General features: G+C 39.4%; 3 protein-coding genes and 2 long non-coding RNA genes across 22 annotated transcripts; 3 read left to right on the top strand and 2 right to left on the bottom strand.

The window, feature by feature from the left end:
• The first annotated feature begins 408,551 nt into the window (after positions 1-408,551).
• On the top strand, positions 408,552-957,661 carry CELF2 (CUGBP Elav-like family member 2). 13 transcript variants are annotated; one of them, XM_077179251.1, is made up of 15 exons: positions 408,552-408,854; positions 505,097-505,132; positions 649,355-649,390; positions 824,834-825,030; positions 855,747-855,829; positions 878,563-878,611; positions 887,244-887,378; positions 897,783-897,862; positions 902,773-902,931; positions 905,065-905,128; positions 914,955-915,089; positions 933,612-933,743; positions 940,596-940,793; positions 944,183-944,326; positions 949,159-957,661. In XM_077179251.1, exons 4-15 carry the CDS (start codon positions 824,853-824,855, stop codon positions 949,284-949,286), a joined length of 1,485 nt encoding a protein of 494 aa, XP_077035366.1. In that variant the 5' UTR covers positions 408,552-408,854; positions 505,097-505,132; positions 649,355-649,390; positions 824,834-824,852; the 3' UTR covers positions 949,287-957,661. The 13 variants fall into 13 exon arrangements, with proteins under 13 accessions (XP_077035366.1, XP_077035367.1, XP_077035359.1 ...); XM_077179252.1 differs by lacking the exon at positions 505,097-505,132; XM_077179244.1 differs by lacking the exons at positions 408,552-408,854; positions 505,097-505,132 and adding an exon at positions 581,017-581,227.
• An 18,978-nt stretch (positions 957,662-976,639) lies between these two features.
• Positions 976,640-986,620, bottom strand: LOC143694173 (uncharacterized). 3 transcript variants are annotated; one of them, XR_013182511.1, is made up of 4 exons: positions 986,539-986,620; positions 984,697-984,890; positions 984,503-984,603; positions 976,640-978,930 (listed from the first exon to the last, which is right to left on the bottom strand). It is a non-coding gene; the product is annotated as an uncharacterized LOC143694173 (long non-coding RNA). The 3 variants fall into 3 exon arrangements; XR_013182512.1 differs by lacking the exon at positions 984,697-984,890; XR_013182513.1 differs by lacking the exons at positions 976,640-978,930; positions 984,697-984,890 and adding an exon at positions 978,955-979,152.
• On the top strand, positions 981,806-989,447 carry LOC143694174 (uncharacterized). 2 transcript variants are annotated; one of them, XR_013182515.1, is made up of 5 exons: positions 981,806-982,111; positions 983,783-983,936; positions 986,544-986,865; positions 988,490-988,709; positions 989,295-989,447. It is a non-coding gene; the product is annotated as an uncharacterized LOC143694174 (long non-coding RNA). The 2 variants fall into 2 exon arrangements; XR_013182514.1 differs by lacking the exon at positions 981,806-982,111 and having other exon boundaries at positions 983,646-983,936.
• A 23,506-nt stretch (positions 989,448-1,012,953) lies between these two features.
• Positions 1,012,954-1,127,529, bottom strand: USP6NL (USP6 N-terminal like). 3 transcript variants are annotated; one of them, XM_054631435.2, is made up of 15 exons: positions 1,127,405-1,127,529; positions 1,122,207-1,122,296; positions 1,074,365-1,074,438; positions 1,071,876-1,071,958; positions 1,054,486-1,054,525; positions 1,049,630-1,049,710; positions 1,040,772-1,040,879; positions 1,038,758-1,038,867; positions 1,036,512-1,036,560; positions 1,034,758-1,034,878; positions 1,031,584-1,031,678; positions 1,029,865-1,029,930; positions 1,029,678-1,029,777; positions 1,027,394-1,027,546; positions 1,012,954-1,016,548 (listed from the first exon to the last, which is right to left on the bottom strand). In XM_054631435.2, the coding sequence occupies exons 2-15, from the start codon at positions 1,122,208-1,122,210 to the stop codon at positions 1,015,080-1,015,082; spliced, it is 2,553 nt and encodes an 850-aa protein (XP_054487410.2). In that variant the 5' UTR covers positions 1,122,211-1,122,296; positions 1,127,405-1,127,529; the 3' UTR covers positions 1,012,954-1,015,079. The 3 variants fall into 3 exon arrangements, with proteins under 3 accessions (XP_054487410.2, XP_054487408.2, XP_054487409.2); XM_054631433.2 differs by lacking the exons at positions 1,122,207-1,122,296; positions 1,127,405-1,127,529 and adding an exon at positions 1,104,122-1,104,757; XM_054631434.2 differs by lacking the exons at positions 1,122,207-1,122,296; positions 1,127,405-1,127,529 and adding an exon at positions 1,081,048-1,081,233.
• A 19,580-nt stretch (positions 1,127,530-1,147,109) lies between these two features.
• ECHDC3 (enoyl-CoA hydratase domain containing 3) lies at positions 1,147,110-1,152,701 on the top strand. Its single transcript, XM_054631962.2, has 5 exons — positions 1,147,110-1,147,256; positions 1,147,342-1,147,463; positions 1,149,601-1,149,698; positions 1,150,540-1,150,740; positions 1,152,205-1,152,701. Exons 1-5 carry the CDS (start codon positions 1,147,135-1,147,137, stop codon positions 1,152,532-1,152,534), a joined length of 873 nt encoding a protein of 290 aa, XP_054487937.2. The 5' UTR covers positions 1,147,110-1,147,134; the 3' UTR covers positions 1,152,535-1,152,701.
• The last annotated feature ends 732 nt before the right edge of the window (positions 1,152,702-1,153,433 follow it).

Genomic DNA, 1,153,433 nt, shown 5'->3' with positions numbered 1-1,153,433 from the left:
ATTCTGATTCCATGGTATTATTCAGAATTTATCTTGCTGATTAAGGCAGAAAGTCATTCCATATGAGACACTGTCATCTACAAGACATGACAACAGCACCATATAGTCTTCCAAGACACAATCTTTTGTGTTAACTATCCCCAAAAACTCCTTCCTGAAGGAATTCCTTCCTACCTGAAAGCTCACATAACCAGAACAAGACTCCAAATTTCAGGAAATTAATTAATTATTAACTTAAGCAATGCAATGGAGTTTTTGCCCCCTGAGCAGTGGAAGGGACAGTCCAGGTAGTTCTGTCAAACCAATACACAGTTAATGATTATGACAAAGCTTCATGTTGTGACATTTCAAAAATAACCCAGCAAATTTGGCAAGTGGTAGAAATTAAATAGAAGCTGTGTATTTAGGACATCTTCCTTGTAATACTTAATGTTCTTTCATGGTTCCTTTGGTTTGGCCAACGTTACAAGGTCTTTCAACCTACAACAAAGCAGAAAGCTAAGAGAAAAAAACCCCAAACCCTAAAACCAGTTATTTGGTTTGGGTTATTTGGTTGGTTACTGAACAGAAAATATCTAAGCAGTTATTTGACAGTAGATTTTGGACTGACTTGTGCCACCTGGAAGTTTTTATATTGTGAATCAAAAAACTGTGCACTTCAAATGGGATTTATACCTTTAAAAAGTCCTAAAGGCTGAAATTTACTAAGGCACGTGTTTAGTGACCAGCAGGTAAACTTGTGGGAAATTTTAGAATGTTGTATGATTTTACCCTTCTTAAAGCAAAAGTCAGCAGTCTATTAAAACTGTAATACATTTTTATGGTTTAAATATAATTTAATTTTTGTCAACACAACAAATAATGAAGAAACAGATGTGAATTTCTGCTTTTAAAAGCTATAAAGGATTAGTTTAGGGATATCAATTTGGTGTCATCTTTTCTCCTGATTAAAAAAAACCAAAAAGCCCAAATCCAAACAAAATCAAAACTGAAATATATATATTTGTAACCCTGTTCTGTTCAAGTGAAACAATATCAATTGGAAGTGGAATTATTTTGATCACAGAAAATAACCTGAATTACTTTTCCTTTTTTAAAATGAACTGAGTATTTACAACATTTTTGTTTGGGACAGGTTTTCTTGTGTAGCATTCAGTCAGGTCTGTTGATCGTTAGACTGTTCCCTCGGGTACAAATAAATTTCACATAATGAAGGTTTTTCCTTATTGCTGAAAGCTTTAGTTCCTGTTTTATTTCCCCCCACACAGTAACCATACTACTATCTATAGTAAATTACTGTGACCCATTTGCATCCTTTTCTTGACCTAGGGGTGATTTTACTGGCCTCTTGGGTGTGTGAGGCTGATTTACTCCACCATTTCTTCTGCATAGAGGTCAACAGTTTAATAAGCATTGGGACAAGGCTGAAGCTTGAAGTAACATTAGATAGTTGAAAATTAAATAACACCAACTAGATCTCAACAGCCCTCTGGTGAGATAAAGTTCTTTTCTGTGTAAAAAAGGCAGCCTTAGTCTCATCTTCAGCCTCATGAAAATCAGGGCCATATCCTCACTTGACTGCAAATTTTTCACATCCTGTTGAGGTTCAGTGATTTATATAATTTTATGTACTGTAGTTGTTGATACATAATTTTATTTGCATTCCCATAAAGCAGAAAAAGAGGCCATACAAGGATGAGAATCTGTCTGTCTAAAAACACTCACCATGGTCATCATGCAGGTGGTCTGGTTTGTAATCTTCATTGTGGCCAACATATTTGAAAGGAAATTTTGCTTTATGTTGCCACTTTAAACTTTTTTCTTTTTTTTTTCTTTTTTTTTTTAACAGCACAGACTTCAAAATGCTTCTTTGAAACAACTGAAGAGTGAACTTTAATTCATGTTTTTTAAACAAAGGTTATGTGAGACTTACAGAAGACTCACAAAGGAAAAATATCAGCAAGAATTGCACATTACGTTTAGAGTGCTACTGACTTTCAAATTTCTCTACAGGTATTATTTCTCATGAATAGGAACAAAGGGCAAAAACAGTTAAAAAAGCATATTCAAATGTGTGCATAAAAAGGCATGGTAAATGAATACTGTTTAGTTTGCTGACATAATTACTGGAATGTAATTTTTATGAGTCGTAGAAATCTTGGCATTTTCACTGAACCAGATAATTAGACTCTGAATAGAACAGGGTCAGAATAATTAATACATCAAAACTAGATGAACTTTTTCTAATTATTTTTATTTAATCTCTATTATAATTATTGTTATACTCTGCTGAGCATGATTGCCTCATGTTCATAGATTTGAATGCTGTCTTATAGTTGCATCCTGGGACTTTGTGGAATATTAACAAACCGTGGCCTGGAGAAATTAGAATGGTGTCGTTTCATGATGGAATTCTAAATTGGAATTTTTCTATTTTTCTATGTAGTTGCACAAATTTTACTTCACTATCATTTAAAAACTGAATTTAAAAACAAAGTCTTTTAATTTATTTATTTTTACATTAAAGGGGAACTTCTCCTGAAGTTAAAAGCAAGCTCTTTAAATGTACCTCCCTCCCCCTCTCTTCTGACTCGTGCAATTTTTCAGATCTCATCATTTTTCCTTTTAATTAGATTATTTTTTCTGATTGCATAGTTTCTCTGCAAGCTTTTGAAACATCAAAGTTAAGGCCAGGCTCCACCGACTGAATTCAAACAATCACTCAGAAGCATGGAGAATAAGAAGCGCTTCTGTAGTAAATGTTGATGTAATTGAAGGCATGTGAGAGATTTTAGTCTGCATCCTATTTTTTTTCTTTCTTTGAGAAGTGCAAGCATTAAATATAACCACTACAAATGCCATCAGGGGGAGATTCAACAAGCCCTCTGACGTCAGGTCTGCTGGACAGGGCCTGAGAGTTGCTTTGATGACTTAAATATATTTTTCTATTCTCTATTATACAGTATTTATTATGTCTAAGGAACAGAACACATGTAGCTGAAACAAAAGGCTCATTATAAAATCTTTCCCTTTGCTTTAGGTGGTAAAAATTTATTAACTTGGTGCAAAATGCTGCATGTTCAATTTTGGCTAACTCTGGTATCCCACCAGGGTTTTTTCTTCAATACTAAATTTCAATACATACATGTATGTGCCCAGAAACTTGTCTAAGTCTTTGCACACTTACACTGGTATAATCATAGGTAGAAACAAGAAATATATTTACTTTTAGACTTTGAAATTCTCACTACTCTTGACTGTGAAGGGGCTTCTTTGAAAAGATCAGCATTAAAACAAAACTATTGGCCTTTGCTTTCTAGTACCTTTTGTTTACTATTATCTTTTATCATCATGGACGCGTTAAGCAGAAGAATTGGTCTATAAAACATATTTGGTTTTATTCCACTTCAAAAAGTAATTCCACAAACAGTGTTTAACCCAATTCTCTTATATTAGATCACTGGACCTGCACACCAACTCTAATGAAACCTCTACTTCTTCTATCCCACACATGATCTCCATGGGAGCAGAGATAATGTATTTATTCAGCTTTCTCTAGCTCAAGTTTCTATGGTTTTTTATTTCCTGTTTTTTTGCTTTGATTTAATTTTTTTTAAAGTAAATCAACCTACTTTTCATCCCTCACCCACTCCTTGTCTCTAAACATGAATCCCAGCCCTTATCAGATTACTTTACAATGAACAGAGATACCTAAAAAGATAAGTGACCATCTTCCCTTTAAGGGATGCCCAAGATGACACTATTTCCTGCACCAAGAAGAGCTGACTAATCTCTGTAGGATTTCATAACAGATAGTCAGTACTCTGGGAAAGGAACCTGGCCTCATTTCCAGAGCAACCCTCCTTTGTTTAATGTCCTCACTGGTAGATCTCCAGCATGCACAACTCAGCTCCCAGGAGAAGGAATGTGGACAGCTGGAACTGGGAAAAGGGATAATGAGGAGACAACAAACCCAGCCTGAGTTTCATGTTAATTACATGGCATTCCAGACTCTGTATCATGAAATTAGAAATTAGGCTTGGAAGTGACTTTCAAGACCATCCTAACACCCCTGCCATGAACAGGGACACCATTCACTAGACCAGGTTGCTGAGGACCCCATCCAACCTGGCCTTGGACACTTCCAGGGATGGGGCTTCCTTCTCTAGCAGAAAGAACTGGGATAACATACTGTAATTTGTCACCAGAACCTTGCAGGTTAATTAGGGCAGATGCTGTTATCCAAGTGTTCATGGTATGTTCTGTCACGGGAATCCCACTGGAATAGACTGGGCAGTCTTGAGGAGCCATTTGCTAAAATCTTCCTCCTAAATCACCTTAGGGAAGTCATTTTAATCGAGTTCTAATGTTTTCTTACAAATAAAAGAAAGTATTTCCCCATCTTTTAATCTGTTGGCTTAGGAACACAATAGTGAAGGCACAGAGTTCAGAACCAAACCTGCTAGAACACAACCTGCTAGAAATGATGGCAGAGTCATGTGAGTGCTGATGGAGCCTTGTGAGGACAGCACTGAAAGGACAGCATTCAAAATTATCATAGATGAGCACCTAACCTACATTATTTTGTTCATCTCTATACTTCCAGACCTTCAATAGACCCAATCCTGAAAGAGGTCATCTACATGGCTAATCTGCTGAAGTTAAATTATTTATCACAAGTGTATCTTCCTCTGATGCTGCAGGCTGAGAAAAATCAGCCTACAAAGTCTATGAGCCCATGGCATGTTCCTTCCTCCAACTGGAAAGAATTCGCTCCCTCTTTCATATTGTTGCGAACAACCTTTTTCCTCAAATAAAGCTGCATTTCATCATTTTTGGGTGAACTAAAAAAAAAAGGGTACATTTAAACTTGCACAATTCTGCCCAGCAATGCATTTCCTTAGAGCCTGCTCTCGTGATTAAGTTGTGCCCTGGGTCAGCTAATTTATGGTTGATATCAGTGAAAGGTCAAGCATCCTGGGTGTGGGAGGAGGGAAAAGTGAGTGTGTGGAGGAGTTTGCAACCAGAAGGTTGCATTCAGCTGCTGATGTAACTTAAGGAAAACATTTCAAAATCTAGATTAAGAGGAAACACATTAAAAAAAAAAAAAAAAGAAAAAAAAGAAAAGCCAAACGTACAAAACTTCCCAAAGTTAAGAAATAATGGAGGACACTGTCAAGTACCACTTTTGTCTATTTCTCCTACACCTTTTCCATTCCTTCTTCCCATCATCAAGTTTTTCCTCCAGTCTTTTCACATCTCTTTTCTATTCTTCTTGACTTCTGATGTTCACACAGTTTCTACACTCTTCTATTTTTCTGCTTTTATGGAGCAGACTCAGTTCCTGATTTTATGGAGCAGAAGAATTAACACTAAATTGTCTATCTTTTAAAAGTCCCTAAAACCTCTAAGATACTAAAGGTATTCACCTGCTCTCCCTACAACAAAAGTGTAAAATTTTACAGAGTGGGTTTAACAGTATGATGCTTGGATACCCACTTTAGGATGAAGTGAAGTGCATCCCTAAAGGTCTCTATCTCCCCATTAACAGCCGGGGGGTTTTAGATAAGTCATTCACATGCAGAAGTTCATGAGGCATTCTCCTAAATTTAGGTGACATGACTTCCCCAGTGAGCTATGGCAGGTCTAACATTTTCCCCAGTTACAAATTGTGCAAACTTTCTGTCTGAGAGTGAGAGGTGAAAGCAGTGAGCAATTTTCTCTCAGTGACCATTTCCACTTCTGAGATGAGCTCATTTCCACAGTAGTGTTTTATCTGCAGTTTCCGGAGTGGTATCCCAGAATTTTCTTTGAGCCATCAATTTGAGCAGTGCAGGAAGGTGATTCCTGCTGATTTAGGAAGATGGTGAATTACACCATCATTCTTTAGCCTATATCCCCTTCTCATGTTAAAGGCTACCTCATAGCTCCACTTCCTCAGCTCTGAGTGTTTCACATTTCCACACAGGATGCAAAAAATTAACAAACCAGTGTCTGTGCCTTCAGCCCAGATTTAGGTTCAGCCCCAAACATGAAGGATTCAAGGAAGGATCTCAGTTCTTCACAGTGGTACATAGGTCAAAATTGAAACATGTTTCCATCATGAAAAATATTTCCAATGTTCAGTTTTAAAATAAAGCCAGACATTGATAGATTGGAGCAATTTGTTAGAAGGCCTTCATGATGGTCATGAGCTGGTGCTCTTGCCCTGTGAGGGCTCATTGAGGGAGGTGGGAATTACACTTTTAGATTTGAAAAATTTCTCAACAGATTTGCTGAACTTCACAGCTGATATTCTCCCTAATTAACAACAGAAAAGCTAAAACCCCATCACAGCAAAATAAGATGTATAATGTTCATATATGATCAATTTTGTTTAAATTTTGAAGTGACAACACTGAACTTCCCTGATTAGAAATACAAATATCTGTTTGTGACTAGACACAAGTGAGACATCAATAGCAAATAAAAACCTCAGCCATAAACATGGTGTGCTAAGGTCTGTAAGAGTAGCTGTTGGTTGAGCTCCCACCACTGCTACATGAAACTGTTACGAGCATCCCTGCCAGTTCCCTGGTGTCTGCAGATTGCTGCTTGCCAGCTGCATGAAGCTAAAAACTCAACAAATTTCAGGTACATCACAGCAGTTGCACCATGTACCCTCTTGGTGCCAAACTAAGCACATAAGTTTGCAAGCATACTGGCTGTATCACTGCACAGTCCAGAACAAAAATGAATAAGCCATGGAAAATCTTCCTCCAGAACTGATATTTAGTTGGTGAGTCCACTCACTTGAACAGCAAGAAAAGATGAAGGAAAGGAAGATGTTGGTAGTTCTTTCCTGTGTAGGCTATAGACCAAGCTGTTGAACACAGCCTTTATCTCTTGTGCTCCTCATGTGGGATGTGCAGCAGACACTGGCAAATTCTTATTGTGGGCATGGAAGGCTGCTGCTGCTGACCTAGACCAGCACAGGCAGATCCTTCAAAGGTCTGATCTAGTGGAAGGTGATCCTCCCCATGGCAATGGGTGTTGGAGTAACCTCTAAGGTCCTTTCCAACCCAAACCATTCCATGATTCTATGATTCCCTGATACAGAGTGGCTGGTGAGACACGTCAGGAGGTGACAGTGACATGCAAGCTCTCCTCTCTTCCCTCTCACACTGCTAAAGCAGCCCAAAGGTGTGTTCCACCTCCCATACAAGATGTAAGTTGCCAAGGCTCAGAAACCTAAAATCCATTCTGTGAGGGTCTCTGCCTACACTGCAAAGAGTAAGACCATGGGAGAAAGCTGGGCAGTACTTATCTCTTCTTTAAAAGATATGAAGTCTAATCTTGCTCTGGCAGACAGCAATGGAAAAGTTCTCAATAGCTTTTCTGGAAGAAAACCAGGTCCTCAGCACTGCAATTTTTTGTACAGAAGATCACAGTGACTGGAGTTGAGTTAAAAGTGCCAGTGACAAATGTAACCATTGCCATCCAGTGGTACCATGGGCTACTGCATATGGATGGAAAAACCTTCCTTGCACCATATCACAGAAAACACATCCCGCACTGGAACCAGACTTCTACAGCATCACCTCAAAGGTCTAAGAGAGCTGAAATATTGCTCAGGACTTGAATAGGGCATCTACATAAGGCTGGGTTGAAGATTTTGACTTTTTTCTTGTCTGTGGAAAAACTAAGATATGGCAATCAGACTTGTTCCTTCTGCTGTCTTCTGCTGCAGAAAAAAAAATGTGCCTTTTATGCCTTTACTGCAATTGAATGCAAGAAATCCCGCTTCTATCTTAAGGCTATTAGAAAAATAAGAACATGTAGTGAGTGCATATAATTGATCTGAACTTTTCTTTAAAGTTAACAGAAAGCTCAATAATTCCAATAATGAGTTCAAACAATCCCAATTTAATCATTTTCATACAAAGCTTTCTCCCTTTCCTGCCTCTCCTTCCACAGACAAAAGTGAAGTGATTAATATATTTTAGTGCTTTTATGAAGAATCCAAGCCCTTGCCCATTATTAAACAAATCTCCACTTAGGAAAAGGAACACAAATAGACACAGGGAAAAAAATCATTTCCCATTGTAGGTACAGAAAAAGCTGAATATGAAATAAGGGGGGGAGTAGCCTACAATGTGACAATTGAAAGTTATGACTAAATCAGGAGGATGCTGGATAAAGTAGCTGGCTGTGGTGTGTTTGCATAGTGTAAGGGATCAAATTGTGAGCTGGAGGTTGTTTCCTGAAGAAAACATTTACTCATTAGTTTGATTTCCCTCTTGCTTAAGAGTCGTGTGGGCATAAACCCCCTGTAAATCTGATAGATCAGCACATTTCATACCATTTTCCAACCATTACACCTCCTAAACAAAGTTTTATAACTGCAAAGTTATAAAACAAGTGACACAAGCAATGAATAAGGTTAATGCATCTCAATCAGGGATGAATTTGACCCTCTGGGCTGTGTCATATTTATAGGATTTACAGTCGGCATCAGATTCGCTGCTGCACTCTGCTTGCTTTGTGGCAAGGAGGCAGAGCAGCTGTGAAACATCCAGATCAGTTAAGATGGAATTGTTTTGCTCATGAATTTGACCCTGGATGCCATATGGACTGGGAAGCTCATTTGATTTTAGCAGCTCTGCTGTCATAATGTCTTTCCAAACGATGCAGCTTCAGATGTTTAGGAGCTGCATTTACCTCCTAATCATGTAGTTGGAATGTCTGAGGTTTTTATACCATGGAAAGTGATCAAAAATATAAATTATAGACAGGGTTCAGATTCCATTTCTGGTAGAGCCACCTAGTTTTGCAGTTGCCTGAGAAAAAGCAAATTAATAACAACCATAAACACCTGCAGAAGAAAGCTGAATCTCATTGAAATCTGAACAATCTTCTTAAGGTTTGTCCATTTTCTCCAAAGACTATTAGGGAATTCAATGTGACATCTGCTAATTCAGGTACTAAATGCCTTAAGACAGGTGTGATTCTGGATCTGAGCTTCTGGTGATATGAGACATTTCTGCATCAACCCTGAGGAGTGAGAGCACCTCCAGCTTGATAATACACCTTTCCACACAAACACTCTATATTATGGATATAATAATCAGGATGAGCATGTTGTTGGAGAAATATTTCAAGGCCTTTATGATGGTTTTATAAACATTTACCTGTGTGAGAAATGGTGGTAGTTTAAATATTTAGAAAACATTTTATTTCTCAGCTATTCCTGTTTTGAGAGTCTTGGTTTTGATACACATCCAGGCCACAGTCTGGAGCATTCAGACCCAGGTAGGTTTGCTTTGGTTTGCTCTTGAGAAAAAAAAAAATAGGCATTTAATGTTCCCTCAAAAAGATATTAAACACTCTGAAGAAATGGGAAAAATTATTCTGGTGAATATGAGAAAAATTCACATTCATATTTTCAACTTGTATTTGAGTCCAATACTACCTCACCCCTGTTTGCTATGATCAATAAGGTTTGTCCTCTGGAAACATTTTGCAGAAACCATAAGAGAAGCTTGTTTGTACAGCACACAGAGCTCCTTTGGAAAAAAAAGACACTCTGGGGTGTTCAACAGACTATCCCAAATATTTCTCTCTTTTCTGTTCAGACCAGGTGCATCTCAATTTGATTTCTCTAATAAAAACTTGCATATGCCCATCTGTCTGTATGAAAACAGAATGTTCTATGGCAATTATTTGCCTCCCTGTAGGCAAAGGGTGAGATTGAGAATGAATTACAGGCAACACATTAATTACACATACATTGCACAATTGGAAGTGAAAGAAATTTAAGAAACTACACTGAATGTGAGAAATAGCCTAAATGTGTTCTATAGATCAACTGATAGAAAGGAAGATTGGGCTGATAAAATACAGACTTTAAAAATACCAGGTCAATACTAGCTACAACATGGTGAACCAAGTATTTTGAATAACCTCTGGGATAGTTTCTGCTTATGACTAATACCATTACCAAAATTCCCTTGAGGAATTTTGACAGGACTCTGTGCAATTAGGAAGATATAAATATGATCTATATTTTGTCATGTCTGCTAACACTGCCATAGTTCAACCAGACAATCAATTTTAAATTGGATTGATGTAATGAAATCAATATAAAATTTGTATCATGGATGGGAGGAACAAAAATGCCTCAAGACATTTTAAATGTCAAGACATTTTAAAATATTTTAGCATGTTATGCATATCCTACATTGGTATGGCACCCAGAGTTGGTTTTTGCCTCTTTTTTTCCCCCAGAGAAGATCATGAGGTCTTGGTTTGTCCCCAGATCTTAAAATGCTTAATCAGAGAGCTTTGTGTTAATGTCAGGTATAGGACATCTTCATCTGAGTCATTTGGGTCCTAGATCAGTCACATACCTATGATTAGTTTCCTGTAATTCACAACAGTAAAGGCTGAGGATAGAGGAATTTAGCAATTTTCACTTTGAATGTCCATGAATTTTTATGCATAGATTGCATTTGGGTATAAATTTTGAAATAATCCCTTTTTGCCTTTCAAAGGAAAATTGAGGCTTAAAACTCCATGCACCATAATTGCAATGGAAATGAACACACAAGAAAACAAAGCAGTAGACCTCAGCATAACTCTATTCCAGTCTTGCTAATCTAATCAGATTTTTAACTTTTGTGAATCCGGATTTTCAGGAATATGCAAGGAGGTGGAAATTTGAATTTCCATTAAAATAAATAAAAAAAATCCACAAGTCTCCCATCCTTGTGGTTTTGTTACAAGTTTAAAAATATGTCACAGATAATATAATCCTTCATGATGAGTTCAGATACGGTGAAGTTTGCAAAAAAATGTCAGTTCATTGTGAGCTACATTTAAATCAGCTGAAAATGTAGCTGTAGAAAAGAAAAAAAGCATATAAAATGAAACAAAATTGAGCACAGAAGCATATGCCCACCTCCTGATTTGTCAGCCCATCTGAGGGATTTTAGGATTTAATTAATATTTATACATATTGCTTTCTGCAATGCCTGACATTCTCATTATAAAATGTGGCCAAGGACAATAGAGAGTGAATAGACATGGGAAGGAACATGCATATTTTTGGCCTGGCTACCTTTCTATTTGGAAATATTGGTGGGATGTATGAAATGTCCCACATAAATGTTCTTGTATAATTTCAAGATTGTTTGACCTGAAGTATTTATACATATGGAGCTATGTATGAATGTACATGTTGGATGGGAAGGGTTGTGTGGATTTTATGGTAGTAGACCAAGCATCAGAGACTTCACTTTCTACTTTGGATAGGCCACAGATAACAACATTCCTGGAGAAGCAATGCAACTCTTCTGTGCTCACATGGAATTATAAGGGAAGGGGTGGAATCACCAGCCCTGGAAGTGTTCAAAACTCTTGTGGATCTGCTGCTCCAGGGCATGGCTCAGTGGGGACCTGGCAGTTTTGTGTTAATGCTTGGACTTGACAATCTAAGAGGTATTTTAAAGCTTTAATGATTCTATGATTCTATATATCCTTCTGGCTTTATCATAAGCCTTCATAGAGGAATCTTTTTGTTGGTGTGTCCCTTATGGAACCACAGTGACAGTTTTCTAAAACATGTAAGGAATATTTGTTTCTTTAGGTGCAAGGAAACAAAGGAATGAAAAATCTATTTTTCATTAATTTTTTCCTCTTGAATTCCTCATTGGGAAGGGAACATAGAGCTTCCAGTAATTGATATTTTGTATTACACAAAATGTACACTGTGGCTAAAGCTTTTCCTGACACAAGAGGCTACTTAAAATGCCATCAAGTCTGAACATACACATCAATTTCTGTCTGTGCAATGTTTCTTTTGAAGCCTTTGATCTCACCTTAGTTTTAAAGCATACTGTCCACAACCTAATTCAAAAAGGTGGTCAAGCACTTACTTAAAGGTGTTGTTACCAATACAGTTTTCCAGACTGAAGACAGAGACATATTAAACAAGGTAATGAACTGATGCTTAATGAGTGTATCTGCCTCTGAAAATCTCAGGCTGATAGAAACAAAGATTTTAGAGCAGAAAGGACCATAAGATGATTCAACTTCACTTCCTTTAAAACACAAACTATCATATTTCATCTAGTTGCTTGTGTAACAAATCCAAATGTTCAGTTAACAAGTACTTAATAAGGGGACAAATGACTGCTACTACCCTTTAAAGAGTTGTGTGATATTCTCAGATATCTGATTTTTAACATCTTTTCATGTTGTGGAGAATTAATTGAATCTCCTGCCAAAAGTCAATCTCGTTTGTCACAGATTCTCCCACACTTGTCCATTAGCAGTCTTGTTGACTCATTTTCAAGTTATCTGCCTCTTTTATGTATTGTTTTTCTTTATTTATTTTTTCAATTCCCTCTACTACTTCTGGCCTTCTTTGGGAAGTTTTTTAATGAGTCTCCATTTCTGTGTACTGACATTTTACTAATCCTTCCTCCCTTCACCGCCTCCAGTTCACCCCCATCTATCTTTCATAGTCCCAATCTGCCACTTTATTTTCCTAGTGAAATCTGGGAACAAAAGGGAAAGAAGGAAATCAGCACTAATGTGTGGGCTGCAGATGGGACAGAAATCCTTATCTTACTTTGAGAGCAAAGTTATTGTAGTGATGCTGGCTTGCCTTGGGAGAAGCTTAACCATCTCAATACTTGCCCATTTTTGAGTCTGTAGTCCAAATCTAAAGGCTTACTGTGGACTATAAGAATGAGCAGTTCTCAGAGAATTTGGATCATTAGAAAAAACTCCACTAATGGAGCCACTGTGATATGGAAAAGAGTGGTGTAAAACCATGGATAACATAACACAGGAAAGGAAGAATGCTGGGAGAAGAGTTTAAAAGCATATTGGAAACTGAGGTGTACTCTGCTCCTGGACTTGAGTTTAAAAGAAACTGTGCCTTTTAATCCTCTAAGAGCCCTTGGAAACTTTGTCACCTTATCCTATTGAAATTCTAGTTTGAAAGGAAATTAGGCAGCTTTTCAAATTAAATTTTGGCTAGGATACAATTACTCATAAAACACAACCACTGAAAAAAGCTATATTTCTTGTTTATTTATCCAAAGAGTACGGTCCTGTCAAAACCACAAGCTGATATCCACAGTCCAGTTCTTTCAAGTTACAACATTTACTTTTTCACCAATCCAAGCAAAAACCGTCTGTAAGAAGGGAGGGGTGAGCTGAGGGTTTCTAGCTGATCTTTAGCCTCCATAAGGCTGATCCCCACCTCTTTAATGGAGGCCTGATCTCTGAACCTGCTCTCTGGGGCAGCTGAATTCATACCAGGACACAACCAGCAACTTAAGCCAGGTCCTCACAAAAAACCCTCACAACATCTTGTCCACAGGGATGTTTTCCATTGCTGTTTAGGTGTTTATCTGCTGGAAGGATCTAGCTATGTTAAACACTACCATGTAGAGATTTCCTAATATTGAGATCAACTCAGGACCCCAAAGCAGTGGAACCACATTGCCATGAAATATCACCAGAGGAACAGGTTAACTAGCCCAGGAACTAGCCACAGCCATGTAATCCTACTACTTGTAGGACCAAATCTGTGTTGTCAGACCTGCTCCTTCACAAGTAATTTGGGTACCTTTAAAAGCCCTTCTTAGTTACCTGAAAGGCTTGATGGCAGCAGACAGCACACTTAGTGCTGGCCACCAGTATTCCTGAGGTCAGTGGAGGAAACCAGAAACCCTAGAGGAAACTGAACCCATCATGAAGTTGGTATTAAACAGAAGTGGGAATTATCCTGTTCTGGAAATACCTATCTCTTTCTGCTGACTACAGGGTGTGCAAGATAGCTACCTGAGACCAAACAATGGTTAGACAAAGTTAAGGGAGGTGAGTCTCTCTTCCAGGGTAGATATTAAGGCATCAAAATACTGGTTTTTCTTTCCTAACTCATTGCACTTGCTGAGCCAGTATAAGCCACTCCAGCAAAAAGTAAATTTTGCCAGTATAAGCAGTGTCCTCATAAAGAAAGTGTTGTTGGTACAGCTCTCCCTATAAAGCTGTTGAGTGTAGATTAGATTTTATTTGTTTTATTTTTCTTTTCAGCCTTCATGGATTTTACTTTTATTATAAACAAACTGGAGATGTTGCTACAGTCTTTGAGTTTGCAATGGGTGGTTTTTAGTGGTATCAAGGCATGTAATCACCTTGACAACAGAAGCCAAACACACATGTTCAACAAACCAATATGCAGCAAATATTTCCTACATTAATCTTCCCAAATTCAGCAACTAGGTCATTTTTCCTAACTCCAGCTTCTCAGTTCAGTTTGTTCTTGAGCTTTTGAGCTTATGATCTCTGAGTGTCCCCTACCTCTGAAGGGGAGGGAAGGTATTCAATCATGCCCCTTCAGTGCTTAATCACAACTTTAATATGGTTTCCTTCCTGGTTGGTCGTGGCATATATTGAATTAGGAAGCAATCCTGTCCCAGATCCACAAACATACTGCCAACCTTATTTCCTCCACTTAATGTAATCCAGTCTAGGCTTGGATAATTGTAGGCTTTTGTTACTCCCACCATGCCCTTTTCACATGCTTCTTATATGTACAGTCTATAAGTCACTTCTTAACCCAGTTGTTCCCTCAAAACAGGTGGTCTATATTATGTTCCTTTGGGGTCTGACTCTGCTTTCATTTACCTCATCATAAATCAGGAGTTGCCGTACCAAACTGAATGGTATTAGGTCAGTGTAAAACTGATGTAAAAGAAAGAAAAGAATTTAACTTTATTTCCTGCTACCGTTCTTCTGCGGGAGAGAACCGCTATTATGTGGTATAACCTTTAATTTCATTTTTATGCTCCTTTTGGGACCCTTCATTTTATAAATTGTCTCCTCCCCATCAGTGAACCAATTTTGTATGACTGAAAGGTCTGTTCAGCAGTAAAAGCTGAGTCTGACAGGAACATGCCTGTGGTGTTCAGGAGTCTACTCCTACCTGCTGCACAGAGAAGTTGATGCACAGTCATCTTTCTATTATTTAATGTCTACAGTCCTTCCTCTTTCCATTTTTAAGAAATACAGAATATGATTGCCAGAGACAGAAAACTGCAGCAATTGAGTACATCACTGAGCCTGACATTGATTTTAATGGGCCTGAGATTTAGCCATCAACACTTATTACAGAGCTACGAATCACCCCATTGAACCAGGTCCAGTCTTGTATCCAGTCTCTTCACACTTTAATTTCCTGTACTAGCCATAATCTGGAAGAGGGGATATTTGGTGGTATTTAAAAGAAAGGCAGAGTGAAAAAAAAAATAAAATAAATAAAAAAAAATTACCCAGACTCTCTGAATTTCCTTCAGTTCCATTTTTCCTGTTATCAGGTTGATCCATCCTTTCATTCAGCAATGGAAGTCCCACATCGATCTGCACTGCAGTGTGGTAAAACAAACAGGACTGAATAACATCTGGAACATTTTTTTTCTCCATTGACTGTTGCTCAGAACAGAATCAGAATACATTTTTCTGAAGTTTAGAGTGTGTGAATAGCAAGGAAATTGTAAATGACAGATCCTAAACAGCATGATGATATTTTTTTTCCTTTTCTAAATTTTAATAAGGTAATTCAATCAGTTTCAGGTTGGAATGGAGTAAAGGGCGGCAGAAGTCAGTTCATTGGAAAAAACTCTTGGATTAGTGTGAAAACTGCTATTTTTCCTCTTAACTCTTTTTCTTTTCTTTCTTTTCTTTTCTTTTCCGGTTTGTGAACAACTAAGAAAGAGCATTGTCATGAATGCTTCTTTCTTTCGCCCAAATTACAAAGAATGCTCCTCTGAATGCATCATTTCAGATTTGATTCAAGATTCTATAACATCACTGTGTTTCTCTGCCCAAAACTGATAGAGACAATCTTTCATTTTGAAGAGCTGTTACTACTTAATATCTGGCAAATCACAGCTTCAAAATTGAAGCACCCTTACAAAGAGAGCATTTTATCATCAGAACTAGAAAACCATAAAGAAGCTGAAAAAAACGTTCATACTATGATGTATCAAGCCTAACTTTAGTTTCATCAAACACAGAATCGTGTTTTCTGTCCTCCAAAGAAAATTTTTTATTCATATCACTGGTAAACACCTCTTAGTTCATGCCTTGGTCCTGCTAGGATTTGTCATCTAAACCCTGTCTGTTCTCCAGGGAATGCAGCATTTTATATGTTCTTTTACCATCTTTAGAACAAATCTGCAGGACATGGCACTGACCATGACATTGCTTAAAAATATGGTGGCATCATTCTTTTTCTCTCAAAAAATACCTCAGGAATTATGCTCATTTCAAGAAATGTTTGACTTTGTGTAATAGACTGTTCATATAATTTCTCTCTCAAAAATTATTTAACTTCCAGATGACAGGTTCCATCAATTCAGGCTCCTTTTGAAGTGGTTTAGCCACATAAGAAATAGTTGAGGAGCTTCAGAGTCATCAGGACACTTTTTTTAGGAGGTGGATAAAATTCTGAGTCTTGCTTCTGCAGCTAGAGATCCTTTAATTTTTTGGTAACTAACTAATGGGGCAAAAATACATTTCCTCTTCTCTTTGAAGAACTTATTTAACTTTTCCCCAAATATTTAACCAAGACAAAATGGACCATAGGTGTCCCCTTTGACACAGGAGAAGGAACTGGACCAGTACCTCCCATATTTTGTATGTGCATTTTCTTTATTGCTCTCTGCTATGGAAAGATGAGGGAATTTTTGAGCATAAACTATAACTGCATCTTGAACGAAAAAGGACGAACCCCCAGTCTGTCTCTGAGAGAAATAGTTTAAGCAGTAAAGACCAGCACTGGTTTTATGGCTATGACTCCCACCTGGAAGGTGGAGGACACGTTTGCTTTAGACATGATGTGGATATATACACATTTCTACCTTAATTAGGAGTAATATCTTGGAATACTCTGAACTTTGACAATATATACTCATGCACATGTACAAACACATACTTTGGTTTTGAGACATGAAACTGTACACTTAGATGACCATTATAATATTTGACTATTTAGTCTCAGAAGTGCTATCCAGAGCAAAACCCAGTTCCTGAACGGGTGCAATGATTTAAGATTAAGTCAGTGTCTGCATCTCTCACCTCCCTATTCTCACTTGCAACATGAAGGAGAATATTTTGTTTACCCACCACCATTACTCATAGTTAGGGAGAAACACCCTTGTGAGACCAGGAGGGCTGATTCCCATCTCACTTGCCCCAGTTCAGCATCATTTCAGACTGGGAGGACTGCACCCAGTCAAACTGGTACACAGGAGGTAAAAGCTGTCTGTGGCTGAGCTGGAGGAACCCCAGAGGACCCCCGTGACAAACATCTGCTGTGAGCATAAATAGCAGCAGACTTGTATGGCTCACCCAACTCTTTCAAGCCCTCCCAGTGCTGTGGGTTTTGTGGGTGAGATGTTCAGCTTTGGGCTCATGAACACATTTGTTTCATCAGGGAATGAGTCTGAAAACAAGGACATGAAAAGGAGTGGGCAACATGGCTGGGCGTGAGCCACCCCAGGAGTCCAGGCAGGTTGTGCCGCCCGGCACATTGCTCGGCTTGGCTTGGCTTAACTTGGGAGAGAGGTGTGATGTGAGTCAGCCCCAGGACTAGTCCAAACAGTTCCAAAAGCCTTCAAGAAACATTTCTGAGGTGGGACTGGCTTGCAGTGGGAGTGGGGGAGTTGGAAGGGAAGCGTGTACATGGTACACACGGGTGGCAGTCATGCAAAACCTTAACTTCTCACCGGGCAGTGACCTTAGTATGTTTTCATGTTTATCTAAAAAGATAAAAGGTATGTGCTTGCTCAGGAATGAAAACATGGGTAACATTCAAACAGAGGAAAGCAGAAACAGCAGTTTAAGAGGCAGGGAAATGTAAACCAGCACTGAGAAAGGTTTGACTTTGCCTCTTTTTTTTTCACTGTAGAGGTCATGGCTGCATTGCATTGAAGCAAATAGGAATGACCAAGCAGAAGATTTTGATAATGTAGAGCAGAGCTCTTCTAGGAATACTTCTTACTGTCAGAATTGTAAGATCCTAAAGCTAACAATATAAATATGACCAGAATGAACAGTTTCAGATTTTTCTAATTGTAAAGGAGGCATTGAGTTCAGGATTTCTCATAAGGAAGAGGCTAAAAAAAGAGCCAGAGCTTGTGAATGTGCCTCGTCTTTTGCATAATGCCTTGGAAAGACCAGGTGTTTCTTGAGAATTTTTCAGCTGTTTCAGCATCTTTACCAAACACCAGGTAAAACCATGTCAGTAAATACTGTCAAGCCAACATAAAATAAATGAAATTAAGGTTTAAAACTGTTGGGAGGGAGTGTTTTGTTTAAAAACATGAAGGAAGCTTCTGAGTGGATACAGATTCAGGTCGCTCGAGTGAAAAACAACAATTTACATGGCGTGGATTGAGCCTGTGATGTTTCTGAGGTATTGCCTTTATACATATCTGATTTGATAGAACTGCTAGCAAAGCAGACTCCCTGTGTACAGACACAGACAGCAGGCTGCTCAGACAAAGGTTCTGATCCTTATCTTGCACCAGTTTCACACTGGTGCAATCCCATCACTACCAGCCATTTTGCTCTGGATCTGCTCTTGCTCCTCTTGCTACTCTTGTGTCAGCCCTGGGCCCAAAGTTTCCCTGTGAAAACCAGGAGAGAGAAAAATAACAAAGAGCGGGGAAAAGGATCAATTTTTCATTTGACACCAAGTAAATCATGACTTCCTTGTGGGATGTGGTACCTTTTCCCACTCTTGGCTCCATTTCCCATAATGCCCTTGACCCCGGAGGTCACCTGTCATTGGAAGATGAAGCTCTGAATAAACAGAGAAGACCCTGTGGTGTCTCTTATCTCTGGGTTTTGCCTCAAATCTCCGGGCGGAGTTTTAAATTATTCATCCACTGGTGCTCTCTGCGAGTTACACGTCTCCGTCACCTGCCCCCCCTTTGCCTGCCCATTTGTGAGTGAAGGCGGTATCCTTGGGAACCTTATCAGAGATCACAGATTCAGGCTCCAGAAATGAAATAAAAGAGGAAATTGGCTGTATTAGCATAAGAGGAGTCAGCCTGGAGTTGAATACACACATCACCCAGAAGCACCACTGGCTTCTCTTATCAGTAACGTCTGATCATCACTTCTTTATACACACAGGCACACAGGCACACATGCACCACACACATGCACACACACACACACACACACACACACACACTCCCCTCTTTAATTCCACCCAGCCCATTCCTTTGTTCCAGCTCACATGGGGGAGCACACGGAATAAGGTCAGATGGCATGAGTTTCCTGAAGCAGTTTCCAACACTCCCAAGTTCTCCTAGGTAAAAACAGCAGACAACAGCATAAACAAAAATTTATTTATTTATTTATTTTATTAGCAGAAATTATGATAATCCCGTAGCCTCAGCTGGAGGGGGAAAAAAGTCAGGATAAAGATTTCAGATAGAGGGGTTCTGTTAGTTCAAGTATGATTCCTAGACCAATCTTGCTGTTTATGTCTCTCCAGTGTCTCCATGATAATGCATAGCCATGGTTTATGAGTTTTCATTAAAATATAAAAATCTGAAATCTATATAACATAATTGGACATGTTTTGAAAATTACCACAGTGAATAATTTTGAAATTTAGAGGTGAAGATTTGTGTATTTGAAACAAATAATTTTCCTGTGCTTCCTTTTTTCATGGAGACGTTATCTCTGATACTACTTCTGCAGGAAACACTACACATTGCTCCTTCTCAATCAGAAAACTGCCCTGTAAAGGAGAAAAAAACTAATTGTTTTATATTTTTCATGGCATGGTGAATTGGAATTTTAAAATTATGCCTTCCTTATGTGTATTGTGACATAATTGTATACATGGCTTTGTACTTTGCTGTGTGTAGTTTTACTCATGTACTTTTCAGAGTTGCTGCTGCCCCTGTTGCTATTGAATCTGGTAGGTGGGCAAAAAATCATATCAGAGGGAATTGACACTACAGACAGAGGAAAACATGCCCTGTGAGATCAACTTTCCTCACATTTTAGGATTATTTTTCTCCATCTTGTGAAAAATAGCAGAAATTAATTTCCCTTCTTTTGACATCTGTTATTTTGTTAATATCCAAATTTGGTAATTTCCATGCAGGGTTTTACTAATGGCAATATCACCATATCTCTACAGAATGAGACTCCTTTGTTCTCTAATGAATATTACCAACATCATGCAGTAAACATGCATTGGCTTTGGACATTATAAGTGGTGGGCTAAATTCTGTGGCCCTTAATTAAGCAGAACTTTAATTGAAATGAAAACTAAATAAAAAAACAAACAAACAAACAAAAAACCCCAAAGATGTTCCTTCATTTTTAATGATGGAAGCAAGATGAAATCCGGAGGTCTTTGAATTTTGGGTCAAAAAATGCAAAAGAAAGCAGCTCCAATTCTCCTCTCAACATTTTTTTTTAATATTGGAGTTACTACTACTGTATAATGGTAATGATAATGATGATGGTAGTAATAATAATAATAATAATAATAATAATAATAATTTCTATTGGTTTAATTCATGTTAACATGGATAAAATATAAGATGATAGTTCAATAATTCTATCCATTTATTCAAACAGAGATATGAATTTCAAGGAGGATTTGCTTCATTGCCCCTTTGATCTCTGCAGAGTCCTCCCCATGTCCTTGCCATCCAGAGTAACATCTATGCTTAAAGGGCCTTGATGGTGTTTGGAGGAAGGGATTGTGTCATACAGAACCAACCTTAATTGGATTTGAGTGGGAGGCATGATATATTAGTTTGTAACCATATGCAGGACTGATGCCAAATTTTTCCACAAAATGACTCTGGATCTACTGAAGTTGTTGTGAAAACAGCCCTTGACCTCAGAAAAGCTAAGCATACACCCTTAATACCCACCTCTCTGCTCCTGCAGTATTCATCACTGTAGGAGGCCATGGTATCTATCACAAGAGGGTAGCTGGGAGGAAGATGAGGGTGATAAGAATAGCAGGGTTCACTTTTAGTCGTAACATTCTTCTTCAGTTCCTTATTTATATGTAAGTTGCGCTAATCTGACCAAGAGAGAAACATCTGCTTTGCAATGTCAACAGCAGAAAATGAGGAGTGTCATTACAACTTTTGTTTGTGTCACAGCTGGAGGTTGAAAAGGAAAACCTATGCATTAATTAAGAGTTTTTTACAGATGATAAAAATTAAAACAGCAAGGAGAGCTGACAGCATTGTGACCTCTGTTAAACAAGATTAAACGTGTTCATTGACTAATTCAGCCCATCCAGCTGAATGGAGCTGCTGTAAAATGGAGCCTCACGCAGAGTCGATGGAGCTAAATCTCAGTTGGGTCAGTCACACCCTGGAGGTACTTGATTATGTGTGTTCTTAAACAGAGAACTTGGGACACAAATGCTCTTCACTACTGTTTCAGTACATGGGGTAGAATGAGAATGGATGAGAGATCTTAAAATATGAAGGTAACATTGTAAAGGTGTGAAGTGACTAGATAGTAGATCCTGGTCTTTTCTCAGTCATCAAGATCTTCGTTTCATCATCAGATTCAGTGAGAACAAGATTTAATCTTTCTACATGTTCCTGAAATCAATTGGAGCTTCCCAGATAAGAAATACTTTTCATCATGCAAACTTTCTAGTATTTCTCCCTGGTATAGTTATGACATTGATCAACATTCTTCTAAGACGTGGAAAATCCCATGGAAAAGACTCTGCAGACTGGAGAAAATCACCATTTCTGTTTAACTTGGGGTTGCAGCATCATGTGGGGGAGCTTCCAACCCCTGCCATGGACCTGGGTTCTGGTCAAGGTATAATATGCTAAAGAATTCAGATTCTAAATAAATTTGGCTTATTAACTACAATTTTAATGAAAATATATTTACAGAACTGCGTATAGTGCTTGTGAATTTAATGGAAAAGAACTCCCTGTCATGTGAAATAAGTGAGGGGTTAATGTTTCTTTCTTAAAAGACATCGTGCCTTTTAACCCATTAGGATGCCAATTTTTTCTTTGTTCCAAGTATTCTGATTCTCCAATCACAAGTTTTTTACACACAAACACTTCATTCTGTAAAAAATTGGGATCTTTAAGAACAGAAGCACCATGTCCTCTGGAGCTCCATGGTATTGCAGGTTCCAATCCAGCTACCTCAAACAAACTACACTGTACTCATCATGCCTGAGGCAACTCTTTCTTCTCCAAGCCTCTGACCTCCCTGTAAATCCAGGTAGTTTCCATGCACTGGTTCTATATAACTCATGTGGTCAAGCTTTCTGTATTTTCCCAACCAGCAGAACAAGCAATATATTTATTTATTTATTGAACAAAAGTTGATATGTTTACACAATCCCACATGAGTTTGGGACTCAGGGATGTGTGCCTAAAGGTAAGCAGTAAGTCAGCCTTGAAAAGGGCTCTACAAAGTGTTCTTGAGTCAGTCTGCAGCTCTTGTGTGAGTCACTGCAGTGTATTCCCACTTACTGGGTAAGAGGCAATTGCTTGTCTGAGCAAAATGGATGGCAGCCTGGAGGGGCAGGAAGCTGCACTATTCCCTTTTTCTGCAATAAGTGCACTGTGGCAAGTTGGCTGCCTGGTATTTACCTCACAGAGAAATAAGACCCCTTATTTCAAGAACTGAGACACAGCTTCTCTAATCCCAGGTTTTGGAAGCTGAGCTTTGCGTAACAAAACAAATCTGCATGTGTCTGCAGCTCATTAATTCATTACATCATCCTGATAACAAACTTCGGTCTAGAGGAGTTCTTAATTTTGAACACAATGTTGTCTTTTTGAATTCTCCCCCACCTCTCATATATACATTTGTGATGAGATAATTATTGGAATTTAACTTTTACCTTTTGCATCGATAGATCTCAAAGCCCAGGGCAGTCAGGGTTTGCATTTCTCTGATGATGATCTGTCTTTTTGTACGTGTAAAAATGCCAAAGTATTCTTTTGTGTCTTCCCCTGCTAAAAGTCAATTAGCAAATGCATGCCATTTGTCATTTATGTAGGGTAGTGTTATATCCTATTTTATATCCTATATGCCTATTTTATGTGCAAGTGAGCAGAGCCACAGAAGACATTTTGGAACTTGGTCAAAGCTAAGCTTTTTATTCAGGGCTAAACCTCAGAATTCCAATCTGGATACCATTCCCATCATCAGCTGGCTTGTGCATTTTGATAGTGTCGGGGGATAGTATCTAAGAGCTCTCTTTTTCCATGGGGACCAAGATCTGAATCTATGCTATCTGTGAATCACAGGGCAGATACATGGATGCAGAACAAAGAATGTCTGTGGAGCTCTCCAGAGATGATCATCTTTATATTTCTACTTCCTAATAAAGGCTTAAATTATTTCCTTTTGCACTGAAGAAACAGATGCCCCATTTCTTATCTGGAGGAGGAGACCAAAAGATCACCAATACATTATTACTGGAAAGGCTCATACACTCCTATGTAACCATTACATTGCTGGGAAAAAAAGGTGTATAATTAAAGCTACATGAGGTGCATCTGAGCTGTGTTTACATGTACCAGAACCTGCCCCAGCTGTTTTCCTTTTCCTGATTCTGCAGTTACAATCAGAGTATTTATGCTCCCTTTCCAGCAATTAAAAGCTTGTATTCATATGAGATATTCAACTTGCATATTTTATAGGGAACTTTTATCACCCAAATTGCATTTCAAGAAAATTTCTGGACAGTACTATAAAAGATGTTTTGGAGACAAGACTCCATTTATGCATACAAATTTGGAAAACCAGTATTTACCTGGGAGGCAAAGCATTCAATGTTCAATGTAGAAAACATATTCAAAAGACACAAGAAAAAAAGCAGCTTTTCTCCTGGAGACCTCTGTGCTGCTTTTTGGATAGTGGTGAATTTCAGGTGCTAATAACTTGGAAAGAATTCAGACCATTGTAGGAAACACACTGCTCCTGTCCAAACTAGTCATGGAAATTAGTTCTGTATGTGGCCCTGTTCTTCCACTAAGAAATGCAATAAGGTAAAGGATATTACAAGTTTTTCTGTATTCCCATTTTATTTAGGTTAGGATTTCCCTGTCATGTGCTGAACTGGGGTCTCACAGACCTGGTTACAGGGAGAATGCAGGCAGGTGAATTGGTCTGAGCACAGGAATGCGCCCCAAGGTATCTCACATGTCCAGAACTTTGTGGGGAAAAGACAACAAAGTTCACTACACTTGTGCCAGCAATCTGACAACTGGGTAATATAGTGTAACAAAAAAATAAAAACCACTAATTTTTGACATTCTGACTGGTGACATTTCCCAAACCTGTCAACAATGAGCCATAATTTATGTACAGACTTATGGGAGCAAATGAAACCTTCTCTGCCTTCCTATCATCTCAATGCCTCTCATTGTCAGAATGCCTCTGCAGATATTAAAAACAAGTTTGGATTGGGATTTCCCCCAACTGCTGAGGTGGCTTTTTTAGGGAATTTCAGGTGGATTTTGGCTGCTTCTCTTTGTTTTTGTTGGTTGTTTTTGTTGTTTTTTTGTTGTTTTTTTTTAGCAGCAATGGTGATCACCTGAAATCATGGAGCTAATGAGGTCTCCATTTGCATGGAATAGGCACTGGGTAAGGAATCGTAGTTTTTATAAAACTGTAACTATCCATTGCATTTTTAGATCTAGGCTATTCTCACACTGGTAGGAAACATCATTTTTCTAAGGAGTTTTCCTAAATATTCTGATCTGTCTCTGAAGAACCTCAGTTTTCTACACCCTCTGTTTGGAGATCCATAAGGAAAGGCCGACAAGTAAATCTGGCCAGTGAGTTTGCATACCTCCAGTAGACTGGTCAACCTTGGAGTCTCCCTCTCTGGAAACATTCCAACCCCACCTGGACACATTCCTGTATCACCTGCCCCCTGCCTTGGCTGGGGGATTTGGACTGGGTGATCTCCAAAGATCCCTTCCAACCCCAACTATTCTGTGATTCTGTAATTTGGTACTTCAAGCTGAGATGTTGTGAATGTGCCCTTTTGGTACCAGAGCAGGTACCAGGTTGACAGAGCCTTCTTTTCCACGTGTTTCAGCACACAGGTTGGCATTCCACAATATGGAGAATTTCTTGTTTTCCCGTGCTCTAATCAGCAAGTAGTAGATGTCTGAATTTTGATCAATTTATGGGAAAAAAGATTTAATTTACTTTGGTACAATAAACTAAAAAACCCAATTAATTTTAACTCCTAGTTAAAAAAAACCACTAAAAACCAGAAAAGAGTAAAAAATGAATAAGCACAAATTTTATCTTCTAAAGTACAAAAGTATCTGCTAAAACTATTAAAGGTGCAATACTATGGCTCAGACCTTACAACCACACTCAGTGGAGTGTGCTGTTGATTATGCTTCTCTACTCTTTGGCACTGCAAAACATAACGATTAATTAACAATATTAGCTTACTGCTAAATGTCTGAGATTCTGTATTAACTGACAAAAAAAATACTTCAGTACAACTTCTGATTTACATCATTTGTGATGCTGCCCTAAAAAATATTGTATTGATTTACATCAGGCATTCTCCTGTGTGTGATTCAGGCACTACAGGTAAATACAGTCTACATTGATTTTAAGGCCATTTTAAGGTTGGAAAACAGAAACAAAATATACAGTTAAGTGTTTAACTTAGCAGTTCTCACAGCTATTCAAGCTCTCTCATATTCACACAGAAAAATATGGGCGTACAGATAACCAGGCCACCCTGAAAAAACTTATTTAAAACTGGACTTTGGAACTCCTACAAAGCAAAAAAAAAAAGAAAAATAGAAGGGAAGACTTGTTTCTTTTCACCCACAATGCTGATGTCTATTCCTGCTAGCTTCTTTCACACCAATGCATAATGTCTTTGGATACTTATCACAATAGCCCCCTTGGTAAATGAATATTTTTATTGCAGTAGCCTTTGGAACTTAAACAAAGAAAGATGGGTAGATTCCCACCCACAACATTAAAGTTTTCCTATTCACTGACACCAAACCATGTTCTAATGTTTAAACAAACCCAAACGCTTGGGAAAATTTAGATTTGACCTCTGTGGGCATGTTAAACAGTTTACATTACAGCAAACTCTAGTTTTCCCTCATGTGCATAGCACTTTGGAACTTTGTCAAAACGGAACAGTTTCAAAGCTGTATGATCTTCACCCGGGGGCCTAATTGAAGCGGCATGAAAAATATTTCTTTCTTTACTTCTTTACTTTTTCTTTTTCTTTTTTCTTTTTCCCTTTATAAAGCTGGATCTGAAGCTGGGTACTCTCCAAAAAAGCTTATGAAGCTGACAAACATTTACCTCCTGGTCCTACAACCCTAAAACTTCCATCGCAGAAATTCAGAGCAAAGGTCAGACGGAGGAAAAACATATTAGAAGCAGCATGACAAGCCAAGTTTTATTCTACTTGAAAAGCCAGCTTTTTCAAGTCCTTTTTCTTTCATATTGGTTGTTTGAAAAGGGATCTGAAGAAAAGTCGAAATCCCCATGTAAATGCATATATTTTCAAACAGGAGGATACCTATGTAGATGCATATTAAGCTGCATCCAGCTTTGGTAGGCAAGCCATGTTTGAAGAGCATTCCCAATGCAGTCGATGCTCATGTCCCTTCTGAGTCCCCATTGAAGTTCATTTGCATCAAACTGAAATGAATATTTAAGAAAAAAAATTAGCTGTTTAATTTGCGGTTGCCAGTGGCATAAGAAATATGCATACATGCTGCTTTCTTGCCAAGCAAAACACTTCTGCAGTAAATGTTCTATCTGTGGAGTTCTGAAATTTATATTCCAAGATTTATGCCAGAAGACTGGTTTGGGTACTATAGAATGTTTTAGGGGGTGTCTGGGAGTGTCAGTCTAATCTAGAAAATTTATGAAATAATCATATAGATATGCATATAAATATATATATATATATATATTTTTTAATATATATATATATTAAAAAAATATATATATATATTTTTTTTATATATATATATATATATATATATATATACATGTGTGTGGGTAACTTAGATTCTGCTCATGGCAGGGGTGTTGGATTTAGATGATATTTAAGGTCCCTCCCAATCCAAACCATTCTCTGAACTTGGTAAAGCCCTGTTAGTGTACATTGATTTGAGCATCAAAAACGCAAGACAATCTAGTAAAGGATTAATATAAGAGAATCACAGATTTCTCCATGTACTCATGCAGATATGAAACAATATATATAATTTTAGCAGTCCTAATTATTCTAACATCATTCAATTTTTTTTCAGGGTCCTATTTATTGCTTTGAAAACTCTGCAGTGAGGGGAAAGACTGGGGAGAACAGGCCCTCTGGTACCCTACAATTTTCTACACCCAGGTAACACAATCTTTGTTCATCTGACTAACTCCATGGATGGGGATATTTCAGTTCAGCTCAGAAAATTAAAGGCAGCAAAGATTATTGGATATGCTTGCAGAATTAATATGAAACTTTAATCATCCAAAAAATATGAGCTTCAATGTGTTCCTACAAATCAAATGCAAATAATATACAGCTCCTTGGTCAAATCCTCAAGTGGGGAAAATCAACTAATCTGATCTATATCAACGGAGGATGGGATCTCTGGTTTAATCTGTGGCAGGATTTTCTCAAAGAACATTTTCCAAGTTTAATATTCAAGATCCTGAGAAGTTTTGAAATGCTCCATAATGTGAAGACTTCCTGAAATTTTGAGAGCACATCTCAAACTGTGACTTGAGACTTGAGGGACATGAATTTAAACTCTTTACAGTACTCTCTGAATATTTATAAGGAAAGAGAGATTTCCCAACTACAGCTCCACAACATATTAAGTACTTGCAGCTACTGCTACTGTCAGAAATGAGGGTCAGGGATTTTGTTTCATGTTAGGGGATCTTGTGTCATGTGTAAATGCCTCAGATAGAAGGCACATATGATACCTTTATCCATTAACTGAGCAGTCTGACCAGACTTTTCAGTATGTCAGATTCTTGAGACTGATTATTTAGCATTTGCCAATCCAGATGCACTGTATTGGTTTCAAACAGAAGAAGTCCATGTCAATAATATTCATCTTTTCTCAACCCCAAGAGAGGTTAAAGAAATGTACAAAGTCATTAGAACCCTGTCGGTTGCTGTGTATTTTTGGATAGAATAAAATGAGGATTATTTGTTAAAGATACTGCATGTTCACCCTTGAGGAAAAACATCTGATACAATTTTAGAATGATTAAATAAATAAGAACATGTGTACACATAAGTGTATTCTGCAAAAAGTATTTTCAAAAGCTTTTCAATTTAATTGAAATGAACTGTTTTACTAAAATTGTTCTTTTTAACCACTTGCTTTCTAAAAATGGAAGAGTTTATTATAAAACATACAAATATATATTATATATATATATATATATATATATACATATAAGACTTCATTTCATTATTTTTGTCACTTTCCTCTTCATACATATTAGTGGATCCACATGGCAAATAAGAAGAATTCATTGGTTTGTTTCTCCTCTTTTTAAACAGCAGCTTATCCAAAAGCATTTCAAAACCATGTAGCAAAAAGTCCCTTTTCCAGGAGATCCTAAATCCTAGAAATGCTTTGATATGTGATAAGAAGGTTGTTCCTATATGGGCAGAGCCTGATGCACAAAGGTGCATGCAAGAGCAGAGATTCCAAAGTAATTCTGATTTCTGGTAAGGATACTGAGGAAGCACAGCTACATTTGCAATTGGATTTCCCCTTGGGACACTGGTACCAGAGAAAACAGACTTTTCATTGCAGTACATGTAGAATTAGCCATGTAACTAGATAAGTAGTACACTGTTACAATATTAAAATTTATGTGCTCATGCACCTGGAGGCTAATGAAATATCAGGCACTAGATGTTTTTTAGAGAATTTAGAAGAATATTATAGGAAACATTTTCAATATTTTAAATTTTTCCCTGTTTTTATTTATATATTTGTCTTTATTTCCATCCTCCTGAATGCTTTTTCTGCCACATATTAGAGGAGGAATTTTTCATTCAGTAGCAATGATAATAATGAAAAACAATTGAACATCTGATAAATATCAGAAGTGTTATTTGCATTGGAATAGTTAAAGCAATCTTCTGTGTGGTCAGAGATTCTTCTTTCTCATAGTAACTCAGAGTTTGAGTGCATGGACAGAAAGAATCATATTCCTTAGTCCAACCCTTCTGTTTTTCTAGTCCATTTATCTCACACAGCCTACCTACATTTTCCCATGATTCAGGATCCCAGTCCTGACTATCAGATAGCCACTGTCCTTCTCACACCTACAGTGTTCTTTGAGTGCTGCCCTTATTTACTCTTTGGGATTTCAGTGCTGCAGGCTGCAGAGCAAATTATATGGGAGCAATCAGTTCTCATTAGAACTTCAGCCCACAGAGCCAAGGAATTTACTGATGTGATCAGCATTAGCTGTGATTATCTCTGGTTTTTAGAGATGTTGGCCCAAGCTATGTGATTTTTTTTTCATTTATTTTTTGATGCTCTGGGATTTGTCACTGTATGAAAGCAGTTTCTGAAGGAGGGTGACTCTACTGTGCATGGCCTTTACTTGATAGAGTAGCATGCAGAACAAAATTCTCTCTCTGGAGAGTAATCCACTGAGGAGAAAGAAAATCAACTAATTCTTTGAAGTGAATCCTAACAGTAATATCACTCAGCTAAATATAAATATCCTTATTAGAATCATTAGATGATATATAAATAAGGGGACTAAGCTAGTCTTTGGATAAACTTTTTTATTTTGATTTGTTTTTATGAAAGGAATATATTTTATCTTCACTTCTATCAAAGTGCTATTCCTGGAAAATCAAAATTTGGTAAAATCCATTTAGTTTTCTAAATTTCTGCACTGGCTTCCTTTCTGAAATATAAATTGTCAAATAGTGCTGACTTGAGCTCCTCTTTATAGTGCCTTCATATATTACTGTAGACCCAAATGTTTGGAGAGAAGGGTTATCAGAAGGTATTTCCCATCTCTTCTTTTCTCCAGCTTTTGCCCAGAAGATTTCCAAAGGAGTTTCCATCACAGCAATTACCTGAGCTTCTCAAGAGCTCTCAGGGTTAAGTATAATTTTAACAATTTTATTTTACATAAGCCTGGAAAGTCTCACATTTGTTTTGCATGTATCATTTCAGTTATCATTGAGTAGTGGCATATGAAGTTGTGATACATGAGGGATTATGAAAATTCAAATAAGAAGGAAGTTCCCTGTTCTACAGACCTTCCAATCTCTGTGGAAGACAAATGAAAACAGAAAAATCCTTGAGAACAGGAGGTAATGTGACTGTCCTGCCCAGTGTCTGTACACTGGGGAGTGCTTTCGCTATATCAGACTCAGAATCATTTTTTACTGCTCAGATTCTCAATATTGAAGAGAACTTCATTTCACTTTCTCCTAGGACTTGTTTCTGAAGCTCCCAGTCCATTGTTTATATGTGGGCTTGAGGTAATTTTCCCAGAAAGCCCTGATCACCCAGCAGAAATCGTGTTGCCCCAAATGAGATAGAGATCACCCTGTCAGTGCATGATCTCTGCTCTCTCCTTGTTTTAATCATGCAAAAGTGAGTGAAAACACCTAAGAAAATGGTCAAATGATTCACATTTCATGGAACATATTAAAATTTCTCAAAAATTGCTTTTTTAGTATTCAGGTTGAAAAAGGGTCAAAGTGAACTGCTCGTACTGGAAGGACAGGAAAATAACTAAGCTGAGAAGAAAGGAGCTGGATCCTGTTCTTGCCATGCCTGCAGTGTCCTGATGGCTGGTGCTGCTCAGCTTCATTTTCAGTGTCTTCATAAATTTCTGGTTATTTAGCTAAAAAATCCAACAAACTGAGCACCACACCACCGGTGCTAAATCATCTAATTTTCATGAAATTTGCACCAGAGAGATTGTAGAGATGTGTGATGTGATCTCCTTCTTCTGTGTAACCTCACACCATATGCTACTGCTGAAGTTTTTATTGCATTGTAGCACTGGATCAATTTTTATGAATCTTCTGAGATGAGAATATCAAATTCTGCTGCTAAAAAACACCAAAATTTTGTGCAGAGACATCAGGATCTTCTCAGCTCCCTAACAAGGCAGCAGAACAATATAATTAAAGATTTACACAGATTTTTTACAAGCTTTGAAAGTTATGCTTCACATTTTTTGATGAGGTTTAACTTCATCTGACACTTTTTATCTTCAACTTCTTTTCTCACATTCTGGGCTGCAGCAGCTGTTCTGTGAAACTCAAGAGAAAAAGATGGAAGGAAAAAGTCGATAAATGCGCTGGAAATAGTTAATTTAAGAGAGATAAAGGAATGGATGGCAATCATAACCCTTGACTTATTTAAAATCTATCATCTACAGGGGAGAATGCTGAAATACAGTATAGATATTGTATGTTTATTACCAAGGTCCTGATAGGATTAAAAAAAAAACAAAAACAAAAAACAAAAGCAAGATGGGGTCAAGATGTTAAAGATTTTCATAGCTAAATGCTAACATGACCATTCAAATAGCTTTCTTCATCTTCTGGTTTTTCCATAGATTTTTTGTATAGCCGAGAAAGAGTCTCTCAAAGACCTTCCAGTAGCAAAATACACACATGTCTGTGAAACAGCAAAAACATTGTTTTTATCATCGCTGGGAACATACACATGGCAAGTGTAAAAGGTACAAAGAGAGTATTTTTGCAGAAAAAAAAAAACAAAAACAAAAACAGAAGAACATAAAGACATAAAGAAAATGCTTTTTCTTGCAAAATATTTTTCACTGACAAAATGCCAAATATATGTATTGCAGTCATAAGAAATAAAACAGGATTGACATGTTCAGGATGCTTGGATAAAAAAATGTAACTAACAGCTGGGTTATTTTCAATTTGAGATGATCCAGTGTAAAACTGAACTTTCTTTCCATGAAAAATATTGAAAATTCAGAAAAAATACATTGATCATCTAAAAATCTTAAAATGGCTTTCCAAATAGGAGCATAAATATTTTTGTTTTCAGAAGGAAATCCCTTTTGATGCCCTTCTAACGTCTTCAAAGAATAATTAATTCGTTTTTATTGCAAATTTAATTACAGGCTCCAGTATTGCTTTGACACAAATTTTAGGATTTTCTGTCATAAAAGTGAAGAGCCTTCATTTCAATAACCGGTCTGAGGACATCTTGCATGCTCACTTCCACTTCCCCTACCTAAAGATAAGAAATAAGATTGACATAGAAGTGGCCAGAGAGGAGAAAATTTGAGGTGGGGGGGTGTTGATGCTGCCATATTTCCTCATGCAAGGTCCTTGTGGTTGATTTATCAGCAAACACTGTTAGCCCTGCAGAGGAGCAGCCTGGCAGGTGAAAGGTTTGTCATGCTCAGGGTACCAACAGCAGCTTTGGGCAGCAAAGTGAGGGTTTGCTATAAGGGTATAAGGGTTTGCTATAAATGAGCAGATCTTTGGATGATCCTATACCTAAAATATAGCAGAGAGATAGCCTAAGAGAGAGAGACTTATTCCAGTTTCCACAGTATTGGAGTCAGTGAGAATAAAATTCTAGTGAGCTTTGGGAGTTTGACTTCTGTGTCAGAATAGTCCAATAGGAAGAATACAAGTGACAACAATAGAAAGTTCATAAGCTAATTGAATATGTATTTCATAGAAAAAACCCCCCACATCTAACATTCTTTCCAGGAAACATACACAAGAATAATGATCTAGATATTAACTTATGAAACGTTGCCTACAATAAGTTACTGTTGCGTGTCGTTTTACTGCAGGCAAAATGAATGGGAGGCTTTGACTTAATATAATGAAAATTTTCTGTATTTTCCTCAGTTGAGAAGCTTCATTGAGACTTTATATTAGTGTTTCATTATATGTGAGATGGGAGAGAAATCTACCTGCTTTTCACTGCCAAGTCTTTTATCAGACGAGAACATGTATTTCTGCAGTCGTGTGAAACAGAATTGCAGATGTTCAGAGCCTGTATCCAGAAGTCACTCTTTTCTTGAGGACCCAGCACAGATTTCTATCATATCTATCAGCAGCTATTTTAGTGCTAGCAGGGACACATTAGGACATGTCAGGGTGATAATGTGTTGCGTCAGCCCTGGCAGTTGTGTAAATGTGTGTGAAAAAAAACCCAATAAAACCAAACCAAACAAAAAAAGATTCTGTTTAAATTTCCATCACTGCAGAGTCATGCTCTGAGGATTTTGAAGAGAATAAGAACCAAGTGTTGAATAAAAATATGGTAAATTAAACCTCATTTATACTTGGCAAATTCTGCATGGTTTTATTCATATTAAGAAATATTACTGGCTCCTCACATTGAGCAATGTACCATTTTCTTCTCAGTAAAGAAAAATCTAAATATCTTTAAACCCTGCAAATTACAGGGTTTGTAGTAAACTTCTCTCAAATATAAACAACTAACTACATCTATACAGCTTGTATTTATTACCTATTTGTATAGTTCAGAATAAATAATTGATAGGACAATTTATTAATGAATAAATAATAATGGGATAGAAGAAATTGTTCATGCCAAAGTCATTCCCACACAGTTTGTCAAGGTGTTAATTTTTGTAGTGTGATTTGAAGATTATCATAAAAATTGCTATTATGTAAAACATTTTTTTTCCCAACAAGCAGACACTCAGTTAAGGCTTCCTTGCTGTCTTCAAAACATCTGATTTGACTTGCTAAGCTGTAAAAGATGAGGAATCAGAAACTGCTTCACAACAAGATCAGCCTCCACAGAAGTGCTGGACACCTTGATATCAGTAACTTTTATCAGCTCACCTAGGTAAGCCAATATCCTTTGTACACCCAAAAGCTGGGTATTTCAAAGCAATTTTAAAACAGGTTTTTCAAATGAGGGCTTCCAAAGCACCCAGGAAAATCCAGCACCCAAATGACACCAAATACCAGTGCAAACTCTGAAAACGTTTCTCTGCCTGGGGTTTATGTGGCAAGGCTTTAGTAGCAGAGGAGGCTGCAGGAGCGGCACCTGTGAGATGACACCAGCAGCTGCCTGAATGTTGGACAAAGTCAGTTCCAGCCATCTCCAGGACAGAGCCAGAGCTGTCCACAGCTGAGCCTTTCACAGCCATGGTAACACCTCTGTAGTAACATATTTAAGGGGGAGATAAGAATGACAAAATGTGAGAGTCACCCATGTCAGTGATGAAAGAGGGGCAGAGCAGAGATTCTCCTGTAGCCCATGGTGAGGCAGCTCTGCCCTGCAGCACCTGGGGGTCCATGGGGGAGCAGAGATCCACCTGCAGCCCATGGAGAAGCCCACACTAGAGCAGGTGGATGTGCCCTAAAGGAAGCTGTGGGTCAAATTTAGCAGATTCCTGGCAGGAACTGCAACGTGTGGAGAGGAGCCCACACTGGAGCAGGTTTTCTGGCAGGGTTTTTGTTGAAGAAGTGCAGCCCATGGGGCTGGAGCCACACTGGAGAAGTCCATGAAGGACAGATTCATGGAAAGGAGCCCCCTCTGGAGCAGGTGAACAGTGTGAGGAGGACTGTGCAGCAGAGGAGAAGAATCATGAGCTGAACACAACCCCCATTCCCATTTCCCTGTGTTGCCCAGGGGTAGAAGAGTTGGGAGTGAAGCTGAGCCTGGGAAGAACAGCAGGAGGAAGGAAAGGTATTTTTAGCTTTGTTCTCATTTCTCATTAACCTACTGTTTCAGTGGCAATAAACTATAATGTCAAATCTGTTTTGTCTGTGACAACAATTCCTGACTGATCTCACTCTCCTTACCTTAAGCCAGAAGCTTTTCATTGTTTTATCTCTCCCTGTCCTATTGAGAAAGGGCAGTGATAGGGCAGCTTGGTGACCACCTGATTGTTAGCCAAGGTCAAACCCACCACATTACCCTAGAATTCAATGAAATCCCCTCCTCAACCTTTCCTCCCTCCCACAAATCTCCAACCACATCACTGGCTGAGCCAAGCTCGACCCTGCTGGCCCTGCAGATGCTGAGAGACAGAGGGAGATCCTCTGCAGGTGTGCTCCAGCCTGCTGGGCACCAGGAGCACAGGATGGCTCTGCTCCCATTCCAGCTGATTCATGGAATTTATTGCCCAGGCAGTGAGGTGAAAACAAGCCCTGGTGCTTTCATTGGCACCCCTTGGATTTTCACAGGATGCAGTGTTGGGTGCTCACCTCAGGCCCACAGAAGACACCCACGGCCCCAGCCCCTCTGAAGGCAGAGGGAGTCTCATGACTGTTGTCATCTTTAATAATTCAGGTTGCAGGTTATGTCAGGATACCACCATTCATTCCACCAGTGTATTTTATTCAGTTATTCCATTAGCTGTGCTTTAAAAAGGTGAGTGGACACACACTGACCTGTCAAAAATACAAATTTTCTGGTCATTTATCTTTGGGACACTACAGTATTTAATTACACATTCACCTACTGCATCTCAAAAAAAAAAACCAAAAAAAGCCCAAACCAAAAAAAAACACCCAAAAAACCCAACAAACAAACAGAAAACCAAAAACCAAAAAAAACCCCAACCAAACAAAAGTGCCCAGCAGTACCAGAAGGAAGGGATAGCACATACAAATATCACTATTCATCTACTAGACCCAAAACTGCAGTGCTTGGTTTGTCTGGTACTTCTGCCACCAACACAATAAATGAGCTGCATTAACATACTATCACTAAAAATATAAGGCATCTCATATAATGGGAATAGAAATCATAATCCTAAAACCTGTCTGAGTCTTAAATATTTAAATCATTAAATCTATCTCCATCTTTCTCTCTTTCAGCAGGTAGTAAGATGCATACCCACACTGTGAATGTGTTAAGCAAAGAAAAGAAACACAAAATTAAAAGTTAAATATATTTTCAAAGCCCAAAAGGAGCAATTTATTGCTGTAGGAGAGAGAACAAATTGCTGATTTTTTTTTCCTTTTTTTTTTTTTTTTTTTTTTTTTACAAATGGCTGGGAGTGTTATAATGTATTTGATTTTTTTTTTTTCTAGAGGTAATCTTAGATGTGGAGTGAATGAAGTGAAGTCTGTTATCAATCCATAACATCTGCTGCAGTGTCAAGTGATGAAATGGGTGACTCCAGAGCCCAAGACAGCTGGGATGGCTTTCTTAATGCAGTAGGGTATTGTGCAAACAAACAGGCACTGATACCGTCTATGGTTGTCACAATTATTCAAGCTGGTGATACATCTTCCTGTATTAGCTGCTTGAGAAGCCCTATTTCTTCTAAAAGTAAACTACTGTATAACAATCACCCATTCTGGTCTCTACCTCAGCTGAGTGCAAACATAATAAAACATTGGAAATAAAAATAAATTAAAATTTGCCACCAGAGCAGTAAAGCATAGAAATAGGTATATACGAGCTTGGAAAAAACTCAGCCTACTCACAGTTTATAGAGCTAAGAAATAATGTATACCTTTATAGCTGGATCTATCCTGGCAAGATTATTCTGCTTGTCTGGAGTGCCTCCCAGTTCCTGGCAAATCCAGGACATTGTTCAGAGAAGTAAAAACCAAGAGCCAAAAAAACCAAACCCAAAAAATTATGGATCGTGACAAACATACCTTTGCCATTGCAGGATCATTACTGAGATCACTCAGGGGATTTCAGATTCAGGCCAATATTCAAATGTTGCAAATATAAGGAAAGATAATGAATCTAGATTCAAGATCCTAATATTTATAAATAATCATTAGCTCTAAGACAGTAAAGCATTTTCTGCTTACAGAATATGTATATGTAAAAAATGCATAAAACTTCAAGAGATATTTGTTATGAAATAGTAAAACTTAGTAACTAGTTTTCATGAAAATCTGAAAATTACAGTTTGGATTTGAATTGCATAATTAAAGTGCAGAATGTAATTAAACAGTCACTTTCATTCTCCAAAACTAAGAAATGTGTGAAAGAAATTTATATTTTTTTTTTTCCATAATGCAACTTTTCAAACTTCACCCAAATAAAAGCAACACTTGCTTTTGGAAATTAAATTTAACTTGTGATATTTTAAAGAACAGAGCTGAAAAGGATTTTCTCATTTGCATTTAATAATATCATCAACCTAAATATAATAAATTGAATATGTATATAATACACACATTATATGAATAATATTAATATATATAATTTATAATATTTATGCATATGCTATTCTTCGGCTGAAATATGACAGGTTTTCTTTATTTTAGCTCAGGTATCAAATTAATTATATTTTTTTTAAATAAATCAGATATTTACTGAGTACCAAGCACCTCTTCAAGAATAAAATTTTAGATTTTCAGACCAAACTTTATCTGCTTTTCTTCCTTCTTTCTCAGAACAACAACAAATCCAGCACAACTGACCACTGTGATCATGGCATTGAACTCTCTCTTGTACAAGTGGGAGAGAGGGCACACAGACCTGTGGAACTGGTTCCAATCTCTCACTGATGAGCCTGTGGTGCAGAATGGAAGTTGCCACACCAAGGGCTGAAGGGGATGGGAACAGTGTGCTTGCCTGGATGCTCTGCCTGATGCATTTTCCACTGCCTCTCTCTTGCTCTGGATCAGACCTACACAGCCCCTTCTGGATGAGACCCCCCTCATCTCTGCAGGCATCTCAAAAACATTTGTGTTCAAGCACAGGGGGTTGAGGTTTTTTTCCTGTTAACTGAAGCTGGTGAATAGTTTTGAGGCTGAGGATTCTCCCTCCTGTTTCCCAAGATGATAATAAATTACCAAAATGCCAATTTTATGTTCTCATGCATTCCTGACTTAATAAAGGTACCTTATTTGCCTAGAAGTGTAGTGTTGGCTATTGTTTACCAGGAGGCTGGAAGAACCCAAAGGAAGATTAACAGATTGTGCCAGTTTAATTTGGTGTGATCTGATTCTGTTAGATCTTCTCATCTGATTTCGTTTTGCGAAGTACTGAGTGGAGAGGGCAATTTTCCAGCACATGACCTTTCAACAAACCTTAAGCTGCTCCTGGAACACCAAGGATTACACATCCACAGAGTGTGGTGGTTATCAGGAAAATTCATCAAAGGGCTAGACAAAGAATCAGGCTGGGTGGCCCCAAAATTGCTGGTCATCTGTCAGGAGCCAGAACATTCAGTTTTGTCAGTGAGACTTGCAGGAACCATACAAAACAAAATGTTAAGGACAATATTCAGGTCTGATAGCATATATGCCTCAAAATATTTTAGTATCCCTGACTGAATTTCACACTAAGTGCTTTGTAGGGAGTGGGAAAATTTCTGTTTTCCTTAAGCAGCAACATTAAAAATTCTTCACTGAAAGAGTGAGTGGGCACTGGAATCTCCTGCCCAGGGAGGAGGTGGTGGAGTCACCGTCTCTGGACGTGTTTAAAAAACAGACTGGACGTGGCACTCTGTGCCATGGTTTAGTTGATGAGATGCTGTTAGGTCATAGGTTGGACTTGATGATCTCAAAGGTCTTTTCCAGCCTAGTTCATTCTGTGATTAACCTATTGCTAAGGCAATGCACTGGCAAAAAGCAGTAAGGAAGATGCACAGAACGTGCTGGGTCATGGACAGGAAGGCTTGGCTCCATGGTAGAATGATCACAGAGAAGCACAGCTCCTTCAGCTCATCAGTGAGAGAGGGGAAGTTCTCTTCCCATGCAGAAATGAGCAAGGAGACATCTCCAAGGATGTGCAGAATTGCTCTCCCAGCTGCCAGTAAAATGGAGCAGTATCAGCCTTGTTTGCATCAGGAGAACTTGAGGAGCTTCTCATGTAGCAAAGACTTCTTCACACTGAAGGAATAACCTTTGTGCAGAGACATGCAGATTAAAAAGTTTAAATCCCTGGTTATTTTTCTTGTGTTCCTAAAGAAGTGAGATATTTGATCAGACACCTGTCTCTCTTTCCATTTGGCCTCACCTTATTCTTCCAAAAACTTCTAGCCTCAAAAGACCAGATTCAATAGGTGTTGAGAGGCTCAAGGTTTTAGAGAATCTGGCAGCGTGTAAGAGAGACTCCATATGAGGTTCCACGTAAGGAGACTTAATTAGAGAAAAAAAAGATGGCAAATTCAATAGCTGCAGTCTGCAAAATTATTGAAAACTGTACTGTTCCTCAAACCATTTATCTCTTAAAGAGACTGGTTGCTGAAACTGGGAATGTTGCTGGTAACTTCCATTATCCACTTCATCCATTCCAACCACCTAAAAAAAGACAAACCCCCTTAAAAACAGAGCAATACCCTGCCTCAGTGTGAGTGAGTTTTCTACTTCATTTTCTAAGCATGGCTCTCTTTATATAAAAATAAAAGCTGAGGTAAGATGAGGTAATTTCAGCTCTATTCTATTTTTATCCTTATTGTTATATTAAATCTCAGATGGAGATGAAAACCCTTGATTTTGCAGTACCTGTCCACTTCTTCTTTTGACTTGCCACCCAGACCCTCATGAGCCTGTGCTCACAGCACAGCAGCTCCCACCTTGAGAAGGTGTGCCAGGGATTTGTTCAGTTGGGGATAAATGGCTAGATAAATGAAGTATCAGATTGCTTTTTCTACCTTTCTTCTCTTGTTTAACAGCCTTTAAAAAAATAAAGAAATCAAGTGTCCCTAAAGGCTCTTAGCAAATTATGAGGAAACTGTAAAATCCTTGCAGAATTTGGTTGGAAAATTCCAATGAGAATTACAATGGGTGTTCAATAATTTTGGCACAAGTCCCTCTATCAATACTGGAAGTAGTCCTGAAATTTTTTAATTTCCCCATGGATACTCTCAAGTAAAAAGAGTTTGCTGGTGAAATTTTCTTGACTATTACATAGAGAAATGTCAATCTGTATTTTCCAAGGCTGTGCTTAGGTTAGTTCATACTGACCATGAGAAAAATAAAAGCATAATTATTAGTAAGCTTTTATTGTGTTTTCATCACTCACTGCTGTGGAGACTGAATCAGATTGAGCAGATGATCAGCTCAGGTAATTAGTGGAATGGCTGAATAAGTTTGAAGATTCTCCTGTTGTGAAACCAGTATGCAGAGGGCTGGACTATCTTCTGTTCTGTCTTCTCTTTGTACAAATGTAAGGGAAACATGGCCTAGGATAAAACCAGGACAGTGAGAAAGAGATGAAAATATTACAGAAGGGCGTTAAACTGACTCCTGTGGAAGCCTCCTTGCCCAGTTGCCCACTGACCCCTCTTCCATCAACTCAGAAGTCTGTAATCTGTTTTCAAGTTTTCTTTTCCCTTTTTCCCTCTTTAGAAGACTAAGGATTTTTTTTTTGTGTGTGTGTCCCCAAAAAATTGAAATAAATTTCTAGTTTTTTTCAATAAAAGAAAAGAAAATTGAAAAGTATATAAAAGTCTTGCAAGTAACATTTTCATGTGGCTCTGTAAAACCAAACAGTCAATATTAAACAAACTGAAGAAATCTGATGTCTTTTTGCTAGACAATTTAGGCTTTATAAGAGGGTTAATATCTCTCAAAGTCCTTTATTTGGGGTCTCTAGTGGAGTTGAAAAATCACTCTGATATGGTACCTTGGGCAGCTTATGTACTTCAGCTTTCATGCCTGTTATATGGGGATATTTGCAGGACTGGCTAATTTTAATTTATTTTTCTATATAACAATATTAATTTCAAACCACTGAATCGTTTACATGAATTCTTTTTAAAATTTGTATTGTTTTGTCCAAATTTCCACCACCAAAAATGCCCCTAAAAGCACCAAAAAGTGCATCTCAGAACTTGCAATGCTTTTGTTCTGAAATTTACTAGAATTTAACCCAGCATAATGATTTTGATTTTTTTTTTTTTATGTTTGGCTTTTTGAAAAAACATTAGTCATTCTCACAACTTCAAAAAGTCAGAGATAAAAAAAGCCTCTCAGAGATCCAAAGGGATCAAAAATGTAAATAGGGGACCTGTTCCTGTTCTTCTGATGGTTATGGTATTTTTGCTAAGCTTCTGAGATTTCACCTGAAACCCCAACCCCCATATTTGTGAAGGAGTCACAGACTTGGTCCCTACCTCTCTGCCTTTCAGAGCTCATCCCAGGATGCATTCTCAGACCCTGAATCAGATCAGGCTTCTCACAGACCAAGGCAGCCACGGTTCTTGTTTTCACTCAAGACTCTTGTATAAAACAACAACCTTGCAGTTTGTGTTTGAAATTATTCTTCTTTCCAGGCATCTTCTTGGCTCCGTGTTTACAGTTCCAGTGAGTGCAAAAAGGTTCCTCAGGTGTAATTGGCAAGTAGAATTTGTCTCAGAGTGGATAAACTGCAAACACGAATAATTCTGCCATTTTGCCTTAGGGCGTGTTTGTGTGCTGTAACAGAGTCACTCCCAAAGCTGTTTCACAGAATCACTGAATGGTTTGGGTTGGAAGGGACCTTAAAGATCACCCCTTTGCAACCCCCTGCCATGGGCAGGGACACCTTCCACTATGCCAGGTTGCCCCAAGCTCCATTGAGCCTGATCTCAAACACTTCCAGGGATGGGGCATCCACAACTTCCCTGGGTAACCTATTCCAGTGCCTCAACACCTTCACACTTTTTCCTGATATCTGAGCTATTTCATATTAATGGTCAATATTTTGGATTCATGTTCCTCTACGCTGCCTCCTACATAGTTAAATACATGGTTACAATTTCAGACTTTGCAATAAATGCTCATATTTAGCCAAGATATCAATTGAAGAAAGAGCAGCCGATGCATTGTTAGGTGCTAAAATGAGGGTTTCTCTCTTGCCAAAGATTCTTTAACTTGCCCAGAGTTTCTGAATTCAAGCTCTTCCTCAACAGAAGGTAAACTGGTGGGAGATCAATCTTTCTGCTTGGAATACAAGAAACTATTTGTAAACCCAGATCAGCTGGAAAAAAAAAAAAACCAAAGAAAAACAACAAAAAAAAAAACCAAAATAAACCAAAACAACAACAACAACAAAAAAACCAAACCAAAAAAAACCCCCCAAAAAACAAAAAAAACCCCAACCAACCAAAAAATCCCCTCTGAATTTGCACAGTATATGCTGTCATATTTTCTAAATTAATTCTTTCCTTTAAAAATATCTAACTTCTCTGATATCAATATTAAAAACTAAATTTCCTGACATTTTGTTTCAAAGCACTCTTTTGCCTAAGAATTCACATATGCAGAGAGTGGGAAAATATGGATTTAAATCACCTAGAAGCAAAGTAGGCTTAATTAACTTTGTTGTTGATTCTGGAGCCTCACTCTAGACCATCCTGCAAACACTTTAATAAATAAGACCTGATTTAGGAGGCATCCACAATGCATTTCTAGCCAACAAAATTACAACAAAGACAGATTTGGCTGGTGGCAATGATCTAATATCTTCAGGAACTCATCTTGCACAGCATAGAATAACTCATTGCAGTTATAAGCTTCAGCTGCATTAGTATCCAGTGCTCCTGGAAAAATATCTCCTTCTGCTTTATCAGCCTAGCAAGCTCCCAATGAAGATGGATTCTTGTTGGGAGCAACAGCCTGGACTGAAAAAGAATGTGGTGAGAAAGCCTAACATTTGTCTTCCAATCAGAATCCCAATAAGCACACAACCAGGGGAGGCAGGAAGGGGAGAAACAAACACAAATATTATTTTAAGAGATCTTCTAATGTGCAATATTTATATACAAATACCAACTAGTGTTGCACACAGCACTCTCAGGTTTGTGAAATATATCGAAGTACGGCAAATTGGAATGAGTCCTGAGTTTCCATTTACTTTATCTAACCAGACTTATCAATTCTTTTTACTCCAAGCTGATAAAGTAGAACTGCAGCAGACAAATGAGCTAGCAGGGCTGACATAATGTGTTGTCACAAAGAAATGGTGAATTAAAAAACCCAAACCTTGACTTTGATCACCTCTAAAGCTCCTGCTTTACTCAGCCCAAATTAGTTGTTTACTCATTCTTTAGGGGAATGTTCGATATCACTGGGAGGTGAGCAAAGAGAAAAGGAGTGTGTGAGGGGAATTTAGTTCCATTTTATCTCCAGCTTTGAAGGGGCAAAATGGAAGGGGTCAGGGGGGACTTGATGCTGGTCCCCTGTTTCATTAATAACAAAAAGTCACTGGCCTCAACAAGAATAGGATCAACTGCTTAAGTTTGCAGATTCTATTTCTTGAATTTCATGATGCCTTGCCTGATGCCTAGCTTAAGTAATTGCAAACATCAAGGTCTGTTTTGAATTATAAAACAGAAGTATGAGAGATGTGCCAGATGAGAACTAGAAGATCACAGCTCTGGGTTTTGCTGCCAATGGTAAGGGAGGGAGCAATTATATAAATTATCATTGTATCTGATCCTCTCAGAAATTTTGGGATGTTTATTCCTACAATTTTTTTTTTCTTCTCAAAATTGCATTTTACTTACAGAGAGCTGAGCACCAAAGAGTCACAATGGAAACAGGGACAAAAGTTACAGCTTTGGGATAACTGCCCTGAATGAATGGCTGGAACATCTTTTTTCTTTCCTTAAGTACTTTATGCCACATATCCCAGTAAAGAAAACAGCTATAGTTCCACTGAGATTAGGACTTTTGAGACAGGAGATATCATTCATTTGTCAGGTCCCCCATGGGTCAGATATAAAATAGATTCCTAAAAGGAACTAGCAGGTGAATGAGAAATGTAAGGCAAAGAATTATGAACCACATTCTGACTTTTTTTTCAAGAGTAACACAGTTAAAATCAGCTGTGGTTTTGTTCAAGAAAATGTTATTGAATTTTACAGCATTCATTTAAATCAAAGTCATCTTCAGTCTCTGCTGTGGAGTGCCAGGATATCTGAGTACCCTGTTGCAAACTAAGTCTGTCGTGGATAGTGAAATTCTGCTCTGCACTTACAGGTACTGGGTCTCTTGTATTTACAACCATATTTCAAAACTCCTTTCTTCATCTCTCAGCTTTGATGAACCTTCCAGAGAAGCTGCTGTAAGGAAGCAAACACCGCAGGCTGTAAATCAGAGGGTGCTGTGGACTATAAGCACACTGGTAAACAATGCATTGAAAGGCATTTTAAAGGAGAGACAGAGTCCCATGTTTATATGTAGCTCATCAGTGTTTATCTAGGTGCTTCTCTAGGCTGTTATTCATTCCCTGGAATTGCTTAGAGGAAAATTAGGGCTCTTGGCTCACTGAATAAAATCAGAAAATAACAAAAAAAGAGATGTTTAATACCAGCCTTCGTCTTTCAGCGCAACACTGTAGAAATACATCATGCCTTCTCTCAGTTTTTTTTTTTTTTTTAATGAAACAACTAGAAAATCCACATTTGTATTTATTTTGGGAATTATTTCACCTGGAGTTAGCATTAGGAAATGAGGTAAATAGAAATTGCTTTAGATTTACCAGGGAAAAATGATTGCACTAATACACAGCACTGTAGATATGTAACACAGTAGAATGGCCTGAATTACCTCCCTGAGGTACCATCCCTTTTGACATTTGGAGGATTCAGTTTCAGAAAAAAGATTCGTAAAGTCCTATATTTCCTCAAAACAAAAGCAGAGGAGTTTTATTTTTGTTTTTCAGCTGACATTCAGAGTTTTCATCTGAGTCTGGGACCCTCATCAGAAGCAGTGGCTTGAAGAAATGCACTAAATACCATCAAATAAATGATAAAATCTCAAATTGGTGAACCTGCTACCTGCATGGCAAATTACCAATTGCCAGCTGTTCAATGATAGTCAAAGGCTGCCAAATAATCCCTGTATTGAAATGAAAGGTTCAAACTATCTGAAAGAACAAACAGACCCTCCAAACAAGCCTTGAGCACAGATAACTTGCAAACAAAACAGAGCTCGTGTCCTCCAGTGGATTAATTGCTACAAGTACCTGCCATGTTCTCATCACAATTTGGATTTTGTAGCCTTAAGGAAAACAAAGCTTTCACTGCCTGCAGCAATGTCTGAGGTTGTGTCTGCTGGTGTAAGGAGGGAAGGATTATTCCAAGAGATATTGGCTGGCACACATGTGATGGATCACAGATCCCTCTTAAAGTTAGCTGGGTGGTGAATGTACAATGTGCTTCTCAGTCTGACAAATCCAGATATGATATTAAATAATGAGATCCAATAAGAAATCAATGAACCTTTGTCTTCAAAAATTGCGTTTTCGATTTTATCATTACAAAAGAATGGCTGTGATTAGACACAGAAAGGCAGGACTATTGATTGTGCAGTCACTTACTCCAGGCTAAAAGGCAGATGGTTTCAGTATTGTTTGATCTGCAATATTTTGGTGTTAAAAAATCTCAGTGCAACTATCCAGATAATGAAAGTAACTGTGCTGCCCCTTGGATACCTGACAGAGTGCCATGAACTCTACTGAAGTCAGTGTTTCCAGGGATGAAAACTCACTGAAGAATGGGAAACTGAATTAAGGAAAAATCTGTTCTTCCATGTCAAAAAATGAAGTCAATATGCCTGCTTGGATTGCAAATCTGGATGCTGATGTGTTTATTACATTGAGCACCAGACACTCTGCTTGTTTTCACTGGTTTTGGTCAAAACATGCATTTATAAATATTTTAAACCTGATGACAAAGACTGAATTTGTCATTCTAAATTTTGCACAACTGTATTCTAAAGTGCACTCTGACATCCTGTGGGTGCAAAGAAAATTACCATTATTTATCTATTGCATTTAAAGAAGTGCTTGCTGTCATAGTTAGTAGTGTTTAAACAAACATATACACATATACACATAATATTTTTGTTCTTGTATGGGAATCTCAGAAACTTTCCATGCAGCACTCTCATTTTTCACCATTTGTAGTATCCTTTTTCTCTTGTATCTTTTGTCCAATCAGAGAAAGTAAAAGGATAAAATTTAGGGTTTAGTGTGTTAATCTTTCCAGTTTTCTCTAGAAAAGACGAGTCAATGGCTCCATTTCCCCCCCAGTTAAAGCAAATTCTTTAATTATGGAATGCTTTGAGTTGCATGTTCGACAACGTCTCATTTTTAATTAACTGAATTCTCCCTAAGATACCGTGGATAATCATTGCCAGCAAACTTACCACACTGCAAACGGTAGGAAACACTGACATCTTGTGGGGAAAGAAAATAGGGGGGGACAGACTGCTTTAGTGAGGAATTCAGTAGATCTACAGAATTCAGAAAGCAGATCATTCCACACATATATTAAATTGCCAATAAGTACCTCATCTCATAGAATCACAGAATCACAGAATGTTTTGAGTAGAAAACAACCTTAAACATCATCCTGTTCCAGCCCTGTGCCAGGAACACCACAGGCTAAAGGTGGAGTGGGAATATACAGATAAAAATATGTCTATTAAACTGAACACATAGACATGTATTCATATACATGCACCCACAGCAGAAATCCAGGGGTTCTAACATTTTTTTCTCTGTAGTTGCTTTCAACGTTTTTTACTGAAACTTGTGGCTGCATTTCTGCTAACTTTATGAAACACAGCATATAGTCAGCCTCTGTGATTCTCAACAGGACTGATTCTAAAACTTCGGCTTTTTTATTTTCTTTTCTTTATTTTTCTGCCTAACAAGAAGATCTAACATACACATTCCCCCTGAACGTATGTGAAAAAAACACATCAAGCAAAAAGAGCAGAACTATGCAACTTAAGGAACCACTGTACTGAATTCAGAGGCTACAAAAATGCATAGGTTATTAAAAAGCATCACTGAAAATGTAGTTCTCAGCCTATGTAATACTTATCTCTACACCTTGTATTTCAGTCCTAAGTTATGCAGCCTAGTACATGCAGCAATTCACTGATGGTGTGGAGCAACAGTGGCATCTGCTGGCCATAATCATCCCCTGACTGCTAAAATTTCTCAATTGTTAAATTTCCTCCAGATCTAGTACCTCCTTCTGATGCCTCAGCTTTTAGCTTTTATATTTTTCACATTCTGTGCTGCTTCAGTGTGTGGGTCTGGGCTTCATATTATGGGATGGTGAGCTCTGTGCACAGAGCAGGGAGACAAAACAATTCCTGCTCCAGCTGGGCACCAAGGACAAATGACCCAAATCTCAGCCCAAGAGCACAAACCCCGTGGGCTGGAGAGAGAAAAACAAGCAGGGTGGGACTGCAGGGGCTAAAGCTGGAATGGGACAATGAACTGCAAGATGCAAATGGAGCAGAACTGATCCCAGGGAGAGACCCTGGGAGCGCTGGTGCATTTTGGGGCCATTTTGGTTCATCTTGGGTGCAGCCCTGGCTGGGCTCTTGTGCTGCCCAAGGTGCATCCATGGAGGAGATCCTTGGAATAAATCCCTGCTTTATTCTTTAATTACCCTGTTCTTTAACTGACCTCTATCCTAGGTCAGCCTTTACAGCCATCACTACCTCCTTTTAAGTGCACAATGACGAAAAAACCATGGAGCCTCGAGAAACCTTTATAAGGCATGTTCTGGTGATGCATAGGATAAGTCCTTCTAAGCTAACCACATGCTGTCAAATGTAGGGGCAAAAATGCAAAATGTTAAGTTAAAAGCCTGAGATTTATCCCTTTTTTTTCTTCTTTGCTCTGCGTTTGATGATCAAAATTTAATTTTTTTGCAACTTCCAGGTAGAGTTTCACCAAAGGACACAAAAATGGTGGCAAAATGGACTTAATTTTTGGATTCAAAAAGTCCACCAAGTACCTGCTCTCCAGATAAGGACAGTTGTTCATAACCCAGTGAATTTCAGATAATTCCTAAGAAATAAACTCCTATTATGGGAATTTTTATTTTCTTGAGGGTTCCTCAAGTTTCCGGTAAAACCCAACACAAATGCAATGAACCAGGTCCCCAGAGTATTTTGCAATTGTTGGAAAAGCAAGGGATATTTAAACCAGGAGCCTGGGAAGGTTTTTTATGGGTCTCCTACTCTCCAAACTCTTGACATGCAACCTGGACTTAATAAAAAATTGATGTCCCAATGTTAGCTAAGGAATGGAGAAAATTTGAAAATGTTTATTGGTGTTTAATGGAGACACACTTCAAAATTATATAATAGCAAAAGAGTTTGGATGCAAGGCATATTTTTATTTTTGGTTTGCTAACTGTTGAAGAAAAATAAATGCCTGGGCATAAGGACAGTAAGAATGTGTCAGAGCAGAGATCCTGGCAGCCAACCATCCTGTGTCCAGCAGTGGCCAAAGGTAGAGAGCAGCCACTCCTCATACAGAGGGGTTGGCTGGGCTGTTTATAACACCCACACACAACCACACCTTGTGTCATGAGTGTAGCCAGGATGGTGGATCATAGAGTGATATTTTCCCAGAAAATTCTCCCAGGTGTCAGCACTCTGAGCCATAGGGCATGATTTCATTGCATGAATATAAACAAACAAATGAAAGCCAAAAGCAACACAAAAAAAATCTAAAAGATATAATCCCTTCTTCCTTTAAATTTGTATTTAAACTCATGGAAAAAATAAAACCCCCTCAACCAACAACCTCCCAACAGGATTTGATTGGTGTTTGTTCATTCAGGGCAGAATTGGGTAAATAATAAAGAAAACATTTCTGGCAAAATTGCATTCAGATTTCACACAGGTGCTTTGTGGTTTTCATTCCTCTGTGCACTGTTGCTCATGCAAAGAAATAATTGGAGAAATTATGGGAAACAGCTGCATTCACATGCAAACAAGGGTATTTGTTGATGAACCCAGGTATCCATCATCCATCTCCCCAGCCCACCAAAGCATTTCTGCATGGGTTTAGTTCAACTCAAAGGGAATATTTCTATTTTAAAGCAAGGCTTTGTACCAGGAATATTCTTCAACCATTCCACTCACTTTATTGGGCCAGCCAGCCAAGGAAAAGCAGAAGACAGATGGGCAACAGATAGTGATCCATTACAGGGAAGAGCTTGTGAGTCAACCAAGGTGTTGATGGCCTCTGCAAATTCAAAGAAAATGGGAAAAGTGGCATCACAAAGCAGAAATCCCCTGAACTCAGAAAATCCCCTACTGCTTTCCTGCACAGACAACACAATGAACCTCAGTGTGGTTATATATATTAGATGCCCAAAACTTGGTTGTATAAATCTTTGTTAGTCACCAATGTGGTTTGTACTGTTATAGATCAGTACCTTTCACAGAGGAAGGAGTATGGGTTGTTTAGAACAATAAATCAAACAGAAATTTTTAATATGATAATATGTAGCAGTCATCAAAAACCATGTCTTACATAAAATACACAATCTTCACTGCCTGTTTAGGAAACCCAAGAAGGACATATAATCAAGTGCTCCCCTTTTTTTCTACTTTAATCTAATTACACATTATTTGGTTTTTCCCCTTGTGAACAAATTTACAGGAAAAGGAAGGTGCTGTTATCATTCCCCTTTGTAAGTGATTAAATCAACATGTTTTTTCCCATATGGGATCTATATGCCTTTGTGGATGAAATTTTGGAAAAAAATTGAATTGTAATTTTTTCTTCCCATTATCACAGTGCACATTTTGTGTCCAGGATCTTTACCTTATTTTCATCTTTCTGCCTGCACAGAAGGAATTCAGAAAGGTTCTGTAGCACTTAAATACTTACTCTTAATGGCGTTGGTAGGTACAACCACCAAATAAAGGTGTGACTTTGACCCAGTTGCCTGAGCACAAGTTCTACCACTATTTGAAATAATCTAGGGGTGCCAGTATAGGTTTGCATGCAGGATAAAAACCTATGAGAGATCAGTTTTCATGTAGATGCCCACTAGAAAATCCCAGGACGCCCCAGTATGTGATAAATACCACATTTTTGGAGTGGGATCCCAACAGATGCTTGTATGCATGTGGAAGAAAAGGAGAGGGATGGAGAGGGTTTAATTCCCATTAAATTACCAGGAAAAAGTTAAATACATCCTTCACAGGAGGCAATTTGAGGCTTTCTGTAGAATTCATAGATATTGGGGAAACACCTGTTATCTGAGCCAGTAAAGAAATATGTTCCTGGGATCCCTTCCACTCTGCTCCAAGGAGGGAAATAAATATCTCAACAGTATAATCAATTTTAGGAGATTATTTAGGGTGTCCAGGATTTTTGGGAGGTATTGCCCATGGCAACTGCTCAAATTTGACCTTTAGAGTCGAGCCCAACAGGCACAGAGGCTGTTGACAAATGCAAATTAACTTTGGGGTCAGCTACAGTGGAATTCGAGTCAAAATTACAGGCTTGTGCCTAAGTGCCACCTGAGAAGGCACAGTCAGTGAGAGCATCCACAGAAACGTGACCAAAGTGATGATAACTGACCTTTGAGACACCAGAGCTCACCAATTCACCAGCACCAGGTAAAACACCCCAGAATATTTCACCTGGCCGTTGTGTGGGCAACTGGATCAAGTTCTTTAGACAGCTGCTTTTAGAATCTGTGTGTGGATGTTTACTGGGGGTCCAGTATCCACTCTGGATGATGGAGATTTGATCCATACCATCAGAGGAGCCTAGGGAATGACTCATTGACCCCGCTGTGGGTACTCCTATGTGTAGAGACCAAGACCCTGAGCTGTTGAAACAACAACATATCAGACAACCTATGGAATTCAGAACTGCAACTTGGCAGATGCCAGAGGCTCTCCCGAATTCAGGAACCCTCCTGGAGCAGGAGCTGGAGGCAGCACTCTCAGACACCCTCCACGTGTGCTACTGAGCAGCTGCATTCAGACAAAATCCTTGATTCAGGGTAAGCACAACTTAGTAACAACTAAAAAACATCAGTCTGTTACCAACATTATCCCCATACTAAATCCAAAAAACAGCTACTAGGAATAAAATGACCTCTATCCCAACCAAAACTATTTGGACAGCATTTCAATTAGGTGCTTAAATTTAGACAGTGATAATGTTCCTAAAAGACACAATAACCATTACTGTGAGGAACGGGGTTCTTTGATTATCATCTGTAGGGATTTTAATGTTACCTTGAGGGAGAAGACTTGTAAGAAGTCACACAGCAGTTAGCATTTCTGCTTCTAAAAATTTTAAGTAGAATTTTTTTTTAAATAACTCTTTCTTAAATGTATTGGTCACCTCATCTTTAAAAGAAATATATTCCATATAAAGAAGACAGCAGTTTGTTTTGATGTTGAATAAAAGATGTTGATGTACTACTGTTGTATTACTCTTTACTTGACCTTTTCTCTGCCAGTTGATTATGCACAGTTTTAAACTCCTCCAGCAATGCTTTTGGCATAGCTTAATGTTTTTAGAGCAATAAACTTCAGTCAATAACCAAAATGCTTCATCCTGAAGTGCTCTTTAGGCAATGAATTAAAAATAACCTTGTAAACATGAAAGAGTCCCTAAATGCAGAAGGAGTTGTGTCTCTGTGTGTGGTTTGGGTTTGTTTGGCAGCATCTGTTTTTGGTGGGGTTTGCTTGATTGATTTTACTATTGCTATTTCTTATTGAAAAATAAGTTTTGAGACATCTGAAACTCTATCACTTTGTATCAAATTTTTCACATAACTTCAGCCACAAAAATCATTGACTATGTGGCAAAGATCTGTTGGGGTGCTGAAACAACTTTTAGTGTTTAGATTTAACTTCTTTTTCTAGAGAAAAACTACCCAGCCCTTTCTCCTATCATCCTGCAGTTGCAAATACCTTACCCTTTATATACCCTATTCAATAGTTTATGGTATTCTGGAATTAAGAAACACGGGGTTCTAGATTTTTCTCCTGAATTAGGGAGGTAGAAGCTGTTCTTCTCTCAGGATAGATCCAATTGCCTTTGTGTCATCTAGGGCTGGAGTAATTTAAACTTTAGTTTCCATTCCTTATCTTACACAAAGCAATCTTCTGTCTCTAAATAACACCTGTGATTTCCATCTATTCCTGGGGTGCAGGTGGTTGCAGTATTCCCATGACAATGCTGACTTTGACAGACATAAATATTGAATTTAATGGTTGTATTTTAATTTGGGAAGTCAGTTTATGAGATGAGTGGTGCCTTGAGACTTTGATATGACCAGTTCCTTTAGACATGACAGATTTCAATATGGGTAACATCCCAGAAGGAGTGGAAATAATCTGAGATATTGCCAGCATCAACAGCAGCACTCTAGTTCTTTACAGAGAATTGTTTGACATGATCTAAAAGCCCCCTGTGAGAGAGATTTCATAGCAGTTGTCAACAACTGATTGTGGTTAACTTCTCATCAGAAACTTTTTCCTGCTATGTCAGTTAGACCTCGCTTGTTTCTTCTTCTATTCCTTGGGGTCACAGAGCACAAATTACTTTTTATGCCTTTGAAACATTTTTAGTCATATTTTGAAGCAACAGTTATTTCAGAAAAATAATGTGATCTTGCCTTCCTCAACAGTTAGGGCAAAATTTTTAGAATTTCTCTTGGCTTGGGTTTTCCAAAATACTCATCCACTCTGGGAGCATCATCTGTTCAGGAAGATGAATAATTAACCAAGTGTGAATGAGAGCAGACAGATTTTTTTCTCTGATAATTAAGTAAAATTCTGTATACTGGAGTATAGAATTAATTTTGGTTTCATTAAAAGAAGTGGTATAAATAATTTAGTGACTATTATTTTATAGTTTGATACTAAAACTATAATAAATTTTATATTATTTTTCACATATTGTGTAGACAATATTATGTATAATAATACATTGTGAATAAGAATGAAAAAAATTGAATTTAAAAAAAATTCTGGTGGTAAAAGAATAGTAGCACTACTTTAAAGAAAATTCATGAGGAGAAGATCTACTTCAGTTTAGAGAGTAGAGACACTATGTCTTCAAAATAGCCAATATATTGATTTTGCTTACATTTTTCCAGGGCAATGAGACTTTCCTTCCAGTAGATGGTGATAGAGAACTTCCTTAAAAATAATAAAAAAAGGCAATTGACAGCTGTGGGCTTCCCTTCCCTTGTTTTTATGGAATCTGACCCCAAATCAGCACTGAAATAAACAGAATATTTTTTTTGTGGTCTCATGATGGGGCAGTTTACCATTAGTGAACTATTTTATCTTTTCTCTATTTCCATCTTTACTCTTTTCTGATTTTGTTCCCTTGAAATACATGTTTTTGCTACATGATCTGGAAGGAAATATGAAGATGTAATTATTATTATGTTGAAAAGTTTCTGTCCTACAACCTCAACTTTGGTTTTGGGAAACATTTCACCCTCCTCTCCTATTTTCCCTCTGGGCTGTCTGGGTGCTAAAGGCCAGCAATTTCTCCATCTCATTTCCATTTGAATAGTGTGTTCCAGCAATGGTATTTTTTGCTCTTAATCCCAGTCTTCGTGTAGCATATTTTATCAAGAGAAATAAACATTTGGAAGTTTCAAATATGTGAGAATGAGGGAAATTGATTTTGTTATGCAAAATTCCACAGCCAAATAAACAGTAACGATTTGTAGGGAAAAATGTCAATTATGAAACTGTATTTACACATAGGATGGAACTAGGTTTTGATATTTCATTCATGTCCTTAGGATTTACAGGGGAAAAAAAATCAAGATAATTGTATAAGCTTCAGAGGAACTATTAAAATTTTCTTGAAATTTTAATAAATGCATCCAAGATCATCTCTTAGATTCTTGACTGGATATCTTGGACACTGTCTGCCAGATATGATGTGGTGACAGGTGACATCCAGGTCCCAGTGACATTCTCTGATGTACACAGCATTGATGAGGATGGTGGGAAACAGAGACTGAACCTGAAAATTTCCTGTCACTCATGTTTTAAAGCCAAACCAGAGCAAGACAGAGCTGACTGCACTGAGGGGGCATGGATACCAAACTATCCATGTTGTATCAATAACTGATACCAAACCATCAATGCTGTATCAATAACTGATACCAAACCATCAGTGCTGTATCTGGTGTTGTTCCACTTGGAAATTATTATGTCTGTCTTCTGTTTGTTATTGAACAAATGGGAAAGTATAAGGTTCTCATAAACTTTCCAAAGTCTGTTCTTGAACTATACAAAACCACTGATGTGAAAGAAGGATGTAAATTATTGTTGTTCACTGTAATGGAATGAACTGAAGAATCTGATGTGGTTTTATCTTGCCTTTCTGAAGAAAAAATACCCCAACAAACCACAAAACAAAACAAAACAAAACAAAACAAAAACCCAAGTGAAAGCTATTTCATGTCCATGAAGATTTCCCTTGGAAACCTAGATTGTTTTACTTCCCCTGAAGGAACTTCAGTAATCTTACCCCAATTCACTGTGATTTGGAAAAGATTATGAGAATGCTTCAAAACAACGATAAGATCAAAATAAGATCAAAATAAAATGTCTTAGTTTACCAGCCAGGCAGAAATGTTTTACTTGAGGTCAATCTAACACTAATCTCACTCTGCCTAAGCTAACCTTTTAGGATTATGGGAACTATTTTCCATTGCCCCCAGCCTTCACTTCTGTTTTATTCTGTTTATTTGACTTACAAAATTATATCTCCTAGTTGCTGCTCTACTTCCATCCCTGAGAACAACAGCTCAGCATGATGGAAGAAAAAAAATTTAATGGGAAAATATTGACACCACTCATTCTCCTGGTATGTCTTTTCTTTTCTTTTCTTTTCTTTTCTTTTCTTTTCTTTTCTTTTCTTTTCTTTTCTTTTCTTTTCTTTTCTTTTCTTTTCTTTTCTTTTCTTTTCTTTTCTTTTCTTTTCTCTTTTTAATCTTATTTACATCCTGTACTTTGGACACAAGTTTCTAATTCAGGGATTGTATTAGAGTGAGAACATACACCCACCATGACTCCAGAGCAGGCAGAGAGCTGCCAGGAAATGCTCCAGCATAATTTTGAAGTGAGCACTAAAAGCCAGGCTAAACCAATCAAAAACCTTTCCTAAGCAAAACCTGCACATAAAAAAAAAAAATCTATTTTGCACACCTGAGAAGATTTCCACCCTGAATTAGTAACTTCATAATTGTTCTGATAAAAACCCAGCCCAAATTCCGGCTCTTGTCCAGGGAAAAGCATCTTGCAAGCTTCCCAAGTGATAGGAGAACACTACTGGGGGTGAAAAATATTATGATCTTCCTGCTCTGAACATCTTCATTCTCTTCCAAATTACCATAGGAACATTAATTTGATTGTGTACTTCCTACAGCACTGCTAATTAGTTATCTCATATTAATTACAGTAATTACATACACACCTATCTATAGGACTATTAGGCAGTTCATAGGAAAAAAGCACCAACTAAGAAGTGCTTGATTCAGAGCAGCTAATCAGCCAACAGCTGTTCTCAGTCCCAGAGTTGCTAGTTAACACCCAAAATACTGTACAAAAGGGATACTTTCAAAATTCCAGCTAATAAAACCCCTTTTCAAGTCATTGCTAAACAAATGTGTTCAGCCTGTGTATTTCTCTTCATCTGCTATCAGAGCCAGGGATCAGAATTAAATACTAATATGACTAAGCAGCAGTACAAGAATCATCAAAAGGCTGTTGTGAGGACACATTACCAGGGAACAAACAGAATGTGTTTCTGCAGAGGAAATGTAGTCTGGGCAAATATAGGTCAGTAAATCTACTTTTAAACCAATAAAAGGTTCAAAACACCAATAAAAGGTGTTTATCTACAGTCGAGGTGTTGTTTTGCCTGGAGATTAATGTCTGTCTTTACTGTAATTTTGTACACTGGGGTGGGTGATGGAAAAAGACTCATCCTGTCACATGAACTATCATAGCAAGTGCTCAGAAAGGGATTTTCATCAATGAACTAGATAACAGAGCCTACTGCTAATGTGTGGTTCACAGGGATGTCCACAAACTGACATCCAGAGTGTGATACTCCTCTCCATCTGCCAGGAATGCATTCCTTTGTTTTGCATTATAATCTACCAAAAAAAAGAGAAATCCCTACCAAAAAAAAAAAACCCAACAAAAAAAAAAAAAAAAAAAAAAAAAAAAAAAAAAAAAACAACCTCAAAATCAAAACCAGACACAAAACACCAAGACCTTGTTCAATTTTATGTCTCTATTCTAAGTGGCCAAAAATCACAGATCTGGTTCCTATCCCTTCATGTACATGAGGATGGCCTGGTACAAGAATGTGTTCTACTCCTCTAAAATTTATGGTCTGATTCATTGGTTTTAGGAGAAGAAACCATGAAGTCATCTGCTCTTTCTTCCTCTGAATTACAGGCCAGCAAGTTCTACCTGCAGGTCTTACACTGATCCCATCAGAACAAGTCTCTCACTAAAGCTTTATTCCCTACTCACATCCACTCCCACAAAATGTGAAGCTTCAGTTTCCATTGTTTGGTTCTGGTCCTGTTCCCTCCACCCTGCTGCATCCTCCTATCACACCTTTCTTTCCTGTGCAGGACATGGGTCAGAGATGTTTCATTCTCAATATCTCTACAGCACCAACTCTCTACTGGATAACTCAACCCTTTCAATTTTTGTGGCTGTTTTCTTTCTTACAAAGTAAAAAATTTTTGTATAAACAAATTGAATCCCCCACTTTGCTTTCCATGCAAATCGGAGTTATATCATGGTGGAAATATTATTTATACTTAAAATTAAATTCATCACACAGTTTCCTGTTCAGAAGCTGCATTGCCAACCCCATTTCAATCAGTTGCTGCATTGTCCCTATTCCCCTATTCCAGACCTTTATTTTTGTGTATTCTCTTGACAGATTTGACAAGAAATATGCATGTTAAAAGAAACATATCCTGTTTGAAGTTAAAAGAAAAAAGAGTATGAAATTGTTTAAAAAAATGTGAAATTTTTGGTTGTACTCAGGTCCAAGATCCAAATAAATATCCTGCTTGTGTTTCACTGACTAACAAGGAAAGTTTGGCCATCATATTTTTAGCTGCATGGGAAGTGCAGCTATAGTTATTGGGGTCTATAGTTATTTGGCTCTGAATATGCAGTAGGTCCAGTTTCAGTCCCATTATATGTGTATTCCTCATTTACAGGCTGAAATACATAGACAGGGTGAAGTCTGAGCTAAGAAAATCCATAAGGCTGTTTATGCCCCATAAACTTCTCTCATTCCATTTAAAATTCAATCCTCATTAAGAAAACTTTAAGTAAAGGGTGTTTAGTGGCACTATTATGGAGCCAGAATTCTTGTCTTTAGCAAAATTAATTGCCAACAAAGCTGGTGAAGAGTCTGGAACACAGGCCTGATGTGGAGAAGCTGAGGGAGCCTGGACAAAAAGGAAGCCCAGGGGGGAATTTATGGCTCTTTAAAACTCCCTGACAGGAGGATGCAGCTGGGGAGAATTGATCTCTTCTCCCAAATGAGTGACAGGACAAGAAGAAACAGCCTCAGGTTGCAACAAGGGAGGTTTAGATTGGATATTTGGAAAAATCTCTTCACTGCAGGAGATGTCAAACCCTGGCACAGACTTCCCAGGGCTGTGGTGGAGTCACCATCCCTGGAGGGATTTTAAAGACGTGTAGATGTGGCACTTGGGGACACAGTGTAGTGGTAGGCTTGGTATTGCTGGGTTAACACTGGACTTGATGAATTTAGAGGTCTGTCCCCACCTAAACAATTCTGTGATTCTATTATTCTAATAACAGCCTTAACCAGGAATATTTTCAGAAATGTTAGCAGGGCTATTTGAGCCTGTTAATTGCTCATCCCAGAGAGGTGTGATGAGGCTGTGGATGCCATGCCTGCAGCATCGTTCATTTCATGTGAACTAATTGACAGGGGGGTGCAATTATGAGGCTTTATTGAAGAAAAAGAGAATTTCAATTTTTTCTCTGTAGGTATAGATTAAAAGCAAGCTTGTATCATAGGGAGATTAGAAAACAAACTTTAAAGAAAAATGGTTTCCCAGTGGCTTTTTATAAGTTTATTAATTGTAGTGTACCTCTATTATATTTAGATGCCCAAATTAGGCTTCACTGATCCTGCTTCAGCTGTCTCCAGCAGAGGGAGGGTAATATCTACAAGGATTACCATTGTTAGTGGTCAGGCTGAATCTGCAGACAGGAAAAAATCTTCCTGGGTAAATATAAAACTGTCCAATAACTTAAAATACCATATTTGTTCTCATTAGAGAATTATCCAGTGTTGTCTAAGGATATTTACAAAACCAAGTTGGTATGAAGAAGCATTCCCTTTTACTATATCCATTGATATATTTGGGAAAAACAAATGGCATTTGAACATAAAAGAGCTGAAGAATAACCAGTGCTCAGAAGTTATTCTGTCTTCTATGAGCATGTTAGCTGGATAAACTATAAGAAAAGTTTATGACCTATATCCCTACAGATTAAAAGCCTCTCCCTATAAGATTTGCACCATAAAGGTTTTGCAATGAGACTAGCTATGAATTTAATCCAGAGATATAAAAACTTGGTTGGTACAGTGGTATCAGCCCAGGTAATTTCAGCATATTTCATTACATAAATGTCTTTTCATTACATAAATATTCATTACATAAGTTGGTCTTAAACAGCAAAGTTTAGGTTAAAGTTTCATCTGTCAACACAAAAAAGCCACTGCAAGAGTTAATATCCCACCTAACATACTCTGAGTGCTTTGCTGGGATTTAGCTGGTGTTAAATATCTGTTTGTTAGTTAATTCTCACCCACCAACAAACCTGAGGACTTTCAGTAGAATTTTGATTGATCAAGAGCATCAGAATCTGAGAAATCTAGAGTTCTTTGATGATGATTGATGATGAAGGTAGATTTAGTAGATGCTGAAGTAGTCATTAGCAAAAGCAGAAGTTGTAAAACCTTTTCAAGAAGTAATGTTCTGATCCTCAGCCCTTTTCTTTGAAGAGAGTAGTGACTGCTTTCCTACCACAGGACAAAACTTTTCACTTTCCTATAAAAGATACAAATGGAACAGGAAATGAATGCATGGTAATACATTTATATTCTCTTCTCCCAACTGTCACTAACTTTCTTTATATTTCCAGGCAATTCTCTTAACCACAAATGTGGGTTTTTTTTTTCTGAGAACTGAATGACCAGCACACTTTGCACCAGGGTATGAGCCAGCTTGACCCAAGTGAATGCAATCCCTTTACCCTGTGATTGCCCATCCTGAGCAACCTCTCATTCTGGCACCCTCCTCCAACAACCTCCCTCCTCAGTCGACGAGAAACTTTTGAATGAGTAAACTGACATTATGACATTTGCCAAATTTCAATTTTGTTCAGTCAATTAGCAGTAGCTTCAATCTTGTATTCCAATTGATTAGGTTGAAATTACCACGGTGAATTTCCATCCTGGAGGGTATAAAAGCCCTCAGACACTGGGTGAACGTGAATCTTGTGTGCCTCTCCAGGCTGAGCTGCTGTAGCTGACACACTAATGAAAAGGTTATGTCAGGCAAACTGAATATGGAAAAAAAACCCTGAAGATAGAAAAGTTAAATAGGTTGTTTTAAACCTCCTAATAGAAATGGGATGGAGTACTTTTTTTTTCGCCCTCTAATAGTAGCAAATTCTTTTCTGTAAGTGCTTCTTGCAGATATTTAATGTAACAAATACAACAGGGAGTGCTTTTGAAATAGCAGATGAATTGAAACAGTGGGAATAAAAAGGAATAAGAATGGGATGGGGGATAAGATACTTCAGACTTAATATATTGCAGAAAGAGAGATAATTCTACGGGCTAAAAAAATCAATCCACATACTATCTCTTTGCTTCACAGAATGCAGAACTCCAATCAGAAAGCCAACAAGAATGTATCCTCTGATGTTTTACGTATGCTATTTTACTTTTTCAGGAAAAAAAAAAAACCTCACATGCAATCCCTTTAAAAAAAGCAGGACTGAGGATTATGCAAGGGGAAGGTTTTCCGCTGTGAAATCCTGGATTCAAGAGAATTAAACCAGTACCTAAGGACTAAAGTCACTGGACAGAAAACACTCTCAAACCTTTGTTCTGGTTTAAGCAGCATTAGAGTTTTCCATTCATCAGGAAAACTTTCTAGTGAGATTCTGTGTCCTCCCAAAACAACCAGAAGGAGACAGGGATGGCAAGAAAGTTTCATTATGGACAACAAAGACAGGAAGGGGCTTATTTGGCTTTGAAAGTTAACAAGATTTAAAAATACAGATTGTGTCTCTTCTGCTTTCAAAAGAAGCCTATATTCTTAAATAGGAGCATGGATGAGTATAAGAATAGAAGAGTCTTGATCTTGCACCACCGATGGGCTGTCAATAAACCAGTTTAAAATGGATTTATGTGATGAGCTCAGGCACCCAAACTTCATGTGCCTGGAGCCATCATCGAGTGTCACTGTGAAGAAGAGCAAGAGTTGTCTACCATCCTTAGGAGATGACAAAAACAGGTGGAGGGGAGGATAAGGTCTTGACAGGACCTTGTTTAACCACTTGCCAGCACAATGCTGATCCCCACAGCCAAGCTCTCTGCCAAATGATTGTTTGCTTGTATCTTTTAAAGGTTTTCCTTACAAATAGCTGGAAAAGTATTTTGTGGTTTTAAGTCAAGATGCAGCACTTTCCTGGAGGTTTGCAACCCTAAAAAGAACAAGAAATAGCGATGAAAAAGTTATGGATAGATTTGGACAAAGATTTTTTTCTCTCAATTTTATTCAACATTTGCTTTATTCACCCAAAGGGTTCTGTCTCAATGACCTGTGTGGGAAAGATATGATGCATCTATTTCTGCTTTGGAATTATTTGGTTCATTTTCACAAAAGTGTGAAGAAAAAAAAGTGAAATTTAATATAATTAAACATTCACATAGCTGCCATGAAAAATGCCACATCTGAAATTGTCTTGGAGAAAAGCATTCTCAGGCCAACATACAGTTTGACAGTACACATGCATAGTTTCAACTGACACTGGAGTAATTTGATGGAAGTTCTCTAATTTCCACTCATAAAAATGGAAATGCTTCTTCCTCTCATCAAGGAATAATTTTCTTTTTAGAACTTATTTTTCCTGTTCAAATACTTTCATGTGCCCTCTCTCACCCATTTTTAGAAATCTTTCACCAGTCACTCTAGGCCCTTTCAGTGCATGAGTGGGCTGGTGTTTAAAGTTCCCCTGTTAATATTCACATTTTTTCCGGTGGTGTTCCTGCCATGTTGCTAAATTCTGCTTTGAATACCATTAATTCCAGTTTATATTTGGAGGTGTTTTTCAGTTGTGTCTGCCCTTTATGAAAATGCTGCTGTATTTCATTCTGTGGTGCCTGCAGACCATGGCAGTGGAGTTTGAAGTCTATTCAACTTCTGGAGGAAAGCAGCAGAGCTTAATTTGTTTACTCAGGACCTGGTTCTTTAGGTGATATCCTGACACCAATGAAGTCAAATTAGATTTTTCCATTCGTTTCAACTGAGTTTTCTCTGCAATGATTATTAATAAGAAAATATTTCTTCCCAATTTTTCTTCTTCCCTTTCAAGCTGGAATTATTATTATTAGAAGAATTTCCCTTTTCACATTTTCACAATCACAATCAGCTTGTGCAAAAGCATCCACAAAATTAAGTTGTGAAGTATAACCCATAGTTTTTGTTTCATATTATTAGATGAGCACCTTGATTTGCATTCTGCCTCCCAAGTTGCCTCTGCTTCTTCAGCACAATCCCCATTGCAGCTTTGTTTCCATAACCTGGTATCAGTGAGAAATTTACAATGACAGTAGACTGTTCTGGACTGACCCTTTCCAGAATCTATGAAGAAACATATCTGAGATCCAAGGCTATGGCATTGTTACAGGAATTCAAACCTGTTCTGGGTTCTGCAGAGCAAAGACTTTCTTCAGCTTCTGTTGGGCCCCGTGGACAATCTGAGGTGCTCACCTAAAAACTGGGATGTGATATTTTTTCCATAAAAGATAGGTACAAATAATTAACTGCATGGAGAAGGCAGAATGGTGCTTTTGGTTGCTGAATTTGCATTGCTATTTTTGCCAAAGTGCTCTGTAGGTCATGCAGATAAAGCCTCAGCAGGGATTAGGCTCACAGTGAGATGTGCATTTCCACTCTCAACAACACAATACAACCTTCAGTTGGAAGCCAAAAATTTCTCATTCTCTGTACTTGAGGAATACCTTTTGCTGTGTTATAGTTGTATTTGTAGGTAGATTTTCCAAGTACACTCAGTAGTCTGACTCTGTTGCTAATTACATCCATGGGAAGGAGTTTAGACCAGAACCATGAATTTCTAAAGAGTAACACATGGTTCATTTTTGGTAAATGGGATTTATCCCCGTGCCCTTGACCTTGACTATGTTTTTCAACATCCCATTGGCCATGTGACAAAAGGCCACTATTTTCCCACAGTAAGACCATGGGAAAATTTTGATTTTTCAATATTTGTACAGAATCCTGAAAATCATTTTCCCATTAATACTACTGTCAAGTTGTTCTCCTATAAATCTTTATTTTTAGTAATATAAAATAGTCAGTGTGCTAAAGACATGGATGTTTTTCTCTTCATAAGATATATTTCACATATTGATTTTTCTCCAATGGACTTTTAATATTTTTGGGAAAGCTTTTCTTTGTTTTGGTAGCTGTTTTTTTTTGTCCCTTGACAGGTTTTTGTTTTATACTCAGATACTCTTTGTAGCAAATGTAAAAATAAAGACAATATTTGACACATGAGCTGAGCTCTTTCAACTTTTTAGTCCTCATGACTGTGGCTAAAAGAAGTAGGTCAATCTCAGTTTGTAACTGTATTTTTACCACCCTGGTTTTCATTGCCTCATCAGGGTCAAGTTTTAAAATAGGTTGAGCAATGGCATGACTGCCCATGATTGGACAAGTGAAAAACATCATTTGCAAAGTTTCATGCTTGTTGGGATTCATAAAAATAAACCAAAGCTTCCCTCTTCACATATCAAAGGATGCATTTTTCTTCAACCTTTCTAAAGATGGAATGCCAAAATGATAATGTCTAGGAGCCTGCTAATAACATATAATACAAACGTGTTAATTTTATTATTTGTTGACAAAGATTACTTTTGCTGAGACAAGAACTGAACACTTTCCTGTTGTTGTTTCCATCTAATCTTCCCTTCATCCTTCCAGGAGCTCTGTTGAAGCAGTCTCCCATAGCCCAAAATTGTTCCTTACCACCAACATCCAGATGCTGGGTGACATTAAGAGCTTACTCTTAGACAAGTTTATTATTTATCATGAAGTCTGATGTACCAATAAAGAGAGACATTACACTTTTTAATGGAGTATCCTTCACCTTGCAGAGTGCCTCAGCCTTTCTCATGCTGAGGAATTTCCATTTCTCTTGGCACCCCACTCTCCCACTCTGCCACCTTCCCCTGTGCACCCTGGAGCTGCTGTGGCAGTTTCACACCTGCAGATCTCATGCTGTTTTTCTTGTATGCTGTTCTCACATGTTCCTCTCATAACCTCATGCTTGCAAATCCTGAGATATATTGATTTAGTCAAATTTTTCCTGTAAGGAATTGTCACAGATGTGGGAATAGCTCTCTCCCACTTTTCCTGCCTTTTTTTTTTTAATGTATAACCATATAGTAGAGGAGAGGAAAACTTAATACATGACTTCAATACATAAAAGCCATTTCAATAGTCCATAATTATTATCCAATAATATGGATATAAGCAAAAAGTTCAGTAGTTAATCTGTGCACAACATGTAATGAAAACTTGTTCAAGGCAGTGTTAGTAGGATCACAGGCAGAAACCATCAAGTGGAAGATTGTTTTTCTCCCTGGCTGGCCACTGGGGAGAATTTTCACTATCCCATTCTCCTTTCTCTTGCTCTATTTATCATCTAAAAGTGACTTCACCATTTGAGTAATTGTATGATTTCAGCAAGATGCCCCATGAATACGATTTTGTCCGTGGAGGCCTCCCTTCTCCTTCTTTGTGCATCACTCTCAGCATCCTGGTAGGTTCAAGACAAGACCAAATCCCAGCAAGAATGTGTGAAACAAGGATCCAGATAGACAGGCAGTCCTGCCCCAAGCCTGGCCTGGAGATTGCATTTAAAACACAATGAAGAGTGAGCCAGGGGAAATCCTTCTGTGATTTTGATGCATTTGGTCCTTGTTTGAGACTGGGACAAAGCCACAATCAAATTCAATGTTAACAGCAATTTATAGCACTTTTGCATCTCTCAAGTCTTAAGCTTTTATTTGTGCTTCTGATTCATGCTCTTGAGGATGACAATTTGCAGAGCTTCTGAGTATGCATCCTATAGAAAAAAACAGCCCACAAAAAACCCTTTCTTTTCTTTTTCCTCATTTTAAAAATCTGTGGTTAAGATGTATATTGCAGAATGCTCAATAATTTTCAACCATTTTTTTCCTGTTATGTAAGATGTATTCCCAACCTCTCTGAATCTATGGAAATAGCAGTGTGTGCTGAGCTATTTATATCTGAACATATCATTTTTCTTATCAAGTTGTCATTGCATTTTCGGAGCTGCTTGACTGGTTATTGCAGACAGAGTAAAAATATTCAGCTGCCAGGTATGCCTTAAAAAAAAAAAAAAAAGGACACACAAAGACAATAATAGCAAGTTGTTCTAAGATTCCACACTTTCTGGTTCTACTCCTGCTGATTACTGACAGTGCTGTGTTTTTGAAGATATATTTAATTATATTTTTAATCCAGCAGCTGTAGCCTGATGCATTAGAACACTTTTGCTAATGAGTTTTTTTACTTTTCAAACATATCCTGTCAACATGATCTTGGTGGACAATCTTGTAGAGTGGCAAGATCTTGGTGCACATCAAATTGGCCACCCATTCTTGAGCTACACTGGATGACGCCTGGACTTTGATACAGATATTAACAATTTGTGTCAATCGTCAATACTAGCCTGTGGCTAATTGGAAGGAGAATACAAACTTGCAAGTACAAAAAGATCTGTTCAGGAGATATTCCTTGCTGACTGTCTTTAGCTTTGGGTTGATCACTGGAGATAGCACAGTGGAAGTTCTCTCAGACAACCACATTTGCACTTGCTATCACCATATGCTAAGTAGCTTGTGGAAATGCTACCCCTGCACTGAATAAATTGCCTGCCTAATTATTGTACTAACTGCTTACAGTCTAAATTTGCATTCTCTCTTTCAGTCATTATCAGCCCATGGTTGCCTGCTTGATTTGCTTCCTCACAGATTAGAAATCTCTTCCTGGGTCTGACACAAAAATCCGTGCTGTGGTATAATAGTAAGTGTCTGAAAATACATAAAAGAGGAGATTTCAGAAATCAGATATGCAAAAAAATAAACTGTGCTGTTTATGTGCTATTAATTAATCTCTCTGTCTTTGCTGCAAAATCTTTTGTCTTGCAAAACTAAGCAGATTTATTAGGTGTATTGGGGGCTTGGCAGATCTGTGAGATAATGCTTGATGACTGTAGCTCTGGTGATGACTGGAAACAGCTGAATCGGACTTCAAAGGAGCCAAAAATTATTGACTGGCATGAAAATATGAAGAAATCACTTCAGATTTGTTCTCACAGATCAGCATCTATCGTGACATTTTGCAAGACTTGGCTAATTCCTATTCCATTAAAATCAATAGGACTGTTGCCTTTGTGGCCACCAAGATCAAGACTAGCCTATGAATTGTGTTAGTGCTGTCTAGATTATAAACCTTTCCTGAAAGATTCACTACTACACAATATATTAGGGTTTAAAATTTAAAACAAATAGTGTCTTTTATGTCCTTGTTACCTTACCAGTATGCCTTACAACTTGACTGTTATATTGTTGTTTTAGAGTCTACCTTCCAACAAGATATCTTGGTCAGGAGACAGAGTATTTCCCTTGTCACTATTTTTCAGGAATTAAACATCCTCAATCTTGGGAAAAATAGTTTGATCTGGTTGAATCTTTGAACTTAGGGGTTTTAATGTTTGCATGGGAGGGCACTTAGACAGGCACATCTCTGAGGGAGGGACAGTCCACTGGCCAGGTGGAAAGGGTTGAACTTCACCTGGGATACAGAGAAGGCTGAGGCATTCAAAAAAGCTTTTGTGTCAGTCTTTACTGACAAGTGCCCCAGTGACACTGCCCACATCACAAAAGGCAAAGGCGGGGACTGGGAGAAGGAAGAACTGTCTCCTGTAGAAGATCAGATTTGAGAAAATCAAAGAACAGAAGCTGTACAAGTCCATGGGACCCGATGAGATGCAACTGCATGTCCTGAGGGAACTGGTGGATAAAGTGGTTAAACCACAGTCCATCCTGTTGGAAGGTTGTGGCAGTCCTGTGAAGATCCCACTGGCTGGAAATGGGGAAGCACAATTTTAGAAAGGGATAAAAGGGAAGACCTGGTGACCTACAGACTGCTCAGTCTCATCTCAGGGTCTGGCAAGATCATGGAGCAGATCACCCTGGAAACTGTTCTAAGGCACACAGAAAAGGAGGAGGTGATTGGTGACAGCCAGCAGGGTTTCACTAAGGGAAAATTGTGCCTGGCAAATTTGGTGGCCTTCTGTGAAGGGGTTAGAGTTTTGTGTGGATGAGATAAGAGCAGCTGATGTCCCCTATCTGGACTTGTACAAAGAACTAGACTCTGTCCCACATGGCACCCTTGTCTCTAAGCTGGAGAGAGATGGGTTTGACAGATGGACCACTTGGTGGATAAGGAATTGGCTTGATGATTGCACTCAAAGAGTTGTGATCAACACCTTGATGTCCAGTGACAAGACGTGCTCCTCAGGGCCCAGTGTTGGCACTGGCATTGTTTAACAATGTCATCAACATGGACAGTGGATTGAAGGCAGCCTCAGCAGGTTTGCTGATGACACTGAGCTGTGAGATGTGTCTGACACACTGAGGAGAAGGGATGCCATCCAGAGGGACCTGGACAGGCTTGAGAGAGGGGCCTGGTGAGCCTCATGAAGTTCAACAAGGCCAAGTGCATCATCCTGCACCTGGGTCAGGGCAACCCCAAGCACAACCACAGGCAAATGGATTGAGAGCAGCCCTGAGGAGAAGGACTCGGGGTGCCTGTGGATAAAAAGCTCAATATGCCAACTGCATCCTGGGCTGCATCAAAGGAGATGTGAGCAGCAGGTCGGGGGAGGTGATTCTCCACCTGTGATCTGCTCCTGTGAGACCCCACCCAGACTTCTGCATCCAGCTCTGGGACACCAATACAGGCAATGGGTCCAGAGAAGCACTGAGCTGATCACAGCAGTGGAGACAGGCTGAGAGAGCTCAGCTGTTCAGCCTGGAGAAGAGAAGGCTCCAGAGAGACCTTGCAGAGCCTTTTGAGTACCCAAAGAGGGCTTGCATGAAGGCTGGACAAGGACTTTTCACAAGGACATGCAATTTCACTTGCAAACGATTCTTTGTGACTCCCTCACAATTTCCTTGGCTTTCAGTCCTGATGTCACCTCCTTTTTTTCTTTTGATTTTCTTCCGAAAATACTGAGTGGCATTAGATGAGTCCTTGTAAATCTTTTTTATCTGTTCATCCTCCTCAGGCTGATAATTTTCCATTGACTCTCTTTCTGAGAACAGGCCATCATTGAGTTCTCAACTCACCTAATGTGCTTTCTTGACAACTTTTAACCAGAAGATAGTGCAATACTAAATCCCACACTCTTCTCAAGTCTTAGGATGTTTGTAGTTATCAAGCCTGTCATTTCAAAAAATATGGGGATTTTTTTGTTTGGTTGCATTGATTTTCCTGTGAAAAAAAGTAGTATTGACTGACATTAAACACCTTTCCAGCCTGATAATTTATGAATTTATACCAGAATCAGATTTTCCTTGGATTTTGTCTGTGACAGGTAGGCTAATTGTGTCCATAGTATCCTAAACACTCTTGCCTTCTCTGAATCATAATACAGTGCTAGGATTTCTCCAGCCTGCTGCTGTTTTGCCTCTATCCCTGTCTATTTATCCTGTCTATTCAAAATTCAGAGCATGAACTAGAAATGTCCTCCATCAACTCACACAGGATCCATCCAAGCAAGTATCCTGGCCTGCTGATTTAAAATTATTTATCTCTGAGAGATGTTTTAACACCCTCCACAGCTACTAATGGACTGGAAAATACTTTATCATGTTCATATGATTCAAATACATCCTCCTGCTTCTTTCAAGATACAAAACAGAAATATTGAATAAACATATATCTCATTAAAAGTTCTGCCACCCCCCTGAGCACCAGAATTTTATTATAGCTATTATTCAGAACCTACCTTCTTCCAGCTAGTCAGATTTTGCTCTTTTACTGCCTTAATTTTCTACACCCTATAACTTCCCCTCCTGGTTGATAGCTGTTGCTTCCCTTTTCTGTTTGCTAAATATTGCCTTTTAATTTCTAAGTCCTCCAGTCTTTTGTTGAGCCTGGAAGGGTTATAACTAATGTTGTCCTCTCTTTTCGATGTGCATTTATGAGATTTTAGGTACTTCAGTTATTTATAAAGAGCTCCCAAGTTTCATCTGGGTTTTTTTTCTAACATATTTTTTTATATTTCCTGTCTTTATGGTTTTTTTCCTCTTATCAGGAAAATCAGGTGGATATATCTGTTTTGACTGATGAAATATGCAAGGATGGTGAAGAGGTGACACTGGACTGTGTCTTCCATGTCGAGTGTGTACACTGCCCTGTATTTTAGGTCTCAGTGCTGGAGTGTTCACACCACTCAATGAAAAAATTTGTAAATGGAACTACAGATTAAATGCTGTGGTTTGAGGCAAGAGACTGCAATTCTGGGCAGGTCCTTCCCCCTTCCAGCTAAAATTCACCTGTTGAGGTCCCCACAGCTCTGGTCACGAAACATGGTGTGGTTGTGAAGCTCTTGTACTAGTATTAGATTCAGAAAATAATTTGGAAGATGGGTTTTTTGGTTGTTTACACCAGTTCACAGAATGTATAGCCTTATTTCATGAGGCAACCAACAACTTTCAGTACACTGAGTAATTCCTTTATTTTCCATAGAAATAGTTCAAAATTTCTTACCCCTGAAACCTTTGAGCATGGATTTAACTTTTTTTTTTTTGACTAAAAAATCTATTATGTCTTCAAATCATATATATGCTTTACTTCTGGCTACCTAAGACTTACTACATTTATTTTCAACAAAGGATTTGTCTTGCACTGAGCATGGAAACAGTGCATTACCCACTTACCTGCTCCTCGTAAGCTTTAGATGAGGTGTGTGTGCTGTGACGTCTATGAGGAATTGGCCAGCCTATGATGGTTTGGCTCTCAATCAGCCATGGACCATTGATTTCATTTTTTTGCTTGTAAATAGGAACGTCATTGCCTTCAGTAGGGCATCAGCTTGCTCAGTAGCTACCAGTGTAATCTTCCTACACTTGCTGCTGTCATCCTTCTTTCTTACATTCCTGCTATTGTTATTTATGGTCAGCTACTATCTTATTAGCTTGATAGAATAGGGGGTTTATCTTCCTGTGTGTTTGTAAAGCACCTGCAGTGACAAGGACCATGGTCCTGACATGCTGCATAAATAACAGCAGGGTCCTTTGCTGTTGGGATCAGAGATATTGCTGAAGGCCTTCAAAAAAAGGCTGATGGGCAACATCATTATTTTCTGCAGCTTCATGAGGAAGGAAGTGGAGAGGGAGGTGCTGATTTCTTTTCCCCATTATCCAGTTATAGGATGCATGGGAATGGTTCAAAGCTGCCCCTGGGGAGATTTGGACTGGATAAGAAGAATTTCTTTACTGAAGGGATGGTAAAACACTAACAGACTTTCTAGAAAGGCATTTGGACAATAGCAACATACTTTAACTTGGTCAGCCCTGAATGAGTCAGGCAGTCAGATTAGATGATTTTTTAGATCCCCTCCAACTGAAATATTAAATCTATTCTATTCTAAATATATACCAAAGCTATATTTTGGAATCCATTCAATGGATGGATTACTCTCTGTTTTCTTGAAATGGTGAATCCTAAATCTGCTACTGATTCCAGCAAGATTTGGATTAACTCTTGTAGGAATACACTGTATTAACAAATCACAGTGTTGGTCCATTGCAGGCCCTTTGCCTCCAGAAACTTGCTTAATGTGAGGTTTTTTCCATTAGAATGGCCAAAGTAAGAAAAATACCTAACAGCCATCAGAGACCTTTTCAGATGTCTTTGCAGAGGTGACAGAAACACCATTTCCGCTTTTAATCTCTCCATGGTGTGACCTTGAGAACAAAGTATAGTAGTGGTCTTTGCACAGGGTCTGACCCTACATCTCCCAACAATGCCAGGAGCCCTCTTCCTACCTGTTCTCCAGCTGTCCAACACCTGATATCTGCCTGTCTGTTTCTTTGCCATCAGGCACCTTGTCAGGAGAAAAAATAACAACTCACAGCAGCACCTGTCTTACAAAGCCCTAAATCTCAGCAACTGAGATGTCTCAGAGTCTGTGATCTCGGAAAAGCTGAGCAGGCATTGTTAAAAACTAACCAAATTTGTTATAAACTACTAGTTTGATATTCAGCTGCTTTGAGGAGTGTGTTATTGACATTGGAAGGTCTCTGCACTTTGCAAATCTCACAAAGTATTTCTGAGTCCCACTATATGCTTACAAATCTCAAAACAGTTTCACCAATTAAGTCAATGAATCCCGAATGAAAAACTCAAACACTTTCACTTGCAAATCCTGACTTTCTTTCTACACTTCAAGGATAAGAAGGGATTTACAAAACCTGTACTGTCAAGTACCGAAGCAATTTTGATTCTCAATATGCCCTGTGGCTATGTTTGAGAGAATGAGCAAGCAAAAAGTTGCTGACATGATGTCAAAAATCTAAAGGGTAAAATTCTTCCAGTTGAAAGGAAAAGAAACAGAGATGGAAGCCAAATTGGGAATTTTCCTCACAACAATGTCCTCTCCTTGATTAGGTCCAGATCAAGAAATAATGTATAGATCTCCTCAAAGCTGCTAAAACTGATGCTGATTTTCCCCACAAACTAAATTAGAGTAGCATAGATTATAATAATTGGAATAATATATTGGAAGAGAATATAATAGTAATATATTGGAATAGAATAGTTGCAGTTGGAAGGGATCTGTGACACTCATGTAGTACAACTGCTGATCAGCTTGGGATTGGCCAAAAGTTTAAACTCGCTGCTGTTAAGGGCAGTGTCTAAATGCCTCTCAAACTTAGCAGAAGAGATGTTAAACACCATAGCTTTGGGTGTTTTTGTTCTAAATCTCTGAAATGTAGCCTCAAAGAATGTCTAAATATGAATCTTGAATTGCAGAACATTTATTTTCCCCAGGTTATCATTCATTTGAATGACATTAGTATGCAGCATTCAGTTTACTTTTAGACTCAATGATTATGCTATGTATTTTGGTAAATGTGTATTTAATTTTGTTCAAATATTTTTATTGCTTAACTTCTAGAAAAATTTCTAAGCTTTCAATTAGTAGACAGTTCATAAAAATGGAAGAAAATTCAGTATTTGTTTTCTTGGATCTGCCTGAGAATTATGGAAAGATTTTATGTCAGCCTAATTTTATGAGTTTAAAGTGCAGCTATGCATATGTTTTGAGGCATATTCAGTATAGTACTACTCATTTTATGTTGTGTGATGATGCCACAGATTCCATAGGTCACATCCAGATGATTTCATCAATGTGGTCAATAAGAAACTGAGACGACTGTATTTTTACATTTAAGTAGATAAATCCATCATAATTTGAACTTAACTGGAGAAATGTACAAATTCTTAAAACAGAAGACCTTCAGTATTATTTATTCTGACCACATCTAATCAACCAGCACTGCTTGAAAGATGGATTTCAATGGCAGATTTTAATGGCATGAATGAAGCTCACATCCGAATATTATCAAGAGTTGAAGAAATTTATTTGGTCACAGATACAGCCTCAAATTATTCGTCACGTGCTTTACACATAATTTTGAAAACTCCAGTCCTTAAACCATTGGGTTCAGACATTTTGTAGACACTTTACATGGAATCTATATTTTATTCTCCAGCACTGAAATGTTAACATTTTCCTTTTGTTATTCTCAAAGCACTGGACCCTTTTCAATATACACAAAGTTTGTGTGGTGCAGAGATGGTTTTACCAAAATCCTCAATCCCTGAGAAACATGAGCTCTCTTTCCCATCCTCATGGTGGAGATGTTAAGTACTGATGATTTTATTTCTAATATTGTAAAGTGAATCCTTCTGCCTTGTTGTGGTGACACACAGGATGAACCATGCCAGAAAACCAAGCCAGTGAGGTACGGCATTGCTGGTTAACTTTAAGGACTTTGTAGCTGTTCAGAGAATATTTGAATAACATGAAATTCTGTAGGTTATTAGGCAGCAGTTTCAGTGTTTCACACTGGTAATGCAGAGGGATAGGTCTTAATATTAACTGCTCAAGCAGGGCCATCCCAGAGCACAGGGCACCGGATTGTGTTCAGACAGTTCTGGAATATCTCCAGTGAGGGAGACTCCACAGCCTCTCTGCACAATCTGTTCCAATGCTTGGTTACTGCTCAGGAGAAATTCTCCCTCATGTTCAGTGGAAGTTCCTGCCCAGCATCAGTTTCTGCCCTTTGTGTCTCATCCTATTCCTTGTCACCACTGGGCAGAGCCTGGTCCATCCTCTGACACCTCCCTTTAGATACTGATGGACATGGATGTGGTCCCCTCTCAGCTGTCTCTCAGGGCTGAGCACACCCAGCTGCCTCTGTCCTTCCTCCTGAGATGCTCCTGTTCCTTCCTCATCTTTCTCACCCTCTGCTGGACCTGCTCTAGGAGTTCCATGTCTCTCCTGTCCTGAGGAGCCAAGAACTGGACACAGCACTCCAGATACAGCCTCACTAAGGGCTGGATTAGAGGGGCAGGATCAGAGCATAAACTTTCAAAAGAAATCAATTTTATTTCCTTATACTCCATCACCCACCAATTTGTTAAATCTTAAAATACTCCTTTAGGGAAGAGAGTAATTTACTCTTGTAAAAGCATTTATTTCCTGGTACTACACAATAATCTTCAGACATTCTTAGCAAGATTAAATAAATTTTATTTTTAATAATGAATGACTAAGTACTAACATGGCAAAAATCAAGATAACTGATGTATTATTCAAGTACATGCTTTACAGCCATTTGAAGCCCATCAGCTTATTGATCTTATCTAGTTCAATAGCTTTGGATCAAACTACAGTATTTACAGGAGCTTTTATTTGCCAGGCACTTAGAAACAAGTTCAGATAAGACTTTGCAAGGGCCACGAATGTTCAGCCTACTGATAAATTTAAATGCACAGACAATGCATAAATAAAAATTTATAAGTCAGTGTTTATCGTGTTACATAAAGCAACTTTGTAGAATTTTCTGTTAATAGATTTTTCATCACAGCTATACCATTTAAAAAAATGCTTTTACTTACTGCCTAATATCCAAACCGGCGGGGAATTAAACAGCAGTAGCAAAACAAAATGTTATTTGATTAGAGCAAATTATTTTCTAAGAATGTTTTCATGTTGCTGCAGTGTTCCTACTGGTGTAATATTATGCCAAAAATATAAGACTGAACAAAGAATTTTACTGAGAAGCATTAGATGGCAGTCTTGGATGTGTTCTACAATGAGCATCTAATGTGGCAAAATTCAGAGAAATGGAATGCTGGATTAAGAGCTGCTTCTGCACTTCTATTTGGCATCCTTGTTTAAGTGGGTTTAGATCCCAAAACTTCTCTCATCTGTCACAATAATAAAGCTCTGGTCTGAATAGCACAAAAGAAAACATTAAAAAAGAAATCTTCAGATGCACTGAAAAAAATATTCTTTAGAATAATAAGGCTACTTTGCTATTATTATTATTATTATCATTGTTATTATTATTATTGGTATTGTTATTTGAGTAAATGTCTGTAGGTACTTTTCATGGACTTTTCTCTCTTTTTCTTTACTTTTGCAACAAGCAAGATATTCTTTTCAGGCCTTCAGAAACTTTTATGTTACAGCCCCTTAGAAAACCCTATAAATATTGGTTGTGTTGCATCAGCCCACAGAAACTGTTTCACTTGAAATTATTTTCTTCAAAGTTGTTCACAGCCCCAATCCTATCACAGAACAAAAAGGACATTCAGAATATAGATGCAGGCAGCAAAGGCAGCCTCACACTGCATTTCTGTGTGTGTAGATAGATTCCTCCAATTACAGCTGCTGCCAATGTCTTTAGCATCTGGTCATCACATATGGTTTCTGGCCCTGGATCTTTGCTCTTGGCTGATGCCATTGCAATAGGGATTTTGAAAGGTGGTGGACTGTCAAGCTTGGATTCTGGAATTTGGTTGTACATACAGTGTGTTCAGGGCTTGCCGTAGTGATGTTCATCTGCTCTGCCCATTCTTTGATGCAATTAAGCTCGGTGTGTGGATCATTTATTCCTTTTCCATATTTTTCATTTACAAGAATTTCCTGCAGAGCAGTGTTTCTAGAAAATGTTATCAGCTGGAACAGAGTTTTGTGATGTGACTACAGAGGTGATATTTGTGGGTCTAGAGGAAAAAGGTGTCAGATTGTCACTATGTTAGTGACTCAATGTTTTGTGCAGTTTTGGGATCATGGAATGGTTTGGGTTGGAAAAGACCTTAAAGATTGTCTAGTCCCAACACCCTGCCATGGGCAGGGAACAAATACAAATCAGAAGTCATGTTTTAAATTGAATCTTATCATGCACAGGTCTAACTGTGGAGTGGCGTTCAGCTGAATGACCTGGACACTTCATGGATGAAACTCAAGGGGAGGATGAGCTCCACCTCACACCTGATGTGCTCAAACTTTTGTCCTTTGGCCCAGGCTCAATACTCATAGAACAGAGTTGACTGCACAAGCAAAAGAAGATGAGAAAAAATATTGCAAATTTATCACAATGAAATTCGTTCACTTTAAAAAAAGTAATAGCTAAATTTATATTTGGCCCCCCAAAAGTTTGTTTTATTATTGTTGTATTAGCATTTAAAGCTATAATAACATCTCCTAACACCCATGTAGAGCTCAGTAATTCTCACAGTGCTTTACAAAACAAACTTCTGTCATTATTCCTCTTCTACCAAAAACAGGCACAGGAGAGATTAAGTGACTTCAGATAAGTGTCCTTGGAGGCTTCTATTGGAGAACACAATAAACCCAAGACCAGTGGAATTACAGCCCACTGCACTGTCTGCTACGCCACAATCTCCTTTGGCACGCCCTATTTGCTTTGTCCACTCAATAGAAAATACAATATTATTGGCATTTATTAATTTTTCATGGAAGCTGAGGAAATATTATCTGTATGGGGCAATCTGTGATGTTACAAAGCACTGTTTGCATAAAAAAACCCAAATCCATCTGCATCCTGGAAGTGTAGAATCATGGGGAAATTTGGGTTGGAAGGGTCCTTCAGCTGGTACAAGTCCCCTGTAACAAGCAGGGACATCTTCAACTAGTTCAGTCTGCTCAGAGTTTTTTCCAACCTGACCTTGAATGTTTCTATTGAAGATTGGGGCAAAAAGGTTGTTGGGTACCTCGAGCTTCTTCTTGTCTGCTGTCACCAGTTTGCCAGGCTTGTTCTTCAGGGAGGAACACTTTCTTTGGCCTCCCTCTTCTGGCTGACACACCATTAGAAGCCCCTCTTTTTAGTCTCTGCATCCCTTGCCAACTTCAGCTCCAGTACTGCATGTTTTTCAAACAGGGTTTTTTTTTTAACCTGTCAAAGAATTTCATTGTATTGCAGCTATTGCAGCAACTCTATGGTTTTTTGAATTTCCTTTGGTTTGTTTCTTTTTCCTTTTTTTTTTTTTTTTTTGAGTTGTTCTCCTCTTTACTATATTATCAAATAGTTTCATGTATTTGTCTTGTTCCAGTGCTCTGCTATGGCTGATACAAACTGCACTTAAAATATTTTGCCATGGATACAAACAGCTCTGAAATAAAACCTTCTCAGAGTATTTGCTCACTATGAAAATAAAGGTAAGCCTCTTTCTAGGACATTCAACTTTTCAAATGACTGAACATCCTGGATTACAAGAAAAACAACATCTAATTTTAGTGGAGCAATCTTTTCATGTGATTTTAGGCATATAAATATATAATAAGGGAAATTAAGAAGGGGAAAATCTTGGTCAGTGATGCAGCAACTAGGTCAATGTGAGCATAGAGGAGAACTGGACAATAGAAAAAGGGATAAGAAAACATAAAAGCCTAGCAAGGTGTCAACAGGGTATGCAGTAACAGTATTTTTGTGCTGACTGAACTATAGTTCAAAGTAGATCAGTTAAAACAGAAATTCAATCTTCTTTCACATGTGGCTTTACTGTCCAATGCAGATGTGAGATTTTCTGAGATTTTTCACTTAATTTTAAGGTGTTTTATTTTGCTTTTAGATTTCTGATTTAAGCTTGCTGTAGGAATAATGGGCAAAAAAAAAATAAATAGCATTCTTGTCTAAATTTTACACATGTAAAACTTCCGCAGGGAGCAAGGACAGGAAATTATTTTCCCTTTCCTAGACCCAAAGCATTGTCCAAGTCATTTTTCTCATAACTTTAACTGGCTTCATGGATAGAGTAGCACATAAGAAAATTTCATAATCCCTCCATTATGGTCTGTGTCTATGTAGCAGGAGAAGCTGGCTCAAATTCCTGATTTGTTTTTGGATACAGAGGAATCATAAAGTGGCGTTGCCAGTTTTAACATTTGATGTGCACACTTGCCTAAACATGCCAATTGTGAATAGACAAAAAAAAAAGGATTTCTGGGCATGACAGGTCTTATTGCAGAGCAGAATTTTACATCAGATGAGCTGAATCAGATTGTGAAAGTTCCTTTTCATCCACCTCTATTAACAGCAAGGCTTGGTTGTCTCAAATCCAAAATTTACATGACAGCTGATATGCCATGAGATTAATTCCACACATGAGTGACCTAACCCTGGAGCTACAGTGGGATAACATGGCTATTTTTGGAACAAAATAAATCCATTATGTACCCAAAGCTTTTTTACTAATCAAAATTGGCATGTTCTCATAAAGGAAATTTTAGTCTTAATGACCTTTCCAATGTATTTTTTTTCTTTTTTTTTGATAAAAAAATTGTTGTACAACTCTTTCAACAAGTATGAAAACACAGGATTTACTCATCCTCAGTAGAATTCCCAGCTCCAATGCATAATGTACACTCTAATTCTGTGTGTTCTGTATAACTGTGAGGAGGATAGCATAGTGCTACATTAAGATATTAATAAAGAATATTCATATACATAGATAAAATACTGTTAGGGTGGAACATTCATTTTACTCGCCTTATTATAAATTTCATTTTCAGCAAATAAATATATTTAGAGAAATAAAAGATTTTTTTTTCCTTTAAAAAGTAACCACCAATAAAAAAGAGAAATTATTTTCTTTTCAGCTATTAATTAAATATTTTGCTTTCCAGTTTCTGTCAACACAAAAGGTGATATCTTTCAACAGCTGAAAATTTATAGAAAAAGAACGATTAAAAAGAGGGGGAAAAAAGTATCTCTTAAATAGTAACTATTTTTTACATTTTTTAAACTCTATTTATAACAAGTTTGATTAAGTCTAAATATAGTAACTCTCGTGTGAACTCTTACAAGCTTTGGTAATTCTTCCAAGCCCTGAAATTCTGTGGAAATGTCCATACTTTATACTTTTCAAACCACAAATAAACTGAATTAGAACTCAACTTAAAAATTACTGCATATTATATAAGAGGAAGATTAAAACACCAACCTAACTAATTTTAGTGATCCTCAGTTGACAAATTAGACAAAAAAATGTTGTAAACTGAGCTTAACCTCAAAAGGAACCAAATCAGATTCAAAGAATGGCCCGTGAGCCCCAGGTAATGGAGCATCTGAAATTCAAGTTATATCCAAATAGAGTCTTTTTTGTTTGTTGTTTGTTTGTTTGTCCTGTCCTCCTTGAATTTAGGGGTTACAGCAAAGGTCTGTACATTCCTGTTTTGACCCAGATTTTGAACCAGGTAAATCTCATACTTACATATCTCAGAAACAAAAAAAAAAAACAAAGCTTAGGAGAGAAGAAAAGCCCGTGTAAACACAACATAGACTTAGATAATCCCCACAGATACACTAAAGCCTTCCAGATTCATGAAAAATAAAATTTTCTAACAATTTTTCATTTGCATTGTATAAACTGCAATCTTTGCTTTGTTGGCAGAAACACTTTGTATTCATGAACTATGTTTAGTTTAGCACTGCTTAGAATTTCCTTTTTCCCTCTAAATGCCAATAGAATAAAAAGACAAAATAGCACTGCTAGGCTAACATAACACAACACACAAATTTTATTTTAATTACTCATCCCTCTGTTAGGCATTGTGTTTGCCCACCCTGCTACTTTCTGACTGTTTTACTTTTTACAGTCTCATGGAGCAGCCAGAACAGCCACTGATATTTTAAAGTGGTTCATAGTGGAAAAGGAAAGATTATATATAAAACAACAGCAGTGTACTTGTTGGGGGAGAGGCAAACACTTACATGTTCAATTCTTGTTCATAATGAGTTTTAAGGTGTAAAATGACAGCTCATCAGTATAACAGGTCTGTGAAAATATAGAATAATTTTCCAGTTTGATGTAAGGCAATGGACATTTAAACTGATGTTCTGATAGATTCAGAACAGGTGCTTAAAATGTATTATGACTTTGTTTGAAATGCCACCATTAATTTTTCCTTTGAAAGCACAACATAAATGTTTGCAGGGAAAAAAATCCTCTCTGTGTTTGGTAGGCTCAGTGTTTTCATACTGATATTCTCTAACTTGAGGAGCCCAAATTGGATATCAAATTTCACAAGTCTCATAACTGAAGAATCTGGAATATTTGAAAATGCCAAAAAAATTCCAGCTCTTGCTGACTCACCTGAGAGTGCCTGTGTGAGCAAACACCTCACACAGGAAAGTGGGAGCCACCCGAGCATCTCCATCTGCTACCAAACCCTGGATATGCTTCAAAACCTGGCTGGTACAGAAAAAGAATGGTGAAGATGTGGTGAAAAAGACTCAAACTCAGATCACAACTGAATGTCAAGCTCAAGCTTTTATGCAGGGGACCTATTTATTATTAATTCAGTAGGATTTTTACACACCCTGATGGCACCCTGCTTTATATCAGATGTGTGTTTCAAATGTTTTGTGATTCTAAGTAGCGCATTGGTAAGTTGGCTCTACTCTTGGCTGGTTTGAAACATGTTTTCCACTGAAGAGCACAGATTTGTTGTTAACAATGGTGAGCAGAAAAGTGTGAAGAACAGGTTATTTCTGCTAATAGAAACATCTCCTTCAACACAAAACACTTGGCTTTGTTTTTTTTTTTTTTTGGTTGAAATAGACTTTTCCCAAGTCTATTCAAACATCAAGACATTCATGTTGACCTTTATTTGTTTGGCAAATAATTTCATGTGCTGGCTAATTCCTATCCTGCTTGGAAATTGTCTTCAATCCTCTACTTTCAGTGCATTTTAATTCACCTCCCAATAAACCGTTTACTTTTCTGAAACTCAGGGCACTGAAAGCAATAAACAAGATGATTGAGTAATGCCCACAGGTGGAACTGCAAAATAGTTAGGCTGCATTTGAGTCAAATATATACCTATGGCATAACAAAACCAGCTCTCATTGCATATAAATCTTTGACAAAGACTTAATGAACATAATAACTTGGAAAATTGTTTACAAATCTTTTGAGTCCATCGTGAGTAATGCTATGTCAAAGGTGATTGTAAGCAGTGAGGCAGAAAAGTAACAAATAATAGAGGTGGTAAAATGATGTTTCCTGGAATGTTTTTCATACACAGATTTCAATATCCACTGCAGAAGACCACAGGTACTGAACTGGTTTTAGACACAACTTCCAAGAGCAGTAGGTTGACTAAAGTCACATGGGAAACTAAGAGTAGAAATGTGAATAAGGTTTTCCTCTCCTCCACTCAAGCCATGAAGTCTCCATTCTGGCTTTCAAGGCAAAACTAACACTCATGTAATTATAGTCCTCCTAGAATTTGAAGTTAATGGAGCTTGGAGATTGATCTCCCAGATTTCAGACTGAGGCTGTAATGCCAGACTGTCAGCTTGACTAACAACCCCTTTTCAGACCTATGGGGAAGGTAACATCATAGATGGGGAGAACAAAAAGACCATGATGTTTTTGCAGACTTGGGTGCTGCAGTCCAGTGGTTGATTGGCAGTGAAATATTTTAGAATTTGTCAAGAGGTAGTGTTTTTTTTTAAGTTTCAGCAGGCATACCCTGATCCTATTGCCCATGTAATTAAAAAGGTGTTATAATACCTTAACAGCTGTCTCATAAGTTCATTATTCATTTAACATTACACCTACCCCAGTACTTTATCCCCTACACAAAGCAAGTTCCTGTTGGAAAAATGCTGAAGTGTAGATTGAGTGACACACAGGAGCTTTTGCTATTGAGCGAACTCTTGACATTCAGTAATGAAACCAGTCTTCAATGTTTGCACAAAAAGAACATTCAATTTTCCAGGAAATGTCAGTATGATTATTTTCTTTTCATCTCTTTTAATTTATTTTTATTTTTATTTTTATTTTGCCCAAGGTTTTATCATCACTTAACTCCAATATGTACATCAGGAGTTGTATTTTGAGATAACAATGAACAATTCTGAAAAAAAATATATTGCATTTTTGACATTTTTTTCTTATCTTTTGAATGATTTTGCTTGCAGATAAAAATGGTGAGGAGGGAAGTTAGGAAAATGCATGCAAACAATAAATATGCCTCTCTAGCAGTCATAAACTGACATTTTGCATATGAAAAATGCCTACCTATGTGTGCTTTCAGGTGAAGGAACCCATCCTTGCAGCTCACAGGGGAGATCACAAATATGGGGGATCTGCATTAAGGCTGTGCTCACACACAAACATCAAAACAAACCTTGCTGCTCAAGATGTACCTAGAGCTATAAAAATGGAATTAGTCCTTAGTGGCAGTGGTGATTTTAGGAATGATTTCCAGGAACTCTTTAGCCATTTTTGGGAATCTTATCATAAGGGTTAGAGCCTGCTCAGAGTAGGAACCTTTTGGTGTTGCTGCTGAACTGAGAAAGGGGAGAGAAGAGAGTGTTGTAAAACCTGTGTTTTAGTTTGGGTTTGTTGTTGTTTCCCATTGAAGAAAAATCTGAACCATGTAACTGTTCTGCAAAAAAAAAAAAAAAAATCACTAAGATACTTGCAAAAATGAAAGTTAAATGGAGTCTTGATTAATCATGGTCTGCTGGCAAAGGCAGTCACCCTGCTGAAAGAAATAATGAGTCCAAATTTCCATCAGGGAGATGAAGGAAACCTCTCAAGCCGCCTGTCTGAGTGCCCACTATGTTGTATTTTGTGCACTTGTGGGAGGATTTTTATCCTTTTTGGTTTCACCTATGGCTGGTGTCCTACTATGTGCAAATTAGATGTTCATTAGCATTGAAACAAAAAAACTCAGGTGTCCCACTTCTAGAGCACATGTCCTGATTACCCTGATAAGGACCAATTCTCTTTGTCTCCAAAGAGTTTTGAACATTAAATGCAAAGTAGAACAGCACTAGTGGGAAGAACAGAGGAAGAATGACATCTGAGCATCCTTGTGTCAAGCTCATTCTTCTGAGAAGCCAGACACCCGCGTTCTAGCCTATTTTTCCAGGGGAATATGAGGATTTTAATAAAATGGAGCAATGTCAGCAGGAGACCCTGAACACATCCCTCCTTAGAATAGTCTTTTACATAACTCCTGTAGGATGTGCTCATTGAAGTGCCTTTGGATGGGGGGATGTCTGCACTGGGAGATATCACTGGAACAGTTAATTCTGCATTTAGATAGTTCCACGTCATATGTGAAGCTCTTTGAAAAGAGCTTCAGTATCTTTTTGTGGGGAGAGGAAAGATGCTAAGTGAAAAGCAAACACTCTGGATGTAATGATCATAATATGAGCTGCATTTATTGCAGATATTGCTTAGATTGCCTTTGCTGGTACACAGAGAGATGAAGAATGGAATCCTGGTCTTAGATTTAATTTTAGAAAAATAAGCACTTCTTTAGCTTGGGCCCAGAACAGTTTAACTTGCTCATAAATTGCTTGGGTGATGGGGTAGATGCCTCCTCAGCAAGGTCCCTGGTGACACAAAGCTGGGAGCAGTGGCCAAGAGCCCAGAGTGCTGTGCAGCCCTTCAGAAAGACCTCAGCAGGTTGGGGAGATGGGCAAAGAGGGACTGAATGGACTGCAACAAAAGCAAGTGCAGTCAATCAAAAGCAAATGGACTCAGTGCTGTGCCATGTGCTCTGGGATGACCCTGCTTGAGCAGGGATTAGATGATCCACTGAGGTCCCTTACAACCTGACCCATCCCACAATTCCTTGGCTCACATGACCCCACAGTTCTCCAAATCACAGCGACACGGACTGAGGCCTTTCATTGCCTGTCTCCCTTGATTACTCAGAGTTGGTATTTGTAGACAAGATGTTGAAGATGAATTTGTGTAGGAAATGTACACTCATGAAGCCCACAGCCTCCACTTCATCTGCTGGGTTTCATCCAAATGTCTTCCTCATCCTTCCTTCTGTGAGGATCCCCCCAAAGCTGACTGGAAAATCATGTCTCTCACACACACACTTTGGAGGTCTGTCCAGTCCCAAGACATTTCTGGTACTTTGAGCAGGTTCCTGGTTTTGATCAAGGTCATCTTGCCTGATATCTACTTCATATCTCAACATGTCTGAAGTTCAGTGTAACAAGAGCTGGAACAGAGTAGGAACTTAAACTGAAACAGATAAGGACAGGCTATTTCTTGCAGTGAATTGTGTCAAAACAAGGGATAATGGAAGGTGACTAAAGTAACCAAAAGAAAACATAACAAAGGAGAGTTATAATTGCTGGATAAACAACTTCCCTGCTTTAAGAGTTGAATAAGGGAATAAATATGCTTCCAATGGGAAAAATATCCTTCCTAACCTTGTGTTAATGACACCCAAGAGCAAATAGATAAGTGTGTTCAGTGTTTAATTTAATTTAATTTAGAGCTTGGCCACTGCTATAATCCTTATGAGAAATATCCCATTAGCTGGAAAACATTCTAGGCTCAAAATTATGTGCATACACTTGTTTATAAGAAATGGATTCAAATGAATGGTAAACCAGGACCTGGTAGACAGCAACAGCAATTTCATGTTTATTTCTCTGTTTTTCAGAAATAATACAGCACCTTTATAGCATGACCTTTGACTCTGTCTCCCACAGCACACTCCTAGACAAGCTGGCAGCCTGTGGCTTGGACAGGAGCACTCTGTGCTGGGTTAGGAACTGGCTGGATGGCTGGGCCCAGAGAGTGGTGGTGAATGGTGCTGCATCCAGCTGGGGCCAGTCACCAGTGGTGTCCCTCAGGTCTCTGTGCTGGGGCCAGTCCTGTTTATTATTTTTATTGATGACATGGATGAGGGTTTAGAGTCTTTCATTAGCAAATTTGCAGATGACACTAAGCTGGGAGCGTGTGTCGATCTGTCAGAGGGACGGAGGGCTTTGCAGAGGGACTTGGAATGGTTGGATGGATGGGCAGAATCCAATGGGATGAAGTTCAGTAAGTCCAAGTGCCGAGTCCTGCACTTTGGCCACAATAACCCCCTGCAGTGTTATAGGCTGGGGACGGTGTGGGTGGGCAGTGCTCAGGAGGAAAGGGACCTGGGCGTGCTGGTGACAGTCGGCTGAAAATGAGCCAGCAGAGTGCCCAGGTGGCCAAGGAGGCCAATGGCATCCTGGCCTGGATCAGGAACAGCGTGGCCAGCAGGAGCAGGGAGGTCATTCTGCCCCTGTACTTGGGACTGGTGAGGCCACACCTTGAGTGCTGTGTCCAGTTCTGGGCCCCTCAGTTTGGGAGGGACGTTGAGAGGCTTGAGCGCGTCCAAAGGAGAGCAACGAGGCTGCTGAGGGGCTTGGAACACAAGCTGTATGAAGAACAACTGAGAGAGCTGGGGTTGTTCAGCCTGGAGAAAAGGAGACTCAGAGGTGACCTTGTCACTCTCTTCAGCGTCCTGAGGGGTGGCTGTGGTGAGCTGGGGGTCGGTCTCTTTCTCCGGGCAACAACAGACAGAACAAGAGGACACAGTCTCAAGCTGCACCAAGGGAGATACAGGCTGGAATTAAGGAGGAAGTTTTTCACAGAAAGAGTGGTCAAATACTGGAATCATCTACCCAGGGAGGTGGTGGAGTCACCATCCCTCGAGGTGTTTAAAAAAAGACTGGATGTGGCACTTGGTGCCATGATCTAGCTGAGGTGTTAGAACATGGGTTGGACTCGATGATCTTAAAGGTCTCTTCCAACCTAGAAATTCTGTGATTCTGTGATTCTGTGACCGTGAATCATTGGAATCAGGGAGAATGTGACTAATAACTTCAGCACACAGAGAAACTCTCCATTAAGGGTTGATTAAAACTCATTCAAATTGCAAAACTCTTGTTAGCACCAAGTTTCATGCTGTCAGCAAATTGGTTGGGAAAATGCCCCTTGTTTAGTTGTGATATTTCAGTGTATTTCACAGAGAGACAATCAGAGAAGTGCTCGTGCATTCATCACATGCTGAGATTCTCAGCAATCCAGAGGGTTGGGTGGTGCTTGTTTTTGATGTGAAGCACACTTCACAAACAGGAGCAAGCAGCACACGTCCAGACCACACAGGTACAAATGCTGTGATTTCACATTGCCACCTCAGATTGTCTTGTTGCATCTTGCTAGTCAGGATAAAGGAACTATAAGGTGCAGAGAAATGCTGTTTTCTTTTGCTCAGGGAAGGTAGAGTCAAGGCAAGACTGCATATCATATTTTCATAAGTTAAATTAATTATTCCCACAATTCTCAGTGGCTGACACTTCTATTGACCCTCAGTTAAGAGGGAAAAATACTGATTCCAATCCTGTGAGGCATTAAAAATTCAGAATTATCTACTGCAATCTTGAAATGCCTTTCTACCAGTTCATCTTTACTATTTTTTCTGACAAAGTTTTTAATCTTGTAGAGGTTTCTTTTTTGCATCTTAATTGATCTCCACTAACTGCTTTACATAAACATCAATGTATTTCCAACTCTGTCAGTCTTTCTTCACAGGACAGGTGTTCCCCTTCACCTGTTGTTGTTCACATACAGAATGAACATGTGTATGGTCTATGATTCACCCTCAGACATCCCACCCCAAATGTGGTTTTAGTTTTGTTCATGTTTATCATTGCAGTATCTCATTGTGGAAGATTACAAAGTCATTGCAGCACCTAAGAATTTCCTTTCCTCAATCCTAAATACTTGATTAAATTCTGAATATTGAGGTAGAATTAGCTGCAAATTTGGGCCAGGATGCTCCAAGAGATCAAATTGAGATTTAATTGAAAGCTACTGGCACAGCACAAATTATATGCATTCACCTCTTGATGTAACCCTTCTAGTGTATAATTATTTAAAGCAAATTTGAGAGTTCATGGTGTTTAACCATTGCCATGCTAGCCAAAGCTACCTAGAGATGTAAGGGAAGAAATGGCACACTGGGAATTTAATATCAAACATGTTGATATTGTCTTTCTTCTGGCCTCACAGATTATAAGGAAATGCAGCTGTGAAAGAGTAAACAGTCAAAAAAATAAAGATCCTTCTCTGCTGCAGGTGGATACAGAGATCTTCATAGGATTTTGGACACCTACCTTTGAGTAGGGAGAGTGGGAAGGGAAAATGGGAAATGGGCAGAAAGAGCAATTCTGTTCTTTGTTTTCCTGAATTCCAAGAAATACTTAAGGCTCTGATGTTCCCTGTGCTAATATGCACAGAAGACTTCACAATCCAGTATTCTCAGTATTGGAATCAACAAGTCAAGATGCACCTCCTGCTAAATTTATTCTTCCCTTCTTTACTCCTGCAGGTAAAGAGATGCCTTGCAAAGCTATTACAGCAAATGTGATTAAAAAAAAATTATTATGTTTTTACCAAAGTACCCACCATTCTTTATAGCCCTTGTGACTAAGACCCTTGTCCTTTTTTTTTTTAGTTTGAAAAATCCACTAGGTTTTTATCATGACATATTGAAAAATTTTAATTTTTTCATAGAATTGTTCTCTAAATTTTACCACACGCAAATCCTAAAATGAGAGAAGTCATGGATAATTGATATTTTATAAAATAAATAAATAAATAAATAAATAAATAAAATTTTTGTTCTTTTTGTAAATTTTTTCCTGCACAGGTTTTCTAGCAAATAATATTTTTTAAGAATTGGTCCCAATATTTGTAGCATTTTGGACTAAAATGGTCCTCAACTCAAAGCTTGTGTGTTTTATTAAACTAAGTCACTCTGCTTCTCACATGCAGAATATCCTTTGAGCAGTGATTGTCTGTGCAGTGAATTATGAGCTGGTGATTTCAGTTCTTTTACATCTGCTGGACTAATTTTGTTTGGTAAACGTAGTTTGTATGTCATCCCTTAAGTGCAAGATGGAAACTATATCACTGCATGCTAGAAAGAATAAAGCGGGTCCAGCCTCTGCTGTCAAACTGGAGTTCACAATTCTAAATTATGTGGTGAAGAAAGAATGGAAGGAGGAGAACAAAACTCCCTGAGAGAGCAAAAGTTGGGTTGCACCTGTGAGAAGCACCTGTGAGAAGAAGGTCTCAGCATCCATGTCACTCCACTGGATTTGCATGCCAAGGTTTTGTCAGTGGCAGGGCAGGCAGGGCTAGAGGGTGGCTTCTGAGGAGCCTCCCCTGTGTCCTACAGATCCAAGGCCAGCCAGCTCCAAGACAGACTCACAGCCCCCATTTCCCACATCCCTGCTCTGCTGTGGGAGAGGAAGAGCTGAAGAATTCAGGAATAAAGTTAAACCCATTAGGAAGGGTAGGGGGAAGGTGTTTTAAGATCAGTTTTTATTTTTCATCATCCTACTCTGATTTGATTGATAATATATTAAATTATTTTCCCCAAGTCTGTTTTGCCTGTGACAGTAATTGCTGAGTGATCACTCCTGTCCTTACCTCAACCTTTTGAAGAAGCCTTTTGGTTTAATTTTCTCTTCCCTTTCCAGCTGAGGAGGGAGGAGGCAGAGTAGTTTTGTTGGGCATTCACCCAGGGTCAATCCACCATGTTCACACCACAGCATGGCCAGGAGAGAAGCTGAAAGGAAACTAAAGATGTGCACTTTCACTCTAACCTCAGAAACCTTGGAAAACCCAGTAACACAGAAAAACACATCATTATAACTCACATTAAAAAAAAAAAAAGCCTGAAAAGATACTAATGACAAAATCTGGGTAAATTCCATAAATTTAGGAAGCATGACTTATGTGTTGAGCAAACAAACCCTCAGTCCTTGCTAAGATAGCTGGTTGTGGACAGAAGTGTCAGAGAACTGCTGTGATTTCAGCAAACCTCTTCTGTCCCTCAGATCAGCAGTTTGGTTTTAAATCAGGAAAAACCACCCATAAAACAGAGGGAGAAGTGGGACAGACCTGCAATACTCATGTTAGGAGTGGGCAAACACCAGTGATTGTGTTTACCCTCAATTACATCACTCCTAAGATAAGCAGGATGTTTATGAGCACCTACCCAGGCCATTAGTGCTGTGCACGAAGCCAGTGACAGCCCATAATGGAGATGTGAGGAGAATGCAAGAAATTCTCTCTAATGAAAAAGGGATTGGATTCTGTTAAGCCTCTGCCAGCACCAGTCTTGAAATATAATAAGAGAAATAATGAATTATAATTAAAAAATAATTTTCTTCTAATGGAACAAAATTAAAAGCTAAGCTGGCACCGCTGTGTAGGAAAATAAAGTGTAGGAGTGTCAGCACCAGGATGGCTCAGTGCTGTGGGGAGGATCAGGGTCAGGCATTGAGTTCACTCAGGCTGCTCACATCCACAGCCAGCAAGAGTGCAGAGGTGAGAGGATGGACCAGCCCCAGCAAGGAGAGGCTGCAAAGTGCACAGAGCAGGGCTGGGTGCCCACAAGCTGAGCCTGCTGCCTCAGCTTTGCTGCCAACCCTTCCCTGTGCTGCTAAGCAAACCTTTCCTCTCCTCCTTCCTATCCTAAAGCTGCTGAGAGTTACAGACTGCTGCATTCAATCATCAGAGTTTGTGTAGTCACACAAAAGTCAGAGAAATGTCACTTCAGCAAGGATGTGGAGCACATAATATCCTTTAAGAATGAGCAGAACAATCATGGTGGGTCCCTTATGTCCTTACTCCATGAAGAGCTGAGCTGCTCCAGTTTTTGTCCTATTTATTTAATTTGTCACTTAAAGTATGGAGATGGAGAACACAGGCATTCTTCTTCTGTCCTTACAGCACTGTAGTGTAACACAGCCTTAATTCTAACTAAATCCTTTATATATGAAAGCAGATGTAGGACTTACCATTCTAAGTATAGAAAAAAACATCTATGCAGATGTCATGAACCACATTAAAAAGCATTATCTATATTTTTTTGTTGTTTTAAATGCTTCACATCTCCTATTAATTATCCTCAGGGAAAACTGAATGATCATTTTTAACATGAACCTGATTAAACACATTTAATGGTACCTGGCTTTGGAATGTTGGTTCCTTAGGGAGAAAACCATGAATTTAATAGCATTTGAATCAGATTTAAGATGGGAATTAGCAAGCATTCTATTCTTCTTGCTCACTGACACAGCCTTGAATACTCAAAGCAGAAAAGCTTTGAGTAGAGACTACAATTCCCACAGAGTTCATTGATGCAGGGTAAGGCCCTCACAGTATTTCTGAGATTGAGTTAAAAAAAAAACACATACCCAAAGCACATCCACAAATCCTTGCCTGAATCTCCTACTTTCCAAAATAAGTGAATAATACACCTGGAAAAAAAAATCTTTTAGAGGAAATGATGATCCAAAAGAGATTCACATTGAAATTAATGGTTACATCTCATGTTTTCTTTTGTCAGAGAAACCTATTACCAGAAGACCTGTAATGCAATACATTTCTCTCTTGGAACTCTGACCATGGCAGCAGAAGAGTAATATAAGTAAAACCACAAATTTTGGTGAGAACTGTGGTAAATCCTACTGAATGATTATACAAGGAGAATAAAAGGCTTGCAAATTTCAGCTATTTCAATTTAATGTAAGCAGATTGATGAAAAAATGAAACTGTGCTTTACATCTGTGGACATAATGCAGTCCTGATCCCAGAAGCCTCTGATTTCTCATTTAAATTAAACCAGTCCAGTCCTGGATGTCATTGCACTGTTTGTTTCCAGCATAATGGGAAATGGTCCCCACGGCTCTGGAGTGATGCAGATCAAACTGGTGAATCTGTGAGTGACTCCATCATCCAGATTTCTTTTGGCAGCTCTCAGAAGGTCTCACTGGAAGTTGCCCTGCTGATTACAGCCACATCCACACAGCCACATTGGGTGGATATTCCAAATGACTCACCAGTCACTGGGGCTGCAGGCAGAGTGGAGGTTTATGTTATTTCAACATATAATCTATAATTTTCATTACAGAAGTTATGGAATTATCAGTGATAAAGGACAGTATTTTAAGTTTGGGAAGTTTTTAGCTGAGATATAAACAAGGCCTGGCCTTACTTAATTTCTTCATTAATGAAAGGGAGAGAAGCAATGAGTTAAACATAATCACCACCTCTGTGAAACTGAGAGCTGCTGTCAGCTCCAGCAAGGACAGAGGCACACTGGAAAGGGACCAAAAGAACATGAAGATATGATGAGAAAAGATATGAATTTCAGGCTTGAGAGAGGAAGAGAAGAAATAACCCAAAATTACCTGCAATAGAGGAACAGCTAAAAATAGGATTAAAATTTATAAAAGGAGTTTGCAATACTATGTGTGAGAAAAATAACAATAATAATACTAGAAGTAAAAGTCAGCTGAGGCATATTTTGCCTAGTTGAGCTAGAAATGTTCAAATATCCATATCTTGAATAGCTTGTGCTGTATAAATGTTACTGTCTGGATAGAGCTGTAGTCTCCTCTCCTTCCCTTCCTTTTTTCCCTTCCCTCACTCCCTGTCTCTCCCCCTTACATAATTTCTTCTTTTTCTTTCCTTCCTCCCTTTCTTCCACATAGCCTGCTGATCCTTGGACAGCTTTTTTCCTCCTCCAAACATTAATATATTCAAATTTTCAGCATGAAAAACATGCAATCTGCCTGTTCTCTCTCAAGCTGGGGGACCTAACAAAGGTCCTGAGACAGAAGAAGTGGAAGCACTTGGAGAATGCAGTGAAATGTCTGCAAACACTGTCAGAGAAGGAAGCTCTCCACAACAGAAGAGTGCTAATTCCAGGCCTAAATGGAGGGGCAGGTTTGGAATTAGCACAGCAGAGAAGATTCCAGTGTGAGTGGAGGCTGTGGGATCCTGTGATGAGAGCAGATGGCAACAACAGGAAACCAGGCCTGGTGAGTCAGCTCTGGGTGCCCCAGACAGACAAAAATTCCCTCCATGGCAAACTGTGAGAAAGGAAGAAATTCCTTACAGAGGTGCTAGAACAAGATGTGGGAATGGCACCTACACCCTGAGGATATCTGGAACCTGGACTCTATAATAAAGTGGTACCCCCAAAGAATACTTTGGGACCCTCACCACTGGGAAGGCCAGAAGAAGAGGACCAATGGGATGCTGTTGGAATCCATGTGGTGGTGATATCTTTGTTTAATCTCTCTCCTCTCCTCTCCTCTCCTCCTATTTCTATCTCTCTCCCTCACATTTGCTGTTAAATAAAATCTGTACAATTAACTTTAGCCTATGGTCTTGTTTGCACCTTAATTCTGGCAGAGGCATCTCTTATTAATTAGATCCTTACAGAGAGGGTCTCCCTCTTCCTGGCTCAATTGATTCCTGCCTCTCCTGCTGCTGAAGTGGGCAGTGCCATCCCCTCCCCTCAAGTACTGCAAGCTGGACTTAACAACAGAAATTAGTCTTCAAAGCAACAAATAAACTTGATTGAATCTTTCCCAGGGCACATGATCAGGATTGAACTTCAAGCTAGTGAGAAGTTCACTCTGGGAAGCTCTGGCTCCCTTCTAAATCGTGTTCTTCACTACACAAGTGTTTCTGATAATTTATGGCATCTCTGCTGGGTTTAAATGCCCAAGTTTGGGCATCTGAATCCCACCAAAGGTATCATAAATTATTTCAAGCAGCAAATACATCTGCAAATACCATGTGAGGGTAGAGAGTGAAAGAATTTTAGACACCTTTGTTTTTATATAAATTAAATAACATCTCCATAGGTGTTTTTTTTTTTCCCTTTTGAACTTCAGCAACTGAATGCCCTGATGCTTTCTTTTAATATTTTGGAGCATTACTTTGACTCTTCTTTTAGCCTGCCCTTCCATTAGATTCAGCAAGCTCAGGCCTGTTTGCCTTTAATTTGACCTTGGATATCCTTCATGGGTTAGATGACAGATGATTATCTTTCAGTAATGCCCACCTAGCTGAAGGATATATTTGGCTGAAGATATAACCACGAGTACAAAAAGAGAATCCAAATTTTTGTGAAAAAGACATTCCCAACTATATGGCTTTAAAATATCAGCAACTACCATTTGCAGGTAAATTCAGGGGACAGTAAACACAGAAAGACATTTCTAACATTTAAACATAAGCAGCATTTCTTAGTGATTTCTCACTGATTATATCTCATCATATAAAGCTAGAATTTGCTAGAACAGAATAGAATTAAATTATATACACATCTTCTGGCAGTTCTGTGAGAGAGAAAACCAAAAGCTGTCACTATCAAATTATAGATGAAGTTGTAGAAATTAGGGAAATATATACATATGCAAATAAAACCACACATACACATATTTACCTTTTAATGTATTTTTCTTAAAGAATTTCTCAAAACCAAATTTATTACTCTGCATTAACTCTAAAACTGTTGCAGAAGGTCAAAATATTTTAAAACTTTATGTTCAATTACAATGACTTACCCAAAAATCCTGAAGGAAAAATTGAGTTGTGTGTGGTTTTATGAGTCAACTGAATTTACTATGCTGCACTAAAAGTTTATGAAATAAAGATTCCTCTCTTCATAGAAAATATCCTTAGGACATTAAAATTCACTTTAAAGTATCAAATATTCGATTTTTTATTAAAACTGATGCAATATCCTGGCTTGACTGGTTTAAAGTAGCAATTGCCAAATTCTTTGGAGCAGCTGCTGTTGATCACTGAAAACTTTTTGCAGGACTATCAGCAAAACTCAAATGTGAATTGAGAAAATGTGTGTGACTATGCGTTAAGTTTCTCTAATTATTTTGTAAGGGCAAACCCACAGCATAATTATTACAGGGTGGCTTTCAGAAATAGCTTTATTACTTTTTAATTTATTTGTATTGGGAGGAGTCACTGCTATTGGGATTTGTGGTAGGTGGCCTCCACATTCTGAGTCCAAGAGGTCACCAAGTCCTGTTAAAGAAGAGTTTAAACAAAAAACCAAAAAAAGGTACAGTGGCAAAGAGCAACCAAAGCTGTCAGAATTCTGTGTTACTGGTGGTGTGCAGTCTGTTCAAGTCCTGTTAAAATGAACTAAAGCAAAATTTGGAGAAAAGATCAGGTGGGGTCCTACCAGGTGGATCTGCATTAGCCTTTAGTCCACTGGAGCAAGAGCATCTTTATAAAGCTGTGACAGGCACTGTTTCACAGCCAAGCAGAATTTTCCTCAAGTGTTGGTTTATGGCATGTAAGAATTTTTAATGAATACCACTACATTTATGAGGCTTAGTCTAAAGCTTCATATGCATGAACAGTTGAAATTAATAGGGAATTTGAAATTGTGCTGTTTGTAAGTAAAACGTCACTGTTTAAAAATAAACAATACCTTTAGTTTTGACTTGCCTAATTTAAATAAACCCATAGCTAAGTTTTTATTTATATCTCACTTTCAGCTGCTAAAGTAGGTATTTATCACTTGGTTCTTAAATTGGTTTACCAATTTACTTGGCATTTCATATAATACAGAGAGGGAGTTGTTTATGTCTTTTTGTTTGTTTTTCTATTTTCATTTACCTTTTTTTTAAATTTGGTATGAAATGTTTAAATCTATCTTGAATAATATAAAGTAGATTCTGAGACTTGATTACCTCAGGTATAAACTCCATCACAATTCAAACACAGAAATACTGCAAAACCAACAGATTGAATCTATGGACTCAATCTTATTATAATGGACTCATCCTTATTTTCTATGCCAGGGTACTTCTATAATGAAGAAAATCAAAATCCTTACTCTAAGATTTATTAATCCAACACAAGTCTGTGTTTGAGGGAAGCAGAATTATTTTTTGGACACATTTTTTGTTGTTGATTTTGCTGTCTTGATACAGGGTTTGGAGCCCTTAAAGTTCTTGCTGATCAAAGTTTAGATCTTTTTTGTGTAAAACTTCCTAAGAGCCCATAAATTGATGAGAATTAGGATCCACCTGCTGCAGCTGAGACATCTTAACAGAATGTTCTATACCTGAGTTTGACCCTACATGAAGAAAGGACATAATGGACAGAAAAAGGGAAAAATAAAGAGTAAACTGGTATTCTAAATGAGATGAGACAGATTGCATTAATCATCCCCTGAAAATGCCTATTTTTCATTACTGACTGTAAAGAGAGGCCAGGGTGACCTGCTCAGATGTAGTTATTTATTTTTTAGATTTCCAGATATTAGGTGAAATGAACTGCATATTAAATGACTAACGTGGATTTTTAAACATTTTTTGGATTGACAAAACTCTAAAAATGAGAGTTTTGAACATAAATGCAGCCCTAACAAATTCCCTGAAAACTTGTTACTGCAGAGTCTGAATAAAATCAACACCTCTGATATTAATAAGTTCTTCACTTGGATTCACACTCTTGATAAGGATCAGGCCAGCCTATGCAAAACCTGTCAGTACCTAGAATAGCAGAGTTGTGGGAATTTATAGAGCTGATTACTCATTACATACAAACAGTAAAATAAAAGTTGTTATTTTGTTGACTTTTTTATCATGTTTGATACTCTTTTTTTCTTTTTTTTTGGCAGACTATAAAAAACTATGAAAACATGGAGGTTGAAACAAATGTTAAATGTGCTTCTTTAAGAATAACTCTCTTCCTGGAAAAGAAGGGGGGATTATAGTTATACTGAATTAGTGGATCAGGCTGTGTTAGCTCTAGGGTCATAATTTAACTTTCAATATTTACTTGAAATTCTTCCCTTATATTAGTCTCTGGTACACACTGAATAAGACACCAGTGCAGTTGTGACATTTTACAATATTCAATGTAATGAATTGGTTCTTTTCAGCCAATTTAATGGAGGCAATAACTCAAATTTTAAAAGCAGTTTTATAAAGCCTCCTCCCGAGTTAGAGCCACAGGTGCAGATAATAAAGTAATTGTTAAATCAGATCATGTGAGATACTTTGAAAATATTCTTGGGCCACACACCACTACCTTTACTTGTGCAAGAAAACCACAATTCTCTTACCTTTTCCATTCCACTTTGCAGTGCCAATAAACACATCTCCCCTGGCAAATACCTCCATCCTTCTCTCCATATTAATCTTTGCACTTGGGGAACACATTCCCCAGAAATGAAATTATCAAGTAAACTCCGTGGTGCCAAAATTTATCATGAAATATCACTTTTCCTGAGAAGCATAAGGGGAGAATGGGGAGTGAACACAGGAGTGATGGGTTGTCTTCATGCAGGCATTTCACTCTCGGCAAGCAAATGTCGATTTTCCCCTTTGACGCCCTGAAATTGTGTGAGGCATTTCACAAAGCAAACTTGCCTTTTTTTTTTTTTTTTTTTTTTGTCACTAGCTGGAATTCAAGCTAAATTCAATATGACACAGTCAAAGTCTAAAGACAGACAAGAGTAAAGGTAGAGAAAAAAGGTGAGGAAAATGACAGGAATAATTCACTGACACGATCAAGGAGCTAAGAGGGGCAAGATGTAGTCTGCCTGAGCAGCTGAACTTGTGTACTGATTGTAGATAGCAGGTATAACATTTAAGTAGATGTTAAATAAGATTGATATGACGCTGGCCCCTGTGGAGAACTTTCACTCTGAATTACTGGCTTTGTCATAGAAGCATACCCAAAAAACTTTGATTAGAGATCAGCAGGCCAACCTTTGGTGCTGTTCAGAGTGACAGCAGCTCTGATATTTTCATCAAAACTCTTACATGACATACAGTCTCACATGCAACTCCTGGATCAATACAAATCCACGCTGGTCTCCAGTGGTGATTGAAAGATTCTCTGTGTGAGCTGCTGCTGTGAAAACCTCTTCAGTGGTGCTGGGGTGGAGAAAGAGGCTCAGAGAAGGGTAAATGAGCTGTTCATTGTCAGGCGGATTTGATTCATTATTAGTCATTCCAAAAGCTCACACTCTGAAGATAGGTGAATGCCTAATGTGACAGATTGGCTCACTTTCTCATTTTGGGTAGAGAAACCATTCCTGGCTTTCATCATGGCTTTGGCACAAACTCTCTTCCTGGGAAAATGTCCTTTAAAGAAATGAGCAGCCTGGTCTAGTGGGAGGTGTCCCAGACAAAGGCAGGAGGTTTGGAAACTGAAGATCCTTTTGATCCCTTCAAACCCAAAGCTTTTGATGATTCCAATACTCTCTGAAGCATATCTGCACTTTGCAAAGAAATCCCCAACATCAGAGAATCATCCATCCAACTTGAGGTACCCTCCTGCGTGGCATTCACATTCTCTGAAAAAATTCCTTCATCCAGGGTTTTTCTCCGGGGAAGCTGAAAGGCAGTGAGAGAGTCCTCAGAGAAAAGGGAAACAATTCTTATCTCATTTGCTTCTCCCGTGTTGTGCTCATGTGGAATGAGTTGAGAGATTGTTTACCCAAAAGTGATTACCTGATTGGACTCCAGTGTGAGTTGTTTTGACTCATTGGCCAATTATGGCCAAGCTGTGTCAGGGCTCTGGAAAGAGTCACGAGTTTTCATTATCTCTTTAGCATTCAGTAAGTATCTTTTCCATATTCTTTAGTATAGTTTAGTTTTGTATTCTTTAATTTAACATAGTATTATGAAGTAATAAATTAGCTTTCTGAGAACATGGAGTCAGATGCATCATTCCTGCCTTCGTTGGGGCACCTTCTTTACAATAATCCTGAGGAATTTTTATCTTAAAGCCCATTCAATGATATTTTCACATGTATGATGGAGATCTGCCTACCTACAAGGCAATTTAGGAAGCTGTTAGAGGGGTCTCTGTTTCCAGGAGTTTACTGCTCCTTTTGGAGTGCAAAACTTGCATCATTTACAGTCCTAGCAGGAATGGAAACGTGCAGCTCAGTCTCCAGGTGGTAAGTTTCTCCATGTGAATGTCATATACACGTGCATTCAGTGCCACATGGAAAGCTTTGAGGTAGTCAAAAACACTTCATAAGGGTGACAGAAATAACAGTGGACCTCTGGGGGATCCATGCCCTACAGTGAGTGGTTCAGGCAACTGAAGTGAGATCTCCACCTGGAGATCAGCTTGAGAGCAAGAGAGCCATATTTTGGTGCCTCTGTATGGGTATCTAAAGGTCTTCCTTTAGTCAGGAGAGATCTAAACAAGTTAGAGAACACATCCTGGAGAACAGTTCAGCTCACTCTTGGATGTGTAGTGATGGATTCAGTTGACTTTTAGTACCACTGATAATAATAATAATAATAATAATAATAATAATAATAATAATAATAATAGAAGAAGAAGAGGCTATCTTCTAGCTATTAAAAGACTCTGATATTTCTTTCCTATCTTCTGGCCAGTGATTCAGTTGTCCAAATATAGACATGTGGCACTTTTTCAGATGCCTCAGTGATCTTGCCTCATCTCCACTTCTCTCACATTGGCTTGCCTTTGCAGATACTAGGAATGACATAAGGCAACTCCAGTTTTTCTAGACAGATATGTTTTGGTAACTGAATCAAGTTTCTCCTTTCCAGGTAAAGCAAACCTTGCACATGCACAGTAGCTTTCTAGATCTTTCATTGTCCTTCTCTTGATCATCATCTTTTATATTCAATGCCCAATGTAAACAGGGCTCCAGCTGAGCATATGAGAGCAGTTAGCCCCTGAGACTGACATACAACCATCCCATTAAAACAGCCCAGAAGGGAACATGCTCTTTTCTGCTCCAGGGTTACTCCATTCCCCCCTCATCCTTGTAAAATTTCAACTTCTATGTTGTTTCCTCATGCTACTGTCTACCAATTTACTTCCATGTTACATGAGTTTTATTTCCTACCCAGAAATGTAACAATTTATACTGGGTTTTATTAGTATTGAGACTCCCCATGAACCACAATTCAAACTGTTTCTCCAAATTTTTAATGCAACCTTCCACTCTGGTCTCTCCAGGACTCACAACCTCTGCATTTTTCCCCTTTCATCACTTGAGCCCATCGTTCAGATCAACACTGAAAAGGATACAAAGCTCTGGTTTAGCACACACTTATTTATTGGTGTCCTGCCAGTATTGCAGAGAGTCTCTCACCAGAGTCCTGTGAGACATGTTGATCAACTGCTGAAAATTCAAGCCTGACGAACACAGAGGAAAAGGAGCAGAGAGACATGAAACAAATTGCCTAAAAGTAAACAACAGAGCCTCTTGATGGAGACTAGTAGCTAAAATGAAACTTTAGCTGGAAATCAAGGTTCAGCCTTAGCACTGCATCAGCTGTCACTTCTTCATTCCTTTATGATTCACTGCTGTGCTGTTGCTGAGGGGAAATTACCCAAAACAAGATTTTATAAAGAGTAAAGTAGTGCTTAAAGGAAGCTCCAGAACAACTGGGCATCCTTACAAGCAAGATCTATTCAACCACTCATTTCTGCTCTGCACAGGCAGACAAAATTGGAACAAATATTAAGCAAAGATTACTAATTTGTATCTATCATAGTTATGATTGCAAAGCTTAACATACCCAGCAAACCAAATGCGGTGGGTTGTTTTATTCCAGTGTATTTTTCCTCCCTTCTGTTTGGTGCTGAACCAGAAAGTTTGTTCTTTCTGGACAGAGATGCATCATTTTGTTGGCAGTAAACGCTGCCAGTGTTATTACACAGTCCTAATTTTTGGAAATTGAGAAAATCTGTAAGATTAGTAAATCCATTTTAGTTTATCCATGGAAAAGATATGCTCTCCCAAGAGTGACATGTTTTACACTAAAACAAGGCTACCTGTGGATTGCAGCAAACTCTGGTGATGTCTGCCTGTGCTGCTGATTTCTCTCCTGAAGAAGTTTTGTCATGGGCTATGAGTGTTCAAGTTCTGTTGGACAGACTGCAAACAGCCCAGCAGGAAAAGGAACCCAGATCACAGGCATCTCCTTCTACCTCTTTCTGGGGTAAATCAGGCTGCAGAAGCCCTGATTTTTTCTGAAGGCTCATCCCATTAGACTTCTTGCCTATTTTGTACCACAGGTGATGGCTCTGGGCATGCAAAGTCCTGCAGCACTCATTCCTCATGCCTGTTGATTCTCCATGTGGCCAGATTTACCACCCACACGCAAACTGACTTTCCCCTGAATTTCTGCTCCAGGCAGGATGAATTTGGCACACGTTCACATTCAGTCTAGAGCTTTGAGATAGTACCAGTGCAACTTCTGGCTTTGCACTGAAGATGCAGGAAACTCATCAGTCTGAGCAGCACAGGCTGGGATAGTTCTTCCCAAGGGCTAAAATCTCTGCCTTTCAGCAGATAAAACCTGGTGTGTAAACTATCCTGATTGTACCTCAGAGCCAGCAGCAGTCTCACAGCCCACACAGGGTCTTTTGGTTAGGAAATTCTATGAAAGATGAAACGTGTTAATTTAAATGTCTCAGGCTTTAAGGATGAACCTTGGGGTCTCACATCTGGGTGAAATTAGGAGGAGCAGCAGGAGGACAATGCAATCCAATGGCTTCTGTGTAAAACCTGGGCCATGACCAGGAGTTGTTTGCAATGTACATTCACTTCCACTGTGAAATGGCCCTCAGGTATTCAGTTGTCAAAATACAAATGTATAGTAATTACCAGATGGGGAGTGAAAGTAGATGTTCTGCAAAATTCTCCATTCTGCACAATAAACATGAGTTAATTCAGAAATGCCTGTGTTTTTAATCTGAAGAGGATCACAGAGAAAACTAACTAACTGCAGTCACAGAATCACAGAATGGTTTGGATTGGAAGGAACCTTAAAGATCATCCAGTTCCATCCCCCTGCCATGGGCAGGGACACCTTCCACTACCCCAGGTTTCTCCAAGCCTAACCTTGAACATAATTTTGTCCTATTTGATTACTTTTTTTCTTTTTCTTTTTTTTTTTTTTCCCAGAATAGCAGAATTTGGCTTAAATAGGAATAGATATCCAAAACTGGAAAAGGAAATCTGACTTATGTTTTCATGTGCCCTCTACTTGGACCCGGTGTGAAAAGCTACTGCTGATGGTCTTAATGGACAGGTGAGTTCTCTTTTATTAGAACTAATCTCCAATGGAAGGTGATACAGAACAAAACAGAATCACAGAACAAAACTGTGATAAAAGATGATGTGATGGAAAGGTCTTGATTTATTAAAAAGAGATCAAGGCCAGAAATCAGCCCAATAGCAGTGATCAACAATTGTTAGTGAGCAGTCAGCAAAAAAGCAGCAAATTATTATTATTTTCCATTATGACATCTAGATAAGGCAGGTTACAATGAATTTTAGGTCTCATTCCCTTCATTTGCTGATCATCCTGCATTCAAACACTGAAGCAAGTTAAACTCCTTCATCATATCCATGCACCTTGCTGACTCTCTGAAGATAACCTGTCAGTTTTCTCTGTTCACCACTTAAATTATCAGAACTTCCTTAAATCTTATGCCTTTTTTTTGCTATCAGAAGTCAGCAGGGATTTTTTTCCCTTATCACTCTAGCACCAAGAAATGCTGGGAAATATCATCTGCTCTGTCTGCAGGGAAAAGAAATGATAGCTGTCAGTCTGCCCTATATTCTAGAAAGCTCTTTTGCACTCCAGAAACAAAGAATCTTCTGGCACTTTGACAAGCTCTTTTCTTTTAGCTGAAAGGAAAAATAATAAAAAAGATCAATATGAAGTGTGAAATGCATGGATTTTAGTGAATTGGGATTTTTTTTGTGTCAGTGCAGGCAGAGAGTGCCTACAGACACACAAGGATTTAACTGCAGCTTTGGGCAAGGATGTGCTGTTCAGAGGAGTGAGTAGTCCTTGGAAATTAGGGGTGGCAGAGGAGGATGAAGTGAAAGCTCAGATTTTGTAGCCTTTGCACACTGGAGAAGCCTTTAAGCAAGAGATGTCCACTGGCACAAGATGTTAAACACATTTCTTGTATTTGTCTGTGCAGGAGGTGTAGGGAACCTTCTCATGGTCCACTTCCTCCTGCATCCCTTTTCAAGCCCATCAAGACCTCATGAACCTGAGACCAAGTCTCTGAGGTCCTGAGGATGGCAGTTAATAAAGATGGAGGTGATTATTATTGCTCATTATTTGAATGTAAAAATTGTTTCTTTTTTTTCAATTAATAGAAACTTCAGTGGAAAATTAGGTTTAAGACAACTGAAATCACCTGCCTGTGCAGTTAAAATCTGGGTATGGTTGCAGATGAGAAAGGAAAGAATGCATGCAATGGGATAAAAATACACTTTTCTTGAATAAAACTTATGCAGAAAGGGCAATAAGAACTCAAACACACCTGTAGAAGTTTTGTCTCAAATACAGTACTGTGCATTGATCCAAAAGGCATTTTTTCCTTATTCTGGAAATAAACTTCTTCCTCACTTTCTTTTTACTTCTGTGTCTGCCTTCTCCAACCCTTAACCTGAGTACCCTTTTCTATTTTCAAACATATTATTATAGTGACAGCTATTTACTGAAAGATTAGGCCTCCATAGGTGCTATTTAAACACAGTCCACACCCACTAAGAGCTTTTTCTGAGTAATGTAGAGAGAAAAGCTATAAACAAGCAGCATCCTACATAGAAGTGATGTTCTGCATCCTTGTACTTTCTCCATGTCCCTGGTTACCCAGTTCTTTACTTTTATGCTGGGCATAGATTTCTTTAGAAGAACTTTACCAGAAAAATCCTGTTATTTATTGCTTCTTTGACAATTATAAACTCAGGAATAGTCCTTTCACTGGAGCAGGAACTCAACATTGTCACAGCTGTTAACACTTTCCTTTGTTTCTAAACATTCTGCTGGAGTCTGCAGGCTTACAAATATTCAACTTTTGTGCATTTATTGTGTGCAAACCTTGTGCAGAAACATTCTCCTTAAAGAGCAAACAATGCAAGACACAGTAGTAGCAGAGGTTAAAGGAAATATTCAGCTGGCTGACTAATGGAAGGAAAATCAATTATATGGACAGCTAAAAATCCAAAGCCCTCTATGATTTTTTTATTTTAATTTTTTTTTTTGTCCTTGGGGAAATTTTATCTCATGTAACATTGTTCTTAGAGAACATCAGCTCAACTGAAAATAGCATTGACTTGTGTATTGAGTGTATTGTAAACTCTTCTGAGTTAGCACCATATTTGTCTTTATGTTCAAGGAACCTAATTGTTATTAAGGCCCCTGGCTTGTGCTTTTAGATAAATAGAAGTGCACCCTTGTAAGACAGAAGGAAATTTGAACAGTAAGTTCTGAATATGACAGGAAATAATAGTAAATCACTGTAAATTGTGATGTTTTCATATGAAAGTGTGGATGCAAAATTAGAATAAGCTCAGTGGAGGTGAGAAACTGCAATAGTTTTCTGCTCTCAGAGTTCTGAATTCCTGGCCAGCAATTAAGTTGCTGAACTTTGTTCCTGGAAACACAAACACAGTACAAAAATCATAATGTACACCATGGAGGCAAACAAATGTCCCTTCAGGGTCCAACTTCCTTTGTGGTCATTCTCAGCAGACTTGTGCCCTTTATGTTTAGTCAATTAATTTCTTAAGTTCCTGAAGTTTCTTAGAGTCACTGTAAATTTTCTGACTTAATTTTTTCTTAGAAGACAAAATGCTGAGTTTCCAAAATCCCCTCAATCTTCTAAAAAATCTGCCTTCAAAAATATTATGCTTAGACAAAAAAACTGAAACAGTACTTTTCAGTCTCATCAAAATGGAATTGTTTTTCCTTTAACATCTGGATTTTGCTTAACTAAATCACTAATTATATTTATCTTTTTTAATATAAAAGGGAAATAATATTCTTATGATTTATCAGATGGGATATCATGTACAAAACTGAACATTAAACCTTGAAAAGGAAATCTACTGGAGCTATTAGATTAAAAAAAGAAATCTAGAAATCAGAATCTATTAGGGGAGATTGAAGAAAAGAATATGTTTACTAGAGGTGTCTTTGGATGTGTGAAAGATTGTTTAAAAGGGAAAGAGAATACAATACCTTTTTTTAATTTTTACTGGATAGTCTATTATAGACACCGAAAAAAGGACAAAGTTTAGAATAGGATGAAGGTTAAATGTCATCCAGGTCAAATGTGAAAGAATAACCTTAACATTAGAAAGGCTACTAGTGAAATAAGTTATTATTTCCATAGATGTGGAATTTCAGGTTGCTTTAAAGATTTGGTCAGAAAAACAGAATGTGAAAAACGGCAGAAGACAATAAACTTCCATTTGAACTAAGGATTTAATAAGACTTATACATGATTTTCTTTGATATTATTTTATTATTACAATGCATATTTGACAATGACCATTCATCACAAGCCTTTGCAGTTCTTTTGATTTTCAACGGAATCAAAGTGTGATTTTTGAACCATTTCTAACGGTGCTGTCAGGGACCTAAAGACAGAAAGAAGGGTCAAAGTGTTACATGCATCTAAATAAAGGAGGGTTTCCTGAGGAGACTTTCTTGCCAGCAAGAGAATTAAAAGTCACCGCATGGAAGGCTTTAGGAACTCTTGTTATTCATTAATAGTAAAAAGAAAATTTATGCTGTGCAAAGACGGTTAAAAGGTCGTGCAATAACACTACTGGGAAAAGTAATTTTATGTATTTATAAATATATCACATTCCATGGCAAAAGAAATCTCACTGCAATCCTAACGATCAGTAAAAGCCTTGACTGAATTCCAAAATTTATTACTTCTCTTAGATCAGTACATCATCCATGAAACTTCACATTGACTTTCCAAGGGAATAAAAAAAGAAAGTGGAAGATGTTCAGAAGCAGTTATATCAATTGTTCTCTGGAGGCCAAACATTCATTTACTCTGCGAATAAAGTTAGTGCTAATTGCTCCACAAAACGGGCCTTTCAAATTTGGATTGGGTCAAAAGCATTGGTGCTATCCCCAGTTCACTCTGTTGCAGGCTGGTGTGGTTCCTGCCTGGGTGCAAAAATCAAGGGCGCTGCTTCATCTCCCTCTGGATCTCACTGGGGTCTGGAACTGGGATCCTCCATACAAGACAGACATTGAGAGGCTGGAGCATGACCAGAGAAGGGCAACAGAGATGGAGAAGGGTCTGGAATGCCAGGAGCAGCTGAAGGAGCAGGGAAAGGGGCTCAGCCTGGAGGAAAGGAGGCTTGGAGGGACCTTCTTGCTCTGCACAAGTCCCTGAGAGGACCCTGTGAGGGTCAGCCTCCCACCAGGTAAAAAATGTTGGGACAAAAGAAGAAACAGCCTCAAGTTGCACCAGGAGAGATTTAGATTGGATATGAGGGAAAATTTCTTCACTGAAGTGGTTGTCAAACATTGTAACAGGCTGACCAGCAAAGTGATGGTGATGCCTTGTGAAAGCTGACCTAGAACAGAGACTAGATGGAGTTAAAGAATAAAGTAGGGATTTATTCTTTATTAAAGAATAAAGTAGGAGGCCTCAACTGATAGACCTTGGACAGTACAAGAGCCCAGCCTGGGCTACACCCAAGATGAACCCAAAATGGTCGACCAGTCACAGGGTCCCTCACTTTTATAAGTTTTGGTCAATTTGCATACTGGAGTTAATTGTCTAATTACAGCTTTAGGTCATGAAGTTCCATCCTCGTTTTTCTCTCTTCAGTCCATGTTGCTTATGCTCTTGGCCCTGAGATTTGGATCATTTGTCCTTGGCCCCCAGCTAGAGAAGGAATTGTTTTGTCTCCCTACTCTGTGAAGAGAGCTCACCATCCCCTAATATGAAGCTCAGACCCACACACTAAAGCAGCACAGAATGTGAAAAATAGAAAAGTTAAAACCTGAGGCATCAATGGAACTGCTATCCCTTGGAAGTGTTCAAAAATGAGCAGATGTGACACCTGGGGACAAGGCTTAGTGGTGGGTTTGCTTAGTGGTTGAACTCAATGGTCAATCCAGACTTAATGATTCTGTGAATCAGAAAAAGACTGGGAAACAGGTATTATGTGTTGAATAAACACAGAATTCATATTATTGATGCCTCCTTATATTGTGTCACCCTATCTTTAGACAGAAAGTTACAAGGAGAGTTGTAAAAATGTCACTATTATTCCTGTTTTCAACTAAAGCTAAAGCTCATGGATGGCCAAAACAGGGAGTATGTGCAAACACCACACAGATTAGGATGTGCACATTGACCTTAAACTATCTCTTGTCTCAGAGTTGATTTTTCTCTTTGGGGAGTTTTCTATTTCCAAATTATCTAAGGATTCAAGCAGTGAATTTAGACCCTTTGCCAATTATTCTTCGTATTGTGGTAAAACAAAGTGACCCCCACTAAGTACAAGACCTCTGTGTGACAGGGGGTTCCAGGCACAGAACAGAAGATTCTCACTTCTCTTACACATGAAGTAATGGTGCAATTAAACAGCAGATGCTTTACAAATACATGGGATAATTTTTTTTTTTCTTGGAGCTGTGTTGTACAGGGCCAGGAGTTGGACATTGATGATCCCCGTGTGTCCCTTCAAACTCAGGATGTTATATGACTCATGAATTATGACTAAATTACTTTCAGATTTTATTGTGAATATATTTTAAAGCTTTTTGCTCCTCTTTATGACCAAGAATGTGTTTCACTTATCTACTATAAAGCTAACAAAAGAAAAATTGCCTCTTTCCCAATATGTTCATCATATGGAAAACAACTACTTCCTTGGCTTCCTTTTAGCAGCAGTCATTAATTAATTCTCATAACACTCCTGTAAGTGCCAGCATCTGTTAAACATTAGCACACATATACAGATGAATCCTTTGGGGTTTTCTTTTGCATATTTCTTTTTCCTCAAAGACACTTGAGTGTTATCAATTTTTTTTAGTTCTTGGACACTAGATGTTCTGTCCAGATTTTTACCTTGCCTAATGCTGGAACTCTGAAGCAGTATGTTTTTGTTTTCCCTCTTTGAAATATGGGTTACTGTAATAACAGAAACATTGAAAAATATATATTAATGTGTAAACTTTTCTACATTGTGACAACAGCCCCTCTTCTCCTTGTCTGAGCTCGCCTCACTTTACATTTAGTTTATCTTCAGTTTCTGTGCATAATGTAGCCTTAAGGCTATTATTATTATTATTATTATTATTATTATTATTATTATTATTATTATTATTATTATTCCACAGGCACACAAATAATAATAATAATATTATTATTATTCCACACACAGTCTCCTGTTCTTCATCTTTCACAGCAACAGTTAGGCCATCCCTGTCCCAGCATCCCAACTACATAAACATCTTTGAGATTCTTATGAAAGTTTGCACCCGTTTTTCTGAGTTAAATACCTGGATTTCTTTTAAAGTCAATAGGAAAAAAAATCCTATTTATAGACCATTACTTATCTCATTCTTCTGCTCTGAACAGGGCAATCAGGCCCTAAAGCACCCATTTCTCCCCATCACGGTGTAGTGGTTACAGCTACCAACTGAGCTGGGAATGTCATTCACGCCCCTCTGTCTTCACAATAGCCCCAAAAGCCTGCTGGTTAATTTAGTTACCTGAGGAAAAAATCCAAAATTAGATGAGGAAAAACACAACTTAAAAAAAAAATAAATTAAAGCTTTTCTTCCAGACTCTTTTTCTTTCTGATCTTTCCTTGAACTTTCATCAAGACTCTTATTGCTCTCCTGTACACGGGTTTTCTTTCTAATTATGACAGTGAGCTGAAGTCATATTCTCCCAACAGGAAAATTTATTTTGCTTCCTGAGCTGGTCAAAAAAATTAGAAAAAAGAAACACCAAACAACCAGATATTTTTGCCATTCTGTTCTCCTTTTCTGTTTTCTGTATCTCTTACCACTGTGCTCTGCTCTTATCAACCAATCATAAGAATCTATAACTCTATTACTTTGTTACTAATTTTTCAGAGCAAAGAAATTGTAGAAATCAGATTTATTTATGCAATTAAAAAAAAAAAAGTTTTTGGTCCTCCCAAGAAGGGACATTCAGGAGACTTTAGTCCTTACCGTTATTCTGTTCATAGTAACTCTCTGAAATCCAATCTTTTCTTCTCCTCCTTTGACCATGATGAAGTAAAACATAGGGGAAAATAGGCAGAAAGAATCAGGATCCACACTGTTCCAAAAATTAAACTGAAAATCCTAAACATTGTGTAAGGTTATCTCTTGGACTTCATTTATGCAGTTTGGTGGCACAAGAGGGTTAAAGCCCAAAAAAAACCTTGAGTTCAAGCTGTGAAACTCATATGGCTGGGTTTTCTTCATAGCACACCTTTAAACCTCCAAGACCTTCCTGTCAAGGAAAAAAAGAAAATCTTGGAGATAAGCACAAAATAGATCTCTTAAAAGACACCTTAAATTTTCTGTAGTTTTATACTAAGATTCCAAATGAAGGTAACCCAATGTGATTCTATTTTTTTCATGGGAACAATATAGTCCTCACCAGTGCTTTAACCATGCACAGTGAGGGATATTTACAGCTTTTCTGACCAGCAGAAGGTTGCATTTATTTTAAAGACAAAGAGAAGTTTTTAATTACTACTGAAACAGTATGAGAAGTTGTAAAGCAGATGTGTTCCCAAAAGCTGCAAACAGGCTTTTAGACTATCTGTTGCTGTATTCCAACAGTAACACTTTTACTTCTGTAACAAAACTCCTAGCATTTCTAAATTCGCATTTTTATCTTTCACACCACCTGAGAAGCCCATCTGCTGTTTATCTCAAATATATCCAACTTTCCAGCATATTTCTTTGGGATGTTCTCAAATTCCATTTGGGTTGGACTCTGTTTTTCATTTTGTTTTATTTCTGGCTTGTTTATTTAGAGATGAAACTGTGCACAGCGCAAGGCACACGTGGGTTTTGCTGCAATGTCTCAGGCAGTGTGTTTCAAACAAAAAGGATGCTCCTTTGTTTGAGCTGCTGGTCACAATTTTTATTAGCAACCATGAAGGGGAGGGTTCACAGGGATTAAAGCCACTTTTGAAATGTGAATTCTTGACTTGTGATACAGCCAGTGCACAGCCAAGGAGCATGACACCTGGAGCAGTCACTATGAGTTTCCTGCAGGAAATACTGACTTGCCAAGCAGAATACTTTGCAATATATTTTCCTAGGAGATGGTGACTGTTTGACAAGCAGGGCTTTTGGGGAATTGTTGGGGTTTTCTTTGTTTGTTTGGGATTTTTTTGTTTTTGTTTTATTTTCTTTGCTTTTGTTTTGTTTTTCTTAAAATTGTCAGACAAATGAGTTGATAAAAAGTTTTTTTAGGAAGCCTTTCCAAACTCCATGTGGAAATCCAGTCAGAGTGGACGCTGATTATGGCACACTTCAGAGTTAAATGCTGATGAGTGCTTTTCTCCTGAGGTACTTTGATGTGGACCCTTCTCAATCTATTGCTCTAGTGTTAGCTCAATTTAATTCTTTAAAGGGTGACATTTATCTAACCCAGCTGTATTTTCTAAAATCCAGCTGCCTAACCATAGTAATCAAGGCTTCAGCCACAGTCAATGAAAAGAAATAACTGGGTAGGGCAGAGTCTGTGTTTTAGTATGACACAGATCTTCCTCTGCCTCTCCTGTGGCTTTACAGGAAATTTGGACCACTTCCTTGATAAAACATTCTAGATGGCTGGATTTAAAAAAAAAAAAATATATATGAGAACTGAAACTAAAGATTAGTCACTGGTGATGTACTCCTAACTTCAATATTTGGGCCAATATTCCTTAATTCCTTAATTTATGACCAGGATAATGGGCAAGAGTGAATTCTCAGTGGTTGACAGATGAGATGATTATATCACTTCTTTAATAGGCTGTAAAAATGGGTCAGCATAGGAAAGTCATGAAGTTTGGCAAAGGGGAATAAAAAGTCCAGAACACGGGGAGGAACAAGCCCATTCACCAGTGCATGCTGAATTTCTTGTACTTTTTTCTTTCATTTCAGTGGACAGACACTTCAGCCAACATCTAAACTGTGCACTTCTGAAAATATTTCTTTAAATAATATGCAAAATCAATGAGAGCACCAAGATTTCAGGCTTGGAGCAGGAAGGATTATCTAGTGGTTAGAGCATAAGCCTGGAAATGAGGAGACACAGGTTTAGCTTCTTTCTCTGTCACAGGTGTTTTATGTTATCCTAGATAAGTCATTTTGCCTTTCTGTGCTTCTTACTCCCAGTTGTCAAATAACTCTTCCTTCTTTGCCTCTGTGGGATATCATAAAACATGTGAAGTGTCCAGATTTTATAGTATTATTTGCCATAAATGTATCTTAGCCTGTCAATTTTATGCTGGTGAGGGTACATTTTGTTAGAGAATCCAGCAGAGTTATTTTGTCATTATACTGTATAACAGAGCAGAGCCAGCTTACAGTTTTGCAGAAATATAGATTGGGGTTTTGTGGTTTATTTTTAATGTTTGTTTTAACAAAGGCATGGGCAGGGATAAGTAACTTGTAGCAAAATAAGGAGAGGATGAGGGGAGACAGTTGAGCTGGACATACCTCAATGTATTCTGGATGGCCCAGGGTACCAGTGGGTAGATTATTGAAGCAGAACTTAATTCTTGTACTTGTATAATTTATATGAAATAAATTTCACAGAGCACATGTTATATGATTGCCGCTATCTGCTCTTAATTTAAAAATGTTGTGTCACTCAGAGCATCAGTTATAATACTCATTTCTCATTTTTGATGCATCTAATTTTTGGGCCTGCAGTGTTCTTCAGCACAATAATTAACATTATGCAAAACTATCCAGAAACATGTTCTTTTGGGGATGGATTTTATGGGCAATTAGATATCTTTGGTATATAAAAACCTAACTAGAATCAGAAGTCTAAACACTTTTATGACTCCATCTCTTTTTAGTCCAGTATTTTGGAGCTCACTTAAGAAGAACTGAGGAAAAAAAACCCCAACTCTGTCAATGTAATAACTTGCACCAGTCAGAACAAACAAACAAAAAAATCCAATTTCAAATAATCTCCAGTGGAGTTTTCTAGTCTAATTTGCTCATGATAATGGATGAGTGGTTCTTCCCTAATTGGTAGTTTCAGGTGGGATTATGGGCTTTTATTTGTTCTCTGATCACCTCGGACATTGCTAGAGTAATGTTTCAATTGATAGCCTGACACTTCCCTCCCACTTTTTTCCTCATACTACAATTTCAGAGTCAGTTAAGCCATCTGATGATGCTGTTTAATTCTCTTATAAATAACAGGTTTGCAAAATGGGAGAACTGCTGCTAAGAAATTACAGTCCAACAGAACAATTTGGGCATTATTTTGGATGGCACACACATATCTATTATTTCAAAATGATTATTGTGGTGTTTTCATATAATCTTTGATTAAATTGAGTAGTTATCTTCAGAAGAACTACCATAACTGTAACCCAGTCCTGTAAAAACTCATTTGCTAGTGGCAGTGTGTAACCCTAAGTAGTTCAGTTTCACCTCTATTTTTTTCTCAGTTTAATAAAAAAGCAAAGTTACACAAAAAAATTGAATTGGTTTTCATGCAGAAAAACATTTGTGTGACAAAATCACATACTTGCAAAGATCAGTTAACTCTGTAACTCAGTGCTAAGAGATCTGTGCAAATATCTTGAAACATCTAAGTTAAATGGAGCAAATACCCTCTATCCAAAAGGTGACAGGTCCTTTTCTTCTCCCACCTCAAAGCCACATTAGATGACTCTTGCAGAGTTTCTTTAAAACATGAATTACCTTGGAGATATTTTTCTATGCTAGAAAAATTACTGAGCTAATGATAAATCTGCAATGCATGCATAATGAATAGCATCAGTTTTCCATTCAAAAGTCTTTACAAACTCTGTGGGGTGAGTGGTTATCACACCAGCAAACCAATGTGCATTTTCTTTGAAAACTCATCAGCTACTCTTCTCCTTTTGGTCTGTCTGTCCCTGTCTTTAGCACTTTGGGATATGCAGGGGGGCTAAAACTGAACATCTCCTGCCCTGGTTTTGCATGTCTGTCCTTTATCTTGTAGGACTCCCCACCTGGGAGAGGAAGTGACCTGTATTTGTGCAACAAACAGTACCAAATGCAGTTATGACCCCCCAGGGTATCTAAGGCCAGTGACTCTGACATTGGACCCACTGGGGAGCAGTGGCTTTCTGGAGAAGCACCAGGAGACCCCACAGGTTTCCCTGAGATACCTCAAATAAAACCAGCTGTCCTATGAGAGTAACAGAATCACTTCCAGGGAATTATTCCTCTGAACTCCTTCATATGCCTACGCCGAGTTGAAATTAATCTTATCTTAGATCTTTATCAACTTCTAAAGAAGGATTGAGTAATTAACTTCTTTCTGACATTGAAACTATAACCGTGTGCTTCAGTCTGCAGATGAGATATCTACAGGTAGATGCATATAAATTAAGTTCTCACAAGTGATTAATGAGCCTGAACTCTCTGTTTGAGAATTTGATTCTCTTTAGTCAATGAAAATCTGAAGCCATGTTCAGCTCCCTCAAAAGTAGCTGGTTCTGATTGAGATAATCAATGATTTCCCACAAGTCCCACCACTGCCATGTAGGACAGGTCAGTAAAACTTCAGAGTTTCAGTAAAATTCAGAGACAGAGAAGAATTTTGATTTGTGCTGACCCTCAAGATCTGGGATATCTGAGAGGTGGGATGGGTCACAGAATGATTTGGATAGAAGGGATCTCTGGAAGCCATTGAGTCCAGCCCCCTGCTCAAAACATCAGCCTGCAGAAGCCTAAAAGTCCCCCACCAAAAGATAAGTAGAAAGGGTCAGTGAAGAAAACTGCAATAAAATCATCCTCCATACCTCTTTTGGGGTACTTTAAATGGACATGTCCTGATAGATGAGCTGTAGCTAATCTTCTTGATTTAAGCCAAGTTCTTCACTTTAAAACAAAGCCCTGAAGCCTGGATGGACTCCCTTTGCCACCCTACTGATTTCAGTATGAAGCAGACATTTTTAGAAGAGCAGAAATTTTAATTTAGGGTGGAGCTTTTTTAGTGGGTGGTAGGATACATTTACAATAGAATAAACAAAAGAGAAATAACAGAAGATTTGCACCACACACCTCAATGTACACTAAAAGGTGAACAAGTTTAGGAGCAGCAGGCAATTCTTTGCCTGAATGAAACTGCATTTAAGAGGGGCTGGGAAAATAAGGAAAATTATTTGCTAATGTTTAGTCTTATGTAGTCATCATATGCAGGTACAAAATCTTTTAATTGTGTAGCAAAATATAATGGCAAAACAAACTTCAGAGTTTTTACTAAAAACGAATAAAATTTTAGGCACAGACTGATGCAAATTCAGCTTTTTATACAGATTACCAGCAGAACTTCCCAAGCTTTATTGTAATCTTTAGCAATGACATCTCTGAGTGAGAATTTTTACTCATAACCTATACTGAAATTATTTTTTAATGGGACAATGCTAATATTTTTATGACATTTGTTCCAAGGGAAAAAATTCTGGTGTTGTTTTTTCTATTGTGAGCTGATCATTTCGTGGGTGTACTTATTCTTGTGTAACTTAAGTATTTAGTTGAAGGATATTATAGATTTATGCATATAGATAACATATTTTGCTCAAAAGCAGAACTTTTTTATTTTCAGCACAAAAAGTTAAGTGCTTCATTTTATAAAGAAAAGGGGATAAAAGGAATTATTCTGAGGAAGACACCACAAACATTTTCTGACCATGTCTATTAATAGAAACTGTTTTTCCTATTCGAAATATACATGGGATTTCTCAGATGCAAAATGCAAAGGGTTTTTTTATTCATAAGAAATTTCAGGAAACAAATGGCTTCTTTGCATTTCACCAATGAGAAGCAGATCAAAACTGTGTACTTGGAAATGTAGCACTATCTGCAGGGACTAGGTGCAAAACTATTTGAAACTGCTCATTTCTTTTTCTGGCTTAGCAGAGCCTCTGATCATCCTGTAACTATAGCAACATAACCATAAGCTGCTCAATTTTAGACACTTTTTGTGCATTGTCTTTTCTTCCCAGAATATAAAAAGATAATGGAAGAGAGGCACTCTGCTTTGTTTGCCTTGTTAAGCTATATTTAAATCATAAGTGATAAACAGAATGAATTAAAAATTCTCCCATTTCTAAATTCTTTCACTGTTAATTTTGTTTACCTGGGGACTTAGAGAAGGTGATGCCTTTTCCTGGGTGTAGGCACATCATTCCATTTGGGAAGTCCTGAGGGTTCCCACCTGCTATCCAGCTGCCACAGCACAGAGGTGGATATTTGGGAGATTTTACTTGGTTTAGGTGGAAATAGACACCCATGTCCAAATAACTGAATTGCACCAAAATCTGGCCAAGGATATTCTTCAGAAGATCCTTGATTCCTGCCATCAAGATGACTGGATATTTCCATAGTGTCAGACGTCCAGGTAATGTTAAGATTCTGGAAGGTACTGGACAGGACTGTATCAGGTCCTGTCCTAAAACCCAATAGATTGCTTTTCCACCAAAATGTCTTCTCTTGGAGTCTTCTTGAAATATTTCAACCTAAAAAAACTCTACTTTCTCCAATTAAAGAATTGCTATTGCAGTTTAATCACAATTCCTCCTAGCATGGGCGACACCAGAAGGCTGTGCTCTCTGTAGTCCAGCAAAACAAAGACACAGGAACAGAGTGTTGTCTTTCTAGATCTGTCAGATCCTGAGACATCTCAGATTTGTTGAAAGTAAAGTTTGACAAAATATGACAGAGGTGGAAACTAGTGCAGGAAGTTAAGCCTTCAACCCAAAGCCTGCCGAGATCCTGCAAGAAATTGTCTGAGAATGAAGCAGGAACAGGCAGAAGTTGATTTAGGTCATATTATAGGAATTTAGGGATTTTTCTGCAGGTGGAGCTTTAATTCAGCTGGATTGATTCATGTTTCCTGTAGGTCTTGGGTTCTGTTTGCTGGGCCCATACAGATGTCACAGACAGCATAAAGAAACCTAAAGTTCTGCAGGAGTAAAACACCTGTCATGTGCTGGAATTGGTGGGTTCTCTTCCAACTCAAGGGATTCTGTGATTCTGTGATTCTGTGATTCTGTGGTAATGAAGATCTAATCAGAACAACTTGAAGTTCTGCAGGGGTAAATCATCTGTCATGTGCTGAGATTGGTGGGTTCTCTTCCAACTCAGGATATTCTGTGATTCTGTGGTAATGAAGACCTAATAAGAGCAGCCAGGAGTCAGCCTCTAGACACTGAAATAAATGACTCTCAATCTGACTGATTTTGGTGTATAGAACTGAAAATTAAAACTAAAACTACTTGAGGCATTTTGAGATATTGATGTATTGTCACTGAGGTGACAAAGGCAAAAAGTTAATGAAGAGTTGCAGGAAAAGTAAAATAACCTCAGACATTTCAAATGCTGTAAACAATTTGGAAACTGAGCCAAACAGTGACCATTTGTGTGTGAAACCAGAGAGTTTTTATTCATTCTTTTAATCCTGCCAAAGAGATGCAAATTACAGGAAAAAAGGATAAAACCTGAAAGAAATGCCTGCTATTAATACTACAGCTTAAAAAGCAGAATAAAACATTTACCAAGTATCACACAGTGCAACAAATTTCTAGTACTGGCAAGAGAAATTGAACATTTTAGGATGGTCAAAGCAAATGCCCTGGTGTTGTGTGTGTCAAGCCCATGGACAGGCCCAGTAAAAGAAATGTGTCCTTCCAAATACAGAACCCTGTGAACCCTGATTAATATCTGACCACTGGAGATCCAAAGGGTCCATCAGCACATGTACAGTGGGTCCGTTCACAATTCATTTCTTGACTTTCTCTGTAGCCATTGGAAAGAAATAGAAAATCTCAGAGAGCAATTCACCACTGCTGGTCTAGATTTTTTCAGAATAACTTGAATCATGTGTTATTAAGTTTTATTTATGTGTGTATTCATAGAGGATAGAGAGGTCAAAGCAGAGCAAATGCCTACCCTGAGCAACACGGACCTCTCCTGAGGAAATAAATAAACAATTTTGCAGCATCTTTCCATATTGACACCAAAGTGTAAATGAGCAATACAAGTCTGAAATTAAATGAATTTTATATAACTACATAAGGAATTTTTTTTCCCACAAAATGTCCAAACTCAAACCAATATATCTTTTGCTTTCTACAATCATTCTGATAAAAAGTATATCTCAGAGCAGAGCTGTTCAAACTTTTGCTTGGTGAGATAGTGCTTTTATCTGAAGTGATGTCCACACTATTATTATTGTGGAAAACTGCAAAAACTACTTATTTCTTTTTTTCTTAAACTTTCCAGTTTTTGAATCAACTACTCCAGATAAATTGGATGGAAAAATGAAAACCTTTTCCCCCTTCTTTTAACTTTTACTTCCAGGTATTTTCTTTTCACACACACACACAAAACTTTTAAAAACAACTCCAAGTCCTTAATTTTTAATAATAAAACATTACCTTGATCTTATTTCTTGGCTGTGAGCATAAAAATAGGATTGCTCATATGAATGAAATACAGCAAGAATATAAATTCTTGCAAGACAAGGATATAACCATGCCAGCATCCTTTTCAGTCAAAGTTTTTCTAACTCTCTTTTTATGTCCTTCCTGTACTACTGAAGCTAATTACTAATATCTATAAGAATGGAGAGGGAGGAAAAACCACTTAAGTTCCAGATCTTCTGGAAATAATTACATTATTTAAAGGACCTGCAAAGACTGAATGTTTATAAACAAACATTAAATAATAGCATTTCAGTCCCCCAAGTGGAAAATCCACCAGCATCCTATGATCTCACACATACAATCATAAAATTGAATGCTTGCTCATAGGTAATTAACAGAAGATCTAAAGTCACTACTTCTAGTAAAGATTACACATAATCAGATAAATAGCTGTGAGCATTGGCAGTCAATGCCAATTTTGTTTTCACTGGTCGTGGTGACTTTACAATGGTTATCAAAAAGAATAAACAGAGCTTTGGTTTCTCTCCTCATCTCAGATCTCCAAAATCATCTTAACCAGTTTCTTGTCCCCAACAGTGTTACTTACCTGCCTATCTGCCTTCTCCCAGTTCCCACCTCTGCAGCCTCTGAGAATTCAGTTCTGCCTTCCTCCAAGACAGACAGATGAAAATACTAACAAGAAATGCTTCCTTAGGGCAAGAAGTTATTACCAAAGATCTGCCTGATTTGGTTTTCTTGCTGTATTTTCTCTGTCGTAAGAATGAGAAGTTGCAGAAATCCACTCCCAGACAGCTCAATGTTCTTATTCCAGAGCACACTCTTTCTCTACTTTTCCCAAGGGACCTCAGTCCTCATATTAGCCCATACTGTGATGGATAAAACCCTCACACCGTTATGAGATGTTAAATCACCCTCAGACTTTGGATATTTAAATCACTGCCACTCCAGGGTCTTTCCTGGGCAGGTAGAGAAGAAGGAAAGGCAGAAGAATTGGACACTGTGTCTAATATTGAAGTAATGCTGTTGAGCAATTGGGATTGGAAAATTCAGGGCATGGGAAGGAAATAGCTCAAAAAGAGTGAACAGTTCACAAGGTAAGTTCAAGCCTGGTCTGTTTGAATCCCCTATGAAGCCAGGGATTTCATGGGATGGAAAGAAGGTAGGATGACAGGAACCTTGCATGAGCTTAATTCAGTATCTTCCTTGCTTAAGGTCTGTGGTCCTGAGGCTAATAAGAATAAGAAATTTTTATGTGAAAGTTCTTACATGAAAGAGAAAAGACTTGAATAAAACTTCAATGAAGTCCTAACATACTATAGCAAATACTTCTGAGAAAAAATGGGATTTTTGTCTCAGAACAACAGTATATTAATATTATATTCATAGAATCATAGCCTGGTTTGCATGGAAAGGGACTTCAAAAATCATCTCATTCCAATCCTCTACCATGGGCAGGCACACCTTCCCCTAGACCAGATTGCTCAGAGCTCCATCCAGCCTGGCACTGAACATTTCAGGAATGGGGCAGCCACAGATTCTCTGGGAAACCTGTGCCAGTGTCTAACCACCCAGATAGGAAAGAATTTCTTCCTAATATCTAATCTAAATTTACCTTCTTTCTGTTTAAAGCTGATCTTCTGGTCTTGCTAGAGTAGTTACCAACAGCAAGTAGGAAAAGAAAAAATAAATTGCCCATTCAGTGATATTGATTTTGCTAATAATCTTGTTTCAGCATGTTAGTGTTTTTTCTATAAGCTACTTTGGAACACATTTGAAAAGTCTGGCTAATGACATGTGAAATCATATATACAGTAAAAACCATTAGACACTATGAAATGTGTCCTCGTAGTGTTATTGGGAGGCCTTGCTTCATTACAAATACAGTATAATCATCATGGCTGATGGACTTTAAACAAGAACTCACTGCAGTTTGTTTTGGTTCACTAAAGACAGCTATGTCAGAGGTTTTGTATTTAGCTACAAATGCTTGGATTCAAGGAGAGAGTCAAAGGGTAGCCAGCATTCATGGAATATTATTTCCTTTAACAACCACGACAGTGATTTAACAAATTCAGCAATGGTTTTGAAAACAGAACACAATGTGAAAAACTGAATATAAATACTTTAGGATTCAATCCAGAGACCTTTTAGTTCAATTTGCCTTTCAAACAGCTGCTGTACCTTATTTATGCAGTATAAACAACCTATGAAATTACAATTTAGATTAGTCTATATTCATTCCTCTCTATACATGAAGTAGGAGTACAGAAAAGTGCTAGCTCTTGATTTTGGGTGTAAAATTCAAGTCAGGTTTTGGACTTAAACACCATCTATATTTCAGATGGGAATTCTGACTGTCTATTCTTCCTTTAATACTGATTTTTCTTGGTTGCTTCTGTTATTTTGTGATTTTTCCCCCAATGAATGGCAGCAATTAAACCAGCACTAAGGGAAACTAAAGTGATTGTGCATTTCATACATTAAGAATTGATTTAGAACTCCACTGTGAAGGAAAAGATAACTGCTGGAGGACTTATACTGGATGTTATCCCCTAAACACATTATCAGATTTACTTCATTTTTTGTGTAGCATTATTGCCACTTGGGCTTTGTTCTTATACATGGGCCATTACTGACTCTTAGTGTACCACCTGTTCAGTTGCACTGAGTAATGGTGTAGAGAAAAGAACTACCATCAAAGTTTAGATAATCTTCCTTAAATTAATATCATTATGGATTTAGAGTCCATTTCTTAAAATGAAACCAGATATTGACATTATAGTCCTTGTCAGAAACCAGCTTCAATCATGTGAATGGAATATTTTCATATTCAATATTTTTTTTAATTAGGAGAAAAGATATCAAACATATAACTGCATCTTGAGCCCTTCCAGTCAAGGCCTTTCTGAAAGCAGCTCTGAAGCGTGTTACTTCTATATATAAATTAAACTTAGAGTACAAGGACTTTTTTTTTGTGAAAACACTAGGAATCTATGTGCAAAAAAAAATCCTTTCTAACTGTGATGAATTTATATATTATGCCCCATTCCTGCAAGAGTTCAAGGCCAGGCTGGATGGGGCATTGAGCGACCTGGTCTAGTGGAATTTTTCCCTGCCTGTGGCAGGGGGGTTGAGATGAGATGATCTTTAATATCCCTTCTAACTCAAATATCCCTTTTCCATGATTATATGATTCAATGGTTCTATTTCTAGAAGCAATGAACTACTGAAAACTGCATGCTATGCCTTGTCCTGAATTAAGTGGATTAAGGTGGATGTGAATGCTCCAGATCCTATCTGCTTACATCTTTCTCAGTAATGTGTCACAAGAAGGAAATAAGGTAAGAAAGAAATTATTAGGGTCTGCCAAGTGTTTTCTGTGAGATTTCTTGTGTAGGAACTTGTGTTTCCATTAAACACATCCCTACAGAGTCTGCTTTCCTCAAAATTTAAATTTTCATCAGATAACAAAAGCTTCAGGATTTTCATCGAAAAGTCAATTTTCCACAGGAAAGAATTCTGTTGTTTGACTGTATCTAGAAATTACCAATTTCAGAATTTTCCTAAGCTGTACTGCAATGTATATAAATATTTCTGTTAAATCTGAGCAGTCTTTACCAAGAACAGAACAGATGAGTACATGCAAGCCATGGAGTGAACAAGTCCAACACATCTTAGCATCTCCTAAACTGCATCTGAAGATTCCCCTTTCTCCTGTTGCAGTATCCATCCTGTTTTTCCCTCTTCCTAGTGCTTGGAATACTTCCTCCTCCTCTGATGTCAGTATTCAATCAGAATTGGTTTGCAAATGAAAAAGCTGAACCGGGGAGTCGAATCTGAATAATAATCGAACCTTTAAAGTTAATTGTAATTAAAAAGATGTTTAGCCTTGATTTAATTCTAAAAATTCAGTGCACATTGACCTTTTAATAGGTCATCTTGTGGGGAAGGGATACATCTCTTCTGTTGCACCACACAAAAAGGGATTTCAGGGAATGGACCATCTTGCCTACAAGTTTCTTTTTAATCTTAATTGGTTTACTACTATGAACTTATCTTCTTGGCTGAAGGCAGAACTGGAAACTGGTATAGCAGGCACTTTTTTCATTTCTTCTGTGTTTTAACTGTAATAAAAGAACCTTCCCAATTTCCTCATAATCTGCTACATGTCAATTCCCTCAGGTTGCTAGCTTCATTCTATTTCTATTTTTAAACTGAGGTAGTTGACTCTTGTTCTTCTCAGCTACCCTTTGCTTAACCTCTAATTTGAGTCTGCCAGTCTTTCCTGTTTGTCACTAGGAAACGCTCTAGTAAGTAAGAAACAAGTTCTTTGTGCAGAGGAGCGCAAGCTTGTTTTTCCTTTATTGTTATTTTCTTTATTTTCCATCCTGTGCATCTTGCTGAGTATTTCACTGTACCACTGTGTCCTGCAATAAATCCATCAAACCCCAGAAAATGCAAAAATTGAAGCTGCAGGTGTAAAGATAGGTCAGGCTAGCAGCACACAGGATTTCACCAGAGTGAAATCCAGGGCTTGTGGAGAGCAGAGCAAGGCTGGGCTTGTCTAAAGCAGAACAAGGTTCCTTTACTGGGTTCCTTTCATTTGGGTCTTTATAGAAATGAGGAACATAAGCAACCTTTTTTCTCAAATTATGCATCATTCAATACTGAAAACTGAAAAAAAAAAAAATTAAAAACCAAAAAGTACTCAGACTCTCCCAAAAGTTGCCATATCTTACATCATTACTTTAAAACCATGACCTAAGCCATTCTTTTTACTTTACTTTTAAGACTTTGGGAATCATTTGAAGCAGATATTTTAAGCAGTTTTCCTGTGTTATGTATCTGAATATGGAATCTGATGTTCCTCATCTTTTGCAGTCAGGGCTGTGAGTAAAGCTTCCTGTATTTCAAGGTTTGCAGTAACTCAAGAGAGAAAACCCCCACTAATTAGAGTCAGCTAGATGAGGATTGGAGTGAGGAAGAGGACAGACATAAAATGATGAATTCCATGCAAGAGAGATTGGAATAACCTGTAGGGAAATAGTCTCTATAAAATGTGTATGCCATGAAACTCACATGTGAGGAAATAAAATTCCTACTCTTACCTTGTGTGGCACAGCAATTTTTGCTTTCCCATGGAAAAAATGGTATCTGCAATTTTTTTGGTTTGGGTGTTTTTTTATGTTACAGTTATTAAAATTAAATTTTTTATGCAGCTACTGATGTCCTAACTTATTTAAAACTCTTCTCTACCTCTTTGACTATAGATCTTACCTTAAGCCCATTGCAGGCAACAAAATTACAGCCCTGCTGTCCTCCAAAGGTTTGTTTCCCCTTTTATTGAATTCCCATGGAGTTTTTAGCACTGGCTTAACTAAAAGTAGGTTCAAATTTTAAATTCATATTTTTGATTTCAACTACAAATGCACATTTAATAAAAAGTACTTTCTGCTGGTAATAAATATTCTCATGCTGGAAGACACAACAGTGCAGAAATTATATTCAAGGCAAATGAAATTCAGGTTATTTTTCTGAGAACAAACTTCAAGGCTATGCTCAAAAAAAAAAAAAAAGGAAAAAAAAAGAATCAGAGAAACAATAAAACCCTACAAATCAGGTGATGGTGATTCTGATTTATCTGTATTTTAGAAGTATAGCCCAAGAGATTAAAAACATAATAACACCACGATAACAGAAATGGTGTAAACATTTCAAATAAGAAGGATTGTGTCATCTAGATAATATGACCTCTGAAGAAAGAGTGAAAGAAACTGTAGTTATTTAAGCTTAACAAAGTAAGGTGAGAGATTGAGATATTTTATCCCAAGTATAGGGAAAATAATTCTGCAAGGAGGATTGGAAAACAACAGTCTGCCATGTTCATGATGGGTACAAAACACAAACAAAAAGTTAGACTTTGTCAGGAAAAACAAATCTGGTTCATAGAATAGGAGAAATTTCCTGCCAGGGTGAGAAAGTACTAGAATAGGTTATTTACCCTTTTTTGAAAATTTCTTAGAGGAAAACTGGAGTTAATGTGACACAGTACAGCTGATCCCATTAAAGGGCAGAAGGCTGGATTAACTCAATGTTTTCTGGCCTCTCAGAGCCTGTTCTCCTCTGATAAGAAAACATTTTCCTTTTACAAATATCATCTAGAGAAACTGCCTTTGTTGAAGGTGAAATGTTTTGTAGGAATGTGGTACTTTGGGCAGAGATCTGTTGGGAATTTGACTTACGTGATTTTTGAACTGGCTTTTTCAGCTAGTTTTTTGAAATCATAATTTCAAGATGCAAAATCAATATTTAAAACAGAAGAAAATGGTTTGAAATTATTTTTGGGTTTGTTTTTTTTGTTTTTTTTGCTTTTTTTGGTGGGCTTTTATGGGATTTTTTTGTTTGGTTTTTTGCTGTTTTAATTTTTGCTTAGTTTTGTTTGTTTGTTAGTTTTTGTTTTGGTTGGTTGGTTGGTTGGTTTGGTTCTTTGGTTTTATTTTGCTAAATCTAGAGATCACTCAAAAGCAATGATTAATTCAGTTTTGGAAAGAAGTCAAATTCTGTAACGCCAGTATTTCCTGGATATTTTTGTTTTAAATTCTATCACTGTATCACAAACATATATGTTTTCAGTACTTCCCTTTGTCAAAGGAATAAATTTGGGACTGTAATTTTTAATTTAAGCTAGAATTAGACGACATGTGAATTTTGTAGCTTTTAGGGAATATTATCTATATACAATCAACGGGTTCTGCTGAACTTTATGGAAGTGTCTTGTTACGTCAAGGAGCTAGAAAAGTTTCACTCTTTCCTGAAGTAACCATTTATTTAAGTGATATTGCATAACAAAACCAGACTTCATCTTTTTCTGTGAGAGACTGCACCAAAAATATCTGTACTTTGACGGGCAGTGATGTTGGGGTTTTTGGTGTAGTGCCTCACTCTCTGTGTTACTTGATGAGAAAATAAGTTCTGGGTCAGGGTTTCCTCACAGAGGAAACATTTTAATTTTTTTCTTCTGAGGCTTCTGGTGATATCATTTTAAAAAATTAACACCATCTTTATTTGAACACATAAAGGAAAAACCTTTCAGAAAAAAAATTGCATAACACTAAGAAAAGAAGGTATTTTGTTGTTGATGATAACATCCATACTCACTGATTTAACTCAGTGTCTTGTTTCTGCTCTTGTTCAGAGCATTCATATAACACGCAGTGCCATAAAACTGTCTTATATGAAATAAAAAGTCTGTGTATGTGACATTTTTTCCCCCAAGAACACAATGAAGGGAACAATTGACTGTGAGTCAAATTTCCTATTCTTAGGTGAATTCAGCAACATGTCTAAAAGTTTCTGTTGAAACTGAGATTGGAAATTAAAAACAAATATTCAGAGTTGTACTCTTGTGAAGATAATTCAAGATGAAACTTTCAGTAATATATAATACATATATTTCACCTTTCCAACACAAAGCCTCATTACTCAGTATCTCATCCAGAAAAGGAAGGGGAAATAAAAAATAGACCTGAAAGGAAAAAGAAAGGGTGAGTACACAAAAGAAGGCAGAGTCCACACAGCACTCTAACATCTGCCTTTCCTCCAAAATATCATTTTTACTCACAGAATTCATAGCAGGGGAAGAGGAGAATGCAGTCAGCCACCCTATGTGCCGTGGGTCCCTTCAAATCTATTAATAACATTGCACGTGGAAGACAATTGTTTTGGTTTCCACAGATTCCACTGGACCTTTGCCTGTGTTTCCCCTCTGTTCAGCCCTGTTCTTCTATTGACAGGACATCATAGCAGAATAAGACTAAGATTTGGTGGAAAGAGATGTTTTGATGTTTTGGTAGGAGGTTTTTACAACAGTTTTCACTTATTTGCATCTCAAGGAGAGACAGGGTCTCTATAACAAAACCCTCTGAATGTTAATAATGCAACAAAAAATTCCAGGAAAACAAATTTTGCAAAATTGTTGTTATGAATAAAGGTAAAAAAGGAGAGAACACAAATTAGCTTCAAACTTTAATCAGGTTGCTTAGTGTCTTGCCCAGATGTGTCCAGCTGCAGTTTAGAAATTGTTCAAAGAGAGCCCTCCCACAGCCCCTCAGGGGTGTATTCCAGCTTGTCCTTCTTGCAAAATCATCTGCCTTTACATGGTGAGAATTTTCATTCTGACAGCCTAAAACTGCCCCCTTTGGTGTTTTTTGTGGTGCACATCCATGAAAAGCCTGATTCCATCCCCTGTGAATTCTCCATTTATGTCCACTCACTCCATGCTGTTACTTTTAAAATATTGTTCTTCAAAATTTGTTTTTTAATTTTTATTTCAAGCTGTACATAATGTATGCATGTGGAGACAGAGAGAATTCAAATTATTGTGAATTTTCTCATGTGAACTTTTGCATTCTCTCCTGTAAAATAAAGGCTGTCAGAGTACCTTCCAAAGCAGATCCCTAGGTCTAGTCCCATGTTTCATATTTATCCATCATAATGAGATCCAAGGTAATTATGTAATAACATTAAAGGCAATATTTAAGTGCAAGAGCATGAACTCTAAATGGCAATTTTTAACTCAGTGATATAAGACTATGTTATCTATTACACAGACTTGTAGGATTCACTTTAAGGAAATGGCTCTACACCAGCCTAAATCCAAGTAAACCGAATTTGAGCTGCCCACCCTCCTTGCTACGTGGGCCCTTGTCACCAGCTGGTGAGCTTGTTAAAGGATCAGACCTAGTAAATATCATATCCTGCAAAAGGTGGATGTTTCACTGGGAGCTGCTGAGGAGAAACTGATAACTGAGGCCATTAATGGCTTTTTTCCTAACTGTGGGCTGAGTTTCCAACAATCTGTATGTTCCCAAATAAGTAGCAGTGTTTGGCTCCATCTCACAAATTATTCTATTTTACATAACTTGCAGTGTTGTAAAGTAATTTCAGCTGCTGCTAATAATGGGAGGAAACTCTAATGCTCAAACCCCAGGTTAGTAGAAAAGGATTAAACACATTTTCCAGGGTCATTACATTAATTCACCTCTTTTTTATGGGGTGGAAAGGAGGTATTAGGTCCCTCATAATTACTGTTCCATGAAAGATCTTCATAAAATACAGAGGGAAAGGGTTAATCACTGCCATTACATGGAATTTACAGGCTTAGCATGATGAATGTTTCACTCATGTTGAAGGTGTTTTCGTTGTTATCCATGGAATAAGGCTGACTTAATTCTCCAGTGATGAGGCTTTACTTCCATGATTAATGAACAAATTGCTGTTTTCACAAGGGCTCATATCAGCCATTTGTTCCTCCCTAATTGTATAGGAGACCCTTAAGGCTTTCATTGGGGACCTCATTATTTTCTATATGGCTAGAGAATGAAATAAAGAGAGCCTTAAAGGACATTTATGTATACATAAAGCAGAATAACTTATCCATCTAAGGGGAATGAGGATGAAACAGAGATGAAATCAGGAGCCCTACAATCACCACCTGTCTTTACTCAAAATTATAAAGGACCTAAATGCCATCTTTAAGCTTACTTTCTTTATCAGGATTTAAAATTTTATCATTATCAATAAATCAGTCAGGAATAAATCAGAGTAGAGAGCAATTTGTTTTGATGTAGGTGGGGAGAGAAAGCGTAGCAGTGAACCTGATTTACAAATTATGTAACTCAACAGAGCTAATTACAGCAATATTGATTTATTCCAGCTGAGCATCTGAACTCCAAAAACTTCATAAAGCCCTTGACTTTGTTCCATCCAGTGCTTAACCAAGTGAATGACAATATTTCATTATTGTTTGCTAATGTGCTGAACTTCACATGCCAATATTCCCTTCCCTGACTACAGGCAGAGAGAACTGTGAATGTTCTGTATGTGAATGAACTGTATGTGAATACACCAGTGAGGCAAAGATTTTTATTGTAGGAGTTTGTGTAAGTCAATGAAGCCACACTGATCCACAACAGACACACAATGACCTGTCTCACAACTTTCCATCTCAGCTTCCAGTGGATAAAGAAGCTTACTTGATAAAGCAAAGCAGAAATCTAACTCTCTGTGCATCTCATATTTTTGTGGGCTGGTTAATTTTAATTATATTTGCTTATGTAATACAGCAGTTAAAAAAGCAATTGGATAACTGGATGAAGAAGAGATTAGCCATGCCTTCAAGGGGACTGCTACTCTGAATGGCCAACAACAATCTGCAGGTACTGCAGGACACTACTCAGTGTTTTGTATGATCCATAGGAAAATTCATGGAAAGCCAGAAAATAGGGATGGTCTTTAATCTCAGCCTTCTATCTCCTGTCCATACACAGGTAGTCCATAAAGAGAGAGCATTCCTGTGCCAAGGGGCACCCCATGGCAAAGGTGGAAGTGAGAAACTCTTTTGTCTAAAGGCATAAATCTCTCTCTGAGAGAGCTTTCAATCTAAATCTTTGTTTGCTATAATTTCCTCTCCAAAATCAGTTTAAACAAAACAAAACAAAACAAACAAAAGCCAAACAAAGAGAATTATCAACTTCCATTGACATGTCTTATCATATAATCACCTGCATACATCTCATTGCTGAGATAAAAGATAATGCAAGATTTTGGATAAATATTATTACATGGTCAACAGAGCCATCTTTTCTGTTAAAGGAAGAAGCTGTTTCCTAAATTTTGTGATTCATGGCAGGTCAAGTGTGCCAGGCACAGCGTTCTCGTATGGGCTTATCAGGCTCAAAATTATTCACAAACACTTTATATCTTTTTTCAAGAAGTAGCCCTGCTAGTCAAGTACAATGCTCTCAGAAGGTGATAAGATGTATGTGGATTTTAAAAAGAAGACATTCTGGAGTGTTCCAGCATCTCTGAAAGAAATGAAAAAGTATTTTTTACATTGTTTTGTTTGTTTTCCTTGTAAAGGGAGAATGTTTCAATCACCTGCAAATACATGTGAAAATACATTTCACTGGAGGTGAGATTAACATGAAACCAGATAAGATTGGTGGCATCTGCTCAGCCTGCACATATAGTACAATAAAAAGAAATCAAAATATATCTCTGTTATAATTTATATTTTCATTTGTTCAGAAGGATTTCATGGACATGCAATCCCACAGAACTTGTGGCAAAGTTTTATTAAAGTTAGGTATAAGATAGTTTCCTTGCACCATGAAAATCAGAGTCTACTGCTTTTAGCACCTGCATTGGACTAAGTTAATGATTTAGGCTGCTTTTTTAATCAAAACAGAGAGGCAAAGTGCAATTTGGTGACTGAGGAGATAATAACAGATTTGTGTCAGCACTAAAAATATCATAAAATAACATTTGATTTTAGGCAGAATTAGGACTTTACCTCAATTTCCAGGGCCTAAACACACTTCTCAGCAGTAAAACTTTTGGTCATTCTAGAGCTGGGAAGGAAGGCACTCTTTTTATGCAATTGGGATCAGTTCTTGTCAAACCTGACATGTTTTCCCTAAATATTTTTATTTTTACTGAATCATGGGGCTCTGACAGAAACTTGTGTTGCTGGAACATGAGGAAACAGTGTGAGAGAGGAAAGGCTGCAAGGACACTTACTGAAGGACAAAGGCTCAAAATTTAGCAGTGATTATTAAAAAATGAGACTGGAGGATAAATTAAAATTGCATGAAGAATCCTTACAAAATATTAGGGCTGTTATAGGAATAACATTGCATACGCTCACCATGAGTACTCCATTTGAGCTTGATCACTTTATTCTAAGAACTAAGGGAAAGAAATAAAAATAAAATCCTTAAAAGGACAACATAAAATAAAAGGAGCATAGGTGGTGGGGAAGAGTGTGTATGTGAAAGAGAATAAACAGAACACACTTGATTAAGTTGGGTAGAAAGGCAACAAGAAAGAAGTCAGTAATATAAAAAATATAATAGTAGAGAGATTAACCTGAAGCTTCTCTATGTGTTTTCTTTCTTGTTCCATTCCAGAAATCTGAAATGGCAGGTGGTGTAGGCAGAGAAAGATCAGAGCTGTATTTGGGAATACAAATTTGTACCGTGATATTTTTTGAGACATACACATTTGAATGTTAAAAGAAAAATCATGAAGATCTGTAAAAGTCATTCATTTTGACACATGAGCCACATTTTTCCTTAAGAAATTTCATTCAAAGAAATTAAAAATCTTTCCCTTAATCCATTTTGAAAACTAAGACATGTTCTTAATATACAAAGATTGGCTTTTTTTTTTTAGACAACTGTGGGGTTTTTTATCTCGATAGCTTAATTCAAAATCCTCTCTCGTTTCAGGTGGCATTCCTCAGATTTTACATGCATTTGTAGAGACATCTCTGTGACCTCTGTATGTTAGACAGCACTAAAACAGTTTCCTTGAAGAAATCAAAAGCAGTTGGTATTGTACACCCCTGAAACTGCTGCAATTTTATATAGCAGGTACCACGGGCAGCTCTAGGGATAAACAACAGAGTTGCTGAGGTAGCAGCAAATCTTCCTGAACTCTTCTCTTTCCTTGCAAGAGTGTAGGAAAATCAGGTTAGATGCTCTGACTGATGGTACCGGAGGAGGACATTCAGCAACACAGGATAATAATTGATTTTGTGGTGAGTGGGTTGAACCTGTACCAGGAAATGTTGCTGTTTCCACCCTTCCCATGCTCTGGTGACAGGAGGACCAGAAAAATATATATCCCAGTTTTTTTATTTTTAGATACTTGCTTTAGTTTCACTCATCATTTTTTCTGCTTGTGTTTTAGCTCTGTCCTGAGCCTTGAGCTGGTCCAATTCAGTATTTCCCACCCTGCTGGGAAGTGTCAAACCAGGCTGTCACATGTGTCTTCCACATGTCTGACTGCTATTGGCACAGAGTGGATGTCATTTTATTAGGAGAAAGATGCTGCCATCCCATCAGGTGAGCATTTTTGAAATTGCCCTCTCCTTTGTGTCACAGCCAATTTTTTTTTTTGCTTGTTGTGGGGTTTTTTGATTTTTTTTTTTTTTTTGGTTGGTTGGTTGGTTGTTTTATTCCTTTTCATGCAGAATAACTTGATGTAGGAGCATGTGTTCTTTGCTAACCTGGTACAACAAGAAAATAAATAGGACTTTCATCTACTTCATGGACTTTGGATTGAACCCTCTGTATGTAAAAACTCCGTCAGCCAAATTAACTTGGTCTCAGGAATGTCAAAAAAGTGAGAAGTCAGTTGGTCAGTGGGTGGAGGACTGGTGCTACATCTCAGTAAGAGAATCTGTTGAGGGTGTAGGATGAGAAAGAGGATTCTAGTGTCAAGAGAAGGACTTTTTTTAGAGCACACAGACATGCAAACTCTTGAATGGTGACAGCAATCTTTTATTCTTTTTTAACGGCTCATACGTTCTTAAGGTTAATGATGAAAACCCAGAGGTCAGCAACATCAGCTATTTTCCTGCCAGTCATGCTCCCACCTCCAAAAATGAATGTACTGTATGTCAGGTTTTGCTGCTATTAGTTTTGAACTCAGATAATTGTACCAGATTTGGTACAGAGCCACCCTGAAAGAGAAAATGTCAAATGCAACCTTTTCCTTGCTGTAAATGGAGTCTGTCTGCCTTCAAAAGGTGATATCATAACAGGCTTCAATTACGAGTTCTCTTTGTAGTTATGACAGTGAAAATTATTGGGAAAAAAAAAAGTTTCTGTTCATTTTTTTTTTTTTCAAATAAACCTTCAGAATTTATGAGCTGTTTTGGGACACATAGCTCATTCCACCTCCACCACAGATGAAATTAAAAGTGACAAAGTATAAATGATTTGCACTGTGTATGATTAACTCTCCAGGAAGGAGCCTGGGGCTGCAGGAAGTGGTTGAGGAGCCATTTAGTAAGATCTGAAAAAAATTACATGAGTATGAACAAGAATAGGAGTTTTGCAGTTTTGCTTTCTTAGTTAGGCAGAGATTACAAAGCCTGATGGGTTTTTATTTGCTTTAAAACATAAACTCAGCACCATTTTGATTTGAGAATTGATAGAAGATTGAGAAAAATGGAAAATTACACTGGCAGTTTGTGACCAACATGGGAGAGAGAACCAGGAGACACTAGGCATGTTTAGGAACATCAAATCTTATCACTCAGATTGCAATGAACTCACTGTTTCTCTGTCCTGACACAAAGCAAGGCACAGATGCCAGCACACAGCATCAAGGATGTGGGACATGTCTGAGTTATTCACTTGCATGCTGCAAAATAACCTGTGACATTCCTTGCACCAAGCTTTGGTGAACAGAAAGTAAAACAAAGATGACTACGATGCACAAAACAAGCTGTGGCAGAAACTGGGAAAATGATGATTATGTATGGTCTTTGAGAGGGCAGCACTTATCTGTACTATGAGTTTGTACTAGGACTAATGTGAAACAAAGGGTTTGTTCCAGATTACAGCCTGTGCTGCCTGATTATCTGCTCTGTGAACCTGCAGCCACAGGTAATGTGTCTAACAGCTCAGTGAGCTGCGAGCTCTCTGTCAGTCCCTTCTCCCTCTCACTCAGTGTCTGTTTTCCTCTCAAACAGCTCATCATTTTTTGGCTGCTGAGGTACCTCACCACTATCCTATAAAAAGCATAGTAGGTGAAAGACTGAACATGTTCTTTGAATTTTTACTTGTTTTTTTGACAGAGGTTGTGCTGAGGGTGGCAAATGTCAGCCACCGGAAATGGCACTAAGCGCTGAAAGAAATCCAGTTTTCTTACTTTGATTTTTCTTTCTCAGCCACAGATTCTTCAGTCTTTAAAGGATTGAAAAAGGCTTTCTAGAAAATTCATTTTCTTGAGATTAAATGAACCATACTTATATCATATCTCGCTGTTCCTTTTCTGGCCTGTTTTTAAAACCTTTTGCAGGGGCAGGTGAACACTTGGTAAGTAATTGAGAAAACATAATTTGTGCTTCTCTAGCCTTATCACAAAAACCTTTTTTTAACATTAAATTTTCTTTATTTTAGTGTCTGTTTTAGCAATTAAACATCCATTGCACATGTCCTGACTTCTTTGGCTAAGAAAAAAATGTTTTCCACTTTAACTTTGTAGCATCTCCCCATATTTTTACTTTTATCAAGTACCCAGCTCCTGCTCTTCTCTTAGACCCTTTTAAATCAGTCTTTACTTATTTTCTGTGGGACTTCAGTCTTCTGATAATTCCATAGCTTTTCTTTGAAATTTATCTAATTGAATCCAATGATTTAATGGTTGTTGGGATCTGGAGCAGGTGTATGTTGGTTGCTCCTGTTCTAGGATATTTTTTATCTTTTGGGTGATGCTTATTCCTAGATGTTATTTGTAAAAAAAATACTTTTTTTTTATTCTTGTCTGAAATTTCATCCCTATGTTACATGCTGAAATAATAACAGCTGAAATAATAGTGCTGCATGAGTGTGTGTGATTATTATCATCCATCAGTCAGGCAGTAAAAGGCTTTATTTCCTTTGGAGGTTTGAGGTTTATTCCTTCAGGTCACCCCAGCAGCTACTCATGAACCCTGTCTTCAGTTAGCAATAAGTCATAGTAGCCAGCCAGCTTGCACAGAATGGAAAAAATGAGATTTCTCAGGAAGGCTCTACAGAAATGATGGGCTGTGCCAAAGTGACTCCTCTCAAAGCAGTCACCAGATGCAGGAATCAAAGAGGAAATGTCCAAATATAAATTAAGATTGAAATATTAAAAATCTATTTGTGAGAAAAATAGCTGTCTATAGAAATCCATATGATTGCCACTCTAAATTCTAAATCATTAACTTAGCACTAAATTATTTTTTAAAAAAGTTTACTTTTGGCAAAAAGATGCATAAGAATTTCCCAGGCCCATTGATTCTGGTTTAACATCCTTGCTCTTCACATCTAGTGGCTTTGAAAATGATGCTACAACTTCTAGAGACAGGTACTAATAACAGAGTCTTAATTACTGCAGCTAGGGTGGAATGAAGCAGAAAATTCCCTGCCATTCTTTTTTTTTTTTTTCTCTGTTAACTAAATAATTTAACTGTAAAACGATATGTGTCATCAAGGAAGTGTTATTTAGATTTATGTGTCATATTTCAAATCAGCTACTTTTCAATGTATCTCAACCTAAGTTGAATGACATAAAATTATATCACTCATATGCCTAAGAGAGCATCAGTGCAACTCAGTGCAATCAAAAATTATCAAAACAAGTTGCCCTTTTACCCACACAAGCACAGATATCTTCCATATGGTTGCCTGTTTTAATATCTTTACAGTTTTCATGAATTTATTAGTACTACCTCTCTGAGGAAAAAAAAAAGAAAAAAAAGAAAAAAAAAGGAGGATGTTTTCTTTTATTCCTGTTTTAAGTTGCACAGGGGTACAGATATAGACACTCTATGCAACCTGTTAAGGAGAATGGATGAAATTTATGGTAGGACAGGCTATTGATTTTATGTTTAAGGTTGCTACTGTTGGAAATACAGTGTAACACTGAAAAATGGTCTTAGCTCTTCCTTGAATTCCAGCAGTCTCCATGGCCTCAGCTGTAATCCTGGGCATCTTTTTTCCAAATACCTGTGATTAGACTGAGCTGAGGGCTGACTCTGAATTCCAATGCAGCAAATTATATCAGTATTCTTTTAGTAAGGACTGCACTTCTTTCTGCGAGGAAGAACCCAAGTTATCTTCTCTCTGACATGAGAGCAAGAAGAGATGTCTAAAGGTCCCAGGCCCATTTGGGCTGAGGTGTGAAGAGTTTCCTGTAGTTAAGTCCTCATTAGGAAAAGCTCCAGAGGTGCCCAGAACAGAAAGGTGGCTCTTTTAGTCTTGAAGTCATGGGGGAAAAGGCACATTCTGTACAATAACACAGAGTTCACAGAGATTGTTGATCACCCCATTCTCTCCCACATCCAAATCCACAATATTTGAGGCCAAAGGAATTTAGCCATTCAAGAGAGGCCAAGATTTGGAGAATTTGATTTTGAATGCAGCAAGCAAAATGCCTATACAGCCTAATACATAGAATTGATTGATATATCAGAAATGTCTTCCTATTATTGACTGAGTTACAAACAAGACTCTTCATACACCTTCTTGGTCAAACTAAAAATCTATATTACCTCTTTCCTATTTATCTAGCCCTTGAATAATACTAGCTCAATCATCATGCTGTCAAATTATGAAGAATACTTTTATTCTTATTCAGAAGCGGGGAAAAAGCATATCCAGCACTAAAGTAAGATGGATTTTGTTGATATAGTCCTTACTTGGAGGTCACTTCTTTTCTCAAGTCAACATTTGGCTTCATGAGGAAGTAGGGATAATATTAGCCAATATTACTCAAAGTGTATTTGATGAAACACTATTTATAGGCATGACTGTATTTGATGTTAATGATTTCGGTGTAACAATCGTTCTATACTCCACTTTTGTGTCTTAATCCTCTGATTCACAGGAACTTGAAGCTCAAACTGTATGTTCTTCAGAAGAAAGGATGCCAAAGGCAAGGTTAAAGCAAGGGAATTAAAACATAGGTTCGTGTTTAAAAGCTATCAGCTCTGCTAAATTCCAATTCCCCTTCTACAACCTCCCCATATTATTTTCCTCACTTTTCTCCTAGGCAGTTATTGCCGTATTGTTTTGATGTGCTCTTGTTTGCAATGCATCCTGCTTCAAGAAAACGAGGCACCTTGCCTTTAAATATTGCTTTAAAGAACCTGTGAAGATTCTGCAGCTGCTTTTCCTAGTTGAACAGTCCTTGATGGGGCTGGGAGGGCAGGGAAGCCTCATTACAGAAGCTGGAAAGCAAATCCCCAGGACTTGGCTTGCCAGGCAGAGCCTTTTGCTGGAGTTCACACAGCTGTGGAGTCCCCAGAAGCAGGGAAGTTTGTCTGAGGCAAGACGAAGAAAAGATAATAAAAGCCTTGTGAGAGTTATTTGGCACTTCAGCATAGAAGTGCTTGTACTTCCATCTGGGTTGTATGCAAAATTAGAGAAGCCAGAGCTATATCCTTCTCCTTGGGCTGTTGACAGGAGTTTGGCTCGCACTTTAATGGAATTTTTATGTTTGCCAGAAGGTTAGAACCACAAAACCTGTGCTGGAAATGGCAACCTATATTGTACATAGGAGTTCATCCTGGCAGATGGAGGACAGAAAGTCAAACCAGTTCTTTCATGTCCTTTGAGCCTTGCAGTTATACCTCACGGTGTTTCTACTTCTGAGCACCTCCTACCCCTTTCCCAATATTGTTTGCATTCACTCTTTCTGCTGTTAACCACGGGGGTTTTTTTCAATACAATTCATGCCTGGCCAAAGTGCTGCCCAAGTTTCTTGAGCAACCAGCTGCTTCTTTTACTTCAACCTTTCATTTGACAGGATTAGAAAAAAAAAAAAAAAAAACAAAAAACATATCCAATCAATCCACTGTGGTTTCTTCAGTATTTTTTCAGTATCAATGGGAGCTGCTTCTCAAGTTAAAGTCATGCCCTATGCTGCTTGACAGAATGAATGAGGGTGACATAAGACAACATCATTCCATTCTGACATAATTATCCACGAGTGGCATAATTGGATGGAGGCCCACTGACCTCAGTTGTGTGTGTGTGCGTATGCACAGACTTGCCTGTGTATATAGAATTATAGAATTCTAGACTGGTTTGGGTGGGAAAGAACCTTAATTCTGACCCCTGCCATGAGCAGGAGCACCTTCTATTAGACCAGGTTGCTCCAAGCCCTGTTCAACTTGGCCTTGAACATTTCCAGGGGTGGGGCTACCGTGGCCTCTTTGGGCAACCTGTGCCACCCTCACCACTCTCACAGTAATTACTTTCTTCCCAAGATCCAACCTAAATCCACTTTCCTTCAGCTTAAAACCTCTTCCTCTTGTCCTGTCACTACATACCCTAGTCCAAATTCCCTCTCCATCTCTCTTGTGGCCCCTTCAGGTACTGGAAGTCTTCTATAAGGTCTTTCTGAAACCTTCTCTTCTCCAATATGCGTCTTCACTGTCTTTAGTGATATATAAATTCTAGCAAGAAAAGGACTACTCAGGAATTTTCAGTGGTAGCACCCATTTCTCTCCTCTGTTTAATTTTTCTAAATCTTTACTCTTTAAGAGTAACTGTTCTGACTACATCCTTTACAGAGGTTTCCCAAATAACTGGGTAAACTAAGGCATGAGTGGAGAAACTGGGGAAAAGAGGGACTAAGTTATTGCACAAAACTTCTGAATATTGTGTTTTCTACTAATGTGGGAAAAAAAATCTGAATGCTATGTAACTCAGAATAACTTCTACTGTGCTCCTTAATATCATATTAAAGAAAGGGAAAAAAAAAAGTATAAGGTTGAAGACCATTAATGCAGTGAACATAAAGGAACTGTAATAAAACCTTGATTTAGACATGAGATTTTAGGATGGATCATTTTGATTGTGTTTTCTCTTCTGCTCATTTCATGGCAAAGTTTTTCACCCAATAGTTTCTGTCCTGAGCCACTGCATATGCCTTCTTTCCACTGTTTCCTGCAAACTTCACTCTAGAGATGGCAACAATTGTGGAAAACCAGTAATTCTGCACATAAAGCTTCATGTTGCTCTGAAATAAAGTATTCTCAGTGAAACAATGGGACTTTCAGAGTCTTTATCCGGTTGTAACTCACTCCCAGAAAAATTTTTCATTTTTTACCAGTTATAAAGCTTTGGCTTACTCACTGCCACTGTCTCAAACTCCAAGAAGGTCAGGGAAAATTACTTTAAGTTAAACTGAGTTTATTTCTATCTTTAACTATCTCTAGAATCAGAATTTTAGCCAACATAACCTATTCATTATTTTTGAAATTTCTTAAAGTTTGTATAAACACTTTGTATGTTTATAAGCTCACAAATAATATTATTTCCACTTAAAAAAAAAAATACTACAAATGCACAAAAAAAGTGTTCCCCATGCAGCAATTTATTGTTTACTTTAGAAATCAGACAAGTGTTTATCTTAGTTCAAGCTTTGTTTAATGCCTTTCTAAACACAAAGTTAACAAGAAACATATCTCTGGGGGGTTTTAAGGCTTGGGTTGAAAGTGTTTCAAAATGGGTTGAAAGCAATTGTTGATTTTCTTCGGAAATCCACATTCTGTGGAAGTTAAAACTGGTTGACCTTGATGGAACAAGGTAGTTCAAAACACTCTGAACCATCTCCATTCATTAGTAAATGCCTGGCTCTCCTTTGCCTTTCATATCTAATTCTGCTACTCATTATATTTGCAACAAAATTTTTCTGAGGACCTGAAGAATTAAAAACATGAGATGTGAATTTGTAATTATTTGGAGAGATAGGAGACTACAATCTTTTGCAGAGGTAAAAGAGGTAAATAAAAAGGTTGCAAAAAATTAATGTATAATTCTCTATAGCCATTAGTTTGCATAGTTAAATACATCTTTGCAAAGGTGGATGTAAAGTGAAATTTTCTGATGAAGTAATAGCACAGTTCAGTGTCAAAGATGAGATGGTTTAGGTAGTAATCCCATCTTCACCTCCACTCTAGATTGTTTGTGTTTCTCCTCTGCCTCACAAAGTGCTGGGACTCTGTTTGACAAATAACAGTTAAAAAAATCTTTCTCAGAGATAAATCCACACAGATCAATTGACTCCAGTTCACACCCCCCTCAATATCTGGCTTAGTGCTGAGACCTGGCATTTAGAACTCAGGACAAATTTTTGGAGGAAAAGAGATGTTATGGCTGCCTCCGGGGAGGGAAGGGAGATGGTGTTGGGGCTGGAAACTGTCCAAACCAGCAAACTCCTAAAGCTGTCAGAGTCCTAATCTCTCACTGGAAGCAGACCTTCATTTCAGAAAAAGAAGGAGAAAATGCTATGATTATTCTAACAGACCTCTGGACACTATCATGAGCTCTTTACCAAAGAAAAAGTGCTCTAGAAATTTCTTTTGCCTCTCTCTTCAGAGCTGGCTCTTCATTATAATAGCAAATTAAAATGAAGAGCTAATTCTCAAATTCTCAAATGCCAGTGACACTATCTGTGATGCCACCTGCGTACAAGGGGAATTACCTGACAGACCTCCAACTGCTTTGATGGGAGCAGATTTTAAACAGACCTTAAAACATGTGAACATAAAAGGTTTACTACCAGGGAGCTCCAAGGCAAATACAGCACTTCCTAAAGCAGCTTTTATTGTACTCTGAAAAACTTCATTCTGTGAGTGAGGATGTACCAATCCACCACGGTAGGAGGGTTGGAGCTGGATGACCTTTAAGGTCCTTTATAAGCCAAGCCATTCTATGATTCTATTATTCTACTCATAGTATAATTTCCAAGGGCCTGGCCACTCTTCTTGCTTAGAAGTCAACCTTGTGTCTAACAGCATCACTGGCTTTTTGCCACCTTTACTCTAAGAGTGCTGCTGAGGGGTGTTTGTCATTTTTCAAAACTAAGGAGAGAACCTGGGGGACATTTGAGCATCTAAGCAATATGACCTTAGGAGACCATGCAACTTGATGAAAAATGCAGAAGTCTATTCGCATTAAAAGAGTCAACAATAGTCCTGCAGGTTCTAGCTTAGAGGCTTTTTTTGCTTTCTTCACACACTGAAGAAATTGTAGATGGATTTCCCACTGCCATGGAAAGATTCAGTCTCACAGTACCTCTGAAGACAGGTTGATAGGAACAAGCAAAATTGTTCATTTTGTGAGTCCATGCAAGAGATTTTTGACTTTGTCAGAAATTCCAGTGCCTTCCATTTCCAGTTTTTTTTTGTAATATTTCACCATTGATATTAACCTTAAGTAAAGCCCCTGGAGATCAGAATTTGGATAAGCATCTCAGCTAATGCTCAACACAATAGCAAGACCTATATGGATCTCACAATTGCTCTTCTATCCTTTTCCTACTCTTGTTTACAATGTTCATCTGAGAATGATTGGAATATTTTAAGATAATAGTATTTATTTTGGAGCTCCTGGTGGCACAATATTTGAAACTGGAAGCAACAGCTAAAAGCTGGCAAATAAGTGTTGCAGTGAGAGACAAACCAACCATCGTGAGCCAAGCCCCTTTAATGATTCATGCAGCATTGGCACACCCTGGAGAAGGATTAATAACACCCAGCCAGTTGAGGCGAGTTGGACCCATCCATTTCTAGAGCCAATTCAATCAAAGCCTCTGATTGAATAGTCATTCACAGAATAGTCACGTCTGGCCTTAAAATTCATACCTTTTCCTGACAATCTGAGTCCTTTAGCTTGTAGAGTATTGATTTATACAGGAGCACAGGAGGTTTCCTGTTCCAGCCTTCCAGTCTGTGCCTGATCAGGGTCGCTGCATCCTCGGGTCCGGCTGCTCGGTGCGTTTTATGAGCTTTGGATAATGCACAGGTCACTAACTGGAACACTGCACATTCATCTGATTTTCTAGCTGAATGCTAATAGGGCTTCAATATTTGTTCATTCAGCATTGTATTTCCAGTTCCTGCAGTTAATAAAACTTCTCTCCCAGGAATGGTGCTGGCTAAGGGAATCAGAGCAATGTTTATTCCCATATTTATTCCCAAAGCTTTTCCATTCAGTCCTGTCCCTTGCTGACTCAGAGGTCTGTTTTGTATGAAGAAGACAAAGAAAAGGTTATATGATTATCTACAGAAAGCCAAGAAAACATACTTGGTGGCATGCCTTTTTCATTGTTACTTGGAAACCATTAAAATATTAAAATGTCTACAAAAGCAATAAAATGATCACAGGAGTATGTGGTGATATTTAATTTTCCCACAAGTTAAATATCACTGATAATTAACTGTTAGAAGTTTATTTTGAAATGACATTTCAATGGAATATCAGACCTTTACAACATAATTAAAGGTTTTCTCATTGTAATGGTGCCCTATTCCTGGTATGAAAGCTGTTTGAAATTATCTGTCTGCTTCATAAATGATTTTTTTTAACCTTTTTTTTTTCCATTTAATTTGGCCATTTCTTGTTTTGTTTCTCTTTTAACTCCTGATCACAGCCATTTCATTAGGAAATTTGGATCTCTAAGACAGGAAAATGGCTCACTTCTTTAATTTTAATTGTTTGATCTGGTATTTTTCTCTGATTAGGTGGATTTTTGCTGCCATTCTGGAAGAGTTTGCTCTTAGTACAGTCACTCCAGGACATGTTTTTTATTTTCACATTAGGACTGGGGAGATTTAGGGAAATAGAGTCAAAAAGGCCCTCTGTTCTTAACCTGAAGCATGCTTTTGTCACTTCTCAGATGTCACCCAAAAGGGTCACCTATTCTGTAGAGAAAAGAGAAAATATTCTCCTGTCTGTTGCTGTTGAAAATAGGTGTGACATAGCCAAGTGCAAATATCAAGAGACTTTATTCTAACAAGGAAGTGTTTGTGGTGCAACTTCCCCATTGCAGAAGATTCTTCTCTACTCCCACTCAGCAAAATTGGTTAATATCTTACAAAACAAGGATGTTTAACCCCTATCAGAACATTTCTTGCTCTTCCATGATGTTCTATCCAGTGTAATTCTGTCTTCTTCACAGCTTGACATGGTCAAGAAGCCCTAGTAGGGCCTCTCACCAATCCCAGACCCTAAGATCAGTCAGTCAGTGGATTAGCAGTGGCAGGAGCTCAGCCCCAAACAGCTGCTCACTCACTGCCCCCCAGCTGGACAGGGGAGAGACACAGCAGGCTTGGAGTGAGAAAACTTGTGGGTCAAGAGAAAAACAGCTTTAAAAGAAAAGCAGAAGCTGCACACATAAACAAAAAATGGAATTTAATAACTTATTTCCATGGTCAGGCAGGAAAGCCAGGTCTCATCATGGATGACAGTGACCTGGGGACAAACACCATCACTCTGAATGTCTCTCACTCCCCTCTTCTTCCCCCAGCTGTAATTGCTGAGCATGGTGCCACAAGCTATGGAATATCCTTGGGGTCAGCTGTCCTGGCTCTGTCCCCACCCAACTCCTTGTGCAGCCCCAGCCTCCTCACTGGTGGAGCTTGGACTGTGTGTAAACACTGCCCAGCAATAAACAAAACATCCCTCTGTTGCCAATGCAGTTTTCAGCACAAATTCAAACCACAGCCCCTGAACCAGCTGCTGTGAAGAAAATGAACACTACCCCAACCAAAACCGATACAGTAATTTTCTCCTCTAACCCTACTTTTAAGTTTTAGTTGAAAATTGAGGCCAGCATTTTCAATAGCGGCCCCTAAAATTTTGTGTGTTACACAAACAGGATAGTATAAGTGCTATAATCATTTTATGGACCATCTTGAGACATCTTTGTGCATTATTATCCAGTGATGTGCTCAGAAAAGGATTTCACTTGCAGTGCTGCAAGGACAGGCTGGCTCCATCAACACTACTAAATGAGATTATACCAGAAAATGTTCCTCAAGCTACTAGACTGTTAAAGCAATCCCTGGCAATATTTCTGAGAGAGGAAGCAAATATCCTCCAAGAGTTTCCCAAACACAGGCTGAGATGTAGTAGAGAGCAGGGACGATTTCCAATAAACAACTGGAAAGCAACTGTGCCATCCTTGAAGGAAAAGGGTTTAAGAGTGTGAATGTGAGTCATAGCATAGAGAGTGGTCTTGGTGCCAGACAGCATTAAAATTTAATAGAATAGATAAAACCCCTATGTATCCAATGTTTTGACATCCCAAGAGCAAACAGGCAGTAAGGAAGAGCAATGCAAGTTTCCTTCTGGCTCCTCATCACTCTGCTGGGGTATGGCTGGAAGGACACTGGCAGTGGAGCTGTAAAAGAGTTCATCATGCACAGATTGTCTCTGAGGCATCAGAGGTGATCCAAAACACTGCCAATATGGCTTTATATAAAGGAGAGAGCAGTCAGCACAGTAATTGCTGGTGGGCACTAAATTCATTTCCTACAGGTCAGAAAACATCCTTCCAAGGATGATTCCAACCAGCAACTATTGCAATAGCAGGCACTGGGATAGGCAGAGGCTACCCCATGCTTTTGTGGCAAGGGTGCACCTCTGAAAAATCTTCATTTTACAGATATTACTCACTGGAGTCCCCTAAGCTCCATGACTCTCAGATATATTTCTTATCCTTTCTGTTTTATTGGTGAAAAACTGAAATACAGAAAAAAATAAAGGAAGAACAGATTATCTCAAGAGGCCTCCCATAATATTTATTTTCATCATTACTTTTGTTTCTTTTTAGTCTCCTTTTAAGAGAACTTGGCTCAGAGTTTAAGGTCTGACAAGCTGAAAAGTAATGTAAAGGGCATTAACATCCTATAAATCTGTCCTGTGTCAGGTAATGGATGTCAGACAACCTCTTCCAGACTTAAATGGAAGGAAAAAGAAAAAAAAGAAAAAAGGTACTTTTTTTTTTTTTCCCAGGAAATTCATAGTATTGCCAGGAGGATCAACCTTTTTATTTCATTATCAAAAAAAATCCTTGGGTCAAAAGCAAGTTATGAAGGAGTTATCTTCTAAGAATATAGAAAGATTGGTGCTGAGAGAAGTGTGCTAACTCTGCTGTCTGTATTTATATTGTATTCCAAACAGGGACCAGCTGGAAACATCCCATAATAACAATCACAGGATGCACAACAATGTCAGAATCATCTACTGGAGCAGACACAGATGTTTTTGGAGAAGTTGAAGAGATTTATGCTATCAAATGTGAGAACAGCAGTGCTTTATTTCTTAGATGCATTAATAAAGTTGCTTCATGGGAGCTTTCTCATGCTGACAGAAGTAGCACAGGACTGTCCAAAACACAGAAATAATCAGCCAAGTAGAGAATGAACTCAGATTTCTCAAGTATGATTAATTTTGAAGGGTCTTATTTCAACAAAGTAACTAGGGCTTTTAAAAACTTAGATGCCCAAAAATATCAGGATGCCAGGAATCTTGAAGACCTCTTACAAAGCAAGCAACATCTTTTTCTCCATTTTGCAGGAAGACAATAAAAAGAAACTGAGAAACGGAAATAGAGATAATTTGCAATTAGCAAGTGGCAGAAATAAACTCTCTATTTCCTGGATCCCATTGGACCTACAGTCCAATAAACCACTGAACCCCCACAGTGCTGTTGAAAAGATATTGGCAGATATGTTATGTCATAACTCACTCTCTGTCTATGAAAAAGCTAATAAGGAAAATTTCATTCTAGAGGGGGAAAAAAAACCAAAACCCAAAAACTTAACCCCAGTCTAGCTGATCAGAAGTATCTCTCAGATCTTAACACCTTTAAATAAATGTTAAGACATTTAAATTACGTGTTATGACTCTTATGTCTTTCATCTCCACCTGCCCTTTCCTGAGGCAGTCAACCAACAGTGTGTGAGACATTCAGATGAGGACAATCAGCACAAAAAGATTAGATATTTTAGCCTTGATTAAAAATGCTGAGACATTTCATGAAACAGCTGCACACCACACTCACCAGAAAGTCAGGTTTGACTCAATGGTAATATTAGCCTAAAAGGTTTCAGTTTCTTCTCATTCTGTTTGTTCTTTTTCTCTGTAAGTGTCATATAACCCATCTCTGGAAATGTTCAAGGCCAAGCTGGATTGGGCTTGGAGCAGCCTGGTCTAGTGGAAGGAGCCCCTTCCCATGGCAGGGGGGTTGGAAATGAATGATGTTTAAGTTCTCTTCCAACCCCAAACCATTCTGTGATTCTGTGATTCCAAGAATCTGTGACAAAGATTGCAAGGAGCTGTGGATTGACAAAGACACAAATTCTCACTTAGGAAATTCCTAAATACATAAAAGAAGGTGACAGGGGGGCAGAAGTCTCTCAAGGAAAATTTTTAAGTGTTGCTGTGTTTTGCTCATCTTTCCAGGACTTCACAAAGGCATAATTTTGTAGAGATAAAAAAAAAATAAACAGAACTGCAAACCTTGGAAGTTCCTCCTAGGCTACCTCAAAATAAGAACACAATTGTCTTTAAAATGATTAAGAGTAGACAGAAGGATGGACTCAGTAGCTGTGCACTTGGGAAAATTTATGTGCACAGATATCCTATTACAGCTGATAAAGAAGCATTCATAACTCACTGCTAGATATCAACTGGAATTGTCCCTTCATAAAAGAAAACCAAAATTATCAGATGGTTATGATGAAAATAGTTGAAACCTTTTTACATAAAGATTGCCTGAATAGTTTCAGAAATTTAATCTGGAAAGCATTCTTTTTCTTTCCTTTTCTTTTCCATTTCCTTTTTTAATCTTAAATGCTGAATTCAAACTCTATTTGATTCCAATCTACCACAAGTTCATAAACAACACATACCTCACTAAGAGGATATGAGTAAAGACCAGCAAGTAATTAAATATCGTTGCTGAACTGGTTCCTGGGAACTGAGGGATTCATTATTTTTGTCTAATGAATTTTCCTAACCTTTGTTCCCGTAGCTGTGCTCCCTCTTCATTCCCCAGAGACGCTGGCAAATGGATGGAATCGACAGCAGGCGTTTGTTCTTTGACCCAGGGGTACGGCCAGGAACAAGGGCTACCAAAAGGGGTCGATAGATACACAGGTGCCAGGCTGTTAAGGTTTGTGTGTGAATAACTATTGCTGAAAATCAATCTGAGAGTTGCCTGGTGTCAAAAGCAGCCGAGCCCATTTGCAGGTAATGTGGTGATTTTCTTTCAGGCAGGTCAGACACCACACATAAGAATTTATGATGAAAGAAAGGAAAAAAAAAAAGGAAATAAACCTATGATTATGCAAACCAAGAGAGGAATTTTGTAACAACTGAGACACAATCAGGTGTAGGCAGAGACCAGCACAAACTCTTTAAAAAGTAGAAGAGATTTTTAACTCAGTGAGAAGTAAAATAAAAATATGTTGGGAATAACTACAGGATGCAGGGAACTCATTTGGGTTTTAAATTGCAATGATAACCATGCAATGGCATTACAGGGAACTTGAAAAGTCTAATTACCATGACATCAGTCACCTAAGTGCAGTTACTGGCTGTAAACCTGCTTCTAATCCCTCTTTTCAATGCTTTAACCCCCTACCCACACAAACAGAAAGGGACTAAAAGACATGGGCAGTCAATCAGTGGTGATAACACCCCCATACAATCAAGCAGCAGAGTCCAGGGGAGGATTAAGCATGGGAGAATAACAGGGTTATCAACCAGAGAAACAGCAAAACAGCCAAAGAAATTGTAAGGGCATAATAATAGCAAATAGCCTGGGAACAATTCTAAGCAATGAATTCCAGCAAACAAAACCTCACACTGTATTCAATCAATGTGTTTTAAGAAAATATAATGTGTCCAGTGGGTAGATCCCTGGTGTCAGAGTGAAATGAGTTGGTGGCATAATGAGCGTTGTTACTTCTCTTTTCTGTAAATTTGATGCAATCTGTTCCTGTTTATCTTCCTAAAAGAGGCTGGATTTCAACAAAGATCAAGAATGCTTAACTATGTTTTTGTACATCCAGTCAATGTATTTCTCCAAGACAGAGCTAAGAAGAAAGCTGAAATTAAAGACATGTTTTGTCATCTACTTTGGTAAATGCCTATCTTGCTAGACCTGGTGGTAGCTTTGAGAAAGTTTTTTCTGGTTTTCAGCATAAAAGAAATTCTAGAAAATACTCTCTACCTGTGAAAAAAAAACCATTTCTCAAAGAGAAAATATCTTTATGAATGCAAAGATCTTCAGACAGGCTACAATTCCTAGAGCTAATTGGTAAGATTAATTGGTTAGTTAAGTGGCCGTTCATTAATGATCTATTGTGTACAACCCAACTTTGTCCAGAGATGCTCAAAGAAACACTTTAGATAGAAAATATAACAGAGACCTATGGTAAACTGGAAAGAGACTCATTCTGGAGTAGCCACCAAACACAACCAAGGCACTGATAGATATTAATAAAGTGCAAGATCTGTCTCTGACTGGCTCAAATTATGGAGGTAACCGTTCCTCCAGATCTGAAGCCTGGTGAGTGCCCTGACCTGATCAGTGTGGGACAGATCTCTCTCATGTTTTCATTGCAGCACAGAGTAGACACACTATTGCATTCCATAGAATTTTAACAGGGCAGAAAAAAATTACTTTCCATGCTGTTCTGTTTGTCACCTCAGACAAGTAGTTCTCACTCTTTAATGTAACTATCTTCATAATTATCTGCAGGTTTGGGAAATGCTAATTATCACTGGTTTATAGTTCACAACACCTGACAAATGAAGGGGCAGGTCTAACAAGGCATGTGATCTGCATTGACTAACTTTAAGGGGTATAGATTGAAAAACAGAATCCAAGACCAAAATTACACACCTGAATGCCTTGTTTAGTGCTGGGTAAGAGCCACATACTTTTGACCAAAAATATCAAATAAGGAGCTATGTAGAACAAGTTAGTATCACATCTGCATGTTGCATCTGAACTTCAGCTCTTTGTGAAGCAGAGCATCTCAGTCAGATCACCAGAGGAGACTCTCTACAAAGCTGGAATTCAGTCTGGAATAGGTGCCTCTTATAACACAACTGGAGAAGAAAGACACAGTTCTGTCTATCTTTTATGTGTTAATGCATGTCCTGGGTAATTCACTGTCTCCAGAAGGAGCAGGAGCTCATAATCCCCAAGCACTCCTGCATGTGATGGAACACCACAAGAAGGAATGAGCTGAGATCTTCTTCCTCCTATGATGAGACTCTTTTTCCTCCTAAGTCTGCAGTCATCAAGGAAAGGAAAGCAAGATGTGGAAGGGAATGGAGGAGAAGCAAAACTTTGAGCTGTGGTCATGTAGAAGTGGGGAGTCCTGGTTTGAACTGCCTGCTTCTGTGCTCTTTCCATTTTCATTCAATGGCTCTACAGATTGATTATCAAAGGTATGACAAAAATTTTCCTTCCAGGTAATTATCTTAATCAGACCTGCTGGGTTTTATGTCTTCTTTGGCTCTTCACTTTTTGCATTCTTTTCTAGGCAGAGGCACTTAGTGCTTTCACACATACATAGACACACACACAGACACAAGTGGAAGCCAGATCTCTGGGGTTTTTTCCTGTCTGCATTTAAAAAATGAAGCAGCTACAATCACTATTGGTTCTTACAATCACTAATGGTCAGTCCCCAGCCCTATCAGCCTATATTTGCTATTTTCCTGTCTGTTGTGATGCTGTCAAGGAGCTGATGAATTATATGGTCCAGTCTTCAAATGCAAATTCAGATACCGTGACAGCAGCTCCATACCCCAGAAACCTTGAAAACAAGCAGGTCTAAGGCATCTGGTTAGTTTTGAACTCCACAAAGTTTGGGTGATAAGTACATCCACCTAAATCATATTGTACATGGCAACATCACTGTTTTTAAACATTTATGAATGTTGCTGTGAGAAATATTGAAAGAAAGAGGGAATCAAATCACATCTTTCAGCTTCCTTAGCACAAAAAAGGAGCTCTAGGTCTCTCTTGCCTTTCAGACACATACTAATACAACTGTCTAAAATAAACCTCTCCTTAAGAGGGCTTGACAGGAACCACTGGAAATTCAGAGCAGTGAGACGTTGCTAGAATTGTATAATGGTGAAAAGGCAATGGACATTTTAAATTGTCAACAATTATTTGTGCAAAGTGAGAAAACTCTGCTGAGAAGCACATAAAGAGCTATGCTTAAATGGCTCCTAGAAAATTTCTCATAATTCAAATTTGAACTAAATATTTGCAGTCCATAAAAAGCAACTTCTGTCTGCCTCTTGATTTAAAACCAAATCCATAATTTTTTGATTACACTAATTGCAATGCAGTTGAATTCCTCCCTTATTCCTCAGCCACTGGGGACCACAAACACATTGCCTTCGATTCTGTCTGAACAACATGCTTGACTTCAAATTATGGACATAGAGAGATTGCATTCTAAGTCATTTCATACTCTTCATAAGCAGAATAATGAGTTTTCATTGTAAGAGATTCAAAGCTTTGCCTTCCATTTGAGGCAAAGCCATGTATGATGGTGTACTGTTGACATCAGGAAGAAAAATAAAACTGGGTGGCTAAAAACTGAAGATTGATCTTATTTGTATATGTATATGTATTTCTATATTATATATGTATCTTTGTAGATACATATCCTAGGGCCACTGTAAAATGTAACTGTCACATTCAGAGGTTTAGGAAGAACCCTATGAGAAACTCAGGACTGTTCTTGTTAAAACTAGCTTCTTATTGTCATTAGAATGTGAGCAATCTGACTGAGATTCCTTTAACTCTCCCTGCCCAAAAGCTCTTTTTCTGTTAATTCATCTATCTGCTGTCTCATCATAGCTGGAAGCTTTGATTCACAGTTCTTATTAATTGTCACATATTGCACTACAGACACAATACAGGATAGAACAGAACTGTGAAAGCAGAAAGTGCCTGGCAGAGAACTGAACTTAAGGAGGAGCAATGGGAACTATGGTAGGAAGAAAAGTACTCCTTCCTTGGAAAAAAAATCCATATTTCAGAAGTGTGATGTTGTTCAAATACTGACTGGTCTGAATATTGCTTGCAGTAGTCAGTTTTCCCTCCAATACACAATTCTTTCTCTTCATATTAGCTTCTGTTGGTATTTGGGTTTTTTTTCCTGGGTGCAGATCATAGATAGTTGCCCAGGGTCACAAACCATGCATATACTGAGGTTGAGCTTTAATTAATATGTATTTAATTATGATATACTTCTTGCACAGATGTTTGGGTGGGTTCCATGAGTTAGCCATGCATGTCCAGAGTGAAGCTGTATTTTTCAGTCAGTGTAAAACCACAATAGGAAGTCCTTAGCTCCATTTTCTGTCCTCCTGAGATTCCTTTCTCATAGTCAGCACCAAAAGTCAGAAAAAAACTCAGTTTTCTGTATCCTCCATGGTAGTTCTTTATAGACTTGAAAAACAGTACAAAAGGAGACTTTCATTCCCCCAACAAAACCTCCTCACCTTTTTCCCAAAGTCCTTCTCTCAAATTGCCCAACATGGATCTCAAAGGACTTTTACTTACTCCTTGATGTTGACAACCCTCTTCCAAGCTCCACTTTCCCAGTCAGTGAGGAGAATTATCTAGCTAAGTGTAGAGAACTGGAATTAGACATCCAACCCTGAGTGAGGCACTCTGGGTTCCCTCCAGGACCAGAGGAAATCAAGACCTGTCTTTAGAACATGGTCCATTTGGTCTACTCTGAGATGCAACTAACACATCCTGGAAATAAGAGTCTCTAGCCAGAAACAGGCTTAGAAAACTGAGATTGTTCTGCTTGGAGAAGAGAAGGCTCTGGGGTAAACTTATTGAAGCCTTTCAGTATTTGAAGGGAGCCTACAAGAAATCTGGAGAGGGAATTTTTACAAGAGTGTGTGGTGACAGGACAAGGGAGAATGTCTTCAAACTGAGTGAGAGTAGGTTTAGATTGGAAATTAGGAAGAAATTCTTTACTGTGAGGGTAGTGAGGTCCTGGCACAGGTTGCCCAGAGAAGCTGCGGCTGCCCCATCCCTGGAGGTTTTCAAGGACAGTGTGGACAAGTTTCTCAGCAACCTGGTCTAGTGGAAGGTTCCCTTCTGGTGAAAAAACATCCAGTGACATTTTCCTCGTTGCATTGATAATTGTATTAAAACTGAGAGCTCCCAGTTTACAGCAGGCAACTTCCCATACATCCATCAGCCATCCTTACAAAGAATATGATTATTCCTTTATGCACCCTGTGTTCAAACAGCTGGACATTGATTCTGAAACAAATTAGAATTTACTTGGTTTACGAGTAAATTTTAAATCACAATAGATAATAAACTGTTCCACTAATGGAAAAGTGATAGTTTTCCCTATTGATAAATTGACCCACTAAGCAGAATCATCAGTGTAAAATGTGGTGGTGGTGTTTCCTCAAGGAGAGGTGGCCTTGCCTGTTAGGTTATTTTCTCTGGGTTTCCAGCATGGCCATGATAATCTTGTTTTCTTCAAAGTTTTCTTCTTCAGATACTCATCCTATTTTGATCTGGACTTGTTGTTCATTGGAATTATGGACTTAACAACTTGGAAATCTTCTGTAAATGCTTTGCAAGGGTTATGAAGTGACTCAGATGCAAAGCAGGAGCAACCCCTCATTCAGCTCTAGCTCATAGTCCTTCTTGGAGGCTCTTTGCTTGTCTTTAAGTACTTACATGACCATCATCACTCAATCTTTCTTAACAAGAGCATTTTTCATTACTATTATTTTAGAAGTGTTTTGTAATAACTCAGAAGTACTGGGGGGGGAAAAAAAAATCTGAAATTACTCTTTTTATTTTTTTTTCCCCTTCACCCAAAATACATGTTTCCTTCCACTGTGTACAATCTGTTTCTGTGGCAGTGGCTTGAGTTTCCTTGGAAACGGCTGCAGGTCAGACCTTGATTGGTTGTGTTGTCAGCTTGATTGCAGTGTTTCAGGCAGTGGGACCTCTGAGTGCAGCTCTGAAGCAAGTAAATAGGGGGCTATCCAAGGGCTTTGCATTAGTGGTCTGAAAGGAACCACACAGATGGCATTTGGGGGAGTGTGTGACACAGGGGCACTGGTTTGAAGAGAACAGGAGACAGCAAGGGATGAAAAAAGAGCCAAATGAGAGGTGTTGCCAGGATGGCTGGGACGGAGGAGTTTGGCTGCAGTGAAAACTGCTGTAGCCTCATCTCTCTCAGAAGGCACAGCTGACAGCAAGGTGCTGGGGTGGTCTGGACCACGAGTCCCTCACTTACTGGGACTGGAATGCTTTGTTTCCTGTTTGATTCTTCCAGTTGCACTGAAAATTTTCTAAGGCGCACGGATATCTTGTTATAGCATTAGGAGGGAAAAAGAAAGAAGGGTATTTTCCTCAGTCGTGTCTAGGAGTCACTAACTTAAAATACATAATTATAGATAGGAATAGCAGGTTTTTATCCTGCAAAATTTAGGGAGAAGAAGAGCAAATTGCCTGAAGTTGCTTAGTTTATGAATCCAAGTACAGTAAAACCACACAGGAAGGGCCTACACACTGAGAAGAGAAGTGGAAAGGTGGGAACAGCACTTCAGAAGGGATCCCTGAGCTTTGGCTCATCCCTTTTCCACCTGCACATGTAAAACATGTACTGAAAATCTTCCTGGGCTCGTGTGTGAACACAGTCACATACAGAGTTTGGTGGTCAAATCCCATGTGAAATTTCTAAAACATCCTTTCAGAGCTACAGAGTATCCAGCATGAGCTAATCTTTCAAGGCTTTGCTTTACCTTTCCTTGCTTTCCCTTCTGTTCCCTCAGCTCCACATAAAATAAGGTTTCATTTTAAACTTCAACAGCACAACAGTGGAGTGCACTTCTGAACCACTCTGCCAGACAAACTTCCACATGGTGATTATGTTCTGTTCTGACTCTTTGCTCCTTAATGTACTTGATAAATTCTTTGGCAAGCAGACATGCCCAGTGCCCAATAACTTCCTGTAAACCTACAGACTTAAAAAAAATAAAAAGGAGAGAAGAAAGAAAGGTGTTGCTTGTTTTCCAGTTTCATTTATTTTTCTCCCTGATTTGCAAGCAGATCACTTTCTGTTAATTAAGTAAAAAAGTACTTAGTGGAATCGATCTGAATTCAGTTCTAAGAGGACTTGCTAATTCTGCTGTTAGTTTTAGGAAGCTGGTGGCAAAAAGCATCTATCAAGACAAATTTGTGCAGGCACCACCCATGGCTAGAGCCACAGTTAAATGTCTGCAGTTTAACAACTTGCCTGTGTGTCATCTGAGCACCAGGGACTGTAAACATCCTTCAGCCTATGAAAAAATGCAAGTTAATGTCACCTGATATAACCTGCTATGAAATAGATGAAAAAAAATCCCAGTTTTCGTTATTTTTACGGGCCTGTACACAGATTATCTCAGTTGTCCTGACACACAGTAATCAGTTAAATTATATTTAACAAGCACAGCCCATAGTGCAGACACATTTCAGCCCACTCTGGCACTTCAGGAGTTAAACAGGAAAGGGATGAAGGGGAGGTAAGACAGGGAGAGGAAGGCACCTGTCTACTGTCACACAGAAAACAAGCAACAAGTTAAAGGAGGATAAAACCCTCTTGATTTCTTCTCTAGTGCTGTCTCCTGTTAACAGTGCTGCTCTTCTTTTAATAGTGTATCACTCTTTTTCAAGCAGATGTACGGCTCTCATTAGAGATAATCCTCCATGCTCCCTCATCTTCCCTTTCCCAGCTTTAGACAGATAACACTAGTTACTGTCCTTTTATTGCATTGTTCCATTTTGTGTACTCAGAGAACTATCTGCATTACAATAATCTATGCATGTCAAATGGGATTAGGAAGCAAATTGAATGAATTAGCCAGAGTTATGCAGTAAATTATGAGGGAAATTTTTAACAGGAAAATGCATCACTATAATTATGCAGGTAATACCAAGTAATGTTTTTTATTGAAACTTTTTTAATCTTCACTGTAGAAAAAAATAAATTATGCAGAAATTATTCTTTCTCCTTAATAATATCTTCCTCTGGAAGAGAAATACATATTACATGCAACGTATTTGCAAGCATCCTTTATATGGTACATAGAGGGAGCTGTTGGCATAGGTTTATTAGACCAATCACTGTGAAAATTTTCCATTATTACCAAACCCTTTATAAGATTTCATTATTACTTTAACTGAAAAAATCATACTGTCATCATCAATATATGAACAAAAAGAATCTCATGAGTTTTAGGCACAGAAAGGAGATATGAAGTGTGATAGAGCATTCTACTTTTTGCTGGACATTGGATTCATTAGTATATGAACTCCAATAAACAAAAAGTTTTTTCCTATCTATAAATAGAAAACTAGGGAGTATTAGCTTTACAATTTCTAAGTTATATGAAAACATATAAATGAGACAACTGCACATATTCCAATGTGTATGTATGAGATTCTCTTCTATTATTTCTAGTACTGCAGAACAGTCTGAAAGCTGAAATCTTTGTCCTCAGTGGAGTGCAGGGAGACTGCTATCCCTGCCTCTTACTCTCCTAACCTTCAGGGATCTTTTTCAGGCTGTTGCTAAAACAAGGGGCAGGAAAATATTTAAAGGGGAAGCTCTTTCTCTGTGAATAGTTTAGATGCTGTCAATTACCCATGTAAATGCAGCAGGACTCTTTTATTCTATTTTTTTTTTTTCTCCACTCATGAGGATCTAAAATTCTCACTAGTTTGCCCTCAGGATAAGTATAAACATTTAAAATTTACAAAAACAGATTTACAAATGTATACTATATGAATGGGACAGTGACAAGAGCTGTCTTTAAACTATTTCATGAAAAATTGGTTAGGGAAAGAGTATTTTTTAATTATGAAATATAAAAAGGAATCCATTCTTTTTTTCAAAACTTACAAAATGCTTTGTTAACTTTTTTGTCCATGACATTTCATTGCTGAAATTCTAAATGTTTCCAATTTCCTCATGGCACTTGCAGTGCTGAAATCCTGAAATCATGACTATTCCCTCTGCAGTCCTAGTTCAGAAAACCCCAAACAGGAAGTTCTTGATATGACAGAAGAGACATTACTTCCCACAAGATGTGTGGCAAAACTGGTGAGACTCACAGCTTCAAAATGCAAGGCAACCTTGGCATTTTTACCCAGATCAGGGCTCAGTGTTTTAAGGTTTGTATCAGAGCTGGACATCTCAAAGAAATAGCATTTCCACATTTTGTTAGATAGTCTTAGAGCTTAGAAGCATCTTAAACACTTAATATGATTGACATGTCATACACTGAAAAGGCTGAACAATAAGAACAGGGTCACTTGATTTCCCAGTGAGCACACAGATGTCACACGGACATCCATGGTCACTTACCCATTTTCCATTTGACTTGTAAATGGATTCCATTTATCACTGAACAAAAACAAGTTATTTACAATGACTATTCTGTGCCCAATCTCCATTTCAGTGAGAGCTTTGACTGCCTTTGATATAAACAAGAAGGAGCCCTTCGCTTCAGCTCGCATGTAAATGCAATTTTGCTTGCTGTTCTACCTTAATGGCTGGAATAACAAGGACTACTGAATGATTTGTGTCTACCTCAAATTTTATATCTATCTGATACTTTAAATTAAAAATCGCATTTCTTACTTGTGGCCTCAATTCAGCACGATACTTAAGCAGAATTTAACTTCAATGCATGCAAATTCCCAGGGATTTAAATAAAGCTATCTGTATACTTAAAGATAGCTTCACACTTTTTGAACAGCAATCGCAGCTGTTGCCAAGATTTCTGCTTTAACAAGCACACAATGTCTGAAGAACCCATTTATTTATTCAGCATCTTGTTTTTGAGACCAAGTGCTTTTAAATCATCCAAATGGGTGCTGCGTTTGTTTTGTATTTTCATTGCTAATACAATATTTGAAACCATGGTTCCCCTAGAGCAATTTATGAAGGAGGAGAAGGGGCTATTTGGTTTAGTATGGAAGTATCAAAAAATAAAAAATGGAAATTTTTATAATTGAGCTATTTCATGTTTGGAAGAAAACTGAAAGCTAATCTTAACTAAAGTGCTTTCGTTTCAGTTCATGACACTAACAGCTGCTGTAATTGTAGTTTTGAGGCAAAGAAGTTCTGTATTTTGAAAAATATACACTAAATTGTTTCTAAGTATCTCAGAAGATCTTACCTTCTGCCAGAAGATTTATACACTCACAGTGCATTTATTTTTCACTGCACTGTCCTCTCCATAGCAACGAATCACAAACATGTGCATGTACTTATTGTGGGAAAAGTCAAGATACACAGGCAGGCCATACAGGTTGTCCATAAAATGAATCATAGAATCAAAAAATGGTTTGGGTTGGGAGGAACCTTAAAGATCACCCAGCTCTGACACATCTGTCATGGGCAGACACACCTTCCACTGGATCAGGATGCTCCAAGCCCCATCCAACTTGACATTGGACACATCCAGGGATGGGGCAACCACAACTTCACTGACCAAGAGTTAAACCTGAGACTGAGGATCTGGAGTGTTTCAAAGCATTTATGATCAATCTGCTCCCTGCTGGGCTGGGACAGGAGCAGATGATCATTAATGACAGACATGACAGAAGAATGAGACCGGATGGAATTGTGTGACCTGTGGCTGGGAGATACACAATGATACGCGGTAACTGGAAGACCAATGGATAAGGATTCAGGATACTTGGAGACTGCTTTTACCAGGTTTTCCAGAGTCTTTGCTAAGTAAAGGGAAATAAGATGCTGGTGGTGCTTCATTTAATCTTTGGGCACAAGCAGGAAACTTTCAACACATGGCTACCCCTCATCCTGACCATTTTCTCTCCAATTTACTCAGAGTACTTTGTATCCTCTTCATTTCACAGAATTCCCCTTTTCCATAATTACTGTTTTATTTAATCAGAAATATAGACTGAAAAATATATAGATCTAGGGATTATCTTTGTACTCCAAAATTCTGGGCACTGGTTGAAAGTTGTGACTTTATGTTCTTTAACTTCTGTTGAGAAAAACTTTGGTATGGGAGAGCTCAGTTTCTCAGTTCTGCTTGTTCTTAGTGAACAGGAAAATTCTGGTACAAAATATGTATTTCACCAAAAAAGTATAAAAAGTCCAAACTAGTTTATTAATTTTTAGATGACTTCTAAATTTAATTTGATAATACATACATTTGCTGAACAGAAATATTAAACAGGAAATAATTTACTACTCATGGAATCTTTTTTTTCTTGGTTTTTCCAACCCAGTACAGCCTCAACATTAACTCCACTTGATGCAGACTAGGGTAAAACTCCACCACCAATGAAATCACCTGACTATTGAGACAGTTTTGGTCATTCTTACTAATTTTGTCTTGTTGGAATTCTTCCACTTAAAAGAGTGATACAATCACCTTTCTTGTAGTTAGCTAAAACAGTTATCCCGAAAGAAGAAAGATCAGAAAATTGATGGTTTGGATGATTTTTTTTTCCTTTTTTCTAAAACCTCTCTCAAAGATCTATAATTGGTAAGCAGATAAGAGTGGAAATACAGATTACTATTGAAAAAATTAATTCTTTTCACATGCTATTTAAAGATGAAGTTCAAGGAGACTGCTTTGCAGAGGGGAAAGCAGAATTAGGACTTTCTTAAGGCACACTGGAAATTCTTAGAATTTATTGACTTGGATGCTGTAGTGTGGAGTCTATAAATATATGTCCCATTCTGCACAATTAACAGCACCAGCTCTTCAAGAAATATAAATCACTGTCTTTGTGGTTCCCATGTTGGTGTAGTCTCCTTCCTTTATTCTCCCATTTATAATCAGGTATGACTTAATAGAAAAATATGCATTTTTTGGATCCTCTTTTGATTCATATGCTTCAGAGAGAGCACAGATGGTCCAATAAAGGGTACTTTTGTACTGTACCCAGAGTGTAAAAACTCAATTGCTTAGATAGAATTAAATGAAGACTCACAATAATCTGATACCATCCCAAAACCAGGACAAATAAATGAGAGTAAAACAAACCAGTCATCTGCAATAAGTTTTGCCCCAGTAGTTTTTGCATTTCAGTAAAGTTTGAATCCTGACTTTAAATGCATAGAACATCATTCAAATGGAATTCAGTACACTGAAAAGGAGTCTGCAGGAGGATCCCTGCATTGAATCCAATACTTGTGCTCTTTTAGTACCTTTGTTGGTAATGATAAAAGCTATAACACATCTGTCATTTAATTCTTGTCACTCTTTCCCTATACCACACTAAAAGTACCTTTAAAAATTCAAATATACAGTCAGTTTCTCAAACTTATCTGAGGACTGTCTGAACTTTGACCATGATATCACCATGATATCTTTTGACCTAGAGAAGTTATATTTTTGTCATTTTACATCTAGAGGAGTAAGAAAGAGATAAGATGATATTTACAGAACTCAGATCTCACCAGCATCAATGGTAAGAATGAGTTCAAAGACTTGTAAATATTAGGCTATTGATATTGCTTTTTCACTGTGTTACTCAAACCATTAATAAAGAACTTAATGTGACTCGGGATTCAAATTTTAAACAATCAGGAGATTTATTAGAAAATTTAGTTGGTTTTGCAGCTGTAAAGAGCAAAAAGAGGTTTTTTTAGGCAAAATAGAGGCATGTAAAACACAGACATTCTCACAATGTTTGTGTAGATTCCCTCAAAAGGTTGCATCAAGAGACTGGGTTTGTGCTTGTCTTGAACATTATTGTAGGATGGTGACAATCACCAAAGTCCATTGGCCGGAACAGGCCTGAATCTTGAACTAAACACTGAATATTGAACAACTAAATTTAGATGAGGTGAAAGCAGCCCCTAATAGCAACAGGAGCTTCCAAATGAAGCTTCACCAGGTGTCTTCACTTGCTGTCAGATTCATAAGAAACTTCAAGATACAGAAGAAGCACAGACTGATAGAGTGGGTGTGGTTGGAAGGGTTCTTAAAGCCCACCCAGTTCCAACCCTCTGTTGTGGGCAGGGACATTTTCCACCATCCCAGGCTGCTCAGAGCCACACCCCACCTGGCCTTGAACACCTCCAGGGATGGGGCATTCAGATTTTCTCTGGCCAACCTGTTCCAGGACCTCAGAACCCACACAGTCAGGAATTTCTTCTGAATATCTGATCTAAACCTTCTCTTCCTTTTAGTTTAAAACCATTCTCCCTTATCTTGTCACTAATGACCTTGTAAAAGTCCCTCTGTAACTCTCTTTTAGCACCAAAGTCTGCTCCAGCTCTAAGGTTTCCCCAGAGCCTTCTCTTCTCCAGGCTGAATGACCCCAACTTTCCTGAACTCTTCACTGAGTTTATAAATCTGAAGTCTTTAAAAATCACAACAGTTTGGCTGCTCCCTGTACAATCTCTCATCTTTTAGATTATGTCAGCATCAGAGGGAGGTTATAATAAAATTCAAAATAAAATCCAAGACTCTCAGGTGGGCCACGACAACATTTATGTTAGAGCTTGGGGTCTTGAGCTTGGATGTTTGAACTTCTGAGTAAAGGATTATTTAACATGACTTGTTCAATTTTGTCCCTCTCAACAATGCTGTGATAATTTGTTCAGAAGTGCAAATCCCAAGGGGCAGCAATACTGCAAGATATAACCCTACAATCTCCTTCTGACCTTCTGGCACCTGATTCTGTTTTCTTCATCTTCTCCCTCAATAATCCCAAACATTGAGATTTTCCTGGAAGGAGATCTGAGTGGTACTAGAAGCATTTCCTAGAAACACACTTCACACACAGTGCAACACAGTGCTTATAAAGATGTTACTAACTTCTCATAGCTTTAGTGTTAGCACAATAATCTCAAGATATATCTCATATAGCAATTTTACCCTGAATATCATCCTTAGTGTGTCACAAAATCCTCATCTCTTTTCTAATTTCCAAGTTAAATTGTAAAGAATAAACTTTTCTGTTGCCACTGTGACTTCTATATCTGCGAAGGTATAGCAGCTCTTGAAAAGTTAAAAATTTCTACATGTTAGCTCATATAGCAATATGTTTACAGGGAAATACATGCATAAATATATTAATTATTTTTTCTTTGAATGATCTTCAATGTTTGTAGGGTAAGTTGGCATTCCAGTCTTTGACTTGTTGTGTTAATTTCCCATCATGTGAAGAGAGCAGAACTTGCAATTCTGCTCGTTTTTATTTTTTTTAAGCACAAGTCCCAGGTGTTTCATTTTTTAAAAGATGTTACAGCAATAAAAATGTTATTAAAGTGTCTTTGTTCATGCTGTTATAGTTAAGGTTGTGTCAGCATTTCCATTACAAGCTCATCTTTTTCAGAGAAAATGCTCTGGTCCATTGGGTAAATAACACATGTTTTTCTATGACACACACACAGGAAAGCTAGAAATATTAAAGGATAAAATTGTTTAGGATCCTATCTTAATTTCATACAGTGTATGTTGTGTTGTAATTTTTCCCCATGAATGAATAAATCAAGTATTACCTGTCAGTGATCACAAATTTCCTTGTACCACAAACTATGTTATCATCATTTTTTTATGTAGACTTTTTTTTTTTTAATTAAAATCTGGAGAAAATGTATTTCTCATTACTATCATGCATGCATATCAATAGGATAATGCTTTGAAAGTTCAGCTAACCCTTAGAACGGTCATGGAAATGAAGATGTGGTAGGCCCCTAAAAGACAGACCAAAACCAAATATTTGGGAGGTCACTTTTTGGTTTTGAGTCCTCACCAGAGCTGGAAGAAGATCTTAGGTGTTTCAGACTTTAGGTAGCATCATGTAACAACTCCATATCATGGACAACTTCTGATATTTCTGTCTGAAGTGTCATGACAAGGCTGCAGAAAGGAATAAGAAACCAGGAGAGTCTTCCTCACAGGAAAATAGGACACATCTCAGTCTATTAATTTATCACCTAAATCTGCTTTCTCAAGAGGCAGCTCACAGACCTTTTGCATTCAGTTTATAAGTTTTCAGTCATTCCTTACAATTTCTAGACACCATCCCCACTGCTAATAACATCACATCTGTTAAACTGAATCTTGAGCTCTTTCCCTGCTCTAGGGCTGTGATCCTGTACTGTGATGAGCTTTTTGGTTATTGCCATGGTCCTCTCATATTTTCACACTCCTCCTGCCTCATCTGACCCTGTAGAAGGTCACGTTCCATAAGAGCAGCTTGGAAAATAAGTGGTTTGAATTTCATGCCTGAACTCTTCACTCAGTATTTGTTCCAAAAACAAACACTGTCTTTAATACAAGGGATGGGTGATCTCTGAGCTTGATCTCACTTAGCAGAGGAGGCCAAAAGCTTCACAGCCTCAGGCTTATTTTTGTTGTTGTTCTTGTTTATTAATCTCTGAATCCTTAAGACCAAGTATCTCATTGCATCCATACTTATTGTAGAAATACTGAGAAGTTACTTCTGGAAACTGGGATTCAGGGGTGCCAGAAGCTGTACAAACATACAGGAGGAGATTTTTCTTATCTACCTTAGATAAGAAAAGAGTTAAGAAAGATTTTCAATGGAGAAATAAACAGAGAAGACAAGTGGAGAGGAATATTTCCACCATCTTTTGCACACAAGGAGCAGTCATATTAGATAATACATCTTAAGCCAAATGGAAAGAGCCATACAAATGCCCATGTTCTTCCCTTGGCCAGATCTCACCTTAACACAAAAGTTCATATATTTAAAGATTAAGAATTCACAAAGAAGAGATTGATTTGGCTTATTTAAACTTTTATGTCTATCATCAGATTGTGATTTCCTAATTTTAGCATTATTTGCCCTTGTCCAAGACATGTTTTCCAGGGTCATCATTCATCTGGTGTACTGATTAAAAAGCCTTTCCTTTGTCTGTTCATTTCAATATTTAATACCAAGGTCTGTGATGAGGTGCAGCTACTTTTTCTTACCTCCTCATAACTTTTGTTATGAATGGATAACTCCTCAGATTGAGGATATAGATTGCTGTTTTCTTGCTCCAAATTAAGTCCTGTCCTAAGCATAAGGTCTCATCACTAATAATGGGCCAAAGGGGTCATTCTTTTTCCAGAGATTCACAGATGGTGTGAGCAAGGTCCTCCTATCTCTGGATAACTTAATTTGCAGGTGCTAAAAAACAAAAAATTCAAAGCAAACTATTAATGACTTAAATATAAGTTGTTTTGAATATTTTTATTTAAATCCAGTTTTCTGGAACGAAGCATTTTTGGCATTGACAGTTCTCATAAGGAAAAAGCTAATGATTTTCTTCTGAGAATAATATGTGGATAATTAAGATAATGTTTTTAGCAATCTGAAGTGTGTAACTGCCTTCATACAATGTAAATCATTCTTGGTTTGCTGGTTTTTTGTTTTGTTGTTTGAAGGTTTTTTTGCACCCTTCATATATTTAATTTAACTGTGCAACAAAAGAGTAGAAAGAAATAGGATGGTTTGCATAATTACACAGCTACTTCAACATTATATTCTTGAGTCTTTTTAAATCTTTCACTTGGAAAATTTCTCCATAACTGAGCCTTTTAGGATCTTTCCTTTTCTTCCCTCCTAGCTGCATTAATTGTGTGTGTCTAAGAAGGAAGCATTTGCTTTTGCTTTATAAAGGTGTCTGAACACAGTGAGGCACAGAAAAATATGCATAGCTGCATATGTTCTCTGTATAACATGCAGGTGGATTTATATGTGTGAATACATAAGCACATTTGCACATACAAGAAGTATTTAATCAACTGTTAGACCTTGAAAGCATAATCATATTAAAAAGTCACTTATTTTGAAGTTACACTGGAGAGTGGTTATTAATAACTTTGATAAATTGAGGAAAGCTTTGATAGCATAAAGGAAGTGGAGGGATTTTTTCTGATGAGCTTCTGAACACTGGTGGAGAATAAACCTTTTTTTGGGGGGATGGGGGGTTATGTGTCACTCCTGATATGACTTAGCAAGAATTGCAAGGACCAATGCTCAGTTTAACACATATTTTATTGGTGAAAGAGAGGAAAAATGACAGAAACAACTCCAATTGAAAATTCTGCTTTACTCTCAAACGTTTTCCTCTAGATCCTGGTGCCCTGCATGTACCTTAATCCAGTGCAGTTGCTTGGTGCTGTTTGTGAGAAGCTGATACAGGACAAATCTGACTTGGCAGCTGTGCAAGGGCCAACCTGCATCACTCAGCTGCCAGCATTCAGCTTCAGAGAGGAAGGGTGTTTCTGCTCTCAGCTTGCACTCATTGCTTTAGGGAAGGGAGCTTCTGGTCTCAGCTTTTGCTCAGAGATGTGGAACAAGAGAGGAAACCTTGAGAAACTGCTACACAAAGCTGTAGTTGTCCCTGCATGGGACAAAATGTTTGAGCACCAACCATTCTACTTCTGTATCAGACACCCTGATGTAGTGTATAAAAAATTAGTGGCAATATTTCCACCCACTTTTTCTAAAAGAACAATATTTTGGAGGTTTTATTTTGTGTAAATTGTCGGCATATTATTTTTTCCCTTGTAAACTGTCTAAAACCTGAAGATCTTCAAGGTTTTAAAGTCTTCAGTTGTTCTCTGTTTCTTTTCCCAGAACTAACCAACATTCTCCATGGAGGAGTTGATGAGAAATTGTTTCTCTCTTGTAAATTCTCTTTAGGGAACTGCTCTGACAGTGACAAAACCCCTGCTGTGAAGTGCTTCCCAGAGCAGCCAGATTTATACCCTCAATAATGCTCTGGTGAGATCCCACCTGGGGTCCTCGGGGTCCCCAGCACAGGAAGGACAGAGACCTGTTAAAGCAAATCCAGAGGAGGCCACCAAAATGATCAGAGGGCTGGAGCAGCCCTGCTGTGAGGAAGGGCTGAGAGAATTGGAATTGTGCATCCCAGAAAGGACAAGGTTTAGGACAGTTAGGGGTGACCTAATTGTGGCCTTCTAGAGCCAGAAGGGAGCTGACAGGAAAGATGGACAGAGACTTTTTGCAAGGGTGTGTGTCGGAACCCAGGACACCCCTCTGGCTGTCCTGGATGGCTCCAGCCCCTGCCAGGGGGCTCAGAGACCTTGGCACAGAGCTCAAGACCCCTCTGTGCCTTTAGTTTTGACCCATGGAAAAAATGAACAACTTTATATGAGGATTTTCGAGCCACAAAAGTTTAAGCAGAATGACAGTTAGTTTGTCACAGGGTGAAAAGTGGAATTTTGGGGTTTTTAGAATGGGGGCTCAGGGTCCCAAGATGGAGGAATTTGGGCATGCCTTGTCCTTCTTTCTCCTTCTTCCTAGCCTCCATCTTGATGGAGGTGATGGTGGCACTTTTGGATTGGTTTAGAGTAGAGACATCCCGTCTATAGGTGAAAGATATTGGAAAATAATTATAAATAAAGTACATAGTTTTTAGTATAAAAAGACAACACAACTGAAGGCGGGCAGTGTGCCACTGACTGACCTGCTGAACAGACCTCAGCAGGTGAGGGAAAGAATGTTATAGATAGCAAAGAACAAACAACCTTGAAAACCAGAACAGAAGAATCCTGACTCCTTCTTCTGTTGCCAGGCTGGGAAAAGAAACTCTGACACATCTTGGGGTCATCCTGACCACAGAGACCCCCGAGAGATATGTGATGGCAAGACAAGGGAAAATGGCTTCAAACTAAAGAGAGTAGGTTTAGATGGGATATTAGGGATACATTCTTCACTGTGAGGGTGGTGAGGCCCTGGCACAGCGTGCCCAGAGAAGCTGTGGCTGCTCCTGGATCCCTGGAAGTGTCTAAGGCCAAATTGGACAGGGCTTGGAGCATCCTGGGATAGTGTAAGGTGTCCCTGCCCATGGTAGGAGGTTGGATCTGGATGGACTTTAAGGTCCCTTGCAACCCAAACCATTCTGATTCTGTGATCCTTAGTGCAAACACAGCAGCATTCTCATGGATTTCATGGTACACTGGGTGCATATGAAAGAAATTGCAAGCACTCAAGGAATCTTTTGCCTTTAAAGTGAGTAGCTTAAAATTAAATAGTTTTAAATAAAACTTTTGCATTTCTGAGCAAAGAGAAATATTGGTAATCCATGCTGGTAGCTACCAACATGCAGCCTTTTCTCGGAAGGGAGCGTGTTTTGAATCTGTCAGATACTGGCTTACATAACTCCAGAGAATTTTAGATCTTGTAGATAAACTGGATTTAGAAGCAGCTGAGACATAGAGGAGTAATTTTAGTGTAATTTTGCCGGTTTTTGTAACATTCTGTTACAATGAATGACAAAGCTGAACTCAGAGTGATTTATTGAGAATTTAGATCGTGTTCAGTATTCCCACTTACAAAAGTCAATTTATCCATACGTCTCTCTGGGTACATTTCAGAGAAGAAAATGAGTTGTTTTCCATATTTCATAAACTGGTGATGTTTGAAAGCATCCAAATAGGTGATTTCTCCCACATTTACACCTAATGTCATCAACTTTGTCCCTGCTCATGGCACGGGGGACGAAAAAGATGATCTTTTAGGTCCCTTTCAACCCAAACCTTTATATGATTCAATGAACCAGGGCTCAGAGTAGAAACTTTGGCCTCTTTATCTGTACAGGCTCCAGACAGACAATTGTGCTGGCTGTATAAACAGCCAAGACTATTTAGATTTAAAATTATTAACCCTCCTGCTTGCAATTCCTCTACTAACAAAGCATATACACAGTGTTCAACTGGAAAACTGCAGAGCATGACAGTCAATGTGTTGCTATAATACTTGTTGTTATGAATTAATTAGCTGATTTACATTTATATAGCACACTTCATGCAGAAGCAACACATGGCATTATACACTTAAACTACATTACAATTAAGCAGAAATTCTGCTAGAAAAGTCAAGACAAGGCATCCAAAATAAACCACCCAAAAGCTCAAAAAAATTAAGTTTCTCATAGCTCTTATGGGAAGGAGTTTAATTTAAAAAAAAAATCAAATCTTTAAGAAAGGGCAAGTACTAGTCTCAATTACAAGGACAGTGACTGATCAGCTGTTCAGGGAGGTAAGTGGAGATGGAAAGAAGATTTGAAGAGTACACAAGTACTGTAAAAGTAATTATGCATTTGACAGGAAGCCCATGCAGCATCCTCCACCTCCACGTGATAAGCCAATGTATGCAAGGGGCCATTCTAGTGCTGAATTTTGAGCAAACCAGGGATTTAGAGGATGCATGGTCAAGGAAGGCTGCGAACATAAAGTGGCAGTAATCCAGCTGTGATGCTAAATAATGTGAGTCAGGAGCTGTGCATCCCACTGAGACACAAATGTTCTTAACCCACTAAATTCCTGAGATTACTAAAATGAAATCTGAACATCACTGCTCAGTTCAGATGATTAGGAAATTAAAATTCCACTCCCAGCCAAACAATGAGTGAAGAATCATTATTGAAAGAGTTATTGGATGTAAACAAAAGAGTGAGAAAAAAAAAATTCATTTTCTCTGACTTAGAGAGTTAGGAAAGAAAAAATTAAAGGATTCAAAGTTTGACTTCTGACAAAAGGCATTAACAAACAAAAGGTACATTATTAGAGGATAAAATTATTTTTAGTGACTTCACCATGAAAATATTAGGATGATGTGTGTTCTTTAATTCTCTTAAAAATAGTGAAGTCTCTGAGACACCTGTTTCTGTCTCTGGAACCAAAGGACTGTTCCAGGCAGGAGATCTCAGATGTTAGCACTGGTTGAACCATTTCTCCAGAAATGTGCTTCTCTGGGTTCTTCCAATGTCTTATATATTCTTAAGAATAATTTTTTGACTGATTGAATTTCCCTTTTCAAACAAACCCAGTTCCCTCATTTACCATTTACTCTTATAATTTCATTAAGTTCTTGTTCCAGTGAGTGCTAATTTTACGCACAAGAAATAAAGGGTATTAAAGGATATGGCCCTAAACAATGTTACTTTTTCAAGGTACAAAGTGAATTTCTAATTAACCGTATTTGGACTGAGAACTGAGAATGTGTTTTTCAGAAAACAAGTGTTCCTCAAGAGTTGTTTTTCTTTCCAGCCAAGCACATCTAGATTTACAAAAGATTGTGAAAATGTACAGAAAAAAAAATTAAAAACAAACAAAAACAAGCACAGTTCTGAAAAAGGTATTTAAGCAGCCAACTTGATTAGAAACATGTCAGGTTTTTAGTGGCTTGGAAACTACATCACACAAGAGTTCTTATTTTATGTTTTGTTTTGGTTTTGTTTTTTCTTTTATTCTTTAATAACAAAACCTCTTTCATCAGTGGGCAAGAGAGTGCAAGCCAAAGCTCGGCCTCCAAAGCTGAAGATAATTTATGATGCTGCAGTTTGAATATTAAATGAAGCTTTCCACTTGGACCTCATGGACCATATGCATTCCACCCATCACATCGCACACCTCATGTCCTTCAGATTCCACGAGTTGCCTGCAGGGTTTTGCAAATGTGGATTTCATCCTCTGGCATTATAAATTTTTGAGTTGTCATCACCTGAAACACCTTGTCTTTCCTCAGTTCATGCTGAGCTGTGATCCTGAGAGAAAGAAAAGGGTAATAGGTCATTCCCAGTGTGTCCAAACCCATTCTCTGTCTCTGTGCCACAATCCAGCAAAGCTGCACAAATGCTGCAGTGGGGATTTCTTTCCTGGGGCACTGGTATAAGAAATACACTGTGGGAATGTGGGAGAGCTTAAGGTATTTGGCCAAAATGAAATTATAGCCGTATCAGTGGTCAGCAATAAATTTGAGCAGCCTGGTGTAAATGCTGACAGCTATAAATTACACATGAATGGATAAGTCATACCAGGAGACTGGATGAAACAAAAATCGAAATAAATAAATATATCAGTGAGAAAAGGGGAAAAAAAAAGAAAAAAGTGTTGGGGGGAGAAGGAGAAAGTAGCAATCTACACACCCAGGAAAAACATGTCAGTGTTCCTCCAGCCACACTGGCAGTTTAGACACAGAAAAATTACTGAAGGCAGATCATCATTATCAGAGCAAGAAAAAGATGTCTCTAATAACTGTGTTATCTGCCCTCAAATCTCCAGAGACAAAAATAGACTCATTTGCTCCAAGGTTTCAAGGGTTACAGAGTGAGGCAGGAACTACAGAAAAAGAGATTGATACCAGGGATTAAAGATCACAGCTGCACAGAGAGGAGGTGGAAACAAATTGGCACTGTTTCTAAAGCCCTGATGAAAGAAAATGGTGCCTTGCTAGGGAAGGTGACAACTGAAAGATAAAAGTAGGAAGGAAATGTTTTAATATTAGAGCTGAGCAAAATGTTGGTAATGAAACAGAGCTGCAGTTTTGCTTAGTTTTGCACTCCCTCACAGAGTGAGAGTTTGGATCGCTTTCTCAAGGTGAGCAATCCCAAGCCAATTTATTATATCTACTGGTGGAAATGATACAGAGGAAACTGTGATTGCCCTCGCTGAGATACAAAGCCAGCCATATGGTTATCCAGCCTGGTGCACCAGAGTGTTTCACTCCCTTATTGAGTTACCTCAGGCCTGACCAGGCAGAGCTTGGTTCTCTCCCGGGCAGGGATGGAGCTGCCAAGCTGCGCAAAGCTCGGGCTGAGCCACAAGGTAGCCAAGCAAAGAGCGGCTGTAATGGCCATGAAATCCCCCAGCAGAGCAGGTATTAAATGGCAAACCATTAAGGATTAGCCCAGGAGCTGCTGCAGGAAGTGCTAAAGACAGAGATTTCTGCAGGGTTCTTTCTCTCGTGGGCAGGATGGGATGGATGGACCCAAAGCCCACAATTAAGTGCATTAAGCTTGCTCACAAAATGGAAACCTTCTCATCTTAGCACTTGACTCTGAGAATTGCTAAGCAGGCAACTCCCTCTTGGACTGGTGGGAGCTGAGAACAGGGGGAAAAATAATTAAGGATCTTCCTTAAATCTGTCTGCTTAGTTGAGATTTTTAATATAGAAACCTAATTTTAGCTTCTCTAGTTCCATATTAGAAAAAGAGATGAACAAAACCTGAAAGAAACATTTCAGAAACTGTGGTATTTACTGGGTGCCCAGGATGAAGGAGGAATTGAGAATCTGACTCCATGTTCTTAGAAGGCTAATTTATTATTTTATGACATTATATTATATTAAAGAATGCTATACTAAAACTATCCTAAAGAATAGAGAAAGGATACTTGCAGAAGGCTTAACAAGATACTCATGAAAAACCCATGACTCTCCAGAGCCCCAACACAGCTGGACCATGTTTGGTCACTAACTAAAAACAATTCTCATGTTGGATGAACAATCTCCAAACCACATTCCAAAGCAGCAAAACACAGGAGAAGCAAATGAGATAATATTTTTTTCCTTTTTCTCTGAGGCTTCTCAGCTTCCTGGGAGAAAAATCCTGGGCAAGGGGATTTTTCCAGAAAATTTGACAGTGACAAGAAGATTTCTCCCATTTGTTTTCATAAATTTTATTACCAAAATATTAAAATTTCCTGAAGTATTACCCACTGTTGATTTTGACTGCCTGCTGGTAATGATGCAGTGATGCTGATTCATTAAAACAATTAGAAATTTCAATGTATATATATATATATATATAAAATCTAGTTTGCATTAGAGGTGCACAGTCAAGACATCTTGATAACAAAGCTTTGTCTCTGCAAAACTGTTGTTTTTTTTCCTTGGAGCCCCACCATGGCTGTCCATGTGGCAGGAATACGTTGCTGTGCTGGAGAGGAATTTGGAAGAATTTAACATATTTCTGAGTATTTCATCCTGAAAAGACATTCTTCTGTAAGCATCCAAACAGCTTCAGTGAACTCTTTTTTTTTTATATATATGGATAAAGACTTTATGTGTATGAATATATAGCCTGTAGTAAAGAAGAAGTGTCCATACAGTAATTTTGAATTAAAATCATGGTGGTACAGTACATTAGCTGTGACATTTTCTTCAGTGAATAATAATGACAGGATTGGCAGTGGATTAGGCCCAAGAAAGAAAAGAAATGTCCCCAGGTTGTAAGGAACAATTTATCCCTATATCAGGCTGGGAATCCCAGAGCAGAAGAAGACAATTTGTTATTTTAAGTGAGGTGTTGAAAAGCTCTGGAGCAGAGAAGTGTGTTCTGTCTGCTGACAATAACAGTTAAAATGGCCAAAAATTCTTATGAGTTCTTGTGAAAGTCCTTATGAGCTTTAGTTCTTTTTAAGGGGCTGAAAAACATAGAATAAATCTTTTATGGTGATTAATCAACATCCATTGAACTGCACAGAAATTGCTTAAAATAAAACCAAGTTTGTCATTCCTTGCAACCAGACACTATTGGCCCAAAGAGGTTAACTGAGGAAAAAAATATTGCTTCTCACTACTTCTCTAGATTAATGTAAAATTAAAAAATAATAAAAAAGTATTAGAAACTTTTTAAAAATGTATATGTGTATACTGTTTTGACTGTTTGGCCTTCTGCTGTCACTTTCTTGTCATACTGCCTGCAAATCCAGAAGATGCAAATATTGCCCTCCCAACCATAAAGAATGCAAAATAATTAGAAGGGAATTTGAAACTCTTGTTTTATCATTTATTTCTAGCTGATGGGCTCGAGGAAGTTTAGTTGAGCCAAGTGAAGTTTCAGCCACTTTTGCTGTTAAGATGAGGAGGGGCAACTCTCATTTCCAGTGCTGTTTTATCTGCATTCTCTGCCTGCAGAAACACAAACTCTGATTAAAACGTTTCATGTGCCTTTCCCTTAAAGCTGCAAAAATGAGCTGGTGATGGGTTTCTGCTGAACAGTTTTGAAGCATTTCTGCACCTGAGTTCCCAGCATCCAGGATCATCCAGACTCACAACTTCAGCCCAAGCTGCTCGATGAAAAATTGTAAATGACGAGTGTCACTCACAGATCATTAGTTCACCAGAAGCTGGATCTAGTGTGAATGTTTTCAGGAAAAACACTGTAAAAAGAAGAGTTCTGAATAATTATTCATGTTATATAGCTTCCTAGAGATTACTCACCATTAAGCAGATTTAGGTCTTGTTAACCACAGGGAAGGAATTGCTGAAATTCTTTACGTGTACATAGGGACACACTTGGTCCTTGTAAAGTGCCCCATGTGTTTGTTAGTGCTACTTCCAGCATACAGTAATTAAGATTTATACTGCTTGAGGATATTTGATGTTAACACTGGAAATTATGGTTTTCTGTAATCAGGATGTAAATGGGGGTAAAAACAAAGGTACACTTGGGACTCCTTGTATTTGTGAGTGTGGAACTGCCGTTTATATTTGGTTTAGCAAGGCAGTTTAAAGGTGTTGATCTGAGAGCAGCCAGGGCCATATCCAAATGCTGGATCCACAAAGATACAGGGAGTTCTGTATTTCCAAATAAGATTTATTAACAACAGACAGATCCCAGTTATCCAGAGTGAATATAATCCTTGTTTCTACATCCTAGAACTTACTGTGTAATAACAAGGTCTCTACTGGGGGAATACACAAGCTGCTAAAAAGGTTAAAAATATTTTAGGAAAATTCTGCTTTGTCAATTTTTTTTTTCCGTGACATTATTGTTTTGGAGTAACAGTCTCTCTGCCATGAAAAATATGCAGTAATCATAGGGAAAAAAAATTAGAAAAAATAATAAAATCAGCTCCCCATTTTTCTGAGACACTGCAGTCATGAACCCCAAGGAAAGACAGAGAGAGAGAAGGGAGATCAAGACATACTTTGATTGACATGGTCAGGATGCATCCTGCATCACCCTTTCTCTTTCCAGACATCCTAGTCAGAGGAGCAAGAATCTATGCATTGCTAATGATTGCAACACAACAATAACAGACATTTTCCTGGTAAATAAATATCCTTTTTCTCAGCAAAGTGAGAAAACATTTTTAGTAATAAATTGCAGAAAAATACAGAACTGGAAAATGGAGAACAGAAATCAGATGTGACCTAAGAGATTTATGACTGAGGGAGCAGCCTGGAGTGACACAGTTCCACTAAATTCACATTGGAAAGGAGAAAATGGAATTCTTTCAGAAGAGAAATACATTTACAATGATGGGCTTGCTTCCCAGTTTAAGACAAATGCTATATGCATCTAGTTGCCAGAATTTGAGTTGTGCTTAATTTGAAAGATAGTTATGGATAGATATATTGATATAGCTTCTGCTTTTTTTTCCATCCTTTTTTTACTGTTTCACTCTTTTCTAATTTTTTTAACAGAACTGAAAACTGAACATCAATATAAGGAAGCACTTTGTGGTGGTATTTGGTTTTTGTTCACTGTTTCAAGACAGTGTGCTTTCATACCTGTAATTTTAAACTAGCTAGAAAGAAAACTCAGTTTAACAAAGTTTTTTTGAGTGCTCAAATGACATTAATATTTCAAAAATGAAACTCCAAAAATTATAACTTTCACTGCCACAAATATGCACCTGACATCCTGACATTTATTTTTTAAGCATAGATGAGCTTGGAAGTGGTTTAGTTGAAAAAATTTCCCTTTATAGACTAGTTCCCAATGCAAGAATAAACAATTCAATTGAATTTATCCATCTGTTAGGTTGCCTCACCCCAACAAACTTTGAGCACACTGGTTGCTTTCCACCAAAATTTGTCAGGAACGCTGTTATTTAAAAGAGAATTAAATTTGTGTGACTCTCAGCAATCAAATAGAAGACCTAGGTTCAAATTAGTAAGTAAAAAAGCAGAAAGGGCTCAGCTGGTAAATATTCTCTTTGCACACAGCAATGGGCACATGAAGAGCTCCCAGCCAGCCTTAGACTTCCTCTCACATTGACTCATGGAAAAATTCAAGGGATACAGGGCAGAGCTGGAGATGTCAGTGTTGGAGTCAAAGAAGGAATAAAGAAAAAGGCACGGGGAAAAACCTTTTTCATCAGAAAAAAAAGGTTTCGTTAGCTCCACTGCCCAGAGAGTTCCTTGGTTTTGATAGTAAGAAGCAATTTCCTGCATTTCAGAGTGTCACTTGGCTGGAGGTGTAAATCAGTGCAGCTTATGGAATTCCAAGGTGTGTTAATTATATCATCCCTGGTCCTCTCTGGCATTAAAATCCCTCCTAGGAAGAATTCACCCTGTGAGGAGATTCTTTGATTTAGAGCCTAGGGTATAATAATGACCATAATGTAACAATACAACTTGAAAAAATAGTGTAAGGTATTATTTACTAGTAAGCAAATGCTTTAAAAAAATGACAATCATGCAAGAACTCCTGAAGAACAAGTCAAAGGTAGGAGATAAAGAGTATTTCTCTAAACCCATAATTATTCCTTCTAAATATTAATTCTAGAACAACATAAAATATGCACAGAATAACTGTGATTCTTGTAATCTTGAAATTTTTTTATGCATTACTCAGTATTTTGGATGGAAAGCAAAAGAACCATTCCCAGTAAAAATCACAAAAAAAGGGATATCCTGTCTTAAGAAAATGCCATAAACTCCAAGGAAAAGACCTTTCACTTCCTCCCACTAGGATTGCTGAACAGTGAATTGGTGAATGAGCATCATCTGGAACCCAGATGTGCAGTGACTCGAGTATGTCATGTTCTGGGCTCTTATAATCATTGAGTTGCTTAGCACAAACAGGTTTTTGCAATGCCAGTGTCTTCTCCACAAAGTTTTATGAATCTAACTTTTCATTCCCCCTTTCTTTTGTCTGTTCTTCAAAACCAAAACGTTTCACCTGAAGCTGAATAGAGAGTTTCATGTGCCACTGACTTTCCTTTTAACAATTCACTTAGGAAAAACAACAAAACAAATTTCAGTCTCTGTAAAACCTTTTATTTTTTTATTTTTTTTTCTCCCCTGGTTTGACTAAGTGAGGAATAATCTATTATTTATATTCCTATCCACTGCCTACAGAGCTCTCTCTGGGGAGAAGATGAGATAAAGAGCAAACCACCTGCGACAGATGTTGCTCACATTCTCTTGCGCACCATGGGAAGGTGCTCAGATTCTGCCATGGTGAAAGTGGCACGTGGAAAATAGAGAGAAGGGAAACCCTGATGGTGTTCTGAGGAGGGGAAATAGTTTATGTAAAACATTCTGCTTCTTGCAAATTATCTTATAAGCTGTTGCATCAAGCTAGGCAAACCACTGTGGCACAACTTTGCATTTCACACCTTCATTCTTGACTGTGCCTCCTGCATGAGCTAGCTACAGGACTCTGCTGCTCCCAACGCTGTGTCTGACTTCAAATCACAGAGAGGAGAAGCAATGAGAGCCTTAAATCAAGGAATTATTGGAAAACAGTAAGGAAAAATGCAGTTTTCTTAAAGCAGCAAACAATGCAATTTATTAAAGCAGAGGAAATGTAATGTAAATTATTGTGAAAGTACCTTGTACATACATCTGTGTTCATATTGCCTTTGAGAGGCTGTGATTTTCTAGTTGGGAAATCTACAGGTAACCAAGATTATTCTGTGCTCTCTTCTAAACAGAATGTCTGCTCTTCTTTCAGTACTCACTTTCTGCATATTTTCTTTCAGAAGCTATTTTGAGCAAAAAAAAGTATTTAGAAATCTACTACACAACTGGAACACTGATGTCTGAGGGAACCAGGCTCAGAAATGTGGAGGATTTGAGTATTAGAACCCCTTTGATCAACTGAGTTCTTGATGGTATTGTCATAAATAATGTTCAATAAACCAAGATTCTGTGTTATGATGGTCTATATGGAAAATTTGCTGTAGTCCTGGCTTGACTGGAGCAGCTCAACAGATGCACATCAAATGTTTCAGAAGTGTGAGAGATGGAACGGTTTGGAAAGGCTCTAGGAATGTTTTGCAGGAAGGAAATGAAAAAATGAAAACCACTTCTGATGAGCTTTTTTTTTTTTTTGCTTTTTTTTTTGTCAGCTGTGGGATGAAAAAACATATTATAAATTTGGGATTCAAACGTGTCTCACTAACTATGTCAGGATCAGAAGCTGCTTCCTGCTTAATTCCTCCCCCAGAGAGAGATTTGATTACCCATTTGTACTCATTTGTCCTCTCAAAAATGTTCTGCAGAAATGGAAACAAAGTTCCTGGAATCCCTGGAAAGTCCTTGCTGACAAAACTTGAGCTACTTATCCTTTTACATAGTATACAAACGATATTTGGGTTTTTAAGTTTTATGTTTATGTGAACACCTGTATCTCAGTTGCTGCACTGCCATTCTCCTCCCTTCCTCCAGCTTCTGAAAGATCAGCAGATAAAAAAAAGTTTCCAAGTTATGCAATGCAGGTTTTTTTCTAGAAGCTCTTCTTTTCTCTGTGTGTACCCATTCTTCAATGGAGCCAAAATCAAGTGGAGATTATATGTGTTAATATGAGACAAATCATGTATTAACAAAAAAAATATTTACTAGTCAACATTTGAGGAAATGTTCAGCATCTTGCAGAGCTTCAGTCTGGATAATTTTTTAAATCTTGAAGAAAAATACAACTGAATGCAAGGGCATTTTGTTATGCTGGAAAATCAAGCTTTCCCTACTTAAAAAAAAAAAATAATGTTTTGGATTGTTAGAGCCCCCTACTTTTTTCATAACTGCCTCCCTCTTATTTTTATGAACTACAAAGTGAAAGGCACAGCAAGTAGTACAAAGAATTCAGCCGATCAGAATCTTTAGTTTTATGCTAAAATCCATTTATTCTTGGGCAAAATGTAAGGAAAAAGAAAGTGTGTATGAGTATGTAGAACCCTAGTAATTTAGTCTTCAGTAGGTCATGTTGCTGCACAGGCTTTAGAGCTAGTTCACACTGTTATTGAATAAAAGCAAAAAGTGTAGTTACCATAGCAACGCCCACAACACATGATGCTGATTTTTCCCTCTGAGATTTTCAAGTCCCTCACATTTTTAAGGAAACATGCATCAAAATATCTCATCTGCACTTGAAGGCCTTGGTGGTTTTTATTGAAATGCACCAGATTTGATGTATTCAGCAGCAGCTCTTTCCCTGAGTGATTTTGAAGAAGGCCAAGTTGAAAGAGCACTAATAGTTTGAACATAGGCCCTACAGAGGTTTTTTGTCACTTGCTGCTGGAAAGACAAACTTTAATGTCTTCCTAGGTTTGCAAACAGAAGGGAAACAGTAAGCTGTAAAAAGGAGGTCAGATTTCCAAATCAAGTAAACATTGTGCTGTGATCCTTCCCTTTGGAATGGTGGGTCTGAAACAAGTGTGACAAATTCTGTGTCCTGGGCTATCTTGGATGAAGAATCTCTGTGTCCATCCTATCACTTCCCTACTTTCCAATAAACCACCTCAGAATGGAAGAGTGGAGAGTATGTGACATGGGTTAACTTCTTAGTTTAGAAGGAGGTAGGAGTTTGCAGTATTAAACTTGCAGCAGTTAATGATTTACACATGTGTTTCAATGGTTTATGTGGCACAAACTTTAATTATAAACCAGCTATTGTAAGAACTTCTCTCTGTTGTTTTTAAGAAACCTTCCAGCTGATCCTTACTTTTGGAAGAAATTTTAGGGAGGTAATCTAAAATTGCTTTGTCTTGGCATACAGGAATTCCTGCTGGCAAAGAAAGGTATTATGAAGCATATTTCTACTGGTGGCACAGGCTTCTGGAAGAAATTCTAATGGAATTTTTTAGGACAGTTCAGCCTTCAGAGATCCTTTATTGCTTCCTCACAGAGCAGGTTTAGTATTCACTGAAATTTTATTTAATTTCCATTGCCTACATAAGCACTTCTTGTTCAGTTCCTACTTGATGAATCTTTCCTTTTTACTTTTCATGTTAAACCAGTGGTGCTGTATCCTTTTATGGACCTCTGAGAAAACATCACTGTTGATATACAAATATCTATGTAGGGAATATCAGCCTAGAAAATGTGTTAGTTTTTCTCAGTTAACTTTTCTGAGGGTCTCAAAAGCATCACACAGTCTGCAGGTTGAAAGCAAATGCCCTGAACTATTAAAAAGCATTGCTATAGTCTGTGAAATAATTATTACATTTTGCCTCTGCAGCTGATACAGATGAAATCATGTGTAGGCATCCTATAGTTGATATATCAGTGGAAGATACTATTATTTAATTTTAATAATAATCCAGTGTAGAGGACAGTCATATAGAGTCAGGGAAGTAAATGTCTGCCAAAGTAGTTGGGTCAGGTAAAAAATCACTGACAGTGAGTAATGGTTTCATATACCACAAAATGTCAAAAGAATAATTTACAGATAATATTAGGAAGGGTAAATGAGGAGACAATGGTTCAAAGTGAAAATAAGCTCAGGGTGCAGTGATCCAAAAATTGTGTTTGAAGGCGATGTAATGCAAATACAAAGCTGGCAGGGCTGCACCCCTTTGAAATCGAGGGGAGTCTGCAGCCTAATTGTAAAATATGGCTCCATTTACTGAACAAAGAATGTTATCAGCAGGACAAGAGGAAGGCTGAGAGGAAAGCACTGGTTTATTCTGTGGATAGTCACCTGTCTAAAAATGGGCAGAACAAACAGTATGGATTTGCACAGTCCCGTTTAAGTGCTTAGGGATTATCTTCTACAAGGGCCATATAATTTTTCATATCTGTACATACAATGCTGAAAATAATGATTTGGTTGTTCAGCCTATAATGCCAATGCATAAATTTCCTTCCCCTTCTGAATGGAGGTGTCTTCTTAATTACATTCATCTGTACATCTCTGATCTGTGTAACAGGTTTATTTTTGAGTCACTCATTTAACAGGTGCTTGAAAGCAGCACAAAGATACTGTGAAAATGGTGATGGGATTTAGTACCAAAAGCATTCATCAGACCCAATCAGGGTTCAACAGGCAGAGGGAGATAAATTTTGGATCGAAGGACTGTTGGTGGAAAACAGAAGCACTTTTGTTTTTTCTCATTGGTATACAGGATTAGAGCACTGGGGTCAGGTACCTGCTAGGTTTGGCAAGCATGTAATCTCATCTGTAAATGCAATAACCTCAGTTTTGTAAGTAATTGAGGGACTGTCCTCCCCTTCTCATATTGGAAAAATGCCACAGAACTTCATGACTCTGATATTTAGAATTTTACTTTCAGTTTCTATTCTCTATTCCTGACCAACATTTGAATGTGCCACTCTTATTCTGTAACCTTTCTGCTCTGCAGTGTTTTGAAGTGTGACTTTTGGTTCAGTCTTTAATTTTCCTCATTATGCTTGAGACTTTTAATCTCTGTGTAAAGAGTACAGATGTTTTTGTTCATCAACCTACTTTCCTTGTCATGTGAGTGCTAAAGCCTAGTTTCAATAGTTTAGCACATATTTATTTTTCTAATTAAAAAAAAAAACCCAAAAAATAAAAACCTTCAGGAAGAGACTAACATTAGACTTTTCTAGCATGAGTACAATCTGTTATGATCAGCTCAGGAGTTACAGTTGTTTACAAGGTGAGATCAACACAAAGCCTCACATTTTGGAGTAGACTGAGAGAGCTTTCTTTTAATTAGCCATACAGGGCACACCTGTTGGACAAAATCTCACTATTTACTGTTCTTTCATGATCCATTTACAATAAAATGTTAGGCCCCTCTTGTTCTGGTTTCCTTGATTTTGCAGCCACTAAACCAGCCAGCACAGTTGCTATCCCTTTAACACACTGCTTCTGTCCCAGTATACATACTATGTTTTTATTAAATCCATAATTCATATTTCCAAGTTTCTTTCCTCACATCAGGAGTTGTAAGCAAGAATAGTAATGACACACATCAGGAGTTATAAGCAAGGATGGTAATGATATAAGGATGTTGCAGCAAACAAAATGTTATGCAGGAGCAGTGCTGCTCCCCATGAGCCTCCATCTAACTCCCCTGCCTGTGTGCTGAAGAATCACAGACTGAAAATGCTTCCAGCTAGACAAATGTTTTGGGGATTTGGATCTTTAGAATGAAAGGATCAGTTTGTGTGTTTTCAAGTTCTCACTGGCCATTGTAAACTGCACAAAGACGCCAAGGAAACTGTTAGGTAGGAAAAGATTTGTTGCAGGCTGTTTTCTTCAGCTGCTGTCGCAGCAGGTTAAAAAGATGAAATGCTCTTAATTTTATAGAAATGGTGCAAAAAAGGTTTGAATATTTAACCTCAAAATCTTTGTTGTAGAAGTGGATGATCACACATGCTTATTTACTCTTTTTCTGCTACTGAAAAATGGCTTCCACAAGAAAAAAAAGAGAGAAAAACATGGAGATATGTGCATTACTATGTAGGTCAACAATTAATTGGTTTCAAAGGGCTTTATTCTTTAAAAGAAATGATCCTTTTATACTTACAGAAGACATTTGTTCCATTTGCAGTATAAATTGGGACACATGCAGTTCCCTTTGTAGTTCTCCAAGCCATGATGATTAAGCAAGCCCATTAACTCGACGAGCAGTACAGTAAGAATTTTGCAAACTACTTCAGAAGAAAAGCAGAAAAATCTCTATAAACACAGGTGAGCAATAAAATACCAATAAGGCAAAAGTATTGTTTGCAGTATACGCTTCATCAGTGGCTATTCTTTTTACATCTCAGCATGAAATCTCCACATCTCTGAAGTCAGTTTCATAAGAAATAATCAGGAGAACTGTATAAAACCTAAAGGCCACTAAGAATTAGATCTTGCATATAAAAAAAATACCTATTAGATGTTCACATATTTAGATATTCACATTCAATAGATGAACCAATTGTATTTTAAAATACTTTGGCTTTCTGTCAAAACTCAAAATTGTCCAAGCAGTGAGGGATGTTAGTAATGCTAAAGCCTGTATAAAATAAAATCTGACCAGAGATGTCAAGGGAAAAAAATAAAAAGCTTCTTTAGGTATGGTGGTGATAAAAGGAAGACTAGAGAAAATGTGGATCCTCTTCAGAAGGAAATAGGAGATCTGCTTCCCTGGGCCATGGAGAAAGTTGGGGTACTCACAACCTGTTAGCCTTATTTTCTGGTGGCAGCTAGCAAAGCCTCTTAAAGATGAGGGAAATGCATGAAAAAGCAGAAAGATATTGGGCTGCACAAGCCTTTTCTATCTAATCATAAGGCAGGTCACAAATTACATTATTTTTCTGCTCTCACCACCACTATTTTGCTGGACCGGTGTCCAATATTATCTCCTAGTTCCTTCAGGAGAAATCTGGAAATGGTGGAGAACTGACTTCCAAGTTAATTTATTGACATCTGCAGTCCTGTAACTGGTACAGAAAACCAGACAGGCTCTGCTCAGGCTGGATTTTTGCTACTCCAACACAAGGCACCAATGTTGCAGTATTACAACAGCACCATAGTTGAGATAAAGAATCTGGTTATATTTATTCTCTCTTCATGTTAAAGAAATACTTGCCCAAGTTGTTAGAAGCAATCATATATGTCAAAGCCACTTGGTACTGATATTTATGAGAAAAGATAAATAAATCAAGTCTTGGCCAGTGTAACATATCAGAGAGTAAAGTGTAATTTGGTCTTGTGGAACATCATGAAAACTCAACCCTGTGGAAAAATACTTTCCAGATTTAAATTATCAAAGACTTTTAAAACAGAATGATCTGGCCACAAAGTATTTACAAAGTGAGGAAATATCTCAGGCATTCATAACATTTCTGTTCCTTTTCTTTCACAATCTTCACTTAACCTAGACTTGCAGTCCAGAGGAGATAACTGAACTCAATACAACAGTAACCAAGCTGACCCAGAAATACACAAAGTTCCTCAGCTACCATTCAAGTATTACTCTTTTTTTTATACTTAGATTATAAATTTTTGGGGGGGAAAAGTATTAACACTGCTGTGTTTTACACTATTAAATCATAGGTATAGTCAAAGATAACTAACTTAAATAATAATTTATGTATTAATAATTTCGGTATTATAATTTCTAGTTATTGTTTCTACTAGAATATTTTCTACTCTCTCTGCAACTTTGTACTTAGCTCCCCTGATAGCTAGGTTCTGATGATGTATTTTTAAAGTAAACCCTCATTTTCAACACCAAGAATTTTTACCAGAGTGATTTAAAACACTTTAGTTGCCTCATTTTCCAGCATCGCTCAAAAACCTTACCTGCATTTGCAAACATTATTGTGTGAAATATTGCTACAGTGAAGTCAGCAAAATGACTCTGGGCTGCAGGGTGCTGAAATTCCCACATCCTCTTCCCTGACTGCTACAGAGCCAGGATTTTTTCCCCTGTTGTGTTTATGCTGAATGGAATGGAGCCTGTAAACGATTTGCCACTGTGTAAATGTTTCAGTAACAAAACTCCAAGAATTTCCTATAACAGGGAGAGTAACTAAGGTTTAAGAGAGGAGTGGTAGGTTATTTGTAAATGCAATAAGTGAATCTTATTCTAACGTGAGCACAATATTTCCTTTTTTTTGTTGTTGCTGTTTAATTTATGATGGTTTGTTATTATGCTGTATCAATTTATCCAGTTTGCACTTATCTAAGTGTGCCTTTGCAGAGACACAAAGTTCTGAAGAAATACTGTGTGTACAGGCTGGATAAATGCCCAGAGACAGCTATACTAACAAACCCAAGTGAAAAATATAAGAATATGAACTGGTGATATGGGCGCACTCAAGTCTTTCCTTGAGAAGGACTTCAGTCCATTCGTGACCAAAACACTGACAATTTTTCTTCAAGTCAAACTTTTCTCCAAATTTAAGCAATAGGAAGAACAAACTTTATCTTTTATTATGATATCACCCAAATTTAGGACCAAAAAGAGATTGGAAAAGTATAATCCTTCAACTAATTGTCATCATTTTAATAATTGTCTGCAATTAAGTACATAAAATTCAAGAAAAAATAAATTCAGGCAGCACACTTGTGGTAGGTAGCTTGCAGGATTCACTATCATAGAATGGATTAAGGTGAAAGGGACCACAATGGGTCATCTGGTCCAACCTCTGAGCTCATGTAGGGCTGTCCTAAAGCACAAGACACAGGATTGTGTCCAGACAGTTCTGGAATATCTCCAGAGAGGGAGACCTCACAGCCTCTCTGGACAGTCTCTTCCAGTACTTTCACACACAAAGTTTTTCCTTGTGTTCAAGTAGAACTTCCTGGGCATCAGTTTCTACCTGCTGCTTCCTCTCCTGATCCTTGGCAGCACTGAGCAGAGCCTGGTCCATCCTCTGGCACCTCCCTGCAGACACTGACAGATGCTGATGAGTTCCCTCTCAGTCCTCCCTTGCTGAGCAGACTCAGCTCCCTCAGGCCTTCCTCCCTTCATCATCACTGAGCCCTCTGCAGGAGCTCCATGTCTCTCTTGTCCTGAGGTGCCCAGGAGTGCACAGAGCACTCCAGGTGTGGCCTCATCAGGGCTGAGCAGAGGGGCAGGGTCACCCCCCTGTACTTGCTGGCAAAGCTTTTTCCAATGCTCTCCAGAATCCCATTGGCCTTCTTGGCCACAGGGACACACTGCTCACTGGTCACGTGAATTTAAACTGAAATTTCTGCAGGAAAGACAGGTCAGGGGCTCATACCATGGATGTGAATACATGGCAAATTTAAGCACCCACGAGCTGAGCCACAAAGAACAACATTTATGCAGTCAGCAAAAACAATACCTTTCTAGGAAATGCTTAGCCATGGCATCTTAATGCATTTTTTAACAGCAATCTCTCCCTGGAGGAAGGTCTCACTGTACCACTAGTGTTCCCTAGTGCTGAGTATTAAAGTGAAGGTACTTGCTAAGTAACATCCTACTGCAAACCTTTGTAATTCTGAATCTTTTACACCCAGAAGCCAGTGCTGTGACAAAAGACAAGTCACAGAAGCTCAAATGGCTCTTTCACTACGTGCAGAGTGTACATACATATGCAAGAATGAGCCACCATCTAAGAGCCTTTTAGCCCCCAGACATAAAAATCTGCAGTGTGGTTTTCTAGAATATAACTGCAGGCAGTATGGAAATTGTACCATGAGAATATTGAGGGGTGCATATGTAAAATAAAGAGTGATTGCTGTGGTAAAAGCCCTCAGGTTGGAATTCAGCACAAGAGCTCTGTAGGTTTCAGAAAGAAAATACCTTAAATGGTGCTAAAAGATACAAACTAAATGTTGCCTTTGCATAGGAAAGAGACATCATTTGTTAAATATCATGTTTTAATTTAAGTGATGATCAAAAGTCTGTTATTGCTTTATGTCCCAAATAAGTTCATTTTTCTCAAACCAGTCTGGTTTATGAAGAAAACAGAAGTGTTTAAATCAAGTAAGTTTGCTTTCAAAGAAAACACCTCTGCAATGAAAAATTCTTTGCTCCTTTTCACTTTTTACATTGAGAACTTTTTCTGCATTTTGATTCAGAGCAGAGATAGTTCCAGAGGTGTAATACTGATTGAGGTCTTGGACAGGGTGTGGAGAGGAATTGCTTCAGCCAGCTACCTCCTTTGCAACCATCTTCCTGTGCCTCTCTCCTTTGCACTTTGGCTACATGATCTGCTTGAGAACAAAGCTTTGAGAACATGGTGGCTTTCCTCCTATAGCTAGAATTTATCTAACAAAACTGGAACCTTTGAAGCTTTTTGCTGGTTTTGTAACACTGATTATAAAGATTTTTTTACTAATCTGTACTCTGATTCATCTGCAGTGATTTTTATGGCACTCCACACAAGTGACAATGTTAGCATCCTTGTAGCATTGATAAAGCCAAAAAGCTGATGCTGTTTAAGCATCCCAACACCTTCAAAATACTACCAAATGAATACCCCTTGTTACAACCAAGGTGTCAGAAAAGGACTGGGATATTGCTCACTTATGTGATATTTTAAAGTAATATTTTTTTAAACTAAACTACAGGACAGCAATACCTTGAAATAATCTGTTTCTGTAAACTCTTTTCTCTTTTGTCCTGATAGTGTGGGTTTTAACTCTATATATTATTTGTTAGATGCACAGAATCACAGAATCATTAGGTTGGAAGATCATAGAGTCCAACCATGCCCTAACACCTTAACTAAACTGTGGCACAGAGTGCCACCTCCAATCTTTTTTAAACACATCCAGGGATGGTGACTCCACCAACTCCCCAGGCAGACAGTTCTGGTACATTATCACTCTTTCTGTAAAAAAACATTTTCCTAATGTCCAACCTATATTTCCCTTGGCACAGCTTAAGACTGTGTCTTCTTGTTTTCTCAGTTGATGCCTAGAAAAAGAGACCAACCCCCCTCTTGTAGACCCTAAGAGAGATCATCAGCCCATCATCAGCTCCCTGTGGTATTTCAGATTTCAGGAAGAGGAGTAATGTGGGACAGTCCTTTTCTCCTCAATCTTGTAAACCATGAATTATTAGTACCTAAATGACCTCTAAGTGCAATCATTTGGCTTTACCAGAAAAAACTTAAACGCAGCATATAATTTGTGTGTTTTAAACACGATGCTGAAAGTGAGGTGAAGCCCTCAGATGTTCACCTCAGGGTCAGTTCAGAGTGTCTCCTGCTTTGTAGTTCTCAATGATCTGCTCAGGAAGATGATGTTATCCAGCCAGAATTGTAACTAAATCTGTTATACATGTCCTACAGGGAAAACTCCCAGAACAGGATCAATCTATTCAGGGATTTTAAGTGTGTTTTTTATAATTTACAAGCTGTGTTTAACACAAACTATCATGGCACTTATCTTTTTTTTTTTTTTTTTTTTAATATCTTGAAGGTTCAAAGAGTTTTGCAGGCACTGATAATTAACTCTGGGATTTTCAAAGAGGTTTGAAAGTGAGCCCCTCATCCACAGCTGAATTGGCTGGGTAACTCCTGAAGACTGCTTTAAAAGATCCTCTCCTTGACTATTTTAAGCAAAGCTCCATTCCTCAGAATAGAAAATAGTTCCTGACCCTACCTTATTTTCTTTACAAGCCTTACTATGAAAGATCTCAGCTGATCACTGTCTTTCTGTTATAAATAAGATTTTCAAAGGATGAATTTGATCACAGTCATTAAGGACAAGTAAGCACAAGTAATGCTTTGTTTAGAGATTCTTCTTAAAATCTGATACTGCAGGGTCCACTGACACATGTTGAAGTGTCAAGATGAAAATGAGAATTTTTTTCAAGAGTAAAGATGATTAACACAATAATTTAATATCAGTTGCTTGAGATTCTCCATGGTTAGCAATAATAGACATAATCTTCCACAATCACAGAATCACAGAATTTCTAGGTTGGAAGAGACCTTTAAGATCATCGAGTCCAACCCATGTTCTAACACCTCAGCTAGATCATGGCACCCAGTGCCACATCCAGTCTTTTTTAAACACATCGAGGGATGGTGGAGTCACCCATCTACCTCCCTGGGTGGATGATTCCAGTATTTGACCACTCTTTCTGTGAAAAACTTCCTCCTTAATTCCAGCCTGTATCTCCCTTGGCACAGCTTGAGACTGTGTCCTCTTGTTTTGTCTGTTGTTGCCTGGAGAAAGAGACCGACCCCAGCTCACCACAGTCACCCTTCAGGAAGCTGAAGAGAGTGATGAGGTCACCTCTGAGTCTCCTTTTCTCCAGGCTGAACAACCCCAGCTCCCTCAGTTGTTCTTCATACGGCTTGTGTTCCAAGCCCCTCAGCAGCCTCGTTGCTCTCCTTTGGACACGCTCAAGCCTCTCAACGTCCCTCCCAAACTGAGGGGCCCAGAACTGGACACAGCACTCAAGGTGTGGCCTCACCAGTCCCAAGTACAGGGGAAGAATGACCTCCCTGCTCCTGCTGGCCACACCATTCCTGATACTAGCCAGGATGCCATTGGCCTTCTTGGCCACCTGGGCACACTGCTGGCTCATGTTCAGCCGACTGTCACCAGCACACCCAGGTCCCTTTCCTCCTGGGCACTGTCCAGCCACACCGTCCCCAGCCTATAACGCTGCAGGGGATTATTGTGGCCAAAGTGCAGGACTCGGCACTTGGACTTACTGAACTTCATCCTATTAGATTCTGCCCATCCATCCAACCGTTCCAAGTCCCTCTGCAAAGCCCTCCGTCCCTCTAACAGATCGACACACGCTCCCAGCTTAGTGTCATCTGCAAATTTGCTAATGAAAGACTCTAAACCCTCATCCATGTCATCAATAAAAATATTAAACAGGACTGGCCCCAGCACAGAGCCCTGAGGGACACCACTGGTGACTGGCCCCAGCTGGATGCAGCACCATTCACCACCACTCTCTGGGCCTGGCCATCCAGCCAGTTCCTAACCCAGCACAGAGTGCTCCTGTCCAAGCCACGGGCTGCCAGCTTGTCTAGGAGTGTGCTGTGGGAGACAGAGTCAAAGGCCTTGCTGAAATTCAAATGAACAACATCTACAGCCTTCTCTGCATCCACTAGGAGGGTTACCTGGTCATAAAAGGTGACCAGGTTGGTCAAACTTGACCTACCCTTCCTAAACCCATGCTGACTGGGTCTGATACCCTGGCCATCCTGTAAATTCTGTGTGATGGCACTTAATATAAACTGTTCCATTATCTTGCCAGGTACTGAAGTCAGGCTGACTGGTCTATAATTACCAGGATCCTCCTTTGCACCCTTTTTGTGAATGGGTATCACATTGGCCAGCTTCCAGTCATCCGGAACCTCGCCAGTAAGCCAGGAAATGCTACATATTAATAAAGAACAGATTTTTAAAACTGCATGTATCTGTGCTATAAGCAGTCAGAATTCAACACATCAGTCCTTTTTATTTTTTTTACTGCCTAATTTCTTTGTTTGTGTTGAACATAATTCCTTTATCTTTTTACTGCCTCTATCTCCTTAATTTTGTAATTTTTTTCTCCTCTGGCAAATATACAGTCAGCAACATCTTTGAAGAAGTTTGAGGTGATGTATCCTGTTTTTGTAACTGACTGATTTTGAGCCCAGAGCAAAGAAATAAATCAAAATTGCATTTGGGTGCTCTGAAGGAATGGAAAAATTGTTGGGGAAGAAAAACAAAGAAATATTGTGCAAGTATTCAATTTTTGTCTTCTTGGTTGTCACAAGAGCCATGAGTTTGTTGTAAGTTTTAGGAGCAGAAGTACCCAATGCATTTAACTTATCTTGAATTGAAAAATATCACTGATAATCTTGAGAACTGTAAAGTGATATTTTAAGCAAAAACTTTAAGCAAGAAATGTGAGTACAAGGGAATGCCATAAGCCTAAAGGATAACTCCTTTTTTGGGAGGTTTCTACATCCCATATTCTGCTACAAATTACACCCATGACTGAGCATTTCATGGTGAGCCATAGAAACAAATAATTTTGTGTAGACAGTAAGTAGAAACATTGTCCTGAGCATAATGGTCTTTGTTGGAACAGCACAGGGCTATTTCTAATCTGTTAAAGATCTTCTGCTTCTTGCTTACAGCATTTGTTGTTTCATAGATAGACAAAAATAATACAGAATATCCTTTTTATGGATACTTATTTTATGGACATTATGGCACAGGAAGCTTTATACATCATGTGAGGAAATGTAACTCAACCTTGGAGTTCCATGGGCACGCTCACTGCCCTACTCACAGGATGGGCCACACCACACACTCAGCATCTGATGGGCTCTTGTGTTCCAGCTCTGGTCACCTGGGGGGAATTAAGCAGCCCTGTGGGTGCTGTTCTGTTTGAAACAAAATTCTGAAGGAGACAGGAAGGATTTTGCAGAATTTCCTAAGGTTTTCGCCAGCTTCAGGTGAGCCAATCTGAAAGTGAACTCCACAGCAAGTGTCTTACACTGCATTTCCTCATTTTTCACCTTTACTGACCCAGGGGTCTAAGACAAATTCTTTGGTTTGCTTCTATCCTCTGTCCAAACCTCCAGGACTCGTTCACCTGTGACTGAAGAGGGCAGCAATTCCTGTGGATGAAATGATCATTACCCAGTTTCTGAACCATTTGTCCCAGACTGCTTGGTCACACACACACCTTCAGTGTCCATGGCTCGACTGCTGTATGTCCATGGCTCTTTCTGCACAAAAGAAAACATCACGTATTTTATTTCACTGCTCCTTTCTTTTCTCTGGTTATTTATTTCATTGTTTCTCTCTGGTAATTCATCTGCAGTTTTCCTTTGTTAACTGTTCCAAGCATGGCACCTTCAAACCTTGATACATTGCAGCCAGCTTAATTTGTGGTTATGGTGTAGAATAACTAACTAAATGAAAGCAAAAAATAACAGACTAACATGAGAACATGGTGATAGTGACCTGCTATGCTTATTTTTTTCAGCCCTAATTTTCCCTAGGAGGTTCTGGGTAGCACAATCCATACACAATCCTGTATTAAACTCTCTTGATAGACCTCACTGCAGAAATTACTTGAAATATGGAAGGTCCAAGTCTGCTCTCACAGAACACCTATGTTCCAAAAATCAAAAACTGGCTCACACAGAATATATGGCTTCTGCTGGAAAATAATAAACCCTCCTTACATTACCAACCTATTATACACACATTTTACAATCTGAAGGAGCAATCTGTGCTAAAGAGAAACATAAATAAGTTCTTATTTTGGCAGTTTTATTACAAATTGTGTTGCACAATAGCAGATGAGCAATTTTATTCATTGACAAATGGCTTAGGTTGGACTGGTGCAATGGTTCATTAACCTTATGATAAGTTTGGGCTATCTCAGAAGTGTTCTTGCTGTGAATTTAGATTTGATGACGGCTCACACATCAAGGAAACAAATTGCCTTGTCTTTTATAGGAAAGAAGGGGGGAGTAAAGAAGTTAATTGATGTCTTTTAAATCCTATAACCAATAAAGCAGGGGTTTTTTCTAGATACTGCTTTCTAATTCTTATGAGATGCATTAGACCGACAGAATGCCAAAATCACAGATTATTTTAATTCTGCTGTTACCAATTAGAGGGAGTCAAAGAACCCTGATTACAATTATCAGATTTTAATGAGCAATTGTCTGTCAAGATTTTTTCACAACTCTGAGGGTTCATACATGATTTGTATGCAAGGTACTGGTACCCTTGCACAGTGAGTTTTTCTTTAAATAATCAGTACCCAATTTTTAACTAGCAGTTTCCACTGGACATTTTTGAATAATTGTTTTTTGATCTCTTGGAAGAGATACTACTTCCCCTGCTTAATCTAATAAATTATGGACTAAGAAAAGATTAAAATCACAAGTCAGGAAAAGCAAAAATTATTTAAAAAAAAATCTCCTGATGTAAGTCTATATTGATTCAATGTGTCAAATCACATTGGTCTGATCTACATCAGCCAGATTCTCATTTCTACTGGATACCTTTTCATCAGTCTTTTTCATTTTTAAAGGTAAATTTACAGAGGTGCTGGGTTTAAAACCTTACGGTTAATGTTACCACAGAGGTCTTGGCTATTATATTTAGTTTTACCTATGGTAAAAAAAAAATAAATAAAGTGGGAAATGAGGCAATGCTAGCTTTAGTGTTTCTAGATTAACCTATAAATGAATGCACACTTCAACCTCCAGACAATTAAAGATTTAGCTCCTCCAGAAGGGTGACTTTGTGCTTACTACTTCATCAGATACTGGTTTTTTTGAAGTAACTCTCCTTGAAATTCTGTAAATGTTGGATGTTAATCAAGAAATTCATTATGGCTGTCTACTAAACAGGTTGTAGTTTAAGACTTATACTTTATTGGATGAAAAAGCTGCAAGATATACAGAGGAGGAGGTTTGAAGCCTTTGTGACAGTGAGTGCCACATATGAGGAAGAATGAGTACAGAAGGGATAGTATTTTTCCTTCTTCTTCTGGATAAGTGATGCAAATACCCTGAATTTCTGTTCAGTGCCATCCTACTTCTGTCTGTTATCTCTATAAGAGATTCAGGCTTCTGGGATCACCAAGTAAATAAGGGAGCTGATCATTCTTCAGCACCAGTGCTCTAAATCTTTCTTTCAAGCACATAACTCACTTAGGCTCTGAAGAGAAAGAGAACACTGCTCAGTATTTACGTAAAACTCTGTATTTTTCTATCTGCCTCTCTTCCCCCCACTCCACCTTGTTTGTTTTTTGGTTTTTGTTTAATTTTTGGCCCATTTCAGCTAAATTTAAAGATGGGACAGTGGTCACCAGGTAATGAAGGTCTGACATCGGGAAATCAGAGATTGACAAAGGAGCACCAACTGACAGCAATATAACTTCTAATCAGACACTGGAGAATTCACATAGGAAGGTCTAAAACAAATCATGGAAGCTCTAGCCTCACAAGCAACTTAAAAAAAGTTTATATGATGGTAGAATATCCACCCACAAGCTGTAGATGTAATGCAGTTTTCAGAAATTCAGCCAGAAAATGTTGTGTGTTCTGCTGGTTTGGGCTTTTGTTTCCTAATATTGAGGCATGATTTCTTTTATTCCCTAAAAAATGAAACATTAAGATTCATTCTATTAAGGTTTCAGCAAATGCTGTATTTTTTGCTTGTATTATAAAGAATAAGGATTGGTTAAAAAATCAAACAGTTCCCCTTTTTACTTACTTTGAAGGAACTCTTTATTGCCTTCCTAGATGTTTTTTTAAGTATTAATATTTATGGCTTAATATTTAGCAAAGCTGAAAAGCTTACCTATTTTTTTACCAATAACTGCTATTTCAGTCGTGTTTTAAAATATTCTTTAGAAACATATGATGGCTCACTCCTGCCACCTTCTTTGGTGATAAACTAGATAAAGCTTCCTATGAATCCTGCTTTTATGGCCTATTCTTGTCTTCTTTTCTAAGTTATGTAGTGCAAAAAGAAGATTTTACTCTGTCACTGTCATTTTTACTGAGGAGGGTGCTGTGCCATTAAATATCTCTATTAAAATAGATATGGGTACTTCAGAAATAAGGTGCTACTTGATTTGAGTTAATGGAAGCACTGGTTCCAAAATGTCACCTTGCTGCAAGGGCTGAAGTTGAACACAAAGAAACTGCATAATAATAAATAGGCACAGATGTCCAATTCTGTCACCACTCAGAAATGCTCCAGAACATATCAGGGAGCTTCGCTGCAAATGCCAACAGTGCTGGTAGGCCATGAAAGATTGGTTCTGCTGAGTCCTTACACATGGTACATTCCATTTTTGCCCCCTTTCTCTTTGCTTTCCTTGATAAGTCTGGTTTGGACAGTTCACAAGTCCACACTTGGACTCACCAGGTTCACCATTCCTTAGAGAATTCATTTAGGTTGTGCTTAAATTTTACTTGCAGGATTGCAATTAAAAGTTGAAAATTACCCAGGCTGGTAAAAGAGTAGTTTCAGCCTACCTGTTATTGAATATAAATACATATATATGTAAATACATATGTACATATATACATATATGTTATTGAATATAAATACATATATACATAAATACATATGTACACATATACATATACATAAGTTTTGTAGCAATAATGTGAAAAAGAGAATTTTCTCGTATCTTTGTCAATCCATTGCAAGTAGACACCCACATCTTGTCCTCAGTTTTGTGCTAGAACTGAGACACAGCTGTTTGGTTCTGCTTCTGCAGCTGAGTGTGGGTTCTTTAGGCTTGGAGTGTGAACACACAGGATTTGCATTGAGCATATATTGGTGGTGGGGTCTTGGTCCTGTGTGGGAAGTCTTCTTACAAATCCATTTCCCACAATCCTGTTATTCTTGATTAACAAAACTAATGTCCAAAGAAAAAAGGGAGTTTGCTTCAGTCTTTGGTCAGCATTTATCATCAGTCCTTAGAAAGAAGCAACAAGGTCTTTTAACAGTAGAAATTTTTGGCTGATAGCACCTTTAGAATTTCACTGTTCTTTATTTTGGATTCATATCTGTGACATTTCTGTGTAACCTTATTTCTGTGTAACCTCCTCAGATGGGACTCATGCCCTATTTTAGCTGTGTAAGGATGATGTGACTGTGCCAACTACTTTGAATATATATTTTCAGGTTACATGGACTATTCTCTAAAGGTGTCCACCTTTTCCAGTAGTCACATGAAACCTAAAACCTATGTCTTTCTTTTAGATGATGAAAATAGGTTAATTAATCCTCCTTTTCCTGTAGTTGCCTAATTATGCATTAGCAGATATAAAGTCATAAATTAATATCTACTTTTCATAGTTTTACCACTTTGCAAGTTTTGGCATTTGGAAGGGTAAAAAATAAAGAAAAATATAAGTTTTTTGTTCATTACTGCATAAAGTACTGTTATGTTAAGCTGGATATCTCTAAAGTCATGTTCTTCAAAGCAAAAGGCTTATATTGATTTTTTTTTTAAGTGAGAAAATTCCATTTCTAAATTTCTGAAGTCTTGCTGAATTCTATGACACCTTGTTTTCTTATCACTAGGTGCTGTTAATAGTTGCCACATCCCCCCCATGACTGATGGACTGCACACATTCAATTGCTCCAAACTCTGACAGTGCAGAATCATGACAGGGCAGCGTTCCTTGAGTGCTCTGCATCAGATTAATTCAAAATGTGCTTCTGCTTTTATCATTATTATTTTGGAAGTCAATGAAGGTACACATCTGGCTTAGGTCCCAAATTCCTCAAGAGTGGCACAGATCTCACAGTTTGACAATGTGTATCATGATGCCATTGTGAAGGAGGGCAATGTTATTATCCCCACTTCACAGGTGTAAACTGGGGACTCTGAGTGTTTATCCAAAACAACTGCCTTAGCAAAACTACCTGATTTCATAGTTCCTGAAGGAACACGATACCAAAAGGTCCAAAAGCTTTGGAAAATAGTCCCAAAAGTTGTCCAGGTGATGTCCTTCCTTAGACAAAGGTAACTATTATGATCTCCCCCTCTGAGAGAATGCTTTCCTGTTTCTCAAACAATTTAGTCATCTGAATGTCTCTAATCCAGGGAGCACAGGAGGCACTTTGATGAACTGGACCTAAATTACTTGATTGTTCCAACAAGCTGTGCTTGAAAATATGTTTTCATATTAGTGTCACTGGCCACAAAATTGCCTCTGTTTCCTTTCAAACTGAGAATTAGAAGAATTATTTTCTTCCTGTTGCTTAAAAGGGTTCTATTCAGGGGGTTTTGTCATACTAATGAAACAGATTTTTAGGAATGAAAGGTCAACTGTTTGAATTGTCAGTCAACTGAATTTGTCACTCTTTAAATCTGTCAAAAGCTAGTGTTCTACTTTGATAAAATATTATAAAAATCCAAGGTAAAAATATTATAAAAAAATATTATAAAAATATTATAAAAAAATTAAATTCTTCATCTAAAGAAGGATTTGAAACTTTCTGATTAGTTCTTTGGTTTTTCAAAGCCTCAGTTTGATTAGGATAATGAGGAAACAGTCATGAATGGTGTTCTGTCCAATGCCTTTCTGCAAAGATTCATGTGACACTGATAGTATTTATTTTTCTGACACAAGGGTCATTACATTAATAAATTTTAAAAAGTCACATTATGCCAAATAAACTGTGCGATGCAGCTACACGGTTGCAACAGGACAGGACATGTTCTAATAGACACAAAAGGAAAATACTTGACACGGGAAATGGGCATGAGGGCCAGACCTGAAGAAGTGAATCACATAGCAAAACTCTGGTGGAATGGATTTGTTCACTTTGGTAGTGGCAGCTCAGATTTGATTACAGAAACAGCAACTTTTTGCTGACTGAAGCCACAGGGAACAGGCTCTGGGACCTGGCTGCACCCCCTGTGACCTCCCAACACCAACCCACGCCCCATGCCAATGCTAAGTGGGATTGAAGGAGTCAAGCACATCCTTTCAGAGGCACAGAAAGGGCAAAACCCCAGTCACCAACTCCAGCAATGTCTTCCTGAGGACATGAGAGCAAAAACAGATCTTCAACAGTGACAAAGACTTCAGACTTTGGTCTCTTCTTTATCTGTAAGGGACACACAAAATAATTTACTTTCTGTTCTTCTTTGATGAGCATATTAATAACTTCCAGATTATCCAAAGTGGGGTGGGTGTCACATAACCAAAAGGGAGAGATTTCACCTGGTTTTTGAGTCAGATATATGTAGGCCTTCACATATACCTCCAACAGATTACATCTTAAGCCTTTCCAGCAAGCTTACTTTGATAATATTTAAGACAGGTAGATGATAAATAGGTTCATGAATACAGAGAAATCTGTGAAAGCTCTGAAGCCTCTGTCAGTGGAGATAGATTGAGTAATAACTCTGTTCTAGGAAGTGCAAGGGGGGAAAGTGAATGGTGATTTATTAACTCAAATGAACATATACTGTTTAGCAAGTATAGCAAGTGGAAGTGAATAATACATGAAAACTGCTGGGTCTTAAATTTAGTGCATAGAAAACTGCAGATTAAATCCATAGTAGTGGAATAGTAAGTGGAGAAGCTGAAGAGTGACAGCTTGTAATGGTTGGTAAGGGTAGAAATGAACCTGATGTCAAGATGTCACAGAGCCTTAAGCACAAGGAAAACTAGATTGACACTTGAAAACTGGGTAAAACTTTTCTATGTAGTTCAGGGGCCTGTTATTTGTTACACTCATAGCATGTGGTGCTTAACTTATGGCTTTGTTCCACACTGAAAATGAGTCATAAGTGCTGCTTCAAGCTGTTTTGATTCTGATGATAACTCTGAAAATATAAAGCAACCAGGAGCTCCTTACTGCAAGATGTTTCCTGTCCAAATAACATGTCAGCCTATCTAACCTCCAGGTTTTCAGGCCTGATTGACTTTTGTGGATTTTTCTCTGGCCCCAACACCAAAGTCTCATTTTTGAGGCCAGCTTCAAAAATCTCAACACTTCCAGAACTCAAGCTTTGCAGGGAACATTGAGAACAACAAAATAAACAAGAAGTGATCTATGAAAGTCTCTGGAAGCCTTTGAGCTTTTGAGATCCAACATCACTGATGAGTTTAATTTACAGGTTTTGGATTTTTTTTTTTTCTCTACTGTATCCATCCTTACAAACTCCTCCACAACCAAGAAACAGCCTGAGTGAAAATGTTTGTCTCGAGTCTCAGATAAGCATGTGTATCTCACTGAGAATCTCTGCAGGGTTTCCTCTGCTATTCAAGTCTGGATTCCCCATTAAATACAGTTTTAATTTCAGCCATTAGACACAATTCATTCACAGATTCATCATGTCTGGATGAGTGGGAGCAGGCTCCCCAGGGAAGCTGTCACAACACCAAGCCCGACAGAGTTCAAGAACCTTTTGGACAATGTTCTCAGGCCCATGGAGTGATTTGTGGGAGGTCCAGGAGCTGGACTCAATGATCCCTGGCTCCCTTCCAGCTCAACACATTCTGTGATTCTAGGATTCTACTGGATCATTTGGTCTGATATCTTTATACCACATAAATCACATTTCACCAGTTTACTTCCATACTGAGGATAATAAATTGCATTGGTGTAAGTTAGAGCATCTGCAAAGAAAGTTGCAATAATTGAACACAGAGCTCTAAGATGTAATAATAGATTTGACTGTAAATTGTTGCCGCTGTGTTTTGAGTTTCTTATTCCAATGCTACCCAGCCTTTTCTTTCCTGATCACATTGTCATGAAATCACTTGCCATTCCTGTAGCTCATGAGGTAAAAAGAGTTTCCTTTTCCAGAGCTTTTCCAGGATTCTACAATGGCTCTAGCGGTTTAATTTTTCAGTGTCAGCATGCAGAACACAGCACTGTATTCTCAAATGTGATGATAATTCCCCACTGAACACACTTCACAAGATTTATTAGATTCCCACGTTATCTTTTGTTATGCATATTGTTTACAACCTCACATCTACAATCACAAATGCATGAATTCATACCATTTTGGCAAAGTGCTCCTCAGAGTTACTTCTTAGTCTGAATTAACCATAATTCTGTCAAATCTGACATTGCTGTACTTTCAGTTAGGGATTGATACTTTAGATACTTAAGCAATTAAAATTTTTCAAACCACCTGGAATATCTATATCAGTCTAGTAATTATTTAAAACTTACAGGTTACATTGGACAAAACTTGTGCATGACTCTGTGCATTTAAAAATGTTCATATTCAAGTGGATGTTATTTCATGTCTTCCTTAGACATTACTATCTCATTTCTGTACAGTGCTATTAACAGTTTTCCTAATTCCATCTAGTAATTGGTCCAAACCACTTATGTATTTTAATCCTGCTTAGTATGTGCATTTCTTATTTGTTGCAGAGGGAAAAAAAAAGAAAACAAAAAAATTTGCTATATTTTCCATGCTCAATATCCTAAAATAATAGAATGAGAATATTTATTTAATTTACAGATGCTATGTATTCATAAAATGTCATGTATTATTTCCAGAGGGATTAATCTGACCTACCTAAAATTGTCTAAAATTTAGCTATTGCAAAAAAAGGAAGTCATTCAAGGATTCCTTATTAGTTAATGAAGAGTAATAGACAGCTCTGATGAGTGTCATGAATTAAAGCTATGGGAAGAGCTTTATATTTCTTAAATCATTTACCAAAAATAACCTGGGACTTTTCAGATTTAAACTCAAAAAATATACTATGCTACCAAACCCTCTCCTAAAGTCAAACTCCATTGTAGTTTATATTTGCATAGAAATGTATTCTTCCCCCAGCACTGTACAGGAATTTAAAACATGATCCTGAAGGTTCACTGAGGACTAGTTTCCCTCAGTGGAGCCCAGGGCTTGAAAGTGAGAACACATGAGGTTTCTGTTTTGGAATTGACTTTTTCACCAAAAGAGAATTTTTTTCCCAGTTTTTCTGGTGGCAATAAATGGATTGGAGATATAAATTGCTTGCAAGCAGTTCTCGAGATTTATCTGGTCTAAGAAAAAATTCATTATATGCTGGAACCACAAGCTTCAATGATTTTTATGTAAGTTTAAACGAGTTCAAGTAAAACTTCAAAATGTAGTGATCTGGATTTTTGCTACCTTGAGTCAAACCACCCTTCTGACCACTTACACACATTCTCCTTTTTCATAGAAAAACATTTTAAAAGTCCTTTACAAACCTCTGTCTAGAGAGGCACTGGATTGGTTGAAAGGTTTCTAATCCTATAATTTTGTGCACGCAGAGTGCCTCATGCAGAGGAGCTGTTACTGCTTTATAAGTGCTTCCATTTTAACACTCTTGCTTCTCCAGCTTAAGGTTACCCTGCACTTGAAAAACACCATCTTAATTGTACTTCAACAGCAACTTCATAGCTTTTTTGTTCCTCTTTCAAGTGTTTGAAATGAGAGCATAACTGCTCCCTGAGGTTATTGCTATTAGCCTGGTGCAGAGCTGCTTGTCTTCGTTGCAGGTGTAGAGTTTTGAAGGAGACGCAGCTTTCAGCAGCCTTGTTTTCCACTCTGAATCCTCTGAGGGCAAGGGATGATGTGAGAAGTCAGTGCTGCCACAGGACCTGGGCCACTCTCACCCCACTGATCCCATGGATTACTCTTGGAACCCTGGTTACTGAGAATTTCAGACTTTCTGCACTGACAGGCAGTGACCCCCAAGAGAACACTGCATTTGACCTGAGGCCGTGGGGAAGGCTTCCAAAATGGAATGATAGAACTGGGATTGTGGGTGTGGAGTTTGAATAGAAGTGTGTGATATCACGTGGTGGAAAACTTAGAGTTTAAGGGTTTAGAATATAGTAATATATATGGAAGATGGTAAGGCAAGATGGAGGTTTTAGGGTGAAGGCTGGTCCTTCTTCTTCACCTTCTTCTCCACCTTCTTCTCCATGGGTTTGGGTATATTAGAATATACAAATATATTTATGGAAGATGGTAAGGCAAGGTGAAGGTTTTAAGGTAGAGGCTGGTCCTTCCTTCTTCTTCACCTTCTTCTTCACCTTCTTCTTCACCTTCTTCTCCGTGGGTTTGGGTGGTTTTGTGTAATCGGATAAAAAGTCCATATTGTGGGGCATGGGTGGTTGGTTATTGGGTTAAAAGTAAAAATAATTTAGGTATCATTTCTTAATTGGACAGTTTACCCTTAAGAGGTCTTGTAGAGAAAGAGAGATAAATCTCAATTTTTCCTTTTTTTAGAGTACAGTGCTCTATTAGCATTAACATATTATTATTATTAGTATTATTATTAGTAGTAGTAGTAGTAGTAGTAGTATATATTATTATCATTATTATTATCACACTTTGTGAGACTATGACATAGATAAGAACTAATAAACATCTGAGTCTGAACAAGGAATATCATCTTGCGATTCAATCCCCACCTTGGCAGAAAAGAAGCAAAACAATAGACAAACAACAAACACAAAGATGCCCAGTTTGAGGAGTTCCAAGAAATTTGGGGGGATAGAGCTGTATGTGTTCAAAGGTGCACTGAAATGTGGGCTTTCTGTCCATGATTAACTGCCCCTCTCCCCACAATCTGAGGATGGTTATTCCCAGAGATTAGGGTTTACACTGCCTCTAGACACTGTCATGGGACAGGAAAAAGCCAAACTCAATACCCAAGGTCAAGATGCCAAACTTGGAATATAAAAGAGCAGAGCTTTCATATCTTCTGCTGTCCAATTAACCTAACAGTTTAGGAGTAAATGCAAGTACAAATACCTACAAATTGTGCCCAAGGGATAAAGACTGCTGCTGTTTTTAAACAAGGCCAAACCTTATAATTCATAATCAAATGTTCATTTAAAGGGATTATGAGCTCCTGAAACTTAGTCTATTATGTCTGCACTAAGTTCATGGCCCCTGAAAGAAAATATCCTCCTCACCTAGCTCAGATTCCTCTCTGGGGATCACCTTTGTCAATATATTTATCATTAAATATGTTTGTATTTTTTTACTTTAGCACTCCAAGGCCCCCAAAGAGGTGATTGTACTTGACCTTCTGTGAGCCCAGAAGAGCTTGTGATCTAAATAGGCAAATTATATATTAATTTCTAGAGAATACCTTGGCCTTTCTCAGATTGCCAACTTTCCATACACCTTTGTGGCAATAACTGGGTTAATTACCTCTTAATTGTGTTGTTCCTGTTACTTTTGCCATAAAATGGCCAGACACAGACATGAAGCATGTAATCTTGTTCCCAGACTATTGTCCCTTCTTTGCTAGAGTGATTGCTCTGTAAGTACTTTGGAGGCAGTTTTGGAAAGGCAGTTTAGTCAGCACCGTCTGGATACTTCAAAAGAAATCAAAATCATTTAATAGCAAAAGAAATTGTTTGGGCCTTTAAATGTCAATAGAACTTTCCAAGTGTGTCATAGAGTTTACAAAACAAATCTATCCCAATTTAGCTGTAGGAAGTATGAAGAGCTGCTTGACAGACAGCATTGTTTCTCATGTTTTGTTCTTTCAGAATAGGTAAGGAAAGAATTAGAAATGTCTCACCAAGGCTGCACTGGAACTGCCTCTATTCAACAGATGTGTTCTTGATAAGACTGCATGTGACAGTGGAGGTAGTTGATCACCTGTGTTATTCAGGATCTCCAGGTTAACGAGGATGACTGGAAACTACAGAATAACCAGGGATAAATGATGAATGAAAATTAAATTCAGTCTTGATAAACACAAAGAAATTCACTAGAGAGACAAAGCAGTGAACTTTACACATACAATGATAAACTGACTTGCACTCACAGAGTTTGGATTCTGAGTTCATAATCAATACTTAGCTGAAAACATCTGATCAGTGTTTAGGAGAGGTTAAAAAGAAAAGGTGTTTTGGAAAATTATTAGAAAAAAGTAGACGAAAATGTAGACAATTTTGTTATTCTTTACTAAACTATCATATGCCAATACCTTGATGAGCACAATTCTTCTTTTCAGATAAGACATACCAGAAGTAAAATGGGACCAGAAAAAATTGACAAAGGTTGAATCAAATATGTGATGCTGTTTCTGCATGAGGAACAGCTAAATAGACTAAGAACCTTTAATGTTGAAAAATATTTAAAAAGGACTGAATGTTGAAAAAAATAGAGAAAGACTGAAAGTGGTATGACACAAATCTCCCCTGTATGTCAGGGGATGGACTGTCAAAAGTGAATAAGGATTGACTGCTAGGTGTCTCCTCCAGTGAAGCAGTGATCATATTGACACTGTGAAGCAGTCACACAAAACAGAAACAGATCCTTCTTTACACAGTGTGTGAAAGGTTTTTGAGCAAATCTGTGAACTCCACATTTCTGGGCACTGGAGATGGTAAACGAATATGCACAGGTTCAAATACTGACCACAGAATAAAAATCCATGGAATCTGACTACAAAAATACCCTTTTTTTCCCCAGAAGTCCCTGATCTGAAATTTCCACAATGGGTCACTGCATCTAGATTCTGTGCATATGCCTCCCTAAACATGTGCTCTGTGATGTTGTCAGAGACAGGATTCAAGGATATATGGTCCCTCTGCCTCTGTGTGGCTGTTCTTACGTTCTCACCATTATGTTTTAGTCCTGGCTAAATTGCTCCTCCAGCATAGTCAGACTTTGTAACTGATGCTTCTGTGAGGTAAAAAAGAAAATAAAAATATAATATGGTCATGATGCGTCTCCTTCCATGCTCTATATCCCCTCTGTCACAAGACTCATATCCTTCAGGAGATGGCTGATTATTTGAGCTTGGTTATATGTTAAATCAGATGATTCCAATATCAACAATCTACTCCCTCCTGATGGTGAGATAGAAATAGCTCTGCCCTCTGTTTCATCATGCATAAGGAGGAAACTCATGTCCATCCTGGAATTTTGGTGGAAACTGTGGTTAGCCCAGGTGTTAGCCTGCCCAGAACAGTTTTGTTGAAGGCATTTCTAGTTCACTTCCAGCTTATGCCAAACAAGAAAGCTGATGGGCTGGCTGTACAGACCAGACCAAAGAACAACCCAGGAGTGCAACCTGTGTCTGTCTGTGATATCCCACCCTTAAGGGGAAGGTAGTATCAAAGATTCAGAAATGCTCAAGTTAAAAAAGAACAGCAAAAGTCAGAGTGTTCACAAAAACTCACCAAGTTTTATTAGCAAATGACACACTTGGCATGGAAACTGGTTATAAGCACACAAGAGTGGGTTTTGGATAAGGTGAAAGGGCGAAGAGAAAGAGGTTCAATTCTTCTGGGATTCTACACTGCCTGAATGAGACCTGGAGTATTTTTGCCAATTGTCACCTTTCCTGATTCCAGCACCAGGGCTGAAAGTGAGCTCAGCTGTTCTGACACACCAACCTGATGCCTGACCCAAGACCTCCTGAGCTAAAAGTCTGAGTAACTCCATGGTACACTGATGAATCACACTCACCTCAGACAAGCACAGAGGAAACCTCAGGCACTCACCCACCAAAGAGGTTACATGAAACTCTCCACTGTCTGACACTTCTGCTAAAAAGATGCCAACTACATTTCAAAAAAAAGAGAATTTTTAACTCCCCTGTCTCAAAATGTGTTTCCAAGTGACCTGAGTGCAACTCAGGTGTGAACCCTCTCACACAGCATCAATTAATGTTGGCTTATTTAAAATTGCACATTTAAGGAAACAAATGTGGCACAGCACAGGTTAAATGGCCTATTAAAATAGAAATTTTAACAGACTGAATAAATACTTTATACTGCTTTCCTTGGAAAGCATCAGGTGGCTTTGGTGAGGATAGCTGCAGTCTCTGGAAAGTGACACCCTTGGACACATTTCTCTCATTTTACAATGTTGTGCAATCCTGAGAGTCTCACTGAGAGAGTTCATTTTTCTGTAGACTGACAAAGAACTTGAGAATTGTATGAAAGTACAAATACTTTCATTAAACTGCACTTCACAATAAATTCTTAACCACTACAAACAGCAGCAAAATTTCTTTTTCCCTATTTTCCTCTTGCTAGCATAAATCTAGTCCTATATAGCAACATTTGTGTTATGAATTTGAAGAAAAAAGCATTCCCCACTTTTTTTACACTTGGAGAGCAGATGACAACTTCCTACATTCTCTCATGTCACATAAGCAGCATGTATCAGTGTCAGGCAGAAGGTGTTCCTTTACTGGAAAATCTCCAGTAATCACAAGAGAAAGCCAGGGAGTTAATCAGAAAGGCAGCAATGACAGAATGTTTCTTTATTTCTCACAGCACTTAGGTCATTGCCTTGCTCCATGCCTACCCATTAAAAAGATGTAGTCATTTTGACCTCCTGAGGCTTGAAAGCTTGTTTCCAGAGCCATGCTATGTTATCCTGCAGTCCTCTGAATCTGCCAAATAATGCTTCATTACCAAAATATCACTGATGGGATATTCTATAGAGAAATATTAGATTTATTAAAGGGTTGCTTGCCCTTGTGGAATACTGTGTTGTCAGCCTCAACTCTTTCTTGCAGTGTTTTCAAGAACAGAACTTGCCAAAAATGTTTAAGGTATTAGAGCTCGCTGATAAATTATCTCAAACTGTCAGGAAGAGTAATAAAGACCTTGGGATAAAACTGCCTGTAATCAGCAGCCTTGTTTGCACCCTCAGGAAGCAGCCAAGGATTTAGAGGGTCTGGACACAGGGCAGACCCTTTCCTTGGAGACTCTTTTGTTCCTCATCCCCGTTCTCCTGCTGAGCACGGAACATCAGTCAGGGAGTTTAGGGCCCCATCAAACTCAAACACTTCCTTCTGGGCTTTAAAAATGCCAACTGTTGCCTTCCCTCAGGAGACAGCGTTTTGCACAGCTGATGGAGATTCTGAAATGTTACACTGGAGCTGATATGAGAGTATTAGTCAGAAGCTCAGCAGTCGAGCTGGAGTTAATTTTACATTAGGAGTGAAGAGCAGACAGGAATATGATGCAGGTTTTAAGGAATTGGAATAAAAATACTTTGCATCCAAATACCAAATGACTTTAAGCAAACCACTGTGATGATGTGGTAGATTTTAGGACTGCTTTTCTATCCTAACATTTCCCTTTTTTTCAATGTAATTGTTTTTCATTAAGAACAAACCTGTATTTTCTAGCTGTAAATATGGGTTTGTATGGAGACAAAGTACAGAAAAATACTGTCCTTGAAGATTTGGCTGACAAGTAGGTGTCTTTTTTTCTAATAGCAGAATAATTACAATATCAAACCTTGTTGCTTGGCAAAACATTTTCATTTAGGTAACATTTGTCAAAAATTTCTGAAGGTAAAGACCTCCTAAATCTTATCATTAAATCAATATGAAATTTATCTCAAAAGTTATTTTTTAAGATTGCCATTTTTTCTCTCAGGAAAACAAAAAATCCCAAACCAATCATCCATCCTACCAACCAAAAGTCCAGTTTTACCCTCATGTCCATTCCAGCTCTAGATATTCTATAGACCACAACAAGTGAGCAAGGAAGAGTAATTGCTACAGTGCTGTAAAGTTCTTAATGTTACCAGGCCAGAGTTATTATCGATTTTGGGCTGTTTTTTGAGGTCCTCAGTTAATGTAGTCTGGGTTTTGACGTGATGTCTTTGATGGGTGAGTAATTGGCAAAAGTAAGCCACAAAAATCGAGAAGCAGCAAATGAAGACTTGTGGGTCTTTAGAGGGGCATCGCTTGTGTGCCCAGGAGAGGGATGCACTGAATTTAAGTTGCTTAATTTAATTTGAGTGAGAGGAAAAAAATGTTATGTTGGATGTTTAAAGGTATTCTAGTGTTTAGGGTATTTTGGGGTGTCAGCTTTGATGGGGAATTTGGGGTTTTTTTTGTTTTGTTGGGGGATGGACAGGGGAATGGTTTATAAATGACCAAATATAGGTTGACTGAAATTACTGATGTTCAAAGCCATCCTTAGTTGTGTTGACTACAGATTCCACCCATGGAGATACTCCAAACTCTTAATGCCAATCCTAAAGGAATTTGCTAAGAACCCCAGAACATTAGCTTAGTCTTGGCAGCTGTGCCATAAACACAAGGAAGACCCATGTCCATCTGGAGATACACAAGAATAATTTGGGCATTTCAAACCTCACTTGGTGTCCATGTGTGAGTAGACAGGTCAGGCCATAGACCTTCAGTGACTTTAAAAGCTCTTAGACTTACAACAGCTGTGCAGACAGCTGTGTATAGCAGGTGCACCCTCCAAAATGCAGATGTCTGGGGGTTCTCCTTGGTTTCTCAAACACAGATACCTGGTGCCACTTCAGCTTTCATGGAATCTGACATCCTTCTGAACAGGTGGAGTTCTCCCATAGGTCCTGCATTGTACCTTCCAGGCCTAAACAGATGTTTTGGATACCCCAGGGCATTTCAATAATCTTGAATGACTGGTTTTAGGTAGCTAAATCAAATCTTAAGTCTGTATGTTTCCCCATCATTTCAAGTACTTAGCTGGACTTTCATTATCCTTAACACAGTAATTTGACTTTCATTATCCTCAACACAATAAACACAAAGCATAATTCATCTGACCAAAAGAAGGAATTTCCATTAGAATATGATTAATAAATACTATTGTTTCTTCCATGAATTTTGCCAAACACATTTATGCCTAGTGAAAGTAGAAATGCAAGGCCTTGAATGACTTCAGCCTTGGTTATCTACAATTGGGCGGCATTTCAACATCAAGTCCATACAAGATCGTGTGACATAAAGACCAACAGAAAAGTGAGCCTTTTATTCCTGTCACTTGTACAGTTTCTGGTTACATCTGAATGGAGAAAATATGTAGCCCTGTTCTTCTGAAGTTCTTCTAAGCCTTCCGATGTTTACATTTTTGTAATGGAGTTCCTCACGCACTTTTCATGTGAATTGTGATTGTTTTGCATTCCTTACTGGAGGAGGAGGGAATTGATAAACTATTAGTTTGACCAGTGTAGTTAGAGAAGTGGCAATTTCATCCTCCAACACATGGTCACTTTTGGAATTTTATAAATATCAAAGTCCAGAAATAAATGTGCCTTTTTTGCCTTGGACATCTCAGCGTGTGAGTCATTCATTTCGTGTCATATTGCAACAAAAATAAGATTTACATTCATGAGTGGAAATGAAATCTAGTGAAGTGTGCTTTAATGGGTTTATGTTGGTGCCTGTTGTGGTGATTAGGCCATTGATGTTCAAATATAAGCACTATTTCCATTTATTTAACTCTATCAGCCTGGTAGAGCTACTCAAATTCAGCAAAACAGAACAAATCTGTTATTGCTTATGCATCACTGAAGTCTTTGGACCCTCTGTTCCAGCTTTGCTTTTTTTCTGTTTATTTAACCAGTGCAAAAATCAAAATCATGTGTAATGACAGCTGAATAGCTGAGTCTGAGCTCTCTTTACACTTGTGCAAGTAACCTCAAACACTTCATTTCAGTAATCTGGCATTTTTTCCTCTTACTTGGGAAATGAAATGTTCATTGACAGCTTGAAAATTTGAAAAAAAACATAGTAAGAACAATATTGTAGCTAGCTTTTGCAGTTCAGTACTGTGTATTGTTGTGAATACAATTTTTTTTTTTTTTTGTAATGCAGAGAAAGCCAAATTGAATGATTAATCTTTGACCTGTATCTGTTGGAAGCATTTGAACAATCCCTTTTAAAGGGTTTAGCCTTCTCTGTAGCATGCACATAACTTTCATTAGCATTAAATAGAGTTACATGTGCACACCAGGGCATAAGCTGCTAAATAGATATTAATTGGCTAAGAAATTATCCCCTTTTTCTTCTCCTTACAGTTGGTGTTTTGGAACTCACTTTTGGCTTGCTACCTTCATAATTCTTTGAGGTTGCATTTATTCCTTTAACTATTTAAGTGACAAATTTTCTTTAACGGATCTGTCAGTTCCTGCAGCCACTGTAAAGGCAGTAGAAGAATAAAAGTTTCAATATTTAACATCAGGAGTCTACTCTGTCCCTTTCTAGTCCAATCCCTGTAAATTATCAGTATATGAAATAGCATTTTGTCTGGCAAGTTCAAAGGAATTATGAGTAATTGTGAGTCTGCAGTCAATATTATTTTGTAGCTGTAGAAAATAGTTTGGAAGCAAGCATGTATTAGTTCTTTATGTCTATTCAAAACACACAGTCCTTTCTTTGTAGCAGTTAACCAATGCAAAATGCCAAGCTGTGAAAATAAAGCAACATAGCGGTGCAATGAGTAGAATTTTATATTAAGCATACAACTGTAATGGACCACTTACACAAAGAAATTGCTTTATTGTCATCTGAGATTGCCAGTGGGAATGGGTTCAGGATTTCCACATATCTTTAAAAAAATCTATTTAATCTATTCAGGATGAACTTTGTAATCATTTCAAATCATGCTTTAAAGAAGTACAATGCAAACTGCAAGTGTTTGCTAATACTCATGTTAACAATGTGTCTGTGCTTACACAGAAAGTTTGGGATGCTTCAAAGTTTGGGATGATTTCAAAGTTAGGGGATCTTGCTGCATCTTTTTTTCACCTACCAAATTGTGATCATAGATCATGTGAATCCTTTCCCTAGAATGTTGTGTTCCTTTTCCTTTGGGCAAGCACAGATGCTACCACAGAATCCCTGCTTCTTTCTGCAGCTAGACCATGAACTAGGTATTGGAGGTAAGATTAATTTTTTTCTTTATTTGGACATCCATGATGCAGAAATCCAAATCTTAGATCTATGAGATGCTTCCTATATTTTTGTAACTTTTGCATATTTTGGGGATTTTCAAAATAAGAAGTATTATTGGGGACTGGGTTGCCAGCTGAAAAATTAGGCAACAGGCTCTTTCTTTTGTATTCAATCTAAAATGTTTCATAGAAAGGTTTGTCTTTGGAATGAATGTTTTCTAATTTTCCAGGTATCCAATGGAGAGAATCTTTGCATCCATCTTTTTTATGGTGGGTTTTGCTTCAACCACGCCAAGTTTAACTCTAGAACCAGGGACAACATATGTCACATTGATGCGTTCCTATCTTTTCCTTGTATTTATTTTTCACTTCCCTTTGCTTATGTTCAATGAGTGCTGCCTGGTACTAACATGCCATGAAAGTGCTATACAGGCTTAAATGTAAAGAGGGCAGAGCTGATTTTTTTTCCTCTTAGGGGCTACCCTTTGGCCTGAAGGCAGTTCTTTTAAAAATAGCTCCACTCTACCTGATGCTATAATTACCACAGATGCAATTCCCAATTCAGCCGTCCAGATCAGAAGTGAAGCCTCTCTGTTGAAAAGCAGCAGAGATGTTGCATCTCCATTTTCTTCTGTTCAGAAAGGTTCTTTCCACAAAGCTGTGGAAAGCTGTGGCTTTGTGGGTTTTTGTTTTTCTTGGTTTCTGTATTTTTGGTTGTGCTTACTGTACAAGAGAAAATGCTGAGGGCAAGATGCTGGTAAGCCTGGAACATATGCATAAAAAACTGATGCTCTGCTTCCCTAGGTCTGCTCAGACAGCATTGGCAGGCTGGTGGCACTTTCATTTGTGCTTCTCAAACAGGAAAAGAAAGGGAAACAGCAAAACCAACCTGGTAGCTGAAACATATTGGGAATGTTTCTGCTACAGACTCCCAGTAGCTCAGAAAAGTTATTTAAAATCCTCACTTCAGTTTAAGCCTTTAATAAAATGGATATATGCTTATTTTAAGCCAGAAAGTCTCACTGCAATCACCAATGAGAGGGTTGCTATGGGCAAGTGACATGAGCTGCTCCCAAAAGTTGGCACAAATTTACTGAGGACTTGAGAGAATGGGTGGTTTCATGCATCTCCAAAGAGTGGGATGGCCAGGCTCACTTCTGTAAATTAAAACTTTGGGTTTTTGCTCCATTCTGGGACATATTGCATGTCTCATTTTTAATAGAGATTGAGGGTAACTCATAAATCTCCTATGAATGCTACTTGAAGTTTCTGGTACCACTGACCTAGTAATCAAAAACTGCATCATGATTTAAAATATAGCACAGGTTTCCCATCTATTTAGGAGTTTATATCAAAAACAATGTCCACGTGTTTAAACACAAGACATCTCAGGAGAAGACCTGCTTCAATGATTTTCCAACTTGGTACAGAGCTGGAAAAGGGGAGTTGTTGATTAACTTCTCAGGTCCTAAGGAAAAGATGCCAGGTGATGGAACAGTCAATTGGAAATTATCTGGACTCTCAGATTCTGAGATTTGTTTTTTTCCTAGAGGTTCCTCCACAAATTACAGGAACTGAGAGTTTAAGATTTAAGTCAAAGACAAAGAGTAAAAAATCAAGTTAATTTGAGCGAGTGAAGGGTTTATGTCTATAGTTGTATACAGTACAATGATACTGTACAGGTTGTTTCTTTATAGGATATTCTCAAGTTTAACTTTTGTGAATCATTATGAGATCCTTAGATAAAAGGTAAAATGTAGTATTCCATAAGGCTTCAGGCATAAAAGTACCATAAATAATTTAACAGTAAAAATATGGTTACTCTAGAGGCTGTCTGATACTTCTGTGGTACAAATCCCTGCAGAGATAGGTACCATAATATTGGCTGAATAATTTATTTGATGAATTTCTCAATATTTTATGCTACATTTGACAATGTCTTTCATTATTTACCTAACTTTTGCACCACTGTTAAACTATTATCTCATGGATGCAAAAGCTGCTTACCTCACAAAGAGTTTATTTTCACTGAGGAAAAAATAAGAAGTTGTTTGCAATGCCATCTAATAGCAGCACATCCAGAGAACAGCTGTCACTTAGCCAGGAAAAGTGTTCAGAAAATGTGAAACACTTATTCCAACTTTATATTAAGGGATACAAACTATTATAGCTATGTAAATTTTTTTGGGGGTGAAGACTTTTGTCCAAGACCTAGTCCAGGATATAATTTAGAGATTCCAAAATGGGAGTATGAGGTATCTCCATCATTCTGGTGATGGAAACTGTGCTCTTACAAGGCAGCCCTCAGTTTATCCTAATCAGGTCATGGCTTCAATGACTTCAGTGCACACAGTGAGGTGATTACATGGCCTCATTAATATTCAGATATTGCTGATATTGAAAATTCACTCTGGTCCCTCACAGAGAAATTTGGTGTGGGATGTTAGCATACAGCTTCATTGTGTGAGGATTTCTGGAACCTCTCTCTGACCATGTAAGGTTTGTAACCCTGGTCCTACCCTCAGATGGAAGGCAGCACAAACAAGGGCAATGTGAAGTGTTACATATAAATGTTTATGAATTTCTTTTCTCTTGGAATTCTAGGGTGAAGGCTGCTAGATCAAGGTTCACTATTTATTTGTGAAAGAAAAAGACCCTAACAGGCAGAATTGGCCAATTCTAACATCTGCTGTATAGATCTGAGTTTATATAACAGCTCCCAATCTTTCCTGCTACAATCTCATTTGTAAACAAACAAGACATTTACTAGACAAAAAACAGGCACAAGCAGATTAAATGACTTCTCCAAAGTTATAAAAAAAGATTACCCAAAAAGGTTTCTTTCTGGGACAGGCACGGATCTCAGATCTCCCAATGCACCTTTTAATATTACAAATGCATCCTTTTTTGCAGGATGTTTGGCTTCAGAAGCCCTTAGTAATGAACATGGTGAGGCTGAAGATTTCATCATGGAAAATTGTCAAATAATCAGTAAGCACTGACATTCAAATGTGCTGCCATTAATATATCCTCTTAAGTGGAGTTACATTGTTTTATTTATTAACAAAATAAAGAAAGATTGTGACTAATTTGTTTTTGCTTCTTTTCACAGATGATCATATAGTAAAGCTGAAGGAGACCCTATTTTTTAACAGATCAAAGCATTTGTTTTACTGTTTAATTCTTTGGTACTGGCTCTCTCAAGGCCTCTGCTGCTATGAATGAATGCAAATTATGTCAGGAAATGCAATGGGCTCAGTAAACACGGAATATTAATTCAAGATGTTTTTGGAAATGCATAAACAGCATCAGTCCCAAAATCCAGAGCAGAAGCAAATAACAATGTTAAATTGATATGTCAGAATTTTATGGGCAGTGCTGTTTTGGCTATAAAAATCTGTTTTTTTCTTGCATTGTTGAGTGATCATGTTGTTCTATCATAATACATGAATTCTAAATCATTGGGCAATATCCTTTCTTCACACACATTTTACCCAGGCCTTGCTCAGATTCTTAAGTGTTACTTTCCCTGTGTTGTCCAGCTCTAGATATACCAATAAAATATATATTTTTGAGAGGTACTAGAGTTTTGTGATCAGAGGCTCAGAACAGGATGCAGGAAACCTACAGCAACTCTCCAGGTTTTTTAGCTTTGCTTGTGTGTGACTTTTGCATTACCTATGAAGCTTTCTCTATCTGCATCCATGGATTTTCTCACTTTTATACTTCAGATTCTCTCCCCATCTCACCAGGGTGAGGCTCTGTGTGGGTCTGAGCTGCCAGGTGTAATTAAACCACAACAATCAGGCACTCTGGTCAGGTCATAGCCTCCATGTTGCTCACCCATGAATGTTTTCTTCTGCTTTGATCCTTTCTCCCTAATGGACAGTTTAGAACAACACAAAAAGATCCAACCATCAGCTGTTTCCTCCTGGAAAAAAATGATTCCAGATCAGGTCAGACCGACAAACAATTTCATGTATGGAAGTCAGAACAATTATCATTCAGGTAGAGACACAACCAATCTACAGCTCAACAAGAGGAAAGAATGTGTCATTGACAGAAGTTTCTACATCATCACTAAACCACCTTGATTTTCAAAATATTTGTTCTAATATCAATATAACACTGTAGTGAGTCTGACACTACTTTGATGTCTTGTGTGACCCTAAAGGAGTAGTGAACACTTCAGCTGGAATTCTGAATGCCAAGATGGGCATTTCTGAGCAAAATGTCCAATATTGCCTTTTAAAGGCCTACTGCCCAACCAACTTTCAAATTTGTTCTGCATTTCTTGAGGAGACAGAAGCAGGTTGTCTGAATATTGAAATGAATAAGAAGAGTGCATTGGCATTCAGTTTTCTTTACTTTTCCCATGTATCATTACATATTTTAATATTCACCTTGGGAACTTTTCTTATGCAAGACATAATATCATAAAACACGGATATGAAATATTGAGATCCTGGTACACTGGCAAATCCACAAGCTGTTAATAAAATGCTCTTTGTTAGAGGGTGGGAAAGGATATCACACTGTGTGAGCAACAATTTCAGTAAATGTAAAAGATTTAGTGATACCAGAGGTTCATCAGGTGGTAGCAGCAGATACTGAGTGCTCATTCTCCAGAGTGTGCAGCTACTTTCCTTGATATTCCAGAGATGAAAAAGGCAATTTAAATATTTTATACTCTCTGCCCTCCACTGATGCCTAGAATTGCTCTAGCAGCCCACGGATGAACTCCTGCTATCTCACAGCTCACTGGAGACACCCACACAAATGCCTTGTGAAGCCACCACCAATTGCCCAATTGGCCAATGTGACAATCAGAGCTCCTCAAGCCCCAGGTTCCACTTTGCAGGATGGAGAAGAAGCGTGATGCACTCTGACAGCAAAGGAACATCTTTTTCTTTCTCTATTAGCCTTCCTGCTGCACAGGCTGGAAAACACATGATGCTTCCAGGGTCTATTGGCAACAAAAGCAGCTTGATACAGAGCTGTGCTCACCTTTTCTAGAAATATAAGCTTCAAGCCAGTACTAATGGTTGTCTCGGTTTTACACCTGGGTGTTTTCTGACAGAGGGTGTTCTGAGGACAATGGTTTCTCCACTTGTTTTATAAATATGATTAATTTCATGTGTGTCATACTGTCAGCAACTAGTTTTGTGTCTGCAGATACTAAATATTAAACAGCACTGCCACCCAAAACTTTTAACTAGCACACACAGTTTTATGTTTTAAATATACTAAATATACTCATAAAACATACGTTGTTTTATGATCATGTAAACATAACTTTTTAATAGACTATTTGTGCAGTAATTTTTCTTTCATTCCTCCCAGGCAGAGCAATAATGAATGGTAAAACCAGTTTGCAGTAACAAAATAATTTGGTGAATTTCAGAAATTAATACCTGCTAGAAGTGGTTCTGGGATTTAAATACTAATACCCATTAACTGGAAAGTTCTTGCTTTAATTGAATATTTTTTGTCATGAAATGTTTCATTCTGATCATTGTATCCTTAAAATGCAGATATCACGGACATTCTTGTGAAAAGCTCAAAATGTAAGTTAAGCTATTCCTCACATAAAACATTTTACTGTTGCTTTTATTTTTTAATCTTTTTATTTTGGTTTTGAGAAAAGAGGAATTTTTGGTTTAGATTGGGATATTTTTTCCCTGAGAAATTTGCAAGAGAAAACAAATGGACTGTGCATTTTAATTCTTTTTCAAGCTAGTAATGTACTACAAAAATATATATACAAACAAAGACAGAGAGAGATGTATTCAGCTCCTGTGGCCACCTTGGGAGTCATTAGCTGATCTGATAATAAAACTGAAAATTTCTTGGCTTCTACACACATGTTTTGAGCACAAAGCTTCATTATTTTCTTAGAATCCAGCAGTGAAATGTCTTCTGTTTTAATACAGGAGCTGATCTTAAGTTATCCAAGTGATGTGTATTTTCCCAGATGAACCTTTGACAGTATTTTAAACAGAACTCATTAATTTCTATGGATGTTTAGCATTCCCAAAGCAAATTTTTTCCCTTTAAAGACATATGTGAATTTATGTAAGACTTCCACTCACAGCAGCAGCCACTGGACAGACTCCAGAGTAGTTTAAATACAAAACTAAAAGCCTAAATAAGTTTTTAGATAAGTTGAAAAGGCTAAAAATTTACTAGTATCTACATTTTGACCAGTGGAAATCACAGAAGACTATTTTATATAAGATTTTTTCTGGCATTAAAATTGAAACTTAAATTCCTTTAAGGCATACAAATAATAATTTGGAAATACTTAAGAGTACTCATGGATAGTTTAAAAATCTATATCTGTGACATCAGATATCTCTATTTCAGACACAATGATTAAGACCAAAATCTTGTTTTCTATCAAATAAAGCACTCTCAGGCTCTAGGGAGATTTGGTATTTTACACAACCCATACAAAAAGAACATTGGAAAATAAAATGTTTGATTATTCTTAGTAGATTTAAAGAACTGTTTTCCATAATCACATTGTATGTGAAATCTCTCTGTGTTTTTAACTGATGAAGCATTCTGGAACAAAAATGGTTTTATTCCTAAAGGGTGTCTTGCCTAGCAAAGCAAAGATAGTAACTAAACTCTCAAAGCTGGTGAACTGCTGACTCAGGTTGCAGGAGGATGGGTGAACTCTATTCTCTTTTAGCTCAAAGGAATGTACAGATAAAGATATAACCTCTAAGTTGTTCTTCTCTGTTATTTGAAGATTCACATGATGAAAAATAAACAGGGTGACAAAAGCAGTGACAGAAGAACTCTGCCACTCATGGGTAAAAGATATTCTAAATTCAAGTGTTTGTACACTCTTACAGCTGAAGACATTGCATAGAATCAGTTAAGGGGCTTTTTTTCTCTGCTAGTAGGTCATACTACCAAATAGCAATAGGCAGGATAATAGTAACCAGTTAGTTTCCAGTCCAGTATGTAAAATACACCAATTTCATGTGGGAATAGAAATTGAAGCATTTTGTAGTATTTTATGTCCATAATACCAGTTATAAATTGCATTTAGTCTTGACTTTCAATGTTCTTCTTTGTTTTTAGCTGTCTGTTCTTAATGAATAAGAAAAGCACCATTAAAAAAATAAAAGTAATCTGGTTTAAGTTGTGTCTGATAAGCTTTAGGGTTCTTGCATAGTGGTTAGTGGTAGTAGCCAAGCTCAAGGAGCCTTTTTTCTTTCCCCATCACATATCCTTAAAAGAAATTCCCCTTACAATGGCAAATGAAAAATGGCAAATATGATGTTCAGTTACTTGTGGATTTCTTTTGTTCTTTCTTTAGGATTTGGATTTTATTCTTTTTTTAATCACTCCTGTTTCTTTAGTGCTTTGTCTAGATAAAATTGAATCCATATACCCAGGAAGACCCTAGATTCTATTGTCAGGCTTCCTGATAACACACTATCAGTTTATTCCCTGTTTTAATCCTTTTAAAGCACTTCACATTAAATGTTGCCCATTTGTTGTTATACTTTTGAAGTCATGGCTTGCACTGCATTGTTTTCTGAAGTAAACTTTTTCTCAACTGAATTCCTGGGGAATATGATTTACCACAGGGGCTCATCTCATTGCTAATGCTAAATAACCCCCTAGGTGTTCATACTCCATTGTATTCCTATTTCATTTGTGCTGGGGAAAAAAAATCTGTGTAGAAGATTTTAAAATGAAGTGGAGAAGAATTTTGTAGTGTGTTTAGGAAATTTATTATTGGCCAAAAGTAGTGAAAAGAAAGAGTTAGTCCCTTGCCTTTGATATATTATTCCTTTAAGCACTAGATGATTGGTAAAGGTGCCTAATCTTAGATGGTCAAATTTGGATGAGATAAATCCCAGATTTAGCACAGATATTTCAAAGATTTAGGTATATTGGGCTTTCTGGGTTTTCCCAGTACTGAACTGGGTTTGTACAAACCACTTTCTTCCATGCCAAGTTAATTATGAAAAACCTTTAAATAACAGACTGCCTGCCAAATACTTGTTCTCCTGGACACCTCAGAAAGGAATAAACACCTGGAAACAGCACTATGACAGCCTGTGAGGAAATGCATCCTGCAGAGCCTCTGGCATTATAGATCCTTATCCTGCTATGAGTAAGAGATGTTGCTGCCTAGCCTGTGTGCTGATCTGTACAAAATGTTTCCTCAGCCTGGTTCTCAGTGGATGGAATTGTAAAACTACTGGCACCTTCGGAGCTGAATCCTGGGAGATGCAGAACTCCACCATCTCCCACTGCTTGCCATAGAAAACTGATGGTATTTAGCAACTTGTCAGTCCTTGATCCCATCTGAGTTCTGAGAGCTGCACAAGGGAGCATCAGGGAGCCAGGTGGGATCCATGTGGGCGCCTGCAAACATCGCATCCCCTCGGCAGTGGGAAACTTGAACGCTGGCCACTGGCTTGTCTCCTGCCACAGACACTTTAGCATATCATGCATGAAGAAGAGAGCAAACTGCCCTCAGTTTTGGCCCACATTGTTAAAATTCTTGGATGGAGATCCATGAACCAGATAACTCACGCTGCATTCATGTGATTTTGTTGGCCTCTGCCAAGCGGTGGTTCAGTGGTTTCTGAAGCATTTGTGGGTCACAAAGCAAGAAGATTGACAGGCATTGCAGTGCTGTACCTTGCCTTTTGAGGGAGAAAAAATGTGTTACTGATGAGAATTGGAAAAATTAGCTATGAAAATCATGAAACTCACACTTGATTACTATTGGCTCAAACAATATTTCTTTTCATCATGTGTAATCATGTGTTAGAATTCCTGCCTCATTATTTAAGAGAGACTACACAAAAACACACGTTTATCCAGCATGAAAATTCAACTCTGTTTAGAGCTCTGCTGGTGTCTAAGTGAATTTATACTGATGTCTCCAATGGCTTATCAGATCAGAATTGGTATTTTATCCTTGTCTTCATGTTTCTGACCATGTTACCGATTTTTCCAAATTGCAAGTGATTACTTCACTTCTACATCCACCACAAAGGCTATTTTTATTTTTCTGGAAAATTTGGGTTTTTTCTGTCTCTGTCTTTGGTTTTGGTTTTGTTTTTTTTAAACCTGATGCATTGTTTCCAAGAGCTCTGGTTAGAACATCATCTAACAAACCCAGCTTATTATTATGCATTATCTACTGCTGCTTGATGCAATGCAATATTTACACTTTGGCATTAAGGCAGGAGCTGGCCCTCGTTATGGAGCACAGCCACTGCTGATAGATCGACACAACAGCTTTGCAGAAACGTGAAGAATTGAAAATGGTTCATCTGGGGATTGCAAGTGCTATGAATTCTTTATATCTACCAGTTGGCCTGCAGTGACCCAAAGGATATTAGATTTCTTAGGAGCAAACGTGCTCTGCTGAAATGTACTTAAAAAGCTGGATCTCTGCATCTTGCAGTGGCTGCACCCCCACATCATCCCTGGCTTTTGCCAGACAGAGTTTCCTCTCCCTCTGTGCAGCCCTTGCTCCCTGCCTCATACCTCCTGCTGCTTCCCTTACTCTCCGTGTTGGCATTCTGCAGGCAGCAGGCGGGAGCACAGAGGGGTAAGCGAGTGCGCCATTAGGAGCTTGAGGAGGTTGCTCCCAAGCCTGGATTTTATTGCCGTGTCACTTGGATTGTTTTTACAGCTGGCAGGCCAGAGTGACCTTTGGCTGCCTCTTCTCATTTCTGTCGGCTCCTTCCCCATGAGTCCACGTCAAATCTGCTTCTCCTGCGGTCTTTTAAAGGGTTGCTCTGCCATGGCTGCTGCCTCCGGAGCAGGAGGCTCTGACCTCAGCCTGGGAAGTGGAAGGGGGAAGGTGGATGCTGAATGGCCCAGAACTCACCATGTCCTGCTCAGCATCAGGGCTGAGCCAGGTGTGACCTGCTGCTGCTGGCATGGTGGGCACCAGTGATTCACCGAGGGGCAGCAAAGCACAGCAGGAACCAAACAGGGAGGTGTGGGAGGACATGAAGTGACACCTGCCTTGCACAAAGCACAAGGCAAAATCACCTTGTCATGCTAATGAGACATTTCTCTAATAACTGCTCTTTGAGGATCCCAAGGCCCTTTTCCTGTAAAAACTGAGCACTGTGGTATCATTTTGCTGGAAGTAGCAGTATCATCCCAATTTCTTTTCTCTTTTGAGACAGATCAGTTGACTGATGTCACTCATGGTCAGCGAGTGCTTGCCATTTATGATCATCTAAACACTGGACAATGCTGCTACTCCAGAAGTTATTCCCACTTTCTGTTTGCACTTTTGTATGTTTTGTGTCCCCAAAACACCCCAACATCAGCAGGAGACCCTTCACAGAGGCAGAAAGCAGGACAGAATTTGGCAGGTTTTTCCTACGTAGACTCTAGCAAATATTTCGTTTCTGCCAACTCATGATGAATTTAGAGATCTGCACAGGTGGAAAGCAAATTTTATGTGCATTGCACTGGCCTCTGATACCATGACCCAAACTCAGGCTCTGCCACCATGGTTCCTGTCCTTCCCCCCATTTCAATGACATTTCAGAGTGGGAGAAGAAGAGAGCAGGATTTGGGGGGATGAAAACTGTCAGTTAATTGAGACAATTTTTAATTAAACTATGCATTTCACTAACTGCTCTGCACAAAGAGCTTTATTGTAGTGTTGCTGTGGCAACCTCAACTTTGAGCGTCCTGACATGTGATTAAAATCTAAGATTTAGATGTTTCATTAACAAAGAGAGATTCTCATTGTTTTTTGGGTTTGTTTTTTTTTTTACTTTTTATGGGCATCCACCAGCACCACTGATCCTGAAGACTGAGGATCAGAGTGCCACCTCAGATTTTAGTCACCGAGGGAAGGGACAGAGAGGAACAGCTGTGCAGATGACTGAGAGCCTATGGGGGAGAGATATCCTTTTCCTGACTTAAAAGTGCCTGCCCCCTTCTCCCCCCTGCCCTGCATCTTCCCACTCCCTAAGGATGCTGTACCAATCAGACTTAGTAGCTTAAAAGGCCATAAAGGGAAAAATGTCAGGTGTGAGCTGCTCTGCTCAGCATGACAGGAGTTCAGATAAGAACACAAAAAATACCACATGGGGTTAGACATAAGGTTCATTTAGCCTGCTAACCTTTGCCTGGCAACAGCAAGTAGCAAATGCTTAGGATATGTATAGACTTGACCTTTCTCTCACAGACCCTCCCAGCTCCTGATAACCACTACTTAGATGTGTCCTTGCAAATCTCCCACAAATGGTGGCTTTTCCTAGTAAAGACCTTCTGAGCTAGGAGAGGCATGTCTTTTCCTTTCTTTTTTTTTTTTTTTTTCCTCCCCAATAAGTGGCCACGCTTTGTCCTTTGAAGAAAAAATGATTGCTGCTTGTATTATGATGGAATGGGATCAAAGATTCAGGGCAGCCCTGTAGGCAAACAATGAAATAGAGGCATCCTAATGTTAAGGCAAGATGCTTTCTCCTTTCTCTTCTTCTTTCTGTGCCTTTTAAGAAAGAAAAATTTGATGTAGCCCCCAATATATGTTCCTGTATAGAGATGGGGATCTGTCCTGACATGTCCTCCTCTTTTCTCCATTAATTGTCATAACAGTTTCACCCTGGAAAGCTGGGGTCACATCATCATCTCTGATTTTACCCACTAAGGGAAATGAATAGGAAAAAAAAGTCTCTTTTATAGGAAAATTTCTGCCAGCAATCCTGAAATAATAATCCTTGATTCTTCATATCTCTTTTAATTTCTCTCGGGCACAGCTCTAATTTAAGGTATTTAGGAATATGATACAGTGGAAAGGTGTTATGTATTAAATAGTGGACTTACCCAGAACAAGGAGATTTACATTAATACACCATTTATCTCATCCCTTACAAAGCTGGATTTCTTCTATTACTCCATCCAACAATGGGTGTTCATTCAGTTCTCAGCTTTTGCCTTTTATTTTCAGGAAAAAAGATGAAAACTCAGAGGGCATCTGAGCATTTGTGCAACATAGAAGTAACAGATAAATTTCCTGACCTGCTGGACAATTAGTTTATGCCTTGATTTGTGATATTTGATTACCATTCCTTACAGATTTAGTTTGTGGTGCTAATAGCCATAAAATCATTGAGTTTCTGATTAAATGCAGTCACAGAATTTGTCTCAATGATTTCCAATTGCAGGGAATTATCCAGATATGCTTCTTGGTGTGTTCCAAACTTGCTCTCTTTTGCCTTCCCAGGACCATTCATTCATCAGTACTGTGACAAGAAGACAGAAAATTTGCTGTAACATGAGAATTTTGAACAGCTCACAGCAAAATTGCTTGTTTACTTATCTTCTCCCTACTATAATCTATATGTTTATTTTAAAATGGTCTCACATTTAGAGATTGATGAGTACTTTAAGTAAAGATGTTTTAACAGGTTTTCTCAATTCTGAATTGGACAAAATCTTATGAAATATTAATGACTGTACACACGTACAGAAGATAAACTTTGGTAAATGTAACTATTTCATACAATGTCTCCTGTGAGTCTGGAGGATACAAAAGTTAAAAAAATACATTAGGAGAAATAGTAGGGTTTTCATTAAAAAAGAGCTGTATTAAAAAGGGATGTGGCATTTATTATTTTAACTCTATCGTTAGACGATATTCTCTAAATAAACACCTCTTTTCACCTTCTATTTAACTAATCATAGTCTAAATTTACAGATTTTAAAAAGTGAGATCTTCCTTATACTTTGTTTTCAGTAGATCAACCTTGTTTTCAAAACTAGAGTTTAAAATTTCCCATTCAGTTCTCTTCTCTGTTCTGAGTACTTTACCTCAAGATTTTTATTCTAATTAACAGCAGTGTCAAAGTTCTGTAGACAATGACTCAAGAGAAAAGTAAATAATTATGAGATAAGGACTAAATAAAGAAAAAAATGCAAAACAGTGTTTCAATATGTTCACAATTTTCTTTGGCAGAGTTAATGGAAAATATTCTCTTGGTTGAGAAATGAAAATTGCTCAGAAATTTTAAATCTTTTAGTGTTGGAGGAATGGAAAGGGTCAAAACATCTACTTTGGATACCTTAATGCCCAAGTCAAAAGCTGGCCCCAGCTTGTCATATTGTTAATTACTGCTTAGAAAATAATAATGCAAGGTTCCCACAGGGTAAATGAACTGGTCTTGCCAAGAAGAAACAGCATTGAGTCACAGAATGCTTTGGGTTGGAAGGAACTCAAAAATTTATCTCATTTCAACTTCTCTGCCATGGGCAGGGACACCTTCCACTGTCCCAGGCTGCTCCAAACCCCATCCAGCCTGGTCTTAAACATTGCCAGGGATGGGGCAGCGACAGCTTCTCAGGGCAACCTATTCCAATGCCTCACAATCCTCATATTAAAGAATTTTTTCATGATTTCTAATCTACATCTGCACTCTTTAAGTTTAAAGCCATTCACTATTGTGCTATTCATCCACGCCCTTGTAAAAAGTCCCTCTCCAGCTTTCCTGTAGGCCCTCTTTAGGCAGTGGTATAAAGATTTCCTTCTTTCATTTCTTCATTTAAAATGAAATGGTACCTCTAAATCAAAAAAAGGCTGCAGTGCAGTCAAATTCCTTGATCATGGGTAAAAGAAAGGAAAAAAAATCTCAGAAGAAAACTGGTCACATAGTTAAGCAGTTGATGCATGTCCTCATATTTTTACATGTGATCTGCATATGGGCTGATTCCTGCCATGGGATTCTGTCATGGTACATCATTGTTTAAATACAATCTTACAAGTAAAATATGAGATTTTCCACATCATCCCCTAAGCAAGGACTAAAAGAACACCAAATGTTGCAAGTTTGACAAAATCCCTCTCCAATATCTGTTTTAAACAATACATGCCTTAAGCTTTGTAGCTATTAAAGGAGAACAAATGGTTCTTGCTCTTTAGAGATCTGAGGTGCAAAAAAGAAGACTTATTATTTAGGGAGCAAATGTATAATGGAAGACAACCAGCATATTTTTTTGCATTATACTACTGAAATATGGGTTTTCATTTTTTTGCTTTTTCAAAATTTACATCCCCCTCTACAAATATTTTCAATGACTTCATATATTTTCAAACACGTGATTTTTTTTCCCCTTTTTTGTCATGTTAGATTCACTGTAGTATAACTGCATTTTATCTGCCAGAGGTGGGAATTAAATAATTTCTGGGAGATGTAAGGGAAGCTGGAACTTTCCCCAGTTGCCTGCTTTCTTTTCTTTTTTTGCATGTCACAGAGTTTTGACATTTTCCCTGGTGACGGTTGCTATGCTATGCCTCAGCACATTGGCTTGGGATCCTTGCAATGCCTAAGGTGCTAAGGCATGTTTTGTACAGGAAATCATCTTTTCTATTTCTTCTTTCTTCTTTTTTTTTTTTTTTTTAAGGCTTCTTGGAACAGGATATCAGTTAGAATTTTTCCCCCAGAGATGATGTCAAACTTCTCATCAACACACTGCAGAGTCAGAGGCACAGAAAATTACCAATGACCGAGGACATTTTGTGCAGAGACATCTTGCTTGTTATCTTCAAGAGGGACATAACATCCACCAGGTCCAAATAAGGGCCTGATTTCTGATAGCCAATATCTCCCTTCTGAACAGGGTTGCAAATGCAGGAAAAATCTTTAATCTTTGCATTTCCCAATAACCAGGTGTGCCACTCCCACAGGCACGAGGATGTGTGTGAATGGTGTCCTCCTAATAAGTGGCAAACCCAGTTTAGCACCTGACATCTGAGATTCCAAAATTGTCCTACACAAAGTATAAATCAGAGAGAATTTATTTCCTCCTTGTTCTGTTCCGTTTAACTACAGATTCCACTTGTATGTGCAAATAGCAAGACAAAAAGATCTCTTTTCACAGGTGGCCCCTTATCACTTGTCATTTGTCTTCTCTCCCAGCTCAACCTGCTTTGTGAGCACCTGAATTGCCTTATGAAAAAATAATAACAATAAGGAAAAAAAAATGAAGCAGCACTGTTTGTCCTGTTTTTTTTGTGAACTCTGGCAGGCTCAGGCCTCGAGGAGGAGTTGTGGGCAGGTAAAATTGACAGCAGGCTATAGCTGAGAGTGTGGCTGCTGCCAGGCTTGACACACGTTGTCACCCTTGTTGCAGCCCAATAAAGGATGCACAGGCTGGTGGAGGAGAGATCCTGCACCAAGAAGGGAACATTGAGAGCCTCGTGTCTGGTTGAAGCCCAGCAACAACTTATATCCCTGAGTCAAGCTGTGTGAAAAATTGATCTTTTTTTTAGTGTTAGCTGTCAAATTGGTAAAAAAAAAAAAATGATGGTAGCAAAGAACAACAAAAACAATAAAATTTGAGCTAAGTGTAAAACTTGGGGTGGGGGCATAGGGGGTGGAGGAGAGAGGGAATTGTTTTTTTGCTGAAATAAAATGTGTCATTTTGCTCAACCCAAAATGAAAAGTTCTCTTATGGACACTTGTAAAAGGAAAAAAAAAAAAAAAAATCACCAGAGCAACAACATCAACAATTGTTTCCTCAGTACCTTTAGAATTTAGCACATTTAACCCTGGCTGCCAGACATCCCTGTGTCTGAGCAGGTCTGAACCCATTTGTACCTTTGGTGATGCTGGGAGCTCACATGGCCCTGGGTGATGCTCACAATGTCCCTGAATCATATTGTTCCCACAAAAGTCTACACAACCCTCTTTTTCTAAAGTAGCTAAACAAAATGAAGCAAACAGAAGTAAAAGCAGGAGTTATCATAAACTGTTTATCTAGGGCTAGTTTTCAACTAGAAAGGACAGGAAAGAAAATAGATTCATTTTTCTCTTTAAGCATTCAGTTTTTCATTTGCTACCTTTTTTTTTCCCCCCCTTTATTTTTTGTTTTGTCTGAACAGGATTTATCCATATGTTTGGAGAGATGAATTTGATTTGAAGTTAAATTTTCCAAACTGCCTACAAGAATATTAATTTTTGCAGCCAGCCTGCTTGCAGAGCCCAGGCTCTTCCAGAACCCATGTCTCAGCCTGTTTGGTTATTCCTATTTGAATGTCACACTATTTAACTTACATATAAAAGCACAGAAATGATCCCAGGAAAGTCTCATTCTGAAGAGTGGGTAGAGCACCAGTGAGGGAATTTTCCATGGGTTCACATTCAGGCTTGGTCACAGTTTGCCAGGTGCTGCTGGTGCTGGTTTTCCATACCTGCAATGAATCTTCCCCACTAGGATGTAACCTTTAAATCTGGGCCAGATCACTTTTTGTCATTATGAAATAAAAATAATTACACTGCTCTGTATTGCATAGAAATATGTTGAAGTATAAATTATAAGGAGTGCAATTTTGAGTAATCATGGAATATTTCTTTAAATTCCATACTTGATAGTTGTCTACAGCTTTTCTCTCTCTTTTTTTTTAATAAGGATCATCATATCAGTTTCTATTTATAGTGTGTATCTCTAATCTGAAATAAGTTGTTTATATCAAAATTAATGCAGATTTTTTTTTTCTAGCTACCATACCATGAAGTTCATGTTGTATCTAAGATAAAAAGATTATAAGTTTACCATCTGTTATAGAAATCTGGATTTTTTATTGACTTCCATTGTTGCTTCAGTAACAAACATCATTACATTTGTCAGGAATCCTTTAGTATGATTTTCATTTTTTAAACGCTAAAGACAGAAAAAAAATCAACAACCCACCAACTGAAATCTATGAAAAACCTGCAAACCATCACATCTGTTTCCATGAACACATCCAAAACACATCATGAAAAATTTTGTTATCCAGCCATGTCCTTGGACACCAATATTTTTACTTTGAGGAGAACACGCATGATGCCTACCTAAATAATTAAAAGGGGAATTTTATCCAACAAGGCACTTTTCCAGGGAATAGATTCTTGTGAAAGAAACATTCAGATACATCAGAAGAATTACTTCCACACATCACAGGCACAATGTGTTACAGACCATCCTGCCTGGAAACTGGGGGGGAGATTGATGAACAATATGATTAAGTGACTTGTTTAATTATACATTAAACTTATATGGGGAGATCATATCTGCTCAGAGCTCTTCCAACCATTCACAGTCTGGAAGTCTCTAAACTCATCAGAAAAAAATCTCCCTGTAGGCCACAAACATGACAAAGGGATTTAGATCATAGCTGAGGAAGAAGTTTAAACTGTACTAAAACATATCCACTACAACCACAGTAAATATTTCCACAGTGGACTCATAAAGCCTTTGATCTTTCATTTGTCTTTTTGCAGAACATATTGCACTTCATGAATTTCACCAGTTGTCTTACTTGTGAAATGAAAACACAGGAATGGACAATGCAGACAATAAATAATGGACAAAACCACATCTGGCTGGGGAGATTCTATCTCCTACAAAACAGCTAATCCCTACTGATTCAGGTGTGAGAAGAAAAAATACTTAAAAACCCTTCTTAAGATCAGTCAGAGAATTAAAACTCAAGTCCTGATTGATTACTAAAAACCTGGCCTATATCTGCCATGACTTTGTGATACATTATAATATTTCTCCCTTTGGCCATCAATATCTGGGCATTCATTGACAAAATTCCTTCCATTCCTCAGTAGCAATCACCTTTTCTGGACTTGTGACCTGATATTTATTTAACTAAGCTACTATTTTGGTTCTAGTTTGAATTCAGCTTTAAAATCCACTTCTTTGTGTTCAAAAATATGCTTATCTTTTTGTCTACATTATTCAAATTAAAGGTTGCTATCTTTATTTATAACTCAATGATTAAAAATTCTGCATATATACTACTTTTTAAAAAATATTAATATTTTTTCTGATTTCTTATTTGTCCTTTTGATGGATGAACTTTTTTTCAGTAAAACAGTTCAATCAAAAAAAGTTAAAAAACCACCCAGTGAAACTCCTAAGTCTGCCTAGAAGTCTTTTCCAGATTCAGCTGAAAGTCCATGTTTTTCTATAGTTTTTTCATTTATAAAGACAATTTCAGAAAGAAACTTTAACCAAAATCTATTTTTTGGAAAAGGCATGTATTTTTCCTAAAGCAATGAATTTTTTCCTATTTTTTTTCCTACTTATGGGAAATTTCATGATCTGCAGGTTGCCTTGAAGTAATTACCAAATGATGTCCAGAAAGGTCAGAGGCTGATATGTAATTAAAGATGATGATTAAGAGTAGGGATGTTTTACATCATCATGATTCCTATCAGCTTTTTTAGCCAACAGCATTGCAGTGCAGATATTTCAATACTTGTCAGGATGACTCCTGCTCTCTCCCTGAAAATTTTCAGATGTGTTAGACTCTTAGCTGAGATCAATCCAGCTGTCAATATATCATTATTAGAGTAAGGAAGCTGGACAGAAAATTAACTAGAGACACCATAAGAAGAACCAGCAATGCTTAGATTAGGTATCTCCTTGTTGATAAGCTTTCAATTTCTAAATCCAAATTTCCTAACAGAGTGTGATTGCATGAGATTCCATCCCCAGGATTCCCACATACGGTGCAGAGACTAAATATCAAAGGTCTCTGAACTGTGAGTGATATTTACCCACAGTGTACATGTCATTAACAAGTAGATAAGAAAAGATTGATCTTGGCTTTGACTTTAAGAAAAGATCTGGCAGTTTGTGTGTGTACAAATTTTGTTACCAGCAGAAGTATTTTCCTTGTAAAATGCTGGAGCTTCACATTTAGAGCCACATGCATCATATTAATTCTGATCATAGTAAATTGTTTCAGATTGACCAAATTGTTGCTGTTGCTCTTTTGCTTATGATCATACTTTGTTTTGAATCATATGAAATGTTTTTGAAAGAAATAGATTTTTGAAGCTATTTTTCAATAGCAAATGTGCCAATCAAGGCTAAAGCCTTAAAAGATATCTCTAAGTGGACGCATTGTGGAACAGTTTGATCACTCATAAACCATCTGCAGCTACTTGTAACTCCAATTCTTGCCCATTTCTGCCTGATTCAGAGCAGCAATATGAAATTGAGTCGCTTGCTTGAAAAATATGGGTGTTGCTGCATTTGGGTAAAATGACAGCATAGTTAATATTAAAATCCCAGTCCCTTCTGGAAACTGTATGTTACTTAAAAGTAGTGGTAAGTCCTCAGTCCTTCTCGAGAGGTCACCCACCTGCAGTTTGATGGCAAATTTTGGGTTCAGTCTATGATTCATGTCCACTAAATATTTTCACAGGAGAATAATTTCTTCACTGAGAAGGTGGCCAATCATTGGAATAGGCTGCCCAGGGAAGTGGTGCAATCACCATCCTTGGATATGTTTAAAAAATGTGTCAGTTTGGCACTTGGAGACCTGATTAAACAGTGGATTCTATAATGTGGATTAATGATGGGACTTGATGAACTTATAAGTCTTTTTAGTCCTTAATGTTTCCATGATTCTATGATTTCCACATCAGCAGTGGAAAGAAAATAATCTCAAAAACCCTGTAAAAATACTATTGCAAAGCCCTTGTTGACGTGGTCTCCACTCCAGTTTATCACACAGATCCCAGTGAAAAGGCCTTGCCCAAGCACCTTCTCCTGCACAAAGATGACACCACCTCCCACTTTAATAATTTCCAGAAACTCTGGAGAAAACCACTTGAATACTTTTAAAAACATTCCCCGAAGAGAAAACCTTCACTCCATTTGATGCAAATTTGAGCGTTTACAAAGTTTTCAATAAATACAAAAGTCACCAGAATTATTTTGCTAAATTTGCTAGGAATACTAGCAAAGTCAGCCCTTCCATCTGCTGCCTCCTCATTCCCCAAACACCTGCACTCAACCTGTTCCTCTCTGGCTCAAAATCTGCATGACCCACGCAGGACCTGGGAGGGCAGGGCTGCGCCCTTCATCACCCCCTCATCCACTCCACAGTTAGCACTTACCTGTTGTGTTGAAAGATTGTTCTGTCCTCCTGGAAATCACAGCTCTTTTATAATGCACAATTACTGCAGGCAGGTGTAAAGTTTCAGGGTTTTTTAATTCTTGGTAAAGTTGCATTTCTTAGTTCTTTGCACTCCCCAAATTCCCTGTGCATTCAGTCAGACATTTATGAAGGCAAGAGGAGGGTAGTCGAGCTTCTCAAATAATGTTATTTTGCAGGTGTGCTTATGAGAGTAGAAATAATTATAAAAATTATATATACAGAGAATAAAGTATTGCAGATGCAGTTTAGAATACCTTAGAAGAAACACTGGTGAGCAACAAAAACACACCACAATTATTGATTTTATTTTATTGGGTAAGGAAAAATGATAAATTTTCCTCTTCTAGCAGGTGGCAATAGCTTGTTGAATAGTGAAATGGATTGAATTTCAAGATATGGCTGCACATTATTATCCTTTATCACTGTCATATTCAAGCCTGGAAGATTTCATTCACTAAATGAAAACCACATTGGAAGATGCCATTTTATTTGGGAATAGGTTTATACATTCAAAATTATCCTTGGCACTCCAGTGCTAATACCCCTCCAGTGATAATTTTAAAAATTATCGGTGGAAGATGGAGGGGTTAAAACTTCCAAGGATGTCAATCATTTCAGCAACCCTCTCCCCTGCCTGTGTCATCCACAGCAGGAGCAGAGGCTGCAGATTTTGTGGTTTATGACATACCTCTGGAATCGTACACTCCTTAGTAAATTAATTATGCATCTCGATATTTGTCTTGTACGATTATTTTTTCCTTCAGCTAAAAATAATTTAATCACACATTAAACCCATGAAAATTCCATCTCTTTTGCAGACTAGATTCTCCAGATTTATAACCTACTTACTTCACTTCAGTTTGTTTTGAGATTTTGAGATTGGCCTTATTTATTATACAGTCTATAAAGGAGAATTATTCTAAATCACTCCTGTGGAACCATGAAAATGAAACCTTGGATAGGTGAGAGGATTTTTATGTCTTTTAATTAGAGCTTATGTTGAAACTTCAAATGCTATGGCAAAATGTTCATTGAACAGCCTTTGCTCAAGCTGACTGCAAAGGACAGAACACAGCTATACAGAGATGAGATGTCACAGATTTTGAGCAGTTTTGAATAACAATATCAATATTCAAAATCTTTAGCTCTGACTTAGTCAGGAGCTTTATACAGGAATTCTGTTGCTTTATCCCTATTTTCCAGCCTGGCAAGCAGAAGGGAGGTGAATGTTGGGATTGTTGAACTTGCTCCCTTTCTACAGCTGCTCGGTGGCAATGCAGCCATGAATTTGTCCAGGATTTACTTTTAAGCTTTCAACCTAAATTCAGTGATTAAAACTGGACAAAATTAATCCTCATGCTTCAAGATTCCAGCTAGTCTATCATGACTCAGAAAGTTTGGTCCTCACACACAATCAGTTTGCAGTGTTTATAGTTCTTTTTCTTCTTTTCTGAAGTATCAAATAATCCATCCTCTGTGTTTGCAGCCACCTGGACACAGCTGTTACCTGTGTTCCCTCCTGTTCTCCATCTGCAGCACAGGATTCATTCTTCTGAAGACTGGAAAGCTTCCACTTAAATGTAGTCTTGGAGCTTAAAATGCTTCATGCATGTGAAATATAATGGGTTGTGATATGCAAGCAGGCAGGCTAGATGATCTAAAGGTACCTTCTGGCCATAAACTCTATCAAATTATTAAACGTATGAAATTGCAGAACACAAAATGCAGGATAATGTTAAGTCAATGGGAGTGGTGGAAATGAAGTATCAAGTGTATAAAACCCCACACACTTGGTTTCATTAAACTCCAAGCACCAGGATTTCTCCCAGGCAATCCCATTTCATAGGACAGCCAAAGAAAGAGGAAGAAGTTTTAGGGCCACTTGACCAGTGTCTCCTTATATTTGCTAAGTGCTCACACTAAAACTAACTTTCAAGGAATTTAATGTCTGTGAGCTGATCCAGCAAACAAAGTAAATCCTGTCTTATAAAACACCTGCAAGTCACTAGGTAAGGAATATTCTCAACACTGCTTCAATAAGCTTATGTATGCAAATTTAACTCCAAGTACAGACAGGTACTCTGACTCTGTCTCAGCTGCTGAGGACTATAGATTTTTTTTGGCAGAATGGGGGAAGAAATTGCTTTTTAAATTTGGAAAGTTTCAATATTTAGACCAAGGATCTAATACAGTTCAAACAAAATCCTTTTAAGTCTATTTCTCAGTTACTTCATCTAATAGTTATCTTAGTTCCATATATATACACACATAACATTTATTTATATATTTATAGACTTATTATTAATTTAAGACAGCTTTTCATATTTTCTCACATCTCCCAGGGAGGTGTGGTATCATGTACAGTGGAAAACTAAAGTTAAACAGATCATGAATATCATCAGTTTGAAGACTTATAGTGTTTGCCCTGATCAGATGTGTTTTAGACTATTCTCAGTCTTTATTCTCTTTCTTCTCTGATAAATTTTCATATGCGTTAGTGATGCAGAGAACACATTGAAACTCTTCAATACACAAAGTAACTTGCTACTTACATTTTTGTGTCTATATATTTATAAAATCCAGAACACAACATGTAGAGATATTATTTTATTAATCCCTGACTTTCAGTAACCAAATATCTCCTGGAACAGATGCAGTCTGTGGCAGGTGCCACACCTGTGGCCCTTGATCTGGATGATATGTAGAATATCACAGCTATTTTCTAGTTTGGCTTTACAAGATGTTCTTTCCCCACACAAACAGGTGATGAGATGTTCTATACAGGGTTTCAATCCCTGGATACAAAATAAATGCACATCTGGACCTCAGGATTGACACAAATGAATAAAATATAATGAAGGTCTGCACTGAGACCAAGAATACATGTACAAAGCCAGGGAAAACCCTTTCTCCAAAAAGCCCTAGCAAGAAGCAATTACTGGAACATACAATCTCTTCCCAGGGCCATACATACATGGCAAAACAAAATTTAATCTTTGGATTTCCAGATATTTCTCTTGCTTTTGCTTCTTTTCATGAAAGGCTTCTTCTACTGCAGCATCTGGCTTGGTCATCACAAATAGGAACTCCAGGGATGAGGTTATCCTTGCATGGGTCTCCATGCCTGAAAATTTGCACATTCAGTGTTGTGATGTTGATAAGATCAAAGGCAGTTCCTCCCTGCAAACCCATACCTAATGAAAGCAAATATATACCTGAAATCTAAAACAGGTGAAGTTTCTAGGACTCTAGTTCAAAAGGGATTTTGTCTGAAAGGTTATTAGAAATATGCTGAAAATAATCTTTAAAGATTAGCTCCATGTCATGTTTCAGAAAGAGTTGTCTCTCTTCCCTGACTGAACATATAAGCATAATTAAAGATGATTTACATTTAGTAAGTGTTGTGGTTTAAGATGGCAGGCTGCTAAACACCACACAGCCTTTTGCTCACTTCCCACACTGCAGTGGGATGGGGGAAAGAATGGGGGAAAATAAAGTAAAATTTGTGGGTTGGCATAAAGACAGTTTAACAAAATATAAAAGGAAGTGAATAATTATTAACAAAAACAACAGCAACAATAATAATAACAGAACTGGAATATACCAAATTAGTTATGCACGATTTAATTGCTCACCACTCAGATTTCCTTCAGTTTATAGAGGTATGTTTATGTATGTTTATATATATGAGCATGACATCATAGGGTGTGGGGTATCCCTTTGGCCAGTCTGGGTCATCAGTCCTGGATGTGTCCCCTGCTTCTTGTGCATCCACAGACCAAGACTGTAAGGCATGTGCCTAGTAAAAATTTTCTTTATGATTGCTCTTCATGTCCACAAAATTCCGGGTTCTTCATCATTAATTCTTCTCAAGTTCTTCATCTTTTTTTTTTTTTCACAATATCTTTTCTGCCTTCTCCATGTAACAATAAGTAACTTTTAGGGAAAATACTTCAGAAATGCATTACTTCAGAAATGCTCTTTGATTTTTGTTTACTCCCCTTCCTTACTGCCCATTTGAAATGCTGAGGAAGGAAGGGCCTGGATGGGGAAGGGCTGGACTCTGCAACAGCCTGAAGTCAGACCATGAGGGCAATTCAGAATAAAAGAATGTGCCCTGCTCAAGACACAAAATCAGACTTAAAATTCTATTTTAATTGTCTTTTGCTACACAATCTTGAGAAAAATAGCTAAGATTCCATCTCCCATTCCCTGTCTCTAAAGGAAATAATAATATTTATAATATTAGTAAAATCTTTGCTTTGGACATAAATGCATGACAAGATGGAGGCATCTGAGTAGCATGATAATGCAGGTTGCAAAAGTAACTTGGATCAGTAAAGTACTCAAATGTAGTTTAGTGGAAATCTTATCCCCTGGGTTTGCCTTTTAGGATTAGAAATGGTTAATCTCTCCACTACTTTTATTATTATTGACTTTAATAACCTTAGGTTTCTCTTTTTGTTCCAGCAAGTTGCACTGCATGTGAACATTTTAACTACAGGTGTGGCATTTTAGTTTGAAGTCGTATGTGTGACAGTGGCTCTTTAAACCAACAGATCTGAACCATTTCTATCAGAGCTTTATTTAAGTTTATTTGTTTTGCTGATAAGAGCTCTGAAACTCTACTTGCAAAGACCAGCCTGTGGGTATCAAGGATATCATTAATAAAAAAATCACCTTGAAACAGGTGCCCCTTTCCACAGCGAGCTGCATTTCCACCTAGTGATCATCCTATAGACAGATGCTAATAAAGGATTTATCCTGGTAGGTGCTCTGTATCCAATTGTCTTAGGAGGAGTTAGAATTCTTAGTTAAGAATTCTTAACAGGAATTCTGGTGAAGTTTCATGCTTTCTCCTTACATCCACAACATTTTTCTTCCTCTTTGTGTAATATAGTCATTCTCCTTCAATGAGAGTTTGTATCTTCCCATTAACTCATTAACTGCACTTGTAAACTGTCAGTGAAGCAAGCAGATCTTACAGGAATCTGGACACAATGTTGGCTTTTATTGGTAAAACACAATTACAAAGGTAATTGGCTCCTATATATCTGTGTGACACTTTCTTGGCGCAATCCCATTCCTGGATTGCCTTCCCCTCTTCCACTCCTCCTCAATATGTTTTGCTATTGGAGCCAATAGCCTGGTGACCATTCAGAGGTTATACTTGGCAGGTTTAGAACACAGATGCTGGATTGCAACATTCAAGGGCTTGCAAGAGTTTTTGTACCAAGCTCTCTGAGTGTGTCCATCTCTTGGACCATGCAGCAACTACAAAATTGCCTTTAAATAGGGTGAGTTAACCTGTTGATGAGTTAAGCCCATTCTGTAGACCTCCAGTTTCTCCCTCTTCATTTCACCTGGAGAGAATTAGATTCTCTCACCTTCAGGATCATGTTTTCGAAGTATTCTTACCAAGATGAGTTGATGATGATTTTATGTAACTTTTTTAAGATGATAGAGTGCCTTGAAGACCACCCACCTAAGCCCCTCTGCAGTCGTTGAGACAGATTATCATTTCTGCATCCTACTACAAATAATCCAAAGTGTAAAAGAACAAAAAACATGCCAGGTGGCTGAAGTGGGAAGTGGGGCTAACAGAATGATGTAAAGCTGTCAATTTTTCCACCAGTCAGAGGCAGTAATCACAGCCCACAAAATGCAAACAAATATAGTCATAGTCTCCTCTATAATACTTTCTGAGATTTCCCTTGAACGAGATCCACTATAAATCAGTTATTCCAGGGAAAGAACAAACTAGGTGCTGCTTCATGTCCTTTGGGAAAAAAACAAAAAAAACAACAACAACAAAAAAAAAAAAAAAAAACAATAAAAACCCCAAAAAAACCAAAACAAAACCCAAAAAAACCCAAAAAAAACCCAAAAAAACCAAAAAAACCCAAACAAAAAAAAAAAAACCAAAAAAACCCCAAACAACAACAACAAAAAAAAAAACCACAACCCAACCACAATACAACAACAAAAACACCCCAAAACCAAACCATGGTTCCTCCTTGAAACAGTGTCAGAGTTCCTGGTCTACATTGTCCTTCAGGCTGTGGGCTGGGGTGTAAAGGGGTTTTACCATGAAGGATGTGACAGCTCAGTATTGACATCAAATTCAGTGAGATGAGGTTTTACAAGGAATATCTCAAAGAAAAATTAAAGTGAATTCATCAGCCTCTCAAAGAGCTGAGGCCATGCAAGATGAGATCTGATTTAGATGTTGTGCATTGCTCAAGCTCATCCAAAAAGAACAAAATGAAAAAAATACACAGTTGGAGAATATAGAAACTTCTTTACCATTCTTTTTAATTCCTTCTTTGCTATTCATTGTTCTTTCCCTCTTTTTGACAAATTAATATCTATAAGTTTCCTCAGTAGGGGAAAAACTATTAAAAAAAGGATTTGGGGAGGCTAGAGGTTTGCTTATTACTGACATAACCAATTGTCACTTCCATTTGGACTCTGCAGAGCTACAGAGATGAAATTTTCAGCTCTGAATCCAGTGAAGTCAGAGACATTTAGGGATGTCCACCAGTTCTGAAACTTTTGCCTTCAGCTCTAAATTAATTTATGCAGGAGCAGGAGTAATGTTTAATTCTTTGCCAGAATACAAAACAAGCCAAACTCTATATTCTTTTTTTTTTGTAGGTTGGATAAAAAAACTAATGCCAGAATTCTTCCATTTCTGGTCAGGGAACTTTGAGGCAGATGTGGAGCACTCTGTATTTTTGGAAGGTCCATATCCAATTAACACTTGTTCAATAATCAATAACCACATCTGAAAGCTCAATCAGGATGATTATTTGGAGCAGTGTTGCAATCTGTGCATGAAGCAATCTCTTTGTTTTCTGCTCTGCTGACCAGAAATTTCTCAGCTTGTTAAGGGTTGAAGAAATGTGGTGTCAAAGAGCAAGTCCAAAATACAGATAAAGCTGTAACTAGAATGAATAAAAGAATTCAGGCAATGCTGTCAAACTCAACAAATGTTAGTCTGAATAAGGACTTTTTAGGGATGAATTTTACTGTGAAGAAAGATCTCACAAGTAATAATGCAGTTTCTTATTTAGCATAGGAGTCAGATCAAAAATGTTTTTGTATTTGCACAGATGTATGTATGCCTTTTCCCACTGCAGAAGCTTTATTTCTTCTGGAAACAAAAATAGCTATGTGATTTAACTCTCTTACTTTGCTTTGCAATTGGATGTTTATGAATAGAGTAACTGTGGCAGCAAATATGTCATGAGCAATCAATAGGTTGTCATATATTTCTATAAAATATTCATCAGATAACTTGAAACTGAACAAATTCATAAAGCATGTTGTACCCACTTTGCTTACACCAAGCACTGCTGGAAGTATCAATTCCATTGGCATCCTAAGGAATTCTCACATCTGAGCAAAGATTCACAGTCTGGCCTGGGAGGATTTTGGTTTTTTTTAAGAGTAAGCAATTGCATAAATAAATAGAGTAGAAATTTCCTTTTGATAATAATGCATCCTTAACTGATAGAAAAAATTACCTGGGAAAGCAGTGTATTTTCCAGCCCTGAAAGATGTTAAATCACATTTTTATATATTGTAAAAATGTTTGATGCAAAAATGACTGAGCAAAAAGCTTTTTTTGATTTCCTCTGCTTATGAAAGAAGTTAGACTGTGATTTTCATTCTTGTCCTAGAATTTATGAATCTATGATACTTACAGTATATTTGTAGATGATTTCTAAAAAAGAAGTGGAAATAGATCAATAATATTCATTGTTAGTTGAATGCAATTTTTTGGGCTCACAGTTTATTCTCTACATGCACCTACAGATCCATCATGCACAAAGTTATGGAATATTTAAATGCAAGTCTAATTTAAGTGAGCATAACCTTTTGATCTAAAAAGTAAACAATCTAACAATAGGAAAAATTGCAATCTGTCAAGACATATTTGAGTTATTTTGCAGTAATTGGCTTGGCAGCAGCTTCAGTCACAGATTTCTGTTTCACAGATTGTCCCCAAATGAATAAAAGGTTTGCTTTGAAATATAATTAATACTGCATTCAGCTGCAAGACTTTCTCAGGTTGTCAAAGGAAGAAGAAAAGAGAGAAGAGAGAAAAGAGAATAGGAGGAGAGAAGAGAAGAGAAGAGAAGAGAAGAGAAGAGAAGAGAAGAGAAGAGAAGAGAAGAGAAGAGAAGAGAAGAGAAGAGAAGAGAAGAGAAGAGAAGAGAGAAACTAAACTAAATAAACATTTGCTAAAGGGCAAGGGAGGAGGGAAAATGGAATGCAACAAATGGCAAAAGCCTTTCAGGCTTTTTTTTGCTTTTTTTTTGCCTTTTTTTTTTTTTTAATATCAAATCAACCATCAACACATAGTTCAATAATGTTCCATGAGCTATACAGACTCTGTCAGTTAAGGTAACATATGATGATGAAATATTTGGGCTCACAGTGTGTGTACATTACAAGGCAGAAGAGACAAGAAAACCCAATTTTTCAGTGCTGGAGTCGTTAAATATCTGCTTCACATACAAATATATTCATTTCATTTGCACTTTAAATCTGTGTACAAATGTTTAGGGTTCAAAAAGATTGCTTGTGGAAATTGCCTACTCAGAGTGCAATGTGCAGCAGAAATAGAAAAGTGGGTGCAATTCTTCTCCTCTTCATAATTAAAGGATTAATTGACTCTGATTCCTCAGCCACTCTGTGCTCCATTTTTTTTCTCCATAATTTCTTCAGCAAGCAATTTGGGATGTGCACATGAGGCAGGGGATACAAATCCTTGCTGGAAGTGAAATGAAAGCAGGAATTTGGTGTGTGGGGTAGGGCTGTGTGACCCAGCCTGGGTCACTGGGACAGGATGTGATGGCCCCAGGTCACAGGACAGAGGCAGGGGTGGACAGAGACCCCTTTAGGGGTGCAAAGGGCTGTTCTTGCCCTCAAAATCCTGACACAACCCATTTTTGCCCTGAAGACCACCTCTGTGATTACTGAGAAAAGGCAGATCCTGACATTTTAGGTGCCAAAATCCCATGGCCAACTAAGCACCAACCTACATGGAAATGTTTACAAAATTTCCTTGATACTTACCTGCATGTTTTATACATCAACAGATTAAAATGAATCTCTAATAGTTTTGCAGTACACTCCTCCTATTTAAAAATTAACAGCATTTCCCAGTAGACAGGAGTGAGTGAGAACGGTTCAAATCAACAAAATCAACAAAAACCATGTAAAGTCCAGTGAAAATAGAAATGGAGCAATGCCTCCTACACTATTCTTGTGTTGCAGCAAAAAATGTTGTTTCCTGCTGAGGTTTCCTAGCTGGTCTTAGAAGGCAGCTGTGGTTGATATTGCTGCTTCCTTTTCATTAGAGACATCCATATCTGAATTAGTCATGCTGCATTCCCATCACTGTCAGTGGAGAAAATTCAGGGTTCAGCTTATTTATACCATAATTTTTAATGAACAAAAATAGATGGCCACTTTGTGCTTTCAGGAATTTAAGTTTGAATAAGTGTGATTTCAACTTTATTTATGAACAAAAGCAATTACAGCAGTTGATGACAGAATAGGTTTTCTCAGGTGAACACTAGATATTCCTAAATGTTCTAGTTATCTAAAATGAATTCACTTTTCCTCAGAACCCAGAAGTCAAAATCCTCTTTGCTTTGCCTGGACTTCAGCTGGGTAAATGAAGCACATGAACATCTACAAGAAGTGGCTCATTGCTTCAGTCTGTGTGTAACCTGTTATCACTGCACTTACAGTTCACCAGGAGCTTCACACTGTCAGAGATGATTTACAGTGAATTAATTCCACATATTAACCTGATTCCTTTTCTGTGCAGGTAATTACCAGTGAATTAGCTGAATTAGTTGTGTGTGCTGCTTGTCCAAGAGAGTCTGGGGAGGGAAAGGGTGTAGCTGTAGCTCCGAGGTAGCTACACAGGGTGTAAAGGATTAGCAAGAATCTGCTGCTGAGACAGGCTGATGTACAAAATGAAGCTGTTTGCAAAGGATACTGTGAAAGAGTAGAGAGAAGGGGGAGACTGAAGATGTGGCTTAGTGTATATCCTAAATCTGGCTGGAAGATGGGCTTTGAACAAGCTGTTATTTTCCACATGGGAGTAGCATTGCTACAGTAAAATGCCAGATTTCATCCATCATAATGTCATGGCTCATATTAAAATGTCTTGAGGGACCTGAGGGAGGGATGGGCAAAAGACATCAAATCAATTTTCAGGCAATTGCTACGGTTTTCAGAACCTAAGCCCTGTGTGATGGCGTTATGGTTGCACAAAGGGAGGCTGTAAATAAGGTCCATATATCAAGAGAGGAAGTAATTTAGAAAAAGGCAGTGGATTTGACTTTTGCATGAGGCTGAACATACAGTGAAGTGCAATCACGTTATCATTCTATATATTCTTTACAGAGATAAGCACCAAATCCATACTTATGAGAAATTAGCACATCAGTGTAGTCCCAAAAGTGTCAGCTCCAGAGAAATTAACACATCAGTGTAGTCCTAAAAGTGTCAGCTCCAGAGCAGAGTAGCTCTTTTTTAATAATAAAAACCCAAACAAAACCCAAAAAACCCCACAAACAAACCCAAACAAACAAAACCAAAAAAAACCCCAAAACCACACCTCTAGGGGTGTTTTTTGCATTTGTTTAAATTAGCATTTAGCTAGGAGATATGCAAGTCAAACACCATTATACAGCTTGTTTCTTCTGGAAGCTTGAGCATTAAGCTTTTGCAGGGAAAAAAAATAGGACTTTTTTACAAGGTGATTTCAAACAGAGAGAATGGGAAATTAGCCCCAGGATAGTCCTGCACTAGAAAAAAGTAGAATTTGAGAGTTTTATGGTCTACATAAACAAGGATAAATAGTTTTGTGATGAGTTTTTCAAGACAACAAATGGTCTGTGTACCACAGTGTGCAGGGGGCAATGTTTGTACAAAATCCCCAAGCAGGTGGCTGAGAAGGAAATTGATCTACCTAATGGCTTAATATTTCTGGATGCTGCATCCACTTAGGAACTCCTCTGTTTCCAGGTCTTTCTGTTGGCAAAGGACCAGCACATATGAAAATCTATTCAAGGCATCTGAGTGCCTTCATATTCCATCTGGAAACAGAATCCAGGGAGTTGCTTGTGAAAAGTCTATGAAAAAAAATCTTGTTTCTCAGGTACGTGCCTGTGGGTATTTACCTCCTCTGTGAGCCATGTAGGAGGAAGTCAAAAGAAAAACTTCCATGAAAGCAGGTCTAGAAAGGTGGTTTTATCTGAAATGGTCATTACCATAGACATGGCTGACCTGCAACAATCACTAAAGGAAGAATTTTCCATGTAAATGGGTAGTTTTAATCTTAGGCAAGGAGACATCAAGATTTCCTACCCAGCATCTGTTTATGTCTTGTATAAAATTAGCAGCTGGCCTCAAATCTAGCCAAAGTGGACATATGGCAGAATGAAAAAAAAACTACAATACTTAACACTAATCGACATACTTGTTGGCACTGGAGCTGGGTGAATAATTCAGTTTCTTTTCTGTTTGGTAGCCAAACCACACAAGAAAGGTGGGGGAATTTACTACAGCAAAATGTCTCAGCAAAACTAAAAAAAAGTGCACAATTTTTTCTGCTCAAGTGTTTCATCAATACAAATGCATAAATTTACTTATTTTCTTTCTAAGGTTAGTTGATGTCATTACTTGATCTTTTTCTGTCAGTGTAGATGATTTGCTTAAGTACAAGATAATCTTCCAAAAATGAAGTCTGTTCGTTCTGATGAAAATAAAACCATGCATTTTTAAATAGTAAAATAAAATAATATGACATTCTCAAAGAGCCCATGTTCTTTTTCATTGTCTTCATGGCCGAAAATAATTAATAATTTTGCCTCCATTTCCAGAGAATTTTTTTTCTTTATCAAAGCTTTATTTTTCAGTAAATCACTAAATTCACTGTTTGTTAGGAAAAAAAACCAAAAAACAAACAAACAACCAAACAAAAAACAGACAGACTGGACAGTACTCATTTTTAATGCCATCATGGACAAATGTACATGGCAACTGAAATACATTTAGGTTTGATCTCTTTGTGTGGGTCAGCTAGTCTAGTATCCATTGGATACATTGAGAATTTCCTCCTTTGGCTTTATTTGTCACACTAACAGCTTCAATGTGTAAATTAGCTCAATGATTTGTTCTTTCTTTCAGCACAGACCTCATAATTATATTTATTAAGGTTCGAGTATAAAGTATCTTTTCTTTGTGCACTGTCCATTGTGAAGCTGAACTTGTGGTCAATAAGAGCTTCTTTATAACGAACAAAGGAGTTGCATGGCATTTAAAAAAAATTTTTAAAAAAGTAATCTAGATTACTTTTGATAAATAAAGATTTCTGGGTTTGGGAGATGAGATCTGTTTCTTTTGGTGAACAGTAAAAAAGAGTGGAAAAACTCCTTCAATCATTTCAGCAATATCTATGTTTATTTCCTCAGAAACATTTATCTAATGAAAATCTATCCTACCCTACAAACAGCAGGAGAGGCGAATTGTACTTTGTGAACTCTGATTTGTACATTTTCCCCTCCTAGAGTCCTTCTCTGATTTTGCACCTCTGGTGAAAGTGATGCTATTGATTGCTCAGGCCTGATTTACCACGGTGCATTAATGAATGCTGCAGTATAAACCTGTTAACATGGCATTCAGCTCAATTCCTTTCTTGAACTTGTGTGCTGGCCTCCAGTTCCCATTCCTAAAGGTCACAGGTTTCCCTCAGGTTCTGCATCACATTTGCCAGCTCTGTACAGCTGCCTTGCACAGCCCCTGGCACCCGAAATGGCACCAGATGTCTGCTCACAGGTGGGAGGATTCACCTCTGAGGACTGGATGCAGCTCCAGCCTCAGATGAGGTGTAGAGCTCACAACTGAACAGGTTCATTTTTGTCTCTCAGGGCTTTAGTTGGTCACAGTGACCCTGAGATATGTTAGAAAGTCTCTTTTTCCCAGCCCGGTGGTCAAAGAAGGAGTCAGAACTCTTCAGCTCTCGTTTCTTGTTTATTGTTTCTTATCTATAAAATTCTTTCCCTGGCCTGCTGAGGTCTGTTCAGCAGGTTAGACAGTGGCACACTGATGCCCTCGGGGTGGTGTTATCTTTTTAGACTAAAAGCTACATGTACAATATTTACAACAACTTCCCAGTTCCTATCACCTATGTCAGACAGTGAGCTGCTACTCTAAACCAATCTAAAAGTGTCAACATCACAGCAGAAGATGGAGGCCAAGAAGAAGAAGGAGAAAGGCTGGACATGCCCAGATTCCTCCATCTTGCCCTCTGAACCCCCATTCTAAAAACCCCAAAAAATCTATTTTTCCACCTCATGGCAAACTAATTATTATTCTACTTATAGTTTCATGGCTTGCAGATCCTCATATAAGGTTGGTAACTTTTTCCATGAGTCATAATCAAAACCACAGGCACCTTGGGCTCTGTGCAGGGTCTCTGAGCCCCCTGGCAGGGGTCCTGGCAATCCAGGACAGCCAGAGGGATGTCCTGAACTCTGACATTTGTCTACAGAGCCTGTAAAGCCCTTCAGATTGTCAACTGAGGGACCAGCTGGATAACTCTCATTTCTACTGACCTGTTTTGTTGACCACATAGGCATTTAGCATTATTTGAGATGCTCAAGTGTCTTCAAGACATTCTTGTGGTGCTTACAAAAATGACACATGACACGCAGGGACCTCTGCCTCCTGAAGGAGCAGCTCCAAGTGGGTCTCTGAACTGGCTGTACATGTCAGAATAAGGACAAACCCATTCAAACCCTTCTGACTGTACTGGAAAACAACTTAGAATTGCTAAATTTGGTACCTACCAACACTTAACACCCCCTTGAGCTCTGTAGGGCTGGCAGATGTGACCCAGGGCTCAGGCCCCTCTTTAGCAGGAATTAGATGTCAAGATGACCTGAGTTACCTGCAGTGCCATTAGGTGTGTGGTAGGCAGCTGAATCAGCCCTGTGTCTGTGCTGCATGGTGAAACAGCAGTAAATCCTCCCTGCTCCCACAGAAGCCCCTGCAAAATCAAAATGAATCGCCAAAATCGGAAGCTGAATCCCTTCCAAAACTGGATGTTCACCTAAACTGGGCACACACAGAACCAACAAAGCAGTTAAGGGTGCCAGCCAGAGAATAAAAATAGCCTTTTAGTCAAGTGTTAATATGCACATGCTTAAAATGCAGTGTGTGCTCAAGTGATTTGCTGATTCAGACCTTGAAGTGCTTGGCCAGTCTCTCCCTCTGCAAAGCCCAGATTAGAAAAGCATGTGATTTTCTTTTTTCCTTTTTTTTTTTTTTTTTCATTTTCTCAAGCTAGGAAATAATTTCTCACCTTTTAAGTGCCACTTGTATGTGGGTACTGTAAAAATTGTTACATCTTGTGGAAGTGCCAATTAGAGACAATAATTATTTGACTTGTCTGCTTTAGCATTAAAATGCCTAAAATTCTCTGTCCTTGACAGCTGGAATTTTTACTTCTGTGCTTTTCTGACTAAGAAAGACACTGTTTTTTTATGGAATTTGATATAATGATCAAGACAGTCACCCAAATTGTAAAACTACACTCTCCTAAGCCAATATTCCTAGCATCTTAATTTCATTTATTAATTTTATGAATTCTTTCTGGTGTAGTTAATATAATAATTTTGGTGATTATATTATATAATATATTACTTAAAAAATTAATATGAACTGTAACATAAATTTTATGTAGAATATACTTCTTGATGAAGCTTTCTAAAATTATATTGGATTTTTCCATCCAAAGTAGTATTTTCAAGGAAAATGAAACCAGTCTGTATGAATGAAAATCTAATTTACTTGAAATTTATGTGTATAAATGAAATGGAGTGAAATGCAGAATTACATTCTTTTGTGTAACTCTGACCAAGTTTTTCTGGGATGAGAAAGTGGAAAAACTAGCTAAACCATTTTGTCATATTCCTGCATTTTAGCACATCCCCTGCAATCTTAAAAATCATGCAGGTGTTCTTTTCTAGAATGCTTTTATGAGTTTTAATAATTCTCATGTGTAAAAGAAAAGATCTGTTTTAGCTGCATGCTAGGTACTTTCACTGGAAACTGCTTCCAACCAAATTTTACGGGGGGGGGGGGGGTTAAGGGTTTTTATTTTAAGGATTACAGAATATTTTAGGGGCTTTATTTTTTCAGAACTATTCAACACCACTTCTGTCTAAAAATGTGTATGCATAGGTGGGAGCTGATTAATGGTGCTAAAAACACTTTGTGTAGGATCTAATGCTAATTATCCTTTATACCCTAACCTGTGTCAGTTTTAACAATCTAAAATTAGCATTTTTCTCTTAGGACTAGAGGAATGTGAGAATTGTGAAATTGGCTCAGTAAGCTGAATTAACAGTGCGAAAATTGAGATGTTCTGTCTTTCCATATTAGCATCTGCTTCTTGTACTAAATGTGATGTTCTCATCTAAGTGATGGAGACAAAAAAAAAAAAAAGACAAAAAGAAAGAGGAAGAAGAGATGGGGTGGGGAAAAAGAAATTAAAATCTTGCTACATTGTAAAAAAGTGTAATTGGTGACAATTGTTATTGGCAGTTCCAGGTAATCATGTCTGGAATAATGGATTTTTGACATGCAAGTCTTGAAAATTGGTTGCATTATTGTTGATGCAAATAGTTCAGTTTCTTTCCTATTACTGCTGCAATATAATGGAACACAATCTTACAGGCAGTGGGTGATACAGACAGAACATTGCTCAGATAAAATCCTGATTACAAATGGTTCCATTTGGTTTATTTTATATTCTAATAGAAACATAAGTCTTTCTGGGCTCATTACATTATTAAAATAAAACCCCACAATTCTGAAGAAAAAAAGGAAGCTTTTATTATTGTTTCCTCTTCTAAAATTGTGCGAGGATTATTCAGATTTTAGGTCTTAGTGAGCTGATAAACTGCACTAATCAATGGCAGCGAGAAGGAATTAGCATTTTCAAAATATAAAGATCATTCCCAGTCCCGTGAACTGCCCATTGTTACTCCTGATTATCATAACCAATACTGTCTAAAGTGTTTCTGGGCTGCCAGGATGGCATCTGTGCAAGAAGCAGCTCCTGGGCAGCAGCAGCTCCCTCCAGATGAGTGCAAGTCAAACTGCAACACCCCACAGGATCTGCTCACCAGTCCTGGGAGCACAGGGCTGGAGTGAAAAATGCCAAAATCCAGTCAGTGCTGGAAGTGGGAGCTCTGTTCACAGAGTTCAGGCACACAGAAATAGGAAAAAGAAGGAAGGAAGGAAGGAAGGAAGGAAGGAAGGAAGGAAGGAAGGAAGGAAGGAAGGAAGGAAGGAAGGAAGGAAGGAAGGAAGGAAGGAAGGAAGGAAGGAAGGAAGGAAGTGGCGGACGGAAGTGGCGGAAGGAAGTGGCGGAAGGAAGTGGCGGAAGTGGCGGAAGTGGCGGAAGTGGCGGAAGTGGCGGAAGTGGCGGAAGGAAGGAAGGAAGGAAGGAAGGAAGGAAGGAAGGAAGGAAGAAAGAAAGAAAGAAAGAAAGAAAGAAAGAAAGAAAGAAAGAAAGAAAGAAAAGAAAGAAAGAAAGAAAGAAAGAGAGAAAGAGAGAAAGAGAGAAAGAAAGACAAAAACATAAGCAACTACTGGAAAGACATTGGGACAGAGAGAGAGGTGTCACCAGGTGGCTGATGTCACATTAATCCAGTCCAAATGGAGCCAGGGGTGGTGGTGGCTCTCTGGAAAAGCTCTTCCACAGGGTTCCAAGCCCTCTGTGCTCTGGCTAGGCAGGAGGATATGGGAGCACCAGGTTTCAGCTCCAGAGGTGCTTCCAGCTCCCAGGTTTCCATAATGCTGATGGCCTGAGCTCTTGGAGTGAGCTCAGAGGTTGGAGGGAGGTGGTTCAAGGCTCAGTTCTCCTTCCCTGTTTGGCAGGAAGAAAAGAGGGGAAAGAGTTTCCCACTTCTATCTTCCTTAAGGGTTTTTCTCAGACTTGTAAGAAAGATAGAAATAATGAGCTTGGCCCCTAGTCATCACTTCATTAAAATAAAAACCCTTCCTGACAGCCCAAATGTTATCTTTAAAATCTTATTACTTGTCAGAATACACTTTTGTCCTATTCCTAGCCAAGAACATTTAAACAATTTATTTTCTCTTTTTTTTTATCCCTGCAGCATTGCCTTATACAGCCCTTCAGAAACATTGTATCACTTTTCAAGAATTCAGTTCAAATTAAATCTCCAGCTCTTAAAGGGACTCCTGGCAAAAAGAGATTACAAGTACAAAACCACAGAGGGCAGCATGGATACCCCAATTATGGTATTTACATTCATGTTTCTTTGTAAACTAGCACAATCCAAGGGATCAATCAAATAGTTTTGAAAGACCCAGCTGAGTGAAACTGTAAATGAGCTCCCATCCCACTGGCATTTTGGGGTTAAGCATCCACTCCCCTTAGGCATCTGTGATAGTGTCCACAGGGGTCTCAGGTTGAGGGAAGAGATGAGGATCTGACTCCATGTTTCAGAAGGTTTGATTTATTATTTTATGATTTATATTACATTAAATCTATACTAAAAGAATAGAAGAAAGGATTTCCTCAGAAGGCTGGCTAAGAATAGAATAGAAGGAATGATAACAAAGGTTTGTGGCTCAGGCTCTCTGTCCGAGCCAGCTGGGCTGTGATTGGCCATTAATTACAAACATCTAACATGGGCCAATCACAGATCCACCTGTTGCATTCCACAGCAGCAGATAATCAACGTTTACATTTTGTTCCTGAGGCCTCTCAGCTTCTCAGGAGGAAAAATCCTAAGGAAAGGATTTTTCATATGAGATGTCTGCGACAGGCAGACACTCCCCAGTGCAAGAATCACTCCAGGTTGAGTTTTGCTTTCCAGAGCTGCTTTGGGCCTGGCTGAGCTGGAGCTCATCTCCCCCAGCTGCCCTCACAGTGCTCTGGTGCCCAGCAAGGTGCTGATAATGTCCCAGTGTTTGGGAACTGCTGGGCAGAGCTCCAACATTCCCCCTTCACCTGAGCCTGGGGGTGGACAAGGTCCTGTGAGGGGCCACAAAGTGACCCAAGGGACATTCCATGTGACAACTTCTCTGACATAAAATCTAGGAAAAGGAATTGCAAATTATTATTTGCAATGTTTGCCTTCTGGAGCATCTCCACATGATAAAGCCCTGCTTCACAGGATGTGGCCAGACATCACTTGCTGATGCTTTTTCTCCCCCCTGCTTTTCCTCTGCATGCACAACCTTTCATTTTTGCTTTAGTAAATTTTTCTGAATTTTAACAAACATATCTCAACCTACAAGCTGTCTCCCATCTTATGTTCTCTGCCCTGTCCAGCTCAGAAGGGGGAGTGGAGTGATAGAGAGGCTTGGTGGGCACCTGGCATCCAGACTTTTCAATTTCTGCAGACTTCAAGCAGAGCCCAAAGTGGGAACCCCACCCTGTACTGGCTACACCAGTATGTCAGAAAATACTCAGCATTCAGGGGAACCTCTACCTTATTGGGTAATTTACTAAGTTGCATAATGACCCAGGCAGGGCACCTGTAGCTCTAACACATTAACAGATATTTCTGTCCCTGCTGCTAAGTTAAGGGTCTCTTTTATGGTTCATCTTGATGATCTTTTAGGTCTTTTTCCAACCTAAATGATCCTACATTCTGTGCTTTATTCTGCTGCCCAGCTCATACCAGGCTTGTGCCAGCTGAGCAAACAGGCTTATGCACCATTATTTGCTAGTTTCTTGTCTAATTCTATAAGCTGGGTGTTCCCTAAACATTATATTTACATTTTCTTTCAGCATTGCTTGAACACCTGCAATAAGAATGTTGCTATAACCTGACAATCACATTCTGGTAGACATAAAATCAATCCTTAAACACCTTTGAATTTTCCCTGATTTTTTCCACTTCATCCTAAACAACAGTAAAAGTGACAAATTGCAGCTCAGTTTCTCACCAGAAGCGATTTTTACCCAAACACACAGAAACTCTCAACAGAATCATGCACTATTCCCACTCCATGACCAAAGACAAATCTTTTCCTGTGCCAACAGGCAAGGCACCCCTTTGAAACCTCTTTTTTAACCCTGGATATCACAATCCATACTGGCTAGTCATTGCCCCTGTCCATCAGCTGGGACACTGGCATGGGTAGGGCAACATCAGCTTTGCTGGTTCACCTGCTTTCTCCTTATAAACTTCCCATAGTTCCTCCCCAGGCAATCTCTTGTTCCTGAAACCATCTGTGACTAGAATCTCTTAGGGCTGGGATATTTAATCAATTATATCCAGAGCTGTGAGTAGAAGATGGTTCTGGCACTGTCATACTGTATGTACTCCAGTGCTGAACCTTTTTGGAAAACTTTATTATTATTAAATATATCTGTTTTGTGTTCTACAGTCTCTTGAGGGTAAAAAGGTAAATTAATTTAATAATAGATTGAGTTTCTACCAACATCTGTTTGCAATCTGGCCAGGCTGTTATAAATATCCTTTCCCTGTATATCAAAATGAAGTCTTGTATTACTTACACTGAGTTCTAGAAATTATTCCAGTGCTCTTTTGCTTGGGAAGGATTTTTATTTTATTTTATAATTCTATTTTCTAAAATTGAATAATAATACTTTTGGACTTCATAAAGCACTGATTTACCATTCCCCAGATGGTAACATATGCAATGGTATTATTTTGTAGCAAAAGTCTCAAGAAAATAGGAAAGAAAGATGCCAAGCCAAAATTATACTTTTTTCTTTCCCTTCTTTTGGGAAACAAGTGGAAACCAACCAGTCCCATTTATCCAATTGCTCAATTGCTTTTTGGTTTTTTTTAAGTTTCATTTTTTGAATCATGATAATGTTAAGGGAGAGTCACTATAGGTAAAAAAGGGTGAAGAGACTAAAAGTAGTTCAAAGAGAAAGGTCCAAGAGACAACCAGCTCAGTACCTTCAGGAGTTGGGCACCCCCACTCAGCAAATCACATCAACTTGTGACTTTCTGAAATGCTGATGAAGAACTTGTGCTTAAAATCTTTGTTAGATCAGGGGCACAGACCTCAGCCCTCAGCCTTTCATGCTGAAAGAGGACTGCTATTTTAAAGAAACTGTTATGATGTAAGATAATAAATAATAATAATAATAATAATAATAATAATAATTATTATTATTATTATTATTATTATTATTATTATTATTATTATTATTATTATTATTATTATTATTATTATTATTATTATTATTTAATAGTTTCTGTTTGGTTTCCCTATTTTGCAATTACATAAGGAGGGTCTAACTCTGAATGCTCTGGCACAGGTAAGCATCCTGCTGTTTCCCCCATGGCCAAGCATTCCCAGGGCTTGACTGCACATTTCAGGTGCCTCTCACCTCACAGACAGGGAGAAAGTGAGGTCATGAGCATCTCAAGTTGCAAGATCCTGGCTGTGAGGAAAGAATGTTAATTGTCCAGTTGCTGAGAGGTGTTTGTTTGACAAGTGTTATCCTGAGTTTCTTTGACAAATGATGGTGGATGAAGAGTCAGAAATACAGGGATCTCCATAAAGCCACCTACAACCTGCAGCCCATCTGCTTAGCAACAGTGGGCACAGTTAAAGTTGTACTTTACATATAGCTGAACAAAAACTCCTAGTCCTACCATACTAGTTCCAAAACCTCCACATTTTTTAGGGCTGATCTCACATCCTTGGTGGATGGAGCTCCCTCTGTGCCCCTGTCCATGGCAATGCACTGTGATACTGATGAGCAGCACAGCAGCAGAACACTTGGCTAAATTTATAGAAGTTTAGGATTTTTTATTCTTTAAGAGATGGACTCTTTCTTTCCTGTAAAATAATTAGACAATAGTGTATTATTTAGGGGTGGACATTGTCAAAGTTTAATATTTCCTTGAATTATTTTTTCTTCCCTAATTTTTTTCCAGCCTTTGTAGGTCACAGTTCCCTAAGGTATAACCTGACCATTAGAAGCCATTTGGAAGAATGTGACCTGAGAGTGCAAACACTCTGAAATAGATGGAGATTAATTATACAGGATTATGAACAGGCAGATGAGAAGCTAATGGAAAGTCAACAGAACTGGGTTTGACCTCTGTTCTGAAAAGAAAAACCAACCAAAAAAAAAAAAATCACACCAAACCCCCCCCAAAAAAACCCCAAACAAAACACCCCACCCTGTTGCATGATCTTGGAAAAATCTATTTAAGCTTTTTTTTCTTTCTTTGTTGGCTTTGTTTGCTTTGTTGGCTTTGTCAGCTTTGTCCTTTTGAATACAATGCTCTCTGGGACAAGGACTGTTTTTGCCTTTGTCTGTACGGTGTCTAAAACAAGACACTTCAGCCTTGGTGGAAATCTTCAAGTGGAATTGCAAGGATAGTAATTATGGAGTCTTTGTATCCAGTGTCACAAGTGCTTAATGAGTTAATAGAGAAGTGTCAGTATTAATATTGAAGGAAGGACAACAGATACAGCCAAGAGGGGGAAAAAATCACCTTCAGCATTTGAAAAATCCATAATAGAGGAAGTGTTTCTAGTGGAGTCTGTTTTATTTAGACAATAAGACATTTGTTCAAATTACAATAGACATTCAAACACTTCTTATTAGGAACTTTAAAAACCTGAAGGAAGCTTTCTTTCCTTTTTTCCATTGAAGTCTACAAGAATGAGAGAAAGGCTCTTGCTTCTTCTTGCCCTGAAGAGACTTTTCTACCAGCAAGTGAAACATTTGCTAAATATAATGGTTTATTTTTTATATCAAAGAGTTTTGACCATAGCCATTCTTTATAAACATTTTACAGCTTCTTCTGTGTCCTTTCCTTTTTCTAAAGAGTGTCAGCTGCTCAATGTGGAAGGTGACAATGAGGCTCAGAGCAGCACAGTGTACCAAAGGCATTGTACTGAATATCTGTGTGTCTGAGAAGGATGAAAATGAGAGAACCTAAGTTTGCACTGCTGGAAAGGAAAGCACACAATTGTGCAATTCTGTGGATATAGAAATGTTCTCTGGGTTCACAGGCTAAGCCTGCTGATGGGGAATGAATGTGTTTACATATCTTAATTTCTTTGAGGCAGAATGTTTACCATTTTAGCTCCTCACTGTGAATAGAGAACAGGGTTTGCATGGTCACTGAAAGCAACAAAGGATTTCAATGAGTTTGTAGGATGATTTCCTCAAGCTTTAAGAATAGGGCAGCCATATGAAAAGAGTACATCTGATGAGCTGCTTTTTGTGACAGAGCTGGAGCTAGGAAGATGTGGGCTAAGAGAAGGATCCTGCAAATGCTGGTACTTGTAAGTAGTTCTTATTCCCTTAACACATAAGCATGAGGTGTTTGAAAAATCCAATTCACTTCAGTTGGACCTCTCAAGTGTTTAAATTGGATGCACACTTGGCATTCTGCTGGGCTGGCAGGCCTAACCTGGTGTTTTCAGTGGAAATGAGGAATGCATTTGATTATCCTGAAGAGAAGCAATTCCCAGGACAAAGGGATTAGCCTGCAGGAAATTCCTACTCTTATGGGGAAAAATTACATTGCTACATTTATCCTTAAAAGTTTCAAAACATACAGTATTTTCAGCAGCACATTATGTGAGTTTATTCTTATTTTAAAATACTGGGAAGGAGTTGGGCTGTTTCCTCTTCCCTGAGTGATCCCACTGATGGGGAGAAAATCCCAGGAGATCAGTGGTAATAGGACAGGGCTGAAGTTGCAGACTTGAGCCTCCTCCAGTAATATATGGAAATAGGAAGCTTATTTGCCTTTCCTCACTGCCCCATATCTGTATGGCTTTGGCTTCAAAGCATCTCTGTCACATTTGTGCAAGAAGAAAGGTACACTCAGTTCTTTATTCATGGTTTCAGGATAATATTTTAGTGTTATTTTCCAGAGAAAAAGAGCACACATTGCTGAAATGTCAATCCTGCTTGATACAGTTAAGGCTTCTACATCAATGCAAGTAATTCAAGCCACTATAATATAACAAAATGCTGGATTATACATGTTTGGTCCTGTCCCCTTATTCTGCTTCTTAGAACTGGAGGAGGACAAGGTCTGGTGGTGGTTTGCTTTGTTTTTTTGGAAGATATTTTAGTAATCTGTCTGCATCGCATTTGGAAATGCAATTAGCTTCATATATTTGGACTGTTCTGTGCAGACATCAGGTGCTAAGGAAGAAGTGCTAAGAAAATTCACAAAAGCTTTTGGCTCCCTTGCAGAGCAGCTGGCTGAACAGATAGAGGGTTGGGGTTTCTTTTTGGAAGTGGGCAGGCCTTTGAAGTCAGTTAAATAACTCTCCTGGTTTAGATTCAATTTTCAGTCAATTGCTGGTCAGATTAGCTGTAGGACTGCAAGTGTCTTACTGGTGATGAGCTAAAGCAATTAGATGCCTGAAGCTTGTCATCTCCTTGTTAACAGGCTCCTGGGTATGCCTGCAGCCCCCTTATTTGCTGAAGACTGTAATTCAAATGACATCTGTGAGTTATTTATAGGAAACCATTGCTGGAGCTGTAACCCATATAAAATCAGCCACTATTTTAGTTCCCTGGCTGAGACACAGTCTCTAAGTCTCTTGTGCTTTGGGATGCTCTTGACATCAAATGTAGGGTCAAGACTGACCTGTGTGTTTTGTGTTTTGTATTCAGAAATCTTTCTACTACTGAGGGTTTAAAACTCTGTTGGAATCTCAGTCCTGGGAATGCTGGGTGCAATAAATTGAGAAGGGTGCAGATATAAAAGGGGTGAGGGGCAGGCTAGCAGAGAGCCACCAGCCAGCCATGCAGGGCCAGAGTTTCTCAGAGGATATTCACACACAGCTCATAAGGAAGGCATTCGGGCACTGGGAAGGAAATTCAGTCACATCTCTGCTCAGTCAGCTGCAGAGATGGAAATGCTGGGTAACAGCAACATTAACTGTGAGAAAGGAGCTGTGTCTGCCCTGTCACTCATAAGCAGACACATTTTCTCTGCTTGTTGAATTCATCCACTGGTGTCATTACTCTGTGGCTGGTGCTGCTCCTCCTGTCTCCACAGCGGCACCAGATCAAACCTTCCCTTCCTCCTGCAACATGCAGGAATAAATCACACCAGCTCAGCTATTCTAGTGCACAGTGACACCTCCTGGGTTAACCCCACAGAAAAAAACACGGCTAATTTTGTTACTTTTAATCATCAGATTCCCTTTTCATAACTTCCCCTTCATTCCCATTCCAACTCCTTCCCCCTTAAAAAATTACCTGGAAAGAAATAATCTTCTAGTCAGACACAGATGTTTAAGTTTGAGCTGAACAAATTTAATTAGTGCATAGAACTAAAAACTAGAATTGTGTCAGCCCCTTGGTCTTAATATGTATTAAAAGTGTTATTTAGGAACAGGTGTAATTTACTTCACAGCATAAAATTGATCAGATCACTGCATATGAAAATGATTCACGAATGATGAGATTATGGTAATTAATTAATCATACCTAAATGTATGTTTAAAGTGACGCTTGACAGAGAAGAGCCAAGAAGTTCAAAATTAATCATTAATCCACACAAAATTGCATAGATATTTTTGCATATCTTCTGCATCATTTTTCCAGATCTTTCACAGTTCTTTACAAATACTAATAAAACAAATATGATTTGACTAGGGAAAATAACCTTAAAAGCTTATTGGGATCATTTTTTATTACCACAGAGTTATCTCTGGGATAAATGTGTGTGTGTTATGCACAGGGAGATGCCAGATTGACACATCCATTCAGGAGTGCCAAGCTGTGTTCACCCTGACTGCTGTATTGCCTCCAGTGAGAGGTTCTGTCACTGGATCTTAATTAAGCCTACTGTAGATAAAGCTCCAAGCAGACTGAACACAGCACATCCTTCATTGCTACAGTCACTCCTCGGTGACATCAGGAGCCAGAAGGGGAACCTGTTGTTGTTACTCATAGGGAGAATCTACTTGTGATTTCATATTGCAAAGCATTGAGGCTGTTGTGATCACCTCTGAAAGCCTCAATCAACCATTGTTATCTGTTTAGCATTTCTCATTGTTGAGAAAGAGAGAGTTATATATGTGTTTTATGTGTTCATATACTGATGTGTCCATGCATTTCCTAGGAGTCCCACCTCCTACTCTAACAGAGGTCTACCCAATGCATTGGATGGAATCTAGAAATTAACTTCACCCCAGCCAGGTAGTTCCAACTCTCTGCCATGGACAGAGACACTTTCCACTATTTTGTGTTGCTCAGAGCCCCATCCAGCCTGGCCTTGAACACTTCCAGGGATGCAACATCCACAGCTTCTCTTGGCATCCATTTCCAGTGCTTTATCATTCTCATATTTTTTTTTCCCCCACAAGCACATGGTAATATCAGGAATAATGTCTTATCTTTCATAAATCCTTTGTTTCTTGAATCTGAATTTTGCTTCGGTTGCTATAATTCTTTTCTGTGCTTGAAGGATGAAAAGCATGAAAACACAAAAAATTCATTGCTGAGCATGAACATCAAAATAAACTAACGTAATTAAGATATGTCCAGGAAAAAGAAAAGAAAAACCTCAAACAAAGAACAAAAACAAAAACAAACAAAAAAACTCCAAAAAACCCTCCAAAACAAAAACAAAAACAAACAAAAAAACTCCAAAAACCCCTCCAAAACAAAAACAAAACCAAAAAGCAACAAACCCCAAAACAAAGAAACAAACAAACAAAAACCAAAATGGAACAAAACAAAAAAGCCACAAAAACAAATACAAAACAAAAAACAACCAACCAAACAAAAAAACCGAACAACAACATTAAAAACACCACAAAAAACCCAAGCAAAAATACCCAAAAATTCACAGAACCACAAAACCAAAAAACCTACAGAAAAAAACAACAAACACCCACAAAAGCCCCCAAAAAAACTCAAACCAAAAAAACCCCAAAAGCAATAACAGGTAAAACATGACATGAAAACAAACAAACAAAAAACCCCAAAGAATGCCAAACCTCACACTCAGCAATTTTAAAACCAAAATATCTAATTGGGAGCTTCTTAACATTTGGACTGTCAGTCTAGGGAATTATTTGAGTTTTCGATAAACCACTTTACTCTCTTTCCATCTACTCACGTAGCATCTATGGAGAAAAATTGGTGAAGGAGCTGTGGGGGTGAGGCAGACACAGAATTTTTAGCTCTGGCACAAAAATTCCACTCCATTAATTTCTTTGTCATCGTGTGCATGGCAGCCAGCAAATGGCATTGGTACATGGCTGGTATGGTAATAATATTAATATTTATGTTCTGGATGACAGGACAGTGGTTTGGAAATTTAGGAGCATTGGAATTGGCTTCCAAGCTTTCCTGCCAGATAACTGTGAAGCCTTCAAAGGTTGTTCCAGCTATTTTCCCAGGTCCAAAACAATTTCTCTTTTTAGGTTTTTGGGTTTTTTCGGAAGTCTTTTCTGCTTAATCTGTAAATTGTCCATAGTGGAGAATGTCTTATATGCACAGAAAGGGGTCTTGATCTCAAAGGAACTCCAGGATTCGCCATGATTCAAAAATTCAAATAAAATTGATCTAATTTATTTTGTCCCTGCTTAACCTGGTTTTGTGTATGGGCAAAGCATCTCATTTGGTGAGCACATTTTGAAAACGAGAGCTGTCCTCTGAATTGTTTTCAGCTGCTGATTTCCATCCATTTTATGGTCACCTAATGATAAAAAGTGAGCTTCATTTACAAAACAGAATTGTTTTGAAATCAGACTAATGCATCTGGTGTCAGTTTCCAAAATATTTATCAAGTGCTGCAGTGGCACACAGCCTGGTGTGGTCAGTGTAGTGTGGTTCAATATTTTGTCCATAGGAGTGTAAAAATTCAAGAGATCCATAAAAAGATTTGCCATAGTAATACTGGCAACACACCCAACTACATGCTTTCAAAAGGCATTTCTAGAGTTTGGTGCATAGAATCTTGGTAAACAAAGTTAAATGTTTGATTTTACCATAATGGTTTTGTTTGAGCTATTTGGCTCTGCATATCAGTAAGATCTCATAAATCACTTGACTATAATTCAAAAATTTCCAAGCAAAGACCAGTGGTGTATAAAACACTTCAGTTTCATGCAGAAAATAACTCCAGGCTTTCTGTAGCAACTTCCTTCCCTCATCTCATGCTAAACCTTTGTGCAGTGAGCACCACAAAACCAGTTCTCTCTGATTTGCCTCTTCTGTTTTTAGCATCAGATCTCACTTGTGCAGCCAGCACTGCTCACAACAGCCCAGACCGAGCTGAAATTTAGGCTTTCTGTTCCAGATGCAGAAACAAATCCAAGATGTGATGAGTTTGGCACTGGTGCTGGAGAAAAGCAGCAGTTTCTGCACTGTGAGCAGAGGTGTGAGTGGAAGGTGTGTTTGGAGTCCAAATGCTGCAGACTATGATCAGAAGATAAGGATCCCAGGATGAGAAGTCCATAAAAAATGGACTAAATCTGGTCAAAGGTGATAAAAGAAGATTTAAAATCTCACACATATGCTTTTCATGTGTGCTCATGAACTTGCATATGCAGCAGAGCACAGATCACCTCTGGAGTAATCTTTGTCATTTGGGTTGAGTTGTTTAGTGAAACCAAACAAAAAATGTCATGCAAAAGCAAGGAGATTGAAAGTCTCATTCATGCACTGTAGGTCCTAGGCAATCCATAAATTCTCTACTCATTATTTCTGAAAAATTTGCAGCTTCCCTCTTACCAGCTTTGCTGATTGTCTTCCAAAATGAGAAACATCCCTGACTGTTTAGCATAGGAAGGAAAAGAGTGTTAAAGTCTAAGTGATGAAATAGCAGACAAAGTTGATGCCAGGGGCAGGCTGCTGAAAGTCTCCCCTATAATTATAAAATTATACAAAAGATAACTTCTTAATTTGGCACTGATTATTTTTTGACTTCATAAAACTAGAGGGATAATTCATTCATTGCCCTTTTCTGCTATTTTTAATTAGGTATTCTCAAGAAATCCCTTCTTCAGCATCAAAGTTGTTGTGAAGCAGGAGTAAGACAAGCTTTTTTTTTTTCTCCTCTTAATTATTTTAGGTAATGATGGCAGGATACTGAAAATTTTTCCTCGTTGGGGAAAAACTTTCTGCAATTTCAGAGGACCGCAACCTACATAAAACTGGTGCATAAAGGTAAAGCACAGTTAAAGCAAATGTAACTCCCATCACAGACCCACAGATGCAAGAACAAAATGTGACACAGTGTCCTGGTGCCTTTAGCACAGTGATGTCTTACAGGATGTCTGGCAGGCACCAATCTTTACACTCTTGTGACCAGTGACAGGACAAAGGAATGGCCTGAAGCTGAGTCAGGGGAGATTTAGGTTGAATATCAAGAAAATATTTTGGTTGGACACTGGAACAGCTCCCCAGGGAAGTGGTCACAGCACCAAGCATGAGAGAGCTCAAGGAGCATTTGGGCAATACCTTCAGGTACAGGGTGTGACCCTTGGGGTGTCCTGTGCAGGGCCAGGAGCTGGAGATGATAATCCTGTTGGGCCCCTTCCAAATCAGCATTTTCTATGCTTCTATGATTCTGTAACCTCCCTGTCTATTCATTTTACAGTAAGCACTGGATAAATTGCATCAACAGCCCCCGAAGCTGTTGAAACAGAGAAACAGAGGGGTCTCAGTTCCAGGATGCCACCCCAAGAGATTCTGACTCACCCCAGCCTTCTGCTTTCAAAAGTCTTGCACGTCTTTCTGCACCCTCTATAAATGTAGGTGTCACCGCCTCCTCCTCCTCCTCTTCTGCCTCCTCCTCTTTCTCCTGATATTTTGCAGAAAAATGCCTATCATCAGCTCTGAAAAAAAAGTCAGTGCTCTCTTTCTGAGTGTGCTCATCACAGTGCCCCCCCCCAAAGAGATGCACGGTGGAGGAAAGCTCTGCTGATGTGTCCTGGGCAGACCTGGCAGTCAAACACTGAGCCCTGCCAAAGTGGTGGCAGCTTTGGAGACAGCTCAGAGACTGCCAGGCATGCTGGGAATTATTTAGTGGAGACAGAGGTGCGAGCAGATTTTCAAAATCTAAATATTTATAGACTTCCTTATTCCATGCAGGTGACCTGAGAACAAAGTGATCCAGTGAATGACTGAAAACTAATGACCTGGAGTCACACCAGGGTATTCTGAGCATCCAATTTAGTGCTTAATCACAGGTACTCTCACAGATCAAGTGGGACTTCAGGCTTGCACTTGCATTGCCAAATTGCAAGTCTCCACTCTTTTAACTTGACACATGTCTAATAAAAAAAATGCACGTGAGGAATCAGAGTGATGCTCATCTTGAGTGTGTGTTCTTACATTTGATGCTAATTTTCAGTTTCTTTCTAATTTGTTTCACTGGATGTTGGGAATAAAAATGTTTCTGAGGCACTGGTTATAGTCATCCCTCTATTGTCAGAGTCAGGGAGAGTACAGCTGAAAGCAGAGAAGAACATTTGGAATTCCCAAGTAAAAATAAATCAGTTAAAAGTCTAAAAAATAGTGAGCAAATATCTGTCTTGAACAAATAAATGAAAAATTACTTCATGAAATTATAAAAAAACAAATTATCTTTATCTGCTTATTTTTTAACATCCTTTGGGTTTAAAATAAATATTTTAAATGTTGTTGAAATTGTCACTGAAAGAGGGACAATGAAAGGAACTGCAGTTCTGATATCAGCTTCCTTTTTGTTAATACAATAAATTAGTTCAGTGGAAAAACGCCTTCTTATGTGTCCCCACTATTCCCATTTGAGATATTAAAACTAGAGAAAATATTGTCAAAAACCAGTGTCAGAAATGTGTCCAAAGCAAATCATTGTAGTTTTTCTCATTTTCAGCTGTTTGTCATTAAAAGGATGAATTCCAAAAGGCTTTCAAATTTTTAATGTAGGTTTTATGTATAAAGACTTAATAGGAGAGAGTAAAAGAATCCCAAAGTAACTCTACATCTCAAAGAAAGTATACACAAATTAAAGCTCTAATTTTCCACTGATGGGTTTGTTCTACAGAATTGCATGGGCTTCATTACAAGGTAGTCAAGAGTCATAATTAGAATCTACTGAATAAGGGTAATGCAGGGAAAAATTACTGTCCTTTTTCTTATGATCTCAAAGAAGCTCAGAGTCAAATATTAGTTATTCTGCTGCAAATTAGAAGCACTCTAAGCACATGAGTGGAAATGAAAATAAAATTGGTCCTACATGTTAGTCCACTGCTAATAACCCCACGTTACAAAGCCCAAGGTCTTTTCCTAATAACTCTGGATGTAAAACCTGCTGTTCTCTGCATGAGGGGGACTAATGAGAGCTTCTGCCCTGCAATTTGAGCTCCTGCATTGCCCCACTTCTCCATTTCAGACTATGGTGTGGAGCCATTGCACTGTAAGTTCTTTCCTGCAGTGCCACCAAGGTGCCCATGGACCCCAAATCCTCCACTACCCCTCCAGCCAAGGACGGTTCATGCTGCTGTCCCTGGGTGCTACATCCCTCATTATCAACTCAACCATTCATTCATTGAGAATCACAGAAAATATTTGAAATTTAGAAAAGTCGAGTGTGGAAAAAATTTCTGTCCAGATACTAAGTTCTATGGTTTTACTGAAAAAAAAAAAAATTTGTAATTATTGAATATGAAATTTTCTCTCAGCAGAAACCACTATAGGCATTATTTTGGTAATAGTATTATTTTCTAGTAATTTTTACAAGACTTTCAAATGTGTTCATTTTTTTTGTTTAACAGTGTATTAACCTCGAATGAGGAATCTCTGGAAAACAACTCCTTGATTTGTATAACAAACAACGTTACCTTTACAAATGCACAAAATATAAATTAACCTTGTTTTTAAAAGCTAGAATAGTAACACTTCTATGAGGTTTGGTATCCTCTATCTAATTCCAGCACATATCTCTTAATTTAGTAATTTCAGGGTATCCACTTGCTGCATAAGTGTTTATTGAAGACACACGTTTTCTTATTTTACATTTTTCTGCCTCTGAGAGCAAAAATTTGCCCAGAGTCTCATTGCATTTTAAGACATTATTTTCTTAAATTGCATTTCATGTTTCTTTAGAACAGTTTCTCCTGTCATCTAAATGAATAAAGCACCAAAAAGACTGATAGGTTTGAGTGAATCTTTTCACTTATTTTGATTCTGAGAAACCAAGAGCAATTTTCAAATCCTTCTTTGTTCCATTTACAAAGATATATAGCTTAAGAAGACATTAAGAGTTTTTGGTTGGGTTTTTTTTAATCAATCTTTGGCCACGAGGGTGGAATTCATTGCACTAAATTTTAGGTATTTAAAAATTAGGCACTGACTTCTGAACTACTCAGCGTAGGCTGGATGTTCATTCATTGTGAATGAAAGAAAAAGATGCTTCAAAGGGTGATTCATCTGACCTGAGTTACCTGTTTTAGGCTGAAATGTTTCTTGAATGGCTGTTTCTCTCCACTGACTGCTAAGAGAATTCATTCTTTTTAAAGAATCACAGCTATGTTTCATGTCCTAGGCATGTATTTTAAAAATTACCTCCCTGGCCCAGCTTCTCCATCTTTCAGTGTGGGAATTTTAAAATTCTACCTGACTTCACAATGGTGGAAGTAGTAAATCTCCTGCTAAATTCAGCAGAGAAATATCTGGACAAGATTATTTTTTAAACCAAGCAATTTATGCATTTGTCTGCTCACAACTCATGTGTATTTCTTTTTCTTTCTATTTAATTTGGAGCAATTTGTGAAAACTAATTGAGTTAGTTAAAGCATTAAAACATTGTAAAACCCACTGTTTGTTTCTTGACTCAATTGTTCATTCCAGCTTCTACAGATGAAAACAAGCCTGAGCAAGAGCTTAGGTGTTATCAGAACTCAGTGAACACTTATCTGGCTGGATCCTCCATTTCTCAGCAGTCATTTTTGTAACCTAACCCATGTATAAAATGCTTTTGAACAGAAGGAGTGCATTAAAGTGAAAGAAGGTCACTATTTAAATGGAGTGTAAAGTGGGAATACTTCACAGTAAGGGTAAGAAAACAATGGAACAGGTTGCTGAGTTGTGCATTATTCCTCAGTGGTCATGGCCAGACTGTGTGGGTCTTTGGGCAACCTGATTTAGTGAAATATGGAAAGGTGTCCCTGTCCGTGGCAGGGGGGTTGGAGTAGATGATCTTTTTATTGTCTCTTCTAAATCAAACCATTCTGTGATTCTAGAACTCTATGAATTCTTGTGACTTTTGTCAGATGAGGATGTTCCACTGTAAATATTTTGAAAAATCCACAGTTTTAAAGGTGGTGGTACTGCACTTGCCTCACTTATCCAGCCCTGCCAGCACCAAAACTCAAGATGCATTTTCAGGTGAGGTCCCACAATGTCAGATTTGAACACCACAGAGGCAGCTAAAGTTATGCTACTGTAAATAGGTGGCTATTTTCCTTTTTAAAAATTGGATTTAAGTGCCATAGAAATTACAACGGTCTTTAAAGAGATGTAGTGAACTGTGTCCACCCAAATCGCTGAAACTTGTAGGCGTCAACATAAATAAATTCCACCTTGCTCCAGGGATTTTCACAGAACTTAAAAGATATTAAGAAAGTGGTGAAACTCATACTGCACTCAAATTATTTATTGAAATTGGCACATAAAGAGGTCTTCAGTGTGGATAGTGAGGAAAGAGAGAGACCATGTGGTCCTCCATGCCATTTTTTCAGGCTCTGTTTGCATTGTCTTCACCTCAGCATGGGAAAGCATTTGAGCCATCAACCATGTCTTTACCTCTTGTCACCACATTGATCACCTAATTTTCTCCAAATATTCACTTGAGCCTCCTTCAGTTCATTTCCCCAAATTGCATTTGTGTAATGCCTGAGTAATAAAAGTCAGCAGAATGATGGAATTTCACCCTTTTGCATTATCATTGAAAAAGACATTACTATTCCCTTATCAAAAATATCCATCAGCCTAATTACATCCCTTTTCTTCACAAGGTTTTAAAATAGGATACCTAAGTATGATAGGCAATGCAGACTTATTATTTAATGACCATAGGGGAGATACATTTTGATTCATTTTCTTATGTGTTAAAAATTTATGACAAACATAAAACCCAGTTATAGCAGCTACCAGGATCATTTGTAATGGTCATAATTTTATTTAAATCACATATAGATAAAACATTATGTACATTTTAAAGCATTATGCCATTTTGAACCACTTGGGGAGACAGTCCTGTAGGATGGAAATAAAGCAAGCAGTAAGAATAATCTTAGCTGAAAAATACATGAATTCTGAAACTTTGCACCTAAAATTTTAATATCTTTTTAGCCTTTTTTAATGCAATTTTTTCCCAATTTTAATCATCTCTCTAGTATTATCTACTTTACTCCAGTTTAGTTTAAAACTTTTGATACTGATTTTGTCATTGGCTTTGTAATAAGATCTTTCTCTATCTGATTCTTTCCCCACTAGTTTTATTTGTCTCACAATTTATAACTTAAGAAGAAAACAAAGCCAATAAGAAATGGGGAAAAAAAAAGAAAATATTTTTTGACAGCATAGATCATTGGAGAGCAGGACATCTACTTCAGTCCAAACCAGGGGAAAGTTTTTACATTAAACTGGAATTGCTATTCCTATCCTATCTGTGGGCATCCTAACAAATTTTAAACCATGCCCAGATGGTTTCTGTTCCACTGGAAATTATGTGAATAAATTCTCCTCTATTGCAAAAGTTAGTCCAGGAAAATAAAATTCTGAAAAATACAGAATTTTTTTTTAAGTGTAAAAGACATTTATTGTGGAATTTTCCTATAAATAAGGATGGCGGATTTGCTTCCTTCCTTACAAAATCCAGTTTAATAGCTCAGTCCTGGTTAAATCATTGATAATGTCTGCTTTTTTTCCTGGAGAATTGCAGTTCCAAATATTTTTACTTTTTTCACTTAGTGTTTATTTAAAAGGAAAGTACAGCAGAAAATGCAGAGGGATTTGTAAATTTTCTCTTCAAAATACTTGCATTTCCACTTTAAATAGCCAGTTGCCACTGTATTTGAGAAGGGAAATAAATACATACAAAGAAAAACACATACAAGCTGTCGTATAAGCAGCTTTCAGGATTTATAGGGGAGTTATTTCCCTACAAAAATTGATTTCTCTTTTTCAGCAAGTTAGGCCATGGCCCTTTATAGTTAAAAAGATCTTCCTCTCTCAAAGACTCTTGCAAAAACTGAGGTTTAGTTTCTGGGCCTTGACTGATACAAAATGGTGGAACAAGCTGTATTTTCATGTAGCCATGAACAAGCTGTGGATCAATCCAATTTTTAAAAATATTTTTGAATATACTCTCTGAAATTTTTGACAATATTTTCAAATAGATGCCAGTTACCAATACAAGGATATGAAAGAAGCTCTTAGAGGGAAAGAAATGGCAATTGCATTAAGAATCCAAATGGAAAGTAGTTTGAATGGGTTACAAACTGATAATTTCTATATTTCTATGAATGTACATGTGTGTTGGCAAGTTAGAATTTGGGCTAATTCTGACTTGGACAAAGTCAGTCTTATAGCCTTCATTGGGCAATTTTGTAGTGCCATGGAAATACAGAATGAGCCTATTGAAAAAAATCTCTTGTTTTGTAAATCATGGATTTTCTATCATATTTTACATCAGGCAACTGCAAAATCACTTGAAATTTATGAGAGAAATTATAGAATTTAAAATTAATTCTAAAAAGTCTCTCTCTTCTTTTTTGTGAGAGATAAAAGTAGTAAGGTACAGATGATCTATGATTCAACATTATAAAAGTAAATTATGACCAAAGTCTTCTCCCAACTTCCTTTATTTTTTAGAGTAATACAAAAGCATAACCTTCACTCACTCTGTTTTCCTGCTCGATAATATTTGCAGGTGAAGGACTTTTCTTCTTTGGGGATTACCCCAAAATGAATGTTTGGGATATTTTTCCTTCTTTATAGTTTTATTATTCTGTCATAAGTTTCCTTAGGGAACCCTGAAACTCTAATAGTTAGATGTTTTATCTAAGACAGATGACAGGGTTACTTCTCTGTGACTCATGAAAGATTTTTGTGCAACGGCTGAAATTTATGTTGAGGAATTTTTTTTATATTTCAGCATAAATTATATGGAATTACCTGAAATAACTTTGACAAGTATGAGTTTGCATAACTAACAATAACAAGGAAAAATTACCAGGAAGTTACTTACATTTGCAATACTTTTCTGCAATATATATGAGTCAAGTACCTATATTGCTTGTTTCGCTCCCATCAATATTAATTACAGCAATAAAAATGACTCCGTTATTGCTGTCCTGAAAAGATGTTAATGATGTGGTCATCACTGAAATAGCTAAATTGGCTAATGTGATGGCACAATAAATTCAGACTATAATTGGGCTGATTCTCCTTTCTCTGACATCTGTGTAAATTAGCAGCTCCCAAAGCATAAAACTCACACAAATGAGCAAAGATCCAGATCTTTGCTTTATATCTGTGGAGACCAGTTTGTAACAGTTAGGTAATTTTAGTTAGTCACTCTGCACTTTTGTGCTGTATTAGCTGGCATTTATATTCCATGGACATAGCCACCTGCATCTCAGCCTCTTCAATACCTAAATTACTAATGTACTAATATTCTTGCATCAGTTACATTTTCCAGCAATTCACCAGAAAGTATTTCATGATGTATAAATATAATCGTAGGAAAAATACCTTTATATATTGCATGTACTGAATAGCTGAATAGTAAAAAAATTACTGAATAGTAAAAAAATTATTTTAACTAAATTCACATTTATAAACATAATTCTTTAAACCTTAGGAAGGAAGCCACAAAACTTCTACTTGCCCCTCCTGTTTCTTTTATGTTAACTACATGACTGTTTTTCTACAAGGTCCCAGGTTTGTTTAGAGAACACACTGGAAAGTCAGTTACTGATGAACAATACTTTGGGTTTTTTATTTCATTCCATTTTCTCAAGCTTAATTCACTGTACAATATTCAGACTTTTTGCTCTAAGGACAGTGCTTGATTTCCTCCCAGCATTTCCACGTGCTTCTTCTTTGTATCATCCATGGGTTTCACAATGACTATTGAGTTTTTGTGCATAGCATTTCTATTAGACAAAGAGATTACAGTACTTAGAGAAGGAGAAGGTGAGGCAATGGTTCACCTGGTTTTACCTTACTTATTTTAGTTGCATAACTTTGGTACCTAGGACAACAGTTTATTAATTTCAGATTGGATCTATTGTTAGTTAAAAGAAGAAGGATCTTTGAAGAACAGCACAGATTTTAAATGAGTGCCTCTTTGTTTCAGCTACTAAAGGAGCAGAACAGAACTATGATTCTAACTCTTACAATGCCAAAAATTCACAGTAGATTGGGGTATATTGAAACTCCCATTTACCAGTGAGTTATGCAAAGCTTAATTTCTCCTGGGAATAAGAAAAAAGGCCACTCATAAAGTGCATCTGGTTCCTTAACTTTATTGTTTTCTTGAAGGAATGATTCTGATAATCAATTTTGCTTATAAGGTCCTTGATTTTCCCAAAGCAGAGGACCTGCAGATCCTATGCCAAGCATCCAGAAAGCATGAAACACACATTTAACAGCCAACAGGAGGAATTTTGGTTTAAACAATGTGCCTAGGAATAAAGAAGGCATTCTGCAGAAGTAGCTCTGGGCTTGGGTCCCCCGCAGATACATTTCAACTGCCTCTGTCAGTTGAAGTCTACTCTCTAACATGTTATACATATTCCAATTTCTGTTAAAAAAATAAAAAATCTAACAGCTCATTAAACTGAACAACCTTCACTTATCCCCAGAGCCTGGCCCATTTCTGGACCCTGGCACATAAGAAATTGAAATGGAGAATTCAGCCACTAACACGCAGTTAGCTGAAATACTTTGGCACTTTGCAGTTTTTCACTACTTGACGCCCCTTGTCAAAACATTAAGGGGGATGTAGAGCAGCAGCATGTCATTATGTAACATTTTTACACATCATATTTATAAAGAGTCAAACACATTTTATTCTTGATCTAGAACTCTGCAAATTAGATGCCACTGACAGTTTGACTGCAGACTTGGAGTCTGAGCACTGTCATGCTGTTCCCGGTTGGCATTTATAGTTGGCTACTCCATCGAAGCTTGGGCCATTCTGCTCAGGTTTTCAAGGCAAGACAGAAGCATTGAAACTTTTCACCACTTTCTCTTGCTTGTTAATTAATGCCTGCACAGTGCTTTGAGTATGTGCTGTCAGAATTCTGTCTTTTATTTCCCTGGTGAAAAAGCCTGGAAAACACAATCGTGGATGCCCTGCAAGCCATCCTAGATGGGAAAAAGAAAAGCCAGAGATTAAATCACCTGAGACTACAACCTTTTAAAAAGTGCATTTATATCATAATATTATCATACCAGTACAGGTTATTGCTCTTGTGATTTTAGGTTAAAGAGATTTTTGTCATTTAGCCTGCTCAGGTTCAGCAAAAGTGCAACAGCACAGGCCTCAGCAGCCAGTGCAAAGCCAGCCCCAAAGCATAGGAAGGTAATGATCAAGTTATTGAACTTTTGAGCTAAAGGTATATACCTGACAGATCTTACTTTCCCTCCTAGAAGTTGCAATTGTGCCTGGATCATGTCCCAGAACATCCTCCTGGTAGCTGGAGTTTGCAATATACTTCTCTCAGCTCTGACCATGCTCCTAAATGTTCCCTGTCCTGAGCATCTTCCTGAGCTCTGAATGAGTCAGCCACACATTGCAGACACTTTGGGGGTTCAGCAGGTCCCTTATACTGTTGTTAAAGGTATCCACTGTACTCATTCTCCAAAGCCTTAACCTTAGTAAATTATTAGTTTTCCATACAGACTAAATGGCACATATGTACAGGAAAGGATCAAGCCCTCTGTAATGATCTTAAATAGGAATTTATCTGCCTGTAACCCAAACTCATCATATCTCCTTCCCAGAACTGCATGCCTCTAAATTCACTATGCATTTTCTATTGAGATTTTTCTGGATGCCAAAAATCAGGCACAGTATTATAGAGAAAAAGGTGTTTTCCAATGAAAATACCACTGCAATGCAGATTAGGAGAGGCAACAAAGCCAGGATCATAACAGAGAAAGTCTCTATGAGAAATCACATTAATTCCTGACTTTCCTGTTTGTCATCTATTCAAAAGGATAACTGTATCTATTGCATTCCCTAATTTATGTGGTCATCTGAGGGTGGCAAAAGCTCTTGCAAGTGGTTAGTTCATCAATTATCTAAAGCTCTTTGTGTCAAGGCTCAGTGAAACCAAAGGCAAAATAATTATCCTTTTCTGCTAATTTCAAAGTAACAAATACTGTTTCATGCTTCTTCCTACCAGCCACTGTACTCATGCAACTTCTGAGATGATCTGTCATTTATTGAAGGCCTAAATACACACTTATTTGATAAATTTGGAGTCAAATATACAGAAATATGGTTAGAATTTGTTATTTAGAGAAACTCTTCCAATCCATGGGAACACATTTACAATAAAAGAGAGATTTTAAAGATAGAGGGGGTTGATTTGTTTTTCAGTATGAATTACTTCAAGTCCCCAGACCCCAGAATTATGTTGAAAGCTCAAGTGTATCTAATATTCATAAAGAATTCAATGCTTTTTTAGAAGTGTAAAATCATGGCTTTACATAGGAGCAAACTTTACCTTTATCAGTTCAGCAGTCTTAATCTTGATCTCCTTATTTGAAGAATTGTGGGAAAGGGTGCACAAAAGGGTGGGAAAAACACGAGCATAATTAGACAGGGAAAATGTTTGCCTCTTGATTTTATTATCCTTGCTCTTTGGAAACAAAAATTACTTTACATTTACTCACAATGGAGCAAGATCTTGCTCAGCTGTGAAATTCTCCCCGCAGAAATCTTGCACAGTAAATAATGCAGCACAAGGTAGTGACAATGACACGTTGGAGCTTCGTTTGAATGCACGCTGTGCTTTGTGTGTGGTGCAGAATTCAATGGACAGCAATTTGAAGGGGGGAAGAGACTTGTTTGTGTTCACATTACATAATCCACTTGCCTTTGTTGTTCTCATTCTAGGCATTTTGTCCAAAGATGTTCTGCTTCTCATAAAGTGCATTCAGCCTTATCTGGAGCTCAGAAGCCTAAGGCTTTGTTGCAATAGTTATTTATAACTTAACTATTAAAAAAAAAAAAAAAAAAAGATAGCTGAACAGGAAAACACTTCTTCAGTCATAAATAAATAGCTCATTTGTACCTGGGGAGGAGAAGAATAGCTTTCAAAGAGCTTTCACTTTAAAATCATGACTTCCAGGTAGGAGCAATTGGAAGAAGGCTCTCTAAAACAAGATTCATGCCATTTGTTGTTGAAAGCACATTGTTAAGATTTCCAAAATTGCTCTGGGATTTGAATACCTTTGTGAGTTTTAGGTGTCCCACTTGGAATTAATCTGAAAGGAGTCCTTATAATACTAAACATTTCCAGCTCCCTGAAAACCAGACATCTCTGTCAACCATCTAGAAATGGAAGAACACAAAATTCTTGCTTAAGAGAAAATGAGTGGCAGCTGCAGATGGAGAAGCATATTCATGTGGGATAATTTAAGCCTTTGAAATACAATGGAGGTAAAGAAAAGAAATCTTGATATGTATCATTTGAACTATGCAAGAACAATTTTTGACCTATTATCACTATTGATTTTGTGCTCAGAAGCTGATTTCAGATAAGGACCTAACTATTAAAACACGAAAATCAGAAAATTTGCCATGTTTATGATGGCACTGCTATGACTGTGTTTGATATCAGATGTATTGGTATGAAACTAAAACACTGCTACAGCTTTTTCCAGATATATGAATAAGCTTCAACCACAAAACTGCATAGCATCATTGGGTTTGGATTGGAAGGGACATTTAAGAACATCTTGTTCCAAACCCCTGCCATGGGCAGGGACACCTTCCACCAGATCAGGTTACTCCAAGGCTCATCCAACCTGACCTTGAACATTTCCAAGGATGGGGCAACCAGACATCTTGTGGGTGCAACCATTTCAAATATGATGTTCAATGATATAGCAACCTCATAGTTGAAATGAAGAATTTTTTGTGTTTACAAGACCTCACATATTAGTTCCAGACAGAGAGGAAAATTATTCAAAAAGGTTTCACTTTCAAAAACCAGGAGAAAACTCTAAATTCTATTCCCCCCAGCATGTGCAAGTTTTGCAAGACATATTTCCATTAATTTCAGCAGAATTTTTTTTTGGTGTCTAGGGGGAGAAAAAGGAAGAGAAGGGTCATCATTCGCACAGTGGAACTGAATTAGAACCACATATAAACAAGGAGTTTTTACTAAATTTTATTTGAGGCTGGTTTTGTGCTAAATGACCTGCTTTGCTGATCTCTCAGATCATCATCCATGTTACATTTGAACACTTCCAAACCTCCTGAATAAACAGAGATATTTTCCCTTGCTTTTCTGTTATTAATCTTGAAGAATACTTCCAATTTCCCCAGCACTCAGGTTGCCAGGAGCAGAGAAACTGCCTGAATTCTCCAAAGTTCATGCTGAAATGCAGCATTTCTCCACTCTTGAATTCTTTTCAGTAGGTGTTGAAATCTTTTCTAGTAAATTGCATTTTACTTGTTTGAAACTTCAAAAGAAGGTGTTAATATAATTGATACATGATAAGTTTGACAGTTGATGTCATTATATGAGTTTCACTCAGCAGCCTTCTGAAGCAAAAAATAATTTTAAAACCTGTTTTCCTAAAGGAAAGGAAGCTTATGGCCTTAATGATGAAATAACTTCTTAATGACCTTCTCTAAATCCATAAAGTCCTAGTTCATGTCCCAATAGTCAGCATTTTAAAGTGGATTACATGTAACTATTCTGAGTCTCATATTTCTGCTTTTTTTTTTTAATGGATCTTTTGTAGCAATAGAATTGTATTTTGTGGTTATATACTCTCCCTCATATTTGTATAAAATTACAAATAGGGAAACATCTTACAATTACTTACTTGACACTTTAAATTTCGTTGCGTCTCAGTGGATATCAATAGGACGGGGACCTGTCCCAAATTACCTCTTTTATGAAGTTTTTTTACAAAGCCAAATAACAGAGAAAGGCCTGGGGGTAGCCAAGAAAAGATCTTGAAGCAATTTTTGGAGGGTCTCGGAAAAGGAGGCACTCCGAGTATCAATTAGATGATTCATTTCCTGCTGAAATTTTGGTCTCCAACATGTGATTTAGTTGATCTGAAAATGGTAGGATTCAAAATGCTAAAAAATGTAGGCATATTTTTTGTTTGTTTGTTTTTGGTGGGGTCTGTGTGAGACCTATGAGGAGAAGCCAAGAAAATAATAATTGATCAACAAACCCAAATGATTCTAGATATGTAAATACAAAAAGAATATCTATCATTTAGAGTCATATAAGCCAATGTAGAGCTAGAGGACAAAAATGACCACTAAATCCTTGGAAATATTTTTGGAATGTGTAATGTGAAACAGAGTCAGAGAGTTCCTTTTACCATCTCTCCATGTTCCTTGCTGAAACATGAACAGTGCTGCCTAATTTGCCTCTCTCTTCCTTCCAGCCTTCATTTTTATAGACCATCCTTCTGAAAACAGCAGATAGTTCTACAAATTCTAAATATAGAGGAAGCCTTTTATGCAGTCACTCTGTTGGACAGGTAACACTGACTTTGTACCAAGATCCATCCAAAGATCAAACACGACAGAGTTATGGAGAAATCAGGAATGGATGCAGTATCAGACCTTCTCCATAAACATTGCATTGTGTAAACATTCTACAGCTTCCAAAATAAAATTCAGGTTTTTTTCAGGCATAACCTCAGCCTTCACACAAACCTGTTCTTCATCTAAACTCATCTCAGTGTCACTTGGCTGTTACTCTCACCTTTGGAAGTCTTATTCCTTGCTGGTATGAAGGAATCAGAATTTAAAACCAAACGCTTGTATAAACAGACCTCCAGTTAAATGCTGCATGCACATTTTAATCTTACAGTTTGGTCCCACAGCCATCCCTGGCACCCATGAGTGTGGTAGCTGTATCTCAAAGTCCTTCTTTCAACAGCTGTGAGTCATGAAGAGAGGAGGATGCTCCCCTTGTGCACAAATGAAACTCAGGAGGGATGGAGACTGCCAGACCCAGTACATCCCATGGAATTTGGCAGCATTTCTGCACTATTTACCACTTCTTCCATTTTACAACTCTGCTTATCTTTCCGTGTGCTTGAAGACAAATGATCCAAGAAGAGTAAAACCTATATTCTGTAAAGAGCACTTCTCCATCCAGTCTGCTCTTCAGGCCATGAACCTTAGGTTAGGTACTCCAACCTCTCTTGAAGTCTCACTTGAGCCAGACAATTCTGCTCCTGTAGGAGTACTCGGACCATGTTAGACCTCCCTGAGTAATTCAAATTAGAAATTTGTGAACTTCCAGTTTAAGAGAAATAACACATTCTCAGTGTTGCAGTAGACAGCAAGAGGAGAGAGAAGAAAGACAGATTTGGATGCCAGTGTCTTAATTTATGTTAGGCACCAGGTTGAAGGTAAGCTTGGGACAAGCAAGAAGGCCTAGGTGGAAGAAGCAGGAAACAAGAATCTAGGAAGGCAGGGAGAGCTGAGTGATCAGAGCTAGGAATGATTTACAGAGGAATGTTGTTGTTGTTGTGTGCAGCATGCTGAAATAATGGTTTTTTGGGCTGCAACAGCATTTGATGGCTTAATAACATGAGTTAATTATCATTTTTATGGCTTTAATAGTGGGTTCTTCGAGCCTTAATGCTTTGATGACAAAACTACCAGTCATTTACTAAGTTTTCTCTAAAAATGTTGATCTCAAATCCATGAAAACTTTGCTTCCTCCTCTCATTTATAATGGTGCTGGCATTCACATGGCAGATCTTTCCAAATTCCATGAGGAACAATGTACCAATGAGAGTGTTTGTGGCCTTGTGGATTTGAGGGAGGTCAATAAGTAAGATCTTCCCCACAGCCAGCATGCCAGTGCTGGACTCCCCTCACAGGATGTTTCTGGCAGTTCACAGACACCATTCCCAGGCTCTAGGCCTGGTCCCCAAAATCCATGACATCCCCCATGACACTGAACGTGTTGCCCTGAGACATTGTGGATGCCCCACTCCTGGAAATGTTCAAGTCCAGCTTGGAGAGAGCTCTGAGCAGCCTGGTCTAGTGGAAGGTTTCACAGCCAATGGGAGGGGGTTGGAACAAGGTGATCTTTAAGGTTCCTTCCAACCCAAATCATCCTGTGATTCTACAGCTTGCTACATGCTTGTCAATGCATCAGTCACCTTTCACAGAGTTAACTTTTCAGTAACCATTCTCATGGCACTTTCAGCAACCGCTTTCCTGAGAGAACATTTTATTATGTTGATCCCCATGAAGCAGTTTCACATATGGCACCATCAGTGGCTCAGTCCTCTTGAAGGAATATTCTCTTAATTCCCTAAGCTGTGTGATCCATCCTGATTGCACAGCTTCAAAACCCTTCCTTGTTTATTGGGGTTTAAAGGTACCTTTTCCAGACTTCCTATTTTTCAGCCAGACCTGAAGAGAAAGGAAAACCAGAGCACCACTGGGAGAACTTGCTCTGTCATTGTGAAAATTTGACAGATCCTCAAATTACAGTGGGGATAGTTGAAGCACTGTGGAGGAAGGCCCATGTTACAACACTAGTAAATTAAATGTACTTTTGTAGCTTTTGTATCTTACACAACCCAGCAGGAATGACATGAGGAGAGATGACAGGCAAGCACATGCCTCAGCTAAGGAGAGAGGAAAGAAGGTGAGGAAGCAGGAGGTGGTGATAGAGCATGAATAGCTTCACAAGGCATCCCCAGACAATCCAGTTGACAGAAGGAGTGGGAGTTTGCAGGCAAACTTTCTGCAGTCTCATTAGACTGGGAACAGGCTGATGAGAGCTCTAAATAACAGGTGCTTTATTGAACAAGGGAGAGAGAACATGAAAATGAAATGAAAAAAAAAAAATTTTAGGGCTAAAATTTCACCAGAGTTATCAGAGGCTGAGGCTCTGACAGCCTCAAAAGTTGTCCTATGAACACCAGCCACCCTGCAGAGTTCTGCTCATTCTGGAAAAGAACTAGCTTTCCCACAACTGTAGAGTTTTTGTGACTCTTCTGAGGAAGTTCTGATATTTCTTCTTCACCTTCCAAAAACATCCACAAAACTCATTCACCAAAATAACCACTCCCAGGAACAACAACTTTCCATCAAATTCAACTTAAATATTTGGTTTTTGAAAAGTAGGACCTGCCTATGAGGATTTTAGCTCTATGTAATGAACCAATAAAATCCTTACCCAGTGTACAAAGGGATTGTTTACAGACACAGAATAGCACAGGGATCCAGCAATTATACCAATTGTTCATCTATCACCAGTTTCTTTACTTTTCTCATGGCATCTTAATAAATGAGTAGCAGTCTTATTTTCTTTTTTTTTTCCACTTTTTTTATTTTTTTAACTTTTTTCCTTTCAATACAGCAGTAGTAAAGGAATGTTAAAGTTCTCTTGTCTTCATTGGTCAGAATGAGATGGATACATCACCATCTTAAATTTGCCAGTGGCATTTTTTTTTATATTTCAAGCTAAATCCGAAAGAATTTGAAAATTTCTCTACTTGTTTTTTAACACTGCATGGAGATTGCCTTGACAAGAAGTGGGAATTCACTTTTGCAGGAAACACTTTGTTCAGTAACTGGCAGACTTGCAATTAGTTATATCTGGCCTTGCTAATTGGCCATAGTACCTGGTTCTCCTGAAATTCTTGAAGGCAAAAGAAAGGACTGGAGGTTGCTTCTCATCTGTGAGGCAGGATATGATTGCAGAGTTGACAAGCATTATTTAGTCTTGTCCATATCAGTGTTCAGCTACCACATCTACCAGGACTCTGAAGAAACCAAGACTTGCTACTTCATTCTGCAGCAAGTTACCACTTTGTGCCTGATTTTTTGTTTTATTTTGTGGAGGGAAGAAGAAATTAGAGTTAATTTTTCACTCATTGGGTCTTTCCGACACATACATATACTCCTATTGACCCATTTCAAAGTTCACCACAGGGAAGTACTTTAAAATCCTGAAATTATTTAACCTTTTTTTTTTCCATTGTTACCCTTATACACCCTTGCCTGAGGGTAGCACAATTTCACTTTCCTTTTGCAGTCTGGTTTTGTCCATGTACCCCAAGATACCCAGGAATGTGGTGATTCATCTCCTCTGGCTTTAGATCCTACTGCTCAGTTGCTTTGGCTACCTGTGGCTCTCTTCATAATCGCTTTAGAGACCAGAGGGCTTCAAGGTACAATTCATTTGACCTATTTTAGACACTGGCATTAGCATGAAATAAATTGCACTCCAGAAGTTCTCATTTCTCTCCCAAGAAAGCCTCAGGTGACCAGCACTCCCCCAGCAGCTGCCTGTGGTGTGGCTGTCTGCAGCTGTGTTAATTCAGTCCCACCCATGAATTTCACTCAGGGCCTCCATCCACTGAAATCCATGATGAAATTCCTTTAGGCTTTGGGTACAGTTCTGCCCCATTTCATCTTGGAGAAGAAATGGATGTGCTTGCAGATGTTTTAAACACATGGTGGGCTTTTACTTTCCCAAGATTTAGGATAGCACTTTAAAGGCTCATTAAATATCTGTATTGAGTTGCTCCTGTTCACTGATCTGTTTGAAATGAAAATCAAGTCAGTGCAATAGGGTTGGAGATGTAACATTCTTCTGCAGGTTTGAAATTGTAGAGGTAATTGTTTTATTAAAATATTTGCTCTTTTGCTCCCTACAAGGTTTTTGATGGCCTGGAAGTCAGTGTAGGGCATCATGCTAGCCGTTAGCGCTTTGATTTCCACAATGCCTTTTTTTATTTAATAGGCCTGAAATATTGATTAACATTTACAGATTCAATTCCAAGCACTTGCCAGGGGTTACAGAGAGCCAGAGAGAGCTGGTTGTGCCAGTCAGATTCTGAGGTGTAATGAAATCCCCTACTGTGCCTGTCAACTTATCCAGTGTACAGGTCATTTCCCACAAGGTCTGCCGTGTTGAAAGAAGCAGTTTTCACATGAAACATTTCATAGGGAAAGGGAAAATATGTCTCCAGTATTGTATGCTTTATCCCTTTGTCTAATATTGAATGGCCTCATTGCTTCACACAATTTTTGCCCCCAAAGCTTTCTAAGTCAATAGAAGAAGAATCTTTCAGGTGGGCAAAAGTCAAGACTCGCAGTATAAATGCTTTATTACTGTTGTCAAGGAATTTCACAGTAACTAAGGCTAGAGATAGACAAGCCCCAAAAGGACTGGAATCTCAATCCATTTTAGTTAAGTATTGAATGATTCTTTTATTCTTCCAAATATTACAAAGCTCCCTTTGAAAGATACTTACATCTTTCTTCCAATAATGTCCTCTTTCTTAATTTGTTCCAAGACCACATCTTTCCTTCATATTCAAACTCTGTTACCTATTTCAATCCAAGCCCAAATAGAATATATTCTATTCCATCCAAGTCTACATCTGATTTTCTTTTGTTTAGGATCAGGGTGCTTTTGTCTTCTTATCTCCTATAGAGAAAAGAAAGCATATGCAGAGAAATGTTTCATTTTCCCAGTTTTGCTCCTGCTACTAAATGTCAAATATCTGATTTTAAAAAGGTTCTTTTAAAGAAAGATGTCCTGTTCTTTGAGTGACTAGGATCTAATTTTAGATTGACTATAACAATAGTCTTTAGGCCAAAAAAATCAATGCAAAGTTGTTTGCCCTGATCTTTTATGTGATATTGCCTCAAGTTTAAAGTTTCTGAATGGGGAGTACAGTTGTTTGTCCTTAGTTCTCTAACGAGGAGAGGGACACAGGTACCTGAGCTGGTCAATGCTTCCAGTGTTGTGACCTGACCTGACCTCAAGATGATGGCTTTGATTTACAATTTTAGAGTGGACTTTGGCTGGTTTCTCCATCAGCTTGAATTCTAATGGAACATTTGACACTGATGAATGGCTGGATAGAACCACCAACGGATCCAAAAAGATTTTCTTCACTTTTTGCTGAGAATATTGAAAGGAGAGGGAAAACATCCACCTGAGAATGATGCATTGGATGTTTTAGATGCATTGGATGTCAGTGGTACTGGCTCAGGAGAAATCAAGTCCGCTGCTTTAATTGAACATTTCTAACAATCTCAATGTAATGGAAATTGAAAAAGGCAAAAGAGCTTCCCATTAAAATAGGGCGATGAGCAAAATCTCACTATTTGACATTCTACAGCAAGTGCACATTTTCTCCTTCAAGTATGTTTTACTTTATTTATATGTTATTAACAAGAAGCTTTGCACTAAGATAAGTGGAAAACATGTAGTCCTGATAAACAGTTTGCTACCAAAGATTGGTTTTCCATCTCCAGGAATGAGCTTCACAGACACTTCATCTACAAGTTTCTCTTGGTCTGCAATATACACCCAGTTCTGTTGCTAAAAAATTAATTATATAGTCTATATAAACCTGTTTTAGTCATTATACTTCAATTTCTGCATTCTGCACTGAGAACAAGATGTCTCTAACAAGAGCTTTGCTGGAAATGGGAATGAAAGTTACTTTTTTCTGGTAGCCATCATGCTTGAGGTTAACATATGGAATTCTAATGATCCACAAGTGATTCCTACAGTGCGATCTCATTCAAGATTAAATAATATATATTTAAGTATCCATATGTGAGCTGAGTAATTAATCTCCTGATAGGTACAACTGACAATCATTGTATCCAGAAAACTGTTCATGAAGAGCAGAATTCAACTGGTTAGGCTTTCTGAAACTTAAATATCTGGGGCATTATGCCTAAGGCATTTCTACTGGACTGGAAAATATAAAATAGGATTTATGGGAGGTGACATCACTGTGAAGCAGAAGCTAGAGGCAAGCAAGATACTTCTGGGAATCTAAAATTATACAAGACTGAATTTAGGCAACTGGATGCTGTCCTAGATAACTGATTCAGGGTGAGCTGATAATCTGAACACCACAAATATCACTGTTTCCAGTTGTGGAGACATCCTAGAGGATTTGTAACCTGTACATAGCTTGGACAAACATGACACGATCCTTGTAGGAGACATAAACCCTCTGCAGGGGAAAGCCAAGAGGGGTCATTAAAAGAACCTCAGATGGCAATTGACACATTCATTGAGGCAAATTAGCTAAGTCATTAGATCCATTGAATTCTCAATACATGTTCTTTGACTATGACAGGAACTTAGATGTGTAGACATCTGTAGGAAAACTATTTAGGACTTCCATATTTCATCATGTTGGTATATGAGATTGCTCAGAATACTCCATCTGGTGTACCTTAGGATCAGATTGGCAACAAGAAGTGTTTTTTTTCACACAGAATCAATTAGGTTGGAAGAGACCTCTGAGATAATGGAGTCCAACCTATGATTGATCAGCACCTTGTTACCAAGAGAGAATGCCACATCCAGGGACTCTGTTTCCTCAAGTAACTCCAGGGCTGGTGACTCCACCACCTCCCTGGGCAGCCCATTCCTGTGCTTTATCATCCTTTCTGTGAGGAAATTCTTCCTAATGCACAGCTAAAACCTTTCCTGGCACAGCTTATGATCCAAAAGTTATGGATCCACAAGCCTACACTGGCCTTCAAACCAAGTTCCCCACAACTCAGGTGATCTCCTACTTTCCTCTGAGGTGGCTAAGACTCTCCTTTTCATTTCTATTTCCTAATTCTCTGCTCTTTTTAAACCCCAAAATTAGTTACTTTAGAACACTGCACAGTGGAGGGTGCAGTCTCACCTCATCTTGATGGAAGACATTGACCCAGAGAATCAGGGACTCTGAAATCCTCCTCAGATTAATAAGATTTTTTTGGAATGACCACTTATTTTGACCAGGAGGGCTGATATTTAAATGCTGATATTGATTTTCTGTGTAAAAAACAGTTAAACATGAATTAGTATGACATGTGTGACATAGGTTTGACTTCCTCTTGTACTCTCCAGTCAGTAGTGGGATGGAGGTCTCTGTTTGTTTTTCTGTAGCCCATTGAAAATGCCATCCATGCAAGTGGAGGAAAGCAACAAGCACTTGAGAAGAGGTGATTTCAGCACACTCAGCTGCTTGGATGGACCTTCCCCTAGCTGGATGGACAGGATGATTCAAATCAGGAAAGAAGAAAAGTGAATTTTAGCATCTAATACACTGTGCTTGCAAGTGAAAGACAAGACTCAAATACTCTCACATTTGTAACTCACAACTTTATTTTAAAAGGAAAGAGCTGTGCTTCTAGATGAGGCAAACCTTTATTTGACTTTTAACACGGGGAAAAAAAAAGTATCTCAGTTCAGATCAACTCAAACATTGTGGGTTTTTCTGAAAAGAGGTAAACAGAAAAAGTAATAACTAGCAGACCCCTAATGAAAAGAATGTAAACTCAGATAAAATTGAATTTCAGCAGAATATCTGTGCCTAATTCCCTTCTCATTTTAACAGTCTGGGTCACAGCTACAGTCTCCTGGGACTACCATGCATTGGTTTCTAGTGGTGTCTTTCCAGAGTGTCTCTGACACCATTTCATATCCAACTCCATCCTTCAGAGCAGCTTTTCAGCTACTTTTCAGCTTTTCTAGCTCCAGCTAAAAACCTTTCTTTTTAAAACTATTTTCACAATTTCTGCTTTCTTATGTTTCCCTTTGTTAGGAAAGAAAGGTTTGTTGACTCTAATTCAGCTTGACTAGGTCCCAGAGCTTGGAACTTTTTTTAAAATTCTTGTGTTCTTTAAGAAAATGTAACGTTTGCTCCTTATGTTGCATGTCTTGTTTCTTAACCATTTTGTCACTGTATGAATGTATCCCCTCCTGTTAAATAATTTTCTTTTTAGAGCTACTTTGTAGTATTAAATACAAATCTGTAACACTTCCAACATGTTGACATAATAGCGACCCAAGATATCCCTGACTGCAGGAATGCTGGGGGCATGAATGCTAACATTTTGCTGGAGGCTAAATTGCAAAAAATGGTTTTAGCAGCTGTGATTGACCCTATCTGGTGCAAATCAACTATGATGTATTAAAATTAGGGTCTTTTAATTAGAATACACAGGACTGGGAACTGCACTGAACACGATCAGGTGAAATCTCTGCTGCAACCCAGAAATAAAGTCATCATTTACATTTGCTGATCTCTAATTGTGACACCTTTTATGAAGGTATCTTTTCCTTTTCTCTTTGATTTCTCTTTTCCTCATGCTGGTCACACTTTCAGCTCCCTTTGTCTCTCTGCCCCTTTAGCAAAATGGTGCACTGACTTCTTGCTGAAGAGACGAAATCTTCTCTTTTTCTGTGTTTTTGCCATAATTTTTTTTAGCAGCCCCCTCATTCTCTGCATTTTCTGGATCTAATCACCACCTTTCTTTGATTAACTGTAAGTAAAGCTTACAGGTGTTTTGGGGGATTGGTTTTAACAGAGATTTTTTTTAAGTTTTAGTGTAATGTAGCAAGAGATTTAGAAACACAGATCACACCAGCTTCTCTGGTGGTGTTCTGTTCCTACATACAGTAAAGGTGCATTTAAAAGTCTCCTTCTTTGTGCCTCAAATAGCTCTTACACCATCAAAACTTAAATGGAAGTGAAGTTTAAAAACCAATGCTGAACACCCACAGGTTCCTTTGGTTGTAGTGGTTATTGCAGGTGCTTAATCACTTCGAAAATTTGCACACTTTTACTCAATTTGGAAAGGCCAGCACATTTGCAAAAGTGCACTCTCCACCCTGCAGAGTTTTGTGTTTCAATAAATGTGTTACCAAGGGAAAAACAAGACGCAGACCTCGAGATTGTTGCTAAATGTCTGCCTTTTATTAGAGGAGCCCTTCCTCTAATGCTTCATGATAAATTCAATCATTGACCAATTCCTAAAGAAAAAGCAGGGATCTCTGTCTTCAGGAGCAGGCACAGCTTGAGATTTCTTTTTAGATGACTAATGGTCACTTTACAGTGTTTGAGTAGGATACAGTCAAGATCCTTGACAAGCCCAGCACTCTTTGAGCAGGGTAGAGGTGCCCATCTTTAGCATAAAAAGCCCCCTTATGGCTTTTCCATTGGCTTCCATCAGATTCCAATAAACAGTGAATGCTGGCAGGGACTTTAAGAAGCAGAACAAGCTGCTGTGGGTTCGAATTCACAGGAGCATCAAGGCATTGACATCCAATTAAGTGCTGATTCTTTAGAAACTCAAGAATCATTTAGTTATCTAGTTTCCCACACAGACAGGAAGCTAACATAAAATTCAAACATTTCCATGAGTTATTTTCACAGATCAACCTTTCTTCTTTTTTTTTTTTTCTTTTTTCTTTCCTTTTTTTTTTAATTTCTCTGGCAGTCTGCATCTTAAAATGTATAGATTTTTGGACATACATCTTTTCAAAGCAAAGCAAAAAATCTGAAAGCAATTTGCAGGGTGAAAAAGAAGCAAAGAAAATTCCCAGAGGGTACTTTCCTAGTGGTAAATCTGGACTTATTTTATAGCTGAGGTAAGAAAATCCTTCCTTGAAAAGGTATTTTCTAATTGAACATGAGATAAACAGATCTTTGGGCTGGTTCTTTATTTTTTTCCTCTTATCTTAACAGAAGGTTATTCACATTATCAAAATTCTATTAAAGGGTTTTTATTGAAGAGAAATGTTGGACTTATTGATATTAAAAACATAACCTCCTTGAGCACCTGTTCACATCTAAAGGAAGGTCAGAAGCTCAGGATCACTGAAAGATTGCTTAAAGATTAAAAATAACTTAAACATAACTTGTGCGGGACATTTTAGCTCATTTTTAACATGTTGAGACTTCAATAACTCATATTTTCCAAGAGAAAATTGTATTCCAAAGGGCCAAGAAACTTAGCTTTCTTGAAATAAAATTGAGGACCAGAAGCTTATGTAAAAAACAAACAAACAAAAAAAGCACAAACAAAAAAAAAACCCAAAGAAAACAGAAAAATGTTCTGGCACTGAGGATGAAATCTTGAGGCATGACAATATTGTGATCTGGACCTTTGTGATTACAGCTGCAGAGGAATGGTCTCATCTCCTTTATCTCAGAACAAGGACTGAAGATCTCTGAGAGAAGATAGTAAGATAGTGTCACAAAAAAAAAAACTGGAAGAAGCTTACCAATAGAATTATTTCACCTCCATTGAAATTTCTGCAGACCTTGCAAGGTGACATTTATGCTGTTCCTTTAAAACTATATCTTAAAAAAGAATAATACTGCCGTGAAGGAGATTCTGAAGAAAATGTGTAATTTTAACAAAAAGAAGCGATTTCTTCAGAACTAAATAAAAAGTTGAAAAGTCCTCAAATTACTTCTTCAATACTAGGCAATATATGAATGAAAATTTAAATTTTTGCACCTTCATATCTGTAACATATTCGTTTTATTTAGATATTCCAGCGATCTGAAGCCCGCAATTGTGAAGGGAAGCCAAAATTTCTCTACCAAGAGATATTTTTTAGTCAAGAATTTACATTCTTTGAGGACAGTTTATTTTTACTTGTTGCTGAAAAAATGTTACTTTTCCTGAGAATTTGGGAAAAAATTATAAAACTTCTGAGAAAAGTGAACTTTTTTTTTCCCCAGATATTTCCTAAGTCTAAACTAGAGAATTGAGGAAACACAAAAAAGAACAAAGGATTGGAAGTGGGGGAGGAATTAGAAAATGGTGCTTAAAATTTCATAATTTCTATACTGAACCCATTTAATTCTATCTTTGTCCTCCCCTTTTCAGACATTTTTTCCTTCTACTCATAGCTGGAAAGTAGCATGGCCAAAATTATAGATCATTTATATTATATTAATATTCACCATTCCTTATTTTGACAAAACACTGATAAGAGTTGTTTGCTGAAGAAATACATTAATATTAATAAGTGAATAATGAGTTCACTTAAGACTTTCATTATCTGTACATTCATAAGTTTGAAAGATGAATATGATAGCTGAGCAAAAAATATTGCTAATTATGGTCTCAGCTCAATCTCCAGAACAGCACAGCTTTTCCTAGAGATGCACTAAAAGCAGAAATCAAAATATCAGCCTTGGACTTAAGAGTGGAGCTGAAGCCCCACCTCGGACTCATTTCTTCATCCTAGCTTTACTTCTCATCATGCCATAACTTTCTCAATATTTGTTGAAAGAGCTCTTGGGAGCTCTCATGTTTGTTACAAAAGACTGGACATATTTATTCCAGTAAGGGAAAAAGCTGCCCTCACTGTAAACAAGAAGCAGCTGGACTGTGTTGATGAGCTCCAGCGAGAGCAGAGTTTATGCACATTTTTTTGTAGGTAGGCATTTGTGTATTGTCTGCTTCTCCAGCAGAGTTTTGTTTTGTCTTGGAGTTGATACTCCACACCAAGATACATGTAAATAGACTTCCCATGAGCTCTTGCAAAAAAAAGTGATAGCAGATCATATCAAAACAGTCACAAAATTACTAAGCTGCCCTAAAATTGGTCTGAGAACTGGTTGAGGAGCAAAGAACAGCTGGAGTGGGCAAGAGGTAGCCACCAAGGGCTGAGAGAACTCCCTTACTGGAGCCTGGGATTGTTTCCAGGAGACACAGGAGAGCAAAAGCTCACCCTCGGAATATTTTCTTATCATCTCGTTCATGCTCTGAAAATTGAATCACGCAATATTTTTTACAGGAAGAAAGAAACAAAACCGAAACAAAACCTTCCACAAAATGGTTTTAGTGTACATTTGAGGACAAAATTAATAAGATCAACTCAGCCCTCAGTGCCAAGACAGGAAGGAAATTTTCTTCAAGGTTTTGATTGAGTCTATTAGGGCCTCCTCATTATAAAACTTCCAGTGTTCTTCACAGTGGGAAACATGATTCCAAAGTAACTTGTCTGTCAGATTTGTTCTGGTTTAGCAACAGGAAGATTGATTCTTAAAATTAATGTAGGAAGTGGAACAGTGGGAATGGCTGAAAGATGCTTTGCCTATTACAAGTTTATGCTTGTGAAATGTAAATCTTGATGCATTTTTGCTTTATTTGGACATATGTAATTGCTGGATCAGCTGGAAACTTGAGTTAGCCCAGCTCAGGTCTGACTTGCTCTCTTAAAATCTCAATCCATCATCTATAAAAAGGAGATTTGTATAACTACTGCCCTAACTTTTATGCCTTAGTTAAATGCCAAGAGATCTGTGTCCATCTAATATTCTAACTAGTATTCTAAACTGATGAAGATATATATATATATATAGATATATATATATATATATATATATCCAAATAAGTAATTTTAATTTCATTGCTGTGGTAGGCAGATTTTTCCTAGTGGTCACATGGCTATTCCAGAGGTCAAGTTCAGTCACCAAATAGGATTCTGACCATAAGGAAGTTCATGGTGTTATTTCCAGCCTGGGTGAAATATTCTAATTTAGCACTGTGAATACTTTCCAGTGTGATCACCTGTTAGGTAGAACACACAGATTGAGGGTATTTTGTTTTAAAGGATATTTTTTACCTTTTCTTTTCTGAGCTGAGGATAATCTGAAGGTATTTCAAGATGAAGGCATTTATATTCCAAGGAACAAAACAAAGAGATGCTGTAAGCTATGTGAGCTACATTTACCCTGAGGCATTTACCATAAAGTTCAGGGTGGTTTTTTTTATTGCATCATTCTGACAGCTGTGAATTGGAAAGTGAACATATTGGTATTGTCACTGGGAACTACCATTTACATTTTTGGATACATGAGGGAGAGGGAAAGATACCAGCATCTGTGAGCACACACAGAGGACATAGATCCAGAGTGCTCCCTTGGATCCATTTCCTTTGGAATTCAAGAGGGACAAAACAGCTAAAACAATTGCTGATTCTTTCTCTAAAAGGGTAAAAAAGGAAGGAATGAAGTTGGGAGAAGAAAAGGAGGAATTCAGGGTGAGAGAGAGAGAGAGAGAGAGAGGAAGGAAGGGAAGGAAGTAGGCAAGCTGGCAGGTGAGTATTCAGAAAAGAGAGAAAAATAGGGAGAATTGTATAAAAAGTTAATAAAATGAAAGAGTGAAAGCAAAATGGAGCAAAAAACAAAGGAAGGAAGAAAGGAAGGAAGGAAGGAAGGAAGGAAGGAAGGAAGGAAGGAAGGAAGGAAGGAAGGAAGGAAGGAAGGAAGGAAGGAAGGAAGGAAGGAAGGAAGGAAGGAAGGAAGGAAGGAAGGAAGGAAGGAAGGAAGGAAGGAAGGAAGGAAGGAAGGAAGGAAGGAAGGAAGGAAGGAAGAAAGAAAGAAAGAAAGAAAGAAAGAAAGAAAGAAAGAAAGAAAGAAAGAAAGAAAGAAAGAAAGAAAGAAAGAAAGAAAGAAAGAAAGAAAGAAAGAAAGAGAGCTAAGGAGACAAAGGCTGACTTCTTCCTACATATTTGTCTGGAGACGTACATATGGTATATTTGATGTGCTGAGAAAATTTAAAATGACCTTCTACAAATGTCCTAGTGCACAAAACAAGAAAAAAATCATCATTTTAAATGTCTGGAAAAGTTCATTATGGTTTCTCTAGTCTCTGTGGAACATCTTTAAGCAAAAGCATGGTAAATAATATATCAATTTTCTATCGCCACCTATGAGTGAAAATGTAGAACTACAAATTATTCTTCTGTGAATAACAGAGGAAAGAGATGTGACAGTTGTTGTTCAAATATTTCCAGACATATATATTATATGTCTGAGGCTAAACTAACGACAGTAATTTGTTTCTGGAGGAAATAAGCCATTTTTCAGCATATTTAGTGTTTGTTAATTTATTTAATTTTATTCATAGCATACATTTTGTGACTTATTCCAGTAGTTCTACCATCCTTTCCTAACTGAAGCCAAAATTTGGGTGTTCTGTGGACCAAGATAAAGAAAATTCTGGTCTGGATGGTGCATGCACATAAAAGCAAGGGTAATTTCAAGCTCCTGTATCAACATAGTATTTCTAGATTATAATCTAGAAATACTATGAGCTCTGAGATACAGGCAGTGATTTAATGGCAACTGGTGCAAGAGGACAGAAGGAAATAGGAGAGAAGCACAGATAAGAATTTGCTTAGACCAGCAACAGCGTCAAAGTGGAAGAGGCCAGAAAATCTGAGTGAATCTAAGCCAGTGAGACATAGAGTGGTTGAACAATGGAGCTGAAAGGAGAGTCAGGACATGCAGAATCACAGGATTAAGTGTATATATGTGTGTGTGTATATAAAAATATATATATATTATATTATATTATATTATATTATATTATATTATATTATATTATATTATATTATATTATATTTATTATATTATATTAGAAAAGGGTATGGATGCTCAAAGTGTGTGATTCCTAAGGTCACAGAATGGGAAGGAATGAATCCTGTCCAATGGCAGCAGCAGGACTTGAGGAGGAGTAAAGCAAAGTGAAGACAACACAGAATGTGCTGAGATGCTCCTTTAGGATGCAGGAACTCTGCATATCATATTTAGCTGAAGCACAATCTTCCTATGTGATTGGAAAAAGAAGGGAAAAAAAATAATAACTCTGGGCCCAATTCAAGGCAAGAGTCCTGGTGGGATTCATTAAGTGAATGAAACATTGCAGCACAGAGACCTTTGAGTCTCCCCAGGCTCCTGAGCAGTCATTGAGGAAAAGCCTCGTGTAGGCTGAGAATCATCTGCATGCATTTGGCTGGATGAATTGCATTTAAAAGGGGCCTATTTTGCTCCATTGTCTTTGAAGGGAGTCAGGGGTGCCCAGCTCACATGGAGACTTCTGGAGCAGTCATTCAGCTGCCTCCTTTTCTGAATGGAGAGAAATGGGAATTTCCAGTGAGTGATTCATTCCAGCTGTCCCAAGCACTAGTCTGAATTGTCTTCTGGAATTGCTTTTTATTTCTTTATTTGAAGAAAAACTCATCCTGCTATTCCTCAGTGACTAACAGGCTTTGATAATTCACACTTCCACGCCTAAAGTTAGGTGAGATGAATCCCACTCATGAAATTTGGAATCCACATCAATTCCTTCCTGCCAGACAGTGAGCTGACAAAGGTCTAGAGACCAGCCAGGCTGAGGATTTACATCACAACTGTCCTGGCTTTTTTTTTCCTCCCTGCCTCAGGTAGATGGATAACATATTGATGCTGCCAATAGACTGTCTCTTGGAGAGACCTTTCAATGCCCCACAGAGAGGTCCCTAAAATTCATCATTTTGGCAGCTCAGGAGACAGCACTGTGCCTCCAGCCCACAGCATCCCTGGGTTCTTGGGGCAGGACTGTCTCATCCCACCACAAGGATTAACACATGGAAGTTGCTTGCAGGAATGTAAGAAGGTATGAAGGCAGAGGTCATAAATAAAACGACCCAGTGTAAAATGTTGAGGAGTTCCATTGAAGGACAAAGTGAAGTTGAAGCAGTAGCATTACAAAATTACTACAATAAAGTGCAATTTAGGCATATAGTGAATTTTGAAGCAGGTCTTTCTATGTTTTAGTTGGATCTGCCACAAAATACCTGTGTGTTCCTCAGCAGGGCAAAGAAAACTCTTGGAAAAGTCAGGCACTCTTTGCTTATAGAGCATAAACCAGAATAGAACCTTCATTCAATGCAATTTTTATTTATCTTCTTTAACACTGAAGATTCAGAGAAAGCTTCCAAAAGGCAAAAAGCTTTGGCTTTGAATGGAAACACAGTATGTTTAGATTGGATATAGTGTGAAATTAGCAAGAAATCTTTACTGTGAGGGTGGTGAGATAACACAGGCTGCCCAGAGAAGCCCTGGCTGCCCCATCCCTGGAAGGGCTCAAGGCCAGATTGGATGGGGCTTGGAAAACCTGGGACAGTGGGTGGCATCCCTGACTTGTCTTGGAACTAGATAATTTTTAAAGTGCCTTCCAACTCAAACCCTTCTGTGATTCTTCAACTTTCTCATCTAATGCTGCACACAGGATCAATGGAGACTTCTGATCATTTTGCTCTGCACTATTCGAATGGAGGCACAGAATGTGACTTTTTATGTAATCCCATACCAAAGGAATCACAGAGTGGCTCCATTTAGAAGGGACCTTGGGAGGACAAGTGGTCCAATCCTCCTGCTCAAGCAGGGCCACTTGGAGCCAGTGGCCCAGGACAATGTCCAGATGACTTTTGAATATCTCCAGAGTAAGAGATTACAAAAACCCTCTGGGCAACCTCTGCCAGTGCTTGGTCACCTTCTCAGTTAAAAATTATTTCCTTAACATCCAGAGGGAACATCCTCAAACGTGTGGTTTGGTTTTGCACCTGTTGCAAAACCTGTGGTTTGTCCTGTGACTGGGCACCAAATGGCAAATATCGTGCTGAAACAAATATCTTGAGAGGGTTATTTTCTTTACAAAGGGAAAATGTCAGTTATCTGGATAATTTTCTCTCTTTTACATTAAGAATGTCTTGTGAAATTAATATTTATCTCAAAACTAATGAATATTCCCAGAATATTAAGGAAAATAACATTTTTCAAAGCCCGTGTGGAGTGTATGAAATATTTATAATTTCATATTGATTTTGGTAGCTTTGCTGGTAAATATTTTAATTAAAGAATTTCACAAAAGGTATGAGATAGAGAAGAGCAGAGCTTTTTCAGCTTTTCAAAAATCCTTTTTTTGGTGATCCCTAATACTCCTGATCAGCTGTGAGAGACATGTATCAGGTTATAAAAATTGAAACATGTAAGCAATAAAAAAAAGCCTGGTGCATTCTCCAGCTGCTCATTTTTAAATGCAGTAGCAGCATATTTGCAACCTCATTTAAACAAAACATTTAAACATCAGAGTTTTAATTTTTATCTTCTGCTGCTCTGTCCCAGTGTTCAGGAATTTGGGATCTAAGTTTGAAATTATTTTCAGAGGTCTAGGACTCATGCTGTGAGAAGAAAACTTTTAAATTAAACCTTTTGGACAATCAAGAATTTATCATTCCAGTAGCTATTTTTACTACTAAAAAGAGAAAAAAATCTGTTACTTAAACCATTTTTTGGCATTAGATATACTGTTAAAAATGTTCAATTAAAACTTGTGCAAGTCTCAGAGTATTTCTACTTCACTGAAGATATAATGGAATATATTTAATTTGAGTGAAAGGATGTTAAAGATATAATAAAAGACTTTGACAGGTTTCTCAGAGAGCAAATGAAATTTAAATATGCAGATCCTACAGGCAGAAAGAAATGTTCTCTGAGATCTGATTAATACACTTCAGTTCAGCAAATATGGCTTTACCACTAATCCAGGTAAAATAAAAGCAACATATTAAATTATTAATCTACAGTCTAAGATGGTTGTCTTCAGATTTTTGAGGATAAAACAGAATATGGAAAAATTCACATAAAACAGATAAAATGTCAATGAAACCTAAAGTAAAGAACTGAAAATTCACATGACCCTGGAACAAAAGGACAATTATTAGTCATTTGAATAGTTTAAATTGCTCTGACTACTCATACCATGTTTTTCTTTTACTCCCTGTACACAGGGTTAGATATGGAGTATTTACTGTGAATTGTATTTATATCTTAAACTCTAATTTAATAAAACACCCCAAATTAAGGGATTGACTTTCAAGCTGACAGCACAACTTAAAATTCTATTGTTTCTTTGTTTTGCTTGGTACCAAAAAAACCCAAAATGTATATAGGGGAAAATAGGCTTGGAAAACAGATGCAAGTCACTCCAAAAATTGTTTTAACCAATTAAATGCTGCGTACTCAGTGGGTCCTACTTGGTGGGACTGACTCCCAAGGGTTTTCTTGCAGTCTTTGGAACAGACTAGAATTAAAATAAAATTATGCTCAAGCTAAAAATCCAAGGTTTGAAGGATAAATCATAAAAAACATTAAACTTCCATTTTAAAATGACACAGGGTCTGGTTTTCAGAGGTGGTTATATAGCTACAGCAGCATAATACTCTTAGCTAAAAATCTTTAAAAACCCCACAGCTCATATCTGCTAGGAAATTGCTTGTGTCCCTAATTTTCTTCTAGAGACAAATGATACATAAATATCTAATTGTTTTCATTAATGGGACTTGATCTCTTAGAAACTTTCAGTTCCTTTGAAATATTACTTCAAACTCTCAGCTGACATGAATTTAATGATATGATGCCACTGTTGTTCATGAGGCTCAAAATTTGCTTTTCTTTTTATTCCAACACGCCTAGCTCCAGGAGTCCTGTTATGCAAGAATCAATTTTTATTTAGTAAAAGATTAGCTTCTGCTTCTTGCCATCCACAAAAAAAAATAAAAGTATGAAAATGCAAAACAAAGCAAGATGGAAAACAAATAGAATTAGTTCTGTAATTTTGAAAATCTGATTATTTTTACCCCAGACCTTTCAAGAAGGGGAGAGACTCATCACTTATCAAAAGTTGAGGTTATTGATACTGAGCTCCCCAACGTTCAAAGAGGAACCCACAGGTTGTTCTTACATTGAACACCAAGGGGATCAGCATTATTGTGTCAATAAGGAATACAGAGTGAATCAAACAGAATGTCTGCATGCTATAAATACCTAGAAATCAGGAGAAATGTCATTCCAAAAAAGGGAGGCCCAGTTTTGCAGACGTGAAATGAACAGTATTGCATGAATAGCCTGAAGGGAGATATGGGTTACAAAACCATCTTTCCCTGCTGCTTTCTCCTGGCTTTTCAGCTGGCTGGTGTTTTCTCTCTCCTTTTCTCTCTCAGCTCTGACTCAGTCAGGCACCTCACTTATTAAGTAAACAGCCTTCAGAGCAGCTTTTCTGAGGAATACAGTTCCATTAAGCAAAAATACAGAGCAAGAAGCTCTTGAGAGGCGATGATCAGAGATCTAAGAATACAAATGAACAAATGCACATTCTGATTTAAATATGTTATTGTTATTAGCACCATTATTCATCTTCCAGTAGCTTCAGAACAAACATCTTGCTGCACTAAACTTTCACAGGCATAAACATCTATTCTGCCCTAAATAACTTCCAGTGTAATTGAATGTTAGTAACATAAAACACTTATCAGGAAATGAGGCTGACTCATAGAATCAACTCACTGTGTGACAGGTGGGTTCCAACCTATTTTTTCAGTTGAAAAAAAAATGTTCTTTTTGTTGATCTTGGGGTGCCTCAGAGGCTGGTTGTTTTTTAACACATCCTCCTGCAGCCAAATTGCCAAAATGCTTGTAATTCTCCATTCAGCTTAATGATCCTGTCTCTTAAAGGTCTTCAAAGTGTTTTTGCACAAGAGAAGGGAAGGTCTACAAACCCCTGTGAGTTCTGCTGCAGAGGCCCATGTTGCTGCACAAAATGTGAGATGGGAGCAGCAGTGGGGCCACAATGGCTTTAAAATGCCATAGGACAGGGTCAAATTAGATATTAGCAAGAATTTTTTTTTCTGGTGAGGGTGATGAAGCACCGCTACCATTTGTCCAAAGCAGCTGTGGCTGCCCCATCCCTGGAAGTGTTCCAGGACAGGTTGGATGGGGTTTGGAGAACCCTGGGATAGTGGAAGGTGTCCCTGCCCATGGCAGGGGTGGAACTGGATAATCTCTGAGGTCTCTTTCAATCCAAATCATTCTTTGATTCCATGTCAGCAGCCAAAAGAAGCTTTCTCAGGTCCCACTCAGCCCTTGACTCACAGCCCAGTGCAGGAATCCATTGTCTTTGACAATCAAAGTTAACACATTCTTCTTATTGTCCAAGGCCAACGAAGCACTCTGGAAACTGAAAGCATTTCAAAACATGCCTGGAGCATCACTTTAGAAACAAGCAGAGCACAATATCCCTGAGAGGCAGAACAATGCTATTATACTAATTTCACAGATGGATAAACTTGAACGCAGTAAGGTAAGGCCTAGATCCTGTTTGGTGCTGTGCTTTGATATTTTAGGGGATTAAACAGCACAGAGAGACTTTTCTTCCCTAGCAGGAAAGCTGAAAGGCAATCCATACAAGGAAATACAATAGGAGTGCAGCTGCAAATGCCTTTACACACACAACCTGCACATGGAAGAGGGTGGCTCACCAGCTGGAGGGCTCCTCTTCTCTGCTGAGCTTCACAGGTAACAAGGATACCAATGAATATTTTCCTGACAAGCTGCTTACTTTTTTTTTTTTTTTTTAAACAGCAGTGAAATGAGTCCCATCTGCCTCAAAACCCTTCCATGTTCTCCAAGCTGGCGTGAGTTCAAGGCAGATGTTGCCTCTGCTCCACTCCTTTCACCCTCACCTCACCAGCAGGGCAGGGCTTGCCCAGAATAACCTTCCCCAAGCTCATGGGGTTAAACTGGCAGGGTTTGCCCAGAATAACCTTCCCCAAGCTCATGGGGTTAAACTGGCAGGGTTTGCCCAGAATAACCTTCCCCAAGCTCATGGGGTTAAACTGGCAGGGTTTGCCCAGAATAACCTTCCCCAAGCCCGTGGGGTTAAACTGGCAGGGTTTGCCCAGAATAACCTTCCCCAAGCTCATGGGGTTAAACTGGCAGGGTTTGCCCAGAATAACCTTCCCCAAGCCCGTGGGGTTAAACTGGCAGGGTTTGCCCAGAATAACCTTCCCCAAGCTCATGGGGTTAAACTGGCAGGGTTTGCCCAGAATAACCTTCCCCAAGCCCATGGAGAGCACCCAGGTGTCCTCATGGCCATGCTCAGGCCTGTGCTCAGCCCATCCCCTGAATGTTAATGCTGCTCTTCCAGCATGTCCCATGGCAGGGGCTGCACTTGGGCAGGGTGACAGAGCTTCCTGCATCTGCTGGGGAAGAGCATTGCTGAGTTTAATCTCACTTTTTCACTTTGCACTACATGAAATTTTTAATTGTCTAGTTGAGAGAGGGTGGCAGCTGACAATTGCTTTGTTCAGACTCACAGAGCTGATAATGCTCTGCTCATGAAACTGGGGCTGTTAATGATTCGTAAGCTGATACTTCCTCACACTTGATTGTGCACAGTAGACTTCATAATTTGAGCTTGTCATTTTCATTTTTCAGGGGGGAAAAACTACAACAGAACCTCTTCTTTTCATGGTAGACTTCTCTATAAGTGTGTAATTACATCCTGATGTTCTCTGTGATTTGTACCTTGTTCAGCCCATTGAAAGTCAATTTTAATACACTTTCATAAAACGTTCATTTTGTTAGGAAAAAAAAAGCTTTTTTTTTTCCATGTGCCACTGTGGGGGTACTGTTATCTTATATATTAAGAATATTATTTAAATACATAAAAGATGCTCCAAAGAGCATTTCCATCAGAGGGAAATCATTCCTATCCCAACATTTAGCTCAAGAAGGGACTTGCCATTTCTGCAAGTGGCTCACTGAGGGAGCATCTTCATATCCATCCTAGGTCCTCACCACAGAGATGGTGAAAGTCTCCTACAAGGATCCTTCCACATCTTGCAAAGTTTTGACAATCAGACCTTCAATGTCAATGTTAGGGCTGTTTGCAAATTCATATAGAAATAAACTCTTCCAAATCTTACATCAGCTGACTGCTGTGGCCTTGGCTACATCAATTAAGTGGCTGAAGGATAAGTCATTCTGAGTATTTTAGCAGGCTTTGAATATTTATTTTAGGACACATTGTTGTTCATAAGGTTGGTTTTGGTTGGTTTTTTTTTTTTTTGGTAATGCAAGCCTAAATATTAAAAGCAGACTGTTAATTTTAGATGTCTATCATTTTGAGAAGGCTGTGAAGTCCTCTGCTCTGAAAAGCAGGATATGTCCCAGCATCTTTTTTTAGAGAATGCAAATTTATAATAATTTTAAACAATCTCCTCTGTAATTGCATTGTAGACAATTGTAACCAGAACCACCTTAGAGACATATTTTCTAAACAGTGTGTTAGAAGAATACCTAGCCCCAAATGACCAGATTAACACTTTTATTCCATGACTACAGAATGGAGACAAGTGAAAGCTCAGAGTTTGCCTTGGGTTTGCAGTTTGTAGTATCAGGGAACCAGACACAAAAGGTGATTTCAGGTGACAAAGTAGAAAATGCCAAAAGATCTGCAGTTAAATAAATAAATAAACAAATAAACAAACAAATAAAATTATTTTGAGATTTTTCATATATAGTCATATTTATATGTGAATAAAATCATAGTTTTTGCAATCATCCAAGATGTCCCAATACAATAAATACAGAAAATTTCCTGTCTGTAAGGAGCCAGATAAGCCTAGAGAAAAGGCTGTTTACAATCACTTAATTGCATACTTACCTGACTTCCCATTCCTTTCTGGAGTTTAGGCACATGGCAAAATAGAAAGGGAGAGATCTTTTCTCAGTGGCCTTAAACATATGCACCCCATCTTGTTTCCTGACAAAATTGGGAGTTTCAATTCTCCTAGACTTAGAAAATCTCCTACTTACATTTTCCATTTCCTAAAGCACTTTTCTTACTACAAGGCCATAAGTTTGGGATACAGGTGCCTAAAAAAACAAGAATCATGAAGTCAGCACATAGTGTGGAGCCTGATTTTTAAAATGGTTGTTAAGAAATGCTTTCTAGGAGAGAGGGAACTGAATTGTATCCCTTGATAATTAAATAATTTCTGTGTTATAACCTTCTCATGTGGAAGACTTTCACACTTTCATGTAAGACTGAAGATAAAAAGTTCTTCTACCTAAGTGCTTTAGGTTCCTTATGTAAGAACAATCATAAAGCTGATGTGTTTGCATTTCCTTCCTCTTTTAGGAAACAAACTGGGAACTCTTAGGTCTCACTCAAAATTCCTTGCCAGAAGTCCTCCATACCTTGAGAGAACGTACCCTCTGTCTTACACAGTGATTCAGAGTCACGTATTTGCTGAGCACCGGTGATATTCTCCATCTTCATGCCCTGAAAAATAAACATGGAAAGAAAAACAACAACAAAAAAATCATTACGGTGAGATCATGAACAATGTCTGTGGTACATAATCTGATGGTCGTGCGACCATCATTATCATTAGCAAATCTCTATTAAATGCATAACTCATGCTCCCTTCTCTGTCAATTCTATGTTTTTAGAAATCAGTCATGCAAATACCATTCAGATGATTTGATTTAGCAAATCTGATCTGTTCTGTTCTAGAGGTAAACTAAAGAGTGATTTAAAAATCATAAGGACTGTAATCCCCATTTCTAACTGAATGCATTTCTTTACACAGATGCAGTCAAATACTTTGGGACATTTAATTCTTGCTAAACTTACCCCATTTATTAAAATCACAGCTATATTCCAGAGCAATTTTCCAAAGTTCTACAGCTAAACTGTTGTTTGCTGTGGCTGTTACATGACAAGGAAACACACTGAATATTAGCTCAGTTTAAGAAACTCAGATTTATCTCACCAAGCTTTATCCAACTGAAAGTTAGACATCTGCCCTGGTTATCTGGGGTCTCTCAACAACCAAGGGAGAGAGACACATTAGGAGGGCATGATTCATCCCTCCTGTCTTAAACACCTATCTCATGCTGGAAGCTGATGCAATTTTTCCTATCTGTTATAAATGGATGTCTTATTTCCAATCTGAATCTGTCTAGCTTCAGCTCCCAGCTACCGGATCCTGACATGCTAGATTAGTGAGTTATTTACTGTAAAAAATATCTTCTCTCCGTGCATGAAGAGTGCAAATAATCTACTCTTCAAAGAACTGAATAGATGGAGATTCCTGGTTTCCCACTATATGACATTGTGGTTGCTCTTCAAATAAGTCTTGAGAGATAATCTTTCTTATCACCTCAGCTGACACAGCTGGAAAAAAATAGACAGGTTTCTGGGCATATAAGCTCTTCTTTAGGTCTCACCGAGTTCAAAGCTTCTCTATGAAAAGCAAATTTATTTTCATTTTTGAAAAACCATTTAACTTGACAAATTAAAGCTTTGCAAGTGAAGAAGCACTTCTTACACATAATTGGCACTCTAAGGTTTTAATTTTACAAAAAGCACCACCACAATAGTGAGCCAATTTGTCTTCTATTACCAGGAGTCTCTTTCCAGTGTGTACTCAGCAAATTCCGTACATAAATGTGATGATTTAAGATCACACTCCTGAAGTTGGAGGGAATCAATGGGATTGTTTCCACTAAATGACTTTCATTTAGGCCTTTTGGTTCAATTCTCTGTACTCACACAGGATGAAAACTTCTATGGGCATTGAGCAGCAGTCATTAGGAAGCTGTGGTGTGCTTGTAGGAATAAAGTTCGCATAAATGGTGAGAGAAAGCACACTGTTAATTTGCATTTTACTTTAAAACTCAAAGTGTATTCTAGCAACCCATGACCCTATTATCAAAGGCTAGAAGAAGATAATGAGATTCTAAATAAGGCTCTGAATAAATGAAGGTTTTCTCTCAATTATGAATGGATACATGCTTACTATTATAGAGGTGTTCTCATGTCACTTTTCTGAGGTCTTTGTCAAAACTTTCCCTTTGTCAGATGAAGGTCGAGGGGACATTTTTATTTTCACAATTACAAGCTCACTGTGAAAAAAAGGTCCCTAATAAAAAATCCAATCCCCAAGCAAAGATATTCCAGCAACCAGAGGAGACAACTTTAGAACATTTGACATTTTCACCCTCTTGGAAATATGGAACCATTAGTCCATCCCTGGTTTCCTAATAGATCTTAAATAAATGGATGAAGTTAATAAAAGGACACAAGAAATTATTGGAGAAAAGAAAAAAATTAGGCTGAAGCTGTAAAAAAAAAAAAAAATTGACCTTTTTTGTATTAATTGCAGCTACAAAATTTTTATAATTTTCTGAAAAAATTTTCTCACTAGTTTTCCTTTTCATCTTTTATTCCCTAGATTTCACAGCTTAATTTTAAAGCAAAAATACCTATTTCAGTAAACCACAGGGAAACAACATTTCAGTGGTAGCAAACTTTCTGGTATGATATTTAGGAGCTATTCCAAAGGCCTTCCCCAAGGCCATTCATATCTGATATATCCATTAGATCTGAGATATAATGATAAACAAATGCAATGTGTTATTGTTAATTTAATTACAGCAATTAATACTCTGAGATACATTGTTGATAGGAAATGTTGCAAGTGATTCAGGTGATCAGTTATGCTGGACAATACACAATATCTGATGCTTCACAAAATGTCAATTAAGTCTTCAATAATCCTTCCATCCAAATATCCAGGTAACAAAAATAAATTGGATATAAAGTAGGAATATAATTCTGTCCCTATAGTACATAAAAACATAAAAGCATGAAACCTCTTTCCTCCTTTGTGGTGGCATAAATGATATTAGTGGCGCTGCTTCATTATTTCTTGAATCTACATTGGGTTTTCCCTGGGGCACAGCAACTGAGACATGCTTGATTCTCTTTACGTGTCCTGTAACTTGTCAACAAGCTGATACAATTAGGATTTTCCTTCCTGATGGTCCATGTGTGTGCCCTGAGTGATTGGTTTTATTTAAAGATGGACCAGATTTAACATTCTTCCTGGAGACGAGTGCCACAACCTGCAGGTCAGCCCAAATCAGAATCCAGCCACAATTAATTTGGTATATTTAGGGATCTTTTTTTGAGCCAGTTCTCAAGTGAAATTCTTGTGTTGTTTTGCAAACAGTTGAAAATGGAAATTGGCTGGTGGATTAAAATAGAAATTCATAAGCTTCTTATGGAGTATCCCTGCTATGAATAAGGGTTGTGCTGAAAAGTCAAACTATTCCTATTATACACAGTAGACATCTTTCCACCTGAATGCTCTTATCTTTTTTTGATCATATAAGACAAACAAGAAAGATTGTCTGGATTTAGAAACAAGACTAACCCCTTCAAATCCACCAATTTGAAGAGTGAAAGAACAAGTCGTTCATTTTCTATCTATTTTTTATTTAAAACTGTAACATTTATATCTCTAGTGAAATATGCAGGTTTGTTTCATTGGCTGTTACAAAGCCCTTTTGTGCTGTTATCTCATTCTTTATATTCATGTATCTTTCTTTTAGAAAGCTAACAAATGACAGATTTTTAAACTGTCTCAAATCCTTTAGAACTCCTATACTTTCAAGAACTTCAGTCACTCTAAGCTGTAAAAATTGGGAACTGTGACAGATATTTTAAGTGTACTCTTGCAACCTGAATTCCTGATTTTCAATAAAAGTCCTTATTCTCAGATGAAAATTACTTTGGCTGAATATAGCTTATAGCAGTCAGAAATCTCTCTCAGTAGTTTCAAAAAATTTAGGTGAGACTACTTAATAAGATTTTTAATTTTGAAACATGGAAACAAAATCAAAACCAAACCTAGACTTCATTAATCATTGAAATTCCAACTCAGATTTTTATATAGTAGTTTTTAAACATGTGGTTTGGTTCTACAGCCGAAGATCAACAACTTGTGGAGCCCTTTCCTGTGATGTTTGTATCCTGTCTGCCATACCTTCAGTAGGAATTTTCCTTCTGATAACATTAAGCTGCAAGGGAACAAATAACACAGTGTTTTAGTTTGCAACAGTCTGTGATCACCATTACTCACTCAAAGACAACACCCCAGGTTATGTGATATCTGAGGAAAATGTTTAGAAATCCCCAGAGTGTCATATTTTTATAATGGATATTCATGCAATTATTCATGTTCTGTCAGATGTGTTCTCACTCATGGTATTTTTGCCACTTGTGGTAATTTCTGTCTGCGGTACCTGAACATGACTGAGCCAAAATCCCGACTTTCCCAGGAATGCCCCAAACTGAGAGGCAGCTGCCAATCCACCAAAATATGTTTGGCCAGCAGAGAGGATGAACACAGAGAGCTGAAGTGATTCCCCTGTGGGCACAGGAGTGTGGGACTGCTGGAAAGGGAACCCTGATCCCCCTTTTGGAGGACAGGGCCAATGTGTGCTCCATTCACATCAGCTGCATTGTTTAAAGGGACTAGGAGAGAGGAAAAAACACCTCTTAAAAGTTGGTTGGCTTAACTATACAGATTTGAGGACACCAATAAGGGGATGCCCTCAAGATGATGAATATAGATAGAGGGAAAGCAGATATCAAGGAAAAAGAGCAGTGCCCAGTGTGAGACATTGGCCACATCAAATGCAGCAAGAATCAGAGAATCATTGGGGCTATAAAAGGCCTCTAAGATAATGAAGTCAAAACATTAACCCAGCAGTGCCAGCAGTAAAGTTCAGGCAAAACTGACTCAGAAATACTTAACACATCCCAATAAATCTGATATCCCCAAACTCAATAAAATGGTGAACCAATCTCAATTCACCATTAAAAAAAAAAAATCTGAAAAGCAAATGCTCATTATTTTCCAGTGGGACGCCGATACAATATTCTACAATATTAATTTCTAACAAATTAGATTTATTTTTTAAATCTACATATGTAAGAATTTTTATTTTTTTTTACTTTTCTGAACTGAATTATTTACTGACTGCAGAACTTCTGTTTTTTCATTTGGAAAATATCTTCTTTAAATATTTAGAAAAAAATATCTATAAACAGCATGCAGTTTTAATTACAATTTATACGCTTGCATTCTAATTGCATTTTAAACTAATTTAGCTTGTTCTTAAAGTTAATTAAACTCATTGGGGGGAAAATGTTCCTTAATTCAGTTGTGAAAATGGAGCAGATGTGGAGATGTATTTGTGATTGTGTCTATCAGTCTGAACTTATATGAATCATTTTAATCTTAAACTCTTTAATAGACTTTAAAACAAAGTGTTTTCCATATGTTTAAGGTGCCCTGTGCATTTTCTGCTTTCAACATTAAAATTATACATGTGCAGCACATTATTTTTTAATTAGTTTGTCCCTTCTGAAATTCATTGAAGCTGGATATGACAGCATGCTCCATTGACTGTATTGTTAGAACTTTGGGTCTTGGGGACTATTCACTGTAAATTTCCAAACATTTAAGTAATTCAAATTCAAAATCAGAGCTTGATTTGAACAATAGTGACTTTTTCAATGAGTTTCTGGCAGGTCAGGGAGTATTTTGGCAGTGAGAAGAGGGAATGAACATTCTCAAGTGAGGAAAATATTAGAAATATATATCAATTGAATTAGAGGTCACTGTGGCACTGCAATTTAATCCTTGACATAGCTTTGAATCGACCAAATGGATGTTTACAGCAGTTCTGGTTTGTTGGAGATCTTGTAATGGGCTGGATGCAATTCCTACAAAGTCCAGTCTGTTAGTCCATGATGAACTTGATCTTAAACTAATTTTAATTTACAGTTGGTTCTGGTGCCTTTTCTCCAGGCATAATTACAGTAGTCCACCCTGAAAATTAAATTGTGTGTTTATAAAATGATATAGGAAAAAAAAATCCCAAATGTCAATTCATGAAGGAAAGTGTCTTCCAGCCAAATAGCCCTACCAGGTTCCAACTTTGATTCTTATCTTGCTGTGGTAGTAGGATGTGCATAGTGTTAACTACCAAAAAAAAGGAAACTCATAGCCCATTTTCCTTGAAGTGACCGGTTCTTATTCCTTATTTGAAAGAATTTTATCTGCTAATCAAACTAAACTATATCCTCCCTCTACAGAGTGTCCATGAAAATGGTCCAGTCAAGATTTCTGGTTGCAGTGGTAGTACCTGATACATATTAAACAACCAGGTCGTTGCAGACAATTGATCTTGTGATAGACACAGAATAGTAAAACCACAAAATAAATCCAAGCCTTCAAAAGGATCATTAAAATGATGAGAAGTGACTACCCAACAGTGCTTGTTAGCCCAGATCTTGAATGGTGTTTAACCAACATAAGCAAACAAAGGAGGATTTATTGTGAAGGTTGAGGGAGAACAATAGCCAGCATTTCAGTCGCCTCAGAACAGAGCGCAAGACACCTAGAAATTCAGAAGGAAAGGAAAAAAAAAAAAATTTAGATAAAGAAAACCAACCCTTTCATCCTCCCTGTATCCAGCATCCGTGGGTCAGTGGTTCCGAGGTCACTGACAGAGCCTTACAAGTTTTAAAAAGAAAGCCTGGGTTAGCCCATGGTTGTGTTATTGCAGCAGAAACAAGCTCGCTGCTGGTTTGTTAACTTGTTTTGATTCTGCTCTACTCTTGTTTCACTGCCGTTCACCAGGCTGACATCCAGAGACACTCTTCTTGGGCAGTCATGTGTGGCGGGCCCGCTACGCTCGCTGTCAGCTTGAGAGAACCGCTAAATGACTGTGCGCTGATCCAGAAGCAACCGCTCCTCACACTGCGCAACTTGTTGGGGCTTTTATGCATACTATATAGTGTGTGACAGCTACTTTTGTGCATGTGTAGCTGCTCATTATATACACATTTAAATTCCTTTGCAGTAGTGCCTGCATGTATTTCACTTACAGATAAACTTTATGTTTTTCTCCTTTTGTCACGAGTCTTTATTTCTCATGCTCTCTGGATTTGAAAGGATTTTTTTTTTGCAAGCTTTTTCTTTACTGACCATCCGTGTTTGTGAGAGCTATTTCATTAACTGGTGCAGCATATAAACCTTGTGGAATTAATCCATCCTTTCACACCCAAAAGCAAATTGAAGTCACCTCAACACTTCCATAAAACTGAGCTTGTACTTTTTAGATTACTGAGCACAGAGATGTGTGCATGCCCTGTTGGAGGAGCCATACATTTCCACAGGAAATGTTTTTTTTTTTTACCACATTGTTGGCTCATTAGTCTTTCTTCCCCAATGCTGCATCAAATCCACAGGGAGAACCTCTGTGGGATGCAGCTCTCTCTGAAGCAGCTAAACACAAGTGGGAGATTGATATGGGGTCTGTGGGATCCACTTAATGTAAGAGGAAGCAGGGACCACTTTTATTCCCTTGCCTGAATAAAAAAGTGTCACCTGTCATGGATCAGCCCAGTCACACTACACACATGAATAACAAATCACAGTTCCAAATCCTGGCCTGCTATAAACCTTTCTCTAGGAGTTTAACTGCATTGTGAAGATTCCCCAAATGGATCAGCACACTTGGTTTCCTGGTGGCTTCTAGAATGCAAACTTAAGGCTGTGTGTGGGACTGTAAAGGTAAATAACCCAGTGTCAGAACATGAATTTCAACTGGGTTGTGTCTATGTAGCAACTGTGGTCTCCAAGAATTACTGATAAAACCTTCTCATATATCTTAATCAAAAACATGGGTGTTACTGACTTGTCAGACATATCCTTCTAGGACTTAGCATCACATTTAATTATCTGGAATCCTTCTACACTCAATTAATCTATTAATCTAACCTCATCTGGGGCTGTCCTGTGGAGGGCCAGGAACTGAACTTCCCTGACCCTTGTGGATCTCTTCCAACTCACGATATTCTATGACTCTAATTTAAGCAACTTCTTAGGTATGGGAAAATATTTTTTTGTACCTCTAAAGGGTATGTCTTCTTATGTCAATTTACATTTCATAGTAAACTTAACTCAGAATTGTAGATTAAATACTCCCTGTTCACCCTTTAACTAAGTTCTCAAACCTTCTCTACCCTTTCCAAGATTTGTAGCTCCACTGGCCCATCTAAGATCAGCACAATAATTTCCTCCGGTCTCTAAATAGTGCTAATGATCTGGAATAGAGTAGTCCAAGGTGCCTTCATTTTGTCATCATTGCAGACTTCTTTTGAATCTTCTGAGATTCCATGCTGCTGGCATCCACATTTACCCTTGGAAGAAAAGACTTTCTTAACCTTGCTAATATGCAAGTCCCAGAGCACAAGCTGTCATGACTATGCAAGCAGTGAAATAACCACAGGGTCTCTGCAGAGTTTTCTATTATTCCCTATTTGCACATAGGTTAACTGTGATATGAAAGAAGAGAGGAAAAAATTATGCTGTAGCGATTCCTAAAAAAGAGCTGGTAAGAGTCAGTACGTAATGTCACTCTTTATTAAAAAGAAAGTAATATAATTTTCTTCTGTCATCTTTTAGCAGCTTCAGTGACGTTTTCATTTTCCCTACTTTCCAACTTTTTGCTGGTCACACAGGTTATGAGCCAAGTCAGCAGCTCATGATGTGCAATGGTTAGACCATGGCAAAGGGCAAGCTTAAGGGAGGGTTTAATCTCATCTGACTTCAGACACTTATATCAACCTGAGCTATACATTTATTCTCATTTCTAATGAGTAAGGAGAAACTGCTGGTTTTCAGAAGTTTATTTTAATCTTAAAACATGTTTTGTAATAATCCATATAAACATGTTCCAAAAATTAAGATTTGTTTGTGAATATTAAATGGAGCCTGGGCTTCTAGTTCAGTTGTAGGTATGAGGCATCTAAATTAGGGAAGATTGATTCACCTTAAGTAACTTAGAAGCAAAACAGGAGCAGCACAAATCAAGTCTTGTAAATCATTCAGAGAATAAACAGAAGGCTTTGCTACATATCATCTCTGTGTGAATGGAGATAACCTAATGTCATTTGAACAGAAAATACCTGAACTAGCAATTTCAACAAGCTCATATTGCATAATGTATCCCGAGTCACATCGGAAATGTCAATATGTTTTCTCTCTCCATTAACTTTAGAAGGCAATTAGAGGACTAGTGTACACTAGACAGATCACTTTTTGAAAGCTAGAAGTAAAAGAGATTAATTCTACCCTATCTGTTTGCTCTGTGGATTTATTTTTTCCCCAAATCAGGCTTGTGCTGTCAGGCAGTGTGTAGTCTGGCTAGATCTATATCTCTGACTGACACTTTTAAGAGCACGTGGACAACACAGTGTTGAAAAACCCAGGTTCCACTGCATGTGCAAGTGACTGGATCGTTAGAACAGCCCTAATTCTGCACATTGTCTTTGTCCTGACAGCTCAGCACAGAGCTGGGATCAAAGCCACTTCAGCATCATCTGAGAGAGCCATCTGGAGACACCAGAACAGGGACTTGTGCTCAGCAATATCATCTCTCAGCTTTGCCTTTCCTTACACTGAGCTGTGGATACTGCACTTCCACTTTTGCAACCAAAATTTTTGATTGATTCCATGGCAGGATAAAAACATTTTTTCATTTGAGGGATTTCAATCAGCAAAAGGTAAATATCTAACTACAAAATACATCTTCTGCATTTAATCTGTTCTGGATAATCTATCTACATTGCCACCACTTGATTTGTGATAGCCCAGCACCTTGAACAGGGTGTTGTACCTCAAATCCTGGGGTCAGATTTGGGTCCTTCATGACAAGGGAGACATTGAGGGGCTGGAGCCTCTCCAGAGAGGGGCAGCAAAGCTGGAAAGTTCCTGAAATTGCTATTTATTTTGTCTCTTTTTGTATGGATAACAGGTAATCTTGCTTAGTAACAATTTTCCAGCAGATCAGTTATGGAAGGGTCATATCTCCATATTCCATATCAAGTGGTTTTTCTTAGTTTTAGAGAGGAGAACCCCAAACCTGTATTTTAGCCACAGTGGATGTCAATATTTGTCAGGAAATGTTCCAAAGCCCATATAGAGGATTTGCATATGGAACACCTCTGGGATATTTTGTGTTATGATGGAGATTAGCTGCAGTATATCAATTACAATCCCAAATTAACCCACTTATCAGGAAAAAATATCTTAATCCAGTAAGGAAAAGAGAATTAAAAGGTTGGTTAACAACAAAGAATGAAATAAACTCCCTTCCACCTCACACAAACTTAGTTTTATTTTGCAAGAGACTGTTCATTTTAAGAAGTTGGTTCCAATGTTCCCATGCTGAATCAGACCACTTGTGATTTCTACTGAATCCAGACAAAAGCAATTTTTTACAGTTTATCATCACAATATTGATTCTGTCATATTTTCTCTTATACAAGATTGATGTGGATGTTGAAAACTGCTAAAGGGAATTCAAGATTATGTTATATTCCAGGGAGTGGTTTATTATATGTAGTGAAAATAATGTTTTGTGTTGTAGTGAAATTAAAAACTTACTTTGTCTTTTAGAGTGGGAAGAGATCCATATATATGTGTATTTAGATAGAAACAGCTCCTTTGACTAATTTAAAGAATGATGAGTAAAATAACATGGCACAGACAATTAGGGGAAAGAATACCAAAATGAAGTTAGATTAAAAAAATTTGAAAAAAATAGCATCAAAATGATGAGCAGATGAAGACATCATAGATATATGAACTATATTATAGATCATATACCCTCTACTACTAAATGCAGATGAGTATCAAAAATTCTATAGAAATATTAACTCTGCTCAACATGGTTTTCCAATTTTTAGGTATGTAAAATTACTTAAAAGGCTTAAATATTGTTTTCAAGCATTATTGACTTCTTTCAACTTTGTCTGCAATAGTTCTGGCTATAAATGTCATCACTTTGATAAATTCTTAGAGGGCCTGTGCACACACAGTTCCAATACTGCCTTTTGAATTAGCACATTGCATAGGAATTGAATTAATACATTTATCATTAAGATGCAACTATTTTAATATTTCTGCTCTATAAAAATAAGACTATCCTGTATCATCTTTAACTTCCTACAATTCATCAGAGTTGTGCTAAAATTATTCTGAAAAGAAAGTTTCCAAAAGAAAACAAACAAAAATAAGCCAAAGTTAATATTGTAAAAAGCATAGGTGATAAACTCTTCACAAGTCTAGATTTTTTGTAAGGTGATAGTGCACATCTTCAGGTGTATGAAAATGTTTATTTCAATGGAAATAAAAGTCAAATAAAATTCTTTATCTGGTACAATTGGAAAAGAATTTTTTTTGCCAATGTTTAGAAAATTTCTCACTATCTCCACAGCTATAAATATCTTCCATCAGTGAAATTGGCTTCCCAGCCTATGGGTTTTGTCCTTCCCCAGACCTTTTTTGCTTGATTTTGACCTTGATTTGTTGGTAATGGTGCAAGTGATCCCTTTTTTACTTACAGGCATTCTTATCCTAAAAGTACATGCTGCAAAGACTTTGCCCCATATACCTCCCGTGTGCTTTTTAGTGTTTAGCTAATTCCCCAAGAGTGCAATCATATTTATGGTTGGAGAAAGATAACCAGGGATGAATGAGCTGCCCACAGAAACAACCTTAACTGATTACACTCCAAAATTGGGCATTTCAGTTCTAGTTAGAGAAGCAGGCAGGCATTACTGTGCTAAATACAGAAAGGAAGCAATGTTCTCAGGAAGTTGGGGCATGAAGCTCAAGATAAGAATCTTCCATTCCCAATTCTTCTGCTGGCCAGTCTTGTCTCCTTCTGATTTGGAAAAACAGAACCATAGAATGTCCTGCATTGGGAGGGACCTACAAGGATCATTGATCCAGTTCTTGGGCCTCTGCAGCACACCCCAAGAGTCACACCCTGTGCCTGCGAGCATTGTCCAAACACTGCTTGAACTCTCTCAGGCTCGGTTCTGTGACCACTGCCCTGGGAAGCCTTTTCCAGTGCCCAAAGCCCTCTGGTGAAAAACCTTTACCAAAAGCTAAACTAACTCTCTTCTGACAGGGCTTCCTGCCATTACAGTTCTATACCATTCATACAAATGAGGATCTCTATCTTAAAACTCGTTTAAATTTATTTAATTAAATAAAAAACCTAAAGCTGTATATGAGAATGATACATTATTTGCATATATATTATTTTAAACTTCAAATGTGGTGGAATCTTGAATAGGAAATTCTTGGTTTTAAACAGAAATGCATGGCATATTAAAGGCCTAAAATCTTCTTTCAGAAAGTTTATTAGGATTATATCAATGCAATGAATGACGAACACAAAACATTGTGCAAAAGGTCCTAGTCATCATCTGGCTCCAAGATCAAATCTCTTTCACTAAAAAGTAATGAATGAGAACAGTTTCTTGTCCACACACCCCCTCAGAAAACTGAGTGCATGCAGTGCCTTTAAACTGTACAATGCTGGTGGAGTGACAGATCTTGAAAGCCCATCTGCCCCAGTATTTCAGCTCCTGACACTTTTGTTTTGTGGGAGTCTATTCACAAATTTTTATTTGCTGACGCTTTTCATCATAAATGTTTAAAAGGAAAAGTGCATAATCATTTTCCCTTAAAAAAAGCCCGATCGAAATCTAACTGAAGTCAATGGGAGCTTTTCTTCCTTTGACATCAATAGGCTTTGGATCAGATCAGTACAATGCAATTTAGTACAGCAGTTAAACATGTGCTAAAGTTCCGTGGACTGCAGAGAGGCTTTAGACCTACTCTCAACAAATGCCCTCAATATCCAGCTGTCGTGGGAAGAGAGCATTTGTTTGGTGGTTTTGGGAAGTAAGGATGAAGGCAAGAAGCAGAGGATAATTGAAGTTGATACAGTATCATAAAAACTTTTAATTAAAAACTAGAGAGTGTCTTACAGCGTTCATAGAAACTGAGAAGGTCACAGCTGTAAGTGGGCCAGTAGGAAAGTTTCTAAACTGCAGAAACATCTTATTTTTACATGAGAACTCTATCTCTTAAAAAAATACACACTGGAGTGTTCTGGAACCAGTATTTGGATCTTTGCCCATATAACATGCCCAGGGATCTTAGAGGGCAGAATACAAACTGTCAGCCTGAGTAAATCTTTGGAAGAGAGCCTGACAGGGTAAATGTGTAATAGAACACTGGGAGCTGGATGCTGTTACGTACAATACAACTTAGGCAGATTTTTAAATAAAATTCCCTTAAGTGCATTAAAAGCCGTCTAACTAGATGGTAAAGGTATAATCCTTAAAATCTCTTTTGCTGTGATCTTACCTGTCCCAGTTTGTTTTTTTCAGCCAGCATTTACCTGGTCATGTATCACTTTGTAGAAAAATCAGGAAGTACGGATGCATAATTATTACATAGTAGGTGTCAGGGCCAAAACTGTAGGTTCCCAAGACTCACACAGATGCACCACCAGAGTGGGAACTGGGTACACTCAGTCCTTGGACAATTGGATATCCATTCTGACTATCCAACACATCAAAAATAGGTGCTCCAGTGGAAAACACTGGTGCTTAAATTGTGTTTCTATTGCATCACTTCTGCTTTGCACCTTGCCTGGAACCTGTGCATGCTGCAGATCCACATTTACATCTTTATATGATATTCCAGTGGTCACTTTGCTTATTCACTACAGGAGTTTAAGTTCTTTGGGCTTTGAATCTTGCTTTTTTCACTACTTGGGTTTATAATGTTGAGTGATCTCATTTATACAAAAGGTTATGTGCAAAGGGAAACTTCTGCTGTTTAGACACTGCACCAGACAGTTATGCAGAAAAGTAAAATGTTAAAAGAGACACCAAAGGAGGGTTGTTTTGAAGTATCTAATAAACTGGTGTTTATTAAAGTTAAAACTCAAGAAATTTAATTCTGTTTCTTTCCTTTAGTATTTTAATTAAAGAAATTTCAATCTGTCCCTGGAAATCCCAAGCAGGGAAAAAAAATCAACATTTCCTACAGACAACTTTAAAGTAAAAGCCGCTAACCTTTTATGAAGTCTTAAAAAAGGGAAAGATTAAAAAATATGTGATCAATAACAAAAAGGGTCATCTGTGAGTCTTGCATCGCTTCTGCCTTTATCAAAAAGGCACATTAATGAGTACACAAGCATGAACAAAAATATTATGGGCTGTATTTTTCTTCCACTTAGGCCATGGAAGATTAAAGCAAAGCATCTGACTCCAAGCTAGTCTTTTCTAAACCTGAAAATGGAATTTAACTTAAAAAGTGCTTCTTTCACCACTATAGCCCCTCCTTTTTATTGGTATTTTTCTTACCTTTTTTTTCCCTCAAAACCATTGTACCTTACATTGAATGCAAGGAGACAATCCAGACACATTAAGAAAAGACTTCTCTCTGGAAGGATTGAGTCACTGCAAGTTGGAAACCTAATTCTAAAAGGAGGGGGGAAAAAAGCTTTTTGACAGTTTATTAGTTCCATGAAAAGGTATCAAGGGTCACCAACCCTTCCTGTTCTGCTAAAATATTGATAAGAGAGAGTTCTAGAGAGATGTGCTCATATGATAAGTTTTTGGATTATCCCTGAAGGTGCCTATGGCAAAGGACCTTTTTGCCCTGTCGTGGTTTAACCCCAGCCAGCCCACCCCCACAAAGCTGCTCACTCCAGTCCCTCAACACGGAGGTGGGGGAGAGAATTCCAAGGGTGAAAGTGAGAAAACCCATGGTTTGAGGGTTTGAGAGTTTAATAGGCAAAGAAAAAGCTGTGCACAAACAAAGCAAAACGAGGAATTCATTTTGCCCATTTCCCACGGGCAGTGGGTGTTCAGCCATCCCTGGGAAAACAGGGCTCCCCCCAATGGAGCAGTGACTTGAGAAGGCAAATGCCATCTGTAAAAATGCCCCCCTGCCCCTCTTCTTCCCCGGCCCTTTCCTTCTTCTCTCCCAATAATTATGAACTGCACACAACCAACCCCATATGGTCTGGGGTGTCCCTGGGATCAGTTGGGGCCAGCTGTTCCAGATGTGTCCCCTCCCAGCTCCTCATGGACCCCCAACCCCCTCGCTGGAATGGGTGAGGAGCAGGAAAGGCCATGACTCTGCCTAAGCTCTGCCAGTAATAATGTAAACACCACTACATTGTCAACCCCATGGCAGCCCAAATCCAAACCACAGCCCCAGACTGGCTGCTGTGAAGAAAATTAACTCTACATCAGCCAAAACCAGCACAGTCCCTACTTATCCCTGGATCTAATGAAACACTGGGAATGTCACTTTCCCTTCCAGTGTCCTCAGTCTCTAATGGCCCAAACACAGATTGGAACCTTTGGGATTTTCCATCAGCTTTATCACAGGGTTTGGAGAGGTTGTTCTTCCTTCCAGGATTTTTCAAACAGAATATGTATTATCTGTGCAGCCTGAAATGAAAAGACTGTTTCTTTCAGACCTTGATGAAGGCACTTGATGGGAAGAAAAATGCAAGGATAAACCATTGATACATAGGGCTATGCAGCACCCTGACACAGTCTTCTTCTTCTTCAAAAGTAATAAATATTCATTAACCATTAGTGAAATGCCTTCACAATCCAGTTGGCTTCTTTTTTTTTTCTTGCAAAGCTACAGTAAAAGGACTCAGAATGTAATTTAGCTTATTAATATTCTTTATTTGTATTACAGCAGTAATCAAAGCCCAGTAATCACCCCATTCTCACTGTGCTCTGACAAATGACCTTTTTTTGGCTGCCATTGCAAAATATATCTGTAGCTGAGAGCAGCAGATGACCTAGCACAGCTTCAGAAGAAGTACATGTGGGAGCTGCTGCAAACTCATCCTTTCTCTGGAAGTGGAGCTCAGCACTGATGATGAGAATGGAGGACACCAATTTCATGTTATAGAAACTATTTTAAGTCCCCTGTCACTTCCTTTTCTTTTTTTTTTTTTCCTTTTTTTTTTTTTTCTTTTTGCTCTGCACTGTGATAAGAACAACATTTTTTCAGGAGATTATCCCTAAATACAAGTCTGTCTATCCCAAAAGCAGAGGAGGTCAGATTCATGGATATTCACTTTGCCTGAAGAGTTTTTCACCTCAAGTTACTGCAAATTATGCCAAGCAGTGACTTAACCTCTGTTCCCCAGAGCTTAGACCACTGCCTGAAACTCTCAGTTACTGTGTTTTTCCTTCCTTCACTTCTGCTTGCTCTTTTCTCATTTCTTCTCTCCCACATCCTACTGAACAACAAAAAATTCTGTGGAGATTAATTAAGTGATTTCTGTGCTTTCTCTAATTGTTGTTATTGCTGAGAAACTGAGCAGAGGTCTGAGGAAGTACATGGGCTGGTGGCTGAGGCAGGAAAATAGGTTTCAAGGGACGCAATTGAGTTTCTGGCTAACTGGAAATCTCCTAAGTGTCACTGCTCATTAATTGTTCTCTGTCCTTTTCGCTCTCTGTAAAATGAAAACAGGGGAATGTCCTTCCTCCCAAAAGTTTCTTTATTGATTTATGATGAGATTATTATGATGAGATTTATTATCTTTTCAGTCGTGGACATTGTTTATTATCCCTCCTGGAATTAGGTAGGCAAGTTGAAGTCCCCAGTAAAGGAAACAAAGTAGCTGGGGAAGATCATAATCTTAATCACGTGAATGTGTTTATTTAACCTGAGGAGGCTTTGGGAATCTACTATAGCAGAATTTGTATTAGATTATCCATGATTCTCAGCATTGAATAATTCTAATCTTGCTGATGTGCAACGTAAAATTGGATTAAGGCTAATGCCAAATATGTAGAAAGGTTCCATGCAAGTGGAACAGAGAAAGACTGAAAAACAGAAAAAACAAACAAAAAGGGTGTTCAGCTCCCCCAGTATGGAGGTTTGATGCCATTTAAGATGCCCTAAGGTAATTCAGTTTAGTCTCCAGCTGTCACCTCCTAAATACACTGTGCAGTTCAACTCACCTAAAACTAGACACACAAAGGCCAGTCAAATGAATATCTAATTCTCTAGGCTGTCATATTGGCTTGACCTGCTCCAAAAGTGGTGCAAACTGACCCAGCAACATTTAGAGAGCAACATGTAGACACTTGCATTACCCTGGAGATGCATTTCACCCCAAATGTTGGAATAGATGTATTTCAAGTATGAAAGGATTAAAAATGGCTCCTGTCATAGAGAGGAGCTCACCAGCAAATCTGGTTCTGCTCCAGCATGTCCTGTCCCTCCCAGTGACCAAACTCTGAGTTTATAATGGCATCTGAAGCCAGGTGAGTTTCCAATAGCTCTAGGCTTGCTCACATCATGCTGCTCTGTTAATTGCTTAAGCAGCTGTACTTTTATATCTTCCATCCTTTCTAAAAAGGTAATCTAATTGAGCTGGGATTTTTACACAAAGAAACTAAGAAAACAATAAACTTCATTTTCAGAGAGGAGTAGACAGGTGCAGGAACAACAGACAACAGCAAATACATAAACAAAATTCTTTTCCACCATATTGGAATGCTAAGGAGTAACAAAAAACCCTGATCCTCGCACAGGGAGCAAGGCTGTGATTAATCATTAAATTATTCATTGTAAGTCTTGTTATGTAGAGATTATGTGAAGATTAGGTAAAAGTAGAAAAAATAAAGAGCAAAATATAATCAATATAAAATATTGGATGGAAGAAAGTGATGAAATGTTGGTTTGGTAAGTATTGTGTATTGTTCATGGCAGGAGTCCTCAAATTGCAGTCTAAATTTAAGATGGACTTAGACTGTGGAATGAACTCAGAGAGAAGTTCTGACACTCAGGATCCTGCACCATCTCACAGCTGACATTGGTCAACAGCACACTCAAGATTTGCCACAAAGCCCATTGCTATGAACACTAATTGAACACTGTTTACAGCTAAAATGAAATATATTTTCAAATCACTTTTTTTTTTCTATAGCACCCAGAGCTCTCTAAACAAAAGAATATATCTGATGGAAATAAGGCGAAAAACTAATTATACAGCCTAAAGGAATCTCTCTGTTTCTGGATGTTTGCTGTAGTTGTCTGCTGGGCTTGATGCACTGCTGAATTTTTCAACTATTTAAGCTGCATAGCACCACTGATTTCAGAAGTTTTACTGCAGTGTGTTTCTAGTGTAAAATGGCAAATCAATTTGCCTATTCAATATGCCTTAGTTATACATTCTTCTTTACCCTTCAAACTAGGTATATCTTCAATTATTTCTGTCTGTTTATAGTCTCTTAGACAGCCAGTAATAAGGTAAATATATTTCTTGCCAAAAATCAGAAAAAAAAAAAATCCAAAGATGGACCAGGAAGATTCTACAACTTAACCCCTAAAACTGACCTTTTCAGGGCTGACTCTTTTCCAGGTCATCTGTATATCATGTCAGAATCTTAAAAGTTTTCTATATACTTAATATCATGCTTATTATCTCTTGCTGGTTTTGGAAGTAGGGATAATTTTTAGGTGGGAGGCATGGTTTTGTTGCTCTGGGGATTTTTTTTTTTGCATGTTATTATCTTGACTCATTGGAAGTTGGAAGAGACAGAGAGGGACGTGAGTTCAACAGTCAGAATCTGTTCAGATTGCACTTGGACAGTAAAGTACCTGTTCCAGCAAATTGACTAGATTAAGGGCTCAATTTCCATTTTAACCAAGAACATGGAGTATTTATTTGTGGAAATACCCTTTGGCTTATCAGAAAGAAGGTTAACAGGTGGCTTGATCTGAGAGTACCCAAAGAGCAGCTAGAAGAGAGCTCTTTAATCAAGTGGCCAGACACGAGCCAAGATCCAACAGCTAGAAATTGAAGATAAAATGAAATAGGAAATAAATGCCCATTTTTATTCTGGAGGGTAATTAGCTGTTATTTGCTGTGGGTTATTAGATTACAGGAAGAAGTGTTTGGTACAGGAATACAAGACTGCTGAATTTGGAAATGGCCTTTGGAGAGCATCTTGTCCAACACCCCTGCTCAAAAGAGTTTTTGCAGCAGTTTGTTCAGGGCTAAATCTAGATGGGACTTGAATAACCCCAAGGACAGGGAACTTGAAACATGGAAAATCCGTTACGCATTTGACCACCCATACAAGAAACCTGATATTCTTAAATTTTCATGGAATTTTCTCTCTTTGAATTTGTGCTCTTTGTCTCTTGTCCTGAGCACCACTGAGAAAGGTCCAGCTCTCTCTTCCCTACTCCCAGATCAGGTATTTGTACATGTTGGTAAGATGCCTCTAAACCTTCTCTTTCCAGCTGAAGCCCTCTCATTCTCCCTTCATTTGCATCACTTCAAATTTTGCCATCAAGAATGAAGGTCTCTCCACTAATCTCTCCTTAGCACTAGGATGTGCTCTAGTTCAACCAAAAATATCAAGCTTAAATGCATGGGTTATAAAGGGATTTTTGTCATGTAGGAAGTCAGATAACCAGAGTAACACATTTTACCATTAAAATCTTCAGACTAGCACCTTTGCCTTTCAAAAAGAACAACCTTCATTGAAGGTACAGGTGAGTTTTCTTTCTGCCTCTGAGAACTGTAATTTTCAGTCATCAGAATAGAATTATAAAACCTGAATAATTTTCTGAATAAAAAAAAAATCCCACACAATATTTTTTGACCAATTATTTAAAGACCTGTTGGGCTGTGGTGTACCCCCAATGTTCTCCTGGTCTACAGGCACTTGAGGATGTTGTTTTAGGCACTTGTTTCCCTCCCAGAGACAATGGCATTTTCGATTCAGTGGATCAGCAAGAAGGCACTGACATGTCAGGAACCCCAAGACAATTATTGCCTTTCCACCCTTTAGCAATGTGGCTGCAGCAGGGCTGAACAGCTTGAGATGCTTTACCAAATTATTTTCAAAATGTGGATATTTTTTTGACATGACTTATTTCTTTGCTTGAATAGATCTATCATTTTTCCCAGCACAGGGTTAATGCTGTTACATTTCTGATCCTCTGGAGGGAATTTTTCTTAGGTTTCTGTAAGCCTTTCATTGGAAATCAATTTCTAGATTTAGTTCATCAGTATTTTTTTTGCTTAATCTGTTACCTACCCTTCAAAAACTGTATTCCTCTGAAAATGGCCCGGGATTAATACAGGAACTGGATCACAGAGCTGCTTGCATAAATCTGGTTCAGATAGACAGGAATTGGGAATTCAGTGGGAAAAACTCTTGGGATGGAGTTTAACTGGAGCTCTCTGGGTGTGGGAAGGTGGACACCATTCCAAGGAAGGCCATGCATGGATGAAGTCTGGCTCTTCCTCACCCAGCTAATTCACCAACTTAGGCCTTCCCAGCTTTTTCCTGAGGGGTGGTGAAACCAGCTGTGGGGTCTGGGTGCTCCTGGGCTGTCCTAAATGGGGACACAGCCCAGATGCAGGAGTTGAAGGAGCAGTAGGATGTGCTGGTTCCTGCGGTCCTTATGGTGTTTGGGCATTCTCTGTCTCTGGACATTCCCTGGCTCTCTCCAGGCTCACACTGGTGGGCAGCTGGCATCATTTCTCCCTGTGCCTCTGAGTTATCCCAGTGCAAAGGGGTCTTGAGGGCCTTTGTCTTGGCACTGCTGGAAATTAACACATTGGGAAATGAATTACGCCTCCCGCCAGCTAAATAAAAACACTGGCTGATCTGAGAAAGTAATTTATTGATCTTTCTTCTGTTAAAGTGATTTCAGGGTGCAAAATACTAACTCAGCTAAATCAATATCCCTTTCACTACCAAGCTGACTTTAAGATTGTGGGGATATTCTGAAGACTGGAGTTTAATTTCAAGACGTGTTCCTCAGACATCACCTTAGTTAAAGCTGCAGGACACAAACAGGGAGCAAACAGGGAGGGGGGTTCTAAAGGTGGTGTGTGGACCTTCCACAACCAGTTCATTGGGATCTCAATGACATGTGAAGGCAGAGCAAGGTATATTGCTGAAAATTGAAATTGCTTCTAAGTACAAAGCAGTTTTAAATCCCTTATTAAAAAATATACTTTCAAATTCTGGTTTAATAACTTTTCCTTATCTGAGTCCTCAACTGCTGTATATCAGCACAGCTTTACTGAATTTAGTGGTGTCTCTTTGGAAATCTGTCCCTGTTTCTGAAAGCAAGTTCTAAACATATCTGTGTATAAAATGTCAGATAGATAAAAATTCATGCAAAGCTTGCATTTTAAAATATTATTTTATAGGAATAATTTAAAAATTCTTTAAAAATAATTTTGAAAGCATTATTTTAGCTATAGTAAGGGACTGTTGGTTATCAGCTGTGATTCATATCTCACAGTGATGAGCAAGACTGTAAAATGTGAAGTAATACTGCAGTATTCAGCTGGAAAGCAGTCCAACTACAAGTGAGGTGATTCAAGAAATAAGTTGTTGCAGTGTTTTTTTTTTCCCAGCAAATTATCCTACTATGCCTGAAAGAATTAAGAAGGGCAATTTAATCACCCCTTCCATGTTATTCTTTCCTGCTTCATGATTTAAAAATTCTCTGCTTTTTCTGTTTTGGTATTTTTTTTTCCCTCTTCTTCCCTGCAAGGAAAATTTAATGAGGCATATTTGCTTGTTTCCATGGTATTTCAAAGAAAGATTACTAGCTGAAAGCAAAGAAATATATAGAATAAAGTAGGGAATGAATGTCTTGTCTTCGTAACACATATAAACCTTACTTTCAGAATTAATTATATAGAAATACTTTTTCTGTACTTGTAATAAGTGAAGACATGCCAGTCATTTCTTTTTACTCTGCTGTAGGATCTGATGTCGTACAGAAAAAATAATTTGCTAGCCAGTTTGCTCTATTCTTTGGTCAGTTAGACACACACATGTGGGGCTTTAAAGAGCTTTTAAAAACAGCATTTGGTATTTAAAATATTTCATAATTAAGTTAAAAACAGTATTCAGTTTGCACTATTCACACAGAAGAGAGCTATATTATGGAGATTCCATTTATTTATTGATGAAATTCAAATTTATGTCTGTGAATAACACCTAGCCAAGAAGGACAAGAGCATCCTTGGGCATCTCCCAAGAAGACACAAAACCATAATTGCTCATGTACCCTCTAAATTCCCTGTGTCTGTTATTACAATGTTTGCACAAATGCAGACAGGAAAATGCAGTTATCATCAAATCCAGCTTTATTAAAATCTCTTGCTCATGGTCAGAAAAAATTATCCTTCATTATTTTTATGCTGTTAATTGTTTAATTTTCAAAGGGCTTGAAAGTTCAAAGGATGGATAGGATCTCACCCTGCTGCCCTTGAAATCAGTGCAAAAATATCTATTAATTTCAGAAGTCTAAATTCAAAGACACATAAAATACTGAAGTTACTACAGATGACACCAACAGAACTTGAAGCAAGAATTACATTTACAGCAACATCCAATGAAAAATACAGACAGGTGATGCAACAATAAAACAGAGGTTCTCCAAGAACCTATGACCTGCATAACCATGAGCAAACCACTAAAGATTGGATCTCCCACTTCAAATGACACACCTGAGGTAGGAGCTTCACCTTTCTCTCTGCTCAAAAAGAAAAAGAAATTAACAACTTTAGAGGACAATCGAATGCTCCTGAGACAAGAACCTGCCCCATGACCAGGAGTTTGATTGAGGTGCCTAAAGCTAGATGGGATGAAGCAGGAAGAGAAAATACACAAAATAAATAGTAGTAGCAGTTGGGACAAAACTGCTGAGGGCTTTGCAAATCCTCTTGAAATCTAATGTGCTTTATTTCTTACCTTCAAATCGAGCTGGAGTTACTACAGCATCTCCGGGGATTTGTTAACACAACGTGCTTTGTTAGCACAAAGCAAGGAAAACCCATCCATTCAAAGAAGGTGGTTTGTTGGTTTTGGGGTTTTTTATTTCATTGCAGTGCTAGGAATAGCGTTTTCCAAAGCTCTGGTCTGGTTTTTTGAGGTTTTGTTAAACGTCTTCAAAATCTCTTTGAGCTACACCAAGTCACCCTTTCTTTGTTTGGGTTTCAGTGGGGGATCTGCCTTCGTTGTGTAGATCCCTGCTTCAACCATTAATCATCCAATTACAATATAAAATGTTAATTCCACTCAGTCACTGCTGATCAACTAGATCTAATCCTTAACAATTTTAATAGAATCACTCTGAGTCAGACAAAAACACTTGCCTGCAAATTCAATTGGAGTGTATGCTTATGCTAATAAAAAGCCATAGGTCATAATGTTGCCAGACAGAGTATCTGATTTTACTGTTATTTTTACTAATTTTATTATTATTTTAATATTATCAAATGAAAAAATAAGGGCCATCTGCCCAGCATTTTGATGAAACGTACACATATTTCTTCATACCTATGTTCAAAAAATAGTAATTTCATCTGCCATTTACCCATTTCCACAACCTTACTAAAAAAAATACTTTTTTCCCCAATTCAAATACTACCTAACAGACAAGCAGGAATTGTTATATTTGTTTTATAGGTGGGAGATTTTTGCCCAGAAAACTTAAGTTACAGAGGTTTTCCAGTACAGAAAACTGGTCTCTTTTAAATTCATCTATACTGCTTCACAGCTCGGGTTTATATCAACTTCCACAATTTAACTAATTATTCTGGAATTCAGAACTTGGGCATAAACAACGTTTGTGAAGTTAAAGACAAAGAAGATAATACGTCATTCTTGCCTTCTCCACATTTTCTGAGTAACATTTCCTTATTTTTTAAGGGGAAAAAAATCTCTGTTCGACTAAAGTGTTAAAATATTACCCTCTATACACTTCCAGCAAGCAACTTCTCGGCATGGGTTAGGCTCTACTTGGAAAACTATTGTCATCCAGGAGACAACCTGTAGTTTTAAATGACTAGGCTGTCAGTTCTTTAGCTCTCTGCACTTGCTTTTTCTGCTTTAGTGAATAGTAACAATTACACGACAAACAGCATGTTATTTCCAACTGTGGGTTTTTGACAGAAATCTTTGTGATACAAATATTGCGAGCTTCCATTCATTTGCACGATTAAATTCTATGCAGATTTCTAAAGCCTTAAGAAGATTTTAATAAAGCTCACAGTCTTCAGAATTTGGAAGAAAACAGGGGAATCTTTTCAAAAGTATGTTTATTAAAATGAAATGCTTTAAACAGTGCAGAATTTGGAAGAAAACGGGAATCTTTTCAAAAGTATATTTATTAAAATGGAAATCTTTAAACAGTGTAGATATTGGGGGGTTTTTTTTAATAGTTTTGCTAGATTTGTGTTGAGATTTGCAAACAGTTTATTTCATACCCTGGAAAGAGTATTGTCAGCAATAAGGATTAAATATTAAACAACTCTGCCCCAGAAAACATTTATAAATCACATTTTTTCTGGATTTAACAATGAGCATGCGACATGATATCTAGTAAATAAACATGGAAATATTATAATTGAGTAAAGCTTGAATGTCATTTATGAAGGCTGCTAGGAGCCACAGACCCTACTCTGGTTTGGCAGGAAGCACTTTTAAAAATTCACCAGAAGCATTTAATGTTTGAAGGACAGGCAGGGACTCAAATCATTCATCAGTGTCAGGTTTGAAAGACGTGCACTCGGATTCCTTTCCTCCCCGTTCTGCCTTCTCTCCCAGCTGGAACATGAGATGCACTTCAGGTGTCCCTGTGTCCCTGGAGCCCCCACCACCCCAGGGCGCCACCCCCGGGATCTCGGTCCCTCCCCAGCCTTTGGTGACATCCTAATTACCCTCTGCAGGTGCTGCTGCTGTCAGCAGCTGAGGGACGAGGCTGCACTGGGGGCTTTGCTGAGGTTTTGTGCATTGACAAAGGAGAAATTGTGCCCTGAGCGTGGGGTTGTATCCCCAGCCCATGGAGAGGTCCAAGCCCCGGATTAGATTTGTAACCCCGCTGAGTTTTTCTTGTATCTGCCCAAATTTCTCTCACTGTGCAGTCACCCTACATGAAAATTTACCCTTTATTTTTTTTTTTTCTGATAATATAATTTCTTTCATTTCCAGAGTCATTTTGAATAGTTCTAGTCTTCACACTCGTGACAAAGTCTGCAGCTGTGGTTTTTATGAAGTCTTTTATTTTGTGTTCTTTATGCTGTACAATTAATGAATGCAACAACAAGCAAAATGCATTTTTCATCATTAATTATTTTTTTTAATAATTTTTTTTTTGCATTTATAGATACATTTTAACCAATGAAGAGAACTCCATGTACCTGTTGAGGCTATTTGATTTCCACTAAAAAAATTTAACTGAATCCTAGTCTTCTCTATATATACTCTTACATCAACAGATACCTGATATATTTTAAAGTACCTACATATTAATTAATGGTCTTATTTGAAATAAAACATTTGCTATCCTGACCACCTTTAGTGATGGTTTCTTAGCAACCAAACCACCTCAAATATTGACCCTTATAAGATGTCCTTTATCATTCAAGAAGTTAATTTTTTGCATATTTTCTAAAACAAAATAAATTCATTTAACTATATATTAGTCAGTTTCTCTAAAATGTCTTTATTAAATTTCTCAATATCTTTTTAAGAGTAAAATGATAGATTCAGAAAAGTATTCCAAAATTCAACCTCAACTCAATTATAAAAATAAAAAGAAGCTGTTGCAGTATGAAAAATCAGTCAGCTATTTCAGTTATTATTTTTTATTCCAGTTTCCATCAAAAAGATAATTCTATGATGTCATCTCAATAAAAATCCAATGTTTTAGTAAAAAAAGAAACCACTCTTCAAATTGAAATTAATTAATGTTCCCACCACAAAAGTTAGTTTATTCTGGGTTGGAACTAAAAAATTTCATCAGCATCCCAACTGTAATTGTTCTTAAAATTGAAACAGCAATATTTTGGCTGCTTGGAATTTTTAGATTATGGATATCATTTTACCCCATTTATTTTTGTTTAGTCGGTTATTTTCTTACTGAAAATCCTTGGTAAATGCCAAAGAATTTTTTTAGAGAACTCTTTTTTTAGAATTTTTGTTTTCCCCACAGAGGAAATAACAGAAAAAGAGGAGGAAAGACAGAGAAAGAAGAAGGGAAAAAATAAAGAAAAAAGGAATGTGAAAAATGCTCCACTCCTAAATTATATTTAGAAAATTGAAATTATTTCTGGATTGTTTGGGGGGGGGGTTGTTTTTTTTTTCTTTTGGTTTTTAATAATTTGTAGATATAACAAGACTGTTATTTCTAATGTTTTCACTATAATTAAAACTTTGACTACCTTTAAACATTGGCTAAAACACTCAGGCCCCTGGCTGGGACACAGGTATTCAGGTAATGATGTTTTATGTGTGTGGGGCCAGGATCCTGCACAGACACAAGTAAAAGAGATTTTTGAGAGACCCCTGCATTGCAACTTCCAATATATTTGGATTTTTTACCTCATCAGTGCTGTGGGGCCAATTTATTAACACACATTAACAAAACTCTGAAGCAATCTGTGAGTCAAATCACAAGGTTTCATCCAAAATATCATTCAAACCACCATAGTATATAGGGCAAAGGGGTAATTTCAGTGGAAACTAGAAAATTGACTAGTCCCTGCAGTAAACAAATTTTGTCCATTTAATTTCCCTGTCAATGGAAAAACATCGACCAGCTCTAGTTTGATGTTAGCAGAATGGCTTACTCAAACATTAAAATTCCTTCCTCTATCCATCATTGCAAATATTTTCTGTTATTTGTGTGGGTTCAGATTCTTAGGCCATTATTATTCACAATTTTTTCATTAAAATTGCTACTTGAAGGTTGGTCTGCTTACAGTGGTTGCCCCCTCCACTCCCCTTTTAAGAGTGTTTACTTTCTAGTACTAATGACTGTGCCCCTACTTAGGCAACGATAGCAACACAGTAAAAATCATCTTCCAAAGAGCTCCCACTTCAAACCAGCAGAGAAAAGGGATACTTAGCTCTGATTAAAGAAAATCTCTCTGCTTTCATAGAGTCAAGTGAGCTCTGCATAAAACCTTTTGATAACTTCACAGGGAGAGCAGGACACGATGTACATCTCCCACCTGGGAGGCTGAAGTGCAAAACTTGTGGTTTGTTTGTGAGTCAGAGCCAAGCAGGATCCAAGGAAACTGTGGGGCAGGGGAGGAATGATTCCCCATTGACCCAAACCCCAGAGTGGTCCTGTCCAGAAAACTGCCTCACTGAGAACAGGAAAACCTGAAATCTGCTTGTGCCCGCAGAGCTCCTGAAGGCTCTGAGTGCCAAGGGTTGGGGCAGGTACCAGTAAGGAGGGTCTAGGATGATTATTTTGGAAAAGACCTTTAAAATTATTAACTCAAATCACAAACTCAGCTTGCCAAGGCTCACCTTGCCAAACTGCCAAGGCTACCACTGATCCACATTCTTAAGTGTCACACCTACATTTATTTTATAAGTTTCATTGCCCGGCCCCAATCTCCCCGTTTCTCTGTTTAGTAATTCTTCCCTCTTTTGTTTGTAAAAACCTTCTCTGGGTTTTTACTGCAGATCTCTTGATATTGGGTGCAGTCCTATTCTCAACTCCACAACCTCTGCTCTCAGATGTAGAGGCTCCACCTAGAGAGTTATAGTTAATGAGAGAATTCAGGTGCCTTATTTTATCTCTGTATTTCTGGGTGGTTTTGTGAACCCTTTTGGCACTGTGCCTATCTGTGATTCTTTTGCATTTATATCTCTAGCAAAATGACACAGAAAGCATTAGATATTTCAAATTTTAATGGAAATACTCTTATGGTGCATAATCAGGCTGCTGGGTAAAATTAAATAAATGGACCTTATTTGGAGACAGAGCAGAGATCAAGAGATCAAGCAACCAGATTAGGCTAGAAAAACATCCATCAATTATCAGTTACTAAAATTAGCTTTGTCAAATGTCAATATGAAGCTTTTCTCCTTTGAGATCCAGTGCTAGTGCAACAGACTTCTAACATCAATCATCTTTTAACACTTTTTTGTTGTTATTGTTGGATACATTTACAGTTGATTGTCTTGTACATTAGCAAGAGTTTAATTCCAGCAAATTGTTCTGTAAAACAGGTGCTGTTTATTGTTTTGCTTTCCTTTCCCAGCCTGCTGTTGGTTTTGCATTCAATGAGAAATATTCATTTAAAAAGCTAAAAACCTTCATCAAATAATTGTGGCTAAGACACCAGAACTTTGCAGAGTACATCCAAGTGCATCCATTCATTGGCTCACACTCTTGACTCTTACTGTAGAGATCTATATTTATGCATGTTCCCTGTTTTCTTACTTAGAAATCTATAAATTATATCCATATCTGTCAGTCTAACAAATGTTTTAGCCAATACACCAAAGGGAAATTTGACTGGTAGGAATTTAAATGGTGAGCAGATATTGAAATGCACAGCAAGGATTACATTAACCATTTCTTTTTAATATTGACAACTGTTTTAAGCAACATACAGAGTTACATCTGAAAGGAAGGAATTGATATCTTCCTTTGTAATCAGAGACTATTCACAAAGAAATACAAAATTAGAAAACTGAGGACACCAATGGTTACCTCTGCAATTGACTGCATCATTTTGAGATCTGTCACATTAACATATTCCCAAAATCAAGTATCAGCAGGCACACCAATATGCAGAAAGATCAATATTTTATCTCCTACAATGACTATAATTGCAAATCTGTGCATCTGAATTCAGAATCGCTGCAGTTAAATGCCAAAGATACTAAACTAGTACCCAACAAACCTCATAATCTCGTGGATTCCACTAGGAAAGGTTATTTCAGAAGAACCACACAAAGAAAATTCAAAATGCTAGTTATTTTTTGAAGGGTATGAATCTAAATCTTTCCCACTTTTGGACAGATGCCTGATTGGAGTCACACTTGGATGGAACAGGCAATGGTAAACACTACTGTGGTGTGGGAAAAAGAGGTAGGCTCTTGCAATATATTGACTCAAATATGCCAAATTTTAAAGACATCTCAGTAAAATCAGTAATGAAGATGAACCCCCAGTGGTGGATTGCCACCATATCACCACATGCATTCTACAGGTAGAAAAATGAAGGAATAACTGTAGTGCACAGAGTTTTATTTTTAGCAAGAGAATCTGAAGTAAAGCTAGAGCATCTATGCCTATAGGTAGAATAATCAGACTCTCCTGTTGCTGCCTATACCTGAAGTTGAGGTTACCAGTTAAAAGCCTGATTTGGAAAATCCTAAATTAAATGTGATTTTTAAGAGCTGGGAAAACATCCACATAAAAAAATAGTGTTCAATATCACAAATTTATGTCCCCTCTTTCTGAAAAGCAGGGCAATAAGACACTCCATGGCATTATGTTAAATCTAAGTATGTTTTGCAAACACTTCCCTCTGACAGAAAACTGATTCTATCAAAGCCACCCACTGTCTCACCAACATTATTATTCAATTTAGCTGCTTCAATGAGCTGGGCATTTTGCAGAGCAAATAAATAATTAGTGGCCCAAGGATCTTGCCTAATAATTTTATGGGTGATGTACCGAGTGACAGCAAGTTACAGTAGTAGAGAAAGAGAGGGTTGAGCTTCAGCCTTAAAATTTTTCTGTGATTATCAGTCTGAGTTTATAAACTGAGTGATGTGCAGGACGTGTCCCCTTTTTGCTTTTTATGAGACAAGGCAGAATTCTGAACAGTGGTGTTTCTATGCCTTTGGTTCTGAGATTTTCATAGCTATCTCATTAAAAATCTGATAGTTTTCATGCACAATATGAAGAAATGTTGTATGGATGCCAAGTTTTCAAAATATATTCAAAAAAAAAACTACCAGAAGGAAACCATAGAAACATTGCTGGGTGTAAAGCAGTCAAATAAAAGTCCATAAATAACTACTGAGAAGAGAAAAAAAACTCTGAATTTTTTAGATTATTTAAAAATTAAGGAGCAATTTAAAGTAATAGCAGAACACCATATTTTTAGCTTCTTTCCTTTACATTTCATCTGGTAAATGCAATTAATTTCTCTTGAAGATAACACACAAGGGTATTCACAAAGTGTTGAAACATGGAAAGCTCAGGGGGGACCTACAAGGAGAAATCAATGCTCACTAAGTAGGGATAGGAAGTTACATTGAATAGCAACTCTGCACAATACTTAATGCAGACAGTGGCCTTTGCTACATCTCCCTTCATGTTCCCAAGGGAATTAAATTAGAATCATGGCTGTCTTAATTCCCCCTTTTGGTGAAGGAGTAGAAAGAAACATGTCCAGAAGGAGAGGCAGATGTGAAATGGACTGTACTGTGCTATTGAAATGGTTTTGTCTCTCTGCTGCTTTTATAGGGAGACAATAAACTGAACTGACTCCAAAGAAACACCCTTAAGATAGGAATAAATTCTTTTTTTCACCATGAAGACTCAATTCTGCCAAGAGGGTGGGTTGCATCTCACCTGCTATAGAAGCTGGCTTTGATACAAGCCTTCTGATACCAAGGACAATAATTTTTCATCCCACTTTTTCCTGTTACTTAATTCCAGTGCTGTTGGTGGCAGAGATCACAGTGCATATTCTCCACATGTAATTTCTGAATTTTGTCTTTCCTGGTGCCCTCTGCCATGGGTGAGCATGTAGGTTCCTGTCATGGTGGTTGAACTGTGTCTGTTTTCTAGGATCAATTCTCATATTTCCCTTACATCCAAGTTCCCTCAGCCTTAGAATGGGATTTATCTCAGGTAGTCTAATCATCTAAAAGTTAGACACTCAGTCAAAGCCAATCATGGAAGTGGCTTCTGTCCTGAAAGAGAGAGGCAGGCAGAACAAATCAAGCAAAAACAAATCATACAATACTTTAGGCAGACTGTGCCTCATTTACTCCAGCCCCGTTGCCCAATGGAGAGAGTTCATTTTGACACTAGATGAAGTTGACTGGAATGTTTTCCAGGTGAGTTATGAAAATTTCCAGGAATGAAGATCCCATAAACCCATCCAACCTGTTGTAGTTCACAGCAATTCTTCCCACAATTCTTTTTCCCCGTGTACCCAAAAATGCCACTCTTATTTTTATTTTTTTTCACATCATGTGCCACTGTCCTTTAGCGTGGACAGTTCCTTCTGTTCCAAGGGACTCTGTGAAACATCAGCACTCACATCTTGCTTTAGCAGAGTGAAGGTGATTTTCCAGTGAGCTGTGAAGGTTTTCTTTTTCTCTCCTTCACTTGGGCTAACATGACTATTGTGGTTTGTCAGGAGTGTCTAGCTCGTGGTTAGATGTGGAAGTACAGTAATAGATGCTTTCACGCAAAGATGGAGGGTTGTGACACCGGTGTCAAACCAACTATTTCAGCATTCCCCAGCGATGCATCAAAATGTCAAAATAGTGACAGAAGTTGAAAAGCATCTCTAACAGGGGAGAACCTGAACACACCTTCCAAAGAAAGAAAAAGGCAAGGCAGTTCAGTCATATTCTGAAACTGAGTGTCCTCTTAATGATACAGCACGGGTTCTGGTAATCTCTACTTTCGAAGGGCAATCAGCTGGGCGTTCAGTCAGAAGTAAACTGCACATTTCTTTGTGGACAAATCATCATTGGGTGCAAAATATCTGAGATAACTGGCATTTATAAAATTCATGCAAAATTGAAGAGAGCTATGGAAGTAGCAAATATCCTGGCAAAACAAAACAGAATTAAGTATCTGGCCAAGTGAAGTAGAATTATGAATCAAGAACCAAGAACATTTGCTAAAATTTTATCTTCTTCTGGGGATCAAAAGCATTGTAATTTTGCTGTACTTTGTTTATACTCTGGTAGCACAGTTATGACCCAACATGCCAGATGAAAAGCACATCATAATAATTAATCCTTGCACTACAGAATTTACAACACAATTAGCTGTGATGAGTGAAGAATTGAAGACTTGCTTTGGGGATATGTAATCTTACTTGGGACTAAAACAAGATTTGCCCCCAGTTACACTTACAGCCATTACAACACAAAGAATCAAATAATCAGCTCAAGTTTGCAGAACAGATGCAGCAATTCCAGGAACTGATCAAATATTTCTCAGTCCTATAATGCATTTCAAACCGACTGACATTTCTTCTTTTATTAACTATATGAATAGTTCAGGGCAAGAAGCTGGATTTCTTTTCTGCTAAACATTTAGATGAAAAAAGCAGCCCTGAGACTCTTATTCCCCAAGGACATGTTTCCTGCCTGGACTGCAGAGGTACCACAATGCATAGCTGAATAAACCAGGATGGCAAGCAGTGAATTCAGGTTTTTTAAGTCCTAACCCATGGCTGAAGCTGTTTTAAGCACATTTTGGGAATTCAAAATCCCACAGTCTATATTTAAGCCTATATTAGCTTTCTGTTTAATGAGTGTCTGAATAACTCCTCTTAGCTTTACTTAGTTTGCTTCACATGTCAGTATAGAAATCAGAGAATTATTTAAGTAGAAATTAACCCAGTGTTCTTTATTGCTAGAATCAAAGTTATTTTTCTGTTTTCTTTAGCACAACATTTCCTGGAAGAAACAACAATTTAGGAAAACCTGCAAAGGTAATAACTCTGTAATTAAGCCACTTTAAGTTTTTTTTTTTTTTTTTACATAAAAATGCTGGGTTTTGATAATTTCTTAATGTTATTTTCCAATTTATTAAGGTGACAGTTGTGTAAGTTGATAGTAATCAGTTCCATCAAACTTATATCATTGTTTACTTACTGTAGTCAACCACTGAGTTATATAACAACATTACAACTCATGGCTGGCCTAAATCAGTTCTAGCAAACAGTTAAAACCTCCTTTTTAAATAGAATTATCACATTTTCAATCTCTTTTTCAACTAAGAAAAAGGCTCATCACAGCCATGTTGTTAACAGGATCATTTCTAAACCAGCTCATCACCATAATCCACTCACTCCAAGGAACCTTGTCAGGCCTACAGATTTTCTGGTGGCCTTTCTGAAAAACTGAAATACTTCAGGAAGGTGAACAAGTGCCTGTCTCAAAACAGTCTTGCCACAGGCAATGTAAATTCTCATAACATTCATTAGGGGAGGGATGCTTAAGCAGGTACCAAGGCTTACCCAACAGCACTCAGATATCATAAAGGCACCTTTGTGTACCTGTTCCTTATAATCAGTTTTGCTAAACGTGGAACAGAGTTTTCAATGCTGGAGTACTCAAAATTCAATCTCTTTTCTTGTTTGGTTAGTTTTTTTGAGCATTTTGTTTGTTTGTTTGGTTGGTTGGTTGGTTTTTTTTGTTGGTTTGTCATGGTTTTGGTTTTTTTTGTTTTGTTTTGTTTTGTTTTTTTGGAGAAGTGGTTTTGCCCAGTTCTCTGTTGAGAGATTCCTCTATTCAAGTGTTGCTGGAAACTGTTATTTGCATTAGGTGGTATTTTACTTACTCAGCCACACAGGAGAGGAATCAAACACCCTCTTCTTTAAAGAGCAAGGCTCTTTGGACACATCATGGGGTGATTCACTCTGCAACCATCTCTCATCACTGAAAATATCAAAGGTTTATTTTAAAAGGAGGCCAAAGTGCTTTTTTCTATTTCACAGCCAAAAACTACTGTGAGAATAATTTTCTTCTATAAAGGTACAAAGTTCATATTGCTAAAATTAGCAATTGTTTCACCTGAGCCTCTTCTCTGTGGTCCTATTCAAAGCAGTATTGTTTCAGTGTTTCAGTGTCTGCTGCTTAAAATGCAATGTTCCCCATTTAATGTGTCAAAAATCTTTAGCTAATTATTCTCATAGCAAGGATAATTGTACCAATTATGATTCTTTAAAAAGAATAGTGGAAACAAAGAAGTGGAGATAAGATTTAACAATGACAAGACAAACTGGGGAGGCAGGCAAATCTTAAATGTTGAAAACCTCCAGTGCCCTCTTTTTTACAGGAAATAATGAAATTACAGCTTTTTGAAAGAGAGAAGTGATCACCGTGAAACATGGGGAATTGTGGATTATTTTGACAGGGTTCCTGGTGGTTTGGGATGAAGTTCATGGGTGTCCTTCTAGCCTCAAAATCTAAGGCTGTAGGATATGACATAGAGTAAGACCTAATATTTTTGCTGTCAGTTACCTGGGATTGACAGGCAGTGGAATTTTAGGTGCATAGTCCTAAAGGCAGCAGTCCAAGACCTTATTTTCAGATCTATGGATGCTCTATGGATGAGCTATGAAGAGGAGCAGGTGGCCACAGGATTGAATATGTCAAATATCTACTTCTAGTGACTGCCTCAGGAGGGCAAGAATTGCTAAAGGACAATTCAAACCATCTAGATTAAATCTCTTTATTGGTGTATAGAATACACAGGATTTTTCAGGCTGGGATGCAGGCTGGATACACCCATTTTAAGGAAGAGCAGATCTGAATCTTGGTAAGGAAGAAAACAGTAGCCAAAATGACACCTGTGTCCCCAACAAAGGTAAATAACCAAAAATTGGAAGATATATATATATATATATATATATATATATATATATATATGTATGTATACATGTCCACCTGGAGGGTGAAGAGCTCTTATTTCCCACATCAAAAAGATCATAATAGGATATGGGACACCATCAGGAAGGAGGACTTTGTGATCCTGCTGAAAATGACTCTTTATAATGGTAGAAAATCGAGGAACAAGGAGACAGTGAGGAATTTTGCTCCTTCTGCCTCGCTGCCAGAATGAACTGAGAATCTAGTGCCTTTTCAACTCAGTCAGCAGCCTGTTCCTGCAGCTATTACCTCAGGAGCAGATAGGAAGCCCGAGTGGAATGACTTTTATCACTTACTTGTGGGTATTGTTAATCACTTTGAATGTCTTTGAGACACATTTAGATTTCTCTAAATGCAGTGACAACTTTGGACAGAAAATCACAAAGCCCCTGGTTCTGATCCAGATCACACAGACAGTCTGAACATACCTACTGTCACTTAAAATTGAAGAACAGCATCACACAATTGTCCTCTTGTGCCTGTCAAATTCAAAGACACAGATTGAGTTCAAACAACTGTTGCCCTGTTCCACAAGCTCTGATAATGAAGACACCATGAAAGTTTTTGGCACAAAGGAAAACAAGTCAATACACACATCAGGACACTACAACAGATAAAATTTAGCTCTATTATAACCAGGTATTCAAGCATTCTCAGAGAAATTGGATCTGTCTGCTGCTATTTCTGCCGTGCTTGCTTTAAGCTGTGCTCTTCTCCAACTCCCTGGCTGTTTATCAAACAGAAGACATCATCTGGATGCTAAGGGGATATTTCACCATCAGGCTGAGGGGTGGTTCTCTCTGTGAGGTCTCACAGGAAAAGGTCCTGAGAGATGGGAAGAGCATAAAATCTTTACAACTCTTCTTCACCCCCATTTCAAAATCCTTTTCTGAAAGGTATCCTCTATATCTACCAGGCAAATTTTATATTGAGAAATATTTCTACTGAGGCTAGAGAAAGAAGTGCATGGCATGAAAAGAAAACCTGTGAACATAAAAGTTTAGAAAGACATTGAGGAGGCTATGAGAAAGTTTGATTTTTGCTTAGCAAGATTTAACTGAAACTGTTTTGTGGGGCACCTTACCTTTACAGAGATTGTGTTTTTCCCACAGCACAGGGGAAACACCTGCTTAGAAATTGCTCCAGGCTGCCAATTAATGCAGGGATATTCCAGATTCTCACACTGTTACTGGTGTTATTTTATTCCCAAAAGTTTAGGAAACTCAAGACGCACTCAGTAAGGCTTATATTCCTCAACCAAAAATGCAGCTGCCTGTTCTGTGACTTGGACACACAGGTCTTGGAGCAAAAGGCTGTTATGCAGAGAGGTGTGTAGCAGGGAGGTAGGCGTGCCTTACACTCAAAAAATCAATGCTGTAGCAATGAGTTCTGGATATTCAAAGGTACTGAAAATCACCTTAGGTTCCATGACCCTTGCCTGAAACTATTCCATCCTGCTTTGCAAACCTTTGATTTTTTTTTTTTTTTTTTGTCCCTATGAATTCCATTTGTTTAATGGATTTCCTTTCCATTACAGAGGTGCAAAAATGTTACCATTGAGATGGGTTAACACTGTCTGTGAAACACCAGTTTGCCTTGAATTCTTTTTGAGATGGTTCTGTAAATCAAAAGAGACCTCAGTGACACAACGCAAGTTTTGAGAAGCTATGGGTGTTTCAACTAATTTCATCCCATATAAACTACCTAAAAAGTTTTTGTTTTGTCTGTGCCAGTTGTCTGTCATCTTTCTTTGGGAAATGGAAAGGAATAACTGCTTCCAAAGGGCAAATGAACCTTCTCATTGTGAACACTTATTTTAGATTAAGACACATGCTCTGGAATACTTCTCTGTCACTCCACGGGTTACAAAAGGACCTTAGACCAAATATTTCCCATTGGATAACTAAATTTAAGATCATGTTGCAGCTAAACATAACAAGAACACTGTGAGACTAAGCCTAAAATCCCTCTCTGTAGTACAGCTGGTAAACAGACCACCTGACAGGGAGGTTACAGACACTTCCTCTCAACATTTTTTTAAAGCAATGTTCTTTGTATACTCTGTAAAACAGCTCAAACCACCACAAGCCAGACATGGACAGTCCAGACAGATGGGTGGTTTTGAATGGTCCAGTTGCTGTTAAATTTATACAGGAATTTTAGTAAAAGCTCTTTGCAGGACTCAGGAGTTATCACTTCATTCAACTTTGGTGATAAAAGACATCATGTTCAGCTGTTAACTTCACTGAATGACCTTAGGCTTCCTTTTTCAAATTGTTATTTGGTGGCCTGGTCTAGCACATGACAGAGAATTAGGAAACTGGTTGGTGAAGCATCTGCTTATGCCGTGGTCAGGACATGATCCTGCAGGAGAACAGCCCAAATGGCCTCGTGGGGGCATTCAGACATTCTCCTCAGGGACTCAAGGGTTTAAACTAACAGTTTAAGCAAAGCTTTTATTTGTGCTGTAGCAGAACCTTTTGGATGAGTGTACTCTTCACAAAGTAAAAAAAAATGGCTGGATATGCAAGTCCAAGGAGTGGCAGACTCAATGAACTTAGAGGACTTCTCCCACCTAAGCAATTCTACGGTTTTATAACTCTATGATCTTATATTATACAAGAGAGGAAATGGTTTGATTTCTCCTTCTGTTCCCTAAATGAGAAGCAGCAGCCCATTCCCAGTGCTCCCTTAAAAACAGCAAAGCACAAGGAACTGCTGCAGTGTCAGATGGGAATTTCAGGTCATTATTAATCTGGTTGACATGCAAAGTGCTGAGGTAGAAAATGAAAGCCCACTTGCACATTCCAGCCCCCCGAGACATTTGGTCTCCCAGGAACCATTATTTCGCCTGTACAAACTATTGTTTCATGGAGAATATTGTGTTTCAGCAGAAAAAGTCAAATGTGTCCTCTCATAACTCCATGTGGCTGTTAGCTTACTGCTGAGCTAATACTTTGCCACATAAATAAAACTGCACAAAAAAGAGAGAGCAGGCATGCAAGGAAACATGGGGAAAAAATATAATTCATTGGCGCTCAGGGCTGAAAAGCTAGTGAGCTTTCCTTTCCTTTTTTCTTCCCTTTACCCTTACAAGTTGATGTGTATCCAAACAGCTTGAAAAGTACTTTGAAATCCAACTTTAGTCAGCTACGATGAAGACATAAGAGGAGCTGATTTTTCCTTTGTGATGCTTTGTTTTCTTCTCTTTTATTCACTGTTCGCTTCAGCAGTGGCTGCAGGAGAGGATCCAAGTGTTTTTTCTTGGAACTTTTTTCCTTTTTTTGGTGCAGTGGAAGATATATTTCTTGAGTTAAACTGAGTCACTACATACTGCTTCTGTGGCAAGCTCAGCTAGCGAGCTGAGAGGGCTTGAACCAAAATGCAAAATGTCTCAAACCCAGGGAATCTGTAGCATCTTACCCAAGGACTTTTTACTACAGTAAAAAACTGCCACTTTGTGTGGAAAGATGTGAAATTCTATTAGCTATTTTATTTTTGCTCAGTCTATTTCACAAACATTCTGAGGCACCACTGGGGACCAGTCATTGGGCTCCAGGGCAGTGGTGCCACTCAGAGGGATCTCGTGAGGTTGTAGGACAGGACCAACAGGAACTTAATGACTTTTAATTGGGGGGAAAATGCAAAATTCTGCATGTTATGTGAATTATCACTGGACAGCTGGGGAGCAGCACTGCTGAAAAGGACTTGGAGGTGCTGGTGGACAAATAGTTTAATAAGAGACATCAACACACCCTGCCAGCAAAGTGTTCTGGATTGCTGGTGCAGCAGCAGAGCCAGGAGCTGGAGAAAAGTGATATTCCTCCATAATCAGCAGCCACTAGCCCACAGCTACAACTGTGCATCTTGTCCTGGGACACCAAAATAGAAAGGCATTGGTAAAAATTGGCATGAATTCAGTGGTAGGTCACCACTGAGTGGGGCAGAGCAGGATCAAGGGGGTGATTGACCTTCAGAAGATGCTGGGGGAGCTGGGCTTGTTTGGCCAGGAGAACAAACAACTTCAGGAGGAGGTAACAGCATCCTGCCCATACCTATAATGAGGACACCAAGAAGACAGAATTATTAAAATCCAGCTCAGCAAAGCACTTAAATTTCCATTTAAATTTGTGGTTTAAATTTACTTATTCATTGTAGGTTTTTTAAAATAAATATAGATATTTTTGTCCTTTTTTTTATTCTAATCTCTCTAATTCACTCATACATCTGTATATTTTTCATAAATTGTAAAAACCTACTTAAACCTGGACAAATACCTAGCATCTTCCCTGTGCTGAGGTATTTTGTAATATTAAAATATGATTATCGTTCATCCAATTTGTGGATTAGGTGTTATTTCATTTTATTTTTACAGCTATATGCAGTATTACCAACCATTAGCACGTAAGTATGAAATGATGAAATTTTTATGGCTACTGCATAAAATGAAATGGTACCAAAATTATTAGGTTTAACTCTGAACACTTAATAGAAATAAAAGGATTCAGTGCTGAGCTTTTCCTCAAATGAGTGCAGTGAGCCCTTCACTGTTCCATGTGTTATGCACATCCTGGCCACAGGAGATCCTTGTTCAGATGAGAACATGCACCACTGCAGTAACTCATATTTGGGTTCATGTGAGTAGCTCAATGTGAGTATATTTTAGCAAATATTTCAGTTTCCATCCTGCTCCTTCAGCCTGGTTGTTGCTGGAGGAAACATTGCTATGCATCTGCTTTGGAGCAAACCCCACATTCTGACATGGCCCTGGGGCCAGAAAAACATTCACCAACAGGAAAGAGGCTCAAAAATGAAAAAGATCTGAAATATCTTCAGCCTGCATAAAGGAGAAGACCCACCAAAGCAGTGTCTAGATCTATTATCTCATTCTCTGCTGAGAAAAATTCTTCAGAGTTCAGCTGAGAATTCATGGGTTTTAAAGAGTCAGTAACCAGAAGTGATTGCTCCCTCTTTATTGATTTTGGGAACTGTGTTTGTTCTCATTTGGGGTACCCAAACAGCAGCACAGTAAAGCTGCAGCTGTGGCTGACATAAAAACCACGTAGAGCATCCCTATGATCTGGTATATGATTCTCTCCTCTTAGTACAAGAACACTGTAAGATAAAACAGTCTTTTGAAACTGGACAAGGAACAAAGTTAGATCATTTTCTTTACAAAAATGTATTGTTTACAGACAAGCATAAAAAAAAAGTTTGAAAAATAATGAAAATTGATATAAATGTCTAGCCAGATTCTCAGTAGTATCAGGAGTCACATGGCAAATGAATCCTACAAAGCCATATAAATTTACAATATCTGAAAACCTTGCACTCTTTCCTTAGAATAATCAAAAATCAAAAAAAAAAATTAAAGAAAAGAGAATGATGAACCCTAACACTGGAAGACTTAAAAAATTACACCCAGTATTAACACACATGCAAGTGAATGGTTCTCAGAATATTGGTTAAATGCAACACTGAACAGTGTCTGCTAATAATTATTATTTTCACCATTATTGTCTTGATGTTCTAGAAGAAATTTAGAGTAGGACTAGCAAGCATTTTTAGATTATATTAATATAATTAGGTTAATTTTCCATGTAACATCATGCATTTTCATGTGGCAATCTTCATCCCTTAAGCTTTTTCCATCAAAGAAAGAAAGAATACTTTGTCCCTGAGGTATCCAATCAAAATTTGTGAACCATTTCAAATTTATGAATCGAGCACACACAGTGAAACCATTTACTGCATGTTGTCTGAGGGGTGACTCCACTGTGCTTCATGGTGGGATTTTATTCTATTGCTTTTTTATTGCTTTTAAATTTTTTTCCTAATAATTCTTAATCACTTTTGCAATTAACTTTTTGACTATCATTAACCACTATTTTTTTCCATGGAACTATTCATTGCAATTTCAAGATCACATTCCTCAATGGCAAAAACTAGCTTCAGCACTGAATGTGGAAAAGTTAAGATTAGTTTTTCATGTTTTCCTTTAACATTTACTTCCACACAGTTTTAGTTCCCTTCTGATCATCCTGCCTTGTACATCATATTGCTGAAATGCACTGAGCTGTGGAGCAAGAGGTCAAGGCAAGGCTTTAGTTGAGTTATCTGTGTCTGGGCATTCAGATCTTAGATGTCCCAGAGATCTCTGTGAAGCACTCTCCCATGGGATTTTCCTTCACACAAACTAGGATTATCAGAACCTCAGTACCTCTGGAACTGAACCTTTAATTCTTTATATCTGTGTTCTCCATGCAGGAAACTTAATATTATTCCATGCCAGAGATAACAATTTTTCTCCTGAAGAACAATGACTGTAAAGAAAAATTCATTCATGCTTTTAGACACCTCAGGCAGGTTTTCACTCACCTAATTTTGACTGTCTACAAAAGTAATTGTCTGTACCTGAACTAGGTGGAGGTTTTTTTGACTCTCAGAGACCTGGGAGAGAAATGGGCACTTAACTCCTCCTGAGGTAGCCATCCATAATAAAACAGATGAAACATGTATTTTAAGTACCTGTTCTCTCTATGATTATAAAAGAAGTTCAGGTGCATACTGGACCATAGAGTTCAGATCTAGACATGCAGACAGTTGGATGGCTACACACACTGAGATGAGCTTGACATTCTGAGTTTACAGTGATGACTGATGTTTCTACATAGACACCCGTTGGAAAGTTTGTGCAATATATATCTCTGAGCTATAATCTAATCAATATTTTAATATCCTCCATTTTCACTGTTAGAAAGAATATTTCCCCAAGCTATGTAAGCATGATTTTGTTTTAAATTAAGAATTTGGAGTCTGTTGTGAGCTGTAGAATCTGTGAGAGTAAAGTACTGTGATCGTATATAACTTTGTGACCCAAAGGGCACATGGTTATTTATTGACTAAATTCTGAATAAACCAGAAAAAGTACGAGATTGTTTTAAGATTGCATTTTCACCAAACTATATTATTACTTCTGGATTCAATATAATTAATTAAAAGTAGCTCAAAGCAGCAAGAGTAAACAGAGTAAACACAAAGGAAGTGATAAAGAGCATCTCAAAATGGTAATGCAATCTAGGCCAGTGAAAACTCCTTGTTGTGTACTTGAGGTAAGCAGTAGGAAGATAGTTTCAGATTTACTGACAGTATTTAAAATTTCAGAAGGAGACAGAGAATGTTGTGTGTACACAAAGAAAGGGTGACTAAAGCCTATCTGGCCTTCATGTTCCATGCTAGCATACATTAGCCACCATTTTTGTTACAGCTAATCTAATAACAGTGAAAACTTTTATCTTTATTCCACACACATTGTAGAACTCAAAGTTTTATGCTAAGTGTGTGAAAATCTTTTGAGTTCCAAGAAGGGCTCAAGGAGTGTTCTAAACAGCTGCATCCTCCAATGGTCCTCCATTGCTTCTCTCCTGATTCCTACTCATGAATGTTGACGGCTGAAAGCAGCAACTTTTCTCCAGAAAATGTTGATTTAGTAGCTTGCTGTGAAAATATCTCTCTCCCACACTCTACAGTTCATTCTAGAAAGCTGGGATTCCAGGCTTTCTATCCTGCAGATTTCTAGACTCACAGTTGCCCGTGAATTGAAGGAAAGACAAAAGCTTGAGTACTGCAGAAGTCACAGTTGCACTGCCAAACTCAAGGTCCACTCTTCCTGCCACACCTTTCAGGGTCTTGTCAGCCCTTGGGAGATTAACCTAGCAATTTTTCTGATTCCTTGCCACCTTTATTCAGACTCTCATTCCAGCTATAGCATTGAAAACAAAGGAAGAGCCTGAAGTCACCACCAGTTTGGATACCTCAATGTCTCTCTCACTCTTTGAGCTCTCACTGCTCTTAGAAAGGTGGGGTTTGCAATGGGAGGAAACAAGCAGGTTAAATTATTGTTAGATAAAAGGAGTCATCCATCATAGCAAGACCATTATCTCTTGGGACTGTGCCCCTGCAACAAGTTCCTTGAGGATTTCTTCGGGAAAAAAGGGAAGGAAGCAGATATTGAGGGATGAGAAGAGGAAGCAGATATGATCACACAGTGCCTGTCTCGATGCTATATCCTCTCATCCCTGTTAGTGTATTTCATAGGGAAGAGTGCATAAACTTGTGGAAGTGAAATAATACTATGTCATCTGTTATATAAATCTATCAGCAGCAGAGAGAACAAAAAAGTTTCTCTTTTGCATCCTATTTTATTCCTTCACATTGCCTTCAGCAATTTTTTTTAAATTCAGCGTTACTACTCTTCGGTTAATGACTTCTGAAAAAATAAATATAAACTTTTATAGCTTGAGTGATAATTTTTAATAGTTTAATAGTTGTCTACAATCTAAGCTTGCAACAAGTTCTTTTCATATTTTTTCTTTTTGGAAAAATTTTAATTTATATTCACTCCTGAAACAGTGCTCTTGCAATATCTTGATTAAACTGCCTTCAAAGTGTTGGCTTCACAAAGATTAAAGGAAAGACTCCCAGCTTACATAAGCTGTCACATCATGTGGGCTGCTAACATTTTAGATTAGTTGAATCTCTAATATTAACATTTTCTCTAGACATTCCTGATTTTCCTAGTGAGTTCCACTGTTTTGATTTTTACATATACTAATAGAGAAGCCCTAAAGGGGCTAAACTGAGATGCCTTAAGCAGTTTCTTTTTCCAATGGAAAACAGACAGTCCTCTGTCTTCTGAAAACTAGACATCTCTAAGATGTCTGTTTATTTAGAGATACATAAAATTTAGAATGCACTATTCTATTTTTTAATAAGGTTTTTAAAAAATCCCCCTTCTTCTATATGTACCAGTAAGGATTTGTAAAGATTTCAGTTTTAATATCACATCTCAAATAAACTTAATTTCACTTTTTTTTTTCCTGTGTGTATCTATGATGAGAGCCTGAGTAACGCATGAGGAACTTTCTTTCTGCATTCTTCTTTATTTTTAAAGCACAGGGAGAATAATGAGGGGGAGCAGAAGAGAGGAAGAATATATAAGCAAATGTTCACTTTATATATATATATATATATATATATATATATATATATATATATTTAGCAAATATCTCCTCCAGTCATATTCACCCAAGATAATGAGGTGATCCCACTGCCCCTTTCCTTCGAAGCTGAAAGGAAGGTTACATTTTTGCACACTTAAAATACATGTCTGATTTCTGTAACATAAAAAAAAAAAATTAAAAAGGTGTTGCTCAAGGGAAGCCATCAGCACTTGAGAGAACCACAATCCCCACCATCTGCTACCACAGAGACAGAGCAACTATTCACAGCTTTTGTTGCAGTCCTCAGGCTGCAATTGTACTGCAACTGGGGGTGGTCACAGTAGACCTGAGCAATTTTATATCTTTACTGCTTATTCCCCGCCTGCTGCCACCTCTCTTCCTTCCTCCTCTGCCCATTTTTTTACTGTAACAGGCAAAATCAGGGCAGGGAAGGAATTGTATATTTCTGATCTTTAGGCAACCTGCTGCCACCAACAGAAACATGAAGTGCACATTGTATTCTGAGTCTGTAGGTGATGTCCTCTAGGCTGAGATTCATTTCATTTAATTATAGTTATCTGTAAAGTTCCCAGTCTAAGGCAGCTATCTAGGCTCCTCCTTTAGATGATTAAAAAAAAAAGGAAGTTCCAAAGGTGATTCATCCTCAACTTCAATTGGTATTAATCCCCAAACAAGCCCTGTGTAAATTCAATTCTCCTTTCTGATATAAAAAGAGCTCAGGCTCCAATTTGGAGCAGACACTAAGGATGGGCTTTGCCTGAGAAAACACACAGCTCCAATGCAGGTGTCCTTACCTGAGGTGACTCTGTGGATTTCCTTTATACAAGCCAATAGAAAGGACAGGAACTTTTGATTCCTTTCTTCTTATTGTAGATCATGAAGTCATAGAATGTGTTGGGTTGGAAGGGACCTTGAAGCTCCTCCAGTTCAAATCTCCTGCCATGTGCAGGGACACCTTCCTCTAGACCAGGTTACTCAGAGTCCCCTCCAACCTGGCCTTGAACACTTCCAGGGATGGGGAGTCCACAGCCTCTCTCAGACACAGAAAGACTGAAATATGGAAAGTATTTCTCTTCACTGATGACAGTGATTAGCTTGTATCTAGACTCTTTTTAAACAGAATTATACAGTTAGAAGAGATAAATTGTGTAACTTCCAGAAAACTAAAAGTTAATGAGGGTAATCTGGGTTTTACCAACTGTCTCACACAACTAGAAATCATGTGAGAAGTGCCACCACCTTCAAAAGAAAGTCCTCTTTGCCAGACAGCCATTCACCCACTCTAGCACTTCCAGGTTTTGGGATCTGAAGGTTTTCATGTGCTCTCCAGAGCAGCATGCAGAGAGCCAAAGACAGAAATCACTCCTTTCTCTAGCACACCAATGTAAAGATACAACAAATCCTTTGAGGCTTCAGACAGTTATTGACTGGGGACAGAGGAAAATTTAAACCTGGAGTAAAAATGTGTTTATGTTACTCGTACTGCCTTGGAATGTTCATATTGCACAACATCAAATGTCCACGGCACTTAATTCTCATAGGCTATTTCTCTTATGGCAAAAATATTATATGAGCAACACATTTGCAAGGACACTTGTTCACCACAGTGTGCATTGAAATAAGTGCTAGTTCATTATAACCTTTAAAGCATCTCAGCTTCATTGGCGTTTAAGTATTGGATTATCTCAATGGGGTCGTTAAGAGAGTTGAATGTATGGGAGGATAGTTCCTCAGCCTTATTTCATTGCAAATTTTATAGCTAATTACTGGGACAAAACACTAAATAAGAAGACAAACAGTACAAGTTAAAATTGAAGGCTCTCTGGCAGATATAGCTTTATAAAAAGCAAAAGTTAAATGCTAAGAACTCATTCATAATAAAAAGCAATTTCCCAAGTATTATGTTCTATCTCCGTTATGGTGAAACACCATAAATTAGCAATGAGCATTCCAATTCAAATGACTTGTGTTCTTCAGTATTCTTAAAAATCAGCCGAATCAGAAGTCCGCCAGTGGTTCAATGGAAGTAATAGAAGACAATTTAATTGACAGAAATGTGGTTTAGATAGTACTTCTTATCTTCAGGCAACACATTTTATTACCCAAAACTTCATTACAGTGCACAAAAAAGGAGAAAGAGAAACATATGTTTACTTGTAGTGAACCATACGTTTAAAATGATAACAGAATTGATTTCCTCCTGCAATTTTATCTTTACTGTATACATTATGACCTGTATGCTGAAATGTGAAAACCTAGAAAATTCTGGTACACTTCTGCATTTTCAGGGGAAAAAAACCCCAATAATGTTCTCAGAAGAATGATATTTTTGCATTGTTGTAATGTGCATTGTTTTCCTAAGATCAAATCTAAAAGGAAAAGAGCCACTATATTGTCCTCAGTAGTGCTTCTGTCAGATCTTGTGGCTGTATCTTCCAAACAAAGAGTTTGGTATTTCAGGGGGAATCCTCAACACAAGAATAAAGAAGGAGCAATGTTGGTTTTTAAGTGTAAGTACCATGTGTGAAGTCAATTTTAAAAGTAACAGGTGACATTGTTGATTTTGATCCTGTATTATCAGTGGGGAACAAAATACAGGTTCTGAATCTACTGCCAAAGATTATCTGCACATTTTTTTCAGCTGTTTCTGAGGGACAGAAATGATGCCCAGTTGCTGGTGCTCCTTGAACTGTGGGTTATGAAACAGCTTCAAGGACCTGACATCACTGGAAGGAAGTGTAGTTTTATAGTGACACAGGATTAAATGCCATGCTAATTATTAGAAATAAGAAAAATAGACAGATCCACAGTCTAAGAGCAGTCCTTTCCCATTATGATTTACAAACTGGTGGTGTTTGGAAGTTTCCATGAGCCATCAGAAGAGGTTGAGTCTAAAATGAATACTCCAGTTTTTAAAACTATGAAATAATTAAAATCTGTTTGGGCACCATGAACTGAAGTTTGAATGAAGAAGCTGAAATTACTTTTTCAGGGCTATATTCAATATTCTTAATTCCATCAACCATGGAAGTACAGAATGGCTTGGGTTGGAAGGGTTCTCAAAGATCAGCTGGTTCCAACCTCCTGCCATGGGCAGGGGAAACTTCCACTAGAACAGGTTGCTCCAAGTCCCATTCAGCCTGGACTTGAGCTATTCCAGGGTTGGGGCATCCACAACTTCTCTGGGCAACCTGTGCCAGTGCCTCACCACCCTCACAGTAAAGACTTTATTCTTAATATCTTAAATTAGTCTCCTTTCTTTGAGTTTAAAGCCATTTCCCTTGTTCTATCACTACATGATCCTGCAAAAAGTCCCTCTCCAGTATTCTTGTAGGCCCATTTTAGGTGCTAGAAGGCTGCTATAAGCAGCAAAAATAAACAAATAAAACCCATAAAAGGCATGTCCTTCTTACCAGACCCTTTAAGGATCTGGATCTCAATTCTTACACTCATAGTGCAGGAGAACCTGACTGACAGTCACATAGGCATTAATTGACTTTGACTCAGAACTGTAATTGTATTACAGTTATTAATACAATACATTACAAGTTTTAATACACAATAATTGAATTGCAAACCATTTAATGGTGGGGCAGGGGTACGCAGAAAACAAAGCGACCTTGATTGCTTGATTGGTCGGTCAGAAGCAAATAGTGCAGGCAGCAAAGACACAGATGTGTGACAAAGAAAATAAAGCTCCTACACTATCCAATAGCTGGAAGCTGGGAGCACAGCAGACTGTCATCTATGCAGAAACCCTGGGTGTAGTTAAATCTTTGTACAATCCATGGATTACATGCCTCTGTGAAATACAGAACATATATAGAGAGGCATTTCTTCTATTGGACAGTTGCAAACTCCACTGGAACACGCTGATCAGTTCTAGAAACCACAGAGAAAAAAAGACCAAAACAAAACAAAAAAAAAAACCAAAACCAAGCAGGCAAAAAAAGAGCAACAAAAACCCTTTAAAATTTGTAGAAGGTTTTAAAAAACCTTAAAGGTATAAAGAAAAGTATGAAAAAAATAACAAGAAACCAAATTCCTATATTGACCCTTGCATGGCTTTTGGGCTGGCTGACTCCAGAAGCAGTCTGCAGGCTCCTGTGCTCCTGAGACAAAATTATATGTGTTATTAAACACTGGCATTAATAATAACATGTATTATTAAATATGCTGGAAATTCGGGCTGAATTCAGGTTGCTGCTGTCCAACACAACACTGGGAGAGGGAGCAACATTTCCCCTTTGAGTTTGCCTACAGATTCAGATCTGTGTGGCTCAAATGCAATTTTATTACTAAATACTAGGAACACTTTATCCTTTTGATGCAGAGCTCTGTCTCCAGGACCTCCCAAAACAAAACATGTCTAAAGGAAATGGGCTCAGTGGTTGCCTCCATTGGTGCAGTTAATGCTGGCTGGGCACTGCAGACAGTATAGTCAGGGGAAATAAACCCCACTGACAGTGACCAGTGCCATTTCCTTTTCCTTCAGGAGGCAACTACTCTGTTCTTTCCCATAATTTTAATCTTTATCATTTTTTTTGTCATTTTTTTAAATTAAGAGGAATTTAAGTGAAATAAAAGATGTCAATATGACCAAGATCCAAACTGTGTTTCATAGTGTTTTGTTTTGGTTTTTTTTTTTCTTTTCCCTAATATTTTTATAGAAATGTCTGGAAACATTCCTCCCATGGTCAATGCATGTAAGTAGTGTGTTTTTATGCTCAATGCCCTGATTTTATGCTATTTGAAAAAATCTACTATTTGCAGAGTATTATTACTGAGATGAAAGATTAACATGGGTTGATGGATAAACAAATAAGTAACAATAAAACGCTGCCCTTGCAAAACACTGTACAAACATCAATTAATTCAATTTGCAACAGTCTTGTGCAGCTGATAAATTCCCTTCCTGCAGATGGAAGTGCTAAGGCATAAAAGTGGCAAAGAATTTCCACTGTGCCAGGACATTGATTCAGACAGAGGTTTGAGGCTTGACTCTTTCCTTAACAGTGCTTTCCCACAAGCACCAGAAAGTTCTGTAACCTCTGAAACACGTTTCTCTTACAACAGAAACTAAGCCGTGTGATTTCTTTTCCCTCTCCTGTAAAGGAAACTCTCCCTGTGGAAGAGGTTCTTGGTTTCAGGCTCTTTAGCAGCTGAGCTGCTGCAGATCCCAGCCTGTTCCTTCTGGGTCCCCAAGAAGTCTTTTCTCCCTTCCCTACAAAAGTCTTGATGTGATGGTATGGCACCTTCTTTTGCCCAGTAGGCAACACTGATACAGCCTCTCAGTCTGTGCCTTCTCCCTGTATTAATAAGCCTTTCTCACCACCTTCTGAGCTCTTATTTTCCTTGAAGAGCCCAACTCCCCCATGAGTTTGGAGCCAGAACAAAGCCAAGGGGCAGCTTTCCCCTTTCTGCTTCGCCTCAGCCATTTGTGAGCGTAACATCAGATGCCCAACAGGATGCAAGCAGATGTGTAACCCAGACACAGTCCATCATGCACAGCCACAAAGTGACTCTTAGTTCTGCTAGTCCAGTCCATCTTGGGAGGCTGAGATAAGGGAGGTTGTTCCTCAAAGAGCCCATAAGATTTTCTTTGGTGAAAACTGAATGTTTTAATGCTGCTCATAAAAAGAACCTTTCATGCAGTTTTACACTGGATGTGGTTTTTCTGTGTACAGTTTTTAACTGATGGAATCATCCATGGCGATTTTTTAATTTACTGATTTAGAGAAAATAATCCCTTTCCTTACAGAAATAAATGCTTGGTCTTCCCAAAGCACAGTTGCATTTTAATTGTGGGGTTTAAAGCTGACACATGGCTGCTTTGCCTTCTTGCTCTTCTGAATTTTTCCTATAAGAACATGGCTGAATTTCCTTTTTAGTGGAATTACAACCTCCTGAGGACAAAACTAGAGGCAACATGAGTTCAGCATATAATAACAGTTGCCCACTGAAGGGACAAGGAAGACTGTATCTTCCAAAACACAACTCTCAAACTGAGCATCATTCTGAAAACATCCTGAGTTGATCTACAAGTGTTAAAATGGTTTAAAGAAGACAAGGATCATTTACAATTGTTGCACCAGCATAATATTTAAACAATTATTTACTTTCATAGAACAAATATTTTGAAAGCTCTTTTATTTAAGTCAAAGAATGAACCTTCCTTGCTTTTACCATTTCTGCCACAGTGCTGTCAAAATGAGTCTGTCAAGTACCTGATTTTCCTACAGATTACTGTCCATGCTCCCTGTGTAAAGCTTAAGCCTGGTGCTGTGCCATCCTGTGCAGGAAGCACTCTGCTTGCAGACTCAGGGAGATGGGAAGCTCAGGAGAGAGCAGGATTCAAGCCCAGCCTTCCTAAAACAATTTCCTTCTTGTTCTGCACCTGCTATTTGACCAATTCAAACTGACATTCAGCTACTAGCAAAGCAAAAAGTGAACACTTGAGCAAGGAGGGATTTGAAATTGAAGTTGAGACTCTGGGTAAAGATTTGGTGTGTCTATAGTCTTTTCATATATATATATATTCATATATCTAGTACATGTATATATTCTCAAAACGTTTGATTTTAAGAGGAAACCACTTATACGATGATTATTTTTAAGAGGGTTGAGAGGTTTTCTGTAATTATGCTATGCTGATGGAATCATAGCATCCTCTTACACATCTGTTCATTACATAGCTGTGTCTCTGTAGCTAATCATTTAGAAATTCATCACATGAAATATATAAACAAGGTAGTTCCATAACATTCGGAGCCAATCAGAGAGGCTGGCAATGCATATTTGATTGTTTCCCAAAGTCAATATTTCTGTTAAAAGGCATTTTATTTCAATCTCTTTCTCCCTATCTTGATACTAGAACTCCCCATTTACAAATGCACAAAAATTTGAAGGTCTTTTGCAGCCTAAACTACTTTACTTTTCTAAACTGTTGATGTGTGGCTGGATGAGGAGGGAGGTGGGTTGAAAAGTGGCTGAAAGGTAGGTCCAGGGAAGGGGAATGGAAGGGGAATCCATGGCACAAAGTCAAGTTGGGGACCAGTGTACCCTGGGTCAACACAGGGTCCCGCTTAACACTTTCATTACTGATGTGGATGTAGAGCATCTCCTCAGCAAGTGTGCAGGTGATCAAGAACCAGGAGGAGCTGCTGATCTGCCAGAGGAATGTGCTGCCATACAGAGGGACCTTGAATGCTGGAGAAATAGGAACCTCGTGGAGTTCAACAAGTCTAAAATGCTGCACCTGGGAAGGAACAACCCCAGGCTCCAGTACCTGCTGGGGCTGCTCTGCTGGAGAGCAGATTGACAGAAAAGGACATGTGGATCCTGGTGGAAACCAAGGTGAACAGGAGCCAGAAAGGTGACCTTGCAGCAAAGATTAATGGTATCCTGGGCTGCATTTGATAAATTATTTCCAGCAGGTTCAGAGCAGTGATCCTTCCCTTTTCCTCAGCACTGGTGAGGTCACACCTGGAGATTCTTGTGTTCCATAGATGTTAAGATTCACTAAAGTGCTCAGAAAAATCTCTCTTAAGCTTTGCAAGTGATCATGAGTTCATATGTTTACTTTAAGCATTAAATGGAGGTATCCATATGTCATGAATTTAGCCATTAAATAGCCCTCTTGTTTTCAAAGTCAGGAGATACTCTTCATTAGAGAATTATCCAGATTTCATAGGGCCCAAATCAGACCCTGGAAGAGCCTTTCTCTACATGAATCTTACAGGAAGTCTAAACCTACTAAACTTGAATTAGATCCCTCAATTGTAGTCCTTAAATTAAACTGAATAAGTCAGAAAGACTACTTTTCTTTTTTTTTTTACTAGTGTCCTCCAGAACACGTAGATCAAGTTTTTAGCTTTGTTTGCTTTTCTCACAAAGCCTATGCACCATCCCTCATTACAAGCCGGGCTGTGCAACTTCTGTCCTAATGAAAATTGTTATTCAAAGTAATATATTATGCACAAATTAGGATTGGGCCCTATGAAAAAAGGCATATATTTGCATTTGGATGAATGTATTTGTGCACAGCTTAATCTCCATGTGATTGTATTTGAGATCTCAGGGACAGTACCTAATGCTTTCCCTTCAGAATTGTCATAAATAAATGAACTAGAGCTAAAATATTGAACTGATTTGTGCAATTGTTAAATTACTGCAAGTGATGAAAAATACATAGCCCTAGAATTCTGACAAATATCTTCAGCTCACAGCTGGCAAGGTCAGAAAGCCTGAACTGAGCTGCAAAATTATGGGTATTTACCTCTCATTGAGTTAATATGGCCTAAATTCTTAAAGGAAAACAGCTTGACTTTGGAGTCAGAATTTCAGCACAGTTCAGGGCAGGAAGACAAGCTCTTAAAGTTGATGTGAAGTGATTTTTGGCAACATTGTTTCTATTAACAAAACTAGCTCTGAGCAGGTGGTAATTACTGCACTTCCGAGTGAAGTGCAGAAATGGAGGATGATTTATAGTAGAATGGCTTGGATTGGAACAGACCTTAAAGATCATCTAAATCCATTCCCCTGCCATGGGCAGGGACACCTTCCACTAGACCAGGTTGCTCAGAGCCCCATCCAACCTGGCTTTGAACACTTCCAGTGATGGGGCAGCCACAGCTTCCCTGGGCAATTCATGGCCTCACACATTTGCACAGAGCAAACTGGATGTTCAAGAGCAAATTCCAGCTGAAGAGTGGGAACTAAGGGGCAATAACTTCTCAGGCTATTCCTGTTTTACCTGCAAGAGCTTTTCTACATTGTCATGAACCAGGATGCTAAGTTTGGTCATAAGTGCAGGCTGAAGGATGCTGATCACATTGAATTTTTTGCCCTGACACAGCCACGGATTTAAGTGTAAAGAACACATGGGAGGATGTCTTATTTAAAACAGGGTGTTATTTAGAAACAAGGCAGCACAGCCTGAATTATCTGAGTTGCTACTGCATCTAAAACCTTGTGATCTTAAACAGATCATGTCCCCTGCATCTATTAATTACACTGCAAATTCTCCTGATTGTGTGACTGTCTAACAGATTCAGTGTTGTGGCTCTGAATTCTCTTAATTACAATTCTGCCAGATGGGCAAAAAAAAATGGGAGCAAACTCCAAATTTCTGTAAAAAGTTAAAAGAAATGTCATCCTGTTTTTCATGTAGCAAAATGTTGAACCAGATCCTAGGCTGTACAAACTGACCAGCTCTCTTGCTGGTGTTGGACTGATTCATGCCCGCTGAAGATATGGCCCAGTGTTAAAAGAACAGATGATTCATGCAGTTTTAATATTAAACATTAATATGATGTTCTCTAACATAGTTTAATAGGTACCTATTGAGTGCCAAGTTTCCATCGGTACCTAATAAGTATGCTGACTAATAATAATTAACAGATCTACTTGGAAAGCAGTAATTTTCATATATTCCCCCTGCATGATTTTTAACTGTTAATGAAAGTTAGGTTAACAATTGCTGTAAGATGTAAGAAGATTCTGGCTTTTTTTTATCCTCAGCGCAGCAAAGAAATGTTCTTAAGAGACTCCAGTATCCATCACAGGGGTAGCAAGGACCCCCAGGGAATATCCCAGGGCTGACTGCAGCAAGGATTTTCTCAGGTAAAGCAGCCCATGGTCCTTGCTAAACAAGTGGGGAATTGTGTTGGTATTTTAGTCTGCAGCAATTTTTGCAGGGATTTTTTTGTCCTCATTTTGTGTTCTGCGATCACGGAAATCAAAGGTAACACACCACTGCAGAGTACACAGGGGTCTGGAAGCACAAAGAGGATTTTTTTTCTGCAGTGTTGAGATCCCCAAGCTGGTAATCTTTGAGTCTGAGCAGTCTGGCAAAGGAATATTGTAAAAAATGGGAAACAAAAGCTCCAGGCTGCTATTTGCACTGCACTGAACATGGGGGTAAAGCCCTCTGAGCCACCACAGGAGCCTCCCATAAACAGGTTTGGGAGCTGGGCACCAGCCCTGCTCATCCTGCAGCATCCAGGGGCACATCCTCCTCCCAGGGCTCCCACTCCTCACCTGCAGTATTCCTGGCAAAGTGAGCACTAAAGGAAGTTTTGTGTCTTTTATGTGAGGACAGGCATTAAAAACACAGCCCAGGGTCTGAATAATACTGACTCACACTGAGGGAACCCAGCCACGCTCTGCTGATACTGAATGTTTCACTTGGCCCAAACAAATGAACTAATTCACTACTTCTGTGGAGACAGGGTAAAAAAAAAAAATCCTAAAACATTGGTGAATTTTTATTTTTATTCTTTCTTTCATGCCTGCTAGTGGGAAGTCCTGACAGGCCAGGCTTTCCCAGAAACTATGCAAATGAATGGCTGAACACCTCACAGTTATTGGTGCCTTCATCCTTCGTGGGCTGCAAATACAGCAGAACCGTGCATATTTAGTGTCTGTGAGGTGCCTTGGATAATGATCTTCCTCTGATGCAGTGTTATTGCTGTTTCTGGCAGGCCCTAGAAGAGCAGGCTAATTGCACAGTGTCAGGTGGTAGGTGTGTTACTGGGTAGAGCTGAGAGGCACATCAGCAGAGCCTTTACAATAGAACAGGCACTGACTAGCCAGCCTCCTAATAAGGCCAGAAAAGTTTCACCACTCACTGCTTTAAGTTCAGGAGGCCTGGATGTAAACTAGGAATAAAATGAAGGCTTTTCTTTCTTATTATGACAGGGAAGGATTAAGAAATTGCACTGTTTGAAGTGGACTCCCTTCACTTTACTGATTTTACCCACTTTAACACCCATTCCTTGGAAAAATGTCATTTGTCATTTAGTTTTTCCCAGGCTGGTGATATCAAGGAGTCTTTCAACCCCAATACGAATCACCAGGAGTTTAATCAAATCATATTAGGGCTTGATCCTGAAAGATGAAAAAAATTCTCTTGCATAGCACATGGAAGGACGTGGCCCCTGGTTTTAAAAGTCTTATAGCAAAAGAGTGTCAATGCAGATTGCAGTGCTAAGAAAGTGGTAAGAAAAGTTCTCATATTCTATCTTATTCACTTGAATTAAATTGAGTCATTCCTCTCTCCAGAAACCAAGAGACTGATACTCCAAAAATCCCAAAAAGGCATTTCTCTATTAACCTTTAATATATGAGGGAGGTGCTTAGATACTAGATGGCAGTATAAAACCTTAATAAAATTCTTTTTAATAATGACATTTTAAATAATCATGCAGTACATTATCAATACACTCACTGGGTTAGCAGAGGAATTAATTTAATTTCACCACCATCCTCTGTATTCCAGGTATTGAAGGTTTCTTTTAGAAGAGATACAAACTTTTTTGTATAATATTCAGACATTAATGAAACCTTCAGAGAGACTCTACTTTCTCCCTAAATTTAGTCATTTCCATAATTGCAGTGAAGAAAAATAGAGTGCTCTTTTATATCAATATTCAACAAGTATCTTCATTACAATCAGGAAAATTTTGTTACTGGTAAAGATAAACTCCTTAAATATAATTTCTCTCTGCATTGCTGCCATGAATGAGAGCAGTAGAGAGAAGAAATTGCCCCAGCAAATCTGATGCTGAAATACAGATTGTTGATAATTAGTAGTCTTATATGCTGTTTCTCATTTGGGCCAATCCATTTTTATTTCACCAATTTGGGAAACGCATCACAAATCCAAGACTGATTGCAGAAACCTGAAGCTAAGAAATATATTGAATGCAACAGATGGTGGTTAAGTTAGATAATAGAACAGAGTGCTAAAGAGATTTATAGTCTGCTTTTTATTGCTCATTCTGGGGGATGTTAGCATTCTCCATTTTTGCTCATAAGGCTTTTCCATGGCAATATCCATAGTTCATAGACTAATTCTTGGAGCATTGTTACATTTATCTAATCCAACCTCCCACATAACACAGGTCAGGGCATTTCATTAAGTGTTTCTTGCACCCAGAAACATACTTTTATAGCAGCTATCATAGCAATGGTAAACTGCCAACACCTTTCTGTCAATTTATGCTCTGTTACAGTGAACTCTGGCTGCCCCAGCCCAAAGTGCTACCCACTGCCATTTACTCTCAGCAGCTCGTGGCTGCACTTTCACTCTCCCAGCCTGCTGGTTCTGAGGATTTATCAAGCAGAGCCACGTAAAAGGGCAGGAAAAGAACGTGCATGATGCCAAGTTCAGATGAATACAGAGTAAGCAGTAGTAAGACAGGGTATATTAAGTAGGAAATACAAGTCAAGGAAGCAGCACTTGAAGGGCTCTTGAGCATTTCTCCAGGAAGGGTCCTTTAACCTCTGTGCATGGTGCATTTCAATCGCATGTCAAAGCCTCTTGGTCTATAGCTCCACTGAATTTAAAACAATACCCACTTGGAAATTAGATGAAAACAATCTGTACTGTTATTGTGGAATGGGGGTTTTGTGTGATTTTTCTTATTTTTTCCCCAACGGAACAAAACTTTTCAAGTCATCTATATTCCACAAGTAACAGCACTTGCCTTCATGACTCTCAACTTTTCTTTTTCTTTTTCCGTGATGTTTTGCTTTCTGAACTGGCCTGAACAAACTCATATCTACAAGGAATATTTGCTGACATGGTAAGGCCACGCATTCTTTCGCAAACACAGCCACTGCTGCTCCATGACCCACCGGCAGATAAAAAAGGTTTCATATAAATTCTTCTTAACCTCGTTAGCACACCAGGCCTGTGGCACATCTGGTGGGATAGATCAAGTCAGCACAGCAGCCCCTTCAATTCAGACTTGTAAATGTTTGGTGGGCCTGCAAAGCCCTCTGCAAACACCTGCCCAAGCCTGCATGCCATTTAGCACCCCAGGCCCACACACTCCTCACCTGGCCATCATGCTCCTGTTTCTGTTGCAGACACTGCACCAAAAGGAGCACAGGGATGTGGGAGGCACTGAGTGTAAGAAGTGTCCCAAATGAGCTCCAAAATAGCTTTCTGCAGCTTTGGCTGTGATCCCTGCTTACTGTGTTTGCATGAACATTTTGTTGTTTTTCTACTTTTCCACAGTTTCCAAATCCATCAGTTGTCTTTCATCTCTACATCCAGGAAACAAGACTCATAGAGGGGAGGGCAGTTTTTCCATTACACTGCCTACAGCTCATCATATACTGGATCCCTTATCACCACGTCCAGATGTTATTGGGAAAAACAGAATAAATGACAGAATTTATTTCATTTCCAAGAATTTCTGTGCTGGATGACTCCATATTCTCTCTCACTTCCAAGACTGTGGCCACTGTAATATCTCAGCATCTCAAAAGCATCCATGTAGTACCTGCCTGAGGAAGAAATATATTTTATTTTCCTACAAATGAGAAAGGGTCTCAAAAAGTAGTGAATTTCCAGGTTCTTGTATCTGAAAATATCACCAAATGCAAACAAGCCACTTTTATTATTCTTAAATACAATAAAACCATTAGTGGAACTGTTGTACTGAAAGAAAGTCGATGATTTCAAAACAAGCTGGGTTTTCAAAATAGGTTTTTAACCAATAATTACCATTCACTATTTCATTAGACATTATAGGTTAGGTGTAAAACCCCTTGAGTCAAACTGAAATAGTCAATTTCTGTCAGTAAATTTATAATCTAACTCTTGATGGTCTGGATTTCACTTTGAAATGTGTTATGGATCAAACCCAATATCAGTATCATCCTTATTTCCCCTGCATCTGTACCTAAACCCAGGAGCACCCAAATTATTTGCACCAGGGTAATGCCGATATTTTTCCACTGGTGTGTTTACCTTCAGTAAGTTTTTTGTCTTATTTATGCTCACTTTAAGAAGCAGGAATTAAATAATTTGCGTCTAAATGCTAAATGCACGACCAGGGCACATTTTAATTGCTTTTAGTCATTTTTAGAAAAATTAAGGAACCAGGCATTTTCCTTTAGTTCCTTATCTAATCAGATTTCAGATTCCCAACATAAATTGCATTCTATTTGTATGCAACTGTGGGTTTCCTTTCTGAGCCTGAATGCTTTCTGTGTGAGTTTAAGCAGAACCCCCTTCATGCTGTATCTGTTTTTTGGCATTCAGTGAAGAACAGAAAAGGACCAAACTCTTCATTTTTAAAAGGCTTGTTATTGACAGGAAGGTTTGGGTTACAATGGGAGAACTAAGTGTTGTCCAAGCTCCAGATAAAAGTTTTGTAATTGCAGAGAAGGCAACAAAAAGTGATTCAAACACGAGTGCTGTAGTGAGAGCTCTGACTGCATGGCTTTCTGTAAGTACAGGCTTAATCTAGCACTAAAGGCACAACAAAATTCCAAAACTAGGGAATGGAAGCAAGGCAAATTCATATGAGACAGGGTAGGATTTTAACAATAATAACTGTAAACCATCAGAATTACTTCATATGAAAAGTGCTGTTTTTCCCTCCCTTTGAAGACTTTGAAATCAGACATCACAATCTTTCTTGAAAGACATCTAACTCTAAAGCCAGAAGTCATCTGTCAGGCTTAACACAGGAATTACTGTGCATCATTTTGTGCTATAGGATCACAAAACCATTTAAGTTGGAAAAGACTGCTAAGATCATTGAGTGCAACCATTAACCAGAACTATTAAATCCACCCCTAAAACATGTCCCCAAGTGCCATACCTACAGGTCTCTTAAATACCTCAGGGGATGGTGACTCCACTACCTCCCTGAGTAGCCTATTCCAGTGCTTGACAACCCTTTCTAGGAAGAAATTTTTCCTAATATCCAACCTAAACCTACCCTCATGCAATTTGAGTCCATTTCCTCTTGCCCTGTCCTTTGTTACGAGGGAAAAAGGCTTGATCCCCACCTGGCCACAGCCTCCTGTCAGGGAGCTGCAGAAGGCAATAAGGTCATCCCTGAGCCTCTTTTTCTCTCCAGGGCGAGCACCCCCAGTTCACTCAGCTGTTCCTCACAGGACTTGTGCTCCAGACCCTCCATGGGACCTTTATGCAGGTGGTCAGAGGAGACAATGGGTTTTTCAAGCCATAAAATGGAATTTCACTATGGTGGTGCCAAAAGCCTGATGAAACATATTAAACCCTTATGTTTAAGTCAATGGAAGTGACATGGGACTGAAATCTAATTTCAGCCAAAAAAAAAATGATTTAACATACCTAAGCCATGGACCCTGTGTTTGGCTCCTCTCCCAACTGACTCTGCCACTGAGGAAACCTTGAGCCTTGAACCTGACACTCTCACCCACCACTGACTGTGATGATGCCTCTCCTGTACATTCAGCATGGCTGCTGCAATGATTGTCTGTAAATTGTGTTTTCCTGTGCAATTGGATACTACAAAGAGAGCCTCATGCAGCATTCAGTCACAAGCTGCTAATAGCTGCTGATTCTCCCTTCCACAGAAACATACATTAAAGAGGAGAAGATATTATCAGACTCGTGCTGAGATTTAGAAGTCCTCTGTGTGGGTGTGAGAAGAGAGAAATTGAAGGAAGAATAAGAGGGGAGATAAAGAACAGACACAATCTCTTCAAAATTATGGCCATTGAAAGGAAAAATTTCCCTGGATCTGTCTTGGGACTGCAAACTCTCCATCTGAACTTTGTCTCCTTTTTGCCACTGAAAAAAAGATTCTCCTAACTGGAGATACCTTCTGATATTATTTGTTTGAGTCTAGACCTGGTTCCTAGCTTACTGGAAATCTATATTTCCTGCAGATTGCTTGCTTGATGCTTTTTATAAAGCACAGCTTTTTTCAAAAGGCTCGGCTCCCCCTGATGTCCATGGGACATTTAGCATTTGACAATAATGTGAGTAAAATTGGACCAATGCTGAGAAAAATCTCTCTCCCATATGCCATAATGAAACCCCCTGTGTGTTTATGTGCTTTTTAAAGCATGTTAAGTGATTATGATGGGGCAGACACTTTTAATATATAAATCTCTAGAAAATGACAGAACATTTCTGAAGCCTCCTGAGTGGGTAGGAATCCTGAATCAACTGTTATTTCATATTTAATCCCATTCCCTTTCTCCCTGAAACTAGGCAATCCTGATTAGACTCTGCTTTTCAATAAAATAACAAATTCAAATAACAAATGCAAGTACAGTAGTGCGCTCCATATAAAATTTACATTAGAGCTTTTCTGAGAAAAGCTTTAATGCTGTGCTTGAAGTAATTTTATTTTTACAGAGTGCTGCTCGTTAAAAGTTGTAAATCCCTTTCTGTGTTGCCGAGGATGTGTCTAGCTCCCAGCTAAATGGAAATATATAATCCTTCTCACTCATTTGATTTTCTTAAATCGTGGTTCTGTCTCTGGGCTCAGCCCTGGAAGGTGCTGGATAGTCCCCAGCCAGGAAGACAGAACCAAAATCAGACCTTCCTCCTAGCCTGGGTGGTATTTCACTGTGCTGAACAAAAGCCATTCCTTCTCTCCTCCTGCCCGTTTTCTACATCCTTGATAAGGGAACAGAGAAATGGGTCAGGCCTGTTTTCCATTCTCCCACCTCCCTCCACCCCTGGAGCAGCAGAGCTGAAGAAGCCGTGGGAGAGGCTGAGGGTGGTGTGCATGGTGCATTTTCTGTGGGTGAGAAGAAGACCAAGAGGCAGATTGAGACTTGGAGGATCACAGACTCTTCCACAGCTTCTTCTCTCCCAGCCACCAGGCCAGTGGGTGGGGAGGACCTGAAATGAGCCTGGAATCCAGTATTTCAGAGACATTCTATCAGATATCGCTGTGGGACTTTGATGCCTAGCTACTTCAAAACCCAAAAACCATTCCTGAAAATTGGTAGCATCTGGAACCTGCCATTATTTGTCCCTTCAAATTTTTACTGCGGAAATAGAGAAATAATTAAACCAGAGCAAAGTCACAAGGGGAATGTGACTCATGCTTTATTTGCCAAGCTGTTGGAAATGCTGAAGGCCTCCTGCTGTCACACAGAGCCTCGTAGGGGTTTTGCCAGTCCTGAACATTCCCAGGCTGGTGCTGAGGATTTGGAAGGGGGGAAACACTTTGCCATTATCCACAGCTGGAGCCGTGACCTGTAAAGGAATCATCTCCATGCTTCCAAAAGGATCAACTTCTTTCCAAGTTGTGTTTCATCAGACATATAGACAGGACAAGGTGGTTTTTATCCTATGAATTTTAGGTTAATGTGACAGAAACCAGAAGTCTGATTACTCTCATGTGAATTCCAGAAAAACAAAACTCCTTTAGAACATGCCATACTCACTCAATGGAACCAAGCAACTTTGCTTCCCTCCTCAGGTGTTTTCTTAAAGTTAAATTAATTCAAGGTTATCACTTCCCTTCAGCATCCCCCACTTTGCTGGAATTAGTCTTAATTTACTTTAATGAAACGTACCATATTAATCTTAATTAAAAGCCTTGGAGACAGACCTGTATAGACTCATGACACAGACACCTTGGACTTTTGTTGGAGCCTCATTTCTATGTCATTTGGGACCCAGGAATTTGTCTTTCAGCAAATGATAGCTCTGATATTTTTCAGCCCTATTGATCAGTTAAGTCATCAATGACTTCAGAGAATTTTCCTGATAGATTCTGACTTACACTTAGCTTGCTGCTTAAATCAGCATTTGTTGTCAGAGGGAGGAAAATCACCCTGAGTCAATTGGCTCAAATAACCAACTTATTTGGACACACATAAAAATAAGTACTTTCAACAAGTAAAAATGAACTATTAACTAAAAGTTCAACAAAACTCGCCACTGAGTGGCATCAAGGATGAATCTGTCCACAGAATTTTATACAGAAAGGCTGAGAGGATTGGAATTGCTCAGCCTGGAGAAGAGGAGGCTCTGGGGTAACCTTATTGTAGCTTTTCAGTACCTGAAGGGGGTTTGCAAGAAAGCTGGAGAGGGACTGTTCACAAGGGCATGTGGTGATAGGACAAGGGGAAATGGATCTAAACTGAAATAGGGCAAATTTAGATTGGATAATAGGAAGAAATTCTTCACAGTGTGGGTGGTGACACTGGACCAGGTTGCCTGAAAAGGTGTGAAACCCAAGTGGAAAGCTGGTTTGAATTCATTTTGATGTTGTGAAACATCACAGTTTTCCGTGATATTTGGAGAACACAAAACCAAATTTGAGGCTTTTTGCTTTCCCTTATATACATGTATATTTCTGTACATATACATATTCATGTATATATTTGTATCCATTCCACAAGATGTGGAAAGAAGTTTGCATGTGACTGACACGAATGTTATTTGCACTGCTGAGTGATCCTCTATTTTTTTTTTTTAATGAAAACCACACTGCTGCCCATCCCACCACTTTTCAACTCACCCAGTTAAAAAAATACAATAGGCTGCTCTCCCCTGCTCCATTAAACTAAAGTGTGTTTAAATGGGCCTTTCAACACCTCTCCCTCTACAGTTAACGCTCACACAGGCTTGAATATCAAACTCCAGATGTTTGGGATCTTGGCAGTCATGCCCTGATCCTGCACCTTTGCCATCAGCTGAAGCAAATGGCTGTTACAGAGAGCATTGTTGACCTAAACATTTTCTGACAGCAGCTTCAACCTGCCCCTATGACTGACACTTCCCAGAAAGCTGATGTGTCTGATGGGCTGTATCAGTTTCAGCTCTTTAGGTTTCAGATTCAGTAGCTGGTAAAATGAGTTCAGTTCTCACCGTGCATAATTCGGTAACTGCTGCATCAGCTTTAGCTTGCTCTGCATTTAATTTATTAGGAGAAGAGCTGCGTTTCAGATGCACAGATTGATTGTTATTTCACCAGGTGATGTGTTTCAATCAGCAGGTGATATATGTCATTTACCACATTACACACTTGCAGATGCTGAAATATGGTTCAAAGGGACGAGTAGTTGATTTTGCAATACATTCTAATGCATTTTGACACGCTTTTCATTTAGTAATATATTCAGTCATTCCTTCTATTGTGTATGGTTGTCAGGTGGGTTTTTCTGTATTGGGTTGTTTGGGTTTTTTTTTTTTACTTAAATATGTGATTTATGGGTGGTTCTCTTTATTGAGACTGTTCTTAAAACTTTTATCCCAACTTCACTCTTTTTTGCACATCTATATACCAGAAACATTTACACATGTAAATTATTAGCACATGTCAACCTCCACATACAAAGTAAAATTAGTCAATTTGTAGAGATATGGACTAAATTGCAAGATGCTTATAACTTTGGGATTCAGATTTTGTGGGATCTCTTGGTGGGACATTGGTCAACTAACATTGATTCATAACCATCTTCACATGCTCACTACTTTTCTTCTTGTCATTCATAAATTTCTAATTTTCTTTATGTAGATATTAGTAGAAAAAAATGTTCTAAGTTTATTTTTTATTTATAGAGCTCCGTATAAGCTGGCAATGAGCTCACACTCCTGAGATGCTCTTTTAGGAAATATCTTGATTTCTGTGCGTGCTGCAGCAAGATTTTCTGAATTTCGAAGCTAACAACATTTCTACCACTCCCAAACACATGCTGTTGGACAAAAGCATATTTTTTCCCTTGTAAAAAAGGGGTCATGATCCTCAAAATGTATTGGTAGGCTGTTGGCAGTAGGCAATGGACAAGCATTTTATCTGAGGAAAGATGAAACCTCAGACAAAGCAGCAGCGTCACATCACATGTTGCAGCTGGAGGTTCAAATGAGAGCCAGGCAACTTCAGTTCTGTCCTTTGTCATTTTGGAGTGGATGCTCCAAGACTGAGACATTTCACTTGAAACACAAAGCTTTTCAGACTAACTATGCTTCAGCACTTTAACTTTACAAAACACTTCACAGAAAATATTTAGCCCTTAAAAGAACTTGCTTAAAGACTAAGAATGTTGGTGTTCCACACAGTCAGCAAAGACTGTGTGACATTCACAAGAGAAGAAGAGATTCAGTGCAGAAATAAGGACAAAGTTTGTTCTCACCTTTGTGTCCTTCAATTCCAAACTCCAAACCTTTAAATAAGTACTGCAATTTGGAATATTCTCTAATTCTTTTGCTGGGAATGGTTTTGCTGGAAATGATTTTTCTAGCACATTCAGGGCACTTAAACTCTGCTTCTCCTCAGAACTCCTCTCTGGAGGAGGTTTTCTCACCCCAGACAGTATAAAGAGAGCCACAGTATACAAATCTCCTAATTTAGGTATCTACACTGTAAATACCCTCTCAGGGACTGTTGCTGCAGGATGTAGAGTTAAAACCTGTTCTGATGCCTCAAAGAATTACTAAAATGTTGTCACAGGCAGGCAGCTATGCATCATTTTTCTGTCACTGAGCACCTTTACAGCATTACAAATATTCTAAGTGCTCAAACAATGTACAAAGTAAATCCATTTTAAACCAAGCCAGTTAAAATATAAACGGTAAAATGTTTGTCTTGGTTTTGCCTTCTCATATTTTCCCTAACACAGAAAATAATAATTTGCAAGGCAGTAAAATGCTGGAACAATGAGGGCAATTTTATGAATTATTTTAACAGTTTGAAGGATGTTCTGCTTGGAGGATGAAGAGTATATATGTGTGTATATATGTGTGTGTGTTTGTGTATATATAAATATATGGGGATGGTGCTTTGGTTTTTTTCTCACATCACTTTTCTGACTCACAAAATGCTTCAGTTCATTGAATTTATTAAGGGAAAAATTGTGTGTTGCTGTTTCTGATCCAGTGATTAGCTGAACTTATCTCTTGAGGGCTGGGGGAGAGAAGAAATTCTTAGGCTTTGTTTTTGCAATGCCATCTCTGGATGTGGATCCAGAATATTGATATCAAGGGACCAACCTAAAGCTTATTGAAATCAATAGGAAGACTGACTGCAGTGATAATGGTACTAGCCACAATTTTGGAATTTTCTTAAGCAACAGCTTTATACTGCAATGGGATTTGAGTAAATGCTGAAATGTTTTGCTGCACTGAGATTTCATCCTGGAACTGGTGTTTATGTACCTGCATTTATCAAAGGTGGTGTGCCTGTGTGCTTGCAGGTGTGTGTACATGTGCCCAAATGAGCAATCCACATAGAGCTACTGTGCCTTTATTACCCAGAGCAAATAGCCAAAAATCCACCTGTCACATAAAATAATGGGGAGCTGCAAAATCTCACTGGTTTTGCCAGCTGCACCCTCCCCTCCTTTTCAGGGAGATGGTTTTGTCGTTGCCTTTGCCAGGCTGTCACCGGCTGTTTCTCCAGTGTAGGGAGATCCTGACACCAGCCATCAATATGTCACATCTAAGTGATGCTGTGTTTAACACTCACAGACAATTTTCAAGCCCTACAGTTGTGTGTTCTGCATGAGAACCTGCCGTGGCTTAACCCCAGCCAGCAGCCAAGCCCCATGCAGCCAACTGAAAGCCCTGCTCAGCAATAACAAAAACATCTCTGTAGTATCAATCCTGTGCTCAGCACAAATGCAAAATGTAGCCCCATACCAGCCACTGTGAAGGAAATTAGCTCTACCCCAGCCAAAACTGACACAGAACCTTTAGATGAGAATGGGTCTGTAGCAGATTTACATAATGAGATAACCTGAATTACAAGAATCAAATTATTTTGATGGTAACTTGCTGTTTTTAAAACTTGATTTGATTTCCTTTGGACCCCAAAGTTTCGTGGAGGAAGTGAACAGATCTTATCCCTTGCTAATCTAAATGGAATATCTCCCCTTCCATAAGAATTGTTTTGTGTTCAAAGGCTTTTGCCATACCCTAATAGAATGTAAGCCATAAAGAAAGACCTTTAAATACAAGGGAGAAATCATATCAGCAGGTTTTGGCAAAGAAAGTGTTCTCATAAATGTTGAATAGCAAAAGGCTGCCAAGGGGTCCAAGAGGTCAGCGCGTGTCATTCTCAAGCAAAACTAAAACAAAAATGTTGGGAAGTTGGGTCCAAAGATAGCTTTATGTCTTTTTCACGTGAGTTTAGGTTGGTTTGGAACCACAAAGTCCTCGATATTGGTAATAGAAATAAAAACATTATGTAACTATGGAGAGCATTTTGAGGTAGCATTACTTGGAGTTTATTTTGTGCTGCTCTTCTCTGCTGTGTTTGTAGAGGTTGTTTTTGTTGCTGCTCTTTGCTAAATTACTGCAGTACAAAAATTTCCTATCTTACTTCACTTCTTCCCCATCTTTCAAAAAATACTACGTCAGTAACAAGCTGAAGGTAACTTGTTGTATCTATTTCTCTATCAATTTGCACTAAAAAGCTTTTGTTTTATGGTTCAAAAAAAACTCCAAATCCTTACTTGCTGGAACATAATTTTTTCCAGTGGCTGTGGCACCACATTAATACTGAATTATTTTTCTGAAATATTAGCTGTGCAAGAAACTACATTCAAATAAAATAGCATTTTCCTGGGAATTATATGAAACTGTTAGAGGATATAAGTTTATTTTAAAGATGGATAGGAATGATAGACAGACCCAAATACTTATCTACGCATGTCCAGATGGTTCACTTTAGTGATCTGAGCTTGGAGACGGATGGGAAAAAATTGTGATTTTTAATCTTGGGTCTGATACCACTTCCCTCCATGGCCTAAGGCAAACCACTTAACTTCTCCATGCCTCAGTTCACCATTTGCCTCTAACTTGGAGTCTTTAGCAGCAGCTGCTTTCACTTTCTCTGGTAATTAGGCAAGCAGGCTCTTGCTTGAGGCCTGGAATTAAAATCTACCCCTCCTGCTTAAAGAATAGTGGAGTCTTTTGATATCTGTCACGCTCATTTTTCCTGGTTTCCACTACTTTTTAAAGGTTTCTTTTGACATCTCTTGCATGTGATAATGCAGGCAATATATTTAGATTCCTATGGATCTAACACCTGAGCTTGCATCCACTGCCCCTCCAGCCCAGGGTGGTTTGGGGAAACCACAGGTGAGGAGGATTTCAGGTTCATCCTCAGGACAGCCAGGACATCTGCAGTGCCAGCCCCTGGACACTGGAGTGGTATCTATATAGCTCAATATAACAGCTCCAGAAACAGTTTTTGCTGCCAAGACCTTTTATATGCTTCACACTCTTACCACACTTATTTTTCAGCCCACCACATGGAATGATTGTTACCATAACTGCCCACAGGGCTGGGTTCCTTCCATAAAAAGTCCCTTCTACTGCTGGGGAAGTTCAATGGGAGAGGGTTAATTAGCTCAGGACCAAAACCACAAGATGGAGAATTTTGTAGGTTACATGAGGACTGAACCTCCCATTTTTAACCCTGTTTTATTTGCTTGGATATATATGGAAAAGTTCCAGGGAAGTGCCTTGAGTGCCAGGTGAGGAATAAGTTCAAGAAATAAATCCTTTTAAATGGTACAGCACATTCCCTACAGATAACTGAGATACTTGCAGTTCTGACAAAAGCAATATCTAAGAGGCCAGTCTTTAGCAGTGAATCTCTAAATATATAGATAAAAAATACCATCATCCTCTCTTCAGAAATGCAAAACCATGACCAACTTACCCAAAGCAGCCCAGCACAGCTACAAGTGGGACAGGGCTCAGACTTGAGCCTCTCAGACCTGTTGGGTGTTCTATGCTGCAGGGAACAGAGCTTCCCAAAAACAAACCATGGTTAGATTTCAGTTAGATACTTATGTTGTTTCTGAAGCATTTTTACAATATTGACTCCAATTAAAATAGTTTGAGGGTGAACTAGCTAGTCCCAGGATGATTAGTGACAGGTTATGCTTACTCAGGAAGCTTTTTCCCAGACCTAAGTTCCTCAGGTGTCCACACTGCTCCTCTAACTGGGGGACTGGGTTTATTTCCTTTTGAGATATAAGAGCAGTGACTCCTGTCTCAGCTGGGCCTTGTTCCACTATATTTGAGTAGTATTTGTTTGCATGCCCACATCAACTTCCATTGGTCATTTCCAACTGAACATGGTATTTCTGGCTGAATTTTTGCTGTTGGTCCCCAGATGCATGTCCTTGCCCTCTGCACTACTGAATTTCATTAAATTGCTGTTACTTGGGTTCTCATGCTCACCCAGTTGCTCCTTGCAGAGGCTCTGAACCTCTCTGTGTCATCAGTGAGCTTTAATGATGTATACTCACTTTCTGTGCCAGGATTGCTAGTAAAAGTATTAATTAGTATTGCTCTTAAGGCTCCTCTCTGAGCCTTCCTTCAGGCTGAATATTTCCAGTCTCAGGAGTACTTGTTGCTAAATGGTCTCTGGGCAACCCCACAGTTCTTCTTCACTAGCAGCTCCCTGGTTTATCCTTCAGCTTTAACTTTTATATGGTTCATGCCCCTTTGCTGAGGGAACCAGAGTAGCTTGGGGTTTTTTAATAAATGAAAACAATCGGGTTATTCCAGCAAGAACTACATTTGGCACCCCAAATTTAAATTTAGTCCATATAATTTTTTTCTGCATTTTTTTTTCTTTGAGATTTGTTTCAATTTTTAATACTGCTCAGACAGAACTTACAAGTTTGTCGTGAGTTGAACCATTTTTATTGCTACTTTCTGAAAGGAATCCCTACATCTTCAACTACCTATGCCTTAGGGATTTTGTACTACTGGCTCTGCAACTTATTGTTTTCTAATTCAGGCACATCAGGCCACTGTGACTTCTCTTAAACCCTCTGAATTTTTGCTTCTTGCTAATTTCCATTTCCATATCTTGGTGTGTATTGGTCAACATTTGCTACTGTGCTCTCATTGCTGTCCCTATCAGCCACCTGAGCACTAGTAAATAAAGCAAGGCCATGGCACAAGCTCCAAGGCTGATGAATAACCATCCCTGCCACTGTACAGGTACAAGTGACCAGCTTCTGAGTCATGCCAAGTGGTACTGACACAATGCCCATGCCCAGCTCAGGGACAGATCCAAATACAAAATCTGGATGTGACCTTCCTGCTTGGGGGGTGTGGAGAGTTTAATCCTATCAATGATTAGGAGAAGAAGTCTGATAAGAAGAAGCTGAGGAAGCTGATGGATTTTAGCCTGGAGAGAAAAGGAGGAAAGAAGCTCCAGAGGGACCTTATTGCTCCCTACAACTCCCTGAAGGTTGTAGTGAGATAGGGGTCAGCCTCTTCTCACAGGTAACAATGGCAGGACAAGAGGAAATGCCCTCAGGTTGTGCCAGGGTAGGTTTAGATTGGATATTAGGAAAAATTTGCTCACCACAAGGGCTGTTAAGCAGTGAAACAGGCTGCCCAGGGAGGTGGTGGAGCCAGCATCCCCAGAGGGATTTAAAAGATGTGTAGATGTGGCACCTGGGGACATAGTTTAGTGCTGGACTTGGCAGTGTTGGGTTAATGCTTAGACTTGATTATCCTAAAAGTCCTTTCCAACCCTAATGATTCTATGGTTCCATGTGATCCACCCACATGCAAGATTTTAGGTCATTTTATTCATTAACATGTCTGCATCCATTGAAATCAAGGCACAGTATCACAATATCCATTTAGATGAGTTCATTATCTTTCCTCCCTCCACCACTAATTCCTACTTTGCAGTGGAAAAAAGTGAAGGCAGAGGTGCTCAGTAGCTCAGTAAATTAGTTGCAGTCCTCAAAGCAGGGTGAAATAAAACAGGACTAGAAATGCAGAGTGTATTTTTATATTCCTTTATAGATTTCATTGTTCGTGAAGCCTCTGGTTTGTAAGCACCTCCCTGCTTGAATCTTTTTTTGTTCTATGTTGTGATTTTATCTGTTTTCTTTTCTCCTCTGGACAATAGGTTATTTAACTTCTCCCTGCACTTTCCCCTCCCCATTCTGTTGTCTCTGCTGGTTTTTTATAGCTTTGTTTGGCTGATTTGGGTTTGCATGATTTAGCACTCTAATAACCTCTTCCTGCAATGGTGACAGGGAAGGTGCCATGGAGGGTGGAAAACTCCTTCTCCTTTATTGTTGTCTCCTGTGTGATCTGACAGGCTGGGAGAGGAACAGAAAAGTGGGAGGGAAGGAAATGGGAGGCATTGGAGCTGCCAGGATCCCCCCTCCCCTCTTCTAACATTTCTGCCAGGTTTTCTAGAAATGACAGATTCTTCCACCCCTCTTTTTGAGCCTTTTAGGGGGAGAGGGTGGAGCTGAGTGGCAGGAGCATGAGAGGGTGGCCAGAGAGGGAAAATAGCTGCAGTTTTGATGTGACAATTTAGGTCTGCAAGGTTTCACCTCAGGGGAAGATCCAGAGAGTAGTTGTGGTTTGGCCACTTAAGAGTGGGGTAAGAGCAGGGTTTGGATGTCTGTTCTGGTTTCTGTTGTATTTAATCTCTGTGAGGGGGAAAAGACACCAAAGGAAGGACTTGAAGGAATGAAAATAAGACTAATGAATGCTTGGTCTTCTGCAGCTTGGAAAAATCTGAGCTATTACAACATCTAAGAAGCCAAGTCCTGTCACTGTTTTCTCTCTATTTTATGTGAAGCACAGAGCAGCCAAGGGCCAGTGGCCTGTTCAACTACTTTATAGCAGCTTTGTTTCACCTTCACACTGAAAAAAAAAACGAGCAGAGCACTGATTTTGTCCATTTTAGTGCCTATCTTTGCTCATTTACTGTTTCAGAATTCCTCTCCCCTCATCCATCTGCTCATAAGTGCCTTGCTTTGAATGTTGCCATTTCTACCCCACTGTTAAAAAATTTCCACCACCCTGGCCTTAAGATGTTTTTGTCATAGCCTTTCACATTTCTTTCCTTTGAAAATGCCAAAATGAACTCTGGCTCAGGAGAGCCACCAGCTTGCCAAACTGGTGACCAAGCCCTGTTTTCCAAGGCACTTAGATTATAAATTTTTCCTATTTGGGAGATCTGTTTTCAAATTATATTAAACCCCATTATTCCTAGCAAGTAACTTATATCACCGTCAGGGTAAAAAAAAAAATGGCCTGCATGTGATAAAGGTTTCTTAGGATCGTGACATTAGCAGATATTTATACCACCATAAGTTTTTTGCTTGTTTATTTATTAGTTTTTCTTGTGTTACCACCTCACATCTGTTCTCTATTTCTTCTTCTTCTTCTTCCATTGTTCTTCACGGAATCATAGAATGGTTTGGATTGGAAGGGACCTTTAAGGTCATCTCCTTCCAGCCCCTTTGCCATGGGCAGGGACACCTTCCACTAGACCAGGTTGCTCCAAGCCCCATCCAACATGGCCTTGGACATTTCCAGGGATGGGGCAGCCACAGCTTCCCTGGGCAAGTTATAATTCAGGGTTCCAGTTTATTATAACACAGACCAAGCAGTTGCCACTAAGGCTGTCAGGAATGGCTCTGGCCAGGCTCCTGAGAATCAACTCTGCCTCCCTCTCCATCATTGCTCCTTGATATTTAGTGGCTCTTCACAATAGTTCTTTTTTCTCTCTGCAGGTTCCCCCTCACATAACCTGGACTTGGCTCATGTCCTGGCACTTTCCTTCAGGGCAGGAGAGGGAGGGCTGATGGCTCAAGTATTTTGTGAGAGTGAGGAGAAATTGCCCTGCCAAAACCTGGCAACACCATTCTGCATGCCAGATGCATCCCAAAGGCATCACAGCTGGCAACAGTACAGGTTCAGTGTACTCTTTTACCAGTGGGTTGGAGTGCATTTAAAAGATCTGCTCAAACTTCTGCTGCAGGAAGAACTATGCTTCTTTCCTTTTTTTTTTTTCCTTTTTAACAAAAAACTTTTCACCGCAGTTTTTAAAGGCTAAGTTTGTAAGGACAAATTTTGGGTCTCTTTGAGATATCAAAACTTTAATTAGAAACACTCTAAATATAACTTTTTTCTTTTTTGCCAGACAATTTAATAAGTATATTTGGATGGCTTATTTCACTTTGGGATGCATAATTCTCTCATGCTTTCAAGTTCTATGAAGCTGCAGACCATCCCTTCTGTAATACCTTGTTGGTTAAATATGTCTCTAATTCTGCCTGTGACTTAATTTCATGTTAAACTCCTCAATAGTGCAAACTCATCTTAGTGGGAATAGTAATTGATTATTTAAATGCTATTTTCCATCCTGCATGAGCCCAGGTGTCCCTTCCCTTGACTTGGATCATGAGTTCCATGATCCTGCCAGTCTGCAAGGTGATCCAGAAGCTGTTGGCCCATGCTGGGTGTCCTCTCCAGCCCATGGGGGAGCCAAAGCAGGACATCCTTTCTCTGAGTGAAGCACTGGCTTTCCTCCCCCTGCCCTGCTGCCCCTGGACTCCTTCCTGTTTGTGGGGCTGAGCCATCAATCACTAACCTCAGCAATCCAGAGCTCAACAAATAATTTTTTTCTCCTACATCTCTCTGCAATCATGAATCACGTCAGGTTATCACAATTTGCAGTCTGGGAGCCAGTACCTCTAAGCACTACATCATCAGCTACAGAAAGTTCTCATTTAAATGAAAAAGATGCAGTGGAGATATTTTGTAATTCCCATCCCATCTTACACTGATAGCCTTGAAGGTTTCCTGCAATGCCTCATACTTTGCTGCAGTCCCTGCAAATTTATTCTCTATTATTTCTGAGACTGGATAATTGTTTCTTATATTTGCATTATTACATTTTCTAGGTTTCTTCAGTCTGTACACTCTCTGAATCAAACCTGGGCTAAACATGTTTTTAAACCAAATATTGCCATTTTATTCCTGTAACTATAGCAGACTTGATCAGTTCCAGTTAAAGATAAACTTCAGATCACGTAAATCTTTACTCAGAATTAGTTTCATGCTATGCAACCTCAATTATATTTGTCTTTCCTCTATGTATTTACACTTCCCATTCACATTTTTTTCCTAAGTGATCTATGTTTTGTCTATAATTTATAAGCATTTCATTATTTTTTAATGAAAAAATAATTTCTTCGCTTCAGCATTCTTCATCCAAGCCCCATGCAGAACTCCTCCATGTCACTGCCAGCTCTGTCCCCTGGAAGAAGGTCTGGGAGTACAAGAACCTGTCTGTTTTTGTGGCTGTCTGTGCTGGCCTGTTGAAAGGTGCTGCCTGTCCCTGCAAGCCCTGTCACTGCCTGCTCTGCTGGGCACTGAGTCGTGAGATGTTCTGCTTGTCCCTGCTACTCAGGGCTGAAAACTCCTGCAAAACAGCATTCATTTCTAAATGCTGCCTGTTGTCTGGGTCTGTACATGTCCCCATTCCTCAAGCAGCTGCTTTTCTTTGACATTTTCTCACTGTTTATTCTACGGCGTCTCTTCCAAACCCCTCACTTTGCTGTGACCTCCTGCTTCCCAGCGTCCTCTCCTGCTGGTGAATCTGTCAGGAGAATTTGCAATTTGTTTTCCCATTTAACATTTTCATCCTGCCTTGATAATTTCTGCAGCTTGGCACATCCTGCCAGCATCTTCCCCAAGTCTGGATCTACATCTTCCAGGAGTCCTTCCTTGCAGCTCTGGAACTGTGCTGCTGGACACGACCTGATAATTCAAATGTGGCCTGATGAAGTAAAACTACACATCTGATTCATTAGATTAGGATAAGAAAACAAGAACTTCGAAGGGATTCTTCTGTATTCAGTTTCAAATCTCATCTCAAGGCTTTCTTTTTCTTGGGAAGGCAATATTCCCCAAATTTATGAAGTTTGGCCATTTGTTCTGGCTTAATTAGGTACTACTAAAGCCAGTGCTGATAGGGAGGTGCAAGATAAGCTCCAGGTGAATGCTCTGGATTTATTTCAGAATCAGCTATATATCTCTGACCTCAAAGTTTTAGCAACTGACACTGTTGAAAAATGATTGTTGGGAGCTATTGCAAAGCTCATTTGAAAGAAATCAAATATTATGATATTTTAGAAAAGCAGGCACTTCTATATTCCTACTTTCCAAAAGTGGAACGCAGAAAATATCATTATTTGACCATGTTATGACTGGAAGAACTCTATCTTTTCAGGGGAACCTCTTTGAATCACTGAAGTTGGAAAACAAACAAAAAAAAACCATCCCAAAATCCAAACTAAGATAATTAAATTAAATGAAATGAAGGGTTGAAATTAATTATTTTTTATTGAAAAAATAAAAAAAAAATTATTTAAATTAATTATTGATGAGATAAAAAAATGAGATATAGAATACAGGACATAATACTAAAATAAAAATGATAAAAACATAAAAATATTGAAAGTACAATATATAAAATTATATAAAATGTAAAATATAATATATAAAAATATAAACAAAAATAAAAGCATCTATTCTGAAGTTGTAAATTAGAAACCATCACTTAAAAAAAAAAAAAAAGGAAAAAAGAGGGGGGAAAAGCAGCCCTCCCTATAGACTGCAGCTCACAAGGCTTCTTGATTCAAACTGTTGTGCCATTAAAAATAATTTGAATGACTCACGGTAAAAATGTGAGGCATAGTGATTCTTTAGGGCCACAACTGAGACTTGTGCTCTGCTTAAATGTCAAGGCAGTAAGAATGGGAAATACTGATTAGTTAAATAAATATGATAAATCATTTCTACATCTGAGTATTTATTTAGAGAAAGATTCCCAGCATATCAGATGTCATTTTTTGCAGGTAATGCTGGAGGAAGCAATCAAACAAAAACCACAAAACTGCCTCATTTAACCTTGGTACACTCTGAACTGTGCTGAGAATCAGCTGGGACTCCTAAAAATCGTGACATCATTTGAGGCTGGTCGACTTTCTTGTATCAAAATTGGTGATTCTTGGGTCCAATTTAGACCTGGACTCTCCTAAAAGTTCTAAAAAAGCCACAAGAGACAGCTTTTCATGCTCTTTACCTTCTTTCACTTTGTAATTTCAAGGAAGATGCCGATGTGAAATTAAAATACAAAGAAATAGTGCAGTTAAAGAATTTTTGGGACGGTTTACATTTGTTTAGTAATTTTCATGCTTTTTCTTTTTACAGTGTTATCCAAGCAGATGAGTAACTCTGAAATACCATATACATCATTTTGATTATATTGAAATGTATTAAAAGGTATTTAGAACATCATTTTACATAGAGAGCAAAATGCTAGAAAATGCTAGCAAAATCAAACATTTCATTATTGATTAAATAACCAATTCTTGTGATTAAAGTTAAAGGCAGCTTTTAAAACAATTGCACTTTGCTAAAAAATTTAATATGAGCTAAATTGTTTAATTAACATTGAGACAACTTTCTGGAAAATAAAAAAAAAATCAAATCAACCATATTAAAATTAAATCTGTGTGTGATTACTTCAAACAAGTTCCTATTAGTCACTACCTGGGTGATCATGGTCCTTCATGCATTCATGTTCAGTTCCCAATTATTCACAGTTTGTTAATTGGTGTGATATGGAATGAATATTGATGGTACAGCCTGAAGATGATTTCCATACCAAAGGAACAGGCATATTTACTGTCCATGTACACAGCAAAAAACAAAGCTCCCAACAGATGTGTCTTGGAAATCTGGCAAAGGCCTTTCTGTGTGTGCTGCATGTTGGCTCATTACACAGCCTTGCAACAAGAGTAATGGAAAATATTATGCAATATTGTGGGAATAAATAAATAAAACAAAACAAAATAAAGTAACACAAAACCAGAAAAAATAAAAAAGTAAAATGTGTATGTTTTGTTGTTCAATTTGCATAAACTTCTTGAGAAACTCTGGACCCAGTAGGGTCCAGATAGACAAAAGGGTGGTGTGACTGGGTGCCTCTCATAGAGAAGGGTCAGCATGTGATGTTGGCTATCCCAGATTTACACCTGCACTGAAACAGAAGGGTGTTCAGTGACGAAAAAGAAGCCTTAGGAACTCAGATCTGTGTTAGAGTTTTCCCCAAGCTGAGTGTTAATCTCCCATTGTCAGCTAGTCTGTGCATCTGTGTTAAATCCAGCAGGGTCGTGGGCCAAAGTTATTCAAAGGGCATGTGAAAGAGCCTTTAGGAAGCAGTGAAAAAAACAGTCTCTTTAACTTGTTTCAAAGAATTTGTGTGTGTTTGTTTGTTTGTTTGTTTGCCACGTCTATTTTGTCAAGTAGAATATACTTGACCAGGAGGATATGTTAGTAAGTAAAAAAGCAACTCGAGGTGGAGGCTGTGTGAGTCTAATCCATGAAAAAAATCATGTCTGAGGAACTGGGAGTGAATCTCAAGATAAAGCTGAGATTAACTCTGAGCTAACACTTTAGTGTTAGCTAAAACTCTTAACTAACTCTTAATGGGGGATGCAACAGGAAAGTGTGAAAGAAGTAAATACAAGAGGTGAACAGAATTGAAAATTTTGATCAGAAGTAATACATCTAAAGGAGAACAAGGTGACACAAAGCCTCATATCCAATCTGCAAAAAAGGAGTTCCACCAAAACAGAGACAAATTGGAGTTTTCAAGGAAAAAAGTACATGCCCTACTCTGGAGATAAGACAGAAAATTACAGGCTCACAGGAACTATGACCCATCTGCTCTTCACCCTGGCCACAGTGTGCAGCATTTAAAATAGAGCAATCTAGACCAGAATGTGAAGTTCTTAATTGATTTTGTTTTCTTTTGAAATGGCTCAAAATATCATTGAAATGCAAAGAAACACAGCTGCTCTGTAAGTGTTCAGAAAGCCAGGGTATGAAAAGAAAAAGCATTAACATTTAACTTGCACTTGAGGTGGTCTTCACCTTTGATCAGATAGCATAAGATGAAAACAATTTTATTGAAATAGTGACATTTCAAATACTCAGGCAATATAATTTTTTCACATAAATGGAGAATAGTTTTAGCCCAAATTCTTCCCCTTTTGCATCTCCCTCCACCCCCTGTGTTGTCAAGTCTCAGAGCAGGCTGCTACCCCCCTTATCTCTTTATCACTTTTCCCTTGTGGCACTCACCAACTGAAGGAAAAGAGAGCACAAAATACCCACTTGTGTAAGACTGAGGGCTTAGTTGCAGAGTCCACAGAGCCTCCTTTACAGCACTGAGGTTCTTTTCAGCTTTATGGCAGGGGTGGGTTTTGTTTCTGCCTTGCACATCTCTGAAAACACAAGTAGCCTTGCTGAGTGTACAGGCACACACACTTAGGTTGGCACACCTCAAAGCTATCAAACATGTCACATTATATTTCTTTCACCTGTTTATGGACTCTGGACACCTGTGATTTATTGGCAGCACATGCTGGTTGCTGTGGAGGAAGTTTCCAACACAGGAATTAGCTTAGTAATCCTCCAGCTTCTTTGGATTCTATTTTGAATATTCAGTATCTGTTTGAAGCAACAGTTGATGTTTAAAATAATATTAAAAAAAAAAAACCCTAAGCACTTCTTTCGGAATTTTACAAAAACCTTCACATAGGAGAGAAAAGAAAACCTAATGAAACCCAAAAGCATGTAACAATTTACTTTTTCTCCTACACAATATCTTCATTTATGGCAAGTGGAATCAGCAGTCTGCACACTGAGCAAGAGACACTGTCAGGTAGTGAGACTTACTAAGCAGAAAGGGCTTTAGTAGCAGTTGCTAGTGGTGCAGGAACTGTTTTTGGTAGCAGATTCTACCAGGTACTCAGGATATCTGGACTTCTCTGATCATCTGTTGCACAGGCTTCACTCTTTCCACTGACTCAGAGCTCAGGCATTTGCAGTTTAGTGTATTTCTGTTGGATTTAGGTGAAGGTAATGAGTTTCAGAAGGACAGTGATCAGTAGAAAAGTCACTTCACCCGAGGACCATGCAGGAATAGAGTTTTCATGTACATATTTTTGGAAAACTTTTTGGAAGACTTGTCAATAAAATATGAATTGATATTGTGAGCATATTTTTTTTCTATGAATGAATATAAAGTTTACCAGAATACTGACTGTTTTTTAAATTTAATGGGCTCCCAAATTATTTTTTCAGATTCTTTCTTCCCAGTAAATTATATAATCTAATTTGACAAACTAGATTGAAAAAGCAGACAACTGTTGTACAATGATTCTGCTACCCAAAGGCAGAGGGGCCAGAGCTTTTGGCAGCTGTCAGGGTATCCATTCCCAATTCTCCATATGGGCTTTCACTCCAACATCACCAGCAGAGTGTAACCCAGCCATTGCCTCTGATGTACTGGGCATGGATCTGCTGAGTTTTTTTCATGGAAACATAGATTTATAGAATCATAGCATGGTTTGTGTTGGAACAGACCTTAAAGATCATCCTGTCCTCTAGTCACAGGCAGGGACACCTTCCACTATCCCAGGTTACTCCAAGCCTTGTCCAACATGGCCTTGGACATTTTCAGGGACGGGGCATTCACAGCTTCTCTGGGCAATCTGTGCCAGGGCCTCACTTCCCTCACAGAGAATAATTTCCTCCCAATATCTGATCTAAACCCACTCATCTTGACAATGCTACAAGTAAAAAGTCCTTGTAAAAAGTCCCTCTACAGCTCTCTTGTAGGCTCCCTTCAGGTAGTAAAAGGACTACTGAAAGGTTTCATTTCATCTCTGAAACTTAAACATTTAATGAAATAAACACTGAGACCTTTGTCCCAAGTCGTGGTTCAGTGTCCTAATTATGCAGCAAATGTCCTCTTTTTCATTGTTTAAGAAAATATTTAAGTGTTTCATGCAACATAAATGGCTCCACTGAGGACAGCTGAGGTAGCAATGCCAAAGGAACACAGCTCTGGTGCTTCAGGCTACGTTCTAAGTGGCAGGCAATGTGTGAAATGTTTATTCTGTACATTGTTTTCCTTCCTTATCAGTATTTATTCCAGCCATGGAGAGATCTATCAGACAAAAAGACTGGCCATCCCTTTTTAGGACTGACCTGTGAACCCAAGTCAAACTCTACCATCCCTGCCAAACCCACATGGCAAATTTAGCATGAATTTGGAAGAAAGGTTTGTGAAAATCAGTTGCATTTTCCACCCATCAGCTCTTCTGCTGCTGTGACAGTGCAAGGATCCCAAGTCACAGCACTGTTGTGCAGAATGCAAGTGGGTGTTTTGGGACACAGTTTGATTTTTGGCTCAGGTCCATACATTGGTGATCATTAGCAAAAGAGGTTAGAAGGTATGTAATCACTTAAAGAAATGTCAGAGGGCTAAGAATCTTGGCTTGTAAATGTAATTACAGAACTTGTCAATAGCCATTGATTTCCTTAGACAGATCACTTGAAAGCATTCAGAAAGCTGGGAGTAAAATGGAGGAATGCTACAGAGCTCCAACAGGAGCAAATTGCAGTTTTCCATCTTTTCCTCCAAGGTATAAATTTACACATTGTGGCATCTTACAGGCCAGGAGCATATTTTGTATATTTATAAGAAAATGTTCAGCATTCCTCTGATTCTCCTGTACATGCTGGTTTTAGTGCATTTCATTAAATTTTAAAAAGACTGAGTAAATGTTCTCACATGAAATGATTACTAATCTCCAAAATTTATCTTCTCATAGTCCATCTGCCCTCTCTTGAGTGACTATATTCTCATTAGTACCTAAAGTTTCTTTATAGTATCAGCTCTTAAATGATCCTTTTGTGAACCAAACTATCCTACTCTTTACTCTGAACCTAAGCAGGTGCAGAGGAGAGACACAACAGTGATCAGCGGTCTGGAACACCTCTGCTATAAGGAAAAAATGGGATAACTGGGATTTTCCAGCCTGGAGAAGAGAAACTTCCAGTGAGACCTTAGAGCAGCCTTTCAGGGCTTCAAGGGGACAAAGAAAGAAAAAACTGGGACAAAACTTTTAGCAGAGTCTGTAGTGGCAGAGCATGGTTTTAAACCAAAAGAGGGTCAATTCAGACTAGGCATAAGGAAGAAGTTTTTCACTATAATGATGGTGAAAAGTCACCCAGAGAGGTGGTGGACTCCCCTCCTCTGGACACATCCAAGGTCAGGTTGGGTGGGACTCTGGGCAACCTGATCCAGCAGATGTCCCTGCTCATTACAGAGGGGTTGAACTGGGTGACCTTTAAAGGTTCCTTTCAACCCCAATTATTCTGTGATTATAAAAATTTCAGCCTTGAAAACTCACTCTGCTTCCTTGCTCCTTCTTTCCCAGAGCCTTGTGCCTGACCTTGTTTATGGAAGAGAAATATTTAAAGACAGAGTCTGGAAGTTTTTTACACATTTTGTAGGAATTAGCAGCAGAAGGTTTTAAATGGCACTGAAAATATCAAACACAGCTGAACTGTATTTGAGGACAAGAGAGAGAAATGTAAACTTATTTTGGAAGTCGCCTGTCAGGTAATAAAAAAGTGAATATCTGAGATTCCAATTCAAACATTAGTCTGGAAAAAAATACTATAATTAGTGCTAGTAGATAACAACCTCTTCTGTGCAAGAAGTGGTAGAGATTCAGCCAAATATTTAATAGCAGTAAACAAAACATAAGTATCATAAACAATTGCTTCTATGCATATCACATTATTTTTTCATCTTCTTATTTATGATTTTTTTTAACAATTGCCACTTTAAATATTTCCCATGGTCTTATTTATAGGAAAAATTATAAACTCTAGTCCATCTACTTGGTGCTTTTGAAATATATGAATACAATTGAATCTCAGCTTGAAATAACAGGGAAAATTGCCTTCCTGTTGAAGCTTTTTTTCCTGGAGGGCAGGATGAAAGTCTAGACATGTGTATTAGGTTTTTTTTGGGATAGTTTTGGTAGCAGAGGGATTAAATGGGTGGATTTTGAGAAGCTGCTAAAGTCTACCTTGTGTCTGCTAGAGCCAATATCAGTTGAACTCAACACTGGCCAAGGCTGAGCCCATCAGTGATGGTGGCAGTGACTCTGTGATAAGACAGGGGAAAAACCTGTTCAGCACATCAGCAGAGAGAAGTGACAATATGTGTGAGGAACAATTCTGCAGACACCCAGGGCAGTGAAGAAGGAGGGGCAGGAGGTACTCCTCTGCTTCTCTTTCCAGCAGAAATATTGTAGGACTGAAATAATTCCTGCCAGGTGAAGATTCAAGGAGAGTTAATAATCCACTTACACAGCTCAGCCATTGTAGCCTGACCCATTCCCATCCTGAGTGCTAATGGCCAATGAACCAATGAACCTCCAATCCAGAACTCAAAAACTGCCCAATTCTGAGAATGAATGGAATTCCTCTCTCAGATAATTCAGTGATGTGTTCTGAGATGAGTTTAGAGACCTCCAAGGCTATGGTTTCCTTTGTTTTTATATGCATCATGTTCCTTTGCTTTGATGGGGTTTCTGCTAGCAGCTCGGTGTTGATGAAGGAAAGCAAACACTGAAATCTCATTCCCTGCCATGAAACAGCATCCAGGATTTTTATTTCTCAGATTGACAGAAAAAAAAAATGAAGCTGCCTGGACTTCCTTACTAATCTGGGCCAAAATGAAGATTACCACCATATGTTGGCTGGTGAGCTGAAAGTTTTTAAAACAATCTAGAGATCTTGACAGCACAAGTGCTGCAGATGTGGATATAAGCCAAGTAACCATATGTGGTCCAAAGAAGTGTATGGACATAATTTTCTTTCAATAACATCTGCAAGATAAAGAATTAATTGGAGTTTCTGGCTGGGAAATAGCCTAGGAAATAGAATAGAATCATAGAATATCCTCAGTTGGAAGGGACCCACAAGGATCATCAAAGTCTGGGCCTGCAAAAGGTCAACCCCAAAAATCACACCATGTACCTGAGAGTGTTGGCATCACAATTCCTGAGCTCTGTCAGGCTTGGTGCTGTGACCACTGCTCTGGGGAGGCTGTTCCAGTGCCCAAACACCATCTGGGTGAAAAACCCTTTTTCTAATACCCAGTCTAAACCTCCCCTGACAGAGCTTCATGCTGTTCCCTCAAGTCCTGTTGCTGGCACAGAAAGGAAAAAACACTCCCAGGGTATCAGATGGCCTGAGAGTCTGGGCCTTTGAGGACAAGCTCTTTGGAACAGAAATCTTGTCTTCTTTATGGAGTCCCTGTATCCTCCTTGGTAGAAGACAGGTGTACAGAGAGCAATAGAAAACAGCAATCTGCTGAACACACCACCCACATTTGAAAACAAGACAGACAGCTAGGGAAAAAAAATGGATAAAAATAAAAGTTAAGTCACTTTAAAAAATCCCTTAAAAACTCTCCAGGGTACTGCAAATCCCTGTAGGCATGGAGACTACATGGCTGTGGATTTTTCTGTAGAATTCTGCAGACTTTGCAAACACTTTAGGATGCTGCAGGGAGCAGATGCTTTCTAGCTGTCATCACTGGAGTATTGCTACCCAATTATGGTTTTGTTTCACAGCACCTTTAGTATTTTCCATTCACTTTATAATTTTCCCTTAACTTTTATTAAGCTAATCATAGGCTTGCAGTTGCCAGCCTGATGGACTTGGAGAAGCAGTTGTTAAGCAAAGCTAGCTTGTCCCTCAAGAGATTCTCTCAGTCATACAACAATTCTAATAATAACAACTGTATGGGGAGGGGAGGAAAACAATCATTCAGGCAGCAGAATACAGTGTTCATTATGTTAATTTACTCCAAAGTATTTACACAGTGTTACTTGGCACTAAGAAATGAAATTCAGTCAGTCCCATTCATGCAAGGAGTGTGGCAACATTGTGTGAATGTTCAGTTTCATTTAGGGCAGGTGGGGAAAGAGAGTCACATTTCAATCCTTTGTAACATAAAAAATGCATTTGAAACCTTGCATGCCTTAAAATATGTGGCTTTTTTTTTTCCATGAAGCAGACCCATTTGGCCATTTGCTTACTATGCACAGAGCTGGCAAATATTGTGGCTGTATGCATTCAAGAGAGGCTCAGGACTAGAAAATGGTACAAGGAGGAAGACAAGTCAAGTTAAAACTGAGGTGATTTGATAAGGAGGAGTGGAAGCACTTTAGTGGTAGTGCCCTCTGACTGTTAATTAATTGGTGTATCTCTTATCTGATCCTCATTGTGGGAGAATCTTTTCTGCCCGGTAACCACCAGCCTCGGAATTCCCTGGGTGATTTCTGGATAATTCAGATTTTCTTCTGAACCAACTATCGAGGGCATAGGAAGGGAGAGTCCACTGTTGTTTTAAACTCATTTGAAATACCCAGGTTTCTCCCCTGTGCAGTTGCTGACATGTCATGTAAAGGCTCAACAATATAAGGGTATAAACATCCTTTGGATAAAGGGTCTCCTCAAAACTGGGGGTTTGCACAAGGACGTTGGTACCAGATGTTGCAGTTGGAATGTAGGAGTGACATGAGGGCCACCCAGAGTGAGTAAATCCCACTGAAAGTTGGTTCCACCCAGCTGGTAACTGGCAATAGCTTTACTCCAGCCCTGGCCTCACTTCCTTCTTCTGCTGCCCCCAGCAGTGGGACCTTCCAGAATTTCAGGCTTCAAAGTGTAGTTCTGCTTCCAGAAGGAGCCAGAGCATGGTGGGGGTGATGAGCAGGGGGCTCACACCCTGGCAGAGTGCTGGATGCCATTACACACTGCTACACCAGTATTTTTGGTATCAGTTACCTTGGAAGAGCATCTTTGGCTGCTGCTCCACCTGCCCTAGAGGGCTTCAGTTTCTCAGAGAGATGCATGATACTGGAGGAACAAGGGCTAAATATTTCATCCAAAATCCAGGCAGGCTTTAAAAAAAAATATATGGCAAAAAAAGGCCTTTCTCCATCTCTCTTCTCCCCTCTTTCTACCTATTTCCAAGTACAAACTGAGCAGAATCCTAATTCCATTGAAATCAGCAGGAACCAATTGTACTCCAATTGACTGAACTAGGAATAGGTTCTTGGTGCATAATACACTTTTTTCCTATTGTCCTTAGAATCTGGAGATGAGGAATAAAAATATTGAAATGTGGTATAATGCAGGGGAAAAGAGGAATCTTTCCACTTAACCAAACAAAACAAATATTTGACTATCTAAAAAAGCCCTACCAAATAAGACTTTCTGAGCCTGTATCTGATTATTGTCTCCCTGGCTAGAAGAGATGGGAGAAGGGAAATGCATTTAACTACATGGGGCTGCTGAATTTCTTAGAAATGAGGCAACAGTCTCAGCCCCAAAGTGGCTGCCAAGCTTTTAAAAAGTTCACCACCACCCCTGGACAGGAGAATGGCATTGCAGAAACCCAAGGCACAGAAACTACCTATTGTGTGATTTCTTTGCCAAAATATTGATGAAATCTTCAAAATGCTGAAGGAAATGACTTAAGCATGAGCAACTCTGTTCATATATTCTTTAAAATTAGATTATTTTCTCATGTATTTGATAGTGTGATAACGTGTGTGCTTGTGTGTGGGCATTTGTATAATTAACATTCAAAGACTTAAGCAATGAATCCTCACATAATTTCAGTGACATTTCCCACTGAAATTCTTCCATTTAAAAAAACCTTTCCTACCCAAAGCAGAGAATGTTGGGATGTCTCATCTCTTTAATGCCATGTCATTCTTTAACTTATTATTTTTATGGTGGGTTTTCTGGTGTGTTGTTTGTTGGGGTTTTTTGGTTGGTTGGTTATTTATTTTTTTTTTTAGTAGAACATTACCACTGAAGTTATTTTCAGAACATCATATGGATTTTTCATTGAAACATCTGTGTTAACTTTTATCATCCTAGCTCTGCTTTGTAATTTTGGAAACAGATATAAAGAATGAGCAACCCAGAGCACAGTAATATAGTGGGAAGCATCCTTCATAAGTCAATTGAGGAATTTAATAATCTCTTTAGAAATAAGCTCTGCAGCTATGAGAAAAATGTGTGGGTTAAAGGCCTTCCAATTAAGAAAGGTTTCTCTGTGGATTTATAGGCTGGTGGTTAGCTCTTCCTGTTCGTGTTTCCATGGCAACTGTCAGGTAGATTTTCTGCTACTTGCTAGGAAGTTGGAAATGTTGAGTCTGGTTGAGCCTTTCAATTCACTGAAGCTTAAATGAAATTCTTTGCAAGGAACTGGCATTTAGCCTGGGTCATTTATTCATATCTAGAAGAGAAATCAATTACAGTAATCAGATGTGCAAATTTTTTTTTTTTATTGGAATTATTTTGAGTAGGCACTTTTTTATTATTATTGTGCCACAATCTATTTTTAATGCTAGGGTAGGAAAGGTTTGAAAAGCTGCAGCTGGCCTCTTTGCTGCTGATGGCTTATGGCTTTAATTACAGCCCAAGACACACACAGGCACGTCTCTCTCTCTCTGGTCTACTTTTACAAGCTATAATCACCCCTGGTGATATTCATGATACCAGCTCAAATCCTGTAGACTCATTAGAGTTGAGACACCTGTATTGTGAGAAGCACAGCTCACTGTCTTTCCCCTTTCAATTTTCTTGTCTTGTTGATTTGTTTGAATTAGGCTTGAGGAAAGTAAATAATTTGCGTGGCTTTTATTCAAACTTTCTTGCTACGTTGGGGTTTAATTCCGTATCAGAATCCCTGTGTGTTTGCACACTTCTCTGTGCTCCTTCTGTTTTCCACCCTGCACTGACTGTCACTTGTCAGCTCTGTGTTTCATTCCTGTAATTCTCCAAAGTCAGACACATCAGGGCTGTGGGGTGTTCCTACAGTTTCAGCCTTTCTGTGGTGCACAGTCCTTGACACCTAACGAGCTCTGTCCTGCAGGCTTTATGTGAATAATTCCACGTAGACTTCATTGACTTTTCTTGCAAGAATAAAGCCAGCAGGGCTTGGCCCAAAGATCACAGATTATCCAAACACAGGCAGGATGGTCTTCTGGGCAGAGAGGTCGTTAAGGGCTTGGAAAACCTGAGGGCTTGCTGCTGCCTCTCTCTTCCCCTGGCTTCCAGGGGGAAGGGAGATTCATTTAGTGGCAGATCCTAAACTCCATGAAGTCCTCTCACACCAGAGTTAATGGAGCTGTGACAATTTATGCCAGCTAAGAATCTGCTCCATTAGCCAAGCTCACTCCAGCTGTATAATAGGAATAATGGCAGTGCCCTACCTCAGAGAGGTGTCGTGAGGATAAATAGTTAGATGGGAAAGTGTTATGATACTATGATAATGAAGTCCAGAAAAATACCTGCAATAGACAGAAATCAGCATAACTGATCTGACATTTACTTTTATTTTTCCAGTCCTTCTGCCACAGAGAGACAGTAACAGCTTGGCAAAGAAAAAGTGATGCCTAGCCTCTGTTTCTCCTGCTGCTTTGCTTTCCTTGATTTGCTGTCCTGCCTTTGCTGTTTCTTTCTTAAGATTTCACCTAACTTTCCTTAAGAGCTTTTAAGAACCAATTAACAAATATTTCATTTCATTTTCTTTGTCCATCTATCCCAGCCTATTTAATCTTACTTTTTTTTCTGCTATTTTTCTTATTTTTATTTCCATGGGTTGAGCCCAAAATCTGTGCACACAGAAGTCCAAGGAGATTTAGTTAGCTTTAAATGAAACATTTCACATTTATAAAGCAACCAAAACCAAGTTTTGATGTTGCAAATTTTAGCAACTGCTTCCAGGCCATCTAACAGAAAGAGAACTGATCCAAAGAGCCAGAATATCCTATCCAAGATATTAAAGATCTGTTCAAACTGTAGATTTTGGATATATAGCTCAATTGGATGCCAGAGGTTGTGAGAAAGTCATGAATTTTCCAGTTTTCATGACTGACCTTTTGTCTTAGACAGACTTGGCACCCCAGGCGACTCTCACAGGACTTTGCTATATTTTGCAGCGTAAAGTGCCTTGAAGAATAATTCTTCCTAAGTTTTTAGTGTGGATATCTTCTTTCCTTTTGAGTCTCCAAAGAGCCATCCTGAACTTTTCTATGTGTTTCCAGAGAAGATTCCATCCCTCTGAGTAGCAGTGTGAGTTTCTGGGTTGGTATCATCACACATACACACACACACCCCAGGAGCTGAATGGACTCACAGATGTTCGGGTGGAAGGAGCAGCCTCTCTAAAATCCACTGCATGAGGAAACAACTCCATTGCTCAATGGGTGTCTGGTTCTTGTGGCCAGGAAGATGTTTTGAGAAACCACTCTGACCTTCTGACCTGGTTAGGGGTGTGCATTTCACCAGCACATGGAGATGAGCCTGGCTCATTGATCAGATTTTAAATTATCCTGTTCTTCAAGAGACCAAAATCTTTTCTACTATAGACAGAGAAAACCAGCATCCTCTGCGACCGTGTTCACAGGGGTCTCAGGTTGAGGGAAGAGATGAGGATCTGACTCCATGTTTCAGAAGGCTTGATTTATTTTGTGATATGTATTACATTAAAACTATACTAAAAGAATAGAAGAAAGGATTTCCTCAGAAGGCTAGCTAAGAATAGAATAAGAAGGAATGATAACAAAGGTTTGTGGCTCGGACTCTCTGTCCGAGCCAGCTGGGCTGTGATTGGCCATTAATTAAAAATAATCAGCATGGGCCAATCAGAGATCCACCTGTTGCACTCCACAGCAGCAGATAATCAATGTTTACATTTTGTTCCTAAGGCCACTCAGCTTCTCAGGAGGAAAAATCCTAAGGAAAGGATTTTTCATAAAAGTTGTCTGCGACAATACTCCCAATGCCACCAGCACTGTACTACAACTCTTCTCTGAGCTCTGTTCTTGTTCTCTGATTTATGATGTCAGTTTGAACCAGAAAGGGAAGGGATATTTGTGCCTGTTCAGAGACTGCCTTCATGGCAATACAGCTCTACCAATCTCAGGCCTCCCAAGGCCCACACAGTGCTCCTTTCCTCCACAAAGCACACCTGGAATGGGCAGGATTGATCTTTCATCAACACTGTATAAAATTGTGATGTCAGCATTATTTTGGAAAGATTTTTGAATATCCTCTAGTGATGTTAAAGAAGTAGAAGACCAGGACTCTTTACTATGGTTGGGAAATTTCAATACGAGGTGGATTATAATTCCAAAGTGTTTCCTCATCTGGGGAAGAAGAGGGTCAAGCACTGATCTTTTCATTCTAGTGACCAGTGACAGGAACCAATGCAATGGCATGAAACTGTTTCAGGGGAGGTCTAGGTTGGATATTAGAAAAACATTCTTTTCCCAGAGGGTGTTTAGCCACTGGACAGGCTCCCCAGGGCAGTGGCCACAGCACAAGCCTGACAGAACCTAAGGAGTGTTTGGACAATGCTCTCAGGGACACAGTGTGACTCTTGGGATTGTCCTGTGCAGGGCCAGGAATTGGACTAAATGGTCCTTGGAGGTCCCTTCCAAACCAGAATATTCTATGATTCTATGATTCTGTGAAGGCTTGGATTATAACTTGGTTTTCCTCTGTATGTCTCTGCTGTGGCTACTCAAAAACTGAGTTCAGGCACACGCAAAGAAGAGGCCAAGTGCCTGCTTAACCTCAGCTTAGCACAGCACATGGACAAGAAAAGGCTGTGGAGTAATTCTTCTCCACCTCTCACTGCAGATCCAGTAGTGATGAACTGGCAAGCCAAGGGTGCCATTGGCGTTCAGTCTTGGTAAATAACCTGATCCAGTGCAAATAAGCAAGGAAATGGGAGGAACTGATACTGCAAAGGATAAAGTGTTTAGTTAGAGTGTTCATGCACCAGCCTTTGCAGACAGCTGTGCATAATGTAATTTTTTAATCATCTCTGTGAGTACACACTAAATACCCCACTCCAAAGCAGTCCTGTGTGTAAGCTCTCAGTGTCAAAATGGCAAAGAGCTGGAAAGCACTGGTGCTTGTTACACAAAACCCAAAGCAGTGCATTCCTTCACAGATGTATATGAGCACATCTGTTTTAAATGTAAAGGCTGCTGTTTCAGGTGACCTTAAATACTCTCAAGCATTATGAGTATGTTAGCAAGTGTGTTTTGGAAAGGTTAAAAAATATGTAGTCTCTTTTTTCAGGAACTATTAGTTGGATACAAGCTGAGTTTTCCAGCCACTTGGTGTTATTGTAGGAAATACAAGGACCACTTCAAATTCAGTAATGGCTTGTTCTTCCTGGCACTAAAGAATTGTGGCATCTAATTAATGACTATACTTCTCCATCACAATCCCAATACAGATTCATATTTCCATTTGTGCAGGCACTCACAGGATTATCTATGTACAATTGTTTGGTGGCTGTTGATGCAAGGCAAGAAAGAGTTTTACCAAGCCACTCTTTCTTTCTAAGTAAAACAGCAGAATGAGGAATTGAAAACAAGTTTTTCTTTAGGTGCAGTGCCTGAACTACTTCTTTGAAAGATGAGGAGTGCTGGCAAAAGACAGGACCTATTTTCACATTTCCCATAATGTTTTGCCAAACTGCTGGGGAGGGTCTTAAAATGGGGATGGGAGGGATGGACATAAACTTTAATTTTGGCTGAAATTAATAAGGTAAACCCTGTCAAAACAGAACACCTGGAGTGCCTGTACACAGTGTAAAGCAACCAGAGGAACAGGCAGGAGGAACCAGGCTGCAGATGTGGCTGCAGGCACTGCTGGGGTAGCTGGGACATTGTAGGACTGGAGCTTTCCCTGCTTCCCTTACATCCAGTCTGAGTCAGAACCATTTAGGTTGGAAAAACCTCTAAGATTGTCAAGTCCAAACATTAGCCAAACACTGCTAGATCCAGCACTAAACCATGTCCCTAAGCACCACTCTGACACATTTTTTGAACACTTGAGTTCATGATCTGTGACCTGAGTGGAGTTGCTCAGTATTTGCACTCCTGTAGAAGTCTTTCATCCATGCCTGGTTTCTTGATTCAGCTCCCAGTCTTTCCTTTTTCAATTATTCCTTCTTAATTGATCACCATTGTTTCTTTCCAGAACAATAATTTTACTACAACTACCTTTCAATTCTCCTACTTGCAGTGGTATGGTAACTTCACAGAGACCAATGCAATGATCCAAATTTTCATTTGCTGTCACTGATGTGTGGTTCAAGCACCTTACAGCATGAAGACTTCTAAAGATGGTTGCGGGGAGAGATGAAGTTTGGGATACATTTAATGTTCCCTATATTGTTATACTCGCCTTTCCAACCCAGAGTTTCTGACTCTCATCTAAATTCTCTGAGTAATTACACTGAAGGGCTAATTATTTTTTCTTATTTGTGGATATAGGACTAGTCTGCTCTCTTTCCAGCTCTCCTACTTTACATCAACAGAAACAGGCCAATGTCATGTCAGCCCCAATCTGAGGGAGAACAAAAAAGTACAGATAATCCAAATCACCCAACACCTTATCTTCTACCCCTTTAAATATTAGCAAGAGCATATCATCAAGATCTTTACATTGTGTAATTTAAATCTGAGACACAAATTCATCTGAAAATATTTCAGGAGCTACTGATTGTTCTTATTATTAAAAGAGAAGGAAAAAACTAGTCTTAATTGTTGCTGTGGTGACTAACACATCTGCCAGGGTATGTTGCAGTGGAAAAAGAGTGTGAATACTGTGAACAATTCCTGTTGTCTTTCCATGGAAAGACTTAGAGCAGGGCTCCTTAGTGGCAACTTTACAAACTCAACTAGAAGGCACTGTGAAATTGAAAGACAAGCAGTGTTAAATGAACAGAAAGGAGCACTCTGGTTTAAATAAACAAGGAGAAAGAGCAGGATTGGCCAGCAGGACTCATTGTCTTGGTAAAAAACAAAGAAATTTTTTTGGTAGCATTTAAACTCTGTTGGGCATATAGATGGTAACATACTCATTTGGTAAGAATTCAAATACCTGTATTTTGTAAGACTCAACAAAATTATCCTTTAGGGGTACAAACTCATTAATATGGAAGGAGGAAGGGCAGCAAAGGAAGGAGGTCAGGTTCTGTAGAGTTCCCATCATCTGGACATGGCCTTACAGGGTGGTGAGGAATGCTTTTTTTGGAGGTATGCTCACTCCACATTCTATAGCATAAAAAAATAAACAGCGTGTTTCCCAGTCTTCATCTCTCAGTGTCAAAAAGCTGACCTGCACCTTCTTTCTCACCCTTCCCACTACCCATAATTTTGTGTTTCATTCTGAAGGAATTTGATGCACTTCTCCTCTATTTATAACTCAAAAAATCCAGCCACCAGTCGAGTGGGTCCATTTAAAGACAAACAAACTTCTAACAAAACCCTACTGATTTGTAAATGACCAACTCTGCTGACACTGCAGGCTGCAGGGGACTTAAACTACCCTGGGAAGCTGGCCATTTCCTGAAGTACAGAGCAAGAGCCCCTGTGGTTTCCTTGGCCAGGAAACAGCTGGTGGGGTATTTTTCTTTCATTTTTTTCTTTTTCTCTTTTATTTCTTTCCTTACAAAAAAAATCAATTTCTGTATTGTTTTATAAAAGGATGAAAATTTAAGATTTTGTTGCTGTTTTAATGTAATATATAAAACAGCATGGCTTCTATTCTATCCTTGGTCTGACACAATTATTGATTTCAAATTGTTTTGGGGCAGATTGTTAGCGTCCTTTTAAAATGTACTTCTGAATGTAATGGTTTATTCCCTCATGTTCAGGGCTTTTGACCTTTGCACTGGGATTTGTTATCTTGATCTTGTTCTTGTTGATGCCTCTCTCTCCCTGAATTAAAGCAAGTTTCTAACCCATTGGCACTTTTATTCCATACAAAAGAGGCAGTAAGACATACTATTTGGTGGTGCTCAGCCTCCTTTCAAACTCAGTGGGCTTCTGGATGACAAATAAAATTGTTTCTCTAATATTTCAAAGCTAAACCACACCTTTGTCAAACACAGCAGCTGCATTTTGTTTAGAGTCTTCTTTTATGGAAATGACTTAATATTGATGAAATGTAGACTCTGCATCCCTTTGAGAAACCAAGGAGAAGAGATAAGTGCATGTCTATGCAGCATTTCTAAGCATCAAGAGTACTCTGAGGGCAGATATGTGCATTATCTTGACACTTCCTCACTCCCTGAGTGGGTTCCCTTCCTTTTTTAGACCCACACAAATTAATCACAGTTGTTTGAACTGAAGATACAATTGATTCACCCAGCAAAAACTTCTTGCACCCGCTTCCTCCACTTGAATCTCCTTCATTGTAGGGATGACTCAGGTTGCTGTATTGTCAAAAGTGTCCTTCCTGCATTCTTTGACTGAAGGAAAAGAAAACAGAATGAATGATTATGCAGTAAGTTTGGTCAAGCAAAGATCAGGGATTTTTAGGGTGGAGAATTACACCCGCCAGTGAGTTCAGTTAGATCATAAACCTTCTGCTTTCTGTATGGACATGGTTAATTAACCTTGTCCTGGGAGCAATTTCTGGCCCTCGCCCCAGTGTCCCACAGCCACATGGACCAGAAGCCTCCCCACCTCTACAACCTTCTTTGTCTGGCTGTCATTCTGGGAAAAGTGGCAGATCTGTGCCCTTAAGATTTACTATTCATTCATTTGTGAAAGGCTTGAGATGTTTGGGGTTTTTTTAGTTCTGAACACCTGAAATAAGGAAGCAAAAATGTGACAGAGCACCAGAGAGTGTTATGGGTGTGAGCTGTAAGCTTTGAACATGCACAGAGCCATGAGGGAGGTATAAACTTGCTGGGATACTATGGAAGGACTGTGCAGGGAGAGGACAAAAAAAGGTGTGATTTCATCCATATCTCCTACATGGCATGACCTTTGGAAAGATTTACCACCTGAATTGTGTCCTGTGTCACCTAACAAGGAGGCCTCTGGCTTCTTTCAAAGTGGAGGACATGAATGAATCCGATCAGGCAAGAGGGGTGACCAGAGAAGTGGTGAAATCTCCATCTTTGGGGATATTTTGGGGGAATCTGGGTGTTGTCTCAGGCAACATTCTTGTGACCCTTCTTGAACCACAGGGGGGAACTAGACATCCTCCAGAAGTCCTTTCCACCTGATCCTATGAATGGATGCAGAATGGCTGGGAGAGAGAAATGTGGGCATAAAATCACTCTGCCATATAGAAATAAGAAGGGCACCAATACTTTGCATATTTTTTGTTTTGACATCCTGTTCAATAGTTTTGCAGGAGAAAATATATTACAAAACAGAGGTGAAGATGAGACCTAGTCTGAAAATAGTATTTTTAGTGGATTTTTGACGTGCTACTTGATAATGAAGACACATCTCAGACAATAAGTATAATTTTTGCACCTCCTTTGACTTTGTAGAAGAACTGCTGAAATCCATCTCTGAACCTACATTTACAGTTGACTCTATTAAGCAGAATTCCTTAAAAAGAGGAAGGGAACTGGTAAAAATACTTCATTGGAATTTTTCGTTTTCCATTTTTTAAAATATTCTGAAGTGCATGTGTTTTGCTAAAAATGGGTAATGTAAATTGGAATTTTTTACTTAAAAAATTGTTATTTAATTCAAGTCAAAGTAATTTTAGCACATTTTCCTTCTTATAAAAATAAAAATCCAGCAAGAACAAATCAAATTTTAAAAATACATTGGGTAAGAGTGTTCTTTACACTTAATTTTTTGGCCAATTTACCTATTCTCCTACTGCCCATTGTTTCCTTCTGTTGACTCCAAAGTGTGTCAGCTGGTTTGTTCTATATTCCTTTTAAAACTATACATTTGTTTTTAAAAAGCAAAAATAAGAGGACAGACCGAAAGGGGGGAATTGTCTTTAAATTACTTAGTTTCATATTTAACATCCCACTGTGTGCATGACAGAACCACAGAAACCAGCAATGTCAAAGATATTAGATCATCCAGTCTTTCTTTTTTAAAATGCAGAATTCTACCGGCTTTGATATCAAATCAAAAGAAACCAAAATGGAAGTCTATGTAAAAAATTAAGGCAAATGTTCCTGGCCTTAGAACACAAGTTACTTTACTACTTTATATTTCACGTCTCTAAGGGAGGATTTTCTTAAAATACAAATGGGACTTGGGTGCCTGAGTCGATGGAAATCGGACACCTGACTCCCATTTGTGCCTTTGAAAATCTTCCTTTTATAAATCATTGTGGAATTCCTACACTATGATAGAATGTAGAAAGGGAGAGAGGGCTTAGAAGTGATGCTTGAAGTCCTCCAAGGACTATAAGGATACTCTTTCTACTTTCTTGCCTTTGAAACTGATATTCTTGGTTAAGTCACTGAATTTGAATATAGCTGTTCTTTTGCAGAGAATTATGGCTTGCAAATTGTGATAACCAGCTTTCCTGCTGCTGGTCATTCAAAATTATGCTATATGATCTTTTTTAAAAAAAAAAATGCACTCTTGTTTGCACCCATCTTTTACTAATAGTCCAAAGTAATGAATCTCTGAAACAGGAAGATTAAAGTGTTCTGTAGCTCATTGGGCCACTGTTTGCTGCAATTATTACAACACTTTTCAGTTATTGCTGTTGTTTTCTTTTTTTCTTTTTTTTTTTTCTGTTTTGAGTCTTTCTGACCACCTATTACAGTATCCTAACAAGAATGTACAGGAAATCAATGACCTGAAAAGTTCATCGCGCTGTTATATGACTTAATTTGGAAATATTGTGCAATACAGTAATACTCATGGTTTAATCCTACCTCAGTTTTTCACTTGTTGTAAGAGTTTTCTTAGTCCTTTATAGAACTAAGACAGCACAACTCTTCCTTGAAAGTACAACCATTTCTGTAAGATATACAGTAATAATCAGAGATATTCTGATTTCCCAGCACTACTATTTTCATCCCATGGAAACCCAAGAGAAATGCCATTCCCTCTCAGTTGTGAGAATGTTTTGAAGGTTTTTTTATGTTCTCCCCCAGGATAAAGTTTTCAAGGTCTTAAAAACAGGCTGAAATTCACTCAGAAGAATAGGCCCTCGTTTAGGGAAATGAGATATATTATAATAGAATAGGAGATTCAGTTTGAGGAAGATGAAACATTTCATAATTCATTAATAACTGAAGAGTGCATAACACAACACCCAATATATATTACTTTTTTAATCAACAGATAACTCCCACATTACATTCATTCAATGAAATATTAATTGCATTGCATTTCAGTTAACAACATATTCTTAATGTATCTTAATATCAGAAAAAACCTGAAGACTGAAAAAAATAGTAATGTGATATATTCAGAAAGGACACAAGGAATCATCCGGTAAACTTCAGGGTTGCCAGAGTGACATGAAGTTATGGAAAATGTGTCAAAAATAAATAGGAATTAAGTGGATGTGAATCCAAACAATGAAATATCAGCCAGCATTAATTGATGCAAATAAACAACTTTTACAAATTTGGATGTCATCTTTGATGAGACTGTGAGTTTGGTATAGCTAATTAAGAGATGAAACATATTACTTTTGTTATGTAAGTTAGGTTTTACAATGCTTAAAATGACCTGACAAGGAGATTTACAACACCTGCTTCATACAATTCTTCAGATGGGTTTGGGCAGTGTGCAAATCCTTGGGCCAAAAGAGTTGTGGAAGTTGTTGTCAAGGGCTGCAGGCAGACAGGTCCTCCAACTCAACCCAACATATTTCTGTTGCTTGAAAAGACAGTATTGATCCTCCCTCCCTTAGCTTCTCCTCCCCCTTCCCAACTCCTTCCATTTCAAGCCATTTCTTTCTATCTGCAGAGCTTATCTGACCCTTTGGTGAGCTAATTTAGCTTGCAAAAACCTAACTTGAATTTATTCACTCTTTTGCTGGGTTCATTTTCTTCTGCTTTAACAGGTGAAATGACTCATCAAGAACCCAGACAAATGTCAGAGCTGGTGTGTGAAAAACAGCTGGAGCATGTGGCTGGGAGGTGGAAAAATGAGAAAAGTGAGAATTCCTTCTTTTGGAAAAGTGAGAGCTGCTGAGTCAGCCCTGGCCATGCAGTTAGAACAGAAAGTTCATTTGATGCCTAAACTAAAACATCTCCAACAAAGCACCTGAGCTGAAGTAGATTTCAAAGAACATACTGAGTTGGAAGAGTTCTGGAATTTGGAACATCAATAGAAATGTCTCCAAAGAAAGATCTCAGTTTGAGCAGTTTGGTTCTCTATTGTGATTAAGAAAAGAGGTATTTAAATTCTACATCCTATTTTAAAAAAGAAAAAAATTTCCCAGAGCTAAAAAAAAGGAAGGTGTTTGTTTGTGATGCCACAATCCTGAATAAGAGTCTGAGCAGCTCTTTTGCACTCTGGTGCCCAAACTCTGACAAAGTCCATAATATATGAGTATATGAATCCCCATGGGCTTATTCTTTTGAAAAGTACCAAGTAATACTGTGATAAAAGAATAGCTTCACAGGAAATCCTTTAAACATTGAAGATTAAATGGACATCAGAAAAAATGCTTACAGAAATCATTTCACTTTGTGAAAGCATTTCTAGTAGGATTCTGCAGGAATCTATATTAGGGCTGAGAAAATTCAGTGTTTCGATAGTGATGGAGAAGTAAACATGATACAGCTGCCAAAAAAATAGGTAATTATTGGCAGAAAGATAGATAATGATAGTGACAAGGATTTCCTGCAGAGCAATCTGGCAAGCAGGGTCCATTCAAAGAAAAGCAAACATTTTCATCTGTACATTTAGATGAACATGGTAATGTGAGGAACATTACAGAACTGGGGATTGCATCCAGGAAAACCACTAACCCTAAAATTTTATAGTACTGCAGTGTAACAGGAGTTCAATATAAAGTCACAGTGAGTTATTAGGCCAGAAGGACAATTGTAAATCTTTGAGAAGAATTAAAATATTGATATTAAATATTTATGTGGCATTTGTAGCAAATAATCTTGCTTGCTCTTGTTGGGCTTATAATTTTTTTTTAAGAAGGTGAATTTACAAAAATTATTTAAATGCTAGAAAGCAATGGCTTTCATTTCCTTAATTAAAGGGGTTACAGGACTTTTTTTGTTTAAGTCCACACATGTATGCATCCTGTATGAATTTGCTTGCCCTGAGAAAAAGGTTGTGGCTGCAGGACACAGCTCCTCAAACCCAGGGAAATCTGCTTTCACCAGTACAATATTACTTGATTTCCCATTGAAGGTAATTTCTTCTAGAGGTGAGATGTTTTTTCCCTAGGACAGCTTCCCAGATTCGTTTGAGAATGGCTTTCCTCTGTCAATTAACTCCATCCTCTTCCCTTGGAGCAACTCCACATGCACAGCCCAGGCTTGAAGGGAGGTTGAGAGGTGATGTGAAAAGCACATCCAGGAGCAGGAAACCAGAGGTTTTAAATGTCTATTTCATCTGGCAGAGAGAGCTGTAACAGAGCAATGCTGAACCAAGCCAAATTCCAACTGCAAAGTGGGTACCTCCTGTAAACAGAGAAAGGGATTAAACAGTGGAACAAATTACCAGTGGAAGTGTTGGTTCCTCTCTCCCTGGTGTCTTCATGTCAAACATAGATGTCTTTGTGGTAGTCAAACAAATTGCAGTTGGGTTCAATTTAGGCACAATAAAATGTTTCCTGATGTACAGAGGGTCAGTGTGCATGAGCTGAAGGTTTCATCTGCCTCCATCTGCATGGCTGTCAGCAAAAGAACAACATTAAGGAATTATTATATGAGTAATTTTAACATTATTTATCACATCAATTATTCTGGAGCTGATTTAGTACTAGCATATAAAATTCAGGGTTTTTTACTTGAAGGTTCATTTAACTTGTTTTCTCCTGTGAGGCTAATGAAGATATGAGAATCTCAGCATTTTACAGGACTAAATGACTTCTACTTCTCTGTATGACTTATCTCTTAGTTCTTGACATTCCTCCTCAGCTTTTTAAAGATATTTAAAGATTTTAATTTTTTTTCTAGTTCCTCTATTCTAGGAGTAAACCCCACCTGCTTAAGCCTTAGCTCTTCTCTCCCACCCTACTCTGTGCTGGGGAGGCCTCACCTTGAGTCCTGTGTGCAGGTCTGGGTCACTGCAATAAAAGAAAGCGATTAAACTATTAGAGAGCATCCAAAGGAGGGCACCAAGGATGGTGAAGAACCTTGAAAACAAGCCAAAGGAGGAGAGGCTGAGGGCACTTGGTGTGTTCAGCCTGGAAAAGAGGAGACTGAGGGGAGACCCAGTCGCAAATTCCTTGTGTGGGGAAGAGGAGGGACAGACACTGATCTCTGTCTTGTGATGACCAGCAACAGGGAATGGCCTGGAGCTGTGCCAGGGGAGGTTTAGGTTGGATATCAGGAAAAGGTTCTTCACCCAGAGGGTGGCTGGGCACTGGAAGAGGCTCCCCAGGGCACAGCACTGAGTTTGGACAATGCTCTCAGGCACAGGGTGTGACTATTTGGGTGTCCTGTGCACGACTCGGGGATCGTTGTGGGTCCCTTCCAACCCAGCTTATTTTGTGATTCTGTGATTCTGTGAGTTGCATAAGTAAATCACAACTTCAATCATCTTTCTAATTGCAACAAAATATTAGCACCTGTTCTCACAAAATCAGTAACAAAACTAATATTTGCACCCTCTGAGATTATAATACAATTTAAGAAGAGAATGATTTAAAGAAAATACAGGTGTGAATAGTCACCTAATTCATATGAGAGTTTCCCAAAATATTTTTGCAAATGGAGTGAATGAATAGTATAGTACTGAATTAGAGAACAGCAAATATATATCTGTTTAAACATTTATGCTCAATACTTTGAGGATTCAAAAATATTTTGAAAAACACCTGGCTTATTGAATACTCCAATAACACGACCCCTCTAGAAGCAGCACAGTGATTAACTGTGTTTATTGTTTATTTATGACCATGTTCTTGACTAAGCTTTATCTTTTTTTTTTCTATTTTTTAACTCAAGCAGCCTTAATGGACAGAATGTAAAGCAAGATCTTAACATGATGGCAAGATGGAATAGTTTTAATTGTAATATTCCATGTGTAATGGAAAGGATTTACAGTGTAGTTAGTTTGATCTACATGTCTCTCAACTTGATTCTCACAGATTTTTTTCTCTAAAAATTATCCAAATCCTGACAAATTTTTTTAGGATTTGAGGGTCTTGACATTATCTGAAAAACTTTAATGTAAATCATTTAAGACTGGAGTAATGCATGTGAGAATATTTGTGTGCTTAAGAAAGTAATTAAATATGATTTTCAGAAGAGATTGCTTGAAATTTCATCAATTAAATGCCCCTTTTTCAGATATCTAGTAAAGCAACAGTCTTTGTGAAACAAACCCCAAACTTTTTTGCTGCTTCAATTTAACTGTAGATTTGATACTCAAAACCCCATGGAGGCATTACCTATACAGACTTTTCCAAGGACTCACAGAGAGGTTTTGTGTTGGGTTTTTTGGTGCTTGCCTGAGCCATTTTTTAAAAAATGCATAATTTGATCCTGAAACTTTTTAATTATAATGCCTAATTGAAACACTCACATTTCAATTAAAACAAAGCAGGCTAAAACCATAGGGTGTTAGAAGCTTATAAGGAAGGTATAATTTATTGCCATTTTGATGATCTCTAAGTCTTCAACTTATATCAATTATAAATAACTCATTTGAAAATGAATACAAGAGAAATTAACTAAATTGACGCCAGTTTCTTTTTGTGATCTGAAAATATATGCATAAATGGCAAGAAAATGTTAATTGACCTTAACCTTTTCTGTGATAAGTCTCTTCAGTAAGGTAGTAATACTTGGCACTTACATAGTTTAGTACCTCTTATCCAAAGATCTCAAAGATCCTTATAAAAATTAATTAAATCTCACAGCACTTCTTTGACGTAGGCATGGGAAGTATTAAGTAGGTGATTAAACTGGAAACTGGAGGCTAAAACCAACATTTTCAAAACAGGATTTTAGGCATAGGGCCCTAAATCTGGTTATTGTGATACCTTATTCTCTGTAAAACCACACTTGCCATTGATCCTAGGGCTCTAATGACTCATAAGCACAGAGCTTTTGACTCAAAAGGTCTTTGATGCAAGAACTTGATTATTTTGGCCTTTATAATGCCAAGCAAATCACAGGTTGGGTAGTGCAGAGACTCTTGCTTGGAGGAAGCAAAGAAATTCTCTCACCTCTAACACCTTCTAATTCTGCTCAGAGAACACAGAGAATTTATCTTTGAAACATGTCACCATCCAAGACACCAGGATTAACTGGAGAGGCTCCTGGAGGTGCCTCTCTCCACCAACAGTGGGGGTAACCAAGGAACTTACTAAGAGTGATGCTAATTTTGAGAGCCAATATCATGCAAGTAGAATTTCACCCTAATTAGGGTGAATCCCACACTAATGAACCTGATTACCACTGCAATGTGACAATTCCAGCATTAAGAAAGCACAAGGAATAGGTACAAGGAATGCCAACAGACATCCTTTAAATACAGCTCTTTGAATCACATATTTCTGTGTCACTTTGAAAGTAAAGACATAAAGGTAGAATAAGTTTTATAATTATTACCTCACATCCTTGTTAACATATGCTGCAATCTGGATAGCCATAAAAAAACTTCATTCCTGAACAAGGCTTGCAACCATAAAGCTTGGAAATGTAAGTTGTTGTCAAGCAAGGTGTAACCACATATTTGTGTGGATGAATGCGATGGTGCATGCACATATTGCACCTTAATTCCAGGAATTCCTGCCTGAGGAAGCAGTTCAGTGTCAATTCAAATAGAGGTATATGTGAAGGATGGGAGCTCTCTCTTGCATGTAATTCATCCATGGTGGATTTGAGGAGGAAGACTCAATCTCGCCAACAACCAAGCATTCCCCCTTGGAATTAATTAGGATTATGAGCAGAGGTGACAATTTGTGTTAGCACAGAGCTCAGAAGTCCATCAGAAATGTCCTAGGAGAGACTGGGCAGTCTCTGGGACTCCCACTATTTAGGGGAGACAGGTTGTAATTTATTTTCAGCATCTCAGTCCCTAGCTCCCAGGTGTCTTCTCAGCTGATGTAAGAAAATTTTTGAATTCTGACTTTTAAGTGCCCTGTGTTGGGTATTTCCCAAACTGAGGATCTCAGGAGGGGGAAAAAAATTGATAACTTTTTAAAGATTCATGGATTTTCACTAAGTCACTATCTATAGATTTGTGGTGTTATAGTCTTTGGAAGATCTCAAGCTTATATACTTTTATGTCCTATATCTCTACCACCCATCTCACTTGTTGGTTTGGTTTTGTTCTTCTCTACTTTAATCTTGAACACAACTCACACAGGCAAAAGCAAAAGCAGGGAATTCATATTTGAAAACCACCTACCAAAAATATAATCACTTGACATTCAGTCTCACAAGCACTTTGCAGGACTGGGCCACCTTTATCTAATTCACAGTGCGCCGTCAAGAAATGGAAATTGATAAGAACATGACCCAACTTCCCTTGCAAACAATAGAGATATCTTTTTGTTTTGTTTTGTAGGGCTCTAGAACCACTACATGATCTTGTTGTATCCAATAAAAAAAAAAAATTACACTATCTAATTTTGTAGATTTAATTTGTTTCTCGTTGAAGATCAATGAAGTGAAAACCTCTTAGAAGAATCAAACATATTTCTGAGTATTTTAATAAAATAACAAAAGACAAGTTCCAAAAATACTTTTCATGTTGCTGTCACTGTGAAATCCTTGAAGGGGAGTATTCAGGGCAGAATAAGACCAGCTGGAGCGACTGGATGTATTCTGGGGATTGCTTACACTTTTATATCTCATGGGGCCACTAATGTACATTGTGTATTCGGCACCACAAAAGTTTGCTGTCAATCCTTGAGAGTTTTCTTAGAGAATAATGTATTTCTGTTCTGTTCAGCACATAGGGAGCACATGCTTTTTCTAGGTGTCTCCATGAGCACAAGCATGATGAATTCCACATTATTCAATTACACAGTTTGCATTTTCTAAAATGACATTTTGAGTATTTCCTTACAAGCTTGGGGCACATCCCTGAATTAGCTTAAAAAAATACAGAGCCAAATTAGGTACAGTTTTCTTTCCTTGGATTAATTTGCATTTTGTGGTTAATTTGCCTTTTGTAGATCTAGTAACAATAGGTTTTGGTTGGATCAGCAAATTTTGGAATTAACTCATTGTATTATATGTTGGTCCTCCTCTAATAGTACTTTTAAAGTTAGCCAGCTCCTCAAATATATTAAAGTAACCTTATATACCATGAAAGAACACCTTAAGTGCACCCAAAATATCATTTTCCATTGAATTTTGCATTCTCTTTGAAAAAAAGATCTTATGCAAGGCCATCAGCTGTATGGGTGCCAATTAATAACTGGGAAGACAGCTGCTGGTTCAGTTATTTTTAAAGGCTTATTTATCAGTATGACCACTGAGAAAGTCAAAACCCTTGGCCTAGTTTATGTTTTCAGCTGGATTTTGCGTTGTCCATCCTGTTACCTTATAAATAATTCTTATATCATTATAGGTGCTGAAACAGCATCAGACCCGTGTCGGCGTATTTAAAATTCAGAAAGTGCTGCGATTGAATTTGAACTTCGCCCTCCTGCAAATGAGTGCTGTGATTCCAGGAGAAACCCTCTCCTTGTGCCTGTTGGCAAAGCACACAAAGTCTCCTTGTTCAGCACCTGTCTGGCGCAGCAGCCCCTGCTCAGCAGCGGCTCCTTTTCAGGTTGACTCCAAAGACCCGTCCCACTCAGCTGCTCTAAGTGTGTGGGCTCGATCAGCACCTCAGCAGAGCACCCTGCAAACCACATCTGTTACCTGATCCTGCCTGCTGACACGTCCATACATCTTCCAGGGAGCCTTTCCAGCCTCTCCTCACAGCTGCTCCCAGTTCCTTCCTGGTCCCGTTCAAGTTTTGCACAGCTGTGTGAGTCCTGCTGTGGCTTGGATCCCAGTCTCCTTTCAGTGCCTCCCTGTGTGCATTGTGCTTGCTGGAGATTTGCTCAGCCTGATCCAGCTGCCTCTGGGTTTTGGTGGGAAGGGGTTAAATCTGGTGTATTTTTAGCACAATTCAGACAGTGAACTCCTTTTTCCTCCTGCCCAGCAAAGCAGTTTGCTGCTCAGAGGGGACCAGCACTCAGCTGACAAATAACCCCACTGACACCAGCCCAACTCGGCAGATTTGTGTTGGCTAAGGAGCCAGCTTTCCAGGGAATGCTGAGGCCTATCTGCTCACACAGGCTTTTGCTTCTCAGATTGTCAGAAAGACACTGGACTTAACCTTCGCTGTTGGCTTGACCTTTTAAAGCCTACTCCCAAGCACTGCTCCTCCCCAGCAGAAATGAGGGATCTGATCAAGCTTCTGCAGCCTGAGAACCTCCCTTGGTGCCTGGCCCTCACCCCAGCCTGGGGATAACTGAGGAAGCTGAAAAGCTCATCTATGTTCAAAGGCATCCAGGGTGGGGGACTTGGCTTGGAACACAGCTTTTAAAGGTTGAATATTTGCTTTTTCTTCTTCTTCTTGTCATTAATAGCTTGTCACACACAGTTATATTTGCAGGACTGGATGTGTCTGTCTTTAGTAGTCATAATTTGCAAAGACAGATTAGGGGCAGTGGTTTTAAAATAAAAGATATTTAGATTGGACATTAAGAGAAAACCTTTTACTCAAAGGATCGTGAGGCCCTGGCACAGGTTGCCCAGAGAATTTGTGGATGTCCCATCCCTGGAAGTGTTCCAGGCCAGGCTGGATGGGGCTCTGAACAACCTGGTCTACTGTAAGGTGTCCTTGCCCATGGAAGGGGGTTGGAACTAGAGGATTTTTAAGATCCCTTCCAACCCAAGCCCTTCTACAATTCTATGGACACCTGGAGCTCCAGGTAAGACTACAAAATGACCATTCAGCTTTGGTTGCTTGTTACTAATTTTCCAGCTCTGGAGAGATCTGTAATAATAAATATTTGCTCTTAGTAAATCAAGGTAGACACACAAAAGGAAGATACACCTCACAGTAACCAACAACATTAAACATTTTTAAATAGCTTGTCTTGTTCTATTTTTTAAGTCTACTGTATATATCATAATTGATGACTTTATAACTTGCAACTTGGTTAATGTATCCCTTCTGATTGTTCAAGTGCTCAGACATTGAGTGATGCTGGAAGCCAAATGAGCAGGATCTGTATCCTGTGCACTGTCCTTGCAGTAATAGAAAGAGAACAGAAAAGTTCATCATTGAAAACAGCCCCTTATGGATTTAGGTGACCCTGTAAAATGATGCCATTCATAAATCTATTAAACTCCATTTTCAAACCTGTTTCTATAAACAGTAAAAATCAGGTCTTGCTCTGTGCCTTTGGAGCATGCAAGGAAATACCTCATTGTTTAGGCAGCAAGATGGATGAAGAAATTCAAAATTCAGAGCAACTACAGAGATAAATTAGCAAAAGTATATGGCACTGAACACAATTATATAGTGCAAGGAGGTTTGGTGTAATTTCTGTTTCTAAACAGTGTGGTGTGACTCTTCCCTTTATTGCCAGCTCAAATATCAGCAGAGTATGAACAGGTTTCTAAATTTCAGCAAAGACTTACAACTAAAGCCCCTGCTTGTGCCTTCTGAAGCATGTCTAAAACTGTAGTCAGGTAAAATTTCCTACTGATCCATGAAATGCTAAAGTTTAAACAGTACCATTTAGCTGCAACCACCTGTTTCAATTAATTCTCTTACAAGTTTCATCCCCTTAAAGCTTTAATCTTTCTCTTTAAGTCACCTCTGTCAAGGACCACAGATGTTTTGTTTTTGCTGAAGCCCTTCTATGCTTTCAGTAACAAGAGGTGAATTAAATAAATTTACAAAACATAGCATTCATGGGCATCCTTCATTTGCAATGTATGTAGGAGTAGTTGTCAAATAAGAGAAATAATCCTAAAGGACATGGCAAGACAACAGCCAGCCTTGTGCTGTACTTGCAGATATCTCATTCTGTTACACACTCAGGGAAAAAAAAATCCTCTCATAAGTGGGGGAACAGAGCTGCTGGTTATAATCCTTGCCCTCCTGCTGGCCTGGCAGGCAGTATTGTACCTTCCAAAACATCTTGTGAATTTAGGCTGAGATCTCTCTTTGCTTAATGTGGGGCATCACCTTTGGCAAGAGCCCTTCAGTGTAACACTGAGGTGTACAACAATCTGTCACCAGAAAATCAGACACAGTTTTTCACATCCTTGATGAAGCTGGAGGCACTGTGTTGAGTGCTGTGTGACCAGCAACACACAGCATGGAAATGAGATGACACATATCTGCAATGCAATGCAAATGCAATGAAGATTTGTCTCAAACACTTTCCAAATCCTCAGCTAGCACTCATTTCCCACCCATGGCTCTTAGACAATGTGAAGGCATCCTGCTCCTGCCAGTAAACCACCACCCTCCCTGCACTGTAGGGTGTGTCACACATAACCTCTGATTCTTTAAGGAGACCTGCAGCTCCTTGAATTTCCAAACAGAGACAAGGGCAGGTTCATGTCTTTAGACGTGGACTAACAGGACCATTTATCTCACTTTGCATTGTTTTTCAGGAGAACCATAGTGGTGCCCTGAAGAACTGGATCTGCCTCCTCACATTATCCACAGGATGCCTTTGGATTTATCCTTTGAGTTGTTGTGTACCCAAACTTGATACACACCACAGACAACCCAAATGCCATTTATCCAGGAGAGCTTTTCCATGGAATCATCATTTACAAGGCTGCAAAAATCATCCCTGCCACTGTCACCTTCTGTCATAACACCCACAACCATTTCTCACCTCTCCCAGAGTTTCAGCCCATTTCACTTGCCTATCCTGCCTTACACTAACATAACTTCAAAATGCCCGTTCCTTTTGCTCCAGCAGGAAAATCTGGAAAGAAGTCTCTTGTGTCTTACAAAAGCTGCATGAATAAAATCCTAATTCAACAAAAATCACCGAAAAGCAACACCTGTGTGAGAAAATCTTTGTCTGATTTTGCCTGCTTGGTTTCAGTTTCAAGTAGAACAGTGATTTTCTTTAGCCCAGTCAAAGACAATGTAGTTCCATTGGTTGTAAAATATTTTATAATACTGTGTTTAAACCGTTGTAAATAGAAAAATTTTGCTGCATGACACTATAAGAGAGAAGAATCTTCACAACAGCTTTTAAGATTGTTTAAACTGGAATAGACATTTCCCATCCACATTGAAAAGGCTTAGAGGGGAGATCTTAGTTAAGACTTCAATGTTTGTTTGTATGTTTGTTTGGATTTTCTTTATGCTGAGAGTTTTTGTGGGACACATGAAACAAATATCTTGTGACTGAATGCCTTATTTAATTCCAATAATAAAGATTTTTTTTAATGCCTTCATGAGAGTAACAAAATGTTAGCTTTGGTCAATTCTGAGAATGTATATGATAAGTATTGCAAATTAATTTGTCAGTAGCTCCACCTTGAAATTTCCCTTTTTGGTGTGGGAGAAAAAAAACCCACACAAAACTTTCAAAACTTCTAAATCTGTTTCCACCATGTCAGCCACTATGTAAACACATGGGTTTTATGTAAGGTTTTGGAGAGAAAGAACTTTTAGGATGGTTCTTGCTCTATTGGCAGAATTTGAGGCATAAGAGTTGCAAAATAATGAGAATTATTTCAAAATATGGACAGGACAATATTTAAAACATGTAAAATAATATTTGAAAAAATGGCAGGGATAAATCAAGTGTGTTAAACCCTGAGGCACTGATGCTTTCTTATCAAATTTTTAGACTTAAAACCTTTGTGTGCAGAAAACTTTTACTGACACTGATCAGTAACACCAAGGTTTTCATTATTCTACTTGCCATCCTATAAGGTGCTGCAATTATAATATATATATATGCCTATAGTTTTAATTTAGCATGAGGTTATATTTTTAGAATTCTTGGTGAAACTCAAGTTCAAATATGAGGGAGCTTTAATGTTTATTTTGCTACAAAATGTAAGGCCAATGCCTCATAACATTTTGCTCCACGTGGGCAATCACAGGATGAGTTTCTGAGTCCAAAAATCTCTTGGCTTTAGCATGATACAGGACTAAAGCTGAGCATTAGCTTTAGGTGGGCATTATTAACCTTTCCCTCCCTGCTGAAATTTGAGGGCTCTGGGAGAAGGTTTCAGCCTTGTTTCAATCAGTAAAGGTCTAGGAAAGCACTTTTCAGATACTAAAAGGTACTTTGCTTAAAATATGCTCAGACCCCGCTGAAGTGATATTGTTTGTTTAGAAAATATTAATGGTGGACCCAAAAATGTACATCAATAATTAGCTCTTTGTATTGTAAATAGGCTGAAGATGTTGCTTTAATGACTCCTAATATGACTGAAGAATTTAACAAGAAGATCAAGAAAATAAACCTTTTTTCCTTTTTCTTTATCCCCTGCTCTATTTCAAGGAAACAGATCCTGCAGTTCAAGAAGGAACTATCACAGTTCTACAGGACCCACCACTAAAAACACAAGACAAATTAGAATCATTGAATTTTTAGGTTGGATACAACTTTGAAGGTCATTAAGTCCAAGCATTGACCCAGCACGGCCAAGTCCACCACTAAGCCATGGAAATCACTCCAGAGGTTCATACAGTCAATAGAGAGAAACACACTCTGAGGATTCAGTTCATCTGATCATAGCACCTCTCTCTTTCCACCAAAATTATACACACCTGTGGAGTTCAAGGAATGCTTAGAGGTAGATTTTAGTTACTCTAAGCACCAGTCTTTATTCATTGCTTTTACACTTATTTTTCCACACATTTCTCCCTGGCTTCAGCCAACCATAACAGCAGCTAGCCTTGAAGAAACAGATATGTGGAACTTAATACAGGAAGAAACCAACAGGTATCCAAGCAAATAATTCTGCCTTTGGATGCAGGTGTTTCTCTCTCCATTGCAATCTGGAGGTGGGTGGCTCTCCTGGCTGGATGCATCCAAATTAACATCATTCCAGCTGGGTCTCCATAGCAGCCAGGACTTCCTGTGAGGTGACAGTCCTGCCCCACATGGGGTGTGAAAGCTGGGGGAGCTGTGTCTCCTGAGCTCCACATTAAATCTCACTTGGAGATGTCATCCTTGTGAGAGTTTTGGGTGTATTTTTTCTGTTGTTGAACACTTTTGAAAGACATCACTTTTAAATGGCAATTCAAATCCTTACAGGTAGGAGAGGGAATAAAATCTGAGGTGCTTATCCATCTGGAGGAAAGAAAAACAGGACAGCATTTATCAGGTCTGATTTTCAGGCAGATCTCTGTGGAGGCACAGACACATCACTGCAGGCCTGATTAAAATATCTAATTTCTAAAGAGATCATTCTACTGTTCAGCGTTTTCATTCTATTCCTTAGTATTTTCTATTTTCAGATCAGTCTGATTGTTACATGGCTTATGTATCTAACTCCAGATTTTGGGGTTTGCTTTGCAAGCGGGTTAAATCAAAATATAGATTCTGCTGCACTTTGAAATGCAGGCACCAGCATTTTATTCTTCCTACATCTCACGCCCTAAAGAGTTCCCATGCTGCTCATCCTCAAAAGAGGATAGAGGTATTTCATTGTATTCCATGGAATGTCTCTTCTCTATTTTGAACTCAGACAGCATTAATTCATATCCTGGCCTCCAACAAGCTGCAACCTGACTAGAAAGAGTAAGATTAGCTTTCAGAAAACTTTCCAGGCTAAGGATAATATAGATATTTCATGTGTCACTCTCTTATCCTTATCACAGAGATCTATATAAATGACTTTCTGGCATTCCTCTACTTATCTGTTACACAGCATTACAGATCTGTAAGATTACACTTTCTGTGGGCTCTGAGATTCTCTCTTGAATCCAGATATTCAGCATTGTTTTCACCACGCTTGGACTTTGTTCCACTTTTAGTAGCAGCATGAAGTCAGTCACATTTAAATCAGATGAAAACCTGAATTTTTCATATTAATTAAAGTTCAATAGATTCCTTGTAAAGAATAGATGAAAGGAGCAGCAGTGACACAGGAGTCATGTAGGCCGGATTTTCTGCAGATTAGCTAAAGCTGGTATGAACTTCCTCCCCAGCTTTCTCAAATATTTCCTGATTTTTTGAAGAGATTGACAAATAAGGTTTTGCATAATAGCACAGAAGCAATTTCCTCATCATTTCCACAATGTAAAGAAGAGAGAGAATTAAAAAAAAAGACTGACACGAAAAAAATCAAAAAAATCCAGGGCTGCTTCTCCAAAGTGCAGTTTCCTGAAATGCTGTTAAATGCATAGAACCCTGATCACCCTCCAGTGTGATTCTCCCAGTTACACTGGGTTACAATGGTGATAAATTCAACTTTGACATGTTTAGGAATAGATACCTGGGAAAAGAACTAGTAGAGTCTCTTAAAACTGGATTTTTGGGAACGGATCGAATTGGTTATTTACAAAAGAAAACCCACATTACTGTAAGAGCTCCATTTTTGAGTTAATGGAGTATATTATCATAGAATCACAGAATAACTGGGGTTTGGAAGTGACCATTAAAGGGACACCTTCCACTGTCCCAGGTTGCTCAGAGCCCTGTCCAACCTGGCCTTGGACACTTCCAGAGATGGGGAAGCTTCTCTGCGTGACCTGTGCCTGTGTTAAGCCTTATTATCAACAATTTCTTCCTTATGTCTAGCCTGAATCTAACTTCTTTTCATTTAATGTCATTGTCCCTTCTCTTTTCACTACAGGCCTTGCTAAAAGATTTGTCACCATCTTTCTTACAAACCCCCTTGAAGTTCTGAAAGGATACAACAAAGTCTTCTGGATGAACAATCCCAGCTTTTTCAGCTTTTCCTCACAGGAGAGATGCTCCAGCCAGATGATTGTTGTGTCCCTCCTCTGCTCCTGCACCAGCCAAGCTGCTCTCACCACAAATGTTGCAGATTCTTGTATTGTTTTTTGGTGGTGAAGAACTTGTTGCAAAAACACATTTGTTCTCAGTATCCTTGAGTCTTCAGAAGAGACTTAGTTATACATCCAGAAATAAGTCAAAGTGAGAGTTTAAAGTGAGAAATTCAAAAGTGGAAATTGTGAATGTGTTTTAATTTAATTTAGAAAATAGGTAATATAATAAATAGGTTAAATGGTATATTAATGACAGATTGCTCAGCACCTTATTATAAGTTCTGTTTTAAACAAACCACTCACTGTTATAATTTAAGGAAATTTTACTTGTGGACTTCACCACCTTTTTCTAATTAATATTTGCAAAACTACTGATAGTATAGGTAACAATTCTATATTTTGCTGAGAGAGATCCACCAATGTTATGGTTAGCTAACATTGCTAACCATAGCATTTGGGTTTTTCTCTTGGTACAAAGTCTCTAAGCTATTAGTGTAAGGCTTGATTTGACTTCATTTTGGATGGCAGTCTCTAAAGGGGCCAACCCAAGACAAGCATACCCTACAAGCCTTTGACTTGGAGTTCAGTTGTAGCCAGGGAAACAAGACTATGAAATTCATAGTATGAATAGGGAAATTCCTTCTGATTTTCCCTTTGAAAGAGGAGAGGTGGGATTTAGGATGTGAGCCTGTTCTGAGCAGGAGAAAGCACGTGCTTCATTGTGTGTCCCATACAGTATTTCTGACACACATAAGAAAATATTTCCATTTTCTAGGAGAAGGAGCACCCTCACTCACAGAGGCTGTGAACACTGAACTTGCTCCTCAGCCAGCACTCAGGGGACAGCAGCTCCACACTTACACCCTTGGGTCACCCAGAAGCCTCCCAAGGCTCCTCCTGCTGCAGACACTTTCCTCAGTTATCCAGGATGGCCCTGAAACACAGAGACTCCACGTTTGGGATACCAGAGCACTGGCCTTCTCCAGGTGGCTCAGTGAGCAGGTGCCTCACAGGTCCATCAAGCCAAACCATGGATCAATGGTGTCCCTGCATGAGACAGGAGAAAAAGCCTCTCCTTCTGCAGCATCTACAGCCATGTAGAGATTACTCTATTTCTTTAGTCCATACAGCCACCAGATACACATCCCAAAATTAAAAAGTGACATTAAAAAGCAATCCTGACTACTAATTAGCCAAGCAGCCTGTAACAGAGGGAAGTTTCTGAGTAGATTATCTGCTTTCTCCATCTCTGCAAGAGCCACCTGCACTCTGACTTTTTGCACATAGCAAGGCTGAAGTTGATGCTACCGTGATTCTGAGCTTGTATTCCTGCCCAGGGATCAGTGAGATAACATCCATTATACAGTGGGTTTAGCATTTATTATCTCTCTTCCACTAAAGCTGCTCTTGAAGGGGTCAGCAGCATGGTCCAACTGGTCTGGTGTCATGAGGAGCATGAGGAGGAGTTCTCAGCAGGAGGCTGATGCCATGCTCTATCAGCCCTCCCTGTACCAACCAGAGCACCAAAACAACCTTTCAGATCAAAGCTCTGTTTTGAGAGGGAAACTTCTTGTTTCACACTGACTTAAGCATCTGAAAACATAAAGCCAGATTAGGCTGTGGTAAAGACTGAGGCTAAGCTTTCATCTTCTCTGTGGACAGAAACCTGAACATTCCAGCCCAAGCCAACACAGATGACCTTGTACCATTTCCAAAGTAGTTTTCTATGTGGGACACAAGGACTGAAAGCATCCCTGAGCCATTCCATCTTGCTGCGGTGTCCTGAAAGTGCAACATGAGGATGTGCTGAGAAGAAAGAGATTTCTGGAAAAATGGAAGGTCATCTTCAGCAGCAACAAGCTTCCAGAACATGCTGACCTCATCTAGAGCTGTAGGTAATCCACCTTGCCTGGGATTTGCCCCTGGTGTAAGGGAGATGTGTGCATACCCTTGGTGTGTGGGCATCTATAAACTCCCTAAAATGGAAGAGTTAGGCCTCCCAGTAATTTTGGGGAATGCACAGATCCACGGGAGCACAGGACCACTGAAAAGACATATGGAAATGTTGGGGATTCCTTTGAGGATTTCACATTATAGTGTACCATAGCTCAGTTACTCCCTTCATGCCTCACTCCTTCTCCTGTCAGGGCAATTGAGACTTTGCATGGGCAGCCAAAGGGCAATAGAGCATGGACCACTGGCAGTTTCCTACTCTGCCTCCTGGAAGAAGGCCCAGCTCCTCAAGAAGCATTCAGCAACCCCCTTCTAACTGAAGTTCTTTCAAAGATGGAAGCCCAGGTACTCCCAGCCCTCATTCTCCAACAGAAAAAGGCAAATGAGCCTTCAACTATTGTTATCCACTAAAACAATATTTACAGATACTGTAAATAAGTACGAGTATATGACATTTCAGAGGAATTTCATAAGAACTGTGCTGAGTTTGGCTGGGGTAGAATTAGTTTCTTCATAGTAGCTGGAATGGGGATATGATTTGGATTTGTGATGGAAATAGTGTTGATAATTCAAGGGTGTCTTGTTATTGCTGGGTAGAGCTTACACGGAGTCAAGGCCTTCACTGTTTCACTACTCACTCTTCTTTTTCCTGTAACTTACATTGAAATCTGTCTACAGGGTTCTAAAGGATTGGTAGTGAAAAACAAAGTTGAAAGTTGCTGGGAGGTGTCTAGCAGATACTGCAGGAGTCAGGTCAGGCCCTAATGTCTTCATTTTGGTCCAGGGGAAGAGAGCTAACAGAATACTAATGAAAGTTGCAGATGGTACTAGAATCAGTAAAGGTTATCAATCCCAGTGAAATAATGCAAGAGGACCTGAATAGGTTAGGAATCTGGGCTTAAAGCAAAATTGTGTTTAGCCTAGAAAATTGCAAGCTAATCCCACCAGAGAAAAAATAATTAATGTTGAGTAGCAAAGGGAGGAAGGTAAAAAGAGCCTGAAATGCAGAGTTTTGAAAGAGATCTGAGGTGAGAGAAAACTTTTAAGTTAGAGATAAATTTGCAGTGTGAAGCAGAAAGAAAAAAAATATTGTTGAGTTAAAGACTTAGGCAAAATTCACAAGTGTCATAAAACAAGATGAAACGCTGGAGTTCTGTGCGTGGCAATACCTGGCAGAGCATCTCTAAATGAAAGCAGCTCAGAACCAGAGGGCAAAGTACAAGGAGAAAAGACTTTTTTCTTTCCCCTGCCCTTCAGGGATAATTGTTTTCTAAGGGCACAGTAAAGGAGTTGTTGAATAAGTCTTGTAAAAGAGGGCTTGAATAAATGATGTGAAAGTGGTCATGTCCCTCCAGAAACAAATATTTTCCTCTTTTACTAGTACTTCCATTGTAGTTGGCCAAAGAGAATAAGATGAATTTAGAGAGATCAGAATCAAGATCTAGTTGCCAGTGCAGCAGCCACATGTAGAGAAAACATTATCTTTAGCATTTGAAGGAAGAAGCAGGCAATTTTAGACCTGTGCAGTAATAAACTTCGGTAAAATTGGAAAGAAAACTACATAGTACAGCAAATCTTCCTCACTTGTCTCTTGTGCTATTTCCTACTGACTGGAGCTTTCCTGTTAGATAAAACATGATTTCTAGGAAAGTTTTGTTTCAAACTCATCCAGTCTCCTGAAGGGGTTCCCTCCAATATTCCCATTCACATAGGAACTTTTTGGGTCAAGTCACATTAGTCTAATTAATATTAGTGATCACTGCATATGACTGAAGATCAGACCTCATTGATGACTGATATTTACAGCTCCACCTCTACAGTAGTAGTGCATTCCAAGGAAATGTGCTTTGTGTTCAGAGATCCATCCTTTTTCCTGTCCTTGACTTTCTTTGCCTCTATAGAAAAGTTAATATCATTAAGACTTTCCTTACATGTTGATGATATGGATATAATACTATACATTTTTAAAAACTGTTGACAATGTGCAACATCTTCTGTATCCAAAAGAGATTTTATACAATTAAATATTATATACATACTGGCATTGCATTTTAACTTTTTTTTTTTGTAGTTAAACAAGTGATATTTGTTTCCAAATTATCTTAATTCTGAATTAATAATTTTTATTAAATATTTCACAGTCCAGAAGAATTTTCCAGTAAATAAAAAATTTCAGATTGATCAAAATTTTCACCTAATTTACATACTGGTTTTTTTCCCCTCTGACAAATCCAGGTTCTAGCATTTCAGTGAGAGATTCCTATTTTATGTACAACACTTAGGCATGATTACTGACTTCATTTGTAAGGCCAAATCTCAAAAAAAGTAAAATCTATCCTCAGTGCTGTAATAACTAATTGAATAGTCTAAACTCAACAATTGAATTGAAACAAATACAGTGAAAACAGAAATCACTTGCTGCTTTTAAAACCAAAGCAGGTTTGGTTAAAACCAAAATCCATGTGTTTCATTCCTTATGTTAAATGCAACATCGAACTCTCTAATCTTGCACAGGCAACGTAAAAAATGAACTACAGAGCAGTAGTTCAGTTGCATTTGGAAATGTCTGTACTGAAGGTCTTTGTCCTTTCTGCTTCGCGGCAAATGGCCATCAAATGTTGCATAAAAGGGGCAGACATTTCTGATGCTACAGGCATGAGGCAAATTGATCACTGATCCTCTGGAAAATCAGGAAAATCCCATTCTGCCTCTGCCTCATCAGACAGCGAAGGGATCTGGCATGGGAGTTAGGCTGGAACCTTGTGAGGTTTAAAAATACAGCCTTGTTCAGACAGGCACTTGGGGTTTGGCACATATTTTGCCTCTCCCTGTGTCTGCCCAGCCCTGAGCAGGAGACCACGGGAGCATCTCTGGAAGACAATTCCTGCAGGGAGCCACTGTTGAGAGCTCTGGCCCCGGGAAGGAGCCGGTGGCACGGCAGCACAGCAGAGACACTGCAGCCTGTGAAGTGACAGCTAGGGTGCACTGATACACAAGTGCCTGGCAACTGCTCTAATTTATTGCATAGGCTGTGATGGCTCTCTGTGAAGCCTAAAATAATCTATGAGCGTTTCACATTTTAATGGTATTCATGTTGAGGGCCTCTGTGTGACTGCAGCTATATGATAACATATGCCCCAATCGGATCTGCCCTTTGTGTACAAGATGACACAATTTGTGCACAGCTAGCCATGAGGGAGATGGAGATTATCCATTTCCAGTGCAGGCAATGCTGGGTCTTCCAGCCTCTCATATACACCAAAGAGACAAATATTTTCCTTTTTAGGAGCATTTACACCCTCAGAGCTCAACAGATGGAATGTTCTTGCCCTTCAAGGCAAAGCGCTGCTGTCAGAAGAGGCACAGAGGACCAAGTAAGTAGCGGGCACAGAAACTAGTTAAGAGTTTAATGGGATTTGGCTGATTATTATGTTTTCTTTTATTATCATTAACTCGTATTTTCAATAACACCAAGGACCTCAAACTAGGGAGAACATTAAGAATCTGTAAAGTTCCTAGCAGAGAAGAATGCTATCCAAGAACATAATGTTTACAGAAACTGAGCACTTCAAAAAGTTAGGAGAAACTAGAGTTAAGATCACTGTAGTGATTCATTCCATCCTCTGTGGTATCCAGTGCTACATAATCACGTGTGCCTCACTGCACAACTTCTCTTTATCCATCCAGCCTACTTCTGACAGTGCAGCTCCATTTCTGAACCAATCCCTCTGCTGAGACTGACTGCTCATGCCTTACTTCCAGGCAAGAAGTCCCACATAACCAACCCATTCTCCTCTGCAGAGCCATCTCAGTTTTAGTTCTCTTTTTCCAGGCATTTTTTCCACCTATCTCCTTCTGCCCACCTGAATACACTTCCAGTTTTGCTCTCCTAATATATTGCCTCCATTCCATCCTTGCTTCTCTTGGTTTTAGATTCAGAGCTTTTCTAAGAACAGTTTAAGTGCTCATGGCCATATCCATGGTGGTGAATGAAGTGGTTATCAGTCTTGAGACCAAGGGGCATTGCAAAGATTCATATCAGAGAATCATAGAGAATCCATAGTTTGGATTGGGAGTGACCTTAAAAATCATCCAATTCCAACCCTGCTGCTACAGGCAGGGACATCTTCCACTAGACCACGTTGCTCAAAGCCTCATCCAGCTTGGCCTTGAACACTTCCATTGTGGAAGTGTGGAATTAGTGTGGAATTCCAGTGTGGAATTAGGGGACATCCAGTAATTCCAGTCATGCTGTAACATCACCTAAATCATGTGGGATATAGCTTGTTCATCCTGTTACTACTTTCTTCTGAAGAGCCCTCATTTTTAAAATTTTATGTGTCGCTGTCGAGGTGGTCACGACATAAAGCAGAGACTACAAGCAGTCTCAGTTGGCAACACTTTATTATTGAATATGGCTGATTTTTATACACTTTCTAGTTGTTTATCTTTCTTCTATCTTTACTATTGGCTACAATAGATCAACATAATACTATTGGTGAGAAGTTATGGTGACTTAATTAACTTTCTAAAAATGTTTCATCCAGCTGCAAAGTTCTTCTATCTTTCTTCTCTCAGTCTCTTTAGTTACAGCTTTAGAGAGAGCTCCTTATCAGTTTCTTCTTACTTCTCAGCTTCTTCTCACTCCTTTAGCTAACAAGCCCGCTGTTAGCCCCTTCCACATTTATGGATGTATTTTTTTGTTGTTTCTGGCATATTTGCCACCCCCTGGGCAAATTTCAACTCCCTGCTTAAATCTTGTCAGAAACACAGTCTTTACAGACTTCCTGAAAGAAAATGCAACTGTCATCTCAGGATGCATTTGCTGGCTTGGTTGTTCACTAGAACTGGGCTGACTTGACTGAAGATTTCCAGCAATCAAAGGCAAAAGAAAAGCAGAGAAAAATTTAATCCCAGAATGTAGTGTAATAAAAAGTCATAAGCAGTTGAAAACAGAGCTATATAAAAGAAAACATCATGAAACTTTGACAAGCACTCTTCCTAGCCCTGCAAATAATACCTCTTTGACTGGTCTGATATTCCTTGATCCTCTTGTAAAGATTGCAAAAGATAAAGAAGATTTTACAGGCAGGCTCAACAAATACCAAAATCTTGTCTTTGCCTGCATATTTGCATATTTCTCACCTCTTAAGTTCTAAACTCAAAATCTAAAAGGTGTTCATTCAGGAGCTGACAACCTTCACTTCCCAATTTTTCTTGGATTGCTCCCAGGGCCTTTCAATAAGGTGCATACACACGAGTCAGATGTGAGGGTCAGCTGCACACGCGGCGCCTTTCTGCGGAGCAGCCGCTCCGACGGCACATGTCAGGATCTGCTGAGCACATTTAGGGCAGCTGCCAAAGCCTTTGGAGTGCTTTGGCAGCAGAAAAAACAGCTGGTCCCATCAAAGTGATCACATTCTTGGACGTTAATTTAGTGTCTGAGAGGATGGAGTGATGCTTGCCAGGGAATAAGCTTCACAATCCTAAAGGATGAAGAGGGATCCTAGAGACCCCAAGATTACAGCCTAGTAAAGGTGTGGGTAAAGCAGGTGCAGCTGCTTTGTTAACAGGTTGCTTGAACCTTGGAGAAAAGTGTATTTAGGCAACATGTAGTGCCTGAACTGACAAGTTCTTTCAGTTGGAGGAGTTATAGATGGATGGGCATCAGAAGGCCAATCTGAACTCTGGACTCGGAACTTTGGGAGCCATTCTATGCAGTCTCAGTATATAACAATAAGTCAGAGCTGGTGCAAGAATGAATTATTAATCAGCATCTATTGTGAAAATTCACCTGAATGAGTCTCCCCAGAAGCTGTTGTTCTGGGGAGAGCTTGCTGGAGGTATATGGAGATACATATCAGAAAAAAATTTAAAATATGCGTTTATGGTGACCTCCGGTAAAATATTTAGGGCCCATTGCTGTCTGATTTATTGTGGCATTTCCTAAACACAAGATAAGCAGCTCCTGTAGAGTTTTGGTGTTGCCCACCTCAGTATGGCCCCGGCACATGCCTTTTCCATCATTTTTTTTTACCCAGTCTATAGCAATGAGAAATACCCAAATAACTCCTGAGCCCTTTAAAGAGTCCTTTTCTGCTCAGAGGCTGTAAAGAAGAAAATACAGGAGTCAGTTATGAACACCTGAACTTAATGTTGGTAATGAGAGTGTGGTTATCTCTTCTCCTTTTCCTATTTACACCACCGTGGAAAACATCCCCTTTCACCTTGGAGCCAAGGCTGTTATTGCAACATTACAAAATTGCTGAGCAATTTTCTTTCTCTGCTTAGCTATTATTTCCATTGAATCATCAGTTACCACCCATTGATTGAAACCAAACATCAAAGCAAACCCCAAAACACATTCTGAATGAGTTGGCACCCTTATTTTCCACATTATTTCTTCTGTGAAAACAGCAGGAATTTATACACAGCATCTGTCTGTCTTTCTTGTCTTAGAGCTTTACTTTCACACCACAACTATTCTAAAGAAATGAACATTTGGAAGGCTAACACACAAGGATGGATTAATTTATCAAAGCATTAAACTCCATAGAGATTTCTTTTTTAAGTCAGCTGCCATTGATTGCAAGACAACAGGATGTACCGAGGGGACAGAAACACAGGTATGAAAAATGGATTCAACCCAAGGCAAGGCAACAGGGAAGGACTAAGATGTGTAACTGTCATTTATTAAATCACATAAACTGCAGAATCTTTTCTTCCTGGAGAAGAAATTTTGGTAAGCAAAACTAAGTGCTATAAAATCATGATCTCTTAATGGAAATTGTAGCAATGTGGTTTTTTCAGCTGGGAAAAAAATAAAATTGAGTGATTGTTATCCACAAGGCAATCAGAAGTTTAAAACCATACTTTCCACTTTACCAAACCATTTTTATGGGCTGGATTTGTCTGGGGAAGGGAGAAGTTTCCTGTTCTTTCCCCAGCATCAGTGATTAACATCTATAGGTCACCACATCAGATGTAGAAATCCTCCAACAACACACTACTTCTGAAATAATGCACTGCATCCAAGGACCCCACAGAACTGTACACAAAGCACTCCATTAACAGCAGGTGCTGTGCAGAAAAGCTCTCTTTAAAAGGGCTTTTAATTACAGTATATCTTTGTTTAGAAGGCACCTTCAACTATCTTTTCCTTGCAAGCTGCAGAAGAAAGCCATTAAATGTATGAGAAAACCACCCTCAATTTAAAACTGCAGGAGAAATCAATTATTGTGAAGGTGGGCTTAGCCTGGAACACAAAGAAATACGGTATGTGAAGTCAGTGGAGGCTGGGCATTACTTCGGCATAATTAATACAAGTTGGAAATCTTAAGATGTGCAACTACCCCAAGTTGAAAGTCCTAGCTGGCTGTATGGCCCATGTTTATTCCCAAGTCTCCCTCTAAAAACTAATTTTACTCAAAATTACATTTATCTCTCTCAGCTGTACAGTTCACACCTTCTCAAAATTCCCTTTACAGAGGTGAAGGGTTTCAGTAGAGCTGAGTGAGCAGGAAGAAATAGGGGTTTATTTATTCAAATGAGGCCACTTGCATAGATCTGGCTACAAAGAAAAACTTTAGAGGAGGAAAGGGATCTTTTTGGTCTCATTTGGTATTTTTAATTTACAAGTCTTGTTTTTAATACTGGAACTAATCTCATACTAAAACTTCTTCCTCAACCTTTTTCCTATCACAGTATAGCACAGTCCTTTTAGTCATAGTGCAAAAAGGGGTTCAAAGGTTTGGTGGATTTTTTTGTTTTGGATGTTGGGTTTTTTTTAAATAATTGAAATTTACAAAATGGTTTCTGTGTTTTTAGGAGCTAATCTTTGATGATCAATGGCATCAAAAACATGTGGGGAAAAAAATAATAAAACAAACAACAACAAAACAAAAACAAACCATCAAATAACTCCACTGAAGTTAAAGGCAAAAATGTTCCTTACTAAAACAACACCAGAAAATGCTTAATTTGATGGCGTTTTATAGAGGATACAAAGGTTAATTAGATACTTTCCATTGCATTATATAGCAGGAAACCTCTGTTAATTACTGCTTCTCTAACATGACTGATTTGTTAAAAACCGACTATGGAACCACAAATAAAAAAAAAAATTCTCTCCCATTCCAGCACAAACTATTCCAGGTTCTAAGAGCTGTGCCCTCTGGGTGCCTATTTTTCTGCATAATACCTAATTTATTTCTGCAGTCCAAAGCCTATGACCCCTTATCAAAATTAGATATTAACAGAGACACTGAATTGTAAATTTTAACATACAGCATTACTAAAACCCTAAAATGAATGAAACTTCCACCAACTTCTAAACACCTGAGCATTTGTTCCTGTATTTTCTCATGTCCTACATTACAGGAGAAAAGGTTGATATTAATGGTTTATTTTTATTTCAACTTCATACCATAAGTGAGGTGTTTCTATAAATGTTTGAATTTATGAGCTTTCGTGAGTTTTCTCAACCAATTAGTCAAATTTCTGCCTTGAAGGCATCTCCTTGCTAAATCCAGCTTTTTTGGTTCTTTGTTATTTAGTGCACTACTGTATTCCTTTAAAGGCGAAGTTCAATTATTTCTCTTTTGAAGGTCTGAGGGCCTTGCCTAAAATGCCAAGTGTATTAAAAACAGTTCCCCCTTGCCTTTTGCAGGGAGATATAGAAGGATAATAAGTTAGTTGGATTTAATGGAATTTTGGAATTGATCATGTCTACGTGTACACGTGCATGATGACACTAAAATGAGGATTAAATGCTGTCAAATCATCAAGAACACTTGGTTTTTTAACCTTTTGCCATTTTTATTTCTTAACAAGGAACAAAAGAAGGAAAGATTTCCGGTTGAAACAAAGGACAGGGTGGCAGGAGACACTAAACTTCGATGAAAACTTATACTAACATTGTTTACAAGCACAGAAATAGGTCTTTAAAGCCACACAGATGGAAAGGAGATCAAATTATTGTGGAAAAAAGCTGCATTTCTGCTCTTACTACTTGGTGAATCTACTGTTACCCCTCTTCTAAATTACATTCACTATCCTTATTTATTTTTATTTAAATTTTGAAGATAACTCTCTGTGCTGTCTTTTTCCTCTGTGCTGGTACTGAATTCACAGTGGATGGCAAAAGTTTTTTGCAGACAACCTAAATCTGCTATGAGATCCTGGTGGACCTTGCAAATAGATGGTTCTTGGCCAGGGCAATTTATTCCTCATGTCTGGAATGGCCGGAGATTTCTACCAACAGGAGAAATGGCTTCAGGTCATCTCTTGTTAAAAGGCTCTGGAGGCTTTAAAAGAGAAGAAAAATAATTTTAAATTTGACTGTGGTGGTACCTGTTTTTCATTGCTGGATGTTAATGAGCAGCAACCTTAGAAGACTGTAGGGCAGGCCCTGTTATGCAACACCAGGTAATAGGAATCACCTTATGGGATCCACTTTGACTGGTAAAGGCTGTTTCTACAGGGATTTTAAAAATCTGCTTAGGCATGTCTCTGGTAGGCATGTTCAGCAGGCATGTACCTCTTCCAGTGCAAACTTTGAGTAAAAACTGAGATTAATTCAATTAAGTTTAAACATTTCAGCTTTTTATTTTATGGTTACACACATAAGTAGAGCAATAACTGAATACAAATGTTGCATATTTACTGTGGCGTGATCCAAGCAATTACTACTAAAGTATTAAGGAAAATCATTATTTCACTCTTTTAATTTTATTCTGTAATTAGGTGGGAACCATATTTTGGTGAATACATTTATATTTAGAAGTTATATATTATGCTTATCTTTGTTTTGAGAGGATGATTTTAGCCCTGTTATTATAAGCCTGTTAATAACAATTAAAACAGCTATTAAAAGTTATTTTAGCTTTTGTACACTTATAGCTTCTGTACTTGTTTTTCTTGTTAGCTTTCATCAAATAGTTCACACTCATATGATGTATGCAGTCTGCTAATAGTCAGGAGCACAGACTGCCAAAAATGGTTTCAAATATCTGGTTAAAGTCAGCTTTTTATGTACTGAGATTATTAGTTCATCCTTTTCACACAAATGTTGTGCTGGTTGCTCATTATGCCTCTGACTTCTCTTACTTTTTGTTCTCAAAAACGATTTGAAAAAGTTTAGAAGGGAAACTTAAAAGCAGAGCAAAAACAATGCTGGCAACTTTTATGAGTGCCAGAGTTTTTACTGCTTTCTGTTGAAATGTTTTCCTGACTTTCTGTTCAGATAAGAATTTTTGTAAACGCAAGGTGTTACGGGGAGGGCTGACTGCATCCCTGCAAAGTGCAGCACAGTAAATGTCTGTGTATGTTCTCCATATACCATACTATTAAAATCAATCTGTTCAGGTTAGTTTCCATTCTGAGGAGTGCTGAGAAACACAACCACCAGTTTCTGTCACGTGCCGCGCCGCATCAATTAAAAATAAATTACATTTCATGCAAAGAACCTAACTTAAAAATCTCAGCAAACAACAACAGAACCTTTTCACTAATGATTTTCAGTCATCAGAAGTGGAGAGAGACTCAGACAGCAGACAGCATGGTCCCAGCATGCTTTTTGCCTTTTTTTTTGTTTGCACAGTAGCTGTCAGTTGCAGCCCTGCAGGTAGTAGAACCCAGTGGGAAGAGGGGCGGGACAGAGCGATGCTGCCTGAACTGACAGCAAATTTAAATTACTGAGCTTTCTTTTGCTTTTTTTCTTTCTTTGAGTGCCCTTTCCTTTTTTTTTCCTCTTTTCTTTTTTTTTTTTTTTTGGTATTTTTCTACTCTGCGACAAACTGAAAAGATTCGAGCACACACTAATTTAACAGCCCTGCTTCGTCGTCTTCTTTTTTTCCCCTTCTGCTTCCAGGATAATTAAAAGAGAAACCTGTAAAGGCAACGTTCCTTCAAGCAAGTTGGTGCTGTAACGTGCTGGTAAGATGAATTTAATTTATTTTTTTTCCTTTCCTCATCTTTTCTTTTCCTTTTTTGGAGCTGAAAAGCTTTTGTATATCTAACGCAGTCATAAGTGTGGTTCCCCTGCTGTGGAGGGTTAGGAGGTAATGAAAAGGTGCAACGGCTGGATATGTGACCTTCTCCTATTACTTAAAATGGGGAATAACAGCTTTCATGCCTGTCCTCATGATGCTTTTCTCTCTATGAATTGACTATTTGCTCAACAGAAGAGATGCTGTGATTGTCGCACTATGACAATGAGGACTTGATTGTTTTTTGGTTACTGTTCCATGCTCCTATCAGAACAGATACTTGAGTTGGGGGGGTTGTGTTTGTGATTTTTTTTTTCCCTCTGAACATTGCCTGAAGCACTGATACGACAGGGGGGTGGAGATGGGGGTGGAGGAGATGGTCTTGGGTATCATCCTGCCTGTTCAGCTGTTTACTAGGTAGGGAAGTGCAACACTGAAACTTTTTTTAAAAATAAATAAATATTTTTTTTCCGCTTTCATCAAGTGGGGTCAGTGTATCCAGGATTTATTGTTGTCCAGTGCTGGGTAAAGTTCTTGCTGTCCCTTGCATTTTCCCTCTGGAGAAGGGGGGAAGGGGTGTTCCACTCCATACCTTGTCACACCATTGTAGTAGCTAATTGCAAGAAGCTGACAAACTTTGCGATGAAATACCAGGCGTCGCTTTTGTGAGGAATGAGTTTGATGCTGTGGATCAGCTCCTGTGAATACCAGCCTGCCAGATACAATCAGATCTACATTATGCATGTTACATTCCTGGCTTGCAAGTACACTGATTTCCAAGGTCTCCTTTCTAGTCGTCTTCTGGTACTAGCAGAAGATAAAAATAAAATTTTCATTTTATTTTTTTAGCAAATGAGATGTGTTTTGCTTTGTGTTAAAGCTTACAAAACTTAAAAAGTGGTGTGTTTTTCTCAGGATTTCTGAATGTAGTTCTGCCAGGTATTGAATGCTACATCTACTGAAATCAACAGGAAGGCTGAGCTTGTCCTGTATTTAAGAGAAAATTGCTGAGTGCTGGCAGGACTGGATCTTATGATTGCTGAACTATCTCTGTTTTCTCAACTGCAATTAATCCTTGGTGCACTTTAGGCTGGATCCTGTAGCTTTACTGTAGTATTCAGAATAAGCACTATTCTTACACTTAGTTGCTGTTTTCTGGTTGTGCTGATGAAAACTTTTTGAACATAGGATGGGGATTTTAGGAGAAATTGAATAGAGTTAGGAAACCAGTGTGATTTAGTCCTTTATCTCCTTGAAAGCTCTTTTCCTTAATTTTATTTAAAGAGGTAGCCTGAAACTAATACTCGGCACATTGATACATTACACTTTCCAGACTCAAAGGTCTTTTTTGCCAAATGCATAATGTGATATCATGAGAGAAATTGTGCAAGGAGGGTGGAGAAAAGGAGCAGTGGGATTGAACACAGAGTCCTTTCCATGTCAGTGGAGAGGGGGAAAGGATGTGCCAGTGCCATATGGAAAATCACAGCCTCTCACAGAAACTTTGTTAGGGCAGAGGGTTAAGGGTGCTGCACTTGCAGAAGTTCATCACTCCCTATCTCAGTCTCAGTTTCAAGCACTGCAGTACTTTTCTGAAGGTTTACTTTGCTTGTGCAGAAAATACTGTTGGCTTGTGAAATGAGGGCGTTGGAGCTCCCACATCTTGCTTTTGCCCTGAAGACTTGCCTTCCCCCACACCACCACCAAGGTCTGCAAGGCCCAGCAAATTAGGCTTTGTCCCTTGTAATCCTAAACTCCCATCCATTTATAACCAGAGAAGAAAAGGGTTGAATTCAGTGTTCTTGTTATGGAAATAAGTTTTTATTCACTCAGTATCAACTGACAGTTAGAAGCGTATCTGATGTAATATGAATAAACTGTAGGCTGTTGTCAGTAAATTATGCATTTATAGTCTCACATTCTCCTAGAAACAGTGCCTTTACAATGCTCAAGTGGCCTAATGGGGTGAAACAACTACCAATACTCTCATCTGAGCCTCCTAATCAGCCAAAGTCATGAGAAGTCCATGGTGGTTGGTTCCCACTGACCATGGTGGGCATCTCAGCCATGGGTGAGGCTGCAGGGAGGAGAGCCTGAGGTTAGCCAGGGGTCTTTGGTCACACAAGTGGTGTCAAAATTACTGTTATGAGGCAATATGAAAACACAGTACAGCTGAGGTTAGATGCTGAGTTTTGTGGCAAGAATGGATCACTAAATTCCTAAAAAATTCTTACTAAATTCTTAAGCTGATGTCTGTACATTTAACTAAAAAAACAACCACCCGAACCCAATCTACCAGTCTACATCCTCTTTGAATGTAGTCTTTAAATATATTTATTTTTTAATTAATCTGTGCACTTTAAATTGCTGTTGGCTTCTAGCAATACTGTCCTCTATTCAGTGCCTGGAAATTTCTAGTTGAATGCAACTGCTTTCATTGTAACAAAAAAAGAAAAGCAAGCCAGAAAACTTGCTGTAATTTCCTGTCAGTAACAGAGAAATAAGAAAACACTAGGCTAATAAAAATGATAATCTGAGTTTACAACTGTTAACAAGATTCCTGAATAGAAATGGTGCTATTATGCACAAAGAATTTCTATCATCACTAGAGGAATGTAGTATAAAATTATGAGGTTTATTATTAGGGTCCTGTCAACCAATCAGAAATCAACCCATAATCTTACTTGTGAAATACCATAAGTTTTAGCATCTTGCCTTCCCTCCTACTAATAAAATATTAAAGAAATTTTATAATTAGAAACTTTGATAACATAACTGTGAATTTCATTTGCAGCAAAAAGCAAGCATAATTCTGTATTTCTTCTACATCTCTAACGTTCCATATAAAGTCACTGCAAGTCTGAGTTGCACACAGCAGGTAAAATTAAGGTAAATCACAGACTTGCCATGGGCAATAATGATGGGATTTCATCAGTTACTTTCTCCTGGGAGAAGCCAAATTCACAGATTTTTCTCAAGACTCTGAAGAATGTCATAGCACCTCCTTCCCTGAACGAGACTGCATTTCTGCATTGCATTTCTGGTCAGCTCAACGCAAGTTTGATAGAATCTTGTCAAAATTCTTAGATTTTAACCACTGCAGATTATTCCATTTCATTCTAGGGGTAAAAGACTCTTAGATTTCTCTTCTCTCTGCAAATGATTTATGTCATTGTAAGGGGCTTGCTCTGTTTCCATTTGATTTAACGTATTAGCCATGGTCTTCTTTCAGCAAGAATCACTCTTGCAAGAACCCTGTACACAGGCCCAGAGTGACCCCAAGTCTCTGATCCTCCCCCACGAACTGATTGATAACATACTGGGCTACCACTTGCCTAAACACACTTCTCCCACAAGTCTGGCAGCCAGTCACATGCTCTTCATCTCCCTGTGATGTGCACATGGCTCACTGCAGAGTCCTTGGGGATCCCAACCCTGTGTAGAGAACCCTAAAAATAATCTAAAACCTCCTCATGACTCTCATCACCCCCAAGGCAATAGAGCTCACAGTATTTATCAGATCACTAGATAGGAATTAAGAATATAAATAAGTATTTTAGCTATTAAGGTAAACAGTAAAATAATAGCAAGAAGGAAACAGAGTGAAAAGAGAACTAGAAGCCCAGAGAGCTCATTTCTAGACCATAATTATCATCACCCAAAGCCTTCTTGGGTTGCTTTGCATGTCCCATGGCCTGAAACTCAGTTCCTGCCCTGATGTGCTCTGAGTTCTTGAAGCCACATCTTTCCTGCTCACATTGTTAAAGACACATATTGTCATCTTCCTTGGGGATGGCAACAAAGTGGGAGCTACCCAAAAGCTCTGCACGTATTTTTTTGGGTTTTAATTTTCCTTCTCAGCCTGGAACCTCCAACTGCCTCTGTGTTACCCATAGAGGTGATTGCTCTCTGTCCATGACATTTTGGCACCAGAGATAGGATTCATCTCATACAAATTTAGGTGCCAATAAGGTAGACACCTATATGTGGGTGAGCCACCTCTGGCTCTCCTTATAGTCAGAGAAAACAACCAGGTGCTTTTCTGACATCTATTTTCTTACAATCCCATGGAAAGACATCATATTCAAAACTCAAACCATTTAATTTTCTCACCTCCTCAAATTTTCACAACTGTTGCCTTACTTTAGACATCTCCTGTAACTACTTAATGAAAACAGAGGACTCAAAACTCCATAAATTACATACATGGAAAAACTATTGACTTATCAAGCCTCATATACCTGGCAGTGGGCTTCAAACAAGGCTGATCCTAGTGCAGTTAGGTCTGTATTGCATAGGCACATCCATACATCACTGACAAAATGTCACTCATATATATCATTAGTCCTCCAGGGCTGCTGGAGGGAAGCTGTCACAAGTGCATCCCAGGCAATGTGTTTAACGTCTAATTAATCGTGTTCCTTGTGGTTAATTTTATTAGGCTGAGCTGATCTAGTGAAAGGAGGTGCTGTGATTGGTTTATTTGTTCTACTTAGTAGGCCAGTGGCATTTAAAAGTCATGCTGCAATGCTATAAAAAATCCCAAATTCAGGAAACTCCATGACTGTAATGAAGTCTACCTATTTTAGGCACCAGTATTATAATGAGTTGATGTTCCTGATGTAAATTTTCTTATCCAGAGGACACTTTGTGCATTTGAAAGCTTTCAGAATGATATTTTGTCTTCCTACATTTTTGCAGCTAAAGCTCTGTTAAGAGTGCAAAAAATGTGTTCTGCAGAGCAAAACCCCCCATTTCCCAAAGGTACCTCACACCTTCAGCCCACCTGGCCATCTCTGGAGGGGCTTTTTGTGTCCTCTTGGTCCTGTGACATGAAGGGCTGTGGGTGATGCTGATGGGTCACAGCCCACTTGAGTCGAGGGTTAAAGGGTCTGAGGGAGGCGGCATCAGAGCAGCCTTGCTTGAAAAGCCTAGAGGAAATTACACCCAAGGATCACCATGACCAGCATCAGTCAGGTTTATATTCAAGGAAAATCTTGTTAATTTAAAAGACAAATGTGTCAGCACATAAGTGTATATTAATATGTATATCAGAGCATGGTGTTAGTAATGCCAGGGTACTGGGTTCAATCCCTGTATGGGCCATAAACTTATGAGTTGAACTTGATGATACTTGTGGGTCCCTTCCAACTCAGAATATTGTGTGATTCTGTGATACAAACTCATAGTATGGGTATTGGATACATAAAACCCCACTAGACAGGTGAGACATTCAGCAACAGGGACACATTCTACCATCAGACAAACGTGGTCTCCCTTTAGGATTCATTCCTCTCTTCACTTAGGTAACCTTCAGTATCTTAAAGATTAAGTGTAGGCTTGGTTTAAATCAGAGAAACTGGATTTTGCCACTCATTTGAGCATAAAGTGTTTGATTATCCACTCAGTTGTTGATCCACTTCTCAATATGGTGGTATTCAGTCAAGGTAGGTTGGGCTTGATTATCATAGAGGTGTTTTCCAACCTTAATGATCCTATCATCATCACACATGGTTGAGATAGCTCTATTCTGAACCTGAGCTCTGAAATGCTTTGCAGAAAAACTCTTTATTCAGACAATGGGGTGGTCAGATTTTGAAGCCAGCAGAAAATGTGTTATGGTGCACTTGAACTGCTCACATAACGACAGAGCTCTGAACACAGGATTGGAACTCTGACACATTTGCTGTTCCCAATGATTAATGTATAAACTCTGTACCAGCTACTAACACAGTGAGCAGTCCAGAGGGCCCGTGGACTGCATTTTGGATAACCAGAGACAGAATTATCAATTAATAGTGGCTCTTAATCAATCTGCTGCAGTTGATGTTTTCCATAGGCTCTCCATTAATGAGCAGCTCTACCAACACCTTTCTTTCCCTGCACTCTAAGTCCCTGAATTATGAAGGACATGTGCATACTAAATGAAGCTTTTCCACTCAAGAGCAAAGGCTGCCTATCCAGTGTCACAAAGTAAGAGACCACATTCACAGGACATTAAAGGCTGGGTACTCTTGCTGAACAGGTTTACACATTTAAGCCTTGATCCTGCAAGGACTTATACACATGCTTAACCTTACACACTGCGAATGAAATCCTGGGCCTCTCAAAATCAATGACAAAAGTCCACTGACTTCAAAGGGCCACTCTGTGAATAGCCTTTTTGGTTTCAGTGCAGCCACACAGCGTGCAGAAGCGTGTGAGCTGATCTCCCCAACCCTGCGTGCTTGTGTGAAGTCTTAAGAGGCTGAGCGAGCTGCTAAGTGTATCTTTCAGAGCGCTTCTGTCTCACAACAAACTATAGGCATTCAAAGATGTTTTCTTGTTTGATCTGTGCTCTTTACGAGTTTTGCCCAAACCCTGTGGTAAAACCTGCTGAAGGAGTCTGTGAGCAATCCATAATGCAATTCCCTCCCTGGCTAGTATTGCATTCTGAGCAGTTTGTTTTCTTTACTTTCCAAGAGATCCAATCCCTGGAGTGAGGTGATTATGCTGGAATCACATCTTTCTTTTTTAAAGAAAAAAAATCTATAGCTCGCATGATTTTATAGGAAATCTGGGAAATATCTGCTGAAATGACTTACAGGTCAAAAAAAAAAAAAAAGTGTATGAATTTGTACAGGATTCAACTGCTGGTTTTCATCTGCTTTCTGCTGGTAATTGAGATACCTTCTTGCAAAATCTAACATCCGCCTCAGGATCTGTTGGAGATCAGAAACTCAGTCCTGGGTCTGGGTGTATAAAACTCTCCTCTGGCAGTGGTATCCCTCAGACACACTCTGGAGTCCTGAGGAGTTGGGTGAAATGTTCAGGAGGATGGAAAGTGGTATCAGTCCCATTTTTCAGCGCAGATCCCTCTCCAAAGCAGGTTAAGTCAATGATCCAATGATGCTGCACAGACCCTCTGTTCTGGGAGTGGTAAATTATGCTCCCAAGCCTCACAGTGGCTGAGGTAGTGGAGCCAGGGGGTCCTGGGCTGTCCTGAGTAGCACCAAGGTGTCTCAGCTCCAGTAACAGAGTTCATGCTGGAAAATGCAGATCCTGTGAGTGAAACAGCTGCACCGGTGTGCAGATGCACCAATGCACCCTGCACGTGCTCAGGACTAGGGAGGTTTTGGCTATCATCTCCCTAAGCCTGCAGAAACATTTGTGAGGACAATATGTGTGCTGTAACGAGGAGCAAGGGTTTGGAAAAGATATTTATAAAGTTTTGCATCCCAGTTATGCTTTAGGATAAGCCTGTGTTAGCATTTGTGTAAGCCAAATTACCTCTTCTCACCTAAATTGGTGGCAGTCATATGAGAAGGAGAGTAGGCTGGGTGAGCTCAGTGAAGCTACTTTTTTCTCTTTCAGCATTTTCCTCTGACACGTTTCATTGCTCTAGCAGGAAAAAAAAAATCCCCAGACTTCACTCTTTTTTTTTTTTTTTGGCTTTTACTGTAAAGGTATTTTAATTTTATCTTCATCGTGCTCCTGTACTAATGGGCTTTACACATTCCCAGCAAAGTCCTGTGTGAAATTCTTAACCACAGAGATTACAGAAATTTACTGCTTCACTGGCATGGTCAAGTTGCCACAAAATTGCATTTGTTAATGTAGCTGTGAAAACACATGGCACCTGCCATCTCTGAGCATAAGGATTTTAAATATGGCTTGGAAGAATTTAAGGATGCCTATAAAATGGGGCTTGGCCGTGTCAGTTTAGCTTTAGGAAGGAGACTGTGCTATAAAATACTCACCCATAATTGGACACAAGTGACAGCTTTACTTAACTAGTGTTCACAAATGAAGGAGCAATGAAAATGTTCTGCCTTTCTCACCCCAGAAGAATGACCACAGCAGATGTTAATACCAGTGAGAATGGCTTTATTGTAGCTACAGGTGAGACAAATGGAGGATTTATGAGTCTGGGGATTGAGGGAAGGGGAGGAAGGGTGAAAGTCCAATGTTGTTCCCCAGAAATGCAATGTCCATTCCCAAACACATTGCATAGCACACAGAGTGCACTAAAGCAGAGGCTATTCTGTGCCCATGAATTCATGAGCATGCCTGATTTTTTTGTTTGTTTTTAAGTATACCCAGACTCACAAACTGAACATGATTCTGCTGTTTATTTCCTTATGTTCTACCCTGTGCCCATTTAAGCTGATGGCAAATCTCTAACTTAATTGATAATACGATGTAATCAATGGCTCAAAGTCTGGGAACTCAGTGACCCGTGGAAGTGTAAACAAGAGACAACGTTGTTTCTCTGATGAAAGTCCTGAGACCAGGCTTGGCCCAGCATCTGCTGGATCCTTTCTGTTCATTTTAATGAGCTTACAAATGGTCCCTAACATAATGTGCATTCAATAGAAATCAGCATTGGTTTTTCAGGCACTGATCCAGTAAAGCCCTTAATTATGTGCTTAAGATTATGGTATGGGAATAGTCCCACAGAAGCCACTGCAACCACAGAAATGTTTTAAGCTCAGCAAGTAAGAAAATGTTTTGTTGTTGGAGTATCATCACATTTTTTTCCAGTCAGTGGCCTCTGCCAAGAAAACTAACAAATACAGTTTCTAGAAACCCAACAACATGAGATGCCATAGATGCAGTGATATTGAGAATTTTACCCTTTTTTTTTTTTTAGCTGCTTTATATTCCTTTATGCCCAGACATAGCAAAGCACTTAACTGCAGTTGTGACATGAATAGGAGTACTTGCATCTTGAAACTCAAAGCTCCCTCCCCTTTTAGATTCAGGGTATGCTCACACGTGGTGCTGCTGTCTGTTGTCAGTCCCAATTCTAGGTAGGATGATGTTTTTAAATTTATAAAAGGTAAAGTTGCAGTATGAGTAGGAAAATATTCTCCCCTGTATTTAAAGTAAGTTCTGGTGATTTACCCCAAACTCTTTAACCAGGTGCTTTTTTAGAAGAGCTGCTTGAATGCAGTTTGAGCTTTTGTGCCATGTGGAGCACATATTGTTTAACTGCTGCACTTCAGCTCATCCCACCTCACTAGAGGGGACTGCATTTCTGCATCCCCTTGTTTTCATGAAACCTCTTGATATTCACCAGGATTTTTCAGGTAATGGTGCTTACAGCAAACACAGCCTGTGGTGTTTCCAAAAGTTTCCTGCTGTCAGAAGCATGAGGGCCAAATTGAAAATATTGGTTTGGGAGAATGTAATCTTTTCAGCACAGGCTCTGGTCAGCTTGGCTGTGTGCAGTGCCAGTGCCCAATAGTAATGATGTCCAGGCACAGGGCCAAATGCTAAAACTGCCCCCAGAGTGAATATACTCACACTCTGTGAGAGAAGCACTAAAGTATTCTTGTTTTCTGGCCAGCAACACCACTTCCCAGGAGGAAAACTTTTGCCAGGAGTATGAATAAGCTGCAGTGAGGCTATGCCTTATGGCAACTGCTGCATCAGGGACTGCTAAGTAACTCATAAATAAGCAGTCCCTGCTGCCCCCCAATTCCAGAATCCAGCTTCAGAAGGTACTTATGTAGGTCCAAGCATAAAGGCTTGCACAGTGGCCTCAGTGGGCTCTGAGAAGTGCCAAAGCAGAGGTGGCTACTTTCCATCTCCTGCTCCTTCAACTGGCCATAATTTTTCTGGCAAGCACAAATATGCAGAGCCTAGAAGGATTTGGCTTCTATTCTTCAGCTCATATTCATCATGTGGGTTGCTCCAGTGAAGTTATGAAGCCAGGAGCTCCTGTTATGGTAGGATAAAGACTCCACCACAGCTGAAATCTTTATTAGCAAATTAATTATGAATAAACACTGGAAAAATAGGCACACTTTAATCAACCCAGCAGCTATCTTGTTTTGGGCACACAAGTGTATTTATACCCACAACAGAACTATGTTAAAATGTAGAGGTTTTTTACATTAATGGTAATTTTCAGTTTTCTTGAGGACCACTTCAGTTCCACTCACATAAACATGCCAAAACTTCTGCTGATATAAATCAGGGTGATCCCTTGACGTCTGGTGAGCATCTGCCCCAGAATGGCAAATAATAGCCTCTAGAGCCCCACTAATCATTGAGAATGATAGAAGTTACTGATTCAACATGTACAACTTTTTAACACCACACAGACAAAATCATTTCAGGCAGGAATTCCTAGACTAGGGATAACCATATCCTAGACTAGGGATAACCATATTCCATAAGGAGGTAGTAGAGGTTAACTGCATTCTTCTTGTTTTGGTTTAAAAGGTTTAAAACCTGCTTACAAGGATGCAGCAGTTCAAAGTTTTGTGCAGACAGGTAGTAACAGATATAATAAAGAATATGAGCATTTAGGCATCTCTAATGTTCTATACTGTGCCCCTGTATGAGACATTCCCCAGGTCCAGCTGCTGACATGCAATGATCCAGCTGCTGCTTCTATGCAGCAGAATTGAGAACTCTGACTCCAAATAAGCCAATAAAGTGATGCTCTGGAAGGCAATACTTGTACTCCTTCAGCTACATTTTTCTTGCCTTTCACAACATTTCCTAATTTAATGCACAGATACCTTATTTTGGAAAAAGATAGAAATATCATCAGCTGGTGTGTTTATCTAAGAAAAATCTGTATATTTTAGACAAGGATAATCAACCTCTTCTGATTGTCTTGTATACAAAGACAATCCGAGCACCATTAAACAGAAAAACATTGTCATAGTTTAAATTTCTTTATGTTCTTCTCTCCCATCAGTATAAGAATATACTTTTGTCATATAGCTACTTATCTTTGGTTGAATACAAGAGTGAGCACACAGAAGCAGTTCTTTGTTCTGGTATTTCCAGTCAGCTTCATACCTCAAATTATTAAAAACCTCTGGGAAGTCTTTCTCATGAAGTGTGATTCACAAATTGTATGAGTTAGTCTTCAAAGATTTTATTAAAATAAAAATGGAAGTCTATGACCCTTACTAGTGGTTTGTCTTATATAAATGTATTTCTCTGCTTGACTTTCACAAAATACATTAGCACAGAATAAATGACATTGGAGCTGGACAGGAAATATTTCAAAAGGAACTAATTTTCACATGCTGCAAAACTAGTTTGGGGACCATCTTGAAAGATCCTCCATGCCTCCACTTTTCTTTATGCAGCTTTATTCATTGTCTTAAAATTAATTTGCCAGAGCAAGAAAACTTGTTCTTAGGAAGGTGATAAAATTTATTTTGAAAGTCCTGGTGATACTAGTGGTCCATGTTGCTGCTGGTGAATATGTTGTGGACAAATCTCCGGGGTTCTGTCAGTCCTAGGAAGAAAACAGCCAAGGACCATCCTGTAGTGCCACAGGTTATTGAGTTGATGCAGCTCAAGTCCATCCCCACACTCTCCCCCAGCCCCAGGCAGAACTGCCAGCACCCACCCTGTCTGTGGTACCTGCTGTCCCCCAGCCCAAAACCTGGAATGTTTTAGAGAGTGACATTTGGCTCAACCCAAAGCTCTGCAGGGGAGCAGGCTACTGACTAAAGGTCTGTGCATGGTCAGGAAATGGTCCTTAGGCCACGTTCCTGGTCTGGATCTTCATATCAGTGTAGACACAACTAGCAGAAACACAGATCAAAGGGAAAGTCCTCCCCAGAACACTCACAGACCCTGATTTGAACTTCAGCCAGGTGCAGTTTCAGATTTACCCACCCTGTTGGAGGGAACCTGAAAAGAAGAGGTGGGAATAATTGGTGTTATCAATTATTATTATTATTATTATTACAGACACATCTGGCAGGTGTCTGTACAGATTAAGTAGGATGCTTTCAGGTGTAAAGGCGTATCCTAACCTGTGTAATAAAAACTCAGTGTGTTGCTATATCTACAGAGCATCCCTCAGCCAGGAAGTTTGGGAAGATGGGAAAGTACTGAAAGCTTGGCTTGCTCTTACAGCCTGCTCTAGGCATCCACTAAGTTTTACTGATGGACAGAGGACTTGGACAAACACCTGATCCAGCCTGGTGCAGAATCCTCCTGCTACTTGAAAGAGTGTAGGCTGAGGCAAGTGTTGTGCCTTCCTTAGAGGAAAGAAGGCTGGCTGCTGGTACAGAGCTATTGAGAAATGATAAGGGCTGCTGGAGTGGAGCTGGCTTTCAGAGCAAGCGCGTCCATCCAAATAAACACTCCAGGTACTCATCAATATGCCCTTGTCCAGGAGCAAATTGGATTCTGAACAAGCATCCAAAGATATAAAAGTGTAAATATACTGATGCTGTCCTTTTGGAAAAGCTGCATATATTTACCAGAGCAAGAGGGGGTGAAGGACTGGGCATTGTGTTATTCTACTCACTTTAAATGTTAGTTTTGATAATTTTTTCTGAATGAGTCTTTATATTTCACTGCTCCCTGTATTTCCCAAAATTATTATTAACAAATGAACAGATCTTTCTTAGTTCTCTCTGAAACAATAATGGCAAAGGCTTTGTTGCATGTGCAAGAACTCCAAATTAGGTGAAATTTGCTTCTGGCAATGGAGTAGTGGCACCATGCAGGCACATCTACTAATAATGATACTTCTTTTTCTGTGTGTTGTGCAGCTATGGCAGGATATGTTCCAAACCTCATTTTATTAAATGAACAATACAGACCACCAGTAATTGTTATGTCAGGGGAAAATAAAAGCATAAAATATGCATATGATAGGATAATGTGAACATGCACACAGAGGAGCACACCAATGTGCTTTCCTTCTGCAGGGTTTTGGCAGACTTTCCAAACTGCCCAGTTTAGAATTAGCAGGGTCAGAGGAGATGTCCCAAAATTTAGAATAATTTGAATTTATCAATACCAGACCCCTCTGGGGAGAGGTAAATTCTCTTTTCACAGAATAGATAGGTCTTCTCAGAATATTTCCCCAGACAGATTCTCTTCTGCACAACTCCTTGCCAACTGGAACCTTTTGATCTCAACATCCTCAGTGCCAAATTCTTTAATGGTGTAAATGAGTGAAACTCCACCTAAGGCAGTGGAGCAGATCCCATTTGCACCTGCAAAGAACTTGGCTTTGATTCTGTAGCCAAGGAGAGATTAAAACCATTGGTTCTAGTAGATTTGTTAGCCTGTAAAAATGCTCCTCATCTCCGGTTGCAGATAGCTCTGTAATCCAGTCCAAATGTGAGAAGGAAAAGCAGCAGAAAATGCTTTTGAGGGCCTGAATCCTAGAAAGGGAGAGTGATACACTGGAGGCTTTAACAGGATTTTGTGATCTCTGTCTTATGACCAAGGATGCATTTCCATCATTTTGATTCTGGTCTCCTCACTTGCCCCCTGTGCAGCTTTTTTCCAGATCTCCTAATGTGAGCCACTTATTCCAGATTGCTATTTGAAGAAGGCAGCCATTGATACATCAGAGATTAAATGAGTCACTCATGATGGATTGTGGTTCATGGATTTATATACCACAGAAAATTATGCATTTTACACTACCTTGTAAAATAACCATTTATCTAAGTAAACATATTGACTTCTTTTGGTTTCATATGAAAACTATCCTGGGCTGTGAATCTTAATTTAGCAAGCTCTTGACAGGCAGGAGAAAAGACAGCTAACAATGATGGAGAAGAATCAGTTACTTAAATGTCAATAGAGGGAGGTTAAAAAATGAGCTCAAAGTAACAGATCAATTTGTTCTCCAGTGTCCAGCCAGAGGTATAGACTTGGCAACTTCTACCACAAGAAAATGAAAAGGGAAAAAAAAAAGGGAAAGGGAAAGGGAAAGGGAAAGGGAAAGGGAAAGGGAAAGGGAAAGGAAAAAAGAGATAGAAGAGAAAGAGAAGAGAAGAGAAGAGAAGAGAAGAGAAGAGAAGAGAAGAGAAGAGAAGAGAAGAGAAGAGAAGAGAAGAGAAGAGAAAGAAAAAGAAAAGAAAAGAAAAGAAAAGAAAAGAAAAGAAAAGAAAAGAAAAGAAAAGAAAAGAAAAGAAAAGAAAAGAAAAGAAAAGAAAAGAAAGAAAAGAAAACCTTTAGAGTTTTTGGCAGTTGGTGCAGTTGTATCAGTTTTATGCTGCTATGATGTCAATTCCAACATGAAAACAGCACATACTGGACAAAGAAATGAGGCCAAATGGTTAGAAGAAAGGGAAATGGTTGAGAATCATTTTCCAGAAATTCTACCTCTTATCCTTCCACATGTATTATAGGAACCAAAGCAAGGTATCTCTTTTCCAAGCACCACAGTTTGCACATCTGTAATAAGGAAATTATTCTTCTGATCCAGATTCTCCCCAGGGCCTTTCCATGTGGGTCACAGTAACATTTGAACATCTGACACTGGTAAAATTGGATCAGCAAAAATGTGCACTGATTCTTCTTCTGAGTTGAAAGCATCAGAAGGCATAAGAACTGTGAAAGAATGCAGTTTAAGAATGGAGGTAAAATGGCCTCATCCCAGGTCCTTTGGGAAGCTCTGTATTTGTCTGTCTAGTGGAACAGGAATACAGGTCAGCACTTGCTCAGCTTCCAAAATAACAACAAGTTAAATTTTCTAGTGTCTGCCCATTTCTGCTTGTTAGCTCAGATTGCATTTAATTGGTGCACCTGTCTGATTTTTGGCCTCTCCAGATCCTTTTCCTGATAAGTATTTACACCCCACTCACTCACAAAAGGGTCCAAGGTGCTGAGTGCATCATTGACTTCAGCCAGCTTTGGATCAGACCTGTAATCACTGCAAGCTTCTGACTTGCTGGCTCCAAGTATTTCAGATTAATCATCTCAGAGACAAAGCAGGATATCACAGCCAAGTATTACCTTATATATTTCTGCTTTCCCAAAGGTTTACTCTCCAAAAAATCCATTGTCCTATATGTAATATAAAATAATTCACCATGGAGCAAAACACTGTATCATGATACAGATCTGGGCAGTGATTGAAATAATAACAGACTGTTTAATTGCTAAATTACAGTAGTGATATTATGAAATAACATATTATATCCGCATTTATAATAAATTAATCCATCATGATTAAAGGTCTCTCAATGAATACCAAATGAATTAATACATGATTGGCCTTTATAAGTATAAGCCTTTAAAATTATGCAGTTTTCTGCAAGCGGCTAGCAGCCCACAGAATAAAGTGGCAATGAGAAAATCTGTCACAGGAAAACTTTTCTACATTTCACATAGAACACCTTTTCTTTCAGAACATTTTTGCATGGTACTCGTTACCAATTATGGCAGATAGCTTTTTAACAGGAGAAAATATGCCCATAATCACACAATGTTTGGGGGAGAGGGGAAAATTACCACAATATGACTAATTTTATGAAAGACATCTGTCATTTTCTACTGTTGTAATGCAAGCTGTTTAGTAAGTAAATTTAATTAACCAGATTTCTCATTTTAAAAAAAGGGGGGAAAAGGCTTTTACAGCATGCCAGGAGCATATCCCCTGAATATAGTTTGTTTAATGCACCCAATTAGACTGAATCATCAAATTCTCTGAACCTTAAATATCTCAAATTAATTTTTTCCACATTGTTTTTCTATGTACCATTTTGCAGCCATTTGTACTGTGTAGTGGATGTTGTTTATTGTTGATACTCCTTTTTTAGAATTCCTGCTTAAAGCCAGGGCTTCTTGATGCTTGGTCTTGCACATAAAGAAAGAAATCTCTACCTAAACAGGTCCCATTGAAAAAGAGTGACATACAAAGAGTGAGAAGTGAGAAAGGCAGGGAGAGCAGGTGTATCTGTCCCAGGTCATAAATAATTCAGTGAAACATCTGAGTCTTGGTCTGGTGTCATCTCAAATACTAGACCACACTCTAAAAGGATATAATTGTAAGTCAATGGCAAGCTCCTGCTTAGGGGTGTGAAATTTCCTCTGTTATTCAAATAATTACAGACCTGAAAGGCTGGTCCTTTTTTTTTTAAGAGAGTTCATTTTTGCAATGTATTGATTGCACATCCTTTAGACAACTTATACCATAAAGAAAGAAATTCTATAAAGGTGGTTTGTTTGGATTTTTTTGTAATATGTGAAAAGGTTGTGTTATAACACTGTTCCCCAGGAAAAGCTGCCAACATTTATGCAGAGTTTTCCAATGGCCAGAAAAAAAATCAAGCAAATGTGAAAATTCATTTTATTGATGTCAGTGGGAATCTGGGGTAGTTTCACTGACAGCATTTTAAGCTACCTAGGGTCAAAACCTGACTAGAAATCTCAAATCGACCTCAGTAAAAACAAATATTCAAATAATACTAAATAAGCTGATTGCAACTTAATATAATGTGTTTTCCATTTGCTTAGACTATTCTTTAAAATACTTAGGTTTGTAGAAGATCACCTTCTAAACTAAACTCTTGGTGATTTTCTGGTGTTAGTGCACCTTCTGAATTCTGTTCTTAAATACAGCACCATCCAAAATTTTAATATCTTCTCCTTTTGTGCACAAGGGAAGACTTCATCCCTATTCAGAAAAGAAAATAAATCAATGAAAAAACTACCTATTGCCTGAGAGTGTGTTGAACTGTACAGAATTTCACTGAAGAATGAAAGCATCTTTTTATCTTTTTTTTTTATTTTATTTGATTTCATTTAGAAACATTTGCATAGGTTATGTATGGTGAGCACAGCATTAATTCTGGCAAGTTCTTGTTACCCTAACAGATTTAGGAAGTTAATTGTACATAATATATGTCTGGTATTTAGAGAGCATCATTCACTTAGTAGCAGGAATAGAGTTACTAAATGTGGGGAATAAGTCAGCCCAGCAGATAATAGATTGCTTACTGGGCTGGAATAATCATGCAGAGAACTGGATAGGGAAAACTGAAGGACTTTGGTTATCCTCATGTACATGCACACATTGTAAATCTGCCAGAATATCTTCAAGCTTAAACACTGCATTCAGTCCTTTAGACCAGGGTTTTCCTCCAACTTGAAGGATGAGTTGATAACTCCAGTAAATGCCCCCTCTCTCCTGCACAGGCCTGCACAGGTGGAGAAGGGTCATAAGTTGGTAAAAAAGTACCAGGCTGAGAGGTGAAATGTGAATTTAAATTTTTCTTTTCTTCTTTTCTTTTCTTTTCTTTTCTTTTCTTTTCTTTTCTTTTCTTTTCTTTTCTTTTCTTTTCCTTTCTGTGGGGTTTTCTGGGCTGGTTTTTTTTGGGGGGGTTAGTTAGTTAGTTAGTTAGTTAGTTAGTTAGTTTGTTTGTTTGTTTGTTTGTTTGTTTGTCACAGACTTACTCTGTCCCATTTATCAAGGCCAAATTCAAGGAACATGAAGTGCCCATGTCTGCTCAGGGTAGAAAGTTGGTTTTAGTGATGCCCCATGTAGAGCCTGGTTATAACAACCAGGTGAAAATATAAATCCAAAGACCTGTTTATAACCCAGGTCGCTTGAATATGGCTTTTAGATTCTCTTTGCTTTAATTGCCTTTCTAAATGTCTCAGACTGATTAGAGAAACACAGCTTAGTATTAGAGGACATATGGACATCTATATTCATATCTGTGCCATACAGAAAGAAGAAATATATAGTTCAGCATGTGAAGAAGCATGCAGACATGAAACAAACCCACCCTTGAGGGGTCAGCAGCAGGAAAGGTGTTAGAAGCTCGAGGGAATTTTATCTGAGCACAGACAACACGATCAAGCTCTGAGACAGAGCAGCTTTTAACTGAGCACAGGCAATCCTACAATTAATGGAGACATATCTGCTCAGTATTACAGTACAGCCAACCTGCATCCTTGGCTTATTAATTTCTCCCAGTAGTACAAGTAGGTTGACGTCTTCTAAATTAAAAACAGTTCCGCCTTAGGAAGAATTGCCAAAGAATTTGTACATTAGAAGTCTCAGGAGATGAAACTCTTGCATGCCGCCTTCGCTGGGGAAGAGTACAAGCTTATCCTTCAGGAAGTGTCATCTGCCAGTTATGACAGCTACACATTTGTATTCATTTATGAATTCACCATTTACAACTGTGGCTATTTAACACAACAATTCCCTGGAAAATCTTTGGACTCTGTGTTTGCATAATAAGAAAAAACTTTCAAGAACAGCTCATCTCCTTCCGCCTTTTCTACTATTCCTGTTTTGTACCCAATGAATTTTACACAAGAATAATTTAGGACAGCATTTGGCAGGGTTGTTCTGCTCTCTGTGCACGTAGGAGGCTTGTGAATCTCTTGCAATCTTGCTACAGGGGACAACATTTCTAACAGGGTGTATTCAGGAGAGTTGATTTTGTTATTCTGTGGAGTGAAAGTGTAGTCTGTCACCTGGGCAGATACAACTGTTAACTGGAACAGGGCTCCAGGTACTAAAGCTCTGTTTCTGATTCAACTAGAGATGTTCTGAGTGACCCTAAATAAATCACTTCATCTAGCTGGTTCTTTATCTTTGTATAACATCAAAATGCAGCTATGATTTCTTCTTCCAGGTACGCTGTGGGAATGCAGTGATGAGGTGTTTAGAGAGATGTGTCTGCTCTCCTCTGTATTTGGGCTATAATTGCAGTGCTGAAGTTCAAGCACAGGAGAGTCCACCTGGGCTGTCAGGTCTTCCTCTTATGGGAACTTTCCCTTTGACAGCTGAGGTGGTGGTGACCATCTGTGACATTACCTGGTGGACTCCTTTAGAGCAAGAGATCAAGAATGAAAGAACAGTGAATCTATCCCTCTCAAGACAAAAAGGAGAAAATGAAGTACAAAACTTACCAGTGAGAGAGAAGCAAAAATTAAACTTATTAATTTTGTACCATTTCGATTGATGTCCACACTGTATTTAAATATCTGTACTCTCAGGAGTTGATCCTGATACTTTCATGAGTGTAATTTTTTTTCTTTTCTTGGTCTCTTTGTTCATTAGTAGTGGTGAGGCATTGCCAAAGGAGAAGAGGATATCAGTTGGGAGGGGTGTAGGTATTATTTAGGTAGGTTATTGACTTCTGGGAAGTACAGGGGAGCAAATGAAAGAGATCTGTTGGTGGACTTGTGTCTCAGAGAAGGTGAAGCAACATGCTGCTTAGTGTGTACAAAATAATGAGAGATTTATGAGGAGGGGAGCAGCTTATAAGAATAGACCACATTAATCTTCTGCTTCAAAGTCTTCTCATTAATCTCCAAATAACAAACTGAAATGGTCAAAAAAGTATACTATTCCTTTAGCTGGTTTTGCCATGATTTTACAAAGTCCTTAAAGAGATTCCCAGAAAAGAGATTCTCCTCTTCTGTTTCTCTCATCTTCCCATAGTGTCCTACAGTGGATGCAGAAAATTCTTATCCAAGATGTAGGTTTGCAAAAACATGTCTCATCACCATGATTTCTTTTCAATTCAAGCTCTAAGTCCATTCCTCATGACTCCCACCTTCCTTTCCTCTTTCCCTTCTCCATTGCTAATGAGATAGAAGAGTATCTTGTGACTGCTATCTGCTGATTTGCCTGAGCCTGAGCTCTGTGAGTAGATAAATTTGCAATCAGAACATTCAAATACAGCCAGATACCTAAATAAGCATGAACAGCAAAAATGAAAACAAAACTACAAACAAGCAGCAACAAAAACCTGACAAGATAAGATTTTCCTTTTAAAACCATATGAAGCAAAATTCATCAAAAAGCTGAATTTCATCTGAATCCACTGGGAACTCTCTGCTACATGTAAGGGTTGCAGAAGCGATGCATGGCTGCTGAAACCATCCAGATGACTTGGCAGTATCTCAGTGAAATAGGCTGGGCTAATCATTCGCCATTGAATTCTATTGTGTGCCTGAATTTCTTGGCTTTGGTGCGGCGCAAGTGCTCTTTATGATTTTTAGTCATCTTTAAAAATATCTTCCAGAGAGTGGAGGCTCTGACCAGATAGGGATCACAGACTCCATGGAGTCATTTTTCTTCACAGAGTAGTAGAAGTAGCACTGTCACAACAGCAAAATTGTATTCTATCCAGGGAGTAAATATATTGATTGCTTACTTAGCAGAACTGGCGAACAACGCACGTTACTCCAATTCACCGCAGCTTGCACAGACTTCCAGTTTGCTTTTGGATGTAGAACTTGATGTATTAAGCCATGGACTTTGTGGCTGTGACTGCTTTTCTGCTTCTTCTCTCCTCCCTGGGTCCTACCACTAGAGATCAGTTGGGACCCATCTGCTAACAGCCTCCATTGACTCAGAGGGATCAAGGCTTCTGTCATACAAAGTACTTCTGCTGCCCCAGCAATTTTAACCCATTAATGCCTGGTAGTATTTTATTCAGATGACTGCCTGGGGAGGGAATATAGGCTTAGCTGAGATCATCTGTAGGAGGTCAGTATTGGACATTTTCCAGTTTGTTTTGTAATTATCAATCTTGTTAGTCCTTTGCCTGAGACCAGAGGTTTGTACCCATAGTAGAATCACAGAATCATAGAATATCCTGAGTTGAAAGGGACTCATGAGGATCATCAGTCCAACTCCTGGCCCTGCACAGGACAAGCCCAAGAATCACACCACGTGCCTGGGAAACTCTGTGCTGTGATCATTAGAAACTTTTTGGTTTCCCAAGATTAAATTAATATGGCAGGACTTTAAGTCTTCAGATCAACTAGAGATCAGTTTAGCAGTGATCACATCCTGTCTAGACACATGGTTACTCAGCTGGTGAGGAGAAAAGATTGAAATTCTCAACCTAAAAGTAGCATCAATGGAGGCTTCTCTATCTGGTGCTTGAGCAAGGAGCTTCCAGATTTGAATTCAAGAGAAAACCTTAATATAAACAGTCTTTACACCAAGGTATTGCCCAGCTCCTTTGGTGAACCCTTCTGCTAATATTGCTTTTGGGGGAAATGTAGAACTTTGGATGCTCTGGATACTAGCTACACAGCTCCCCACTCTTTTTAAATGCAGTTGAGTGGATCAGCAAGTGAATGTCTGAGCAAGCAACAACAAACACTTGATTTTTCATTTGTTCTGCCTTTGGGAGTTTTTTTCACTCTAACCATTGTTTCCCTCATAAACATAGATGCCTATGATGTAGGATTGTTAATATGTGTCTCCCTTGGGTTTAGCATATGTGGATAGAATCCTAGAACAGTTTGGTTTGGAAGGGATTTCAAATGTCATCTTGTTCCAACCCACCTGCCATGGGCAGGGACAACTGCCACTACACGAGACAGCTCAAAGATAGAGAAATCCCACTTGACTACAGGGTGTGATTCAGGATTTCTGGTAATCCATTGAGTAGGAGATTTTGGGCAGCACACATACAGCATCCATCCAGCTCTATCCATCCGCCTGTGGCTGACCAGTTCACATCCATGCTACACCAAAGCATGTGCAGACTTCAGCCTGTTCACTTTAAAGTAATTTCAAATGCTTTATTTGCCTAAAGTGTAGGTTGCTCCTGGATGCACCCAGCTTGTGCATCCATGGCTCCTCCTGAAGTCACAGTAACACAGTGTGCTTGTGCCTGCACAGGCTGTACCCATTCAGACCAAATGCTGTGTGAATTTACCATCAGCCCACGACATTGCTGGAAGTTTCTCAGCAGTGTGAGTTTGCATTTCCAAGGAAGACTTTTTTTATTGATTTCAACAGAAATGATAACTGTAAATATCTCTTTTGGGTAAAAAGCAGATCATCCCAACATAAAAATGTGGCTGGTTGCTATGGTAGTCTACTAGATTGTGGGAAATATGTGGGATTCACTGCTGGAAATGAGTTCATGTTTCCTCAGGCAAGAAAACCTTGGACTGGTCATAGCTTCATCCTGGGGTCAATGATTTTAATCCCCCACATTTTCTGAAATGGGCAAGCTCTTTGCTATCCAGCTACTTGACTGATTGCAAATATTTGTGTCAACTCAAATATGAAAACTTTACTGCTGAGCCAAATCCTGCAAGAAGAAGTTTGTATTTTTGTCTTGTAGGCAGAGATAACTTTTATCTTGGTCTTCTCAGAATACAAGGTTCATATTATTACAGTGCTTGTCCTCCAGGCCACCAATAACTCCTGAGTCCATGAGAGACTTCAGCCCAGTTTGACAGCCACTCTCTATTTTACACCAGCAATTGGTTTTGCACACACAAAAGGCAGGACTAACCACAGTGTCTCTTCCCTGCCAAGATTTCACGGCGAGGACCAGCCCATCCATTAGCTGGAACAAGCCCAGGGCACACCATGGATGGAAAATCTGCAGGAAGTTTGGCTTCATAAATCCTGCAGGCCGTTGTGAGGCGGGAGGGAGATGTGGAGGGGTGAGGAAGGATTAAATATTCTGCTTTCGGAGAACCCCTCGAAATGGCATGTAGAGCAAATCCTCTGCTCTGCAGAGCTTCCTGGGAAATGACTGTCCCGGCGTTTATCGCGGCTTATCTGTGGCGCCGTGTCCTTTCAGCGCGCGCACTCCGCTGCCCAATCAGCCCACCAAGCTGTGCCTTATCTCAGCCCTAATCCCTCTCCTCCTCACTCTGGAAGAGCAGATAAATGGGAGGCAGGTGTGTTGCATCCAGCATGTTAACTGAGAGAGTGCTCCCCAAATCTGCTTCTTCAGCTCTGCCTTTTATCTTGTCTTTAACACCAAGCAGCCGCTGCTGATAACAAGCAGATTAAAAACACTATCAGATTAACATTTTTATGTAATAAATGGTCAAGAACCTCACATTAAAAGAGTATCTTTCCTGGCATTAAGCATCCTTCACTCACCCAGGAAGCCTTTATCAGCTTGAACCTGCTCTGCTCGTTGCATAATAAATCTCCGAACCCTGATTTCATCGTGAGGAAATTCTTCATGAGGACAGCAGGGAACTAAATGGATGACTGTGTTTGAAAGGGAAATCAAGCAAAAAGATTAAAGTACTGGTCTTCTTTAGTTTAAAAGTAACTTTGTGCTAAATCTTTTATCTGGGGGATTGCTTAGTTTGGATGTCCCACAGTGTGGCACAGATTTTTGCTTTCTCCAGGGCAGTTCAAATTTATCTCAGGTCATATTTACATCAGATAAAATAATTTTCTTAATGAAAAGTTTCTTAATTTTTCTTCAAAAACACATCTCTGATACACTCTTCCTTTACAAAATGTTAATATTACTATCAGCACTTTTTCTGCATGTGTTTATCTCACACATTTATGTTTGATAATTTCTGGTGTCTTTTGTTTAGGAACAAGTATTTCTCAGGCCAAACACTGGACTTCAAAAAAGTGGAAAATCTGAAAAAAACTACTTTGATAAACATGGCTACGGTAAATGTTCCACAGAAAATCCTGTGGAAAATGAGCAAAGGTCATTCCAAACCCTGTCAAATGGAAACACACTTGCAATTTCACTTGGCCAGCAGCAGCCTTACCAAGAAAATGTATTAAGAACATGAATCTATTTTTTTCAGGGTAAACCCTGAAAGATGGTCACAGCACTTGCCACTAACTCACATTATTCTGGTTGTAAGAGAAGCAAGACTGGGAAGGAAAGAGGCATAAGAGAAAAGTACTCCTTTTATCTTAGCACACTCCCAAATAATGAGGGCAAAGAAGGACTGACATTTGCACCACAAGTGATGCACCTCTGATAGACAAATAAACTTCTGAAGATCTGGGATCCCTAGATAAGCATTAAAGCCACTCAATGAATGAAAATAATATATTTTTAAAGATTTTTCAGTCTATAATAGCCTGAAAAAATACAAAATTTTCTTACAGGGAAACACTGCAGGTTTTCTCACGTAGTACATCCATGTAAAAATATGAGATTTTCAGCAATAACTGTCCCAAAAAGAGTTCTATATTCATTCAGTGCTCCATTGCTTTTCAAGATCTTTTTTGAAGATAATCTGCATCTTACTTTAGTCAACTGGCTGGCAAGTTGCTTGAGTAATGCTGCCTTCAATCCTAAGATTTTTATTTATTTTAATATAGTACCTGAAGGAATCTGAATCACACTTTCTCTTTAGAATACTGGACAGCTTCTACCCTTTATTGTACAGCTGTACAACACTCAGATTCAATCATTAGCAATTTTCCCATACAGTCTTCCTAAAGTCTTACAGTCTTCTTAAAACTGTTTGTAAACTCTAGCTGATTGCCATTAAATATATATATATATAATTTTTATTTTTTTTTAAACTCAGATGTTCAGAGACACTTTTTGGAGAAGAATGTTCATTACTGAACTATTGAACAGAATCACAGAATGGTTTGGGTTTGGGTCTGCTAGAAGGTGTCCCTGCCCATGGCAGGGGAGTTGGAACTCAATGATCTCTAGGGTCCTTTCCAACCCAAATTATTCTATGATTCTATGACAAATATAGAAATTAGAATACTGTCCATCTGCATGTCCATATAAAATGTATAGGGAACCAAGCAAAAAGTTGGTTTGGTGTTTTTAACAAAGTATACACTGCTTTCAGTTATTGGTGAGTAAATCCTACAACAATGCTCTAAGGGTTGGTTTTGCAGCCCACATTCACACTGATTAAAACTTCTCAGAGAAACTGCAGTGAAACATATTTCCAGCTGAATAACATCATTTTGGGGAAGCAAGAAATTCCCGGGTAATAATTGGTAACACCTGCTAGAAGCTCATTTTTCAGTAAAGCAATACTGTCAGACCCACTTGAAGGTATTTTAACCCCTATCATTTCAGAATGAGATTGAAAGGAGCCAGGCTTTTGTGTGCAGAGCACCTTTCATCCACCCAGATGCTGCAGGATCATGCAAACGTCAGTGGTTGCACGAACAATGCAACGATTCAGAGCAGCCAACAGCAAAGTTCAGCAACAGCCAAGGCCAAACAAAGAGGCCGTGCACAGAAAATCCAAACAAAAGGGCGTGAGGCACTAATGATTCCACAGAGGAGGCACTTTTATGTTTAGTGTGAAAGGATATTGGGGAAGGAATAGAAAGGTTAGGCATGGAGGTTCCAGCAAGTAGGAGCACAAGGAGCTACATGGCCAGGCAGAAAGTGATGATTGGGCAGGAAGGCCAAACAATGGAAGTGCTCTCAGCAGCAGATGCCAATTTCCAATAAATTCAAGCATCACATAGGGTTTTAGCCACATGACTCCTATTGACTTTAATAGGAGTCATGCAGCTAAAAAACCCTCGTTGCTTGGAAAGTTGCTTATTAAAAAGTGAATACAAAAAATTAATTTGAGACAGGCGGGTTATTCTGAAAGATCTGGCTTGGAAATACAGTGAGTTATGCCAGCAGAGAATTTGGCCTGATAGTTGCAGCATTACCCTGGACACCTTTTTTCACATGGTATTGTACATGTGGCTTTTCCAGTATTAGTTACTGGATAAAGAGGAATGTGCGCTCAATTGACACTTTGGTTGACTGCCAAATAGAACTTAATAGAGTTAATAGACACTAATCCTGATTTAGAATTTTTCAAGGTTTACTCCATAAATTACTCTGGCCACAGTGTGTTTAAATACTGCTTTTAAAGAGGAAAAGTGTAATACAGACAGCTGAGCACACCCAGGCTTACAGTATTCCCTGAAAATAACATTTCTGAATTCTGTTAAAGACATTGTTATGTAAAGTGATGTTCTGTATTTTTGAGCTTTTGTAACAGCAGATGTCATTCACCAACAAGGTCTGTCCCAAAGTAAAGATAGCCTAAAAACAAACTTGCAGGGTTTTCTATCTCTGTTTCCATTCCCACTTTCCTTACCTAGCCAGATAGAAGAAAATGAAAGATTTGAGCACAGAATAATTCAAATGTTTTCAAATGGGATATTAGATGAAAATAAGCATAAACAACAATTAGAGGGACAGCAACTCATTAGAGATCCAATAAAGAATCTATACATTTTTATCAGGCTATTCTCAAAGTTCCTGATTTGAAAGATCCTCAAGAGAAAAATTAGCTCAGTTCATTCTTTAGCATTTTATATCATATATGCATCTATAATTTCCAAAGTTTGTGGCTGATAAGCTGAGAAGAAGAGAATACCCAGGCTCAGACATCTTTTAATTTCATGGGCTGGACTCTCTCTTGATGAACAAAAATTCCCAAAATTTCTACCTAGGCCCTTTTGACAACAAGCAACTCTGCACAGATACACCAGTCTAACGCAATGTCAAATCTGTTTAAAATGCAGATTTCTTACCTGAACTATGATAAGGATCCTAATAATTTTATTGGGGAGGATCTTATCCATCAGGTGTAAAAAACAGCTGGAATAATGAGTATCCTCCCACTTATATGCCCATGTCATGGCAGCCACAGAATTTTTTTACAATATGGGACTTGTGCAAAATGTTGCCCCACAAAAACACAAATCAGGTTCAACATAAGAATACTGAACTCTAACATCTCTGGCTCACCCACGCCTTCTTCAATGTGCATGCAACCTAAAATATAGCAAGTTTCTCTATTAAAAAAAAAGTGTTAAAATTTTCCTCTCTTTGAATGTTTTCAAACATTCTTACCTCCTCAGCAGTAACAGTAATGGTAGAGGCAAATTTAACACCTTAGAAGCTTCAGCACTTAAATCAGCTTACAGTTAGGAGATAGAAAAGGAGTGTTTCAGAAAGGGGTAGCTCATAATTTCTCTAATAAGTATCAGTTTCTTTAATATTTTAAGGAAGATCTAGGATTATACTGGATAAGGAAATAGCCTGAGAGTGAAAACAGGAGGACAATTCTTATGATTCCCTTGCTTGATCATAACAATTAATTCAGCTGAATGGTAAAAGAATTAAAGGACATGTATACACCAGAGAGTGTGTAATGCAGACCCATATTTATAGATGAAACTGATATTAAAAATCTGAGGCAGGCACCTTCAAAAGGAATCCATGTGAAGAGCACAGAAATGAGCCCTGCTGATATTATCATGTCCAAGAAATGGATGATGCATCCTTTTACTGTACTGACATTTATACTGGCATAAACAGCATGGGATGTAGAAAGTCTGTGAGATAACACTGAATCCTGAAAAAATGCCTTCACTCACCCATGGCACCTATCCCTATCTCTCTGTTTCCATGTTTTTTTGGTTAGTACATTGGCTCCTGTAAATATAACCAGTTTTCCCCCTCTCCCCAGGATTTTGGATGACTAACTTCCCCCTCTGAGTAGGAGCACTAGCTTCTGAACATGCAAATGCTAAGCATGACAACTCCCTCCTTTCAAATACCAGCACAAGGGTTGCCAATATGCAAAAGCAGTTTCTCATCTGGATTTCTGGCCAGCTTGAGGACAGAAGGAATGACCTGTGGTAGCCCTGCCCAGACATCAGCCTTTCCCACCACCCACTCTCATGAGCATAAGGCATTGGAGTTCTCCACAGAAGGTGGTTTTTAAGCTGTTTTCTCTGGTTCTTAACCTTGCAAGTCAGGGAGGAAGCCCCACCAAATTAATATTGCTCACTCCTTTGTTGCAACACAGCAAAGGTGGCCAGGAGAGGAGCGGAGACAACAGAAGGCAGGAGGCAAGAGGGAGGAAGTGCAGTCAGAGATTTTCTGAAACTTTGCCATACTGGATTCTCTCAGGATGGCTGCAGTAGTTCAGTCTCATGTAATGCAGCTCATTAGTTCCCAAACAAATGTAAAAACCTGCTGCATTTCATCATTAAATACAGGCTCCAGAAAGTGTCTCAGTTAGGGGAGTGAACATGGTGTGTGCTTATTTTTCAATTCACAGCTGTGATGAGAAGCCTGAATTGTTTTGATTCCTTATTTAAGATGGTCTTCCCATGGGATTTCAAGGTCCTCAGCATTAAGACAACTGTGTGATTTAAAAAGAAAAAAAAAAAAGTAGGGAAGAAGCAAATATCCTAATAAGCAATCCCGTGGCAGGTAGATGCACAAGAATATTTTCTGCCCTCTGATATCTTTCTTTGTGTCAGTAAAAATGTAATACTTAAAAAGCAGAAATAAAAAGGAAGAAAGAAATCAAACCACACAAAGGGAACAATAGCACCCCAGGGACAACAGGCAAAACATGTCTGAAGTCCTGAAATATGTTAATTGCAAATCAAAGAAGAAAGCACAAACCAATGAAGCAGTGATCCTCTGCAGGTTTCAGCTGACACCTGCATTTAGCTTCTGTATTTTTTTCCACCTTAATGAACATATGGAGACTGCTCTATAAAGGGAGCAACATGTCATACACTCTGTAAGGAGTTTTGCACAGTTGCTGAAATGAAACAGAATAAGTGGTGCTATAAACACCTTTCATTAATCACCCAAACACTGCTATGACACTTAAGTTAGCAGTTTGATTATTAAAAGCCCATGTTCGTGGATTTCTTGTTCATGCAAATGTTATCCTATTCCAATAAAGCATTAGGCAAACAATGTGTCAAAAGAAAATTAATCAGTCACCAGTGCCTGCCTTGTTTTTCCATTTCCCTTTTCCTTTTTTTTCTTTTCTTTTTTCCCCTCATTAATTGAAGGAGAAATATCCTTAAAAACTGAAGGTAAGCTCTGTATATATTTGCCTAAAATGAAGCAATGGACTAGAAATAAGGCAGTCCAGGCCTTCTTGCACAACCATATGGAAAATCTGAGGGAGCCTGAGATAGCCCAGAGCTGTGGGCCTTGAGGCACACTTTGGTATTTCCAGAACTCCAGAAAAGCTGAAAGGTACCACTCAGTGTTGTAATTGACAAAAGAATAGGGAAAATTCAGATCTTTCCAGCTGAGAATGAGACAAGTCCATGAATGCTGTCTTGTCTGGGTCAGATGGAATCTCTTACCCTCCTCAATCCTTTACTACCTTCCTTCTTCTCATCTTCTATCCCACAGTCCTTATGCTGCTTGGGGAGTATTTCTAGGTTGTATCCCATGTCCTGGGAAGTGCATAACCTTGTAAAACCTGGAGTTACTCCACATTCCCTGTTGCTGAAGCAGCCCACGTGCCCAAACTGCGCTGAAGCAGGGGATGCCAAGAGTCCAATGAGCTGAGGTTTCCCAGAGCCACAGATGATGTGAGCTTCTCTCACATACTCTGGCAGGAGGCCAGGCTCGTTTCTGATGGAAACCTGCATTAGTATCATTTCAAGGAAAAGAAAGAAAAGGAGATTTTTTTTTTCAGAATGCCATATTTAAGAAGAATTGGCATTTTTCCACCGGAGCCTGCTTTTCCTAGAAATTCGTAGCTGTAAAGAACTACTTGAAAAGCTGGATGAAACAAAATGTCAGGACACAATTAGCAGTATATCTGTCTAATAGAAATCTCCATTTAATGAGGTAGCAAAAAAAAAAAGACCCAGAAACTATTAAAACCAGAAAAACCATTAAATTATGTATTAAATTATTAATTCGTTTATTCAAAATGAAACATATAATAAACAGGTTACAGAATATACATAAAATATACTTTTAAAACTTCTTATCACATTTGTGTCTATTTGGGTTCCTCAGGAAAACCTGGATAAGCCCAGAGTTCTTAAAATTACTGCAGTCATCTCTAAATTGTTCTTGGTTTTCCTGTGCCTGTTATTTTTTTTTTTTATTTTTATGTATTTTAAACAACAAAGATATCCAGTTTGCAGTGTTATCTAGGCAGCTGAGAGAGGTGATGGCAATAGTTCAAAACTAGATTGCTGCCTCTTGAGGTTTCCCTAAAGAAAATGGAATCTTCAGTGTGGCAGTAATGGGAAAGGGAAATATCTGATTTCAGCAGATCTGTGTAGTTACCAAGGAGTTGTACTTTTTCTTTCTTTAACAATTGTCAAAAGGGAAAAGATTGCTCTGGATTAGCACCTTGAAGCATTTTTAATGGACACATCACTGTGAGAGCTGATTGTGTGCAGCAGGATGGGATTTGTCTTAGAAGCCAAGGTGGGTCATGTCCATGAGTTTGACTGCTGCATGTAAGAAGATGGGGAATATTCTAGAAAATCTAGAATATCTGACCATCTTATTAAACAACAGAGGATCTACACATTTACTCTTGGATAAGGTCTCAATGCTCTTTGCTCATACAAAATATGAATGCACAGTTTCACAGGCAATCTATGTGCTCCCCTTGTTTCTAAAGCTCAGAACTTGTTTGGCTTTTGCTGGGCTTTGTTGATTTTTTTGTTTTTTTTTGTTTCTTGGGTTTGTTTGTTTGTTTGGTTGGTTGTTGTTGTTGTTGTTGTTGGGGTTTTTTGGTTGGCTTTTTTTTAATTACACATGTGTTTGGGTATGTATCACATCCAAGGAGCCCACCATTGTAGAATGCAGTTTCACAATACATCCCCTGGGGTATCACACTGGCGACTTCCTCACCTCCCTGCACAGCTCAGGGCCAAACCAGTCCTTCTGGGGCAGCCTGGAGAGGACATCCTGGAGATGACTGCCTGGAAAGCCTCATTTAAGTATCACTGCCCCAATAAATTGAGTCTGAGACAAAGATTTTGATGGCAAGGAACAGCAAGGTCTTCCTCAGTGTCAGTGAAAGCCAGGGAAGACAAAGGATTTTTTCTTGCCCCCAGTCTTTTGCCTTTCAGATCACACTGTAATTGTATTTCTGTGTTTAGCTCTGCTGGTTTAAGCATCTGGGGGCAGCTAAGTTAGCACACATGAGGGACCTTTTGCTACTTTTGTTTTGTGAACCCTACAGCAGTCAAGCAACTTTGACTTTCAGAAATGTTTCTCACTTTAATTCCAGGTCAAAAAATGTATAGACTGAAGTGCTCAGGGTGTCACCTTTTCAGACCTTTTAGTAATGAATGGGTCTTGTGGACTTTTTTGAGGCTGTTCACCTAAATGTACATAAGATCACACACAGAGTCTTAGGAAAAGCCAGACACAGCACATTCAAATCTGTGACTGGTGGTACAAGACTATCTTTCCTTACCTTAGGGACTGAGAGGTCTTTTGGCCATAATCTATGTAATTCAGTCTGAAAGTTCAGGATTCTAAGAGAATACTACCATGAGAATTTTACCAATATTCCATATTCCCAATAGCAACACCAAAACAAAAACATTTGAGAAAATATATTCCTGTAAATTCAGTGCTTAAAAATGCTTCTATCCACCTATATAATTTGTCTTTAATTTATAGGGAAAAAATAGAAATTCAGACAGAGTCAGGAATGATTTATGCCACCTAGCCTGCTTGCAACAACATAGGAAAAAATGGTATGACATTCAGCAGATGCTGCTTGGGTGTCTATTTTTCTGTGTTAATATGGTTAGCATGTATTTACAAATTACTTACTTTGGAGATGTGATGCTTAGGGTTTAGTGGTGACTTGGAAGCGTTGGGTTAATGGCTGGACTTGATGATCCTAAAGGTCTTTTTCAACCTAAATGATTCTGTGATTTTCTGATTCCATAACCCCCACACAATTCCTGGTAACACTCTCATTAACACCATCCAAACAAGGAGAATAATATAAGCTTCTCCTGCCCATCCTCTGTCTTTAGGAAAACCCTGAGATATACTGGCACCCATTTAAAATCAACCCTAAAGCCATCCATTCCTAATGATTCAAAATTGACAGATTTATTCATATACTCCACCAGACAGACTTAGCCCCCGAGGGCCTTGGAACATTTTCTTCATAGATCTTCAGGGAATTTATGCAAATGCTGAGTTCTCTACTTAAGAGAGTTTCAGGAGTGCAATAACAAGGATGGCATAGCTCAGGAACTGTGATGCACAGGGAGGTTTCATTACACCTGCCAATATTAAAACTGGATCTTGCCAGTATAATGAGCACCCATTTTTATGGCAGCAAATTTGCACTGGAGACATTTTGGGGTCAGGTTATGTCAGTGTTCTCTTCAGAATCACTTCTGAAGGCAGGAGAGCTTGGTTTGCTGTTGACACCAGAGCTGGACACATCATGCTTTGAAAACACTGTATCCACTATAGCATTTTACCCTGACTTTTTTTCAAAATAGTTCATGTTGATGTCTTGTGTGTTTCTTACTCCAAATTTGTCTGATTAAAATCAGAATTTTGGGAACAATTAAAGGGACCCAAGATCAATCTACTGATGGCAGCAAATTTGTACTCCAGTTTACTCCAGTTTCCTTCTTTACTTATGAACTGAATGCTCCTCTAAAAGCAATGTTTTGAGAAGATTTCCCTAAAAAAACTTGGTTGAAAAATGAAACTGAAGGAGGTGTATTTCTGTTGCTATAGGTACAGGTTGCCAATTAACAGAGGTCTTTTCAGAGAAGGATCTAAACATTTTACTACAAACTTCAGGTTACCATGACATCATAAAACTCACTCTTCCCAAATATTCACAAACAAGATTTTTCATAAATATTAATCAGAAAATTTCTTCCTGATCCCCTCTATGTAAGTGGCATACAGAACTAAAGAGAAGGAGGCAATTTTTAAAAATACAATTTAAAAGAAGAAGGAGATGCACTACAAGTAAGCCGTTGAAGATTTGAGAAAGGCTGAGGAAAAGATGACCCAGACCATGTATTTTATATGGATTTGTTTTAATGAAGTGCTCCAGAAATGGCTGCTGACTAAAGCTGACATTCACTGCTGTCTGAGTAGAGATGTGTTATGTTAGAGAAGTGGTAAAAAATGATTATCCCCAAAAATTTTTGATTCATAAAATTCTGGAATAGTTTGCCCATTAACAGTCTTTGTTCATTTCTAATATTCCAGATAAAAGTTCAAACAAATGTACCTTGTCTTTTCCTTATTAAGAAGGAAGAGCAAAGTTATTGGGGTAAGTGATCCATCCTCAAATCTTCCTGCACTGGAGGCTCAGTTAATCACTTCCATGAAAATCCCAAACTTCTAGCAGATGAGGAAATTGCAATATACAAAATCAGATCCCAGCTTCAAAAGGAAATCTGACACTCTTTTTCCTCAGTTTCAATTGCCCTGAAACCAAAAATGTATGAAAAACTGATTCAAAATATACAAAATTATTTTATTAAATTGGCTTTTTATGCAAAAGCACTTGTTTGGTTTTGTTTCCAGATACCTCTTATTGAAAAGTTTGAAATGAAAAGGAAAAATACAAATCAAAAAGAGGGACCTTTCCCCAGATACATTCCTGTGTGAAAAACATTCCTGCCTAAAACCTTGTGTATTATTAAATAGAAGGTATCTGTGATTTTAAGCTCTAATTCCTCCTAAAATTGGAGTTGATGTTTACCTTCTAATTCAACAAGTTTTACTGCTTGAAGACTAAAATGCTTTTCTTCACCACCATTCTGATTCTATGAAGACTTATACTTTTGCTGCCTCTTAACTACAAGAATTATCCTACTGAATCAATGAAATTGGTCGTATGTTTAAAATAATGTCAATATATGTGAATTTGGTGTCTTAAGGAAAAAAGGATTATAGCAATATTTTCAGGTATTTATTATCATGTCTTTGTGACAAGAAGTTGAAATGGAGATGAAATATTCTTAGTTTTTTGGGTTTTTTTAACAGTGCTATTGTCTTTTTCTTTAATAGTTATTTTCCTTAGGACTTAGCTCAGCTTTTTTTTCCTGTTGCACTCACTCAGGGCAGCTATCATATCATAGCCAGGAAAGATAATTGAATGAAGAATTGATTTTTATTGCCTGTAATAAAAAGCGGTTCTTATTACTTTTACAAATTACTCATAATTACAATTGTCTAGAGAATGCCTTATCATCCTGAGTGGAGTCGAAATAAGCTGGATGCACAATAGTACTTCCATGTCTGTGATTTAAAACTTGTGTTCTCATTAATGGCAATGTAAATTAGTACTATGGCAAATTAAGTTCGTATCATTTTACTGGACAGATTCTAATACTGCTGGGGAAGCATCTTAAGCAGACATGCAATTTATTTCTGAGTGGCACCATTCCTGCTGGAGCACGTGCACAGGGTCTGAGACGTTTCTTTAATTATGAAGTTGTGCAAGTTACACCTCATGAAACATTTTGATTACGCCTTTTAGAGCCCAAGTGTTGGGAACTCTGGAGTGCTATAAGCAGGTATCTGATTTGTCCCATTGCAGACATGCAAAGCTAGTTCCAGCATTCAGATTGCTCTGATTAGCTACAGCAGATATTTATTGAATGGCCTTTGCTGAAGTCTCGTCTTTAAATTTCTCAGAAAAGCAGCAGCAAGTTTGCACCTGGCACATCTGAGTTGTTTTTCTCTTGTTTATCAGGCAGTAAAGCAAATAGAGAACATATCTGGCTTTTTTCCTGTCCCTTTTTTTTAATCTTTAAGTAGAACAGGTATTTCTGGGTCAATTTAATATGCTTGTTCTGTTACAGGACAGAGAGTGAAAAGCTGGAATTAAGCAGAACCTCTCTCACTTCACTAAAGAAAAATGAATTGTTAAAAATCCCCTGGACAGCCAGTCCTCATTAACTTCTATTGCAGAGGTTTTTGACTTGCTTAAATGTGTTATTCAGATAAATCAAGGCACTGATCTCTCTTGAATATAAAAAAAGTGTCTTCCAGGAGGAATGAGAACCAGTTTGGGAATGAGAGGTGGATATTTCCTCTTATAATATGTATGGCTGGGAAATATCTGGCCTTCCCTTGATGTTTTTGAATAGTGTGACCATAAATGTGGATTAATTATCTGAGGAGTGGTTTCATGATAATTTAGATTTGCTAGTTTTTTTTCATATTATACTTTATATTTTATGTGTTTTAACTTGCTCACATAAAACTTGCCACCTTTAAGGTAAATCTTTATTCTTGACAGCATCATGCAAACATGGATTTATGATTATTTTTTATGAATTAACGAGTCCTATTAATTCACTAGAACTTGCCTAAGGTTATAATCAACAATTTAAAGAGAAGTTTATACATAAAACTCAGATACCAGATATCCAGACATATCCTAACCACACTGTTCAACACAAACATGTAGTATATCTAGGCATGTGTTGGGCATCTGCAGTTATTCAACACTAAAATTAAATTATCAAAGTCCTTATTAATGTATATGGTACTTCCAATGGTCTGTGCCTCAGCACTGTTATCAATAAGAACATTTTTTGGTTTTGGCAGTAAAAACCCCAGTTCAAAGCATCAGAAATGAAGGGGAAAAAAGACCAACTCAGAATATTCTGTGAATTTGGGAATATGCGATTTGTAAATCTTTTCTCATGATATCCCACTGGAAATTTCAGGGACGAAATGCATATGTAAACTTACTCAATAAACTCGTGGAATGTCACTCTACACTCAACAAGAGAAATTTTTACTGCTAATATTAAATGGAAAAGGGGAACCTTGGAGAGAAGTCCAGTAAGTCCTGGGAACCTCAGAGGAAACAAACTGCTCCCTTGCTGGATTCAGCAGAGCATTCTGGACTCTGCAGCTCCTTCCAAGGTTTCCCTCAGTAGCCCCCTGCTCTGCATCCCTGATGCATGGAACATCAGACGAGACAACTCTTTCTTATTCCCCATGGACACAACCCTCAGTTATTCCCCATGCTCACATGCCACCAGGCTCTCAAGTGACACAAATCATGTCAAAGCCATCACAGACACTTGGGTTTCAGTTTGCGCTGCAGTCCAGATTCCCAAGTTGCTTATTTTCCATCATGAGCCCACAGTGTCCCAGGTAGGCAAATTGGGAGGAAAATTTCTTCATGGTGGGGTGGTTATACTCAGGTTCTGTCTTCACCTGCCCTGTAGATGGAGCAGCATCATAGAAACTTCTCTTGCTCTGTCAGTCCCAAGAATATTTTCTTTCAGCAGACCCCTTGTGAAGAAACTCTGCCCTCACTGTTGCAGCAGCAGCAGGTCATGGGGAAGGACTGAAGTTGGCCCTTGCATGGAACCATGGACTGGGTTTCTGCCTGAGAAGACCAATGGAAAAACTCTATGGAAAACTAAACATGACTTTGAGAAGCCAGACTGAGGCTGAGGCTTCTACCAACAGAACATTGCTTAATTCAAAAAGAGAAGGTGAAGAAATATTTACCTTTAGAGAAAGGACTCAGCCAACTAGGGCTGTGAGATACACTTTTGCTTTTTAAGATGATTTTCACAAGATGCTTGATGGCTGATGACCACAAAATGCTTCAGTGTTCACAGACTACTGCCAGCAAGGCAGAGCTGAGTTTCCTACAGAAGTCCTGGGGCCACCTCATCAAGGGCTTCTCAATACACCTCTGGCTCATCCCACTTCCAAACAATGACCTGGTGGCTTCACCCAAGACATAATCCTCCCAGAGCTCTCCAGGCACAGCCAGGCCTCTTCCAAAGCCCAGGAGATGGCTTTGGTGAGTACATTCTGGTCAAGTTAACAAGAATGAGGGGCACATGGATTTTGTCAACGGACCAGATGTATGTGGCACTCTGGGCATGACAAGTGCAGCAACAGCATGTTCCCTTTTGTCCTAAAACTTCCCATGACCATTTCAGGAACTGATGCCCCCACCCAGCTTGCTTGGGACCATTAACTACGTAAAACCTCAGTAGTCCCTGTTTGCATACTGATGTATTATCTTCTGCAGTATTATCTTCTGCCCTCCTAATCATGCAAATGAATTGCATGGTTGGTTTTTGTTTTGTTTTGTTTTGTTTTTTCTTTTTCCACAGATATATAGAAAGGAGAGGCATTGATACAGGACACTTTCATCATGCAAATTCCAAAAAATTGGACTTGCTCAAGTGGACCAAAAGCAGATAATTTAGCAGAGAAACTTCAAGACAACTAGAGGACTGAAATAAGAGACTGCATCCAAAAGTCTCTTATTGAGAGAGACTCAATAAGAGTCATCCAAAAGTCAATGGAAATCAACCTAAAAAAGACAGCTGACAACAGCCTGGATTTATCAGAAGTTCTTGGCCTACAGATGTAGGACCAAAAAAAGCCAGAAAATAAATTTATAAGTGCTGGACAGTCCCAGAGATGCTACCAGCAGCCATAGTGGCAGGGGACAAAGTTCCATGAGCCTGCAGGAATTTTGTCCACTGAAATATTTTCCAATGTTTTGGAACAGTATGTAAGAGGTGCCTCCAAACACCACAAAAGATGGGAATAGTCATCTCCTCTTCCAATGATTGTGATGTGTGGGGAAAACACATACTTCCCTGCAACAAGCCATGTGACTGCTGCTTTTTTTCCTCAGTGATGTAATACCTCCACAATTTTAATCATTCCTTGTTCCTAATATCCTCATATTAGGCCATTCACTAACATTTACTGTTTACTAAAAGAAAATAAATGTGTTTCAGTGTTAAAAGTGTGTCCAGTTCCTTAACTCTTCATGTTTTTCTGGGCCCTTCTGAATTTTCATACCATTTGAACCTCTTTGCTAACTAGAAAACAGATTAGAAGCTGACCTACTCCAGTGACTAAGAGAAATTACTGTTGTTAACTGTTATATATTCTAGAAATTTACACATATCTCTCTAGATATTTTTCCATCTTACATAATTTTTTTTTTAATTTTATGTTATGGGGATAGCACTTAATCACTGCAAAACTTGAGTAATGAAAGCAGAAAGGGGTTTTAGACTTTCAGGGGTTTGTCCTCTTTAAATGGTCCTCAGTCTTCCACAAATGAGCTTCCATCTTTTTTTTTTTCTCTTTGCTTCTGCTCCACTCCTTCATCTTTTTTTCCCCCAAACATTACTGACATCCCCTTGGGCTTCCCCTGGCTCCCATAACTGCCAAAGGACAATTCCCTCCACTGTGTCAGCTCTGATTGTGCTGGTTAATTCATCCATGCTCTGCATCATCCATAGTTAATCTGGAATATGGCAAATTTAGCTCTTTCAGACTTGAATGCTACACTTTTTCAGATTTTATGTAATGTAGGGTAGGTAGCACTATACCACTCCACAACTTTTAACTTGCACCAGTGATTGCACACACTGGAACTCCACAGAATACAAGAGAATGAGAAATTCCCACACTGCTTCCTAATTTCTTTATTGAAAAATGGATATTGTAGTATATAGACTGATATCCTATTGCCTGCTGCCATGAAAAGTCAGTCTTGCAAAACGAGTCATCTGCTTTCCTTATTTACAAAATTTCTTCTCCTCCATCCCCCTCTTCCAGCTGCCAGGCTAAGAGCAATACTGTATTTCTTTTTCAATGTAAATTATTTATTCTTGGACAATAGTCAAGCAGGATGTTGCAAGCAGATACCACTTTTTTAAAACAGGCTGAACCTTCCAACAGCAGAAATCAAAATTAAACCATAAGAATCACTGTCAAACTGTTCGTATTGTGCATTCTTCCCTTTGTCTTCACTTACCCTTTAGAGGAAAACTTCTTCATAAAAAGGCTTATCTAATACACATCCAATTATTTCTTAAATAGTGTTCTGGAGTGTATTTCACAATCGGTTGTGGTTAGTGTTTTAATTAAACTTTTGCAGGGTATCTGCATGAAAATATAGCCAGTGAGACAGACATCCTTGTTCTATGGGAGGTGATTGACAGCAGGGAACAGATTGACTTGGCATGTTAGTAAGACTCATTAATCTTCCTCAAGTACATACAGGGAAAACATGGAGTTCTCTCAACAAGCTGTTACCAAAACAGAGTTTCTGGTGGAACAGTAGGGAAAGGAACGGCACGAGGGGAAGTTGTAAGCAAAGAGTGAGGTGCCCTTGCATGATGAAGCATTGTAGTCTGGGGGGTTTGTCACTGTGACTGCTTTAATATTGAGAGTGGAGTAATTAATGGATGCTTGTTAGAAGTCAATTAATTATCACTTAGGTTTGGAGTTTTGTGCTCTGAGTAAAAAGGTGGATCTTAGATGCTGAAATCTTGTTGTGAGTCTTGAACTAGGGATTATTTTATTAATTTTATGCTGGACAAATATGCTTCTTCTTAAACAAAAATATTTACAATGTGCCTTCATATCTATATAATGTGCCAAAAGTTGGGAAACGTGAGTTTCTTAGATGAAGTACAATGGAATGGCTGCTTCCCTTCTATTGTATGAGGACGTCCTGTTGGAGAATCAAGTTAATTAAAGTGGAAAATCTACAGTTTCACTTAGTACTTCTGATCAGCTTCTCAGTAGGGAAACTTTTAACATCACTCATATATGATGTGTATGAGAGAAGTTTTCATTTTTCTTATACTGAATACTTAGCAGGAAGGATAGATTTTTTTAATATTAATAGCTAATATTTTAACCACAGACTACATGTAGTAATTCTCTAAAATCTACCTTTATAATTTTTATTCATGAAACCATGAGTATATGATCTGACAAAACCTCTTTTTAGCACAGAATTCAGAAAGTGATTCCAGCTGAGGTGTGCTGAGGTGAGACATACATTGAGGCATTTTAAGAGAGATATGTACGTGTACACCATTATATTTATGACATGGCCCTGAAATCTATTTCTAATGTAGATTAAACCAATGCAAAGAACCTAATTTTGCAAAGGGCTATGAATGTGCTTTTCATTCCCTCAGCACATGACAGAATTCCCTCAAGACAGAAAAAGTGCTCAAACCCAGACAGTAGTGGCCACAGGGAGGAAATAAGGCCTAAGTTCTTTCCAAAAGTCTCCTTCCCACATAATAAATTAAATTTACCTCACAAGCCAAAAAGCTAAGATTATCTGAAGAGGTGATGACAAGTAGTTTGTGAACATGACATTTGTTTTTTAAAGTTTTTTTTTCTCATTGCATCCCCCTGAAAGTACCAAAGGGACTGAACTTACAGAATTCATCACTATCTCAAACATATGACTTAGTTCTCTGATATTTTTTCATTTGTAAATTGAAGAACATTTTTTTATTGATGCTGTAGATAATACAGGCAAATTAGAGGCTATCAAAACCCCCTGAAACATTCAAAGCAGCATCAGGATCTGCTTTACCTACAATATATTGCAAAAAAGAAGATTCCTCTGCTTCCTTACAGGAGACATTTTCATGTACATTCATTGTGTTTGCAGAGCTTTCTTTTCCAATGTGGTGTCAATGGAATGGTTAAACATTATAAATCTTAGCAGGCCTACAGCCACACAGAGGGAAATAACACAGACTGCAACACACTAAAGCATGGGGGATGTACTTTGGAGCAAAATTGGACATCTTTAATAGAGATTTCCCGGTAGCAGAACTACTGTAATATGAATTTTGACTCATATTTGGTTTAGTGGGCATGCTTGAGGTGTCATGCTCAGTTCTGAAATGTAAAGCTGACAGCAAGATACAATGCAGAGCAGCACTGCCCATTTCCAAGGGAGGTGTCTTCCCTGCTCCTCCTTTATTAGAGTTGTCTGTAGTTCTTTACATTTCCAAATTTAGGTTCATCAATACATGTCCCTTCAAGAGGAACAGCATGGGCATGAATTTTAGAAAGAAGGAGAAAAACAAGGGTAATTCCAGTAATGTTCATCAGTGTCTCTTTTTGGGATGTTCTGTGAGTTATTATATCCTACACTTTCATAGACCAACAAAGTTCTTCCACCCTCTGGAATCAGCAGGGCTTGTGTACTCATTACTTTTGAAAATTTGGTCCATGGTTTCAGCTTAGCAGGCAAACAGCAAAACTGAGATATCTGCAAAGTGTTCTTCAGGATTTCTCAGCAGTGAGTAATGGGTGACAGCAAAGAAGTTCATAAAGAAGTTTGCTTAGAATTTTTTAGACAATGTTTGACAAAATGCACAGTCTAACTGATCCTAAACCTTCACAGAGATGTATACATAAATTTTTCATTAAGTTTTAGGAGGAGTTAAAAATAAGCAATCAGAAAGGACCAAAACTGTTCAGGTTACTGACAATGGAAAAGTACAGCTTATGCTGCTCACAAATGCCTATATGGACACTTTGAGTGTATGGCACCTTACAGAGAACTGATCCTTGTGTTGCTGTCATCACATCAGTGTTAAAGGGATGGAAAGGTTGTTGAGCCTGGGAAAGAGACTTAACCTGAAGGCAACCTGCAAGAAAAGGGAAGACTATTTACAATGGCATGGAGTGACAGGACAAGGGGGAATGGATTCAAACTGAAAGAGAATAGGTTTAGGTTGGATAATATGAAAAAATCCTTCTTTCTGAGAGTGGTGAGACCCTGGCACAGGTTGCCCAGAGAAGCTGTGGCTACTCCATCCCTGGAGATGTTCAAGGTCTGGTTGGATGGGGCTTGGAGCAACCTGGTCTAGTGGAAGTTGTCCATGACAGAGGGAACTAGACAACCCTTAACATCCTTTCCAATCCAGGCCATTCCATGATTAAAGTGAAAAGTCAAGCTTTGGTCTCCATTTGTACTGATCCAGAAGGGGGTTATTCTTCATCTCCTAACAATGCCTAATCCTCTATGCTACATTACATCAAAATCAGAGAAGCTGTTAAGAACCTGGCCTGTGCCATCAGGGCAGCTTTACCACAGTTAGACAGTAAAACCCTGTTGTCCTCTCTGTCCTATGCTCATGTCCAGCCATAAGTCCAGTGTTCAGCTGGCTGGGGTTTGCCCTGCACCTCTCACTTCTTTATATGCTGCATGGTGCATCATCCCCTTCCTGCCTTCCCCTTTCACCCACACACTCCCTTAAATCAGATTTCTCCCTTTGGCAGATCAATGTTAGGGTCTAGACCTCTACACCAAAAAGCAGAGAGCTTTAAATGCCTTGTTGGACATTGCTCTGACATCTCCAAACCACAGACTACACCAGACAAGGTTCCTTTGAAGTAAAATATCCAGAGTTAGGCATTGATGTATGTCCACAGATCTGAGATTTAGACTCCTGGAGACTTCCCCTGAGACCCCACCATATGCACCCAAATAATAAAGGATGGCGATGGTGTTGAGACAAACAGGTTCAGTCAAGTTTGATAAAGCCTAAACTGGAGATGGAAAAAAAATCTGTAAATTTCTGTCTTCATCATCCAGTGACATTTGAGGAGCCCAAAATGGTCTGTGCTTCTGAAATCAGAAGCTCTATTTGAAAATGTTTAAGGAAGAATTTATCTTGTACCTAAGTTCAGCTTTTGCCACTTTGCTGTTTCTTGAGAAATTTCTGTCCAAGATTTCAGACCATTCCTTGTCCTTACTCTTCCCTCACCTCCTTGATCTTCTGTACACCCTGTGAATCACAGATGGGAGCACTCAAAACAAGCCAAATGTCTGTGTCAGCCCCTTCACCCACATATGCACTGAATGAAGGTGAATAAAAGAACAAACAATAGCTCTAATGGGGTGCCACAATAAAAGCCTTATAAACCTAAAGGTGATGGCCATCACAGAAAGAAACTTTTAAATGATGACTAAAAGCATTTCAGAACCTGAGATAAATGTGGATATGCCAGCAAAAGAGCATTATTTAGGCATCACTCCAAGAAAGGTAAATGTAAAGCTTTAGGCACAAGAATTGTAGCTCAAACCCTTCAGGACAGGGTTTGAACTCATACAATCAGTGAAAGAAGCATTAAAACCAATTAAAAATAATATTCTTTTATAGGGCACCTGGTGCTGTTAATCGAGCCAAAATAGCTTCAGCAGCACCAAAAGTGCTTGTGCAAAAGCAGTTATCTGAGAAACTGCAGCTGAGTTCTTATACCACTTTCACAGACAGGCAGCAGAGGCTGTTATGCTCATGCAGAAAGTGCACAGTAATGGTTTAGTTATTACCAAATAATTCCTGTATTGCTAATTACATGGAGCATTTTGAATAAATTATTCATATGCAGTTTAACCTTTTTAAAACAAATGTTTTTAATCTGTTTTTACTCTGCTGTAGGCAGTCCTTGTTTTGTTCAAGTGCATGCTCCCAGAGTAAATAGTACTGATGCTGGTAACTATCGTGGGGCTATTTTGGGGGAGAGATACTTCAAATATCCATTTCTTCCCTATGTGTGGGTGCCTGGCTATGCTAAATTGTAGCACAGACTATGCAGTAAGTAGATTCAGCAATAAAACCGACTGAAAATTAATCGAATGTTGTCTTTGTCACAATGATGGATCATGTACAGTCAAAAATCTGACACCTTACAAGATAGGAGGGACTATTTCTCCTCCTTGCTTGCTCTATTTTTCAAAATTCATATGGCAATCCACCTAGAAAATCTCAGAATTGTTGGTTGGTAGACTTGGCAAGTCTGTTTTCACTTGACATTTGAATTGCAGTTGAGGTATTATGAAAATCTGCCTAACTGTCTAGGTGCTGAGCACCTTTGCAATGCAGTGTAAATTATTTTAGTACCAATGATTTATATGTGTTTTCCCTAGTCTTCTGAGTTTTGCTAAGATTAGACTTTCAGTTATTATTTATTTTCACATCTCTGCAAATATAAAAGGTGAATTATTCATTTCTGTGTCACAGCCTCATATGGTTGGGAGGGATCTCAGAGGCTATGCCATCTATCCCCTGCCCTAAGAGGCATCAACAGCAGATGTATTAGTCCTGACAGATGCTTGTTTAAGGTCTTCTCATAGATTTGCAGAGATGGAGTCATCACAGTGTCCCAGACAGTCTGCTCAGTGTTTCCCTACCCACAGCTCAAAAGAGGGTTTGTTTAGGTTTTTTATCCCCTAGTGTCTTTGCTTTGATTGAAACTCATTTCTAATCCCTTCCAGCACTGGCCTGAGGAATCGAATCCTCACCTTCACACTGGAGCAGTAATTTTGGTATCTGAAGACCACTACTGCTCCCACAACAGGTTATTAATTTCTTTCATTCATTTGTCATCAGCCATATTTCCTCCTTCTTCCAAAGGTTCTCTAGCTTGACTCAGCCCCATGCGCAAAATGTGATATTTCATCTTCAGTGGAATTTCATTCCAGTCTCTGTGAAGTGGCTGTCTACAGCAAAGTCACCATAGGCTCCTTTTATACCCCCAGAGAGCTCATCACCTCCTGAAAATCAGCAGCAGTCCAGGCACAAATGGTTTCAGAGCCCCATCCAACCTGACCTTGAACAATTCCAGGGATGGGGCATCCACAGCTCCTCTGGAAAACCTGTGCCTCATCACCAACTGTAGCACTGGCCCATTTTGAGAGACAGTAAATCAGTTTATTTTCCATGCAAAAGCTACACAATCAGTCATTCTCTGTACTAAACATACAGGTAAAGATGTCAATTATTCCTGAGGTGTTGCATATTCCACATTTTTATGTCAATCTAAATTAAGTCTAAATAAATGTACTTCTGGTCCATCTGCCTTTGAATGCATATAAATGTAACTCTTATCTTCCCTGGGCTCTGAATACATTTATTCTTCAGAACTCCAGGCCTCACTCCAGTGTCTGTGCTTCACAGTTTGGTGCCATAAAACACTTCTACAAAAAAAGTGGTGGTTTGCAGAAAATCCATGGGGATCAGGACACCTAAGGACCCAGCCAAGACCATTCACTGATTTCAGTCTTAGACAAATCTCTTTCTTTGTTTCCCTTTTCATCACTACCCTTTCAGATCTCTGGGACAAAGAATATCTCTTTCTTTGTGTTTCAGTCTCTGCTGGGATTTCTGAGTGCTATTGGAAACCAATTAATAATAATAATATATTAAGCTTATAATAAACCTGACATTTACAGAAAGTAAAGCTACTAATTTTTATTTCTGAGTACGTTAGATACAAGGCCAAATATATCCTATACAAGGAATACTTTTGTATCAGAGGGAGAATTTCTGGCCCATTGAAGAAAAAGTGAGTTTTTGCAGGCACAGTTTTAACTGCAATCCATTATTAAACCCAAAAAGAGCAAGGTGTGACAGCAGGGTGCAATGTACCAGGTTTTTTATCAGATAACTGTAGAATTAGACACGGAGGGGACTCTTAGGTTTCAGAGGATTTTCTTATGGATTGTTCCTCTGGCTGGTTTTCCAATACAGTACCCATTTCTGACAAGTTTAGAGTTCACATTGTATCATTTCTTGTGTCTACCTTTGCTGGATCTAGCAGCTCAGAAGCATTTTCTGATATTCTGTTTACAGTTTGCTTTATTCATAGAAATGTCCCTTTAGAGCTTCATTTTAAAGGCTTATCTATTTCATAGAGACTAATGCACTTTTCATTTTCTAGTATTTGGTATTAAACGCAGATAGCAATCTTTGACGTTTTTTTGTGGAAAAGGTTATTATTTTTCTTTTTATCACATGGATGTCTGTAAGTAAAATGTAAAATTATCTCTGCTCTTCTCTTGTAGAATTGCAGACACATAGCGCTTGACTGCAAAGCTCTGTAATTTTCATGTTGTTTTTTTTTTTTTAATACCCTACATTTAAAGTTTCACATCTGCAGATCTGAAGAGGAGGATGTAAAATAAAAAGCACACAATGTTCTCAAGAAAACAAAAGAGGAGTGGGTGGATTTAGATAAAATGATTGCCTTGTACCTCTGACACGGATTATTTTGTTTGGTGGTGCATAAGGCTCTGAAGGATTCAGGAGAGACACCTGCACTCCAAATTTGCCCAGTACCATGGGATACAGGTTAGTCTCTGGCTGAAGGAAGAATTCAGATAAATTCAGGCAGAAATGAACGTTCAGTGTTAAGCAGAGGATGTTAAACCATGTGTCAGGCAGCTCTAAAGCAGACCCTCTAAAATGAAAAGATAGCATTGCCTCCATGTCCTGCTTGCTTATTTGCACTGAAGCATCAGTGACAAAATATAGATTGTTTCTCTGATTCTATCCAAAGCAAGGCTTTGATTATCCTCAGCTGCCAGGCAGACTAAGCCCCAGGTATTATCACAAGACAGACTTTAACTCAAGACATAGTTTACATAGAATTTGTGGTCAAAACATTTATAGCTGTCCTGGGCATATGCAGAATCATAAATAGAACTCAAGGTATTTTTCAAGGAAGAGGGATTTTTTTTTTCTTATTTCTTGTATTTCTTTTTTCAACACAAACTTTGAAAGGCACCTTTTTCTACACAAATTACAAGGATTTCTCAGGGAAGAGGAGGGTATTTGTGTGTAGAAATTAGGAATTATGAGATTTCACTATAGTAAGCCTAAAGGGAATAAATTTTTTTCTAACAGGTCAGTGAAAACAAGGTTAGTTGAACTTCACATTGAATAATCAAAAGCCAATATACTATACATCCATGTAAAACTTGTCTGATTCAATATTTGCTTTAATTAGGCTTGCTGCAGCAGCTAGTGATCCCTTTAGAGAGCCAGCATTTCAGGTTAGGATTCCACTGAAAGACTTGCCATACCAATTAAAAAAAAAAAATCCCTCCCCCACCTTACTCACATTTTCTTGTTAAAAAAAAAAAAAAAGAAGATAAATTTTAAGCATTAGAATCATACTTTCATCATTAAATACTAATGAAAAATATTTCAAAGCATGGTATTCCATACTCTTCCAGAAGGCTAATCTAAGGGACAGAGAGGTTATACAATTTAATCTGGGTAATGTGACATATTAAAGGGAGGGTCAGGACTGGAACATAAGAGGTTTGCTTTTTTTTTATCCTGGGAATATACATAATTATCATCTTATACTTAATAATAGCATGAGAACAACCTGCTGCTCCTATTATTTTTTTAATATGATTCCAAATGGGTGGTGTTAAGGACAATTTGGACAAAAGTCAATGCTTCCAATTTGTGGGAAAATCCTTGTTCTTTTGGAAAAAAATAAAAAAATAGACTGAATCTGTCTGAAAATGTTTTATGCCAGAATTTTCTGCGGAGCAGAATCTCTCAAGAGGCATTGAAATTGGCAGCCTGGCTACATGCATTTCTACAAGGATATGGGATTTAGAGGACTGCAGCAGAGATTTCATAAAGTCCCTGGTTTTAGGGCAAATCACCCAGGAAGGCTCGCCCAGGAGCGAGGGCCTCCTATCTCCACAGTGTCTGGCTTTAAGTGCTGTCCTGCCTCACAGCCAAACCAGCACCAGGGGAGTCTCACAGGGGGCTGCATCTTGACTGTCACATCTAATTTCTTTTTTTTTTTTTTTAACTTTGTCCAAAATATTTCCAATCACTGCTCGCGTGAAGCGTAGTAAAAATCCTCTTCCTCCTCTTGGTTTTAAGAGGACAACTGAATAAGCGTCAAAAACATTTATTAAACAACCTTAAAATGGTTCTTGTTCCCTCAGAGCCTAGTAAAATAGCCTTCAGGTGTTGGAGGTTTAAATGAGACAATAAACTTCACCACACTGGGGGTTTTTTAGGCTCTCTTTGCATCATTGATACTCCAAGACTTTTAACATTCCTAGTTTCAGCTCCAAGCAGCAAAGGGTAAAACCAATGCTGGTTTCTAATGCTTCCAAAGCATTCCCCAGAAATTAAATGTACTGCTAGGTAATTCCTGTTTCTTTTTGGGTAAAGATTCTGCTTTGGAATTAAAATCCTTACTCCTCTAGATATGCAGACGTTTACAGGTCTGACATTGAAAAATATATTTTGGGTACAGTGTTGTTTGCATTCCACTTCCTAAGCCCTCCCTGTCAGAAATGTTGAAGGAATGGACTCTCTACTGGTGGTCTCTGCCAAAGAAAATGCCACATTGTTTGCTAATTATTTGCCACTATTGATGCACATGAGAATCCAGGCAAGGCAATAGAACTAGAAAAAAAATTCTGAAAGATGTGAAAAAGAGAAAGTAAAAGAAAACCTGAATAAAAGCCAAAGGTGTAGAAAACACTGAATTGAAAATACTAAAGAAAAAAGTGAAATAAGTCAATGGAAACAAAGAGAGAGAAGTTCTCAAAACAAGAAAAGAAATAATGATGCTGCTTCTTTCAGTGTATTTAAGGAACGGTAAACCTAAAGTGGAAAAGTTCAGGAAAAAAAAATTGAACACAGAAAAAGACTCCATAAAGTGATGAAGAAAAATAAAACCAAGAAATGCTATAATAATTCCAAGTATCTTATTTACAGGGAAGTGCTTGTAAATATGCCTTCCATATGCTTATAAATATTAATGTTACATATTAAACATACAATAAAAAGGCAAGCAAAGGAAAGAATCCAGCTTTAATGTGATTGTGATTTTCTAAGCTGTGACACTCTTTAGCATTGACATAATACACCAGGAATTTAACTGAGCATGAAACTTAAGTATATGCTGAAATTTAAGCATTTCAAGGATCCCATTCACTGCTGCAGCTGATTAAAGCAAGTAGATGCTTAAATGTGTTGCTGGATTAGGATTTCTGGGGACAGGTTAACTTGCAATGCCTACAAAAGAAGATAATATTTTAAATAACATTGATTTCTCTTATTCAAAGACTTTTTATGACAGCAGAGGTTTCTATGCAAATATTTGGGATCTCTTTTCAGTTGAATCTCAGCACCACACACTGAAAATTAATGAGGATGGGAGTTTGAATTGAAGGGATGAGGTTTGGAAAATGTAGAGCAAAATTACAGATGCACAGGATTATTATTTCAGTACATCCACTAATTCATCATAAAAAACAAGGTGATAGCAAATACCAGATTTCCTAGTCTGTGTTCTTGTTTGGTAGCAGATATCTTCCTAAATCCTGCTTATATTATGACTTCTTTGACACAGCACTCAGATAGGAGTAGATCAGCAGCATCAGTGCCAAATTGCATAATTAATCTAAGGTGACCTGAGTAATTCAGCTAAATGAGGCATGATCTGAATATGACAAGGTAGAAGGCATGCAGAGAAGGGGAGCAGAGCTCGAAAGGAGAGGGTCTCAGCTCAAAACAAGGCACAAAGCTTCAGGTTCACTATTTCCCTGCACTTTTTATATTTATTTGCATCTCTGTACAAAGTGGATGCTACATGCCACAAAGGAACAAGTAAATGAAAATGCATCTCTGTGGTGCTGTTCAATGGGAAAGTAGGACAGGGCTGTAATTTAACACATGGGACAAGGCTCTGCTGAAAAGCACCAAAAAAACCCTGCACTTTAGCAGTATTATCTCTGCTCTCTCAGACCTCTTCACTGTAACTTCAAGCCTGACTCTCACAATTTGTATAAAGATGACAGTCAATTGGATTTCCCTTTCAACAGCCCTAATAGCTCATTATCTTTTTTTTTCTGTCTGATTCATTTGTCTCTTTCCATGGTACATTTTCTCCAGCTGAAAAACCTGTATAAAATTTTCTTATCCCATCATGGGCACCTCCAGCCCATGTCTCACCAGAATAATCCAATACTTCAGCTCTACCAATGCTGCTTTTGCACCATATCTCAGATTTCTGAAGTGAGCTAAGTTTTAAAAAAATAATTATTTTTTTTTTAAATTACACAAAATGTGACACACAGGAATGAACAAGGAGCTTGGAGCACAGCATTTCATGTAAACTGGAGGAAAAAAAAGAAAAATATCTTACAGATCTTGTGAAACCTCAGCTAAGGAGGGTGAAGTATCAACCAAATGGCAAAAGAAAAAGCAGTGTTGAGTGACAATTAACTTTACCCAGTTGTAGGCAGAGTTTAGTGAGCTGTCTAAAATCTGTAAAAAAAGCAATGAAAGAGTCTGAATGGTCTAATAAATCACAGTGCCCTAATAAAATATCATCATTTATCCTTCTACTGATGTAATGTTCAGAAGAATGAATAATTCCTCAATTTTTTCTGTAACAGGAGCAGGCATGTGCTCAGGCAGCAACATTATATACCTTTGATGGTGCTGGGACATCTTTCAGGCAATTGTCTGCCTTTATACCACTGCTATTAGGATCACAGTTCAGTTCAGAGCAATTTAAATGCATCCTTCTCTCTTTCTTACATCTCCCCAATAAATCTTATCTGCTGGCTTTGTAGAGGAGGGGGTGGCAGAGCAGATTGTTGTAAAAGGTGTTTGCTTTAGGAGCCAAGGCAAAATATACAGGATACATTTCCATCCAGCTGCTGGAAACGTGCCTTTTTTCATATGCAATTCAATCAGTCCTCTTTACAATTTCTTTCTGTTTTATTATTTTATGAAGAGAGCTCTTGCAGTCCATTATAGGCTGCTACCAGAATCAATTAAACATGGCACAGTAAAAGTGCAGAACAAAGGACAGAAGCTTTGCAGGATACAGTATGTTCAGTTAATTAGTCCATTACGAATTAGTGGCAATTAAGATTGAAATCTTTTTCATTGATTTGTGCTAGTTTATCTGCGATTGAGCCAGCAGATGAATGGCATGAAATGACAAAAAGAAGGAGGAGTGAAACAACAAGTTCAGAATCCATACTGGATATTTCTCAAGCCCAAGAATTGAAGCAGAGGCAGGGAATGGCTGGGGCAGAGAATATGATTAACTCTTAATTACAAATATTTGGTGTGTAGGACAGGAGCAGCCCTGGTCAGATACTGTGTGGTTCTGGTGGAACGTTGCTCTGGGGATTGTGAGGGACATAAGCACCTCCTGCAAACACACAGAGGGAGCATCTGGATTTTAAAGTGCTCTTTGTGGTGTTTAAATGCCTCCAAGACAGCTGTGATGGAGACAGCTCATCTGAAATTTGAATCTAGGAATTTTTGCTTTCAAACTGAAAATCAGATGCCTCAGTTACTGAGGTAGAAAGGAGGAGACAACAAAACCCAAGTTAGAAAAGTTTGTTAGAGTGTGGAAGTGCATTGTTTCCTACCAGAAATACACTGCTCCTAAGCCTAATTTTCTCTGACCATCTCACAGAACTCCCAGTTACACAGTTCCTGAAGAGAATTTTTCCACCATATATTTCCTTTTGGTGGACTACATTTTATTCAACTGTCCCAGTCCACCTCCTGAGCTGGTCAGAAAGCACGGTCACAGTGTTGCACATGACAAAAATATGTGTACAAAGGCAGTCCTCAAGACAATTTTTGTACATATAATAAAATGCCATTATGGCATAGTGGGCTTTTTGTGTACTGGGAAATGCTTTCAATGCAAAGGGTGTTGCTGCATTTCCAAATCCTGGAATATCCCCAGATTTGATGTCTCTGAGAAGATACAGATGCCATTGGAAGGGGGGAAATATATATATATATATATTTAAGGTATTTTATAGTCACTTATAATATACCATTTTTATGAATGCCTGAGGAACCAGACTACTCAATAAATTGATACTTGGACCTCAAGAGCTATGAGTCAGTCACAAGTTGTTACTGTCTATTGGCCATTTTGGAAAGCAAGTTAAATAGTCCACATCCCTGTGGGCAGAACAACATCCCGGGAACCGAGGTATACACTCTGCTGTTATTCCTGCTACCACTCTCAATGCTCAGTGATGGAAATGACCTTAATTTTCTTCCGCTGAGGCCATGTCTTTCTATGCAGACTGAGCTGCTATGACAAGCCAGCACGGATAACTTGGTGAGACACACGTGGCTTGAAGAGCACAGCAAGGATTTGACACACCAAAAGCCAGCAGAGTGCTTGCTTCTACCATCAGCAATGTCAGACAAAACAACAGAATCCCATTTTCTGGATGTACAGTGCATTTATGTACATCTGGACGTTCATGAAAGAGATTCTGTGAATTACGACTCATAGAATTATGAATTATGGACCCATAGAATCATAGAATGATTTGAGTTGGACAAAACCTTAAAGACCATTGAATTCCAACCCCCTGAGATGGGCAGGGACATTTTCCACTATCCCAGGCTGCTCAAAGCCCAAACCAGCCTGGCCTTGAACACTTCCAGGGATGGGGCATCCACAGAGTCTCTGGGCAATCTGTTCCAGGGCCTCACCACCCTGGAAAAAGTAAAGAATAAGTAAAGTTTTTCTTCCTGATATCCAACCTAAACCCCCTCTCTTTCTGTTTAAACCCATTCCCCCTGGTCCTATGCCCTCCCAAAAAGTCTGCCCCTGTCTTTCTTGTACGAGTAGGTTAATAAACCTTTTCAACAGGTTTTTTTGCTAACTTGATGTTTCTTCCTCTCTGTTTTCTGACACGATGACTCCACCTCTCTGAAAGTAGCAGGTATGGGCATAACACAGGCACAAGGATAGGAAAGCAGAGACAGATCTGTTAGAGCCTGAATGCACAGACCCTCCTGGAGCTGCTGAGTTATGTAACTGCCTCTCCATCACACGTTTTTGGAGCACAGATGTAGTAAAAGCTTCGCTCCCCCGTTAACATTTTAAGCGCAAAGAGCAGAGCTGCCTCCCTGAAAAAACAACACACAAGCACAGCAAGATGCACTGAGCTGATTTATTACTGCTCCATTAGGCCTTTGCAGAGATGCTTCTTTTTATATTAGTTTTTCATAACTCATAATAATTCTTGTGTACAGTTAAGCCTACTACACATGCACCTCTGTGTTTTTAGGTAGATATGCACATGCACCTCTGTGTTTTTAGGTAGATAGTCACACCCCTGTATATTCATATATAGGTCAGCACAGAGATTTCTACAAGATCTAAGTGGTATGGCACCCTAGATGGCAATAAATTCTTGTACATTCAATAAGGAACACTTGCTTTTATATACTTACTTTATATACTTATATATATTTTTAGAACATAACTGCAATTGCAGAATATATTTTAGCATTAGTAAAGTGACATTTTGTAGTTACACTATAAAACTCAGATGAACAGGTAGGCTTTTGGACATTTTCAGCACAGACTTTTCCATGCACTGCATTTTGCTGCCTGCTCCCAGGCTTACAATTCCCACTAGGTACATTCAAGGCTCCTACCTCACCTGCCATAGCCAAATGGATGTGACTGAGCTCTTCCCCCTTCCAAAAAACCCCCAATATTTAAAAGATGCAGATAAGCATCTTGCTTCGTTTGGAATTGCAGGGCTTCACAACCCTGGGAAGGCAAGCAGAATTCAGCTCAGATCAAGACTTCTAAATGTTAAAATCTACAAGTAAGAGTGTATCTGGGTGCCTCAGCTTCCAGCTCCTTGGAGATGTGGGATCCAACCTCAGTGCCCACAAATAGGGCACTTTTGTGGTGCTCTTTGGGAAGGACTCAGGCATCCAGCACATCCTCCAGACACTCTTCCAGGAAGCTCCAGGGATCACATATGTGTTATATATGCCAGTCTCCTGGTGCAACTCAGATCCTCAAGAATGCATCAGGTGGCACTAGAAACCTACTTTTAAGGAACTTAGTCTTTGTCTACTTCCAGGTGAGCTGAATTTCTCCCCAGAATTTCTTTCAACTGTGTTGTCTAAGGGATCACAAAATTGTAAAAAAAAATCATAAAATCAACTCTACAAGTTTAAAAAATTATCTATATATATATATGGCATTTTTTTTTTTTTTTTCTAATAAGGAATTCCCTTATGTCAAAGTGAGTTAAATACACTCTTCTTGGACCTACCAACCTGGGCAACTCAAGCAGCTGAGAAATTGAGAAATTTTCCCATTAGTTTACTTGGAATTTAGGCAGCAGATAGCCCACAAATAACTGTGCATGGTATTTCTGGTCTGGTCAAAAAGGAGAAATACAAGTTGTTCAGAAATCACCTCAGCAAAATAACTTTCAACAAAGAATGGCATTTAGACAGTCACCGAAGTGCAGCATCCAGAATATAAATTTTACCCACAACTCAACTTAGTTTTCTACAACTTGGTTTGAATCTTGCCCTGCTTGCCCATATAATCCCCATGTTTATGGTTTTACAACTAAATACCAGAATATTTGCATCACCTCCACAGATTTTCTATTTTTTGATTGCATAAGTTAAATCAAACACATAGAAGTGTGTGAAAGTGCAATACTTACCATTTTATGTCATCTTCATGAAAAATTACTAGGAGCCAATTATTTCCCCAAGTTTTGCTGTTGGAAATTTGTGACAAAACAGTTACAGAAAAATAATGACTTCCTTTAGTCCGTCCCAGTGCAATGACTACAGATCTCTGGCTCCTCAATGAGAGCCCTGTGCCTGTCTTGTTTCATTTCTCCAGAGGTAGCTGATCATTCTGCAGCAGGAAAAGCAGCTGAACATTTTTAAGTGTTCTCACTATAAACCTCTGAAATCTTATTCTGAAGCATCTGAGGGTCATTTTAATTGCAGTCACTCATTCCCTAGCACAACAGCCCTAGGAGTGCATGTGGTTTATTGGATCATTTCTTCAAACTCTGACTGGAGCTCCCCAAAAGTGCTTGTTGTCTGAAAAGTGACAGTAAAATGACGTTGTAGGTTCCTATATATCTTTTCCCAATGGATTCCAGATCCAATTTTCTCCGTTCATGAGTGAAAAGAGTCTTATTTCCTCTTCTCCCTCTCGCCAACACAGACTGCAATCTGAAAACCAAGCAGGGTTCTTCTTACTTCTTGCCTCATTACCAGCAATAAAGATCCTGCAAGCAGAGTTTTACCTTTCTAATGCTGAAAATACATTCTAATTTGGTCTTCAATTTTGACTTTATTCCTCTAATCGTATCAAGACTTTTTCCTGTCAACAGGATAAACATAGTAAGGGCCAATATCTGAAAAGGAAGAGGTCACTTTTATGAAGCCATGTGTCAAAGTGTAACAGCATTTTACAGAGACTTGTTAATGTGTCAAGAGAAAATTGATATGTGGAAGATATTAAAGTTTGGGTTTGAATTTCTTGGCTTGAAATATCAATTTGAAATAGCATCAGAACTGGACTCTAATGCCAGCAGGGAGTCACACTGCTTTGTGAGAATACAAGGAAAAAAAAATCTAGAAGAAAAAAAAATTATGAACACAAGAGAGTGCAATGTTTGGCTTTAGACCCTTGACAGCCTCATTTTTATTGAACCACTCATAATTTTTTCCCCTATTTTTCAATGAACTAGTGTGGAGAGAAAATGCTTCCTTTAGGGCAGTGTGAGGTAGTCAACCAGGATCACTCTAATGGGATTGCAAGTGACATTTCACTGGCCCTCATTCCAGGTAGATGTTTCTGCATCAGCAGGTTCTTTTCAATGCCTCTCTCATATCTCAAAAAGCCAAGAAGCTGTTTCCAGCAATTACCTTGACCATATCTGACCAGGCCAAACTGTAATCAGTTCATATTACTCTGTCATTTTGAAACCAGAGGTGGGAGAAAGTTGGATTTGAGAGCAGTAGCAGAGAGAATGTAAAAATTAATATATCATATTATTATTAGCAATAAAACATCAGCCAAATACAGTGATCATAAAATAGTCACAAACTGAAATCAAGGGGTGTGAAACACATCCTCTAATCTTCTTGCTTCACATCACACCGTTGTATTTTCTGGTAGATTGCACTTTGTGTTCCTGCAGTTCCAGGACTTTTTTTTTTTTTTTTAAATGTGTATACTGCTGTTAACCTCACCAGCACTACAAAATCTCATAGTTCATTGCAAAATGTAGTGTAATGCACTTCACCATTCAGATTAGATATGGGTGATTATAACAATAATCGTGTGCACGTGCTATACATCTGTACAATCAAGCCGTTCTTTTTTAAATATTAAATGGCCTCTTGGGGCAAAAAGTAGGTTAATCAAAATAATACTGTCAAGTAGAGAGTACAGACCTTTTTACAAAAGAAAATTAAGTAGAACTGGTAATTATAAGTAGTGTACAACCTTTCAATGTAGTCAATATAAAGTCAATTTGCTTAAAATAATGAGGTATTCTGGCATGAACAATCTGTTCATACTTTGTTCCCAAGAGCCTCCAGAGGGAATCAGAGCCCTAGCTGACATTTGATACTTTCTGTCAATTTATCAGCTCGGTGTCAGCCTGAGTTTGTAAGATGGTGGTAGAAGCATGCTTGGGGACCGATGCGAAAACTGGGAAAACAGAGTGGGTTCCTAATGCCTGAGCTTATCCTTATTAAAAATAAATAAACCCCTCACATTTCCATCCACATTCCCTTCAAAATCAACTTGGGATGTTTAGATATGGTGTTAAACTAACAAGAATAACTAGGGTAGTAATAATAATAAATGTAAGCAGTATTTGGGAGAGCTGAGGAGATCTTAAGCTTTGGGATTGTCTAATGGAGATCTGTTTGCAAATTAATGAGTATGGGAGAAAAGAAATTACCTCCCATTTTCCATTTCTCTCTGAGGTTGTTTCTGTGCTGCCATGAGCTGTCAAGGGCTGGTCTTGGTAAGACAAGATACTAGATGATGTCATTTTGGTGGCAGTTCAGAACATCTGTGAAATTATACAGATTTAAGCCCAAACCATGAAGACTTTTGTTCCTTTTTCCTGCCTTGCCTTCAGACACACTTGTCTTAGGAAGATTTTCTTGGATAATAGGAACAAACAGCCAGATAACTGGTGAAGACTTAGGGTCATCTAAATATGTGGTTATGACAAGTTCTCCTTGTGGTTTTTACACACTGTTCATGGCCAACCTGGAGAGAGATTTGGACACCTCACAAATCAATGGTGCTCATTCAAAAAGCAGTGTCAGCAGGACATAGAGTGATAGGACAAGGGGGAACGAGTTTACACTAAAATTCAGGAGAAATTTAGGTTAGATATCATGAAGAAATTATTTACTCAGAAATGGGTGAGACACTGGAAGTCCAGAGAACAAGCTGTCCAGAGAAGCTGTGGCTGCCCCATCCCTGGAAGTGTTCAAGGCCAGGTTGGATGGGGCTCTGAGCAGCCTGAGAGAGTGGAAGTGCTCCTGCCCATGTCAGGAGGGTTGGAATTGGATGAACTTTAAGGTCCCTTCTAACCCAAACCATTCTGTGGTCCTGTGATTCTGTGACTATTAGGAGAGAGGTCTGGAAAAGAGATATTTGTGTGCCACAGAGGTCACAGCTAATTAACAGTTTGTGACTAATGAGAATTCATGATGATTCATGCTGATATTTACTGGTTCATTAAGATGCTGTGCTGCCTGTTCAACTGGTTTGTGGAATCACTTGTGTCTGAATGGAGATGATCTTCAGAACACCAAAATCAGCCTTTCAGCTAAAACAGCCATCCAGAGGAGCAGCTCAGTGAGCCAGGCAACCAAAGCAGGGCAGTGGCTGGTCCATAACCTCAAATCCTGCTCAGTTATGGCCAGGTGGGAAGGGCCAATTATCCTGTCCTGAGTGGATTCATGGTGAAGACAAGGCATTGCCACCATCACCTCTCAAAATAACCCCTGAGGATGTGCCTGTGAGATCTAAAATGTAGCATCACATTTCTGCAGTAATGGAGATGTTCCTAGAAAAGGGGGGTTTTGGTACTGGTGATCCTTTTGACTGTGACACAGTGTAGGAAAAAGCAGATACATTTCCCTGAGGGCAAAAATGGACCAAAGGAAGAGAGGAGCAGAAAACTCTGAAAGCTGAGAGGACTGCAAGGTCATCTGCTCATTCCCAAGTCTGTCTGAGTCAACTGAGGAATTGAAGTGTCCTTCGAGGAAAAGCTTGTGTACATTTGCAAACAGTTCAGGGAAAAGCTACTGAAAGAGCAAAAAGTGGAGGTTTTGAGTTCCTTGTGCAGCACATCCCAAGCATTGCCAGCTTGTACAGAGCCTGGTGCAGGACCTGGGACTTGGGGAATTTTCTCACTTCATTACAGGAAATCCTTGCCCTCAATAGTGCTCTGCCAAAATCGAAGCAAAAAGCTGCCCAATTTCCTTTGACCTCCAATGAGCTCCATGGTTTGTTTATCCTGGCAAAGGAAGAAGTAGAAGTATTTGTTTTCCCAGGCCTCCCCAGAGGCAAAGAGAGACATGCCAGGCATTCCTGGGAATGTACAGAGCCATCCAGAGCCTCCATGCTTTTGACCTTCTCTGCATAGATGCAGAAATCCTCCCTGAGACATCCTCTCATGAGATCACAGCCTTCCCCAGAGACATTTCTATGTTTCTCCTGGTCACAAATGTGGATGCAGTGTGTCCATTGAAATGGAAATGCTCTGCAGTGTCACAACACCCAAAAAACTTCCCTCGGGGAAGCTTTAGAAACACCTGATGCCTAGTACTGTCTAGCCTATCTGGAAGATAAATATTTGGTCCTCAGAAAGGTTTTTCATGTTTCCCAGAGTCGAATGTCATCCCTGGCAAGGCCAGTAGCACTGCTTTGAATTTGGCTGAAAAATAGATATATTACAAGATCTTTCCAAGAACACTCAGCAGCACATCAAACCAGTCTGGTGAGTCACAACAGGCAGGACAGCAGCAGCCTCCTTTAAAGGATGGAACCAAACAGTTAAAGAAGAGTTAAAGGGTAGAAAGCTTTATCAGTCTCTAATGTAAAACAGAGACAAGAACTTCCATACCTTGAGGTTTTCCTTAAAGAAACATTTGATTCCTTTTCCAAACTGAACACTTAGGCAGACTGTGCAAATTTCCAAAGTAAAAGAAAAATACTCACTTTAATGTGTTACATTTCAGCCTGTCAGCATCCTCACATATTTTTTTCTGGAGTGACCAAGCAGAGAAGGCATCAATCAGCAAGTTCTTACATTTCTACAAATGAGAAAATTTGGAGGAAAAAAACCCCCATGTTTCATTCTTATGCTCCTTTTAAATCTTTTCACTTAAAGAACTAGCTAACCTTAAAGTGTGAAGTGAGTTGCAATGGCAAACACAAAGTCCTGGTGCTGAAAATAATGCTCACTGTTTCCACTGTCCTGCAGCCACCCAGGAACCTGCCATGTCACATTAACCACCAACAGCAGACACCTGAGCATCTCCTTTGGAAACATGCCATCAAACAAGGGCTAATTACACAAAATGTCTTAAATAGTTCCAGGGAGAGGCTAAAGTTTGACAGGAATTGAGGTGATGGCAAGAAATATTTCCTACATTCCCTATCCTGGGCTGGTTAAGAAAGAAAAGGTCAAAACTTCTCCACTATCCACACATGTCAAACACAGACCCTGAGTCCTTAAAAATGCATTGCAAGGGATGGAATCATTTTCTATGAATGGCCATGGAGTTATTTTTAAGATTAAACCAATCTTTTGCTATGAAAGTTCAAATAGAAGGCTTTTTTGATTTTGTGAAACTGAAATTACAGGGAAGATTTTCATACAGATAGCTGCACAAAGCTGGGAGTAGTTTCAAACTCCAGCAATTCGTTCCAGGGCGTATTTATGTTCTTAACTGGGTCTACATGCAAGACTACAATGCACTTGTAGAATCTGGACTGTCTTCATCTATCTGCCTAAAATGAACTTGTTTTTTTGGCAGACCACCCACTGGTGATTGGACCCCACTGAAGTATCTCAGACTAAATACAGTAAATATTAATTGAAAAGTGCAAGCTGCTCCTGAAAGTGTTTTCAGGGTTATCTGTAAGAGAAAAGAAATGTAAAACATTGGGCTTTTTTTTTACTATATGTGTGTTGCACAAGCTGGAATTCATCCAACCACACAAGGGTTTCTGGATGTACAGAGACAAATTGGTTTCAGCATTTCACCAAGTAACTCCAAACTCCCTTAGTAGAGAGAGACAGTCAATACATCCAAGTGTCTCATCCTATTTTAGACAGCTACATTTCATTAGACAAGTCCTGCCCCTAATCTCCACTGACTCTCATGGAGCCCAGGTTCTCAAAGCTCCAAACACAAGCTCAGACAAACACTCACCTTTTGTCAGATCAATCCCACTTCAAGTTTCTGATGCTACAAATTAACATATTTCTAATCTTTAAAATTAAAAAAAAACATTGCTTCCCCCCCCCCCCCCCCCCCCCCCAGAAATTAAAATTTATGCTGTTTCCCCACTGTTAGGGTTTTCCAGTCCTAAGGAAAAGGAGTTCAACCTGCCCACCTTCACAGGGAATTCTTCATGCTGCCAATAGCAGCTGGTTGTGGATACACCAGTCCTCACGTGTTCTAAGGTCTCATCTATTCAGTGTCTGGGTTTCATCCACACACTAAAATTGCCCCTATCCCTCAGTATCACATAGGCTGATTTCAGCCTTCTTTTCTCCCTTTTCCTAGCCCAGATATGTAAATTCATATGTGATTCCCTGCATTAAATTATGACACTAATTTACCAAATTTCAATGGCTTAACAGGTGCCTTGTTAATCCTGGGTTAAGTGATTTCACATGTTCACTTAGAGAGTCAGTGGCAGAAATCCCACATCTCTCCATTCTCCATCCTCTGCTTCTGACAGCCAGTGAACTCTGCCTCTTCATGGCATGATGAACACAGGCAGTGAGCACTAAGAATCATTAACTGCATCCACAATCCACTCCACAAATGTCTTTCACTTGGCTACATCTCATTGCTCAATTATAACCTATATTTTGCAGCTCATCATCAGAGGCTTTTTATCACATGTGGCATTTGCTCATTAAGGCTGAGATGTTATTCCCAGGATTCAGGCAAGGGTTAACAGCAGTAAGAGTTGCATCCTCATTCTGTAAAAAATGTTCTTCAGAGGCATGACTAAACTGATCATCTCCTGTTAGAAATTTGCTTCTTGAAGAAATTAAAGGCTTTGTCAAATAAAAATGAAAACTTCCTAAGTTTTGCAGTTAAACTACATGCATTAAATCAATTAGCTGTAAAGTGAGCTAAAGCAAACTGCCTTAAACTCTTTCTTTTATTCATTTTTTTTTTAAATAGACCAGAAGACTAACCTTTTCACTTCTGTGCTGCCTGAATATTTAGTGCATTCACAATGCTGAAATATCTGGAGACACATTTCTAAAAATGAGCCTAAGTAGAAAATAAAAAACTCTGTATTTCTTGTATGCTCTCCTTAAATATCTTTTATATATATTTGACTTCTCTAGTCATCATAGCTTCAAAATCACAGTCAGTTACCATATTTCTTGTGGAACTCAACACCATGCTGCAAACTTTGACTTCTGTTGGACTTCTGTAAAAATCAATATCAAGGCCCTGAATACACTGCAATAGGGAATGTTTATTAATGTACAGTTGAGGGGAGTAGTGAAAATGACCCATCTTAATGCTGTTGACAGCACATTTGTCTTGGTGTCTTATTGGTTTTAATTTGTCATCTGATAAATGTCCATTTATGTAATGGAAAGTTAAGTGCTCATTAGTTTACATTTAACTTTGTGTCTAGAGTCAGGTCAGGCTGCTGAAACTGATGTTATGTGAAAGCTATTAATAGTCACAAAAGGTTATTTCAATAAGAACAAAAGAAAGGAAATATTATATTTGTAAGTGTTCAGATAAATTCATTGTTTGGTTCCTTGATTGACTCTAATGTCAACAAAATAGTTTTTCTTGGGTTTTTTCAGATGATGTGGAATTTCATACCTCTTAATGTCCAAGGAATTCTGTATAAAATGTTTGCAAATCAATTTTTAGAAATATGAAAACAAATCTATAACCTTTATTACTGGTGAGTGAAAAGGGTTCTAGAGATCACACGTAAAATCATTAATTTATTGGTGTTATATGGTCTGTAGTGCAAAGCCACATATCTTTTTCCTCTCTCTGTTTTTATTTGTGTTTTCTCAGTCCTAAAGTGGAGTTATCAATGCTACTTATAATAGAGATGTAACAATAGAAAACATTACTTCCAGGGCTTTCATCTGGGACCTGCCATAAAACTCAAGGAAGGCATAAAAATTGCATAATCCAAAATCATTCTGCAGAACTGGTCAGGAATTTCACTCTGAAATGCATGTAATAGCAAGCATTTTATCATCTTTCTCAAAATATCATGATGAAAAACACTCAGCTGGTGTTTTAAGGGGTGAGAATGTGCATGAAGTCAAGGTGACTGGAGTCTAGGCTACAGATTAGAAACAGAGTTCAAACCCAAGGGCTCCTGAACCAGACTAAACTCCTAAACCATGCATGTCTGCTCTGCACTCACCTATTAAAGCCACTGAAACAGTAAAGATCCAGTACAACCTCTTTGACACTATCTACCCGGAAATTTTGCCTCCTTCCAGCCTGCAACAAGTTATTGCTTTGCTGTACATGTGAACTCTGACTCGTGCACCTGGAGTTAAAAGATCTGTTCTGAAATCCCTTAAACACAGGAAGACAGGGGAGAGCTTAGTGCATGATGCACAACACTGCTGACACCCTAAAACAATACATGTTATTCTTTAAAAGCAATCTTAGGACAAGCTACCCTCTGACTTCAAATCCATTCTGTGGCTGTGTTAATCATGTTGAAAATGCCAAGATGCTTTTGTGCAGCTTCAAAAGGTGAAAAATGAACAAAGAGGACAACAAAATGCAGGGAGAATTACTTTCTATGTGGTTGTTTGGCTTTTTTTTAATCTAAGCAAAGGCTTTCATTTAAATGACCACTTCAGTTAGTAACATATAGCTCAGTCCTAACCTCAGATTTCCCATCAACTGAATCTGCTTGACCTTCTTAAACTACCTGGGCTTTCCTTGGTGAAAGCCATAGTGTAAGAGCTGTCTGGTGGTGTTTCATACCCCATTTGTGCCCTGTGCCACTAAGCTGTGCCTAATGAGTACCTGTATTAGCTTTCAAAGCTGGCCCTTTGGCTTAATCTCTCTGCTCAGAGGGTTTTTCAGTCCAGTTGCAAGCAAAGACTTTGTGTGGATGTCACGCTTCCTGTCTCTAGATGCCAAGTTTTCTGAGGTGCCACAAGTATCTTTCCTCAGGTGACTCCTCTGTTTTCCAAGAAAAGCTGTTCCCATGAAGGAGGAACTGAATGGTGGAGAGCTAAGCCTGGACAGTCAGAGTAAGAGTGAGAGAGGATTTTTCCTCCAAAGAGTCCAATTCCTTCCAGGGACCAGTGAAGCACAAGAGCACCTGAGTTCAGATACGAGATGGCTTTGAAACAGTTTTGTGCTGTCAACATCACTTCTCCCACACAAATCTGGCACTCAATTGTGCTGGGGTAGTCTGAGGTGCAGCTGATGCCTGAGGTTTTAGCTTTTATACTTTTCACATTCTGTGCTGCTTTAGTGTGCAGTTCTGAGCTTCATATGAGGGGATGGTGAGCTCTCTTCACAGAGCAGGGAGACAAAACAATTCCTGCTCCAGCTGGGCACCAAGGACAAATGACCCAAATCTCAGCCCAAGAGCACAAACACCATGGGCTGGAGAGAGAAAAACAAGCAGGGTGGGACTGCAGGGGCTAAAGCTGGAATGGGACAATGAACTGCAAGGTGCAAATGGAGCAGAACTGATCCCAGGGAGAGACCCCGGGAGCGCTGGTGCATTTTGGGGCCATTTTGGTTCATCTTGGGTGCAGCCCTGGCTGGGCTCTTGTGCTGCCCAAGATGGATCCATTGAGGCCTTTTAATAAATCCCTGCTTTATTCTTTAACTCTGTCCAGTCTCTGTTCTAGGTCAGCCTTCACAAGGCATTACAGCCATGATGTTTTTGGAAGGTGATAGAGTCCATCTTCATGGAAATGAGCCATGCAGTGCTATCTGTGTTCAGGCTGTCTTGAGCTACCAGTAGAGAGGTCACCCAAGTGACTTCCAAAGTCACACTGGGGACAGAAGGAATTATCAGCAATCAATAACCATTCACAACATTCCTGCCTTGTGCTGGAATTACTGTGATCTGGATTCCCAACTTGAAAAATGGCATGATGGTTTTTCTTTCACAAGGTATCTCTCATATTTTTCTTTAAGATGTACATTCCAAGCACCTGAATGGCCTTACTACATTCACAAGCTTTTGGTTGTTTTTTTTTTTTCAATTGTGCTTGTTGGATCTCAAAATAATTCAATACATTTTTAATCACTACTCCTATAACTGGAAGGGTGCAATACAAATCAGGTTTAATTTTTGTTACACCTTTCACAATCAATGTCTAGCCAGTCCTAGCAGCATATTCAAATCTGTTCTAAAACACAGGAAATATTCTGCTTTGGAGACAGAATTGGAGAAAATAAAAGTTCACAGCCTTTCAGAAGTCCAAAGAGTTGAGATTTGAAGGTAAAACTTCTGGCTGTTTTCTAGAGCAATCCTCATCTCACAGACACCCTGAGCTGAATCTCTAAGCACACAATATTCCTCAGACAAACACTCCATGCCCCCAGCCCCACACCTTATCAAGTTTCAATCCTTCAATAATGCTCACAATTTCATGGGAAGTCAGGACTTCTTCAGAGAAAGTGGAGGGATAAGCTGAGGTTATTTGGTTTGCTGAAATCAAAATGTGAAGCCAAACCTTTCCATGAACTAAATCCCTTTGCACTTCTTCTTTATAGACAAAGTATTTAGGATCAATTCTTTGCTAGAAATTCCCTTTGATAGGTATATGAGAGCATAAATTCAGCACATAGAAGATGACATTTTTATTAATTTTAAGCTTGTATGGTTCACAATACAATACTGATATATTTTTTTCTTGCTGCCCTCTCATCACTCTAAGAGATTATACATTTTCGTCTGGGTAATCATGACTGACCCATAATTATATAGAAAATAAGTAAACAAAATAAATTCTACTACTTAGAAGTTTTAGGGGGAGGTGTTTGTGGGTGGGGGTTTTTTTTGTTTTGTTTTTGTTTGTTTGTTTTGGTGTTTTTGTTTTGTTGTCGTTGCTTTGGGGGTTTTTGTTTTGTTGGGGTTTTTTAAGTTTCAGAGATCTGATGTTTAACAAACAGCACCCATTTTGTCAATTATATGTTGGGCAAACACATTTGCCTCTGCCACTCAAATTCTTCTGATAGACATCAAAAAGCAGCCAAACTTGTACTACATAATCTGTAACATCAAATAATGATTCTTTATAGCAGTTTCTGTGTTATATAATACGTGAGCTTGGAAATTAACTGTAGATAAGTTCTCATTATAATTTTCCATGAACTTACCAATAGGTTGGTATCTCTTAAAACAAGTATTTGTAAGGAGCAGTTTCTAACAAAAGAAGTGTCTCTAATAGGGAAATTTTTCTTAGAAAATAACTTTTCTCAGGCAAAAAATCTCTGTGTTAGGGCTAACAACAATATCCAGATTACATATCAATTTCACGGAATTTAATTAAGATAACCAATCAAATCAAGCATTTGAGAGAAATTATTTTCAGTAGTTATGAAGTAGAAAGTGATAGTAAACTGTGAGGACTGTTAAAGTAACAACACATCAACCACTACAACATGGAAAATAGTCTTATGTAAAATGGAGAGCTTGGAGCACAAAGGCAAGATTAGACAAAGAAAGCAATTATGTTCTTATCTACTGACAACTGCAAAAGGAGAAGTCAAGTGTAATATCATGCATTAAGAGGCAAAGTACCAAACATGAGTCCATAGCCATAATTTTTATTTCAGATGTGTAATTACACAAAGCTGTAATACAACACAAAAAAGAAACCTTTTGTTTTTCCAGCTCTGTGATTAGTTCTTGTTAAATCACCAATTTTCTTTGGGTTCAATTCTGAATGGAATAAAAATTTGCTCAAATGATCTGTTGCTTAGTTTTGAACTGTGAAGTTTTGGTGGATTGATTCAGATTTCCCCTTGTCCATGCAAGAAGCAAAAAAAAACAGAGAAAGAAATTCAAGTAAGGAAGATTCAGCCCTTTCAAGTGGGATATAAGTTGCCTTATTTGGAAAAATTTTCCAGTGCTCTTTTGAGTCCTTTGGCTAAACAGATACATTCCTGTTATTTTTAATTAAGTGAAAGCTTCTTAGAGATTTTAATGTTCCTTATTCTCTTTGCATTGTTGAATAAGAAAGCTTCAAAATAAAAATTGTCTGACACCTGTTGACTTTGTAGTGGAGTAATACAATGTCAAATCTATCCTTTATTTACTACCTGGAAAAAAAATATTATTTTGGTAATTGCAATTGGCTTATATATATATATTTTATTAAAAACATTAAGTTGTGGCTGGAAGTGTTCAAGGACAGGTTGGAGCAACCTGATCTAGAGGAAGGTGTCCTTGCCCATGGCAGGGGCTTGGAAACAGATAACCTTTAAGGTCCCTTCCAACTGTAACCATTCAGTCAGCCTATGAAATTTTTTACCTTTATTCTAGTAAAATAAAAGTAAAAATCTTCAAAAATTGGTTCAAATATCTGGGTATAGAAATCAGCATAGAAAGAAAAATACAAAGTTTTGCAGGGAGCTGGCATAGGCTGGTGACTGCAAATGCTTAACATCACAGAGAAATAACAGGACAAATGTAGCAGTTCACCAAAAAAAAATGGAATTCAGGCTCCCACCTGTGGGTACAAGTAGCACAAGTAATGATGGTGTTATAACAGCACAGGATGATATTCTGAGTCACTGCTGAACAACCCAAGAACACACAATGTCCCTGCACAAAAGCAACCCACAACACCAAGGCCTCCAGTTCTACAAAACAGAAAATGTGTTGTTTTTAGTTGTTTTACTGTGTTACACAAGAGTCCAGTGACAAGGACAGGACCCCATAGTATTGGTCTCAGTACAAACACAGAACAAAGAGGTTGCCTGGGTCAGGAGTTTGCAGTCTAAATATAGCTCTTGATTTGTGGAGGGCAGGGTAAAAATTCTCTGCCCAGTCTGGCCAGCACCAGCTTAGCATGTGCATCACATTCTTTTTTCCATTCTGCTTTCCAAGACCAATCAGGAGGGATCAGCTAAGAAGTGTAGTTCAGGCAGAATAGACTTACTATTTTCATTTCCTTCTACATAAATAATGCAATGTTATTATGGAAAGGAATAGAAATAGATTATCCTCTTTTTAGTTCCAGTCTCTGGATGAAGGTTGAAAAATATATTATTGTAGTTAGCAATGTTACACTTGCAGAGAGAATTTGAATATCAATAAGCAGAGAGATATTTAAATGGATATTTACATATAATATCACTGTATGTTTACATTTAATATCATATTGGATTTAATTTTATTATGTTCAAGAAAGCAATTGGGTGAAGAATAAACACTGTGGGATGTTATCTCATTGATATGCAGAATCAATATGATAATCAAGTTGCTGATATAAACTCATAAGTAAAAGCTTCTGACATTTCATCTAGGATCCCTAATTTCATATTTACAGTGTGGTGTGAGACTCTATACTGCAGTCTTAGTGCTTAATTAGGAAAACAGTCTTGTATCCATTTTTATTTTTTTTCTAGATACTTTTACCCGACTTTCAAATGATAAAAGACTACTACTGAATTCTATCAGAGTCATTAAGACTTTTTTCTTTCAAAAGCAAAAAAGTTTAATTAACAAATACAAGGGGAATTTCTAAAACAAAACATCATCCTAAAAATTTCCAGGGCAGTCTCCCTCCCCAAAATCCTTGTGAGAAGTGTATTTGTATTTACAGGTTAGTACCCTGTATTTCCAACATGCCAAACGAGTGTAAGATGTTGAAGTAAACTGAACTGAGCATATCTTTTATTTTTAGCAAAAAAAAAAGCTAGGCATGAGGACTGTATTTTGGGGGAGTAATTTCTTGCCCCTATTTTTACTACCCCTTGAGTCATTTATTTAAGGAGTGAAATTATTCTTTTCCTTGCATTTGTCCAAGTTAGTGTCCACTGCCATTAATGGGTGGCATGTTAACGTGTCCACTATCAGGTTGGCTGCAATGTGTACTTCAGAAAAAGAAAAACAACAAAAAAAGAAAAAAAAAAAAAAAGATAAAAAAGTTCCTGAATGATGTTCACATCCAGCAGCCACAGACTGGGCTTGCTGCATGACCTAAGGGTGTAAATACCATCCCTGACATCCACAGCCAGCTGCAGCAGGGCCTGGTGCAGGGAACATGGCAGAGCTGGGACTTCTTGTGGCTTTCAGGTAGAGCCCTGGAATGCTGCAAGACTGGAAAATGGTTTACTGAGGATGTTTTATATCCTTAAAGATCTGGGTGCTGGAGTGGATGAGAGCCAAATGTTCTCATCTACTTAGACCCACTTTAGCTGCTGCTAACCAGTGCTTCACTCCCTGCCAGACCAGAATCTCAGAGAGGGCAGATGTGCCACCCTAGCAATGGACTGAGCAAAGACAGCAGTGACAAACAGCTTTTCACACATGTCTTCAGTGATGTGAGAACACCTCATGAAATATATTTCTCTGTCTGAATTAAATAAGCTTATCCTTTAGCAAACTGTTCTATAAAAAGTTATGAGAGCCAAACGTCTCTAAAACTGAGATATCATTAAAGCTTCTACAACATTCCAGGAATTGCCACCAGTAATTTTATGAGTTAGGATTGATTTGGTCTCTATTCAAGAATAAAAAACGAGCAGTGTGCCAAGAATGTTGACAAGGAGCGATATGAATCCAGTCTTATCTCAGTGTTATTGCTCTTGCCAGTCACTATCTTACTATTAAGATAAAGCAAGTTAGCCCAGCCTGTGAGATACTGATTGAAGGCTGGATAATGATTTCTGGATTTCTCACCGCTGCTGCAATATTGGAAGGAGTCTGGAGGAAGATGGATTGGCAAATTGCAAATTTACGTTTGAGGATGTGCACATAAAAAGCAATTTAATGAATTTATATACCTGTTCATATATGTACTTCTCCCTGTCTTTCATTGGCATAAACAAATGACACCTACTTTTCATTAATAGTTGTACATAAACATGCCATCTCTGCTTGTTAGAATGGCATTTAGGTGTGCAGAGATATTTAAATATAAAAAAAGACATTATTTCTATTCTGAACTGTTCAGTTAGACTGATGTATAGTTCAATATTCAGGAAAAATTGGTGTGGCTTTCATATTGTATATCTATAAGCACTGTATGCATATAGGTGAAATTTAGCTGTGCACAATCCAACCCCATAAAATGTTTCATGCTTTTAAGTGGCTTTTGGATCAGCCCCAGTATATATTTCTTGTCTAGATGCAGCAGAATTTAATACTGGTTTGGGTTCTTTTTTCCTTGTTGGCTGCTTGATAAGTTATGGTTACAGCAAGCAGGAGTTGTGCTCAGGGAAAAAAAGTTATGAGATTCCAGAAATTTATGTGTTCCAAACAAAAATTAAACTAAGACTGTAAAGACTTTTAAAGACATAAAGGCTGTCCTCATAGGACAGTAATAGGGTATTCCAGTAGGGTGTTAAAAGGAATTTTTCTCTGTACATAATTCAAATCAGAAATCTGAACTTTAATTTTCATAAAAAAATGAAAATTAGATTCATCCCTTAGCCACCCAGTTATTAACAGTTTTGGAGTGACATTTGCTTTTACTGGTTTTGTGAGAACATACTTCCTGTCAAATCTGTTGTGTGTTTCAGGAATTCTTGTTTCCTTGGGAAACTTTTTGGTCGATTCCTAACCAACTCTGCAGCTTTCATTTTCGAAGCTGGGTGTCTCCCAAGTTACTGTGGCTCCATCCTCCAAGCTCTGTGATGAAGCCAAGATGTGCTCAGTGCCCTTGTGTGTCTTTATCAAACATCCAACACAACAGAGCAGTTGGAGGAGGACTGTGAGGCTTTCAGGTGTGCACATAAACTTTAAAACTTACAGAGATGTTACTGTAGGGCTCCCTTTGAATGCAATGGACAGCAACAAGCACCTCAACAAAATAATTCATTTAAACTCTTATATGGAGATGGGATTAACCTTCAGGAGATACCTTTTGAAGACAGTCTTCCCAAACACTGTCCTAAAATATCAGCAAGATTCTTCACACATCACACACATTTCTTCTCTTTATTTCATGTTTCCTAACCATTTATATTTGGGGGTATTTTTCCATACAATTACGATGCATTCATTTGGAGAAAAAGCTACATATAATCATCTTGAATGTTAAGTTTATATTGAGTTAAAGAGCTAACAGCAAATGTACACTATTTATATATTCATTCGATATTTGCATCCCACCATTCTCTCTAGAACTGACTAAATCCCCCAAACCAGAGATGGTTTTCCTCCCACTAAAATAATTCAGGTAGAAACTGCTGCTCTTGTTTCATGATACAGACAAGTTGTTATGACTTCTTTCTTTGTTTTACTATTTTCATAAGCTCAAAACACTGAATTCCATAAAAATTTAGTTTGTTTGATTTTTTTCTTTTTTTTTCATTATTATTGGTTTTGTTGGCTCTTTGTTTGCTTTTTTTTTTTTAATATTATCTTGTAACTATGAAACCAACACTGTTCTACTTCTTAGTCTTGTTAGGCAGTGGACTGGATTCCACTTCAGGCCCTGTCTGCAACAGGCTTTAATGTCAGGGCCCACTTTTTAAACAGAGATAAAAAGCAAATACTGTATGAAAGTATTCCAGACACAGCTAAGGGATTGCTGAAAACCTTGATCACAATAACAGCTTTTTGATTTATTTTAGTAACTCACTGTATTAAAGGGTTGTCCAGCCTAAGTATTTTCCAGGTTTTAATTATTTTTTCATGGATTTTGGCAAAACAGTAATTTTATCTGCACTGATGCCAATTGTAAAGTTTGGTGTGAAATTCAAAAAAGGAAATTAAGACACTGTCTACCTACTGTAGTTTATAGTTCTAAGTATTTCATGAAATCTAACGTAGGCTCTGTTTATGTTACAGATATCATTACGTATATCATACTTATATAAGTTGCCATCCTCTTCGGGCCTCAAAAACCTTTGTAGACTATAAGCAAGAGTATTATCTCAATTGTTTACACTTGGAAATTTAAGCATAGAGGCTAATCTGAAGTTCTGTTTAGCATAAAAACTTTTCATCCAAGGTTTTATATTAGCTGCTTCTCTCTAGTGTGTCTGTATTTCTAAAGAATAATACATATATTATACACACAATGCTTGCAAGAATGAAAATTTTCCTTTGGTCTATACAGAGAAGCTGAGAAATAAGTGACATTTCTAAAGCTGGCCAGATGATGTGTGGCAGAATACACATCCAGCATCCATAAATCTCCTTCTCATCTGGAGTGGAATCCTGGATTTTTCCTTACCCTTCTGTTTTAAGCAAGACCTTCCTATTTAATTGTTAAATGCTGTCAGATGTCTGAAGGTCACTCTTGTGAGGAGCTCACTGTCTAAGCAGACAGTGTGAACTGGAATGCCTAAATCCCAATTCCACCTAAAATGGAACTAAGCCTTCAAAAACCCAAATCCCACTCAATGATCCAGTCTTCCTTATTTCCAGGGATCTACCAGAAAAGAAGGCCACATTCATCAGGTATCTCCTTACTCAGTACCTGTCCTTAATTGCCCTAATATGCTCAGAAATGCTTGCTCTGCAGTGTTGGAGGACATCCCTTGCTGTAACTTCTATTTTTGCACTGTGCTGATGTGCAGAGACCCCAAGGATGGGAATGGATAACCTGGGTGCCTCACAGCTTTGCATGATGTCAGGGCTGAAGCATTTTGGGTGAGAATGCCTTTCCATTGCTCCATTTACATTACCACAAGAACAAAAGAGAAGAACAAAATTTCCCAAGGCAAGGTGGAAATCCCTTGGCCAACCACTCTCCACTGGCTTTCCTCATAAACTCTGATTTCTGGCCCATGACTTGCAGTAACGGGCATAAATTGCTTCATCTTCAAGATATTCTCATTCAGAACACTCCAAACTCTAAGAATTTTGCATTTAAAGTTGAACTTGGCTCTATATTTTAAGAGGCATCAATCTCTCCCCATCAATCATACTTATTGGGCACAAACTAAGGTGGATTTACTTTCCCCTCTTCTCCAGCTTCTTTTTTCCCAGGGTTCCCCTTCCCAAATGTTCCATAAGGCAATGTTAATATTTGACATTGAAATCCTCCAGTAAGTATCCCTCACATCTCATGTCCTGTCATCTGTTATTTTTTGGGGCTATCTGCTGACACCTCTTGATTTAATGATTTGGAAGAGCTGCTTTTAAGGATGAGCTTTGGGTAGGAATTTTGAAGGGGACAATGCGTTTAAACATCCTCAGCCTGAGAGATTTCAAACCTGCACCACAGAACTCCCTAATTATTCAGGTTTGGACCATTCTAAGGGGCAAAATATCAGACTGGGTGAGAAAGCAAGGTCTTTAAGGCAGAGCAAGGAAATACTAATAGGAAAGGACAACAGAGATGTAAACAGCACTGAGTTTGAAGCTCGGAGAGACTCTGAAAGGATGAAGCTCACTGGTATCCAATCCATATCTCATTGATGTTCTCTTATTTTTTTTGCTGTCAAAGTCAGAAGGATCATGATATGCTGATATTTCAGAGTGCTGCTGATTCCCTGCTCAGGCTGCAGCCTTCCCTTTACAAATGTGCTGTAACTTCACTTGTAAGCTACTGATTATGAAACTATGCTGTGCTATAACTAACATGTTAATGCAAAATGTTATCTGTCTGTACTGATTTTTATTAATCCAGCATACATATGGACCTAAGCCAAATTAGGAAAAAGTGTCTCTAGCTTCATTGATTTACAGTATGAATTACAGACTGTCACAAGTCAAATTACTTCAGGGTGTGCAACAGTGCTTGGACTCACTGTTTCATCATTCAGGATTAGTCATTAAGATACTGAGATAATTCTCAAATTTAAATCCCACATGTGTGCTGAGATACTTCTATAGGGTGATGTGTGGTGTAAATGAGGTAAAACCAGAGCAAAGGCTGTAAATCTCCAGGAATTTTGTATGCAGTTAGCAGCATGTAGATCCCTGAATGTGATTAACAGTCTCATGCAATGAGGCAGCTCCTCTAGCTGTCAAGATTTTCACAAAGCAAAACCCAATTACACATAAACAGATCTTGAATTTTCCCTCTGGGCTTGTGTTTCTCTCAGCTCTAGATTTTCATTCTTACCTCTTTTTTTCCCCCCAGAATGTATATTTAATACATCTAAAGGTTGCCATTTTATTGAGGAATTCAGACAGCACAATCCCCTGGGTGGCTTTATTTGATCATATGTTGTACATGTTAAATTGAATATATTGACAGCCCATTATGGCATGCTTTGTTTTGTAAATTAATATCCAGTTAATTTTTAATGTATGTCAAATATGGATGGTAATCAGTTCTGGTGCTTGTCTTTTAATGTCATGACCACTTCTTTCATGGAAGGACAGAAACCTTGTGTAAATGGCTTAGGGCTACTCCCAAGCATCATTTTATCTCAAAGAGCACAAGTGAGGGTCACAAAGTTCATGTTCCTTAAATCAGGTATCCAACAATTGCTTCTCTAAAAATCATGCAGGGTCCCTGCATAGTCTACAGAAAGAAAGGACACTTCTTAAGAGCCAGTAATTTTTTGCAAAACTGTCAAATTTTTTATGTCAAAGGGGATATCTTGTGAAGAAGCCCATTTCTCCCTAGTGACTCCAGAAAGAGCCCATATTGTCTATCTCAGATCTCTACAATTCACCTCTCAGACAGAGCAGGCAGGATTCTGTTGCTCAGAAAGATACTCAGGGTCCCTTGAGATGTCCTTTGGTGTCCTTGGGATGGCAGGGATGGTGCAGAGCCTACAGCAGATCTTTTAATTCAGATTAGGGACAGGCTGGGTGGGGTTTGGAGCAGCCTGGCCTAGTGACAGGTGTCCCTGCCTATGGCTGGAACCATCATCCATCATCAGTGTTAGAAGGGAGAATAAGGCAATTTAGGGATTCCTCTTTTGGTTGTCTGTGGCTGTGACACTTCTGCTGAAAGCTGACTGACCTGACTGCTCTTAAAAAAATAAATAAATTAATTAATTAACAATATTGTATCCCATAAAACAGTATTTTCTCTGGAAAAAAAAAAAACTCAGAAAAAAAAAAAAAAAAAACACAAAAAAACCCAACCAAACCCACAGCATTAAAGAAACCAGTTAAATACTGGTAGCAAAGGAATTTTCTGTTTACCTGCTCAAATGACCAGATTTGCAAGTAACTTAAATCACACTATCTATTTGTACAAGTACTTATGCTGAGTTTGAAGGGGCGTTTAATCTAGCAGGCACAGGCAGGGAAAGGTCTAGTAATTGCACACTGAAATCAAAAAGTTCAAACTAGGCATAAAGGGAAACTCATTTATTCTTTAACTGTATAATGAGATATGTTACTGGGGCAAATTACTAAGTGTTATTGTAGTCCTTAAATCAAGATCAGATGTGCTTATAAAACATACATCTTAGTTTAACAACACGGAGCTGGGCTTCAGACAGAAATCCCTGGATGAAGTATGACCTGTGCTGTGCAGGAGCTCAGACTAGGCAGAGCTTGAGCTAGTTAATCATAATGGTCTCCTATGGTTTTAAAATCCATAATCCTACTGATTTCAAGCAATATGTAAGATATGCTCATGTAAAACGGAATTTCCTAAGAGTCTTCAGTGGGACAAAAAGAATAACAAAGACTCAACTAAGCACGGAAGAATTACACATCAGATGAGATGTCCTTTAAAATGTAAGTGGCTAAGCATCTTCTTAGCAGTTGATTTTCTGTCCAAGAGAGAGAATTGAACTTTTCATAGGAGCATGCTCGTGCCAGTTGTCTAATGGACAGCTGGAAAATCAGATTTAAAAGAGTTTTTAAAACAATGAGCTTTGCTAGTCCTAAAGTTCTAAAGTCCATCAGCAACGAACTTCAGCACTAGCTCAGGATGGGGGAACTGTGGCTTGTGATATATATGGAGAAAAATCACATGAAAAGAACAGCAAGCCTGGATAGTAATCTGTATGTCTATTTTAATGTGACCTGTACCTTGGAGAAGAGGGAATTATGCAGGAAATACAGAGACACTGCCATTACCAATGTGAAAAGCTCTTACCACTGTATCAGCTGGGATAAGTTGTGCTCAGAAAGACCAAAATCATCAAATGTTGCTGCTATCAGGCACCCTACAGTCTGGTCCATTTCTATATGTGTAGTATTTTCTGTCAGCATCAGTAGACTGCATTTTGGAGTGTGGATGCACTGTGAAATCACTATGCATTATATTCATGGTTTTGGATACAGTACTTTTGGATTTTGTGACTTTTGTGCTGCAGAATACTCAAGAATGACACTTTTCTGTAATGGAAATGGGAAAGCAAAAAGAGGTCTTTTTCACTGCATGCCTTTGGTCTTAAAAACATGTATGGGTAGGGAGGGGGAGGCTGGATTTGTCACTGTAGCCACATCTTTCATCCTGGTGAGAGATGGGATGCAAAGACAGCTCTTCATTTCCTGTTAATATCAGTGGGTTTTCCAACCATGCAGGAACGTGGCACTTTGCTTTTCATGGTAGCCAGGACTGCACTAGGAAGACAGCAATTATGTTATCTTCATTTTTAATATTTGATTTCTTGCAAATCACACAAAAATGAAAAATTAAATCCAACTTTGGGGGTTTTTTTCTGCAATTTCTGCCAGAAATGTTTATTTTTTTGTGTCTCATCTGGTTTGATCCACAGATTTCTTACTGAGTTCAGGACAATTGGTAACAAGCTTACACAAGAAGTAGGCAGCATACAGGACTTTTGGGGACAGCAAATGCTGAACCTTCCTTTGCACACAACTTCCTTTCGATAAGAAAAAATTTCAGTTCAGTTTAAGCAGGTGAGAAGTTGTATTGGTTTTGTTCACTGCAAACCCCACACAAGAATCACAACTTTGCCACTTTGCTAATTTTGCTGATTTCCAACATCTCCTTCTGGTCATGCAGGTGTGAGCTGTAGTCCAAACTGAGATAAATCAGACATATTTGCTCCAAAATTCCCTAGGCACAGATGGAAATTTTGGTTCTAACTAACACATTTGTAACTTTAGATCCTGGAAGGCGTCAAGCCAGGATCCATACATGTCTTTGGAATTATAAATTCCATGGAAGCTCATGGGAACTAGCTGTCAAAACGCCTCGTGTTTGGGCTGCATGAAAATATAGTTTTCAGGTTATTGAGCTCTCATTGACTGTGAAAGATTTTATTTTTCTCTTTGAAGCTGGGCAAATGCTTGCATTCTTTGCTCTAGATGAGTATTTCGTCTGTCCATGGCTTTTAATTGCTTTTGAATAGCTCCCTTCCACTTATCACTATCCTTAATTCAAATATGGGTTGAAAAATGTTTATAAAGAACTCAATCTATCACCAGAAAGACAGTTTCTAAAGGTAAGTCCACATGGCTTGCTGTGATACAGACCTAATAACTGGCTTTTCAACCTGCAATAAATATTCTTTTCCCTGTCCTCTTCTGATTGCTCCATAATTAACACTAGAGAGACACCAGATTTAACTATCTGACAGATATTTATTTAAAATACCTTCTGCTGAATATATTAACATTTCTGTATCTACTTTTTTTAAGCAGCTTTGAGTTCTGCAATAAAATCAGATCCAGAGTTTGGTTGTGTTAATAGCCTTGCATGGTGGTATAGATCAATTTGGAAAAAGCAATGAATCAGTCATCTGCAATATAATTGTATGTGTTTACACTGTAGAAATGTTTTTAGCATAAAAACACAATAGAAACATATGAGTCACATCAATATCACTTAAGCTGGATAAATTGTGAGAGGAAGTTTGCTGGAAAGGAGGATTTAATGCCCTCCACATACGTGTATATTTATGCATTAACTGAGTCCCTCTCCTGAGACCCTGCAAAAAGGCAGGACTGAAAATAGCTGCTACCTATGGAACTCACTGGTTAGTGAATGCAGTTGTGCCACTTGAAATGAAGTCAGTTTTATTGCTGGCTCTTTTGCTAGAATAGTCTTTGTGTCCATTCTTTGTGCAGGTATAATAGACTCAAAGAATCACAGAACATCCTGAGCTGCAAGAGATCCACATGGATTGTATACATGGAGATGCATCTGGAATAGAAGAATCTATTATAGATATCTTCTAATATTATTATCACAATATCTGGGTAGTTTCATATCAAACCTGGTTAAGATCTGCTCTTTATTGTCCAACTTCTCCTAGGGAAGAATCCAGTGTGACATGCAAGGTATTGCTTTGAGAAGGTTTTTTTGGTTTGGATTTTGTTTTCAGCATATATGCTGGGATGTGACAAGATGAACACTGTTTTCAAAAATAGCCAAGTTGCAGATGGAGGAAATGATTTGTTTGTGGTATTCTCTATCTAAGAAGTGTCACAGATAGATGGGTTTTACTCAAATATTAGAGTTTTCACCCAGTTCTCTGATTTAGCTGGGTAACAAGTGTATACTCAGGCAGCAAGACAGCTTGCTGCTGACTATGTGAATCATGCTCAAAAGTACACAGGGATCCCAACAAAGCCACTTGTAATTTACACTCACTAAATTGGATACAGATCCACCTTTTTTCCAACAGTAGCCTAGAATAACAAAGGTTTTGGGAAAAATGCCTGGTTTTGGTTGAAGGTTTCTTCTTGCTGGCTATCTGCCACCACAAACACAGAGGGGATATAATAACAGTCATTTGGAGTTCTGTAAACCTTGTCATCTGAGGACCTCAGAACGCTTTCCAAGTGTTAATTAAATGCTCACAACATCCCTGTAGCCATGCATAGCAGATTCCAGGTTGCTGGGCTCTCCCTGACTCTGCTGCTCCGGGTGCACCACAGGCACGAGGTCCATCCCAGCCACTGCTCTGCCAACCCAGACTGGCACTGTGCTTCCCACCCAACTCCTCCAAAACAAAATGAGAGGGATTTTTCAGAGGAGCTGAACCCCAAGACTGTAATTGCAGTGGAGTTTTAAAGCATGTTAACTTGTTTTCTGAGAGTAATGTTTTATTAGCAGCTTCAGACACAGCAGCTTCAAAAAAAAACACTCAGGTCAGTACAGAGAGAAATCACTCCTTAGAAGTGAAAAAGCACACAATACCTCCCCATGTTGCTGACTCCAAGCAATAAAAAATCATGAGTTCACTCCAAAAAGTTATTTTAATAGTCTTTTTGTCTGCAGGCTTTTTCCTCCCTTCCCAGTTCTTGAGATATTACAGTTTGAAAGTTTCTTGAGGTGAGAAAAGATTTTTCCCACAACCATAAAGAAATGAAAACAGATATTCTTTTCAAGTCACTGGAGTCATTAAGCTAGGAGAAAAAAAAATCAAATATTGCAATACCTGATATAAAACCATGAGAGTTAACAGAGTTGCTTGTTTACCTCTTTAACACAACATTATTTTCTCTTGTCAGTTCTGAAAAGACATTCAGGCTCAAAACCTGTGCAGAAAGAGCTCTTTCTCTCTTACTGCACTCTAATAAGCATCTTGCAATGTGTCTTTGAATTTACCTGTGATGATCTCAAACAAAATTCCATCTGAATTCTGGTTTCATTTCTTCCCCCTTCCTGTGCACATTTCTTTAATTTACTGAGTGTGTGGAAATAAGCCCTGCACTATGCCCCATGGAGACACAGGAGTGTCCACAGCAGGGAAGGTGGAACCAGAGGAACTTTAAGGTCCCTTCCAGCCCCATCCATGCTGAGATTCTGTGGCTGCAGCACACACAGAGCTGTGCCTTGTCAGGGCAGTTTGTGTTCTCAGCTCTCACCATCCTGTGTTCATGTGAAAAATGTGCATTTTATGATTGGCTTTTCACAAATATTAAAATTAATATTATATGTGTTATGTTAGAGAGTTAGGCTGTATTAATTTTCTTAAGTAGTGTGTTAAATATAGTTTTAGGTTATAACATAATGTTAAAATAGAAACTATGCTACGTAAGATACTTTTTTTAAGAGAGGACTCGCACCAAGATAGCAGCCACAGGACACCCAAATCTTTCAGAGAAAAAGAATTTATTGCCCTCTTATCAAGTTCTGAAGACACTGTTAGGATTCAGAAGAAGTTGACACTGACCAGACAGAATCCTGTGTTTGAATGGAATTTATGCATCATGTATGAGGTGTATGAATATGCAACAGGCTATTGCTTTTAAGGGTTAATCCTCTGTTAATGTGTGTCCTTTTTCAGGCTTATTTTGCCCAGAAAAGGTACCCATAATTCTTTCTTCTGATTGTCTTGTATTGTCCAAAATCCTAATTTTTATTACTCTAATTGTATTACTATTTTTATAATCATTTTATTACTATTAAACTTTTAAAATTTTAAAAACAACTGATTGGCATTTTTCACAGTTCAGATCCCAGTAAGTCACCTGTGGAGACAAGTATCACATGCAGATAACACTAAATATTCTCCAGGCAACCTCCTAGTTTCTTTGCCTTGAAATATCAATGTACAATGTTTTATAACACCAATAGTGCACTCTAAAAGACCAATAACTCCTGTCTACCTTGTGACCACAGAGGAAACTGCACAATGTTCTCCCAGTATAGAGTAGAGAGTACAAGAAGTAGCTTTAAAATCAATCATTTGGATGCCATAACAGCCCCAAAGCAGTAGCCTAGAGATCATAGCCTGCCAAGAAACTTCTTCAGGCTGCATTGCACATGCAAATCATAATGATATTTCTTCTGTGTTCAGCAGAAATCGATGCAAACTGAAGGGGGTCTGAAATTGTTCTCTATTCCACTTTATAACTCAAGACAAACCAAACAACAAACTACATTTCCAGAAATTGCTTTCTCTGACATTGTTGTGATGAATAAGCTTCAGCAGTGTCACATACAGCACCTTTCCAGGTTTATAATTAGTCATAAACCACTAAAATATGTATTGTCTAGAAGCAAATATTATTTTCTTTGTATTGTCTCTTAGTGATTGGCATGAAAGATATGAAAGTCTCACTGGGTAACAAAATATAACACCTAAACATCTTGATTTTCTTTTAAAGGCAAATATAATTTTCAATTCATGGTGTTGTATTTTTGACTATGGCAAGGTCCTCCAAACTTAGATAAAAGTTGCAGAAAATTTTAGTTGTGATTTTTTTCCCAGGGAAGTTTTTCTTGGAAAACTCCCATTCCATTCATCTGTTACACCAAATCTAACACAGTATCTGAGAGCCTTCAACATGCAGTAATACAACTAACTTTTTCTGTTTTCTGAACACTTTGCAGTGTGCACGTACAGGAAAAATTATTTATATGATATACTTGTTATTGGGGCAAGTTCAAGGAAAAATACACTGCACATGGGATGGTTCTTGCTCCTGTGGGATTATGATTCAGATATTAAACATTAATGAATGTCCATCTAATTGAGGCATCCCCCAGCTGTAGCTTTTCAGACTTACTGATGATGGAGCACCATTAGTAATCACAGTCTTTCCTGTAGCACCTTCTGTTGGTCATTTTAAATAATGATCCTCAAAAAAGCTAAACAGCTCCTAATTTATTCTCCTGAGTCCCAGATGTGCTTTCCATCATCCTCTTTCCTTACCCAGCTTATGACAGGCCAAGTGGCAAATCCTGCTTTTCCCTGTAACTCTGCAGTGCTCTGACCTCATCCTTCCTATTTGTTTCTCCTTCTGGACAGTTTTAAGGAGCTCCAAGGCCCAGCTGCTGAAGACAGCCCCTACAATATCTCCCACCTTGTTTCTCTAGGAACTATTTAGTGGAAACACACTCATCGAGGTACTTACAAATGTTAGCATGAATTCACCAAGCAGAAATTGTATAAAAAAAAATCTAGATGCCACCCACCAGGGATGGGAAGGTTTGGGGACAAAGGGGAAACAGTTGAAAGCAGATCTTTTGACTTTTTGTACTGTTTTTGACATTGCTTTATGTGATGTTCTCACAAGGAAAATTAGGAGAGGGAAGGGGCAAAATCATTTGAGTTGCTAATCAACAGCGACTTGTTATCAAATTAGAGTGAGATAACAAGCAGAGTTTTAAAACAGGGAGTTCTGCTCTTCTTTAGATTGTATTGGGAGTCTCCATTAAAACCTCAGAAAAGGAGTAAAGGCTGTCCACTGAAACCACAGATGGCACAGCTCCCAGAGGGACAGAAACCACTCTGAAGGACAATATAATACCTACAAAAATCTCAGTTGCAGTTCTTTGGATAGTTTTAGTTCTTCTGGAAAGATCCCAAAGAGTAATGATGGCCATGTATAAATTTTTCCAGGCTTATTTAACCTAAACCCAAGAATTCTAAGGGGGTATGGGAAGTTTTAAAGGTATAAAGGCTATTAGACACAGAAGATGATGCAGTGGACAGAAAAAGGCACCAATACAATATTATGGCTCAGATCCAAAAGGTAGTCAGGAATCTCACACCACTGACAGAGTGGTGACCCTCTGCAAGTCTAGGTCAGTACAAGGAACTTATTTAAGTCTCTTCTTTTCATTGTAACATCTGAACTGCATCACTGTCCTTTGTTCCATTTCATGTCCCAAGAGTAAAAACAGACAATTCCTCTTCTAACCTATCGCTAGAATGTGCAGGCTGGAAACACCATGCATGAAACAACAGATCTAGTAAATACAGTCTATAAACCAATATATAGGTCTCTTGACAACTTTACACCGCTTTTCAACTTTGATCATAATTTAAAAGGTGGCACTTATGTGTATCGTGACTGCTCTCCTTTCAAAGTCTTGTTTCTCATGAAAAAGATGTCTTTGAAGCTAACAGCCATCAGGGTATTGCATTAATGCTATATTGACTCAGCCTTCATCCTTCCAAGGTGTATAAATTGAGTTGCATGCAGGCAGATATATGATGAGACCTTTCAAAGGAGATATCTGTGTGCTCATTATCATCACTATTACTCCATGTGTCCCAGGAAGACATCGTTGTGGGACATAGTAAAGCACAGAAATGAGGGACTTGGGAGATCAGACTGATGTTCCTGTCATGACCTTGGACACGTAATTTTCCCTTCCTGTGCCTCAGTTTCTGCTTTTATAAATTAAGATAATGATACTTTGCAGACTGCATTAATATCTGCAGATGAAAATCATTGCCTAAGAGACAGCTATTGCTATTATCTTTATAGATATTTTATTTGGGCAAAATATTTTCCACCCCTAACTGCCAAGAGCTTGCGGCTTCAAATAGGAAGCAGAAAGCTTTATACTCTTTTCTAGAGAAACAGAGACACACAAATCAAGCACAATTCCTTTGGTCACAATGGAAATTTGTAGCTAAATTGAGGATCCAATTTGCAAGTCAGTGTTTTAAGCATAGGCTTTTTCAGGTGTTCTCCCTGGACATTAAAGATTTAGTGGGAGTTTTCATGAGAGTGGATTTGTGCCAATATCCATGACTAGAATTTTTCCCTTCCTCTCAACTTGTGCAGAAAACTGTTTGCTGATAGTTTGCTGGCCTGCCTGGCACCCCAGAGGTGACCATAGAGGAGTAAAGCTGCACAGGTTGTAAATTACACAGACCCTTTCATGCTTTGAAACAGCAATCAAAATCTTACACAGCTTTTCCAACCATTTATTTGAACGGAAAGTGCACAAGAAAGAAATTCAGCACCTGCTGCAAGGTGCCAGGGGTTTAGAAAAGCCCCAGGGACAAAGCATGGCCATTCAGATGAGAGGGAGCATCAAATTTTGAAACTGGGTCAATAGACTGGAGTATAAACCATCCCTGTTTTGCACAGAAGCTTCTTTTCATTGTCACTCTGACCAAGGGGCAAATCTGGCACAGTGTAAATTGTTACATTTAGCTGCTGTTTATAACCACATTACACACCTTTCCTCTTGGCTGCTCTTTCACCTCACCACCTTCTTCTTCCTACATCCTTTGTTTCTGAACTTCTTTTCTTCCACATTTCATTCCCCAGTGCTGTTCTCCCTTTGAAATGTAGTGGCCCAAGCCCCATTCTGCTCACCAGAATAATAATCAATGTCTGAATAATATCATTGATACTGAAGTATCAGTATAGCTCCTCCCACAGATTAAGCTAAAACTGGGGGGCTCAGATTTCTGGCTCACTGCTTTAGGCTGTTGATATTTGTGAATTCCAACAGACTGAATATCACCATATGCTTTATTTGCATGCAAGTTGACATAATCTTTGAAGGCTTAGGTCTTGGAGGTCAGATAAATATAGTAAGTAAGTGGATCTCAGCCAGGAACTCCAGGTGGGTGCCAGTACAGGCTGGGGGATGACCTGGGGGTCCTGGTGGCAGCAAGCTGTTCAGGAGCCCTTGTGGCCAAGAAGGCCAATGGTATCTTGAGGTGCATTAGGAAGAGCTTTGCCAGCAGGCTGAGGGAGGTGACCCTGCCCCTCTGCTCAGCCCTGGTGAGGCACACCTGGAGTACTCTGTCCAGTTCTGGGCTTCTCAGGACAAGAGAGACATGGAGCTCCTGGAACAGGTCCAGTGGAGAGTGACAAAGGTGATGAAGGGACGGGAGCATCTCTCTGATAAGGAAAGGCTGAGGGAGCTTGGACTGCTCAAGTTCAAGAAGAGGCAGCTGAGAGGGGACCTCATCCATATCTCTCAGTATCTGCAGTGTCAGAGGAGGGATCCAGGCTCTGCTTGGTGGTGCTGAGCAATTGGACAAGATGCAAAGGGCAAAAATCAATGCCCAGGAAGAAACTGATGCCCAGGAAGCTCCACCTGAACATGAGGAAGAACTTCAGTCCTGAGCAGTGACCGAGCACTGGAACAGATTGTGCAGAGAGGCTGTGGAGTCTCCCCTCCTGGAGATATTCCAGAACTGTCCGGACACATCCCTGTGCTCTGGGATGATCTTGCATAGGCAAGGAGGCTGAGCCAGATAAGCCACTGTGGCCCCTTCCAACCTGACCCATTCTGGGGTTCTGTGATTCTCTAAAGAGATCTATAGAGCTGAGAGGAAGAAGTCCAGGTGAAATACCCTTCTTTTTGGGGCAGGTGGGACTAGTTTTCAGGCAAGCTGACTGAAACATGTATTCTCATTTTTTTACTAAAAGCTGTGTGGACATCCAGAATAAATATAAGAAACGTCCCTTAGGTTTTATTTAAATAAATAAAACATAATAATAATAAAACAAAACTCACTTGTTTTGGCACAGTTACACAATGAGCGGGAAGAACTAAAGAGTATTTACAGGCTTTTAATAACACAATGTTGTAATTTAGGTTTCCTTTACAAAATAGTGCCCAGTATCTACTATCTCATGATAAATAGAAGCTGTATCGCATGACACTTGTGAACAATGGGTGAAATGGATATTAGAAAAATCTCATTTATCTTCTGCTTTATTCTGTGATAGAGGTCCTTGTCACCATGGCTATTATGTGACTAGCCCCAGAAAGGCCACGTCATTAGTTTTCTTTATCAAGATAGCAAGGTCTCCTTTAAAGGGACAGCACTTAGACTTTAGATTCAAATAGAAAATAGATTTCATTATGTGAATGCTCCTATCTCTGTTTTTGCTGCTTAAATACATGGGTTATTTTCCATGGCTGTCAACCAGACGAAATTAACGCCCCTGTGATGAGGAAGGTGTTCCTGGAACAGAAATTTTAAAAAATGGAATTGTATGAGCAGTTTGCTTGTATTTGTCTCATACGTTTCTTTAGAGCATGTAGCATTTCTTAGTTTAAAAAAAAAACACACAAAGGGGAAAAAATAAATGAAAGCAACTTTCTGTATATTCTGTAAATCTATTTTCCCTTTTGTCTTTTCCACTCACAAATATATCTTCCTCTTGTCTGACAACCACTTTGAAAACTTTCCTCTATTGCCACCAAAGCAACCATGTGAGTGTCAACAAATCTGTAATGATTTAGACTATGTCAAAGGGAATGCAACATTTTTGTCTCTTTTCAAAAATCTTAATGACAGGTAGATAAAGTTGGACAACACCATCTCTATTGGTTTTCTCTGAGTTTTGATGGGCATTTTTCATTGAACAAAAGAGCTTGCTCCCCTTCTGCAGCAGGCAAGGCAGGGGAAGGGTAGCTGCAAAATCTGATAGTGCCACACAGTTGTATTAACCATGTCTAGTTCTCTGCCTAATTAAGAATATTTTGGATTTAATGATATAGAAGATCAATGATTACAAAATAATGTTGTTTTTCCTTTGTCCTGAATGATGATATAATAGCAATTAGCTCTCACGATACTCTCCTGGCTTTAAATAGGTGATTAAAAGCACCCTCTCATTTGCTAACTCAGAAGAGAAGAGCCTTAGAGGTAAAAGGACACTGGATCTGTCAATACTATTAGCTTAAATAAATAAATCCCAAAAACTTCTTTAACTGCATTTTAAATTAGGATAACATTTTAAAATGAAAAAAAAAAAGCATTAATACAACATTAAGGTAAGGAATTTTATTGCACAAGATCAGGAAATGAAAAAGATAATAAGGCTCCCTCAATAATAATCTGTATCAGGTGTGTGTATTCAATGAGTAACCTGAGAGATAAATGTATCTGAATACATTGAAAATATCCTCAAAATAATACGCCAACTACATTTGCTAGGAATTGATTAGGTATGGGGAGGTTGAAAATCCCATCTATCTTGTATTTACCATTTTGAAAGTTAAAGAATTGAAATGACACTGTTGTTTTTCCTTGAAGTTGTTGCATGTCCTACTACAAACCCTCTGGGAGTAGTTCATCTATGTGTAATGCCCACTAAAGCACAGGAGCACTCATGTTCCAGAGGTTTGCTACAGAACTACCAATAAGAAAGTGAGGGTGGTACTTCAAGGAATTTTCAAGTTTAACGTCAGATTTAACAGAGGCAGAAGAGACCAGAAAAGGAAGATTAAATAGATCACCACAGTGCATGGATAGCCATGGACACTGAGCCCCTCCTGCCTGGAATCCCTTGGATAAATGACCTGCAGACTCTTTGATCAAACCACCAGTGCAGAACTCCTTGTTAGGCTGTTTATGTCTAAAGTGAGCTTGTGCTCCTTCAATGCCAGTTTTGCTACTCCCCTACCATGGGTGATTTTCCTTTTGGAATTTGCTCAGTGCCTAGGAAATAAAAAAATCTGAGATAGGAATGGAAAATGAAGGTTCTCTAGCACTTCCTTCCTCAGTCTGTTCCTACCTTTCTAGTCAAGCAGAGGTTTTCTCAAGATGATTCTTTAATTGTAGGGCCCTTAAAAGTCACATTCCTATTCCTTTGGAGAACAGTCCACTCTTGAATATATTTTGTGCCAGCAAATGCTCTGTCACATCAGTAACACTTTTCACATTTGTTACTATATTGTGTTGGTCAGCATGTCATTAGTAATGGATGCACATGAGCTGAAGAAATCAAGGAATCACCTGAATTTACAATCATTTGTAGTTCCTAATGGAAATTTCCTTTCAAGGCTCTGAATATTCATTTTGGCTCAGGCCAAAGCCTCAACACCAGCAAAAGACAAGAGCCTGTAGGAGCTCTTGTCTAAACAGAAAAAGCAAAGTGGGGAATAAAAGCTGTGGAGGCAGAATACAGATGTGGAAAGATGAGGGGAATAGCCTAACAAGTAAAGATGATGGCAAAGCTGGGAATAGAATCAACTCCACAAACTCTCAGGTCAGGGTAAAATCTAGCAGGTTTCCCAGTTTCCTACTGGGAACCTATTCAATTTGTTGATCTATCACAAGAAGGTCAAGAATGGGAAAAAAAATCTGTGTTTAGAACCACTTGTTTGAAATAATAATGCTATTGGATGGGGGGAGGATATTTTTTAAAATATATTGCATATATTGATCACCACCACCACACAGACCAGATCATATAAATACCATAAGAACTCATTACACAGCAAATCTTTATTTACCTTTCAGAATATTAGATTGATCTCCTCTGAACTTTGGACTTTTAACAATCAAAAATATTATTGCTTCCCATTCAAGGCAACTGCAGACATACCAGGGATACTGCTGATGGAAAGACCATGACCTTATTTATTATACCAGCTGTGTACTCCTGAGAACCCTATAATTGAAACATTACACGTTAACTCACCTTTTTCTCATGATGTATTGTAACTTCTCAAGGCTAGAGTTTTCAATCATGAGTTTTCAGAGTTATATGAGTGAAACAGATTTTTAATCTATTCTGCTATGAGACAAGCTGGTTCTTCTCAAGAAACTCTCACTCTTTCCCAGCTATTTTTTATTTCATTGAAATGAATGCTCTAAAAAATTCCTTTTTCTCCTATAGTCCTGTTTATTCTTCAGTGAAATTTTGCTACAAGGTTTTCTATTATTTCTGTTGATCCAAGTAGGGTTCAATAGTGTAGAGGAGCCATTAAGGACTCCAGCAGTGCACACACTGTTTCCCCCTCCTTCAAAGAACCTTAAACTGATACATAAAGTAATCTTAATGATAACCAGACAATGTTTTTGAGCTTCTGATCACCCTGGTTTGTGTTTGGTTTTTTTTTCATATTTCATCACTTTATGCTTGTTAATTGCTAGTTAAAAACTTGCTGAAAATCATGTCACCTCCTTTAGGAATAGCTGGGGGTGTTACAAGAAGTTATAGAGGAAGCTACTCACAGGTGACAAGGTTACTGTTAAGTGTCTCAAACACTTTGAAATCTACTAAGGTAGATCAAGGTAAGGAATTATTATTGACAAACATTTTGACTGAAAATATTTAATTCCCTTGATTATCTGAAAAAATCTCTTATTTTTGAGAAGGAGCATGCCATTCCTCCCCTAAATTTCCTGGCATCATTTCCAGCTTCTTTCCTCTTAATAAAAAGAAGTTCCAGAACACTGCCTCCATATTTTACATATTTAAATAATGAATGTCTACTGAAAGAATGCACAAAAATTATTCTTGGCTTTGGTTACTAGAGAAGTTAACATAAGCTACTTAGATTACTATTATAAAAATGTTGTTCAAATGTTTTTACTAATGTAAGTCCACATTGAGAGCTTGATCATGAATGGCTTTTGTTCTTCAAGTTCTTCTTGACCTGCATAATCCTTTGGTTTAAATTCTTGAGGGGAAATAAAAGCGCATTAAAGAAATCATGCTCTGTATACAAATAATTTTTCATTATTTGCATAATGAAGGAGTATTCCTTCCTATTATGCACTGATTTCTTCTTACACTGAAATTTCTTCACATCCAAAAAATATAGAAACTTGAGTCACCAAGGTCTGAAGTTTGACAATGTGTTAAAGTATTTTTACTGCAGTAATTTAAAGTAGGCTGCACCAGTTGCCACTTTTTCTGTCAACCAGAAGATTTTTCCAAAAGGAAAAAAATACACCCTGCCTCTTTTGCTGGCCTGTGAACAATTTCCCAACTGCTTTCTATTAAAAAATATATAATAATAATAAAAAGGATTTAAGAAAATAAAAACTGAAGGGAAGTCTGAGACAGTAACAGAGAAATCCACATTCTGCTGAAGAGATGACAAGTTATTTCAAATTTTGAAGAATACTCTACTAATAAAGTAGCAAAACTGGACTGAGGAAAGGCAGGAGACCATTAGCATGGCCATAGTGCCATGGAAATCCTTCCTGCCACAGAGTGCCCCTCTTTGCCTTCCAGAGTTTATCCTGCTTAACACTGTTGGTGACTGTTCTGCTGTTAGTGATGAAGTTAATGGTTGTGGTATCATCAGTTAATCAGGAGAGATTCCCATTTTCAGATATCCATATTCATTCTCGTAGGCGATTATTCTCGGGAGCTTTATCACGGTTTGTAGTCATCAGCTGATGGTAATTACGGAAGAAAAATATTTCAGTTGAAAGAGAGATGGAGATTGAGTGGATTGAGCAAGGTCACTGAAGCGATTTGGGGATTACTTTCCCAGTCCAATTCCCATCTCCCATCTCCCAAAACATATTCATCTGCAGGATGTATTCTTCCCTTGAAGACAGAAGACATAAATATTACTGCACAACTTTTCCTTTTCTGTGGGAGTGTGGTAGTGTACTGCCACCCTCTGCTGGAATACACGTGGACCAAGCAATTTCTCCACCTCCCCATATCTATTCACAAAGAACAGTAGGGATTGTGTTGTATTTTCTTGCTCAATATAGAAAAAAACCTAAAGAACGTGAAAGGCCAATTTATTATTAAGCTTAAAAAAAAATCAGAATTTGTTTGTAATAAGTTTTATTCCAAGAGTATTGTATACTAAGTACATTAAATTCAATTTCTACAACTTCTACAGAGGAATTTGGTCAGGGAGCTTTGATGTTACTGGTTGCAGAGTAGTGATCCTCTAGGGATTCAACTTTATAGTCATGGTGAATGCACTCAGACAAACCTCCAGTTATGACTTCCTGCAACACATTTAAACTCTTCTAGAGAAGCCTTACAATCAGAAAGACACAAGATAACCTACTGTCCTTTCTTTGTATGAACCAAGGTCTATCAGGTTACAAGCCAGAATTTCCTACTTTGTTACAATGGAATCAGTCTTTTGAGTCACAAAGGCAAACAAAGCGTGCGTTGAGATGGGCAAGAGTAAATTATTTAAACAAGATCAAGAGATCAACAGCTTTGTTTATATGTGTGCTCTAAAGAGGTACAGCAAGGCCATTTTCAAGTGCAAAAGTTGGAACTGGGCACCTCCATTTCTGCTTGCCCACTTTGGTGGTTTACATGCAGATGAGCAATGCTCAGTCCTGTCAGAGTACCTAGCTTCTCCAAATATTCAACACCAACAGGCTGAAAACAACAATATCACTCTGAAATTTTAGTTTTCCATAATCACTAATGCACAGGATGAGTTCAGCTTCTTAAAAAAAAAACCAAAACAACACAAAAACCTGTGCTATTCAGATTAAATTCTGACCATATGGGAGTTACAAGAAAGTCTCAGCACAGGAATATTCCATCATGTTAATTGATTACTGCAATATGCTGCACATGAGGGGAAGGAAGGCAAAAGAATGTTATGAAGATGTTCCAGCAGGTCCCATCTTTGAGTAATGCAGATTACTGAGAATTTATTGCCAAAGAATTTACTGCTTTTATTCACATTTGGCTCTGATTTAAGGATCTGATCCAGATTCTTGAAACAAATGGTAGACAAAACCTTGACTGTACTTGAGCTAGGATCTTTACAAAATGAAGTTAACTGCTAAAAACAACAGTTAGCTTATTGAGGACAATCAGATTTTTGCACCTGGCACTCCACAGCTCTTGGACAACACTGACTAAAACAGTTTTGTGCTAGGATACTCCCATGACCACAGTCTGTGAATGACCACCTAAGGTTTTTTTTTACTTTTTATTTTATAACTTGGAAATAAACAAAAAAAAAGGAAAACATTCATTTGGGATAATCACCTATCCATAAATTGTTTCCCAAATTCGTGTTTAATTTATTTCAAATCCAAGTTGCATTCATTATTATTTCCATCTAAAAATGCCTTCCTTCAGTGTTTGAACCTTAGCCACAGCCAGGAAAAAAAAATCAAGGCAACTATTGTGTAAGCTAGGGAAAAACCATGACAGTTTGGGAGGGAAAGAGTAGCATAAGGAGAGAGTTGGGTTAACATTAAAGCTTTGCATTTCAACACCTTCACAATAATTTGGAATTTAAAATCTATTCAAATTACTAACGTGAGAGCTTCCAATGAAATCATGGAGACTGGACTTATGAGGCATCCGTGCCGTAAACTGAAGCTTAACTGCATTACTGTGGTCAAAGTGCTGAATTAAAGGGAGTCAGAAGGGGGACAAGGGAGGAGAGACAAGAGGTATCGCCTCTAAAGCCTCTATAAATCTAACCTCCCTCCTTCCTACTGGCATCATTAGATTCCTACTTTGCCACTGAATAGTCTCAGGTACGGCTTTAGCATTTGACAAATGATGGCAATTTGAGGGTTTTATACTTGTGGATACATTGTAGGACTTTCAGTGGGACTTAAAAGCATTTTTCTTGTAAATCAAATATTACCTTGGAAAATAACAATACTGGCAAATGAAACCAGTGAGGTGCCACTCAAAGCTACAGTCCTGCTTTAGTCATGTTGCTCTTTGAGAATCTAAAGCTTTTAATCATGCCAGGTTGCCACGTTTTGGGTTAAAATTCATGGGTATTTACAGATATTATTTTGGCCACTGGAGAGTTCACTTACTAATACAATAGAGATTCTATTGAAGTCATGGAAATTTTTGCAGTATTATTTTTTTAATGCACTACAATGACTGTGAAGTTCAAACATACCTGAGTTCATATGTGACAAAGTTAATGAAAAATGAACTTAATTTGCAATGATTTTGTGTCTTTTGTTCTTCTATATTTGGTCTGTGTGGTGTTTATTAGGAACTTATTCAGTATAAAACCAGAATATTTTGATTGCTTAATATCTTCATAGCAATAACTTGTGTTGATTTTTCTATTAGCGTTCTAACCTTGAATTAATAATTAAATAAATGACTTCATACATCCATGCTATTTTCAGTATCCAGTCAAGGCCAATGTGGTCTTATCAGAGGATACAGACCAACAATTACCTGCTTAGAGATTCATTCAATAAGGTAATTCTTCATTTTTCAGATGAATTATCAAGTAAATATCCATGAGATACCAGTCCAAACTATAAAACCAAGGCTGTTAGAACCTAGTCTTGGGATTTTTTTCCTCCTGGCTTTCAGGAGAAGCCTAAGGGCTGGCAGCAAACATCAAGGGTAAGTTCTGTTTCCACCCTCTCCTCTGCATGTATGCAGTTACCTGGCATTGAGAAGATTTACTAAGCAAGAGGGGCAAATAATATCTATAGCAGACCATTGTAACCAACAAAATCAGAAAATGGCACCAACTACTTGCTGTTGGAAATAACCACTGCAAAGATGTGCTTTACTTTCGTGAGCAAGTGTGATTTTGCAGAGTGCACCGCATGAAAGCCTAAGCCTTTTGAATATTCCTTCAGCAGAAATATTCCTCCTGTTGACAAATCTTTTAAATACCTTAGGCAAGCATTACTTCATGCAAATCAGATTTTCAGAGGTGCTGTGTGAGAACACATGCATCAGACCCAAATCCACTGGGATGCCAGGGATAAACCCATGTTACCAAACCATGGGAAGATCAGAACTGGTTTTAAGAAGCAGTCTTCCTGGAATGCAGATTCATTTCTCCATAACACCATTTCCCAGACAGATCTATTTCTGAGTATCAAGTTTTTAGTTCATCTTAGTTTGTATTTCTAAACCCATGACTGTCAGCCACATATTTGAAAAGCCATCTATTTCTCAGGCATTTAAACTAACCTGTTCATGGATATGCATGGCTTGTAAACCTCCTTCCATATACCAATCTTAATGAGATTTTGCTCTTCAGCCTTCCAGTTACGGGCAAAACAATCTGGGTTTTTGACTCTGCTGTGTCTGCTTCGAATGTGAAATAGGCTGGCAAGTTTCTGTCTCTCATTTTTGTATCTGGATGAAAATTTACGTTATGCACAGAGAAGCACAGTTTAAAATCAATAATAAAAGTACTTTCATCTAACTTTTCTAGATTTCATTTATTTTCAGGTGTTTGTAAGGATAAAAAAATTTACCAGAGTTTATTTATCAGAGTCTAGAAAATGGAGAAATTTATCAGAGTCTAGAAAATGGATCTCAAAAAAAAAAATCCCTATCTAATTGTTAACAGCAATTGTGTCCAAAGTAAATCCCATTTAATATGGACTAGAGGATGTATAGGTAATTTCCAATTTAGGCAGAATGCCAAACAGCACAATAGATTTTATATTTCTCTCCAGGTGTGTAAATTGTTAATTAAACAAATTCAATTAGTTAAGTGAAGTATAAAGGACTGTATCCCAATAATGCTCAGCATTTAACCTTTACCTCTAGCTATGGATTATTAGCAGTATGAAATGTCTTTTGTGCAGCCTGAGAACTCATCCCTGGGCTCCCTGGGTGCTGGCTGTGACTGCCTGTGCCCAGGGGACTGCACGTGGCTGCCACACTTCTGGCCAGCTCACCCATGTAATCTGACCTTCTGCATGCTGCACTCTTGTAAAGGGAGGCAAATACTCTTAAATCACCATCGGGATAGCTTAACACATTTTAATTTGCATTTACAAGAGGTGACAACTGTGCTTAGAGTCAAATTCTGTGGAAGTTTATCAAAGAACCTTCATTTACAGGCAGCAACACATGAGCATTGATCCAGATGTTTTCAAGAAGTTCCTTCCACCCTATTTTTTTTCCCTGCAATTATAAGAATTATATAATTGAGTGACTAAGAATCAAAGCTTCTCAATCAGTGAACTCTGATAGCCAAAAGTAACCAGACTATCTCAGCTGGAGTTATCATCACTATGCTGACGTTACAGTAGATCTTCGAGTCATAGACTAAAGTTTGGGAAATATCTCTGAGATCATCATACCCAACCTTTGAGCAAACATCACTGTGTCAACTAAACCATAGCACTTAGTGCCATATTGAGTCATTTCTTGGACAGTCCCAGGGAGATAGTGAATCCACCACTTCCCTGGGCAATGCTTTCCGGTGAAGAAATTCTTCCTGATGTCCAAGCAGCTGGAGTCCTCTTGTATCACTGGTGCTGCATGGGGTTCTTGTGAAGGAACTCTTGAAGGGAAAGGGATTTTGGGCACCAATAAATAACTATGGTGCCAACTCAAAGGGGTTATCTTCAAATACCTGTAGCCCAGACTAGCTAACCTGTTATGTCCCTGAACTGCATGAAGCTTCTAGTGCTGCTGAAGAGTTCTTAAAGCTCTCCTGGAGCAGGAATAAATTGTTGAAGAAGGAGATATGGGAATGGGGATATTACAGAGCTCATTGGTGAGGTAGTGGTTATAGCCCCAAGCTTTATAGGTTTAAATCTCCATATTTGTTATTGGACTGTATCTGTTATTTTATAATAACATGATGATTTTTCTTCACAGACTGGTGGTCTCAGAGAGTTCAGAGCAAAAGTCTGACTCTGTTTGTCTGAACTAATTCCTGATTCAAACTCAGGAATTTTCTGATCAGACAGACTGAGAATCCCAAAACAGACAAATGAGAAGTCAGATGACTCAGAGGACTTAGTCCTGGACCACTTCCTTATCTCATAATCTTTGAAAATTACAAGTGCACATGCCCTACAAAGTTAAGCCAAATTAAAATGGTTTTATTATTGATTTAAAAGATTCTAAAACCTCAGAATCAGATGCAGAACACTCACAGAGTGTGTCACAAATTGAATTCATTCTTTTCAAAGAAATGTTTCCATTCAGGAAAAGAAAATCAATTTTTTGAATGTAGTAGGCAGACAGATCAATTTGTTGTAGAGCTGTTGTTCAAGGAATCCTCAAAGTCTCATATTATCTGGGTTTAAAAAAAATTGATCTAATTTAAATTTTTTAAATATGTAAATTATGCTCTCATCTGATTTCTGATGTGAGTCGGTCAAAGAGTGGGACTGCACCACAGGAATCAGTTCACAGATGGTTTGTGGGGGTTTTTATTTATCTTGGTTTAACCTTCATTATGGTGGTATTGAAGAGAGCCCTTTTGAGAGCCTGGTTCTGTGTGGGCAGGCAAGGAAGGGGATGGACCCTGCAGGAGTTGAAAGGGCACAGCAGACAGACAGGAGGGAAATGGGAAAGACAAGAAATGGATACACATGAAGTGAGCAGCCACTGGGGGTGGAAAAGGACTTTTGGTTCATGGCTCACTTAATTAATCAAGGCAACAACACATAGGCACCACACCAGAAGATTTAATTTTGGGAGATTTTCAAGCCACAACAATGCACACCCAAACATGAAAATACAAAAAAAACACCAGTCTAGAAAACATATGCCTATAATTCTGGGGTTTATATTACTTTTTCATTAATAAAATCCTTGGTAGTTTCACCCTTGTTTTTGGCATGCTCAGCTTGGATCACTTTAACACAAACTGCAAAATTCCAAACATTTGTGACGCTTGTCATAGTTTGCCTGCATTTTGGGACTTCCTATCACCAATGTTTAGCTGAGGATTTTCATGGACTGCATATTCAAGTAGGATTATGCTTTCCCTGTCCTAAATCAGAAACCTAAAGCTGGTGACTGGGGAAGCCTGAGAGTCTCTACATCACTGTCAAACGTCTTCCCCATATGATCTGAATCTGGAGAGCAGGTACAAGGTTTCTCTGCATTTAGATTAATGAATGGAAATTCTCTGCTTTAAATATTTCATATTGACTGAACAACAGTGATTTTTCTGTGTTGCTCATATCCAGATGCTATTCAATCCCTATGTTCTCCTAAGTAGCCATTGGCTCGGGTATACCAAAACTTCTTTTCTCAAGTGGGATAATGCCATCCCTGGAAACATTCAAGGCCAGGTTGCTCTGGGCTCTGAGCAACCTGATCCAGTTGAAAGTGTCCTGCTCATTGCAAAGGAGTTGGAGAAGAAAAATAGTAAAAGTCCTTTCCACTTCAAACCATTCTGTGATTCTATAATATCATTTTCTTCAATGAAGCTCCACATCAGTCACCAAAGGAATAGTAACAGCACCTACCTCCCAGTACATCAATAATTTTCTTTCCTTGCAGCTGTGATGGCCAAGGCCTGTGAAGGACCTGGGTTATGGCTATCATCCTTTGTAGCTACGTTTTTCTTTGAAAGAAATAAAATTCCATCCAGTCATTTCACGACACCTTTTGAGTTTCATGGTGTTGGTAGCATGATAAGGTTTTGCTTTCTAAACATAGAGTAGACATCTCAAGTGAGTATTAATAACCTGCCTAATGTTTTTATCTCATTCACATATAAGCCCAACTTTGAGCATGCAAATAAATTTTTGAAGTTGGTGGGAACTTGCCTGTGACATCCTAAATTTGCTTTAGCCCAATGTGCATTATTGGGGCACTTAATGATTTTTGTCCTGAGCATTTTAATGCCCATTCTAGCATCTGTCATGCATGAAATTCCTCTTACTGACACACTTATGTGGATAATCTGGCATTTAACTCCTATCTTCACTGAGTCAGGTGCATTTTGCTTTCATCTTTATTCTAAGCCAATATGGTATTTGCTGATTACCTTTATCAATCTCCCTGTGCTAAATTTGAGTATATTCACTGAACAAACTGTACTATAAACAACCTGTTTGGTATGTAGATAAGAACTGGATCCTTGTAATCCAAAATTGTTATTACTTCAGGCCCCAAAAGTGTAATTTAAGATCAAAGCTTGAATTGGTGTCATAAATGCAATTCAAATAAAAGGAAAACCTGAATGATTTTCAGATAAATAAAATCAGGCTAAATAAATGAAAATCTATAACAATTTAGTTCACATAATTTAGTAAATTTAATTTAATTTTGTGGTTTTTTTGTTAGATCTACAAACACAAAGAACTCAAGGTGTTAATCAGCTGAAGAGGTGAGAGCTGAGAGTACAAGTTTTTCCTAGTACTTCACAGTTTTACATCACTCAATTTTTCTACTGTATGCAACAGTAAAATATAATTAATATAATATAATATAATATAATATAATATAATATAATATAATATGTATTCTAACTTCTAAATCTTATTTGCTACAATTTCACACATTCTTTTTTGTATGTTTTATTTTCCTTTACACAATTTTCCTAGCTCGTGTCCATTACTTCTCATATCTTTAATACTCATTGTTTTACTTTTTTTAGGTAAAAACAATTTAAAACATACACACATAAAAAGAGCAGGATTAGCAACAAAATATTGTTAGGTAGTAAGGAAAAAAAAAAGAAAAAACAGTTCTACAGTTTGATATGAATAGAAATGTTGATAAGCAATAAAATATACATGATGGACCAGCTCTATAAACAGCCCAAATATATTGGTCAGTGTTTTGAATATAATTTCTGCATTTTCTTGTTTTCACTTAAATATATACTGATGCAGGCAACAAAATCCTGCATGCAACTTTAGTTTAGTCTACCTATGATCATGCAAACTTATCAACAGAATTTAATAAATAACTGAAATGGAATTGTATACTCCCAAACGTGGTTAAATTTTACTTTTTCTTTCTGTAATAAAAGTTTAATAACATTTACAAGAGCTAAAGAGCTACAAGAAAAGTGACAGCTAATATAAATATTTTCTTGATCATCATTTGATAAATACATTTTTTATTCTTTCCCTAGATATTCAGCTCTTTTCAACAGAATAACAAGGAGCAGGTAAGTTACAATGATGAATTATTCTTTCCAGTTGCATGTTCTATTTATAGCCTTTTCAATCATTAGAGCTTTTAATTTGTCTTGGGTTTGCTAGTTTTCACACTCCCATGTATTTTTTTATGAAATAATTTATTACAATCTATATTTCTTTCTTTTCAAAATTATAATCCAATTACTTTCTCAGTAAACAAGAATTCCTCCTTTTTATGTGAAATGAACTACCAGCCAAAGCAGTTTCTGATTAGACAAGCTAATTTTGAAAGAACAGATAGAATGAAGCAATGAACTGGATAGAAATAATAATGGAGCATACCTTGTTAGATAACAAATGGAACAGGCTTTGGAGACAATTAATGCATGAGATACTTAATGCTGAGGTATGTTAACCAAATTTTGTCTTATTTATTTGCTGCTATAAATCATAGCTAGTTTCCTTAAATAATGTGCTCTAACCACCCAGGTTACATCATATTTCTGTAAATAACTGCTGTGTTCTTTACTGGAAACCTCAGCACCCTTTTTAGGAGGGCATGGATATATTTATATATACATAGATATAAATATAGACAGATCAATTGATTGATCCAGTAAGGGAAACTGGTCTAACAATGTTTGGGATTAATTTTGCTGGGAAATACTTGGTAATTTTGTCCAGTGGATAAATATTATTTCTTCTAGTTTGGGTTTTTTAATGAGTTACAGACTGAGAGTGATTACTTGCTGGAGCTGATTCTGTTTCAAGTTTTTTGCTAAAGTAGCACTTATTATTGGGTTTGTTGTGAAAAGAGGCATGGCAGGCCTTGTTCCTCAATTTCCTGCACTTGAATAAATCCTACCTCCTTGAGTCTGAGTATCAGCTCTTTACAGTCCAGTTGGAATAGGATGAGATCACTTATAAATATGAAAAAACATCTTCCCTTACTAGCATTGCATCCAACTCAAGTTTGAGAGCCATCAAAAAGACTTCATTTTAAATGTGTGCTATTAAAGATATTTGCAGAAAGGTAGAAAAAACCACCAGCACCATGAACAGTTAATCTTTAGCCCTGAAGAAGGGAAGGGAATCATGAGTCTTTAGCTCTTCCTGCAATCCCTGTAGGTACCCACATTATGAAGATTACATGGTTTTCCTGAGCTCTTATAACCTCTATGAAACCAGTCCTTCTACTCCTGTTTGTGTTGCAAACTTCAATTTTACTTAATGCTTTAATAACAAAAACTTCTGGTGGTGGTGTTTCTGGATAAATAAAAGCAATCCTCCTAAATGTGTGAATGGGTTTTATTACAAAAGTATTAACCCATTCCACCTGTGTTTACTGCTTCCTGCTTTTATTTTTCAGCACTAATCACATGGATGGTAATATCTCTTGGTGAATGGTAACCTATCTGTAAGCACAGCATACAGTGATTTTTTTTTGCTTCCAGATATTTCCCCTTATTAATTTTCTTTCGAGATTATGGTGCCAAATCCCTCTTGTCTCTCCTGTCTGTATATGAAATCATCTCAAGCTGCCTTCTCTCCCTTACACAAATTGAACCTTAGTACTGATCCAGTAAAATAATTTCACAGTTTCAACATCCTACTTTACTTATGAATATTTGCCTAATTCTGTATCATTTCTCATCTCCTCTATTCACAGTTTTCTAATAAGGACTTTTGATTTCCTCTTGAGAGTTCCTACCTTGCAAGAAAGTCCTTTCCAAGATCATTACCTTTCAGGCCTTGTGATTTCTCTTGGAGTACCCACTCCTGTCCTGTGACTATCCAATTTACCAGTGGAGATTATTTTTATATAGATTAGAGCCTTTCTGCCTTTTAAAAGTCCTTAAAATGTCAGAGAACCACTCTGCCAGAGAACACACAAATGTAGTTACAATTGAATGACAAGTGTTAATAAACATGACCAAATCTAACTTGGCCTGCCTGCTCCCTCTCATTCTATAGGTATCCAGTTAAGAACAAAAGCTGAAGATTTAAGAGTCATCTAGGTTAGTGGAAAGGTGGTCACAGACAAGACAGTCATCACATGTTTTATTTGTACATCATATTTTCATTTCTCATGGGGTCTGTTGCCAGAAAAAGACTTTTGCCTTCCCATGTCTCAATCAGAACATCCAGGTGCTTCATACTCCAGTCAAATGTGACATAATTTAGTAATTGCTGTAATGTGGGCTTCTATTTGGATATTATTTTCTTCCTGGCCAGATGTAGGCCAGGGTTTGGTGCTGCTGCAGAGCAAAAGATTTAGCACACAGGCAGGTTGAGCTTTAAGATTCAGCTGTCTTTGGATGTGCAATGAAGGGATAGAGTTCAAATTGAATCTCTCCCATGGAAACACCAAGGCTGATGTGTTCCTAGTTTATCCTGAATAAGTTGGAGACACAAGGGTTGAAAGACACCTGAATGCAGGAACCAGGGAGATGGGAGAGCAAGAGCCATTCTGAGGAGAAGAAGTGATGGAGGCAGATTGTAACAGGAACCAGCAGTGATTTCAAACAATTATTGTATCAAAGCTGCTCCCCCCTGAGAGGGGCCTGGGGACCAGGGGGCTCTCTGAGGAGTGATGGTGAATGATCTAGCCAGGAGAAAATGAAGACTTCAAGGCTTGCCTGTATTTCATGAGAAAGTTGAGTAAAATCAGCTCATTTCTGGGAAATTGTTCTGCTTTGATGAACCAGCATTTTCTGTAGGAAGACAAATATTCTGTTGATTATTTTGACCGTCCTAGTTTTCATATCTTGTGCTATTTCTCTCTACTCCTTGACTTGCAGGAATTGTCATCTTTAGTTACATTTGCACATTGCCCCAACACTGGCTGGAGGCCATAGATTACAGCATGATTAGCCATAGAAATTGAGAGATTTAGGATGGTTTTTGTTTCCTATCTAATTAATGCTGCCCCCTGACTAATGCTGCCAGAAATTGATACTGTCACATGACTGATCAAGCCTCAAAAATTGAACCATAATGCAACATTTCAAATGTTTCAATATATTTTTTGGTATTGCTGGCATAGAAATATACCACAGCAAAACATTAAATTGCTAAGTGTGGATAGTTTATACCCAAGCAAAGTACAATCACAAGTGATGACACTGTTCTCCTCTCTCTTTTGTGGCAAAGCTGATTTAAATTTAAGTTTAGTTCACACTTTTTAATTTATTTCTCCTTTTAATTTCCTCTTTTCATATAGGGGAAATTATGATCTTATGAAGCTGGCATTAAATGATCAAACAATTTTGAACAACCTAATGAAAATCTTAAGCAAAAGTCGTTGTGAATTAGGTATTTGCTAAACTGACAACACAAGCCTTTGTAAACCTGATATTGTTCTTATGTAAACTCATGAATGGAGACTTTCTCAAATAAATTACTTAATAACATCAGAGTCATTGGCTGAGTAAATATATCCCAGGGGCGCATACTAAGATTCCTGAATTTAAATGTTGAATAGAACTTCATATTTGTCACCTTTACTAACGAGTTTTTCCTTATGAAATCATTATTAGCATGAAAAAGTTAAATTTTGTATCTAATTTCTTGAATTAATGCTGTTTGAAGACCCTAAGGGTTTGAAAGTTCTTTCACTGGAATTCATCATTTACATAATTTTCATAGCCCCAACACTTTGCTCTCTGCTATGAATGCACATTGTGGGGTTTTTATGCATTAAAGCAGCAACTTCTATTTTTCTCCACACAAAACAATTAAGAGAAGAATAACAGGTAATAAACATTTTTAATCTTTAATATTACATTAACAGTGAAGTGCCATATTTCATGCTTTCACAGCCACATTGCATGCTGAATGATGCATTTCTGGCCCCTCACTATGAAGATATTTGATTAGAAAAGAAAAACAATTGAGTTATTTGAGATCAGTGGAGCTTTCCATCATTTCCTGCTTGAGAAACTTGCGAGTGCACAGCAGCATGGCCAGATTTTTAAGCAGACTAGACCATATTTTCTCAACTCTACATCATCATAGTTCAGCCATGATCTATGAATGTTTACTTGATTTTTTTTTTGTTGCTAATATAGCTTATTATATGGGATATTTATTCTCTTTTAAGCTGAAACCAGCGCTGCACAGTTTCTGACCAAAATCTCCCTTGATGTTAACCTCTCCTCTGCCTACTGTTATTAATAATAAATTTTATTACTGCTGGTCTTTTGTACTTGGGGTCATGGACATAGGGTAGAAGTAAGAGATATGGGTAGGATGGACCCAAAGTGGAAAACCAAATTAGCAGCAAAGAGAGATTTAATATCTGCATCCTTTGGGCTCAGCGTTGCTGCAAAGGAAACATGACAGTCCAGACAGTGTTTTGCACAGAAAAACTGAACTTATAACTGTGTCATGGCTAAACTTGTTTGAAAACAGCCTACAAATAACCATTATGTGGTGGACAAATCTGTTCCCCAATTTAACAATGTGCATAAGAATTTTTATTGCTATTGCTGCCATTATTATTATTATTATTATTATTATTATTATTATTATTATTATTATTATTATTGTCTGTTCACAGTGAAAGCACTAATGTAAATGATGTATTCTGGTTTATGCCAAATTTTTGGTAAGGATTCAATGTAAGATGAAGATTCCACTCTTAGGTATGCATTTCTCACCCCACTATGGGTATCTAAAAGGCCATTGTACCCACATAAGATGAACAGACTTTACCAAATGCTTCTCCCTTGGCTGGGATGGGAACACATTTAATGGAATTACTTCTATACTTTCAATATTTAAAGTCTAAATCTGAAGTCAAAATTTGATTCATTTGCCCATATATCCACATCTAGTACTATTTAGGAAGCCTAGTGTCATGTAGTCATATAATAAAAGAATTTATGCCACCTTCTTACAGCAGCCCCTGGAATTAGTGTCTACTATCCCAGCTCAAAATGAAGAAGCAGCTCCATGTAGTTTAAACTGAACATAATTTACCTTGCACTTCTAAATTCAATACAATGTGGTGAATACTGACTCTTTTTAAAGCCAGTTTATTGTGTGTCAGATATCCTCCAATCTTCTTCAAATTTTATGTAAAAACACGCTCTTGTTTTTCTATAGAAGTAACATCACACTTCTGTGTGTTTTCTCCAGTCACAAAACATATAGAAATATCTTCCGGGTGCATTATCTAGATTATTCCTGTTGTTTTCCAACAGCAATTTCTAGCGTTACATTATGTGTTAATCTTGCTGCTCTTCCTACCTAGGGACAATACCAAAGGGTCTCAGGGATGTAAAATAAAGAGCAGTCTTGAATATATAGTTAACTATTAAATCCAGATGTTACAATTTTTGCTGATCAGTGTTTGATGTAGGAAGGTCTTAAATCAAATACTGGAAGAGAATGAGCCAATGAAACCCTGTAAGCCTGTCTTTTGAACATCAGCAGCTTCCCTTCAAACCTTGTCCAACATCTTCTCTCTGGACAAATCACTCTGCTTGACAGAGTGGAGGAAGTCCAGTCTGTGTGATCAACTGTGCACAGTTTTAAATTTCCTACAAATCATGTTAGTGCTTTGAAAACATGTGGTACTGCAGGAATGAGCCATATCAAAGTTATTCATTCTGAACTCCAAATGAACAACCTCAGAACAGCTTGTTGGAAGCCCCTGGCACTTAGTTACAGTCAAATTTGATGATGGCTTGTAATGTGCATGTCAAAAGGAGGTCAGCCATTTGAGGCTGCTCACTACCAACCTTCCTTTTCCATGAGCCAAATCGCTGCCCAGATGCTCTTCAAGCCTCATTACCATAATGCCAATGTTATCCAGGTTCAAATGTGGGGTTTGCTGTTGCTCCAAACACACACTAAAGCCACTGAAAAACTCCATCAAGGACTGCTATGCTGCTCATGGGTGCCAAAATTCAGCTGGCTTTGAATTTTGAGGGATTTTGAGTCGCTTGCTCTGCCCTAGCTCACTGTGTTGTAAATTCTGGTTTGTGAGGTATCAGACATTAAATTAATCTAGATGTTTGGGCTTGTTTGGCAATTTCCAATAGCTAAACCCCCAAACCAGAACTTCTCAAAATTTCCCACTAATTTCTGTGGACTATGGATGCAGCTATTGGAAAACCAGCACCTGACATCCATTGCCCTACTAGGATTCACCAAGGTTGTCACCCTGTGAGGATGTGCTCTTCAGGCATAATTGTTTGTCTCTGATTTGCAGTATCTCCTGGTAGTCCAGGCACCCTCCTTCTTTATCCATTCCAACAATAATGGGCACAAATTGAAAGAAAAGCACTCATGAAACTCAAATTAAAACATGCAATTCAAATATTTATCCCGTAGCAAGGTTTGACTGATTATAAATCAAAAGTATTTGGACTGATTTTAGGATTTCATGAAAATATATTGCTGCTTTGTAAACCAAAGCCATGAAAAATATGACTAATGGTACCAAGACAACAGTAGCTAAGTAATCATATCTGTTTTTCTATTCTAGCTTGAATAACTCAGAGATGTGTTCCATTTCACTACAATTAGTGCACTGATTTTAGGTTTGTTGACCTAAGTTTCATCCATCTATCTATCCATCAGAAGATCTTGAAGGTGTACCAAACTTGAGTTTCATTGAATCATCCCACTATTTTCAGCTTTTTTAAATGTATTTATTAGATAGATTGAAAAAATATCTCATTTATTAAAATTTCTCTCAGGGTTGCGTTTTTCCTTTTTGCACACCCATACCTTGTAATGTTACTTCTACAAAACACACACTTCTCAGGAAATTTTACTCATTGGTATAGAATTGTGTCATAAGTTGGAGGAGAATATTCATGAACAGAAAACACTATTATTTTTTCTATGTTGTTTTCCTGTCATTTTGACCTTCTTTTCCTTAGTTTTTCACTTTCTTCTCTTTAGTTTTTGATTATCCTTTCCTTAGTTTGGGTGCACAGTAAACTTCCTTATGTCATTTATTGTCACCATCGTCATTTCTCTTGTGTGAAACACATTTTGTCTTCCCTCTATTCAGAAAAGAGAAGATGGATGGTCAGGGAAGATTTCTTTTATTCTTATTCTGTATTATTTTTGTAGGGTGTAAGTTCATATTTTTCCAGTGGTTTTCATTGATTTGAATTGCTGTAACAGGTACTTAGTGCAAAGTCTGAGCTTGTACAGTAATTAAAGTGAGAGAATCTCAAGCTATTTAACTTAATAAGGGGAAGTTAACCGACTTGATCAGAGTCTAATACTTGCAGAGGGAAGAATTTCTGATATTCATTGACTCTTTAATTTAGCAGAAAAGTATATAACAAGATCCAGGCAATGGAGATGAAGCTTGACAAATTCAGAGGTAGAAATAAGATACTCAGAGTGTAATTAACCGTCACATCTTCCCTACAGATGTGTTAGACTCTTTGCTGCCTGCAGTTTTGAAGTCTTAAAAGTATTCTGACAAAATCTCAGTATTCAAATTCAATTTACTGCCTGGTTGTGATGATGATAGGCTGAGATTCCTGATGTATATTGTGCATAAGTGCAGGAAAGTAGCTTCGCAAGCCTTATTGGGTTTCACTCATGTTTATAGCAGAATGCCCCATTGAAGTTCTGGTTTCTGGTGAAAATTATACAGGAGGAATAATAAATACTAGTTGTGAGTATTATTTTTTTAAAATAATCATTTAAAATATATAATAACCCCTAATATAAACCCATTATGCACTATGGAGACACAGGTGCCTTCTTCTTAACAGCCTGAGTTTGACAAAGCATGGTCCATACTCCAAGAGATTAAAATAAGACTATGAATGGGGATTTGATTTCCTGGTGGAAAAGCCCTATTGAAATCAGTCTTTACCCAAGAAAAAACACATGTTCACCCTACACGCTTTAGGAGTGGGATTCAGGTCTCCTGATTAGAAATCTAATTTGAGCCAATTGTCAAGTTATGCCAAAATATCCTTCACAGAGTCAACAGAGAAGGGCTTCCAGAGGCAGGTCCTGCATATAAAAGTTTAGGTTTTTTACCAAAGTTCTGGGTCAAAACCACTTTCTGAAACAGCCTGTTTCTCTTCTTTATCTGTGTAATGGTTCTGAGAGATTAAACCTCTAACTTCGGTAGCTACTTAGGATTTCAGGAAAACGCATAAGTAGACCTCTGACAACCTTCAAAAATTGCAACTTCCCATTTGCATTTTGCTCCCTAAATAATTGTGAGTGCTGTCTAGATGCAACACTTGACAGACCTTCTCTTTTTGTCTTTGAACTCACAGTCCTCTTAGGTAAGCTTTTTCTTTTAAAAAATTTTGGAGGGATTTGTCAGGCTAATTGTAGGCTTCTTGGGACAATTATCCTCAATTCACTTTACATTCCAAAAAAAAAAAAAAAATTGTTTTCAGGGCATGATTCACATCCTGTAATGTACTGCTAGATAAGAACTGCATTCTAATAATGTCTTTTTCCCTGTAACCACTAAGTCAGGTTATGGAAATTAGTTAGGGTTTAGATATTGACACGGGAGACATCTGAAGTTAGATCACATGTTCTTCCAAAGGTTGTCATGCCAAACTTCATCTGGTCAAATTAAAAAGGGTTGAACAGATCCACATGTAAATCAATATATCTTGGAATAACAGTAAATGAGTTTTTTACAGCATTGCATGCATCATTCATTGACTATTTTAATACAGGAGAGAAATCCTGTGTTACACAATGGTAAAAAAATAATGGAAATACATTTTAAACACACTGCAGAGAATTTTTCTTCTGAATAAATCTTTAATATGAAATTGGCATATCATATCATATGTGAGGTTCCATCAGTGTTTCTGGGACTCAGAACAGGGTTATGATGCTTTGGAGTGTACACATGACATTTGGGAACTTATAAGTGATTGAATGTTAGGAAACTACATCACATCCCTCTTTTTGAAAATCTGCTCCTAGAGCTCATATCCTCGAAAAGTCGTGGGTCATGGGTATAAGGACAAAGAGATGAGGAGAAAGGGAAAAGACATTACCCATAAGGTCATAAGGCTTCTTTTCATTTTGGGAGAATAGGTTTTTAAAGTCAGGAGAAGATTTGGAAGAGAATATCAAAGCTTTGAAGGTAGAGATTGATTTTTCCATAGGGATTTGGAGTGGAGGAAAATGGAAGTATTGAAGAGTGCCAGGTTTAAAGGCACAGGCATTGGGACTATCCTGATATGACCAAGAGAAAGAGAAGGATGGTAGAAGAGGAAAAGGAAACATAAGTCCTGGGACAAGGTTGGTCCTTTACATTAAGAGACATTAAAATGAAAATTAGCTTATCCCTTGGTAATCTCAGACACCAGAGATAAGGGAAGAAGTCTGGAGAAAGGAAGATTTCCCCTTGGTCATGAAGGGTTGGGTTAGAGGACAGCTAGACAGATTTAACACCCACAAATCCATGGCCCTGGTGGGATGCACCCACAGGTGTGGAAGGAGCTGGCAGAGGTTGTTGCTGAGCCACTTGCAAACATCAGTGAAAGTCATGGCAAACACGAGAGGTGCCTGATGCCTGGAGAAAGGCCAATGCTACTCCCATCTTCAAAAAGTGCAAGGAGGACCCAGGAAACAACCATCCAGTCAGCCTCACCTCCATCCCTGGAAAGGTGATAGAACATCTCGTTCTGGAGGTCATCACCAAGCATGCAGAAGAAAAGAAGGTCATCAGGAGTAGTCAGCATGGGTTCACCAAGGGGAAATCATGCTTGACACATCAGACAGTCTTCTCTGATGGCATGGCAGGGTGGGCCAATGGAGGGCAGTGCATGTTGTCTGCCTCAACTTTAGCAAGATTTTGGACACTGTCTGCCATAAAATCCTCGTAGGTAAGCTCAGGAATTGAGGGTGGGATGATGAATGGACAGTGAGGCTGAATGGCAGAGCTCAGAGGGTTGTGATCAGCAGAGCAGAATCCAGCTGGAGGCCTGCAGTCAGTGGCATTCCCCAGGGATCAATACTTATTTAGCTTCTATTTTCCAGTCCTATTTTACTTGTTTACCTATGGCCTGGATGAAGGGATAGAACACACCCTCAGCAAGTTTGCTGGTGACATGAAATGGGGGGGAATGGCTTGATACACCTGAAGGCTGTGCTGCCATTCAGCAGGACCTTGATTGGAGGTTGGAGAATTGGGTGTAGAGAAACCTAATGATGTTCTGCAAGGGCAAGTGTAGTGTCATGCACCTGGAGAGGAATAACCCAAGTACCAGGATAGGTTGGGGGCTGATGTGGCAGAGAGCAGCTCTGCAGAAAAGACCTGGGAGTCTCGGTGGGTGACAAGCTGACCATGATCTGGCAGGTGAGGGTGGTATCATATCTGTGATGACTATTGGGGATCCACACCTCATCAGCACCTGTAGAGAGCTCTTTCCCACTGAGAACCTGTTAATCAAGCAGATATGATTGCATCAAAAGTATGACTGGCTCATCTTAATGCAACTTTAATGCCTTTCACTCCTTCTGCCTTGGAAGCAGTGAATTTAGTTCAACTCTGTGCTTCTGAATGGTTTATCAGGAGTAAGTGGCTTTGAATTTTAGTCTTGATACAGTTTCAGAGCAAAAGCTTCCTAAGGGTTGGCTCTCGTAAGTAAACACAGCAGGAAATCCAGCTGTGAGTTGCTCTGTAGGCTTGGCTGTTTGTTGAGAATATCTTTTGAAGTTCTCAGATTCATACCCTATCACACTAAAAAGCAACACCAGGTAGCATCTCCTGGCAATGTTCATGTACTTGCTAATAAGGACTCCTCAAACCTATCAAGTTGCTACACAGAATTCTCAAGTGGTGGAACTGTCATAAAGTAACTATTTACATTTTATTTCCAATGTGCCTTAAAATTTCACACTGCTCAGGTAAGATTTCATTTTTAACCCATACAACAGCACTTTTACCCAAAGCAGAAACAGAAAAAAAAACATTTCCTATTGTGAATCTTGTCACAACAATTCGCTGTTGGCCCATTTCTAGGTTTTATTTTCTTAGAATGCATCAGAGCTACCAGTCTGGGACATTTGAAAATGTAATTGAGCTTGATAGCAAGCGATACAGTTAATTCTGTTGGTAAATGTTGTGCAGTGCTAATTGCTAGTTCTAAATTTAACAATTAGTTTAGAAAATCTGAAGTGCAATTTATAATGGGATATAAGCTGCAGGCTTCAGCTTGTACCAGCTTTTTTATTATTATTACTTATACGCGTTTAGGAGGATGCAGCAGAAAAAATTTAACCAAGAATCAAGATGCATGCCTAATTTAACTTCAACCAAATTTGACTATATATCTAGTAAATTTTCTATGGCTGCAAAACATGTTCTAACAAATTATGCTTGTATCAAGTATTCTGCTTTCTACAGTTTGTAATTATACATTAACTGATATTGTCATCCTAAACTTCATTAAATTCTTTAAAATTGTCATTGATGTTGTCTATCATTGGAGTAGATTTGTACAGGTCTATGTTCTCCCTTCTTTTAAAGAGAAATGTTGCCATATTTCAGCATATGGGATTTTGAAACCTGGAACGACTCATGCAGATTCTGCTTTGGACATTCTGCAATGCAAATGTCTTTGGGATAATAAAACATTAGAAGGAAGGAATTAAACCTGAGATGATAAAATTAAATCATATTTTCCTCACATTAAAGATTTTGTGTTGCAGAATCACTGGATAGTTGAAGTTGAAAGAGATCTGGACACCTCTTAGTTGACTTGGAATTGTTCAAGTCCAGGTTAGATGGGGCTCTGAGCAACCTGGTCTAGTGGAAGTTGTCTCTGCCCATGGCAGAGAGGTTGGAACAAAAATAACCTTCAAGGCCCCTCCCATCCAAAAACATGCTATGATTCTATTCTATTAAATCCCCTGCTCAAAACAGAGTCAGTTATTGTAGATGATCCAAGATTATGCCCAGAAATGTTTTTGACTCCACAACCTTTCTGGGCAACCTCTTCCATTTTCATGACACTCACAGTAAAAGAGTTTAAATGGAATCTCCTATACTTCAATATGGGTCTGTGGCTTCTTGTTCAGTCACCTGATCCTTCTTTTCTCCTGGCTGGATAACCCCAGCTCTCTCAGCCTCTCTCTGTTCAGGAGATGTTCCAATTCCTTAAGCATCTCAATGGCCTTTTGCTGGACTTCCTCCGGTGTCAATGTCAATGTCTGTCTTGCTCTGGGAAGCACAGAGCTGTGCACAGAGCTCCAGAGGTGTCCCCACTGCTGAGCAGAGGGGCAGGATCTCCTCTGTGGACCTGCTGGACACGTTCTGCCCACTGCAGCTGGGGAAACCAACAGCCTGGTTTGCCACCAGAGTGCACCATTGGCTCATGGTCAGCTTGGTGGTCCACAGCACCCACAAGTCCTTCTTTTCCAAGCTGTTTTCCAACTGTTTGGACCCCAGCATGTGTTGGTGTGTGGAATTGTTCCTCTCTGTGTGCATGGCTCTGTGTTTCCCTTCAGCTCTTCATGAGGCCCAGGTTGTCCTATCTCTCCAGCCTGCTGAGGTTTTTCTGAATGGCACCACAACCAACTGGTGCATCCATCATTCCCCCCAGTTCTATAACACCTGTAAATTCGTCCAGTGTGCACTTTGTCTCATTAACCAGGCCATTAATTAAGCTGCTACACGTCACTGGTCTCAACATAAACCCTTGGGGTTCTTCACTTATCTTTTCTACTAATTCTACATTTATCCTGATTTCTGTCTCTTTCAAGCATCCAAATCTGCCCTTAGTCACCCCTTGCTGTTCAGATCTTTAGGTAGAGTAGTGTAGAGATACTTTGGTTTTGCCATTGGCAATACACATAACTGGGTTTACCAATTGACATAACCCTAGAAAGATTCACTTTTGAGAAAGGCAAGATCCTTGTTTAGGATAAACCACCCTGTTTCATTAAGTGTGTCCTGCCAGACTTGCATTGGCTGAATATTTGGCTCCAAAAGCTCCTTTTGAAGTGAGTGAAGTCCTTATTGCCATCCCTGTGCAATGTGAAAAATTGCACTCCTGATGTAACTTTTTAGGTAGAACAGAGACAAGAATTTTCCTTACCAAAAAGGTATTATAGTTTTTTAAAGTATACAGTTTAAACTACTGTGCTCCAGCATGAGGAAAAATAATGATGAAAGAATGATCACACTGTAAATAATTTTCAGCCCACAGAAAGAGCATTTTTGCTCTCCCACACAAGTCCAAGGATAATAAAAAAACTCAAGACTGGTAAGGATAGCTTGATTTTCTCCTGCACTTCCCCAGCCAAAATAGTGTAATTTTCCTGTCATGTAAAAATACCAGAATGACAACAAAGCAATACTGTAGTTCTGCACCCTGCTTGGTATCGACCTTAGGTGTGAATTGCCAGTTCATTACTCTGAGGAGACAGTTACCTGTCTTCTCTTCCACTTAACCTTTCTTTACATAGAACAATTCAGGTACCTTGTGCCTCTACCAGTCCTCCATCACCGACCTCCTGCCATGCAGGGCACAACAAAAACTCGAGTGACTTTAATGACTCTTGCCCCAGGTGCTCAGGGGTTGGGCTGTGCTGGAGTGAGATGTGCATCACACAACCACGATGGACACAGCAAAAGGGGGAAAGAGGGAGGATATTTCACCTTGCCTTCAGCTCTAGGATGTGTTTAGTGGATTGAACACTTTTTAAACTAACACACAGTGCCCTGTCCAAGCCTGTGCACTTTTTTTTCCCTTTCAGTGGCAGGTTCACAATCTGACATTCATCTTTCTGAGTGAGAAGGAAATAGGTTAAATGGAGTAAAAATGTTACTCTGCTAAAGATGGCTTGCATCCACTACACCACCTGTTTTGTGGCAGTCTTGTGCAGGATTGCTGTGGCATTCACCAATCTGGAAATAACACACATCTTTTGTGGTTTTTCTGTGACACCTTGCAAGACCTCTTTGCCAAAAGCCAGGAGAATTAAATGAGCTTAAAAGCAATAAACTATATACTTTACCCTATCATCATTGAAATGAACAAGATTATACTTCCAGCCACTTTCAGAGATTAAGGTTAGTTCCAAGCATTATGTGTGACTTTTAGTGTTCTCTTCATACTGTAGCAAAGGAACAATAAATTGTTACTTCAGTCCATAAAATCATTGTAAATATTATACATCTCTGTTGATACAAATCAACTTTGTTAGGATTTTCTATAACAAAGATGAGCCTTTAAATTATGAGCAGTATTTCACTCTTTTATTGGTTGAACTAGAGATTTTTATCTTGCATTTGTGAAGAGACAGTTAAGACATAACTTCCAGGGTTCTCATCAAATGGATTTAGAAGATTCCATATCAAAAAAGCAAGAGAGGCAAAGGGTCACTAGAATTCATCTGATAATTGTAAAAATTACAAAGATAGCTTGGGTATTGGTAAATTTCACCACTGAGCATAGCAAACATCATCATTTTATCTACTTTAAGTGCCCAGCAAGGATTTTAATAGTCAGCATTTAGATGAAAGAACACAAAATATTTTGATGATATTAGATACAAACCAGGTAGGAGGCAAGGAGTTAAGGTGAATACAGGCAGCTTCTGAGCAGCTTTTCTGCAAAAAGGAAATACAAAAAATATTTTTCACATTTTACCCTTCAAAACTAATGCAATATTAAAGAGATAACTTCAATAAAACCAGAAAGAACTCACAACTAATAATGCAGAGTTTGTCCAAGGCCTGGTATGAGTCCTGTCACTGCTAGTTGCAAAGCTCTTATGCCTCCATGTATTCTTATTGCTTTTTAAAGCAATCTGGACTTGAAAGCAATCCAAAGCTACATTGTTATGTTGTAAATTGATGTACATCAGCGTTAAACCAGTCATTAGTGTGAAGGGAACCAGAAGAAGACAGGGAGGACATAAATTATTCAGCACACAGGGCATCAGCATTCAGCATAATATTTTTCCATATGCTTCCCTTTTTAATATAAAAAATAAATGTGCACACACATACACACACACCCACAGTTACAGACATTTTCTATCAACCCTTCAATTCTGAGCCTCTCTGAGATAATATCACTCAGATTTAATCCAAATGCTTGTCCAATTGTTTTCATAATGACATTATTGTATCTTTTGTATTTGATGAGTAGAGGGACAAATATGCTAAGTCTGGTGTTGGCTAAGAGGTTCCCATGGTAAGGTTTTCAAACCTCTCAGGTTTTGACCCGTTGTTTTTGTTAAGAACATGATTTGTTTAGAATTTAATGCTATTCACAATTTTAGCCATCATATATTGTACTAAGATCAATAGACCCCATTTGTGTTCATACCTTTCATGGTTCTAATTAATTATCCTACATGTTGAAAAAATACTCAGCAACTTTACAGAGGAATTACTTCTGCAACTAGTCATAAGAGAAAGATGTCTTTAAAGGGATGTCTTATAACCCAAGAGTGTACCAGAGGAGGGAAAAAAAAGGCTCTTCTCTATTAAAGAAATAGAAATCATCATTTTTTAAAATCCAATTTTCTTTTACAATTTCCCTGTATTTAATGTACAAGCTGCACTGAGTGAAAACTTAATTTGAACCAGGCAATGTCATTTTCCAATTTATAATCAATAATAAAAAAATGTTATCATGTATTTCTGGTGCCACAATGGAACATTTATGAAGCTGTATCTGTCCACTCCCATTTGCATGAAATATTTGTGGTCCTGCCATGAGTCACAAACCTCAGGACTTAAATTTGAAACACATGCTTCCTAATAGCCTCTCTTTAATAATGTATCTGTGTTCCTAATCAATGTGAGTGAAATGTTTTCATAATTTAATAATAAAGTGGGTACATTCAGAATCTTGAACAGGTGAGGATAAATCATGTTTGCCTGTGAATAACAGCTTTTATCATTTACTCAGTGGGATCATAATGTATTCTTTCAATCTGCACCAAAGGTAGTAGCAGGAAGCTATTTTATAGATTTCTTGGTAATCTGAGCTGATGTTATACCTGTTACAGGACACTTCCAATAAAATAGAAACACAGCAGGATGAAAAAAGATACAAATGGTGTATTTATACCAGTCAATAAAAGCATGACTCTGTAGTAATAGGAAATTTGTTCATGAATTGTGAAGTACCAGTGGCTCAGTTGGTAAGGTATTAAAGTAATTTGTGTCCTGCCTTTGTAACTTTTTCTTAAAATTGTACCTTTAATTTGCTGTCTCATTTTCATTGACAATGAGAAAAAGTAAGCCAGGTATATTCACAGACCTTAGAATCAAAGCAGTTTAGTGGATTGAGTTTTTATTTTGTAGATGATTCCCTGTAACACGAAGGAAGTCTAGCACACATGGACACATGAACTCATTTCCAATGGCTCAAATTCATTTTAAAACTTGTCTTTTAATGGTGCAAGATGTATTTTGTTTGAGATGCCAGGTCTGCTTAGCAACAACTCAGCACAGAATTGCTTCCAAAAATGTTAGCACTGTGAACTGTTCTCTGCAGCTAATGCATGTCAGCAAATGCTTTTCTCCTCTTTGCTGAAACTCTGCAGATTTTGGGGGTACTGCCATCAGGCACAGAGTTTGCTATTTGGGCTCAGTTTGCAGGACAGAGTCAGTAATTTGGAAATTGCAGATATGGAAGTTAATAGGGTGTGCCAGGCTCTGACCCTGGTCACACTGCTGAAATTCAGTCATTCCAGAATGAGTAAAAATTATTCTGCTTTATGGTTGCTCTCAGTAAGTTGTGATTCTCATCAAAATGAGTCTTGAATTACTTTTAAACCAGGAAACAAAAACTAAATACATTGAAGAGAAATAGGAGTAGCCATACTGCATCAGAAGTGTAATTTCTATGTCTGGCTGGAGGAGATTTTTATAGCTTAGATATTCTCTAAATTTTGGTAAATAGAGTTGGTTTGGCACATTTAGGTGTCAAATTTAGTTTGACACCATTTAGGTGTCAAATTTGGTCAAATGGTTTAGGCACATTCTTTTAATTGTGTATTTTCTGAAGTATTTTGATGTCTAAAGGGATTTTTCTCTATTGCTTTTGTTTTGCCACATGTACATTTGTTAATTTTTTCCTGGATAGGAAATTCTGATTTTTATAAACATGTGCTTTTAAAGCCTACAACTCTATCCACATTCAGTCTGTAAGGAAATGTTCTTTCTACCTTCTATGGGAAAAAAGGAATCACGAGTGGTATAAATTTTGCATCTCATTTCCTCTTTAGTATATAAATCTTGTGCAAAGGAAATAGGGCCTCCATTATCTCTTAGAGATGAAACAGCTTCTAATATGGATAGTCTGCATTCCCTCTGTCATGTTCCTGGGGGATAGGTTAATAAATAATGAACTAAATGTCATATTTTGAAGTCTCTTAGTTCATGGTGATGCAGCTTTCTTACATGTTTATTAAATTTCAATCTTCATTAGACAAGGTTACTGGAGAAATTAGGTCCCTCTTGTATTGACTTAGTAATGCAGAGCTATAAAATAAATAAAAAGCAGATATATTTTTGCACTTTTTAATCATCTGTGGGTCTTCCCTTCATTCTGACTGTGCCAGATACACTTCCTAAGAGTGAATCATATTAAACATTTGTCAAATTTTGACACTGTCCGTTGTAAAGGTTAAAAAGGGAAAAGGTTTGAAATTACATGCTGGATTTTGAATTGATGATTTTGAGCAACTGACAAACAAATCTGACAAAACTCCTTATAAAAGCTCCTACTTAGCACAAAATGCCCAAGATCTTGAGACCTGTTTGGATCCCAGGCACAGAATACAGAAGCAAAGAAAGACTCCTTAATAAAAATTATGATCTTAAAATTAAAAGTTGCAGCTGGAAAAGGTGAGAAACAAATCCCCAGCTGAGAGGCCCCCATTTTGTTATAATTACAAACACACAACTCTAATAGCAGCAACATGTACAATCACACATGAGGAACCTGTTAAGCCAGTTAAGTACAATACATGTAGGAAATAGTGATAGTCAATTCTATAATTAAGAAATGGATTTTGGAAAACCATAAATTTGAAACGGCGTCATAGTTGAGAAACTATTTCATAGAAAATAGCAAAAAAATTCTGAAAAAAAAAGAAAAATAAAATTACTACACAAATATAGTATTTTCAGTGGCAAGATATCTGTCTAGTTAAGCGGAATTTAAAATTTACTGAACTGCTTCCTCTGGTAATAGATGGAAAATCATTATTCTGTTGGGAAAAGGTGGAATTAATACAGAAATTGTAAGGGAGGTCAGCCAAAAAGAGACAAAGTGGGTAAAATAGTGAAAGAACTATGAACTTTTTCATGGTTCTCATCTCACTATGAGATGAAAAAAGTTACAGAGGGATCCTGGTGTTATTGGGATGGTCGGATAAAAGTGTGGAAAAGGCTGTGAGGAGAATTATTTCTGCTATTCTTGCCACTTTGCATGGAGTTTAGGCCTCTCTAGGAAAAGAGAATGCAGCTCTGATCACTGCTGTGTGAGGAAGGTGCTCTCAGCCATGGGCAGGCACCAGCAGCTGTCAGGATGAGCACAGGAGAGAGCATTTCTTTGCAGATGGAAAATCATTATTCTGTTGAAAAAAGGTGGAATTAATATAGAAACTGTAAGGAAGGTCAGCTAAAAAGAGACTAAGTGAGCAAAATAGTGAAAGAACTATGGGATTGGAAAAAAGTTATAGAGGGATCCCAGTGTTCTTGGGGTGGTTGGATACGTGTGTGGAAAAGGTTGTGAGGAGAATTATTTCTGCTGTTATTGCAATTTTCCATGCGGTTTAGGCCTCTCTAGGAAAAGAGAATGCAGCTCTGATCACTGCTGTGTGAGGAAGGTGCTCTCAGCCATGGGCAGGCCCCAGCAGCTGTCAGGATGAGCACAGGAGAGAGCATTTCCTTGCAGAAGGACACAAAGAGAGTTTGGCTTGTTTAGCCTTGCAAAACACAGAAAGAGACAGGATGCGATTGCTCTCTATAAACTTATCAAGTGGGTAAACACCAGGGAGAAAAACTGCTTAAACTAAAGAACAATGTTGGTCCAAGAACAAATAGTTATAAATTGCCCATGAATAAATTTAGGCTGGAAATTAGATAAGTTTTCTAATCCTCTGGTGGGTGAGATTCTGAAACAGTCTTCCAGAAAGAATAATAAAGGAAATGGGGAATCTAGTAGGTTTTAAGAAGGGGTATTAAATAGTTTTTGAAAGGGATTATATGGTGTGGGTGCCTGTGATGAGCAGATTGGATTCAGTGGCCCAGTGGACTGTTTCCTATTTTATAAGCAGATATTCCAGTTAGACTGATTCCAATGCATTATATCCAACTCTTTACTCATGGGTGTCCTGTTCGAGTGGGTAGTGATACAAACAGGTGAGTCCTCCCTGACAGCCCTAAACCAGAACCAACAATTTGCTTTTCTGGTGTATTTTATGTGAACCTGAAGGTAAAAAGACACCAGAAAATGGAAACAAATGGAACATTTAAAACAGGTTGTTAGCTGGACAAAACAAATCACAAAGAGAACAAAAAGACACTTTATGCCCCCAAGAAAATGTGTGTTTTACAAACACAAATACTCAGCAGGGAAATATGAAGAAATAATGAGGCTCTTCGGTCAACATGCTGAGTAGCTGTGTTAGCATGTGGCAAGCTTTTTGTAAATATGTCAAAGGTGAATTTTGAGGAGGAAAATGGGATGATGGTATTTTCGTGAATTTGCTTTAAAGTTTGTATGGCAGTGAAAGTGGGAGAGCAGAAGAAGGTGGATGCAGGGTAGCAGAGAAAATGAAGGCGTGAAGAGAGGTGATAGGCAAGGCTGCAGGAGGTATGAAATTGAAGGGAATTGCACTGAATGTATGGGAATGCAGCAAGCAAGAAAAACAAAGTAGTACCAAAATGGTAACAAAGAGAAAGCGAAGTTTGAGATGCCATTTCAATTGGACACAAGCAAGCTAAAATTTCATGTCTCAGGGGAAAAAAACTGGTGTGCAAAAGCAGCCTAGAAAACCTCAGACAAACTTGAGTCTGAAAATCTGACTCTATCATTAAGATATTGCACATATTGGGAATTCAGTAATTCTAATGGGATCCTTAAATTGTCCATAAATGGACATTCCAGACAGTGTCAGATGCTCAATTACCTTCGACCCACAGTGAGCCACCAGCTCTTCAAACACTCCTATGGGTGTTGTTAAAAATGCTCTCTATACAACCCAGGTCTAAAAGTTGTCTTTAGCAGAAGATAGGACATTTCATGGGTGTTTTCTTCCTTCTGCACTTCTCATGGAAACCAATTCATGTCAGACCTAGCATTTAAGTTTTCACTGCCTACAGTTATAACTTCAGAGAATTATTTCCTTTGATAGATATGTTCTGTTTCTTGAGCATGGCCTTTATGTACTCAATCTACCCCTTTTTTCTCCCAAGTGATATTTAGCAATTATTGTTACTTAATTCCTGAATGAAAAATTACAGGGCCCTGCTCTGTAATTATCAATGACCTTTTGGTGTAGAAAAATGCAGCCGATGGGATGTGATGGGACTGCCACAGGCAGGCTGAGTATTTGGACAGATATCAGCAAGAACGCTGCCCCTCCCCTTGAGCTGCCCTTTGTTGGAGCCCAGTGCAGATGTAGGGTAGAGCTTTGAACAAACTTTTCTGATTGCTGCTTGTCATGAGGCATAATGAGGAGGTGACAGTCAGCAAGTAGCAGCTATCTATGAAAAAGCCTAGAAAAAAGAAAAAAGCCGAGCCAAGCCCAAAGCACTTAGATCCCTGATGGAAGCTTCCTTCTCTGCTGTTTCTACATGTGATTCCACATGGAGTCATCTCTGCTGATTTGTGTTTGGTGCAATAAATAGACACAGCAAAGAAGAAATATCTTCTGTGATAGTCACTGAGTGTTGCTATATGGGAACCACCCTTCCTGGGGCAAGGCGTGCCCTCTGTTCATAGAGGGAGCAGCACAGTAATTTTCTGAGCTTTGAAACAGAAATAGAGTTGGCCCATTTGCTTCCACAAACATTATTCCTCAATTTATCCATTCAAATTTGTAAATAGGGCATTTTCCACATATGCCCATTGCTGTTCCTGTATTCTTCTGCTAAAAAGGTCCTAACACTTCAGGTATTCCTTTCATTACTCTTGCTTCTTTTTCTAATCTGATAGGAACTAAGCTTAAAAAGTAGTCCACTCTTCTAGTTTTGACAGGATTTTGGTCAGTCTGTAGTTATACTAACCCACATATGTCTGGAAGAGCCCATCATTCCCATAGAAAGTGAAAGCCATTTCTTTAATGGGGTAAAATTGCCATGTATTCCTTGGTCACTCAGATTTTAACAGCTTTTCTTTCTGAATCATTTGCCCTACTAAGTGCTACATTCATAGAAAAACCTGTCACCACTATTGTGGATATTGTGCTGCAGAACCACAGTGCCAGAGCACCACCTTTAACTATGTGCATGTTGTTTACGTGTAGGTAGATCCAGGGGTATATGCAGGAAAGATTTTCATACCTATTTGACACTGTGACAAGCAAAAACACCTTAAAATTGGACAGGATCAAGAAACTGTGAAGCATCTTCACAGAACCCATGCATCAGAAAGGGTTATATATTTAAGGAATTTTTTCCATCCACTGACTCAGAGTAAATTTTGGGAGCTGCTTAAACCACACCATTTAGGATGGGAAGGGAAGGCAACTTCTGTCTCAGTGGTAGGGATCTAATTATCCTTTTGGAAATCAGCCAGGATCCCATATCTAATATAGATATAGCATTCCATATCAAATGATGCAGATTTTTAACAACATGTCGCCAACTTTCCGCTGCACTTCCTGATTAAAGACATTTTCAGCAGCCTCTTGTCTTGTGATAACATAGACATTACCTCAGGCTTGACACAGAGGATCAGACTGCCTAGTGAATTCATCCACTCTGGTGCTTTGTCTCACAGAGAGGGATGCTGAGCACACACTCTCCAAGCTTCATATCCCACATATCCCACTAATCCTGGAAGATCTGAAGAGATAACTCCTGAGGCTGAGTGGCCGCGTGTGGTGGGATGATACTGAGTGTAAATGAGAGAAGAAATCTGAGTGTCAGGATCTTTGCTGAGAATCACCACCACATCCAACTGGCATGATATATTAATTTATAATTAAATGTTGACTTTTTTCCCCTGAAGGATATTTTGGCTTCTAGACCAGCACAGTTCATTAGTTGCTGTGTTTGATTCATTTATTGTCATGCCTTTGATCACTTTCCATACAAATGAGCATGTCAGAGTGGATACCAAAAAACCTCTGTGCTTCTTTGTAATTGCAGGCAGAGCATTCCTAAGCAAGGAACAGCATATTCTCAGCCTGAGTCTCTGCTTCTCATGACAACTCCCTTATTTCATTGAAATTGATGAAACTTGCTCAAAATCTATGTTTTGTATCACGATGGTTTCTTTTCCTGGCATCTACTATATCAGCAAGATAACCAGTCTTATTTTCATCAGATTGTCTAGATATTAATAAAATGAGTAATTCTTGCTACTTGAGATGAAAAAATGGGATTTTTTAAAAAAATCTAGGTGAGATAACATCAATGCTATTTGTGCACTAAGTCTATATGAACTCTAAATAATTATATTTCTTTGCTTAAATATAGTGCTTAATAGAATTCCTGTTCTGCATCTGCCCTTAAAGGATAATGGTGTTTCTATCTGTTAGAAAGCAAAGATATAGAAAACATGAAGTTTGTAAGAAGTCTGATTAGAATTTAAGTACCTGATTTCTAGGATAATTTCCTTTACCTTAGTTACCAATTTGTTGAATTTTGTTAGTAAAGACAACAGGTGTCTAATTCTTTACAAGGTATTTTCTAACTTTTTATAGACATTAAAAAAAAAATTGTTCAGTAAAAAAAAAAAAAACAGAGCTCAAAACACTTTTTAGGAACCTTGTCAACACTGATGATCTGCAGATGATATCAGCTTGTTAAAATGCACCATCAACTTTATAAAACATTTCTTACATTTCTCTCAGCTTTTGCTACGAATAGCACCTAAGACTCCTGTAACTGAAGGATTAATGTATTTTTTAAACCTGCCTCTTTAATCTTTCAGTATTTCTCTGAGCATTTGTCAGAACTTTGTGCTTACACACCTTCATTAACTCACCTGTACAGTCACTCAGCTTGGATTCGTTTACTGTAACTTCAACCATCTAGAAGTTACTGCAGGGAGTAAATGAGCTTTCTGCAGGGACAGCTGATCCCTCACTAGGACACACGTCTGATACACATGGAATTATTTTCTTCTGAAGTTATCTCTGTCTGCTGACTACAGACGAAGCCAAGGCAATAACCTCTAAAGAAACACCAAATATTTTAGCAGCTAAAATGATGAGACAAATTTCTTCGCCTTCTGTTTTGTTTATGCAGTTGAGTTGCAGGAGAGGAAAGGACAAGTTTCATTTTTTTAACAGGGTTATCATGATTATGCATCAAACAGCAGAGACAAAATTGAAAACTATTTTGGCTCAAATTTTTAAATCAACAGTAATGGAAATTATGTCCCCTCCTACATTCATGCATGTCCCTGGAAACTGCCTATGACTGTATTTCTGTATCTTAGCTACAGCTGCCCTGCTGCAGAGCTAAGAGGCAATTGAGGTATTTGTCCCCTGATAACTTTGGGTGTAACTTGATATAATAACTAAGTTGGGTTTGTCACCAAAAGGGATCGTTCCCCTTTCCCTATGCATTCATAGAGTCACAGAATCAAAGATTCATTTAGGGTGGAAAGAAACCTCCAAGACGACCGAGTCCAGCCTTTGGCTGAGCACCACCATATCTACTAAACCATAACACTAAATTCCATATGGAGTTGCTTCTGGAATACTTCCAGGGATGGTGACTCCACCATTTCTCAAGGCAGCCCTTTCCAGTGTCTGGAAACCCTTTCAGTGAATATTCTTTTACTGATGTCCAACCTGAACTTCCCCTGGTGCAGCTTGAGAACATTTTCTCTTGTCCCAGAATTGGTAAATTTCCTAACTCTTCATTGACTAAAGCTCATATTGAGTGGGGATTCAATGCTAACTCTGTTTTCAAAATCAGTTTTTTTTAAAATTCATCCACTGACCTTACTCACCCAGTCAGTGATGGGAATACACTGGTTGGGTTGGCAATGGGAGGAAGAGATGGACTGTCCCCATTTGCAGCCCTCAGCATTTCTGGATAAATGGCAAAAATCACATCCTAAACAACACTGCATGGTTTGGAACTCATATGCAAGATGTAAAAAGAAATGTAAGCACAAATATGATATTCAGATAATTACTCTTTGCTTTACATCTTAAGAGAAATTAAATATTTTGTATTTATTTATTCTTATCCTCTATTATTCAAAGTGGGCACTGATGAGGTTTCAACCCCCTTAAAATAAATTCTATACTCTGGGCTCATAACTGGATGATGCAAATATCATAACAGGCTGCTGTTCCTCTTTGGGTTTTATAACTCCATTGAGTTTGGGATGAAAAGCCCAATCTTTCTTTATCCATGCTGGAGGGACAGAAGGTGGGAACATAATCAAATTATGGTCAGGAAATTTATCAAAAGCACATCACTCCTGAAAATTGTAGTCAAACATACAAAACATTGCCTTTCAAAATATGTTTCTGCAGTGCTTTGAAGTTACCTTTTGCTACTTAGACAGGATTTTATATCATTAATGATCTATCTTGTTCATACATTACTTTTTATGGCCTCTGTTCATTTCACATTGATTTTTCCCTGACTTATTAAGGTCTCAGTCTCAGACCTTAGGCACTCTGCAAATGTAAATTGCGGTGCAGAAAATAAAAATGCCAAAATCAGGCTGTGCCTGCCAAGTCATAACTCAATAATATCTACCATCTATGAAAATAAAATCCATAAATACTTCTTAATATCTACATTAGCTTCATAGAGCATAATCTGTAAATGCTGTAAACCACTCCCTCCTCTGATGCATGAAATTGCTTAATCCAGATGCTAGAAGTACTTTTTTTTTTTAATGAGCATTAGTATTAAAGTGCTGATCAAAGTGAATCTTCAAAGCTTCCCCGTGTCTGAGCATTTGCAGGATCCTGGGAGATCTGCATATAGGCTTGTCACTGTATTTCAGACTGTTTGGGTGCTAAACTTCATGTTGAATATATAAACAAGACTGGATTGCAGCAAATGTGCTGTGCAAACACTGCAGTGTGGAGAAGTTCCTTCTCTCCCTGGCTGCACAATACCAGGGAAATTCTGGGGAGATCTTCATAAAATCAGCAGGAATTATTACAGGAAGAACTGAAGATGGAAGAATGTAAAAATGTATCTGACAAGTTTTGATGAAAGAGTGTCTACAACTTATGAATAAATTGGTCTAAAAAATCCCTTTTAAGTCTGTGTCCATTTTCAGCAGGCCTGTAGCCAATTTTCATTATGGGCTGTACAGCACACACAGATAAAATTCACACCATGGTGTCTTTCTATCTTATGGATATGCAGGTAAATATATCATTTATGATGTGTTTCTTCCTATTCATTTGGAAGATGGAGGAATATTTTGCAACACATTCCACAGGGATATGTAGAAAACATTGATATCCTGGTAGGCATGAGCCTCACAGTGGTTTGAGAGTTTAATTTGCACAGCAAATAAGAAGTATAATGTACATGAATTATAATGCAAAACGGCTGTTTAATTCAAGAGACATCCAAGGATTTAGATGGCTGCAGATATATACAATATGTATGAGGAATATAAGTATATCCATATTTTGAGCAGGAGGACCTGGTATCTACAGGGATTTCAGTATTACAAAAAAGTAACACTAGGTTTCTCAGCATCTCCTGCAAGTACAAATCCATCTTGATGTTCAAGGCATCATTTCAGTTTACTTTAAAATTCAGGAATTCAATTCATATAATAAATGGGTACTTTCGTCCATAGAAAACAAATTCACTGAGTGCTTCAATGGACAGCAAACAGGAGGAAAACAGGATGAAAAAGCATTGGGTAGCATCTAAGAAAAGGTGATGAAAGCAGGACAATATGTTCTCACATCTTCTTCAGCTCTTCCACGTGGATTCAGCCTAGGAGACAGCTGGGTGGGCAAGGGAAAACATGCCCAGCTCAGGAGATGGGTAGGTAAGAGCTTCAAATGGAAATATGGTAGATTTTGGGTTTAGATTTTGGGTTTAGCTATTAGAAATAAATTCTTCCCTGTAAGGGTGGCTAGGCCCTGGCACAGGGTGCCCAGAGAAGCTGTGGCTGCCCCATCCCTAGAATTGTCCCAGGCCAGGTTGGACAGGGCTTGGAGCAACCTGGGATAGTGGAAGGTGCTCCTGTCCACGGCAGAGGTTGGAACAGGATGATCTTTAAGGTCAGTTTTAACCCAAACTGTTTCATAATTCTGTGATTCTATGAGATGTTCTCTGCACAGAAACATCCTCTCTCAAATTTGACAACAATTTCCATGGAATTGAAGGTTCCATATTACTAACTTCCAGGGGGATGTCTTTGCAGCCCTATTAAGGGAAACCCATTTGCATTGGATGAATTTGGGGAACCCCTACACAATTCATATGCAGCTTCCCCCTTTTGCAGTGCTGGGGTGGGGACCTTCTGCTCACTCACCCCTGAGGAAGAGTGCAGCTGCAAAGACAGAAATACCAGGATGATTTCCCCTGCAGGTGTAGGTGTGGCTTCTGCTCACACTCTCCTGCAGGCATCATGCTCTGCTCTGCTCTTCAGCAAAATCCTGATGGGGTGTGGTGAGCCCAGGGGCTGACACAGCCAACTTCCTTTTCATCTCAGCATTGATTTCTGCAGTTCCTTTCATTGTGGTTCATCTGCTGACAAAGTTTCCCTCCCATAAGAGGCAGCAGATTTCTTCATTGCTATTTCTTCCCTAGCTGGGAAAATCAAGCTGTAGGGTCATGCTTCAAAAACTCCAGGGTGAAAGAGCCTTTCACTGCATGAGGAAGAGGTAATAGGTGCTATTTCTCTCATAGCTGGTGAGAATTGAGACATCTCTAAGGACTGTTTTCCTAGAAACTATTTAAGTGCAGATAATGCACCAATTAATGCAAAACAAACAAATCAATTATGCTACTGTTAAAGTGGGAGATGGGACAATTCATAGAATCACAGAATCACAAAATGGTTTTTGTTGAAAGAAACCTTAAACTTTATCTATTTCCAATCCCTCTGCCATTGGCAGGGACACTTTCCACTGTCCCATGTTGCTCCAAGCCCCATCCAACTGGGCCTTGGACACTTCTAGTGGAATATCTGGACATTAATCTATTAAGGGCACCCTGCTGTATCTGAATTTTAAGCCTTTCATAGTTTCTCAGAGAGAAAACGGGAAAATTTGATAAGTAACCCACATCACCTGAAAACTGACATATTTCACTTGAAAATGATGTAAAATAAAACTTCCATTCAGAAGGACTGAGGCAGGCCTAGGCCAGTCTCAAATGTAGACAATTATTAAAATATTAATTATGTGTTTGCTTGCAGCTGATATAATTTATCTGTGTTAACTGACAGCAAAATAACTGGGAAGTTGAAACTACTCTATATACGGCCATTAAATACTCAGTAACTGCTTAAAGACAAAAATATATGTATGTGTAGATATAGATAGATATAAATATAGATATAGATGATATAGATAGATGATGCAGATATAGATATATAGATATAGATAGATTGATATAGATAGATATAGGTAAATATATCTCAGAGCTGCTATTTCTAGGCTTTGACCAATCCTTTTGTGTCAAAGTTTTGAAACTAAACCCATACCTCATAAAGATTTTTTTCTTCTCCTCTTAAGCACACATATTAGATAATCTGCTTCTCATTCAGGGCTTTTTGATGGCTGAAAAAGAAACTGTCCCATCTTAGGAAGACAAAGGATTACATGGATTTGGATGTGTAGATAAATTATTGGAAGTTTTCTGGTACCATGAGAGTCCTGTTGCAGCAAGAGACAAGTTAGAGCAGCTGAGAAACTGCTGCAAATGGCACAAAAGGATGAAGAAACCAAAGGATTTGACAAGTGAAAAACCATTTTTAGATCCCTTTTTGTAGTTATGCATTGCTGAAAAGCAAACAGATGCTTTGCATCAAATGATCCTTATGGATTTTTAAATAAAAGCTCATTTGTATGATCTTGCAACTTAATATGTGCCCCTAACTGCAGGCAGGACCAGGGACTGCCTTTAGTTATGATACTGAAACATCAGCTGTGTGTTGAAATTCCATTTGTTACTTTAAGGGACCTATGGAAAAATTCCACATGAGGATGGTGGACTCAGTCCTGCAGCAGAAAGACTCAGACATCCTCATTTCATATTGTGATTCTTCCCACCAGCCAGGGGTGGGTAAGGGGTGAAAGTAATAGCAGCAAATACTCACACATCTACACATTTCTTCAATTACTTCGTTTTTGCTGAGCAGTCTCTTATCTAAATGGGATCTGTTCTCAAATGAACACGGAAAAGACTTGGTAAATCAAATTTCAAGTTGATCTGACTTCAAATTTTCAGTTAAAAGCATTCAGATTGGATTATTTGAGCTAACCACAGCACAAAAATTTGGCTAAAATCTCAAGGAAAAGTTTTATTTGTTTAGTAATATTTTTGATAAAAACTGCTTTGTCTGAAATATTTCAAGGATATTTGTCGCAGACATCTTTTTATGAAAAATCCTTTCTTAGGATTTTTCCTTCTGAGAAGCTGAGAGGCCTCAGAAACAAACTGTAAACAATGATTATCTGCTGCTGTGGAATGCAACAGGTGCATCTGGGATTGGTCTTGTGTAGATGTTTGGATTTAGTGACCAGTCACAGCAGAGCTGGTTCTCTCTCTCTGTCCAAGCCAGCTGCTTTTGTTATCATTCCTTTCTATTCTTAGCTTAGCTAGCCTTCTGAGATTAAGCTTTTCCTTCTATTTTACTATAGGTATAATGTAATATATATATCATAAAATAATACATCAAGCCTTCTGAAATATAGAGTCAAATCCTCGTCTCTTCCCTCATCCAAAGATCCCTGTGACCACTGTCACAGATGTTGAGTCTCTTCAAAAAATCCTGACCAATACACATTTTGCTGACAGTGTCACCTCCATGCCACAAGACCTTTGGATGTAAGTTATGTGTACAGATATCAGCCTTTAGTAATTTCATTATATAACATACGAGAAATTGGCAAAGTTCCTGGACGAATCTTTGAACTAGAACTACAGTTTTATCACACAAAACTTTTGGACAGTGCAAGGTGGTGGAGATTTATGCCCAGTGTCCTGCCAAGGCTTTTAAAGGTCTTCTACACACTTGAGCACACAGAGAAAGCCTCACAACTGAGATAGACCCATGATTCAAATACACCTCTGGCCAAACAGATGAAATCCACGCACTTCAACTATTTTGCCTATCAGTTAAACATGTTGCTTAAATAAGTTATGCTCCTTGAAACAAGGTGGGAAGCAAAATCCTTGTTTGTGGTGTGGCTATTCCAAAGGCGAAAACAATTTGCTTTTCAGAAGCATTTTTCAAAACCCCAAGGATAAGTCTTCTCTGGTAAAGAGTTATCTGTAGACAAAGAGGGGGTGGACTCCATCAGAGACAGAAAAATTCACACCTACTCTTGAGGTGGAGGAGGATTTCTTAAGATGGGGCTCCCAAGAGCCCCCTCTAGCACTCCATCATTATGAGCACTTTGAAGATCTGTGATGGAGAGCTGGAGCCATATTCTTCAAAGGGTAATGACTAGATATTTTGTTGTTATTAGACAACTTCAGCAAATAAAGGGTAAGCCAGTTAAATATTTTTCCTGTATTTCATGGAGGATTTTAAACAAGAGGTTCCAGTGACTGACAGTGGGGATTGTGAGCTTGAAATCTACCACTTGAAAAAGAGGAAGTGCTATTATGTCCTGAGGATTAGAGAAGCAGTGACCATAATAGTCTGGAAAAACCTGAGTATTCAGTAACACACCCCATCAGAAAAAAAAACCCCAAACTGTGGATTTTATTCGAATGTGAACTTTTATGTATAAAGCTGCCCTTATGCTTGATAAAACATAAATCTGTGAGAAGATTTAGTGTATTTACAATGGTAAAATTACTCCAGAAAGTTGTTAAAGCAAAAGGGGAGCAGAAATACACCAATTGACCAAAACAAAGATTGCACTCTCCATATGCCTTGTCTCATTTATGTCTCCAGATCCTTATGGCTGTAAAAAGTTCCTGATAATTCACAAAGTGCCCACACACATTTAGAGCTGGGTGCTGAGCTGTTGTCTCAAAGTGTTTTCTTCAAGTCCGAACTACCAGATCACACCTCTGTATGGAAAACAACTCAGAATCAAGATCCATTTGCTTTCCTCTTTAGATTGCAGTTTAGATTTAGACACTTTTGAAATGAGACAAACTGCTAAAACTCCTGTTGAGTGCATTCAACTTATTTCACACAGAACCCATTGACAGGTTTCAGGTGGAAATGTATCCTGTTCATTATCAAGCCAAGGTTTTAATCTGTTGGCTCAGGGTGAAAGGCTTTGTTACAGCCAGTGTTAATCTGTCTCCCACTGCAGTGTTTGGTCTGCTGTACAAACCTGGGATTTTCCAGGAGGTTTTTGTGCACCCCAGATGGATTACGGTGCTTGACACAATGCCTTCAAAAAATGACATGCTCTTAAAATAACGCGCTTTCGCAGTTTTTTTGATCTTCAAGCTGAAACCAGAGGAGAGGATTTTTCATTTGCCTTAAACAAGCAATATGAGCCAGCATGTGAGATTACATGGGAGACTTGCAGAACTCTGGTTAAAGAGAGTCCTGCAGAAGAATGCCCCCAAATCCCAAAGCATTGTTAAAAGGTACAGTATAGGATTCAAAATTAAAAAAAATTCAACCAATTTGCCCACTCTGATTCCTTAAGTTTGGTTTTCTGCATCACTGTAGATTTCTCTCCATTAAACAAATATAAGTGGGATATAGGGGTACCAAAAGTGTCCAAAGGAAGGCCATGAAGGTGGTGAAGGGCCTTGAGGAGAAGTCAGAGGAGGAGAGGCTGAGGCTCCTTGGTTTGTTCAGCCTGGAGGAGAGGGGACTGTGGATAGACCTTAGTGCAGGTACAACTTCTTCCTGAGGGGAAGAGGAAGGGCAGGCACTGATCTCTGCTCTGTGCTGACCAGGGAAATGGCCCAAGGGAATGGCCTGAAGTTGTGTCAGGGGAGGTTTAGGCTGGATATCAGGAAAAAGTTCTTCACCCAGAGGGTGGCTGGGCACTGGAAGAGGCTCCCCAGGGCAGTGGTCACAGCACTGAGCCTGACAGAGTTCAAGAAACATTTGGACAACACTCACAGGCACAGGGTGTGACTCTTGGGGTGTCCTGTGCAGGGACAGGAGCTGAGCTGATGATCCTTGTGGGTCGTTTCCAACTCAGGTTATTCCATGCATGTATGAAATCAGTGTCATCACTCTGTAATATCCATCATCATATATGATAACAAATAAATATTTGTCTTGTGTTTAACTTTGACTCTTCAGATACATCTGGTTAATTAAATCATCAGGTTTTTAACCAGGTATAAATTTTTTATTCTATCACTTTATTTCTTCTATGTTAATGGGAGAATATAAATGCTAACATAAGGAAGCCAATGTGACTTGTGTGATAGGGTGTGAGAAAAATGCCAAGAGCAGTGATAAAAAAGAACAATGCATCCCAAAAGTTACAAGCATTTCAGATGTAAACATGCTGCTAATCCTGTAGCATGCTGTGCCTCAGGGCAAGACTTAACCCTGCTTATTGGGGACTAATATTTAAAACACATAGGAATGCAGAGAGATGGAAACTGTTTTCTCTTTCAAATAAGTCACTTCATTCTTTTTTCCTGGATTAAGTAAACTGAGGGGAAGATGTTCTGCTCTCAAAGGCTTCACTTTTATGCAGGAAAAAGAGAGATACTTTACTCAGACCTGCTAGCATGTGACAACTAATTTGAGATTAATTTATGAAGGGCAAGGCTGTTCATCCATCTCCATGCAAGTTAGCAACCTGACATACTCAGTGTGAAAATTGCTGGCTGCCTTATCTCCTCTGAGATTTTGGCATTGTGTTAAGTACCATAAAGCAAAAACACCTTTTCTCCCCTAATATTAAAATAATGAAACTTCTTTTTGTCATGGAGAAAGGCTATATTACCTTCATTCTGACAAAAATCTTCTGACAAAATCCTTCTTTTCAGAGAAATTGTGAAAGGAAATATGTGACTTATTCTAGAATTTGTAGATTGCTCTTGATAGAAACAGGTATTGCATATATTTCAGTTGGTACTCCTTTCTCTAGAGGGGAAAAAAAAAACCCACATTTCTTTAGAAACCTTCTAAAGAAGGTTTAAAGGGAGGGAGAGAGAGAGAAGCAAAAAGACAGAAAAAACAGAAAGACAATGAATGAAAAAGGAAAACAAAAAGAAACATCAAGTTGCAATGATCTCATGTATTGGAAAATTCAGTAGCAAGAATAAAGTTTCAAAAACCACATCTAGGGAAATATTCCCCCCAATGCATGTGTTATTAATCCATTCAAATGTGATGTGAAAAGATTTGAAAATCTTAGAAGAGAACTTATAATGTTAGTCCAGATGGTGAATGAAGCATAGTCATGCCTTTTTCACTTAATAACAACCCACTTAGAGTGAAAAATACAGTCACACAGCAAAAGCTTTCATAAATAAGTAAAGAGATTTTCACCTCTAAAGTATATTCTGAAATTGATCCTTACAAAATCCCTTGAAGGGAATTTGTGTATAGAAAACGAACAGAGACATTTTTTGTTGTGACTTTTTTTTTGTACCTGAGACAGAGAGAGTGGGACAGTCAAGAGAGGAAAAGGGCTCTCATCATCTGTTCTTGACACTTGACCCCTGGGTAAAAGTGATCTGCTGAAGTCAAGTGTGCTCACAACATGGAGATAACATCTCTGTTGACAAATCTCCTGACTCAGACCTCTTCTTGGGCCACCACACTGTAATAATTGTTTTCTCTGGCTATTTTCAATGTGGATTCCCTTTTCAAAATTGAAACAAGATGTGACTTCCTGTGTATTATTATTCCCTTTCTATTCCTCAGAAGAGATCTGTGCCTTTTTTAGCTAATTGAATTATAGGCTTCAGTGGGTTCTGCAGTGATTTGTAAAGTATTTGTAAAATACTTTGCAAAAACTAAGCTGAGATTCCAGTGTGAAGTTTCAGACTAACCCTGAAATCACTAAACTCTGTTTTAACACATCAAAATGTAGTCAGGTTTTAAACACTTTGGGGAAAGACCCTACACCAGTACAGATGGCAAAGCATTCAACTAGCTCTAGAGTCTATAAAAATAATTCCTTTTTATTACGAAGCAGTTTCACAACTAATATGAAAATAGGTCTGTTTCTTGATGATTATATTAAGGATAATTGGGAGAAAGTAATAGGGCATCTTCCTTTTATTGTCTATGAATTGATGTTCCTCAATTATATCCTTTTTATGGGCATGTCCTGCTTGATTTTGGGGTGGTTTTTTTTGGTTTTTGTTTTTGTTTTCATCCAAGGGAGCAATTTTGCCTTCCAAGTGTCTTTTCCAGAGGAAATGAACACATATTGTGCTTTTAGACCAAGTACTGTAGCACAATTAATCTCTGCACTGTCCTTTCCTAGCAACCCAAAGTAGGAAATATATGCAGCCAAAGTGTAAAGCTAAACAGCTAGCAGGTTTCTATATTTACAAGAATCAAAGCAGTTAAATGACTCAGCTGCCTCCTAATGTGGGTTATATTTGAATTTGGGGAGAGTGGGGGGAAGAATGGAACATTATTGCTTTAACAAGGTTTACTGCTAAACTGAACATATGTTGCTCATAATGTCACTTTCTAAATCAATGAAATTATCATTATAGAACATGTCGACAAATTAGACATGTAAAGTGCAAGCTGTATGTGGGTGAGATGTAATTTGGCTCTATAAAAAGAAATTAAACAATAAAATATCAATGACAGATGTAGTTAGCTAAAGGTTTTGAGGTTTAAATACCAATTTGTGAAAAAAAAATTATGCAGACCCTATCAGGGTACGAGATAAAAATACCAGCCTTCATGCAACAAGATGATTAAGTATTTGGACCAGATGTTCAGAGACCTTAGATGTGCCCTTTATTTAACTGGCAAGCATACTGGCAAGTCCTTAAATTTGTAAAATCCAAGTAATGAAGGTTAGCTCAGATGGAAGTAATAAAACAATCAAATATCAAGAGTCATTCATGTCTGTGCTCTGTACATCATGCAACAGTTCTGAACATGTATTAAATGAATAGGCTTTTCCCATTATTTTTGTAAAGAAACTCACTGGATTATTTCTTTCCCATTTAGACTTCTCAAAGCAAATGCAGGAATTGAATGCATTCAATATGTTTTAGATCCTTTTCCCACAGGTTTGCAGATTTTATAACTCGAGTCTCAGCTAAAACTCTGTGTCATAATTCCTGGGTTATAGCTTTGTCTCACAGCTGCTCTGTGGTTGTGGGCAAGGTGTTTAAGACTAAACAATAAAATGTGTGCATGATCAAAGAAGAATGTCTTGCAGGTTAAAAGATGACTTCTGCTTTAGACCCTTCCAACAACTTTGTGGGGTGATCAATCTCTCTGTGCCTCATCTCCTCCTATTCATAAGCACCAGGGTGACATAATCCAATCTTTTAGCTCATTTTCCCTCTTGGGCAGAGTCTCATTCCCAGCCACATTAGAGCTGCTGTGTTGTGGCAGAGCAAGGTTGTTATCTGCAATTTCATACCCTGGGGTCCTGGCCAGGCCATGCTGTGCCACAAACTCTCCTTCCTACAGAACCCAGGGCAGCAGCTCTGGGGAGGAGTTTCCATTAAAATTTAGATCTTACCAGAGTATGAAATGGGTGCCTGCCTTTCATGCAGCCACTCTGCTTGGACAGTGACAAGCAGAGATGGCCCTGATCTTGTTTAAGCCTTCAAGACATTGCCATAATATAATCAACAGCAATTCTGAAGGCATAAATAAAAGATAACATTCATGAGGTTTTCAGAGGGATGACATAGTGTGCATAAAACATTTGAATACCACAGACAGAGCAGATGAAAAGGGATTGAGCTCTAAAGAAGAAATCATTCCTTGATGGGCTGATGTAGCTTGGCAGTAGAATATGGGTTTCATCTGATCAGTGTAGGCATCTACAGTGTATAGAAAGCATCTCAGCTGTTCATCCCCACTCTTTGCCACTCTTATAGAATACAAAGAAAAATATGCTCCTCAGCCACAGTTTAACTCCTCCTTAAAAATGAATCTTTAAGATGGATTCATTTTAGCTGCAGCCTAAAAATACCTGTTCTTCACCATTAGGTCTGGAGAGAGGCCATGGTGATGGCTCAGATGTGGACATCTGCTAGATAAATATGAAAAGGCCAATGAAATGTGTGCCAACCACAGTGGCCATCAATTGGTAGCTTTTCAGCCTGCCTTGACACTGTAACCCAACCTTAAGAAATATTACAGTCAGTTAAAAGGTTAACTCAAATGAATTCATGAAAAATACTAACATGAACATTTCCCACTTCTTATGAGAAACTTGATTTTATGTTTCCCACAACTTAGGAGAATGGATCCACCCATATGAGGAGGAGAATATGCTCTGGTGTCCTCTGTTTCTCCTGCACAACATTCTCTGAAATATGGGTTTCAGCACTTCTGTTACCATGGTGCAAAACAATTTTGTAAACCTGCAACAGGCATCAGAATTTGATTAATTAATCTCTACAAAATGCTTTGAGTGTCATTGGGTGGAAGATACCCTTAGTTGGTTGGGTCTTCCCTCATGAGGAGCAGCACCTCCCTGTGTATCAAAGCTTTGTATCAAAGATAAGTGTGGCCAGCAGGACCAGGGCAGTGCTTGGGTTCCTGTCCTCAGTGTTGAGGAGCCACACCTCGAATCCCATGTGCAGTTCTGACCCCTCCCTATGAGACATCAGGGGGCTGGAGAGTGTCCAGAGAAGGGCAATGGAGCTGGGGAAGGGGCTGGAGCACAAGGCTGAAGAGGGGCAGCTGAGGGGGCTCAGCCTGGAGAAAAGGAGGCTCAGGGGGACCTTGTTGCCCTCTGGAACTCCCTGAATGGGGGTGCAGCCAGGTGGGGACTGAGCTCTGCACTCAAGCAGCAAGCCAGAGTACAAGAATAAATGCCCTCAAGCTGTGCCAGGGAAGGTTTAAATCGAATATTAGGACAAATTTCTTCACCACAAGGGTTGCCAAGCTCTGGCAGTGGCTGCCCAGTGAAGTGGTGGCATCATCATCCCTGAAGACCTTTATAAAGCATGCAGATGTGGCACTTGGCCATGGTTTAGTGGTGGGCTAGGCAGAGCTGCATCAAGGGTTGGACTTGGTGATCTTAGAGGATCTTTTCTAACCTTAACAATCCAAAGATTCCAAAGATGAGTAAACCTGTGTGGAAATCATTGTTTGCCTGGAGGCAGAAAAACCAGTGTTAAAAAAATGAATTTTTTAAAATTCATTTTCATCCCTTTTTTCCTCCATTGCCCTTTAAAGGGCAGATCTCAGCCCTATTCATGTACCAACTTCTCTAGGTGTAAACACTTATTCACCAAACAGGAAGCAGCTTTGAGTATTCAGAAACATTTAAACAAAGTGAAATACCTTCTTTTAAGTGATTGCCTGAGAACAGAAGAGAGATGGGACTTGCAGGAAAAAGAAATGTCTTTTCTGAAACAAACTAATGGAAGTGAAAAGAAATAGACAAGCTTTAAGGGGCTTTTGTTCTGGAAAGATTGTTTTTTCTGACACTATCAGTTATTCTAATAATAGATATTACCTCTCCCTATAAACCTTGCCTCTCACCTCTTAACGTTACTTACACTGAAACTTCTTTTTATTTCTGTTTCCAAAGGTATATGGATTTAGAAAGAGTCCATATCCATCTTCTGCAGTTTCCAAGTGCTTAAAACACTCTGCCTGCAGAATTTCTACTGTATATGGAGTGCTGTCTAAGAGCTGCACTTACATAACAGCACTTGACTGAATGTCTTGTTTTTCTACACGCAAGTCCAACAGGCTGGAAATCAGGACTGCTGAGAAACACCTACTTTCTGAAAATCATTACTCTTCTTTCCCCTCCCTAATTAGTTATTTCAACCACCAGAGAGTTGCAGTAGAGGTGACAATTTTTTTAACCTGAATCACACTCTGATTTAACCTGGGCTTGCCTAGGGATCCCTGCTCTTCTAGCAGGGCTATTTGTGAGTTTGACATAACTTCGTGCCTGGAACCGTGCTGGAGTTATAGTTAATTGCTTTTGCTCTTCTCTGGACATAATTAGAGACATTCACTTTTTCTTTTAGATGTCTCAAAAGAAAAAAAGTGTTGGGTATTCACCTTGAACTTTCCAATTTTTCTGTTTATCTGCACAAATAGAAAATCTTTGGACAGTTCTTTGGATGATGGTAAAATTACCTTGTTTACTGAATTGACCAAAAATAGCATCCCTCCTGTGTTACTCAGATCAGACTACTTTTTGTACCTGTTAATTGAGGTTGGCTTTGCTGTGCCCTTTCTCAAACTGTCAGTATACTGCTTTAACAAAACTGAGACAAAAAAACTTCTGCAAGGGCCGTGGTTCCCATTCTGACAGTTCTCCTACAAAGAGATTCTGCTTAGCAGGGAAATACCCTCAAAATTGACAGAGTCTGATAGTCCTAATTTAGAGAAAATGTAAATTGAGAAGTTATCTCCTGGAGGGACAACACAACAGGTATAAGCAATGCAGGAGGTTCCTGGATTATTAGTGATGATAAAATCCTCCAAGCAAGAAGCTGAGCTCTGATGGACCTCATAAGCACCAACAATGAGTCTGAAAGTCAAAGGCAGCCTTGGCTGGAGTTCAGGAACCTGGGAGCAGAAAGGAAGGCAAAAAGCAAGCTCACAATGATGGATTTTCTGAGAACAGGCTTCAGAGATCTGCTCAAAAAAGTCTCAGGAGATGAGGCCTTGGAGGGAAGGAGAGCCCAAGAAATCTGTTTCATATTGAAGGAACTCCTCATCCAAGTTAAAGAGGGTTCCATGTCATCAAATGCAAAAGCAGACAAAAATGTCAGGAGCCCTGCACGGAGCTGTTCCTGGCCAAACTCAAAGATAAAAAAGAACCAAGTGTGGAACCAAGCATCTCCTCACCCCCAGAAGTCCCTCCCAACTTCAACCATTCTTTGTTTCTATATCTGCTATAGTGTCATCTAATTAGAGGCAAAGTATATTTTCCAACACATATAAAATACCAGACACCACATTTGGCTCAGTGAAACACTAAACATGGGAGTCTGGGTGCTGTTCTGGTGTTGTCTCCATTTTTAACTCCGTGTACTGGTCACTGGATAATGGAGACCAGTTTGTCCTTTAGTTGGAGACAGAATGTTTTTGACATCTGACCAAAGAAGTCCAGCAACTAGCAGCAATTTTTAATTGCATTTTCATGGCATGTTTTCCACCATCAGAGAATCAGTTTTGTAGACGTTCAAAGGCATAAGTGACAGAACAAAAACTTTGTCTTATTTCACTGAGGGTGTATGAGGGTGTTTGAGAAGGACTACAGCATCCAAGAGTTCATTAATGTAATTTTCTGCAGCTATAAGACATTTAGAATAATTCCTGGTGGAGTTTAATTAGAGCAGTTTTTTCAGACTCTCTTTTGATGGAAAGCTCCTTCCTGTGAAATGGAATGTCCCTATTAGGTAAAATTTGCAGGTTTGGGCTGAAGGGAAAACAATCAGACAATAGATTTTAAAGCTTTGCAATCATAACCTGGAAAATATAGAAACCTTTCAAAAATATTTATTAATACTTCATAAATAATAATTGCTATTATACTTTTTTTCCCTCAAGGCAGGATAAATTGTTTTCAGACGAGCTCTCTCTGTGCTGTGAATTTTGCACAACAGGTTATATCAGCCCTTTCTCCCATAAGCAACACAAGCAAATGTAAATTTTTGGCATGGCTCCAGACAGCTGGCCTCCGTGGGACATCTTCCTTGGTCATGCCTGTGACTCCAAACACTGCAGACAAAAGGCAGCGGTGAATAAGTCACCCTTTTCACACTGGGCTCCAATTTCATCTGCCGCCTTTTGTGAGAGGGCGTTTGGATTTCACAGGCAGTCCTTGGGCAGCTGTTGGGTTTGTAGCCATGCCTGAGTTGGAATTCTCATGAGTAGGAAGTGCTTGAACTCCGTGGTGGTTCCCATATCCCACAGCCATGGCAAGCGTGAGAAAGCTCACACTGATTGATTAGAGCCTCTGAGTCACCTAACTTCTGTCAGGGAAGTGAATCTGGAAAGCCAAAATAAGCTCCTTCCACACCAGAGGTTTCTCTGTGGTGTTTTAACAACATGACAGTGCCCGAAGAAAACCAAGAAATTGTAACCTTGCTCTCATCTGATATTAATAAAATTAATTTGCCTTAGAGTAATGATGACATGTTTCTCAAAGGAACATATTTTATTTCTTCTTTTGAATAGTGTATCTTCTGCATATTCTGCTGATTGTAATTATAAATGCTACACTTTTTTGAAATCTGAAATTAAAAGGTTTTCAAGCATAAAATATGAAAAATCTGATAATAGCTTCTTGGTCCATTTTTTCTCTCCTTCAGCCTTAGTCCCATGAAACCAGAATGGCAGGAGCTATTAACTCCCTGTTATTTACTGGTTATCTAAAGGCTTCATCCTTCATGTGATATCTTAACATATATTAAGTGTTTTCTATGGAAACGATTAAGGTATTACAGGCTGAAGATTCTGATACTGCTTGAGCAGTTTCAAAGCATATGATCTCCAAGGAAACAGAGATCCCATTGCCAGTCCCCTTCCTAGAGGAGCTGCCAATGGCACAGGATGCTGGGAGCTGTGTTGTTGGCTCCAGTAGGACTGTTCCTGACGTGGAATATGCTTAATTGGGTTGTTTTAAAAGCAAATTAAACTGTACACAAATTTACCTCAATGGCATCCTACCCACGCTTTGGAGATTCTCTTGTTCTCTTTTAGAGAAGGTTACGTGTTTGGGAAAAAAAAAAAAAAACAACTTTGCAGCTAAAGTTCAGCTTTCAGTGAAAAAGAAAAACCCAAACCCTGTGGACTCTAAATGTGATTTTCCCAGAGATTGCAGTTACTCAGATTTGTTCACCTCCAAAATTTGTGTCCTTTTTCATCCCAAAGGAATATCAGAGCCTCTCTGGAGGTGTAAGACACGGAACACATTTCAGCACATTTTACTACAACAAGGAAGAAAGCATGAAAGAAATTATCATATTTACAACTCTCTGTATTACCCCATGACAGCCTTTATAGTCAAATATGTAACTAGTTTATATTTTTGTCAGAGTACATGGAAGCTTTGCTGCTGCTGTACCAGGGCCCTTCAATGGTGAGGTGTGGGACAGTACAAAGACTTGCAGGGACATCCCCAAGGGCTAAAGTGGCCTTATAGTTATAGGACAGCCTAATAAATTTATTGGAGGGAAGAGGGGGGCATGATTTTCCAGTGCTGAAATGGGACCTGTATAATCTTGTTTCCAGGTGTTTTTTTCTCTCACACACTACTTTATATTGGCTTTACAGAATCCTGACGCATTAGATGTATTGCAAATGATGCCTTAAATATCACTGATGGCTCCCTGAAGTATATTCTCTGTTAAAATGTTCTTTCTGATTTAAATGACCAAAGCTACAGAGCTCCCACCAGCTCCCTGAGGAAGCTCTTGAGACTCTAACAGTTCTCACCTTCCAGTCAGCAAGACTCTCATTTAATTTTGCTTGCCTGTGACTTGCACACACTTCTTGTACCCTAAGAGTGCCATTTGCACTCTCTGTGATGTGTTGCAGCTTAGGGTACAAATTACTGAACTGCCTGTTGGTTATGTCTAGCCTATTGTTCAGAAAGGAAGTGGATAGGAAAACACATAGCAGACAAAATGTTAGATAATTTACAGCTAAACCTAAGAGGTTATTCCCTGGATCTTCTACCTTACTCTATTTTCACTTTGTCCTGTTTTAATTGTCTTAACATGGATTACTAGAGAGAAGTATTAATCCTATCAATTGCACTCTCTAAATCCCAGTATCTCTGTTCAGGTCAAACTCGAAGTCATTTTTAGAGATCGCCTTTAAAGGTCTTTGAATGAACTGTCAAAGGGTGGAAGCTTTAATTTCTGAAAGTTGATTTGGAAGTGGAAAAAAATATAAAAGCTGTTGTTGCTGGGTTTAAGTTAATGCAGCTGGCAGTGAGATTTTAGAGACAGGCTTGGAGATTTAGCAACTCTATTTTCCATGAGTTTATAAAGGTATTTAATGAAGGCAGCTTCAAATTAAAAAATTTCTGTTGGTTCTGGAACAAAAAATCTAAGCTATTTATCTGTATTGTAATATGTTAAGTGAAGCTGGTTTGATGCAGTAGACTTTGAATAGAATGGCATTAAAATGGAGGGGAAAGTCAATGAAAAAAGGGACTGTGGATTTCAAGAAACCTAAAACTTGTTTAACATTGGACAGGGAAAAATATGCTTACAGAAAGAGTTTAATTGTCATTGCAAGAGCAACATATCCTCCTTCTGTGTAGTTTAGTTACTTAGGATAATGTTCAAGTTTTTCTCAAGCCACATTATGATAAGAAACAGAGGATGGCCTCTCTGGATTGAAGAAGACAATCCCTATCCAACAATCTACCATCAGCACAAGGTGGAATGCATCCAATATTAAATATACCTATTTTTCTCCTAGGTCTGATCTGTCTTACCCACACAAGTTGTAAATTTAAATGAAAGGGCTTTATTTTAGTGTTTGTGCCTGGCACAAGGGATTTTTCATCATGGGCAGCACTTTTGGATGTGAACATAATGCAGTAATGACTCACCTGCAAATGCAAAATGTTCTGCTCAAGGCATCATAGGTGATTATGACTTGTACTACAGTGATCCAGGATGAGTCTTTGGCTCTCACTCAGATTTTATCTTTTATCTCTTTTATCTGGCTCAGATAAAGATAAAAAATCCCACTGGTAGAGGAGGAAACAGGGGAGTATTTCAGGAAGAAATTAATGGTATCTGCACCTCCTGTACAGTGTCAGCAATGTGATAAAGCTAAAAGCATTTTTCCTTTGCTATTATCTCAGCCCTAAGAGCTGATCCTGCAGGAAGTTAATAATGTCTCTAATGTCACCATCATCATAGAATTATCCTAGAATGGTTTGGGTAGGAAGGGACCTTCAAATCACCCAGTTCCAACTCCCCTGTGATGGGCAGGGACACCTTCCACTAAACCAGGATTCTCAGAGCCCCATCCAGCCTGACCCTGAACACTCCCAGGGATGGTGCATCCACCACTTCTATGAGCAACCTCTTCCAGTGCTTCACCACCCTCATGATGAATAATTCCTTCCTAATCTAATCTAATCTAATCTAATCTAAACATTCCTTCTTTCAGTTTGAAGCCATTCTGCCTTGTTCTATTACTACATGCCCTGTAAAAATATCTCTCCAACACCTTCAGTCTCATTGATTTTAGTGGTGCTCAGTGCCTTAAAAGATGAAGCTAAGAATTTGGATAAAATGTAAACAGAGCAAATATAGTCATTGAAAGTGACAATCACTCATGATAATTTCAAATTGAACTGATTTTTTCCTGCTAGGTTCAGCTTTCATTCCTCCAGTGGACATTTCCACTTGAAGTCTTTGCACCTTTAATTACTTCAGATCTGAAACAGCTGCTGTTTCTTCAGCAGAACATGAAATCAGAGTAACTTTGATGCAGTAAAACCCATCTGAGTAGTGTGGATCAGAAATGCAAATAGGCAATGGGAGCATTAGTCAGAAGGTTTGCCTGTGCATGACAGTCTCTTTGTAGCCCCTGTGACAGAGTAGAAGAGGATGGCACTGTCACCTGCCTGTCTCTTCATCCATCATTAGCTGGGTTAGAATTGGGGAAGGTGTCATGTGTGCTGCCTGATATAGCAGCATGCTGTTCAGCATTGGTTGCTATGGGTCCCAGAGCCACTAAATCCCTTTCTATTCCTATTTAGACTCAGGGTCTATGAAAGGTGCCATATCCCTTTGTTAAAAACTGCAGGCTGGCACTGAAACCTCAAGAAATGACAGATATCCTTTCTCTGCATACCTGTAGCAATCTCAAGTATATTTTCTGCAGTAGCTAAAAAAAAAAAACTGAGGAGAAACTAAATGTTTGTCCTTCATTTTATGGAACAGAGAGGGATTAAGAATACAGTTTGTCTGTGTGATACAGCTCCCAAGATTTCCTAGTGAGCTTTCAGTACATTTCTCATACCTTCCCACTACCCCATAAAAGCTCTTAAAACTCAAAAGGAATCTGACATTTCCAACTCTGGTTAGCCTAAAGGAATGGTTCCTATTTAAGTAAGGAAATGTGCAACCAAGATAAACTATTCCAGGAGTCTCTGCTTCCAATATAATAACCTAATATGTATGTGATTAGTGTTTATAGGAAAATCAAGCTGTTGGGTTTTGAAACAGACACAACAGTGTTTGTTTTCTCCTGTGTGTTTTCACATAGAATCTAAATGTGTTCTGTGTTGTTATTTGATGCAAATTTTTTGTTTGGAACTTTCTGTATTTTCTCTGTTTCTGAAATTGGGGAGTAAAACGCTTATGTAGATTTTTGAGATAGCAAAGAGCAATAAGGTTTATTTATTTAGTTACTGCTGGGTCATTTGTACTGTTTCTGGTGCATTCTCTTGATTAAGATCAGAATTTTCTAGTATTGTTGAAATCAATATGTACTTACACAGAACAGTGTGTGTGTATTAAAAAAATCAAAGCAACTATTGTTCTGCTGACCTCTGTAAAGGCAATATCAACATGAGGAATAGCAAAGGTTTCTCAGCAAAGAGCTGCATGCTGTTGCAAGCACCTTGTCACCTTATTTTTACACTATAATTTGTCCTGTGTAACAATAATTTTTTAATATTTTTCACAATCACCACACTCAAATTATTAAAGATCATATGGAGAGTGAGATGGGACCAAAGGGACAGGTTTAAATCTGCAGATACAGGAAACCCCCTGGTATTCTTTCCATATTGAAAAGAGTATTGGCCATATTGTTACTGTTCTTATTGTTTTCATTACTATTTCAATATGCTCTTCAGGGCATTGCAACTAAGAATTTCATTATAGCTATAACACCAGATTTGAAGTATTACAGGTAAGAGGTACACCACATCAAAAAATTCTGACTCTTACAGGCATAGTTTTAAATTTATAGTTCCATTACCTCCAACTGGGTTTGCAGATTGAACACTGGTTTATGAAGTATTAATTCCTGGTTTATTTTTTAAAATACTGGCTCTTAGTTTAAAAAGAAAAATCAATATATACAAAAACATTTTCCAACTGGGCTACAAGCAATTAGAATCCACCAAGAGAAAAGTCATCTGTCAATTGCAAGCATTGTACTTAAAACAAATCCTCCGAGCTGTATGACTAAGCAAATGTTTAAGCAAACAAATATTTTCAAATATTCAAAGATATAGTTGATGTACTAACACTTTTTGCTGAGCTTAATTCAAAAATCAATGCCATGTAGTAAACAGAACAGCCCCTAAAACAGAGATTAAAACAAGGGATGATAGAACTGCATATAAATGACAAAATAACCACAGGTATATGAATCTTTATTGCTGAGGAAGACCACATTTCACAGTAAACATGAGAGGTGGAGGTGAGATGATAGAAAAAATAACTGTTTCAATAAAAATAATAGGATGTTATCAGTCTGTGGCAAGGTCTCAGTGTCTGACAAAGCTCAGATCATATACCAGACCAATAATGTCTCATTCTTATGGACATCTATTATATTATATACAGACATAATATTATTCTTTTTGTTGCATCTTATTGAACCTAAGACTTAAAGAGAAAATATAAGATTCACTTTTTCATTGTTTTTTGAATTTATAGCGCACACTCAAATCATATTTTCCTGCTTTTCTTCAAGGTTTTACAGACTTAAAAATTCATAGTTTTAATAAAAGACAATTTTTTTCTGTTTTTACATGACTCACCTTAAATCACAGGACTAGGCAATAGCGTCATAAATCTATAGGCATCAGAAAGATTGGAAGGTAACACTTATGTCTTTGACTTTCAAGGTACACACTCTTATTTGAGGATCCTAAACATTAAGTTATAACCCTTTTCCTTCATTTCCTTTAAGATTTTCCCTATCAAATGGTAAAGCCCAGGGATCCTGGTCCCTGAAGTGGAGTTAAGTGCCCAGTTTGTACTGAATGGTCAGCAGCAAACCTGCCTCACATAATTTGTATGCACTGCTGCAGCACCAGCAGAGAGAGGTTACAGTGCCCACTGCTCGGTTTAATTGGAGTTAAGTACATCTATTATGTCAGGGTGCCCCATCCACAAGCTGTTTATTGTGATTAATGCATGCATCCAGATGAGTGAAATGTCCGTGTGAGACAGAAACTTTTAGGAGAAATAAAGGAGCAGTTTTGTAGACTAATTTTCCTGTGCTTTTAATGCTTTCCCCTGCCCCTGGCTGGGGTATCCAGTTTGAGACTGTTTGATGGGTTTGCTGCTCAGGATAAGAAGTGCTGATCAATTGTAAGATTTCACAAGTTGAGACCATAAGAACTGAGACACTCTAAGTTACCAGTCTTGCTTAAAAATAATTTACTTCCAATTCATAGCAAAAATAGCAATGATTAAACTTCGCTAGGACGTAGACACTTGAAATGGGCAGTTTGAAGGAATAAGGCTTGAAATAAGAGGAAAAACAGCAGCTGGAATGTAACTTCTGAAATATGCTTCAAAACAAAAGCATACACTGTAAGTATATATGTAAGGGTATCATGATGGGGGAAAAACACAGGTTAAGTCATCAGTTAGAGGAAGGAGGAGAAATCCACTGTTTATAGGTATCAGACTAGCAGGTAGTTTCAAGGCTATTTTCCTTGACTCTAACAAAAAACCCCACAAATTTTTTTAAAAAGTGATTCTTTTTAGGTAGGCTCACAGGAAAGGAAATGATTCATGGAGAACACCAGGGGCAGATGAACTTAACTGTAAAGAAAGTGTGAGAACAAGGACAAAACCTTTCCAGACAAACTCCATCAAGGTCAGGTAAATTCGAGTCCCTTCCAGCATCAGCTGACTCCTCCTGTGGCTGCAAAGGGAACATAAATGATGTGTTTATGCTGAATGCCTGAAACCAAGGCATCAACCCTGGGCCATCTGTGTGTGTCACCAGCCATGTGTGCTGCAGGAAATGGCTGTGCTGTGGCCTCAGACTGAAGGTTATTGAGAGAAAGTACTTTTGTGATCTTATTTATTTCACTGAAAAAGTCAAGGAAATGTAGTGCCCTCAGCAGAGCAAACCTGTGCAGGATCTCACAGAGCCACACCAGTCATATCTTCTGGTGCATGACAGGGACAGAGAAATTACCTGGGGGAGGTTTTTAGGAGGTTAGGACCAAGAAAGACAAGCACTTACCAGAGAACAGGAGAAACAATCAGAGTTGAAATAACAGTCCATAAGTTTTTTAAGTTTTTAGATGCTTATCCTAATGAAAATTGAACCTCTGAAACTTCTGAGGTTAACTTATCCCCACTTATAACATCATTAGGAGATAATGTCAATGAAATGGAACACTGTCACAGGACAGCAGTTTCCCACTGCTAAATAAATGCTGAGCCAAAGCCAAGATACTTATTTTCAAAGTGGGAGATATTTATTCTGTAAACATGTTCTGTTCCAGTGACTTTACGTCTGTTATACCAAACTGCTAATGAGGGAGATGCTGTCTGATGCATGTGGTTAAACTAATAAGAGGTTCTTGGTGTCCTCTTATTGAAAATACATATTTTTATTGGATTGGAGGACAGATTAGCTCAGCATTTCAGCTAATTTGGAAAACAGTTGGTTGATACTGATGCTGTTTCTGGTATGCACACTACTTCAGGGGTTCCTCACCATAAAGAGCTGGACAGCCCTGTTGTCATTCAGTAGCTCCAGAGCTGGAAATTTATTGTCTTGCCAGGCTTAATGAATTGACATATATGATGTGGCACTAGCACTGTAGATGTCATAGGAATCAAAATTACAGAATCCCAACAATTTCAATATGAATGGTGCCAAAAGAATGTGAGGAGTTTCTGGAGATGTGGAGTAGCAGGAAGATGTCTGGGCCAAGAAGATGCTCTTTGCATGGACCCAGGAATTGCCAGGTGTCAGCCCAAGAAAATGCAGGAATTTGGACAAGGGTGCAGCTGCTAAATCATCCACAGGCAGCACATGTTCCAGAAGAAGGAGATGGATATAGGGGCAGGAAATGTAGACAATTTTAATAGCTACTTATATTAAAAGAAACCTCTATCAGAGATATAGATTGATTTCTCTCCTGCTTTGACAATCACAATACTTGAATGCTGACTGCCTAGAAGTAACAGAAAAATTGTTTGCCTGAAAGACTTTTATTTTTAATTATTGTTTATATTAAAAGTAAGTCAAAGCTTAAATTAGAAGTTCTAAAATTCAATAAATTCTTCTTTTCTGGCCATACATATTGAAGGAAAGTTTCAAAGTATTATTTGGGAAAATATTTCTTGAGATTAAAAAAAAAAAATCCGTCAAAGACATTTCTTTTCTCAAGGGCACTGAGTTCCTAAGTCACATTGATGCCAGTAGGACATTTATTATTTCAGGGGTTTAAGGCTCCCTTGCATTTCTGTGGATCTGTAGCCTCACTTCTATTATTTACTAAATCACTCTTTCTTCATTTGTGAGTTGGATATTGCATAGGCCTGTATTGGAAGTTGATACAAGCATTAAAAATTTAGCACTGACTCTTAAGGAAAAACTTATATGTTGTAATTAATTACTTCTTATTATTTACACCTATTGTCATTTTTATTTTTACCACGTGGGCTTTTCCATGACAAGAAATTTAGGTGAAATTACCTAATAAACCCCTTAATTCATTGCCTAGGAGTTTGTAGTAAGGTATTCCCAGTGCCTCCACTTGCTGAGGAGTGTCTCTTGATATCTCACAAATAAACCAGCCCTGTGTTTGCCATAAGGGCACACCCTCATGCTTTACTGTGTCCTGTTTTGTTGCTTGTCTCATGAAGTCTCTGAGTGCTTTATTCTGTTCTGGAAGTTATTTTTATAAAAGGAATGCATTTCCCAGAATTAATCCTAGGCAATCCTGCATGGCTTTGAGTTTGTTTTTTGAGAAACCATGTTTTTCAGCACATGTCCATAGCTCCATGGCAATCCTTCCTTGGAGCACATGCATCAGCTGATGGTAAGCTCTACAGCTTCCTGCATCTCCAAGTTGCTTCAGCATGCTTTTTTTGTGTAGGTTTATGTCAATTCATTTTAATATATCTCAGAACAAATGTCATCATGATCCAATAATCACAGTTTATTGGGTGGACAGAAAGCAGGCAGTGAAGTCTCTACTGGGATTTTCAGCATCAATTCATGAGGTGCATTGCAAAACTAAAATCCATATGATTTCCATCAGCTTAGCTATAAATGTAGGCATAATGATTCTATCCACTTATTTTCAAATCAATTTAACATAACTATCTCCCAGAATTAGAAGACATGGATCACTGCTCAGTTTAGGCACTAATACAGTGGTTTCTACTCACCAATGTCCAATACCACTGATTAGTTTAGTGTCCCACTCCTGTATTCACTCCACATCATTAACAGCTCCTGGAAAGAGTAGATTTGTGCTGTTTGGGCTCTCCTACACAATCCACACAGTTTAGAGAGAAGGAAATGCAAAATGTTTTAATATTAACTCTTACAACTGATAAGGTCTAAGTGCACCAGAATGCTAAAAATTATTTAGTCCTTTGGGTATACAAATGTCAATAACTCAAAATTTGCAAATTTGGACGGACATATTCCTGGCAAACTTGGACTGAATGAAAATGTCTATTTTATAAGCAAAATTCAACTCTTGTTTTAAGTTCTCTTCCAGTTCTCAGCTGTCTCATCAGCTTTGCTGGAGTGCAAATGGTTTACATCAGTGTAGTAATGCTGATGGCTGAAATGGGGGCACATTCCAAGTCAGGCAATGTATTAGCAGGGTTTTTATGTAAATATGCATCACAACATTTCAGCATGTACATTATGCCAGAGAAAAATTCAGTTCACAACATGTAAAGAAAGAATTGAGACGTTTAGTTGGGTGCATTTTAACGAGGAAGTTTAATTTGTATTTTCTATGTTTATTTATAGGGTAGGCTTTATAATGAACAGGATGCTCATCTGATCAAATGCAATGATGCAATTAAATTGCTTCTTGTTGAAACAGGTTTTATGGTGCTTATTAAAAGTAAATATAAATAAATGTTTGAAGATCTCTGTGATCAGAAATGCCTTTTGATATCAGATGGAAATATATCAGTGCCTGAAATGCCTTAACTCTTTATTTAAATGTGGCAGATGAGTGTTTATAACATCGTCGCGCCAGATTACTGAAAACACAACTGACACAACCCATTCAGTTTTTTCAAAAGCTTTTGTCAGAGACCTCATGGGAGGCTATTAAAAAAACAGCACAAAGTAATCATGGGCTAAATGAGAAATATCCAGGTCAAAGACAGAATCCAACATGAGAGTAAACTGTTCGAAATTTGGAGAACTCAAGAAGAGTAAAAATAGATTTTTTTTGCTGCCAATCTGAGTTGGAAATCTATGGACAGAAACACCCAAACAAGCCACAGTGTCTACTGCCACTTCTGCTTCTGCTTTCATTAAAGAGATTGATATAATGAAATATGCAAGGCAATTAAAAGCATGAACAAATGAGAAAAACAGATACTAAGTAAGATAAGTGCTTATATTAGTTATGTATTTTCATGGCCAATGAGCCTCAGGAAATACACCCCAAGGTGAGCACTATCAGAGAAAAAGAGCTGTTGGGACAATCTCAGAGCTGTCACTGGTTATCTGAGAGAGCTGATGGGAGGGGGTGTCCAGAATACTGGAAAAGTGCAATTATTGAGACTATTTTTTAAAAAGGAGGAAAGAGGATGGATTTGTCAGCTTAACTTCAATTCCTAGAAAAATTCAGGAGCAAATAATCAAGCAAACAATTTGTAAGCCCCTAGGAGATAACAAAAAGATGATTGACAGCCAACATGGATTTGTCAGTGTGGTGCGTTGACCTTGGCTGGATGCAGGTGCCCACCAAACTTCCCTGTCACCCCCCTCCTCTGCAGGATGCAAGGGGGGAAGGGGATAAGATGGAAAAAGACCCCTCACAGGTCAAGATAAAGGTAGTTTAATAAAGAAAAATCAAAGGCTGTGTGTGGAAGCAAAGGAAACCAAAAGATTTATTCTCCAAATCCCATCAGCCCAGCCATTTCCTGGGAAGCCCATTTGGGAGACAAACATCATAATAACGAATTCCCACCTCCTCCATTTGTCTGAGATTTTACTGCTGAGCAGACACCATATGGAATGTCCCTTTGGACAGTTTGGGTCAGGCTGTGGCCCCTCACAGGACCTTGTCCACCCCCAGGCTCAGGTGAAGGGGGAATGTTGGAGCTCTGCCCAGCAGTTCCCAAACACTGGGACATTATCAGCACCTTGCTGGGCACCAGAGCACTGTGAAGGCAGCTGAGGGGAGATGAACTCCAGCCCCAACACAGTCAGAAAGATCTCCTGACACACCAACTCCCTCCTTTGAGAGGGTACCAGGTCTGTAGATAGGGCAGAAGCAGTAGATGCTGTATGTCTCCACTTCAGTGAGGTGTCTGACAATGTTTCACCTGACACCATTGCAATAAGAAAGAAAATATTGGCTGGATTATACTACTAAAAAATGGACAAGGAAATGGTTGGAAATTTGTACTCAAGCCCTATGGAAGAAAATAAAGGGTGTCTATTAGGAGAGAATATGCCAAGTCACTGAAAAGAGGCTCCACCACTTGGGAGGGTGAGAATTCCAAATGAGTTCAACAATTTGCACATTCAGTTTGAAACACCTAAGATGACTTCAGGGAACAACTGGCTAATCAGCAGCTCTGCAGAAAAAGAGCAGTGATGGGGAATAATACAAGAGAGGATCTCTGAAATTAATACTATCAGCAAAGTGACACTTTTGCAGAAAAGCCAAATACTATTAGGGGATGTACAAGCAAAAATAATCTCTGTAAGATACATGACATAATCTTTCTGCTCTATTTGGCATGAATGAGGTCGTAGCTGAAGCGTGGTGTTTCCTCTGCAGTTTGCATTTCAAGAAATATTTGCATCAGGTAAAGGAAGAGCAGAGTGATTAGGGGTGTAGAAACTTGACCTATTAGAAATCAAAGAGTTAAGATTGCTCCCTCAAGAGAAAAGACCAAGTAGAGACAAGATTAGTAGTCTTCAAATACATAAAAAGTGGCTGAAAAGGGGAGAAGATTGAATTGTTGCAGGTACCCAATTTCTATGTGACAAGAAATAATGTGCTCTAAATTGTAGAAGGAGAGACATTGGAAGAACTCTTTAGTGGTAAAAATGATTAAGGACTTAAACAGGTTGCCTGAGAAGATTCTGAAGCTCTTCCACCAAAAACCTTAAGAGCAGTTTAGATAAACATATGTTAAGAGGAGTTCAGAGAGAGCTAATCCTGCCTGGGGAGAAAGGATGACCCCTAGATGTTCCTTCCATACATTTTTTTCCCTATTTCTCCAATACATTAACACAATAGAGCACAAAGGTTCACCATTCAGTCATAACTGAATGCATTTGCTAATGATGTGTACAATGGATAAGCAGGACCTTGGCAGATGACAGAAATGTTTTCTCCAGTTAAAGATTATTCAGAGGAATTTCTGCTAGCACTTTGTGAGAAAAATGATAGCAAGGATATCTTGAAATACTTATTCACAGTGCTGGCTAGGCTTGCTAGCAAACTAGGAGACCTTGACAAATGAGAGAGATGAGCAATCCCCAACCACATGAGGTTTAATAAGGGTGTGATTCTTGGGGTGCTCTGCACAGGGTCAGCAGTTGGGCTTGATTATCCTGATGAGTTTCTTCCAACTCAACATATTCTAAGATTTTATGATTGCAAGTTTTAGGTCACTGTGCAGAGGACACAGGAAGGGCTTCTTCAGCCTTGCCCAGTGGTGAAACTGAGCATGAAAGAAAGGAGCCCACATTAACATTTTAAAATGCTTTTAGGTAAAGTCAAAGGATTTTATTGGGTTTTAACTTGTGTTATTATATGAATTTGGGTCATGCTTCAGCAGAAGTACGGAAGCCTAAATTTGTATTGTTTCCTTATTACAGAGGAACTGAATGACCAGACTGGTTGGAGATGAGTGGGGAATATTAAAAAGCTTTCAAAAATAATGATATTTCATTATTATATCTGAGTGTATTTCATCTTACAGTTGAAGATCACATAAGCACAGAACACCATTTTTGCCAGTCAAAGCAATAGGGGAAATTAAACCCCAGAATATCTCTAATTGGAATTTTTTTTAGGTTACCTGCCATTTAGAGAAGTTTGGCTTGGAGACAGGACTGTGTACATCAGAAGGGCAATACAGCAGCACTCACAAATAGGCAGTAGGTTTTTAAGTCCATAAGACTGCTTCAGATCTCTGTAGAATAGAGGTTTGTATTCTGTTAAAGGGTTTTCATCTCCTCAGTACCATTATTAGCCAGCAGAGTCTACACTGGGCCATTCCTCCCTTGCAGACACGTGATCTGTTCCACTTTGCTCTTTTTTAATTAGCAACTCTCTTTTGGAGAAAGAGGCTTTACCTAACAGCAGCACATTCCCCTGCTCAGGGAAATGCATAGATTCACAGAATTACAGAATGGTTTGGGTTGTAAGGAACCTTAAACATCATCCAGTTCCAAGCCCCCTGCCATGGGCAGGCACAACTTCCACTGAATCAGTTTGCTCCAAGCCCTGTCCAGCCTGGCCTTGAACACTCCAAGGGATGGGACAGACACCCACCTTGCCCTCTCACTCTGTGCCCATGTACAAAAATGCTGCCGTGAGGTCTCCATGGAGACTTTCCTTCTCCAGGGTGAACAGCCCCAACTATCTCATCCTGTCTTCATAGGAGAGGTGCTCCATCCTTATGATCATCTCTGTGCCCTTCTCTGGTCTCATTCTAAGAGGTCCACACCCTTCCTATGTTGTAAGTCTGACAGCTGCATGCAGCACTGCAGGTGGGGTCTCATGAGAGCAGAGCAGAGGGGGAGAATTCCCTTCCTTTCCCTGCTGGTCACACTTCTTTTGATGCAGCCCAGGAGATGAGTTTACAAATGAGCCTATGCAGCATCAGAAGTGAGCTTACTACGTCTTTTGAAACAGCCAAGGTGTTACCTGCAGGACAAGCCAAAAAGACATTTTCATGAATCAAGACTCCAGTGATGGCCCATAACAGCTGTCTTCCAAGTTATCAGAGAAGAAAGCAATTCTCCTACAGTCACAAAATATAACACAGCACGGCTGGGTTTTGCTGAATTTGTAAGATGAAGAAGCCTCTTCCCACCTGCCAAGAGTGTCAAGGAGAGAAACCTCACTGTTTGTGTTTCCTATCTAAATGCATTTGTCTCGTATCTCAATAAAATGATTGTTGTATTTCTCCCACCAGCAGTCACCCTCACAAAGTGGATAATTGTGCCTCAGAGTCTCTAAACTGTGTTGATGTTCTTTGGGATATAAACTACTGCACAGAAAATTCAAAGATCATCTTCTTTCAAGGTTCAAGTTTTATCATAAAAGAAAGACAATTGCTTGCAGAACTTTTAGATGAGGAGAAGTTATTAACAGAGTTTAAAGGTGTTACTTGTTGGAATATAGCAGTGCAGACTTGACAATTTGAAATTACTGTAAGTGTCACTAAATAAAGTAATGGGGTCAAATCTCATGTGTCTCTAAACTGGTACAGGTCCATGGAGTTTAACAACACTGTGCTAATTACATCAGCAGAGAATTTGCCCTCTAGTTTCTAAGGGCCTGTCACAGACAAAAATGCTTTGCAAAGGCATTTGTTCTCAATTTTATATCCTTGGATGCGCTGGTTTGTGTTTATGTAGTTGCAGAAACTGATGCAGGGATGGATCTGTGCAGTTCCCTGGCTCTGGCATGGCTATCAGCAATCTATACATTTTCATTTTGAACTCTGGCACCTTGGAATAAGCTGGAGAAGAACTAATAACTCTGCCTGGTGTCTCCAGGTCTAGAGAGATCTGAAATGCTTTTATTGATAGACAATGAACTCTGTTAGTGACTGAGGAGTGTGGGGAGAGTTGAGGGGGGTTCTGCTGCTGAAAAAAAACCCCATAACTATTGAACTACTTTTACTGAGAAAGGGAAAAAAGCAAGCAAACAAAACAACTCAACGTACTGTGTATTAGGCTTGAATTCACCTTTATCTACTTTTTTCATCCTGTTTTCTCTCTGCTTTATTCCCCGCTCAAGCCTATAAGGATTTGACAGCACTGCTGCCCTTTAGCAATACTAGCTCTGCACGGGAGGGCAGCAAAATATTAGCTGGTTTAATGACATTCCCTGACTCCCTAGCAGAGCAGCATTCATCATCATCACTTAAGAAAACACCTCGTCTCAAGTAGACAAGCTCAAGCAGGTTATTGCATCCACATCCATTACAAGGTTGCAACACCTACACCGAGGTTACCAAGAGTCAACATATGTTTTACTACTATTTCAGAGAAAATTAATGTATTGAACCACAGAGCTAGCTAATTATCCATATCATTGACCCCGACACCTTAATGGAAAGTATTGTTCACCCACTCCACAGCAGCTCACACGGAATTAGCACCAGATTGAGCATGTTATAATTAAGGTCTGAAAGCACATAAATGGTTAGGAAGAAGAAAAGCGGCCACTTTTGGTCTGCCTTAGCCCCTCTCTCCTGTTCCTCTTTCAAGTGCAGCTCTAGGTAGGCTTTTAGTTCACATATGTGTGTCCCAACCTCATGTCAAATGGTGATGTCCAAGGCAGTTTTCCCTTGGCATCCCAGGACCATGGATAGGCTCCTGTGTTAATTCAGGCTAGAAGGGGCCTCATCCACCCAAGGTCCTGCTCACTGCAGCTTCAGCTCCTCAGGGTTTTCCCAGTTTTGGGCAGCAGAAGCAGCACAGAGCTGTGAATACAAAGCCTCCCAGCTGCCTTGGTCCTGCTGACCACTGAGTGCCACAGGCACCTCTTCCCTCTGTAGGGCTAGCTCTGCCATGCAGAGTCTGTGTTTGCTTCCTTTTAACTCCCCTCCTTACTAAAACCCCAGCACTTTGTCACCACGCTCATAACACTGATATATTAAGTCCCAGAGTGCAGCTCTAAATATATAATTATTTGTGGTTTCCCAAACACCATCTATTTTCTAATTTCTTTCCCATCATTAATTTTCTTCCTCTTTGCTGACTTATCAGTTGTCTTAAATATTATCCTTTTAAGTCTCCATGGTGTCCAATGAAAAGGAATTAGGCTTCTGAGTGTGCTTTCAGACTTAATCTTGCAATTATCTACTTCATATTGTTCATCACTCCAGCCAGGCACTCTCTTTAGGAGAATTATTTGGCCTGAATAAGTATCTTCAAAGTCTGAAGACTCAGATCCAATAAAGTTTATGGAGGCTTTCATCTTTATTGATATTGTGAAAGCCTGCAGTGTGATGATTTTTTTTTTTTAACTTTGTGGCCTAACATCTTCCTTGGTCTCGTAGCAATACTCTTGTGCAAGAGTTAGGAGAACTGTAGAAACTACCATTTTCAGAATTTTGATTCTTCTTTTCCTTACTGGACTCAGAAATTGGATTATAGGATATAAAGGTATGGAAAATATTAAGACCACCACACAGAACTGAAAACTAGAAATACAAGTTTTATAAAATGTGTTCCAGGTTGCTCTAGATTTCTCACAAAAGATTTTTTTGCCTTGACCTGAAGTTTTTAGAGTATTAACTGTGGGAGCATCTTAGTGTTTATGCAGAGTAACTTCAGGCAACTGTCAAACTTTCAGAAGTGCTGACAATTTTGAAATCCTTAAAAATCGAGTTCCTCTGAAATGAGGAAAACAACACTGTCTCATGACAAAACTTTCATGAAGCAGACAGAAACATAATAATGGCTTCAGAAGCTGAGATCCCTGAGGAAACACTCCATCATTTCAAAGCATCAATGCACAGATTTGCTGAGGATACAGCTGACTGCTGAAAGCAAGAGCATCATTCTAGTCTTGAACCTTTAATCAACTATCAGTACGAAGATTTAGGCACCAAAACCAAGCACTGTCCATGGAAAAGTAAACTTGACCTTGACTGAGTAGAAGGTTGAACTAAACAACATCCTCTAGTCCCTTTCCACTTGTTGTACTAGAAATCATGAAGAAGATAAACATTTTTAGGACATATTCTTATATTTAATTTCCAGGTTTATTCCTGTCAGCTTAAAACTATGAATTTTCTGAAGAAATTAACTAAAAAAACCCTCAGTGACAGCAGAGAAGCTGTAAAATTAAATTAAACGCCACTCTTCAAAATCCAGAGCAGAAAATACAAAGTTTGTAAGGCAAATACAGTAAATCTATGTACATATTTTAATGGATTAGAAGTATAATGCATGTGGATGACTGTCCTATGCTATGTTTTATTTGCTACACTAAATGCATCATATCTTACAAACCACAGAGAATTGTGCTCCTGTATTAATTACATTTTTAAGTGATTTTCTAATCTTTGAACCATTTTACTGTCTGACTGTTGCAGAGAGTGTATTAGAATTTCACACAGCACTGATATTTGAAAGCATTGAAATAGTAAGCAAAAGCTCTCCATTTTTTGTGTTCTTTCAGCCATTTATTTCTATTAGTATCAAAGTGGCTGTTTTACATTATGCAAACATTCATTGCAAAAGCAAGTTGGATTGTAGGTTAACTCTTAGGGAAGAAATATATGCTGTGATAACATTACCCAGTGTGGATGTGTTACACTTAAGGCATTTACTTCAGTATAAATCATTCTTTATACGAAATAAAAGTGCTTTATTGCTTTATAGCAAGATCCTAAACCACAGTAGATGGATGTCGTAGGATGTAATCTGGGTGCCAGTCAATTGGTGCTCTTTGTAAAGTAAAGGATGAAATCGTAGACAATGATATCCAGAAGAACATAAAAATCTGATGTATACCCACAAAATCAATGACTATTTAGAATGGAGCTTGAAAACTTGGTATAAAACACTATCTTTGCCTCATCGAGCTGGGCCTACATCTTGTCCCATTGAGTGGATTTATGGAGGCAGTACTGCAGTATCTTTAAATGAATGAGAATTCCCCTGCTCCTTCAGGTCTAAGACACACAGTGGAACATTATGACCTGTTGAGATTTCTCTGAGCAGCAGCAAAGGTAATAACAGCTCCACTGCCAGGGATATGGTAAATCAACCCCGTCTTTCCTTTTAAGAACATCTTTGCTTGTGAATTGTGTAGCCATTGTATAAATATATGTTTAGCAAAACAATGAATTAATTTGTTTTCAGAACTTGCCAGGAATTTTCCATACACGTTCTTGCAGTTGGAAGAGAAAAAAAAATAGTGAAGTGAAAATGATTTTTTTTTTCCTGGAAATGTCATTTTTCTGAGAAAGGCACTTTTTTTTTCTGCCTTAAAAAAAGCCATATACATTTGGACTGAAAGGCATATTTACTGTTCTTCTTTTTTTTTCCTCCCAAGAATTTCCTCTGTACATTTCTAACTAATCCTTAAGTAGCAGTTTTCATCAGCAGCTTTCAAATCAGCACAAAGGAGAAAAATGTCATTGTTCCTCCTGAACCCAGGGCACAGCAAGGGGGGAGGAAGGAGATGCTAAGTGGCTTGCATTAATCTCCCAGCATGCCAGGGCAGCAAAGCCCACCTCCCAAACCCTGGGACTGTTTCCTACTCACTTTTGCACAACCAGCCAGCACTCCTTGCTTGCCTGCTCTTTTGGCAAGAATCCCACTGAAATCCTCAGCCCAAATTACCTCTAAATATGGCAGAATGTGGATTTAACTTTTATATTTGAGCAGTTCATCTGCTGAAGGAGGAACTGGAGTCTCAGTTAGAAAAAGTTCTTCCCTTCCTTCTCAGTTCATCAGTTTCTGAGTACTGGGAGCCAAACAATGTGAATTTTTGTGCCTTGAATGTTTATTGTTTTACTTTGTAGCTCAGCAAAGAAGAAGAGAGCAGGTGTGGAAGGCAGGGAAGAACAGTGGGACTCCTTCAAGACAGGAAAAAATACTCTCAGGCATGGGGAGAAAAAGAAAGAATAAGCTGCTCTGTGCTACCAGTGCCTACAGTGGAGGAGATGAACTACATTACCAACAGCAGTTCTGCCTTTTGCTCCATGCACCTCATTTTTTGCATAATAAGAGAAAATTATACTTTGTCATGCTGTATTAAAGATAATTATCTCCTTCAGTCCTTGTGGTTTTCTGTGGCTTTCTATGGTTTTGTAGTCAACCCAGTTACACTCCTTGATATTTGCACAGCAACTGGTTGTTACTGCTTCAGAAGAGAAATTCTTTGCTTCTTCCTGAAGAAGTCTTCATCAACCCAGATGTTAATCTTGACTATTAGTAATCCTGTCAGTTAGCAGCAGCATGGTCTGCAAGGACAAAAGGAAGCAAATATCCATAGAAGTTGCACTGATTTCCACAAAGCCGTGAGTGTGGAAAGAAGTTTAGGTCTAGTGGGGCTGGAATTCTCTATGGTAGCTGCTCTTCTAACAGAGGACCCCTTTATAGGAAAACCAGGCACCGAAGGAGACATCCAGGGAATCAAATTTCGGAAGTCCTGTAGGTCTGTAAAGATTCCCAAAGCCTGGAAATCTGATGGTGTCCTTGAGAGTACCACAGAGTCCAAGTTCACTGATACAGTTGAATGAATGGCTGGCAGAAAAATGTGAATCACAACTGTGAAAATGGTCAAAGAGAAGAAAACCAAACCAAGGAAAGAGATGACTTGAATGAGAACAAGAGATAACTCCACATCAGTGAATACAGTGTGCCTTCCAGGGAAAACCTCCCCTAGGCTGCCAGTACCGGGCACCTGAGACATTCCAGTGCTTTAAAGAACTTGCAGATTGTGCAATGTTGGGGATTTCTTATCCCTGGAGATGTTCAAGGCCATCTTGGATGGGGCCTTGAGCAACCTGGCCTGGTGAAAGGTTGAACGCAGGTGGTATTTAAGATCCCTCTCAACCCAGATAATTCTATGATTTTATGAAATGTAAAACCTTGTGAGAAATAGCTACTCACTTTCCACAGTTTAGGAAGGTTTATGAACTTTATCAAAAATACAACAGAAGACTGAATAAAGAAAACAGGTTACAGCACTGGGAGCAAAAGATTTTCCCCATCATGAGCTCAGCCCCCTCACAATGAAGGTTTTCCCTTTTTAACCCTTTAAAGTTCTGTCCTTCAACTCCTTCTTCACTGTCCAGTGGTGGAGATCTCTTCCTCAAACTCTGATTGGAGGTCAGGTGCCACCACAGTGACAAGCCAGCCCTCCCAGGTGTCCCTTGATAACCACGTGAGGAGCTAAAACATAACTATAAACCTATAAAACTTTTCTCAACCTGTGAACATGATGTTTGTCTCTTAGTTGTGAGAGGCAATCATCACATTATCATCTATCAAAACCTCATGGTCCAGAATTTTTAGCACACAAAGGTTTGGCTTTGCCCACAGGCCAGCACTGGAGCCCTCCTTTTCTCAGGCCTTTTTCCTCAGACTTGCAGGGGTGCAGTCACACATGAGGGCAGAATGCTTGGGTCCCTCTTGTGCATTTTTACCTGATGGTAACACCTGAAAATGCTTGGAATAACTGCACTGTGTCAAAGCACTACAAAAGACAGTAGGATTCTCAAGTCACCTATCATTTTAATAGACAAAAGAATGAGAGAATGTAAATATTATCATTCCTGCTGAGCAAACAGAGGAGTTGGTATCACTCAGAGAGGTCAGGCAGATTAAGGAAGAAAACCCAGATCTCGTGACTCCCAAGCCAGTGTCTAAACCACACAACCACACTCAACAGAGCTGCTCTCTCTGGGTTTTGATCAGCATATATTGCTTCCAGCAGTTACTCTGCCTGGTTTCCACATCCCTATTAAATTATTCTATAGATGATGTAAAAGGTCAGGGGAAAAAAAAAAAAACCACATGCAAAAGTGTTGAGAAAAATGCCACCCCCTTTCTGAAGGCTTATTGTAAAATAAATAAATAAAGTAGTATTAAAGGAGGAAAAATTACCAAGGGAGTAATAAAAAGTTAGCTTTAGGCCAGAGAAATGCTGCTTTTCATTTCTATATAGTACATGAGAATATTTTGTGGACTAACAGTGCATGAATAATGTTTTATTAACGTGTATATCTTTACAGCTTTATTTTATCAGGTCCTTCAAGGCCTAGCATAAAAAAGGTTTAACAAGTTTGACACATGCTGATTTAGCATTTACACCACAAACTGAATCTGCTTTGTGAGGGAAAATAGGCCAGCTTTCAAAATACAAACACTGTGAAGTATTCAAAGTGAAACAAAACAAAAGTGAGAAGTGGGAAGAAGGAAAAAAAAGAAGAAAAATGCAAACCATGATCATTCCAAACCTGCTGTGCAAAGGTTTCAGACTAACTTTGAATATAGATCCCATTAAATGTTGGAGCACTGATGATTCCAGCATCCAAGTTTCCTAATGGAGTATGCAAAACTGGTTTGTAGGATTCAACTAAAAGTAGTCAGTGAGGGTTTGTTTTCTTTTATTCTTTCAAATGAGCCCAAGATCTGGCCCTTCCTGAGCCATCTTAACCCTTTCAGCTACCAAACACTAAAAGAAAACCTTTTTGAGAATATAAAAGAGTTTAAAAATTTCAAATTAATCTCACATTTTCAGCTACAGAAGGAAGCATTTTAGAAATCTCCTTGTTCAGCCTCTGTTTCCAACCCAGAAGAAAGTGCTGCAAGTCCCATTACTTAAGAGGAGATATGCTTTTTCTGTGCTAGGGTAAACTGTGACCCAGATTTCAGTGATATTGAAGTTAGTCGACCCTCAGCTAAACTCTTATCTAACCTGTCTTGACTTGCAAAATGTTTTTAAGCACAATTTTTTTTTTTTTTTTCACAAAGCCTGGATAGCTGGCATATTTTACAACTTTGCATTTCCATTATTAAAATTGCCAGATGGAGACCAGTTAAAATGATATTTATTTCTGTTCCTTTGATATTTTTTGCACTTCTGCTTTTCAAGTCACCAGATGGGGGTTAGCTAAATCCTCTGAGCTACTTGTTTATAAATGGACTGTAGAGACAAGAGTATAAATCTATATGCTAAACTTGCTGGAACTGCTACAGCACTACAACAGGCCAAGGATGGATAACACATCCTTTTTGTTAACAGGACACCATCTTTATAGACCTAATCAATAAACTAATTAGGATTTGAGGTGTACCCGTGCCCAGCTTCACAGTGAGGCTTATATGCTAAATCTACATTTCCTATATTTCTGCCAAATTAGAGACAACAGAAATTTGCCTCTGTCATGGCACATACCTGAACTTTTATTTATTGGCATATTGAACAGCAGAGACCCACTCTACATCAGAACTTAACATGCCTGTCAGAAGGAAAGATAATTTAAATGAAGTCACTAATATTTTCTCTGAGAAATACATTTCTATGACATTCATTTAATCTAAAGATTATTTCTAATGTTTTTTATGACCCCTTCATTCTCTTTGTTTTAAAGCTCCAAAACTTTCTAGTACCTGAAAACCCTTTTAGTACTGATCATTACAGAGGTAACTAATTTTTTTTTTTTATATAGCAATTTTCCCACCATTAATTTTTAACTTAAAAGATTCCAAATCTACTTGGAAGGGTATAGGTGGACACAGCCACTTTCTGCAGCAATCCATAAGAGGGAAACTGTGATGGTTGTCACATTCCATTGCAATTTCCAAAATTATACAGATATAATCCATAAAGCCTGAATGTCAAAAGTTAAAATTAACAGACCTGGTGTCATCAAGTACACATCATGGTTTTGATGAAACCAACAGTCCTTTCCTTACATGTAAAGTTTGAAATAACTGAATACAGGAATTGTTTATCAGAAATTCTACAATTTATTAAGCTGCATGGAAAGGTCCTTTGTCATTTTAGAAAGAGTAATTTATCGTTTTAGCCAAGAGTTTTTATCTTAGCTGCTGCCTAGTTTATTCAACTAGAATAAATCTTTCCTTAATAGTCTTCACAGGCAATAAATATTGGGGTGTGGGAGAGAATATATTTCATGTGGGAACAGGTATGGTCAAATATTTGGTAACATTTACAGAAATTTTAAGCCATTTTTCCTCTTTTTAGCCTGTAGTTAGTATGAGATAGGTTCCTATCCTCAATAAATAGCATGGCTCTATACAACAATTGCCAGTTTCTTTCCATTGTATGTTTTACTGCAGGGTAATTCAGAACCAAAGTCATTGTAGGAAAAAGAATAGTTAGATTGGGTAATGGGGCTAATGGAAAGTGATAATTGAGGAAGCTATGAAAGTTGGAAATTTTGTAGTCTAATAATAAAAGAACAAATGTTAATTTTGACTGCTTCACAGTAATCTGCACAGAGGAAGATTTGCGTGGCAATAGAAATCTGATCAATGAGGAAGTTGTCTTGGGATTTTCATACAAATTGTCAAGCTCTGCACATCTACTTTTTCTGGTGACGTTAGCCTGTTTGTTTAGTTGTCTCTCCTATGAATTTCTATTTCAAATTTAACTTCTAGACCCTTTGTGCATATAGTATAGTGCTGTGACAACAGTAGGACACTACGAATCCTTACAGCACTTTGCAACCTATGCTGTGTGCTCTGTGGCAAATTTCCCTTGATTTCAATGGCAATGGCCCTGAAACTCTATCACAGGTTTAATTTAATGTCACCCTTCTCATAATATTTTGTTCTTCTTTGGTTTGACCTCCTTTTCCATTTGGAGAGCGATAATAAGGGTTAATTGCTGCAAGTGCTCGTTGATGTAAATCAGCTGACGGCTGCTGATGAGTGAGCTGGGGAAGGTCTGCAGAGCAAAGTTGTTTTGCTTTGTTTCCAGCTCAGCATCGCGGGCGGCCCCATCCTCTCTGCAGGCTCTGCTCCCACTGAGCTGTCCAGATGGTCTGGCTCCGACTGCCTTTCCTTTCATGTAAGGTGGGGAAGTGCTGGGGAAAGTTTGTGTCTGCCTGAAATGACTCATCCCCCAGATCCCCCCGGCCTCAGCTGCTGCACAATCCTCAAAAGATCCCAACATGTGCCTTACACCGTTGTTTTCCTTTTTTTCCTTCCTATTTTTTAATAATCTCACCGCCACATCTTGCTCCTTGAGCCCCAGAAGGATGCAGGGGAGCAGATGTTGCCCCCCCTGTTATCTCAGTAGTGTGGCAAGCTGGAGACTGACAGGCAGGACATGTCAGGATGGCTCTGGCAGGCTACAGGCACAGCACAGCAGACATTTCAGGGATTGAGGAATGTTGGGAAAAGGCCTGATTTACAGGTTTGTGAAAGATGTTACCTGGCTGAGATGTATTGGAGCTCAGTCTCCCCCCATTCCCCACTGACAGACTGATCCTTAGCTGGTAAACCATGCACACAGTGCTCATATTTCAGTCAAATCATAGCTGGAACAGCCAGGAGGATTTTAAACTAGCTTGTTTAGAAGGATAGGTGAAGGTCCAGGCAATCTAAACTCAACATTTTACCTGCTCATCAACAAAATATATTATTTCTTACATGAGGTAATTCCTTTTTGTACCATGAATTAAAATCAAGGGAACTGGGAATTTATATCTTAAAAATCTGATACAGGTATCTTGTTGAAAGATTGCTGATTAGAATAAACAGATTTGGTATCTGTACTCATAAACAATTGAAAATGGCTGGAGTGGGGAAAAAAATAAAAGGAGTAGAGAGGATTTTTGGATCATAGGATGACTGGGGTGGGAAAGTGTTGTCATATATATTGCAAGAGCTCTTTTGCCATTACATTGCAAGGGTTCCCATATTGCCAGAGTTTCATACCTCCTTGATGTTTCTTGTAGGCAGCTCCTCCAGGCACTGACTCTTCCTTATCCTCACAGCAGCCAACTGACTCCAGTTCCTCTCAACCAACCAATCCACTCTTTTATATCACGCTTCTTTTTGGCTACAGCTGTGGCCTGTTAATATCAGGCCTGCTCCTAATCTTTAGTAATTGGTTCAGCTGCAACTCTTTAGGGGATAAGATTACATTCCATACCACCTTCATTTACCCATACTGTATCCCCCTACAGGAAAGGACCTCAGAAGGTCTCTGGTCAAAGCTGGGACAGCCATGAGGTCACACCAGGTTGCTCAAAAAGACAAATCTGAAAAATGGGTCTCTGCAAGACATAAAATATACTTGCCATAAAAGGGTACTTAAAATGGAGATAATTTGTGGAATTATTGAATGAGTGGGGTAGGAAGTGCCCAGAAGCTGGTGGTGTGAAGATGCGTGCAGGTCAGTAAGGTCAGTAAGGTCCATGGATGGCAGGAGAAGCACTAAGCCCGTGGCCTGCATCTGCACTGGCAGGACTGAGAGTGCTCACCCCTCAGGGATGTGAGCTGGTGGCACAAAGATGTCTCCCCTGTGCTGATTTTAGCCAAAACCAGCACACTCCACTCAACCATTCCAAGCAGGAGACACAAATCAAACCCCAGGATGTGTTACTCCAGCCAGTAACACATGGAGGAGAATCTAGGTGTGATGGGAGATGGCCCTGTCCCTGGAGGTACTCAAGGGAGGTGGGATTGGAGACTGAGCACTCCGCTGAAAGGTGTCCCTGTCCAGGGTGGCAGGATGATCTTTAAGGTCCCTTCCAACCCAGCTCCTTCTAGGATTCAATTATTCCATTTTCTGAGTCAAGGCTACTGTATCCATGCACTTGGTAGCAAATAATAGATGATGATTTGTTTGGGGTCTTTAAGTTTCAAACATAAATGATCTTGTGCTCGATGCAAACAAAGTCTCTCCTGGACTTCATTACGTTGGATAAAGATGGATTTGTCCCTGGACTGTGTTGCCTAAGGATGAATGATCATGACAAGATTGCATTCAGTACTGCAAACTGCTGCATACCTGCTAGTCATTCACATACTGGTGATTTCAAAGAGATAATTTTCCAAAGGAGAAGAATTCTGAATTAAACTGATTGGAAAATAGACAGTTCTTCATTCATGGTTTATTAGATTATCATAATTCCACAGTCAGGAAAGAGGGATACTCATGGCTGGAAGCTTATGCTGTCCCAGTAGTATGGACAGAAATTTTAGATAAATAGAGATAGAGCAAGAGAAAATGAAGGGGGGAAAGGAGGAATAGGCAAAAATGAAAATTTATGAAATATATCAGGTTGTAGTAGAGAAGCCAGAGGCAGAGCAGGGGGTGGCTGTCAGGACTAGAACCAAGTGGGAAAAGCTGAAGGTGTGCCAGGAGCAAACAGCAGTGCTCTAGCTCAGGGGACTGTGAGCATTATTGCCACATACTGGTATTGTTGCTGGTAAGGCAGGAATAGTCTTTGGCCCTGGGATAGCCTATTTACTTCAAAGTGGTTCTTCTATCACTATTTAATTTGGGAATTTCTGCCTTTAGGATCCCTTTTCTTGTATTATTGAAAATGACATGATTTCTAAAAGTCCAATGTATTTTTCATTCACTAGGTTATTTTCTTAATTATATTTGCTGGAGATGGATTCAATTGCAGTTTTGTTCACCTTCAATTTATGTTCCTATTTCTGAAGCCTTTGGCAGTCTTTCAGAGTGTCCATACACACTGAATTTAGTCCCTCAGCTTTAGATGACAGCTCTCAAAAATTCACATGCAGTGCTTGCAGAGGAGAGATGAGCAGACCTACAGAATAAACCCTGATCCAAAACACTTCATTGATCTTGGTAAAGCCCTCATTTCTGCCAAACTCAGTGTCTGATGAAGTTGCAGCTACTACTCCTCCAGTCTTGTGCCAGGTTTTACAGCAGAAAGTAAAGATTCTGTGCTACGTTAATGTTCAAGTGCTGCTTTTCCATTCCAGGTGTCCAAAAACTGTCCTGACACCAAGGTCAGGATGGCTTCTCATGACAATTTTGCTCAGACAAGAGTTTGGAATATCAGTTTGAGCAGTTCATAAAAATTATTTTTACCTCTGATGGTGAGGGAGAGGGGCCAGATGGGAGATGGGGAGTGGGCTTTTGTTTCAGCAAGACCTGAAAAATATTCAGCATGTACAGGTGAGGATCAAAAATGGCACTGCTTCTCCACACTGGGCTGAACACTCTGTTAAAACAGTTTCTTTTGAAGTAGTTTCATGCTTCCTTCTGTACATGAACTCTTGGCATAGGTCATCCCTATCCAGAGGGAAAGTTTTCAATAGCACATCAGGAGAGATGAAGGTGGGCAATGGGTTTCTCTAGATCCTGGGTGACAGATATTTTAGATTTGTGTTTGAAACATAGCAGAATTATTTGCTCATATCACACAAGGATAATGAAATTTGTTTCAAATTCATAGAAATTTAGATATCTAGAAACATTTATTGGGAATGGATTGTCTTAAATATGTAGATTGGGTTAATCTGCCCTGAGGAGGAATTTTTATTTGCCCTTCCATGGCCATGGTTAAGGTTATGCCAGTTCAAAAAAAGGCAGCTGGGCTGCCCCACACATGCACAGGCTGCTCAATCTGTTAGCAAAAGGGGAAATATAAGAAAAGATACAAAATTCTGGCCAAAAAATATTTGACTAATAAGAATTATTAGTCAGGAGTTCCTTTAAAAATACCATTCCTTTATGGCATTTCAATGGGAAAATGGCACTCAAGGCTTTGCATTTTTCATCCCTTGGCAGCCTAGGGAAGCTTGTATCTGTTCTTGACCAACAGAGCACAGGTTAACTGGGTTGAACACCAGCCAATTAATATCCCAAACAGGCCCCAGCTAGATGATTGTGTTTTGGGAGAAGTGTTAGGCCCAGTGCTGTGCCAGGCTGTAATATCTATAAATGACAACATGAAGCCTGAATTCACAATTGACATCATGAAATGAGCATGAATTTTAGATTCAGCATCCATAATCTGAAAAGGCTGCTTAATTCTTAAGGAGATGGTAACTAAAAGTAAAAGAAAAAAAAAAAGTCTTGGGGGTATTCAAAGCAGCCTGGTTAGTGACTAGACATCTCCTTCTGCAAGAGGAAAAAGCTTTCTCAAAATACTGGGTAAGGAATAATCAACAACAGCTGGAATTTCTCATTTGCAGACAAGCTACAAGCTACAAAGTAAAAGAGAAATATAAATTATCTGAAGAATCTCCCATGAAAAGCAGCACTATCTTCCCCTCCTGGTTTCCTCAGGCAGAGACTGAACTCCTTCCCAGCTGTTGAGCAACAGAGACAATTTGTAATTCAGTCCTCTCCTTTTCTGTCAGAGGGGGGAGCAGTGAAGTGTAAGATGGGAAGCTGAAAGAGGTAGAATTAGATTGGATATTAGGTAGAAATTTTTTACTATAAAGGGTGATGAGGCCCTGGCACAAGGTGAGCAGAGAAGCTGTGGCTGCCCCATCCCTGGAAGTGCCCAAGGCCAGGTTGGATGGGGCTCTGAGTAACCTGTTCTGGTGGAAGGTTCCCTGCCCATGGCAGGGATAAGATGATCTTTAGGGTCTTTTCCAACCCAAGGTATTCTATGATTTTATGATCCACTGACTTCTGCTTGCCTGATACAACAGGAACCTCTGAAATGCAGGAAGCTTCCCAAGGACACCCCATGAATTATTAGCAACAAATCCAATCCAGACTTGGGGGACTCAGCCTGTATTAGGTCCTACAGCTTCCAGAGAAGTCTGGATTTGCTTAGTTTGAACACCCAAATGAGGAAAGGGTATTTTCCTTGTTTTTCTACAAGCCAAACTTTATGATGTGCAATTTTCAAGACTTCCAGTGTCTAGAGGGTAGTGCAATGTTCTAGAAAGCTGCTTCTATTAATCTCACTCTTTTTGCAGTCTTTATTGGTTGTATTTTGTCAGATGAAGCAATGAATGTTTATGCCCCAGGTTTAGAAAGCAATAAAAATGTTTTATTTTCAACATGGGGACCTGTGCTTCTCTTTATTGGAATCACAGCCTAGGCCCTGTCTGGGAGAAAAATCACCAACGTGCTTGGGCTTGTGTAAATGAGGTCAGCAAGAGAGAGAAGTGTGGCAGGAGACTTTGAGTATTTTTGAATGGAAAGAAAGCATTTCCTGTAAACAAATTATGTGTGTGACTGTGGCCCATTGTATATAAATAATTTAACCTGGGCTACAATAGCTATTTGTGCTTTGAAAGGTACAAGACTTTTATGAACAGATGTAGGAAGTAATGGAATCATCAACATGGGAATGAATGAATGAATGAATGAATGAATGAATGAATGAATGAATGAATGAATGAATATATGTGTGTTTAGGTGATGCTTCTTTTTAAAATGAGTGGTCCTCAGAAAAAAGAAAAAAATGTGGTACTGCTTTTTCAGAAATTAAAGAAGTTCCTTTAGGTAACAAACCTAAGGAAAAAAATCTTTCTCTGCCTTTCCCTGAATTAGGACCTTTAGAGTGAACTTTTTCCATGGACAAGCTGTCCTTTAGAACTGAATTTAATGCCACCTTCTATTGATGAAGTAATACTGTTATGAACTCTCTCCAGTACTGTTTTCACAGGGATAACATGTTGGGTTTTTCCTCAGGAGAGCAACAGCTCATTTCAGTGCACTCAGTGGTGCTTTGTTTGGATACACACACACACACACACACACCTGTACATGGATTTTTGGATGCTTGTGCCTATGCAAGCAGATAAGCACTTCTAAACAAAGGCTCCAGGGGAGTTACATGCCCAGAATCAGGACACTTAATTGGTTTTTGTGTTTATAAAAATCTCCTGCCAGCTGTTACAGCAAAAAGTTGCCTTCCTGTTTTGTCAGCTCTTCCCAGCCTTTGTAATGGGAAGGAAAAATGAAACAGTTTTATTCCTAGTGAGTACAGCAAATCCTGAATCCTGACCAGCACCAGGGTAAACTCAGGCTAAAAGGGTGCTCCTCCATGCCTTTATATGAAATATGTATGGGACTGCTCTGGCATCTGAAGCATTTTCTCCTTCCCTACTCACATGTCATCATCTTTAGGTCAATAGCAAAGCACACAAGGGACCTTGTACCTCTCTCTCTCTTTAACAGATCTAAGCTCAGTGCATAAAATAGGTGTTTGTGGTTGACACTTCAAAATCATGTGCCTGAATGTGCATTAATAAATATGAATATCAGAAATGGACCATTTATTTCACCACTTTCTTAATTGAATCTTTATTCCCTTTTGCTGCTTTTTTCCCCCTTATTTCCCTCTAGGACCTTGGAGCTTTAAATCATTTTCTTTCTAAAGGGTATGGTATAGAGCACTTATTTAAAGCTTCAGGGGTTCCTTACTTTGCTACAGCAACTCTTTAATTTTTGAAGTGGTAGAAGCCATCTGTCTCAACAGATCATGTTCTTTTACACTGAATGACGAACCAGTATTTCAGTTGATTTATACTTAAAACAGTCTTGGAAAGGAGGGAATTTCATAAAGCTGCCAATTTCTGTGTCTTCTATTAAGTTCCTAGTGTTCTGCTCTGTAGATTGCTAGGGTGGTGTCTGTCCCTCCCAGATGGAAAAGTAGGGCACAGATAAAAAACCAGTTTTCTCAATGTCAAGAAGACAGAGAGAGGAATTAACTGAACATCTCCACCTAGTCCCTTACCAATAATTATCCTATTCCTTGAATTTCTGTGATGGATAGAAAACCAGAGGTAAATATTTGAGGAGTCTATTCAAAGACGGATATGGATGCGATGCCACTAATTTTCTTTTAAAACCAGTTCTTTTAAACTTTTATTCTTAAACCATTTGGAAATGGTTTCCTAAACATTTTACAGCATGCATTCAGCATAAATTAATTACCCTTAGGTTTATTCTCCAATGCTGCATGAGATGGCACTGGGGCTGTACAACTGCAGCTGTGGTCCATGTGAAAACATGGCCCTCACAACAAAGCACTTATTAAGGTCATCACCAAAGTTTTTATTTTCTGGGCTGTGTTATGAAGGCAGCCTGAACAATAACCTTTTCATAAGGCTTCATAAGGACCTCTTGGTGTTCCCTGTATGACCTGACACCAAAAGAATGGAAATGAAAAGACAGACAGTGCCAGCTTAGGCTTCTCAGCCTGCTGTGGCGCTGGAACAGTTAACGGCTGCTTTTCTCCTCTCCACCAAATCTGACCCCTGACTCTGCCAAATGGAATGAAAGAAGCAGATTGGGGTGTGCAAGGAGCTCTTTTTGAACATGCCTGGCAAATACAAGGAGCTTTTCTTCTCTTTCATTCTTTCTGTTGGGTGAGGAAGGGCAAGCCCTGCCTCCGACTACAGAAGTGCTCTCGCTCCGCCAGTGCTGCAGAGCGGAGAAACCTTCCCGCTGGCCAGGAAAGAGAAATTCAGCACAAGGACGTAAATGTTTGGCTCATATGGTGTTTAAAGTGAACTACAAACACCTTAAAAACAATTAGGCTGATGGGAGCTTGGGCATCACTGTCTCTTCAGAGAGGCTGGAAAGCATTTCTCCCATAATGAAGTATGTCGTAATAGTGATTTTCTGCTAGGTGAATAGACACAAAACACATCTTTGTTCGTGAGGCTTTTTATTGCAGCAGTTGTCATGAGCAAAACCTGAAAGTACTTGAAAATCCATTAAAAACACAATCAGGAATAAAAAAAAATACCATCTCTTGAAAGTTTGTCTCTGCAGACTGTAAATGTGAGAAGTCGATAAGTATGAGACACATTTATGCAATTTAAGATTAATGATTAACTGTTAAAGTGCAGGCTTTGTACAATCAGCAAGGAAACAAAACCCTTCAATCTCTGCAGCTGCTGGATGAAGCCAACTTCTAAGTTACAGTGTGTGATAAGATGTGCTGAATCCCAGCCCAGTTGGCCATTGACCTGCAGTGAAACAGCGATTGCTGTCTCCGGGGTGTTTTGGTTGCAGTTCCCAATTCCCAAAGAGTAATTGTCAGCTGGATTTATGCCTGCTTGTGACTGCTTTTCCTCTGGTTCTGTACAAGCACCAGTGCATGACTTTGGGAATTTCTTAGACTTGGGACTTAAAATTTCTTGTCTCCCAAATTGTGTATTTCACCAAGAAAGAATGGACTAGCTTTAAATATTCATAATAATACTTGGACTTACTTACACACCAGTTCTAGGAGTAAGATCTTTAATTATTTTTTTTTTCCATCAGAATTATTAAATTCAGCCAGATTTTTTTCACACATCCAGGCCGTGAACAAGTGCTCAAGTTCCCAAGTTAAAGCATCATCTTGCCAACTTTAAAACATTTGGCTGGCCAGCAGGAAAGAAAAAGCTGCTTGTAAAGCACTGGAATGCATTTTCAATTAGTCACTCCATTGCTTAAAAGGCGAGGCATTAGGGACTAGGAGGAGAGGCAGGGGGGTGGCAAGGCTGATGGGGAGGGACAGCATGAGACAGTCTGGAGAAGAGCCTTTATCAGCCCCCAACAGCAGCCCTGAAGTTGGAGGCCACTCTTTAATAGCTGAGCTTTTGTTTAACAACAGGCTCCCCAGGGAGAGTGAGGTTTTCCTGGTAAAAGACCAAGATTTCTTTCAAATAACTTAAAATTGCTTTGTATGAAACAGCAACAGAAAATATGTATTGGGAAGATGCTAGAAGGTTATTTATTTCTCTATTATTGCCTGATAACCAGGCTGCTGGGCACCCTGACTAAAAGGCTGTGCTCTGGCAGACCTACCTTGGCTCCTAAAATATTTTGAGTGAGATAACACCCTTGAAAGGAGATTAAATAACAAACCCAAACTGCTTACTATACTTGGTTTATTATCCTGCCCAACACTATGAAGTTCTCAGTCCAATAGGACTCTGGTAAAGAAAGAGCTGGGGGGGAAAAAAAAATCTCATGACATAAAATCATCTTTCTATTGCTCAGTAGCCATAACTGCTTTTGCTTTTTTTAAATGCTTTGTCCTGTACTTGACCTTCAAATGTTTGTAGCTAGCTGATCTGGAACTTTTTTGACTCCACAGCTGTCTAAACTAAGGATGATGACATTGCTTAGAGATCCTTTTGTGTATGTGTGCATACAGGAATGCTGTTTTCAAAAGTATATATATATATTTATTTTAGCATGACTCAAAATCTTGGAGAGCTTCTACTTCTTTATCATATTAACTGAGAACCAGTAAGTTCTCAGTGGGGGAACGTGTCATGGCACGAAAGACACAAATTCCACAATAGGCTGGATTTCAGCAGGTAGAGAAAATTTTTTGGGGTTGTTGCCTTCTGGCTAGCAGTAATAAATTTGCTTTAGTAATATTTCACAGATGTGCTGGTGGTTTCCTGGCAAACAAGCTGAAGATCATAGGAAATTTCTTTACTCAAAACATAAAAATAAAAGTTTTGAATACAAAACCCTCAGCCCTAACAGAAGAAACAATTGGCTAAAAGCTGAGCAGGAGTCCACAAGCTAAGCACAAGAGTTAAAATAATTTTACAGTGAGTTTCTGTTTCTGTTTTATTTGTTTTCTCCTACTATAGCTACATGCTGTATGAAACACGTGAGGCTGTTTTGGAAAATCCATTGCCTGTTGCAAGTTCCTCTGTGCTAAACTTGATCTCGTAGTTTTATTTTTAGAAGGCTCCTAGTTGCTGTCCTCAGTGTTGTAGGAAAAGCTGGCAAAATGCCAGCAAGGTCCTGCAAAATGGAGACATGGCTTTCCTTCCAGACACAAGAATTTGAGATTAAAAAAATAGAAATATCCACAAGAAGTGCAAAAGGGAAAGGAATAAGTATATTTACTCCTGCAGTAGAGTTTTCATGTGGATATGTTGGCAGAAATAATGGAGCATTTTCTGTGGGAAGACAGTGAAAAATGTATCTATGGAAAGTATAAGATGTACTTGTTAGAGATAAAATCCTTGAAATAGACATAGTTTGTGGAATTTTGGGATGAACAGAATAAGACACTGAGCATATTGGTGCAGTGGGGTACAAAGACAGAACATCTGCCCCTTTCTGACCCTGACCTGCAACAGGATGTGACAAGGACACAAACTTGGCTTGTCAATGTTTCAGGAGAGGTCAGGGTATTTTGATTTTTGTTTTCTTTGAAGCCTTTCTTAATTCGAGCCTGGCCATCAATATGTTTGCACGATATGAAATATTAAGTGAGAAGTTTGCAGGGGAGAATAGGTGAGTGTAGCTCTAAAACCATCAAATGTGGCAATAGGGTAGAGAGGAAAGAGAAAAGGCAAAGTGCTGCTACCATTGATGTCCTCCCCAGCCTCAAGCGAGGGATTAACACCTATAACAGTGGTTTCAGTGGTTTACAAACTATTGGGAGGAATAAAAGAGACATTGGCCAATCTGTTTTTATTTGCTTTCCATGCTAAAAAAAAAGTTTTAAAAAAAAAGAAATTTTCCTCCATTCCACAAAGAAACAACTGAATTTAATTTTCCATTACAAGCATCTTGCCCACCTCCTGTAGTTAAACAAACATAGTGCCCAGAGTTTCCAGAGCAGGACAGAAGCCTTATCTCTGCAGAACTGCTCAGAGATAGGTGTGTATCAGGTGAGAAACACCCTCTGCCCCGCAGGTTTTAGGAGAGGTGGAACATTTGTAACCCCCAGCTGTCCTCCATCTGCACCTGCAACCCCACCATCAGCTGTCCCTGATGTGCTTTTCCTCACTGCACCCCTCTGAGACAAAGCAAAACTGTTGGAAGCATTGCCTAGGGGAGGATGTAAGATTCCAAAGGCTGAACTTGAGGCCTGACTCGCTGGGCTGATCAGCAGATAGGGCCCCACGGGCTGAGCTTCACCTGCCGGGGCAGGGAGGAGGCAGGAGGTGACTCAGGGCTTCTCCTGAACGAGGGGTCAACCATGCTCTGGCCTTGGAGCAAAGAAGGCATTTCGTATGAAGGTCGTTTAGAGCTGGTTGTTTCTGTTTGACCACTATCAGCTGGCAAAATGGTCTCGTTCCCTTTTTTTGGGCGGTGGGAACCCTCAGTGTCACCTTCTGGCCGGGGCAAGGCTGAGCTGCCTTGGTGCAGCTGGACAGGGGGGCTCAGGCTGCTCAAACCCAGCCCCCAGCAGACCAGGGAGCCTGAAATGGTTTGGGCGCAGTTTTTATCCTGAAATGGTTTAGGCGCAGTTTTTATCCTGAAATGGTTTGGGCGCAGTTTTTATCCTGAAATGGTTTAGGCGCAGCTCAAGTTTTCATCTCACCAAAGAAGGAGCTAGTGGAAGATTTAGAAGTTTATTATGTCTTATAATATTCCTTATTATGTTTCCATGAGTGTGTTTCACACTACCAGATCTCCCAAATCTCTTTGTGACCACCATATTACTGCTTCTTTTAACATACAAGGGCTGATCTTACCTTCTTTTTTTTTTTACTTATTTTTTCCTTTTTTTTTTCTTTTTTTTTTGAGAGAGAGAGAGCTGGCAGCCTCGGGAAACTAGGAGCATATGCCTGTGATATAAATATCAAAGTGGAAGTATCTACCAGTTGGGGTAGTTTGGTTCTGACTGAACACTTCATAAGGTACTGTTTTGCTTTTTTCCCCCAAAGAATTTTAATTCGGGAATTTCCAGAAATCCTAATGAATTGGTGGAGCTCAAGGAGAGGTTACAATCATTAGCAGTAGGAACGGAAAACATTTAGGAGGGAAAAAAATGCAAAAGAAATATTTAAATAGAGGAAAATCGATGTCAAAAAGTATTACAGAAACACAAAAGAAGCCAATAAACTCAATTTTCCTAAGTAAATACACACTATCAGCAGTTACAGAACTTTTCATATCACCATAGTAATCTGGAGGATGCTTTACAATTTATTTTTTAAGTAGCAAAAAAAAAAATGGATTTAATGGAACTATATGGGCACCTTCTCCCCTTTCAAACATCCAAAGGGTTACATCTGGCTTTGCATGATTAGACTTTTTATTATTCCCCCATAATAGCAGCCTTGCTTTAGATCAGTGCATTTCAAGCACAGCTTCTGTGTTTAAGTCTATCAATCCTAATAGATTTAAAGAACAGAGGGGGGGGGAGAAAGATTATTCTGTATTCTAAAGGTTGTGAACTGCTTTTAATGCATGTGTCTGTCTCTCCATATGGGGGTGAGGGACAAGGGGAGGAGGGAAGGGTGGGAGAGGAGTTGCATTAGAAAGTCCCTCCTTTAAAAGTGTCAAACTCCAACCTGCACAGAACAGGGAAAGGGAGACCACCACCGACCCTCAGAAAATAATATAAAAACAAACCTCAAAGGTAGAAGAAAATACCCAAAAGGAGAAGACTGCAGCTTGCAGTAATCTGTAAATGATTGCTGGCAAAGACTGGAGGCTTCGAGCTTGAGCTGTGTTTGCTCCAAAAGAAAGCCAAGAAGGACGGTGTTAATAAAGAGAGATTTAACTGAGGGCTGTGCTTGGAATAAAGTGGACTACAAAAAGGTCAAATTTGATCAGTTGGAGCAGATTACAAGGGCTTTAAAAGGTAGTGGTGAAGAAATGAAACTGGGACTGTGAAGCAATATAGCACAAGATTGATTTTGGGGGTGGAGAGAAGCTGGGACAAGTGCTTATCAGCTTGAGAAGGAGGAAGAGCTGTGCTGGGTTTGTTGTCATTCCCACACTGAGTAGAGTACTTGCTGCTTTTGTGGTTAGCCTTCCCTGCCGTGGTTTTTCTTCTTTTTTATTTTTTTTTTTTTGTTTTGTTTTTAATATACATATTTTATTATTGTTATTCCTACAATGGTGTCTATAATCTCTGACTTGGATCCTCTGAAAAGCTGGAAAGTTTTAAGGTAGGCCTATGTTTTCTTCTGTTTGGTACAGGCATTTTGGGGTTAGCCCTAAATTAACTGGAGCTTGAGTTATAATCGAAATGCGAGCCCTGGGCTTAAGTAAGAAAGGAGTTTCTGGTAGTTAGAGCCCTTTTAAGATACAGCAAAACCTTTGAGCAGATGTTTAGAGAGACCCGAGAGAGAATTTTTAAATATACTTCTCAGTGCTACAGTGCAGTGAGGAATTCTTTTTTGTTTTTTTCCCTTATTTCTTTTTAAGGAGAGATTGCTCTGTAAATTCAAGCTAATAGTAAAGGCTCACACCAGTTGCAACTGCAGCATTAACTCTCTGCTTTCCTTGCTGTGCTCTGCATGGAAATGAATGGGAAACTCTAGAGAAGCAAAAATAAACAGCATGAAAGTTGATCAAGAAGTGGAAAATTAGTTTTGGGGGAAGGAAGGGGGACTGAAGTGCTTATTTCATGTTGTTGAAACTTCCACACTTTGTTGTCTCTCTTAAGGCATGTGTTTGGCATTTAAAAGTTGCTACTTTTTTACCTTCAGCACTTGGGGTTTTTTTTTTTTAATTTGCATATTGAAAAATTGCCATTTGAACTGCTAAAAACGGTAAGGGAGAGGAGAAAAATCCCTATTAATGTTTGCTGCAGATATTGAAGATCCACAGTGTTAAATGTCTGTGTTTAATGCTGCTGTAAGTGCCTGGTTTTGCCTTATTGAGAATGCAGACGTATAAAAGTTTGCAGATGGTTTGCAGAAACTTCTCTAAGACATTGGAAACATCTGGGAGTGTCGATGGCAAAATTATAAAATCATTTAAACGTAAAGTTGCATAGATACCCCTCAGCTTTTTTTGCAAAACTTGAAGCTGCCTGTACTGAATATTTTTTGAGTAAATTACAGGGATTGGGGCTATGAATTGTGATATTATTATGCTATATATGTAATAATATTTTAAAGTATACTTTAGATTCTTGATACAATTTTTTTTAAAGAACTTACTGTGTTCTGAACTGAAAGAGGAAAAACAACACTTCAGAGTCAAAGTATAAAGTCTACTTACATGACTAAGGTTTTTTCCCTCACTGAACTTTCTATTTTAGGAGTTTAAAATTCCCTGACCATTTTCTGAGCCTCTGTGCAGGACTGGGCACTGAGACCCTCTGTCCTTGCCTGTGGTGTGAGACTTGGCACGAGGGGCTTGCTGCAGGTTTATTTTATTTTATTTTTCAAGGGGTTTGGGACTGTTAGCACAGGATGATGAGTTTGGATTTGACTCCAAAAGTTCCGTGAGGACTCAAAGGCAGGGATGAGGAGCGCAGGGCTGGGAGTGGCGGCGGGGCTGGGGACCAGCAGTGGGGCAGGGACCGGAGCCGGGCTGGCTCCTGGGACTCACCACCAGCCCCTGAATGCCACTGAGGGGCTTCTGCAGAGCCCCTCCTGTGCTGCCTGACAGGAGACCTATCCTAGGAATTATTTCAAGTTTTATCGAGCTCTATGAGATTATTTCTGATTGCTCTGCGAGACAAGTCAGGTGATGTCAGGTTTGTGCAGAGTTGGAGGATGGCACAGAGGACATGAAAGTCAAGAAGATTTAAGGAGGACACAATGTGGCCCTCTTAAAGAATCCTGTTTTCTTTTTAAAAACCCGTTTTCCATACCTGTAAAAGGAATATCTCCCAGGTACTTTTCCCCTACAGCATGCCTGAAGTTTCCCAACTTTGTGTGTGAATGTGTAGACTGCAGCTGTATGGGCACAGAGCAGGTCAAGGGTGTGATTAAGTCTGGACATTTCTGTGTGTGATGAGAGCAGCAGCTCTGCACAGATGTGACATTGTGCAGCACCACTGCAGGATGCAGGAGGTTAAGAGGTGGCAATAGGTAATATGAGTAGTAATGTGAGCAGAATGATCACTGGAAGGAAAAAGAAAAAGAACCAGAAGTCATCACATAGCTCATATGGCTTGTGACTTATTGAACTGCAATACCACTTCTACTTTTCTTATATATTTCACTTCCTCTTCTGTGGGCCAATTTCCAACCTGTTTGAGGCCTCTGAAGTTCCTGGTTTTAGTGTGCCCCCAAAGAAGCCTGTTGCTAATATTTATAAGAAGTAGAGGAATGTTTGTGTGTTTATTTTAGGTGCACAAACCAATTCTCTCAGGCTCAAATGAGTTGATGTAGCAAATGCCACCACCAGCTCTAAACCGCTGTCCTACACTGGTAAATTCTCAATTTTGTTTACTTTTTGCACCCCCATAATTTATTCTGTGACTCCACCATAGTTTGGGGCCTGATTATCTGGGAAAAGACTGGAGGATGCAGATCCTGTGGAGGCAGCAGGTGGGAATATTTACATTGGGACTTCAAAATGCCCAGGGGCTCAGAGCAGCCTTGGTGCTGGTTAGCCCCATGTCAGCTGAGCACAGCTCCTGCTCCCCAAACCTTCTGGAAGCATTTCCCCTGGCCTCTAAATAAAGGTAATAATGAAGGGAAAGGTACAATATAGCAACAAACGAGGCTGTGGCTGGTGGTGAAGCCCAAAAGGAGGGAGAGGTTGTGTTGGAGCATGAGAGGGGATTTTGCTGGACTTCACCCAGCTAAGCTGGGACAGCTAGCAGAGGTGTAAAATAAATGGCAATATGATGTGTGTGTATATATAATATTACATCAGGCCTCCCTCTTTGGTTGTGTCTGTCTGGAGTGGGACAGTGAGAGCTGCAATAATTTCTGCTAAGTCTCAGCTTCCTCTAGGTGCAAGAGCCCTGAACACAGTTTAATGTGCATTTTCTTTCACTAGATTTATTCAGAGTGGTCCGAGCACCAAAGTTACTGAAAAGAGAATGCATAGATTCTTTTTTTTCCCTCCTGTTGTCTCCTCCTCACAGCATAAGATCTGTGCTGTGACATGAGCACACCACTGCCTGATCTCCCTGTTCATAGTGGGGCTGCAATAAACACCATGTCCTGTTCTATTCCTTGCTGCCAGGAGAGATTGGCAAAACTTCAAGCCTTCAAAAAAAAAAAAGAAAAAATCCTTTAGAGCCTTCCCATCAAATACAGTGTGCTGGCCCAGCCCTCTGCAGACACAGAAATCTCATTTACCATCTTCAAAATGAGATGGGAGCTGGGATGGAGACCCACTAGTGAATAAGAGAGACCAAAATCAGCTGTCTTGATTCCAGAAAAGTCTCTTATCCCTGTTTAGAACTTCTGGCATGTGGTTTTGTTCCTCATATATGACTGGACAATGGTTTCTGAAGCAACCTGTGCTCTGGGCCCCTACAGCAGCAAAAGCAAAGCTGTAACCTGGCAAGGAGGCACAAAAAGGAGGGGAAAAATAATTCCTCAAGGCCACATCTCTTCTGTTGCTTTTCTGCCTTAATTTGGCTCCAGCAAGGCTAAATTCAGCGCTATAAATCACATGAGTTACCTATGCAGGGAAGACCTTGTACCCCTTTGCATTCCTGTCTGAAGAAATATGTGACCTTTCCACGGCACATTGCTAGGGAAAAAAAATTAAAAGTCGGTTTTAACTTGGCTTTGCAACCTCAAGGTGAAATCCAAGGAAAAAGAGTAGGAGTTTTTACTCAGAGGAGTGGTCAGCCCCCAGCCTGGGAAGCAGGGAAATCTTGGTGTCTGCTCTGCATGCAGATGATTGGAACTCCACGAGTCCTATTGAACCGGCCGGTCCAACTTGGCAGGTGGAGCTGGGAACATCTTGTTTCACACATCATGTGTCAGGCGGATGTACCAATTCAAATGTTCTCTCCAAAATGTCTTTTTTTTTATTTTCCACCACACACACCATCCAAACATCCTGTTAATGGTTTGGCTTTTCAGGAAAAAAAAAAAGACGTGTTTTTCATGCTTGGCAAATCAGCCCAGGAGGAGCACTTTCAGCCGTGTTGGTGTGTGCATTATGACCTGTTTTGGGCAAATAGTCCTGTCCCTACATCCACCCCGTTACTGCCTGGGAGTTGAGGTGGGTTAAATAGCTTCAAAATGTTCAAACTGGGGAGGGGGGAGGAAAGCAGACACAACAGCTAAAATTTGGCTGTGGCCACAGAACGATAAATTGAGCAAAGTTTAAGATGAGGCATTCTGTATTGTATTCAGTATCTGAACAAACCAGTTCATGCATGGACTCCCAACACACAAATGCTTGGAATAAGGACTAAAAAAAGAAAATATTTCACTTGTGCTTTACTCTGAGGACCTGGACAATGTTCTCTTCATCCAGTATTCAAGAAACAAAAGAAAACAAGCCCTGAAAGTTTGGCCCAGGGACACAATGCTGGACTCCATCGCCACCATGAAATACAGAAAATGGAATTTCAGATGTCAGTGGAGAATACAAATTCCCTCATAACTGCCACAATATGCTTGGTTAAAAAAATAAATAAGTGTGGAAAGAGGGTGTGTGTATCTTGTAATAACTAAAAACACATTTTAGAAATGGCTTTCCAGTTTACCAATCCAAAAAATGCAGATGGTGTCAGAGATGGCACTGAAAGGGGTATTAGTGAGGGTTACACATGTCCCAAGTTGTGACACAGATGAGAATCACCAGGGGGATGGTGGCTGTTGCCAAGCTCTGATAAGCTAAACATGAGCAGCAAAACGTGGTGTGGATTCTTCTGCTTTCAGTTTGAATGTCTAACTCTACAGTCACTCAAGTGAATAATACTGGGATGAAAAATTAGGGCCAGCTGTATTGAAGTATGAATCTTAAAAATTTTTAATTTTATTTCTTATTTGTGCTTCTTTTGCACTTTGTAGAGGACAATATGGGCAGCTTTCCTCAGTTTGGTTTTTTTTTTTTTTAGTTTTTTGGGGTTTCTTTTCCTCTTAAAAAGGCAGGATCTATGGGATGATGCAAGCAGTAAAGACAACAGAAAACAGCAGATTAGGATGTAACACATTCCTGCATTCATTGCTGATGGGTGAGCAAGTCATCCAGTCCTCCTCTAAGCCTGTGCAGATTTATTCTTGCATCTTCATTTTCCCCTGATTAAAATTCACCATCACTCCTTTCAATAAGAGGGTATTCTCCACCGTTTTGCTAAAAACAATCCACTTTTCATATCAAGCTTGTGTACAAGCTCATTACATCTTGTTCATTTGGACATGAGTTGTTAAATCTTCCAGGTGCTTTATGGGGGATTTAAACATCCAATTCAAATGAATGATCTCTCACAAAGAGGTTTGCTTACTGCTGCTGCCATGTTCCTTTGCCTAATTATTTGAATTGCCCTAACCCCTAAAACATGATATGAACTGACTGCACCAGCAGCACAGCTGTCTGTGACAGTGAGGTGCAGGAACACTCTGCCAGTGATCTGCAGTTCAGGGACTTGCACCAGCAGCTATGGCTTTTCCTTGATGGTTCCTTCCTCCACGAATTGATCTGACTGGTTTTGCAGCTTTAACTTTGAGTCCAGAACATCTGTCAGCAAAGAAATTCTGTGGTTTGGCACGCTGATGGCAGTTGTTAACAAAGCAGTGCACTGGAAAGGCTCTTCTGCATGTAAATTTGTCTTGTATCCATGTTTTGGGACATGTGGAAAGTGTTTGGAGTGGATTCCCTGCTAAGGCCTTGAGCCACGGATTTCAGGTTCCCTCCTCTTGAGGGGAGGTGGAGGTTGTGCTGTTTCTTCATCTATTATACCCCAGAATTTCATTCCTGACTGGTGATTTCTCACCCAGTTCCACAGGTAAGATGTGCAGCATCCATGTTGCAGGAAGCAGGAAAAAGCAGGATCGTCCTTTCCATCACACATTACTTAATGATGCTTTCCTCTACCATTTTCTCAAATTTCTTAAATCAGTGGCAGTCCTAATGTACTCCTGCAGGTCTTTCCTAACCCATCCACTCAAATTTTAGGCTTTGTCTGGTTCTGCACTCAGTGGAACTGAAATAAGGAGGAAGTTGCCTGTACAGAGGAAAGGTACCTGGGCAGTGGCAGCCTGGCATTGTCCTTGAGAGGTGAGGTTATAATTTCATGCTTTTCCCAGGCTTTCTGTGTTACTTTGGAAGTGTTAGCTAAGCTCTGTGTGCCCCAGTTCCCAGAGGTGAAATGGATAATATCTCTGTTAATATCTCTCTTATTTACTTTGGCTATAAGATTTTCATGGCTATACAGATGTACAGCTCTGTCCTATAAAGCCCTCAGCACTGGGGGCTCAGCCTTGGGCTGGGCTTTTCATCACCTGCCCTCATAACAATGATTTAACTGAAACTAGAATTTAATTCTTTTGAGGGTAAATAATTCCTTGCTTGTTTACTAAAACCCCTTCTTTGTTATTTTTCTGCCTTTGCAAGATAGCACCAAGGACCAGGCACACAAATTCCTTGCACTCACCAGCTTTTTTTCCAAGCAGTTGTTAGGCTTTGGGTTTTTTTGAAGAGAGCTTCATTAAAGATGTCTTGCAACTCTGCTAGTCCCAAGATGCTGTACCAGGGAGGGAGAAAAGGAAGGTGAAACCAGAGAGATTTGTAGTCTTTGTTGCTAAGATTTTCCATTGCTTGACCTGTGCAAGAGACGAATTTCTTATCTCTTAGGAAAATAACTATTCCCTTTGGATGTTGTCTGATGGGTTTCATTGTCTCCCAACAAACCTTTCAGACTTCAGGAGCTCTAATACTCCTGAAAAATACTCTGTGGTACTAAAAAAACCCCTTACAATAACCTAAGTTTTACCATCCAACCTTTTTTATATGAGCAGCTGAATGTGCTTCTACTGATTATACTCTAATTTTCCTTAATTAAAAAAAACCCCAAACCTAATCTCATATTAATTGCATTTTTATATCACTTTCTCAGATTTTTTATTTCTTTGATTGCATGTGTTTCCTCATGTTTCATCACAAGTGATAGAAATTCCTCTTTTTTTTTCCTCATCTGGGAAAGTCCAAGCATTCCTTGAATATAGAGGGATGTTGTCATCATTCACTACAGGACACTTGTTTTTGAGTTGATCCCAAGCTGGTATTAGTGGACCACTTTGTTACTGAACACCTGTTGACCTGCAGACACTGACTTTCCTGTTGCAGTTCATTTGCTTTTTACAACTGAGTTTTAAAAGCGAAGATTTTTCTAAAGGTAGGAATATTGGGAGGCTCAGTGATTACCACGGTTGTTCTCTCTCTTTCATGGAATGGATGGATTTCAGATTATTGGAAAAACTTGTCATGTCAGTTGTGCTGGATTTTGTTTTTCTTCAGTTACCAAGTTAAACTGCCTGTAGCCAGTTATCTTCTAGAAACATGTTGTATAGATAATTTTTATCTGTTAAAGAATTAATGTACTTGTTCAGGTAATTTTGCAGTACTCTTCAGTAGTAGACTGATATTCGCTTTAACGTACCTGAATGGCTGAGTACATTCATGTATTAAATTAGTAGATGAATGGAACCAGAGCTTTCTTGGGGTTGAAAATCTTGGTATGACTTTTGAGTGATTTGATTAAGGATAGTCCACCCAAGGATTTGTAAGATACTATGAAAAGCTTTAAAGGGGGGAGAGGTTCGGGGTTTTTTTCCTTTAGTTTTAAGATTCCAAGTTTTATATTCCAGGTCCCAAAGAAAACAGTAATCTTATAGAAAGGACTAAAATGAGCCTTTGAAGCAGTGGACATTTCAGTTCTGAAAAATATGTAGTCTTAATAACTGTTCTCCACAAAGAATAGGCTATAAATCCACAATTTAATTAATCTCCATGTGTCATCCGAGCATGACTCTACCTCTTACACTAATCCTGAACTAGGAGGCACTGGCAGATCTCAAGCTGAGGCTACCTAATTCTACAAATAGTAACTAAAATCACCTTCAAGCATTTTTGCGATGAATTTAATATCTCAATCTCTTAGGATGCAATTAATCTTTGTTCTAAGAAAGCAGGCAAGGGGTTACTGCATAATAATCAGAGGTGGTTTCTAGTTACTGTGAGGTTTGCATAGATTTCCATGCAACTTACTTGAAGAAGTACTGGGTCCATGATCCCTGTTGGGTATTTGAACCTTAATTTCTATGTGCCCTTTTATTAGAGGTGCTGGGAATGTTGGCTCACTTGGTACGTCCTAACTGGGCATCCTCTCTGCCCTGGTGTGGTCTTGGGGAAGAGCTTTGGTGTTTCTGGCACTGCAGAGACTCAGGGGGGTCTCTGTAGCCCTTGGACTTCCCCCTTGTTGGAAAAACTGACCTTGCCAAGAGTTGTGAAATGTTGTTGACTGGGGTCAGGTTTCGGCTGGAGACGCCAAAATAAAGGATTTATGCAGCCTGGGAGGAATTACGAGCTTGGAAGGGGGAGATAGGTATTAAAGGTCTCAAATGGGGTGATGGGGAGAAAAGTGTTTAAATACTGATGTAAACTTTTATTGACTCCAAGAGGAATTAATTGGCAGGGCCTTTTATGTGACTTTTGGAGTTAGATTTCCTGCTGACTCAAACAGACAAAGCTCCATTGAGCAAGATCTAGACTTAGAGTAACTGGGAGTTGAAGCCCATGTGTTTTGCAGAAGACTTAACATCCTTCTCTTATACATAAAGTTCCTGGATCTAATAGAAGAAAAAAATATCTCGGTCAAAGTACTTACTGTATTAATTAATTCCAGCCTGAGTTTTTGATGACCAGTTTTACTCTATCTGAAGTCTGGACTCTAAAAACCTCTTGAGAATAAAGTTACATTAAGTTTTAATTTTCTAGCTATTTTTTCTTGTGTTTAAAAGAAACAGATGACCCAACTCTTTGCTCTTTAGTTAGCCTTCAAGTAGACTAATAAATTTACCATAATCTATGAACAAACTTAAACCAATGACATTGTAGGCTGCAGACAAGCTGAATAAACTAACTACATAAGTTGCACATGAACTTTAAATTTTTGGGAAGCAGTGATAGGAGAAACCAAATTTGCTTTATTGCAAAGTATTTTTTTGCTCCATATTTGAGCTGAAACTTTCCTGATTTTTATAAATATGGTGGGGGCAGAGGGCTGGGTTTGGGGTTATTTTGGGGGGAGAATTTTGGTTGGTTTTTTTTTTGGGGAGGGGGGTTCTCCTTCCAGCATAAGCTGTTTGTATTTTTAAACCAGAACAACATGATTCTGTACATCTAGCTCTGGGATTGCTCCTAACTGAGTTTAGATCTCCCTGCTGTTCACTGAGAGTCACAGCTACATCTGTGGGAAGCAAGTTGCTCTGTTTAGCATGAGATTAATTAAAATCTGTGGTTAGTAAGAGCTTACATCGTGCACACAGTTATTCTAAGTGTATCTGCAGAGTCTTGGTACATGATGCCCTAAAACTGGCTAGATCACTATTTTATGTGGACTTTGTGGTCTCCCCATCTTTGCTCTCAATTTTTTTCATAAGAAGAATTTAAAAGCAGTTTCAGCACTTCACACCCACAAGAAAAAGCAAGTTGTTCACTCAGATGTCCCCTAACTTAAAAGCACCTTCTGTAGCCATAGTTTCTACAGTAAACAACAATCCGAATTTTTCTATCTCAGCCTGGGATGCAGTTATTGTAGTTTACATCCTTTTTTCTGCATCTTATCTGCAGATAATGTACAACCAGGCACAGCAGAGTGTCCAGCAACAGAAATAGGCAATTATTCTTGCCATGACAAAATAGCCCAAAAAAAAAATCTGATCCTGCTGCAAAGAAAATTTTGTTCAGATATTTGTGGTTGAATAAAGGTAAAAAGAGGAATGAGCATGGAAGAAGCTGCAGGTTCAATTCCAGGAGACATGACTCTGTCCTATTCACATGCACATGAGAAATTATCTTGGCCAGAATTATTTTTGTTGCAATTACAGATGTTTGCTGGGCATGCATCACTGCACAAAATTCCTAGGAGAAGACCACAATTAATTTCCAGAGGGGGGAAAAACCCCAACAAAACAAATAAACAAACAAAAAGCAAAAAATCCCCAAAACATCATAGCCACTCTTCAAGAAAAATTAAGCACGTTAAAACAAAAATGCCCTTTAAAGTACAGTAACCCAGCTTGAATGTATTGTGTACCTGTATTAATCTGACTGTACTAATTTTTGGCTTGTTTTCCCATTAAAAACTCTGCAAGTTATTACAAGGTTGATTATACATCCTGTATGGGCAATTCATGTCATGGATTAAATTTAAGCAGTTATTATGAAAATACAACAACAACAGGGGGAAAATAAGCTGTGTTGATGCAGGTGAGCCATGTATACAGTGAGCCTGGGATTTGGACATGAAACAACATTAGGCTCCAGGTTGCAACACCATAAAATGTGACAATCTGGAGGAAAGAACAAGTTCTGCATTTATTTTTTTCCTCCCCCCCCCTCCATTTTTTCTTATAATACACACCAGCTGTCAGATCACACAGGAAGTTTGCACAAATCTTGGTGGTGAAAGTGGGATGGGGAAGAAGAACAAGCTCCTCAGCAAAGAGTTGGGCATGGTTTATTTCTTCAGCAGCTGGAAGCTTCGTGTGGCACTGGAATAAAATCAGCTTTGCAGGGAGGAAGCTGCATAATCAGTATGTATGACAGGCCCTTAAGATGTGATGATCTGGAACAGAGCAGTTACCTATATATGGTATCTTTGTATCGCCTCAGTAGGAGCTGCCAATTTTGAATTCCTTCAGGAAGATGGTAAAAAATGTGCTTGAGCCGAGGGGTTCCAGCAGGAGTTAGCTGAAAGTTTCAGACCCAGAAGGGCTCCCTTCTGAGGAGAGTTTAATTACAGAAGCAAAGAGTTGCACAGAATAGCCAGCGCTTCTCAGAAATGGTGACTTGAGGCTTCTGCTGTTTGAATTTTTTCATAGCACAAAGGAGAAACAAAAATCTTTTGATAGATTTAAAACCAATAACCCACATGGCAATTAGCTCACAGGATACTGTGCCAGTACATACTCTGAAGGCCAAATCCTGAGAATTGGGAAAAAAATACATTTTTATGGATTAGGAGAACATCTACAATCGGATAGGATTAAAATAGATGGGGAAAGATATAGTCCTCATGTTTTGACCAATTACTGTCTGAGGTCAAGGAGAATCTTTCCTTATTTGGCAACATATCACTATCCATGGAGGTTTTTTGTACCTTTTAGGGATGGAAGGTCACATAAAACAAACTCCTGTCTGATCCAATGAGACAATTGCTGTTATACAATAGCGTTAAAATCCTACTCATTGAATTTCCCTTCCTACTACTGAATTCTAACAACATTTACTTTATTGATGCAATGTGTGAAAAAAAAAGAAAGAGCAAACCTTTCACGACTTATGTGCTGAAGAATATACTTATTTTTTTTAACAGCATTGTATACTGGTTCTTAACCACTTTTTGGACCAATGAGTTTCACTGGGTAACTGCATTGAATTAAAATAATTATCCATCACCATTTCAGCTTTGTGTACTCTCAGAGGTGTAAATTGTACACTTTAGCAGGTCACCATGTATTCTGACATTGTTATGGGAAAGATTTGCATAAGGAAAATGTAGATTTCCCTCCCTCCCCCTTCCCATGATAAAAATCTCTGTAGCTGTACTGCCACATGTCATGGGGACATTGTGTAAATTACAGAGTTACAAATTTGTCAGCCTAACCAAATGTCTGAAGGAATAATGTCATATTAGTTATATTTCAGCTTTATGCCTGGTCTGTTTTAACCTTGATTTGTGTGGCAGCTAGCCATACCAACAGCTTGTGCATGGTTGATTATAAACAACTTTATTTTAATGTAACAAGATTCTCATTTAATTCCTGGGAGCTTGATGCGATGGTGATCAAAGCTAAATGCAGACCTCTCTCTGAGGATTAGATCAGGCTGACCAGAAAATACAGGGTCCTGAAGATTTCAAGATCACAATCTTTTGTAGATTGTAATTCAAATTTTCTGAAGTTGGATAGTGCACTTAAAATATGGTGAATTATGTTCACAGAGAGCCTTGATATAATTTGGATATAGTTTTGGTTTTAATTTACTTCCATTTTTGTGTGGAAGGACATGTATGTTTAACCAAGGTTTATTCATTGCAAGTTATTTTTTTCTCCACATTATTTTTACACATTAAGAGTGAAAAATTTATTCTGCAAGAGCTGGAGTCCTTGAAATCTGCTTTCTTTTTCTGGGGGTAGTGTGTGTATCTTGGTTGGATTGTGTCATGCTGAATCAGATGCAGATTCATACTTGGTGGGGCCAGGGGGGTCCTGCTTTGGGATTTTTTGCTGTTTCTGGTGGTTTCAGTGTTAGGATTGTTTAGTGGAGCTTTTTTTCTTTTTCTTTTCATTATTATTATTATTTTCTTTATCTTTTTGATTATTTCATTTGCTTTGTCATGGGTTTTATTTTGGGATTTTTCTGGGGGAGGAGGGTCTCCTTTAGGGCTTTTTTTGGAGGAGAGTTGGGGGGGGGATAGGGTGTTGATGTTATAGAGGATTAAAGGTGTCCTTGTTGAAGCATCGTGCCTGAGAGGTTTCTGTCTTTACCTGACTGCCTATTTTCAGGAAGCTTAAGACAATTTAGTACTTTTGAGATTACCACCTCCTTGCCAAGCATCTCAGAAGCTGAGCAAGAAGTTCAAAAAAGGTGGGAGGGATTAGGCTGGCATTCGTATGTGACTATATTTACACATCTGATTCCTGAACAGGGTGGAAAGGGACTACAATGTTCATTTTATTTTGAAATCAGGAATAGTCAACCTAAGTCCATAAATGTCAAATTTGAGGGGTCAAATCAAAACCTGAGTTGAACCTTTGAGTGGCTCTTAAACTTGTGGTGAACTGAATCAAATTGCAGGAATTGTTCTTAATTCAATTGTCCCTTTAAACTCCTGCTGATTTGCAGCTTTGCCTTCCTTCTTTGCAAATAGATGGTTTTCAGCACTCCTCTTTCCCTCCCGTGGAAAAAGTACAACTTTTAACTTCAAATAGAAGTTTGAAAAACTTTTTTACATAACATGTAAAAACATTTTACATAAACATGGTTGGTAAAGTTTAGAAAAAATCGGGGTTTACTATTTTTTTTCTTCCCCTCAAGTCTTCATTCATTATTATGATTCTCGTTTGTTTGAGAGAGCAACAAAACAAATTGTGAACTTTAATTTTCTGTGCAGTGTTGTCAGTGGTAGGAGGTGGGAAACAGCAGTAATAGCCTAAGGTCCTACATTATGTGTTTGATATTTGTGTCACAAGGCAATATGGTGCTGCCCATTATCCTGGTGTTGGGAAATCTTTAGGAGTACAGATAATGAATCTAGTGCTGTCAGTTTTCATCGTTAAAAATTTCCTTGGCTCCAAGGAAAATCATTATATGAAGGGGATTTCTGGTCTGTAAACACTCAGGGAAAAGGCACAGATGATCGTGTACACACAGACACTTAAGGTCAATAAGCTTTTTTCAGTCAAAAAGGTAAAACTGCATAAATTTGCTAATATGCTCTTTTAAAATGTATACAAAACCATATTGTGGAACTTTCTTTACCTTAAGATTATTGCACAATCTTAGAACTTGCATTGAGGCCTTCATTTGTGGTTGTCACTCCTTGTTTTTGAAAGAGGAACCACACAAAGATTTCCAACTTCCCAGTGATATAGGAACTATTCTAAAATCTGCATCAGCTTCTGACCAAATTTTCACTTCTGCTTCAGCCGTGATGTTTTTCCCTCACTCTGGGCTATGTCTATTATAAATGTTTCCTGGCTCCAAATGGGAAGCATCAGTCCCATTTCTGGGCCAATTCTGACCCTTTCAAATGTGTGCTATAGAAACCAAATAAAACTCCTGCCCAACACCCACAGAAGAAATTATCTTGCAAAGGTTTCTGACAGTGTGCTCCATGGAAAGATTTTATATATTTTAAAATAGTTTAACTCCAGTTCTTTTGTATTCTCCTGCTCACGGCTTGCTGTTTTAAAGACCTGTTATTCTTAAGACTCCATACCAGTGTTAATCAATTCTAGCTGCATGTCCCCAGATTATGTATGAAGACAATATATTTATGCTTTTATTTGTCGAAGAAAGCTCTATGCCAAACCAAGGTCTTAATAACCAGGCAGTGCTTGGGTGGGGATTTTTTTTTGTTTAGCTGTGTTTGTCCTGGAGATTGTTAGGCTGAAGTATTTGTTTAAAAGAAACAAAATGAAAATGAGGGTCTATAGCCAAGTTTTCAAAGGATCCTCTTGCTCACTGGCAGTCGCTGAGACAGGAAAAGTGATGGCTAGTGATTTAAAAATCCTTCATGCTCTCATTTTTTGGCATTTGAGCTCCTAAGAATGTCTGGCCTTTTTCCTGCATCCTGAGATTAGCTGAAGCACTGGTTTTGTGGGGATTTTTTACGATCTGCACAGTCCAAAATTACAACATTGGTTGCGAAGTTTTTAAGACTTTTTCTTTTTCTAAGGCATCTCCCTCAAGATGTTGGCCACCTTTAACCGTTCTTGACTTCAAAGTGTGTTGATGATTGAGTTTCACACAAGCATATCATACCAGAAACAGCCCTCAGCCTGGGGAGGTACACTTTCATTGGGTTGTGAACCTCTCCTGACATTTCTTCTCCATGAGGCTCAATTGTTCCTAATCCTGTGTTTAACTTTCCTGCGAACTTTGGTTTGGCAGAGGAATGTATTTGCTTGTTTGGGGCAGGCTGTGTTTTACTGCTGTGCTTGAGTTTCGTAGTGTTCTCCAAAATCACAGTGACTTACTTGGGAATCTTGCCAGTGTTTTAGACTTCAAACAGTGATAGTAAGATTTGTGTGCTCATTTGAGGCTTACATAAAGCTAAAGCTAATATTTGTGGGCATGATTAAATGTGTTTGGTATTTTGGAGGGGAGGGATGTATCTAGCTTATGAGTTATGCTTGCTGCCTTGTGGGGATTCTTATGAAATGTAGCAGCAGCTCAACAGGTTATCTAGCAGAGGGAGAGTTAATGCAAAGTGCTGATACTCATAAATCAGGAGATTAACGCCTGCCTTACACCTCTTAATAAAACAGCAGACAACAACAATCTTATCAACATACATGTAATCTGTAAACAAGGGTTGTAGTCAAATACTAACAGATTTTTATCATTATCCTGCTTCAAACCATGTGATTTTGCAGTGAAGTACTTGCAGGAGATGAGTTAATACATGTTTGACAACAGTTGCAGCCAAAAAAAAAATAATCACTAATGCTAACATGAGCAAGATAATTGGGATTTGTGGGGGAGTGAATGTCCAGATTTGAACTTTTGAACTGCCAAGCATTAAAGCCTGTTGCTTCCTCTCAGCAACTGCTACAGGCTGCTTGTAATTTTTTGTGAACACCCAGACTTAAGGAAAAAGCGGAATGTGCTAAATCTTCCAATTAATAGAGATAGCACTGATGCATCAATTAGCAAGCTGATCACTTCTTGTCCTTCTGCACAGAAACTGTTTTCACAGAGTCACAGAATGGTTTGGGTTGGGAGGGGCCTTAAAACTTACCCAGTTCCATCCCCCTTGCTGTGAGCAGGGACACCTTCCACGCTACCAGGTTATTCAAAGATCCACTGAAAAACCAGACATTTGTGGCCTTCAAAAGGGAGTCTGAAAATATGTGTTCCTGGAAAGAAATTGTCCTGGAGAAAAGGAGGAGGAAAAGAAGGCTTAGAAAGAAGAAGGTGAAGAGAAAAGATCTGGGAGTTTAAACAAGTTATGGAGGACTTCCTGAGGAAGATAAGCAGAGATAAATGTTGGGAAGTGCCTGGAGACCTCAGCTGGTGATGCCCAAGATGTGCAACTGTGAGCAGTGGCACAGGATGGACCAGCCTAACCTCTGACCCATGCCAGGGGTGTGGAGAACATGTGAATGTAGCCTGAATGTAGTATGTGAGGTGTAAAGGAAGGTAAAACTGAATTTCCTTCCTTTCTAAATAACTCCTCTCTGGAAAGAGTCTGCTGAAACATGAGCAGATATCCAAGCCCATTTATATTTATAATATTTAGTATAAGGTCACTCCTTAGGTGGGGGGTCAGCAGCACTTGCCAAAGCACAAATGAATGCTGGTTCCCAGATTTAAACGTGTCATGGATAGACAGGCATGCACAAGATGTACAGGCTCAGAAATGGTGTGGGATGACAGTAGCTCCATAAATGCTGTGGGACTGTAAGCAGCAATGTAATCATATGTATTTTCCAGAGGAGATGGCTGTCTTTTCTATGCCAGTCCACTTCCAAAAAGCACAAATAAGATGGAAATACTTGGAATTAAATGGTGCTCTGTGAAGAGTAGGTAGGATTCATTACACATGTTCCTAATTAGGTCTTAGAACAGAAATTATTTTATGTGATATTTAATAACATGTTTTGAACTCTCAAACCTGACTCTAATCATCTTCCAGCTTTCTTGGGTACTCTTGGGTTCAAACTAAACCCCCCTTTTTTCCCCTCAAATAATCCATCAAGAGTTGTTAGCTGTAGAGAGTCCTCAGAGAAGCAAGCCTGTGACATAATTGGTTTCCTCTCAAAAATGTGTATGAATGAAGATAGTTGCAGCTGTTAGTGAGCACAGAGATAAACTTTCCATGCTTTAAGTCTTTTGATAAGCATTTGTGTATGTGTTTTGCAGCTAACCCATTTTAATAGGAAAAAACTCCAATAAATTGGATATCTCTACTTCCTAAAAAGTAAACTCATAAAAAGTAAAGAAAATTATAAACTTTCTTAAATTGCTTGATGTGAAAGACATGGAAAAGTAGGTAAAACACTGGTCTGTAGCCTGAAGCTGGAATAAAGGATGACGAGTGCAGGGAAGTTTCTACATAAAGGTAATAAATAATCTTCCATCTGATCTTCTCAAGGCTTTGAAACTCCTCCTGGCATAGGTCCTTGTCCTCCAGCAGGTTCTCCCTATAGCCTTCATCACTGATCATTTGGGAAGTTAGACTGGAAGTCTCTCTTCTCCTTCCCCCGTCTTCTCACTGTCCTTAGTCCATCTTCTTCTCCAAATATTAATTGAAATTAATTTTAAATCACAAATCTGAGCAGAATGTACATGACAGACCCATAAGTATTGTCCTTTAGGGTAGCTGGGGCATCTAGGAGCTGCATTAGCCCAGCAAGCAGGGGAAAACAGCCTTGCAAAGACACTTTAGGCACTGAGCAGAACCATTTGGTCTCCAGTCATACATGTAGAGCTCTCAAGCTAAAATACAAAAGTCACAAATTGTTACAGCTTCAGGTCATCAAATCTCAGTGGTGCCTGAGACACTGAACTTTCAAAGCAAAACTGCCATTAAAAGCAGACCAGCATCAGCTCTGAGCCCACTAAACTAGGGTAGGCTTTAAAGCACATAAATATGTCTGTCTAACAAAAAAAAACTTTTAAATTAGGTCAAGTGAAACTACTCTGTAACCACAATCGTGGCTCCAGTGCGATATTAGTTCAGGTTGTTTTTTCTTTATGAGTCTCTGTATTAGAGATTTGTATTCATGTAATTATTTGCCAAATGCCTGACTGCAATTTCTTTCTGTCAAATGAAGACATAAACACAAGAAGGGCTTAATTTACATGGGTTTTTTGTGTTTGTGTGATTTACAGTGATTTTTAGAGAGGTGTCTGAGCAGACAGTGGCCCCATTACGTTCAGTGTGATTTTGAAAATCCATAAACTCTGGCAAATATTTAAGCAGCTGGTGAAGGCTCAGTTTTTCACTTCTTTAAAAAGAAAAGAAAAAAGGTAAATATATACTGTTATTAATTTTCACTTAGGTTGGATATCAACATTTAAGTGAGCTAGATTCAGCTCATGAAGGAGCGAAGGACTGACTGTATTTTTAGTATTTTTAGTGCCTGTGCTGCAGGTAAAAGGAGTTTGACAGGAATAACGTCCAGGAAAATGCATCATTAAACTGGGAGGGGGCACCACCATTCGCACCAAGGTGGTGTGAGAAAGTAGGTGTGGCACACAAGGATCTCTTCCAGCAGTGTAAGAAATCGGTGCAGGTGTGAAGTGTTTGAATTTTCTCAGATGAATGTGGTCAGTGAACCACATCTCCTTTCCACTGATTGCTGGCTTTAAAACGTATTAAATATTTGCTGCCTCAACCGTTGGGTTCAGAAAATGCTTCACTCGGTGAGTCACAGCAAATGCATGGCATAGTTAGCATCTGTTGGGGTTAATTGACAGAGAACTCTTCAAAAACAGAAATAGACTCTTAACTCCTCTGCCTACTGTTTCTTCTTTTCACAGAGATGACACAAAGGGAAGAAAATCTTTATGCAGAATCTCATTGAATTGATGAGCTTATGCAGAGCAGTAGCAGGCAGTGTGTGGCTTTATGTGCCTAAAGTGTTTTGTAAAACCCAACAATTTAGGCGTGCATGTTTAGTATACCCACGGTACATTCCAGAGAATGCTTGTAACAAAACCCCTGCCCCTGCACTCCCGAACACCTTTGTCCCCTGGGTTCCACCCTGCTGCCCAGTCGAAGCCTTTTTTCATCACATCTTGATTAATACGAGGTGCTAAAAGCAAATTGGTGATAACTGCTGGTCATGACAGCTCTTATGCAAGCTCTTGCCAATGGCAGCGCTGGCTCTTTCCTGTTCTTACCTGCAGCAGCCTTCGTATTTTAATCATGGGCCCCAAGCAGAAATTGTCAATTAGATTGAGCCTTGTGGTTGTCTTTGAATAAATGTTCTTTAGCAGCTAGATTTAGTGCCTTGCTACTCTATTCCCCTGGTTTCTATGTGCAATATACCTTCCATATACACTAAAATGAAGTATCTTCCTGGGGAAAAAAAATCTATCCAATCACACAGCAGATAAAGTGGCTACTCTGCTGAACTCCAGAAAGAAATGAGAGGGCTTGATGAATGCCTTGAGGCCAAAACAATGATTCTCTTGCTGCTTTCTCTTGGAAAAAAAAAAATCTAAGATGGAAAATCTGAGTTATTTCAATTTAAACAGTATGGAAGATTGTGGTAAAAGAGACAGTGTCACTTCTTTTATCACATCTACATTTGATCAATGCCTCTTGAACAGTTTTGTCCCAAGTGAGATAATGGAAAAAGGGATCTTCTGTGTATCTGGCTACAAATTATTGATAAATGGGATCTGATCTGCGAGGATGCAGGGCGAGTTGTTCCACTGACTCATGAGAGCTGTGGGGGATGCTGGATGTAAACGCAGCTCAGTTTTGCTTCAAAGAATGATGGCATAGTCAGAAATTTAAAAATCACAGACACTTTGCACATAATTATATCTGTTGGACTTGAGTGGGCTGTGAAAAGGAAAGATGATAGAGTCTGGAATTTGCTTCTGTCTGAGAAAAGTGTAGTCCAAGGCAGGGAGGGACTGCACGTCATCTTACATCAAACCAGCGTCTGATCCATTTTTTTCAAAGTTGTAGTTCTCTTTTATAGTGGAATTGACTATATACATATGAAGCTCATACTCTGGAGGAAGTGAATGAGGGAAAACATCTCTCACTGGGAGGAAAGCATTTGCCTTGGAAGGTGTGTGATGGGTATTGAGAAAAGCAGGGCTCCACAGTGCTCCATGGTGCTGGATATGAGTGTGTATCCATATCACCCCCAGGAGACATTGGGAGGATTGCCATTTTCTACCCAATAAATGGAGCCCAGAACTGAGACTGGGGACTGGACATTGAGGCTGAATCACAGAATCATTCAGGCTGGAAAAGGCCTCCAAGCTTGCACAAAAATACTTTTAACAGGGTACAGGTGGGCATCCTCCATGCCCACCAAACCACATTGCAAAGTGCCAGGTCCAGTCATGATGTGGAACACTTCCAGGAATGGTGAATCCACCATTTCCCTGGAACTCCTGTCCCAGGGCTTCAGCACACTTTCAGTGATGAAATTTTTCCTAAAATCCACCCTGAACCTCCCCTGGTGCAGCTTGAGGCCATGTCCTCTGCTCCTGTCACTGGTTGCCTGGGGGCAGAGCCTGACCCCCACCTGGCTACCCCCTCCTGTCAGGGAGTTGTGGAGAGTGAAAAGGTCCCCCCTGAGCCTCCTTTTCTCCCGGATAAACAACTCTTATACCCTCAGCTGCTCCTTATCAGAAATGTGCTCCACACCCTTCCTCAGCTCCATTGCACTTCTCTGGACATGCTCCAGTGCCTGTTTTGTGGTGAGGGTCCACTTTCCACCAGAAATTTTCATAAGAGTAATTTGTTCTTTGTAATTTCACCTCTTTGGGTTTTTTTTTGGTTGGTTGGTTTTTTTGGGTTTTGGTAGTGGTGATGGTGGTGGTGGTTTTTGGTTTGTTTTTTTTTTTTGGTTGGTTGGCTGGTTTTTTTGTTGGTTTTTTTTTTTTTTTAATTGTTCCTCATTCCACCAAACTAACTTTTAAAAAAATAAAAAATTAAAAAAAAAAAAAGAAAACTAAAAATAAATCTGACAAAATCAACAGAAACAGAGGGAGAAGTGAAAAAGTTTCTTTAGCACATATTTCAGCAGTTGTCCTGATGGGCCCTGAGTGAACGCACAAGTGAGTTGATGACTGAAGACATGATGCTTAGGGTTGGAAGTAGGCAAAGGGATTTGTGGTGCTTGGCAGTGGATGTGCATTATCCAACACGCGCTCTTCTGTGCAAGAGTACGGCTGGAGGAGGCAAAAGAGAAAGGGAACAGTTGTTACCATGTTATGAATGGCTGTAATTAGGTACCTTGCCCAAGGTGACATGGAAATCCTCCGTCAAAAATGAAAATGGTAATCCAGGTCTTGTGGAGAAAAGCCCGCTGCAATACACACAAAGTTATCCTTCCTCTTCTAGCTGCTGCTTTCCAGCTAAGCCCTTTCCTCCAGGGCTGTGGGCATTGGTCTTACCTCTAGGAACATAATGATTCAAAGAAAAGGTGCTCGGGCAAAAAGGATTAGTAACTCTAAGCTCCCAACCACGGGCAGTGTGTAGAACAAATGCCTCTTACCGACAGGTCAAAGGTCCATCTTGGGTTGTGAGGGGGCTTTTGGGGCTGGTTTTACCATTAATTTTGTAATTATTATTTGAATTTTGTCAGAACGGGAAAGGCTCCCACGCAACGCGAACTCCGGTAATTTTGCAGGGAATAAAATGGAGGCAGATTTGCCTGTGCTTCCCCTGCAATTACCGAGCGATTCTCGCGTCTTGTTTGAATTCCCTTTGTCGTTATGAAACACAACAGGCTGACGGCTTGATATTAAAAGCAATTGTGTTTCCATTCATGCAGATGCCAGCCTGTTTAGGTGAATTTACTAAGTCCCTAGACGTACATTTTTATATTATTGCTGTCTCTGGGCCGTGCTGAGCAGTTTAATTCTCTGAAAATAACCTCTGTTTTCCTTTCATCTCTTCATTAGCTCTTTCATCATGAGCACATGAATTTAAAAATATATATATATCTCTTAAAGTTGTGTGTAATAAAGATGCTTGTATCATTCCAATTTGTTGAGCTGGGCTTTTAACGTTGCATGGCTTTCACAACCATAAAACGGCACAATTATTTCTGTGTTGTATTGCTTTGTACCCTGAGGTTCCATTTAAAACAAAGCAGAGAGATGTGTTTATAGGCAGTATTGAAAGCAATGTATATGGATCTTGATGTCAGGCATATTTTATTGAAGTAAGATTAAATGACAAGTTCTGCACTATTGAAGTGAAATCAGAATGAGATTTTGTGCTGAGCTACAGATTGTTAAATCAAAATTAAAGTAATACCAAGCTGTGTTGTTATCTTTGTGGCTTTTTGGTAGCATCTTTTAAAAATGAACTTTTTAGCCAATTATAAGTATTTTAATGTAAATATTCTGAGCTTTCTGGACACATTGTTGCATTAAATGTTACATGTGTCACAATGTTATAACATTGTACATGCATGTGCTATCAGATATCAGAAGACTGAATTTTCCTGCTATACATTGCGAATGTGTGTTTGGATAAATCCTTGCAAGTAAAACTAATTTTCTTTCTGTATAAAATCACACAGGTAAAAAGCCCTCTTTATTTGATTTCTTCACCTATTTTGTTGTACTGAAAATAGGCTCAGAAGGTTTAGGGCTTTTTCTAGAGGCAGAAGTTTAAATTATATCTCTTTTAAAGTTAAATGCCTGGGGTTGTCTCTAATTGATACCTGCACCACAGCAAGGACAACAGTATGAGAAAATTAGGAAAAGTGTGAATTTTCTTTCTGTCTGCAGTTTTTATTTTGCTGGGAGAGGATCCCATAGTTTACCTTTCAGATTTTCATTTTTGATTCATAGAAGGGATACATTTCTGATCAACAGAGGGGTGTCCCAAATTACAGGCTTAATTAGACTATTTGTGCTTCAGGATGTGAAGAAATTGCCTCTTGAAGGATGATCAAATCATATATCTTGCTTTTAAGATGAGCTGCACTGCAGGAACACCTTTTAGTTTGCACAGGCACTAAAATTTCTGTAGTGGTACAGTGTTAGTATCTGGAAAATACAGTAAGTTGAGGTTTTGGGAGCTGTGGAGTAGATGGCTCAAACTTCTTAGTGTGCTGTTGCAGGAATTTGAGTATGAAAGGGAACATCAGCTTCCTATTTTAACTGCATGTTCAGCCTGGACTCTGAATGTCAAGTTGGATTTTTTTTTAATCATCACTGGCGTTATTATGTCTCTCACCTCTTTTTCCCATGAGACAGTAATCTTAGCAATATATGATCTAATAAATATAGATGATTTAAAATCCCAGCTGCCTTTATTCCATCTAGTCGTGGTTTAGCCTCTCCCTGGTATGTCACGTTGTGACTGTCTTCACCTTTTTTTTTTTTTTTTCCTGGCTGTTTGCCTTTCAGGTTTTTTCTTCTTTTCCAATAAAATTGCAAAAGATGGAGTTTCTCCTGCAATGTGTTTTATGCAGCATTCAACACAATCAGACCTGGTTCTCATTTTAGGCCTCTAGACATTGGCATCTCAAATATATTCTTGCTTACTACTGATATTATTTTTTTAATATGTGGATTTTTACAGCTCAGTCCCAGACTCCACCCACAAGGGTGAATAACATAGAGCTACTGTGCAGAATACACTTCTTTGGTCAAGTGGGCATTCTAGTCCAAAATTTCTGCTTTAATAATTGAGTAATTATTCTATTTAATGATATATTATGTAACTATAAAGAGAGCATCATATATAACAAAATTGTACATTATAACAAAATCTGTGGCATAGAAGTAGATTTTTGCCTGTGCACTGAAAGGCTGTGGCTTTGGGTTTTGTTTTGCTTTTTCCCCTAACGTTAGCAAAATCTATCTACAGATTAAATCCTATCTGTAGCACTACTATTAGGTGAGGGCTAGCAACGTTTGAAAGCTCAGTTTATGAAAACATGTTTATCCAGGGGGAGAAAGGAAGAAAAGTTGCTTTAATTTAGTTTAATGTTTCCAGTCCTTTGGGTGGCACAGTAAGAAAGTCTTTTGCCAGGCTCAGAGGGAGAAGAGAGTAAATGACATATTGTTGGTTCAAATATTTGTCTGTTACAACTTGAGTATGCTAGGCCCACAGATTTTTAGATCATATTTGGAATTGTTTCCTTTTGTTTCCATTTTTTATAGAGAAATTTGATACTTGAAGAAATGGAGGAATTTACCACACAGTGAAAAAACAAGTTGAATGTATTTGTTAATACCAATCCCACAGCTGTCTTGTCCATTTTTAAAGGGGCACATACTTCTAGGGCTTGAAGAATTAATTAAAAAAAATAAAAATACTTGTATGATGCATTTTGGGGAAAAACTTTGCAGTCAGTCATGTTTCTTCAAGTTTGCCCAAATGGGCAGAACTGGTGAATCCATAGTGACAATCTGTGTCTAAGTGGCACTGCTGCTGTGTTGTTCACTGTTAACAAAGAATAAGAACTGTGGGAAGCTGCTGTCCTACAAATATTAAATATTAGTAAATATGCAGGACACTCTTAGAGATCCAATTACCAGCTGTAGCAGAGTTGTCTGTCACCCACTGCAGGTAATACATGGAGAAGGATGTCTTGAGGGAATTGTTACCCATTTTTGGGTGCTTTTCTTTAGACATTAGTATGAAAGCAAATAGGCTTCATAAGGTCTGGCTGCTTTTGGCTCCTCACTTCTTTTTTGGTGCCAGATGACCTCTACCCTTGACAGCCAGTGCCAGCCTGAGTCAGGTGTATGAATGCAGCCCATGTCAGCAGTTGCAGTGCATAAATGCATTTTCCATTTTTCCTTGGGACACAGCGAAAGACTCCTCAAGCCCTGCTGCAGTGCAGCATGTCAGCTTGGCAGCCTTGTTTATACCAACCTTTGGCCCCTTCCCTTTTCTCACCTGTTCAAATCCTCTGGCTCTGCACGTGTGCCAACGAGCGTGACCAGGTGTAAAGAGGCGTGTGGCACCAAAGTGACCTGGCTGTCACACAGGATGGGCTTCCCACCGTCGCAATGGCCCCACACCCATGGAGAACCTGTTCTCTGGCAGGGAGGGAACATTCCTGACTTTGGGTAAACGTTTGTGTTCTGACCCTGCTGCTGCAGAGCCACTGCTCAGGGATTTCTTTGCTTTCCCTCTTCCCCATGTGGGCACTGCCCCTCATCCTGCTCATGTTTTGGAGCGGTTTGGGAGTGACTCCAACGGAGGGGACTCAATTCCCACTGTCAGCGTCAAAATCTGCAGGCAACAAGACATTGCTGCTTTATTGGTCACTGCCAGGAATTCATCCTGGTAGAGGAGATTCTGCAAGTAATTTAATGAGACTGCTGCATTTCAGGATGCTGGGAAACTCCACTGAAGGGGAGTCTTGGTTATAGATGATCTTCACAAAATGCTGGGTGACTTACGGTACTTGTTGCAGTTATGTTGTGCTGGCCTTCTCAGCGGGTAAAAATGCAGTACCAGTGCTAAATTCTGGTGGAAGAAATTATCTGATATATGAAAACACTATTTGGTCAGTAGGAACTATGAAACATTTGGTTTAAAACCACTAACGGTAAAACTAATTTTGAAAAATTGTTACAGTATTGTTATTTTGGGGTTGGAGGAGACCCAACAGAAGAAAAGACTGGATGCAGCACTCAGTGCCATGGTTGAGGTTGGACTCAATGATCTTTAAGGTCTGTTCCAACCTAGTCATTCTGTGAATTCTGTGAACAGTAGAAGGTATTTTAATAAAACCATCTTCCTTTTCACAAGCTAAACCAGCTGGAGAGGTTTAGCCATCAGAGCTTTCACAAGCTGATGGATCTGACAATTTCCCAGAGGCCAGGTGGTAAGAACTCAGGCTGAATGTAATGGCCTTGTGAAAAACATGATGTCTCACAGAATCATATCTTGTTTGGGTTGGAAGTGACCCTAAAAATCATCTATTTCCAATCCCCCTGCTGGGAGGAATGCCACCTACTAGGCCAGGTTGCTCAGGACCCCGTCCAACCTGTCCTTGAATATTTCCAGGGATGAGGCCTTTCTCAGTCCTGTCACATAGGTTGATACTTCACAAAAAATTGTTTCCCTGCCTCGGAAGAGAGACCAGGGATGGGTACTCCAAAAGTCAGGGCTTTTAGCTGCATTTCTTTGCTGCCTGTCTCAGTGGTGGACTCCATCAGTAATTTCAGCTGTAAAGCTGTCAGTCTTCCACTAGTTCAAATTCAGCTTTAAAATAGAGCCAGGGCTTCTCCATGGCTATGCAGGCTATTTTTGATGGCTTTGAGAATAGCTGAGAAATAGGCAGGTGTCTGTGCTGGTTTTCAGTGGTTGGGACAAAGCTTTGTGAGTTACATGGAAGTAGAAAACAAAGAGGGGTCACAACCAGATCGCATTTTAGTGGACTTGCCTGCCCCCTTTCAGAAGTTACCCTCCCTCCACCAAACACAATTCTTTCTGACTTCCATGAAGTCATAAGTGATTAAGAGTAGGGATCCAGAAATCCCAGAGTGTGAGAGCTCAAAGCGTTCAGATCAAACGGGGCATGGTGACAAAAATGTAGGCAAAGGACATGGAGCAAAATTCCAGCTGTAATTGCAGTTCTGCTGTATCAAGCAGTTATTCAGACAATGAACAATTGAAAAGCTATTCACATCACTTCACATTTGCTTAGCCTTGTGGCTAACATGTCATTTTGGTTATTGTTAGATGGCAACCAAAAGCAGTGAATAGTCTGTGCTGCTTGGGAAAGAATTTGAAAAACAGAGTAAATCAATAACTCTTTCTTGGATGCCTCTTATTGCCCTGAGTTAGACATGGAAGTACTAGGTGAACTCAGCTTGTTCTCTGCAAGGGCCTTGGTCTGTTCTGTATCAGATGGGAAAAGCCAAAGAAAAATAATTAGAAAGGACATATCTAATTTTTGCACAGTGAAAGCCAACTTGTCTGCTGCTTCTTCTTCTGTAGAAGCTATTAGCCTGGGGCTTCCAAAATCTGAGAGGTTTTCTCATTCTTTAGATTGCTGGCAGCAATGGCTCTTAAGTTTAATAAATAAATAAACAAAAAACCTGACAACGACTAAAACATTCCGTCTAAAGTCCATCAATGGAGGAATTGTATAGCTTTGTGAAACAATACAGAGGAAACAAAGTACACAGGTAAGACTTTCTTTAGCCACTGGGACTGCAAGGCTATCAGTATAAAAATAAAATTAATATTAATCACTGCCAATAGTGTTGTTTGGCTTTAGCATTTTGTTTGGCTTTTACTCGATGCAGAACAAGCACAGATAAATAAAAGCAACCTGTTCATCACAGAGAGCTCTCCCAAATGCCCTAGTCAAGAAGAAATCAAGCCTGTTTGTCCAAATTTTTGTCATGCAGCATACTTTCCAGCTCTTTTGTTTTTGTTTTTTCTTCTTAGTGAAAATCTGGCAATGCCATACAACTGCTTATTGTAAAAGTGCCCAGGAGTCCTGGATGTGTTAATGTGTGGCCAGACACAGTGTCTAAAGTGAGGATGTCTCAAACCTTCCTTTTAGAGTTTCCAGCTTTCATTACTCTTCCAGAACAAATATCAGAAGCAATAACCAAATAGCTTTGGATTATTTGATTGCCTTTAAAGAGTATTCAGCTCCTTTCATTGCAAGGACCAGAGTTTAATTGCTCATCTGACTGATAAAGAGACAAAGCTACATGGTTAATCAATAGATCAAACTAGGTCAAGGCATAGCACTTGGAATCCTTATGAATCAGGGTTCCCATTCCAAGGTGGCAAAAGGCATCTTGTGTGACCCTGAAGAAATTATTTAGTGTCTTGGGGGCCTCTGTTCTGTATTAGAAAATCAGGATGATAGTAATGAAGAATTATGAAGACATAACTCAATAGCACTTGGATGGGGTTATAAAAGTGCTTTCCTGATGTGCTCTCAACTTCATGGGCAGGGTAGATTTAGTCACAATCCAATTTATCCTCCAAAATGTGAATGAGTCCAGATCTCCTTGTGCTTTAAGAACAGAACAGAACAGGTATGGGGTGTGCTGTGCTTTGGGCTGTTTCCATGGTTGGTTATTCCAGTTCCAAATGCAAGGTAGGAGCAAAAGGCTTCTGGACATGGGGGATGCTGTCCTTGGATTGGATGGAACAGTGTCTCACACCAGCTCCATTACTTTGTGCAAACAACTAACACGATTATGGTTTTATATTAAAAACAGTAATTCACAGTCCCAAAAAGAAAAATCACTCCCTGAAGACAGCTTAATACAAAGAGGCTGATTTGGTCGTTGCGTATTCTGCCAAACCCTTTTTTAAAATTAGATCTTTACTTTGTAATTTTCTTCTTTTTTTGCTCAAGGGTACTTCAGAAAAATTGTGGAGAGATATATAAATGGGGTGCCTCCATCTATAAATTCTCCTGTAAACTGCCTAGGCTCAGAAAACCCAGACACACTTGTCTGCCACTGTGCTGGGCTCTGTAAAAAAGCACCTAAATTCAGAGCATATTACAATTTAATTAAAATAAACTGCAATGAGTATAAGGAAATCATTGAAAAGCAAAAGGCAAAAGTCCTTAGAGATTATTCATATTTGTCACTTAGAAGCAATTTCAGCACAAGTAGGGCGTTTCATGTCTTTAAAATAAGATAATATATGTAGGTGATGAAGCTGCTAACATCTTCCTATTAAGAAGTGATAGGTTCTGTATCAGAAGATGTTTTTTCAGAAGGGATTTTTTGTAGCTGGAATGTGTTTCCTGGGAATGTGAGCTGGGTATAGGAAGGAGTCCAGTTAGCCTGCTACAGGTGGTCTTTTCCCTTCCTGGAGGAGTAATTTGAACCAAGTACTCAGTTTTGAAGAAGCAAGATAGTTCAACACCTATACATGAAGCACATGAATGAGTGATGAACATGACTTCTGACAGAGTGGAGGACTCCACATGGTGCTTTAATGTGTAGGTTTGGGCTTAAGTCATTAAGCAGCACAAGAGTCTTAATATTAAATAATATCTCATTTCCTGAGCTGAAGTGCTCACAGTTCAGTTGTAAAAATCCACTAATTCATAATATTGTGTTGTTTGTGTTTTTCAGGATAAGGGTGTTTTTAATACAAAATCTTGCTCATGGCAGGAGGAGAGGATTTTAAAAAGGAGAGTATGTTCATGCAGTATTCATTAATGGTGAATCCTTTTTCATACTCTTTACCTACAGCTTGTTTTTGCTTTAGAGAGAGATTCAAAGCTATTTATGTCTAAAAGAGAAAATTAAATTCCCTGTTGGATTGGGATTGGGGGAGAGTGGGTTGTTGGGGGTTTTTCTGTTGTTTTGTTTGATTTTGGTTTTCTGGGTTTTTTTTGGTTTGTTTTTTATTTTTTACTTTTAAGATCTGCTTTTATCAATGCTAATACTTTGGAAAAGCAAAGCCAGAGCTATTTAAGTGTCTTGCAGAGACAGACATCAGCAGGCTTGCAGCCTGTGTTTATCAGGGCTGTCCTGTGTGGCTGCATTTATAACATCCAGCATCCACCAACAGGCCAAAGGGCAAATAGTTTAAACTGTGTTGCAATTTGAGAGGCTGTTTCTTTTTTGTCCTCTTTCTAAATGGAGTTGTAGCAGTCAGGCCCAAACAATCTAAAGACAAGTGCTGTTTTGTTCTTTTCCTATGAATTTCTCTGTCTTGGACCCACTGTAAAGGTTTGTTTTTAGTCCTGTGATGAGTCTTAGAAACTCCAAGCAGCAAGTCTGCCCCAGGAAAGAACATTGCTGCTGTTATCTATGCAAAAGAGAAGCTGAAGTGGAATCTAAGTCATCCAGGCAATCTCAGGCCCTGAAACCTAATTTTAGTCTTTCAGAGAGTGGAGAGGGATGCACAGATCTACTTACTCCAGCATTAGACAAGCCAAAAAAGGCACATGTCATTTGAGACTTGAGCCTGTGGAAACAATTTGGAATGAAAATGTAGGAGCAAACTGCTTGCTTAATCATCATCTTTCCACATCTTCACTGAAGAAGAAAAGTAAAGTCAGATAAATCCAATTTGCCTGAGATTTTTCATGCATGCAGCTCCTGCTGTGAAGTAGAAAAATATTTCCTCTGTGTTTGGAGAAGCCATGATAGCCTGCCAATGGCTAGTTTAACACCTGTAAGCCCACCCGGCTCTTAACCTAGTCCTGTGAATCCAGGCAGATAAAGCAATCTTATTGCAAAGAGAGTAAGCTCAATTCTCATGGCTGTGCATAGTCTTTTATCTTCCATGCTCAATCCATTACTGTGTTTTCAGCACTTATTTCCAATATCATGCCCAAATAGTTTAAACTGAGAATTGAGATGTGTCTCACTATAGAGGACCCTGCCTGAGAAGTAGGAATGTGTTATTAATTAAACATATTTTTAATCAGTGTAGTGTGTTTCTTAAATACTTGTGCTTATATACCAATAAAAAGGTATACTGATTTTAATTATTGATTTCACTAACTGTTGCATGATTTTTCTGATTTTTCCAAATAAAACCCTTCAAGCTCTTTAGATACTAAAAGTTATAGGAAAGGTGAATGGGCAGAAGTGCGAGTTTTGCATTGAAACATTCACCACATCTTTAACTTTGCCTGTCTTTGTGATTAGGGTGCATAGCACATTAAGTAAAATTTCCTCCATTTTCCTTTTCCAGAACTGCAAAATTTGTATTTATAACTCTCTGGCTTGCTCTGAAGAGAGCAAGGAGTGTTAAACCAGGGAGTGTTGCCTCAAACTGGAACAGCTGCACTTGGGCAAAGTGGCAATCCATTGGTCATGGTGGGAGCTTTTTTACTGATGGGAGGGGAAGGTTTATATGATCTAAGGGGATGGTGCATATTTTCTATAGGAAAGGGAAATGTGTCCTATTTATAGCCCTTCAAATCCTGAAAAAAAAACCCCAAGCACCTTGTATGTCACCAATATATCTGACAAAACAAAGCACATGAGAATTTAGGCATGCAAACATGTGCTGCAAAAAAAGGTGATGCTTCCTCTGTGGTCAGCCAGAGTAAGGAATCAACCCACCATGGAAACTCCTGAAAAATTTCCTCAAACAGTAAACTAATAGTTTCTTGCCAGCAAAAATTTTCTCTGAAAAGCAAATAAACTTTCCAAGAAATGTAAAATGGAAAAACACCAGCCTTCTGCATCGCTTCAGCTAGCAGTGGGAAAATGTTATTATCTGGAAGTGAAAAAATTGAACTTTGGGAACTTTGTTTAACAATCATTTCTCTTCCTGATTGAAATAAATGAGCCCAAGGATTTAGCCCTATGTTCACTCTTCAGAGAAAGGGCTTTTACATTGATTTCTCTCAATAAGCATAATTTTTTATTTTGATGTGCAATTAGGGCAAATTCAGCTTTTTTTCTCCCAGCTCCCACTTTCACACAATGCCCCTTAATTAAACGCACTGTGCAGAGATGGCAGGTGACTTGACATGCAGGGTTGGGATTCTGCTGTGATCAGAAGGAGAGCCACAGTTCATGCCTGCCAGTGACACTTTTAGGAATATAAAGCTGCAAAATTGAAGGTGAGGAAGCCAAAGCTGATAATGGCTCACTATAGAATGAGCTGGTGGGAGCCAAGCATGGCTGAGCTCTGAGCTGGGGTGCAGAGAGGTGTGGCCACATCCAGCAAGGGCTACATCTGATTAATGGAATCCAAATGTGAAACCCTGATTTGTTTCTTCATCAGCAACCCTCAGTAAGTAAAAGGAGCCCCTGCTTGTGAGCCAGAGCTGTGCTGGGTGTGTTTAACGTGATCCCACTCCCTGCCCTGAATCCTGGGCATGAAGCCAGCGGGGACCTTCAGTTCCTCCTGTGGCTCTCGGCACTCAGTTTCCATCACCCTGATAATTCCTGCATCCTGTACCAGCGTGTTAATTCCCCAAGAACTCTGTAAATCCCTGTGTGGCCTGTTCCAGCTGGCTGCTGTGGAGCACGTGGATTTGCACGCAGACATGTGGACACCCACTTACCTAAGCAATGCTATAGCACAGCTTGACTTGAAATTTCTTGTGCAAAAACTGTCCCAAAGTATCTTCTGATGGTAAATACCTGTCTGGAGCAAAGCAGGTGTGGTAGAGTGTGGAAGGCCCAGGGAAATAACTGTGGGGGTTTTTTACTGTTCTCTAAGGAAAATGGCAACTTCAAAAAGCAAAAGCATCCAAGGAGATTCGTCCAGGTGGCTAAAAGTCTATTTAAAGTGACATTGCTGCCAAATTCTTTTAGACTCTTAAATTCCTGACCTGGTCAGGATTTCAGTTTCTTGCTACTCATATTCCAATTCTTCTTGACACTTAAAACTGAGAATGTACTCAGAAGCTTGAGAAGGGGAAACAGAGGTAACCTGAGCCCCTGAAAATGGGCTTTAATGATGAAACAGGGCAACCTTCAAATTCTTAGATCAGATGGTATTCCAGCAATATCCTGTTTTCAGTTGCTACGTGTTCTGCTGACTGTATGACAAGGATAGCTATGACACAGGGACTTGGAGAAAAGCACTGTGAGAAACACTTCTGAGTTTGCAGGGTAATTTTTTTACTCTTTTCTAATGTATCCTGGCTGCCACAGTTCATATTTTCTTACTTCAAAACTGTACAGTAGCTGTCTACAAACTGCTGTAAAGTGCAGTTACCTGTTATTGCCCTGTAAATAATTGAATAACCTCTTCCAGGCAACATGGTCAAGATGCAGATTTAATTTACTTACAGGCCAGTAGTAAAGATGGTTGAATCCACTCGGTTCACTGTCTGTGTCTGGAGGTGTTGTGTACAGGTACATAAATAGTTTACTGAACCTGTCAAATTCTCTGGCAGGAATGAGCATGCCCTCTGGTCTGCTATGTGTGCTTATATGAAACACTTCCCCTTCAGTTCTCAAGCAGGAAGGGGTAATATATTTTCCAATATTTTTCTGGAAATAGGTAAAAGACGTAATGAATCACATAGTAGCAGGAATGGACACAGAGTCTGACTTTCTGGGGTTATTTGGTGATTTACTGCTTGGGGTTTTTTCAGGGGGGGTATGATTTCAGTAATGGTATGGGGTTTTTTTTAAATTTCTGTGCTCCTCAGAAATTAAATAAACTAATTATAAAAGGTATGTGTAATTGTCTCTGCCTAAATTTGGACAGTAGTAGACAATAGGGCTGAAATACTCCTTAATGGGGCCTTCAGGTTGTGAAATGAAGCACAGGAAAATCAAAAGGCAAACTAGACACTACAAAAATCCCCCCATCACCAGGGTGTGGGTTTGTCCCATCTGTATTGAGGAGACCACCTTAAAAATGTTTTCTGTAAAATTAGTGCCATGAACAGGAATGTGCCTCAAAAAATAAACTAACTTGTATTTTGCTTAGAGCTGAAATCCAAAGTCAGTGACATCCCTTGAATGGTTACCTGAACCTTTCAAAATCTTTCATGTCTCAAAGTTTTCATATTGCTTAAAGAAAAAGAAAATGCTTTTGACTCTGATCTCTACTTGTTACAAAAAACTTTAACTGATATAATTTTCACTTCAGGTTAGTGTGGTTTTAATTCTTTGGTCTTTATTTTGTTTAAAAAAAAAAGAAAGACAAAGAGAAAAATAATTGAAGGGTGAGATGTATTGGAGGGTAGAGAAAAGAGAAACCTTCCATATATGAAAACAGACTGAAATGAGCTATTGTCATCTGCAGATGTCCCATCATCTAAACTGCTTTTCCAGACTAATTAATAAAACCTGGATGCCACTATTTCTCCTTTAACACTATCCCTTTGGAAAAAACATGTTAGCAGCATAATTTTTCCAATTGCTGACATTAAAAAAAAGCTAAGATAATAGAAAGAAGAACACTCCATTGAGCTATCATTCTCCAGGATCTGAATGCTTTAGAGCTTGGTCACACATAATCAGTAGAACTCCTCTTTATTTTGGTGAGATGGTGGGGGTGTGACACACTCACACATGCTGGCCATGTCCTGGAAGTGTTCTAGAAAAGATAATGATTTCCCTGTCTCAGTTCCCTCACAGTTTGGATTAGACACAGCATTTTTGTTGCTGTGGTAAACTCTTTCTGTATGGTATGGCTGTGTGCTGTTCCACTGCTGTCCTCTGCAGGGATGGGTGCTTTAAGCTGGGCTGGTTGCAGGAGTTCTTTCAGGGATTTTTTAATGAAAAGCACAGAGGTGGTGAGCCACTGTGAAAAATGATGATAATTTCTTAGAAATTTTGTCTCTTTGAAGGTCAGTGAACATGTCCACAGTCTTTCAGCAGATTGTCTGCCCTGTTTGTGCTTGCCCTCCACCCAAGGACAGTGTGGTGCCTTGCTGCCAAGTGACAGCATGGCCACTGTCCCCAGTGTGTCCCCAGATCTGCAGCCATTACTTGTGTTTGCCATAACCCTGATCAGTAAAGAATAACTGTTCCAGGCAAGACAGAGTGAAGCCAGGGCTGGTGTCACAGCAGTGATGTGCCCAGTAGCAGTCTCAGTGCCCAGTGACTTCACCACTGCACAGCCTGGGACTTTCCAACGTTGCTATCAAGTTCCAAGGCCGCAATTCCAGGTTTGAAGTGTGTTGGCTTTGAAAATGACCTTCTTATCATAGAATCATGGAACAGTTTGGATTGGAAAGGACCTTAAAGGCCAGCTAATTCCAGCAACCTCTGCCATGGGGTCCTGCTTCCACTAGTCTTGCTTCCCCTAGACCAGGTTGCTGAAATCTCACCTGCCCTGGTCTCAGACACTTCCAGGGATGGGACATCCACTCTTCTATGGGAACCTGTGCCAGGGCCTCACCACCCTCACAGTGCAAACAGAGATAAGTATAGGCATCACATCTGTTTATAATAATGTGCAGATAATATTTATAGAAGTGCCCAGCACTACTTAATAGTTTGTCACTTGCACTGCAAGTTTATGTAAAATCTATGGCTGCTGTAGGGCAAAGGTATAAAACTTTCATGAGTAATATAAAATATACAAAATGTTGTTGTTAATATTTAATACAATTTGCAGCAGTCAATGAGCACAATCAATGTTTATTAATTAAGTTGTTCTGTTGCAATAGCAATTTCTTTTTTTTTTTTTTTGGTGTATGTGTATCTTCAGGGAGAATTTTGCAAGCTTTCTTGACCCTTTCCCAAAAAAAAAAAAAATTGGCATGTTTAACAATAGTGTTGACAATGTCTTACATTACTCATTTGCTTTTTCTTCAGCAAGTAAACACAACTCTTTTGGTGACACCTTCTATTTAAACCACACCACGTGATAAGAGAACTGGGTTTTGGCCAGGCTGTTTAACAAGATGTGTTGCAATTTGGGCTGTTTGTAGCAGCCATATTGACGCACTGCAGATAACCCAGCATTTGAGGGGTTGTTTTCTTTGCTTTAACCCTACAATGTTTATGGGGCTTGCAGACAGCACCATGCAGGGTAAAAGTGGAATTTATTCCCCTGGGACCTGTTAGATCAGACCTCACTGCACCTGCTCAATCAGGCCATGCACTGAATGACCCAAAATGTGGCATTTTGGCCCCAGCCACAGATGTTCCCATATTGGTGATGTTCCCCTTGGAGCTTACACCACCTTAGAGTGTTTTCTTTGAAATCACAGGAGAGAGGGAATACCCCAAGCCAATGTTCTTGCAGGGATTAATTGGTCAGCAGCAGGATTTTAAGTAACCCTGCCCCAGCTGGAATTGTTCTGGCTCATCAAGATTGTGTGCAATCATTTGCCATTGTAGTGCTAAAGGGGCTGGTTGTGATGGAGAGCCTACAAGGACAGAGCCTGTCTCAGCAGCAGGTACAGCATTCAGCTGAACCCAGGAGGTTATTTCTGTCACCTGAAGTACATGGTTAATAATCACTGTTGTTTTTACCTGTCTTCTCCATTTTCCTCCATGTTATTTCTCTCTTAAATAAAACTAAGCAGTTTTAAGATGACTTCTTCACACTATAAAATAGCTTAATATATCGTTCAAAAAATGCTTTTGTGGTAGTGCTTAATGCCACATCCAAAATTGTGTGTTGTCTGCAAAGTCTTCCTGTGCATTTTCATCTGTGTGCTGCACTGAGAAATGTCCAAGCACATTTTCTTTCTATTTTTTTTCCCTAAACAATATTGAACTCTTTAGCTGCATTAGAATTGGAGCACTTCATGGTTTGGGTCTTGGTATTGGGTTTTTTTCCTCCTCTTCAGAAATAAAAACGTTTTGCAAAATAGAGCAGAGACATGCAAGAACAGGTTCTGCAGCACCCACAAAGTGGTTAAGTCATTAATTTATTTGTCTAATGCCTAAAATAAACATAAAAGCCATGACACCTTATTCACTATGTCCTCTGGGCTAAAATTGTCTTGAGGTTACCAGTGATCTTAGTTGTAGTAAGTTTTATATGTGTGTATCTCTGTTTAACTGTGCCACATTATTTTGAACTATACTGCTAGGGGTTTATTGAAATATGTTAACCTTATTGCTAATATTTCACAGACGGTTCTTCATTTCAGCAATATAGAATTCAATTTAGCAGAAATGTGATATTCCTCCTGAAATTTTAAATTCCCAGCAGATGTATAATTCAATTAAGTCCAGAAGATTAAAAAAATTGAAGTCATTCTCTATACATACACTCTTTCTGCTCAGTTCCAAAATAATGAAAAACTACAGCTGTTCAGTTTTGGTTCATCCATCGCTTTGTACAATTTTTATGGGTTTTATGTGTAATCACATTTGCAGAGAGAATTTTTATACAGCCTGCTCCATTTTGCACAGTTATTATCTTTCCACATTAAAAACAGATTGTAAAAACTGATACACAAGCCTTGGGCCCACTCCTTAAGGCAAGTAAAGCATGGTCATTAATCATGGAGGGTGCAGGAGAAAAGAGAGCTTGTAAAACTTAATTGTTCTGTTTCCTTGTGCTGCAAGATGGCCTTTGTCTCTTTCCTTCCATCCACATGCTTTTTCCTTTTCTTTCCTTTCCTTTTTCTCCCCTCTCTGTGGAACTAAAGGGGTCATTTATTTGTGTGTAACTGACTTCAGCAGAAATTGGACACAGGCATTACCTAAAACCGTAATTCTCCTGCAGAGGTGAAGAGGTCCCTGCGTGTGAGTGCCTGCATGCTGAGAGTCTTACCAAACCTTCCACAAGTTCTTGGCTCGCGTTCCTGGGCTGGCACTGGGGGTCAGGTTTCCATGTCAAATGTCACAAACGGTGTCTGTGATCTGTGCAGAATAATTTAATTTCCTGGGCCTCAGTTTGTCAGTTTTGGTTTTTTTTTTTTGAATGCAGCTGCAACAGAGACCTGTTTCAGGGGCTGCTACTTGCACCTAAGCAATAGCTCAGCTTGATGAACTGGGATGCCCAAAATCTTATTGCTTTGTAGAGGGATGTCAGGGAGGTAAATCTATAATATATTCATAAAGCTTTTGCTTCAGAGTTTGCCCATTTCTTTTTCTAATCACATCAATCTATTATGACCTCTCTCTGAATTCCTAGTCCAGGAAGGAATTAAAATCTGTTTCATCTCGGTATTTCAAAGATAAAATACATAAAATATTTTTAGTCAAAGCTCTAAGAGTAGGGTGTCAGAAGGACATTTTATAGAAAATTCACCCTGTGATTCCCTCAAACAAGAGAGCATCTGCAACATCCCCTGAACAGTCACTCAAAGGTAAATAGCTTAAGCATTAGTGATCACCACTGCATCTAATCAACTACCTGACTGCCTATACAAATCCTACACTGCTCAGTATTGACCCCAGCAAGGAAAACATTGATTCACTGACCTGTCACTAGATTGTTTTCCAGAAAGTATAAGGGACTCATCCATGCTTGTTGAAGGTGCTTCTTATCTGTAAGGTGTCTTGCCTTTAGTAGATAACAGCAGGATACTTTTTTCTCTTCTCCTTCCCTGCAAAACTGGAATGTACAGCTGTTGAAATTGGAGAAGCAGATGATTTCACTTTGATTTTGTTTTAGCTAAAAGATCTGGCTTTGGGGTGAATAAATCAGCTGAGGAAAAAAAAAAAAACTGGCAAAAATTCAGTGTTGGCAGGAGAGCAGTATTGGACAGAACAGTGAACAATGATGCTAGGTGAAATATGATGTATGTGCTTGCCATTGCATGAGCAATAACACAGCTGTCCTGTCCATGGTTACTGCTTCAGCAGCCATGAAAAGATTTTCAGATCAGAATCTATATTAATCTGTATTAAAAATTGATATCCAGACCACCTTAATAATTGTGAAAGAATAAAATCTTATTTACTGTTTGGCTGTGATTATTTTTTGTCTTCTGTGTGTGTGGCACCATGTAAAGATCTCTTTCATCATTTGGGTACTGTGCTTTCTTCTTACTACTTCCCTAAATCTATATTTTATTCTATGAAATTTGCGGAGAGGTTTTTTTGCAGCTTTGTAGAAATTCAGCTCCCATGTATCATGGTTTTCCAATGTAAAAAAAATGCCTCTGCCATCATGTAACTTTTCACCTCATTCTGAATCTTGTCCTATATATAACATGAAAATCTTGGAGCTGCAGTTGATTAATTACTTCTTCCCTTCCCCTTGCAGTCTGCCTGCATCGTAGGTGCCTCCCTGTGTCTGCTAAGCTGCCAAGCCTAAGCACTTCTGATGCTGCCAGTCCTGTTTTATAGGACAGCAGTCTGTCCTTGGACTGTAGGGTTTGACTTCATGCATGTGAAGTAAAGGTCCAGGGCACACAGAGCACAAGGAAAGTCAGTGTTTACTGGGATCTAACCTTTATGCTTGCCTATGACCTTGGTAACATGCAAGCTGGACATTTGCCACTAAATCTGTCTAGTTATGTGGGTTCTGCATTCCTGTCACCTGGACACAGAGAACATGTTTTTCTCCTCTTTTTAGCAGCCTTTCCTATATTTGAAAGATACAGAAGCATAAGAAGCATACCTGTAGCTTTTGAAGATGCTGAAGTTTCCCTTGCCCATCTCCTCTCCAGATCATCACAGCACCTCCAGCTCTTTCATTTTTTGCTACCTGTACGTGACAGCATTTGAAACTTGGACCATTTCTCTGATGTCTTCTGGGCTCTCTCTAATTGTCTCATAACTTTGTGGTAACTTGGTGCCTGAAACTTCACCAGTTCTGGGTAGACAGTGTTGTGCTGAAAGTTACTTTTGTGGAAGGAAAAATCCCATTTCCCACTGGGCTTTGTAAATATCGGGGTGTGACGGTGTTCACAGGGGTCTGAGGATGAGGGAAGAGATGAGGATCTGACTCCATGTTTCAGAAGGCTTGATTTATTATTCGATGATATGTATTATATTAAAACTATACTAAAAGAATAGAAGAAAGGATTTCATCAGAAAGCTAGCTAAGAATAGAACAGGAAAGAATGATAACAAAGGTTTGTGGTTCGGACTCTCTGTCCGAACCAGCTGGGCTGTGACTGGCCATTAATTAGAAACAACCACATAAGACCAATCCCAGATGCACCTGTTGCATTCCACAGCAGCAGATAACCATTGGTTACATTTTGTTCCTGAGGCCTCTCAGCCTCTCAGGAGAAAAAATCCTAAGGAAAAGATTTTTCATAAAAGATGTCTGTGACATGGGGGATCTGTGTTTATGTTCCTGTGATTCAGGTGCTCTTCCCACCTTGCCCTTGACACCTCTGTATGTGTCTTTCAAGACAAAACAGCATCTTCCCACCATGCCCACACTGAAGTGCTGTATTAGCACTCACCTGCAGAGACAACTCTTCTAGCCTGGCTACTCTGAGCTGCAACAAAAACAAATAAATATTATCCACATGGATGATAATTTATCTTCCATGTTTTCTCATTGAATTTGCTGTATTGCAAAACTTGGAGTCATGTGCCTGTAGCCTATGTTTGGGAAATTGCCCCTGCTGATGCAGGAAAGGCTCAAGGAAAGCATCCAGAATGGAATATGTTGAGAGAACCCATCCATCTGGCTGACTGATGAAACAATAAAAGAAGAGTGGTTTGGTTTTTTGCTGTTACCCAATCTGTGCTCAGACATTTTCTGCACATCCAGACACACTGACTTCCTCTTAAGAAATTTCCATGTGAGGATTTTTTTCAGTTCTCTCAATGCACTGAAAATGTGCTGTCCAGTAGATGGGATGGCAGGACTGAGATACTGTATCTGCAGGCAATAAGATCCTTGACTGAGCAAATAACACTCATCAGTAAATACTTCTTTGTGCAAAACCTGTATTTTTTTCAATAATTTAGTTTCTTTCTCTTAGATTATGATGTGAAGTAGCCACTTGAATTTGCCATTTAGCTTGATTGGACCATAGGACACATGACTGGAGCCAGGAAGAAAACAGAGCTGGGTTTCTTACCTTACCACCTATTCAATCTTGCTCTTTTTATTGCTGTGAGCATGTTTCAGTGTCAGTTTCAGGGCTAATGTTCCACAGCAACTTCTGTATAATTTACAATTCTTCACGGTCCTCATGTAACTTACTTTGTAAAAACTAGTGAAAACTTTGGAAAAGTTTGAGAACTTACCTAATATCAGGTGCAGGCAAAGGTCCCAGTAGCTGCAAGTCCCACGTTGCCTGAGCTGCAAGTGAGCAAGAGTCTGGGTTGAGTTTTGAGATATTTTTTTGACACCTACCTGTGGTTGAACATGGCTCTGTGGCTCTGAGAGCAATGGGCTTCTTCAGACAGCTTCAAGAACATAATGTCAGTTTGGTACACTGAGATCACCCCAATTTGTAAGAAAAAAAAAATCTCCTTTGTTTTAAATACTGAATCCTTTATCTGTAGCAACTGGGGAGAGTAAGACAGGCCAAAGTGCTGCTACAGACCTGCTCCTTCCTAGTTTGTTTTACTGCTGGGTGCACATCAGGCTTTCAATTACTTTCTTGTTTACATCAAGAGACGAAAACAATGCTGATTGTACCCACAGGTGGTCAGCCTTTAGGTAATCAAAGGAAAGTAATTAATTCCTTCCATGCACAGCAATGCACTTCCTCCTAATGGAAAATAAACACTGTCACTTCCCATAATGCAGCTGAAGAAGGACCCATGGATGCAGGACATTTTCAGCTGCCTTGTTGCTTTTAGTTTCCCTTCAAGAGGGGAGAGGAAAGGAGTTGGAGTGAGGCAGGGAGGAGCCCTGAATGGATATTTTAACTCCCAACTGTGGCCTTTTGTGGGAAACATTTAAAAACAGGAAAATCCCTGAGGTAGAAAACACTGGAGCAATCCAAACCCAGTAAACTCTGAGGAATGACTGTCTTAAGGGACACTCATGGTTTACTGCAATCCCAGACTCTTAAACGAGGAGTAAATAGATGCTGGAAGCTGTTGAACTCCTGGAAGTAGCTCCCATTCTGCAGTGAGCCAAAGTCCAGGTCCCTCATGACTGAGATCCAGGGTCACAGCCATGGTTGCACCCTGAGATATTGTCACTCTGAAAAACAGCTGCTGTCTGTCCTCCAGTGTCCAAGAAAAATACCTCCTTTCTTCCAAGTGATGGCAAAGCCAAAAATGTGCTGAGCAAAGCAGGCATTATCTGGATGAGGACTGGAATCCATCCATTCCAGTGCAGGTAATGAAGCTGGAGATTCTCATCAAAACATTATGGCATGGCTCCTCAAAAGAAACTAGGAAGATGTTCATGAAAATGCTTGGAGGTATATAAAGATGTTAAGTTGCTAATTTGGTTTGAGGGTTGTTTTTTTTTTTTTCCTCTCAGTTAAAGGGAATCTTAGAAATTTATTTGTAAAGCAAACAAAAAAAAAAAAAAAAGGCATCCTGCTAAGTGCTACCATGGGACTTGCAATAAAAGTGAAGGAGCTGATAATCCTGTATCCTGTCTTTCCAAAACATACAGTTAAAAATTTTATGACTTTGACCTGGGTAAGCATGAAATTTTATTCAACCCCAGCCTGAAACTCTTGTGGTATCTCGTTTGCAGTGTGGGTGAGCTGACAGTTCAAATTTAGGTATACTTCATGTCTTGTTTTTATCATCTTTAAATTAAAATGCTTTGCATTATGGTGTTTACAAACTGTTTCCTTATAAACTGAAAGGTATAAAAAACCCTCTCTAGTCTATTCTCATTTAGTCTATTTATATGTGAAAGCAGCCAGAGTGAGACTCATAAGAGATTCCAGTCTAAGTATGTCCTAACCCAAAGCAAATTTGGAGAAAACTCAGCAATGTAGAGGGTGGAGTTTTGTTTAGTTTGGGGTGGATTTTTTTTTTCTTATTATATTATAAAATTTCCATAATATCTTAATTATATTATAAGGCAGGACCAGTGATAGAAGGAAGGCAGTTCAAGGGACATGAATTTAATGTTATTCTCAGTTCAGCAGACAATTACGTAAGGCATTTTTTTCTTTTTACTTTATTTAGGAATCACCAGTTTTAAAATAAAATATTTCAAGAACTAATATAAAAAAAGAAAAAAGGCAACAAACACAGTTCCCTGTATTTATCAGATCCACCTTTCCTCTGCTGTGGCAAGTTCAGCCTTAAATTTCTTCTTATGCAAACGAATAAACTTGAATAAAATGAGCTTGAGAATTCACAGAATATTGGAAACTTGTGTAGCTGTCACACCTATCTTTTTTTACATACATCAGAATGAAGTTTACCTCCTTTTCTTGATCTCTCAACATTTTAATCTCTGTTGGTGGACAACTCAAGCTCTTCTCAACTACCACCTAAAATGTTTTGTGATAAGCACCAGGCACGCAACCAAGCCTGCTCATCCTGTGGCTATTCAAAACAACCTCAAGAAAATAAGATTTTTTTCCCATGCAGCTGTTAGAGATGCCTCCAGACATCACCTTTTCTGCCTTTAGTTTTGTAAAAAGAGTGTAATCATTCTTGTGCTTCAAGTGCCCACAGAAGTGACCAAAACCTTGAGGTCGTTTTTTTCCTTGGGGGTAAGGACTGCTGTGTTTTGTGCACATCAGCTTGGCTGCTGCTATCTAACATGTACCTTGTAAATGTGAAGTGTCATGCCTCCTTCAAGTGGCTCGAGTGCTGGGAACTGCCTTGAAAGCTGTCAAACCAGCCAAAGTGTGGCTCCTCAGACATGATCTGTCACTGGAAAATCCTTTCAGCCACAAGTTGCCTCAAATAGCAAACTCACTACTGGGGCTATCTGACCAATTTCTATTCATAGAGTGAGGGAAAAAGGAATGTACAACTCTGGGAAAATTACTTGCTGGTAATTTTTTGTTGTTATCCTGTTCTTTTTCCAGACAGCTTTCCTTCTTTCTCGCCTGTCCAGGATGTTGCTTGACAGATGTTTCCTCTTATCTCACTCTTTCTTTATTGCTCTGCCAGTAGTATCTGATTGATAGAAAGTGGGCAGGCTGGTACTTACAATGCCATCCCTGGCTGATAACTCTTTTGCCAACTTTTTTAAGAGAGCTGGAGTCGTTGCTCTGTTTTGACTGAAATCAGCTAACAGAACAGGAATAAGAAAGGGTGAACTGCCCTGTGGTAATTATTATTCTTATTTTGCATGGAATTTTAATAAAGCCTGAATAAATTTGAGCAAGTCCTTGAGTTTTAAGGATCTTTGTGATCCATTTTACTTTAATCATTCAGCTGGGCCTGGACTTGGATTGAGCTCAATGATGTGAAATGATTTAGGGCAAAAGTTTAAGATCTTCCATCATCTTTGTATAAATAAGCCAGACTGACTTAATTGCAGGTTGTGTTGGGAGTCTTACCCTTTAGCCTGGCTCTTCAGTCCATTCATGAGAGAGCCTGTCCTGGTGCTGAATATCTCTTGGTCCTGATCTTGGTTCAGGAAAACTTCCTGCAAACCAAGGACACAGTTTGTGAAGCAGGACCATTAGTGGGGATGTGGAGGGGATCTAGGCACAGGAGAAGAAAGTTAATTGCTTTCATTGGCATTTAGTAGACATTTTTTGTCTTGATGGTTCTTTAAACTCTCTGGAACCTAAAACAACTAATGTGAGGAATTTTGGTGAGTAGGAAATAGAGACCAGTCCAAATCATTACAGTGCCCAACACATTAGGAGTGATCTCTGTGAGAATTTTTGTCACTATATTTCTCTTTTATCACTTTATTTACCATATGCCATTGCCAATGCATCCCATTCATCTGTGATTAATAGGATAATTTCATTCTTGACTTAACTGGGACTCTGCATAGTCAGAAAAACGTGGTGGTTGTATTACTTTATGTGATAAGAGTTGTGTCATGTAAGCAATTGGGGAAACATTCTGCCTGTGTGTGTTTATTACAGTGCAGTACTTTGTAAAGTCCATTTGAATTGAACAAGGCTTTTGAACTATTGATTTAGCTGGCACTTGGTGCATTGAGAATAATAAACATTTGTAGTATATAGTCAGCAGTCTATAAGAGGTAGGAGTCTGTCTGCTGGCATATTTAATGCAATAACCCATGTCAGCTGCACTGATGGGAAGCAATAATGAATATGGCAAAGCATAAATTTAAAAAAAAAAAAACAAAGAAACAAAAAAAGGGAAGAAAAAATAAAAAAAGAGAGTTTAACTTCAAACTGTCTAATCAAGATCATTTAGGGCATTTTGTCTGGCTTCAGGTGCACAGGAAATCCCATAATATGTTTTGCAACGATGTATACTTCACCAAAATAATTTACACTGTTCAAATTGACTTAGAAATCGATCCAATAGGAGAACAGAATATGTATTTGTATCAGCACAACATATGTTTCGAGGGGCTAACCTTCTCTTTCTGAGATATTTACTTGGAAATAATGAATTACAAAAAACATTGTATGGAAATTTTCCAGCCAGGTGAAGTATTTGTAGATTATTTATTAAGTTTGCCGCAGGATGATATAGCTGCACATCTTAAATCTCTGTCTCTACTAATGTACCTGAATGGACCTTTCTCCTCTCTCAGTGAATGGGGGAGAGCATAGTACCAAGATGAAGCAGAAATAAGAGACAGCAATGCAAGGCTCCTGTGGGGGTAGGTCAAAATTCCTGCAGGTTAATCAGGATCTTCTTTTATCTCTGGGAATGCTGATGACTAATGAATGCAGATCAAATCCTCAGCTACCATAATCACTTAGCAGTATTTTTAAATTTTTTTTTTCCTTCTCTCTTTTACCCAAAATGCCTGCCTGAAATGACATCCATTAAGAGTGTAGGCGCTCTCTTTGTGGAGGACAATGGGCCACATCACGTTGTCACTTTTGGAGGCAGAACTCCCACAGACTTTCAGCAAGTGCTGCTGGGAGGCAGATGGTGTCTCTTGGCCCAGCCGAGGCGTGCGAGGCTGAACCAAGGCACGAGCCTCCTGTTCAGCAAATCCTCCTGAAACTGGAGTGAATTCTGGCAGCTTTGTGTGATCAGGCCTGGATTTCAAATACTGGGGGGTTTTTTTTCCCCTTTTTTTTCCTTTTATTCTATAGCATCAGCAAAGATTTTTAGCCATCCTGCTGATCCACTGTGATCAAAAAATGGTGCTGGAGCCTTGCTGCTGGTGGGAGGTTTCACACAGAAGCTCTGTGCACAGGCTGGATGCTCTGCTCACATCCAAGCAAGGGGAGGGAAGAAAGAGGCCTGATCACCTGGTGTACAATTTTATACACTTAAATGTAACAGTTTATGACAGAATTCAAAGCAACCAACTTTATATTCATAGAGAAGCTCAGAATTAAAATTGGTGGGCTTCTTTTCCTTTCAGATTTTTTTTCTCTTCACAAAGGCCCAGAGGCAGCAGCAAGATTAACAAATCACGAGCTCTTAAGTGCAAAAGCTTTTTTATTTTTTTCCCCCTTCACTTGCAGTTGCTGAGCACCAAAGTTAACCACATGCTTAAGAGCTTTGTTGGATCAGAGGTGAAATCTTGTAGCACAAGCAAAGAGAAATCAAGCACATGCATGGAGTTTTGGTAGCCACTATTGTTCAGGGCTCCCCAGGTAAAATTGCTGGGCCTTATTTGGTGTGCAGAGCTCACCCTTAATCTGTGGTAACTGCTTTAAATTTTTCTTATTTGATGATATATTCAGCATAGTCTGCCCAAAGCATTGATTGCATGCTGATTTGTTGTCAGCTTGATCCAAAGCTTGTCAGCCATCAGTCAGGGAAGAGTTTTGGGTTTTCCTGTGGTATTTGAGATCTGGCCTTGCTTCGTTTTGGCCCTTCTTCTCATATTTGGGGTGATTTTATTGCCCTCCTTCAGTACAAGATACTCTGCATCCTTTGATGTTGCAGTGAAGGGTTTGCACATAAATGACTGACCACAGGAAAAATCTGGTGTGTGGTTATTCCCAACATTTTGTGGGAGCCAGGTTTTAGTTTACTGCTCCTCTTATATTTTCTTTTTTTTTCCTTTACCTACCTTTTCTTATTTTTTCCCCCTTCCATTCAATGCACATGCAGGGATTATATAGTTGAATTGTCTGTCAGCCCCTATTTTTCCATCTCTTGTCTCTGTGGTTTTTTACACTTGTTAATACAGTTTAACCAAATTTGACAGGCACAGATGTCTCAGATATATTTAATTTCTGCCATTTCCTGAAGATAACAGGCACTGCAGAGGAGAAAAAGTGGCCTCTACAAGGTAAAGTCAGGATATCAACCTTTATTAGGTATTCAAAAATTTGCATAGGAGGGCAACTTTGACACATAAATCAAAGGGTAACAAGGCCCCTTTGGTTCTGCCACTCACCAAACCCCTTGTCTTTCTCCCACTTTTGTGTTTAGCTGGATCATAGGAGCAGATATGCCACAATTCTTTGTCTGAGCACCCTGTAGGGTCCAAGCACGGAGGGATGAACAATTCCCTATTCTGGCTGGGGTCTGGTACAAGCCAGGATGTGAATACTATTCAATACTGATTTTTCATGTAGGTAACAAAAAAAAAATAAAATTTGAGAAGTCCAAGGGTGGTTGAGAGAGACTTCAGGGCCTTGGAATAAATGAGTAAGAAACTAGGAGCTCAAGTAGTGCTCTCCCATGTCCTTCCACTCACAGGGAATGATGAGGGAAGACACAGGAAGAGCCAGCATATCAATACCTGGCTCTGAGCCTCGTGTTTCTGGCAGAATTTGGAGGTTTTGATCATGGATCTGTTTATGTTACACAAGGCTGATGGAAACAGTGTGGTTACACCTGTCTCCCAGCAGGGAAAGGAACTTTGCACAGGAGTCAGCAAGGCTCACTAAATAAAGCTTAAACCAGATTTGAAGAGGGAAGGAGATAAAACCAAGCTCACTAGAGATAAGCTGGGGGTAGCACACCAATGCTTGAGGGGCAGTGTGTTAGTGAGGCTCTGTTCTGCCCTCTAAGGGGATGGAAATCCAGGTGGTAGCAAAAACACAATTGATTTATTAACCATGGAAGAAACCACGTAGAAACCATGGAAGTGCCTGAGAATGGTCACAGAGCAATTGGGGTTTCTGTCCACAAATGTGGTGGGATCAGATTTCCTTTGGGACCAGCACAAAGCAACAGCATCCACGCTGATGCCTACAGCACACAGGAGGAGCTGGAAGCCAGGGAGCAGCAGGAATGACATAATTGCCATCACAGAAATGTGCTGGGATGACACAACTGGAGTGCTGCAATGCATGGCAATAAAGGATCCAAAAAGGACAGGCAAGGAGAGGTGGTGGGGTAGGTTAGGAAGTGTTTTGATTGTCTGGATCTTGGTGATGACAGGGTTGAGTGTTTATGGGTAAGAATCAGGAGAAAGGTCCATTAGGCAGATACCCTTGTGGGTTTCTGTTCTAGGCCACCTAACCAGGATGAAGAGACAAAGCATTTAATAAGGAGCTGGGAAAAGTCTCACAATTGCTAGCCCATGTTCTCATGAGGGACTGCAGCTTACCCAGGTGTACAGCAGAAATCAAGTACAGCATAGAGGAAGCAGTCTAGGAGGCCCCTGAATGTGTGGAAGAACTTCCTGACACAGCTGGTGAGGAAAGGTGTCCCTCTCAAACACCTCTCTGTTGTTTGAGAACAGAGAATGACTGGTGGGTGTTGTGATGGTCTAAGGCTGTCTTGGGCACAGTGATCACAAAATGATTGTTTTGGATTCTTGGAGCAAGGAAACTGTTCTGGAGGGCAGGCTTTGGCCTGTTTGGGATACTGGCTGAGAGACTCCCTTGGAAGGCAGCCCTGAAGAGCAAAGTTGACCAGGAAGGCTGGACATTCTTCAAGGAGGAAATCCTAAATGCACAGGAACAGGATGTCCCTATATATCAAAAGACAAGCTGGGGGAAGACCAGCCTGGCTGAACAGAGAGCTTTACCTGGAACTCAGAGATAAAAAAGGAGAGTTTGTGACCTTTGGAAGAAGAGACAAGCAATGCAGGAGGAGGAAAAGGTTGTTGAGAGGTTACACAGGGAGAAAAATCAAAACGGCCAAAACCCAGTTAGAAATTAATCTGGCTACTGCCATAATAGACAATAAAAATGTTTCTATAAATACATCAGCAACAACAAAAGGGCTGAGGAGAACATCCATCAGCAACCTCCATTGGATGCAGGGGAAAATATAGTGATGAAGGATGAGGAACAGACAGAGGTATTCAATGCCTTCTTTGCCTCAAACTTTAATAGTAACATTTGTCCCCTGTACTCAGCACTGGTGAGGCCACACCTCAAATCCTGGGTTCAGTTTTGGGCCCCTCTCTGCAAGAAAGACTTTGAGGGGCTGGAGCATGTCCAGAGCAGGGAATGGAGTGGGGAAGGGTCTGGAACACAAATTCTCTGGGGAGCAGCTGAGGGAGCTCAGCCTGGAGAGGAAGAGGCTCAAGGGGTGACTTAATCACTCTCTAGCAGTGCCTGACAGGAGGGGCAGCCAGGTGAGGGTTGGTCTGTTCTCCCAAGTTACAAGTGATAGAACAAGGGAAAATGGCCTTAACTTGCACCAGGGGAGGTTTAGCTTCAACCTTAGGAAAAATTTCTTCACTGCAACGGTTGTGAAGCACTGGAACAGGCTGCCCAGGGCAGTGGTGGAGTCACCATCCCTGGAGGGATTTAAAAGACATGTGGCACTTGGGGACATGGATTAGTGGTGGGCTTGGCAGTGCTGTGCTAATGGCTGGACTTAATAATCTTAATGTTCTTTTCCAACATCAGCAATTCTACAATATAAAATGAGTGTGAGCTGGAGCAGTGCTACCTTGAACACAAAATGCAGTTGGAAAACTACATTCAGAGTCACTTATTATTTCTGGATGGACTAGGGAGATGGGGAGGGCAAGGAAATGCCCCCACTTAAATGGTCTGTGTGCCTAAAGTGGTTGAGCACAGGAGCAGGTCAGGCAGGCTGGTGCTGCCTGTGTGTGTCTCTGTGTGTTTGCAGTGCCAATTAATTACATCTCTTTGTAGTGTGGTAGCGATTTCATCCAGGGGAAATGAAAGAACGTGCAGTTAAATAACCCTCTGTGTGTATATGTAATTTCTGGAGCTTCCTGTGAATGCTAATATTGTGATTGGACAAGTTATTTCTCAGCTCTTGCAAGCGCCTGGCAGAGTAGAAGTTTTGTGAAGTTCTCAGGGATTTTTTTTTTCCTAGTGAAAACACAGGAGGCTGGTGAAGGCATGATCTGGTTTTGTTTATTTCTTCAGTTCCTAATCACTGGATAAAAATCTTTGTTTGTTTTCAGGAAAATAACAGGGAAAAGAAGGATATGCAACTTGTTAAAAAAATAAGAAGTGTAAAGGTATTAATTCTTCATGTATGTAAACTCAACTCGAAAAACAGACCTAAGCCAAGGAAATATTTTAGTCTGAAGTCTATGGCTTTGCTTTTTTTGTTGTTGTGCTCCACTTGTGGCTGCCATTGTGTGGGATGGTGCCTGTTTGGAGGTGTTAATCTATACATAATGAAATTTCAGAGAACACACGCACTATATCTGTAGTGCTCCAACTGTTCTTTGAGATCCCTGTGAATGCATCTCACATAATAACCAAAGAAAACAGTGGAAAGCCTGTGATTAGAAACCTAACAAGTAGAGCTTATTTAGTGATAGCTAAAAAAGCTACAATTCACATGTGCTGGCTTGCTTTATACAGCTCAACAAGACAGATCTGGGCTTTTGTTGGTGTAAAAAACACTTTAAAACAGAGTACAGGAATTTATGATTTCCATGTCTCACTTTGAAAATTGATCTTTTTCCAATGCTTTTCTTTTTTCTGGTGAAAGTTCTTTTTTGAAGGATCAAGCTCTGTTATACTTGCTAGTTTAATGTTTTTTCCTCCACCCTAAGTCAGTGATGGGGGAACCTTTCCAATAAACAGCACTGAAAGATTAAAACCATTAACAGCATAGCTAATACCCATGCTGAGTCCTTATAAAAGAGTCAAACATAAAATTACTGCCTGTTCCTTATGTACCAACTTCATACTTGGTCTTATCTTCTGGGGTATTTTGTGTTTGTCACTTGCTGAATAGAAATGAGGGTGCAGTCTATGTCAAAAGATCTTCTATCTGAGCTGAGCAGTCTGTGGCACACAGACATGAAGTAAGAAGTAATTGAAACACCAATTTGTTACAGCTGAATATTGTGATATATTGTGCATAATATATATTATATATGCATTGTATGATATTGTGCATATGTATTAAAATATACTTTGTGCACTACCTTGTTATGGATATTCCAGGTTCACTGCAGACATGGTTTGGGGGAAAACTGGGCTTTATGAAGCAGCCCCGATGTACTGAAAAACTTTTGTGAAATAGATGAAATACTTGTGTTTGAATTTTATTGATTGATGGTAGGGGAGGTGAAATAGGAAACTGTATTTCTGGAGGCAAGTGTATGAAGACAGATCAGAATTGCCAGAATAAAGCAAGCTGGGGGAGAGGAACATGATGTAAAAGGCGAGTGAAAAAGAAAGAGGAGGTGATTGTGAACTGAGTACTGGGAGTAAACCAGACTAACAAAGCTCTAAAAATAGAAGAAAATTTAAAAGGCATATTTTTGGAGTAAAACAAGGAAGGGCCAGTGAGACTTCTGTCAGGAAAAGATGTGGAAGTATGGAAGTAAACCTCAGCAGTGGAAGGGAAAAAGCAAGAACAGTCCACTTGCTGGGCTCTGGGGGATTTTGTGGGTTTGACTTTTTTTTTCTTTTTTATTAAAAAATATGAGCAAAATCTCATGAATGTTGATAATATCAAAGTATGAGGGGAGAATTTCAATAGCTGACAGATGATAATGTAACTGTCACTGTTGTGCACGTGGGGAGATGTCTCTGAAGTTTATAAAAATGATTCTAATTTCTAGTCCTCCCTATTTAAAATACAAGGTTTAGAAGCCTTGTGGCCTTCATGTTGCTGTGGGGCGTGGATTTGGTGTTAATTCAAGGCATGTTATGTGTAAAAGTCACCACCAAGAACTTCCTGGGGTTCCCTCAGAGGTGTCTCCTGCAGTCCTGGAAAGACCTGGCCCTGTTTCGCTTATGAGATCTGACGAGATCATAGCCTGGGGTGGGAATGGCTTCTGCAAAGAGCTCCCCAGAATGGGGGAAGAGGACAGATTGGGGTCGGGCTGACAAGATTTAAGTTGACACACATTTTGTGAAATGAAAAGGTCATGTTTCAATGGAAGAGGAGTGGGGGTTTTGTTTGTGGGATTTGTCTTCCGGCTCAGATTTCACTGATGGCAATCTGGCCCACAAACATAAGTGAAAGCAGCCAGCCCTTGGATACCAGGGCTTTGTTAGGGATTTCAGGTGGCTGCAACTCATTCATCTGACATGTCCCCTTGCTCAAATAGGCCAGTGCATTCCACACCTCCCACACCCTTTTTCTATGAGGAGCTTTGCCCATGGCTTCATAAACTAATAATATCTAAGAAAGCTTTGCACCTCTCAGCAGGATGGCAGAACTGCTCTGATTCCCCTCCTTCTTGAAAAATTGAGCCGAGGAAAAATGTCCCTGTCCATTTGTGTCTACTATAAAATTTTAAACCTAAACAAGTAAAGACTTTAAATAGGGTGATACTTCAATAAGGAAATTTTTGCTCCTATTGAAACATTCCTTGTTTGGTTCTGGGGTTTTTTTTTTCCTATTGAAACACTTACAGCATCACCTCAAAGCCGTAGCTGTGCTCTGTGCTGTCTGTAAATGCAACAAAAAGAGTTGCTTCTGGTACAAAGAGGCTATAATTTATATATAATACAAAGCAACTGTAGGGAGTTCTCACTAATACAGACTCCCCATCTGGAAATAAGCTCTTGTTCAGCTGTCTGCTGTGGACAGGAGGGTTGGGCTGGAGGTTTCTGTTCTCTGCATTTGAGATTGCTTTTAAAGGCCTTCTGCTGGTTGTTATTTTTCCTGCTTCTCACTACTTTTCTCTTTGGCATTGATTTGTTTAAAGCTCTGGGAGTTGCACCCAATTTTCACCTGCCATGGAGGTGCAATGACTTAAATTGGATCTCATACATAAGGAGCCCCTAATATCAGTTGGAAGTGCAGTACCCCTAAGGTGTTTCTGTTAAGACCCTTAACTCACTGGTCCTATTTTTCCCTCATTCAGCTGGTGTGGCCACTGCAAGGACCTGTACCAGAAAGATAAATCTTTAATTTTCCTAAACACACACGTGTTGTGATGCTGTTTTTGGAACAGATGGAAGCTATTCCCTCAAATAGCATTAGTGACTAAGGTGACAATAAATTCTTCCACTTACACTGCAGTGCTCCTTCCTACAGGGGCAAATAAGCACTTCCATTTTTGCCTTCTTTGATCAGAACAATCAGCATGTCCACAGCATCTAAAGATGAGCATTTCCCTACTCAAGTGAATATCATAGCAGCAAATCTCCACTCCATGGGCAAATGAGTTGTGCCAGGAATTTTAATGATGGAGTAGGTTAGCCAGGTTATAATTGTCTTTAATTTGCACTTGCAGAAGCTGTAACATTTACCTGAACACGATTGGCACTGGGAGAAGGGGAAAATGATGTCGCACTTTTGAAAAAGAATCAAAGAAACAACTTCAGATCTCATATTTGAAACAGAATATCCTGCTGATTGACCACGCACATTGGTAGCAGTAGGATTTTTTTGATCCATAGAGCTGAATGATCGCTGCAAGTAGTGAACACAAAAAATTAGTTCCATGGTGGAAAGCATACACTTTTGCTTTTATTTTATCTTTGATTTTTCCTTTTTCAAGATCATTTCAGAAGGTTGAGCCCTTCTTCCTGCTGAATGCCACACTGAATCCCTGCTCTTTGCTCCATTGTCCTCGGAGACCTGGAAAATTTTTTAACTAAGGTTATCTGAGGTTTTGTCTAGTTTAGCTATTTTTAATAACAAAAAGAAGAGGCTGTCCTTCCCTTCCCGCCCACTATTGCACCACTTTACAGTACATAATTTTATATAAATTACAGAAATATAATTTCCTTCTTGAGTAAGAAATGGGTGATGAACACCATAACTAGTGCAGGTCTGCACACCAGTCCTGGCATATCTTGTGAACTTGCAAACCAAGATTGTGCTTTCTCTTCTGTTGTGTCTTGCAAACTTCCCCTCTTTCTTTGCAGAAGTTCTTGCAGAAAATACCTACAGGCTTCAATTTCATCCTCACTGCTGCATTTTTTTGTTATTTTTCAGCTTCTGCAGTGAATGGCTTTTGCTGTCAGGGTTTCTGTTCTGTAGGAGGGAACTGTGGGTGGTTACAGCTGTAATGTGTGCTCCATAATCTCCAAGCATTTGTCAGAAAATTTCCCATTTGCTCTGTTTCAATTTTTAACCAGTTGAGCGGCGCATGCTGGTGCCCTGGGGTAGCCTTGCTGCTCTGGCATCACAGGCTGAGCTGCATCCCACCAGCATTTGGAGCACTTGCCAATTGCAGCAGGACCCCACGAGACCCAGAGCCTTCAAAGAGAGGATGAGATGAGGGATGGGGGCTGTATTTTAGCCCAGCATTCACTGTGGGTGGGAATTGAGGAGAGAGGATCCTGAAGATTTGATTTTGTGTTTGGTTTAATTTTTTTCTCCCTAATCTTCTGGCCAGCCAGTCCAGAACCCAGATTTGTGCCAAAGCTCCTGAGGGCGTATTAGAGGAGAGTGGGAGTTGTCTTTTTGGTAGCCAGCAGCAGAAGGGCCTAAGTATTGATTGGGAAATGTGTGAGAAAAGCAGAAGGCATGAACAGCAGGTGGTTTGGATGGGAAGAGGCATTTCAGATTAGGGGAGAGGAGGAAATAGACCACTGCTTGCCTTGGTTTGCATCCATCTCGAGCATTTGAGAGCATGTGGATGTTATGTCCTCATGTTAACACTCTCCACAAACCCTTTTTTAAAATTTTCTTGTTGTGGTGTGATATCTGCTACACGTTTCTTTAAAACTGTTGTTATAGAGACATTTCTCCTCTCCCCGTGCCAGCTATTAAGAGCCATCATGTGCAATGGCATTTGAGTTTATTCTTCTCCTGGCATTAGCAGAGAACTTTCTTCTCTTTGTAAATGTTGAAATGTTTTGCAGCTTAGATATAAATATAGCAAAATCATATTGCTTTAGTTCCAGCATCTGGTAGGATCACTTTAATATATAATTGAGTAAAAATTAGAATTTAAACAGCAATTTTGTCCCTATTTTGTTACATTAAAACCAAAAGAATCCAAATTTTTTTTTTAGTCATGATATGGATAAACAAATATTTTCTTTCTTTCAAACTAAAAATAGCTATAAATTCAGTCTCTTTTTCTCAAATTGCTTGCAATTTATATTAGCAGTGGCTTCAAGATTTGAAGGGTGGATCTGCCTATTGAACAGTCCGTGGATTAATGGAGAGAGGATCATGGGTTTTGTCAGGGAGACAGGCATGAAACCCTGGTTGCCTCTTGTTTACTATGATGGGAGTTCACTTTTTATAATCTGGTCAAGAAATGAATGCCAGATGAAATGTGTGTGTCTCACCTGTGCACAGAGAGGTCCCTGCAATGCTGGGTGTGCATTAGGGATAGAGGTGGCAGTTCTCTACACTGCTAAAATCCAGTATTCAACCCTTCTCTTGAGAAAGTACGTGGCAGATTTGTGGTGGGTTTTAAAACTGAAACAGAGAATCTATGTATTTATTCTAGCTTCTTTTACTTCCCCTACTTTTTCTTTCTCATTTCTTTCCACTCCCTTGATTTTGCACCCAAAGACCTTTGAAAATCTCTCTCAGGTTTTGTCTTTCCAAGTCTGGTCTCATTTTCAGCACAGAAGTTTTGTTCAAGCCCAGTAATAGGCACTAATATGTGTTCAGGAGAGGAGGCTGCATGGAAGAAGTTTGGGAGTTCTTTTGTGAACTAATTATAAATTTAGTATCTTGGTCTAACCTTCTGAACAAAGACTGTCAGGCATCTACATTCCCTTTTGCACAGTAATTCAAGCCTTTAAATTCTCTGCTTATATTAAATCAGTTGATGAAACTTCTGTGATTCTCTGCAAGGAAGCATTTGTTTATACATACAGAGGGAACCTGCAGTGCTGGGGAAGGGAAATGACTTTCTTTCAGTCTCAGAGCTCCTCATTCAGTAAATTCCTCTTTGCAAGGGTGAAATATTTTCACCAGTCCTGGCTTGCAATTTGATTTTTTATGTGAAAGTTGTATGCCAATTTTTGGGAAAATAACTGAGCCTCATCTAATTTAATTTTTTTTTTTCTTCTGGTGACTTAAGACTGGAGTCATACATGGGAGATCTGTGGCTGTGTCTGGAAATTATTGTCATTAGTTTCTGCTTCTACTGCAGCTACTTTGGTGGAGGATCTTGGTAAACAATGTCTGTACAGAGGTCTGTGCTGTAGCTGGAAACCTTTTACATCTGTTAAAAATGTGTAAAAGGTGGTCCCTTGCTGCAAGTTTAATCTAAAGTTAATCAAAGCAGATAATGTGGGCAAAGGATGGGTAAACCACTGCAGGCTTCCCAATTCCAGTGATTTAGATTACATTGTTCTTAATCTACACAAAGGCCTCTCCCCCTTTGGAAGAGATGGCCAGTAGGAAAAGGAAGCTTAACATCACTTGGTGGTTGTAGTTTGCTATCTTTGCATCACAACACTTATTTTGCAGTGTTCGGAAAAGACGTCTTACAGAGTGAGAGAATTTTACATGCCATATCTTCATTTAAAAGCTGTGGCACGCATTAAATTTAATTACTCTCCTTCTATGGCTTAAATTGAGGGCAGCTTCAAAAATGAGGGTGGCTTCTATTAAACTTAATTGCTTTTCCCTGCAGTCTGCATGGTAGTAATCACAGGAAGATTCTAAACAAAGATACAGTAGAGAAATTCTTTTATGAGAATAGGGCTGGAAAGTAGCCTATAAAATATAGAGAGGTGCCAAATACCTTTTATATCCAGCTTTAATTTATTATTATTATAGTTAGCTAGCACAATAATAATAATAATAATGTTTCAGCATTATTAAGAAGGTATTGCTGGGGAAGGGGAGTTAGTTGCATTTGGTCTTTCAATGTTTAAGCAATGAATTCCTCAATTTCTTCAAATTCTTTTGCAGATTTATGGGGTGAAAAAAGGTTAATAATAGAATTTTTTTACAATGTGTTCTATTGACTATAGATGGCAGATCTGACAGTTAGAATGAAAATTGTTCCAGAAAAAACTAATTATTTGAGATGTTATAGGGATGCATAATTATATTCACCTTTAAAAAAAAAGGGGGGGAAAGTTTTATTACAACTGTGCTTTTTAAAGAACAAGTGGAGAAATAAAAGTAGTAATTGTTCTTAATTATAGCTAACTGTAATTGCACACGACTGCAATATGCAGCACATCAGCAGCAGATTAAGAGATCCTGGCATATGTGTAGTGTGCAGAGCAACTTTGAGCAGAGGTGCAGTTTTATGAATATAGTTAAGTATAATTTAGGTCTCCTACTTCGAATTCCATCCGTGTTGATTTTATTTTATTTTTTACAGCTATTATGGCAAGATAATTGTCAGCTGGAAAGTGCTGCAGCAATGATTTGTCTGTTACAAAGGAGTCAAAAACCTTCAAAAGGAAAACTTGTTTTCTTTTACACCAGTGATGTGGTGGGACCAGGGGAGACTTTCCCAAATGCCCTTGTGTATCTCCTGATGCAGATAGATGGTTAGAGGGAATTTTTTTCTTAAGCATCTCAGTATAAGCAATACCAAGCTCCCAAGGATTCTGCAGCATGGTTGGAAATCTTTGTTAACAACCTATCCATAAGTTTTTTAGGTTTAAAAATCCTTGAAAATGTAACCTATGACTCTTTAGAAAATGTGAAAACGCTGCTTTGAACAAAATCCAGAAATGAGAATGCCTAAAGGTAGACTCTGATTTCTTCTCTTAGCCCTGATTTACAGCCTCACCTCCTTCTTTCAGCTGAGTGCACGCAGCTCCTGTCTTTGAGCGCAGCCTCGCCTGTAAAACATTAAGCTGTCATTATACACAAACTAAAGAGGGAGTACAGATGCTTAAAGGAAGCTGCTGAGCTTCAAAACTACTGGCTGCATTTCCTGCTCCAAAACAGATCATTGCTGAAGGAGGAGCAGGGGTCAGTGTGCACCACGTTATCGATGAACGTGTGCACGGTCTTGTGATGATCGTTTCCTCATCTCCTTAGTACGTCACATGCTTTCAGCCTTTGTCTTGATGTGCCAGGATGCTCTCCCATGTTCCCAACCTGTGTTAAGCTGTTCCTTTTACCCAAAAATAAATAAAGCCCATCTGTCACTGAATGCCTTCTTTCCAAAACAGAGTTTTGCAAAATATTTCAGTCTTGGGCCAGTAGCAGAGTTAATTTAGCCTAAAACTTGGTGGATCAGAAGGGAGCTTTTGAACTGCTGAGATAGGGTTGATTTTTTGGCCCTCCTTGCTGGCACAAACCACAGTCCCAGTTGTAAGAAGCTGTGCTTCTAAGTTTGTTTGTCTTTGTAATTTGGGAAAAGTGTGGATACCTACCCCAAATAAGCTCTCTGAAAGAACTGTATGGTTTTAATAAAAGAGGCTTCACCAAGATGGACAATAATGAGCAAGAATATTCAAGAGTGAAAAGAAGTTGGGTGGAATCACTTCACAGCAAAAAGAAAAGGTAAAATTGATGGCTGGGTACACAAGCAAACATGCTGAGGTGTAAGTGTAATAGAAATTAAACTCATTCCTGCAGGTAGCAATAAGAAATCAAAACTTGTTGTTTTACTGCGTGGAGAATCTCGTGATAACTGGCATGTTCTAAATAAATCATTCACTTCAAATGGCAGCACTGTAGCAAAAATGTATCTATTACGGGGCTGCTAATAAGCAAATGCAAGCAGTATTTCTTGACAGCAGGCTGTGATTGTTTTTTAATAAATCTGTGTTAAGTAGGAAAGGAATAAAAGCTGACACCCAAATAGAAATCCACTTTGGCTCCTGTTTCCTCACTCCACAGATAGACGGATTCATTGACCCAGATCAGAAATTCTTGAAGGATAATTCTGGTTAGGAGAAGCCAACATGGAATCAAATGTGTATACACTTGTGTATGTGTTCCCAGAAAAGCTAATGATACCATTGCAAATGCTGAACATGTTCCCCACTCCTCTTTGTTAATACAGTGTTGCTTATGCTCTGCAATAAACTATTATTTCTGTGCTATTTCTGTAATTACAGTTAATAATCATCTCTCACAGTCCAATAGTATCAAACGTAGGAGTCTTTTCAACAAACCATGATAAATAGCTCCTTGCCGAACTGTTGTACTTGAGGAATCTTTATGGCTCTCTTTGTGAGATTTGTCATTTTCTTAATGCAGCTTCAAAAAGCTTCTGAGCTTTGTTATGGACCGTCACTGTATTTTTCCCTTCCCCCTCTGCCTTCCAGTGTAGCTGGGTAAATGAAGCTTAATGTGCCATTTCCAAGCACTGTGACACTCCTCCAGGGCTGGTTACATTTACCATTGCTAAAGTCTAAATAAGTGAGTTTTAATGAGCAGGAATGGTTGCTAATAGCCGATTCAGGTACTTAGTAGTCCATGTTATTTAACTGTGGTAGAATTACAGAACATAAATGGTCTGATGATTAATAGATGAACCTGCTACATATTGCAGTCTAATAGTTTTTGCCATTAAAGAACTATCTTAACATCTTTGGGGTTGGATATGGCTGGGGAGAAAAGGGCTTGCTTGTAGATTTATATCATGGGTAACTCACACTTTAAAACACTTTATATCATAATTTCACAGCCTCATCGCTATATTGTTCAGTAATATTATTTATGAACTTGTTAGAGAACAATGGCACTTGTGTACTTCCATTTCCTGAGGTGGACAGCTCAGCAGATTTATTCTCTCTGGTTAGGGTTGTCAAAAATAAACTCTACCCATCCTTTTAAGGTCAGAAATAAGAGAGGGAGTTAGATCTTAATCTCTTTTCTTTCCCTCTCCCATTAATTTTGGGCAGTGGTAGATGCACCAATAAGAACAAAAGTTAACTCTGTTGTTTTTAACGTTTCTGATTTGTGGGAGGACAGGTGGCAAGAGGGAAAAAAAAGTGGCAAAAAATAACAGATGAACAACAAATGAGCAAGAATGAAGAAATAATAGCATCCAACATCTGTTGCAGTTTGTGCTGAGATACTCCAGAAGATACCACAGTATTTATGGAAATAGTAAGAGGACTGTTTTGAACTGCAGCTAATGGGACACAGACTCCTAGCTGGCAGGCCTCTTCAGAGTCCTTTCTGCAATTTTCCTATTCCATCCCATGTTTCAACCTGCTGTCGTTGTATTTCATGTTACAAGGAGGAGATGTCAGGACAGAAAGGAGCTAAGAAGCAAATTTACCCTTGCTTAACTACAAAAAGGAACTAACCATTTCAGCAGGTGCATGAAAAGAGGTTTGTGGGATTTTCAGTGGGGTTGTTGTTTTTGGGGAGGTTTTTATTGGTCGTGGGGTTTGTTTAAAATTTGCTTGGTTTTGTTTGTGGTTTTTTCCCCTGGTAGTTGCCAATGCCATTCCTATATTTCTGCATACTGAACTGGGAAAACAAGACCATCCCCTTCCTAACTTACACTGGTTCTCCCAAGGTACCTATACTTAGCATCTCACTTTGTTCTAGAAGTCACAAAACTTCAGAGATGCCCAAATGCCCATCTCAGCCCAGCCTGCATTGGCTAAGAAAATCAGTAACTATTTGAATGCATAATAGCTGAAGTATCCAAGTTGTTTAGCTCCAGTGAAGTATTTTGAGACCAGGATGAGATGTCATTTCCAAGCTTGGCATTTCTTGGCAGAGAATCAAGTTACTTCTCTGAAATAAGTTTAAATAAAGCTTCCAAACTTCTTGAGTGGCTTGAAGTTTGTGTATATTAGGGAAAACATCTGACATCAGGGAACACCAGAATTTTGAACTGTTGACATTATGATATTTGTGAGGGAAATACAGGCAGGAAGAGTGAGGTGCAGACATTTAACAGAAAACAGTTGTTGGGGTGGCTTTTTCTTTTTGGCATTCATCACTGAAAACATCAACATTTGACCCAACCAATGGCTCATCATAAAGACATTTGTGTGAATTGTACACATAACTGGGCCTCTCACCCTACACAAGTATGACAAAGTCTTAAATATCTGAAGAAACTTACTGAAGCCCTGTACACATGTCAGAAACTAAGGAATTAATCTAGGCTATTACCATCTATAGAACTTGAGTAATTTCTATGTCTTTTTTACATATATCTCATACAACCATGTGAATGTATGACTTCTTGGGGTTGCTCAGCGTGGAGAAGAGAAGGCTCCCTGCTGCCCTATAGCATCTCCCAGTACCAGAAAGGATCTACAAGAAAGAGAAGGAGGGACTCTTCATTGGGGAGTGCTGTGACAGAAGAGTTAACAGATTTAAACTGAAGAGGGTAGATTTATATCAGATATTAGGTAGAAATTCTTCCCTCTGAGCGTGGTGAGGACCTGGCACAGGCTGCCCAGAGAAGCTGTGGCTGCCCCATTCCTGGAAGTGTCCAAGGCCAGGTTAAATGGAGCTTTGAGCAGCCTGGTCTAGTAGAAGGTTCCCTACCTATGGGATGATCTTCCAGCCCAAACTATTTTATGGCTCCATAATTCTTCTGTACAATTAGCACATGGCCCAGAATTCTCCTGCAGTTCTATATTTGTACAACTAAGTTTGACCCGAAGTTCCTGCTGAGACTTTGGGTGTGATTCCCCTCCTTTCCTTGGCACAGTGAGAAGAGATGGTGGTAAAGTAACACTGCACCAGTGGCAGGGCAGCACGAGCTACAGGTCAGGCAAATACCAAACGTGTAAGATTTTCTACCCTGGGAGATTACAGCAGGTTCAGTGAGCATATGGGGAGGAACATCTGCTCTGTTTTGGATGATCTTTCTTCGCATTTTGAAGAGAGACAGAGGGTATGTTCCTCCTGCTGAGCTCCCTGAGGCAGTTCCCTGTGCATCACTTCTTTCTCTTCCTGTACTAACAGGGTGAGGGTGTTGGAGTTGGTATCATGGTGGATTCTCCCCATGTTCTTCCTGCTGCTTGCTGTGTCCTGGAGAGACAAATCCTGTACCCACAGTGCTTTCTTTCTTCATATCCAAGCTTTCCAAGCTTTCTTAACTTTCAAAATGCTCCACTTGCCTGAGAAAACACATAGCAACAGCCACATCCACAAAGGCAGGGTCTGACCTTGGGGCAAAGCACCAGAATGGGATCTCCATTTCCTCTCCATGCCCTGGCATTTCTCCCTAATGACCCCAGCTGAATTGCACCCCATCCATGCCCCTATTACCAGTCTCTCAAATGGACACTGCTGTGTTTCTCCCACTTAATTAATTTCTATTTTGCTCATTAATAGCAGAGCAAAATATGTATGAGAGATATTTCATGTGATGTCCTTGGTGAGTAGTTAGACAAGGGGCCAAAATCTTAGCTGGGAGGGGTAGTTAAACTGAAAGGAGTGAGAATTTGGCCTGAATTATGCTTTGACTTGTAAGTTATAATATTGCTGTCTTCAAAGATGTTGGGTGAAGGGTAAATCAAAACTCAAGTTTTTATGAAATATATAAAGTAGTCACAATGATGAGGGCAGCTTTTATTTGGGGTATCATTTGTACACAGTATGTACACTGGACTTGAACAGTTTTCATGGCAGGTGGTTATCACTGACTACATAGAGATTTCTTTCCTCATACCTAAGGAGGAATAAAAAAAAGTCAGAAGTAGCAAATTTAGAATACTGAAAAATGCGGCTTTTAAAAATAATCATGGGAGAAAACAACAAGCATGTTTGTTCATGTCCTTTATCTCAGTCAGCTAATCTTGCAGAACGTCACATTGCATAGAAATAGATTTTTACATATGAACTTGTTACATCACTTCCTAAAAAAAGAGTATTTAGCTTGTACTTAAATAGCACATTCAGAGACTGTTTATGCAGAATTTCTGCTGCAAATGTGTGATCCTTGTTAGGTAGCTAAGCTCAGTGTGAAGATATAACATGGCATTGTATTTATTTGCTCTGTGAAAAATAAAATGCTTACAGAAGTATCAGTTTGAAATCTTGATAGTTTTTAATAGTTTAAGGGTCTTAAAAGATTAAATTGCTTTTGACCATTTTGATGTTTAGTTGACATAGAGAACAATTCTACCAAAAGAGATATGTAAAGGGCATGTGATAAAGAAAAAAAAGAGTCTTCACTGAAATCTATTAAATTAATCATAGCAAAACTGAATCCAGAATTTAAACCCTATATTTTATCCAAATGTAGCCAGTTAATGTTGCTGCACACTAACAAATCTGAGAAACTATCCAATTTAAGACCAGTGAAATATCTTGTGTCTCACAATGGTATTTCAGTACACACTATTAATTCTTCCAAGTCAAGGCAGATGCAGTCCCCAATGTGATTTTAGGAAGAGCAGAGACAACAATGTGTCTTTGGAAGTACCGTTTTTCACCTGGAATGTAAAATCAATGTCCTGACCATTTGCGGTCATTAAAAATCCCACTGCACCATTCTGCAAGAGTAGAGGCATTGACTCCCAAGTCTTGGTGCAACTCCAAGAAAGTAATTATATTCCTCCTGATACAACCTTCTTTTAAAGCTAATTTAAAGTTCCTCTTCAGCTGTTCTCCCCTGCTTTGAGTGGAAAATCCTTCTTATCCCTTTGTAAACTTTTCTTTAGTTCTGCTTTATACTGACAATTAGTGGCTGTCTTTTTTCACGTTGCTGATGCATGTCTAGGAGCAGAGAATGCGTCTGCAATTGTGGACCCTACAATTAAAAAAGCTTTATTGGTGGTCTGGTTGAGGGGTGTTGTTCAACAACAAACTTTGGAGCCTTCTCCACCCCAATTTTCTCGTGTTGCTCAATCAGTGGTGCAGTGTCAGTGAATAGGCAGAGCCAGGAAAAAGTGGTCAAAAGCATCAGGTGAGTTGTTTGTTCTGGCAAGTCCAATTTTCCCCTGGGGCAAAGCAAAGAACAACTTATGGTTATGAAATATTTGGAAATATTTCAAGGTAGAACTTCCTAGTTATCAACAGTATTGCAATGTGTTATCTACATCAGCACTCCTGGCATTATCCAGTTATGCCCAATGGATATTCCTGGAAAAAAAACCTATAAATTTTCAAGTGATCATCCAAAATACATCATTTTTCTTCAACGTGTCCTTTTTTCTGTTTACAAATATATCCCATCGAGTAAGATCAATGCTTGTGTCAATGGTAGGACACTGTTTAGTAAAGGGTTGAATGTTTCATCCAAATCAGAAATACCAGTTTAACCTATTGGAGTTTTTTGTGCTTTAAGGAAAATTAGTACAAGTAATGGGAGTTACTGCTCCTGTACATCCCAGGGAATCAAAGGGGTCATGTTCACCTGTCCTGGAGAGGACAGGACTTTTTAACCCTCCTTCTTGAAATGCTGACTGCTGGTTCTGATGCCTAAAACCAAGACCTCAGGGTTAGGGCACCTCTCTTTCCAAACTATTCTGCATCCTGGGGCTTTTCTGCTTGCATTTGAGCTGCATTTGTGTTAGCACACCCTGCAGATCCCTTCTCCAGCTTCGCCCTTATCCTCATGTGCCTTGTGTGCCGTAGGCGGGCTTTATCCTCTCCCCAAAGTGTGAGATGGGAAAAGGAAGAACGGTAACACGATTGCAGGAAAGTGTTGCTGCCTTTTTTTGCATCTTTCCCAGCACCCTGACAGATTGCCTAGCTAGAATCCATATGCTTTCCTTTGCAGAACAAAAATTGTTCTCGGTGGAGACCCAAAGCTTCCGAATCACTAAGGGTCATGATCCTGCAGAACTAAAAGAAGATTTCAAAGTGTAGTTTTGACTTGTATGGTTTGAACTCAGTAGTTTCTCAGGTTACTGGAGTGCATTTAGCCCAGATGACCTCAGCTACCCTTTAAAACCTGCCCTGTCTCCTGTGCCTCAGTTTACATCACTGCACAAACACAGCAAAAATCATCAAATGGTTTGGGTTGGGAGGGAGATCATCTCATTCCAAGCCTCCTGCCATGGGTAAGGACACCTTCCATTAGACCAGGTTGCTCCAAGCCCCATCCAGTCTGGCCCTGTCATCACTTCCAGGGATGGGGCAGCCACATCTTCTCTGGGCAAACTGCAAAATGTTGCAGTTTCGAACTTCAGAGCTGTTTTGTGCCAAATCCTGCATGTAGGTGGGTAACAACAGCTGCCAGTCAGCCTCAGAGAGCAGAGCACCATATGATTTCTCAGTGAACAAAACATTTAATATAAACACAACACTTTCCAGATATTATGAAGAGTTTTTCTGAACAACTCTTTTTAAACAGAACTATTAGGCAGTAAAGTCTGTTTCCTGATCTTTATGCAGATCTTCCCACTTCCACTTCACTGTAAGGTTTTGACTAAAATATTTATACTTTTCTGCTTTGGTATACATCCTACTCCAATCCTACAGGCAGGATTTCTCAGCCTGTAGAGAGAAATGACAAAATGCGTGTGTGGTGCTTGGTTCACCCACACTGGCTCTCTGGGCTTTGAGAAGAGCTGCATGGTCCTCTCGAGAGTGCAGAGCTCCTGCAGTAGGACAAAGCTCCTCACAGGTCTCAGAAGCAATTTGTAACTTTGCTTTTTAGCAAGACCCCATGGGAGGGTGCAATATTTTGGGGTGCAGACCTCCCACCCAGCACCCTCCTCGTTTCAGCAGCACCTGCCTCTTCCACGTGCACAGATCATGTTGTCCCAAATCTGTCCTTTGCAGCTGAATACAAAATGTTTAGAAATTGTAAATGACCTTCCCGGAAATGCTGCCCTGCTCTTCCTCATCACAGCTTTTCCAGGGTTTTCAGCCAGGTCCTCTCCTTGCCTTAGCACTGTTGAGCATCAGCTCAAACCATTTGCATTGGAGCTGATTTCAGTGGAATTCAGGGCAGCTCTGACAAAGCGTTCAAGTTTCCATCCTCACTCTTTTTCAAGGTCATCCTTTCATATCTCTGTCAGGATGTAAAAATACATGATCTTATATTCATTCTCCCTTTGAGTATTATCTTCTTGTTTTCATCCAAGAATTTTTTGCTTCCTGTAGATACAGTAAATTGTGAGTTATATTTATTGTGTGTGTCATTGGGGAGTACTAGGGGTCTGAAAATTGGTTGTGTAAGTCTAGTTTCAGTTTCTTGAATGACTACAGAATGAGTATCTATTATCTTTAAACAAACTTTAAGGGTTTTCTTGATGAGTAATTTGCTCCAAAAGATTTTCTTTTTTAAACTCCCATGAAATATATTTATAGAGTGGTGTTTCAATTCCTGATATTTATAGGAGCACTTACCATGGACATTAACCATCTTCAGCAGTCCATGTATCATTTATTTTCAATGGCATGGTGGGGATAATTGTGTTTGTTTTCTGGGAAATAATATTTTTAGTTTCATAGTCTAATGTGGGGTTAATTTGTTTTTATGGTAGAAGTGTTTACTGAGTTGATGAGAAGCAGTAAAATCTTTAGATAGTTAGGAACTAATCAGACTTTTACTTGTGACTTTGAGTTTTCTTTGAGTTTGATCTGTATTTCAAAAACCATTACCTTACATATTTTTGCTCAAAAATGGAATTTGATCTGACCAAATGTGAAATTTGCAACAAAATTAATTACATTAAAAATGCATGTTAAAGACCTGCAATGTCTTTGTTTAACATTCTGATCACATTCAGATTTTTTTACCACTGCATCGACTATTTAATAATTGTTTCCACAATGCTAACATCCCTTGTAGAGAGAGTTATTTAACAAGAATGAAAATCTTTAGAAATTTAGATGCACCAATCACTCACTGCTCTGCTCAGAAACTGAGAGTGTGGTTGCAGTTTAACATCCTCTTTTAAACCTACACGATTCTGCTTCTTGATGCTTCCTGCAGCACCCACCCATGATGTGCCTGGTTGTCTCTTTAAGCTGGATGAGCAACTGCTATTTTATAAAATGTGCTGCCATACCCTAAAGCAATAAGGTTTGTGCCATTCTGTTATTGGAACAGTAATGGGTAGCTAAAGGCAACGGAGACCCTTTAGAAGAAGAAACAAAGAGATGCCCAGATCCTGGTTCTTTCCTTCAAAAAAAAAAAAAAAAAAATAAAAAGGCATTTCAATCAAAAGAGATGATGTCTGGGATTAACAGTGGAAGGAGGGAATGTCCTGACTGTTGGAACCATTTAGTGATTTGGTTCTTTGATAGGTTACAAAAAATATCACACTAATTCTTTGAAGTGTATAAGTCATGAGTAGGGCTTGGAAAATAAGATGGTGTGATACCAACGTGCAGGAGTTTAATGGAAATAAAATATCTAAAATTTACAGCTGTATCAAATAACCCCATAGAAATGGAGTCTGTATTGCTGTACTCTATTTTTTTTTTCTTATCTCTTTGCATTCACTTGCTCTTTCTCCTGGCTCTCACCTTTGATGTCATTTATATCATGGACTTTGTTCATCACAGACACCTGCTAAATATCTACCTGTCTGCCTTAGCTGGGGTGGGAACTGTTTTTTTCTGAGGGAGCTTAAATATCTGCTGGACTGCTGCTGAATGGTGCATGCAAGAAAAGGGTGTGAGCCACTTTTTTATTTCTTGCTTAATCTTCTTTGCAACCACTGAACACAGTTCTGATCTGTGCCTTTTGAAGCAAAGCACTGGGAGGTTTAAGGCAACCTTCTGTGCCCAGTAAACTGCACAGCTTGGAGATAGAGACTGTGAAAGTGCAAAGCCATGCACATTTAGAGGGACCATTTCATTTCCTCTGACATTGTAATGGAGACTGCAACTGTCATTTTAACCATTAAGAGAAAAGCCTGGTGTCACTGTGGGATGTCCAATAAATATAAAAAATTGTAATTAAAAAAAAAAATTAGACCCTTATAGCTGCTCACATTTCATGTAGTGCTAAAGAGCACTAGAAAGATCTAGAAAGATCTCCTGAAGAAGAGCTCTGAATTATTGTGGTTTTAATATATTAACTCTGTAGTTGCCCCATCAAGAAAAGTGACTTCAGAACATGGGGAAACTCTAGAAGAGCCTTCAAAAATTTATTTCTTTACTGTTTTTCCTTTGGATTCATAACTAAATTAGCCTTTGGGGTTCAATCTGTATATATAAGGTTTATACTCTTGCAACAAAAATATATTGGGCTGTTTCACTACAAAGAGATCACTAGATCTATAGTTTTGCAAATTGCTTAGGCAAGGAAGATTTTGGGACCTATCTTAATTACTACCATCTCCCCTTACAAAAAAAGATTCCCCTCCAACTGTAAAAGTGGATGGAATTATTTTCTCTGCTGTAAATGATAAAATATTATGTTGAGAATTGTTCCATACCCTAAGTTCCATCTACAGATGTGGAATTTTGCAGTTTCTATCTCAGCTGAAGCAAACAGGGTATGAACTAACCAGTTACATTTCATGCAGAAAATTTGTATATTGGATATAAATTTTATAACTGGACAAGAAGACTGTGGAATAAGATGGGCATCTGGTCAAGTCTAAGACAATGAAGCCTCTTAAGGCTTCTTGCTGGTTTTGAAGGTCTTACATATGGGTGAGAAATGAGAAATGGAGCTATCCAGCTGTTTTCCTGATTCTTGGATAAGGTCTAGGCCAATTTTCTGGGAAGGGAAACAAGGACAAATCTGGCATGTATTTTAAGGTCTGTGTACATAGGTAATGGTAATGTATTTAATTGTACTTTAATGTGACGTACCACTACATTAGCCCACTCTCACTCTCTCGCTCTCAGCTTCCCTCAAACAAATTGCACACCCACAAAAGGGTTTCAGACAAGTAAATTGGACGAAAAGTCACATATTTGGAAAATAGCTGTTGTTTAGGACCAGCACAAGAAGATTTAATATTAGCATGGTATTTTCTCAGTGCATAACCAGCTTGTAGAACTGTCTAAAGCCTTGCTTTTGCTGCAGCACTGAAATAAAAGGGAACATTTTCCACTGGAAAATTGGCCCAGTGCGACGTTTTGTCTATGTAAGATCATGCAGTGCTGGCATTTGAAATGGTGATAATTTTATGCCTAAAAAAATGAGTAATTGTACCATGGAGAACTCGATTCTGATAGATCCTTAGCTCACACTCCATCGTCTGCTTTTTCACATTCTTTTGTGTGTGATCAGGGGGGCACCGCATCCGCCAGCGACGCGCTTGCGTACGGAGCTGTGGATGTGTGTCTGCACTCCTATAAAACACAAGCACTACAAAGGCATCTTAAAAATTTTATAGCTTTTTAAAACACAAACTAAGTTTTCCTCCCCTTGTGTCTTTCAGAGAGACTGCCACAGAGTTATCTGGAACATTACCAAGGTAAGCAAGTTGCTCTAAACCGCATCTGTGTGTCAATGTCTGGAAGGTGCTGAAAGAGGCACGACCTTTGGAGGCAGAACATGATCCTTTTCCTAGGGAAAACTGCTGGGATACTGAGAACTGAGGGTGCAGAGAGGAGAACGCTCCCTGCATGCCACAGACAGACAAATGACACTGAAATACTGGCACAGCCAAGCCCACACAGCTTAAAGCGACGGGTTGAAGTTGCTTTGAGGCTCAGCACAGTTGTGCACCTGATGAGAAAAATCCCAGCTGTGGCTTCCTTCCAGCTGTGCAATTATACCCATGGCAGGTGGTCTGGCTTTTGCTTTACATCTCACCTGAGGGATGAGAGGAGGGAAACTTGGAGGTAGGAGGAAAAAAAAAAAAAGCTGTTATCTTAAGGCATTTTCATTTGGAAAGCAGGAAAGCAGCTTAGACCAAATTCTTCTATGCTGAGAAACCTTTTCATAAAATAATAGAAGTAGACAAGACTCCCAGGCTGTGATAGAGGTTTTTGAAAAGAGACTTGTCTACATATTGTTAGAGAATGCAATAAAATGCTGTAATCATGCAGATAGAGAAAAGGGTGGAGAGAAGGGAAACAAAAAAATCTGATATGGTAATCTGTCAGCGATGCCTGGTGAGTTAAAAAAAGATGCTCTCAGTCCTCTTGTACCTTCTGCCACTGGTTTTGCTCTTGAAGTGCAAGGGGTTTTAGTGGGGTTATGCTTTTGGGGGTTTTTGCTATCCTCTGATTAAAGCAGTGTTGTAGTTCAAACAACACACAATGTAAAAGGAATATTTCAAGAGGAAGGACAGTTTTCTTTAAGCATGATAATATGTGCAAGATGCTTCTGATTCTAAGGCAGAGAAAAAATATCCACCTTTCTTTAGAGGGTGTGTGGTGTATATTTGTTGACTTTTTTATATTGATAAGCTGTAAAAAAGTATATTTTCACTACATATGGTGAGTTTTCCCTGTGCAGTGTACCCCTTTGTTCTGTGCATACAAATTTATGCCATTTATATGATTTGTTCATTTAATGCATGCATTTCTTTTTATGGCTTACTGTCACTTGGCCTCCGTGGTTGTGCAAGCAAATATTCTTGTGAAATTTTGGCATGTGTTTGAAGAGCTGACCAGTGATCAGGCCTACCAGACACCAAAGATTTTGTTCATCTTTCTTGCAAAATAATTGCATTTCTTCATACACACACACATACCAAAAAAAGAAAAAAAAAATCCTGTTTCACGGCACATGGTGAGGTATTATAGGACTAATATACTGGAAACATGGAGTCCTTACACTGCAGAAATGAATTCCACTTCAAATTAAAGTTAAAATGAGACACATAAGTGCTTGAATAAACATCCCGTTTCGTACTTGCCATTAATGATTGTCTAAATGTGCTTTTTGAATTATTACCACAAGGCTTTAATTTCAACTGCAGTAAGATGTCACAAGTAAAATCAGATTATACCAGCAATGTGCACAAGGCATTGTAATTGTGTTATAAATATTAAACCAAATGATCTTGTCATGGTTTAAAACAAATGTTTCCAGCTAGGCACAGGTTGGCCTGTCCTCCAGTCTTCTCCAGGATTCACCTGTTCCTGAATTTCTCTAAGCAAACAGCTCCTTGGGGTTTTTAATCTTATGTTGTGATGTAGTAATCTAATATTTTTTGTTCTTCTTTCAAACGTCAAGTGACTCATTTTGCTATTATTAATTCATAAGAGTGAAATAGTCTAATTTCCCCACATCTTCTTCCACCTTCACCCTGAAACCACTTTACAACGTATAAAATTTCAGGTGTTGCACCTTGAAATGACAAAATTAATAACCACTTTCCCATCATTGCTGGGATTCCCATTGCTGTATTTTGGCCAGTGGGGCACAGCAAGTCCCCTGTAACACCAGAAACCCAACTCTCCATTGTCCAGGCAAACACAGTGCCTTTTCCCACAGCACTGATTACTCTTGGATATATTTGTGGCCAGGATTGATCAAATCATTTTCATGCACTTGCAAACCTGATGAAAGGGTTTTCACTGCAAGTGGAGTAAGTGTGAACAGATGTTTCTGTACTTGGAATATTTTGTCTGGCTGTCAAGAAAGTTTAGGCACTGCTGGCCTTAATTATTTATTACTGTTGTTGTTGTCATTTAAAAAAAAGGCTCAAAAGCCCCTTCTGATTTTTTCATAGTTCAATTAAAGAGGTGGAATTAGGGATTCACTCCCATAAAGACCTGTAATTAGTCAGAAGTACAGAGGAGTATATTTTGAATATTTTCTCATCTCAGTAGTAACCAAGAGAGGTTACATATGCGCATTTTTTTTTGAAAAAACCCAATATAACAAAGTGTCTTGGTAAATGTGGCTTTTTAATATATTCATTTTCCATTAAATACTGCTGATGGTTCTCTAATGATTACATTTAAAGGAAGAAGAAATCACCCTTCCTCTTGCCACTGAAGTATGTGTATCACTGATAGGCAAAAATAGAAAAATGTGAGTTGGTGGACATCATTTAGTAGGAAAGATAATAGATTAACTTTGCCTGTAGAAAGATATAAAAATATTCAGTACAATTATATTGTGTCAGTTCCAATTTACCAGTTATTTCTGATGATTTCAGGAAGCTCAGGCTAGAGAATGAATTGAAAATTCAGACTTTAAATGTGATAAAGAAGCTTTACAATTTTTATATTAAATGACATTATTATAGCTATGAATGTATATTGTTTTTCCGAAGAAAGGCTTTCTGTGTGCAACAGCACATCAAAGAAGAGATCTTCACAAGGAAAACTTTACAATAATATTAAGTTGTTCATTGCATGACCTATTTAAAGTACTCAGATACTTCTTGTTGTAGACTACATAATTAAATTTTAAATGGAACATGATAAAGAAATTATACTGGTGATCTCTAGAGATTTGAATACCCTATTTGGATCTTTACAAGAGTGTAGCGAAGGCATACTTTTAAAATTTAATAAAGGTCTGGCCTATTTTTTTTTCCCTTTTAGATGCTCTATAGCTGCTATGGCAGCTGTGTTTCAAATGTGTTTGCTCTCAACATTACATAGTCAGTACCTGCAATAACTGAGCAAACTAAAAGTATTACAAAAAATACAGTTTACCTTGAGAAATTCACCATTTATAAAATAAAAAAAAGGCAATTAATGAACGGAGATAAACTTCTGAAATCTTGGGGAAGCTAAGCTTGTAACCAGCCTTTCCTGGGCCAGCCCCTGAGCTGAGCAGTGGAGGGGAGCAGGGAATGAATGGAGTCCTGGAGCACAGTGTGAAGCCCTATGGGCATGAGGGAGATGATGTTTGGAGCTTAAAGAAGAAAACACTCAGCTTCAGTTTCAAAGGAATGATTTCAGTCTCTAGCCACTTCTGTTTGTTTCTGTGAAAGTTACTTTATATTTAAAGAAGAACAAATATTTTAAATATAGGCTAACTGCATGGATTATTTATTTGCTTAATACTAGGTTAGTATTAACAGAAAGAAAATCTGGGCTACTTTTCCACTTGTATGTACTGGTTCAATTTTTCATTTCACTCAAGGGGGTACTAAAGTTTAAACGGCCACTTCTTCCTCTAAGCTGTTAAAATAAGGGGGAAAAGTCAAGCTAATAATTTGCATTTATATTTTTAATGGAAAACTTTGTAGAAATATCACTGAATCACCTGCTTAAATCTTGAGCAAAACTCAGGGAATCTTATATTTTGAGGTGAAGGCCATCTTAAAATTGTCATTTAGAAATTTCTTAAGAAGTGTGGGAGGAAATCTGCAGTGGATACATTGGTGTTAAAACAATCATGTTCAAAATGGAAATGTAAATCTTTGGCTTGTTCTTGAATTTTAGTCATCAACAAACTTAATATATTTTAAACCTGTGGTCTGGAGTAGGGCAGAAACTTTGGTCCTCTTGAGTTGGGGTTTTATTCCCCACCATTCCATAAAATTCTTTGATAATGTCTCAGTTCCATTTACTGCAGAGACTTCTGTTCTCAGGTATCTACAGCATTTTGAAAATAGAATTTAAGTACTGAAGTCACTTTGGTGCTTTTGAAAAATGTTAACCTGCAACTTCACCATTATTGAAACCTAATGCAACTAAGCTTTTATCTAAAGCAAAAAGAAGAATTGACAACCCACCATATGACAAGCAAAATGAAATCTCTTGATCACTATCTGTCAGCAGTCTTTCTAATACCATTGTGTTAGGGAATGATATGTCTTCCAAGAAGCTCAGTACACAAGGTTTTGAATCATTTCTGTCTTGACAGCCTAACACAAGTAACTACTTGTAAGTGCTTGGATGAATTATAAAATCTATGTGGCTCTGTAGAGTGAGTTAATAAAACATCTATGAGCATTTTAATTACTATGAAATGAAAAGGATTTTTTCCTGACAGTAATAGGGGCATGGTCTAAAGACCAACCTGACATCTCAGCTGCTGTCTTCACTGGCTTTGCACAGACGGTGGGAGCTGGGGTTGCCTTCTGTGTTTGCACTTTTGGTTCCCTCCCAGCTGAGATATTCTGGCAAGCAACTTCTCTCCCTCTGAGAACACCAGGTCATACCTTTCACCCCTCATGTTTTCATGTCCTCTCATGTCACCACTGCTGCTTTGCCAGTTATGTCAGGCTTGAATGCCCACCCGCCTACGCCAGGCATGTCTCTGCCAAACTGTGACAGAATTTTCCATACCCTCACATAACATTTACTGAAGCATTTTTCTCCCCTAAATAAAGCAGGTATTTGGCATAGTCCATTTGTGATCCTCTCTTCTAATGGAGAACTTTTGCTTTCCAGCTTTGAACAAATCCTTTCTCAAAACTCACTCTTGTTTTAGAGGCATATAAATAATTGGTCAAGAAAACATTGCTCATCCCAGATGGCAGGCAGTGCTAGCTGATAATATTAAAATATCTTGAATGTCAAACTATATGCAGCAATCCAGAGCTGGTTTTTGGAAATTATATCAGCTTCTATCTTTTCCTAAACCTCATCATTAAAAAGAAAAGAAGAAGATTCCAGCCCTCGATATTTAAATGTTCTCAAGTCAACTGTCTTAAAGAGCAGATTTTCCATAATTTGGATGCCTGCTATTTTCTACAGAAACTACTCATTTCAAAATGAGACTTGAATTTAACTAATCACTCCTTTATTAAAAAAAAAAGTAAAAGAATCTGATGTTTGACCTCTCCCTTTGCCTCAGATGCTCATTTTGAAGAGTTACATCTTTCATCTAACCTTTGAGCTGCTTTTCTGTACTGGAAGCAAGACTGCCTGTACCCCATTGTATCTGCTGTAGAGGAATGTCCTGATGGTGCTTGGTTTTGAGGCACTGGAATATAAATTACTTTGAGATGGTAACAAGTTTGATGCTATTATAAGCAAATCTGGAGGTTTTGAGGAAATAATACATGAGGTCTCCTCACTACTCTGATTTTTATTTTTCCTAAGTAAAGCTTCAGTATCCTAAAAATGCAACATGGAGCTATTCCTTGTAGTAGCTGTCAGCACATCTCTTTTTGTTGTTGTTTTACAGCCATTTTGAAATATGTTTTTTACAGCTAATGATAATCTTAAAACACACTTATGTGCAATCTGATCCCTTTCTAAGAGATATTTTTAAAATCTTAAGAGGAGCCTAAGGAGCATAGAGGTGATTATCCATATGTGCTTACTGATGACTCTCATTCAAAAATTAGGAAGATACCAGTGGCAGGATACATATTGCCTAAATTTAGCTATCACAAAAGTCCTCTGTCAAAAGAACCAGGGGAGGAATGGAGAAAAATGGGTGCCTCATCTCAGGGCAAGGTGAATAACCTTGGGAATTGTTTTTCTTTCTTCATTGCCTGAAAATGGAGCCTGGGGGAATAGGCACAGACTAAATGTTTCACCTGATGATAGTTTTAATTTAAGGTGAGCAGCCAGACTTTTATAAGTGTTAAAGTGCAAGTGACGTAAGCTGATGCCTGCTGGAGTTTTGAGGACATTGGCAAGCTTAACCTCAAAAAAACTTTCAATATTTCTTACTTAAGTCCTAAATATAGATCCTGGGAAGGAGGGGGGAAAGTCAGACAGAAATCATTGTTGGACTTGATACAGCTCTGACCCAGAATGCAGGAACTCTTCTCACAGTGCAGAGCCCTCAGAAATCACAGCAGCCCTGAAAGGGTTCACAATTACACATAGCCTTTGAATCTTAAAACTGAGTGTAAGTGATTTTACTCAGAGTCCTGGTTTGGAACCCACAACCATTCTTCCCCAGCAACTGTAGGCATCTCTCAAAAACGTTAATGAATTTGACAGGAGATTTTTATCTTAAAAGTCTGGTAAAGCTTTTGTTTTTATTCCCTATTGTGAAGATCTAAAACTAGAGACATATTCCCTTCTCTTTTTTTTTTTTCTTCTGCTATTCACCTTAACCAGACTTCCAAGCACCTTTTTAACTTGTTTTACAAAGCATTGCTAAACGTGCCCAATGAGGATAACGTGCAGTAGAAGTGAAAGGCCTTAGATCTCTTAATTTCCATTCCTGAAGGTGAATTCCAAGATCACAATTATTTTTATTTATACAGTGCCTAAAGAGTTCCTAAATACTTTATGGAACAAATAGAAGACCTCTTGTAAAAAGCACGCATTCCTATAATCTAATTTTAGTCTCAAATCAGGCAGTATGAATGCTAAGCAGCAGGGCTTGAAGAAACACAGAAGGTATATGAGGGCCACACTAACAGGATTGAGCAGTTATTTAGGTTCATTATCTGTCCCACTTAACAGAACTGCTGGTTTAAGTTAAATTTACATCGGCCTGTGGAGAACATTTGACTGAAGCAAGAATAGTATTTCTTGGGTTTGATCAAAAAATAAGCCTTTCAAAAGGAGTTTGAATTAAGAGAGAGAAAGACAACATTGCAGGTGGATTTGAGATGCCAGTCCAGTGTAAGAAGTACCAAATGAAACCAACTTAAAATACTAAACATGATTTCCCTTCCTCACTTCATTTCCCAGCTCAATCAAAATACTTGTGTTCCAAGTTAGTGCTTTGTACGTATCCTTTGCTTAAGTGTATCTTTAGCCCTCAAAACCATCAAAATGATGTTATTTAGAAATTCAGTGCAAAAGATGAAACTTGTGGGAATAACTCCAGACATAAATATGCATTTCTGGGGAAAGGAGAAGCGTTCACACATCAGGTTCTGCAGAAGCAAACCAGCAACGGAAGTGGAGATTTGTTAACATGACAGAGAAGCTCTATCTTAGTACCTTTGCTGTAGCATGAACAAGGCATGTGTCATACATTATATAATATAGAGTATTATATCATGTGTTTTATAAATAGTTAGGAGTGAACTCATATGCAGAATTCTCAGCACCATCCTTGCCATTGGTCCCAGAAGAGCAGCAGCAAGAGACATGGATGGAGCAACGTCAGGAAACCCACACTGCTCTCCCTAAGACAGCAGAGACTCTGGTTTAAAGCTCTCTTCAACATTCTCTGCCTTCTGAGCATTGCTTTTATTTATGAAATCACCGCTATTGTAGCATTTACAAAAATTGCGACTATTTGAATGTTTCCAAAAGATTTGCTATATACTAAAAGCAAATCTTAGACAATTCTCGGAAAATTATTGAAAGAGCTTAAAAAAAATAATCCTAACATATTCCCTGGTGTTCAAGGTTAACACTTTATACTTCATCTACATTATATTAAAAACATTTTTACTGGAGTCCATAAATGTTACACATTTTTAAAAGGCAACGAGCGCAGCGGGAATAGAAATGTTGCATAAAGCCAGACACGAGACCTGCAAGCAGTAAGTGCTGCCTGTTGTTTTTTTATTTGTTGAGGGTGCTGACTTGAGATTGCTTCTGTGAGGTCAGAAGCAGATGAGATACCCATTTTTCTGGTTATATCTTGTCATTGGAAGCAGGCAGCCCCTAAAGTTTTCCTGTGGTCAGCAGGAGACCCTGAGCCCCAAACTCCCATGCTGGGAGCAGCGTCTCACCGCGGTAATTCTCTTACTGGCGGGGAGGCTTTGCCAGTTTGGAGCCTCAGAGGACCTACCCCACTTTCCTGTGTACATCCTCCCAGAGCATTTTGCAAGTTGTGCCCTACACAGCATTTCTACAGCAGCAAAGAGCCAGAGTGGTGCTTCTCATCTCCAGGCTGTAATGGAAAATATTTTTCATCCGGACCCTTTGGAACTTTTAGAGCTCCCGCACAGTTTTTTGCAGGGAATGTTTAAGGCTCTGCAAAGCTGTGATGTAAACTGGGTGCAAATCATGGCTTTTTGCTGTAACCTAACCTTAATGAATGCCCATGGAGAAAGAAAGAGGGAAAACAAGACTAAGCTTTACCTGACACAAAAAAAAACCCCAACCCTAAAAGCAGAGATCTTTCAGCCCCTTCTGTATATTTTGCTTCTGAACTTTTAGATACAAATGCCACAATGGCTCACATGCTTAATTTTGGAGAACAGTCCTGCTGATATCAAAGTGATTGCACAAGTCAGTGCAATTTCAGCATGAGTATTGCTGCTTACTCATTGCTGTGAGATGAATATCCTCTGATTTGATCCCAGCATTGCCACTAAGACTGTAGACAGCTCTACTTGATCAAGAAAGAAGAATAAACACATAACAACTCAGTTTTGGTAGCATCCTCTTGAAACATGAGCTGAGAATCATAAACTGGAAACTTAAAAGAAGGCCCTAAATGGCTCCAATACTATTTAGAGGCATAGTTTTGGCTAATTGAAAATGCTGGACAATTGCAGGTGCCACTGACTTTGGTTCAAAGGATAAATGTTCTTTTCTGAACAAGGCTATTAACTCAAGATCTTAAAAGGTGTCTGTGACATTTAGAAAACTTTCTGTGCTTGAAGCTCAGGAGCTCATCTTTTAACTAGGTGTTCAAAATTTCATTTCTTTTTTAAGCTTTTTTGTTGGGGGATACAGATGCACCTGCGCTGATGTGCTCATGGATGCCAAAGGAACTGTGGCTTGTTGCTGGCAGATTTCATTCCAGGATTGCTTGGAGCAGTAAGCAGAAGTTCCTGCAACTATAAAGTTTCATTTAACAAAAATGAAATATTATTATTCATGTCATGAGTAATTGAATCCCCAGATGTTCTCATTTTCTATCAATGGCTGGAGACAATATGACTCTAGATAGGCTGTGACAACATGAATTGATTTCTTTCTCTTTTTTCTTTTATTTTTTTCCCTTTTTTTTATTTCAAACCTGCAGAGTAACTATGAGTTTGTTTTTTTTTTTTAGCTGATTGCTTGGATCTGACATTACAGGCTGTGCAGCTGTAAAAAAGACCTTCTCATTTTCATTGAGAATAAGTAAAATAAAATATCACAGAAATAGCATTGCTCTTCCCTGGTCCTGCCCCTATTTATTTCTGCAGAGATAACAGGGACAGAGCAATTGAATTCGGAAAGACGTCTGCAAGAAGAGATGGTTGCTGCTAACACTGAATATTCAGAATGTAATAATAAAAGTAATCGGGTTACTAAAAAGCCACCTGTTACTTTTTTTCTTGTTTTTCTCTAAAGCATAGAGTTTACTTTTTTGTCTCTGAATTTATAGCAGAAATGGGAAGTCCAACTCCTTAGAAACCTTATTATATGCAAGGTAGTAATTCCTTGTTAAAGTAGGAAAAGAAACCACACTCACTAACATTTCTAATGCTGCTAAAGATGAATGTTTGCACAAAGGAACAAAGGTAGAAAAACTTTAAGTGCTTGTTAAGGCATGCTCACACAGTGCATACGAGCAGTAAGTTCTGTTTTGCTGAACTGTGAAATTGCCATGAGTAATTTCTCTAATAACAGAACAGATATTGCCCCTGTGACCCCAGAGAAGCCCTGGGCTCAGTGCTGCAGCCAGTCCTGCTATCAGCAGAAACTTGTGCAACCAAAGCATGGGCTGCAAGCTGAGCACTAGAAAATAAAAGAAACTTGGTGGATAACTTGTAAATGTTCTGGCTGATTTAAAAGTTCAGAAAATGATTAATGATGAAGGTACTTTATTTATTGATTTTCCCCCATGACCTATTCTTCAGAGGAGCTGAACTATTATGTCCAGAGCTGTGTTTGACAGCTGCCTCCTATTTCCAAAGACAGTATTCATTCCACTATGAATGGAATGTACAGCAGCAGAAACTTTTAATTGGCGTTTCTTGTTAGCTTTCTCCTATAGAAATGATGTAGTGCTGATGCTTTCCCTCTGTGTTATGGAGAATGCCTCTGGAAATAACAGTTCTGTAGCTGGAGCAGGAAAAAAAACCCCAGAGAATCCCTTGGGATAATGCAGCACATGCAGAAATAGGAAAAGAAATCATATGAGAAAAACATTCAGTTAAAGCAGCAACTTATGTCTCCTCTTTCAAAACTTGCAAGGTGAAAAAGAGCAATGTGGTTTAAAGGGGATATTGATTTGGTGGAGCTATGCATGAACTCGTGCCACAACCCCAGTACTTCTCCAGTCTCTGAACCTCTCAGAATTAATGCAGGGGTTTTAGACTGATTGCTTGAAGTCTTTCTGTAAAAAAAACCCCATGTCTGATGAATGGCAAGGACTTGAGGAGATTAAAAAAAAAGAATTAAAAGTTTCTTTAAAGAACTGAGAAAACCTTTGTCAGCTGTACTTCCTTGTAGTGCTGTATAGTTAGAGCAAGGCAGCCAGAGACGCAACCTCATTTCTTCTGCCTTCCATTTTGTCTTGTGAGTGATTGACTTCCTTCAGCAGCTCCATCAGGTAATGTGACATAAATGGGAAAAAAATTCCCACCCTGAATTCATCTTTCTGTGCCAGGGACATAGCAGGCATTTTTAGTTACTCATTTGAAAAAGAATTCTAAGCTCAGGCAGATGTTGAAAGTCTGGCATGAGAATTTGGTTGCTGCTCTCTAGGAGGTTTTCAATTTTTTATCTGAAGTAGGTGCTATTTTATTAGCTTGTGCTGTGGGGCTTTGTTAATGGTTCTGGATAACAGAAAACATGGGGCAGGAGCTGGTTATCTTCACAGCAGTGTAAGAGGTGTTGTTCAGGAGAAAGGCAGTGGTTTGTCTCTTCATCTGGAGTTATCTGGCATCTGCAGCGTAAAACAGGCTGGCAAAGTTGAGAAAAGCAGTCTTGGAAAGAAATATCTGAAGAAAACATTCCTAACTCCATCCCAAACCTCTTTTCAGAGAATAAGGCAATGCTTTCCATCCTTGTTTTCTGTGATTTTATGGTCTTTATAACTCCTTCTATTCTACCTTTTCAAGAGATAGGAATGTCCAGTCTTCTTCTGACTTTCAGCTGTGATGCTTTCTTTGGATTAATCGAAAAATCAAAAAACATATTTCCTTTCATAAATGTAGTTTTGTATTAATTTAATTCTGTAAGACAAAGCACAGATTTAGAATTGTGTCTAGAGTCCACAAAAGCAATAAATAAGGAAATAAGTACTACCAATAAATAAGGAAAGGCCACAAATTCTCCCCCCTGCCCCATATTCTACATTCATCAAAGCTGGTCTCTTCTGACCTTCTAGAGGCTTATAGGATTTATGGTCTCTATAAATCTTATGGTGAAGCATCAAGTCTAAGATGAGAAAAATCACTCTAATATGAGAAAAAGACACACAAGACAAAACAAAAAGCCCCAAACCTCCATCAAAGCCATCTTTGATAATATTCTGCTGTGTGAGAACATCTCAGAGTAACTAGAGACACTTGCACAGGATTTTCCTCTGTCCAGTACTGCCAGTGCAACACTCACCAGTGGGCTGCTGCTCTCAGCATCAATGCATCAGTCATCACTTGCTTCTCACACCAGGATTTTTAGACTTCATTGCATGTAGAAATTCTCAAAATGTGCTTTCCTAAAAAAATCTGCTTCATCACCCATCTCTTTTACCAGTCTTTCCTGATTGAAAAAAAAAATTAAAAGAAAAGAAAAAAGGGCTTTTATCACACATCCCATATGTTCTTTATGGTGCTGAGACTTGATAACTAAGATATGATTTTACAATGAAAAATCCCCCAAGGAAGTATGCAGATGTACTGTGGAAAGATACTGACACTGTGTGCTTTATTTGTAGGAAAGGTATGAACACTTTCTCCTCTTCTTTTTAATGGCAAAGAATATTAAAATAAAAAATAGGCTTGTGTCTCTTGTGGAACTCCTGAGGATACGTCCAAGTGGTGGAAAAGCTACATACATGGTTAAAATGGTACTCTACAATCCATTCCCCTGATATTTGGTAAAGATGACTATCATTGATGATATCACTATCTCTTTTTTTTTTTCCCCAGTTAAATCTGTAACCTTTTGAATTTGAAATGAGGGCTGCAGCTAGGGAAATTCAGCAAGATGCTAGCAAAGGGGGCTATTGATGGCATGCTCCATACTGGAAAGCTGTCTTGTTATTGAATGCAAATATGACTTAGATATGTAAATTACATTCAAGATTTCATCAGTAAGCCTTTAATATATCTAGAAAGTATCTTAAAGCATTTAAATAAAATGTTAATTGAAAGTATGGAATAGTGTTAGCAAGCTCTTTCAAAGAAAGCTTCAATTCAAGGCACATAACAAGGAAGCAAGTGCTCTGATCTAGTCAAACAGAACCTCCCATGGTAAAAACCTATAATTGTTTTAAAGTTCTCCAAAAACCTACATCCCTGTTCTCATCTCATCCCACACACTGTGATATTCCTTATGTTCCTCACTCTCCTCTCTCAAAGCTGACTTTCTTTGTAGCCTTCTCCCACTCCCAGCGTGCTGCCTTCTCTCACCTCCCACGCCTGGAGCTGCCTCCTGCTGCCCATACAACAAGCACTTTTCTACACATCCCAGCCCTTTTCCTTTCCTTGAGCTTGTCTATGTCTCATTCCTTGCAAAACCATCAGGATGTCTTGCCCTGCATCAGAATCTGGAGGGTGAACTCAGGAGAGCTCGGTAGTAAGCCAAGCGGTGAATTTAGATCTTCTGAGAGGGATCATCAGATGGAGCAAATGACTGATCTTCATATTTAAAAATAAAACCACTTATTTTAAAGGCTGAAGAGAGAGGGATTGAGTTAGACTGCATCCCTCTGGTGCTCATGGAAATGCTTGTACAAGCAGCAGGGCAGTTGAGCTGTGTTGGCTTTAACCAGCTCAGGTCAAATTCATCAACAAAAGCTTTAAATTAAAGCCCTAAGAGCTAAAAGTGTGGGAACACAAGCACGAGCATCTCTTGCTGCAGCTCTGCTTTTGATTGTCATTCCTTACCTGCTCATTAAGCAGAAGGATTTTGGAAGTATTTGCTAAGTTACCTTCCTGTCTGCAGATGGTCTGCAACAGTGACAGCAGCTGTTCCAAAAACAAGCAGTGAAGGGAGGTATTATTGCTCTTTAGCTATGTTTACAAATTTGTAACAAGACTATTATTTAAAGTGTGGGTTTTTGTGTCTGCACACAATATGTTATTACTGAAATGTTGCTGGATTGGTGGAGGGCATCAAAGGGATGTGGTACAGAGAGATTTCTCTGCTTTGGCTTGGTTTCTTTCTTCCAGGGCTTGTGTGGATCTTGTAGGTTTAGGCAGAGGCTGCACAGATTAATGTTATAATTGTGCTCCCATGACCAGGGAGCTGGGGAGAAGGGCAGCCACATGACACTGCTCAGCTGATGGGAGTTTGCTGGGGAAGAGCTCAAGTTCAGGAAACAGAATTCTACACTGAAAGACAAAAAAGAAATAGAAATAAAGCGCATCTAATCCTTGCATGTTGGATGCACTTCTGATGCTAGAGAAAAATTGCCAGCTGGGAATGATTTTGCAGTCTATTTTCACACATCCCCACATCCACAGACCAAAGGGACCCAGCCTGCTGTGTCTTAGGGAGGCTGCTGGAGGACACTGGGATGCTTCTGCAGCATCAGCCTGGACAGGGTGTGCTGCTTTTACCATGATGCCTCGTGGTTATGACCCAAATGCAAAATCCATGCAGAAAGGACCTTGTTCTTGAAGGTCAGGACCCAAACCATAAATGAGGAGTTAAAACTAAAGTCCTCATCATGCTTTTCTGGTAGAAGCTTCTCATTTTCAGCATATCTTTTCTGTTGTCCTTTACATAAAATGGTTGCTTTGAAGATGTTTTTTGCTTTGCAATTTAACTACGAATGGAGGTTTCTGACTGGGTTTTTCTATGGGAGGTATACACACACAAAAAAAACACCTAAAAAGGATGGGAAATGCATGTAATAAAAAATTTATATATAAATTCTAAACTTTCTGGTATGGAAGTGAAAATGCAAACAGCCTCATTTCCGTTGGAAACGTTGAGTTTCTGTGTGGTTCCCCACTTGCATGATTCATAACTGGTGTTTGTGTTATGCCTACTTGGCTTTGAAGCAAGCCAAGCTTGAGCTCTCCACCTTCTCAGGTGAAGGGATTCATCCCACAGTTCCATATTGGAGAGATATGAATCATTCCTGTCTGTCTTCACTGCTGACTCAAAGGGAACTTATGCATCAGGGTCCATGTTGAAGCCAAGTGGAGTTAAGGAGAAAAGTTTCACTTTTGTCTTTGCCATTGTTTCAGTGAGACTGAGATTACAGTTTTCATTTTCTTGAAACAATACATCAATGAAGTGATGAACATGACCCATTGTGTGGTAACATTTGGCAAACCATTTGGCAAAAGTAAGGCATATGAATTGAAGGCTGTGGTAGTATGAGAGTGTGTCGTGTCGTTTTGAGCATTCGTTATTAATAAAATACATAATTACCTTTCTTGGAGTATTTATCATACTGCTTGTATGTTAGGAAGCAGAACCAGAAAAATGTGTTTAAGAATTGCACCTTGCTGAACTGGTTTAATTAAAGGTCAGTAAAATGCAAATAGGAGAAAAAGATGATGCAGGTGGTTTGAATTTTTTTAGATTGCATATGAATACAGAAAGTTCTTTAATGTAAAACTGAAGGTTGTACTGGGGTTTACTGGAAGAGGAAGGTGCATATATTGTAGGTATTTCCTGTTAGGGGAGATAGAAGAAAAGATCATCTTTCTCTTTAAAGCCAAAATTCTGGTATTTGCAAGACTGCTCCCTCAAATAATGTAGCCAACAACTGCTCCGAGTAAGATTTCCCCTCTTCCAGTCTGCTGTCATTCCTCTAACCTTTGAATACACCTGTGTAATCAAATCAGAAAGTAAAGGTCTATCATTTACTTCTCTTAATACCCTTGGACAGATTGCTGTCTCATTAGAAAGACTCGACAAAGTAATTCAAGAACTGTAAGGCGCTAATAAGACGCTGTCTTTAAAAATGGATTGGCTGAGTAGAAAGTCTGGCAGGTCCCCAGGATGAATATCTGGCCACAGGCTGGAATTATTTCTCTGCTAATCTCCTTGGTGTGTTCAGAGGATCTATTTGCATCTTGAGAAGTGGGAGGTTTGGAGGCTGCTGACCCATGAAGAGCTCCCATCTGTGGATCCAGTCTGCAGCGATGCCAGGCTGAAGATTGAGTGTTTTCTGCAGCTCCAGCCCATGGGCCAGGGCAGCACCTCTGATCAGAGGCTTATTCAGAATATGTCCAGCCCTGAACTGTATTTACTTTTCATTAGGGTGATGTATATGATTAATGTAGCTTTGTTTGCTGTGCTGAAGTGAGCTGTCAGAGCTTAGCCCTGTAATTTTTATTTTTTTTTTCCTAAGCAGCCTTGGGAGAGGAGTCATTGGATTTTGGAAAGAGAATGGCAAAGAGAGAGCTGAGAAAATCAGAAACTCTGCACCTCACTGAGAAGTGACTGGGCACAGCTCTTTAAAACACAGGGTTTGCAGTTGTACAAAATTGATCTGGAAGAGATGCAAATTCCATATGGACTAAATTCAGATTTAGATTTAAAATGCTACTCACATGGGCACCAGCTAATACACCAGCCAAATTCACTCCATTATTAAGTTAAGAGGCTATGAGGTGACCCTCATGAAATGTATTAACATAATGTCAATAATGAGTCTTTTTATAGGAAGGTGTTGAGGAAATGCAAGCAGAGTTTGTAACATGGTACCACGCTTCCAGCCTGGCTCGATTCTCGGTTCACAAAGCTTTATGTCACAGATCCATCTGTTCCCGGGAGATGGGTGTGAGTTGATGCCATTTTCATGGGCTACTTTGTTTCTAGCTTGGAGCTTTCTGAATTCTCTGGAAGTTGCCTGAGACTTGGTATTTGTTGCCTGGGGCTCACTGTTGCCAAGGCATTCAGCATGGAGCAGAGATTGCCTTCACAGGCTGGGTGGGACCTTTACTTAACTCTATCAAGGCTCATTAAAGCTTCAAATCTCTGAATGCACTTTAAAAATTGAGTGACAGGAACTTCTGGGAAAGTTTTGTTGAGAAGCCTGGCATAACCGAGTAATTATAATATAGCAGTACTTCATGTGCAACTTGATTGTCACAGCCTGTGTCAAGAGAACACATAATTTCTGAAGGATAAGACCATATGTTCCAAAAAGAGCTTTCAGAATGTGAGATACTTGTTTTGGAAGTTATTTTTTTGCTCTTCATAAAAAAAAAAAAAAAAAAAAAACCAAGAAAACCCAAAAACCCCTGTGTTATGAAATGAGATTAAAAAAAAATCCCCCACACTTAATTAAACTGATCCTTTGAGAAGAAGTCCCAAACCTGTAGGATAGGCATGTTCTGAGGTTACTGATTTACTTCTGGGTGCATCTGAAAAAAAAAAATGTTGCAAAAATAGTTGAAATGACAGAGTTATCCTAAATATGAGGATGCTTTCCCACTTATACAGTCTAATGCACCGGTTGAGGACCTCTTGGCACATAATGACAATCACCTTGCTGGGGATAATTGGCCCCTAAAACAAGGCATGGACAGGAGAGTCCACCAAATGTCCAGACAGATTTGTGTGTAGGAAATGGAAATGTTACACGCTGTGGTTTACATCAGCATCGAATATAAATGGAGGTGACTTCAGTGTCTTCCATTTTAAGCTGTATCTAAATCACCTGTAGTGTCCTGAAAACTTTTTTTTCTTTGTGAATGCAATGCAGAGAGGTGATCGGGCATCGCTGGTGTTTAAAAGTCAGAGCTGAACCTGAGCTGACATTTCTGAGGATGCAAGACTTACACAGAATTCTGCCCCAGCAGGAAGGAATAATATTGACTAACAAGATTTCAGCCTGCTTTTGGAGACCCTGAATGTACACTGTGCTTATATTTTTAGCATGAAGATTTTATTTTCATTGCAATATTCTAATAGTGGGATGGTGAAAACTTACAAGAGTCAGGTTGGGTTGGGAGATTTTATTCCAGTGAGGGACAAGCACACAGGCAAAAGTGATTTATGTCCCAAGAGACTGTAATATGTAATTACAAGTACAACTTGATTGGCTAATTAAGATTCTCCATGTATGGTTTCCAAATAGATTTTTTTTCTGCATTTTATATCGAAGAAATGGCCAAACTTAGCTTACTTTGCCTGGGAGAAGTTTTACTTATATAGATGCTAAAAAATGGGATAAAATCATTCTTGTAGATATTTGCTTGTTCTACCTGTGAGACAGTCAGGTCATTGTAGCTTGGCATAGTCAACCTCTTCATTTTAATGTTAACTTTCTTTAAATTAGGGCACCATATTACAAAGTCTACCTGTTAATTTACCCACTTTCAACACTTGGAATTTTCTAAATTATTAATGTATGTTAAATTTTACTTTTTTCCCTTAATGTTGCATATTTCAAATACCATCTCATCTCCAGATTGCTAGTGAATATTTATTAAACAGACCTGCTGAAATAGGTCTGTGTTGGTTTGACATTGTTTCAGACTTGAAATATTTGCTGACCCATGGTTCCCATGGAGTATTGATTGAGACATTCCATAAATCTGAACACCATGTTGTATCTGCATATTTGATACCAGTTCTGCAGATGTGCTCATCTGGAATAGCTGCTCAGTGCTTCTTTTATGGTTATTAGAGAAAAGAAGGCATTTTCCCAAAACTTTTTCCAAGGAAGACATTTAAAATAGGTTACATGGATTATTTCTTGCACAATGGAGAAAAGGTCTAAAGTCATGTGAAGCAACTTGCATCTCAACTCTTTATGAGAAGGTAAAAAACCAAATAATTCCTTAAACCCTTTCCATTATGCTGTCTCACAGAATAATATCTAATAGACTGACACATGCTAAAAAAATCACCCATTTTCCATGATTTGTCAAGTTAATTAGACAGATTCTGCCTATGTTCATTTTATGTTCCAAATCCTAGTGATTTGGTTGGCTGGGTTTTGGCAGGGCAACTTGCAGAGCCTGCAGGAAACCACCTGGTCTGCAAAGGCTGCACTGCCTGGCATTAAGAACAAACCAATTCTGCAGAGCAGAGCCTCCATCAGGCAGATCCCTGGTAAATTCTGATGGGTAAGCAGCAAGAGGAATTCCAGAAGTGATGTGAGCTGCCTCTGCTTAACAAAATACCCACCCTTTCCCCAGTTTTAGCTTGTCCCAGTTCTCATTTCCTAATCTACTCAAACCACAAGAGAACTGTTTAGCTAATGAATGATTGAAAAGTATGAACACCGAATTCAATAAGTCAAAAAGAAAACAAACATAAAACCCCACAGAGATAACAAAATGTATGCTTAAATGCATCATTCAATTACTCTACTCACTCTTTGCTTCCCATTACACCCTCCTTTGTCAGTACACTGTGTATCTAAATGGCAATCTCTCTGTGACAAGGAATTTCTCTGCATGCCTTTACCTGCTGGTGCAGAACACTGTTGGTACTTTGCAAAATCAAACAATAAAAAGAATTGATTGCAAGCAACGTAGGACTTGCATGATGGCTACTGAAGCTTCTCAGGATTTTCCCTAAGAAGTACTGATACAGCCACCAAAGTCTGCAGATCTGAGCTTCTCTGGTCTTTACAAACAAAGCAGTTTCAGGTAACTGCTGTTAAAAAAATTTAGTTCCTTAAGTCTCCAAGGGGGATACAAGCCACAGAAGGATTGTGATTGATACAGCATTATTCTTTGTTTTTTCCTAGAGGATAAGTCAGCCAGGAATCATGTTGCTATTATTTGCTGAAAATTGTTTGTCCCCCAGGATGTGTGTTGTATCAGATTTTTCATCCAAGATTTTCTTTCTCGAAAGTTCCTTGAAAGTTGGTTCATCAACTTGGCACAAATGGAGCAAACTCCCCTCAAAAGGGAGTCTGGAACTAGATGATTTTAGGTTTTAGATCCCTTCCAACCTAAGGCATTCTACGTTTCTTTTCAGCTCAAAGACCACCCCATTGTTAAATACAGAAGTTCTCTTCCCTCAGAGAATGGAGCCATCTCCTTTGTCTTGCACCATTCTTAGGAGGTCTTTCTTAACTGCCTGTAATGCAAATAATTCAAAGGCAGAGCTAACATTTGTAATATTAGACTGCATGCCATCAATGCTTCTTGGGTTCTCAAAATCCTCATTTTCAATGTACTAGCATCTGAAAATGATTGTATGATCCTCTAGAGACTTTGCTTGGATATTGCAAGCAGATGTCAGAACAAAAAAAAAAAGAAAATGGATAGTGGTATTGATGAGTCCCATCATAAAAAGATAAAATAAAAATGTCATTACCTTTGCATTGCTGTGTAGCTTAAGATGATGAAATGCTGCAGTTATTATGGAAGAAAAGGTCTTTTTGCATCCTCCAGCTATAGTCTATTGCACAAGATTAACACCGAGAGTCTTTGCTAATTAGTTTTTATGGTCAAACAGTTTTCATGAAGTTGGTTTCAAAGAAATCAAAATTAAACTCTTCATAGCTCTGAAAGGCAGAATTATGGAATATGAATGCATAGATAATCTTTACAAGCTAGAGGAAAATGATCATTGAGCAACTAAAGCTATAAAAAAGACCCGGCAATATCTCAGGTATTGCAATATAGTCTGTTTGGGTAAATGATGACACTAGGAATTTTGGAAATGCAGTTAAATCAGGTTGAGTGATACACAGGGTTATAATTTGTCAGCATGCCCTGATAGAAAGCTTCACTCTTTACTCATCTTTGTAAAATTAAAATGTATAAGAATAAGATGTGGTGGACTGAATTTATCCCATCAGAACTGCCACAAATCAAAATGCATAATTTTCCCCTCCACCATTTTTCCTTAGTTCCTTTTCACATTGTTTTGTTAGTTTGCTTTACCTTCAAAATAAGCCACGTACTGGCTTCATCCCATAGCATTAGTCCACCTTCTATTTGAAAGTGTAATGACAAAACCAAAATGTGGTGTTGCTTTTCTAAGTCAAACCACCTTAATTTACCTGTGTGTTTGTGCAGATAAGCTTTACTAAACTGTGGCCCAGTAAATATCCTCCCTCCAGTGAGCCTGTAGCAATTACATTTCACAGACAGAAAGGGAAGCACTGGATTTAGTACAGTTTTCAAAACAACTTGTGTTTATAGCAGAAAAAACATTTAAGCATTTAGGGGCTCGTATCCTAGTCACTACCAATAAATTTCTGGCTCCCAGAAGATTTAGCAACTTAAGTACTCCTGAAAAATCTATCCTTTGTTCACAGGCACTTATAGCTGAGTCAAAAGCATTTAATTCTTTTACAGAAGAAAAGGGGAGGTCTTAACTTTATTGGGGGCTACATTTGGAATGAAGACCACCCTTTATAGTGGATAGTGGAGACAAAAGCATACAAATCCAAAAGAACTAGATATCTTAACTGTTTCATGAATTAGCTTTGCCCCATTTCAGTACCACTGATCCCTTGGACAGATGAGAACTTTACCTCATAATAAATAACTATGAAACATCAGAGACATGCACAAAGGAAGTTCTCACAGGCTGGCTTTGTTCAGGATGGTTACATGGAGACACGTTGTTTTTCTGATTGTACTGTGAAGCCCTACAAAAGAGATGTTTGCAGTTCTGACAAGGTTTGCATATCTGAGGTTCCTCATACACTGCTTTCTTTGGTCCCATTGTTAATGTTTGCATAATTAAATATTGGGATGAAGCTGGGGATTATTCTGTCTTAGTCTAGTTTATTACAGCTCTAAGAACCTGCAAAAACCTAGAGTTGTCCTAAAGTAGTACAGGGTGACCATGAGATACTTTAAATGGAATCTTAACCTCTTGTGCCAGGATTTGTTTTTTGTTGTTGTTGTTGTTGTTGTTTCTTTGGGACTTTTACCTAGTCTTACAAATTCCCAGCATCATTGTTAAGAAATTAACACACATCTAATAGTAGAATCTTACCCCTTCAGAGACATATCTGACCAAAGGCATTCAAGGTAACCAGGTCTATAGGCTATTCATGGTTTCAAAGTCTTATCAGCTCCATTTCAAACCAGGTATATTCTCTCCCAGGCAATCTCAACAGCCTGCTGAGATCTTCTTCTTTTTTTTTTTTTTTAAGATTGATGACGTAGGCCAAATAAATATAAAACTTGATTTTGAGATACATCACTTCAACCCCTGTGCTCAAAGCCAGGTTGGATGGGGTGTTGAACAGGTGTCCCTGCCCGTGGAAGGGGATTGGAACAAGATGATCTTTAAGGTCCCTTCTAACTCAAAATTTTCTATGATTCTATGATCCCAAAAATGCTCCAATGACTGTCGTTTTCTATTCAAGACAGCACTATCCAGTAATAAATTCATCTATTAGCACACCAGATTAAAGGATGTGAAACCTTGAAGTGCAACAAGAGGTAATTTAACAAGAGGTTAAATTATGGAGTGACCCAGATACACCCCATTAATTAAAGAAAAAAACCCAAACATATTTCAAGTGTTTGGAAAAGTTTCTTTAGTTGTCATAAAATTGTTCAACAGACTCAATACAAGAAAAGGGGCTGGCACCATTAAATCATTAAGAGAAAACACTTCTTATTTGCAAGTTACGATTAATTTTTTCTGAAGCTTAAATGCAATAAACCCCCGTTGTGTGGCAGAGACTGTGACATTCTGTTACAGGTTAATTTCTTTCCTTGCAAATTAGAAAATAGTGTGACTTGCAAAACAGGAGAGAGAAGGGGGAAATATGCCAGCAGCTGTGCTTAGACTTTTTGCCTTTTGGCTTCTTCTTTCATTTTCTAGTCTGCTGCATTTCTTCTTTCAGTGATTTGTATGCTAGATGCCAATTTGAATTTCCAGTGCATTTAGCATCCTACAACACCAGGGAATTTAAAAGACAATTAAGAATATACAGGGCATTAAAAAAACAAAAAGATCTATTTTTCAACAGTCCTTTCTATCTTTTTACCTCTCTGTGATCACAGTGATAGCAGAATCCAGTAAACCATTACCACAAAGAGCCAGTCACACGTTTATTTTGCAAAGGTGTGTTTATAGTGGGAACTAGATGGGGCTGGCTCATCGCTTGCAATCTGTGGAGGGCTCTTTCACAGATCAACAGACTATAAGATTGTTTTCCTGGATATGAGCCACTGATGGACCCATACAGGCTAGTAAGAGTCATGTAAGAGTCTTTTATCCTGTCTCAGCAGGGACATCTTCCCCATGGGCTTCACGAGAGAGTGTTTTCCTAGCAGCGGATTTAACGGGGGGGAGAGAGGGGATGGAAAGAAGATTAATGTTTCTGCCAGTTCCCCGCAAGTTCACAGAAAATATTGGCTAGAGCAGGAGTGGCCCAACTCCGTCATGCTCCAGCCTTTTCTGTGTACTTAGAGTGGCATGTTTTTAATCAAATGTGAAATATAGCTTTTGCAGGTCGAATGGATTAGCCTTCCTTGTAAGTAACTCTGACTGCTTTAGTCAAGAGTGCAACTTTTTTTTTTCAAATGTTTCACACTTGAGGTTGTCGTCTTTAGCTTCATCAGTTTAATGGGTCTTTGGAGTTTTAATTGTTGAAGGTGAGAACTGTTTAATAACCATATACGATTGAGCTTCTTCCAAGTACATGCAGTGAAGACAGCAAGATAAGAAATTCCTCAGCTGCTCTGTCATAAAAGCTTGGAAAGGCTTGAGACAAACAGGGGGTTCTGCTCCTTTTTTAGTACCATATTGGGATTACAGTGATCCTAAATATTTAAGTTTTCCTTGCTTTCGAAGTGTTTAGGAAGTGAATATCCTTGGACTCAAAAACTGGGAAATCTGCACATGACAATGTACATAACTGATTTCCCTCCTCTAATGCTGGTTGTTATTTATCAGAATCTCATCAGTCTCCTGTTCTTATACAGTGCTGAAGTTATCAAAGATAACAGGGAGGATTTTCAGCTTCCTTATTTCTGGGCCTCAGAATCAGCTGAGCCTCTAATAAAGTTAGGCTGTTCGTATCAAACCATCCCTTATCAGTAATGCACTTTGAAAGCTGTTCTATCTGGTTAAATCCAAGTGTAATAATAGACCTCGTACCTGTCACATCCTCAGGCTGCTCTAAAATGTTGTTGCTCCACTAAAATAAATAGTTCAGGTGATTTCTCTGTGCCAAGAAATTCAAGTAAATGTTAGAAATTATTTTAAAAATAATTTGATTTTCAGAGTTATTGAAAGTTTGGTTAGTTTTTTTTTATATTAATCACTACCATATTTCAGGGTTAGATATGGTATGAAATGGCTGTCAATTTTTCTTGCAACTCAGACTTTGAAAAATTTTTATGTTATTTGTACTTATCTTTTATATTTCTGAGCTATGGTTCAATGTGTCACTCAGATAAGTTTCTAGGAGCCTGTTCATTTTACTAAGTGTGGTTATAAAAAAATTAAATTAAAAAAATTCTCAAATCTTTTAAAGCTGTCTTTATAGGAATCCATGGACTTAGAAGACTAAAGAAAGACAACAAAGTACAAATATAGACAGAGATTCATGGGCTGAAAGAGGTCTCCTGTTTTAAGATGAGGTTCTGTTTGCATAGAGGTAGATAGGAAATTTTAACATTCTGTTTATTAGAAACCAACAATGAGGTCTCTGAAGACCCTCTCTGAGATGACTCCCTGTCATGTCAAAATATGCTGCAACAGCCAGCAATGTGATAGCAGACTGTAAAGACTCCAGCAGTCCTGACATTTTGCAAAATTTTCAGGCCATGGAGAACAGGGTAACATGGTAACTTGGCCTTTTACCATTGGATTAAAAATACAAGACATAGTTCTTTGATTTCCATGAGGATCATCTGCTAGTCATTGCAATGTGACAAAATTTATTTCTTACCATAATAGATTTATAAATCATCTTAAAGGGGGGGGAAGTGCACCCCAGTAGTATTGCAAAAGGTGTTGGAATCAGATTCTCTGTGTCGTATTCCCAACTCCTTGCACATTCCAGTCACGTATCTTATCTATTCCTCTGCCTGTCTGTCCATTAAGTAGGAATAAAATTCAAAGGATGCCTCATGTCTTCTGCACTTTTTTAATTTGACTGTTGGTTCAAGGCCATGTTTCAGCAAAGCATGTCAGCATTTGTTTAAGTCTCGCTGCCTTTAGAGATGAGCGCAGTGTTTTGAGAAACTGAGGCCTCTGAAGCTGTGTGAAAACAGTGCATCCTCAGTATAAATAATATCTCTTGCTTTATCTGATTAGTGATGGGCCATGCTTTCTTTTTTTCCCTGCTTTTTAAAGCAACTGCCTTCATTTATCACCATCCAGGGACCTATTTGGGTAGTCAGTGGACAGAAAACACGGCATGAATCTGTTGGAAAAATAATTTGGCTCGTGTAGTTCTTCTAAATATAACTCACTGATCAAAGCACAGAGTGTCTTTTATAAGTCCTATCCAAAACAGATATTAGATGAAGAATATACTGAAGCCTTCAGACTTTTGACTGTGCCTTTTCAAAGGCATGCCATCCCGAACGTACCATCATGTGATGCTGTTTGAACTGAGCAAACATTTTTCCTTCAACTTCTTTCTCTTGCATTTTACAGCTTTAAAAAACAACAACAACAACAACAACAAAATTCCCCTTCAATTAAAATGCTGGGGATTTTTGAAGGCTGTTGGAGAAGAGCAATTGTACTGCTATGTCTTAGAATCACTTTTTTTTTATTTGTAGCAACTTATGGACATAAATAAACATAATCTGTTTCAGGGTTTTGTGGTACGTTCATAAACATGAGAGTCCTTGCAGCTGAAATGGAATCCTTCTGAAATGACAGTTAATAAAAGCTATTTTTGATTTAGCTACTAACCAGTTTGTACTGTAACAAGTGTCTCTTTCAGGTGACTCTTACTGTCTTGGGCAGAGATACAGATGTAGGCATAAGAATATGATTAAACCCTGGTGAATCTTTACCAATTACTGAGCACCAAACCATCATTGAAATGCTTTTCCAATTCTGTGGTTTTCTAAAACAAAATTATTAGCTGCTCTTGGGGTGCAATCACAGGAGAGAAGAACGTGCAGAGGCACAAGGCTTTCCTACAAGTGCACCAGGGAGAGAAATCTGTTGTTCCTGTAAAACTGCCACAAACAACGCTAATTAATATACTGATTTTACAAGTGATGTAGGGGACTTATGCAGACAGAATTAATTATTAAGATCTCTTTCTTCAAAACACTGTTTCTAAGCTGCTTTGCATGATTACAATGTGAACCTGCCCTACAAAGGAGTTGCAGATCTAAGATCACATCCAGACAACAGTCATGTACTTTATCAACAGTTTGAAGATGAATGTATGCACACCCCTGGTAAAATTAGGGAGCCTGGTTTGGAGAGATGCTGTCAGGATCAAAGCCTGGGGAGTGTGACACAGTGAGTGAAGTCAACACGCTCCAGGGGAAAGGAAGACTTTACCAAGTCAGTGACAATCCCTGTGACTGCTCCCTTGCTTTCTAGTTTTTAAAGTATAAAGTTTTTTGATAGTTCTATGAACTTTACCATGTCATTTTTATCAGAATGAAGAGAGGGATGTAGTAAACAAATCCTGCTGTGATTATGCTGGAATTGCACTCTCTTGGTGTTGGATTTACTCCTGAAGTACCTGCAATAATCTGCAGGAGCTATTCTTTAGTGAGCTGGGTTTATTTGTGGTTTGGTTTGGGTTGTTGTTTAAGTTTTTTTAGGGTTTTGTTTTTTGGTTGGTTGGTTTTGGGTTTGGGTTTTTCTTTTAATGTATCTAATTGGGTTTCATGCTTCAGGGACCTATTTATAGAATTACAGCAAAAATCAGACCTTGCAAGAAAGAAGAGTTTGCAACAGACCAAAGGCCAGATTGTTATTTCCAATGCTGGTTTTATTCTTAGCCTTACATAGTGATGCTCCTCATGTCTGGAGCACATAAAAAATGAGATATTGATGACTTTCAGACTCCAAAACCCTTCTGCTTGTCTAGAATGCAATTATATAAGTGGCAGTAAGTGATGCCTGAATGAGATTAATATAGGCTGCTTTGCTCCTCACTGCTACAGGTAGAAATGAGAAGATCTAGGGAATGACTATTGAAAGTATTAAGCAATTAAGGTGGGTAGTAAAAAGTGGAGACTGACTGGGTTTTCATCTTTAACTTCATGATAATTTGAAGAAATCAGTAGCTGCATTATATAAACCATCAGATGTGATGATGCATTACATATATAATTCTTATTTCACTCAAGAGCAGCTTCAAAAGATCTAATGCTCCTTCTCAATCTGATTATAAGCAAATGGAGAATATTTAGTGATTCAAGTCTCACTTTACAGCCTAAATGTTTACATCCATCTAACTTAATAAAATTAAAAATAGAGTTTTTGAAATTTAAAAGCAATTTAGTATACAAAATGACAATAGTGTACAGGTAGAGGTTCAACCTCCACTGATAGGTCATGTCTCTGTAGTGGTTTGGTTTGGGGCAGAATCTGTTCACAGTTTTACATCTCTATAAATTGACAGTGACTTCATTAGTGCCACTATACCTAATCTGCGTAATTCAGGTAAGAACTGAGACCCTGGAGGTTGAAAAGCACAATGTCAAATTGCAATAACTCTGAAGCCAATCACTGTATAATTTCCCTTAGGTTCCATGGGTAGTGAAGTATCTGGATACCTGGATAAACTCTGAATAGTTGGGGGAATATAAATTCTGAGGGTTGAGTTGAGGAGCTGAGCTTTCAGGAAAGGAATGTTTGCTTGGGTTGTTTGTTTGGTTGGTTTACCACAGAAAGTGAAAGGATTGCATTTATTATATTGCTGTAATTCACAGGACCACAGAATAGTTTGGGTTGGAAGCAACGCTCAAGTTCATCCAGTTCCCACTCCCCTGCCACAGCCAGGGACTCTTTCCACTATCCCAGGTAGCTCCAAGCCCTGCCCAACCTGGCCTTCAACACTTCCAAGGATGGTGCATTTACAAATACCATGGGAAACTTGTGCCAGTGCCTCAACACCCTCCCAGTAAAGAATTTTTTCCTAATGTCTAATCTAAACCTGCCCTCTGTCATATTGAAGCCATTACTCCTTGTGCTGTCACTTCATGCCCCTATAAAAAGCCATTCTCCACCTCTCTTACAAACCCCTTTTCAGTACTGGAAGGTGCTATAAGGTCTCCCCAGAGCCTTCTCCTCTCCAGACTCAAGAATTCCAATTCTCTCAGCCTTTCTTCATAGAAGAGTTGCTCCAGCATTGTGATCATCTTCATGGCCTCCTCTGACCTTGTCCTTTTTGAGAACACGAGATGTGTCCTCCTTCCAGGGCCCAGACCCTACCAGAGTAGAGGGGCAGGATCACCTCCCTCGACCTGCTGGCCAAGTTTCTCTTGATTCAGCCCAGGACAAATTTGGCTTTCTGGAATGTGGGCACACCTTCCTGGGTCATGTTGAGGTTCATGTCCCCCAGCACCCCCAAGTTCTTCTCCCCAGGGCTGCTCTCAATCCATTCTCTGCCCAGCCTGTGCTTGTGCTTGGGATTGTCCCAACCCAGGTGCACTTGGCCTTGTTGAACCTCATGAGGTTTTCACAGTTCCGTCCCTCAAACTTGTCCAGGTCCCTCTGGATGACATCCCTTCCCTCCAGGATGTCAACTGCAACATGCAGCTCAGTGTTGGTGACAAACTTGCTGAGGTTGCACTCAATCCACTGTCTGTGCTGCCAACAAAAATGTTAAAGTGTGCCCATTGATGTGTGATAGCCCATTCACTACAAAGTAAGCCATACCAGGGAAAAAGTCTTGCTCCTTTCTTGAAAGTACCATATTAAAACATATTGAACTTAAATAAGTCCATCGAATTTCATTGTGGAAGAATCACTTGAAAAGTTACCTAAACTGACACTAACAGTGCTCTGGGAAATGAAGCAACAGAACAAAATTCTGATCTTATTTATACTGATATAATTAAGGAAGATTGTAGGCTCTTTGGTCTTTAAGGTGCATGAGGAGGGACAATGGGGGTTGCAATAATAAAACTAATATACCAAAGAAAATCACTGACACTGCTGTAAAGCTGCTTTATGGGTAACAGTAAAGCTGCTCAACACATAAAGCATCCATAACACATTTTTCTCAGGAGTTTGTTCACATAATATGCACACAAATGTGGGAATGAGAAGGTTGATTATCTTCTACATTAAAGTCTTTTTTATGTCTCTCTGGAATATAAAGCAGCTGTAGGAAAGAATTTACACCTATATTCAGCTCTCTGCTCATGATGTCTGGAACATAGAGGTGATATGTGTGTGAGTGAGTGGGAACAATGCCTACATATATATTTCAGTGCCAAATGGGTTTTTCTGCTTTGCAGTGCTCATAGGGAAGCTTGAGCACAGGACTTTGCTTGAGCACAGGACTTTGACAAGCCCCCAAATTGTGCTGGTACCCTTTCTAGGAGCGGGTTTATTCAAGGCAACATGAAATAAAATCTGCTAACCTTGTCCTTGCTGCAGACAGAGGGGATGGTGGCCTCCCTTCCTCTGCAAAGAGGAATCTGGGGTGTTGAGCTGCCAGCTGCTCCTGCCATAGGTACATCTGAGGATGGTGTGGGGGAAGGATTCAGATTTTAGGCCAGACACTGTGGATAAAGCAAAATGTCTGCTGTGAGCATTTATGTGCACCGTGTAGGGCAGCTGGTGTCACTGCTCCTGGTTTGCTCTCTTGAGGCCTTATGGCAAATCCCATCTATTATGTTGCAAGGAAATAGATCAGTCTGTCTGCAGCTCCTCTACACAGAGCAGCACTGATAGCCATGTCATCCTTAACTTCTCTAGCGCTGCTAAAGCTGCTATTTCTCTTCTACTAAAACATAAAAAGTAAAAAAAATAAATTTAAAAAAAATTAAAAAATATTTTAAGTGTGGCAACTGTGCACATAGCTCCTTTTGAAACTTTTGAAATGCCCAATATTTCAGAAGTATCCACTAATTAGGGCTGCCAATTGCAGCCCTAATGCTTCAGATTTTTCAGATCTTCTGAGGGATTGATGCTTTCATTGATCTTTAAGAGGAGTGGACAGTCTGAGCATCTGAAAATCTGAGAGACAGGCAGATGAATGTTGATGCACCAGAGGGAGAGTGTGGAAAGACCATGCTTTGTTTGATATTGCTAATTGTTTTCTTTTGGCAATTAAGTATTTTTTGAAGCAAGTGCCTGATTTGGTGAGAGATGAAAAGGGGGATTAAGTGTGACCCACTGAAACTTTTTTCTAGCCCTAGCTGCTTATTATGAAATTAGTTTTTGTTTCAGAGTAAAACACACAGACAGACTTGGTGGTATGAAAACTATCAATTATCTGTATATACAGAGAAATCCCTTTCTGTAAGATGTCATCTTATGTGACAGTCTTCTAAATATATTCTTTTGAAAGTTTTAATTATTTGGTAATGTTTTAAAAAATACCAGGGAAAAGGAAAATAAATAGATTGTGATGGAAAACAGTTGGAAATATTGTTTATTCTTTCATTCCCCCAAAATATATTCAAAACCAATTCTTTTGGCCATTTAAAAATACTGCTGCTGGTTTAGTCAAGAGAATTATAACCCTCTGTCAAGAAATGTTTGAAACCATTATGAAATATTGATTTTACTTCCTTTTTTGTTAAAATAATAATAATAATAATAATAATACTGTGTTGTTTGCTTCATTTTCTCCCCCAGCTGAAGAGCAATTACTCTGAAGTTGGGTGGTAGACACAGACTCCAGCAGGAGAGTGTTTGTGTTGCTGTGATTATCAGACACACAGACATTTTATGGAATGACCTGACTGTAGTATTTTGGGCACTTTTAATCTAGACTTTTTCTGCGCTAAATGTCTACCTGAAATACAACCTGACATACCTCCAAAGAGTTGGGACTTAATTTTCACACAAAACAAAAATCAATGAAAAAAATTGGACCTTACAAACTATTTACTTTAAAGGAAGGATGGGACTTCCCAAATAATTTAATCCATTTATAAAATACACAAGAAGAAAAACAAAGATCTAGGATGCCAAAAAGTTTGGATGTGTTTTTAGGAACATGAAGGGATTTTATAAAGGGTTCATCCAGGCTGCTGTAACTCCTTCCACAAGGCTGATCCTTGGCCACAGCCAGCTCCATCTCTGTGGCTTTGTAGATGATCTTTCTCTGTAGCTGCAGCTCTCAATGTAAAAAAGGAGCAGCAGAAAAGGACACACAAAAGTAAGCAAAACAAAAAAAAAAAAAAAAAACCAAAAAAAAGAGAGGAAGAGAACAGGGCTCTTAACAGTACAGCTTGATTTGATGTTTTGCCTGAATCTTCACAAGTGTAAATATTTGACTGCATTTTTGGTGCTTTTTTTATTCCCCTTCAGGTAGAGTATTTGTTTACACAGCATAACATTTCCTCCTTCCTCTCTTCTGTTCTTTCACTTCACGAGTGAAAATCTGCAGTTTTTTTGGCAAGGGTTTAAAGATAATAACAGTAGTAAGTGTGAATGCTGTTTTGCCTTGAAATTGTACAAATCACTATCCTTTTACTAAAGGCTTCCATAGGAAGGAACATTTGAACTTTGACCCATTATTTTGCAGCCTAATGCCAGCAAGACCCCAAACGGACCTGATAAGCTTGGTTAACAAAACCATCAGATTTTTTAATGTGAACATCCAAGTTTTAAATCCTTGCCCAGGTGAGACCTTCCTTACAAAGAGGAGGGCAATTTGGCAGCTAATGCTGGAAGTCTTGCTTGACTACTGTCTCTTTCATTAATCTTAATGAATGCTGGAAGCATATACACCAAGAATATTGCCCTCTTTTACATGAGAAAAATAGCACAGAGTTCTATTCCCGAGGGGAAAAAAAATTTTAAAAAGTATTCCCCCTACTTCTAGGAATCACATTCATCATTTAATCTTTCACCCAGCCACCATTGCCTCCAGCATGTGTTGCCTCCTACTACGTGCACGTGGTGGGATTGTTCAGGTTCAGGGGAGTTTACCTTCTCTTTGGAGGTTTGTGTTGGTTGTTTAGCAGGCAGCAACAAACAACTACACGTGTGTTCTTTCAGATGTGTAGACGTAGAGAATTTGGTTATAAAGCTTATCTGGTTCTATATGATGGTTGATTCTAAATGCCATTAAAAAACACCAAAAAAACCAAAACCCAACCTTAATTTAGCCTTAAAAATCCATTAACAAAAGCATGTGTTGTCATTTGGGAGGTTCATACCCCATTTCTGGGAATTTGCACAAGGGAATAGTCACAAAGAAGACTTAACACTGCAACATCTCTGACATTAAAAATCTCCCTCTTTCGAGTGGTTTTACTGAAGTGAAGTATATAGCTGTAAGATTTAGGAGTAGCTTAATTTAAGAATATTGAAACCTGATGATTGAGTGAAACAGCTTTTCCTAACGAGTACCTTGCTCCCAAGGTACAGAAGATGACTTGCAATTTTTTTTCTTAATGAAAATGGAATAGGAGGAATTAGGTTTCACAGTCCTGTTTCAGAAGTGCTAATGCAAGAAGCAAATCAGTAATGAAAGTACAAAATTTTTTTTTGTCATGTAAAGGAAAGTTGCTGAACCTGTAATGACTGACAAGGGCCGATTTTCACATTACTAACAATTTTCTCTGTGTGTTTTATTATGAAATTATTGGCCACTTAAATACCTTAATAAAATAACCAGGTTTGAAAGACCAGCATGGGATAGTGTGGAAGATGTCATGCTGTCATCTGTGCCATTTCCCATTGAAAAGGTTCAATCTTATTTATTTTGACTTATGAGTTAGGAAAGAGCATCTTCTCTAGAAAAACGTGCAAGCACCTTGCAATTAGTTGTTCCCACCCATGGCTTCTCCAGGACAGAAGGTCAGCTAGGTTGATGATTTTTCTGTCTTAAATTGGTCATATTGCTTGGCTTATGGGACAAAAAATTATTAAAGACAATATTCTTTTAAATCACACAAGACAGGAAAAACCCACTCGTTTGTCTGGAAGCAGGTAGAAGGCTGTAGTAGAGCAATTGAAACAATTGGAAATTATTTGGGGATGTAATTTGTGGCACCCAAAAATATTTCCTTGATGAATTCCTAAACTCTAGATGTTCTGAATGCTATTAGGAACTTTTAAGCTATATTTAGCTTTGTGCCCTTGAGGTCATCTATGAAATGCTGTTCTCTGTCTGTGGAGAAAGAAATCCTTAAAAACAAGATTCAATGTCTCCTTGGGTTTTCACACTGAACTAATCCTCTGGGAATTTCATTCTCCCTTCAGTTCAGCTGTTTTGGTCCTTGGGAATGATTTCATACCATTTGAAGTAATGAATCCAACTTCTGTGATACTGCATACTCAATACTGATTTTATGTAAGTGCTTCCTAGGAAGTAGTATGTAGCTAGACTGAAATATGGACAATGTGGGTTCCCATTAGCTGAAATACCTAAAGAAATTGTTATATTTAGAATTTTGTTCACTTATGCTTAATAGAGCTCCACTTTGAGTTAGGGAAAATTGGTTTCATTTTCTCTTGCTACCATTAATAGCTATTAGAGTTGAAAATAAGGCTTTAAACATATCATTAAGGTACACTTAAGTAACTCGCAACTGACAATTAACTCAGCATGGTAATACATTATCATAACATTTTTCTTTGATAGGTTTGTCTCTTAAAAAGATAGGAGGAAAGACAAAGGATGGTTTTGTAAGAATCCTGATGAAGTTTTTTTCAATTTTAATATAATCTACATTTTGTTATTTTATCAGCGAAATGTGTTCCATCATATATGTTCAGAAAACATTTATTTGGTGCTTCACAGAAAGGTAGAATCATAGAATGGTTTGTTGTTGTAGGGGATCAAAGATCATCTTAGAGATGATCTTAAAGATCATCTAGTGGGTTCCCAACCCCCTGCCATGGGCAAGGACATCTTGCACCAAACCAAACCAGGTTGCTGAAAGCTGGTTTGATGTTAAGCATTTGTCACAGACTCTGTTCAGGGGGTATCTGGGTTTTGTTGCTTGGTTTCTGTGGGTACAGTGTTCAAGTGGATGGATGCAGAAGAGAATTTGCTATACGCTTCACAGACCTTAAAGTTTGGGAGATTACTCCAAAAACCAAAGAATACAAATACAGGCAGAATTCAGACCTGCATTCAAGCATGGTTTGCTTTCAGGTTTTATTAAAATCCTCTTCAGCAGAAAGCATGATGAGTTCTAGGAAAGAAATCTGATTACCAACATTTCAGCACAACACACCATGTGTTTTGCCTTTCAAGACAACAGTAAAAATCCAGCACTGCACTTAACTGGGAGCACTTTTTGTGCTGATTTTAAAGGATGGAGTCAATGGTGAGTAAGTGAGCATGGAGCTCCTCAGTACAGGCACCAAGGACTGCCACTTCCCAAAGCCGAGCTTTGTGAATGTTACGGTGACAGCAGCAACTTTGGTGACATCCTCCACTCCTTGCAGAGCCAATGGGCATTGACCTTATCCTGTCAAAGTATGTAAAAAGCAATGTGGGCAGCACTGGCTTTGTGAAAACTGGGCACATTTATCCAGGACGTTTCACCGCATTACCACAGAGTCACTTGTAGAAGTGCAGCTCAAATAGCTGCTACGTGGTCAGTTTTTTGCACTGAAGCTAGAAATGCAACAAAGGCAACAGTAATGTGAGTGAATGCTTTTGCAAATGCTCTAGGAGCAAACCCACCAGTGCAAGGAACACAAAATCCCATCAGTTCTGTGCCCCAAATCTCCTCTCCTGCTTTCTTGCAAATCCACTCTTGAACATATTGGTTTGGAAATTGGACATCTTAGGGCTATGGCAGTCTGAGCAGTTGGTTTTGTTTTGAACACCTTTGCCATGCTTAACTCTGCAGAACTTAAAGAAATCAGACTACTTGCATGCATTCTCCTGCAGCTGATAGTAGCACAGCATCCAAGCATTTCCTAGTATTTCCTAGCTCACTCTCCTCCCTTTGCTCCTCAATCATTTCTTGAAAATTCCTTCATAATAACCTTATCCAAACCATAAATATGAAAGTCAAATAAGCCCAAAGGAGATTTATCATCCTCTGACTCTGCACTCCTTTTATGATTAATAATGACATTGATTCCTTTGGAAATGAAACAAAAATTAATTTAAAGGTTCTGATTGGTTTTAGTATTAGGTAAACTTAACATATTGAATGAGCGTAAAACAATTATCAGTCTTATTAACAAAATTAGCTACAGCAAATTTACCAGAAGGAAACTGTTGCTATTTAGCTCCCTAATTATGTCACTATTCTTTGTGACCAAATGATATAATGAAAATAATTTGATCTACTGGTGCTGCATAGAGAATTTTCTAGGAGCTGCTGAATATCATAATCTGTTTCGAATGTATGTTTTCCTGCCCTTCTACTGTTTCAGAAAGTAGAGGTCAAGGGCTTTAAAAAACTTTTCAATAAAGTGAAGTTGAACTGCACTAGGCAGAATATGGAATAGATTCTTTTTCCTATTATGAAATGTTAGATGACCCTTTCCTTGAGGCCAGAACCCTTTGACTTGTTGAAGTGATCTATGGTGTATGAATTTCAGAGTCTGGAAAAGCATAGGATGTCTTTTATCCTGCCTGGAACTAAGGCCAAGGATTGGATTTTCCATGCTGTGCTGTTGTCTGCCTATTTCCTTGCACTGTGCCTCAATCCAAGCACACAAAGTTGGCAAGTTTTTCTTTCCAGCCCTGAGATCTGATAAAACAGAGAGCAGTAGGATGCCCTCCAGCCCCAGGCATTTCAGCCCAGGGGGACAGTCACCTGGCCAACCTTGAAGGCCACCCAAGCATTGGTGATACACAGAACTTGGGGTGCCAGCTCTCATCTATTCTGTGTGAGTTTCCTGTGCTCATGGGTTGGAAGTGCACTGGGGTAGAAGCAATGAGAGCTGACGAAGCTGATGAGAGAAGTCAGATGTGATCTCGGAAAACTTCTTGCAAAATGTCTCTACTGGCACTCCTGTACTTCCACCTCAGCAAGCATTTAGATGGTGGGGTCTCCAAGCATTTCTGTCCTACCAGATCTGTCTACCCTCCCCGGCTTCATCCTGACTGGTCAGGATACCACCCTCACTGTGTGTGTGTTCTCATTTCTTCCCTTTGCCATCTGCCTTCCCAGAATTGCCATCAGTGGGCAACTTGGGTCTAGGCACATTTCCTACCCCATACCTATAACAGCTGTCCCCATTTCTAAGTAGAATCTTTCCCTCTCTCCTTCCCAGTGCAGCTTTGTGAACTGGAAAAGGAGATTAAGACACTCTGGTACAGGAAGAAACCTCCAGCATGAGAGTGATCTGCATATTGTAAAACTGCCTTAGACTGTAACAATGAACGTTAGTATGATCAACTCCAATATTAAACTACACAGAAGTGAATGGGAAAGCTGCTGTGGAATAGAAACCCCTCAAGTACATCCCCTGGCTGCTTGTTTAATGCTTATGAAGATGCTCTGAACTACACAGCTTGTTTTCTTGCCTACACTCCAACTTTGCATCTTTATGGTTTGTGTCCTCTGGGAAACATTTTTATTTTTGTTTCATTATTTAAAGCAAGCCTAATATTAATGACAAGGCTGCTGTGCATTAAGGCACAGTGCTACCAATACACATCAGCTCATAACTTTTGGTGAGGCTTTCTGCATAATTTATGTCCAAAAGAGAGTATGCTGACACAAAATCAAGGACTTAACCATGTTTACTGTTGCTTGTGATAATTAGATCATTTCATACTGGAACTAGTAAGCAACTGAAGTAAGGTGGGCCTCTGATCAATTGTTAAATTTATAGTCTTCTCTTAAAGAATCAAACATGAAGAACTTGAAATATGTTTTGTAACCTGTTCTTTATATAGCATTATCAGAAAACCCAGATGCTGTACATAAGATACTTGGGTGCCATCAGATGGACCAGTGCAAGAACTGGCAAGCAAAAATCATGCCCTTATAGGATTTGCTCAATCATCCCCTAATTGTTCATAAATATAAAGTTTTATAATTATAAAGTTTCCTATGGTATTTCTTGAAAGAAGTGTGTTAGGCCCCAGAAGAAGTTCCAAATATCACAATTTTTTGATAGTTTCAACACTTTTAAATGTGACTGGAAGATAAAAGGCTTTAAATGAGAAATCAAATCCATACATGCTCCTATTAACCTCCGGTTTGGCATATTTTAAATCACTGCACACATTTCTATATTTTTTTCTGATCAGCCATGCTCTGGCAGCTGGTTAAAAGCATGTAACAACTCATATGGCTCAACTTCTCTAAGAAATAAATATACAGGGAGTGTGGTGTCAATGTGAGAAAGATCTAGAAGACTGAACAGGCACCTAGTTCAAAGGCAGTAGGGAAAGATGACTCGAGGGGTAAAAAAACAACAAACCATGTTCCATAAAATCTGTTGTTTTAGGTGGGAAGCAGAGGCATTTTTCCCTTACTGATGGATTATGGTAGAATTACAAGAAACATAAAATCATACTTGTGCAGTCCTTAAAGAGGCTTTAGATCCAGGAGAGCTAAAATGCACACCTTCTTGCCCAGATAAACTGTATAAACACTTAGTCCTTTGCTTTGAAAGGCATTTTCCACCATTTCCATCATTTCCACTAGCTCCTGTCACTCCTTCTCAAAATTATTAAGCATTATAGACCAGAGGTGAGAAAAAGGTTCCTGTACAATCAAAGCATTAGTTTTGGTTGCTCGTTGTGACATTCCAAAGGGCTCTTTTGATTTCCTGATGTGATTTTTTTTCTTTCTCAATCTGGATAATACCTACTCTTCTTTCTGCACCTTTTATAGCAGCTCTCCTTGTTTCCCTTTAGATATCCTGAAGTGACACATGAGGGTGGTGGACTCTTGCTGAAGCTCCCCTGTTAGATGGGAATGTTTGTTGGGTTCTCCCTGAGATGATGAGAAGTGTAACCTTGCCTGCTTAGTGTAGGGTGCTTTTTCTGAAAGATGGGTGTTCAGTGGCAGGTACATACTGCACAGTTCAGAAATGGCACCCAAAATCAAGCCATCTGTAGAATATATTAGTGAACATCCATCTCTGACTCTCATCAGAGCATGGGGGCTTTAAGAGAAGCCATGACTTGGGTTTTGTGGGGGCTTCATATGTTTTCCTATTAGCATCCTTTGCTAGGAAAAGAGAAAGAGTTATTCCCCAAATCCAGATTCAGAAGGGATGGATCTTTTTCCAGTGGGTCAGAGCCTACCATGCTTCAGTCTTAACACACAAATTAATTTATACAAATCCAGTTTTTCAGTCCCTGATGCAATGTGATTAGGAATAGCAGAGTTCCTGCATATGTTACTCCTGCTCTTTGTTTTCTCAGTTGTATCTATGAGTGAAATGCATTCAAATGCCAAAAATACGTAGCATTTCTGAAACTGATTGTTATTAATATTGTTCTGTTTGGGTTTTTATAGCTGTAAACCTTTTTGAAGTGCCTAGCAAAAAAGTGAGAGGAGCAGCTTTGGAGGGGGGAGACAACTTTGAAATCCACAGAGCAGAAGCTTTAATCTCCAGTTGTGACTGACATCAAACAAAAGTGCAAAAACTCCCTTTGTTCTTGAGCACAAAGGGTGTGTTTGTTGTTTGTTCAGGGTAAGTGAAAGGCCCCCATGAAGTCCCACTGAAGATGTTTAATGAATCTGGCAGCCTCCACGCTGTCTCTTCTACAGAGTAATCCTAGAGACAGACCCATCACACATAATTTAACAGAGTGTGACACGACAATCTCTGCTCAGGAGACACTTTGGAGAGGGAATATTTTATTACTCAACAGCACAGCCCCCTCAGGGTTGGTGCTGTGGGGCAGAGCTCTTGGTGGTGGTGGCCACACTTTCATCTCTAAATTGAGGAGTATTGCTCAGGTATTGCTTATTAAGCTTCTTTGAACTCACAGTTAAAATCAAGTGAATTGTACTCTCTTTAGTGCAGGGGGCAGGGATTTTGGCAGCCTCAGCTTCTAACAGAAGTCAAAGTCAGGAATATCTAAGAAAGGAGGAGGCTTGCTACCAAAATCAGGTCAAACAGGGATGTGGATATTAGGGAAGGAAGAGACAAATTGTATTAAAATTGGAACAATAATGGAAAAGACTACCAAAAAAAAAATCAAGTGAATGAACATTCTTAGATGTCAGATCCATTAAGGTTTACCACGTATATGTCATCTTTTATCAGTTTGTCCTACTTGATCATTCCTTGGATGAGTGGAACAGGAATAACCACGGTGTGTATCTTTAACCTCCCTTGTCTTTGCTATGATCTAATGTTTAGGGCCTGGGTATTGTGGAATCTGGGCTGTTTACTGTCAGGTCTCATGTCCTGCTGCCAGGCTAGGGATGTTCTGTGTGGCTGGGAGCACCTGGAGTGGCTGGTGTGTGCTTTTATGGTCTGGGCATGTATTGCCCATGGATAGGACAGAGGGGGCTTAAATCCTCCTTAGATTTGAGTGCTCAGGTGGGTGCTTTCATCTTCTCCCAGTTAAATCAGTTTTCAGTCCTGCCTCATTCTGCATGGGGGCAATCCATTTCACCATTTCCTCTCTAAAATGGGCATAACCTTGTATAGCTATTTTGGGATAAACTGTGGAGTAGAGTGTGACAACTCATGGCAGCACCCGTGAAGACACTGTTCTCTTGGGGAACACCATGGTTAGGGTTATTTTATTCCCCTAGCTTCCTTGTGGCATCAATCAAATTTTATTTTTTATCCCCTCTGCTGGATGTAAATGCAAAATGCATTTGTAATGCAGATGTCAGCCACTCCTGGGAGTGCTGAGGGTCTAAGCACTATCTGCTGTTGCATTTGATCCCCCTGCCAAATGCCAACCAGAGCCCCAGAAAACCATCAGACATCAGGTCTGATGACTGGGATTTAGACTTGGTACCAAAACAACCTTGACACCCTGGAACACAATACACAGCCCCTTTCTAAGAGCTTCTCTGCCCAGCATCACTGTTTGAAATATTCCTTGTTCTCTCTTAAATTGCCAGAATATTGTAGGATCTATCTAAAATAGCAGTCCCTGTTTCCCTCCCTTCTTCCCCCACCCGTTATCAAATCAGACGTCCAAAATCAAGTGCCTGTGTGCTCTGCTGACAAGCACAAGGGGATTAGGGAGTGACGGGTTTAACAAAACTGGCTCAAGGTTTTGTAAAATGCATCTTGGAGCCTGAGCTCTGAACGAGCCATAAAATTCCTCCCATGAGGTACAAGTGAGGTTTCTACAAGACTGGATCAGAACTTAATAATGTTTTTTCCTAGGTTGTTTTTTTTCCTTGCTTTCTAAAAGGTGCCAGAAAACCATCTGACTTTTTAAGATGCTGTAAGACTAACAATGGCTTAATGTAACCATTGTGTAAAAAATCGCAAATATCTTTTACCACCATCAGAAAGAACTGATTTCTGGGCTGCATGCAAACCATTTGGGGCAATTAGCATGTAATTTAATTTGCATTAATCAGCGGAAGGTCAGCAAGAAATTAACTTCGGGTGTAGATTTTACATATAACAGCATTTGAGAAGAAGGGAGGAACTGTTTTTACAGGGTGTTAATTTGGAGCTAAGTGCATTCAGCAAGTTTGGCAGGGCTTGGCCTTGCAGGAGAAAGATGAATGATGTGGATTTGAGAGCATTGAAAGCACAAAATGATGTGGCAATTTACCAAGCATTTAATGTTGCAATATATAAACACTTTAACAGACTTCTTGGCACTTGTAATGATCAGAGCACAGGTTTTGCTGAAGCACTGAGCACTCTGCTAGCACTGAAGGGCTGAATGTGGACAGGGTCCCACTGGGCTGCGTGCACCGACCATGGGCTCTGCCAAATGATTCAAGAACACAGCCAGATATCCCAAAAGCACAGATCTCTCTGCAGCTCTAAAGCATTTCCTTACTGAAAGGAATTTAGGCAAATTATTTATTTTCTTGTGTGTCCCTTCAGGCCTCCAGCCATTCCCTCTGCAGCCATTTCATTTCACAAAATCTCCTGAGGCTCCAAGAGCCTGTCATGTGAGCAACATGGTTTGTGTTGTGAGGAACCCACTGCTGATGACACAGAAATTGGGGTTTCTTGACAAATGTTATCTGATTATGGGAAATGAGATGCTAAGTCTGGTGGTATTTGGCTATGGTGAGGTGGTATATAAATGTATGTGGCTGATCTTACACCTTTTTCTTTGAATGAAAAGCATTCCTTGCTTTTGTGTGGTGTGCAAGGTGTCTGAGAGTGAGTCTCTTGCATTTCCTGTTTTTTCACAGAGGGTAATCTCAAGGGTCTCTGGAGCTGCCACTTGTCCATCTGTAGTTCACACATATCTTTGTTGCAGCAGGGTTAGAAAGAACCACAGGCATCACTGCACAGCTTTTTTTAAGACAGGATGCCATGGCCATGCATGCAACCATTGCCTAGATATTACTCCATAATCAGAGTTTTTAGAAAAAGCAGACCTAGAGGCCTCACATCCAGTCATTTATTCTCAGCTGAGATGCAGATGCTGAGGTTGACCCCAGTTCACTTATGCTTCTTGCTTCTTCAGAGGGAGATCCATGGTGGGTTGAACTGGAATTGGATTGGAAGTCCAAGGGGATTGATGTTATGCTTGTGGGCTTCTTTGTTAAATTCCCAAACTTAAATGGCATTAATCAGACCAAAGCTTGTCTGAAGGAACTGGCTATACAACGACTTTTGGCATGCAAAGTACACCACTTTGGAACTCAGAATTAGGATCCAGTTTGATCACAAACTGGGACCATATCTTTATGAGAGAGCTTAGTTTTTCTTGAACTTTCTCACTCTGTGGCTTAGGATGCATTTACATCATCCACTGAAAGATTCAAGCTACTGTCCATAGCCTACTGTCCATAGCCTACCTGCCACTCACAAAAACTATTTGTGAGTGGACTTACCCAACTTCTTGTGTTGCTTCCTTTGCTTTAGCAAGGTTTTGGTATCTTGACACTCCATTCCAGCACGATATCCTTAAACAACATTCCCCAGCTGGCTCACTATTAAAAAAAAGTATGTTTAGTTTTTTGGTTGCATGACAGACTAATAAAAGCAAATTTGACTTTAGAATCATAGGTTATATAGGTTGGAAAAGATCATCAAATCAAAGCATTAACCCAGCACTGCCAAGCCCACCACTAAACCATGTCCCCAGATCCCACATCTCTATGCCTTTTAAATCCCTCCAGGGATGGTGACTACCTCTTCCCTGGAGAGCCTGATCCAATGCTTGATAACCCTTTCTGTGAATAAGTTTTTCCTAATATCCAATCTAAACCTCCCCTGGTACAACCTGAGGCTGTTTTCTCTCCTGTTCCCTGTTGCCTGGGAGAAGAGCCCAACCCCACCTGGCTACACCCTCCTGTCAGGGGGTTGTGGAGTGAGAAAGTCACCCCTGAACCTCTTTTTCCTCTGCAGTAAATACCACCAGCTCCCTCAGCTGCTCCTCACCAGATTTGTGCTCAGACCCATCCCCAGCTCCGTTCCCTTCTCTGGACACGCTCCAGCCCCTCCATGTTTTTATTGTGGTGAGGGGCCCAAAACTGATCAGGGTGTGGCCTCACCAGTGATGAGCACAATCATTTCCATGGTCCTGCTGGCCACACTATTGCTGACACAGGCCAGGATGCCCCTGGACTTTTTGGCCCCCTGGGCACATTCCAGCTCATGTTCAGCCGCTGTTGACCTGCAAACCCAGGTCCTTTCCCACTGGGGAGCTTTCCAGTCACTCTTCCCCAAGGCTGTGGAGCTGTGTGGGGTTGTTGTGGCCCAAGGACAGGACCCTGCACTTTGCCTGGTCAAATTTCATACAATTGGCCTTGGGTCACCAACCCAGCCTGTCCAGGCTCTCCCTTTCTTCCTTCCAGCAGATCAACTCTCCCATCCAACTCAGCGTCCTCTGTGAACTTACTGAGGGTGCATTCAATCCCCTCATGAAGATCTTTGATAAAGATACTTCTTTTTTTTTTTAAATAAAGATACCACCTTCTTCAAAAATTTGTGCTCTGACATTTTAAGGAGTTCCTTAGACTTAGAATCACGGTTTGTGCAGAGTTTTCATCGAAGGTTTTGAAATGCATCCATCTTCTGGGTGTTTTCACAGGGTCTGATTTATTTCTTCCTTCCCACAAACCAGGATCTTAACTCTGAATTACAGACCCTACAAAACTCTCTGAGTTTGGGCACTTAGAATCACGAAAAATCGCTAGTCATTTTTTAACATCTTGCACAAAACTGTCAAGTGTCAGATGACATGAGAAAGGTCAAAGAAAAATGTGTTGTAAATCTAACTGAAGATTTATATCCTAGCTCTTCCATTTTAATCAATGTTAATAGATTTTTAAAGACAAAAAAAGGAAGAAAGGAAGAGTATCCTTTGTACAAAAATGTTAGGTAGAGAGTTTAAGGTATTAAAAAAGTGTGGTGATTTTATTTTTCAATAATGAAATAAAACTGATTAGTGATGATAAGAGCTGAGGAAACAAGTCTCTGTGCTAATCCATTTTTAAAATAGTAAAAATTATGTTGTAGCTATTAATTTTATTTTATGGCAACTCTGTAGAAGTGATACATTTCCATCCCTTCAGAGCATTTTTAAATAGAAAATCTGGCTTTTACCAGGTAATGAATCAAGCATTCTCAAGCAGTATTTACAACCAAAGATCAATTCATCTGATTTAAATTATTCAACTTGCAGTTTGTTTCCCTTCCACATAGGACAATACCATATTACCTACTTTTTTAGGAAACATGGTGGATGATGAGTTTTCCCCATAAGTCTTTATTTCATGTTGGACATGTGTCACAGGACAGTGTAAGGTCCAATTCCCACTTCCCATTCATTGCCAAATGTTCACTTGGTAGATGCATCCACTTGTCCAGATGCCAGATCCCAGAAATTAGACTCCTTTCTGTTTTTTACTTGCATGTGAGTTTCTGTTCAGCATCACTCTCTGCAGTGAGAGCTTGTTTTTAAATATCCACTTTCATCCCTACTTGTTGGATGCCTTTCATGGATGTGTGAAATGAACCTTCTGTGTAGAGCACCATAAGATCACTTTAAAATAGGTTCAATAAAAATGTTAAATGTGGTTCTATTTCTAATTTTATCTTAAGAGGACGAGTAGCCATTAAAATCTCATCTGTAATTATTAACGTTTTTCATGTTCATTGACATGTGTTAATACAAACAACTCATACATTTGTATATATTGTGCAAGTTCACTTTCTTTAGATTGTGCTCCCAAGAACTCAAGGTCCTTGATATCCCACATCATTAGAGTCATGATCTTGGCATTACTAAAGTGCAAAATAAAGATATTCCTGTTTAGACAAAGCAGGTTCTGCTTCTGCTTTAAATAGATTTTAAATTAAAGCAGAAAATGAATGGTTCTGTAACCAGCTGTGTTTGTTCTCTCTCTGCCTTTTCTCTCTCTTTCTCTCAGATCTGGTGCTCTGTTGCCTCTTCTGTTACTCTTCACTCTTTTGATCAGCTTTCTCCTCCTTCCCTTTAGTTGCAGGCCAGATGTTCTTACGACATGTAGATCTTTCCAAATACTTTATTTCCTTTGTAGAGTAGCCATGTCTGAAACCACAGCCTGGCCAGTTGTAAGCTGTTTCAAGTGATGTATTGTCTTTAAAAAACACACCAAAGTGCATTTCTCTGTCAGAATTTGTGAACTGCACAAGCTGAGAGTTTTTCCTCCTTCCCTGTCAAAGGTGGGGGAAGCAATGGAGCACTTTTTTTTAGGTAGATAGGAGAGGTTTGTTCCTTCTGTCTCCCAGATGCTGAGATGCAGAGTCAGCCCTGCTGAATGCTCGAGGGAGGCAGCACACACCTCTTCTATTGTGGGTACCAGTCCTGCTATATGCTTTAAATGCAAAACTTTTTATTCCTCTGCCGTCCAAGTATTAATCTTCAGCATTTACACAACAATTTGTATTCCTGTGTTTTGTGTCCATGCTATTTAATTTTCATGATGCTATTTGGATACTCCCAAGTGAAAAATGTTAGAAAAGACCTTTTGCAGCATGCAGACCAACAGTAATTGCCACCCCTATGACTCAGACAGAAAATCTAGGCATATAATTTAAAATATCTACCAAAGCAGACAAAAGGAGATGGGGCAAATTTTAGAATGGTTTTGTTGCCAAAAAAAAAAAAAAAAAAAAAAAAAAAAAAAAAAAAAAGTGATTTGTTGTTATCTCCACTGCAAGAGCTTGAGACTAATCTTCCTTTTCCAGAGCACAAAGATACTGTGAGCATGTTTACAGCACACAAGGTTTACAGAGGTAGTATCTGTCCTGAAGATCTGTCCACATCTGCATTAATGGTTCTAAAGCTGGTCAATATGGTTTCACCATGAAATTTTATTTAGATACTTAAGAGGTAAAGATCTGAGTCTCTGTGACTTGTGTCTTCCTAGCCTGGAACAGTAAAGAAACATCTCCACCCGTATCTATGTGCATAATACAAACAGCAAATGTCACAGTGCTTCTGCCCTCCTGGTAGAAATGGCAACTGGATGAAATAGAAACTGATAGAAACACTAGCCTAGATGTCTGATTGCTAGAGCTGAGGACAACAACTGATCTCCCATCTGCAATTATGTTAAAGGCTGTATAATCAAAACCCAAAATCAACAGAGGAAGCAGAGACAAAAGTGTGATGATTTGTTCTAGGTAAAAAATGAACAAAAATTTCAATTACAGCAGAGGTAAAGTGTGATGAGATACAGCCTTTTGAGTTACAGAAAATTCTTTGCTATTCACATTCACCAATTAAGTGATCCAGAGTAAAATGATTCTAACAGTAATACCTGGGCTTGTGTTCCACTATTTCCAATAACACAAAAGCTGCAGGCAATGAGTTGCTCATTATTCTAGATTTTAGGAGAAGATACCTAAATGAACTGTCTGCTTTCTGAAAGCATGCTGGAAAGATTCCACTTCTGAAGCTGAGGCCAATTTCCTTTCTACTTCAAACTTTGCACAGATGTAACATATTAATAAAATCACAGAAAGGTTTGGGTTGGAAAGGACCTTAAAGATCATCGTGTTCCACTACTCTGCCATGTACAAGGACACCTTCCAGTAGGCCAGGTTCTTCAAACCCACATCCAACCTGGCTTTGAACAGTTCAGGGGATGGGGCAGCCACAGCTTCTGTGGAGAACCTGTTCCAGTGCCTCACCACTCTCACAGTAAAAAATATCCTAATAGCTAATCTAAACCTGCCCTCTCTCAGTGTAAAGCCATTCCCTCTTGTCTCATCACAACATGCCCTGCTCAAAGTCCCTCTCTGGATTTCTTGTGGGCCCCCTTAGGCACTGGAAGGTGCTGTAAGATCTTCCTGGAGCCGTCTCCACGAGGAAATAACTCCAGATCTCTCAGCCTGACTTCACAGGAGAGGTGCTCCAATCCTGTGCTGTCAGCATCTTCATTCCCCTCCTGAGGACCCAGGGTGTCCAGGGCTGGGTAGTGCTGTGGAGCACAGGGATGGACACGTGCTGGTGATGCTGAAACAGGAACATGGGAATTCTCACCTTTGCTTTAGGCACTTCGGTGGGATTCCTCTTGCCTGATATATGCATTTGAAATTTAGGGATCTAATCCCTTTGTAGTCAATGGAGAGATGTGGTAATGCTCTTTAGTATAACTAATCTCCCCTCAGTGACAATAGAGAAACCCTAGATGACTAGCTTAGACTAATTGCTCAGCTTCAAAGGTGGGATTTAACCACCTGAAACAGTAAAATGCTATCAGATTAAAGTGTAGCTTTCCACACCTATACAAAGCAAATGTGATTTGAGCCTAAATAACTGCACAGAACAGCAGATAACTGACTTAGACTGCAAGTGCCTCTTGTGAGGAGAAGAGGTATTTTAAATGTTTGTGCAAGCCACAATAAAGCACTGATTTATACATCTTGCAGTGTTCTGTGTTATGGTCACACTGCTCTGGAGTTTATTGGCTTTTTTCATTTTAAAGATGGAGATGTGAGCAAGAGGTTAATTGGTTTGCATGAGATCTGACACGGGGACACTTGGTAAAATGGGGACATGAATCAAAGCTTTCTATTCCTCTCATGATTGCAGTCATGATTTTTGGTCCATTGTCCTGAACATTTGTCCACCATTTCTTTGTCATGAAATCTAGTCCATCTCTTGGCTGGTAGAAAGACTTTTATATTGTAGGAAAACACCACTATATTTTGGGCTTCTGAATACTTTTAAAATACTGTCAACCAGTATTCCTTGACCAAATGGAATGGTCAAGAAATAATTTCAACTAGAAGTAGAGAGCAGAAGGAACACTTTTAATTGTCATAAATTAGTCATTGTTACTGGTTTACCTCTGAAGTTTTGATCATTTTGCTTGTGTAAATGACAGTTATTCCTATTGCCTTTCAAGGATTTGTAGCATCACACAATTAGTTTAGCAAACTCATAGCCATACGTGGAAGGATTGGCTTTCCATTAAATACAGGGTGATGAAATTATTAAATTTCCACTGTATGCAATTTGTGTAGAGCATTCTGCAATATATGCATATCAGTTATGAATCTACAATCAATTTTCATATTAAATGTTGTATTTAAACCCACAGCTGGACTTTCATCCTGAAAGAAGCCAGATAGCCCTGTGCATCTGGTTTAATCTTCCCCTCAGCCATATTATTTTAAAGGCACTCCTGCTTAGTACATCTTACAATTGAAAAATAATACTCATATTCCCTCTCATCCTCAGCAGCTGTGATCCCTCCGCAGATGTTGTTCTGTCAGACGTTTCATTACGTGTGATAGAAAGCGTAGGTTCTTTTCGTCTGTCTGTGTTACTGCTTTGTAGATTTTATTTTCTTTTTTTTTTATTTTCTTTTTTATTTATTCCTTTGGCTGTAGATGAGTCCTTCCATAATACTTCACTTTATCTCCTGTTGCTGCTGCTTCTCCTTCTTTCCAAGTGCAGAAATGATCAAGAACTTGCAACTGCGTGGAGCCGCCCAACAGAAGCCCATTGATTCCCCACCAAAGGGCTCTGTGTGAGCCATTCTGCTCCAGCCTGAAAAGAAAGCTTTGTTCCCTCAGCTGGTAGTGTCTTAAGATGCTGATCCTTGCCATATTTTCTGAAAACTGTAGCAGTTCATCAGGCTGTTTGACACTTCCCGTTCAGCTGTGTACTCTCTAGCACACCCTGGTATTTGCTGCTGCTCGCACATCAGCCCCAGCAGCCCGAGACTGCTCTGGGCACCACGGTGAGCTGTGCTGGGCACCACAAGTCATTTGGAGGTGAACAGTAAAGGAGTTGAAATCTGGAGTGCTGGTGGCCATGCCTGAAATGGTAGTAATGGATTTAGTATTTGGGGCAGGAGGTATGGGATTTGTCATGTTGGTTGAGTATTTTCCTGGCTGCCTTCCATGACTGTTCAGATATTTTTAGCATGAAGTACAAGCTATGTTGTCTCAGTTGACCTTGGAGCATGACATTTTAACATGGAATTGGTTTGACTTGCTAATCATTAAAATGATTTATTATTTTTTTATTGCAAGAGCAACTGAATCCCAGTCATGTTTTGCAGATGAAAAGGGAAGCAAATTGAAACCCGTCTTCCCTTAACTTGCAGTCCTTCATGATACCCATGTTTCCTAAGGTGCTGTCTTTCTCCCTACATCATTAAAAGTAGATTATGTCCAGGTTTGTTTTTTAATTTGTCTTTTAGTCATTTGACAAATATTATATCAGAGTGACTGAAACTAATCCCAAGGTTTCACAGTGCTCAATGAGAAGTGTAGAACAAAAGGATTGTTTCTGTTGCAAACAATTTATGACCTTAATAGAAGTTTACAGCTGCCATCAGAAAGGCAAGATCTTGCTACCAGTGTATTTATCCTGGTGATTGCTCTCTCTTTGCCTTCATTCCCAGACTCAGGTTTAAAGATCAAGCCCCTAAATACCAACTCCTGTTAAGGAATTAGCAGCAGTAGCACTGCATCACAATTTCGTAGCAGTATATTTTAAGGCCGTAGTATATAATGTAGGAAAACAGCTTAGGACCAGCCACAGACACAGCCAAAAGCTCATGAAAGTTGAATTCAGATTTTGAAGTGCAGATCAATTTTTAGCCACACTGGACTTTTTGACAAGTTGTCAATTTTGGACAATTTGTGTTTATTGAGTTTTGCACCTCCTTAAGTTAACATGACCTGAGAGGAAATTACAGTCATTTTTAAGATGCATTTTACTGCCACAGTGGTGTAGAAAAGCTTTTGACTGAAAAGAGCATCAAGGACTTGTTGACTTTTTCAGTCTACTAAATAAGCACCTGCTCAAGTATCTGATGTACATTAAAAAAAAAATTAAATTAAATAATAAAAAAGAAAAAAAAAAAGAAAAAAAAAAAGAAAAAAAAAAAGAAAAAAGCCAACCATCCTCCTGCATAGTTCAAAGATTTACCCAGCAAAAGCTGAAACCAACACGTGAAAATAAACCTCTCTTTGACTACCTTGGCAACTTGGAAGACCACAACCTGCTCCTACAAATCACATGGCGGATCTCCCAAATAGGGCCAAAGAGGCTGTTTCCCTGAAATCTGTGTCACACTATAGTTCCTTTCATGCATAGGAAGTGAGTAAATCATTGAATAATGCAACATCCTTCCCCGTCTGCGAGAACTGTGCCAAAGCCAGGCGTGAGGGTCTGGGTTAAAGCAAACTCAGTTACTTGGTAACCGAGTTGTGTTTTGGAGGGGTCAAAATTGGAGGGATTTTGGACTTGTGTTTTTCGGGGGTTAAAATTGCCAGGAAAAACTGAAAACTTGAGGAAGATCCCCAGGTGCCGGCATTAATACTCCCCAATCCCTCTGATGTGAGCTGGCAGGTCCCATAAAGCCACTCAGCCTTGAACAGGGAAGGGAAGTAGGGAGAGAGCAGAAGCTCCAGCTGCGACTCCAGAGCCCCAGAAAGAGCCTCTAACCCAATTCCCTTAAAGTGCACAAGCCTCACGAGCCACAGCATCTCTTTGCCACTGTATTCACTGAGTTCGCAGGGCAAACAAAAGACCCATACCAAGCATGCATCCTTCCAGAGGGGGAAAGCTTTTCCTCATTTGCCCATAGATTTCCCCCCCTTTTCCTTCAGTTTTATACATAGAGATTTGTATGTGTACGTATATATATATTATTATTTTTGTTTTAACAGCGGAGGGGTGGGGTGGGGGGGGGGGAAATGTTGCTAATTTTTTTTTTTTGGCTGGTAATTAGGAGAGCTAACACCAGCTAGGCTAGAGTGAACGCAAACAAGACCCCTATAGGCAGCACAGTGCATTAATGTAAAATATGCCCAGACAACATAACTTGTCAGAGAGGATTATTTCTGCTTAGTGAATCTGCAGGGGCCCCTTTGCTCCACCACTCAGCGTCTGACTAGAGAGAGAAAGAGAGAAAGAGTAGCCATTAGTGAGTAGCTACTGTGGCATTGATGTTTGAGCGCACTTCTGAACTGGCTTTTGTTGAGAATATCGGTGCAGAAAGCATGCGCTGTCCCAAATCCGCTGTTACTATGAGAAATGAGGAGCTGCTTTTAAGGTATGTTGTCTCCTTTGTTTTAACGCGTGCTTTCGAGTTGCCTGGGCCCGCTGCAACTATAACCGTGCTGTGTATTAAGTAGTTTCCCTATTTAAAGGAAAAGACAGGCATTGCTGGGTGCAAGTGGCATTTTCCACTAGTTCGGGTCGCACATTTCATGTATAATGACAAATGTACGGAGAGGGCAGGGAGGGGAAAAAATAAATATATTTATCTTTTCTTTTTTTTTTTTTCTTTTTTTTTTCCCCTTCCTAAAAGAGAGCCGGTATTTCTTTTATCACCTCCTTTGCAATATTTCTGCCTGCTTCATTATTATGCACTGGGCATGGAATAAGCATGGAAAAAGCTCGGGGAGACTCCATATTAGAGCTAGTGCCCTAAATACCACTTTAATTTTCACTTAGCCTATGTAAATAGTTTCTAATGCTTTACCTAGTCTCTACTGCTCGAAGATGTTTTAAAAATACCTAAATACTCCTGTAATGTGGGGTTACACATCTATTCTCTAATAATGCTCCCAGGTTTAGCGGGAGGCCAGCATCGACTACTCTTTTCAGAGACACACAACACGCAGACACGCACACACGCACCCTCACACACAGAATTATGCTGGAATTGGCACCCCGCTTTGAAAAATGTAGTCTTTTGTTTATTTGCTAGCAGACATTGTAGCATTGAATACATCTTTTGGTCTGACAATGGGACAGCTGAACAATGGTGTTGTCAAACTAGCTTAATGTATGTCTGGCGATGGGGTGGTTTGGGTTGTTTTGGGGTTTTTTTCCTTTCCTTTTCTCAGCCCTTTTTTCATTTCCCATAATCTTTTTGTGTTTACAGTAGAATTTAAAGTGCGTTGCCTGTTTTGTGGTGGTTATTTCAGTTGATATCTGCTGCTAATAGTGCAGGGAGGGGGAGGCTTGGATCTTACAATTATGGCTATTGCATTAAGTTGCAGATTTATTACTAACCTCTCCTTTAACTGTGGTGAGAAAACTTATTGATTCTGAAAGCTTACAATACTGCTGTCAATCTGGGAAATACATACTTGCCAAATCTGCCCTTGCTTGATTTTATGCCCGATCGTATCAACTTTAACTGCTGTTTTGAAGATACTGTTTCTAATTTTGTTTAGGTAATGAAAATGCAATAAAAATGATAAATCAGATCTCAGAGTAGGAGCCCATGTGACTTTCCATTTTTATTACATTTTATACATTAGAATTTTTAAGGTCAGGCAGAATAATTTACCTGAATGATTCCTATCCCCTAATCAAAAAAATTATTCAGATGACATTTCCTAAATTATCTTTCTGTTTCAAGAACCATCGTTTAGCATTAAAACAGTTAACAATTTTGGGTTTGAATTTGGAAAAATGAACCTTATGCATTGTGAGAAAAAAATTGTTACAAAGCTTTTGAAAAATTTTGAGTTACTACTTGGACAGCAGCTTAGGTCTTAAATAAAATGAATTGCCATTACTCTGTGGAGTTTCTTAAACTGTTTCAAGTCTTTAAATACTTTACATGTTAAGTAAATGTATTGCTTTTAGCAATAAGTTTAATGATTTTGTAAGAGAAAAGATTTATTTATCAGTGGCTTCTGGTTTTTGCTTTGATCAATTAATAGAGATTTTGTTCTTTTTTAAAAAACTGGACTCTAGTGCATGATTTATATGGGTTGAGGGGTCTCTTGGACCCCTTAATTAAAACAAAAAGACATTGAGGATTTATCGGTAGCAGTCAGAGCCCTCTAAAGCATGCATTTCAACACAAAAATATTTGGTGGGGAGACTGACATACTTGCTATGCTGTTTTGCTTTTTTTTTTGTCATTGTATCTTCTTCCCTCGAGTCTTGAGATGGTGCAAACCAATAGCAAAGAGTTTATGTGAACAAAAAGGTAACATCACATAAAATACTTCTTGAGAAGCCAAGAGGTTATGGATTATCAGGTGCTTGCATGCTGTGTGTTGTGCATAAACATGAAGAAAGCAAGGATAGTGTTTAATATTATGGGACCATGACATAATTCACTTCCTTGGGAGAACTTCTTTCAAGACAAACATTAACTCATTCCCAACCGCTCTGCTCTGCCTGAACTGCAGGGTGGAAACAGCGGCATGTTTTTATAAAGTTATTTTTCTACCATGTCATGTTGCAGCAGCCTGAGCTTTCTAGCAGCTACTGCCCTTTGTGAGTGGCAATAACGTGAGTCCCCCACTCTCAGTTATGTGGAAATGCCCCTTCAGGGATAGCCCAGAGCTGCGTGAATGCCACTTCTGTAGCAGGCACCAACAGACACCTGGGCAGAAAAACCAGCCACCACTTTTAAGGACTATTCAATACTATAACTGTTTCCTAAGCTCTCTGCTCACAGGTGAGTTCCTACCAAACTTACTGTAGTTTCTATGTTTTCGGATAAAATGTTTCATAAAATACATATACAATGATTTTTTTTTTTTTGGTCTTGGATTGAAAATTACTTTGTGTTTTTCCAAGGGTATTTTCTCACATTGCATTCACATCAAAGACTGATTTTTGAATTAGTTTGTGTGAATCCTACTAAAAAAAAAATCTTTCTATGCATATTTACTGAAATATTGCTTTCTGAGCCATAACAATTATTATTAACATCAAAGAAGGTGAAGCAAAGCTGTAGCACAAGTAATTTCTTAGCATGTTTAAGGAAAGTAATGGCTTTTGAAAGACTGCATAGGTTTAGAGATCTTATGCCTGAGCATCGGAGGTGTCCTCAGTGCTGCCTGTTTTGAATCTCACCCATTCACAAAACAATGTGGTGCCTTGCAGTTGTCAAACTTGGCAACATCTGTTTCCACAACAGAGCTAAGAGAGGTAATTCAGACTCTACATGAGTTGTTATTTGTTCTTGCAATGACCAGGTGTAATGTCAAAACATGAACACCCTCAGTCTTACCTGTTAGAGAAAGAGCACGGCAGATCTTAGCCTGGGACGTGGCTTTCCATGCTTCCATAGGGAAATGGAATTGAATTATATTCATTTATTAGCCTGGAGTCTTTGTGTGTATTTATTTATTTAATTACTTTCACATTCATGAGCCACAATCATCAACATGCTAATATTTTCTTTGTTAAGAGCAGATGACACTGACACGGTTCTGTCAGGAAATTTAAGTATGAAGGGACTGAGATCTGCCTGCAGATAAATACTTGGGGGTGAAAAGCTGGATGTGAGCTGGCAATGTGCACTCACAGCCCAGGAAGCCAATTGTGTTCTGGGCTGCAGCAGGAGAAGGGTGGCCAGCAGGTTGAGGGAGGGTGATTCCCTCCATCTACCACGCCCTCATGAGATTCCACCTGCAGCATCTTTTCCAAGTCTGGAGTCCTCAACAAGTCCTCAACATGGAACTGTTGGATTGGATCCAGAGGAGGGCCACAAAAACAGTCAGACTGGAAAAGACTTGTGGTTCTTCAGCCTGGAGAAGGGAAGGATCCAGGGAGATGTTGGAGCATTCTTTCAGTACCTAAAGGGGGCTTACAGGAAAGATATTTTTTTAGCAGGGCCTGTTGCAATGGGACATGGGATTGTGGCTTTAAATGAAAATAGTGTTGATTCAGGCTAGACATAAGGGGGAAATTTTTCACAATGAGGCTGGTGAAACACTGGAACAGGTTGCACAGAGAGGTGGTGACTGCCCCATCCCTGGAAACATTCACAGTCAAGCTGGACACGGCTCTGAGCAACCTGATCTACTTGAAGCTGTCCCTGTTCGTGGCATGGGAGTTGGAAGTAGATGACCTTTAAAGGTCCCTTTCAACCCAAACCATTCTATGATTCTATTCTACATAAGATTGCAAACTATACCTTTGGGGCTGAAAAACAAAGCAAGTGTTCAATTAATATTCATATCTAGAAGTTTTACTGCAAGTGTAGATTGTGCTTGAATACTTAAGAAGTCATTCAGGAGTGAATCAATACTAATTATTGTAATCAGGAGGGTTAATTAGCTGAAGATGCCGCTGATGGAAAGTTCACTGCTTACAGCCCTGAAAACACCTAAGTTGATGAAATCTGAAAGCAAGATGTCTAGGAGGACTTTGTGTGGAGAGAAACATTTGGCTTTCCTTTGGCATTTCAAGAGCCAGTCATTCCAAAGGGGAAACATAGCTTGTACTTTGTATTTTGCATGATATTAATTCAGGGGGTATTAGAAGATGCAACTAAATCTGTCGTCAAGATATTTTGTGGTCGTCCCTCAATAAATGCAAGTACCATTTTGGATAACCTGTACTGTCTCTGCTGCATTCATTTGTAGATTACCATAAATTAATATGGATAATCTTATGCATTTGAAATCTGGTTCCAGCACTGTTATTTGGAACATTTTTTTTTTCCTCCATTTGTGTTCAGGCACAGGGACTTCACATGGTACATGTACATAAGTTACACAAGCTGTGTTACTAATACACATATATATGTGTGCACGCATACATATGTGCACTTAAGTTTAAACATTTTTCATTGATGTTGTGTATTTCTATAATCCTGTGCCCTTAAAACTCCCACTCAGTTTCCATCTGCAAAACAGTATTCAACTACATATGATTCAGAGGACAGTTATTGAAAAAGGAGTTCATGAAATTTAAGTTAGATGACAAGGAATAAAGCCTGAAAAGAAATGACTGAAGAAAATCCTTTTCTTTTCCCTCAATTAGAGCAGTTGTGTTTCTTAAAGTGAGCATTACTGAATTCAAACAAAATCCAGCTGTACAAAACCTTTTCCACAAGTGACTTGCAAGAATATTTTTTATTTAATGCTGGGTGTTTGGGTTTTGCATTGGTTTTTGTTGTTGTCGGGTTTTGGTTTTTTTTTCCTTTTCCTCTAGTTGTACCTCTTAACCAAGACAAATATCTGGATATTAATTCAAGGAAAAAAAACCAACTTACAGAAACCCCCCCTCTCATTCACACACACATAAAAACCCCCCAAGTCAAATGATGCTTTCAGAGGAGAGAAATCCTATTTCAAAACACATCCTTCTTTCCTTTCTAATGACATTAGAGATTATCACGTGCAAGTGCTATTTATCTTTGCAACTGTTTTTCCTATGACTGTTTTACTGCTTCCAACACATTTACTTGTATGTCAGCCATAGAAAAGGTAACTGAAAATGGCAGTTGTTGAGAAAGCATGTCGCCATGCCTGGAATGACATGCATTATCAGGGCAGCAGGAGTTGCTGGCTCTACAGCCCATTTCTACTTGACCTGCAGAATGATTGGCTGCCTGGGATGGTGATGAATCACTGGAGTTTATGAAACAAGACTGCTGGCATCCACACAGAGGAAATAAAAACTGGATTTTTTTTTGTTTTCCCCCCTCTAACGCACTTGCTGTGACAAAAAGCTTTTTTTTTATTATTATTTTTTTACGTTTTGTATTGCTTCTGTGTTATTTCACCCTGCAGCAGAAGCAAATGTGTCAATTAAAGTCGCTTTAGTACCGTTCTCAGCAAGTTAATGATGCACTGAAGGTTAACTATCTTTATTGGATGGAAATGGTCAGGAATTCTCACAAATTTTCTGTAAATCTTGATCTGGACTCTAATGTTCCCATCTCTCACTTCAGTCTTGAGACTGAGATAGCATAACTAGTAATCAGCTCGAGCAGGATGTAAAAAGGATTTCAGCTCTTCTCACGCACAACTTTATTTTCTCTGATAGTATAAGGATCAGTGACCATTCCTTGGGCTAATATCAGTCAGATCCATCTTCAGCATTTCTAAACTAATGACTAAAATGACATTTCTGGAAAGCACCGACTCCCAGATTTGCACTCACTTTCTAGGTGGTTGGTGAAATTATATTGTGCATTAAGCCCACGTTACTGGATTAGGCTGCTATGAGCCTGTGCTTGCAGGAAAGCACCGTGGGGCTGTAGATCTGCCAGTGCACTGACAAGGCTGACACAGCGTGGATCACAAGCTGCCCTGTAAAATGCAGCCAAGTAAAAATGATCCTTCCATTTCAATTAAAACACCCAAAAATTGTGTTCAGGGGTGGGGGAATGGAGACAACTACTTGGTTATCTCTCCATGTAGCATACTCAGTGTGCTGATGTTACCCTGCATCCCTTATTCGGGTAAAACAACCTATTTTTAAGTTAACTCTCTCTGATTCAAAGAAATAAGATTACCAATAAAATTGCACAGGAAGTTTTAAAACCAGCAGTTATATGATAATAAAGCACTTACAATGCTTTTTGCCATTATATGGGAGAGGGTTTTTCCTCAACTCTCATGCTTTGCTGCCCAAGCTTTTTCTCCACTAGTTTTGAAAAGCAGTTTGCATATTAACATCAGTTATTAGACTTTTCCACCTTCCTCCAAATAATTCAGCTGCTGCTGGACACTGCAGAGGCTGCAACACTCTGGTTATTTAAGGCACAGCTTTCCAATGCCCCTTGTGAAAGAGAGGAGGGCAAACTTTAACCAGTGAGAAGGGCAACACAGGGAACTGTTGCTTGTGCCCTTCGGTGTGTGAGGGGTAAATGCTGTCCTTGCTCGGGAGTTCCCATGGCAGCAAATCAGCAGGTCATCCTCAAGAGCAGCCTTTGAGGATGCCAGACAACAGTCTGTCACCAGGAGCAAGAGAGAGCAGAGAGTTTGAGGAAGAGGGAAAAAAAATCTAGAAAATCAGAGAGAGGACAGGGAAAATTACAAATAGAGGAGGGGAAAGTAATGGTAATCAAACACAGATCATCTGGAAATTGAACCTTGCGCATGCAGATACCTGTGGATGATAGGATGGCTGTGCTACAGAGTGAAATTAAGATTCAAATCCAGCACCTGCCCTCCCTGGAAGCTGCAGGTCAGCATCTGAGGGATTGAGGGCTTCTAGAAAAGAAACAGAGAGTTATCAGAAAACTTAAAATTTTAGAGACTCTAAATTCAATGCTACAACCTCTTGATTTCATTTTCCTTCTCTTCTGCCTAAAAAAGATTTATCTTCTGCTAAACTGTGAGGAAGAAGCTCACTCTGAAGCTTGAGAATTTGCCTGCATCATTTCAGCCCACATTTAATTTTAATGAGAGAGTTATATAACCCCCTTTAAAAATAACAAAACACTAACAGAACTGCATTGGCAACACCAGGTGTTCTGCAGTGCTGCTCCAATGAATCATATGGAGATTTGTCTGTGCACGGCTGATGAACATACATTAAACTCAGTTAACCCCCACCCCTTAATAAAGCAATCCAAAGTGACCAAAATTTTTCCTAAAGAGCCTTTCTCACAAAACAATGCCTAACTAGATGCCTGCCCCAGGAACCTCATGGTTCCAGCACTCGTCCCTTCCGAAGTTTTTGTATCAAGGGGTTGAGTTTTTCTTTAAAAGTTGCTGATGAACTATTGTGACCTTTCAAAGTGAAACACTGTATGTTAAACATTAAGTTTGGTTAAATGATTTGGTTCAGAAAAGAAAATCAGTGTTCTTCTTTGTTGTGCTGACCCCCAAATCCCTGAAATTAAGAACAGCACAATTAACAGGTATCTCTGGGAAAAATAAACATGTGACTTCATCAATGTTCCTTTCAGACAGAGAATTAGTGGGAAAACTGAATCAGTGACTTGAGCTTGTTAAACATCTTGGTTCAGATGCCATTCTTGACTCTAGGAAGTCCCTCAGCCACCAGCTGCTGGAAGGTGTGAAGGATCACCTGCCATATTCATGCTTTTTCTCTTTCCATCCCTTATCAGAGTCAGGGTCATGGGCTAGGTGGACCTTTTGATCTGCCTTATGTGGCAATTCTTACACTGTTAATTTAAGGAGGAAAACACCCAAACTACTAAAACCAGGCATGGTGCAGTTTTCTGCCCATCCAAATGCCTTATAGTTACTGCAGGAGCCTTTTCTTTGTGTCCTTCATGTCTGATATTAAATGGTTTCTGTCTGTGAAACAAAGATAGCTACTTTGCATATTTTCAGGGTGATTGTTGTTTTTGAGGATTGACATGTATGCTAGGCACTTCATGAACAAATGAAAAAAGGAGACCTGTGAAATTTCCTACCTTAAAGATGCCACAGTTTGTGTTTAAGGTGAAATCCAATCATTTGCAGTGTGAAAGAAAGAAAGACACGTGGTAGAAGTGAGGATGAAGGTTAAGCTCCTAAGGATCTTGCTGCTAGAAGTGGAGTGCAGTAGGTTAATGCAGATATTGTAATAAACCTCTCAGATCAGATGTCTTTACATTTTGTTTATAAAAATAAGTCTCCTTTTGGCTTCTTGTCTCTTTTGATGTCCCTTACCCACATTATTTCTTTGCTGATGCCACATTAGAACTTCACACTTAACCTTGCCCATGGTGTTTGCAGTTGGAGATGCCCTCCAGCATCACCTCCTGATCCAGGCCATCCTCATCATCTACTTCCCTCATCCCGCCTCTTTCCCAATAACCAGCCTCTCCAGAATGGCAAAACTCTCCAGAAAACTCAAATTTATATAAAATCAGAGAGATTTTTGTGTCTCCTGTGGGTGTAGATGGCAGGGAGGAAGGGTTTTTTTACAGTGGGATTTTTCCTCTGCTCTTTGAAGGAACAGGTGAGGCTATTGCATATTGTGAGGATGGAGCAACACAGACAAGAGAACCAGATGTGTGATTTCTGCTGTCCTAAATCATAGGTTTTCACATGAAAATAATATAATAGCCAAATCCAAGAATATTCAGTTCCCTCCTCCCTCTTTGGAAAGGTGTCTTTTTTTACCATAGATAACATGTCTGTTCTCTAGTAGGAAATCAGGTCTGCCCAGTGCTTGCAGTACCCCAGTTTTTCTCCTTTTTGGGCAGTAGTTGTTGATAGTTAGCAGGTGAGAAGATAAGGTAGTCCATTAGAAGGAAAAAAGAAAAATGAAAAAAATAATGCCTGTTACCAAGTCAAGTTAAGACTGGGTTGACAAAAGCTTGGGTCTTGTGTCTATATGCACAAGGCACTAACACAAGGGTAACACCTGTGGATCAATAGTGATGCTCTTCAATAGGACTGCAAATAAACAACAGGACAGGAAGACTTGGTCTTGCAAAAATTTGCTTGTTTCTGCTTTCCTTCAGTATTTTCCAAATGTAGTGCTGAGCTCAGGAACAGCCCAGCTGGAGCAGAGGTTGGATTGGACCTGAGAATGATGATTGACTGTGCCATGTAGTTGGTGCTGTTCAAAGAGGAGGGTGTCCCTCTAAATTAAAGGCCTTTCCAAAAAACCCTCCATTCCATGTAGTATCTGCCCCGTGCCGTGATTTGTTGCCTAATTGTTTTAGGAAAGATTGAGTTATTACCCACAAAAGGGAACAAAGGCCCTTTACCCACAGTGGGATGAAATCACCTCATCACTGGTATAAAATAGGAAGGGAAAAAAAAAGAGAAGTGAGTGGGAAGTTTTACTATAGCAACCAAGTTTACATAATATCAATGCGCTTCAAGTGAAAGCTCTAGAAATGCTTAATTTGAGGGACCTTTTCACAGGACTAATTTTAAATGACGTTTATTTCTGAAGATTACTGATGAGCTACAGTAGCCTACGGAAGCGGAGGGAGCCTCACAAGCACTATTTTAAATACTAAAAATTCATTGATCAGCTTTAACCAATATTTTCATTTTCTTTTTAAAAGGATTGCAGTTTTATGCAAGTTATTTTATTCCTCAAAATGAGTGGAAGACTGTTTTGTGTTTGGTTTTGTAAATACAAAATCCCTACTGAAAGGTTACGGTTCCATAATTCAATTTTTTATTCCAATATTAGACATAACTGACAAAGACAGTTTTGTTCCAGGTAATCACAAATGGTAAAATGGTGTAGAATTGCACCCATTACTTTTTACCATTCAAGGAAATGCACTACTTTTTGCTCTAATTGTTAATGATTTTTACACCATTCTGTAGTCCTGCCCAAGTGCTCGTGTGCTTTGCTTTGCTGTTTCTTCAGGCCCCCTCCCCTTCTTGCCCCTCCAGAAGTCTGCTCCTAAGATTTAGGCTGATATAAGGGCTCCCTTCCTTATAGGGAGGTAGGCTCACATCCCATTACACAAACCAGAATGCTGCACTGCCTGCTCTTAGTCACACCACTACTTCCAGGCTTCCATGGCTTGCCTGGAAGGTTATTTCTTTGTGGAAGACAGCAACCACCTCGTTTGCATTCACCAACTCCAGCTGGACCAGATTCCTTCTCCCCCTCGCATTAGTGGAAGATCCTGAGTGATTCCACTGGAGTCATTCGAGCCCGCTCCAAATTTACACCGCCCGCCACTGAGCTCTGCTTCTGCTGCCTCTGTTAGAAACTTGCTTTGATGCCAGAGATAAGCTGAATCCCAAGCATGTTCATTGGCTTAGGGGGGAATAAAGCAGAGGATTTGAACTCTCTTCATACTGCCTTGCAGGCTTGGGAGAGAGTGAAGTCATTCAGAAACTTTCCCTTGAAGTGCTTCCAACGGTAGCATTTCCTTGGCCCAAAACTTGGGGGCAAATTGATTAGAAGAATGGCAATTAATTATAGGGTGAGGAGGGGGTCTGGAGGGGGGATGTGATGTGAGTTACACATTGGATTTGGCTCTGGGGTCTGGAAAGGAAGGGGATGTCTGCTGTCTTTGTCACTCACTGAAGAAGCCACAGGCAGTGATGTCAGAGTGAGCTCATACACCCAAGTCACCCGCTCAATCCTGGCCTTCTGCAGCTGAACTTTTTGTAGTTTCTTTTTGGTTTTTTTTCTCTGAAGGGGTGTGCAATTTTCAAAGGTTGAGTTGTTTGGAGAAATTGTATGTAGCTCTGTGTTTGAAAAGCTTCTTGAACAGTGACTAATCTGCAAAGGTGAGGGGGAACTGCTTTATCTGCCCCGCTCAGACAGATGGAGAAACTGAGGGACACAGAGTCAACGAGCCAAACAGGGTCTGGGCCTCTGAAATGAGGGGAGGAGGGATAGGAGGCAGCATTTGTAGCTGGAATAGGATTAAAGCCCAAGAATTGATGATTCCAAATTCTAGGTTCCTCCCTCAAAACTGCCATATGCTCCACCCGTTGAAAAAGCTTAATATTGGCGGCCAACAACAATGCAGCTACTCTAAGCCAGTGTTTAGAGTCATTGTCTGATTTATGCTGTGAAAATAAATGCAGTTTCACTTGCCACTCTCGCTCCCCATTTCTCTCTGTACTGTAGCAACATATCAGAGCTTCCACTTTTCCCTTAATTTTTAATAAAACTTGCTATTTTGCACACATGTGCTAGTCAAGAATCTGACATAAATGTTACAAATAACAGAGCTGAGCCTGGAACAGTGTGTGAAACAATCAGGATTTTTAGTTTCTTACCACTTACCCTCTGCCATCGAGAGTTAATTCATACACAGACACTACATAATTTATGTTTGAGAACCAAATTATTCGAATGCAGTTTTTCCCTCTAAGCTCTCCTTGAGTCGTATCTCAGTATCTTTTATGGAAAGGGTTCCTTTTTGCATTTGACCCTGTTCCTGCTTCTAACTTTTAAATGGCAAAAGCAAATGTGCTTTGAAAAGTGTGTTACACTGTAGTTGTTAAATAAAGCAATAACCTATGCACTTGTAATGCTTTCTCTATGACCTACTTACATACTACTTCACCCTCCTTATAGTATGATTAAAAGCTGCTTTGAATCCACTATTCCCTCAAGGGATTTGAGGCTAGAATTTAACAAACTGCTGAGAAGGCTTAAGTCAGTAAGAGGGCTTCCCTACAGCTTCTTCCAGCTAATTCACATGTAATTAAAAGGAAAATAAATATTTCAAAAGAACATACGTTTTAATGAAGCATTTTTAAGCACTTACACCTTGCATAATGGGGCAAATTTATAAGGATCTCTCTATTCCATATGCAGATTTTAAGCAAAATTATTTGTGATTCTCTCCTCCTCCCTCTTTGCATCCTGTGCGAAGCGTGGATTTACTTTTCAGTCAGCAGCAGTGGGACTGTGGTCCTTAGGAGTGACAGGCTGGTGAGACTGAAGTCCCTTAGATTTAGCATGTACCAAAAAAACTCGTGATGAAGAGGTGCAGATCCAGCCGCACAGGGCGAAGTGGGGGTGGAGACTTCTTAGTTAAAAGAATATCCTCATCCTCACTGAGCTGCCCGTATTTCTTCCGAGCTAAAACCTGTCCCTTCTGCAGTGGCAAGATTTTAAAATTGAAAGTTAATCCAACTCTGCTCTGGGCCGGATTAACCACCATGGAGGCCTCAGATCAAAGACCAGGTGGCTGCATCCAGCTGGAGAAAGTTGTGCTGGTTTCTCCTTTCATTTGGACTTTGCACTTAATTTTTTTATCCACTGTGTAGTCAGTCCTGCGCTGTGATGGATGGGTGGCGTAAAGGAATCACCATGAATTCAGTAAAGAGGAGCCACAGCTTTGCTTTGTGCCTTTCTAGGGGGATGTTTAGGTGCCATGGTGACGAGGACAGTATGTGAACATATAGAGCAGAGCAGATTAATAACACTATAGATATCTGTTCAGGATTGCAGCTGTCCTACGGGGATTATGCTGAGGGCCAAGTGAACCTTTTCTTTCTTTAGTCTTGCAAAGTAGGCAAAAATTTTAGCAGCCTGAGGGGGTTTTCTTCCTTTTTAACTATTTAAAATTAGAAAGTCTCTTAGTGCAATAAACCGAACTCTAAAAACTTGCTCATTCTGTATTTTTTTTCCCCTATGAAATCAACAATGGTCAAAATTTAAATAAAACTTGGCCTGACTGATAACACATTTTTAATGTGTCAATTTAGTTTTTATATTAGAATGCTCTTTGAAAAGTTTAAGCATAGTAGGTTTTAATTTGCATTTGCTACTTTTTGCAAGCGTTGATTATCCATAACAAATCAAATTATAAAACGTAGGGAGAGATTCAGATGGAGAAGCACACACAATGTTGAGGAACGTTCTGTCTGTCTAGACTGCTCAGATCACCTAGTAATCTTCGTAAATATGTTAATATTCTTTCGCCTGGAGCGGCTTTGTATTGAAGCAAGCAGGTCTCGGAGATGGAAAGGAAAATTTATACAGATTTTCAGGGGGCGGTGGCGTGGAGTGGGGGGGCCTCCAGCTATTTGTATGTGTGGAATTTTGTGCGCGTCTTGGTGGTGACACTTCCGAGTGCGGCCAACTCTGAGAGCAGCGAGGTTGGGAGCGGGTTTTTGGGAGGTTACGGCCACGAGAAAGGATTTGCCGTCATTAGTTATTCAAATCCCTCTTTCTGATCAGCGAGGACAGAGTTACTACCACTCTCTCGCCAGCCAGTAACATCACTCTGAGCATTTAAAACGCTGCCAAGGTCTGAATGGCAGGAGTTTGAGTGGAGAGCGAGCCTGCACCCAGACCCTGACCAAACATCCCCAGTGCCCCCAGGCTGGCTCCGGCCGCGCCGGGGGGAGCCGTGCCCGGCGTGTGAGGGGGCAGTGCCCGCCCCGGGGCCGCTGCCCCGCCGGGCTCGGCTCACCCCGCTCGGCCGCGGGGCCGGGCAGCGCTGCGGAGGCGCCGGGCGGGTCGGGCCGCCCCCGGAGCCGGGCCGGGCGGAGCGGCGGAGCCCCGGGAGGGCAGCCCCCGGCCCGGCGGCGGCGATAGGCCTCTCCCGGGGCGGCGGGGGCGCAGGGGTTAACGGGGAGCCGCAGCGGGGAGATGGCTCCGCCTCCCCGCTCAGCACCTGGCGCTCCACCGACAGTTGCCTCAGCAGTCGATTTCGGAGGGGATTGGCGGAAAAAACCGAGAGGGGGAGAGAAATGTGACAACTGCCGGGGCTGGCGGCTGCCGCGGGGAGGCCTCCGCACCTGTGCCTGCCGCTCCGCCGCCCGGCGCAGTTGTGGGATCCGCCGCGCCCCGCCGCATCCTCCCGCCGACCGCCGCGGCGCCCCCGGAGCCCAGCATGACTTCTTCGTTCAAGCTGGATTTCCTTCCGGAGATGATGGTCGACGGCCGCTTGCTGGTCTCTGACAGAATGTAAGTGGCGGCGGGGCTGCCGCCGTGTCCCCCCACCCCGCCCCGGCTCCGGGTACCGCCCGGCACCGAGCCCCCGGCTCCGGCCGGCTCCCTCCCGCACCGCCCGCCCTTCCCGGGGAGGGCAATGGGGGCTCGTAGCCCGAGCCACCCCCCCCTTTTCCCAAGTCTCTTGGTGGTCTCCGTGCCGTGCCCCCTCCCGGGGTGCTCAGCGTCCCGCAGGTCGGTGCCGGAGGGCGCGGGGGGCTTTCGGCTGCCGCTGATGATGATGATGATGCAACGTGGAGAAACGCGCGTCGGTCGCGCGTAGCTGAGCGCTCTCCCCTCCGTGCTCAGCGGAGCCCTCCACAGACACCTGTCCCCTGCAGCCAGCCCGGACCCACCCGTGTCTTATCACCCCTTCCCGGCAGAATAAAAATGCCCACCCCTCACCCCCCGCAAATTTTCATCAGTTTTCAAATTCAGATGAAATGCTAAGCATCCACTGGGAGTACCTGGCAGAACGCAAGGATTTGGCGGTTTGTTGTTCCCCCCCCCCCCATACCGTCCCCGACAGCTGCCTGGTACGGCGAGTGTTAATTAGGGTGAGGATGGTTGTTTTACATGCAGTTGAAGTGGGGATGAGATGTATTGGAAGGAGCTGAATGCTGGAATTTCAGAAGGAGAAGTATTCCCCTAGCCCGGCTCTGCTCTGTTAATCTCGGTTTGAAAGTTTCTATTATCATCCTCTTGGGCATTGCGAATTGGCAGGTATTTTCAGGTAACCTAAGCTTTGTATGAAAAAGTAAAAGCTAGAAATGATGAAATAGACATCTGCTGAAAGATTCGAAGTGTAAGGACTGTGCTGCATTGTTTTACAGTATCCAAAGTATCTTTTATTTTGTTGCTTTTTCTTCTTTCATCGGGATGGCAAACGTGATTTGAGTTACATTAGAATGAAGCGAGAGGCTTTGGCGTTGACTCTGCACTGAAGCTGTTCTGGTTGAGGCAGCACTTAAGTTACAAGTGTAAATAAACCCGTATGTGCAGCAGAGAGTGTCACCTGCAATTTGCACAAATCAGGTTGCATACTGTGCCCCCATCTAAGGCTATTCAGACTTTTATTGCCTTTTTTACTGGTAACCAAACTTTCTCTGAGGTGGAATGTCTTTCCCTTGCACCAGCAGTGTTCTGCATGGAGTCATTCAGTAGTGGCCAGTTGTTCAGACAGCTGAGGTTTAGTGAGTGTGTGGGAGAGGGGCAAGAGTCAGGGGGGAAGCTACTTGGTGACTTACACTATTTTTACAGTCCTTGAAGGACAGCGAAGTGTGTAAATGCTGCCTCTTGTCTTAAATTTGTGATCTTAGATTCAAAAGTGTTCTGTGCTGTGTTTTGCTCTTCCCATTGTAAAATCACAGATTTTATTGGCATTAGTTGGTTCTGGTACAAGTGCTGTCAATTTCTTCAGTTTTGCAGAGGAGTCGCAGAGGTTTGCCCATTAGGGTACAAAGTAGCAGCTGAACATTGGTATCTCTTGCTCTGCAGCCCTCTGTAGGCACCTGCCACAGCCAAACTTCCCCTTGTTTTTCATCATCTCAGCTTTGATTAGACTTTCTACCTGCTGTCCTTCCAGGCAGTCAGAAAAGATCCTGCTAACAAACATCTCCAAGCTCAAAGGCACTATTAACTGTGGCTGATGATGCCCTGTTGTCACTTAAGCTTATATAACTTTATCTCCAATTTGCCCCTCGAGGTGGGGGAGTACCACGTCAAACTCTTTCTTCTGCATTGCTCTCTTCGTACTCCTTTTCTCTGTGAAGCATCCATAATATATCTTAACACAGCTTGAAACACAGTCAGTGTTCATTAGACGCAGAGCTTAATGTGTGTCCAAAGATACAAAAATTAGTCTAGAGAAATGTCAGCACCTAAGTGGATCTTGAAATGCAGAAGTTTGATAATGGAGTTGTTAAATGCACTTGTAGGGTTGGCATTTTTGAGGGGGAGGGGTGACTAAGTAATCTCTTGAAGGAAAAAAAACTTTACCTCCTGTATCATCAGTGGTCGTGATGTGATGTGCTTCCTTGTATGAACCAAACCTTGCTTTGCTGCTGATCTAATTGTGGAGATGGTATGATTTCAAGGGATCCTGTGTAGTGCATGCAAATTAATATTGACACTAAATTGCCATGAACTCAGGGAGCTTCTAACAAAAATAGTCTTGAAACTAAATGCTGTGTTTGAGAGCTTTGCTGCACTGCCTTTCTAACACTCTTGCCATTCCGCTGCTTAAAACCATCTTTACCTCGTCCTTCTTAGCCAAGTGGTGACATATATTTATTTGCAAGTCCCCAGCTCTCTGGGCTAATCAGTGCTGACGAGGATGCAGTTTGATTACGCATCAGGGGTCAGGGGCACACGAGCACCTTCCCCTTGAGCTGCCCCCCCAGGCGAGCGGCGAGCCGCCAGCAGCGGTAGCGGGGTGGCGCGGAGCATCCGAGAGCACGCTCCGAGTTACCACGCTGCACAAAACTTTTAACCTCGCCATCTGCTCCAGCCATTCCGTGCAGCTCAGTTCACTCTTTAGCAGAAAGGAATTGCTTATTTTAGAGCAAGGCAATTAGCAAAATATACGTGTAACGTTTCTTTCACAGCACAAATTGGCAAAACTAGATTTTTTTTTTTAATACGCCGGCGGCTTATCAGATGTTTTGGGAAATTGGTAGCATACAATATCACTTACACTTCTTCTTTGCACATTAAAAAAATGTTTGTAAAGGGATTTATTCTCAGAATCATCCATTATTTCAATGTGAGAGAAAAAGGGGATTTTTCAAGGAATAACTTTCAGTGCATACCTAGTGTGAAAGTCAACTGCCAGCCTGATAATTGCAAAGTTAAAATGCTCTTACCTCTGTGAGAATGTTAATAACTCTTAAATGCTGCTTGCTTTCAGATTTTGCTGCTGTTACTATATAGCTAAACAGGAATAAAATAGAACATCAGATACATTGAGCATGACTGTGTATAATTAAACTGTATGCATGGCATCAGTGTACCTGGTTAGTGACTGAATGGCAATTTACTAGTAAAAATTAATTAATGACATGTCATTGGAAAATAGATACTCTAGGATATGAAGCATAAAAATGCATGAACTTCTGTTTTTGAGGACAGATGGCAAGCTGGATGCTCTAACCATGGTAAATGCCTGCAAAGAGCCCTGCTTGGTGAGTGCTCTGGGAAGGATCAGGAATTGTTTGACCGCTGTTGTGCACTGTGGGGAAGAGGCATTTCTGAGGAAAATACTCAGACACACATAGGTGAAACATACAGATGAAATATGTGTGTGTATCTGGACAGGGTAGGAGAGGGTTAATGGTTACTAAGTGAGGTTATAAAATCTGAGTTCAGTGTAATTTGCTGATTTCACTGGCTCACATGTACATGCCAACTGGATGATTGTGAAGTGGTTGCTTTGAGGATTAAATACTCATTGTTGTAACCCCCCCTCATGTTGGTTTCCGCAATACCACAGAAGATTTTTCCATTCCATGTTCCACATTTCAGTGCCTGGGATTACCTTTCATGTAAATGAGTATCAGTGTTTGTTACTACTGAAACCAACTCAAATTTTACTTTAATTTTTGGTAGCTGGATATAATGCCAATAAAATACATTATGCTTCAACAGTGTGCGTGCAACTGCATGGGTTACAGGGCAATAATGTGAAAAAATATGAAGCCTTTGAATTTCTTTCTCTTCTAATCAAAAATGAGTCAAAATCCGATATATGTGCAATATGCTGATTAAAAAGCCAGTGAAGATCAATTTTTGATATTTTTGTTTGTACTTGCTCTTTAATAAATAAGAAATGTCATCATTCACAGGACATGCTTGCATTTTAAAATCCAGAACTTCATTTTCTGCAGTAAACCTGCAATATAGGACTTTTTTTTAAGCAAAACCTGGACATAACAAATTTATGTTTTTAAACTGAACTGCAGGGAAACTCAACATCCTGTCGAAAATAATTTTTCCACTCTCTGGTCTTTTTTATATCTAGAATATCAAATCATGATTTCCTAACTGAAAATAGACAGGCATTTTTAAGACCACTGTCTCATCCTTATACTGGCACTTTATTCTATCTTTGATTCAGTAATAGCTTTATTTTAAGTAATATGACTTTTACTTAAATTACTTGTGTGACATATTCCTTGGGCCACTACTGAGGAAAAGCAAAGCAAAAAAAGAAGAAAATTTTTGACTGGTGCCAAGGAGCTTCAGAAAGGAAAATAAATCTTTGGATGTCTATTAAGCAATTACAATTTCATGGTGTCCTTCTCCCCATCATCTTTTCTAGAATCTCATTCAGAAGTTAACCTACGATAACTCTCAGCACATCAATATTTAAATATATCTTTCACTTCCTATGATACGATCTCACAAGTTTTAAGCCTCCCCCACACGTATTCATCATCCAAATTAATCATCAGTTATGATTGCTCTAACAACTTTGATAACTCTAAATATTTCATTGGCATTTTAGGATGTTTGATATCTTATGAGCATTTGGACTATTCAAATTTCATGATTAATTCATGGATTAATATAAAAATGTTTGACCAAATCGATACAGGGAAAGGTGTACAAAATCTTTTCATTTTTAAAAGCACCTGGAATACAAAGAGTACACTTGAGCAAGACAATATTCTACACAGAAATCATTGTTTTATACTTTAAGCAAATAAAAACTTTTTTCCTTCTAAAGTGGAAAGGCAACATTTTGGTTTTCTTTCTTTTTTCTTCATTTCCATACACTGTTTCCTATAGGGCATTATTTTTTCTGTGTTCATATAGGTGCAAAGTATGTCGCATCTCCTGACATGATTTCCTTTAATTAAAACAAACTGGTGGCAGGGCAAGGTTAACCAGAGGCTAAAGTCACAAAAAAGGGAATATATGTAGAAAGCCAGGCTCAGTTTTCCTTAGCAAAGAAGTGGGAGAACAAGAAAAACCTTCATAGGTACAAGAAAAATGCAGGAACAAGAATGCCTATTTGGAAAATAAAAACTAATTGGAGCAATAAATGTAATGTTCTCAAGTAATTGTGAAATAATTATTCCCCTTTAGAATCATCATACTTTAATTGCTTTCCAACGCGTTCCTGCATTCTCTGTGGCTGTGGAGAGGAGAAGGCTTGTGTTCCCTTCAGGATTTCATTTTTCATTTGCAGTAAGCTGCTGGCTTTCTCATAAAGGTTTTCAGAAATATGTTGCATTAAATGCTGTTGTGCTCTTCCATATGGTGTTAAACAGAAAAGGTGAATGGCAGATGCTGAAGGTATAAATTCCCTCCTAACATCCAGATAAAGCACCTTGAGATTTAGTGGTGCAGTTCTCCATCCTCTGTATCACAGATTTATAACCAATCTCTCATTTTCATTGAGACTGGGTTACGTAAATAGGACACACTTCAGTAGTGTGTTGTCTTTGCTCACAGCTTGATTCTTGAAAATTCAGCTGACAATAGTTTAAAATTATAATATTAATAAAGAGGAGATCATCTGGCCTTCAAAATGACATCTGAAAGCAGCTTCTGTTTTGTTAAATCTTAATTACTGTGTTTAAATGAATGCCTAAATGAGCCAATTCACAAAGGAGTTGCCTACTGTACCAATAGTGCCTGTTTGGTGATTTTTTTTTTCTTTCCATTTACACAAATATAAAAAAATAGTTTCTATGGATGAGAACAGCTGCGTTCTCTTGCCTCTTACGACTCAGCTGAAGAAGGCTGAGTATCTTGCGTGTGTTCTCTGCCCTGGGATGGATTCTCCCTTGCCTGCCAAATGGTGGCAACACTTGAAGTCAAGTTCAAAAGCAATGCTCTGAAACAAGCATTGGTGTAAGAGCTGTGAGGAAGATCCTGCACCAGCCTCCTGGGCCATATTTTGTGACTTTACCCATGGCTTACTATCAGGGGCAGCATGTTGTCACAGCTGAGGGCAGGACTTAGGGCTTAGTACTGTGGAGAGGCTTAGTCCATGCCTGTGGTTAGGGTGGAAGGGATGTGCTCCTGCCCACTTCTGCTCAGCTTATTCTGGAAGCAGGGAGCTGTGTCCAGGTTACCCTGGAAGGAGACACCATGCCCAGCTGTGCCCAGCTGTGCCCTGCTCCCCACTGCATCAGGGATGGACTCATCCCCTGTGGAGGAGCATGCAGGGAATTTATGTCCTTGATTTCCCCTCAGCCCGTGCACAGTGAGCCACTTCAGGTTTGCCAGGGAAACAGCAGCAGCAGCAACCTGAGAATTTTGCTTTATGATTTTCACATCCCTGTTTATTTCTTAAATTGTTGTGTGGATCTTACCCTGGGGTTTTAGAGTTTACAACCATGGTTATTCCAGAGATGTAGCTATTGCTCTTTCTGGAAAATGGAGTTAGTGATCTACTGATTTTTTTTTTCATTATTATTATTATTATTGTTTTCTTTTTTCCATGTGGGTTAGTATGACAAGGAAAATGTAGTCCTGGCAGAAATGCTTAACACTGTCCCAGCAGTCATAGGTAGTAATTCATTGCCATATTAATTTACAACTTTTTCAGTAACTGTGCACTAAAATTTACTCACTCCTCAACAGCAGTGGAGATTTTGAGAGGAATATCCAGACACAAGCACCCTGTAGCTGGTGTGTGGAGCTGGGTATCTCTGTGACAGGAGAACTATGACCCTTTCAGTCCCAGGTTTTACTGTGCTTTCCCTTGTACTCTCTTCCTACCTCCCATGTGCTTTGAAGCAGCTCCAGTCTGATTGCAAGTCACGGCTGACAAGAGAAATCTTTTGTTTCATAAACCTGAAAAATAATGAAAATCCATCATCCTCTTATTCCAAAGGCGTGACAATGTCTTCTTGCTTAATATGTAAGTGCTCTTCCCATTTCTTGCTCCTCAAAAGCTTTGCACCACTGAATTGCTCAGAAATGCAAAAAAAAAAAAACCAAAACCCCAAACATCCACAGCTTGCTTGACCCACCACTTGTGTTGTTGACTCCAGGGGCACTTGGTCCAGTGATGGTTTCTGGCCTAGTGTGAGATAAGTGCACTTCATTTGCCTGAAACAGGCCCAGTAGTTGAAAATTATTAGCTTCTGGAAGAGGACAACTGCATTTGAAAATCTACAAAATCAAGTGATCTATTCCCTTCTTCTCTTTTTTTTTTTTTTTTTTCCTGGCTCATTCAATTGCTTGGCTCTGTCAGCCTTTGCCTGCAATTCATTGTTAGTGAGAGAGACATCTGGTTCTGCCCTTTATCAATAAATGCTTTTATATATTTTTTATATTTCAGCACAGATGGAATGTAGAACAAGCATTAGGAGTTTGAAATGTTGTCAAACATACTCCATGCCTGGTGGCTATTGCTTAGAGAAAACCCTGTTCTACACCTTGTTCTCATACAAGATGCTCTAGAAATTGCAATTTACATAGTTGGAGTTTGTCTTCATTTCACCATGAGTTTTAGTGAACTTGATCCCCTTGTTGTGTCTTCCAGGGAAATAAAATACTCTTTCATTTTATCTGAAATGTCTCTCTATTACATATAGAAAAGCTGATAATTTCATTAGTCAGTAAATGAACTTTCAATTTTTTTCTTAATTTAGTTTCATTTTTTCTTCCAAGATCTTATTGCTTAGAAACCAGTTTCTCATATTCTAATGGCCCTATCCAAACTATATTAAACCCCTGCTGTCCAAAACAAAAACCAAGCAAACAAACAAGAAAAAAGCCCCAACAGAGATACAAAAAAAGAATTCATGAAATCCCAGTGACTATTTAGGTATGCATTTAGTCTTTAAAATTGATTCCAGAAAATATCTTGATTGGGAAGATATTCAAAGATTTGACCACAAAGCCAGAAATGCTGAATTAAGGAATAACACAGATAATCTAGATGATTTCTCCAGGCAAAAAAATGCAGAAGTCATTGCCCTTGTCCTAGTCTGACTCACATCATTCAGCTTCTTCCTCGAAGCACTGAATTTTTAGGATTGCCAGGTGAGCACTGGCTTTTTCTGGCAGGTTCAGTGTTGCCAGCTCCTCCTGGAGATCAGTATTGAGTGGGAGGGGACCAGGGGGAAGAGGAAGGAATAAAATTAGCATTTAATTTTGCAGGATGTGAAAAAATCAATGACAAGTGAAGCAATTCTTAGAAAAAAGATCACCTCTCTGGACACGTAGAGCACTATTATCTGATGTTTTATTACCAGCTATAGCCTGTAGTCCCTGTTCAAGCCAAACTTCCGCTGGGCTTCCAGGAGCTTGGCTTGAATGAGGAATGCATAATGCTGGGCTTTGCATCCTGTGCCAGGCTGCCCAGCTCTGAGCCATGAATTGCAGTCATGTACGTGGGTTTTGCAGCTTTTTTCTCATTGCTCGCCTCAGAGTGAACTTCAGCATGGAAACATGAGGCAAATAACTTTTCAGACACTGTTCTACCTTGCTAGCAGAGTGCCTGTCTTGATGATGAAGTGGAAGATAAGTCAGTTTGAGTTGGGCAGGTATTCTTTTGAGGCATGTTCACACATCTCAGGTAGGGGCAGGGGGGGTTCTACTCCTGTTGTCAAATCTTTTTCCCTTTGCCAGAGAGAAGGATTCATCTCAGTGCCTGAGGGCTCTCAGCTTTCACAGATATCTTTATTGTTTGGCTGCAGAAGATAGAGTACAACTTCCCCTTTTAAGTTGGTTTGTTGTCTGTGGAGAAGAGAGTAAATGCAGCAGCTTCATAACTGTGCTCGGATATAGCTGAAGAAAGTCCAGCACTATATTACAGATTTTTAAAACAATTGGGTTTGCCTGATTTCATTGTTCCCTAAGTGCAGCCTAGTATCTCACTTAGTGGACCACATTTATTTATCTTCAAGACAAGGCTGTGTAGAATAGGAAAAGCTCTGGGTTCCAATATCTTCTTCTTACCATTCCCATGTCTTTGCTGTTCCTAGGGTGTTTCACTGGAATAGGATGAAGCTTTGTATAGGCTTTAGTATGTATTGCACAATGTAATGATTTGGGGTCTGATTCTGGGTATTTTTGAGCCTTTTTTCTTCCTGCAGTGACTATTTCAATGTGGCCACATAGATGTTGACGAAGAGTTCTTTCTCATTGTCATTGGAAAGTAAGACAGCAGCAATTCTTCAATGCAAACCCTTCCTTTGAAGCAGCATTCATAGGGGAATGAGACCTGTTTTCCAGCAAGCTTACAGGGCTTAATGTGGCCTAAAGAGTCTTCAAGAGCCCTGGCTGATTTCTGTGTTTTCAAAGTATTGTTACAGGCTCCTTCAGGTCACTTCTTCTTCCCCCACATGCACAGATTATCGGATTTGGGAAGAGGTCCTGCAGCAGCCTCAGTTTGTCTGTGCTGATGAACAGCAGGCCAATTGTAGCAAGAGATACACTCTGGAATTCAGAAAGGAGCAATTTTCAGCTTGCTCAGATGCCCATATTGCTGCCTGGAATCTCTGCAGGAGCTGGAGACTATTTGGCTGATTCTGTGCCTCTTTGCTCTCTCTGTCCTCACCTCTGCATCAGGGGATGCTTATACTTTGCTTTGCTGGCCTTCAGAGGATTTGAAGGTCTCTGAGCACCCCTTGGCTCTCCATTTCTTCTCAAGTGGGGAAAGGCAGCAGAGAGGACTGCTGCTGACTTCAACCACTCAGGCCTCTGATTTTCCTGTTTGGTTTGGAGCCACATATCCAGAGTGAATATGGAGATAAGAGATGCCAGGCCTGTGGGTAAAATGAATATTGTGGAGCAGAAAAAGGTATGTATTTAGGCAAGGCTTTTATATAAGATGCAAATTCAGGATTACTTAGCAGAGAAAATGATCATTTAAAATTAATTTTATATTTAAAAAATGGAGCATCATTTGTGTTAACAGGAATGAAGGTTTTATTTTTAAGCTCAGCAAAGCCCCAGATCCCAGAACATGCAAAAATGCTGCTGAAAATTTCTGGACATGAACCTGAAAGGCTTTATGGAAACTTAAAAATAAATAAATCAACTTCCCTCTTCTTTCCCAAAACTCTTGGTGAAAAAAAAAAAAAAGGTGTAAATATTTAACAGCAAATAATCACATTGCCAAGAACAGCAAACAGCCTTTTTATTCAATTCTATAATGTGCTGTAAATAATGAAAACCCTTATAGATCTAGCTGGATTTTTTTATCAGTGAAGAAGCATAGCATGTAGCACTTTAAAAATCCATCAACATAGCTAAAACTCTTTTTCCAGTCTCTTACCACTTCATGCCATATTTTTCTCTGTCCCTGAAATATGCAATTTGCCCAGCTTATGTTTGTTTAAAATGCTGGAAGCCTTCAGCCTGCTCTGATCCATCCATGTTTCAAGCAGGAAGCCTTCCCTGCTCTTTTCTACCTTGTGAATTAAAAACCATCCTGCCTTTTTCTCCCTTTTCACCATCCTTTCAATATCCACAAAAACACCATTGTGATTCCTTCCCTGCTTCTCTGGTAGATGAGGTTCTTATAAATACCTGCAAAACATTTACTTTGTTTTCTTCCTTCATTGATAAGTAAGAGAAATGTATTGAACTTGGGAAAGAACCACCTAGAATTTAGATCTGAAGTGCTTAATGATTTTATATTCTTACCATTCAGATAGCGATTCAAATTTCAGAAGTCCCTGAAAGCTTGACCAGCCTTTCTGGTCTGTGTTCTTTGACCCAGCAGACTGGAATTATCAGCCCTGACTGTGATTTTCTAGGTCTTCTGGGGATCTGTTGCTTGACAAAGTATAGTAGTTTTTCTTGCTTTTTTTTTTTTTCCCGTAATGGATGTTTTAGTAGGTTCTCTCAGCTCTGTTTTTTAAACAGTCTTGTCTACAAGTTGTGAACCAAATACAATACTATCACGTTGTTTTCTTTTTTCCCACAACCACAAGCTGCCCTACTTACCCAATGCAAATCACTGTGGATCTACACAACATGCCTTTCTCAAGGGCATCTGTTAATTCCATGTGACAGGCTGGGGAGTTTCAGCCAGGAATGTCGAGCACTGAAAGAAGACCTGGTTAGACTCAGTAGGATTTACATTTGAAGAAATCCTCCCAAATTATAACTTTGACAGACCTTGTGTGTGAGCAGTTTCTTCTTTAGGTGAGACTTTCATCATTCCCCTTTACAGTAAATATATACAGCACCAAGGTAGGTGATGCTGCAGGAAGACACAGGGACCTCAGTAGATCGCAACCTTTTCTCAAAGCACTTGACTTTTTATACAATGAAACTGATGGTAAAACTCAATGAAAATGAGTGGTTTAGAATCAGCTCCAATATTCAGGTCCCAGAAAGACTGGCTGTTATAAATAAATTAAGGACTGAATCCAAAGCTCGTTGAGTCGATGGGCAGGCTCCCTTTGATTTCAGAGCACTCTGTATCTGTGATCCAAACGCACCGCGAACAAATAAAGACAAAGAATTTATGTTGATTGGACATATTCAGTGTGACAAGAGCTTAAGTCTGATTCTCCTCTTTGCTTATGAAACACAACTGTGAGCTTCTCCCCGGGGTTGCTGGAAGACAAGTATTTTGGTAGCTGCATGCTAGGACTCCCAATTAGTGCAAGTGCTGGCTCCTAGCTTCACTGTGCTCTATGAAATGGAGAGAAAGTTATGGAAAGGGAGAGAAGGTTATGGCTGATAACAATGCCTTGTGGGGTTATCCTGATTTGCCTTCAGGGCTTTAAAGGTATTAATTTATCCTCCTATTTTTATTTTTGTTAATTCTTTTTAAAAAGTCGTCTTGAACTGTTTAATGGCATCAAAGCACTTGCAGTTAAATTGTGGGCTTTAGAGAAGAGGTTCTCTGCTGGCTGAATGCCCTCTGCTCTCACCCCTTGTGCTGGCTGGAATATTCTGTGGCATCAAGCTCTGGGTCTGCCTTGGGACTGCTCTGGGACTTGTGGACATTGTGTAGGTTCTTCTTTCTGTGTGTAAAACCTTGTTTAGAAAGTGGGTTTATTTTCTTAGTCAAGGAGCTCAAGGCCCTCCAAGGGATGGATATGTTGAAAGTAGCACAACAGTAGAATCAAGGTCAATTGTGTCTCAGACTGATTCTGGTTCACTACTGAGGTAGATGCTGAATAGAGAAGCATAAATATTTTTTCCTTACGATATAATTAACTTACATGAAGTAGAGCTCTGATAAAGATTTATTTCTTTTAATATCAGATACGTATATTTTATTTTACCCTAAAATAGTTTACTCCTCTGGGTCTTCTGTACAAATCAAATGCTTGATTTCTCTTTTTAAAATTCTTGATCATGTTAGCTTTGAAGCAGCCTTCAGTCTCATTTCCAAACTGAAGCTGGTTGATTTGTCTCCAAGTGACTTCCCCTCATGCAACCTTGATACCTTTTCACTTCCTATCTTTCTGTTCTGATCCAGATTTACTTTTGCAACTGCAAAAGGCATGATCATTTGAACAAAGTTTACTGAGGTGTGCACCTCTACACTTTTAGCTACTGTGTTTCAAATTCTTTTATAGATCTCAAATTTTCCAAGTAGCTCCAATTAATCTTTGTTCTGGTTTATTTAGGTTCCCCATGCAAAGAGTAGAATAATGGGAAAAGTAAAAGCAGAATGTATGTAGGGGTTAGTATAAACCTCAATCCTTTTCCTACTGAACACGAGCTTGTTGAAATGCCTCCACTCTTGGCAAAAGACAAGCTTCGTAACCTAAGAGGATGTGATTTGAGTGGAGTTTTCATGCCCCATGTGCTCATTGTGTTCTTGCCACTGATGCAAACATTATCTATAATTACATTTTCAAGAGACTGAAAATTGCAGTCTTTGTGGAACAAAAATGCAGCTGAAGAATGGAATGTATATCCTCTCCACCCTCATTATAAGGCTTCTAAAAATCAAACTATAAGGCCCAGTACCATAGCTTTCAGATACAGGAAACCAGCACTGTTAGCCTGCAGTAGAGCATTTTCACTGAAAATTAAGGCCTTTTGATAATCAAGCTAGTGCTGTTATATCTACTAGCTTGCCATTGAAACTAGTCAAACTAAAATTTGTAATTCAGATCAGTATAAATAAAGTTGGAGTAATTACTCTGTTTGCTTATTTACAATATTTTAATGGGTTTGAGATTTAATTCACAACTGGCAACATTAGAAGATTTATTAGACAGATCATAACATGGGTGTAGAAACATCCTACCACACCATGCTGTGGAGCAGCCATGTTTTCCAGGAGGAAAACAGCAGTACTGAAAATGATGTTTTCATGATGTTCTCCTGGACACCGAGGAGTTTTAGTGCTGCTGCTCAAACTGCACATCTCAATAAAACATCTCTTCCTTAAATCACTGTTGCCATCTTTATTCCAGTAGCTGAAGAACCAAAAGTAGAAAGGAGAATACATATCCTTGATTTTCTGTGTAAAACAAGCGCTGGAAACTTAAATAAAAGTTTCTAGGTGGAGACAGCTAATCCTGATCTCCTGTAGTATGCTTTTTAGAGTACAAATTAATGAAATCACAGTGTATCAATCACCTGTGTTCATAACACACATTTTTGGGTGTTCATAAGTTCTCATAACACCTAATTTTTCTGTTATGAGCTTCAGTTCTGAGTAGGGTTTTCCCTCCAATAAGGGGGGCATTTGAATTCTCTGAAAGTGGAATTTTCTCCAATACAAGGGAGATAAATGTCTTTGGATAGAAAGGCACATGCTGTTACTGGTTCTGTTACTTACTGCATTGAGGAGTGTACATAAAGGTGCTGAATGATCACATCAATGCTAATAAATAGATAAATAAGGGATGGTCCTGAATCCATGAGAATAGATGCAGGAATGTAGGAATTTTTTGTTAGAAACACAAATAGTCTGGACTAAAATTAGTGTGTATTCATTTCTTTCAAGCTGGTTGGTTTTTATTATTCTAAAGGAAGTAATAATTTGGTTGCCCTTCCTAGGTTCACAGTTATTGTTAAAAATCTATTCTAAAATTCTAAAAATAATTTAGATGAAACAGTGTAAGTCTTATTAGGTATCTGTTTACGACCATCTAACATTTTATATGGAAAGGGCTCTTGGAAACATCATATTGCAGCCAGGTGACAATAAGGACAGCTAGAGACACATACTTTACACAGTTGCTGCCCAAGTTGGTAATTTGGCCTCCAAGTTCTGCTCCCTGATTGCTGCAAGTTATGCCCAGGAACACTGTAGTGATTGAGTGCTGGAGTTCCCAGGACAGCATCTATTCTTAGTGGTCCAGCAAAACTTATTAAGAAAAGTAATTAGAACAAAGCTCAAGTACATTAGCCTCTTTAATGCTCCTGAATTCTCAGAGCTGTCTTCAACATTGGCAGAGGCTGTTTCCAGTAGAGAAGCTGAAGCAACTTTCTTTGCTGAAGTTAAATCCACTTTGGCCTCGTGGTGGGAATTTCTTCTTGCATAATAATATCAAGACCCAGACAGACCAAAGGGTGCTGTATTCCAATTAGTGAAAATAACTCACTTGGCTTTTATTTTTATGGTTTCTTATTGGGTTTTTTTTTATTATTATTTCTTATTTTTATGATTGTTTATTATTTTTATGGATTTCTGTCAAGGTGCAAAGTTCTGTGTTTCTGCCTGCTTCTTATGTGGTGTTCTTCTGCACCGTGTCACCTCACACCTTTTCTGTCATCTCCTGAGGGCCAAGAACTATGATGTGTTTCTATAATTTTCAATTTCCCTTTCAAGAATCATTTTTTCTCTCTTTCTTCTTTACCATAAGTCTGCCATCTTAATTCTGGCAGGATGGAAATGTATTTTCTTTTTCTGCTTGCAACACCACCCAGCATTACATTTGCTCAACAAATCATCTCCATCATCTCCACCATCCTCCTGAATATTTGTTTCTCCCTTGGAATCTGAAATGCAGTTGCAAGCCTGTTCAGTCTTGTCTGAGGAATCAAAACCATGTCTCCTTGGGCTTTCACAAAGTCTTTGGGGGGATCTCTTTGATATTTAAACTACTTCAGAAATGTGAGTGGCCCTATTCCTGAGATGGGAACATTCACTAAACACCTTCAGTGTACAGGGAAACGTGTTGTATGAGAGGAGCTACAAGGAGTGGTGCTCTTCATTTTTTGTAATAATACATCTATATTCACTCATCTTGGGTACTTATCCCTTTCCCCAGGCATTGCCCTCCCTGCTAATTCTGGTAGAGTTGGACAAGAGTTAACAAAGTGCCCTTTGAGCTGTAGGATGTCCCATTAGGCAGGAAAACAGGTTTCTAGGTTTTACAAGTCCAGACTACTCACATTCGCTTACTGAACAAGCAGTCTATTTATAAAAGGGCCTACAAGCTATTTTTTCTTCCCTTATGCCAATTAGTGACAATTTTTAGGTCTTCTGCCACACTCTGGTTTCTTTTGTCTTTGTTCTTCAGTTGCCTTCGAGAGGTCTTTTGATGCTTTCTGTGCTGTTGCTTTGTAGGCCAGACAGTCGCGTCAAGTGTCACTCCTGACAACGTGCAGTCTGTATAGTAAATTTAATAGAATAACACTCATTTGTTCTTTATCTCGAAAATAAAATCCTCTTCCAGTGGAAGCTGCTGAGTTGCAAGGATTACACAGCAGCTCGTGCTTCTGGGAGCACCTGGAGGACAGCTGGGAAGACCCATCACTGTGGCCACACCAAAGCTCTGCTACTTGGTTTTCCTTCTTAGCAATTCTTAGACCTATGGGGGAGTGGAACATAATTTTCAATGAATTGGCTTGTGCCTGCATTGAATCAAGCTTGTCCCCTTTCAGATATTTGTATTGTACATTTCCAACGGCACTGAAAACATGCTTCCTAATTTTAAAAGATTCTCAGGACTTTCCCAAGGATGGACAGGAATTATGTCCCATAACTCCTGAGGAAGGCTGACTTTTGCCTGGCACTGCAGGCAGGATTGATGTTAGTTTCACAACCAACTTTTTAATAAAATACACTGTTTGAATAAAAATATTACTGCAGTCAGAAAGGAGTCTGCTGCTACCTGCCTTAAAGTTTCTGTTTCCCCACACTGAGGAGCTGAATGCTGATCCTCGGGCTATTCCATTCTGTGATGCTAATAGCACTAATACAGTATCATTGTGTCTGAGGCTTCAAAGATACCATACAAGCATTTTCTTATGATTCCCTGATCTTTGCATTTATACCCAGCTGTTTGTTATTCAGTTCAGCCATCAGCATCTAAGTCTCAATGGACCATGTAATATGCAGCTGTAGCCAGATGTAATGCTTCCTATTCCTAAATGTTTCTGTTAGAAGCTAAGAGTGGCAGGCTAAAGACGACTGATAACAGTGTTGCTTGCATTAATTTAAACTCTAGAGCTACAGTGATTCTGTTTGGCAAATTTATTCCATGGCCAACAAGCAGAGCAGTGTTTCCAATCTCCATCATTGCTAGTAGTGTTGACATTAAATACATCGAGTATGTCTGCACTGATACACAATGTACTTATGGTGCTAATTCAAATAGGAGAGGGATGTCCAATTTGCATAAACAAATATATTTTCAGATACAGTTCTATTTAAGAGAGATAAAGACAGGAAAAAGCTTGTTCTAAACAATGGCTCACAATAATTTGGAACAGTTCAGCAAATCTTTACCCTCTTTAATTTTCTGTTCTCCGTGGATAGCCAGGGAACTTTTACAATACCTTGTTCATGCCGTGGCAGATCTTGCTCTGCTCATCTTTCCTGGCATGGGTGGTGGCACAGAAGGGAATTGCAGTGTTTGAGTTTTCTGCCACAGATCACACTGGAGCATTTGGCAAATCACATCAGCAGGTGTCTGGGATTGCATACATACTCAGGGAAACTTGGTTAAGCTCTTCACTAGGAGAAAAGTTGAGAAAGTTGTTCAACCTGGAGAAGGGAAGGCTTTTGGGAGGCCTTCTAGCACCTTCCACTACCAGGGAAGGGGCTACAAGAGAGCTTGGAGCAGGACTTTGAACAAGGGGCTACAAAGGGTAATGGCTTTAAACTGAGAGAGTGCAGGTTTCTATTAGATATTGGAAAGAAATTCTTTACTGGGAGGGTGTTGAGGCACTGGAACAAGCTGCCCAGAGAAGCTGTGGATATCCCATCCCTAGAAATTTTTAGGGCCAGAGTGGATGGGGCTCTCTGCAACCTGGTCTGGTAGAAAATGTCCCTGCCCCTTGGCAGTGAGGTTGGACTTGATGATCTTTAAGGTCCTTTCATGCCAAAACCATTCTGTGATTGTTTCTAAATTTATGCCAATGGGAGGTTAGAGAACTCTAAGAAACTTTGGACAGAAGCATTCTTCACAACTGCAACGTTCCTTGTCAGTGGGGACTCAGCATACTTCAAAATTTTTATAGAAATTAAATTTTCTCTAGGGGTTTTCATTTGCTGTGTATCTTCATAGCACACGCTTTGGATTCTGCTTGGTCATTTCATGTTGTTTAACTCAATGTAAGAATGAAATCAAAATTAGATGTGTAGTGTTTCTTCCCTGCCCCTAAACCCAGCTTCCTATATTCCTATATGTATATATATATATATATATATATATATATATATAAAATTATAATTACTTTGCACACTAAGTAATCTTAAGTCAGCAAGGTTGCTGAGTGATGGGCAGTGCTCTCACCTCCTCCTGTGCTCCGTGCATCTCTGGGGTGGTTGGTGCTGCACAGGCAGATGCAGCCCCAGTGCTGGGTACTCCAGGCTAGGTTGGATTCCAGCACTACACAGAGGATTTGATGTGATTGTAATGAATTGCAGAGGGGAAGTGCTTGTTTGAAATCAACTCCATAACTGAGAGCACAAACCATTGCAAAGTCAACAGTTTTTCTGAGTGGCCACCGCCAGCCATCTCTTTTGAAAACACTAATGGGCTGTTTAATTAGGTGATGAAAATTGTTTACAGTTGGTGATCCCAAGTTTTGTCATTTTAATAATGGTTGAATTCAATCTCTTCTTTGATTCTTAGCAACTCTCTCATTATTTCATAACCTGCTTATGTCTAGTTTAATTCATTTGCCTGTATTAAAACCGACCCTCTTGTGCAGTAGTGGTGTTTGCTTAACTGCACTGTGTCATTGCAATACGTGGGGAGCAGCTAATATTCAGCAGTGGATGTTGAAAAAGTACAACCCTGGAAGAGAATGTTTACATTTGTGGAAGATGTATTCCTTTTGAGTTTACTATATATGAAACCTGAAGATAATCCATCCAATAGCATGTGCATGGCAACTGTTCCTGTGTATCTCTTACTGTGGGGTGTGCTAGCTCTCCTCTTCCTCTTCCTCTTCCTCTTCCTCTTCCTCTTCCTCTTCCTCTTCCTCTTCCTCTTCCAGCTTAATAATACCCGTCAGTTTGCAAATCTAAGAAGGAACAAATTAGAGCATGTGGTTTAACCCACTTGCTCATTCCCCCTCTGCCCCCAGTGGAATGGGGGAGAGAATGGAGAAGCTGGAAGTAAAATTCATAGACTGAAGTAGTTTAACAGGGCAAAAAGAATTACAATAATAAAAGAATACAGAAAACAAATGATGCACAATGCAATTTCTCACCACCACCTGACCAAAGTTCCTGAACAGCAGGAAACAGCTTTGTCCCCAGTTTATAACACCACACAGTGTGGAATATCCCTTTGGCCACTTGGGGTGGGCTGTCCCTCTGTGTCCCCTCCCAGCTCCCTGTGTCCCCCAGCCACGCTGCAGGAGGGGACGTGTGAGAAACTGAGAAGTCTTTGTGAGATGGTGTAAACCCTGCTTAAGCACAACCAGAACAGCAGTGAGTTATCAACATTATTCTCATCCTAAATCCAAAACAAGCACCGTACCAGATACTGGGAGGAAAATTAACCCTGTCTGAGCAAAACCAGGACCTTATGTGTTTGATTTGATCTTCAGTGGTTGCTTTAGAGCAACCAAGTGCAGGAGTTTTCTTTTTCTCCTAATTTTCTGATATTTGTCTTTACTTGGTGAAGGTGGACTGGATTATTGGAAACTATTAATATTTTGCATTTTGATGCCTTTGGGCTCATTTTCCTCTTCACCATATCTAAGCATACCACAAAGACCTACAAGTCCCTGTCTTAGCAAGCATACAGTCTAACAACAAGCAAAAAAAATTGTTGGAATGTGACCAATTATATGTAAAGCACATTATATGTATGAATGACAGGAAGTGCATCCAGACTCATTGGATGGCACTGGCAGAGGCCAGGAGGTGCCTGGTTCCCAGCCTCTTGGTCCTTTGCCATCTCAGTGGACTTGGATTTTGATTTTTGACAGCATTATATGCTTTGTATTTTGCCAAGAAGCTCAAGCAGAGGCATATAAACAAACTGGCAGATGCTGGGGGAGGAAACATCTTTTCAGTTTGGGTTTTCTTCCCTGTCTATTTCAAAATTATGTCCTATACAAGTCTTTGGATGTAGAAGGAATAGGAGCCTTTCAGTTGAGTTTGGGATACCACTAAGATGGAACCCCATGGAGGGGGTTTTTTTGAGGAGCTGGAGACTGGTCTGTTCAGAAACCACATCGTGGCTGATGCTGGATATTAAATCCTACAGCATTTCTAAACCTCTTTGTGCCTCCTATTTTTGCATTACAGATGTAAAGGCGTCATTAATATAAGCATGCAATATGCTGCATGGGTAATTAAAGCAGACTTTATGGGTGTACAGACACTTACTACCATATGTGACTGCAGTTAGATAAAGGTTGTGTTTTCTGGAGCTCAGAAACCATGTGGGAGACCCAATCCCATCTTCAGAAGGCACTTCATGGCTTCTGAGCCCCAGGACATCTGCAAGGACATCACTGAGATGTTTTCAAAGAAGTCCTTCTGCAGTTCAGCTGCCCAAGAGTTCTTTAGCCCTAAAAGGTCACAGAGAAAGAGAAAACCCTGGGTATTGCTTTAGAGCAGGTGTACATGAGTGACCAGGCAAGTGTGTGAAAACCAGAGTGGTGAGAAGGATGTGCACAACAGGGGAGGTAATTTCCAGCATGACAATATTCACTTCAGGTGTTTCCCACCACCATCATGTGTACTCAGCTTTCTGAAATCAAGGTAAATAGGCAAGCTGAGGATTGTTGTATTCCTGTGTTTCTAACATTACTGGACTTCTGGAAACTACTGTGATGCTGTTGCAGTATGACAGGTGGTCTATTATATAAATAAGAACAGCTAAAGAAGAAATTGTTTACATTCAAGGCATAGAACTACATGAATGATTCAAAGGAAATGCAATTTCTCCCATTTTCCGACTGTTGTATTCTTGGAAGGGTCTTTAAATATGCATAGAAAATGCAAGCAAAATAGGTTTTTTTAAATTTCTAATTGTGTGTGCCGTTTTCTCTCTAGGGAGCAAACAGATGAACCAAAATAAATAAGGTTTATTCTACAGCTTTAGTGATAAAGATACTTGACCTGAATAATAGTGGGAAATAATGAATGCAAATGTTTGCAAGAAGCTGTCACATATCTTTATTATGTGATCAATACCAAAGAGTTGGGATTATGGTCACATAGTAGTGGCACACCTTTAAAATATTGGTGTTCACCATAAATGCAATTTAAGAGTACCATTCAAACCCCCCAAACAAAAAGGGATGTTTTTAATAGTTTCTCCTCCTGACCTTTGTGTCTTAGTTACACACTCATGAAAGTCTGTCCCTCCTTTGAAACTTCATGTAGAAAACTGCATGACAGAACAGGTTCTTGGACTTTAAGGGTCAAAATTCTATGAGCTTGGCTATTTTCAGAGCTAGAAAGCAAAGAGTTAAAAGGAATCTTTGTATTTCTCTATTCCCAAATGGCCATTTAAATTGAAACATAATTTTATGAACATTACATCTGAATGCCATTTCTTTTTACAGGATCCCTTACCTCTGGGACACTGGCTTGGATCAGGATTTTTTTTTTTCTTGCAACAGCTGTTCAGTGCATGAAATAAGCCAGTGGATGTGGTCCAGTTTATAGTGGGAAAGTGTCCATGTCCAAACCACCATCTCAATTGGCACTGAGTATCATCCTTGTCTCAGCAAAATGGCCAGAAATTGAATGAGCATGAATAATGAACCCTTTGCAATTGTCCAGGTCAGGTTGACAGCAATTTTGCCTCTGTCTATTGATAAACTTGGCAAAGGTGCTGCATTTCCAGACACACAGAGGCCTTTCTTAATGGTTAATTCTCCAAAATAAAATGCACCGAGTTTGAAGCTGCTGTCATTCCTAGTGCTGATGAATACATGGATGGAGTTTTCAGAACATTTTAATACAGGGAAAAACTTCTTGCCCTGACAAGTTTTCATTTTAAAATCACAACCACAGGAATAGTAAAAGGTGGCTTCATGTTGCAGTAATCCAGAGGATGAGATTTAAATAGTATAGAGTGTCACATGACCTAAATTTTCAAATTTGGGTGTCTAAACTTAGACACTGAAAATCAGGACAATTATTTTAGTCTTCCTACCCATTTTTGCAAGCACTGAAATACATTGTTAAATCTCATATTCATTTTCTATGGAAGTAGTGATGGTTTAGTTTTAACTTAGTGCTTTTTCTCTGAGGAGCCCTGAGCAGTTTTATGAAGTGTGTCAATGTCTTGGTAAAGAAAATTTGATATTGAAGCCCAGAAAAGTTGAATCTGTGCTCTCATCTTAATATAAAACTGTCCTTTCAATGCAGCCTGGAGCCCTTGGAGGTATTTTTCAAGGAGGATTTTATTTCTTGGCATCCTCCATAATCACTGGAGAATGAGAGGCTCCAGTTCTGAAATGTCTTATTGGAGCCAAATGTTGTTACTCTGCATTCTGGCTTTTGTCTGGTGTCTGTAGAGGGAACCCAGATCTGGATTCCTATCCCTAAAAGTATCTTTGTGAGTACCTTCTTTTTGGGATTAATGCAGTATGAAAAGATGACAATTCTTCCATGGTTGCCACATGAAGGGCATTTGTCCCTTCAGGTCCCACTTTTTCTTATCCTAGAGACATCCATTGATCAAAATGCTGGAGTGGGGCTGATAAATCTTGGATTTGCCAAATATTTACTCAGGCCCTTCCCTTTGAAGGGCCTGGTGGGACACCCGTGTGTTGCACAGAAATGAGACCAGGTTTTTGTGTCAGGTTTGTCTTTATGTAATCCATCTTGATTGTAGTCAAGTTAGGTGAAGAATGTGGTGTTAATTGGCTGCTCCCATTTGACCCATTTGTCTGGGCTGAGCCCTAGAGCCAACTAGAAAGCAGAAGGCTCAGGAAAAGCAAAAGGAGCATCCCAAATGCAGGCTTGTCTCAGAAGCTCTTTGTCAAATGCTGGAAGTGAGGATGGAGACTTAGGGTTTATGTGGTTTGGGAACTTGTGAAAATATTCTCATTGCAAAATGTCTGTCTTATCCAGCTGGTTTTGTAGAAGTCCACCAGCTTTCTGTCAGGGAGCAGTGCTTTGCTCAGGGGTGGAAGCAGGTGAAATATGGATCTAGGTGAGCTAGCAAGCTACCAAGTGGGTCACTGGACTGGCCTGATTTGAGAGAGAAACCTGAACCTTGGTGTCTCCATGTCAACCAAGTCAGCTGCTTGCCAAATTGTTTGGTGATTTCCTGTGCAGTGCTGGAAAGAGTAGAGCCTTTCCATCCCTCTGTCTCAAAGCCAATGAGCTCAGGACTCACTAGGACAGTGCAAGACAAATCTTCAGAATTAAATCTTCCCTGGCCTGTAGAGATCACATGTCTTGTCTCATCTCATCACTGCCCCCCTATCCCAAAACTTTCTGTCTTAGAACATCAAATTCATCACACCTTTTCTAAATAGAAAGTAAAATTGTTCATTTAAAGGAAGGCTATACATTCAGTTCTGCATTTCTTCTTTTTGTTCAGTAGATTTGTTTCTCATTTCAGACTCATTTGAGACCTGAGGCTGTGCAAGATCTTTAGAGAAAAGACCATTTCCTTGTACTGTGTTTATACAAAACCTAATTCTGGGGACCCTGACCCATGAAAGGTCTGAATAGCTCCTACAACTCAAATAATAATTTGGGAGATATAGGCTTAACCTCTGCAAAACCAAATGCATTTGCTGGTTGTTGTAGGGTGAAAAGGGAAAAAAAAGGACTGTGGATAAAGAAAATGGCATTTGGTAGGCTGCAGGAAAATGGACCAGTCTATTAGGAATTAGTGCTAACAGGCCTCTAAGTTTCTTTCCTCAAAATTACTGCAGTCAAAAAAAAAATACCACTTCACATTTGTGCTTAATTTCACCTCTGTTTATTCTCCTCTCCTGTTCCCTGAAGAATGTAGATGAGGTTTAAGTTAGTCTTAATAGTAATAGGTTTGGAATCTAGCACACTTTCACAAAATTAACTTTGCTTCTGTTGATCTGGGAATTAAAATGCTTCATTAATTTAGCAAGTCCTGGTTTGACAGCCAAATAATGCATTTTGTGAGTTGTACTTTTAAGTCTGAAATTCTTATCTGCAGCCCTCCATGGATGTCTCTGACATTCAGAGCAGCTTCCAGATCTGCATGGCCTGGAAAGGAGGAAAATGTGACTGAATATTATATATATGTACAAGTGCTCTAATACAGTTTATATTAATATGTTGTGTCCAAGCCTGTATTTAAGCACTACTAAGTAACCTGTTTCTTCCCTCCTTTACAACATACACTTTTTTTTTTCCTTTGTTGTATTTTTTTTTCTTTTTCCTTTGTTGTTTTTTTTTTCTCCTCATTTACCAATGCAGCTCTACACAAGCATCAATGTTTTTGGTAAAGGGAAAGAGGCTGGGAAGCATGATGGCTTTCTGTGCTGTACACTGGGGCTAGGGGAAGGGAGCAAAAAACCCCAAACATGTCTGTATTGGAGGAAGAGATTTGTTATCTCCCTTCTTCACACCAGACACCATGTGATACTGACTCCTGGGAAACTGAGGAGATGCTGATATTACCAAGTTCTCAACTGTACAAGTCTATAATAGTGTTCTCATGTTTCCTGTTCCAGTCATTCTGCAAATGCTCTTATCTTGTAGATGTTTTCCTTGAAAACATCCATGAATTACATGAACCATGCTATGATCATGTATCAGGCTTGCAGACTGTGCTATTGCACAATACACACCTGCAGAGGACTTGTATGGTGTCTTCAGAGTTTTCCCTGACACAGAAAATTAATCTCTTTTTCACATATCTTATAAACATTCTCCCCTAATCTCTTTTATTTGGTTGTGGCTTGTCTCAAGGCTCACTCTGGTCTGGGCTGTAAGGCCCATGGGCACAACCCAAGCAAATGTCTACAGAACACAACCATGAAAAGACTTCAGGATTCTCAAGGCTCGTAAAACTAACTGCAAACCACTACAATATAAAACAAATTGAAACAGTTTCATTTTATTGGTGTCTAAAAATGCTTATTCCCTTTTAGTGTCACCTCAGAGTGGTGCAGACCAGCAGTTTCACAAGGACATGATATAAAAGCAGGTACAGGTTCCCCAGCATGAGGCATCACTGGATTCCAGGTGATGAAGGCAGAGAAGTTTTAGCCAGACCAGTAATCCTGCTGGATGATCACCCATCACAGAGTTATCAAGATGGTAGATTCAGCTTAATTTGAACTTTGTTTCTTTGCAGCTCTGTGATTTACACCTCAGAATCACAGAATATGTTGAGTTGGAAGGGGCCCTTAAGGAACATTGAGTCCAACTCCTGTCCCTGCACAGGACACCGCAAGAGTCACACCCTGTCCCTGAGAGCATTGTCCAAACACTTCTTGAACTCTGTCAGGCTCAGTGCTGTGACCACTGCCCTGGGGAGCCTCTTCCAGTGCCCAACCACCTTCTTGGTGAAGAAACTTTTCCTCATATCCAGCCTAAACCTCCCCTGACACAACTTCAGGCTATTCCCAGTGTCACCGGTGACCTCAGAGAAGAGATCACTGCTGGTGTGCACAGAAATGTCATGCAAAGACAATCAAACTGTAATTTTCTATTTGTGTGCCCTGCCGCAAAAGCAGGAATTTTTATCCATGCTAGATGAATAAAATGTTTGGAATTTCTTTTCTCTGCTCTAATTACCATAAGTCAAGATGAGTCTGTAGATTCTGTAGCCTAGGTTAATTGTGTTTTGCTTGTGAAGGTCTGTGGAGGGAAAGGCAAGGTGATGTAGCAGCATAGCACTCTCCTTTCCCCCCATGCACTGCTTTACAACCTCAGTTATTTCAGAGGTAGCTCCTCTTTACTGTGGTTCATAGCAAAACTTAATATTTCTGTCTATGTTTTGGGAGGGGTGAGGGAAGAGTTAATTTTGCTCTTCTGTTGTCTAGGAAACAGTGGTTGTACTTACTTCCCTTTTGAAAATAGATAGTGAATTCCACATTCAGGGAGCAATGAATAAGATAAAAAGCCACAAGATTAGAAGCTTGAATTAGACACCGTTTGAGAGAGCAAAGATAAGTTTGTGTGTATTCTGGAAACTTTTTGGTTGCACTGGAGTGGAGTGGGGAGAAGATCTGCTTTTAAAGAAGGTGCTCAGGGCTTTTAGGCTCTGGGCTGTTGGCACTGATTCAGCAAAGCGTTTAACTAAGTGCCTAATTTTAATGATGTAGGGCCCCACTGAGCCCAGGGCTGAGGATGTGGTCCGGTTTGTACATTAAGCACTTTGCCTCCCACCACTTGGAGAATTCAACCCTGTGCACATCGTGCTGAAAATTAAGAGAAAGAGAGACACCAGCAATTGCAGTCTGGGCTCCTGTGCTGAAAACAAGCCATCCATCCAATTTAGGGCTGTAAATACTAAAATTGGAGATGGGGTTAATGATTCAGAACAACAGAACAGGGAACAGGATTTAAAAAAAAAAAAAGCCTTGACGGTTGTCACAATGGGCAGCAAATGACAAGTGCATTTCAGTGCAAGTTTAAGACGATTATACTTGGAAGATGGAGCTAAAATATAAAGCGAGGGCTGTATGCAATGCTGCACGTTCAACTGGAAATGTAGGTTATGTACTTGGTATTAATTCATGTCCCAGTGAACAGGGAAAAAAAAAAAAACATTTCTTCGATTCAGATGGGACTTGAGCTGTAGATTTTTCTGACTAAGAAGCTCTGGATAATTCTTTTCTTATGTATTATTAATAGTTCTATTACATTAAATCTTAGGTGTTCAGAATGATCCACCAGAGGTGTTTCTCACCCCATTCTTAATCCTTTGTTCCCAGCTGAAGTCAAGGGTGCACCTGGGTAGGTGAATCTGGGCTTGGAAAACTGGCACACGGGTGCATATAAAGAGAGACACAATTTTCAGGGCTAATTTCTTACTAGCATTTCAGCAGATGTGTTTTCAGGAGGGATTTCAGTGTAGTCAAGGAGGTGCTGCCCTCCAAAAGGAACTGTTTGAAGGATTGCAGAGTCCTGGGGAAGAGCTACTAAAACAAATGAGCAGGAAGGGGGAGGGAGTGATGAAAAAGGAACATGTTGGGAGTGGTGAAGCAGAAAGATCCTGGCAGGGAGTGAAGAACAGGTTTTCTGGATGTGTTTAAAGGTGTAAAAAAGGGCAGCCTCAGAGACACTAATGCAGATAGTAAATCTCCTCCCAGGATTTGTGATTACTACATTGTGATTAAAAAAAAACCCAACAAAATATAAAACCACTCAAAACCAATACAGGACCAAAAAAAAAAAAAAAACCCCAAAAACAAACCAACCAGAAAAAAGAAGTCACATGGAAAATCCTCCTGTCTCGTGTGGTAGTGATCACAAGCAGTCCCTTGTGAATGTGGTCAGCATTGCTATACAAATATGCATGCCATGCTTCTGAGCAGCAAATTCCAGCCCCCTTTGAGGGGAGCTTTGTGAGAGGTTTTGGAAATAAATATAAATGCAAAACCTAAAAACCGAGAAGGAATATGGAAAGTGGAAAATGCTCGGGAGGATTTGTGATGACTTTGCAGCCTGGAAGTAGGATGCAAACTCCCAGGTTGGGAGATGTTTCCGAAATGGCAGTCAATTAAAATAATACGTGATAGAGGGTTGACAGTTTGGGTGTTTTCGAATGATCCAGCTGTAGCTGGGAGTGCAGTGGGGAAGGTGCTTAGCTGGATGTTCTCCTATGGCAGTCGTTAGTCACCTTTTCCCTTCCCATCGAGCAGAGAGAGCCCTAATGACAGTGGATATAATGATGCCTTCAGGGCTGCTTAAGGAGTAACAGGGCTCCCATAGCAGGGTGCAGCCTGGTTCCCTTGGTCTCAGCCTCAGTGGTGTGTGGAGGAGCCAGGACATGCCTCGAAGGGGTTGTCAGCCCCCCCTCACCACTCCAGAGCTGTTCAACAATTAGTGGCTGCTTCCTGCACACCGCCAGGAGTGGAAAGGGAGCTCCAACTCCACCACCTCACACAGGGCTGGAAGTCACTGGGCCTTTGCTGTAAAGAGATGAGAAATGTGAGTTACTGCTCAGCGTGGCCTGTGCACTGCACCATAAAGGGTTACCTGGCAAGGTCTCTATGAGAGGCACCTGATGAGTTTTGCCCGTGCTGCTCTTGCCTCATCTCTCTGACATCAACTGTCCTGAGCTGCTGCAGCCTTATGTAACTGCCCCAGCTCCCCTAGCAGCCTTTTTTTGGGGGGAAAGGTGCTGATTCACCCTGCACACAGGTGCTGCAGCACAATTTTGGTTGCAGCTCTCGAATCAGGCAGCACCTCTGTGGAGCAGAGCGAGGGGGAAGTAAAGAGAGAGGAAAAAGTTGGAGCTGGAGGAAGGTCACACTGCAGCACTCATGTTTCTACCTCTCCCCTAGAGATGCTTGCAAGGAAAAGACAAACCTGATGGATGGTTGTACTTTCAAGAGAATGCAATGCAAAGCAGGTGGTTCCTGGCACTTAATAGACCCAGGGTTGTGTCTGTGCTGCTTTCAGAGATTCACCTTTAGCAGGCTTTCATCCTGGCTGCCACGGGTCGTGCTGACAAAAGACACAGTGGCAGAGGTTGTGGAGTGAACCACCCAAGTGCCAGGCCCCAGCAGAGCTGTGCCTACTGCAGAATACCAGCACTGATGTCTCTTTGCTGCCCCAGGTGATATTTGGGTTATAATTAGCAGAACTCCATCTTGCCCAGCTGCAGCACCACCTCGCAACAGTGCTGTAGGTATTCACCCCATGCTGTATTTGGTTGTGCTACAGAGGTGGTTTCCTACATGTGTATGTATCACAGTGGCTCATGGACACTTAGGGCTTAAAACAGAAATTATTGGCCTTGGCTCAAGCAGCCAACTCAGAAATCTGAGTCTGTAATCTTGGGTTCTTCTGTGCCCCTTGGTTGAGGAAGAAAGGGCATCCCAGGGCTGGATGTTCATCCCTTCCTGAGCCATTGGTGTGCAGCAGGTGGAAAAATGGCCTTGGAGGGCCGGTTTCTGTCCCTGAATAGAGAAGGAGCCAACTGGGTGACTTACAGAGCCTCAGGCATCTGAGATGGGGCAAGATGACATGTGGAAAGACCTAGGGATGTGGGTAGAAACCAAGAAAGGGAGGCATTTTAAAAATGTGCTGTTTTAATGAATATTTTCAAAGCAAAACAAAATTGAAGTCCCAGAGTAAGGCAGTCTACAAAAAAATGCCAGACTTCAAAAGCCAAAAAGGGGGAGATGCATGGCTTTCAGTGTGCAGAATGCACAAAATATAAAAATATATTTTTGAAGACTTTTAAAATTCAGAAATCAGAGTCAGGAAGAAAAGAAAAGGTGAGATGAGAAGGAATGAAGAAGGGTTTCAGGGTTTTCTTTGTTGTTGCAGTTTTGTTTTTTTCACTGCTCATCAAAGCCTCCTTCAGGACCTCTTCATCAGCCAGCTCTGAGGACCTGTCCCAAGAAGTGCCTCCTCTAGCAAGGATTAGCTGTTTGTTGTGAAGATGCTAATTTCTGATCACAGTTCTGAGAGTGTATTTTCTTTCCTTGCTGATAGAAACTATTTTAGCTTATAAAAATAATTAAATTTATAATCTCTAGATGTAATTGGTGATTATGCCCTCTAGGTGGAAAAAAATGCTTTCAGATGAGCAGAAGCCTATATTCTCCATTCAGATGACTTAAATTCCTTAATTTCCATAGAAGTGGACTGCAGAGAGAATAGTATCCCCCAAGACTGCTCAGAAAAGGCATTAGCAGCCATTTCCTAAAGTAATTTATAGTACTGGTCACTGTATTATGCCAACTCTAACAAACTCTCCCCTCCTTTACTGCTAGCATGGTTGTAATTCCAGTTACTCTATTGGGAATTTGGCTCTTGGAAAGCTAAGTGATTTATAAATTTTTAAGAGGTGATGCATACAGCTAATCTAAAGGAAAATGGGCTCTTGCAGCCTGTGCACCTGCTGTCTGGGAGGGGAGAGGATTTCTTGCAGAATTCCTCTGCTAAAATGGGAAAACTCTGATCATCTTTAGGGTATCTTGTTTTAACAGACTGATGAAAGGCCATTGCTCCTGAAGCCTAAAGCCTTCAGTTTACTCAGAAATGGTTAAAGCCCAGATACCTATTTTTGAGGCAGTGAATCATCATACAAACTTCCCAACTGCTGGCTATTTTGTGTGAGGGAGCAGTTTTTTGTGAAACTGTGGTGGCCTTTATTTAGGTCACACTTGGGTCCCTTCTCCTTGCGTCCCTCCCCAACATGCTTTCAGTGTCAGAAACAAACTCTTTCTAGGAAACAATTTGTTAACAGCCTCCTTCCTTCCAGCTGGGACTTCTGAGCCCTGGAGAAGTGTGGTGCAGAAGGGATGCAAGGCAGGGAGCATGGGAAGAACCCCTCCATGGTGAATTCATACCACAGTAACTTGGTATTTAATTTCTGGATGAATGCAGTTACTTGTGCTGGTCTGGAATTGCCTCTGAAGGACTTCCTGTATGGATACCCATGGCAAACACACACCTCAAAACATGTCTTAAAAGAATTTAATACTAATCCATTTACCCTTGGTCCTTGACAATGTCCAGGTCAAAAGTTACCTGGTGTTCCCACTCCTCTGACACAGATGGCACCTGAAGCATTAGAGAGATGGGGGAGAAGCTGCTCTGTGCCCTGCTTCAGTTGTTAGTGTGTCATCGTTGCTAGAGAAACACAAAACCTTGGACTGGGATTCTGGCAGAATAAAAGCCTTTCAATTCATATATGATCACATTTAAAGGAGGGGGAAGGAGGGACCTTGTAAAAACCCTGTTCATCCACTAGAGAGCATATAGGCAGTGCTTCTCCTTGGAGAAAATAAAAATGTCAAGCTCTTATTATGCACAATAATGCAATGCAGTTTAAATGTTTACTGCTGTTCTACCCACTGCAGTTACATATGGAGCAAAGATATGTGAAAACTGGAAGAAGGCTTTGCAAATATATAACTTTTCATGTTCAAAAGCCTCTTATCTCCTTGTTAGCGTTTAATATCTTCTCGTCCTTAAAGAGCGTTCCTATTCTCCCCATGGAAATATTAAATTATTTACAAAGTTCCTGAGAAATACAGGGGTGGGCTTGAGAAGGTGCAGAGCCGATCTCTGCAAGGGCATTTTGTGGCTTTTAGAGGATTCCAGTGTTTCATTTCTGGCTGATGTGGTTTGGAAGAAGCTTCTGCAAACAAACTGATGTGAAGCTGCTCATTCTGCAGATGATCAATGCGAGAAGCTGGCGCTGAGAAGGTGATATCCTTTGAAGTCTAATGATATTAATGTTGACTCTTAAATATTTCATAGCTGTTACTCTTTTGTAGTGATTTTAGTGCTTGAGTTAAGGAGCACAATTTTTTTTCCTCATCTAATTTCCATTTTTCCCCTCTAAACTGCCTCACTCTGTGTGTATACAATACACATCTGTAACTTCAGATTTAAACCATAGGGATCTGCATGCATTAAATGGATAGTGGTACACCCCACTAATCAATTAAACTTTTTTTCCCCCCCATGGGTGTCAAATTTACTTTTCCAAAGGCTGTTTGTTAATGCAGTGCATGTTAGAGGCAGTTTTTTCTGTGGAATACGTTGCTGACTTTCTCTGTTGCCCTAGTTAACCTTATTCCATCCATCTGTAGGTTACAGATGATTCCACTTGCACTTGTAACCTGCTGTGAGAGCTAGGCATGAAAAATAGTATAGAAACCTCAGGTAACTCCTCAGATACTAATCTTTTCCTCTGGATTTTTTTTATGCTTGTTTTATTTTGTGGGAGGTAAAATCCTTCGTAATGAATTTGCTACATTCGTATAAAGCGATATGGGTTTGTTGTACATTCGTTATGTGGCCTTTCCTGGTATTTTTTTTACTTTTTGTGTGCCATGATTGTGATTTAGCCAGTGGCAAAATATTTGTGTAGTACTTGGATACTGGATGGATTTCTAGTGACACTAATGGACATCTGGTCAGGATTTTACTTGCCATCAGCATCAAGCAAAACTTTGTTTTTGTTGCCTTTTGCAAGTGATCAATGGATCCACTTAGATTATAACCTGGAGTTAGGAGTAGAATTACATGTTAATATCTCTCATTGCAATAAAACAACTGTTAGAATCCATTACTTTTCTGGGGAAAAGAATGGGATTTGTTTAATTTTAACTGCCTCAGTTGTGTACTGGTGCATATATAAATGCTGATGAATGAAATCAAGCAATTAGAATTAGAAATTAATAACACAAGGCATCTAGTCATTTCAGCGAGTTTGCATTTTGATTCTGATTGATTTTCCTAATATTTGCTAAGTGCATATGTATCCGCAAAGGCTTTATATCCATATGCTGTATTTTTAAAAAGCTGGCATGTTGACTTCTGGGAGCTAGATCTGTTATTTGACAGCATATTATGATTTAATTTCTGTTATCCAAAAAACTGCACCATTAAAATAGCTGATGCAGAATTTAAGTATGTGTGTTCATTGTTCTCTTTTTCAAGGTTTTTGGAAGTTACACTTGCTGCCTAACAGTGTAAAGTTGGTTTACATTTCAGGCAGGGTTATTTTTCCTCTTTGAATGACAGCAAGTGTTTGTGTGCATGTATGCAAGTGTGACATGAAAATAAGAAGAGAGCTGCCTTACAGTTCTGTTTTTGCTTTTTAATTGATATTTGGATGATATAAAGCAAGCAACTGCCATATGACAATAAAGTGGACCAACTTTCCCAGCTGGATGTCATATTTGATGAAGTATATGTAACCAGAGAAACTGTGAATTATGTAAAGTGCTAAATAGGATTGTGGGTGTAACTTATTACCCTGAGGGCTGGAAGATACTGCTTGTTATTTACTTGCACTTTCTGAAGCAACATTATCCTGGGTGTTTCTCAGAAGTGCTAAACTTCGTTATTGGGAAAAAAAAATTAGAGAAGTGAGTGTCGTACTTCTGGTTTCCTATGGAGAAGGGGTGGGAGGTTTTGGAAGGCTGGCTGTGAGTAGTATAGAGTATGATTTCTTGAGTTCTTGTCTGCCATGCCTTGCATGTGTCTGCTCTGCTGCCACCAGGTAGGGACCAGGGCAAGCCAGATTTCCTGATAGCTCCTGATGGACTGATGGAGACAGATGCTGCTGTCTGCGTCCACTTAGATAAGAGTTCCTTGGGCCTCTTTGGGGTGGTGGCTTTGTTTTACATTCTGTGTTTACCTCACCAAGGAATATTTTATTTACTTGTTGACTGTGTCCCTTTGTGGCTCTGTGCTTGGATCTTGGTTTTGGTTGGTTTTTTTTTTTCAGTTAAACTGAATCACATAATTTATTTTTACATATAGTTCTTGAAAAGCCAGTGTACTAACCTCAGGCACTTGCTTTGCTGCATAAACCTAATGCAGCCTCTCTAAAGCAGACATTTTGAATTTTAACTTCAATATAAAACTTGCTATTTTTTTTCTGCTTTCCACACTGCACCTGCTGTTCTTCCTCAGGATCTCTGGATTTGTTGTTGGGCCATGTGCAGCCCATTCTTATTTACCAATTACCACAAGTGTCATAGGTGATCTGTGGAGTCAGCCAAACTTTCTGCAGTAGCATTCAAGTTGTGTTGGGAGGTTGTAACCACATGAGGGTGTACGAGTTGGTTTGGTTGTAGGAGGAAATAGTTTTAAGAAGGACCAGATTTGGTGAAGAGCTTTGCTCTTGTGCTAAAAATTGTTGCTTTCTGAGGCATTAGACTGGACTTGTACAAAGCCTCACTGCTCAGAGCAGATAACTGGAGTCATAGTAGGCATCTGGTTGGTTTGTGGGAGGGATGCATGTCAGAAAAAAGTTCATGTCCATCAGTTGTTGGGTGTTTTTTGGTAAGATGAGGCAATTTTAGCTGCTGGATCAGGCCCTGAGCTCAGGGTTGTCTCTGCTGTCTCTGGCCCTGCAGGTGAAAGGACATCCAGGGGACCTGCCAGGTTTCCATCTTCTGGCACAGGCATCTCACCCTGCCTGTCCCTTCATTAACTGGAGAGGCAAAAGTGAGTGATGCTTTAAATACTCAAGTTTTGAAATAAATACCTTCAGCTTCTTTCCATTTCTTATCGCTGCACTTTCAGGGTTTTTTTCCCTCCATGTTTTTTGGGAAAGCAGATGGTGCTGTGCAATGGGAGAGATGGAAGTTTCCTGCTCTTCTGTGTGTGTGAGCATTATGCAGAGGGGAGAGAGTCCAGGGAGAGGCAGCAGTGTGGCTGGGAGAGGCAGCCTTGCTCTTGCTGACTCTTTGGTGAATGGCAAACCTTCTCTTTCCTAAAGAATTGTCCAGAGACTTTCTTGCTCTTGCAGCTAGCAAAAGGCACTGTCTTTTTCAAAATCCTGCTGAAGGAACAGGAAAATATCAAGAACTAGAAAACACCTGCATTATCCCATCTTACAAAACCTTCCTGACTTCTTGGCAGATGAAGGGAAGACCTGGTGCACGCTTCCAGGAAAATTTAGGTTTCAGCTCATGGGCGTTTTCCTGCATAAAACCTTGTTCAAAGCATGTTGGATCAGCTTACAGAGCAGGTCTGTGGGGTGCAATACACTGGGAACTGCTTTTTTCCCATAATCCAAATGTTTTGGGGGTGAAGAAAGGAGAGTGCTGTTGTGGTGGTGACTCACCAGAGTCTCGTGCTGCTGTGCTCTTCACTTTCTCATGTGAAGCTCTGTTCCAGCACGAAGACAGAATGCACCACACCACAAGTGCTTGCTACCATGAGCATGTGCCTTTCTTGGTACCTGTGCTCATTTTGAGCTTTAGGGTCTGCAGAGCTGGGTGAAGAGGACAAGAGAATGTTACTGTGTTGGTGTGGTGGGAAGGCCTCACAGAACCCCTGCAAAATGACAAATGCTGTGTCAAAACCTCATTAATCTAATAGCTTGTAAACAGCTTGTCCTTCTTCAACTTTACAGAAGAATTTTATTTTCACATAAATTCTGTGTGATACCTATGAAAACAGCTCTCTCCAATTACAATTCTATGATTTTTCACTCACACATGAGCCTAATTCTCAGTTTTCTATAGTAGCTTTGAGACAATGTTAAAGTAAAGTATTTGAAAATTCAGAAATTTAAATACTGCTGTTGGAACTTTGTTCCATCTGTCAGAATTCAGGCAGTGGTGTAGCAGTTGTTGCCCAGTAATTCCTATTGCACAATGCAAAACTACTAAGCTTAGCAAGAAGGTGTTAAAAACATGACCAAACTGAATTTTCAGTTGGTTTCCTGTTTTTAACATTTAGATTCAAACTACAGTATGAACATAATGCTTCCCATCTGGGTCTCATCAGTTAAAACTTATCTTTTGGTAAATCTAATGATGAGTTTTTTGCTTACTAATTTCACTGCAAGATCATAGGCTTAAAAAAAAAACCCATTGAGACACTCAAGGGAAAAGGAAGTTTGATATGTGCTGTGTGTTTATTTCAACTGCATAAGCAGCTTAAAGAAAAAAAAAAGTGATATTTTCCCCTTCTTTATTAACTTGTCAAAGGTCTTGGGCTAAAAACTGGAAAACTTTATAGCCTTCAGTGCACTGTGTTCAAATTCTGCTTTCAAAAGCTTAAAGTAATTTTTAAAATCAATTTACCAATTTCCAAAAGGTTTCCAATCCCAAGTGTCCTAGTTCTGTAAAGTTGTGTGAATCTTTTCCTTTTATGTTAGTTAATCATTGGGTCCTATATCTAAGTTGTTAGTTATGGGGAAGAATTACCAATATAATTCTCGACAACCACCATTATTATTTCTGCCCTTCCCAAAATAATTCAGAGCTTAATAATACCATCTTTAAAAGACACATTTTTTTTCAGTTTTCATCCAGCAAGTAACCAGTGCTCAGACTCAGGCCCTTTTAAAATACCTAGTTCTGCTGGCCATAGTTGGACATTCAATAATCTCATTTTCACTAGGAATTCTGTTTTTTTCCTAGAAGTTTTCATGTGACCTCCTGCTTTCAGTTTGAATTTTAAGTCCAAGTGATTTATTTTTTTCATATACTTGTTCCTAGCATTTGTTCTGTACCAAAATTCAGCCTTTTCAACATTTCCAGATTTCTTTCGCTGACTGCGTTCTGCAGCGAGTTCAGCCCCACTTTTCTGTATTAGTTAACCTTTTGCCCTCTAAATATTCTGTAATGGAAATTTTTCCTGGTTGGCTCAGGTTTGTGATAGTCAGAGAGCCTGGGCTGATAAGGAAACCCCGCTGCCAGCGTGCTGAGGAAAGCATTAAACCACAGCTGTACTCCTTAGTGCTCCTGTCTTTACCTGCCCCAATCACATACCATTACACTTGATTTATCCAGTGTAACGTGATCCTTATACAAAGCCAAGCTTGGTTGTCATAAGGCCTTCCATTTTCATGCCTTTCTTATCTCTTTTCCAGCTGCATTTTCCCCAGTGCAACAAATAGCTCTGGCGTAAAACTTCCACAGTAAAAGGAGCCAGGAGAGAATTTGTGCAGGTTGGGTTTTGATGGAACTTAAACAGATAAATGTGGTTGGGTTTTTTTTTTTTTTTTATTCATTTTATTCTATTCCCTTTTAGTCTCCTGCTTTCTGATTTCTTTCCATGATATTAACCACCTTGCTTACCCCACTGCTGGCGTGCTGGAGACATGAGCTGTGAGATGCACCATTCTGTGGCATATACTGTTGTCTGCATGTTTTCCTGATCTGCCTGCAAGTGCCTTGGGAACCCAGCTGCAGCCACTTCAGGCTGCCTTCTGGGGGAATGCAGAGGGCAATTTTGCATTTCCGTGAAGCTGTGTGTTTAAAAGCTAAATAAACCAAAATTGGCACAGTTCTTCCATAGTCAGTCCCACCAGGACACCTTCCTTGTCAGACTTTGACATAAAGCAGCTCTTAGCACTGATCTTTGTGTTGGATGGAGCTTACAATGTGTTTAGCAAAGGAGGCTTCCATTCATGTGCCCCTACAAATTAAAACTATCAAAGAGCTTAGAGAAACTTAAAACAAGTTGCAAAATGGGAAGATGCTGCTAAGTTCAGGTGATTAGAAATAATGTCATGCCTTTATGAGTCTTTAAATTGATGGAGAAATACCAGATTTCTGTGACACAAAGGAACTTAAAAATCTAACCACACGTATTTCTTTGTCTTAGGAACTTTCTTCCATGTTTTAATTTTTTTTTCTTTGAAGCCACATAGACTGAAAATTTATTTTTTCCAATTTTTAGAAGGGAAACCCAAGTCTCCTGTGCAATGTAACTGGTTGTGTCCTTCCAGTTTAGATTTTGATTTGTACTGAGTATTTTTGGATGCATCAAAAACATGACTTGCAGTCAGAATATGTGTCCTTGTCAACATTTCAGTAAGCAGAGGTCAAACCAGAACATGAAAATACAACTTGCATATTCATAATTGCATAAATTGTCCCAAAAGAAGGTCTTTTATTATATGCTGTCCATTTGCATGCTTAGTTAATAGTTTAGTGGGCACCATGAAGATGTCAGCTGCTTCTTTACTGATAAATTTTACTTTATTTTGCATAAGCCTACATACTTTTTCAGACAAGAGAATTAGTGTAATCTCTTTCAGAGTGATAGTGGCATGAGTTCAGTGCCTACAAGAAGGGATGATAGCACTGGATATCTGTTAAAAAGGAAGAAATCTTTGAAATATTCCTTCACCTATGCATTTAAAGTGACTAGAGATTCAAACAGTCTTCAAAACATTGATGCAACTTTACTGTGTCTGTAAGTCTATAAGCACCTGCCTCCAAAACAAACAAACAAAAAAACAAAGTGTGAGAAAAGAGAAAGTACTTGAAAGGTAAAGCAACTATAAACAGTTACTGTACTGAAGGTATGGCAGATTTTTAACAGTGTGGATAAAAGAAATGGGGCAGGAAAATCATGGGAAAGGTAATGTAAACTAATGAAAACTTATGTGGTTTCCAATTAATAGCTTTTAGGAGGGTTTGGGGAAAAAGCCATTTCATAATAGAATAAAATAATAAAGACAGGTATCAGTGGTAGTCAGGGCCGCAGATGCAGTCATCTGAAGATGAAAAAACCCAGATGTGATCCAACATTGCTTTGGTCCAATTTTTGGTGGCATCTTTATCACCAATGACTCAGGAACGTTTGAGGATTTCTGCTCTAATCAGCTCCATGCTGCCCTGAGCACAGTGGTCAAAATTCTCTGATATTCTTAGTCTGACTACAGCAAAGCTAAACCTGCCTTCAGGGGGGATAGTTTGCAATGGTGAATCAGGCCAACCCCTGGGAAAAGGTGACAGAGTTGCAGGAAAGACAAAATGTCAGGAAAAGGACAAAACCCCCACCTGCTTACTAGTGAAAGCAAAGACAGTGACCTGGTTTCCCTTTTTTCATCAGGATGTGGTTTAGCAAAATTGCCACCATGTGCCTGCAGAGGTGATGAACCCCAACCACACCCCAACAGCCAAGCCATGCAGAGCCCAGCATCATCCCCACAGCAGATCATCTAGAGCTCTAGGGGCACAAAAACCAATCCAAGGGGCAGCAGATAACTCCTGAGAAGCACAGGGCCCCTGCCAAAACCCCAAGTGGGGCAAAAGCACTTGTAGGAAGCAAGAGGCAAGTCAAAAGCAGAGCAAGGGCCGTGGCAGAGCCTGCACAGGTTCACCTGCCCTGTGTTCGTGCCTCCAGCCCTCCCAGGCACAGCCACTTTTGCCAAAGGAAACTGCAATTTTTATGCATGGCTTGAATTGCAGCCAGGTAATTACCTTCAGGAAATTTTCATGTTGCTAAATGATAATCTATAGAAAGTGAATGAGGAAGACAGGCTGGAGGAAGGAAGCTAAAAATTTTGTAGTATAATACACAACCATCTTGATTTAGAAGCTACGTACAGGAAGATCTAGGTGTGATCTTCAGGGGAATAGTCTGTGCTGTAAGTGCTAATCCTGGGAGGACACTTTGCCTTTGGTGGATATACACAGTGTCTGCATACTGGGCTCAACACACTGAATTTTGATCCTGAGCTACCCAAAATTAGCATTGAGCAGTGTTAGCCTATTGTAACAGAGCTGAGTGTCAGAACTTTGCATGTGGCTTTTCAAGAATCCTAAAAACATCTCTGCTGAAGAGGCTGTTTCCTCAAGCTGACTTTCACATTCACTTTTGTTTTTTTCACTGCTATTAATTTATTTCCTGCATTCCATTAAAAATGGCATTGACAGGTCAAGGAGCATTAAAATGATTTCATTTGCAAAAAAAAAAAAACCAAAAAACAAAACCCAAACAACAAACAACCACAACTGAAAAACAGCAGCAAAACCCTCTCTGCCTTTGTTGATTGTGCAATTTACCAAAGATTTACATTTTTAGCATCTGTTGCCCTTCCATTATAGTTTTCATCTTGCATGTAAAATTGATACAGCAGCATAAACAATCTCTCAATGACTGGAGAAGGAAAGCTTAATAATAGCTGTGATTATTTTTTTGTCCAAAAGAATATAAAGCATCCTGTATTTTTTATGATGTCACAACAAGTGGAGAGTTTGACATTATCACATTAACTGCTGATGTGTAAATGCAGCACTAATGTACTAGAATTAAAACTTTGTATAATGACCTTCCCTTGGTTCAGCTATTAAAAACACATTAATACTCTGTCTTGCAAATTGGACCTGATGCAATTTTATTCATCAATAACTAGTTTCTGGGGGTTTTTGTTTGTATGGATATCTGTGTTTATTTTCTGGAAAATTATTCTTGACTTTGTCTTTTGCAAAGTAGAAGTTAACAACATATGAGGTGCACTTATATAACCTTTATTTTATTTTTATTTGCAAGAATAGTAGCCAGAACAAGGAAACTTGGTCTCCCTCCTTTTATCTCATGCTCAAGTTGGCCAGCTTTATTCACTGCTGTGTGCTCCAACATATCCATTTGTAAAATTCGTGTATTACTCATCTCATGTGCAATTTGAGACTTAATTAACAGGTGTTTGTACCTTCTTTCTCATCCTCCTAGGAGTCACACTATGTGAGTGCAAAGCAGTTGTTGCTGGGACATAAGAACATTGGAGCAAAGGCCTTTTTGGAGATGGGGAGCAGTTTAAAAAGGGCTACATGGGGGGTTACTTTGTTTATATTTTTAACATGCTTTGGAATCTTTTTAAAAATCCCTGTTATGAAGCAGGTGGAGACAAGACAGCAAAAGGTACCTCCCTTATAAATAAGTGTTATTTCTTGCATCCCCCTTCTGCAAGCTACATGCATCAAGGTTTTATAGCTCTTAAAAGCAAGCTCTGAGGTAAACAAAAAGACTGCTGGAACAGCAGTGGGCATGTCGAAGCACACTTGAAGATAACAGCTGTCAGGACACAGGAGATGAAAATGCAACCAAGTACACAGGCTGCAGGAAAACTTGGCCTTGGGCATTTTGCTTTCACTTCAGTAGTTTTAACCCTTTGTACTACAGAAATTTATTTTTAAAGTTGGAGGAGCACAAAGGAGGAGAAAATCCTTTGTGAGCGGTTTCTGAAAAATGAAAATACACAAATAACTAGTAAATATCTGCTGGGTCACTGCTATAAAGTACAGGCAGGGCTGCCGTTAGACAGCTTGGCTTTTATCTGATTGTGAGCTGTGTGTTTCCTCATACGGGAACTACCGCCAACCCAATTTTAATCAGTTGCAATTTTGTTTTTGCGTCTAAATTAGAATAGCTTGGATTGAAGGGGAAGTGAAAAGAAATGTCTGTCAAAGCATTTCTGTGAAGCAAGAACTCTTTCACTTTAGTTTCATCATGCATCTCCAGTCTGATATTCTTCATTTTACCCAAATATTACCAGGATTACTACTCCAGTGTATTTTATATCAGCTTTCTGCTTGCAAAGCTAAACAAACAGTTCATGAGCCTTGCTGGGAAGTCTCCCCAAAGACCTTGCTCTTTAAAACATTTAAGTACAAGCATGACTCAGATTGGTGATGGAGAACGGAAACTTTCAGTTCTGTTGTTGTCTAGAATCCACCTTGATTTGGGAACAACCAAAAATATTCCTTGCTGATGACCGCTCGGGGGCCTCTGCGAGGAGACTCGGCGGTATCAGTTACTGCAAGTAAGCAGACACGGATTTGGCACATGCCTCAGCAGAGACCAATGTGCCTCCCAGCCAAGCTGAGGGACTTCAGCAGGACAGAGCTTGATTTGTGACTAAATTCCAACCTGTGACCCAGCAAAGCTCCTGTTGCTCCTGCACTTTCCACCTGCATTATATGCAGTTAGAACAAAAGTGGCTAAATGCAAGTTTCTGCTAGCATCTGTTCCCATGCCTGTTGTCTGAAACAAAGCCTAATTATCACAGCCCCTTCCTTCATATTTTCTTTCGACTTACCCAGTTATCTACAGCTTTGATATCTAGAGCATAAATGCCAAGGCTGAAACGTGCATCCAATTAGATGACTCTTGACTGACCTACATAACAGTTCATTCATGAGATAATGTGACCTGGAGTCATGGAGATAGAAGCCAGTTGATTGAGCTGGCTTGGCTGTGTACACTGCAAACTGTCCAGTGATTGAGGAATCATCTAAAATTAGCCCTGCACTGTACGTTGTTGAGAGCCTTTCAGACCCGGCTCTGTTTCGGTAATATTTTTTTTATGAGATGGGCGTATAATTTGTCACATTGTAATTCTTTAATGCTTAACTTTATTAGCATGAGGTACTTGGGTATCAAATAAAATGGGCAATTAAGTGATTTATGCTTGAGGTCTGGTCTCAGTTCAGGGCATAGGTAGCCAGCCTCCCTTGAAAGGGCGAGAGAGCGCACAGCATTTACCACTTCCTTCAGAGAGCTACAAAATGGTGCTTTTTGAAGATGAACCTCGTTGTGCATGTAAATCCCAACTGCCTGTTACTGCACTGCAAGTTAAAATGCATTTTTGTACTCAAGGTTATTGCGTGTTTGTAGAGAACCACAGGGTGTTTTCCTTAGCTTTTGCCTTCTACATTTGTGAACTTGCAGCTTTCAGCTGCGAGGGGAAAAAAAAGTTAACCAGGGAGCGAGTGGTTTCGGCGTAACGACTGAGCGACAGTTCTTGTATTGCTAAGCCACAAAGGAAGCTCAGATAAAGGTTGTAGGTCGGAAAGAAACCTTGAGGAGCATGCTCGTGAAGTGAGGCACTTGAAGAAAGGCTGCAGCTGTCACTTCCACATCTGAGGGGGCTCTGAGGTATTGCAACCATTTTCTTACTCTATCTTGTCTTAAAGATTTGTTAATAGAATAATGTGAAATTATCTGGTGTCCTCTGGGGCGTAAGTCCTTCTATTTTTATTTTTTTCCCTCAGTAAGTGTGGTAGGAGCAGTCTGTGCTCTGTCATGTCCAGTTTCTCTCAGATGGAGCTGCTCTGGTGCTGACTGACGCATGTCACGAGGACGATGGGGGGACATTTTGTACAGGGAGGCTGTGGGCTCTTCAAAACGCATTTGGGACACAGCACCAGGATTCCTGAGGCTTTCTCTTTTAGTAGATGCATCTCGTGGGGGTTTTACATGCTCTTAAAGAGCAGATTGCTTGCTGCCTCCTTCTCTGTCTCTTCCATGGTTCTGTGGTTAACTCTGTGCTGGCACAGTGGTGATCCTCTCTTGGGGAGGGTGAAGATTAATCAAAATGCCCAGGAGGCAGATGTCAGATGTCCAGCAGGAGGTTTCCTGAGAGTCTTTTTTTGAATTCCTTAGGGGTTCAGGGTTTTTTTTTACTACTTGACGTTCTATAAGAAATAATAAGGAAGTGGCAACCTGCACAGCAGTAAAAAGGTATTTAATTTATTCTTTCACATCATACATTTTGCAGTGCTTTTGTATGATCCATTTTTTTTTTTTTTTTTTTATGATGCATACACATTGTTTGGCTTTGTGTGAATAAATTGTTTGGAATGCTGGAGAGAGCAGCAGCAGAGAAACTTTTCTATTTTGCAGGAGTTTTTTGGTTCAGACAGACCACTTGGGCTCCAAGCTGAGGCTGAAATTGCACAGGGCCCAATTAGTGCCTGTTACCTTTGCTGTTTGCTCTTGATCGGTTGCAGAGACAGAGGTTTAATTAAGCAGAAATGGGGATGTGGAGTTAATGTTCATTATAACTAAAATCGAAACAGCTGTTTACCTTGCTGAAGCCTTGTGTGCTAATGTCCATAAATCTCACCTCGAGGAGAGCTCCGAGGAGCCAGCCCTATACATGCCTTTCCAGATACCATGTGATATCATTTTACCATACTCATTTTCACAACATTTCCTAATCATATTAATTAACACATTAGGGTATAATTCTTATTGTCTGCAGAAATTACTTCAATTAAAACTATTAACATATTATCGTGATTGTTATGGTATTTGCAATTTGCTTTGTTACTACTCAACAACTACTGCAGCAAACCCAAATGTTTGAAATCAGCATAAAATTGTCATGGCTGCTCTTTTCCTCTTAAATGTCACATCAGGTCTCACTGTAAACTTCCTGAATAAGCTCTGTTTATGTGCTGGGGTTTCCTCTGTGAAAAAAAAGATGTGAGAGGCCATGACTCCTACAAGTTGAGAAATATTTTGTCTTGATTAGGTTCTGCAGTGCCTAACAGGAGTGTGATCACTGTGCAAGTAATATGGAAAGAGGAAATATCTACAGTGGAGAACAGGACAGTAATAGATAGAAAATGGTCACATTCATGCTAAAAAAATTAGTAGGATTTTTGCTTTTTTTCTTTTCTTGGTCAGAGCTATGAGTTTCTGGTCTGGCTGTCTTGGAAGAGGAATGAAGGCATCAGGCTAGCTTTAATATTGACCATTTTCAGATTCAAAATCTTCTTACAGGCAAGTGAAATGTGCTGCCTGTGTAAGAGGCAAAATTTTTTTGTTAGTATAATTGAAATCTTAATGGTCTCATCAAAGATTGTTATTATTGTTATTATTATTATTATTATTATTATTATTATTATTATTATTATTATTATTATTATTATTATTATTATTACTAATCCAGATCTAATTATTAAGAGAGAAGAAGGAACACTGTAATGAGGGAGGAAAGCTTCAATAACACATTTGAGATGGATATAGACATTTCTGAGTGTCTACTCCTATCCAAGGTGGTTTTCTTATCCTTACTCAAAAAGCTTTAAATTTTGGAGCTGAGAAGTGCTGAGGGCAAGTAGTCAGATACCAAGGGCATCACTGGGAGGGTTACCTTGATAATGGGGGTTTCTTCTTCCTTTTTGCCTTTATGAGCACGGTGTTGATGGTTTTCTAATCCTCATTCTGGGCTCTTCTTCTGTTTTAATGGTTTGGTGGGTGGTTTTTTGGGTTTTTTTTGGTTGGTGGGGTTATTTTTTGGGTTTTTTGTTGTTGTTGTTGGTTGGTTGGTTTGTTTTTTTAATGTTTTCTAACATGCTTTTGCACCTTGCTCATTCTCCCTGGGATTGCAATACCACCCATTCAATATGTATGTGATGTCTTACATATCTTTCTACTGTTTCTGTCTAACCCTAAAACCACAGATTTGCATTTTGTTAGGCAGCTGTAGGTGAATTTCTGTAGCCCTGGGGTCTTGAGTGTCAGGCTGTGCCCTAATATCTGCTCGTGCCTCCACTCCTCTGCACTGTACCTTGTGTAGCCTCTTCAGAGCTCTCCACTATGATACCAGGTCTGTGTTCCTCTGCACTCTGTTGTTACCTTGGGATCATAAATATTTCATCCTGTGCAGAGTAACTGCAAGTTACTGCTGTCTGTATAAAAAGTGCACATAAACCACATCATTATGCAAAGACAAGCAAAAGCAAAATATATGAGGCAATAGCCACCTGGCCATTAAGAAAATTGCTGCTGCAGCTGAAGCAGCTAAAATGAAGCTCCAAGTTGGGCAATACCAGTGTAGGCAAGACTGACATGCCTGGGGCTGAGGATGTGCAGGCTCAGCACAAAGTCTGTATCCTATTACTGGTATCACTGGGCTACAGGACATGAATGAGATCACTCTTTGGGTGTGCCCTTACTGGCTGGGTGACACAGGATGTCCTTTCTGGTCCTGGGTTTGTAGCAACACCTTAAACAGTTGAAATAGAAAGGGAGTACACTTTGCCTTTACAGAGCAGGTGTATATTGGTGTAGTATTAGCAGGCAAGTTGAAGAGAAAACAAGAAATTTTATCTAAGGTAGATAATTGCTATCATTATTCTAAGCCATATGTATTCTATTCATCTTCATGATATTGCTGTGACAAAGCTGTTTTCCTCCTTTACAGATAGGGTATTTATCTTACAGTTGGCCTAGGATGCCTTTGTAGTCAATGGAAAAACATTTCTACCTCCATTTTAGTCCACCTGAAGTCTGAATTGCCCTCTAAAATGATTATTTCTCTTCATGGACTAAACAGGAAATCCCACACACATAAATTTAATAAATCTGAGCCAAAGAGATTAGAGATTTGTCTGCAGCAGATGAGTTTCAGAGCCTGTGCTTTCACAGCTGTTACTAGTAACTAGCTTAGCTTAAATTTATTTCATATATGGAATATATAGGTGACTGCTATGGTTTAGACTGTACTGTTGTTATACATCAAATGAGACATGTCCAAATGGCCAAGTGTGGAATTCAATTTTCATATTTCGAATGAGAAGATAATGCCCTAATCAGGTCTTGTCTGTCTAATGTGCTCAGTGGCACTACTCAATTCTTTTCAGTTTGGCTACCACTCCAAACTGTTCAACCATCTGCTGATAGCAGCCGAAAAGATGACAATATAATAAATTACCAGAAAAAGTTAAGATGCCTAACATCTGCTCTCCACCAAGCTCGAGCATCTTCCCTGAATTGATGTTCTGTCATCTCCTGACACAGTCAGGGAAGATTCCTGCTCTGAAGCTGTTGCAAATTCCAATCATTTGCAGCTGGACCTACATTCCAGGCATCCATCCTGGGCCTAAATAGGGAATAGCAATAGAGAAGGGAAGAGACAAAGGCAGGAGAGCACATAGTTCCTCACAATACCTTAAGAAGTCCCTGGCCCAGGTAAAGGCCTTCATCTACTCATTATTCATTATGATTAATGAAGAAATACCTACTGATGGCAAGCAGAAATTTGCAAGACAGAAATAGAAACTGCTGCCTCTTCAGAACCACATGATTGTCTGTCCTGGAACTACACTGTGCATAATGTTTTAATCAAATAACAGTTTGCTCAGTAGCAATGGACCACATTGGTTAGTGCAAACAGAATGCAAACATACTCTAGATAAGATTATATAGCTCCAAAGGTGCTGGTAGGCAGACACTGTTGAGAAAATATACACATAATATTTATTTAAAACGTTCCTGGAGCCTCCTTTGGTGTTATTAGTCTGTCATGAAAATCTGCAAACACATACTTATCAGAAACTCACTGCAAAACATTAGGCAGTTAGTGAAGTCAAATATAGAGGGTGGATGCCACAGCAGAGCACAGTTAATGGTTGAGCTGTGACTTAACTTACATCCAAGTGCAAACATAATTAAATTAGAAAAAGTCCTGAACCAAATGTAGGAGGTGTAGCCTGACTGGAATGCAAAGACGAACTTGGATCCCATCCTACTGCTTCAGTCTCCTGAAGTAGAACTGGGGGAAAGAGGAGTCCAGAGCTGAATCCAAGTTAAAAGGTGTAAAACAAACTAGTAGGTGCCACAATGTTCTGCTCATTGTTGTGATACAAACTCAGACAAAAGTAGCTGATCTAAGAGAAAAGACTTATAGACTTTAGGAACTTATAGGAAAGTTTGTTAATTTGGGAGATTTGCCTTACATAACTAAGCCCAAGTTGTTTTCTAGTTTCCTTTTCTAAGTTTTTTCAAGTCTAAAATCATCCTCTTAAGCTATTATTTCTCTAAGCATAATAATTGATTTCTTCTCTGTTCCTAATTTCTCTGACGTACACAGCCCTATCAGCTGCTTACACAGTGAAGAGGTGAAGGAGGGGCACTCCTTCAGCACAGATACCTCCATAATAATATGTGATTTTAAGCTCAGTGAAATTCAGTGAAATTTTAAGCTCACTGGATCTAAATTCACCTTAAGCAGAAGGATGATCCTTGTAAATAAATATGAAATAATATAATGTAGTTATAAATAATAAAAGAATACATAATAATAATAATAATAATAATAAATAGTGTAAATACCTAAATACTCCAGTAGTCTTTAGTATATAGCAAAGCAACTGGATTTGATCCTGGAGAGTTTATTCCACACTGTATTCCCATGAGTCCTGCTCTGCCACAGATCTGTCATCCATCCATCCATGAAAATCTATTCCTTCAGGTCTAGATTAGAAAATGCTCCCCCCTGTCTTTTCCTTGTAACTGTGGTGTTCATCATTCCCTCTGCTGCTTCTCCTTACCTCCTTCTGTCTCCTGGCTAGACCTTGGGGTGCTGGCTGGTGTTCCATAGAATCAGCAAGTTTTTCCTCAGCTAGGCCCAGTAGAAGCAGTAATGAAGTTCTATTTTAGCTTGTGTGATTTGGCAAGCAGTGGCTGTGATGTGATAATACCTGAAATAAGGAGCCAGCAGGCCGGGCTGGCAGCAGGAGCAGGGAGCACCACGGTGCTGGTTTATCTGAGATTCTTGCCATCAGTGCACCTGGATGTGTCTAGGCACAGACACTCAGGTTTGTGTCACACTGCACCAGCCTGGAGGAGTCTTGAGGGGTTGCTCAGATGAGCTGGTTTGGTTTGAATGCACCAGTCCTGCTTGGAAAAGGTGGGAGTGTATAAATCTGTGTGCATGTGTGTGTCCCTGACTGCCAGATTTAACCTGGTGCAGAACTGAACCTGTGGCTGTCACTGTCTCATCCCAGCGTGGTGACCAGCTGTGCCTGACTGATACAACAGGCTGTTTTCCCTTTTAGAGGTATTATTTATAGTGTTATCTTTTGGAGTAAGGTGTGAGACTGGTGGATTTGGCTGGATAGCAATGCCAGTATGTTCATCTGCTGCAGGCTAGAGGTGATGTTTCTAATCAAGCTGAGGCTGAATGGACTTTCCAAGAGGAACAAGGTGAGATTTCTAAACAATTTAAAGGATTTGGTTCAGAACAGGCATTAATCAGTCATTAAAAAAGCAATTGCAAATAACCATTACTTTCTGTCCATCTCTAGTGTTTCTCAAGCATGTCCCTGGAAGCTCGACACCATTCTGCAGCTTTAGCAGTAATTTGAATGCAACAAATCGTACCTGCAAAGCACAGATGTTGAAAGCTGAAAAATCTGAAGGTGCCGTATGTTTCCTGTAATTGAAAGCAGGTGCCCTGAAGGAAGCAGAGATTCTGTTTCACTTTATGAAGTATCTAGTTGGCAGAGCAGGAGAAAAAAATACATGCTAAAACTTCATTTACTAGGACTGGATAAAACAGATTAAAACTGTTTTATGACAGTTCTTGTGCTCAAACAAGGGATCAAGGTCCTGTTGTGTTGGGCAGAACTGGCAAAAAGGAATTAAGTCACAGGGTTTGGAATAGTAAATAAATGGAACTACATGTATTTAAAGGATAGGATGAGGGGAAGGACCATGATACAGAGACCTCTTGGAGGGATTCCAGAGGAGAACCAAGATGATTAGAGGGATTTTCCTATGAGGAAAGGCAGAGAGAGTTGGGGCATTTTCATCCTGAGAACAGAAGGCTCTGGGGAGACCTAATTGCACCTTCCAGTACCTGAAGGGGGCCTGGAGAGAGCTGGGGAGGGACTTTGACAGGGACATGTAGTGATATGAAAAAGGGAAATGGCTTTAAGCTCAAAGAAGACAGGTTTAGATTAGATATTAGGAAGAAATCCTTTCCTGTAAGGGCAGTGAGACACAGGAACAGGTTGCCCAGTGAAGTTGTGGATTCCCCATCCTTGGAAGTGTTGAAGGCCAGGTTAGACCAAGCTTGGAGCAACTTGGTCTCATGGAAGGTGTCCCTGCCCATGGCAGAGGGTTTGGAACAAGGTGATTTTTAAGGTTCCTTCCAGCCCAGCCCATTCTGTGACTGTGCTGTATGATAACCATTCCTTGTGCAGCACTGAAACCAGGCCCAGCATCTCCATCAGTCTGGGCACTGGGGTTGATGCTGCATCCCAGGTCTGCATCTCCCAGTGGCCCCACACCCAAACACTCCTGTGCTCAGGATGGGAGGCTGACAACCTATCTTTTGCCTCAGTTGTTGTTTATAAAGAATCCAGGCCTAAAAATTATTAAAAACTATGAAAATTTGTGCTTTGGAGGATTGATTTTTGGGCAACAGCCTACAAGGTGAGGCCTGCAGGGTAAGGAACAGGAAAGTCCCTGGTGAGTTGTAGCTGCATCTCCATCTGCAGAGCTCACAAGCCTTTAGGGAGGACTTCTTTGTGTGTCTGTGCCTCAATTTACTGATGGGCAGTGGTAAAAGCCCCAGTGATCCTCTGAGAATTATTTAGTTATTGTTTGTGGGGGGATTTTGCATGGTTTGTGGTACTTATAAGACATGTAAGATCCAAATGTTGAACACCCCATGAGATTTAGCAGAATTGTATTCCAGCTGAATGTAGTCTGTAGGTGTAGGTAGTATTTGATACTTAAAGGCAGAAAAACAAAATAACAGAAAAGCACCCCAAATCATCCAAATTTACTGATACCTCCAGCCAGTTTTTTAGTGCTGCAAGCCAGGGCTACATCCACTTCTGTTCTGTGTTTTGGTGGTTCTAGCAGGCATAGAAAGACGAAACAACTTTGATCAAAGCATTTTTCATCTCTTTTTCTAATGAAACAGATAGTGCCTGGCACAGAATCATTGTACAGTTATTTCATCTCTCTCAAAATACTTTTTTTAAGTTCTGAAAGTGCTGACTGACCTGTGTGCACCAGGCTTAAAGCTCTTGCTCCCATTTAAAGACTCTCCAGCACTTTCACTATATTCTTTCTCTTTGGATTGCCCACAATTTTTTTCCTCCATCAGAGGAAGAGGCATAGGCAGACATTTTCTAAGACTTTTTCTTCTTTAGTCCATCCAACCACTGAAAGAAAGAAAAAAATGTCCTTTGTTCACATTGTGACAGAGAACATAGATTTTGCTGAGAAAATAGTGAATTATGTTTACCACCTTTTTCTAATGGCCAAGAATAGATGGGAAAACTTGGGGAGAAAAAAAGTAGAAGAAAAGGCCAGATATTTAATATATATTAGTCAGTTTTTCATTCTTTTTGACAATCTTATTTAACTGACTTAATATTGGATCTTAATTCCGGCCAAAATTTTAGAAACTAGGAATTTAATGACCACATCATTTCTCTCTGTGTAGCTTCCTATACATGAAAGGTCAATGTCAGTCAGACTGTACCATTTGGCATGAAGATGAATATAGAAGCTAAAGAGGATTTAAAAAATACATGATCTGGCATTTGAAAGTGGAGTCTGGGAGTTGAGTCCTGCTTTTATTCCTTTATCTTCTGGTGACCTAGCACTTCTTCTCTAATGGGGTGTGTTTACAGATTTAAAACTTTTTTTTTTGTCCTACTGCATGGCAGTGAGGAAAGTCCTGCAGGGGCTAAGTCAGATTTTTAGGTAGGTTGAAAAAGTGTCTGGTTGATGCTACCCCTCTCCCTAGAGACATTTCTGTGCAGAAAGTATGTAAAACAGGGTTAATACTCTCCACACCTCACAGAACCTGAAAGAGAAGTCCATTTACCTAAAAATCTTTGGCAGGGCTGTCTGGTCCCCTTGTTTCTTGTTATTGACTGTAGAAAGAAGGGGAAGTGTCTGGGTTACTAATGTGGTATTTACTGAGCCTTCTGCAGCTCAGTGAAACCCATCTGAGCATTAGTGCCTTAATTTTCCCATGTGAAACATGGGTTGTGTCTTGCAGTGGAATCGTGATCCTTACTGCTCCAGTGTTCAGAATGCCTGGAGAAAGAAGGCAGAGTTAAAAGGCAAGGTGGTACATTCTGATCAGGGTGGTGCTTGCTCTAAGAACTGCAATACACAGTCTGAAAGTACAGCACAGGCACTGTACTGGACATACACAGAATGAAAAGCACAGCACTGAAAAATAAATTAGCATTAGATGCCTTATAAGCCTTATTTCTTTGTGCAGTGGTGCTTTTAGGTGGTGTTGTTAGGTATGTCAGGAAAGGAGTGGAATATTTCCAGTCAGTCTTGGAAATATCCATTTCAATGTGCACAGCAAAGGTGGAGGGACCTTGTGTTTATGATTTGAATACTTGCAAGCAGTCAGGGCTCTGTGCAGAGTCCCTCTGCATCTGCTGGCTTGCTATTCTTTATTTTTAGTCACTCACTTTTGATAATTGCATCAACTTCTCAATAGAAAATACATATATATTAAATATGGCTCTGTTATGCATTGTTAAAGAGTAAGAAACAACAGTCTGGCAGCCTGCAGAAATGTTCTTATGAACATTCTAACAAATGTTGTAAAATTTCTGAATTTCCAAGATTTTTTATCAAATGAAACCTGGCTGAATAAGCCACATCTTCTTGTCATCCATTTTCCTTTCTCTGTAATCACACAAAGCTCCCTTCTGGCATGTGTGAGTCTTTTGCACTTCAGTGCCACACAGTTCATGTTTTCCTTGGTCTGTCTTGCCAGCTGTGTGACCCCATCAGAGGGTTTGAATTGTAGTGAAAGCATTGACATAGTTAAAATGATTGAGAGCAACACAGTGATTGGATTTTGGGAAAACCTCATTGAAGATGTAAAAAAATATTTCTTTTTTATTCTGATTTATGTAGCTTGGATATGATTCATAAGTTTGAGATATTCATTGATGGTCCATGGACATGAAGCACATCAGAGTAAAGATACTGGTGGTGTCTGACCAGCTTATCTGGTTTTTAAGGGGTTTAAAATGTGGAGTTGAACCTGGGAATCAAGCTGGCCAACAGCTATAAGTTAGAATCTCTTGTCTCAGGCTGTTTATAATTTAGTCTCTCTCTTGCAAGTCATTTGAACAGGAAGTGGTTCCACAGCACACATTTAGCATTCACTCATGGGGTTTTCCTTTCTCTGTCTGCAGTAGCTTCTCCTATGGAAGCAGAACTAAAGGGTCTGCAAAAGTTTGACCTCATTGGTGTTAGCAGATGCTATACTGAATATGAAATTACTCTAACTGCACTTCCTTGGGGCCTGCTAAAAGATTTCTGTAGCTTCAACCACTGTGATGTGATGTTCAGGATGACTCCTACTTTTATAACTGCATATTTAATTGTATATCTTAAAGAGTGGAGGGTGCTACTGTAGAAGAACTTTTCCCTTCAAATGCATGTTACCTTGTTTTAGTTTTCTCTTTTATGGTTTTGTCATGCATATGTAATATCAGCTCTTCCAGAATAACTTTACCATATTTAAAGTATGAGCTGAGTTTGCAATTTGATGTAACCTACATTGAGGCTTCTCCTCTGTTTCTACGTGCAGAGAAATCTTGTATCTTCTTAGGATGCCTAGGTTATCAGGCACTATAACATATCCATCACTCATTCCTACATCTAGTATGGCATTTTCAGACAACAAAAAGTCACAATCCCTAATTGCTGCAAATATCCATTTGTAGCAAAGTGGGACAGATTTTTTGAATGAAATCTGAGATGGTCTGGTGATCTTCAGCCTCTGCAAGACAATTGTTCTTTGCTAGTAAATAGCATGTCATTTATTAACACTAAAATACTTTGATGCTTCCTATCCTGTCACGTAAGACCGAGCTGCTGCTGGGGTGCACAAGATATGGTTGTGCTGCCCCTGGAATAAGAATGCACTTGTTTCATACTTTCTGATATTTCACTTTCATCCCTCCATGATCTGATGGCTTTCTCTTGTCACTTCTCATTTTCATAAGCTATTGCTCCTGCTGTTGGTAGTAGTGGTAGGATGACATGGTGGCTGAGGTGTGAAGGTCCCTCAGGAGATCTCCAGCCCAGCCTCCTGCTCAGAGCTGTGAAATCAGCTCATGTTTCTCAGCGTGTGACACACCTGTGTCTTAAAAACCTCCCCAGATGGAGACTGCTCAGTGTCTCTGGGCAGCCTGTTCCAAAGGCTGACTGTCCTCATGGGGAAAATGTTTTTACTTCTGTTCAGGAGGATACTCTCCTTTTAACTTGATTATGTTGCTTCTTGTCTTCCTGTCATGCCATGCAAGGGACCTGGTCTTGTTCAGCGTGGAGAGGAGAAGGGTTCAGAGGAACCTCCAGGTATTTATGGGAGGATATGGAGAAGACAGGGACAATATCTCAAATTGGTAGATATTCCCATAACAACTATCAGTGAAGGTTGCTCTGGAGCTGTTCACACTTTGAGAAGTCTTTGAAAGAAGATGCTTTAAAGAGAAGTGATCTCATTTCTGCCAGTTGGCAATGTGTGTGAATTTAAGGAAGGATTCTGTCCCTTCTTCTCATCTTTGACTCAGGGAATCCAATCTGCACTGCATGACATCTTGCCTGGCTGATGACAGAATCTGCCTGCCACTGTCTGAGTCCTTTGGGCATCCCCAGCCTGCTGATACATGCACTGAGGCTTCTTCTGCTCCTGGTTTTCCAAACAGAGAGAAGGGTTTTCCCCTGGATTTGCTAACACTGCATGCACCAAAGCAGGAGTGGTTGTCTCCATTTTTGCATAGTTCTGAATTTTCTCTGCAGGAGCTGTCTCATGTTAACTTACTGCCTGAAGTTATACAAATTACTGCTGCAAATGGTTAACACTTAAGGAGATGGGGAAATTGCTGTTCAGACAGTACCTATCAGTCTGGGAGCAAGTACACAAAAACTTGTTTCACTAAGACAGAGTAGCACCCAAAGGCAAAGAACTACATTGGTGTTCTTGAACTATTTAATAACATGGGGTTTGCTTGTTGTTTGGTTCTTTTGTTTCTTGTTTTGTTTGTTTTTAATCTGCCAATAAATGCACATCTATTTCAGCTAATTTTTGAAAAAACAAAGTGGGATTATGCTATTATTTCCTTGTTGTATATCACAAAAGGCTTTTGCACTTTTTTCATAATCTTAAAAGAGAAATGAAAGCAGATTACAAATCAGGGCTGACTCTCTGATTTGCATTTCTAAATCTTACAAGACCCTGTTCCCCCAGCATGGCAAATTACTTAGGTACCAAATTCAGACCTAAATTAAACAAACCTCTGCTGTATTTTGCTTCTGATCTGAATTAAAACTTGTGCTTTAATGAAAAGAATATCCTTTCCAGTCCTTTTAAAGGATTTTCTACATTTTTAGGTATATGTTTCTACTGCTGATGCATCTTGTGCTGCATCCAAAGCACCCTGCAGGTTTCACAAAAGCATAACAACCTCTTCACCAACAACATTTACCCTCTGAATCTGGAGGGTCATGAAAGTAAGGAGTAGAAAGTACAGAAAGAGGAGGATTTGAGATTTTACGGCAAATTATTCTCCAAGTGATAGACAGAGTGCTTCCCTTCCTGGAGCAATGCTTAGTAGCTAGATTATGATGCATTTTAACTTAGGATATGACTAAAAAAGAGGACTAAATCTTTTTTAACAGCTATTTAAATTACAGCACAAGCTGTGTAAAAGTATGTGAACAGATTTACTACACCAAAATGAATGTTGACCTAGCCTAGTAGCTTGATTCCACAAAACCCAGTGAAAATGTATAAGTGACAATAAATAAAATAATAGTGAGTGTTTAAAGAGCTCATTCTTTTCTTCCTGTAGCCTCTGCCAGATGTTTTCAAACTGAAACATGGTGACTTCCAAACTTGAAGTAGCACCTACACATTTGTTTTAAATAGATTTTGTTTCATTTCTTTTCCACTAGGGAAGAATTTGGCAGGTTTTTTTAGATCCTCATATACTGGGCTATTTTGAGAGAGAACTAGATATATTTTCATGATAGCACTGTTTGCTGCTACGTTACTTTACCCTCCTGTACATTAATAGTGCTGAGTTATTAGCATCATCCCACACATTCTGTGTTGATGCCAGCGGGGTGAATAAGAAAAACATCTGCCTGGGAGGTAGAAACGTGTTTTTATATATGAATGCATAAACATGAAAATTCTACACCTTCTGCTTTGAACTCACACCAGAGAGCACAGGAGAGACCTGTGAATTTCTGCAGTTGGGAACTGGCCCTTGTGTAAATCCAGTGGGAGGAGGTGGAAGGGATAAGGTGTCTGTCCACATCCGTGTTAATGAAGAAGAAATGTGGCAGAGCCACTGCTTCCTCTGGGAGTAAAGCTAGGGATGTTGTAACACTGGGATACACTTGCTGTCACTTCCTCAGCATTCATGAACTGCTTTGTCACTCATTTAAGTATGTGTTCTGTTGCTTGAACTTAAATGCAGTGCTGGGAATATTTAAGGTAATGCTGATCCACCCCTTTTTTTTTTTTTTTTTTTTTTTACAATGGCCTTTTTTTTCAAATTTTTTTTTAAATATTCTAATTTTCTCCATTCAGCATGGATAGGGTCTGTTAAGCATGGCAGCTCCTGATGGCTGTACAGCTCCATGGCATTGATGAAGAGATACAGTACAGGAAAAAAATTGTTTAAAATAAACAAGGAGCAATTCTTGAGCATTTTTATATTCAGGGAAGTGCATCTACTTAAATTTCCCAGGACACACAGAGCTTTTATTAAATATCTTAATAGGCTCAGGGGCCACAGTGGTCCTCCTGTTGATACTAGGGAGTTTTCCATGGAAAAACAGGAATGTCAGGAGAAGAAAGCAGCATGAACATCTTGACAGATGCATGTTGTAACAGCATCTTTAGACAGAGCTCACGTGCTGCTCAAGGAAGTTGTTTTTTGCCACAATAACTTGAATTTGAACAGTCTTGTATTGAAAGGTACCTATGATAAGATCAGGTCTTCCAGAGTTGTCTGCAGAGCCTTTCAGGAAAAGCGCAGACCTCTGTCACTCAGTTCTGCCCAAAGTTTGCATTACTAAGGGCACGATGGAAACAGAATTCCCTCTCCTCTTTAATCCCCCCCCCCCCCTCCTTTATCCTTTTAGGCATTTAAAAATGTTGCATTTTATACCATAATGGAAAGTTAATCAGAAACCTGGCAGATAAGAAATCCTACAGCCAGTGGAGATGCTGTACAAACAGCAGAGCTGTGAGTATTTAGCAACATCACAGTAGCCTTGTTTCACATTTGCAATTAATACACGTCTGTGTTTGCATTTGTTATAGGACTCTTGACAGCACCAACATAACAAGAAAAACGAACAACCTGAGTAATAAATCTCTGGAGGCATTCAGCAAGTGCCATAGGGCTCATTAATCTTGATTATTCCCCATAATAGATAACTTCACAAATCATCTATTCTCCCCAATCGTGCACATAAGGATAATGTATATGTAATAGCCTCCCATACTGTAAAACCCCAAATAGAATTTCATTTTTTAAATATAAGTCTTGACAAATGCAAGACAAATATTTATGGAAAAAGGATGGGTACGAATAGCAATGAACTGGACTGAAATAAGTAGAGCAGTGACTGTTGTGAAAAGATGGGGTTTGGGTTTGTAGGGGGGGAGGGGGTTCCCTTTACTTTATGATGTCTCTATTTGAATCGAGAAATTCATTTATTTATTTATAGCCTGAAGTAGATGGGATTTCCTTGCTGAGAATTTTGGCCTGGGAGATAGAGCAGTCTGCAGCTGCAACCTTTATGCATGCTCCTTAAGGAATGTAGACAAGGGAAAAATAGAAGCAGCTAAGAAATACCCTGAATTCCAAACAATTTAATATTTATAATTTATACTGCTGATTCCTTCTGTTTCTTGTATCTTCCCTAAGCCTTCCTTTGAAAACAGTTATCAAAGAAAACCCTAGTTCTGATTTGACATGGTCTTCACCTGTTTACCAACTTTTCTCAAATACAACTGAAATTTGCCAGCATAAGAGATTTGTGAAAAACATCATATTTAGAGAAAGACTGTGTATGATCCTTTCAGTAAGAATGGCAGAGGGGCTCTAATATGCAGAGTTGCAGGCTGTCCTTCAGCTCACAGATGCCTTGATTACCTTAAAACTGATTGTTCAAACAACAGAAAATAAAGGAGACATATTAAATTTTGAAAAAAATATGCAAAATATTATCGTTTAAATGCAATCAGTTTTAAAGGATAAAACATAAGCAAGCGAGGAGGAAAATAAAAGATTTTTTTTCCCCAGAAGAGGACCAGTATTTTTTATATCTTTGTAATTGTAGTGACCTTTACCTCATGCTTAAGAGTAGGGTCTGCTGATTGAAGTTTCAGAAGTGTAAAGCTCTATTCACAGCTGAGCCTTGCTCTTACACAGTATAAAGCAGGAGATTTGATTGCCCTCATCTTTGCCCACATACCCATTTGGCCACCTTTCTTCTCCCTCCTCCCTCCATGTGTCCAAATGCTCTCAAAACCCCAGGATTTTGTTCTGTGACCTGGAGCACCAAAATAGCAGTTTTGTGTGAGTGGATAGGATTTTACACAGTAGCAACTGAACAGCTTTAGGGCATATTTCTTATTCTTGTTCACTGTTCCTCCTCCACCCTTTATATCAAATGCTCAGGATTCATTTCCTTAAAATTTATTGGAAAAGAGAACATATGCATCATCTTTCAGAGCTGAAAGAAGAACAACCTGAAATTTGGATGTTTCTTTTTTCTGCTGTACACATTGTTTGTGCAATTCTATTTCTGTCATTCTTTTGCATGTGAATGCATAATACCCATCTATAAAGTATCACAGTCTTTTAATAGCCTACACTGCATGTTGTGTCCCTGTTCTAAATACGTATGTGTTAATCATATCCACAGGCAAAATAACTTCTGGCAAAGAGGTGAAGAATGGGTCTTGCCTCTAAGAAGTTTTAAAAAGTGGAGGAAAAAAAACGTGAAAACATTCACAATCATCTAAGTTTAAGTGGACAAAGGATCCTGTATATTTGACTTTTGAGTTTAGACATTTCTTTCTTCAGACTTCTGCAAAGAACTTTCCAAGACACTTCTCTTTCAAAGAGAAGTGCATTTTGGCTTGAATTTTTCCTTTTATATCAGCACAGTCTCGTTTGAAATACAGTTTTGAATCAGGCTAAATGGGTTGTATTCTTAACTGTCTGAGAAAAATTCAAATAACTCCATTAATGTCTCTTGGCCTCAGTTTCTCCCTGTATAAAACTATACTTATAATGCTCCATCATCTTTCTAAAAGGTTCCAGAGTCCTCTGATGAAAGGAATTATTTTAAGTTCAAAGTGTTGCTCTTGGTGAAAGAATGATCTTGTTTATTCTTGAAAAAATACTTTATATAAACATCAAAGAGTTTGTATACACTTTGTACCAAGTGTTTAATCTGCCATAAGGTGCTCCTGTGTCTCAATTAGCAATATTTTCTCATCCATTCTTCCATGAAAAGGAATGTGTTTGGTGGTGTGGATGCCATGTGATACAATTCCATCAATGTCAATATGTGCAGCAAACTAAATGCAGTGTTTGACATTGGCCATAATTTCCTATTCTGTACACAAATTAGCATAGCAATGGATGCAAAGTGAAGCAATGGATGCAAAGTGATCTGGAGTCACTTATAATCATTCTCCTTCCACTGCCCTGCCTGGCTGATTTCCCCACAGAGCCAGGAGTCAGTGCTGGAAGGCAGCTGGAGCTTTGCAGTTCAGGTTGTGCCACTTGCAATCACCTCCAAAAGTGGGAGTGGTCTTTGTCCTTTGTGGAAGGAGATCATCAAAATATAGGGGTTGTTTCTTTAGAAGTTAATGCAAGAGGCCACTTCTTCAGGTGAGAATTGACACTTGTTGACCACTTGCTTCTTCTGGAAGTATGGAAGAGAACACCAACAGGCAAGAAGGTCAACACAGGAGAACAGAAGGTGGACTTGATGTAACCTGCCCCTTGTCTGGGTTGAAAAGGAATGAACACCACAAGTAACAGGAACCATGTTTAACATGATTCCTGATGGACAATGTTTGTGTTGTTTAAACAGCCTTAGTCTGATACTATTGTCTTTTCCTTTTTTTTTCTTATCTTGAAAAGTCATTAGAAAACCTTTACTTTCTTTGTCATGCAGATATAGCGGTACAAAAGAGGATACTGACCCTTCTGGTTTAAACTAGGATTAATGGGCTTAAACTGGCAAAGAATATAGTTAAACAAGGCCAAAATATGAATACTGGGACATCTTGGCATCTCTGACTGATAATGGAGAGGACAGCACTGTATTAAAGCATTTTGAGTTCAAGTACCCAAAGGGTTACAAGGAGAAACTGGTCCCCCTCCAGAGCTTGCTGAAATGGAGTTATAAATACAACTAAGTAAGTGGCAAGGTTGCTTCTGGAGGGATCATATCCATCTTTCTAGATTACATGTACTATTGTAGGGAGGCAGCACTTAACAGTCCTTCCAGTGGTATTTCCTTTTACCTGAAAAATCATCTCCACAACCACTTTGTCCCGTGCTTTCTTCAGTGGGATTAAGTGACCAAAACCCTGTTCCAAATGTAAACCAAAAAATACATTAGCTGGTTATTTTTAAGTTGTTTGGAAACTTGACAAGTGAAAGCAGCTCTAAATGCATCCAGATTCAAAACATGTTACCCTGAGTAACTGAAATAGAAGTTGTAGTTGTGACAGACTCCCAGTGCTCACATCTCAGGACCTTTAAAGATGAGAAACACATGTTTAAACTCAGATGCCCAATTTAGAAATAAATTTATGCAGGCTCTCAGTCTCTAGACTAGGACCTGTGTTATGGAAAAAAGTTTATATAATGCTGCTTTCATTATAAATTGAGGCTAATTTTCTCAAAAATACTCTTAATAGTGAGCAAACAAGTAAGTTTAGTACCAAAAAATATTCTCGGTGCTTCATTGCCTTGGGTTTACAATATCATTTGCACGTCAAATTATATTTCATCTTATGATTTAGTAATGTCAGAAGAACAGATCTAATTCTCTGTCTCATGATACCCTTAAAGATGGAAGATTGCTTTCCATGGAGTGTAAAACTCAATTTGTAGTCATGTGTATAAAACATGACTTTATGGCAGATTAGCTTGCTGTAGATTTAGTTCTGTCTGACAGTGAACTGAAAAATATTAGCATTTCACTGAACACAATATTAATGGCAAGAAGAGAGTATTGTTGTAATGTAGAAAGTAGAATGGGATTTTTGAAAGTAGAGCAGAGGAAAATGTATTTGGAGATTTGCAAGGAGTTTAGGTGGAGTTGGTTCAACTTTTTTCTCTTCCTCAACATTTCCGCCCACTCCCCCTGCCTCTCTGTGAGTCATTTTGAAAAACAAAAGTATATTTGCAGTTGTCAGATTGACCTTTCAATGATTTTAAATAAAACAGCAATTATTGTAGTGGAAGATGTCTTTGTGTTTCAAGTGACTGTAGTAAAATTGAATTTTTAGATATTTTAAATGCTGGTTTTGGTTTGTAGCTGTCTTGCTTAGCAGTCAGATGTGATGTTTGCTTTTTCCAGTGGAAGGAGAGAGTACAAGCAGAAGATTAGAGGGATCATTTCTGTGCAGTTCATTATTTATAGTGCTGTGAGGGTGGTGTGATGCTGTGGTGATGGTGTCAGTTTGTTGAAGCAGGTGAAAATCAACTCCTGGGTGTGACGAGGCTGTCCCTTGGAGTGCTCAGTACTTAGAAACGGTCCCAGCCCTGTAAAGTGCCACTAAAGCCACCACAGCCATGTGTGGCACTGAGGGTTTTAGTGGAAGACATGGAAGAAGGGGAGAAATTGAGAAGGAATCCAAGCAGACACTATAATTAAATGGCGATCAAGAGGGGAATGTTTTATGGAGAGTGCTCTGTGCTGTTCCTGTTCTTGAATTTTTGCAGCCTATCTTAGATGTATCTGCCAGAGCAATCCTACATGTTTGTACAGAGCCTGCTTTTATAATGTGACTGATAATAATGAAATTCTTTATGCCTAACTCAAAGCTAATATATTCAAGATACAAATGATATAGGAGAGTGGAAAAAGCGCTGCAACAATTTAGCTGCAGTTGTAGAAAGGTTCCCCATGCTTCTGTTTTAACTGAATACTTTGTATTTATTAATTGTGTTCATTTTAATTCCACAGTAAGTCAAATAACTATGTGTGAAAACAGCATAATTAAGCTTTGATATTTCTGCAAAAGTAATAACTGAATTCGATCTGCTTTTAATCTTTCAGGCTATTCATTGTATCTATCCCTTATTTCTGAAGTTATCTTTTCTCATTTAGTTCTCTTTGATTAAAAGGCAGTGGAGGTCTACCTACTTTCTTGGGTCAGACACAAGCTCTGCTGTCTTTTAAAATACCTTCCAGTGTGATTACAGGTCCTTTGTTTCTATTGAAGAAAGCATTTAAGATTGTAAATGATGTGCTAAATTGTCCCATTCTTTACAGAATATTTTCTACATATTCCAAAGGTTGAAAATTAAGAGTCTGCTTTTTTTGAATTATACACCCTTATATAAATTAATATTTTTCACTAATTATCTTTTATTTTTAGCTACAGCTTGTAGACTGAGTCCTACAAATATGCATGTGATTAATTTTTCTCACCAGAATTTTTTTTGTTGCCATTGGTTTTTGCAGTCCTCAGAGGACCTGCTTTGCAGAATGTACCACATACAGCAGCATGCACTTGTGGCACAAATGGTGGTGTGCAGTCAGAATAGGGTGTGAGGAGAAACTCCTTGCAGCCCCCTGATGTTGACTGGTGTGTAACTGGTTTGTACAGGCTGAGCTCCCCCATGGAAACCAGCTGTGGTGGTGGGGCCTCAGCTGAGCACAGTGAGTTGCACTGAATTGGAGGGGAAGAAAAGAGTGGAAAAGTTGTGGAAACACAACTCCTGTTTCCACAGCTGTCCTGCTGTGATGCTGATTTTAGGAGTTATCACAAAAGGTATTTCGAATCTCCAGGAGATGGACTGTGATGGTGTTTAATGTCATGGTGGTAGTGCTGTGGATTTACTGTCAGATTTACAGTCTGAGAACTTGGTCCTAAAATTTTGTCTTTAGAACATCCTCTTCTATGCCAAACAGTAGCAGGTTTTGTTTACCATTGCAAGGAAGCTGAAGGTAGTAGAGAGGGCACAGGGACCTGTCTACAGTGACTTTCCTCCCTCTGTCTATATCCCCTGGCCCAGGCAGAGGTCAGGACTGCACACAGTTTTTCCTCCAGAAAACCTGAAAAACCAGAAGAAATTTGTTGTACAGCCTGGTATTTCACTTGTGCAGGATTGAGCACATGCCCCACACAAGCCTCACACAGGTCTGTAATGCTCACCTGTGGCTATTGTCTGGCTCCAGGACCCAAAGGCATCATCACAGCCTTCAAAACCATCCTGCTTTACACCATCTGGCCTGGATGGGGTTTGTCATCTCCTTCCTCATGCCCAGTACAGTTTTCTCCCTTTGCAGCACTGTCTTTGTCACAATGGTAAAAATGCTTTTGAAAAAAAAAAAAAAAAAACCAGGGTCAAAAAGATACATTTGCTATAAAAATCCCAAGGGGATTGGGGGGACCAAGTGATGGTCCCCCAAGCCTTGAGGGGACCATAGTGATGCTGGTTGTTAACCCTCTCAAGAAAAGCATTTACTGAAATGTCAACATTTATTTTAAGCTGAACAGGCCAGGACAAGTGCTGAGGGTTTCCTGTGGTTCAGCTGGCTTGCTGACAAGTGCTCAAACTGTAACAGCCAAGCCCACACCAGGGCTGTAAATAGGCAGGTAGTCTTCAAAAAACACATCTTACTCCATTGCAGTGGCAATATCTGTACGTCTCAGCTTTCAGAAGATCCTCTGTCACCAAATAAGCTGCTCCACATTTCACAGTTAGCACAAAGATCCACAGAAAAGGTGCCTCCACCTTGTGGGCTGTGCTCCAGGAAAGGAATGCCAGAGATGGTTTGTCTGCCCACCCAGAGCAATGAATTCACCCTTCCCCACCACACTTCTCTTCATAACAGCTTAGATGCTGTTACTGTGTGGTGACTCTTAGATATTGTCACAGAAGTTTTATTTTGCATGCCTGGATCAAATCTTCCTCATGTAAGTGTTTAGAAATAAATGCATGTGTGCATTTTTGAAGGGCTCTCAACATGCCTGACAGAAGCACCTTTTGTCTGAACAATTAATGAAATTTTGGCGTTTATTTAAAGCCCTTACAGATCCCTTGAGGCTTTAAAGGTTATTTGTAGAAATTTCAAGAGGCATTCCAAATACTTAAAAAAAAAAAAATAGACACAGGCTTTAAATAGTTAATGAATGCACATAATTTACCTAAACAGTGTTTTTATAGATCTTTGCAAATATGACATTAATTAGGGAAAGTAACTAAAGCTGAAGTGCCACAGAATGTTAATCCTCAGCATCAGTAATTAGCTGTGGAGGAGAATTTTTAAAAATGTTTCCAGTTTATATCATTTTGTTTTGGAAGAAACACAAATATGTGGGTTGAATTATTAAGAAAACAAACAAGCCTGAGAAGAACAACAAAAAAACCAAACCTCTTAAGGAGTGGATAGGTGTATCTGTGCTGCTGCAATGAACTTTTGCAGGTCCATGGGTTTACTGGCTCTGGGATGGAAAATAAACTTGAGCTGTCCCCTTCCTGCTCCCTCTCCTCCCATGCCCATACAGGTGTGTGTATGTCCTGTGCCCCAGGTATCCTTTTATTTCCAAATTGCCCTGAGACCAGACAGTGCAGACAGCTGCTTGGCAATTAATTAGATTGTGTTTTTAACCAACCAGTAAAGGCAGCTCTTTGACTCTCTCCCTCCTGCATGCCCTGGTAATCATTTTGTTTATCTGCACAATTTGACTCGCCGCAGTGGGCAGTGGAAGGGCCGCCTGCATTGTTTGTCTGCTTAAATTGTTAAATGAAATGACTCAGAAGATTCAGGAAATTAATTTTTGCAGTCTAGATACATGGTGAAAAAAGAAAGCTTTGAAGTGGAGATGTCAGTGTAGCCACTCTGAAATTCATGAATCAGATGTCACAAGATTTTCAGAGGCTTAAAAAACTGAGAAATTTTTTAAATAGTTGCATCCTTTTTAGTTGCCGATTGATATCTGAACCTTAACAATTCATGTCACTCTGAGCTTTATTCAGTGGCTGTTTTATATGAAAATGAAAGCCAAGATACCCATATAAATAAGACTCTAAGAATTATGGCTTTTAAAATAAAGTGTAGCATTATTATTAGACTCATATAAAAATTGTACTAATAGCCAGTGTTACCTATTCTTTTCTTTCTCCTTTTAACTTTTTTTTAGGATGATTAATTTAACAGCTACTATCAAAATAGCCATAAACAATTTAATAAACCTAGTAAAACTTCAGATGCTTCTTTATTATGCATTCAAATAGGATTCTCAGCCTCTTGAGTCCTACTCTATACCCTTGAATGCTGCTAAGTAGTGCCATTAAAATAGCAATACTATAAGACCATTCTCATTTATGGTGATTGTAAAATAGGGGCAAGACACTGGTTTTGATTCAGTTTGAGAGGTATGTTTCCACAATAAATGCTAAAGAAAATGTAGAATTAAACTATACTCTCTGTGGATATCAAATGGTTCACTTTGCCTTGTGGATGTGTGTTAATACTCTCTGTGACTTTCTTATGTTTAGAGTTTGAATGTTTGTTAGCAAACAGTAAAAATTGATCTTCCTACCTAGAAAACAGGCAGAACTGTGGCAGAAGAATAGTTATGTCTTACTGAAATACCATTAATTTTCTGTGGGCTGATTTCTTTGAAGATTTAGTGTGTTTCAATAGTTGAGGATGTTCAAGAGGGAAAAGTTAGTGCAATATTTTTATTGCATGCTTATTAAGAAAGGCTTTAAAATTATTTGAAAATGTTTTTTTCAAGGGATTTGATAAAAAATTATACTTTGTTTTGGTTTTGGAAATTCAAGCCTTAAAGCCATTCCAGTAGTTGAAACATGGTATGCAGATTCTTACTTATTTTGCCCTCATTTTTGTGGTACATATTTGCAGGTAATAACTCAAGCTGGGTGACAGCCCAGTGAAATGTGAACCTGTGGTTTTCTCCTTAAAAAAAAAAAGGTGAAGCTGTGAAGTTTGGTTTCTTATCTGTGTGAATGTACAGATGCAGGTGCATTATTCAGAGTTACATCTTTGTGACTGTAGAGATATGTGAGATTTGCAGTGTCTTCTGAGCTAAACTTGCAAGGAGTCTTTTTGGGGGTCCCTGTGGGCAGAGATTACTGGTGAAGGGCAAGTGGGCAGTACAGCACACTGCTGCTGCCTCCAAGAAGTCAGCTGTGGTTCTCTTCTGTCACCTGAAGTGCTGCCCTTGCATTTTTCAGGGGAGTTCTGTTTCAGCAACGCAGCTGGAAAGCAGAGTTTGTGACCAGGGAGTGCAGCAGAGCCATTGACTTTGTGCTGCTCAGTAAAACGTCAGGAGTTGCTGAGTTCTTTGTCCATTTGATTGAGAAAGTAGATTTTCAGAGATGGCTGCAGAACAGCATTTCTGCCTCTGGTAGGCTCCTCCTTCTCATATGAAATGTGCCGTTCTGCAGTGACAAGCTGATTAAGAGCAATTTTTTAGAGAGAAAATTGACCTACATTAGATGGAGAAGAGAAAAATATTAGGCTCTTGCATGAACATCCTTATACCAGTGGTTGTGCTCCAGTAATTAAATTCTGACAAACAGATGAACAAACAATCTCCAGGGGTAATGAGGCTCAGTCAATGAACCACAAGTGTTCACAAGTACTAACAATAAGAGAAAATACAATTGAAACCCCTGCATATGTGTTACTCAAAAAGCAAGTAAAGAACTAATTAAAAGGATTTCTGTTTTCCTCTCCATGCTTTGCATTTAGAAATAGATTTATAGAGTATATTCTCCACATTCCAGCATTCCAGTATTCTTAGATATAAGCATGAGGGTAGCAAAAGTTATCACCAACATTATGTGCCTCTTTAAAACAGATTTGAAAACGTGTAACCAGAGAAGTGAAATCCTTCAAATTCAGTGTGCTCACCCTTTGCTTAGGGTGCATGAAATGCCAGCTCACAAAAATGTGGTTGTAGAAATTGAATACAGCTCCTTCCAACCTGCCTGGTGATAGCATATTTCACATGCTGAAATATAAGTATCTCTTTCTGCTCTTGGGGAAAAACGATAACGTATGCCATCATCTTAACTGTGCAATAAAGTAACTCAAATTGGACATGTCTGTAGAAAAGTGCTTTGTGTCATGTGATATAAATATCTACATTTTTTTAATGTCCTTTTTCTTATCACCCATGACAGAGGCCTGTCTCGCCACTGTCAGAATTGATTTTTTTCCCTTTGAAGTATTGTTTCGTAGTTCTTGAAAATATTTTTTCCAGCAAAAAAAGATTGGCAAAAGGACCATTTCATGTGACAAGTACAGATGGGGAATTGACAATAAATACAATATCAACTTTGCCTTTTGCTTCAGCTTCTGGTCTGAGAGAGTTAATCCCATCAATGACAGTCACATTAGTTTTATTGATATTTTGCAATCTGTCTTTCCTTTCTCTCCCTGGTTCACTGCAATCTGCTCTTGGTTAGTGACCTGTCACACCCTGCTGGTATCTAATTGCTGCATGTAATTCTTGTTTCATTTAAAGTTGTGCTTTTAGGGTTCACATGAAGCATCTTGATGGACAGTGCCATTTGGTTCGATATAAATTATTTTCTTCTCTCTCTCCCTCAGTAGATCCCATATTTAAACTGTACTCATCAGAGTGCTCTTTGGCTGCTATAAATGGTGAAAAATCACCAATAGGTTGATGCTTTCAGCTGCTCCAGAGCAGTGGACATTTTGGAGAGATTTGGAAATGCATCCATAGACATGTAGAAGTCATGCTGGGTTGGAGTGGCCCAGCTGAGAGGATGCCAGGTCTATGATGAACCCTTAATATCCAAAAAGGAATCTGCTCCTGGATTATGGGACCCATAGCTACAATCTGTGTATATATATTTTTTTTTATTATTTTTTTAAACATGTTTTTCTTCATGGCAGTCAGTGATAACAAGCTCCAAGACCTTGAGCACAGTAAGGGGGAAACCCTAATGACTCAAAAAAACAAGAGCTGATCTGAAATTGATTTGCAAAATGTTGAGTATGGTTCTAACATCCTACTCTGGGGTTTGGTTTCATACTTGTTCTCTCTCTGTAAACAGGAAGAGTAACTTGAAAGCAAAGGGAGGTTGGTCTGTGTGCACAGTGGCACGTAGGACTTGTGCTTAACTACTGGGGAAAAGAAAGGGTTTGGTCTTTTTGTTTCTTTTTTTCTTTTCTTTTTCATTCTTTCTTTTTTTTTCTTTTTTTTTCTTTTTTTTTTTTTTTTTAATCTGTATCTGTGTGCCAAAATGAAATGCCTGTATAGTAAGGTCGAAGGCAGAAAAGTTTATTTCAGTCCTCTTGAAGGTCCAGCCACACTGTACTCAACACCTCAGGAGCTTTTGTGTCATTCTCAGGGCTGGGGTGGCACTGCCTCTGGCAGAGACAACAGGCTCAGGGACAGTATGACCAAGACATTGATGTTTCCTCTACTGGCATCCAAAGATGGACAACAGGATAGAAAAGCAAATATAAGAGTTTTCTTCTCAGATACAGCAGTTCTTTATTTATATTGGGTATTTTTATTTATATTGGGTATTTATTAAATACCCAATACTCCATATTGGATATTTTTTGTCTAGAAAGGGAATAAGGACAAGCAGACTAATTTTTGTCACTACTCCATTTACATAATTAATTTTTACTATTTCTTTGAATATTTGCTGATGACATGGGCTGATATACTGATGTGGGCACTGATGATGTATTTTATATCCAGAATACAGTGCTGTCTATCCCTAATATGAGGTTTAAATCCTGTCTCCATCATGGGATATGAGTACAGCAAAAGGACAGAGAGACTGAATTGGTGAGGCACAGAAATTTCAGAATTGCAGAAAGCATTTAAGAATCTAGTATTCATTGATCCAGTCACTTAAAATTTTATGTTACCCTGAGGCTTTCTGCAGCATGGAACCTTGAAATAAAAGGATTCTTCATTTATAACTGGTAATAAAGGCCTAAAAATCTGGCAAGTTTAATTAGTGCATTTTAGTAAAAGTATATTTTAAAGGAGTGAACCTGAGTGACTTGTAAGCTTGGCAGTAGATATATTTGGAATAAACTACAGTAAGTATAGTTGGATGAAGGTCATATTTCAGCCATATAAAAATTGGTCTTTAATATTAGTTGCTGTTGTGGTGGTGTTCACACAAGAACCTCAAACCCTTCATTAAATGTTAAGTAAGCCTCAAAAATTCCCTTGTGCAGTTCTGTAGTAATTTTTCATATTCTTCTGTTGTGGCACAGAGAAGTGATTTTCCTTCTTTAAAAGCCAGAAATAGAATGAAAATTCCCCCAACCAGCAACCACTTTATTGCCTCTCTTTGTGTTCATCAGTTAAAACAGGATCATTTTCTTTGTATATTCATGTTTTCTTTGTATATCCATGTTTTCTTTGTATATTCATGTTTCTTCTGAACTGTTTTCAGTCTTCTATTTTATCTGGTGCATGAGTGGGTATTTCATGGTCTGTAGAGTTCTCCTTACCCTTTTATTTATTTATATTTCCTTTTGACTTTGCACCTTTTCTGTCACTCCTTCACCCAAAAGATGTTTCTAACCATATAAAAGGTTAATGTATTTTGTCCTCCTGACCTATGTACAAGGATGCCGTGCAATTAATATTTTAATTTCGCAGAATTAATTTGAAAAAATAAGTATTTTCATGACTTCTCCCTGCTCTGAAGGAAATCCTCACCTTAAACCTTTTAATCTTCCATTAGTGAAAGCAGCCCAGACATCTTACTTTCTGAAGTCTGTGTGCTAATGCTAAATACACAACTTTGGACAGATAAAGGAGGATTTTGACTTTAAGTGAGGGGTATTTTATGTACAAACAGACGTCTCCATCCCACCCGTCTATGCACGCCCGTGGGCACACGCTCTTTCCCCTCCCATCCTCCCACCACATTCTTCCCTTGGAGAGCTCTCTGCAGCTGAGAAATTAAGCCTCTTTACATATCCAGCTCCAATCAGTCCCGTTGTTCATTAAACCTTTGCTGTGGGATCCCTAAATGAGCCAACTTGTGTATAGTGTGCAGTTTTCCCTGCTTCTTGATAGAGCAGTCCCCGTTTGTGGGGATTTTTTGTCATGGAGGTGTAGCCAAGAAAGAAAAACTTCCCTCCCACAGCACAAGAACAAAGCACTGTTTCCTCTCTGCCTGAAATTTATTTTTCTTTAGATGGTCCTACAGGGACCGAAGCCATTTTGCCATTACCCCTTAGTGCTACTTTATGTGGGATTTATAATGAAATTGCTTTGACAATTTGGATAATGATGGAACAACGCAATAATTGATGAAACATTTTGGGGTAGAATGATTTCCTTTGGGAGACATCAACTTCTGCATTAAAATTGTAGTCCTAACATAATACACTGAAACTTTAAATAATAATAATTAAAAAAAAAATAAAATAGTCTTTGCATTGCTTAGTGTATCTCACTGATTTTAGTTTTTGGTAGTTCTTAAAGTAAGATTGAAAAGGTCTCTGGAGCAGTAAAACCCACATAGCTCAAGGATTCTCTCTCTGATAATCAAATAATCAAGGAATTACCCTGCCTGTATTAGTTCCAAGATAGACAGGAGTAATACTTTGCTGTAATTTTCACTAAGTTGAGTGAATGAGCTAGCGAGAAGTGTTATATTACAGTAACAGAGAAGGAGGCAGTCTTGTTGTGGTTTTAATAATTTCACTCAAATTTTTAGTTTAAAACTTATTCCCTAAAACAGTAATATATTTTACAATGTCTGTATATTTTTTATCATCCATCTAATGCTTTTTTAGTTAAAGATCTCAGAGCATTTAACTTCAATTACGTTATTAATGAGTAATCTCACAGAGCATTTAATGTAGATCAGACAATTACATTTACTAGTTCTGGAATATGGTTTCATTGATTTTTAAATACAAAGTAATTAACCAAAGTAGGCTGTACTTCATATTTGCAGTTTGTAAACAGGAAAAGTGAAATCCAGAGACCATAAAGCAAGCCAGAGATCTGATCCATATACACTACATACATTAAACCCTCTCCCGGTACTGGGATTGTTTAGCAGAACACTCAATCTCCTTCAGGACTGTTTGCATGGCTGGATTTTTGTCATGCTAATTTCCAACACTTTAACGCTTTAAGGTAAAGCAGTCAGATCAATTGCTAAGAAAAACTCTTCAGAGAAAAATTCTTACAGCTAGCTGTGAATTCCTGGAAAGGGGAGCTGAATCCTTGAAAGCATACCTGCACAGCCACAGAGAGCTCCTCGGGCTCTGCACGGGGTAGATTTATCTACTAATCAGAGCAGTTCTGCCACAAGTGCTTAAAGAAACCTGAACTTCATCTGTATCTCTGGCAATTGTGAAAGAGATGTTGAGTTAAAACATGTGACACTACACCAAACAGATATGTTAAAAATTGTACTTAAAGGTTAATGTAATAAAAGTGTAGTTCATGTGAGAGTGATAGAAATATTGATCATAAAAATAAGTAGTGGCCTAGAAATTCAGCTGAGAAGGGGGATGGGAGGGAAACTAGTTGATATATGAAGAATTTGAGTTGTGACACTAAGATCAATGGCTGTATTTTCACCCAGTGAAGCATGAGAGCTTCAGATAAGGGCAGTTAGTCAGTGAAATACTGACTGACATACCCTTTTACTGTTGGCATTTGGTCTCCAATATTGATCTTGGCTGTCACTGCCAACAAAGTATACTGAGGCTGTATTTATGTTCAGATAATGTTGTGTTCAGTTTTATGAATGATTTCTAAAAGCAAGGTATATAAGGAGTTAATTCAAGCACCCTCCCTCTTTTATTTGGTGTTTCACAATGCCACAAGACATTACAAACTTGCCAATCAGGCAGAAGACAGATAAAATGCTGTAACCCACACAGATTCTATAAATCCAGAGATTTCCCATTCCTCTGCTGAGAAACAGTATTTTGTAAACAACAATTACATTGTTCTTTGACTGTCAATGCTGGGAACTCCATTCCTGAGTGTGCAGAAAATAGCAACCCAAGTGATTAAAGAACAAATCTTTAGGAGGAAAACCCTTATTTCTTGTGTGAGTTTGGGGGAGCTGGAAGAGTTAAATTCAGGGCTTTTGAAAATAATAGTGATATTACTGCAAAACATGTTTACTGAGGGACATGAATCAAAAGTTTTGACATTTTATTTTCCTTTACCTTTTTCTGCTGGCTCCAGCTGAAAATCATCTGTGAACAAGTTCTTTGCTTCTGCTCTTTTAAAATAAACAGTTTGAGCTTGAGTCAGAAAGGCTGAGAGGATTCTATGCTTGCTTCCAAGGTGGCTCAAGCAAAGCTGAGCTTAAGCAAAGCTGAGCCACCTTGGCTGGACTAAGGCTCGAGCTCTTCCTCCACTGCCATCCAAAGCTTTTGCATGTCATGAGTTATTTGCTGGCTGCTTCAAAGAGACAGAAGGGTTCCTCTAGCAAAGAGAAGCACAACCCAAATCAAACAATTTTTCTGCTTTTCTCAGAGCATCATCCACAGATTTGTAACTTCTTAATTTTTCTTGTGCTTGGTCACACCTGCAGGATTCCCTACGCTTATCATAGGGAGCAGACCCAGGCTGGTTTTTATTGTAGCCTGGCAAACCTTGAACTTCAAGAGAAGGAAAGTTAAGGAAAGGAAGCAGAGCCCAATCAATGGATTCCCTGACTGCTGAGAGGGTCTGGTGTGCCTGTTCTAAGCTAGACTGGAGGGGAAGAGGTGGCTCTGTCTATGCTGTGACTGCATTTTTGTGGAGAAACAGTTGGCTAGGTAAAGTTATGTCATTTTTCCAAGACAACTTATGCCAGTCTTAGCCTTTGACCTTTTATTCAAGTTCATTTGCTTCCTTATACCCAAATAACTCTCTGGGATAATCCTAACCAGCAGAAGAAACATCACAAGAATGAGTAATGAACTTAGAGGCTTGGAGACATGGCAGCAGTGTCAGGAGCAAACTGGGAAATTGCATAAAGTTTTAAGAATGAGGGTTCATCACAACAGTAGTTTAAGAACATAACAGCTAAGACAGTGTATTTGCATGCAAAGTTCTGTGGCAGAGCTAAGTAACACTGGAAATAGCTTAATCCAAAAATTCTGTCTTCCAATTCTAGTAATGAAGCTGTGGTTAAACCACTGGGAACTGCCAGCCAGCCATTGTCAAATTAGAAGGAACATTTAATTTGAAAATACAAATTCAATGTGGTTTTTACCTGTCTTTGCTTCAGATTTTGTTTTATACACCCAGTGAAGTTGTGAGCTGAGTACCAGGTAGTGCCATCACTGGTGGTACATTTGATGCTGAAGTTGTCTCTCTGCACTGGATGCAAAGACTCCTTGTGGTTTGGGTTACGACTGGAGGTTTCTCTGATGGGTATTTGAAGTTATGACAGTCCTTCATCTTCTTTAAAATCCAAGGTTATACTGTACAGAGCTATTCTAGAGATGCTGAAAGTTCTAAAAGCATAGGTAATGAGCATTTTAATTAAGCAGAGTGAGGAACCACTGAAATACGGATGTATGATATTACTGGACAGATCCTTCTCAGGTTGGATTGTAGTGGAGGTTTATTTTTCTGTGGATTTTCCTAGGGTTCCTGAGGGTGCTGTGACCACCTTTTAGCTCAAATATGGTGAATTATTATTGTTGTGAATGTAATACAGCATTATGTAGAGAAGCAGCAATTCTAGGCATTGGGTGAAGCCAGCTGATGTTATTTTTGCATTCTTACCTCAGGGAAGAGAATAAGAAGGTTAAAATTGGAAATTATGATGCTTTACTCATTAAGGCTTTTACAGTTACAAATGATTATGGGGTGAGAAGGAATGCCTTCTGGACCATCAGAAGCAATTCTTAGCACTATGAGATTTCATGTTTTTCCTGAAATGGGAAAATCATTTATGCATACCATTAGTAGCTTCCTAGAAGACAAGGTATTTTTCTACAATAGGCTTGAAAAATGGGACTTTTCCAAACTTTTTGTTTCAGCTTTGATTTTTAAATCATGAAATTGCTTAGATGTGAGTAAGCAAAACTAAACACCTGTAAAATACATCTGCTGATGGCAGCCCATGACACATAGTAAGTTCAGTACTGAGCTAATTGTTGTGGGCCCAAGTCAATCAGGATCTGATGGTTGTCTGTTTAAAGCAAGCTTTCCCTAAAATTTGAATTTTACGTTCAAAAACCTGTTTTCCGTTTCTCACAATGAGTTTTGAGGGCTGAGTTCCTGGAAAATTGACAAAAACCCTTTGGGTTCTTAGAATGTCCTTCCATTCGTGTCTGCAGCTTGCTCTTAGCAGTGCTCCTCTGCTGGCCCTCTGGTCCCTGGCTGTGGCTGTCACATTCTTGCCACCATGGCTTAGAAGCATCTCTCCTGAGTGAGCCCTTCCACCCAGGGCTCTGGGTCTTCCTGTTTACAGGAGCAGCCTCAGGGCACACACGTTGCCTGTTTTAGACATTGCCCCTCTCATTTTCTGGGAATTGGCCTCCTTGGTTCCCTGAACATATCAGGGGTTTCTGTTCCAGCCCCAGGTTCTCTGCAGCCAGCGATCACCTTTGGACTTCACTCCCTTCCGTTTCTTCTTGGGTGAGATTTGCAGTCTGCAAAGCCCATGAATTTTTGGAACCCCATTACCACAGATTAAAAAGTTTTTTTCAGGAAGCAAGTTCTGTTTTCAGAGACAGAAAAGGGGAACAAGGGGGAATGGAATATATGGGGTATGTATTGGTGTATTTGTTGGTTTTTGCAGTTAAGGGCCTTCTGCAAACGTTCTCTTCAATTCTTTTCAAGGATCTGATGCAGCAGGTGTGTCTTGGACTTGGTTTCATTTTTCCTCAATCCATCTCTGTCATGATTTAGAATAGAAAAAAGGTGGTCAAGGATGAATGAAACCAGACATTAAAAAAGAAAAAAGGTACAGCACACTTCAGAAGCATTTTATGTTGATATGATCAAACAATCTCATACACTACTACTGACCTTAGCATGATGACAATTTAAGAGCATTAATGATCTGTATCACCATCTTCATCTGCCTACAGAAAAAAGGCAGAAGCAAATATTAGCATAGCTTGTTATAGGCTGACTTATTTTCTGATTTCACTTTATTTTGATATTCTGTGTATCCTGTTCACTATTACTATTCACTGTAGCACCATTATCTTATCAGCTCCATTTAAACTGCATTATATATTGCACTAAAAAGAGCAGTGCTATTCAGGGTTGGGAGTGTTTTGAGGGTGGTTTGCAGTATCTTAGATCAAACTTGTACTGTAAACATGTCTAATGACCTTTTATTTCATCATTTAGAACCCAGCTTCTTATGTAAATCTATATGGACATACGTACATATCTAACATACATGTGTTTGTGTGTATATATGCACATATTTATGTACATCCATAAGCACAGGAAAGCACAGAGTGCTCCATGTCTGCCTTTCCAAGTGGCATCTGAGGATAGATCGTTGAGTTCATAACCCATCATTTCTATTCTCATAGGCACTGTAAAATTCATTAAGCTAACTAAAATGGCAAATTACTGGAGTATATGGAAGCGTGCCTCTTTGACTTTTGGGCTCTTGTCCATGTTGCTTACCAACCCACTCTGCCTCATACTAGAAGGGTCTGATTTCTAAAGACTGATAAAGCAAGTCATATTATGTGTGTGTATTAGAGTGTAGCAAAAAGCCTTTGTTCATTCTGACTGCAGTGGAGCTGACTTAATGCCCTGTTCTGCAGCTGTTCTCTAACTACTGCTCACTCCAGTATTTCTTCTGCAAGAACCAGTTTTGTCCATCCTACAGGTTTGTTCAGGAATGTTTACAGTGATGTCCTTTGAGGTTTTTCTAGCCTGTGACCAGCCTAATGAAACAACTGGATAGTTCCTAGAGTAGAAAGCTGAGGAATATCTTCCGGCAGCAGTTTTACATTGGGGTTTGATAGGCTGGAGTATCTGTACAAATCAGCCCTCAAGGTGTTCAGAGCACAGAAGCATTCATGAGTTTACTCCTTGCATCTCAAGCTCCCTTGTTGCAGTTAAAGAGATGTCAAATAATTTCTTTAAGGTTTGGGGAATGACAGTCAAAGGACTTGACTTCAAAAGAGCCTGTCGTTTGTTGGTTTGCATTTAGACACCTAAATGAGCAACCTAGTGTTGCAGGTCATTTGACATACAGCAGACTCAATTGACTTTGGTGGGATTATTTATGTTGAACACTTCTGATACTTGACTGCATCTTCGGGATGGCTGATAGGGAGCTGAGCACATTGGATCTAGCTTGGGCTCTGTGTGCTTAACACCACTGAAAACCCATTCCAGGATCTCTTGTTTTCCAAGTGCACCTTGTTGGTACACATGTCAGTGTTCCTGCCAGGCTCTGAGGCTTTGCATGTCATCCTGCTCACCATCAGTTCACTCAGCAGGTAGTCCTCGCTTAGTAGCAGATAGCAGAGACTAAAGATGAAAAAATCTGCTTAGACCTTCTCCTCATCCCTCCTCATACACTTAGCAAGGGTAAGGATAAGGGGCTGAAAGGAATCCATCAATTGTCCTGATTTGAAACCTATAAATAGCCAGATCATTAAAGGCGTCACTTACAAAACGGCTTTGTCACAAAAGCTATTTATGGTGTGGACTTTGGCTCTGCACACTTCTCTAGGACTGCCAGAAGCAATGTTAACCTACCTGGGCAGTGAGGCTGGCAGAGCTGGTAGCGATTCCTCTTCTCCTTTGCATTATTATAAATTCATTTTGGTGTAAAGGAGAGTAAAATCCGGCCTCATATTTTATGACTAAATAAGAAACAAAACTATCAAATGGCTAGCAAAATTTTCATAAAAGTGTTTTAGATAGGGAAGTAAAAATACTCCCAAAATCTTTAGTGCTCTTCAAGGGAAAGGAACAAAATGCACTTTTTATTTTTAAGATTTCACTGGGTTGCTGCTTACTGTCTTGGGAACCAAGAATGCCACAGCCCAATGCTGAAAACTTGTGCTTTAAATGAGTTGTAATGAAAAGATACAGGGACAGAGTGTTTGGTGGTTACAGGGCTATTAAGAGACTCAGCAGACCCAGATTAATTTCAGTTCTTTGCCTCAGATCTAGGTTATTACCTTGGTCAGGTTACTCTGTAAAAGGTGAATTATGCATGGCTGTCTGTAAGAGTGTCGTAGAATGGTTTGGGTTAAAAGAAATATGCTTACCTTAAATGTGGTCTAATTTCAAACATAAACAGACACCTTCCACTAGACCAGGCTGATTCAAGCCCATCCAACCTGGCCTTGAACACCCCCAGGTATAGGGCACCCAAACATTGTCTGGGCAATATATTACAGTCCCTCACCACCCTCATAGTAAAGAATTTCTTCCAGATGTCCAATCCACACCTACTTTATTCAGTTTAAAGCCATTACGCCTTGTTCTATCACTAGAAGCCTTTGTCAGAAGTCTCTCTCTAGCTTTACTGTGGGCTGCCTTTAAGTACTGGAAGTTGCCTTAAGGTCTCCCCAGAGCCTTCTCTTCTCCAGTCTGAAGAACCCAAACTCTCTCAGCCTTTCTCACAGCAGAGGTGCTCCAGCCCTCTAAGCATCTTTGTGGCCTCCTCTTGACTTGCTCCAGCAGGTCCTTGTCCTTACAGTGCAGCTCAGGACACTGAGCTTGGCTTTCAGGGCTGTGAGTGCACATTGACAGGTCACATTGAGCTTTTCGTACACCAGCACCCCCACATCTCCCCAGGGCATTCTCTGCCCAGCCTGGGACTGGGACTGGGACTGCCCTGACTCACGTGCAGGACCTTGCACTTGGCCTTGTTGAACTTTATGAGGTTTGCATGGGCCAATGTGTCCAGGTCCCTCTGTCTGAGTGCAACCATCCAGCCCATTCCTTATCCACTGAGTGGCCCATCCATCTAATCCAGTTTAGAGACAAGGATGTTGTGTGGGACAGTGCCAAATGCTTTGCACAGCTCCAGGTAGATTACATCAGTTGTTCTGCCCTTATTCAGCAATGCAGTTTTTTAAGGATGGCATTTAAGTTGATGAAGCCCCCACATATGCTGCAATCCTTCATTTTGCACTAGAAAGATTATGGATTAGGTGCTATTATTATTTCCTTATCTTTTTCTGTAGTTCTAGTGTTGACAGCAGACAACATGATTTGATTTGAGATCAATGAGGGTCTCTTCCATTAACCAAAACCGTTTAAATCATGACTATTTTCTCTTTATTAAAAACACAGAAACTCATGTTAATCAAATCAATTATTACCGAAAAATGCTTTGCTAATCAAGTTAGGAGAGACTCTGCCCATTCCATTGTTTCACTGATGCATTGAATATGACAGGCAAGCTTAACTGAAGGCAGCCAGTGTGTACATATATACAAAAATATATATAGAGTGAGTATAGCACAGCTGATGCTTGCTGAAAGCTTTTGTGTGGTGAACCATGACATTAATAGTGAAATCAAGGTTTGCTAGCTGACAGACACCAATTTGCCAGAGGCCATCCCTCCTCTCCAGCCTCCCTGGCACATTTGTGCACACACACACACACACACACACACACACACACACACAGACATCTCTTGTCTGCTGATTTCTTGAAAATCCTATGGATACTTGCAATCTCTGCTCTCAAGACATTTGCCAGCCAGCCTCTCATAATGTCTTGTGTGCATTCCTGCAGGCTGAAAAAAAAAATAAGTAAGAAGAATTACAGATGATTCAATTAAACTGATATTGTTCACAACAAAAATGAGAGCAAATGCAATTTGGGTCCTGTTCATGTGACTTAATTATCTCTTACCTCCCCACTCCACCCCCTTTTTTAGAATTTAAAAACAATTATGATATAATTGCCAATCTGGAGATCCCTAGATATGCAGTAAATATGCTTTGTCTCACTGAATGCTCTTTTTCCTGATTCAGAAATGGGACCTTATTAAAAATGCACACACACAAACACAAAAAAAAAATCACATAGAGTCATCAAATGACCTTCAGGAAATAAAATTCTGTAATCCTGTATACCCAGGAAAGACATACCCATGTAATAAGTGAGTGAATCTGCTAAAGTCATTGAAGATAATTAACTGTGTGCATTTATAAGATGTGCACACTTACAACACTCAAGGCAAATCCCTAGAAGTCAATTGAGACCTTCTCTGATAGAGTCGTGGAGGTGCATTTGAAGACCAAACATGCCCTTTTTTTTTTTTTTGCCTGAATGAGTAACATTTCAAAATTTACTAACAGCTTTTTAATGTGTAATCAGCTTGACTTAATGGGGAAGGAAAAAATCGCGATCATTAGGACGCCCATACCGCGTGTATGTATTCTCACGGTGGGAAAGTGCCTTGCAGTATACTAATCTGGAGTAAGTAGGATCCATTACCCATATCTGATGAAGGGCTGTCAGATATGAAGCAAATTTAGAGACCTGCTTGTCCCTTCAGCTATTCATCACTGCTGAGTAGCTCTAGCGGCAGCCAGCGGTATTTTTAGAGAGGAGAATTATATGGAATTTCTCCGTGTGCCGAACATTAGCTGATCCCATTACTCAGAGCTACTCGGAAAGTCACAGCTGACACATCAGCTTGGTGGCAAAGAGGAGCGATTGGCTCACAAGGGAAAACACAGAGGAGATGTCTGAGGAGGGTACATTTGTGGGGACATTGCCACGTTGAGGCTTTCGTCAGCTGCGGTCCTCTGCTACTTGGATTCAGCAGCAAAATGCAAAGATAATTTTTGAAATGTGCAATTTCTCAGGGTTCTGTGCAATTTTATCCAGGTATGCTGTCACATAATACATGTTTGAGTAATAGGAATAATAACTCATTGTTAGCTCCTTAAAGCATCCAGCAGCTGAAAAAAGGTTTGTCCTGAGCTTTGGGATATTTTCAAAATAGTGTGGGCAGCTGACTATGAACAAGCTATTTTGCAAACAACCAAAGTCATCCGTATTATTATTTATCATTATTTCATCAAAGAAAATCCATTTAGTTTAATGCTCATTTGAATTGCTTCTCTTTAAGACCTCAAAATCCTAATAATGTGTCGAACACACTCCAGAATGTCAAAATACTAAATTGTATGTTATTTTCTTTGACAGTAAGTGGATGAGTCCTTGCCAGAATTGTTCCTCTTTACACCCAGTGTGAAGTCATTGCTTTTCTTCTGTCAAGTGATATTTGACTTTCTAAAACCTACTAACAAGAACACTGCTGACCTTCTCATATCAAATTCAGCTCGGTGGGGCTGTGGGGAGCAGGGAGAAGTGGTCAGCAGGCAGTGGCCTTCTGCCTGTTCTGCCGCAGCCCCAGCTTCACGCCACCAAGAAACGAGGGTGGGTACTTGTGCCAAACATTTAAAAGCTGGACTATTCTTTAAAGAATGTCCTTCTTTTTGAATAGCTGTAGTACTCACCCCCGAGTGCTGCGATACTGAACTTCCAAAGCTTTGGGCTTACAATGAATAGCATTCATCTTCGCTTCTGGTTCTGATCTTGTAAAAGCTAACTCATGCATGCACAACATGATAGACCATGTTACGCCTCAGAGCCTTTTTCAGAGCTATCATCTAATACATTTTTTATAAGCCAGAGTGCATTCACAGAATTCTGCCTCAAAAGGCATTCGGATTTAATGGCTGCACTGAAATGTCTGGGCTGGCTACTTGTGCTTTTGAAACAAAAGGGTAGTGAAAATGTTGACATTTTTTATAGTAGCCTTTAAATTTCAGGACTTTTTTTTTTATTAAAGGTATGTTGTTTACAAGTAGAAGAATGTCTTACTCCTAGTCCTAAATGAAAAGAGTCAGAATTTTGTCAGCCAAGAAGGTGTATGCTCTGCATGGAAGTGGTTGTTTGAGTGTATTTTATACCACATATAGGCACATGCGTATGTGCATCTGCGGAGAGGCTGATCTTGGAACAAGTTAGATTAGGAAAATATTAGGAGGCAGATTTCAGTGTCAGTCCTGCAACTTCACTCAAGTTAGCTGCTAACAGAAGGGAAGAGCAAAAAGGGTTCATGGATATAATTTTGTAACATGCATCAAAGTACAAAAAAAACCCTCAAAAACCGCCATAATTTTAATTGATTAAGGGATGCTTGAAAATATATATTTACCCTTATTGAATCTACCTCAGTAGATGGACAAGTTTGCACCCTCACTGAGAAATTGGTTTTCTAAAGAAAACTGGTAATCTGAGGTAAACAACAGTGCTCTTGAATTTTTCTAGTCCTCTGCAGACAGGACTGCATTCATTTGGCTTTCTCTGATACATTTTGAAGATTATTTTCTTATATATCAGAAATTTGATTTAGCAGCTAGAGTTATTCTTGGGTTTGTATGTAACTGGAAATCTTATTTGTCTTTAAAATGGGGAGGACATTTGTAGTGGTAGAAAAATTGAGATTTTACCTCCTAATGCTTTCTTGGAGCCCCAAGATAAAAATTCTGTTGAAGTATTTTATAAAAGGCTTTTTCTTTTTTTTTTTTAAAGATACTTCTAAAAGGCTTCAAGATGAAAATTCTGTGAACTGCTGGTTATGAGTGACTCATTTTAAAATCCAAGCTTGGCTCTGTGTGTGTACTTTGAAAATGTGCAGAGATGGAGAGTGTGTCAGAATCTGGGCCTTTGATTCACTTCTGAGTAAGGGAGAGAGAGTGTCTTCTGCTTTGTCTTAAGAAGAATAATTTGTTTTGATGTTATTGTCCTGAAGTGACTTTGCAATAGTAGTCTGTGTATTTCTGGGTCAAATTAGAGGCTAATTGAATTGTATCATTTGTGTGTATTTGGTGGAAAAATGTATCCAAATTTTACAATATTTAATTATCTAGAGCTGTGTACAAGTTCCCATACTTTGGCTTGGCAGCTTGTCGCCCAAACAAATTGTTGACTACCCATTCTCTGGAAGTGTCCAAGGCCAGGTTGGATGGAGCTCTGAGCAGCCTGGTCTAGGGGAAGGTGTCCCTGTCCATGGCAGGGATGTTGAAACAAGGTGATTTTTAAAGGTCCCTTCCAACCTAAATGATTCTATGATCTTCTGCCCTTGATCTCATCATACAGGCATTAATATTGTGCTTTTGGGTTTATTTTGATTCTAACAATGACTGCAAGCAGTCTAACTTTTTGTAGGTGTGTGTCTTTCCATGGGACTTAAATATCATCTTCCTTGCAAGAAAAGCCCTGGGGGAGGGTCTGATGGACAGAAAGTGGCACAGGAGTCAGTTTTGCACCCTTGCAGCACAGAAGGACAATTTTTAGGGTATCCTAAAAGGGTAGGCAATGTCTCAGGAAAAGAGATTATTTCTCCATTTGATACCTGAGTCCACATCTATACACTGTGTCCAGTTTTGAGCTCCCCAGGACAAGACACTGTACAAGACCTGCTGGTGGGGAGTTTGGTGGAGGTACACCAAGATAATTAGGGATCTGAAATACATGATGTAGAAGGAGTGGCTCAAAGAGATGCCTTATCATGGCAGAGAAGGAGAAAGGGAAGTCCTGAAGGTGTTCTGACAGGTTACAAATACCACAGAGCAAGACACTTTCTTTTCACAGAGGTGCACAGAATTCTTAGGTCAGGGGGCCACAAGCACAAGGTGTTAGCATGGAAAGGCAAATGGTGATGAAAGAAAAAATTTTCACCATGGTGTGGTCAAACACCTTAACAGGAACCCAGAGGGACTGTCCTTGGAGATACTGAAATATCTGCTCAGCCCTGAGCAACCTGATCTGGTTGGCCCTGCTCTGAGGGTGGCTTGACCAGGTGACCTCAAGATGTCCCTTCCAACCAAAATTACCCTGTCCATGTGTGCTGACACAGGCTCTCTCTGTTTAACAATGCAGTCAGGAAATTTGAATGCTGACCAAAGAGAAGAGGTCAGTTCCTCCTGCTTTAAGAACCATTTGTGTGAAGTTAAACCAAAAAACCCCAAACGAAATGCCCTTGTTTTGAGGTTTGCACAACTTGGGACCCAAAGTGAGCAAGTTAGAATTTTTTGTCACATCCTGAAGAAGCAAAAACCACATAGCTGTATTTTGCAATGATTGCAGTAGTAATATGTGGTTCTTGCAGCATATGAGTTATTTGTAGCCACCCCTATTGCACTCTATGTTTGGACATGCAACAGGGAGAATTTTTGGTTTCTATGGGATGAGCCAGTGGTGAAGTAAATCTTCAGAACCAACTAAATGCCCACCTTTTTGCTTTTCAGACTGTCAGGACGTGTAGAAGCAGATTTAACATATCTAACCTTTTAAAGCTCTAATTGGTATTAATTTCTGGTGCAGTAGTATTCAGAGTGCTCAATCAATTTCAGTCACTTGATGAACAAACATGTAAGAGACCCAGACTTTGTTTCACCCTCTTCAACAAAAACAATTTGAATATTAAGCTGCCTGTGCAACTCCTGATAAGACCCACCCCAGGTGGACTTTGTAGACAATTGTAGTTGCCTTAAATGTTCATTCATGGAGGGCCTTTCAAAGGTGATGGAAGAAGAGTGGGCGCTACAGAAGGCTGCCTCAAATATTTTAGGTGCTATTAGGATAATATATCTGAGATTTTTTGCCAGGAAAAGGATTTGTCAAAGACCAAATTTCTAGTAGTGTAAAAGGGCCTGGAGTAAGACCCAGGTATTGAGTCACAGTCCAGAGCCTGTGGTTATTTTATACTCTCTCTGCTGTGATCCTGAAGATACCCCTCTATCTGAAACATGATGGGCTGCTTCGTATAATTTTATTTTGTCTGTTTTCTCCAGAAAAGTGTGGCTTTGTACACCTGTATCACTTCTGAAAGAGGCAGTCTGTCATTCTAGATGTTTTTAAAAGCAGCAGACAGCAGCCTCGCTCAAAATTTCTGCAATAATGATAACAACCACTGGAATAATATAAACCACTTACTAATCAGTTTGCAAAGGCAGGACATCTGCTTTACACAATACAGAAGCAAATTAAGGAGGCTTTCACAGTATTCTGAAATTGTGTGTTAGACTTTAAAGAGAGAGAGAGAAAAAGAAACTAATGGTAAATAAATTGAACCATAGTGCTGGTTTTCATCCAGCTGTATGCAGCTCTAAAACAGCTATCTCAGAAAGGTACCTATTATTTATTAATTCAAGATGACTCCAAAAAGCAATTCCTCCATAAATTTCTTTCAAACAACTTTGTAATCTCAGTAAGTTCTTGGCAGAAATTATGCTGGGAGAATATGTCCTCAATCTTCACTATTGTAATTCCAAGTAGACACTTGCCTGTAGACACTTGGCTTTTTAAAGGTTTAAAGGGTTCTGTGTGCAGGTGTACCACGTGTTAGGTGCTGACTTTATACTACCCTGTCCTACCTTGCATTGCAGAAGGAAGAGAGGGAGACTGGGATTCATGGTATCCCACATTTAATGGGTTTGGTTTGTATGGTTTTGTCAAGGCTCCATCATCTTCCTGGTAGCAGCCCCAGAGCCAGTTCTCACTGCTTCTGAGGAGCTCCATACATCATCTCCTGAGCTAAAAAGTTTAATATTTTTCATGCATGAATGACTGTCAGCTTGTGTTCTGAGCTGTAGTATTTGGGCAGGGAGGAGACCAACTCTGCTGCTTTCCAGGATTTAGTGTGAGAGTCACGAATAAGGCAAGTGGGCAAAATTGAGATAGAGGTGTGATTTAGGATAGGCATGGCACACCAGCTTGGAAGCAGGTCACTGTATTTAATTCACTTTCTTGGATATGTATTTCAATAGACAGCTATGTCTGGCAGAGTTTAGAATGAATCTGAACAGAAATCCTGAGACGAATTTTATCACTGTCTGGTCCATGGCAAGGATGCTGGTTTAACCTGTTTCTTACTTGATCTAAAGTCTAGTGGGATTGGGATCTGAGCTTATGTTTCCAGTGGTTAGACACATCAGTACTGTTTGGTTAAGCAAACTCATTTAAAACTGGGAGAATATAAGCCAGAACTGCACCTGATTGCCTGGAAAACCCAGTCATGGAATATACACAGTGCTGTGCACTGCATGTTTTAGATGGCACAACATAGAACCAAAATCTGGCAGTCCAGAGAAAATGAGTCCTTTTGGGAAATGCAGATATTGAAGATCTGAACATGTGCAACCTTTAACTAGGAGAGAAAGCACTTTAAGTTCATCAATATTTCCCTTTTTTTTTTTTCCTTGAAGTGGGGAATGTACTGATTGGCTGAATTTCTGTAGAAATTGCTGGCTTTTCTAATGTTAAGAGTAATACTTGCCCACTTAAAAGAAAAGGGAAGGACTTAATCCATTTGTGGATTCTGTGTATATTATCCCTTTTACTTTTTCCTGGACATGCAATTCCCACCTTCATCTCAGAGTTAGAAAGTTTAAGATATAAAGCAAAACATATCATTACAAAGAATGCTTAAATGTCTTAAGGAATTGGTTTTCATTTAAGTCCAAAATTATGGTATGCAGGTTTTCTTTCGTCTCTTTATTTTTAAAGGTGGTGAAATATTTAGTACACTGTGTTACACTTCTAGATTAAGTGTGCTGGATGCCCATGATCTTTAAACTGAAATGGCACATGAGAGTAATAAAGGAGCAAGTCCACTATAAACTTTTTCTAGACCAAAAATTTGTGAATGTTTGGATTTTGAGGAGGAAACTTGATGTTTCTCCCAGCTGATCCTCTCATCAAGGATGGCAACAGACTGGCTGTCTTCTGTAAAACTGTGGTCTCCTCTATGTCCATGAGTTTCATCTGTCTAGAATTAAAAGATATCAGAACACTCAGTAGTGCTGCACTGCAGCAAAAATGGGGGTTTTCCTCCCTCACTGGTGTAGCAGCTCACCAGAGCACTCTGTCTCCCCATTCCTTTAGCATTTGCTGACTATGTGGATTCATTGACCCTGTCCACACTTCTTAGTAACATAAACACCACTGGGCTGCACAATACTGTCTACAACAGGCTTAGAATTTGCTGCATAATTTAGCCTAATGATTAATCTTATTTTATGGTGTGCAGCCCTCTCTTTCTACCTGGAAACAGAGATATTGCAATGCTCCAGAGCATCTCTAAGAATCACCACTGCTCCAGACACTTCTAGCACCTGTTTTTGTGAACTCTTAGGTGCACATTACATCAATACTTATTTTTGGACTAGAGGCCCACAGGGAGTCCCTGGCATAATATTTTTTGCAGTAATTCAGGATTCAACTCCCTGTGGTTAGGATATACAAAGATATTCTAAGGATGGCAGTGATTTGTGCCTTCTGTACAGTGTTTCTCAAACCTCAAAATGTCTTTCCCTCAGCAATTTAAAGGTTGCTGTTTCCTGTGACTGCAGGGGAAAAGACATTACTGTTTCTGTGAAGAAGTTAGTTGTGAACATGATAAAAGCTTCAGTAATTTCTCTAAGGGAAGGCACCAAACCTCATAAAAATATTGACAGAGCTTATGCATAGTTTTTCTGCACTTTGTTGGTTATAAATAAAATAAAGGTACCCAGATTGCATTTCATAATAGAAGACAGATGAGCTGAAAATTTTATAAAGGTGTGAGAGAATTAAGAATGATAATTTTCAGTTAACATTTGAATGATGTGGCTCTGTTATAAACCATTTAATGTACAATGCAAATGAATGCATCTGAAAAGGGAACTTAATGTTTGTGGGTTTACTGAAAATGAACACAGTATGTATTTAAAGGAATTGTTAGGGAAATGAAGGTTTAAGGCTAAATATGACTATTCTGCTCAAAAGCTCAAAAATGTTTTAATCAAGTAGTGAAAACAGGTTCTTAAACAAATAAGAATCTCAGAGTCATCCTTGGGGATATGTGAGACCACAAGATCTTGAGTAATCAGGGGGTCCTAAGGCAATGAGAAGAGCCCCCCATAACTGGGTTTGTGCTGTTGATGTTCACTGTAGAAAGTCCCATTTCATTCCAGATCTGACATGCTCAACACTCTCAAGGAGCAAATTTTCTCCCTCATCAGGGAGCTTGGATAAGAAGGTGTCTCAAAAAGCCATGGGCACTCATGGGAGAGGTCAAGAGACACCACTGCCTTTCATGTGGCCAGCCAAAGGCCAATGCCAGCCCCTCTTGTCAGCCTTTCCAGGGGAGGGTGTGCCTAGTTCTTGTCTGCTGAAATAAATTAGCTCTGTTTGAGGGACAAAAATGGCAGAGACGCAGAGATGGAAAAGCCCAACCCCAAAGCCCCACAACTGCCAGAGTCAGGAGGAGCAGCAGGGTCAGGGGCATCTGGCAGAGCAGAAGGCAGGAGCAATGGGTGAAAGGAAATTCATTAATTGCCATGACAAGTGGTGTCCAAAGGCAGAAACAGTAGAGTATCTCCTCCTGTTTAAGCTGGAAGATTAAATATTGCCTCATGATGAGTAAGTGAGGTCGTAGGAAGTCCCCCCTGGCAGATCTAATGACAGTGCTTCAAAATAAACATTTGTGGGGATACCTTTAAATGCTGATGCTTTCCTCCTCTCTGGGAAAACACTGAAAATAGCATTTTCTAGCCCAGAGCCACTGAGCAGAAGTAAGCAGTTGCAATCTGTTGACATTGTATGTTAAAAGCCACAATCTGTATCTGGCAAGCGAGCAGAGGTTTTAAAGTTGGAGTTGAACTAACTGAGGTAAATAGGCAGGAATGGGTGCTTTGGTCTTTAATTTGTATTCAGTTTTAATAACATTTAATTGATTTTTGAAGTATTTTTGGAGCTTTCAAATAATTTGTAATGGTCTTTCAGAGGTTTAGATATCATATTTCCAGTTAAAGATTCATTATTTAATTAATGTAGCTCAGTCAAGTCCTGATAAATACGAGCACCATCAGAGCTATTTTTGTTTCCTGATTCATTTCTCCAACAGGACTGAGGAAACATGGCCTTGAACCATGTTTCTAATGGTGAACTAATTTCCTGCTGAATAGAAACAAGGAAGAGAATTATCTGCATATATTCTACTAAGGATTCTACCACATAATACAGAGATTAATAATATCATTACATTTCTCCCCCTTCCAAATACCTTACTTGACTTTACTAAGCCACACACTCTGAAGCAGAAAGCCAAACACTGAACAGAAATAGTAGCTGACATATAAAAAGAAGATTAAGAAAAGAAAAATAACACTCCTAGCTCTTTTTCAGGTGTACTGCTTTTATAACCAAAAATCAACCTCTGTTTCTAAACATTTTTTATGCTGTTTGGCTATTAGCATTGCTGCCTTTTAAAGCTCTCTCCTTTTTCTTCCCTCTCCTCTCACCCCCAGTATTTCATTTTTATACCTGTCATGAAATGGTTGGGGTCGGAAGTCAGCACAGAGTGCATCATTTGTACATTGTGTCTCTTTTCCTCATGCGCCTCTGCTGCCAGAGAAATTGAACTTTCATCCATTAAAAATCCATTTATTGTGTCTTGACTTCACTGAACTAAAGAACAGGACATTTCATCAAACAGTACAGTTTAAAATCAAATTAAATTGTACTAGTACCCAGAAAATGTGACATGATAAAGACCCCAGCCATTTAAAAAATCTTTTTAAAGACCTTCCTGATTTCACTTACTGGTACTTCCACATGTCCTTTAAAGTTCAAACTGGTCAGGGATGCAAGGACTTGCCCTGGGACCTAAAACAACTCCCTTTTTCTTTTTCTTTTTCTTTCCCTTTCCTTCTTTCCATAAAGCAGGTGGTGAGCACTTCTTACAGATTTGTGCTCCCTCAGGTTTGATGGCTGCAAGCTGAGTCTGGGTGTAAGTGGTCCCCTGGTGTGATGTCCCTGTCCTTTGAGATGATCCTGTATGTTGGACATCACTGCACTCCAGAACAGCCATCTAAGGTCATGACTTGTGTTGGAGCTCCCTGAGTGTGAGTAACTCAGTAGCAAACCCATGAAAATCAGGGGAGGCAATTCTTGTCCAGCAAACTTGCCCAAAGGCCTTTCAGTTTGGTCAATCACATGCCCCCAAGAGTTGGGGGTTGCATGATATGATCTTCTGTAACAACCTGGTCCCTTTATTGCCATATGTACCCACAGCTTGTAGGGGAGACCCTCCCCAAATATGGTTTTCATCCCAGTTACAGCTTCCACAAGGCTGATATGCCACTGGAGTCTGAGTTTCACAGATGGATGACAGAATTAAATTGTGCAACTTGCAGGGCTACATATGTGCAGAGTTTCTGGGAGTCCAGGAGTGAAACCAGGGGCTGAGAAAACACCCGTCTTCCAGACCCCAGTGCATGGGCAACAGCTGGAATTTGCACGGCTCCTTATTCAATTAATATTCAGAAGCCACTATTGCATTTTCCCAAGAGCTATGAGACAGTAAAAGCAAGCTGCTACGTCTGGCTCCACTGTTTGCCCTCCCCCTTATGCAGTGTTGGGTTGTTTGGTTGGTTGTTGGTAGTGTTTTGTTTCTATTTTAACCTCTCATAAATATGTGTTACATTTGGCAAAGAGGCAACTGGGGACCAGGAAGAGAGCAGCAAAGTGGTGTTTCAGAAGCCAAGAGAGAAGCATGTTTGAAGTGAATTGCACCAGATTTTTGTTCAGATGGGAGACACTTGATTTAGTTTTTGCTTGACTTGCTTCCATGCGTACTGAACTGCTGAGGTGCTTGTTTGTAGTTAAGATCTTTCTAAGGCACGGTTTGGGTTTACAGTCAAACCAACAACAAGAGGAAGGGCTACTACAGTGATAAATATTTATTTGGATATAATGTTCTCAATGTTTTTAAAATGTAAGCAACAGATTATATACAAATAAGTTATCACTGCCTTTCATTTTTGAAAAATGAGGTATATCTTTTCACTTGTGTATTCTGAGTGGAAATAGATTACAAAATTATATTTAGAAAACACGATTTATAGACCCTTCTTTTGTTTACACATACATAAGAGGTGTCCATTCTGTTTGTGTGCAAAAGGAATACAGACAGTATGATGATTTTTCTGGCTCCCAAGCTGCTCAAATAGAAGATAAGACCAGGGAATGTATTACTTTGCTGAGATTCCTGGACTGAGGCATGGTCTGGCCCTTGAATTGCATGTAGTACACAGGCTTCAGAAGAGCTGATTCCCTAGTAACATGCTTTTTTTCCTGCTCAAGGCCAGCCCTGGAGAAAGAGAGGTGAAAGAGAGTTACTAAACTTCATAGCTTGTTGCTTGCTGTCTTCAATGGATGATTTCAGCCTAGAAATCATTTACCATTTCTGGCAAAGTATTGACAAGTGGCTGAAAGCTAAAAGAAGGTTGTGAAAGTTGTTTTTAGTTTGCAACCAAAATGAGATGCTTGGGGGAATCTTGCTTGCTTCTTTTTTTGACCCATTAATATGGAGGGTAGTGACAGTGGGAAGCACTACAATATTTTTTCATATAATTTGTTTGCAATGAGTCACATAAAATAGAAGTTTTTAATCATTCACTCCAACATATGCTGAGGAGATGCAGATCAAGGGTCTTGGCTTTAGTGTTTGGCTTTTTGATTTCAGAGTATCCATGCACACCAGTTGCATAATTTTAATGGAAAACCAGTTCTTTTTTCTGGTACCTCATCATGGTTTAAATAATTGATTTTGGTTTCTATTTGTACCCTTTTTTCTATTTTGACAAATTACGATTATAGTGTTCAGCTTTATCATTGTCTTATAAATTATATAACAACTGCTTGTGAATACCCATAAGTTTTTATTGTTGCATGTGAATGTTAATAACAACATTGCAGAATGGCACAGGGAAGGTTTAGCAGAATAATGTTTGCATTTCCTCTAGTAAAATATCGTTCCACAGTACAATTCCTGGATAATAAAGCCATAGATTCTCTTATTTATCTGTGTCATGGTAATGAATCATGTACAGAGCTTCTAAATAGAAGGTGTATGTTACATTTGTGATATGGATAGATAGAATCATAACTCTTCTAGATATTGAAGGGTTATGATTCATCCAATGCCTGAGAAAATTAGTGCTATCCCCAGAAATTCCAGCTCGTGCTTCCCATGATTGAATGAATGGGTATCACAGGCTTCCTTACCACATTTTGCAATATGTGTGTATGGAGCAAGCAGCAGGCACAGAGCTGAAGTGAAAAGAGTTGGAAGTTTGAAGCATTTTGGAGGTTGGAGGGACCAGTGTCTGCACCACCTTTTCTGTGTGGAAGAGTCAGGCTTCACTTATGCATGATGGCACCACCAGGGAATAAATAATATTACAAACAAAAATTTATGTCAAGTCTGATTTTAAAAAAAATTCTGTTTCCTCCAAGGAAGCACAGTTTATTTCCTAAATTATCTCCTCCTTCTCCAGGAATTTTTCTGCAGGGTGCTGATATCGAGACCATTGAATAATGTAAGTTGGGAACTCTGGGGTCGTCTGCTCCAAACCCTAAATCAAAGCAGATCCAGTGAGATCAGGATGCTCAGGGACTTGTCATGCTATCATGCACAAAAATTCCAGCAGCAAAACACCAGATTAACTCTTTTAATTCCCTCTTGTTAATAATATGTTGTTGTTATACTTTGGTTCTTTGTTTTAGTTTGAGAGGGTATTAATGTGTATCTGAATGGTATTAAACATGCATAAATCTTGCAGTGACTGATGATTTAGGAAATAGTTGTTTTCTTCAGCTAGAAAGTTTTAATCCTGAAAAATGCTCCTAATATTTTTGAAAGTTTAGTCAAAACCTTAGAGTTAAAATTAGGTAATGAAATATATTTTGCTAATAAAAAATCTATTAAGCATTAATTTCAGTCACTCTTTAGAAGAACACAAAAACCTCAATGAGACACCTACTAGGAATAAAAGAATGAGTTCAGACACTTTATGTGTTTAAAATTCCTGCTTATTTTGTTTTGGGATGGCAGGAAATTGGGGCAGATGAAAATCCTTGAGTCTGAACCAAACCTGATGCAGGAGAGGGACGAGACGGCAAGGCAGGAGTAAAATGAGGCATGGGAAAACGTGGCACAGCTCCTGCCCTTTTCCCTCCCCTTCCCTAGAAAGCCAGAACTGTGACAAAACAACCCAAAACAGCAAAGCCACGGGAGGTGGCACCCTGCCTTTCACCTTTTCTCTTCCCTGGCCCACAGAGTTCAGTAATTGTGTGGTTCTTCTCTCCTAGGAAATCTCAGCAGTCAGGAAAACAATCTTAGCTCTTTTAACACTAATGAAAGTTGAAGGCAGTAAACAAAATCATGGAGTAAATCATCCAGTGCTGACATGTCTTTTGGAAGCAAAGAGCCTTTTATTGGAAGATGTGAAATAACATTTCTGTCGTGTTTTTGCTCGTCTGATAATTAGAAATGATTTAGGACAGCAGTGATGGTGCCTTTAATGGGCACCTTGTGGGTGTTAATAAAAGGAAGAATACATTAAATGTAGTGATTTGTGATTGGGCTGATGGGGTTAATATTTTCTTAGAATATAGCCAGCCATTTTTCTTCCAAGTAGCAATGTAATGTAATTATAAGTACCTTAGTAGATGGACTCAATTGCTCCTATCATGAAAATTAATTTCAGGAACATGCTGAGGCTTTCTTTCATTTCTTCTTTATTTCCTACACTGTGCAGGGGGTAGCAGACACATACAAATGAAATTATGTTTGAGCAGACCTGACAGAGACCTGGCCAATTCTTGTGAACAACTGAAATTGAAATCTGTGGGAAAGAAGAGCATTTCTTTTTACATTCCTTGACATATTTTGCACCTGTAAAACTCCCAGTTTTCTCAGATGCTCTTTCAAAGCACTTGATAAAGCTAGACAGATATTATGAAGGGAATTATGAGGGGAGAATGAAATATGCTGAGTTTTCCCAAAATGTTTTCTCGGATGTAACTGCGCTATGATTGCAGCTTTTCCAATAAGTTTAGCCAAGCTTTATAATCAAGCTTCTTCAGCACATGTAAATGTTCTTGCTGTAGTATTTCTAAGCATGGAATACATAAATAATATTAATTATAATCTCAATAATAATCTTTTATGTTTTTCACTATATTGCATGGCAAAATACAAAATATATAACTGGAATTTATAGTTTTGAGATACAAATCTCTAAATTTTTGTGCTAAGTGAAAGTGTAATATATAGAACAGTTGAAAAGGTTTGTAAAGAATAAAAGGACAAAAATCTACACTTAGTTATATTTTGAGCTTTGACAAGTAACTTTAGCCTTGAAGAATTTAATGAAATTAAATCAAATAGGACTTTCAGACATTGCTCTGAAAATATACACAAATATGGAGAGATATCAGCAACATGAAAGTGTTGGATTGCTGCTGTGTGGTTTGAAACCTTAATTACCAATACTCATTAGCAGATACACATCTGACCCATTCGGATTTAAAGCAGCTAAAAATGAGTCTTAAACCCGTGGAGGAAGAGGAATGTACAGCAGAACAAAGTAGTGAGTCTTGGTGTGTTTGAAGGCAGTTTGTTACATGCTTTTAAATCCAGAGCAGACACCCAGGCTTGGGATGTTTAGATGTGAAAGTGGGTCTCAATTTGAGCTGCTGGTGTAAATCCATATTTGGGCAGAATTTCAATGGCAGGTTTTGTAACAGTTTTACAGACCTTGTATGCTTCAGAGAATTTGCTGTCTGTGCTTCCTAGATATTAATATTTCCTGTTACTCTTATTGTGGGCTGGAAAGTGTTAATGAAAGGAAAAAGAAAGTCTGAAGATTCCTTTCCAGAGAGAGTCATTTGCATGGTGAGGGAGGGAGAAACACAAATATACTTGCAAGTCAAGGGAGAACTATGCTGGAGCTCATCATTCCCTTTCCTTTGGTTTTCTGGAGAGGTACTTAATGGTGTTTGAACATGACTGTATAGTGCCATTAATGTAACAATTTTCATTTGTACAGTGCAACACCAGAAAGATAATCTCTGTGTTAAGTACTTTTCCTTTATAATCCCCAGAGAGTCAGAACTCTAAAAGCAAATATTGTATTTACCATAGACTGTAAAAGGGGAAGAAATGAGGCTAAAATGCAAAGCAGCAGGGATAAAATAGAGTTCCTTTTGGATGTCTGCAGTGGTGCTATGAATATACATATACTCACTGTTATGCTTTTTATATTATCTCTAATTTGAAATAAACAACATGATTACAGATTAGATCACTCATGGCTTCAGTATTTCTGGCCAAAGCAAGAAAAGCCTGGTGCTAGCTAAGAGTGTAATCGAAGCAGAGATTGTTTCACTGTTGGTGATTTGTTTAAGGATTTTCATTTACAATAATGAGTGTCCTTCTCTGCATTGTAACCTGGCTCCCCATGTCTCCCTTTGGAAAGCAGTCACTGCTTGTATGTTCCAGTGGAATGATGATGCAAGGCACTAAAAAACAAAACAGAGCAGCTGAATGCTGCTTCCTGGCATCTCTTCCAGAATAGAAGTGAGTGGCAAAAATTGATGCCTCGCTGTCCTTGCTTTGATTTGCACAGGAGCTCTGGTGGGAGCTCAGCCGCTGCTGGCAGCTGGGGGACATGGAAGCTGAGTGTCTTTCAGAATTCATCAAGTAAACAGATAACCAGCTCACTCCAGAGGACAGTTCTGCCCTGGCTACTGGAAGGATTCAAGGATAAGATGACTTTTTCCTGCGTATGACTCGTGTGTTTCTTCTTATGAAGTTAAGCAAAGGAGCAACATGCCGTGGCAGCTGGAGACTATCAGAGGTGCTTAAAAGCAATTTGACAAAATAGTCAAGAGAAAAGAGATCAACAGTTTACAGCATATTTATTTTTGGGTAATAGTTATTCAGACTGGAAGGGAGCTCTTGGGAATTCAAGCAGTGTTCAAGCAGAAATGATAAAACATGGTGCTAGGAACCTGATGTTCAAATGCTTTGAAGTTGCTGTCACTTAATCTGATTTCGGAATCCTGCCCAGAAATGATGCAGTAATAAGGGCCAGCTGCCATGGTTGCCTTACTTATTGGTGTATTTTTAGTGGAATCATCAGTTTAATGGTGAACAAATGCATTAAATGCAAATAAAAGGTGTGTTAAGGACAATTCAGAAGAGAAGTGATAGGGAAAAACCCTGTGAATACAAAGTAGAGGAATAGGGGGTAGCGTAAAGAAGAAAATCTGGTCAAACATACAGAAAGTCCTTTGAATGTCCAGTAAAATAGGTTTGGTTGCTTGCTTCAGATGGAAAAATGATGGCTTTTCCCTTCAATTCCCTCCAGGGAATGGAAGCTTTCCATGGTTTCAGTGCACATCTAAGGAGCTTGATGGACTTCCTCTCTGAGGTGCCTGGAAGCCTCAGCCATGTGTCAGGGTCATCTTTCTTGTGGGCAGCTCACTTGGTATTGAGAGTAAAAGCCTGTTGTTCAATTATTCCTGCAATCCAAAACTGGAGGTTTTTGTCTGAATTCAGGGACTCCTGCAATCAACAGGATTTTATTCTTCTTTTCAGGAGGCTGTTAGACTGCCACTGCTTGAAATCCATGCTTAGTTTGCTCATTGATAGTTCAACAGTAATTGTATTTACGGTTCATTTTGCTTGGATGCTCGTGACTCTAATCTTTCCACAGTGTCTGTGGCACAATTCAGCTCTGATGTACGTGTTCATCGTCCTGCTAAATGGAAAATCCCATTGCAGTTATGATTTCTGTCATCTCTATGAGAGTCAGGAGAAAGGATGCTGTGGATGTTTTGTGGAAAAAGAGTGGGTGGTATGAAGTAGAAATACAGGTTGTGACCAAATCCTCAATCTTCTCCACTGTGTAACTGTAATTTAGATGTGAATCTATATATGTGAAACATTTAATCATATAGTGTACCTCTCTTTGTAAAGGATTGAGGTATTGGTTAGAGAAACACCAAAGTGTTGCACAATCCTTCTGGGAAGTGTAATAAATGACATGGAAAGCTGAAACACACAGTGTTTCAATATATTCAAATTCAAATACCTGCAGTGTTACATACTTCTGTTTAATTTTTCAGTGAGACACTTAGAATGACATCTTTTCTTTTATAAATGCCAAGGAGAAGGATTTTCATGGAAAGCACTGTAGAACAACACAAGTCTTCCATTTCACAGGACTTTTGCACCAAGTAGGAATATTAGTTGGCTACTCAGAGGGAAGTAGAGCAGATGAATTAAATTTTCATTTTGTTTCTGTTGAGCTTCAGCAACAGAACTTTAATGCTTTTTAATTACATTCCTTACCTGGCTGGTGAGAGGGACTATATTAAACCACAAATACCTTAACATCTGGGGCTCATTTGTTGTAAAATGAACACCATCTCCTTTAATTCCCTATTTCTCTCTCTCGCTCCTGTTACAATATTTGCCTTGTAGTGATTCCCCTTGCTAATTGCAATCCATCCAGTGGTGTATTGGAAAGAAATATTTCAGTTGCATGATTTAATGCTTTTAAGTTTGTCTTGGCTTTGCTGACTCATTGGTCAACCTTGAAAAATCATAGCAGTGCAAGCATTGCAATGCCAGCAGAGGACTAGCAGGTTGCGCAGGGGACTCTGTTACTGATTAGTGTCATTTTTTCTCAGAGTTGAAAGAGCTATTGTGTTTAAGGCCATGAGATTTAGAATTAGGAGTAATTAAAAACCAAGGCTGCTGCCTTTATATTTTTTTAAATATGAAGGGCCCCAGGAGTCTCTGTAGTCATTAGAAAATCCTATTCTCGTGCTAAGCCTGTCCTTATAAGCAGTTCTGTTGTTGGCTTTCCTGAATGTAAAGCGGGATCTTGTTGAGAGTGGATGATGAGAGGGGGGAAATATCATAAAGGCAGGGGAGAAAAAAAGTGTGTGTGTGTGTGTGTGTGTGTGTGTTTGGGGGGCAGATATTTAGTGGTTGTGTGGCTGCTTTGTAATGTGTCCTTAGCAACTGGCTTTCTACTCTAATGGGAAAAATAGATGGTGGGAAAGCATTCAAGGAAAGTGGGTCACATTTGATCCATGACCTAAAAGGAAGAGTGGGGGGAAGGGAATAATCAGCTCAGATCATTAATGAGGTGAAAATTTATCCTTATAAAGCTTGTTCATTGCACTGGGAAAAATTGCTGTTCTGGTGTCTTGGCTATGTGATAAAAAACGCAGCTCCCACTCTCTGAAAACACAACAATTGCTCCACGGCTTTGTATTAAAAGAGAGAGGGGAAAAAAGAAAAAAGTTGTTTGTTTTAAACACTCTCCAGCAACACAATGATTAGACATGACAGTTTGGCTGTGGGGCCTTTCTTTCAGTTCAGGAAAATGTAGAACAGAGCTGAGCTGTCCTTTCCTAGTAAAAATGAGGTCATTTGTAAAGCTTTGTGTACATTTCTGCTGCACTCGTGGAACAGAGCTCGCAAAAACAGCTCTCCTGAAGCCTCACTCCTACCTCCACCAGTGCTGCCATTTTTAAGAAATGCAGGCTCATTGACCACATAAGATGAGGAATCAGAAGCTGTGATTTAGACGAAATGGCTCCTCAAGGATGTATAGTTTTGATTTAACTGTCAGTGCGCCGCCGTTGCTGACTCCGAGCTTTTACAGCTGCGTGTGGCTACGGGGAAGCTCCTTGTAATCTGTTCCTTCTCCATGTGAGCTGTGCATGTGCTCTGAAACAAGCAATAGTACTCTGTCAGGCTTGATTATTCTGTCTGTTACATATACAATGTATTGTATACATTATATTCGCTAATCCCTGTTGTTCATAAAAATGCCCCAGGCAATTAAAATTTATTGAATAATAATTTATTTTATGTAAAAGCTAATACTAATTTTCATACCCAACTATTTTTCTCCTACCAATCAAATGCTATGTAGCTGCTAATATTTCAAGGTAGTTTTAATTAATGTGTCAGCCTAGTGCAACTCTATGGAAGAATGCATCATTGAATTAAATAAGAAAGGATAGCAAGGCGTCTACTGGATAAATGCCTAGAAAATATAGAGTAATGAGATGTGAGCTGGCACATCAGAGTTGCATTCCCTTCTACCTTGAAACTTCAGGGAATACATTCCCATTCTGCCCAGGAAATCCCCCAGATTCTCTGACCTTCTTACAAGAGCAGCAACTGTTTCAGCCAACTGTATTGATATTCAGCCCAATCATGGAAAGATGGAAGCATAGACAATTAAAGAAGCATTAAAGATCTTGGGCTTTAATTAATGAAGGTGCTCAGTAGAAAACATCAATTAAAAATTCCTGACTTTGTAGGCTAGTGAACTCAGACCTACTGTGTCCCCTTCTCCCCTTTATTTCTTAACTGTCTATTAAAATAGTCTGTGAGTGTGTCATGTTTCCTAACCGATGAAAATAGTAGGAAAACTAATAAAATTATGGGGCTTACTAGGGCTTACTAATAAAATTATGTCTACTTAGAAAGCAGGCAGCATTGTTTGGGGCCTCAAAGATGCTCTTGCAATCCAAATAGTAATAGTGGCTTTGGAAAGTACTTTTGCTGTATTTCATAATATTTAAACACTGCCTTTAAAAGAAAAATTAGAACTGCAGCAAGTTAAAAGAAAAAATATATTAGGAAAAGGTAGTTTTTTTTTTTTCTTTAATAACATAATGGTTCAGCGTTTATGTAGTGGTTTTCTCTGAGTGTTTCAGAATTCTTTGTTGGGACGGGATCATAATTCGAAGGTGAGGGAGATAAGCACAGCAAAGGCAAAAGACTTATGAAAGAGTGTGGCTGAGAAACAGCTTTTTTTGTTGCATAGTTCTCTGCTCTTTACTGTTAGACACACTTCCCAGCTTTGTTCTTCTCTTAGAGTTAGTCCTCTCTGAAGGATGGTTATAGCAAGAAACTGATGTGCCTTAAAATAATCTGTGAGTAATACCCCTCTCAATGAATTTGAAATTGCTGGAGTGAAGCTCGGTGTTCAGAGCTGACCTGCTGCCCAGCTGGTGGCTGCCTATCCTGAGTGATTGTGTGGGCACAGGGCACAGATATCCTTCCCTGCCTTAGACCAGAGTGAGCACAAATCCACAGCTCTCCAGTGGTGGCAGTCAGAATGAAAATTCAGGCTTCATCATTTCTTTCTCTGTATCTCTTACTTACAGTGACAAGCCCAGCAGGTTCAGCCTTCAAATCATTAAAATAAATGCTCATATTATTAAAATCCCATATTTGATGCTTGGATTCCCCTCGGTTTCTTGTATCAGGCAGCTGAGACGTGTGAGCTTCAATTCTGTGTTCTTCCACTGCCAGCATCCTGGTCCCTCCACCTGCCCTGGGGCAGGTTCTTCCCTTTTTCCATCTGTTGAGCGAAGGTGTCGATGACCATACAGAGAAGAGTTATATGGAAAAACAGTTGGAAAAGGGCTAGAGATCTTAGGGAACCACATGGTGTTACTAATCCTCCAGCTTTCCAAAGACTTGTCATCACAAATAAGAGTTTTCCACTTTCAGGAGCAGGAGGGAAAGAGAAAAAAGAAGGAAAGACATTAACCCTGTGGTGTGATGACAGAGATTTCTATAAATCACACTGCGTTTCACACTGCTGCTGACAGCCAGCCAAACCTGAGCTGGCCAAGTTTCCACAGGTCGAGTATGTCACAGGGAGCTTAAAAATACATCCACAACTGTTTAACTACCTTTTCTCTTGCACAAGGGTACTGGAGTTAAGAGTCTTTGTAAATTATGGAGTGGTCAAAATTATGTGGATGGTATTCCTGGCTTTTTCCCCGTCTCCTCTTTTCCCATTTCTTCTGTAAAAGTGTCAGCAAGTCCCTAAGACCTGGGTTCATTTTTGCTTGTGAATTAAATCTCCAGAGCAAATAAATATCCACTAGGATAAGATTATGTCCAAAAAGTACATTTTAGAAGTTGTCTCATAAATTTAAATTTTTCTTACTGCAATTATTTATGATGACCTTAAAAATATGGAGTTTTGGCAACTTTTCAAGCTGTATTTTCCTTTCCGTTTGGCAAAACAGTTCTGAATGGCACCCCTCTTTTGTTTTCCCAATGCTGCATTTGCACAAAGTGTCCTTCAAACTCACAATTAAAAGATCTTTGAAGTCAGAAGCATCCTCATGAATGACTGCCATATGACTTGGGAAGTGTGTGTGCATGTGTGTGTGCTAGGGCGTATTTTTGTTAGGATTTTTCAGGGTATGATTATTAGGAAAATTTAAACCAGTTTTTCTCATTTTGTTTGTTTGAATGATGCTTTAAAGGGCAAGTTGCTCCTTCCCTAATTATGTGTAGTTGTTTATTTTCTTGTGAGCTTCAAAAGAACAGCACAGCCGACAGAGCAAAATATCTTATTTGCAATAACCAAGAAAAAATAAGGGGCTAAGTAAAATCTTAAGCTATAATGAGGGTTTACTTTAAAAGCTCAGAGTTGCTGTTGACTACTTGTCTGCCAGTGCTACTTCTGACCTTTTGTATAGCAGGTCTCTCTTTGGACATAAAAGTAAAACTGTTGGTAATCCAAGATACAAAGGAAAATTAATCCTTTGTAGATGCTAGAAAACACATTGCAATGGAATTTGGAGATTTCAATAAGTGAGAAATGAAGACAACTTGGCCTGTTTTGTAGTGCAGACAATGTGTTCCACACAGCATGCGTGGGGGTGTTTTTTCATTAAAAAAAAAATTGCTCAGTATTCTGCCTTCACATCCAGTTTCTTTTCTTTAATCTACAAATCATGGTTGCATATCTGGTGGGACCTGGTTCTCCCACCATTTGATCCTGGCAGGAGCATGTATGTCTTGCCCATCTGAAGTTGAAGCCAGCCTCAAGTTTTACTCATTATTCTGTCTTCCACAAAGCTTGCAGGAGTACTTGTCCTTCTACATAGAATCAACTACCACTAATATTAGGTTTTAGAGGTTTTCCCACTCCTCTAAAAAGCACTAGAGTGAGTTATAAGTGTGTGGAAAACTCACTGGGGAAAATCACTTTCTAACTATTGACATTTTAGTAGAAATCTAATGAGCTACTTAGATTTTTCTCATTTGTTATATTGAGGAGCAGTTAGAAAATAATCAGAAAAAGGGAAACTTTTGGAATTTTTTTAAGCTTCCTTGTAATACAGCTTAAGGAAAAAACCCTTTATTGATTTTGTTGTTGTTGTCCAGCAATCTGATCAGAGCTGAGGTCTGCTCTACAGAAAGACTTGGGCACTTTCTGACTCCTTTTTCTACCCCCTAAAACCTGTCTGGACAAAGATGATTTCTCCCTGGAGAACTGGAAAGTGTTTTCCAAACAACATTCATGTTTGCCTTTACTAAACAAACAGAATTTATACAAATTAGGAGGAACAGAGTGTTTTGAAGAGAAGAGGCGAAAAGAGCAAAAAATCTCTGCCCCCAACCCCACTCCCCAGTTATATTTTTCACTGAAATAGCAAAGTCCTCTTGTTTCCTGTCCTGCATGGAGACGTTTTGTTCAGCTACAGCTTCATAAGATTATACTTCCCAGTAACATTTGAGTTTTTCCCCACAATTCCTGAAATTTTCCCTGCCCACATGCTTTAATATCAAGCCTTTGGAGGGATAAAGTTATTCTTCTTTGTTTGCTTGTATGTTTAAGAATTCACCTTCCTCTGTTGCTGAACCAAGCCTGATCCTGGTTTTCCATCTCATCATTTAATCTGTAGCACCTCTAACACTCTTCTAATACCAGAACCTTTTTTTCAAAGACAGAGGAGGAGATGCAAGGATTGACACTACCTGAAAGAGTTACTCAGGCAAGGGACTGAAATTTCCATGGCCAAATAGTGGGATGAGAGGAGATAGAACCAACCTCTAGCACCTCTTGGTTGTCCAGACAGAGGCAGTACTGCCTCATGAATAGGCAGTGAAAATCTTAGCTTATTTTACCACCTACAAAAATTTCTATGTTGTTCTCTGGGGTAGGATTGCCCCACTCCTGCCCTTCTCCTGGCTTGTGGAAAATTATAAGGTAAATGTCAGGCAGTAATAATGGTGTTAATGAAGCTTCATTGACAAGCAGAACTATGCTTCAAATAACAGGCATACTTCTGATTAACTGATTTCTGATATTTTTGGGAAACTGCCACAATGAACCCTCAAGTACAGGTGTAGGCAAACTCTTTCCCCTTCCCCTGGCAGGGTGGAACTCCACCCTGGCCAAATGAGGAGCTTGACTCCTTGAAACAAAGCAGTATGAGCTTCATTTCCCTCTGTTCTGCAGAAATCCTCTTTGATCACCTCTTTGACCTCCAGTTCACCAAAACCATTCCATCTGTGGGAAGAAAAAAGTTGGCCACAGCCCCTCACAGATGAGGGGCAGCTTCTCCAGCTTTCGTAGGCTTGGTTAACACAGAAGCAGGTCAAGACCACACCGTGCTGTCATCTGAAGCGCTCAGGGCTGTTACCCCAGCAGTATCACGTTAAACTCATCATGTATCAAGATGTGGTGGAGCAGCCACCCCGATGTGAGCACGAATGACACCCGAGAGCTCCAGGGGCCGTGCTGGTGTGTGCGCTATTCGTGTTTCCACTGAGGTCGGCATCTTTCTAACAGCCCGCTGCAGCTGTATTTGCGCATTATGAAACCGCCGCTTCAAAGTGCCTGGTGAAGCAGATCCTTCCAGCCCCGTGCTGCAAGGAAACAAGAGTCACACCATGCAGGAATGTGGCTGCGTGTGTCAGCAAAGTGCCTTTTCAGCCTGGGAGCTGAGTGCAAAAATTTCGAGAGGAATCGGGAAATTAAGTTTTGAATCCACATCTCTTCTGTTTGTTAGGGATTCGTCCTTTCACATGGATGCGATGTTCCATGGTGTGCCTTGTATCATCTACATACAGAATTTCATTTTAATTTTTTTAATATTGTCTTTCCCTGTTGTTGGGATTTTTTTTCTCTCTTTTTCTGGACAGGTTATACATATGCTAATGGAAATATGCCTATTATTTGAAGCATAGTTCTGCTTGTCAATGAAGCTTCATTAACACCGTTATCACTGCCTGACATTTATCTTATAATTTTCCAGAGTTGACTGTTACATCTCCATGGAAACCCAAATTGCAATTGAAACAAGTGAGATAATAAAGGCATCCACAGAGGATTGACAGTATGCAAGCCCACAGTGTTTGCAGGCTACATTTGTTTATAGTTCCTTAGATAAATCCCTTGCAGTGGAGATTTTTATTACCTGTCTCCTATCTTTCCATGACTACTGCTTATTGCAAGGTTTAGAGCAACGCTTTTTTTTTATTTTGCTTTTTAATTAGAGCAATAAATTTTATTGGACTCAGCAAGGGAGGCATTGAAGATGTAAATTCTAAAGTGATTTTTCTGGAATGAAATATGAAGATTTTTATATATGAATTTGGCACTATGTAGGCTAAGGCATTCTCATGTTGATTTGGTGGAGGTTATTTTAGGAGCCTAAAGTTAGGATCATGGAGTCTTTTGATATGCTGACTCTTTCAGTATGCAAGAAGGATCTCTTTTTTTCTGTACCTAAGGACTTGAGCTCTCTTAAGTTCGTGACTCTAAATCAATTTAGATGGTGCCTCAAAGCAAAGAGTCGTGAAACTGGAGTGGGTCCAGAGTGAATTAATCTGAAATTAATTTGATTTTGAAAGGCTCCATCTGGCTGTGTTTGGAAAAGGCATTTAGACAGATATATAAACAAATGATCATCTGTATTCTATATGCCAGATGTGGTGTCAAAAAAATGAAGAAATGGTTTTAGAAAAGGAATCAGCTGAGGGGGATTTTGCTATAATGATGCTTAACTTGTTGAAATCACAATTGCATCACACTTTGGACAATGATCTTCTCTTATACTCAGATTTGTAGAAGGAGAGAGCCTGGCTGAGCTTGATAGGATTTTTTGTTTTAAGTAACAAAATTGAATGTCACAGCTTCCTCAAATGGTCTATTTGAGATCTAACCAAAACTGGCTAAACAAAATTGGCTGCACCCTTAAAATGAGCAGGGCTGTGATCTTCCATTCCCTTTTAAAGGATGCTATTTAGGTTAAGCAGCCATGTCAGGCAGGTGCTCTTGGCCTCCTTCTCTTTGGGCTTTTGGGCCCATGAAAATGATTCCCTGCACTTTGTGGAGCTCGACTGGGACCAGGCCTGAGCATGTGTGTATGTACATTTGTGGGTGCCAGTCTTGAAAAACTCTGGACTGTAAATTACTTCTTGCAATAATCAGTTGATTTTAGCACACAGAAATGGCTGCATTTCAAAACTAATAAAACTAATGTTTGGAGAACACCTTTCCCGTGCCCTCCATCTCAACTCCAGGACAGAGTTTGCCACAAACTAGATAGGACCTTGCAAACCTCATAAGAACTTGCACATATTTGCCAGCCTGGCTACAAAACTTGCTGAAATAGTCATGTCAGTAATTATGAAGTAAAAGAAAAAAAATTTGAAGGCTTCATTGCTGTCTTTGAAGTTTTTTGGAGGGCAAAGGAAGAAGGGAATTGAGTAACAGCTTTGGAAATTTGGAGCAGTAAGTGTTTGAAATGGGGAGAGAGAGACCAAGGTTGTTGACAAGAAAACAGATGGTCCTACGTGTCCTGAATTTTAAAAGGCTGGTACTATTCTAATTCAGTTGTTGACATGTCACAAATACATAAGCGTTTGGGTGTAATCAAATACCGTAGTGCTTTAAAAAAAATAATACCGATAAATGTTTCCTGCCACACAGAAAGAAGTGTTCTTCATTGCAAATGTGTGTAATCAGCAAGGCAAGGCATTAATAATCCACACCATCAATACTGAGCAGTCAGCTACTGCAGGTTCAACTTCATGTGAAAAAGTCCATCAATCTGTGCTCCAAAACTATAATGTAATTGTTCAAGCTCACTCTCATGTTACTGTCCAGCTTACAGTGATACAGAGAGGAAAAAGCACTCTTCAACTAGAGTCCCTTGAAGACAGAGCACAGATCTTCATGCCCCAAAAAAGTTACTGAGGAGCACAACAAGAGTGTAGTAGTAAGTTGCAGTAGTTGCCATAACAGAGGTTAGTTTAGACATAGAAAAATTATAAATTAGAAGCCTTTGTTATTGCTTAACATCCCAGGTCAAAATGAGATGTGCAGATGCTGGTCAGCAGAAAACAGACATTTAAAAGTCATGATGTAATATCTGTTGAACCTTTCATGGAGCATATAGTGATAGAACAAGAGCAAATGGTCTTAAGCTGGAAGAGGGCAGGTTTAGTTAGGTGTAAGGAATTAATCCTTTATTGTGAGGGTGTTGAGGCACTGGCACAGGTTGCCCAGAGAGGCTGTGTCTGCCCCATCCCTGAAGGGGTTCAAGACAAGGATGGAGCTTAGAGCAACGTGGTCTAGTTAAAGGCTAGACCCTTGGTAGGGGAGTTGGAATGGATGGTCCTTAAGGTCCCTTCCAACCCAAACCATTCTGTGATTCTCTGTCTTAACTCTCATGAGACTTTTCTTAGAAATGCACCTACCTTACACCTGATGAAGACATACCCAATCTTGTTCAAGTGTTTAATGTAGAGAAAAATTCTGCCCAGAAAGCAAAAATGAATTATTGGGTGGTTGCCTAAGCTGAGCTTTATGTTGCAGAACATTATTGTTTAGCAGACCTCATCAAACCTTGAACTAATTATATCCCAAAGCCTACAGCAGCCTGGAAGAACAAGGGTTTGGGCTTGCATAGGGTCTTAGTTTATATCTTCAAGGACTTACTTTCATTCTTCACAAGTATCCCAGAAATTTGTGATTCTCATCTGTACTTGTATAAGAGGAGAAATGAATTCAAAGCAGTCAGGGTGGAGTGGCTTTGACTTTCTTCAGCCATTGAAGGGCAGGCATCTGTCACTGGCTATTGAGCTTCTGCTAGTTTCAGTTGAGTAAAATCAGTAGTCTACTGTAGGCAAATCCTTAAAAATACTGAAAATAGGCCACTGTAAGTTTTATCAGCGTAAACAAAAAGATGCTGCCCAGTTCAGACTTGTATAGATGGGGTGTTTAATTGTTCGCTTCTGCTATTAGATGAACTAATAGTGATATTTAGTTGGTTTCCAAATTAGAAGACTCTAAAAAAGACAAGCCTCTTCCCATCCCTGTTTGCTTTCTCTTCTCCACTCATTCACTCTTGTTTATGTGTATTTTCACTTGTGTGAGTTGCTCCACTCACAGCATATGCACATCATTAAGCACTACTGCATGTTCTAAAAAATAAATTGCTTAATAAAAAAATTAAAAATGGTCCATACAGCAGCAGTAAGAGTTGAGATTGTCTGAAACATGAAGGACTTTTTTTTTTTTTTTTAAAGATGTGTTTGCATGTAAGAGTATTTTTTTGAAGCAGATGTAGCAGATGTACATAGCTTTTGCAAAGCTTGAGTCTATGGTTCCAGGAAGCATTACCCACAGCACAACACTAGAATGACATCTTTTGGTAGGTTTAAACATGTACACAAGGAGTATCCAGGGTTTAAGTTGAAACCCCTACCTTAAATCAAACTGGTTTTTAATAGAAGTGGTGCAGGAATGCAGAGGCTGAACACCTGAAGAGCTACCCCCATCTGGAGGTGAATATTTAACTTTGGTGAGCAGAACTCTGAGGGCTAATTTTAGGAAGGTGAGAAGCCTTGAAGCACAAAGAAGTGTATGTGCTCCAATGTGCACCTCCAGCCGAAAAGGGAACTGCATTTTAATGTAGCTCTTACTATGATTTCCTTTTGTATCCTTGATTTCTTTCTGTGATACTGGTGAGGAATCTGCATCTATACCTTTGAGAAATAACAAGTTTTATCTCAGGTGGGATCAGCTCTCTTCTGATGTTTCTCTAGCCTGTATTTTGTTCGGTACATTTTCCAATTCATATTGCCCTTAGTATCATGCAGTCTGACCTATCTGCTTGAAAGGCAACTTCCTTCTGCTGCTCCTTCTCCCAGCCCAAATTTATTACCCATCAAAACATTTTTCAAGGTAGGAATGGTTCCCCCCCCCCCCCCCCCCCCCATATTTTCAAGTATTTTTTCCTCTGGGATAAAATACCTTTATACCTTACCTAAAATTTGCAACTGAGGCATTAAACTGATTACATGTACTAAATTTGGAATTGATCAGAAAAAAAGTATTCCCTATACTAACAGTGGTTTGCTATGTTTTGTATGATCTACTATGTGGAGAGAGCTAATAAAGCTGAGCTACAAGAAATCTCTGATTTCACCAGAAAAATTACTGTGGATTTTAAATTATCAGGGCAGGAAAAAGTAACTCATTGTCTTAAGAAAAATTACACTTCTAGAGATAATTTTTGCCAATGTGGAGGCAACACAACTTAAAACATCTTTGCATTTACCACTGAGTGCTTACACAAGCACTTGAGTATTATTAGCTACGGAGAAGAATGAAATCTGAGCATTGTATGTCAGGTATTAAAAGCCATCAGGATTTTCCTGTAATTCATATGTGTGTGAGAGTGTAAGTGCGGTTGCTCTCTGCTGGGTGGATGAAGAATTGCTCATCTCTTTGTTAAAGTCTTTATGGGGCTGTAAGATGGATTGCAAGTCTTACAGCTGCTCCGTTGTTAGCCCTGCTGATGGGTGCAGGAAAGCCTGGAGATAATTATTTTGTAGACTTTACTGCCTATGTAGGACTGAACATCCTGCCATAGGAGGCTTTTTTCCATTGGGCATGATGTCAGGGGCATTTAGCAATTGCTGTTTAGGATATGCGTTACTTAATAGTAATTATAAGTGTTATTAGACTCTAATAGTTCTGCCAAAAACTACAACACACTACAGCAGAAGCAGTTAATGATTTTTGAAACATCATCTTTCCTTTGAGCTGCTTTTGAGCAAGAGTGCTGCAAAAATACTGATGGGCTAGAAGGCATCTGGAGATGACTTTTCCCCCCACAAAACACAGAGACCTGGTCGTTCACAGCTTAAAAATGTTGCACAGCTTCTTTTTCTGTTTGTCAGAGGTTCTGGCCCTTATTTTGCTGGCCAAAATCCAATGTAGGTAATTACCTTCTGTGTCTATAAATTGCAGCCCCCTGCAGTTTTCAATTGGGTAGGGTATTGTTCTACCCTTCCTGGCTGGAACTGTTGTGTGATAATGCTCCATGTCATTAAACAGCTGCCGTCTGTCACCTTACGATGAAGTCATTCCTCTCTAAACAATGAGTTTATAAAGCCCTTTTGGGTCCTTCCAGACAAAATTTGCTCGTAAACCAGCAATTATGATCTTTAGAGTACATTAAGGTGATGCTTGGCTGTCTCTCCTGACAGCAGTCAGAAGCCTTCAAACGGGTGTTGTCCCTTTTGTCAGTTTGTGTGATATCCTGGCAGTGATGCCACAGCTCAGATGTAAATGCTTTGTTACTGTAAAACCTTGGTGCCTGTAAATACCTCTGCACTGGGTTGGATTTAGTTGTCATTACACCTGGAAGTCGTTTGTTATCATGTTCTGTTGGCTCTTAGAGGGAATTCAAATATCTTATACCATGGGACATGAAAAAGGCAAATCCCCAGCAAAACGGTAAAACCACAATAATAGGGTGAGGGTTGCAATATGAATTAACCAAAAAAGAACAGTAGGAAGGTACTGGGTAGGGTTAAAAACAGATTTGGCAAACAGGTGTCATGTAAATCCGTTTGGTCCCCGTTAACAGCTGTTTTTCAGCACCTGACTTGACACTGGGATCATTAATGGAAATGAATGTGGATTAATGCCAAAGCTCTTAACAGTGATGAATTTAAGAGAGTCTGTTTTGATTCAGACATTGCTTCTGAAGGCTACCTCTCTGTCCTTAGTGGGCAGTTCACTTTTAGCAGTCCTGCAGTAATTAAAGATATGAATGGGAGAGACCAAGAGGGCATCTACTGGATTTTTCTGGTGCTCCTGCGGAAGCAGCAGGGATATTAAAACAATCTCTAGCTCCTCAAGAGTGGCCCTGTCAGCTTGCTGAAATGATGGAATGGTAGTTAGGTTATTAGAAGAAAAATTGGCACAAATTGAGAGAGAGGATGCTCTGGCAGCAACCACAAGCAGCCAGCGACTCAGTGTCTTAATCTCTGCCCTCAGGCTGCTCTCTATGATACAGATGACACCTTGTCAGTGAAGATGATGTGCTGGGTCACCCCTGAGTCCAATGGGCTAAATTTGCCATGGAGGGAAGGATTGCTACAGCATAGAGGCACATAATCTAATTTTTCTTTCTTTCTTTCCTTCTTCTTTTTTATTTTTTTTTTAATGTATGTCATCATTTGGGTACTGACAGTAAGTGCCAAGGGATCCCATTCTCATTAGTGTCCCCTATCTCTGTACCCTTGTGCTTTCAAGAAATAGTCCTAAGCTTTCACAAGGCTTGCTTTGCTTCCTTCTGGAAAGTTTTACATGTAGTTTCTCTTCTGTCTTATTACTTCTTGGGTACAGGAGAAGGGGAGATGGGGGAAGGAAGAAGCCACTTCCTCTGAGAGCCACTGTGTTGGCAAAGAGAAAGAAGGAAAAGCCCTACAGCTGTTAGCAGCCAAGTGGTCTTAGTGCAGAGCTGTAATTTGTCCAATCTTCCATGAAGATGAAAGCTGGGAGAAGATAAGGGAATTCATCTTAGAAGAGATCATTTGCAAAAGATCAAGCATATTTGGCTGGATTTTGTGTGGACCCAACAAGTTCTGTGACAAAATGAACCATCAGGCTGGTGTGGTGTATAATTTTCTTCCTCAGTGGAGCCTTCCAGTGCACTGCAGGGATCCAATCTATGGAATCTATAAAATAGGTGCTTTTTCCCCAATGTTATCTCTCTGGTGATTTATTCACTTGTTCATTTTGTCTGCTTTGGCTCTAGTCCTATACCAGCTGCCAAAGCTGAGTGAGGATTCCACTGCAAGTGTCATTGCTGCAACACTGTTCATGAGCTCCTCAAAATCCCAACAGTGAGACTTGGATTCCCACTCTGAGGTGTCTGAGAGCCTTGGTTTGCACTGACATCAAAGGCAGTGCAGTTTAGGAAGGAGCCCAGCTGTGTTTGTAAAAATGAGTGCCCTCTCTGTGGCCTGAGCTTGTCTGTCAAACCACCAAAATGTTGGCAGCTCAGTCAAGTCCCTACCTTGTGGTAGAAAAGTATTTTAAAGAAAAGCCTAAATTATGCTTGGTTTTCTCCCTAACTCTGCAGGAGTTAGTGGATTGAAAGAGCTGTCAATGGATGGTGGAATTTAGTTTGGAGAAGTTTTAATGACTTACTCAAGTTAATGCAGGCAGTGAGTGACAAAACCTGTCCCCTGGAGCTTGGCATCATAGGGTATGGTACTGATGCCTTGAGTCAGAGCTTTTAACCACCTTCAGCCAATAAAGCATTTAAAGAATATGACCAATGTAATTCAACTTTGGTCCCAACAAAATAAAGAAAGGGCTTAAACGTTTTGTGCAATTAGAAGAGTGCTTGGCCTGTGCCTAAACCTTTAGCTCAAAGCAAGAACTTGATGCTAATAGGGCCATTAACCTGAGAAAACAGGTGTTAGTGTTTGGCTTTGTGCTTTCCTAAAAAATTGGCTGATTAGCAATGGAAATTGTGGGGCTCTTGGTGGTAAAGGTGGTTTTGGTAAAGGAAAAAGCAGAGGAATAAACTTGTTATTCTTTATTAAACATGACCCTAGCTGTAATTCTGGGCTAAGTAGCAATTGTGTATGGATTTCTTAAAGAAGGGATCCAACAGAGAGAACAGATGAAGGGCATAATTTAAAACTGAACTCAATACAAACAACACAGAGAATAAATGAAGTGAAAAGTCAAGCCAATTTATGAAAGAAAATAGTTGACCAAGCCCAGGGCAGAGCTGGGAGCTTAACTTAACTTCTACCTTTTCTTTCAAAATAACATGTAAGTGTTTTCTACAGTTATTTTAAGCTGTGGGTCAGGGATTTTTCAACCTCCCTGGTAGGGAGGTTGTTTGACAGATTGGGTTTTATGTAGAGGAATAGGAATTGAAAAGAAATAATTGAGTGATTTTTTAGAGGTTTAAGTGTCACATAGGTGCCTACTGCTCCATGAAAGTCTTGAAAGTTGTTCCCATGAAGTATCACTCAAGTGAGTCAGTCATGGTTTTTCTGTTTCTTGACAATTTTAAGGGGGTGGTTGTTTGGATGGTTGGCTTGGTTTGGCTTAAGTGTCGTCTTTGTATGGAAATGCAGTTTCTAAGGCCTGGAGAAGTCACAATTCCTGCAGGTGAACTTGTGACCTGCAGAACTTATTCAAAACAAAGAGCATTTGCAAGACAAGGCATTTGTACCTGAAATGTCGTGAAAAAGTTTGGACCAAATCTTGGAGTCCCTTACTCAGGCAAGATTCCTGCTAGAGTAGATAGGAATTTTAGCCATTTATGAGAGTGATAAATGCTGTTGTCTGCTGATCCGTGTTGAAAGCACTTCACAAGGGATGATCAAACTTCTTGCTGGTGGTGTAAAATGTGCCTTTAATATAACTTTCTCCTTCCTGCCTGTAAGCAGGGAAAGTGCTAAAGTTAATACGGGCATATTAATGTGAATTATGCTTTTAAGGAGATGAAACAGATGAAACGAAATAATTTGTCTTCACACAGGTTATAGCTCTGAGACAGGGGAATTGCACAGGGTTGTTTTCTTCTTGCCACTCTTAGATTTTTTTTTTCACATGTAAAATATGATTTTCATCTGGTTGTGCAGATTCCGAGCTCTTCCAAGTCCTCCAGTGGGCATTCATTCCTGAACAATCATCAAACAGAGAAATTCTAATTAAAGCCAAGTTTTTTGAAAGTGGCAGGTGGCTCTGAAATGCCTGAATTCTGCCATGATCAGCTTCTGACATTGCTGCATACAGGCCATTTGCCCCCTCTCCCTGGTGGAAAGATGGGGGGGATGCTTGAAAATTCATGCATCATTAGTGTTCTTTCTTGAAACTGAAACATCCAAAAATCATCAGCACTTTTGGAATTTCTAGCCAACTAATTAGTTGAAACTACTGTCCTTAATTATCAATAATGCAAGGGGGGAGAGGGGGGAGGGAGGAGGAAGTGATGTATTTTTACTTTTGTATTTAAAAATTATTTATTTTCTGTGTAAGAGTATGAATTATCCTAAACCATGATCTGCCATTTGTTTCCCAGATCAGATTATTTTTGTTCCAAAGTTCTTTTTCCCTGCAAAAGTGTGGTTGTTTTGAACTTGGATTTAGGACATACATCTGGAGATCAGATAGGCTGAAAATTTACAGGGGGTGAAAGTGTTCAAAAATTTGATCTCCTTTTGCAGGGCAAAAAAAACTTCCTGAAGCAGCATTTTCATTTCCACAACGATGTAGACAGTTTTGCCACTGCCGTCTCTTTGATTTGTGCTTTTTTTTTTTTTTTATGGCAGAAATAAACAATATGCTTTAAACTGGGTCTCTCCAGACTGCTTTTCCTTTTTAAAGAGCGTAGGCAACTAATCGGCAGCAACCAGCCACATAGCTGGAGTGTTTTCCATTCTAGGCAATATCAGACTAATTTGATGCACACATGGATGCTTCACACAATCTGCAGATTCATTGCTGGCATCTTGCATTAGTCATCTGACAGATTGCCAAGTGTTTCATACTCCTTTCATGTGACTTTATTACAAAACACACACACATAGACACACGCACTGCCTGCTTTCTGCCAGTAGCCAGTTTAGTGAGAATTCACTGCAGTTCTGTTTACAACAGCCATGGAGAGAAATCTGCACTTATTTGCCACTATCCTCTACTTTAAAATGCAGAAGTCCTGGGTTGTGTTGTGCCGCTCTCATCTTATATAATGACATTAAGCAGCAGCCTGCAGAGAGAACCAGACTCAATGAAAAATGTAATAGCATTGTTTTTTGTTCGTAATACTTATGCTATTAATTAAACACTGATTTTTTTTTTTTTGCTTTGTGCCAATTGACATCATCTTCTGCATCTAGTGCACACGAAAACTGTGTAGTCTTCTAACTTGTCTTTTCTTTTTAATCTCCTTTTCCACTTTCTAGTAACGGCACAGCTAACAAGATGAATGGAGCTTTGGATCATTCAGACCAACCAGACCCAGATGCCATTAAGATGTTTGTTGGACAGATTCCCCGTTCGTGGTCAGAAAAAGAATTAAAAGAACTTTTTGAGCCTTATGGAGCTGTCTACCAGATTAATGTTCTCCGAGACAGAAGTCAGAACCCTCCCCAAAGTAAAGGTACAGTAGTTATGCTCTCTTTGCTTTCAGTTTGCTTGTTTTCCCAACGATTTTGCTTGCCTTCAGCATTTCCAAAGAGGTTTGCAGCTGAGCCCTCAGTTTTGTAATATGCTGTGTTGAGCTATGCAGCAGTCCTAAGAGGAGAGGACTCACAAATACTGCCTTCCTCCTCTTCTTAAACTGAAGTTTAATTGTGTTTCATCTGGAAGCATGCATTCCAACTGTGCAAAAAAAAGAGAAAATATTGGTCTCCTTGTTTAAATTATCATTGCCAAAAATGTGGAAACCTGAGAGGTTGCTTCCCAGGATTAGCTCATGAAAAATATAATTTTCTATTTCCTTTCATTTCCTCTCTTTGCACCCCAGGTGGGAAATATTTTAAGGATGCAGAAGGGAAAAATGATGGTTGTGGGTTCTTGCCACATCATTGCTCCAGCAGCAATAAAAATTACAAATAGTCACCCTTTTTCCATAATCTGATTTTTTTTTTCTGCAGTCATGTAAAAGAATTGTTTTTTGGCACTGATATTATTCTAAATGAAAGGGCTAGTTTTCCTTCCTGCATTTTTTCTATACACATGTAAAGTATTTGTCCCTAACTATATTCCTTCCTTTCACTACGTATATCTGTGCTTATTTAGGCACGTGAGAGTTTTGTGCATTATAGCTGTTTAAGTGTGACACGTGCTTAGATGTAAACTGAAAGTGAGTATTTTGGTTCACAGAATGCATTTTCCTCCCTACCTAGCTGTATATTTTCATTCAGCTTTGGTACATGAGAGCGTTGCTACCGTTAGAAATAATTAGCGTAGCTCAGAGGCAGAACTGGATGTGCATGTGTGTGCCTGGCTCTAGGGCTGCTAGACACTTATTCCTTCTTACTGCACTCCTGGCACTGACTCTAAAAACCTTCAGAGCACACATGCTATGGAGAATATCACAGAATGATTTTGTGGGCTCCCAGCAAAGTTAACAGTGCAAAACAGCCCTTGCTGGAGATGAGAGGTGCCTATGGTTGTGGGAGGCACACAGCATAGCTTTGGGTGCTCCTGTGCTTTTGGGAAAAGCACTGCCAAGGCTCAGCCTATCTCCACTTTTCCTGGTAGTGGGCAGAGGATCCTCTCAGTGCCTTCTTTTTGCTGCCCAGTTTAAGCAGTCAGGTGCTTTGAGTGACTATGGTTTATTTTGGGTTGCTTGCATCTCTCAGTTCTGGTTAAAAGACTTGGTGCATTGGTCTCACACCAGAGCCAGGGAGGGTGTCCAGCTCACTGTACCTTCCTGCTAATCAAATGTCTGCACTAGATCACTCTTCCCCCTTCCCCATCCCTGGAAGTGTTCAAGGCTATGTTGTGTGAACAACCTGCTCTAATGAAAAGTGAGCATCCTGTCCATGTCAAGAGGGCTGGAGTTAGGTGCTCTTTAAGGTCCATTCCAACCCAAAGCATTCCATGATTCTGTGATTCAGAAGCAGAAGGTATTTCTGGTTGGAGTGTTTCAGTGTAGTCCTGCTTCCAGCCCACCCCCCCACCTCATTTCCCAGGATTGATGTATTGTAGCATGTACCCCCCTACTGTGTTAGCACAGAGCCCTCACCAAATGTCTTTTTCTTGTAATGCTGGATAGGAGAGCATTAAGAGGTCAAACAACTGGATTTTCTGCAGTCCAGGCTGCTATGGATGAGCAAACTCCTCCTTAGTTTAAAGCACTAAAATGCTGAACTTTGAGACTCGTCCATCTGGAAGGAGCTGATTCCTGGGTCACAGCAATGCCTTCCCACTAAGCAGTAAATGAAGTGAGAATGATATTGTGGTTAGACAGAAGAAAACCATTGATACCCATTTCTGGGAATCACTGTACCTGTCCATCAGGCAGCTGGAAGGCATAAGGATGAAGCATAGATCATGCAAATCATTGTAGACTAATTATCAATGTTTGAAGTCCCCATATACAATATCCTTTTTGAAAGGTGGCTGGGTTTTGGGGATGCTTTTTGCTTGGACTCTTTTCAGCAATGCAGAGATTATGCTTGTCACTTCAGGCATTATGTGTTAATTAATGAGTAAATGAAATTAATCCTGAAGATAGGCAGAATAACCTTCAGACTTACTTTTCTCTGGCACCAGCAGCAAGCTCCTCTGGTGGTCAGCTTTTCCCTTGGAAGCTTTGGAGGAGTGTATCTCCATGCTGGCTCTATCCTTCCTTCTGGTTGAATCTGCCAGCAAGGTTGCTAGAAACCTCTTGAGTTTCTTGTGGATGTCTCTTGACTAGGAATGATCTTTATTTTCTTAATCCAGTTGCACAAAGGATTCGGTGTGAGAGATTGTTCAGAACGTTAGAAACAAGCGAACAGAAAAATTGCCCTGAGAAACATCCTACAGTCTTCTTTTCATCACAATGCATGACAATTCTTCACCTATACTATCTAGTAGGCATTTAAAAAAGAAACTGAATTTTCATTTTTTGTTTGGAGGTCATGGAGTCATAGAATATCCTGAGCTGGAAGGGACCCACAAGGATCACAGAGTCCAACTCCTGGCTCTGTACAGGACAACACTAAACATCACATGTGTCATGTGGAGTGAAATTCCACGCTCCTCTTGTGTTTAAATACTCACACAAAACAACCATTTTTATTTAATTTGAGCTGGGTGGATTTGGGTTGTGCCAGGAGTTTTTCTGCTTGCTGACCCTTTGAATCACTTCCAGTTTGGTAGAACGGTCCATCAAAGGGACCTCATGGTTGGGTGAGGTAGAAAAAAAAGTGAATTTTTCATTTCATTGCATGGTTGTGACTGTGTGTAAGGCAGAACATTCACAGCCTGGTGTCACACAGAAATTTTTTTCTGAATATGCTGTAAGCCATGAGTTGTAATGACAGGAATGCAAGTTGGTGTTACTACACCACACAGGGGGGAGCAGTTAGGTTTTGCTCTTTAAAGAAAAGCATTTTGATTTTTGAAAGATTTCTCTCCTCTCAGACAAGGGTTGTGTATTTCTGTGAGCTTGGCCAAAGGGGCTCCTCTAATTTGGACCGAGTTTTTCTCTGATGAGCTGTTTATGAAGCTGCAATCTGAGTCTCTCCCAATTCTGTCAAAAATAACCATAGGCTGCTTCTCTCTCTCCTGCTGTTATTCAGACTGTCTTTCATACCCTCCAACGACAGACGGCCTAGTTCATGTCTTTCCTCCTCTTTTGTATTGCTTGCCAGCTCTGCAAAGCTGAGGCTGGAGGAAGACAGGTAGAAAGCCAAGTTTACCTCACTCTGGAAAACCAGAGGAAAGCCATCTTAATTCCACAGATATATTGATACTACTGCAAAGCTTGAGGCCTGGCTTTATTAATTGGGAACTTCAGGAATGGCTGCATTCTAGGAAATTCCTTATCCTTTCCAGAGCTTGCTTTTCTCTGTGTCTTTTGGATGTGTGAAAGAGCTCAGCAAAGTAATTTGACTTTGTTTTTATCTCCTGTTGTTTTGTAAGGCTTTTTCCTCTTTCTGCAACAAAAGAAATCCAGGGGATTAGGTAAACTAAATGCAAAAAACCCCACAAAAAACTAAAACCAAAAAACCAAAACAACAGGGTAGGAAATTCTGTACCACTGAAATAAAACGGCACTTTTGGCTTCTGGGGGCTAAGGGGATTCAAAGTCTGGGCAGATCAGCCCTCTCTGTTCCCAATCCAGCTTGCTCCCTTTCTATAATTTATTCTGGGTGAATAAATGACTTTTTTCCAGGGTGGTTGTTAAAAAGAGTTTCTCTAATACCTCAAGTGCAGCAAGCTCTGTGTGAAGGCAGCACACACTGCCACCAAGATCTCTCTTCCTCCCCGCTGTTTTCCTAAGCCGGAAAGATTTCCTTGGCTACTTTGGTTTTGAAGTCCAAGTGCTGAAGCAAGCAGATGGCACAGGGCTACTTTTGTCTTTTGAAATGCAGCAGGAGAGTCTTGGGCCAGATCCACTATGTCCTTTTGGCACCTTGCCTCTGCTTCAATACCTGATAATTCTTGGAGGGATCAAGGGCCCCTAGAGCAGCTTTGTGAGCCTGAATCTCTTTGTGCTGCTGTAGGAATCACACTGCAGAAAGCAGGGAGAGGCACCTGTGTAACAACTGACTCGGTGTTTGCTTGCAGCCTTTTACAGACCCTTTATCAGATTAGAGGGAGGCTGCTGAGTGAACAAGGATGTGCTGTAGTTAAAGGCCAGTGTTTATTATTATCCTATTTAACATGGTAATTTAAGTCTACTGGGAAGTGAGCAGAGGAATCTGATAATGAGGCATTCATCTGCTGCATGCAGGAGAGACCAGGTGGGCAAGGAGGTGTACAGGTACATATAGTTACACATATATATGTGTATAGAGAGATGCATACAGGAGGCAGAAGTTACCTGGCTTACTTGAGAACCATTTCAGCCTCAGTTTAGCTCTTCCAAAATAGTCTGGTGCAGGCAGGGGGATGATGCCTCTCCTCCAGCAGGTCCCTCTCACAGTGCCTGTACAGTAGGAGCAAAGGGAGCTCGGGCAGTCCTGCACAGCAGCAGAGCTGTGGCACTCACTTTGTCACACATTGCCATCCTCAGTGTCCTAACCTGCAGCTAAGAGCAGCTGCTCCTTGTTCCTTGGCTGCCCCTGTGACACCACACAGCCAATTGCACCCTCTGCTCCTTCAGTTTCAGTACATTGTGTTTGGTAAAACTGTTTTAGATGCTCTTTAAAAGCTCCCTTCAGCCAGCACTCCAGGAGCCAGGGTTTCTCTACACTTCACATGTTATTCTGTGTTTTGAATGCTCTCAGAGGCCCACGTGAACACTGTTTGGCTTTTGGGATAGTTGAGTTGCACCATGAGCACATTTGCTGTTGAAATGGCAGGACATGTGCCCACAGGCATTGTTCATGTGTGTGTTAGACTAAACTTTGGTCATGGTGCCTGACAGGTATTTTGTTACTATGCAGACTTGAAACCTTTTCCTGCACTGTATTAAAAAGTGCCTTGCATGTTATTTTTTATCAGGTGCATTGTACACTATAAGAAGTTTCAGACAACAAAAACTGGCAAAAGCCAGATGTCAGTAAATATTACTACAATTGGGAAGAAGAGTGAATCATAAAGTTGAGGTTTTAACTTGAAGTTTCTGACTGTAGGGTGTTTAAATTTAAACCTTAAGGAATCTTAAATCTATAATTTTAAATAGGTTGTAAATAGCATTATAGAATATATTCCAGATGTGAGCTGATTTTTAGAAAAGGTAATTCTTACCCGACAAATCTGATGGAGTTTTTCAAGAAGTTTCTCTGAAAGCGGACAGGTGTGAAATATAATCAAGCTGATTTCCCAGGGGCATTTCACAGTGTGTCACACAGGAGACTAATCCATGCAGTTGCTGGTGAAGCAGAGAAGGACCCATTTCCAAATGGGGACAGGAGCTGGGTAGATGATGGAGGGCAGATTAGAATGGGGAAAGGTTACGGGCCAGGGGAAGAGAGGGGAGGATGATTGGAGAGCAAGAGGGACTGTTATTGGAGATCAATACTTTTTCACTCTCTATGTAAATGGCTTTGACAGAATGAACCACCAACTTGTTATCCAACTTTTTGGATCACGCAGAAGGGACTAAATGGGGGAGAAGCCACCTGATAACCTGGAGAAAACAATCAAACACAAAGAAATTCTGCTGGGTAAAACGAACCGTGAGCAAGAAGAGTAAATTTTATTTTGAGTGAACACATGTGTTGAATGAGTGCATTTTTCAAAGATTTGAGAGCAGGAGAGGATTTGAAGAGTGCACATATCATAAAAGGACTGAGATGATGTTTTGTATCTGTGTGGTCAAAAAGGCACAGAAAATGTGAGCTGTATAAATAGAAGCATTGAATAGAGCCTTCAAGGAAATACTGCACCACTTAAAGAAGGATTTTTTTAAATCATGTTTAAACTACAGTTACCAATATTTAGTACCATTCTATAGAAAAGGGCAGAGGTCCAGGGAAGAGCAGCATGATTTTGTATGAAGTCAGAAAGGGTTGAGCCATAGTGAAAGGTCTACAAAGGTTAACTTGTAAAGGGCTTCAAACATTGACTTACAAGAAAGCTAAAAGGGGGAAAGCTGAGGAAGAATACAGAACTGTACCTTGGTTTGGAAAGAAAAAGTTGTAAGGGGATACAATTGAAGTTTCTGCAGTATGTTAAAGTGCATACCAAAGGCAGGAATAGATAAGCTCTTTCAATTAATATTAAACCCAGGGACTGCACAGCACAGACTTAAGACTGAGGAACAGCAGGCCAACAGAAAAAAAATTCAACTTCTCAAGTCAAACTTTCTTCCTCCACTTGCCGAGCAGAGAATGGCTTCCAGAAGAAGCAGAGACAAGAGTTCCAAAAGAAACTTTCCTTTTGCTTGCTTCCATTTAGTGTTTTGAAAGAATGCTCCTGGAACAGGATGTGACATGACTGCTCCCCTTGTCCAAGAGCAGTTTCAGCCCATAAACAGGACAAGGTGCCAAGCTGTCAGTGACTTAGCCATGTCCAGCACCAAGAGGGACTGAGATTGGTGTCCCCTGATATTTTTGCATTGCTTTGAAGACAGGGAGCAGATCAGGGTAATACCCCATTGCATACTTGACTACAAACCTGTTGCCCACTTAAATCGGTCTCACTTTATACTCCCTTCATTGACAATGGCAAGAAAGTCAGACCCTGTGATAGCAAAAATTATCACAGCAAACCCAACCCAGTCAGACAGAGCAGAAGTAATGGAAGATATTTGTGAAAACCCTATAACAGCAGCAGGGGGCTGTGGTTGCAGAATGGGAAGACTAGAGGATGGTGGGGGGAGTTGGGTAGAGGATTTTTCAGTTGTGTTATTTAAATATAGGGGTAGCACAGAAACCTTTCTTCAGCCTTGTTTCTAAAGTCCCTCTATGCAGTGTGTGAATGACTGGAGCAGAATGAAGCTATTTTTACTTTAAGGAATCTTTTCCCTCCCTATTTTTATGGTATTCATCACAGTGGGAGCTTGGTCCAGAAATGAGGACTCTAGGTATTGCTGTAAGAAGTTAATAAAAATAACACATCTCTGAGGGATTAAAGTAGATCACTTTGGGGCTCATTGGCTGCAGTTTTGTAGCAGCTTAACTATGATTTACAACTGCATATGAATTTTAAAAAGTAAGCTAAGACCGTATAAGCACATTATTAATTACATCTGTGATGAAAAAAAAGGCATAAAATTTAACTACATGAATCTTTTTAGTTAAATTGATAGAAAACTCATGTATAGACCAACCATGAGAGGAGCAGGACATCATATTCCAATTGTGGTTCTTTCTAATGTTCATATCTGATAAACACTTGGGGGGAAGGCAAGTTCAGTAAAGGGGTGTTTGAAAAGGAATTTTTAAACTTCAGTTCAGACATGCTATACTGTTGACAACTTCAGTACATCCTCCAGCATTTGCTTATAGAATATTTTAGAACAACTTTAAAAAAGAGTCCCAAATGTTCATAAAATATTAATGTGTAATCTGTTGTTTGTAATGACATCACTTCATTGGGAAAAAAACCCACGTAGGCAGGCAGTTAAAACAGCCTGAACTTTCAGTAAAATTGAAAATTGCTTTGTTGAATGTGAATAGTATGCCAAACCTAAATTTCTCAAATATATAATCTCAAAGGAAAAAAAACTGTAATGCATGGAAAAATCTAAGTCAAGTCATGCACACACTTGCATGCAGGAATTAATCAATAGATATAATACTCAGACATAAAACACAGGCATGTTTTAAGTATTTTCAAGATTTCTGCCTACATTTAAAATATATACATCTATAAAAGTGCCAGATAGTGTCAGTTTGGTATTTATTTAGTTGCATATGAAAGCTCGCATCAATGAGATTCAACCATTTTATGACATTGTGGCACTGAAATTCTTTCCTCCTCTAATTTTCTATTACATGAATAAACACACTATTTATCTACTCATCACATAAAAAATTATGTGAGTTTTGTTAAAAGACAAGGGCTTCAAAACAAACCACACAACCCTTCTATTTTATGTAGTGTTTCTTATTTTGTTCAGTTCTAATATCAAGATCATTTGCTCCTAACACATGAGGAGATTTTGCAAAGGACATGGGGACTGGTCTGAAATCTTCACACACTTTGGCAAGGATCTCAAAGCAAGAAAACATTTGACAGCTGAGCAGTGTCAAAAATGAAGTGTAATTGGGAAACAGCCTTATGAGCATGGATTTTGAGTGTACTGTAGCTTCCAAATCTCTCATTTGCACCGCAAACACAGCGGTTTATTGCTTTTATCTTCTGTTCCTTTCACCCCACTAAAATCAGTCACAGGTGCCTGTGCACATATATGCACAAATAAATAATAGCCTAAAATTAAAACCACACTGCAGGAAGATTTCCTCATTAAAAGATAGAAGGAGAGAGTCCAAGGCACTAAGAATTTCTGTCACTGCTGAGATGATGTGAGAGACATAAATATTACAATGAAGGGTCAAAATAAAAAGCTAAAGACCACATAAAACATTTTAGCATAAATATGTCATCATTTTTGCTAGTTCTTAACATGATATTTAAACCCCAGGAGGGCCTTGAAAGGACGTCTGCTATTCTTTATAATTTTGAAATGCATTAAAAGCAGATATGTATAGCATGCATAGCAGTGTAAATTAATTACTATTTCATTACTTCCATCTTCCCTGCACCAGACCTTGTCAGCCTGTATTTTTTTTTTGGGATCAGGGTAGCAAGACAGCAGATTTGGACTTGTTTTGGGTCTAGCAGGACCCACAACATCCTCAGTGTCAGACTTCAGTGATACAGATGCTATAAAAGGATGTGCTGTGCCAGTTACAGTATTGCTCTTTTTTTAAGACATTGGTTTCATAGTGCACTGTAACCATCAGCATATTTCAAAAGAATAGCAAATAACTCCCCAAGGATAAAGTCTAGTAGTGGCTTCTAAGCCTGGTTTGAGCTTAACTCAAGCCAGTGAGCTGTGGGTGGAAGGCTGTGTATGCCATATAAATCTCCTGGTCCATCTGTCTTGGGAAAGAATGCATTTTCAGGAATCTCTGTCTTTCTAATTGCTTATAAAAACACTCTGAGACAAGCCAGTGAATAAATTAAATTTGAATGTTTCCAGTGGATCTTTTCAGTTTCTCACTGAACCTAATTACTGTCTAATCTATGCCCATGAGTATGCAGTTTTAAGTGGGACGTTAGACTTCCACTCTGCAGATTAAACTCTGTGGTGCATAAATTCATTATTATTTGTGTAAGAGAAAACTTCAGTGTCTACTACCTTGTGGTTTTAATTTAAAATAACTACTGCATCCAATTCAGGCATTCTTTTAGAGGACTAAGAAGAGCTGTAAAGAGGTGGAAGATGTTTTCTAATAAACCGTGTCTCTTATTCACCCAACTGAATTGGGAAAATTTATGTTTCAAACAGTAATTAAACTCTCCTTGTAGCTCAAGATGTCATGCCTTCAACTGCAATTTTAGGGAGCTGTACCACAATAGGGAGTAGATTAATATAATGTACTGCAGGAAACTTTTTGCTGCAAGGATGAGTGTGGCACCGTAAGGAGCAGGGCTGCTGCTTCAGCCAGACATCTCCAAGTGTTTTGCAAAGGGAGAAAAATAGCATCACTCCATTTTTACCAGCTGGAAGAATTGAGATACAGAGGCCTGGGGGGACTTTTCCCAAATTTTTTGTCACTTTGAGTAGGCAGAGAATGATGTCCTCTCTGTGCTGGTGTCGTTTTGCCTAAATCAAATCTGCTCCCTTTATTTTCAGTGCATGAATCCCTGAGCTGGTTAACACAAAAATTTTGTTATGTTAACACTGCCCAGGTGAGATCTTATTCACATTCACATATTAATCGGATCTGATGAGAACTGCAGTTACAAAACAAATGTGGAGCAGACCCAAAGGCACCAGCTCTCACTCTTCCTATGCTCCCCCTAATTAATACAATGAGTCTTAAACAACAATCTTCCTTTATTATTTGTAGATCATGGGATATAAAAATCATTGTAGATTTAAAATGGACTATATTAACCCAAGCAATTCCACCAGGACTTGAGTTTCTATAGTGAAAAGTGTTGTGTTGTCTCTGGCTCAATTAGATTTTTCTCAGTGTCAATTTTAATTCGCTTCACCAGAGTGTGGGGGAACTCTCAGTGGAAGGGAAAATGTTGCTTCTGAATGAGAGCCTCCTGTAGCCCACATTTTATTTAAGAGTTTTAAAATGCTTTGCAGTCCCACGTTCTCCCTTGAACGTCTGCTATTGTGTGCCATAAGAGCTGAACAAAATCACTTGGTGTTTCTTAATGTGAACGGCATCTGAGCCTGAGCAGGAGGAAGGAAATGGGGAAAGCAGGGTCCTTGGTCCCTCTTTTTATTTAATACTTAATATTTAATATTTAATAAAAAGAAAAAAAAAGTCTTGATGAGCCTTGGTGGCCAAATAAACTTTATTTCAAATCTTTCCCACCCTTCCTAACACCCACCCATGCATACAGAGAAGTCAAAACTAGGCAGCAGGGTTTCCTTTTGCAGTGCTGAGCTCAGGACAGAGGCTGAGTGGTTTCAGAAGTTGGTTTTTTCCCTTTAGATTTGGTATTTCCCTCCTCCCACGGCTGCCAGACTTCAGTGCACATTGCTTGGTTATTCTCTGCTTGGTGCAGAGTGAACCAAAATTACTATCTCTTCTCTATTTCAAAGGGTAAAATTGGGTAGATCTTTAACTTGAGGATGCTTCTCATTGTGAGAAAGAGAAGACAAGAAAAAGAGCTCATGATGGAACTTTCAAGAAAGGTTTACCCAAGACAAGGGCCTGAAATGTCTACTGTGGGTAGGTAGGGCATTCCAAAATGCTCTTTTCCATCATGTTCAGCAGTTTTCCTATCTCTACACTTGTCCTTCCCATATTTCATTAAAATCTCAAGACTTTCAGTTTTTGGGTAGTTGTGCACACACGCTGAAGTTTTGCTTTGTGTTTTGGTGGCTTTTGAATTGTTTGCTAGGATTTTTTGGCTCACACCTCCCTTTTTCCAGTTGTGCAAGTGATTCCAGTATATCACTGGGCTACCCTTAGGAAAACAGCTGGGACTGTCACCAAAACCAGTCTACTGGATCAATGGATGTGAACCTCTTTTCTGATTCAGACAGAAAATTATGCCAAAGTGTGGTGTTCAAGTGCCCCATAGTTGTTATTATTGCCAGCTTGTGTATGAAAGGTAAATATGATATTGTCTCCATGGAGAACACCTTCATGTTTTTCAGAAGAACAGTGCAAAACACTCTATGAAAATTCAGGTTTTCACATGTGTCATCTCCCAGCATTTTCATTTCCAGCAGTTTTAGCTTTCCTTCCCAGTTAGCATGTGATGCCTTTCTCTGCTGTGTTACTTGCTAGTTCTCACTTGGGCATATATTGAGTTAAAAGGTGCTGTGTGGAAGTAGGGAATTATTACTATTACTATGACTATTATTATTATTATTATTATCATCATTTAGATGCTGCAGTTTAAGTAGTTAAAAAAAAATCTCAAAACTAAAGGTCAGTGTAGCTTGTAGGTTTACACATGCACAGTACAAGTAACCTTCAGAAATTTCCTCATGACAAGATAAGTGCAGCAATTATATTTAAATGAGTGCCAGAGAAAATTTCACTGTAAACTGCATTAGCTGGAGAGTGTGTGCTGTAAGAGGATTTAATTGAATTAATGTTACTTACTATCAAAAGCTCCATCTAGTGTATTGCCAGGTCTCCTTATTACTAAGAATAATATTTGGCTCATAAAGACCCCTGCTCAACTAAGCACACAGTCCTGATGACTTCAGCAAGTGATTAAAATGAAAGCATTTCCTTCACTGCTTTGCTGAGCAGGAGCAGGCTGGAAGCTGGGAACAGGCACTGGTGTGTGTAAAGAGCATGGAGTCAGTGAGCCCTTTAACAAGGCTTTTTATGGAGATTCCTCTTACCAGTGCCTTTCTAAGTGTCTAAAGGAGATGTGATTTTGGCATGAGTGTCCTTCCCAGCTTGGGTGTACCTGGCTTGGGTCATGGCTGCACCAGTGATGGAACCAAGCATTGTCTGGGTGTTCAAGAGGGACTGGGGGTGATCCACGCTGTGGTCTGGAAGCCCTCCACAAATACCAGCAGTGATGGCAGAGGGATTTCATTGAATAATCCTGGTGGTATTTTTAATGCTGTTATTAATGCAGGGCTCTCACTCTCGCATTGTACGGATATGCCACAATGAGATCCAGAGAGGTATTTTGTGTGACTTCCTACATAAAAGCAGACATGCAAATGAGCTGCATTTACATATTCACATGATATAAACAGAAAACTCAGAGGCGTGGAGACACAGGGACATAGGCAGAGACATGCTTCAAACCAGGGATAAAGAGAGCCATAATTTTCCAACACTTATGTTTTAACCATTAAGGAGAAAATGTGATATATTGAATGTTTTTGTAGAATATATTTGAATGTCAAAATTCCCATTAAAGCCTGCGTCTCCTTTATGTTTGATATCATTTTATTTTCCTTTCACATGCATTCTTTAAAAAGCAAAAAAACCCATGAAATCTAGAAAAGAAAAAACCAACCTTTTATTCTCCATTCATTCAGCAACAAAAGCAACAAAGAAAGAAGGTTTGAACCAATCTTTTATGAAAATTGGGAAACAGCAGAATAGTTTCTACAACAACTTTCTTTATTGTTGGCTGAATCAAATGCAAAAGTTTTTATTCACCTACGCATCTTATATTTTAACAAGCTACATGTCACTCCTGAACTTCACCCACCCGTATTTCTGCATGAGGGTGGCATTCTGGTACAGTCAGTGAGGCATATGCCATTCAAAGGAGTTACAATCTCCTCTTTGTTTTTCTGGTGTTGTTTTGGGGGAGTAAAAGAAAGAGTAATTGCCCGTGTTAACTGATGTTCCTTACAGAGAATTGTTCAGCTCTCTTAAAAAATCATTGATCTGCTTTTCCCCCGTGAAAGTATTCAAGGTCTCAGTTCACAAAAGAGAAATCAGCATGTAAAGCAGCAGTCTGGCAATCTGTGCTGCAAGGAGCAGAGTGTCACGTTCTGTGCAGAAATGTCAGCAGAGCTGGCTGTCTTAAAAAGAAAAGACAAATATTTAGTAAGGATAAGAATTATTACTGTTGCAATCAGATGTGATTTTGGGGAACAATCTGTTTAAGAGTAGGCATTTTTTCCTCATACATTTGTATGTTCATGATTGAACATTTGTTAGGTAACATCTGGCACGAACTGTTCCTCTTTCTCCCTAAGTTTCATGGCTTTGTTTTGTATTTGAGAAGGATATTACAAAAGGTAATTTGGTGTCTCATTCCCATTGGTGTGGTCATGGTTTTAACTTTTGAATTACTCCCTTGAAATAGGAGGAAGAGGGGAAAACCACCATTTGGGTATTTTTAATAGGGAATAGGCAGTATTTAGATTTCATGGCGAGTGCCCGTGGTACGTTGTGTGCATGCAGCAAGTCAAAAGTGCAGCTGCAGACCAGGGTCCATGAGCCACAGATAACAAAGGCACCCAAAATCTGGGGCTCCAGCCTTGTCCACGTGCCCTTATTATCATTTACTGTTTGTACTGCAGATGCACGTAACAGATTGTACAATATGCTGTACAAACAGATTGGTAGAATGATCTTTGTCCTGAAACACTGGCAGCAGAGCTGAGCAAGGAGGATTGACAGTGTGCCTGCACTGAGAGCTGCACAGCCCAGATGCCACAGTTTTGGACCCATGTCCTCAACAAAAGGGCTTTGTGCATTTTTGGTGAAGCAACGGTCTGTTCTTGCTGATCTTACTGTAAAGGGCTGAAATTTTAAATAAGAATTAAAAGAAGAATGCACAAAGATCATTAGAGAGTGAGTAGGAGAAGGGAATGTGCCTACTTCTTGCTTTTTTTCTACTTCTTCTCATCTAACAGCATTTCTTCTACACTTGCCAGATCGAGTGTGTCAAAGGAGCAGACTTTCAAACTTTGGGTGGTTGCTCCCAGCATTGGAACAAAAAGGCTGGGGCATGCAGGGCTGAGGCTTTGGTGACCTGGCTGGGAGGGGCACTGCTCATGGAAACTCTGACGCTTTGGAAATTATAGGGAGAGCGAGCCTGCAAACTTGGCTGTCTTTCACAGGGCTACCCAAACAGGAAAAATCCTAATATTTAATGTCTTTTTCATCATCCAGGGCATGCAAAGAGTTCATCCACTTATGTCCTGCATGGTTAAGAAAACCAAGAATTGCTCACTTATTTATTGAAGTAGCTAATGTGCATTTCAAAGTGCCTCAGTGTTGGCTTGTGGGGGAAGGAGGAGTGAAAATTAGGACTAATTTCAATGAAAATATTTTGTGGGAATAGTTTGTTCAGTGAATCTAGATCATCTGCAGCTGGTAGAATAACGACATAAGCCTGTTTATATGCTTTATTTAATCAATAAACCACATGAAAAAGGAGGTGGTTTGGGTTGTGCACACAGAGGATCTTTGCTTAGGGACAAGAAATGATTTTGCCATTTAGAAACACACTTTTTTTCTCTTTCATGTGAAAGTGCTCTCTCACTAAAATTATTAAAGAAAACATTTTTCAGCTCTGAATTATTGCTGATATTTTGGCAGTGGCTGTGGCCAGTAGTCCAAGGGATGGGAACTGCTGAGCACTTGGTATTTAAACAACTGGTGTTGACTTTGTGGTTAAAGTTTTATGACTGGATCAGACATAACACTTGGCCCACGTGGTTTCTGGTCTGAGGTAAGACTGTTCAGGAACATGCCAAGATCCAGGGCTCAGCATCCCTGACTGCTCATGGCTGAGCCACTGTGGCCTTTGTCAAATGGGATTGGTCTCTAGACCAGGTGAGAGATTTTGAGTTCCAGGATGCAAAGGTCTCAGGTTTGGAAACCTAACTTGAATGAAGAAAAATCCTGCTGGTTCATCCAGCCTGTTTTCTGCCAAATCTATGCTTGTTCTGTTTAGTGCATTCCTAAATGTTTTGTCCAATTTTATTTGGAAGTGGACCACGGGACACTCTTTCCAACTCCCCCCTACAACCCAAAGATTAAATGTTTTATTATTGTAATGTAAACATACACAGTCCTAACTTTTTTTGTGTGTTTCTCTCCCCCCATTTTATTTATTTTTTGTTGTATAATCTCTCTTCTGTGCTAATATTGATGAATTGGAGGGATGCATTTTCTGTCATGTAAAATAGTACTGGGGATAAACTCTGCCTGGGATTTTGGCTGACCCCTTCATCAGGCTTAGCTCAAAAATTAATTTGTCATTACCCAGGTGCTATGCACTAAGCTTTATTGGCATAGAAGAGCGCCACATCCTGTATGTTCTTTGGAAGGAAAAAAAGTGGCCATATAATCACCGAGACAGTAAACAGTCATTTCCAATCTAGTAATATTTTATATGAACTGGCACTGTATGTTGTATATCATCCATCTTGCTAATCCTTGTTCCACATTGCCTCCCACTTGAGGCCAAGAACATTACAGCTGTGCCAGAGAGTGGGTGGAAAAATAGGCTTATTATTAACCTAAGTTGAAAACATAATGGCTTTTTGAATGTCTTCATTCACAGATGCAGTCATACTAAAATATTAATACCCTTAAGTGTAGAGAAACAGAACTTTCATTTAAAATCCATTGTCCATATGTGTTGCAAAAGGGAAAGCCTTGAAAGTGTTGTGAATTCCCTGTATCTTTTGTTTTTTGTTTTATCCTTTAAATGTCAGTATTCTGTAAGAAAAGAGCCAAAATATTCTTCAGAGTCGGTTTTGAGCAATGTTGCTGCCATCACTAACATTGTCTTGTGGTAAAGGAAAGGGTTTCTCCAGTTTTCTCTTTGTCTTGAAAGACTGGTAATAACTGAGTGGATATTGAAACACACTTAATGACTTTTTAGTACCATGATCAAGCAGGGCTGCATTGCCAATGTCAGTGTTTGTTTAAATCCCATCCCCAGAGGGATCAGAAATATTCAGGATGCATGTGTTTTCTGGGAGGAACCATCATAAAGAGCAGAGGAGAAAACTGCAACCCTCATCTGATTAATCTTCAGAGCACCCCAGGATCCCTGATTTACAAGCAGAAATGAGGGACCTAGCAGTGAAAACTGAGTAAATTTGCAGCACAGCATCACTGAAAAGACACAGAAAACAGAGATGATGCTCTTCTCCAGTTATAGTTGCGGTTTGCCTTTCCTAACTCTGTAATTTACTTCTGTGTATCTCTTCCCAGGTAAAATATGAATCTTCCACAAACCTATTTAGGAGGTGTAAGAATTGCTCTTGAGGACTATTCAGGGAAAAAAAGAAATAAGTCTTGATTGTACTAATTTATGACTAGCATGAAAAAATATCCCCTCTTTTAAAAAGGAAAATAAAAGGATTAAAACTTCCAGTATATCAGGCCATGTGTTGTAAATTAGCCTAATTGTTTTAGAATTCAGAAGTGTTTCATCATTTTAAATTGGGCTTGTCTGATATTTAGTTCCACATTTTTTATAACTCTGCAGGACTAATATGTAGCCTGTTGTTGCACATGAAAAGCTTTTTTTATCCTAATTTTTAAGACTGATGGAATGAGAGGAGGTTGACAAGTGATCACTTAGTTATCTCTGTGTCAAAGCTTATGATACGCTTTACAGTGAAAATGTGCAATGTGCAGTTCCAGAAATAATTTTGCTCTATATTATGGTTTATCTTTCTGGCATACAGAATGCAAGAGTGAGTCTGATAGATGATTTCAAATTGCTTGGAATTATCTTTTAAGTTTTGCCAAGTAAGTCTTAGCAAGAGACAAAATATTGTGCAAGATAGGGGCCCCAATATTAACAGATCTGCCCTCCAAGCACGTTCTTATTTCCCCACATCCCATTTCATGTGGGAAAAGAAACTTCACATTTTTAGGGCATTATTTTGCAGTTTCTCTGTTGATCCACTGTACTCCATGAATAAATACAAGTAATCTATGGGTAGGGCTTTTTGTGAAAAGACCAAGTAATGCTCGTTTCCAATAAGAACTGGTGGTTGCAAGGCTTGTTTGGCAATCTAATCTGTAACCCACCATTTCTCAGCTCCCATCCAGGAAAACTTTGCATTGCTTTTGCTCAACAGAAATATTTTAGAGAATAACAACATGCTGAATAAATGACGAGGTCACATTGTAAAGTTAACTAAAGGACCTCTGATATCAAAATATGATTGCTCAGAGGTTTTATTTTATATATATATATATATGTAATTTTTTTAGCTTGCATTTAAGACTGGGGACTTTGTTCTAAAGCTCTCAGAGCTTTTCAGTAGCGAAGCTTCGCGTCCGTGATATTTTGTTGGATGTGTTCCTGTGGCTGCCATGGTGACCTGCAGAGAGCACCATGCAGAATCCTGCTTCTCCAAATGTGATTAGATACATTCAGCAGCCGCATGCTATTGATGCCAAGGAACACTGAATAGTTTCATCTACTTTGCAGACAAGCTTCAGTGTAAGCCCTCCTGCCACTGCCTGCTCAAGGCCACCTTTGACAGCCGCAGGAGCCAACACATCACTGTTTAGGCACTCGTTTTGTTCCTTTTCTCTATTTTTCCCTCTCCTTCTGATTAAGTTGCCAATCATCCAGCTTCTTTCTCTTCTTGTCCTGATAAGTTGCCAATCATGTCATACAGCCTGTACCTCTAGAGCCAAGTATTTCTCTTGTCATAACTTGAAAACAGGCTGCTGGAGATTTATTTTAAATCTTGGTCTGATTAAATGCCACATCTTGATCTTTGGAGAGCCATAGAACCTATAGATCATGGTACTCTTGTTTGAACTTCTTTGAACTGGTATTAACTAACAGACTTACATGTCGTATGGGTCATCCAACACAGTCTCAATATTCCCTTCCCTTAATAGATATTAAATATTTGTGACTAGGTTTTTTTCATCAGTTTTCCATGGTGATAGTTGCAAGAAATACTCAGTTGTATGAAGGCTTCTGGGGAGAAAAACATATTTATTTTTATGGCATGCGGGGTTTTATGTTTTGGTCTGCTTGTCAAATCTTTTATACAAAGATAAGTAGTAGCACTATTTCATAAGGTCTTCAAGACATAAATAGCAGTGGGAAATTAAGAAAAACTGAAAGTGTTTACAGTGAAAAGCTTATTTTAAATGCTTCTTGTGAAATTTTGAAATAGCTTTTTTTTGGGGAAATTATGGAAAGTCTGTTTCTGGGAAATCTACAGATAGAACAAGATAAAACTTTGGAAGAATTACATGTGGAAGTGTAATGCTGTCCTCTCTGAGAGAGGAGCTTAGCTGAATTTTCCTGCCTCTAACAGTTATATAATTCTATTAAAACTGCTTTCCTAGATATACAAGATAACACTTTCCCCCAGTATTAAGACTCTGCTAGCTCGTTTTCCAGACAGAATGAAAAGACTGTGTGAATCATCTTGGCTTTTCTTTCTCATTTTGGAAGTACATGTGTTACACATCTCTTCCATATCTCCTTTCATTGATTTTACATTAGTTAATCATCAGACAAAAATAAAGAGGAATAATAATTAACTAGGATAGCAATCTCTCCCCAGAAGCTTTTCCTTGCCCGGTGAGGCTGCCCAGGTAAGGTGAAACATGAGCTGTGATTCTTTATCAGGACACTTTGCATTTTTACACTGTTAGTCTGTGCAAAACAAGATTCTGTGCAAGAGGCAAATGAGAGGCAGCTTGGGAAGTGGCTGTGAGATACCTCTCAAATACCTTTGAGCTTGAGCTTTCTGAGCATAGATCCCCCACATATGAAGTGTGTTCTTCCTTCTCATTGCTTGTGCTCATTAAGTGCTGCCATTTATTTTTGTGTGCCTGCACAAATATATGGCTTTATTACTAAAGTGGTTTGTTTATCTTTGCTGCTGCTGCATTTATTTTAGCACTCATCTAAACAATTAATTAGGGAAACACTTGAGTGCCGAATACACTTCTTCAGATACCACTCAGTTGGGTTTTTTATTTATTTCCAGGAGCATCAAGCATTAAAAAAAACCCATCTTTTGCATTTTTCTTTCTAACCATGCCATTTTCCCTCTTTTTTGAAGTTTCCACAGCAGAGTACATTGCTTTGAAAGATCATGGGCCCTGTTGAGAGTTCAAAGCCAAGTAAAGATGATGCTTAAAGTTCAAAGGCTCTGTGGAGCTGCATCTTCATCTGCATAAAATTGTTTCAATTGACTAGAAAGATAGAAAAGTTGCCAGGAATCGCTTCTATTTCATTTTTATTATTCTTATAAAGAAAGCCTAATTGGGGAACAAATGTGTCACTGCTAACAAGTTCAGGCAAAGCGAAGCTCCTTAGATGAAACACTGCTTGAAGGTGCAATGCAGGAAAGATTTGACATGTGCTGTGACCCTGTGAGAGTGAAGCTGTGGATGCCTAGAAATCAATACAAGATGTGCAAGGGTTCATGATGTTGAAGTCGAGAAAGAGTTGAAAGTCTTTGACTGCTTCTTGGGCAGAGGGAGCAGGGAGTGTAACACATTCAGACAATGGATTTAGACACGGGTTTTAAAGATGGGGAAATGTATTTATCAGGGGGAAAAAAAATTAAAAGAGTTGAAAATTAGCTCCATTAAAATAGTGTGTATATTGTAGCCAGCCATGATTCAAAGTGGAGGCTTTGCCAGTTCTTCCACCAGCAGCGAATGGAGCCCACAACTTGGTGACTTGGCCAAAAGCAGCAAATTATGGGGCAGGGGAGGTGTTGGAGGAAAAAGTTATTTGTTGATTCAAGTTCAGGGCACTTAGAGGCAATATTTATCCTAGAATTTCTTCCCATGCTACTCAAGCATCCCTTAAGCCATCTCAAATGTCTTGTATTGATTTCTTCCCCTTCCTATAAGGTATCTTTCAGGGGAAGCGTGACAGACTGCAGTGAGTCAGATGGGTGCAGCGCTGGCACGTAGTGCTCTGCTGCTACTCATTGTCACTACAATGGCTGTGTCTTTTTACCTCAATTTTTATTTTTTTCATGGTTTCTTCAGAGTACTCCTTTGAGTTCAGAACATTTTATTCTTTCTATTTAACAAGGAGAAGCTAGAGCACAGGGAGATGAAAGGCCAGATTGTTCAAAAGCATTTAGGTATCGTAAGATTCAGATGGGCATTGAATGTTATTTACAGAAGAGCTTAAATACCCTATTCCTAGAAATGAGTTATCCAAGGTCAGATTTTAGATTCTCTTGCCAAAATGGTGTCCAACTCTTCCAAATCCAACTAAATGTTGAAAACACCCCATGCACAACATTCTTGCCAGGTTTCTGGGTAGGGTTGAGGTTTTGTTGTTGGTTTTGTTGTTTTGTAAATGAGTGAAGTGTCAGCAATAGCAATCTTTCCACTATGTACCTTCTTTTATAACTCCTTCTCCCTGGGCCTTTTTCTTTTTTTTCCTCTTTGTACTGCTAGTTCTGGCTTTTCCTATGCTGTCCTTAGAAGCCACAAGCTGACAGGTTTAGAGCTGCCAGTGGGGTTTAAAAAAACCCTCATGTCAGATACAACAGGACTGGATAAACTGCAACTTAAAAAAATGCATTGTGTTATCATTAATTCATAAATGTATTGATATATTTCTAAAAACAGGGTATGACACAAGGCATTTTTATTGGCAATACCTGCCATACTGGGATGCTCATAGACTCACCACAGAAACATAAAGTGGTTTGGGTTGGAAGGGGCCTTAAAGATCATCTTGTTCCAACCACCCTGTCATGGGCAGGGACAACTTCCAGTAATCAGGTTGCTCAAAACTCCATCCACCTTGGCCTTGAACACTTCCAGGGATCCACAGTTTCTCTGAGCAAGCTGTTCCTCTGTCTCACTGCCCACACAGTAAAGAATTTCTTCCTTATACCCTACTGAAACCTGCCCTCTTTCAGTTTGAAGCCATTCTCCCTTGTCCTATCACTACATGCCCTTGTCAAAGCCCCTCTCCAGCCATATCTTGGTCCTCTTTGGGTGCTAGAAGGTGCTATAAGGTCTGTGATTCTGTTTCTCTAAAAAAAAAAAAAAAGAAAGAATAAAAACCTAATCCCTGCGGTCTTGCTATGAAAAAACTCATCCAGTGTGTGAAATTTGCCAGTGAGTGAGAGCTGGTTCCCAACTGATGGGTACAACAATAAAACAGTAATTTAACTGATGTTGTCTGCTAGAGTTAAATAAGCTTGCAGTATATTTCTGGGGAAGTTAAGCTGTGTTAGGAGGGATGTTGTCAGAAGCCTGCTAAATTCCTTCATTGCCGTTTCACAGAATCACAAGCTGGCAGAGGTTAGAAAAAACCTCTGGGATTCATCTTGTCCAAGCCCAGCTCAAAATAGGGTGATCTACAGGAGGTTTCTCAGAGCTGTGTCCAGGCAGGATTTTAATATCTCCAGGGATGGAGAGAGTCCACAACCTGTTTGGACAAACCATGCCAGTGTTTGATCACCTTTAGAATAAAAGTGTTGCTCCTTATTTTTAAATGGAATTTCCTGTATTTTAATTGGTGGCCATGGCCTCTTGTCCTACCATTGGACCACTTAGAAGGCTTCTATCTTTCTCCAATGTTTTCTTCTCCAGGCTGAGCAGTCCCAGCTCTCTCAGTTGCTTTTCATATGAGAGATGCTCCAGACCCTTCCTCATCTTCATGGTCCTTCACAAGACAGCCTCCAGTATGTCCACATCTTTTTACTGGGGAAAAAGAAGAAGATCCAGAACCCCATAAATGTCTCAGCAGGGCTGAGCAGAGGGCAAGGATCACCTCCACTGACCTGCTCTGCCAGGATGCCTTTGGCTTTTAACCAGTAAAGATAATTTCCAGCACAGAACATAGGTTTTTCATAGGGAAAGTTTATAAATTGCAAAAAACTCTCAAAGATTTTATTCTTTTGAAGGGATAGTTTTATGGGAAAGCTCTTCTATTCTGAGTATTTTTCCCTACAGAGTTGCCTCCTAGTTGAACTAGGACTCAAGTGGCTTCTCAGGAGTCACAGTGCAATTAGAGGTTTCATCAGAGCAATGATCTGGAAGTCTTATCAGGAAAAGCCAGTTTTCAGTGATCTTTCTCAAGCAGTCAAGTGAAAGAAAAAATAGAAGGAAATCCAGGACTATAAGACATGTGTGCTGGGAAGTTTGATTTGCTACTAGTGAGTGCCAGGGTTGGAGACAATGGAGCTTTTGAAATGACATCAGGGAAAGATATGTCCCTGCCTATGTAAATTTATGTAAACATGATCTTTGTAGAGTCTTTTTGAACTGAGATACAGTGTCACAGCACTTTTCTGCTGCAATAAGGGATTAAATCTTAATTTTGTGTTTCCATTTTGTTACGCATCTGTTCTCTGAACCCTCTCTCTCTACTGCATCCGAAGATGTATTTAGCAGATGGTCAGACTTAAGGGTTAACTTGTACAAAGGACATGTTAGTTCATTTTAAAGCCAGTAAATTCAAGTCAATAATTGTTACCTGGCCAAAGAAAAAGGAAACAATAACTGTCTGCTATGAAGAAAAGAATAAGAATTGATTTGAGGGAAGAAGAAAGTGAATTAAAGATTAAGGAGCATTATTGCAAGAATAAAGAGGAAAAGAAGAAAGAAAAGGTAAAGGGGAAATTACAAGAAGGCAGTAAAAGAAATACATAATTATTTGTACTTTCATTTTTTTGTTGTTTCATTTTGCTGTCTCCCCAGTTTCAAGATTTCTTTGTTGCTACAATATATATACATAGTGGCTATTTAACTATTCAACTATTCAAGTGACTCTTCAACTATTTCAAGTTTTAAAAAAAATTCTTGTATTTTGTGTATATTCTTTCCTATATTTTACAAGTGGGAAGTGCAGTAACTTCCCATGGGACACCCCCTCACAGAGCTACAGTCTGGAATGCCATTTCCCCACCCTCTCCCACTGCTGTCCTACTTACTTGAGAATTTCTTGTCCAAAAGCTCTGACAAGCAGTTTTTATTGTAACCCATGTGGGCTGATGTGTAAGATCCCAATTACTCTCCACCCCTGAGATCTAGAAATGTGAACAGACCAAACATGGTCTCGACAGGAGGCACTGAGCTGCTGCTTTGATTTTCCCACTGATGCTGGTTGCCTGACTGCCATCCATCTCCATGGCATTCCCTAGGGATTTACACTGGGTGGGTGCTTGGATGGGCTGCCAAAGGAGGAGCATTCCAGGCCAGGCCACCTGCAGATCAGGATGTTAATGCAGTGCTGATGTGCAGGTTCAGTGCCACTGACGGCTCAGCTCTGTGTTCACAGCACTTCCTGAGTTTGTGTTCCAATGACTCTCATCCACTGCTCAGCCCAGACCAAAGAAGCTCAGCTTCCATCCCAGCACTCAGGGATGGTTTCTTTAGATTAGTTTGTAATGACATAAAATTGCCTTGACGCTATGAACCTGACTTGTGTGTATTTATTTACCCTGCCACCTTGTATAGAATATAATTCTGCATCTGCTTTTTGTTTTTACTCCTTTATCACCATCTAGTGAGATATCACATGAGTGTTGCCAAGCTGCAGGTGTGGAAGTTGGCCCCTTCCTTCAGAAGTAAAACAGAGAGTTCCAGCATGCTGGCCATTCACTTCCCAGTCATTAGACTGGCAGCAGGAGAGTTCAGGAATTTGCAAAAGCTGTCACTGTCCTGTATGAAAAATTGTACATTGAAATTCTTCAGATACTTGTACAGCGTTTAGCCATTTAAAACTGTTTAATATAAGTGGCTTATTTCAGAGAGCAAGAAAAGTAGATTCTGGCAATTTTGCCCTTGATATCTTTTCTATCTGTGTTGCACTTTAGTCAAAATTTACATAATAATGGGTAGGGAAGTGTTGTGGGACATGAACCAGTGCATATTAGTTCTTAGTTGCTTTCCCAAAAGGCTTGAAAATGCAGCAAATTTAATCTAGGTCGAAAAAAGAAAAAAAAAGGGAAAAAAAAAAGAAAAAAAGCCAAGAAAAAAACCCCAAAAAACAAAACACTTCCATTTTGTAGGCAGAGGACATTTATAGAGAGCATTTGTATTCACAAGGGTACAGGAATGACAGAGTGCGACTCTTCCAAAAGAGCTCCCCGGTGCAGCTGAAGGCTGACAGCAAACCAGGACTTGTGGCCAATTAACAGAAAGGCCGTCATAACTTGCAAGGCATGGAGAGAAAAAATTGAGCTCCATGGGATCATTTTTCAGTGGCCATTTACGGGGCTATCCCAGCCTGGAGCATTTGTGCTTTAATGCGAGCGGTGCGGTGCGGGGCACTCTGGGGCTGGGGCACTGCCACCCTGGATGCTGCAACCAGGAGGAAAAATAGAGCACAGAGTGGAATTTGGCACGTCCCAGCTGTGAATCCTTCTCACATGTGAGCCCTTGCCTACATTCAGCTAATGTATTAATATTAGAAGTGGCATTGCTATAATATGTGCTGTCATTAGAGTGGCAGTGCGATTTCCTGGCTGGTGACAGGACTGGTAATACAGTTTCCATCAGGGTGCCAATTATATCAAACTATTAGCAAACCTGAGCTAATTGGGAGGCGGCATCATTAGAGGTTGGTTTCTGCTGTATTCAGCAATTCTAGCAGGGATGGCTTTGGGAGTGAATCCTTTCCACCTTACTCTCCCATGACTCCATAGGCTATAGAGCATGAGACTGGTGCAGGTAGGAATCAAATCACATCCCTGCTTTAGCCACCTTCTTCTGATAAGCAGAGTTTCAAAAATAGTAGGATTTTTATCTCTGGATGTCTTTGTCAGGAGTGTCTGTATTTGCTATTCAGACAGTTCATGGGTTTCTCTGATTTTGTATGGAACCACCCAATCAAAATCTCTTAAGACTTGAAACACCTCTCCTAATACTAGACCAGCATCTTCAGTGCAGGTTAGCTAATTGCACTAACATCTGTAGCACAGAAGAAATGCCAGGCAAGGCTACCATTGCACTGCATAAAATGTAAGCAAAGTGAAAAGTTTCATTGCCCAACCACACACCTGAACACCTCATAGCAATAGGTCTTCTCAGTGGCTTTAGTGGAAAAGAGATTTTAATGTCTTCGTTGGCTTTTGGAAAATGACATTACAGGTCATGGTGTGTTAGGTTGGAAATCGTGCTGTTCAGGCAGCTTTTTGTGATGTACAGAGCAGGTATTCCAGAGTTCAGGTGGATGGCTGGAATGCAGGAGACCTTGTTAAAGACTGCCCTGTATTAGTGTAGTATTTAAATTTTGGTGGTGGATGAGTGAATGTGAAAATCAGGAGAGAAACATTTGGAGTGGGGAAAAAAACAAGAAAAATAAATCCTCCTGAACTTAAACTAGCTTGAACTGTGCTGGATTGACAAGAAGCTACTGTCCCCATTGAGATTCCAGGCTTGTATGAAGCCAGCACCTGTTCTGCTTGCAAATGCACACACAAAAGTGAGCTTCATTCACAGAAAGAAAGAAACATAGCAGGACTTCACTCATTTAGCCTTCCAGGGCCTTCAGTCCCTTGATCTGTCAGCCCCTTAGAATTCAAACGCAGCCTTTAAAGGAATTTTCAATTCACAACATGATGACTTTGTTGATGTCCTGAATGTGAATGTATTTTGAATTGAATTTGTCTGCCAGTATTCCATTACTCACTAAAAGAATACAGAGTTCAATCATCAGATAATCATTATAGCTGTTTTGAAGTGTTTATTTTATTAGTCTAGAAGGTAAAGCAAATTTCATACTTTTAAGTTGTTGCAGGCTTTGCAGGCACCCTGATAAGCTCTTGTATTTCTATACCCCATGGTTAGGGTTCAGGTACTGGCAGCAAGTGATAATATGCACAACACAGGAGAGATCCAAACTGACAAATTTTGACAGTTGAAAACTAAAGAAACTAATATATCAGACTAATAAATATGGTTTGGGCTTTTTTTTTTTTTTTCCTTCTGTATCTTTTCTCTTTTAACTCCCAAAAGTTAAATTTTCAGGCCTGGGAGATTGCTGAATATTTTTCTTCAAGCAAATCAAAACCTCAGAGCATCTTGTGGAGAGTGTTTTAATTCCTGTCCACATCCAAAGGGTTATTTTCTCACATAGATGCATGTGTGTAATTCCTGGTAACTTTAACACAGGAATTGTCTATTCAGTTTAGGGAGCTGTAAAAGACTTTTTCTCACCCGAAGCAAGATGGAGGTGTCCGTATTCACTCAGGCATGAAATCCTGGCTGAGAGATTAAGCCTCTTACACAGATCCCAGCACCATTAAATGCCAACAAGGACTGTGTAAGCCACATCTTCAAGTGGAGGAGAGCTTCCCTTTGTTAGTTATTCAAAATTAGGAATGTAAACAGCTCTCGCGGCATAATTAGTCTGTGTTTGAATTGGGAGAAAGTGACAAAAATAATGGCATGGCAGAGCTCCTGGAGATGTCACAGAGCTGGATCTCACAGCCTAACACAGCCATGACTGCTCTGCTGGGAGGGAAATTTGGGTCATAGAGCAGAAGTCACACAGGAGGAGAAGCCCCATTGCATGGGGTCACCAACAGCTCTTTGAAAAAATTCTCTTGCTTACAGGAGGAATGGCATGTCTTGAAGTTTCATGGTGAAAACTGCAATTTGTTGTAGTTCCACAAAGTCCTCCACAAACCCAGGTTCACTGCCAGGAGAAAACCATGGCTACTGTGGTGTGAAAGTCCTCACCACTGGCTCTTTTTCCCATTCTTCACTTCTAAATGATGCCTTCAGTGAACCCATGGCTTGATTCCCCTGTAATCCATTGCTGCCATCTTTGACAGTGACTCACGTAGAGCTGTTTCTAGCCATACACGAGGCTGTTTGTCCCTGTCACTGTCTTGCTAAACAGGTTTCTGTGGAAATTAAATAAATAAAATCTCTACCAGTGGTGCTAATTGGTGCCTTTGGCAGCCTGAGCAAGGGCTTGTGAATTGAATGTGTCATGGAGAATTGAATGTGTCAACTCTCTCCCAATGGCTGGGACCTTGAGGTCTTTCTCTGGCACTAAATTTCTTTTGAAAAAAGAAAAAAAAGGGGAAGGGAGGGGGGGGAAGGCGGGAAGAGAGAGAGAGAGTGAAAACAAGCTGAAGTAAGAGATCTTTTCCCTTTTTTTAATGAGGTGTTGAAGTTGAACATTGTAGTGTCCACACTGCAGCGTTTGCTCATCAGATGCCTTAAGTAGGGCTGTTTTCTGCTGTTGTTTCTCAGGGATTCCATTTGTTGCCATGAAACTCTGAGCAGCATGGAGTGGCAGGTTTTATTCAGTCTGTTCAAGCATCTGGCAGGATAGCCATGAAGTTGTTGCCGATGTCCTTAAGGGACTGTAGGGATCTGCATGATTCATTCAGTATTTTTTTCAAGGTACAAAGAAGAAATGCCTTACGCTGTAGTAAATACTGTTCCAAGTAGAGCACAACCAGCTTAGCAGAGCGTGGGAGATTTGCTGCTCTGGAGGCACTGACTGGCAGGATGAGCTCCTCTGCCTGTGGGCAAGAATACACTAACCCATGTGGAGCTAAAATGGGCTCTATTTCAGGCTGTTGAGGACTGGCAGAACCATGTCCACAAACCAATTCACCTTTTAAGTTGTCCTGACTAGGACAGGGGAAGGTTATCACTGCCAGGCCCTGAGTTATTTGGATGTCAGAAAAGTCTAGTTGTGGTTCAAGCTGCTGTCGAGTTTGTTGGTGATGAAACAAAGATTATATGTGCATGGGGCCTGAAGGGAAGGGTTGTATTTTTTCATTTTCTTTCAGTAGGAAACATTCTTTTTCTGTTCCAGCTGGGCCACTTGTTTGTCTTTGGCAATATTACATTTTCTTTAGTAAAATGGAGGGAGGAAGGAACGTCGTTGCCTCTTTGCCTTTCAGCAGGGGACAGCTACCAGTCCTAAAGCACAGATTAGCCCTGTCCTATTACACAGGCATCTTCCCCTCCAATATTCCTCCAGAAAAAACTGAATTAGGTACCTTTTCTATGTACTGACCGAAAGGATTTTGTACTGGAGGCATCTTCAATGCAGTTTGTGTAACATGGCTGCAGCACCTCTGGAAAATCCATAGGCTGAGCTACATTATTTCCTTGGGGAAACATGGACTATTGCCTTTTCTGGTTCCTCTCTGTTGTCTTATTTTCTTTTTTGAGTCCAGCCCTGACCTCTGTAGCAGATACCCTCAAATTCAGATGTCCACAAGTGGGAGTCCATGCCCCCCTCAAACCACAGCAAACCAGCTGTTGTTGTGGGGTTTCTTTTATTTAAGAAGATATGAGCCAAATGTGTCCTGAGAAAAATTATATCCATTTGCATTTTCAGATGTGTCAGTCTGTGAGCTCAGAAGTCTTTATTTTTGTCAAGGTCCGATGACCTGCCTGAAACATTTCTCACTGAGCTACTGTTTCTTCCAGCCCTCATTCACAGAAACATTTTTCTCTCCTGAGCTATTACTTCCCCAAAATGACCAGTTAAAGGGTATTTCACAGCATATTCATCTTTCAAGTGCAGTTCTTTCAAGTAGTGCCAAGAATGATAAACCAATAGATTTCAAATTTCTCCTTATCAGAATGAACCCCCTGAGCTGAAATCTAAAATGAAACTCTTTGGGCCCATGGAAAAGGACATGGCAATTGCAAAGTTGTGATTACAGCTTGATATTTTCCCCTCTGAATCCTCTCTCCTGATTAAAAAGCCTTATATTAAAAAGCTAACAAACCAAACAAAGAAACAATAGGAGATAGACTTGGACCTGGATGACAGGATAGAAAAATATTGCAATATTGTCTCAAAATCACACTCTTAAATGTCACAAACTTGGATATTTTTTTCTCATTTTCACCTGGGGTAAAATAATTCAGATTTTCAAGATTTTCCAGTGAAACAGAAGGTTTAGAAACACTTACAGAAAGCACAAACCTTAACAGGCTGTGCCTGTCTCTAGCACACATCCCTGCGAACGATGTCCCGCTTACTGAAATAATTATTAAACCATCTCCATCGTAAAGTGTGAAATTTTAAAGAACCTGTTGGCAGTATGAAAAATGTTTCTCTCAGCCGTGTTAAGTCTGCATTACCTGCCTGCCCATGTTTTGCTGTGGCTGCAAGTGATTTTGTGTATTAGGGATAAACTTGCTGTGTTCCAGCTGGCAATACATGGTCACCTTTGCTTGTTACCGAGGTAATGGTTGTCACTGGCCTGGCTGCTGAGCCAGAGGGAGCATTCCCAATGCCATGCACAGCTTGAGCCAAGCAAGGGGCAGTGGAGGGGCTATCCTGGATTCAGCCCTTCCTTCCAAAGTGGGCCACCTCCACTTTGCTGCTTTCAGCGTTTGCTGTGGGCTGCTGTGCACACCTTCTCCTTATGTCCTTTGCCACTGCTGCGGGGTTGAACACAAGCGAGAATGTCAGGTGGGCTGGGATGTTTCACCTTGGCCAGCATTAGGGAGCTGATACAAGCTTTGCTCACTGCCTGAAGCGCAGATTATTTTATCTGTGTCACGCTCCAAGGGAGCACCAAGACTCATGAGCCGGGGTTTCTTTTGTTTACTGATTGGTTTTGACATTTCTCTGGAGTTGTAACAAATCTCTGACTGTGATTAAGAGAACAGGATTGTTTTCTGATTCATCAGTAAGACCTGCATCATCCTGGTTCATGTGAAGTAGATCTTTACTTTTTACCCAGCCAGCATTGCCCAGAATGTTTTCCCTCTCCCCATAGCACCAAACACCCCATCTGCAGCAAACATCTCATCTGTCAAGGAGCAGACTTCATTGCTGTGGGGCATTACAGGCAAACCCTGGACCTTGCTTTTTGTCCCCTGCCTGTGACATTATAGCTCTTCCCTGAGGAGGTGCCTGTGAGCCCTGACCTCACCCTGGGGCTGGTTGAGCTGCCTGGCTTGTGTGTGCTGAGCAAAAGCTGCTTTACATGTTTGCAGTGGACAAAGGGACAGCAACCCATGTTTGGTCCCACACACCACCTGGCTGGACCATGCTGTCAAAAGGGAAACCACAGGATTAAGGCAACTAAAACCACCTGCTTTACTGAAAATTGATCAGATGCAAGGAGGGCAGAGCCTCCCTTAATGCTGTCAGCCATCAGCAGCCTCCACTATCCCAGCAGTGGTGAGTTCACCCATAGCTTGTTTTTCATTCTTGAAACTGAGATGAGTGTTCCACCTCCAGTCCTGCCTGGTTTCAAAGAAATAGGGGAACCAACCTTAGCTCTTTTGTATAAGGCCCTTTAAATAAGGTCCTGCTTTAGCCTGATTTTCTGCTTGGGATGTAACAATGAATTCCTGCTGCTTGAGCCTGCCATGTTGCTTATATTCAAAGTATAATGGGGAGCCTTCAGAAAAATATAACCTTATTTACAATGTACAAAGCCAATTGGATTTTGGTTAACAATTTCTAAGTGATTACAGTTCACTAAAAATGCAGGTGTGCTATAGATGCAATGCACAGGGGGGGACTTTTTATTTTAAATCATACAAGCTTTCTTTTATTCATGTCATTCAGGCGCCTCAGGATAATTCACATTTCCAGCTTTCATAATGTGTTGTTCAACCACTGTTTTTTCTCCCTCCCTATTGTACTCTCACAAATCATACTCACTAATTTCTGAAAGCTTTTCATTTCTCTCTATAGGTTGTTGTTTCGTAACATTTTATACAAGAAAAGCTGCTCTTGAGGCACAGAATGCACTGCACAATATTAAAACTTTACCTGGGGTGAGTACATTTACTTTTTGATCCTAATTATTTTATTGCCAGAAGAATAGCCCTTTTGCTCTTGATGCTGCTTGGTGCCCCAAATGATCTTGATCTCTGCAAGGAGGGTGGCTAAGCTGATGGTCTGTCCTGTGTTGGCGCCAGTCCTGGAGCAATGGCATCATGTCCAAAGGCAGCTGCTGTTCTCTAGAAAGTCCTTTGGCTGGAAAGGGTACTGATTCCTGCTGAGTAGAGACAGTGGCCAAAGTGCAATGTGGATCTTTTTTAAAATTTATTTAAGAGGGAGGGAGGGAGGGAGAGAGGAGAGAAAACATATGGCAGAAAAACACTGCACCACTGGGTCTTCATGTTTGAAAAGGGAGAGAAGAGGAAAAGACAAAACACAGCCAAAGTTTGTTAAATACAGCCTTTATCCACATGGTTTCTAAACAACCTGAATGCACTGGCTGCACATTTCAGGCTGTTGTGGAGTGTTGTACCCCATAGCTGCTTGCACAGGGTGATCCTGTCTCCTGACATCACCTCCTCACCACCTGCTCCCTCTGGCACCAGTATTCAGAACAATTGTGGTTGTGTTGTGCAAACTGTATCTTGCATTTTCCTCTGGTATTTTATATTTAAATTACAGGGCTAGAGAGAAGTATATCACTGGTAATTGCATGTCTAAACTCTGAAATCTTCTTGTACCACCATTTTCATTTTTTCTGCTGTATTCTTTGAGGATGGAAGTGAAAAAAATATAAAGGATGGAGGTATATTCCCTCTTGATGTAGGAGAAGTGTTCAAGTATATGTTTGTAATGTCTGGTTACAGACATGAAAATAAATAAATACACAGTGTAAATAAAAAGAGCATTGCCTGGACTGACCAGTTATATGGCCAATATCTCCTTTAGTTCCTATATGTTGTGTGTGAAATTGGACACTCTGTGTTTGAAAAATTATACCTGGCCAGTTCACTTTATGCAGGTGATTTCCTGGTAGGGAAGCCACCTCATGTGTCACAGAAATGGCCAGCACAGAGAGGTGCTGTCATGGGACAGTTACCTGTGAGCCTGCTGAAGGTAAAATGGGAGTCCTCTGTCATTTGCAGTGAAAATCCTGGGAATGGTGGTAGGAAATCTGCAAAGGTAGGAAAACAGGAGAAAAGCTGTGGCACTTGAAGTGATGTTTTCCAGCAACTGGCCCTTGCAAGGGACAGTACCAAGACCTTACAAGCTCCCAGAGGGAGTCTCAGCCCTTTAGGGTGTGGAGGATGGCTGTGCCATCCTTGAGAGAGAAAGGAAGGCTCTGAGGGACAATTCCCTTTGAGACCCCTTTGGAGCTCAGCTGAACCTCAGCACCCTCTGCCTCTGCAGCCCCCGTTGTTGCTTCCCATCCCCACTGCCAAGCCCTTGGATGAGAGCTCTCCAACCCCATTCAATGTTGCACCTAAACCACTCACTGAGTGATTCCTCTCCATCATGCTTGGAGTCAAATGGCTGTGTGCACTGGCTGGGTGGGATGGAGGTGATCCCCAGCTGCTGGAGCAGCACCCTGCCTGGATAGCATCCCTCAAGCTCTACCACAAGATCTACTCATCACCCCCCTTAGAGGTAGAGAGGATCTGTTTAGAATCATACAATCACAGAGTCATAAGGGGTGGAAAAGACCTCCAAGATTTGGAAAAGACCTACAACATTTGACTAAAAACCACAATGTCAATTAAATCACAGCACTAAGTGCCACATCCCGTTGTTTTTTTTGAACACTTCTAAGCGTGATGACTCCACCACTTCCCTGGGCAGCCAAAGCTTGACCACCCCTTTAGTGAAGTTCATCCTGATGACCAGCCTGAACCTCCCCTGGTGCAGCTTGAGGACAGTCTTCTCATCCTGTTGCCTGGGGGCAGAGCCTGACCCCCATCTGGCTACATCCTCCTGTCAGGGAGTTGTGGAGCCTGAAAAGGTCCCCCTTGAGCCTCCTTTTCTTCAGGCTAAACAAACCAAGTTCCCTCAGCTGCCTTTACTTTTCTTTGTTCTTCCCCGGGTCCCCCAAGCTGCTTGCTGTGTTTTGAGAGATGTTATTTATCCCAGTAGGTGACTCAGAGGGGCAGTTTCACTCTCTGCCTTCCTCACATACAGGTGGCAAAGCTGGCTCAGCTCTGCATTGCATCTTACTTGAGCAGAGCATCATTTTCTCTCCAGCTTTTGCACAGCTAATGAGCAGGCAGCAGTTAAAGATGCTAGTGTACCTTTTGATGTTATTTTAAAATAAGGTTGAAAAATATAATTTTTTTCCCTAGAGCCCTCTCTAGGTCTTTGTCATTTTAAAATTATCCTTCTAAGCTGTTTTTTCCTGTCCTGACTGTGAGGTTACAAAGTTTTCTTTTAAGGAAATATAGATTCTGAATTCCCATGACTGGAACCTTGCCTTCAAAAATACTCCTGATACAGCCAGAGATGTTTAGATTTTACTATCAGAGAAGTTGTTATACCTACTTTTTTAAAGGGAAGCCTCTAATAAAGAGAAGCAACTTGAATACATTTTTACTACTTGTCTTTTAGAATGATTCAGCATATGTTATATAACAGATTCTATATTTTGCACGTGCAGTATGCTGCCATTCAGCATATATGGGGATGCTGTTATGCTGCATCTGTGTATTCCCAAAATAACTTCATTTAAGCACTCTTTAAAGTTGTGGCACACATGCTGGAAACACTTCATGTTAGCAGGGTTCTCCTTATATGAATTTTAGCAATTTCTGTATTGTTCCTCTTGCCTGCTAAGCAGCTTTTACCAAACAAGCAGGAATCAGTAGTGGATAGTTCCATGTGTGAGAAATGGTCTCAGAGCAAATGGAAGCAATCTTCTGTCAGGGCTACAACAAGGGATGAATTTGGATCAGGTTCATTTGGGCATCAAGTGTCAGCTTGCTTCCAGTAAGCAAGGCATGGTCAGTAGGAGGTTCAGTAATAAGGTGTCTCCTGGAAACAAAAGAATCCATGCCTTCCCCTTTTGCTGTAATATCACCATGCATCAAAAAAGGCATCCTTAAAGAGCCCAGGAGGAAAATCCCGGGCAAAGGCTGGTGATTTATTAGTGTAAGGTAAGGAAAGCTGGCAGAGGCAGGAACAGGGGGCTGCAGGGATGCTGTGGCTGTTGGAACTCATCTGTGTTTTACCTGCACTCAGGTGTAGCCTGCACTGCTGCAGAGCTGTGGAGGAGAATAGCTCTGTGTTCATTATTGTTAGAGCCTGGATTATTTCTGGGTTTAGTCTCTTCATTTCTTAAATGCAGGCTTGCTCCAGGTAGCTCGATAAGCAGGTTTTGGATCAGCACCGGTGAAGCCAAAAAAGTGGGGGTTTAGTGTGAAATTTATCCCCCTTCCAAGGCTGCATGTTCAGTTTAGTTTAAGTAGGTTTTTGAGCAAAGCCTGCAGTGCTATGTCTCAATCTCTGCGTTTTGCCTGGACCTCATCCTTAACAGAGACATGAAAACGCCAGCGCTTGATCTGCTCCTTTGAGCTGCACCCTTTTAGTGGACATGAAGAAAATAAGACCAGACATAAATGATTAATGCGGAATCTTGGAAGAAAATATTGCAGGGTGCCTTGCTGTTTGATTACAAGCCTTGGAATTAGTCAACATTTCCATAATTCTAAACCAATATACACCTGTTTTCCCACTGTGATGTGAAGGCACAACTTAATTTAACAGAAACCCCGCTGTGCTAAATCTCTCATTAAATACCAAGCTAGTTCTGTAATTTAAAGTTGCAGCACTACTATTTTAACTGAATTGCCTTTGTATTATAAAATTAATAAGAAGTTAATGATGCACTTTGCTGTATTCGCTCAGATTTTTTTTTTTTTTCACAGCAACAACAACAAAAAAGAAAGATAAAGAAGAAAAACATGTCACCAGCTGACATCTCAAGGCTTTTCTGGTTTTAATCATTTTCCTGAGGATAGAAATTCATTTAAAAGATTTTTAAAAAAAAAATTTAAAACTTTCTGCACAAGTAGGATCAAACATCATCTTTTTATTCATGATTAATATAATCTCTCTGTTAGTCATAATATTCCTTGTCATATATTGGAGCTTTTATCTTTCCCAAAATATGTATTTAGATATCACTCGTTATGTACAATTGCTACTAGGCAGAGAAGCAGATATGCAGTGTTTGAGAAATGCAGGCACATTGTTATGATATATGATACAGATCAACAGAACAGGGACAGTTCTCTTCTGTTTACTTGGCACTGGCATCACAAGTAGCTTTTATGTCTTGCAAATGAACAACTTAAATTTTCAGATGTGTCTTTTCAAACATAGCATGAGAGCAGGTTGCTGATACCCTCGTAGCTCATAGGGATGTGGTTTATATTATTCAGCTTAGAGTCAGGTTTTCTTGGAGTGTTCATTTGGATTTTGTTTTAAAAGGCAGAAGGGAGAAAAGGGAAAATCTCAATTTGAATGTAATAATGATCTTGGAAATGGGCTTCTTCGGGATGAGATGTAGAACTGAGGCCTTAACTAGTCTCATCTTCATTAAGAATCTCATGGCTTCGTTAGAGGTGTTTAACTTCTATTCCCTAAACAGAGTAATTCAATAAATTCCACCCATCTAAATTTATTCTGTACCTTCAGTTAGATGTAATAATCTTGCTTCCCCCATGCTCTAATTTGCTGCTTAGTGAAAATTGGCTTCTGTATAGAGGGCAAACCTCAAAGAGCTGCATTCAGGGACTGCTTTAACTGCCTTTATGGCACTGACATTCGTTCATTGTTTTAGTTTTAACATGCTTTATTTTAAAAACAGAATGTGCTCTGTTTTGCTGACAAGTGAACCTGGTAGGATTTCCTGGCAAGGGTTAAGTGCAGAGAGGTAACACAAGAGCACTATATGTTGGTTGGATTCTTGGAGCCAAATAGCTGAATAAATGCACTTTTAATGTCATGCAGAGGCTATTTGAAGTCAGAAATCAATGGGCATCCATTTGTAAAATCTACGCCTAAAACTCTTTGGAGTCTTTGTTCTTTATTTGAAGTTAGATTTATTGGACATGGTAAGGGTCATTTGTTGTGTTTATGTACACTTTTTTATATATCCTCCTACCTAAGGTTATCACAAAAATAATTAACAGCCCACAGTCTGCCCTCCCATGCTTTTAACAGAATCATGGTTTACGTGGTTCTTATTTCAAGTGGGATATACAAATATATTCCTAGCAGCAGCAAACCTTTTGTGTTGAAGTTCTGGCATAAAATTAGGACATTAGCTGTATGAATTGATTTGATTAAGGGTTTAAAGGAAGAAATACCATTTCGAGAAACCTCTTAATATTTTAACAGCAAGGTGGAGTTTGTAGGAACTGTATTTGTAAAATATTCCTGGCTTTCTTTTTTGGCAGATGTTGTCAGGGAAAACATTTTTAATCTTTACGTTGTAAGCATCACATCTGGTTTTATTTAATGTTTTCTACATCATAGGGAAGCAGGACTGGCTTAGAGGGAACTTTGCCCACAGGTTGTGTACTGGCTGTAAGGACACCTCAAAGTCCATTTAGGGGTGTAGAACATGAAAAATAATAATCAGAATAATCTGGTCCAAAATGCAGGCACCCATGACGACTTAGTATGAAACCTCATTCATTTTCTGATAAAATACCATTTGTCCAACAAGAAGCAAAAAACCACAAATGTATTTCTGGTTCTTGTTTTACATCATGAGCTCCTTTCTAATGACTATCCTGACACTCTCCTTTCTGGAGCAGTGTTTTAATATCCAGTTCCCTTCTCTGTTTTAAGCCTTATGGTTTCTCAGTACTATATGAACATTATGTAAAAATTACCTGTAATAAAAAAGGTAATCATCCAATATGATTTGAATAATAGCCTGAATATGATATAGCAGTGACTCTGAGAGATTTTGACAAACAGAAAGGAAATTCAAAGAGCAATTAACTTAGTTAAGGCTTTGCAGTGATTGATTTATGATGACAAATTAAACTAATTCAGTACCCATATAGTATGGCCAAATGCTGTTTAATGAAGGATCCAAAGAGTATAGAACTGCTTAAATGATAAAAATACCAGATGGGAAAGAGAATTCCCGGGGAGCAGCTGTTCCTAGGAGGTGAGCTATAAGACACTCAGTGATGTTGAGAAAGTGAATCTGGCCCATTCCTTCCTTTAAAATGCTGTGCAAAGGAACCTACCTAATGATACACTTTGCCCAGCTCAGAAGACATGTGGGTATATCTTTTTATTCAAAAATGCCACTTCTACCCATGGCCCTCAAAAAAAAAAAAATGTTGCACTGACTGCCACTTCACTGAAAATGAATATTTGCACTAATTTCAGATACCTTAGCAGAAAAGTTGGGTTTACACCTACCAGTGCTGTGAAACACAGGCCAGATTTATAAAATGGAAAAAAGTGACTTAGAACCAGTGAATCTCTGTAAGTAGCTGAACTTGCAGCTTAAAGGGAGAATAGTGAGTGTTGTGCAGGTGAAGGGAGAGGGGGATATTGACCAAGTGAAAATAACTTCTCTAAATTGAGCAAAACATTTAGTTCCTATTTATATTGTCCCTTTTTCTTATTGAGGGATGGAGGGTCAAATTTGCCTTCATCAAATTCACAGCCTCATCATTAGGATAACTTTCTGGCATTCAAGGAGAATGCAGTTCATATCCTCTCTGCCTTGTTTACTGAAAGGATTTAGCTTGGATTGACCTAACAGTGCCTTCACCACTGGACTTAGCTAAGATTAGGGTCACTGTTTCTCCTCTTGAAGCTGCTCCAGCTGTATGAAGGTATCAAATTCTGGTGGGAGTGAGAGACAGCAAGGAACAGCACTTGGTTTCCTGGTACTGAGGGCAGTGACTCAAGTACTGTGATACCTGGATATGAGTGCATGCTCTAGTAAGTATTTTGGTCTTTGGAAAAGCTTCAAACGTTTGGCAGAGACTCTCCAAGAGCAGGGAAGTGCAGGAAGTTCCATTGCTGAGGCACTGAGAGAAGGTGGCTAAACCTTGACCTGCCTTACTTGGGGGATGTGATCACCTGTGGTGTGTCAGGAGTGCAGAGCTGCACAGGGCATGGGCATTTAGGTTTAGATCCTAAACATCCACATCAGGATGTTTAGGAGGCAAGAGCACATTGGCCCAGCTGCAAAAGCAGTTAGATGCACACTAGCTTTTTTAGAGAGCTCTTGGAGTAGTTCAGGAATTTTTTTTTTTTTTTTTTTTTTTGCACAGCTTTGCAGTATAATAATATTGGGATGGAAAGTAAGTAATGCATAATAATGGCTTGACCTCAGAAAAATTCACTAATGTGAAGCTCATCCCCATTCTGGCGCGTGACACTGGGATTTACCTCTGGTTTCCATAACTCTGACCAGTTGAGGTCATCACTTTGCAAAATCCCTCCAGACCTTTTTGTCCAACTTAGAAATCTTACTCAGTGAGGGTGGAGGATCAGTTCACAGGATATCACTTTTAAGCTGGGTGCCCAAAAATCGCTGACTTGGAGAACGTTTTGCTGTGCACTTCAGAATGGAAATCTCTGAAGAAAATCAAGAAGCCATCACTGGAGTACTCCAGGGTATTGCAAAGCTCACCAAGATTTAGGTGGGGTGCTTAGCTAAGGACAATAGCCCAGACACTCTCTTAAACAGCTATTTATCCTCCTGCTGGTGTTAGCTGTTTTCTGTTATCTGGAACAGAAAGTACAGGTGCTTCAGTCAGCCTCATTAGCACCACAACACGAGCTATTAAAATTGTCTTCCTAATGAAAAACTAGCTCAGGGAGCCTTCCTAGCTGTCTGACTACTCCTACAATAGTGAAATTAGAAAGGCAAATCATAAACAGAGATGCAGGCATCAGGAAGCAACATCATTAGAGGTGCCCTTGGATGCCATTTGCCTGCCTTGATAGCAATGTTTGGCACCCATGGATCTGAGTTATGTTATGACTAAGGAGCCTGGGCCTCGTGGCATGTTTATATCAGAGAGAATGTTTGTTCAGCATCCTCCTGCCATTGTGTCCAGCCCTGTGAGCTGTGCTGCTTCCTTCAAACACCTCTGCTCTGTGGTCCATTGCTGTTGAAGGGATGCAGTGCTGGCTCATGGTGTGTTTGCACTCCTGTGGTGGTGCAGGAAGCTGAGGTAGCCCCAGCCAGATTTGCCCTATGATCACACTGGGCAGGTGCACTGTGCTGCAATGGGACAGTGAGAAAACAGAAGTACTGTGTTCTCTGTTGGGCTCAAAAAACCCATAATACTACAAAAAACAGGTGAAACTGGGTGGCCTGATTGATTGAGTCTCCTGCTCTACTAGCACTCTGTGGACAATCATATTCTGCCTGAGAACACTCTTCGCAGACCCAGAGGGATAGTTTATTTTTTGCTCATTCTCTTGAAGAAATTATCATCTTCATCAGCTTAGTTGGAAGAGCTACTTTTTTGTCTGCTCTTTCCCCTGTGCTGTGCAGAGAAATCCTTCCTCCTCTGGCCAGTGGGGCCACTGGGGCTGCCAGAAGTACATGGAGATTCATTTGGGTGCAAGCACCAGTCTGGGGTACAGGCATGTTCATCTGATTGCCTTGGTAGACATCCAAAACCTTTAGAGATGCTCAAATGGGCTGTGAATGCCCACCCTGGAGAGACATGGAGGACATGTAGTTGCAGAGCTCATATTTTAGGCTGTCAGTGTGTGAAGCAAGTGGTCAGCACCCTCTAAAGCAGAGAGCAAGTATTATTGACAAGAGACAGGGGAATAGGTTCAAACTGGAAGAGAGTAGGTTTAGATTAGACTTGAGGAAGAAATTCTTTGCTGTGTGGGTGGGGAGGCACTGGCACTGATTGCCCAGAGAAGTTGTGGGTGCCCCATCCCTGGAAGTGTTCAAGGCCAGGTTGAACAAGCCTTGGACAGACCTGGTCTAGTGGAAGGTGTCCCCTGCCCTTGGTAGGAGGTTGAAATTAAATGGTCCTTAATGTCTCCTCCAACCTAAACCTTTCTATTATTTGATGATTCTATGATTTTATGATTCTATGAGTCTACATTTAGTGTGTCAAATACCTTTTAAAAGGAAAAGCACTAACAGAGGGGGAAAGCTAATGTTTTTCTCAGTTTTGGAATGGTCCATCTTTTTTCCATCAGCTTAGCTGAAATTAGTAATGGCTTTCCTACCAGACAGTAGTAGCCTGACTATCTTCAGGAGCAGAGAGAAGTAGCCATTGAAAAAGATGCCACCATAACTCCATTTATTAACAAAAGCCTGTATCTATTGCCTTGTGCCAGGGAAGTTAAAAAAGCAAAAACTGCAAAAGAAAAAAAAAAAATCACATTGAGCTAAACAGAGTCTTAAGCAGTGGTAAACAAAATGTAGCTTCCTTTGTGGTTGATTTTTATCCAGCTGCAGCCAAATATCAAAGCGATATCAAAGGAAAGCTACCCATTAATTAATTCAGACTGACTTCACAAAGCAAGCTGGAGCTTTTGCTGATATCTGATTCTGACAACTTCCTAATCTTCACAAGTTGTCATTAAGAGTGGCATTAAAGCAGTCTGCAGTCAATCCCAGCTCTCGCCCCATCATAACTCAGAGATGGTCTATCTGCCATCAGGGGTGGGGGATATGCAAGCAGGGCTTAAAATAAGGAACTTTGCTTTGCAAATGGAATTTACAATGTATCAGGGAATCACATTAATACACTGCCTCAGTCATTCATCCTAGGAATGCTGACCCATTCCCACTTGCAACCGTTACAAGTTGCAGTGAGTGGAAATTTTCTCTTCTGAAGGAGAGACACAGGGAAAAAGCAGAGAAAGAAACTAAAAAAGAAGCTTGTGTCTAAAAGGAATAATTAGAAGTCTGTAATGATCTGTAAGAAAGTATGAATAGAGGCTTATCACTGATTTCAAGATAGAGAACACAGGATTGTGAGTTGAAGAAAGTAAGATTGTGGGAAAATAAGACACTAATCAGAGGATAAGATTAGTTTTAAACTAAAAAAATTTGAGCAACCTGGTATAGTGGAAGGTGCCTCTGCCTGTGGCAGGGAATGAGATGAGAGTTAAGGTCCCTTCCAACCCAAACCATTTTATGATCCTATGAACTGAAAATCTGGTACCTCCACAACTGAAGCTCCTGATTCCATGAGAACACAACACTCAGTGTTCCTTCCTGCTGCCAGGATCACTCAGAGGGATTGCAGCAGAGATGTGAGGGATATGACACCTTTATCTTTCCATTCAGCTGTGAATGGCTCAAATGATTGAAGGGAGTTTTTTTTCTAGACCATCACTTGAGCAAGTATCCACCAGACAGTAACTAACACTATTTTGTGGCAAATTCTTGACAATACCTTAGAGGAAAATGTGCTGTGTTATTATACAGTATATTTATTTCAAATATTGCAGAGAATACAGAGGAGGATAAGTGCTGTTGTGGGAGCACCTCACCCAGCATCCACAGCAGCATCCATGAAGATGGTGCATTTATTTCCTCCACTGCCCAAATGCCAGTGACAAATAGGAATTATTTTGGTTGTACACAGAACCAAGGATTTACCATCTTAAGAGGTGAAATAAAGCTTAGATAGAGTATCACAAAAAAATACCAAGCTCAATTAGAATAATCTTCTAAAGGATACAAAGTTAAATCCCAGTCCTTACCGGTGTTTGGGGTAGGAAAGTATTAGAAAATATGGGATAGGCAGTAATCCTGTATTGGCATTAAGTCATTTGAGATGAGCTGCTGGATTTTTTCATCTCTCACTTCTCCAACTGCTAAGAAGTGAAAGAAATTGCTATGCTGGGTAAATATAGAATCCTCGTATTTGTACAAAAATATATGATTAACCAAAAAGAAAAATCCTGCTAAGTAAGAGCTGCAGTCAGTCTCAGTGCTGTGCTTACACCCTTGTGTCTGGAGGGCTCTGGGGTTGCTCAGGCAGACGTGTCCCTTGTCTCTTGTGACCCTGGTCATTTTGCAAAGAATGACATGGATTTATCCCAGTTTAGAAGTGGCCTGATAGCTGACAGCCCTCATTGTCTGCCACTTGTCTTCCTCCCTGTTGACAAGAGAGCCAAAAATAGAGGGTGTGACATGGGGAAAATTTCTTTTCTGCACCCATTCCTCCTTCCCTGTGCTTTCCTTGCCTTCTGCTATAGCTTCACTGACACTGCAACAGCCCTCAGGCTGCATTAGCCCCTCTCAGAAAAAGTAGCATATGCCAAGAAACCAGGAGTTCAAGACTTCCCAGTAGCTCTAAATGCTATCTTTGGAGCAGGTAGGATGAAAGATGTAAGAGTTTTTAGCTCAGTTGGTTTTATCAGAGGACCTTCCTGGTAGTTCTCTGTGGCCTCCAGCTGTTCCACCTGAAGCCATCCCTGCAAAGAGATTTCCTTGACCTTTAGGTGAGTTGAACGTAAAGATGTTGCTCACAGGGCATAGACAGAGAAAATTTCTAATTGAGTACAGTAGCAGTAAAGAATAAGTAAAAGAACACAAGTTTTCACATATTGATGCTTACAGACACTAAATGAAGCATTGTTGCTTTTTCTCCAAAGGAATCAAGGGGCCCAGTCTCTGGACACAGGCATTAAGGTTCATGCTTGGGATCAGATGCTGGTTTGGAGCTCTGCAGATGGGTGGAGGCAGGTTGATTTTGGCTTTACTCTTCCTAGCACTGTCCCTTTTACTAACGAAATCTTAATCACACCACAGCCAGCTGGAACTGGACTCATTCTTCAAAAATATATGTTTCTGCTAATGTTGTCCATTTATTTTTTGTTTGTTTCACTTTCTAAAACACCTATTGACAGAAATATTCAAATGCATTAAAACTCCTGAAGGTTAGCATTATAAATATATAGTGCTTGTTTAGTTTGAATACAAACCACTTTCCTTACCCCAAAGAAAGCACTGGCAGAGAACATTAGCTACAGAGATGCTAAAAAATTAAAGAGAATGAGTTCATACGAAGGGTGGTTAAAAATAACATGGTTGCTCAACGTGACTCTTACTGGTGTTTGCAACTGTATGTATACACAACCAGACATTGATATTTTTGTGTGGACAGTGTGTGTTTGTGTGTGCTTGTGGCTGGAGACTTGTGGCAGTATTGTTCTGTTTTCATAGATGGATGGAATATCAAGCTATCTTTTTCATTCTCTCTGCACAGCCAGATTATTTTGCCAGGGCAGACTATTGGCATAACACTGAGAGTTTGGATGCTGATACTGGATAGTCGTGGAAAATTCCTGTAACTTCAGCTCATGGAGAGCTTAAATAGAATTTATGAGCCATATCCTCATTTGGCGTAAAATATTATGGCTCCTCTGGTTCAACAATAAAACTGTACTACTTACCCCAGCTGATCTCAGTCAGGAGAGCAGGATTTTTGACATCTTAATTCAAAACCTCTTTTCTACCTGAATGCTTTGGCTATTCCCTGCAATATTTAGAGGCATGCATGTTGACAAGTAGTTTGGGGCTCACATCTGACCTTTGAGGAAATCTGGATCGGTCTGTGTCTGGTAACAGGAATTTGACTGCCTGTCTGCCTTCTGGGGAGGAGGGAATTGTGAATCAAGACATGTATTCTGGACTCAGAACTTCTCTGTACCTTTGCTAAGTGAAAAGTGAAAATTGCAGCGGCCCCACATCATCAGGGCCAACTTTTTCTATATATTGTACCCTTTGCTCTAATTTAAAAGGTAGAATTTCAATAGATTTTATAATTTTGATGCTTTTGGGGCTTATTTTAGACTTACCTCAATCACACTTTTTAGCTATAAGATGTTCTTGCTGGTACATTGTAATGCAAATAGGAGAGCTTTCCAACAGAACTTTAAAAAAGCTTTACATTAAAAAAAAATCCCATAGCCTAGAATTTGAGTTTTGTACAAAATAATAGACTCTAGTTTCTGTCAGAAGAGGAGCCCAAGAGCGTTGTTGAATCAAGGTGACCTTCCATGCTGCAGAAAGAACCAGGCAGAAGATCCACTTAGCAAATGAACAGAAAAATCTGTGATGTGAAACTGGGGGAGTGGCTGAGGCTGGTTTCACTCTTACTCAGTGAAAGTAAAAAATTAAGAAGATAAGTGGAGATGAGATAACACTGTGAAAGAAACAGAGGATCCCCTGACTATGCTTTCTTGCCTTTCTGAAATGTTGCTGTCGCTAGTCATTCCTTTTAAAGGGTTATCTCCTGAATTCCAGCTTGGCAAAGGTAGAGGATATTGATGAGCATAATCACATGGTGTTTTCCCAGGGCATAGTTCACAGAGGACAGCAAGCAAGCACAGAACAGAGTAAGTCTTTAAATAGAACTCCTGCAAAACAAGCATTTTATATCCTGGTCACTTTGGCTTCGCTCAGAACCGAGCTTGTGTTGTGCATTACAAAAGCCATTGCATGTTTTTAAAAACCTATGATTTAAACTAAATTTCTTCACAGTCATTGGTAGCCTGAAAGAAAAGTTATATTTTTTTAGGTTGGGGCTGGGTTTTTAGGGAAGAAGAAGGACAGGGTAGAGGATTGCTTTGTTTTCTTAACAAATTTCTAAAAATTATCCTAGAAGTTGATGTGGAATCAGAGGGATTTATGTAGAAAGGGAGGGGTTTCCTGTGGACCAGGCTTGAGCATTAGCACCCTAAAAGGGTGACCACAGACTGAGCTACTTGAATATTTTCATTTGGCAGCAGAAAAGGTCTTTTTTAAAATGGGGGCTTCTTCTCTAACATTCACAGATTCTGAGAAGGGCAAAATTCCCTGAATATGCTCTCAGGAGTCTGTGCTCCCTAAGTGGGGAATCTGGGAGAAAAGTGAAATCTGCCTTTGCAGACCACTCAAGAAAGAACATCTCTGTTTTGCTGCCTTCCCCTTTTAAGATGGTTGAGGGACCTCTGTCATTCCCATGGGAAGACTTTACGTAGAAGATGACTTAATAGGTAGCATGTTTTGGCTTTGCTCTGGCCCTGTTTTCCAAATACTAATATGGGAGGAGGAGGTGTTCTTAGATTTGAAGGGAAAGTACTGCCTTTAAAGTCTCAACCTCTTGTTGACTTCTGGAAACAAACGCCCAACTGGGGAGATGGAAGAAAGTACATCTTCAGAACACTTGAGTCATGTCCAGTGGGACACTGACTGGAAGGCTTGTGTCATGCTGGGAATTGAGTCCTGCCATCTTAGGTCATGCTGGCCAAATCCACCCAATGCACAACGAGGCTGCATTAGTTATGAGCTGACATCCCAAAGCCACAACAGCTTGGATAGCATTTGGTTCCTCCAGCAGCCCTGGATCACTGCTTCAGGTTCTTATGTCACCTCTCAAATAGGGTAGCCAGGGAGTAATATTGTAAAAATAACCCTGCTTGTGTGGAGTACACCTGCTAAATAGTGTCTTACCTACACCTGATGATAAAATGACAAGATTTTGGCTTGATAGACTTGGCTTCAATCATGGAATAACTCCAGGTGCATCACATGGAGCCTCTCTGCCTTTTTCCCACCTTCTTCCTTTCTGCTGCAGAGGCCAGCAGCAGCGAGTACCTGGCAGGGGTGTTGGGAGAGGAATCAATTAGAGCGTGAGGAGCTCGGGCTCTGGTGCAGTGCGGACAGCTCAGCTCCCTCCCCCTGGATCCTCGTTCCAGGCCATGCCGAGCTTCCCTGCGTGGCGCTGGGCAAGGCGCCGCCGAGCCGCGCTCCGTTTTCCACCCACAAACACGGGCAGAGGCTTTTGCCCCCTGCAATCACCTTGGATTTCAGGGCAATCCTTGGGAGGTAAAGCCCAACCAATTAATGTCACAGGGAGACTTCAGTTATCTCCCCACCCCGTTGACACGCAAACTTCAATTGGCAAAATGTCAACAGAAGTTATTGCTGCTGCCGATGAGATGGATAGCTCTTGCTGTTAAAATAATATCTGATGTTTTGCTCAGATGTCTAATGGGTTTGCTTTTTAAGCATGGATGATGCAAAATATCCCCAAGGCATTATTCCCAACAAGTTATAGAATCCCACTTAATGTCTATTTTTAGGACTGAATAGGTTCTGTAAAGCCTCATTTGTTTGAAGAAAAGATAGTTAATAACTTTTCTTTCCATGTGATTTTGAAGAGACAATTTTTGGCCATACCTCCCCTTCTTTATCTCCACTCCATTTGGCTTGCCTGTGCCTTGGAGTTGTTGCCATTAGTGTGGGAGGTAAGAAATTAAGGAATTAAATAAATGGAGGAGAACTGCTCAAAGAGCAACAGTAGCTGTTTGTACACTAGGAAGTGGTCACTTCTAAGATAGCCAACTTTTTAATTCCTATATGAGGGTACAGCATTTAAAAGAGACTGAGTTCTGCAGCCTAATTGGTAAATGTATGGGAGGAACAGCAGGATGTGGGGGTGATCGTGCAAGGGATCACTAGATGAAGAATTATTGATAATAATAATATTGATATTTTGTTATTATTTTAAAGCACAGCATTGTTTTTAGTCTCCCTAACTAATGTTTAATTTAACTTGAATTTAAACCACAGAGTGTAGTGGATTACAAATAACTGAGTTGGAAAGCTCCCAAAAGCCATTGAATTTCAGTGGTTTTAGTGTTCTCCGGTAAAACAACTTCTTTTAAGCAAGCTATATGCTTGTTTCTGTGCTCTAAATAGAAAATAATGATGTTATGCATTACCGCATGAACTATATTTGGCACCCACCAGCAATATTCATTTTCTCTTGCTTCTCTCTCTTCCTTCTTCCTTCCCTCCCTCTCCCTCTCTGTCTCTCCAAAAAAAGCATGTATATATGTCTGACAGTAATCTAGGAGGCCAAGTAAGAGATCACATTCTTATACTACTAAAATTGTATGAATGCCTAACACAGCTTAAATCCCTTAAATTGGGATTTATGAAAGGATGACAGCAAACAATCTTCTAGCTATGCCATCTCTCAGGCAGTTACAGCAACTGCTTTACATTTATTTGTGAGAATCTAAGTGATAAATGCACATTTTTCCTCTTTTTATCCGTGAATAAGCAAAAGTGAATGACTTCAACCGATGCTGGGAATCCAAAGCTCTGCCTGTGCTGGTGAAGCCAGCAGGAGCATGGTGCTGGTTAGCACTTCCCTGCCTGGTGTGTGGGCATATTTTGAGGGAATAACATGGGCTACTGTTCCCACTGGACAATATGGACAAGGATATCCTGTTTGGAGTGGAAGGAGGAGTGTAGCTGTGCAAATGCAAGCTGTGCCACACCACTTATTTTAAGATCCAGAGAGCAGTCCTTTGCCTCTTTTATTCTCTAGTATTTATTTGGCCTTGGAGATTATCCCCAGTTCCCAGAGAAGTTCCCAAAGCGCTAGCCAGATATTGACTGCGTAATTCAAGTTAGTTTGACCCTAGAGGAGTCATTCTAAACAGTTCTTTTCGATAGGAAAATACACCTCCTTCACTTCTGGGAAACTCATATTACTTGTGAGTCACAAGGGTTTAAAAAAGCAAAACCAGCTGGCAATGAAATGATGTGAGAAATGAGCGTCCAAGAGCTCCTCTGAAAGATCCTATGGAAAAACTGGGGAGCTAAAAGTTGAAATGAGGGGTGGGGAGGGGGGTATAGAGGTATCTGCGTATAATAGTCGAGAAAAACAATGGTCTCTAAAGACACTAAAAATAATTTAATTCTCTGGTGCTTATGGAGTATTTTCTCTTCTTCCCCCAGTCTTCTGGTAGGTCAATACATTCCCTCCTGACTTCCAGACTCAGCAGAGGCTCTCAGAAACCTGGTTGGCCTTGTTTTTTCCTTGGACTACTGGTCTAATTAAACTGCACTCACTAATTGGATGAGAAGTTTGGAGAAAGCTTTGAATTAATTTCCAGACCAGAGTTAGGCAAAAAATATAATTTTTTCCCACTGCTTTCCTCTTTAGGTGCTTTTCTTCTGAGCCCTTAGCCTGTCTCTGCTGCTCCTTTTAATATTTCCTTCCTCTTTGGTTTTCCTATTGATTCCCAAAGTCTCAGAATTTATAATCCTTCACCCAAAAAGAAAATTAGGGTTTAATTAAGGTCTAATGTCTCTTCTTCTCTATCCCACATTCCCTCTTGACATTTTACAGTTCTGAGATGCAGAAAATACTGAAGTCCCATTTGGCTTCAACAGTGATTAATGCTAGCAAGAAGCAAGTCCCAGAGTGCTAGAAATGACAAGATACATGCAAGCTATCATCATTTAATCCTATTGCTTTTTGTTTGGTTTGGTTGTTACCAAAGTAACCTGAGTTCTTCAAATTTGCCCTTTGCCTGGGGGGAGGTTTAGCTCCATTTTGTGTGGTGTTTCTCTGTGATGTGGTCTGTGAGGGTGACAGGTAAGGGACAAACTGAGTTGGGTCATGGCTAGACACTTCTAGCCAGGGCCAGATGACAGGGAAGGGAGGAAGGGGACATGTCTGAAAAGGGATAACAGCTCTAGAAGTCTGCTGATGGATTTAAAAGATTATAGAAAGATGAATACAGGAGTGGTAAGGAGTGAGGAGTCATGGATAACATTCTCCACACACAACTCCTCAGCTCTGATGGTGAAAAGTCACATTCTGCTTAACATTAGAGGACTTTCAGGAGGTGGTCTTTGACTGCCATACTGAGCTGGGTGAAGGTGCAGGCAGGTCTGATGTGCATTCAGAGTCCTTTCTTGCCAAGAGGTTTTCCTTCCTCAAGGCATGAGAAGTAGCAGGAGCAAGGCATGTGCATCCACAGTGGCAGGAATGGATAATAAAAGCTGCTAACTGGTGTAGTAATCATGTGTAAAGGTGCTTTTGCAATAGACCATAAAAAAAAAAAGAAAAGTTTCAGTCTAGGTGGCCAGAATTTCAGAGATGCTGAGGATATCCAAATTTCACAGACTCAACACAGCTGCAGCAAAATGAGCCCATCAGCTCCTTCATCTTCACTGAAAGGCATCTCCTGCTTTTAATCACCAAAGTCCTGTGTAAGACTGACATACTGATGTGTAACATCTTGAAGCAGCCAATACAGACCATTTCCAGTGCCAACTGCCTCCTCCTACAAACCTTGCTTCACTCACAGAAATTCCTGCTCGCAGGAAGTCTTTAGCCTACCCAGAATATCTGAATGCCCATTTCTCTTCAGAAAACTGATGGAAAGCAGGTGTCCAAAAGCCTTTCCAGCAAATATATTGACGGCTCTGAAATGTGATTTAAGCAGTTGCTGTTGATGCAGTGGTGACTTGGAATGTGCCAAGCCCATGCTCACCCATGCCTGGAGACAGTTCTTACCCGTTCACCCCTGACACCTCAGGCTTAAGATTACACCTGATTTGAAGCATCCCCTGACTAAACAAAACAAACCATGAGCTGATCTCCTTGTGCAACCTGCAACCACACAATAGTAATCACAGCTAATGACTCTGCTAAATGCTAGACTGCACACACCTCCTTGTTTGGTGTTTGTTTTGTATACAGAAGGTAACATCGACTGAATAACGAGGATGCCAAGTTACAGATGGGGTTGTGGAATCGTATTTGACAGCCGATTAGAGTAATCTGACAGAAATGATGACTTAATCACCACGACAGACTCCAAATTCCCAGATAGAATTCCACCCAGGTTAATCTAATTTCCTTGCAATATTTTTGCCAGAAATAGACTCTTAGCCGGCTTGTTTTCTCCCATGCAGATGTCACATGGCTTTGACAAGAATGTAAATAGGTACTGCTATTTTTGTTGAAAAGATGACTTTGAGGCTCTAAAGCTGGAGAGGTGGCATGCCTTTGAGATGCATTGGGTTGCTTTGCTGTGTTTTTTTTTTTCTCTGATGACATGTTTACATACAGCAAGATGTACTCAGGAAAAAGAGGGGGGAAAAAAAAGATGTAACTATTCCATTGTAATCCTAGGCCTTGGCGTGGTCCTGCTGCTGCCCTGGACACAGCCAGCAGCCAGATTCTCATTAATTTCAGGGGGATTTTCAGGGTTGCATGTTTGACAACTGTTTCTTTGCCTTTTTGATTCCCGTGGACTGCCTCAGCACCCCTGCTTGGGATGCGCCCAAGGAGAGGCAGTGACGTTCCTGGCCCCAGGCTTTGGGTGGCCTCTGTGACAGCACAAGCAGCAGTGAAGCCCCCAGGTTGCTGCCAGCACTGCCACAAGGCACTGGCAACCTTGGGCAACAGGCATTTGCCTGCTCTCAGCTGTAAAACACTGGCATGGTGTGTTTTGGGATGGACACAGAGCACCTGTAGGAAGGGCAGGTCATGCCCTTCTTGCTGCACAAGTGTGCTCAGTAGAACTCTCTGTAATACTGATGAGGAGAGGTTGCCCCTCACAGCCCATACTCCAGCCTGGGTTTGATATCCCCATGCACAGTGCTTGCCAGGGGAAGCTGGCCATGCTCAGAAAGAACTTGCCTGAGTGCTGTGTTGTTCTCTTTTACTGTGTGTGCTGAGCACGGGATGATGTTCAAGGTAATAAATTACTTGCTGAGGTTATTTTTCTTGTTCTTGCCTCTTTATTAATTGTAAGTGTGCATTCATAAATACTGTATTTTCATAAGCAAAGCTTTCTCCAGGAAAAGAAGGAAATGTTTCCTGTTGTTCTGTGTGACAACATGACATACTGAGAAATCACTTACCTTGAGATCCATAAGTGATGTATAGTTACAATAACAGCTTCCTGATAAGACGGGAAATCCTTCATTTCTGTAGATGACAGGATTCTAGTGAGTGGCATCTAATTTGAAACAGTTTTATATCATCTGTAATCTTTTGGAGGGCCTGGGAAAGCACAGCTATTTTATTGTTTTATAGCCTGCAGTTATACAAGGGAGATAGAAAACGTACAGATTATTTTGTCTTTTGCTCATTGTAGAGTGAAAGGATAGTACCTATTTAACTTTTGTCTCTGCCCCTTTAATTTTCTTATTCACTACACACTTCTTTGAGAGTCATTCTTTTCTTTTCTTTTCTTTTTTACACCTACCTTTAAATATTTTATGGGTAGAGAGCTTATAATATGTATTGTCACGGCAGTTGTCTCTAGAGGTCAGCAATGAGTTTAATAATGAGATGCGAACCAGTGACTCTGTAAAACCCATTTCAGGTTATAAATGGCATGTTTTATTGAATCTAGTGTTAAAGGTTGTTAACGTATCAATTGGTGATGGTCAGGGTTAAACAAGCTTCAACATGAGCCCTCTCATGTTAGGAAACTGTCAGTAAGGTATTTTTCCCCTTTCCTCTTCACTGAAGCCAGGTTTGTGTATCACATCCATTTTTTCTGGGGGTGTTCTGCAGTTTAAACTCTCCAGGCCTGAGCTGGATCTTTCATTGGTTTTAAGCACAATGGCATCACTCCCAAATTCAGCCTGATGGTGTGAAGAGGACCATGAGTTTTTAGCAGGAACTTTTGAAATCAAGTCAAAACCTATTTGAAGCATCATGTTAAATCTTGCCTCTTTGTTTGTGAATGTACCAGATTACTGAGTTAATGAACTTGGGGTAATGATGTGTGACTGAAGAGGATGACTTTGGATATGCAGTAAATGTGCTTATCAGGTGACACTGATCTTTATGTTGTGACCATGGGCTGCAAAAATAACTTCTTCTCATGAATTTGGTCTAAAGTTGGCTTCTCTGGTTTGGGCAGTTTGAAAAGTGAGAGGTTTTTTTATGTTGTCAGAATAGCCTTTATTCAAAATATCTCCTCTTAGGGGCACATAAACACATTTGTAAAGAGCAATTGATTGATTCCCTGTCTACAAAAGGCCTGAAATTGGGCTGGGTTTTTCTCTTATATCCTGCATATTCCTGGATTTTCAATATTTGCCTTTCTTTCCTCTGTTTTCTCACCACTCCATTGCTCCTCAGAGACCTCAGTAACCTGCAACAGCCTTGTGGAGCAAGTTACACCTTTTTTCTTCTTTCTGTTTTTGCTTGCTGAGTGGACATGCTGCCTCACATTCCCACAAATTTTAAGTCTCCTGCAGTGCCCAGTGTATTGTTGATGTCAGGAAAAACCTTAAGCACTAAAGAAGACAGAGAACCATAGAAGTTCCCTTTTTTCTATAAAACTGATCTAATAAGAGTGGTAGCAGGCAAGTGCTGGGCTATTAAAGTCCATTTAGGAAACAAATGATTTAAAGAGAGCAGAATTGTTAAAACTGAAGAAAATTTATGCATCCTGACAGCTACATCTACCTTGTGGCTTTGCCTTTCCTTAGGACACACTGGGGAGTTGTGCAAGCAGCACAGGGAACACATTGATTTGCAAGGCCAGGGAGCGTTCTGGACTTTGAATAAATCTAACAGAAACATTCACAGCAATATTTTATATTTTCTGAAGAATCCAGCAACTTTTTCCCTGGTGGTTAAGTTACTTCAGCAAAAGCAATGCAGATGTGGGTTTCTGTGCAGCTTTGAAAGCATATTTGATATGAGGGCATGGATGTTCTCTACTGCTCAGCTGTTTTTGTTTCCCAGAGTTTGTCATAACAATCTTTTATTAGGAAAATGGAATTGCCTCTGACATTTTCAGGCAATACACAGCTGTGCTGCACTGAAAAATGATAGAAAAGTAGAAAAAGCATACATTTTTTCACCTGTTCACCTGAATTGGTAAGGAATTGCTGAGGAGAGAAAAGGCAGTGGCCCTGCTGCTGCTGGAAGGTTTGTGCAATCAAATCCCAGTAACTATGCAGAGTCCAAGAAAGAAAATAAAAATGGGGTTTTTTAAACATCTCCTACATTGAATCTCAATGTGAGGTCACTTCTAGAGGCTTTTGAGAAGCTGTAATAAAATTTCCCTGAGCACACCACAATGGCCACAGGGCTGGCTATCACCAATGTCCTGCAGAAAACTCTGATCATGAGGGAGCTCAACTGCTGTGGTGTTATTATTCCTGAAAGAACAAAAACAGCGTTTGTAGAAATTTTATTGGAGCTGCCAACAATTTAGTGTGGGAGCAGTATCATTTAGTAGGGAAAGCTGAGGATGCAGCAGCCCAAGTGTGCCAAGGTGGGATGTTCGGCAAGAACGCTGCAGACAGGAGTTGGTTTCCTTTGCAGTAAGAGGGACATGGATGGAGGAAGAGGTTGGAAAGGAAAAAGGATTTGGAATTTTTATGGAAGCCAGAATTGTTATGTGTTGTGGTGGAAGCTTTATGAATGAATGTGTAATGGATTCTAAAACAAAAATATGAGATACTAAACAATTATAGGAAGCTATTTTAGGAATCAAGATCTCTTCTTTTTCAGTCCTAAAAGAATGAGCACAGTTTTTTTAATTACAAGCAAAGTTCATTTGTCAAACTCAACTCCTCTGAGAACATTTGAAATGCTTGCTAGTTCTTAAATTACTTGAAAATTACATCTTGGTTTTGGCAGTGGTTGAGCTCAAGAAAAAAAAGTTGGTAAAACAGAAACCAAGCATGCCATAAACTAATGAGGGCTGTAACTTTAGAGGTCTTCTGAAACTAGATACAGCAAATTAAAGATTTATATGAGTCCTATGGGCCCAATGATCTTTTTTTTTTTTTAACTTCCTCATTATAAAATACTCCTTTACCATTTAATTTTTTTCTTATAAGCCTATAATACAGTGTTATTCTGAATTGATATAATTTCAACATGTTTAATATTAAATTGTGTCTCTTTTTTGCCTTTCATTAAAAACATCACTCTTGATTTTTTATGACTATCCAACCTGCCTTACTCTCTTTCATTTTTGTTTTTAGATGCATCATCCTATTCAGATGAAACCTGCAGATAGTGAAAAGTCAAATGGTATGTGTTCAATTTATTTTTACTTGATTGTATCTTTCTCTAAACTAAAGTAAGCACAACATTGTGACGATTTTTGCTTTACTCCTTTTGTGGTGAAAATAATAGGCAGTTTCCCTACACCTGACATGCTGGGAAGGTGTTGAGCTGCTCTGAACTCCCTTTTATCTTCTGCTTTAAAGAAGGAAGGAAATGTCCTCAAAAAAGGGTCTTCCTTGTACCTGCTGTATGTCATGACCTACCTCACTACATACATCCTTCCCTTGGGTTCTTCTAACAGTGAGGTATTGTGGGAGCACCTGAGATTGATGAGATGGAGATAAAATGTTGATGCTGAAAATTTAAAATAAAAGAAACAAAAAGGCATACCTGTGTTAACAAATTATGTAAGTACATGATCAGCCTTAAACATTTGCCAAAAGTACCTTTTTACACAATGATGCCATTCTGAATCTGAGCCAAATTTAGGTTTTAATCATATGCTTCATTATGGGCTGGGAAGCCCACTTAGGAGCTCTCTGTATACTTATTCCTCAAAACGATTGAAAAATGAATGCTATAAAGACAGTAATATCCATTTGGAATACTAGGGTACTGCCTAAGTGGATGTATATGACATGCAAAATAGATGGCAAGGTAAATCTATTAAACATGCCAGGTTTATATATTCAGGAAAATAAGATAATCGAATGGTAGTGCAACTTGGCAGCATGTGATTCTTTAAAAATATATACGTGTATATTTTGCCCCTTGATTTGTTCCTGTAATTTTCTAAAATATATGTTAAAGATATCATCTGCCTTCTTAGATTGCAAGAGCTTCATTTTCCCTTAAGGCCCACATAATCAGAGCTGGTTCCTCCAACAGGCATCTTTGCACCTCATTAATTAGTAATCAGGGCAGAAGCCGTGCACTTAGAGATCTACATACCTGCAAATGTAAATTATGATTGGGCTCTAAATCTCTCCGCAAGGCTTTTTTAAGGCTTCTTTTTTTTGCTAATTGTAGTGCATCCCTTTTTCAGGCTTCTCCAAGGATTATGAAGTTTGGAAGGAAATTAAAACTTCACATTATGCTAGGTTTCCCATTATGACAACTTTCCAAACAAAAGTGGCCGTGAGCACCAGGAAATATGAACCATCACCCATTTGTATGGGAGGGGGTGTTCTCTCTCTCAGGTTGGAATCATAGAATCATTGAATCTTCTGAGTTGGAAAGGATAGATATCCATCCATGAGGATTCTCAAAGTCCAGCTCCTGGCCCTCCACAGGACAATCCCAAAAATCCCACCATGTGCTCGAAAGGCTCCTTGACCTCTGTCAGTCTGGTGCTGTGACCACTGCTCTGGGGAGCCTGTTCCAGTGCCCAGCCACCCTCTGGGTGAAGAACATTTTCCCAAAGATTTTTAGCAGTAATTTCTTGCTGTCTTTGAGTGCTCAGAATAGAGGCCAAGGCACCTGGATGGGCAGAAGGACTGAAGTTTTCAGGCCCCACTGTGGTCAAGGAGAACGTTGCTGTTGGAATCCAGACTCCAGTCCCTAGTATTTACTGCTAGCAGTGGGCACAATTATCCCTTAGGCACAGGAACGCTGGCCTGAACTAAGTATGGCCTCCGTGGATTCTTCTTTCAAAGACAAATTTCACCTCAATTTCCTTGGCAAATTAGAAAAATAAGAGGCAATGGGCCAAAATTGACTCCCAGTGAGTTACTTGTTCGTTGCCTGAAGTGTTTCTTTCTAAAGGAGATTGAACATATTGGAAAAACACTGTGGGGAATTGTGCAAATTCTGTCCTTCTCTGCAAGTACTGCCTGCTTGGAAAGCAGGGTAGGTTGGCTCCTGGCTGCTGCTGTTAGTCTAGGGTTATCTGCATGAAACTCCTGTTTGCACTGTGGGAATACTCTCTTATTTTCTGGCATCTATTCCAAGCATAAAAATTACTAGGGATTGGGTTTTTCACTTTTTTTTTTCCTTGCCTTTCTTTGTATTTTTGGGGAAAAAACAAATTGTCAGTTCAGGGGTTCCAACTGTCAAATTAAACACTTTTTAAAATTTAGATTCCTGAAGGGTGTGGGAACTTTTGATTGGCATGTTCAAGGGGTGGTGAACTATTTTTATTTTTTTTTAATCAACTGGAGAAGCAAAAGGCAAACTAATACCACGATGATGGTAATAATGGTACAGCTCCTCAGAAAGGCAGCGCGTAGGCATGGGGTTCATGGAGTGGGTGACACTTTGCCAGCAGCTGGGAGATCAAGAAAGAGAAAAAAACGACAGCGTGGGGGATGTGGAGGTTTGTTTGGCACATGTTTCCCATATGCTCCAGGCTATCCATCTGAGGAGGTATATTATCCATGCCAACGGCAAACTGTAAACTGTACCTCTTCAACCAGACTGGTAAATTCAAAGGGGAAGAGAAAAAAGACATGCCAAGGCATCTTGGTTTTCATGATCCGTGCTGGTTGAGCTTTTGAGGAATGCTCGAGTCTCTTTGATTTCTGAGTCATGGGAGGATCCCAGTGGATTTTATGGGTAAAGTGGTGTTTCTCAGATTGCAAAGAGGTTTGAGAAATTTTCTTGGTCAAAATTTTTTTATGGAAACACATGTAGGACAAGTTGAACACACTACAGTTCTTCTGAGCTTGTACGTGTTTGTGAATTGATAGACCTGTTCAAGTTTCATAGGGAGGAAGGACAGGTCCTCTCATTCAGTTTACAGAGGTTTTCAAAGAACAGTATTTTCTGTGTGATTAAATGCCCCCTCCCCATATTGAGTCCCTTGTGAAAAAGCTTTAAATGACCATCCAAGCCAGCGCCTCCCAGGATGAAATGCTCCTCCCTTTCCATCACTGTTCCTGCCCTTAGATGTCTGGGTCACCTGAGGAATCTGTCCCTTGACACCAGAGGCCAAGCTCACCTCATGGAAACTGGGAGATGGGTATGGAAGGGACAGCTCCAGCACAGCTGGACCAGGCTGCTCAGAGCCCCATCCAACCTGGCCATGAACACTTCCAGGGCTGGGGCATCCACAGCTCCTCTGGGCAACCCATTCCAGTGGCTCATTCCCTGCCTACAATGTGTCTAAGTCATTTCTCTGCTCATGCAGATGAAGCAAATCTTGATCTCTTCCACCAAGTTTTTAGCACCTAGAGTTGATGGGGCAAGACTTGCCCTCAGATTTAATTAATTTGTCTACCCAGAGGGATTCTGAAAAGCTTCTTAACTCTTGAAAAACATAACATCTCTTGAAGATTTGCAGATGATGAATTTTGTAGTGTGTCCTGGTCTGATCACCTTTGTGCAGGTTGTTTTAACCTGTCTAGAAAGTTTTGGTTAAGGATTTTCTGCCAAAGAAGCATGTTTTACTTTGAAGGCTCCACCATTACTAGATTCATCACTCACAGTATTTATCCTTTTAAGGACATTTTCTCTTTTTCAAACAAAGGGGGTTCCTCCAGTCTAATGCTGAAAAATTTACAAACACCTGCTTGACTCTAAGTTGTCTATGGCCATTAACATCCTACAATTTGCAAATGCCTAAATGTCTTGGATCTGGATTTGAACACAGTCAATACTTTCAGGCACATATCCTGCAGACAGCATGCTCTTAAATGGATCAAAGCATCACTGCTTCAGGGAAAATGACAAAATTCTCAATTTAAAAAAATAAAGTAGGGAGGAGGGTAGCTGAGTAATCTTAAAATTTATTTTTATTGATTTCTTTAGCGGAAAATATAAAAAATAATTTTGAAATTCTAAGTGGCACAACTTTGCCGAATTGGAGGTAGTAATTAGATGCCATATGTTAGCACTAACACATAGAAAAGTTGATAATTAATGCAGGCAGCTCCGGATTCAGGTGTGACTTTGACAGATTGTATGCAAGGGGTTTTCACAGGCTTACAGTTAGGGATAAAAAGTCTAATTTCACCTTTTCCCTTCTATATGGGAGTAAAAAACCAAAACCAAACCAAAAAAAACCCCAAAACCTCCACACCATTTATACATAATTAACTATTTCTCTAGTTGCTCAAAAGAGAAGGCATCTTCTGGGGAGAAAATGCACTCTTTATTTGACTGGACTCCACAGAAATGTACAATAAAGGGTTATAATTTTGATCTTTCAGAATTTTGGGGGTTTGGAAGAGTGAAAATAAAAGTTATGTTGAATCTTCAGGGAGATTTCCCACAATTATTACAGGGTTTAATTCTTTTGTAGCATTCAGAAAATAATCTCTACTCCTTTATCCTCCTGGGTTAGCACAAGCAATCTAATACAGCCTGCAAGAAATGCTCATTACTGAAGCGAATTGAGTAAAGCTAAAAAATTAGACCCTTCAGGATGTTATTCTGCAAGGTGGATGTAGTGCTGTCAGAAGACAGGAGGCTCAGTTTGAAAAGTTCCCCTCCCAGCAGAGACAGATTTCATCTCAGATAACCTTTGATGGCTAAGGCAGAGTTCTGGGTTCAAACACGATGCCCAGGCACGTGTGCTAGTGAGGGCAGTGCTAGCCTTGATGGGGTTAAAAGAGCAACTCTGCTCATTTGAAAACAGGTGTCTGTACCTCTTCAAGCAGTGCTTCTGCATTCTGGCAAACCCCAGCCCAAATCCAGCAGGCTCAGCACTGGATGTGTCACTTGAACTGCCCTGGCAGCACAGCCAACCTGCATTTGTAATGTGTTGAGATGGATTAAAGGTGAACCCCATAATGTGTTAATCAAGAAACTGTGTGGTTTCACACTTTCCTTCCTATAAATAGAACTTCAGGCCTTGTTTACTGTGACCTTCTGGCTCCTTCTGCTCCATCAAGGAAGGGCACTCAGCCACCCCATCCTACCTGCTGCTTCCAAACAGTTGCATCTCCTTCATTCCCCCAGAGTGGTGCAAAATAGTCAGAAAGTTCAGCTAAGTCCATAAGGGGGGTTCAGAAATAATGATGTCAAATGCAGGCTAAAAAAGTTTTGATTTTTCTGGATTTTGAATTGTTGAAACCTACCCCAAGGGTGGGAGAGTTATCAAGCAGCAGTGAAATGCTTTTGAGAGATGTGTACATGTGCTGGCCCTTGCACACTGTTATCCTTCCCCCAGCCTTTTGCTTTGCCTGCTCTCATTGCCCAAAGCACTGGCAGCTCCCAAGCTTTGTCCAGCCCCTCAGAGCTCACTCATTCCTGATGTCCCTGCAACTGGAGCTCAGGACATCTACATGGTGTCATGATGCCCAAGATCTGGGAGTTGGCTGGAAGGTAACAGCATCTGTCAATGCACTCAGTCAGTGTAAAAAAAATCTGTAATCTACTCTCAGTAGCAGGGGAGAGACTTCCATGACAAAGGGAGAAATGCCTTGTCAAGCACCTTGCCACCTTGCTGGGAGAGGTGAGACCTGTCACTCTTTGAAGGAGCTGATCTCTTGGCATTGCCAACAACCAGTTGAGCTGAGACCAAACCTGTAGGTCACTGAAGTTAGGCCAGATGGGTTTAGGCTGCCATGCTTTCCCTCAGCAGGAGCACCTGTCCCAGATCTGGGTCAGGTGCGTTTAATCCTTATTGTACAGTCCATGGGAGAAATCCAAAACACACAGGAAAATCCACAGGCTTGGCAGATCCAGAGGGAAGGTTGCTCACCTCTAAAAGCATTTGACCCACACTTGCACTCTGTTGTCTGATTCTCACACCTTGCCTGTGTGGCTGGTAAGAAGTCATTTTAGAAAGAAAGAAGTGGCTGACCAAAAATGCAGAAATAACTCTTGAAAATTAGTCTTATTGAGGTGGAAAAGTATTCCTTTCTCTGTGTGGGAAAAACTCTTTCAGCCTAATAATATCAGATGTTCTATCAGATGGAGTGAAAACATGTCATTTTGATCTTGACAATTGTCACTTTAAATGTTTTTTATGCTGGACCTCTAGCCAGAAAAAGAATAGCAATTTTCTTAAGCTTCAACACTGATCAGCACTGACTAATGGCACTGAATGCAGAGCACGTCATCATATCAATATGTTTTCTGTACTCTGAGCATTGTTCATGAAATCTGCATTTTTAAGATGTACAGTACACAGGAGCTGGATGTTTAATTTACTATAAAATCACCCTCAAGCTGCAAACCTGCAAATCATGTTAGTTAAATGGCATATTTATAGGTTTACTACCAAAACCAAAAGAGGCCGATGGGGAGTTTGTCGCCTGCTACTCTTTGGAAAATTAAAACAAAACCTTCTGTTCACATCTCATTTTTTTTTGAGTCTCCATGTGAATCTCTTTGGTTTGAGGCTTTGTCCTGGCACCAAAGCAGGACCCAAGGGACCTCCTTTGGGATCTTGTGGCAGGCATTTGTCCAACTTAGCCAGCAGCTATTTTTAAAAGAGAGTTGGAGCCTAGCCACCCTTAAGGTAGACCTGCACACTATTTCAAGCCTAAGATCAAATTTAAACTGGTTGGTACTGGCTGACACAGAGACACAAAATAAGAGGTTCATAACACAGAGCAGAAGGCAATGCTTGGAAATGTGCTTGGCACAAAGGCTTCACCCAACCTGACCTCAGTCTGTGGTGTGGAGAAATCCAGGCCTGGCAGCCCTGCTGGGTCCCTTGTCTCAAAATCTTTCCTGCACTATGGCCATAGTCTGTGGCTGTTGTTGAGGGGACAGGCTGCCAGGGAACTTCCTCAAAGAGATTGCTCAAGGCAATATAGGAATTGTCTGCAGCCAGGTTACAGGTATCCTTTCACCAGCAGAAGTGTCTGCCTGTACTCCTCTTGTCGCTGTGAGCAAGGTAATTCAGCTTTCCCACCCTTAAAATAATATTTAGCAGCATCAAGGTCAGGTATATATTATGAATGAGATGTAAAGCTTCATAATAAGACACACACACACACACACACACACACACACACACACACACATATATATACATATATAAAAACTTGCAGGTCTTATTTGCAATCACGCATATTCAGCTCCTGATCTGTAGATAACTGGCTCATCCCATGCATTCAGCATTTCTTAACCCTTTCTGGAGGGTTCACCTGCGTGTGGAACCTCAATATAAAGTGTGAATGAAAATGTTCAGTCTTGAGGAATCTCTGCTGAAGAAAACATCTTCCCCTGGGTGTTAAATTCACACCAATTTTCTTGCAAGCTTGTAGAGTGAGAAGCTGGGATTGCAGGGGCTGGCCTCTGTTTTGGGCTCTGAAAAATGCATGGGTTTGGTGCTTGCTTATATAAAAGCTACAAATACTTTTTAAAGTCAGCGATTTAAGGAGAAAATTACTTCAAATGCTTCTTGTGATCAATAAACATGAACATCTTCCTGTTATTCTTGAAATTATTAAATGCACTGAAAATGTTGAAGTATAACAGAAATAAAATCCTAGAAAAAATGAACGCAGTTCCTTCTTCCTCAGCTGCAATTTTTTCCATATGACAAACTCGTACTAATACAGGAGACAGAGTTAGAGAGCAAGGGAGGATTCTTTATTTTTTTTGTAAGCCCAGAAATGAAAATACTTCATTACAAAAATAATTTGCACAATAATAGAAATAAGTAAGTGCACTGCAGACTCTCTGGAGTAAAGCTTTCCTTCCCTCTTTGCTTCCCCACAAACCCTGACAGTCTGCTCATTAACAAGGAATTGGATTTACATGCCATTTCCAGAGAAGAAGAAAGCACTGGTGTATGTACTGTATAATAAGCACTTAGATTTTTGGTTTAATATAGATGAGTGGGTGCCTCAACATTTTTAAGTTTTTCCAGAGTGGATTAAGTTTTGATGACCTCTTTCATTTTTGACAAGAGTCCCCAGCATTAGACCTGTAAATTTGGGTTTGATTAATAGGACTGTGTGCATCCTGCTGCAGCAGTCCAGCTTGTGCTGGTGTTGGTGACAGTGCAGGCAGAAAATACTCTGCCAATAATTCAGGTAAAGCATGTTTTTCTTGGTGGTTTTTTGCAAACTCAGCATCATTACGCATCAGAAGGTGTTCAGGTGATGTCCTGAAATATGTCTTGTGTCCTCCTGAAGGGCAGAGGGCTGTGGCACTGAAAAAAAACAACAAAACAGCAGAAAAATTTAATGCATTCTTTTTCCAGAGCAGTCATTGCACATCTGCCTTTCCAGTGCCGTGCATTAAGTTGGCTGAAATTGAAAGCTCAGATAGGAGCTGCTCTCAAAACAATTCTCAGGAATATTTTTCATTAGCTTGTATCATTATGTGCACAATCCCTTCTTCACCCTCACCCCATCATGATTTCTTTCACACATGAGGGGGATGAGGGAATTTATCTGAATTAGAATCTATGCAAAGATATCTTTAAAGTGTCTGTAAGGGAGGATACTTTCCTTTTAGAAGCCGTGAAGGGGAGGTGTATGCAGAGTGACTAAGACAGCCAATTAATATGTTATATAAACAGCAGGCACCACTAAAAAGAAGGAGAGAGAGAGAGAGAGAGAAAAATGAGATATTTGGGGTGGGGAAGGAAGGGGGAAGGGAGGTTGTAAGTATAAAGTGTTTGCCTTAGGACTTGTCTTCAGTTACAGAGCCAGACTCACATGACTGGAGCTTGGTTTGATGTGGTAATGAAGCATTGATCACAGCAAAAAGATGAAATGGCCTTTGCTCATTCATTATTTTTATCTTCTAGCTGTGGAAGACAGAAAATTGTTCATAGGAATGGTTTCGAAGAAGTGTAATGAGAATGATATCAGGGTGATGTTTTCTCCGTTCGGCCAGATAGAAGAATGCCGAATCCTTCGGGGACCAGATGGGCTGAGCCGAGGTGAGTGTGCAGCCTGTAAAGTCTCTTTCCTTAAGTGCTAATTGGGAGCTTTATGTCACAGCCAAGGTAGGCAGAGCTGCTGTCTGCAGCGAGAGGTTACTCTGTAATACATCCCACGTGATGAAGGTATCCACATGAACTTTTCACAGTGACTGAAATTATCACCTTTTATTTCCAGTGTCAGAAAGGTCTCGGTGCCAACATATTAACTTGTGTTATCACCTGTTTGTCAGCTGGAAAGGTTCCTTTGCACCCTGAGAAAACACCCTCAGTTTTCTGCTCTCACAAAATCAAAGTTGCTCCCCTGACCCCATTTCTGCTTTGTAGCACAAGGCCAAAAAAAAAAAAACAACCAAAAGGACAGGACTGTAAATGACTGCTTGAGGGCATGAAGGGTGATGGGAACAGGCCCTCATTGTAGCACTATCTCCTCCATTCCTGTGTTTTCTGTAACTCTATGCAAAACATAGGTCTGCTGTAAGTGAGAAACAAAGAGGTTACCCTGGACCTGAGAGCTTTGCCTGGACAAAAGTTTGTAAAGAGAGTTTTTAAATCTTGCGCCTCTACCACAACCCAAAAAGCAGGGCAGAGGTGTTAAGCATCACCATCAAGAGTGGTCAAGTGGCCAACCTGAACTTGGAAATGAAATGCTGCACAGATTTCAATTACCAGTGATCTCTTTTGAGTGCAAAAGTACCTTTTAGGGAAAGGCCCTCTGAAAACCTATTGAAAAGAAAGATAAATGTATATTGATGATACAGACTGCATCTTAACTCCATGGTATGTGGACCTGAATTTATTCTCAGAGCATGAACCTTCTCAAAACATCAGTGCCAGGGGTTCCTGAGTAGAAAAGGAAATAAGGATAGTCCCATCTCTCAGTGCAGGATTATGCTGTTGTAACCTGCCACAGCCATTTAATGGCACAGGGAGTAAAGTAATTTTAATTGTGGAGCTGTGAAAAACATCACATATGTAGGAAAAACAAATACATAGAAAGTACACAGTTTATGCATTTTATTACATTTTCAAAAGGCACAGAAAAAGGTGATATGTATATCTATTACCACTTTGCATATAGATATGAGTATAGATTTAGATTTGTTTTTTCTTTACTTTTGGATCTACTTGTTTCTAGTAGGCAATAGGATCCACAAAATTTTGTGCAATAATTTGTGCATGTGGGTTTCCAGTTTGTATAAAACACCTATAAATTTCAGCAATGGAAGTGCAGGTATTCCTATATATCATGGCACTGCTTGGAAGCACGTACTCTACTACTTCTGAACAATAAGGAATTATTGAAAAGCCACTCTTACAATAAATAGGCAGCCCCAAGGAAATTATGCACTTACATTTATGCTTTGTGATCCCCAAATTTTTGGGGCTTGGATGCAGCAGTCCCTTCAGGAAATTATGGCTTTTGCCCTGGGGAAGATTAGGGCACAGGACAAAAATTGGTTTAATCAATAGCTCAATAAGGAATGTTTACTGATGGAGTAGCATGTTGCCATTATCTTTCTAGACCCAACACTGAGGCAAAATAAGTATTTCTGATTTTCACTGATTTCATTGTGTGAGCAGCACAAGGAAGGGATGACGGAAGACACAAGTGGGAAAGGAGCTAATTAACTGCTGAAATAACAAGATCTGCACATCAGATGTTTTGAGCCCCAAAAAAAGATTTAATTGACTTGTCAGCATCACCCAACAAAGAAATGGATCTTTCCTGGGATCCATAAAAATCCCACTGCATACTTGCTTTAATTCAACAGACTCAGTATAGCAGGAACATAGAAAAGCTAATTATGAAATCCAGCAGAGTAAGTGAGGTTGGTGGGGTGGTTTTGTTCTGCTGTGAACAGCAATCTCACAACAATCAGGAGCTGAAATTCCTAAGCCACGTCTCCAATGTATCAGGCAGGGCAGTGCTGTGTGCTGGCCAGCACAGCTGTACAGTTAAAGTGCTGTTCTCTCCTGCTGGAGGCTGAAGATCTCAGTCCAGGTAGGTCACACACCAGTGAGCACAGCAGAGCTGCATCCTCTGTGCCGCTCGGGTTCATTTCGGTCACAATCACGACTGATATTCTATCATGCCCTCATGCCTCATGCCTTGTTAAACTCGAATTGCTTTCTACACACCCATGTTCACACTTCAAAATGGGTTCAGCTGCGCCAACCAGGTTTTCAGGCAGATTTTTATCAGCTTCACAGAACCACCGCTCCATGAGAGAAGGCAAAGTGTTGTGAAAATGGCTGGTATTGCAGTTGAAATGAAAAGTACTGAGGGACATCTGCAGAGGAGGGAGCTTGACTGAAAAAGCACAAGGTGAAAAACTGCTTCAGGAGGGAGAATTTACACTGTTAAATCTTTGTAAAGAATTCCAATCCTCAATGAGTTTTAATTCATGTTACCATTTCCAAGATGTTAATTCCCTTTGCCACAAACATCATTTATTTTCTCATCACCCATCCAGATGTGCTCCCTTCCTAGACACAGAGGGGTGAATGAAAAATAGTCACTGTCTTAAGAAAACCCTGACTTTGCCATGCCAGAGCCTCTGGGAGCTCAGTTCAGTGCTCACAGCAGTGAGATGGAAATATGGCCCAGTAAACTCTGTTTGGTATCTCTTTTTAATTGCCTAGCAGGTACACCTCATGGTATCTCAGATGAAAAAAGCTTGAACAGTATCTTCCTTCCTATCTATGCCAGCTTTCAAGCTTTCTTAAAGGGTTCAGGCAAATAATCTGCATTACCAGCAGATAGTTGCAAGGAATAGCTCCAGGTTACATGGCTCAGTAAAACAGTTTTGGTTTGGACTGGGTTTGGGTTGAGTTTTTTTCCTTAGTAAAGACTAAAAAGGTTTTGTTGACTTTTATTTTAGCCCATCTACACTACATCAGCAACTTTACCACTGGGAGGATAACAGTCTGCTATCAACTCATAGGCAGGATTTAGGGTTGTATTGTACCACATGGGCTCCAGTAGCAAGGAGAAATCCCATCCTGTGGCATCCAGGGAAAATGTAACACTTTGTGATGAGTGTGATATAAGTGCTGAGATAAAGGGAGAAGGGGAGAGAGATGGAGCTCATTGTTTCTTATTGTAGTTCCTAACCAAGAGTTGACAGAACTTTAATATTAAAGTCACACCCATTGCTGTCACTACTAATAATGGACCATCCCTTTTTCCACTCCAAATTCCTATTGTCAGCTGTTTGAAACTCAGCTCTAAAATGAGGCTAAAGTAATGACACAGAACTCCAGTGGTGGAGCAGTGTATTTTAAAGAAACTGAGATTTTTTTTTTTTGGCTGAGTCATGTTTTCCCCCATTGTTACTCACTCCTACATCTAAGAAATAAGCATTGTTTATACCTGCTATATTTCAATCAACTACAAGAATAGTCAGCAACCATAAAGCATTGCCTTCCAAAGACTCTGCTCTGGGATAGTCCCTGTGAAATTAGCTGGCTGGCAGCGAGTAATTCCTAGCTGTGAAAGGTATTAAAAAATAAAAATACCCTGTTGGCTGTAGAGATAAAGAACCCAGGGACCCAACAGCCACGGAGGCTGGCTGCCTCTTGAGCAGGGTTCATGGGACTATCTAAAGAAGCTTGCCACTTTCTGTACAATATTCATTATTCAGAGAGAAGGATTCAGCCTGCAGGGTTGTTTAATCCAGCACTTTTTCTGAAGAGCTAAATATGCTTTACAAAAATTCATGATTGTGATATCATGTGCTAAGCTTCATTATCATGAAAAAGTAGAAGTGAACTGCCTCAGATGATTAAGATTTTAAATCACTTATTGTAAATGGCTTAAGGAAACTTTCAGACCTCCTGACTCCCAGCACTGTGTAATGTCTACATGACCACAGATGCCAACACAGACAGCCAGGCAATGAGAGCTGGAGTGTGCAAAAATAGCAGAATTCCCCAAGTTTGATTTGTAGCTGTGTAGCTGTGCCACTGATGTGCTGTATTGACCATAGTTGGTCACTCATCATCTCTGTTATCCTGTTGTTTAAAATAAGGGTAGTGATGCTCCTCTGCCTTTGTAAAATGCTTTTTTTAGATCAGTGGATCAATATCTCTGTATCACTCTAGGAATTATTACCATCCGTAATGATGATAAAAAAAATCCTCTTGTCCTTATCACAGGAGCACCACATAGCAAATTATTCTGCTGTATTGTTAAGTGCAGATTTATATATCACATACCAGAAAGAAATCAACTGGGTTAATAGCATGCACTGAAAAAACCTGCTAATAACATGTACAGAGAGTTGGATATACCATGAAAATTGTGAGAAAGTTCAAAATGCATTTTTCTGCATCTTCTAGGCTCCTAATTGTATGATTTTTTTAACAAAACATCACCAGGCACATGGGACAAGTGAACATTTCTGCAGACATTGATTACAAGGATTGTTTTTTTCATTCTTTCTTTGCTTTAAGAGCAGGTTAGAAATGGAATAGCGAGATACACCATGGTGAGGCAATTTAATTTCTTGAAAATCCATTCAGAACCTTCAGATTCAAGGGTTTTCTGGATGAATTAGTAAAAGAAAATTAGTATTTGCATCACAATTAATTGCAGGGAAGGATAGGTGAGGGACTTTTATGCTGGGGTTTTCTTTCCTCTGGATATTTACTGCTCCTTTCTGAGCTAAAGTAACATGAAATGCCAGCTGTGGGAACACCTTAGATTAGGGGTTACTTTCTGAATTGCATATCAGTAAGTGATGGGAAGCAAGGACATGGAAGTGCTGTGTTTTCAATAGCTCTTCAGAAGCACCTCCGTGCCTTATGCCTTTTGCTGCAATGTGGTAACATTTTCATTTTTTCCAATCATTATGGCACATTTAATTTTGTTTTCCCTTGCTGAAACTCTTTTGCAGCTGGGAGGGAAGTAACACATCCAATTGACCAATGTCTCTGCTGGCCTTTGGCCAGTGACTACATCTCAGATTTCCATTACTGCAGTTTTGCAGCAATCCTTCCCAAGAGGCAATCCTGAAATGAAATAATTTGCAAGAGGCTTTATTCCAACAAGAAGATCATCGAGGCACAGTTAGAGAACGTGGTCTTTGGTACCCATTTAATTCTGGCTTGGTGTAAATTCCACTTACTGAAGTCTGTGCTTTGCAGGGTGGGTAATTGAATGTCCAATTAGAAATGCTTCGAGGGAACCATGAACTTCAGGAAATTTAAAATCTACAACCTGTCATCCAGTCAATAGTCAAATCAGTAGAGCTGAAGAGCTGAGACACAGTTACAGGATGTGCCTCTTGTTACCTTTATGTGCCTGATATGCATAAACTGAAGAGCTTCACTGTGGCTTTTTCAAATTATTTTCTTTAGACTGAATTGTTGCACTTGGTCTCAGACCTGTCATTGTGTGTCTTAGGTAATACTTAGCAACCAGATATCACTACGGTAAACAATTTGATTTACAATTTAGTTTGTAGATGAAATGTTTCTAAGCCACCAAGACAGATTTTTGTGTGATGTCTTCATTAGAAGGCTGTTTTCCAGGATGCTCCTTCCTTCAGACTGGGCTGTATTAGCACAGGAAGGAAAAGGAAAAGTCTACTTTGCAATCTCAGCTAGAAACATTTTAACCCAACTAGAGCTTATTTTTATCACACTTCAATTTCCATAGCTTTTTATTCAAGCCTTATCTTTTCTTTAAATAGAAGCTTTCATCTCAGAGGATCCCAACTACTCCTTGCAGGAGTATTTGGCAGCTTTTCACTTTTGTTTCTTTACAGAAATTGAAGAAAAACTTGTTTACAGTGTACTGGGAAGCTGTGGTGCAACCATTACAGCACCAGCTGCGCAGCCAGCACGCACAATACTGCACTTGCTTGGGGGGGCTTTGAAAATCTCTTGGGTCTCCTTCTGTGTCAAAACCCTGGTTTTAGACTTCCAAACCATATCTCTGCATTTTGCATCTCCCTTTGGCTTCACTTTAAATCCTCTGGCAGACCACGGTGGTTTCATGAGGGAGGTTTCTTGTGTAGGTGTGACCCTTACCTGAAGCTTCCATACATAGAAGTGCACTCCTTCATTGCAGGAGTTGATGTTGTGTTAGACTGTGCAAGAACTCCTGACTGAATGTTTCTCAACACTTCTAGAAAAACCTGAGACGAGAAGAATCACATGAAGGAGGAGCTGAAATGGGCAGAGCTGAGCTTTTTTAAATATTTCAAGTATTCAGTCACTCAAGCAGCGAGCCCTAGGTTTGGGATGGCCAGGATCAAGGAGGAGGCCTATCACATTTGACTGCTTTTTCAGAATTCTCATTCAGTTTGTAGTGGGAGAGGGGTAAGGAGTAACCCTGTGAGTTTAGATGTTCTCTCAGCCAACGTGGCAGATGTGATAAAATTTCTCCCATGCCAGGGCTGGGTGCCTTACTCCAATTCTTCCTGCAGAAGGAAATTACTCCCTGCAGCCTTTCCCCAGTCACTCATTTATCTGCTGTAGGGGGTGAGAAGGCAGCCTTGAAGAAGCAGCTAAAATTCTTAGATCTTCTCTCTCCCTCCCCTTTTCCTTCTGTCAGTGATTCCTGACATTTTGAAACCAGAGCTGATAAATAAGTGCGAGGTGTCTTGTAGGTTGGCTGTTTTTACAAAACTATCTATTTTTTGGTGTAGCTAGGTAGCTGGCTGTACAAACTGAAGTTATTTCAGGCCATTAGCTATAGAAACATCCCCCTCTCCATATTTTCCCTCCCAGAGATTCCACAGCTCCAGTAAGAAGGGAATAATTGAATATCAGGACTCGGTGGGGTAGAACAGAAATAGTTTGCTCGTAGCAGTGGGTTGGGAAGACCTCGTTCCATGGCATGCCAATCAATGCCACGTTTCATAGGGTGAGGTAAGAGGCCATGGAAATCTTTCTTGTTTCCTTGCACCACAAGGCATGAAATCTGATTAGTCCTGTCCTCTTCTAATTGTGATTTACGGTCCTGAAGCTGGCAGTGTGCTCCCAAAAGACCACCTGCACCTGTGTGACACAGTGAGTGAGAGAGTGCTGGAAAAGCTTTTCCCAACCCTTCAGAAACATCAAGAAATGAAATCCAGTGTCCTTGGATTACTTCTGATTAAATTCTAGGTGCCCAACTAAACCCATCTTCCTCCAGTGCATATGTGCCCCACAGAAGAAAATCAAAGTCCTGCCATTGACCATGGCAGCAAATACAAGCATTTCAGAAGAGCTTTTTCTGAACACCTAAAATATAAAAGCAAAGTGATTGAGTTAAATAGACCAAATCCTATGACATAGGCTAAGCTCCCATCCAGTGTGGCGGTCTGGTCATGAAGGAAAGGAGTCCATAGTTCACACATAATAAAATAGATATGATCCCATATTCCACTCACAATAAAATATATATGTACACATAATAAATATACAAATGTTGTGTGTGAGTGTCCAGGCTTGTTAGCTGAAAAATAACCCTTGAATATGAATATACATAGCAATGTCTGGAAGGATGGTTAAATTAACAAATGTTTAATTGGGGCACTTGATGGCAACCTCTTAAAGTCTGGATTTTCAAATAATTCAGGAATAACATTGTCTACTGAATTTTTGCCATGTTATTGAGGTAAATTGGAAATTTACTGTGGAAATGGCCACTGTCTATTGGTGGGAAATGGCCTGCTGAATGGAGATAACAAGGGGACTTAACCTTGTAGCCTCTGGCTGGCAAACCCTAATTAAAATGCAGCCCCATCCTCTCTGTGGAATGCTGCTTCCAAATGCTCATATTCAAGCTGCATAACCTCATTCATCAGGCATTCCCCTTGCCCAAAGAACAAGTTTCTTTCAAATTGGTACAGAGATCTGCTACAAAGGTCTTTTTGCTCCATGACAAAGGCAACAAGACCCATGCAAATGGTTTTGGGCTGAGGAGTGAGGAGGAAGGCTTTGCAGTGGTGGTGGGCACTGAAAGTGCCCAACAGCTGAGCCCTGTGGTTAAAGAGAGAGAAAGCTCAGGGGAGGGAAGGGGCAGTCTGCTTTATCTTGAGAGGAGTGCAGCCTTATTTCTCTGCTGATTCACATTTCTTTTGAGACCTGCTAATTGCAACATCTCTCAGTAAGTTACTTACAGCAGAACTGCTGGGGAGAAATTGTGATAAATGCATAAACTGTGTCTTACTGATTTTTGTTGACATTTTACATGCTTCTCATGCATTTGAAACCTCCATTCAGTAATTGTTACTATAGTACCCACTCCTGGATACTGAGAACCAAAGTGAATGAAGCTGTTTCTTGACCATTATCAACAATATTATTCAAGGCTGTGCATGGGGTTCCTTGCCTGCCCTCCAGTATATCTCTATTTGTGCTCATCCCCAACTGAATTTGCAAGACAAGAAATGAATAATGCTAATAACAGAAATGGTATTAAGAGAGATTACTTTGAGACTGATGGTAAATTTAGGCCTCTTTAATTTTAGTGCACAGCAGCAATATGGAATCTAGGAGAAGTACTGTAGATTATTTACCCTTCTACTGCATATTTTGTCTAGATTGCTGTACAGAAAGCTGGTTTGTTACATCATATCCTTTGACAGAAATATGTTGCTGAACAAGACTAGTATAGCATTATGTAGTGTGGCTAAAGAGTAGTGAGACATCATCAGCTGTTTTGTTACCTAAGAAATACAGAAGGTCACAATGCTGTGGTGAAGTTTGGGTAAAAGAATTTTGTTTTTTGATTTTATGATGCTCATCTATCAGTCAGAGCTACACAAGCCAGTTTAGGTTCTTTTGAATCAAGGGCCTTTACGTTAAAGAGAAAAAAAATACCGCATGATGCAAAAATGCATTGACTTTATTTTCATGACTAGATGTAGTGCTTTTGGGTAATGATCAGGCATTGCTTTCTCTTACTGTTGTTTGATTAAAATGTGAATACAGTCTTGACTTGATAATCTTACCAGGTACACACAGAGCTAAAAAGAAAAGGTATTCTACGCCTCAAATTGATTTGCATAAACCAAACAATCTGTTGCTTGCTGGATTGCAAAATGGTTTATTTTGCCCATTGGCCACAGGGGCAACAATATTGTATTTTTGATGCCAGAATGTAGCTTTCATGCATTAGCTCTAAAATGACAATATGCTTTAGCCTCTCAGTGCTTAGATCTGCTTCATTTGGAAATCTTTTAAGTAGTAATAATAATAATGTTTTGAGGAAATTGAGTGGAACACTAAATTATTCTCTGAAACCTAAGTTCAAACTGTGCAAGGCTAAGGGAGCTGAAAATCAATGCACTTTTAAAGTCATTAGAGATCACAAGTGAAATAAGTCTGTGTTGCTTTAGCTAAGCTTTTAGTGTGCCATGGTATTATTACAAAATCAGCCTGAATCTGCATTAATTTCACAGTCTTTTTCTTTAAGATGCCCAAGGGTGCATGAAGAATAAAATGTAAACCTCAGGAGGCAATGTTTTTATTAGCCAAAAGGGTGGTGAGTCATGCACTGAAAACGTTGACCTGCACCATGCCCAGTGTAGGTATGGCTGACAATAGTAAAAAGGTGGAAAAATCACCCAGGCATTACCCTACTGGCTTTTCATTATGATTTTAAAGGCTGAAGAGGGAAAAAAAAAGAGTGATTTTTTCAGTTATTCATGCACATAGCTTCAGAATTGTTCAGGCTGGCATTAGCTTTCATGGATCAAAGAATTATACTTGTACCTAGAACTCGGAGAAACAAATACCATAAGGATTTTTATTTTTAAAATGTTATTTTCTTAAATGTTGAGATTCCACCTACATTACTGAATTTTGTCTGAGTCTGCACAAATAGGCACAGGATACACAGTGGTGTTTTTCTCATTCTTATTTGTATGATACTTCTTGGTGCATCACAGTAATTTGTGATGTTATAGACCCCTTTATTAAATTCTCAGTTCAGCTGTTAGTGATGCCGACATTTATTCACTATCCACAGTTTACCTACACAAAAGCCAGAGCAACCAATTGTTAATGCATGGTCTGAATAGATTTAACTATGCAATCCAAAGGCTACATAAAAGCCTTATTTATTTCAAACCCTGTGGCTAAAGAACAAAAACAGTAACAAAACAGAACAAACAAACAAATTTTTAAAAAAAGAAAAGAAAAACAAAACAAAGCAAACAAAAAATTAAATAAAAACCCTTCTTGTCACCCATCTCCACCTAATTTTTTTTCTTTCATCTATGGTCAGATTAGCAAGTCAGCACTGTCAATAAATAAACTAGAGAAGTTGTTTATTTTTATGTACTACTGAGAACAGTGTCGTCTTGTGGCCGTTCTCGTAGACTGTGTTGGTTTAACAAGCGTCCAACCCTTTTGTCTTGTTGTTTTTTGTCTTTCCTGCTCCCTGTCCCCTTGTTCCCACAGGCTGTGCGTTTGTCACATTTTCTACAAGGGCAATGGCACAGAATGCAATCAAAGCCATGCACCAGTCTCAGACCATGGAGGTACAGTACTGTATCATTTGCCCTTTCTTTGTTTTCTTTGTGCAAATGATTGCGAATGGTAAAGCCATGCTCTCCTGGATCAGATCAGACACATGACAATCACAGATTTAAATTTTTTACCAGCTCACTCTACCTGTCTTCGTGAAGCTTTATTTTTCTCAATCACCTAAAAGAGCACAATAAGACTGCTGTGTGGTGTCCAAACACAGCTCTCAATCCTGTTTTCAGTGGCATTCAGCAGAAAATAAAAATGCTGTGAATACCACTCCTCAGTCATACTCAGAGTATCTCTGATGAGTAAATTACCTCTATTTTTAACACACGTTCCCCCTAAGAAAAATCTTAGCTTCTTTTAAATAGATTTCTAAGTGTTGTGGTTTGCAGTGCTCTGAGAAAAAGCTCAAGAGATTTAACATGGCCACACTGAGTTACTAGTGCTTGTGTTTTTCTGCAAATAGAATCTCTTTTTAAGTTAATATTATTTCGCCTCCTTCATGTAGCCAATAAAAATGCTAATGATGACAGAGCATACAGAGTGTGGCACTTCCTGCAGAGCACCATCGTGGCTGGCCCCTCACAAGCAACACTCTTCATTCCCTTCCAAACTGCCTCGATGGCCTCGTATTTTATCATGATGAGCAGCTCAAAACTTTAAACCGGTTCACTCAATGTGACTTCAGCTGCTGGCTAACGATCTGGTCACTGGAGTGGTCATTGAATGCCACAGCTTGTCTGGCAATCTCAAAACTTTTTTCAGTCTGTGATTTTTGTCATGGTCTTTCAGAATTTTGCACAAAAAACCGCACAAGTATGAAATCTTTACTTACTCTGGATCTTCTAGCTTATCATTGGAGAGTGCATGTTATACTGTATTATGTATACTGTATCTTCGTGTAGTGATGATTTTTCTCAGAGGTGGCATTGATGTTATGTGCACTTGTTTCTTTTTTTCTTTATTTTTTTTATTTTATTTCTTTTTCCACCAGGACCTTTCAATTTTTTTTTTTATTTTTTTTTCTCTCAGTGATTTTCCTTTGCAATGCTCTAGTCTCCCAAAGCATGCTGGGTGCTAAACAATCATTATTGCGTCATGTCGTTGAGCTGCTTTGTGTAACGAGCCAAGGGGGGACACCAGGGGTGGGAGGGTGGACAGAGGACAAGGAGGAGGAGAAGATAAAATTCAAGCCAGTGCATGAAAATGTCACTAACTGTTTCCTGTATAGTACAAGTAATGATATCAGCATTGCAAAGCTGTTGTCTTTCCAAACATCACGTTTGAATTTGGTTGAGCTTCTTTTATAATCAATGTGTTTTCTTTTCAGTGCAATGCATTTTTAGACCCTGGGTATACAGTTTTAGTTGAGAATCTGCCAATGAGATGAGAACAGATGAAATTATCTTTACTAGAAAGCTGCTGTTATACAGTCTATGCAGTCTGATAGTATATTGTAAAAAAACTGCCACTTTGAATCTCTGCAATAATACCTGTAGTAATTTGTCTGCCGTGCACTGCTCCATTAATTCAGATCTGTATGTTTTGCTGGGTTTGATTCCAAGTAAAAAGGAAATGTTTACTGGTAATACTGTGTTTTACCTATATTTTCCATGTGTTTGAATGCATTTTTCCATCTAGCAAAATGAATTTTACACAGCTCTACTTCTGAAGACGGTAAAATAAAGACATAACACCTCCCAGACAAATTCTCCCAGTCATCTGTTGTATGCAGCACTCCAAAAGGGGCTGCATTTTGGCAGGATACTCTTAATGAGATTAGTTCTGTAGAATAGTTACTCTTGGATCAAAATCCCTCCCAACACCTTTAGAGACATCATCAATGAGATCCCCAAATTGGCGAGGCAATTCCAGATATTTTGCCCTTTGAACATCAGGGTCTTTGCATCAGTTGAGCTTAGGCTGAGTCCCTCCTTGGAAAGAAGCTGTGCACCCTCCCTCCCCGCGGAGGAGGGATTCAACCTGACAACAGGAAAATATGAAGGCAGCAGCAGCTGTTGGGAAGAAAATGGCGCTGAATGGCATGGAAATGTGAAGCCATTGAATGAGGAAGGGAGATGCACCTTGTGTTTGTGCTGGAAGCTTCCCCTCAAGCTAGGAAATAGAAGTGCATAAAACAAGAATCACCCCGTAGGCAAGAAAAAAAAAAAGAAAGAAAATCCTCACTTTTGCCAATACTCTTCTAGTGAAAAGTTAAAGTGGGTTGACTAGTGTTACATGTCAAACCTCAGCCTGAAACAGTCATCTTGGACACTTTGGTCTCATGTTATTTTGCAAATAAAAGCGGGCTTAGGGGAAGATACATAGTACACAATTGCATTTCAACCCAATTACTACAGATTTTTCCCCTTTTTTTATTATTTTCAGTTCTTTAGCATGCATCATTGACCAAGATGAATTTTCAAAGAGGGCTAAGAAAGAACAATGGGGTTGTTAAGTCCAGATGAACACGTCTCATAGAATAATGCATTCTCTTACTGCTCTTTCCACCTAACTTACTGACCTGGTTAAATCAACTGATTTTTTAAATATAATTCTGCTTTAAAGTGCTCTTCTATTTCTTTTCTGTGGAGTTTTTTTTTTTGTATGTTTGTTTGTTTGTTTGTTTAAGTCATTCAAATGCAGCACCAGTAGAAGACACTAATTTGTTATCATGGAGTAAATTTGATACAACAATAACAACCCTTTTCTCATATAGAGCCACTTGCTAGATATAATCTCAATCTTCAGAACGTTTGCTTTCTTGAAAATGATGAAGTGATGAAATATAGAGCAGACAGTGAAAAAATGAATTATAGATTCATAAATTGCAGAGATATTGTTTTTATACAATTTACTGACATTTAAGCATTCATAAATATGTCAGCTGTAGTGTTGAATGCTGAACTACCAAACTGAAAACCGAAATAACCATATAATATTTCTTCCTTTGATACTCATTTCTATTTCTTTGGAAATATACTTGATTCTCCTGTACATCCAGGCAGAAGGCAGTACATTCCAGTTGTTCTTAGCCCAGTATTACCAATAATGTTATTTGTAGCTCATATCAGATAGAAACAGTTTGCTTTTTTTTATTAGCAAAACCAGAAAAATCTCTCTCACGTCCTCTACCCCCTGGCTCCTTTTTCCTTCTTCTTTTTTTCTAAATGATCTTATTTTTAATATTAGTATAAAAATCACTAGAGAGAGGTAATTGTGTAACAAGCCGACTCCTTCATAATCTTTATTTGATTGCTGGAGTGTTATGGATCTCCTTTTTTCCTCACTGAAACACTAAAAGACATTTTTACAATGAAACACACAGGAAAAGAATTGGAGGTGGAATAATAAACCACAAGCAATGATTTTCTAAGATAATTCTAAAGGAATAGTGTTGATGGGGGATATTATTATTATTATTATTATTATTATTATTATTATTATTATTATTATTATTGCAGTTTATTTCATCATTTTATCTGATGATTGGGAATATTTTTATCACTTGTCCTGGTGTGAGGTTTTTCAGAGAAAAGGTACATGGCTGCTTTTTGTAATTAATTGAGCACAGGAACTTTTCTTAAGATGTTCACAGTGTTGTGAGAGCAGCCATGGGAAGAGTAGGTGAAGTAGAACCCTGCTCTGCATCCCACACTTTGGCTCAAGCACTGCTGTGTTTCTTGGACTTGAGTCACTTATCACTCCTGCCATTGTGTTCACATTGAAGTTAGACAAGAAATTAGTATAACAAAGCATGGCAAGGGAAGTTATTCATTGGATGCTGTGAAGTTGAAAAGCAGTATGAAATGGATTGACAGTTTTGATGACTCATAAAATGCTTGAATTAATTTGAAGAACTGAATCACTGCAGTATATAGCTTGCTTTCTTGATCTGAAAAAAAATTAAGACTTGAAAGGTTAAAATATGACACGTTTCTTAGCAGGGAAAAAAACAGAGAGAAATCAACAGAGACATCTTTCATAATCACATCTCATTGTTTTAGTGTCTTTGCCCAGGAATGCCCAATTCGAAGTCCAAGGGAAATTCCAGTTTACCTCAAAAGTCCATTTGGTCTGTGACCTCCAACTTCTTCCCAAGGGTCCCTCAGCCATGGGTGAGGAATAGGCTGCAGACCAGACCTCTAGCTCTTTCTTACAGCTTCCCTATTTCCTAAGGCATCTCACAGTCTTGCCATACCATGTAACAAGAGGCTGATAGAAGCAATAGAAGAAGTGGTGTCAATCAGAAATGGGCTGCTATCACCAGAACTAGTCCCTTTTGGTCTGCATCCTGCCCTTTGTTCACATCTCAAGGGTGCTTGGTACAAAACATGCCCGGGCGCGGACCGCAGGTGGGTGAATTGACCGGGGCTCCTTGCTGTGAACAGGGCCGGTGCCTCGCTGATGTAAATGGGTGCTGAGGTAAATCTGCTGCTCCCAGTCTCTTTAGGGTGCACACACCAGCTGCACTGAGCCTGATGGCACAGCCAGACTGTGGTTGGCTGTGTGGTCCCTGGCAGCACGGAGGTTGGACACCTCTCCCTTTGGCGCTGCCTCGAAAACAGACTGCAGACAAAGCATCGCGTCCATCTCATCAGCTGTGAAGCTTAATTAAAGAGGACTGGTACACTTTGCTGTCTCTGGCTGCAATTTTGATAGCTGGAAGGAAAAGAGAGCCTGAGGAAAGGTGCTTTATAAAAAGAGCTGGGGAATCAATAATTTCTCCATAGCCTCTTTTCATAAGAACCTGAAAAATCTTAGTCCTTGCAGACCTACACGTGCCAGTCACAAAGAGAGGGTGAACAATCTGGTTGTGCCAATGCCAGAGGCCCTACAGGACATGGCTGAGCTCACAAGGCAAGGATGGCCTGGTATGATTTAACCCTTCTGTCTTTCCCAATCTGTCCAACCACAGGGCTGCTCTTCGCCAATCGTGGTGAAGTTTGCTGACACCCAAAAGGACAAGGAGCAGCGGCGTTTGCAGCAGCAGTTGGCTCAGCAGATGCAACAGCTCAATACTGCCACTTGGGGAAACCTCACAGGTCTTGGAGGACTCACACCACAATATCTAGCTGTAAGTTCACTTCTGAGGTGGTGGCTGTATTTATGCTCTATTTATTTTAGGATCATGGTAAATCAGTTCTACTAAACTCCCTGCAGTAAATTGCTAAATTGTCCAGGATACACAGTGTGTTTTCTTCTGGGTGTGTTTATCTGCAAAACAATTCACAGATTCATAGAAAGGTTTGGGTTGGAAAGGACCTTAAAGATCACCTAGTTCCAACCCCTCCACTGTAAATAAAATTTTATTCCATTAGTTTTATTGGGGGTTTTGAATGCTAGAGTCTGTTTTTTGTAACTGGAATAAAATTTAAGTTCTTCCATAGGGGAGGACAGATAGGCAGCTGAACTAGAACTAGAAGGCCATATCCATATGGTGCAGCCTCTAAACTAGAATGTTGTGGTTCAATCATCAAATTTCCATATTTTCATTTGGAAATGGCTTTTGCTATAATGCATGGTCCTGACAATGCTAAACATGCATGGTTCATATCCCCTCACACAGAAAGCGAATGTGGCCAGGAAAAGCCATAAATTTAAAATGGCCTTTTCCTTAGTCCATTTATAAGATGAGAAACAGGTGGTAGCTGCTGTCCCTGCTGGAAAATCTGAAATCCGCAGCCACGTGTCTTTGGTCCTGGATGGCCAAGAGAGGCCCCCCTTCATCACAGCTGAGGGGGAGCCTCTGCCTTTTGTGGCTTTGGAGTTGGGAGGTCTGGTTGAAGAGCTTTTGGATAACTTGGGGGTTCCTCATGGTTCCAAGTAAGACAAATATAACCTCACCAAGTACAAGGCCAAGTACAAGGTCCTGACCCTGGATCGGGGCAATCCCAAGCACAAAAGCATGGGTCAAGAGCAGCCCTGAGGAGAACTTGGAAGTGTTGGTGGATGAGAAGCTCAACACGACTTGTCAATGTGCACTTCCAGCCCAGAAAGCCAAACGTGTCCTGGGCTGCATCCCCAGCACCGTGGGCAGCAGGTCAAGGCAGGGGTTCTGCCCCTCTGCTCTGCTCTGCTCTGCTCTGCTCTGGTGGGACCCCACCTGCAGGGCTGCATCCAGCTCTGGGGATGCAATTTACCCAGCAATTAAAGGTGATCAGAGGGTTGAAGCACTTCTGCTGTGGAGAGAGGGCTCCAAAGAAAGAGTTGGGGCTGTTCAGCCTGGAGAAGAGAAGCCTCTGGGTCCTTTCCATGCCTGAAGGGGGCCTCCAACAAAGCTAGAGAGGGCCTTTTCACATTTAGTGATAGGACAAGGGGTGATGATTTTAAATTGAGAGAGGGCAGCTTTAGATAAGATACTCAGAAGAAATTCTTGCCTGTGAAGGTGGTGAGAGAGTGGCACAGGTTATCCTGAGAAGCTGAGGCTGCCCCAACCCTAGAAGTATTCAAGGCCAGGCTGGATGGGGCTCTCAGCAACCTGATCCAGTGGAAGGTGTCCCTGCCTGTGACAGGGCAGTTGAAAGTGGAGGAATGGAGGAACTTTGAGGTCCCTTCCAAACCAAACCATTCTATGATTCTGTGAAATGGATGTGCCCATATATAAGTATTGTGTATATATAAATACATCATTTGTGTGCATGCAATGTTTTGATATAGTGATATGAACAGCAATTTACCCAGCAATTAAAAATATATATTAGTGCTGAGGTTGGCTAATTAATGCTGAGATAGGCTAAATTGCTATATATACAAATACCAGTCTAATGAATATCTGTGCGCTTGATTCATAAAGATAATGAAGAAAAAACTGAATTCACAGGGGTGGGGAAGAATGGACCATGATTGACAGAGATGAGTTATGGTAACTACTAGACTACAGAGGGTTGTAATTAGTCACACTATGTTGGTTTAAATAGATTTAACACCTGGTTGTTAAAAAGAATAAATTGATTAATTGTTTTAAAGCAGCCATGTTATTGAGTTTCCCTTGTGTCTCTGTGTTTCTTAATAGAGATTAGACATTAATATGGATTTACAGCATTGACTCTAGGGATGTTCATTCCAACAGCAGACAGAAGCAAGAGACTGTATAAATGTAAAGGAAAGCAGAAATATTCCAAATGTGAAATGATAGCTCATTTTAGTTTTATCTTCATTTGTTACATTACTGTCAGATAGATTGCTGTGTTGTGTTGTTCATTTGCAGCTCCTGCAGCAAGCAACTTCCTCCAGTAACTTGGGTGCCTTCAGCGGCATTCAGCAAATGGCCGGTGAGTTAAAAACCCTTTCATTTTGCTCCTGCTATGTTTTGTGTTCTTAAGCTATTGAATTCTGTATCTCTAATAATCACATTGTCAGGGGGTGGGGGGCGTGTTGTGTATTAAATGCGGCAGATGTATTGGCAGGGGACAGCTCACGGTTCAGTGTCAATAGAAACACTTTCACCCCTCTTTCAGAACTGAAATTAAACCCAGTGCTCCCAGGTTGTGCAAACAGTTTGTCTTGCATTAGTCACCTGCCATTTGGCCAAAGTAACCAATTGTAAATTGCAGGAGAGCTCTTAGTCCCTGCAGCCGTATCCTGCCCTATGAAAAGTGTCAGGAAAGCAACAGCAGGATTACATTCTAATTTCCAGTGAGATTTCTGTGTCCTGAAAAATCAAATTAATGGCAGCCCTCAAACATTTTAATAATATGTGGTGAGGAAAAATGTTCTGACCTTTTTAATGAAACCCAAGATTACAGGCCTACCTTCAGTATGAATTTTCAGGCTCCTTTTATAATCACAGAAAATTAACTGGGTGCCTTTTTGACTTTGGAACCCTAGTTGGCAAAATTACACAACAGAGATTTTATGTAAAAAGTATAATCTTCAGTCTGGAGGAAAAAAAAAAAGAAAGAAAGAAAAGGGGAAAAAAAGAATCAAAGTGTGAGCGGATTTGAAAGCCAGCTAGTTGGAGGGTTTCTTAGTAATGAGCTGTGTGCCAGTAGTAACTGATGTGTAGTGATTAGCAAAAGGTCATTCCCACTGTGTGACCTACCATGCTGATATCCTAACTTAACATGATGCTAGAGAAGGCAGCATGTGCAGTAAATCAGAGCACAGATGCACATTATGCCTGCCGTGAGGAACTGTTAAAAAGCTTTTTTTTTTTTTCCTTGTTACAGGGAAAAAAAAAAGAAAGAATCACAAAACCCCTAAATTGCTACATTAGTTTATTTTAATCATGAGCCCGCTGAATCAATGAAATACAACATTATGCTTGCTTCATCATCACAAAACAAGGGCTAAAATATTCAGAAGTCTTTATGAGCCCCATTTCTCATTCTTTTTTTAATCCTGATCTTTTGCTGCTTCTGGTTCTGCTTTGAAGGAAGCCTGAAATACTTTAACAATTATATATATACCACACTGTATAGCTATACCCCACAGGTATTCTTTGCTCAATCGTTATATTATGCCATTATTGCAGTGACATCAGAGAATAATGTGAACCTGCTGTCTGACAATATAAATTGGCCTACAGATGACAATATCTCTGAATTATTCTCTCTTCCTCAGACCTGCTGGCAGTGCTTGCTGGTTCTATTATCTATTACTCTTGCAATCTAGCGTTTTTTCCATCAAAATAATGTGTCTTAATATGATAAACAGAACAGAGCGGTTCAGCAAGAGTTTTATACTTGGGAATTTTGGAAGTGGTTTTGAGCTCAAAGATTGTGTTTTAATGTTTTCATATTTGGTTAGGTCTACAAAAATGAAAGAATTGGGACACTGAGGAAAAATAATGTGGTATCCATTGCTTTATGTGCACCTTAGAAGTTTTTGTTGCCAATTTCTCACTGTTAGTGTAGATTCAGCTTTGTTTTCAAGAACTGTTGAAACTAAGGATTTTAGTCAAGTGTTTCCAGGATGGGCTTTCAATCCAGGATGTGATTTATTCTCTGAAAATCATATGGTCTTGAGACTGAAAGAAAGTCATCTTAAGAAATCATAGTGGCACATCATTGTTACTCGAGGGATCTGCTTTTTTCAACTGCAAATTAGATTGCTAATGCACTCATCTATGGGATAATTTGATGACTGACTGCCTCTCTTGGAAAAAAATGTATTTTATATCTTATTTTCATGTTATCAAAACAGCTTGAAGTTTACTCCTTTCCCCAAAACATGTGACTCGTAAATCTTTATGTTCAAGGTAAAAATTAGTGATACAAAATTGTTCTCCAAGCTGCATCTCCACATGAAAATGCCAAAGACTAAGCACTGTTAGAACTGAGAGTTCATGTCCTCTCCTTGGAAATCAGGCAGTACCATGTCATGCAGTGCATCTGGTATTAACAATTTGTATATTATGTTTCATGAAAGGAATAGAAAGTACTCCTGTGCCTGCAGCAAGAGCTTGCATTACCAGCTGAAGCTATCTTTGAACATTTGTGAAGGCCTAGAGTTTTTTAACTTAAGCTGTACAGGTTCGTTTCACAAAAAAAAGAATCTAATATGTAATTCCATATTGCATGTAGTTTGCCTATTAATATAACATTTCAAAGTGAGGAATAAATCCAGACACAATTGAGTGAGGTGCTAAAGAAGATCCATCACTGCAGCTTTCAAGTTCTTTGAACTTTGTGTTTGAGGGGTGCAACTTTTATCCTTGAAGTCGATGGGTGTGCTTACCACGTAATTCAGACACTAAAACTTTGATCAAAAGCCACATGAGCCATTGAAATTCCACCCTTACTTCCATGTCAGGGCTCTAACATCTCTTTTGCGCTTAAATCTTGATGAAGTCACAGTTTGCTGCATTAGGACTTCTGACACAGCTACCCCCTTGTACAAAATTAGGGCCCTTTGCATCTGCAAGTGTTTATTTGTGCTGCTCAAGCTTGTGCTGTCTCTGCACAGAACAGAAGTGGCACAACACACACCCCACTGCACATGTGAAGAGTTATTTGCTATGCTCAGTATATTATTTCTTAAATCAAAGCAATTTTCTTTGCTAGCAGAGCTAAGACACTGCTCTTCAGTGTGCAGTTTTGAATTCCCTTCCCCTAATACCATGCCTCAGACTGGTTAAAGTAGTTCTTACATTTCAAAAGCAGTGTGGTTCTTTGATTTTGGTGAAGGGAGTGGGATTTTTAGGTGTTTGTGATTGAAGAGTATTGGAGTTGGCTTGTTTGTTTGTATATTTGTTTGTTTGTTTGTTTGTTTGTAAGCTGGGAATACAGGCCAAAGAAAAAATGGGGATTTTTCTCAAGAACTCTCTAACATACAGATATTAATCACTCAGCACCAAGTGTAAAAGTGAGCACTGTTCTTGCTGTAGCAGCCAACTGACCCTGCTATACATTCAGCATTGTCTGAAGTCCAAGCAAATAAGGAAACTAGTTTAACAAAAATTTGAGAGCCTGAAATTTGAGAGACAAAAAGCTGTAGCTTGCCATTTAGCTTTCCAAGCTTTAAGGTTCCATGCCTAATTCTGCACTTTAGTTTTATCTCATTTCTATAGAGAAACGAGATTTTCATGAAATCATGCTACTTCATGAGTCAAGCCAAAGAAAACAATGTAATATTTTGAGACTGGCAATAAAGTTGGGAGAGCTGGCAGTGGTGCCTTTGGTATTACAGTAATCCCCTGGTCTTGATTACAGGCACTAATTCTACCTTGCCAAAGTCTGCTTCATTGTCCTGTATAAAACATGCAAGGACATGCATCCTTATGAGTGTATTTCATAGTGAGCACTTCCTCACTTTCCCTCCCCTTCTCTGATATCTTCTAATCCTAACACTAATTTAAAGGCAGTGTTTCCTCTCATGTTTTTCCTCTCATATGTTTCCTCTCCAGCCTCGGTGTCTAGCCTGCACTTTGTCTTTGGGGAAGGCTAATAATACAGATAAATTACATTATGTGGTTTGATTGTCTTACTTTAAAAGACAATGTAAGCTACATTAAACACTAGCAACCTTTCAAGCAAGCAAAAATTCCTCCTTCAAATACATACAAATTGCATGGGAAGCTTAGTTCAAAGGAGATTGATGTTGCTTGAATGTTTGAATCGAATTTGGCTGGCACTGGAGCAGGTCCTAAAAGCTGCAGTTATTTAAACCAACCTGCCTGTTTAAGAGCTTTGGAATTACAATACAGATACTGTTAGAGGAAGTTTACTATTGCTAGGATAAGTGTAGAAAATATTTCAATGTTTTCAATATTTAAACAATGTACAGTCTAGAAAAATTTTCTACAATCCAATAATGTCAAATGTTTTGGCAGGAACAAATATTGGTTCATACAGCAATATTTTTGTATGTGTGACCATTCAAGACATAAAAAAATGTACAGTACTCATAAAAAAAACAAAGGGTTTCTCTTAATTTCATTGAATAGACAGTGTATTTTGCTTTCTGGAGTTATACAGGAGGAGAAACCATGGATTTTTCTTTTTCCTTCCAGTCCCTAAGCCCTCTGCAGCTGGGACTTTTTATATTTTTCCAATGTATATATTTTTTCCCAGTGCTGTCCAAGTTCTCTCACAGTTTGGTTGCATTCTGGGTTGAACTTCTGGCCCTTTCTGAGCCGTGCTCCATCCATTCCACCCTTCTTCCACTACCCAAGCCAGATTTCCTCCTGTTGCAGAGTCTGTAGGAGCAGATGGGTGAGAGAAAGTCTGTGAGGTTCTGCTTTCTGAATATTTTCCTCTAATTGTTGGATTGGCTCAGTGGATCTGGAGGGACCAGTTGGAAGCCAGGACCATCTGCACAGAAGCTCTACACTTTTGCATTGGCCAAAGGATCCTTTATATCCTCTGACTCTTCCATGGCTTCATTCCAGCAAAGCCATACAGAAGGAGGATTTCTCCTGCTATGACCTCTTTAGGGATATCATATTAAAAGTAAAGGTCACTGAGAAACTGTTTCCAGCTCAAGGGAGATAGCTGTTTCTTAAAGATAACTACCAGTTTTCAAAATGTTGACCTCAGGGACCAAAAACATTCAGCTTTTGTAACACTAATTCCACTGCAAGTCCTACTTATTTTAACACATAAAATTAGCTTTTCTTTTTTGGTTTTTTTTTCTTCTTTTAACTAATAAATTAAACAACTCTGTTTAGCATTTTTGGAGAGAGAGAGTTTGCAGCAAGTGAGCCTGTTCCCAATCCACACATTGCTCCTTCTCAGAGGAGAAGGAGAGGCACCTTGAGAGGAAAAAGCAGTGCTCAGCAGTTAGGATGTGCTTATTCAGGTGGTAAAAGTGCCTGATGTGCAAGTTTGGCCAAGTCTGGGCACAATATCTGTAGCTCTGTGTGGGCTTTCCATAACCAGCAAATGGAGGGTGAGGGGGATTTTTATTGCCTTAGCCCCTCTGTGGATGGAATTCATCCAACTTGAGCCTCAGTAGTTTGGAAAGTAGGCATCTCATCTCCCTGCAATGTCAGTGAAGAGGGAGTCACTCCCAGGCAATGATTCATCCTACCAAGGCTGGGGTTAATCTATTTTATGGATATTAGGAAAATACTGCATCTATTAGGAAGAAATTTTTCACTGAGGGAGATGAGGCATAGGTTGCCCAGAGAGCTGGAATGCCCCAACCCTGGAAGTGTTCAAGGCCAGGTGGGACAGGGCTTGGAGCACCCTGGTCTAGTGAAAGTTGTCCCTTGAAAGGTGGGCTTTGGGCTTGGAGCAACCTGGACTAATGGAAAGTGGCCCTGCTCAGAGCAGGGAGGTTTTGGTCCCTTCCAACCCAAATGTTCCATGAGTCAATGGTTCTATGATTCTTTTTTAGGATCAGAATACTTCATTACCCCCTCTCTCTTCTTTGACTATAGCAATAGCCTGAGTGAGTAACTTTTTTCTGGACAAAGTTAGATCAGATGAATCCTTCCCACTAGGACTGAAGAAGTTTTAATTGACAAAAACCACTCTTCTTACCAGAATGTATTTAGAGCATATATTACCTGAAAATGGGCTGAAATCCTACATAAGTCAACAAATGGCTCTAGGAGTGTTTGAATTAGGTGATCTTTAAGGTCCCTTCCAACTCAAACCATTCAATGATTCTGTGAATGTGCAGTCAGATTTAAGCATGTACTGTTAAAATACAGGGCAGAATCAATTGTGCACTTAAAAGTTGTTTTAAGGGCTTTGCTCAATCAAACAGTAACTGGTCAGGCTACCTCAAGCACTTTTCAGATAAGCAGCTTTTCTAAAAGTAGCCACAGAATATATATGGTTTGATGGAGGTGGCACTTAGATTTCCTGTCTATTTTAATTCTTAGAATATTGCTGGAATAGCCTCTCCCTCCACACCTTTATACACATTTTACCATCAGCATCCAAAATGGCTGATGTCAGTGTTAGCAAATAGTTGCTTTTTAGCCTGAAGATGATAAATTTTACCTTAATCCACATTTTTTAAGCTGCAGCCAGGATTTAATTCAGGTGGAATAAATCCTAATAATTGAGAAGGATAAAATTTCCAAAGCAAAGGAAGTCAAGTCAGTGGGAAGTGCTTATGAGTGATCAGATTTGGTTCTGATAATCACCACTGACTTTCAAACTCTCCATGCATACTGTGCCACTCAATGTAGCTGGTGCCTTCCTTTTTTTGGAATTTGTGCAGTAAGCAAATCTCAGCTATTTTCTAATGTGATTTTATTATGGTTTTAGAAACCCAAGAGCTGATGAGGCCTAAGAAGTCTTGAGGAACGGCTTGTGACTCTGTTCCCTCCCCTACAAATACCCAATAATTCCAAATTTACAGTTATCACAGGAGAAAAGCTGCAGTGACTGAAACGAGGCAAATTACTTCATTGTATGAAAGTTTGTGTCAGAGGCAGCACAAGAAGTTGTAAAATGTAAATCTCGTGCTCTCAAATTTTCCCGTGTTTTCACAGAACTGCATCTGTGACTGTGCAGCACTACAAAAATTTCCTGTGAATGTGCTAATAGGCCTTATGAGAATGTTCTATCACCATCCATCTGTCACTTTTTAACAGGCCTGATTGGCAAGCACTTGTAACAACTGACATCTGTTCTCGCTTATTGATATGTAGATTTATGGTAATTGCTGTGAACAATAAGACACAAAATTACCTAAGGTGAACATTAAATTAAATTTTCATGCCCCTATCCTTATAAATAATTTTTTTTTAAAATCTTAAGTTTCAAGCAAGGCATACTGTGCATCTGTTTTGTACATAATTTAATTGTTTTTTTAATCTGCCAAATAACAAAATGAAAGTTGAATTTCTTTGCGATCTTGAATATTTGCCAAGCTGATAGCACATTGGTAAATACATGTTATTAAAAATGGAATCAAACTGTATTGTGAATCTGGGTTTTTTAATCATTTCCCTTTAATTCCCAACATTGTCTCCATCATGAAGATCAAGAGTTATTCCTTACCCAGAAGGGGTTTTTTTTTCCTCTACAGGAAGATATTCATTTTTCATGTGCAGCTCTGCCTATGAGGCTGTTCCTCAGTGTTAAGCAATTTGCATTTCTTCAGAGAGAGGTGCATTTGCTGAGTGAGCAGCACTTTCAAATAAAATCCATCTACTCATTTGCTGTCCAGCTCTGTTGCGGGATTTGGGACTGTTTTGAAAAAAAACTGTACGATGTAAAATGTGTGATGAGTGTGTGTGAAAGGAGAGAGATTGAGAGAGCAGATTCATCCCACAGAACTGCAGAACTGTACCTTAGCTGAGGTTCAATTGAACCAAAAATCCCCATTTGAAAGCAAAGTACTTTTGGGGTCTGAGACTTGAGAGCATTTGGTTTCCCTCCTCCAAATTTGTCCAAGCAAATGGGATGCTGACACTCCTGACAAGCTGATGGGAGAAACCAATAAAGAGGGAGCAGAGATGGTAAAATGCCTGGGGAATGTGAAACAGTGATGACAGGATTTATTTTTCAGATGTTTGAGCAGACAGAGGATCCTAAAGATGCATATTAATTGCAATAAAACTGTTGACAAAATGGGCTCTAGAGCTCACTGGGTGACAGTGTGTGCCATGGGCCCTTGCTGACACTCACATTTGGGTGCTCAGTTCAGTGGGGGTCTTTGCTGTCCTTCTCTTACTCAGGTGTTACAACAGCCAGCAGGTTTTTCTCCTGCAGACACCCAAGCTGACACCCTATAACACCTGCAGGTTGTTTTGTGGCCAGTGTCTTACAGTCACTGCTACAGTAAAACAAATTGGGTAAGGAGACAACTTCATCACCACCAAGATCTTGTTCATTCATCTTCTTTGGGCATTGAAACTCATTTGCCAAATTGATGGGTTCCTCCTGTGCTTGTTTAAAAAAAAAAAAATTTGTGGAATGAGGCAGTGATGGTATTTGTTTTGCATCCACAGAGGTGCAAGGGTGATTCATGAGTGCAGAGACAGCAGTTGTTTGCTCTGCTGCCTGTCGACCTTGTCTGGCCTAGGCTGTCCTCTGGAATCATTCTGTGTTCATCACAATTATTTAATCCTACCATGTATAACATTTAAAAGTCCAAAGGATGGACTTTTCTCACACAGAAGAAATAGAAGCTGGTTATGACTGATCCTTTTGATGAATAACTAAACAGTGGGTGAAAGAAAGCCATTCCTCTGGAGGAGAGCAACCCACTGCTTTCCCAAATCCTTGTTGCAGGATGGCACAAAAATACAGCCTCAGTGAAGATCAGCAAAGTTTGCTGGATATTCTTGCTGAATTACTTATTCTCCTTAGGAAATAGGAAGGGAAATTGTAATTAAGGACCAATATCAGTCCAGGATGAAAAGGAATTCCATATCTCATTTTGAGGGTTACTGACTGCTTTGTTTGCAAAGATTTGGGTCCCAGTCTTTTCCATCCCCAAAATCTTGTTTGAAATAGTCTGCAGTCTTATTATCAATGCAAGATAATTCTTTGGTGGGAAAAAAAAAATACTTACACCCAAGGCAAGCCAGTAAGTCAGATGAGTAATTATAAAAAATAAAAACCATATTGTTTGCATTCATGTGAACTGCGTCTTGCAAAATAGTTTGAATTAGTAATATTTGAGAAAAGCCTTATCTTTTAAGATGGTCTTTAGCCTCCAAAAGAAACCTTAAAGAGATTTGGTCATGTAATTTCTCCAAGTGTCTTGTTCCAGTTCCAGACTATCAATTGGTGTATCTTGGATCAACTAAAATCTTGATTCCCACCATTGCAACTGTGTCACATTTTCAGAACCTGAACTGAATTTGGGCATTGACTGAGACACCAACGTTAGAACCTCAGTCAAATTAGGTGCTCACCTGAGGCCTGACCTGCCTGTTGGAACATGTTGCATTTAAATTTGGGGCTTTATTCAGAAATAGATGTTTATATAAAGGTTCATTTCACAGTCCCAAATGCTGTGACAGTAAGAATTTCTCTTTATGGAGATTATTGATTGTATTAATCTGAGTCTGCAATACTTGTGTTTGAAAGTAGTATCACTCTCCATAATTGCAGGAGTTCTGAATTCCTAGAAAGTACCTCTTCTTCACTGCATGCTTTTCTTCTTAAACATACTTCCCAAATATTCTATTTAAACTCTTTTTTCATTCTGTCCAAGTTGTTGTTAAGCTCCTCTCTTTGAAATACCAAGTGTGCAAGGAGAAATAATATCTCTTGTAGGCAAACTAACATTCATAAAAAATCAGACAAGTTTCTAGGCATTCAAACTGGGAAACTTTATTAATCCCAATTATATGACCCTGTCCTGAATGTGTTTTAAATGCTAGTTATCTTCTTTATATTCCCTGTTGTGTCAGGAAATAATATTGTGCCTGGGCTTCATGCAGAGTTTAAATGACTTTTAATTCTACACTTCCCTTAGAAGAGGCACAAACCAGTTTTAATTTTCCTCAAGTACAGGCTGGTGTCTTTGGTGCATTCTCTCAACTCCAAGGTAGAGAGATGAGAAATATTCCTCAGGATCTCTAAGATGTGGTTTGAGATTATAAATGTTTTGGGAATGAAAAGAATCGAGTTTATTGGCAAGGTACACCCCAAGCTCCATGACCATTGAAAACATCACTTTTGGATGATTATGATGATGATGATTACCTGTTTTAATTAACCCTATTGCTTCTCCACATAGGCATGAACGCTTTACAGTTACAGAATTTGGCAACTTTAGCAGCCGCAGCAGCCGCCGCCCAGACCTCAGCTACCACCACCAATGCAAACCCTCTCTCCACAACGACTGGTGCTCTGGGAGCCCTCACAAGTCCTGGTAAGAGCAAAGTGCCTGCTTCCAACACACAAACAAGGCAGTCGAGGGCAAGGTGGGAGTGAAAATGCTGGTTCCATGTTGTGTCATGAGTTCCATGCTCATGTAAATTGTGAAGAGCCCTTAACAGCTGAATACATTTTTGTTGCTGTTATTTCCAAGCAAGTAACTGCTTTTTCAAGTGGTCCAGTGTGGGCATGTTTGCCTTTCCATGTTCATTTCAGGGGCCATTAAAGCCTAACAGACCCATCTTAAAAAACTCTGCGTGAAAATTACAATTGCATGGGAAACCTAAGATAAAATTAACTTTTCACAAAGAATTCAGAACGTGACCAAATCCTTTCCATCCAAAGGAAAATCAGCTGAGGTGGTTCTTTTTAATCCCCAAGATACTGATCTTTGTTTCCCATCACACACAAGTATTGCCTTTACCCTTCATGAATTTTTGTGAAGTCCTTTTTTTTTTTCCCTTTCTGTTGCTTGATCTCAGTTGAGCTTTCTTCTTTACTTTCTGAGTACACAGTTGCAGAAGTGAAATCAGGTGCACAAGGAATACACAGCCAGATTCTGACTTCATTATGGGGGAAAAAGGGACAAAAGAGGTAGAAATGCCTCCATGACCACCATGTGGATTTCCAGACATGCATGTCTGATGTCTCCAAAGCTCTAGAGAGAAATTGGGGCAAATTCAGGCCTAGGTAACACTTCAGGATATCCAGAATCCACAGAGAGAGATGTTGATTCAGTGTAGTTACTCTGGGTTTACAGTGATGTAGCTGAGTAGAGAATTCGGCCACTTATTGTTACATAAAGGCTGCAGGGTGTAATTATTTGCATCATGAAGTGTGTTTATTGCTGTTCTAAAAAACATTCATATTATTTTAGACACCACTAAAGAACATTTGTGTTTAATCTTGTTTAAGTGTGTATTTATCCCCCATGAAAAAGTAATTCATGGCAGACTGAGCTCATCAGTAAGGAAAACAGTCTTCATTGCAAAAAAGAACTGGGACTGAGTGTGGTGTTGGGTCTTAGTGCTGGCCAGGGCTCCCATTATATTACAGTTTTATTGTTTGGGACAGAGATTAAATTTAAAGAAGCTTGGCTAGTACTAAGTCTATGTAGATTTTTCTGTTTCTGGCATGAGCCTCATCTTGACCTAAAAATAATATTCATTAGCAACATCTCTGAGAAGCAGGTTGGGTGAAAATAATTTTTGCTTGCTGCTGTGTTTTTTTTTTTTAAACCTGAGCAATCTCTTCCCTCTGTCCTGGAGCTGGGACTTAGCACTTTGCAAAAGGCTTCTCCCAATGTCAGTGTTTCCATGTTACACCTGTCTAAATGCCACCCATTTATAGAAGCAGAAATGTTGCATTTCATGCACGCTCTGTGATATCTCTGCAGTTTAGCTGATAAATGTCTGAGCAACCTTGTCCTCCCAAGACACACACAATAGATCTTGACCCACACTGACAAGAGTTCCCAGGGCAACTCAATGACTGCACTGTAGTGTAGAGGGACTGGAAATTACCTCCCTTTCTCTTTGCTGCTCTGCAGCACAGTGGCACCAGAACGTTCCCATTGTGCACTTTGTTTTGCCATGTACACACAGAACTTGGATTCAGCCTTAAGGGCCACATTTCTCTCCTTCCCTATCCAACACAGTCCTCTTATCCATGCTCTCTGACTTGCTGTTCCCTTTTAACCTGATCCTGAGGCTCTCTGAGTACCTGGGGGGTTGTTTTATCTGATGTCCAGGTCTGCAGAGGCCCATGGCAGGCAGGTGCTTCCTTTGGGCTGGGCAGATATATCTTTGGGGTAACTGGAGCTTCCTATTGCTCTGGCTGGCATGGGAGAGCAGATACCAAGGGTTTTCCAAAGGGGTTAATGATTTTGGCTAGCACATTGAACTTGTGTTATTTTCAAAAAATTCTGGGTATTGAGGCTTTCAAATAATGTCTTCAGAATGCCAGTTGCCTTTGAAAGTCTTATAGATGGCACCTGTACAGAGGTGTTTCTAATATTAGACAGCTTGAAAAATCTCTAATAGGTCCACTGACCTATTTATGTTGCACAAGCAACCTAAAATCAATCCTTGTTAAAGTGTTCTTCAGTTTAACCTTCCTTATCTGGTTCCACATTCTCCACCCTATTACATATTTTGTAAACCTGAATAATATTTTCAATGATTCTTCTCTGCTCCATGGAAAATGAATTTAGTTTGATAAAGCTTTTCATAGTAGCTCAAAGTGTTTCCACTAAAACTCAAAATACGTTGACAGAAAACATTTAAATCTGCCTTTCAATATGTGGATGTTTGGAGGCCTTAAGGGTATTTTTTTGGTCTAGTTTTCCTTTAATAGAACACTTCAGCTTGTTGTGTTTCATAAGTGTAAATTATTTTGTCTGATTTCAAAGCCTTCACTAAGCCCAGGAAGAAATGTTTGCATCTCTCCAGATAATGCATTAAATTAATATTTTTTAGTTGAGAAAACAGCCCACAATTGTGGCAGTGCAAAGGTAGATGCTTAAATTTAATCCTTTTCTTGATGTTCTTAAAGGCAAAATACTGCACAGAATGGAGATGGGCATAAGAGTCTTCTTCCAGTATTTTTTGAACCATGGCAGACACATAAATCATATCCATGTTTCCATCTAGATTCATCTCCCCTGAAAATCCCCCCTGAATCAATCTTTGACCAAGACCTCTTGCTCTGTCCTTTGTAAACATGTGTGTTAAGAGCCCCAAAAGATGGTTGTTTCAGCTAAAATTCACCTTGAAGCTTAATTTTACACCAATAAGATTTAGCAGCCATCAGTGCACCACACTAGTACAGAGGAGACAGTGCTCAGGCCAACTTCAGCGCACTGGCAACACAGAAAAATGGGCCAGGAAGTGAGGAGCCAGTGGGACATCTGATATTTGAGTATTTCCAAGCAAATTAAACTCCAATGATCTTTCCCCCATCCGTTCTGACTAAACAGCTTTGACCGCAAGAGAGTCTGAGGACACTCGTTCTCCTCCGTGTGCTAAATACTTTCTCTTAAGCTTGAAAGAGTATTCATTCAGAAAGAGCAGAGACAATACAATCCCCCAAACTATTAATTTTTTTATAATTGTAAATTTATAATTTCAATTTTGCATACCCATGGAAGTGTCTCCCTACAGCATTGTTAGAAATGATTTTTTAAAAGCCTTTGCTTAAAAAAACATGAAAGATTAAGCTTTCATTTTAGTAAAAATCCCCTCAGGCAATAAATAGGTTCTTTTGTCTCTTGGCCCTGGAAAAAAAATTAAAATGGTTTAAATTGCCTATGGTTAAAGTAACTGTTTCTTGCAATTATCAGATGGTAGTGAATAAAAATTAAAATTAAATCATGAAAGACTAAAAACCAGGTAAAGGCATATTATGTCTTTCATGAGTTTCTCATGGGTCTTTTGAAGACTCATTTAATCATCTTTCTTGTCTTTTATTTTGATATGATAATTGTTTCCTTTATTTACTTTAATCACCTCTATTTAGTTAATTAATTCTTCACTTTATTTTCATTTCACTTGCTTAGGATACTTTTTCTGTTTTAAAGACAGGTACCAGTGCTATTTCATAGTGTTTTAAAGGCAGGTACCTGTAGTATTTCATAACACAAGGATTTGGGCTGGAGTAGCTTTTACCTGACTCCAGGTTTGCCTCATCCGGTTTGTCTCAGTTCCCTTTTGGGGGGGAACCTGGAAGTTTCCATTTCTTGTTAACTGGGAAGGGATTTTGGAGGGACTGCCTCAGCTGTAGGTATCCACACTGTAAATATCCCAATTTGGACAGGATGAATCCCAGCTGAGTGTCAGGAAGTTTATTCTCTCCTCCAGAGACTGTCCTTGACACATCCTGTAAATGGATCATGGAGCAGAGAGCTCGCAGGGAGGATGCTGCTCCAGAGCCTGCAGAGATGCAGGGATCATTCAGAGGGTGGTGGGAATGCCTGGAGGTGCATGTGAAGGAGGGACATATGAGCTCAGAATCAAAGTATCTGTCTCTAACACTGTCTGACATCAATTTCCCTCGGTTGACCCACTACCCTGATTTTCCCAAGGGTAATAATGTGTGTTCTGACTGTCCTGGGTGGTACAGGACTCATACAGCGCTGTAAAGTGTGGACCACAAAGAGCAGGTTGGTGAAAGCCATGTCCACTCAAGGTTTGAGTATCTCCAAGGATGGAGATTCCACAGCCTCTGTGAGATCATTTCAATTTTGTTTCTTCAAATTCACACATAAATGTTTGTTTCAGTAACCAGTAGAAAAGCCCTACTATGTGTAAATGAAGAGACAAAACATCTAATTATGTATCCAAATTTATCTGCATGAACATACACAATATCATTTCTGAGCTGTGGGGGGATAGAATTGCTAAACCAGAAGCTAATTCAGTTTCAGACCTAGAAGCCTTCTTTTTCCATGACATTTTCATGATTATTTGATTCTCTAAACTATTATTTATTCACACAGCTGAACTAGCTATTCATGCTTCAGTAAAAAACTCTTTAGGTTTATCTGCTGTGTAAACCTAAGAGGAAATATTTGGGGGAGAAAATACTGATAGGGTAGAAAGTGAGAAAGTGATACTTTTTTCCTTTAATGATCTCTTAAAATCCAGCACAGCTTTTGTCATATTATGTCAGTATTCTGCCATTAACTCTTACACTGAAAAAAAAAAAAAAAAATTCTCCTCAGCACAAAGGTCTAAAAATACTCATTTTCAGACAGATGCTGACATTGAATAATAACAGTCCCCAAAAAAGGAAGACTGTGAAGTATAGAATAAACTGAAAAAGAAAAAAAATTACACTGCCTTTCCTGTAAGAATTAATTCGTTCTCTCCCTCTGGTCAAAGCAGAGAATTATAACTTATAGCTATCATCCGTGGCTCATTATTTTCTCTACCCCCTAATCTAGTATGAAGATCGTCTTTGTTAGTTGAAGGTGTTCATGTTGTGAGCACAATTGTTGAAATGGTAGAGATTTTATAGAATATACAAGATGCTTCAGCTGAGAAGCAGTGAAGAATGTTCAAATAACCATTCTTAGAGGATTTGCTTTTTGTTCACTTCAGTACAAAACATTTTTCTCCGATCAGTGGTGCAAGGCTGCCACCATGACATTTTGTTAGAGGCCAGTGCACCCACTGAGATAGTTGTGATATTTTCCAGGATGATTCAAAAATAACCCTACCAGTAGGTGTGTAGGAAGGTCTGACAGTTTGCTAAAGACTGAATTGAAGTAGATTTTTCACGTTGAAAAAGATTGGTTTAAAATGCAGAATGGCACTTGTGCTGTAGTACAAATTGATTATTTTGGTGCCATTTCATGTGGAATTAATGCATGTTCCATTATTGTAAAATCATTTTAAATAAGCTTTATTAGTTTTGAAGAACATAGAAAACTTCCCTAGTATAATTTTCATTATTTTCAGGATAAAGATACAGTTGATAAATGTAAGACATAGCTTAAATAAAGGTTTTAAAATACAGTGTATGTACTGTGCACACACTTAACCCAAGTGTATGTTTTTAAATTTTGTATTTAAGTCTAGTTACATAAATAGCATTGTTACCTTAGTGCTTGGAGGACAGAGTATTTCAATGCCTTAACTCTGCTCTCAGCACCAATATTTTAAAAGAATATGTTTTCAAGGAAGCTGTGGAAGAAAACCTTGCCTTAGCATGCCCACATCCCAGTGCCTGTTACTGGACTGCACAGTTCAAGGAGATTTGTGGCAGGACAGGTATATTTCTGAACTATTGTGTGTCAGCTGGTCTTACACAGCTGGTCTAACACACTGGTGTCCGATTTCTCAGTCTGTGGTTAGGCTCCTCAATCAGTGAATTGATTTTGACAGCTCTTAGTGCCCACAGATTATGCTGCTTCTTGGAGATATATTGGTACTAAGCCCATCTGATTATTAGGCCACCCTTAAGGAGGCATGCAAGCACAAGCTGGAGCCAAAAATAGGAAACTGGGCATGCATTTTTGACCTATATTTGTATTTTTAATAATGCTTCAATATGTCCTAAATGACTAAAGAAGAAAAGCGTGGGAATTGTGGCTAAGAACCTCCCTGAGTCCCAGAACAGTAGAAGGAGAGGTGATGGGTTCATGTGGAGCCTCCCTGGAACAGCACTGTCTCTCCCTGGTGTCCTCATTGGGAAAATGAGCCAGTGATAACCTGAGGGATGCTGATGGCAGCTGACAGGACATCAGTTCACTGGGGTGACCTGTTCCATATTTGTCCCTTAAAATGTAACAGGTCTCTGTACATTCTCCTCTCAGAAGGGTTTCTGAGCAGGTGCATCGGTGCGGTCTGAAGGGTTCCAGGGATGTTCAGGCACTGAATGGGCTCAGGCTGGCAGAACTGCTTTGTGAAGCTGCCTGACAACTGTGGGGGTCATTTTGGCAAAGCTCCTTATCAGTTTTAGAATCAACATTATCAATTTATGATTTTTTGGCACAGAAATCTCCAGCTGTTTCCTCAGAATTCCATTAATACCAAAGGACAGAAACATGTGCATATTTTCAGTCAAGCATTGTGCTAGTTAATTTTTTTAGGTTTGTTTTTTTCTTTCAGGAAGCAGCATACAGTACTAAACCATGGATTAGTAGGATCTAATTCAACAGGAGACATGTTTGTTTTTTAAACATTATTACATTATCATCTTCCTAAAGTATTAAATCCATTGCCTTAGCACATTTCAGGATTTACTTCGCTTGCAGTATACAAATAACACGTATAACACATTATATTTTGTAAGTGTCTCTCTACCCCACTCTTAATCTCTAATTCAAGCTACAAGAATCCCAGTTTGTAAAGAAAAGCTTTTTTTTCTTTCTGTTGGAAGCACTATTTGAAGTTCATTCAGGGTTGCTTTCTACTAAAGAAAGATGATAATATCAGCTTGGCCACACAGGTAGATATGTGAGCTTATATGTAATATATCTTACAAGAAGTTACAAGCCCAGAAAATGCTGCAGTTCATAATACCCAGGAAATAATGTAAATCTTAGAAAAACTCATGCATTTGAAGGAGCTTTCAACTACTGCCAACACTGTTCCTTCAATCCTGCTGGATTGTGCTTCTGTCCATGGATACTCCTGGTCTGTTTACTCAAGGCAGAAAAATTATAATTATTGGTAAAAAATAATAATTTTTAAATCTTAATTTTATTCCATTTTTTATTATGACTAATGTCTTAATTGTTTTAACATTCTCTCAGAATAACTAGTTGTTTGGATATGGGGCTACTGAATTATTTTATGCAATGGCCAAACAAAAATATCTCCAACAACTGCATGCGTTTAAAACCAAGTAAAGTAAACCCTCAACTGCCCTTGCTGTTTGCAGCACAAAAATGTGTAATATGGATGAAAAGAACCAGTGTCACAGTGAACTCAGTATGACTTTACAAATGGTCTGCAAAGGACCTGGCTGAGTAATTTTACATGAGGCAAGATAATCCTCAAGTTCTGCAGCTCCCAGGGGTGAACAAGTGCATTTTGTGGATGTGCTATTGCAATAAGGCTGTGCTTGCACACCCCACTCAGAAACCCATCTGCCATGGAAATAATTGCAGGCACCTTCTGGGTTCACAACTCCTTTAACAAGAAACTCAAATTTTCAATATATGGTTTAGCTCATCTCTATTCTAAAATACCATGGAGAGGACTCCTAAGTGTCTGAAGGAAACAAGTCTTTTAGAAACATCTTGTTGCAATGGAAAGACAAACACCTCCCAAGGACTGTTTACATTATCTTAAGACAGATATATGAGAGAGGTGAAAAAGAAGATAAATCAGGCCAACCTTTCCCATGTACTAGAATTTGAATTGGCATATATGTATGTGGTAAGCACTTGTAGAACAAAAACATTGCTTACCTTGAATGATAGCCTTGGACTTTGCTGACACTCTTCTTTCTTTTTTTCTTTTTTCCTTTTTTTCTTTTTTTTTTTTAATGGAGAGATGCTGCTGCATGTTGTTTGTCAATGCTTAGTGCTGAAAGTGTGTCAAAGATGTTGCAGGCACACCGGGGGCCATGTGAAGGAACCTGTGCTCCAGGCAGGAGATCCTGGCCTCCAGTAGAGCCTTCTTGATTTTAGATCAGGAGTTCTTCGGAAAGTAATTTATAAGTGGCTGTATTCTGATGCAGCTCCACATGGAGGTCATTTCAGCATCAGGGCATGCATCTCAGAACAATAGCCTGCTCCAGATTGTGTGAGATAGCTGTAATAAACATGAGAGCACAGCTGGAAGTTCCCTGTAGAAATGGCTTTGATGTGAACTCAGCGGTGCTTCAACGAGCACAGCCACAGCCCTTGGCCCCACTGAGTCCTGAGTGCTCAGCAATTCTTCTTTGTTTTCCTCATATTGTGGTGATTCAATTTGGTTTGATTTCATTTAGAGTTACAGCTGGAAATATATGATGGTCAGCTATGAAGCTGAACTCAGGCCAGTTCACTGTGCATTGTAATTCTGTTCCCAAGCCACTCTAAAGTACTTCCCACCCAAAACCAAAGGTGATTTACCATTGTGGTGTGCTGGGGAGAATGCACAACATTTGCAGGCATAGTACTGAGGTACAGCTCGTAGTTTATGCTAGAGGTGGATTATTTAGTTTATGCTAGAGGTCTTCACTGGGAAATGCATTTCAACAAAACAGAAGCATCAGGGTGGAATTGGCCAAGATTATTGACTTGCTTTTTACTCTCTCTTTCTTTGTCTTCAAAATCTCCTAGGAAAATGTGCCCTTAAACACCAAGATTCACAAAACCAGCCTAGATTCACAAAGACATGCCCAATCAATAAACCCTTGCTTGTTAACATAGGTTCTGCTAGATAGATAGATTTGGAGGAAAATTATGGAACAGGGGACCAGAAAACTACAGAAATAACCAACTAATAAGTTTGTCTGCCATACCTGTGGTACCTTTGTATGCTCTGTTTTCTCCTCCTTCTTTGCACTGCTGTGGAAGATCCATGGTGTAGGCACTGTAATTTCATGACAATCACAAATGTCAAGTTAGGTGTTAACATAAACAAGTGATTAAAATGAGTGTCCCTGATTTTCACTTCTCTCAAGCTTTCTTAGCTCTCAAAAGCCCACACAGTGCTGAATAGTATGGATTTATGAGCCTAAAGTTTTTCTCCCACTGTTGAAGGCCTTGGCTTCTGAATTTGCAAAGAATTTGAATGAATTGGTTCACCTCTTTATGTTTTCTGTTTGTTTTTTTTTATTCTTGTAAAAGTCAGTGCTCACAAAGGATTTAATAAAATATAAACCTGTTTTCAGAAAGCCAGAACCAGAAGGATCACCATGGGGAAAGACTCCTTCCTCTCCTCTCCCTCTCTGTCATTCTTTCTTCCATTTGCACATGCATGCACACAGATACAAAAAAGAGACCAGATGCTGAGTGCATGGTGTTCTCCCTTCCTCCTTTGCTCACTGCTGCTTCTCTTCTGTTCCTTGGGAAGAAATGGACAATATTTCATGGGCACAGTTCACCTGTGAGTAATGAAGAAGCAGAGGGGCACTGACTTACTGGAGAAAGGCTGTGATATTGGTATATGTCTTTCTATATTGTCATTCTTGTTTCCCCTGACTCTTTCTTGCTCTCTTGCTTTTCTGGTGCTCTTTCCCTGGAGTGCATCTGTCACTTTAATTTTATCCTATCCAAGCACAAGCAGAGCACTTAAACTTCCTAGAATCTTCCTTTTTGACATGTCAGACAGCACTTCCAAGACACCAAAAAATGTGCAAGTTTTTACTTCTTTCTTCATACCAATGGCAACATGTTTGTCAGAGGACCTTATGGAAAATACACCTCTCCAGACCAGGAAAATCTACCTCACTTTTGCCAAAATCTGCCCTGAGAAATAGAACCAGGGCCTGCTGGTACTGTTAGCAGCAGGGAGGCCACCAGTTTGTGCAAGGGTGGATACTCAGATTGGCTGGAGATCACAGTAAAGGGCAGACAATTTAATGCCACTCACACATGCTAGTTAGATCAGAATACTGATGAGCCCTAGTGAAAGGCCAACTGCATCTTCTTTTAGCAAAAATATTAAAATGCCCCCATTTCTCCCCCTCCCCCTCCAGATTCTCCACAAGAATAAATTAGAACTTGGAGGTGTGGTTATTATCACAGAATAATTAGACCCCATGGGATTAGAGACACTCAACGTTTGCTAATGCCCCTGGGTTGTGATTATCTAATAATGATGATGCCTCTGTCATTGCTTAATTATTCTTCCCCTTTAAAATGTACCTTCTGCAGTCAGAGCCCGTAGGATGAGCTCATTTCAGCCAGAAACACCACTGCAAATTCCTGAGAGCAATGTCACACGGGCACCATGATTGACTTGCCCACTTCTCCCCCACACTGTGTTTATAATCCTCATTTCATAAACTCCAGCATTACTATATTTAAATCATTCCCCTTTTCCATAAGACATTTCATTTGTGTGTTTAGGAGAAAACTCTGTGGCCTCCATCTCTTCAAAACAACCAGCTGGGTTAGTGCTACATAAAGATAACACATCTAAATTGATTGACCTTAAATATATAAGATCAGATCTGTGCAGAATCCCTCCTAACTCCAGGTCAGTGGTCCAGACTCCCATCTACATAAGAGCCTCCTACAGCTGGGTGCTATTCTCTGTTTAAGAGAGTGCCACCACAAAACTAAGATAATATAAACCAAAGTCAGAAGCTTTGCATAGACTTTGTCCAACACAACAAAACTTTGTCCAATATCTTTTATTTTTCAGTCAGGCCAGTGGGTGTTCCTCATCTTTAGACAGAGTTTTCAAGACACAGTTCCAAACATCATTGGTTATTGCAACTAAAGATTAGAAAGAAAACAGAGAACGCAGCCTTAATCTGATTATCCTTAAATCCAGTGATGTCTCTTTGCTTTATTATCCCTCTTGGACTAAACAAGGGACAAAGGCATATTTTGTTTACCCAAGAGATTTTGTGTAGTAAACAGAGATTTTAAATTCATCTGGCTAAAATTAGAGATTTCTACTTTGGGGTTAATATTTCTTTTTCTTTTGTCCTTATAATTCTCTTATAAACTCTAACAATTTTATTCTGTTGCTGACTGAGGAGCTGTTAGAAATATAATTTTTTATTTTGTTTTATGGCCTTTTTTCTCTTTGTATGATTTCTTTATATGTTTTCTTTACATTATTCTACTGTGGTTTTATTTTCTGTTGCACATTGCTGAATCTAAGAGGAATCCAAAAACTCAAGGAAAGATCCAAGGTCAGAACTTCTTTGGTTAGATTGTTATAGGTTGGGCCCTAGAAACCTCACCCACACAGTGTAGTTGTGGCAGCCTAGAACCAAAACCACAGATGAGAGTTAAGTGGCATATTCAATGTCAACCTCTGCTTCTGTAAACAGACCCAAGAACAGAAGCTGGTTCTACTGTTCAGTTTTCAACACATCTTCATCCTTCAGCCTTCTTTCATTCTGCCTTAGTGTGAGCTGACTTTCTCTGCTTTTCTCCTATGCTGCTCTAATTCCCATAGAATAATTGAGGTTGGAAGACCAGCTGGGTCTGTGACCCAACTCCCTGCTCATGTGAGATCAGGTTGATCCAAACAAGTCTTAAAAACCTCCAAGGACATGGATGGAGCAATCTGGATCATCTGTTCCAGTGCTTGTACAAATGTTTTTAATTACATCTGAACGGAACCTCCCCTGTTTCAATGTACTTCTCATCTTCTCTGCATGTGCTGCTGCTCTATCTAGTGCATGGCCTCCTTTTAGGCACTGGGGGCTGCTTTAGGTTCACCTGGAGCTGTATCTTCTCCAGCCTGAACAAGCCCAGCTCGTTACAGGATGAGTGCTGGAGCCCCTGACCAACTTGCTGACCTTCCACTGAACTCCCTCCACCTGATCAATGTTCTCCTTGCAATGAGGAGCCCAAATCTGCATGTAATATTCAGATATGATCCAACAAGCACTGAGTAAAGAGGAAACATGGATGTCCTGTCTCCTCTTCCACAGTCCAGGGTGCTGTTTGGTTTCTTTGCTGCCAGTGCATGCTGCTGGCTCATGGTCACCTCCCACCAAGACCCCCACAGGTCCTTTTCAGCAAAGCTTCTCCCCAGCCCCATCCATCCCCTGCTGTGTTATTGAAGGGGATTATTCCTCCCCAGGTGCAGGACTTTGCATCTATCCTTGTTAAATTTCATAAGGTTCATGTTGGCCAGTTCTGCCCATCTGAATTCCTCTAAATGTCAGCCATTTAGTCAGCACCAGTGTCAGATCCATTTTATCTGGACCTTGGAGCCAGTGAGCTTAGGAAGGCAGCAGAAAACCAGAAATACACCCAAATTCAGTACGAGAAAGAGGATTCTGGACTTAGACAACTGCCAATACAGATCTGCCAGGAGTGTCTCCCAAAAGAGAACATTTTCTCTGCAACTTCTCATGCTTAGCCACGGAGATGCTGAACCTAAAGTTTGTGGGCAATATTGATCCCTGGTGCACTACTACATCATCTTAACTTCAGCAAAAGAAGTACTTTGAACACTGAGTTCTTTAAATTCTCCATTAAGTAAAACAATAAGAACAAAGTTGTGGTTCATAAGTGAGTGGTGATAAGCAAGTGGCTGATATCAGACTAAACACTGAGCTTCCTGTTGTGCCATGCATTTGTAGTGACAGAGAACTGTGGAGTGTAACCAAGGGCTGCCTAAAGGAAAGCTGTCAGCAGGGCTGACACAGTTACTTACCGTGGTGGATCTCTGTGTGGAAAGTCCCAGCATAGTTAAGCCAGTCTTGGAGCTGCCCTGCAGCACCAGAAGCCTGGTTCTGCTCCAGAAACATTATAGCTGCTCTTCACATGGATGGGGCTGACAGGGTGTAGAGCAGCTCTCCATGCCCAGAAAGACCCGAAGCTGCTCTTGCTTTTCTTTGCCCATTCTCTCCACCAGTCCTGCCCTAAAACCAAAATAATGTTTCCAATAAGAAACATCTCTTAAAATGTTTATAATGCCTCATGTGCTTAGTATCTGACTCCAAGACTTGCAGTTTGTGGATCATTTCTAGACAAGATGCCCATGTTGGAAAAGGAGGAAGGGAACAGGACAAGGTGGAGAGGAATGCAGAAGTGCACTGTTTACCCTGTCCATGCATAGTGCCAAGTTACAGGCATATATATAGGCATATAACTTGGCAATATAGCAGGGAATTTCCAAGAGATCCAGGGGTTTTTGGGGTTTTTGTGGTATAGGACTTTGCTGAGAAGTCATTGGATTTTTTTTTCACTTAGACATTTACCAAAAAAAAAAAAAAAAAAAAAAAAAAAAAAAAAAAAGAGGAAAGAATGAGCCTGACTACACACTGCAAACCATTTCTCTGCTAAAGCATAGTGGCACATGTGTGATTGGAATAGGTCCTTTCCTTCAGTGCCACAGTCAGAGGTGGGTTATTTAGTTCTTTGTCTTCAGCAGCCTTCCTGCACCCTGACCTCCACTGTGGGAAAAGGATTCCTGAAGATGCTCAGAGAGATGGAGCACCTCTCCTATGGGGAGAGGCTGAGGGAGTTGGGGTTGTTCAGCCTGGAGAAAGCTCATTACAGCCTTTCAGTGCTTAAAGTGAGCCTGCAAGAAAGATCAGGACAAGCCTTTTAACAGAGTCTGTAGAAATAGGACAGGGGCAATGCTTTTAAACTAAAAGAGGGTAGATTTAGAATAGATACAAGGAAATTTTTTTATTATGAGAGTGGTGAGACACTGGCACAAGTTGCCCAGGGAGGTGGTGGATGCCCCATCCCTGGAAACAGTCACAGTCAGGTTGGATGGGGCTTTGAGCAACCTGTTCTAGTTGGAGATCAGTCATTGCTGATCTTTAAAAATGCCTTCCAACTTAAACCATTCTCTGATTCACTCTTATAAACTGGCCTGACACATGAGAGGGGTGGGATTTGCCCAAGGCTGTGCTACAGACAAGCACAGGTCTGTGGTTTCAGTATAGCAAGAAGCTCTACCGAGGGCACTCCTTGGTCTGAGGTGCAGGAAGGAAACAGGCATGACAAAAAATGTGCCTGTGCCTCCAAGATGCAGCGTTCTAAGAGACAGGCAGCAACTGGGAAGGAGCAGAAGGTCTTGCAACAAAAATCATAGCAATGGCTTTCACAAGAAGTTTGAGGGAAAACTGGGAAAGGCATCAGTAGCATCTGGTAGTTGAGATCATCCACATGGTCTTTAGGGCAATTCAGCCCAAACTGAAATAGAAATCTAAAGGTGGGGTGTCTGAATTGAAGGTCATTAAATCTCAGTAACAGTCTAGTTTTGACTAGACTAGCTTAAACTAACAACGAGCTGCCAAAGGTGGGGAAATTAATTCCATCCACAGTGTGTGTAGCAAAGCCAAAGAAATATTTACACATCATTGCCTTTCCTAGATGCTGTTATCCTGAATCTAGTTCTCCAGCTGAGGCAAATCCAGATGATGTAAATCATTATGACTCTATTGACATAAGCTAGCCAAAAGAATGGCCAAAAGTTTCTGGGCTAATTCCTGTTGTTTTTCTAGGTTGGCATAGTTTTTAGGAATTGTGTTGAAGTGTTATTTAAATTAAAATTTAAAAGAGAAATGGCTCATTGCGGTTAAAAAAAAATATTACTGACCTAAAAGGTGTTATAACCATTTATAGGCAGAAGAGAATGTTTTGAGAACATTTGAAAATGCCAGCTCCTTCCAGCCTTAAAGACCTCCATAAGTGCAGCATTACCAGTTAAACACAAATATCTGTATTGTGTAGAACAACCACTCCAAGTAAAAACGTGTTCTCTGTGTCAAAGAGGAATATATCAATGAATATATTAACCAAAGGCCAAGTTTCTTGGCTTGAAGCTTGAAGCTGATAGCAAAAATTTCCTCAGTTAAATGGAGGAAGCACAATAAGAGGAGGGGCAGGCACTGAGCCCTTCTCTGTGGTGCCCAGTGGCAGGACCTGAGGGAATGGCCTGAAGCTGAGCCAGGGGAGGTTTAGGTTGGACACCAGGAAGGTTCTTCACCCAGAGGGTGGCTGGGCACTGAGAGAGGCTGCCCAGGGCACAGCACTGAGCCTGGCAGAGCTCAAGAAGTGTTTGGACAATGCTCTCAGGCACAGGGTGTGACTCCTGGGGTGTCCTGTGCAGGGCCAGGAGCTGGACTCGATAATCCTTGTGGGTCCCTTCCAACTCAGCATATTCTGTGATTCTGTGAATGTTCTGGTGTGGAGGCTGAAGGGAGCTGTGATATTTTTTTTTATTTTTCTTTTTTTTTTCATTTATTTGATTTCAGAGGAGCCTGGTAAAACCCAATTTATAAATTATGTAGGTAGCCAATCTATTTTTGTCTTCTGGACAACTGAAAGACATAAATATAGAAAGTATTCTGACAGTGAATTATTCTTCCTTTGCCATTACTCTGAGCATTTGTGGAGCCCAAGAGTTTTGCTGACACAAGAGAGTTATACAGGTTCCCCCAAAGTAGTGCAGTCATTTGCTGTTACCACAAGGCATGTGATTTTTCTTCTTTCCCTTCAGTTTAATATATGTTACAATTTTTTAGTTGAAAGAAACTAGAAAATGGCAAAGGACAGGAGAAGCATAGTCCTTGTCTCTAGATGGATTTTATCTGGGAGCACACAAAGTAAAAACTTTCAGCTGGTATAAGCCTTCACACTTGTCTTGTAGGCCCTTTTAACTTTTGTTTCACCTTCCTTTAGATTTCTGAGATACAAGACATGCCATTGCTTCATCTTTTGGATTTATACAGCATTTTGTTAGAAATGTTCACCCCTGTTAATATTTTGTACCTTTTATAGCCCCTTTATGGTAATATTTTAGCTCACCACTGTCTTCATCTTCATTTCATACATGTAGGCCTCAATCCGTTAGTTACAGGTCTCAGTTAGTGTGGGGTCTCTCAGGAATCCTCATCCAGAGGTTGCTTGATCTCTCCAAGCACCCTAAAAAAAGGAGTTCCCTTCATTTCTATTCACCCCCTCTTCAGTAAGATGGTGGAAACCACACAATGTGTTCAGTTTCTTTCTTCTCAAAGAAATATTAAGCCAAAGAGGGTTAATATGCATTGTCCCATTGCATCTGTGAGGCAGGCAGAAGAAACACCACAACAACATAATGAGTGTGTTTTTAATTACATCTGAAGGGCACCTCCCTTGTTTCAATGTCCTTCTCATCTTCCCTGCATGTGTTGTTGCTCTGTCTAGTGCATGGCCTCCTTTAGGGCACTGGGGGCTCATTCCTGAGGAGTTTTAGGGCTTCACCCAGTATTGTACAGTGAGTATGTGCCAAGTCTTTATTCAGGCAAACTAGATAATCTGCATTGCAGCTTCAAGTGGGAGAAGCACTGAGGCCCCTGCTCTTTATTTGCCTGATGGAATAGAAAAACTTGATACCAAAAATAAAAGAGAAAAGAGATGTTGGCCCCAAAACTGACCCTCCCTGGAGCACGTGTTTGAGCAGCCAGGAATAAAACCCCAATATTTCACTGTGGGCTGCACAAGAGGGAAGGTTTTAAGCAGATTTTTTTTGCCTTCTCCAACAGATGTGTTGACAATCCATAAGCATATGGCTCTTGTTCACAGGAGCTATTTGCCCCCAGCTTTATTGTAATTTACAGGCAGTTTCCCAGTCCCCATTTCTCTCATTTCTTAACTATATGTGTTTACTCAAGAGAAAATGGTAATAATCCTCTAAAGCAGAAAATGAATGGAATTTAGTCCAGTCAAAACTAATCAGATCCTTCAGATTTGAGTTTTATATACTTCATTTAAATCTTTTGCTAATGAGCATTGACAGAAACACAGACCAGTGTTGGTCACAGGGAATTCACTTTGTTTTTTCCTCTTTTCTCTGCTGGTGCCCACATTATCTGAAAAAAGTGGGGTTTTTAATTTGTTTTTTATTACTTTTTTTAATCAAAGACATTATTGGTTTCTTATTGCTTTGTGGGGACAGATTGAATAATCAAAGCTGCTTCTGTTTGCAACACACAAAATTATTTGAGTTAATGTTGCAGATGCTAAGAGACAAGGACTGCATAACAGAGTCTGGAAATCTCTCTTCCCCCACAGCAAGAATGTTCTTTGTACTTTGAGGCCCCAAGAGTGTGAAAACTTGTCTTTGGTGGGTCTTAATGTTGCAAAGGCAGGTTATTTGTAGGTTAGGGCTTCAAGGTTTACCCACAGAGTGAAAAAAGTTACTTCCTACTTTCCTTACTGGATCCTGTCAGCTCTAGAGACTTCACTTTCTTGAGGGTTCACTGAGTAATCTGATGTGTTTGACAGCCCAAAAAAGCATCACATAAAAGTGGTCTTAACTATTTCACAGCTAGGTCATGAATAGCAGCAAAAAAAGCCTGGCTATAGACATGATGTGCCTCCAGTACATCATCAATAAAACTCTGACTTTAAACATTTGCTTTTCCTAAGATAATGCAATGTTATAAGAGGGGAAAAAAAAAAAAAAAAAAAAAAGGAATTCTTTATGAAAGTAGGGCTCAGGAGATGCACTAAAAACTTAATTGCTTCTGCAGCTTTTATGAGTGTGATTCATCTGGTGCACCTTTACCTAGCTGTGAGTTAAGTGTTTAATCTACACTGGCTATTCAAGTCACTTCTGTGAGACAGACAGGTATTTGTAGTTCACCCAACCTATCCCAAGTGATGACTTTTTACTACTTTCTATGACAAGTGAGTCTCTTTCTCTTCCTAAACACATAATTTAGATGGATTTATCTCACTACCTTCATCATTCCCATGACATTGTAGCATCAAGGACATTTTTACCACCATTTCCTCTGGCAGAGCTTTTGGGGATACATATAACACCATAGGGGTGCATATACATGACTATCTATATACAAAGGCCTGGATAAATGCCTGCAATAAAATACATTTTGTATTTACCTGGTCATTCTTCTTGTTCTAATCTTCAGGTCTTTAAATGAAGTTTATACAGTGTCCAAGAGCATGGTGTCTTGACTTAGAATAATTTAACTTACCCTTAGAACATTTGGGGCCCAGAATAGTAATCTGTTGCATGACAAAATTACTGAGTAATTCTTGTTTGTGTAATGATGGACTCTGAGGCATGTGGCAAAATCTCAAAAGCCTGGTTAGCTGATCAACCTGGTTTCTTAGATTGACTGACAAATTTCTGAGAAAGTGTCTGATCCCAGACATACTGGTTTGGTATTATATTTGCAAATAATAGCACTGAATTTTGTGATCTAGTATTTGCAGTTCTAGGCTCATCAACACTTCCCATGAACAATCACACTGTTAATGTCTTGAACAAGATTGGTCTCGTTGATCTCATTTTCTTTTTTCCTTCTCCTTGCAAGTAGCCCTGTTGTGCTCCTGTGTGTGATTGTAAGCTGCTCTGTGATCAAACAAAATAAACAAAGTTGATTGCCTTAATTTTGCTTTGTTTTTTTCTCCTTTCAGTGGCTGCATCAACTGCTAATTCCACAGCTGGTGCGGCCATGAATTCTTTGACTTCTCTGGGTACTCTCCAAGGACTGGCTGGAGCCACTGTTGGACTGAATAATATTAATGCACTAGCAGGTACCGTAAACAGTGAGTATTTATTGCTGTGGTGGACAGCCTTCCCCAATAATCATGCCACAAAAACTATCAATTGCAAAGTGATAATATGATTTTTAATCTCTACACCAAATAAGGCGGTCAAGTTGATTCAGTTCCATACTACTACTAGCACTGCATATATAGTTCTCTGGAGTCTTTTAGTTTCACACAGTTTGTTCTGCAAAGTGAATTTCCTTGTGTGCCTGCAGAAAGACTCCTCTTCTTGCAGTAAATGTGGAAGGTAAAAGAATTGTCACTGGGGATTTGGGTTGTCAGGGTTATACAAGAGGCTCCTTTTTCACTGGGGGAGTCTGACAACAGGTGTGTCACCCCAATGTACAAAACCTCACTGAGAAATGTAGTGCCACAGAGGCAGTCCTTTAAAACATCTGCAAGAATTATCTAATTGAGAGCAACATGCTTTAAAAATGAGGGCAAGTCTTTGGCTTTTAATTGGCAAGTATGGGAGAACATGCAGTCAGTCACCTGAAATGCCAGAGCACACACACCTATCCTATGACATCTTAAGAAACCCTGGCATCTCCAGCTAAGAAGATGCCAGTAGTTGTTAGAACATTCTTTGTTCTTAGCCCTGGTCAAGATTTTCTTGAAGAAGGAGGATTATTTTTTTTTTATTATTGTTTCTGCTATGATGATTTCACCTTTGCCTGTAACAGAAGAGATTTGCCCAGCCGCATTTTTCTCCCCTCCCTCTTTTTTTTCTTTAGCTGCTGTTGCTCCTTGCATTTCCTTTTGCAATGCAAGGAATCTATTTGGTCATTGCCAGTCCATGACCCATCATAATGTCCCCTCAGGAATGGATGTCCTCCTCAGTATCTCTTGCTCACTCTGATGCTCTGCATGATGTCCTTTCTGTCACTGTTACTTGGCTGCTCACCCAATCTTTTTGTTCTGTGATCTCTGGTTGGCATTGTTGGGAGCTGGGAAGGAAGGGGGCTGATGGATGTCCATGTAGCAATGTTGAATGGTTGCATGGGGTCTCGTGTAAAACAGGACTTGCTTCTGGCAAGGACATGTGCATTTCACACAAAACAACCTCTTTGTAAATGCAACTCAAGGACAACTTCAGAAAAATCGGTATTAGGTCCCAAAATGGCAGATGTTAGTTTCCTTTCTTCTTATTCCATTAGTGTCAAAGCAGGCCACTGGAAATGGCATGCACAGAAGGCTAACTTACCTCCTCTCCTCTTGTCAGCTCTTGTAGTGAGAGAGCTACCCTGTCATTAGCAAGACACCATTAAATGTCCTTTCTGATTACCAGCCATTGTGCTTCACTTGGTGTATAAAAACAAATCACAATATCAAGAGCAAAATATGCCATCCCACTCCTTTCCCTCAGCAAGTAGTAGGAAGTACTGGAGCACTCCAGCATAATGTACCCCTTCATCAAAACCAAGCAGGAGGGAATCCTGTGAGCTCATTGTGTGGGAACCCTTCTGTTGCACTCCTTTTAGCACTCCTTGCTAGGCTGCAAGCAAAGAGTTTACATTTTCTCAGCAACTATTTTGAGGTGATGTGTGTGCAAACTTATCTGCATGTGTCATTTGAAGTATTAATGATGTATTCACAACCTGGTACCAAATTTCAGTTTGTTTTAAGTCACCATTGCTTCCATGGACTTGTACTGACAGTGACTGCAGTCCCAAATCCTCTTCATGGATGTTTTTATGGATATGTGTATGGTGCTTACCAAATGTATGTGGGTATGTCTGTCTATGTTTATACATACTTGAGAGAGAGAGTTAAAGAGGGGAAACTGCTTCCCCATGACACAGCTCAGCATTAGGGCAGTGTTTCCTTCAAAAGGGAATTTGATTATCACATCTGGTACTCATGATGATAGTGAAGCATTGCTCAAATTACAATAACCTCCCCTGTCTATTTTAATGACAATTTGGGGCTTTTCCTGATCACCATGTCTGGCTCAGTCATGCACACTCAAAACTTGGGAGATTGCCTTTGGGAAAGCTCATATTCAGTAAGTCTGGTACTCCACACTGACATGGCTTATACCATGGTCACAAGCAAGCCCATAAGAAATATTCACTGGCCATGAGCATTCCTGAAGTAACTGTGCAGCAAACTGGGAATTGAGTGACATGCTTCTAGCTGGGGAATTAGAAAATCCAAAACATAAATAAAGCAGAGCTTAATCCAAAAATTAATCAGAAGGTGGCACTGGGCTTGGGCATTGTTTTATAGAGAGATTTGAAGAGATGTTCTTCTGCCTAACCCAAGTCCTGCCCTGCACATGAGAATCACATGGAGAATGTCTTCTCCACTGAGCTCACCAGGAGACTTTTATCTGTTTTCTTGGTCCTGTCTGGGTCTGTGAAAAGAAGTTGTGCTATGAAAGTTGATAGTGCTGTCATTGTAGAGAGAAGCATTTTAAAAAGATGTCTGGAGGCCTTAAATAAAGTGGAGTATGGTAAATTTAGGTGTCTCCAAGGTTTTGGCAACAGTTCTACCTAAGTGTGGGGATTTAGTCTTTCCTCAGTTATTCTTGTAGCACCTAAAGCTTTAAATGGCAAAACACTAGACTGCCTGCTTTGAGCATGTAAATTTAAGAATTCTAAGTACCAAAAAGAATTATGAATTATGAGGAAAAATTACTAAAGAGGGAGGAAGTGATTATTTGCAATTAAGAAAAAAGACCATACCTTCAGAATACTGGACAGCTATGGCACAGTATTTGTGTGTGACCCCAGGGCAGTCACTTAGCCTTTTTGCCCCCTTATTTACATCTGTTAAACAGAGATAAAACTATTCATGACAGATTTGAAGGTGCTTGAAAAGCACTTTGAGAGACCTTTGGACTTGCCAAGCTTTGTTGCTTTTGTACTATGTAAAGAAACTCAGAAAAGTAGAAGGCCGTAGATGAGAGGCTCCAAAAGGTTATTTCACAGAAGGGAGGAAGGGACCAGAGTTCAGTGTGTGACTGAGGTGCACTGGTAGAGATAATAAGGAGATGGCAGAGATGCGTAACAGCAGCTGGGCCTCGCAGATTTCATAAAAATGTAAGAACAGAAAGTGTTGGGTGCTTTCTGCAGCTGTGCTTTGCTCAGGAGGGAGGTGTTTGCCACACGGGGGCCGTGGCACAGGAGCTGTGCCCTTCCCAGGAGCTGTGGGCTGCGTTGTCTGGCTGATGGCAGATCTGGAGCCACAGGGAGGGAAGTGCTATTGATTCCAGGGGAAAGGAGGGGGAGGATGCTGCCCACTGCAACACAGAGCATGTTTATCTAATAGGCCAATGACTCACGAAAGATAACATGGTATCCTAATGCTACCTCTGTTACCAAGTTATTTCAACACTCGAATGAAAGGAGAGACACAAGCTGCTTTATCAGGAGCCTTTAGTTTAAACAGTCCATGCGAGCAATGACACAAACCTAAGTACAGAACAGCAGAGCAGGCAGCAGTCAGCCTCAGGATCAAATTATTAATAGTAGTAATATTTAATATATAATATAGTTGTTATTATTATTGTTTTATTTTATTATTTTTTTATTATTATATTTTGAATGCCACTCTATCACTCCCACTCCTGAACTGGATAGGGGAGAGAAATAACAAAAGGTTTGTGGGTTGAGATAAGTGCAGGGAGAGATCACTTACCAGCTACCATCACAGGCAGAACACTCCTGACATAGAGAAATTAGTTTAATTCATTACCAATCAATTCAGAATAGAAAAATGAGAAATGAAGCCAAATCTTAAAAACACCTTCTCCCCGCTCCTATATTCCTCCCAGGATTAACTTTATTCCTGAATTCTCTACCCACTGTGCCCAGTGGTGCAGGAGGACGGGGAATGGGGGCTGCAGTCAGTTCATCACACATCGTTCCTGCAGCTCCTTCCTCCTCAGGACTCCTCACATTGCTCCTCTGCTCCAGCATGGGGTCCCTCCCACAGGAGAGAGTTCTTCACCTGCTCCTTCAATGTGGCTCCCTTTCCAGAGGAGCACTCCACAAATTGCTCCAGTGTGGGTGTGTTCCATGGCATTTCCCTTCAGGAACAGGCTGTTCCAGACTGGGTCCCCCACGGGGTCACACAGCAAACCTACTCCAGTGCAATCCTCTCCACAGGTGCTGCCAGGAGCACTGCCTTCCTGTGGGGTCACAGCCTTCTTTGGGCATCCACCTGCTCTGGTGTGGGCTCCTCCATGAGCTGCAGGTGGATCCCTGCTCCCCCATGGGCCCCCAGGTGCTGCAGGGCACGGCTGCCTCACCCTGGGCTGCACCAGGGGCTGCAGGGGAATCTCAGCCCCTGCCCCTCCTTCTCCATCGACCTTGAAGAGCTGTTTCTCTCACACACTCTCACTCCTCTCTTCTCTAGCTGCAGTTACCATTGCTCAGGGTTTTTTCTCCTCCTTTTACCAAGTTACCTCAGAGGTGTCACTGATGGGCCTTGGCCAGCAGCAGGTCCTTCTTGGAGCCATCTGGAATTGGCTCTGTAGGATGTAGGGGAGGCTTCCAGCAGCTTCTCAGAGAAGCCATCCCTTTATCCCCACCACCACCACCCAAACTCAATACAATTTTAAAACTGGAACCATTATACAAGAAATACCCAGGTCTGTTGAGCTCTGACAGGGGTTTTTGTTCGAGGCAGTGGCAGCCAGTACCTCCCATCAGGGTACAGTGATGCTCTGAAGTGGGGTGGAGGGGAAAGAGAAGTCTTCAAAGTGAGACATTTTATTAAGGAAAGGCTAAGAATATCACATCTCTGTCAAGTGTTTAGTCACACAAATTATAGTAAGATCAAAAGGTATAATTTATGCAGTACAATTCTCTTAATTGGCACAGAGTCTGGTGGAGCCAAAAAGGTGCCACTTGAGCAATTGTCCTGATTATTGGAGACTCAAAGGAATATGCTTTTCAAATCTACATAAGAGGCAGAAGGATACTGGGGTCAGCATCTTTATCCTCCTCTGTCAATGCTGGATAATTCCCTGCAGTATTCTTCCTGTATCTAAATTACACATGGAAAAGGTTTCTGCCATCTTCCTTGAAGAATGTTTCCCAGTCTAATTAAATTATTAATTTACTATAAAGTGTCCTCTGCTTAATTTCCCCACTTTTGCCCAATTTACATACCAACCCTTATTACTGCCCTGAAATTAAGCCCTTTCCTTCTCTTTACTGTTCCTCTCTTTGGGATCTTAATATGACACCACCAGTCACATCTTCACCCACCATTTTACCAATCAAAACATTAGACATTGTCTAAGAACTGATTGCTGATGATTTTAGGTGCCCCCCCCCCCCCCCCATTTTTCTAGGGACTGATCCTCTGTACCTCTACAGGCCTGTTAAGCCCTTTAGGTTGTTTGTGAGCTGTTCACCTAGAAACTGGGGAGCTGGGATGGCTAATTGTGCAGAAAACATGCTCTGCCTCTCAGTCCTGGTGGGCTCTTAGTGCTCAGGCTGACATAGGCTGGGTGTGTGGAAGTTGAGCAGAGCGCTGAACCCTGCCATGCTTTCAACTTCCAACAGCAAATTCACTTTTTCTGGAATTTCTGAAAGACCTGCTAGCAATGTTAACTCCAACATAACTCATTTTGGAGTCATGCTGAGCGATAGAAGCAGAGGAGGGAAGCTGTAGCTCAGGAGTTTGTCCACCATCAAATCAGAGCAGTACAACTCCTTATGCAGCCCACACTGTTTGCACGGATGAGGGATGTCATTTTCTGCACAGCTAGCAATCCCATCTGAAATTTCCTCTTTAGCAGCCATCCCAGTTAAATTACTCTGTTACTTATCAGGATGGAGAATTGCTGAAAGTTAAAAAAAAGGGACTCGGCTTCCCTTGTGAAGAAAAACATTGCTAGAAATAAATGCTTTTGTTTCTTCATGAAAGATGCCTAGTCTGGGTGAAGTATTTTTAGTCACTCTGGGTGTGCTGTTACTCATCTCTTGTGGAGTGGCTGGAGTAACTGGAGGAGGAAGGTGGAAGCAAAGAGCATCACAGTCCATCTTTCTACCACAAGCCTAGGAGACAAAGTCTGTAATTGTGTAGAGGGTTATAATAGAAGCATTTAGGTTGAAAAAGGCCTGTTTTAAATGCAGTTAATTAGGTGTCACTACGGGACACGAAATAACACGATGCGCACACACTGCTGCTCTCAAGGCAAAAAAGGGAAGTTTATTTTCTGACTCCAACATTTATAGATTTCCAAAAGTGACAGTGGATTGGAGGGTTGAAAGTGCCACCTCTCCAATGACACTGGACAAATCAACAGTCCATCAAATTTCTCCTTCTCCATAAAAGAATGCAAAACAATAAGTTATTTACAGGTGTGTGAGAAAGTTCATTACAAGAATGTAAACATCAGAAGGCTTAGAAAATCTCAAAAAATCAGGGCAACAGTTAGGGTTCTCTGCTTACTCCGTATAAGCAAAACACTTCTGATCTGGTATTGTCATGGCTGTTGCTGAAGACCCTGGTCAGAGAGAGCGGGTTTCCTCACAGACTGCTTTTTCCACAGACAAGGACACAGGTCAAACAGGTCCCACACTGCCAGCCTCAGACACCCACAGCAGAAGCACGGGTGTCAAGGAGGACGAGCAGAGAGGCTCTCAGGAGCACAGAGCTGTAGTACTTGCCAGTAGCAGGCTGCATGCGAGTCCATTTGACTGTGCAACCCTTGTGCTGAAGTGACCCTGATGCCAAAGTCGTGTTTCTTTGTCCTCAGTCCCATTTTTGGTGACGTGCCGAGCTGCATGCACTGCTGTCGTCCTCAGTGTCGTATAATACCAACGACTTTCGGAAAGCACTAATGAACAAGTGCAATTTCTTTTCTCTATTGTTGGGTTTTTTGTAAAGTTGCTCAAATGCTCTCAGGTATGGCGGCCCTGAACGGAGGACTCGGCGCCACAGGCCTGACGAACGGCACGGCCGGCACCATGGACGCGCTCACCCAGGCCTACTCAGGAATCCAGCAGTACGCGGCCGCCGCGCTGCCCACCCTCTACAGCCAGAGCCTGCTGCAGCAGCAGAGCGCCGCGGGCAGCCAGAAGGAAGGTAAGTCCTCGGGAGTTTGCAGTTTGTTGCAGCCCCGAGACGCGTGAAAAGTCTCTGTTTCGGCCCGCGCGTCCGAAGAATGAGTCGGAGTTCTTCAGCTCTCAGTCTCAGGGCTGTTTATTTTATCTTATCTATAAAAATTTTTCTCCTGTCCAGCCGAGGTCCGTCCAGCAGGACAGACAGAGGCACTCTGACTGCCCCCGGGGCGGTGTTATCTCTTTATACTACAAACTACATATAACATGTTTACAATTATTTTCCAATACCTATCACCTATATTAGACATTGAGTTTCTACTCTAAACCAATCCCAAAGTGCCAACATCACAGCAGAAGATGGAGGTAGAGAAGGAGAAGAAGAAAGGCTGGACACGCCCAAGTCCCTCCATCTTGTCCCCAAAACCCCTATTCTAAAAACCCCAAAATCTACATTTTCACCCTGTGATAATTTTATTATTACACTACTTAAACTGCTGTGGCTTTCAGGTCTTCATACAAAGCTGGTAATTTGCTCCACGGGTCATAATCAAACCCACAGGTGTTCTGGGCTGTGTGCCAGGGTCTCTGAGCCCCCTGGCAGGGGTCCTGGCAACTCTGGACACCCAGAGGGATGCACTGAGTTCCAACAATAAGTGTCCGCACCAGCAGACCCAGCCCAAGCTGTGCCACGCGGCTGTTTCCTCCTGGAGGCTTTGTGGAAGGCCTCAGGCCATCTAATCTGTGATTTCTTCTTCCTCCAGTTTCTTTCTGCTTGCCACTGTCACCTTCTTTGATGTCTAATGTGTTTCACTTTTCAGCCATCAAGTTATGCTTTGCCACCCATCCCTTCCTTATATAAAAGCATTTACCACCTACCATATAAAAACTGCTAACAAAAATCTTCCTTCTGTGGATGCAATTTTGCCTTCTGGTTTCCATTTTCTGTCCTAGTGGAGTTAATCTGATTGAGGTTTTGAGCTAATGACAAGATCCGTTTTCACTTTGAGTGGTTCTTTGCTTAATTGTGGGTCTTGTGAGGAAGCAGCTAAGTGAATGATTGCGCCCCTCTCCCCACACCAACAGCAAATAAACCTCAGGAAGTTATTGCTAAGAATAAATGAATACTAATTAAAAGGTGTTTAGGAAAATGAGGCTACCCTTTTCCCCTCTTCCGTTCCCCTTCATGCTTCCCAGGCATTTTCAGGGGGGTTGTTTCTGTTTTCATTGCTTTCTCCTGTCCTAATTTCCAGCTAATTCTACAAAGACAGGAAAATACTGCATGCTTTCTAAGACTGTATCTATGTTGTCACTACTGCTCTTGCCAAGAATAAGCTTTGGAAATAAACCTAGTATAATATCCTCAAGAGAAATCTTTTTTATCCTCTTTTGAAATAGTATTTTGTACTGTTATGGGATGTGTTTCCTAGGAAGACAAATTTGGCATTCCCCCAGCTGGTTATTGTATAGGGACACTGGAGTTCAAATGTATATTTTCTCTCAAGTCGTTTCTCTCATTTGCTGCTAAAAGCTTGAATTATTTAAAATGAAAGGGGATTTTTTTTCAAATGTTTTTTTCCACATTTTTCGTTTTCTGCATTTATCTTTCACCTCAGGCACTTTGGTCAGTGACAATAGACTATTTGACACCAGAAAAAAAATTGTTTATTTGGTGTCATTGCAAGATACATAGTGAAGGACATCTTGATTTTTTTTCTAGCTATTTTAATTTTTCTCTGTTTAGAAACATTCAAATCAACTTAGGTTTATTTTTTATTTTTATGAATTGCCAGCATCCTTTTTAAAACACAATGTTTTTGTTATATATCTTGTATCTGTTAGTAGGTGGTTAAGTTCAAGTGAGTGAATTCCAGTTCTGAATACTGACAATGTTTTGTCTCTTACCATGATTTCTGATGGAAGAGTCTGGAGTGGTTGAGGATAAACAAGTACCAGAGAAAAATCCTATATAGATATTAAATGCTGAAGCACAGTGAACTGCCTTTTTGCTCCTAAATATTATTTAGCAATTTTTTTCCCTACTATTTTAAAGAACATTATTTGCTGGGAATGATGGTTTACTTATGACAAGAAGAAAAAAGTTCCAAGTGACAAGTTTATTTCATCTTTTTTTTTCCCTGCCTCCCCAGATTTTTTTTTTTTTTAAATCTAATTCATTTATCTCCTCCTTTTGGGCAAACTTTGCTACCTTTTCCTTCAGGCTGAGAGAGAGCAGCCAGCCTGATTCTGTGTGGGAGGGGTGAGGCTCCGTGGCTCTGTTGCAGAAGGAGCTCTGTAAATCTCATGAGCCCTTTCGTCTTCCTCTCCAGAAAAACAAGGACATCACATGTGAGGCACATTTAGGTTCCATTAAGCAAGGGAATATGTAATCAGGGTATTCTAGGTATGGTTTTAGCAGAAATGTTTGTTCCCTTTGTGTACCACCTACACTGCTGGTGCCTGCATGGAGGCCACATCTGGCTCCATCATGTATCACACTCTTCCTGGCATCCATTGCTCATTTCCAGTGTGCTGCCATTGAGCTAGGGGGAAAAAATAACCTATCAGCACTAAGATGGATGTTTGAACCTACACCTTAAACAATACATATCTCAAATCTTGTCTGTAAGGAAAATATTCAAAGCACTTTTGAGTTTACACCTTTGTTTGCAAACTGAACTAAGTCTAAAGCCACTTATTTGCAACCCAACTACTTAATTTTGAACTTCTTTAAAATACTTGCTTTACAAAGCTTCTTCCAGGAGACAGATCTTTGTATGGGGGATTTATATTAAAAAAAAAGCTCATTTTGAAATGAGTCAGTGCAAATTTAATTCTGAATGTCTTTTTGTCACTGACTTCACTGACTTTTAAGTCACAAGGTGTGCTTCTTCTTACTATTTTTATTCCTATCTGCAGCATTTTCTTGCCCTTTGAGTTTAAATCTGTGGTACTCAAATCTGAGCTCACCTGCTTCCGTTTCCTTAAGTTCCTGCAACTGGAATTAAACTGACAAACCCATGCAGGTGTTGGAAGCAGCAGAAGAATCCTTGTGCAGTTCTTGGGGCATTTTGAGAGCCAATACATTCTGTACCTGTTTTCCTAACCTTAATTACACTGAAAGACATTCATGTAAATTGAAGAAAGAGGATGAATTTAACTACTTCTGTAGTAGAGTTATGAAATAAACACTTTTCAAAGTAAACACTTTTCAAGATGGGATGCTCTCAAGAGCTGCATTTCAGCTCTGCTCTTTTGATGATCCACTTACTTTTGTTCCTTCAGAGTTAGAAAGTGAAATGCTTTCTGACCACCAGCTTCAGTAAGTATTATGGAAAAACAGATTAAATGTAGCACTTGTAATAGCTGCTTTCATACTTCTTTTTTTTTTTTATTTATTTTATTTTCCTAAAGGTCCAGAAGGGGCAAACCTCTTTATTTACCACCTCCCCCAGGAGTTTGGAGACCAGGACATTCTGCAGATGTTCATGCCTTTTGGAAATGTTATCTCTGCTAAAGTCTTCATTGACAAACAGACCAATTTGAGCAAGTGCTTTGGTATGTCAAATTTAATAAATCGAACAGTAAAAGCCGCATGCACGATCCTGAAAAGGGGCCAGGAAAGCAAATTAACAGCAGTGTGAGAAATGTCATACTGGAAAATCATTCCAAAAATAATAGACTGTTAATCCTCAAATGAGCAGGAAGATGCAAAGACAAACTACTTCTAACTAAAAATTGGATATGGAAAAAAAAAAACAATAATAATCTTCCAGTCTGACATCTCGCATGAATGTGTCAAGTACATGAAACTAATTACACCCTATGTGGGGGAATGTCATTTAGTATACTATTAAATTGCCTTATTATGGATACCTAATTATTCTCTATTGTATATCTGAGCCACTTAAAAAAGCTCTATGTTTAACCCATTGCTTCTACATTACAGGAATTTCTTTCTTCTGAATTAAGTACAAGATTTTGCAATTAGTGGCTGAATGGTGTGTACATTGAGTTCAGAATATGCTGCAGACAGTTGATGTTTAGCTGTGCAGCTCTAGCTGTTGTGGGTGGGTTCCAGTGTGTTATGGAAGGTGGCATCTCCCTCACCTTAGGGCAGGGATGAAGAGAGCCTCACAAGATCAGTGTCAAGTTTCCCAGAGAATACTTTGAGCTGTCAGAAAATTAGATCACAGCAGAGAAGGAGATGATATGTTGGTATAAAAATAGTTTTAGGGTTGATTAGGAGGGCTGATGTCTTTGGAATAGCAGAGATGCACCAGTTCAGTGCTTTGATGGAGTGGAGCAGAGAATGTCAGTGTGTGGTAAACTTCTGGAGCATTGGTCTAATAATTATGGTCTTATACAAGACACAGTGAGGATTTAGGAGGTGGAAGGAATCTCTCAAAACATGAGTTTTGTAGGGGTTGATATAAAGTACTGGAATTTTCTTTAAAGTGGCAATTCTTTCCCAGAGTAAAGGAATGCACCTGTATATATGACAAAAGAGGGATGGACAGTACACTTGGAAAGTTGATTCAGTTCACAGAAAGAGTGTGACATTCTTTCTGCATTTTCCCACAGTCTTTCAGTTCATTTTTGAAGCATTCACCTGTTTAGGCTTTACAAAAAATTATTCATATCTACACCAGTATAGTCCAGCCTGTGTCTGCAATGGGTTAAAGCAGTCCCTGAGGCTCTTGCAAATTAGAAAAGTGGAATTGAAATGGACTCCCCATTGATCTGGAGCCAGTTCTGTTAGTATGTTGGGGGTTACAAAATTGTTGTTGAGGTCTCCAGGAATCTTGATGAAAAGACAAATCAAGCTATGTTAATCAAAATGCAGCAATTGTGGTGACTGCTGAAAGAATGTAAATCAGTTTGGGCAGGTGGCTCAAATGATCAGATCGTTTCCCACACTTGCTTTTTGTGCATTTTCTTTTACTCTTTGATTACCTTCTCACACATTTGCCTGGGTTGGTGGGACACAATTGCCTAACTTAGTGATGCACCAAAGTTATCTGCTTCAAGGGAAAATGGAGATGTCAACCCCCAATGGATGGAGGAATCCTCTGTCTTTTTGGTTTTAGGCAGCTTTCTCTGATATTTCCATTTCTCATTCTTCCTTCCCAGATACTCTGCCACCAGGGAGGGAGCTCTGCTTTAAAAACAAAAAGTAGAAGTGGCAGATGAAGCTGAGTTTTCTGATTAGTGGGTGACCATGTGGTGATGCCGCAAATCACAGGCAATGCCAGAATTAGTCCTGCTAGCTTAATATACTGGCATAGTCTGCATGCACCTCCTCAGCTTTATTAGCAAGAATGGTCTAATTTTTATTTTGGTCCTACATTTGTGTTTCAAAAAGCTTTTTTTTTTTTTCTGTCCTCCCACCCAAAAACTATGACAATAATGCTGCTGAAGAACCCATTTCTCTGCTGAATCATTTATGGTCGTTGCACTTGGTACAGTTTGGGTTTGGGTTTTTTATTTGTTGGTTTGGGTTGGTCTTTATGCCCCTAGTAATAGTAATTGTAATAATTTGCACATGCTTAGGCAGGAGACTGGAAACTCCAGAGAAAGAAGCTCTGGAGTTTCCAGTCTCCTGCCCAAAGGAGGAGGAAGTCAAATTACAGATGAGAACAGGTTAAACATCCAAAAGGTGTGAAGATTGTCTGTCTGGCAGAAATGGGAAGGTTTATTCTGAGTGAGTGATAGACAATGATGAATCTTTATGTAAAACTGCTTCACAAAATGAAAATTTTCTTTTCTGTGCAGAAAAAGGACGTAGGCATATTTTCTTTTCTTGTCCAACCCAAAATGAATGCTCAAAGGAATAAATGGTGATGAGAATGACAGAACAGTGTGTTTACACCTGGAAGTGCTCTTCCATGAATTCTCACATGCTCCACGGGCTTTAATTGATTCAGCAGACAAAGGGTTTCTCTATTCCAGCTTATCTCTTGCCTTTCATAAACTTTACAATAAGAAAAATGAGATATGTAAGTAAGGCAGAGGAGGGGGAACTCAGTTACATCAATGCAGAAATGCAGTCAGCCTTATAGCAAAATTGTTACTTGAATGATGAAAATTATTTATCCTGATTATAGAGCTACCCAAAGATCTAAAACAAAAATCAGAATTGTCATGACAGGGTCTTTGAGAATTAAGAAACATCATTCTGACTTCATGTAACCTGTGGTTTAAAATTCAGACAAAAAATGATGAATGGGTGCAATCAGAAAAATACAAATAAAGGGAAGAAATTCTAGATTCCTCAGTAAGATTTATAAATGAAGGTTCTCAATAAGGAAGAAGATGAGAGCGTAACAAGCTTATGCAGGTATTGCATTCTGTATAGAGAGACAAATTGTGAATCCAAATAAGAACTGAATGATAGGGGCTGATGCCAGCAGTGAGCTTCCTTCTCTTCATTCACCATCCACAGATGCCAAGTGACTAGTTTAGATCACTTGCTCACTTTCCAGGTGGATAAAACTAGGTATGGAGGAAAGGAACTATAGTGATGATAAGTTCATAGCAGTAATATGCACTTAAGAGAATAAAGTGAAGGTCAGGAAAGCTGTAGAGGGAAATGCTGAATTGGAAGGTAGGCAGGAGCAGCTACACCTCAGCTGTGGAGCATCTGCCTGGACAGTGCTACAGCTGCCCCCCAACTCATGCTAGTTCCCTTTGCTGTCCCTGAGGCAATCCTAGAGCTCATGGAGGGAGACCCAAGATGTAGAGCTAAGATAATGATTGGAGTCATGTGAACAGACATGATCTCCTAGAACCAAATAGGGGAAAGGAAGAAAGGAAGAGAGTGATGAAGCTCCTCATGATTTGGCAAAAAATTTATGAGGGAATGATCTCAGGGAGAAAGTGAGGAAGTGGCAAGAGTTACTAAAACCAAGGAAGGCATGGAGGAACATTTATTATCCCTTAAGAAGGTAACAAATAATCAACCACAGGACAATATGGATAGAGAATATTGGCTTTGGCCGGGAGAAGGTTGGCAGAGGTTTAAATGAGAGGTGGTTTAGAGTAGAAGGAACAGAAGTTAGCCTGAGTTGTCAGAAAAGAGTCTTAACTTAAATAGTTTGGTGAAGCTGATTTAAGGTGAAGCCACAGGGATGATCTATGAAGGGGAAAAGCTGGACAAGGATACCTTGATAAGGAGGGAAGATTTTATGCAGCAGGGAAAGCATAATAACACCCTGACTCTGCAACTGGAAGAGGGCAGCAGTGCAAGAGCCATAAAAGGATAGGTTAAAGTATTGGTAGAAAGAGGTTATGAATCCAAGAAGAGACAGAAGAGACACTAAGCACAAATGAATGAAGCTGGTTGAGGAAAGAGAGGCCCTGAGAAGCCTGTGTGTTAGGACTGAAGACAAAGTGTGGCATCCATGCTTTAGAGGAATGAAGGGATATATGTTAAGGCAAATTCAAGTGGAAAGAAGAGGGAGCATTTCACAGCAGATGCACAGCAGCAGGCTGAGTGCAGTAATAATTAGCCCAAGCTGAGGCAGAGCAGCAGTTAGGTGAGCTTTGCAATTACAAGTGGGAGGCCCAGATATGAAAATGAACTTTGAGCTTCCAGAATCAGGGAGATTTGAATATATTAAGAACAGAACATTTTCAGTCTCCCAGGGAAAAGAAATCTGAGCCAGGCCAGCCATTCTGAATTACCCAAGCAAGCATTATCCTCCTAGTTAGTGCTCACATGCGAGGAGCAGATCTTGGAGTTCTCATCAAACCCTACCATTGTCTTTATGATGCTGCTTAATTCTGATGTTTGCCTACCCCTTTGGGGACCAAGAGACTGAATTAACTAACATTAAGGTACCCTGAGATCTTGAACTGGAAGGAGCTGTAAAATTACAAAATATTAATATTGCAACTGTCCTAGGCCGAGCCCAAGGAGCTGAATGTTCCATAGCACACATGAACTCACACCCAGGTGTGCCAGTGGGTTTAGGCAGTTTGGGGGTTGATTCTGTAACCAGGCTTGCTGTTTCAGCTTCCCTTTTGCAGACTGGCCTAAATAGCACTTCCTAATAGACTGGGAGGTATGTAGATACTGCACTGAAAAGTGTTACAGTAATAAATATCTTCAGTCTCTAAGGTAGGTATATAAATAACAAAATGGAAACTGCATTGCACCAAAATTGGCCAACTGCATCCCAGCTAGTAAAGAAACATTATGTAGGTAAAGAGGAAGGCAAAAGGAAACAGGAGAGGAAATGGGATATGAAATGTGATCAAAGAACTAATTGAAAGCCAGGTGAATGTGTCAAATAAATAGCAATCATAAAATTCTTACAAAGTGCCTTCTGACATCTGTTGTAACCCAGAGCTGACTCTCTCTCCCGCCTGTGCTCTGTGTCTTGCAGGTTTTGTTAGCTATGACAATCCGGTCTCTGCACAAGCTGCTATCCAGGCTATGAACGGCTTTCAGATTGGCATGAAACGCTTGAAGGTTCAGCTGAAACGCTCCAAAAATGACAGCAAACCTTACTGATCTTAACCCCAGATGCTTACTGCTCTTATTTTAGCTTTCTTAGGGTAAGTCCCATGAGCAAACCTGTCCTCTGCAGGGGGGTTAAGAAAGAACATAGAGCCAACCTTCACCAAGGGACAGTTATTTTTACAGTTACCACTTCCATCTCCCCACTTGTCCTTACTGCACTTGGCTCCCATTTCCTTGCCAAGTAATTACTGAGTTGTGTTACTGTATTTTGTTTTGCAGCATAATTTATCTCCTTTTCGAAACAAAAATAAACGTCTTGAAATTCCAAACAGCACACACACACAGACACACAAAAAAATGTGCAATTTAACTCTGTGAACCCTGGTGCCATTAGCACACAATAAAAGTTGTTTTCTATGGATGGATCGTATTTTACCAGGGGGGCACCAGCAGTTTATAGGTTAAACAAAATGGCCTCATGCCAGTTGAAGCACTTATTTTGCAACAAAAATTGAAATAAGTCTTTCCACTACATCAACTTGTTTTTTGAGAAGATCTGATTTTTTTTCGGTTCAAATCAACGTATTGTTATATATTAGTCTGATTTTACACTGGTCGTCTTTATATTTCATTTTTTTTAAGTTCTTGTTTTTTTGGAAAGGATTAATGTAAAAAAGATTTAGAGATCTGTTTCTAAAGCTACAGGGTTTAAAATAAAAAAAAATAAAATAAAATGAGTGACAATACTTGATGTTTCTTGAGAGATAAATTTAATAATAATAAAAAAAAGAAAGCCACAGGCCTGTAAATTTTATTTGTAAAAAGCATTTCTATTTTTATACAAAATTTTTACTGCCTCAGAAATAATGGAATTTATTTATTGCCTATTGTTAACTTATTGGATACCTAAAGAGCAGCTCTCTATGCTAGCTAGATCCTTTGAAGTAGTCTCTAGAGTAATTGTGCCAAGAATGGGCGCTTTTTCACTGTTGAACCCTCCACCCTTTGCAGTTCATGCTTTTATCCTCTTGTTTGTATTTGTCTGGTTATTTTGTTCGTAATTTCCATTACCTAGTTTAAAGTTCAGCTGTCTGACCCTTTCCCTCCCCCTGCCCCCCCTGTACCTTTCTGTTACATTTGTAGAAACTGGTTCTTTCCTCTCTTTTTCTCCCCAAAGAGGAATCCATTCTCTCTGACTCCTTTCAGATGGATCCTTTTGGGGTTCCATTGTGTTCTTGTTGACAAGTATTGTAAGTTAATGCAAATTATGTGAACAGCTCGTAGGCTCTACTGATAAAAGATTTGCATTAGTTTTCTCCTGCACCCATAAAAGTGATTTTGTTTGTGCTGCATAGATTCTGTGTAACTTTTTTTCCTCTTCCTTGTTTTTTCCCTAGACATCTCCATGCCCGTTAGCCCATCGTTTGCCTAGCATGTCCCTGTGGCGTCTCAAAAAAAAAAAAAGTTTCATCGTCCCGTCATTGTTTCTGATGTCTTTCTGACCTCACATCATATTTGGTTCTCCTACTGACCTAGTTTGACCTTTGAAATTTGCATGTGACCTCATCTAGCTATGAATTCTGGGAAGTCAATGTGAAAAAACATTGCTGCATTCATGCAAGACTGAAATTTATTACTAGATAAATTAATGATAGGATTTAAAAACAACCTGTGGCAAAATGTTTTTTCTTTCTTTCCTTTTTTGTTTTCAGTTTTGGTTTCTGGTTTTCTTCTTTCCTTGGAGTTTTTGTTTCGTTTTGTTTGGGTTTTTTTGTTTGGGTATTTTTCTTGGTTGATTTTTGGTTTTGGTTTTTTTTTTTTTCATTTCGTAAAAAAAAAAATAAAAAAAAAACAGACTTGAAAGTATTATACAGGGATTGGCATTCTGCCTGGTCACTGGTGACAATAGCAATATGTGTCCAGAGGCACAGAATGTTGGTTTCTAACAGACTACTTCCAAAACAGTTTGAGAAATAAAACTGTCTGATTTTAAGTCTCTAGAGGTCTGTAATAGTTTTTACATTTTTCAGGCAGTGTAAAGTTTTTTGATAAGGCCATTTTAGGTGGCTCACTTTCTCATTAAAGTATATATATAGAACCACTTTTTGTAGATTAGTATAAGAAAATATTTACCCTGTTTTAGGGCAAATGCTACCTACTTGTGTCACCTTTTGCTGAACTGACTCACAGTTAGACAATCCATGGTTTAATGCACATGAAATTACCTATATTTTATACTGTTTCAATGTACAGAAGAAAGGTTACTGTAAAATGTGTTACGTTGGTGCTTCTGTGAATTAAGTTGTGGTTTCATCATGAGTCTTATGGTCTTAAGTGTTCTATGTTTATAAAAAGACAAGTTTAAAATTGGTTTACTTGAACAACAAGAACAAAAAGAAGATTCAAAAAAAAAACACAAAAAAAAAGTTGTTTGCTTAAAAAAAAAAATAATAATTTCATGTGAAAATGAAAAAATATTCCAGAATAAGTTTGTGTTGGCTTGTGACGCATTGATGTCATTTTTTTATTGTGAACAATTTAGGTGTGTTTGTGTTCAGCAAAATGTGATCAGTTTTTCTTTTAAAGAAAAAAAAATCAGTGAAACTATAGTGCCAAATTCCAAAGGTACTTTCTTCCTAGAGCTTCAGTGTGTTTCTTGTGTGAAGTAATTTGATAACATGGGTATTTTATTATGTGTTTTGTATAAATCCCTAATATTTAAAGAAAAAAAGAGGTTAAAAAGTTTGTTAACTTGCTATCCTGTGGTCTTGTTGCCTGAAATTGTTATTGTTTGTTATTTCTCTTTGATGTTTTTTGTAAAACATTGTATAAGTGCCCATGTTTCACTTTTTTAACCACTCTGCACACATCAATGCTGTGAAAGCAAACCTCACTATGTATTTTCTTCATATTGTATGGAAACCTCTAAGGTGAGAAAGTTTTGAACTTTTAACCCTTTCCACCCAGAGCTGTCTTGAGTGTTAATACCTTTTATACATTCACCATTTTGCTGTTTATTTTTATATATATATCTATATCTATAAATATATATATACTTAGTTTTTTGTGGTTTATTTAATACATGGTTGAAATCAGAACAATGCACAGGGCAGATCTGAAGGACAAAAATATTTTACTGCTGTCTAAATTTCTTCTGTATCTATAACTAAAATTATTTAAAACCGTAATTAACTTGTGGTTTTCCTTTTTAGATTTTGGGGATTTTGTCTTTTCTTAAAGAGCTTTTAATATGCTGCTGGAATATGCTATTCAGTATTAATAAAATAAAAGAAAAAGAAAACAATTCTTTAATTATCTATTGTGTGAGCCACTCCCAACCAGGAGCGGTCAATCCACCATTTGAAAACCTTGAGGAGAAAAAAAAAAAAAGAATAATAATATTTTTGTAATTTAAATAAATGAACTTTTGCTTAAATCAGATGCACTAGATCTTCCTGGGTGAAAATTCAGTGTGCACTGCAGTTAAACTACTTTTTATGGATAAAGTTTACATACACTGTAATGTTTGGTGTTATTTGCCATTATTTGTCACGGCAATATCCTGGCTTACTCCTGCAGACACTCGTTCAGAGAGGAGTAACTTTACTCGTGCCCGTGGTCCATGGGAATATCTGTGTGACTGATGGGGGTGTTTGCTGGAGGAAGCTCTTTGTAAGGAGCCAGAAAAGAGATGCTGGTAGCCCTTTTCACTGCCTTGTAAGTCTGATTGGGTTGCGTTCCTACCGCACAAACAGTGACCAACAACCAAATTCGGTTCTTTGCCACCGGTTCAGCAAATTCATTGCCAATCCAATGTGTGTGAGCAGCAGTACCTGCTACAGGTCATAAAGTGCCATAACTTCTTCCACCTCCTAGTTCTATCTGGTTATATCTGAAGCCACCTAAAATTAAAAATGAAGCCCTATATGAGCAACATCAGCTGGTGCACTCTTGTCTCTCATCCCCAACTTAAATGCTTCTTTATGTAGAGCCCTGGGATGGAAAGGACTAGCCTCTAGTGATGCAAAAAAAGTTTCCTTCTTATAGCACATGCACTTATAAATAAATGATCTATACTTTTCTCACGTTTTTACTACTGCTGGGGCCTTCCTACACCCTTTGAGGGCTATTTTGTACTACTTGCAGCAATTGTGCGTATTCGAAGTATCATCTCACGTACGTTATATTATATATATGTACATATATATATATATAATATGAGATCATCATTTGGATTGTTTAGAGACTGTTTCACTAATTTTTCTCATTGTACCCACCGTCTAAATTTCCAAAGCTTTTGTAGATGCCCTGGTGTGTCCTGTGGGTTTTCCAGTCCGGTTAGAGCGGTGATGCCTCTGGTCCTTGGGCAGTGTAACTCGGCACCAGGCTGCCCTGAATTACTCCACAGGACATTGGCTTAGCAGTGGGAGACAAGGAATGTTTCTGTACTTCCAGGCAACTGAGATGAGTCATTGCTTAGAAAAGTGTCCATCTCTAAAAAAAAAAAAAAAAAAATTAAAAATTCAAAAATAGAAAATAAAATTCAAATACAAAACCAAAAACCCAAACGTACACCTCCTGGGAGGCAAATTATCTACCAGTTCTCTTTCAAAATAATGAAAGGGAAAAGCTGCAAGGGTGCAAGGGCCTAATAAGAGAGGAAGTAAAACAAGGGAAATTGCTTTACAAAATTCTAATCAAAAGACTAGACTAGTTGTTTTATCAAACAAATTAGCTAATTGCAATGAAATGGCAGTCCTCAAAGGAGTAACAAGTTCATCTTTCTTTCACCATAGGGGTTACAGTTCCTTGGCTTGTGCTACTCTGGAATCATTTTACTGTTTCTGTTTTTATTATCTTAAGTGCTAATTAACAAAAGGAAAAAATATCCTGTAGTTTCATTACCTTTTTGGATAATGTCATACAAAAAGAAAAAAAAAAACAAACCTATGTATTTGTGTTTTTTTCGTGCTGTGGGAATTGTTGTTTGTAGATTAATAATACTATCATTTTGTTTAGAATTACAAACTAGTTTTTAAGTATTGTCTGAGAAAAGCCAAAGTTAATGCAATCTAGTGGAAACTGTAAGACCATTTGAGTATTGTTTCTGTTTTATTGATGCATTTGGATTTTGTTGTTTGATGGAATTTGAGCCAAAAAAAAAAAAAAAGAACAAAAAAAAGGCAAAAAAAAAAGCAGGCTTTCCTATTTCTACAACTTGATTGTACTTATGCATTTTGTACCAGTGGAACTTTTTATACTGGAGATTAAAAAACAAATGGAAATTTTTGTGGCTTACTCTCGTGGGCCCCCTCGATCATGACTGATTTTCAAGTTTGATTTCTGGACGGTAGAAAGAGAGTTGGTTTTGTTTTGAGAATCCAAAACTTTGGCTTGATTTCTTTTTTTCCCTTTGCTTATATCTAGTGTTTAGAATTTTGTCTTAACAAAAGCGGTAAGTTTCACTTTTTATTCTGTATCGTGCAGTTACACAATAAGGTAATTAGAATTAGGAGTACTCGGTCACTTTGCGTGGATAAATGTATTAGTTAAAACGTTAGGGGTTTGCTTTTTTGCTGTTTAGATCAGAGTTTTTTCTGATTCTTCTGTCCTCATTGTGAACATAACCGTGTAGTTGAAACAGTCAGACTTATTTTTGTAACGTATGTTATTGTGTGATGCAGTTTTTTGCTTCTGTCTCCAATATTAAACCATTTTCCTAATACTTGTCTCTCTACTTTGTGTGTTGTATTGTTGGTGGTCATTCTGTGTTGGTAATACATCTGCACACCTCACTGTTTCACGTGCCTGTTTTTTTTTTTTTTTCTCTATTTGTTGGTTGTGTACAAAAGATACAGTCGATTCCACCTAAGTGAATAGCTGATTGGGGGGCAAAAGAGGATTTGTACATTTTAGACATATTCTGGTTTCTTTGATTCTTTTTTTTTTTTCTCTCTTCCTCCCCCTAGTCATGCCTTATCACTTGGATAATCTCTTGGAGCAGGAAGCATTTTAAATGAGTTTCCTGCAAAGTCCTATTGAAGGTAGCTTTTATTAGCCTTCAAACTTCAAAACCTTCTGCACACAAACACACAGAAGACACCTGAAAAGATTTCTTTTTTTTTTTTGCTGTGGCATTTCAGTCAGTCTGGAAAATGTGGATTATGGATATCATTTCTTCCTAGTTGTTAAAAAAATAATAATAATACTCTGCCACTACGTTACAGAAGCATATGAAACATTCAAGAAAAGGAGGATATAGCCTTGGGATTTTTTCCAAACTGCACAGTAATCTGACGGCATATGGTGTTAGTCAAACTCTCCCTAGAAACTAATCATGTCTTAACTAGGGCTGGGAGAGCCTGCAAAATCTTACCAGGTGATCAAGCTTGTTGTGTGCAGTTGTACATATAATACTTTAAAAAATATAGTAAAATCCAAGTGAGCACAGGAAGACTTTCTTACTAAAGCCAATGGAAGAAAAAATAATTAAAAAAAAAAAAAAAGATAAATAAATTATGGAAAAAAGATCCCCCGTTGTTCCAATGGGTGATATTTTTGCTGTGGGCTTACAAAGCAGATCATTCTCAGCATTGGCTGATAGTATTACACAAATCTCAAAAGGGACTAAAGAAATACCATAGCACCTTTTTTCTCATTATTTTTTACACTCAGCTCTTAGCTTTTTTATTCTTTCCTTTCCTATAATTTTTTCCTCCTCACAAGAATCTCTCTGCTCTCCCCCAACCGGTGTCTACCACGATGAAATAAAAGCTGCAAAAGAAAAATCTATGTTGTTCTGGTTTACAGAAAGTCTCTTCTCTCCTCTGATCGCAGATACAAACCTTACAATTTGGAGAGGGGGGGGGAAAAAACAAAACAAAACAAAACCAACCAAACCAAACCCAAGGAGGAGAGAGAAGCACTGGTGAGTGCTCTCTGGAATTCAAGCCATACGCCCCCATCCCTTTCCTTTGTCCCACTTTCTGTGATGCTCAGGAATTGAAGACCACTTAAAAGTGCTCTTATGAGACCCAAACGACACTTGTCCCTCTTGTCTCCTCTCCCCTGGTCTTTCTGGCGCTCTGGCTTTGGCTCACACACACACACAGCCCCATCAATACCGTCCAACAAGGTCCTGGCGCACTGGGTGTATCCGTGTGGTGTCAGCAGCAACGTTGGTTCCTGCCTTTGGAAGACTTTTGAAATTTTCTGGTGGCTTGTGAGTTGGCCTGGTTGTTACTGCTCGATCTATTTTTCTGAATTTTTTTTTTTTCCTTTTTTTCACTTTTCTGTTTCCATGAGAAGCAAACAAGTGATGAATCTGGAGCCCCCAGTGAGCTCCAGTGCCATCCCACAGGGTCTGTTATCAGAGGTCAGGGGTCCAAGAGCTCCTGGTTTAACCTAAAACCACAGGAGCCTGTAGCAGACAGCCCAGGCAGGAAAGCAGAACCTGATGGTCAGAATATATCCTGGGTCTTTGACACCTCTAGAGTTTATGATCTCCATTTGGAAAATTTTGACACCAGTGGATTCAGTTAAGTAAGTCTTGACTTGCATGATGGATAAATCAGAATTGCTCTCTGGGTTTTTTTAGCTTGCTGTGGATGTTTTCTTTATTTTCTTTTCTCTTTTTTTCCTCCAAACTTGGTCTTAGGAAAGAAACTAGAGCTTTGTGAAGGGTCTTTTCTTCCAAAAATACAACTGAAAAAAAAAAGACTTATACTGCAGTTAGGTTTCTTTTAAATACTCAGGGCTGAAAGATACAGGGTTTTCTTTCTTTCTTTCTTTTTTTTTTTCATTTCAACAATGGGGGAAAAATGAGTTCCTTAAAGCAATGCAGCTGAACAGTTTGTCCTGCTTAAACACATGCTTTTAATTTCAATTATGTAAGGCACCTTGCAGTGTTAGCAAAATGTCTCTTTGTTAGCTATATGTGTATCGCCATGGGAAATTACCAAACTGTCACAAGACTCGCTGATTAAAGAATAGCCTGCCAGAGTGTGTGTGCCTTTGCCCAGTGTGACTCTTAGGTATTAGGCTAAGGAAAACAGTTTAACAAAATGTAGTGTGAATCATTCCTGATAAGTGAATAAAGCATTGTGACCAAGCAATCAGATTATTCACTTATCAGGAATCGACTGTACTGATAGTTTGCCTGATCGTTTTTGTTCCTCATCTCTGTTGTAGTTTCACTACTTTGCTGTGTTCTGTTTTTTCTCTCATGCTCTTAGTAAAATCACTGGGAATATCCCTTCGTGTGATCATGAAACGTGCTACTGAGTAACAAATAAAAAAAAATTAAATATAAAAATGATATCTTAACAAAATCTATGCACTTGCTATCAGGAACACAATACTGGATGTGTCTTATATATATTGAACTATAATAGTATTCGATTTCTTAAATAAAGCTTAAGAAAGGATTCTGTTGTCTGTAAAATTTTATGAGCATTAAATGGAACAAAAAAATGTTTCTAGGATTGGGCGCTTTTTGTTATATGAAATCTTCCTGGGTATAAGGTCTTTAACCATGCCCAGGCAAATGTTAACTAATTCACTTGATATTTCATTAATAATGGAGATTTTGAAAATTAGGCTTACTGAAATCTGTGGGGAGAAAAAGTCTTGCCATTCAGTGACTTGCAGCAAAAGATTCTAAGATGCAGAAATTTTGATCTCTTTCTGTATTTGAAACCAAAACATGTTTAGTTTTGCACTAAAATCAAAAAATGGCTAAAATATGTGAATGAGAAAATGCTATAAAACAATACAATACTGTACTTTTTGGTATATGACTTTTTTTCCTCCTGATTCTAGATAGGTTTAGAGTTAAAAAATGAAAACCCATATGCTCAAAATTCCACAGATTCCACCCTGGAGGTCAAGGCATCTTTTTGGGGAAGATCCATGGCTTACTGTACGTTTCCTGTATTGAGCCTTCTCTTAAAAAAATATTTTCACATCAAAACCCATGAATTAAATGGCAATCGAATAGGTAAAACTGTTGAGTACACTGAAAAAAATTATTCCTTCAATGGCTGTATATTTGCCACAAAATTGTAGATTTTAAACAAACTTGATTTTTATGGAAATGGCCATAATTCTTGTATTTATCAAGCTTTCAATAATGACAGCCTTTGGCAGAAAGATCCAGGAGAATGAGGGGAGGGGAGGGAGAGGGGTTGCTTTCTTTTTTTCTTTTGAACTGCATTACTGCCTCACTTTTCATATGCCATTATATTATCTGAAAAAAAAAATTAAATTGTGGAAATCTATCTGCTGCTTGTATCCTTCTATTCATGCATATTAGTACATGTTACTGAGCTCAACATCCAGTGGCCAGGTGCATCAGCTTTGTAAGGCAAAAACACTGCTCCACCAGAGAGGCCACAGGGAAGATTTGCCTTGGTGGGCAGCAGGATGGTCCTGACCATCCCACATCAGCACAGAGCTCAGGTGGGAACCCTGCCCTGCTTTTCAGAGGCTGCTGATGTAACACAAATATTAAATAATCTCAATTATTAGCTCATATTTGTATTCCCTCTGATTTTCCTCATTAGCAGACTTTCTTTTTTTTTTCCATTAAAGGGAACTGGAAAGTTGCAGTCATTTTCTGAATCATTTGCCCCTGTTGATAACCTAATTGTTTTACATGAATGCTAATATTTCCCTCTCACACATTTATATCTATCAGCTAAATCAGCAGTAAAGTAAACTCTTCTGGGATACATTCCTATATCAATTAGCAAGGATTTATGCTCCAAAGCACCATTAGCATTAATGGGAGTGTGCTCTTTAGCATAAACAATTGGCAATAGGTCTGGTGGACTTTATTTCATAAACAAAGGAGCATTTGAATCTTTGAGACTGGTTTCCTCAAGACAGCACTTCAGGGAGTGATGTCCCAGCCTCCCCGGCTGCTCTGGGGACATCTCACTCACAGGACATGCATAAATTCCTGAGTTGCCAGCAAAAGGAGACAGTGTCAGTTTGGAAAGTTGGCTGACTTCTGGCACAAAGTTTTCCTGGCTTTTTCCCTTCTGAACACCTGCCTGAGAACACACCAAGCGAAATTTTCAGCATTATCTCCCGTCTCTCCGACCAACAGCTTGAGAAATTTCACTCTGAGCGTTTTGTAGTGCCTCGGGATGGAGAGCACAGAGGGGAGGGAGGGAGGGAATTTGGAAGGAGGCAGGAGGAAGAGCAGAGATGAAGCCCTCTAGGAAAGAAACTGGTGAGTCCATCAGCTCCTTCAACTGTCAGCCTCACAGCAGCAGGGCTTTCAGCAGAGAGCCAGAGGGGACCAGTAAACCACCACATCTCAGCTTTCACATGCAGGTCAACATCTTCTCCCTCACCCCATGTCTGATCAACAAATACACAATCAAAATATTTCAGTCTTAATCTAAAGTCACTGGGAGCTGGGGCAAAAGTCCACCACTCCTCAGAGGTGCATGATCTACTGAATCCCTGCCCGTGCTTCTGCAGATGTTTTCTCTGTAGGTTTTGGCTTTGCTCAGTTCTGCTACATTAAAGAGCTCTCCTGCATCTGCCATTTCCCCCCCAAAGGCACTCATAAGCAAGTCTCAAGTTGCTTTTCATCCCTTGTTCATAAAACAAATACATCATGCTCTGGAAGCATCCATACTCAGTAGTGGTTTTTTAGTCCCTGAATAATTTGTGTGCTTTATTTCTGCGACTTTTTCTTTTTTCCCCAACATTCTTTCTAAATTTGGGTTACCAGAGCCAGATATGTCATTTCAACATCAAGTGGTGCAACATGCAGAAATTAAAAATTTCATCCCTACATTACTCCTCTGAATGACACAGCCAGGGATAGCATCAGCCCCTCCAAAAATAACATGCAAAAGCCACAAAACACCAAATTAGCAGAACTATTTGGGGCTGCTCCTTTAGGATGCTGAAATCCCTCTGGGATGCACTGAGCTCCAGGTTCCTGTGTGTGTGGTCTGCGTGCCTGTTCTTCCACTTGAAAGCTTCCTTACAATCACCCTGAGAGCATTTCTGTGTAACTCCTAGTCCCCTCCAACATTTTCCAGTTTTATCAGCAGTTTTGATATTTACTTCCAAGTCATTATTGAAAATATTCAATAGCATTCAGACCCCCTCTAAAAAAAACCAAAATACTCTCCTACAGCGAGTCTCCTTTGACAGCTTCTTTGTTGACATGTCAGCCCATTCTTAATCCATTTTATGTGCCTTGTATTGATAGGGTAGAATGCTAATTTTTAAATCAGAATCTGTTGTGCTGTCAAACATACAAAAGTCAGAATATATTCCATCTTTGCAATTACTTTTATCAGCCAAAACCTACAATCACATCAAATAATGAAATCCAGTTTGACAACCCTTCCGCCCTTAAAAAACATGTTGATTGGCATTAATTGTTTACCTCATCTTTAATGTGTTTATACCCATATCAATAAGTCCATTCTTTTGCCAAATTAATGTCAAACTAGCCAACCATGGGCTGGGCCATCCTTCCTGTCTTTTATCAGTACATGGGAATGTCACATTTCCCATCCCATCTGGGATTCTGCTGGTGTGCTCAAATATGCCTAAGGGTCCATGTCAATGGATCAGAGTTCTCTGTCCTACTCTCAGCCCCAGCCACCTGGGGCTACCACATCTTTAACAAAATGGTAGCTAAGCAGACTCTTAGAGTTACACCAGAAACCCTTTTATTCTTCTCCTGGCATGTAGGTATGTGAAAGAGGAGAATTTTAGACATTACTTCTCTTTCTGCAGCATAACTAGAAGTTTTCCCACCTCCAAAAGTCTAATTTCAACAACAAAATAAACACACCTAAAGAAATTTTGGTAGTTGAGTCCTGCCTCCTCACCCAGGTAGAGCTATCCATTTAGGGTGGGAGCAGAGGGCAGTGAATGTTTGTTTATATGTGATATATTATTTAATGATCAATAGGAAGCATGTGTGAAGGTAAAATACCCTTTCATTCCCCGTCCTCCTCTGAATAGACACAGCTGCTTTCACTGGTGCACACTTGAGTTCAAGCCCTGTGGCTTTGAAGGAGGCAGCAGAGAAGAGTCACAGAATCACAGAATTTCTAGGTTGGAAGAGACCTTTAAGATCATCGAGTCCAACCCATGTTCTAACACCTCAGCTAGATCATGGCACCAAGTGCCACATCCAGTCTTTTTTTAAACACATCGAGGGATGGTGACTCCACCACCTCCCTGGGTAGATGATTCCAGTATTTGACCACTCTTTCTGTGAAAAACTTCCTCCTTAATTCCAGCCTGTATCTCCCTTGGCACAGCTTGAGACCGTGTCCTCTTGCTCTGTCTGTTGTTGCCCGGAGAAAGAGACCAACCCCCAGTCAGTGTCACCTGAGGATACCTGGGGGTTATTAGAGAAGAGAGGTGATTTGGAAATCAGAAGAAACTTTAACCAAAGAGACCTGATACTGCAGCAGCAGTAACAGAGGAAGGTGCTGTAGTGTTCAGTGCAACAGCACAGGGGCTGTTTCAGGCCATGGTGGTCCCACAGAGGTGTCTTTGACACAGGCCACAGAGCTGTTGAGATATCAGTTATTGAGATTATTGAGATACCAATGCATCTGCTCAGGAACCTCAACCTCAGCCCAGCAGACACAAGCTGCTGCTTTACCCTGTAGCCATCTCCCCTAGTCAGGGTAACAAAATACATCCTGCATTTTTCCCACATGAAGCAGTGTGCTAAAGACCAGGCAGTGAGGGACCTGTCTGGAGGTGTTGCTGACTTTCCAGTGACTAAAAGAGATAACAGGAGCAAAAGGGACTTTTCTCAAGTAGTGCCCCATGCCCTAGGATACCCTGCTGACTGCTTAACTGCAGCCCCTGTAAGAAGGGCAGTGGTGGGTTGATGGCTGTACTCAATGATCTTAAAGTTCTTTTCCAACCAAAACAATTCTGTGATTCCTGCAGACACAATGCAGGATGAACAGGGCATTTATGACCTCCAGCTCTCCTAGGCCATTTCAAGAGCTCTAAATACTACAAGTGTAGGAGTCTGGTGCATCCAGATACTCAGCTAAGGATCCCTAAGCTTAGAAGAATGAATCTGTGAGCTGAATCCCACTTTAAGGCCTATATTCACTTTCCTAAACCTGGGCCATGTTGGATACTCCAGGGCAACTCAAATGGCATTGATTCCTGCATTTATTAAAGAAAAATTGAGCTCTAGGGGTCTAATTTGTAGACAGCTGAAGGTGAAATTCAGTGAATCCTATTGTTAACAAATGAGCCCCAGGTGATGTCCCACAGGCCCTAAGTGGGAATTGGACCATACCAATAAAAACACCAGCTGCACTGGAACTGCTTTTTAGGGGATAGATGTATGCAGAATATCCCTCTGACAGGAAAGCCAGACCCCTGAGGACTTGTACTTATGTGATCTATAGAGCACCTCTGGCATTAGTTTCTTCCTATTCATCTTTTGGCCTTGAGGATCCCCAGGAAATGATTGCTTACATTTCTTGTGGATGTGGCAAAAGTACCACATAATTAGTGATACTTGAGTCTCTGATCCTGGTGTAATCATGCCACACACTTTAGCATTCCATATCCCCAGACCATGTATCCTCCTGTTCAAAAGAATAATAAAATAAAAAGCAGAAAACTTCACAGATTCATTGGGCATTTGTTGCTCTACTTGACCATCCTCATGGCAAAGATGCCTTTCCTGATTCCTCTAGTGTTGCAACTCATGCCCTTTCCTCTCACACCTGCCAGATGCCATTGCAAAAAACCCTGCTAAAACTTCTTGAGAAGTTCCCCAAAGACTCCAGGGCAGTGTGCCACTCTTAGGTGCCCCCAAGCTGTCCCTGCTCCAGCTGAACCATCCCAGCTCCCTCAGCTTCTGCTGACAGGTGACAGCTGGCAGCCCTCCCCTGAACTCCCTCCAGTTTTGTCCATTACTGGTATCTACTGGAGGCACCAGAAAGTGGGTGCAGTACCCAGATGTGGTATAGCACATGCCCTAGTAGGTAGTTTTTTAGGGATGGGAGGGTGATAATAACTTCCCACACTGTCCTGGCTCTGCTGCTCTCCATGCAGCCCAGGATGTTGGCTTGTTTTGCTGCCAGGGCTCACTGCTGGCTCATGGTGACCTTCCATCAGGACACACACACCCACCCCATGTCCCTTCCAGCAGGGTTCCTCCCCAGCCTGCCCATTCACAGCCTGTCCAAGCCCCTCTTCCCTCCTGGGTGTGGGACTCTGCATTTGTCCTTGAATTTCACACATTTCCTGCTGGCCCTCTCCTCCAGCCTGCTCAGCTTGCTCTGAAAGACAGCCCCATCCTTGGTCATCCCTCATAAATTTTGTGTCATCTGCAAATTGCACAGGATAGGATATGTAGTGGTGTGAAATATGAATGTTGAACTTGCCTTTGGTTGCATTTCTCCTACATGTGGGTGAATCTAAGACAAGTGGAGGCTGAGGAGACAGGCAGCACATTATGATACCATTCCCCACTCTCTTTACTTTAAAATGAAAATAAAATAAACCCAAGGAAATTCCAGGAGGTGCCAATAAAGGAAACAGGTAGTTCTCTAGCAGGCACATGTAACTAGTCACATAGCCCATTCTGAGCACCCCTGGGCATCAGAACTGGGATATCTGCTCACCACTCTGCTGTGAAGCACACTCAGGCAATGCTTCACTGGTCCAAACACCTACCAGTGCTTGTGGATGTCCACAACAGTGACAGAGCTGTGGCTGCAGCACTGCCAGGATGGCCAAGATCCTTGTCAAGGATCCTGTCACTTGCAAGTGACAGGAATCCACCCACCCCATTCCCTTGCCAGCCAGAGTCAGTCTGCTGCAGTCAGCTAAAAACATTCTTTCTTTCTGCAGGCATGAACACAACTTGTGGCACAAGGTTTTGGACCTCCTACTCTCCGGTCCTGACCCTAGATTTTTTTGCAATTCACCACACAACCTCAGCAAACCTCAGGTTTCTAGCAAACATGTGGGTGGGGAAAGGGGAAATAGTAACAGCACCACTCAGCCAGGGACTGAGAACATGCTGGCTAGAAAGGTGCAAAGTCCTTGGCCAGCATGTGCAGAGAGAGATAGAGAGGTCATGGAGGACTCTTTCTCCTCCCCTTCCACATCCCAGGTTCCTGTCCCAAACAATGGTCATACAAGCCTAGAAAATTGGGTGGTGTAGGCAGATGTACTGTCAGTTAATTTTCTGTTTCTGCAAACACCATTTGCCAAGCCAGTGGATCCCACTGGGTCATCTTCATGGGCCTTACAAATTCCATCACAAATTCCCAAGTGAGACATCCCTCTTGCCTGTCCCCTTCCCCTGTGCTTACCTTCTGCATGACTGGGAATGCTTGCGTACTAGACAGCTTTCCTTTATGCCAAAATACACTTTCCAATAAAAAGAAAACCCTAGCACAGTCCCATCCCAGCCCATGTACCTCCCTTCTGGTGTTCCTGCTTCCTGTAAAAGAGTTACAGCTGCAGCCAACTTCTGAACACCAGCAGTGGGGCTGGGGGTGGGCTGGGCAGTGTAAGTGCTACCACAACTACTGGAATTGGATCCACGATTGTGCCACAGCCTGGCTGTTTATATCTTCAACATCTCAGCAAAATGGCTTGTCACTGGGTCAGAATGTAATTTCTTTGCCATAAATCACCTCCTGCACCTCCTGCAGGAACATATGGCAACCATAAATTCACTCCTGGTGGAACAGAGCTCCTGGATGAGAGGTCGTGTTCCCAGGTGTGAATAAATAAAAAGTTCACAACTCAGAGAAACAACACAGAAACATCACCAACCTGGCTTTGCATGGAGGGCAAACAGGATTAATAGGAGGGTTCAGAGTGCCCCCCTTCTCCTCCAGACTCATTTTCTTCAGCTCCTTTAGCCTTACTGTGTTCTGTTTACAGTTGGCCACCTCCCTGCTTGCTCTTCACTTCTTTGTCAAAGTACAGAAGTATTCTCACCTAATATTTACCTACAGAAATATTCCTACAGTACCAGGGCTGTGGAGTTCAGCCCAGGGGATTAGTGCCAAAATGCCTGCTGAGACATTAGAGCTTTAGTTGGGCCAGCCCTTGGGTTCAGTTAACTGAGGTTCTTGGCTGTTTGAGCATCCCTGTACACTGGGAACGGTGGAGAGGTATCACCACATGCAGGGTGGACCTCAGCCTGATCAATTACAGAATTCACCAAATTCAGAGAATTCACAGAATCACTAGATTGGAAGAGACCTTCAAGATCATCAAGTCCAACCCATGCCCCAGCACCTCAACCATGGCACCAAGTGCCACATCCAATCTTTTTTTAAACACATCCAGGGATGGTGACTCCACCACCTCCCCGGGCACTGGAAGAAAATGCTCATTCTCTGCTGAAGGAGGGTAAGGAAGGGATCCTGGTGCAGAGACCCAGCTTTGGCATCCTGACTGGGATGGACACAGTGCTCTGGGACATTTCTTCTGCAGATAAGGAGCCTGTGTGCCCTAGCAATGCACTTCAGTGCTTGCCTAGAAATTTGTGGTCTTCAGCTTTCAAGGTATAGGGAAATAATAAAACAAACAAACAAAAAACCCAACAACAGCAACAACAAGATAAAACTACCGCCAAAACACAACCCTTCAAGCTGGATTTTGTACTGCAAAATCCACTTATGTCCTTGGGAAAGCAAGTTTGTGAGGAGCATTGCCATCAATGTGCTGGAAGTTCTCCTGAGTTCTGCTTCTGCACATATGCAGGACTGCCTTCACCTGGGCAGCTCTCACCTGCTGAAGGCTCTTTGGGCACCCAGATGGCTGCAGGGTTTTTGTTCATGGTGCACTCAAGACTGCCCATATTTCATGTTCTCTCACCCAGCCATGCCTGGGGAGCTGCCTGTGCACTGCTGCTCTTTCAGACAGACAGGCATCAAAAGCACCTTCTTCTGAGCAGACCCCAAGAGGAACTGTGTTATGCCTTCCCAAATTAATATGCAAAAGTAAGCAGCATGAATCAGCCACTGATATGCCCCCACATACAGGGGCACTGCAGCTCTCCTGTATCCCTTTTACTCTTTCCAGCAGCTTGGATTTTATGCTTGGAGCACTGTTCTTTCTCCATTCCTTGACTCACAACTGGTCCTCTCTCATCTAGCTCCCATTCCTTTTCTTTCTATGAGGAATTCTTGGTCTCTGCTCTGCATTCAACAAGTGGTTGAAATGAGTGAAGGAGGTGATTAATTATTTAGAATTGTACAATGGAATCTAACTAGGTGCACTGGGAAGGAATTAAGCAAGTGAGACATAAAGGCTGAAGATCAGGAAAATATTTCCTTAAAGTGAAATGTAACAGAGGGCAAGCCTGCCTCTGAGGCAGCACAGGAAGTTTCTCTTCCTGTGGGATTTAGGATTGCAAAGAGCAGAAAATGGTCTTTAAGAGGAATCCTTCTGGGACAAGGCTAGCCAGCCCAAAAGACTACATTTGTCTATCCCTTCTAGGCACAACGGTGGGACACAGTGTGTGAGAAAGCACTGAAATGAGAACACAAAGAGATTTATTCATGCTGCAAACTTAAAATGCAGTGGGCAACTTCCCTTCAGCACAAACAACGCCTTTTATAACCTGTTTGAAGAGGTTTTTTGTATCTCCTTATTACTCAAGTAATTAATTTTCAACAACAAATGTGAGAGGACACTGCATTAACACAGCACGTAAATTTGGGAAACAAAAGAAAGAGCACTAGCCCTTAAAATGAGATTTATTTGTGAAGACTACATCTAAGTTTCAAATGGCACTCTGAGCAAAATCAAGGTTTTCTGCTTTCATTTGCTGAGCTGTCTTCTTTCATTACAGAGTGTCCTAGCACAAACTGATCTGCCACACTCCTGAATCCTTTTATCTCTCATTAACTCTCCTTTTTTTTTTCTCATTGATCACTTCCTTCTCATGCAAAGACTTGATATGTTTAACCTTCATAATCTTCCTACTTTGCAGTTGTGGGTCTGTAATTACAGGCTTTTTGAGGGTTCAGCCAGCAATACATCAAGTTGTGCTAATTGAACAAAAATTTGTACAAAAACCTTCTCATTGAAGTGGTCATTTTGCCCTTTTTTGAAAAATTTTACAGCTCAGGAATAGCATGCAAACATATTATGTATGTGTGTTAGGACTATTTTCATACAATCATTAAGGTGGAAAAGACCTCCAAGATCATCAAGTCCAACCTTGAATACCACCATGCTCACCAAAACATATTGTGAAGGGACACAACTACTCAGTTTTTTAACACCTCCAGCGATGGTGATTTCACCACTTCCCAGAAAACCTGTTCAAGTGTTTAACTACTCTTTCAGTGAAGACATTTTCCCTAATATCCAACCCTGCCCACTGTGGCTGCAGATGAAGTTGTCCCTACAGCAGGTTGGGCTGCATGCTGTGGGCAACCCAAGGGAACTGTGAGGGACCAAATGTTGGTTTGGGTGAAACCCATGCTTAGAGGACAATTGTCTCACATGCAACATTTTACCACTACAAGCATCCATTCCTGCCTGTCTGAGGGGCTAACTAGAAAGATCATCTCATGTGGCAAAGCCAACATCCCAACCCAATCCACCTGTGGAGCACATGGGGGCTGTGGATCTGGGTCTCATGAGTCACAGTGACCGAGGCTGTGCCAACAATGGAGCAGCCCTCAGACTTTTGGTCAGGTAAAGGCAGGTGTATGGCAATACCTGGTGACAGAGACTCACAGATCTTGAAGCTGTCTGGGTGCCTGATGCCTGTGTCAGTTGATGGGAGATACCTGCTGGCACTGAATCTCCACTCTGCATTGGCATGCAGAGCAGTACTGGCTAATAATTAATGCTTTGCTACTTGCTGGTAACACCAAAATTACTTCTCTTTGTTGTCCCTCAATTATCACACTGCATGTTCTTCTTTTTTCTCTAATTTACTGCTCTTGAGGTGAGGACTGGCTGGTATCCCCAGGCACAGAATGTGTCTTCAAAACACCAATACTCCAAAGAGCTGACAGCACCTTCACATTCCCACAACCACAGGCTGAGGAAACAAGGAAAACAATTTTACCTCAATTTTACAGTACAGAATCCTGATGCTTCAGAGCTGGAAAAGCCCCAAAGAGAGTGGGGGGATGCAGAAGTGACACAAGGAGAAGGTTTCTCACCACTTTGTCTCAGAGGGTAATGTCTGCATATTGATGCCAAATAAGATTGTGCACATTCTTTAACTTGGCACAATAACTCCTGCCTTGCTCTTTGTCTGATCTCCTGGATATATCAGTTGACTCATCTTCCAGATCCTCAGCTGGAATTCTTCAGTGTACCAGAAGCCAAACAAACCTTCTGTGTGTCTCAGTGGTTTCAGAATCCTTTCCTCTCATTTAATTAGTTCTTGTAGTGGTTTCATAATCCTTCCCTCTCATTTAATTAATTATTGTAGTAGCTAATGGCCACCAAGTCTGCTCTCTATTTTTCCCTGTGGGTTATGAAAGTCTGATTCGGAGATGATTTCAGAAGACATCCTGTAGAAGCAGAGGGCTTTGCCACACTGACCCTCAAAATTTTATTTATACTTTTGGTGATCCTTCACTTCCAGGCTGAATGTTGCAGCAAAGTGACAGGATCCAGTGGAGGATAACCAAGCCAAAGCTCCTCCTGCACTGCCATTTTTGGAGAAGCACTTTGAGACTGCCAGGACACATCACCCAGGTTAACTTCACGAGCTGCCATCACTAACAAGCTCCTCTTTGGCCACTGCACTGTGCAGCACAAGCTGTTCAGTATAGAGGGGCTTTGTGGCCAAGCTTGAACAAACAACTGTAATCTTCAGCAGCTCCTCACATCCCTCAGTGTCCCACAGATGTCTGAATGCCATTTTCCTGCAGAGAATATCAAGAGATAATAGTAGGAGAAAATCTGCATCCCTGAAGAAACTTCTTATTGGTGGCTTGTGAGTAAATTTTTGGAGAAATTATTGTATGCCTAGAATTAAAGAGAAGCTTTGGCAGTATCTTGGAAAGCAGAGATTTTGTCCATGTAACATTTCAGTGAGCAAAGTTATGCCAGGAGAAAAAAGATAGGGAAGGTTAATAGTAAAAAACAGCAGCTTTCAATTGCATTTTTAAAAAATAGAAAAAGAAGATTCTGTGCAAATATCTAATGTCTTCTTACAGTGAAAAACCTGAACTGAGTCTTTCCCATATATATTTTTTTTGCATTTCTCAATAAGCATATTATATTTTTAATGTTTTTCTCCATAGGGTGTTAGTGTTACTAAGTGATGCTGGCTCCTGAGTCTTACATTTTCAAGATCCTGCCATGAATGCTTTGCAGCAAAGATGTGCCAAGGCTTGCATTTGACTCTGTAATGCTCAAAGACTTCAAGTTCTCATTATCACTATGGCAACTATTAATCATTCATTTGTTGTACCATAATAAATACATGCCCTCAACTAGAAAGCATGTTACAAATCACTGGAGTACCCTCTGAGCTGCTTTGTGTAGCTCTAGGTCACCCAAAGGAAGGCACAAATATAGCTCTGAGAATGTCAAAATGTTGCATCAAGCCTTGTGGATTGGGTCATCAGAAGAACAAAGTAATGAAGTAGTCAGTGAGGGCTTTGTGTGACTTCTCAAAAGAGTAAATGCTCATGATTTAAAGCATTTGCTATAAAATGCAGAAGCTCAAAGGTTTGGTAGTCACACACATCTTGCCTGGGAGATGGCAAGGTGACCCAGCACACCACCTCCAAGGAGCTGGATCTTCATACAAGAGCAAAACTTGAGGTCTTGGAGACAATATAGGCACATCTGCAAGAACCTCCATTCTCCATAGTAAAGCAAATGAGATTTTTCTTGGGCACAGAGTGACACTGGCAGGGCTACACCATGTCACACTTGGAGGTACCATGGAGGTGCCTCTGTTGTGTGACACAGCATGAGATCATTCTCTGTGTGGACACAAACCAAGGGCCAGCACCTGCTCTCCTCTCTCCTTCCCCAGCCCCAGCTGGCTCCTCCTAGTCACTGGTACCAATCCCAAGAAAGGCCTGAGGACAACATCTGTAAAGACATTTGAGCAGCCACTTTAATGAAAATTCAAAGGAGCTCTCTTGGCCACACTACTACACCAGTGCCCACAGCAAAGCCCACCCATTTCCCTTCCCCTTGCCAAAAGCAGCCGAGGCAGACTGGTCCATATCCTGCCTAAGCACAGCAGCCAGTGTGAACACTGATCAGCCACTTGACCTAGGTTTCCTATGGGATGCTTCATGGCCCTTAAACATTAGTGGGGCAAGGACCCCCATTCCTATTTCAGACTGTTTCTGTTCTCTCTTTACAACATGATGCTGAGGGTGAGGGCAGAGCCCCAGGCCAAGGGATGAGAAGATGCCTGAGGGTGCAAAGCCTGGTTAGGAACATGTGGGAGAACTGGTCCAATACTATTTCCAGGACCTCCAGTGAGTCACCAGGGCAGCCAAGTGACTCTGCTGAGTTACTCTGGCAGCAAACCCTGCAGCCAAGGAGTATGGTCATAGAGACCATCACAAAACAGACCAAGAAATGTTACTGGCAGCTAGAAACTCCCAACCACCTGGGAAAACCTTAGCCCCCATCCTGACAGGCCACAGTGAAGAGTAAAAGCCCTTGCACAGCATCACTTAGTCTTTGGATTCTTTTGAAACAATTAATGATTTTTTCCCAGATCAGTGTGAGCTTTATACAGTGAGAACAGGCCTAAGGCCATCATTTATACAGGTCACTGGCACTGACAGCTGGCACCAGTTTCAAAAGACTCTGCAGTATCAGTAGCCATGGTATCCCAGAGCATCTCCTTTGCTCCAGAAGTGGGTCAGGGGAATTGATTACTCACTTTTATTTGGTACTTGTGAGATCACATCTGGAGCCCTGGGCTCCAAGAGAGTGGTGTCAGCTGGTTGGAGTGAGTCCAGTTTGGTCATTGTCCAAGATGCTGAGGGAGCTGGAGCACATGATGTGCGTGGTGATACTGGGACAGAGAGTTTGTTCATCCTGGAGGAGACACAGCTTCAGGGGAAGTGGAGGAGGATGGGATCTTACAGTTGTGTTCAACAACCCAAAGTGAGAGACAGATGTTCCTCAGGAGCCTACAACAAAAGGACAAAAAGCTACGTGGACAGGACAGGCACGAGAATTTGCAGGAAGGGCACTTCCAATTAGATACAGGGAAGGAAAAGTTCACCATGAAAGGAGTTAAACTCTGGAATGGGAGTCATGAGAGGAGGTGAGATCCCTGACCTTGGAGACATTCAAAATTCAACTAGGGATGGCCCTGCAGCAACCTGAGCTAACAGGGAAGTCGGCCCAGCCTTGAGCAGCACGTTGAACTAGGACCTCACAAGGTCCTTTCCAGTCAGAATTGCTCTGTGGAGCTGTGATCTTTTATTTAGGTGATTCCTGCCTCGCTAATCCCCAGCAGCACATCACTGCAAACAGCAGCACATCACTGCAGAATACATGTTACTTAATCCACCACTCTTTGATCTTTAGGGCTGGAGACAGTGAGGGGATCACTAGATGAATCCAGCTCTGGAGGGATCTTGTCTCCAGAGATTTATGACAGCTAACTACATTCATCTCTCAGCCTACATGGCATTTTATTTTCTTTTATCTGCCCCCTTCCCCCCTCAAATCCCTGTGCCCAGTGTAGGAATTCTCCTCAGTGTTGTACAGAATCTGAAATAAAGAATTCAAAGGTGTGTTAGTGCCACCAGGAAAGGCTTTAGAATTAGCTGGCTGCTGAATATCTTATATTCAGAATAATCAGGGAAATAATCACATACAATGCTCATAAATAGATGGATCCTGTGTTCCTAACAAAGGCTAAACTTGCAAAAAAAAAAAAATCAAAGGGTGGTTTGCATCTGAGAACAGCAGGCTTAAAGAGTGGAGAAGGAAAATCTTCTCATGGTATTTCTGTTCAAGTCCAGCCTCAGCACAAGGTGATCACGTTATGTATTTAAAAATTAAAAACTTCCATTTTTCTGAAGGAAGCCTTTTCACAAGGATTATCTCCAAAGGCTACACAGAAAGAAGTCACAGCAAGGAATAATGTGCCAGACTGGATAGGAGCAGCAGTAAAGGGGCTCCGTGATGCCCAGCACAGCCGAGATCCTGCGATAACGGCCTCTTTATTCCATAAATGTTTTTCCATAACGCTCGTAGCTGAACTACCAGAGCACTTTAAAGTCATGCACCAGGCAATATGACTAACATCTGTCATGTTTTTCCTTTCATCCTCTCCCCAGGGGCAGAAGCTTGAGCAGTTGTGAGGAGGGGAACTTAATTCGCACACATTGGTGCGCACGCATGTGAGCCACGCACACGTACATGCTGACAAAAATCTTCTTCCTTTAATTTGCTTTTTGTCAGTAAGGCAAAGAGCTAGAAGATGTACTTTCCACTAGAAGACGTACTTTCCACAAGCATCAGGGTGGAGATTTGCCACACATTTAAAAGCAGAGATGCAATTCTTTGAAGTTCTGAAATCCCAAGGTAGCACACCCAGAATTGCATCCTACAAGTAAAAGACAAACATTATCTTAAAAAACACAATCATCCCTCCTCCAGAAGTTCCAGCCCAGAATAACCATCTCTGTTCTCAAAACAAAAAAAAAACAAACAAGTTTTGGCTGCAAAAAGCAATGTGAGACGTGGCAAGGCAAGAGATGTTAACGGTGTTCTATTCCAAAGCAAACACTCCATGCTTTTATTACAGTGAAAAACAATAATGGGATACAGAGTGTACATGATGTAAACACCTTTAATGCAATTCTAATTTTATTGTTGCTTCAAGATCACAGATTGTTATGGCAACTAAAGAGGGAAGGGGGGGGAAACCTGATCGCAGCATTAATTTGATATCAGATTCATTTGTTCCACATTTGTGCTTCAGTGCATGCATAATAAACAATCCTGGTTAAAGAAAAATAATATTGTAGTTATAATAATGGAATAATGTAGTATCCACTTAACCCCCAAGTCTGGTTAAAAAATAAAAAATAAAAAAAAAATTTAAATCCATTATGAGTATATTACTGTTCCAGCTGCAATCCAACACATATTATAATCAATAACACTTGTAGAGCAGGAAGGCAAATTTTCAGAAATACAGTCTATTAAAGCCCTGAAAACTGCTAAACTGACAATTACAACAGTGGCTCAATGTCACAGCTGTAAACTCCAGGAAGGAGACAGCAGCAGGAGAAGATCCCACCCCACTCCCTCAAATGGGATGTGGACACTGCTGCCCCAGTGGCTGGGAGGGATCCTGCAATGCTGGCAGCTCCTGGGCACAGCCCTGCCTGGATGGGGAAGGGAATCCCTCATACTTTGTGCACCTGAGCCATGGTGGTTGAGCTGGGATTTGGTTTCTAACCTCAAACTGAGTTTGAGAGAACTCAGTGCAGATGAGCAGCTCCCCAGTGCTGTTGCAGCACTTTCCAGGGATGCTACAGACCAGCCCAAAACCTGCATGGGCCATTAAAGCCAGGAACCCAAGCACACAAACCTCCATCAGGGCTTGAAGTAACTTGATCTAATGAAAGGTGTCCCTGACTGTGGCAGGAGGGTTAGAACTCACTGATATTTAAAGTCCCTTCCAACCCAAACCATTCTGTGATTCTACAATCCTTCCTGAGGGTAAAAACTCACTGCAAAACCCTAAAATTTTCCACTAACCAGAGTGCCCATTCTGCCCAGAAGATCAATAAGTGTAAAGTGGAAAAAAGATTGAAGCTACTTAAATGAGGATTCTTAAGGGAACCATATCCATCTCTGATAAAGTGAAAAAAAAATAGGTTGCATCAGAGAAATGGATGATACAAGCTATTGCCCTCCAAGGAATGTGATGTCTGCAGTTTACCCAAACATAATTCTGGAGGCTTTGGGGCATGAAGTGTGGCTTCACTTTGAAAGGAACCCATTATTAATAGTGTCATGGGTTTCTGGGATTACTGTGTCTCAGAGGTTTATTGTATGTTCATTTGCTCTGTTTACTAGCAAAATGTTTCTCCTCCAGATTCTCATCTTCCAGGGCTGTAAGTGCAGCTTAGGATCTGAAAGTCAAGATGAGCTCTTCCAGGGTCATCCATCAAGAGTAATAAAGTGTCTCCTGGAGGTTACACATGGGTAAGCAGGAGCACAGCCTGACAGCAGTGGGATTACACCGTGTGTACTACAATTAGAAATTAATGATCACTCCTTTCAGATAATGCAGAAGAGAGAAAAGGCTCCAATTCCTGAGTTCTGTTAGTACACTGGGTATGAGGGCAGGAAAAATGGCATGTGCTTCCCCAGAAAACACAGCTCCCAACACACACAAAGCATCCAGGCTCACCAAGGTGGGAGCTTGCCTTTTCTGTGTCCCTCATTTTCAGAGGTAGATTTTCCTTGCAATTCTTTCTTTGAAGAGGTGAAAGTAGTAAGGCACGATGTGGCCTGAGGGTTAGAAAGATGAACACCCTGCTAATGCAGAGTGAATTAAAACATGAAAAATGGTTTCACACAACTGGTTAATAAATGGCAAAATGAGAAATTAGTTTGTTCTGTTCCCAAAATAGAGCCTCATTCAAATATGAGCCTGCAGTGCAGCTTTCAGTAGTATTGTCCTGTGTCTGGGAGCCAGGTGAAACTGTTTTAGTCCAGCTGTTCAAAATCTATCTGTATTATTCTTTTAGTGACAAAAAAAAAAAAGCAACAGACCCCTTTACAAAGGACTACCAGAGTCAGCAATATTTGCATTTACAAATTATAAATGACCAAACCCAGTTCAACAGAAGCAGTGTCACATAGCTACCAGCCTCTAGTTCAGTGTGATTTAATTATTTCTAGCATTTCTGCTTCCTCTTTTTAAGCTATTTTCTGGGTATTCATATATGACAAAGAAAACCAATATGTCATAAACTAACCACATGTTGTGTTTGCCCTTGTTGGCACTTAGTGTATAAGGTGCAGCAGTAACTTCTTAATCAGCCAGAGCCCCAGACAGATCTTTTTTATCTCCTCTACCAACCTGTCATCAGTCACTCCAAAACAAGGAGACAAAGACTTTCAAAGTTTGGGTGATCAGGGCTGACTGACCTGCAGCCTTTGAAAAGCTTCAATCTTTGCAGGACAGGCCACCTCCACCAAGCACAAAACCTGTGCTCAGGCTTACACTCTGCCACAAACATGAACTTCTAAGTTCTGTTTCTGACCTGCCAGTGTAATCTTTAATAACTGACATGTCATGCAGAGTTGTAGGAATTCATTTGCATGGTTGAACCAGCCATGACGGGAAGTGGAAACCTGACAAAACTTCAAGCAGGAAACAGGGTGGAAACAATAGGCTTCCTACAGAGGAGACCAAATTAGATAAGACAATGATCCTTTTGAGGATTGAAGGCCAGGAGTTGCCTTTATTTTTCATAAATAAACATGAAATCGGTGTGCTTATCCAGGTACTTGGAAAATGTTTTTATTTTTTTGCTCGCAGACCATCATCCAGGGCTAGCAAGGACAGGTTATTTGTGCAGGAATTGAAATATTTGTCCTTCATAGTTCATTTCTCATTTGACATTCTTTATTCCTGATTGTTCTGCTTTAAAAGATAGAAGCATCCAGCCATGGAAAAGCAATAATCCCCAGCAAGAGAGGAAGCTGATGACACAGCACAAATGGTGCACTTTGTGCTTGGTGCCTGGCACTCAGCAGCACCACGGGAGCTGAATCCAAGGTGGGGGTTTTACACAAGCCCATTTAGCAGATTCTTCTGAATAGCAAATATGTTTAAATGAGGCTCAGCCCATAAGCAAGAGGCAATAAAATTAAAATCTAAAAAAAAATTTTAAAAAATGGCAACAGAAAAATATTGCCCAACTTCTCCCATTGGGATTTTGCAAATATTGACAACTGGGTCATAAATATCAGCCCCAGGGTCTTGAATGGAGAGATTCCAAATATTATCCTTAGTCTTCTTCAGGAACAAGACCCCTCAGATCAGGAGTTCTGGTGCTGCCCATAACCTCCTGATTTCTTAGGAACAATCTGAAAATGACTCCTGCAGTAATGTCCTGGTCAAGTAGATAAATAACAGGCATGACATGTCCCTCTGCCAGGGGCTTGCAGCATGAAGGGTGTCTTTATGGGTGTTATAAAAGGCATCATTTCTGTAGTGCTGTTTTGCATTCTCCTATTGCTGATCTTTTTTCCTTACCATCTGTTGCTCTTCTGAAGCTAGAAACCACATCCTGAAGGAGAAGAAAGGATTCTTAGGCAATTTAGGCAAACTCATATTTCTACTCCCATCTCTTCTTTTCAATATGGAAGTGAAACTTCTAAAAGGTCTTTTCCAGACAAAAATGAGCATCAGGAGGGATCTTCTAGGTCCCATCACCATGGTGTTTTAGAGTATTGCTGCCTAGAGCTAAAGTGTGAATTGAGATGTGAATTTTGGATTTAGATTTGGTCACTTTTGACCAGAATGATACTTTTGATGTCTTTTTGATGGTACATTTTGGATGACATTGGCTTGAGTTAAGAGAGCAATCAATCAAATGCAGTGAGCCCTCAGAGGCTGAATCTGCTCTTCTTTTCCATCCATAATGTCCCAGTTAGCAGTAGTTTAAAATAATTACAACTTTCAATTCTGAGGCTGATTTTTACAGTTGAGTTTTTCTTGTTGAAGTTTGTAATGTTCAGATCATTTTGCTTTTTCATGCACTTTCCTGCTTAAGATCTCTCAGCAACTTACAGTGATTAATGGAAGCTGCAGCACACTCTCACATGACAGAGGAGACACAGGATTACAGCAGTTTCTTCTTCAAGAAATGAAAATTGCACTCTCTAAGCCACTAGAATAAAGTAACTGGTGATGAACATTGACTTTAATGGCTACTGGGGATGGCTCATTCCACTACTAAAATCCAGCCACTTGTCAGATGAGAACACATCTGCCACCCAGCCATCTGCAGCCACAGAGAAAAGCAGCTTGGAGATGGCAGTGTCAGGGTCACAGTGCAACAGAAATGGAAACTGACCTTCAACAGAAGCAGCTTCCCTAGCCTGAAAATTATTTTACTTAAAATTTTAAAATAAAATATAAAATAAATATTTTTAAAGGACTGACATCTTTCAGTTAGGAACAGTTCAAAGCAAAATGTTTTCACCAAGTTCAGAATAAATATTGGGAAATGTAATTTGTTTTTAGAGTCTATCCATTTCTGAAAACACTCTTGGACTTGCAGTATTTTCAGTGCAGTGGAAATACTACTTATAACACCAACAACCCAGAGATGAGCCCCAAGACACTCTGCAGATGGATGGGAAGAGATATCCCATGTACCAAAAAACTTGGAGCCCAAAGAGATGAGTCAGGCAAAGACTGGAGAGAGATGGCAAAGACCAACCAGCTAGTCCAGGTCCTACAAATCCCATTCAGATGTGTCTTTTATGGAATCCCACTTTCTGATGTTTTTTTCTTTGCTTTCAGTTGCAAAGGACTCTCAGCTGGTACTTTGGCCAGGCCTGAAGGTTAGGCTTTAATTCCTGATGTTTAATTCTTTTGTATGATTATAATTGGCTCAGGCTTAGAATGAAAATAGAATCACAGAATGGTTTGGGTTGGAAGGGACCTTAAAGATCATCCAGTTCCAAACCCCTGCCACAGGCAGAGACACCTTCCACTAGACTAGCTTGCTTCAAGCCTCATCCAGCCTGGCTCTGAGCACTTCCAGGGATGAGCAAATGATTTCTATTTAATGTGTTTGGCATTCATTCTCTCGCCTAAAGGGTAGCTCAGGTGAGTTTCCTGGCAAATGCAGCCTATTTTCTTTAGAGAAGTAAAAGCCATTATGCAAATCTGGGAGCCTCAGGACTTGTTTCTCCCTCAGCCTTGCAGATAGAGCCAGCTCCACTGAGTGCATGGCTCTGTGGGCTGCCCTGATAGCATCCCATTCATGCCCTGACAAAGCAAAGCCCCACAGCCATGGTTAATGTGACACAGATTAAAGACATCCTTTGCTAGGCAGCTTTCAGCCAGCACAGCAGAGCTCCTGCTGCCTGAAAGCAGTTGGGAAGAAACACCTTTAGTGACCCAGGCAATACCCAGCCATCCCATGCACTCATTGCCCAGGGAAGAGACCTCTTATCTGTGAAAAAGCGCATGGCAGGATCAGTTTAAATATGTTAAGTTCCCTCTGAACACAACCAAACATCACAGCTTGAGCCCTTCAGCCAGGATTTCCTGGATCTTTGAACATCCTGCTCTGGGCTCACAAGGACCTGAGCCAACCCTGAGCCTCTGTGTGTTGCACAAGGGAACCCTCTGGAGAAACAGCACATCACTCTTCAGTGATAAAAGCATCTCCTGCCCTTCCTCTAGCTGTTAATAGATATGCAAAAATTCCCTGCTCTGCATAACCAACAAGCATAGTTGTCTGGAGGGCATGTCCTCCTCTGTGAACACGAGACCTTGAGCTGCTGGTGGTGGCTGTGGGCTGCCCAGGGTGGCCCCCATCACTGGGAAGGGATGCTCAGCCCTTTCCAGGCTCTCTGCCATGTCACCCAGCAATGAAGCTCTCAGCTGTAGAGTACATGAGTGGGAGACATGCTGGGAAGCATCAATTTTTATCGTCTGATGAAGCCTCACGTACAAAATCTCCTGGAAAAAGGAACTAGTCAGAGGTGGAAGAGACTCCTTGACACAAGGCAAAAATAACATTCCCATCTCCCTCTCCAGCTGAGCCCAAGAAGTTGTGCAGGCACACTGGGGCACCCAGCTTGGCACAGGAATCAGCCCCACAGTGCTGCAAGGGCCATAGACAGCAAGACAGAAGGCACAGGCTGTGGGGCCCCCTGTGAGCCCAAGGTGGTGGGTTCATGCCTGGAAAACACTCAAATGATTGTTAGAAGAGGTTTGTAGCATTCACATTCTCTGAAAAAAATCCCTTCACCCAGAATTTTTCTCCTGGGAAGCTGAGAAGCCTCAGAGAAAAGAAAAACAATTCTTATCTCATTTGCTTCTCCTGTGTTTTTCTCAAGTGGAATGTGGTTGGAGATTGTTTACCCACAGGTGATTGTTTCATTGGATTCTGCTGTGAGTTGTTTTGACTCTTTGGCCAATCAGACTCTTGTCTTTTCAGAGTCACAAGTTTTCATTATTATCTTTTTAGCATTTAGTAAGTATTTTTTCTGCATCCTTTAGTATAGTATAGTATTCTTTAATATAATATAGTATCATAAAGTAATAAATTAGCCCTCTGAGAACATTGAGTCGGATGCATCATTCCTGCCTTCGCTGGGACATTTCCCAGCAAATACAATCGAGGTTTTTCATTATTTGCAGCAGACTTCCCCTCATTGTGGTGTTGCCCATTTCCTTTGTCCTGGAAGAGAGGTGGGTTCAGCAAGGCTGGGAAAGCAGGGAAGAGTGGAGCTAAGTTAAAGTCTAATTATGGATTTAGTTGTCTAAAGCTTTCAAATCAAGTTGGCCTTGAGGTACAAAGACTGGCTCTTAAGGATCTCAGAGGAGAGGCCATCCCAACTGGTGGAGGCCAGAAGATGTTGGTTTGTCCTTGAAGCTGTGTCAGAGTAAAAATGAAAGGCCAAGATGAACAGCTGGGATGGGTCTCAGCACAAACCAGCCTCCCACGCCTGTCAGGAACCAGGGTGACCTTCAGTGCCTGCCCACCCATCCTCAGCCATAGTGGATGTAAGGATGGGACACAATTAGCCCATAAAGACATAAAATGTGACTGTCTGGTGAAAGCTGAGTCAGGATTTGGCAATTCAGGGCTAACCAGGGCCAGTGAAACATCTCAGGAGAAAAGCAGCAGGGGCGGCGGGGGCTGAAAATAACGAATGTGATGACAAGCTGGAGGGTGGGAACTGCTGGAGAAGGTGATCTGAAGAACAGACAACCAAACAGACAATCTAAAGACAAGAATCCACTGGGTGAAATAAAGGCAGGAGCAATGGAGCAGTGGAGGCAGCAGGGCAGGCAGTGTGAGACAGTAGCTGACAGGCAGGGCAGGCGGTCAGAGGGAGGCAACACCTGAGCATCAATCTGTCATTCCTCTGGTATTTATTCCCCTCCACTTCCCCTTTGATTAAATAATTGTCTTTTCATCCAAAAACCCCTTTTGTCTCTGCTACTGGCAGCCTCACTGTTTATTACCTAACCCAGCCCTCTCTAAAGTCATCCTTCCCATCACTACCCACTCACAGCATTCAAATGTTCATGCCCCATCTCATCCAAAGCCAGCCCAGTGCTCCTAAAACTCAACATGCTCCCGTGTTTTCCACTGCTGTGACACCACTCATCACATCACCAAGCAGCTGTGCAGATGTGCCCTGAATAAGGCACATTCCTGCAGGTCCCACGTGTTCAGGGAGCCTCAGGCTCTGGGAAAAAGCAACATGCATGACCCTCATAGCTCATCTTGGGTCCAGGGCAATGTGGGTACAGCACCAGAACTTCCTTATCCCCACCTGTTACAACAGAAAACTGCTGGGGGAAAAAAGAAACAACAAAACCCAAAAGCAATTACCTGTGGTATTTGGGATAACGTATGCCCTGACAGCTGAAAAATGTCACAACCAGCTCTCTATGCATCTGTGACAAAGCAGCTGGCAACTGCTCCAGGTCACAGCCAACCTTTGCTGAACTCAGGCTGGCCCCACAGAAATTAACTCCTCTGGCCCCAAATTCCTGCCCGCACAGTCCCACACCTTTCCCACCACATGGCCATGAGCTTGGAGAAGGGAACAGTTTGCACCCTGAAAAGGACAAAGAAATCACAATTTTGAGTGGAATCCAGTAAAGAGCTTGGAATCAGAAGGGGAGAAAAAAATAATAATAATAAGAAGAAAAAGAGCTCCCCCAAATCTCCCAAGTGTTTAATTTTTCCTTCTCCAAGATTTACTAATTTTCAGCTGTCATACAAAATTTGAAGACTCCAAATAGAAGAAATACCATCAGAATGGTAAAAAAGCTCCCACATAACCTCAAACTACTTTTGAGCAGGGACAGAACTAATTAGGAAATCTTGTTTTTCTTGGTCAGGACAGTCCTAGAAAGAACATAATTTAGAATTGTTGTTTGCTTTGGCCCTGTCAATGAAAACAGAATTGTTTTCAGTGGGATTCACAACCAGCTTGTAAGTTTCTTGGAGAACAAGAAGGAAAAGATATGCAAAACTTTTCCTTCTGCCACAGCTGGCTCCTCAGCAGAGTAACCAAGGCAAAGGCAGAACACAGGAAGAAAAAAAATGGAATTTTAAAAAAATTTTCAAAATCCCTGTTGGAGTTGTTCTTAATAAAAGATGTCATGGCTCCTTTTCTAAAGTCTGTTCTTGAAAATTCTCTAAACCCAAATTTTCAATCACTGGAAACTACTTATTTTCCATGTACTATTTTCAAAATGCAAAATCGTGGAGAAGAAAAGCACCCAGTTCAGCCATTTCAAGAGGATTTTTTTTTGGCAGAACCGAACTCCATGTTTGGGACAGTTGCCACAAGACTCTGTGTTTGGAACATTTAGCTTGTAGCTCCTGGCAGCTCTGGGAGACACAAGGTGCTGCTCAGAACAAGATATTCCCATTTCTCAGCTGTGTGAAGATGCAACACCATGAGCCCCTTCTGTTACTTTGCTCCAGCATCTGGAGAAGGAGAGAGGGAAAAACCTTATTTTGTATAATGATGCACAGGCTCAGCACAAAGGAGGAGCCAGGATATACATCAGGACCAAGGAAGAAATATTCTTTCAACTGACAGTTTTCATTGGATAAGGAATAATTTGAATCCTCAGCAACTGAAAAGTACGATTTTTTTAATCCAAAGAGGTAAAAAAACTCAGCCTTTCTCATTTTTCTCAGTGAAATTTTGCTGGAAAGGAATATAGAAATTCCAGCAAATGTGTTGAAAATGTTCTATGTGACTTTTTGTTTTTTTAATTGTGGGGGGAGGTGTTGAAAGGGAAGTTTAAAAAAATAAACTTACCACCTGTCTTTTCAGCTTGTGGGTGTCAAGCTTACAGAAAAAAACTAACAGCAATGTCAAAATCATAGCCAAATTTAGAGCAAACATCACTTTTCATATGAACCAACCACATTATTATGCAACTTTTAAAAATGACAGATGATAGTTATTGAAAGTAAATGATAATGAGTGTTCAGATGGAAGTGTTAGAAAATGCATAGGCAAGCATACAACTTAAGCTTGCAATTTGTATGTGTTGAATGGAGGCTGTAAACTATATATTTTAAGTGAAATGAGAGTGAAATGTTCCCTAGAAGAGCTGAGCCCTACAAGTTAAATTAGCCATTCACATGCTGAGTTCCTAAATAGATGTCAAATTTCATGTGCATGCACATATTATAGATAATTATTTTAAAAAATAACATTTAATTTTATTAAACATTTTATTTTGTTAAATAATATAAATACATCAGTGTGTGTACATAAATATATGCACACACACATACCTATGGATTAATTTTTTTAAGGTATTTATGGGTGAATGTGCACACACACATCTCTATATGTGTTGGTGGAGGCCTGCATCTTGTGCACATATGACTGATCCTATTTTGACATAATGGATTTGTAAAATAGGGTGGCAAAGACCTATAAAAATGAACTCTGCTGCAAGGACAAATTAGCATGTAGTGAGAGCCCTGCAGAGGATATCAAGCAACCAGATATTTCAGCCCACAATGTCCTGCAACAAAGAGATTGCTCCAATTGCCTGCAGTCATAATTTTTAAAGATGAGAAACTAATTAGCAGCATTATCAGCATAACTTTATCAAAAATTCGGTATTTTTCCCAAGTTGGAACATGAAGTGCACAGGGAAAACGTTGACTTTAACAACATAATAAGAGGGCCTCAGTGGGTTCTCATAATAATAATAATATCAATAACAAAAGCAACAATAGTAGATAAGATAGGTTTTATCTTTTTCCACAGTGGTTGGTGGCACATCCCAGGTACCTGTATCAGTCTTTCTTCCTCTGGCCAGGAATACAAAGAAATTAATTCAATCCCATCCCAGTTTACTGAAAATATTTGAAATCTACCTCAGGGTCCATTATAGAGGGATGCAAGGACAGAGAGGACCAATTTTGGTGGAGTCAAAAGAAGAAGTGAGAAGAGATTCCTGGAGCAAGCTACTCTCAGAGCTGCATGTTGGGGAGAACAAGCTGAGGAATGAACCTACACAAATTAACCTGCACCTCTGGGCACAGCACAGATGGCCCAGGGCAAGCTGAAAATCAAACCATTGGAGTAGATGCACTTTCAGGCTGAAAAAAAAATCCTGAAAACAAACAACACAAAAAAAAAAAAAAAAAAAAAAAGGAGTCTTCTCCTGGTTTCAGCTGGGATAGAGTTAATTTTCTTCCTCATAGCTGGTACAGTGCTGTGTTTGGGATTCAGGATGAGGATAATGTTGGTAACACACTGCCATTTCAGTTGTTGCTAAGAAGAGTTTATCTAAGTCAAAGACTTTTCAGTTTCCCAGGCTCTGCCAGGGAGGAGGTGCTTGGCCAGGACAGCTGACCCAGGCTGGCCAAAGGGATATTCCACCCCACAGGACACCATGCTCAGTGCAGAAACAGGGGCAGAGCTGGCCAGGGGCTCTGACTGCTGGACATCAGCCAGGGAGTGGTGAGCAATTGTGTTCTGCATCACTTTTCTTTTTTCTATTTTATTCCTCTCTCTCTCTCTGTCCTTTCCATTACTATTATTATCATTATTATATTTTGCTTTGTTTCAATTATTAACCTCTTCTTATCACAATCAGTGAGTTTTACTTTTTTTCCAATTCTCCTCCCCATTGGGGCAGGGGGTGGGAGTGAATGAGTAGCTGTGAGGTACTTAGCTGCCAGCTGGGGTTAAACCATGACATTGTCTCCTTTCACTGTGATAAAGATGGAACAACTCCATGATCTATCCATCAACAACCCTTCACTCTCAACCAGGGTCATCAGAGATGTCTGAAGTCCAGGGACAAATAAACTTTCACAGCCAACCACAGATTTTTTAAATCGATATTAATTAATTAATCAAATCAATAAATTATTTTAAAATCAATATTAATTAATTGATCTAATGTCAATATTCAGGCCAGAGAAGTGCAAGCAGTGATAACACACTCAGAAAAACACTGTTTTATGTAGCTTTTGTTTGCTGTCTGGTGTTGTCAACTGTCATGATTTTACCAAGAAACTCACAGTAACTGGTACTTTTCCTGCTGGCCAGCATTCCTGAAATTGTATTTGTACTTCATGTGTCATTGAAAGCTTGAAAATTTCAGTCTTGTGTGTACCTCCACCTAAAAAGAAAGCAAAAGCAGTTTTAGTTTTCTTTTTAATCTTCATTTTCAAGCCATTGTTGGAATTCATGGGGGTGAAAAGTTATTCTGGACCTTGTATCACTGAGCACCCAGTGAGAGAGGTTTCCACTGTGGGTTTTGAGGTTTTACATGAGAAACCCACTCCCAAACTGTGCATACCAGGAGCTGCAGGAGCCAACAGAGGGCAAAATTATCCCTGCTGGCACCTTGAGCAGATGATTGAACCTGAGGCTCCAACAACTGGACTTGGGAAATGTCACAGGAGCCTGAAGAATAATAAAAACATGGAAATATCTCCTGAGGGAATGCATGTCACTCAACACTCCCATCAAGGAAATTGCAGACAAATTTCAACTGACAAACACACACCCCCCCCAGGAGCAGCACCACCCTGGGTGCCAAACCCATCACACTGGGGAGCAGTGATTGCTGCACCCCTCCAAACTGCGGCCTCATCGCTCGGGGCCAGAGCATCCATAGGAGACCAACAAGCCCCAGGCCATGCAAACTGCCACACTTCCTGCAAAAACACCCTTCCTCAAATCCCCAAATCAGAAACAGCCCTCACAGGAAAGGAAAACTCTGTTCTTGCCCTTCCCCTCCCACCCAGATGCCACAAGGAAAGAGGAAGGGAGAGAGGAACCAAAGCTTTGCAAGGAACTTTCCCATCCAGAGAGCAGAGGGCAGCAACATTTCTTGAACAGTGCTCTGGACTCCTGGGTGTTGTGTCACCTCTGAATGGAGTGAAATCAGCCCAGGGGAGTTTTGCCAAAGTAATCCCTGAGGTGAGGCTGCTGCTCACACAGAACCCCTTTCTCACTTTGGGAATGGTCAGTTCAGCTGAGCCCTCAGCACTGCCCACAAGGGCGGCCATGGATGGGGCAGGGACTTGAGCAAAGCACATGGATTTCTTCAACAACTTCCATGGCTTTTGACTTGCTCTTCTGTCCAAAAACTGAGTCTGGAAACACACCTGGATGCACATCAAGGTAGAGGGAGAGGAGAGTTATAAAAATCACTGGAAATCCATGTAGCATCTAAACTATTTTCTCTGCAGATTTAATCAAAGCATCCTCCAAAGCCCATCCATTTGGAGCATTTTATTTGAAAAACAAATGAGGTGGTGTGACCTCAGCTCTGAGGCACCAGATTTAAATAACACTGTGGGGTTTTGGTGCCTGGGTTCCCAACAGATCCCACAAGGCAAGTCAGCTCCACTGGAAGTTAAGCTTAGGGCATGGGGCTGGCAGGTATGACATGAGACCTAAACAAGACTCTTTTTCTGGACTGACACCTGCATTGGGTCAAACAAATGAAGCCCTGACTGTCTGCTCTGCCCTGACTGTGCTGCTCCCTAGATCAGCTTCATCTCCACTGAAAATAATGGGAGCTAAAGGCTAAAGAGCTAAAGAGCATTTACAGAGAAACTTAATGTAGGTGTCACTTCAGGCTGAAAGCCTCCCTGAGTTCTAGAACTAAAAGGACAACCCACACGTTTTTACCCATCTGCTTTAATGGAGAATTTCCAATTGTCTACCTGCAAAGATGGGAGAGCAGGCACAGGGTGAAGATGGCTGATTGTATGAGCCTTAGGGTGTAGTCCTCTTTACATCCCATCAGCTGGGAAGGCCACTGGCCAACAAACTGACAGGCATCCCAGACAGAGGGAAGCAGCTCATGCTGGTTACCAAACCAGCCCAGCAACTCCTGGAGCTGCCCAGAGACTGTGGCCAAAGCTGGGCCAAGCCTGCAGACTTGCTGATCTGGGATGTGACTTTGGTGAGAGCAGAGGTGTCTGTGTTGTGAAGAACAAGCTCTATCATCTGTGTAAATGGTTCACATGGCCAGCAGGGTTTTTGCTAGAGCAGTGTAGAGCCTGGGGGATTTACACTTCACTCTTATCCCTCTACTCACCACAGAGCTCTGGTCTTGTGAGCAGCAAAGGACCCACCAGCCACCAGCTGGAGAGTTCCAATGCAGCCAGCTCCAGACCCTTCCCACTGGGTGTTGGTTCATCTCTACAAAAGCAGAGATCCCACCATTCCTCCTGACGAGTCCAGTTGCACACCCCATGTATCATGGTCATCTGTGGATGATGCTTGAGAAAACATCAGTGAAAGAGCAGAGGGGCTGAGAGGTGCAATATTGCTGAGCTCAAAGGGACAGCAGCAAGGATTCTCCTGAAACTCACCTAAAATCTTCATCACTCATCACTGGGAAGGCTGGACCAGCTAGAAAGAGGTGAGACACCTTTTTTTTTAAAGGATAGACATATTTTCAGAGGCTGTGTTGGGACAGCTGGAAAGCCCAAAGAAGCAAGAACTGCTAAGAGGCAATGGCCTTCTGATACATGAAAACTGTGCTGGAAAAGGCAAGGGGCAGTCTGTTCTCCAGGTCCAGGGCATATAGGACAATTCATAGGATTAAGTTAAAAAGAGGAAGATTCAGTTTAAACATGAGGGGAAAAACTTTCCAGTGGCTGGGATAATAGAGAACTGGAATAAATTTTTCTGATGTTGAGAGGTTTATGGCCCTATAACTTTTGGGATTTAAAATAATATAGTCTATTTACACTACTTACAGTATCATTGCATTTACATGGTTTTACATATTCTAATAGTGACTTACCAGCACCTGCCTGCTTCTTTTTGAAGCTGTGCAATATTTATCGAAGTATAGCACATAAAAATGATGCCTAAGTTTGGAAAAAAGTTTTTGCAAGTCCCAAGTGGACAACATTCTGCAAAATTCAGCAAAAAAAATTTGCAACTGCTTTCTGCATTCCCTGTTCCAGCCCAGAGCTGCAATGAGTTATGGTAGCTTGGGGAATGTGGGATCTTTCAGCAACCTGCTCACCTACTCTGATGTGGTTCTTCACCTTGATAAAACTCTTTTCTCTTACACATAAATATAAGCACACACATATGCATAGAGATTTTTAAAGGTCTTTAAAGTCAATCCCGACAAGTGGAAACAAAGAATATTATTTGAGATGGGCCAAACAGATTGGATTAAAAAAAAAAAAAAATGAAACCGGCAACAAACAGCCCTTCAGTGCCCACGTGCCAACTTTAATCCCCTCGTTAATTAAAAACGGCCGAATTATAACCCCTTTCAAAAATTAGGTTTATAGCAGAAACGCCAACTTGAACAGACCCTTCAGTGCTGCCGCCTCCAGAACACAACCGCGGAACGGCGAAACATATTGGCACCTCCTGGATCTGCCATTGGAATATGCGCTCGCTGCCGTCTCTCCCTGTTAATTGCTGTGTGCAAAGCGGTCCCGGCACAGCCTCTTTATCTGCGAGCCTCAGCAGCGCTGCCGGCGGCCGCTCCCTCCGGAGGCCCGGCTTGGCCGGGGCTGCCGGGCTCCGCTGCCAAGCGCGGCCGGGCCGGGCCCTCACGGCAGCGGCGGCAGCGGCACGCTTGGCTCCCGGGCCGCCCTTGGCTTCCCGGGCCGATCCTTGGCTTCCCGGGCCGCCCTTGGCTCCCCGGGCCGCCCTTGGCTCGCTGCTCTCCCGGCTGGCGAGGGCTGGGCACCAGCTTGCGGCCTCGCTGGGCGGGATGCGATGCTCCCTGCCCGGCTGCAGCCGCTCCTCGCCTCCCTCGGCAGGAGAGGAGCGATCCCGAGCTCCTCACTTCGAGCGTTCCCCTCAGGGTAGCTCACTTCGCAGGCTGCTTTTCGCTTGTGTCCTCTGATGTCCGTTTGTTCTGTGCTTAAATTAAGAGCTTTACGAAGCGAGGTTGCTCTTAATTATGAGTTTCTACAGTAGCTTTTATGGTGCAACAGCACCCTGATATCAGCTGTTCAAACCTGTCAGCTGAAGGGGAAATGCAGCCCGTAAAATGGCTCCTGCCTTTGCAGATGGATTCCCTGTATGAATCCAGGACCAGGGGCCAGATCTCCACTGGAGCCGTGCCAGTCCACACCAGCTGTCAGCACAGCCACCGAGGATCAGATAATTCTGTGCCACCCCGTCTCTTCATCACAACTGTCAGCTCAGGCCCCACCACAGAATATTTATTAGTGGTGACAATGGGAAAGAATAGAAATATCAACTCTAAGGTTGACTTTTGCAAAGTCAGTAAGTAAAAAAATATACCGTTTTGTCCTCATAAAGGGATCAAACTTGTTGGAAAAGATAGAGGGGGAAAAAACAAATCCTTAGGGCTTAGGGGGTAGGTTTGCTTTTTGTTTAATGAAGGATTGGCAAAGGACTTACACTGCATGAAACCAGACATTGCTCTCAAATTCAGATGCTGAGAAATGAAGCAGTCAGTGAAAGCACTGAAGCACTGGTGTATCCATGGGTCTGACCATGCAGAAGTTACAAACAACTAAGTGCTAAGGGTTGCTGTGTACTGAGAGACACTCTGAAGTCTTTGCATTTACATACCAGCTGTCATCAAGGCTTAACCAAAGTGTTTCCAATTTCTTTTTATTATATTTTATGTTGTGTTTATGTGTTGGAAATCAAGGCACAGAGCCTGCAAGTCAGAGTGAGAAAAAGGACAAAGACAAATTAAGTGAGGTGCCAGTGGAATTCAGGTGCTTAAATGCACAGAAAGCAATATTTAAACTCTCTGCTGCTGTCTAAACTTAGAGATATCTAAATGCCTACCATGCAATTCTTCACTAATCAAAAGTATCTTTATTTTCTCCTCTACAGTAAGTTGAATAATTTGCAATCCACACTGACGGCCCTCAGTCCAAGCTCCTCCATCCCACAGCCAAGCCTTGCCATGATCCAGTATGGAAACAGGGAAGGACAAAGGAAGGAATGACGAGGAGGAAATGATGCATCTGATTCCATCTTATCAGAAGGCTAATTAATTACTTTTATATAATATTTATACTTTTTTATAATATTTTATATAATATATCATATTTTATATATATAAAAATAAAAAATACACATTATATATATAATATATATTATGTGTGTGTATATATATATAATATATATATATTATTCTATACTATATTACACTATATTACATTACATCTAAACTGAATCTGCCAAGCACTCAACTCTGCACACACCTGCACAGAATCTCATGACTGTGAGCCGACAGTCCTGACACACACACACACATACACACACATGGCCCTGATAGGCCAAGGAAACGAAACACCATCGCTCTGAGTAAGCAATCTCCATATTGCATTCTACTTTTGCACAAACACAGGCACAGCAAATTATAAGAATTGTTTTTCCTTTCTCTGAGGTTCAGAGAATGTGAAACCCGGAAATATTCTTGGGAAGAATTGTGCCTTGCTCTTCTCTGTGAAGAGAAATGTGGCAACAATCCAGCACCTCCCCTTCCCACTAAACTGGGGCCAATTCCAGGGCAAAAGAGCAAAACTCCCTGTGCCCCTGGCTGTGGACTGTGGCTGGTTGGAGGAGCTTCCCAGAGAGCCCATGTTTGGGACTAACCAGAAATTAAGATTAATCTGCACAGTCTGTTTTTGGCAACCGATTTATGGCATCACCTGGAATGTGGCTGAGTCTGACTCCAGCTTTCATTTGGAGCCCCTAAACCCCAGCCAGAAATGGAGGAGTGGAGATCTTTGGGTTTCCTGCTGGGGACACACATTTGCAGGTGTCCCACAGGGACTCCAGCCCTGATCACTCTGCCTGCAGCTGTGATGGCACTCGGTGTGGGGGGCTCCTGTCACTTGACTGCACATCCAGGCTGCTAATAAGAACTCCCTGGACTAGGAAGACATCACTGCAGAGAACAAAACCATCTCCTGCTGAACTGATTCTATTTACTGTAAAACACAGAAGCAAATGAAATCTCTGATTGAGAGAGAAGGTGAAAGCTTTTAATCCCTCTCTATGGCGCTTGCCAGATTGACAAGTCTGGAAATACAAATGGAAGAGTAATTATACAAGACTCACGTCGCTGCTCAGATTTATTTTTCCAAATGTAAGAAAGAGAAAGAGACAGAAAAGGCCTGGCTTGTTATACTGGTTTCCATAGCTGTTAGTGCAAATTGATTAGAAATCAAAGCTCAAGATGTTCCAAACTACTCAAAAAAAAAAAAACAAAAACTTCTCCTCTGAGCTGTGGCACAATCAAAATGTTACAGATGACACAAGACAAAGGGGGGGGGGGAATAGGAAAGCAGCCATTTGGGGCAAAGTCATGTTTTCATTTTTACAAATCTAGAGCTCTTTGTGGAAGAAGGGGGAAATGTCTGTGCTACCTGGACCAAACAATTTTAATGTGAGTAAACTCTAAAAATATCCATTAAATCTTTGAATTCAGTTGCTAAATGAAAGTGATAGAGAGGACTAAACAGTGAAGTGTCTGTAGAGTTATAGTTACTAAATTCTGGGAAAAGATGCATCAGGGCTTTGGGTCAGGGTTGAACTCAGAGCAAATACATTTCTTCGAGGGCCCTTGAGGACACTGTACTTTATAATTGAACTTGTACTTCCAATTTCAGACCTGAGCATTCATCACAAAAGGCATTTTTAAAAAAATACAGCATAGACAGGATTCATCTTGCCTAATTCAAAACATCCATGCTGGAGACATCTGTGCCTCACTGAGCCTCCCATCCTTTGTAGCCATGAAGGGAAACAGGCACTTTTACAGCGTGCTCAGCTGACTTATTTTAGATATCAGCTTTAGGGCAAGATGAATCATGCCTTGAATGTGCCAATTTCCCCGTGGTGCCAAAGCAAGACTAGACAACCAGTTTGTTTGCTCAGATGAATCCCACGTGGCTGAGGCTGATAGATTTGTGCTATGGTCTGGCTGAATGTGGGCTGCCTGTGCTTCCAAGCCTTACATCATCCCATGGAGAGTCCTGTGCCTCAGTGGATCCTTAGAGGTGAGTTGGAAAACAGCAGCTGCCTCCAGATATCATCAGTTCTGACAGTTGCCATGGTCTGCTAATGAGGCTGGATGGCTTCCCTGGAGAAACAAATCACCTTAAACGTTTAAGTTGTCCCCAGAGATTTTATAAAAAAGTTTGAATCAAGCAATGATAGATTCAGACTAATTTCAGCAATGTTGGTATGGACCTGTAATGGGAATAATTTGTGTGCTCATTTTTTGGGTTTTAGTGGATATATATGAATGCTCCAGATAGCAGTATCAGAACAATTTACATTCTAGTCTTTCCTCCTTTGGTGAGGAGCTTTATAGGTAAAGATTCACACTGCACAAGGACATTGAATATTGAACAGGAGCTTTCCTTCCAATTTTTGTTTCCAGAAGGGCTTAAGAAAGATAACCAGAGTTTATGCATCTGATTAAAAAGCCAACACTCCAAACTCTGGGCATGTAGGTTTCTGGCATTATTTCTGTTATGGTCATAATCAGCTGCTTGCCCATTCCAGCTGCTAAAGCACACTAGACAAGACTTGAATTCCAAATATTATTCTCATCACCATGGTATCCTGTGCACAGATCCCCAAAGGTAATTAAAGAAGTTTGAGACTCTGACTCCAAAGGCCAAGTCCATAAATAATTTCAGCTCTTGCAATTAGGTGACATAGTGTTTTGTTTTGAGACTTTTGTACTGCAGGGAGTGAATCCAGAAGCTGCCTTGCCTCCAGCTGACAAGGAGAGATCAGGGCATCCCACAAAAAAACCACTCCCAGAGCAGAAAGCCAGGTCAGTGCAAGCTCACAGAGGATGCTGCACACAGGGACACATCTGCTGCTCACCTCTCCTGGAGGCTCCTCACCCAGGCTTGCAGGGAAGCAGCTCCATCTCCTCAGGGTCTTTGGACAGAATCCTCCTTTCCTCCTGGGTATCAGTGTTAAAACCTATGCTAAACACAAACACAATTTGGCACACAAACAGCAGAGGAAGACTTTTTGGTCCCTCCCCCTTCACCTGCCAAATTCACAGCAAGAGCTCTAACTGTGAGGTGACAAAGCAGAGACCCTTTGCTATGCTGACTGTTTGGCCCAGGATTCTCATGAACATCCCAAATCCCACATTATTTTCTAGACAGCAGCACAAGCAAAACCAAGTTACTTTTCTGGGAGAGGGCAGTTCTGAAACTTTATCTTTAATGCTCTCTCCCACAAAAAACAAAAATAACCAGGATTCAGAGTGTATCTTTTCCTGCTTTCACCTAACATAGAAAGTACAACTTTTGAGGCTGAGCAGCAGCAAACATGTAAATATAAAGGACTCATAAAGTGCAAAGAGAGACATAATCCAAGTAAGACCCTCCAGAACTGGGTGGTGGTTGGAGACAGGTATTATGTGTGGTTATATTATATTTTACTTGTATCATGTGTATATTTTGCTTTAACTGCCAGGTCCCTTCTGGACACCACCCTTTCTAACCTGCATGCAAATATTTTCTTTTGGGAGTAGGGAGAGGAGAGAAATTCATAGAGCTATTAAAAGTGATTAAAAGAAGAAAGAGCAGGGGTTTGTTTTAAGATAGGAATGGAAAGTCCTGAGAGGACCAGTCCCTAGGACAGGTCCCACCTCCTTCATAAGGGATAAAGGACTGGCTTTGCCTGAGGAGCAGCAGTGTTAGTGCTGGATCTTCATCCTGCAAAAAATAGCAATTAATGGGTTTTAATATTCAATTTTATACACTTCTAAAGAGGGTTCAGGAAGCACAGGATCAGTATTATTCAGCTGCATGTTTACTCCATTTTAGATCCTGCAGCTCCAGGTTTTTTCTTTCTGTCTGTTTTGTCCTTCTCTTCCTTTCCTTCTTCTTCAAGGATGAATTGCTGGTAATCCATCTCATGTGTGTTGTCAGTCCTAAACACTGTCAATTAAGTGTCTTCTGAGAAAAATTTGGTCAGGCTGCCTTCTCAGTAATGAACATCTTTTTTGAAATTACAACTCTAAATTATACTATTTGCCATAATGTAAAAGCTATGAAGGAAAAGAGAATAAAGCCCTTGGGAAGAGACATGTACTTTTCCCTCAAGTTCTCTTCCATCCTTGCCATCTTCCATCAGTCTGACAAAAAGCTTTTTGTGAGAGCCTCTTGAAATGAGGAATCTAATATTCAATCACAAAAAGATTAGCCTTTGACTGCACTTCACTCCATGCTACACTAATACAATCAGCTCAGGAAATGTTATCCAGGAAGAGGTTAGGGGAGAGGATGGAAGACCAGGTGGTGCTGGAGACCTAAATTATAAAGATTTATTTTTCATGAAGCATGACTTTTATTTGCTTCTAACTTTGGGAAGTAGCAGTGCTGGAGATGAAACACACAGCAGGAGATGTTCAGTCACGTGTGCAAGGGCAGGTGTGCTGCTGAGTCACTGCTGAGCTTGGGCTGACCTGTGCAAAGGAATAGGAAAACTGGGATTAACTGGAGAAGTTAATTCAGAGCTAGAGCAGCCTGCACACACCATGCCCAAAGTGTCACCGATGGCAGGAGGAGCCACAGAGTGTGGGCACTCAAATGTGGGAGTGCAATCCACAGAACATTTATCACCTGAGGCTCCTGAAGGGCCATAAACACATAATTTTTGCCACTGTAATTACCCAGCTATCTGGAGTTTTGCTGCTGCAACTCAGAAATGTTGTCATCTCAGCAGGACTGTGCAGGTTTGCATCTATGTCATGTACATGCCTGTTGGGATCTGCAAATTAGATCTTCCTGTGCTTGAGTTCCCTGAGCAGTCTCAGCTTTTCCTTGGGTATGAAGCACAGGGGAGGATGCTTTGCACAGATTTTTCTCTCATGACCCAGGAGCTCAGACACCTCTTTCAGAGCAGGAGATGGGACACATCACCTCCCCTCCCAAAACTGCTGCAGCACAGGAGGAAGTCTAAAGCTGGAGAGAGAGAGAGATTGAATGGTTGTACAGCCCTGATAAAAGCTCAGACCCTGCACAAAGGCTTGGGATCTCCAGTCTCTGTACAGGCACCACATCTGCATTTTGCATTATTTTCAGTAAGTCACGTACCAGTTCTGCACTTTTGCTGTCTCAGCAGCAGAGGAGATGTCTGATCTCCCACAGCACAAGCCACCCTCACAGGATAAATGCACTACATTTCTGTGGCACACACTGTCAGATGCTCTCTCAGTGCTAGGATAAAGCAGAGTTCATGGAAAACAGAACTGATGACAAGTATCATTACATCTCCAAGCAAGTTTTTTTTCCCCCTGAGATGTCCTTCCTGAAGCCACAGAGAAGGACATTCAATAAATACACGTGTCACCATGACTTACATCAGTAATCTAGCAGACAGGACTGGGGGATTGACATGATGGCCACAGGGGCTGAATTTAGGTCACCTAGGAAATGAATTAAAAGCTTCTCCTTATCTCAGTGCCTCATCTCCTCCTCACTCACACCCTTGTCAGGCACAAAGATGATGAAAACTAACCCACTGATTGCCAAGTGACTTCTAAACACCACAGCTCCTTAATCAGGGTGCCAGACCACATTAAACTGGTGCAGCCACAACAGCAAAGCTCCAGACTGTGTTTGTCCACATGTAGTTACAGCTACAGATCTCAGTGGTCAAGATTTGTGTGTGAGCTTATCTTAAAAAAAAAAAAAAACAAAACAAACCAACCAAACAACAAAAAACAAACAAAAAAAAACCAAAATAAAACCTCACAAAACAACAACAAAAACACACAGAAAACAACAAACAAATTAACAAAAATCAATGAACATTAAAACCAAACAAAAACTCTAACAACTAAAAAAAGAAGAATCCACACATGCAAGATTTGGACATAGGCTTGCATTAGATTAAATGTCTGGTGACACCTTTGCTCCTTATTTCACCTCCACTTTTGCAGAGTGAGCTGTGCAGCAGAGATGGCTTTGGGCTGAACCACAGACTGCAAGCACAGAGTACCACCTAGAAGGGCCAGTCGAGCCCTCTGCTATGAAAACAGCTCCCTTGTTCCCATTTTAAAGTGATTTATGGTTTTATAAAGCACACTGAATGCCCTCAGTGCCCAGCTTTGCGTGCACTCATTACTGATGTCCAAACAAACCTGCAGCCAACACAAAGGCACATCCTCACCTGAAATCAAAGCATGCTTGAGTCTTCTTGAGGTTGAAGAACAGCAGATGAAGGTGTTTTCTGGGTGTCTGGGAAGTATTTTTGCTGGACAAGGTGGATAAAACCTGAGCCTGGCAGCTAAAGGAGCCCAAATCCTTCATCACTCAACTCTCAGGTGTGGAAGGGACCCTAATGTGATGGGTTTGGGGGTGCAGTGCTAACAAGAAAGGTCTGGAGTTTTAATCAGGAACATTTCATGTCTTTGGTTCTGCTTGGGTTCCTAGGAACTGACCCTGTACACTCAATATGTAAATTCATACTGTGCCAACAATCTCCTGGGCTTTCTCTCCTCAGTCAGCTTTGCAAAATTCCAAAGTTTTGGCTAATGATTCTGATGAAAACCAGGAGCAACATGCTTTGCTGCTGCCTCAGAAACAAAGTGTGATCCCTGTGTGAAACCTCCTGCTCTTCTCAGGGCTGGTGGGGGCCCAGCAGCCCATCTCTGGGGGCTGGCCAGCTCAAACCAATGAAGCTTGGCAGAGATTAAACAGAGGTTAAAATTACAATCATTTGTATTCACCCGAATGTATTAGGATGAGATTAAATGAGAGGAAAGGGGACTTTCCTTTTTAGGATTATCTCTTGTATTTTGGGGGTTTTGTCCTTGAAGAGCTCTTTGAAATGTTGCCAAAAGAGGCAGCAGTGTGTAGGTGTGTAGCCAGAGTATAAAGCAGCATCCTGTGGGGAGACAGGAGGGTGGCATGTCCTGCCCAAAGCCATCTGCCTGCAAAGGGAGAGGCTGCACCAGAGAAGCCAGTGGGCAGTGAAGAGTTTGTGTGAGTGGGGGGAGGCAGGAGCAGGTGCTGGATGCCACAGATGCCAGGAAGGGCAGTGGGCTGAAGTCAAGCCTGAGGAAGAGGAGGCTCCTGGGGATAGAAGTCAGGTCAGGGTGGTCAGGACAGGCATGCAGATGACACCCAAACAGATGATCTCTCCCCATTCAGAGAGACATTTTAAAGTCTATTAGACCATGGATTAAGACAACCAATTTAGCCATGCCTCATGTTGTACTTCAGCCTGTTCCATAATCACCGCAAGACAGAATTTGGCTTTAATCATTTCTCATCCCAGGGACAAAGCCTGTTTTCACCCAGTGTGCCAAGACATTCTATGAGATTAAAATTATGTCTCTTGCAAGATTGTCCAGATCCTGCCTTCAAGGGTCTCTTTCTAATTGTTTTCAGAGGCTGCCAGCCTTGCAGGGCGTAGCGCTAACTTCAGAAGATGTGGGGTGGAAAAGCCTTTTTAAAATGGTTTTTTAAATCAGAGGAAGAGAGGAGGCTCTTTAATTCCATACAGAAGATTTCTCCTTCCTGCCAAGCAGCAGTGGGAGCACAGGCCTTGGAGTTCACGGTTGGAGAGTGCAATCATTGGACAAGCACTGCCAGGAGGCAAAAGGAGGGGAGGCCAACCTAGGCTGAGGCTCTGTGACTGACCTTCCAGGAGAAAATCTCAATTTGCAGAGCTCTTCTTCAAGGACCTGGCTCCACAGACATTCATTGCTTTCACCTGGGCAATCAGAAAACAATAACAGAAGTATCAAGGTCAAAAAGTTTGGACTTGAGATTATAAGGTTGGGAAAGAAAAAAGGGGCTATAGCCACCCAACAATAACCCAAAAAGCCCTCATTGGGAATGGCATTTGGATTTTGGAAGAATGTGTAAAACTTTGTTTTTTTATTTTCAGTCTCACTGTTTAATTAGAACACTTAAAATGCAGAGGAGGAAAATGACAACAACAGCAACAAGCCCAAACACACCCTGCCCTGGGACAAGTCTGTTGCCTGGCATTGAAAAAAGCCCCCAAGTGACAGAATGTACTGTGGTAATTCATGTCTGTGACATTACAGTGATTGGCTTTAATTCACTCACCATAAATACTGTGAGTCAAACAAAGCACTCTGAGGAGACAGACAGACAGAAAGGAATATTCAAGGCTCTTGATTATTTATCAGTTGGCTGAAACATTCAGAGACCAAGGAGACCATTACATATCCTACCCAATGAATCACCTCACAGCAAAGGATTTTACATTCATATTAAAGTTTCCTCTAAGGGCTGGAGGGAAAGGATGTGCAAACAGCTTGACTTCACCAAGGCAGCATTAAGATGGCAAAAAGTGGCCCAAAGTTGTTGAAGCCACAAATAAGCTGCTGATTTCAGATAAGGCCTGTGTGACACTGAGAGGTTTCAGCAATGTGGACAGTGAACTTGGATCCCTGGAAGCCACACCAAGGATGCTTTTTTAGAGGGAAGTTACCAGGCTGAATACATTTCCAATTTCACTGCTACCATATTTAATTGAAATTAAACCACATAATTTATTCCTCCCTCCTTGCCCTGTGCTTTTTTCAAGATATTTCATGCAGCCACCTAAGCAGCTTAAAGTCTTTGCCTTCCATGAGTTCACATTTTGGCTCTCCCACGCCTCGGAAATTCTGCACCATGAAAATACCACACTGGAGAACAGCTGAACAGAACTTTGTCTCAGATGACATTTTAAACCATTCAGGAAACGCTGATCACAAGTAGATATTTTACAGGGTTTTTTATATAAATAACATTTAGGTTTCTGCCACAAGTCACTTGTGTTCCTCCATTAGTGGATAACTGCAAAGTGCAGAGATTAACTTGTAAGTGCAGTGTGATGGGAGGAACCAGACTGGGAGCAACAGAGAGCAAATAGGAGACAAAGTACTCTCACCTAATATTTCTAAGAAACCAACATGAAAGGCTTGTAAACTGCTATAATACTTTCTTTTTCTCTATCATACTTACATTTCCTTTGCATTAGAAATTCTTCACTGAAGAGCACTGTAGACTTGGTGCTGGCTTTTTACAAAGACATTCTTAAAAACATTTCATCAAGGTGGAAAAAAACTTTAAAAAACCCCTAAGGCCCTGCCTGTGATGGCACCCTTCTCACTGAGGCAGCCTCTCCCACTGGATTCAGTCTGTTCTTGATAACAACATATGCAATAATTTCTGCATGAGCCATGGGAGATAAGGACCCCCATGGTTCAGAATTGCCATCGTGCTGGACTGCATGTAAGTGATAACTTAGCATTTTGGGATAGAAAACACTGAGTATTTTACTCTCTTGTAACCTCCTCTTCATCTTAAACTGTCTTTCATATGATAATAATTTGAAAGATTTTCCCCAGACCTTGTGTCTTTAATAGAAGTTAGACAAAGCCTGAATCATCCTTTGTTTGGCAAATGTTTTGCATTTTTAAATAAACACCTGCAAAGACCTGGGCACACAATGTAAGAGTGGGATGTGCTGCTGTAATTCCTCTACCCAAATATCTCAGTACATCTGTGATGCTGCTGCATCACCTAATGTTAACATGTGCAATTTATGGGGAAGAAATGGAGAGAGAAAATGTGCTGAAATAACTTGCCTGTAGCAATATGCTGAGAGATCCGGTGCCAGGGCTGGGAATTAGAGCTCAATTGATTTCTGGTATCCAGCCCCTTGCATAATTCACTAGGTTACAGTGACAAGATTTAAATATGGGACTAATTGAATGTTCATATAGGAATTGCTGCTCTTTGGTCTGGCTTGATGCAATGTTGGACAGGGAGAAGGATACAGAGGAGAAACTGAAGTCTCTGGAGGAAAATCCAGGGAGGGGGGAATAGCTGGAAGAGAAAGCTGCTCTGTCCTCCTCCTGTTATCTCAGTGGCAGGTTAATTCTGCATGACAATTTAAATGTCAAACGTAGTCGATCTATTTCACCAGGGAAAAATCCCATCTCCTCAAATCCCTGCTGACAGAGCAGGAGCAGAGAGCACCTGGGCCCCCAGTGGGCTGCTCTAGAGGAGAGAGCTGAGCTCCCCAAGAGCCATAAAACTGCCTCCAGGAGCAGGAACAGCTCCTCAGGGAAGGGACCACGGACCCAGGGGTCTTGCTGAAGTCACCCTTGAGCTGCTGTGAATAATCATAAGCAGAAACATGAGATGACAGAAAATATAAACATTAGGGTGAATGTCTTCAAAGGAAAATCCTCTCAAAGCTCTGAAAAAACCCCAAATGGGTCAGGGCAATCACAGCTTCTCCCTTTCCTGGGCTGTCCATCACATCTGGTGCCAGATTCCTCCTCCTGTTGGTTGGGCAGGTGGTTTGGATGCTGCATGTCCTCCAGCTTTCCTCTAGCTCCCGATGGAGCGTTGAGTGGTTGTGCTTGCTGGGAAGATGTTTTCCCAAAGCAGCCAGCCTTGGGAGCAGCTTGTGGCTCCCAGCACAGCTCCACTGAGCCATCCCAGCTTTGCTGTGTGCCTCAGCACACACACTACAAACACTCCTACTCCTCCCTATTGGAAAGCCAGAAGAGTCTTTTTCCTCTTCCTCCATCGTTCTTGCTGGCTCACATTGCTGCCCTGACTGTGTGCCTTGTCCCCAGGGATGGATCCTGCAGAAACTGCCCAGGTGGCTTCCCCTACCTTGGCAGTATTCAAGCATATTCTTTCTCCTGCACGACAGCAAATTCCAAGAGTTTGGGGTAGGATGAAGCTTTAATTTTTTTGTAACCTCCAAAGCAGCCAATTCTTCCTCACCCACATGGTATTCCTTCAAGCTCCCATTAATTCATACAGGACATCCCTGGGATACTGGAAGTACTCCAGGTATGTTTCCCACTGTTAGACCTACAGCAACACCTGCTTTTCTTCTTATGCCACAAATGCCACAGATTCTCCATCTGCTCCAGTCTTCAGGAGCTCTGGGAATGGTGCTATCAGCTACTCCCAGAGCAGTGCCACAGTGAGCAGGTGATGTGTGTGCAGAGGTCAAGTCAGCCAACACAGTCTGTTCCCCAGAGGTGCAGAGGTGGGTGCTATCAGTTCCTAAAGGTTTTGTATCCCAGTAGCTAAATCATCTCCCAGCCTTCCTAAAAGAGCATGTAAACAATTTCTCTTCCCCCCCCCCCCCCCAAAAAACCCCTTTGTTTGGACTGCCCCATGGAAATATTTACTTTTCAGAGCTCATTTAGGAGCAGGAGCATATCACAGCTGTTCCCATCGGAAAAGGTGAAGCCTGCTCAGCTGCAGGTCTAAAAACCCTATTTAAATTCTGCAATCCCCATTGAGAAGGTTTGATTGAGCTTGGTAATATTTAAGGTTAGTGTTAAAAATTAAAATCCTCCCTTCATGTGTCTGTGTCCATGTCCTCTGACCCCTCCCTTGCCAAAAAAAGCAAATCCAAAGCCTTCAGTAACTCTGAACAAAAGAAATTTTAGAAGTTCATATAAAAAAAATGAGAAAAGCATCTGGTTTGCTTTTTCTGGTTGTTTTTGGGGCTTTTGTTTTAATTCATCCAGTGAAATATATTCAACAGAATTATTTCAGAAAAACTTCTGACCAAAATCGCCCAACCTCTTTAAAATGCATCACCCAGAACCAGCAGGAGAGAGAGATGTTCTGAAAGAAAGGGAATGCTCTGTGTCCTTTTTATATGTCACCACCTGGGGTGTCTTCCCAGTTCACAGACAAGCTGTACTGATTCCTGTGCTGGAAACTCTGGACATGCTGATGGAACAGCCAGTTCTTCCAGACCCCTCAAGCTCAGACAGTTGCTGTGGGTGAGATCTGTTTATGGAAACGTAAATCCCTTGGCTGGGCTCTGAAATTACTTAGAGCAGCTAAGAAGCCACTGACCAAAATCATTACAAATGTTGCTCATCTTCACAGGGTCATTTGGAGATGAGCAGATACAACTCACCTTTGGACTGTCACCAAAGCAATATTAATAATTATGAAAAATAGCTTGGGCTTTGCACGGCATCACAAATCTAGAGTACCACGTCTGGAATTGGCCTTTCCTCAGTGACAAATTCTAAACAACAAACATTCATAACACAAGTCCATGAAGTATTGGCTGTAAAGGATAATAAATCCTCTGGCAATATGAGGAGGGTAACAAAATCTCCCTGGCACAAGTATTGTTAACACTGTCTGTGCATTCCAATTGCAAGTGCAGCTGGAATCCCAGCTCTGGAGAAGGGTGTAAATAATTATTATGCAAAATATTCCTTCCAGATAAATGCTAGCTGAGCCATACACCTGACTACTGTCTTTAAAATATTTACACCTGGAATAGGTAAAGAAATAGATTTTTTTTTCTTATATTTCATCTATAATATTTTTATATATCTCTACCAGCCAGAAAAGACACCAGGTGCACAGGAAATGTACTTAATGCTCTTTCCCTCTCAGAACCATTATCAGGTTTTAATTCAATTCCTCATGGGCAAGTGCTCACCCTATGGCTCAGTCCTCCAAGATATTCGGACCCAGACTCTGAGGTCTTTGAATACTCAGGGTTATGATCAGTAAAACACTGACATCTGAGCACATAACCACATGTGGTGAGAAAACAGAGTGAACTATTCTACAAAAATCACTGTATAATGCAGAGAAAGGAAAGCTAATCTGTCAGGAACAAGCAGTGCTGGACATGGCCTGTGGCTACCTAACAAAATACAGAGTTTCTGGGGAAAAAATAAAGCTCTTTCACCTGACAGCAAAAAAATACCCCAAACCCAGCAGACACATTAAAAGTTGTGATCTGCAAAAAATACATATAGTTAAAGTACAACTACTTCAAAAAAAAAAAGAAAAAAAAAGATTGAAAAGCAGAGCAGGAAATGGCAAAGAGTTTCATTCGGGTTGAAAATACAGACAAGTAATAATGGAGAGTACAAAATTCAATGAAAACTTTATAAACTTCAAGAATTCAGCATAATAAAAAAGGCAACTTGAAACAAAGAAATCCCAAGTGTCAGGTACAGCTTTATTGTTGAACAATTATGTTAAAATTGTAAACACTGATATCAAAAGGCGACTTCATGTAATCGCATTAGTGGGAGACAGAAATTGGTGGGGCTTTTCCCAGCAGATTTCCCCAGGGAATAACTCTTGGCTCAATATTATTTAATATTTTATCAATGTTCTAGATGCTCATGTAAAAATTTCTGTAGATGACAAACAGATAAGATAGCAGTAGATGATCAGAAATTAGTTTTACAAAAGAAGCTGGGTTTGGGGGTTGGGTTTTTTGTTGTTGTAGTTTTAACTTTGAGGTTTGGGTATTTTTTGAAGGATCACAATACAGGCAAATTGATTCAAACATAACTAAACACAAATAAATCCTTCTGGGAACCAGGAAGATTTCAACAAAGAATTGGAAGCCAAAGCATTATGAATTCTTGTCTGTCATAGTGGTCTCAATTCAGTTGATCTTTGCTTGGGAACAAAAGCTTCGTTTCATGGGTGCTTCATATTAACACACTTACTGAGCCAAAGTATTTGCATATGGCATTAAAAAATAATTTAAAAACCTGTAAAGACCTGTGATATGTAGCACAGTCACCAATCAAATAGCATCAGGTAAATTCTCAACAGTTTGCAGAGACAAGACAGCAAATGCTCTTTGGAAGTCACTGCCTTTGTAAATCCACTTTCTACTTTGGATATTTATTTTTCCAGACAATATTTAGGCTCCTCAGCTCTAAGTTTTAAAATGAGTCAGCTAGAAGCAGAGAACAGGAAGATGTCTAAGTTCCCTTGATTTGTTCCCATTTTTACAGCCAAATAACAGATGTATTCTTGAAAGTTTCTGCAACTCATAAAACCCACATCAAATACTGCTAAAAAAACCCCAAACTCACAGGCAAGGCAGGTCAATAATTTCTCTCTAAATACAATGGGCACTCACAGCCTGATCCTGCCTGTCTAGGGGCAAGTGACGACCTGAGCTGGCAACCAAAGTCACAAACACAGATTGTACCTCGTATGACAACTGTCCTTGACTAGGTTTAATTACCTATTAAATAATCATTTCAGTCTCACAGGACAGAGACTTGTTCAGCCTTTGTGCTCAGAGATGTTGCTGAGTGGCTTTTTATTATTGTTATTATTGTTATTTCTCTGAAAGAAGCCCAAGAGAAGTTGTCTCACTCTCATAAAGAGGTCTGGGTCCTCCATCTCTCACAAGCCTTTGTGGCATCTTTGTCCTTGATTTCAACATTCTTTATATCTGACACCTCTGAACAAAAGATGTGAAGAACTTTCATAGATATTATAAGTTTCTTGAGGTTTGTTAGAATTAATACAATACATTTCCCTCCTGCTACATCTTTGCATTGTGCTGCCACTTCAAACACAGAGCCCACTTAGCTTCTTCTGGAAGATTTCAGATGTCAGGGCTATGAGGGTCCTCTTGGAGCAGTTACAATAAAAATCTCATTTCAAATACAAGCTTTTAAACAACATCTTTACAGAAAAGACTCCCATTAAAATAACAAAAAAAGAGTTTTTCAATGTGAATTAATAAATGTATTCCAGAGCAACAGGTTCATCTATACTGAAGAGAGGAAAATATTTGGTATCCTACAGAGAAACTCAGAGAGAACCAACTTAGTTCAGTACTACTGAGAAGAGATAAAAGCATCATCCCACATCTGTGTATGCAAAAAAAAACCCAAACAAACAAATAGGGAAATTAAAGATTAAAGAAATGTAATTTAAAAGAAAAATGGAAATCAGACACAGGAGGAGCTGTTTGTACAGTGCCAACCCTGCACTGCACTGTATGAAATGTATCAATAACAGTTATGAAGGCCTGCCCAAAATTTTTAATCTCAGGCACCAAACATGCAAAGACTGATGGGTTTTTCACTTTGTTATGGAAAATTCTCTCACACATAAATATCCCAGCTCTGCTGAGCCCAGTGGGCTCGTGCACTCTGTATTTCCAGTCTTGGAGGACTGATCTGCCATGGAAGGCTTTCCCCTTGAGGACAGAAGGGGCTCTCCAGCTGCAAACAAGAAGCAGGGAAGGTTGGGCAGGTACCAGGCAGGACCCATCCAAACCTGCCCCAGCCTTTGCTGTGGTTCTGTGCCAGGTGGTTTCTCAGTTCCCATGGTCAAGAAGACAGAGATGGGGCTGGGCAGGGCTCAGTCAGCAGACGAGGAGGGTTCCTGGGCTGGCTGATGAAGGTTCCTGAGCCTGCACAGGACAGAGCTCCAGGAGCAGAAGGGCATCTGGCAGCAGGAAGGGCCAAGAGCAGAAACTTGACCATGAAAGACTCATCAGAGAGGTTTCAAACCTGCTGAGAGGGGCAGGGAGTGAACATCCCGTGGGGACAACTCTCTGTGGATGAGAGGGGCAGCTCAGAGCTTGCAATAACCCTCAAAACCATGGCTGGGTTGACTTAAGAATTGGAAGAAAATATCTGCACAGGACAAGGGCAGAAAAGAAAAGATCTGCACTTAATGGACAAGGGCAGAGAGCGCTTAAATATTTAAGAATGTTCTTCATAGCTTTGAATTCTAATAAAGATAATTAAGTATTCTAGCTGACATTCTAATAAAGCTTTTTGAATTCAAAGAGCCATTTTAATTTTCTTTTGTTAGCTCTCTGCAGGGAGAGGTTCAGGTATACCCACCTCAAAGCACCACCAGCATCCTCTAGGTCTATTCAGCTCCTAGCTGGGAGAGAAAGGAAGCAGGCAGTGACTGAAAAACAATGCCCTGAGCCAAAAATAAGTCCAAAAGGCCAGACTAGACTTATCACAAGTTGATGTGATAGGAAGTATTTGAGAAATTCTGTTCAGCAAAACAAAGTGCAGTTACAAAGACACCTCAGGAATTAAATGTTGCAGAGCAGGGGAGGCACTTTACATCTTGTTAGGCTGACAAGCATTTATTATTTTTTCACAGCAAAGGCAAAAAAGCAAAGAGGGACTTTCTCCCTAAGCATTCCCATCATTAACACAGGAGTTAAAAATAAAAGGGCTGCAAGTTTTTTGTATAAACAACACTATCAACGAAGTGTCAGACAGAAAATGCAGGCTGGGGAGGTTTTATAAAGTAGCTCAGCTATGCTAATGGTAAAACTGATCATCTCTTAGATGCCAAGGATATAAAGACAGTTCTTACTTGCCTTCCTAAGTGACATGGACATTGGCTCCTCAAATACATGGAGAATGGTGGGTACTAAGTCACTTGAAAGGTTGGACACAACTCTTTGGCCTGCTTCAATAATTTAAAATAATTGAATGCAATTCCCTTATAGGAACACCATCATGGAAAGGGCTCCTTCAGCACTCTCTGAGCACTGCTTGCTCTTATGGCTGGAAACAATTCCAACCCCACAGCAATTCACTCCTACTGTATTGCTTAAAGAGAAAAGAATTGCAAGAGAGGAGTTCAGATAGCTCACCTTCCTTTTCTGAAGATAAACCCCTTAAAAATTACTTATAAACCCCCAATAGTCTCCACAAGTCATGGTCAGGCTCGCAGATGGAAACAAATGTCCTTGGTTTAGCTCCCAGGGCATCCACTGAGGTGGCCAACGTGCCAGCCAAGATTGTGCTGAGCCCTTCCAGCAAACAGTGCACACAAGGATGAATCCTTCTGCCTCCAGTGCTCAGGGGATACACCCAAGGTATCTTTAAAAAAGGCAAATCCAGTGCAGCTGCCTGTTAGCAGCTGGCAAGTCTTTTCAAAGGTAAGATAACTCTCAGTCTTTGGATGGGTGGTTCAGTAATTTTCCTTTATTAATCCAAACCAAGGATAATTAGCAGTCATGGAAGTTTTCCTTCCCTCCCACAAGCCCCATTAGTCCAGCTGGAAAGGAAACTTGAGATCTCAGCTTAGGGTCATTTTAATATCAGAACATGATTCACTTCTAAAAGGGGTGGTAGACAAGGCAGTCTGGCCTTCCAGTTAATAAGAAAGTAATTATCAGGGTTGCACAGAACATTATTCTGGAACTCAAAGGCCTCTGTAAGAAACCACTTAAATGAACAGGGAAAAACATCACCTGACCAACCCTATTGAGTGCAACCTGAAGGTTATAATAAAAGTGATCTGCTTATGTGCCCAAAATCACACGTTCTGAAAGCATTTCAAAGCCTTTCAGACATAACATTTACAATGATAAATGTGTGCCCAGCGTGACACCCCACCCAGTCACTGAAATCATGGGGTTTTATAATGGCATTTAAAGAGCAAAACTATTTTGTTCCTTTCTGAAGTTTGGCTACCAGAACTTTTCTCTGTGGGGAGCAGACAGAGCTGCACAATTTCCAGCAGGTCAAGTCCACAGATGCTTAACTCCAGAATTCATGATTTTCCCCTCTCCTTTAGTATTTGGAAAAATTTGGACAGAGCAGGGAAGACCAGGAGATGTGGAAACTGAATATATTCTAAAGCCTTGTCTCAAAATAAATAAACCCCATAACCAGCACCCAGGAGGAGCCATGAATACTTAGAGCAGACAAGGGGTGAATTTCTGTCCCTCTCAGACTTGGTGTGCTCAACAGAAACTGAGATCACCAGGAAAGCAATGGGAGCAGGCAGGATGGACACTGCCCACCTGGATGCACAACTGCATGGCAAAAAGCACACCAGAGGTAAGTGCTGCACTTTTACACATTTCACAGCAAAATCACAATATACAGCAACAAAAAAGTTGGGGTACGGCTCCATATGACTCCAGCAGCTGCAAATTGCTTTCTGTAGCTGTGAGAGTACTCATTCCATGGCAAGGAGAGACTATTCCTTCTTTATTCACTATATGTGATGAAATATTTACAGAGAATTCTGTGCTCAGCCATCCAGCAAAGGCTGACTTGCTCCTTTGTGCTGACCAGCATCAAATTGTCAAATCATGGACACAACCTCCCACACAAGGCAGGTATCACTGGGGAAAAGAGCTCAGCAAAGCCAGTGATCATCCCAGCCCTTCCAATTAACAGGGTCATAGATAAGCACCTCTATCACTTATGATGATACAGGTGCTGCTCACAGTACAACCACCAGACAGACCTTTCTAAAGTGCTTAGGATTGGCTTCTACACTCATAATTTCTGTTTTATGATCTCCAAATCATGTACTTTGTCCCTTTTTCAGTGTTTTCTCCAAAGCAAAGTGACAGCACTGCAAATTGAAGGCAGACTTTGAGAAGGATTGGAGAATGCAATGAATTGACACCAAGCATGAAGCTCATGACAGGCTGACACAGGAATTGAAAGAAAGTTCATTCACTGGAGAAGCAAACAGGTGGACATCTCTACTGGAATTGAAAAAACTCAGATGGAAAAAACCCGACACAGTAAAACCTGGGGAACAAAAAGGGAGAGCACTCTGAAGGGTTTCAGGAGCTCCAGACACAAAGTCCAAACAAATGACATCAAAGAAAGATCTTCCAACACAGTCACTTTCCTTGGAGCCTGAAAGGTTGATTGGGTGAGCTGTCTCTGAGGAACACTGAGGCCAAGAGGACCATTCTAAAACCACTTTAATATAAACAGGATACCCAGTTTGTTCTAGGTTACCTTCATGGGGCTTGTGTCCAGGAATTTGAAACTGCTGACTCCCAGAATGGACCCAACTCCTCCTCCTCCTCTGAGAGCACAGGTTCTCCATGATGTGTTTCAGCCAGGATACTGCTGACCTTGAGGGCTGTGTGCAGATTTGGCCACCACAGTGTAAGGGAGATATTAAACTATTACAGAGTGTCCAAAGGAGAGTAGCAGGATGGTGAAGGGTCTGGAGGCCACATGAGGAGCAGCTGAGGGCACTTGGTCAGTTCAGTCTGGAGGAAACTGAGCAGAGACCTCATTGCAGTTACAGCTTCCTCATGAGAGGAAGAGGAGGGGCAGGCACTGATCTCTGCTCTGTGGTGACAGTGACAGGGAATGGCCTGAAGTTGTGGCAGGGAGGTTTAGGTTGGATACTAGTAGAGGTTTTTCACCCAGAGGGTGGTTGGGCACTGCACCAGGCTCCCCAGGGCAGTGGTCACAGCACCAAGCATGGCAGAGTTCAAGAAGTGTGGACAATGCTCTCAGGGACACAGTGTGACTCCTGGGGTGGCCTGTGCAGGGCCAGGAGTTGGACTTGATACTCCTTGTGGTTTCCTTCCCTGTGAAATTTCAGAGGAACAAAACCCCAATGTTCCTAGAAACAAGCTTTACAAGCTCTACCACCACAGAACTGAACTGTGCTCCCAAAGGTTAAGGCAGTTAAGCATCACCATGTTTAAGCATCACCAGCCCTTCTGCTTCAAAGCTGTGAGAGTTTTACTATAAACCACACATTGCTGCTGGGTTCAAGGGAGCCTGGCACCAGTAAAGCTTTTCCAGTTCCCTGTACTGCAAAAGCCCAGTTTTCATGCTGAGTGCTAAGGTGCCTGAAAATCCCATCCAACCCACCTGATGGCAGCACTGGAGATCTACCATCAACCACTAAGATCAATTTACTACCCGTGGAGTCATTCTCAGATCTGAGCTCTCTTTGGGGAAATATGGGAACAGGGAAGTTTAAAAAGAAGGCACAGATTAGACAAAGTAATCTAACAAGACCTTCTGTTATTGAAGAAACCCAAGTCCTAAGGGACAATACCACAAGTTATTCTAAAAGATACTCCTGAACTTACAAATACAATGATTGAAGAGGATGGTTTGAACCAAAAGCCAACTTCAGTTCTTCTAATTAAAGAGAGGAGCTCAGGCACCCCGAGTTCCCAGGCCTCAATTTTTTACCTCATTTCCAGCAGAAAAATTTGACAGAAGAAATGCATTACCAGGAAACAGGTTATTTACTTAACCAAATCAAACATATTGGACTGGCAGGGCAGCTGTAGATCCAAGCTGGCATGTTTCTGTGGCAGGACACAGCATTTTGCAAACAGTTCTTCCTTGGCCTGTGTCTAATATGGTTTTTGGTCCTTGACCCCAAGCAGAAGCTGTGGGAATCCATAAAATCAGAGGGTTTTAGGAAAACTGCAGAAGGCAGGCCTCAGATGCAGCAGAATTGTTAGTAGAGCTAAAAGCAACAGTCATGAGATAAACCACCAGAAAAATTATTTAAGCTGTAGAAAAGACATGGGAATAGAACAATAAAGCCATGTATTAGTGCTTGTCTGAATGGCTTTCTAAGTTGAAGAAAGTTTATCTAGCAAGATATTAGGAAGGTTAAGCTGATGAATGGAGCTCTGTGTGTTGTGCCTCACAAACAGGTATTGTATTCAAAATAAGCAAACTTTGTTTTAACTAAAGCTACGTGTGCTTCTGGTGCTTGGATAGAACTACTGTCAATATGCTTCTGCTTCATGTGATTGGTCTAGGAGGTTATAAAGTATGCTGTAACATTAAGTTTTCCAGCCTGCTGCCTGGACAGTGAGCTGTTAGCATCTTTCCATTATCATAATCATGTAATGAGACTGGTGCTGAAAAAATAAACAGCTCGAGACACTTTCCATAGCAGCCCCGTCCTGTTCGCGTCTGTAAATAAATTGCTGGCATCAGAAGCAACCTTAGACTTTGGATTCCACAGACTTGTACAAAAATCTCCACCTTACAATGTCCTTCACCAACTGCCAAATTAAATTGCTTTCTGTCAGGAATTACCCTTCTTGGAGAATTTCTGACCAACTGCAATAGTGAGAATATAATTTTTGTTCCCTTAATTTGCACATAATCTAGAAAGGAAAAGCTGAAGAGGCAAACAATAACCTCTGATACATAGCAGAAAGAGCAGCAAAAAGGCATCACAAAGCCTCTGTAAAACATGTTGGCACATTACTAGAGAAAGGAGACAAAAGGATCACATCACACACAGCTCACCTTGACAAGGTTGACAATAAAATCAGTAAAACAAACAAACAAAGAAAGGAAGGAAGAAAAGTCAGAACAAGATAGCTTTGTTTTCTCATCATTCATTCTAAAAGTTCCATTGATTTTCTACTAACATATTAACTCCATAAGCACAAAGAAAAGCAGTTGGTGTGAGCAGAGAGAATCAAATCACTCAGGAGAGGGACCTATGTGTTCCCTGCTGCAGTAAGGAGTTCTCTTGGCACAAAGAACCCAGAAAATGGTGTCCTTCCCACGATTTGGCAACCATTTATTTAAAGGCTATTCCAAAATGACTGCAATTATATTTCCAATTTCAGTTGTGGGCCTAGTCATCTCCTCATTGCAACTCTGCCACTAAAAGCATTTGGATTGTCTTAATATTGCCCAAAAGAAAAAAAGAAACTGCAGCAAATTATGCAGCAGCTTCATGCCATCTAAAGATCCTCTAAAGAGGATGGCTAAGCAAGCATCTGAATGATACTTGGTTAAGTAGCTGTTAAACTGTAACTATGCTACATTTACAGAACTTTACAAAAATGCAGTATTTAAAGGACTACAAAAAAGATTATATTTTCCTCTCACTGAAGTATGGAAAGTGGAATGTTCTCTGCTGGAAGTGAAACGGTGGGCGTTTGATGGCATATTTTAAATAGTATTCTTCTTTGTGCATGCAGTGTAATGCCACCCAAGGGGGAGATTAAAAAAAAAGTCTGCAATTTGCAAGTCCATTTCAAAGTCATATTGAGTATGATGTGAAATTCAGGATAGGATTCTTGAGAAGAATCTCCCTGGAAAATGTCTGTGTACCTCAGGGAAGCTTTGGATTTGCTTCCCCACACTGGAAGGCTGTTCTGTCTTTTGACATTTCAACGTTGTTTACTGTTTGCATCTAATTTTGTAATTATTCTGTTTATTACAATGTTGTATCTTTGACTAGCAATAAGATACTTCTGCTCTGCATCCTCCACGATTTCTAAAACTCTCTGGCTTTTTGCCTTGAAAGTTTATTGATAGTGGGGGTAGAACAGTTACTTTTACAACAAGGGATTCATCCTGCTGACAGATACTACAGAGGTAACTGGCATTTACACATCCTGGCCGTGAGAAAAACAGAATTGTCCACTCCAGTCTGGTAATTTTGAAACAATTGCAAACAATACCATGCTTTAAGGCTTTAGGTAGTGATCAGCAGGTGTAGGAGGGAATACTCTCTTTTAACAGACTCCTGGCTAAACAGGTTTTCTCTTTCCTCTGTGTTGCATTCCCTAAAGCATTACAGGCTGGGCACAGCTGGATCTGGAGATGGGGAAAGAATTTTCCTGAGGTCAGATTCTCTTCCTCAGCTGCCAAAGCAAGTGGATGTTTAGATTCAGATTCATCACCAAATCTGATGCCAGAATCTTCCCCTGGAAGGAGGAGCAGGGATGGCTTCTGTCTTCACCTGCAGTGCATAACATAACTTGGTTATACAGATAAGCAAGCACCTGGATCCCACTCACCAAAAGGGTTGAGAGTACCAGTGATACCATCCTCCCCATCTTCCTTCCATGGCCACAACAATTTGTACTGCACTAGACCAAATGCTTCAGTACCACACTGAAGTCATTAGATCTAATCTAGCAGAGCATCCAAGTGAAAGGAAAAGCAACCACAGCATATACTCAAGGCCCTTTCTTTTCCCTTTAAATCCTAATTAGTTTAATTTCACTAAATTTTGCCATACAGAAGTTAGACATGTCTCCTTACTTAGTCCTTTGTGTTCCTCTATGCTAATTCTCCAAATCCCTACGCTGAATTTGTCTCACACAAGGAAAGCCATGACAACAAACCTGGACAAGAAACTTACAGTTTATCCAGCTCAAAGCAGAGATCTTGGAAAATTATTAAACCATAGGAAGAAAAAAAAGGTCTCAAATATTTTATGTTGATACTTACCATTCCACTGTTTTCAGATGAAAGAAAACAGTGACAGCAAAGCTCTTGTGAGGATATCTAATCCAAGACACTCAGATGAGCCCCTCCATCAGCAAGGCACTGGCACAGCTGTGTCTCCCTTCCCTCTGCAGCATCAAATGGGTTTTGCTGCTGGTATGAATGACAGACTCAAATCTGCCTGTACCCTGAGTCTGGTTTGTCCAGTTAAATGAAAATAAAAATGTGGTTTGCACTACAATTAGATGACACAAGGCTGTGTTGCTTTTCTTTTAAAAAAACACAACTCAATAGCATCCTCCAAACATGTGAGAGACAGAAGCCACAGTCAGACTATTATTCTGCACTTTGATCAATGCAACTTTGCAAATTCCTTATGCCAACAATTCTCTTTTAAACTGGTATTGGGTGAGATTATTAGAACAAAACCAGAAAATAATGATCACAGTTTATGCTCCTAGTTTTTGCAAATGACAGGCTAAGGTTTAGCTTGTGTAATAAACTATAATCAATAACCTTGCCACTTCTGCAATAATGCAAAAGGACTATATAGATTTTATCCACATTGCTTAGTCTAAAAATAAACATGTACAAATTAGATAGGATACATCATATATATACACATGATTCATTTATGAAAAGCAATTATTTGTGCTGAGAATAGCTAAAGTCCAGTTTGGAGCTAACCAAATAATTAAGAAGGAAGACAAAACAACATAAGCTTAATTATTATTATTTTAACATGTTAAAAATACAGTCACATCAAAATAGGGTACACAGTTATAAAACTGTTGCAGATGAAATAAGAAAATAGTGTGTATATATTTTATATATAAAAATCTACAGTATTTACTAATGCTGATACATATTTTGGAGCCTCAAGTTGTTTGCACAAATAAATTGTACAGCTTTGTTATGAATTACAGAACCATCATTAAACACTGAGATTATTACACTTAGCCACAATATTATATACATACATTTCTAAGCTGCTGTAAGCAATCAGAACTAAAGTAAGCCCAAGTCATATTTATCTTCACAATTTTAGTTTAGGATTTCAGTGTAGTGCTTGGCTACAGTTACTTCGCTGCAGTTTGCAATTTTTAAAGTATAAAATTGCCCAGTTATTAAAAATTACATCAGACACGTTATATACACAAAAAAAAATGTTTTGAAACATACTAAGTAAATGTTACTTCCATTTGTAAAAATTGTTTTACTTCTGTACCTTAAAACTTACAGAGCCAACCTGCAGCAATAATAGGCACTAAAGCTCATTCTTTAAAGGAAAAAAAAATAATATCCATCTCTATGTCTTCAGTTAACAAACCTCACAAAACAAGAGGGAACACGACAACCTTCCAAACTGGTGTTGATACCAATGTTTAGTACTTCAATATTAGAGAAATCTCTCTGTTCAGCACTCCAAGGACCTCTCCTGGTGAGACCCTCCTCTGCCTCAGCTCCTGGGGAGAGGTCAGCACGTCCTGCAGCTCACAGGACTCCATCCTCCACGTGCCACTTCACCTGCTTTTAATTCCACCCCAATTCACAGTCAAAACAGAAAGGAAAACACGAAGGGGAAAAGGCTGCAAAGACTAATCAGAATTACTTACATCAGCAGGAGTTTAAGGTTCCTGTTAACAACAGTCAGGGTCATTTTAGTGTAGAACACCGTGCATCGTGAGCCCGACAGCACAGCAGCACACGCCCCACCTCAGACAGGAACCCACCAGCAATGTGGGGGGAAAAGGGCAAAACACAACAACAAAATCCACTCAACAAGGGACACTGCATACTCACACAGCTCGGGGAATGTCAAGCTTGGAGCAAAGCTCAAATTCCTGTGTGCACTTCACAGAGGTGTCAACGAGCTGTGCAATCCTCTGATACCTGTGGGATTTGGCCCTGCAACCAGTTTGAGTCTGACAGCACAGCGTGGCAAAAAGTGAAGGGTGCAGCACCATTTCTGTATCTGGCATTAGGCTCACTGTGCTCCAGTCTTTTGCATATAGAATGACATTCTGAAGGTAGATTTGGGTGAGAAGGTACAGATTCTCCATTTTTGATGCACTTAAAAAACTCCTAAACACTGCTCTGAATTTAAGCACCATTTCTTAGCCAGATTAGAGAGACATTTTTGGCTATCTGCTTTTTCCTGCCTGCTCCTTCCTGCTGAGGAAAATTACAAACAGTAGTCAAAGGAGAGGAAATTAACTCTCACATATGATTAAATTAATAATCCCAAAGCATCTCTCCTGCCCAGAACAGATACTGGGATGCTGAGGCAGCTGTATAAAAATGACAAAAATTCCCATTCAAAATGAATGGCTTCTCAAATAAATTACAAAGAAAAAATTAATATGAAATAAAAGTACTTCACAAGCTTTGCCCAAAGTTAAATGCATTTAAATTTAAACTCTTTAGCTCTTTTCCATATGAGTTTGTGTACTGTAAGTGCACACTCACACAGGCACACACGCACACATCTGTACAGTGCATTAACAATGTCAGTCAAAACTTTTCAGTGTGTTACAGGTTTTAGGCAGAAGGATTGTAACATGAGTTATTTAAAATGTAAGGAGCGACGACAGCATGAACCACGTGATGTATTTGAGCTTATTGCTATGTCTATGTGCATTAGATCACTTCCAGTAGCTTCCATGCAAGTCCAAGAACTCCACCAGCTTTCAACCAAAGTCTGAAACATCTCTGAAAAAGTGTTGTTATTTTTGAACTCACACGAACCATCCACATTTCAGAGAACTGAGGAGGACTACTACTAACACAGTACTGTTCAACTGGTTTTGGTTCTTGCCACTTTACTAAGCACAGCCAGGGTCTCAGAGAAGCACAGACTCATGCACAGACTCATGCACAGTCAGATGCACAGACAATCCATCAGTTCTGTTCCGATAGTGTTGGCCTTGAGCTGACGGGCTGGCGTATTGGTACTGTGGGGAGCCATTCTCTTCCAAGGCTGGGGAAGTCCTGTATCTCACTGGACTATCCACAGAAACAGCAGGAAGACTGTGCTCATGTAAAGGTGTTGCCTGAAAATGCTGGTATTTCTGGAAATGATCCAAGTGGCCTTTGTTGAGGTCTTGGCTCCAGGGCTGCCTGTAGGGTTCGTGTCTGTAGGCGTAGGCGGCGTCCAGCCACTTTCTCTCCTCTGGTAAATAATCTGCTGGAGGGATGATGAACTTGACACCTGGGGAGGACCTCGAGTTGCTGGTGTATGCATCAACAGGAGCGACTTCTGTCTGAGCAGGGGCTGCTGGAAGAGCATTTTGGCGACTGGCAGGATAGGAATTCATCTGCAGTTTATTTGGGGAATAATCTACCGGCATAAAAGGAGCGTATGGCCTTCCAGAGGGGCTGGGTCGATTCCCGTGGTAATGCAGAGGTGCAGAACTTGCATTGCCTATACTGGAAACATGCTTTGGAGAATTCCCATAGTAAGTAGGGGGATTACTATAACCTGGCAGTTGCTGCTTTACATTCAGTCCATGAGATGGACCATCAGACTGAGATGCATATTTTGGAGATCTGGGTTGTGAAGTGAAGGTGTAATTATTGGGTATTTTTAATGGAGCTGGTGTTTTTTCCATTTGCTTTCTTGGACTATTACAAAATGCTACATGCCTAGGACTTTGTGGATGAGCTCTCTCAAGCATCTCTTCAACAACATTCTCGTTCTCAGTTTCATCCTCTGAAACATTGTCATACTGAGATGCATTAGACCCTCGCTTACCTTCATCAGCATCCAAAACCCTCACCTTTTGCTTTACATTCAAAGGCTGCATTTCTCCAGGACTTGGTGGTGGGCCCAAACCAGAATGGTTTACTGGCCTCCCTTTCACCTCTGCAGTGAGTTTCATTGTCTTTTCCATTATTTTGATATCAGACGGTTTATTCCACTTAGGTACAAATTCCCTTCTTGTGTTGGAAGTAGCATTGGAATTCTGATTAGCAGCTGCATTATTGTATAGACTTGAGTTGTCTTGCTCTGCTGGCTGAGGCTTTTTTCTGGTATCCACCTCATTCTTAGGCAAACTGTTTGGTGTCTCTACTGGTCGAATCTTTAGCTGTTTTAAGGAAGGTTTCTTATCCACAGAATTAATTCTTTTTCGGTTGTTTGGTGAACTTTCTGATTCTTCTTCTGTGGATGGTCTGCTCTCTGTCCTTTGTCTTGCTGCTTGTGTCCCAGTACTGTTCTGTCCATTAAGCACTGGAGTGGAGTTAAGCACAGAAGGCAGAGGTCCTGATGGAATCTGCCCCAATGGCTTCTTTGGAAATTCATCTTCTTTACCTAAAACAAGAACAGGAATAACATAAATTCACATTTGTGCAGAAGCTTTGTTTGATCTGTTTGTCATGCAAGAACAAATAGCTAGAAATTAACTGGGCTTCTCTGTGGGTCACCATTCTGCTGAACACCTCAAAGGTTCTTCTGTGCACTGACATCAAACACAGATTTTCCTTAGCCTCTCATCCCAACCAGTTCTTCCTTCCTACATCTGATGCAATCTTACCAAGCTTTTGCTCTATCACGACACTGCTGAAAAAACCCCCATTTTCCTAGATGGCATGTTGGTTACAGTACCTACTCTGTATGGAACCCTCCTCACATTGTTACATTAAGCAAACTGCTTTGTCCACTTTAAAAATCCTTCCCAATATCACTCTCCCATTGGATTGTTTTCCATTCATTCATCCTTTAATGTTCACCTCTAGCAAGCCACACCACCAGCTCCTCCCTCACATGCACAAAGTTCCCAGATGACATCTTTGAACTGTCTCTCACTTCAGTTTTTGGGTGAAGCTCCTCATTAACATCTAGACAATTAAGACTTTGTTCCCCTTAAACCCTTTCCTGCCTAGAAATTTCATCCTCAGTATGAAAAACCTCCAGTAAAAGGCTCTATACACAGAATCTTTCTTTCAGTTCAGCTTTTTATCAATACAGAACAACTGAACAGCTGACACCAATTCTGGCTACGTCATGGTTTCAATTGAGTGTTCCATGGGTGGGTTTTGCAGGACACAAGGACATCATTTACAGAACAAGGACACGAATGGAAAGTTCTCCCAGACTGGAGCTCAACACATTGCAACAGCCAGTGGTAAACATCAACAGTGTGGGGACCCAGAGCAACCCACAGTGACATACAGAAACAATGAAGAAGTGTTTCATGGCTCAATGCTGCTCACAGAACAATTCACATCAAATCTTCTACTGCAATCCTTCTCCTTAGCAGTCAACACCCTCCATAATCACAGCTAAAGTATTTTATCATATCTACTTGCATATAACTTATTTAATTGTGTAATCCATTACTTTCCCATTATAAGAAGAAAAGGTCATGCACTTCTCATTAAATGTATTAATCTAGATTTAATTCATTTGATGTTCAGCATTTAAAAAAAAAAAAAGTTTTAAAGTCAGCATTACCAAACAAGTCCTATTCACTGTGTATCTATTTATAAACAGAAGCTTTGTTGTAAGGAGGAAAAAAGAAATGGCTACCCTTGCTTAAATGCTATGCAAAATAAATGATATAAAATGACTGTTGGTAAAATAATTTTGTCCAGTCCCTGCTTCTTCCTAAGGCAAGGACTGTAGAATCCCTTCCCACCAGAGATCAGAGAGTTAGCACCTCACTTTCTAGCTATTTGTAATTTCTTTTTGTTTGTCTGTAAGGGTTCACAGGAGTGAATACACCCAACTGCCTCTCCCTGACAAGGGCTGTAGTCACAGGTGAGCTATGTTCATTTACACAGGCATGAGCAGGAGCTCAATCTTTGATGAGTGGTTCCTGACACAGACACTCTGAGGAAAGCCAGCAGCCAAGGTGACTGTTATTTGTTCTAAGAGTGTAACAAACTACCAGCACGGATCAGGGGCTGTAGAAACAAAAGGAAAACTGAGTTTGAGCCAGGAGGAGAGCGGAGGAGAACACAATGGTGCCATCACAACAAGATAACTAAATAAATCACTCAATAGAAACAGCCTAGATTTGCCAAACAATTAAAGGAGTGTTTTCTTGAGCTTTCTTTGTAAGGGCCAAAAGTCATATGGAAACCTAAAACCTACCCTTTGCTTCAGAAATAACTTCAGAAACCTCACTCCACATACAGCAAACAGTGGGGCCAGGCCTCAGCACTAGATTCCAGTGAGTGGCACCTGGAATTCCAAGTCTGATGTTTGGTCTCTTTCCATATGGGCCCCCACTATTCCCAAATAAAATCTGGAACAGGGCTCTCAGACCTGCACCCCCAGCAAGGGAATGTTCCACCACTGGAAGAGCAGATGAGGGGACAAAGGAAGGAGTTGCATGGATGCTGTAAAAGAGGTGATTTAACAGCTCTGCAATACACTGACTGCTGCACCAGCCTCTCCAAAATTGTCCTTTAGTCTTTATGAATAGGAGTTCACTTTCTGAACTTGCTTCTGGTTTGGCAAGAGGCATTTGTATTATTTAATTCCATCTGCATCCTCAAATACACTGTTAGGCAAAGCTGAAGATCTTGTCTCCCAAATAAAAGTGAATTTTGCAAATAATAAATATTCCTGCTACTTAAACCATAGATTGCGGTGCTTTCAGTCCTACTAATCTTGAATGTGAAAATAGCATGAAGTCTGCATTAAGAAACAATACTTTGGTACATGCAAAACACATACCAAAAACTTGCCATCTAAATCATACAGAAATAATCTTTATGGGCTGCTAATCCATTTATTGGAGATCCAAAGTAGCTATGGAATAGCACAAGAAAATGGCTCTGCAGCATTGCTAAATTATTTAATTTCTGTCCTTGTACAGAAGACATGTTTTAGAAAAAGTGTTTGCTTTCTTCCACACTTCAAGTTAAAATATTCTAATCATATATATAAAAACCTGAAGACCAGTTCCTCTGGTAGCTGCAATGCTTCCTTCATTTGCCCAGGGTCATCAAAAACATGAACTCATTTATTTTCTCCCAGCTTTTACTCTAAGAAATGTCTACAGAGCAATAGGAGATCCTTAAATATACCAGGTTGCACTATAAAGGTGGGGTTTGTGTGAGGTTTTGGTTTTTAATTTCACACACTTAAGGTTTCCTAATTACCATTAAGCTCTAATAAACCCAAGTGAGAATACTGCAGACATTTTTATTGAATTCTATCAAGGCTGCTTTGTGTCACCTTTACTTTTCATTTCAGGGTAAAGGAACATTCTACAACCAGGCATATGTAGGCTGCATGCTCTAGATGATGTATCCTGTAACATGAATCACAGCTGTAACATGACTAGCAGAGAAATCTTGCCATGTCTGTAGTGAAATTGTTAGAATTCAACATTAATTCACATCCTGAGTAACAAGGAAAATGTTGCAAGAGAATAATTCACCTAGAAGAAAACCTCTGCATTTAAACAGCACAATCCTGTGCTTATAGGCTGGAAACAGCAGAGCTCAGTGCTGTCAGGGAAAACAAAATACAGAACATTGGAAAAAGGCTCAGTGGGGAAAAGAAGAAATACAGGTTAAACCTCAGCCACAGGACTTCCACAAAACTTGGTTTAACTTGACCTTGGATGCCAGCAAGGGGCACTGGCTGCTCAGTCACCCACATCTGCCTGTGGAACTAAGCAAGGCCACCTTGCTGGAGGTACCAAATCAAGGCTACCAGAACAGAGCTTGCTTTGGTTCAAAGGTGCTGCAGCACTGATCACCTACAGCCATAAAAAGCACTGAGAGGAAAGAATTGTGTAAAGAGCTATGATGTTGCAACAAAAAGACATCTTGCAAACCAATCACCTTCTAAAGGAAATTTTTTGAAACTGCAAAATGGTTACTTAATTCTAATTGAAGTATAGAGATCAAACATAAATACCTATACACACTATACACACAGAGTTGCCACTTCTAGTGAAACAAGAATTAAAAAAAACCCAAACAAACAAAAACAAACAAACAAACAAATAAAAACTCCTGAGGTTCCAGAAAAGTTCAGAAAATAAACAAGTAGAGGATAACCAAATTATCAGCATGCACATGACTGCAATGGGACACTTCAAATGCACAAAGAGCATGCCAACTGTGTTTGGGAATGCTTTAAGCAGTCCAGTATCAGCAGTAACAGCAAGAAACCTATGATGCTGCATGCCAGCAAGAAAGAAAGAAAAAAGGTAATAAAGGCAAAAAGCTGAGGATAAGAAACCATAATGCAAAAGCAAACAAAAGAAACCAAGGCACAACAAACATCTCTACCTGAAGAGGTACACAAACAGCTCACCAGACAAGCATGCAAAAGCACCAATTCCTTCAAGCCCCATTTCTTTTATCTATCATTTTTCCACTCCAAATCTGCCTAAAGCCTCACACACAGCTCTCAACTATCTCCTGTAGCACTTCAGCCACACTCACTGTTCAAACTCCTCAGATTTGAGCAGGAAGAAATTTTAGTTGGATGCTTCAAAGGAAATTCAATTGAGTATCTGCTTGTGTTGCTGATTCAAGATCTGAGTTAATTCACTGTCTGGACATATCTGTCTGACTGAGAAATGGAGAAACTGCCAAATTCTGAAACAAGTACTTTTGGGACTAGTGCTTTTCTGTACAATCTGTGATGTTTACATACAAGAATTGAAAGCATTTTAAAACCAGAGGTTAAGACAAAGCTGTCTAGTTCAGCTATGACTGTTCTGACCTGTACAATAATCAGAATGTCCCTTTGTCCTCTGAAGCAATTAGGGCAATGAGGCTTTTCCCAAGTTGCCAATATTCCTGTGAGATATGGATGTCTCTACTTTCATCCTTCTCTCCTTCCTTCCTTCAACAGAAGAGATTTCTAGACAGTTTAGTTACTGGCTTTTCCCAAAAACAAGCACTATAATATAGCTTGTATCAGAGTTTACAGAGCAGCAACTATAGATTTTCTATTTTTCCTTGAAAAGAAAGCTAGTGATTTAGTTGGCTTCTATGCAATATAGCATAAAATAAGCAAACAGCAAAGGAAATGTGGTGAAAAATGGGTGAGGAAGGAGAGCAATGGAAGTAGAGGGAGACAACTTGAGCAAAATAAGAACAATCAGGTGCTTGTTTGTTGTTGGCAAACATCCTCCCTGACACGAAAAGGAGCAAAGCCAATATGAGCAGATCTGACTGTTCCCCAAAAGATAAGACAAGCCTCAATAAAGAAAGTTTGCCTCTCTTTACTTCCTCCTGCTCAAACAAAGCCTTGGCCACCACCCAGTGGAAGTCGATCTGCACTACAAGACTTTTACAGATAATTGCTTCAGGAGGCACTAACAGCCTCATGCATCGAGCAGCAGACATATAATTGGAGTAAAGTGCTTTAAGTGCTCTCTCCGGTGAATAACAGTCTAGTCCTTAATTTCAGCACCAGAATACATGCACTTTGACTGTTCTAACACAATTTTCAAGGATAGTAATGGTCATAAAAAAAAAACCTCTTAAAATGACAACTTGAAATTTTGTGTTTATTTTCGACCAGTGACATCCCATCTTCTTCAGTTTACAAGACCAAGAGAATTTTAAAGAAACTTGAGTGCCTGCACTAGAAGCTCTAGCTGCTGTCTGAAAGTCAACCTCTGCTCCTCCTTCCTTTATATGCCATCATTGGCAAAGGAACTGCTAAATCAAATAATGCTGGACAACTTGAAGGGAGAACTAAAAGCACTGTGTGCCTCTCTTGCAGCTGTGTCACTTCTTTGGTACTGACAGTAAAGAAAACTTATTTTATAAACATCTGCATTCAGATAAACAACAGAAATCTTAATAGGTTTGGCTATTAGCCAGAAGATACAGGTGATCAGCTGCACATCTGTAAGGTGCCCTTGCAAAAAAGAAATATCTGAAATTAACCACTGCTTTACATTCCTAATTCCTCATTTCTTTCAGAAAATATACTTCCTTGAAAAGTCAGTTTCAAACAGCAATGTGAGCAAGGATCAACACAACTATTTGGATCATGTGTTTAAAGACCATGCAAGTTTTAGACAGTAAAGATTTTTAAATGATGCAAAGCCAAAGTCTAAAACTGCTAAGGATTTATACTAACTGTATTAGTAGAACTCCACATATTATTGAGTTCATAGTATTGTAAAGTAGTTGCATCACACGAAAAACAAGGCAGAAAAAACAGTTTAGTTTATTAAAGCATGAAGTGCATTGTCTGAAATAGCTACTTGTGTATTCTTGAAGTGTAAGAGAAAAATCCAAAATTCCTCTGAAACAAAACACAACCAAAAGAAAGACACCATCAGAAACAGGAAAGTCAAGCTGATTTACATATTTCTATTGCTTTGGCAGCCAGAAGGCTCATTAACAGGAGAGAACAGACATTATTTAATAGATTACTGAGGTAGTATACATTTCTGCACTATGACTGTAAAATAGATCATTGAATAAAAGATACTGATATTAAATTTATTCACTTCAAAGATAAATATCAGATAAACATTTTTAAATTTATGGCAAATGCAAGATTCAAACTTTGCTAGTTTTCCCCAAATACAGAAAAGATTGGGAAAACTAAAAGAACAGCAGTTTAAATCTGGTGTTAATCATAAGGACACAGTAAGATTCCAAATTTGCCAATATTGCTTTAAAATCAAGCTACAAGACCTTTGCCTTTGATTTATGGCCTTCAGCTGCTGCAAAGTCTATTTAACTTTCAGTCATAAAAAACCAACCCAGGAGCCCCCTGCCCACCCTTTTCAGGACCCTTATATTAAAACACAGGTGAGAAACTGTCTCAAGAAGAGACATGAGGGGCTTCACACCTGGAAAGTGGGCCTGGCTGTCTTGTTTACAAAACACTGGATTAATAAACTCTTTTCAGCAACATATTTTTAATATGGAACTTTCACTGGTAAGCACTTCTGTTTATTAAAGTCAGACACTATAAAAATCTATCCATATATAAATATTGTTTATTGAGCATTGCATTATTCATGTAGTCCTACAGGAAAAAAATACAGCAAAGCTAGAAATTCTATCCATATCTTGTGAGCATTTATAGAATTTAGCTGCTGTTTTAAATAACAGATTGCATCAAGGTATTTTGGAAATCAATGGTGTATACCAAGAAAAATTTTCACATTATGGTCTTAATATCACCCTTGAATTAAGGAAGAGATGGTTGAATTTACATTGGGTCTGACTCCAGGAGAATATGTAAATTCATACAGATTTAGGTGAGAGTGCTCTTCAAGAACCAGCCATGGTGTGGACATCCTTCACCATGTTCCAGGCAATCCAGAAAACACCAAATGCCTTTTCTTCTGTTTGAGGCTGTGTCAGAGACCTCCAAGGACAGTTTTTATGTATAGCTGCCACAGCCTCCCTGTTCCAAGGTCTAAAATCCCCAGCTCCCCAGTCAGAGGTGTGCTTAGCACACAGCCCTGTCTCCATAGCCATGGGAACAGAGGGATGCTCACCTTGGGGTGCAGGAACAGCATCAGAGCTCCAAACTCTGCAGGTTGGACTTGTTATGGGCTACCCTGAACTGGTCAGCACAAAACTAGAATCAGCACAGAAAGGAAGAAAAATCCATGGCCTTCTTTATGCAAATCAGCCATGGTAAAAACAGTGCCAATCAGTGGCACCCAAAATTAGCAAGATCCCCTGAACACCCATCTATTCTGGCTGAGCATTTTAAGGACTTTGTCCTTAAAATGTGAGAAAAATATTAAACAAGTGAGAAAATATTAAACAAGTCCCTTCCTTCTGTGCCCTGAAGGGAACAAGGAGCTCCTTAATTCAGGGAGAGAAGCCATGGAGGAAGTGAGCCAGGGAAAGCTACATCAGACATAAATAGACATCCACTTTAAAGTAACACAAAAGTTATTACCTCTTTTAATATCCTACTGCAGCTTACCCTACTAGGGCAGGAAAATCTATACAGCCTAACAAAGGATGCCAGATGGAAAATTCCACTGAGCTTAATTAGCTCACTGCTATTCCTGGATGACTGATACTGATGCAACTGCAAGATGAAGATTTTTTTTTTTTTTCTTGATCCTAACATGCATTTTTACTTTAGCTCTTAAAGGTGTAATTTTTGCTCAGTGAAAAAAAAAGTACATGACAGGAAGCAGTGCTTTGATTTCAGATGAGAAAACTAAAATAAACATTATTTTCTCAGGCTACAGTGAATACTTAAATGAGCAGGCTGGTATTTTTTTGTGGCTGTATTATCTCTAATAGTTTCATATGTTTTAGATGAAATGAGAAGAAGAACAGTGAAATTCAAGGCAATAAAGAGAGCAGAGCCAGACAGACATTTGCATGGAGGTTCCATGGCCAGCTTTTGGCAGGGACCCCATCCTGGAGAAAGGGAAGAGTGTGAGGAGTCCTCACCTTGGGAGGAAGAAGCAGCAGAAACCATGCATGATGAGCTGACCACAGCCCTCATTGCCTGCCCCCTGTGCTGCTGGGAAGGAGGAGGTGGAAAAAAAAAATGGGACCACAAAGAAGGGAAGAGTGGGGGAAGGTTTTTATTAAGGTTTTATTTCTCACTATCCTACTCTGATTTAATTGATAATGAATTCAGTAAACTTCCTCAAGTCAAGTCTGTTCTCCCCATGATGGCAATTGCTGAGTGATCTCTCCCTGTCCTTGTATTGATCCAGAAATCTTGTTTTGTTTTCTCTCCTCTGCCCAGCTGAAGAGGGCACCTGGTATCCTATCACAACACATGAGCAAAGCTGAATGTCTAGAGAATGTTCAAAACCTGAAAAAGAATACTGCTTGGAGACAGTGATCAATAAAACCAAAATTAGGAGAGTGCAGAAAACTTTAAAAAATAAAACCAAAGGCTTATGAAATTCATAGCAAGAACAAATGAGGCAGCTTCACTCAAGTAATAAAAGCAGACAAATCAGCTAGATTCCCAAGGGTTAGGCTGAAGGCATCTTATTTTTAGTTTGTGGAAGGTTAAATAATGTTCCCTTCTACCCCTAGGAAAAACATACCACACAGAAAGGCTTGCCCAGGTTAAGCTGAAATCAAAAAGGAAAAAGCTCAATTCCAGCACCAAAATCCACTTCACTTTGCCTTTGCTCTTCCTGCTTTAAAATTAAACCTTCTCATTCATGTTCAGGGGAAAAAAACAACGCACAAAAGACATTTTGTTACTGATTTTAATTTAGCTACCAAAATTAAGAACCAATGTGGCCCAAAACACTCATGTCAGCTCCCTGTATCAGAGGTTACACCTGAGTGTTCATGGTGAGAAACCAAACAACTGCATCCCACTGCCAAAGTGTCTCAGGAAGAAGACACAGCCACCATTCCTTGCTGTTGGTATCCACAAGGAGACTCAGTGAGTCCCACATTTTCACCCCCCTGTCACAAGGGGGTGACTCTTATGTCACCTAAATCCTCCTTGAATTTTCTATGAAAATCCAGAGTATTCTCAAACAATCACTTGAAGACATTTTATGTTCTACCAAAAGAAAGGCCTTAAACAAGTTAAGAACAGATTTTCTACCTTCTGCATCAAGAAAATTTCCAGTAAATTCTGTATTTTCCACAGAAAATCTCAGTATGACTTACACACACGTGATTTTCTAGGCTGGAAGATACACTACCCTCCATCAAGTAGCAAAACACAAAAATCTTTCCCAATTCTTCCCCTACCACAGTTTCAAGTGGAACTTTTCACTGATGAAATTTACTTTACCACATCTATTAAAAAAATCTGTGTCTGCAGTCAAGTGAAGCTGCTGAGATAACCCCCTCACTGTTCAAACATAACCATGGAGAGTTCATATTTAGGACTGAACAGACAGGACTCCTATGTTCTACCTCCTTGTACCATGGTGGTGTGGCACTGATGCTGAGGGACACAGCTGCTCAGATTGGTCACCCACTGCACCAGACCCCTGAGACAGCACCTGGCTGAAGTGTAGGGATAAAGAGCAGCTTCTTTTGAAGAGAAAGTCAAAACTGAAACTCAGCTTGGGGAAAAAGGATGGAGAGATGGCAGAATGGGAATGCTGTGGTGAGAAAGGGGAAGCAACAGATGAAAAGGGCAGAAAGTAGAATTAGACCTGTTGTGGGTGGAAGAAATTCTGCTGGAGAGATTGTACAGAAATTCAGGAACAGGGGAAAACAAAGGAATAGGGAGCAAGAGAAGTGGGAACTCCGAGAAGAAGCAAAATAAGAAACAAATACACAGAAAGTGTTTGGACTCCACAGGAACAGATCTGAAGAATCAGGTAGAACAGGGATTTACCTGTGATGAGGAGTTCTGACACAGCCCAATACTACATGCAATAAATAATGTCAACAGAAACAGAAAAAATTAAGTTCATTAATGAAAGAACAAATTATCACAACAATGCTACACAGGCAACCTTTATTCTGACACTTTTGAACTTCTGAAAGCTAACCACAGCAACTTAATAAAGTTACTTCAAGGTAAATTCTGCCATGTTTGGAATTTTTTAAAAAACATTTTCTCACATACTTTTCTACAATTAGCAAAGATAAAGTAAAAGGACTCTGAGTAATCACAAGAAAAATTCTAATTATGGAGATAGGGCTAGAAAAAAGAAAAGAATCTTGAAGAGATCCTATACATTTCCTAAGTAAGGTCACATGAAACAACCATCTCTCATCTGCAACTAAAAAGCACAAAGGCTATAAAGAAATAATGAAAACTATTCCATTAAAGACCCAGCAAGGTCTATCATTTGCAAAAAATTAAAAATCCGGATTTGACAAACAGAAGAAGCTATTTGACCTGAAGTTTGGTCCACATCTAATCAATCTACAAAACAGTCTGGATTCCCAGACAATGTAGTGTTTCAGACACTTTGAAACCTTGATATTTGATCCTCTGTCTGAAAGGTTTTATAAATTCAAGGTCATAAAATTACCAGAACGTTGTACTTTTCACTGTGCTTTGCCATTACCTTAAAAACAGCAAACAAAACACCAAAAGAAGAGGAAAATTCATGAAAGGAGAAGTGGTGATTTTACACTGTAAAATATTTTTGGGTAAAAATTCCCCAAATCTATGCAGTGATGAAGAGGAAAATATTTGCACAGTTTTCAACAGCATTAATTAACATTTAAAAAATTACCAATGTGTGAATAACTCCAAATATCTAACTCTGCATATTTGCAAGTTTCTTACCAGCTACTGGTAAATCCAGTTTTGCTCGTTTCAATTCTGATATAGAATTTTGGAGCTGCTCTATTACAAAGTCATCTTCATAGAAGAAATCCTTGGCTAAAGACTCCTGCAGAAATTCTACAAGCTCTTCCATTTGTAATTTCATCAGATGCTCTATATAAGGAGAAAATATTACATTATATATTAAGACATCTTGATAATGAACACTCAAAAATGTACTTTAGTCATGAGGTGCTTTTGTTTTCAAAGTAGAATGAAAAACACTTGTTAATTAGGCAGATAACAGATTTCTACAACTAGAGATGTAAAAACACATTAAAAATTCACTTGCAAGTCAGCATGGAAATCCTTTCTAAACATTATTCTTTACTTAGGACGGTGTTTTTCAAAAAGGGGCACCTTCAGAAAACCAACTCCAAGTCACCCTCCTTCAGCCTTCTCATGTCCAATAGCTTCAGGCTTTTATTTGTCAGCCTGCATCCTCAACTTACAGCCACTGCTGTGGATCTGTACAACAGACATCATCTCTCTTATCAGGAGCTCTGAAAAGCAGATAAACATTTTAAAAATCCCTATTTACAGCACCCTCATTCACAACTGAATTAACTCCCAATGAAATGATGATGGCAGTTCACACTTCAGAACCATTGCTTCAGGCTCTCTGAAAATTCAGGTCATATTCTGAAAGTCATTTTATAATTATCAGACTTTTTTTGTTTCCCTTTTTACACAGCAGTAAGGCCATGTGGATTGCAAGGCTGTAACTGCATACCTGTCTCTTTTTTCATCACTGGTACATCATCAAAAGTTTCAGATGTATAATTTCAATATGGAAACCATTAAAAAAAGCTGGTTTGGTGCTGTAATAAAAATGCTCTCGGCATGTGTTCCACAATGACTCTGACTGAACAGCTATACCATCTATGTTTTTGAGGGTAGACAAGAAATTGGAAAACAAATCAGACTCTGTCTTCTGCCAGCTTCTCTGCCAGCCCTCTCATCTCCTCTGCTGCCGTGAGGTTCTCTCAGTGTTTGATCATGGAGGAAGTTGCTGTGTACTTGCTAAGCAAGCAAATCCACACTGAGACCTTTTCCTCAGGTCTTCCCATTAACAGAGTGGTGAATAAAAAAAAAAATCAATGAGATATCTATTTGCAAATAAAGAAGAGAAACCAAAATATTAAGCCTAATGATTTGCCTCTAAATGTTTGGCTTTCTCAAATGCAAAAATGTAGAAGGTAACCTGTTCTATTTTTCCAAGTTGTTTATGAACAAACTGATTAAAACATCCCAGTGAGACAGTGAGGCAGCATCCCCACAGTTCAAGAAGGATAAACTAGCAAGGAAATTAAAACATTGATTTGATGGGCCCCATCCAGACCTCTGCATTTACACAGAGTCAAATGACTTCACTCAGAAAGCCCAAGTCCCACAGGAGGAGGTGTCTCAAAGTTGAGCTACAAAGCATCATCCTTAGAAATGCTCACATCTATTTAGAAGCTTCCACCCTCAAAAGCTTTTTGGGTTCCTGGAATGTAGGATGCCAAGTCACATTGGGGAACCCAGCATAGATGCTTTAGACAGTTCTGTTCAAAATCTCACATTTTACTCCACCCAAAGTCAAGAGATGAAGGAGAATGTCACACAGGCAGACCAGAGAATTTCTGGATTTTAATTACATTCTTGGACAAACAATGGTGTAAAGTGACACAGACTGGTGATTCCTCATTGCTGAGGTAATTGCTGGTAGATTTTCAGCATTTAGTAGCACAGACTTGATTCTTTGTGTGTTTTTTCATTAATTTAAATCCTGTGGCTAAAGAAGCCATTTCCAGACCATGAAACTACCACACTTATCCCCATTGTTTAGTCAGTAATACAACTGACTTCAGGTCCAAATAACTTTCTTCCTCTAATAAATACTTCTGTTTGACAATCACACTGCACTGGGCCCAGCTGAGATGGAGTTAATTTTCCCCACAGGTGCCCTGGTGTTTAGAAAAGTCCATCTTGTTTTCTCCTTCCCCCAGCCCTGCTGAACAAGAGAGGGATAGGGTAGCTTGGTGGGCACCAGGATCCAGCCATGATCAACCCACAACACACAATTATAAAGCAAAGATTTTTAACTTTCTGTGCATAAGGAATGAAAAATATCTGTCAGAAGCAGCATAAGGCACGTGGGAAACTAAGATTTTTACACATTAAGGTCAAACTACAGAAAATGAGAACAAAACTAGCTGAACCTCTGTTCAGGTTTCAAAGGTTTGACAGATTTCTTTCTTACTTCTGTGCAGTTTCAGAATTGTGTAAGACATAGCAGTGAGAATCCTCTCTCCTTCAAGTATGTAGATATCCCATATCCTGAGGCTTAATGTAAAGGGAGTCTGCAATGACAGAATCAGGCAATGCTGTGAAAACAGTCTGCCCCAAGTCACAATTAAAAACAGCAACAGAAAGAAAAACATACTCACACGATCAAGAAAACACTGGAAAAACCACTTGGTTGTGTAAAAGCTGGTGGGCATATCCTGGGAGTCCTGCAAACAACACAGAAGTTGAAAAATACTTTCAAAAATCCAAGTAATACCTTGCACTCTCCATGAAAAAACATTTTCCCCTTGAGGCTAATGTACTCAATAGTCACCATAAATAATTAATTTTACTATATAAGACACTGTTACTTCAATCCAACAGAGGCAAATTCTGGTTTTTATAGCTTTTCTTCATTAATTTCATCACCTGAAGAACATGCACTTGGAGGTGCTGAAGTATTAATGCATCCTAGGCTTTTATCATGTTCTTGGGACAGAGGATAAAATCCTCTCTCAAAAAAATCAATCAGTATTCTGGAGCAACCCAAGTTCAGGCACTGGGTCCATTTAAGTCTTTCATGCCTCTGTAGCAAGGCTGAAAGGACTTCCTTACAAAAATACATATCCACCAGAAATTATTGGAAAACAATCAAATTCTTTGACCAGTGGGCCTCAAACAGGATGTAGGCTGATAAGGAATTTTATTTCTTGATTAAGGGGCCTGATTTCCCCTAGAGCACAGATAATCCATCAGGTATGACACCCATGCAAAGATTGTTAAAGCTTCTCTGCATCTCTGTGGAGCTCTTCAAAGTCCTTTGCAAAGTAAGAAAAGCCAAAGTAAAATAGAAAAGCTAAGAAATCTTGACTTTTAACTGTGGGATAACATCAGATTCTATGCTTATCATTCAGCTTTGCCAAAAATTAAGCACCAAATTTGAGAACTTTGTTATACAAACACTGAATAAACATTGGGCCAAGTCCCTTTGGTTTATGTGCAGGCTTTACTTTTGTCTTTCAGGGGGTAACATTGGCTCATTTTAGTGACACACTCACAGGAAGAGATGAGGAAAACAATGTTGCTGCAAGTGAGCATCTCTTCCACTACCTTTTAAGAACTGGAGATGGATTCTGGCAGCACCAATGTACTGTAAAATGAAATTCTTGATGCCTACTGGAAGGGCATTTTTCTCCCATTAGAAAAATAGTTTACATCTTAGAATAAATATTAAATATTTAGCCAATATTTAAGAAAAGGCATATTATTTTCTATTTAAAAGCAATAAAATAAATAAAACTCAACATGTAGCTTCATGAAAATGGAAGTATTTTAAATGGACCCTTAACACCTCTTATAAAGGTTTTTTAAAATATCTATTCTATATCTATATCTATTCTATATATTCTATATATCTATTTATAATAGTATAAATATTCTACTCTAAATATTCTATTTTTTCAATAGAAATTTAAACTGGTTGGTCCTGAAGTCAACTCTGTCCATAGATGAACCAACCACAAGCTAAACATAGAAAAAGCCCCTGATAAAATGTTCTAGCATCAGTTTGTTTACAGAAGCTCACACAAGGCCAAATAGAAGAACCACACATTGTCCTTAACTCAGAGGTCCAAAGTAAGACAGACACCCAAATTAATAATTCTTAGGATATAATTTTATCATAACTTTGTCAAGATGCACCATAACTTTGTCTATAACAAAAACAACAACACTTCTGCCTTTTAAAACTTCACATTTTCTCCTAAATAAGTTTGGGAATAAGTTTGCTTATTCTTGATCTAGTGGGTTCACCTGAACTGAAACAAGGTAAATTGAAAGCTGTAAATTTGCATGGCTTGCATAGTGAAATAAATACTTACCAAATGCTCCTTAAGTTTGGACAAAAATTTCTTCAGAATTTTGTCATGATGTTCCTGAAACCTCATCAGTTTTGGAAAACCAGGAATAAAAAAACCTAAGAAAAGAAGTTGGCCACTTAACAGGTGTTTGTACTATAAAACGATATTAAAAAAGCCATTAAGGCTCCAAGAACATTATCCTTCTATAAGACCACTGGATCTGAACAGATATTCATAACAATATTTTGATGTCTCTATGCACATACTCCAGCCTAAATAGCTACAATCAATACATTCCCTTAGTGACAAATATTACATCAGAATGACAAATGACAGCAGATCCATCAGTCCTACATTAGTCAAACCAATATAAGATCATGTGGAAACCACATTTATAATTATTCTTTAAAAGAAAACCAAAACAAAGAATCACAACCCTCACCCACTAAAATTGAAATTATAGCCCATGAAGGAAGGGCAAACAGCATAGGTATCTACTAGAACTGTCTGCATTGAAGAAAAGACCCTAAAAAAGACAAGAGGGATATTCTAGCAAGACAAATACCATGATTATATCCTATAAGCAAAGACTGTGAGCTCACACAACTGAAACAGAGAGCATTAAAAAACCCATCTAATTGTTTTAGTGATTACACATGGAAAACTCTTAAGTCCCCCTTCCAGCTGAGGTATCAGCAGAGTTGAAGTTAAAAAAACCTCCAATATATTCTAAGCAGTATGAAAACTGGAAGAAAAGTACAGACCCATAGCAGCCATGCAACTTAAAAAAAAAAAAAAATAAAGAGTGACTAAAGTCCCAAACCAAAAAGCAAAGTCTTTCTAGTTCCAATTGTGCAATTCAGTGCACAGTCACTAAGACACAAGACTTAAAACCTCAAATTCACACAAGTTTAGTATTTCACGGATACAAATGCAAATTCTACAATACTTAAATGTCAGGTTGCATATTAGGAAATTTCAATAACACAGGCAAGGCATTTGGTTTTTTCCTTACTGTAAACAGTGACTACATCAAAGCTAATTAGCCATCAACAATAACAATAAAGGTTCTTTTTCCATGAAAGGTTGCTCTTTTACATTTACATACACCAACTCATTATCCTGAATTTTTAGGACTATAGAAAGATCAATGGAAAGAGCTTCCAAAAAAGCGGATCATTTTCAGGGTCTGATGTCTGTATTTTATCATCTAGAGACTTTACATCTTCCATTCAATATGAAATACCAGAAAGGACAAATTTATCTCCTGATTTCAAGTAGTTTTATACTAAAAATTAGTCTGGCTAAAGGGCTGCACCCAAAAAGTATTCCAGGTTGCTGTATCACAGGTAAAATTGAAAAAAACCATGATAAACCTTGTCTGTGGGGAGGAGCTTTTAACCATCCTAATCCTGCCAATAGGATTCTAATTGAATTTCTTAGCCTACCCCCATGATTTCCACAGGCAGGTGCCCATTTCAGAGAACTATCTGATGATCAGTGCCATCAAGTGCACCTATACAAGTTTTTCTTCATGGATTTTCTCAATTTGGAATTGAAATTCCTTAAGCTTTAAAGACAGTGCTTTAAGCTACTTTCCCCAAAGAAGAACATAGAAAGTGCAAACTGTAATATAACATCAGTTAAGTCAGTTTCTTGAGTTTAAAGTACCCTTTCCCAGTTTTAAGTTTCCTTTCCAGAATCTACAGTGATATTTGCAGATGCACAGTGACATTTAAAACAGATAAACTCAAGGAATCACAGGAAATCCAGGTTGGACAGGACTTCTGGAGATTATGTGGTCCAACCTGCTGAAAGCAGAACCTTAGACTCGTTGGCAACATTTAAAAAATGATAAATTGGGAACATATGAGTTTTAATTAAAGTTTTATCAATGAATATAAATGCACACCTGCCTAACAGGCACTCCAAAACAGTTTCAGTGTGTATAATAAAGCTGTGATACAATGCTTCATATGCTCTGTGGAGAAGCTCATCAAGCCTTGGGCTACTCAAATCTCTCTCTTTTCTCCCCCATCACTTGACAGGTGTGTGACAGGAATAAAGGAGGGAAGGAGGGAGCAAGCAACTCATCTGCCTGTGTTTATCCTCTAGTTTATCATGCACATGATTTGGTAAATAAGGACCTGATTTTGACTTGCCCCAAAGTAAGAATTTTCTGTGAGCTTTGAGCTCAATATTCTATATGGCTTCAGTTACACAGTTTTGGAATATTATGAAATCTATAGATTTTTTTTTTGTAAGATGCTTTTAGTCTGTGTTATCATTGTGTAAAGCTCCAAGAAAATCTTTTGACATTTGATGAACTCAAAATTTCATTTATGACACTGACGTCAGATCACACTTTTTCCCTCCCCTAAGTCAATAGCTCTGCAGAACTGTAAACAGCAAAATAAAAAACTATGCCTTTGTTTTGGGGGTGGAGAACATCCAGGAACAATGAAAAGCACAGGAAGGAAGATAACACAGAATGAGAAATTCTTCAGCAGGGAAAAGCAGCTAGAACTTGTTGGAAATTTGCTAAAAAGCCCAAGTTCTGGATGACATTTACTTTTGCAGGCTTCCAAGAAGCACAGCTTTTCTAAATCACCAGAACTGCAACATCACAAATGTTTTGGAATTTCTGGACTTGTTCCATACTAATAGGCATGGAATATGCATAGATCATAGTAAATCTGGCATGGAAAGAGAGAACCACCAATAACACAAGAGCATGAGAGCAGGAAATTCTGTGTGAGGTACAGATAAAACTGAGAAGCCTGAAGTTCATGCCTAGACACAAGTCCATTTTTTTACTGTAGATTCCTGTCCTGCCAAACGATAGCACAGCTGCAATATTACTTTACACATTCTGTATTAGGCTTCCACTACTATTTTATTACTATATAGATGTCTACATAACTAGTTTTCAATTGGTTACATTCCCTGAGAGAATAAGAGAAGAGGAAACCATCTGATTTTCATTAAGAACTATTTGAAAGATATCACATATAAAAACCATTACTCTCTCTTATGGATGAGAGCTCCAGTAACATCCAATACCTCCCCCCAAGTATAAAGCTCTCATTATGTTTTATTTTTGACCAATCAGAACAGAACAGTTTCATTTTCAAATAATTTACAGCTTAAATAGGACAGGTTGAAACCTAAATACACTGACAGGAAACTCCATACCATGCATAGCATGCTTTGGACCAGAGAGAAGCTTCACCAAGGCCCAGAAGGCATCTTCTTCATTCATGAACATCAGGAGCAAAGCTGTGATCTGGCTCATTCCCTGACAGTATCCAACTTCCTGGAAATCATACAGTGGAAATATTAAAATGCTGGAAAAAGAAGCCTCACAGCCATGAGCTTTTAGCTTTTCCTTGAGTTAGTGGAGGAAAGATGATGCCTGTCCTGACAGCAAAGCTTCCCACCAAAAACACTTCATATTTAAACATTAAAAATATTGATAGATTGAAGGGATGATGCACAACCCTCCAACTGAAAAGTAACCTGGAAGTATTGATTGCTCATTAGAATTCACTACTGATGAACAAAATCCTTGGTCAGTACTAATATTTTCTAGTTACTGTATCACCTTTTTGTCCAATGGATGCATTTCTCATTTAGTTGTAATTTGGGGGGTTTTATGGAGGGTGAGAGTATCTGGCTTTATTCTTGTTTACAGTCAGGACACCATCTGATAAACACAGGATTTTTTAACAGTGACCTGTAACTATAAACTTGCTCAAGTTTAGCAGCCCAATAGCAAGCAATTGTTATAAACCCCAAAAAAAAATTTATTGTTCCAAAACTGAACTTGAGTACTTCCTCTGCTATTAATTTAGGATTTTATGGCAGGAACCAGCTGGCACTATCATTCAGCTGCAAAGATAACCCCATCAATAATGTATTTGTAAGGACAATTACTTAATTGTAGAGTAAATTTTTTCAGGTTTACAAGTTCTTAGCACAACTTTGTTCTAGAGATAAAACCAAAGCATAAGAACTGCTACACATTAAGAGAAAAAATACAACAAGAAGTGCAAAATAAAAACTTCACCATAATATTCACATCATTACACTTTGATGATTGATTTTAAACATAATTATTCATGCAACTTGAAAATACCAGTCCAATATTTTATATGAGGTAGAAAAGGTCAGACAGAAAGGTTACATTTCCTAGAACTTTGAAAAAATCCAAACCAACCAGTATTTAATTCAAGTAACTGCTTTAATTTCTCTTTCCTCTTCTAAAGTTAACATATTTTATATTGACTTATGGGGAGTTGCTGATGGATATAAAATGGAACATGTACAGAAATCCTCAAAATGGGCCCAAGGAATGAGGGAACAGTTAAACCACAGTTAAATGTGGATATGAATGCATTTCTTTTTCTTCTATTTTTAGCACAGTCAAAAGACATTACCAAATACATAAGCTTCTAACCCTTATGATACAGTCTGGGAACCCCACTCTAATAAATCCCATTCAGGACTGCAGCCAAGACCAAGCACTTATGTAAAGATGCAACCTTTTAAACTAATTCCAATTTTTTTTTTTTTAACCTTTCAGGTTATGAAATACACCTGTGGACTCCAACATGCATCTTTCTGCAGTATTTTCCTCCCCATCATTCAAATGAAAGGGAGGCAGATAACATAATGGGGGAAATATCAATCACATAAAACTCCAGCACAGCACAAATTCATTATTATTACAAATTGTAAGCATAGTTCAGTCTGTCCAATAAAACTCATAATTCAGATGCTTTATTTTAACTTCAGCTCAAAATATGTCAACAAATAATTTTTTTCTATGTACTTCTAAAGGTCTCTGAAATGTTTGTTGTTTTTTTTTTAGGGAGAAAGAGATGCAAGTTATTATCCTAGAGCACATTTAGAGAAACCAGATTGAAGTGTGAAGGAACACAGCTTACCGTATTATATATGGAATATGCAGCTAAAATATGGAACAAAGATTGTTGCCTGGAGAAATAAGAGCAGAAAATGAAAAAACTATAGCATTATCTTTTGTAAAAACAGAAAAACATAGAAGTAGTGAACTGCATTTTGGAAACATGTTTTCCCAATTTAACTTGTCTAGCACTAAAGAACAGGATAAACCACATTTGACAACAATAAGTGATTCTGATTTCAAGCCTATTTTGTAATTAGCACCTTTATAATGTTTTACACGTTGAAATGTTTCAAAAAGTATCAATATACTTTAAAAGAGAGCAGTGACACATCATCACTTTTACAGACAGGTAAAGTGAAACATTGCACGGGTGACATTTCAAACACTGATTTATTCTGAATGCCAAAATTTAAACTCCCCAAACTTGTTTTCTGTGCTTGCAGAACACTAACAGCTGTTAGTGATTCCAAACAGAGATGTAGAATTGAAGATGTGAAATACACAAAGCAGCCACAAAGGTGTCTTAATCTTGGCACTGAAATTAAAGTCTGCTCTAGTGACTGCTACTGTCAAACTGAAGAAAAACAATATTAACTCTGGCTCAGCAGCCTGTGCTCAGCCCTCTGTTGATCTCTGGGTACTTCAGAGCTAGAAGTACAAAAAGCTTTGTAGAAGCCCCTTGCTCTCTGCAAAACAGTCTAACTTGTGAAGGTAGCCAGACAAAAAGCCCCAAACCAGCCAGCACCACTCTGCTCTTTCCAAGGTGTGTATGAAACAATGGTGCAGGGCTCTCATAATCAACTTTTAAACTCACAGCTACTCTTTGTCACCTGTTCAGGAGAGAATCTGGATACCTGAATGCTTACTTTCATCTACAAGTAAAACTGCTAAAATTTAACAACAGAGTTTTGCATGTTGCCCTTTTTCTGAAATTTTCTCCGTTACTAATCAATGAATGGAAAGAGATATTAGCAGGCTAAATAAAAGAAAGTATAAGCCAGAAGGTGCTTATTTTCATTTAGGAAGAGGATTTATACTTGGAGAATTTTATCAAAACACCTGCATGGGTGGCATTTTGGTTCACCCTCTTGCAGCACTGAAGTTTAGCCATTCTTCAGTAACCAAAGAAAAGTGTAACAAGGTACTAGCCATTAATCTGGAGCCTCATTTTACAATGACAAACTGACAGGTCCCCAGTGAGCACAGGAACCTCCTGTATCCTCAGCTGACCACATGAACTGAGCATAGGAGCTCAATCTCATTCACAGTTCCCTACACAGAATAACAGTGATTTCAGCATTATTTACACTAGATGGTAGCACTGAAGACCTGTAAAAGAATGAACCTTCAAAGACATACAGTCTTAAAAGCCAAACAAGCAATTGACTCACCCAGGGGACTTTATTTCATTGCTATGTGAAATGATTTCTGAATTTTTCATCGAGGCATTGCTGGAAATGCATAATATATGTACAGTAATCCTGAGATCTGTTCCAAGTGTGAAATTGCTTTAGGCAGCCAAAAGCTTTCCTGTGGACTCTGAGGGCATGGTCACAACAGCCACAGGGACTGGAGCTGGCTCTGCTTGTGTTAACCCCAAACTGAAGAGGCAACGAGCTCCTGTTGACATCTAAAATGTGTGCACAGAACACAGAGAGGCCCGAGCAGCACAGTCACTGCCAGCCCTGGATCAGAACTGCACTGGCTGCATGGAGCCATCTCAGCCTGGGAGTCCCTGCTCTGTGCTCCTTCCTTACTGCCTTCAAAGAAATTCCCCTGACTCAGGATTTTTCCACAAAATATCCAGAATAATAATATAAGAAAATATTTCTTTTATTATCACATTAAAGCCCACAGCTCTGAGTACCACTTTTTGAGAACAGCAGACTACCATAAAATCTGCCTTGGCAAGAAAAGGAGATTAAAAACTGAACTAATACAGAGACAGAAGGGGAAAAATACCCTCTTCTTCTCAGCAGGGTGCTGATGCTGCAAGCAAGCAACAACACTGATGTTTGCATCCCCACTTTTTTCACTATTAAGCATTTTTAAAGATGACAGCTGCCTAATATTCCTCCTCTAGTGGCAGCAAAAAAATATAACGAAACAAAACATTTTGAAGAAATCCAAAAGCATTATGGCCTATAGTTGTAAATAAATGCTCACTTACAAAAATACTGTTTTATTTGGTTCTGAATTAGATAATGGGAGAATACAAAATCCAAAGGAAGGCTAAAATCTCTGGGGAGAGGGAAGCTGACTTACTTGACACCGTATCTGTCCCGGAACATGATGTTGTCTCTGTACGTGCGGTTCACATCGAGGTCAATTTGCCGAATATCTGGTGAACACCCTCGTGCTTGACACTTCAATTTCTGGGAGTACAGTAAAGAACAGAGGTTTAAAATTGTGAACTCTAAAAGAGCAGAAACCTGCTTGACTGTACAGCTGAGTTGAATTAACTGCCATCATGGGATTTAAAACAAGACAGAATAGCAACTCACAAGAGTAACACTTTCAACTTCCAAAAGAAGCATGTACATGTACAAATTCTAGGAGTCAGAAACAGCCACAGAGTAAAGATGCAGAAAGACCCATCCCATAATACACATTTTTTGGACACATCATTCACAACTCATATTTCAGACTGCTTCAGCATTTTAAATTTCTTATTGTCATTTCTGAGGCAGGCACAGCACTAGAGAAAGAAAATTAATTTTGCTACTCAGAAACAAGAACCTGAGATGCAAATGCTCTAGACTAGGCTTTAAGGAAATGATTTAGTGTGGTTTTCATACTTCTCCTGTCTTTTTCTCTAGCAGAAGTAATAGCTACATAGCTGCCAGTTATTATCTAAATATAGATAATGGACATTTCTCTAGTAATTTCCTCTGTCTTTCTGTTCTACTCTAATTTAGCTGTAGAATATGTCTACTTTAGCACTTGCTTTAGTGTTTTATAATTAAATCCATTTTTGTAATTGAGTACTTATGAAACCTGCACAGGTTTAGACTGACACCTTATTTTTTGCACTTACAATAATTTTCTCTTGACTTTCATTCATTTTCACTCTCACTTCTGTCAGTAAATCTGAGTTTGCAAGACCCTGGATTCAAAATGCTATTTTTAAAACATTACTTCTGACTATTAGAGAATACCACAGACAAGCAAAAGGCAAAACTCCACAGACTCTGGTTGCAAGAATACAAGAGTAAAGTAAAAAATGATAATAACAAAGGAATCAAACAGGGAACAATAACATGCATCAAGTCTGTTGAACACAACCAGAAGCTTTAGGCACATGAGGAATTGTAAGTCTTTGAACCAACACAACACTAACCACAATCTCAGCTATGTGCACCTTTCAGTACAACTTAAACTGAACACCCAGAATGATTTGTCCCCCAGACAGACAGAAAAGCAGCAAAGGGAAAATTTCTAGTTTTAAACACCTGTGATATGATGGAATACAGGAAAAGAAGCACCCTAAGCCCTTGCAATCTCTCATACGTGAAAGAACAGAAAGGTACCAAAAGTTTGAGAAACAGGAAGGACAGAAGGTTAAGAACTGAAATTTCCCCTGCAAAGAGAACTGAAAGAAGCTATTTGACCTACAATAAATGTTTATTATCCTTCTGACTTTAGGGTGTGCAGTTTGTAAGTGACACTTGCAGTGAGCAGTGTTAGTGTCACTTCAGGAAATAGGAAAATAGAGAGCAGCAAGATGAGTATATCACAAACAAATCAGATAATGATGGAAGAAACCCTTTCTACTTCTGTATCTGAACTACAAACATTTCTTTGTTTTGCATTGAGCATTAGATGACATTAATAATTCCTGAAGATTATTTCACCTATTTTTAAATGCTTCTAACTTTACTTGGCATTCTTTCTCTCAACTACATTATTCAGCATAACCTGTTTTACCTCCTTTGGATCTCTCACTGGTCTTATTGAGGATTTAAAATATAATAGTCAGAAAAAGCAGCCTGTTAGACTAAAGAGCAGGAAATATGAGGAAGGTAACAGACACCAAAGTTTAGATAACATCAATACCAACACCCATCTTCTTTCATAAGAATCCTCATCTACTGAGACTCAACCTCAGCTCAGCTCTTGAATACACCGCCTTTTTCCTAGCTAAAACAAGCAATAGGGTGCACTGTAATTTCTAATTAATTTTTTTTAACATTGCATAACAGCAAAGGCTTAATAAAGCCTCTAGCTTTAGTATCTGATATTTTTAAATTAATATTAAGTAGAAATTCTACAAACTCACATTATAAAAGTCTTTCATTTCTTCTTTCATCTTCGGAACATCAAGCAACAAAGACCAGACTTGCCCTCTCAACTGCAGTGGGATCCCTTTATAAATTCTCCTATGAAACTGCAAAAAAAAAGAAAAGAAGGTAAAAATGCAGCCCAATTTACAATGCTCTGAATAAAAGGAATAGTGATGCACAACATGCTGAAGAGAAAAATGGAATTACACCAAGCATCCTAGGAAAGGGATGACCTGCTGGGGACAAAGGGCTCCAGTGTACTTTGAACAACGTCTCCAGCAGTGCCATTTGGGACCTCTTGCCAGAATCCAGAGGCACAGGGACAAAACAGACACATGGGCCAAACCATCCCAGGTGATGCTTTCAAGCCAGGACTCTTGCATATAGGAAGGTATATCCAAATTTTATCACCTTTGCTCAGCAAATTTTGTAATTTAGATCCCAAAAATCAGATTCTTAGCAACACTATTTCAGGATAAGCTACAAATAGCTCACTGTAATTACAGTCTATAAATAGAAATAGCAAAAAAGCAAGCAGCAAAATCACAAAGCTCTAAAAATTATCAGTAAAAACCCAAAAGCAGAACTGATTTCTGAATTCTTCTAAAACTGTGACAGTATGCTCAAATGTATGTGTGCAAGGAAACAAACCTTTTGTGAGATCACAAAAAACCAGAATGTGCCATTTCTAAAGCTAACAGATCTCAAATTCTATTTCTAAACTAATAATCAATCTCCTACATGCATATTAAAACATTTGCAAAAACAACAACAAAAGAACACAAAAAGGTGTTATCCTCTTTTGAAGACATATCTCAGACAAGGAAAATTATAAAGCAACTCTGACACAGAAAATGAACCTTTCTGAAATTATGTTTTTACCATTATTTTAATGATTACACAGGGAGACAATTAGGTTCAAAAGAGAACAAACCACATACAACCACTCTCCAATTTTTTCTTCATGTTTATCCCACAATGGAAGTTAGACCTTAAAAATTTCAGTTGACAAAACTACCACTTCCTTTAAACATTTTTATAAAAGTTATGTCTGCAGTAAGAAATATTTTAAAAGCAATGTCCTCCTCAAAGACAGGACTGTTTTTCTTTTCACATATTTCACATCTCCAGTTTTGGGAAATTAATGAACCCCTCACTGCAGTGTATTTCCAACCCTGCTGCCATTTGGAGTATATCAGCTCTTTAAAGGTGTCTTTAATGCCAGCAAGGATTTGTGTCTGGATTGCAGAATTTCTAACTCTTGCACAAGTAAGGTTATGAGTTTCTTTCCTTGTTCCTTTTTCAAATGAAAAACATAAACTTGTATAAGATACAACAGCCATCCTGGAGGCTGCCCACAAAAAAAATGTTGTGCTTCATGAAGAAAACTTTGCTGCATTAATACAAAGAATGCTAAAGCAGCAACACTTGCAGTGTGAGCACAGCTGTGCCAGTAGAGTTTTTTCTGTAAAGATGAAGAACAACATACAGAGCTCCAAAGCAGCCTTCTCTACAGATGGATACCCTGAGCTCAGGTCACACAGGATTTCAGTGTGTGCCAACCCAGACACAAAGGTACCTGCTTGTGAGAGAGAAGAAAATTCAGTCTTTTGAAAGCCAAACCCCCCAACTGCAGAGGAGTCATCATAGGAAGAGATTAGCCTGTCTACTGGAAAGCAGAATGAGCCAAATTTGCAATATCTTCTCTGGAAATCTGGAAGAAAACTATGGAAAAAACATGCAGTGATCTATGTCCTCAGTGACAGGTAGTTTTATTCCTCAGACCCATGTGCAGCAACAGAGTACCTTCACAACAAATATTTTTGTCAGCTAATTATCATTTTTTAACTAATTTTCAAATGTCTCCAAGAACAAAAGGTTATTAATGAAGACAACTGGTTGAAAAATAAATTCTCAAGACTACTGTTGTTGTATAAATTAGTATTTTGGGATAAGGTCAGGTAGATGTAAAAGGCCAGAAATAAGCCTTTATAATAATAACTCCTTATCCAAAGAGAAGTAAAACAATTCAAACCATCCATCCAAACTGAGGAGCTGGTCAGGGTTTTCTGGAAAATAAAACTGAAGGACAACAATCTCTAGTTTCAGAGGAGTCCATGGCATTTACAATTTTCCCATCTTCTGCACTGCCTAGATTGAAACAGCCAAATGCTAGAAGAGCCCTTAAAGCAGTAAGTAAAAACTGACAAGAGAGAACTGTGGAAACACTTTTCACAGAGAAGTTTGAAAAGTGAGTTGCAAACATAACTTTATAAAGAGCAGAAAGGACAGAGAGGTGAACAGTTTCATCAGCCAACTACAGCTATGCCCAAAAAAAACCAAAATAACAGGAGGAAAGCAAACATTTTTAGTAGCTAAGTTCTGAATTGTTGCACTACCAGGCAGAATAAACCCAAATAACATTTACAGTTTCCTGCAAACCATTTTAGATCTGTGTTCAACTGACTCTGCTGCTCCATCTATTCATTTATTGAGGCAGAGAAAAAGCTCTCAGTCATCCCAAGTCATTACCAGATGCTCCTACAGACTCAGCAGAACACAAGACCAAAGACCTTCACCACCTGATACAGAGGAGAGAAATGTCACTCAGTCTGGCATGGGCTCCAGGACAAGAGTGACAAACAGGAACATGCAAACAAGTGTGAAAACGTCATATCCAATGGAAAACTGAGAGGAGTGGCTGATACACCAAGAGGGTTGTGCTGCCACCCAGAGTGATGGTAACAAGCTAGAGAAATGGGCTGCCAGGAACCTCCCAGAGTTCAACAAGGAGAGGTGCAAAGTCCTGCACCTGGGAGGGAACAACCCCAGGCACCAGAACATTCCAGGGGTCACCAGGCAGAAAACAGCTCAGAAGAAAAGGACCTGGGGGCCCTGGTGGACACCAAGCTGAGCAGGAGCTGGGGCAGTGCCCTTGAAGCAAAGATGACCAGTGGTATCCTGGGCTGCACCAGACAAAAGCATTTCCACCAGGCTGAGGGAAGGGATCCTTTCCCTCTGTTCAGCACAGTGAGTCCAGTTTGTCACATTCACATTCTCTGAAAAATCCCTTCACCCAGGATTTTTCTCCTGGGAAGCTGAAAAGCCTCAGAGAAAAGGAAAACAATTCTTATCTCATTTGCTTCTCCTGTGCTGTGCTCACATGTGGAATGTGTTTGGAGATTGTTTACCCCCAGGTGATTGTTTCATTGGATTCTGCTGTGAGCTGTTTTCACTCATTGGCCAATCAGAACCAAGCTGTGTCGGGACTCTGGAAAGAGTCAGGAGTTTTCATTATTATCTTTTTAGCCTTCTGCAAGTATCCTTTCTGTATTCTTTAGTATAGTATAGTTTAGTATTCTTTAATATAATATAGTACTGTAAAATAATCAATTAGCCTTCTGAGAACATGGAGTCAGATTCATCATTCCTTCCTGCCACAGGGATCCCTGCAGGTACAATACCAGTTCTCAACCCAACACAGACGTGGACACATTGCAAAGGGCTACAGAGATGATGAAACTTCACCACCTCTGCCATGAGGAGAGGCTGAGAGGGCTGGGACTGTTTAGCCAGGAGCAAAGAAGGCTCAGAGGGATTTTATCAATTTCTCTGCAGCACCACCCTGAAGGGAGAGTGCAAAAAGGACAGAGCCAGGCTCTGCTCAGTGGTGCCCACTCACACAACCAGAGGCAATGGGCACAAATTGAAACACTGGAGATTCCCTTTGAAAATCAGGAAACATTTTTTCACTGTGAGGGTGACAGAGCACTGGCATAGGTGACCCAGTCAGGTTGTGGTGTCTCCAGCCCTGGAAACCTCAAAAGCCATCAGGACCTTGTTCTGGGCAGCTTGAGCAGGTGCAGGACCAGGTGACCTCCAGAGGCCCCTTCCAAGCCCAAGCTTTCTGTGACCCTGTGCAATGCTGCAGTTTTGTGAAAATGACACAGCTGTGCTGCATCTTGGGGAGTGGGGGGGGAACTCACACACACTTTACTGCAGAATAATTTCTGATAATCATTCAATCACCAAACAGTTAAAGAAAATATAAATGAGCACACTGATTATTAGCTAGCTGAATGTCTTTACCATATGCACCATGCTAGTGCCCTCTGCTGTCTGTTATGTCCTTATGTAATACCAGGTACAACATCTGCTGAGAAATGCTGCTTGTATCTGTATACTTGCAGAACTCTCATCTACTTTCCTGCTCCCTCTGAATTATTTTTTATAATAATTTATAATTTATAATTATATATTAAATATATTTATATTTTATTCTATTATTATTTATTTATTTTATATTATATAAATATATGTTAAATATAATCATATATTAAATAATAATTTATAATTAAAATTTATAATAATTATTTAAATAAATTATAATTATTTTTATTATAATAATTATTATCATAATTAAAACAGAAAGTAGAAAATTCAGGAAGTTACTTTTTTCTTCTGCTTCTGGGAAGATGAACTACTGAGTAACTTTAAATAATTTGTGCAGATTAAGGCTTTCATAAGATAATCATTCAAAATAAAGCACAAATACATAAACTCAGAGTTCAGATAAAAAGACACATCTATGAAAACATTCATCATTCAAAGAATGGGGTTATGGGATCTGGGATGTTCCCATCAGCACAGGACATAGAAAAAAGAAAGTGATCCTCAATGCATATAATTATGTAAACACAGAATACATAAAAATACAGGTTTAAAATCTGTAGCACATCTAAGCTATTCAGACAAGGACAGCAGTCAAACTCCTGCAATTATTAATAAGATTGTTGATCCTGAAGTAGGTAGGAGAAACTGACACTAAATGAGGCCCCATCACGTAGGAATTCAAAGGAGCTTCTCATGCAAAAACAAACTGGACTATAAATACACTCAATATACAGAATGAACTAAAATCCTTATAAAGCAAGAAAACAACAAAAAAAATTAGCTATCATCTCAATGAAGGCCATAAAGTCCAACATGCAAAAAAACCTGGAAAACAAACAACCTCCCCTTCCTTGCCTGGCTCCCATCTCTCCAGGTCACGAACCCAGCTGGTTTCTGGAAAGAGAAATGAGGCCACTGTCACACAGCACTGGCCTGAAGAGTGGCAATTGGCCTCATTGCTCCTGCAAGATATAAAGTTGGTTTTCTTGAAAATAAAACTTTCTCAGCTGTCAGGCAGAGCTGCACAAGTAGCAAAGGGACTCTGCCACCTCAAAAAGAATCCGTGATGAGAAGCGTAAGAATTAAAATCTGAAGTCTCAGAAGAAAGTATATTTATAATGAAAAGAAAATATATTTATAAAGGCTGCTGCCTTTAGAGGTTCTTCAGCTTCTGTGGGTTGCAAAAAAGGAAGAAAAAGTGCAAACAGAAGAGTTGCCCCATCTCATTCAAAAATCTCAGGAATGCAAAGAGGGTTCTTCATTAAGGCTCTGTGTTCAGACTCCAAACGAACTGGAGACCTGATTATTGCACTGTGTGTGAATGCCAGAACAGCTGGAAATGGCAGCTACCCTGATTGTTTCTCTTCTTCCTTTCCCCTTCAATTTAGGCAACTTCAATCACAGATAGATGAAGGCAGACAGGGAAAGACAGCAATACTTTGGTGGAAATACTCAAATGGGAATACAACATATAACAGTTTTATTTAATCTTTCCTGAAAGTTATGATCATACTAAGCCAGGAAGGATTTACTATCTGTGGGTGGTTGATTGTACCCTGAACTACTAAGCAGCAGAATACAAATAGGAAATAAAAGCACAAACAGAGAAGGACCATGCTGAAACACAAACTTTGCTGCTCTGTGACACTTCCTGCATAAGAAATGACTGATGGGGAGATGAAAGCTTTATTTTGACAAATATCAATCAAGCAAAGACACAAGGGCAGTTACACACTTCACAGTGGTATCTGTAAGGACCATGACAACTCCACTGAAAGAGATGCCTAAATAACCACACAGGAATCAAGGAGTTTTATACACAAAGAGCAAGTCAGATAAAATCACCAGGAGGCCTTTATGAATGAACAGGAGTGCCTGGACAATCTCAAACAGAAAAAGGAAGCCTATGGGGAAGACAGAAGGACAGGCAGTTTGCAGGAATACAGAGAGAGATTGTCCAAGCAGCCAGGGATCAGTTAGAGAACTGAAGCCCTGGGGAGATCAAATCTGGCCAAGGACATTAAGGCAACAAGAAAACCTCCTACACAAGGAAGAAATTCTTCTCTGTGAGGGTGGTGAGACCATGGCACAGGCTCCCAGAGAAGCTGTGGCTGCCCCATCCCAGCAAGGGTCCAAGGCCAGGTTGGATGGGGCTCTGAGGAAGATGGTCCAGTGGAAGGTGACCCTGCTCATGGCAGGGGGCTGGAACTTGATGATCAATAAGGTCCCTTACACCCCAGGCCATTCCATGACTCTGTGACTCTACACTGTTATGGAGCTGTACATGGGCTCACTTTATTACATCACACTCCACTACTTCTCAACTATTACCCAAACATGGTAGAGCCTGGCACATTTCTGGTCTCAATATGACAATTCTTCCATCTTTTTCCAGTTCCTCATGGGCATTCATTCCTAATCTCTGTTCCCCACACCATCTTTTTTACAAGGTTTAGCACGAGAGTTCTAATGGGAAAACAGTGTCAAGTTTCCAGATGCCTCATCTATTTCTTCTTTCTATCTATCTATTCTTATATATATATATATGTATATATATATATATATATATTCTTCAGCAGTCAAGATCAGATGTCAAGTGAAGCATCTCAAATGCACACACACACTCATCACCATGTTAATGTTTTCTCATTAATTCTCTTTGTGAAGTTATGACAAAAGAAAAAAATAAAGCTGAGAAGCAGCTATAGGCAGCTCTGCAAGAGCACTGAATGAGAATTGTGGTTTGCAATTAGGCATATGACAGTTTGGGATAATGGAATCAAATATATGGATTCATTTACAGTATGTGTACAGTATGAACAGATTCCTTCAAGGCAAAGCTCTCTTAGCTGTATATTATGAAGGCTCATCACAAACAGGCTGTCCAAAGTCCTGTATTTTGTACATACCTGCTGTATACCTGGGATCATCACTTGCTCTGAGTCTCCATTCCTAGCTACTTAAGAGCACAATCATGTCTCAAATGTGCCATTTTCCAAAACCAAGCCATGAGTACAATTATAATCTATAATCCTATAACACTGTTACTGTTGCTGCAATGTTCCCTTCAGTGCTGTTTCTAAAGAACACTCATTTCAGGAGCAGCCTGACTGTACAGAAACCATGGCAGTGTCAGGTGATGTGAGTCTTGTAACACACAGGCTGTTCATTTTCTTTAGCAATTTGTTCCTCTAACATTAACCACTTTATCCAGTCAAGTAAAGACAGAAAACAAGACTCAGGAACTGTTCCTGCAAATACTCCTTCCATGCTTCAAGAATGTGAGCTTGGAAAGCTGGTGCATTCTTCCAACACAATTCCAGATAAAAATTGCCTTTAATTGTGAGTTTTGCACAGCTCTGAGAACATGGCCAGGCCTTCCATAAAGAGCAGTGACAAATAATGTCTGACTTTCCACTGGATGCTCAGGAGAAGGAGTCAGCTGATTCTTTATTGTGTATCTTCTGGTTCACTCAGCACATAAGAGGTGAGATAGCATAAAGAAAACACCCTTGTTTTTTAAACCTCATGTGCTTCACTAGAGTTCCACAATGAGTGAAAATTTTTCCTAGCCTCAAGGGAAGTCCATCCCTTTATGAACATATTGAATTATTTTGGCCTCTATTTATAGTTCAGCCTATAATTTGTTACATGAACTGAAACTCTTTCTGCTCAGCTGATCTGCCAGACCTTCTGCATGCCTGGTGAAGAGAGGATTATTTATTTAAGTCACTGTCTCGTGGACTGATGTCACCAATGGCTGAAGAGCACAGCCACTGCTGCTTACACGACACGTGGTTATTGGGTTACCTGAAAGGTCATATTTAACATTCTCTTTGCAAATAAAGCAGCTGTTATGGAATTTTTTTATTGTCCCTTTGACTTGGGAACATACTTGATCTTAAAATCTCCTTACTGCCACCTTAACAAAACAAAGAAACAAAGTCACAACAGTTAAGACCCCTAATGTCTTCTCCCAGAGAAAATGGCAGGACAAAAGGTAGGATTATAAGAAAAACTTTGGGAACAAGTAATTATTTTTAATGCATTCACATCATATTTTAAGGAAATGGACTTTCTAGATTCTGACCTATACCAACAGAAGCCCCAACAGAAAAGGCAAAGACAGCTTGTGTTAATCTGTCTTGTGTTAAAACAGCTTAACACAAGTCTTAAGCTGTGTTGAAGAGTAGAAGGAATCTGAATTTGGGATTCTGTGCCATTATCCACCATACAGCCAGAAGAGCAGCTATGAAAACCCTCCCAGAGCCCAGTGCTGGGGATACAGCCTCTCCAGCAAATTTTTTTCCAGCTGAAATTCTTCCATGATTTTAAGATGACCAAGACTACAATTGCAGCAAATAAAATGCTCACATGAAATCCCCACCTAGCTTTTAAATCAAGTAGAAGTATTTAGCACCTAAGGGCACACCTGACATGACCCACTCTGTCCACAGATTATTCTGCACACATGAACATAATTCCTTCCATTTGACCACCAATTCTGTTGGGTAATTACTGTTGGGTTATTAGGTATTACTGCATTTTGGAAGAACAAAAAACTTTATTCTTTCAGTGTGGGGTTTGGTTTTTTTTCAGATATCAAACACAGGCAACCTAATTTCAGGGTGTGCATTCTTTCTGAAATGACAGCCAATGACAAAAGCATGCAGAATTTTACCTTTTCACTATTCTTGTATTTTTCCCAGCTTTTCAGCATCTTAAGCCATTTTGTAGTTCTTTCAATTTCAAGGTTCTTTTGCTGAAAAGAAATCAGAAATTTTTAGTATCTCCAAAACAAATGCATTTAAAGTTACCTATGTTTTTTTAAAAAGAACAAGTTTAACAGAGCATTATGAATTTTTTATTCAGTCATCTGAGAACAGTAAAGAGTTCATTTCATCAGTTCATTTAAAACATCCAAAAAGATAGCCAACCAAAAACCAAGCAGAAACTCTTATTTTCGGCACTATGGATGAGTTGTATTTTATAAGAAGAGGTTAAGTTAAGCTCTTCTTAGAAGAGGTTAAGTTAACCTCTTCTTATTTTATAAGAAGAGGTTAAGTACAAGATTTCTAGAAGTTTCTTTTTTACATATTTGGCAAGTTACAAAAAAAAAAAAAAAAACACAAAAAACAACAACAAATAAAACTTCCATTTGTCTTTATACTCAGTTTTCAGGCAAATAATTTCTGCTGCAAGCTACTTAAAAGTTAGTTGTCTCTGAAAGGATCTTCTTTCCCCAGACTTGCCCTAAACATCATTAGCTTCTGTTTGCAAGTGATCACACAAACCATCTCTTCTTAAAAGGCACACAGTTAAAAATGAACAAAAGCAAATGCATGCAAGAGTGACAGTGCAGGAGCAGAACTGGGAATAAAGCTTTAATTTTTAGATATTAAAAGCTAGAAATCCTAGTCATAATTTTCCTCCTGAAGAATTCAGGCACATTTTCACCCGAATTACCCTGTAACTTAACATCAAAGATTTCTTCTGAAGATCTATTATCTTAAATTTTATTACTGACAAGAATGTTTCAGTAACAAGGTGACAGAATGAGAATCCAAATAGAAACAAACCCCATTTTCTCAAAATAAAGTTACATTAAGTAGTCTAGCAAATAAAGCCCTACTACCTTAGAGAGTGCCCTTCTGTCTCTGAAAATATTGCTAGAGCTGATATCAGCTTCTCAAATCTGGGGACCAAACAAGCACTTGGAATCAGCCATCTTAGCCCAGGAATTTCAAGGCACTTTGGCACCACACTGCCAAAAATCTGTATTTTGTTAGCTCCGCTGATAAGACTTGTAGCACTTATTTTTACAGCTCAGTTTTACATTTTGCAAAGTATCTCTGATTATACTACAAAGTTAATAGTTAGCTGGGTGTTGTTACATGTTTTTAATGACACTGTTTCAACTCTCATAAAGCTTTGGAGCAGAAGATCCAGACTGCAAAGCAAAAAAATGAATGTGTGTGGCTACTGCTTTCTCTTCAGAGTTGAATATAAAAAAAGTATTTAGTTTTATTGCAAAGGACAGCCCCTCTACCTCCAGCTTCAAATTCAGGGATTAATAAAGACAGGAAGGATATTCATATGGTTAGTGATTCAATCTGGTAACAATGTAAAAGTTTAATTTTAAAGCTCCACAGGATACTGAAAAGTTATAAATATTTTCATTAAGTATTTATAAAGTCAATTGCATCTAAAATGTTGTGGGGGAATATAAAAGAAAATTACTACTTATAGTCCCAATAGAATCTTAATTTTACTTCTAGCTTTTACCCATCAGAATTTGTACATTCTTTCTTGGCTACCAATGCAATACAATGGGCTTCTTTAACTTGCTGAACTTCTTTAATCCAGGAGCCCAAAGCCTTGCATTTGTAGAAGTATAACTTGATGAGGTTTAGGTCCACCCTAACTATGTATGATAGGTCCACAAAATGTCCTGGAAAGAAGTTGGTTTGGATTTTTAAATTATTTTTTGTTTGAATTCAAATTCTGTAAGCCTGACACAAGTATAAAAATGTGATGGGGAAAAGACATGCCTCTACTCTCTCAACCTTACCTAAGTACTCATGTTGCAATCAACTGCCCACATTCCTCTTCAGGTTCTGGCTGTATTGGGCAATATCCCAAATTAAATATCTCAAATAAAAGCCTTTTATATTTTTTAAAAAAGACATTTCTTAAGACTTTTTAGAGGGGAAGGCTAGAAAAACTATTGTTTCCAAGATATCATAACATTGTTTCTGATTCTCCTTCATACTTGCAACCCCTTTAAGGAATCAGCATTTCCAACATCTCTTAAAGCAGCTGTTCTTTAGGCATAGTTTTTATTCCTGCAGGAATAACAGGAAGTCAGGAAAGGTCTCTGCCCTCAATAGGTTGTTCATGTAATTGGTAAGAAAAATAAAACCCTATCTGCTTCCACAGTCTTTTTGTTTGTATGTTTGATCTCCTTTCAAGATTTTTGGTCTTTTGAGCCAGAAGCTCACTTCAATTGTATGTTTGTTCAAGCTTTTATGTCTTTGTGTCAATTTACCCATTTTCAAGTGATGCTACTGTAGTCAAAATAGCAATTATTTTGGTGTTCAGTTCTTGAAAACTTTTAGCTATTTCTTTCCCTGTCTGAATTATGTTCACTTTTATGTCTAACAGGTACAACACTGAAAACACAGACAGATCTGAGGCAGCTCATTGCAGAGCAGAGGGATGCTGCTACTGCTCTTTCAGACAAGTTCCATGTAGTTGTCACCAAAAAAAAAGAAAAAAAAATCCATTTATCTGTCTTCTGAGTACATTTTACACTTTGAAGCATTTTTGCCATTGGGAGTAACAGATTCCCTAATTGAAGCAGAGCTGGTTTCTACTCTCATGTCAGTAAACAATGCACTGGTGAAAGCACAAAATAATGGAAGTGCCAAGCATCCCTCCCGTGTGCAGCACTCCACCCTCCTGGAGAGCACACGTGCCAGGGGCTGAGCTTAAAGCAAAGCTTCAGCAGAAACCTCCCCAGAACCTGCTGAACTGCTCCCCAGGGAATTTATAATCAAGTAAACCAATGACAAAACCTAACTGAAAATTACTTACAAAACATTTCACAGAACTTCAAAATCAGAGTCAAACCCAGACTCCAGATTTCCTGAGGTCAGTTCTCTGTCTCCTTTCCTCCTCCAGAAAATCTTTCCTCCCCTTGTCTTATCTCAGATGTGCTGGATTATTCATGTCAAGGTTAAGTAGTTCATAATGTAGGACAATGATTTGATGCATTTGAGGCATCAAACGTGCAGCAAAGTAATGAAGCACCAAAATGAGTAATGATTACTGTTAATGCAGAGTAAAGGTATTATGACCAAAAATACACACACACAAATACACAGAAATCCCAGCCTAAGAGGTTTTTGGTATCTGAAGAACAGATTCCAAATTCACAAGGGTATCAACCTTTTACATAAGTTGCCAATTACATGAAAACTTAAGTTAGGAATATTTTTTAAAACTTACAAGGCAAGAGGAAAGCCTAAACAGTTCTGCTGAGTGACTTAAAAAGGCATTGTGCAGAAAGCTTTTAATCTTAGCCTGCAATAACATAACACAGTAATCCTTATGGATGGTGTCTTGAAAATTGCAGATTCTGACAGGAGCCAGATAAAGCTCAGACCAGCAGAGGTCAGGATACCATAAGGAGTGTAACCAGGAGTCTAATGCAGGAGCATCACTGGATGATTATTAAAACACACTAGACTTGCAATTCAACATTGACTCCATAAATACAGTTTTTTTGCTGACACTTAGAGACAGCACAAACAGAATTTAGGACAGAAAACTAAGACACTATTTCCCTCAAATAATTTAAGGCTAACTACAAAGCCACAGTGAATCAGAATTCAAAATACATCTAGCACAGTAGCTGCAAGCTGCCTAGTACTTCTGCTCAGAGACTCACCTCCCCTGCTGTGTCCTTCTGATGGAAATGAAATTATACATACACTCACTGTGTTATTAAATGTAATGAAACATGGCAGGAAAAGGCAACTATTTCAGGCTGTGTATGCAAAACCACACATGAACCAAGGCAAAACAAAAGAGACTTACAAGTTCTACACTTTCACAGTAAGCATCTCTTACTAGCTTCAGTATATAATTGAAGCACAAAATAATTAATTTTCAGAAGCACTGCTGTTCTTAACACTTAAAGAGCTGAGCTGCCTTGAAATAAGTCATTCCATCCTTTTTCCATGTATTCTAGTGATTTGTGCAGCCAAGATGGCTAACTTAAACTTACAACTTTAAATACTTAATCTTGACTTTTCTGATTTCATTTGGTCTTGGAGGTAACAACAGACCCGACCAAGGGGAAATACCAACAGTAACTAGGCCCAGACAAGCAGAAACTCAGTTCCCCATTATTTTTTTCACATTCTCAACACATCAGTTGTCAAATTACTTCTTCTCCAGAACCCTCCAGCAGCAGAAGGAATTTTGGACCAGGACCTGCAGCAGCTGCCAACAGGACTTGCACATCTGAAATACATCCAGCCCAGCAACTCAGCATTACAAGGGAGCCACCACACCACGGTGGCAGCAGGATATTTGTCACTATTTCCCAAAGCAGCAAAGCAGCCCAGGCTCCTCAGGACACACCTGGGTGTCAGTGTCACCACCTCACACACATCATCCATCCCCCTGCACAGCTGATGGCAGCTCCAGGCACAGGAGCACAGCTTTCACTCTTGCAGGGCAGAGCTGACTGTGAGCTCTTGAGTAGCTCCATTTCCTTCACATAATGGGAGAGGAATATTCACTCTCACTGACAGGAGCAAATGTAAAAACAAGTGGGCCCCCAGGGATCTGTGGGTGAGTTAATGTGGCCTCAAGGACACAACTCTTAAGGGACTTAGAATGTGCTTCTCTGGAAATGCAAATCACTAAAAAGCTTCATCAATTCATTTCACAATGATTTATATCTTTAAAAGCTGTAAATCTGTAAATGTTTACTTACTAGTAAAACCTGGAGGACCGTGGACTTACCTTTTCTATCACTGCATCATGGACAGGAAGCTCCTCTGGACTGAAAACAAAGATAAAGTTTAGATCAGTCTTGATTGCTCTTGGCACAAAATCATTTCTGTATAGGCTCTTACAAGTCAGCACTTACACCAGCAATTTGTAGTAACAACTGAACAAGAATTCTAAACTGTAAAGAACTTATATTTTAAGTACAGAACTAGGATTTTAAATCAAAATAGTTGCATAACTTAAGAAAAACATTGCATAGCTTAAGAAAACTTTTTTTCTTCTATAAAAGCACTCTGTGTTGTACTACTGCACTGAAATCCAAATTATTTTTGTTTTGTTTTCTTTGATCATACTATTGTTAGCTGATTTACCAACAAAATAAAAAAAGCTTCCTCCTTTACTACTGTGCTCAAGAAAAGGCACTGAGACTTTGCTTGACCTAGGAGAGTTAACTCACAGGTTCTCAAAACTACAAATCTCACTCTAAGTAACAAGCAGGAAGTAGCAGGAAAAAATTAGTTTTGTTACTAGGTACCTAATTAATACTAAAATTTAAGTCTTCTCACTTCTTACCCTAAGCCTAAAAAGGCAGCTTAGGAATTGAAAGCTTTGACCTGATAAATCTTCAGACTTTCCATTCCTTTCATTTCATTCTGAGGCCTCTGACTTCTGTTTTGCTTAGCAAAGAAATTTGTGCTTTTCCTCTCAAAAGCAACTGGAGCACCTAGATGCCAAGAGAGCCTGCCTTCCCCTGCAGCTTCTGAAAACACAGCAGCTCAATTGGAACAAGCAACTCCCTTCTGCTCTTGAGGTCAGATAAATAACACACCCAACAAAACCATGGTTAAAAGGGACTAAAACACAGGAAACACGTTAAATACTTTTAAAAGTTCCTACTGAGTCTTGATATTATAAGAAAAAACCTCATACCCACATCATTATAGCTTTCTACAGAGAAACCATTAACCACCAGTGTTTGAGACCTGTATGCACTCTGAGCAAGGGTGACCTTGGTGAAGGCTGCAGTCAGTGTAAGAACACTCTGATGCAAAACACTTGAATTGAATTCAATCTCATTGCATTTATAAGATGCTGTTTCAGATTCAGATTTGAATAAAGAAATACAGAATGAAGAAATACATTTGAACCAGTTCATCTAATGGAAAAACTTGCTCCCATCAACACCTTCACAGACAAGTCAAACAACACACACAAGTCAACACACACACACCACAGGCAAGTCAAATTTTCCAGTCCACAGCTCAGAAACTAATTTTAAAACCAAGACTGTTGCTTTTGAGCAGAGTTTCGAAAAGCAGAATTCCTTCATTTAGAAGCACTTAACAAATATCTGAAAGTTTTCTTGCTGAATAACAACAGAATCAAAAAAACTCTTGATCAACATCTAACACACTAGAAACAGCCTCTAGTCAGTATTATTTGTAAATGTTAACAAAACTATAGTATTGTGCTCTCATTTAACTAAATCAGCTGAAAGCAGGCCCTTTGTATGCCAAGTGTCACCTAGAAATTCTAGAAAGTTTATTTGAAGTGGAAAGAAAAAGCAAAGGGGAAGAAACAATCCAATTTAATACAATCCACCTGGGGTGGTTGTTGTTTGCTTTGATGCACAAAGACTGCTAGGCCTTCTCACACCACTTAAAATTTCCAATTCCTCAGTGACAGTTGCAGGCCCTGCCCACCCTCCATGAGCCTCCCACAGCAGCCTGGTTCTCCCAGCCCTACGAGGTCACACCAGCAGCTGGCTGGACACACAACAATCTCTTTTTCTTTTTCTTCCAGTGCTGCCTGCAAGGCAAGGATCTGCCAGCTCCGCATCCCCGTGGATTCACAGTAGATTCAGCTCCTCTGCTGAACTGGTACCGCTTGACAGCTTCTCCTCACCCTGGCATTGAAGCTGATCACATGAAAGATGAATCAAATCTTATTTTTCACAAAGGAAGAATGAGTTCTAGTGATTTATTAAGGAATTGCTCTCTGCTAATTTTGTGAGTTATCATCAATGTTACAGAGAAAAGGCATGGCTGAACTCCTGAGCAGGAAAAGGCTGCCCCCATGTCCTGTCCTGCTCATTATTTTTTTGAGCTACTACACTGACATTCCACAGCAGCACATTAAGGCAGCCCCCTGTTTTTATTCCCCAGGATGCTGCTGAGGCCCTGGAAAACAGCACAGCAGCCAAATGAATGGCCAGGGGCTGCTCTGTAACTCACTGGGCAGGCAGGAGCTCCTGGCAATCTCCCTCTCCATGAACAGCATAGCATCAACTATGCCCCTATCCTCACATGTATAAACATTAAAATCTACCCTGCAAGGACTGAAGGGAAAGCAGTGCAGGCACACATACTCTCTCAAAGCCCCTAAAGGTAGTACTTGAAATAAATATATTTCCATTTAGTGTGTTTTCTATGCAGAAACCTTAGAGATTTTCTTTTATTAGGTAGAATCAGACACAAAATCAATTAATGTCTATGAATCTGTTATTTTACTGTACTTTCTCTTTTTCCTTTATAATGATGCATCGTTTCCTTCCTTCCCCAGCCAAGCCAACCTAATATTGTTACACCTTAATTATTTCTTAAAAAAATGAATCTTCTCCAACCATTCCCAGTCTGTTTAAACTTGTATTTCTCCATGGTTTTTATCTGCATACTTCACCAAACAATAAAGGGAAATAGTGAACAGTATTCACATAATATTGCTATATCCTGCCCTAAGATGACTTTTTCCTTAATAGCTGAAGTAATATTCATTTAGGGGATCCAGAGAGAACAGATCTGATTAACATAATTAGCTGGGAACCATACAATCCAGGATATCCAAGAGAGGAGTCAGAGGGATACTTTTAACCGAAGCCATGAAAATAAGGTTTCACTTAGCAGAAATGAATCGTAACACTGCTGTCCCCACTAAATAAAATCTGAATAGGTAAAGTCAGCTGTTGAATGAGCCAGGAATTAACAATCATTACACCTGGTCTATGAAGACAAGAGCTCCCAACTGCAGCCAGGTGGGACCCCAGCAGCAGCTCAGGGCTCTCTGCCTGTCACTGCCAAGCAGCTCTGCAGCCACAGCACTAAAAAAAAAAAGGCTGAAGATCTCCTCTCCAGGTCTGAGAGCTGCAAGATCAAATCCCAAATATAGTGAGGTGCCTGATGGTCACCCTACTGCCAGGTTCCTCAAAGACGTCTCACTGGAAGAAAGTAAATTCTGGATTCCAAGCAAATTCGGGATTCCAGGCAAATACTGGATTCCAAGCAAATACTGGATTCCAAGCAAATACTGGATTCCAAGGTCTGACTGGAATTCAGGATCTCCACCCATGGCCCTCACTGGTGGTGATCTGCAGCACCAGCCCAAAGCCATCCTCCCACCTTTCAGTCTGGACTACTTGCACCTTCTGCTGAGCCTCAAAGGTCAAAGACAAGACTTCATTTATTAAACCTGATTGAAAGTGCCTTTTTTTATTATGTTGTAAGAGATGAATGGATCTTACATCTTTAACTCCACCACACTGGCTAACACAGGTTTTCATGAATGTTTCAGAACACTTTTTTTAAAAATGATGTCAAATGCATAATTGTCTGTCACTTCAGAACATCAAATATGCAGATCTATGGTTTTGACCATTACAGCATGTGTTGGAATTAGCCTCCTTGAGCAACAGTGGTAGTTGAAATAAATTGAAAAGTCTAAGACTTAACAAGCTTACAGTCCCCTACCCACCACTGCTGTTTAAAGCAGTGATCTTTAAAAGAGCACTTTGATGTATTTGTTCAATACAAACACAAGGAAAGACTTTCTTATATTAGACATTCAACAGATTTATTCTTTTCCTTCACTTGTATTTGAATCCCAAGTATGTTCCCTGCTGACTCAAATCACAGAATTTTCCTGTTTCTAGTTTGGCTTAAGTTTAAGAAATGTAAAGCCTCCTCTGTCCTTTGCAGCTTCAGTTGAGGAAGATATTTAGTGCAATAATCAAACTTGGTACACCAGTCACCCTAGAACTCCAAATTCCAGAGGATCAATTCATTACTTCACAGTTACAAACTGGACAAGGCCTGACAACAAAATTTTCATTGGGGGGAAAAAAAAGTGGCAAAAATTGACCACAATAAGACCAAAAATAATACAAAGCTTAATTGCCTGAAGAACTGTAATGTTCAAAATATTTTGGTATGTTATATTTTTATTTCTCAATTTCTATTTCAGAACTGGCAGGGCACTGTGATGAACTTTGGGGCTTGTTATTATGAAATATTTGTGGGAATAACTGTGATACACACAAGTCATCTAATTAAAAAGTCAATTACATTCAATATTTCTATATTACTGAACCCAGTGTGACACAGACATTAAAAAGGTTTAATCTCCACAAAGCCTGCAAAGCAGTACCTGTGCAAAAGGTTTTCTCAAATTACTACTAAATTATTTTCTCATGCTCTCCTCTAAGTGCAAGAGCATCACCTTATAGCACTGTACAGAGTTTCATTTTAAATGAAAAGTATTTCAAAATCATATTTGGTGTCACATTTTCAATATAATCTGAGAGAAGTTTCTTGCACAACACTGATCTTTATGGTCTCATTGAGTTAATCATGAAGAAACAAATGCTGTGCATTCAGCTTGTTATTTGTGACACTTCTAAGTGTTTAAATCCATGAGGAAAACATACTTGCTATTACCCAGGAGACTTATTTTGAAGGAAATATTTTAAATTTTTTTTCAAAACAGTCATTTGTATCATTTTGAAACCTTCATGATCAATAAATGTGAGGAAACATCCACAAAAACCATCAGTAAGGTATAAAACTCAAAACTACAAGTGTTGTGAGATGAATTTGTAAGAGTGATCATACCCAGGTAAGGTATGAGAAGGGAAGAATTCACTTGACAGGTGTCTGAACACAAAGAGCTTTAGTACAAATGGAGTTGTCTTGCTATACAATATGAAACTCAGATTGCTGAAGTAAAAACTTGCACCATTACAGTATCCAGATAGATCAGGAAAAAGTAAATCTTCCCAAACAGGTACAGTTTTAAATTGTGTGATTTGTCAGGAGTGAGTTGTAGGAGTCTATGGCTTTACTAGACACAAAAAAAATGAGTATATTCACACTGGGAAACCAATTCTACAGCAATAAACACACTAACAAGGTGCTCTACTAGGGCTGCCTCCCCCTCAGTGTCTGATGCATGGCACATAAAGCTGTCAAGGCAATATGGGGTATTATGGATATGTGCAACAGGGATTGCCAACAGAATCACCTTCAAGGTAATTTGCAGAGGAATCCTGACTATGAATACTGCTTTAATCTTCCTGCTTTTCAAAGGAAATTAAAGCAAAAGTGTTAGTTTCAAAATCAATAATGTATGGAAAAGATTTCTGCAAATATTAAGGAGAAGGTAAGAAAGCTGTTGTTTTTCACAGATAAAATTCTATGGCTCACTTCCTTCTTTCTATCTCACAATGTACTTACAAACTCACAATTTTGACTGAGTCTGTCTCTCAAAATAATTGGAGCTCTACTACTGTAATCATTCACTTGGAATTTTCACTGAACAACCTCTGCACAGTATGGGGGTAGTGACTACAGCAGATTAAAAAACAGCTTTCAGAAGTTTTGTTAAAATAAGCAAGCCAAAGCAATTAATTAACATATGGGATAAGCCAGTGTGACATTCCACAATATAATTATCAGGAAACATGCTGCAAGAAAGAATTTAATGCTGGCAAAAGGTTGGACCACATGTGATTTTGTGACTAGGTTTTATTTGCAATTATTATTTGTGGATTCTGTGGATGTTGCTGCCAATTTGCACAGCCCAGTGCCATGAACATGTAGCTCCTGTCCAGAAACTCTCAAGCAATGTGAACTGTAAGAGATGAGACAAAATAAAATTCAAGTTTTATCAAACTCAACTAAATCTCAAAATGGTGACTTTTTGGTAAAGTACTTGGCTGCCTGAAAGATGACTCTGTTAAGTTTTTATTGCCAATATGAAAAATTATCACAAAATTCATAGCAAAAAACATAGAACTGTATTTTCACTGCCAAATGCTAAAAATATGTGCTGTCCTCTCTTTTCAGTGGAAAGGTGGGTTCTACATGAAAACATGAAAGTTTCCCCAGCATGGAATCAGAACACCTTTGAGAAAATTTATAATCTGCTGAACTGAGCACATCACCATTTCTAGTGATTTTTGATGTCATTTTAATTGCACATAAATGAACATTGAGGTTAAAAATGTCTTCTCAGAATCAAGTATTTATAGAAAGATAAAAATTAGCCTAAGCTACCTTAAAACTCCCAAGAGTCTAAAAGGCAAATGAAAGAGAATGCCTTGCTTCTAATTTACATTTGATAAATGTCTAAAACACCCAGGATTTTCTCCTTAAACACACAGCTCCTGTTTTGAAGTACTGCTCAAAGGTTCCTTCCTGTGCAGATCACTTCCACCAGAAATTAACAGTGATCCATGGTTTGCATGTTGGCAGCTTCATCTGCATTAAAATCCTTGTGCTATGCAAAGCATATTTGAACATTAATTCCCTAAGATGGTATTGTTCCAGCACTATATACTTGCTCACTGCTGAAGTTCAAAGCATTCTGTACTACACTTGCTTCTTTGAGGAAATAACCTTCAGTGGTCTCCAATCCCATTCTGGTGGGTCCTTCACTGGGTCATGAGAAGCAGCATCTTTGCACTTCTAAACACTGCCCCCCTTTTTAGCATCCTTCACAACCTGTGCCAGAGAAACACACTCTGGCCATTCCCTACATTCAGCTACTTTCATCTTCTGGAAATGCTAAATTTAGCAGGAAATAAATGAGGTAATAATGATTATGCTACATACTGATGTTTTAGAGCTTAAGCAGTAACTCAAAACCACTGCATATCTCTTTATGAATGTTGTATAAATTAAACCATATTAACATAGTCAATCATTTTTTCAGTTCTGCTACCTAATAGCTCTTTTCATACAAGGAAGTACTTTATGAATTCCTAGTACACACTGGATAATCTTTTACTGAAATCAAGCAGCAGCAGCTGTTAACAAAAAAACACATTATTTGTCCTTAGTTGGCAGAATTATCCTGCAGCTTATTTTTGTGTTTGCCATCAAATCTGCAGGATTGCATCCACCTCATTTCCTTCTATATCTGCAGGGGATTGCTGAAGTGACAGCCTGGACTAACTCAGCTGAAAGAATGGATTTAAAATTCAAATTTCAACTCTAGTCCTAAGAATAAGCTTAGAATAAAGCTAAGCTAAAGAAAGGGGTAACACTGTGACAGAGATTTAGGAAAGAAAAAAAGACCATTCTGAATTACAGCAAATAACAACAGAACCTTTCCTCCTTCCACATGATGACCATGCATGAAATGAAAGTGAGAGAAGAACCACACACTAGATCATCACAGTAACACAAGGGGAAAGGAAAGACAAAAAAACTAAAGAGAAGAACATCTTAAATACTGTTGCAAAAGAAATGAAATGCACAGTCCAAGTCACAGAAAAATTCACTGGTAACTTCTAGACAAGTAACTTCTAGGCACTTCCTCCTTCTGGTGGTCCCACCACTACATACACAAGTGATGTGCCAATATGTACAATTGCAAAGCTCACAAGTGACCAGCAGAGAGAAGGTCTGGCTCCTCTCCCTTTGCTACATCTGCTTTGGACAATTTTCATGAAACAGCTTGGAAAAAACAATCACTATTCCCCATCAGACTGACAAAGAATACTTGTTAAAACACCAAGTGTGAGAAAAAGTGAACAACAAAGGCACTGAAGACTTCCTTGTAGTGACCAAAACACCTTCTAAAGCAACACTTCTGACCACATGCTCTTGCAAAAATAAGACCTCACTTTAAGGAAGCAAATACTGCAAACTGCCACAGACAGCTCATGCTTTTGGACACAAGCTCAAATGCATGCATGCAAAAATATTCACAACACAACCACCACCAAGAGTGCAGACAAATTCACAGAACAGTGTTCACTTTCACCATGGAAGCAGAGCTGTAAACTCAGTCAGAATGGACAGAATTAAGCAAATTTTACAGCAGGTCCAATGTATTCTTCCACTGTCAAGGATGTTTAAATAAAATTACCTATTTATCCTGGTCTGTGAAGCAGCCTCACCACTTCACAACTGCATAGTAAGCAAGGATTCATTTCAACTTATCAGGAATTCCTTAACTGATAAATCAGGTGTTTGCTGTGTTTTCAAAACAGGTTTTGTCATACAGAAATGCAATTAAAATACTGTAAAAAGCAGTTCCCCATGAAAGCATACAAAGATAGAAAAAAAAAATAAAAGGATTTGTCTAATGCTAGAAAGATGGACCTAAAAAAAAGCATTTTGAATCTCAATAACCAGCCCAAGAAAACTACCACTTCTCTCCAAAAATAAAGACAATATCTTCATAGTGTATTAGGGCAAAAGGAAAGAATGTTAAATAGAGCTGAAATTTGTGTGTGTTTTTTTTTTTTAACAGCAGTTCCTCAATATGATTAGCAATGAATATTCTGCAGCAAAATCAGTCAAGGCAAGTGTATCACATATTAGAAGGCAGAACCCATGGCACATAATACAAGATTCCAATGGAGAGAAGAGAATTCAGCAGTTCCCATGGTAAATCTTTATAATGCCTCATGAAAAATTCTAGACTATCAAAATGAGGCATATTTGTATATTGAGGAGAAAGAGAAACACAACTTTTCTCTAATAAGAGAGATCTGAACTTTTTTTAAAAGAAAGGTTTGACTTTGGCAGCTGAAAGAGGCTGAGCTTGGCACACTTCTTCCCAAGGGAGGGAAGAGTTTAGCCACTCTCCTGACAAGAGGGTCTGACCCTGTCTGACAAAGCACTGAGAAGAAAATGACAGCAAGTCCCTGCTGAATGACCAGCATAAATAAAATGCAGTAAGACTGACATTTATAATTGCACTGTTAAGAATAAATGTTTCATTGCTATTTCAGCACATCACCACATCACTTAACATGTTTGGCAATATTTACTGTGCCTAGAAAATTAAGAATCATGGTTCCATGTCATTATAAACAGTAACTTTGCAACTCTTCTCATAGCCTTGGAGCTCTTTCCTTGAACTCTGATGCACAGATTTCATGGCCTTAAAAGGAAATGGCTTTAAACTGAGACAAAAGAGATTAGATTAGATATTAGAACAAAAAAATTCACTTTAGGGTGGTCAGGTGTCCAGTTTGGCTGTCTGTCTCTGCCCAGACACACGTAGGGTGGTTCTGGGGCGGCCCAGCTTCCAAGGACAAGTCTGGACTCTTCAGTTTTTTGGTCTTCAGATTGTTTATTATTTCTTGTCTACAGAATTTTCTTTCTGCCCAGCAGAGGTCTGACCTGCAAGGCAGCCAAGGGCACTCTGACCACCCACGGGGCGGTCGTGTCCTTTTGTACTAAAAACTACGTACATGATATTTACCTTTATTTCCCAATACCTTTCACCCATGTTAGCAAGTGCACCTTCACCATGGACCAATCCCCAAGTGCCAACATCACCACAGAAAATGGAAGACAAGAAGAAGAAAGAAGGAGGATGAGACACGCCCTGATCCCTCCATCTTGTCTCCATAACCCCCCTGTACCAAAAACCCTAAAATCTCTATTTCACCCTATAAATACATCCTTCTTGCACCATTCACTCCCAAGTGACTCTCATGTCCTCAAACAGGTGGCAAATCCCTAGAGGGATGGAAGTCAAGCCACCAGACGCTCCTGGCAGCATTCCAGGGTTTCCAAGCCCCCCAAGGGTTCTCTGGGTAACTCTGGACATCCAGAGTGATGTGCTGAGTTCCCACAGTCAGGCACTGTAACAGGTTGCTCAGGGAGGTGGTGGAGTCACCATCCCTGGAGGTGTTTAAGAGGCTTCTGGATCTGGCACTGGGTGATGTGGTTTAGTGGTTATGGGGTTACAGTGATGGTGCTGGGTCAACTGCTTGTCTCTTTCAACCTTGATTCCATGACTCTCCTACTAAAACTTTGAAATTACAATTATATAAAATCCCTATTTTTTTTTGAATGCCACTTTATTATTACCAAATTACATCAACCATGTTTCTTTCTGTCTATTACCCAGAATCTCAGCATAACTTCTTTTGCTGCCAAGAACCCTCAGAGACCTGTCCTCACAGTTTTATCAGGAGAGAATTCACTCATGTACCCACCCAAATCAGCAGGGAGAGCTGTGCAAGAATTATTGCTCTTGGCCATGTGGTTCAACAGGCACACAGGAGAAAACACTAAGGAATGCACAGAGAATACTTCAGAGACAAGGACTATTTTCCAGCAAGGCTACATACAAATTACCAAGAAATAGAATCCAAGAGGGGGTAACTGGTTGCTCACCCTGTTAAAAAGTTCAGGGTAAAATAATAACACTGAAGGGAAAAAAAAAATCAATAGCTTCATTTGGAGATATTTAATGGAGTATCTCATTCCTTGACTGAGCTCCCAGTTTCTTTGCTCCCCTAACTCATTTTTGGAGCATGCTGTAGGAATGCATTGGAGCTAATAAAAATGCACTATGTTTTCTAAAGAGTGAAGTTTGATGGAAAAGAGCAGGTAGGTCTCATGTCAGCAAAAGAAAGAATGAATTCTGCTATTCGAAAAGTGCCTCTGGCAATGTGATAATCTCCATCATTAGCAAACTATTCTCAAAGCCTGGGCTCTGCTTTAACAGGCTCGTGGGATAAAGACTAAGGGTATGAGTCACATTCTCAGCTGCTGTGAATTAGTACAATTCCACCAGAATCAGCACAGAGCTACTGTAAGTGTAACACAAGAATCTAACCCAAATTTTGGAGAGAATCTCATGAATGGGGTGAGGGGCAGACCACATCTGTATTTTCTACCACTAGTACTTCTATTGTACCACTCAAGTCTTCAGGGGATAAAAACCCACTTGAACAACCTTGCAAAATAAACCTCCAATCTGCCCAGTCTCACTGTGCTAATCCTGGAATATTCATCATCATAACAGCATCTGCCACACTAAATATATATCCCAGTTTCCATTTACTGAGCAGGAAATAAAAGGAAAAACATGTGTAAAGTGAATCATCCAAGTCAGATCATAAATTGTAACAATGTAAGTTATTGCTATAAGATAACAAGTATTAATAGAAGTTAACACAAACCTCAATAATAACAAGGTCTGCAAAGAACTGATATGGTGCAGGCTGAAGAAATAAAAGTACTCTGATTTTTTGAATGATGTCATGTCTGCTATGATTTTCACAGCTCATCACCAAAAGTTACCAGAACAATTCTGTTGCTGGCATTCATTGGGGAACAATGGAAAGAAGAAAGTTTTTGGAAAGTTGCAGTAAGTAAATTGCAGTTTCTTCTGTTATTTCTATTTCATAACTATTAATGTCTGAACACTTAAAACACTTTCGACACTAAAACACTTTCTACTTTCTGAAAATCTTCTTAGCTTTACTATTTCCCACAAGTATTTAGGTCAGAATCTGTATTTCCCAATGAAGAGTAGTAAAATTTGGACTTGAGCTGTACCTGCCCCAAATTCCAAAAACGAATATTCTTTTTGTTTTTCTTAGAAAAGCAAAACTGTGATCTTGAACTGTTTTCTTGTAAAAGAAAACAGAAAACCTCCTTCTCAGTTCTCAGCTGGGTGGTATACAGAGAGAGAAATATAAAAGAATCATCAAGAATATACACACACAAGGATGCTTTAAAAGACCAGATAACATAAATCCTAATTTACAGCTAAAAATGAAAAGGGTGGGACATTTTATTTTTTAAAATTATTTTTGATCGGTCCCCAAATGACTGAAAGACTGAAATCTGTAGTTCCAACAGGTACCAAAACAAATTAACCTGGCTGATGTTTCTTCTTCAGAGGGATGCTGTTCAATGCTTTTCAAATTTCAGTACAAAGCCCCTCAGGACCTGGAGTGCATTGAGCAGGGCTATGTTGGTGATGCTGCTCAGATTTGCTCAAATTTTAGCTTTCTGTGCCATTCTAGGAAAACACTGAGGCCATTTGGCTTATCCTGCTCTGACTTTTGGCCTGGTGTGGAAAGGGCCCAAAGAGGATCAGCTCTTTCAACTGGTGTTGACCTTTACAGTTGCAAAATGCTGTTCTCAGCTTCTCCCCTACTTCAGGATCACGGACAAACTTTGGGTGTTTTGCAAACTTCAGTCAGCCAATGCTCTTGAGACCATTCAACCTTAACATTATGTGGGGCAGGGAATCAAGTTATTTGGTCCTTGTAGTTAACTGGAGAGTTTAAAAAAAAATAAAGACAAGGATATATTAATGAAAAATACATTTTTAGTTTAGGTATGTGCTTCAACGACAGTCAAAGCTTAAATTCTTATTTACTTATAAAAACACTGTCATTTGAATTTCTTGCTTTCTTTTACTGTCTTAAGACCTCCAATAATTTTTAGCTATAAAAATAACTCATAAAATTGTCATTTCTAAATAGACAAATCAATATGGACATTACATAAACTGTCAGTTTAAATAAATAAAACACCTTTTAAAACATTCCTAGTTGTAGTAGGGAACTTGTTATCACCCAAGGAATAAGGTATTTATTTTAGTAACTTTTTTATCAATTCCAAAGCAGCACCAAATCAACTAAATAATTCCAGGAGGGGGAAGGGGGAATTCCCAGATCCTGAGGCATTACTGGAATGCCTGCTATGAGCTTCAAGACACTCAGAAACTCCTCCAGGTTTTCTTTTTCCCTGAATTTACTCCCTTATCAATGACTGCTGATAGAAAAAATGCAAATAGAACTTATCTACAAGGTAAAGAAAAGGGCTGGTGAAAGAACAGTCCACACTGAAAATACTGAGGACATTTACATTAAAACTTAGCCAGGTTCCAAGATAGGATAGAGAGGAACTGCTTTTTTGTGGGGTGCAGGGTCAACGTTCATACAATGCTGACCAAAAAGATCCAACATATCCAACAACGGGGGGGGGGGGGGGGGGGGGGAAAGGAAAAGTTGAGCAAACAAACCCCTGATTTTTTAGGAATACCAAGCACATTCCGCCTTTTTCATTTCCAAAATCAGCTTCAACAGTTTTTGTTATGACTATCTGTGAAGAGATCTTAGGCATTTCTCCCATTCCTAAAATACTTGATTGCAGAATCATCTATTACAGGCTAAGCCTTCTCTGAGCCCTGTGGGAGTCCCCAGAGAGGGGCTGGGCTTCCATCAGCTCAAAGCCTCCATCTCCTGCACCTTCTAGAAAAAACCATCCCATCTTATCAAAACACTGGCACACTGTACATACAGACACTGGTGCTGGACTTCAGAGGGAAAAACGTTCATTTTCAAATTGAATGGCACTTTTCACATCAGCCTGACTGCTCAGCAGTCCTGCACTGTCATGTGGAATCAGCACCAGGATTTTTACTGGAAAACAAACTGCATTGAATAAGGACCATGCCTGAGGTTTTCTGGGAAGGGATATTCCTGCCCTCTTTTTTTTTTTAATATTTTTAGGTTTACTGGTAACCACATTGGGCTTGTATAAAATATACTGGTCTGCTCTGTCAATTCTCATGGTCATGACTAAGACAAGCTCTGAGACATAGGATTCTCTGAAAGAAACATTACAAAAGTGAAGGTTTTTTTCTTTTAATAGGCTATTCCGTGTTTTATGAATATTTATTTAATTGATGTATTAATTCAATATACTACTCCATATATACCATGTATATCAGGTGACACATAAACCATGTATATCTGTATTAATTAAGAGGAACAATATTAATTGGAAGAGAGAAGAGACTCATGGAAGAAGATGTTGAGAACGTGGCTGGAGGGGGAGAAACACCATGTCAGGGTGGGGGAAGACATGTAAGACACAAAGAGCAGAAGGAGAAAATAAGAAAGAAACCAGGAGCAGCAGAAAGAAGTCATCGTGTGCAGGAGCTCCTGCACTGCCTGCACCCCACCAAAGGAACTGGGGTGATCCAAGGCTAACCCAGGACAAAAAGCAAGGGAAGCTTGTCCTGGAGGCACAGGGGAGACAGGTGTTTCCTCTAGGGGCCTAACACAGGGCTATGGTTTGGAATGTTCCTACCCAGCACCCAAGCCAGCAGTCAGAATGTCATGTTACCTGGCAGTAAACTATGAGAAATTCTTCAAGTTGTGTCTGGTTTGCCTGCAACACCCCATGGCTTAAATAAACCACAAGCCACCACTTCCCCATAGCCTTGCAACAACAGTAGCTGGTAAAGGCCAAATTTTCTGTAATTTAGCTAATAAGGAGAGCTTCACTCTTCTCTTCCTGGTTCCTGCATGCCTCTACTGTACAATTTATGTTTGCAGTAGAGTAGCTCAGAACTGCTACAGTTTAGTCAGTGCCACTGAACAAACTCCTCCTAGCTGCATTTTTTTTTGCACACTCTGCTGTTAAGCATCTCAAGAGACAGTCCCCTTGGGCTCCCCACAGGTTATTTCACAGCTTTAGCTCTGCTGGAAACCTTCTTCCTACATCCAACTTCCCCCTAAAACTTCCCTTTATTCACTTCAAATAAGTCTCATTATTATAATGCTCTGCTACTTCTCACTGAATACACTTTCTTGTTCCCTAAATTCATTAAGCATTAACTCAGCTATTTTTTTTGTTTTAAATAGCAATATTAATAACCTGTCCACACCATTTTTCTTTTAATATCCAAAGTTAACTAGAACATTCACATTCATTTGCAGAACTGAAAAATAAAGTACTGCAGCAAACAAATTAAATTGTGTTCTGAAGGCAGCAGCTACTAAAAATTTAAGACAATATTGGGTAAAGATGGACCTAACTCCTGTAAACAGTAAATACTACATCACTTAGAATTGAACAAAGATGCCAGATACCTCAACTGAGGGTCTTATACACAGGTTAAAGTGACATATTTTACTTGAAGGGAAATGTTTTATCTGTTTCCAATCACAATCCAATTTCTCCTCTGGTAAATAAAAAGTCACCTTCCCTCTCAGTCCTCTCTGAGGAAAACCTGAGCCCACTTCTACTGGTATGGCAAGAAGACAATAGCAGGGTTAAGTCTTCAGGTGGCTCAAGTTTACAAATTCCCAGTTTAACACACAAAGAAGGACACTGGGACACCACATAGACCAAATTTACTCTTGAAATGTCTCTACATTCTCCCATATTCTACCCAGTGGCAAGTTACACATGAAGCCTGAGTGCTTCATTCCCTCAAAATTATCTTTTCTGCCCTATCAACAATCAGCTGAACTTTGAATGGCCCCTTCACAGAGCCAAGGAAAGCTGCAAACAGGACACAGACCAGGAAAAATAGAAAACCACTGATAGCAATCAAAGCCTATTGTACTTGAGAAAACAAGCCCTTGTTTTGTATCAGGTTCCTCACACCCAGCACCCTCCTGACACAAAAGACACCTCTCTTAGTATTTTAAGATGTCAATATAAACAAGATTACAAATCCCTGTAGACCTTAACAATGACACACTAAGTTTGGTACTGCCCCAGATTTTGTTTTCAGTGTGCATCAGCCTGCTAATTTACACTGTAAACACCTGAGAGATTGTAGGGAATTATGGCTCTCAGGGATGACAAACTTTTGAGGGTTTTGGTACATCCTGCTGCATTTCAAATCTCATAGAACAGGAGTTTCTTTCTGTCACAGCAGGCCCAGTATGACAGCACACATGACCCAGACCATAGTTAAAATCTATAGTGCAATATAAATTGCCATTTCAGGGACAGACAGTTGATTTGTTTATCCTAATTATATTTCTTCTATTAGAAGAGATTTTTCTTCACAGGAAAATAAAAACATCACTTGCAAGACATGGAATTTCTCTTAAGCAATCACAAAGCCTTGAGAGCACTCCCTGGTGAAATCTGCCCTGTAACAAGACATGGATAAGCTACAAATAGGCACAATTAGTGAAGAGATTATCTGCATACACTGTTAACCTGTACAGTCTTTATGTAATTTAAATCTTTCAGCTTTCATCCCTTGAAGCTGACTATATAGAGAATTAATTCTGTGTTGGTGAGTAAAGATGTTCCTGGGCAAGAGGAACATCTGGGGTAATGACTGAACAGCAGCAGCAAGTGGAGAGCACTTGAGGAATAACCTTCTACACCTGACACATAAAAATGGAAATATCACAATGCAGGTAACAGGAAAAGTTCAGGAGGCAGAGGTGAATCCTGCAGTGGCTTCCATTACCTCTGCCCCAGCAATAAAATAACTCTGACATCCATTAGGAATGCTACAACTGCAGGCACGTGGTGCTGCAGCTGGGCTTTCCCAAGACAAGGACCCCTTTGTGTGAAACACATCTCTGGGAATGTCACACAGCAAATAACTCACCCCAGTGAAGCACAAGCAGTCTGCAGGTAAAGATGACTTTTAGCTCACATAGCTTGTAAAAACAATAATATTGCAAAAAGGAAACAGGAGAAGGAAAAAATGTCCCCCCAAAAAACAGAACATAAACATCCCCCTTCCCAATACTATGAATTACTTAGGTATTACTAAGTTTTCCACTTATCACTGATTTTTCTGGATTTGAACTGCATTTCATGTATTCAAACAAAAATGCCAAACACCAAGAACCTTAGAGAGTCCTAGTATCATCAAAAGTAGCAAGTCAGCTTGTGTTCAGTTTGTGCAAGCTGGATATTTACATCTGCCAACCACAAAAAGCCTAATACAATGTAATACTCTAATCTTCTATTTGCCAAAAAGGAACAGATTATGTTACAAAGGAGGCACCTGTAGGGGAACTGCACGTGGCCTCTGGCATTTTCTGACTTAAAGCTAATTCAATATTAGGTCCCAAATCAGCAGAGATTTCAGTAAGGAGAAAAAAAAAATACATGAAGCCAAAAGATACTAATCTTTTATGGACTGAGATACACTTTTGCTCATATACAACCATTGAGTAACCTTAATGTGTTGGAATCTTTTTAAAATTAAACATTTTAACAATATTTTTATAAATCCTTCCAAGAACTTCAAGTTTGTTTACATCCAACTAAGTTATTCACAACCAAAATTTATCTTCAATTCAGCTTGGAATATGTTTTTTGTAAACTATCAATTTTCATTCCCTAATAAAATATTTTAAAACATTTCACTCCCTATGCAAGATCAAATTACAGAAATAAAAACCCAGATAGAAACTGAATTGAAAAGCACAGTGAAAGATTATCCAGCAGTAACACTTACACAGCAGCTTCCAAAATATCTATTAAAGGCATAATAATACTTTCACCAAATAGGTAATGCAATAAAGAGCCTGAATACTCATAGTAGCAAACTTTTAATCTTATTTTCTTTACAATCTTGCTACTTACTGTAGAAAGCCAAATCTATCTGTGACTTTGTAAAGATGGTAGTCAGCATCTTCCCACGGCTCAATCTGAGCACCCTCACGTCCCTAAGGGGAAAGGAAAAAACAAAAAGCCAAATTCTATTTTATGACACAATAAAGAAAGACACATAAGGGAGCATTCACCCACTGAAAGCATAACCTTTGGGACACTTTGGGACATGGTGGCAGGAGGTTAGAGGAGGAGAACACCAGTCCTAACCAACCAAGAAGAAAGAGAGCAGCACACCCATCCCAGCCCTTACAAACAGCATTTTCATCACAGGAAATCTCTCTTGGTCACTGCTATACACAAAATACATTTAATACATTTCAGCCAGAGTCACAGGAATCCCACACCTGTTGTTAAACTCCACAATAATGCATCAAGGTCTCCAGAATGCCCTGTACTCATTTCCCAAGTCCATTTTTCCTGAACAATCCCCTGCAAGAGCACATCCTGCAGACACAGTCCATGCTGACTTGCAGCAGCTGTCAATGCAGCACTGAGTTTCCCCTCAATTATGCATTCATGCACGTCCCATTCCTGCTCTCCAGTTGCCAATCTTGCAAAGGCTTGCAGAAGTTGAACTACATTTCAGCTCTACCTGCTTCTGGTGTGGGCTATGCACAGGTTACTGCTGTGAAATCAGGCCCCCACTCAGAACACAAAGAGAATTGGGTTTGTGTGGCCTGGGTTTAGTAGCAGGGGGCTCCAGGGGCAGTTTCTTGAGAAGCTGCTGGAAGCCTCCTCCACATCCAACAGAGAAAGCCAGCTCCAGTATGGACCTGCCACTGGCCATGGCCCAGGCCACACTGGAGCAGGTGTGGTGGGGACCTGTGACCCCATGGGGGACCCATGCTGGAGCTCCTGTGCCTCAAGGACTGGCTCTGATGGAGGGACCAGTGCTGGAGCAGCCCATGAAGAACTGCAGCCCTTGGGAAGGACCATCCTGAAGAGATCATGGAGAACTTCAGCCTATGGGAGGGATATCCCCACTGGAGAAAGGGAAGAGTCAAACCCTCAAGCAGGAAGGATGTCACAGACATGTTTTATGAAAAATCTTTTCCTTAGGATTTTTCCTCCTGAGAAGCTGAGAGGCCTCAGGAACAAAATGTAACCAATGGTTATCTGCTGCTGTGGAATGCAACAGGTGCATCTGGGATTGGTCTCGTGGTTGTTTCTAATTAATGGCCAATCACAGCCCAGCTGTCCAGACTGTCTCAGTCAGTCACAAGCCTTTGTTATCATTCTTTTTCTATTCTTAGGCAGCCTTCTGATGAAATCCTTTCTTCTATTCTTTTAGTATAGTTTTAATGTAATATATATCATAAAATAATAAATCAAGCCTTCTGAAACATGGAGTCAGATCCTCATCTCTTCCCTCATCCTGGGACCCCTGTGAACACCACCACAGGAGGAGTCACAGAAACAACATGGGATGAACTGACCACAGCCCCCATTCCCCATCCTCCTGCACTGCTCAGATGGAGGAGGTAGAGAAAACTGGGAGCAAAGCTAAGCCCAGGAAGAAGGGAGAGTTGGGGAGAAAATGTTTTTGATCCAGTGTTTATTTTATTATTGTCCTGCTCTGATTTGATTGGTAATAAATTAAACTGATTTCCTCAACTCAGGTCTGCTTTGCCCATGACAGTCACTGGTGAAGGATCTGTTCCTGCCTTTATCTCAACTCATGAGCCTTCTGTTCCATTTTCTCTCCCCTGCCCAGCTGAGGTGGCAGGGACTGAGCAGCTTTGAGCAGCAGCTGGTGTCAGCCTGCCACACACAAGCAGGTTTTTCCTCAGTCCAAGGTGAGCCACTCATTTACTGCACAGTGTGCAGATCACCAGCACATAAAACATTCCATGAACTCCACAAACAAGGCCACTGCTCTGTACTCCAGGGACACTTAGAAAGTCCATAAGTGGTACAAAAATACCTGACTACTATGTAAGCATTCTAGGCACAGTCTGTGCCAGGCTTTTCCTGACAAGGGGTCCAAGAACAAACAGGGTATGACCAGGGCATTTCTTTAGCTCCCCACTACAAGAGGAAAAACAATACAGCTCACTCATCTTTTACTTCTTCTGCTATGATTTCAGTGTTTGTACCACCATAACAAAAGATTAAATAAATAAAAAGTAAAATCAGAGTCCTCCTAATCTCACAGATACACTGAGCATCCTCAAACACCCCACTTTCACTACTTCTAATACAATACACTCCCTGAAATAGTCCCAAAGGAACCTGCTATGCACCTGAAAAATGAGTTGATTGAGTCATTATCCAGAATATCCCCCATGGAGAAAGAGTTTAATTCACCCACAGAGGCCAGTGTATCATTAAACACCAGATTAGTACTCAACAGAATATTTTAAACAACAGCTAGCTGGAATCATGATTCACTTTTTAAACAGACATATTATGAAGATTCATTATAAAATGTCTTTTAAATTACTAAAAAGTTGACTTACTCTGTCATACTTGGCAACTATCTCTGCTCGTTCCTGGGCAAGTTTGATAGCAGCATCCTGCTCAGCATCTGCACCTGTAGAGGAATTAAAATCATGTAGTTCAGATTTTCTCCCTTGTGAAAAAAGAACTGCAGCAAAATACTTGGAAAATCAACTTCAGGGAGACTACTTCAATAGAGAAATGCCAAAACTATTGTGTCAAAGCAAAATATGACCTTGGTATATGTCTTGAATACTGCTCAAAGCAAAGTACAGGCACTGCACAGTATCTTAATTGCTAAGTTTAGAATATTTCTGATTTTCCACCAATGTAGATATAAAACACAGTAAAAAAATAATGCTGTGCAACCCACAAACTGAAAAACTGAAGAAAGTACTAAAGGCCACTAACTGGCAGTTCCACAAATATTCTAATAGTCAAAGAAAGCTGAAACATTCACTATTGGTTTAAAACAAAATTGTGAAGTATTTACAGGATTTGTAGAGATCTTGGAATACTGAAGAAATACTGCATGGCTTCTTAGAAATAGCCTACAACTTATTTCTCAGAAAACAGGGAAGGATGTCATTACAGTGTCAGAACTGCAACTTGGGCAACTCAGAGCTGGAATAAGTGTAAGGATATGACAACAGGAAGGTTGACAGGCAGAAACAAAAAAAAAAACCAGTGTGTGAGTAAGCACTGGACATGAGGACACTGCAGATGCAGCATTTACTACATGAGTGGAGTTCAAGTTTTGCTCAGTCCTGTTCCCTGAGCAGAAACCATCTCTAGGACATGGACAGGAACAGAGAGCACCAAGAAAGGAAAAGTTGTTATTCTGAATATCCAACAACAGAATGCACTTCAATATCCCAAATATAATTATATCAAACCCATTAGGTAAATCAGCTTTAATTAATAAGTTTGTGAAAGATTTAAGCATTCAATTTTTTTGATTATTAAAAAGCGATGAACTTCAGATAAAACAAGGCTTGAAAAGATTTAAAATATATTTCAATCTAACACTTATGAAAATAACTCCAAGCATGTGGGGTTTTTTTCACTATCTAGTTCATGGCAACATAATGAACTTTAGGAATTGTACATACCAACCATCTGGGCCATGAAATAGAAAAACAGATTACGTCTTACAGTTTCTATCATATGACATTAACACAATTATTTGTTCAAACCTAGTGTTTCTTTAATAAAGGTTACCTACATATTCCTCAACATTTAGACAAGAAGTTGTGCCAAGGAGGCCTTTTAAGCCATCTGTTAGAGATTTACCATGGTCTCTGCTTGTTTTCACTCCAGCTTTCCCCAGGGGAACAGTAAGAGAACCTCAGTATGACCCACCACAGACACAAGCACCAGCATTTAGACAACAGCACTGCCTGTCCCAAGCTTCCTAAGGGAAGGTCTGGCTGCTTCTTCAAAGCTTTCATTTATGATCCCCAGAACTCACACTTGGTTACCCTCACCTGGCCCCCTTTGTCACCATCACTGGCCAATCACATTATTCTTGTTTATTAAGAATACACAGAGCTCTCTCATTTTCTCCAGTGTGCAGCAGAAGCAGGACACGTGTATTTACACAGTTATTTGAGGGAGAAAAAAAAAATAATTGAATCTGCTATATTTGGAAGCTTCACATCTCTAAGCTACAAGACTGACAAATCATTTCCTCCCTGTAAGATAAGGGGTGAGTAGAATAATTTCATATTGCTCATACTTTGGTGTGTCCTGTGCTTTGGTGCTGGATCCTTTATTCCCAAGCTGAAAGGGGACTCAAGACACGAAGCAGTTGGGTCTCAAGTTTGCTTTTCTCTGACACAGCTTTACAGCCACTGCAGGGCTCTGCCACCCTGGCTGCCCATGGAGCTCTGAGCAAGACACAGCTCCCAGAGCCCCTCCCCAGCCCTGTCACAGCCAGGGGCACAGACACAACCTCACACCACTGCCAGGGCATTCCAGCACTCCCCAGCACAGTTACAACAATCTGGTTCCTAATCTTTACTAGGGGACACAGAGTGTCTGCTGAACTGACAATGCCCACTAAAGCTACCAAACCAACACTGACAAAAAGCAGTGGATGAACCCTGGGTTTACTTTCAAAGTGAGAAGATAAAGGAATTGTAACCAAAATTAAATTGTGTTTCCTTCTGTAAAACAGATCTGTGCTTACAGCAAGTCTTTACAGAAGACTAAGTATGAGCTTTTAAAAAATAAACTTTTAGCTTCCTTAGAAACCTGACATTCCTTCAGGAACTTCAAGTACTGATTGACCCAAATCTCCACTTTTCCAATGGACAGCTGTGGGGAAAAGTTCCCTTGTTTAAACTTTAAAGCTCACCTACTGCTGAGCTTCAAGAAATAGATTAAAAGGATCCTATCAATCATTTCCAAGTAGAAGAGATTAGATTTGATAAAGAGTGAAAGAGTGTGGCTGAATATAAGCAGACAATATTGTACACAGTAGTCAATACATTCACATAGTATGTAGCTGATATATTTTTTGAACAGAACTAAAAATGGTTTCTATTTTTATTTTAAAATTTGCTCAAAAGGACACACATAGATCTTCAAAAACACAGACAGAATAACAGTGTAAGCTGAAAAAAGTTTAAACCTTTGCTTAAGAGAATGCCAAACTGTATTTGCACCAGAAAGCAAGTTCCTGATTTATGCTGAAAACGTGGCCATGGCTTCCCATGCCTTCCTCTGCATAAGCAATGTGTGAATCAAAGTTTGGCATGTCTGTGTCTCATGACAATTCAATTACATTTAGTGTGTAAATTATCATATTCATTGCCTTTAAAGTAATCCTCTTTGCTTTCTGCCAGAATCATCTTAACCTTCCAGCTGCACTGAGATAGTTCAATGTTTCTTTAATCCATCCATTCTGAAAACCCAGAAAACAGCTTGAGATGGGGGCAAGAGCTTTTATTTTGGGAGATAAGCATTAAACATGATTTTTCTTATAAGAGGAAACTTTAAATACCTCCAACTTAGAAATTACACATTGATTCCTGATAAAGTAAAAGCTAAATATGGGAACAAGAAAAATTCTTTGGCACAAAAATGCATCTCTATGAAATTGAAGACAAATAACTGGTATTCTAAAGTCTTATCAGTTTTGTTCAGTGTTATCTCAGTGAAAGCAGTTCAAGATATGATACAAGTATGATTAAATTTACTAATTAAAAGTTAGCATTACAGATTATACAGGAAACAATGCCACCTCAAATGAGGTCAACATTAATATATAGTCAATTAATTAGTACAGAGAACTGATTTGAACTAAAAAATGGTGAAATATATTAGCAATGACCTGATGGTAAATTCTATCAACAGTGGTATGCTAAACAGCACTTTCAAGTCCCCCCTAAAATCAGACAGGCTTACAAGGTACAAGCAGCTAAAATCCTGCCCAGCATCAATCATAGCCTGACAGGTTGGAAGGGACCTCAAGGACCCTGGTCCAAGCTTTCTTGGCCAAAGCACAGTCTAGACAAGACTGTCCAACACCCAGTTCAGCTGAATCTTAGAGCTGTCCAGTCTTGGGGAATCTACCACTGCCCTGGAGAGATTATTCCAATGTCTGTTTTCATTGTGAAAATTTCCAAGTGTCCTGAATCTCCTCAGGAGTAACAGACATAACACAAACTAAAAATATATAACATTATGCTCTTTTAATGAATGCTTAAACTTAAACTTAACTGGAAGACACTGACATAAGTGACATTTAACAGCAAAACAACAAATCCAAGTAAAAATAAACACTAGTAAAAAAAAAAAAAGGTTGTAGCCTACACATAGATGTAAAAATTAAATCCTGAATTTTACTGAAACTTCTCAAGGATAGAGATTTTTGCAAGAAACAGAGATGTGGTTTCATGATCTGATGAAACTAAAAAAAAAAAAATCCTCCTTTACTCTTGCTTTCATGGCATCTTCTCTCTTCTGTTCCACATGGATGAAGAGTAGCTGTGGATGGAGTCACCTACAGACACCAGAAAATCTTGACCTAAGGGTCCCCTATTATCCACTTAAACAGGTATTTTAAGGTGGGGATAGGGAGAAGGTAGGGGGAAAAAATTTACAACAATGTAATTTTGTATTCATTTAAATCACTGAGCTAAACACTGAAGATCCCTCTTGCACTCCCTGCAGTAACTCATTTTTCCAGAATAAAGGAGGAGGAACTGGCAGGACTATCCCTTATGTTTCCAGCAGTCAAGAAGGAGCTGAACAGCCTGGCAGCAGCTCAGCTGCTCCTGGTTGGGGTGAGTAACACACAGCCCATAGTTACACCTGGCTTTCACCACAGCCTGGCAGGACTCAGCTGCTGCTGAGGGAGGAATGGCCAGAAGACACTAAAATACTGTTCTTTCCCACAAAAAGAAAAGCTGCTGCTCTACAAGGTTTACTAAGTACCTGTATTTTGAATTGTTTGTCTAATCCTGCATGGCTTCTAATCCTGCAAACTGAAAAGAACTGCAAACTAATAAGGCACAGCATTTTTAAAGTGATCTCCATGTGCAATCCACTGAGCACACATCTCTAGTCCCTACAAAAGTAGCCATACAATTTATAGGAAAGGTCTTTGGGGTAACTGTAACTCCTAGAGCTGTTCTCTCTGAAACAGCCTAAAAATGACTAAGCTGTACCTCACCTGCCAAGGTAACAACCATGGAGTAGCTGCCTCATGAAGGTAGTATGAAATCAGTACCACTGAGAGCCTCGGGGAGTTCCTTACACTGAAGGAGCAGCAGGTACAGGTACATTGCAGTGCTCATGCATCAGCAGCAGTATAGGAAACTGCCTCTTACAGGTGAGCCATACATTTAAGAAGAATCACAGATTTGTTCAGGTTGGAAAAGACTTGTAAGATCATTGAGTCCAACCATTAACCCATCACTGCCAAGCCCACCACTAAATCATGCCCCCAAGCACCAAGTGCCTTCAAATACCTCAAGGGATGGTGGCTCCACCACTTCCTTAGACAGCCTTTTTCCAGTGCTTGAGAACCCTTTTGGGAACAAAATTGTTCCTAATATCTAATCTAAACTACCTTAATGCATCTTGAACTCGTTTCATCTCATTCTGTCATTTGTTACTGCAGGAAGAGCCCAGTCCCCACCTGTGGGATTCACATTCTCTGAACCTGAGAGAAGCAGTAAGAGAAGCAGAGAAAAGAACGATGAAAACAATTCTTATCTCATTTGCTGTGCCTGTGTTTGTGCCAAAGTAGAATGCAATGTGGAGACTGTTTACCCAGAGTGATGGTGTTTTGTTTCCTTGGCCTGTCAGGGCCATGTGTGTGTGTATGTGTGGGGACTGTGGGCTGACAGTCAGAGATTCTGTGCAATTAAGTGCAGTTGAGTGCTTGGCAGATTCAGTTTAGATACAATGTAATATCCTGTAATATAATACAGAATAATATAGTATAATAAAGTAATTAATGAGCCTTCTGATATTATGGAGTCCTCCTTGTCTTTCTCCCCCTTGTGGGGGTTGCCTTGCTTTCCAGTACCCACCTGGATACACCCTCCTGGTAGGGAGCTGTAGAGAGCAGTAAGTTTCCCCCTGGAGCCTCCTTTTCTCCAGGATAAACACCCCCAGCTCCCTCAGTCACTGCACAGGAGCTGTGCTCCAGGCCCTAGCACTGCTCCATGCCCTTCTCCAGACACACTCCAGCACCTCAATGTCCTTCTTGTCACAAGGGGGCCAAAGCTGACCCCAGGATTCGAGGTGTGGCCTCACCAGTGCTGAGTACAGGGGACAATCACAGCCTGGTCTTGTGGCCACAGCATTGCTGGTACAGGCCAGGATGCCACTGGCCTTCCTGGCCACCTGGGCACACACTGGCTCAGGCTCACCCACTGTGGACCAGCACCCTCAGAAGTGATGCCTCTTTCCATGGGGCTCAATATACAAGAGCATCCTGTGTAACCTTATCCCAAATTCTGAAAAGTTATTTCTTCCTTTTTTATCCTTTAACCTACCATCATTGTCTCACCAACTGCAGAGCACTCTGAAACCCCCAAAAGAATTTGAAATGTTGTTTCCCATTACTTTACTAAAATTCTTGCTTGTTGGCACATTACACATCCCACTGCTCAAAGAGCTGCACTGGCACAAATTCCTGTCTGCAGGCACCACCACCAGCTGCTATGCATCTACACATTCAAAGCAATAAACAAACTCTCTGGTCATAGCACAGAGTCCCTTAAATACTCAGGCTGTTTATTTTCCTTCCAGTTCATTCCCATAAACAATGAAATAAAAGCCATGACGTACACTTAATAGTATTTTGCTGTGGGTACACCATGTTCAAAAGGAAGAATCTTGGTAAATACCTGCACATCAATACTGAAACTGCTCTGAACAAAAGGGATTAAGCATCATTTATTATACTTTCTCCTCGTGAAAAGAGAATTTCTAAAACAGAGAAGAGCTTTTAACATAAAATGAACTGGTTAGTTAGAAAAACAATCCCTTTTGCATAGCAAAACTTTCTCTGAAACATCTATTTCCAGAAGTTAACTGAGATACATTTCTTCCACCATTAAACATAATTATATTCCTAAATATTGAGTTAAAACTCAGTTATCACCAATTTGAAATGAGAGATAATAACAGCACAATGAAAACAATTAAAGACCAGTACATAAAATTTTACACAACACTTTACCAGTCTTTAGACTGTCATTTTCTTCCCAGTCCTTGTAGAGCTCTGTTTTAGTCTTCATGAAGTAAATCTGTTTGCTTCTACACCATATTCTAAACCAGTTTATCAAAAATGACTGGGGGGAAAGTTCTCCTCCTCCAATTGCTGCATTTGCTCCACACAACTGAGCCCCTTGACACGTGCTCCTTTTTCCAGCCACAGCCCCTCTAGAGCTGCAGGAGCTGCAGAGGCGGGAACAAAGATGCCATTTGTTAATGCCAAGTGTCACGAAGGCACCACGCTGGTGTTCTCCAGCCCAGCCCACAGCCCTGCATTCCAGCTCATAATAAACAAAAGGATTTGAACAAACAGCCTCAGAGGCCAGGGCTCCTGTAACACATCACTGTTCTACTCTTGGGCAAGAATTCTTACTGGTGTTTTCCAAGTGCTGCAGGAAAAGCGTTTTACTCAAAGGACTTACTTGAAATGGGGCTTGAAGTACCCTTTTCCTGGCTTATTACCTAAGAAACCACAAAATTAGGTAACTCTAAAAAATACAGTTTAGATTTCTGTAACTGGCATTCCCTACTTGAAGGATGGAGATTTTACATATTTTCTGATCAAAATTCCTTTACTGTTCAAGATATCTTGGGAACTTGGAACACCTAGGATGTCAGAAGTTGACAACAACATTTTTGTTGATAAAAGTACAAAAATCCAGGAGTAAAACCTGAAAAACAGATTTCTGTACCAAATATCCCAGAACAAACACACAAAGCCATTCTCCTGCACAGACTTTAGCCCTCACATGCTCTCTCACCCTGCCATTCTGCTGCTATGTGATGCCTGCAGCCAGGAACCAGCCAATTCCATATCCTAACCCAAGCAAGTCAGGGCACACACACACCACCAGACACTTTGTGAAGCCAGCTGAAAGATGATCAGTGGCACTGGCACAGGTTACCCAGGGAGGCTGTGGAATCTCTCTCCATCCTTGGAGATGTTCATGAGGTGTCCTGGGCAAGCAGCTCTGCACAGCCCTGCTTGAGCACAGGGTTGCACCAGATGACTTCCAGAGGTCTCTTCCAGCCTCAACCCTTTTGTGGTTTTCTTGCACTCAGAGAAGTGTTAAAATGCCAGGAACAGGAGATCTGAACAAGTGTGTTGGAGTATTTTCTTTCCCCCAGAGACTGAAAAAAGAACAGTTCCTTCAATTGTTTTAACCTTCCTCCCCATATCGGTGGCAGAGCACCGAGCCTGGAAACGAGCAGCAGCTCCTTTGTCTTTACCAGTGATTATTGCTCATGGATCCCACCCAAGCCCAGGTGTCAATAGTTTAGTCTCTGGAACCACTATGAGTTTAGACTAAGGCAGTGCCATGTCCACTACCAGGCACATTGCCCTCAAAAGCAGCATTTTCTTACTGCTGACACACACAACAGCAATCCTCTTGCTACACAGAAATCATCTTCCACTTTGCTCATAACAGAACTACTGAACTGAAACCAGCTCCTTTCTGTTTCCTTATTTGTGAGCATATTTATGGTGAGGATGACAAGAACTCACACACAATGAACACAAGCATTTGTCCCAGGTTAACTCTCTCACCCCCTCACCACTTGAAAACAATTTGCTTTTTAACATCACTGCTGCTCTTCTAATCCCAGACAGCAATAAACCATATTACTGATATACACACACACAAACACATCTATATAAATATATATACATATATACTATAGCTATACAAGAGATTTCTACACTGATACTTCTCTTAAGTCTCTCAAGTTTAGCATGTCTGATTTTGTGAGTGTTTTTCAACAGACTTACAGACAGAAAAGGTGAGATTTTGGCTTAACTGAAAAGTCTCTCTATTCCAAAGAAAAGAAAAAAGCAAAAAGATAGAGTAAAACTCTTTGGAAAATCAATATATTGCATTATGTTCTGCATTAAAAAAACCCCATTGCAACAGCATAACAAATGTACCCTCCCCCTCTTCATAATCAGCATTCAGAATAGACACTATTGTAGTTCTACAGCATGAGGAGTAATGAGTGAGAAAATATGAAAGATTTCACTTCCCTGAAGAAACATGACTGAACTCTCATCTTAATGAAAAATTAAGTTTCACTGTGGTAGAACTCTTGCAGTTTTGCAACATTCCCTATGAGACACTGCACGTTCACCAATGGAAAGTGGTCACTTTGGAAATTAGTAAAATTAACTGCTACTAAAAACCCTCTCAAATCAATTTTAAAGTGATCTCCAAAGGACTTAAAGCAAGAGCAGGGAAATCAAGGCAGCCTTGCTAAGGAATATTCCACAGAGTCCATCAAAATATGAAATGAGAATTTAGGAGTCTATGTATCACACAGAATTTAAATCAAATACTCTATCTTGCTTTTAAGGGCTTACAGAAATACCACCAATATTAATCAATTACTGCAATATGCCTATCATTTTATTTTCAATAACATAGTCTACCTACTAACATTTCTAGTTAATGGAGCAAGAAAACACAAAACTCAGAATAAAACAGAAAAAAGAATATTCTCTAATAAAATACAACTCGGCCATTTAGTCCTAATTTGCAATTTGTTTTTCAGTGTGTTTCATGTAAATAATTAAACCTTAAAATTAGATCACTCCATCAGCAATACCTACACCTAACCAGCTGGAAGCTGCAGTTGGAATGCTCATGTCATCACCTCACTTCTTAGGAGCCTTATGAAAGTTCCCACAAGGTTTACAAAGTGGAGTGACAAGATCTGGCAGGGCTCTACTGTAATTCCATTTCACAAAGTGTTGTGTGCAGTCATGAGCCAGAAGATAATTAATTTGCTGAAGGTTAACATAATCAGTTGCAAAGCCAGAAGAAACCATAATTGCCAATTTTCAACAAGCTATACTGAAAAGAGTAAAGCCAATTTTGAACAATGCTCCTTTCTTGAAAGAAAAAGAGGACAAAACCAATGCACAACCCACCCTCCTGCCCAAACCTCTGTCAACACAACCTGAAACATTTATGTCAGCTCTTAATAGACTTCAATGTAAAAACTCAGGCTGGGTATAATTTGGGGCTTGCCAGTATGCAAAGACTGGTCTGACTTGTGCCACAACTAACTCATGTCTTATGTCTAAGCTTAAGTCATCCTTTGTTCTTCTCTTCCCAAGGGTGTAGTTGGTATCTGGCCTTTTCATCACCATTTTTCTCTTTGCTCAGTGCCATGACAGAGCAGCATTGTGGCCACACAGAAGAGGTCACTCCCCACACGTTTGTCTGTCAGGAGATGCAAACCCTGCTGAGCTCAGCCCTCCCAGCAGCTGCTGCAGTGGCCATGGGGGCAGATCTGCAGGTCCAGGGGACACAGAGAGCCCAGAGTGTGACACATGTTCCAACCCAGCAGCCATGGAACAACAGAGACACAGCCTTCATGGAAAAACACTGGAGGTTTTCTACTACTGCAAATCACTTTATGGTCTTCCATGAAAAGATTACATTTCTTAGAACTCCTGCTGTGGCTAGAACTGATCCCACTGTAACATAAAATCTGTTTCATCTACAGCTCATGAGTATTACTCCCACACTCCTCCTGAAATTCATGACCTTTCCCAGCACTAGCCCTAGCCTTTACAATTATGTCTTAATAAAATATGCTGCAAATCATCTGCTGCATTTATGGGAAGATCAGACACTTGACCTCAGAAGCAGTATTGACAGATGAAAAGCAGAAATATTTCAGGAATTTTACCCTCAACCTAATATAAGTCAAGGCATCCTTTTACACCAGTGGCTTTTCAGGTACTGGTTACGATTTTATAAGCAAATTTAGTTGAAAATGCCTTTTTTTTTTAATTCCTTGTACTTTTAAAGTATATTATACCTGCAGTTCCCAGAGGCTTTTGAGAACTAAAGTATCCCTTCTGTACACTGACGCTGCTCATACTTCTTTTAACCAAGACAGGCTACTAAACACACAAGCAAAACCATCTTTCAGCAAGGCTGAACATAGCAGTTCTCTGCAATAAATTTCTTCTTTGCTTTCCCAATGCCATATATCAGGATGACATATAAGATTTTTTTTTTCCAGCAACATAAATCAAAATAACATTAAAAAATTCTCCAAAATGCTGACATTATTTCCAACATCATTTCAGATTTCCTGTTTTGAACATCATAATTAGTGGTAGAATATGAATGTTTTCACAGCACTAAGATTTGCCACATCAATTTAAAGAGTAAAATGGTTCTAATATTTTCAATTCTGACACAAAGTAGAACATTTCATAACAAGAGCTATGCTTCCCACGTTAACAGACTTATATTTAAGTAGTCAGTTGCCACACTGCACTAATTATGTTAAGTCTCCTGATTAATCATTTTTCTCTCTGCATTAGTCAAAATTAATGAAGCAAACAATAATTATATTTTAAAATTCAGCGTTAATGATGTGAAGTCTATTCCCAGTTTAAAACATCACCAAGACAACACTCATACAGACTCTGGATGAAGTTTTTTAAAAGAGGGTGGTTCTTAATTTTTGAGGAAGCTGGTTTATTTCTTCCGTAGGGCTAGAGAAGCTACAGGTTTCTAGTTACAAAATTTCATTGATATTGGTATCATTTTATACTGGCTCAAATAAAGAGAATTGTTCTACACAGATGAGCTGTGAACACACTGACATACCCACAGTCCAGCTCATCATTTAATTACACAGCCGATTTAACTGATTACAACAGGAAAAAAAGGAGGGTTTGTTTTTGTAATACATGCTATTCTGCCACTTAGCAAGACTAAAGAGCCCCAAGCCAGCTCAGAAAAACACCAGCTCTGACTGAAGGTGGCAGGAGTAGAACCTGAACAGCCTCATGGGGATGCAGCAGCAGCTCCCCAGACCTGCCCAGGGCTGGCACTGAGCTGCTGCTCAGCTCAGGCACTGCCCAAACCTTGCTGGCCCCACACGAAACTTTGGAAAAGGAAGTGTTCACAAACAAGCAACAGATGAGCAGCTCCTGAAATCACCAGACTTCACTCCCCAGCTGCTCACATCCTACCAGCCTTTGACTTTTCTGCCTTCTCCTGGAAGAGACAATGCAAAGCACACAGGGACGAGTCCTTGCCCAAAAGTGTGAGAGAACCTCCCTGCAGCCTCTGCTCACACCTGAACTTGAGCCTCCCAGGGGCTGAGCTGCTGCTCTGCCTGTGTGGATACAGCATGGGGAGGCCTTGGCATTCATTTTCAAGTTTTAAAATCAGTTTCAGCCCAATATACAACAGGAAAATAAAATCTTAAATCTTGTGAAAGTTGTGGCAGGATGAAGAATCATTTCTCGCTTTATTCCAGTGTCCTGGGTTGTAAGATGTGAGTATTGTATTTGCAATCTGTTAGAGGGGGGGCAGTTATCTTCTGTTAGTTGGGCAGTTTTCTTTATCTCTTCCACATCCTATCCTCCCTCTGGGGAGACATCTGCTGTCAATGGGCCATTGAGTGTCCCTGCAGGGCTGATAAAATTCCATCATCCCATTGGGAGATGCTCTGCCCAGGGGGAGGAGCCAAGCATTCCTACCTGGATACAATCTGACATTTGGAACACAGAAGCAGCCTTCTTCCATTGCATTCCCAGGGGAGCAGCTTTCTTCTCCTCTGGATTCCCAGAGGAAGACCAGGTCCACCTCTACACCATCACTGGACCTTCAGAGGAAAACTCCACCCTTCTGCAGGATCCCTGCTCCAACAGAACCACAGCTGTCACTGCAGGAGGGCTGAGCCCCCATGGAATGGGACTGTGCCACCACCCTGACCCACAGAGTGCCAGGTCATGTTCTAATTCTGTCATTTTCCATTTCAAGGAAGCCTCCTGCCTGCCTTAACAAACACTTGTCTTTTCAAACCAAGACATCCAGCAAGAGCATGTTACACAAGTTACACCAGTTATTACAGACAGACTGCTGTGATCCACACCACACAGTGTGGATCTCAGGCATCCCTCCATCTACCATTGGGATACACTGAAGGAACCACCACAAAGCACAGTAACAGTGAGAGGAGCTGCAAGGCCCTTCTGTTCAACTTTAAATATAATCCTAACATACTTAGAGCATTTCACAAAAAAATAAAAATACAGAGTTACATGCTAGAGCTCAGTTCACCGTTGCTGAACAGCTTTCTTCAATTACTCTGTCTCTGAGCTACTCATCTTAGAGCAGATAAACATTTTAACTGCAGTAATAATACCTTAAGTACAAATAGGATCCTCTAAGGGAATCCTCTGAAAAGTCTGAATGGCACCAAGAAGCTCATATGACACTAAACCTTTTCTTGGTAGCTCTGTGATAAGCTTGAGTAAGTCCACAGGAAGACATCAAGGCAAATTTAGATACCTGCCCTCTTGTATCAGTCATGTCTACACAGCATGGAGCTGAATAACTGCCTACTTACAGTATCTGTCATTAACTTAAAAATTAAAATGACATTTAAGAGAGGGAAAGAAATGCTGAAATCCCCTCTGAACATCTGAAATCATTTTAAGTGTCAGGCAGCAGTAGATCCATATTTTTTATGTTTATAAAGTGGTTATAGGAAAGGCTGGAGGAGTAAGAGACAACCAGCTGAAAGGTTAACAAGTTTGTCAAATGGCAGCAGAAACAGGGGAAGTTTCTTCATCTTTTCCATGAGAAAAGGAAGTTAATGGTAGACAAGAAGGTTCTGTTGTTTTCAGTTTCACTGGCTGAGGACTGGTAAACAAAACAAAGTAAACAGCCATGGCATTTCCCATGCAAAACAGGAATTAGGGCCCCCCAGGCTGTCCTGTGTGCCTGGTCCCAGCCCCCAGCAGAGCAGCTGCAATAAATCCCAGTGCCATACCCCCAAAGCACAATCAGGTTGCATTCATACTGCTAATCAGCAATACCAGTATGAATTTGTTTGCCTCCACCTAGTTTGCATCAGTTAAAACCTTTGTCAATATAGAACAACTTTAGAGTTTGGATAAAACAACAAAAGGTAGGGAGAAAGGGGGAAGAAAAAAGATCACAAACTTTCTGGTTGTGTATCTACAGAACACTGTATCAGTAAGAAAAACCTTCTGCCAACATTAGATCCATCACCTTTATTATTTTGCTAGAGGAAGCACCAAATTTTAGATGTAATGTACAGATTTTAGATGTAGTGTATCCCTAAAACTTAGGAGAGTGTGCCAAAAAAAGGTCTTGGTCTTTTTCCCCCAACCTTTGACTCCAGTTAATTACAGACAACATTGTAATGTCAGCACCACTGAGAGTCAGGCATAAAGCTGTAGTAGGAAAAGACCACAAAATGAAAATGAAAAGACATTTGTTTAAATCTTTGATTTTAAAGGACAATACAGAGCCAGAACAGAATTTTCCAAAGAGGTTATAAATCTCCTTCAAGTAAGAGATCACAGCAAGAGGCAGCATTTGGCTCATTCTTTGGATATTCTGATATCCAAATATCCAGTGTTGATGTAAGATGATAATTACTAATTTATACTGCTGTTGCACAGAAACAATAACTTCAATAATCAGTGCATTAACAGGCAGGCATATCAGTAACACTTTCTTTTTATTGGCTCAGAACAAGATAACCACTGAGGTACTTCAGTAACAGAAACCCACCATGAAGCTTTCAATGCTACTTCTCCTAAAATCAGTACTTTTATTCCAGTACTGACACAAAATGAACTACAAACACATGCTGTGAACACCTTAACAAGTTCCTACTGCAAAACAAACATGATGTTAATTCTAGTTTAAGCCTTATACACAGCCATCAAGAAAAAAATCCATTTGTTTATGCTGAAGTCAATAATGCACTGAACCTACTAATGATGATCTGCTTTAAAACCACTACACTGTGTTAAAGAAAAAAGCCAAACCAAAGAAATCCACCCATAACCCAGAAAAATCTGTTTGTCACAGATTCTCATATCTCACCAGAAAATTACCTGAAATTTTAAGAAGGCAGTTTTAAACTCACTGAACTGAGAAAGTCTACATCATCTAATACAAACACTGATGCAGTACTTTGGAAATCCCTATTCCAGTTTATCAGCATTAGCTCTAGGATAATAAACAAATAAAGCCTTTCATGGATTCCAGTCCAGCCCATATAACCTATTTCATTCCCAATAGATCCCTCTCAACCTATGTGAATTTCACATCCCCCACAGAATCAAAATCCACAGGAAGAGCCACAACTTGGTTGAGCCTGTGGAGCTGCACCTGGCAAACAGGATCCTGTTCCCTGGGAAAAGCAGAGCCACTGCAGAGCCTCCCCTAGGGCAGACATGAGCTGCTCTCTCCACCAGAGAGAGAGGAACAGCACCAGCTGGGATTTAAACACACATCCACCCACTGTCTGCTGTGCCTCTAGACATGCAATTAAGATATTCAGCACTTTGGGGAGGGTTCAAGTTCTCATTTGTGCAGCTCAGATGGACCAGGAGCAACAGGGCTGACTGGTTACCCAGGCATGAACCAAACAACCAACTTCCACAAGACAACAGCTTTGAGCTCTAAAACCTGAGCTGCAGAGAAAAAAACTTTAGAGGTCAAAGCTCTACATGAGGCTATATGATCTTTAAATACTTTTTTTTGACTTGGAAAGGTAGACAGAGTAGTCAGGCAAGAAACCTTCCCATGAGGGAGGGGCAACACTCATTTTGAAATCTACTGACCTCACATGGAAATTCTGCAAATTCATCAGTGAAGTTTTCAGCAGTGAAGTTAAACCCAAAATTACTTGCAAGGAAAAAATTTATTTTGGTTATGAATTGTGGTTCCCTCTTACAACTGAAAACATTTCTTCAATACATGTTAAAATGTCAGCTTTGCATTTCTGATGTTACTACAACCAAAGCCAAAGCCTGTTCTTGAAGCAAGGAACTGTAATGCAGCAAACCAAAACCATCTCTGTACACATATTCCTGAAAGGTCTAGCAAAGGATGGGAAACAAAGAGGATGAACTTAATGAATGTTCCTTCAGTTACAACATTTTGGAAGGATTAGGAACTATCACTCCAAGGGTTTCAAACTGGATGAAAATCCAACAGCCTTTCATCAACTCTTCCCTCTTCAGCAGATGTACAGTTGTCATCTATCACACAAGTCTGAAAGTGAATGAAAACTACCAAATATTTCTTCTGTTTTTAGAGTTTTCTGAAACCGTTCAATTTACCAACAAACTTCTTGTTGTGACAGCAAGTTCTTGAAAGAATTTACAAACAACTCAATCTCTCTTAAGGCTGGGGGAAAAGAAGAAATATCATTTTCAACAGCAATTTGTTTTACTATAAGCCACACTAAAGACAAAACAGCTTTTAGGGTGCTTTAGTCATCAGTATAAACCTTACTCTGCTTAAATAGTGAGCAGAATTTCTACACTTTCTCCTTCTCTAGCTCACTTTATTCCTTGGCAGAGAAAAATCCAGGGGTGTAACTATTAAACACTATAAAATTACTCACACATACTCTATTTGCCACCACCCACTGTTTTGGAAGAGCACACAAAACCTAAGCTCTGACAACAGGAACCAGTGGTTCACATTATTGTGATATCATGTGCCATAAATGTAGAAAAACAAAAGCATCAGAGAGTACTTTGTACCTGAGGTACAAAAGGCTGCTCAATCCCAGGGCAGCAGTCAGGCCACCTCAGACACACTGATGACAGGTTTCTCTGAAAAATGAGTCAGCAGCACACCCTGGGGAGGTTCTCTCACAATTAAAACAGTATCACAAACAGCCATTATTCTTCAGGTGCTACTGAGCCCAGGTGGTGTTTCACTGAATCACCAGCTCCAACAAAGACTCAGTCACTTTTTCTCAGATAAACAGACAGGGTTTTAAGCAAAGGCACAAAACAAATACATGGATTTGAAACTCAGCTAATCTGGCTTTACTAATTAAAAAACCCTTTGGTGGGAATGCAATGAGAGGCTCTCTCCCTGTTTGAGAGGTACAGATGTATTCTGATGCTGTGGATGCAGTGAAGGCTGCAGCACCCAGAGCTCCAGGGCTGATGGAAGTGCAGCCCAAGCACTGCTGCTCAGCTTGGACAGTGCAACCTTCACCCTGACACAGCCCACAGTGAGGCAGTGCCCTGTGACACCTTCTGAGACTTGAGAAGCAAGGGGTGAGAATTCACAAGTCACACCTAATGACAGTATAAATGCAAACAATAAGAGGATACAGAAAGCAGGGGGAGGAGGAAGTGTGATGTTTTAGCTAAGCCATGACATTTTAAGAGCATGATGTACCAAACTGCTAGAATAGAAGTAGCTGTCAAGCTAAAGCATGCAGAAGCCATCATCAGTAAGGGGTATGAGATTACAACATTCCATCAAATCTGAGTACCAATCTTCCCACCACTTTGCACCTGTTTTCCTCCTTCACACCTGTATATTACATCAGCAGTATTTGGTAGCTCTCTGCTTACACAAGCAAAGCTGAAATGAAAGAAAAAAAAGAGTAAAAAAATCAAAAGCCTAAGGGAAAACTCTGTGTTAAGAGTTTTTGCCATAGAGGCAAAATATGGATGCAAAACAACTGCACATCCTTAAAAGGATGAAGAAAAAATAGGAAAAAAATGGAGATTAGGCTATGGCACAAGTTAGTGTGAAGGGTCCATGAACAGTAACTTTGAAAAGCAGAGTTTTCTCCAGCACACAACTGAGACTCACCAGCACAAAAATAATACAAACAAAGTATAAATTAGCTTCTTTTTAAAAACTTTATAGCCACCTTTTAGGTAACTCCAAGTTTTAAAGCTATAAGGATATGACACAGGGAACTGCCATATTTATAAGCCACTGTAATGATGTGACCATCAGATACATCTGCTTTGTGGCCACTTCAGGACAAGCAGGGCAAATTTCCTATTCTTACACCTCAGAGGTAACTATTCCTCAGTGAAACTGGTATGTCATTACTGGTCCAATATCAGACAGTTCCCTGATACATCATTCAGCCATCAGCATTTTAAGTTCAAGCTTCTTAGCTCATATAAATAGAATACCAAATATTTACAGCCTTTCACATGGGACTGTAGGATTTAGCCAAATTTTAATTGAAGGACTTTTCACTTTTGGCTCAGAATGAAAAAGAATGCTTGGGAAACAAGCTCATCTGCAGGGTTTTTTTTAACTGTGGAAGAAAAAAAATAATTTAAAATTATAAAAGAGCTGCAATAGTTTTCATGTTAGAGCCATTTTTAATGTCTTTGTATTAAAATAAATTATTCCCAAATAAGACACTCTAAGTTGGTTTTTTTTAGTTTTTAATTGGAAACAAATATTTTTCCACTAATCAGAAATCTATGAACTCAACTGATGAAAACTGCATGACAGATAAAGGGCAGGTAAAAATAGGTTTGAGAGGAAAAAAGTAAAAAATACCACAGAAAAGTTGTTTTAAATGAAAAAGGAATCAGAAATTTCCAAGGTAGCTTAGTCAAATAAACAAAGCCCAGACCAAACTATTAAATAGCAATTCAACAGCAGCAGGAATGATTCAGATATGTCAAATAAATTTTGTGTCCCCTTGTCCACCTGCAATCACCTCACATTCAAGTGCATTCTCATTAGCCTTTGATTATCTCTTCTCCAAGCTCCTCATATCATGAAATTCTATCACAGTGAAGATACAAGAGATAATTTGTTGACATTTCCTAATGGTAGCAATGACTTCAGAATTTCTAACACTTACCAGCAAAACTGCTCCAAAACTGGCATACCAGTTAATACTGTTTCAAAACAAGTTACTACACACCAGCAGCTGGAAATGTTACAAAGCTTATTCATTTCTTTTTTTTTCTTTTTTTTTCTTTCTTTTTTTTTTTTTAACACTGAGAGATTTGACCTAGGAGTACATTAAGAGAGCAGAAAGGAAAAGACAGGAGGACATCATTCAGACATCCAATCCTGGATTTACAGTGCTTGTTGACCACATCACTGCTCTTTGTCTCCCGCTCTGCTGGAAGTTACTGCTCTGGGCAGAGCTGGTAAACAGAATCATGTGAGTGCAATGACAGAAAAGCCCAGCTGCTGAATTTGCTCATGCTGCCATCCCTGGCAGCTCCAGGGAACATGGACTGGGGAGGACTCACAGGAACAGAGCTGCAAAGTTTAAGGTTGTGCACATCCTCAGCATTGCTGTACTGGGTTGACCCTTGGCTGGCTGCCCAGTGCCCACTGACCTGCTCTCACTCCTCCTACTTAACTGGGGGAGAAGAAAAGAAGAAAAAGCTCATGGATCAAGATAAACAGGGAGGCCACTCACCAATTACACTCATGAGAAAAACCTACTTGGCTTGGGAAATCTAATTTACTAGCAATTAAAAATAGTACAGGTCAGCCCATAACACTTGGGTTTTGCTGCTCCTTAATCCTGACACTCTTCCCATGCTCCAGCACGGGGTCCCTCCAAAGGGATACAGTCCTTCACAAACTGTTCAGCAGGGGCCTTTCCCACCAGCTGCTGCCCCTACCAGCAAACCTGTTCCTGATGTGGGCTGCTCTTCCAGGGCCACAGTTTCTGCCAGGATCCTGCTTCAGCATGGCCTCTCCAGGGGCTGCAGGTGGATCTCTGCTCCCTCCATGGGCCTCCATGGGCTGAAGGAGCTCAGCTGCCTCACCAGGGTCTTCTCCAGAGCTGCCAGTGACTCTCTGCTCTGGTGCTTAAACACCTTCTCCTGTTCCTTCACTGGCTTTAGGGTCTGAAGAGTTAATTCCCACTATACTTTTATCTCTTTCCTCTCTCACAACTGCTGCACATTTCTGAACTATCTTATCTCAGAGGTGTCAGCAGCTTCACTGGTGAGCTCAGCTTTGGCCCAAGATGGGCCTGTTTTGGAGCAAGCTGTGTCTGGCTATGCCCAGCCCAGGGGCAGACCCTGGCCTCTTCTGACATTGGCCACCTCTGCAACCCCAGCTACCAAAACCTTGCCATGTAAGCCCAGTACACAAACTCTGCCACTAAGTTAACACATAATCTCAAAATGCAGAATATATAAAAACCCAAGTTATAAATGTCAGTCTTCAATGCTTTAGTGCATAATCCCTCGATCCCCCTCTGCCCCTGAATATCAAGCTTACCAGAAATTCCATTTATTTCCAAGAAAAACCTCATTAGGCTATTCTTTCCAATGCCAAGATCATAAATCTGGGATAAAAGACTACTGATGTTCCACACAATTCTATAAATAACATTTTAGTCTAAATTGGAAGAGCGCTTTGGAGCAAAGCTCCAGATCATCTCTATTTACTGCTCTCCACTTTGTGCTGGGAAGAGACTTGGAAGAATGCACAGCTGGATTCCTTCCAGGTTCAACTATCTGGGAGATGCACTCCTACCTCCAAGTTATGTTCTACCCAAGGTTTGATCTAGCCTGGAAAAAACTGCTGAAGTACAGAGGAATGTTGAACTCCCAGCCTTCCTCTGTCCATCTCTGCCAGCATGGACACAGTTCATGAGCCACTGTTAAATGCCCAGCCCAGGCCCAGCACAGCTGTCTTTTGATTTTGCCTAAGTATATTTGCTCATTCCTCCTTTTAGAACTTATCAGCACTATTTATAGAATGGCTTTACATTCTTATTAGTTGCCAGACAATGATTTTTAATACATGTTCCATCACTACAAATACTCCTCTGCAAAGCTTTACACATTATGTAAAACAGGCAATTATCACTGCACAGATTAGAAGGTCATTCCAATGCCTATAAACTAAATAGTAGTGGGAATTGGAGTCTGTGTAGCTTATTTTCTTTTTCATCTATAGATTTGGCAAGCTCCAGACTAGCATTCATCCCACGTTTTTCAAAACCTAGCCAGAGTACTAATTCACGGCCCAGAATTGACAAAAACATATCTTTGATTTGTGCAATGTGTGATCCACACTACAGTCTGTGAACACAACATTTTCTTTTACTCACTGATGTGACATGGTGGCTTCAAGACTTGATGCAGCTGCAGCATAGATGGGGAAATTTTTCAAAACGTTTTAAAAGTCTTTTCAATGTACAGCTGGCATCAGAAAAAGGAAAGGATTAGTCAGGTCTTTTCTTTATAGAAGGAGAAAAATTAGGACACAGAGCAATGGTGCAGCCATTTATACATCACACAGCAAAGTGCAACACCTGAAATCAGCAGTAGATTGCACACTGGGGAGCCCTGGAAACATCCCAGGAACACCCAACACTTGAAAGTGATGAGGAATTGTTCCACCAATCCAAACAATGTGACTTTAAATGAAACAGAAAATATTTCTCTAGGAGAGATCACAGCATATTCAAGTTACCAAAGTCCCTTCATTAGCACAAACAGTATTTCCTTTTCTATCAGCAAGAGGAAGTTTCAGATCAAGGCAACTTCTCACATTCCAGTTGAGACTTGTGAACTGCATTATACCCATGTCCTTCAGACTCCTATTTCCCACTCAGAAATGAGGTTTAGCAACAAAAGCTTCACTTCCATTCTAACTGTGACAGGAATCAGTAAACCAAAATTATTAATTAAAACTTTGAAGGATTTATTTCTCAAAAGGAAGCCTGAAACTCAGCCTTAACCTCTGTAAGATACTCCTGACTAAGTAGAGACAAAAAAGGGTTTGAAGAGTGCCCTGTAGTCAAAATATTTGCGGGGGGGAAGATTAGCACATAGCAATACGGTGAAACTTGCCTGTTCACACTCATGTTCCTCTCCAAATGTTACATATTAATCTTGCTTGGTATATTAAGTAACATCTCAAAAGAAAAACATCTCATCTAAAAACAAGGAAAAGAAAAAACAACCAATTTGCCCTTCAGCTTTCAGGGAATAAAAATATTTTCCAGTCAATAAATCAGAAAGTTTTGTGCGATCTGATTTGCCCACAAAATTTACAGGACTTTGCTATTTTCTTTTTAAAAAATACCAGGCAGAAAGGTTACATTTGTCCACTCCATGTTCAGATATAACTAATGCCTGCAAGGAAGGGAAGGTGCAGCCATCACTTACACCACTATAACATGAATGCTAAGAAAAAGACATTTGATTTTTTAGATCCTTTAATAGAAACCTATTTTCCAATGATGAATTAAACCACAGGGAAATAAGGAGACTGTTTTTCCTAGTATTACACTTACTTGTCATTAATACCTGCATTAGATTATAGCAGTCCTGTGGCTCATGTGCCCTAGGAGTGGAGCATCCAGATTGTGATACTGTTCAGAAAGCACAACAGTGCCAGACAAAAAACTACTATTAAACAAAGAAAAACCAACACACCAAACAAACAACAAAACCAACTAGCACACACACAGTGGGAAGGGAGGGAAAAATATCAACTGCAGCACACAACTTTCACTCCCCAAGGATGTACAGTTTCAACTGAGTGAATCAGGGTGATACCTGGCTTAAAAGCTACAAAACCCCTGAGGTCTTCAGAACACCCTGAGACTAAAGGAACAGGTCAATCCTGTTGTGCAGAGTTACTGTTCTGACCACCATTCCATGAGCAGTGTGCACCTGAGCTGTTCCCAGTGGCAGCAGAGAACACCTTAAACCCAGCAGTGGGATCAGGCAAACAAGAGTATCCAAAGTCCACAAGCTGAACATCCATGAGCTTCTCCATGTGGCCAGAATCTGCTCATGGCTGCTGGGGCCAGCCAGCCCAGACTCATCTCACACCAAAGCCCACGTGTACACATGGAGCCCTTGTGGCAGGTCCCAAGATTTATAACCTGATCTGGGGTGCAGAGTTAAGGGACCGTGACACCTGACACGGGCTCGTGCTCTCCTCCTGGAGAGAAGAGTGTGTAATCAAGGGCCTGCACATCTATTTCCTTTTATTTGTTTGTGATGACATGTAATAATGCTACAGAAAATAACATTAGGGGGAAAAACCTACATCACCTGGGACATGAAGCAGAAGGGAGCAGAATCTGTTCCTTGAGGAAATGATTTTCACCAAGGACCTGCCCCCTCCAGGTACTGCTAAAAATGCTTCGTTAGCTGCTTTATTAGCAAGGAGACAACAGCAGTCTTGGGCATCTGTGTACTTATTTTCTCATTTCCACCAAGAATTTAATTAACTGACATTAATTACATTTTCTGTTTGATCTGGAAATTCGGTTCAAATTAACATTTTTATGAATAGTTTAATACTAATGCTGACAGATAATTTCCTTTAAAAGAAACTGCTTGGATTTGCAACCAGTAGGACGAAACAGTGTAAGCTAATCCACTGGAAAAAACAGTATTTTTATTTGCTGTTAGACAGGATTAACTAAAAAAAAATAGTTAAAAAATTGCTTTGATAGCTGATTGGAGAGGTCTGGATGTTTTCCTTACAAGCTGTACCAAAAGATCTAGAAGTTCAACAGGACAAAAATACTTTGAAGAAGCCAGATAAGATGTCCAGGGAAGTTGTGAAAAGCCCTGGCTAAGCCACCCAACAGCTATAATTACCTGTTGTAGAAAATGTCCAGCTGGGACCCTGTCACTTTGAAATACTCACCACATTTTAAATTATTGAAAACAAACAGCAAACATATTAGCATTTATCTCTGCACCACTGCTTGATCGTATCCACTGCAATTTAACAGAAAAACTGTCACCTTTTCAAGCTTTCCAAATAAATTCTGTACCAGCCTCTCAATTGAAAAAGATGGACATCAACATTCATATTTAACACTGAATTGCAAATTCGATAAGTATGAGGATAAAATACTGAAAACTTAAGAACACATTAAAACAAATTAGATGATCCCTCATTGCTTGAAGTGTGCACATCACAAGAGCACAAGTATTTCTTCAAGGAAAGAAATACACTTGCTCATATAAAATAACTTCAGCATTACCCTTTGACAGTCAGCACGAAGAAAAAAGTTTTGCATGCTTGAAAACAGCATCAGCACAACTGCCATCCCACCAAAATCAAGATCAGAAAAATATGTTCACCTGAGCTATGAAAATGCAAGACTGAGGATAAGGCTTGTTTTTCTAGGTCCTTCAGGCAGAGCTTCCCAGCCTTTTCTCAAAGTCTCCAAACCACAACTAAAATGTCTTAGTTGTAAAATTCCCCCACTGATAGAAGCACAAGAGCCAATAGAGAAGCAAGGCACAGGATGCAAACAGTTTTTGGCCATGTTCAGAGATCCAGGCTTGAGATCTTGGCTCTACTGCAAACACAGTGGACAAATGCCTCAGGCAATGCAGAATCTTTGTGTCAGCTGGAGCATCACTGAAACCAGAAAGCCAAATACACCCATCCCACCAGCTCGAGCTCAAAACCATGTTACTCATTAATCTTCCCAAATGTTAATCAAAAACTTGGATGGATCATTAATTGTCCTCTTCTTTCAAGGAACCCAACAAATCCACCTTGTTTTCAGTTGGTCTTTTCACCAAGCTGCCAGGTGCCTCCTGCTGCAGTGAGATCAGGACAGGGTTTGCAGATCCTCACACACAGCAAGTCAGATCAGCTTCAGTGATGCCAAAACAGCTGTGCTGATGCACACAGAACTGAATTTCTGAATTTCTGTCCCATCTAGCAAAAACATCACTGCAAACCCTATTTGTGCTCTTCCCTATTATACTACAGCACCATTCCCTACTCTTCCTTCTTGTTCAAGCCTACTTGTATAGGAATATTTTATGTTAAGCTCCCACATGCTACAAATAAGAACCTTAAAATTGTATTTCAGGATTATTGAGAATATTACAGTTGACAGTTCATAGGTTTAGGGTCACACCTTCCCAAAAATAACCCCAAGACATACTAGAATAACAAATCACAGTAGGAAGCTGGGGATGAGCTGCCTTTGCTGGGCTTACCTGCTTGTAAATTAGCTCATTTCAGGTAACTAACATTACTGCAGAAGGTCAGAACAAGTAGTGAGTGCTTCTTTTCTCTGTAGTTTCTCCACAGCTAAATGAATTCTAGCTGTCTGTGCTAATTTTGTTATGCCACAGACCAATTCCCAAGATACAACATCTACAGACTCTGTTTAATGATGCTACCTACCTAATAACCAAATACACAGACACTAAAGTAAGCCATTAACAGCCACATATGGTGAAGCAGCACCAGGACCTTTCTTAATCACTGCAGCTGGCATCAAACAAAGGAGAAGAATAAAAATTCAAACAAAGTAAAAAGGCAATAAAATTTCAGGATAAGAAATTCAGTAGAAAAGCCATGATGTATGTGTAGCCCATGAAAGTTACTATTATTAAAGGTGAGACATAGCAAATGCCAGCTCAGAAGGAGAGTATATCAGGTAAAAACCCTCTGGATACACATTGTGTGTCCAGCTGTGCAGTGACCCAACTGTGTTATTACTTGCTTGTGTCTGTATCATCCTGAGGTGAATTCCTCTCACTCCAGCAGAAGGAAATCCCACCAGCATTTCCCATCAGCCTCAGCCAGTGGCACCACTGAAGGAAAGCTGTCCCCATGGATTCTCTCACATCCCACTGCTGGCTCCTCCTTGGAACTGCAGCAGCAGTGGATTAGCTGCATTAGCAGGTGGATGAGTTAAACTGATCAAGGTCACAGCAGCTCAACAAGAATGAGAAGCTCAGTGTCCCTCTCCAAACCACTGCATGGGCACACACACACACAGGTGAAGCACTGTGGGGATCTGAACTGGGATGGAAAGGCCAAGTGAGCAGCAGAGGCAAAGCAGGAGGAGTCATTTCTGCCAGCATTAATTATTTGTGAAACCACAGCTGAAACTTCAACACAAATAATGGCAGAACTGTTGAAATGCAGTTAAATTCTGTCACACTGCTAGAAACGTTGCCACAGTAAATTGTGAATTGAAGCTGTGTACCTGTAATGATGAGCTGCAGACTACAATAAATTATCTTGGCTCCTGTGGGCAGAATTTCATATTTTCATGACCAAAAAAAAAAAAAATTTAACTCCCTGCTTGCAGCTCACTAAAGAGCTCATTAATTTTTATTAACTATTCAAGGATAGGTATGTGAGTCTAGAGAAACCTTTACTTCTAATTCAGCATTTATCAGTTCAAATACTCAACATGGATTATAACAGTATTATATGAAAAAATAAAATAAGAAATTCAAGTAACCCTGGAACTTCCCATAAGAGGCAAAACTCTCAGCCTTCCTTGCAAAGATGCTACAAGAAACAGAAAAATCAAGGGGTTGAAGAAAATTTCTCATATTTTAGTAGATGCCTCAATGGAATGCATTTGATTTGAGCACACTTTTCCTCTATTATCACCAAAGGTAAACACCATGACTACTTGATGTGGGACCTTGATTTTATTTTCTCCATCTTGCAACTAATCAACTTAGTCCATGCCCAGAGAAACAAACCAAACAAACACTGCTTACTTCTTGTCAAGTCTAAGAGTGAAATACAAGGTACCACCACAGCACTGTCTGCACTGAATCCAGGCAGTAACTTCCCAATTTATTGCTGGAAAATTTAAACCCAGTTATCCTTGGCTGGCCCAACACTTACATACCTCATAGGCCCAACAGTGCAGTGAATATGCCTCCTCTTGCATTCTTAAAAAAAATAGTATTAAACTGAAGTTTTCTCTCAAGTTTCTCTGTCTCACACTGAAATATTGCATCCCTTTTTAATTCTGTGATTTCAATTCAGTTTTCCCATCTGCTAGAAGTGTTTTAATACAAGGTCTCTTTTTATATCCTAACATCAAGGTGATGTTGCCAATTAAGTTCTGCTGTAGCCATCTGTAAGAGGAGGAAGGGAGCAAAGAAGTAAACATGAGTATTTCTTCAGTAATTTTATACAACCTGGATTTCAACCAAGATTTTAGTGATGGAAAAGAAGAAAATAATTAGTAGATTTATACTCTACATGGATTTCTCTAGGACAAATAACATTTAAACTATTTTTTAAATTCAGAAAGGTTTGAGATCTCATAAAAGGTTTGGCTTCAAATCAGAACACTTGTCAAGAGAATTTTATACTGCCATGATTTATCATTTTGTTCAAAGCAGACTTTCGATTTCATAAATAAAATAATGGCAACCTCTTAAATTTCTTTACAACTTCATGTTCACCTTCAGACTTACAGGGCATGTAAAGTGTTACTCCTCTGACAGTAAGTGACCAGTGGCAATTTTTTCCTCTAACAAATCTGATATTATCTAAACATGGTAAGGGTCTGGAGTTTCCCAAAAACTAAACCCATAAAAACCAAACAACAAACTCTACACACTCAGCCTCACTGCAATTGCAAGACTATGGAAAACAATTATAGGACTTTTTTTCCCCCTAAAAATATTGAGTAATTCAATTTTTAAACAGCACAAGATTTAAAAAAGTATGGAAATGTGAGACATTATAAATCAAAACCAACTGTTTAGCTCACTTTGTGCATTCACTAAGGAAGACACACAGGCCCACTGAAGGATGTTCTGATGTCAGCCTCAGCAGCCAAAGACTGGAGACAAAACCAGAACCACAGGTCTTGCGCTGGGAGAGAAGATGGACACTCATGCTCACACTGCCTGACTCTTTGTGGGATTTAGTCTTGTAAACCACCTATTTATCAACCTCTTATGATACGAAAAATTAAATTTAATTTAACCTGTGGCATAGGTCACGGCCACAATGAAAATAGACTGATCCATAAAAAACCCAAAATTAGACTCCACAACTCTGTCAGGCTCTTCAGCTACCCCATTAAATCCACATTTCAACTCATGAAGCATTAGTAATGGGGTTTTTAAAATGGCATTCTGCAGGAATTTCTTCTGCAGGGATTGAATTTTCATCTCCACAGTAGCTGTGCTTACTGCAGACCTTGTAACAAGCTTCTGATGTTGAATGATGGATGCAAAAAGACACTCTTGGCTATTAACTGTGCTTCTAAGCCTCAGTCTGAAAATAAATCTTGGGAAAATTGGAAGGCAGAGGAATCCTTTTCCCCCCTCCAACTTTATGTACTATTTATAAAAACAGTTACTTGGTTATGAACTTCAGTCCTAAAGAAGTTTTTAACTTGATACCACATATGAAATATTCAATTAACACACTGTGCTCCTTTGTAACATTTACCTCCCAAGAAATTATATTCTAATAAAAACACTTTTTAAAAGGAAAGAGAAGGATGGACCTGAGGAGTGGGATCTACAATCTGTACAGTTTAGTAACACCAATTTGAAAGCATTTTGGTAAACACTTCACACATCATCCCCCACGTCTCAATTGATTCACCTCACATTCACAGGAGGCTTCCTAGCAACTCTTTCTTTACAAGTCCATTTTTCCATTTACTGAGAACAATACTGAGAATGAGTCATTTCTGCAGAATACAGCCCTTCATGTACACCAGATGCTTAATGTTGCACACTGTGAAGAACAAAACCTAATGTCTACTCAAATTACTGTATTGATCACCAAAACCTGTCAGCATTTTACATCTTGTGTAAATGTTTTTGAATGTTTTTTAATATTAAGATCTTAATATTGCTCATCAAAATGCATCATCAGCTTCTGTAGGAGCTAGCACCTAATTAGCTCAGTTAGTAGCAGCTTGAGAATACCACCCAAACAATGACCAAAATTAATGTCTTTCACTAAGGGAGTAAAACAAACAGAAAAAAAACTGGAAGTTTTAGAACTGAGAAAGAGCATTTCCTTGTGTTTTGCAAAGCTTTCCCTTTCAATTCCATTGAGTGTGTCCTTATAAATCAGTATTTTTATGGCTTTTGGTGTTAAATCTTTTTAAGCAGTTCTTCCAGTAGTTCTATAAAAATCCTGCCTAGTGAGGTACGTGCAGAACAGACAAGTAGAGCCTCTGTCCCTTCGTCCTCCTCTGGAAACAGCACAAATCAAACATGAACAGTGCTGAAGCCAAGTAATTCACTGGGATGAAACTCCATAACTCTTGGGGGGGATGTTCAACCAATCACTGCAAAACCTAAGGAAATCATTAGGCAGCTTACCTTTTTTTCTTTCAGAATAAGGGGGTAACAGCTGAGGCCAGCTCTACCTGCACTCCTTTTATTTACTTTCAGAGGTGTTTCCTTACCTGACTTGTTCAATTAGAGCAGCCTGATGTTATTTGGTTGAAACAGAGATACTTGCCTACAGCACACATTACACTTAAGGGCAGAACAGAAAAATGACACAGTAACAGGCAGATGCTGTAAATCCTAAATTATTCACAACCTATTCAATATAAAATAAACCAGTCCTAGCAAATTAATTCTAGTAAGAATGAAATTTTTAAGTTATCCCTACAAATTATTTAGTTCCTCTACAAACCAAATATTTAACAGTTGGAAATAATCAAGATGTAAAAGACAAAAGAAGTGCTTAATCAGTTTCTTATTAGATGTCTGACAGATACCACAAAAGAAGGCACTACTTTAGCAAAGAAAAAACAAATGTTCAACATACTTAAGTAAACAAGAACAGCATTTAACAATTGAATTCAAACAATCATTGATTATTTCAAGTAGTTTTTCATACACTTGCAAGAGGCATTTTGGATTTTGAAGTTAGTTGTAATCTAGAAATAATCTAATTGTAAAACCTAGCCAGAAGTGCAGCTCTGTACTTCCAGTCTCTCATTTCCATAAGCACTAAAGAAGCCTGGTTTTGCTCTTATTCTCATTTAGAGCATTAAGATTCTAAAAACTATATCGATGGGATTACACAAAATACGACTGCTACTTTCACATCCTGAGCTTCCTGACAACAAAAATGTTTTTACCATAAAAAACAAACAAAAACAAAAACAAAAAAAAAAAAAAAAAAAACCCAAAAAAAAAAAAAACAAAAAAAAAAAAAAAAAGGAAAATCTTTAGTACAACAGTAACAGCAGTAACAGTTACAGATGCTGACAAACTCAATTTTCAGCATCATAAACGTCACTGGGATTCTCTTTGGGAAAGCAGCAGTTGCAAAAATGATAATAATTAGGCTTAATATAGTTCCAAGGCAAATTATGGCAGCTGTACATGCCACAACAAAGAGCATTTTTAAGTATCAAGTATGCAATTTAACTACAAACAAACTCCCAAAATATTTCTGATTCATAGCAAGTTACTGAGAACCCTGAGTATATCCCAGAGCTGCTCTTACCTTTCCTGGCAGCATCTGTTCTCCGTCTTGCTGGCGACACCAGATCCTTTACAATCTGTAGCACCTGAATCATTGCTCCTTAGCAAGATCAAAGGAACGAGGTGCTCCTCTAAAATTCCAACAGGTTTCATTACTACATCTTATTACATGGCTCTCTTCAGTATGCTCAAGCAAAACTGCAGCAGGAAGAACTCATCTACCTTCCCAGCAAGATTTCTGCCTGACGACTCTACAGGCTGGGGTGATGGATTTAGAGTGACTTCAGCACAAGGAGACAAAAAACTGCAACCAGTCCTGAATGTATTTCTACAGAACATTTTAGAATTGTTTACTGCAGAGAGCACATACTGATTTCTCTAAATAAAGTTTAAAGTAAACGTTCACAAAGTAGCTAAAGAAAAAAAAAAACCCCTTGAAAGGAGTGCTGACAGATGCAGCGTGCTCCCCTAGGCTCAGTAAGGAACAAGTGCGGCTGCGTCCTCTTTTCAAGTCAGTCTCAGTTCATGAAATTTCACGTAATGCTTAAAGAAAGACTCCAGTGCAGTGCAGAACCAGCATCAGACCCACCAACAGAACTAAAATTAAACCCAGCCTGCAAAAACTCCATCAGGCACAAGCAAGCTCCTGCTAAAGACATTCAGTGGGCTCCTCTTCTCCCCCCTCGAACAGAAACCTCTGACACCCTCGTACGTGACAGGAATTCTCACACACCGGGAGGCACGCTGGAAATCCTGGGAGGATGTCAGGCGTTCTCTCACCCACCACCAGAGGCCCAGAGAACTATTTCAGTGTTGGAATATTGGGGGGCACAAGACAGATGATGGACTTTGGACCTGGTTAACATAAGAGATTTGATAACAGGATGCCTTGGCAAAAACAAACAGAACTTTGAAAATTAGACCTAGATTGCAAGAAGATTAAATCAAACGGGTTTACCGGAAAAAGAAAAATCTCATTAAACTCTGCAAGCAAGAGCTGTTGTTATATGCATAAGTTTGTGCATGTGATTTTAACCTAATCATTGCAGTACACATTACTAGTCTCCCTGAAATATTATATAATTTATATAATTTATATAATTTATATAATATTATATCCCACAGTAAAATCGGATTCTGATACCGAGTCAGTCTCCCTGTCTCTCTCCATCACTGACATTTCAGCAAAGGTATTGTCATTACTTCTGTCAGGTAATTTCATGCAGATCGATTGCTGTATGTGCCCCACAACATTTTTAATGACATTTGGAAAATGTACAAAGGCCCTTCAGAAGTGCCTTTTGTCAAAGCCTCTGCAGAGCAAACCCAAAAAAAAAAAAATCCTGAGGAATCATGTTTTATGTGATCACTTTAAATAACTGTCAGGCCTGAAGAGGCTCTGTGAACACTTCAGAAAACTGAATTCCTACGCAGCACTGCGAGGCCTCGCACACACAGAGATCAATTTAGGAAGCCAGTTACATGTTCTCAAAATCATAACATGAAAACAAACCACAGGCCACATTCTCTGGCCTTTAGACCTTCTGTTCCCATTGCTTAAGTGTTAGATGGGGAGGAGAAGAGGTCATCTCTTTCCATTCTTCCATTTCCAGCTGCTCATCACAAGCATTTCAGATTTTAAGATTTACTGGCATATTTATCCTTGTCCATGTCAGTCTCTTGAATCACAGAGAGCACAGGAACAACAAACTATGTCTGTTATGTCAGTCCCATTCACAGCCTGCCCATTAATCTCTGCCAGAAGGAAGAGCCACCCAAAGTTCTATCCTATTTGGTTAGTTAAAACAAAGACAAGTAAAATCCTTCTCCCTGCCAGGCTGTCTGATTTCTTCTCCCACTCTGCAAACATTCAAGTGTCCACCCAAGAGGAAGCTTGAGGAAACATTCTTCAAAATGTTACAGCCACAATCCTCAACTTTTCTACATTAAGAATAATTTCTAACTCCTGGACCTGAAGTTCAATTCCAGGTTTAAAACCAATGACTTTATACCTAGAGAGGTTTGGAGAAGATCACTACAAGCAGACCCTTCCAGAATGAGTACAATTTCAGAACATTTAAGTTAGATATAAAATGCAGGGTTGTGCAGTAAGGTTTACATGGAGGTCTGTTATTTAATAATCCAGTGCTCAAAACTGCTATTGGAAGAATTTTTTTCCACAGTTACCTTACCATGAGGTGTTTGTTCTCTATTTAGTTGGGTAATCAAACAACTTATCTTCAAGTCAAAGATATAAAACCAAAGGAATATCATTATTTGGAACTATATTACATTGCAAATTTTTTCTAAAAAACCTGATTTCTAAGTTCCTGGTGCACAAAACACAACTAGTACAGAACTGCTAAACTTTTGATGATCCTTATATTAACACATTATGGATAGGAGGAGAAAGGAAGAAAAAAAGAGATAAAGGTTAAATAAAATATTCAGTAATAACATCCACTTGGCCTTCCAAAAGCAAGAATACACCTTGCAGATCCTGTAGTTGATTTTCAAATTAATTTGATTATCTCATTGCTACTACAACATTCTCAAGTGCTGGAACAAGGAGAGGATGGTGGATAGACAAAGATTAACAGTTGGGAAGGGGGAGCAGAGGAAGAAAGAGCTAAGAAGGCATGACTTGTACCTATTTCTGTGAAAAATTATTTTAAAAGGAAGAAATTAAGCACTTCAGTACCTATTCCCAACTGCAAAAAGGAAGTCATTCCTTTTTCTTCCAAACTGTCCCTTACCTTGCTGGTACAGGTCCTTGTCCTCCCTTTTAAAGAGACACACAAGAACTACAGGACTGGAAGTCATTTTCACATCACACCTGCCTTCCTCAATGTGAAACAGTTTCCCAAGTTGGAATGCACAGCAGTTTCCCTCTCTTCTTTATTGTGACAATTGGCATGTAGAAAAAAATCTGAAAAGACTCAGAAAGCCTTAAAGTAATTTAGGAAATGTAAACAACATTCCATAGCAATGTAAAGAAAATGGTGCAAGTCTGAAGCAGGCATGATAAATAAGAAATTTCAAAAATCACTGAAACTTTGAAGAATTATGCAGTAAGCTTGGTGGCTGGTATTTGTGTTTCCTCAAAGCAATTTATACACCGAGACAGCAACACTAAACCTGCTTTCATATAGAGGCAATACCAAAAAGACTTGTAGAAATAAACCACACTAAATTGTATGATTTCATCTGTTACTTGTGAGTCACAACTTGGTTATAGTTCACTCTTATCTTTGACTGATACTGAACTAACTGATACTTCCATACAATCTGTCACTACAACTGCCACCCCTCAGACCACACATCCTGATAAAACACCCACTGTGGGCAAGGATACACCAGATGGAAGTTCACAGTAATTCAGACACAGATACACAAGGTGAAGCACAAGAAACCATGTCATAAATTTAGTGTAAAAATTCAGTAGATTCTGTTTGAGAAAAATGTAGTGCTACATATTCAGTGCACAGACCACTGATCTCTGCCAAGCATTTTTCCTCTTCAACAGAGAGCTTGCTAAGCAATATGTGCTTGATGATGTTCTTGGATTTTGCTTTTCTTCCTTGACTTCAAAATTGCAGGGAATACAAAAATCATGCACATGTTAAAAACATGATGAAATACATTGCTATTGGAAGGGACAGTTAACCAGGATGGGATTTTATGGATCAATGTGTACAGTCCTTGATCTCTCCCAAGCACAATAAAAAAATGACCCGCATCCGGATTAGTCAGCTATCATAATGCAGAATAAAATGCTTCCGTTAACATAATTATAATTAACTGATCTTTGGAAGCAGCTCTTTCTCATGAAGCATATTGCCAGGAGGTAACACATTTACAGCACAAATGATGCTGCAGAAGGATGGCTCAGTGGGTATTTGTCAAAGGTACTTGACAGGGGGTGGGGAAGATCAGAATTTCAGTCTGAGGAAGACTTAATATTTTCTCTTTCACTCTCTTATTCTAATCTGTAATGTTTATATATTCACAGCATTCTGTCTAGGCTATTAAAAAACCATCAAGAACCCTCGGGGTTTTCCCAGGCAGCATTGCAGCCACCCAAAAAGTGCCTGCTTGTTGTGTCCACATTTACAGAAAGATGTGCAAGCTACTAACAGAGAAAAACCCAACCCACTGCAGTGGCTCGAGGGCTTTCATTCATTGGAACAACAGCCCTGCACACATTAGAGTTGAGATGCAAAGTTATTGTCACTGTTCTTTTTCCATCTCTCATCAACCTGAACTGTCCAGAATTCAGGTATTCTGCATATTGATTACTCCCAACATCTCTGCAGAAACCTGTGCAGATCCGACTTCATCATCCTCTCCTGTGTTCCCCACAGCCAGAATTGTGTCCTTTTCCCTACCTGCTAGACTGCACACATGGTTAAAATGCCAAGCTTCCAGGCCTGACACCCCAGGGAATGGAGATCCCATAACAAAATGCCAGGGAGGTCCTAGGCCAGGGCAGGTCTGTCACTGACAGCAGGATCAAGCATTAAGTCTTGTAGAAAGCAAATAAATACACCAAGCACTTCTGGTGACGTTAGTTCTGCAATGGAGCAAAGTCTGACCTTAGGGGCAGCAGACGAGGATTTACAAGGCTGCATTTGCTCTTTGGACCCTCCTCTCTAGGCTGGAACACCCAGAAGGTTTCAGCACCCTACAGGCAGCAGGGCTGTCCCAGCAGGGCTGTCTGCAACAGGGGCTGTAAAAACTCCAGCGCCATCGAAAGCGAGAGCACCTGTTCTAAATGACCCAGTGGAATGTTTGCTTTAAAAGCTGCAGTTTCAGGAACCACACATGCCACAACTGCTTCAACTGCTTCACCATCCCTCCCATCTTAGCAAAGAAGCTCAGAAAATGATTTTCCCATCAGGAACCACTCTCTCATATGCAGGATAAAAGTGTTCAAGAATAGATTAAAGGATTAAGGAAATACAAGTCAAGCAACAGGGAAAAGATTCTTTAAATATCAAATAAAAGGTAGAGTATATTATAAGAACATTTGCATAGTCCCTTCACAAAAAAAGAAAACCCGTTTATTTCTTTCAAAAACAATGAATTCAGATAAAGTCTATCCAGCAGCTAAGGCATACACCTTAACTGTCCCCACTATCCCCAGAAACATTTTGTTTTATGATACTCCTCTCATTTCCTGTCTTCAAATTATTACCTCAAAATAATTAGGCATTGAGCTCTAAGACAGGCAATATATCATAATAAAAATTATTACTACAGCTGCTATGAAGTAGGTTAGCTATTGTTTCTCACTAAAATTTTGAATTAATTTTCCAATCTCTGAACTGAAGCCTACAGCTTTTACTAAGTTTTCAATCATCTATCATAGTTGGACAAGAATTCTAGAGTTCCAAATCAATAACTAACTGTCCCCATAAATCTCTGAAACTTTAAATTCTTAATCTTCATTATTTTCTACAGATCATTCTTTGAAGCATGAAAGAAGCAAAAAGAAGAAAACCTAATGCTATCAAGAATTCCTATGTGAAATTCTGATAGCCTTTCTTGTAAAAATGTTGGCACCAGTGACAACTCCATTTATTATACAGGAGATCATTTTTCAAAAATCACTGCTTTTGGCTATGCATTTTGCAAAGCATCCAGAAAAATAAACATCCTCACAGTCTTCTCAATGGTCCTTCAGAGTCAGTAACTGCTTAATCCAACAGAATTTGCATCATTTAAGAATATTTTTTTTCTTCATTTCTAGCAGGTTTGCTACCAATTTTAAAGCATGAAACTATGGATGCAGATCTAGGGGCCTTATTTAGAAGGCATCTAATAAAGAAGGGAAAGTGGCTTCATCTAAAGGCTGGAGAAGTAATAATTTCAAGAGAAGGCTATTTTTGAAAGTCTGTTTTTCTTTACACCTTAAACATACAAGAAAGCTGTTCATTAAATTCAAATGATGGAAAACTTCAATAAATGGTCAATGAAAGTAATTCTACCTGTTCCAGGAAAAAACCCTATAAACCCAAAACAGAAAAACAAATACTGTAACTGGGAAAAAAGAGAAGACAGAAAAACACAGGGCCACATTCAGCAGAGCTCAGGGCACACAGTGAAGGGAAATTACACATTGCACAATCCCATCCCTGCTCAGGGCTCTCACTGTCACCCTTCTTGCACAGTTTTCACCCCCCAGCTCTTGCTACAACACATTGTGCACGTGGCTCTAGACCATTACAGGACAGACAGTGAGTGTCCCAGAGAGCCACAAGAGCCAAGGGAACTGCCTGTGTAAATCACTTTTATCACCCTGATAACAGACACCAGACACTCATGGAGATCAGTATCACAAGTTTGTGCTCATGTATGTCTTGATGCATTCTTCCAAAAAAAAAAAATTACAGAAAGGATAAAAGCATTTATAGATGTACAATTTATTTTTTCTTCCCAATAAATGTGTTTTATACCTGTCACCTCCATGACCAAAGGGTACTGCTTCTTCTTTGCTCCTATATTTTCTGTAGAACTGTAGGTTTAGACATACAGGTGCACCCAAACTGCACCATTTAGGAAGAGTTCAAAGAGTTCCAAAAGCTCTTAGATATTTAATCCATAAACACCTGGCAAAAGGAATAGCTCAGGCTGCAGTGCAGAATTCCTTAGATACAGAAGTACTCATGTCTTTTGGGTCTGTGTGATTAGGATTGTGTTAAGCAAGCTACAAACCATTATGAAGATGAGTACAAACAGAATCACAGATTGTTATTGTGAATCATCAAATTAATTAAATTTCTTTCTCTTCACACTCACACCATGCCCTTCAAAGGCCAAATGGTCACTTTATAAGGCTCAAGAAATGGTCAAGAAAGCAACAACAAAGCAAATGGAATTCCACCACCATTCCCCAAAAAAAGGTTGTCTCTAAGCAGTCCATGTTAAATGACTGATAAAATCATGTTTGGTGGGTTGTTTTTAAACAGGAGGAAGAAAGAGGATGGTAGTACAAGATCTCATCTCAGTGAATGCACACACCCCACAGGATTTCTCAGCCTTCCTCACATTACATGGCAAGTTTTCATAGCTTTAGCTGCAAATGAAGATTTTTCTGAGAAGAAAAAAGTTGCATACTAGAAGTCACAAAAAGAAATCAGACATTAAAGAAGTTGCAATTACAATAACAAAACCTATTTAAAATATATTCACCAATAATATGCAGCATTTCAAATAGAATATGCAGCAATTTTCCACTGCCTGGATTTAGGTCATGGCTGTAGTGCTAATCAATAAATTTATGTTAAGCTAAAGGATATCATTAAATGTTCTGTCAAACCTAAGCACACAGAAAGAAGCCACACTAGTCATTAAAGACTTTTTTCAGTTTTGCTATATTAAACAAAAATCAAAACTAGTACTATCTTACATGTGCTAATACTGAGGTCAAAGTACATTCATTAGTTTAATCAAGCATAGACTGATAAAAGTGAATGTGTGTTCCATTCAAAGAAAGAAGAAAAATAAAAACTTTAAATTAAACCCTTAGTTGGTTTCCTTTTGAAGAGGATATAAATGAGACTAATAATCTTGTACCTCCCTGAGGCAAAGAAAAACTAGGAAATTCTATGCACTGCTCTTTGTTAGCATGATTCAATCCTTCACTGCATGTACATTTCCAGGCTGATATTTAATCCAAGTAATAAAATGCAGCTGTACAGAGGCACCAGGAAGAACATCAAACCTTCTTAGTCCACTGCAAAACACACACTACTTTTATTAAGCCCATGTATTTGCAGCCATAGTTTGTGCAGCAAATAGTACACAGTGTGGATTTCTGTCTCTGCAAGAACAATCCAACCTTTCAAAACAAGTTTTTGAATACTCTGTAATAGGCTAATTAACACTTAAGGTGGCATCTAATCCCACAGATGCAGCCTACCTTCCCTATCTTAGTCATGAAAAACTGTTACAGAGACTCATTCAAAGAAAGAACAAATTCAACATTTCAACAGTAGCCAGTGGAAATTAACCCAAAGGTCACAGAGAGCAGAAGGGAACCACCCTCCTTTGAAAGGAAGTGTACCTGGCTCTGTTTGCTTCCTGCACCTGTGTTCTAATGGGACACACCATTACCTGGCACTTTCTGACCTCTGCCTCCTGCTCTCCCTCTATGGTCACTCAGAATGCAGGCTTTCAAAGCAGATTGTAACTCATGGGTTTCAAAAATCCAAGCTTAGCACTTGAATGTGACAATCAGGTTAACTGGGACTACTTACATGCTCCCACTGTTGAACAGTTCTCCTATTCCCTCAGCAATGAAAAATGGTAGAAACACTTGGGCATCTGAGACTTCTTTAGTCAGCTTCACCTTAAGACAATCAATTTATTCAAATGAAAAATGTCTTACCTACTTATTCCATGAACAAGAACACAGGAACCTACTAACACTGTCCCAGTTTTGGCAGATGGAAAACTGTAGTGTATTTGCTGTTCTCCAAGTTCTCTGCAGCTGTCTGTAGAGAATTTATAATCATGCCAAGTTTCAGCCAACAACTGCCATGGTCCAGCCAAGAAGGGCTATCACTCTACCCAGTATTACATTCAGGCACTGCAACCTGGTCTTTTAACTCCCACTGGCACTACACCAGTGCTGGAGGAACAGAAGTGCCATCATCCCCCCTTGCAGGGGATTTATCCTTGTTAAATTTCAGTGATTAACATCCAGGTAACCTGGCCTTGCTGTATCATCCACTGAACATACATGTTAAACAAAAACACTGTATTTTTAAAATTGTGTTAGCTCTTCTAAATGGATGTTCCATTTAATGACTGATTGCATTAAGAAGAGGGGGAAAAACATTCAAGAGCCTTACAGAGAGTTTCACATAAATATTATCTCTTTTAGTTTGTTTTAATGCACAAGGAATAAATAAATACTGAAATGTCACTAAAAGTGACTCATTAGCCTTTGCTCTAAAAAGAAAACTTTCCTACCACATACTTAGAGCAAAATGTACAAATATTTTTGTCACTGCTTCTGACATAGAAAAGGGAGGTGGGGAGCAGGGAAGGATGCAAGGAGGAAATAAAAAGCAAAACTGACACTTTTCAATTTGTATTTCATCTTTTTACAGCAAGCAACAGACCAATTTTTTTTTTTTTTCTCTCCTGTCCTTCAAGACCATGACATCCTTCAAACATTCTTACAGTAATTTGATGCAACTGGGGAAGACAGGAAGCTAAAAGCTTGTCTAGTTTTTGCAGCCAGATAGAAAATAATTTGAGCTGTAACTGCACTGAAGCTCCCAAGGCACACAGGGTCTGCAGAGCAGCCAGGCCACAGGCATGGCTGTGGCACAGCATCACTCCAAAAACTCAGAGCTGCAGCCCACAAGTGTCACCTCCAAAGCTAAATGTGGGGGAGAGCAGGAAATGAAGGTTAGGCCATTGTACTGTTTGTGCAACTCACAACGGCACCACAAAATAAAACTCCTCATATAATGCTGTATAAAATTCTACTACAAAGAAAAAAAGAGAAGGAAAAAGCTTTCTATTGAATGCAACAGAACATTCTGGTGAGAGACTTACTTCCCTATGTCCCTAAAAATTCTGGCAGGTCTGACTGGTGCTCAAAGAGCTCTGAGTAAGGCTTTCAGCACTCCACCACAGAATTAGGCAGGTTTTCAAAGAGCTTTTCAAGGCTAAAACAGAAAGACTGCATTCAAGAATCCTCTCCTATGGCAAACCAAAGTGCTTTATTAAAACAAAGTGCCCTTCTACATTAGTGATCTGTTAGATTAATGACTGCCCTGGCCAAAGCACTGAGGTTCTACAGTGTGTTGGTATGCCTTCCATTCTGGAGACCATTATGTCACACAAAATAAAACTGAGGAAAAAAAGGAAGAGAAGAAAGAAAACAGCACATCCCACCAGCTTCCCAAACCAGAACAACTTGGGAGTTCTACACAGATTTGTGCTTGCTTCAGAAATTTTGAGCAGGATAGGAACAGGTTTGCTAACAGCCCTGAAGAAATTCCAGTGTTATCTTGCCAGTCTCCCATATAACTTTAAGAATTAAAATACCTTAATTATAGGGGAGAGGGTCCTTTGCAATGAGAGCTTAAACAAGCCTTAGAGTCAGCTGATTGATAGGATATCAATCCTATCACTGAAGTGCAGCTACTTTGTTACCACAAACACCTGCAATCCTTGGAAATACTGCAAGGATAACAGGCTGGATAGTTTAAGTCAAGAAAAGATCTTAAACAAATATGGAGCCAATAATCTCACTGACATTACTTACATAACCCCACTTCTGGCAACAACCCCAAATATTTTCCAACTGTGTTACAAATCAAAGAAGTTATTTCCTATCAGTAGCTGGGTAAAGTATGTCAAAATAGTTTTTCTTGAAACACAGTCAATTTAGCTTAAAATAACCACACATCTTTTAAATCAGGTGCTTTGTTTCTTGAATATGAGCACGAATAACAAGATAAAATGAGACTGCAGCTCAATTACTTTTCATAGCTGTGATAAAGCTACACCACTGAGCAGCAGTACTTCACTTTTCCTACACAGTGCTGCATATTATTCAATCATTTGTATGGAAAGTGAGAATCAACGTGACTCACTACAGGCAAGGAAAGTCCTGTGAGCACCTCATTTAGCACTGCTGTTGGGGAAGTTCTTCTTTAGTCCATTTCTAATCCTTCCTCCCATTCAGCTGGTTTGTGAATTCTTTGATTCAATAGGAAATAACACCACCATTAAGGAGCTGAAAACTGCAGCCTCTAAAAGTGCTCCTGCAGTAACTGCAACACTGGTCTGTGACTACACAGTGCTTATGCAGAGAAGGGGAGCCCACCCAAACACCTACATTTATAACTGCTGCTTTTCATCTGTATTTTAGTTGGGAATTTCTGCATCCTTGCCCCTTTGGAATGTATTTGAACAGCAGCCTCAACTTATCAGAGGATGAAAAGGATCCCAGAAATATGAATTGCTCACATAGTGGCAGATACTTGATACTCACTCCAGAGAACAAGGTTACAGTGTTCTTGTGCTACTCATTCCTCCTGCTGCAGGAGCACCAAAGGCCCACGATAAAGGCATCATTGTGCCATGTTCTATAGAAAGGAGCACACAGAGAGGCCTAAAGACTAAGATTTAAATTAAAAACTATGTAATGGCAGAATATTATCATGCCAAAGGCATGTACTCCTGTGTATGCCAATTAGCCATAATAATTCAGTACTCCTAAGTGGCCATCAATCAAAACAGAGGCAGACAAATGTTAAAAGATTATTCTCCTTTATAAAGACACAAATAGAAGAATTCTACTATCTCTAATGTAGGTATATAATTTTACATTGTAATGAAAAAATAATTACATAAAAATATATCACAAATGAAACATGTAATGAATGTTTAAATATACATAAATTACTATCACAACCATCTATTTATCATCCTTGTTGTTTCAGAGACACACAGCTAGAGTATCATAAAGTAAATAATTTGTAAACAAGCCAACCTTAATTTCCAGTACAAACATGGCAGAATAAATGAAGTGCAAGTGCCTAAAAAGGACACATTTGGGGAACACTGTGTGTATATGAAAACACTGGAATTCCAACATCATTAATGATGGTAATTTTCCTGCCACAGCTCTCCTGTCAGCTCAAAACTAACAATAGTTTCCTGCCAGTGCCAACATTTTGGTTTACAAACAGAAATTACATCTCTTTAATAGTAGGTATCATGTTGCACTAATTTATTTAGAGAAGCCCCATCAACCTGCCAGGAAAAAGCCCAAATGAAAGAAGATAGATTTAAAGTTCCCTTTATTGAAAAATTAATTTAAAAATAAATGTAACACCTTTTAAAAATGTTCAGTCAATGTATCTGAAATGTATGCAAAGGGCTTTATAAATTTAACTTTACTATACATTGATTAATTTAAATTAAACAGTAAATATTTTAAAATACCTCTTTGTTAGCAAAGCCCTATAAATGTGGCATTACTGAACTTGAACCTACACCTGCAAATACAGCTTCTGGATGTGATTAATACATTTTTGGTAACTGCAACCTCCTGTAAAGATGCAGCTTCATTTCAGACTATGGAGATTGAAGACTTTTTTCAAGTAAATACATGACAAAATAAAGTCAAAACCTGTTTATCTGCCTCTTTGACCTAAAAATAAATTTTAAGTGCAAGGGAAGCCAGAACTGACATCCATAAATATCCTAAAATGTGGCCAAAAATAAAGGATTAAGAAAACAAATTTAAAAATTAATTTTAAATCTATTTAAATACAGACAAATTTCAAAAAGTTTTCCTTTGTGTTCTGATTTATTTAAATAGCTGTACTATGAGAAAAAAAATCTGCAAGGTCTGAGAAGCTGCATCTTTACATCAATTGAATCAATAAAAACCCAATATAATAAAATGCAAATATTAAAACAACAAGTAAGTTTCTATTAACATGCCTGCATTCCCCCCATGTGATACATCAGTTTTGTGCAGAGTATTTGGGTTTATATTTCATTGCTATTCATGCACCCTGTGCATTCAGAGGAGCAGTTTAATTACAGTATTGGTGAGAAACTGGGTCATCCAAGATCTGATTAGCCCTCTGGAGATGCCTCTCCTTGCTCAGCACAGAGGAAGCCCAAGATTACCACATTCCTGAACAAGTTAAGCCACAGTTCATGCACACTTCCAGCAAGGCAAAACCAGCAGTTACCAGAATCTCAGCCACAGGTTATTGATCCCCACCCCTGCACTGCTCTCCCTGAGGGCAGCAGTGCATCCATGGCTGCAGCTACCCAGGCAAGAGCTTAGGGACCCCCCAAAATTCCAGGCAGCCTCATGAGTGCTCCTGTAACAAGGAAGAATGCAGGAATTCAGGCAGGCAAAGGACACCGACCCATTACTGGCATGGGCAACGTTTTAAGGAGGTCATGAAATGTTAAGACCCTGAGTTCAGCCTTGGCTACTGCAGCCCAAACCGTTCTAATGAAACTTCAATCAAAATTTCCTTGTTGAGACCACACAGATTTCTGTAACTCATTAATTCTGATCTCTGAATCTGTATTTTGAGTCAGAAAATGATCTCCAGCCCAGTTGCTCACAGTCTCACCAGGTACCACCAGGTGCACTATAAAGAGGAGATGGAGCAGCAAGTAGCAGTACCCCAAAATAAAAGAGATCTGAAAAGTTGAGACAAGACAAAGAGCAACAGTGAAGCAAGAGCAAGTGACAAGTTCTCCTACTACAAGATTCCAGAGCCAAACAACAACGTGTCTTTTTCATGCTTCAACACCCCACTGCAAAAAAGTGAATAGTGTACTACTATTGGTGCAAACTCTCATGTGTGACAAGTTACAGTGCTGAATTCCCTCGACAGCTTCTGTAAAAGAAGAGGAACAATTAAATAAACACTGATATTAACAATGAAGCAATTTTAGGGGGTCACTAATACACAGTAGTTTACTATATAAGAGTCTTGTGGGTTTCCTTCTTTTTCACATAGCTGAGTTGCAGGAAGATTACTATTATTTAACACTTAAAAATTTTTACAAACATTTCACAAGTCTTCAAAGTCACCTTTTGCAAATCTGCATTATGGCTCTTTGTCCCCTGTAGCCAACAATTCTTTATTATTCACAGCTTCAGTTTTTCATAGAGAATTACTATTTCAAATTTTAGGAAACATAACCCAGAACACACAATAGCTTCTCTTCTATTTGTCAAGTCACAGTTTTTATGAAGATTAGAAGATAACTGTGCTGTGAAACCACAACAATTGTGAAAACACTTCCCTAACTACAGCTTCAAATTTGCATTTTATGACTAGACTTTCAGGGCTCATAGTTCAAAACTAAAACAAAAACCTAGCATGCACCATAATAATCTGACACCCTTGAACTATTCATTATTATTATATTGTTGAAGTATTTTAGTTTATTTGTAAGCTTTCCTTCCCCAGCATGCAGCAGTCTCAGTGCATCAGAACCTACACTTTTTCCTTTCTTTCATTCAATCTCAGCTCATTGCAAAGAAATGATGACTCCAGAGCCTCTTCCACCAAATGATTCAGTTTTTAAATTATTTGCAACACTTTATAAAATGCACAGCCACCTACACTTTGGGTAAAACAAACAAAAAGTCTGTTTCCCAGTATTTTGTTTATGAACAGTTTGACTTGGTCCTCAGTTCACTACAGATTCATTTGACACACCAGGAGGGGAGATTGGGGCTGAGGTGGGAAAATGAGCCAGCCTTAATTCACAGACTTTCCTTAGGACAGGGAGCTCTAGAGATGCCCAGGACACTTTCCTCAGCTGCAAGCACAGAAATAATCATGTGCAGAATGGTTTGGGCTGGAAGCAACCTTAACATCATCCAGTTCTATGCCCTGCCATAGACAGGGACCCTTCCACCTGCCCAGGCTGCTCCAAGCCCCATCCAGCCTGGCCTAGAGGGACTCACTACAGCACTGAATCTTGACCTGGCTGACCTAAAATGTTAAGGCTGACCTTAACATTTGTTTTAATTCCCAAGTTCATTGCTCATGAACAGGGAAATTGACAGCCAAAACTATTTCTTGACATACACTATGAGAACACAGAAGAAAGGCAACAAAATCTGTGTTTTCAGAAATCCCAAGACCACAAGGTTCCTCTGTGAACACAGGCTAGAAAGCCAGAGCTGTAATGAGAGGTCAAGGTATGTAACCAACCATCAAACAGAAGCAGCCTTTAATCACAGCACTGTGGGCTTGATTTGAACTGGAGAGGCAGAAACTGCCCCCATCATTACCAGGCCACACCAAGCATTTGCAGAATGTAAGATTACACTGCACAGCAGCTCCCAAAATGTGTTCTCTCACACAACATGTGTTCCTACCCTCAGTCAAACAGACAGAAAACCTGAGTTGATGGGAGTGAAGCACAAAGAAACAGGTGACCTTCCCAAATGCATGCAGCAAGTTTTTAGTGTGTCAGAAATAAAACTAAAAGCAGAAAGACAAAGTCAGGAAAGAAATATTCTGTATTGTAAGCTGGCACTGCATCTTATATATTCAAGGGGCAAAAATGAAGATGTCAGCAGCTTGTTGCAATAGTGTACACTAATCTTAATTTTCACTGCAGCAGCTCAAATAATTTCATTGTACTGACCTTTGCTCAAAGGAGAAAAGTACAGGAAAACCCCCAAAAATAAAGAGCATGGTTTAGAACATTAAGAATTAATCATGATGCTACACATTTTCTGGCCACTAAATATCTGGAGAAAATGTAGATTAAATCAACTGTTTGTGTGGTGGGACATTCTAGGCAGGTTGCATCCACCAGGATTTCTCTGACAAGGTATCTCTAAATATAAAACAAATCAATAATCAACTTCACCTAGCTACACTGATACTACTGCAAACCTTTTAAGGGTATGACCTCAGTGTCCTTTAAGGCATACAATGGAAAAGCACAATTTCAAATACAAATCTGTCTTACCCTTATTTATGAAAAGAGACATTTACAAAGATATTCCACAGAAATAAAAGCCTCAACAGAGACTACTTCAGTTTAAACACTTTTTTTTTGTATTGTCCAACAACAAAATATCACTATCAATGGTGAACCCTGCAAGTCTGTCAATGCTCTTCCCAACACAGGGAAAGATCCAGTACAACAGGATCCAAAGCAGGCTATTGTAACTACTAAAAAAAGTTTGAAAAAGTAATTCTCTCATTCACTTTCAAAAAGAAATTAACTTATCATGAGCTTAAAAATAAGCATATGTGTGTTTCATAAGTACCAGGATATTAACAGATTTACTTCTGCAAGACATTTAAATAAAATAAGCTTTATGTAACAAATTTTATATGGGAAACAACAAAACAAATATCATATGGTAAAAATTACTTCATCTAGTGAATAAAGTTGGCAAAAAACCCAAACAGATATGATCTGCCTGTGAAGAAATTTAGGACAGATAATAGAAAAAGGATTTAATCATTTCAGGACTTAGCATCTAGCACAGCCCTTCACAAAGAGAAATGGAAATATAAATTGAATCAAGTACAGCACAAGAAAAGAAGTAGGATTCAATCATGTAGCCTGCACATAACAGCATTCTGGAGTTTTCTGAAGGCTGAGATTACCTCATTTTAGATTTCTTGTTTGAATGACACCAGGTGATGCAGAGTTGAGGAATACTAGAGACTCCCATGCTTTTTAATACATCTAGCTATTCTAGGTGCCCACAGTACTGGTGAATAAGCACACATTTAGAGAACTATGCAAATAAATGCAGCTTCCTAAGAGATGGTACTTACCTTCTTGACTGAGATATTTAAGAAAGAGGAGCATAAAACTAAGGACTGTGCTCATAGTTCAAGTTTCTCTCAAGTAAACCATAAACTAAGAAATTCAACATCAGCCAAACAGAAACCATCTACTCTTCTCTAAACCATATTTTTCAAGAGTGGCACTTTGTGTTGTGCCCTTGAAGCCCATCACAGCACAGGCTTCAGCATCCACCCCACCACAGGAATGTGGCACCCTGCACTGAAGAACATCATTCCTGACCACCACACAAAGTACTGCCAAAATGTTGTCTTGCATTTGAATAAGGATCTTCATCCTTCCTGATGAGCAGCTGAACCCTCCAGCCTGGAATCAGCTCAAAATCTGACCAAAACCAAGGGTGCTCTGCTCTAGCACTGTCTGTGTGTGCTGTACCAAACCAAAAAGCACCACAGCAGCACCCTGGGAGTCACACTTAACACAGCAACTGAGAGTCATTATTGGTTATGTGTAAGACTGCACATAAGGCTATGAAAAACATGAAAAGCTCCATAAAACAAATAAATATTCACATACAATGTTTGACAAATCAGCATATTCTGGTACTTGAATAACTGCCTGGAAATCTGTCATCTATACAATACTTTAAACATCAGAAAATAAACAAGTGTGAATAGCAATATGAAAGAAAATAAAAATAAATCAGTATAAAAACTAAAATAGTTCTACCTACACCAGCATGAGAAATTACACCCAAAAAAAAAAATTAAAGAGTTTCTGAACTATAGGTAGTTCAGAAACTCTTTGCAGCTTTTTTTTTTGGTGTAATTTTTCCTCTGCTGCATTTAGCAAGCATTTCCTTCATCATTCTTTTTTATTTCCAGATGTCAAGAGCAATCATTTTTCATTTAGTTTGACAAGAAATTGAACCAACAATTTTCTTTACTCATTTCCTCCCAGAAACTCAAATGGTCTTATTTTACTGAGAAAGGATATCATTATCCTATGAACAAGATGCTTTGCCTTCAGCACGTTCAGTACAGTTGTGCTGAGCTGCTTTACAAATATAGTTCCTGTGCAAATGAAGTTTTATCCTTATTTCTACATGAGACAAGGCCAAGCAACATTGCTGACAGAGGCTGCAGGAAGAATTCTCACATCTGCAAAGCTTATGAGACCTTCAATACTCAAAAGAGTTCACCAAAAGAGGTTATCTCACCCATCAGATATGACCTAAAGCAAAACTTCCGGTGCCTTTCATCTGGTTTTTTCCACCATAACAGACTTTAAGTCACTTTTCTGTGGCTCACATCATTCCAAGGCATGCCAAAATTCCTTTGGGATCAAACCTCTATACTGGAATTTGAGTAACTTTTTTTTTTCTCTCCTATAAAATGAAGTCCATTGATTTTATGTTGGATTTTTAGCAGTTATTTTCATTTACTAGGCAGTCACAAATTTTGGAATTCCCAGGAAACCCAAGGCATTTTCCCCTCAGAGTTACATGTTTTATTTATACTGAATAAAACAAACATCATCCTGTTGCAGAACTCAACTTTTTGAAAATGAGACCAGACTACAGAGAAGTCTTACAGAGCACACATTGATCAAAAATTTGCAGATTAAAAATGGCATCTGCCAACTCTCAGGTTTATTTGGTTATTTTTACAGGACCAAAGACACAAAACTCAGTTGTGAATGAATATTTTCAAGGAATAACCACCTCTCAAAAGCTACTACAGAAATACAGTTCTTCTAAACTACAACCTAAGGGTTTCTTTTTTTCTGAAAGAAAGAAATCTACTTACTCATGACTGGAAACTTCTTTGTATATAATTCAAGACGGGTCTTGAAGCAAGGTATTTTGTTGGAGAAGGTTTCTCAGAGGTATACATGTCCTGAAGTGGGAGGAAAATAAAAACACAAATCATTTTTTCAACTTCAAATCACTAGAATATATGTTTATTTATAAACTGTCTTTCCTACTCTCTTTTCATCCTCTTTATTAAAAAAACAAAAAATAAAGGAAAACAGAGATGTGTTTGTTATGACTGGGGAGCCCTGGTGCTTATGGATGTATTTGGTTGTTTATCAAATCAAAATGGGCACGTTCCTCTAAAAATCACATTATAAACTTGTGTATGCACTTTGAAAAAAAACTGCTATAAAATATAACATTTCTTATCTCTTGGGAGCAGTTAAAAAGTTAAAAGTACAAGACTGCAACATAGATATAGTAACTGAAAATTCCTAAGTGGTATTTTCCTTCAGGAACCTCAGATAGCAAAAAAACCCCCACTTTTTAAAAGAGAAGAAATGCAATTAAGATTACTAAACACATTTGGCACTCACATCAAACATTTCCTTCTCAGAAACAAAACCTGAAAAGTTACCATTCCTAGCAACTATAAAGCTTCGGTTCCAGCAATTCCTCGTTGATTTCAAAAAAAGATACCCAAGTAGGGCAGATATGGATTCACTAACAATAAGCCTGGCCCTCCCTGAAGCCAAATATAGAGGACTTAATCTCCAACAATGACAGCACAGCAAGTACATTTTGAAAATTTTATTATATAATCCCCCTCCTGCTGCTAAAAGCAAGTTTATCCAAGTCTGACTGAACAGTTAAATGAAAGGAACTTCACTCACAGCTGAGGTGAAAAGAAGAAATCCAATGTATCTACTAAGCTGTACAGAGTTTTCTTCTAATACCTGCAGAAATGCAGACTATCTGTAAATTAAGGAATATTATGTGATATATTTCCTCTTTTCAAAACAAATTAGAACCTGCTGAACCTCACCACCTGTGCTAATCCAGCCAGGTATCTTGTGCTGACTCAGATTTCAAGTCTCAACTCTCCTGATCACTTCATGCTCAAAAAAAAAAAAAAAAGGGCAAAGTAAAATGCAAAAAGACTAAGACAAGATTTACCTTTTCCTAAATTATGACTTCACATAACACTTACAGGTCTACAGCACATAGCAAAGTAGTACAGGAACTACTACTAAAAGAAACAGGACATCACAAGAAGGTTCCTTTATCAAATGCTAAAACAACTTAAAAAAAATTAAATAAACATCAAAGCCACACACACCACGAAAAAAAAAAGAAATCCAGCTGCCAAAAGGAAGCCTTTGGTAAAGCTGCAGATTGAAAATTACAACCAACTTTTCTGCACTGAAAAAGTAACACAGGGAAGAGACTCAGTAGGGAGAGACAGCAGCTGAAAAATCCACACACAAACATTCTAAATAAGCAGAGATGAACACAAAACCATGAGCTGCTACATCAGTGAAGAACAGTTGGGACTGCAGGCCCTGTCAACTTTCCATGAATGCCTGCTAAATTAAATATTTAAGCACACACAGCCCAATCAAAAGTGAAGTGTCTGTTAAAACATATCATTAGAACTTGTCAGCTTCCTCTTGATTACTGGCATCAAAATTAGCAAATATAACTCCCATGACATTTAATTATTTACTGGGCTAACCACACCTGTTATGTTAAGGACATCAAATGGATCAGACATCCCTCAAACCAGGTCCAAAGCACTTTTGACCAGTTTCACACTAGCTTGGGGCCTGAATTCTTCTTGAATTTTATGCATAATCAACTGAAAGACCAGAGTCTCCCATTCAACTTGATTTTCCAAAGGCATGATCTCCCCTTAGTTTTGTAAATACAAACTAACAATGGTTTGCCTCTGAGACACCGTGTTACATGACATTTTATTGTGTGTACGTACAGGAAAAGGCTGTTCATTAGGAAAAAACAAAACAGCAGCTCTGAAAACCACTTAAGCCTAATAATAGCTTAATTATGCACCCTCATTGCTTAGAAAACTCTTGTCATGCAACACTGAGGAAATCAGATGGGGATGATACAGAAGCTCTGTTCTACCTGAATGTGTGAAAAGTGAAGGCTCCAGTGCCCCAGAGCGACCTGACCTCCGACTCCCAGGCACAAAGTGCTGCTCCTCTGCTGCCTCCAGTGTCTAAACATTTTGTACAGCTATTGCTAGCATCTGTTTAGCACACAATCAATGCAGACTTCTGGGAAATTCAGCTGTTGCTCTCTGAAATGATATATGTTTTATATCATTTCCCTCGTAAATAACTTTTTTTAAAAAAGGAAAATTTTGTTGTCTTTCATCTGGAATTTTGAATCCAGCAATAGCAAGCAATGTTGAAAGTCAACACTAGCAAATAGCAGACAGTCCCTGGTTTCCATTGCATTGCAATAGCAACACCTTTACCTAGGGATGTGTGTTAGACACTAAACTGTTTTCACTTTGCTTTGTTTTCTATTGCATTGCAATAGCAACACCTTTACCTAGGGATGTGTGTTAGAAACTAAACTGTTTTCACTTTGCTTTCTCAGCAAACCTGATTTATTTCAATGCCTGCAGAGTTCTCTCCTGTACAGAAATACCACCAACTAGTACAAAACAGAAATAAAGACTATTACTTGCTCAGTGGCTTTCTGGAAGACACCATCTTGGAAAAACTTTTAATGCAAAACAGTGCCTGACGCTCTTTCCGCTTTCCCTTGCAATCAACAAGGCTATAATAAAAATTAAAAAAAAATAAAAAACCAAACCACCAAGCCACCCACACATACCCTTGATCTTTGTCTTTTCCTCAAGAGCTAACCCTTGTATTCCACCTCATGTTTCCCCCAGTGACACACTTCTATTCTCTCACTCCTGGAGTATCACCTCCAGTGGCTGTGAAACTACTGGCACTGAGATCTGACAGGAATACCTGCAGTGAGCAAAGCTCTTTGCAACTTCAAATTCACTCACAATGCATTCAATTACCTGTTTCCATAGCTGGTGCCAGGTCTCTTTTTTACCCAATACTCTGCTTTAGAATAATTAGCAGAAGCCAGATTGCATGCAAATTAGAGCATATTGTGCTTCTATGCAGTGTGATTCTACCCAGAGAGGAGATTTTCCCTAAAGTTGGCAATTAAGGATTCAGGTCTAGCCTGTGTAGGTGTTACTGTAGGATCTGTTTAAGTTAGATACTAAGGAGTTAACATTAAGAATTTATTCCCCCAGTTCCCAAGAACCAGCAATCAGAGGAGCAGCATGCAACTGCCCTGCTGAAACTCACAAAGACTAAACAGCCTAAAGAGAGCCTGCCTTGCACAGATAAGTATTTTAGTGTCATTCACCGTCTTCTTTAAACCAAACATTATGGCCCCTCACAGAAAACAGACAGATTTCAAAAGCACTATGTTTTAGAGTTGCACAGATAGCTGGCTGGCAAAACATTAAGTCTGAAATTGGTGGTTTCTGTGCTGTATAATCAGAGGGCAGAGGAACAGCTGGTTAAAAGGCAGTTCTACTAAATACTTATTTTACACTGCATCTCAGCTGAACTAACTTAAAAGTTATAATCAGAAAAAACAAAAGTTAAAAAGGAGTAAAACTAAGTCACTTCAGAGCACAGTTATCAAAAAGAACATAACAAAAATGCCTAATATAGCACCAAGCCTCTGAGCAACCCAGCTCAGTAAAATGCCCAAGACAGCACAAATGCACAATTCACAACAAAGTGCAATTGCTACTGTTTCAGAACTACACAGAATCACTGAGTGGCCACAGATGAGGAAGCACATGGAAGTACAAATGAAACAAGCCCAACGACACACCCTCCTTTGTTCATAGCAGGAATATTTACACTACAAAGCGTTGAGGCAAATCGCCTTTAGTTTCAGGCACTGCTGATTGGCCGCTGTGTTTAATACACACACGCCTGGTAGAGTTGGAGTTTCGACTGTCACACAGCAGCTCTAGATTGCAGGGCGCGCAGCAAGCTAAAAAACCATAGAAAACAAGTATTCAATGTACTCATCCTAACTGAAATGATCCTCCACAAGATACATTCGTTGTGAACAGGGCAGATGCGGATTTGTTTTCAGTCCACTGTAATTCAGTGAGAGCTGAAAAGCAGCTTCCCTCACAGCCAGTTTTCAGCGCAGCTGCCTTCTCCAAGCAGCAAACGGCACAAAGAAAGTTATTCTCGAGCATATGCGGATGAACAACTGGTACAGGAGTTTGGAGACAGCGACTTTTAAGTCACCACTTGACTCTCGTTCAGCTGGCAGCTCAGTGGCTTCGGTGGTTTTTTACAGGCAGCCATGCAAGCCACAGAAAGAACCTGAAACACCTGATAAATAATTGGCTCTTTGCTGGCAGTCCCAGCGGAGACTGAGGGCTGGGAGAGGGCCATGGAGACCCAGGGCTAAGCACAGCCTGAGGGACGCCCTCTGTCCCAGCCCACCGCTGCCAGCCTGGCACTTTCCACCACATACCTGAAGTATTACAACAAGCAGAGGAGGGAGCAGGTACAGAGAGAGCAGCGGTGCCAGAAAGTCACATTAAAGGGTTCAGCCATAGAAATCCTCCCTACTCCCGACTAGGGCGGCACTGCCGCCTCCCACATGGCCAGAAGAGGGGGGGCTCAAGGAGACCCCAAGTGTCGGACCTACAGCCATGACTCCCTCAAGCACACACCTACACGCACAGCCCCCAGCCCCGCTCTGACTGCGGCCCCTCACGCCGCCACACCTCACTCCAACCTCACAACGGGACCAGGGGCATCTCCACAGGGCTTCCCCCGGGCTCCCCCAGCACTCCCGGCTCCGCCGCGTCCCGCAGCCCCCCACGCGCCGCCCCCTCCCCAGCAGAAAGAGCCTCCAAACACACACACACCCCTCCGCTGGGAATGGAACAGTCCCAGCACCCCAGTACCCTGCGGGAGCCGGCTCCCGCCACTTCCACCTCCCCGGCCTCGCGGGGGGTTGCGCCCCCCGCCGGGGGAGGATGGTAGCGCCCGCCTCCCCTCAGCCGGGAGGAACCCGCCCGACTCAATGGAGGGTCCGGCGCGGCGCCTCCACACATGCGGCTTCCCCCCCCCGCAGCCCCGCAATGGACGGGTCCAGCCAGCCATCCCGGGGCCGCACAATGGCCGAAGCAAAGCCCTGGCTTGTCCCTACCTTTGCTCGGCTTCCTCCTCTTCCCGGGGCCTCCCTCCGCCGCCTTCCCCAGCGGCGCGTCCCTCCTCGCTGCCCCGGGACCGGCAGCCTCCGACCAGGAAGTGCCCCGATGTGACACCGCCGCTATGGAAACCCTCCCCGCCCCCGCCCCTCCCACAGGGCTGACCCGCCGCCGCCGCCGCCATCTTGGGCTCGGGACGAGGCTCCTGCCCGGGGCTGGGAGCTGCTGGGGGAAAAGGTGGGAAAAACACAAAACAGGCCGGGGGCCCTCAGAAACTCCTTGGCTGTGCTGCATGAGCTGTCAGGGCTCTCAGTATGGACACCCATTCTCCTGTGTCCAGTTCTGGGCTCCTTAGTGCTACACCAAAATCATCGGGATAAATCAAACTCCCGAACTCGTTATTTTATAGTGTTGGGGGGTAGGTGTTACTTTATTCCCAGCAGATAACTCCAGCCCTATGCACTCCATTTCCAAAACTTTTCACTCACACATTTTCAGCAAACGAATTATTGTTCATTGGTTCTAAATTACATAACTCTCTTCATTAATTACTATTCTATTAGTTATTGGTTTCTTGCTTCTTGTGCTAATTAGTCCACATTTTTCAGCCTTTTTATCAATTTTTCCCTGACACAGTTTACAGTGTTAGGCTGTAATGTCTTTGTTAGTCTTTTCTGGTTGCTCCAATATGTCCTTTGAGAGCCATAAATTTTGGATTCTTGGTGTTCAGCTTTCATTGAAGCTTATCAGGGTTAGTCTAGCAAACCTGAAAGTTTCAGTGATCTAACAATAAGTCTGTTAAAAGAAACCTAGCAACGTGCTGGCTGAAGTGGAAAATTACACTGCTTGAGACTAATACACTGCTTTTGATTAATTAAAACAATACTGTAAAAAAATTAATTAGGAAAGTGATATAATTTTCAACAATGCCTGCCTTTGGAAGTGATTTTAATTATTTCTTTTAAGATTATTTCCACTTAAATCACTGAATATTTGGCAAGACTTATTGTGACCGACAGTGCAGCACTGGATGGCAATGAAGCCAAGGAACTGGGATTCCTGTCCTGGCATGTGGATATTGGCCAGAGGATCCATCCATGTGGATATTGGCCAGAGGATCAGGAAAAGATCAGGAATTCCCAACCTCTGGAGGTAACTCTTGTTAAGTGTGAGGGAGAAATACCTTTGCAAGGAAGACTTTTCAGTGTGCCAAGACCAGTGGAACACTTGGAAAGTACCTGGTGCCTGAGAGAATTAGCTGTGCTGGAGATAACCTTTTCAGATAACAAGCAATTCCCTAATAATCCAGACAGCATCCAGTGTACACAAAACATGTTGTCATGTGCCAAGTCATTGGGAGTGTTGGCATGGAAGGAGGGACAAGAAGAAGTGGGCATTCTGGTTTGGCAGACTCCAGACACATGAAGAAACTATCTCCCATTATGGGCCTACATCTCATCCATGGAGAGACTGACGGAGGATTTCTGGAATTTAAGAGAGGCAATTAAAGAGGGCCACCAAAAACTTTTAGAGGAGCTTAAAGAGGAAATTTTCCATGTCCTACCAGACCAGAGTCTCTGCTATTAGGAGCAGAGAGAGAGGGGACAGCCCACCAGGTAACCTGTGGTTTTACCTGCATGGAGAAGACATGAGGAGCTGGGAGGAAGAACCCAGCTCTGCCCTAGCAGCAGGGGTATGTGAGTTGAGAAGAGGAATGACTCCCACAGGAAGCTCTTGGAGGATAAATGCTGCTCCAGTTTCCCCTGGGTGAGCCCCTAGGCACAGCAGCAGGGATGATGTTATGTCCAAACCTCTCAGGCCAGAGGGACAGGGATCGCTCATGTAGCTGGCAAATCAGGTACAGCTCCCGCTGCTCAATGTGAAAGAGTCAGGAACCTGGAAAAAAAGCAGGATTTACAAATGGAGATGGATAGAACATCATAGAATGGAAGTGGAGAACCTCTCCTGTTCCTCCTGGAGTAGGGGACATCCCAGTCCTGGATGGGGGCAGATGATGACCCCAAACTCTGTCTGTGCTCCCCAAGGCTAGAGAGAGGTTTCCTAAATGCTTCCCAGCAGCACAGTTCCCAGCCAGGCCCTTTCCCTCTGCTCTGACTTCCCTCCATGCCCTAGCCAAGGGAAGTAAAGGAAGAGAAAACATTTAATTGTTCCTTCTTTCTGCAAGAGAAGTTATTTTTGGAGTCTTAGGGACAGCGCAGCAGGAGAACATCATGACTTTAACATGAAGGAGCTGGGCACAACTCCAGGGCTACACCTGCAGCCAGCTGAGCAGAGGAGAGTCTGGTGTCTGTGGGGAACAGAGAGTTCTGAGGGGTACCAGGAGCTCTGAGGTGGCATCCCATATGCTGGAAAAGGCACCCACTTAGTGCCACGTGCCTCTGAGTACCACTCCAGGCCCTGGAGCTGTACAAAGGGTGCAGAATGAGAGATCAACATTACAACCAGGAGTAAATTTGCAATATGAGTAATAAATTCATCTCATTTTCATTTATGAAACACAGATCATATAGAACTCAGCACAATTTACAGCAGATCCAGAGTGATTAAATCCTTTATCAATCTCTTCAGGAAGACCACAAGCCTTTTTTTTAAATAGATGAGAGTGGCCCTGCCCCTTCTTTATTCCCAAAAAAGCTGCTCCAGAACTTCAGTATTTATAAGCTTAAATGCGCTCAGCTGCGATACCACCTGCTGGGTTTGCTGTTGTTTATTTTCCCCAAAATGAAAGTGGTGGGTTTCAGGTGTCATTTCCAGCTCCATGATCGTGTCTTTGCCATTTCCAGGAGCTCTGCAGGACTGATGATTTAGGCAGAGCTCTGCCTGTACACACCCAGGAGCAGCAGCCCACACGGAGATGGGGCTGTGTTAAAAGCAGGACTCAGGTGGGACTTGGAGTAGGAGGGTTTGCCCTTTGCTTCACTGTTTCTGGCTGCCTAAAGGACTGTTTTCCTTTTGGTTGGGATTGTTCCCTTTGCCCTCAGCGAGTCCCATTGTCCACAGGCTCTGCTGGTTTCTTGAGGTTCAGGTTTCACCCATTCAGGCCCCTCTTCCTGCTTTTGGTAGCTCCTGCCATGGGAATCAGACTTGAATGTGTGCAGTGCTTGCTGCCTGATGAAAGGGGCTATTTCTGTCCCCTCTGTCTGTCAAGACAGATTTTCTTAATTCTCTTTCCTTTTTCCCCAAATTTTCTGTCTCCTCTAGCATTTTCTTGCCTTTTCCCATTCACCTCCTTCTGTCTTATTCTGTTACTTCAATATTCTCTCATGTCTTTATTTCTCTCTCCTTTTATATGTTGATTTAGCTTTCAATATTCTTTATCTATGAAAACTACATAAAGAACAACATTTAACACACACTTACAAACCCCCTTTTTAAAGGTCTCCTTAATACCAAGGAGTTTTTCAGTGCACTGAGAAACATCACAACACCAAAACCGTGTCACTTTCCTGAGTCTCCTATGTTATAGAACTTCCCAGAGATCCTTTTCTACATTGAGTGCATAGACAGTGCACAATTGACTGTGCACAGCAAATGCAAAACTCAGAAAGCCTGGCTGAAGAAAACATGAGGCTGTATCTAAACTGAAGCACAGGATGGGCTTTAAAACATGAATTGGGATATTTGCCTGAACCTGAGTTTTAGATTCTTGTTAAGAGGATGTCATCCTGCTCCCACAGCAGAAGGCAAAGGGATTTGATGAAAAAGAGGGAAAAGCTATAATCAAATCATACAGCTTTCAAATCAAGGAAAAGTAGAACATAAAACAGAGGAAGAAAAAGAAGAGGTAAGACAGAAGATTAGGTCTTACTGGCAATGATGCACAACAAAACAAAATGTCAGCTTCATCTTTTGTGTGCCTTATTGTGATTTTCCAGGAGAGCAGCTGAAAGATATATTCTTGTAAAGTGCAGATCTGACGTAGAGTTACAGTAAGAGAAGGAACCAGGAATCTCATGACAGTATTTATAGAGGCAGCGTTCAGAGCACAGTCACTATTAAAGTTTATTATCACTCACTCATAACTACCAGAATGTCAAAAGCAACTCAAAGTTAACAGAAATAGAATAATTTCTTAGACAGCAACAAATCTAAAAGCCTCAAAGGGAATCATTTTCATGAAGTTACAAGTGAATGAAAAGAGGAGCCTGTAATAAAATGTGTTGATACTCTGTGCTGTGCTAGTGGATCCTGAAAAAGGTGTAATTACTTGTCTAATGTAGCACAAAAGTTACATCTTTATGACCTTTTCCATTTGCTGCTGAAACCAGCAGAAAGACAAATGTGAATGACTGATGGAGCAGAAATATATTCAGTTCATTCAGGTAAAGCTCCTTGTGAAAGATCAAAAGAATTTTTTTCCAGCAATGTGATATTTAGAGTCTTTTCCCAGCTCCGCTTCGTGTAGAATTTATGTAGCACAACGTGAAGTGGGGGATGCAAGTTGGGCTTTGCATTTAAACACATTCTTCCCCCTCTGCCTTGAGCCATCTGTGTTCGGTCAGCCTCCTGTTCAGGGTAAAGCAGCATGAAGGTTTCCTACAAAGCCTTCACTGCAGAAGAAGCTTGCCAGGGAAGTGGAAGTCCTGTCTCACTTATCTTTTCCCTAACTAAGCCCATATGGCAACCATAGAGTGAAACAAGGCAACGAGAGGGTGGGCATGCTCTCCCAAGCTGTTTCACACCCATAAGGAGCAGAGTTTGTTCCCCAGGGAAGGGCCACTGCTGCGTTTCCCAGGGTCAGGCTGCTCAGACACAGGGACATGAGGTTACTCAGGTTCCTGGCTGGTGAAGGAGGTGTGCTCACAGATCTGGCTGAGGCTGATGTTTACATCAGCTACCCTGTTTCATCCTGTAGGGAAGCCAAGGTCCCTGCACACAGCCACCATAGCTAATAAAGGCACCTCTCACCTTTGGCAAATAAAGCCAGCTTGAGACTGTAAAGCAGGATGAAGCTTCCCAAACTTTCAGCAAATACCTCTGAAGTGTAAACATGCTTTATCCTTTTTATGCAAGGAAGAGCTTTCTGAAAGGTGAGGCATCAGCTACCAAATAACAGGCTCTTTTCCTCAAAGTTTCCTTACAATCCAGTAATTCACTATCACATCCAGAGATATTTGTCCTTTGGTAACCTCAAGATAATAAGCAGGATTCAATCTGACCACACTTCAGATCAATCAACATCATGAAAGGTGGATTTTCTTAAATAATGGGTTGAGGGGAAAGTGAATTTGTGCAAGGACACACATACCTTGAGATATGTGAGCCAATCGGCTTAAAATGTTGTTTTGCCCTGACCTGACAAGACTTGCTGTCTGGCAATGCATAATCCCTTGTAATGTACTCCCTGGAAGGTGATGGCTCTTTGAAAACCCTTCTGAACTGCAGTTATCTCGATGGCTGACACCTGAATAGAAACCACTCAGCTCTGTGGAAGCCCTGGGACAAGCAGGTATGAATAGGAGTCCATGTTGATTCAGGAGACAAATGGATAAGGAAAGACTCTGAATCAGCTTGCTCTAGGTTTTGTGCAGGAGTTTATAAAATCGTGTGTCGAGCATTTTGAAGTGGACTCTGCCAGTTGGGGACACCTTTTTCACTGAATAAAGCCACGAGGCTTTGTCCTGCACATCAGGATGTTTTCCTAAGAGTGTGCTGCTCTTATTCATCTCCGTCAGAGCGATTTCAAGTTGTGCATTTAAGACTCAAGTAAGCTCCTTTGCAAATACTCTTGAGAATAGGATCAAAATGGGAAGAGATTACATGTAATCTAATTATGTTAGGTTCCATTTGAAATCCTTCAGTGTAAAAATTAAAAGAATACGACACAGCTTTGCATTATGCTGTAGATCACATGGAAGAGACATGAGCATGTGGGACTGAGGCAACATGGGAGAAAATACCATGTGTTGGGTATACAGCAATGTTTGCTTTAAATAATCTAAACCTCAGGACTAGAATGGTTTGCTGAACTAAAAATAAATTCTAAGAACTTTATGCCCTCTGTCATTAATGTGGCACTGACCTTTGCCTTTTATTGTCTGGCCACAGCTTATATGAAAAAGCTGCTGATCAAAAGATCTCTATCAAACAATCAACACCAAGCATGACACTTGTCAGCAAGGTTGTGTGGAACAGCACTGACCCTGAGGATTGGCACCTGCTCATGGGACAGACAGTGAATTCCTGCTGCTGAGTGCTCTGTACCTTTACACCATAACATTCACCTCTGGTAAGAGCTGTAAGAACATTCATAGTCACTAGAGATTGTTTTGAGTAATTCTTCATTTTCACAGTCTTTCAAAATCACCCAAGTGAATTAAATTAACAGCTGTAGGATAAGAAGCAGTAGTTTCACTGAAATTGCACCACCTTGTGATCCACATTGAATCAGGCCTCAAATTATGTATTGGAAGTCTGATACTCACGAGTGCTCCAAATGTGCTTGGAGGGAAGACCTAGAGACCCTGAGGTCTCATTCCCCTCATGCACTGAGTGCTGCAGGTGATCTGGGAGGAGGCTCAGGTGTGGCACTTCCCCTCTGTATCACCACTAATGCTCCCAATCCACATGTGATCTAACTTAGAGCTGGAATATGTTTAGTTTGTTGCTTAGTTTTTGGGATGGAGACTGTCCTTCCTAGAGTTGAGCTTGAGCACTACTCAACTTCATGAACTGTTCTGGGGGATTCCTCAGAACTGGGATTGTAGAAAGTTCTTCAAAATGTCTTGTCCAGTTCTATTTTCATTATTCAGAGTTATGTCAAAGCTGGATTCAAAAGAACAGGTTCCTTTCTCCTTTTCAATTCAGTCTATGAGCTTAAGAAGTTTCTATAAAATCTCCCTATGGAAGAAAAAGATTTCTCTTCAGATTCTCCTCTGATTCTAGAAAATGGATCAAGCTGGAAAATCCAGACATGCATTTTGCCTTCCACCACAGCACTCACGTTCTAATTCCATCAAAGTCTACAGATCCTTTGCCAGGGGTATTTCTAGCCCAGTCCCATACATTTGGGCACATCTTGATCTTATGTTGTACTCTGGGTCTGATCACAGAACAGCAGCAGGGGAATCCTCATGTTATGGGCTCTATAACCAAAAGAAACAAATACAGTTCAAACAATGAATTAAGTTCTGTACCACTTGCTGGCCAGATGGTATTGTGAATTGTTATAATTCATCAGCAAAACAGAGGAAGGAAGTGTTTTAAAGCAAGATTATATTATTTTCCTTGAGTTCTTATTATGAAATCTTCCTGAGGTGAACTTTGAAAACCCTTCCAGAAGGAATGAATGGAACAGGGCAAACTGGAGACTTGCTGGGGAGTACTTAAATACAAGGGAAAAGAATAGTATGCCAGTGAAATAAAAGAAGAATTCATTATCAAGCTTTCAGTTTGAGAAGACAAGTGAAGAAAAATACAAGTGATAAAAAAGGGGGGGAAAGTACATAAAAATATATGGTGTTTCTGTCCTCTTAATAATTCTAGATTGGAAAGCACCCAGGTCTTCCCTCCCACTGGAGGGAAATAAGCCTGAAAGCTGAGAAAGCAGATAAGGCCAGTAGTGACATATTCACTATATAGGGAGACTGCAATATTTAGTAAATTACTGCCAGTAAAGTGCCTTGAGATCTTAAGAAAAAATGCTAAGAAAAATACATTTTCTTCTTGCTGTCATTTAAGAAACAAAATACATTTGAAAACCATGAGGAAAAAAACGTGTCTTAAATGAAAACGACCCATGACCATTAAGTTCACTCTAGTCAAATAAAACACATCCTGTTTTTGTAACTTTTTTATACAAAGGAGATCCTGGACTGTATAGACTCTTTCCAGCCAAGGATTTGACCCATAGTTGAATTTTTATTAGAAGCATGGGAGGAGGTAATGGAAAATACACAGGGCTGCTGCTGCTTCAGTTAAGATAAAGGGTGAAATCTGAATTTGGGAAAATGCAGAAAATGGAGTAAGTTCATTATACTATCTCTCAACTAAAATTAGTTGGTACAAAGAGTTTGGAAATCTTCTGGCAGGGCAAACGTAGCTACAGTATCAGTTAATTAAATGACACAAAATGCATCACCTAAAATACATCCTGGACTTTCCACACAGTCAGGAAAATCGGTCACACAAGCTGCATCAGCCATTTCTTGATAATTTTGTTCTGAAACAGCTGCATTGAGGTAGAAAAGGACAATCATGTTGTGTCCTGCATCAGTCACCCCCAGGTCTTTTCCAAGGGAAGAAGGAATTGTTGGCCACACCCCCACACCCTTATTGTCCATAAATATTTTTTTTCTTCTTGTCTAGACTTTGTGGGAGAGCTGGGAAAAGCTTGGTATGTGCTGAGGCTCCAGGCAAGCCATAGTCAAACAGGTGTAATCTAACCACTACTTCTGTGAGACTGCTTATCCTGAGTTCTGAACTCTGTTCCACAGCCTGTTCCTGTATGAAGCCAGCTGAGGGGGTCCCTTCCTTGGGTGGGATGGATCTCACTTAACCTTAGCTTAAGGTCCTCATGTCCACAGCGTACGTGCCTGTGTGCAAACCAGGTGTCAGGGCTCCCATTCTGGGGGCTGGAGGGCACTCAAAGGGCTTGAGGACATGAGGCAGCTCCTGATACACCCCATACAGGTGACTGCATTGGTGGCACCCTAAGCCCCACTCTGGGAGTTCATTGCTTACCCTGGGGAATTGCTCCATAAGCACTTGCTGAGGTCTGATCCCCAGTGAGTGAGTCTGGAGCCCTCTCAAGCCCCCAGCCCCAGCCCTGGTGTCTCCTGGCCCTGCCAGAGCTTCTGCTGCCACCTCCCAGGTCAGCACCTACGTGCAGACACCTAAATTTAGGTGTCTTAATCTGTGTGCTGAGGCTCACCTTTACATTAGGTAAATGAATCTGCTTCCAGACAACTCGGTAGAAACACAGGTTTAAAATCCAGATTTGAATGACTTTGATGAAGTAAATGGAGAGAAGTAAAGTGTTGGAAAAATATAATCTGAAGTCCTGAGAACTGAGTACAAACCAGTACAAGAACCAAACAGGAATCTGCTCTGTGTGGTATCTAGTCTTTAAATATACTCTTACCTCCTACTCAGCTGTTCAGATGCCAGAACAGGATCTGCATTTGTAGAAAAAGATCAGTCTCATTAGTCCTTTTCATGATTATAAGGTCATTATCTATTTCTGAATAGAAAAAAACACCCTTTGTCATTGTTCATCCATACTGAAAAGAAAACGTTAACATTAAAAATTCTTAAAGAATCTTAAAACTGAAAGATTCTTGGTATTTCTGTTGCAAATAAGAATCAAGGGTTTACAGGTTTTAGTGTTTTCAGCTGGTAGCATTGCATGTCCATGTGTTAAACACTTGGCATTTATACAGAGCACAAAACATCAGACAGTGTCTTTTTGCCAGAGAGGGTCCATGTAATAATGGAATATTTTCAGTGCTTATTAAAGCATTCTCATGCAATGACAATGAGTGTCACACACATACCTTGCAATCAGGCAGCACTCCAAATCTGCTCCTGTGTTCACACTGGATATTGCTGATAATTACCCTCTTCCCCATCATATTATCATAGAATACAGAACTAGAAGGGGCACTGAGATGGGCTCATCCACTGCATTCTCCTACCCCCAGCTGCATCAACTACAACTAAAGTTTTTAAGTACACCTTTAAAGAATGCATTAAAAGAATCCTTTGTTCCTTATGGTTTTTATTGCAGGATTGGCCATTGCTTGATTTCCTTTTGGGGGATGGGAATTGGATCAAAGAAATAGGTCAAAAAACCTCCACATTTTTTGGTATATTTGTAATCTTGGACAGAATGCAGCTACAAATTACCTGCACATACAAAGAAAGGAGACTGTTTTTTTTTTGTTCCAGCTGTCATGTTTGGACATAACTGGAAAGGGAACAGTAGAACTTGAGGATATGGAGAATTAGTCTTCATCCAAAGCCCACCTCTTCCTACAAAGAGTAGTAAAGACTTCTAATGATAATAACAGGCATCCAAAAGCCAGAAACTATTTCTGAGTAATATCAAGTCATGCAGGTCTAATAACAGGAACAGAACCAAATTACCCTCTTGCATGCATGTTAGTCTTTTTTTACAAATGAGTGGAAGCTGTAGGTGTGCAGCTGAGCAGGATGTAGTTCAGAGCCTGCAACATTCCTCATAACTGAACCCCTTCCCATGGTGAATCAGTGTGAAGCTATAAAAAGAAAATGGGGATTCCTCAAGACGAATTCTAATCCCTGCTTGAGCAGATGGAAGAACTGACAGAGAGCTCAGTGTGTTACAGAACTCCCTCAGCACAGGTCACATCCTGAGGAGGCCTAGAGCTGATATAGTGAAGAAAAAAGGGGGTATCAAAACATCTCATCAATGAAGCTGTAAGCAGCCAGATCTCATTTCAAACCAGCATTAGAGTTTCTCCAGTTTGTGGCTACCCACCTTTGGTTCCTAAACTTGAGATCTGGAGCAGTATTTTCAACATAATATTGCAAATGTCTCTCTGTGTACTCTGTGTGTTTCACTCCTTAAATCTTCTTAAAAAGGAAGTTCAGGAGAAAAAAAAAGATTAAATATAAATACTCTGGCACACACCTGTACTGAGAACAATCCCCATTTCTGGGGGAACCAGCTCTCAGATGGGGAAGAAGCAAGCCCTGAGAGCAGCTGCCAAGGCAGGAGTGACAGCCACCCCCAGAGCCACTCTGCAGTCTTGCTCCACATTCACCCACGTTCACTGGTTGTTTGTTCCAGCCCCTGTGCTCAAAATCTCTTACATCAGCTGCATTCCACTCCTGGGACTGTTACTCCAACAATCCTCTCTTCAGTGTCTCTTCTCCTTTCTCTCCTCTTTCTGTTTGTATTCTCAAACCAACTCTAACATCACCAAGGTACTATGTGCTTGCTCTCAAATTACAGCCTTCACTTTATAAACATATTTAGCTGCTTTTCTCCAGCTCTGAGCTTTTTTGGAGCAGGGAGTACAGTAATCTCTCTTCTGGGGAGAGCTTTGTACTTTCTCAGCCTTAGGCACTGGTGTAATAAGCATGATTTACTACCTCCCTAATGTCCCTGTAATTTCACTTCTATAGATTGGTCCAGATCTAGACAACTGATAAGTGCTAATGTGAACTGAAGAAAGTAGTTGGTCTTTCAGTATCAAAAAGCTCTGCAATTATGTACCTCTGTAATTTTGGGAGCACTGGGGATTCAGGGTGCTGTCTAAATTCCTTTTTGTACTGTTGTGGCTCTGAGATTGCACTGATGATATTATCACAGAATGTGTTGGTTGGAAAGGACCTTAAAAATCATCTAGATCCAGTCCAGTTTGATAGCACTGCACATCCCAAAGCTCAAAGTAGGTTTTACATGAACTGTCATGAGTTGCTATGAGTGTCAATGCTTGAAAATTGCTGTGCCAGGTCCAGCAAACCTGATGACAGTGAAATCTGTAAGAATCCAGCCACCAGCTTCAAACTGAACTGGGATTCAGCTGCCTTGCAAAGCCAGAAACTCTTCTATCCTCAGCAATTCAAATGAAACCTTGTGCCACTGTCAACAGCCAAATCTCTATGTTCATGAAAAACGTGAAGAACTTGAAAATCTTTGCAGCTGCAATTAATTCATATAATCTTATTTCATTTGTCTCAGATGTCTAAATATGTGCTGTTCATCTCCCTGAAGGTTTCCTGCTAGGAATAGTAGTGTCAGCTAAGGAACCCAAGTTGCCAGAGCTGAACATGCCAAGCACAAAAGGTACTCCTGAAACAAGAAGAAATTAAAAAAAAAATCATGGAATATCCTGAGTTCAAAGGGACCCACAAGGATCACTGAAGTCCAAATTTAAATAAATTTACTACTTAGGAATGGTCTTCTTTTGCCTCCTCCAGAACTATGCATATAAAGTCTGATGAAGGAGAAAAGCAGGTGGCCATATTTAAAAATAAGTGATAAATTAAGCTACATTATTTCAAAGAGACCTAGCCAAACCCTCATATTTTGCATACTGTACAGGTCTAATTTAACAAATCATGTACCCAGATTTAGGTAAATTAATGTCAGTGGGATTAAGCAGGATGTAAATCAAGGAAGCATTTGATTTCCTTGCCTCTGATGAGAAGAGAGGGAGAAATCAGCATGTACGTCTCTCCTGCTGTCTTGTGAAGCCCAAGCCCAAATTTCTCATACAAGTGGAATGAAAAAGTAAAAATAAAAACAAAGATAAACTAGTCAGTCAGTTGTTAAAAATAAATGAAAATCTAAAAAATCACTAATGAGATTAGTTCATTAAAATGTTCATTGATAATTGAGAAATCCATTGCCATATTAAGAATCTTTCCAGTACTAATTGGTTCAGCTCTCAATAAAACAGATGGATAATGATGAAAATCTCTAGTTCACTGTAGTGTTGCTGTTGTGCAGGAGGCTGTTCATGAAAACAACGGCGTCATTTTAAATGTAGGAGTTTAACAAGATTGTGAAGGTTATTTTAGCCTGGTTTCCTGTGGAAATAGGATCAGACTGTCTGTCTGCTGCTACATTTAACTGCAGGCTGGGGTTCTCAGTGATCTTAGATATCCACCTCTCCTAAGAACACTGAAGAGAGAGAACACACAGACAGAGACTGAAGACCCCAATTACCTCCTCAAATTAGAGAAGAGCCACAGGCTTCATTGGCTTCACTGCTGTGTTGGACCTGCCAAAAGCCTGCACCTTTCCCACCACAGCACATTTGCTCAGGGAATGGTCAGGAGGACTGAAGGAATAGGGGGGAAGCAGGAAGGCAAGGGACACAGAGTGTCAGGGATTTTTATCCGATCAACTCGGGTTCTTTCTTCAACTACAGGACTAGTAAACACTGTTTACAGCTAATTTTTGTCCTGCCATGCAGTGTTACAATAACCTGAATTTCCCCACATATTTAAATCCTCTCTCCAGTGTGTCTGTGTGGCACAAACACCAACAGCCCATGTCCCAGCTCCCTTCCACAGCCCATAGCTCCTGGCTGGGTGAGAGGAGGGCTGGCTCTGAGAGCTGTGTATCAACTGGCACACCCATGGACTGGTCAGGAGGTCACACCGAGAGAGCATCACTGAGCCTGGGCTGCAGCCTTTTCCTCAGGGCAAGTATTCATTTCTGTCTGTTCAGCAATAATTTTCCTGCAACTTTTAGCATCTCTTCCAATCTCCTTGACAGATCCTACAGCAGACTGGCAGACATAATTTCCTGAAGCTTTTTCTTTTTCCTTCAAAACTAAAATAATTCTTGATTATAAAAATGCCCCTTTTAATTTGCAGGTTGGTATTTCCTAAACACAGAATCATTTTCTTTGCTCATTATGTGTTACTGCTTCCTCTGCTTGGAAACAGGAACCACGAGCACTTTGACACAGAGAGTTACAGGATGTTTCTCCACAATATCAGACAGCTGTGTTGGATCAGGCCATCGCCCCTTCCTTTGTGCCAACACACTGTGAATTTAACATGTGTGGCCTTGATAAGCTGGAAGTGTGTGGTGAGAGTATCAGGGCCAGCTGGATGGTCTGAGCCCGACCTGCAGCACAGCATTTCCTTCCATAAGGAAAATGCACACGAGCAGTTGGCAGCTTCCCTGGTGGCTCCTTGTCCTGCCAGGTCTGACATAGCACCAGAGGATAAGATGTAAGAGAAGGCAGAATACACACCATTGAGATATGTAAGTCACCACCGACCCAGTAATGAGCAGCGTTCTGTGTCAAGCCCCTTGCAAGAAATGTTGCAAGGACACATAAGAACCTCCCCCTTCTCCTCCTCCTGCCCCAGGGTGGTGTGGACACGACTGGTTCAGCTCCTGACTGAACTAATTTTTTGGGACTCCATAAATTTTTCTACCCAAGGTGGATGTTGTCTGTGTTATCCCTGTGCAGCTTCTGATGTTGGCGGTGCCAAGGAACCATTAATTATTAGGATTCTGTCATTCTCGTGCTCATTTGTAAGAGTCTGGTATTCTTATTGGATAAAAATCCAATTTAATTGTAAAAATAATATTTTATCTGGTTCTTATATGATGGTTGTAATGAGATGAAAAGGATTGAAAGAAAATGAAACTAGCTGAAAGTTGGCCAAGGAGCAGGAAACAGGTGAACCAGAAGAGTGCAGAAAATTCAATGTATTTGCTACAGTAAAGTAGTTACTAGCAGAGGCAGGGACAAGCTGGGTAGAGGATGCAATTTTGTGGTGAGAACTGTCATTTGCAGAAGGGGCTTGAAGCAAAACCAGGCCACAATAGAAGGTGTTCCCAAGTATTGACAGCTTTAGGCAAACTTTTGTTCTTGGCCCCTAACAGTAGCTACAATTTATCTCTTCATTCACAGCAATGTTTTTGTCTGTAACCACAGCAAAGAGGCACTGACATCTGGAAGTGAATCCTGAGATACAGTTAGAGAATCATCAGGCTGAAAGAATTCTGGTACTTCCTTCTTCTTGAGGTCCCTGGGCTTAGGTCAGTATTTGTACCTTTCATGTGGGTGACAGACAGTCACATGCCCTGCAAGAGGCATCAGACCAGTCTGCCCCAGTTCCCTCCTGATGATTTGGGCTGGGACAGAGCTGGTTTTTTTCAGAGTACCCTGTATGGGGCTGTTTTGGATTTGTGTTGGAATCAGTTGATAGATCATGGATGGTTTTGTTGTTGTTGGGCAAGGCTTACACACGGCCAAGGCCTCCTGTGCTCCCTGTCCCACCACACCAGCGAGGAGGCCAGGGGTGCAGGGGACACAGCCAGGACAGTTGACCCCAGCTGACCCATGGGATGTCCCTGACCATATGGGGTCATGACTGGCATGTAAGACTGGGGGAAGGAGGAGGGGGACATTTTGAGTGATGGTGTTTGTCTTTCCAATTCACTGTTACATCTGGCAGGGCCCTGCTGTCCTGGGGACTGCTGAACACCCAACTACCCATGGGAAGTGGGGAATGAATTCCTTGGTTTTTGTGCACCATTTTTGCTGTACCAATTGAAGTGTCTTTATGTTAACCCATGATTTTCCTCGGTTTTATGTGATAATTTCTTCAGATTTTTTCTTGTGACTCTCCCTGATCCTGTCATGGGAGGTGAGGGAGCAGCTGCGCGGGGCTGAGTCCCCAGCTGGGGTCAAGCCCTGACACCGGTGCAATGAATGGAGAGCAGGAGGAGCCTGGAGAGGCTCTGGGAGCAGGCAGCTCCTTTAGACACTGCTCAGCCCTGCAAGGAGAGAATGTCTCTACTGGTGGTGTAGGGAGCCTTGCAGGATTAAGTATTTAAATTGGGAACCTAAGGAAGGAAGGAATTAATATCACCTTTTTTCCAAGCCTGTTATAGCCTCACATATTTTATAATTCTGGTCATTGTTCACATCTTAAGAATCTCACATACAAAAAAAATCATCTAATGTTAACACCAGGGAAATATAAATCACTTCAACAGTGAGGACAATATAGGGTAAAAGATGAGTGTGGGGAGGATAAGAGAAAGAGAGCAAATGAAGAGGAGCAGGAATGGGTTAGTGACAAAAGGGCTTTGGTCGATCACCTGGTTCACAAGCAGAAGGGAAAATAAGAAGCACCCATTACACGGAGCAGTGCTGCCACACAGCGTCTGGGAAACAGCTCTGAGCAGTAACTGCAGGCAGTGCAGCAGCAGTGACTCTGGGAGCTTCATGTTTAATGTCAAGAGCAAACAGGACACTGCATTGTTTGCTGAAGGAATGCTGAGTGTAAAGGCAGGAGGCAGCAGTACTGCCAGGGAAGGACCTGATCTGAGCCTGACTGGCAGCCTGACTGATTAGCCTGGTTCACAGACTGCTGCAAATTCTCAATCTTAGTCATGAAGTTAAAACTGGATTTAAATCCTTTCTTTTAGCATAATAATCAACATTTTTTAAAAAATATAACTTTCTCTTAAAGTACATGCTAAAATTTCTGATAGTCTCCTATACATTAATCCTGTAACTGATTTTTAATTACTACTTCATAATTAGTAATTAGAGCCTCTATAAAGAGAAGGCTGATATAAAAATTACCTTTCCCAGACTTTTCAAAGAAAAAAACCCAGGGATAGGGCTCAAAGGAGGTTTGGTAGCAGGGTCATGGGAATTTGAGGTGCAGACAGAATAAAAGGGTTTCATGCCCTTAGAAAATCCCAGCACAATTAAGTATTTTCCTGAAGTTTCTGTGCTATTTCTATCCTAACAGCAATACAGAAAACACAAAATGTCTAAGGACACAATAAAAATGTTACAGAGACAGCACCCATCCTGTGGTGCTGGGACTCAGCTCAGAACCCTTGCTAAAGGGAAACAAAAATGCAAAACCTTTTTTCATCTTTTCTTTAGTCAGTCCTGGAGGGTTCCACATCAGAGAAACCATGATGCACTAGTCTATCTCTTTGCTAGCAGGATTTACAAAGCAGGGAAATAAATGATTTTCCTTGGCCTGGGTGCAAGAACAGGACCCTGCTCTCCCTGTTATCCTGGAACTACTACACACCTGAGCAGAATTAAGCAGTCTTTGAGTTCTTAAGGTGCCAAACCCCTCTGGATCCCAGTGGGATTTGAATGCCTTCAGCAGTGTTGAAAATCAGGTCAGAAGATTCTCTGTGAATGCCAACGTTTGACAAGAAATAATTTGCATGAAAATCTGCTAAGGATATGTCTGCCTCATGTTCCATAAAATAGTACCAAGTTTTCATCATAGCATTCCAATTAATAGAAATGTCTTTTTGGATAAATTTACTAATTTACATATGTGGATGTATTTTACATTTCAGCTGCCTCCCAACAAGGTCTGCCTTTGCCCTGGTGGACCTGCTATTTATAGCAGCAGGTGCTCCTGCAAGATTCACATCCCATCTGGGCTCACTGAAAGCCAGGGAAATAAAGACCCCCAAATAAATACCTGTGCTTCATGAAGGAAGGGATCCTGTATCTTTATTGTCCATGCATGCTCTCTGGAAACATCACAATGGAGAGCACAGAGAGCTTTAGAGGAGCTAAGCACACTTGAATCTCAAAACATCTTTTCCTGCACAGTGTGATATCCTGATGGTTTCTGGAATTATCTAAGGATGAAGTCATGTCATGTCCTTTGTAATCTCCCTTTTTAGTTTTTTATGAGGATCTATACAGCTAAAGGTTGGAAAAGCCCTGTCTGGTACTTTCAGTCCTGGCTTCTGGCTGTCTCCAGTTGAAACTGTGAGCTCAGCCATAACCACACTGCTGCTGGCAAATGCTGTGAAAAGGAAATCTGCCTGAAATCAGAAAGTTTTTTCAGTACTTTCTCAGAGAAGACAGCAGCAGGTCTCCTAAGTGCACTGGGGAAACTGCAGCCAAAAAACAATCTGTAATGGGGGTGGGTGTGAAAGGAAACATGAGGTTGTCAATCAAAGTTTAAAAGAACTGAATTTCCAGAGAGCTGGAAACACTATATAAAAAATAAGCTTTTTGGATAAGACCACAAAAATACTCTTTCCTTGGAAATGGACAGAAAAGGGAAAAGCAGATGGAGAAAGAGAAGAAACTGAAAGAAAAAAAGTCAGGTGGTATTCACAAATTTGAAAGAGGTCAGTGGTCAGAGTTTCAGGGGATTAGGAACTCCTCCCAGAGCAGCACACACGTTGTGTTCTCGGTGTGGTGGCCTTTGCCAAACCAAGTAGGGGCTTTGAAACTGCTGAGATCTATAGAAGATGATCTCATTTGCTTCTAAATGGGAATTTGTAATATTTTTTTTTCTGCAAATTCCTACTGCATATTAAAAGTAAATTTTGGAAGAACTTTTCAGTGAATGACCATGAGGTGCAAACAACCATGAGAAAAAGAAAATGGTCACACAGGGAAAGGCGAGAGCAGAATTAGCTCTCAGGTCTGACAGTGACCTTCAAAATGTAAAATGTAAATAAATATACTGAAAAATGTAAATAAATATACATAAATCTACTGTGCCTCTTACTGTAGAGCCACAAAGCTCAGGAATCTGAGGGGTTATTGTGTTAGGCAACATAAAAGCAGTCAGCAAATAGTGCATCTCCACACTAAGCTGTTAATATCTGTGTAAGTAAATATATTACTAAACACAAAATTCAAATGGTTCTTTCATGAGGCTGATGCTCACAACTGAGAAGCCTCAATTGCCACTACAGTCAAAAAGGCTGCAGGGGTTCAACACTGACAAAAACTGGAGACACATCTGGGAACCGACAAGTACTTTGCAACAACTCACAAGAACAGGGAGATCAGGAAGCAGGAGCACAGATTTACATTTACAAGGAGCACATGCTGCACATAAATCTATTTCATTTTAGGGTACCTGTATCATGTGGAAAAAGGCTGCTTGGTCTTTTGGTCTGTCAGCATCTCCTGGTAGATTGAGATTGTTCCCCAGCTGCCTCAGCCACACAGCTGCCTCTCTTTTAGCTTGACTTCTGGAACACAGGTGACCAGAAGCATAAGCAATATTCAAGAAGAGATGTGAATGTACCTGTAAGTCCCTGAAATACTCTGAATTTTAAAATTACATTTGAAGTTTAAAATCACCAAACCAGCTCTTAAAATCTCATTTGCCTTTTTTTTTTCTTCTTGAATCATATGGTCTACAGACTGACTCTGTAGAACCAATTAGAACACCCAAGCCATTTGCCATTACAATTTCTAGATTATGAATTCCCAGTGAATAAATTATTATCTTCTTAGCTCCCAAGTAGCCCTGCAGAACTGCATGTCATGTCATGCCAGTTACTCTGGGCCTCAAAGCCATGTCATTTTCTCTGCATGACACTGCTGTCCTCTCTATCATGACAGATCCCACCCCAGTGCCACTGACAAGTTTGCTCAGCACAGTCCTAATCTCCATCCCACAGTCACGGATGCAAGTGCAAGGAATCTGCAAGGAATCTGAAGAAATTATCACATTTCTGAGTGCTCTCCAACACCCCAGCTACTCATTAATGATACCACTGCCCACCCAGGCCTTCCAGTGCAGGAGTCTGAGAGCAGGACCAAGGGAGGCTCTGTTGTGTGGATGGTCTGTTCCAGGAATGATGTGTCCAGCAGCACCAGGGACACTGGTGAGCCACAGCTCGAGTGCTGTGCCCAGTGCTGGCCCCTCAGCTCAGGAAGGGCATTGAGGTGCTGGAGAGTGTCCAGAGAAGGGCAGTGGAGCTGGGGAAGGGGCTGGAGCACAAGGCTGAAGAGGAGCAGCTGAGGGGGCTCAGCCTGGAGAAAAGGAGGCTCAGGGGGGCTCTTTTCACTCTCTGCACCTCCCTGACAGGAGCCAGGTAGGGGTTGGGCTCATCTTCCGGGCAACCAGCGACAGGACGGAGGGATATGATCTTAAGCCGTGACAGGAGAGGCTTGGGTTGCACATTGGGAAGAATTTCTTCATAGAAAGAGTGTCTGGACATTGGGTGTGCCAGGGGAGGTGGTGTAGTCACTGTCCCTGGAGCTGTATAAGGAAGCCTGGCCGTGGCACTCAGTGCCATGGTCTGGTTGACAATGTCTGTCTGATCACAGGTCGGACTCGATGGTCTCACCGGTCTTTTCCAACCCACTCGATTCTGTGACCCGGTGTCCCGGCAGCAGCACCAGGCCGGGCTCAGGCTGGGGCCGCGCCGCCAGCCCCGGTGCCGCGGAGCTCCGCCCGCCCGGCCCGCTCCGCCCCTGCCCGGCCCGAGCCCGCAGCGATGGCGGCCGGGCTGTGCCGGCTGCGGCGGCGCCTCACGGCCGCCTTCAGCAGCGCCGCGGGAGCCGGGCAGGCCCCGCCGGCGGAGCCGCTGACGGAGCGGCAGCAGGCGGGGGGCGTGCGGTGAGCGGGGGCGCCGGGGGCTCCGGGACGCGGCCGCGTTCGGAGCTCGGTGAGCGTAACCCCGCGGTTTTCACGGGTTTTGCAGCACCATCGTCCTGAACAACCCGCGGCGGCGGAACGCGCTGTCGCTGCCCATGCTGCAGAGCCTGCGGCGGGACCTCCTGCACGACGTCAAGAGCCGGGAGCTGCGCGTCATCGTCATCGCGGGTACCGCGGCAGCGGCCGGGCGGCAGGGGCACACCGCGGAGCCGAAACACAAACCTCGCTGGGATTTACGGGAAACGGGACGGGAAGGGACCTGTGTGCTTCCCTAATGCTCCCGCGGCTGTCAGTGCTCGGCAGGCCTCCCTGTCACGCTCTTCCTCCATACTCACCCCAGCTTCCCCTTTCCTGTACTTAATTCCTCATTTCTAACTCAGCACTAACGACTGACTGGGCTTTTGTTACGCTTTCGGTTTTAGCCAACACGTCTAAGCTTTAACACGTTTCAAAATGTTACCTCAGTCGGGGTATGGGGGTGTTTACACTCGGCATTTTAGGGTCAGGGTTAATTGGTTTTAAGATTGTATGGAAGGAATACTTTAAACGGAACAAAAGCCAAACCAAAAAAAAGTTCTAAGAGTTACCAAAGTAAAACATTAACGTCCCCACATAGGGGTTTTGTGCAGGAGCAGGCAAAGGTAGGATGGCGCTTGTTGCCCTGTTGACAGGTATAGACTGTAGTGAAAAACAAGGTTTCTGCAAATCAAGTGCTCTGCTTCCCTGCTCTGAGCCAGAATCAGCCTCATCATTTGGATTGTCAGAACTATTTTTAAAAACACTCCAGTGAAAGAGAGACTGTAATATCAATACCACAGACACCCATAGCCCACAAATGTAAAACAGCCTCTGGCAGAGCCTGTTACAGTTTCCTTCCATTTACATATTAAGCTGTAGAGTTCTTAAAGATAATGAAACTTGAGATGTACTTAAGCCATCTTTTTTTCCTTTTTTTTTTTGCTATTTTAAGATAATCTTCATTTTCCCCCCTTCCAAACATCTCAGATAAATTGGTTTATTAATTTAGGATCATGCTGTTTCCTATACATAGGGGAAAACTCTGTGTATTAGGGCACACACACAAGAGTAGAAGAGAGCTGATTTCACAGGGGTGAGTTTAAATATACATATTCCTCATTTCAAACAGCAGTTAGAAATTTTGCAAAACACTGAAGGCTCTTTTTTGGGAGTACAGTGCTCTGGGAGTTTGTGAGCACAATTGCTTTAGGTTTTTTAGAAATTGCACGTTCCTGTTTATTTCTAATTCCCGTGCTGAATAAAACACAAAAGAAGAAATTGCAAGAAAATAAAAGATTCCTCGGAGAATGCTTTGGGCCTTTAACACAGACTTGGCAGTGGATTCTTCAATGAGGTTCAAATTAATGTAATTAATCTCCAAATATATATTGCCAACCCCATGAGATGACTGACAATTGTCTGGTTATTTCTGGGTAGACTGTGTCTCAATAATCTGGCTCATAAGAAACAAATCCATAGGTAAGGTTTGATCTGCATAGATGTAGCTGGAAATGTCACAGCCATACAAATACCTGAGAAGTTCTGAAGGATTGGAAAGCATCACATTGGTTCATTCTAATGACAGGTAGTCACATGACAAAGGAAAACTGTTGTAAAGATTGTGGACCTGTATTGAGTGTTTTAATTTTAGCAAATCCAAAGTTTGGTTCCACAAAAACCTTCTCTTTTGCTGCCCAAACCCTGAGCATGTCTTTGGGGCTTCTCTAGATGACAGTTTAGTAGTGGAGAAAACACTCCAACAACCCTTCTGGTTCTCCTGTAGCAGAATAACCTTTTTTCTTTCTTTTCCCATTGTGACCTTCAGCACCGTGACAGAAAAAATACTGATGCTTATTTAGCAAAAGTTAATAATTAATTCTGGGTACAATAAATAGGGACTAAGTATATTTGTCAGTCTGAGAGCACAGCATTCTAGCCTTGCTCCAGCTGATAAGCTTGTGTTGTACTGAGGAGCTGTTTTGAACATCCTTACACAAAATTGGGCTCAGAGGTGAAGTGCATTCTTTCTGAGTTAAGTGTAATGGAAGTAAAATGAGCCCTTGAAAAGTGGTAATGGGTGTTACTGTGCTTAAATGTTGTACTGCAGCAATTTAAAGTTACCATAAAACCCAGAAGGAAATATTTTGGAATTCTGTTCAAAACTCCCTCCCCAAACTCCTTTTTGAACATGGACATGTCATTGACATCCCTTTAGCTCGGACACTGATATGCTCCACCCCTGATTTCTTTATTACTTGAGACTGACTTTTCCTGAAATTCTTTGCAGCTAAAGGACCTGTATTTTGTTCTGGCCATGATTTAAAGGAACTGTCTAGTGAAGATGATGTGAAGCATCATTCCCAAGTATTTGAACTATGTGCAGAGGTAAGCAGTTCTTCTTGAGTGTCTCTGCCATTGCCTGCTGTTAAAAGCAAGCTTTGGTTTAAGGAGGGACAGCATTGGTCATCTGCTTGCTAAAGTACAGATTATTCCTTCAGATTCCTTGATTTTTGCTGCTCTGCTATTTTAATGCCTGATCCTGGTGAAATTATGTTTGCTCTGGATTTCTCTACATGTACATAGAAGGGCTAGAATGGCAATGTGCATGTCTCCAGCAATGGGCACAGTCAGGGTGTGTTCCTTGGTTTAGCCAGTGTTCCTTGCAGCTGAGTATTTGGGCAAATATGTCTTTTCTAGAAGTCTAGGGATAACCACTTTCACATCACTTGTGATCAAATGTTCTTTCCCAGTATTTATTTAGTTTTAAGTTCAGAATCAGCTTAAACAACAAGTAGACAATGTGAAAGTAAGATCTGACTCTCTGGTTGTCCAAGGTCTTGTTAAAGACACAGGTCAGGGAGGTGGGGAGGTTAAAGAGAATCCTGAAGCCTTTGGAGGGAATGGCAAAATTCCCTTTAATAGTGGTGGAGCTAGAATTTGACCCCTAATGCTCCTCAGTATGACAACAGTGAGTACTTGGAAACCTTTGTTCTAGTTGCTCCAGTACTAATGATCTCTAAGACATTGCTGAGCCCATATTTAAGGAATGCTGTAAAAGCCATGTGTGAAATCCACAAGCCCTTCATCATCCTTTCATCAGAAAGGAACCAAGATCCAACAGTTTGGGCTTTTTTTGGTAAATGGAGAGGAAGGTACTTTTGATGGCTTCCAAAACAGGATTGTGTCATCCTGAATTTCCTTACTGGCCACTCTTTTGTGCATGCAGGTTATGACTTTAATCCAGAAACTTCCAGTGCCAGTGATTGCCAAAGTAAACGGCTTGGCTACAGCAGCTGGCTGCCAGCTCGTGGCAAGCTGTGACATCGCAGTGGCAAGTGAGAAATCTCAGTTTGCTACTCCTGGAGTAAACATTGGGCTCTTCTGCTCCACACCAGCTGTGGCCTTGGGCAGATCTCTTCCAAGAAAGGTAAACTTCCTTTCCAGATCTTCTTCATAATTTTGCCTAAAGTTGGTTCCCATGTTAGGAGTTCTAGTTCCATTGCCTGAACTTTATTTTCCTGCAGTGCAACATTCAAAATACTTTATTTCAAAAGGCATCTCCATAAGTCTTTGGAGTGGGAAAAATAATAAAGGGTGAACTCTTGTTTAGGAAAGGCAGCTTTCTACTGATGTGACTCCAACCAGCATGAGCTCGTCCCAGCAGCCCACCAGCTCAGCAATCCCTTTCCTTTCCAACAGACACTCAGGGCTTTAGCCAATGATGTTCTCCCCTGAGGAGGAAACCCCTGCAAGTTCAGGATAACAATCCCACCAAGGCATCAATTCCTGCCAGGCAATGACATTTCACTGCCAGCAGGATCTGCCTGGCTGTAGATCAAGATGCTTTAAATAGCATCTAAAACCCTCCTATAGTGTCTTCCTGTTTTATGTCCTACTGATTGTGGCTGCACATCTCTCACTCCATAAAAAATAGTACAACCTGTAAAGCCAATTGGATTCATGCAGGCAGACGGTCCAAGCCCAGCAGGGCTCTGCTGAGATGCAGTGACTGAACTGCACACATCCCATTGCTGGATAAAAGCTTCAGCTTGAAATTTCCCATCTGCAGGGACATCCTGTTCAAACAGAGTCCATGGGGGATTTTTCCAAGGCTGCTCTCATGTGCAGTTGCAGCTGTTTCTCAGTTAGTATTTCTGGGCTGTAGGATTACCTTTTTAAAATGTGTGGGAAATGCTTTTCTCTGTGCCACTTTTCAAAGCAATAAGAACATTCCCTACAGTTCCCAGAATTGGTGATTTTTACCTTTTAACAAAAGAAGTCGCCATTGTTCGTAGCTACCAGTACAAAGATGCTAATGAGGATAATCAGCTCTTATGATTCAGGCATTGGTCAGTTGCTCCAGGAGTCTTGGAAAACTTTATTGATACATAGCATTGAATAGTCACTGAGTATTTGGGGGAATTTTTAGTCTCAAACCTCAAGCACCAGATGCTGGAAGCAGCAGGAGACTGAAATAATGTGCCTATATAAAGTCCATATTTAAAACCACTCATACTAAACTTAAAACTAGGACAGGTGTTTTCAAAAAACTGCACATATGCCCAGCTTAAAATACCAAGTTTAGTCATTTGACTTTGTAGATGATCCACTTCTCTTTTAATTCCTACAGCAATCACTAGAGATTGTGAGCTTTTGAAGAGAAACCCAGGGCTGTCAGCCTAGGACAGCTGGAAGCAGTGGGCAGGTTTGAGGAGACCAGCTTTAGACCCTTCTCTTTGCTGAGACCTCTTAACAGGTCCTTGGCAGTGTAAAAGACCAAAAGACCTAAATCATTTGTGAAAAGAATAACTTGTACTTGAAGGAGGAGGCTGAAATTCCCCAAGCAAAGCACTGAGTTGGTTGACTTACTACAGTATTTGTCCTTGTTCAGGTGGCACTGGAGATGCTTTTCACGGGTGAACCTCTCTCTGCCCACGAAGCGTTAATGCACGGGCTCGTCAGCAAGGTGGTACCAGAAGACAAACTGGAAGAAGAGACCATGAAAATCTCTCAGAAGATATGTGAAAGCAGCAAATCTGTCCTGGCCTTGGGGAAGGCCACTTTTTACAGACAGATAAGCCAGGACCTTGACACTGCTTACAAAATAACTACTAAGGTCATGGTAGATAATTTGACTTTGAGAGATGGGCAGGAAGGCATTGAAGCCTTTGTTCAGAAGCGTAAGCCGGTCTGGTCACACTCTCAGGAGGAGAAGAAATGAGTCCTGTCTCTAAACAAACCTTAGCTGTGCTTTATGATTCTTCACGCAGTTGCCTTTGGGAACTATATTTTTATTCTTACTGAAAGTTAAATTTCTCTTCTTACAAATACCAGATGCAATAAATTTACTCTAAGTATGTAATAAATGTTAAGAAAAATCAAAAAAGATGGCTTTTCTTTGATAGCAGTGAATTTAATCTGTGGTTTTAAAACTAACTGTGCTGCAAAAAACAGTTTAACGTGTCTCTGGTTACATAGGAAGTCACAGGGGCTGAGAAGGAGCTCAGAGCACCTTGTTCAGAACCTCCCCTCCATAGTTCTGGATGAGAATTGTTATCTGTTGTTATTAATAGAGAATTGAAGGGCTTGGACACATTCCAGAGATGATGGTAGTAGGTATGATGATGCATTTCAGGACTGCTAGAGTGTTGCAGACAGAAGCCTGTAACACAGTTGTCCATTGCTCCTCATATCTTCCCATGAACTGTGTGTGTCAGTAGTTTGTCCCCCACAAATCCTGATTTTCCAGCATCAATTCAACTCCCAGCTCTAGGGAGTTTTGTTGACTGCAGGGAGGATGAGCATGGGTTGGGGTGAAAGGCAGTGTCTTGCCCCAGCTGTCCTTTTCAGGCTGGTGTGTTGTAGTTCTTCTATTATTTCTCCAGAGTCTTATATTGTTGTTATTAGATTTCTAAAGTCCATACCTCTTGGGTGTATTCTCATGGCTGCCAATCTTCACTGACTCCTTCTTCTGCATGCTGTTCTCTCTCAGGTCAGGGCTCCTCCAAGGCTCTCCCCGACTGGCTTTCCCGCCCCCTTTTATCCCGGTCATCTTCATCAGTTACAGCTGCAGCCCATCAAGGGCAACTGGGACCTCTGGGGCAAAGCCTCTATACAGAT

Source organism: Agelaius phoeniceus, chromosome 5 (genome assembly GCF_051311805.1).
Source record: "Agelaius phoeniceus isolate bAgePho1 chromosome 5, bAgePho1.hap1, whole genome shotgun sequence".
In the NCBI taxonomy this organism is placed as follows: Eukaryota; Metazoa; Chordata; class Aves; order Passeriformes; family Icteridae; genus Agelaius; species Agelaius phoeniceus.
This window is presented reverse-complemented; position numbering and strand designations above follow the sequence as displayed.

What these genes read in the sequence shown, in the direction of transcription:
- CELF2 (XM_077179241.1), top strand. Translation starts at nt 699,294, where the DNA reads ATGTTTGAGCGCACTTCTGAACTGGCTTTTGTTGAGAATATCGGTGCA. An exon ending in ACCAGATGGGCTGAGCCGAG is followed by an intron (nt 887,379 to 897,782) that starts GTGAGTGTGCAG and finishes TTGTTCCCACAG; the next exon opens with GCTGTGCGTTTGTCACATTT. An exon ending in ACTAGCAGGTACCGTAAACA is followed by an intron (nt 933,744 to 940,595) that starts GTGAGTATTTAT and finishes TTTTTTGTAAAG; the next exon opens with TTGCTCAAATGCTCTCAGGT.
- USP6NL (XM_054631433.2), bottom strand. Translation starts at nt 1,104,194, where the DNA reads ATGATTCAGGTGCTACAGATTGTAAAGGATCTGGTGTCGCCAGCAAGA. An exon ending in AACAGATGCTGCCAGGAAAG is followed by an intron (nt 1,074,439 to 1,104,121) that starts GTAAGAGCAGCT and finishes ATTCCTCTACAG; the next exon opens with GTGCAGATGCTGAGCAGGAT. An exon ending in CATATTCCATATATAATACG is followed by an intron (nt 1,034,879 to 1,036,511) that starts GTAAGCTGTGTT and finishes TATGATTTCCAG; the next exon opens with GAAGTTGGATACTGTCAGGG.
- ECHDC3 (XM_054631962.2), top strand. Translation starts at nt 1,147,135, where the DNA reads ATGGCGGCCGGGCTGTGCCGGCTGCGGCGGCGCCTCACGGCCGCCTTC. An exon ending in CAGCAGGCGGGGGGCGTGCG is followed by an intron (nt 1,147,257 to 1,147,341) that starts GTGAGCGGGGGC and finishes CGGGTTTTGCAG; the next exon opens with CACCATCGTCCTGAACAACC. An exon ending in GCAGATCTCTTCCAAGAAAG is followed by an intron (nt 1,150,741 to 1,152,204) that starts GTAAACTTCCTT and finishes GTCCTTGTTCAG; the next exon opens with GTGGCACTGGAGATGCTTTT.